This window comes from Canis lupus, chromosome 7 (assembly GCF_048164855.1).
Source record: "Canis lupus baileyi chromosome 7, mCanLup2.hap1, whole genome shotgun sequence".
Lineage (NCBI taxonomy): Eukaryota > Metazoa > Chordata > Mammalia > Carnivora > Canidae > Canis > Canis lupus.
In genome coordinates this window covers 4,739,817-5,865,172 of record NC_132844.1, presented here as the reverse complement: position 1 = coordinate 5,865,172, position 1,125,356 = coordinate 4,739,817, and the positions used below count along the sequence as shown (strand labels likewise).

The following is a 1,125,356-nucleotide window of genomic DNA, read 5'->3' as shown; positions in this document are numbered from 1 at the left end:
ACAAATCCTGTTGCCCCAAGATTAGTTATAGAGACAAGGACAGTGCCACCATCTGCTTTTTCTTTGCTGTTAAAAGGTAGAACATTCCAGCACTCCCCAAATAACCATCACTTTTCCTTTTACAGTGGGAATTATAATTTAAGTACAAAGTTTTCTTCTCTTCCCCTGTCTCTTCCTCACCTCTCAAGCGTTGCACTTTAGAGGTGATTAGGCTGATGATAAAATTTACCGTCCTGTCCCACAGTGGCAGAGCATCTAAGACAGGTGCATCCCAAAGATCCAGCAGTCAGGGAAGAGTGGTGCCATGACATCATCTCTGATGACTAGACATGCATTGGATTCTGGATGATTTCCTCTGGGGAGGGAGTGCATGTTTAAGTCTGCGTGTAAGGATCTCCAGCTTCTGTTGGAAGACGTTTCTGGAAGGGGAAGGAAGAAGGTTTATGTGTGTGCTGAGCAGCTAGGGTGCACATGTGAGCCGCCCAGGCCTTCCTCCGAGGACTGCCTCACCACACCTCCCACTATGATCCCTCCCTCTGACCCAGAGTCATCAGGTCAGGGCAGGAGACTCGGATGAAATTCCTCTCCTCTGCTCCTTTCCTTCTCAAAGTTATTGAGCATCAGCAGTATGCTTGGAGCCATGCTAGCTGCTGGAGTTTAATGAGTTAAGGGGGAAGAAGATTGGTCCTTGCCCCAAGCAGCCTGCAGCATAGAGGGAAAGACAGATGTGTAAACAATCTGATACAAAATGATTTCTCAAGATCACTGCTCTGCCCAATGCCCCTGGGGCCCTGAGGAGGATGTAACTACGTAGGGTAATGAGGGAAATTTTTTACTGAGCTTGATTTTAAGAGAACAACTAGAAACCTGACAAGGATAGCAGAGAGGGTATTCAAAAGAACAATAGGAACAAGATGGGCAGCCTCTTGGGGGTGGGGAGGCCAGAAAGTCATTTGGCATTGCTGGACAGAGGGAGGGTGGTAGAAGGGGGGGGGGGGGTGATGAGAAGGGAAAGGTCAGGGAGAAAGTTGGAAAGACAGGTCAAAAAAAAAAAGAAGGGCAGCCCCAGTGGCCCAGCGGTTTAGCACCGCCTTCATCCAGGGGTATGATCCTGGAGACCTGGGATCGAGTCCTACATCGGGCTCCCTGCATGGAGCCTGCTTCTCCCTCTGTCTGTGTTTCTGCCTCTCTCTCTCTCTCTCTCTCTCTCTCTGTGTGTGTGTGTGTCTGTCATAATACATAATTATGTAATAAATACATAAAAATCTTTAAAAAAAAGAAAGGAAAAAAGAAAAAGAAAAGAAAGACAGGTCAGGTGAGATTGTGAAGGACCCAATAAGCTAATGCAGTGGTTCTCAAACTTTTTGAGAACCTCATTACAATTTTCAAAATTATGAAAGACCTCCATATGGGTCTTATCTATCTACATTTACCACATTAAGAAACTGGTAACTCTTTTTATTTTTTTAAGACTGATTTATTTATTTTAGAGAGAGAGAGAGAAGATGAGCAGGACAGGCAGAGGGAGAGAGAATCTCAGGCAGACTCCATACTGAGTGTGGATCCCAATGCAGGGCTCGATCTCAGGACCCTGAGACCATAACCTGAGCTGAAACCAAGAGTCAGATGCTTAGCCGACTGCACCAGGCAGGCACCCCAGAAACTGGTAACTTTTAAATATTTATCAATTCATTGAAAATAGCAATAATAAGGCCATCCCACCTTAACCGCATAGTTTTAATAAAAAATAACCTTTCCAAAACAAAAAATAATAAACTCATCAGAGGTCAACAGAAATAGCATATTTTATGAAAAATAACTTCAAAAAAATTTAATGAATATTGGCATTGTTTCACATTTTCAAATCTTCTTAACGTCTGGCTTGGCTTATTGAAGACAGCTGGGTTCTCATATCTTATGCATTCAGTCTGTTTTAATATGTTATTTTGGTTAAAACATGGGAAGAAAATCCATTTTCACACAGATACATAGTTGAAAAATGGAGAAGTATTTTGATAATAGTCCTTTTGGATTATTATGGATATTTTTTCTTACTATCCCAAAGCTCAGTAAGTGGTCGTTTCTTAAAGGTTAGTTGCATTGTGAAATTCAAAACTGTATCAGTGAACTTCCCATAGTCTGCGGCATTAAAATTGGTATATCTTACTTACACTTCGAATGGGTCTTTTACCCAAGCTTGATTTTGTTACATCACGCATTGGTCATTTGGAAAATATTGGTTCCCTGAGATAGACAGATCTTCCAAATGTTGACGTGTTCATTTGTAGCCAGTTTTAAGTGTTGAGTAGCTGCCAAGCCCATAGAATTTCCAAAATTCTAATGTTTGCTTGGAAGCTCAAATGTTATCATTGGCAACAAATATAGCCAGTTTTCTATATAACGGCAGACAGGCTGATTTTATTCACTTTCAAGAAAAGTGGCTGCCAGATAGCCAAGCCTGATGACTATGGTTGGTCTGACAGTCCTTTTTTTCGAGTAAAGATGGTCTTCCTTGGAAAGAGTGGCTAATCCAGCTCACAACTCAAACAATTGCAATTTTCCTCAAAGCGGCCACCGTACTTGGGTATGCAGCCGAAATGCTTAGGTGCCCTTCCCCTGTGATCGCACAAAATTTCAAAAGACTACATTCAGGGGTGGAGGTCTAATCAGGGACTTTATCAGGGACATTCTTAAGTGAAGCTAGCTGTTCATGGGAAGCAGTGGATGACGCAACAGGGTACTACCGTGTGTCCCTGCCTCGAGTCATGCTCGGCTCCCGCAGTTTTCTCCCTATTACTTTGGTACCATCAGTGCCAGTGTCAACACAGTGAGAAAAGCAAATAGTATCTTCGTATCATTATGAAAAGAGCTTGACCTGGCTGACTCCCTGACCTAGTCTGGGGAACTCCATGCCTCCGTGAACCACACTTTGAGAACTAATATGCTAAGGGATGACAGGCTTTACGGGTCACCTTTTAGACAGGTGGGACCCATTGAGGGTCTTGAGGAGGGTGCCTCAGTTGGACACTTTCTGCTCTGGTTGTTCACAGCATCCTGGCTTCTGACAGCACTTACCATACAGTTCTGCAGCGTGCATCTGTCTTCCCAGGGAAACTGAGCACTGGGAGAGCAGAGCCAAGCCCCCCTCCTCTGCATCTCCCAGCCCAGAGCCCCTCTAACTGGCACTCAGTACACGCTGTCGAGTGAATGCTTGAGAGTAACTCTGGCAACCGTATGACACTATGGAGGCTCAGAACCAGCGGGAGACTTGAATCATCCTCTTGCCTTTGAGTGTCTAACTCATTAATTAAAACAATGTTCATTCATTCCTGCTTTGAAAGACATCCAAGGGAGATGTGAGTGCACCTTCCTTTGACCCCTACTCACCAACCTGTTGCATGCCTCTGTCTGTGGCCACCAGGGATGTGCTATATGGACAGACCATAAGCCTTGCCTTTCTGGAGAAAAGAGATTTATTTGAACATGGATTTCTCTTTTATTTATCACATCCAAAAGAATCAGCCAGTGCCAACTCCAAATTCTGTTGGATTGAGCCATTATAACATTAAATATTCCACTGACAAAGCTGAAAATTCTTAACTGTGTGTATTTTCACCCCATGTATTTATTTTTGATGGCTTTTTAGCAGGGGAAGGTATACTAGAGGTTATATTAATGTGCTTTTTTTTTTAAACTATTCACTGAACTATGGAGAATTATAGCGTAATTTTCCACTTCCAGATGGACTATAAAGGTCCGGGTTTTTCCAAAAGATATGGATAGCAATTTTGTTAAGTTTGGCATTGCCTCAATCAAGTCTAATACCTCTGAAAAATCAATTTGAGAAAAGATACCACATGTTGGCAAATCATGTGTGATAAAAGCTTTCATGAATCTCACTTCCCTGATTATGAAGTCATCTTTAATTCAGTTCAATAAAACATTTAATTTTGTCTGTATCTTCAGAGGCAGAAATTCGCAGGTCAGCTTGCTCACAGAAAACATTTAGTACATGGAAGTATACGATCTTTCTAATCATCATTTTAGGTTAATTAAAGTTGTGTAAAAAAATCTATTTTATCTTTTTCTTATGAATCTTTGGGATAATATAATTAAATGTCTCTATACATCTTCTGAGAGTCTTCTGCATTAAAAAAAAAAAAAGAAAGAAAGAAAAAAAAAGTTCTGTTCAGGAAACTCAAATTACTACCTTCATTAAGAATCTCCATTTTACAGGCTTATTAGGGGGAGTTTATTATTTTTTTAGACAAAACTTGCAGGGTGTTGACAGCTGTAGCAAAGGGGCTCATCTGGATCTGGGTCGTGGATCCAGATCCACTGACACTCACCCAGGAGACTTAATGTCCTCCCAGGGGCTAGGACCAATCCAGAACAATAGGAAACTATTCTTGAATAGTGGCACTAATCTCCACTTTAGGCCCTGGAGTGTGGTATTTTTGATTCACCACAACCTTGGTATATGGGGAGGGAGCCATTTCAAGGGCTCGGCCCTGCTTACTCTGAGAATTGTTAACCGTGTTCAGTCCAAGGATCCAGTGTGGAGATTACTCCAGCTGCCACGTACATCAGATCCAACGACACACTCGCTATCTGGGCAAGTGGCCACCGCAGCCCCCATGTGGGTCCATGGCGAGCTGGACTCTAACCTGGTTTCCATTTATTACCTGGCCTCTGTGAGTGGCCACTCGCTCTAACCAGGATCACAATGACACTTTGCATCTCCAGGTATCAGTGTCAACCTATCAGCTCCTTGTTTAAGACACACTGAGAGGTGCGGATTCCCTTGTTAGCAACAGAAATCTGATGGAATGGGAGGATCTACCTCCAGCTCAACAAACATTTTATGAGTACTTATGGGGTGGCAAGCATGTGCCAACAGGCTGATCTCAAAACATAGTTTGAGGCCCAGCGCTGACTGGAAACTGCTGGTTGTTAGAGGACCCAGAGCATCCTGGAAGGTCCGATCTGCAGCATGGGGCCCCTGCAGAGCGTGGACCTAGGGCTCTTATTGCCAGAGGTTTTTGTTTTTTTTTTTAATTTATTTTTTATTGGTGTTCAATTTACCAACATACAGAATAACCCCCAGTGCCCGTCTGCAGCGTGGGGCCCCTGCGGAGCATGGACCTAGGGCTCTTGTTGCCAGGGTTTTGTGACTCTCCCACTGAGTCCATGTCAGCGCCATGGGTTTTGAATGAACCCGGTTTATGAGGCAGAAATAATGCACTGAGATCAGTCTCAAAGTTAAAAATGCTATGTATTTGGGGGAAAAAATAGATGTGCGTTCCTCAAAGTGAGAAGGCTTTCGGATTGGGATTTCTGGAGCCAACGACGTTAGCCATTCCTTCCATAGGGAAACATGTTATGAAATAGGGTGGGAACTTGAATGGGGCAGACATTTCCTATGGGGAGATTTACAGGGGGGCTTCCTTCCTCTGTTGGGACACAGTGTTCTCTGGGGCCCACGAGGAAGGGAAAGTCCCGCTCAGCCTCATGGGGTGGGGGCTGCCTGCCAGACAGTGTGCAGGGTGGGATGCTGCAGGAGGGCAGGGCCATGGTGCCCATGTCTGGCTGATGGGAGCCCCAGCGCCCGGGAGGTGGCCCAACCAGGCAAACCTGGAGCCCCAGATATGCCTCCACCTTTGTAGTCAGCCAGAGATCTCCAGATCTGGACACAGTTCCAGAAATGAGCACTCCTGGGGGGTTCCGGGCATTGACCCCTCCCCTCCCCACTACATAGCCACCAGCCTCCCATGCGACTCTTCCTGTCACGAGAGGTCCCCACCTGAGGTCCCCCCAGAGCATGGGGAGATGCCTGCTTGGCTAAGGTAAGGGACTAGGCCAGGTAAAGGAATGCATCAGTCTCTCCTTGGCTTAAATATACCTCCAGCTAATCCACTCACCAAACTTTTTTTTCCCTTTTCTCCAGTGCATCCGCTATGTACGAGGCAGGGAGCAAGCTTAGGGGATTACGGGCCAGGTCTCCCCAGGTGTGTCCACCAGTTACCCAAGGGAGGATGCGGCTCTTGCCTGTGGCTCAGTAAGACCAGTGGACACAGTGTTAGGACCGGAGCCCCGGGTAGTGGGAAACCCTTTGCTAGAGATTGGGGGATCGATGGCAAGCAACACACAGCTTGCCTCGAGGGGCCGTGGTTTGACAGGGCAGACAGGCCAGGAAGGGCTCCTTGGGCGGCATGACGGCCCGTGGGAAGTAGGGGCACCAGAGGGGAGCGCGCAGGGGGCCCCAGGCCATCAGGATGTTCCTGCTTAGCTTGAGATTAATGCATAAAACCAAGCCTCATGGGGACGACGTCCTCGGGTGCCCGACTCCCTTCGCCACCGAAGCTCTTGGGTACCACCGAGCAAGGGAACTCAGGAACAAGCACCGAGGGGTGCTGGGCTGTGTTGTGAGACGGGGGGCCGGGGCCCCAGAGCCCCCGGAGGCAGCCCCCACAGCCGCCCGTCCTGTCCCCACAGCCACATGGCCTGGAAAGGGCCTCCGATGACCTCGGCCCAACGCTGGGTCAACCTGGCGTAGCCTGTCGCCTTTCTAACAGCTTCCCGTAGATCACCGAACGTGCTGGGGTCACAAAGAAGGCTGTGACCCCAAAAACATCGGCTGAGAACGCCGCACTGGAGTGGAAAGCGCAGAGAAGCACAGGTGTCACCTGTCCAGGCCAGCGCAGCCTGGGCCCTTACACACTCTCCCTGCCCCGAGAGGGTCACTGTTCCCCCATAAAAGGATGTAGGCCCGTCATACCGTGCGGGGAGCGTAAGGGACAGTGAAGGGGATCGTAAGGGAAGGGGGGTACTGAGTGGGGAAAGTTAGAGCGGGGGACAAACCCTGAGAGACCCCAACTCTGGGAAACAGACAGAGGGTAGTGGAGGGGAGGCGGGCGGGGGGACGGGGGACCGGGGGACAAGCCCTGGGGGGCAGGTGATGGGGTGAGCCCTGGGCATGATACTATATGGTGGCAAGTCGAACTCCAATAAAAACAAAAAAGGGGGGGATTTAGGCCAGCTTCCCCTTTGCTGCAAATGACAAAGCAATTTCCCACATGTTTTCTTGAAAAATTGTTTTCATTATGAGCGTTTGACTTTCCTCCCGTTTTCTGAAGAAAGGGCAGAGAAGGTAGTAGGGGAGCCCTTGTCACCGCGGGCAATGGACGGTCCCCGGTTTCTCAGGCCGGAGCCCCAGTGGGAGGCGCAGGTGACTCCTTGTTGTGGAGGGGGGGGCGGGAACGGCCTCCCTCCGTGTCCTCGGGTGCAAGAGTGAGCAGTGACTCCGCAGGCTGCGGGGCTTTGAAGACCCCGCTCTTTGGGGACCCAGACGTCGCATATGAGAAGGCCCCACTCGCCAGGCCAATGCACCCCCGAGCCCCCCAGGGGGGCGGCCCGGGCAGCTCACACAGATGATCTACCCTGAAATGAGGAGCTGCCACAGGGGCTCCTGGGGACCCGCGAGGCCCGCGAGCGGATGGCCTCTGAGAGCCGGAGAGGCGGTTTAGAGCCCTACAGGGCCTGAGGAAATAGCATTGCCCTCTCCGGATGCTCTTAAAGGACTACTTATGAATCTCTACCATCGAGTCAAGTATATATTAATTCACCGTCCTCAAGTCACCCCTGCGTAGCAACAGCCACTCCACTGAAGGGCCAGGCCTGCATGCGGTGGTCTCTGCAGACGAAGGGCAGACAGGCTCAAGTTCAAATTTGTTGCTAGGTTTTGCAGAGGTTCTCACTTTAATGCTCACAAGTCTCTGGGATCCTTGTTATTTTCCTTGAGGTGGGAGAGTATCTGGGGAGATGCCCTTGATGATTCCCTCTTTTGCTTCCTCTCTCCCCTCACGGCCCCGGTAGGGATCACAGCCGTTGATTGCAAAGGAAACAGAGAGAAAAAAAAAAAAAAAAAAAAGGAAACAGAGAGAAGCATTTCTGTCTTGGTTTCCACAAGCCAGTGACAGGGAGAAAAGAGAGGACTACTAGAAGCACCAAAATGTTAGAAGATTAAAAAAAAAAAAAAAAAAAAAAAGGAATCTTCTTTTGCACCCCTCCCCACCCAACCACATTAGGAAAAGATGATGGAGAAGAAAGAATAGACTTTAGAGGGTGTTGGAGGGGCTGTGGCAGGTTACAGTTTCCAAAGATGTTCACGGCGATGTCCCCGTGCCTCATGCTGTCCCTACAGTGACTGTGGCAATGTTCTCAAAGGCAGCTGGGAGGTAGGCCCCCTCTCCTAGAGTCTGGGCAGGCTGGAGACTCGTGGCCAAGGCATGACGTGGGGCCCGAGAGTCGTCTTAGAAGGCCACGCAGTCTGTTTGGGAGCCGACGACACTGGCCTGTGGAGCCCTGAGCAGGCAGGCTGTGAGGAAGCCCAGGTCACAGGGAGGGGCCCCAGGGACGTGTCCTGGCCAGCAGGCCCCGCTGAGGTCCCCACCGCCATCCACAACCGCTCAAGAGAGGGAAGAAGCCTCCAGATGACTCCAGCTCCCAGCTGTCAAGTTGTACCTTTCTGAGAGTCCGACATCCGAGCGGAGAGAGGTAAGGTGTCCCCATACAGTTTCCATGAGCATAATACAATGATTGCTGCGAGGCTCTACGTTTTGGGGTGACGCCTTGTGTAGACGTAACCAGAACAGGGCCCAGCATTTTTTTTCTCCAGGGCTGAGGAAAGTCTGAGATCCTATTGGTGGGTTTAAGGATTCCAGAACTGAGGATCTGTGCTTCTTGGGGGCTCTGGGGTACGATCTCAGAGACACACGGCTACGTGATGGTAGACAGGGCTTTGGGCGGCCTCTCGTATTCTAAAACTTACCACGCTCTGCAGTTAGCAGGACAATCCCTCTATCCCCAAGCAAGGCATCGATGGGAAGAGATGGTAAGAAGTGGTGACCTGTGAGGGCAGATGACCAGGGTCAGACACGGTGGTTTAAAAAAGTCCAGGTGGTCAGATGGCACCGAAGACCAAAGGCCACTCTCTGCTGCAGCCCCACCAAATACTTGGCAACATGCAAGACCCCCCAAAACTGAGACACAACTAAAAATTCTTGGCTGTCCCGTGTTAGCCCTTTTGGATTCCCAGGATTAGAGGCTAGGGACAAAATCTTGGTCCCAGGGGAGAACCAGTGTGCTGAGAAAAGGTAGAAACATTTTACATTCCAGTGTCCAGCAGGCATGTGTCCCACATGACAGCTCCTAGCTGGAGGCAGTGCAAGCATGCTTCTCTGGCTTTGCTGTTGGAAAACCAAGAGCCTCATGATGGGCCATATCCACAAAGAGCCCACAGTTAGGACCAAGGAGGCCAGGGTGGGCTCTGGTGGAGTTATCTTGGACATCCGAAGGAACAGAGGTGGGAATCGGAGTCTCCAGGAGTGTGGGCTCAGCCAGTACTCGTTTCCTTCCCTGCCATAGGCTGCCAGGACCTGGAAGGAAAAGGCTGATGGAATCCACACAGAGTTTTCCTGACAGAAGCTCTGGAAGGGGAAATGGCCTCATGGCCTTGAACTTCCCCAATGAGATCCCTAATCTCTGTCCTAGCAAGTTCTGAGTCAAGAGAGACCTAGAAGTTGCAAAATGCCAATGTGTGTGGGTAGCTTGCAGAAAGGAACAGGAGAGTCTCAGCGGTGGCTTGTGCCAACCAATGGCTGATCACAGAAGCGGTGACAGATACTCTAGTAGATGGACCTTCCCCAGCATATCGCCCCACATATTCCTCAGTAATATGTGGGCAAGGATGCAATTCTGGGAAATCTGAATGGGACAGGATCCTGGAAGGGATCGGAACATACCACCCCAAAATACGCCACTTTGGCATACTGGTAATTTTGACCGGAAGACAACCAAGGAACATGAGATGCAGGAATGGCTCTCCAACCTCCTCATTTCTACCTAAAGGCAGGGCATAAATTTCCTGAGAAAGGTGACCTCCTGGTGTCAGGAAGAGGAGAGCATTCTTATCACTGGAAATGGAGAGTCAAAGCAGAGATGAGTCTGCCTAAATGTCTGCGGGTGTCTCTTCCCAAGGCCACCATGGCCAACCCAGGCCCCACCCCACTCTCCCCTCCCCCAGGAAAAGGACATGATTCTTCCCTTTGAGGACAGGGCTCCAAGAAGAAGGGGAGCCGGCCACGGTGGAGCTGAATTGGAGTCTGATGCAAGTTGGCTTTCTGTTGAGTGTATGACTGGGGGATGTCCTGATGCAGCGGGGGACCCTCCTCTCCTCGCCCAGGACCCACCCTGTGCCTCTGGGTCTTTTTTGTTTTTTTAAGATTATATTTATTTATTCAAGAGAGACACAGAGAGGCAGAGACACAGGCAGAGGGAGAAGCAGGCTCCCTGCGGGGATCCCGATGCGGGACTCGATCAGGGACCCCGGGGTCACACCCTGAGCCAAAGGCAGACGCTCAACCGCTGAGCCCCCCAGGTGCCCCTGTGCCTCTGAGTCTTCCTGGTGGTGGCACTGTGGTTGTTTTCCCAGTTGGCACCCTTCCTTCATCCAGCTTCGGGGCTCACGTTTGTTCCCCCAAACAAGTGCTCATCCTGTAACAGGTGGGTGCTCGGAGCTAAAGATACAAACACAAATAAGCGTTTTGCAGAGATACAAACGCTCTCTGCCTCTTTTAGGGGAGCCCTGCGGTCTCTGACAATCAGCCGTCTCTAAATGCGCACATAGAGACCTCTATTGAGCACTTTGTATGTGCCAAATGCTGTTTCGAACTTTTTATTTTTTTTTTTTAGATTTTATTTATTTATTCATGAGGGACACACAGAGAGAGGCAGAGACAGAGGCAGGGGCTCCCTGCGGGGAGCCCCATGCGGGACTCGATCCCAGGACCCCGGGATCACACCCTGTGCCGAAGGCAGACGCCTCAACCACTGAGCCACCCAGGCGTCCCTGTTCCAAACTTTTGATGTGTGATAACTCAATTAATTGTCACGGCAATCCTTTGAAATTAATAATGTTCTCATCCCATCTGACGCAAGAGGAACTGAAGCCCAGAGAGAAGTAATTTGCTTCTAAGTAGAGGAACCGGGAGTTAAACCAGACATTTCGGTCCTTGATGCTGGGCTCTTAACCACGAGGCCCAAACCGTAGTGTCTCTCGACAAACCTTCAGGCAAGACAGGGTTCGTGAGCACCTGTGAGACCCACCTCGAAATCCAAGAGATACCTGAGGGGCTCCCCTGAACAGAGCCAGGGGAGACCCAAGGGAGGAGCTGGAGAAGAGCAAGAGCTTCACTTTCTGATTGTTCGTGTTGCCCACGAGCCTGGTGAGAACTGTGGAAACGGAGTTTGTGTCTAGGATTTCAGGTCCCCGGGCACGGGTGCTTACGTGCAACTGGGTGTCCCTGCCAGGGACAGGAGGAGGAGCTTGACATGAATTAGAAAAAGTGGAGTGGAAGCAACCTTGCTTCTCCTCCACCCAAGCCCTCAATGTAAAAATGGGGAAACTGAGACCTAAGACACGGTATGACCTTGAGATCAATGGTTCGGTGTGTGAAAGCCAGGCCAGCCCTCCCACCGCTGCCCTGTGGCCTTCGGTCTGCCGGGAAAGATCTCCGGGCTGCAGGCATGAGGCTGGGGTTACGCCTTCTTTCTTTGTATCCACCTCAGCCCCCAACACATACGCGGTGTCTAATAGGCCCTCATGGAATTGTGCCGAATGAGTGCATGACTGCTGGTTGTTCTAGAAGAAATGCAGCTGGAGAAACAGGTGCCTATGGCTACTTGCCCTGGCCCCTGCTCCCGCCTGATCTCAGCATGTGCGTGTGGCAGTGGCGGATCCACGGGCTTTCTCTGGATGGTCTTTTAGCCCCCCGAAAAGGTCTTACCTCCCAGAAAGTTCTGGTTTGGCAATTGACTCTTCACTCCCAGGAAAACTTTTCATGAAAGTTAGCCAGTCTCTGAAATTGGCTGGATTTGCATTTCTTTACGGCATAGAGTTTATTCTTCAATCTCAGGGCTTCCTTCAAATTCTTCTTTTCCAAAAATGGCCCATCAGCTTAGCAGGGTGATTCCCCGGCCCCCATCCTGCTACTCCAGGGCATGTCTCTGCACCTTAAGAAATACCCTCTGTCTCAGATAGTGAGCTGGGCTGCAACCCCTCTGTGGGAGCCCCATTTATCTATGTCACAGACGTGTTTTTCCTTCTTTCCCTGTTGGGCCGTTTTATGTTGCCATTAAGTGCAGTTCTGTGATGTTTGAATGTGGTGGAACGGCAGGGGCTGGCCCGCAGCATCTACCCCCTCCCGTCATCCTCGTCATCCTGTGCTTGGCTCCAACTCCCCCACAAGTAGACACCCCAGCCTACGTGCCCGCACACCTGTAAACAGCCACCGTTGCTAGCCCTCAGGCCCAGAGATACAAGTGCCAGTGTGGCAGTCAGCCGTGGGGGTGGGGGGGCCTGAGGAAGAGGCCCACTTAGGGCCCAGCAGTGGGCTCAGGGACACCGGGGCAGTCCCCAGTTAGTCTGTTTGGACTGTTAGAACAGAACGCCATAGACTGGAGGGCTTAAACAACAGGCATTTATTTCTCACACTTCTGGAGGCTAGGAATGCCAAGACAAGGGGCTAGCAACTCCTCCTGGCTCACAGATGGCAACTTCTTGCTGTGTCTTCACATGGTAGAGACAGAGATCACCTCCCTCATATCTCTTTTAAGAGCACTGATCATATAAGGGCTCATCATAAGGTCTTCCCTCTTATGACCAATTAATTACCTCCCAGAGGCCTTATCTCCGAATACTATCACACTCGGCACTAGGGTTTCAACACACAGATTTGGGTGGGAGGACTCAAACATTCAGTCCATAGCACATAAGGAACACTGGGTCCTGGATACCTGGTGCCTGGCCCAGAAGCAGAGGGCTCACAGGCTCTCAACGGGACACATCCCCTTGACTCAGTGGATTCCTGACCCACGGAGAGAAGATCAGAGCTGGGCCCTCTAAGCTCAGAGCTCAGGGTGGGCCCCTCTTTCCTGGTCTAAGGAGGTATAACGCAGCCCACCGTGTCTCCAGTCTCTCCTTGGTTGAACTTCAGAGCAAACGGAGTGGCCGGATGTGAGGCTGTCTGACAAAGATATGGAGCAATGACTTGGAAGGCCACATCTCAAGTAGGAAAAGAAAACCGAGGGTAGGGCCACGAATTTCTAGTAAAAAAGAGATCCTACACTTGAACCCGGCCCATCCAAGTCATTACGAAGATATATTTGTCAAAATAGGAGACTAGAACATACACTGAGTGGTTTGTTAACTTGATTTCTATCTTCAAAAGTTAGCCCTGTGGGTACAGGCCTTCCTTGGTACTCCCGTGTGGAGGTTCAGGGTGCCATGCTCAGGCACACGCAGCGCCACCTCTATAAAACCCATGACCTAATTATCTTCCCATCAAGAGCCTTTCTGCATTTTTACTGGATGTTACGAAGGACACTGTATACAGAGGTTATCTCTAGTTGTTGAGTGTTCTCTTCCTCCCTTTCTGATTGTCAAACGGTGATTTGACCTGGAAACCCTTGTACTCTTACAGTCTCGTATGAAAAGCAGTCACTTTATAAGCAATGTGTCGATGATAAAATCCTATGGCAGTGTTCGGAACAGTCAGGGGAATATGAACAAGTAAAGATTTGTCTCTTCCTTGGTGGAGAACAGTTCTAAAAGCACCTGCTGCCCAGCACACAGCTGGTCACTCTTCCTTCGAGTCCAGGAGGTGCATAAATCACAGCATTTGCTGAAATTTGTTTTGTTCCTATCCTCTCCATCAGATTCAGAGATCCTCAAAAGCAAGCACCATCCCTTCCTCCTTTTTAGATTTCCAACACCCAGCCCTGTGCTGGGCACATAGATAATGTGTATTATGTTGTGCTATAGTACAAAATGTATGTATGTGCTCTTTGTCTCTGGTTCCTAGCACACAGTTCCTAAAATCCTTGGAATTTCCTGAGTGATAGGATTGTCTTTGCCTGCTAATGACCTGACCCCATTGGGGGGGTGGGAGGGCTAGATAGCTTCAGGATGGGGTCTGGTGGCCAGAAAACCAACCATGTGATTAGAGTTCGAACTCTCAGCCCCACCTCCCGACACCCAAGGAGGGGAAGAGAATCTGGAGACTGAGTTCAATCACCAGTGGTCAAGGATTTAGTCAGCCAAGTCTAGGTAATGACGTCCTGATTAAAACTGAAACAATGAGGGGGAACTTCTGTGTTGATGAACACGTTGCTGTGCTGGCGGAGGGTGGGGGCCGGGTGCACCCAGAGAGGGCATGGAAGCTCTGCATCTCCCACCACAGATACCTTGCCCTGTGCGTCTCTCCCACTTGGCTTTTCTTGAATTGTATTCTTTATAATGAACTAGAAATCATTAGCAAAGTGCTTTTCCAAGGCCTCCGAGTCATTCCAGTGGACTCTTAAATCTGAAAGGGGGTTAACAGGAACCCCCAAATGTGGTAGGTTCTTTGGGGAGGCCTGTGCGATGCCTCCCGTCCCGTGGAACATGGGCCTGTACTGGACCTTGACCTCCCCCGTCAATCCCAGCCCCCACTGGAAAACCCACAGGCTTTCGCTGCTGATCCATTTCCCTGCAGCCAGCTGTCGCCTCTGAGCAGGGTCCCAGCAACACAGCACACGCCTGGCTCCCTGCCGCAGCACCCACTTGGCCACAGGCAGCCCGTGCCTTCTTATCACTGCAGATGGTGGGTGGGGCCGTGCGGGCTGCTCTCTCTCTCTCTCTCTCTCTCTCTCTCTCTCTGCATGCCGTCTCTAACCAGTTCCTTCTCTCCTGCTCACTCAGCACCGGATGCAGGTCAGCAATTGTGCTCTAAGCAGATGTTCAGAGGTGAGCTGCCTGTCTCTCCTCGCAGATGCTCTCGAATCCTACCATCCATCTGGATGTGGGGCCAGGGAAGCACCCTCTCCTAGGTCAGGAGCTCCCTATTCGATGCCTTCTCCAATTTCCACACCTTGGGTTTATAGAAACAGAGTTGAGGGTGGCACGGAGGTCAGTGGAGCACGGTGGGGATGGCTGTGGGGGTCCTCCCTAGGATGGAGAGGTAGGGCATCTCCCTCTCAGCTCTGGGTCTTGTCCCATTAAGCAGACAATGGGAAAAATTCCATTTGACATTCTCTTATAGGAATTAGTTAAATAATTATGATATATTCTCTACAAAGGAATAAAATCTAGCCGTTCAAGATCTAAAAGCTTTTTTTTTTTAAGATCTAAAGGCTTCTTAATGGGAAATATTTATCAGTATGCATTTATTGATATATATTTAAGGCTGTGCTGCTAAATGAAGAACTTGAACTCCAAAGCCACAAAATTCCATATTGGTAAAATCCATATTGTGTATTTATCTATGCACAGAAAAAAAAATCCTTAGAACATTCACCACACCGTTGTTTTCCCAGAGGGACAGAATTATGGGTGATCTTCTTTTCTTCTCTATGCTTTTTTTTGGGGGGGGGGTTCCCATTTCTATGAGCACATGCTATTTGGATAAGAACAAAAATTATCTCTGAAAAATAAAATCACATGTTAACCTTCCTCTTATCCACACCCCGCCCCTCCCCAAATGCTCTTTCTCCTTATTCATTTTTGAGTTTCTGGTACGGATGAAGCTGTTCTCCTTCAAAGCAGAGGAAGGCACGGAAAGAAAATCCACCCGTGCTGGTGCTGACTTCTCAGCAGCCAGTGACCGCACACCCGCCCGGGACCTGCCTCCACGGGGGCCTGCGGGGCCCTCTCCCTGCAGCTGTTCCAGGGAGAGGGCCTGGAGCTGGGGCTGCACCTCCTGGTTGGAACCACCTGGGAGGCTTTGAAAACAACTGATGGCATGGCAGCAGGAGTAGAAAGCCGCAGTGGGGGATCCCTGGGTGGCACAGTGGTTTGGCGCCTGCCTTTGGCCCAGGGCGCGATCCTGGAGACCCGGGATCGAGTCCCACGTCGGGCTCCCAGTGCATGGAGCCTGTTTCTCCCTCTGCCTGTGTCTCTGCCTCTCTCTCTCTCTCTGTGTGTGTGACTATCACACACACAAAAAAAAAAAAAAAAAAAGAAAGCCGCAGTGGGTCCAGGGTGCAGCCCAGGTGAAGAACCCCCTGCCCAAGCAGAAGCCTCACCGGCAAGCTCACCTTCCTCATCTTGCAGGCACCTTCTTCTCTGGAGAGTCTCTCGGGGATGGGGCGGGGGGTGTCTCCCATGTCTTCTCCTACATCAGCAACTAAAAAGTATTTGATTACAAATATAGTCTCCAAAATTACACCTAGAAGCAGGAGGCAGGAAGATAAGGGTTTTAGGCCATTTTCTGGATGGAGTTGTGTCCTCAAAAGATGCACACCAGCCTGGAACCTTAGAATAGGCTCTATTCTAAGGGTCTTTGCAGATGTAACCAGGTAAGATGAGGCCAGACTGGATTAGGATGGGCCCTACAGCCCATGTTCTTACAAGGAAGGGAGATTTGGAGACGCACACAGAGGAAGGAGGCTATGTGCTGGCAGAGGCCGAGGTGGGAGTGATGCCGGGATGCAGGCTGCCTCCAGAAGCAGGGAGAGAGGCGGGCATGGGTTGTCCCTCAGAGCCTCTAGAAAGGGCCAACCCTGCTGATTCCAGACTCCTGGCCTCCTGGACTGTGTGAGAGAATAAGCCTGTTGTTCTAAGCCCCCCAGCCTGTGGTAGTTTGTACAGCAGCCCTAGAAAATGAATACCAGCCCTTTCAGAGGTCGCCCCCAGAAGCAGAGAAGCGATGCTCCATCACGTCTCCCTAAGAGGCAGATGCTCTCCTCTGCACAGCCCTTTCCTGGACCTCAAAGGTCTCTCCCCTCCCTGCCCAGTTCTCTCGGTGCACATGGGGAAAATGCCTCTTAGATGATTCACGTCAATTTTCTTTCAATTATGTGGAGCTCAGGAGCATTTTGGTTTGCAAGGTGGGAAAAATCCCCACTATACATTTTGTTCCATTGCTTTTCCGGGCTCAGTCAGAAGACTTTGCTCATTAGATCCACTCACCTGGTAACTAATGAGAATTGCCAGCCTTTGAAAAGCAATTGCTTCTAAGTAAAATAAGCACTTCCCCGAAAGAGTCAGAAAAAGCTGTATATACTGTAAACAAGGCACTATAGGAGTCGGACTCTGCTATTTCTGTTCCAGTCTTGAAAAACTTCCTTCATCAGGACCATCTTCAACAGGGGATTGGAAGAACAGGGCAGCACCAGCTATGTAAATTAAGTTCCATTCAGTTGAGTAAATCATGGCTTCAGGCCCTCTCTGCTAGAGGCTGGGGAGGCAAGGAGACCGCTGCCCTCGGAAAAACCAGAGTCCACAGGGGAGGCAGCCAAGCAACAACAGATGCGAGCCTGAGTGTAATGCAGAAGCACCTGCGTGCTCAAGAGGTGGCGTGGAACGACCTTCCAATGAAACACGGTGGACTGAACCTGAGTGTGCATCTCTGCTCCCTGCTGAAAATGTAGGAAAATGAGACTAACAGGGGAAAAAAAAAATGTACACGCAAACCAAAAAGGGCAAAGAGAATTGGAAAAGAGACCACAGCAAATGGTGAGAAACGTCACCAGGTTTGGTAGGACGGAAAATAGAGGAAAGAAAGTAAAGAAGCAGAGAAATCTGACCACCAGGTGCCCACGGAGGGTGCAGAACTACACCCACATGAGCCACGGGAGGGAGGCCTTGGTGGGTAGGAGGTGGGAAACTAGAGGCTTGGCTGAAATTCCGTTTAAGGAGGAATGAGGTCCCCGGGTCGCTGTCCATCTGGAGCAGCAGCAAGCGGTGGTCACACTGTCCACCCAGGAGAGCAGAGCCACGAGGGGCTGAGCCACAGCAGAAAGGTGGGGGTGAAAGGCTGTTCTAAGAGTAAACATTGTTGTCTGAACCAGGAGGCTCTGGGCCTTGCCCCGCCCCCCCCCAAGAGACTGACCCCAGGCACAGAGCCCACAGGCAGGAAACTAGTACATTCTCTATGAAGAAAATGAATGGTCCCAAAGAAAGGGTAGAAGGATAATGACAGTTGGGGTTTCTGGAGGGGAAAAAAAAGAGAAAGAAGGAAAAAGAAACCCAAGTCTTCCCTGAATCACCTTATAGATCCTCACCCTAAACCCTACGCGTCCATGGACAGGCCCTTCCGCACACAGCTCGCAGAGTTCAACTTTTCAGTGTTCAGTGAATGACCTGAGTAGTCTCAGACATTTGAGGGGAAAAAATTTTTTTTTAAGATTTTATTTATTTATTCATGAGAGACACACAGAGAGAGGCAGAGATACAGACAGAGGGAGAAGCAGGCTCTCCATGGGGAGCCCAATGGGGGACTTGATCCCAGGACCTTGGGGTCATGAACTGAGCCAAAGGCAGACGCTCAACCACTGAGCCACCCAGGCGTCCCTGAGGAAAATTCTTAGCATAAAAAATAGAAATAAAAACATGTAAGCAGCAAAAGAGAAAAGAAAAAGAAAGAGAAAACGATCCTGGCCCCCAGTCCTGTAGTTAATAGAATGCACCCCCAAACCAAGAAAAGCTCTGCTGTTCGACAGGAATGTTACTCACTAGAGCCAAGCAGTGGAAACCACTAAAGGCGCATAGACAGCCGGATATAGAAAATGTGGTGTTACCACACACGATGGGATATTATTCAGCACCCCCCCCCCACCAAAAGAAGGAAATCCTGTCACCTGCCAAACACAGGTGAACCTTGAGGACAAGGTATGCTAGCGATGCTAAGTCAATAAGCCAGGCACCAAGAACAAACCCTGCATGATAACAAGGACCGGAGGTATCTGAAGAAACCAAATTCATAGAAGCTGAAAGCGGAGTGGTGGCTTCAGGGGCTGGAGGGAGAAAGGGCAGGAGTTGCTAGTCAATGGTAGAGCATTCCAGTCATGCAAGACAGAAAAGCAGATTTGCCCTGCAGTGTGCGTGTAGTTGACAAGGGTGTACTACATACTAGAAAATGTGTTAAGAGGGCAATTTCCTGCTATGGGTTTTCTTACCATAATAAAATACCATAATTTGTTTTTTTATTATTATAATAAAAAGCAAATGGGCAGGGGCACTTGGGTGCTCAGGACGGGAAGCATCTGCCTTCAGCTCAGGTCATGATCCCGGGGTCCTGGGATCCAGCCCCGCATCAGGCTCCCTGCTTGTCCCTCTCCCTCTGCTGCTCCCCCTGCTTGTGCCCTCTCTCCTCTCTCAAATAAATTAATAATAATAATAATAATAAATAAATAAATAAATAAATAAAATCTTCAAACAAACAGACCCGCCTTGGCCCGGGCCCATACTGGCTGTGGTTCTTCGCCTACCTTGCTGAAGGTTCTGCTTGATGTTACTTTGTTCAATCCTCCCACATACTCTTTTTACCCCATCATTTGCTTTTGCAAGGAAAGATGTTTAAAGGGATGTGTTTAGGTCTATGCCTTCAATTTAACAAATTGAACTCAAACTTGATTTGAACATTGAAAAAAAAAGTTGTGGTTCTTCCAGTTTCTCCACAGGTGTTTTTTGTTTGTTTGTTTTTTTGTTTTTGTTTTTGTTTTTTGTTTTTTTGTTTTTTTGTTTTTTTTACAATATAGATCCTCAGGTATTTATTAAGGGTCTCCCAAACTTGGTAAGTTCCTAATGAGACACTGCTTTTAATCATGTGGAAACTTCAATTCATTTTCTAACAGCAAGTTTTTTTTAATACAAAAAAAAAATGATCCATTAACAAAGACGAAATGATTATCTTAAGAAGGAACTACCTAACTATCTATAATTCTGTGAATTCCTAAGAGCTTTTTGTCTGAGCTTAGAAATAGAAACAAAAGAAAACAAACAAAATAGTTAATAGACAAAAACCTTGAGGTAAATATTTTAATATCAATGTGTTTGCTCAACCAGAAAAGGAAGTAGTTCAAGTTATTAACGTGGCAGATTGCCATAGATCGGTTTTGTGAAGAACCCACAAATCAAGCTTTTTATGCTAAAGAAACTACATTTTTTAAAAGTTTGTTCTTTTTGTGAAAATCATGGTAAAATTTACATAATACTTATCATTTTAACCAATTTTAAGTGTATAATTCAATGGCGTTTGATTACATTTACAATGTTGTGCAACCATCACAGTTATCCATTTCCAGAACTTTGTCACCACCTCAAACTGAAACTTCATGTGCTTTAATTAAACCATAACTCCTGATTCCCCCTACCCCAGTCCCTGGTCATCTCTGTTCCACTTTCTGTGAATGTGTCTACTCTAGATCCCTCAGATAAGTGGAATAAGACAATATTTGTCCTTTCGTGTCTGGTATTCCACTTAGCAAAATGTCCTCAAGGTTCATCCATGTTGTGGCATGAGGAGCTACATTGTATGAAAACAAGTCAGTGTTCCAAAGATGACGAGGCAAGAAAAAGAAATCCTTCCCACCTAATTTAGCTGGTCCAACCCTTCACCTGAACCTTCAATGACCAATACTTTTTTTTTAAAAGATTTTATTTATGTATTTGGAGGGGGGGAGAAACAGGAGCAGGGGAAGGGGCAGAGAGACAAGCAGACTCCCCAGTGTTGGGCTCAATCCCAGGACCCTGAGATCATGACCTGAGCTGAAGTCAGATGCTTAACCGAATAAGCCACCCAGGTATCCCTTCAATACCCAGTCTTACTGAGGTTTGAAACTCACCTTTGGAGTGTGGGGGTGCATTTAGATTTCCTCTGTTCCCTTTGCATTCCTCACTTCATCAATGTCAGGGGAAGCCTTTCCTCTTCCTGTTTATTAAGCCCTGGTATATCCCCATAAATATACTTTGGGGTCAGAGAAAGAGCCCCAGACTTGATGTGACCTTGGGTGACTCAGTTAACTGCTATGATCTTCAGTTGTCAATGAGGTGAAGATAGAAGTCATGACCTAACAGAGTTCTTATAGGAATTGAAGGACATGCCAAAGTGCTTTGCAAACTGTAAAATGTTATACAAATACCATGGCAGGCTGATCAGAGTGGGCTGTTGTGGGGCATGTGAATAAACATGAAGCACCCAAATGTTCTTGAACCCAATCCTTACCCTTTAGGCTAGAGCAATGAGATACCAGGATGGTTGTCGTGTCTGTTTTACACGAGAGAGTCCTCCTCCTGCCATCTCGCCATTACTGTGAGGATCACAACACTGGCAACTCACTGAGTGATTATATAAAGTAACTAATACCTTAAAAAATACCGTCTTGCTCATTGCTCTGTGTGACCAGCAGACAGTCAACGCTGGGAGACAGTCAACGCTGGGTGACATGCAGATGACAAAAGGACTAGATGGATAACTGTGCCCCCAGAGAAGCAGGCTCTCATTTTGCCAATAGGGTCAATCTTCCCACCACTATCTGCCCAGAGTTGCTAATGAGTGGCAAAATTGACTGCTCTCACCTCTTCTCGCAGCAAGGGCTCGCCTCTACTGAAAGTGCTAATGAGCCCTGACACTGTCCTCAGCAGGAGGCCGAGGAGGAGAAGTAAGAGTCCTGAATAATCCACTCACTGTTGCAGAATATTCCAGAACCAGCTATGAAAGGAGAACAACCATCTTCTCCCCAGCTTCTCCTGCTTGGTCAAATATCTCTAGAGTCTGCCTTTTTTTTTTTTTCCACCAGGGTCAACACAGTATCTCACTGTGTCAATCCTCATGCCCTCAACAAGCTTAGACCAGAGAGAGACTCGACTCAATTTATTTGACCACTGGCCCCTCAAGAAGCAGAGAGCACTGACCTAGGGAGCCTATCCCCCAGACTGTGTCTCCTCCACCATCTTTCATCCCGTTTCCCCAGTGGATTGAGTAAGAGCTACTCTAGAATCGCTGAGCACAATAGAGATGCATAGGAAGAAGGAAGTGTTGAAAGCCTGATTTCCAACTGAGAAGGTGAGAGAAGCCCACAGAAGGGGTCAGAACTCGAGCTTTGTGGCCCCGGTGTAGGTACACCGAAGTTCGTGCAGACACATTTCAAGAAAGTCATGAAAGGATGCGTGCCAGGCTAGGACACACTTGACTGAAGGGCGAGGGGATGGGTGGGGGATGCAGAGGAGACACCACTATCAAATGTCAGCTTCCTCCCTGTCTGCGTTATAATAACAAGCATGGATAACTTTTGTATTAAAAAAATTCAATAAAGTGAAGGAGAAAAAACAATCTAGGGGTTTTCTTGTTGAACAACAGTATTTCATATCCTCTAAAACCCTTCATTTTACAGTGGAGATGAATCACTCCCAGTCTCCTGAGAGCCGACACCACGAGCATGGGTGGATTTGTTCCATTCTCGGTAAAAAGAAAGAAAGAATTTCCAAAGAACATTGGTTATTTCATGACACCCCAAGGTCCCAGTTATCTAACAAGTAGGTGTCGGAGATGGAAAACCTGAACAGCTGAGAGTGTAAAGAGTTTATGACCTGCAGGTCCAGTTTATGACCAGCCGGCCTGGCCCATCAGTCCAGAGGCATTGCATGGACGCTGAGTTCATGGGCGCAATAACCTGGGCAGTTGTTGATAAAAGTTAAGTTGCTGTGGCCTTTTGCAGATTTACAGCTGGAGGACACTCTGGGAGCCAGCAATGACTTAAGCTTGGCTCACTCAGAGGAAGCAAAGGGCCCATTCTCAAGTTCCTCCTGCACAGGGCTCCCTGTCCCCGGAAGTCACAGCCTCAGAACTTGCTCTAAATTTTGCTATAAACCAGGCAGTGTGCACATCTCCTTCGCTCTAGAGCTCATCTTCGCTGGCCTGCAGGAATCTCACTGCCCATCTTAATAATCTTTTCTATGCTCTGGGGAATTCTGCAGGGAGACATAAAAGTCAGCAGAGTCATATTCATAGTGGAGATTTTTGTAATTTAGGGAAGGAATTCGTAAATATTGTTGGATGAAGCATCCTTCTCACCGAAAATGATAACAAATACAAATAGAAGAAAACAAAACCTACACGGATCTTTTGTTGCGTGGCTCCAGAGAGTTCTGGGTCAGATACTGCCTCTCCAAGTAGAACAGCAACATCAGTTATGTGATGTGCCAATCCTGTCTCCCAACAGCAATACCCAGGGAGGCCTGCCATAGATGCTAGCTCAAGAAGATAAAGGATGAGAAGAAAAAAAAAAAAAAAAGTAGGGACTCTAAGGACAGAGCAGGCGCTTAAATCGCATATTAATTGTAAACAAGAGGTAAAGTTAACATAACAGAAGACCCCTTCTGAGGGCAAGTATTCTTAAACTGTGGATCGGACCACCAAAAACCATTAGCGATCCTCCTTTTCTTGGCAGTTAAATACTTACTTCTTTCTCTATGTTGCTATAGATCACTCTTTGCCTGCAGAGTTTAAAGGCCGTGGAGCTTTAAGGACTTTTCTTGTTTTGTTCCCTTAAACTTTCTCCTTTTCTAGCTTCCCAGCATTCATGCACCTTCCACTTGTTCGCAGTGATTCGCATGTGGCCTTAGCTTCCTATAGGGTCATGCATGCTCTGTCCTGCTCTGAAGACAAGAAAAAGTATAGAATTCCTCAGGGTTCTGAGTAGGTCCTTCATGGTTTCTTTTATCTCCATCACAGAGATAAGTTACCAAGATGTGGTATATTCAAATTTATCATTCCTTTTTTCAACTTTTCCCCAAAATATATTTTTGCCCCTTGTAACCTGCTTGGCCTGACATCACATGTTGAATGAGTCAGAGCTGTCTCACTTAAATGCAGCTAACACTAAAATTGCGTTATCGATTTCTGATGCTCTCTTGACTTTTTCCTTTTTGTTGGTTTGTAAAAGTTGGCTCGACTAATATTACTCTAAATATGTAATGCTGGCACTGGCCCTGTCTCTTTCCCAACTTGTCTTGCTTACTGTCATTTATTGGAGTCATTTACGTCAAAAAATATTTTTTTAAGATTTCAAATAATGGATTTTTCCATTCTAAAATAGTTCCAAATGTTATCCCATCTCCTTCTGGTCACAATAAAATACATCCGTGCTGATGCGGGGCATTCCTTCTGATGTGCATAGGGTAATGGTAAACCAGTAGACAAGTTTGAGCATTGGAAGACCTGGGAGAAATCTTGGCTCTGCTACTTACTACCTGCATGATTTTGGGCAAGTTGCTCAACATCTTTGAGCCTCAATGTCCTATAAATTGAACTCTTTGCATTTATCCACAGGACTTTGGTGAAGCTCAAATGAGATTATGTAACGAGGGGTGGTTTGTTAATATTATTACTAATCTCAAATAGCCCCATTCAACTCCCTCTTAAACTGAAAACACAACCAGGTAAGGTCAGAATGGTCTTGTGCAGACCAAGAGAAGGACCGGGTGCGAAAAGGACCTGGATCTCCTCTTTAGTCTCCTGGTTAATGTTATTTCAATCTTTTAAGACCCAGCCTAAAAAAATCACTCCCTGAGAAGACACCCTAGAATGCCCCCAGGTCAACAGGGGATTGCCTTTCTTTGTTCTCCAATAGTATCTATGGTAAGATTTCTCTCCAACCATATAACACAGTATCAGAAAATCCCTAGGAAATCCAACATTAAGGAGTTTAATACCTTATATGAAAATATAAGTTGAGAAGTAGAGGCTTAAGTGACTCTATGAAACTACTTATTATATCCACTAAAATAAAATAATTAGGATGGCATCTTAGATAAAGAAAATATTAATAACATTTGCACATCCTGCATTAGTAGTAATGTATACTGTATAATTAACTTCCCTTTGTTAAGAGAAGAATCTTTAGGCTTTCCCTTCCTCAACGTTTCAGGGGAATGGTTAAAAGTTTTACTTTCTTATAAATAATTATGCCCAATAAAAGAGATTTACCTTTCTGCCTGCTTTGCCAACCAAAGTTTCAAAGCTTTTCTGATTTTATATCTTAGAGTTGTCAGCTCCTGACATCCAGCTCTTGCTTTTTCAAAATAACTTGGACAATTGAGAGGCCTAGCTGCATAGAAGTGTATCAAGTCCCTCCCCTATTACACAAGGTCATTCAGCTTTGGCTCCGACTGTGATAACTTCGTGCACATCCCTTCTGTTAGCCTTTCTGATAAACATCCCCACTTCTCTCCCTCCCAAGGGAGATGCTCAGTTTCTTTGCTCTCTCTTCCAACACTGCAATGAAAGTGTCTCTGTTTCAGCCCTGCCATCCACAATATCCCCTTTCTCCATTCTTACCCCAAGCTCTATTCTCTTCCCCAGCTCTTGAATTCCATTCAAATGGGAATGATTCAATGCATAAATACCAGAAGTGGAATTCCTAAGATATATGCTAGAATTTCATGTTAAGAGGAACTGAGGTTCCAGAGAATTATCGTTGTCATCACCTCTTCAGTGTCTGCCTCTCCCATGAGAGCTTCTAGAGCCAGAGGATGGGGGCAGCAGTTCCCTGTGCCTCATTGTGTCTTTAGCACCAAGAACAGACTCTGATGTGTGGAAGGGCCTTGATCCATGTTGGTTGAGGGGACACAGGCTTGCCAAGAGATCACTTTCGTGACCTAGTCTACTTGTCAGTTTCAGACAGCTACACTTTTTTAGATGTCCTCTTCCCGATGATCATTCCAGCTACTACATTAGAGAGCTAAGAAAAGAAGTGTAGAAGGGCAGGAGGAAAAGAAGACAAAAGAGCTACGGGAGGGTTCAACTTCTTTCTACCTCGTTCTACTTAACTCAAGGGAGGAGGTGTAGGAGAACCAGGCAGGCCAGGGAGTCCTGGAGAGCAGCCCAGGAGGTTGGGAAAGGGGTGGTGCCCTTCAAGGGAAGCCTTCAGAATGTCCCACATGTCTCCTGCTGTCTCCTCTCACAGTAAAGACTGCCTGGGATCTGGATCTTCTGCGGCTGACCTACCCCTATTTAATGCCAGGGGGTGGGTGTCCGTGTATATGCAGTCAAAAGCCCAGGATCAATATGTCTGCACAGATTCTACAGCCACATCTGTCGCCAACCCTTCTCCAAGGTCCAGTCTCACAGCTTTCTGTGAAGCCATTAACACAAATGTTCGCTCTGAGTTCTGATTTGCCCTCACCTGGGGTCCCCCCACCCTGGGCTGCCCAATGCCAAGACATGCACCGTTTCAAACTGAATACACTCTGGGGGTGGGAGCAGACTGTTTTATGGGAACTGAGGGATCCGGTACTACTTTTTTCCCTTGCATATGAAAGAAGGGAAAGCTCAGAAAAGCCAAGTTTTCAGGACAAACCAGGAAAGCCAATGCCTTTCCATCAGGAGGAGCTGACTGTATCGGTGAGGGAGGTGGGGGGTGGGGGTAGAGCTGGTGTGCCGGGAAAGAGAGAGAAATGGTGAGACTCTTGGCACTGGGGACAGAGGGGACCAAACGTTCATAGAGAAACCACTTCTTCACCATTTCGGGTCCTGAAAATTTCCCAATTAACCATAGCAAATTTAGGGATATTTTCACAATGGCGTTAACACATGGAGTCACGTCAGTCAAAGGTCTTGGAGAAAAAATAATGTCCCACAGAGTACAGTTACTCTAAACCATGTCAAACTGGACCCACCTTTTGAGGTGCCAACTCAGAGAAACAATTGGCTTGACTCATTTTTTTAAATTTAGATTTTAGTCTTTATAGCAGTTTTAGTTTACAGAAAAATTTAGCTGAGAAAAGAGTTCTTATATACCCCATCCCTCACTTCCTCACACACATTTTTGCCTATTATTGACGTGTTGCTTTAGTGTGGTACGTCTGTCACAGTTGATGGGCCAATATTGATATATTGTTTATATTGTCTATTTAGTTTATTTCACATTTATTTAAAGATTATGTGTTTATGTTATTGTTTTAAATTTTTCTTACCTAATTAAGGTCCACATTAAGCTTACATAATTTTCTATACACAGAAGTTTACAATAAGATTTATTCTTGGCATTTTACATTCTATGGATTTGACAAATGTATCAATCATTACAGCATCGTACAGAGTAGTTCATTTCCATAAACGTTCCTTGTGCTCTACTTGTTCATCCCTCCCTCCCTCCCCACAATCCCTGGGGACTATTGATACTTTACTGTCTCCCTACTTTTGGCTTGTCCAGAATGTCATATTGTGGGAATCACACACTGTGTAGCCTTTCCAGACTGTCTCTTGCTCACTTAACAATATACAGTTAAGTTTCCTCCATGTCCTTTTGTGGCCTGAAGCTCATTCCTTTTTATTGTTGAATCATACTGTGTTTTCTGGGTATACCACAATTTATTTATCCATTCATCTATCGAAGGACATTTTGGTGGCTTCCAAATTTGGGTAAAAACCAAGGAACGCTATTGCAGAATTGCATGGTAGGGGTGTGGTCAGCTTTGTGAGAAATTGCCAAACTCCCTTTCAACGTGACTGTGCCCTTTTGCATTTCCACAGCAATAAAGGAGAATCCCCGTTGCTCCACCTCTTTGCCAATGTCGTCGTCGTCGTCATCGTCAGTGTTTGGGATATGAACCATCCTGATAGGTACGTAATGGATCGCACGATGGTTTTAATTTGCGATTCTCTAATGACATATGATGAGGAGCATGTCATCATATGCTCCTGTGCCATCTGTGTATCTTCTCAGTGAGGTGTCTATTGGTGAGATTTTTGTTTTGCCCATTGCCTATTTTCTTTTAATTGGCGTTTTAACCGAATGAGCTAACTGCCAGAATGGCCTCGTTGTCGCCTCCTCTACTGACAGAGGTTTTAAGCAACTATAGCAAAAAAATTGCTTTACAACAGGGCACTAACAACACACCTGATCCACAGAGATGGGTGATTTCTGTTACGTTTTGTGGTTTTGGTAATTGTAGAACACCTAAAACTGTTTTTTCTAGAAACAATCGAGGAACATCCCTCCCTCATCTTCCTTTCATCATTTTAAATTACCACTTTCATTTTTTCCCTTAATTAATACAATGATACGTTTTACAAACCATTTCTTGAGTACTGAGTAGAATTTTTACTTGCAACAGCAAAGCATGTGCCAGAGAGTCCAGCCTTCAGAACAACTGGCTCCCAGAACAAAGAAGGCAAACTTTGTAGTTCAAGTTGTATGGCATCAGCAATTCTGATGGGGTACAGCTGGGTCATTTTGATAAACACTCGAGGCTCCTGACTTTGAGGCTCATTCAGGATGCAGAGATTTGTCCCCCTTTAGTCCATCAGAAAAACTGTTATTCAGGATTTGTGCCTGAATGCAAGGCTTTCCCGAATGTAAGCTTTCCTCAGCCACCTGGTGTGCATTTGTTAACACTTTGATAAATATTTCTAAGTATCTTCCAGAAACATTTTTATAATTCACATGCCTACCAGGAGAATAAAGGGTACCTGCACCCTTACAAAACCTGAATAGTTTAACAGTTTAAAATCTCTGTCAATTTGACACATGAAAAAAAAAAAAGATATCTTGTTTAATTTTCTTTTCTTTTCTTTTCTTTTTTCTTTTCTTTTCTTTCCTTTCCTTTCCTTTCTTTTCTTTTCTTGTCTTGTCTTGTCTTGTCTTGTCTTGTCTTTTCTTTCTTCAGACTTCTTTAATCCAGGGACCCTGGGCCCTCAGGGCCATACCACAGCACCAGCGTCATCCACCACTTGGTGTTTTCTCAGAAGAGAAACTATTTTTTTAAATTTATTTATTAATTTATTTGAGAGAGAGCAAGAGGGAGAGTGAGAGCGCTCAGGGTGGGAGGAGGGGCAGAGGGAGAGAGAGAGAATCTCCAGCAGACTCCCTACTGAGTGTGGAGCCCAACATCGGGCTTGATCTTACAACCCTGAGATCATGACCTGAGCTGAAACCAAAAGTCAGGTGCTTAACCGACTGAGCTACCCAGGTGCCTCTCAGAGAAGAAACTTAATTTTCGATTTTAATGACTATGTTCAAGGTTTTTTCCTTCCTTCCTTCCCTCCCTTCCTCCCTCCCTCCCTCCCTCCCTCCTTCCTTCTTTCCTTCCTTCCTTCCTTCCTTCCTTCCTTCCTTCTTTTTCTATTTTTTAAAGATTTATTTATTTATTTATTTATTTATTTATTTATTTATTTATTTCAGTGAGAGACAGAAAGAGAGCGTGTGTGTGAACACAAAGTGAGGAGGGGCAGAGGAAGAGGGAGAGAGAAACTCAAGCAGACTCTGTGATAAGCGGGGGCCCAACCAGGGGCTTGATCTCATGACCCGGAGATCAGATCTGAGCCAAAACCAAGAGTGGACACTTATCTGACTGAGCCACTTGGGCGCCCTATCCTTTTCTATCTTTTTAAGCGAGGGGCCTATTTCTTTAGAGAACGGCCCAGGTAAGACCACGGAAGCAGGGTTATGTCTTTTGTGGCTTCCTGTAAGGAGAGAGGCAACTATAACAGAGAGGGGCTGGTGGTGCATCAGTGGGGGGGTTCTAAGTGACCTGCCAGAGACAGCATGTTTCATTCTGGGGTACCCTGGAGTAGGTCTGTCCCAGGTAACAAGGGCCTGCAAGGTGGACCCACTCTTTGAGATGACTCTAATCTGTGTCCCACAAGAGAAAGAGCCAGACTATGGACATTCGTCTTATCTAGAGAATTCACCATCAGATAATAAGTGCAAATATATCAAGTAAGGGCCCGTGGGCTGCCCATTCCTCCTCTGCCCCCCTTGCCTCAAGCATGCGCAGTGCAGGGAGTGAGGGTGAAAAGAGGTAGCCTGCAGTCAGCGGGGGAAGAGCGGAGAAACCACCCACACTGCCTTTTACCGCTGCAGGTTTCCAAGCCTGAGTTCAACCTACAATTGGAAAGGGAAGAATTTTTCAATGGGATGAGGACTGCAATTTTGCTTTTAGACAGAACTGGACTTTTCATGTCTCAGACTGACCAGAAAAGGCTGTGGGACCTGAGATTTCATGCAGGGGTGGGCGTGGATCGTCTAACGGCTGTGTAGGGAGAGGCAGCCGAGGGAAGAAGGTAACGTTGGGGGTTGTTTTGTTTCGTTTTGTTTTGCTCCTGGAAAGAGATGAGGAGTTTTTTAAACTGCAATCAAATTCAGAAATTGCTGCAAAAGGTTTGTGGGAAGTCTACAAGATACTGCACTTAGCTGAAGATAAATATTTTCTCTATGTTCAGCAAGGCAATTCCTTCTTCACCTCTTTCCAGGTCCCATCCATCCATCCGTCCCTCTCTATCAGTCCATTCATCCAGAGTGCTTGGAGTTGACCCTGGCTCCACCTCTGCGTGACCTAAGACGTGTACGATCATCTCCCGTGCCTCAGTGTCCTCATCTATAACATGGATCCATAATTTTATGGATCTTATAGGAATTTTGTGAATGCTAAATTAACACCTCTTTGTCCTTTAGCAAGCTCTCAGTAATCTTTATAGTTGCTGTGGTTTTTATCACAAATCGTAAGAGTGGGTAGGTACGGATTAAAAATAAGAGACTTAATTCTCCCTGTTGAAAAGAAGGAAAACGATTTCTCTTTCCCTCACTGTTTTGTGTCTTTCTCTGTCCTTTTCAAATGTATATAAATACTTATAATAACTAAATGAGTTATTTAGTAAGATGTGTTGTGTGGATTCTCTGGTGCCATCTCTGGGCTGGTGAGAGTCTAAAATTGTCTCCGGTGATTAAGAACTGTCCGGCCCTTCCTGGTAGAAAGGGGGGGGGCGGGCAGAGAGTTTTTCTTGTGTCTGCTTTTTCTCAGTTGCCTTCAGCTTAAAATAATCATCACACCAGAGCAGCATATTCTGGGGTGTCATCCTCTGAACCCCTTCAATGCACATCACATTCTGGTTTAATGCTTCTTCAACTGCCATCATGTAGGTTTCTACTACCCTTGTGGAGGGGTTTTCTAGGTTGGGAGAGATTTCGTTTTATATTTTCCCAATACTGTCCAATAAAACTTGATTAAGTGCCTGCCCTGCACCACACCCAGTCTCCCTCTTCAGCGAAGCCAAGAGCTGGGGGGACCACAGGAGGTCCCCTCAGCTCCTCCTCGGCCAGGCTCTGAGGCGACCACGCCCTTCTGGCTTCCAGAGAGCAACCCTGTGTCCTGTGGTGTCTTCCTCTTCTCTCTGTCCACTTATCTCTTAGTGCTCTCTTAATTAAATCATCCCACCAGTTTAAAGATTTCTCTTTAGTGATTCTAGTTAGTGTTTACCAAATGCTGGCTGTGTGCTTGCCGCGTGTTATGCAGTTACTTACGTCATCTGATTTCATCGTGACCCTGACCCTGTAAAGTAGGTACTGCAATACTCACCATTGTATAGATGCGGAGACTAATGAAAACAGGTTAGATAATTTGTTCATGGTCACAACAGTGATGGAGCTGAGATTCAAACCCAGGACCCTCGGGCCCTCAACCTATGCCAGGATGGAGCAGCTCTCAGCCATGAAGGAGGAACAGAAGGCAGGGAGGCTCCTAGCAGAGAGTGACACCCAGGAATTGGGCCAAAAAGGAAGGGGAGGCTTTAATAGTGAGTCTCTGTCCCACCTCAGCAGCCCCAGAGCCCTCCTCCAGAGAACCATGGCTGAGAGGTCCTCATGTCTTTCCACAGCTGGGGGAGGAGGGCCCAGGTGTCCCTCCCCAGGTATCCAGGTCCTTCCCACTAGTCTTGGTTGTACTTGGATAATGCAGGAGTGTAGGGACATATCTATAGCTATCTCTATCTATCTCTATCTCTATCCCTATCTCTATCTCTATCTATCTCTATCTCTATCTCCATATATATAGACACACACACACACACACACACACACACACACACACACACATATATATGAGATATATATACGACATTAAATTGGTCAGAGATGGAACCAAGTCATGGGGGTACAGCCAGGGTTCATCCTGGGGCCGTGGGCAGGCACCGGTGGGGATGGAGGGGTCTTGTTTGCAGGCTGCTGGCCTAAGGAGCGGCTGTCTTGGTCTGCGACAAGGACTGCTGGGGCTGCGGGCTCCAGAGTCATCACTGGCTCTCCTGGAGCTCCAGGGCCTTGAAGATAGCTCCTGGTGGGGAGACTTTGCCAAGTCCACCCTCTTGGCTCATTCCATCTGGGAGACCCGTGGCAGAGGAGGGAAAAACAAGGGAAGAGATGACTTAAAACCTCAAACGACTGTCCAGCCACCCAGCGTGCACATACCCCATCCCTCCTTCCGTTTTACATAAATAGGAACCTACTGCATTAGTTTTCTGTGGCCACTTGCGCCCTTCTCTTTTTTTAACTGGATGTCCTAGAGCTCTTTCCTTATTGGTACACACAGTGCTGACTTGTTATTTTTGATCATGGCTAATTTATTGGACGCTTATCCTCCTGACAAACTTGTGAGGAACATGCATTCTTCTCTGGGTTTGGTAGATGAGGAACCCATGGCTGCGAAAGCTTGAGTAATGTGTCCAGGCCCCAAAGCCTACAAGTTCAGGGTAACAGCCCCAGCATGGGTGTCACAGCACAGGGTGGGTGGGAACTCCGGGCTCTGGGGTGACACCCGGTGATGCTCCGTAGGGGCTACTGTGCACTCTCCCTAAGAAGCATTCCCTGCTGGGCTCTGGACACCAGTTGAACACACAATGTTGGGCGCCAATCCTCCACCTTCAGCCGTGAGAATGTTAGACGTGGTTGACTTTCTTTGGCTTGGGGGAAGTCACTGAGGCAGAAGGCACCTTGGGGCCACTCCCCAATCACTCCTTTCACCCCCATTGTGGCACTAGACTTGCCAGGGCAGCAGAGCAGGTCAGTGCCTCCCAACACCCCTACCAGCTAGAAACTGAGAACCCCTCCTCACAAGTGGCCTAGGAACTGCCAGTTTCCAGAAATTCCATAGATCTACATGGTGAAAAGAATTCCCCTCCATCTCCCATTGCGGACAAGCTAGGGGAGCAGCTCAGGCAGGGGCCAAGTGGGGGTGTGAGGGAGCGTCTGCTGCCCCGGGGAGGGGTTAATGCCATAGACTGAGGCCAGGCCCTTGAGGGAAACTGCACTGGTGCTTTCTTCCTCCTCGGATTGGCTTTCATCTCTTTGGCTTTTCTCTTGGGATCAAGGAGAACATCGGGGAGAGGAGGCTTCTGTAGTCTTCCATTGTCTGCCCCTCCCTGCCCCCCTTGGTCTGAAGTCCTGTCTCTGGAAAGGGTCCGAGCACGTGGCAACTTTGTGGGCAAAGGGTATTCAGAGACTGACCTCTTTTCATTCGGAATTACCTTAACAGGTTAGGAATCAGAAAACCCACTATCGGTGCAGGCACAGGCACTTAACCAACCCCAGGGACGTACACCAGGCTGTGCAGCCTCTCTGGGGTGTTCCTGGAAGGGCCCTGAAGAACTCCTACCGGAAAAGCTAACATTGTAGATGTGACCAAGAAGACTCAAGTATTCATTAGGTAAAAATAGACCATCCTTTCTCTTGAGTGGAATCCTTTCCAGAAGCCCTATTCAATTCCCAGGAAAATCCCTCAGGTTTGGATGGATGCTCATTCTTCCCATGGCAGCATTTGGGGAAGGGCCACGGCAGGCTGGCCCCGGGGCCAGTCCCTCCCGCAACCGGCCCTGCGCGCAGGTGGCAGAGAAGCCGGGGACGTGATGGGATGGTGGCAAGCAGGGATTTGAAATCTTACCATGCGCGGAACTCAGTCTGCAGGTATGGCTTTGTCTCGCCATCCTCTGTGAAACTCGGTGATAAGAAGTATCGGGTTGTGTTAAAATCAGGAAATAAGTTAAATTGAAACCTGCTGAAGTTCCTTCACTTGGAGAATAACCACTGAGGTGTATCCTTCAAAACTTTTCTCTGTTGTATGAGCTTGTTAGGACTTCCAGAACAAAGAACTGGGGGACTCAAAAATTGACTCCTCCAGTCCTGGGGGCTAGAAGTCTAAGATCAAGGTGTCAGCAGGTTTGGTTTCTTCCGAAGCCTCCCTCCTTGCCTGGCAGATGGCCACCTTCTTGCTGTGGCCTCACATGGTCTTACCTCTGTGTGGGCTCATGTCTGTGTCTGAATTTTCTCTTCTTATAAGGATATTAGTCATATTGGACTAGGATGCACCCGAATGACCTCATTTTAATTTAATTGTTTCATTAAATACCTTATTTCCATATACGGTTACATTCTGAGGTACTGGGGGTTAGGACTTCAACATGTAAATGTGGGGGGTACACAATCCAGCCTCCTAATCTTTATGTAAAAATATGCATTTCTCCCCAAACGGAAATCGTAACGTAATAACTATTTTGTAACCTGCTTTTAAAATTTGTTTAATATGTACTATTTTTAGGCCAATAGACACAGAATAGGTTCTGGTTCAGATTGATGGACTAAGTAGATGCATTTGCCTCCCACTCCTTCCGAAGACTGAGTTAATAACAATAGCTCACATTTACTGGGTGCTTATTACGTGCCAGGCACCATTCTGACTAGTTTACCTGTATTCAGTTATTCAGTCCACACAGCTCTGTGAGATGGGCATTATTATCTCCCTTTTCAGATGCTGAGGGGTGAAGAAAGAGCTGGTGGTGTCTCCTGTGAGGGACCAGGAATTTCTCTCCTGCAGGGAGAGCCTGGAGTGTGTTTATAGATGCAGAGAAGGCCTGGGAGACGGGGAGGCTCAGAGGTGGCTCCCTCCTGGTCAGGGCCTCCTGTGTCTGGCGTCTACACCCTATACCTGGTCCTGTCCCACTGCAGGTGTCTGCATCTCTTGACTCCCACTCACACCCCTGGGTGCACCGAATCTCCAGCACCCAGCAGTACGCCTCCTGCATAATAAGCTCGTATAGATATTTTTGAAATAAATACACATTAATATGAGCATCCTGCAAGTGTCTGTGATAGAATGATTCTTATATATTTAAAGATCTTAAAAATATTTCTAAACTTCCTGGGGGTAGGGAGCAAGCATTCTCTATTCAGCAAGTTCCATTTCCGGCCACGACTGAATGTATCACACTTTTTATTATTATTATTATTATTATTATTATTATTATTAAGAGGGAGAAAGAAACGAATGAAGGGCAAAAAATCCCCCCTGTGCTTCTGAAAACAACAAAAAACCCAAAACCAAAAACCAAAAACAAACTCCTAGCTAATGGCAACAGCATTAGTATTATTTCACTTTACCATTTGGAAATTGTTTTCAGTTGGTAGGGGTTCTGGGCCTCGGATGGAAAGAATTGTTGAGCTCGTGTGATGACAGCGCTCTCACTGTCCCCATTACCATCCAACTCCACTTAAGACAACTTGTTTCCCCGAGACTATCCTCAGCTTGGATGACACTCTAGCCCCGCCAGCTTTGCCTGCTCCTCCCCTCCTCCAGTGACACCCAAGCCAGGAGGCCCTCCCTCCTGCACACCACCTGTCTCCACTAACACCTAACAAGAAAAGTCACCTCCACCAGGAAGCCCTCCCAGACTTCTCTCCCAGCTCCTCTGCTCAGCCCTGTATCTTGGCTCCCTGAGTCCACAGGCGTCTGCATCCCTGGGTACAAGGGTCAGCCACTAATTCACCTGCTCCCCTTGGCACAGATGTGCAGAAGTCCCACACCTGCATCACCAGTCCTCATGACGTCATATTACCAGAAACACAATGCTCAGGGCTCCAGAGGTGCAGGTCCAGTGCCTCGTGTATGTGCTGAAAGGATGCTTTGTCGTGGTGACCGGTGAGCGTCGTCAGGGGTGGTCGGTCACTGTCCCTGCCCTTGCCTTCTGTTTTACCCACCTGCTTTCTAAGGCTTCCAAATACCACAAAGGCTCCTCAAAGGGCACATTACAAACATTCACCCCTCTAGTCTTAGTGATCAATATATTCTGATGCGTAATTAATGTTTTTTCTTAATATATATATTTTACACGCGTGCACACACACACACTCACACAACACTTACAGTTTTATTATAAAGGATACAACTCAGAAGCAGCCCAGTGGAAGAGACAAGAGCCAAATGGAACAGGGCCAGGTCTGGGCTGGGGGGGGTGAGAAGGGGCCCAGCATAGGAGCTTCTCCCCCATGGATTCGGATGTGCTTGATGCTTAGTCCATGTTTAAAAGCCATTATGTCACCTTCTTTTGTGTCTGTCTCCTTGCTGCTTGGAATAAAAAGAAATCAAGCGGTGGAATAGGAATGAGTGGCTGTATTTTCCTGCAGCTCCTCCCTCCCATTTTCCTATAGCTCCTCAGGCTGGATAAATTGATTTCACTCACAATTGTGAAAAGACAATCCTGATCACACCACAAGCAATTTCCCATCCATCTTAACAAAAAGAAAATTTCCAGATTCTGAGTGTTTTGTATACACACACACACACACACACACACACACACACGACACAAATTGTTAAGAGAACAAAATGTGCATGGTCTTTATTAGCATGGCTTCTCTATGTCCCCTGAAGAGGACATACCGTACAGGAAACACAATGTAGTACATTTAGGGAAGTATAAACAGGCAATTCTGAAGAAACGATTTTAAACAAATAATTGCCAAAAGAACAGAGCTTGAAAGTCTTTAAGGAAAAAAAAAAAAAAAAGGAAGAAACCCACAAGACGAATAATTGCCTGTTGTCAGGTTGCTTGTCCTCCAAGGAGAAAACAAGGTTCAAACTTCCCTCTATTGCCAATCAGTATGTGCAAAACCATAAGCCACTATTCTCTCTCCGCTCTTTGGCCTTCCTCCCCCTGCTCCCCACATTACACAGGCTCTCACCTGGTGGGAATACCCTGGCATCCACAGAATGGCACAGCCTATGGGACACCGTGCTGCTGAACAAGAGTTTTTCCATCCCCATGATAACTGTGGTCTGAGCCAGTGTTGCCCCCATGTGTGGGGAGCCAGGCAGCTCCCCAACCTTTCAGGAGAAAGACGGTCTCTTGTTCTTACAGAATCAAGGGTGAAGAGGTGTGAGGTGTGCGTTGGGGAGGAAGCAGTGAGCAATGGGCAAGAGTTGCTACAAGCAAGCCCGGAGCTGACGTGGGCACTAGAGTCCACCAGATCCCCATTTCTAGGTAACCCTGCCAAATGCAACATGAGAGAAGTGCTTTGGAAACAGAGCTAGCTGATGGGGCTGCCTGATGGGCCAGAACGTGGCAGGGGTCATGACTCAGCAGTGGGGAAAAGCTTTTTTCCTCCTCCCAGTCAGGAAGGACACAGTTCAGTCTGGTGACCATGGGGAAGTCATTTCACCCCTTGGAGTCTCAGTTTGCTAACCTGTGAAATGTGAGATTCATCCAAGAAACCCTAGAAGTTTACCCTAAAGATAAAACCAGATAATGTGTATTAAAAACACTTACTAAATCAAACATAGTCTTCCCACATGATTCAGCAATTCCACTCCTTGGTATTTACCCAAAGCAGTTGAAACCTTATGTCTACACAAAAGCCTGCACACAAATAGTTACAGCAGTTTTATTTGCAATTGCCCAAACCTGGAAGCAACCAAGACATCCTCTAGTAGGTGAGTGGATAAACAAACTGTGGTACATCCATACAGCGGCCTGCTGTTTGGCGATAAAAAGGAATGAGCCATCCAGCCAGGAAAAGACATGGAGAAATCTTCAATAATGCTAAGTGAAAAAAGCTAACTTGAAAAAAGCTACATTCTGTCTGATTCCAAGTATATGACATTCTGGGAAAGACAAAACCATGGAGATAGTAAAAAGACCAGTGGTTCCCAGAGGTTTGGAGTGAGAGAGGGGACTAGATGGAGCGTAGGTGATCAGGGCAGTGTGACTATTCTGTAGAAGGATACATTTCACTCTACATTTGTCCAAACACATAAGATAAATGTACATCAAGAGTGAGCCAGAGACACCTGGTTGGCTCAGCAATTGGGCGTCTGCCTTCAGCTCAGGGCATGATCCTGGGTCCTGGGATCGAGTCCCACATCGGGCTTCCTGCAAGGAGCCTGCTTCTCCCTCTGCCTGGGTCTCTGCCTCTCTCTGTGTCTTTCATGAATAAATAAATAAAACCTTAAAAAAAAAAGAGTGAACCATAATGTAACCAATGGACTTTGGGTGCTTACATTGTGCACATGTGAGTTCATTAGGTGTAACAAAGCTCCCACTCTACTCAGGGGTGTTGAGAACTTTCTGTATTTTATGTTCAATTTTGCTGTGGACTAAAAACTGTTCTAAAAAAAAATAAGTCCTAAACTATAATGTTTAAAAATATACCTGGTAGGATTCAAAAGAATTTTATTACTTGGACTGATGATTTCAGTTGTAGAGCGGGGCTGGTATTTTTTTGACTGAATCTTTACTTATTTATTTATTTTGACTGAATCTTTAAACACAGGCATACTGTCAACTACTTTTCCCTCTACTGGAAACTTTATAATTAACAGTAACACCTACAGGAATAAAGACTATCACTCACAACAGGTCCCAGACTGAACTAGAGATAGCAACATCTGGAAGGTACTTTAAAAGCGAACTTCCCATCCCAGTTTGGATCTCACGTTCAAATAGGACAATCATGGCTGTAGGAGTGAGTGTGCATGTTCCCTAAGGAGACCCCCAGGGTTTGAGGGAGGACAAGCTCAGGAGGACACCAGCCAGTGGAGGACACAACATCTGTTGTGGTTCCCTTGGAGCTCAGATGAGGCCCTTACATGCCCGTGCAAATGCCAAGGGGAACCCAGTGGCTGGGAAAGGTAGGGTGGAAAGCCTGGAGTCAGGTTTTGACCTGAGAGGGAAAGGGAGGCGAGGAGTTTTGGCAATGGTCTGAGGCAGGAGAAGTTCCTGCTGGAGCCAGGTGCTGGGCACAGGTAGGCAGGTGAGCACAGAAGGATCATGCAGAGACAGGGGCAGGTCTGAGGCAGGTGGAGGAGAGACAGCCAAGCCCCAGCCCTAAAGGCAACCTGACCTCCCAGGCCTGCCCCTCCCCACTCCTGTACAAACTCTCTATTGGTTTCTGCCCTGCCTGCAGATGAACTTGGGGTTTTTCCAGCACCACAGATAAAGCTGCTGGTCACCACTTTTCATGCCCAAGAGAGCTGGAGGCCTTATTTTTATTTTTATTTTTTATTTTTTGCCTCATGCCACACTCTTGTCTCTCACTCCAGCTCTAACTCACCTTTAGTGAGGCCTGCAGGCTGCAGCCTCTCTCAATCATGGGTGTGGATTAGATTTTTTTGTTATAAGGGACAGAATCATAGCTTGAAACCACTTATGCCTTGAGGAAATTATGGAAAGAAGGGGCAGCAATATCACCGAAGGCCTCAGGAACCCCTGGATGGAGGGACCCAGAAGGCAGAAGAGCTCTTTCCACCTGCTGTCTCTCTCCTGTCTCCTGCTTATTAGGTCTTGCTATAGACTGGCTTATCTTCATGACAAAACAGACAATGTGATTTCAATAAATTTGAAAAAACACGATTTCAATTTTTTAAAAATCCAAATTTTATAATCTATAATCTAAGTTTTTGTGTGTGTGTGTGTTTTTTTTTTTTTAAGATTTTACTTATTTATTCATGAGAGACACAAAGAGAGGCAGAGACACAGGCAGAAGGAGAAGCATTGTCCCTGCAGGGAGCCCCATGTGGGACTCAATCCTGGGACTCCGGGATCACGACCTGAGTCAAAGGCAAATGCTCAACCACTGAGCCACCCAAGTGCCCCACAATCTACAGTTTTGACTTTCAAAGACTTCCTTGGTCTTCAAACCAAGTCTCCCCATGAAAGCCCTTGAATGGACAGACAGCTGAGGCCCAATACCCAGCTTAGACCAATCAGTGATGGCCCCAAGTCACTGTCATGTCATATATTGCCTGGGGCCAAGACTTGTTAACCTGTTGGTATTTCTGACTTTTCCTGTCTTCTTCATCTGCCTATTAAAGATAATGTTGCCTTTATCCACTCAGAATTGAATTAGAAGGCATATGAAAAGCCACCACATACATATCCAGTGACATTTTTATTCATTGAGGAAATCTCCAGTCTGCTGCCAACCAGCTCTGGTCTACATCTTTTAGGAGGGAAAACAGTGTTCAAAGAGACTCTATGGGAGAGGTTGCAAAGGTTGTAAAAGAGGCAGGGGTAGGAGGGAAGGAGAAGGGAAGACTACGAGGCCAGGTGTGGGAGAGATTTAGGGCCGTGGGTCACTTGGAAGAGGTTCTGGAGAAGCTGGTGTAATAAGAGAAGAACTGGAGAGGACAGGAAGTGGGGTTTGCCGAGGACTGGGGTTGACCATGGACTGGAATCTCATGAGTATTCTTCAGGAAATATGACTAAATATTGGGATGCCTTTATTTTTAATGTTGGCTCCTGGACAATATGTAACTCCATGCAGAAAATAAGCCCAGAGGGGCTTTACTGATGTCAAATACAAAAATGAACAGATTCTTTTGATTCAGATCATCAAAATGCCGATGGTGGTGTTGGTGGTTGTGGTGATGATACAGACATTCACTGAACATTTCCCATGTGCCAGGCTCTCTGCCAACTGCTTTGCGTAGATCTGATGTTCCAAACAACACTACAGAGCAGATATAATTATTATCCTTCAAAAAAAAAAAAGATAGATGAGGAAATTGAGGCTTAGAGAGGTTAAATGATAAGCCCAAAGGCATGTGTTTAAGTGGTAGAGCTGGGATTTGAATTTGGGTGTCATTTTGGTATGAAATGGATAGAAGTGCAAGGTACTGAGAGGATGGGTGTGTAAAGTTGCTGTGTGGGAAGAGCTTATGAAAATGAATGCTGGGCAAACAATCCCACTCAGGTCCTTTTAAACCCCGCTGGCTTCTCTCAGAAGAGGGCTGTTCCTTATCATTTGGGTCAGATTAAGATGTCCTCGTGCTCTTTCGAAGTTCGACAGGCCCCATGGACTTCTCTCCTTGAAACCCAAGACCTGACCCGGCCTCACCAATTAACACTGGCAAATATGGTCCACTGGCTTCTTGAACCAGCCATCCAGCCCCCCAACCATCTTACCTACATGCCTTTCTCCAAAACTGCTAGCAACACCACCTGTCACCCAACCTGTCCATTTAAAGGAATATGACATCAGAAGATTGGGCTACAACATGGCCAGGGAAAGGAGGCTCCAGGGGGCTTTGTAGTAGCATTGGAACCACTCTCTCTGGGTGAGCATCAGAAGCCCAGCAGTGGACTTCGTGGTGAGAACCCAGAGAGAGAAGAGGCTAATGATGACCACCCCTCTGCAAGGGAAGCTGGGAATATGAGCCTCGGGGAACCCAGGAATAACTGAGGCAGTGGTGGGTTCTAGGAAGCTGAACTTCCTGCAATTTCTGACTGAGGTGAAGACAATGACATGTTTTACTCCAAGACTGATGTGGCCTCAGAATCATAGGTCTTGCTGCCAACTCGTTTGTTTTGGGATGCTGTATTTTACCAATGTTGCAAATTCCTCATGAAGGTCACATTTTCGAGTCCACATTCATTGTTTGCGGCATCTCCAAGCCCAGAGTGACCACTCGCAGGGCAACTCACAGGTTACATGCTACATTGAGATGTGGATGTGTACCCTGCATCCCATGGTCAGGGGAAGAATTTGAGACATAGAAATTTTGTCTCTAGCAAAAAGGCTACAAACTGGCAGACTTCCTGGGGTACTAGTTAGCCCAAGCTCTTCTCTGAGAACTTCTTGATGTATTAGCAAAGTCCTCGTGTCTCTATCCCTGATTACCACTGACTGCAACGAGGACCAGACTTCCCTTGGAGCAGCAGGATGAGGCTGAAGGGAGGACCCCATGGGACCATTGATTCCCTCATCATTATGGGTCAAGGCAGTTGTTAACTATGACAACCAAAGACCCATTAGCGATAATGCAGTCAAAATGGAAACTCAAAATGGCTCAAGTCTAAGACAAGAGCAGAATCTGTGAATTAAGAGATTGAGTCATCCTTTCTAAGCCTAAGAAAAATATATCAATTTATAGATTGTCATCTCAGTACTTGAGAGGGAGCTCAGAGAAACAGAAAAAGGAGAAATATGCAGAAGTCCAAGTTAACTTACATTCTGCGAGATCATCAATAATAATAATGATGATAATAACAATACTTATATAATATTACCACGAGCCAGGCCCTGTTCTAACTATTCTACATATAGAAATTCATTTCGTCAGACCACTACGGAGCCATCTCACTGATATGACCAACACGGAGCTGCCCATTCCTTAAGGTCTCTCCTTGATTTCTGCCCTTTATTGTGACCTGGCTCATGTGATATAAAGATTAACTTAGTCATGAGGTGCCTGAGTGGCACAATTGGTTAAGTGTCTGATTCTTGGGTTTGGCTCAGGTGGTGATCTCAGGGTCCTGGTATGGAGCCCCACATCAGGCTCTGTGCTCACCATGGAGGCAGCTTGAGATTCTCTCTCCCTTCCTTCTGCCCCTCCTGCTTGTGTGCTCTCTAAAAAAATAAATAAATCTTAAAAAAAAAACAGCTTAGTCATTAGCCTATAGTGAATGCTTGAAAATCTATCATGAGCCACTAGATAAAAATATTGTCATTGGTTAAATGCAAATCCATCTGTAATGGGCTAGCCCTTTACATTCAAAAAAGAAAAACTGTGCCAAATCTGATCTATGGGTTAGGCACTATCATAAACATTATTTCATTTAATGCTCACAGCTCCTGCAAGGCAGGTGGTATTTGGTAGAAACTGAATTTAAGAGAGCCCAGAAAGCTCACTCAAGTTCTCCCAGTTGAAAAGTGGAGGGACCAAGATTTGAGCCCAACATCTAGCTCTAGCAACACCCAACATGTTCTTGCTACTATACCTTATGGCTTTAGCCCTATGTCAATATATTTTCATTTGTTATTCCTTCACTATCAGTTTTTAATAAATAGTGACTTTTTCAACATAACCACTACATAATTGTCATACCCAACAATATTAACAATTATTGACAATAGAGCCCTAGTTGTCTCAAATATGTCTTTTTAAATTGGCTTGTTCAAATCAGCACGAGCCACACACCTTATTTGGCTGATTAGTCTTTGCCTCCCTATAATTTTTTTAAAATTTGAAACCTGGGCAGCCCCGGTGGCTCAGCGGTTTAGCGCCACCTTCAGCCCAGGATGTGATCCTAGAGTCCAGGGATTGAGTCCCACATCGGGCTCCCTTGCATGGAGCCAGCTTCTCCCTCTGCCTGTGTCTCTGCCTCTCTCTCTCTGTCTCTCATGAATAAATAAATAAAATCTTTAAAAAAAATAAAATTTGAAACCTACAGAAAAGTTAAAAAAAAACAGTATAAATTAACCCCTATATATATATATATCTTAATAAATGTCACCAAAGTTGGTATATGTCTTAAATCTCTTCTTATCTATAATTGTTCCACTTGACTTAAGAAATGTCATCTATTTCTGGATTAAACTAAGTCATATGACCCGTAGAATTTCCCACGTACTTAACATTTCTGGTTAAATTACTCATGGTGTCATTTAACATATTCGTCTATACCCATATTTTCCTGAGAACTGGGAATTAGATCTAGGATTTGATTGCATTCAGATTCTTCTTTTGGGGGGGAGGAGGGAGAAGAATATTTCACAGGTGATGTTGTATACTTCCTGTTGTATCACATGAGGAGGTGCATTATATCGGCTTCATTTGACCTTAATCTTTGGGTTCAGATGGTGTCAGCCTGACCCAAACTTTATAGAACTTCTCAACAACCATTAACCTAATGGCTTTAGCAGCCATTGGTGACTGTTGCCTCCCACCATTATTTTGTTAGATTTTGCAAACTAGTGCTATATTATCATCATGTTGTATGATAACTATCAGGGGAAGTAACTATCATAACTATCATATGTTATCATGATAACTATGTTATCATTCCTACTGCATTTACTAGTCGCATGTCTTCTATCAAGAACTTTCCCACAGTAACTATTTGGTTGCCATGAAGTACAGTTTAGGAAAGGCAGGATAACTAGTAGATTATTTTCCTTTATTTGTTGATTTTCAGGATAATGAGTTGGTGTTCTGGCAACTTCCAAAGCTGACTGAGGAGATTTCACTTATTGTGGCTGTGGGAAAGAGGTGTGGGGGATATGGAGTATATGATGAACCTAGGACTTTTACATATTTCACTCCAGTGAAGTATTTTTTTTATGTTCAAACTGTCTCATCCTTGGTAAGTGGGGGCCCCTTCATTTTGGCTACCATGTCATTTTGATGTGATCATAGTAATCTTTGACAGCTTCTTTGATTTCAGGCATGACAAGATGTTCCAGCTCAAGGAGCCCTTGTTCCCTTTAGTGGGGAAAGGCATCTAGAAACTACCATCTGGGAACAAGGGGCGTTTATTGTTGTTGAGTTACTATCGCTTCCAAATCTTTTCAGTGGACATCACTAGGAAAATCTGAATTTTTAGAAAATGAAAAAATAAGTCATGAGTTAATACTGATATTTTCAATTTGAAGCAAGAAAAACAGGATTTTATCTAAATTTCCTGGTTTTATTCATTTATAAGTCTGTATTGTATCTCCTTGCACTGAAAATCTTGGTTTCTTTTTAATAAGATTAGGGCAAACACATTTGTTTTATCTGATTTTCTGGTTTCAAAATAATATCAATGTTGCCACCACCAATAAGACCACTGAATGCAGAGGAAGGTCTCTGGATATCTTGGTGTTTTTTTTTGTCCTCGGGATAGATACCGCTAGGGGTATGCAGTGGAAAATACTGTGGCATTATATTTTTAAATAACCCTCCTAGAAGTAGTTATACCACCAACTAGATATATAAGGTTTTTCTGCTTTTAGTTTGCTGTCAATTTGTAGGGGACTCTTCGAATATAATCAAAAATTAGAAAAAAAGAATATTTGCTGGTTCCAAAGTCAAACTATAAAACAAGGTACATTCAGAGAAGTCTAGCTTCTATTCAACGCCCTTTCCTCCTGTCCTCTCTCTTCCCCAATGGTAACTTTTTAAAAATGAGTGTTTGTGTGCTTGTGCACACCCATATGTGCATGTGTGTATCTTGGAGATACTCCATAGTAGTTTGTGGAGATCTTTTTCATTCTCTTTGAAGGTAGCATGGCATTCGATTTAAAGTATGTCCTATGGTTTATTCCACAGATTCTTTGTTTATGGACGTATGGGTTGTTTCCAGTCTTTGGCTCTACACATTGTGCTTAATGACTAGTTTGATGTGTATATCATCAAGTATTGTTTCCAGAGTATCTGCGAGGTAGTATCCTAGAGGTGGAGAGACTAGGTAAAAGGGCAAATTCATTTGTAATTGTGCTAAATATTGCCAAATTCCTGTTGTCAGGGGCACCATTTTGAACTACTCAAAACTAGTGTGTACTGAGTTCTTTCTGTATGTTCAACATCGTTTTTGTGAGTATTAACATCTGAGAAAAGCTGCTGCACTTGATCTTTGGAAAACTTGATTGCTTTGTTTATCAGCTAGGTTTTCAGCCACCTTGAGCCTCCTGCTTTCATTCTTCTCTTCTTTGAAATAGCACTTCAGTTTGGTGTTATAAGCATAGGTCAAGGATTCCAGGTATGAGCAGAAACATGCTCCCTGGAGTGAGCTCAGAGACCTTGTAAAACTGTGAACTGCAGCCAGATAATATTTATATGTATTGAGCCTGCTGGCAGATGGTTGTAAGCACAAAATTCACCACACATGTGGGACTTATTCATAGCAACCAAGAATAAAAGAAAATCCCAAGTGAGTCATAATTTCTGAGTGCAGATTCTGACAAACTTTATACTGGAGATTTGTAGTTGGGAGATCAGAGGAGTAAAGGTCCTATGACCTAAGTCCATGGCCACCAGGTCCTTCTTGCATTTGATTTCCAAGTTCTTCTTCTATGATGAAAAATTGCCCAACATGGGGTTCCCATCCTCCATTTTTCAGACCACCTTTCCATACATGAAGTTGTTGGTGGGAGTGTGGGTCTTCGTCTATACATAACTTACCTTATTTAACCCTCACAACAATAATTCTCTGAGGCAGGTCTTGTTATCTGCACTTTCTAGGAAAGAAACAAGATTCAGAGAGAATGACAGGCCCATTTTCAAATATTATATAGTGAAGTCAGCCTGTGTTCTTAGCTGCTGCACTGAGGTCCAAAACCTGTGAGGTGGATGAAACACACAGATGCTAGCTCCAAGACCCTAGTAATTGTCACCCCCCCTAATTCCCATGTATTTCTTATTCTGAGGAAGGGGACCCTAGAATGGATATTGGGGCTGAATAAGTAGCTTGCACTGTGGGTTTGTTTTTCTTATTGAGGTCCCAGAGGTCATCACTGGGCTCTATTTATCCGAATGTCCAGCACCCATAGACTCAGGCCTCTCCTGCTGCCAAATTTGGGAGAAGACAGGCCAAGCAGGCCAATTCTCTCAGTGGGAAAAGGCTAGAATGCACCCTCATGACCCATGGCAGCCATATGGCAATTGTTTGAGCACCAAACTGTACCTTTTCTCCCTTACTTCTTGTCCCTCTCCTTGTGCCCGTTTCTGACCAGAATCATGATCCTCATGTCATTGCCAACCAGAAATGGCCAGTTTGTTCCATTCTCCATGCAGCCCCCTAGATTGAACCCTGTGCTAATCTGGATAGCCAGCCCTAGGATTAGGGTGTACCCACTCACCTATAAATAAAGAAGCTGACCACAGAGTCCAGGTCCTGGGAACCTCTATATATTGGGCCACTTCTCAATGAATGTTCATTATTTCTATTATTGGCAGCAGTACATAAATTCTTAGGTTTGGTATGTGATCATTTCAAGTGATAACCAGGACCTACGAACTTAGCCATAGAATTCCAAAGACCTACATGACTGGTGGGAAGAGTGGGTGATCAAGTCACATCTGGGAAAAACACTGCCCCATGGCTTTTGATGGTCATTAGGTCCTAAGTTACCAGTCAAGAAGTTCCTTTCATCACTGTTATGGGGTGGTTTTTCTGGGTCAGGGATCATACCTGACTCATCTTCTCTTGGTTCATGGTGACTTATGAGCATTTTGAGTCTAACAGGATCTGGATTGTTACTACTTGTTGTTCCAAGTGGTATGACTTCACCAAAAGCCACAAGTGTGTGGTGCAAAGCCTAGGTAGATGCTGATTTCATAGCCCAAACTTCTAGAGGGATACCTTGACCGTTTTCTCTATCAGTAGGGCAGCAGGACCATGAAACACTCATTGGGAATGATTTTAGTTGTGGGACTAGACTCAGGCTGTAGCTGAGAAACAGTGTAGAGGAAGAAGCTACAACCCATGAACTGACCTTTTACTGGGTGTAGCACCAAGCTCATTTGGGAAATTGATGGGGGGGAGGGGGGAAGCAATAAATGATATATCATCCAAAACAGTCCACTATTCAGAGCCCTGGTTAATGATAAAATGACCTATATAGTCACCCAAGCCAAAGACCAAAGAGTATTCTAAATGTAATCTTGCTTTTCTTTTTTTCCAATTATATAAGTAGCCGCTAAGTCCTCCTAGTTTTATATCAACCTTTTCCTATCTCACTGCCATGGCCTCACTTCAAGCCTTCAGTATTATTCTGCTGCTTCAACTATCTCCTGACTGATCTCTGTCCTCAGCCACATCCTTCCAGCCAGCCACCAAACACAATCATGTCACTCTCAAGTTTCAAGCACCTCTCACATCTCTCCATGGCCCAGGTGTCCAAATTCCTCGACACAGAGAGAAACAGCCCCCCAAATATCCCATCCAAGGTCTTTGGCCTGCCAATCTCTCTACCCTCACTTCTCATCATTCCCCACATGTCTTCTACAAGTCAGGGTAGGTTGGGGTATACTACCGTAACAAACAACTCCCCGATCTCTGTGTTTCAACACACCACGTCCTCACAAAGAAGGCAGGAAGTGTAATCTCAACTGTGCTGGGCGAGAAAGGAGAACCATATATGGTTCAACACTAGTGATGTTAATGTATAACCCGTATGCCTCAGGTATTCCCCAAACCCGTGGCCACTGTAGCACACCCTGCTGTGGGATGCCTCTATGGCTTTGCACATGCTTCCCCACTCTCTAGAATGCCTCTCTCCTCCCTAGTTTCCCATCTCTCCCAGCTTTTCTGTCTCTGCCAGCACATCATCTGGGAAACTCTCCTACTTGGTTTTCAGAAACCAGACTCAGTATCTACTCTATGAAGTCTTCCCTAATAGCCTTAGGCTCCAACAATGAAGGGTTTGCACCCTCCTTAGTGCCACAACACTCCTGGGACATGGATGAGTCATTGAGCTTACCTTTGCACATTGACATCATTTATTGATGTATCTGTTCTTCTAGTTTCCTTATGTCCCAAGATCCTGACACAGACTCTGACAGCAACAGTTGCCCAGTAAATGTGGATAGAATTACACTGAGTGAATGAATGTAGCACTTTACTGGGGAGGGCACAGGTCTTTCCTCATGGGCCCCGCCCTCAAACAGACTTTCCAGGTCCAAGGAGGTTCAACACAGCAGTCCACATCAGCGCTGATATCCTCTTGTCTCCCTAAACCCTCTACCTTTATGTAGAGGAAGGAGGTCCTACATCAGTTCTCCTTTTCCTCAATTGCCTCCTAACTTCTCCCACTATGGCAGGTCCTACATCAGTTCTCCTTTTCCTCAATTGCCTCCTAACTTCTCCCACTATGGCAGGCTGCTTCAACTGGCCCCTACTTCTAGGGCCCTGCTGACTGCATCTCAACAGGCCCTAGTCTGTAAACATGGTCTCAAACCACCTGGCTTCCTCCTTCCTGTCATTGAAAACTAATTTTCCAACTAATATTCCAGTCCTCTCTGGAGATCTGATTTGTGGGCAGGACCATGCTAATTCAGTATTCTAGCTGCAAGAGTAATAATTGGTATTTCCTTCTTCCTATCATCTTACCAATAATCTGTGCATCTAGGATATTTTCCCTTCATTTTCATCGTCTGTCGTCAAAGCTCATTTTGTTGTTCTCATTCCACATACTTAAAAGCTCAGAGTGAGTTAGTGTGGCGTCTGCGCTTCCCCCTGGCTAGCTGTGCCTCCCAGATTAGTATCCACAGTAGATTTAATTAGCACAATATTTACCTCTGCTTCTTGCTCATTAATAAAGATATCACAGCAGAGCAACTCCCATGACAGCCCTCCTGTGCCATATCCAGGTGTATGAATGTGAGAAGAAGGCCATTTGATTATTTGTGTGATAATTGACATAATAATGTGTTCATAAGCATTTTCCCAGAGGCTCAGCAGCCTCCTCAGAAGCAATTGTCATACAATTATTCATTACTTTCAAATTTTTTTAAATCAATAAAGCATTTATGAGAACTTTAAAAAAATATTCTCTTCACTATTCCACATATTCTCATTTATTCAGAGGCCCGAAAATGGAAGAATATGCAAAGTCAAAGGCACAGAGTTGAAGGAAGAGAAGAGAAATAATGAGTAAGCCTTCTGCAGGGTCACTAGTGGCTACCTGCCATAGGTTGGAACACATATGGTTTGCTGCACCTTGAGAGGTGATTGTTGGGCATATTTGGTTACCTATTCATTTTCTCATCTAAACCAACTGGAATTCATGTTTGATTAGGGAGATTTCACAAACTAATGCAAAAACCTCTATCTGCAACACTGACTGTGAATACTTCAGTTAATAATCCCAGAGCTCCAAGAGTATTTGAACAAGGCAAAACAAAACAAAACAAAAACAAAACAAACAAAAAAACAAAAAAGCAAAACCCACCTCCCTTATGTGAAATATTACAGTAGGGGCATTGAACACGATTGTTATACGTTATCAGTATATATGGTGATAAAGAACATAAACTGCCCTCCCACAAAGATATTCATAAGACATCTGTGTAAAGGGTGACAGTGACATAGGATATAACTGGGAGTAGGACATGGAGATAATAGTAACACTAACTTACAACTGGATAATGGTAGCTCTTAGAGTTGCATCAGAGGCTTTTCAAAAACCCCCAAGATTTGGATTCAGTTGATCAGGGACTGAGATCCAGACATATTTTGAAAAAGCTCTCCTTGGGTACATCTTTTGCACAAATGCTCCTTTGAAGAAGCACTAGTAGCATTTCATGGTTTTCAAAGTACTTTTCCATTCCACACAACTGCTTGATGAGGCTATGTCCATTTTCTTATTTCATCACTTTTCTTATTTTATCAAATTCAGGGTCACTTTTCTTAGTTTATCACTTGGCCTCTCAGTTGGACTACTCATTCCTTCTGATCACTCTTCTTTTCTTGCCTTCTGGGACACCACTCTCCTGCTTTCTTTTCCTCTGTGACTGTTTTACTGTGGTGACTGTTGTTTCTCAATCCCTTTCGTTAGGGACTCAACATCATCTGAATGTTGGAGAGGCCAATGGTTCAGTTCTTGCATAGCTTCCATTCTTTGGTGAACTCAACCAATCCCACGGTTTTAAATACCTCCTCCATGCTGATGAATTCCTCATTTCCATCTCCAGGACCTGCTTCCTGCAATTTGGGCTCTATACCTTACTGCCTAAATAACATCTCCTCTTGGATATTTAAAAGACCCTATTGCAAATCTAACATGTTTAAAATAAAATAGAATTCTTTTTTTAAAAATTTTTTATCCATTTATTCATGAGAGACATACAGAGAGAGAGAGTGAGAAAGAGAGGCAGAGACACAGGCAGAAGGAGAAGCAGGCTCCACGCAGGGAGCCTGTTGTGGGACTCAATTCTGGGTCTCCAGGATCACGCCCTGGGCTGAAGGTGGCACTAAACAACTGAGCCACCCAGGCTGCCCAATAAAATAGAATTCTTGATTTCTCCAAGTCTGCTCCTTTCCTAGTCTTCCCCATTTCACTCTACCGGCTGTGTAAGCCAAAAATCTAACCTGCCCTCTGTTTATCTTTCCCCCACATTTCCAGTCCACCAGCACAACTCTGTACTATCTATCTGCAACCATGGCTCAGCAGTGTCAATCTCTCTCTCTCTCTCTCTCTCTCTCTCTCATTCTCTCTCATCAGCCTAGACCAGCCCATCCTCATCTTCAGTTTGGACCCATGCAATAACCTCCTCCCTAGTTTGCTTGTTTCCACTTTCCTTATGGTGACCAGAGAAATTTTTTAAAAACAAAAATCAAATTGTGATATTCCCCACCTCACCACTTCTGACAGCATTTTCATGTCTTTCTGTCTCTCTTAGAATAAAATCTCAATTCACTTCCTGAGTTTACCAAGGGCTGCAGGACCTGGCCCCTGCCTTCCTCTCCTCTTTACCCATCATGCTCCAAGCTTATTACCCTTTCTTGGTTCCTCAAATATTCCAAGTTAGTTCCTTAACAGGGCTTTTGCCCTACATGTGTCTTCTACTAAAGGACTTTCTCCCTCATCTTTGCATGGCTGGTTTCCTCCTATCATTCAGATTTCAGTTTTAATGTCACTTCTTCAGAGATATCTGCTTTGACAACTCCCCCTTCTTTTTGTTTTGTTTTTTGTTTTTTTATTTTCTTTACAACTCCCCCTTCTAAGGCAATCATCCCATCTCTTCCTTCACATTTTCTGCTTATTCATCTACACAGTATTTACTCCCTACTTATTATCTTTTTCATTCATTTATGTACATTCCAATGAGAGCAGATACCTTGTCTCATGCTCATTTGAAATGTTCCCAGCCCTAAATAACTATGGAATGAATAGATCAATTTACTTAGCTATATCAAGCTGGCTGTGAGAGAGATTTGATCATCCTTCTTCACAGATGAGAAAAATGTCATCCAGCTGGGTCACATGACTTCCTCAAGGTCTTACTGCTAGATCAGTGATAGAGCAAGCCTTCCAAGTCTTACTCTACCTCTCTTCTCACTTATGTTGAGGCTGCTTCCACATGGAGAATTCCACCTTGAAAATATGTCCTCATCTTCCTTTAAAAATTAGATGTCCTGAACACAATGCAAAATAAGAATGGTGTGCAGACTGTGGGTGTCAATGCTGGGCGAAGTGAGCTCTGCCTGAATCCTAAGGTATGGTGGATTTCTGTCTACCAAATGCGGTGTGACCTCCAGAAAGGGAACATGGTGGAGCACAGCAACAATCAAATTGGGGGTTGTGTGTGTGTGCATGTGTACCAAAATGAATACATACACACCCCACTTCTCATCTGCAGCTACTTTGTGCTTTCCCTGAGCCAAGGCTCCTAAGATGAATCATAGTCACCAGGATGCATTCCTTGAACTGAAGCAACAGCATCTCCCTCACCAATCATTGCTCACCTAGGAAACAAGCCCAAAGGGAAAGCTTGAGTGTACCACTAGGCAGAGTCTGTAGGCACCTCTATTATTAGAAATGGGATTGCCAATTTTCAAGTTGGGAAGGAGGTCTTCAGGTTCTATCTTTGGGAGGTGATCACCTGGCCATTCTTTCCCAGGTGAACCAGTGGCAGGCAGCACAGGCATTGACAATGACAGCATTTACCCAGGTCTATTTCAGAAAATGTGTAGGAAATTGTTCCTATAGCAACACGAAGATGGCAGTTCAAGTCTGCTGCTCCTGCTAGATCACAGAATGCAGCAGCCAAGTTCTTCCTCTTCAGACTAAAGCTCTCCTTGAAAAAGAAACAATCACATTCTCAAGCATACCTTAACTTCCACTTAGCTTCCCAATCTACTAGTTCTGAAAACACAGTCAGGGTCCTCAAGGCTGCATTTCCAAAATCTCCTAAGGTCATCCAAGGAATGGAAAGGCAAAGGCTGGAAACCTGCTCACCTCCTGCTGGCTTTTCTTAAGCCTCCAGTTTATTCTGGGCTCTCTGGTCAGCCCTGTTTTGTTGGGCAGCTAATTACAAGTGTTAACACCTGGGCTTGAAACTCCACCTGCCACCCTTCATTTTCCTTGGTCTCTGTGCCTGAGCCACAGAGATTGTCATGGATATCTGTGAGGATTAGCAAACCCCTGTTGCTTTGGGGACTCTACCCTGAATGGAAAGAACTGACTGAGGAGCACGGGAAATCAGCTGGGGGCTTTACCAGCTGTTCTGATAGTGAATAAATCCCTTAATCTCTCTGAGTTTTAGCTTCCTCCCTGTTAAAACAGGGTTTATATGTTGTAGGATTATTATAAGCATTTAGTACAAAAGATAGAGCATCTAGTGCAGTACCTAGCCAGTGGTGGCCCTCTATAACTGCTGGTTATCTCCCCCTTGATTCTCCACTCCTGAGACCACAGCTCTTTCAAGAAGACAGACTTTCTAGACAGAAGCAAAGACTATTGGGAGGAGAAAGCTTCCTCGATGGGCAGGGAGGGAACAAAGAGGGGTGATGGGTGCCAAAGAATGCTATTTTTGGGGGTGAACATGGGGTGTGTGTTGGGTGGAATCCAAACAGAAAAGACACAGGATGTTGGGAATATTTGGTAGAAATCTTCCAGGTGGTTTTTTTTAAAGGCTGCTAAATAACACTTTCTTGGTTAATTGACATTTTCCTTGGTCCTGCATTGCTTATGAGTTTTACCAGAGCTATGCAAATGAGGTTTGAAATCTAGAGGGACAGGAGGATGCAGAGTAAAGCAGGTGAAGCAGCACAGGGCAACCTTTGCAGGCCTCCTGATGGAAGCCACACACCTCCTTTACATGAAGAGTAAAAAGAGGAAGGGGGGATGGTTATTTGATACTTCTTAATTCTGCAACCTGCTCATCTTTGACCATGGAACTGAGAAAGTTATCTCTCTCTCTCTCTCTCTCTAACAACACATTGCCTCCTCTGGGGGAAGAAAAAACTTTTTTCTCACCCTCCTGGGTTCTAGGGCTGGAACCCTAGAAATTAAACTGACAAAAGACATATTAACAAAAGAAAAAACATTTTTCATTATAGGTGGAGGTGGTTAGAATTTGGGAACTCATGTACCATCCCAGAGGGGCACAGAGGGTGGAGAAGAGGTTAGACAAAGGAAAAGGGATTTGGGGCTTTTTTTTTTTTTAACCAAAAGTATACCTACTTCAATTGTGACTCAAAACAAAAACCAATAAGCCTTTTTCTAGTTTAAAGATGGATGCAAGAGGTCTTCCAAAAATGGCAGCCCTCATGATTCAAAGTCACTCCCAAAGATATTCAAAAAGGAGAATGACTTAGATGAACCCTCTGAGACCTGGCAACAGTCACTAGGAAGTCAGCCACAATGGGATACAACCCATCTTTCTGTCTGGTCATCTATGAATCATGGGGCCCCCAACTTATAGACACTGACCTACCAACCCATGCCTCTGGCAGGCAGTGAGTGAAGACACGCTCTCAGGACATGAAGGAAGACAAACAGGAAAACAGTGACCATCCCTGGGAAGGAAAGGACCAATAGCCAATTAGTACTCAAAACCAAATTCACAAGAGTCACAATGCAGATAATGAATTCTTATCAATATTTTTCTCTTGTTAATCTATATTTGGCAAGGAAAAGACAAAGAGACTTTGAATTGCCCTCTGTCCATTGGACTCTGTAGGCCGAGACCTGCAGGCTGACTAAGTAAGAGTTTCTACCCTTTATCAGACATTCCAAGACTTGAGTGAGTAAAGTGTCCCAGCTTCATGGCTGCCAAAACTGTAGGGAGGAAGAAAACTCTTCCTCTACCTTTGTAGATTCAATGGCTGGAATCTGTAAAGCAAACTGATAAAAGATTAACTAGAGAAAAGATTTTGTATGTAGGCACAGAAGTTCACAAAGAAAAATGTGGCTCAAGGAGGCATATAGAATTTGGGGGCATATACCCCACCCCAAAAGGTGACAAGGTATGGACAGAGGCTAGATAAAGGATGAGGAGCTGGAGGCTTTGGGGTAGGGGAGGAAGTTATGAAAAGGTAGCTAGGAAAAGTATCCTTAGCAAGGGTGACTTAGTAGGGTTTGCTATGCAGATTTAAGCCAGCGCCTTCTCCATTATAAGAGTTAGTCAAGCGTCCTTCCCTTCCTACCACAAGAGAGGGGGACACCTTTGCAAACGGAAGTTTCCTTTATGAAAGGGGAGCTTAGGCTTTGTTTTTAGTTTTTCCTGTATCTGCTCTTCCTCTATTGCCTTCAGCTCAAAATAATGCTTATGATAAAGAGGCGTATTTGGGGGTGGCATGTTCTGGTCCCCTTCATTCTCCAACCACCACCAGCAAAATCATGGCTGTAAAACATAGGTTAATCTTCCATGCCCAGAAACCTCTGACCCCTGAGCAAAAAATGGCCAGAAAGTAAAGCATGAGGGAGAATAGGAAAACCTTCAGATAACTCATGCCTAAACTAATAAACATTTCTATAATGAGTTGCCTCTGGAATATACATATTTTTGATATTCAAAATGGAAACAGCAGAGGCACCTGGTCTGACTCTTGGTTTTGGCTCAGGTCATGATCTCAGGGTGATGAGATCAAGCCCAGTGGTGTGCTCTCCCACTCAGTGGGGAGTCTGCTTCAGGTTCTCCCTCTCCCTCTGTCCCCTTTTCCACTTCTTTCTCAATAAATAAGTAAATAAGCAAATAAGTAGATAGATAGATAGATAGATAGATAGATAGATAGATAGAGAAAGAAAGAAAGAAAGAGAAAGAAAGAAGAAAGAAGAAAAAAGAAAGAAGAAAGAAAGAAAGAAAAGAAAGAAAGAAAGAAAGAAAGAAAGAAAGAAAGAAAGAAAGAAAGAAAGAAAGAAAGAAAGAAAGAAAGAAAGAAACACCAGCAACATTGGAAGGTGAAGTCCCCCAAGGGGCTATAACTGTCTCTTCTCAGAAGGAGGACCCAGGTGTCCTTGCAGGGATTCTACAGAATCTCTGACCCAGGTCTGTCCATTTGACTGCAGAGAAGCTCCACCCAGAGACAGGGGATCCAAGTAGAGAAATCTAGAAACTAGAGGGAAGATGTCAAGATGTCTTGTTTTTCAACCACCATGGGCTTCCATGAGGACTGTTGGTGAGGAGAGCAAAAAAATGGGAAGGCAAGGAGGCCCTGGGCCTGTTTCTCAGGGGGCTCTGGGGCTGAGCTAAGCCCATCCTACACAGACCCACTGTCAGTACACAATAATGGAGCACTAAAGAGTCTCCTTTGGTGTGCAGTGGTGGAGCACTAGGGATTCACCAGGCACCATGACTGAAAGGGGGCTATCTTGTACCTTTGCTACCTCACAGGCCAGGGCTGCTGAGTTGGTGAGAAGCTGCCTGCCACCTAAAGGAACCAGACTGAGCCTCAGCCCACCCCAAGCTGCAGGTTCCTGGGACCCTGGTCCTCCAACACTAGCTCTCACTCCCAGGCTGAGGGACGATTGGATATAGAGTTTGTAGCAAACACAGCTGTGAGGCTGAGGACCCAGGGATCTGCAGCATCCTCAAGGGCTATTAGTCACCCACTACTGGCCTCAGTTCACACATGCTTCAATCCCAGAACCACCGGGAACTCTGTGCCCCTTGGAAAGTGCAGAGGTGATTTAAGGAGACACACTGTCCTTACCCTGATCGGTTTGCCCCAGAGAAAGCAAATATTTTACAATATTTATTATTGCTGGTTATTACTACTATTAGTGCTCAGACAAAATTTTGCCAATTAGTCCTGGTTCTAAAAGACTCTCAATCTAGAAACTAGAAAACCAGCAACATTCAACCCCTACTCCTCCCTTCCCCTATGCCATTTCCCAGCCCCCAGACCTCTGCACATGTGTAAAAATCTAATGAATTGGTTAAGTACATGGATTCTAAAGCCAGCCTAGATTCATTTCCTTTTTTTTTTTTTAAGATTTTATTTATTTATTCATGAGAGACACACACACAGAGAGAGAGAGAGAGAGAGAGGCAGAGACACAGGCACAGGGAGAAGCAGGCTCCATCCAGGGAGCCCAACATGGGACTCAATCCCGGGACCCCGGATCACGCCCTGGGCCGAAGGCAGGCACCCAACCGCTGAGCCACCCAGGGATCCCCCTAGATTCATTTCCTAACTCCATCCCTCACTAGTTGTGTGTGATTCTGAATGAGTTTTATTAAGCCTTTCAGTACCTCTTCTTGCAGTTTATAAGAGAAAGCTAATCAGAGTACCTCCCTCATTTCTTTTTTGAAGGTGATTAAATGAGATGATGTGTATCACTTATGTGCATGCCAGGCTCATTGTTCTCGTGGGCATGGCATTATTATCATCATCATCCTCTAGTACCTCTGTGTCTAGTGTAATGGAAAGAAAAGCAGCTTCGGTCTAAAACAGTCTTGGGTTCAAATTCTGCTTCTGCTACTTATCCATAGGGTAATCTTAGACAAACCACTTAACCTCAGTTAGTCTCCAGTTCCTCAACTGGAACTTCTTTCCCCCCAACAACGTGGTCAGCACCAAGGAGAGTCACACAAATAAAACCTCCAGTCTGGAACCAGCTTGGCACCTGGAGGGTGCTCCATAGCCATCTGCTAAAGTCCTTTCATTTCTTCAAGACCAACTTACATACCACCTCTCCTCAAAGTCTTCCAGACCCCATGGAACCAATGATTCTGTCCCTTACCATTCCATACCCCTCATTTATTTTTACAGCAAAGTCCTATATTAATTTTTTAGGGTTGTCATAATAAAGCAACACACAATTAGTGGCTTTGATAGCAGAAATGTATTCCCTTATGGTTCTGAAGGCGGGAAGTCCAAGATCAAACAGGATTCACTTCTCCTGAGGTCAATCTCCTTGCCTTGTAGGTGAGCACTGTGTCCTCACATGGCCTTTCCAGTCCTATCACATTAGGACCTCATAGCACTGGTTTAGGTCATGTGACCTCATTTAAGGTTAATTACCTCTTTAAAGGCCCCGTCCCTAAATACAATCACATCGAGGGTTAGGGCTTCAACCTATGAATGATGAGGGGACACAATTCAACCCTGACCAGGTTCCCTACCATAGTGCCTGGCACAGTCCAAAGCAAAGACGTGGACTCAGGCGTAGACCGAGCATGTGTCAATGGCAACCTCCTCCACGGCTGGACAAGCAGGTAAGAAGTGGCCTTGTCTCAGTCAGTGTCACGCTGGTGAGAGGGGGACAATATATTATGATAAAAGAATTTTATAAAACTCTTTCTCTCCCAAGCTCCAAAACATTCATTCACTCATTCAACAAGTATGTGCGAGGCATCGGCAGATTCCTTTTTTGTGGATCTCATGGTCCAGTGGAGGAGGAAATCATTAATAAGAGAATCCTTCAGATACGTGTAGACTCTGGTAGTGCTGTGAAGGAAAAACACAGCATGGGGGAGGCAGTGCCCTGGGGTACCTGAGCCAGCCTGGGGGAGTCTGGAGCTTGCTGGTCGGGTCAGATGACAGGCTGGCCTCCCTCTGAAGGAAGCACCTTGAGTCCATGACTACCCGCTCCAGGACAGCAAAGCTTTAAGGAAATTGTTCTGGGCAAGCCCGGGCTAAGGCTCCCTCCCCCATCACCTGGATCATCAGGGTCTGCACCCTCCCATCTCCCCAGAGCTGCATGTTAGTCAGTTACCTGCTTAGAATCTTAGTAAAATTTCTTCAAAGAGGAAAAAAAAATTTAAATAGCAAAACCAAAAGAGATCCTATGACACAGTTTTCTGGCAAGTTCAAGCAGGAAGGTGGGCGAGCTGCTTAGCTGCACCTCGGTTAACAGAGCCCCCTTCCCATTCACGTGCAAATGGGGGGCGAGAGGAAGACCAGGGTGCTGGGGCCCCTGCTCCTCTGCTCGGGCCTAGGACCCCCACCCCAAGGAAGTATCCCTCAGCTCCCTGTGATCTCTTGGGTCTTGTGAGGGCTCCCTCTGAGACAAAGACAATTCTAAGAAAAAACAATCAGGCAAAGGAGGCAGGCAGAGAACAATGAAACACTTAAGTGGGATCTCAGCTTGGCCTAAAAAACAAGGAAGAAAAAAATCTCTTGTTCTCATGAGAATGCTGGCCTGCTGCTCATAACCAAGGCCAGCCACAGGAAAGCTGTGAAACCAGAAAACCCACTGCCTCACACATCCCCCTTCCTGGTGCATGAGGTTTCAGAAGACGCCCTTCACCTTCACCCCCACTCACGGGAGGGAAGGGCAGTATGACATCATCACTCAGCTGGCGCTAGGAGTTTGCCGTGTACCACATCTCAAGGAGCATTTGTCGTGTCCCTACTGTGTGCTCGGCATATGCCAGGAATGAGTGAGATGTGGCCCGGATGCAGGAGGGAGCTGACCAGGGACCAGAAATCTGTCGGGCCCCGCAGTGGGGGTCGTGAGGGGCCTAAGTGAGCCTGGGAGGATCCTGCACAGGCTTGAGAGAGGAAGTGAGGATGTCAGGCTGACAAGTAGGCAGAAAGTATTTGAGGCACAGGGAGCAACATGGGCAGAAACGCAGAGGCATGAAATAAAATAATGTTTTAAAATGACAAATAGTTGCATATTGCTGGAGTGGCAAAGAATAAAGGAGAGAAAAGTGGAACTCATAGAAACAGAGTAGAATGGGGGGGTAAGGGAGATGGGGAGGGTTGGTAAAAGGGTACAAACTTTCAGTGATAAGACAAAGTCTGAGGATCTAATGTCTAAAGTGATTATAGTTGATAATATTGTGTTACATAATTGAAATTTGCCAAGAGAGTAGGACTTAAATGTTCTCACCACATACAAAAGGTAGCTACAAGAGGTGATGGGTTAATTAACTGTGGGGTTGTGGGCCTCCTTTCACAAAGTATATGTCGATCAAATCATTACCTTATGCACTTAAAACATAGTATAATTTTATTTTTCAATTACACCTCAATAAAGCTGGGGAGAAAAGAATGAGAGAGAAAAAGAAAGAGGAAGGGAGAAAATGTTGGGTAGGAAGGTGAATACCAGATCATAACAGACCTTAGGTGCCATCATTATGGACTCTGAACAGAAAAAAAATTTTTGTATGATCAGATTTACAGTTTAGAAATATCTTTCTGATACAATATAGAGGCAGGGAAATGATCGGAAGATCATGAAACAAATCTAGACATGGGATGAAGAGAATCTGAACCCAGGTGGTGGTGACAGGAAATGAAGAGAAGGGGAATGGACCCTGTGGATATTTCAAGGTCTATTCCCCTGGGGAAAAGAAAGTAGAAACAATTGTGGTATCATCTTGGGGAAAACTGAAGTAGAAAAATTGTAGTTAAGAATGTGGGTGTTGGAGTCAGCTCAGGAGTTCAAGGCCCAGCTCTGCTACTTACTAACTGTGTAGTACTGGGCAAGTCACTTAATCTCCTAGTACTTTCATTTCTGCATTTATAACGAGAGATAAAAAATATTCCTTGCCTTACGGGGTTGCTAGGATGATAAATCAACAAAAGTAAAACACTCAAAGCAGCCCACCTGACACATAGTAAGCACCTTAGAGAGGTTGGATATTATTAGTATTAATGGACGCAGAGAAAGAAGAGCATCTAACTTAGAACAACTAAGTTAAGAAAATGGACACATCTGTTCCAGTTTGTACTTTGTTTCAGGCAGAGCTTGTGGTTCTCTGCAAACTGACTCTGTTCAGACTGGGCTCAAACTCCTAGGTGTCCTAGCCTGTGCAGTCTTTGAAATTTCTGTTCAGCCCTCAGCCCCTGGGCATCATGCACTCATACCCTGCACCCTCCAGCACTCAGTGGCCAGGACTCCGTGTGCACATTGTCACATACTTTCCAGGCCCCATGCCAGCCCCCATTCCTCATCTCTGGTAAAATTGTAGCTTTCCACCAGAAAATAGAAAGAAGAAACACTTTCCAGTTCATTTGATGAAACCTCCATAATCTTAATACAAAAATCTAATAAGCATATTATAAGAAAATAACAGATCAATAATCTTCATAAACATAGATGCAAACATGAACAGTAAAAGACTAGAAAATAGAATCAAGCAATATATGAAAGGGAGGTTTCTCCCTTTTATCTCTTTATTGGCTTATAATCAATGTAAAGTCTGTTCAACATTAGAAAATACGTCAGTGTAATCCACCATATTAATAAAATAAAGGAGAAAAAATATATGATTATTGCATCAAATAAAGAAAAAAGCACTTTTAAAGTTTTAGCACCTTTTCATTACAAAAACTCTGAAAACTGAGAAAATAAGGGAACTTCTATTTTGATAAAGCTAACACTTTACTTAATAGAAAAATATAGAACATGTTCTTATTATGACTGAGAATATAAATAATGTCCACTTTTATCACAACATTTCAACATGTTACTAGAGGTCCTGGCCCGTGAAGCAGGGCAATAATAAGAATTGTATTACACAGAAATTGAAAAGGAATAAGCAAAAATTTATTCAAAGACAACACAGCTGTGTTTGTAGATAATCTTAAGGAATCTACAAAAAACTCCTAGAACTAATAAGTGAATTTAGCAAGTCACAGAATAATGACATCAACCATTCACAAATTATTTTTAAAAATATTTTGGTGAACAAAAATTGAAAAATTTAGATATTTAAAACAGCAGCAAAAACCTTAAAAAACTTACAGTCTGGAAACTGCCAAACACTGTTGAGGGAAATTAAAGACCTAAACAAATAGAAATATATCACGTTAATGAATTAGAACATTTAATATTGTGAAAATGTCAATTCTTTCCAAATTGATCAATAAAGTTAATACACTCCCAATCAAAATTCCCACAGAGTTTTCTTGTAGAGATTGACAAGTTGATTTTAAAATGAGTGTAGAAAGAGAAAGGGCCTAAAATAGTCAAAACCATTTTGAAAAGAAGAATAATATCAGAAGACTTATACTACTTGAAATCAAAACTTACTTTAAGGCTACAGCAATCAAGGGGGTGTGGTATTGACAGAAAGACAGACATTACCTATAAGGTAAATGGAACAGAATAGGATCCAGAAACACACTCCTACACACACACACACACACACACACACACACACGTTTTTGTTTTTGTTTTTAAAGCTTTTAACAAACATATCAACCCAATTCAGTGGGATATGAAATCGTTTTTACAATAAATGGTACTGGAACAATTGGATATTTATAGGGAGAGGAAGAAACTAACAACCTCAATACGTACCTCACACCACAGCAGGGATCAAATCAGAATAAGACCTAAATGTAAAGTCTATAGAACATCTAGAAGAAAACTTAACAGAAAATCTTTGAGACTTTGAGGTAGGCAAAGATTCTTTAGGATTCAAAAGGCATCTACTATAAATGAAAAAAAAATGGATAAAATGAACTTTGAAATCAATTTATCTTGTGCTCTTTAAGAAGTTCATTTGAGAAAGTAAAAAGTCAAGTCACAGATAGGGAGAAAATATTCATATAATATATCTGAAACAAATTGCTTTACTTACAATATACAAAAAAAACTCAAAATGAACAAGACAACCCAGTTTTAAAATAGGCAAAATACCTGAACAAATAAAAGAACATTTATGAAAAAATGCTCAGCATCAATAGTCATCAAAGAAATGCGACTTAACATGACAATGAGATATCACTTCACAGTCATCAGAATGACTGAAAGGAATAAGACTGAAAATTAATAAGACTAAATGTTAATGAGGATGGGAAAAAATTGAAGCTCTCGTAAGTTGGCTTAACAACTTTTTATAAACTTAAACAAAAAAAATAAACTTAAACACATGCTTACCACATGAGCCAATCATTCCACTCCTAAGTATTTACAATAAAATTATAACATGTGCAAAAGACTTGTACACAAATATTTCTAGTAGCTTTATCCATAATTGCCCCAAACTGCAAGCAACCCAAAAATATCTACCAGGAGGTGAATAGAAAAATTGTAATATAGCTAGTCGGTTACCCAGAAATAAAAAGGTACAAAGCACTGATTCAAGCAACAACGTGGATGAATCTCAAAAACATGACATTGAGTGAAAGAAGCCAGATACAACCAACTATGTCCTGTAGGATTCTATTTACATGAAGCTTATGAAGTGGCAAAACTAATATCTGATTATAAAAATCAGGGAGTGGTTGTATTTGAGAGCAGGGATAGCCTATAAAGGAATACAGAGAACTTCCTTGACAGTGATGGAAGTCTTCAATATCTTGATTGGAATGTTGATTACACGAATATTTCGATTTGCCAAAAGACAGAATCATACACTTGATATTTGTGCACGTCCATCTACGCAAATTTTACTTTAGTTTTTAAAACAGCAAGAAGAATAAATTACAAAAAAAACCCCACAAAGCTAGCAAGCAATTCTCTTCAACTTAAAAATAATCTTTCAATTTACCCAAAGTAGTTAAAACTTTATGTCCATGCAAACCTGCACACAGATGTTTGTAGTGGCTTTATTCACAATTGCCAAAACTTGAAAGGAACCAAGGTGTCCTTCAGCAGGTGAATGGATAAACTGTGGCACATCCAGACAATGGGATATTATTCAGTGATAAAAGGAAATGGGCTATCAAGCCATGAAAAGACATGGAGAAAACTTAAATGTGTATTGACAAGTGAGAGAAGCCAATCTGAAAAGGCTACATTTTGTATGATTCCAAATATATAACATTCTGGAAAAGGCAAAACTATGGAAACAGTAGAAAGAAAAAGATTCGGAGAGATGATTTGGGGAGAGGAAGGGGTGACTAGATGGAGCAATTGTCGCAAATGTGCCACTCTGGTGGGGGATGTTGACAGTGGAGGAGGCTGTGCTTGTGGGGGGCAGGGGAATATATGGGAAATCTGTGTCTCTTCCCCTCAATTTTGCTGTGAAACTAAAACTTACACTCTAGGGGCTCAGTGGTTGGGCATCTGCCTTTGGTTCAGGTCGTGATCCTGGGAGCTTGCTTCTCTCTCTTTCTATGTCTCTGCCTCTCTCTGTGTGTTACTCATGAATAAATAAAATATTTTTTAAAAATATGCTCTAAATAATTAAAGTCTTTTTAAGTATTTTTTAACTCTGCAACACCACATCAGAAGGTTTGATATAACAATTTAAAAGAAAAAGAGCACAAATAATTTCTACATAACAATATAATGTAACAGTGTAACGTAAAACGTAAAACTCCTCTGTCTGTTGTGTTGGGTGCAGAGGATACTAATGAACAGACAGCACAGACTCTGCCCTGGGGAGCACACAGCTTTGTAGAGAAAAAACAAAATTGATAATGCAAGCGGTGATGGTCAGGCAAGTGCTATTAAGGAAAAGCTCAGGAGGCCCTGAGGTTAGCGGCGGAACGCCTCTCCTAGTTTCAGGACCATGGAGAGATTCCCTGAGGAGGTGACACACGTTGAGTCTAGGAAGTTGTGTGAGCAACGCCAAGAAGCTGGAGAAGTGGCCCCAAGCCAGAGCTGCATCTTAGCAGAGCCCAGGTGAAAAGGAAGGTGGCCAGTGTGCCCTGAGCACGCACAAGAAAGGAGACAGGGCCTGGAGGTTAGGCTCACAGCAGGCCCAGCCCTCAGAGCCTCAGGTTAAAGATGAGGGAGTTGTAGCTGTAAAGCAGCATGAAGTCATTGAAGGGAATAAGCATGGCATTGACACGGTCAATTTTGTCCTTTTAAAAGATTACTTTGGGTGCCGAGTGAAAAAGGGTGTACCCCAGCACTACCTATTAGAAATATAGTGCAAGTCGGGGTGCCTGGATGGCTCAGTCGGGGCACCTGTGTGGCTCAGTTGGCTGAGCATCTGGCTCTTGGTTTCACCTCTCTCTCTCAAATAAATTTTTTAAAAATCTTTAAAAAAAAAAAAAGGAAATATAATGTAAGCCACAAATGCAGATCACGTGGGTAACTTAAATTTTCTAGTAGCTACGTTTGTGAAATGTAAAAAAAAAAAAAAAAAAAAAAATCAAACCAGATAGAATTGATCTGAATAATATGTTTTATTGAACTCAAAAGTCCCCAAACATGTCCATTTGTTGTTTTAGGCCTTTAAACTCTAGTGTGCTCGCTGTACATCTCACTTCAGGCAGGCCACACCTCAGGTGCTCAGGAGCAACAGAAGGAACTAACACCTACTGTGCTGTGGCCAAGTGCGTCTACACTGAGGCAGAGCTGGCTGAGGGATCAAGGAGGATGAGGATGGTGGCCTGAGACAACCATCGGAGAAAGAACTGCCAGCTGTCAGGACTGATTGTCAACACCTCCAATAAACTCCTCCTTGCAGCCTGGCCCCTGAGCTGTGTCACATCTAACACACAGCAGCATTTGGTAGCTGAGCATCTCCCCCTTGAAACAGTCCCCCTCCTTGACTTCAATCAAGCACATCGTACCCTCCCACTTTTCTTTTTTGACCTCACTGGCTCTTCCTCCTAAGGCTTTTTGGCTCTTTCTTCCACATCTGTCTGTCCTTCAACATAGGAGGGCTCCAGAGCTCAGGCCTGCGTCCATTCTCTCCCCTGTCTATGTCCACCCGCTTCCCTGCTGAGCCCACATGGCCCTGTAGTCTTCAATATCGTCTGCAAGCTGGTGACTCCCAGATGAATAGCCCCAGCCCAGATCCTTTTCCTAAACTCCAGATTTATAAATCTAGCTCCTGCTTCACAACCATACATGGGCATCTGATAGGCATCTTAAACTTCCCATGTCCCAAACTGAACTCCTCATCTTCCTCTGCAACCCATCCTTCTAGCTGCCTTGAGTCATCCTTGACACTTGTTTCTCTGTCATAACACATACACCCAGTTTTGTCGTCACCTCCTCACACAACGTAGGTGCCCATCTTTTGCCTGGAATATTGCAAGAGTCTGCTAACTCATCTTTCTGCTTCTACTCCTTCTTCCTCTATACAGAAGCCAGAGTAACCCTGTTAATGTACAAGTTCATCCCTCTCCTTTCAAAACTTTCCAAAGGCTCTCTACTCCACTAATGGTGAATGCCAGTCTTCCTAATGGCCACGAGTCCCAGTGCAGCATGTCCCTTAAATCTCTGACCATTTCCTCTTCTCTCCCTCTGTTGTCTAGCCCTGCTGGCTTCATTGCTTTTCCTCAACATACTAGCAATTTCCTGCCTCAGGGCCTTTTCAATTACTGTTCTCTGGAATGTTCTTCGATAAAACAGCTCTTAAACAGCTCTTGCCTCTTAAATTTTTGCTCAAAGATTACTTTCTCAAGGAAGTTACCTGACTGCCCTATCTAAAACGGGAAGCTGAGCACCCTCATCTTCTTCTCTGTTATGTTTTTCTTCATAGAACTTATCACTTGCTAGGCTATGTAATTACCTATGAATTTGGTGTATTATCTATCTTCCCTCACTGGAATATAAGAAATGGGGGGATTTTGTTACTTTTTAACATATCCTGAGCACTAGAATAGTACCTGGCACACAGTAGGCATTCAACATTGGATGAACTAGTTAATTAAGTAATGAGATGGAATGAGATAGGGTGCAATGAGATGAGGCAAGATTAAATGGAATGAGAGGAGGAGTCAGTCAAGGTCACTCTCAGATTTTTAGCCTCTAGTACATGGCAAAACATCTGTAGCCTGAGAATGTCTTCAAATTGACTTCAGAGAGCCACCCAGGAGTCATCAGATGCTGCTGGCTTCAACAGCCACACTTGTGTGATCCCGAGGGGTAGCTCACTGCTACTTCCCATGAAACAGAACAATCTTGACCCTCAGGTGCTCCCAGGAAATATGTCATCCCTAAGTAGCCGAGTTTCTCAGTAGTTTCAGCCCTGAGGTATTTCTATATTAACCGTATTTAATGGGAAGTTCTAAAACACACAACACACTCTCCAGCCTCCTAAAAAAGTGTTCAAGTTAACTTCTTGATGAATTCCGGATCATCATCATGAGTGAGAGTGCTATCAGAGGAAGTGTTCCAGAGAGTCTGCAGGTAGAGAGATATTTGCTCTTCCACTGAATATTCACAGAGTTTGTGTCTGGTCATGATAGTTCAATCATCTTTACGGTCAAGATCCAAGCTGTCCTTTCTGAACATGGCCACAGATCCTTTCTTTCTTCGATAAAATGCAGCCTTAAAATACAGACAAAGCTTATCCTTATTGTGATGAAATTAAAAGTAGGTTCTGGTAAGAGATTTGCCTATGGTTAATGTGCAAGAACTGTTGCACATAAAATGTGGAGCATCAGTTGTCAGGGTACTTGATAGAAGAGTTTGCCAGACGACTGGTGTGTTATTTTACAACTCATAATTGAAATAAACTTTTGAGAAGGTCAATGTTTCTTTCAGAAGTGGGAGTGGGGGGGAGGGGGTAAGGAGAATGAGCCTCAGAATTCTAGTCAGCTATTGGTCCAAAGTCCAAAAGGAGAGGAATGAGGTATCTGAGACTTATCAGGGACCTGTCAGTTTCTCAGCAGACTCTGCTCTTCTCTAAGTCTTAACTGATATTTCTCACTGTTTCCCACTTCTATCCAGGGATTGCCAGCCACAACCCTGTCCTTCCTCTTTTCTTTTTTAAAAAAATGTTTTAATTTTAAAAATTTTAAAAATTTTAAAAGATTTTTAACATTTATTTATTTATTTATTTATTTATTTAGAAAAAGAGAGCATGAGACAGAGTGGCAGCAATGGGGCTGGGATGGGGAGAGTGAGACTAAAATCAAGACTGAGCCACCCAGGTGCCTCTGCCCTTCCTTCTGGCTCCTTCCATGCCCATGCTCCCAAATGCCTTAATTTAGCATCTGCTCTGACCCAAGGCAGCAAATCAACCATTTTATGTTTCTGAGCCACTTGGGCACCTGGAGGACAAATTCTGTCTTTCAGATATTACACAAGACCTGCCTCAAGAGCAATCCATTAAAAAGGACCCACTTCCCTAGCAAGACACTTACCAGTCCCTTTTTCCCATGTCTATTCACCATAGAAGTGGACAAGCCCAGGCAGATTTTGCTTTTCCCCCATTTAGCCTTGCCCTTTACTAGGAGCCCACCTGCAGGGCACTCATTCCTGACAAGTCCTGGTGATGACTGGTTCCCATGCCTCAGGACCCCTTGGTATTTCTGAATGATGTAGTATCCTCCCCTGTCAGTCAGACCTGGCTTGAACCTCTCATCTTTGGATTTCAGGACCCCTGGTGAACCTCAGCAACCCTACATTAAGGATAGATAGCATGTTCCTCTTACTAAAGATGTGGCGCTGTCCAAATAGGAAGATTCTGTACGAAAGCAATGAACAATGTCTTCTAAAACCCTATCAGTGGGTAACCAAAAAGGCCATATTTGGAGAAAATGAGAGTTAAAATTGCAGTATATAGCCTTCCATACACATAAGGATAATTTTATAGCTGAAAGATAATCATCATCTTGCTGGCTGTGGTAGGCAGTATAATGGCCCCCACAGATATCCACATCTCAATGTCTGCAACCTGGAAATACATCACCCCATATGGCAAAAGGGACTTTGAAAATGTAATTAAGACTAAGCTCCTAGAGACCTAGAGAGTATCTTGGATCATCCAGGTGGGTCCAACATAATCAGATGAATCCTTAAAAGCAGACAATCTTTCCTGACCATAGTTAGTCTGAGATGGGGCTATAGAAGAAAGATCAGAAGGATGACAGACATTGCTGCTCTTGAAGATGGAGGGATGCTCCAGGAGTCAAGAAATATAGGGGAGACCCTAGAAGCTGGAAAAGGCAATGGCAACAACAGATTATCCACTAGAGCCTCTAGAAAGGAATGCAGCCCTGCTAACACCTTGGCTTTAGCCCAGTGAGATCCATGTGGGACTTGTAACCTACAGAACATTGAGATAATAACTTTGTGGTTTTTTATGTCCCCTCCCTGCAAAAAACCAACAGGAAACATCACGGAGATGGAGCCTTCTGCTACTCCTGTTACCCAGAGTGGAACATGTGCCAACTAAGACATTTGGCTCGGTATCTAGAGATGGTCTGGAGTGACAGATGTTTTTAAGTGATGGAATCTTTGAATGCTAAAGAAACTGGCTCAGTTATCCTTCAATCCCTCAGGCTATTAAAAAGCCACTGAACCAGAGAGTGATCTGTCAATGACCCCCCTGGACTTGGAAAGAGACGATATGCTTCCCCAGTCTTGCCTCCTGGCCACGCCTATCCCCTTGGCAGAGCAAATGTCCTCAGTAGACTGGGGGATTTACATATAGTGCATGTCAGATTTGGGTGCTTCCTGAACAGAACTTGGTTGCTGAGCCCAAACATAGCTCCAACTCTAGGAGGCAGAAAGGGAGCTGCTTTGGAAAAACAGGGAGCAAAGCTCATGGCAGTAACCAGGCTTCCCTCATACACAGGCAGACAGATAACCCTGATAACAACCAGCCTTTATGGGACATGTAAAATGTGCCAAGCACAGTGCTAAGCATTTGCCATACAGTCCTTCCCTTAAGGCAGTCTGCATGAATAAGACAAAATGGCATTTTCCAACTGTTCTTAGTATATTTATTTCAAAAAGATGCTGTGTGAAGCTATGATAAAGTCCATCCCTTTTGGACAGAAGCAGTGATGGCTCACCCTACCCCTGCCCTCCTTGTGCAGAATACACAGGGCTTCCCACTAGAGTCCAGGAAGCTCTATCAGCCCTCCACTATCACCAGTCCCAGGCCATTGCTCATCGGACTTTGACAGGCCTCCTAAAATCTCCACAGAGGAGAATGTTGGCAGGCTGCAGGTTTCCTCCTCATTCACTCAGTACACATTTACTGAGCCTACAGCATGTGTCAGGCCCTCTACTCAGTGCTTGGAATACATTAGTAAATGATGTGTTGATCCCTGCCCTCAAAGAACATATGTTCTAGTGAGGGGAGGGTGACAATAAACAAGAACATAATAAATGATTAAATTATATAGTGTGCTAAAAGCCAAAAAAGGACCCTGGGGAAAAGGTAGAGCAGGAAACGGTAGGAAAGGGGAAAGCAAGGGGTGGGAGTGCAAGTTGCACATAGGGGAGTCACAGTGGGCCTCATTGAGCAAGTGACTTTGAGCAGACTTAAAGCAAGTAAGGGAGTTAGCCATGATATCTATGGGAACAGCAAAGGGAATGGCCAGTGCAAAGGCCCTGTGTTGGGAGCAGGCCTGGTGTGTTGGAGAAAGAACACGACTAGTGAGACTGAAGTGGAGTCAGGGCAAAGGAAGGCAGTAGCTGTGTTCAGAGAGGAAGAGGGTCAGGCGAGCCTTTTGGGGTCCACGTGGCCAATGCCAGGCCTCACAGGATGAGAGCCACTGAGACTTTGGATCGGAGAAAGGGGAGAGTCTAATTTTCATCTTAAAAGCTTTATTGTGTCAGGAATAGAACAAACTTGGTCAGATTTGAGAATAGAATGAAGATGGTTAGAGTCAGCCTTGAAGGAGGGGAGACATGGTCAGTTCCTGGTTCTTTTTTGAAAGTGGAGCCCACAGGATGTCCTGATGGATTCATCATCTGGGGGAGCTGATAGAAATATTTTCTAGAGGTCCATGTTTCTCCCTATGCTACCAATCAACATTTTAAACCCATTCCAGGAGGAAAGAGAGCTTTCTCCACTTCATGAGATGTTTCCCAATAAGATGAACATCACGCCAAGATGCTGGGCTGTTGGCCAAGTGCATGCATGAGCTGAGCCTCTCAGAACAGGCATCAAGTCTGTGCCTCAATAAAACCCCCAATCTCTGCCTGCCTCCTGTGTAGTCCATGTTGCAAGTGTTCAGGTAGGAGGTGTAGTTAAGAGTAGAGTTCTGAAACCAAATTATCTGCATTCAAACCCCAAAGTGGATACTTACTACTTATATAACCTTGAACAAGGGACTTTCAGCCCCAGTTTAAAGTGTGGGTAACACTATTCCTCATAGGGTTATGTGCATGATGGCCCATGCTAACGATCCTGTGTCTGCAGTCTGGACATATTCTCAAACACAGCCAGAATCAACCAGGAGGGACATAAGGCTCTAGAAACTCTCCCCAAACCTACCCAAACCTACTTCCTCACCTCATATGTAGCAAGTGCACCTCCCAGCAAATGCTTAACAGCCCTTCCTTAGCTTGGCTTAGAAATGCAAAGTTGGGGGTGTTTTCTCCTTGGAGACCTCCAAGGCCATGGGCACCTTAATGTTGTGTATAAACAAAAAACTTCAGATGAGCAATATGATCCTGAGAAGTCAGGCACCTCTACATGCACTGAGATGTAATTTGCAAATATTCCCACAAGAATGGAGACCCCCCCCATTTTTTCTCTTTTATGAACACAGGCCTGCTGAGTAACAGCCACATAAGTGAACTGAAGAGCAAAAGATGATGATGAATTCTTTAAAAAAAATTTTTTTTTTACTCACTTTTTAGAGAGAAAGAGAGCACGCAGAGGGAGGGGCAGAGGGCGAGGGAGTGAATCCTCAAGCAGACTCCCTGCTGAACGTGGAATCCAGTGCAGGGCTTGATCCCAAGACCCTGGGATCATGACCTGAGTGGAAATCAAGAGTCAGCCACTTAACGAACTGAGCCACCCAGGAGCTCCATGAGATGATGGACTCTTTGCAGGGATATAGTGGTGATGTGTGGGACGCCAGAGACTATTTTTCACACCGAATGTGTGAGAATAACTGAAATGTCAACACTATGTTTCAGTGACATCTGCTTTTCTTCATCTGATAGCTCCCTTTTATTTTGTTATATTAAGTATTCCTTATGTTTCAGGATAATTTTCCTTTCACAGTGTAAACAAATGCCTAGAAAAAAATTAATTTAAAAAAAATGACTTTAGTCATTTGGAGCAGCAACAGCAAAAAGTACCAGCTGAATTGAAGCCAACTTAAAATGAAATCGTTGGTACTTGCCTGTAGTTTAGATAAGTAGACATAATGTAAATATCGCATTATTATTCGGAATGAATGGGGACACCTCTGATCTAGAAATGTATGAGGCGTTGGGGGCGGGGGCAGGGGTTTTCCGTATCGTTGATTCTGGAATGGCTTCCAAATCAGTTGCAACTATTCTTAGGACCCAGTAACACCAGGTACCTCCTCGGTCACAGTTATGTAACACATCACTACACACGCGTGTGTGCAAACACACGATCACACACAGAAACCACAAACGCACACCTACATAATATGCATGTCCTTGCACACACCCCCAATGTGACACAGGTGTACAGTTCACATCCCCATATGCACACACCCTTTTAAGACACAAAGGCTCAAAAAACACATGCCCGCAAGACACACATGAATACACAGACACCTCTTGAAAGTGTGGGCATCACCCATGTGCCAACAAAACATAAGCCCTACATGGCCACATAAAACATGAGTAACACACAGCTGTGCCAAACACACACGAACACAAACACACACACTGACTTTTCTCTTGGCCCTCACAAGCCCCAGTTTCAAGATCTTGATCGAAGGACCGCACTTGGGCAGGGAAAGGGCCACCTAGACCATCTCAGCTTTAGTTTTGCCATAACTCAGTGTCTCCAGCAATCTAAAAGGCTACTATAAATATGCCCAAATCATCACAGTGGAGTCACATCAATATCTTATTCCGGGACAGTTGTGAAGCCTTTTGAATGAAAAGTAAGACAGTCCATGGACTAGGGATGGGACAATGTGTCTTTTCTATAAAACAAAACAAAACAAAACTGGTGAACACAGTATTAAGTGCTGACTTGACACAATTGTTTGAGCGGAGTGTGAGGGCAGGTATGAGTGAAACTTGGGACAGGTGGTTTTGATGAAAGATTTTCGCTGAAAGAGAAATCATTTCATATACAGAACGTGGATTCTAATTGTCGATATAACCAGACATGGCTTTAAAATGTACAAAAATGTTATACGTGATTTTATTAAGCTGTCAAGTGACAGAAACTCAAATTTTTGTGACTTAAACAAGACTTAAGAGGAAAAATCACTCTGTCTCATGTAGGGCATCCAGAGCTGGTATATTGACCCCATGTTAATCCAAGACCCAGGCTTCTTCTCTCTTGTTGCTCCAAAACCTTCAGCTTCAGAATCCCAGATAGTTTCTCCACCCCCAGTCATCATGCCCAAATTCCAGCAAGCAAGAAGGAGGAAGGAGAAGGGCATGCCCCTTCCTTTCAGGAACACCTTCTGGAAGGTGCCATACAACACATCCATTTGTATCTCACTGGTCAGGACAGTTAAATGACTACACCTCGTCGCAAGGGATGCCTAGAAATATGCTTTTAATTCTAGGTGGCCATGTGCCCAGCTAAAATTGGAGGTTCCATTATTATAGAACAGAAGGAGAATGGATACTGGAAGATAGTTTCTGGGTTCTGCCAATGCACTAAATACGACACATTTTTTAAAAGGATAAGTACAGCCTCCACTCAGAGGTAATCACCGCTAACATTTTGATAGGTAGCATATAGACATATACATAAACATAATTTCTTTTACAAAACTGAGTCCATGCTGTATACACTGGTTTTTGTTGTTGTTGTCTTCATTTTAGGAATGTCTCTTTATGACTATACGTAGATATCTATTCTTTTTTTTTAAAGTTCAAAAGAAAAATCTAATTAATCCGCATCCACCTAATAAAATAAGCATGTTATACAAGTCATTCGAATCAATCATTCTTGCTTGAAGCATCATCCAGCTTGAGGTACAGGGTAGGGATGTCAATCTACATCAAGTAAGAAGTTGGGAGGATGTGAGAACCCATGAGAGGGCAGGGTCTCTAGCTGAAGGAACACCTGGGGCCACCGACACCCTGAAAACAAAGGTGTAAAGAAAATCCTTGGCTAGGATTGTCCTCTGTGTACATAGGAAGGAGGTCTGGAGGGAGGGGGAGAGGGAAGAGCCCAAGTTCTGCTGGCTAGATTATTGAGCTCATGATATTTTTGGAAAATTATTTTATGGATTCAGCTGTTTGTGATACTTAGGGCTTTATTCCCTTAGCAACCTCTCCTAGGTTTTAGAATCCTTCTCAGAAGATCAGGGGATTACATTTCAGATAAGCATCCAGAATGGTGAGTTATCTTAGCAGCAACTCAGAAGTCTCAGTTCCCGCTTGCTCTCCTTGATGGGCCTGCTTTTGTTTGCTTCTTCCCCGCAAGTATGTCACAGAAAAGCAGTCACTTTCTCCTCTCCACTCCCTGCTGTCTTCCTGAAGCATCCATTCGAATCATCTCTCCACTCAGAATCTGCCCCGCATCCCTGTTTCCTCTTGCACCAAGTCCAAATTCTTCCACTTGACCTGTGGGACCCTCCAAAATTTGCTCACTGTCCCCCCAGCTGATTCCCTTTGCCTCAAGCCACCATGCTTTGCATGGAATTCAAGACACCTCAGCTCCCCTTTCCAGAGCAGAGACCTTTTCTAAGAAAGTGAGATGGTCCCACAGGGGCACGGGTGGGTAAAATGATGTGCCTGGTCCATGGCAAGGATCTGAATGAATGTGACTTTATCTCCCCTCTCCTCTTCTCCTGTAATTATTTCTCTCTGTTTAGGGATTATTTTCCGTTCAGAGTTTGCAGTGGGTTGTATTCCAACCAGATGTCCCTTGTCCAAGGCTGGTCTATTCTGTGCTCCCACTGGGCTGGGCTCTTCCATTACCGAGAGCCTACTGGCCTCCCTTGTAGCTGACATCCTAATCTCTGACTGCTCTAAGGAGCTCTGTCCCATAACTTGAGAGTCATGGTCTCCTAGCCCTGCCCAAAGGCTCTGCTGTCCTCATGTGCCATTACCCTCCTTGGGTAAATCATACAGCCCTGGCCAGAGAGTTGGGCTTTTGGCACTCAGAGGAGACTGCAGCCTCTCTAGGATCCAGGCTCTTCCAGGACTTTTCATGTCCCCAAAAGATCTCTGTCCTCTCTCTTCTCTAATAAATGTCAGAAAAGTTCTACTCTAAAGCCATGTAAATGCCTTTCTTAGGCTAGACAGGATGTATATGTTATCTTAAAAAAAAAAAAAACTTCATAAAAATACAATACTCTCGAAGAATCAAAACTAAAGTGAAAAAGAGGAAATTTCCTTCAAGTTTGACATGCAAAGGATTAATATCTACCATAGACTTGATCAGCTATATAAAACCAGCTTTAAATCCTAACGGACAGAGGTTAAAAACAGATCATTCAAATAAGAGAAAATTCAAATGGTTTGAAGAAAGAGAGACAAGTGGTCTACCTTAGTGGAAATCATATAAATATAATTGAAATCGTTAATGAGGTGCCGCATATGCCCTTCTAGTTGAAAGAACATTTTAAAATAATAAAACCCAGTGCTATAAAAGCTGCGGAGAAACTTGTATACTTAAACAGAGTGTTATTGGCAGTGGTAAATGATTATAGTCATTTTGAAAAGCAATTTGGCAGTGCATTTCAAGAGCCATGAAAATGTTTCTGCCCTTTGGCTGACAATTTTCATGTCGAGATACTCATACAAGATAAAAATAATTATGCTCACGAAAGTAGTCTTTGCAGAGTTATCTACAAGAGCAGACATATAAACAATTTAAATGTCTAACTGTAGGAGAATGGTAAATTAAATACCACTCTATGTCTTCAATGTAATATTGTGCAGCCGTCAAAATGATAACTGTAAAGTCCCCTTCCATTTACCCTCTATTACCTGAGGTCTTCCTATTCAAATTTCACAAAGAATGACAAGGAGATCACTGAAGTGTTTGGCTCCCCACTGTTTAAAATTTACATGTATGGATCCATCTGGACCCCTTGTCATTCTTGTCCCTCCACCTGTTTTCCTGTTTCCTACCATCTCACCTCCTCAAATAGCTCCTTTCTCCCAAGTCAACCTTGGCCTCTCAGCCATCTCTTTCCCCCTTCAAATCTCTTCCATTTTTAAGGAAAAGTTCTCCCTTGAACTTACACCTCTATCTAGCTACTGCCCTATTATTCCCTTCCTCTTCAAGCCAAACAGCACTCCCCTTTCTCATCTTTCATTCATAGCCCATTCATGCCAGCCGGGCTGCCTACCATTGCTGTACTTTCAGTGAAGTCACCAATAATCTCTTGAAAACTGTTCCGCTAATACTTCTTCCTTGGCCTCTCAGGACATCCCTTGAACTCTCTTCCTCCTGAAACTCACCTTTCCTTTGACTTCTACACTTGCTCTCTACTCTCTGTCTATGGCTGGGTTCCCATGATATGTCCTGCTTCTCTGACTACTCTTCTCAACTTCCCCATCTCTCCATCAGTAAAGACTGTATTCCCCCAAAGAACTGTCTCTAGTCCTCTTTGCTTAGGTTTATCAACTCCCTTCAACTGGATTCAGACGAGTGGTGTTCAAATTCTGACTCTCTCACTTTCCAACCATGTGGTGTTACTTCACCCCTAAATCCTCAGTATCTCTTCTGTAAAATGAGGATTATACTAGGATCTACCCGAAGGATGCCTTGGTACAAATTCAATGAATAGTAGCCTTAGTATTATTAATTATTATTATTATTATTAATTTATTTAGTACTTTAACTTACTTTTCCAATCTACACTCTCTACTGAGGTTTTTTTTTTTTTTAAGATCTTATTTATTTATTCATGAAAGACATAGAGATTGGCAGGGACACAGGCAGAGGGAGAAGCAGGCTCCCTGCAGGGATCCTGATGCTGGATCCCCAGGATCCCAGGATCATGACCTGAACCAAAGGCATATGCTTAACCACTGAGCCACCCAGGTGCCCTTCTCTGCTGAGTTTTAGAACAACCCCTCTGTTCATCTTTACTGGGGATCTGCACCTGAATGTCCCATATTAAACTTGGTATGTTCACAATTGCATTAACCACGTTGCCTTTCTCCAATCCCACTCCTGTCCACACCTGAAATCTGGAAGTCATCCTTGATACCTTCTCTCCCTTTATCTGTCTGTCTACCTCCCCACCCACTTCCAGGCATGTCCCACAAAATACTCCAGGTAGAATTCTCCAAGCTCATTTCCTAATCACCAGAATAGTGAAATGCTAAAATGATGAAAGCTGAAAACCTGGAGTCCTAGAGGAGGGTAGGACTAAAGATGAAAAGAGCTGGATTTCCAGACTGACTTTGTGAAAGGCTGTCTGCCGGTCAGAAAACCTGTTTTGAATTTCATGTGAGTAAGAAACAATCTTCTAGTATGTTATGTCACTAAAACCTGAAGAAATATCTTTCATAGCATCTAGATTTACTTTAAATAATATAATATCCAAAACAAGCAAAGGATCCATCAACTTTTCCAATCTCCTCCATCACTACCCCATTAGACCCCTCGAATCTCCTGTATAGATCCCTGCAACAGACTTCTCACAGGTTTGCCTCACTGTACTCTTACCCTTCTCTACTCCATTCATCATATAGTTGTTGGTAGGTAAGAGGGATCCAATCTGATTAAATCAACCACCCTTGCTTAAGAAAATATTTCACTGGTTCTCCATTACTTTCAGGATAAAGTCTAACTCCGGCCGTGGCATAGGAGACCAGTCCTGCATGAGTTGGTTCCATCTATCCAGTGTATCTCTGCTCTTACTTTTTGGTCTGACATGTCAACCACAATTAACTACCCATAGTCCCAGTGGCCTGTGCTAGGCTTCTTTGACTTCATGCCTCTGAACTTGTAGCTCCCTCTGCCTGAAACACTTCCATGTCTTCCTAATTTAAATGACTGGTACTCGTCCTTCAAAATTCAGCTTGGGTGCCATCTCTTCTGAGAGGCCTTTTCTGACTCCTCCAGCTAGGATGAGTCTTCTCCCGAGTGTCCCCATTACCGCTGTATAATCATAGAATCTTTACTTGTTTCTGAAGATGGGCACTTATTTTGGCTTCTTCATTTTCTGGCACAAGGTCTAGCATGTAGTAAGAGCTCAATAAATGTTTGTTGTGTGAATGATTAAGTAAAAGTAACTATAAAATAACTAATGCAAGACATAAAAATATTGACAACATACTCTTTATTATGAAGTGAAAATTTAAATTGTCTACTATGTATACAGTAGGCATACTAGGTACATAGAGATAAAATATGTATGTCCTAGATAATATGTATGCATGTGGTAAATTCTGAAAATAGTCATTCATTAAACATTTCTTGAGTACCTACTATGTGCCATATAGATCATACTGATGGAAAAATTAAGAACTGGTCCAATCCTCAAGAAGTTTATAATCTGGGGGGAAAAAAGAAAGCAATCCTAGTTAACTGATGGGACTATGGGTGAAAGTTTATCTTTCAAAATACCCACTAATGGGGATCCCTGGGTGGCGCAGCGGTTTGGCGCCTGCCTTTGGCCCAGGGCGCGATCCTGGAGACCCGGGATCGAATCCCACGTCGGGCTCCCGGTGCATGGAGCCTGCTTCTCCCTCTGCCTATGTCTCTGCCTCTCTCTCTCTCTCTGTGACCATCATAAATAAATAAAAATTAAAAAAAATACCCACTAATGTTTTACAATACATTTAAAAAGCAGTTTATAAGGCAGAAAAGGGTCATCTATAAACAGCTACTCAAAGTAATATTGAAGTTATGAAATTCAATCTCCATCATTTTGAATACATCTGTTCCAAGTAAAGCATCTTAGAGTTTTGGAGTCTACATACTTTTGCACACATTGAATGATATTTGTTTTGCTTTCCCATAATATTGCTGACATCTTGTACATAATGTACCCCTGATGTCCTGTGTGCCCTTGAATAATTCACTTTACCTCTCTGAACTTCAATTGCTCCACCTGCAAAGAAAATAACCCCAAAATCTATGTGATTGCTTCAAAGAATGAAATGAGATAAAGAGTATGAACTTGCCATGTGAGGTCCAAAGCACTTTGAAAATGTAGAGCGTGGTAGAAGATTTTTTTCTGTGTTACTTTTCTTTTTTTTTATTTTTTAATAATAAATTTATTTTTTATTGGTGTTCAATTTGCCAACGTACAGAATAACATTCATTTGGGGAATATAAATAATAGTGAAAGGGAATAGAAGGGAAGGGAGAAGAAATGGGTAGGAAATATCAGAAAGGGAGACAGAACATAAAGACTCCTAACTCTGGGAAACAAACTAAGGGTGGTAGAAGGGGAGGAGGGCAGGGGGTGGGGGTGAATGGGTGACGGTCGCTGAGGGGGGCACTTGACGGGATGAGCACTGGGTGTAGAAATGACAAATACCCACCATTTGCTTCAATGTGGATGGAACTGGAGGGTATTATACTGAGTGAAATAAGTCAATCAGAGAAGGACAAACATTATATGTTCTCATTCATTTGGGGAATATAAATAATTGTGTTACTTTTCAAAAATACCAGTAGGCCCAACTTTGTCATTCTCATGTCCAATAATCTAATCTAACTGAATCTGTATTGTAACATTAAACATATCTCTATAAAACCCCATGAAAGTTATTTTTGTTCTTTATGAAAAAGGATATATGTCTTTATTTTTTTAAGATTTTATTTATTTATTCACGAGAGACAAAGAGAGAGGGGCAGAAACATAGGCAGAGGGAGGAGAAGCAGACTCCTTGCAGGGAGCCTAACGTGGGACTCGATCCCAGGACCCCGGGATCACGCCCTGAGCTGAAGGCAGATGCTCAACCACTGAGTCACCCAAGCATTCCAGGACATATGTCTTTAAATGCTACTATTTTTCCTAATTTGTTTCTTATGCAAAAAAGAAAAAAATGTTGCTCACCACTGAATTGAATAAAAAATTTGTTCTGCAACTTGTGGACATGTAATGATAATAACAGTGGTCTGCTCTTTTTCTAAATTTGGTGGGAACATCAGGCTATGCTGACCTTCCAGAATAACAGCCCTTTGGAGTAAAGACTACTCACCTGGCATGAAGCAAGACTATCCCTAATATGTTTGAACATGCTGAAGCAGTAGGTAGGTACCTGGGACATCATGACATACCTCCAGTGCCTGAAGGGGAGAGGAAAGCCTGGAGACAAGTGAGAGCAGAGAAATGAAGATATTTTGAATATCACTTGTCTGCCTCAGCATGTGTCCCCAAAAGATTACACTCCATCCAATATCCTGGATCTGGACAAACAATGTGGGCTTTTCAAAGGCCCTTTGTGATTGCTGCCTCTTTCAGCAACAATCTTTCTTAATAACAGCTTCATACATCTCGCTAAACACCTGCTCTCTTCCTGAGCCGTCAACATAAGTATCTGTGCACCATCGAATAGACTTATACTTTCCAGTAGAAAACTATACTGCTTGTCTCTAAGAACCACGTAGAGTGAGGGTGTGTCGTGGGTGGGGGGGTTCTGCAGATGTCCAGACACATGGGACAGAATTGTTAGCATGGGTCTTTCCAACCTAGTTTTATAGACAGCTTGACTGACTACAGCTCTAATTTTGTGAAACAGAATGGATTTGCAAAAATCTGGGCCAGGAGAGGGCACACCTGGGAAATGGCTGTGAACTCGGAACAAGGAAGGAGGCAGATGAACAGGTATCCCAAGAGTTACCAAAAAATAGAGGGTCCAGGACAACAAGAGTTTAGATTTCCCTGATGGGAACTATGGAGTTCATCAGAGCCAAAAGGGAAGCAAGTGTCAGTAATCATCTTGGACCATAAAGGAGGTTCTTGTGGGTGTAGAAAATAGAAGGTTTTCAGAGGAGATCTGGTTAATGCCTTACATTAGAAATTAAACTAAGTGACTGGATTGTTACTAAAATTCCTTTGTTGCAATTATTTCACACTCCAATCTGCCACTTCAGGAGTTTTGCTGCATGCTAAACTGATAAGGAAGGAGACGGTACGATCGCTTAGACAAGTGCTCTCAACCCTGGCTTTCTATCAGAGTCTTTAGAAAAGTTTATGCCCAGTTCTCACTCCATACCAAATGAATCAGAATCCTAGGGTGAGGGATTCAGGAATAAATAGTTTTTAGAAGCTTTCTATGTACTTCTAATGTGCAGCCAGTGTTGGGAATCACTGGCTTAGGCTGAAATGGGCAAGAGATACCCAGGGGAGCCAGAGAAGGAGTTGTGATTGAGAGGTTATAATTTCTGGGCATAACCTTAGACAAGGAAAGCATTCTCATGTTAGTGGTTGGATAGTGGTAGAATAAAAAGGCACCAGAGGATATGATGGGCATGTCACAGGGTTGGCAATGATGAATTTAACCTGTGACTACAATCCAGAAACCAAATTTCACATGCCCCACACATAGCCAGAACCAGACAAGCTGGTAGATGAATAATACATTTCATCAAGTATCAATGATCACAGAACAGAAATTCACTCAAGGTAGCTCAAGATTAGGAAGGTTCGTAGTAGAGACACAAGTAACAATCTCAAGGGATCCAGGGATCCGGACTCCCAGAGTCAGGAACCAGACCCTCAGCAACTAAAGTCATCCCCTTCATCTCTCAATCATTTTATCTTAATCTTTGTTCCTCTCTGCACATCTGCTTTATTCTTTCATTGCACCTGGATCTCTCTAATTACTCATTTCACGCAAGGATCAACATGAGTGCTCCAGCCCTAACTTGTAATGATCTTTTATGTCCAGAGCTCGACACCGACTGGCCCTTTGTCACCAAGTGGCTTTAGTTCACATTTTCAAGAAGAGGAATCTGGTCACTGGTTCAGTAAAGGATGGCTGGTCTTACCTAGCCTTGGGTCAGGTGTCAATCTCCTTCCATAAGCTGGGCTGGGAGTGGAAAATGTCATATGGTTCATAGGCTGAACATTTTAGAAGACCACTGGAAGGGAGGATGTTTGGGAGGAACTGTTGGCAGAGCAGGTAATGAAGGGCATGTAATATTCATTCATAATTGGTGGCCATACCCCTTTCTTCTTTCCTCCCAAGAGATGGGTGGGCAGGGGGGCGATATAGAGAAGCTTGAAAGAATATGTTCTGGCTACTTTCAAGGTTCAGTCTAGCACCTGAGAGAGGTAACCACAGACTGGCACGACCAAAAGACAACCTTCAAACCTTCAACCAGCATTTATGGACATAATTCTACATGTGCCATCTTCCTCCTAAAATCACCGAAAAGTCCACTCTTAGCAATGATGAAAGCTGCAGGATATCCAAGACACAGGATCTCTGTTCAAGTTGAATCTCACACTTTCTGCTGCTTGCAGCCTGTAAAAATGTAACACATTTAGACATTAAGAAGGATTCTCCTTCTCCTGGGCCTTTATCTGATTGTCTGGGAAATTTGTGATTAATGTGTTATTACGGTGGTTTGGCAATTCACTTGACAGTTGTAAAGCATTCTTGGCTTTTACATGAGAATCCCTTACTGAAGCTCAAAATGGCTCTTTTTAGAAACTTAGAACTTCAGTCAGTTTGAGGATTGATAAAAATGGTGATTGGAGAATTTTTAAAACTTCCCAGATGGAGAAACTGTGTATTAACTCTTTCCATGGTCCAACAGTATCTATTGCAGCAAAGAAGTGAATCGTCTTTCTTTCCTCTAGAACTCTAGTTAAGTTCAGCTGCATTGAGGCAGGGTGTCCAGAAGGACGCTGGACTTGGGGACTATGTTTAGAGGGGAAAAGCCAGGGTAAAAACTCTACCTCCCACCCCAGCCTCTACACAGTCTGAGTTTTGTTTCAGTTTGGTTTTTCCTTGTAGAGCCCATGCAGCTAGAGGCAAAGTGAAGCCAGGAAAGGGAAGAAGATAAGGAGATACACAGGGAAAAGTAGGGGAAGCACCAATAACAAATGTTGTCTATTTTCACTTTTCCGAGAGCGTGTGGTCCCTGAAAACCATGGCTGTGACCTCAGTATTATGCCATCATGCCAACGCGCAGTCACTTATTTTAAAGCCTTAGAAGGAGTCGATTATTTCAGCTTTTGCCCAAGTACAACTACTGGAAATTCTGGCTGATTGAATAAAAAAAGAAGAAGAAGGCTACTACTTGTATTTTACTGACAAAACAAAACACCTTTAAACCAAAAGGATGATTTATCTGGGCTGAAAATAAAACTCCTGCCTACTGAAGTCTGGTGCAGCTGAGTTATCACTATTTTCATCCTGTAATTTGTTTTATAGGGTACTAATTAACAGGGCAAAGTCTGTTGCCAGGAAAGTAAATCACATTTTGCTGTTTTCTTCTTTTCTAACAAGACACAGACCTGGTATTTAATTGAAGAGCAAGTTCCAAGGGCACTATCCACACTGAAATGGGGAAACATTGGGCTAGGAAATTATGGTGAAACCTGCTGTGTAGAGTTCTAGAAAGTCAGTGGGCAGGGGAAGGGACGGAGGGAGAGAGAGAGGAAATGCACAGGTTATTTCCCAAAACAGGAAAGAAAAAAAAAAAAAAAAGACTGTTTTCCTCAAATGTCTCATCTTTTCTCTGTTTCCCACAAGTCTACATTTCTTCTCTGGCTGTACCCAACTGACACCCTGTGCCACAAACAACCTCTCAAAAATCTCATTTTCCCCTAGTCCGTTCATTCCTGTCCCCAACACAGTACTGTATGGTTTAATTTTTTTTAATTTTTTTTTATAAATTTATTTTTTATTGGTGTTCAATTTTTTAAAGGTAGCGGGTCTGTGGTCAGGCCTCCCCGCCGAACCGTCCGCTGCTCCAGGGGCGGACTTGGCCTTGATGCTCTCGGGGCCCCGCGGGGCAGCTCACACCTGCACCGCCCCCCTCCCCAGGAGCTCCCCCTCCTCCAGGACTTCATTCCCCTCTCCCTCTCCTCCTTCCCTCGTCCCATTCCTGGACGCTCTGCATTGGAGGCGGCCGCTCCGGCTTCTCCTCCCTCCTCGGCCCCCCTGAGCCGTGCTTCGGGGGAGGAGAGACGGGGCCGCGGGGTTAGTGATGCGCGCGGGGCCCAGCGAGTGCAGCCTCGCACCCGGGAGCGGGGAGCCTGACGTCACCGCGCCCTGCCCATCCCTCTCCAGCGGGCGCGCTGCTCGCAGCCGCCTTTTCTGCCTCCGGCTGCGCCTCTCGCTCTCGGCGGCGCCCGCACAGCCACAGGCGCCCCGCGCTCTGCTCCGCGCGGGCCCGGCCGCCCCGCAGGCGGAGGCTCAGTCCGCGCGGGGAGCGCAGCCCGGCGCCCCGGCCCAGCGCCCATGGTCAGCGACTTCCAGGAGCCCTGACTCCCCAGGTGAGCAGCCCGGCTCCCGAGACCAACTTTGAGGGTGTGGACGGGGGAAGGGGTGAAGCGTGGCCATGCATGAGTCCCTCCAGCCGGAGAAACGGGGCCACGCCCGGCTGCACCCCCTCCCCAAGCCCCCCTTTCCCGGGGACCTCCGGGGCCTCAGAAACTTCGCTTTCAGCACCGCGGACAGCGACAGCGCCCGGGTCGGGAGGCCCCAGGCGGGACCCGAGCTCGGGGCGCACGGGTGCGTGCGCAACTCCAGGCACCCTCGCGGGACTGACCTGAGTGCAGGCGAGCATCTGTGCAAACACTCAGATCTGTCTGTGCGGACATTCGTGTGCATTGCACGCATACGCTCGCTCAGTCACTCAACAGGTATTTACTGACTTGAGGCCCTTCCTCGCTCTGCCTTGGGGTCCCGGGGGTGGGGGGGGCGGTGGGCAATAGGAGCCGGGCACCTACGCCCCGGGAAGTGCCCGGCGGCTGGAACCCCACACCTGACGCTCGGCTCTCCTCTTCTCCACGCAGGGTGGCAGCGGCAGGCCGCGATGAACGCGAGCGCCTCCTCGCTCAACGAGTCCCAGGTGGTGGCGGTGACGGCCGAGGGGGCGGCGGCGGCGGCCACGGCGGCAGGGGCGCGGGACGGCGGCGACTGGGGGCCCCCGGCTGCGGCGGCGCTGGGGGGCGGCGGCGCGGCTAACGCGTCCCTGGAGCTGTCTTCTCAGCTGCCGGCCGGGCCGCCGGGGCTGCTGCTGTCGGCGGTGAACCCTTGGGACGTGCTCCTGTGCGTGTCGGGGACCGTGATCGCAGGCGAAAACGCGCTGGTGGTGGCGCTAATCGCGTCCACGCCGGCGCTGCGCACGCCCATGTTCGTGCTGGTGGGCAGCCTGGCCACCGCGGACCTGCTGGCGGGCTGCGGCCTCATCCTGCACTTCGTGTTCCAGTACGTGGTGCCCTCCGAGACCGTGAGCCTGCTCACCGTGGGCTTCCTCGTGGCCTCCTTCGCCGCCTCGGTCAGCAGCCTGCTGGCCATCACGGTGGACCGCTACCTGTCTCTCTACAACGCGCTCACCTACTACTCGCGCCGGACCCTGCTGGGCGTGCACCTGCTGCTCGCCGCCACCTGGACCGTGTCCCTGGGCCTCGGGCTGCTGCCCGTGCTGGGCTGGAACTGCCTGGCGGAGCGCGCCACCTGCAGCGTGGTGCGCCCGCTGACGCGCAGCCACGTGGCGCTGCTGTCCGCCGCGTTCTTCGCGGTCTTCGGCGTCATGCTGCACCTGTACGTGCGCATCTGCCAGGTGGTCTGGCGCCACGCGCACCAGATCGCGCTGCAGCAGCACTGCCTGGCGCCGCCGCACCTGGCGGCCACCAGAAAGGGGGTGGGGACCCTGGCCGTGGTGCTGGGCACGTTCGGCGCCAGCTGGCTGCCCTTCGCCATCTACTGCGTGGTGGGCAGCCGCGAGGACCCGGCAGTCTACACCTACGCCACCCTGCTGCCCGCCACCTACAACTCCATGATCAACCCTATCATCTATGCCTTCCGCAACCAGGAGATCCAGCGTGCCCTGTGGCTCCTGTTCTGTGGCTGTTTCCAGTCCAAAGTGCCCTTCCGTTCTAGGTCCCCCAGCGAGGTCTGAAGGCCCCCTCCGTCCCCTCGCCGACACCACACCCACAACCAGCCAGCCGCTCGTGAGCTGCTCGGTGCCTGCTGATGAACCCTGAGATCCCAGGGCTGCGATCCCGACTTCGGAAAGAGAGAGAGAGAGACTAAACATAAATACACCAAACTCACAAAAAAAGAGGCTCATTGGCACTTTACATATACAGTGTATACATGTGTACATATATATACAAATATTTGTATCTTCTGGAGCTGTTCAGGATGTGGGATTTCCTGTTCTGTGAGAAAACTAGCAAAGGTGTGGTTGTGCACTCAACTCGTACATCACATTTGTCAAGTGAAGACATCCCAATACTGCTTAATTATAGCACTTTATTTTTAGCTGCTGAACTGCCAAAACAGTGTTGCCATTTTCAGGGGCAGGAGAAGAAGAAGAGTAAAAAAGGTGTATTTTTGTTGTATGTGATAGAATATTTTGCTGCACATGCATCGGTAAATTACTACATATTTTGTACACAAATAAACATAATAAAAATGTAATTTTGGCCATGTGACTACTGGATTACTATTTAAGAGCTGGAAGATTAGTACGTTTACTTAAAAATTTATGATGTATCGTCTCCCTCCTATGAAATCTAAAAAAAAAATTAAAATGCATACGCATTTGCACATTGTTCATAAACTGTCACTGAAATACCTACTACAGATTTGGAATGGGGGCTGAGAGGAAGTCAGACAGTCACGTAACGATATTCATAGGACGCTAAAAGGTTATTGATGTGATCTGTGCAAATTCATCTACTCCCTGGTTTCCAGGTTTGGAAGATAAACTCCAGGGGATGCCTGAAACTATTCCTTCCTCTTCCTACATGCGCACTTATGAATTCTGAAACCACAACTTTTAGTTGTAGCTTTTCCGGTCTGGAAAGAATTTGAAATGTTTAAAATTCATATTGACTGAGCATATCTTTGCTGCCCAGTTCTTGCAGCAAAATTCACAGCCTTATAAAATAAAGACAGGATTCCAAGATACATTGGGCTCATGAGGTAAGCAAAGGTATACCCAGCAGCCCCTTCTGAGGTGCTTGTATCTTCAAAACAGAGTGTTAAGACTCCCAGGGACTAAACATTCCGATTCCACCAATAGATATGAGTCACAGTTAAATGGTTCCCCTCCTCCCCTTCTTACAGGATGATGTGAGGATAAATAAGCTAACATATATGGACATACTCTGGGCATCTACGAAGAAATCTGCCCACAAGCACATGTCTTAGGCCTTAGGGAAATACCACAAGCAAACCTTTTTCCTAGAGTCCACAAAAATTTATCGAGTGCCTACTGTTTGCTAGACACAATTCCAGGGCTGGGAATACAGAAGTGAACAAAATAGACAATAAGTTTCTGTGCTTGTAGAGCTACATTCTGGTGGTGGAGATGGCCTACAAGCAAATAAACACAAACACAGAGAGAGATTTATTATAAAGATTTGGCTCATGGGATGCCTAGGTGGCTCAGCGGTTAAGCATCTGCCTTCGGCTTAGGGTGTGATACTGGAGTCCTGGGGTCAAGTCCTATATTGGGCTCCCTACATGGAGCCTGCCTCTCCCTCTGCCTGTGTCTCTGCCTCTGTGTGTGTGTGTGTGTGTGTGTGTGTGTGTATGTGTGTGTGATGAAAAAATAAAATCTTAAAAAAAAAAAAAGAGTTGGCTCATGCAGTTTTGGAGATTGAGAAGTCCCAATATCTGTAGTCAGAAAGCTGATGATGGTATTGTTCCAGTCTGTCTCCAAAGGCCTGAGAACCAGGAGAGCCCATAGGCTCAAGACCCAAGAAGAATTGATGTTTTAGTTTGAGACCAAATGCAGGAAAAGACCAGTGTCCCAGCTCAAGATACTCAGGCAAGAGTAATTCCCTTTTATGTAGCCCTTTTATTCTTTTCTGACCTTCAATCGATTGGATGAGGACCACCTACATTAAGGAAGGCAATCTGCTTATTCATTCTACCATTAAATGTTAATTTCATCCAGAAACAACTCAGAAATAAGACTTGACCAAATGGCTATGCATTGTGTGGTTTAGTCAAGTTGACATAAAATTAACCATTATGCCAAGAGAGCACAAAGATCCAAAATAAAGGAAAAGTGTTTAAGGATGAAGTACTCAACTGTTCAAATGCTGCTGAAAAGATAAGTAAAATGAGAATTAAAATCAATGGCGATAGATATTTTTTAATGTCCATATCATTGGCGAACTTGACAAAAGAAACTTCAGAAGAGTGCAGGGGAAAAAACAGCTTGACTATAGAAGATATAAGAGAATGTACATGAGCAACCTAGTCCCCAACATCTTGCAACAGAGGTATGACCTTTTTAACACTATGAAATATATCATGTTTTATAGACAAATGGTTTTATAGTGTCTGTAAATTTAGAGCCAGGAAGCTCAGCATTATTGCTCATTCATCAAATTAACATTTTCTAAAGAACTAACCTTCATAGACTATTCAGCATCATGAGACACTTTCAGGCTCTATTAGTATCCAGAATGCGTTCAAGCAGACTGAAATAACAAAAGCTCTGGTTGTAAACATTTCCAAATATATGGTAGAGAAAACAATATAATTTCAGAGATGGAACAAAGAAGTCAATATTATTATACATTTTATAATTATAGACAAAAATTCCTTGCAATCAGTGAATTAAGAAAGTTCCACACTAGGATAATAAGACAGGGACCGTGGAACTGACTTCAATCCATTTGGTATTAATATTCAACTTCAGCCCTAGCCCTAATCAAAATGTTTGAGAGAGCCAAGAACAAGAAGATACTAAACAATCAGGTTGTTAATATCCTGGCTTACGCAGTTGGCCAAGCTGTGTACTGTCAATAGGCTTCATATTAACCAACTTGATTATGTGGGGATATAAAATTGTGAATAGGTCTTGAAACACTTCTATGGAGGAATGTCACATATTCATCTGACTTATCAAATATTAAGAATCTACTATTTCAAGGCCCTATGCCAGTTCCCAGAAGCATAGTCTTTAAGAAAGGCAAGATTCTAAAAAAAGAAAAAAAAAAAAAGAAAAGAAAAGAAAAGAAAAAAGAAAGGCAAGATTCACTTAAACATCCAATTGCTTACCCACTTTGCTAAGTAATGAGTGTCAAAAACTTCATACATTTGGGACACCTGGGTGGCTCAGCAGTTGAGCGTTTGCCTTTGGCTCAGGTTGTGATCCTGGGGTCCTGGGATCGAGTTCCACTGCCTATGTCTCTGCCTCTCTCCTGTGTCTCACTGAATAAATAAATAAAATCTCTGCCTCTCTCTCTGTGTCTCACTGAATAAATAAAATCTTAAAAATAAAAATAAAATAAAACAAATAAAATAGGGCCAATAATTAAATAATAATAATATTAATAATAATAATTAATCTTTAGCCAAGAACCTGTTCTTATTCCCTTCTTTACTATCTAGGTTAATGGCAATGTTGTCTCTCCAGCTGTTGAGGCCAGAAGTCTTAGAATCATACTCACCCTTCTCTTTCTCTCATACCGCCTATTCAATGTATCAGCAAAGCCTGCTGTCTTTACTTTTAAAATATACTTTACTTTCAAAATGGCTAGGATCCACCCATTTCTCACCACTTCCACCACTATCATCTCTTGCCTGAATTATTGTAGAAGCCTTCCTCTGGTCTCCTGGTTTCCATTCTAGTGCCCTTTATTCTACTGTCTACACTGTGGCTCATCCCCACAAACAGGTGCTCCCTTGACTACCCTTCAGATTTAGGCATGAGACTACCAGCAGTCTGTCTCAAAGGGACAAACTTGGAGAAAGAAGTATTGAGGCCTGGAAATAGGCCTTGAGTAAGAATTTCTTGAGGAAAGAATTTGGGGGTCCTGGATACCTGGTGCCTGGTCTAGAAGTGAGGACATAGACTTTTCACCCCAAGAGAAGGAGCACAGCTGGAAGAGTCCTAGAACACGCATGAAGGGCCCTGCATGGCCCAGGATATCAGTTTTCTATTGCTGCTATTAACAAATGAACACAAACTTGGTAGCTTAAAACAATACACAGTTATAGGAACCTGGGTGGCTTAGTTGGTTAAGCATCTGCCTTGAGCTCCGGTCATGATCTCAGGGTTCTGGAACCACCCTCATCACACTCTGTGCACAGTGGGGAATCTGCTTCTCCCTCTACCTCTCCCCCTGCCCCACCCCCCGCTCTTGCTCTATCTCTTTCTCTCTCAAATGAACAAATAAAGTATTTAAAAATACACATTTTTATTCTTTTATTGTTATGGAGATCAGAAGTCTGAAATAAATTTCATTGGGCTGAAATCAAGGTATCAGCAGAGCTGAACTTCCTCTGGAGGTTCTAGGGGGAAAATCTGTTTCCTTACCTTTTCCATCTTTTACAACGGCATTCCTTAGCTGGTGGCCCCTTTCTCCTTTCTCCATATTCAGTGTATATTTTTCCTAAATAGTCATGTTGCCATCTTCTGTAGTCAAACTTCTCCCTTATAAGGAAACTTATGATTACATTTAGGGCCTGCCCAGGTAATCCAAGATAACCTCCCCATCTCAAAATCCTTAACTTAATTACATCTGCAAAGTCTCCCTTGTCATCTAAGGCAACAGTTACAGCTCTGAGAGCAGCACTGATTTAAAAAGGTACAATAATAAAAGTAAATACAGAGTGATAAGGATCCCATACGAAGGTTAGAGAAATTGTATGGAAGACTCCACTAGGATGGCAATACTGAACCAAGTCCAGAAGAGCAAAAGAAATTTGCAAGGCAAAGGACATTAAAGAAGGGCTTTTCAGACCAAGGGGACAATGTGAAGCACAAAAGTGAGGCCCATTTAGAGAAATGTAGGCCATTCAGTATGGCTGGAGTATATAAGATTAAGAGCTTAGAGAGAAAGTAGCAGGAGGTAAGTCTGGAGAGGAAGGCAGGAGCAAGATCACAAAGAGAAGCATTGGAAATGGATTGCAGGTGGGAAAGACTAGAAGCCAAAAGACCACTTTGGAGTCTGGTTGCAGCAACCCCGGTGAACAGTGAGCCTCAGCTAAGAAGGGCAAAAAGGGTAGGGGGAAAGGAGATGAGCTTGAGAGATCTCAAAGAAGTTAAGTGTGTCCAACTAAGTGAATGATTGTGGGATCAAGGAAAAGTTTAGGAGTCAAGGATATTCAACTGAGTGGATTCACTGAGATGGGGAGAGGCAGATTTGAGGAAGACGATGGTGAATCAAGTTTCTACATATTACATTTCAGGATCTGTGGGATAGTCACAGGAAGCTAGTGACTTTGAACCTCACAAAGATGGTGGGGCTGGAGACATCATTTTGGTAATTACCAATCTTAAATTGAGGTAGAAGTAAAGCCATGGGAAGCAATGAGGAGAGGCTAAGGTCATGCTCTGGGCACAATAATATATGGAAGTACAATGCACGAAAGCAAAAGAAAACAGGAGACGAAGGAGGAGCATCCAGGGGAGACCCTTGGAAAGCCAAGAGGAAAAATGTTTTAAGAAGGTAGTAACCAAGGATGCCTGAGTGGCTCAGTGGTTGAGCATCTGCCTTTGGCTCAAGGTGTGATCCCCCAGGTCCTAGGATCAAGTCCTGCATCGGGCTCCCCACAGGGAGCCTGCTTCTCCCTCTGCCTGTGTCTCTGCCTCTCACTCTGTGTCTCTTATGAATAAATAAATAAAATCTTAAAAGTAAAAAAAGAAGGTAGTGACCAAGTAACATAAAGTCTGCCCAGAAGTTAAGTAAGAGAGGATTTAGAACATGTTAGATTTAGGGACATGTTGGTCATGGGAGCCTATGGGAGAGCAGCTTCGTGGAGAGCAGGATGAAAGCTAGATTGCAGTGACCTGAGGAGGAAATGGAAATTTCTCTATTTTTACCCGATAAATTTAACTTGGAATGAAAGAAGAGAGACACGGTAGTATCTAGAGGACAAAAAGGTGTCACAAGATCGCCTTTGTTTTGTTTCTTAAAGATAGGCAAAAATTGAATATATTATTAGAGTGAGAGGCGAGTACCATAGAATTTAAAAAAGCAGATTACAGCAGAGAGAAGAAAGATCGCTGACAGGGTGAGTCTTCAGAGAAGAATGGGGTCCATGGCAGGGTGTCACAGGGAGAGAGGGGCTTAGTCAGGAGGAGGTGGAGACACAGCTCTGCTACTCTGACAGGAGGCAAGGTGGGAATGATTGGTACTAATAGAGCTAAGTTTGTAAGTGGTGGGAGGAAGTGCACAGAGTTCCTACCTGACAACCTCAATTTATCTGAAGGAGGAGTGCCAGTTAAGACACTATTGCAAGAAGTATCAAGAACCTGAGTTAACAACATTGGGAACAAAGCTGTGAACTTGAGATAGCATGATCATTTAATCAAAATTAAAGGTCAGACCATACCATATGGATGGTGAGAATGTAAAGGGGTACAGTACTTTGGGAAATACTACAGTAGTTTCTTAAAAAGCTAAACCTATACCGACCATACAACACAGCCACTCCACCCTTAAGTGTTTTCCAAGAGAAATAAAGCATATGTCCATATAAAGACTTGCACATTTGTGTTAACAGCAGTTTTACCTGTAATAGCCAAAACTGGGAAGAGCTCAAATATCTTTCAAAAGATAAATGAGTAAACAAGTTGTGGTATAATCATACAATGGTATAACCAGGAATTAAAAGAAAAGTACTATTATTACATGCAACAACATGTCAGAATCCAAACAATATGAGCTGAGCAAAAGAAGATAGACCAAAAAAAGTATATATTGATTGCAAATTCCATTTATATAAAATTCTTGAAAATGTATAGTGACAGAAAGCAGGTCTGGTTTGGGATTGGGGGAGTAGAGATAAGAGAGACAGACAAGGATCACAGTGGGGCACAAGGAAACTTCTTGAAGTGATGGATAAGTTCATTATCCAAATTGTGATGATGTTTTCATGGGTGTACACATATGTCAGAGCTCATCAAATTGTGTACTTTAAATATGTACAGCTCACCAAATGTCAGTTACAACCTCAATAAAGTTGTAATAAAAAAAAGTTCAGAGAAAGAATTACAGTAAAATAACAGCTAATTAAAAATAGTACTATATGAAAATAAAGTGCAAAGTTTCAATATGACATGGTGTATTAGTCAGAATAGGCTATGTTATGCAATAGTAATAAAACAGCCCCAAATCATAGTGACTTAACACACAGAAAAATTCTCACTTGTACAATGTTAACTGCACTACCTGGATGACTTCCCAAGGCAGCTGTTCCCTGTACAGCAAGAGAACCATTCCTCTTCTGGCTGTATTCCTGCAACATGAGGCCTTCTCCACATTCACTGGGACAAGTGAAGGGAACACCGGAAAGTATCACGCCAGCAATGAAATGCTTTGGTGCATAAATTACACTTCTACTCACAACCCACTGGGCAGAGCAAGTCAGGTAGGGCCACCTAATTACAAGGGTGTAGGGAAATGTAACACTGTTGAGTGCTCAGAAAGAAAGGCCAATCAGAAATGGACAAATGCAAGAATATTTTACCATTCATGGCTTCGAGAACAAATACATTATGTTTGCCATTCCAAACTGACCACCAAGTTGCAGACAGAGAAGAGATTCTCAAGATTCAAACCCAAATTTTCAAATATTATTTAAGACAGAAATTTGTGGTCCTTTAATAAAATTTATATATGAGGGCTGTTTAGTGCAGTTAGCAGAACACAGTGTGAAAACAGTTAAGACTTGAGGTGAGCATCAAGGAAGTGCTGTGCCAGAGAGGAGACTGATGTTCTAACTCAATTGGACTTTGCCCCTGGTTACACAGGAGGAGAGAATTATGAAGGTTTAGCACAAATCCTTCTCTGAAAACAGAAACAATCCTAAACTCATGCTGTTGGAATTTTGTGGATATGCAAATTGAGGGTAAGAGTGCATTTAATGATAGTGGTCAGAGGATCCAGAAATATCTGAATTTCACCCACAACTTTATTAAGCACCTCAGGGAAATAGTGCGGGACAATATGAAGTCAAAATCAATAGCTTTTGGAGGAAAGGAGGGAGAAAGTTGGCTGTGACTGTGAGCTCTGGCTTTGGCATACCCCCTAAATGTAGAGCATCCTGGGAGGCTGGGTTGTGTCATACAAACTGTCCTTTGTCCTGAAGCCAGGCAGGCCTAAAGAGGCTCCTCCTAAAGATTGACTTGCTTTGCCCAATTTAAGCCCTCAATACTCAAATTCCAGGTCTCAAATTTTGACATTAATAGTTACAAAGCAAAACAAACCAACATCAAACTTGCAGCCCCAAGGAGAGGAGAATCAGAATGAGAGAGAGGGAGAGAGAGAGAAAGGCCAATCTCTAGGTAGCCTGGACCTGGTTGCCTGGGAGGAGAGGCAAAAGGAACTGGCCAAGCCTCCAGACAAGGAGCACCACTGTCTCTACTACTCCAGCCAGAAGGAAGAAAATATGCAGTCGGCCATTTACTAGATGGACCAGTTGGAGTAGCACACCTGCCATTTAAGGGTGGGAATGGGAAAGAAAATGGGAAGCGGAGAACTGTCTCTTACAATGCAGTCTCCTGACTTCTAACTAGCTGTGAGACCTTAGGCAAATGCTCTCCTGTACAGTGGGTAGTGATAATAATAACTGCCTTCCAGGGTCGTTGTAAGGATTAAATGAGTTAATATATAAAGGTTGAATAGTGCCTGGCACATGGGAGCATTATAAATGCCTTGGCTGCTGTTGTTATGACCGTTCGTGAGGTTGTTATTAAGCAGACTTTATGAATGCTGAATTTCACATAGTTTAGATTTTATAGCCTTAAGTGCATTTTTTCTCGTTTCCCTCTTTCATATTTTTCTATGCTGTTTTCAGTAATCTATATATCTCAAAACTTGTCATTTCAATATCTTTAGCTGCTGCTCTGAAAATAATATGAATACCACATACAATATTTATATAACATTTTTGACACATAGTTAAGATTTATCTCCAAAACAGCAATCCAAATCAATATTACGCCCATCTTTTTCCAGTGAACTGAAATTAAGATCTGAATATTTGTTTTAAAATACTGATCTTTAGGGGCGCCTGGGTGGCACAGCCGATTGAGCGTCCGACTCTTGGTTTCAGCTCAGCTTGTGATCCCAGGGTCGTGGGATTGAGCTCCACCCTCAGTGCCAAGTCAGCTTGGGATTTTCTCTCTTCCCTCTTCCCTCACACTTGCGCTGTCTCTCTATTTCTCTCTCTCTCTAAAATACATAAATAAATGTCTAAAAATACATGTATAGTACATACTTACATAAAATATTGATCTCTCATTGTCAAATAGAACCTTGATACTTAGGGATATTTGAACAGAATAACAATGACACTGATAATGTCATCTCACCTTCCCTCAAACCAGATTCTTTGTACAGAAAAACAAGGAACTAACCAGCAAATATACACAGTCTCTCTGTCTCTCTGTCTTTGTCTCTCTCTCTAACACACACCCACACATACCACATACACTATGTAATATACCTGCGAGTCCCTGGGATTCCCAGGGGTCACTCTCTAGGAGGATATACTACACAACCAGTAGTAGTTTGTGTTCAAGGACGTTCTACAGAACTGGATTATTTTCTAGAGAATTGCCATGAGAAAGAAATTTGTTGAGATCAACTCCAGAAGTGTAGACAACCAGCAGATCAACCAGGCAGAGTGACGGCGAAATGAACACATTTCAATGTAGCCATGCAAGTGGCAACAGTGGGGAGAAGGACCTATCGTCACTAGGGGGAAAGGGTCTACGTATTATAAGCCATTGGGGTGTGCAATTGATAGCTGTGTGCTGGACGCCTCCCTGTGTGTTGGGTTAAGTCCGAGTGTAACCAAATCCAAGAATGAGTATAATGCCTGATAGTAGGGTGTTACTGTAATATTCAATAAATAAATAAATAATAGAATAAATAAATATTAAGATATATATATCTTAATATAATATAATAAAAATAATAATTCTCCCCAGATGTTATTATTATTATTAATGGGAACACACAGTAAATAAGCATGAGACATTTTTCCTTTTGCTGGAAGCGTGTTAAATTTGTTTTGCACATACTTTACACAGAGGTGCCTATGAAAACCATGGCAGGAGGTAAAGACAGCTAAACAGTCATTTGTTTCATAACATTTTGATAAATTGCATTTCCACTACCATGAATGCACATCCACTTTATTACTGAAATGGTGACAGCAGATAACATTACCGTCTGTTGCTGAGTCATTTAATCAGTGATTGGTGCCACAGGACAGGCTGGTACCAAACCAGCAGAACTTTCTATACCATGCGATGTGCATGTGAAAACCAACCCACCTGGACTTTGCAAATGGCATGTAGCTCCAGGTGCCCGTGGTTCTCTCCCTTCTTCTCCATATAAGGGCTGCCTTCTCTGTCTCGAGAGGCATTGGGTCTGCTGATGGTTTGGATTGCAGAATCAGAAAGGACCAGGGCTGGAAGGGACCTCAGAGGACATCTCGTATAGTTCCCTTGGGTTTCAGATAGTGATATTGGGCCTCAGAGAAAGTGGGTCACTTACCCAAGACTGCACAGCTAGTAAATGAGGAAGACACATCTGGAACTCAGGTTATCCAAGCCTCCTGGTGTTTCTTCCCTGTTACATGAGGTGTGTGATAATCTGTCAACCATATAGACTCAGTTGTGCTCTCATCTGTCTGTACAGAATGTCTTGGCCCCTCTATGTGTGCTCAGAGATGTCCCTCCCAGAAAAGCAGCTGGGCCAGGACTCCCCACCACCCCTAGCACCTACATTGAGCTCTGAGCATTGTAGGGATGATTACCCAGGCCTGATCTTTGGCAAGGGGGTGCTAATGGAACTGTTCACAAAGCCTGACACTCTTCCAGACCACAAATCCAAGGTCCCATGGCTTCAGAGTCCTGGTTCTTTGGTGTAATGGGGGAAGAGAGTTTTGGCCTCAGACTCTGCTTATCATTCTCTCAAAACTCAAAGTTTGGCTACTTTTCTTTTCATCAGAGCCCACAAGACAGAATAAAACCACCCAGGAAACAGAGTTTGGTGGCAGCTTCCAGCTCTATTGTTGGGGATGACAGTCTTTGGCTAAGCATTCGATGAGTTGGTTGACAAGCTGAGTCATCAGCCCTAACACCAGAGCCAAATTCTCTTGTGCCCTGTAATTCAATCCAAGACCTGTTCTGTTTGGTGCTTCAACAACTAAATCATGCAGTTGACCATCTTAAGAACTTTAAGTAAAGCTTTTAGTCTAATGAGTTGAGTTTTCTATGTCCCCCAATTAACTTTAATATATATTAATGAGTTAAAAGTTAAATTTTCAGGGGCACCTGGGTGGCTCAGTCAGTTAAATTCTGCCTTCAGCTCGGGTCATGATCTCAGGGTCCTGGGATTGAGCCCTGCATCAGGTTCTCTGCTCAATGGGGAGTCTGCTTTTCCCTCTCCTTCTGTGTGTTCCCTCTCTGAAATAAATAAATTAAATCTTTTTTTAAAAAGTTAAATTTAAAAAAAAAGTTAAATTTTTATTTGATTAAAAAATTAAAAGAAAATCCAAATGAGTACCTATCCATGACGTGTCTAGAGAAGGGAAGACTTTCTGAACTTAAAAGCAATGAGCAAAATTACAAGGTACATAAGAAATTAAAGTATGTGTACTAAAACAAACCCTGCTATAAGCAAAATTAAAAGAAGAACATAGTACAGAAAATATTTTAAAAATATATATGACAACAGCATTACTCTCTTATATCTGAAGAATTTTTACAAACCAAGAGAATATTAATAAACCCAACAGGAATACTGACAAAACCATGAAAGACATTTCACAAAGAAAAATAAACAATTGCTCAATTACCCAAAGAATGTAATTAAAATGAGATGCCAGTTTTCATCTAGCAAGTCAGATAATTTTGAATGAAATTATCAAATATATATTAAAAAAAAAAAAACAGGGTCGCCTGGGTGGTGCAGTTGGTTAAGTATCTGACTCTTGGTTTGGGCTCAGATCACGATCTCAAGGCCATGAGATCAGGCCCCATGTAGGGCTCTGCCCTTAGTGCAGAGTCTGCTTGAGACTCTCTCTCCCTCTGCCTCCCCCCACTCCTGCATACTCTCTTTCCTCTCTCTCTAAGATAAATAAGTCTTTATATATATATGTATATATATAAAGATATAATAATATATTAAATATATTAAAATATATGTAGAACTAAAATACGTATATATTAAAATATACGTAGAACTAAAATGTAAGACGGCAATAACATTTTGCTGTCTAAGAATAGAAATTTATGAATTAGAAAAATGCATGGTGGAGAAAACGAACAGTCTCTGCCTTGTTTGGGAAACAGTAACAGTGCTGTATTAGTTTCATTTAGCTGCCATAACAAAGTACTACAAATTGGAGAGCTTAAAGCAATAGAAATTTATTCTCTCATAGTCTGGAGGCTGAAAATCAAATCAAGGTGTAGGCAGGGCTATGCTCCCTTTGAAGGCTCTGGAAGAGAACACTCTCTTGCCTATTCCAGCTTCTGGGGTCCCAGGCATTCCTTAGCTTGTGGCTCCATCCATCCATCTCTGCTTCTATCTTCACATGGCCTTCTAGAACCTATGCATGTCTGGTCCTCTTCTGTCTCTGATAAGGATCCCTGTCATTGGATTAGGCCCCATCCAGCTAATTTCAGATGATCTCATCCACTGAGATCCTTAATTACATCTACAAAGACCGCTTCCCTAAGTAAAGCCACATTCAAACATATTTTATTCAGCATGTATAGCTGTTCTTGGTGGAAGAATTAGTTTCTCGCAAGCTGGGTCTATGTCACAGACAGAGGTACTTACTATGTTTTTCATGAGTGAATTCAATGAGTTATCGTGTTGTTTCTCCAACTCCTGCAGAATGTGTGTTTTCAAAGTGTGCATTTTCAATGTACATATCAATGGTGGTGTGCTGTGTGAGTCACTTGTATTTCTTAGCTATTTCTCTCATACCAGGCCTTGCGGCTGTCCTTGTGGCTGCTCACTGTTGCATCTCGGTGTGGGCCACATTCTAGTCCCCCGGTAATGACACTCAGATTGCTCCCAACTCCCTACAACCACAATAGTATCAAAAAGAATATTCCTAGGTATGTCCCCTTATTAACCAGCCTGAAATTTTCTTTGAATTATATTTACCCAGGAGCAGAATTCCTATATCACTTGACTCAGAATTTCTGAGTCAAATAATTGCTAAGTGTGACTAAGTAATACTATGTTGTTCTCCAAAACGCTTTCTCTCTATATTAATTGCCCAGTATCACAGAAGTATCAGTAGTTGGAGTTTTCCTTGTAGCAGGATAGATACAGTAGTGATGCTTATCATTGTGGTCTCACTCCTGCCGCACACACACCTCATTCTTGCCATGGCATCCTTAGTTTTGCCACATGAACTGGCTCCACAGGCCACAGCTGCTTGGACAAGAGTAAACACCAGGGCCATGCTGAGCCAATTCTCGGATACTCTCTACCAAGAATTTGGGATAAGGACATTGAAAGACCCAGTTAGAGGATCCAGACACTTGAACTGAAAGTTTATATTAAGTCAGAAGTGGACCAGTTCCACCATCTTCAGTACCTTTTTGCACTTAATGCTAAGCAGGAAAATTGGCACCTTTTTGCACTTAATGCTAAGCAGGAAAATTGGCACAGAGACTTTTATAAGTCTGAAAATGGACTTGACCTGTGGCTCTGCCAGAAATGAAAGAACCACTTGATCGCCTTGACTCTCTGGACCTGGTCCTTGTGTGTCTGGCTGCATGTTTGTTTCCCATTTTGGATACCTACAAGATTAGCTCCTTGTTAAATCCTCAAAAAAAAAAAAAAAAAAAAAAAAAAGATTTTACCTGTGCTAGCTTAAACAGGCTAAGTTTCAAGTAACCAATAGCTCCTAAGGAAATACATAGCTTATTTTCCTATTTTTGTAGACAGAGTGCCTAGTTTTTGTAAATAGTTTTCTTGGTACACAGCTAACTCATTCATTTATATGTTGTCTACAGTTACTTTTGTTTTTGTTTTGTTTTTCTCTTAAGATTTTATTTATTTATTCATGAGAGACACAGAGAGAGAGGCAGAGGCACAGGCAGAGGGAGAAGCAGGCTCCCAGCAGGGAGCCCAATGAGGGACTCGATCCTAGGACTGGGGTCACGCGGCCCTGAGCCAAAGGCAGATGCTCAACCACTGAGCCACTCAGGCATCCTGTCTACAGTTGCTTTTGTACTGCCAAGGCAGAGTTGTAACTGTATGGCCCGCAGAGTCTAAAATAGTATCTAGACCTTCACAGAAAAAGTTCGCCGACCCCAGCTAAATCTTTGGATAACTCAGTGGCATCATCATGAGTATTATCCATTGCAGTCTGCTTTGGAACAGTATTGCACTCAGGGTTCTTGAGATGTACAGATGGCTGTTTGTGCCACATTAAATGTCCCCAGAAAGCTGTTAAACTCTAATGGTTTTCTCTCTCCCCCCACCCACGGTTATTGAGCTCTTTGGGTGGGATGGTGGCACCATGGTAGCTGTTGATGTGTCTCTGCCCTGACTCTTCCCTTACGTGGCTATGTGACCTCAGAGGAGGCCCTTCACCTCTCTAGACCTTATCTTGTTCACCTGTAATATGAGGGATTCTGATGCAGGTGAATTCTAAGTTCTCTTTTAGCCCTGCCACTCTGATACGAGCAGCTCACCAGCCAAGATCCTATGACAGAGCATAGAGAGATGCTATGTTAGCTGAGAATCAGCTTATTCATCAGGATCTCAGGGAACCCCTCACTTAAATATATTAGATGGGGGGTTCATTATATTCAGTGGCACCTCTGTGCTTCGTGGTTCTGACTTAGGCAGAAATGCTTTGAAAATTGGTGGAATTTCATGTTCTAGAAATACACCATAGAGCTCCAACCACATTAGAAAAGTATATGAAGAGCAGGAAAAGTGAGCTAATCTTGTCAGCTTCTCTGCTGTATTCCAAATTATTTATGATGTGGCATATTACTAATGGAAATATAAATTTATAATAAAGTATAAAATAGGAGATGCAGTGTCTAGTATTAAAGGCAATATAGTATTGTGACCTTACAAAAGTTACAAATGTAGTACTTGGCCTCTTATTCCAAATTTCTAGTTCAATTTCCTGCCAGTATTCTCCACACACAGTAGCAAGGTCAACTCTTAATCAACTCTTAATCATCGTAGCGAGAGCTGGGATGGCGTGGGCTTGCAGCAATCATCTCTCTGTAAGAACAACCACCCAGCAACACATTTTAGGACTAAGGATGAGTCACTCAAAAATACGCTTGCTGGTGGAGTTTTACAGAAAGTCATACCAACAAACTGTGGAAGCCATGGTACATGGGAGCCCGCTGAGGAGAAAGGCCAGCTTTTAGCCATGGAGGTTTTAAAAGGCTTAAGAAGAACATTTTCTTCTTTTAGGTTAATTAATTCTAAATTAAGAATTCTTTTGGAAATTGAAAAAGACAAGAAAGCTGATGTTTACCATTCTATTTAAGAATAAACAAGATGAGGAAGGTAAAATCTGGGCTGATTACATGAATTTCATGTTTATTTAATGTCTGCTTATTTTTAAGCAGGTCTTTAGTACCTTCAAGCTTATTTCCTATGTGTATTATTAGTTTAGTTAACAAATCACCACAAATTTAGTGGCTTAAAACAACACACACTTTTTCTTTTGCGGTTCTGGACGTCAGAAGTCTACAATCTCACTGGGCTCAAGTCAGCAGGGCTGGTTGCTTCTAGAGGCTCCAGGGGAGAGCACAGTGCTTGCTTTCTCCATCTTCTTAAATCTCTCATTCTTTGGCTCACCACTCCCCTGCACATCTCGTCTCCTGCTATCTCCATCATTATGTGGCCTTCTCTGTCTGACTGATCCCCCTGATTCTCTCTTATAAAGACTCTTGTAATTGCATTGGACCCATCCATTTAACTCAGGATAATCTCCCCATATCAAGATCCTTAACTTAAAAAAAAAAAAAAAAAAAAAGATCCTTAACATCTGCAAAGTCCCTTTTGCCAAGTAAGGTAACATTCACGGGCTTCAGGTAATACGACATGAACAACCTTGGGGGTTAGAGGGTGGACAGTCACTGTTCCACCTACCACACTATGTATACCAAAGTTCTCTATTTGGTTAAAATTAACAAAACTTTTGAAAATAAAAAGAGCAAACATTTTTGCAGTTAACAAAATTGTTTTAATATCTATTATATGTGATAAATATATTACAATGTGGCAACAAAAAAGTGCTCAAATTAGAGAGGACTCACATTTTAATAGCCTCATCAATTTTTCTGACAAAGGTGGAAGTTTTCAATAAAAGCAGCGTTTGTCTCAGCTATGAAGGCCAAGAAGTTTTTAAATGATAAAAAATGCCTGTTTTAAAATTAAAATACTGATTGAGTCTTCTTGACTAGAAATGAATCAATTTTATTCTGAAGCTTCAGAATATCTAACCATCAAGATATCCTCCATACATGCCCTCTAACTTGTGTGATAAGTGCAATATTATGACCTGCACCCTTTCTGTTAGTCTAAAGAAGAACTACCAGGTAGTATGTACAAGATTATTGCTCCAGCTTGGAACAGCCCTTACCTATCTGGAACCCAGTTAGGAACTAGGAAGTGAGCAGGAATGAACTCTGAGCCTCCAAAACAGGAGGTACTAAAGATCCCCACTTGGCATTCTGGACTCAGGAGAAGCCATCAGGTCCACACACAGAGCCACACTACTTTACTTTAGACACCTTGCTAATAATTGCGAACATCTGATTTCCTGAGGAGATAGGAGAAGGTGATAGGAGAAGGGATTGATTGACCAGAGGCCACACAATGGCCACATTGTAAGGTCTGGGGATGAAGATCTGTGTGGGAATGTCAATGACCATGCATGCTCACCCATGGCCACATTTCCTGTGTCCCTATTCCAGCAAATAATGAATAGCCTAGGCTCCTATAGAGTACCCTGAACCATTGCAAAATAACTGTTGCTCAAAAAACTAGCTTCGTATCACCTAGAAAATGAAAATGAAAATGATAATGGCTAGTTCTCCTTAAGGAAACAAAGAATCGGGTACCTGGGTGGCTCAGTCCATTAAGTCTCAACTCTTGATCTCAGCTCGGGTCTTGATCTCAGAGTTGTGAGTTCAAACTCCCTAATTGTACTCCACATTGGGCATGGAGCCTATTTTTAAAAAAGAAAAGAAAGAGAAAAAAGAAAAGAAAACAGAGAACGATGAACGATTTTAGAAGAAGTTTCACAAAAATTAAAAAACGCTCCCTGACCCTAATTTGTGTGAAAAGATAAAGTCTCAACTGCCCAGAAAAGTTGGCCCCCTAAATGGCTTACTCTCTGGTATCTAGGTAGCTATGTTTCCTTTATAAATTACATTTTCATTAATTTGCATTCTACTCATTCAGAATTTTTGATAATTCTATCCTAGTTGAAATGATTTAAATTTTGCCTTTGTAAAACATACAAAGAAAGAGCTTGGCAAGCAAACTAAAAACATAAGACTTTAGAGAGATATATTTAGTCTGCTTATCAAAAAATGTAAATAAAATCCCTTGAAATCCCTCTATACAAATAGAAGCTACTCAGATATGTATTTTCTGTTCATTATTCTTAATGTGGTAACATTTCAATATCAGTGTCAGTTTACGAACATAAAAATAGTTTTGGAGATGTATATTTCTTTAAATATTTAATTCAGACTCACCACCTCAGTTGGTCCGTGTTAATGAAAAGTTTTTCTCTTTCCCCTATGTATTATATTACAATTAAATCTGTGAAAACTAAATAGTTTGAAACCTATTTATGTAAAATGAAGATTTTTTTTAAAAGACATAATCACCATTCATGACAATTCAGGATATGAATTATATTCAGAAGACTTTCTTTGTTAAATTGAAAATATCAAACAGATTTGAATTGAAAAATGCACCCAAATATACCCAATATGTACACCCCAATATATACAAAAGTTTCATAAATGTTTGCTCATTGTCCTAATTTTTCTCCTGTAGTCTTATTTTAAAACAATGAAAAAACAATTTTCACATTCTGTAAATCACAAACCAGCAGATTGAAAAGCTGAAATTGCAGATTGGAAAAAGTTGCATGTGTCTTGTGGGATAACCAAGGAAGGATCTGGAGTTGCTCACACAGATGCAGATAGAAACACATCTGGAAGATTCATCTGGAGGGTGAGGATTAGTACTTAACATTTCTAATTTAAAATTGGTTAACACCTTGCTACTTTATGTTCAGAAAAGTTTACAAAGCGTTGTATCTGACTACACAAACTATTTTGGAAAAAAAAGTTAAATTCAGCCCCAACAATTATTTTATTTCCTCTAGCAACTGAATTTGGTCACATCCAGTGATTTATAACTGAACAGTAATCAGTTAATACTTTCGACTTCTAAATGGTTGATTATTTACATGATGACTTAGAAAACAAAAGGTTTGACTAAGTAATATTATACCTGAGATTTGCCTTGCATTAATCCAGGTGTGGAGGTAGATCGTTATGGATGAAAAAGATGGGCCATGAGTTGAGGGCTGCCAAGGGTGGGAGATGAGTACATAGGGACTGGTTATATTCCTCTCTCTATTTTTGGTATGTTTGACATTTTCCATAATAACAAGGAAAAACTATTTATGTTGAAGACAGTTGAAAGAAACTAAGACTAATTACTAGTTTAGCATCAGAAAAGGAAAAGTGAACCTCACCTGTGAATAATTAACCTTATTTTTGGCAATGACCTCTCCAATGTCTACACTGTGGACACCTTCAGATGGTTCATACAGTTCAGTCCAGAACAGAGTCTTCAGGCCTGCTGGACACACCACACAAGCAGGGGTGAGTCAGTCCCAGAAAGCTGGCAGCTTGAGGTTCCTTTTCTATAGCATCTGGGTGGTCCCTGGGCAACCTCAGCCCACCTGCCAGCCAGATAGGATTAGACCCAAGGAATCCATGGGTGAACTCTATGAGACTTTCACACAATAGTGATTCTGTGATATTCCAAGCCCTCAGGCCCTTCATTGGCTTTGAAAATGGGCAAACATGTACAAGCACACCTACACTTGCACATTTAAAAAATGTATAATTACACCCCTACCTTGTTCCTGAAAGAATTTAAGGTATTTGTGCACATGTGAAATAAAACTTAAATTAGTTTTGCCATTTAAAATTTCTCTCCCTAAAATAAAGCCCCATGAATATTTATTTCGTATTTGCATAAAACAGGCAAACACCTTGTCATGAGACCCCTTTGTTCAGTTGGCTCACATCACTCAAGCTCAGGATGAGGAACTTTCCTATTTATATACAGAATGTTCGATTTGCTCTTGATTGAAATGTAGTTAAGATCAGAAAAGTTGCCCCCTTAAGAATGTTATGTTTCCTCAGTGGCATCGACTTCAAATTCTGATTTCACGACTCCTCAGATTGGTGGTAGTCATGGACTTAGGGGTCCATGCTTTGTAAACAGACATGCCTAAGTCCAAATGTTGCAATGCCTCTTGCGTAGGACACTTTCTACTGGAGGTGAGTCTGCATTCCTCTTTGTCATCTCATCATCCATCACTGGTAAGTCTCAGAGTCAAAAAGTAAGGAACGACTTTCTTGTTAAGCTAAAGCAAAAGAAGCCAAATCTCCAAGGATGACTTTGACCATTCAAAGGCTTAAAAAGTTGAAAAACTGTTCTACTTGAGCACCATGAGCAGGGACATTACACCATTACACCCACTTATGATCAGTGCATAAATGGAGCTTCACTTGGCTAAGATTCTCCTGTTAATTTGCAAGCAATCAAAGCTCGACCTGCCTGGGTGGCAGCAGGGCAGGACATGCTCCAGGCACAGCCACTCCAGCCTGAGGAACAAAGGGCCGTAGAAATAGTGGGAATTCATCTCAAACCACCCTAAAGCTCCTAATGCCCAGGTCAAACTCCAGACCAATTATATTGGAATCTCTAGGGATAGAATCCAGGCATCAGTATTTTTTTTAAAGATTTTATTTATTTATTTATTTGTGGAGACAGAAAGTGAGAGAAAGAGCAAGCATGTGCAGTCAGAGGAGGGGCAGAGGGAGAAGGAGAGAGAGGATCTCCAGAAGACTCCATGCTGAGCATGAGCCCTTGATCTCAACACCCTGAGATCATGACCTGAGCTGAAATCAGGTTTGGACATGTAGCCAACTAAGTCACCTAGGCACCTCCAGGCATAGGTATTTTTTAAAAAACTGCCCAGATTGGGGCACCAGAGTGGCTCAGTCAATTGGGCATCTGCCTTCACCTCAGGTCATGATTCTGGGGCCTGAAATTGAGCCCTGCATTGGGCTCCCTGCTCAGCGGGAAGTCTGCTTCTCCTTGTCCCTCTGCCACTCCCTCTGCTTCTGCTCTTTCTCTCTCTCTCAAAGAACTAAAATATTATTTTTTAAAAACTGCCCAGATGATTCCAATATGAACCCAATTTGAAGAGCTGGTGTTTTACATTTGTTCTGTTTTAAGATTTTATTTATTTATTCATGAGCGACACACAGAGAGAGAGAGAGAGAGAGAGAGGCAGAGACACAAGCAGAGGGAGAAGCAGGTTCCATGCAGGAAGCCTGACACGGGACTCCATCCTGGGTCTCCAGGATCAGGCCCTGGGCTGAAGGTGGCGCTGAACCGCTGAGCCACCCGGGCTGCCCTGCTTTACATTTGTGATCTGATCTCATCTTCAAAATAACCTCGTGAAGTGAGTGTTTCCCATTCGTATCCTATACAGGAAGAAATAGGCCCAGAGACGTCTTGAAATTTACAGGTAGTTTCTGTTCTATGTTTGCCTGATTCCAAAACTAAGGTGAGAACAAGGGCTTTCATCACATTATTATCTAAGGAAAGCAGCTACTCAGATGTTGATCCTAATGTATCAGAATTCAATGACACATCAACAGATGAGTTTATCAGCCTCAGAAACAAAAAGCAAGACTCCTAGTGAATGGAGCCCAGGAAGGCAATTGTTCATAAGAGGAAGAGGTTGGGGTGTTTCGGACTCCAGGTTACGATGACGCTACAGCTCTTGAGTCCCATGGCCTGAAGTATGCCTCTTGTTTGAACATGAGATTGATTGTGTTGTACTGTAATCTGGTTAGGGCCTGATGGATGGATGCTCTTCCCTTGAAGAAGAAATCACCCTAAGCCACTAACAGGATGTCCGTGGGAAAAAGAACTCTTTTGTTCTCTCTTGAGTTAGGTGTTCTAGGAGTCCAAGGCTCTCCCAGGATGCTCTGGGTGGTAGAGGGAAACTGGAATATGGCTTAGCGAGGCAGTCTGGAGGCCAAGCAGTGGGGTACTTTAAATCTGGCTGCATATCCAGGTCCTTGGACAGACCTTTTTAAGTATGTAAATTCCCAGGCTCAACCCCAGGCCTATGGGCCAGTTTCTGAGGGAGGGGTAGAAATATCTCTCCTAAAGTTCTTCCAGGTGGAAAGCACTTAGATGGAGCCACTATGGACTGAAGATGAATGCGCCATATTTTAGAACCATAAAAAGCTCTATCTTCCTTTTTGTGTTTCTGCCGCCTTTTGTCATCCCCCCAGCCCATAGCATAGCTTGTTTCACATTCTAGTCTAGTCTATTGTGTACTGTGAGCTGTGTATCCAGGCTTGTGCCAAAATATGAGAAGTAAAGTAACACCTCCCCCAGGCTAGTGTGCTGATAGAAGTGGTATCTTTGGGAGCTGCCTGTCAGTAGTTAAAATTCAAAACAGAAAAAAACAGGTTCAAATCCTGACAGTTAATGAAGGCTCAGAGATCAGCCTTCATCTCTCTGAGCACTGGTTTCCTCACCTGTTAAATGCAAATGAAATAAAGACTGCATATAATGCATTAAGTACAATGGCTATAGGTTCCCAAAGCACAAATTTTTTTTTCTAAAAAAAAACTAGCTGCCTTCTCTATGTGGCAATAAATAAAAATGCTCTCTTTTCTGCCAGCTTTTTGCTGTGAAAGGCAGCAATAGTCTCCCATCCCTGGTCAAGGAGAGCTATACTCAGGTGGAGGATATTGGGCAGGAGGTCAGCCCAAGGACACTGGACTCAGGTCATGCATGTACAAAAATGTAAACTTGTATCTGAATGATGGAGCATTCATTATTCACATTCCAGAATAGGTATTATAGAAAAGGACCAAAAGTGGGATTTCTTCAATCTGCCAGCCCTCTGGTATATAAAATAGAATTTAGTCTACACAAAGCTTTCTCAGGAAATCACCTCCTGCATTAAAGAAGATCCAGTATTTATCTTTATGAAAGAGAAATTTCCAAATGTAAAACCAAGTACAAGATGAGTGATCAGCTGGGGATCAACTGAAAAGCTCTCATTTTCCAAGTTTTTGGACTAATTCATCCTTTCATATAGACCCAAACCACCAGAGGTTACCATCGTATTTGGCAACTATTACGTCCACAGCATTGGGCTAGGTTGTAGGGCCAGTTTGAGTGGGAGCTGAGGACTGGGATACATGAAGAGAAATAGTGCATCGCCCTTGCTGGGAGAGTCAGGCAGCGACTGCAGTAAGAATAGGTGCATCCCCTTGCCTTGCTACTCCCAGGCCCCATGCTATCTGCTCTGTCCCCCTGTCCCCACACTCCTCGGGGCCCACTCTGCTCTGCCTCACTGCCTCTTGATCAGAGGGAAACTGGCACCATTGCCTCTTCTTTTTTTTTTTTTTTTTTTAAACGTTTTTAAAATTTATTTATTCATGAGTCCCACAGAGAGAGAGGCAGAGACACAGGCAGAGGGAGAAGCAGGCCCCATGCAGGGAGCCCCATGTGGGACTCGATCCCAGGACTCCAGGATCACGCCCTGGGCCAAAAGCAGACGCTCAACTGCTGAGCCACCCAGGCATCCCCCATTGCCTCTTCTGAAAGGCCCTTTCTTGACCATCCAGTTCAAATGAATATCCCTTCCTTCTCTAGGGGAAGCCCACTAGGATATTTCCAGTGCCTATCACTATGCTTGGAACACAGTGAGGGTCCAATAAATACCTTTAAGTACATGAATGAGTAACAAGTCATAGCAAAGCAGGAAGGAAGATTTGAAATTAGAGAAATTAAAGACATCTGAGTTCAGAGAAGAAGGGGAGAGCCCCCTGGGGCTGAGGAAAGATATTGTGTTCCTTATTCTGAGTGGTTCCAGGTCACTCGTCTCACTAGACTTGTGGGGAGCATGGATGTTAACCACATTCCTTGTTGTCTCGTAGTAGATAGCAACAGGGTTAGTCATCCAAGAAGCCCCTGGGGGTTTGGGGGTATCTCAGTAAGAGGCCAGAAAACACGACAAGTTACCCAGACCCTGCTTCATCAGTATGAATTTACCTCTGAGGAACCCAGGCTGAGCAATCCTGGAAGACCATTCTTTAGACCATGACCAAGATCTCCTCAGTGTCTACAGCATTCTTGCTCTCACCCTGAATGTTAGTAGTTCACATTTATCAAGTTAGGCACTAGCTTTCTTATTTGGTTCCATGGCAACCCTATAAAGCAGGTATTACTGAGGAAACTAAGGCAGAAATAAGTTAATTAACTTACCAAGGTCACCCACACCAGGAAGTGATAATGCTAGGGTTCAGTCCCAAGCATATGGCTCCAAAACCTGTTCTCTAAAACCCCGCACCACGCTGCCTCCCAAAGCTGTTCACACACACTGTTGATTGATTTTTACTCCTAATCACTCTAGCCCAAATAGAGTTTGCTAAATATTGAAAAGCAGTTCTTGAGTAGAACAACCTATTTTGGGAAATTCTATTAACCTTCCCTTTTGAGAATGTGGGAGCTCAATTAATTGATCTGTGACAGTGGAGTGGGTCTTCACATACACTAGGATGTTTTTAACAACCTGGTTATTCAGGGAGAGATCCTGTCATGGTCTTACCCAGCTTTGGGGCTACAGGGTCAATCTGCTGATTTGTTGAAAGCCCTCAGAGGTGTCCTTCCACCACTTGACGAATCCTCCTCCTCCTCCTCCCCCTCCTGCTCCTCCTCCTTCTGCTTCTTCTCCACAAACTGCATTTTGGATTTCTTCCCCATCTTGGCTGGTATACAGCCTCAAATTAAAATGCCAGCTGGAAGACTGGCACACACAGTCACACGCCAAAAGCTCACGTGGAATGGTAAGTGCTGCTATTACTGAGAAACTGCTGGTAGCATGCAAGGGGCCAAAGAACAGATCCTCAATCTTTTTCATCCAGAATGATGCAGAGTCAAAAAAAAGCACAAGTTCACTGAAAACTCAAGGTGGTGTTGGCTTTTCATGCTCAATGTTGGCACACAGTTGTTGGAGCTGTCCGTAGTGTTGGGACTGTGTGGGGAGGGGAATAAATTGCTTTGGTTTCCTGCGCACAACTGCTGTGTAAACTCATCCATGCCAATATCAACATCTGGATCTATTAGGAAAGAGTATGGGGGAGACAAGAATCTCCTGTTGTCTTTTCCCCACATGAGTACAGCTCTCACAAGAACCAGGTATGCCCAGAGCTCTACTGCTTTTTGTCTCAAGACCCTTTGTTGTGACAGAATGTACATACAGGTTTACAAGGGGGGCACCTGGGGGGCTCAGTCGGTTAAGCACCTGCCTTCAGCTCAGGTCATAATCTCAAGGTCCTGGGATGGAGCCCTACGTGGGGCTCCCTGTTGAGCGAGGAGTCTGCTTCTCCCTCTCCCTCGAACTCTCCCTGCTTGTGCTCACTCCCTCTCTGTCTCTCTGTCAAAATAAATAAAAATTAAAGACCTTTAGAAAAGAGAACATACATAAAATTTTAAAAGATTTAAAAAGGAGCCAGTATAGTGTCACACCCAGTGATACAGAATGCCACATTGCCAGAAATGTGTCCTTTTTCCACCCTATGTCTGTTGCAATTCAAAACAAGATTTTTTTTTTCTCAACAGCCTCTAGAAAAATATAAATTCGCTTATGGCCAAATTTTAGAAAACCACCGAAAGACATTTTTAATCTTAGGTGAAGCATCAAATTATACTTTTTTCCCCTGCTTGCTTATTGTTACAAAGCCATTCCAACAAGTTCTTCTGGAGACACTTCTAAAAGCCCATAATTAGGGACACCTGGGTGGCTCAGTGATTGAGCATCTGCCTTTGGCTCAGGGCGTGATCCCAGGTCCAGAGATCCAGTTCCACATCAGGCTCCCTGCAAGGAGCCTGCTTCTCTCTCTGCCTGGGTGTCTGTCTGTCTGTCTCTCTCTCTCTCTCATGAATAAATAAATCTTTAAAAATGAATGAATGAATGAATAAATAAATAAATGCCCATAATTAGAAGCAGACAGAGCTGAGTCTTCTACCAACCACGAATTTTCATATACACCCGGAGATATGTTATCAGTGGTCACCTGGTGGTGGTGTTCCCAAAATGGCATGACTAGTAATAAACAATGTCGGATCCTGAGTACAGCTACCTCATTGGGTGATCGATTGTTACAGTATCTTTGAGAAATGGTTTTGCTGTGGAAATAAAATATTTTTTAAATACTAAAATAACTATGAAAGCTGAACAGATGCACGCCCCACACCTCAGCCATTTTCATTGTCACAAAATTGAAATTTCCTAAGGTGGAGCCCCAGGCATTGTAGTTCTATCAAGTGCCTCAAATAGGCAGGCATGTACGAGAATATTCATAGCAGCACAATTCGTAATAGTCAAAAAACAGAAGCAACCGTAATGTCTCTCAAAGGTTGAGTGGACAAATGAGGTCTAGTCACAGAATAGAATTCTACACAACAGTGAAAATGAAAAACTATTGCTACACGCAACAACATGAATAATCTCATAAACAGTGTTGCATTCAAGAAACCAGGCACAAAAGAATGTATGTTGTTTGAGTCCACTTAAACAATGGAGCTCAAAAGTCTCCACCTGGGTGGCTCAGGGGTTGAGCATCTGCCTTTGGCTCAGGGTCCTGGGATGGAGTCCCACATGGGGCTCCTTGCAGGGAGCCTGCTTCTCCCTCTCTTTGTGCCTCTCATGAATAAATAAATAAAATATTTTTTTAAAAAAAAGTTTCTAGCAATAGTGGATACAGTGATGTTTGCTTTGTAATCATGACCTGGGCTAAGTAGTGTGTGTTTGCTATTCTTTTCCATATGTGAGCTATACTTCACAACAGTGACGATATGCTTCTTTTGAAAACAAATAGGAAGTAACTAGAGTCAATGCGTATGGTTCATATCCTCCAACAATTTGAGAAAGAGAAAAAAAACAAAACAAAACAAAAAGCAACCCTGGCTTTGTCTTCATCCTTATATCCATTCAAAGCTGGATAAATGAGGCCAGAAACCAAAGGCAAGCATGAGTCTTACCAAGGGCCTTTATTATTGCTCTAAATCAAATCAGCTCTCACGTTCCAAGTCCCACTTGGGAAAGATACCTAGTCTTGAACTCCAGAGTTCTAAATTCCATGTGACCAGCTTCCTAAAGGCATTTTACTTGATGAACAAATTGCACTGCCAAGAAAGCGTCAAAATTCTATCAAGCTTAATTATGCAATTTCTGTCTGTCAATGACATACCTCCTGTACCCGGTGAGACCCACCCATGCACTAATAGGATGTGACAGCTGCATCACCAACAAAGCTTCCCCCGCCTTCACTTCTCCTCAGAGGTGAATGTCTCCTGCTTGAGAGGCACTGACAGGCCCTTTGAGAAACATGAATTCAGAGAAGTCTCAAATCAGGACAGGGTGACCACCCAGGCTCACCTAAGGACCATCCTGTACCACCAATGGGTGTACATGGAGATGAGGCGGAGGGATTCATCACATTTTTACCTTTTCAGACCAAAATATCTTCTTGATGGAAGTTGTGGCATTCTTTTCATGATGTTTTTTGTTTGATTGAGTTTTGCTTTGGTAAAGGTCACGTGCAGCATATTCCTGTCCAGAGATCCGGGAACCCACAGGCACCTTTCTGTGAGCATGCTGGACTGAGGATATACCTGTAACTTCATACTGTTACCACCTGTGAGGCAAAAGGGAAAATATTTGTTCCCAGGGTTTTCCTTGTTGAGGAAGAAAACAAATGACTGAAAGCTTAGGTCTCTGATCTGAACAGAAAAAAAAAAAAATAATAATAATTGTTTCAGTACTGGCTACAAACATATTCCTTCCCAATATGTTTGGGTTGGGAAAGGGAAACATCCAGTGAACTAGAAAGAAAAAAGGAACAGTCCCCTCACCAACTCCCCAGAACCACATACCCAATCCCTCCCTCAATTCCCCACTTGCTTTGAGTTCAATAGAAGATGCCAGAAGAAATTAGAGATCAATCAACATATGCACACCCCACCCTTAGCCCCCTACCACTAGCCTTCTAGGAACTTCCTAAGAAACATAAAAGAAGGAACTATAAGGTAACAGGACCGGGTACTTAGGTATGTTTCACGAGGAGAATCCAAGCAACCTCTAGATCCAAAGATGTGGAGGCTAGTGGAGGCTGTGACATTATCTTATTGGTGCTGATCCTATCAAAAACATTTTGGTAATAGTTCTTTCAAAATTGTTTTTGCATGCAGTGAGGCGCTTTTGTAGTGTAAGTATTGGGGCAAGCATGTGTGGATGATTTTTTGGAGCTAGTTCAAAGAGCTGTTCTTGGTGTTCCCTAGTAAACTTTTTTAGGGGAGAAAGAGGGAGGAAATGTCAGGAATGAGAAAGGAAGAACTCACGGCTGGAAAATTCTCTAAATCAGTGGTTCTCAAAGTATGGCCCTTGACTGGCAGCCTCATGATGACCTGGGAATTTTTAGAAATTCATGTTCCTGGCTTCCTTTTGGAACTACTTAATCCAAATTTCTAAATGTCCCAGGTTTCTTTTTTAAGTCTGATTTCATTTTCACTTTCTTTTCTTTATGTAAAAATAACTACTAACACCTTTGGATTTTTCTCTAGCTGTCATTTTGGGATCTTTGGGGGAATGGATCCTGTCCCCCAGGATCCTAAACTATATGATTTCACATTAATACAGAATAACCCGGTCCTGCTTTCCTGTGTGTCATTAGGCTGCTCAGTGTGAACTAGGTCATTTCTGCAGCTCACTGATCTGGTTTTCCCATAGCTAGTAAGAAAAAAAGGAAAATCATCCAATGCAATTTCCCCTCAAGAGGCAGCTGTTTCTCATGTTTAATTAATTGTCCCTTACTTGCAGAAACTCTATTCGAGTTAAGCCAGGATTTCCTGACCCTCTATGAGAGAAAAAAGAGCTATTCCATATCCCAGAGTACTTGAGAATTCCTAGGGGTGGGGGATGGGCCTGGCGGAGGAAGGGGTGGGGTGCAGAGTGGGCATTAGGTGTAAGGGAAGGTGGTAGTGAAGTCCAGAGAAGGTCAGGAGAAGGGGACCATGAGGTGTTCCATTGAAGGAAACAGATCTGGAAGCCACAGTAAGAGGAGGCCTGTCTGACTCTATTCAAGATGTACTTTGTCTTTATAAAACCATGTCAGTGCCTTTTTTTAAAGTAAATTCAAATAAATGAAGAAGTGTTCCATGACAATAGATGCTCTCTCTCCAGCAGTACTTCTATGCTTATTCTGTTTTGCCACAGAACTATTGGCTACTAAATAGATGTTTGTGATTTCAATATGGAGGATGACAGTGTCATGAAAGAATACATATAAAACATTTTAACTTCTCTCAACAATTTCTTTTTTTTTTTTTAAGATTTATTTATTTATTCATGAGAGACAGAGAGAGAGAGAGAGAGGTAGAGACATAGGATCATGACCTGAGCCGAAGGCAGCTGCCCAACCGCTGAGCCACCCAGGTGTCCCTCTCAACAATTTCTAATGACTTTCGGAAAGGGATGGAAGACTCAAAACATTTATGAAACCAAGAACTGCCTCAGGAAAGCCTGGATCATTTTTCAAATTTCTCCAGCAGATTTGTTTCTACAGAAGAGAGAAACACATAGATAAACAAAATGTGGTGTAGCAGTACACTGGAATATTATTCAGCCATCAAAGGAATGAGGTTCTGATAGATGCTACAACATGGATGAGCTTTGAAACCATTCTACTAAGTGAGAGTAGCCAGACACAAAAGGCTACATGTCATAGGATTCCATTCCCCAAACAGGGAAATCTTTAGAGAGAGTAGATTTGTGGTGCTCAGGGCTGGGGCCCAGGGAGGTGTAGAATCACTAAGGGTGTGGAGGTTTTTTTGGAGGTGATGAAAATGTTTTAAAATTGTGGCGATAGTTATACAGATCTGTGAATACACTGAAAGCCAATGAATTGTGTCCTTTAATTGGGCGAATTGTATGGTATATGAATTGTAGCTCAATAAAAGCTATTTTTTTTATACTCCATTTTCAGAAGTTGCTAAGTTTTTGACAGGAAACCCATGGTGCTAGAAGGAGAACGCCTTTATGAGATGCATATTTATTATTTCATATACAGCAAGTGTCACAGGGCTTGACTCCACTCCCATAAAATAAAATCTGGAGAAAAACTGAACCCCAGGCCTTTGGGCACCAAAAGGAAATGATATAAACCAAACTAGTTGAAAAGTAGGGAAAGGAGGTAAGGAAAAGTTACACGAAACTCAGCGTAAGGAGCCAGCCCTGTGTTTGGGGACGTGAAAACAGTGTCTGAAGGAAGACTCCAGGGCCTAGCCACGGCGAGGACTGGATGGAGTAAGCAAGCACCGGCAGGTGACCTGGCAACACGGATGAGGAGGGGCCCTGGGCAGCCTGGAGGTGAGGACCAGAAGCAATAAGTGGATGACCCAGCTGTAACCACTACCTTCACCAGTGGGCCCATCTGCTGGCTGAAGGTCACAGGACCACAGCTGGCACTCAGCTAAGTGCCCTCAACCCATGGAGGCAAAACCCCAAAACTGACCAAGTCAAAACACAGCACCCTGAGACAGACCTTGGCTAATGTTCCAACCCGGAAGACAGGTGCATGCATCCTTTGAGAAAAGGTACACAACGTGGTGCCAGGGCGCTGCACTATCACATTTCCTAGTGTGCAAGGGGGCTGAGTGTCTATGCCGCGGAACAAACAGGACCCTCCCCAGTCCTCACCCAAGGCGGGGTGGACATCCAGACCCCACTGACCCCTTAGCACTGGCAGACACACAGGGTCCATGGGATTTTAGGGAAAGCCATTCCGATGGGGGTGGAGGCGCAGAGGCCAGCAGAGAGCCTGAGTCTTGAACACCCCAAGCGAGGACTCCCTAGACTCTTCAAGTGGGTCAGCCCGAGGCAGTGATTTTCAAAGCCTAGTCGGGGAACTTGTTAGGAATGTGCTTACATTCCTGCTGAATCAGAAACTCTGCTGTAACAGGATGCACTCAAGTTGTAAAACCCTTAACTAAGTCACTTCCTACTCCGGGGATGCTAATAGTGAGCACCTGGGAGCTGAGTCCTGCACACTTTCTGAGGAATGTTCAGTTGGCTAGTCAGCAGGGACAGTGCCTGAGGAAGAGCAATGGCCCAGTGACAGGCACCAAGGACAGAAAACCACCAGAGCTTCACCTGAGCAACCCATGGCGGGCCCTCCGATGACTCCCTCTTGTAAGCAGCGCCCAAAGGGTGAGCCAAGGTCTCGTGCAAACACATCTCCCCACCCTACCTGCCCTCCACCCACTTCCCACAGGGTGATGACTCCTGACTTTCCAATAGGGCTTTTCTGTTGTGAAGTCCACTCACACATAAGGGCGGCTCGAGTTACTCCTCATGGGAACCTTGTGAGGTAGGGCCTTCCCTGCAGAGATGAGGGGAAGGGGGCTCACTCAAGATCACCTGGCTGGGAGAGGGGTACCAGGACTACACCCCATCCTCTCCCTCAGGTACGGTCCCCCGAGCTGCTGCCTTCCTGGGGAAAAGGCTCCCAGAAGCTTACACAGCTGACTCGAAGCCTATAGAGAACTGGTGACCTGCAAAATGAAAGCAGATGTTCCAGGTTTCTTCACTCTTTCTCTGAGTGGTCCTTAATCCCTTCCAGAATCTACTACCAACCAGTCTGGGCCATGAGGCACTCTGCTCATCAGTCATCCTAGCTGGGTGTGAGTGGTTGCCTCTGGCTTCACGTGCCTGGGAGCACCCACCATGCATGCACCCTCGTTTCAGGCATACTGGCCCCAGGAGAGCCCTTGGTCCTCACCTTGGACCATTCCAATGGCTGTATGGAGACTTTATCTTATCGTTTTTGCGCCTCCCCAATCATTCCACAGTCCTGGATCCCAGTAAGTCCTCTACCATGTTTTTGTTTGGTAATAGTAGAGGCAGGTAATGTTTCACTTACTAACTAGCTATTGTAGAAATTGTCCACACGATTCTAGCATTTCACAACCTCGTGTGTGTGTGTGTGTGTGTGTGTGTGTTAGAGAGAGAGAGAGATTGTTACATGGGAAACACTGTACCACACTCCCCCTTATCAAAGCACATTAGCCTGTTAAGAGTCCCCAGAATTTCTATAATCAAGAAACCTATTGAACTTTATTTACCCATTCCCTCCCGCCCCCAAATATATTTGATTACAGAACTATTTCTCACTGGAGACTTATTTCTCAGGACATGAGTATCCCATGGAATGCATTTAGGGTGATGGGATCCTCCATTCTCCCCCAACCCATTCTTACCTCCGTTGGGTTTGTCTGAAGCATGGTCACTGTCGGCAGCCTTCAGACGACTGCAGCTCTTGTTCTTGGATTGTTCCCTGGCCCAGCTTTCTAGGTGTGGAACCATCCTGTCCCTCGGAGCCTGGCTGCTTCTCCAGCTGCGAGGAAGGACAGGATAGCCTCTGTCCTCTTTTGAAGTCCACAGGCCACTGAGGCTGCCCACCGCATTTCTGGTTTCCTATCTAAAGGGTGTTTCTGGTGTTTCCTTAATTCTAGGACAGAGAAGACTGCGGTGCTCTAAGCTTGGTGAATGGCCAGACCTTTCATGGGGCAGGATCCCAGCCCCCTTACCCTGGCTTTCTTTGATGAAGGATAGGTCAGGCATAGTCTCCCACTTGTTGGAGATTTAGAACCACAGAAACACAGCGGACTCCAGGCACATTGACACAGAGACTTGTAGGAAAGGACTAAAATGCAGACCTGGTCTTGGGAGGGAGGTGAGGGCCAGAGTTAGAGCACAGAGCTCAAGGGGCCGGGGTGGGGTGGGGTGGGGTGCTGAGGACACCAGAGCTTCTTCAAGGACAGAGCAGAATGTGAGACTTGAAGTATGAGGACCAGACTCTGAAGAGAATCAGAGACTTCACTTGGCAGCCTCCACCTGAAAAATCTCTCATTTGTTCTCATTAGACCCATTAAATCGAGTACAACTTGGAAAGGGCCAGAGCTGACACTACAAACACTGAGAAATTTCACTGCAAAAAAAGGTAGGAGGCAAACACCAAATTACTATTTTCAAATTTTTAGCAGAGGCACAGAGAATTGATGAAACAGAAAACTTCTCCAAGAGTAATGTTTTATGGAATGTTTTTCCGCATACTTTTGCAAAACCAAGAAGGGAAAACACCTGTGAGGTACCTTGTATAGAATAGTTGCAATAAAAACTTCGAGTACCTTTTACAACTCCTTATAAATGACAACTCATCTTTAAGCTCAGGATGACTTTCATGTACTATGTGCAGCTTCTAACCAAACTCCGCAAATCATCCCCAATCCACGAATTCCTCACTTTCAAGCACTGTGGGTTTTAGAGCTCTTTATTTCCAAGGAAATATTTCACATTCTGGTAGAGATGTCCCAAAGGAGCAAGCCAACAATATTAGAAAGAACAAATGCAATTAGTCATTAAAAATAACTCAACTACAAAACAAAAATGTATTTCAAAACCGCATTCACACAATATCAGCTCAAAATGATTTGCACAGTGGAGTAGAGGGAAGGAAACAGGGAAAAAAATCATAACCTTGGTTATCTTTAAAAGTTTTGCTATTTTAAAAAAATTGCTATTTAGGATAGAATAGACATTTTTCTCCCTCATTGAACAAGGAGCCCCTAACTGCCTCCTTTGAGGCTTTGGCAAAAGATTACTCCTGAGGCAGAAGCACCAAACCTAAAGCACTCATCATGAAAGCCTGAGATTACGTTGTTTCTTCTAAATTGGTCACCTAGTGAGATTGACTCCAGGTAAAAATCAAAAGTGTGTCCTCCGGATACCTTTAAGTCTTGTTAAGGGAGGGTCTCTGTTGCCTTTCAAAAAACCAGAAGCCCCTTAGCAGCTTACAGAATTATAGGCAGCTTCTCTCTGGCACTTGTTCAAATTTAGCACTTGCATTGTAACATCAATAAAGAAAAGAGGTCTGAATGGGTATGTGTGCTGCATGCTCGAACAGGAGCCCACATTTTTGTCCTTGGCCCATGGAGATAATGGTTCCTTTTTTTTTTTTTTTTTAATTTTATTTATTTATTTGACAGAGAAAGCACAGCAGGGAGAGCAGCAGTTAGAAGGAGAGGGAGAGGGAAAGGTAGGCTCTCTGCTGAACAGGGAGCCTGATTGAGGGGGGTAGGGTGCTTGATCCCCAGACCCTGTGATCATGATCTGAGCTGAAGATAGACAGTTAACCGACCAAGCCACCCAGAGGTAATGGTTCTTGGGGCCAGCTGTCAGTCATTGGTGGTAAGATTCTTTTATCCAAAGAGCTTGTTAAGACAAAAATCAAAAAGTGTTAGCAATGAACATTGTCTCTTCCCTGATCTTCTATAGGCACATTGTTTTAAAACGTATCTGGGATTTGTCTCCACCACATATGGTAAGACACACAGACATGGACAGAAAAAAGTTAGAAAAAAAAATTAGAAAAAAAAATTTTACTGGCAGATTTCTAGAAATAGGAGGCGCTGCATACCACATAGGAAGCACCAGAGTTGGTCAGGAGGCAAAGGGAGTGAAAGGAAAGCCTAGGCCAAAGCCTTTATCAGGGTTTGCAGTTGGTTTATGAGAGAGATAAAGGAGGTGATTGGGAGTATGGACTTTGGATTGGTTGTATTGCATATGAAAGGTGTGCTCACGGGCAAGTTGTTTACTGTCTCTAGGAATTAGCTAACCCTGGGGAGGGACAATCTTTCCAGGATTCTAAGGCCCCAAGATGTCAAAGCAATATAAAATGTAGAAAAAAAAAAAACATCACCTGATGTCCTTCCCTGCAATTCTCATTTCCTCCTCTCTCATTTCCAACAAGGGACCAGGCTAGTCTGTATACTAGCCCTGGCCTAGTCACTAGGCCCTGGGTGTGCAGTACTATCCTCTCACCCATGCAGGAACCCTCCTCAGCATTCTGGTTAAGAAACAGCTAAATGTGGAGGCCGAGAAAATTAAGGCCATTCCACCTCAAGTTTAGCATTAGCACAAGTACAGCCATCTTAGGCCCCTGTGAATAAGAGCTGCACTTTACAGGAAAACTTCAGAATGTCCTTGACAGGGAATCCCATGTCAGAAAGACAACAGAGCTCAGAATGCCCTCGGCAGAGAATCCCATATCAGATCTTAAGAAACTCCCCCACCCTTTCCCCCATATTGGAATGGAAAAAATTCCTCCATCCCTATCCCCTAGACCAGCCCATAAAAAACCCAGCTGTAACCCACTTCAGGGTCCAAACCCCTGCTCTGCCGTGTGGAGTATACTTGGACCCAAGCTCGAGCTTGTAAATAAACCCTCGTGTATTTGCATCGGTGTCGGCTCCTTGGTGGTTTCTCGGATTCACAATCTTGGGCACAACACTAAAGACACCTGTATGTCAAAATCACTCAGGGGTAATTTATTAAAAATACAATTCCTTGATCCAATTTCAGACCCACAGAATCAAAATTTTCCAAGGCAGAGCCAAGGCCTGCCTGTATCAAATTTAAGATGATTAATCCTGTATCAAATTTACTAGGCCTCCTCATACCTAGATATCTAATTAAACAACCGCTTTTTTAAAAAAAATAGGTGTGTTTTAAAAAATCATATATTTATTTATTTATGTATTTACTTACTTACTTATTTATTTATTTTAAATTTGAGAGAGAGAATGAGCAGGGAAGAAGCAAAGGATCAGGGAGAGAAAAAAAATCTCAAGCAGACTCTATATGAGCCTGGAGCCCAATCTCACAACCCTGAGATCATGACCTGAGCCAAAATGAAGAGTCGGACACTTAACCGACTAAGCCACCCCGTGCTCCTAATTAAATAATATTCTGAGGGTGTTTCTGGATGAGATTTGAATGAGAGTAAAGCAGACAGCCCTTCCCAATTTGGAGGTCTCTGCTCTCCTGGGTCTCTAGCTTGCCAAATGCAGGTCTGAGGATTTCTCAGCCTCCGTAACTACATATATCTCCCACTGATTCTGTTTCTCTGGAGAACCCAGTCAGTTACACCTTGAAATTCCATCAAGTGCTTCAGATCTGCAGATATAAATCTGGGGTGTGTAACCTCTGGTCCCCCGTCCATTCTGACCCATGAAGACTTCTCTGCCCCAGCCCACACAGAGTTCACCTTTCTCTTAAATGCTTGGTACCCTAATGTCCAGAACTACCCATTTTTCTATATATCTATGTTTGCACTGTCCTGACTACTGTAGCTTTATGTTAAGTCACAAAATCATGCAGTATAAATAAAGAACTCCAAATTTATTTATTTATTTTTTTAGATTTTTATTTATTTATTCATGAGAGACACAGAGAGAGGCAGAGACACAGGCAGAGGGAAAAGCAGGCTCCTTCCAGGGAGCCCAATGTGGGACTCAATCCCAGGACCCTGGCATCATGACCTGAGCCAAAGACAGATGCACAACCACTGAGCCACCCAGGTGCTCCCACATTTATTTTTTTTATTCAAAATTAACTTTTTATTCAAAATTATTTTGGCTATTCTGGGTCCTTAGCATTTCCCTATAAACTTCAGAATCAATTGCAATTTCTGCAAAATTCCTGGGATTTTGGCTGGAAATGCATTGAATCTATAGATCAATTGGAGGAGAACTGACATCTTAATAACATGATCTTTCCATCCATAAGCATGGTATATATCTCCTTTTATTTATATTTCCTTTAATTTCTCTAAGCAGTGTTTTACATTTTTCATTGTATAGGTCTTAGACATATTTTGCTAAATTTATTACTAATTATTTCATAATTTTGATGCCATTATAAATAGTATTACTAAATTATTCATTGATTATTTATAAAATTTCAGTCATTTTTGTATACTTGCCTTGTATCCTGCAACCTTACTAAATTCATTTATTTATTCTAATAGATTTTTTGGAGATTTCTTAGGATTTCTTTACACAGACAATCATGTCATCTATAAATAGTTTTATTTCTTCATTTCTGATCTATATATCTTTTGTTTCTTCTCTAATCTTATGAGACTAGTTAGAATCAATACAATGTTGAGTAGAAATGATAAGAATAGATATTCTTACTCTGTTCCCAGTCTTAGGGGGAACGCATTCAGTCTTTCTTCATTTAGTATGATGATAGCTATAGGGGTTTTTTTTGTTGTTGTTGATGATCTTTATCTAGATGAGAATATTTCCTTCTAATCTCAGTTTACTGAGAGGTTTTTTTTTTAAATCAATATTGAATGTTACCTAATGCTTTTTATACATTAGATCTCTTGAGATGATCATAGTATTTTTCATTTTTAGTTTGTTTTATGTGATGGATTACACAGACTAATTTTTGTATGCTAAACCAAACTTGCATTTCCTGGGATAAATCCCACTTTGGTCATAATGGTTTTTTTTGCTGGATTTAATTTGATAGTTTTTTTTAAAGATTTTATTTATTTATTCATGACAGACACCGAGAGAGAGAGGCAGAGACACAGGCAGAGGGAGAAGCAGGCTCCATGCAGGGAGCCCAATGTGGGGCTCAATCCAGGGTCTCCAGGATCACGCCCTGGGCTGAAGGCGGCACCAAACCGCTGGGCCACTGGGGCTGCCCAATTTGCTAATATTTTTAAAGAATTTCTGTGTCTTTGTTCAAGGGGGATTTTGCTCTTGAGCACTTTCTATGTGCCCAATATCTGCATTATCTTATTTTGATTCTCACAAAAATCTTACAAAAATAATATGTTAGTGCATCTCAAAGTGGATATAGGTCTTGAAAATACCTGTCAGTCAGGCACTTATGCTGACTTTATTTTTCTTTCTATTACTTGTGTTGATCATTTTGAGATAAGAAATGAGGCTCTTTCTTTCTATAACTTATATTAATGAGGCTCAAGAATTGAGTAACTTGTCCAGGTCTTAGAGCTGGGATTCAAACCCAGGTCTGTCTGGCTATCACCATAATTCATGCTGCCTTTAGAGGGAGGCAATTCTCTTTCATCTTATGTACAGGTGGTTAAATGGCAGGTGCTGGTAGTCACTTCTGGATTGGTTATAGAATACAATTCCTCTCTTTCCATTCCCCCTCCCCTACCCAACTCCCTATTTACACTGGCCTGGGAACCTGCTTTCCATTAAAATGAGATAATGGGGAAGAAACATAATTTATGTTCATATCCATGTCAGCATGAAAGGAAAGGGTGCCCCGGCTGTGACAGAGCCTAAGTCAGGAAATGCTAGATTTTGTCCACTGCATGGACCTGCAATTTGTGGAAATTAAAACAGATTTTAATATGCTCGAGGTGCCTCCCAAAGGAACCTTTTGATGTAGCCTCAGCAGGAAAAGCCACACTCATAAGAGCAACACACTGAATGTACTTAGAAAGAAGCTTCGCCTTCCATGTATGAGACCTGCCTAAAGACAATGAGAAAGCTTTGTGACAGACATGGGTGAAGAGGGATGCTGTACAAGCCCTGAATACGGAAATGAAACCTGAAAGGCTTGCAAAGTAAGGGATAAAATGCTAATTGTTCTCTTATTACAGGTAACAATAATTTTACCTATGGATTGTGGCAAAAGTTATATGGAATGGTGTCAATGAAAAGCAAGGCCAGGGATCCCTGGTGGGCGCAGCGGTTTAGCGCCTGCCTTTGGCCCAGGGCGCGATCCTGGAGATCTGGGATCGAATCCCACGTCAGGCTCCCGGTGCATGGAGCCTGCTTCTCCCTCTGCCTGTGTCTCTGCCTTTCTCTCTCTCACTGTGTGCCTATCATAAATAAATAAAAATTAAAAAAAAAAAAGAAAAGCAAGGCCAGTACTCACTATATGTTAACTATTAGGACTATTAGTTAATTTTAACCAAACAAAACATAATTTTTTTATTTTTTTAAAGATTTTATGTATTTATTCATTATATATATATATATATATAGAGAGAGAGAGAGAGAGAGAGAGAGAGGCAGAGACACAGGCAGAGGGAGAAGCAGGCTCCATGCAAGGAGTCAGATGCAGGACTCGATCCCGGGACTCCAGGATCACGCCCTGGGCCAAAGGCTAAACCGCTGAGCCACCTAGGGATCCCCCAAAACATAATTTTAAAGGGAAGCGGAGAGAATTAGTTCTACCAGATATTTAAATACAATATAAAGTGATGAGGGACGTCTGGGTGGCTCAGCGGTTGGGTGCCTGCCTTGGGCCCAGGGCGTGATCCTGGAGACCCTGGATCGAGTTCCGCGTCGGGCTCCCTGCATGGAGCCTGCTTCTCCCTCTGCCTGTATCTCTGCCTCACTCTCTGTGTCTCTCATGAATAAATAAATAAAAATCTTAAAAAGAAAAAAAAAAAAACAACCAATATAAAGTGATGAGTAAAAACAGCAAGACATTGGCCAAAAAAAAAAAAAAAAAAAAAGGTGGACATGTAGATAGAGAATAGAAAGTATGGGGGTACTTATTCTGATTGTGAAAATTTAATAGATAATAAAGGAGCTATGACAAAATGATGATGAAAAGAAGGATTCCTTAAATATTCTTGGGAAAAGACCAAGCTATTTGGAAAAAACAATTTAGATTAACCCTTCATACCGTGCATTGAGAATAAATTCCATACGTGTATTAGTTTACCATGGTTTTATAAAACAGAAAAATTAGCAGAAGACAAAACAGTGATTATAAGGTCTCTGGTGGATTAATTAACTTAAACCTATAACATGTGATGAGGTTTTGGAATATAGGTGAGGTTTGGTGGGGTGAGGTCAGGGGCCCAAGACCAAGAAAAAAATTCTTGAGACTTCTTTGGTGCAAAATGGTGGTTTTATTAAAGCCTGGGGACAGGACCTGTGGGCAGGAAGAGCTACTGCCCTGGGCCTGTGAGGGGTGGCTGATTACATACCTGGGGGTTGGGAAGGGTTTGAGGACAGCGTACTCTCTAAGGAATTTTGGAAGCAAAGTTTCCAGGATATGGATGGGGCTAGCTATTACTGGGAAAAGGTCATTTATTATCGTCTAATAAAACCGGAGTCATGAGACCCTTCAGACATACATCAGTGGGCTATGTGCTTGGGGGATGATCGCCAACACATATCTTGGGTGCTCAGAGATAAAGGAAATTTCTAAAGGAATTTTTATATGTTAAAGGAGATTTACAGGATCCTGGGGGGTCGGGCTAAGATTGCGTTTTGCCCTTAGGGGAGTATTAACATCAGGCAATTGAATCCCTAAAGGAATGTCCCTCTCACTGTTTCAAGGACTCATCAATGTGCTTGGCCCTGAGCTAGTCCTCTGTACCCCCACTGAAGTGATCAAAGTGTTAAAAACAAGACAATACGTCCAAAATGCAGTCGATTAGAGTAAGTCCCACATCACCAAACCAAGAAAACCTAATTCCACTTTCGGCTTTCCTAGAAATGGAAATGTAAGCCAATCAATCAGGAATTACCTGATCAGCACTAGTTAGGTGATTTGCCTGATAGACCCCTGCCATGCTTTTTTTTTTTTTTTTAATAAATTTATTTTTTATTGGTGTTCAATTTACCAACATACAGAATAACACCCAGTGCTCATCCCGTCAAGTGCCCCCCTCAGTGCCCGTCACCCATTCACCCCCACCCCCTGCCCTCCTCCCCTTCCACCACCCCTAGTTCGTTTCCCAGAGTTAGGAGTCTTTATGTTCTGTCTCCCTTTCTGATATTTCCCACACATTTCTTCTCCCTGCCATGCTTTATAGGAAAGTAACCTTGCAGCAACTAATGGCTTTTTTTGCCTTCTTGTAACGTCTTTGTTCCTGCTCCCTTCTGGCTCTACAAGTCTTCCTTTTTGTGCAGCTCCTCAGAGCTCCTTTCTATCTGATAGATGGGATGCTGCCCAATTCATGAATCACTGAATAAAGCCAACATGATCTTTACAATTTTCTCAGTTGAAATTTGTTTCTTAAGAAAATACAAAGGTAAAGATCACTAGAACTGACTACATGAGAGTGTAATAGTTTGAAAGGACAAAAACTGAAAGAATAGTACACTAGGAAAAAACATTTTTATTAAAAATCCAAAAGATTAGATGAATAACTCAGTCATTAAGAAAACATTAAATCCCTGACTTATTTGTGAGAAATGATACATACAATCCACACAAAAGCAGATATAATTAGCCAAATATATAGGGAAATGTGAACATTCACATCCCCCTCCATCTCTTAAAATAACCACCAAAACAAATTATTAACCTAAATAGAAGAACTAGAGTGCACGTATTAAATTGGCAAAATGTCGAAAATCTGATAAAACCCAGTGTTGATGAGACTAACAAAACTTGTACATTTGTACACTGTTAAGCGTTACTGCAATTTGATACAGAATTTTGGAAATTACTTTGTCAATACATATTGAAAGCCATAAAAATCTTCAAATCTTTTGACTTGCAAATTGTGTGTGTGTGTGCTTGTGTGTGTGTGTATTCTGCGTATCATGATGTTTTGATGTCTTAAGAAAGCCTTCTGGCTAAGGAGAGATTGGCCCTCTCAGGCTAGCCAGTTCTTAGAGACAACAAAGGCCTCAGCTAGGAGCATGGCTTTGATATGCAAACTAACCGATCCTGTTTGCTCTCCGGCCTGGGCATCCCACAAAGCGACAGTCCTCTGCCTTTCAGGGCCACCATCCAGCATAAAGCAGGAGAACAAAATAATGAAAAAAGTCTGATACACTGTGGTGAAAACATTATGAGTGAATTTTTTTTCAATTTCTTGAAAATTTTTTTCATTTGAGTGTTTTTCAAATTTCATTTTTTTCAAATGAGTGAATTTTTTCAAATTATGAAATTCAAAATCTCATAATTTTTTTCACTCATAATTCATAAATATAAAATTTACTAATTTTATACTTGTAACCTATTAATAATGTCCACACAACTGAAAAATTAAAAATTTCATAGCTAATAAATGTAAATAGCTTCTAACATTAGGGGATATAGGTATCTCAAGAATATAATATGAAAACATCTGTACCCATTTGAATTACTACTTTTTATCTTTTAACTTAGTTAAAAGATAAAATGGAAGAGTTCTTTCCCTAGAATTAGTATCTAATTTAATATGGTTTTTAAATTGTGAATCTTATCAAGAATGATAACTGGAGTAGCGAATGTCAAGCTTTCCCCATGGCCTACTAGAATATCTCCTATGGCCCATGATGCCCTAGAAGAATCCACTGCCCCAGCTCTGGATTCCCACAATCCTTCATTTCTCCCCCAGGTGCCAAAGAGGCAATCTTATCTCAGTCACATTTGAGCTCAAAAAGTCTGTTCCTCTCTGGGATTCACTCCAACAAAGGCCACTTCTTAGAAATGATTTTTTAAATATGACACCCAAAGCACAGGCAACAAAAACAAAAATATATAAGTGGGACTACATCAAACTGAAAGGCTTCTGCACAACCAAAAAACCAAAAGCAAAAGCAAAATGAAGAGCCACCTTGAAATAGAAGAAAATATTTGCAAGCCGTGTATCTGATAAGGGGTTAATACCCAAGCCACATACCTAATAAGGAACACACACAACTCAGTAGCAAAAAACTCCCCCAACAATTCAAATTCAAAAATGGGCAAAGGACATGAGTAGACATTTTTCCAAAGGAGATATGCAAATGGCCAACAGGTACATGAAGAGGTGTTTAATATCACTAATCGTCAGGGAAATGCAAATTGAAACCACAACCAGGTATCACTTCATATGTATCAGAATGCCTATTATCAAAAAACCAAGAAACAACAGGTGTTGGTGAGGATGTGGAGAAAAAGGAACCCTCATGTACTGTTGGTGGGAATGTAAATTGGTGTGACTAGTCACTGTGGAAAGCAGGATGGAGGTTTCTCAAAAAATTAAAAAGAGAGCTACTATATGATAAAGCAATCTCACCTCTAGGTACATATTAAATCACTGTCTTTTATATATATATATATATATATATATATATATATTTTTTTTTTTTTTTTATTCATTAGAGACACAGAGAGAGAGGCAGAGACACAGGATCACACCCTGGGCTGAAGGTGGCGCTAAACCGCTGAGCCACCCGGGCTGCTCTAAAGCACTGTCTTAGGGATATCTGCACCCCTCTGCTCATTGGAGGATTATTTACAAAAGCCAAGATATGGGGGCAACCTAAGCATCCATCAACAGAAGAATGGATAAGGAAGATGCGACATGCATATACAATGGAGTCATGTTCAACCATGAGAAAGAAGGAAATCCTACCATTTGCAGTAACATGGATGAAGCCTGAGGGCATTGTGCTACATGAAATAAGTCAGACAGAGAAAGACAAATACTGAAAGATCTCTCTTACATAAGGGATCTAAAAAGAACCAAATCATAGAAACAGAGAACAAATCGGTGGTGGCCAGGCTCAAGGGACGGGGGTGGGGAAATGGGTGAAGATGGCCAAGGGTTAAACCTCCAGTGATAAAATAAATAAATCCATGTACAGCATGGTGACCACAGTTAACAAACTATTGTATGTTTGAAAGTTGCTAAGAGAGCAGATTTTGAAAGTGCTCACCAAAAAAAAAAAAGAAAAAAGAAAGTGCTCACCACACACAACACACGAAACCGTTACTGTTTGTGAAGCGATGAACGTGCTAACTAACCTTATTGTGGGAATCTTTTCTCAATATGTACATAGACAAAATCACCACACTGCACCCCTTAACCTTACACAGTGCTGTATGCCAATCATATTTCAATAACACTGGGGGGAAACGGGATATATCTGAGGCTAAAGTACAGTGAGAATCTGGGCTGAGTCCAAAACCCACCAGCAGGTTTATGATTTTCAGTTTGATCCGGAGCTAACAAGAACTAAATATTCAGTAGTGCGGGTATTTCCAACTCACACATAGACTAGGACAGAATTGTCACAAAATCTAAAACAGTAATGATAATAAAAAGCATTCAGATTCCCTGATAGGCCCCACATAAATTTACATCAGAAAGTCTCCTTTTAGGGACGCCTGGGTGGCTCAGTGGTTGAGCATCTGCCTTTGGCTCAAGACATGATCCTAGTTTGGGGATGAGTCCCACATCAGGCTCCCTGTAAGGAGCCTGCTTCTCCTCTGCCTGTGTCTCTGTCTCTCTCTCTTTGTGTCTCTCATGAATAATAAAATCTTTAAAAAAAGAAAAAAAAAAGAAAAAAAGAAAGTCTCCTTTTAGCCTAACCACTTTTCTCAGAAAGCGGATACGATAAATATCCCATTTTTAGCAATAGGCTTGTTTTCTCTTTTGGCCACTGTGATTACACTGTGATTATGTTCCCTTTTTTGCTTCGGTTGCTAGGAAGCTCAAAGTCAATTTTGCAGTCCGCATCTGCTGTCCAGGACTTAATGATCGGTAACGATCTCAGTGTTTTTACCTCACCTCTAATTTTTATCTGCTTTTCCTTCCATTATTTTCCCTTTATTTTCAGTTTTCTCAACTACTTATCTTTTATCCGGTGCCGGATAATTTTTTAAAGTGACTCCAGTCCATTTTTGAAAGAAGGAAGCACGCAGATTAGTCAAATATTGAATTATGCCTATTGTCAGAGTTCCTGAGCCTACTCCTCTAGCATCTGCCCATCTGAAGAAGTACAGCTTGGGGCACACTATGACTTTTGACAAATGCAGACACCTAGAGATCAATCATCCCAATTGAGATGTAGCAATTGTCATCACTTCAAAATTTTCCTCGTCCCACTTTCCACTCAAACCCTCCCCCAACATCCTACCCCTGCCACCACTTAACTGCTCTGTGTCATAAATCAGACTTCCCTGTAAAGTTTCATACAAATAGAATCTTACAGTTTGTGCTATTGTCTGCCCGGCATATTTTGTTCAAATTAATGTTTTTGAGATGCATTCATGTTACATGTATAAGGAGTTTGATTATTTTCATTGATGGGCAGTATTCCATCCTATGAATGTGGCACATTTTGTTTATTCATTCTTTTGCTCGTAGGTATTTGGGCTGTTTCCCGTGTAATGCTCATAGAGATGTTATGGACATTTACATAAAAAAAATTTTTTGGACATATGTTTTCACTTCTCTTGGGTAGATACCCAGGGTCATACGGTAAGGAAATGTATGTTTAACTTCATAGGAAAGTGCCAAACTGCTCTTCAAAGTGATTCTGCTGTTTTATACTTCCCCCCAGCAATGTGTGAGTTCCAGGAGTTTCAATCCTTGTGAACACTTGATATTGTCAGTCTTTTGAAATTTTAGCCATTTTAGAGACTATGTCATGATGTTTCACTGTGGATTTAATTTGCATTTCTCTGGTGACTAAAAATTCTGAGCATTTCTCATGTGCTCATGGGCCTTTGTATATATTCTTTTGTGGAATGCTGGTTCAAATCTTTTGCCCATTTTTTTCACCAGATTTTTGCCTTCTCATTGTTGAGTTCCTTATATCTTCTGAATACAAATTTTTTATGATGATAGCTGGATATGAATATCCACAAAATATTCACAAATATATTTCTTTATATTTAGTAATGATATTTTATCTATTTATGAATATAAATACAAATATTGAATTTTTATTTAATTTCTATATTTTATGTGGGCTATATAGTGTAGAAAATAAATATATTATTTACATATGTAATTTATGCATAATATAAACACATACATTTGTGAATGTTTTATCCCAGTTTGTGGCTTGCCTCTTCATTTTCTTAACATCTTTTGAAAAGCAGAGATTTTAGTTTTGAACAGATCCAATATCTCAATTTACTTTTCATGGTGTGTGATTTATGTGTCTTAAGAACTCCTTGCTTACGACAGAATCACAAGGATTTTCTCCTATGTTTTCTTCTAGAAGTTTCCCGATTTTAGCTTTTATATTTAGGTCTGTGATCCATTTTGAATTAATTTTTACATGTGATTTGATGTAAGATTCTAGGTTTAGTTTTTTCCAAATGGATACCAGCATCATCTGTTGAAAAGGCTATCCTTTCAGAGCACTTGACTGGCTCATTTGGTAAAGTAACTCTTGATTTCAGGGTTGTAAGGTCAAGCCCCACATTGGGTGTAGTGATCATTTAAACATAAAATCTGGGATCCCTGGGTGGCGCAGCGGTTTGGCGCCTGCCTTTGGCCCAGGGCGTGATCCTGGAGACCCGGGATCGAATCCCATGTCAGGCTCCCCATACATGGAGCCTGTTTCTCCCTCTGCCTATGTCTCTGCCTCTCTCTCTCTCTCTGTGTGTGTGACTATCATAAAAAAAAAAAAATCTAAGAAAAGAAAGAAAGAAAGGAAGAAAGGAAGGAAGAGAAAGAAAGAAAGAAAGAAAGAAAGAAAGAAAGAAAGAAAAGGAAGGAAGGAAGGAAGGAAGGAAGGAAGGAAGGAAGGAAGGAAGGAAAGAAAGAAAGAAAAGAAAAAGAAAGAAAGAAAGAAAAGGAAGGAAGGAAGGAAGAAAGAAAGAAAAGGAAGGAAGGAAGGAAGGAAGGAAGGAAGGAAGGAAGGAAGGAAGGAAGGAAGAAAGAAGAAAGAAAGAAAGAAAGAAAGAAAGAAAGAAAGAAAGAAAGAAAGAAAGAAAGAAAAGGAAGGAAGGAAGGAAGAAAGAAAGAAAGAAAGAAAGAAAGAAAGAAAGAAAGAAAGAAAGAAAGAAAGAAAGAAAGAAAAGGAAGGAAGGAAGAAAGAAAGAAAGAAAGACAAGACTATCCTTTCCTTGTTGAATTACATTAACACCTAAAAATATGCTATTGAAAATCAAATGACCATATATATGTGGATCTATTTCTGGTATTTATTCTGTTTCACTAATGGATATAGCTATCATTATGTCAATACCACACTGCCTTGATGACTGTAGCCTTACAGTAAGCCTTGTAGTCAGCTAGCATAAAATCTCCAGATTTGTTCTTTCTCCAAATAGTGTTGGCTACTTAAGGTCATTTTGCATTTTTTTTTTTTTTAAATTTATGATAGTCACAGAGAGAGAGAGAGAGAGAGGCAGAGACACAGGCAGAGGGAGAAGCAGGCTCCATGCACCGGGAGCCCGACGTGGGATTCGATCCTGGGTCTCCAGGATCACACCCTGGGCCAAAGGCAGGCGCCAAACCGCTGCGTCACCCAGGGATCCCTCATTTTGCATTTTCATACAAATTTTGAATCAACTCATGAATTTCCATTTTTAAAGATGCCTCTAAAATTTTTATTTGAATTGGGTTCACTCTATTAATCAATTGGGGAGAACTGACATCTTAACAATATTGAAGCTTCAGGGCGTCTGGGTGGTTTAGTTGGTTGAGCATCCAACCTTTGGTTTCCACTCAGGTTATGATCTCGCAATTGTAGGATCGAGCCCAGCATTGGGCTCCATGCTCAGTGTGGAATCTGCTTCAGATTCTCCCTCCCTCTCCCTCTGTTTCTCTCTCAAATAAATAAATAGAATCTTTTAAAATTTTTGTTCTTTTCTTTCAACTTTAAAAATATTTTCTAATTTCTCTTATGATTTGTTCTTTGACCCATGGGTTGTTTAGAAAGGTGTCACTTAATTCTGAATACTTGGAGATTTTCTAGATTTCTTTTTGTTAGTGGTTTCTTTCTTTTTTTTTTTTTTTTTTTTGTAAGACTTTATTTATTTGAGAGAGAGAGTACAAATAGGGGAGGGGCAGAGGGAGGAGAAGCAGACTTCCTGATGAGCAGGGAGCCCTGATGAGGGACTTGATCCCAGGGCCCTGGGATCACAACCTGAGCCAAAGGTGAATGCTTCACCAACTGAGCCACTCAGGTGCCCTTTTTATTAGTAATTTCTAATTTAATTTTACTGTGGTCAAAAAATATACTCTGTAGGAAGTCAGCCCTTCAAACTTACTGAGACATGATTTATGGCTACCACTTGGCCCACTTTGATGAATGATCCATACATACTTGAAATACTTGAAATAAATGAGTAGTTGGGTGGAATGCTATACACATGATGGCAGCTTTAGAGCAGTCTGGGAGGGCCTTTCAGGGAAGACCATGGTTAAAATTATAAATGACACAGAGGAAGCAACCAGGTAGAGACCAGGGTAAGGGCAGGCAGGACAGAGGGAGTGGCTAGTGTAAAGACCCTGAGGTGCGAGGTAGACCCCATAACAGCTGCCATCACTGGACGGATAGACTCTCATAATTCATGCTCACTCCAGGGTTGGAGAGCTGCTGTTATACCTGGACTGGTTCTTTCTATCCTCCTTGCTCCCCTGACCAGAGGCTGGTGAAATTGAAAGGCTAGGCATCCAGTTACCCAAGTAGAGAACCTACCTCTAGTCTTTGCCCCAGGTGTGATTCCCAGGCAGCTGCCTTATTCCCAAGACTCACTGAAACAATAATAATTCTAAAATAATGAGAGGAGTTATCACATTTTATACCATACCCAACATTTTATATCATGCCCAGCAGATTTCACTGAAGTAGGTCTCATTGCCCCTTATCCATGTAAGGAAAGCGAAGTTCAGGGGATGCTGAGGAACCTGTACAAGTTCATGCAGCTGGGAAGCAGCAGGGTTGGATTTGAAGCCCAGACTGGTCTTCTCTAAAGCCTTACTTTTAACCCTTAGACCACACCACCGCTACTCACAGATCTTGTCTATACGGGTTATGATCCCTGAATCCCCCAAGTGTTTCAGCATACTGGCCTGGAGCCCTGCTTGCTCCTGCTAACTCTCCTGGCCTGGACACAAACTCATGGCCAGAACCTGCTGTATCCTGCCATCCCTGATCCCACTGCCCACCTCATGGTGTAACCTTGGACTCCACTGGGACGGATCTTCTGGGATCACATCAAGGGCTATGAACACTCTGTTGTGGTATTCAGCTGTTGGCCCCGGGCCTTGACCTCCCCCAGGCCTTTCTGACTAGGAGATGAGGCCAGTTCCAGATCTCAGCCTGTCCCTGTCAGCCACATGCCTCTGTGGCTCCCTGGACCCTGGATTTGACAGACTTCCCACTGCCTTCCAGCTTCCACCTTCTTCTGGGCCTCTGTGTAGTTTAGAATCCTGAAGCTGATAGGGACTCTATTTGCCCTTCACTTGCCCTTCCCTGCACCTCATCTTCATCAGCAGACATCCAAATGTTATCAATCCCATCAGTAACACATTTTTGCATCTGTACATTTAATTATATATAAATTATAGACATACCATGCTGTACCAATATTTCATATACTTCAGAAAGCACAAAAAATATGGAAAGTGTTAAGGATTGAGATACAGTACTCTTCTTTTTTAAAATATTTTATATGCTACATATTATAATCGCAGCACTTCAGCATGCACACTAATATTTTATATATATTATGTAGTATCCACACTAATATTTTCCACCTTAAGAAGTCCACCTTGGGGGCAGCCCAGGTGGCTCAGTCGGTGAGGTGTCTGACTCTTGATTTGGGCTCAGGTCATGATCTCAGGGTCGTGAGATCGAGCCCTGATGCATCAGGCTCTGTGCTGGACGTGGAGCCTGCTCAAGATTCTCTCTCTCTCTCCCTCTGCCTCTTCACCTCTCTCCCAAAAAGGAAAACAAATAACATTTTAAAAAATAAGGAATTCAACACCTTAAAAATTAGTGTCTGCCTAATATATGAGAGAGGGTATGCTTCATTTTATCTTATTCTTCAACACTTTTCATGCTTTTGTGCGTTATGAAAGTATGTAACCACTGGCATAGTGGTGCATGTCTAATGTATAGATACGCGTTAATGTTTTCTATACCAAGGATTTTCATGTGGTTGAAGTGCACTACCCTCCTCTGGAGACCCCTGAACCACAGGATCCAGGCCAAACCCTTCAGGGGCCTTCCTGTCTCTCTGTGGACTGACGTGTCACCTTCTCTACCCCAGTCTAGACCTCTTCCTCTGTCAGGCAGCTCACCCCACTACCCCCTCCATGCTTTTGAGTCAGAACAACCTGGCATTAACTCCAGACCGCAGCTTACCAGCTGTGTGAGCATGGACACCTACGTTACTTCACTGGGCCTCGGTTCTCATCAGTAAAACTGGACGATGGCACCAACTATTTGTGGTGAGGAAAAGAGAAGAGACACCTAGAATGGGGGTCTGGTGATCAGTGAGCGATGCCCGTCACCACCGTTTTGCCAGGAGGACCACTCCTGCCTCCCGCCCAGTTCATGCTGGCCCATCCTGCTGTGCTGAGGGCCCCTTACCCTCCACCTTTCTCGATCACTCCAGCCCATGGCAACTCCTCCGCCACTACCCTCCTTCACCTGGATCCCCGACCTTCTGTCCTTAGGCCCAGGCATCCCCCGATTGCCAATTAACCATTTCTGGCTCTTCTCACTTCCCCAACCACTTCTGAGGGCAGGGGCCATGGGGGGCCCGCTTCTTGGGGGCCCACTGCAGGTGGCGCTCAGGCACAGCCATCGATGCCCTTAAGTGCATGGATCTGAAGTCTTCCTGAACCCCCAACTCCCAGCATTTCCCCACCTTCTGTCCATCTGCTGAAATCACAAGATTGTCTCTGTTGGCCTGTGAGATCCCACAGGCTCCCGTGCAAGAGGCCACTCCAACCAGACACTCCAGCAGGTTCCGCCGAGCTGGGATCAGCATCTAATCATGTTTCCATCACAACACAGTGAGAAACGTGTGACTGGCCCTTAGCAACGGTCTCTCAAGACAGCTACCCCTATAGAGAGCTCATTAAGTTAGCTGAGCACACGTGAGGCAAAATCTAAAAACAGACTTAGGCTGTCTGGAGTCTCATGCAGCACGTGGCAGGAGCTGGAAAGGGCAAGGATGGGGCCTCGCTCCCCCCAAGGGCGGGGGAAAGAGAGGGAGTCCAGATCCCTCAGCAAGATAGCCCTGGGCACCTGCAGGGCTGAGGACCCTGAGGGCGGGCCGCACTAGCCCAGGGGTCCCCCCACCCCACTCACTGCTCCAGGTATGGGGAGCTCTCCTCCCCGTCCTACACCCGTAGGTCACTTGGAACCCAGGACCCGGCAACTCCCAGAAACTGGCTGTGAAGCGTTTTTTGGAAAAAGTGGGAACTTAACATTTTAAGTTTATTTCAATTCAGCAAACCCCAGGCACCTACCGTGCTGCAGATGTGTGTGGCCTCGGTGACACTCCTCAGCCTCAAGAGGTTTACACAGACGGCTGGGACATATCACAGATAACCCACAACTCAGGATAGCACACAGTAAGCACTCTGATGCAGGGGCAGGCCGGCATTCTGGGATCAGGGAAGAGAAAGGAGGAGGAATGGCACCAGATGGGACCTGGGCCATCAGGATGGGCTGCGTGGAAGAGGCAGTGCTTGCCCTGAGCCTTGGCTCCTGATTCCTGGCACCTGCAATTTGTCTTCCTCAGCGCTCGGTTGAATTCAGCAAGTAGGACTTCAAAGGTTAAATAAGAAGGTGTCTGGGAACTTGGTTGTGGCTTGTGGCTGGTTGTGGAGGGCGGCCTTGAGGTGCTACAGCTCCTTCTGCCTTTATGGATCCCACCGGAAGGGTCCAAAGGGACTCAGACCTCCAAGAGCCACCGCCAAGCACCCTACAGCTTTGCCCTCTTTGCTGGGTGTCCCCCTCTCTTGCGGAGACCAAGGAGTAAAATGGGCTTCAGGGCTCACTTTGATGCAAAAATATGATAGTAAACTAGGGCAGCGCATGCTGGTGATTTATTGCTTTTAAAACGGCTTTGAAATGCAAAACAGTCTCAGCCACCTGCCCTGAAGGCTTGCCTTCAAGCCAAATCAGCACAAGGGGTTAACACTAAGCCCTTGGCCTCACCGGTACAAAAAACAATCTTTCTGCAGCCAAGGGGCAGCAAACCTGGAAAGAGGCAGGGAGGGGAATGCTCCACCTCTGACAGGTTGGCTGTTTCAAAAGAACTCAGAAGAGCAGGTGCAGGATCAGGCCGTCTTGAGCCTGGAGGTCTCAGCAGACCCCAGGGACTGCTGGAAACGGGGTCAGAAAGGTAACAAAGCCCTTGCAGGCACACACCCGGGCAGAGAGGGAACTTTCGGGAATGTACAGAGTTTAAAGCCGGCCTCGCAGACATCCGGGCCACCAGAGCTTGGGTGAGAAATCCCGATCCACTGTCGCCGGCGAGGGTGTCAAGAGAAGAGTAGAAGAGAATTCAGGGGTCACCTTCAAAGGCCCCGGGAGGCTCCATCCTCAAGAGGCCGACACCTGAGGCAAGGGGCCAGCCCCCACGTGCGCCCGGAGAGCCACACTCCAAGCTGGAACACGTGGAGATGAGCCACACTTCCCTCTCACGATGGAGCACTGTACCAATGTCAGGGATTTTTTTTTTTTTTTTAAGATTTGACTTATTTATTTGACAGAGAGAGAGAGCACAAGCAGAGGGAGCAGCAGAGGGAGCAGGAGAGGGAGGGGGAGAAGCAGGCTCCCCACGGAGCAAGGAGCCCGATGTGGGACTCGATCCCAGGACCCCAGGAGCACGACCCTGATGGCAGACGCTTCACCCATGGAGCCACCCAGGTGCCCCTGCCGGGTTTTTGTTTTTAAGGAAATTAATAACTTCCATTGGAATCGCTGGTTGCCAGACTCTGAGCAGCGGGTATGGTTCGCTTCAGCCCCACCGTCCTCGCCGAGCATTAACCAGGTCAGTTCTTTATTCCTTTACTCAGTTCATTCGATACACACGTACAGAGCTCCGAAGGCGCAGGACGTCCACCAGGGTGAGTAAGGCGTGGCCGGAGCCCTAAGAAATCCACAGCCTGCCAGAAAGGCTCTCAAGGTGCTCATTTTGCCAAGTGCACGGGAGTCGGAGAGGGGGCGCAGGTGGCTTCACCTGGAGGGGGAAGGATGGGGCACTGCTGAATTCTTTACCAGCCAGAGACTCAGCCGGAGCTCGCACCCAAGTGTACCCTCTGATTTTTAAAAAAATTTTATTTATTTATTCATGAGAGGCACAGAGAGAGAGAGAGGCAGAGACACAGGCAGAGGGAGAAGCAGGCTCCACGCAGGGAGCCCGATGTGGGTCTCAATCCCAGGTCTCCAGGATCACGCCCTGGGCTGAAGGCGGCGCTAAACCGCTGAGCCACCCGGGCTGCCCCCTCTCTGATTTTTAAAGAACGGCTCCTCTCGTAGTGGCCTACATGCAACAAAATGAAACCGGTTGTTCTGACTTTGGAATAAGCCGCTATTTCCATTAGAAATTTTCTGAAAACGGACATGACCGCTTCTGGCAGCTGTTCCCCGCCGGCTCTGAGTGTACCCTGCAGGTTGCGTGAGCACCGCGCAACGTGTAATTATTTCCTATTTCACACTGTCCACTCCGGGGCCAGGCTAGTCCTGCTTCACGTGAATGGAGCTCCTTTGATTCATTTTAGTTCTATTTTCAACTTCCTGTTGACCCAAATCCCTCTCTGGCCTCAGGAGTTAAGACTCCATGTTCCAGTTACATAAGTTCTAGGCCCCAGAATAGCCATGCACGCTGACAGCCCTTGGCCCTGTCCCCTGGGCCCTGGGGCCCACTGTCCCCCTCTAATGACCACAGCACCTGCCAGCCGTCTCAGGTGCGCAGGTCAGGAGAGCTGAGAAAGGCCCCTGGAGGGGAGGCCCACACCACCCGGCCGGGCATCCCAACTCACAGCACCCACTCCTCATTAGAGGACACGGGGAAGAAGGTTCTTAACTGTCTTCTGAGAAGTTTTGAACAAGCAGAAGCATCTCCAACCTCAGGACTTTGAGGATATGAGAATAAGAATTGTATTAGTCTGCTAGGGCAGCCATCGCAAAATACCACAGATTGGGTGGTTTAAAAAACAAGTTCAAAAAAATAATAATAAATTAATTAAATAAAAAAACAAGTTCAAGAGGCTGGAAGTCCAAGATCAAGGTGGCTGCAGAATGACTTTCCGCTGAGGCCTCTGTGCTGGGTTTGCTGTTTCTTCAGAATGCTCGTACCTCCGTGCACACATGCCCCCTGCGTCTCTGTGTATCCCAACTCTCTCTTCTTGTAAGGACACCAGGCAGATGGGATTGGGGCCATGCCAACGGCCTCGTTTGCACGTAGTCTTCTCTTTAAAGAGGATCTCTGAATACAGTCGCATTCTGAGGTTGTAGAGGTTAGGACTTCAATGTATGGATTTGGGGGACACATTTCAACCCGTAAGAGTCTTCTCGAAATGGATTGTTTCATCAGTATTCGCCAGTCCCATCTGGAAGCCTTTCCTGGGGTGTGTGGCACCAAGGTGAGCACTACGGGATTCCCGTTAGCTTCCTCATCACTGCACACCACTGTCCAGGAGGCAGCTGATTTTCCTGGCCCAAAGGCCCCCAGGAAGGACAGCCACGTCTTGGTTGTCCTGTCTGCTGAGATCTGCTGAGAAGCAGCAGGACGAGGAGGAAAGGGTGGGGTGGGGGTGGATGGGAAAAAAGAAGCGAGAGGGGAAGATAAAAAGAGAGAGAGAAAGAAGGGAGGGACAAAAGGTGAAAGCAGTGATGATGAGCTTGGAAGGGAGAGGCCTACTTGCCTTTGTTTCCAGAATCAGAGGAGATTCTAACCCCACCCAGTCGTCTAGAAAACCAGACCCAGGCTCTCTGGCTCGTGAGCTGTGTGGCTGTGGGTCAGCCACTTACCTTCGTGGTGCCTCTGTTCACTTACTTGTTCTCTAGTTCATTCTACCAGAGTCTCCTCTTTCAGACACTGTCCTAGGAATTACTGTCTTACTGGCAACACGGGAAATAATAATCGCATTTGCAGGGTGGTTGGGAGGAGTGGCTTGTCTCTGCGGAACCAAAAACATAGGTCAGCACCAATAGCCCGGCTTACAGGGAAATTGGGGTGCAGGTAGTTGCAAGTCACATAAGACATTCTATTTAGGGGCTTGGTATCAGTTTTCATGTTTGTGCAAGGCGGCAAATTTATCATCAGAGATGAAGGATTGGGGCTGGCGGGCCGGTATGGTCCCTCCCTGTACTAGTTTCCTGTAACGATCGTCTTTGGCAAAGCGCAGGCCCTGCCATAGGGCAAGCACCCTTGGGAGGGTGACTCGTGTCCCCGTGTTTATTCACACCATGGTGAGCACGTTCAGCAGCTACGTTCCACAGACTTCACGTGTGGGATTATCAGGAAGGGCACCAGCCCTGTAAGGTGTTGGGAGGACAGGTTGGGGGAGTCCAGAGCTCTGGCCTCCTCTCCCAGCCCTTTCCTTTCAGAGGGAGGGGCCCTAGCAGCCTGTGAGGGACCAGAAGGGGAGAGACAACTGCTCCCAAGGCTGTTTTTTAAGAAGTAGAACACTGAGGGTTTGCATTTCCTGTATTTTAGCAAAGGAGCTGGGGGTTCAAAGCAGTTGGGGCCTGCTGTGTCCTGGGCCCACGGCTAATCTCCCAGCCGCCTCAGCACAGAGGGACGCACACGGAGGCCTGTCCCTGTCACTGGTGAGTCCAACAGAGCAGCTAACCACAGAGCCAAGACAGGGAGAGGCTCTGCTTCCCGAGGGGGCAGCGGCAGAGGGGGTTACGCCCAGGCTGAGGAGCCTCCAGCCCCAGGACGCCTCGCTTCAAGGTGGCTGGAAAGGGTCCTAGTGATGCCTTCACACGTCCTATGTGGTTGTGAAGACTGTAGGTGTGAAATATTTTAACCCTAGTCAAGGAACACGCTTTCCCTCTGACCTCCCCTCCATCACACTCTTGTAGAGTGGTGGGAGGCACTCGGGCGTCAGCGGAGGAGGAGCCGGGGGAAGGGTCTGTTGAATTTGGGTTTCATGGGACTTCCACGTGCTGTGAAAGGGGGCCACCCTGAGGGATGGCCTCCCGGAGATATCCTGTGCTCTCTGGGCATTCTCACTTGTCCTTCTGACGTGCAGGTGCAAGGCCAGGGGCAGTGTAGCAGTGTGTGAACATTCTGGAACATTCTGTGGGCTAGCAAAGGAGAGCCAAGATCTGGAACATACGAAGGCAGAAACAAGGAAAATCCACCCAGTTCTTACAGCTCATACAGAAAAGAAACTTGGTAGCCGTTTTCCAACACTGACAACAAGCCTAAACATGACCTTGCCAATGAAGATTTGTGAAGTCGGAAGAAACTTGACTCAAGTATGATAATGAAAAACAAATGTTGATCTACCAGATTTGATGAAAAGTGAAGTATCTTTCTCTTTCTCCCTATAAAAAAAAATTACAAAATCATTGTCACATGACGAGGGGATTAAAGAGTGTGCAAGCAAAAAAACAAAAAAAAGAAATAGGGTTATAGAGGCATTTCAAAGAATTAATGAAAATACTACATTGTTTGAATTTCATAATATTTGTGTTCTTTTTTATTTGTGATTTCTTTTCTCATTCTAAATAGACACTATTTTTTTTTAAAGATTTTATTTATTTTTTCATGAAAGACACACAGAGAGAGGCAGAGACACAGGCAGAGGGAGCAGCAGGCTCCATGCCGGGAGCCCGACCACTCAGCTCAACCACTGAGCCGCCCAGGCGCCCCAATGAATACTCACTTTTCTACTTACTTTTGTAAGGTGTGTTTTTGTTTCCAAGAGGGCCTCCAAAATTAAGTGAGCTTCAGGGCCCCACAAACCCTGGATGGAACCCTGGCAGGGAGTCACTAAGAAAATAACTAAACCCATCAGAGAGAAGTCGGCCTCGTAACAGCAGCAGTGACGTCCTCCAAACCGCCCCAAACAGCTGGCCCATATACGAAAGGCATTGGTAAGTAATAGTTACACGTGTAGAGGAAACGTCCGCACCTGCAGGTGGATCACGCACGTTATTTGGTGCCTGGGTACAAGGTGAGTTGCTATAATGTGAGTGGTGGGTTAGTAGCTGGGACCTCAATGGGAAGGCAAGAGCCACCATCAGGTCAACTTTGTCCCTGGCCCTGGCAGGGTGCGGCTGGGGCATTCCCCAGGGGGACGGGGAACGGGACAGACGGACATCCTGCCAGGATGCACAGGAGCACAGGAGCTTCCCCGACCTCCGTCAGAGGAGAGGGATCCTCAAACATCTCCCGCACGAATCTGAGCCTTTTGAGGAGGAATGAATGCTTTTAATCTCCTGAGTCTTCTTGGACAGCCCATTTCTCCCCCTTGGCTTTCATTCTCTTCCTTTCTTTTCAAGGCATTTTATGTTTGGGGAAGTGAAACATTAACCAAAAAATCAGATTGACAGCAACGTGCTGCTTGAGAGGGTGGCCGGAGCCCATGCTGCTGCTGGGGGGGCCTGGGATTTTAGCAGGGATTTTAGCAGTTTGAGGCACCAGTGACGCCACAAGGTCACCTTCCCCCAAATCACCCAGAACGTCCCAGTCGGGCTTCCTGGGAGGACCTGGGGCCCTGAAACTGGCATTTTCAACCAGGTGTCCAGGTGCCTCTCTTACTCAGGAGCTGTGAGCTGAGGGCCAGGGCCCTGGACCAGGCCATCCTCTTGTGAGGTACAGTCCAGGTTTTTAGGAATCCTTGGGACCCCAATCGCACCCCCATCTCAAGAGGCTCTTCTGGCTTATTTGGAGTATATCAGCTACAGGGGCCTCATTGGAAAGCCCACGGAGAAGGAGGGAGGCAGGCGCCCACCAGTGGCCACACAGCCCGCCCACAAGGGCCTGGAAGGAGGGGCACAGGGGGCTGTGGAGCTCCAGTACTCAACCCACCTGTCCCGGGCTTTGGCCACTTCCTACTCAAGCTCACTTTGGGCTGGAAGACTTACAGCCTAGAGAATCTGAGGCAACTCAGAATGTACCTACTACATTATTATTATTCTGTGTTGGGAAGAACGGCTGTCTGGGTTCTAGAGCTGTGACGGTGGCCTGGGTTATTTGTGTGTTTCTATTGAAGTACAGTTGACAGACAACGTTATATCAGTTTCAAGTGTACGACATGCTGATCCGGCAACTCTGTAGGTTACTCGGTGCTCAGCATCTGTCACCATACAACGTTATTACGATATGAGTGACTTTTTTAAAACTTAAATTCAATTAGTTAACAGAGAGTGTATTATTAGTTCCAGAGGTAGAGTTCAGTGAGTCATCAGTTTTATATAATACCCGGTGCTCATCACATCACCTGCCCTCCTTAATGCCCATCCCCCAGTTACCCGATCCTCCTACCCCCTCTCCTTCCCCTCCAGCGACCTTCAGTTCATTTCCTCTCTGATTTCATCTTATTTTATTTTTCCCTCCCTTCCCCTATGATCCTCTGTTTTGTTTCTTAAATTTCTTAAATTCCGCAAAGGAGTGAGATATATGATAATTGACTTTCTCTGATTTATTTCGCTTAGCGTAATACCCTCTAGTTCCATCCACGTCGTTGCAAATGGCAAGATTTCCTTTTTTTTTTTTTTTTTTTTTTTTGATGCCTGAGTACCTTCATATATATGTATCATATCTTCTTTATCCATTCATCTGTCGATGGACATCTGGGCCCTTTCCATAGTTTGGCTCTGATGGACTTCGCTGCTATAAACGTCGGGGTGCAGGCGCCCCTTCGGATCACCACATTTGTATCTTTGGAATAAATACCTAGTGGTGCAATTGCTGAGTCATAGGGTAGCTCCATTTTCAACTTTTTGAGGAACCTCCATAGTGTCTCCCAGAGTGGCTGCACCAGCCTGCATTCCCACCCACAGTGTACAAGGGTTCTCCTTTCCCTGCGTCCTCACCAACAACTGTTGTCTCCTGACTTGTTAATTTTACTCATTCTGACTGGTGTGAGGTGGTATCCCATTGTGGTTTTGATTTCCTGATGCCGAGTGACGTGGAGCATTTTCTCACGTGTCATTTGGCCACGTGGCCAAGACCTATTGGTAGGTCTTCTTTGGAGAAATGTCTGTTCATGTCTTCTGCCCGTCTTTTGATTGGATTATTTGTTCTTTGGGTTTTAAGTTTGATAAGTTCTTTATAGATTTCGGATACTAGCTCTTTATCTGATAATGTCTTTTGCAAATATCTTCTCCCATTCTGTCGGTTGTCTTTTGGTTTTGTCAACTATTTCCTTTGCTTTGCAAAAGCTTTTTAGCTTGAAGTCCCAATAGTTTACTTTTGCTTTTGTTTCCCTTGCCTTTGGAGACATGCCTAGCAAGAAGTTACTGGGGCCAAGGTCATAGGGGTTGCTGCCTATGTTCTCCTCTAGGATTTTGATGGATTCCTGTCTCACATTTAGGTCTTTCATCCATTTGAGTCTATTATCGTGTATGGTGTAAAAAATGGTCCAGTTTCATTCTTCTGCATGTGGCTGTCCAATTTTCCCAACACCATTTGTTGAAGAGACTGTCTTTTTTCCACTGGATATTCTTTCCTGCTTTGTTGAAGATTAGCTGACCATAGAGTTGAGGATCCATTTCTGGGTTTTCTATTCTGTTCCTTTGATCTATGTGCCTGTTCTTGTGCCAGTGTCATCCTGTCTCGATGATTACAGCTTTGTAATATAGCTTCAAGTCCGGAATTGTGATGCCTCCAGCTTTGGTTTTCTTTTTTAATATTCCTTTGGCTAGTTGGGGTCTTTTCTGGTTCCATACAAATTTTAGGATTATTTGTTAGCTCTGTAAAAAATGTTGATGGTATTTTGATAGGGACTACATTGAATATATAGATTGCTCTAGGTAGCATGGACATTTTAACAATATTTATTATTTAAATCCATGAGCATGGAATGTTCTTCCATTTCTTTGTGTCTTCCTCAATTTCTTTCATGAGTGTTCTATAGTTTTCTGAGTACAGATCCTTTGCCTCTTTGGTTAGGTTTATTCCTAGGTGTCTTATGTTTTTTTGAGGTATGTTCCCTCTATCCCTACACTGTGAAGAGTTTTTTATCAAGAAAGAATGCTGTGCTTTGGTGACTGACTATTTTTATTAACCCCATACTTTGGGGCAAAGCACTCAAGTTCCCTATATGTGGCAGAGTTACATGGTTAAAGAGACTTTCTTCCTTGGGGATGAATAATGCACATTAATTTATAGGATTTGGCCAGTTAGAATCCCAAAAGGAAGTTGAGGCAAGGCTGGACCTCTGAGTTTTGGGATAAGAGAGGCACTTGAACACCTTGTCAAAAATGCAGCCTCAGGGCTCTGCTCTAGAGATCCTGGTGCAGGACTGAGGAAGACCCTGGAAGTCTGCACTTTAAGCTTCCAGGTGATTCTGGCAAAGATGGCTGGTGACCTTACTTAGAGCCTTGCATGAGACTTAAAGTAGATTAAATTCACAAAAGTGGTCTGAGTGGTACTTCGTGCATCACAAAATGCTAAAAAAAAAAAAAAAAAAAAAACAAACAACAAAAAAAAAAACACCCAACAACAACTTACCGCCACTCTCCTCCATTCTGGGCTAGGTTTAGGGGAAATAGCAGTGGACCAGATAAGCGTGTTGCCTGATGTCTAGATGTCAAAGGTAGAATGATGTGAAGAGCTGTGGGGATGGGGGTTTGCCAAAGCCTACTTTATAATTGGAGAAGCTTTTCTGGGCCATGGCCAGGAGCTCCCTACCCTTACCCGAGGTGCCCATCTTGGCTCTAGAATTTGAACATAGCAAGACTGAACGTCAGTCTTGTTGGAAGGTGAGTAGGAGAGGTGTCTTGGTTCTTGTTTCCATGGTTCTGTACAGAGGATTGAAAAATCGATGTCAATTTCTCATCAAACACTAGCAGTGGAAAGAGAGTCTGGTTCCCACAGCTCCAGAGGAGGAGACCAGGCAGGAAGCTTCTCTCACCAGGCATGGCACTAGGTCCTTTCACAGGAACCACATCACCTGATCTTCACAATGACCTTGTGAAACGGGCCACATCGCTGCATCTTTACATGTGAGAAGGCCAAGGCTCAGAGAGGGTGCACTACGCCCAAGTTCCCACAGCTAAAGAAACGGCAGCTGGGTCTAACTCCAAAGCTGCTGTTCTTCCCAACACAGAATGGTGATCTGTTAGATACACCCCATGAGCTGCCTTGGATTCTCTAAGCTCTAAGTCTTCTGGCCCTCAGCTACTCTTGTTATCACTGTGCCAAATGGCCCATCGCTTAAGACTGACACCCAGAATGTATGACTCCCTACACCACCCCTAGACCTGAAGGGTCCAGCCACACCATAAGGCATGGTGTAGGATTCCTCAGTGGTTGCCCCAAGGGCCAAAGGATGTGAGGGGATGCAACCCAAAAGTGTGGGACATTTAGCTACACAGGAGTTGAACTTGGACCAGTGACTGGTAGGAGTCAGGAGGGACCCAGGAGATAAAGGTCCTCTCCATTGTTCCCTCCTCTTCTCCAACAGACATCTCATGGGGCCAACTAACAGGTGGGTCTCGTCTGAAGCCTTGGCCAGCCCGGGAGCACACTGCCCCACACCTGCTTCCTGGCTGTCCCCATCTCACCCTGGCTGCCCCAAAGTTGCACTTCATGCTAAAGCATCAACACTTAGGCTTTGCTTCACATTCTGCTTTCCAGGCAACCCAGGCTAAGATTAAAAAAATAGCAACCTTCAGATCGAATTATCTCATTTAATACTTACAACACCCACAGAAGGTAGTATTATCACACTTTTACAGATAAAGTAAACTTATGGTTAAAGTCCCACAGCTTTGTGAGCAGAGCATCCAACACACTTGACCCTAGATCCCATACTTCTGACTGCACCAGGGCATGGCCACCCTCGCCTGTCTGTCCTTTATGTGTCTCACCTCTGGTACATATTCCCCATGGAAGAGAATGCTAGATGCATGTCATTATTCATTCTCTCCATCTTACGAAACAATGCAATTGTAGGCAGTTCCCACTGTAGCCCAGCCTCCCTAGGCACAGCCATGTGCCTAAGTGCTGAGCGTTGTCACATAAGAAGAAATAATGTGAATGATTTCTAGAAGGTGCCCTCAAAGGGAGGGAGACCTCCTCTTCTCCAAAAACTGGAATGCAGACATGGTCACTGAGTTAGAGCAGCTCACACCATGAGGGGGAAGCTGAGTGATGCTGTGCACTGTGATGACAGGAGCATGGGTGTCCACCCCACAGCCACCAGGCCTGCCCTGGACTACAGCGCTCTGACTGGGAAATAAGAGAAATTAACTTCTAGTTTTTTTCCACTCTTCTTTCAATCTTTGCCACCATATCCAAACTTGAATCCTAATCTACTTCCCAGTAGGTAGTACGGCACAACTGGATGGAAGCAGGCCTCTGGAGTTAGACAGATCTGGGTTCAAATCCTGCCTCCGTCCAGGAGGATGGCTCCCTGATTCTTGTATTCATCTTCTTTGACGGCTGCTTTGTAGACCTACTTGAGCGACAACTATTCATGTATCATATGTCATCAGCATGACCAGGGCTCGGTGGCTGAGCCCAAGGACTCAGACTGTTGGGCTCAAACTCTAGATCCATATGTTCCAAATGTATTGCCTTGGACAGGTTATGTAACTTCTCTGTGCCTCAATTTCTCCATATGTAAATGAGGATGGTAATAGTGTGGTTTAAGGCAAGGGAGACCACAGCCACCCACTATGAATGCAGAGCAGATCCAGTTTCCTAAGACTTAAAGATTCCTGGCACAGGACTTGGTATATGATAAGCATTCAATAAATGTTAGCTGCTGCTGCTGTTGCTTATTATTATTATTATTATTAATTATTATTATTGTATTGTTATTATTGTCATTCCTACGCTGAGCACAAAGTCTGTGCTGTGTCATTCCTACGCTGAGCACAAAGTCTTATGCACAAAGTGCATAAGAGGCATCAGTATATGCTTTCAAAAGGATTGAATGAATGAAGATTGAAACCACATTCTGTAAGTTGAAGAAGTCACAAAAACGAACCAAATGTCAAGACGAGGGATTTCACCCCAGTGCAAGATCAGTACCCATCCATGCCCCTCGAACAATGCTGCTCCTCAGTCCACAGACCTTCACAAGTATCTCTCAAGTTTGCAATAAGGGGGTTGGGGGGGGGGGTGTTCAGTGTTGTTTATGTCCAACCATAGCCTAGAGTAAGATTCCATAGAACGGGCTCCCACACAGCCCCGAGGAACTCTTCGGAGAAGGCCGTCGCCCCCTCCACTTTCGCTCCCAGCCTCGACTCCTGCTATTTGGTGAAGCCACAGGAACCTGAGACCGTCATCATTCCAGAATGGCGAGTGTGACTCTGACCGGTGAGGCCTGGTTAGGGCGGCCTGGCTGGGCACCAGACTGCTCCCCGCCGACGACACCACTCTCTCCAAAGGCACGGGCTGCCCGGGATGGACGCCTGGACTCCACGGCCCAGAGGTGCCCCCTGCTCGGGGCAGCGGGGCCCGAGCAGGGCAGAGGTGCAGCCTGACTCCCTGGCCTCGCAGCTCACGTCTGGCTCCCTTGCAAGTTCTGGGGTCAGGCTTCCCTTTCTGACCCTCGACGGCTACCCCATGGGTGGGTGATAAGAGAGCAGCGCGGCAGCAGGCGCAGAGGCCTGCACCAGGGCCTCCGTCCCGGTGTGCGGTCCCCCGGCCCACGGCCCTGCAGGCTCTGCCCCGGCGGGGCGTCCCGTGCTCCTGGGAGCACCTTGCCACACCCCACTCCTACCTGGGCAAGCCCCGCCAAGGCTTTCAGTTCAAAGTGAAGGGAAAAGAAAATCCTTTTCAAGCATTTCATAAATTAAATGTGAAGCAGCAACCTGGTGGAGCCCCCCGGGCGGGCCGCGCTTTCCCCTCCTCTGGGCCTCCCCCTCAGAGCTGAGGGCAGATGGTTCTAGAGGTGGGTCCTGTGGCCCGTGACCCCTGTGACCCCTCCATCAGGGTCCCGGCTGGGAGCTGCGCAGGCCCCGGGGGCCATGCCTGGCACCAGCTCCTCCTCTCGGAGCGGCAAGGTTTCTGGAGAAGTGTTGGGTTTTGTTTTGTTTTTTTTTTTTTCATTATAAGCTTATATTTTAATCCGTCTAGGGTTTTAATGAGAAGTGCATCACCAGCCCCAGGCTCGGGAAGGCTGCCCTCCCTCAGGGCTCAGAGGGCTGCCTAAGGCGGGGACACACTGCCACCTGTTGATCACTCCGAATCCTCGTTGGAGCCCGAACCAACATTCACACACACACACACACACACACACACACACACACACACACACACACTTTGCAAAACTCAATCCAGCTTTTTTCTACTGCCGAATACTTCCTTCTACATTCTTTATCTTGTATTCTCGCTCCACGCGTCAATTTTTAAACAAATAACTGGCAAACTGACTTAAACGTCACCTTCCGGGCCCAGTTTCCTATTGGAAAAGCCACCTCTGACCAACCAGGCGCCCACTTCCTACACATTCGCGAACATTCTATGAGGTCAGAGGAGTGAAGGAGCCTCGAGCTTCAAGAGTTCCTGGTGGTGCTTTTGCTTGGCCGCTGCCAGCTGTGGGGCCCTCTGGGAGGTGGGGAAAAGGGGCACCTCCAGCCCCGGCCCTGCAGGTTCTGGGCGCCCAGGAACACCTCAGGACAAGGCGTCGCAAGTACATTGTAAGGACTACGGGTAACTGCAGAAAACTATACTGCAGATGCTCTAAGAAAATTAATGGACTCTCTATGAGGCTTCCACAGGGTGCCGTCCGGCCCTGCAACGGTCGGTCGGGCTCATGGAGAAGAGGTGCGCGCCCCAGGTGAGGGGGGGCTGGGGGGCTGCACATTCATCCTCCCCACGTTTGGGATCTCGTCCTTTCAAACAGAAGGTGGGGTGCGCTGGCGCCCTTGGCACCCTTGGCGGCTGCAGGCAGGGGGAGCCCAGATCTGCCCCCCTCCCCACACACACTCATGCACACGCACACGCACACGCACATCATGTGAAGAACCCCTGGGGCCAGAGACCGTCAGGGCTTGGGACCACTGCCTGGGAGTGTCCCCACGCCCTCCCCCCCGCCCCGACTCCTGGGCACGGTTCGCAGCCCCCGTGAGGACTTTGTCTCCCACCGGGAAGAACAGGGCCCAGCAGGCCGCCTGGTGAACCCCAGAAATGGACGAGCAGAGGCGCGCAGAGGCACCCCAACAGCCCCGGCCTGTTCCACCTCAAAATGAAAATAAAGCGACACATTTGCTCAACCTCGGAAAAACCAGTCACGAATGACAGCAATGGGAAAAGGACCCTAGAGGGTGGAATTTTCCGAGCACTGCCCACGCTCGGGGGCACGCCGGCCACGTCTGAAGCGTGTGCCCCAGTGTGGCTCGCGTGTTCCCAGACGTCGGGCCTCAGAAGGTCGGAGGACCTCGCCACCGCCTTGCGGGCCACAAACCTCCTCCGGGGGGCCCTCGGCGACGCAACTGCCCCTAAAGGAGAGGCCCTGGGTTTCAGTGTGGGCCTTGTTCTCGAGTCTCCACTGAGCTCCTCCCGCAGCCTCCCCGCCGCCACGGCCACCACGGAGGGGCCAGGGCCCTGGGGCGCAGGCCGCCAGGTGGCAGCCCCAGCCCAGGTCTGCAAAGTGACTTCATCCTCTAAACTGATGGATCCCCCCCCCCCCCCCCGACACACACACACACACACACACACACGTTCCCTCCATGTTTCTTCGTGGGGCATTCCAGGCTATTCCTGATATAAAACTGATTATTGGGCAGCAGCCCCGGGTGGCTCTGGTTCAGCACCTGCCTTCAGCCCAGGATCTCCTGATCCTGGAGACCCGGGATCGAGTCCCACTTCGGGCTCCCTGCGTGTGTCTCTGCCTCTCTCTCTCTCTCTCTCTCTCTCATGAATAAATAAATAAAATATTAAAAAAATAAAACTGGTTATTTTCATATTGTGCAGAGGTCAACAGCCAGCTGCCTTTTCCATACAGTGTGGCCTTGCGAAGGCCTTGGGAGCGTCTGGACTGCCCTGCCCACAGCAGGAGGCCACAGAGGGGCAGCTGGGTTCACTCTCGCAAGGTCAGGAAGGTACGAGAACAGTCTGGGAAGGAGGACTCTGCAGAAGCAAGGAACTAGGGGCTGGCAGATGAGGGCGCTAGGGGAGTGGAGCCACTGTCCCTCTCCCCCTGGAGTCTCCCGCCGGGGCGAGGGGCAGGCCCCGGAGCCCCCCAGGGCCCACCGCACCTCCTGGGGCTGCAGACGGCTACCAGCCCAGGGAGAGAAGGTGCGGGGAGCCCACAGACACTCAGCCCCGGGGCCCTGCGGAGCCGTCCCGGTCAGCTTCACCCACAGCTGGCCCGGTGGGCTGCCATCGAGGCCCGCCGGTGGCCGCACCGCAGAAGAGGTGTCAGGAAGCCACAGCGTGTTTCCCTGTTCGTTTCCTCCTTCCACCCTAATCCTCACTTCCCGGCCCCAGCCGTCCAGCTGCAGGCCGCCTTCCAACCAACCCGCACGTCCAAGACGACTGGCCGAGCTGCTTCAGCCAAGAATTCCCTTCAAAAAGCAATCTGGGGGGCACCTGGGTGGCTCTGTGGTTGAGCAGCTCCCTTCGGCTCAGGTTGTGACCCTGGGGTCCTGGGATCAAGTCCTGCATCAGTCCTGCTTCTCCCTCTGCTTAGGCCTCTGCCTCTCTCTCTGTGTGTGTGTGTCTCTCATGGATAAATAAAATCTTTAAAAAATAAACAACCCAAAGCAATTTGCGTTTTATTAATGGATCCAGAGAGATAGAGAAGCTTCCAGAAATCAGCAGTCAGTGCAGGCCTGGGGAGGTAGAGGTCGTGCGGCCTCCGGGGGAGGGAGGGAGGCCAAAACTTTGGAGAAGGCCAAGGTGAGGAGATGGAGAACAGAAGCCCATCGCACTGGTGTCTGCCGCAGGGAGGCTGAGCACCTTCTTCGGAGGACAAAACAAGAGAAGATGAGTTTACATTTCAGTATGGAATATATGGATACAAAAAAAAAAATTATTGTCATCTGGATACAGATGACAATAATTATTTGAAACGATTCACCACCCTGTCCTATCGTTGTCTGACTTCGTGATTTTCTTTCCTTTCCCTCTTAGATGCTATATATATTTTTAGGTTCATTTTTTTAATTAAACAGATTAACAGAACTTTGCTTTTAGAATTATCCTTTGAACTTCATTATATGAGATATCCTGAGGCATTGTGGGAACACTTTGGAAATGACAGTGTTTTGGTTTTTTTTTTTAATGTTTGCGCAAAGTAAATTAATCAAAATTAACTTCGTTAAGCAGAAACTTCTGCAGCAAAGTGCTTATTGAAATGACCTCCACCCAGCTGTTTATATGAGTTCCACATCCTTTCTATTTGCTTATTCATTCATTTTGACGAGTTTATTCTCTTATCTTCATCCCCCACACCCATTCTTCTTTAATCACTTTCCCATGGGCAAACAAGGCAGAATTTTTCATGTATGTATTTTTGCATATCTGTGTTCCTATAAAATTCATGTTGTTTGATTGATATGGGTGATACTGCCTTCTGAAGCTCGTCTTTGTGACTTCTTCACTGAGCAGTATGTCTTCAGTGTCCCTCTAAGCTACTATCTCAGTAACCAGACGGGTACCTGTGCCGCAAAGTAGCCGGACAGCACCCATCACATTTAGCACCGCCCTCATCGGGACCCTGGGTTCCTTTCCAACTCTCTGTCCCCACAAAGGATACTGTCAAGAGCAATCTCCTTACAGAGCCGGGAGAGTTCTCTGGCCGAACACCCAGGAGAGAATTGACAGGGGTCATTGGGGGGTGCAGATACCACATTTTTCTAAGTAGGGCCAGAAACCTTTCTGCTCTTTCCAGAAGGATCGAATGAATCATTCCTTTCCTTGAGTGGCGCTAAAGGGTTTCTACAGCCTTACAAATACCTGGGGTTATGTAACTTCCTATTTTTACCAGGCTAATTAGTACAAATTAACATTTCATTGTTGTTTTGGTTTCCATTGTCTGGTGGCTCATTATTTGAAGCATCTCTTCATCTGCACTACATAGTGTCATACAATTAGCGGCTGGGGTGGCTGCAACTGGCCAACCCTGTCCCTTGCTCATTTCTTCTACTGGGGCCTCTGCCGTTTTATTTTTTATTTGCAGGAGGCTCTTGTGTGCTTAAATATTAATCCGAGGTCTAGTTAAGACTTCGAAATGTTTTGTCATCCTATCATCTCTTCATTAACTTTGTTTTTCACTGGACAGTAATGTTTAATTTTGAGTTAATCCAATTCTTTTGTTTGTTGTTTGTTTTGCCATGTGATTTGTGCTCTCAAAGTTTTGTTTAAAAATTCTTTCTCTGGGATCCCTGGGTGGCGCAGCGGTTTGGCACCTGCCTTTGGCCCAGGGCGTGATCCTGGAGACCCGGGATCGAATCCCACGTGGGGCTCCCGGTGCATGGAGCCTGCTTCTCCTTCTGCCTGTGTCTCTGCCTCTCTCTCTCTCTCTCTGTGACTATCATAAATAAATAAAGAAAAAAATATTTAAAAAAACAAATTCTTTCTCTGGAAAAAAAAATTCTTTCTCTGGGACGCCTGGGTGGCTCGGTGGTTGAGCATCTGCCTTCGGCTCAGGGTGTGATCCTGGGGTCCCGGGATCGAGTCCCCCATCGGGGGTCCCCCCAGGGACCCTGCTTCTCCCTCTGCCAGTATCTCTGCTTCTGTGTCCCTCATGAATAAATAAATAAAATCTTAAAAAAGAAAAAAAAAGAAAAAAAGCCAGTCTTTCCCTGTTCCTGGGTCACCAAAGTAACTCCTGTATTTTCTTGGATTAATTTTGTAATTTTATCTTTTATATTTTGGGTTTTCATTCCTCTTCAGTTCACTGATGATGTGATGTAGGATCCAGTTATATTTTTCTATATACTGAATCAGATTTCCCATTTGTACTAAATAATCTCTCCCTTCCCTACTGATGTGTGGTGTCATCTCTATACTATTAGTTTCCGCACACATTTGGATTTGTGGATCCATTTGTCTGTTCTTACTCCAAAACCACACTTCAAATGAGTAATAATGCCTTGGTAGTGTGTCAGGATCTACTAGGATTAGACCCTTTCCTGTCTTGACTCTTCTTTTTTTTTTTTAAAAAAAAGATTTTTATTTATTTATTCATGAGAGACACAGAAAGAAAGGCAGAGACAAAGGCAGAGGGAGAAGCAGGCTCCATGCAGGGAGCCCAATGCAGGACTCCGTCCTGGGACTCAAGGATCCCGCCCAAGCTGAAGACAGACACTCAACTACTGAGCCACCCAGGTGTCCCTACTCTTCTTTTTTAAGGTGGATTAGTCATGAATCTTTATTCTTTCATATAAATATTAGAGTACATTAATCAAGTTCCCCCCCCAAAAAAAAAATCCAACCGGGATATCGATTGAAATCACACTTGATTTATAACTTACTTTGACTTCTTTATAATATCATATCACACCATTGAAGGTTATGGACTCTCTCTTCTTCCATTGACATATTCTATGGTGTTTATAACAATTTAAAAGTTTTCTCCACAGAGTTATCATATAGTATTGGTCAAGTGAATTTCTGGATAACTTATCATTTTCTCTTCTTATTATAAATAGTATCTTAATTATGATTATGTATTATAAAAGATTCTATTAATATTTACAGGTCAAGCTTATGCAGCAAACTGATGTTAGTATTACTGCTAATAATTTATAATTCCTGTTGATTTTTCTAGAAAGACCATGAAAATGAAAGACTACTGAAAAGAGTGAAAGTTTCAACTCTTCCCTTTCGATCTTAACACTTATTTTTTTTCTTCCTTTTGACTATTATCCAGGACCTGTAGTCATCTGTAAGTTAGTATTAAAGGGTATCTGTAGCAGCACGAGTAGTGTTCATTAGTATGTAAGGGGCATTTTGTTCTGATCCCTATCTTGAAGGAGCTGCATCTAAACTTCTCCTGTTATGGGTAAGTATGTATCTGCTGTAAGATGCTGGCACATAAGCTTGATCAACTTAAGAAATTTCTTTCTATTCCTAACTTGATAAGAGTTTTTTTTAAATCATAAATAGGTATTAATCCTTTCCAAAAGCCTTCTCTGTAAAGATTGAGATAATCATATAATTCTCCTTTATATGTGTGGAATGTGGTGGATTACACCGATTAAGTTTCTGATGTTGAACCGTCCTTTCATTTCTGGGATAATCCTCGCTTGATTTTGACGTGTTATTTTTCTAAATAAACCCATGTATTCAGTCAGTATTTTACTCCCTGCTGATATATCTACATTTATAAATGAAACGAGACTATGATTTTCTTTATCTTCCGTCTTTGGAATCAAGGTGATACTAAATTCATGAAATGAACTGGGCAACTTTCATTCTCCCTGTTTGCTGATACAACCGGTTCAACTGCACAAGATAGAAATGTCTATTCCTTGAAAATTTGGTGAAATTCACCTGTGTGTTTGTCTGAGCCTGGGATTTGGGAAGAAGTGGGTCTTTGACCTCTTTTTTAGTTTCTTTCATGCTCATTGCTCTAGGCCAAACTCTTTCTTTCCTGTACCAATTTGAACATTTCATAATTTTTCTATACATTCATTTCTTTTGTCCTGGCTTTGAGATCTAGTGGCAGCTAGGTGTGTGCTCATCCTTCTCTACTCCTCTCATCTTTCTGTTGTAGTTCTTTCCCTCTCCTTATTTTGTATACTTAAATATACACCAACTCATTTTTTCTTAATCAATCTTGCCAGAAATCTGTCTTGTTAATTCTTGAAAATACTTTTTGCTATCCTGTCCACCGTGCTGCGTCTTTCAGTACTCTATTGATTTCTGCCCTTACAAATATTTCCTTTGTTCTTGTTTGCTCTGTTGTCCTTTCCCAAATTCTCTTATTGATTGCTCACTTCACTTGTTATTCACATTCCTGTCTCCTGATAAACGTATGGAAAGCTGGACATTTTCCTGAAACCTTTGGTGGGGGCCCGCAGTTCTGATGGGCGGTGTTCAGGGTAGTTCTGTTCTTCCTGCAATTCCTTCATGATTTTCTCTGGAACTCAAAGGTTGTTCAGTAGCATGTTATCTTATCTCCTAACAAAAGGAATTGTTCAGTTCTGGTTTTCTTATTAGTTTCTGAATGTATTCATAATTAATTTGTTGCTCAGAACATAATCTGGTTTTGTAAATGTTCCATTATGATTGAAAAGAAATCTTTGTTTTATTTTATTGTTAGGTCACTGAGAGCTCTGCTTTTTTTTTTTTTTTTCTTTTTAAGTAGGATTATCTATTCCTCTCTGCCATTCTTTCAGATGGTTGGAATATTTCTGAAGCTTTCTTAATAGTATACACATGTTTATAATGGGTATATCTTTTCTTCCTTTATTCCTTTTATGCACATATAATGTCAATCCTCCATCTCTTGTGATATTTTTTGCCTTAAATTCTTATTTTGTAAGATATTAATATTGTTGTCTCAGTTTTTCTTTTTGTTCATAATTGCCTGGAATATATTTTATCTGCCTTTATTGCCAATTTTCTGTATTTCTGTCATAAGTGTGTCTTTTGGGGATCCCTCGGTGGCTCAGTGGTTTAGCGCCTGCCTTTGGCCCAGGGTGCAATCCTGGAGTCCCAGGATCAAGTCCCGCATTGGGGTCCCTGCATGGAGCCTGCTTCTCCCTCCTCCTGTGTCTCTGCCTTTCTCTCTATATATCTATCATGAATAAATAAATAAATAAATCTTAAAAAAAATAAGTGTGTCTTTTTTTTCTATTTTCTTTTTTTTTAAATTTTTATTTATTTATGTTAGTCACACACACAGAGAGAGAGAGAGAGAGAGGCAGAGACATAGGCAGAGGGAGAAGCAGGCTCCATGCACCGGGAGCCCAACGTGGGATTCGATTCCGGGTCTCCAGGATCGCGCCCTGGGCCAAAGGCAGGCGCTAAACTGCTGCACCACCCAGGGATCCCTAAGTGTGTCTTTATAGACAACTCATTGTATCATATTTTGCTTGTTTTTGAATAAGCTCTGAGAGCCTCTACCTTTGGTGAATTTACCCTTTTTGCTGCTACACTAGAATCTAGTTCCACTATCTTACTTATTTTTTAGTAATTTTTTATAGTCATCATGGTGTACATTACATGCCCAGGACTTATTTATCTTACAACCAAAGTTGGTACTTTTTGACCACTTTCACCCATTTCACCACCTCCCCTCCACTGGCAACCACCAGTCTGTTCTCTGTATCTGTATCTGTGAGTTCGGTTTTTGCTTTGTTTTAAGATCCCACATATAAGTGAGATCATCTGTGTTTATTTTTTTCCATCTGACTCACTTCACTTAGCATCGTACCCTGAAGATCCATCCATGTTGCCTCCACTAGGTGTCCTCCATTTGTTCCACCTGCTTTCTCTTTCTTTTCTCTGTTCTAAATTCCACTGGCTTTAGCAAGTTTTCTTCTGTAAGATTGAGATGATACATTCTGGTTTTGTCCTTCTGGCGGTCGACCTTAAGCCCCAGACTCCTATTTACCTCTATTCTCCTAAATGCATTACTCTATCTCCCACTTCCTTTGCTACGTAATGTGGACAGAATTTTATTTCTGAGTTATTATGTGAGGCGGTTTTCTCCCTTCTGACACCAAATCCATAGTGCTTTCTCCCAACAATAATTCATCAACTAACCCCAACTTCATGTCTTACAGTTCAATTCTGAAACTAACCACCCAGAGTGAGTAAGATTGCACAGGTTCAAGAGCCTTGCCTTCCAAGACTGCTCTCACCTCCGATGCCAGTCACAAGTATCGGGTTCCTGGGTCACCCAAGCTTCTGTCCAATTTGGCTATAGACTCGGGGGTTTTATAACCCCCACTCAGGTTCAATACTTTACTAGAATAACTCAGAACTGAGGAAAACACTCTCCCTATTATTATGGCTTCTTATAAAAGTTACAAATAAAGGTGCCCCGAGCACAGGAGTCTCTGTCCATATGGAGTTGGGGTGCACCACCCTCCCAGCATGTGGATGTATTCACCAACTTGGAAGTTCCCCAAACCCTATCGTTTAGGGGTTTTTACAGAGGTTTCACTACATAAGCATGATTGATGAAATCATTGGTCATTGGTGAGCAACTCTATATCCAGCCCCTCTTCTCTCTCAGGAGTTGGAAAGTAAGGTTGAAAGTGCCACACTTCTAAGCAAGGCTTGGTTTTTCTGGCCACGAGCCCCTATCCTGAAACTATCTAGGGGCCTGCCAGGACTTGTCTCATTAACACAAAAGATGCTCTGACCACCTTATTGCAAGAGTTGTAGGAGCTCTGTGCCAGCAATCAGGGAACAAAGACCAAATATCTTTCTTATTATACCACATTATGTAAATATATTTCCTTCCATCCTAGCTTTTAAGATAATAGAAAACTTTACCAAGATGCATGAAAACTCTTACTTCTCACAACTCTCGCTTCATGGTCAGGACTTATTTCTTCTATTATTATTTTTTTTATTGGAGTTCAATTTGCCAACATATAGCATAACACCCAGTGCTCATCCCATCAAGTGCCCCCCTCAGTGCCCGTCACCCATTCACCCCCCCCCCGCCCACCTCCCTTTCCACCACCCCTTGTTTGTTTCCCAGAGTTAGGAGTCTCTCATATTCTGTTTCCCTTTCTGATATTTCCCACTCATTTTTTCTCCTTTCCCCTTTATTCCCTTTCACTATTTTTTATATTCCCCAAATGAATGAGACCATATAATGTTTGTCCTTCTCTGATTGACTTATTTCACTCAGCATAATACTCTCCAGTTCCATCCACGTCGAAGCAAATGGTGGGTATTTGTCGTTTCTAATGGCTGAGGAATATTCCATTGTATACATAGACCACAGCTTCTTTATCCATTTAACTTTTGATGGACACCGAGGCTCCTTCCACAGTTTGGCTATTGTGGACATTGCTGCTAGAAACATCGGGGTGCAGGTGTCCTGGTGTTTCACTGCATCTGCATCTTTGGGATAAATCTCCAGCAGTGCAATTGCTGGGTCGTAGGGCAGGTCTATTTTTAACTCTTTGGGAACCTCCACACAGTTTCCAGAGTGGCTGCCCCAGGTCACATTCCCACCCACAGTGCAGGAGGGTTCCCCTTGCTCCACATCCTCTCCAACATTTGTTGTTTCCTGCCTTGTTAATTTTCAAACTCTCCCTCTTCGCAGATGACATGATATTGTACATAGAAAACCCAAAAGACTCCCAAGATTGCTAGAACTCATACAGCAATTCGACAGTGTGGCAGGATACAAAATCAATGCCCAGAAGTCAGTGGCATTTCTATACACTAACAATGAGACTGAAGAAAGAAATTAAGGAGTCAATCCCATTTACAACTGCACCCAAAAGCATAAGATACCTAGGAATAAACCTAACCAAAGAGGTAAAGGATCTATACCCTAAAAACTACAGAACACTTCGGTAAGAAATTGAGGAAGACACAAAGAGATGGAAAAATATTCCATGTTCATGGATTGGCAGAATTAATATTGTGAACATGTCAGTGCTACCCAGGGCAATTTACACATTTAATGCAATCCCTATCAAAATACCATGGACTTTCTTCAGAGAGTTGGAGGAATATTCCATCTTAAGATTTGTGTGGAATCAGAAAAGACCCCAAATAGCCAGGGGAATATTAAAAAAGAAAACCATAGCTGGGGGCATCACAATGCCAGATTTCAGGTTGTACTACAAAGCTGTGGTCATCAAGACAGTGTGGTACTGGCAAAAAAACAGACACATAGATCCATGGAACAGGATAGAGAATCCAGAAGTGGACCCTCAACTCTATGGTCAACTAATATTCAACATAGCAGGAAAGACTGTCCACTGGAAAAAAGACAGTCTCTTCAATAAATGGTGCTGGGAAAATTGGACATCCACATGCAGAAGAATGAAACTAGACCACTCCCTTGCACCATACACAAAGATAAACTCAAAATGGATGAAAGATCTAAATGTGAGACAAGATTCCATCAAAATCCTAGAGGAGAACACAGGCAACCCTTTTTAACTTGACCACAGTAACTTCTTGCAAGATACATCCACGAAGGCAAGAGAAACAAAAGCAAAAATAAACTATTGGGACTTCATCAAGATAAGAAGCTTCTGCACAGCAAAGGATACAGTCAACAAAACTACAAGACAACCTACAGAATGGGAGAAGAGATTTGCAAATGACGTATCAGATAAAGGATCCAAGATCTATAAAGAACTTCTTAAACTCAACAGCAAAGAAACAAACAATCTAATCATGAATTGGGCAAAAGACATGAACAGAAATGTCACAGAGGAAGACATAGACATGGCCAACAAGCACATGAGAAAATGCTCTGCATCACTGGCCATCAGGGAAATACAGATCAAAACCACCATGAGATACCACCTCATACCAGTGAGAATGGGGGAAATCTTCTATTATTTAAATACTTCCTCCAAAAGTATTATCAATACGGGTCTTTTTGTGGTGAAACCTCTGAAGTTTTATAGCCCAAGAACATTTTTTGTGTGTCTTTTTGTTTGAATAATAGCTTGGCTAGATAAAATAATTTAGTATTAGAAAATTTATTGTTACTATTTCTTCAAATATTGCCTTTTCTGGTTTTTATTTTCTCCATTTCTAGGACTCTAATTATGTGGCTGTAGACATTTCTCTATCTTCCATTTCCTTTATCTTAATTTAAAAAAAAAAATACCTATTTCCTTTCTCATCTTACCCTTTTCTGTTGCATTCTGGGAGAATTTCTCAAGCTGACCTTCTAGCTCACTGATTGCTTTTTATCTCTATCAATCTTACCAGTTATCCCACATCTCCTGTTCTTTATTTTATTGCTTATCATTTTCATACCTAATATTTCTCTTGGTTCTTTTTGGTGATTTTTTTATTCTTGCCAATATCTTCCTTTATTTCTTTAGGTGTATTTATAGTGCTTGTTTTAAATTCTGGGTCCATCCATTCAAATACTTCTGCCCAATGGCATACGTTGTGCAGTTTATTTATCTACTTCTTTAGCTATGTATTTCTCCAGCTACTTTGGCTTATGAACTTCTCTTCCTCTCCTCTCCTCTATTTTGTAATATGTATTCCCAATACATAGGGCCAAAGACACCAGACTGCGTCTGTACCAGTGAGTTTAAGAAGGAAGGAAGGGGTGGAGCCCTAGAGTGGAGAGTCCCCAGCAGCCTGGGATCACTACTGATCCTTCTGGGCTGTTGGCCTTCCATCACGCAACTCCTTTGGCAAGCTTTTGTCTTTAAATCTTTAGGATAAGGCAGGATTGGGAGGATGTAGTCCCCTAGCATTCAATGCCCCCTCCCTGGGGTGTGGAGAGGGAGGAGGAAAGGGCTGACTCTTAGAGGTTAGCTATTTGACCCATATCCATTTTTTATTTATTTGACAGTGTGTGTGTGTGTGTGTGTGTGTGTGTGTGTGTGTGTGTAAGAGAGAGCACAAGCAGGGGAAGCTGCAGAGGGAAAGGGAGAAGCAGACTCTCCAATGAGCAGAGAGCCTGACCTGGAGCTCAATCCCAGGACCCTGGGATCATGACCTGAGCCGAAGGCACATGCTCAACTGACTGAGCCACCCAGGGGTCCCTGGTCCACATCCATTTTCATCTCTTATTCCTCCTGGCTGGGCTTTTGTGCTGCCATGAATTTGCCCTGGAGACACCTCTACCAATAGTCTAGGCTACAGCCACAGGAATCTGCATTTAAGAGGCAATGAGTGCCAGGAGACCACCCTGGGGAGATGAAAGGACGGTCTTTAAAAGGCTTTTCTTCAGGATTCCCTGGGTGGCTCAGTGGTTTAGCACCTGCCTTCTGCCCAGGGCGTGATCCTGGAGTCCTGGGATCAAGTCCTGGGATTGAGTCCTACATCGAGCTCCCCATGTGGAGCCTGCTTCTCCCTCTGCCTGTGTCTCTGCCTCTCTCTGTGTGTCTCTCATGAATGAATAAATAATTTTTTTTTAAAAAAAAGGCTTTTCTCCAATTGGTCTCCTCACTGTACTGCCTCTGGTTTCTTCCACGTAAGAGTGGAAATCAGATAACCACTCTGGGCCTCCACCCACCTGACTATTGAGAAAAAAAAAAACCTATTTCATTGATGGAGGGAGCTTTCCCTCCTAGAGTCATGCAGAAGTCCCAGGAGAGTGAGTCTTATGGAGCTTAGAATGTTCTGGAAAGGGCATTTACTTTTCAATTTCTACTGGCTTCTTTTGGAGGACTTTGTGCAGTCTTTGGACAGAGGCCATTCTCCTGCTTCTCTGCCAGGCATCAGCCCAGGAGGTTTTCTCTGAGATTTCCAAAGCAACAACTGAAAATGTACAACCTTCCTCCTCTCAAATGTTCACCCCACCTGCTGGGGGCTGAATAGACATAGGAGGAGACCAACCCTCACAAATCAGAATCCATGTCCAGTGATCTTTCCTCAGTTGTAGGGAATTTCTCTTCCTTTCTCTTTAAAATCAAGGCCTTCCCATCTCTTTACCTCGAAACATGCCTCCAACTTGCCTGGGCGGGACCCTTCAGCTTGTTCCCGCTTCATGAATTTGAAACACGAAAACTCTTTTTCTCCCCTGTGGGGTGTTGAGTTTAAGGATGACAATTGAGAACATCAATAACACAATGCCACTTTTTCCAAGGGCAAAGCTGGGAAAAGATGAACTAGCTAAATTTTGTTTATTTATTTTTCATTCTTGCCTTATCATGTAGATGTTACATCATTTCATTTCCTCCCACACCCCACACCCCATAGTAGTTGCTGCAGCTCGCTGCCCAGATCCACCCAAGCTGGTGGGGGTGGAAGGGTGTTTGAGTCACTTTCCTTACCCAAGGTCACAGCCTCTCCCCAGGGATGGCCAGTGTCCTGTGGCTAGTTGATGAGGGATAATGGGTGAGGTACAAAGTCCTGGCTCCTCTTGGCTCGAGGTGGCACAGCTCTGGAAGGCTGATGTTGGAGCTCCCTGTGAAAGTGGCAGAGGCCTTGTGACTGGCTGTCCCTTCTCCTGCTGCCCAGTCCTGCTTCCTTAATCTTCTCCTACATGGGTTGGCTCCCCAAGGCCATTCTTCCCTGCACACAGATCTCTGCCTCAAAGTCTATTTCCCAAGACAAGCACCAAGAGGTGGATGTCATATATTTGCACTTCATAGATATAGAAACCAAGGCTCTGGCAGCTCAAGTAACTTGGTCAAATTGGAAATTTGATATTTGATTATAAAATCTAATTCTCAGGCCTTTGGGTAGAGTTTTGGTCTGAGGGATTCCTGCCCTCACTAGAGCAGGAATGTGGAGTAAAGAACATTCGTTCAACTCTTGGCTCCCAGATCCTTCCTAAGTGGCACCATGCCCCGAACCTATAATGGCATCACACGCACACACTTCTTTGCACCAGGGCTACCATCTCTTTCATGACAACAATTCTCAAAGAGGAGTAGGAACCGCAGGCTGTGAAGGTTTGCACTGATGCCATCGCAACTTCAGCAACACAGTGCCAGGCGCTGGGGCTGGGCAAGGGGGGCTCTGGCTGACTGGCATTCCCCTCAGGGCTCACGCTGTGTCCCCCCCAGAGCCCTGAGCCGGGAGAGCCACCAACCAGGCTCCAACAATAGCTGCTGCCCCCATGAGGGCCTCTCGACTTCCCCACCTCTTCTACTCCTACCCCCCAACTCCTGAAGAGATCAGAGCTAGGGAAGTGCTGGTTTTCGGTTTTTAAGACAGAATCAGGAGTTGATGTATTCTTTAAGAACAAATGCCATCTGCTGTCAGAGCTCAGCTAATGACTCTCCCGAGGCCTGGGGCCTCCGCTGTAGCTCGCTCACAGCTCACTCACTCCCCTCCCCCGAAGGCCCGCGCTCCTGTGCTGCATGCTGAAATCTTTTCTAAGGGCAAACATACTTAGTCTTTGCCTGGGGTCTTTTAAAGAGGTGGTCTTGTTGTGTTGGAGCAGAAGCACCCTGAGCCCGCCTGGTGTCGGAAAGGCACCCTGGGGGAGCCGTGGGTGCAACCTCAGCCCACACAGAGGGCCAGCTGGGCCCCACGGCAAAACCCTGCCTGCACAGAACCTCCTGCTGGATTTCTAACCACTAGGCCATCCTGTGCACGATCCATGCTGCTCGTTTCACACAGGGGATCCAAAGTGCCTGAGGGACCCCTGTGGCTTCGAGGTCCCCTGAGACCCGGCTCTGGCCAGCCCTCCGCATTCCTGGTGCTGGAAGAGCAGAGGAAGAGAGGATAGGAGCGAGTGTGGAGGGGGGGTATTCAGAGCCACCGGACAGAGGTGCAGGGTGAGGCCCCACAGGCCAGCCAAGCGCCCGCAGCTTAGGGGAGCAGCCTTTGCTGCTGGGCATGGAGGCGAGCGCTCCAGTTGTCCTGCTCGGCTTTTCTTCCCTAAAAGTTGTATTAAAATACTGGAAAGAAACTTGAGTAAATCACCTGAAATGCTTGGCAGAGTGAAGCCATTTTGGTAGCAGGAAGGGCACTGCCACCCTGGAAGCGCAGCAGCTTGCGGGGGGCCCAGCCCCAGCAGGTGCTCGTCCGCTCCTCCTCTTGGTGGAGCAGCTGCGGTCCTCGCACCCCCGTCTGTGCACATCCCCCTGCTGGGCTGCGCCGCCCGCTTCGTGGACACCCATGTGGCACTCCCGTGCTCCCCAGGATATTGCTGGCGTCCCCACCCAGGGCCAAGCCCTGCACTGGAGCTGGGAACAGGATGGCGAGGGGAAACATAAACTTAAAAACCATCACGGAACTTACCAAGTCTAGGGAGGAAGAGCGACACCAAATGCAGAGACTTAGACAAATAGAGGCAAAGCTATGGTTGTGCCGGTGCCGAGGAAAGGACTTGAGCTGGTCAGGCCTCCCTCGGAAGCGGCCACTGAGCTGACTCCGAAGCAGGAGCAGGCAAAGCGGGTGACGGCCCTCCTGGGCAGCGGGGACAGCGGTGGCAGGAGAGGGCACCAGACTGTCAGGACGGAAAGGTGCCCGCGTGGTAGGGCGAGTGTGCCGTGAGCCTGGGGACAGCCAGATGGGCCACCAAATGCCACGTCCTTAACCTCCGTGAACCGGCCACAGGAAACAATCAGGTTTGCATTTAAAAGATCGGTATTCGGGACACTGACTCAGGTCATGATCCGGGGTCCCAGGATCGAGCCCCACATCGGACTCCCCGCAGGGAGCCTGCTTCTCCCTCTGCCTGTGTCTCTAACTCTTCCTCTGTGTCTCATGAATATAAATAAAATATTTTTAAAAATAAAAATAAAAGATCGGTATTGGCTACAGCAGAGAACCAAGTAGGAAAAGATGGTGTAGACCAGTTAGGAGTTACCACTGGGACCAGAGTGAGAGTACAGATGGACAGGAGGGAACGGGTTTTAGAGATCCTGGGGAGCAGGGTCAGCAAGACTGGGTGATAAGTTTCAGGTGGGGGGCGAGGGAGAGGGAATGTCAAGGAAGGAATGTCAAGGAATGTTTGGCTTCATAACTGGTTGTAGAGTAAGAAGAGGATCATACCTGAGAGTGAAAGAGAAGGAACACATTTCAGACTCTAGCTTGAGGTGCTGAGAGACACCCCAGTTGTACAAAGAGGCAGCGGGATCCCTGCGACAGGAACTCGGGGCGAGGCACCCAATTCGTGAAGTGGGCGGTCACCGCAGCCCTGGGCGTGGACCTGGGGGGGGGACCTAGTTGGAGCCTGATGGCTGTCCTGCTCCAGGGGACAGGTGCAGGCCGGATGGCCATCCTACTCCAGGGACAGGTGTGAGAGTTTGGGGAGACAGTCCCCGTCATCCCTTTCTCTGCTTCCAGAGACCCTGAGTGTTTTGAAATCTGGGTCTCATGGGGTGTGTGTGGGGGGCAGAGCGCAGCGTGGTGGTGGGGTGGCTGCTAAGAACCAGCTGCAAGTATCCTGGGGAGCAGATAAATGTAGAGCCTGCAAGGGGCCCCTGGGGGGCTCAGTGGCTCAGCATCTGTCTTCAGCTCAGGGGGTGATCCTCGGGTCCTGGGATCGAGTCCCACATCGGGTTCCCCACAGGGAGCCTGCTTCTCCCTCTGCCTGTGTCTCTGCCTCTCTCATGAATAAGTAAATAAAATCTTAAAAAAAAAGAGCGAGAGCACGCAGCCTGGATAGGAGGGTGACAGAGAGGCCCCATTCTTCCTGGAAGGTTCAAGGCCAGAGGGAGAGAGGTTTCCCCTCTGCTGGCAGCGAGGGACTGGCTGAGAGGGGCCCCCACAGCCCACGGGGGTAATCCAGCCCCCCCTTTCGGGGCCAGCTGGCCTAGCACCTCTCCTCCCCCCTGGGGCTGCTCGGACTCACCGGCTTTGGAGAGCTGTGTGCAAGCCCACCGGTGCCTGCCAGGTCGCCGTCACAGCTGGGGGGAGCCCCCCGCCCACCCAGAGCCCAGGCCGTGGAGGAGACACAGCGCCCGTGTCCTGGTTCACGCAGCCGGTCACCTGCTGACCTTCCCGGCTGGACCCGAGGCAGCCGCGGGGAGAGGCTTCCTGCCTGTCCTTAGGGCACAGGGCCGGGGGTCCCTGAATCCGCCGGCCAGCGGGCAGGCTCCCCGGGTCCCCCGGAGCCAGGGCTGCCCCGATGGCCACGTGCCAGGCATGCAGCCCGGGGCCGGGGGCGCCCAGGCCAAGAAGCTCCAGCCAGGAAGTCCGCCCAGGCAGGGGCCAGGCCGGTGGCTCCCAGAGGCACTTGCAGCCGGGCCAGCCCGGGCCAGCTTGGCCAGGGGAGGAGAGGAGCCGCATGGTGACACGGACCTAGTGGCTCCCCGGTTGGCCTTCCTTGAGAGTGCCTGGGGCCAGCCCAGGATGCTGCTCATTGCCCACCGCACGAGCCCCCCGAATTTCTGCTGAGCTCCTTGGTGCCTGCTAGAGAGGAGAGGAGGCGCTCAGGGAGGCTCCAGGCGTCACAATGTCTAGTGATGACCGTCATGCACCAGTGGGGGCGGGGGGGCAGGAGTCAACAGTGGGTCTGATTCGAAACATTAACGTCCAAAAATGCTCACAAATGAACCATTTCATCTGCAATCAACTGGCGTTTTATTTATTTATTTTTTGTTTCCTCCTAGAGATAGAAAATAGATAATAACTGAGAAAAGAATGGGGAAAACTTTCCACGTGCCTAATGTGGGCCCAGACACACGGAAACAACCATTTCTCAGGAATGTGCCAAGCGGTTCCGTCCACAATCTGCCGTGAGTGTAGACAGGCTTCTGAAACGGACTCGGGGCAAGAAGCCGTGGCTGAACTGTGTGGTGCAGAGCACGTGCCCCTCCTGATAGAGACCCTCCTCGGCGGGGCCCACGCGGAGCGGGAAGTGCTGGTAACACAACCCGAGCTGCGGCTCCGCGACACACACGCACAAAAGGATGAGAGTCAGGACTCGGTGCGCAGGGGAAAGCCGCGGTAACTGCAGCCCCTGGCTGTGCAAGTTGGCCTTTCCCAGCCACGACTCAGCTGGGCCCTGTCCCACGGCGGGAGGGGGCCATGGGGCCAAGGCGGCAGGCCGGCTGCACGGGGGGCGCTCGAAGGAAAGGAAACCTCTTTTGGGGTGCGGGGTCCAATCGGCCCAGGGGCCACCGGGCTGCTGCAAACTAGGTGGGGACACGGGAAAAACATCAGGCCCGAGTGGAGAAGAGAGAGCAGATGGGACCCAGAGCGGGGGCGTCAGGGGGTCAGGGCTCTTTCCTCCTGGATAAGGCTGCACCCAGGCAAGAGGGAGGAGGGACTAGGGGGAACCTCAGAACCCACCCCCCCATTCATTAGTAGGTCCTGGCGTTGTGGCAAAGTTGCACATTTCAGCTGTTCGTGAACCGCCGAGAGTGGATCCAGAGGGTGAGCTCATTTCTTCTCACCGACTCCGGGATAGTTGCACAGAGCGTGCAGTGAGGGCGGCCCCTGACCTAGCGTTAGCGTCAGCCCGGGATCTGCTCCGAAGAGTGGGAAGCGGCCTGGCGGGTGGCGTCTCAGCGAGGACCCGGGCTCAGGGGTCCCACCTCGTGGCAGCCTCGGGCTGGCAGCATCTCCCCCACTTGGCTCACTCTCTGCTTTCCCTCCGAAGCCCAAGACCTGGGGCTTGGAAGTCGTCCCCGCCCCGGCCCACACCCCGCGTGCTCCACCTGCCAGCACCCTCGCTACACCTGCGTGCTGTTGGGGCCACCGTCACGCCTGCCGCTCCCGGATTCCAGGCATGTCCTGTGTCTCTCACTCCCTCTGGCCCTGTGCCTCTCACCCCCTCTGGCCCTGTGCCTCTCACTCCCTCTGGCCCTGTGCCCCTCACTCCCTCGGGCCCTGTGCCTGTGCCACGTCGTGCACCTGGCACACCCCAACCGTCCCCCTGAGGCCAACACCCCGAGATGAGCACCTGAACCCCTGCCCAGCTCCCATCCTGGCTGGGCCCCTCCTCTCTTGCCTCGATTGCTCCAAGGCTGTCCTGAGCTCCGTGCCTTTGCCTCCTCTCTGTCCTCCAGTCTGTTCCCCACGCAGCAGCTCAAGTGTCTTCTGGTTGCAGTGAGAGCAGAACCCGGAGTTCCTCCCGGGTCTTTGGGGCCCAGCACGTTGGGGGGTGCCCGCCTCTCCCGCCTCCGCTCAGACCACCCTCCCCTCTGCACACGCTGCTCCCGACACCCTGCTTTTCTTCGCTGCTTCCCACCTGGCCCCAGAGCCTCCCACTTGCTTGTCCTTCTCCCTGGAACACCTGCAGAAGCTCATTCCCTCCCTCCAGGTTTCTGCTCTCCTTAGCCCCTCGCCCTGCCTATTTTACTTAACACCCCCCCACCCCCCACCCCCCCACCAATTCCCTTCTATCCCTTTACCCAGCTTTACTTCTTTTTGCCACACTCATCACCACCTGTGTTAGTGTCATAAGGGTTTGTCTCCCTCAGGAGAGTGTGAGGTTCCTAAAAACAGGGACTTGCTGCTGTATAGAGTTCACTGCCTTTCCCCCGGGACTCTGCACAGAGCCTGGCGCACGGTGGAAGAAACAGACGAGTGAAGAAAACCACCGTACATTTGTGTACATGCGTTGGCTGTGACATGTAATAGTCTAGTGGTTTTTTTATTTATCCTTTTTAAAGATTTTATTTATTTATGAGAGAGAGAGAGAGAGAGAGAGAGGCAGAGACACAGGCAGAGGGAGAAGCAGGCTCCATGCAGGGAGCCCGATGTGGGACTCGATCCCGGGTCTCCAGGATCACGCCCTGGGCCGAAGGCAGGCGCAAAATCACTGAGCCACCCAGGGATCCCTTAGTGTGTGTGTTTTTTTTTTAAAGGTACTTTCTTTTGATGCTGTTGCTAAATGATCTGGCTCCTGTAACAAATGAGGTGGTCAAAGAAATCATTCTGCCAGAGAATTAAAAATACCTGGGGTCAAAACCTGGTGCTAGCTCGTGTCTCTGGTGGAAAAGAAAATTGGCTAACAGAGGAGTCTGTGCAGAAGTCGAATAGGACTTGGAGCTAGAAGAGACCTGTCCCCTCAAGGGAGACGTATACCCTCCTCCTCCAAAGCACGTAGACTGTTCCTCCCACCCCGTGTCCCATGGGCTCACCTACCCCACGCTGGCTCACCAAGCCATCCTCCCAACACAGGTACCTCCCCCCGAGGAACCCTCCTTCTAGTTGCTACCAAAAAAAAAAAACAAAATCTCTCTGTATCATTACGGAATTACAGCCTATTTAATGTCAGCACCATGTGTTGAGCATGAACTAATTAATTGCCACATACTTGCCATTCACTGGTGTGATCCTGGAAGCGACCCTAGGAGGTGGCACTATTATTAGGCCCGTTTCACAGAGGAGGCCGAGCAAAGCACAGACTCGGTCAAGGTCATGAAGCTCATGCCATGCGGAGCCAGGTTGCAGCCCGCGGCTTGTTGTCAGCATCCGTGCTCTTCATCGCCTGCAGAATCTCTCCGCTCGTAGCTGGAAGGGTTTCCCATTTTAAAGAGGAAAGAGCTAAGGCAGTGACAAGCTGGGTGACTTGGCCAAGGTCACACAGCAGGCAATGGGTGAAGGGGGGCACATCTAAGGCTATGTTCCCTGTTCTCTCCAGTCAGCTTGAAAGACCTCAGCGAGGTATTTCTTCCCCTGGCGAGTGGGCAGCGGGGAGGCTTTAGGATGGAACCAGTCCCAACTACGATGTAAAACCAATAGAAGAAATTGCCTCGAGCATTAAAAAAAAAAAAAAAGAGGGGGGAGTTAATTAAAGCAAATATCCAGAACTTAATCTCATTTTATTTATTTTTATTTATTTATGATAGTCACAGAGAGAGAGAGAGGCAGAGGCACAGGCAGAGGGAGAAGCAGGCTCCATGCACCGGGAGCCCGATGTGGGATTCGATCCCGGGTCTCCAGGATCGTGCCCTGGGCCAAAGGCAGGCGCCAAACCGCTGTGCCACCCAGGGATCCCTTAATCTCATTTTAAATTAAAAAGTGCCTTTTGAATTCGGAGTTTTTTTCCTTTTTACTTCTTTCACTACAAGGTATTATGTGATGTCTGCTTAAGAAGTACCCTAATCATGGTTCGCCCGGGTGGCTCAGCGGTTTAGGACCGCCTTCGGTCCAGGGCCTGATCCTGGAGACCTGGGATCGAGTCCCACGTTAGGCTCCCCGCAGGGAGCCTGCTTCTTCCTCTCTGTGCCTCTCATAAATAAATAAAATCTTAAAAAAAAAAAAAAAAGTACCTTAACCGAGTTTTTCTCTGCTGGCCCCATGAGTAAGCATACTTATTTTAAACCTGGTGCAGACGGTACCCTCTGTGTTCCTTAATTTTATCACTTCCAAAGACTAACCACTGTGTGTGGCCCCCACGGAGTCTGGGTGGCTAACCAGCATTGCCAGGACTCGCCCTGGTCCTCGTGCCTAAACACACAAGGTGAAATAGGTGACCTGGAGCAAGTCGGACCTGCGGGCCACAGGTTCCTCATCTAACACAAGGGGGTAGATAGGCCCACATGGATTGCTTGTACTCTGTGACGCCCTCTGGTTCTAGACAAAGACTCCGTAGTCATCTACTATTTCCAGGCATGTGCGAGTGTTCTGTGTGCATTTCTCATTAAATCCTCTCAGCATCTCTATGAGATAGACACCATCGTTATCCCTGCTGTACAGATGAAGAAAAGGAAGCTTAGCCAAGTTGGGATGTGTGCCCACGGTCACACCCTAGCAGCCGGGTGGCATGGCTCAGATCCTACCCTCCTGCCCACCCTGAGGTGGGAGAGGGCTCTCTTACAGAACCTTGGGGAGCAGAGGTGCCCGCAGAGCATCCTCCCTCAGAGTCCAGATGAGTACACTCAGGCCAAGGGAATTTGAGTGACTTGTGCACAGTCACATTACCAGGCAGTGTTAGAGCTGACAGGAATTCTCTTCTTGGATGTTTACAGTGACTGTCCCATCAGGTTGACTCTGGAGAATGAACATCTCCCCATCAACAGGCTTCCAGTCAGACTCTGAGCCTGGTTTACTCACCTTCTATCCAGGAACGTATTAAAAATAGTTTGGGGCAGCGTAGGCATCCCCCATGCATTCGATTTCTACAGGTTTATGCTAGGCTTAAGCCTGACCTGATGTGCCTATCCTTTATTATTATTATTTTTTAAACTAACATTTTATTTGGAGTTTGTGTCCGGAATCCAATCTAGGTTTCACACGGGATGCTACTAGTTGTCAATAGGATGCTCTAGTGCTTCTTTACAGGAACTTTCCCCTCAAACCCACCGCGGGATAGGTCTGCAGAAGGCTGAGGCTGAACTGATCGCGGGGTGCCTGCATTTTATCCCACGTGCTAAGCCCTAAAGCAACGAGTCTTTTACACCATTGCTCCTTCACACCATCTACAGACTCTCGAATTTTAGGTTGCTTTTAGACTGGGGCGATGAGTCCCAACTCTGGTTGTACGTTAGAATCATCTGAGGAACTTAAAAAAAAATACTAGAAATTTGGGACCCACTGATCACTGAAAACATTGAAGTCCAGAAACCATTGAAGGTTGTTTGAGCAGGAACATGATTTGGGGAATAGTACGTATGTTTTTTAGGGAAGTTGTTCAGATTTTCATATGCATTAATTGGAGAGAAATTTGTATAGTATTTTTGTGAAAAAGCTAGGTTTCTGCAACCCACGCTCCCAGTTTGGGGGTTACTCTTGAATCATGGGTTGCCCACCCACATACCCCATTCTTTCTTTTCATAGTTTCCCAGGGAGTTAACCTGGCTTTTCTTTCTTTTTTGCAGTTCTCACTCCACCTAGAACAGTTTTCTGGAGGAGTATGTACCTCTATATTGTTCTTTTCCTACTTTATTATTAATTTGGGAAAGATATTGTGCTCACATGTTAAAAATATTCAAAAGGCACACAGCAATATGCAGCAAAAATGGGTCTCCTACCTTTCCCCCTCTCAACCTGGGCCCACCAGTTTCCAGTTCTCGGGGTGCCCTTGCAGAGACGGTCTATGCACATACAAGCAAATATTATGTGTATGGATTTACCCAAATGATAACCTTCTCTTTTTTAAAAAACATTATTTTAGGGATTTTAGCCACTGGGTGGTTGAGCGTCTGCCTTTGGCTCAGGGCGTGATCCCAAGGTCCTAGATCGAGTACCACATCAGGCTTCCTGCAAGGAGCCTCCTTCTCCCTCTGTGTCTCTGCCTCTCTCTCTGTGTCTCTCATGAGTAAATAAATAAAATCTTAAAAAAAAAAAAAAAAACACTGATCAGTAACTTGCTTTTTTCTCCTTTCTTTTCTTTCTCTGAAATTAAGCTGGAGGCCATTCTTCTTTTAGGTTTTTAAAAAAGGGAATGAGAAGGATAATGAGGAGAGCTCATACAGAGGATCCAGAGCCTTAAAAGTTGTCATGGTCAGATTTCTGTGTTCCTGGCCCCGAAGAACCTTCTGGCTCTCTTCTTCTCCCTTCTATACCCGAGGGTGCAACTCCCCAAATCTCATCGTCCCTCCCCTCGCCTCCTGAGTCCCTGACCCCATTCGGTGCTTCTTGGCTGTCCTTCTTTGTGGAAGCACCTCTCACTAGGAAGCGGTCCTGAACTGACATTAGGGTGAAACGGTGCTCGTGAAGAGCGGGCCTCGGGGCGGCCTACTCTCATTTAGGCATGGGCCATCTCAGAGCAATTTGTGATCCACGGTCACACGGTCACACGGTCACCCCAGGCAAGCTGTCACTTGGTAATTTGACGAGTACCAAGAGTCCAAGCTGTGATGTTAAAAGTCGGAATTCAAGGGAAGGGGTAAGTAGAAAAAAGAATGCAAAGAGAAATGCGGTGCAACTTGATAACTGACTGGTTCACGTGGGAGAGACAGGAGTGGACAACTGTCTCTGCCTTAGATCTAAGACTCGAAGCTCAAGCAACCAGAAGAACGGTGGGGTCAGAGTTAAACAAGACTCCCTTTGTAAAGGGCTTTCAAAAGCCTTATTTTTTTCTAGGTTGAACACTGTACTTATCAAATTTCCGAGGCGGCCCAGGCATGGGAAAATCTATGAGCTAATGGAGTTTTCTCTGGCCCTTCTGGGCACCTTTTCTGCCGGATTCCACGGGCTGTTCTCCTACTTGGCTGCCTGGCCTCTAACCCCTGCTAATGTGATGAGCAGTATCAGGTGTGGGCTGATAAAGGCAAAAGCTGTGCCCTCTCCCAGGGGAAGCTGCATTTTAGAAGGAGTCTCAGGAAGAAAGAAAGCCTGAAGACAAAAAAAAAAAAAAAAAAAAAAAAAAAAAAAAAGAAGAAGAAGAAGAAGAATGCACCTGCAAGAGTGGAATTAGCAGGTTATAGGGTTATATTTTTTAGATGAGCTGGTAGTCCTAAAATCCCATGACTGGTTAATCACGAGGTTAATTCTGTTCTGTGGGGACCACCTAATCTCAAAGCTCTTCTTGCCTGATGGACTCTTGCTTATCACTGGAGCTTTAGTCCTATTATTGTGGCAGGTACAAAATTACCTTCTCGCCACCCATTTATTTGTTTTAAAAGGTAACAGTAGAGTTTGAATAAGTTTCTTCCGTATTTCGTGGTGGTCTGTTCTGGTGAGGTGTTGTGGGTTTTGTTCCTTGGTGTGTGTGTGTGTGGTCCATAATAGGTCTTCTCTTACTGGGAAAACGTCATGTGTAATGTCTCAGAAGAACGAAAACTCCATCACCACATCCAGAGGTTTAGTAGACACACATGGCTCTTTTAAAAGAGACAATTGCCCCCACATCCGCAGGTAAGTGGAAAGCAAGAGAAAGAGCTCACCTGTCGTCATCAGCGATCACACGGAGACCAGAGCCGGGAACTCGGTAAGCGTGCACACGACAGTCCCCAACTCCGACTCGCTGGGTTTACCAGAGCTCCGGCAGAGGCAGACGCGGACCGCCTCACCTCCCGGAGGCACCCAACTCTGCAAGTGTTCCCGCTGTATGCAAGGGGGGGGGGTAGTGGTGCAAAGCACTGGCTCGGAAGCCAGGCTATCGGGGTTCAAAGACCAACTCTGCTAGTCACTACTTGGGGGTGGGTGGCTCAGGACACCCATCTAACCTGCTGTGCCTTCGACTCTGTAAAATGGGGACCACCCTGATGCCTACCCTCCAGGGGGCTGCGAAGATGAAATAATAGAATGTATATAAAGCACTGCTGCTGTATTAGCTTTTGATGATTTTACTGACTAATGGAAACCTTTGTTATTTCGGGTTTTGCAGGCATTCAATTTTGCAATTGACTTTAGTTAAAATGAAACAAAAGAAAATAAAGCAGTGCTCAGCTGCTTTCTTTAACCATTTCCAGTCTCCCTCTGATGTCTCAAGGTCTAGTAACGATGTCCACATGTGACAGGCCACAAAATGAAAGGCAGAGATGTCAGGGGACCATTGAGAGTCATCCTTGAATTCCCACTGCCCATCAGGGCAACATAAACCCTTTGTGTGTCCCTTCACTGTCACACTGTCCTCTGGCAGACTATCGGGTTTTGAATGAACTCAGCCAACTTCTCCCTTCTGCTTCAAGCAAGCACTCCCGACAATGGAGACACCACACAGAAATATATTCCACATCCATGTCTTTAAAAAAAGAAAAATCTATGCCAAATGAGATTTTTAAAAAGTGATGTGCTAATAATACTAGCTTCTTCAGCTAAAGGAGAGACAGGGTCCGTACATGTACACGTATACAAACACACACGTGTGTGCGTGTCTTTCCTTTCCTCCTACCTCAGGCTGGCCCTGGCTGGTGATTCTTTTTTTTTTTTTAAGATTTTGTTTATCCCTGAGAGACACACACAGAGAGAGGCAGAGACACAGGCAGAGGGAGAAGCAGGCTCCACGCAGGGAGCCCGAGGTAGGACTCGATCCCAGGACCCTGGGATCACAACCCTGAGCCAAAGGCAGATGCTCAACCCCTGAGAAACCCAGGTATACCCTGGCTGGTGATTCTGAATCAGTACGGTGTCCTGCAGGTTTTTTTTTTTTTCTGTGATACCTCAGGATTTGGAGAAAATTGATTATCATTGAGGACTTAGGAACATCTGAAGACGTACTGAATGAATGGGTCTTTTTCATCCTAATGTTTTATTATTATTGTGCTGTGGAGCTATACAAATACTTACTGAATATTTATGCTTGGTGTTTTCCCTGTATATGAGATGCCTCTCACATAAGTGTTAATTAATGTTTGTTGATCTGTTGAAAAGTAATGGTAATCTTAAGCATTTAAATTGTGCGGCTGAAAATTATTTAGAAGTATTATCATTTAGATACTATATCCTCTGTGTTCCAGCGTCTAACTAGGGTAGCTTTTTCTAAAATACCATAGCAGGAAAAAAATTCTACTCCATATTATTTTTAACAGTTTCTATTTTTGTGGTGTTCAGCAGGAGTCCAGGAAAGAAATATAGTGAGTTTAGTATTTTACCATTTAGCTTCACTAATGAACATCAAATTAAAGCCACATATAACTCATGACAGTTTGCACTGCTATTGATAAAAAATTTACTTGGATAGCATTATTTTTAGGTATGAAAATGGAACATATTTGAAAGAACTCCAGGGATTACACATTTTCTTTGAGAAGACAAATCATTTCCTGCTGAAAATATAAGCCTGAATCAAATACTGATGATAGAGGTCTAATAAATCTCGTTGATGAATTACAGAAGTACATAAATATATCTAAAAGGTAGCTCATTCTAGAATATATTAAATAAATTTGCATGCATAATATGTACTTTCTTCCTTCAATCAATTTTCCCAGAAACTGAATAAAGTATTTTAAGTTTAAACCAGCCCAGAGATGGCTTTGTTTCATATCCTATATTACCTAATCTCTTATTCTTTTATCCTATTTCTAGAAAGACTAGCTCTCATACTGGATAATGGGATACCTGGCACAATTTAATTTATCCAAAGATCTCAAAATGCTATATCTAGAATAACATGAGTTTTACCAAAGAAAAACAGGGTTCTTTAGGTTTATATAATATGCAAGGGTAGGGTTGGATGAGCTCAGCTGACACAGCTGGATTTGGCATGATGTTCCTTCCTCTACAGCTGTGTTTACTGGACATCACTTAGGGGCTCTCTTGCAGTACTAACATCACAAGATAACCAAGACAACTCAAGTCTTGGGTGTGAGTTGAGAGGCATCCAGGAAACCTTGGCCCAAAGCTTTCCTAAAGTGCCCAAAATCACCTGTTAACTTAGCATTCTTTTGGGGTAAGTTTTCCAGTCTTCAAGCTCTCCTGTCAAAGATGCTATAGGTAATAAACCATTAGTCAAAAATCTTACGGGTGGTTAGAGCTTATTGACTTACTGAGAGTGTACAATAAGCCCACTCGAAATACGGAAGAGGACTAGTGCATTTTGCTGGTGAGATGGGGGTGAAGCATTATGGAGGTGTTGTATGCCCAGTTGTATTAGGGAGCTGCAGAGTTGCCAGCACAGTGGACAGAGGCAGCACTGAGGTAGGTAGGAAGGGGTAGGTGGGGTAGGATGAGATGAAGGGGGCCTTATGCCTGAGGTGGGAAATTTATCCCAGGAGAGAATGGAAGGTATAAAGAGTAAACATTTTGTGTGTATAAAGTGTATATATATAATATATATATATTATATATATATACTTTAAAGCTCTAAAGCATGGTTTTTAAAAATGTCTTATTTTTGAAATAAATTTTATGCGGAAAATGCATATAAGCTGTAGAAAAAATGGCAATTTTAGGATTAGAGATATGAGCTATAGAAAAAATGGCAATCTTAGGATTAGAGATATATCTGATATAGTTCATTCAAGAGTTCTATGTTTTATTTTTGCATAATTGGGGATTATGTCTGTAAGACTTTTAAGAATCTGGATATGTTTTTTTTTTTTTAAAGGATTTATTTATTTGACAGAGAGAGTATGGGGGCAGGGGCGGGTAGGGACAGACTCTGCCTTGAGCATAGAACCTGTCATGGGGCTCAGTCTTGCGACCCTGAGAGCATGACTTGAGCCAAAACCAAGAGTCGGGTCCTTAACTGACTGCACCACCCAGGTACCCCTGTTTCTTCAACTTAGAAAAAATCAATTGTTCCCTTCCTAAGGAAAAAAATTTTCAACATAAAAAATTAACTTCTTATGATAGTAATTATTATCTTGGTGGTGGTGTTTTTTAAACAATGTTGTTTTCCCTTAGGGATAACACCTAAGTCCCATGGCATACCCTCTCCTTCCTCTAAACTCTTACCCTTTTGTCACAGTTTAATCATTTGCTTTGGTTTACTTTGAGCTGCCTTTTGGAAGCCCCTTCTCCCCTGCTCCCTGCCCCCCAAAATGAGACAAGGTAAATCTCACCTAAAGAGTCAGTTCCTTTGCGTTCAGGTTTTACTTTATTCTCTTCCGTCACAGTCAAATCCCTATCCCTCCCCCCTTCCCTGTAACATAGCGTGATTGTTGTGGGTTGTAATCTTGACTGTAGTACAAGGCACATCTTAAGTCACCCAAATGGCTGGCAGATTAAACTGCCTTGTGCAGACCACCCTGGGAAGGCTTTCCCTAGCCCTGGGGATGGAGAGGGGGCAAGACAGGACACTGTTTGCCTGCCTGAGGGCTTATTAAGCCCATGTTGAGTTCCTTCAGACAGGCCGTCCTTGTTTCTGGAGCAGCATGGTATTTCCCTGTCTGGGCCATGTCCACCATACTGACATCGAAACTGCTTTCCATGCTTTCTAGACAACCTGACTGCCGTCTTCTGGGCTCTGCTAAGAAATCACTAATATGCCTTCTCTCCTGGCCCTGGCTCTCCAGCTCTTTACCCCATGTACTAATCAGAACCAACCATTTGCATTAGCAGATTCCAACCTTTAAGTTTCTTCTTCCCTGTCCTTGCCATTAGGATTCTTACTGTGGTGAGCTGAGCATCTCCAGGCTCTCTCTATTCAGAATTACTTCATTCCGATTCCCAGGAGGGTATGCCTACACCCACGTCTGCTCTGAAAAGCTTCCTATTGCCGTAGACCCTGTCTCTGTCCCTGGAATATATGTCATTATCAGGGAAGGTCATCCTTCATGAATCACATTGTTCATGTACACATTAGCATGTTAGAAAGTTTCCTGGGCAAACAAATTTCATATGCTTCGACTTATATACCTTACAGATTTTATGTATTGCAAAACTTATGAAAATGCCTTCCAGCTTTTGCTGCAACAAGCTAGTTCGGAAATTTTATTAAACTTAGCTGAAATGTTCATAGAATCATTTATTATTTGCCTTCCCAAAATGTACAATTCTGGTAAGAACGTGCTGGCTTTATTTTTTTAGGAAGATAGCTTTCCATGCCATTTTAAGTTAATGTGACGCTCTTCAAGTACAAGTCACAGTGGGAAACTTCAATCCTAGTTAAAACCAGGTCCTTTCTTTCTTAACTGTGGAATTAATGTGAATCTGGCACTAAGTTTTTAAACTGATGTAAGCAAACTTGCTATGATTTTTGCTCATTTCTATTCGGGTTTCAATGTTACAAATTGCCACTGGCCAATAATAAAATCAGATTTTAATGAAATATAACCACCATTAGCATTTCTGAATTTATGAATTTTTCATTAAAATATTCTATCTCCCGCTGTATTTACCTGGCCGCAGATTGGCACCAAGACCATGCATGCAGAATCCCAGATAATTAAAAAATTAATCTGTTATCGACTGGTTTGCTTGTCCATTTCCTTCAAGCTACTTTTCTTTTTTCTACATGTAAGACTGATACCCTGTGCAGTCACTGCAAGTCATAACTGGTATCTGTGTGGTGCTGGCGTTTGCAAAGGGTTTTAATCTGAGATATTCAGAATTCCTTTGTCGTAGTTTTCTAATACAAACCATTTGTCACTAACATCTATAAAATCTGAGAAAATTAAATAAATATTTCAAAGTCAAACATTCCAAACAATAGACACCATGAACTTGAAACTGTATCTCATCCTAAGGAAGGAATGAAATAAAAAAAAAAAAACTTTAATGGCACCTTTAGAAATCATGCTTTGAAGACAATAACAAATTATACATGTGGAACTATGATATAAAATATCTTAATATTCATGTGAGGTGAAGATAATTTTATTGGAGAAATACTAGGTGCCCAAACTCGCAATCACCAAGTTCCTTATTAAATTCTCGAGATAATAAAGATGTTCTGAGTACATAGCAACTTCAGGCTAACATTATTCACAACAGAATGGAATTAACTGTAAGCTTATATACAAGAGGTTTCTGGATGTTCTTTGTACTATTTCTTAATTCTTGTAAGTTTTCTCTAAGTTTGAAATTATTTCCAAATAAGACATATTTTGAAAGTTAATTGGCCAGTTTGTGGGTTTAAGGGAGAGAGAGGGCAGGAAGAGGGAAGGTGAAGAAAAAGCACAGATGTTAAATTTCCAGCCAAGCACACAGGAGTCGGCTGAGGCCTAGACCCTATAAATTCCAGTTCTGATACTGGCTGTCATCTTTCATTAATTACAGGAAGAAAGATTTTGTATAGCCAATTTTTTGGGGGGGAAAGAAAGTGTTCCCTTTTGGCCTTGGGTCAGAGTCCCAAACACAAGTTCTAAAAGGTCCTCCTCTAAGATATGCCCAATTTTCAGAAAATTCCCACAATGATGGTAGCAAAAAAAGAAAAATACAGTCATTTCTGATGGTTCCAGATGCAGGCAGACCACCTCATTGACTGCATGGTTACAATTTATTTAGTCTGTCAAGCACTGTAAAGAGTTTGAGATTTCATCCTATTTGCAAGCTATTTTCCTAGATCCTGAGAGAAGACATGAGACAGCTGAGTAAGAAATGAAATACTGTATTACTCACAGCAAAATCAGTAGCCAGTGTCAGTTGTTCTCAGTGGTTCCCCAAGCTCCAGGTCCCACTGAGGGGATGGCGAATGGGCTTACAAGTAGATGGACCTGGATACCCAGTGGGTTACATTGCAGGAGAACAACACTGAGCTTGGGATACCTGTGTTTTAGAGCAGGAAGCTAGCAAGTTTGCTCTTTATTGGGGAGAGAGATATTATCTCATCCTTCAAGGCTGCTCACTGCAAAAAACAACCCTGAGATATGGTCCGTATAAAGGGTGCAAGAGTATGGACGACTGTCTCACGGCAGAGCCCCTTCTCAGTGATAGCTGGTGAGTAGCACAGTGCAGGTTATGTCATAATCAAAACATTTTCAGGGGCACGTGGATGGCTCAGTGGTTGAGCTCAGGGCGTGATCCTGGGATTGAGTCTCGCATTGGGCCCCACAGGGAGCCTGCTTCTCCCTCTGCCTATGTCTCTGCCTCTTCTTCTGTGACTCTCATGAATAAATAAATAAAATCTTAAAAAAAAAAAAAAAACAAAAAACATTTTCAGAATGGAGCTAATGGAGTGGATTGTGTAGGAAAATAATAGGTAAAGGTGGATGGGCAGGCAAATACAACCCATTCAAGGTTGTATCTTTGATGAAGAAATAGAAAGGGTAAAAGAAGAGAGCAGGTGCTAACCAATTAAGGAGGCTGAAACTTCCCAAGGAGAATAGGAAAGGTCTCTTGTACTGTTTCTTTCCCTTAGCTTCTTTCTCTGTCCTCTATGGGATGGCACTTTGGTGGCTGGCCCTACTGTGGACTGCTTTTCTGAGATGTTAGCTACAGTCATTTGCCTCATGTTCCTGTCCCTCTTTTGTATCTTAGACTTTACTGAAGGTTCTGGTTTCACATTGAAACTAATAAAAGTTTAACTTCTCAAATATCCAGAAACTTCTCTCTTGGTCCCAAGATCTCAAAGGTACAGAGATACTCAATGTTTTTCAAGAATGAAAAAAAAAAGTCACATGAGTTCCATACATTCCAAAAAACATTTATTTATCACTTTCTTTGTCCTGGTACTGTGTTAATACTAGAGATACCACATTTATCAAGACAGGTGCCTATTCCCAAAGATTTTACAATCTCTGCCTTACAAACAAAGATTGTAAGGTATATATGTAAACAAGATATTGAATGGGACTTTTCTCATGTGTCATCCCAGAACTGTTAAGACCAGAAGTGAGGTCAAGAGGTATCAGGACACCACCTCAGGAACACTGCTATCAACCAACCACATTTGGGACCAGACTCTTCCCTCTAGGGAGTACAGAATTACTACCACCCACTTCTACTCCTGCCCAGTGTATTAGGTAGAGCATTTACAAGGATAAAGAAGGAGTGGTCAGCAGTAACCTTAAGATGAATGTGGTAACTCATAGTTAGCTGAGAGATGGCGTTGGTTCAAAAGAGACTAATAGAGATTGGCGATGTTCTCTATTTGGGTACTGAATGAGCTGCAAAATTTGTAGGCCAACCCAGATTGTCAACCAAGTGTGGAAGGGGAGTTCTTGGGAGTGGCTTGACATGCATTCCCTGGACAGTAGGGTCATAGTCTATCTGTATAATCTATGCATTGATATCAATTTCAATCAAAATCTCAAAAAAAGGTTATTTATCGTATTTGTTAAGTTGGTCCTAAAACTCATGTAAAAGATTAGAGGGCCAGAGATAGATATTCTTCTTAGGAAAATCAAAAGAAATTTGGCCTACCAGAAATCAAGATGTAGAAATCTATAGTAATTAGGAAAATGTGTTGCAAAGAAAGACTAATATACCACCATCTCATTGACAGACTAGAATGTGATATGTGACAGTGGTGGCATTACAATTCAGTGGAGATAGGAAAGACTGTGTAATTGCTTTTTATTCATAAAGAAAAATGATTCTTTATCTTATACCCTATACAAAAATAAATTCAAAATTTAACAGATGGTTAAAGACCTACTGTGAAAAAGCTAACTTCTAAAGGTTTCAGAAGAAATTTTATGACAATATCTTTCCAACCTTAGGGTACAAAAAACTGTCTTTAATCAGCCAAAAAAAATACAAACATAAAGAAAAATAGTAACAAGTTTGTACATCAAAACTGAAAACTTGTGTATGATAGAACTCTTCATACTCAAAGGCAAGAAACAGATTGGGAGAAGATATTTACAGCTTATATTATTATATAATATAAATCAACAAGAGAAAGACAAATATTCTGTTAGAAAAATGGGCAACGGATATGAACAGATATAGATGAAGAAACTTAAATGGCCAACAAAGGTATGAAAGAGAATAACTAAAGTGATACTGTTTCACATTCACCAGAATTGCAGACTGTCAGTACCTATTCTTGCTGAAATGAGACAGGGAATATTATAAGGAGCCCAACGCAGGATTCCAGAATCATGACCTGAGCCAAAGGCAGACGCATAACTGATTGAGCCACCTAGGTGCCTTGGAGACAGGGAATTTTAAAACGATTGCTATGCTAAAGACTTTAATGGAAAATGCAAACAACACACATAAGCAGAAGGGGATTTCAGCAGAGAGATGGAAATGGTAAGAAAGATGAAATGGAAGTGTTAGAAATAAAAAGCCCAGTAAGGAGCTGTAGAATGCTTTTGACATTAGTAAACTTGACAGAGCCAAAAACGAAATCAGCGAACTTCACAGATAAATTAGCAACAGAAATTACCCAATCTGGGACACCTGGGTGGCTCAGCAACTGAGCATCTGCCTTTGGCTCAGGGTGTGATCCCGAGGTTCAGGGATGAAGTCCACATCCGGCTCCCCACAGCCTGCTTCTTCTTCTACCTGTCTCTGCCTCGCTCTCTCTCTCTGTGTCTCTCATGAATAAATAAATAAAATCTTTCAAAAAAGAAATTACCCAATCTGAAACACAAACGAAAAAAAAAAAAAAGTGTTTTGGTGGGTGGGTAAGAAAACAGAACAGAGCATCCAGGGGCTGTGGGACAATATCAAATAATCGACCATCTGTAATTAAAATTCCAGAGGAAGACTAGAAACAAAACAGGGCGGGGAAAAAAAATTTGCCAAGATAATGGCTGAGAAGTTTCTAAAAGTCCCATAGATGAACCTGATGACCAGCCAAGTTTAAAAACCACTGGGTAAATGGTAGGCAATTCCTCCTCACTCCATGAACTAATAGTGCAAGTGAACTGGAAGCACAAATAGATGCTTTATGAGAGGTATCTGTGTGTTCACTGTGTTAATGAAGCATCAATCATGCTGACAAGTCAACATAATAGAACAGTAAAAGATTTTGTTTAGAACCAGAAGATTCTCTATGATAGGGGCGTTTCAGTCTCTAATTTCTAATAATTTTTTTTCTGGGAAAAAAAAAAAAACCCTCCTACCCTTCCTAAGAGAAGTGCAGCTGTACTAGCTTCACTCTTTTATGAGAGATTGACTGCAAGTTACTTTAGATGTCTTTCTTTTCCTTACAAGCACATAATAAGCACGTGCACCTGACACATAGCAACAATTAGTAAATACCTGTTGAATGATTTAAAGAAATGAGCAAAAAAGAAAAATGACACCTGGGACTTTCAAGTACAAGGATCGACACACTACCCTTTTAGCTTCATGCACCACAAACTAACTTAGATCTGCTATTTAGCACCTCACAATAACTAAAACCGGTAACAGTGACAGTAACTCATTCATTCATTATTTTAACATTGACCAAAGGCCTCCAGCCTCCTATGAGGCTAGGGCTTATACTGAGGGCTAACGATACAAAAATGAACAAGTTGGACTTCTTAAGATGCTCACAGTCTAATATAAGAAGATAGTCACATAAGTAATTTTAATATGTCATTTATTATCACTTTTTAAAATGTAAATTATGTCCACAATATCTTTTTCATAAAAGGTAGAAAATTCATGGTAGCTTTCAGCAATAATAGTAAGGACATGGTTTTTGGACTCAGACAGAACTGGATTCAAATTCAGGTTTTACTCCTTATAAACTGTGAGACATGGGTCACAACTTCCCTGAAACTCAGCTGCTTCCTCTGCAAAATGAAGATAATACTGGTTCCTACCTCATTCTGTTGTTAGGAGGATTAAATGAGATAATGTAAACTGTATCAGCACAATGAAAAGGCAGTCCACTGAATGGGAAAAGGTATGTACAAATGATATATCCAATCAGGGTTTATACCCAAAATATATAAAGAACGTACAGAATTTAATACCAACCCCTCCCCCCAGATAATCCAGTTAAATTGGCAGAGGGCTAGAATAGACATTTTTCCAAAGTCACAGAAACGACCAACAGACACATGAAAAGATGTTCAACATCATAATCATCAGGGAAGTGCAAATCACAACCACAGTGAGATATCACATCACAAAACCCAAGGGTGGCTGGATGGATAATGAAGTGGTACACAAACCACATACATACACACACACACACACACACACACACACACACACAGGACTATTACTCAGCCATAAAAAAGAATGAGATTTTACCACTTTCAACAAAATGGATAAACCTAGAGGGTAATATGCTAAATTAAATAAGTCAGAGAAAGATAAATGCCATACAATTTCATTTATACATAGAATCTAAAAAGCAAAACAAATGAATAAACAAAAATAGATACAGTCTCATAAATACAAGGTGGCTGCCAAATGGGAGGATGTGGGGGAATGGGTGAAATAAGTGAAGGGGATTAAGAGGTACAAACTTCTAGTTATAAAATAAGTAAGTCACAGAGATGTAAAGTACAGTATAGTACTTGAATAATACAGTAATAATGTTATATGGTGACAGATGGTGACTACACTTATCACAGTGAGCACTGGGTAATATATAGAACTGTCAAACCCTTAGGTTGTACACCTGTAACTAATATAACCTTGTATGTCAACTATACTTCAATAATAAAAATAAATAAATAAATAAATAAATAAATAAATAAATAAATAAGGTGCCCCTCAACCAAAAAAGTTACAGGTTGTACACCTGTAACTAATATAACCTTGTATGTCAACTATACTTCAATAATAAAAATAAATAAATAAATAAATAAATAAATAAATAAATAAATAAATAAGGTGCCCCTCAACCAAAAAAAAGGTAAACTACTTAGGACATGCCTAAACAGATGGTTAGAGGGGGGAGGGTATGGTAATGGTAGTAATAATAATGTACTTCCTCTACAATATGTACAGTTTTAATCTTTAATTATCTGGAAATGAGATTTACCCAGAAGGATTTATTTTTCATGAATTCTAGATAACTCATATTTTAACAAACATATATTATACCAAGAACTGTAAGTAGAAAGATACATCCTCTAAGAGAGGTATTATTGGTGATACCTCTTAGGGCACCGTTTGTAATTCTATAAAGACTCTACAGTCATCAAAAAATTAAAATAGAATTGGAAGTACAAATAAATGCTTCAAATACACACCTTCTTCCCTCAAGCAAGACTGCTTCAAAGTAAAGTGCCACTGGGAATTTTAATTTATGATGAAGTTTTTACAATATGTGTAACTTCAAATAGTATCCTGTAAGTCCCCAAACAGTAAATTGGGAGCTGTTTGACAGATCTGTCACTTGCTTTTTCTCATTCTTCAGAAAACTCTAGGGAGGCACTGTCTCCACTTATATAAGCTTCTGTATCTATGCTTTTGAACACTTCCCTTTGTTAGTTAAAAATAACCTGGATTGTTCACAGTTCTCTTTTTTTTGTTCTGATGTGTCTTTAAATACAGCTGCATGCAGTTTCACAGCAAACAGTTTAATTGTGAGTTTAAAACACGGAGTTAAAATTTGGAAATTGTGCATTTTGTGTAACTCATGCTCAAGATGGAAAAATGGTTATTAATTTTAACTTTTCTTTAGTACTAAAAATGGGCTTCACACTTTCTGTTCATTGATATGGGTACAAAAAAAGAGATTGGGCTGACCAATCTCTTCTGGTAATGGGGCTCTACCTTCTTGCTGAGGACAATTAGAAACCTAGACAAAATATTAAAGATATGTGAAATTACCTGAAAGATAACAAAATTGTAAAGAATTGGCAAGCCAAGATCTGGGGGAATTTGATGGGTCCATCACTTCTTCTTGGATGAATTTAATGATTCCTTAAGGGGCTACTGAGAAAATAAGCAGTACTTCTAGCACCTTTACGGTGGAATGTATGGCAACTTGAGTGTGAGACTGGCCACTGGTCACAGGCAGAGGTCACGTGAACCTCCTCACTTTAACTGGGACCCTAAAGGACTGCGCCCCAGGAATAAGGCTGAATCAGAAGTAGATAGGCTCTGCAAAGACTGCAACTCAACTTTGAAATACCTCCATTCCTAAAACTGGACTGAAGTGATCCTATACTGATTGCTGGGCCTAAAAGTAGCAAAAGTAATTCCTCTCTGGAAAATGATTTTTAAAAAAAGGTTTCAAATTATTTCTATAATCATAAATAAGTAGGTACATAGGGAGGGAAGACAATATAAAGAAAACCAACAGAAATAACAGACATTAGAAATAGGGGATATTTGATTTATCACGATTCATTCCAGATCCTGGAATTATCAGATATATAACCATCCTTACTATTTTCAAGGAGATGAAAGATGAGATTAAAAATTATGACAGAGAACTGGAAATTTTTAAAAAATTGGAAATTCTAGCAATGGTAAATACATAGAAATTAGGACTTCATTCAATAGGTATAAAAGCAGATTAGATGCAGATTAAATAAATAACAAAAGATGTCACACAGAAATATCCAAATTTAACAGAGAGACAAAAAACGGTAAATAGGGAACAAAGATTGAGAGAAAAAGAAGAGACATGGAGGTCGGTCTAACATGTATGTAATTGGAGTGCCAGGAAGAAAAGAAAGAAAATAGGCCAGAAGAACTTTTTAAAGAAATAATGACTGAGAATGTTCTAAAACTGATGATAGATATCAAACCACAGATTCAAGAAACCCTTTAGATTCCAAGGAAGATTAAAAAACAAAGCAAAACTACTTCATATTACCACAGACCTTAAAGACATTAAAAGGATAATAAAGACATACAATAAACAATTCTATGCCAATAAATTCAATAATTTACATGAAATGGACACAACTAAAAATCTGAATAACCCAACATCAATTAAAGAAGTTAAATCTCTTATAATAAACCACCCTACAAAGAAAACTCTAAGGCCAGATGGTTTCACTGGTAAATTTTATCAAATCTCTGAAAGAATACTAATCTTACACAAACTCTTTCAGAAAACAGAGAAGGGAATACTTTTATAAAGGTAGCATAACACATATGTAAAAATCTGACACAGACATTCCAAAAAGAGAAAACTATTAGCCTTCCTGAACGGTGATAAGAGAAAAAATCTCTAATAAAACATTAGCAAATCAAATCTAACATATACAAAGGATCATGATCAGGCGAAGGCTTATTCTAGCAAGGTTGATTTAATGTTTGAAAATCAATGTAATCCATCCTAGTAATAGAAGAAAGGACAAAAATCATATCAGCAGTTCAACAGATATAGAAAAAGCATCTGACAAAATGCAACCTAAATTTGGAATGGAAGAGTGCTTCCTAAATCTGATAAAAGGCATTTACAAAAACCCCAAAGCCAACATCATTCTTAATGGTAACATCATACTGAATGAATGCTTTCTCACTAAAGATGGGATCAAAGCAAGGATGTCTGCTCTTACCACTCCTATTCAACATCGCACTGGAAGTCCTAACCAGAGTAATAAAACAAAAAAATAAGTAATTAAAAGGCATACAGATCAGAAAAGAAGGACATGGTTTCTATTTACAGATGATATGATTATTCACATAAAAATTTCTATGGATTCTATAAAACAATTAGTAGAATAGGTGAATTTAGCAAGTTGTAAGGACACAAAGTCAGTACACAAAATTCATTGTACTTCTGTATACTAAGAGCAAACAACTGGAAAGTGAAATTTAAAAAATTTAATATTGTCAAAAACATGAAATTCTTTAGGAATAAACTTAACAGAAAACATGCAAACCCTTTTCACTGAAAACTACAAAATAGTGCTGAGAATTCAAGAGGATTTAAATAGGCAGACCATGCTCCCTGATGGGAAAACTCCATATTGCTGTCAATTCTCCTCCAAACTGAGCTATAGATTCAAATGTAATCCTAGTCAAAATTCCCAGAAGAATTTTTTTGTACAAATTGACAAGCTGCTTCTAAAATTCACATGAGAATATAAAGGACTTAGAATACTTAGACTACCTAAAGCAATCTTGAAAAGAAATAATTGGACGGTTTTTAGTACCTGACTCCAAAACTTATAAAAGATACCAGTAATCAAAACTGTGGGGGTAGTGGCAGAGGACAAATAAACCAATGGGATATTAGAGAGCCTTGAAGTAAACCTGAACTCAGATATTCATTTGAATTTGGCAAAGGCACCAAAGCAATCTTGGTGGCCATAAAAATGTATTGAGATCTCCTGCTGAGGGGAAGCATAGTTAACTGAGGCCTCAGCTGCTACCCTTCTGGATCTACTATTATGTTCATGCCAAGGCCAAGCTTATCTTATGCTGCTCCTAGCCAATGATTAAGTACAGCAGTAGTGGCCCATCCCTTTAACAGGCAACTCTGGCATGAAGACTGCCATAGGCCTAGCCAAAACTTTTAGAATAGCTCTGTAGTCTAAGACACTTTTCAACCAATCTTCCTTTTTCCCATCCAAAGGCTCTCCACATGTCTTCTCTGGCTCCCTCCCCTTTCTTCCCCTAGTAAATATCTTGCACATGTCTAAGCCTGATGATAGATATCAAACCACAGATTCAAGAAGTCCTTGAATCTAAGGGCTGTCTAAGCCTGTCTTTTATATGTATTTCAGAGGACCTAAACTAACATAGGTAGAGGCAGGAGTGGTAAGAACACAAGTGGTAGGATGGAGTTTTGGTCTGGCTTATTCATTACCTGGCAGGCAAAGAGGAATGTTACCCTGAACGGTATAAGGGGCATGGATAGTCCCTGGCACAGGGGAAGGGCCAAACTGCTACAGATTTCACCAAAGGTGTCATGGGAAAACATCCTGGAGAGGTGATTGCTTTTGCATGCCTAATAACTCAGACATTTGAATGAAATGAGGAGAACAATGCCTAAAAGGACAGCAGGGTTGGCTGGTTATTGCCAAGTTGCTATGATGTTCTGCAGAGCGGTAATGGGAATGTGAGGGCTGTTAACAAGCAGGTCAACACTAGGTAAGAACATATCTGGGTTGCTTACAAAAAGGCCCCTATTTCTGGCTATGTAAGAACAGATGTAACTGAATGGCTGACTCAAGATTTATTTATTTGAGTTGCAGAATTTCAGAGACATTTAATTGCTCAGTTGATGGAGGTCTACTATGTGAAGGCTAGGAAAATTTACATGAAGGCATATGAACAGAGTGGTCACTGTGGCAGAAATGAAGATAACATAGTACGCTTCCACTTACCAAGGCCAACCTAGCTATAGTGCCTCTAAATGTCCAATCTGCTAGCAGCCAAGCTGATTCTAAAATGTATGTAGAAATGCAAAGGGCCAAGAATGGTCAAGATAATCTTACAGAAAAACAAGGTGAACAGATTTGCTTTCTTGGATATCAACACTTTCTATAAGGCTATAAACCATTTAAAACACTGTGATACTGATGGAAGGGTAGACCAGTAGAACAGAACAAGGTCTATAAATAGACTCATTTGTGTGTATCTGTATTGTCATCATTATACAGCCATATTATGCAATCACACCAATGTAAATACATATGACTTTTTTTTTTATAAATTGGCCCTGCAGAACAGAGAGGAAAGAACAGTCTTTTCAATAAATAGTATTAACTTGATTGGCTATCCACAGGAAAAGAGAATGAAACTTAACCCTGACCTCACATGGCACACAAAAATCAATTCCAGATGGATTATAGATCCAGCTGTGAAACGTAACACAACAAAGTCTCTAGAAGACAATATAGAATAATCATTTATAAAGTTGGCATAGGCAAATATTTCTCAGGGCACAAAACACACTAACCATGAAGAAAATCGATAAAATGGACCACGTGAAAGTTAATAACTTATTTTCAAAGAGCACCAATAAAGAGAGAAGAGAAGCCACAGATGGGCAAAAGATAAGGCTAATAAACATATGGAAAGATAGTCAACCTCATTAGTAATCCGGGTAAAGAAAATAAACCACCATCATACACTGTCACAAACCCACTAGAAAAGCTAAAACTGAACAGAATACCAGAAGCTGTGACAAGGATGTGCAGCAACAGGAATTCTCAGACTGCTGGTGGGAGTATAAATTGGTAGAACTTGTTTGGAAAACTGTTTGGCACTATCTACCGAAGTTGAAGATACTCCTATCTTATGATTTTTCAATTCCACCTCTAAGTACATACTTAACATAAATGCCAACACATGAACAAGAAACGTATGCAAAAATGTTCACACCAGTATTATTTGTAAAAGACCCAAACTACAAACTAAAATATCCATCAACAGTAGAATGGATAGAGTGATATATTTATAGCACGGATTACTATAAAACAATGAAAATGAATAATGTAATTTACATATAATATGGCTGAAACTCACAAACAAGTCAGACACACAAAAAAAGTACATACTAAAAGATATCACTGATGAAAAGTTCAAAATATAGGCAAAATTGAACTATGATATTTGAAACATATGCTTAGCTGGTAGAAGTCTAAGAAACAAGGAAGTGACTACCATAAATTAGGATAGTGGTTATTCTTGGGGTTGGAAATGAAGAAAGGGCCAGTAGTTAGGAGGGGGCATGAGCTTTCTAGAATGATAATAATATTCTATTTCTTGCCCTGGATGGTGGTTATATTGGTACTCACACTGTGGTAAATGAGCTTAAAATTTTACCCACTTTTCTGTTAATGCATGTTTCACAACAAAAAAAGATTAAACCACCAAACGAAAGGAATAAGCTGGTCTTTGATATCAAAATGAAAGGCTCAGTGCTTGGTTAACAGGCCCTACTCTTTATTTTTTTGATAATGGTAAGCAGTTCACATTGAATTACCCAGACTGTTTGACCGAGACCCTATGCCAGACATTTCTGAGATGGTTGGCTATTTACCAACCCAAGAATCAAATCTAAAAATCTAGCCTCATTTCATATGCTCTAAAAAACAAAATCAATAGAAGAATCAAGCATAGTATTTATTTTTCGAGCTGAGGGAAGTATCTTCAAAAGAAAATGGATTCCTGCCGACAAAGTAAAAGAGGCAGATGAGGCAGCTTAGACTTGAAAGGGATATATAAAAAGTCAAATCCCTGGCTACTTCTTTGTTTTGAATTACATTACCTTTGTGGCAGACTTATCTTTGACAGAATCTTTAGAAGAAGATTTCTAGATCTGAAGGATAACAGAATAAAGGGTAGCTGAGCATGATAAAACAGGAAGAGAGCAGGAATTCTGTAGGTGTGAGGGGATAGAAAGGAGGAGCTGTGTAATAAACAGAAAAGAAAACCAAGTGATATTGAGCATAAGGTGGAATATAGTCTCAACACAAGACTTCTCTGCATGATTTGATAATCTAGAAGAGCCTATAAGTATACTTAATGAGAAAAGGAGATCAAATTAGCATTATGGCAAAATAGAGGAGAACTCCAACATGGGAGCTTTATCATGAGGTTAAGACAGTAAGGAGATCAGTTAATCTATCCTAGAGATCATCCTTTCATCCCGTACTACTGTCAAAACCCGACTCTGAAAGAATCCAGTGGTTTCCTTCTGGCAACTGTCTTCACACTCTGGGGAAAAAAATCAGAGTGTAGCCTGGAGACCCTATAAATTCATGGTCACCAATCTCAGCGATATTTTCAATACTGTCTGAAAATTTCCTATTTTCCTGGTAAGATTTCCCATTTATCACAATGACTATTTCATTAAAATAGTCATTTTAAATAACTTTTCTTAAAACTGTTGACATTCTTCCTGTCTCCTCAATCACCCTTAGGAGTATGGTCATCTACTTCAAAGAGAAAACAGATCCCATTAGAAGGAAACTTTCTCAACTTTTTAGGACCAGACCTTTAAATCTAACCGCTTACGTATCTATCCTTCTCTCCTCCCTGCGAAGAGGTTTCCTTTTACAAATCCAAGATTAATCCTTCCCTTCAGTCATGTACGTGATCCTTCCCCTACCGTAGGTCCCAAACTGCATCATCCATCCTGCACAAGCTGCTCCTCTTCTAACAGTCTATCAGTAAGCCAGGACTCTGAAGTTATCCAACTCCTTCCTCTCTAATTACCAAGTCCAGTGTATTCCACATCCTGAATTTCTCTGGACTCTACCTCCTCTGTCACCACCATCCCTAGTTATTATCTGTCATCTATTACAAAGCTTGACTGGCCTCTTGACCTCCAAGCTTACTACTCTGATTCATTTACCACATTGCAGCTGCCAATTATCTTTCCAATATGCTATTCTGATATGTCACTTCTTCAATTTTACTCTCCATAAAATAAATGCAAACTCCTTACTATGGTTCCTGGTTCTCTCATGGTTTGCTCCTGCTTCCCTTTCTCATTTATTTCTAATTATACCACTCCGTCCGTGCATGCTTTGCATTGCATTTCCGGACAGTCACGTGCCTATTTCCTTTACCTGCTAAGAATGTCCACTCTCACTTCAATATTTATCTGCCTAGGTCGACCTCAAACTTTAAATGTCATTTCCTTCTGGAGGCCTTTCCTGACTTCCTGGACTAGGTTTGGTCTCTGTGCTACGTGCTTCCCTAACATAACACTCATTGTTCTTTGTTAATTTATCTGTACGCTCAGAAAGTACTGCTCTGTCTATTCACTGCTGTGGCCCCAATTCCCAGCAAAGTAACTCTGCAGGCATCAGAAAAATCTACTGAATAAGTGAAAAGAAATATCATAAATACAAAATACGAAATAAAAATAAAGCATTAATGATAGAGGAGCTCCTTCAACTGGAATGGTCTAGGTAGATCATTCCTACAGATTTCTTTAAAGTTAGAAGCACAACATTTTGTGGATTTCAAAGATAAGAATAAAATAGATACTTTTAAGTTATATTGGAAGCTATTATAATAGAAGACATATTGCAATTTGATGGTTTTTATGTCTTTTATGTTGTGTCTGAGCCAAAAAAGATGGATGGGAAATATTATTACCCCTAAAGACATCAGGGTCCTATATCAGAAGAGTACTATTGAAAAAGCTAGCCTAAAAGGCAGGATGAATAAGTAAGAAATTTATCAAGAAGCCTCAAGTATAACACACACATATACATAGGAACGTATTTATATAGATACTATAAAATATTCAAAACCATTACCACTAAGCAAATTTATCTATAGTAAGCAAGGGGAGAAACCATAAATATACTGGGAAGATGACTTCAATACATGGTCAGTGGTTTAAATTTTTTTTTCTAAAGGAAAAGAAGTCAGAGCAGCTGGCCTTACAATAATGAGAAAAAGGTATTGATAACTAGTCTGTAAAAAAAAAAAAGTGCCTGAAATGTTCATTCAAGGCTGGTATTCATTCTTTATTCAGAGCCTGGCTGTCAGGCTTGAAAAGCAAGAAATTACTGATGCGTTCTACAGCCAAGTCATGGAGAACATAAATAAATTTGTTCTTCGTACAGCAATGAATAAAGAGAGGAAAAGACTTATTCTTTGTATTATAAGAGTCTCCTATGCATTGTTTGGCTTCAGTAAGATGATTAGTTTATTAATTACAGTTAAATGATACAACTTAGAAATATCATACTTTTGATATTTCATTTGCATTAGGTCAATGGAGCAATGGAGCAAAACCATCTTCAAATTCTGATACTGAATGATTAATATCCTGCAATGGTTTGTTTGTTTGTTTATTTATTTACTAAGTAGATTATTTATTTATTTATTTATTTATTTATTTACTAAGTAGACAATACAGAGTTCATAAATTCCAAAAGGAATTTCTTAAACCATTTAGGAGCTTTAAGTAATTTATTTTATACCTACTCCCATTTATTCCAGTTTTTAAAAAGCTGGGATCAAGGTAAATGCAGTGGAGTGAAAATGAAAAAAATAAACAGCAGTAGCATGTTTACTAAGGGCAAAGTTAAAGCTATGTTTTAAAAGTAATTCATGATATTCTCATTAAATAGAAACACATTATCAATTTTGCTCTCTGCCTTAAGAAAAGACTTCAGAAATATTAGTGACTTTTAACTTTTGGCCAGAAGAGTCAATCTTATGCTACATGCACGCGCGCGCGCGCACACACACACACACACACACACACACACAGTTTTGATGAAATTAGATTCAGTTTTAGCTCAACTGTATTACTGAGATGAGTGGAGAAAATTTTCTAAGCAGGAGCAGTGCCTAGGAAGATATGATTAAGAGCTCTCATGGACAGAAGAAAAAAGTGTATTTCTGAACCTGTTTACAACAAGAGATAATTATGAGTTGCCTGTTCAAGGTCCCTGCTTTCTTGTGAGTAATCTATTTGGCAAGCTCAAATAGGTAATAACTGTAATGTAAAATGGTATTTAGGTATACCTGAAGAAAGTTTACAATAAAAAAATTAGAGAAATTGAAAAGGAATATATATGAACTCCAGTTGTGATCTGAGAAGACTTCATGAAAATAAGGATATGAAATAGATGCTGAAAAAAGGGTAGGGCTTTCTGAAAGTGGAAATAAAAGGAGGTGCTTCATAATTTACAGAACACAATCCAAAGGAACACTTTCCTTGTCTTTTATAAATATTTATTACACACAAAATGCTCAGAAGTCATCTCATCTGCCTAACTAAATAAGTTTTAAAAAGAAAGCAGTGGTTATAGCTTAAAACTACTTATAAATATGGAGCTTACAAATATTCCTTAGAAAAAGTTATAGACACACTCTCTTTCCCTCTATAATGACTGAATGTCATCCTAAACTCCACTGCTGCTATCATTATTGTGAGGGGCAAGGATAGCATCACACACAAAAAAGCTAGAGGCAGCTTCAAGGAACAGTGGAGTGAAAAGAAAAATATACACAGAATATATTCTGTATGTATTTAATATATACAGCCTAAAGGTCAAATAACTTAGGGACAAAAAAGTATTTGTTGAATTTGGTAATATGGAGGTAAATGGGTGACAATTTTGACCAAAACAAGTGAAGTCAATTTATTTCTCCATGATATACAATTCATTTTTCTTCCTGCCTCTATGTTCCAGGACCTAGTGGAATATAGAATAAAGAATTATACCTAGTGGTATAATTCAATAAGAAGAAGTAATTATCCAATAACTTTCATTCTTCTTAGGGTATTAAAATTGACCACTGAATAGTTGCTCCAAAATTCTCTCACCAAGTTAAGCTGAATAAATATCTAGAGTGAAAGGTTATATTGCTTTCAAAATAGATATGACATATATGGCCTCTTCCGTCTACAGGCACTTTCTTATCTTTCAGGAATGTTCTGAAAAACAAAATAATCTCATAAACTATTTAGGTTACACACTGCCAAGCTTTAAAACAGATCGACTTCTATTATTAAGAAATCTTCAGCCATTTCCTTTTTTTATCACCCTGAACTACTTCAGTGCCAGTACCATTACATTTTGATTGCTGGCCACAACTGAGCTTTACAAAAACTATATACCGCCACTGCCTTTTTGACCATAAGCACACTTAATAAGATAAACTTTATTTATTTTAATAAGATACTTTAAATTGTATCATATTTTCTTGAGTTGACTTCATCACTATATATTTTTGTAAAGTTGAAAGAAACTTCTAATCACTATCCAATCTTTTCTTTAGAGAGAGAGGGAGCAAATGTGCATGTGCGGGAGGGGCAAAAAGGTGGGGGGAAGGGCAAAGGGAGAGGAAAAGAATCTTAAGCAAGCTCCACCCTCAGCACAGAGCCCAACTCAGGGCTCAATCTCATGACCCTGAGATCAGGACCTGAGCCGAAACTAACAGTCAGATGTTTAATCAACTGAGCCATGGAAGCACCCTCACTATCTAATCTCTTATTCCAGGCAAAGCTACCCAAAAGAACAAAGCAAATCTTTTGTTAATTAGAGCTATTAGTTGTTTTTTTTTAATGTCCTAACTATTGCCACAACAGAACTTAGTTCCTCATTCTTATTCCACAAAGAGTATAGGTCATTAGTTATCTACCTAAATAACCCCCAAATTATCAAGTTGCCAATGACCTCATCTATCAGCTATCTATTATTGTCTCAGCATCACTCAGATCTAAGGGAGGTGAGAAAAAAACCCCATCTCTTGATGGGAGGAACCAGAGACAGCATTGTAAAAGGATGAAGATTGCAGTCACTTTTATAGTCCAACTACAAAAACTTCACATTAAACAATCTAATATTAATGCTGCTTTCCCTCCATCCATAATCTGGATTATGTAAACATTAACTCACTTTATCATTATAAAATATGATTTCAAGAATGCTGTTAAAGACAAGATGTGTTGAAATTAGACAGCAAACTGAGATTTTTAAGAGCATGAGGAGTTGAAAAATAATGATTTTGTGACCTTAGGAAAAAATGATATAAAAGCTATCCTACCAATGTGAATCTATATAATTAAGCGGAAACTATATAGCTTACGTGGTTTTTAAATCTTTTGCTTACTATCTATGTATTAAAAGCCTACTTTATATATATTTGATGAATTACCAGAAATAATTTATTCAAAGAGCAACACCTATGAACCTTTAAAATGAACCATTTATTAAATCAGACTGTTATTCTTAACAGTTAATGTAAGTTACATGTATGTTTATGTCAGAGTATTTCACATGGAAATTTTTTAAACTCTTATAGGCAAGCAAAATCGTACCACACAATATATAAGTGGGAAGGGGGGTACCGCTAAACATTCAAATAAGGCAAGTATTTAAAAACGGTAAAACAATAATTAAAAAAAATTCAAGCATTCCTTTAAGAGAATTCAATACTACTAGCTAAATGTACTTTCTGAGTGTATTCATATAATCAAGGCAGTGTTTCTTCTTTTAAAACATCAGGAAATGGAATAAGGCTCATTAATAGATACAGCTGCCCTCAAGATTCAATCTCAGTTGCTTTCTTTAAATTAAAATTCACAAAGTGCACAATTAAGATATATCAAAAAACTGAATCTGCTACTCTAACAACGGCTGTCCATGCTTAATACTTAGTGGTTTATTTGACCAAATTATCTTTTCAGGGAAAAAATAAAAAAGATAAGCCACTGTAAAACATTTAGTTTGAAATGTATGCTAATATTTTCTTAGAAATCAAAAATTATGGAGGAAAAGGGTTATTTACCATAAGGAAAAGAAAGCAAAACACTGGAATGACCAAACATTTTCAAAGAACAAGCACCACAAAGGACGTCTGCATTCAGTTTTGTAATATTTATCAATGCATTTTTCTTACTCCAACCAATCTACTTCATCAAATTCTGAATCATCTTCTGAATCACTATATTCCACAGCAATACGGCGAGACAGGATGGTGGCAACATCATTTTCAATGCGTTCGTGTTTAGCTTCCTGTTCACGCTGCTCTTCTACTTTGCGTAGCTGAATACCTGGTACAGAAAAGCCAAAGCATTCGTTGTAAATTGAAATACTCAATACTACATACTATTAATCTTTCTGGAATAAAATCAAATACATGTGAATAAAATCAAATACTAATAGGAAAGAGAAAAGCAAGATCTATTAAAAAGAATTTGAAGGGATCATATTTAGAATCATATTAATTTGGTCAATAAATTCTTTCATTATCTGTAATACTAGCTGGTCAAACTTGCCAGCTATCCCAGTGGATATCTATAGACTATGCAGCCATGATGGTCTACTGTGCCTCCCTACTCAGCACCTCCCCTAAAAAGTTAACCAGTGGTCAAATAAACGTTGTTGAGTATATTTTCTATGGCTTTATTCTCCCCAGTATTTGAGGGAAAGGTACTATTATTTATTCTATACTGTTAGTTCCTGACTTATAGTAGTTGCTTTGGAAATGCTGGCTGAATACATGAATGGATATGAGAGGTCTTTCCTTTGTTACTAAAGGAGGAACTTTAATTCTACAAAGGTTATCTGGTAGGGCAAGTGTCACTGATATACCAAATGGACAGCCTTAACATTGAAGAAAATACCATTTTTAAAGGAGTTAATATGTATATTAAACATAATATAAAAGGGATTTAACTAAATTTTCTGTAACTTGTAAGTCTTTGCTTTTAATTTCTCATTTATTCAATAAACATTTTAAGAATCTCTACTGAAGTATGAAAAAATAATTGAATGTGATATATTTTCTGGAAAATGATTTAAAGTGAGTTGAACATAGATTTCTTTTCTAAAAACCATTTATGCAAAAACAGGATCAAATAAAATTTTCTAAGTGAGGAAACTGTTGTGTCAAATACTTAGAAAGTTTCTAATCTACCATAACAATGCTTTTAAGGGCCAGGAGGAAATTACCTTTTCGTATTGCTTCCAGAAGTACACTCCTGGCATCACTGATTACAGGTAGAGTTGATGGATGACGCTTTGGCTCAGAAGCAGGTATAACTTGTGATGGAGGAGATGGAGGCATTAATGGAACATGGGGACCTGGGGCAGTAGATGGAGCTGGATGTAGCCCAGAGGGAGGATGAGTAAGAGCTGCAACTGTGACAGGTGAGGATGGTCGAATGCCAGGTGGAGGCAGAGGAGGCGGTGGTGGGGGTGGAGGCAGCCCCTGGACTTCACCTTGTGGGAGTGGATGAACTGGTACAGTCTCGCATACTGGGGCAGCTCTAGCTACTGGTGGAGAGGGCTGTACTAGAGGAGGTGCAATTGGAGGAGGAGCTGGGTGAAGAACTCCAGGGGCAATCTGAAGAGGAGCTGGAGGTGGTGGTACTGCTGGAGCTTGCAAAGCAGTGGCCGGAGGTGGAGGTGGGGGAGGGACGGGTGGGGGAGGAGTTGAAGTCATTGAAGCTCTTAATGAAGAAGTTGACAAGGCAGATGGAAGAGGTGGTGGAGGAGGTGGGGGGGTGGGGCTCACAAATACAGGTGTCCTGCCTGTAGCTGGTGACTGAGGGCGATTTTCTATCAAACCTGTAGCAGAACTGAAATGATAAAGAAGTCCTAGCGAGTTATTAAAAGAGAAAAAAACCACATGAAATATATGACTACCAGTAATTATAAAAGGGTAGATGCATTAACATGTTCTTATAAAAATTAAAAATTCTTCAGTGTTTAGGATGAAAGGAATACACCAAAAAGAAAATTAATAGGTGGTGCTTTCGTTTGTCACATTCTAAATGGTCTCATCCTTCCATGCACCTGTCATATAAACTCAAGCATTTTATGCTTACTTTGATATATAAAATGCTAATTTTATGCTGTGATAGGAGTCTTTATAATGACTCAACATTTATCATATTACGATATTTGTAGCAATACCTGTGGCCATTACAATGCTGCATTGATATTGAAGCTATTAAGACTCCTCATATGTCGTTTTCAGTTAGATCAATAACCACTAATTATAAACCACAAAAGGAAATTTATGGCTCTCTTTCTTCCTGAGGATGGAACATCAAATTGACTCAATGATAGAAGGTTGATTTTTTAACTGAAAATTATAAAGCTGATCGCTATCTACCTATTAGAAATTTTATAATCTGGGTAACGATGGACAAAATTAAACTTCAAAATTGCTTTACTGAAAGATTATTATGAGCAATCGCTTATTCTCTCTCAAATTTTCAGAGTATTCCCCATTACACCAAATTAACACATAGAATCACATTTTTGGTTCCCATTTCTTAGTCCCTTGCCACATTCCAAAAATTCTTAATTTTTATTAATATACTGTACATCATGTGCTTGATAATAAAGCTATAATAAAATGAAGCATACTTTAACTTTTAAAGTAAATTCTCATTCACTAAATTTTCCAAGAGAATGGGTCAGCTCTTAAGAAGAGGCTGGCGAATTATGTCCCACAGGCCAAATTTGAACTGCTCTCCACTTTTATATATAAGGCTTTGTTGAAACATAAAGTCATTTATTTATATATAGTCTACGGCTGTTTTCATGCAACAAAGGCAGAGTTGAGTAGCTGTTACAGAAACCATATGCCCACGATGCCTAAAATATTTACTAACCGGTCCTTTAAAAAAAAAAAAAAGGTTACCTACCTCTGAGAACAAATATCATGTGTCAGTCCCGACATACCTGATACAAGTGGGTATGGGTTTGGCATCTCCTGCTCCATGCATTGGTGGAGGTGGAGGAGGTTCATGTGGTCTCACTAAGACCCTTTCCTCAGCTCTAGTCAGAAGCTCACTCATCTGACTAAATGGCAAGGCAGATAGTGAGTAAGATCCATCCATATGGTCCACATATGTTTGAGGTCTAGAAAAAAACAAAACAAAACAAAAACAAAAAAACAGTATCAGTGTACTTTTCTTGAATTACTGGTAAAGTGTTCTACAGGAGATATTTAACATGTATCTTTTGAATGCCAATATTTTAACCACTACTAAGAAACTTCAGAAATTACATTCCTCTTGCTTTCAAAATAAAGAACACTGCTCACAATGCAAACTTTCCTTGCAGTTATTTATTTTATAATACTAATTCAATTCACAAGGATAAAAAGTATTATATATAGAATAGTATAAACAAGAAAAGTAATTTTTGGCAGATTGTGTTCAAAGTTATCAGCCCTTATTTAATTTTTTTCTTTAAAACAAGATACCAATGATAAAAAGCTGGAATATGGAAACTACAATTTTCTACCATTGGGATATCTATCTCTTTATGCCTAAATGACTTCTGAATGTTTTGTATCAGTAAGAAGGGCCTCCATGATAACTAGCACCACAGAGATGGCTAACTACATTGTTTTGTCTTTTCAGTGTTTTCAAAGATGGTAGGCAGGGTACTCAGAAAATAATGGAGTTACAAAGCAACATGTGACTTAAGATCAAATTTAAGCAAAACTTTAGATGCCTTGAGCATGTGAAGATTTACAAATATTTACTGACTGCAATGCATGCTGGGGACAAATGTACAAAAAGAAATAATGGCTGTCTTTGAACACAGGTTTGAATTGAGCACGTCCACTTATATGAGGGTTTTTTTACGGCACATCACTGTAAATGTATTTTTTAAATGATTTTCTTAACATTTTTTCTGTGGGTTACTTTATTATAAGAATACACTATATAATATACATGACATACAAAATATGTTACATGACTATTTATGTTCTCAGTAAGGCTTCTGGTCAACAGTAGGCTATTGGTAGTTAAGTTTTTGGGGAGTCAAAAGTTACATGTGGATTTGCAACTACACAGGGTGGCCCTAACCCCTGCATTGTTCAAGGATCAACTGTATTGTATTTACACTGGGTCAGGTAATATCGTAATACTTAATACTAGTAGAAAAAAATATTTATCTATAGATTTTTTAAAAATAAATCCTTTCAGTCTTTATTTTTCAGTAATGCATATAAATAATATCTTATATATAATTACTCCTAAAATTGGCCAAGATATTAGCCTATTTACATGTATTATTCCAAAGAAAACTTTAAGTTTCCTCCATTTAAAAATCAATATTATAATATATATAATAACTATGCTCATTCAACTATATACAAATTCCTTCACAGAGAGATGCTCATATAATGTTTGGTTAGGGTAGCATGTTATTTAGATGGGGTTTATGGCTACTAAGAAAGGAAAAAGACCTATTCTATAGTTCTGCAAAAGGAGATGAGTAATTTTGTTTAAAAGTCCTGATGTAACTGAGGTGGGACATGTGACACAGAAAGGGAGTCAGGAGAAAGAAAAAGGAACAAAATATTACCCTTTCTCAGCTCTGATTTTATATGTAGTATATCAGTAATATCTCAAAAAAATTCTAGACCCCATTCCTCTATTACGAAATTCTAGCAGACTCTGCCTGAAGAGAGAACAAGGGGACTTCATAGGAAAGCTAAAACAATGCTGAAGATCATCAATTCCAACCACCTCTTTCTGTAGATGACAAAACTAAAATCCAGGTATGAAAATGGCCTGCCCAAAATCAGAGTTTAAAAGGCTCACACTGGTCAGGGTTTCAAAAGTATTTCTATAGCTTAAAGCAGGGTCTGCTCGTTCAGGACCTAAGACTTAGAGGCTTGGATATTAGAAATAAATCCAGTATTTTATCATTAATTTTGTTAAAACACAAACAAAAGAAACGAAACCTTGTTTCAAAATGGGAGGCTGGGCCATTAGCAACTTCAATATGCTTATGTAAGAGATTAGCATCATCTTCAGCCAGCTCTGGACCTTGGGCCAGCTTCTGCCATTCTCTCCGCCTGTCATGAGGTGCTCTTGGCACTTTTTCTGGCTCATGAGGACGATCTAGATTTTTCTGCTGTAACAGATGTATTGAAAAAAAGCCAAATGCTGAAGTGCTAAGTTTTTAAAAGAAGTTATAACAATCAAAATAAAATTAGAATATTAATACTGAAAAAGACAATGCCCTCATAATATAAAGTAACACAAGGACAGTTCATTTGCACATTTAGAGTTAAATCTTAGCTAGTTGGCTTGCAATCCCAATTTCTTGTCATGTTTCTTTAACTTCTAATTTGAATTGTATGCCTAAATAATAAAATTTGAGGTCAGAAAATCCTTTCAGATGAAAAAAGATTCACCAACTCTGCTCCCATATCTATTAGTTTTTGCAATGAGTGATATTTCTATCACTAATGGCACTATCTCTCACCAAAACCCGAAAATTTATTAAGGATATATAATCTGGAAAGTGACCCATTAGCTAGCCAATACAATTATGCAATTAACCCATAATAACTGTGTCACTCAACAAAAAACAGGATATTCAAAAAATAAAACACAAAATAATTCTAATTGTGGGAGAAAGCATAGAGAGGTCTAGAGTTGGTATAACAAAGTCAAACGCCTATGGGGGCCAGGCAGATGGCATACATGAATGAAGAAAGTCAGGTCTAAGATGGGGAGTGCAATGAATAAACAGGTATGTCCATCTAAGGCTTTCCAGTTCAGCATTTTAAAACCACTGTGTTTGTCGAACAAAGCACTGACTGCAGGCATAATCTGAGCTGCCAGTCACTAGTTTGTGAACACTGGCTAGAACGCCAGGATACGGTCTAGTACAGAAAATAATAACATGAAGGCATTATAGGGAAAGGGAAGGAGGAGCGAGAGAACTACAGGAGAAACAGAGGGATGATGAAAACAGAATTTACTTCCTTCATAATTCTGCCTAAATCCCAATTTTGCTTCCTCCTTCTTTACTTCTATTATCAGTGTACTTTTCTTGAATTACTGGTAAAGTGTTCTACGGGAGATATTTAACATGTATCTTTTGAATACCAATATGGAATCAACATGGAATAAAGAAGATCCAAGTGAATTTTATTACAAAGTAGAAAATGGCAACACAGCAGATAGATAACAGGAGTTTAGTGAGAATATAAAATAATCTTTCCATAACACTTAGGATATGATCTGTGTAAGAAAATGTTAGCTTAATCTACTTTGCTAATATCCGCACAATATTCCTTCATCCCTTCTTACCAGAGTGCCCTTTTCTTCCTTGGTCCATTTCACTACTATTTGTTCTGAAATATTTATTGTAAGCTTTGTTTCAAGTGTTTACCAACCCTGTCCTCTGGCTAAAGCAGATGCTGTTTTGTTCTACCTAAAGCCTCCACGCATACCTCTGTAATGGCACTTATCATACCATATTATAATAATCTGACTGCTCATCTGTTTCTCCGTTAGACTGTGATCTTCCTGTATAGTTATAAAGATTTCAGTATAAAACTGTCAAAGCAGAAGCTTAATAAAGTTCCATGTATGCAACAAAACACAAATACACGAAAACTAACTTCAATTTTTTTAATCTCTTGTAATACCTTCTGTTTCCTCTTTTCCTTCCTTTTATCCTCTGTATCTTGCAACATTTTTTCTTTCCATAGATCAAAGAAATATGAAGGATTGGTATAAAACTTCAAACCTTCTTTGCCATCATCTCTGAAATATAAATTATCAAAACATATATCAGTAAGACTTAGGCAATCAAAATAATTTTACTAAAATGTTTTTTCTCTTATATCAGTGAAATACAGCATATGTAAAAATATTGGCAAAGTAAATTAGAATGCTTCATCAATAAAATATTTGTCACGAATCGGACAAAAAAACTAAGGAAAATGGAAAACCAGGTTTTTTCAGAGTTACTAATCTGAAGAACAGCTGGGACAATTTTCATCCCTAACTTGTGCTGAACACCAACTTTTCTAGAAGTCATCTGGGAAATACCAATAGTTAAAAAAGGTTCTGCCAAAGATAAAAGCCTGAAAAGACAACATCATTTAGAATAAAGAAATTATACAGAGTTTCTGCCCATACTCTAATTTACTTATTATTTCACCAAACCCCAAAAATATCCTTTAAAACTCATTCTAGTAGTAACAGTTATTTTTATTCAATGACTTGCATACTGACAAAAGTTTCAAATAAATATTTGAATACCATTTCATTCCAGATATGTGTTATGTATCTTAAATTATCCACCTAACAAATCATGTGAAAGTATCCTGAAAGAAAGCCTGAGGAATTCCAGATTTTATTTTAAATGATAAAAAAATATTTTTAAAATAGATACTGCACATTCATCTTGTAGAATCTTAATGCATATAGATCAAGAGTAGGCATGAGCAAGCAAAAATGGTATTTATTTTGTTAGTGGGATGGAATTTTGAGCTCATTTTATTTTCATCTGACCAGCTATTACATTAAAAAGACAGTAACTCCTTGTCCCTTCATATTAATAAGTTTGCCACTGGCTTTGATTAATAATACTTCTCAAAACAACTCCCTTGAATAAGTCTTGTCTTTTGTATGCCAGAACCTTGGGAATGCACCTAGTGAAAAAAGCAAGTTTTCTACAGGTGATGGATAAGGAGGGTTCTCTGTGTTGGTAAAAAGACCACTGACATAAAGAATGTTTGTGGATTTGGCATTTAAAGGTAGACTGCTACTTATTTGGACTGAAAGTCAACAGTAAACAGCCAGCCTTCATGTTTATTAGCCCACTGACCTATAAGGAGTGAGTATATTGAGAGGTGGAGGCTGTTCACAAACATCATATGTCTCCTGTAATGGAATAGGCAAAGTCTTGCGGTCGAAAAGCTGCTGATCTTGAATTGTAGAGCTTCGGAAAGCTTTCCTCATTGTTATATCTTGCAAAGACACTAAAACAAAAATAAAAAATGTACTTTATTTATTTTACTAAGTGGATTTAATATAAAGGCAAATTCACATACTGTATTTAAGCATCAGCACAGCTCAGGAAGTTGTGACTATAGTGGCTTATGAATCAGGCACCACATTTTAAATGCTCTATTATTATATTCCAATATCATTCTAACCAGAAACGTTTGAAGGCATCTTTGATTTTTAAAGCTCAAAGGCTCTAATTGCATACCTAAAGCATATCTACATTTCTCATCAAATATCTTTTTCCTATTTGCCATCCCCAGCCCCCACCAACCCACATTTTCTTCTTCCTTTTTTTAATAATCTTTTTTTCCCATTTCCCTTTATTACTTTTATTTAGCTTATACCAATAACACTGAAGGAATGACTTAGTCCTCAGTGGCATTCTGGACTAAACATACTGTTGGCCTCTATGATATATCTACACTATAAATATTATACATATGCTTCAAACTTAAAACAAACTTTACCATAAAGAAAATATTATCAAGTACTAGGAAATCTATATCATCTTCTATTTCACTTACCTTTTATCTTAGACTGTAAGGATCTCTAGTTAGCTATAAGCTCTTGAAGATTGACACTGTCTTGTACATTAGTATCTCTAGCAACTAGCAGAGTTCCATCGCATACATGATAATCTAAAATAACTTCATTTACTCATTTTCTCTTGGACTATGCAGCATGTTTAAGTAAGAAATGTACTAAATTAGTACATTCTTAACTCTTAGAATGACTTTCTGATATTAAAAAGGTAGGTGATTTCTTACATATTTAATATGGCTTTCTGTATGCAGATAAATGCTTTATACTATAGCAAGGCCAGTACTAATCACTTCTTAAATTATTCTTCTCCCTAAAATAGTATCTTCAGCATCTTCATAAGTAAAATTCACTCAGCATGAATATTTGGATCTATGGAATAGGTGGAGCAATGTGGCTCTGTAATGGCCACACCATGACTGTCTTCTCAGCAATTCTACTGCTGCATGATTTTCAACACGCTCAAAAACACCAAATAAAATTCAGAGAAGGAAAAAAAAATTTTTTTCATTATCACTAAAGAATAATATAAGAAATATTTAATGAGTACAGACTATATGTGCTAGATGTTTTCACTAATTTTTATTTTACTTAATCTTTGCTACAACTCAATGAGAATAAAAATTTTTATTCCATTTTAAACATAAGAAAACCAAGGCTAGGAAACACTATATAATTGGCCCAAGCCAAAATAGTTAATAAGCTAAAGAGCCAGAACAGAAAACCCAGATCTGCTGCCTCTGCCTCTGAGACTGATCCTTTAGCCGTAACACCACACACTGTTTTCTGGCTCCTGTCAAATGGGTCTTCTGTTTTCTATAATCAAAATGGATCAATTTTTGCCATTCTCCCACCTCATTTATTTACCATAAGTATATAACCAGGATAGAACCTAGTGTTTAACCTCCCAAACTTTCTTAGTTAAGGATGTAAAGAATATATAGAAGTAATAAGCGCTTTAAAAAAAAGATTTATTTGAGAGAGAGAGGGAGAGAGAGAGTTAGGGGGTGGGGGGACAGAGTGAGAAGGAGAGAGAAACTCTAAGCAGTCTGTGCACTGAGGGTGGAGCCGAAAGCTGGGCTCAATCTTACAACCCTGAGACCATGACCTGAGTGGAAACCAAGAGTCAGATGCTTAATGGACTGTGACAACCAGGTGCTCCATTAATAAGCACTTTTCCATCTTCAACTGCTCTCATTCATCATTTGTCTTATTAACATTTTCTAAATTATATTGGTGGTTCTCACCATTACTTAAATTATTTAATTAGTAATTTAGAAAACACAGGGTACGTGGGTGGCTTTGGCTCAGGGCATGACCCCAGAGTATTGAGTCCTGCATAGGGCTCCCTGGGGGGAGCCTGCTTTTCCCTCTGCTGTGTCTTTGCCTCTCTCTCTCTCTGTCTCTCAGGAATAAATAAATAAAAATCTTTAATTAAAAAAATAGTAATTTAGAAAACAAAAATACTGATATTATACTTTGTAATTTAGTATTCTATTCATAATGTTATTTTACATGAACTCTGAGTTTAAAAATCTAGTTTAAATAATTTTGAAATTTATTCAACATCCCCAAAATGATATCAAATTAAGCACTTCAGCTTTTATTTTATTTTATTTTTTTCACTTCAGCTTTTAGATTCTGAATCCTTCTCCAATGCTCCCCATAATTTTAAAGGAAACTATAAACAATTGTGATAGTTACTGGCACATTTTTTTTAAAACACTTAAACATATTGTTTAAGTTATTTAACTGGTATGTGTATTTTTGTTCCCAATTTTAACTGGAGTGCTAAGATATTTGTTAAAATTTAACAGCATTTTGGGGCAGCCCCGGTGGCACAGCGGTTTAGTGCCGCCTGCAGCCCAGGGCGTGATCCTGGAGACCCAGGATCGAGTCCCATGTCAGGCTCCCTGCATGGAGCCTGCTTCTCCCTCTGCCTGTATGTCTGCCTCTTTCTGTGTCTCTCATGAATAAATAAATAAAATCTTAAAAAAAAATTTAACAGCATTTTGAAACTGTTGATTTGTATTTGTTACATATAGGAACTACCTCTATTTTTGTTATTAGATGGCATATATTTATAACTTAAGTGTTTAACTTAAAAAGTTTGGAGGTAAATTACATATTTAAAAGTGTGGTCATAAAATATTTTTCCACTAGTAGCAATTATTTCAAGAATTTCATGAAGTATGATTAATATACATGTACATGCTTCAAAAGATATCACTAAGAAAAACCACCCAGAGAATGGGAGAAAATATTTGTAAATCATGTATTTGATAAGAGGCTTGGACCAAGCATATACACAGAATTCTTAAAACTCAAGGAAAAAAAATATTTCGATTTAAAAATGGTAAAACAACCTCCAGAGAAGATACACATCTGATAAGTCACTTAAACAGCGATTTTAAATCCTAGCTCTACCACTTCCTGTTGGATCACTTGTCTCTAAATGGTTACAAGCCGTGAGAAAATGCTCAACATCATTAGTCATGAGGGAAATGCAAATACATTCCACAACATGAACCAATAATGAAAACATTAGGCTAAATGAAATCAGTCAATCACTAATGGCCACATACTGCATGATTCCATTCATAAGAAATGTCTAGAATAGGTAAATCCATAGGGGCTGAAAGTAGATTAGTGATTGCTTGAGGCTGGGGAAAGGGAAAATAGACTGCTAATGGATATATGGATGGTTTTTTTTGGGTGATGAAATGTTCTAAAATTGATTATGCTGATAGTTGTGTAACTCTGTGAATATACTAAAAACCACTGAGTTGTACACTAACTTTAGACAGGTTAAATGTAGGGCAATGGAATATATCTCATTAATGCTGTTCAAGAAGAAAAAGTATTGTTTTGAATTTTTCACATCCAGATCTGAGTTTATATCTTTGGAAGCATAGAAATTTAACACGGTACTTGTCTACTTATTTAGGTTTTAAATTGGGTTACATCAAAAGAAGTTGGTTCAATCATGAAGCTATCTATTATTACACTCTATTTTTTGCTTTTTCCAGTGATAGCTTCTATTATTTTCATTCAAGTTTAGGTCTATTATATAACTTGTACTTATACTAAAAATGTTATTCAGCAAGAAAATATTCTGAATAAAAAGTTATAAGAGACATACATTTAATAATTCTCTAGGGAAAATGTAGAAATTATGTTCTGAATAGTTCCATTTCTTTTTTTGTAAGGGAAACAACCACCAAAAAAAAAAAAAAAAAAAAAAAAACCAAGAGGATTTTGAGACACAAGAGTTCTCAGTGAATTCTATCAAAGTATAAAATGTTGTTTTACAACTAAAGTTTTTACCATTATTTCAGACTGTAATATATTGTTTTACACCTGATATCCCTGGTTTAATACTCAGTATAGAATACTTTTGTCCTACATACAGGCAATTTGGTTTTTTTGAGAAATGGTTATTTAAAGTGAGGAATAACATTCAAATAATTAGTTTAGTAATTTAACAATATGTACATGCAAAAGAATATTAAAAGGAATTATAACAGAATAAAACCTAAAAATTTCAAGTGATTTTCAAACAATTTTTATTTCTGGGATAAAACTATACAAATAAATTATAAAGAAGAAAAGAAAAAAGAATAGAGAAAAAGTCTAGCTAAAAATGTTTTTATGTCATAGGTACCTGAATGGCTAGGTTGGTTAAATGTCCAACTCTTGATTTCAGCTCAGGTCATGATTTCAGAGGCATGAGATTGAGCTCTGTATGAGCTCTGTACCCTCCACACTTTGTTGGTGGAGGGTGGAGTCTGCTTCAGATTCTCTCTCTCTCTCTGTCCCTCTCTCCCTCTCCCTCCCTCCTTGTGCTCTCATAAATAAATAAATAAATAAATAAAATCTTAAAATCTTTTTTATGTCAAAAAATTAAAAGTTATTTAATACACAAAAAGAAGCAAAAAGAAAGAGAATAGAAAAGCCAGGAGAGTCATACTACTATTTATAGATAATTCACTGATTTATTACAACACGAAGATCAAAGGCACCCCTAATAAAATCTGAGCTTAATACTGTTTTTCAATATATTGCTCATCTCACCAAACCTAAAATACATGTGAAAGAAAATATGAATAAAACTTACATTCTTCTTCTTTAGGGTCAAGTTGTGTAACACTAACAGATAAACGGTCCACACGTTCTTGTAATGAGTTAACTCTGAAGGAAAAACTATGTGCTTCATTAAACAATTCTCCAAATATATCTTCAGCATATTTACCTATGCAAAAATGAAACATATACCATAAATTTAATGTAATCAGAGATAAATATCAAACAATTTAACATTTTAAAAGTGCCGCCCTGATGAGTCTGGCATTTGTTTGGAACAAGTTTATGCTTTTTAAACACTAAAGTAACCAAATTGAGACAGGGAGGGAAAACAACACAAACCCTGGGAAATCTGGTTTTAAATACTACCACTTCCTGCTAGGTGACTTGTGCCTAAAATGCAAATACTACATCTGCCCAGCTGTTGAGGTTAGAGACCATTATGATGTAAAAATACATACAAATAATACCTCTTTTAAATTATCATTCATAAATGAGCCCTACCCTAGAACTGATTTTCAGGCAGAACTTAAGAGTCTTCACAAGCCCAAAAGAAGACCAGTCTCAGATATGCCCAAAACGTGGACTCTGAAAATTTAGGAGATATTTTATATTTTCTTATTCTATTTTCTTAAAAAAATCATAAATCTAAAATCACTGTATTTTCTCTAGTCATATAAATTTCTACTACTGAAAAGAGTAAGTGAAAATAACCCTATACTAAAAGGAGAAAAAAAACAGAAATGTCTACCTAGTAAGTAAGCCAGGGAGAAATTTAGGCAATGTACAACAAAAACGTCATTCAAGTGTATTTAGAACATATAAAATAAGATATACTTGCAATATAAAGGTGAGTCAATTACTATGTGTACCTTTGAGTAAAAAAGAAAAAATTAATGGCCTTCCTAAATTGAGACATTTCAGACCCAAGAATACTGTGTATGTTAAATCTAGCTCAATAAGTTTAACCCTAAATGAACTCTATTGAGACAGTGCCTAAGTCAGAAATATGTTAAATGAATACATTAATCTCACTAGTTTATATTTGAATAATATTGCATTTTTTCAAAATGTTTCAATATATTAACAGTTAAATCAAAAAGCATTGAATGAGGGCTCGCCCTGTGCCAAGCCAGTGTATGACCTTCTGACGGCACCAAAAAGCAAAACATAAAATTCCTTTCCTAGAAGATCCTATAATATTTAAGAAAAAAATCAGAACTTTTAAGTCTCTGTAATAAAGAACTTTAAGGCCCACAAAAATATAATAAAAATATTTTGTATATATTCACTTACTTATATGTATCTTTAAACCAAATTGACTGAAAATGTCTTATGTGTCAGACATTGTACCAGACCCTGGATATATAAAATGATGGAAGAAGGTCTCTGCCATTGATGAGTTTTGAACAGAGAGGGAAACAGACATCTAAACAAATATGAAAAGCAATTTAATAAGTAAGTCCAAATCTTTATTCTATTCACTTTGAGGCCTTGATATAAATTTCCTCACCTGTAAAACAGGGACAAAAATATCTGCTTCAAAAAGAATTTATAAGAAAAGGTGACACACAGCAAAGAACCTGGCCACATACAGGGCAGGAGGTCAGCAACAGGCATCTCTTACTGTAATACAAGGTAAGAGCCACAAAACACAGAGAAAAAACTTTTGGGTTTGGGATGGTGTCTGAGACACTTCCAGAGACACAGTTTCTCTGGCAGATAAAGAGAGCACCCCAAGTCCCAAGTGTAAGAAAAGGCAGGTAAAAGTTATTCATTTATCCAACAAATGTTAGGGATACAAATGCTAGGAATACAGAGATAGAAGAGACAATTTCATCCTTAAAAGAGCTTAGTTTAGTACAGGGATCCTTAATTTATAATCTGTAAACCAACAGAAATTATACACAGGGTTTTAAAAATGTGCTTTTACATTTTTCTGAAGAAATGGCCCACAGTTTTTCAAAAGATTTTTTAAAAAAAGAGTCTATGCTCCCCCCATTACAGGTTTAAGTACTAAAGTACTTCATGGATAAAATAAACATCCCATCTGTTCTCTTTGCATAGCCCTTCTTACTTTCCAAATCTACCTCCTCTTCCTCTTCGAGGTAAAAGACATAAAGTTTGCAATGTAGAATTGATTTGGCATGTATCTGAATTTGAACTAACCTTAGAAGTTATTACACTTCTTACCCTTCAAGAACCTACTTGGTCTCTTTACTATCTTATCATCTATGATGTTAAAAATCTAAATCAAAATCCTCTCAACATCCTATGTCTTCCAAAATCATTGTCTGCCATATTTATCCAATATCATCTGTCCCTTTAATCCCCCTTATACATTTATTTTTGCCTCTATTCATTTGCCTATTCTTCATACCAGCTAAAAATGCCTTCCTTCCCCTTTCCTCTCCATTTTCCAAATTTTTTTGTTTCTTAAAGGACTGATTCAATTCGCATTTCATGCTGCAAGCCTCCTGTAATGACTTCACCTTATTTTTATCTCTTTTTTTCTCAGTTCCTGTAATCTAAAACTCAGGATTTTAATTATATACATGCTCACAATGGTCAGAATGATTTCAGTATTAATCATATTTGACTCTTTCAATTCAAATGGGGTATATGCTCTTTTCAAAAAAGAACCATGTAGCTTTATCACACAGCAAAATATTCAGTGTTATCTGTCCACTGTCTATGTTTCTAATTAGTCTTATCAGGCCAATCTATTTATCCTCCTTCCTACCTTGCTATATATCTGTCAAATTTAGGTTCTATCAGCTTATCTTGGTAGCATAAACTGACTGTGTTTAACAGAAGGATGGCCCTGGGAAGAGACAAAGGTAAAAGATCCCTCAGGTAATTAGAGTCTCAATGGTCGTTAAATAAGACAACAATAAAATGGATAAGAATTTTGGTAAAACAGAAGAAATTTATAGAAAGTGAATTCTATGTTTTCAGTTACTATTATAAAACAGAATTGTGCTCTACTAGGAAAAACATTCTTGTGAGGAAGAAGACAGGAGGATGTCCCCCAAGCCATGCCAAGCCTTGCAATTTACCTTTATTTCTGTGTTCTCTTAACACTTTTGGTACTAGCAACAGTACCAAAGTCAACATCTCAATTACCTGAAACCATTTTGGATAGCCAAGTTTACAAAGTAATTCAGAGATTATTTAAGGCATTAATTATTTTAACTACTTTGGGTGAAAACTTAAGTAGAAATACAATATTAAACAGAATTTAACCTTTTCTTGAGGACTCAGTGATGAGTTGATTATGAAATCAAAATGTTCTAAGCTAGAAAGCAGACCTGAAATGTATAAGAATATCTGCTTTTACATGAAATGACCTCTTTCTGGTTTTTATCTTGCTTCTTCCCTTATGTCACTTCTTCCTTTGCTGTAAACTACTTCTTTTGACTGGCTTAGGCAATACCTGCTTCTATTTTTATCTCCCCTATACCTCTCCTCTTTTAATGTTCTGAAGCATAAATGTTTGGAAATCAGATCATCAATCCTGTATGAAATATCAAAGTAAAAGTAAACAGACTCTGAGAGAGGATCAATTGGCTATTTTATGTACATAGTTTTTAAAAGTGCATGGGTTTGTTTATTTTGGCTAGCTACGGGCCTTTTAAATTTAATTCCAGATTCCCACTAGGTCAGTGGGAAAGCTGCCAGAGAGTTTAATTCCAGGGCAGTAAACTATTGTTACACCTTGCTACAATATTTTATGGATTTTCTTTTGTTTTTGAATCTCTACAAACTGCTTAGAAAATGCCTATAATAGTCTCAGATTCTAAATCTGAAGCATCTAAGATCGAATTTAGTTATATTTTTACAAGTTATTTCTATTTTCAGAGTTTGGCTATAACAATGACCATGTGCTTGCTGACGGATGTTGCTTATATGGATTATATCAGACTTGAACATTACTTAAGTTTCCATCTTTAGGTTATATAAAAAATGGGTTAGTACAGCAAATTAACACTCTTAATGATTATTAGTTCTAAATTCTACATTGAGAATATACCTAAAACAATATGCCTGTATCAGATCCAAAATTCACTTTAAGAAATCTTTTAACTAAGTTCATTGTCATATCTATGCTCTTAATATGTATTTTAATGTTAACCGATGTACTCATGCACATGTGGTAATACAAATCTGATATGAAGTCACGTTAGATTTAATTAGGGCTAGGTCACAAAAAAGGTCAGCAATGTCTTTAAAAATATGGTTAAACATACATCAATATGATATCTAGGACTCTTCTTTTGACTTCTCTCAAAAGTATATTCTATATTGACTTTTCCAAGAGAGAAACAGGTAAATAATAAAATATATGTTAGTGATTCACTGCCAATAATTAACCTGAAAAAAATCTTTTATTTTTAAAACTATTTCAGAGGCAATGTAGAAATTTAGTGCTCTAACCAAGTGCATTCAAAAGTAATTTTTATATTGCTCTAGCTGCATACGTGTATATGTCCAAATGCTCTCACTTGAAACAAATTTGATTAACAACCTCTCTTTTTATCTTGTGCTAAGTACTCAATCACAAAAAGAAAGAACAAAAGTTAAAAGGAAAAGCAAAGCATTGGTCTTGCTTATCAGGACAATCTATGTGGGTAGGTATGGCTAAGAAATATCTAGGATCACTCAGAGAATATGTCTAAGGCCAAGAACATCTTGTTTTTTCCTTTAAAATGAAATATAAATATCTTATTAAAAAGCTAAGGCAAAAAAAAATAAAAAAATAAAAAATAAAAAGCTAAGGCATCAATTCAAAAGACAGATTGGATATAATTTACTTAATGCCTTAACTTAGCAGTTCCGTTCTGCAATCTTATAATGGGAACACATTGCTTGTCTCCTTCCCTACCTGCTCATTACACTGGCTTTTATTATCTGGCCTGCTTGCCTCTTGTCTGTGAGGCCAGGTTCACTTGCTACTTTCACAGCAGGCTGCATGTCAGACTCCTAATGTCCTTTATCCTTTAGACAACTACTTGACTAACCTAATCCTGAGTCGTGACTACTCCACACCTTTTAATTTTAGATATTTGATAATATATAAGTATTTCTTTAGGCTAATAAATATATGTAAAGAGAGAGATACTAGTGAATAATTGAAGCCTCTAAAAAAGTAATAGTGATAATAAGCAAGCAAAAGTTCAACCCTAGCACTATCCTTCATAGATCAAATCATATTTTAAAAACAATTTCAGTAATTCTTATCTATCATGTGATCCTGTTCCTAAAATTGTCCTTATTTCTCTTTCCCAGAAGAAACATGCAGAGAAGAAAGGATTCAAAAACTCATTAATTTTATTTAAAATAGCCACCCTTTTCAAGATAACTTTGTATTCTTCTCACCAAACGTCTCCCCAAATTAATCATAAGAACATCTTCTTAATACTCTAAAGCATAACATTCTGGTTTGCAAGAAATATTTTCATTGATATAAATAAAAATACTTACTTAGGCTACTTAGTTGTCTAATTATATTTGCCAAGGAAATATTGGTTACACATTCTAGTTCATTCTTAATGCCTCTAGGCAGTGCTGTGTGGCACAAGTGCCTAGGATCAATGTTTCTTTTCACTAATGGCATCTTGAGATCAACCTCTGTGCCAGTTCACCTGTAGGAAATCAAACAATAAATTAACATCATTCAACTGTACCCAGAATAGAGTAAGACCTCATCTTTCACATTTAACAATATTTGCTAGTATAAAGACAATGAAAATGGAGTTACTGACTAAATGAATCAAAACTTACTTATTAGCCACCTTTCATCTTCAATTATTAGAATGTTAACTTATATAAAAATTGGAAAAAAAATTTTTTGAAAAAAAAACTTTCAAAGTCAGTTGCTTCATAATGAATTCATAAATCACAATTATTCTCCTAAAACCACAGTTTTTACTTACTACAACTAGGTTTTTGTTTTTGTTTTAGAGAAACGGTGTGAAAGGTCTTCTCTAAGGAAGCACATAAGAGAATTAAAGAAGCTGGAAGAGCAGTATCAAATTTCCACTTCCACGTAAAATATATCAGGTGTTCAATGGCTCAGAGCCAATGGCTCACATCTTTAATCTCATCAACATGGGCCCTATCTTTAATTGATCAAACAGTTCAACCTTCTTCCAATTACAGGCAGTCCTTACTTCCCAGGGCACAGATTTCAGCTATCATAGATTTAGTTCAATAACACCAGTCTCCAAAAACATGGTTGCAATTTCACTTACCATACTATATTAACTTCAACTGCATAAATACAAACTTCCTTGCTAGCATGTCAGTCTACAAAGTACTATGCTAATAAGAGATGTATATCATAATCAGTGACTGATCACTTCCTTCCAAAGTTAGTTGGTGACTGGTCATTCAATTCACCTGTCTACCTTCTTGCCTCCTAAACCTACCTGAAATTTCACAAAACAAATAACTAAAAGGCGGCATTGGCTGACAAAGGTGAAAGTACAGCAAAGAAATGAAAAATGATAAAGCTGGAAGTGAAAGTGAATTCAAATGTAAATGGAGTAATAGAAGAAATAGCCAATTGTGGAAATGTTGCATTATCACTGCTTGAGAGATCTTAGATCCATAGTCGAAAGAATTAAGTGAAGGTAAACTTAATGACATAAATGAGCAAAGTGGTTGTGACAAAAAGGAAGATGTCCCTGAGAAAGTGATGCCAGCAAAAACTTCACATTAAAGAAACTCTTGCAGATATTTCCTGACATTGAAAATGCAAAAATAAAATGTTGGCAGCTGATCCAAATGGACAATTTGCCAAGGCACAGAAAAGATGCTCACTCTGGCTAGATCTACTATTCTAATTTATACAAGGAGATGGCAAAGCACTGTTCAAGCTACTCTTGATAAGTTTTTTACAAAGAAATAAAACATTTTAATTCTAATTGTTTTTAATGTTTTATAATACATGGTATTAAATGTATTTTTATATAGTTTTACTATTTTTTTCATTTCCTTATATACATTCATAACCAACATAAAAGTTTTAATATCTTGACAAAATTTTTTAAAGATCATAGAACAATTGTAATTTTTCCCAATGATTAAAATCATTATGTAGGTTTTAGTTTGTATGACCATTTTTTTGGTCCCACACTACCATGAAAAGTGAGGACTACCTCTACTCAACCAATGCCAAATAATGGTTATGAAGGAAGTTGTTTCAAAACATTACCCTAATCTCAAAAAGGATGGACAAATTTTGTTGTGATTAAAATAGTGCCAAAGTGTTTGGTAGAGAAAAGTTCCCTTCCTCATCCTTTTACTTCAATATTAGATTCTTTTTTGTACCTTTCTGTCTTACTCCTTGGCGATTTTAATGGTCACTTATCTAACTCAACTATCGAAATCTTGGTGGCAAAAGTAAAATAAAGCCTAACAACTTTGTTTCCTACATCCTGAGAAAACAGCCTAATTCCTGTTTTAGAGAGTTTACAACACTATTTTTAATGTAGGAACCTTTGTCATATTGGGAAAGAGTAAAAAAAAAAAAAAAAAAAAAAAATCCTAAATGCTAAAAGGTATAATTTAGCTAGCAAGCAAAACTAAAATCAAATTCACTTGAGGTTTTTTTAAATACTGCATATGATACATTTTTCTCTTTGAAAACAATAAAAAAATACTACATAGAATTGAACCAATAACATAAATTTTAACATCTTTTAATCCATCATTGACTAACTTGCCTATTTAAGGGTGAAAATCTTTTTTTTTTTTTTTTTTTAAGATTTTATTTATTTATTCATGATAGTCACACACAGAGAGAGAGAGGCAGAGACACAGGCAGAAGGAGAAGCAGGCTCCATGCACCGGGAGCCCGATGTGGGATTCGATCCCGGGTCTCCAGGATCACGCCCTGGGCCAAAGGCAGGCACCAAACCGCTGCGCCACCCAGGGATCCCGAAAATCTTTTATTTAATAAAAAAGCTAAAGTATATTGTGCTAAAACAAAATAATTCTAAAAATTGTTAATCTGTTTTCTTAGGTCATAACTAAACATCATAGCAAACAAAAATTTCCCAACTATTACATAATCCATGGGATTATAAAAGTAATTGTTTGGGATACCTGGGTGGCTCAGCGGTTGAGTGTCTGCCTTTGGCTCAGGGCGTGATCCCAGAGTTCTGGGATCGAGTCCCACATCACGTTTCCTGCATGGAGCCTGCTTCTGCCTATGTCTCCACCTCTCTCCCTCTCTCTCTCTCCCTCTGTGTCTCTCATGAATAAACAAATAAAATCTTTTTAAAAAAGGGGGAAAAAAGTAATTGTTTGCTAAAACCATTCCTACACTTCTTCATTTATTTTCCTGGGTTCCTAGCAATTAAACTGCCAATTATTGATGGAAACATCAAGAGATTGAGAGAATGAAAACGAAAGTCTACATCCTCTAAAGATTTTTAAATTATTTAAGATAAAATAATTCAGCCAAAATTTCAATAAATCTGTTCTTAATTCAAAGAACATTTTATGGGTTTAATTTTAAATCCTGATATGAATATTAAAATTAAAATATAAAATTAGCTCCAATACTGCTAAAGGGATCATATTTTTGTTGTTGTTGTCTTTTTTTTTTTTTTTTTTTTAAAGATTCCATTCAGCTATTTATTTGAGAAAGAGAGAATGTGTGAGCAGGGGAGGGGAGCAGAGAATGCGCGCAGGGGGAAGAGCAGAGGGAAAGGGGAGGAGCAGGGGGAGGAGCACTGAGGGCAGAGCCCAGTGTGGGGCTCAATCTCAGAACCCTGAGATCATGACCTGAGCCAAAATCAAGTCAGATCTTAACCACCTGAGACAGCCAAGCATGCCAGGAATCATGTTTATTAAACTAGCCTATTAAAAACCCTCTTACAGAAGAATAAGGAAAATGAAACTAAAATCTGAGCATAGCAAGATGTTTGACAATTCTTTGTTAAAATTCTATTTTGGTGACTATTATTAATATCAATATGTTCTCTAAGTTATTTTAAGAATGCTTCTGTTGACCCAAATTGAGACTATATATCTGTCTAAAAGTATAAAGCAATGATGTAAGGTATTAAAAATAACCCAAGATCAGGTATCACAGTGATCTCAGAGCACTGGAAATCAGAAAATTACATTATCTGAATTCTCATTTTCAGAACTCAAAAATGGTTTGCAAACTTTAAGATGTTTAAAGGATTCCTCCAATTATCAACTGCAAGAAAAATAAGAAGAGTTGCTTTAAAAAAAAAAAAAACCTCCATAAGATAATTATAGTTAATAATTGCCTTTGGATTATATAAAGAACGTAAGAATTAAGAGTATTCTATTATGTCACTGATGACAAGTGATTAATTCCTTATCCTCATACATCAATGAAACAACTAATCTATGATCATTTAAGGGTGTTTCTGTATTTATAAAATAACAATATTAAATAAGGAAAATTTTATGTTAAATTATAGAAATACAATTTTCAATTTTCCTAACACTATTTAAACTAAAGGATTATACTGGAATACCTAAGAGAATGGGTTAGAATAAAATAACTATTCTAATTAAAAAAAAAATCAGTATTTTGAATACTTTAAGAATTTTTAAGAAAGCCAGTGATTTTTAAGAAACATCCTACTTCTTAAGATTAGAAGCTACTTAATTATGTATAACCTAAGTAATTTGAGCACAGGAATGTTTAAATGGAGATATGTTCTTCATGGAAATAGTTTTCCCAATAAGCTTCTATGCAAGTGACAAAATGCTTTATAATTCTGACACAAGGGATTAAAATAATAAAAAGCATTTTTGAAATAAGAATGAACAAAATAAGAGCTCACATTAACAAATATATCAAATCTAATTAAAATATTTCAATTATGTAAAACCATAGGTCTTTAAATAAAGTGCTATAATTTAAAATATATAAAAAAGGATGTTTAAATATATCAAGAACAGAATTTTTATAACTTACCTTCTCCCCAAATCTATAATGTATATATCCCAAACTGTTCTCATATTATAAGTAAACTGAAATAGAAAGTAATTGAACTTACTGGTGAAACAATATAAATTTATATAAAACAACAGTGGAAATATATAAAAATAGCAATTCTCCTTTTTGTTATAAGGTAAAACTTCAAAATTACTCATCAATCATAAATCTCTAAAATTCTACAAACAAAGATATGGCAATTCCAAATTAGACACTCCTAGGATTAAAGAACTACCAGTCATGCTAAACATCTCTCTTTATTTGATTGCTTTGAGATGTTCCGGCCTTATTAAAGAATTTGCCCTAAAAACAGTGCTACCTTATACCAAAAATAAATAGGTAGATAATTATATCTTTTATCTCGAGTCACAATAACAAAGTATTAAATTTTGATAGGCTAAGCTGAAAAGAAATGAAGAAATAAGCATGGCAAAAATACATATCTACATTATGAAAAATTCAATTTCTCCAATGTTTAACTGTAAAACATTTTCATGTGTATTAAAACTCAAAATGGATGGTGACCGCTGACAAGGGCAACAGTCACACTATTCTATGGAACTGTACATTCATTATGGGGCCAATTTCTTTCTTTCTCTTTTTTTTGAAATTTGCCACTCAAAAGAGCACTTAAAAGACCTCCTTAAGTATCTTAACAGTGAAGTGACATATAGTACAGGAAAAACTGTGTTTGTACATTAAAAATTTAATAACATTGCTTTTTGAAAGAAAAAATATTTCAGGTCCCTGATACTTATTTTGAATATAATGTTACTTAGTAGTATACATATATAAAATCAGATGTAAAATCCTTATGCTTATAACTCCTTATACAACTATAAAACCAGAATTAAATTTTTTTTATTTATTTATGTATTTTTTAAGGATGAGAGAGAGAGAACATGAGTCGGGGGACAGAAGAGGGAGAGAGAATCCTCAAGCTGACTCCCTGATGAGCTTGGAGACAACTGTAGGGCTCAATCCCAGGACCCTGAGACCCTGACCTGAGATGAAATCCTGACCTGGCCATTCAACTGCCTGAAGCACCCAGGCACCCCGAAAGCCAAAATAGAAAAGTCCATAAAATTCCAAATAGCAGTAATAGATATGACAAAAATCACTTTGCTTTAACTCAATCATTGCTGGCTATATAAATCCTGTACTGACTGCTCCAAAATCCGCTTTATTTTATTCATGACTATCCTGCTACATAAAGTCTTTCCTTTATTTGAACTACTGTGAAATTTTATTTGTTACCAGACACCCTTAGGCTTTACTATGTTCAAATACAACATTTAGGTACAAATATGTCCCTGTAATACCATTAGACTGAAACAATTAAAGTTGTACCAGTTGGCACCAAAGTTATGCTAAACACAATCATAAACAGAGATACTAAAATTATTTCCCAGGACTCATTATAAGGTAGACATTTAAATGATTCAAAATATGCTTTCACTAAGTCCTTTTAAAGTAAAGAATTTTTTAAATAAAACAAATGAATAAACAAACAAAAAGCAGATTCAGACCAAGATTGCCTAAGGGAAGAGGAATGGAGAGTAAAATGGGTAAAAGGGAGTGGGAGATACAAACTTTTAATTATGGAATGAATAAGTCATGGAAATAAAAGGTACAGCATTGGGAATATAGTCAATAATACTGTAATAGCGTTGCATAGTGACAGATGGTAACTACACTTTGTGGTAAGGTTAGCACAATGTATTGAGATACTGAATCACTATGTTGTACACCTGAAACTAACATAACTCTCTGTCAACTATACTCAAAACAGTTTTAAAAATTCACATAAGAAAACTCACAAACATTCAAAAATACGTCCAGGCTGAGACCCATTCTAGGCCAAGCTGAAGACCTCATTCAAAGAGGTGCAATGAGTTGTTCAAGAGGCAGGGTTAGGAACAGAACCTATTTGTATACATGGATGTTGTATCAAACTCTATTGCTTCTTTCACTTTAAGCTGAATTTATACAATGTGCACTTTCAAAAACCATTCAGGGACTGAGCAAAATTTCATGTAAGAGGAGAAACAAAATGATTCTTTCACAAACTGAAACAGATGAACACATATTTTTAAGAAGTAGAAAGTACATCACTTATATATATCTTAGATGATAACAAGCCCACCAATGGACTCCTTCTGTACCTGACCTGCCAAAATATGGGAAATTTTAACCCCTTCCCACTATCTTTCTTTCATGTTCTTTCTTCGTTTATCTCCACATACATATTTCCAAATATTGACTATCTCTTTCTGGATAGCCCCATGAATAAAACCTCAAAATAACAAGCCCCAAACTAAAGTCATTATTTTTCCCCAGCAAAAACCTAGCTCTTTATTTCTTTTATTAGTTAACAGCTCCATCAAAGTATAGCCTAGTTATTTTGACTCCTTTCAATCTTATCAAATCCAATCTGTATAAGAATATCTCTTCAATTCCTAGCAGATGATCTGCTGATATCAAACTGCTGACATTTTCCTTAAAATTTCTGAAAATCTTCCAGAATTTTTGTGTATATATTTATATTTCTACATACAAACACATAGGCTTTCAAATACCCTTATTATACTCTGTAAGGTATATCATAATTTATCTGACATTCTCCTAATTGTGGACATTTTGGTTACTTCCAAATTTTCATTATAATAAATCATACTTGATAAACTTACATTATATAAATATTTATATAAGTTCCTGGTTATTTTCTTAGAGTATGAAAAATTGAAGATCCTTTTTTTTAGATTATTTCTTTGACAGAGAGAGTGAGCGCAAGTAGGGAGAGCAGCAGGCAGAGGGAGGGAGAGGGAGAGAAGTAAGCTCCCCTCAGAGCAAGGAGTCAGATGCGGGACTCCATCCAAGGACCTTGGGAATAATGACCTGAGCTGAAGACAGACGCTTAACTGACTGAGACAGTCAGGTGCCCCAAAATTCAGGACTCTTAAATATTTATTTCCAAATTGCTTCCAATAAAATCATTCCATTTTCACTTTTACCACACATGAGAATACTTTAATACTTTCTCAGTTGTTATTTACGGTGTATGAGACAAAAATGAAAACACAACATGCCAAAACTTAAGGGATGCAGCAAAAGCAGTTCTAAGAGAGAGCCTGATAGTGATAAATGACTACATTAAGAAAAAAAGGAAGATTTCAAATAACCTTAATTTATATTCCAAGGAATTAAAGAAAGAACAAGTTATGCCCAAAGTTAGGAGAAGGAAGAAAATAATAAAGTTTAGAGCAGAAATAAATGAAATAGACAATAGAAAAAAAAAAACAATGAAATTAGGAGCTGATTTTTGAAAAGATAAAGAAAACTGACAAACCTTTAGCTAGACTAACCATGAAAGAAAAGATGCAAATACACAAGAACATAACTGAAAGAGGAGATATCACAATTGATACCAGAAGTACAAAGGTTCACAGGCAGCTACTATGAACAATTATACAGCAACAAATTAGATAACCTAGGAAAAAATGGACAAATTCCTAGAAATATTACCTACAAATATTCCTATAAATTATCATGACATTATTATGAAGACACAGAAAATACAAACAAAACAATAACAAGTTAAGGATATCAAATCTGTAACCAAAAAGCCCAGAACCAGATGGTTTCACTGGTGATTTCTACCAAATATTTAAAGAAGATTTAAAGCCAGTCTTTCTCAAACTCTTCCCAAAATACTGAAGAGTAAAGAATATTCCCAAACTTATTTTATGAGGCCAGCATTCACCCTGACCAAATCCAGACAGAGACTACAAGAAAACTACAGGCTAAATCCTAATGAATACAGATGCAAAAATTCTCAGAAGACTCCAAACCACATTCAACAGCACTTTAAAAGGATCATACACTATTGATTAAATAGGATTTATCCTTGAGATGAATGGATGATTAAACATACGTAAATCAGTACATGTGATACACTACATCATAAAATGAAGGATAAACATCTCAATAACATCTCAATAGATGCAGAAAAACCATGTGACAAAATTCAACATGCTTCCACATCAAAAAATTAGATATAACAGAAACATACCTCAACATAATAAAGGCTGTATGTGACAAGATCACAGTAATTGTAACACTCAACAGTGAAAAGCTAAAAGCTTTCCTCTAAGATCAGGAACAACACAAGGGTGCCCACTCTTACCACTTTTCTTCAACGTAGTACTAGAAGTCCTAGCCAAAGCAATTAGGCAAAAAACAAAGAAAAGAAAAAGTATCTAAATTGGAAAGGAAGAAGTAAAACTATATCTATATAAAGATGATTACTGTAACTAGAAAACCCTAAAGACTACTCAATGTTAGAACTAATAAATTCAGTAAAGTTGGAGAATACAAAATATACAAAAAAATCAGCTGTGTTTCTTTCTTTTTTTTTTTTTTTTTTCAGCTGTGTTTCCTTACAGAAACAACAAGCCATCTGAGAAAGAAATTAAGGGAACAACCCTATTTACAGCATCAAAAACAATAAAATTGTTAGGAATAAATTTAAGGAGGTGAAAGATCTGTACTATGAAAACCGTAAGACACTGGAAAAATTAAAGAAGACACAAATAAATGGAAACTACAGATTCAATGCAACCCGTATCAAAATTCTAATGGCATTTTCACAAAAATACAAAAAGCAACCCCAAATTTGTATGAAGCCACAACGACCCCAGCACAGCCAAAGCAATCTTGAGGAAGAACAAAGATGGAAACATCACACTTACTGATTTTAAATACGAGAAAGCTGTAATAATTAAAACAGTACTGTACTGGCATAGAAATAAACACACAGGTCAATGGAACAGAAGCGAGAGACAAGAAATAAACTAATGGATACATGGTCAGTTAATATTTGACAAGGGAGCCAAGAATCCTCAATAGGGAAAAAATAGTTCTTTCAATAAACTGTGCTGAGAAAATTGGATATTCACATGCAAAAGAATGAAAATGGACCCCTATTTTATACCACTCACAAAAATTAACTCAAAACCTATTAAAGATTTAAATGTAATAACCAAAGCCATAAAACTCTTACAAGAAAACAAAGTAAAAGAATTCCTTAACACTGGTCTTGGCAATGCTTTTATGAATATAACATCATATCCACAAACAAAAAAAAGCAAAAACAAACAAGTGTGACTACATCAAACTAAGATGCTTCTGCACAGAAAAAGAAAAAAATCAACAAAATGAAGAGACAACCTATGGAATGGAAAAAAATATTTGCAAATCACTTATCTGATAAGGGGTTACTATCCAAAATATAGAAGGAATTTATACAACTCAATAGCAAAAGCCCCTAACAATCCAATTAAAAAACAGGCAGAGGAAAGAATAGACATTTTTCTATGGACAATGTACACATCGCCAACAGGTACATTAAAAGATGCTCAACATCACTAATCTTCAGCAAAATGCAGATCAAAACCATGCACACAACCTCATGCTTGTTTGAATGGCTATTATCAAAATACAAGAGATAAATACTAGTGAGGATGAGGAGAAAAGGGAAATCGTGTGCATTGTTGGTGAGATCATCAACTGGCAAAGTCACTATGAGAGCCAGTACGGAAGTTCCTCAAAAAAAAAAAAAAAAAAAAAAAAAAATTAAAAGTAGAATTACCATATGATCCAGCAATCTTACTTCTGGATATATACCCCCAAAAATGCAATCCCTATTTTGAAGAAATACCTACATCTCTATGTTAACTGCAGCATTATTCACAATAGTCAAGACATGGAAACAACCTAAGTGGTCATTGGGGGATGAATGGATAAAAAAGTAGTGGTAAATATATATACAACGTAATTTTATTCAGCCATAAAAAAAATGATATCTTGCCACTCACAACAACATAGATGAACTGAACTCTGAGGGCGTTAAGTAAAATAGTCAGAGAAAGACAAATACAGTATGGTCTCACTTATATGTGAAATCTAAAAAAGCTGAACTAAAAAAATTAAGGTGAGAAAACAAACAAACAAAAACAAACAAAAAACACTAAACCCACAGAAACCAGAGCACAATGGTTGCTAGGGGCTTGGGGGGGTGGGGGTGGGAGAAATGGGAAATATTTGTCAAAGGGTACAAACTTCCAGCTATAAGACAAATAAGTTTGGGAATGTAAAGGACAGCATGGTGACTATAGTTGATAATATTGTTATACACTTAAAAATTGCTAAGAGAGTAGATCTTAAAATGTGCCCACAACAAAAAAGGTAATTATGTGTGTGACTGTGGTAATCACTTCACAATATACGTGTATCAAGTTATCAAGTTGTTATATGTTAATCACATCTCAAGAAAGTGTGTGTGTGGGGGGGTTCCTGTTACACAGTTTAGTGCACAATAAATATTACTACTATCATAATTTCTCAGCAACATTGTTAAGAGAATTGACAGTACTCTGACTCATTTTTAAAAATATTTATTTATTAGAGAGAGAGTGAGTGAGTGTGGGGAGGGAGGGGCAAGGGAGAGGGAGAGAGAGAATCTCAAGCAGACTACATTGAGCACAGAGCCCACACAGGGCTCGATCTCACAACCCTGAGATCATGACTTGAATGGAAGCCAAGAATCAGAAGCTCAACTGACTAAGCCACCCAGGTGCCCCTGTTCGGCTCCTTTTAAAGTGGGGAAATATGATACAAAAGCAAAATCAGAGAGTAAGAAGATACTGATCCACACCTTTCCCAAGTTTAATATATGTGGAATATATGAATATAGGTAGCACTTCCACACAAGAGGATACAGATGACACTAATTTTAGGGACTAGCTAGTTACCAGTTACGGCAGGGAGACTGAAGGTTTAAGTTTGGAAAAGAGAACAAAAATAATTATACACAGGGAAGTTTGCAAGTCACAGAAGCAGAAACTCTCTAGAAAACAGTGGAAGGATTTGAGGAAGATGAAGAAACGGGTCAAATGAGGAACTGTTCAAAGCAGTATCAAGATGCTAGTTCAGAAGATAACAGAAAACAAAGGCAGCCTGTACTTCTGCCAGCTGACTCAGAAACAGTGAGATGAAACATAATGGAATTATTTCTAAGTCTTTCGAAAAGAATATGAGCATTCTCTTTGGTTTATGCTATGGTCCTAAAGGTGTCAAGAGATGATGCAGAAGTAACTACCCTTTCCAACTTTATCACATACTGTCCTACAGCTAATTACTGGAATCAGAGGAATAAATATCTCACTCTAACTTCCAGTTCAGTGGTTTCCTTCATTATAACATACTGATATTTTCTCCTACATTTCATTCCTGGATTTGCAACTAATTACCTGGAATAAATAATCACTTGAATATAGTTTTATTTTTCTTTGCTTGCATTTACTGTTTGATACAAAAAAAGCTGATTTGCTATTTTCCTGCCCACTCACAGCCTCATGAGATCTTCACATAATTTTTTATCTTGGTATTTTCCTACACAGAAGAGTGTTTCAGCATTTTAAACCTGGGTATTTCAATGTGTACTTTGTCTTCCTGAACATTTTAAAAAATACAGGATAAAACTAGTACCAACATTAATTCTCAGTGTTAATAGTTTTTAATTCAGAAAACCCAGCTATTTTTAAGAATCTTATTATTAGAAGCCAAATAATTCATCTTCCATTTTGGTAGATGAGTAAATTTACCTGAAAAGTTAAGAAATTTATCTAAGTTATTAACAAAATTAACAGCAGAGCTATGATCAGATTTTAGGTTTCCAGATTTTAAATCTACTGTCATGCTCTTAATCTGTTACTATTTTTTTTTAAGATTTTATTTATTTATTCATGAGAGACACAGGGAGAAGGGCAGAGACTTAGGCAGAGGGAGAAGCAGGCTCCTTGTGAGGAGCTCTCTGCAGAACTTGATCCCAGGACCCTGGGGTCACGACCTGAGCAAAAGGCAGATGCTCAATCGCTGAGCCACCCAAGCATTTTTAAAATCCATTTTATATTCTTGAGAAATCAGTCTCCCAAATTTCACAATACCCTAAAAAATGTTCAGTGGTATTTTGAAGTTCCCTACTTCCCAGATGACTACCTCCCCTTCAACAAATACTTTTTATGTATGATGATCAAAATATAGGTGGTAAAAGAGATATAAAAGTAGCAAAATACCTTACCACCCAAAAGCTTACAAGATAATGAAGAAGCAAAGACATGTGCCAAAAACTTAAAAATAATGAAAGTGAACATATGGATAGCTAACGTTTAAAACTAGGATAAAACAAAACAAAACAAAACAAAACAAAAAACTAGGATAAAACAAATTACTAGGTATGCAGAGAGAACGAAATCAAAACAAGCTAGAGGTTAAGGAAGACAATACTGGTAACAGACCTGTGCTATCTAATACACTGCTAGCCTCATGCAGCTAAATTAAAATTAAATAATTTAAAAATCAGTTCTTTAGTCACACTAGCCACATTTCAAGTACTCAAAAGCCACATGTGGCTTGTGGTTGCCACATCTGACAACACAACTACAGAACATTACACCATTACTACAGAAAGTTCTAAGGGACAGCACTGATGCCCAAGATGAATAAAATGGCAAGAAGACATGTTAAATAGGCATACAGGAAGAAATATAAGAAAACTTGCTTAAAAGATACACAGAGGTAGAAAGGTAGAAATTAAAGATAAATGCAATCAAATTGAAGATTTTGAACTTTTTGATATTCAGCGAAGAACACACGATTCTTCTTAGGAAGTAAAAGATCACAAACATTTGATTTTAGACAATTTTAAGGAGATTTTACTGTTTCCTCCGGACTAAAAGTGAAAGGATGAGGCAGTAAACTGCTGGATCATTCATATATGTGGTATATATTCACATACGTACGTACAATTTTAGTAAGTATCACTGAACGGTTTTCCAAAGTACTTGAACCAATTTATACCCCCACCAGCAATTTATAATTCCAGCTGTTTGAATTCTTGCTAACACTTGGTATTATACACTAATGATTTAAGATTTTTTATTTTAGAAAAGGAGACAACACGTGCACACATGGGCAAGTTGGGGGAGAAAATCTTCAAGCAGACTCCCTGTTGAGTATGGAGCCTGACACCTGGCTCAACCCCACAACCCAAGAGATCATAACTTGAGCCAAAACCAAGAATCAGATGCTCAACCAAATGAGACACCCAGGCACCCCTATACATTAATAATTTGATGACCCATGCAAGACTAATCACATTTTAAAGTTTCATTTAGTCTATCAAAAATTTTAATTTCTAATGTCTTTAGCCATTAAATAATTATAATAAAATATTAAATGTATTAATCTTGATTTCATCTTTTCTGGAAAGTAAATCGGTAGATAAAACCTCTTCCATGCTATAGAAACACTATAGATTCTGTAATGTAAAATTTCTGTAAACTTGAGAATTCTATAATTGGTCTAACAATAGGATTAACAAAATGCACAGCTACACTGAGTCATCTATTATATAAATTTAAGTAAAAAATAGAGACTTTATTATATTTCTAAACATAAAGTTACAATATTAATCACCACTTTGAGTCAAGAACTTGTGAAACTTACATAATTATCTCTTTTCTATCATGTTCAATTCTTAGTTACATCCTCACTTTCTTGTTGTTTTCTTTCAGGACAGGTGAAAGAAAATACAAATATTATTAACATTTTAATTCATATATATATTTACTTCAAAGGAAAACGAAAAAAGGAAAGCTTCAAAACCAGAGTGTGTTGCCCTGTTAAGAATGTCGAATGTGCATTCAAAGAATTGAAAAGCAGGCATTTTTACCAAAGGACAATGTCACTAGGACATCTGGGATTGTAATTATAAAACAAAGTTGGGAAACGCAAAGGGGCTGGTGGAAGCCAGCAGGGAGAGGGGCCACTGGCAGGGACACAGAACAATGAGCAGGTGCTTTAGGAATAAGGCTCTGGGAAGTGAAGGACTCTGGCCCCAGGTCTGGGGTGGATGTCTGGCCAACCATTTGGGCTCCAAAGGGGAAGCACACACTCGGCAGGATTCAAGAAGAGGGCATCGCTCGGCCTCCAAACAAGTCTCTAGCTCACACTCCCAATGGATATGCTTCCAACTTCCACAGCCTCCTCAGGATGATTTGCTTTCCGACGTGTAGTAACGGTACAGGAAACCTAAGACAATGGCGCCTATGATGGGCAAAATCAATACGACCAGCAACTTTTGCACGTGGCATCTCTCAGAGGGTCCTTGCTACCACTTTCAGGTTTAAGGTCATCCGGATGCACATCACCAATATAGTACAGCTTTAGCATTTCTCTGGCATCAGAGGAGTGGCCTACATCTTCAAAGCTTTCACTCGCATCTGCACCAGCTTGTTCCAACAGGACCTGTTTCTCCTCCAGGATGCTCTTTAAGGAAATCGGTGACATCATGGACTCGCCCATGGATCACCAGCTAGATCTCCTTCAGGGAGTCGCACTTCTCCACCTCCTCCAATGGCGGTCTCAACTCCTTACCCGTTCCCATCGACCCCTTGCCTGTTCCCATCGCTGCCGCTGGCTGCCTCCGTTGCCATGGGGCCAGGGATTCCGCTCTTTGCTGCCGTTCTCCGCATTTCTGAGGGTAACTTCCTCCGGGGGGGCCAACATTTTAATTCTATTCCCTGACATGGACATGGAAATGCTATGCTGAATCAAATCAGTGAGAATAATCAATCTACATTTTATTTTCAGGAGGAAATATATAGTTTACTGAGGCATGATATACTACATGTAATATAAGATGGCCCCCAAATTTCCTGCCCCTTGTGCTACTTCTATGATTATGCTACATTGCATGTTAAGAAAGATTTTAAAGATGTAATTAACTTAATATAGGGAGATTATATGTGTAGGTTTAATCTAATCACATGAGCCCTTTAAAAGCAGAGTATTTTCCAGCTGATAGCAGAAGAGGAAATCAGAGATACAAAGCATAAGAAATTCACCATGCCATGGCTGGCTTGAAGATGGAGGGGGCCACTTGAAAAGGACCTGAGTGTGGCCTCTAGGAGCTAAGAGTAACCTCTGGCTGACAACCAAGAATAGAACAGGAACCCAAATTCTGTAACTGCAGAAAATGGATTTTGACAACTTGAATGAGCTTATAAGCTGATTTTTCCCCAGAGCCTCCAGAAAGGAATGTAGCTCAGTTGACACCTTGATTTTGGCCTTGTGAGACCTTAAAGAAAAAAACAGACACGCCCATCCAGATTTCTGACCTACAAAACTGTTAGATAATTAATAGTCTTAATCTGCTAAATTTGTGGCAATTCATTAACCAGCAACAGAAAACACACTGCAAATACTTAAAGTGTACAGTCTGGTCAGTTTTAAAACCGTTTTAACACAGTTTAACACTGTGAATCACAAGTCACCCCTTAAATTTTCTGTGTTCTTTTGTGATCCCTCCCTCCACCCATACCCACAAACAACCACTGCCTTGCCTTCTGTCACTACAGATTTGTTTGCTTGTTGTAGAACTCTACAAAAATGGAATCATAAAGTATTTTTTTACCTGTCTTTTTTTCTTTTGCCTGCCTTCTTTCTATTCAGCCTAACAATTTTGAGATTCATCAGTGTTGTTCCATGTATCAATAATTCATTTATTTTTTTGAATAGTATTTCATTGTATGGATACATCCTATTCATCTGTTGATGGACATTAGGATTATTTTCAGTTTAGAGTTATTACAAATAAAGTTACTATTTTGTACAAGTGGGAGTCTACAAACTGTTTGAATGATGATGAGTTGAGAGGCAGAGATTTAAGTCCCTTCTTTCTAAATTCTACTCCCCACCCCCAACATATTTTCAATGTTTTGATTCTGTTGCCTATATGCCTAAAATACAGTATCATACAGATTACACTTAATTACACAGATTACACTTACATTTTAATGCATTATTAGAAAGATGTCTGTGTTCCAGATTTCTCATTTACTATGATGAATGTTACTTTATGTTCAATGAACAGGCTATATTATAGAAGAGCAAGAACCATGGCACAGCCTTAACCTAACCACAATGGAAGGATGCATTTTAGCAAGAACCTAGCCCATATGTGAAGTCCTCAATTAATATTTTTGCACTCATAAGCAAATAAATAAAAGGGGTTCAAAACAAAACATGCAATGAGGGGGACTTGGTTACCTCCAACTGAACTTAATAAATCCAAAGTTTATTGTTAGGCAATTTTGAAAGAGTACAATTAAGTGATGAAATTCAGAATTCTGTCTGTCTCATGGACATCTCTGGTGATTATTGGGAACTTATGTCAGCATATTTAAGAAAACTAATTCAAAGTGTTTGAGCGAGTAAAAGTAATGTCAACATATCAAGAATGATTAGATATGAAGAAAAATATCTATTTTGGGGGACAGGTCCTAGACTATAGGGAGATAAATTCTACTTCACTTCCCCTATTCTTTCCATGATTATTCTTCTGTGTGAGTCCACTCTGACCTAATCATATTTTTGCTTTCCCACTGTACTGTATTCTTAAGACACGCAAGAACTAATAAACTAAGATATGCCAGGTAGACAGCATATTTCTTCTTCAAAAGTCATAAAAGACAGAAGTACAGAAAATACTCCCTAACTCTATGAAGCCAGCATTAATTACACTAAAACAAAAAGCAGAAAACAGCACTTCAAGAAAACTACAGACCAGTATCTCTCATGAACATAGTTGCAAAAATACTCAAGAAAATTAGCAAAGTGAATTCAACAATGTATAAAAAATTATACACCACAACCAAGAGGGATTCATTCCAGTTACAGAAGGCTGATTCAATATTAAAAATCAATTAATGTAACCCATCACCTCTATAGGCTAAAGAAGAAAAATCACAGGATTACATCAGTGGCTGCAGAGAAAATACTTGACAAAATCCAACATCCATTCATGATAAACTCAGCAAACTAAGAACAGAGGGTATCTTGCTCAACTTGACAAAGAACATCTACATAAAACCTAGAGCTCACATCACACCTAATGGTGAGAAACTAGAAGCTTTCCTGCCAAGATCAGGACAAAGGAAAAGATCTCCCCTCTGATCACACTATACTGAAAGTCTTAGCTAATGCAATTAAGAAAAGAAAAATTATACAACTTGAGAAGAAAGAAATAAAACTGTCTTTATTCAAGATGACATGACTGTCTATATAGAAAATACAGAAGAATCAACAAAAAACCTCCTGGAACTAGTAAGCAATTATAGCAAGGTTGCAGGATACAGGTTAATACATGAAACTCAAATTGTTTTTCTATGTACCAACAATAAGCAATTAAAATTTGAAATTAAAAGCATGCTGATATTAGCACCCCAAACCCCAAAATACTTAGGTACAAATCTAACAAAATACACACAAGATCTGTAGGAAGAAAACTACAAAATTCTGATTAAAAAAAAAAAAAAAAAACTAAATAAATGGAGAGAATTTCATATTCATGGATAGGAAGACTCAATACTGTTATTTGCCAGTTCTTCCCAATTTCATCTATAGATTCAATGCAATCCTAATCAAAATCTTAGCACATTGGACAGCCCGGGTGGCTTAGTGGTTCAGCGCCACCTTCAGCCCAGGGCCTGATCCTGGAGACCTGGGATCAAGTCCCACATCGGGCTCCTGCATGGAGCCTGCTTCTCCCTCTGCCTGTGTCTCTACCTCTCTCTCCTGTGTATCTCATGAATAAATAAATAAATAATCTTAAAAAAAAAAACTTAGCACATTATTTAATGGCTACTGACAAACTGATTATAAAGTTTACACAGAAAGGCAACAGAACCAGAATAGCCAATGCAATACTGAAGGAGAACAAAGGTGGAGGACCGATATATCTGACTTCAAAATTTACCATAAAGCTACAGTAATCATGACAGTGTGGTATTGATGAAAGAACAAATAGATCAGTGGAACAAACAGAGAACCCAGAAATAGACTCACATAAATATATGATCTTTGACAAAGAAGCAGAACCAATACAATAGAGCAAAGATAGTCTTTTCACTAAATGGTGCTGGAACAACTGAACATTCACATGCAAAAAAAATAAATAAATAAAATAAAAGACTCTAGATATAGACCTTACACTCTTCACAAAAATTAACTCAAAATAGATCACAGACCTAAACGTAAAATGCAAAACCATAAAACTCCTAGAAGTTAACAGACAAAAATTTAGATGTCCATAAGTTTGGCAATAACTTTTTATATAGAACACCAGATTCATTAAGAAATAAGCTAGACTTTACAAAAATTAAAAACTGCTCTGTGAAAGATACTGTCAAGAGAATGAGAAGACAAGCCACAGACTGGGAGAAAATATTCACAAAAGACTGAAAAAGGACTGTTACCCGAAATATACAGAGAAGTCTTAAAATTCAACAGTAAGAAAAGTAACAATCTAGCTAAAAACTGGGCAAAAGACCTAAACAGTTTGCCAAAAAAAGATACGCAGATGGCAAATAAACATGTATAAAGATGAAAAACCTCCTAAGTCATTAGAGAACTACAAGTTAAAATGAGATACTACTCCATACCTATTAGAATGGCCAAAATCTGAAACAATGTCAAAATCCAAATGCTGACGAGAATGTGGAACAACAGGAAATCTCATTGTTGGGGAGGATGCACACTGGTACAGCCACTTTGGGTGACAGTCTGGCAGTTTCTCACAACACTAAACAAGCCCTTACCATATAATCTAGCATCACAGCCAATGAGTTGAAACCTTATGTCCACCCAAAAACCTGCACGTAAATGTTTATAGCAGCTTTATTCATAATTGCAAAACTTCGGAGCAACTAAGATGTCCTTCAGCAGGTGAGTGGGTTAACAGGGTATGGTATATCTAAACAATGAAATATTAGTGCTAAAAAGAAATGAGCTAACAAGCCAGGAAGATATGGAAGAATACTAAATGAATATTACTAAGAGAAAGAAGCCAATCTGAAAAGGCTACATACTGTACAATTCTAACTATATGATGTTCTGAAAAAGGAAAAACTATGGAGATGGTAAAAAAAAAAAAATCAGTGGTTGTCAGGGCTTAGGGAAGAGGGAAAAGATGAATAGAGCACAGAGGATTGTTAGGGCATTCCGTAGGATACTGAAGTGGTGGATACATGCTATCATGCATTTGTCAAAATCTACAGAAATATAACACCAAGAGTGAACCTTAAAGTAAATTATGGACTTTGAGTGATAGTGTAGGTTCACTGATTGTAACAAATGTACCACTATGGTGCAGATGTTGAGATGTTGAGATGTTGGTAGTGGGAGAGGTTGTACATGTGTGTCCTGAAGGTGAGTGTGGGAACTCTCTATACCTTGTCCTCAATTTTTGCTATAAACCTAAAACAGCTCTAAAAAATAAAGTCTATTTAAGTCATAAAAAATTTGAATGTGCGTAATGCCAAGAACTGTTAAAAAAAGAACTTTCAAAATGGCCAAAATGGTAAATTTTGTTATGTATACTTTACCATCATTTTCAAAAAGTCTTAAGAGGGTTAGCAATATTAGGAACCAAGAAGATATTTTATTTAGATGTCTGTCTCATTTCCACCTCTTCTTATTCAGTTTTACCCAGTCTTAGCCCATCTGAGCTGCTGTAATACAAGACACTGGGTGGCTTATAAACAACAGAAATTTATTTCTCACAGTTCTGAAAGCTGGGAAGTCCAAGATTAAGGCAGATCAAAGTTGTCCAAGATCAAGATGTCTGATGAGAGCCCCCTTCCTTCTCTATAGATGACTGTCTTCTTACCATGTCTTCACATGATGGAAGGAACTAGGGAGCTTTTATTAATTATTTTTTTAATTAGCATTTAAGTCTCTCCTTTAAGGCAATTTTTTTTTTAACTACTTCCTTCTGGCTTAGATCATCTATAGCATCGCTCATTCAAAGTGTGGTTCTAAAACCAGCATCAGTAGCATTAGCATGACCTAGGAACTTGTAAGAACTACAGAATTTTAGTCCCACTCTGGAATTTCTGATAGAATCTGCTTTTTAACAAGATCCTCAGGTAATTAGGATGCATGATAAAGTTTGCACAGAGTATTTTAGAAGACTTAGTACCCCTCTACTTCTTCTCATAGGTTCCTCACAGGGGGCATGTATTCTAGAAATAAAGAAATAAAGGGAGCAAGGTACAAAAGTCAAATGGATAGGCCAAGATCTTATCAAAGGAAAAGGAATAGAGATGCAGTAATGCAAAATTAGATTTAAGGGGCATATAGGTATGGCTGGAAAAAGAGAAACATTCCTGAGAGAAAATAGGTGGTCTACCAAGCCAAGCTGCTTATTCCTGAGAGAAAATAGGTGGTCTACCAAGCCAAGCTCATTTTTGCGATCTACCACAGACCTACATACTGGGTATGGTGTTAAGATCTTTTAAGGAAATAAAACTCTTAGTTTGTCTCAGGAACTTGTGCTAAATGCTATACATGTAGATATATATGTTTTTATGTATTTAGTCATTACATTAAGTCATTACAAAAAGTCCTTATGGGAGAGATAGACTATTCCTACTTTATATGAGTAAAGGGAATTTGAAGTTTAAGAAGCTAGTTACCAGCCCAAAATACTATTACTTATACGCAGCTGAATCAAAATTGGAAATCAAGTTTTCTCGGTATTACCTAGTTCAATGTTTTTTTCCCACTATATCATCCTATGTTGTGTAGGAATTGATTACAAGATCCTAGGGGTCCTGTAACACACTCTTTGCTGGCACACCACTCTTTTCCACTGTAGGGCCTTTGTATGCACTGTTTCCCCTTAGCATTTCTGGCTCCTTTTCATTTTTCAAGGCTCAGAAAGGCCTTTCCTAATTCCTCTTAAATAGATCCCCTTGTTATCCCATTATAGTGTCCTATTTGTTTCCTTCATAGCATTTTTTTCAACTTATAAATATATATTTACTTGTTTTGTTATATCTTTCCTACTAGGCTATAAATTCCCTGAGAGTAGAAACTATGTTTCATTCATTAGTGTCCCAATACTTAGGATACTGCTCGCTCCATAGTACGAGTTCAATAGGTATTTTAAAAATAAGCCAAGTTTACTTTCTGTATGGCATCATACTGGTTTATTGTCCAACAGCAGATAATGAAAGCAGAAGGGACAAAACTAAATTCACCACAGGGGATTAAAATGAAAAGGTCTCCAAGGTCAACACACAACATGAAAATAAAATTTATTACCTAAAATAAGTAACTGTTACCACCACCTAAATTATTAATTGTCTGACAAATAAAAGCTAGTTCCTATGTGACTGGAGTATCTAGGATTAGCATTTTGCTACTTAGAAACACCGGGATAATCATATCACTGCTAATGTGACTTCACATTAGGTTTTCCATTTTTTCCTATTTCACTATAAGAGCATCTACCAGGTTAAATACCAGGTAGCTGAAACACACAGAAATGAAATTTATATACTAATTCCCAAGCACAGCATAGTGTAGTTCCAAAAACAGGATTACACTGGTTTTTTTTCAGAAAATATAATAAACTTTTTATTCAGAATGGCAATTAAATCTGAAAATATTTAGAAATAACTTTCTCAAGTGGGATTACACTGTTTTTGGTATAAAAGCATAACTGTGTTCAAACAGATTTTTAAATAATGGTTGTTTTCAGGTAGTTGAAAGGAGAGAATTTCTAAGATCAGTTAAAGAGGAATAACATGTCTGTATGGCATGTAAATTAGTTTAAGAACTAAATTTAAGTAGATCACTAATTTTCAAAAACTATATCAAATAGTAGTTATCAAAGTATTCCAATTATATGCAGAAACAATAAACCTGTCTTTTTATTTTGTGAAATAACATTTACTGCTGGTTACATTATCAATATGTTTCTTGAAGAAAATGTGGGAAATATTCACTTACATAAAATCATCTCAAATCCCAGCAGCTAGAGAACAGTTAACATTTTATCCAACAAAATAACTATACTTCAGATTGACTACAGTATTATGTAGGTATACTTTTTTTTTTTTATGTAGGTATACTCTTAAAGAGAATCCAATTCTCTATATATTCTGTCCCTATTCAATTATAGATTTTTGTTCATGCCATTGTCTCCTCAAAGAATGAACCCAATCTTAATCTACTCACTTTTAAGATTAAGAGCTATTTAGCATCTCTGAGCATCTGTTTTACCACAAAATTTCTGTGGATTTTATAAGCTTCCAGTTATGGATGAATAAATCATGGGATTAGGAAATATAGTCAATGACATTGTAATAACATTGTACGATGACAGAGATGACAGATGGTGGCTATATTTGCAGTAAGCATAACATACAGAGTTGCTGAATCTCTATGTTGTTCATCTGAAACTAATGTAACATGGTGTGTCAATTCTACTTCAACTAAAATAATAATAATATTACACATTAACAGCCTAGTACCTTAGGTGCTATCTAAATGATAGTCACTGTTACAGATAAATGTCACCTCTTTGGTGAAACTTCCACAGATTATTTCATTCCTTATACTATTTGTATGTCACTTATATTATGGTACCGCATCATGAGCCAATATATGTCTTACCTCCCTTACTAGGATCTGAGATGATCTGGGCAGTTCACAGGTACTTTTAGGGGAAGAGATATATAGTGTATATTTTTTTAGTGTACACAAAAACTTGAGTCAATTCATAATATTCTTTCAAGCTGTTACCTGTAAATCATTAAGCTGAGGACAAAGAGATGAGCAATAAGTCTCAATTTCTACCCTCACATAGCTCATAATCTTGCAGTGGGGAAAGAGACATTAGTTAGTGTAAATGACTCTAGATCCACAGACCCTTTTTTTGAAACCCTTAGGGATGAATGTGTTTCAGAATTTAAAATTTCTCAAATTTTAGAAAGGTAATACAATATATATGCTCATATTAAATAACCACTTAGCAAGGTCTAAGTCCCTACCGTATGATCAAACTTTATTATTTATATAGTAAAATGTACGCATATTTATATCAACTGGTATAAATGATGACTACATATAGCTTCACATTAGTTCAAATAAGATTTTATCACAGTATGTTTCCAACTGCTGCTATAACAAATTACCACAAACTTAGTGCCTTACACAATACAAATTTATTATCTTACAATTTTGGAAGTCAAACATCTCCCTAAGCCAAAGCCAAGATGTCTGCAGGGCTGGGTTCTTTCTAGAAAATCTGAGAGACTCTGTTCTTTGCCTTTTCCAATTTCTAAAGGCTGTCAGGGTTCCTTCGCTCCTGGCCTTCTTTCCTCTTCAGAATCAGTTATCTTATCACATTGACCTGTGCTTCTGCCATCCTATCTCCTTCCCTGACTCTCTTTCCTTCATATAGACCCTTGTGATTATATTGAGCCTGTCTCAACAATCCAGGCTCATCTCCCCATTTTAAGATCCTTAATTTAATCACCTCTGCAAAGTCTCTTTTGCCATGTAAGGCAACAAAGTCACAGGTTCCAGGGATTAGGACATGGACATCTTTGAGGGTCCAATATTCTGCACACCATAGCCACCAGAAGAGTTAAAAAAAAGTACTCTCAGCCTTCAGAGTCTTTTGGACTTCAGAATTACAGATAAGGAATTACCGATAATCCAAGGTAGCATAAGAGGAGTGATATAAGAAAAGCACAGGATAACTACAGAAACATAATGAATGGAGAGACCACAACCATTAAAAACTTCATGAAACAGATAGCATTTGATGAGAGCCTCCAAAGGTGCAATGGACTGTGACAGGTGAACACAGGTAAACCTTACAAAAGGTAATTTTCAGACATAGTTGTTCCCAAAAGTTTTCAGATATGCAAAGCAGCAACAACAAATTCAGCAACAGGAAACTTCCCTTGAAAAGTGCATGGTTTAGGGGTGCTGACTCCTGCACTGTTGAGAATCCACGTGTAACTTTTGACTACCCCAAACTTACCACTAATAGTCTATTACTGACCAGATAATATAGTCGATTAACATATATTATATATGTATTATATACTATATTTTTATAATAAAGCTAGAGAAAAATGTTTAAAAATTAGAAAATACATTTACAGTATTCTACTGTAAAAAAAAATACATATGTAAGTGGACTTGTGCAGTTCAAACCTGTGTTGTCCAAGGGTCACTCATACAGTACATACTAGAAAGAGAATCGAAGTTTGACTGAATTATATTGACTAAAATTAAGAGTACTTAAAGAAAGTTGAAGGACAGATACAATGGGCTTTGTTGCTTGTCAGGATGAAGAGTTTGTCCTTCATCCTGGAGAAAGTGAGTAGTTGGGTAGAAATAGTTTGAACAGAGAAATGACATGATATGACTGGTGTTACACTAGAGAAAGATTTAACTTGGCAGGAGGATTGATTCAAATTGAAAAAGGAAGAGGAGCAGGCCAGTGACTAATGTAAAGAAGTCATAAGTATTTTAACTAAGGTGGCTGAGAAGTAGAATGATGTCAAGATGACAAAAATTAAGACATTTTCATCAACATGACTTTTAATAAAAGTAGCTATCAGTTATAGTTCTGCATGTGAGATACTATTTTAAATGTTTTCTATTGCACAGAAGAGTATGAGAAAGTTTAACTCCACTTTATAGACGAAAAGATTAAGGCATAAAAAGTGTAAGCAATCCTACAGTGACTTAAGTAGCATGGCTAGGGTTTGAATCAGGTAGATTTGACCTCAAACTCTAAAGGAATATGAGCTCAAAATGACATACTGTTAATCTGAAAGCTTAAATTAATTTGTAAAAAGCTCACCATTCCACCTGAAAATAAACTATGACAAGTTAAAGACGAATACTATAAACTATAAAATAAACACTAAAATATCACAAGGAGTTATAACTATTATGCCAACAAAGGAGACAAAATGAGATTAGTACCAAAAAAAAAAGCCCAAAACTACTCAATCTAAAAGATAACAGGGAGATAAATAGGATTGATGAATAGTCAAGACAGCAAGAAAACAAATAGCAAAATGGTAGATTTAAACTTTACCATATCAATAATCACATTAGCCATAAATGATCTGAACATGCCAATAAAGAGGCAGGGACTGTGAGACTGGATTAAAAAAAGCAAGGCCCATCCATATGCTGCCTAAAAGAAATCTGTTTTTTTTTTTTTTTTTTTTTAAGAAATCTGCTTTAAATATGTAGACACATACAGGTTAAAAGTAAAACAATGGAAGAAGACATATGCTAACTCTAATGAATACAAAAAAGGGCAACTGTATTATTTTTTTAGGGTAACTGTATTAATATCAGACAAAAGGCAAAGAATATTACTAGAGATAAAGAGGATCATTCATAATAATAAAAATTAATTCACCAAAAACACAAGAATCTAAAATGTTTATGCAACTTCTAATAAATAGCTTTGGGGGTGCTTTGGTGGCTCAGTCCATTCAGTAAGCATCTGACTTGGTTTGGTGCTGGTGATGGCCTCAGTCGTGGTCTTAGGAAGGTGGGATCAAGCCCCACATCCCGCTCTGCACTCAGCATGGAGTCTGCTGGTCTCTCTCTGCTTGCTCTCTCTCAAGTAAATAAAATCTTTAAAAAATAATAAAAATAAAAAGCTTTAAAGTAAAGCAAAAACAGAACTTTAAGAAAAAAATAGAAAGTGCACAGCTATAGTCAGAATTTTCAACATCTCTTTCAATAATTGATAGGGCAAGTAGACAGAAAATAAGAACACAAAGGCTGAAGAATACCATCAATCAACTTGATCTAACTGAATTTTTTTTTGTATTTTTAATTTATTTATCTGAGAGAGTGCACACAAGAAAAAGAGCACAAGCAGGTGGGAGGGGGTGGAGGGGTAGAGGGAGAGGCAGAAGCAGACTCCCCACTGAGCAGGGAGCTCAAGGCAGCTCTATTCTAGGACTCCAGGATCATGACCTGAGCAGAAGGAAGATGTTTAACCAACTAAGCCACCCAGGTACCCTCAACCTCATTAAGTTTTATAGAATGTTCTATTTAAAAACAGCAGAGACATATTTTTTTAAGTGTACAAGTAACATTTACTAAGAAAGACCATATTCTGTGCTATAAATGCATAAGCATAATTTTTAAGGATTCAAGTCCTACAAAGTGTGTTTTCTAACCAGTCTAATTAGAAATCAGGATACCTAGAAAATAGAAAAATATCTGGAAACTAGAAAACATATTTCTAAATAATCCCGAGTCAAAGAAGAATTAAAAGAAAAATTACAAGTTATTTTGAACTAACTGAAAATGGAAACAATATATCAAAATGTGAAGTTAGGAGCTAAAGCAGTGTATAGAGGGGAATTTATAGCATTAAAATGTCTATAAAGTCTCAAATGAATGGCCTCAAGTACATTCATCTCAAGAAACTAGAAAAAAAACAGAGCAAATTAACCTAAAAGTAAGCAAAGAGAGGAAATAATAAAGACAAGAATAGAAATCAATGGAACAGAAACAAAAATAATGGAGGGGAAAAAAAAGGAAACCACAAGCTGGTTCCTTAAGAACATCAATAAAACTGATAAACCACTAGCCAGACTGATCAGGGAAGGAAAAACAAAGATACAAATTGCCAATATCCAGAATGAGTAACGGATAATAAAGAATAGTCAGGGAGGGGCACCTGACTGGCTCAGTTGGAAGAACATGCAACTCTTGATCTCAGGGTCATGAGTTCAAGCCCCACACTGGGTATAGAGTTACTTAAATAAATAAAGAGACAATTAATAAAAAGAATAGGGAATATTATAAGCAACTTATCCTAATAAATTCAACTTCTTCAGTGAAATGAACAAATTCCTCGAAAGACATAACTACTAAAGCTCATTCAAGAAGAAAAAAATAATTTATATAGTCCACTGAAAATGGAAAATACTGGTTAAGGATTTATACTACTGGACTTCTATACTTATTATAAAAATAATCCCACATATATATGGTCGATTAATTTTTCACATTAAAAAAAAAAAAAAACCTTGTTCTTTACATCACACCAAATAAAAATGGGTCATAGACCTAAATGTAGAATATAAAGTGATAATTCTTAGAAAAAAACAAATTCATAAAATGAAAAACTAGTAAACTGGAATCCATTAAAATCAAGAACTTCTGCTCTTTGAAAGATATCGTTAAGAGAACAAAAAAAAACAATCCATGGGTTAAGAGAAAATATTTGCAAATCACCCATCTGATGAAGCACATTTATCTAGAATAAAAAATGTGGCAAATCCAATTAGAAAACAAAAAAACCAATACATAAATAGCCAAAGACTTGAACAGATACTTTACCAAAGAAAATAGACAAATGGCATATGAAAAGATGATCAAGATCATTAGTCATCAGGGAAATACAAATTTAAGCCATAATGAGATACAACCTATTCAAATGGCTAAAATCACAATGGTAATGATATAGAGCAACTGAACTCATACATGGCTTGTAGAAATATAAAATGGCATTAACTGGGGAGCTTGGGTGGCTCAGTTGGTTAAGCCTCTGACTGGCTGGCTCAGGTCATGATCCCAGGGTCCTGAGATCAGCTGGCATCAGGCTCTGTGCTCAGCAGGAAGTCTGCTGCTCCCTCTCTCTGCCCCTCTCCCCAACTGATGCTCGTTCTCTCTCTCAAATAAATAAGTAAAATCTAAAAAAAAATAAAATAAATATTAAATGGCACAATCACTTTGAAAAACACTTTGGCACTTTCTTATAAAGATAAACAAATGCCTACTATATGGCTCAGCCATTCCACTTCTATGTATTTATTCAGGAAAAATGAAAGCATATGTCCAAACAATGACTTTTACATGGTCACAGCAGCTGTATTTCTAATAGCCAAAACCTGAAAACCCAAATGTCCATCAACAGATGAATGAATAACAAATTGTTATCTACTGGGAGAGTGTTCATATACAATAAAATAACATTCAGTAATAAAATGAACTAATTATGGATGAAACAACATGAGTCAATTTTAAAATCATTATGCTGAATGAAAGGAGCCAAACAAAGAGTATATACTATATAATACCATTCATATAAAGTTCTAGAAAGTACAAACTAATCTATAGTGACAAAAAGTAGATTAGTGGTTGCCTAGGGTGGAAGTTGGGGTTGGTGGGGTTGGTAAGGTTGGTGGAAGAGGTAGGGAGAGGGAGGACAGAAATATAAAGGAAGACTAGGAAATCTGGGGGGATTCATTAGACAAGATAATTCTTGTCATGATGGTTTCAAGAAAGCATCCATAAGTCAAAACTTATCCAGCTGTGTAATTTATTGCAGGTCAATTATATTTCAATAAAGCTATCAAAAATCCATTTAATGAAACAGCATTCATTATTCCAATATAGTCAATACTCATAAAGTGCTTTTCTACTACCTATAAACAAAAAATGGACTATTTAAACTTAATTGTAATATTAGACATCGTCTTCAATATGAGAGGATATGGTTTTTCAAAAAATTTTCTTGAAATATGCTAGCAGATACTCAAAGACTAATGATTTAAAACAGTGCAAATTCAGACAGGTTCAGGTAGATCAGTGAGCTTTACCATCCTCTGTTCACATGCAACAGTCCTATTGGCTTGAAAATAAATACTGTAATCACCATGGAAAACTGGTTAAGTGTGCAACTTTAACAATTCCCATCCCATCACTAAAAATAATCCACAACTATAAAACAGAAAATGAGTTGGTTTATTAGAAATCTGTAATTTGCCAATATCAAAGTCATATAGTTTTTCATAGAAACCACTTTGCATGCTGGCAAAGTTCCAGACCATTCCCAAATCCTATTTAAATGGTAGAGATTAATTATCCTCTCCTTCTTCTGCATCACTGTTTTTCCCTCTACTGGATCACTGCCATCAGCATAAGAGACATGCTATAATTTCACCCTTCTTAAAAAAAAAAAAAATCAAAAACAAAAACAAACCTCTCTTGGTCCCACTTCTCCTTCCAGCAACTCTAACTCTCCTCCCCATTTCTCTGCGCTCCTTTATGGCAATATTTCTTGAATGAGTTCTCAGATTCTCTCCTCCAATTCTTACTTAAATTTGTCCCATGCAGGTTTTCATTCCCAGCACGGTACCAAGCCCTCTCACCATGGTCAGTTATCTACTCTACCCAGAAAAGCTAATTCTCAGTCCTCTTCTCACTCAACCTCTTAACTACATCCGACACTCCTTGAAAACATGTTTTTAATCTGGCTTTCAGGAGATCTCAAGTTCCTAGCTTTTCTCCTACTAACTTCTCATCTTCTGTATATCTAAATCTTAGAGTACTTCAGGCAGTACTTAGTCCTGGACCTTTTTTCTTGTTTTTATTTACACTTATCCCATTAGTTATTTCAGATTAAATTTTTGTAAAGTGAGATACATCTATATTTAATTTGTATTTATATGCTTTACTGTCATCATCAAATAGAACCAATTATAGGTAATTCTACCATTATTTGGGGATGCAGTTGCAGATGAAAAACAGATTCAAATAGAAACAAAAAAACTAAGTAAAATAAGTGACTTAATTTTCAATAAATCTTCACCATCTTTCTTTAGTTTCACTTCAATACGACTGATAGAGGGAGTTACTTTAAAATTTAAAATAAAGTCAAATTAATCAGTACCAAAACAAATACTTAGTATTTAGTCTAGTCATTTATTATTAGAAACATTTAAATACCGCATTAAATATTTCCATTAAAAAGTCAATCATGGCCTTATCTATAGTCATAGTCCTGTGGGCCTATAACATAACAGTAACATCCTATATTAATATAGACTTGTTTCAAAGGCCCTTTTACAACAATCATCTCATTTTACCCTACAAAAGACTCCACAAGGATATTACAATAAATACTATTCTAACCAGCAGTTCTTGCTCCTAACATGACCTCTCACATAACAGTAAGACTTTAAATGAGTGAATTTAATGAATTTAAAATTACTTGGAGAATCATAAATCCATCCCCACTACAAGGAATATATATTAAAATTCATGTTCAACTGACGACAGGTCATTAATGTCATCTTTCTGTATTTAGTATAACATTACAAAAAAGAAATTTACATTTTCTTTTTAATGCTAATTAATGAAACTAAATCCTTTATAGACCAATCGGTAGAGACACATGCTTAATTTCATTTATTTCCATGACTAGACTGACAATGAAAATGATGATTTTTATGTTACTAACACTGATCTATTAGATATTAGGTACATGGATGTTGGCTGCCTCTATCACAATGAAATAGATTTATTTTTGCAAGCAAGAATACATTTATAATTGAGCACTCACTAGTAGTCCATGACTCCTTTCCTCCCTCCAAGATTTCCACCTCAGATGATGTGGCATGTATTGCTGGCCAGCCCCAAATCATGTATTAGGAGCATGTAGATTAGAGCAAGGCTTTTCAAAGTGTACCCCACTTCTCTTGAGGGCTCCACTGTTAGTACTTCCAAACCTGAGGATTGAGTTAGCACGTTCCCTTCTACTAAATACATGAAGTGTCTACATACAGATTCTTATACAGTTCTACCTCAAAGACCTTCATTTCTGAAATGTTTCTTTCTGATTTAAATATTCTATCTTACCCCTTCAATTCATCATAAAATTTGTGTCCTTCTAGAGTCCTTGCAATCCTTTCATTCTCCTCTATTTTCAAAACCATCAACATCCTTTTGGCTTTGCTTCCCCTCCTACTTCACTACCATTTCAGACTCCTTTTCAAAGGAAAAGGACTCCAGACCACAAGATCTTACCTCCTGTGGTCCCAAAAGAACAGTCCTATCAGAATACAACATATTATATCCTTTTTGACCATACCTTCAGCATTCCTCTTCTGGTTCTCCTTTTAATTCTTAACCTTGCAAATATTAAGTCTTAGTCAACAGTTTTGTTATACCTCACTCTTTCTCTTCTCCATAAATCCATCTATTTTTAAATCTTGAACTATCACCTCAAAATTACTTCTACAAACAACCCCAACATCCCTGTAAATATTTAACCCTGAGCTATCAGTCTGCCAGACAACACAAGCATTTAACCCAAATTCAATACATCCAAGATTAAATTCATTTTCCATGACTCTCCAAAAAGAAAGTTTACTCATTCTTTGGACTTTTCTATTTCCAGTAACAGCAGCACATTATACTTAGAACTTGAGAACACCTTTAAATTAAAGCAAAGTACTGAACTCCTTACTAATCAGTTTGCTGATCTTTTGATTGTGTGTGAAATTACCAGCAAAATAACTGCAAGCTCATCAAAGGAATATGATATAGTCATTTTCATTTAATTCCTTTGATGACACACTAATTTGGTACACTATTTTTACTCTTTGCATGGCTTGAACTCTGGAACCAATCTCCAACACATACCTCCAGTTTTGCTGCCTAACAAATAAGTAAAAATAATTCCATTTTTCCCTTACATCCAGAGAAAGCTTGAGTCATGAATAAGCATTAGGAGAACAGACAATTCAATTTTGGCTAGTATTGAAAGATTCTGCAGCAATCTATGCTTAAAGCTTAGTTTGTATCTCCTAAAAATTAGCTTAGATTGTACCTTTTTGTAGGATGGTTGTGAAGATTGTATCACATATGCTTAGTACAGGGCCAACCATATAACAATGGCTCAAAAAATGGTACTGTTATTACTGGTGTCACTATTAAGTCAGAAGCAGCAGGGCCAAAGGGCGAAGCCATTCTGTTTCTTCAGATGACTGTTTACAGCACACATCTGTTACAGGGTTATTTTAAATCAATCTATGTCCTAAATTTTCTAGAGCAATTCTTTTTTTTTTTTTTTTTTTTTTTATTCATGAGAGACACAGAGAGAGAGAGGGGCAGAGACAGAGGCAGAGGGAGAAGCAGGCTCCATGCAGGGAGCCCGATGTGGGACTTGATCCCTGGACTCCAAGATTATGCCCTGGGCCAAAGGCAGGCAGGTGCCAAACCACTGAGCCACCTAGGGATCCCCTCTAGAGCAATTCTAATGTAGATTACTGTATTATAATGGTCTTTTAAACCTTTCAACATTCCAAAAGTTCCAACATTTTATCATCTAAACTCCATCTTTCAGCCTGCCTTTCAACCCAGAAGTTAGCATAAAAATTCTTAGATGGTGTGATGGTAATCATACTTTTGGTTCCCATGTTATACAACAAAATCAAAACCGCAGGTTTTGAGGTATACTTAAAATGTATACCTTAAGTAAATACCTAGAGATTCTACATAAAGAGGAAGGCCCAGTGCTTAAATTTTTGTATTCTTCTTTTAAAAACTATTATATCTCACTTTACTTCATTCAGGTCTCTGCTCCCCTCATTTTAACAACCCTATTTATTTAACATAGTTGCTCCTCCTATACTTTCTATATCTATGCCCTGCTTTATTTTTTTCATTGCACTTATTGCCATCTATCATTTTGTTGCATTGCTATTTGCTTACTCCCTATCTCCCCCACAAGAATTTAAGCCACATATGAGCAAGGATTTTGTTCTCTACTGGAATACTCAACACTTAGCAGAACATGGCACTTAACAACTGCTGAATAAATATTAATTAATTAATTAATTAATTAATGGAGAGGCCAAGACCTTCCTATGATATATAATCTCATTTGGTTTCCTAGAATGTAGTAGATCAGAAGCCAACAATTTAGAAGGGGAAGCAGCTAGAAGTAGGCATGTAATATTGATAGAAATACTAAGAAAGTTCAGGGGTGCCTGGGTGGCTCAGGTCATGATCTCAGAGTCCTGGATTGAGCCCCACTTGGAGCCCTGTATGGAGCCCTGTGCTCAGCAGGGAGTCTGCTTCTCCCTCTTCCTCTGGCCTCCTCCCATTCATGCTCTTCCTCTGTATCTCAAATAAATAAAATCTTAAAAAAAAAATTAAAGTATCAAACACAATAATATAGGCCAGCAAGGTAGGATAAATTATTATATGGATAAATAATCCTATGTTCCCTAATAACCAACATCTTTGAATTACAACAAACTACAATAACAGTAAGTTTTCATAATGAGTTAATTAATCAGTTTAACCCAAAAGCACCTATACATATAAGGCTTCAGTAGATGACAGGGGTATCTTTGTCATTAAGAAAAAGCTATATCACAATCCATATACTTTTTTTAAGGAAACAGAGAACTGTATAATACTTTCAGGACTATTCCTGTATAAAGTAATTAAAATACAAATTTTACTTTTAAAGGGAGAAGCTATATTTTTTGGAAAAAACATGTAAATTGAATATCTCAATTCTCAGTGTAGATGTAGACATTACCACATTTTACAAGTTTAAAAATTAACCAACAAAAAATTAACCAAATTTTTTAAATTTCAATTTTGACCTATAAATCATCAGATTTGCATATAAGATTTTATTTCATTTTTATTTTTTAAAGATTTGAGAGGGACAGAGAGCGTGCCAGTGTGTATAGTGGTAGGAGGAAAGGGCAGAGGGAGTAGAAGTAGACTCTCTGCTGAGCAGGGAGACCAAATTGGGGCTTCATCCCATGACCCTGAGATCATGACCTGAGACAAAGGCAGACATCTAACCAAATGAGCCACCCAGGTGCCCCGAGTATATAAGATTTTTAAAATAGATTAGCGTATCCCATTAGTTAGCACAATTTTGTCAATACTGCTAAAGTTACACTTAAGCCAGTATGCACTTCTCTCTTTAAACCATAAGCCATAAAAATAACTGAAAACCTTGACAATGGTCTTTCTCTATTGCAAAATTTAAAGCACAGTAAGTCAGAGATTCTCAAACATTAATGCATATGCCAGTCACCCAGGGATCTTGTTAAACTGACTCAGTATTTCTGATTCAGCAGGTAAGGGGTATACCTAATATTCTTCACTTCTAACAAGTTCTCATATGATGCTGATGCTACTGGTCCATGGATCACTTTTGAGTGTCAAGTCACTAAAAAACTGTTACCTCAAAAATTGCTAAGTTGTTTGGAGAATAATATTGAAGTAAGTGAAATATCTAAATTCTATCTGATTATCAAGAGTTTTAGGAATATACTGAATGCCTGCCCAGTTGCAGAACTGATTAAAAACAGCTTTGCTTATTTTTCTCAGTCTTTATCTTCATAAAACCTAATGTATTCTAACCTAAGTTGAACGATATTCCCTATCAACATATTATTTCATCAATTTAGTCTTTAAGTTTCAAGGTGTACTTGTTGCTAAGCTATCTTCCTCTGAATCAACTCTGCCCCCTTTCTCAGAATTATCAATAAATCATAATATCTTCTTTCAAAACATTGTCCTAGGCAGCCTAGTCTCACGCTAGTCTTGATCTTGGGGTTGTAAATCTGAGCCCCAAGTTGGGTATAGAGATTACTTAAAAATAAAGTCTTAAAAAAAAAAAAACTGACATAGGATTATAGACTATTTCCCCACTTCCCACACCTTACCACCATATCAACAGGGCCTCTATACAACAATAAGATTATAGCTAAGAATAAAAAAAACTACAAGGTTCAGACTATTTAAAAAGGTATTTCTAGGGAAACCATAAGACAGGAAGGGAAACAAAAACAAGAACACTATAGGAAATTGAAATCTCTGATACCTACAGCAAGATCAAACAATAAACACAGCCTGTGTCCCAGTTAGGGAAATATAAAACCTCATACAAAAGACTTACCTTCTTCAGTTTCTATTATTATCCTGCATATCATGTGTGGCTCTCAACAAAAAACTATAAGGCATGCTAAAAGAAATAAAAGCATTTTCAGCAATGACAAAGCTGCAGAACCAAATCTGGATACAGCAGATTTGAAACGATCAAACTGGAAATTTACAATAACTATGATTACCATGGCAAGGGCTCTAATGGAAAAAAGTAAACAACATAAACAAATGGAATATAAACAGAGAGAGGGAAATTCTATGAACCCATCAAAAAGAAACATTAGAAATCAGAAAAAAAAAAAAAACTGTAACAGAAATGAAGAATGCCTTTGACAGGATAATTGTAAGCTGGACACAGCTAAGGAAAGAATTAATGAGCTCAAAGAAGTATCAATAGAAACTTCCCCAACTAAAATGCAAAGAGAAAAGAGAATAAAAAAAAGACTATTCAAAAACTATGGACAATTAAAGAAAGTGCAACAGATATGTAAGAAATACTAGAAAAGAAAAAAAAAGAGTAGAGGAAATGTTTGAAGTAATAATACCTGAGAATTTTCCAAAATTAATGACAGAAGCCAAACCATAAATCCATGAAGCTCAGAAAATATCAAGCAAAGACAAATACCAAAATATCTATACCTAAGTACATACAAACTGCAAAAAAAAAAAAATAAAAACAAAGAGAAAAACATTGAAAGGAATCAGGAAAGAACGAAACAAAACACTTTACCTATAGAGGAACAACGATAAAAATTATGTTGGACTTCTCACCCATAACCATTCAAACAAGACAGTGGAATGAAATATTTCAAGTGTTGAAAAAAACAAACACCAACCTAAAATTTTGTCATTAGAGAAATTACCTTCCAAAAATGGAAAGAAATAAAGACTTTCTCAGCCAAATAAAAACTGAGAGAATTTGTCACCAGTAGACCTGCCTTGCAAGAAAAAAGTTCTCTAGAGAAAAGGAAAATGACATAGCTTAGAAACTACAATCTACATAAATAAAGAACTACAGAGAATGAATAAATGAAGGGGAGACAAAATCTTCATTTTTTAAATTCCTGAATCTAACATAATTGTTTGTTTAAAGTGCTAATAGCCACAAAGTTCCAGGTGATTCTAGCATATGGATATGTAAAATGTATGGCAGCAATGTTATAAGGGATGGAAGAGAGAAACTGGGAATTCTCCATATAAAAAAATCTCAACACCTGTGAGCTGGCAATGTGTTATTTATATTAAGCAGCATACTCTAGGACCACCACTAAAAAACATTTAAAAAGTGTAATTGAAAAAAAAAAAAAAGTAAGTATAATTGGTACTCTAAGAGCGGAGAGAAAATGGAACCATATAAAATGCACAATTAAAGCCAGAGAAGGCTGAGAAAGAGGGAAAAAAAGAAACAAAGAATAACTGTAGAGAATAAAAAAGTTACAAATATGATAGCTATTAATCCAATTATATCAATAACCATAAGTGTGAATGATTCAAATATACCAATTAGAAGAGAATTTCAGAGTGGATTTAAAAAACCCAACTATGTGTTATCTACAAGATACTACTGTAAATATACAGATACAGAGAGATGAAAAGTAAAGGGATAGAGACATGCTAACACTAATCAAAAGAAAGAGGGAGTAGCTATATTAATTTTAGAGAAAGCAGACTTCTGAGCTGGGGAATTTTTCAGTGATAAAGAATGGCATTCATAATATAAAGGGGTAAATTCTTCAAGAAGACATAACAATCCTTAATGTATATACACCCAGCAACAGAGCACCAAAATATGTGAGACAAAATCTGATAGAACTCTAAGGAGAAATAGATGAATTCACTATTATAAAGACTTCAACACCCCTCTATAAGTAACTGACATATCCAACAGGCAGAAAATTAGTAAGGACAAGGCTGAACAGAACAACACCATCAATCAACTGGATCTAATTGACATTTATATAGTACTTCACCCAACAACAGCAGAAACCACATTCTTCTCAAGTTCATATAGACCATTCACCAAGACAGATCACACTTTGGATCATAAAACATACCCTCCAAAATTTAAAGAATAGACATCATACAATGTATGCTTTCAGACCACAATGGAATTAAAATAGAAAGCAACAGCTAGAAAATCCCAAAATATCTGGAGATTAAACACCACACTTCCAAATAACACATTAGTCAAAGAAGTCTCAAGAGAAATTTTAAAATATTTTGAAATAAGTGAAAATGAAAATACTACTTATCAAAATGTGTGGAATCCATCAAAAGTTGTACTTAGAGGGAAATTGATAGCACTGAATGCATACAGTAGGAAAGAAGAAAGATCTAAAATCAATAATCTCAGGTTCCATCGTTTTTTTTTAAAAAGATTTTATTTATTTATTCATGAGCAATACACAGAGAGAGGCAGAGGGAAAAGCAGGCTCCTCGCAGGGAGACCGACGTGGGACTCAGTAAGAGGACCGAGACCACGCCCTGAGCCAAAGGCAGACAGATGTTCAACCCCTAAGCCACCCTGGCATCCCTCTCAGGTTCCATCTTAGAAACTATAGAAAGAATAGCATATAAACCTAAAAGCAAGCAGAAAAATCAACAAAATTGAAAACAAAAAATCAACAAAGAAAACAAATGAAACCACAAGATTCTTTGAAAATATCAACAAAATTGGTAAGTTTCTAGCCATATATTATGATATGTCATCACACAAAGCATTTACTTTGGTTTTTAGAGTAAATAAGTGCTAGTCTTCATCCTCAACTAAAATATAAAATGCTTCTCCTGTTCCTTTTTTCCTTAACCTTTCCACAATGTTCCAACATCATTTCTAGCACATTACAAAATTTATCCTTCCTCAAAAAAATATATACACATTTAAGACAACAGAGTGTTATTAAAGAGTGGAAAACAAACAAAAAAAACTTACTTTTGTAGCATAATGTGAAAAAAATGACAGACTTCATACTTTTGGTAGAAAAATCAAGTAAGTTAATCTATGCCCTGACATGCAAGATTTTTCTTTTTCTCTTCAAATGAGTTAAGTCAGTATAGAAACATTAATTTATTAGAGTAGACCTGAGTAACTGTTACTTAAGAGAAAAAAATGGCAAAAAGCCATACCATTGCAAATCATACCCAAAATAAAGCATTGCTGTCATCATCACCTAACAGGTATCAATCAACTACACCCAACCTCTGCCTCCCTCAGAATTCCATTAGAACCAGTAGTTTAAGGAGTGGTATTTAACCCAATCTCAGGACCATGGACAAAGACAGGTGAACACAGCCAAGACTGTGTATCAGCTTCTCGTTCTTTCTTCCAAATGCCCCTGTTTATCTAGTTCACATGACAAGAAACAATACCAGTTTCTGGGTTTGAAGATCTTACAGTTTCAGCCACTAGAGCAAAAACAAAGCAGTCAAACCTCTGGGTACTTAGGATTCAGGAAAAGCTCTTAAGTGTCCTCCCGGCTTAGTGCAGAAGTATAGAACTGCACCAACAAACACCAGACATGGGCAGAATTGTGACTGAATCTCCCAGAGCGATCTTTTAAAAAGACAGATCTGGTCCACTTGTTAACCTGATTAAAACCCTACAAGGCTTTCCCCAATACACTGAAAATAAAATCCACAACCCTAGTTGAAACACGACGTATGTGGACCTTACATGTCTGGCCCATTTACCTTTACAATCTTATCACGTTAGGCCACAATCCCCCTTGCTCACTATATAGTTGAGTTTTATTTACTTTGCCCTTTTCTTAGTTCTTAGTTGAACCTACCAAGCTCTCTCCCACCTCAAGATTGCTTAACGCACGTACCCCTTGCATTCTCCTTTTTTACATAGCTAACTTCCACTAATATTTCCTCAAAGAACCTTCCCTGACTCCCAAGGTAAATTAGGTTCCCTATTTTTTCCTTTATAGCATTCATCGCAATTCCTGATTACAGATACGTGTATTTATTCAGTAACTGTCTCTCTTACTATACTGTGAATTCCAAGAGAATTGAGACCTCTGTTTTGCTCTCCATTGTAGACTTCTGGCACCCAGCTGGCCTTCGATAATTATGTGCTAATAATTGGTTTAGCATAGGATGAGTAGTAACTACCACTAGACTGACCAATTACAGATGAGGGGAAGGGTAGCAGGCTAGCAGAATTACTGTTATCAAGTTCCGCAGTAACTTACTGAGGAAAAGGAAGAGAAAGTGATTCTCAGAGAAGCTGTGCTTCTGCTGAGAAGAATAAACTTGTTTATTTCAGTTACTTCTCTTCTTCCATTAAATTCTAATGGGACTATGATACCAATTAAATAAAATGATATAATGGTAGCTATAGAGTGATTTGTATATATAGCAAGCATGTAATGTTATTTTTTATCATTAAGAAAAACACGTTACCTATTGTTTTTGAATATTATTAACCTCCAGATAAGTTAATTAAAATACTCCAATGTGTATGACCAACATAGCTGCATTTCATGACCCTTTTTCTCAGAGCATCCTGATCTTTCCACCTAAGAGAATTACTTACCTGCTCTTCTGTACTAACTGTATTCACTATCCATTTAACTTATAGAACAAGTTTTGGAAACACAAAAATGAAGCAAAACAAAACAATCAACCAAAACAACAATAAAACTGTCTCTGTTCTCAAGGAATCCATGAACTCACTCTCTCATTCTGCCTCCAACCCTCCTGCCATGCCCAAAGTTCCAGAGCACTCAATGTAAGACTGCCAGATTTAACAAATAAAAATGCAGGATATCCCATACGTATGTGACAACCCTATTCCCAAGCCATATTCCATCACTTTACTTTCATAAACCCACTCCAAAACTTTAGTTCCAATATTTTCCTTATAAAAAAAATTTCTCTGGAGATTCACTGGATATGATTTTTCTCCAAAGAATAAATAAAATCTAACTTGACTTTATTCAAAAGCTGTCAGTAAAAAACTTAAGAGAACAAAGCAAATCATCTTAATTTTGTTTCTTGGTGGTACTAGGAGTTAAAAAACAAAAAAAGAATAAAAATAAAAGCAGACGAAATGACAAACATTACAAAGAACTCCTTTAAAAACCCTAAAAACTCTTGCTTCCCAGAGTAAGCATGTGAGAAAAAGATTAAGACTATAATCTTTTCAGAGGTAGATTCAGAGGAGAGAAATTATCTGAGAGGAGGTACATAAGCAGTAACATTAGAAAGGAAAAATGAACTATCAGAAAAAAATGCCTTTGAGGGGCGCCTGGGTGGTTCAATGGGTTAATAAGCATTTGCCTTCAGCTCAGGTCATGATCCCAGTGTCCTGGAATCGAGCCTTGCATTGGGCTCCCTGCTCAACTGACAGCCTATCTCTATGTATATGTAAAATAATTAATTAAAAAAAAAAAAATAAATGTCTTTGAATTTTACTTATAACTGAAAGGAAACTCAGAGATGATCTACTTCAACCTTCTCATTTTACAGTTGAGAAAACCAAAGACCCTGAAAAGTGGAAAGTAAAATGACTTGTCAAACATCACACAGAAGACCCTCGCTCCAATTTCTCTCATTCTCTCACCTCTTGCCCCATATAATGTAAGGATCACTGAACTGAGGAAGATCCTCCCCTTCATAACCAGTGGGTGTTAGAGAACAATTCCTAAAAATGTCATATCTAACACAAGAGAAGTGTATTCCTGGCATTTCAAGGAAAATTCTGAATGGATTTTCCCAAAGAAAAATTGTTGTACATAGTGTAAGTATTTTCAATATATTTATCCTAATTACTATTAATACAGTTGGTATTATAAATCTTATAATTTAGGTACATTATGGGTTAAATTTGGTGGGCTGTCTGCAAATCTAACCACCAAGCATATTGTTTTCGAGAAAGTTCCAAGTTCTAAACCATTTTACAAGTTTTAAAATATAGATCTCATGCTAAATTAGAAACCAGCAATACACAAAGACTCAATATTATAAACTGAATGTGATAAATTAAAAATACAAGATTCTTCATTTTATAAAAAGCTTTACCTCAGGTGTCATTTATTTCTAAAATTTGGTAGTCAGGCACATTTAGCACAGGATATAACTTATATACATCTTTTTAATATTATTTCATTGGAAAGCCGATATAAGTAAAAAAGAATCAAAAACATTTTTAAACTTATCTAATTTAGAAAAAACAACAAAAAAACTTTAATGCATATTTTTAATGAAGTGACCTAAAAGAAGTAAAATTAATAATTTTATAAATGAAAGGTTGACAACCCACATTATAGTATATAGGTATTTTGTACTCTTTCAAAAAATGCACAGGTAAGGAATTCTATCTGAACAGGTAAATAAAGTTCAAAAAACCTCTAAAACATTTTCTCTTTTCTCCTGAGATAAAGCTATGTTTCATGAATTACAGTGTGTTTGACAAATCTGTTTTTAAAATTTTCTATTTAGTCTATTAAATCAATGGGTATTCTCCACCCATTCATTTTATTTGTCTAACAACAACAACAACAATGAAAATAAGCCCCTACTATTTGCTAAACACTATGCTAGCAACTTTGGATTTGTGACAATAAGACTCAGGTTAGTTCCTGTCCTCAAAGAGCTTAGAAAAACCTTTAACTGTATTTTTTTTAATAATAAATTTATTTTTTATTGGTGTTCAATTTACCAACATACAGAATAACACCCAGTGCTCATCCCGTCAAGTGCCCCCCTCAGTCACCCCCACCCCCTTTAACTGTATTTACCCAAGTGATAATGACAGTTGAATTTAAAGTTGGTCATTTGATAAAACATTAAAAATCCAATTAAATTCATTTTCAAAAACAGAAACTACACAATGGTAATTCTAAAGACATTTGTATAAACTTATCTATATGAGGCTTCCCCACAAAGTAACCAAAAATATGGCTTTGGTAAAAAGCCCTAATATCTTAACAGTAGCTTTTCCTATGAAAATTAACTGAGTTAATAATACTCCAGTAAGGAAATCAAAAGCTACTATTACCATCTCTGTGATACTGAAAAGCAAACACTTGGAAATAGATACCTTAAACTATTCTGAAAATGAAGCAAAATGTATAATTAAATATAGTATGATACAATATAAATACACTGCATCTGAATGTGTGATTATTTACAAACTTGAATAATAAAACTTCATATCATACCTTACAAATGACCACAACTATGTATTTTGGGCCATGTCATGTGCAAATATTTCAATTTCTGTTTTTTTTTAACTTAATTCAAGATTCTACTTGTTTATTACCAAGCCATATAACTTTTTTTTCATTGATATAAACTACATCTATAGTTATAACTATAAATAGATATCAACTATAATGCCCATTAAATTTGCAATTAATAGAAACTCTTGATGAGAAACCTTTTTCAATATAGAGCCATGATTTCCCAAGCAAAATTCAATGTAAATCAGCCATTCTAAAATGCCACGGAATATCCTAATGACATCCTTGTACTTAACTCTGAAATATTTTCATCATCCATCAGTTAAAATACCTAAATTTTCCTTAAAAGCATTATGAAAACATCTATATTGAATTTATGCGTACTCCTCAGTGACATAAATGAGTATTTTCTCCATTTACACATAAGGAAACTAAGGCACAGAGGTGTCCATTTTGTAAATTGCAAGGTCATTTCCTAACCAATCACCTGATACTACGCTATCAAGTTATATTATATGTGCGCCACTTCCAAATGCCATAAAACAATTACTGTATCTTAAAACAACTGCCTCTGCGATGCCTATGTGCAATTCTGTTTTATCCAGAGGGTTATGGCAACAAGCTTAAACAAGAGAAGCTGGAAGGGGAGGCTTACCAAAAGAACAAACAAAAAACAAAAACAACAACAACAACAACAAAAAAACCCACTTATTTTTGGTAGTGAATCATTTATTTTTAAGGAAGGAGAGGTAGACAGTTTTTAACATCATAATCACGTAACCAACAGTTGTTCCTTCCATTTTCAGAAACATATTCCATCTTTCAGGTAGATCGTGCAAAACTGGAGCCTGCCCATCCTTGGAGAGAGAAGTTAGAAAAAAAAAAAAAGAGAGAGAGAGAGAGAGAGACAGAGACAGAAAATATCCTAACAGCAAAGCATGTTAAATACATGATATTGCAAAGAACTGAATAAAAGAAAATAAAATAAAATTAGAGGACTTAGCAAATGCTCATTATTGGCAGTTGAAAAACCCCCACCTTAAATATGAAAGGCTTCCTTTCATTCAACTGAAGGCTAGGATCAGCAATAAAATATTCTATTACTGAAAAACAACCAAACACCAAAACTTTTCTCATTCAAGACTCCAGAAGACTGTAGATCATAGTCCTTTCTTCCAACACTCGCCGTAAAATAAAAAATACTTTGCTAACACAAAGTCAAGCACCTGGGTGGGGGGGGGGGGGGGGGGGAGAAACCGCTCCTGGGAGCAGAGGCAAGCCTGCGTTTCTAATTATGCGATAGTACTACCAGCCCTTAGATGGAAGCTGCCCCCCGCGCACACTGAAGGTGGGCACAGGAGACGGGGCGGATGACCCACACATCAGTTACCGCACGAGAAACAGGACTTAACGGGTCCGCGGATCCACCACCGAAGACGACGTTAAATTGTGAGCCGAGGCTCCCCTCCTGCGGAAACGGGGTGGGGGGGGGGGGCGGCGGGATGAGACCGGGTCCTATTCGAGCGTCTCGCTAGCCGGGGGTTAGTTAGATCAATTAATCGGCTGGATTAATCGGCGCCAGGCTGTGAAGGTTCGGGCCGGGATGGGATGCGCTTTCGGTCGCGTCCTCCTTCCGCGCGCATCCCCCGGCGAGCGCCTGCGGGCGGCGGCGTCGGAGCACACCGAAGCTAGGGGGCACGCTGTAGCCAGGGGAAAACAGAAATGGGAAGAAAAAGGTGCAATGGATGGATGCTGCAGAGTTGAATAATGATCCGGGCGGCACAATGGGCGAGTCGGGCCGACGTCGGGGCGGAGGGGCGGGCGGCCCCGGGGCGTCGCCTTACCTCTCGGTCCGTGACAGAAAGACGCGCGGCGCCCACACGCAAACGCACCGGCCGGCTGCGCGGAGCCTCCCGCACGTCGCGCGAGCCCGGGCTCCTCGCCCCCGCCCCCGCCCCCGCCCCACCCCCGGGGCCGCAGGGGGTGCCCGGCAGCCCAGGTGACACCTGCAGTGTCCCCACCTCGGGCGGCCTCGGGCGGCCGCCGTCTCCCTCGGCGTCTCCCTCGGCGTCTCCCTCAGCCCCCGGCGCGGCTGGCGGGTGGGCGGCCGGAGCTCCGGAAACCCGCGGCCGGGGGGGGGGGGGGGGGCGGGGGCGGCGCGCCCATCCCCGTCACCTTTACCGGGCGGGAGCGCCACACACACACCTCCGCGCGTTCCGGCCGGTGAGGAGGAGTTCCTCCCGCGGCAGCGCCCGCCCCCGAAACACAATTCCTGAGAGACTCGCGCTCACCGTGAAATCATGGGGGGCGGGGGGGCTTCTGCCTTACCCCGTCTTCATGCTTCGGTCCCCCCTCGGCCGCCGCGACTCCACCTCAGAGCCTCCAGGAGCGACGGGCTCCGGAGCGGAACGGGCTCCGGGCTCCCGGGAACGCCGCCGCGCCGCCGGACCCACCGTGTGCTCGACGCGCGAGCGAACAACGCCGCGAGCCGCCGCCGCCGCCGCCGCCGCCCCCCACCCGCCCCCTCCCCGCGCGCGACGCTCCACAACCGGGCGCGGCGATCCGCGCCTGCAGCGGGGGAGGGCGGGGGGGGCGACCGCGGGACCTCGACACCTAATCTCCCGTCCCTCCCATCAGGACCTATTCTCCACCACTCAAGGGCTTCCAACTCAAGCTCCTCACTGTCCTCTTCAGCTCCCAGCGCCCGGGTGCCGCCGCGGTGGAGAACTCGGCCTCCGCCCCCTCAGCCGGCGCACGGCAGGAAGACGGCTTCCCCCCCCATTTCCCGAGGCTCTATGGTACTGCCCGATCCTCAATTTGGGGGAAGGGGATGGAGAGAACAGCGCTCGGCCCGGGAGTGAGGGAAGAGGAGAGCCAATTGAATGAACCCTCCGTCCGGGGGCGGGGCCGCGGAGAGGCCCGCCCACTTGGCCCCGCCCAGTCCCTCCCTCCGAACTACACTTCCCACTGCGCCTCTGCCAACTTCCCGCCGCGCTGCCCGCCGGGAGTGTAGGACCTGGCTGCCTCGAGGCACTTCGGGACTCGTAGTCTTTCGTCTGGCCACGTAGGTCCTGGAAGTTTTTAGGGACTGTAGAATTTTTCCTTTAATTTCCCTAGATAAGCGCTTCCGTGTTCTCAGCCCTCTTGTGCGTCTTCGAATACCACGTTGTGTACATCTTAAAATGCCGTAAGTGAGTTGTTAGCGAAGGAAGTAAAATAACGTGTGTGTGTGTGTGTGTATAATCCGTCAGGTCATCTGTCAGGACCTGGAAGCCGCTTCTTCCGCCCGGGCCTGGTCTCCGCAGAGGGTCTGTCGCCGTCATGTCGGCTGCGATTGCAGCTCTGGCTGCGTCCTACGGCTCGGGCTCAGGGTCCGAATCGGACTCGGACAGTGAGGGCGGGCGGTGTTGCCTGCCAGCCGCCGACTCGCTCATGCACCTGACGAAGTCGGCTTCGACCAAGCCCTCTCTGGCAGTGGCGGTGGACTCGGCTCCGGAGGTGGCAGTTAAGGTAAGCTCTGGGGCCCCCGAGGCAGTGCGTGCGGGACTTGCCCGCTTCTGCCGCGGCCATCGTCAGGCCCCGCGTTGCCTCCTCCGCGGGGCTGAGGTAGAAGTCGCCCGCGCTCGGATCTCTCCTCTTCCTCCTGCCGGCGTGGTCCTCGGGGGGGAGCCGGGGCTCGGAAGTTGCCCTCCGCTCTCCGGCCGCTCCCGGCTTTCGCCTCCCGCCACCGAGCGAGGGGTGAGGGGTGAGGGGGGGGGGGCGTGAACGTTGAATTTATTGTGACCAGGACGTGGCCTGGGTGGCGCAGGTGTGAATCGGAACTTCCCAAACTAGCCTCCCGTCGAGGTGCGCGCTGGCGCGGCTTTGTTGCTGAAGTCAGAGCTGGATTCTGATCGCAGCTCCGCCGCGTCTGTGAACTTGGGCAAGTCCTGCAAACCTCCGCTGTTCCATCACCCGGCCGGCGGGGCTACGTTTAGAAGTGCGTTCTCTCTCCGAGAGCGTTGTGTAAAAATTGAGTGAAATGATAACGATTGTAGCGTCTACTGAAAGTGCCATAAATGTCAGTTTACCCCCTTGTGATTATAGGTATGTGTGTAGGTACGTCTATGTATATATTTTTTAAAGATTTTATTTATTTATTTATTCATAATATACATATATATATATATAGAGAGAGAGAGAGAGACAGAGAGAGAGAGACAGAGGGAGAAGCAGGCTCCATGCAGGGAGCCTGACGTGGGACTCGATCCCGGGTCTCCAGGGTCACGCCCTAGGCCGAAGGCAGGCACTGAACCGCTGAGCCACTCAGGGATCCCCTATGTGTATTTTTGTACTCAGACGTATAGTAACACAGCGAGAAAAGGCCGTGCTGGGTCCCAGGTGGGGAAAGTGATAGAGGGAGAAACCGGGCTGTACGAGTTCACTTAATTGTTTGCTGGAGACATGTTATTTGCCAGGGACTCTTCCAGGGGCTGAAGACACAGAGGCCAGTGAGCCAGGCACCTTTGCCATCTCGATGCATAGTGGAAGAGGCAGCCTTTAACACGTGAGCAAATAAAGTGATTACAGATTGGATTGAGCCCCCTGAAGGAAAAAAAATAATAATAAAAAAAATAAAAGAGTTCTGTGAGAGGGAATAAGGTTAGGAGCGTGGCTTCCATAGATGGGCCGGGGAAAAGTCTTTTCCGGAGAAGGCAGCTTTGAGAAGAAGGAGGAGAAGCCAGACATGTGCAAGGTAAGGCAAGAGTTTCCAAAGGAGACAGCAGAGCCTTGACATGGCCAAAGAGCCTAGTGTGTCTGAAGATCTGAGGAAGGGCTGGTGTGTCTAGAACCAGAGGAAAGCATCCACCAGCTGGTACAGGCCCAGGAGAGCTAAGTGGGGGTGACCGGAAGCTCAACATGTGGTGATGGGAGGCAGCGTACAAGAATGACTTTGGACTTCAGATGTTTCCTATAGAATCGTCTTATATGACATTAAACCATTTTGGATTTGTTTAAAAAAAAAAAAAAAGAATCGTCACCTCGACGTGTCACGTACCTGAAACTAATATGACATTGTATCTGATTAGACTTCAATTAAAAAAAAAAAACAAAAAAAGATGTTCCCAAGTCTACTGTTATAACTTTTGAGACTTTTGCAAGTTTTTATGAATATTGCTTTTTTCATTTATAGAATGGTAGGAAAGAATGCTTAGGATCCTCCTATCTTTATGACAAAGTCCCCAAACTTGTGTCACTCTAGCCACGTCTGAAAGGCGTCATTCTTTTCACAGCTTGGCTTTTTTGGAGCTGTCCCTTCATCTCATTGTCTCCTCAACCAAGCACAACCTAGCTCCAGCCTCTTAGGAAGCTACTTCCTCTCCCTAAGAAATGGTGAGAACTTGTCAGGTTTTGCCATCTGACTTGAGTATCTGCCTCAAGTGACACTATTCTTAGAACTTTCTCTCCCTGTGGCTTCTGTAGGGCCATCGTCAGTCGTCCCATACCCTGTTCTTCTGTGTTCCCATGTGTGTTTCCTGGGACCCTGCCCTTAGTCCACCCCCACCCCCTTCATCTCTCCCGCTCTCTCAGGCCTTCAGCTTCAGTCTGAAGGTGTCACCTCACAGGTGAACCCTCTGAAGTGGTGCATAGAGCCTCTGGAATCCAGACCGTCAGGATTCAAATACTGTTCTGGCTTTCACCCAAACGGTGACCTCGCATGAGCTACCTAAGTGTTCTGTCCCAAAGGCTTCTCCCCTCTGGAAAGTGGGGATGACGCTAGGACCCATCTCATGGACAGACCTATTGTAAAGCACATTAAGCACTCATAACACTGTCAGACACACCATCCTTATTATTCCCCACTCTAAATCCCTTGCTGGCTCCAGAACTATTAAACTTCTCTCTCCAGGTGGTTCTCAGGCACCTGCAATCCAATGTGCTGAAAAATCCATACTCCCCCCTCCCCCCCCCAAAAAAAAAAATCCACCTCGCTTATTTTTCCCATTTTGGTTAATGATCCACAACTCACTTATTAGTCCAAGCCAAAATAGAAGGGTCTTCCTTTTCCTCCTGCCTCAGCCTTGAAGCTAGTCTTTAGCTGGTTCTAACGTTTCTGCTTCGTTAATTTCTCTCAAATTAATTTCTTCCTCTGCATTTCCACTGATACAGGCTTACTTCATGTCTTCATTACTTCTCCCAGGAGTCATTCTTGTCTTTCTCTCTCAACCCCTGCTTTTGGGTAGTGGGTCCTCTCATTGTGACACAATGGTATTTGTCAATTATTTTATTTCAGATTCTCATTTCTCTGCAAGACCATTATAATAACCTTCTAACTGGTCTTTCTACTCCTTTCTTGTTTCCTAGTTCCATCCATATACCATTCCTCCCTTCACAGTGTAATCTTTGTAAATTCCAGCATCCTACCACTTCGCTGCCCAAAGGCACTGTGTTACTACTGGTTAATTTCTCAGATCCTGGGATCCCTGGGTGGCGCAGCGGTTTGGCGCTTGCCTTTGGCCCAGGGCGCGATCCTGGAGACCCGGGATCGAATCCCACGTCGGGCTCCCGGTGCATGGAGCCTGCTTCTCCCTCTGCCTGTGTCTCTGCCTCTCTCTCTCTCTGTGTGACTATGACTATCATAAATAAATTAAAAAAAAAAAAAATTTCTCAGATCCTTATGTAACATGAGGCCTGCTGAATGCTCTACAAAGCCCCAAAAGCCTTATTTTCCTTTTAAGCTCTCAAGATTTTTGGCCATACTTGTCTCTCTGCCTGGAAATCCCTTTCCTCATACTTCATGCTACTCCCTGCCCCAAATTCTACTGTCCTTCCATCTCACTGCACACACTTCCTTCTCTGTCCAGGCGCCCTCCTTTGTACCTCCGTTATAGCCCTCACTGCATTGACTTGCTGTGACTTATTAACTTTTTCTTTACCCTGAAATATTGTGAGACCCTGGAGACCAGAGATGGTTGTGTCTATTTATTTTCATGTCTCCTATGCCTAGTATACAAGATCGAGGGAAAGGTGTTTGGTGAGAGAATGAATGAAAGAGTAAATGCAAAAGAAAGTCTTGAAAAAGCACATACATTAAGAATCAGTGTACATTGGGTGGGGGCGAGGGAATGTCTCTAGAACTCATTTTGTTCAGTCACCTCAAGTTTTAAGTAAAGTAATCCAGGAAGAGAGGCTGCATAAGGTTCCAGAGGTCTGTTAGAAGCAGAGCACAGAGCTGAGGCTAAAGCATTCCCCCAACCCCCCTCGCCACCCAGATAATTCTGTGATAAGAGAGTTAGGGATGTTAATTATCGCTACTTTGTTTATATGCAAATAAAACAAACAAAACCTTATTTGACTAATTGTATTGTAACAGACAGCAAGCATTTTAACAAGAGTATAAACTTAGGCAGTGTTTTTAACCTATTTCCCTGAACACTAATGAGATCGAACATCTTTTCATATATGTTATTGGTGATTTGATTTTTTTTTTTTTTTCTATTTGAAGTGACTATTGGGTGGTTTTCTTTCGGATTCATAGGAGATCTTTGTATATTCTAGATGATATCCTTTGTCAGTTACATGTGCTATAACTGTTAACTATTTAACATAGTTAAATCAGCTGCAAGTATGATAGTATTTTTTTCTTTCTTTGAATCTGTATTTCTTTCATTTCTTTTCTTGCCATGCTTGCTAAATTTTCCAGAAAGATCAAAAGTAAGAATATGGAAAGAGAATACATTTGACAAATACTAAGCAAAAAAAAGTAGCACTGGTTGTATTAAGATCCATAGAGTAGACTTCGTTAATGATAGAAGGGCTCAATTCAGAAAGTGGTACGGCAGTTTTAAATTCATATGCACCTAATAATCTAAGCTGAAGATATTTAAGTAAAAGTTGATAGAACTACATACAATGAAAGATTGACAAATCTACCATCACAGCTGGAGATTTTAATATACCTCTCAAAAATTGGTAGAACAAGCAAAAAATACCAATAATGAAACGGTAAATTTGAACAACAAAATTAACAAACTGTGTAAAGAACTTGCACTCAATGCAGTATATTGTTTTCAAGCACTAATAAAACATTTTTAAAAGCTGACCATATTCTACGCCGGGAACTGGTAAACTTCAGTAAAAGGCCAAATAGTAAAGACTCTAGGCCGTGCTGGCCATATACAGTGTTTGTCATATTTTCTTTTTTAAACAAGCCTTTAAATACCATTTTTAGTTTATTGGTACAAAAACAGACCGTAGGCTAGATTTTGCCTACAAACTAGTTTGCCAACGCCTACACTGGGCCATAAAATAAGTTTCAATAAACTTTAAATCATATTACCACATTCTCTGACCACCATGCATTAAACAAATAACTAATGAAATTACTGTATTTGAAAATTATGAAATTGTCCCTCAATAACCATGGGCCAAAGTAAAAAATAATGATAATGGAAAAATATTTTGAACTGAACAATAAGGAAAATAATAACAGAACATGTGAGATGCAGCCATAGCAAAAAATTCTTTTTAAGTGTAGTCTTAAATACAAGTAATGGAAAAGAAGGCAGACAGAAAGTTAGTATGCTAGGCATCCATGCTTTTAGATTGATTTTTTTTTTTTATCATTCCATTCTTTTCCTGTACTCATTTGTAAATTAGGCACTCAGTTTCTGCTCTTTGAGTAGTTAACTGTAGAAATTAAAACATCTGAGTTAATTAGCACCTTTGCCTCTTACTGAACAGTGCAAAAATCTTAGAACACTTCAATTTTATTGACATTTCCCTACCCCTACTTTAGCTATTATTGTCTCTTATTTTTATATATATTTAAACCTAAGAAGATGTCGGTGCACTAAGCTGATTCTTGCATCTCATATGCAGGAGGTTGCTTTCTTTCTCCCTACTCTGTATACTTCATGTCCTCTTGTGAAAGTTAACTGGTGGCAACTGCTTGCAGTTTTAGTTTGTCTTTTTTTTTTTTTTTAAGATTTATTTATGTATTTGAGAGAAAGAGTGCATATGTGGACGGTGGGGGTGGGGGGGTGCAAAAGGAAAGAATCTCCAGCATACTCCCCAGTGAGCACAGAGCCCCACATAAGCCTGGATCCCATGACCCTGAGAACTTGACCTGAGCAGAAATCAAGAGTTGGCTGCTCAACTGACCAAGCCACACAGGTTCCCCCTTAGTTGGTTTCTTAAATGTTTTTATTTAACCGTCTTTTTTAAAGGATCTTTTCACCAGATTTAGTTTACTTAGCTGGCAATTCTTTCCTCTCAGCATATTTAAAATATTCTATTTTCTGATTTTCAGTGTCACTGATAGCAAGTCAGTTGTCCATGTAGCTTTTTGCTTTTTTTCTTCAAACTGCTTTTAAGACCCTTACCCTGTGCCCCCTTTTATTTGGAGTGTAGTTTCAGTCTGTGTATTCATTATGGGGTACCCAGATGTGGATTTCTCTTTGTTTCTCCTGCTCAGAATTTGCGGAGTGTCTTTAATTGGGAATTGATTGGTTTGGAGAGTGGATCTTTGGTGTTTCTGGGAATTTTTTTTCCTATCTCTTCCCGTATTATTTTAGTCCTGTTCTCACTTCTCTTCTGCTAGAACTCCAGATACTTGTGTTCACTGATGTATGACAACAATTGTTTTCCGGTTAAAAATGTATTTTAATGCAACACTGTCAAATTTGGCAAAAGCCCACTGGGTTGCAAGAGTTGCTTGTTAATTGATGTTAAAATTTAACATCAATTTTGAAAGCAGACCTGGCTTTCTCTCATTTTAGTCCGTGACTGTGTTACTTTTCCCCAGTGCGGTCCCTGCCTTAACATAGCCGACTTGAGTAAAATGAAAATTCTGCCTCTAATTTTGAGCATTTAAAAAAATTTCTTCTTTTTGGGCAATCTTTCTCCTACTTAATGAACTTCAAATAGATCACATTTGTTAAGGGCCAAACTCAAAGGATATCTTTATGTGAACTTCTCTTACCTCATCCATGTAACCTTCCATCTTAGAAAGTCTAGTCATTTCTACTTTCTGGGGAAAAAAAACTATAAATTGGTAAATAGTTCATAATAATGATTAATAGTTGTTTTCTGCTTTATAGTTTACAAAGTGCTTTCCCATCTATTTTCTTATTTGTACAAGGGTAGAAAATGTGAAAAGGACTCCAAAGTAAATATTATTTCATTTTATTCTCGAATTACTTTGAATCAACAGAAGATAACCTATTCAAACTTATGTGACCCATAGGATACCCTGCACTCACTACACTTTAATTTTTATGGATAATTAAAACTGAATAGAAGTCTTCTGTAATTCTGTGGTAATTTCAATTGCATGCTTAATTATTATTGAACTCCATGGGTATTAAAACAAGGTTGTGGTATTGTCCAAGATTTTCTAATTAAATTTATAATTAAAAACTCTTCATTTTCTGGAGGGTTGTTGGATCTGTTCTATAATTTTAGCAGGAGCCAGAGACTGGGACCTATTTATATTTTTTATTAGCTGTCACTATTGTGTATATAAGAGTAATTCTTTTTATATTGTACTTTGCTTTAAAACTTTGTATCTCATGATACTCTATTCAAAATAATTCAAATTTAAAATACCTGTAATTGGAAATATCTGGTAAAACATAAAGTGATTTTAGCAACTGTATTCTATGAAATCCACTGGGGAGGTAGGAATGTGGCTAAGCCTTGTTATTTTAAGCAGTGTATACTGGAATTAAATATTGAGAAACACATTTAATTTAGTTTTCATGCAGTGGAAGCCATTTGTATATGACCTTTTAATTTTATGGTACTGAATTTTGCTATTCAACATTAGATGCTATCTCTTATCAATGAAGATTTTAGTGTGCATTCTAGGGTAATAAACAGTTCACCCTTGAACAAGGATGAATCGATTAGGGATACCAACCCCTCCCCTCCACTGTGCAGTTGAAAATCCAAGTATCACTTTTGACTACCCGAAAACCTAACTGCTAATAGCCTACTGGTGATGACGGAAGCCTTACTGATAACATAGTCAATTAAAAAATATGTGTATTTTATAACGTATTATTACAATGAAGGAAGCTAGAGAAAAGAAAATATTAAGAAAATCATAAGAGAAAATACGTTTATACTACTGTACCATATTTATTGAAAAAAATCTGCATCTAAATTCAAACCTGTGGTTAGTCAAGGGTCACCTGTATATGTAACATATTTTAGATGATCCAGCATCTGAGTCCCCTCCCTAAGGGTATTTCTTAATGTGAGGAGCAGCCCTTGCTGCCCCCAACCTTAGAGGCCAAAAGCCCAGATTCTTGTTCTCTCACCTCCCTTTCAGCTAAGGCTCAGGACCATACCTGAGGCTGAGCTGACAAACTCATTCACCTAAATTCTAACCTAAAGTTAATCCACAGGGGCACCTGGGTGCCTCAGTTGGTTAAGCATCTGCCTTCGGCTCAGGCCTGGGATGAGCCCCACATCAGGCTCTCTGCTCACGGAGAGCCTGCATCTCCCCCTCCCTGTCCCTCTGCGGCTACCCCCGGCTCATGTCCTCACTCTCACTCTCTGTCAAATAAAAAAAAATCTTTAAAATAAATAAAGTTAATCCTCAAAGAAGCAAAGAAGGAGAATATGTGAAGTGGCAGTGGTGACCAGCATCTAGTTTCTCGGGCCAGTAGTCTCAACAGCAGCGTCCAGTGGCAGCAACAGTGGTTGAATAATGATTTTAGTAATGTCGAAGTCTTGTCCTCAGTGGACTGGTTCTATGATATGATTGATTTTCAAATGTGATTCCATCTGTATACTCACCCTTATTTATGCCTATTTCCCCCAACTGATTCTCTACCCTTCTTGACAACTCTTTAAGAGAAAGGATTCCATACCTGAAAGGACTCAATAGTGTTTAATTGGTCTGTGAGGATCTCAGCTCCTTGCAGCTAAGAGACCCTGACTGATAATCTGCTGGTGATTTTTTTGTTTGCTGCTAATTGGCTGTCTTTAACATTTTTCCTTGTGGTTACTTGAAATTTGTTCTCTTCTCATTTATTCTATTAGCATCTTGCGGTGACTTAATTTTGCTAGTACTTATTTCATAGAAATGCTATAGGAATTATATGAGAGAAGGTGAGACAATGCTAAAGTCGTTAAACACTTTTTTTTTTCATAGCACTTACCCTATTTTAGCAAACTATATAATTCACTTACTATATTGCTTTATTGTCTGTCCCACTAGAATATAAGCTCTATAAGGACAGGGAGCTTTGTCTGTTTCTATGGACCTAGAACAATGCCTGGCACGTTGTAGACACCCAATCAATATTTGTTGAATGTATACATGAATTTTAAGTTACCATACTTGCTTTGTGAAGAGGCCTGTGCCCCCAACTGCACAAGAAAATAAGATCAGTTATGAGTTCTAACATCTCCCACCGGCTCCAAACATCTGTCACCATCGCCTATCCTTGTCGGTCCTCTCCGTTTCATGTCAAAGAGGGCTCTCCTCTTCTCAGAAGATAATTTTCCAACTGTGTCCTGGCCTCTTTCCTTCCCCACCTCTTCCAGGGTAATCATGCCATTGATTTTCCCCTCATTCTTTTTCCTATGTTTCTTCCTACTCACGCCTATCCTGTAGCTTAATAAATGATTAAAACTTGGGTTAGTCTTTTCTTAAGGAGGGAAAAATTTATTTAATTTTACCTCGAAAATCCTTCAGTATAGCACCCCATCTCTTCTTTTCTTTATTGCCGAATGTCTTGAGAGAGTAAAAATTATTGCTATCTTCTTTTTCTGAATCCTTAGTTATACCCTTGCCTCCTGGGACTGCTTTTCTATCATCTACGCCACTAACAAAATTGCTCTGGCAAAGATTTTTTGTGACGGTATTGCCAGATTTAATGATCTTTAGTCAACCTTCATCCTCTTTAATTTCTCAGTTGATTTGACTTTTTCTTCTTCAATTTAACAAATACTTATTGAACATGCACTGAATACCCTGCATTCTTTAGGCAGTAAGGTTGTAATGTTAGTAAAAGTCATGTGCAACAAATAATATAAAATCACAGTTGCTATAAAGAATTACGTAAAACGTTCCTTAGGACTATAGAAAAGCAGTTCTCCTGAGCCAAGAGAAGGGAAGGTACAAGAGAAAATTATAAGATGACATATTATCAGATAATAAAGGGAAATGCATAAAGAACAAAGACAGTAACATGGCTAACACACAGCAAGGATGAAAGTGCTTGATATTTTTAAAAATGAGTAATTTGTCTAATGAGGCAAAATGGGAGTGTATTGCCAGATAAGGAGGTATTCTAATAGATGAGGCAAAATATAATGAAATCTGTACTAGGAGAGTAGGGACAAAGATGTGGAGAAAGACAGAAGTAGGGATGCCGGAGAAATGTTTCAGAGATAGAATCAAGAAGACTTGGTGCTGTGTTTGTTAGTGAGTAAAAGTGGAATCATGGGATAAGATATAGCAAAGTGTTTAATGCTGTTGGAACATCCATATAATGTAGTTCAGTAGGCACTTAGATATGTGAGTCCAGAGGCCAGGAGTATGGTCATGGTTACAGGTAAAAATTTGTGGTGGAGATTGAAGTCATGAGAAAGAGAAGATAAGGTAAAGATAGGACCATTTTGAAATCAGAAAGGATGGAAGTTTAAGGGAATCATACTTGAGGAACCCTGTCTTTGAGAAGCAGAGAAATTAAGTTACCTGCTTTGGGTGAGGGTCACTTTAAAAGTGGTAAAAATTTTGGAACAGTAATTGTGTGCCTGTAGTATTATTTTTTTGTTGTTATTTTCTAGTCTTTGGTCATTAGTTGTGCTAAGTTTACCAAATCTTCATTTGCCAGTAGCATTGCTGCTTCTGCGACATCACAGTCAACTTCGTGATATCTCACCTTTTAAAGAAATTTTTCGATGTTACTTTGAATATTGTTTTGTATTGTGTTGACAAATGTATCTTATGTCAGCAAAAGGCCAACAGAATAAAGATAGTGATATGATAGGGATAATTCTACGGGTCGAGGATACATTTGTGCATGTGAAATCTGACCTGTGTAGCTTATACTTTAGTAAGGGGTGATAGACAATAAATACCTGTGTCAGATGATGATAAATATAATGGAGAAAAATAAAGTAATAAGAGGAAAGTAGAAAAATTGAGCAGAAACCTGACAAAAGAGAACAATCACATGGATATCTAGGGAAAGAACATTCCCGGAAAAGAGAATAGTATGTGCAGAGACCCCGAGGCAGAATTGGCCTTTGATGAATTCTAGGAATAGCAAGTGAGCCCGTGAGGCTGGAGTTGATGAGCACCAGCGCAGGACAGATGAAGACAGAAGTTCGTGGGGACAGGTTTGGGGAGGGGAGGGCAGATCATTCGGAGATCTCAGAAGGGGAGGATTATTCTCAACCACTTAGATTCAGACATCCACATTTTGTAATAGCAATTCGGTCATTTTGTGTTACTGAAATATAATTCATAGATGATCTGTAACTTCCTTAAAACTTTCAAAATATAGCTTGAGTGCCCTAATTAAAGGTAAAGTACCTAGAGCCTGTTTCACATGTAAATTAAACATGTACGAATAACATGTTTTTAATATGTAAGTTTTCAGGCAGGACAATACAGGAAGATAAAAATGCCCTGTATTACCTGAGGGTTTAGAGTAGGAATAAAAATAATCTAATATTTTTTTTAAATCACACAGCTTTCTGCGTGGAATGAGGCTGCAGGTGGAGAAGGGTAGAAGCAGGGAGCCCATTTAAGAGGCTATTACAGTAATCCAGGTGTGAGTTGGTAAACTGGACTGTGAGATAACTGTGAAAGAGAACTTGAGAAGTGGTTGAACTCTGGATGTATATAGAAGGTAGAGAATTTGCTGATTGGAATGAGATACAATGTGAAAGAAAGGAATCAGGGACCCCTGGGTGACCCAGTGGTTGAGCATCTGCCTTCAGCTCAGGGTGTGATCTGAGGGTCTGGGGATCAAGTCCTGCATCAGGCTACCCACAGGGAGCCTGCTTCTCCCTCTGTGTCTCTGCCTCTCTCTCTCTCTCTCTCTCTCTCTCTCTGTTTCTCATGAATAAATAGATAAAATCTTAAAAAAAAAAAAAAAAAAAAGAGGAATCAAGAATAACTCAGGGAGTTTCTACCTGAGCAAATGTAAATCTGGAAGAAGTCATTGGGGAAGAGGAGACCAGAAGTTCTCTTTGGGATATATCAAGTTTAAGAGATCTGTTAGGCATCCTGGGAGAAAAGATACTGAGTTAAGGGTTAGATACACAAGTCTTTAGAGTTCAGAGGAGAGGTCAGGCTAGAGTGTGGTGTGATTACACAAAGTAGAGATCACCAGGAATTCTCCAGTGGACCAGGAATCTCATGTCCATGAGATTTTTATGTTCATTAAACTGGGGATGAATTTTGAAAGATTGAAATATTGGCATAGAGTGTAAGATTTTAGGGCCCTGCCATTTCTGTAGCCCTAAACCATGTGCTGTCTTGGTATATGTCTAATAAGTCTTGCTGAATAAAGGCGTTGTTCTGAATTTGGAACCAGAGGTTAAGTCTTTTGAATTCATAAGAAAGAAGACTTGGGCTCCTAATTTAAAGCTTTGAGTAGCTTATTAGCTTATTTAGAAATTTTTAATTTGTTCAGATGAGATAAAGTCAGTATTTTGAAAGGAAAAAAAATTGTTATGCTTTCTAACCTTTATACTTACACACATTACTTTATTAGTCTTTGAGTATTAGAATTGTTAATTATATGACACTAGCATAATAATCATAAAATTGGTATTACTTGTCGGATCTTTAATGTTCATTTGGTTTTCTTTTAGGAAGATTTGGAGACTGGAGTGCACCTTGACCCTGCTGTCAAAGAGGTTCAGTATAATCCTACCTATGAGACCATGTTTGCTCCTGAGGTGAGAAAACATCATGTTTAAGATTCTGTCTTTTGCTAAAACGTTTGAATTATACATAGGTAGATAAACAGTTGGTGAGTTTTTCAGTTTTTTCTCACAAGAGTGTACTATTGAAACTTCCAAAAAATAGGTCCTATTATATGTCAATTATATCTCAATTTTTAAATAAATGGAAAAGAAAATGTACTTCTACATCTACCAATGTACAACATCTGATAGAATGGAACTATGTCTTTTGAAAAAGGAAATTTTTAAATATCTGATTCTTAGATGTGAATGCAGTTAACATCTTCCTCAGTATTGTTAAGGGAGTATTATAAATTAACCATAAAGGAGAAAGAATTTGTTTTATTAGCATCATCAGTGCATAGTACATTATGAAACATCTGGTTACAAATGCTCCTGTGTGAAATGCTAGGAAGAACTGCCATGCTCACATGTTCATTGCTCAGTAGTAGTCACAGTATATATTGCCTGCCCTTGGTGAGACATCTTATGATAGTGATGGGGATGGTAATGGTGGTGATGATGATGATGATGATGATAAACGGTGATGGAAGCGTAAAGAAGATGAGGAAGAAAAAAAGGCAAAGAAAACCAGTCAAAATTGTCCATTTAGGAAGCTTTTGTAGAAAAAATTAAATTCCTAGATATTTTGTTTTTAAAAAGGGAAAGAATGCTTGATTGAGAAAAATGGAAATGCCAAAAAATGGTCATTATAAAATAAAATAAGCCTTCAGTAGGAGGATCTTTAAGAACTTTAAAAATGGGGGTGAGGAGGCATATTTTATTGCAACTGTGTGGGAAAATAAGTACTTGTTAATTTTTTGGTTTTTAGCATATAGTCATTGTCCTTTTTTTTTTTTTTTTTTTTTTTTTTTGATAAAGCAGAGTCATAAAGCTGTTTTATATAATTTGCCTGCTCAGGTTTCTGTAATCACTTAAAATGTGGCAGTTGAAATATGTAGCACAGCTGATGATGTCAGGGGTATTATCGAGACAGTGCTATAGCAGTTCTCTGGGTGTACAGTAAGCAAAAATTTCATTCTCATATTCTTGAGACTGTAGCACATTTTAAATTTTATTTTATTTTTCTTAAATCCTTCTAGCCTATTGAACCTGTAGACTGTTTCATATCCCTTGGCACCATTTTAGCTGGCACAGAATGGTTATATGTTACATATGTGCTTCATGATTTTTTAAATGAAAACTACTTCAATAAAACAGGGCCACTAAATTCAGAAAATGAGAAAATTTGGAAGTAGTGTAGTATGTGACATTCTTATGTCAGTGTATATTATATGAAGTCTGTTTCTCCAATTTTTAGATCTTGTACATAACTAATATATTGCTATGGTTACAGTTTTCGAAATTTAAAAGATGACGATTGTTTTGGTGATATGGATGGGGCATTAGGCCTATCATTCTTTTGTGAGATTACCAGTCTTTTTAGTGTTCTGGGTTTTTTGTTTTCTTTTTTTCATGTTAGGAAACCTCACATTTAAAATACAAATTTATGTTAGGAACACTGATGCTTGTCACCAAATTAAGAAAAGAGACATGAGAAAAACTGAAGAAAATATTTTTCCTGGTTGCCAAATGAATGATCTGTTGCATAATAGAGTATTACCTTTGAATTTTATGACTAGGATCTATACAATTTGACAAAGTATGGAAAGGTGTCACCAGGAACTTTGATGAAATTCAAGTTCCCATATTTTGAGAATTCATTATTAGAAACACGATACAGTCCTTCTCCTCAACCTACTGTTCACCAGAGATGATCGGCTCAGTGTTATTTTTAAAAAGACAGAGACCAGACTGTTTCCTATGCCTACAGTGCTATTCAAGTTAAAGGAGAGATTGTATCTGGTTGTAAAGATAAGAAAAAGTTGTGTGGAGGAAGAAGTATTTAAAATAAGCAATAAAGTCCAGGTTAAGAACCTGAGATTTGGGATTAAATACAATACTTATTAGCTCCAGTGTAACCTTGGATTACCTTAGTTTTCCAACATAAATAAAATGAAGATAATTTCTCCTTTACTGAGTTATATGGATACATGCCCTAATGTATGATGTGCTTAGGAAACTCTCTGGCACAGAGTAAGCATTTAATAACTAGCAGCCCCTTATTGTTATTTATGTTACTATTATTGGCATTAATGTTAGGAAGGTTTTTATGAGGAAAGATTCCAGGCAGAAGAGAAAAGCATTAGCTAAATCATTAAAGATCCAAAGAACAGGAATACTCTGGTTGTTGTCTGCAGGGGAAAATAGGGAGGTAGGACTAGAATGGTAGTTTGTATAGTGTTGCACAGGGATCTAGGGGCCAAAGTAAGCAGTTTGGTCTTGATTTAATAAATGATAAATAGATTTTTAAGGTCCTTATTATAAAGAGTGGCATGATTAAAGCTGAATTTGTAGGAAGGTTAACTTGATAAGGGCTTGCATGATGGAAAAGAACAGGGATAAAAACTAATGAAATAAAACTATCATTTATTACTGCATACCAGGCACCATACTGAGGGATTTATATATTTGTGTACTTTATCTCCATTAGTCTTCACAGTAACCCTGTGAATTAAATACTCTAATCCCTATTTTATAGCGAGAAAACCAAGTCTCGGGTTATACTCCAGCAAGTAACATATTTGGAAATGTCAGTTCACATCACTCCTAAGGATTCTTCTGTGGCTAGAAGACCGGTTTGCAGACCATTATGGAGTTCCCATGTTACACCCCTCTATGCCTTTGACTTTGCTAGTTCGGTAAATGAATTGACTATTTTTTAAAATATGTTTTTCCCTCTCAGCCAAGGAGTTTTCCTAAATGGTCTAACCTAGTATCCAGATAAGTTTCCTCAAATTATAGCTAGAACTTGAAGAGATAATAGCCATGGTTTTAGTCCACTGATTTTCTTCATTTCACTCAATCTTTTTTGGATCTACTTAGAGAAAAATGTATTTGTTAGCCTTTCTAGACTTAATGTAAAACCCATAAGCCTTAGGGAGATTTTCAGATTTAAAATAATAGCACTTTTAGGAATAGAAAAAAAATGTCAAAGTTAAAAGGAAAAAAAAACCCCTATTTTCTGTTAAAAATCTGGCCATAAAGCTGCTGTAAAAATTAATGTTGGAATGAACTTTAGAAATCACGTAGTTGAGCTCTTTTATTTTATAGAAGAGGAAACTGAGGCCTAAGGTCATAGAACCCACCCTAATAAAACATCCTTATATTAGTCGTATTTAAACTGTGCTTGTTACGAGATTAAGACATTCTGCCAATAGCATTGAATGGTGGTGATCTTTTCCAAATTTGTGAAAAATAAATTATTCAGTAGTTTCTTCTCACCTCAAAGTCTGTTTATAAGTGTTTAAACATTGATGACCACAGAAAACATCAATGAAAAACTCACCAGCAATCAAAGTATAATATGATTATTAGCTCAGTAACCTGAAGGGATGCATTTGGTATGTAAACTTACAATTATGATTTCCTTTTGTCAGCTTTTACTTTAATGTAAGTTTTCTTAATTACTGTGATGTTATGTTTTTATGTTTTACTACTACAACATTGACCCTCAGGTACTCTATCTTCTGAAGACCTTTGGGAATCCCTGCCTTACAACACACAGATTTCTTAGATTTATCTACCAGCGTCTTAACAAATTAAAAATGCTTTTCTGGGGGCCCCTGAATGGCTCAGTTGGTTGAGCCTTGGACTCTTGGTTTAGACTCAGTTCCTGATCTCAGGGGTGGTGGGAACTGCCTGCCTGAGGCTCCCTGCTCCTCGTGGGGGGAGGTCTGTTTGGGATTCTCTCCCTCTGCCACTCCCCCAACACATGCACACAGACTCTGTCTCTCAAACATAAGTAAATCTTTAAAAAAATGCTTTTCTCCTACTGTATAAATAAATCACTACTTCACTCAGGTGAAAGATGTAAGCACACTTGGGAACATCCTGAGACACAGTGATCTGAATTATTCATTAACACTTAAATGTGTGTTAAAAAAAAAAACCCACTTAAATGTGTGTATTTCATATGGGAGATTAAGATTACAATTGACTGTGGTGTTCTTCAGTAAGGTTTTAGCCAAAAACTGTTAAATACTCATGCCTAATTAATTTGATTATATATTTAAAAAATTCCTTGAATGCAAATTTATTCTTCAACTTAATTACCAGAGGTTAAAAAGAATATTTGGAAGTCAGCTTTGTGTGTTTTTTATATGCTTTGTTTTTTATTTTTTTAACATTTTATTTTTATGTAATCTCTGCACCCAACATGGGACCCAAACTTAAAACCCTGAGATCAAGAGTCACATGCTTTAGAAATTTAGCCAGCCGGGCACACCTATGCTTTGTTTTGTTTTTTAATGGTTAACCCAGAATTAAAAGAAGTGCATATTCACAGAGACCAGGAATCTGGGACACATAATTTTTAAGTAATTGGGAAGAGGAGAGTTCTGCTGAATAACATCTGGTCCCTTTCTTTGTTGGCATTTATTTAATGTCTCTGAGGTCAGTTCCAATAGCTGCTGGTAACCAGGCAGTTTAAGGTGAGCCAGAAGTAGATAGATCCTCCCGCAACCCAGCTTCCTATATCATTAGAAGGATTTTTTGTTGTCTCAGCTTAAATATCTATAAAATATAGCACATTTAAGTTTTTAGACTCCTTTGAATAGTACCTATATAAGATATACTTAGCTATAATATGTGGACCTGTATTGATATAGAGATCAGAGTTCCTTAACACTGAGATTTTTTCTTTAAAAGGTGGAGCTGATTTGATATGTGTGGCTGATAGAAGAATTGTTCTTTTTTTTGTAAAATCTTAATAAAATAAGACTATGGAAATTGTATTTTCCTTTTTCAAATTGGAAAGTATAAACGTTATGATTAACTTAGAGATTTTTATCATTTTAGATTTTTTCGCCCCACAAATATCAGATACTGCTTTGCAGACGATAGCTGACTATATTAGGTAGAACATCAAAGAAACTTTTTAATCACTTTATTATCTTTAATTTTATGGCTATTCCTTGTCTTTGTAATAAATTTCATGACTGAACGAAGTTACTGTAACTTCAAGCATTCAGCAGTCTAAATTTTTTTTCTCCCCTACATTTCCACCCATTAGAAAGGAGGAGCTATTTGGGACTGTGAAATCTTGGCACTACCCTTTATTATAATACAGAATAAATAGTAATAAAAGTTTTGTATGTAAATCAGATATTTTTAAATTGGATAATTTTAAATGTAGAAATGGAAGCTGTCAATATAAAAGAATATTGTAATAGTTTATTTTCTTCTGCGCAGAAAAAAACCCTAAGGCAAGTGTAACATGTACTTTCATATTGTTATGCATTGTATAATGTTGATATCTAGAAAAGGCAGCATTCTGCTTAAGAGAAGATCAATAACTTATATTTATGGCTCTGGAAATGTATCATAGGAAAGGTGGTTTCAAATGGTAGTGACTTAAAATGTTCTCACATCCAAATACTTCATTATGACAATTAACCTTCCAGAGTTCAAATAAAAATATCTTGTCTAATTCCAATATTTCCAAGGTGGGGAGTTCATTTTATTCTTTATTTAAAAAGAAAATACAGAGTTGGATTTTCCATTACCATTAAATAAATATCATTAAATTAATAGTGTTTGACATTATCTGGTACTTTTTTTACCCAATTTTTTTAAAAGTTAGTATGATTATACATTTAAGGAATATTATGATGCAGTAGAATCCTAGACTAGGGTTTGTTCTAACCTCGTTCTACCAATTAAGAATAAAACTTGACTTTAGGGCAAATAAAATACATCATCTTTGGCTTTTTTCCTTCATTTCTAACATGAGAAGACTATTTCTCTAACTTTCTAGGACTTTTGTATAGATCAAATTAAATAATTTGAAAACCATTATGAAAACTCAAAGCATTATAAACAGGAAGATAATAACGTACTATTTTGTGTAAGACTTTCATAGTGTGACTTTTTAGAGCAGAGAAATTTTATTTTCATTTATAATGACTTTTCTAGAGACTTCTTCAAGCATTTTACATTTATTGTCTGTTTCCTATTCTCTGCTCCCAGTGGGGTTCTCATTAATCTTTCCTTCATTAGTGCTTTCTATATGCCAGGCATTATGGTAAGTATTGAGGATTTTAAATCTCTACCTTTGAGGAACTCATAACCTAGTGGAGAAGAAACATGTATTTTTAAAATTACATCATGGTGCCACCATTGACTGATAGAAAAGTCACCAAAAATCCCTCAAATCAAATCATGGTTTAGACAAAAATATAGTAACTTTCAGTTACCAAGAGCGCACTGTCAAATAGAAATCCTGCTATGATTTGAAATGTAGTAGCCAATAACCACAGTGACTTTTGAAGTCTTGAAGTGTGGCTAGTGTGAACAAGGAACTGAATATTTTATTTTAATTAATTTCAATTTAAATAGCCACACATAGACTTAAGTGAGCTGGATTGGATTCCTCTTCTTCTGTCCTAGGGCTGACAAACAATGTTAATCAGCCATTGCCCAGCTGCAGTGAACCATGTGTGGTGAGCATATTCCCATTTAGGTTACTCAGCCTCTAATGATTTAGAGTTGAAAACATATTGTACAATAATTCTAGTAATTCTAGCTTTGTATACTCAGAATTTAAGTTTGTTTTTTTCTTATAACATTGCAGTTTGGACCAGAAAATCCCTTTAGGACACAGCAAATGGCTGCCCCTAGAAATATGCTTTCTGGGTATGCTGAACCAGCTCATATCAATGATTTTATGTTTGAACAGCAAAGGAGAACTTTTGCCACATACGGTAAGGTGATAAGATTTACAGTTTCCAGTTTGACACATTTTTATGTGGATAATCTGTTTTATCTTCTTGCTTTTTAAATCTATTAATCTAGATTTCTTTTTAAAAAGGTAGTGCATTTTCTTAAACACATTTATAAATAGTTATACGAATGGGAAGATGAACTAATATTTTTAGCTATCCTTCTAAAGTTGCTGTGATTTCTGAGTATTAGAAATATTCTGTGATCTTAAAAACAGAATATTCTCTGTTGTGCTTGATAATGAACACTTGTTATCGAATGTCCATTCTATGCAGATTGCTGTTGAAGTTGGTAAATGACTGGATAGTGTTAAGAGATTACTTTTAATTCCAATATTACGTAACAGTAATAGTAGTATAATATAGTAGTATACAACATGGTAGTAGTATAACATACAGCATTATATTAGTTTCAGGTGTACCATATAGCGATTAAACAATTCTATACAGTACTCAGTGCTCATCACAATGAGTGTGCTCTTAGTCCCCATCACCTGTTTCCCCCATCCACTGTTTCCCCCACCGCCCCCACCACCTCCCTTCTGGTAACCATCAGTTTGTTCTCTATAGTTAAGAGGCTGTTTTTTACTTTGTCTCTTTTTTTCTTTGTTCATTTCTTTTATTTCTTAAATTCCACATATGAGTGAAATCATACAGTATTTGTCTTTCTCTGACCAATCTATTTCACTAACATTATACCCCCTAGATCTATCCATGCTGTTGCACATGGCAAAATTTCATTCTCTTTTATGGTGGAGCAATATTCCATTGTATAAGTATTACATCTTTATCTATTCACCTATCAAATGACACTTGGGCTGCTTCCATAATTTGGCTGTTATAAATAATGCTGCAATAAACATAGGATTACATGTATCTTTTTGAATTATAATTTTCACATTCTTTGGGTAAATAATAGTAGAATTACTGGATCATATAGTAATTCTATTTTTAATTTTTTGAGAAACCTCTGTGCTGTTTTCCATGGTGGCTACACCAGTTTTGTATTCCCAGTGCACAAGGGTTCCTTCCCCCCCCCCGCCACCCCTTCATCCTTGCCAACACCTGTTATTTCTTGTGTTTTTGATTTTAGCCATTCTGACAAGTGTGACATGATACTCATTGTGGTTTTGATTTGCATTTCCCTGATGATGAGTGATGGTAAGCATGTTTTTGTGTGTCGGCCATCTGGATATCTTCTTTGGAAAAATGTCTATTCATGTCTTTTGCCCATTTTTCGTTGGATTATTTGGTTTTTTGGCACATTCTTTTTATCTTGTTATTTACTGATTCACTTTATTCTGTTTCTCAGATCTTATCTCTGAAGTGTTTTCTGTTGTTCACTACAGGACATCAGGAAATAGAACGGCCACAGACTCATTGTATAAAATAAGTATATTCCTATCAGTGGTAGAATTTAAGAAAGTTAACATGCATACAAAATTGGGAATCTCCTTTAAAAAAAGATGATCTTTGTAATGTCCTTCTTGATATAGTTCCTGGTCACTGATAATCAGATTTGCTAATATTTGGTGGTGCCTTTTTTCTCTCTTTCTATAATCTCATCTGTGTCTTTTTGCCTTTTGTAGTTGTGATTTTCAGTATACATTAGTTACTTGTGCTAATGTTTCTTTCCCAAAATGGTAATTGAAAAAGAAAACTTAGAGTTTTACAACAGATTTAATAATCACATCTTTAGAAATCAATAAGTTGTCTTTTTTTTCTTTAGTTTCCTTTGCAGTCAGAATCTGCCTCTTTCCTGTATTTCTTATAGAATTTTTCTGAACAAATTTTTCTGTCCTATCTGCCATTAACTTCCATCATTAGAAGATAGGATCTAAAAAGGTTAAGAAAATAATGTCATATGAAATATATGTATTCATGATGTGTTTTAGTAGCAGTTATAAAAATAGCAGTTATAAACAAATTTTAAACCTTTAGTATAATCCCACTAGACTAAAATATCTACTCTTAGCATTGATCTTTATTCCTTCATGTTACTCTATACTGTAATTGTTCTATACCGAAAAATTTGCATCTCACCTTTTTATTCAGTGTTCTATCATAAGCATTTTCCAGTGTTCATTTATAATCTGTCCTTTTTAAGAACTATCTAGTATCCATCAATTGGCTATACCATAATTTACATAATTATTCTAATGTTGGAAAGTTATTTTTCTCTAATTTTTAGGGAATGATGTAAACTGACTCACTGTAAATTAGTTAAGCGTTTAATACACATAGTCTTAGTTATTTATCACAATATATTCTTGGAAACTGGTTGTAAAGACTGTCATATATTAGATCATATATCACCATGACAAGGTTATAATTAACAGTGTGCCAGAAGCTAAGACTGTATACCTCTGAAATCACCTAGAAGGGTTGGATACTTCCAGTTCAAAAAAATGGTTATCAGTGCATTGTACCCATTACTTGTATAAGGGATCCCATGTAAATATAAAGTATATATTCACATAAAAATCAACTTTATTGCATCATGAGTTTATTATATTCTAACCTTTAATGAGACAGGCTTTTAAAGACTTTGCTTATTTATTTAGACTTTAGAAAGGACTTAAGCAATAATACAGATAGCTAAGACTACTTTAAAACAAAACAGAAAAGAAAAAGTCCAATTAAGTTTATCTGATACCTATTTTCCTTCTTAAATTATCCTATGGTAAGAGTAAGCATTTAAACCTACTCAGTTGGCTTTAGACTTGGTTTCAAAATTGGGCCTGTTTTTTTTAAATAGCCGGTGTTTTTTGCCTTTCTCTTTAGGAGATAGTGGACTAAGACACAGATTGAACTATTTAATGAGTTAAAGACAAAAGATTAGCTAAAACTATCCAAGAGGTTGTGCTCTAACTTGTTAGCACAGGTTAGACTAGTCACTCCCTTGGTGGGTGGTTTCAGTGTGTTTGGGTTCAGATTCTACACAGTAATACAGTTTCTTCCAGTTAAAAGTTCTTGGCTTGCACAAATCACACAGTGACCAGAGGGCAACTGACCAGTCTATTCATTTTTCAAAATGCCATTGTAGACCTGATAGATGTACTGAGAGACTTCAGGAGCTCTACACTTCAGTGACAGCATATAATTTGGGTTTCCTGGCTGCCTATGTAGCTCAGCCAAAATCCAAATGCCATTAATGAGCTTCAGGGATTGGTACATCATGTCCTGCCCTTCCACATTCCTCTTGGCAATAGTATAAACGTTGTTTTGTAATTTGTTGGAAACAGTGTCAGCATTTAAATGGCATTTCTTAATCTGAAACTGAAGTTCATTTTCATAGGGAATATCCTTCCATGTTGCAAGGAAGACCTGGTGTTCCATTTTGCCATCTTCTACAAAAAAAGCACATTGAGTTGGATGAGGCAGCTGAAGTAGAAGACATCAATATTATTTTTACAGCCACCTGCAGTTTATTCAGAGGTTCCATCATCATGACTGGGGCCCAAGGTGTTGAGAGGCAGGGAGACATCAATGCTCTAGTTTGGCATCAGTGGTTTATGGATAGCTAGAGGAGTGCTGGGGATAACACCAAAGCTGTTCTTGTGAAACAGGATTGCACAGTTTGTCATGTGCTGCAGAGCTTTATTAGATAAGTTCATTTCCATATAGATGTGCCCTTGGCGGTGAGTAAATGTTCCAGAAGTCTCCAAGCCTTTAGCTTTTACTGTAGGCAACCAGACAGCCTTAGGAGCTACACATCCACCTGGTGCCATGCCTGTCCCCATGGAGAGTTCAGACAGCTCATTCAGACCACCCTTGATCACAGCAGGAATAGGTGAAGGAGCAAAGGTTGCAGGCACTGATGAGGGGATGAAGAATCGTCCCACCAGACTATCCAGTCCTTCTCCTAAGAGATCCACAGCTCCCATCTGCATGGAGGACACCTGTGGCAAATTAACTAAGGGACCAAAGTCAAGATTTAAGATTAAGACCTCTTAGTAGGTCACCTTGGGAGACGATAACCTGAGACTGTTCCTGGTTGGTGGCAGCGGTGGTGCCAACAGGCCTGTCAACGTGCATCAGTGCTCCCTTGGTGTACTGGCACGTGTTGGTGATGGATTCCATGACTGCCTTCCACTAAAGCCTTGTGAGGTCAGAGAACCAGTGTGGCAGATTAGCTCACCCAGCAGAGTAGGCTCAAAAAGATCTGTCTCCTCAGACATCAGTGGCTTCTCAGACTACTTCTTTGGGTATGACAGGATCCATTGAGAGAAGGCACCAATAAATATAGCCCCGGTCTCAAAGGTCAGGAGTATCCAAATCTTTTATTGCCAAACTCAAGACTTGCTCTACCAGCTCCTATATTTCTCTGGTTTCTCGAGAAACAGCTTCACTATGGAAGTAAGCAGAGTGAGCTGCTTTCATCACGAAACCCTCCATGAAGTTCTCCCATAACTCCTCTGCATTGTCAGTTCTCTCAAAATATTCTCCCACAATCCAAATCATAACTGCTCAAGTGTCTGGTTCATCCAGTGAGTCTAAGTTCTCACACAGAGTGGCAATGATACTTTCATACTTGTTGGAGTATTTGTGAAAGATGTCCCTGATGGCAGTAACCTCTTGGACCACACAATTTACTTTGGTCTAGATGAGATCAAGCAACGTACTTACACAACACTCTGCAAATTGCTCCACGTTGATAGCACACCATCCAACGGCCCACACAGCTTTGCGAACAAAGTCAACATCCAACCCTGTGGCATATTCCTTTAAATCTGCCAGAACCTGAGCAGTGTTGCTTGGAATGCCAAATGAATCATGATGTCCAACTTCTCTAGTTCATGATGGATGGATCATTGTACTTCACAAAGAAGACTTAGATGTCCTGCTTCAAGATTTCAGGCCTTTTCTAGAAAGTTACATTGATACTCCTCAGGGCAATGTACTGTACTTTTGGCTCCCCGGACAGCAAAGTGACAAGTGGAGGGGCCAGCTTCTTCAGCAGCATATTGTAGTAGTCCAAGTCCTTAAGTAATAACTCTAGAAACTTCATTAGGACTTTTACTGCTGAAATCACCGCTGCTGAGTTGGCATGAGATAGCCAGTGAGTTACACACTCACAGATGCAGTGAGCCTTCCAGTCATCTTTAGAGTTGTAATTAGGCAGTCTGAAATGAAAGTCTGGCCCCATTCAGTGTACTTATTCAGGGCTGTCAGCAGCTTATTAATGTTCTGTGGGTTCAGATCAAATAGGTTGCTGCTTGGATGAGATTCACTGATTTCAGATAATATTGCTAGAGCATTAGCCACCACCATTGGGTTTGAATCTGCTATGAGATCCCAAAGAGAATACAGAAATCCCTGATCTTCCACCTCTTGGGCATTGATACCATGGAGTTTTGTCACACAGACTGCTGCTGTTTTCTGAACATAAGGATCTTCATCCTTCAAGCACTTGCAGAGGGGTTCACAGAGATATTCTGTAATCCTGTCTACCTAGATCCACCCCCATTGTCCTGACTGCCAAGACCCAAATTAGAGGACTGGGATCTTCACAGTCCTTCACAAAGCTGTTGACAGCCATGATGGCCATGTCTGGCTGACTCATGGCATAGTTCCTCAAATAGAGAAACACAAGCTTCTTTAATTCCAGATTGTCAGTTTACATCTTGAAAGAGAGAGCTAACATCCTTTCCCCACAGTCATGGCAGCACTCACTTTTCTTCACAGCCTCCTGCTTCTTTTCTTTCCTTTCATTGTTGAGTTCAGCCTTCAATTCAAAGATTTCTCCTTTTTTTTTTTTTTTTTTTTGATTGTGAAATGCTTGGAGTCAGTCATGGTTTTGGATCTTTAATATGCACCAGAGGCAAGGGAGGGGGTGGCGGCAGCAGCCAGAGAACACAGCCCAAGTGGTGTTGTAATAGTTTCCTACACATTACTGAATATAAATCTTTTTAAAGGTCTTGTTATATATTATCAAATTGCTTCCCAAAAGAATTCTCCCAACTTCCATTGCCACCACATGTGCAAGTCCTGTTTCTCTTTACCTGAGATCTATTTGATTGTTTTTCCTTTATGTGGTAATAAAAATATTATATCTTTTTAATTTGTTTCCTTTGGACTACTAGTGAGGTTGAAGATTTTCCACATATTTGTGACCATTCTTTTGCAGATTGTTCTTCTTAGTTATACGTTGGGATATTAGTATCAATAATCTTAAGGATCTAATAATAAAGTTGGTATTATTAGAGACTTTAGGAAACAAACTGAGGTTTGCTGGGGTGGAGAGGTGGATGGGGGATGGGGTAACTGGGTGATGGGCATTAGGAAAGGCATTTGATGGAATAAGCACTGGATGTTCTATGCAACTGATGAATCATTCAATTCTACCTCTGAAACTAATAATACACTATGTGTTAATTAAACTGAATTTAAATAAAAAATTTTAAAAAGAGCCATTTCAAATAAGACTACAAAGGAAGAAAGTAGACATTAACTGTATTAAAAATATAAAAAGGAGGGATCCCTGGGTGGCGCAGCGGTTTGGCACCTGCCTTTGGCCCAGGGCACGATCCTGGAGACCTGGGATCGAATCCCACGTCGGGCTCCCGGTGCTTGGAGCCTGCTTCTCCCTCTGCCTGTGTCTCTGCCTCTCTCTCTCTCTCTGTGACTATCATAAAATAAATTTTAAAAAAATTAAAAAAATATATAAAAAGGAAAATAAACTTTAGAAAGATGGATGAGAATATCTCAGAACTAAAATGCAAACAAAAATGCAGACATAGTCACTTACTTGAGACATAGGATAATAGGAAAGTAATTGGACTAAAATTCTATAGTCTTAGAATTCTATCTTGCACTGTCACTGGCTGACTGTAGTAGGGCATATAGCTAAATATTTAACTTCTTTTTTTATAAAGGGAAAATATTGTTGTCCCTTAATTACCTGTGGGAGGCAGTAGTAGTAATGGTGATAATGGCAGTAAGGATTTATTTTACCATAGATGATATAGAAAAGCAAGAAAGCGTAAATTCTTGTCCTCAGAAACAAGACTATGGCCAAATGAGTTGAGGATTGGTACTTACATAGGTTATCACAGGAAGTACCAGGGATCTCCCTCCAAATATATACAGTGTCATTTGAATAGACATAAGTCTCTGTCAAGACAGAATTACATTCTAGATAAGTTTATATGATTGAGATGGGGATTTTTAACATCAGATATGTTTGTCTAAATTTTATATAAGCCTTATAAAATCCCATTTAAAAATCTTTTAGAGAACACTGTTCTGTAGATCAAAGAGACAAAAGATAAAATAACTCCTGGGATTTGAACCTGTGATTTCAGAGATTTTACTCCAAAGCTGCTTTTCTGCCATCAAGCTCTCTCTGGCTAAGAACATATTTTAATACTGAAAAAACAACATGCAATTGAGCTAACAGCCAGGTGGTTGGTCCTCTTCTACCATCTCATGAGGATAAATTGAACACCTATATCCTTAGCCTGTTTGAAAAGTATGAGGACAAATCTTTTTCTGTTCCCCAAAAAAGTTCTCTTTAATCTTTAGTTGAAAAAATTAAAGTGTCAACTTTACATAGACTGTAAACTGATTAATGACCTAGCTCTCTTTTGTAAATATGCTGATTACTAAAACTAATTTTACTAAACAAATATCATGTTATAGCACCCCCCACTTAAGGAAAAATTGATTTGAGTTAATATAGATAGATTTTCTTAAGTCCTCCAAGACCATTGAAGGGGATGCCTGTGTGGCTCAGCAGTTTAGCGTCTGGGGCCCCGGGCGTGATCCTGGAGTCCCAGGATTGAGTCCCACATCGGGCTCCCTGCATGGAGCCTGCTTCTCCCTCTGCATGTGTCTCTGCCTCTCTCTCTGTGTCTTTCATGAATAAATAAATAAAATCTTAAAAAAAGAAAATAATAAAGACCCCACTGAAGACTGCATTTAAATGGATAGTAGCTACATACTTTCATCACTTTTTAAAGGAGTGTATTCACATGCCAGTAAATATTCTTGCTTTCTTACTTTTCTTACGAAGGAAACAGATACAATGATTTATGAATGTATTATTTTAAAATTGAGAGGGAAGGGACACCTGGGTGGCTCAGGGGTTGAACATCTGCCTTGGGCTCAGGTGGTGACGCCAGGGTCCTGGGATCAAGTACCACATCAGGCTCCCTGCATGGAGCCTGCTTCTCCCTCTTCCTGTGTCTCTGCCCCTCTCTATCTCTCTCTCTCTCTCTCATGAATAAATATATAAAATCTTTTTTAAAAAATAAAATAAAATTGAGAGGGAAGACTGTCTTTACAGAGAATAACATTTTCAAAGTAACAGCTAAGTTTTATATAATTCTTCTTACCCTATTTTTAAATTATTTAATAGTTTCTTCTATAATTTGATAGGCTAAAGCCATGTGTTATCTATTACCAAAAACAAAAAGGAAATTGTTTCTAAACTTTCAAATGTGTGATATACATGTATTTGTAAGATCTTAGAAATTTTGGACTAAAGTTTGATACCTTGACCAGAGAGACTGTTAATGTAATGTCAGTGTGCTAGATTCATCCTATAAGATACTTCTTACTCACCTGAAGTCCTTCATGATCAGCCCTGAGATTTGGGTTAATTGTTGTAAATATGAATATAGCTCAGGAAAGAAAGAGTGGTCCTAAGTTAAAGAGACCATTTCAACATCTGGAAGGAAAATGTGAAGTGAGTGTATTTATATAGTAATAAAAATGAATTATAAATGGCAAAAATGGAGTCAGTAATATGTGCTTTTTCCTTTCAGGTTATGCATTAGACCCTTCATTAGATAATCATCAAGTGTCTACTAAATATATTGGTTCTGTAGAAGAAGCTGAAAAAAATCAAGGTAATTTATTCAAATTTATTTGAAATATTTCATAAAGCATATGTAAATATACACATACACTTGTAATTATTGTCTTTCAAACTGACTTGAGATAGTAGAAGAAACTAGTATTTTATTAAGTCGATTTTATTTTTAAGTTGAGACAAATCAGTAAGAAATTTTAGAGCAATATAGTTTAGAACTATTATAGTTTAGAGCTTGGTTTTACCACTTCTGAGACATTCAACCTTGTAGAGAAGATGTTGATACTTATTATTCTGGGTTGTTATGAGTACTTGACACAGTGCTACCATGGAGAAGTCACTCCATAAATTATAATTAACGTATAGCAAACGTTTGCAGTTTATTTCTCAACACTAATGTCAAGCTACATTTTTACTGAACAGAACAAGTTTTATTATACATTATCTATGGAGATTGTCTTAGGGTTGCTTTGAAGACTAAGTTTGAGTATGTTTTGGGATATATGTTTGTGCTCACATTCGTTTTGTACTTATAAGACAAAGCATCATACTATAAATGCTGACTTGTCACAAAGCTCATCATCTGTATCTTTTCCATAAAATATGCTCATTAGAAAAAGAATATGCTGCTATATATTAGTAGCTACAGACCCTATATCATCCAGCTACCTTCGGTGTATGAGCTGCATTATTGTTAAAATAGAATCTTGACAAGCTTTTGTTGTGGCACACAACCTAAACAGCACTGATTTGAATTAATATAGGTGAGCTTTTTTCTTTAAGTCAAACCTCTACAAGCCATATCTTATGTGATCAGATTCTCCGCTAACAGTTAAATTGTGACTATGACTCCCCTAAACCTTTCTTTTTCCAATTTAATGACTACACACAGCTTGCTACCTTCTACAGGTCAAATAAGAATCTCAACCAGAAACATCCTCTTTCCTCTTTTCTTTTTAATCTAAGATTTATGGTATTGAGGTCAAGTTTAGATTTAGATCACATAGAAGAATACCAGATTCTTGTTAAACCTTGTTTAATTTATATAGTTAAATAACAAGTGAATCAGAGTTGTTAATTACTTAATCTAATTTAATCTGATTCCATTTTTAAATGATAAATTTTAATTTATTCTTGCTTTCAAAAGTAGCTTTATCAGGCAGGGTGCGTAGGTGGCTCAGTTGGTTGAGAATCCAACTCTTGATTTCGGCTCAGGTTATGATCTCAAGGTCATGAGATCAAGCCCTGTGTCCAGTTCTATGCTGAGCATGGACCTGTTCGAGATTCTCTCTCTCCCCCTCCTTCTGCCCTTCTCCACCACATGTACATTCTCTTTCTTAAAAAACAAAGAGTAGGGATCCCTGGGTGGCACAGCCGTTTGGCGCCTGCCTTTGGCCCGGGGCGCGATCCTGGAGATCCAGGATCAAATCCCACGTCGGGCTCCCTGCGTGGAGCCTGCTTCTCCCTCTGCCTGTGTCTCTGCCTCTGTGTGTGTGTGTGTGTGTGTGTGACTATCATGAATAAATAAATAAAATCTTAAAAAAAAAAAAAGTAGCTTTATCATTATTTAGCAATATTAAGTTGCTGGATTCCTTTCAAAAAGTGGTAAAATCCACTGATATAGATCCATGATTCATTAAAAGGATTGTGTACCTTTTAGGATTACATAGCCAGGTCTTTTCTTTATATATTAGGACTTAACAAAATATTGCAGTAGTAGAAAGCTGCTCTTCCCAGAAGGTTGAGTCTCTTTTTGTATAGCATGAGTTGGTCTACCTGGCAGATTCATGTAGATTTTATATTTTGTTCTTTAATAAATCTTTGGTTACTTGAATAATCAATTTTCTCTAACCATATAAAATAAAAATGATATATATGCTACTGTTTCTTTAGAAAATACATATATTTGTGATATCTACTTTTTTTTAATGTAGGTTTAACTGTGTTTGAAACTGGTCAGAAAAAGATAGAAAAGAGGAAAAAGTTCAAAGAAAATGATGCATCTAATATTGATGGTTTCCTGGGACCATGGGCAAAATATGTGGATGAAAAAGATGTAGCCAAGCCCTCAGAAGTAAGCTTTGATGTTTTTCATTGCCAGTTCAGGTAGCTGCTGTGTTTGTGAAGGTTATTTATATTAATAAACAAGATTTTCCTTTGTTATTATAGATAAGATTTATTTACCCCACCTTCCTTCCACTACTCCTCCCATAAAAGTGGTGTCACAAATCTGTAGTCATTGCTTATATCCTTATGATTTAGTAAAAGCTCTTTATTAGAGAACAACATTGTATAGAAAAATTGGGTTTCCTTTCCGATACTAGATTTTCTAACCACTTTGTCTTTTTGTGTGCATAATTAGCATAATACATTAAATTTATTTCTAGGTGTTCCAGAAGGATGGGTTTTGTATAAAATGAGCTTAAAAGTATTAACTACTACCCATTTTGTGTTAAATGTCTTTTTTGTAATCTGTCAGAGTTGAGACTGTTATCCCGGGAGACATACTTACAGCTATCGCTTCACCAAAAATTGGACCTCATTATAAAGTATTTATAACCAGCTCTGGGCACAGTGGAGTTCTAAAACATCCATTTTAAAGTTCACTCCTTAATTTCCTTAGGAAGAACAAAAAGAATTAGATGAAATCACAGCAAAGAGGCAGAAAAAAGGCAAACAGGAAGAAGAGAAACCTGGGGAGGAGAAGACAATCTTACATGGTAATATATTTCTTAGACCTTTTCATTTTTATGGTAAACTTTCAGATATTTATTCTGTTCCCTGTTCATACAGTATCAATTGCCCTTACTAATCAGCTGCTATCCTTCACTCTAGTAAGAATAATTGTATTTGACTATTTGTACCTCAAAGAAATTACAGCAGACTCTTCCATATTCTAATAAAGGAGAGAAAATAACATGATTAATGATTGCTTAATTTATTCTTGCTTTCAGAATTTATTTGAAAATCTGAAGTGCTAGTGAATTTTTTAAAATAGTAGATAAAGAAATCGGAATTGTCCTCAATCTATTCTTTCCTATGAAGATACTCTTGCCCCAGTCATTTTAACCTTTTGTTTTTAACTCTAGTCAAATAATCTCCAGATATCCTCATAATTCATAACTATTACCAAATTATACTTTAAAAGAAAGCTTTGTTTTTCATGTGAATAGGTTGGAGATTTAAGATTCTTATGCTAATTTTGATATGTGGAAGGAAATGCATATTCAGGAAATCTATTCCAAAATAAATTACAACTATTCTAGAATGTACCTGGTTCATTAATAATTTGTTATATTTGGAAAATTATGTAGTGATTATCAAACTGTAAAGAATAATTTAGTACCAATGTATTGATTATTCTAATGTTAGATCACACATCAAATATTCAGGTGTGATGAGGCCATATTTGGTTTCTTAAACTCCAGTTTTCTCTCCAGTGATGCTATTTAACACTGTGGTGCTTGCAACCATAATAAAAATAACAGCCAACATCTGTTGAGGCCTTACTCTGTGCCAGGCATGCTACTGAATGCTTTATATATACTATGTCATATAAGTTCCACAAGTGACTTCACTGAACAATTTGTGTTGAAAGTGGAAAAGAGAATGGAAAAGGAACCTGGAAGAACATAAAAGAGGAAGACAGAGTAAAAGGATGGTTGATATTTTTGTTTTAGCTTCTTTCTTTCCTGGGTCTTTGCCAGTAACTCAGAAGGCCCAAGTATTTTCTTTTCTTCCCTCGCTGTAATTACACTGCAGTGAAGTCTTTTTTATATACCATTAAAATGTGTAACTAAGTAAAAGACGTATAGATCTTATTTAAAGGTCTGATATTCTCTGCGTATTTAGAAATTCCAAAATACTACCTCTAATTGTAAATAATAGCAGTGATTTCAAGCAGTGATTTCAAGATTTCATTAGCTGACTCTTGGTCTTAACTTTATCAGAGTATTACCACCTAAACCTTAATAAGGAACAATATCCCTATGAATAAAGTGTTACCATTTAGGATATAAATTTTATGACTGCAACTTGAATTTGTTCACTGTTTTCCTTTGTCTTCTTGTTCTAGTTAAAGAAATGTACGACTACCAAGGTAGATCCTATCTTCACATACCTCAGGATGTTGGTGTTAATCTGCGGTCCACTGTGCCACCTGAGAAATGTTACCTTCCCAAAAAACAAATTCATGTGTGGTCTGGACATACAAAGGTAAGCAGATTGCTCATACGGATCGACCATGACATAACATTTATAATTCGGTGTCCTAGTCCCTTATGGGTAGCCCAGGCCTTCCAACAGAAATCGCTGCCACAGGGGGGAATAAAAAAAAAAAAAGGGGGGGGGGGGATAAAAAAAAAAAAAAAAAGAAAAGAAATCGCTGCCACAATCTGCTTTTTCTGGGGTACCACATCAGTGAACGGTGGGTTGGTAGTAGCACTAAAACCTCATTAATTTTGCCTTAGCTCTTGGAATTATCATGCTGAAGAGAAGATTAGATGGTTTCTGATTTGTAAACTGTGGTAATATTTAAACTATGGAGAAACAAGATACTTGATACTTTTGATGTGGATATTTCTTGTCATCTGCACTGTTCCAACTGAAAATTCCCAGCTCTTAAGCAAAGAACAAAAAAACTAAGTAAAAGAAGAGGAGAGAGAGCATTAGCAGCTTGATTGACTAAGAATTCCCTTGGGTGAGAAAGTCAATATTAAAGGTTGAAAAACAAATCTTCAAAAGCTTAGTGTCAATAAGAGCTGCTCTTAGAATACTAACAAAGGTTATTCTGGGGCGTGATTTTTGGAATGAAGAAAAATAGTAAATTAGATTGCTTAAATTTTTAACTGATAGAATGTTTCTGATTAATAACTGTAATACCTTTTTATAGGGTGTCAGTGCTGTCAGATTGTTTCCCCTCTCTGGCCATTTATTGCTGTCTTGTTCCATGGACTGTAAAATTAAGGTGAGTTTTCAATGGCAGAGTAGGAGTGCTGCAGACTTTGGTAAAGTCTGTTTGGTTTATTATAAATAAATTTGGGTTTGTTAGGCAGTTAGAGGCTAATTATTTTCTCTTAGGCCCCATGAATGCAGCCATTTATGAACTGCTTCCAAACATGTTGATTCAAATATGGCTCTGTGGTCCAATTGGCTAGGCTCTTTTGTAAGCTTAGATAACTATTAGAAGGTAATCAATCACTTTGGCTTCAGATACATAAATATTTAACCACTAATAATGCACTTTTATTGAGGTTTTTGGATATGTAACTGAGTTCATTTGTTCCTCAAAGTCATACGAATAGAACAAACAATAGAAATCCCATTTTAGAAAGTAGACAATGTAACTCTTCCTTTTTCTTTTAAATGCAAGTAGATACCAAGTAGCAGAAATCTGCCCCGCCTCTTCTCTCAGTTTTTATAGTCCTGGGAAGCTCACCTTAAGCTAAGTTTCAGCAATAGAATATGTAGGAAAAAAAACTCAGTTGCCAATGCATGTCAGCTTGAACATGGGGAAACCCTTTTTTCAAAATCTTAAATCTGAAAGCATAGTTATCTTTTTGTGTGTCTTTTGTGTCTAGATTGTTAATGATGGTCAAGAAATATCAACTCTGTAGTACTCTTGAGGCTTAGAAAGTCAAATCATTAAAATTTTACTCTCTGTAAACAATTCATGGATATTAAAAATATATGAAGGTAGCTTTTCTTGATGAGAGCCATCATTTAGGCATTTGTCTCTACTCAGTAGCTTAAAATCACAGGCCAACAGTTTGGAGCAAAAACCTTGTTTCGTTTAACTTTGACTTCATACAAAGTATTGTTCATTGAGATTAATGTCTGTTTGACCAATTAAAAAAGCATAGAGTTCTGTTTCGTTCACATCTGTAAACATTTATCAGGTACCTATTATGTGCAAGGGGCTGAGACTAAAAACTTATCAAGGCCCTGTCCCTGCCCTCAAGGTAATCATTTCATTGTGATGTAAATGATGGTTATAGAGTCAGGTAAAGGAAGCATAGTTCAGCAGGTAACTGAGTAAAGCTGTGGTGGGGGAGGGGAGTGTAGTTAGTGAGAGTCTTTCTGAGATGATTGAATACAATGAATAGGCATGGCATGTGCTGAACACTGCAGTTTATGGTTGCTGGAGTCTCAGATCTGAGAGATACAGATTAGTAACAGTCATAGGCAAAGGATCAGGTGTTGGAGATCCTTGCCTGGTATGCTGTGGGAACTGAGTCTTTATCCTATTGGCACCAGGTGGCCAGGAAGTGCTATTTTAGAACACTAGCAACATTATCAAGGATTGGATTCGAGCCAGGCAAGAATAAAGGTAGTTTTGAAGCTATTGTATTAATTCACTCTAGGTGTAATAAGAATTATTAACCTATTACATTTTAGTCTAGATCATCATTTTCATTTAGCTTCTATAATATTTTGTTACTTTAGAAAATTTTTAAAAATCTGTACCAAAATGTCATAAACATGGCAGTTTTAATAACATTTAGTTCTTCCGAAAGAAGCTTGTGATATGACATAATTAGAAACTTTTATCGTGGAAAATACATCAAATGTAGAAATAAATAAGAAGAAAGTGAAAATCACTTGTATTAGCTCCGTCTAAGTTCTCTTGATATTTTGGTGTATCTTTCAGTATCAGATTTCAAATTTGTGTGTGTGTGTATAGTCCAAATGGTGCAACACAGCCTAGCAGCACCAAGCAACATGTCCATCAATGTATAATGCCTTTGGTTAAATCCCCAGTACATTCAGATACGCAGACACATAGCTGGCATATGGTTACTGTTATTGATTGTCATTTTATCAAAGTCTTGTATTAAATTTAATATTTCTATGTGTTTTTTTTTTCCCCCAGCTGTGGGAGGTTTATGGAGACAGACGCTGTCTGCGAACATTTATTGGTAATACTTTTTTCTCTATATATAAATCTATAAATCTGTTTGGAAAGACTTTTTAACAAGATAACATCATTGACAGTAATAATACTATGCTGATGATGAAGGAAAGTCTTCCAAGACTCAAGCTGAGTCTTAAGAGGGAGTAAGTCCTCTCACATAGACAAAAAAGGGAACCGGGAAGAGAGAATAGCAAAAGCAAAAGTGTTTTGAGGCAGCCAGGTATATTTCAGAATTGCCAGGGTATGGGATGTGGTGAGAGATGACAAGAGGAAACAGCAGGATACCCAGAGGCAGAGCATGGAGGACTTTATGCACCATTAATAAGGAGTGTCGAATCTATCCAGAGGGCCTTGGAAAGCCAGCCCTTTAATTAAACAGCTCTTGCAGGAAATTAACTTGATCATATTTGAAGTTTACAGAGATCACAATGGCAGTATGGAAGATACTCTGGTGGAGCAGGCCTGCAGGCAGGGAAATGAATGACAAGGTTATTTCATCAGTCTGGATTAGAGATGATGAGAGCCTGGATGAAAAAGCAGCAGATAGAGAGGAAAGGAACCGTCAAGAGTTAAAATTGGCAGGACTTAGTCACTGGACATGAGTGATAAGACTGAAGCAGAAATCTAGGGTGACCCCCACCTGGCTGGCTGAACGGTGGTGCCACTTGCCAAGAGAGGGAACATAAGAGGATGATGAGGTGTCACTTATTAAATTGGAGCTGCCTTTGGGATATTGAGATGAAAATGTCCAGTAAGCAACTAGCCAGATGTTGAGCTTTGAAAAGAAGTTAAGAATTGGCAGCTAAAGCATATAAAAGGATAAGATTGAACTAACTCCTTGAAGGAGAAAACAAGGCCAAAAAGAGAACAGCTTTGTGGCAAACTAGCCCTTTCAGTAGAGAATAGTTTACTGGCTCTGTGAGATTTCATGGGAAGGCTGGTTACGTTTCCAATTTTAACTGTACATCGTTGAAACACTGTGTGAATCGTAGTGGCTCTGTTTTTAGATTCAAGTGGGAGTCCGTTCTGCACTCCTTTGTTATGATTTTAGGGCCTTGCTGAACAAATAAATACTGCGCAAGGTGCCCTAGCAGCCTACAGGAAGACTCTCAGCAGCAGACAGGGGAACAAAATGCCTCCTGTATATGTAGTGGACTTGGTCCCCATCTGTCTCCCCAGCACTGGCAGGCTGTTTTTTCAGTGGAAAACTGAAAATGACCAGCTTTGGAAGATGGGACTCTTGCTATAGAATAAATGTCTAATTACTGTGGCACATAGCCTAATTAGAGTGCATTGGTGATGGTGTTCCAGGGCTGCTGTGTGTGGTTGCCGATTTGTACACTGCATATTTTGCACAATTGTATTTGTCAGTCTTGGTCATGATGGGGTGGTGAAAAATAGGAAAGTTTCTGCTTTCATTTAGCCATGTTTTATTTGTCCCTGTAACTTTCCAAAGAGTTGATTGGTCTGGCAGACTGATTTCTAAGCAAAGTACCTTAAAATTAGTTGCCAAAAAGCTATCTTAAGACAAAATTGAAGGTAATACTTGTTTCAAAAAGGTTTACTCTGAGATTCTGAATTCACTTCTCTGAAACTTGGTAATATGATTGCAGAAATCCGCAGTTATTGAAGAAAGGTTATGATTCCATGAACTTTAGAGTTAGGTCGGTTTGTTTCACTTAGTTAGTAATCTGGAGAATGAACCTCCCAAATGTCACTAGACCCTTCTCTTTCATTGGCAATAATTGGTCTGTTATGTTTCCTAAAATTCTTGGCTGCTTAGTCATCAATTATGTATATTACATATTAAAAGATTTCTATGACAAACTTTAAAAAAAAAAGTTAGATCTTTTCTCTTGGTTCTTACCTAATGTTCTGCATCAGAAACACCCAGCTTTCTTGAAGAGGGAATAAAAAAACACCTACTTTCCCAAGCCCACACCTAACATAACTGTGAGTCATTAAGTCAGGGAACAGGATTCCAAAAATTTTGACTCACAGTGTGTCTTGAATATGCTATTTCTCTTATAGTGTTTGTGTTTTAAGAGAAGATACTTTACCTTACCTCCATTTCTATTGTCCCTGCCTTAGGTCACAGCAAAGCTGTTAGGGACATCTGCTTTAATACTGCAGGAACACAGTTCCTCAGCGCAGCTTATGACAGATACCTTAAACTCTGGGACACTGAAACAGGTAAGAGCTCACTTACACTAATGCCAATATGTATCTATCTTATAACTTAGCATTTATAAATTAAACAACATGAGTGGTCTTCTGTGGCAAAACGGTGCCTTTCTGTAACTGCTGATTCTCATATTATCGACTATCAGCTAATACCATAAATGTTTGTAGAGTTCAAACTCAGCTTTATAAGTAGCTCCTTTACTATGAAATTTTGTTTCCATCAAATACAACTTATAAAGCAAACATCCTGATAGACAAGCAAATTTGAAATCTTCCATAGACCATTTAATTGATCTTTCTGTTCCCCTCCACCACCAAGCACACTGCATGGCACATAATAGAAGCACAATAAATGCAGGTGAACAAAATTAAATTTAATTGCCCACATTGATTAAAATGTAAGTCTCTTTTCAGACCCATAGGTCAGTTGGTTTTATATATTCACCAACCATAATTGTATCAGTACATTGTGGCTAGTATGATTTCATATAACTAGAGAACCATCTTTCATCTTACTAAGTTTTAAGGGTAAAGATAATAGCTAATATTTTTTGAACACTTAACTGTTTGCCAGGCATTGTGCTATGTACTTATATCCAGCATCGCATTTAAAATATGCGTTCTTAAAATATCCTTATTATTATTATTATTATTATTATTAATGAAGAAACTGAAGCTTAAAGGGGAGCTTTTCCAGAGCCACATAGCTAGTAAGTGGCTGAATAAACCAAGATCTCCCTAATATTAGAGCCCATGCTCTTAGCGCACAGTGGTTCTCAGCTCTGGCTACACATCAGAATTACTTTATCTATTCTGCTAACTGATGATACAGTTTTACTTTTGAAAAAAATATTTTTAAACATAAAGAATCTATGACAAGGAACAACATCGTTTATAATCGAGAACAAGCAGGCTGCCCTTCCCCAAAATATATTAGGTAGATGATCTCTAGATTCTAATCCCAGGGTTGTCTTGTAAGTGGTCAAATTTATTTTACCTACTTTAATTTGAATCTTTGGTTTTAGGACAGTGTATATCAAGATTTACAAACCGCAAAGTGCCCTATTGTGTCAAATTTAATCCTGATGAAGATAAGCAAAATCTCTTTGTAGCTGGTATGTCTGATAAAAAGATTGTGCAGGTAAGTCTTTTTACAGTAGTTTTAGTAAGATTCCTATAGTTAATGTTGTATTAGGGGATGGAGTAAGTAAAACTAACTTGTTCAATGTTTGCTATTTTTAGGGACTGCTAATGGTCTATTTGTAGTAGAAAACAGTCATTGCAAACATTATGTTAGATATCTTTTTTTTCACTTTCCATAGTTTTTATCTATATTTTCATATCTACTCCACTCTGTCTTTATCATATCTACTCCACTTCTGTCTTTACCTTTTCTCTCGTGTGATATACAGTGGGACATCCGAAGTGGAGAAATTGTGCAGGAGTATGACCGGCATTTGGGAGCTGTCAACACCATTGTTTTTGTTGATGAAAATAGGAGATTTGTGAGCACATCTGATGATAAGAGCCTAAGAGTTTGGGAATGGTAAGTTTCTGTCAGTAGAAGATCTGATTTATATAATTATAGCAAGCAATTTAAAAATCTGTAGCCAAAGAAAAGCCTGATAATATGCAACCATTTGAATATTTTCACAGCTATGATCTCTGGCTTGCCAACCAAACTATTTTAAATATTTAAGTACCAAGAATATGGAAATAAAAATTTAAGATATGTTATGTCTCATAGTCTTTGGGCAGTCTATCTAAAAGTTTTATGTTTTATTATATGTTCTCATTCATTTGGGGAATATAAATAATAGTGAAAGGGAATATAAGGGAAGGGGGAAGAAATGTGTGGGAAATATCAGAAAGGGAGACAGAACGTAAAGACTGCTAACTCTGGGAAACGAACTAGGGGTGGTGGAAGGGGAGGAGGGCGGGGGGTGGGAGTGAATGGGTGACGGGCACTGGGTGTTATTCTGTATGTTAGTAAATTGAACACCAATTAAAAAAAAATTAAAAATAAATAAAAAAAAAACAAAAAATAAAATAAAATAGGACAAAAAAAAAAAAAAAGAATGAAAATTACAAGGTTTTGGGGGCTGTGTGCTAAGTATTGTAGACCAAATATATATTTCTTATTCTAAACCACAATATCGCAAGAGCCCACCCCAATCCAATATGACCTCCTCTTAACTAATTACAGCTACAAAGACCTTCTTTTCCAAATTAGATCACATTCCAAAGTTCTGGGTTGACATGAATTTGGGGGAGACACTCTTTGACCTAAGATGTATTGTAAAATTCTACCCCCCCCACCCTCCCGCCTTTTCACTCTCTTATTGGTGCCTTTTAATGAATAAAAGTTCCAAATTCTAAAAAAAAAATAAAAATAAAAAAAAATAAAAGTTTTATGTTTTGAGTCATTTTTCTTGCAGTGGTGAAAAGTTTATATTGTGTTGCCTTAGGTACTTTGTCTTTGCAAAATGACTGATGAGATGTAGGGCCTACAAATGTGTAGACTACATTATATGTGGTTAAGACTGAGCATTAGATCCTGGCCTCAGAGTTAACCCCCAAAAAATATTTAAAAATCTCATAAGTTTTTAAATGTTTACCTTATGATTATTCAATACTGAAAATTGCCCCATGCCACTCAAAACACATAATGGTAGAAAACAAATGTTTTATTTGTAGAATATATTGGTGAATTTTGCTTTCCTCAAGAGAGAAAAAAACTTTTCTGAAGTCAAGAAGTACTAAAGCTAGTTTCACTAAGTATCATAGATCATGTTTTATAATTTATTTACAAAGAAATGTATGATAATCTTTTTGTTCAAATGAATGTTTGGATGGAGCCCAGCTTGTTTTTATAGTCCATTAGGAAGCACAGCTCTGCCCTGGATATAGCCTTGCAGTGACTAGAAAGTGGGACTACCCAGTCCAGAAATTGTTCTGCTTTAAGAATTGGAAAGCCAGTAGTTTGCTCCTGAAATTAAGTCCCTCTAATGAGCTGAGCATGTCCCTAACCATTGTCAGAGAAATTTGGGTAATTGAAGGTTGCGTGTAATTTAACAGTAGTTTCTCCCACGCTCACCACCAGTACACCCCTTCAGATTGCCCACATTCATGGAGAGCCAACCATATATTATACATAAAAGTATGATTTGAGACTCTCTTATAACTAAGATCTTTCTTACTTCAGAAATGATGTACATCTCTGCATGATGTTACATGCAGAGAATCTGATATGGACGTCAAGTTTTGTATGAGCAGCCTTAGATTACTTGCACCATACTCTGAAGAATAAACATACACATGTACTTGTTTTGTTTACATACATTAGCAGTTTGATTATACTTAAATTTTCAGATGTTTCCATCTTCAGAGGATATTTCAGCTCCATTTTCAAATGTGGAGTGGTATAAAAGAAATTGGTAAATATATAAATGATGCACCAATTACAGGGGCTCTCAGAACACTTGCGTGTGCTTTCTAAATTAGAGCATTGGTCAGCAAAAGATTTTGATTAAATTAAGGGGCAATGTCAGCATGTTTCGTGTTTTCCCTTCTCAGAGCTTAAGAAATGCTCCTAGGAGTCATAATAGTGTTTCATTCTAAATGATAACATCCCTTAGACCTCTTACTTGCTATTAGAGCTTTCCTCACTAGTCCTTACATGAGGATAGGTCCCTTGTCCATGATCCCATACAACACTTTGCTTCTCACAGTGTTTAAGTGCTTGCCTATTTGTTCTGTGTCAGCTATGGTCATAGCCATATACCCAGCACCAGCACAGTGTCCGGCACATTGGATGCGCTGCGTACCTAAGGAAGATGTTATTGTCATAATTATTAATGATGCTACATCTGTTGAGCCCTTTGTGTGCATCGAGCATGCTCAGCCTTTTATGTGAACTCTCTGATTTAATGTGCAAAGTGGTCTTACGAGATAGTTGTAATTTGTTATCCCTGTTTTATAGAAGAGGAAACTAATATAGGTTAAGTAATTTACCCAAGATTCCATGAAATATGAAAAGCCAGAATTCAAGCTTATATTAAGCTGATTCCAAAAAAAAAAAAAAAAAAAAGCTTAGGATTTTTTCCCCAGCTTTATTGAGGTATAATTGGCAAATAAAATTGTAATATTTTTAAAGTGAATAACATAATTTGTTAGATATATTCATTCTGAAAGGATTCTTAGCCCGTCTACTGCTTTGGATGTTTACCTCTTTTGTTTGTTTGGTAAGAACAATTAGCTTCTACTCTCTCAGGAAATTGCAGTTATATAGTACAGTATTGTAACTGTAGTCACCATGTCATACATTAGATCCTGAGACTTTATTCATCATACAAATAAAAGTTTGTACTCTTTTACCAGCCTCACGTAGTTCCCTACCCCAACCCGAGTCCTTGGCAGCACCAATCTACACTATTTCTAGAAGTTTGACCTTTTTTTTTGAAGAGTGTACATATAAGTGATAATATCACTATTATCACACATATATAGCATGCACTATATATACACACTGCAGTATGGGTCTTTCTCTGTCTAGCTTATTTCACTTAGCATGATGTCATCCAGGTTCATCCATGTTGAAATGGCAGCTTTCCCTTTGCCCATTTTTTAACTGGGTTACTAGGATTTTTGATAATAGTTGTATGAGTTCCTTATCTATTTTGGATATTGACCCCTTATCATAGATGCAGTTTGCAAATACTTTCTGCCATTCCTTAGGTTGCCTTCGCATTTTGACTGACTTTCCTTTTTACTTTGAGGTAGTCCTACTGTTTATTTTTGTTTTTGTTCCCTTGCTTAAGGTGTCTAATCCAGAAAATACTTGCAAACACCCAAGTCCAGGAGCTTATCTCCTGTGTTTTCTTTCAGGAGTTTCAGGTTTTATGTTAAGTCTTCGATCCATTTTGAATTGATTTCTGTGTATGGTATAAGTTAGGGGTCCAATTTTGTTCTTTTGCATGTGAATATCAAGTTTTTCCAACACCGTTTATTGAAGAGACTAGCATCCTTTCTCCAGTATATATTCCTGGCTCCTTGTTGAAAACTTATTGATTATATATACATGGGTTTATTTCTGGGCCCTCTGTTCTGCTCCATTTGATCTGTGTATCTGTTTTTGTGCCAGTACCATACTCTTGATTACTAAAACTTTTATTTAACTATAGTTAAAATCAGGAAACTTGATGTCTCCACCTTTTTTCTTTCTCAGGATTGCTTTAGAGTCTTTTGGGGTTCCATACAAATTTAAGAATTGTTCTAATTCTGTCAAAAATGCCATTGGGATGTTGGTAGATACCAACTGGATCTGTAGATTGCTTTGGTTATTTTGGACATTTTAACAATACTAATTCAGTATACAGATCTTTCACCTTGGTTAAACTTACTCCTAAGTATTTTCTTGTGTTCTTGATGCTATTATAAATAGGACTGTTTTCTTAAATTTCTCTTTCCAATAGTTCATTTTAAGCATCTAGAAATGCAGCTGATTTTTGAATATTGAATTTGTATCCTGCAACTCTATTAAATGATTTATTAGTTCTAACAGGTTTTTTTGTGAAGTCACGAGGGTTTTCTGTATATAATTTTATGTCATTTGCAAACAGAGATAGTTTTACTTCTTTTTTTATTTGGACACCTTTCTCTTCTGGCCTGATTGCTCTGGCTAGGACTCTCAATACTGTGTTGAATGAAAGTGATTAGAGCAGACACCCTTCCTGATCTTAGAGAAAGAGTTTTAAGTTGTTTACAGTTAGTAGGATGTTAGTTGTGGGCTTGTCACACATGGCTGTGTTCCCTATATATCCAGTTTATTGAAACTTTTTACCATGAAAAGATGTTGAATATTGTCATTTTTTTGCATTTATTGAGATTATACTATGATTTTTATCCTTCCTTTTGGTATTGCATTGATTTGCATGTGTTGAACTATCCTTGCACCCCAGAATAAATCCTACTTGATCATGGTATATGATTCCGCTAATGTACTGTTGAATTCAGTTCACTAAATTTTATTGAGTATTTTTGCATCTATATTCATCAGGGATGTTGGCCTGTAATTTTCTTTTCTTGTAGCGTCCTTGTCTGGCTTTGGTATCAGGATAATTAATATTGGTCTTATAAAAAGAGTTTGGAAGTGTTCCCTTTTCTATATTTTGGAAGAATTTGAAAAGGATTAATATTAATTCTTCTTTAAATGTTTGGTGTGTAACCAGTGAAGCCATCTGACTCTGGACTTTTTTTGTTGTTGGGAGGTTTTTGAGGACTGTTTCAATCTCTTTAGTCATTACTGATATGTTCAGATTTTCTATTTCTTCATGATTCTGTCTTGGTAAGTTGCATGTTTCTAGGAATTTATTCATTCTAGATCTTCTAATTTGTTGATATATAATTGTTCGTAGTAGTTTCTTGTGATCCTTAGTGTTTCTGGATTATCAGTTGTAATGTCTCTTTCATTTCTGTTTTTGAGTTTTTCTCTTTTTTTTCTTAGTTCAGCTAAATGTCAATTTTATTTTCTTTTTCAGGAAACCAGCTCTTAGTTTCATTGATCTTTTTCTATTATCTCTTTAGTCTCTCGTGTGTTTCCTCTCTGGTCTTTGTATTTTCTTTCTTCTGCCAACTCGGATCTTAGATTGTTCTTCTTTTCCTAATTCCTCAAAGTGTAAAGTTAAGTTGTTTATTTGAGATTCTTCTTTAATATAGGTATTTATCCATATAAACTTAGCTCTGGCTTTTGCTGCATCCCATAAGTTTTGGTATGTTCTGTTTCTATTTTCATTTGTCTCCAGATATTTTTTTATTTCCCTTTTGTTTCCATCTTTAACCCTTGTTTTGTTTAATAGCACATTGTTAATCTCCACATACTTGTATGTTTTCCACTTTTCTTGTAATTGATTTCCAATTTCATACCTTTGTGGTAAGAAAAGATGCTTAATATGATTTCAGTCTTCTTAAATATACTAAGATTGTTTTGTGGCATAATATATGACCTATCCTGGAGAATATTTCATGTGCACTTGAGAGGAATGTGTATTCTGCTGCCAGTTTTGGTAGAATGTTCTGTATGTCAATTAGGATCATCTGGTCTAATGCGTCATTTAAGTGCAATATTTCCTTATTGATTTTCTGTCTGTATGATATCTGTTATTGACAATGGGGTACTGAAGTCCCCTGCTATTATTGTATTGCTTGTTATCTATTTCTCCTTTCAGATCTGTGAACATTTGCTTTATATATTTAGGTGCTCTGATGTTGGATATATGAATACTTATATTTGTTATATCTTCTTGATGAGTTGACTCCTTTATCATTATATAATGACCTTCTTTGTCTCTTATTGCAGTTTTTGGCTAAAAGTCTATTTTGTTTGATACAAATATAGCACCTACCCCTGCTTTCTTTTAGTTTCCATTTTCATGGGATATATTTTCCATCCTTTCACTCTCAGTCTGTATGTGTCCTTACAACTGAAGTGAGTCTCTTATACACAGTATATAGTTGGGTCTTGTTTTTGTTTTTGTTTTTGTTCATTCAGCTAACTTGTGTCTTTTGTAAATTTAGTCCATTTATGTTTAGAGTAATTATTGAGAGGTCTAGACTTCCTGGTGTCCTTTTGTTAGTCATTTTCTGGTTGTTTATAGTCCCTTTGCTCCTTTCTCTCTTCCTTAGTGATTTGATGATTTTCTTTGGTGTAGTATGCTTTGATTTCTCTTTATCTTTTGTGTACAGGTTTTTTGCTTTGTGGATACTATGAGGCTTCTATAAAGCATCCAGAGCTTGAATTCTTAATCATATGGCTGGATAGTCAGATGAACGAAGCATCTGGTGGGAAGAGAAAATAACTTGCTTCCAGTTTGATTAATCAGAAGGAAACGTGAGGATCAGTCTTGCTACAAAGACAGGAAGCAAAACCACCTCAGGATCCCTGGAGCTATCCTTTACCACATACAACCATCCCTGACAGCAATTACTAGTGTTTACTGGCAACTTGCTTGGGAAAGAAAGGGAGGCCCTGACCACCTCAAAGTGAGAACTGACTCCAGCAGTAGGAAAAGTCTTATTTACTAGAGCCTTCAGACAGGTGGTGTTTGCCAAACTTTTAGATCCTATGCCTGCTAAGAGTAGCACATGATACAAGAAAAACTAAAGGAAACTTGGTTTTCTTAAACAATACTAGATTATTAAGACTAGCAGACAGTTTTAAAGGAGAGTAAGAGATTATAATTAGATATTGAACAGCCTATGGTATGCTAATTGGCTAAATTCATGAGATGTCATAGACATGTTTTCTCCCATAGGTATTTATTGTGTTAAAATGTTTTTAGAAGAAAATTTGACAGAGGTTGATCCTACTGTGTATCTTTTATCTTTAAAATGTCATAGATAAAAAATAAAATAAAATGTCATAGATTTTTATTAAGGTTTATTCAATGATTTCATTCCCAAACTGAAGATTATTTGTAAGATAGAAGTTACTAGCTTATAATGAATTACAGTTTCAATTAGAAAAGAGTGTTGTTAATTAAATATAACTATGCCTAGCAGACATTTTTACTAGCAACAATTTTCAGTGTTCAGACCCATTTCTTGTTCTAGAGATCATTGTACAGAGTCCTTGAAATAAGGAATCTGTGTACATTCTTTTTGTTTAATTTTCGGAAATCATTGATCTGAACCTAGACTGTGGTTAGTTTAGAAATGCTCTTATGTTTTAATCTATGTTATTGATTATTATTGGCTAATAATTTTCTATGAGGAGGGGAAAACAGTTGAACCTTTTTCAGACTGAGCTTCTTTTCAGTATGTTTGGGTCATTTTGAATGTCACTTCTCATTGGTACCTTAGAGGTGTAAACAATTGGAGATGTGATAAATGATATTGTTCCTCAGGTTACACCTAAAAATATTTTCTTCTAACCAAGACCCTACTAGAAGTTTTTTCTAATCATTTGCTGCTTCTGGATGGGTGGTAGATGGGTAGAGAAGATCCTTACTTAAAGGCAGATTATTATTATTATAGTTATTATTTTCTAATTAATCAAAGTTTTAGAACTTGAACCATAGTTAGAAATTGATACTGCTGCTTTGTATTCTGTTATTCATCAGATTACATTTTCCACATATTTGCTCCTATTAAAAAAACATTTCTGGTCACTTATGAAAAGCCACAAGACCAAAATCCTTCAGAATTACTAAAGAAATTTTTATCACGGAGAATATTAAAAGCAAAAAGGCATTTGGTACTTTTCATGGTTCTAGATTTAGGTGACTAGTTTTGGACTTTCATTGTCTTTGTTTTATCCTTTGTATCACTCACCTAAGAATTTCTTTAAAGCACTTTTCTCCTGCACCATACACATTTAGAATAATAGAAGATGTCCAGATACCAAGCACTTACTCCCCCTTACCCATCCAGAAATCTCATTATCTCTGGATGGGCTCCGCCTGCTTGCAGATCCCTGTGCAGCTTCGCCTACTATCCCTTTGTATTACTGAAGGCTCTTTAACACTCTCACCTGCTTGCAGAGTACCAAGTTAAGGCTGACTGGCAGGTAAAATAAGAATACCTCCTTGTAGGCTTGCCTCAAACATTTTGCTGCTGCCTACCATGGTACATTTTTAGATGAGTTCATTGTCAGAGAACTTCAGTCACAGACTTCTTTTTTTAACATAAAGGCCAAAGTTTAAGTCAAATAGAGCTGAAAAACTAAATCAGTAACACTGTTATAATTATCATGGAAAGGCACTTGTGAAGTACAGATTTGTAATAAGCAACAGGATGCCATTTTGTGATTTTCCTTCCCCCCAGGAAGTTTCATGAACGATTTCTTAAATATATCAAGAATATCTCTTTAGTTTCCAAGTTAATTCTTCTAAAGATACTTTTTTAAAATTACTTATTCTGATAAACTGTTTTTAAATTTTAGGGATATCCCTGTGGATTTTAAGTATATAGCAGAGCCCAGTATGCACTCGATGCCTGCAGTGACTTTGTCTCCAAATGGTGAGTAGGCAAATGTGGTTTTAAATGAGCCTCTAAAAAAATTTAAAAATAAAAATAAATGAGCCTTTAAGGCAAAGTGTGATTTCTGTACTCAAAAGAACTTTGGCCATTTCTTCCTAGGGGAAGTCTGTCACAGTGCCATACTTGTATAAAGAAACGTTTTTAATATTAGAAATAGTCACTGGTTTTCATCTGTGAGTCACCTCACCCATTCTCTTGTCTTTATAAATAATACTAATAATAATAGGGGCGCCTGGGTGGCTTAGATGGTTGAGCCTCTGCCTTTGGCTCAGGTCATGATCCCAGGGTCCTGGGATCAAGTCCTACATCAAGCTCCCTCCTCCATCTCCCTCTGCCCCTCCCTCTGCTTATGTTCTCTCTTGGTATCTTTGTATCTCAAATGAATAAATAAAATCTTTAAAAATGATAATAATAAACAACAGTGAATTACACTAACATTGACTGAGCATATAAGGATTTTCATATGAGGGAGGATCAGGTTTTTTAAATAATTTTCCTTCCAGCAGAATCATGTTCAATCATTTAATGATTTATCCTGAGCTCTTTTTCTTTCAGAAAATAGAAGATTTTGACCTGGTTCCCCATAATAAGAATACTTTAGCAATTTACTATCAAAGATTTTCTCCGACAAAATAAAAAAGATAAATCCAATACTGTTTTCTATTCAGTAGTGCATTGCCTTTTAAGTACAAAGTAATCTCTACTGCAGATGTAAATATACTGACAGTATGCTGATATAATTATAGCTCTATCTGAGGGTGCTAAAGTAGAGGATCTGATGTTTGGGCAACACTGTCATCAAAGCCACTGTTAACTCACATAGCACATAGCTCCTGTGAGTGTAGATCAAGGAAGAGGAGACAAGAAATAGTTTGCTCTTCCATCGAGGCATCTGCCACAGGTAAACAGTGATCTTATGAGAAGAGCAACCTAACTGGGCCCTCTTTTGATAATCACCATATTGTACACTGTCACATTGTCTCTCCTGTATCTACATTTTATGTAGTTTATTTTTATACTGCCCATTACAAATATTGTGCCCATCCTGAACAAGGCTATTTACCCACTCAGACTGAATTTTATTAAGAGTATTCCCTTAAAAAAAAAAAAAGTATTCCCTTAGTTATTGATGGCTGCAAATGCATCAGATGCAAGAAGATAACAGTAGTTTAGGCACTAGAGACTTTGGTGTATCTTGGGTAGATAAAAGCAGTTTGGCCTTTCAGTAACAGTTCTTATAATTTTTTGATCATACCTCTTTTTTATATAGTTTTATTTAATAATCTTAGGTTCTCTCACTTAGAGTTAATCTTTCCTTTTCCATAATTAGCATAGAGAAGTCTCTTTTGTCTGTACTTACTCCAAATTAGTTTCATTTCATAAAATTTTACTTTAGTTCTGTTAATGCTAAACTCAGAATTTCTGTATATCCTTATTTAAACAGAAAAAAGCTTTTATATGAAGAATGCTCAGTGATACGGGATTATATGAGCAAAATCCATTACTTTATATATAAATCCCTCTTATCAGTGACAAATTTGTAACACTTTACAGATGGTATGGTAAATTCATTTTCATATTATTATAAAGTAGTTGAAAACAAAAGAATATTAATGTCTGAACATTTTTAAAATAAAAAATCTCTTTAGAATTTCCAGTCTTGCTCTAAAATGTCTCATTTATTGAATTTACAGGGAAATGGCTAGCATGCCAATCAATGGACAACCAAATCTTAATTTTTGGAGCACAGAACAGATTTAGATTGAATAAGAAAAAAATTTTTAAGGGCCATATGGTAGCAGGTTATGCTTGTCAGGTGGACTTTTCACCAGACATGAGGTAAGTTTCGATCCTCTCATGTATTCTAATATTCAAATATGATGACATAAACTACTGTTATACAAATAACAACACTTTAAAAATCACTGTCACTTGATAACTGCATGATAATCGTGCAGATTGTAACAATGTGTGATGGAAAGGCAAAAACAAGTTATGAGAACTGTATTTGGCCTTAAGTCCTTTAGTGGGTCTCTTTATCTTGCTTAGTCCTGTTCCTATCTATAGGGGCTATGCCTTATTTCCTCTCTGCTTTTCTCACAAGGCTAAGAGGACTGTAATCACTGTATGGTTGTGATTAAACACTGACAGAATTAATTCCGTGTTGCCACGTTGACATTAACAACTTCACTGCACTTTTCTGTGGTGAAACCTCAAATTCAGCTCTTGCCTATTTCTAGGCCACACTGGATTTGTGGAGGCCAGGTCCAGTCTTTTTATGAGTGAAACTCTCCATTCATTTCCCCATTCTTAACTAAAATATATAGGTAGAAGTAATCCAGAAATCTCTATAACCTTGTATGTTTAGGTTGGGAATTGTATCTTAGACTCCTACCTCTGAGTCAGTCATAGACATTTTCAAAAGACGTTAAAGCCAAAAAATAATTATGAAGGTGGTCAAGTCTAAGGTAAGAACGAGTGTCCCTGGCTCTGTGTGAAACCGACTCCCCCGCACTATTTCTATCTCAAGAGTAATTTGATGTTGCTTTTATTATGGCCCCTGGGTTTCCCAGTCTTCCAAGTTAATACATTTTTACTCACAGATAGGTAGCTCAATGGGGAGAGGTTTCTTGGTAGAAGTTTAAAATAAAGACTGCTTTATGCTCTACCTTGTTATTCTCGCTGAGTACTGTATATTCACACTGACTTTTTTTTCATGTTACTGTGAAAAGATAAACTCTGTTCCTTATCCACTTTGTCAGTTTAAGGTGTTTGAACAATTTGAATTTATTTTTCTTCCCATTCTAGCTACGTGATTTCGGGAGATGGAAATGGAAAATTGAACATCTGGGACTGGAAGACCACAAAACTCTACAGTCGATTTAAAGCTCATGATAAAGTGTGTATAGGTGCAGTGTGGCATCCTCATGAGACATCTAAAGTCATAACATGTGGTTGGGATGGTCTCATTAAATTGTGGGATTAATGAGATTAGTCTTATCTAGGGTCTTTTTTGATCCATTATCCTATTTAACTATATTTAATTAATTATTAAATGTGTTGGATGACAACCTGATTTACAAATTATGATTTCCTTACATGGCCTTATGAAGTTGACCCATTGTTGAAAAATATATATATTTTTTTTTTTTGTAAATTTGACTTCTATAAATTCATTGGCAACTTCATTTCATTCTTTATAGATGTTATTTATACAGAGAATGACCATCGATTTTTCTCTTTGGGGAGTAGTCATTGTTGGCAGGCAGTTTGGGTTTACCCCCTTGACATACTGAAAGGATCTCTTTGGAGTTGAGGAAGAATCCCTGGTGGATTTGGGGTGTTAAAGGAGATAATATAATTAATGACAGATAATTCTGAAAGGCACCATATGTTTACCTCTTCCACACAAAGGGGAGCAAGGAGCAGGGATGATGTAATTTAATGTGAATCTGAAAGAAGGATAAAACCACCCACAATTATGGTTTCCATTATTTTTGGTGGGTCAAGTTCAAATCTTTTGGATTCAGGACTTCTACTATTTTTTATGACATACATTGTATGTTTACTTGTAAGCCAGCAATCTTCTCGGACTGCAGCATTCCTCTAATTAGTAAACAATGGAAAATAAGCAGTCCAGAGTTTTTTCCTTGGCTTTCTTCCTGATCAGTATAGACAGGAGTATATATAATCAGAGAATTATGTTATTTTTGAAGGTGAAACTCCAGAGAATTGAGTCAAGAGTTTGAATTTTATTTGTGTTTACTATCTGTACAGACCTGGCTACACCTCCAGAAATCAGGGTCTCCTAGGTCATTGATTCATGGATGTTACTACTGAAATACTCCTCATAGGAGATAGGGTATGAGGGCATCGTCCAAAATGTCAGCTTGTAATTTCTTTGAAGTTGTATGTTTGATCTGTAAAATTATTCTGATTTTGCTTGTGAATATATTCGACAGAACTTTAAGATTAGAAAAATTTTTAACTTCTTTCCAAATCTTTGAATAAAATTGACACTCCAGGAAGATGGCTATGGTTCCCCATTTTGAGAAGCAATAACTAGTTGGTTTAAAAAAAAAAAAGTTTAAGAACTTCAGATGGTGAAATCAAGATGGCCTCTTGAATATAATAGCTAACAGCACTTTGGTTGACAAGCCATTTTTCCTGTTTTATTATAAATCTCTGTAAGGTATTTGTGCTTTGAAATACTTCAGTACCATGCTTAAAAACATTGGTTCATAGCTGCTCAGAGGGCTGACTTGGAGACCAAAATCATGTTGAATGTCGATATCCTAAGGGCATTAGTTCTGAGTCCTGGGCTGTCAATAGCAATTCATGCTCCCTATACTTAGAACTTCGATTTTTAAAAATTAATTTTTAAAAAGCCCTGGTATAGATGACCTACCTGGCACTATAGCCACATTAATAAATAAATCTCAAAGAAGAAAATAGAAAGAATAAAAATGGCCAGACATGTTATTTTGGGGCACACAGACACTCAAAGAAATAAGAATACACTGTCTGGCTGCTGCCTTTCTGTATCTGCCAGGGAGCATGGCTGTCACTTCCTGAAGAGGAAGGAAGTCACATAAGACCTTGTCATTAGTCCCTAACCACTGGTTTTAACAAATGTGAATGACTGAAATGTGATGGGACAGAAAGATTTAATCATTTAAACTATCTTGTTCAGCATCAGTATTGTGTATGTTACAGATCATAATTTCTAAATCTGGTTATTTTATTGTGTTTTTGACTTTCTAAACTAAGTGTATATAAAAGTTCTCTTTTTAAAAAAAAAAAAAGATCATATTTTTCAATAAAGCATTTTTTTATAGAAAGTGTTACCGAATTTTTCATTCTTAGTCTTAAGTCTTAACCGTTGAGACAACAAACCATTTGCAGATTTTAAATGGGTTGTTTTTATTCTGTGGGGAGATATGATGCTTTAGAGGTGGGGATGGTATATTAATACGACTTATTAATGGGTTCTAGTTAAGTAACAAAAATACAGGACAGCACACTGAGAGCATACAGATTAACACATTCCATATTTGTTTACTCAGTGGTGGCACTGAGTCATGACTGCACCCATTTCAGAGTACACAAATGAGTAGGGTTCTTTTCCAGCTTAAAAAAGTCTCAACATTGTGTTGTTACTGGAATTAAGTGGTTACCTTTTCCCAACTGCTACCTTTTTATTCCACCCAAGATAGATTTCCTTCCTAAAGCTTAGATTAAACGTGAGGCTTTACTGAAAGTTTTAATCAAATGAGTATTTAAATATTGAAGCACAAGCTGGGAATATTTTGTCCTAAGGAGACAGTTTTAAGAAACAGGGAATAGCATCAAGCAGGCATTTCTCTAAGGAAAAAAGTATAGAGTGATTCTTGACAATGCATTGTGAGGCTGGTTGATGTCCTTAGCACGTTTATAAATTACTGGGAGGAAAACAATGATGATGAACTATCAAACCCTTGGATGACAGCCATCAGGACTGCAACACTAGCCATGATTGTAGAAGGCTTTCCTTGAACCACAGTGTTGGACTGAGAACCATCTACACCAGAATCACCTGGAGATGGTGTTACCCACTGAGATACAGAAGAAAAGAAAATGGGAGTTAGCTGGAGGAGCCATAATGAGTTCAGGTACAGGGAAGGCAAGTGCGAGGTGCCATCCAGGTCCACATACCTGTCAGCGGTATTCAATTTGGGTCTGAAAGTGAGACCTAGGGAATGCTGATGCTATACTTCATCAAAGATGCAAGTTTTCCACGTTTTGACATCTCAGAAATAGGGTTCTGTCTTAAAATCAATCATATGTCACAGTTTAATTGGCGGCATTCAATCTTAGTGGATCACACAGTAATTGATGAAATACAGTAGAAACAAGGCAAATGCTAAGGGGACCTACAAAGGAGAAGAGATGACCCAAAGGTTCTATCATCACAGCACAAGGCTCAAAATTCACGTTCTCAAATGTTCATTTGATCAGTAGGTAAATAAAATGAATGAATGAACAAAAGATTGCAATTGAGAAATATGTTGCTATTTATATAAATATATGTTTATATATATGAATTGTGAATATATAAAAATATGTGTATATTCAGTCACTGGGTCAAACTCAGCACTTTGAGCAAGGGCCCCAGTTGATAGTCACACTAAGGAGGAGAGCCAATGCAGTAAAATCCGAGTTTATCTTGAGTATTTCAGAAATGGCACTGTTTAGTACACAAAAAATCAAGAGAAATTTTGCTAACCAAAAATAAATACGTGTGTGTGCATGCATGCATATTTAGGTTTGTGTATGTATATACATTTTTTATATTTCTGTGTTCATGATCATTTTAATAACTAGAAACCACTTTCTTAACCTAAATGCAGCCATTTTATTGGGAACTTAAGGGAAAAGAAGTCATAACTTGCAGCCAGAGTCCTTAGAGTGGCTTCATTTTTAGTGACAGAGACAACTCCTTTGCCTGCACAGCTTCCGGTATTTGCAATCACCATCTTTAGGAGTTTTTTAGCTCCCTACATCCTATTCACACCCTTCAGCATTTGAGATCTGAGGGACTATCTCAAATCTCAAACATTCTTTAAGTACATGTTCCAGAATAGTACTAACAGAAAATGTGAGTTGAGTCATGTGGGTAATTTTTTTTCATGTGTATGATTTTTTACTAATGGCCACATTGAAAAAACAGGATATTAATTTTCATATTTCATTTAGTATATGCAAAGTATTATTTCAACATTCAATTAATTTTTTAAAAGATTTACTTATTTTAGACAGTGCCTAAGCTGGGGGGGAGGGGCAGAGGAAGATGGAGAATCTCAAGATGACTCCCAGCTGAGGGCAGAGCCTGCCATGGTGCTCAATCCCAAGACCCTGAGATCTGAGCTGAGCTGAGACTCAGACACTTAACCAACTGAGCCACCACCCAGGAGCCCCTCAATTATTTTTTAAATAAATACTTTACTTTCCTCATACCAAGTCTTTGAACTCTGGTTTGTATTTCACATATAACAGCACGTCTCAATTCAGACACTAAATATTCATAATTTTACCTGTTTCACACCAAGTCGCCCAAGTTGTTGCAAATATATCTGAATTTTCTAATAATTGAATGAGGTAGAAGTTTTTAAATTAATTAAAAGTAAATATAAAATTCCATCCCTCAGTTACATTTGCCACATTCTAAAGCTCAATAGCAACCTGTGGCTAATGGCTGCCATGTTACACACAACAGGTCTAGCACCACTCTTTACACCCATGGCTTAAATATTTACTGCTTCGTCTTCGGAAAGGAATTCTAAGGTTCAAATTACTGAAAATATGTTTAGAATATAAATTTTTCTGTGCTACATTTTGGGTAGTTTCCTCCAAGTTTATCTTCCAGTTTGCTTTGCGGTCTCTTCAGCTGTGTCTAATCTGTCTTAATCTATTAAATTTATTCCAATGACTTTCCCTTTATGGAAGCCCTATTTATACCTTTTTATATTTACCTGCTTTTCATATATCACTTTCTTAAGGTTGCTATATAGTCTTTTATGCCTTTAATCATTTTAAATAATTTATATTATTCTTTAAGGCTTGTTACATCAACTTCTTGGGCTGAAAATCCCAGTATTTATTGTGTCTGTCAATTCTATCTCACTTCCTTGGCAGTTGTAATTTTTTATTAGGAATTCATCTTAAGCAGGTCTTGTTTCTTTTTTTCTTTCTTTCTTTTTTTTTTTTTTTTTGGAAAGAAATCCTTTGTAGCCTGAGCTGAAGGGCCCCTTCACAGTGGTTTTACATTTGTTTCTGCCATATACCCTTACGTTTCACTCTCTCTGTTTATCTTAATTTCTCAGCTTATGGTTTTCCTACCCCATGAGATTAATATAAATTCAACTCCTTAAACAGGCCAGAGGTTTCAAATTCTCATGGGAAACTTCTTTCCTCCCAGAGCTACAGCAAGGATAGGCTTTCTTGGGCTGGGGGGTGGGGATGAGGAAGGGAGGTGTTTTGGGACTCTCACATTGAGGTTGTGGCACTCCAAAGGTCCCCCTGGGCAGCTGTCTCCATGCTGATCCTTTCCCTTAACACAACCTTCTCTCTGGGCTTTAGGCCTCTACCACCCTGAGCACTGAACTCATAGGACTACTGCAGAGAAGGTTCCTGCTATACCTTCTAGGCTCTCGCTGAGCTTTGTGTGCCTGAAGATTTTTCTTTCTTGGGCATTCAGCCATACATATGAATGTATATGTACATATGTGTGTGTTATGTACACACATATATTTGCACATGTACGTACAGAAGGATCATCATAAAGCTACGTATTTAATCTAGTATCTTCAGATATTGTAACTTTGTTAGGACTTTCTGAAAACAGATGTATAACTCAGTACAGCCTGAAACATTCTGTTTTTTAGAACCATATAAGTGTGTTATCCAAAAAAGGTACTTTGCCTAAGGGCACTTCACGTGATTGGAGAGCCATCATAACAGATTCCTCTTTTATCAGGGTCTTTTCTTTTGAATAAGCACATCATTTGGATTCTTCTGAATTTATCCTAAGGCTTCCCTGTATAGCACCCAAATCAAGAAATTATCCTACCACTGCCTGAGCCTTCTCTAATCACACAAATCTTAGAATAATGAGATCTCCAAGCTAGAAGAAACCTTAGAAATCAAATATTCCAACCCAAGATCAGCCAGTAGGCCAATAAAAGTGATGATTTCCTCAATACCACGCAGCTAGTTAACAGCAGTATCAAATCTTTCTCCCTGCCTCCTCCCCATAATGCAACTTGCTTATGTATTTTTTAAAGGGTAAGATTTATGGCATAATCCTTGTGGCTTCCAGCTTGTTCTGAGTTAGGTAATTCCAAAGAAACACTCAGCTACTAAGACTGTTTCATCCTCTAGTAAAACGGAACCCAGCTAAAAACATTCTCTTGGCCTCTTCCATTAGAGTTGGGCCCCATCACTTTCTCATAACTGTGCCCACAGGAATGTTGCTCTTTTTAAGAAGCATTAGTCATTTTTTTTTCAAAGATTCTTTTAGAGAGAGAGAGAGAGAGCATGTCCACACACACACAGCAGGGAGGGGCAGAAGGAGAGGGGGTGAATCCCAAGCAGACTCCGGACTGAGTGGGGAGCCTGTCGTGGGGCTGGAACCCACAACCCTGAGATCACAACCCTAGCTGAAACCAAGAATCAGGTGCTAAACTGACTGCGCCACCTGGATGCCCCACTAGCATGTTTCCATATAGTGCTAAACATAAAGTGTGACATTAAGCTTGATTTATTTTCCTCAAGGACAGAAATACAATTACTTAAAGAATTTCAATAATTTCTAAATTTAGGCAGTTGAAGAATACATTGAATCTTGGGGTTATGATTTCATGTGACAAGTAAAGTTCAAATACCTCTTTCAATAAGAAAAAGACATTTTTTACATAAGGTTAAGTGTGTTTCTGAATTCACAAAGAACCAGCAATTGACTAATACAAAAGAATTATGTTATTGCTTAAAAGGCAAACATAAACTTATCTCCAGCAGAAGAGAACAATCACATTAATTGAGCCTGGAGGTATTGTGGCATTGTCAAGAATCATCATCTGTTAAAATGAGGGCTTCATTTTTAATATGACAAAATATGATGATGGGGCTGACTCCCTGATATTAATCCAAGCTTTGCAAAACCCAAACATGTGATCCTTAGGAAATTCAACTCTTGTGCTGTATTTATTATACCTAAAATTGTATAGTCAAGGTAGAAATGGCTTATATGAATAATTAATTTGGACTAAACACTGTAAACTCATGAGTTTGCCTTTGTTCTACCCTATAAAGATTAGTGGACCTGCAGTGAATTCTAATAGATGTGTTTACTTCTTCCTGGCTTTCTTCATTTTAACATACCAAATAGTTACAGACATTTATGATAACCTGTTATAGCTGCATCAAATATAATCACTCTAAGAAAAGGGGAAAGGGAAAATTTTTTTCTTTGACTTTAGTTTCAAATTGTGACACAGTTTGTGCTATAAAGGTGATTTTTGAAAGATTTTATTTATTCATGAGAGACACAGAGAGAGGCAGAGACAAGGCAGAGGGAGAAGCAGGTTCCCTGAGGGGAGCCTGATGTAGGGCTCGATCCCAGGACCCCGGGATCACAACCTGAGCCAAAGGTAGACGCTCAACTATCTAAATGGCTAAAAGGTGATTTCTAAATCTCTTACTCACATGTCTTTCACCTACGCAAGGTTTTTTAAAATCCATTTGAAGAACATTATTAAATTTGTATTTTCAGATTCATTTACGAGCATTGCTCTAGTAAGATGAAGCTCATGCATCTGTAAGCCAAAGACCACTTTGGAAACAAAGGAAACACACTGCATTTCCAAGTGACTGCCCTTTCTAAAACCCAAGCGGAAAGTGTCACACAGTGGGATGAGCCAGGGCCAAGAGCTGCTTCCAGGTCTTGCAAGAGCGTTTCTGGCAACCTGAAATATTGACAGAGAAGTTGCTGGGTCCCCGTATTCTTTCAGTAAGCCTCCACTTGGCAGGCATATTTTAATTAAGTAGATGGTTTAAAAATTAAACATGCCGGCCACAAAAATGTCCCAACTCTAACAGATTTGCAGGTCTGATGTTAGTACATCAAGTCCCTCCCTCCCCACCCAGCATTTACTAATAAAGAAGCAAAAATACGTCTTTTGGGAGTGCCACCTTACATCTGTTAGAGGCTCTTGGGGCGTCACTGCAGAGGGTAGGGGCCTAGCTTTGGATCTGAACCACTGAGATGCGGGTTCCTACTCTACCGTCTACTTGTGGCATAATCTTAATAAATTCTTTAACCTCTCAGAGTTTCCTCACGTGTATAATCGGGAAAATTGCACTTCCACACTGAGCTGCCGGGAGAACTAGGAACAAACCTTGCACAGGGCTGGGCACACGCAGGACGCTCTCAACAGCAGCTCCCGAGTATGCACGTGGTAGTTCTTTTTTTACCTTCACAGGCAGGATCTTCCCAAACAGCAGGGCCGTAGCACCCCAGACCCTTCCTTGTGGCCTCCTCCAGCTAGTTCTCCAGGGTGGATGGCTTTGCCCCCAAGGGCACAAGCGACACTGTCTGTGGATGTCTCTGGGTGCTAACAACTGAGGGGGGACAGGGAGAGATGCTCCCGGCATCTCAGTGGGGAGGGCCAGGGATGCTGCTGAATACTCTAGCATGCCCAGAACAGCTCTCCCTACCCCCACAAGGAATCATCCAGCCCAAAACGGCAATCTGCGCTGAGGTTAAGAAACCCCAGCCTACACAATAAGCATAATAAATTTTAGAGGCAGGGGAACCATAGCAACAGTCAGAATATTCATCATAAATTTCAAACTATCCATGAAGGGAATAAAGGACAGTCTTAGAAATAAGCATAAAATAAGCACAAAAAAAAAACTATTGAACAAGCTGCCTTGTAGGTGGGTGTGGGTGGGTGTGTTTGTGATTTATTTTGAGTTTGTCTTTTTTTTTTTCTTAACAGTACAGCCATTCTTGCTTCAGATATATACATATATATAGTGTCTGATGAAGTCAATGTTGTGCACCACCAATCTGGAATAAATGGTGACTTGCCCTGCACAAAGGGCTTTCAGTGATTCCATAAATCTTCAATCCCATGAATTAAAGACCTTAATATGGGCGTGTACATATCTAAAACCTGATCAGACTGGACACATAAAATTAGTACACTTCATACTTAACCATATAAGAAGGTTTAATGTATAAAAAGGCTTATTGTACATACTTCGGTGTATAAAATTTTAATTAAAAAAATAAAGAAGAGAAACCGATATAATCCAAGCAGGAACTGGGCTAAAGTTAACTTTGTTTTGGAGGCGACACCATGCAAACTAAGCATTAAACCCCGTCAGAGTTTTTCGTGGACCCTTTGTGCTTTTGAGATACCTATGCACATGGAGAGCCACTTAACTGCTACTTTAAATCACACTTGTTCAAGCTGGTCCTCCCACCTCAATGACTTTTATTAGCGTCCTGTGAGTTTTAAAATAAAAAGCTCATTCATATTTTTAAGAATTCAGAAAGTCTTGTTCCCTTTTGAACTGAAGTTAGTTAAGATCATCTAACTCGAATATTATTTTGGTTTCTCACTTGAGGAATTTTGGTATTTTCAAACCACTGCAAGAAACAAAAAGCCAACTCGGAATGTCTGGGATGGAAGGAAATAAAAAAAGGGAAGAAGGAATAAAGTCCAGTTGCAATCAGTGGTGTACTCTCTCCCCAGATCTCTTGAGCAAACAATGTATATATAGTTTTCCTGTTCTCCCATGATGTAAAAAAAATGCCAGAAAATATACCTGATGTATAATAAGGTAACAATTTGGTTTGCTTTTATGCTATTTAATTAACTTACTTGAAATAGAATTTTTGAAAATCATTTGTGGGGGTAAATGTCTAATCCCGTAAATAAAAATGATGGAGATCATTTGAACTACCGAGAACCTACATTTACGGTTTAATTTTTAAAAACGCAGACAGGATTGGCATTACTGAAACACAGTGTAAGCATCCCAGGAACGAGACAGACTTTGGCTCTCAGGCCGCGGTCTTAGAACAAATGCCAACTGGCCGCAGAGGAAAATTCACTTAATCTTTGACATAATGTATTAGAGAGAGAGAGATTTGACAGCATAGGCAAGGCGGTGGTTGAGAAACCAGGTCTGAAGTCAGAAGAGGCACCAGTGAAGACACCCACATTTGCCTGTGCTTAGTTTCCTAGGAACAGAAGGGGATGTAGGTCTGAAAAGAATCTGAGTTGACGTCCTTGATAGTCTAGTCTTTTAAACTCAGTGACAGAATTTGGTGTGTCTAAGTCCCCAGAAACCAGAATCAGGGGCGCTTGCGAAGCCACAGCGTGGCCTCAGCAAAGGCTAAGGAGGAATGTCTGAAATCCACAGGGTCGTAAAGAATGGAACTGAGCAGGTGAACAAGGAAACCCTTGACAAGGAGAGTGACAGTCTAAGGGAAGGTCCTATTTTAAACAGTAAGCTACAAACTTAAGACTCTCATCAGCCCAGCAAAAACGGAAAATGGATGTAATTTCTTTTTCATGTTGGTGAAATTTTTCACGGATTTTAGATACATACTGAATTTTAGGGAAAACAGGTAAGTGGGAGGGTTATCTTCCAAGTTAAACAAAGGAGGACGAGCATCCCCGCTGTGTCGGAGGCAAAGAGAAGGCCTGGGATTCGGGCAGATGGAGGTTGGCTCCTGGGGCCCTCCTGCGTCCATCCCTTCCACAAGTGCTCACTAGGCCCCTCCCACGGGGCAGGTGCCAGGCTATTCGCACTACAAAGGCAATAACACGGTCCCCACCTGGAGCTGGTAACAGGCTAGCGGGAGACTGAACAAGTGCAGGGATAATTAGAAAGCCGGACGTGCCTTATTCTCCAATTGTTTCCTTGAGGTCTGGATGACATCCTGCATCCTAGTTCCATCTTGTATTTACCCAACTCAGAGTATAACAGCTACTTGCGTTGAAAATGTCTTTCTTCAGGAAGAGCTGGGGTTTAGATAAATCTTTGTAACTATGAAAAAGTCTGAAACCCTTTAGTTCTAATTCTTTGAGGAGGCTGTACCAGAACCGCACGACACTGCTGTCACCGCCACTGACCTCAAACCCGGGCCAGTGGAGATGAATCTCAAAGGTGAGCTGTCCAATTTGTTCAAGGACATCTTCCAGAATGAGATTTTCTAAAACTTTCCATTCTGCGCTTTCCAGATCTGCTTTGAGAACATCAATCTGTAACAAAATGATGAAATGAGATTAGCAGATTCAATAAATGTTGTTAAAAATACCGTCTTGACATCAGGAACATCACTGTGTAACTACCTCCTACGAAAGCAGCATGTTTCAAATTTTAGGGTTAGAGGTCTTTTTCAATGGCCACTAATGCCATGAGTTTCTAACCTCACTCCACACCATATGTTAACACACAAATAAGGAAATGCCAGTCGGAAATCATAATGGAACCTCCTCCTTTCTGGCCAGGGGGTACAGATGCCTGAGACAGAGATGCTGGAACATGTGTTTCACAGAGCTGCGTGCCCACAGCCTCTCCCCAGAAACCTAGACACTGGTCACAGGAACCCAGCCATGTCAGGACAGAATGGTGGCCCCAGGGAGGGACAGAGGGCCACACTGCCTGCTGGGACCACCTCAAAACCTCACCCCCTTCCAACTTCTCAGGACTGGATGCCAGGGAGAGGTCTCAGGTGTCTGAATATGAGACTTGTAAAAAGAAGAAAAACTATTATTATCCTGTGAATTATTTTAAAACTATGCACCAGCACAGCATTTTAAAGTTGGGGAGGGGGAGGCAACACCATTCTCTGTTCATTTAATGAACGGAAGTTCACATTCCAGGTGAGATGAAATATAGGGAGAAGGGTAGGATAGGAGAGGTTTTGCAATTAATTAAGTTATGAGAATCAGCTCATTTTTGCTGGCTTTGCTATAGAATCACAGAACCCCAAAGCCTTCAGGAAGCGATGAAAGCTAATTACTTACTGGGCCCTTGCTTAGATGTGCCTGGCACGATGCGAAGTGCTTCGCTTGCAATATCCGTTTATTCCTCTCAATGATTCTGCAAGGGTGATTCTGTCACTATCCCTGTTTGAAGTTTGGGAAGTCAGATTCAGAGAGTAAGCCATCCCCAGTCACTGAGCTGGAGAGGCAGGGGTGACACGCAAACTGAGTCTGTCTACGTGGGCCCTGGTTTTAACCACTGTACCATGATGACTCTGCATAAACCACAAGAGGAAAAATGGCCCCTCTGATTCCCTAAAAGGCTTTTGGTTTGGAAAATAAGGTGCTATCGGAGCGTGAATAAGGGTCAGGGAGCAGAAGTATGGTTATCAATATCCCAGTGTACATCTACAGAGCACTTTATAGTTTAAAGCATTACTTCCTACATACATCAGCGCAGGGAAACAGCCTGATCTGCAGACAAGGACTTGGTAAAAATGGCTTTGGGCTGCCAACATTGCTTGTGTGATTTCAGAGTTGGGTAGAGGAGAAGATGCATAGGATTTAGACATAACTGCTCCAGGAAAATGATCCTTCCCAGTATCCTGACATCCCGAGGGAGATGCTTTCTTTTTTTCTGCCTTGCTTTGGACAGTACCTCACGGTCCACCAGGGAAAGAGTGATGGTTATATCCTAAGAATACCAGAAGGCCTCAGAATAGTCCAGATGTCTGTAAACCAGCCTGTCCAAAAAACAAAAAAAACAAAGCCTTCCAAACTCAAAGAGAAAAAAGTAATATGAAAAACAAAACAAAAAGACTCCTTTCTGAAAGGAACCAAGCAAAGGCAGATCCCACGGGAACATGTACAAGGCTAAGATAATTCTTGTGAATTGGACACAACAGAATTAACTCACTTTTTTCATCTCTGCTGCCCCGTCACTTTCTTGACTTTGTTTAATCATTGGAATTTTAAGAATAGTCTTGAATTAGGGTAATTAAACTGCTCAACAGAAATATGTAATTAAAACATCACAAAATTTTCTCATTAGTACAGAAAATATCCAAAATTCAAAAATCACATAGTTACAAATGTTTTAAAAGCCTTACAGATTTATTTCTCACTGTGGTTTTCTGTAAGTTCCCATATGTTGAATGGGATTAATACATCAAACTATCAAACTATTAAAGGGCCAGGGCAAAGTTAATGAGCCTGAAACTGGCCTTTAAACTACATTGGTAAAGATAAAGGAATATGTGTTTCATATTTTTTCCAAACATACTTTTAACATAAGCTATCAATCAGAAGTTATGAGCCACAGGGGGAAAAAAAAAAAACAAATCAGGATAAATCATAGCAAATATATGCTTACTGTGAAAATCCAATTTTCACTTACAAAATGCTCTCGTATCTAAAGAGCAGAAAGTATTTTCAAATACGACAATGCTGCTAACCCCTTTTGATCCCAGTGACTGCAAATTCTCCACTTCAATCAGAATTGAGTAGGTCGATCTAAATCATGCAGCCCAGGATAGCACAGTACCGAGGAGCTCATGAACTCTTCCCTGACTTCCAGAAAGCACAACCAGCCAAATGCTGTGAATAAAACACGGTTTTCTTCCCTGTATGCTTTTTCCTTTTTATTTATTTATTTTTTAGTTTTTATTTTTTTTTATTTTTTGGTATTTCAGAATGTTCCATCACCACCACTATTTTGCAGATGCAATTTCCATTATTACTGCATAATGTACCCAATATTATTGTTATTATGAGGCACGAAACATTTCTGCATCTCGTAGGCCACTTCCAAGTTTCTACCATCGGCTTTCAACAATCACGGCACAAAAAATCATGCAAATGATTACGTCGGAAGAATCAAGGGTCAATCCGAATAGTTAGGTTAAGTCAGGTTTCTGGAGAAAAACAACTAGGTCTGAACTCTCTGTAAACTCTGGAATAACTGAGGACATAGTCTCGGGTGGAAGGGTCTCAAAGAAGGTAGATCAAACGATCTATGTGTTACGATTTCAGAGGCATTAAAGAGGTCCTCCTCTCAAAAATTATCTCCTTTCCCTTGTGCTTGAAATATCCAGTAAATCTCCTGTGACAGAACTTTTTGAGGAAATGAGAATTTTAATTTTAACCGGATTAAGGTGTGAGGCCATTTGGCAGCTCCATCACGGGCATGCGTGTAGGCCTGCGTGGGCCCAGAACTGCAGAGAGGAGAAAAAGTGGGTAATGGGGCACCGGCCTTTGCACTGGTTTGCTGGGGCTGCTATAAAAAAGCACCACAGACTGTGTGGCTTCAGCAACAGGAATGTACTGTCTCCCAGTTCTGGACAACACGGTGTCAGACAGCACTGGTTCTCCCTGAGGGCCACAGGGGACAATCGGTCCCATGCCTGTCCCGAGCTCCTGGGGGTTGGCGGCCATCTCCATCATTCCTTGGCTTCTGCCTCACTCTGATCTATTTCTTCATCTTCACATGGTGTTAGCTCTTCGCCTACACATTGCCCGCGCCCAAATTTCCCCTCTTTGTAAGGACACCAGTCACGTTGGATTAGAGGCCCAGCCTACGCCAGCATGACCTCATTGAAGCTAATTACATCTGCAACGACCCTATTTCCAATGAAGGTCATATTCTGAGGTACGAGGGGGTTAGGACTTCACCATAGGAACTCTGGAGGTGCACATTCCAACGACAACGGTGTTTGAGGTTAGCCATCACTTCGGAGCTTTGGCAAAGCAGCATGTGTTCCGGAGCCAATTCCCCAGTCAGTGCTTGGTGAAAGTGCCCCATACCACAGACCCAAGGGCCAGCCCCTCTCGGAGGCAATTGTGGATGTAGTCCACAGGCCCTACTTCAGCCAGCCCAGCCAGCTCCGACTTCGCAATATCCACAGCAGGTGGCCCCAAGGCCGCAAGGCCCCAAAGCCCCAAGGCCAATTAAAACCACCATCATAAAAAAAATAAAAAATTTAAAAATTTAAAAAATTTAAAAAAAAATTTAAAAAATTTAAAAACCCTGGGCTTCATTCCCCAGTTCCTTCACCACCAGGCCCAGCAGGTGCACTTTGTCTCTGGCACCCGCCCCCCCCCCAGTTCCCTAGCCGCTTCCCTTTCCCTCCTGGAACTCAGCAGGCACGCAGCATCTCCAGGCCTGCAGCTCCCCACCTGCGCCTCTTCCCTATCAAGGCGGCTCTCCAGAGGGATAGGCGGGCGCACTGCACACTGCAGCACCTTTCCAGGGCTGGGGCTGGGATGGCTCTGGGATTCACCAGCATCACCTCCTCTGCATTCTATGGGGCCAAAGCAAAGCCCGAGGCCAGGCCAGACTCAAGGGAGGGGAAGCAGATCCCAGCCCTTGAGAGTAAGAGTGGCCCACACAGAAAGGATGTGACAGGCCGTTCAGGGTCATGTCTGCAAATAACTGACCCCAGTGATTAAAAGCAATATTCAGATTTATATACAAATCCATGAATGAACTATAGCATTAGGTCAGATGTGAACCTTTGCTGGACACAAGCAACACCCCAGGAAAAATAAATAATAAAGCCCGTATTCATCAGAATATTACTGAAGAAGGGACATTAATTAAAACATAGCATTTGCTATTAGATCTGGCTTTCCTTGGAAGTTGACAAAGAACCTAGGCTAGCCAATGGATTAAGGAGGACTAATAAAAAAAAAATACTGAAAAGGACAAGGAAAATAAGTACGTGCGAGTCTTAGATATCGTATTAGTGTACCGGGGCTGCTATAACAAAATGTCACAGACTGAGGGGGGCTGAGGGCACGCTTAAAAAACAGACATTTGGGATCCCTGGGTGGCGCAACGGTTTGGCGCCTGCCTTTGGCCCAGGGCGCGATCCTGGAGACCCGGGATCGAATCCCACGTCAGGCTCCCAGTGCATGGAGCCTGCTTCTCCCTCTGCCTGTGTCTCTGCCTCTTTCTCTCTGTGACTATCATAAATAAATAAAAATTAAAAAACAAAAACAAAAAAAAACAAACAAAAAAAAACAGACATTTATGTTTTCTCCCAGGTCCGGACGCTGGAAGGTCCAAGATCAAAGTGTCGGCACCTGTGGTTTCTCCCGAGGCTTCTCCTTGGCTCGCCGACAGCTGCTTCTGCACTGCTTCCTCGGGCGGACTTCCCTCTGTGCCTCATCTCTCCTGGTATCTCTCCCTCGTCTTCTAAGGACATCAGTTTTATTGGATGAGGACCCCACTCTCATGACTCCATCAAACTTAAATTACCTCCTTAAGGACCCTATCACCAATACAGTCACACTGAGGCTAAGTGCTTCAGCCTATGAAGTTGGGGAGTGGTGGACACAATTCGGTCCATAACAGATAGAAAACAGATATTTTTGCTAGAGTCCATTCAGAGGCAACCAGTACTTCTCCACAAGGGGTTTTAAAATACATCCCTGTTACTGTTACGGCAGTCTGGCTGTTGGTGAGCTAGGAGTTCTTCCTTTGTGGTTATCGGCTAACTCCAGATCTGGGGAGTCCAAATGTGAGCCACCTCATTAATCGAAGAGGAGTCATAGAGGCCGTGGCAGATTTTTACTTTTCAAAGACTGGGATCCCTGGGTGGCTCAGGGGTTGAGCGCCTGCCTTCAGCCCAGGGCATGATCCTGGAGACCCGGGATCAAGTCCCACGTCAGGCTCCTTGCATGAAGCCTGCTTCTCCCTCTGCCTGTGTCTCTGCCTCTCTCTCTCTCTCTGTGTGTGTCTTTCATGAATAAATAAATAAAATCTTAAAAAAAAAAAAAAAAAAAAACAAAGACAGTCTCACCATTAACTCCCATCTCTGGATTTTCTACAATATGGCCTTGAGATGGACTCGGTGTTCCCCCCAGGGATGGCTTTATGGGATGCAACATACACAGCCACACCATACTTGGCTTAATGCTCTGTTGTCGCTGACTTAAAATTCTTAATATGTTTTCAACAGGGGACCCCCTGATTTCCATTTTTCTGCTGGATCCCACAAATTATGTCTCCTGACTTGTGATGCCCTTCTTGAATCTTGATAGGCTTGTTGCCATTGACTAAGAGTCCACTAGAAGTGGTTCTCGATGACATCCAAACCCGGTCCATAAAAGCTTCTTACTTGGTTCAGTGGTACAATCACTCTTGCAAACTTTAGCTCCCCTGCAAGGTGTCTGACTGTCCTGAGGCTACTGTGCTATGAAAAAATCCAAACTAGCCCTTGCAGAGAGAACACATGAAGAGGCCCTAAATCAACGTGAAGAAAGAGATGCCTGTCTGGCCAATCCTGCTGTGCCTGCCATCATCTGACTGTAACCCCAGGAGAAACCCTGAACCAACACTACCCAGCAGAGCCCTTCCCAAACACTGCCCCCCAGAAACTGTGATCCACAATGTAATTATCAATTATTGTTTTAAGGAACTTGAGTTTTGGGGATGACTCATTATGTAGCAGTAGGTAACTAGAACAGAGACCAAGCACCGTTTATGCAAAAGTTAGAGATTACTTGTAGAGCATCAAATACTATATATTCCAAAGCTGTGATTTCTAGAAGATTATATATATTTAACCAAAAATATTCCCTTATTAAAAAATCAATACAACGGTCATTATTTAAAAATTATAAAGCCACAGATAAGGAAAAAGAAAAGGAGTTAAAATACCCATAATCCAGGTTTTAGAAGAGTTAACTCTTGAATACATGGTGTATTTCTTGCTAAACATTTTTCTTTGCCATAAACACACACACAACACATATATCACAGCATACATAGGCATAACTCAAACACACATGTTGTTTATAAAATTAGAATCATAATGTGTTTTCAAATATGCTTTTTAATGAACAATGTAACAAGCCATGAATATCTTTCCAGGCCAATCCATTTTCATCAAAATGTTCTCAGTGTCCCTTGGGGATTTCATCAGCATATGACTGAGGTGGCTGGGGCCCCTGCAGGAGCGAGGGAGATGTGGGCAGGCTCTGGATCCTCTACCTCCACTCAATAGGAGCAAGTCCCCTTTTCTCTCTTTTATATATTTGGAATCCCTCACATATTTTTACTTGAAAAAGAGCTTTCCTGCCAAGAGAAATGGTTAGCCTCCATCTATAACGTGTCTTTTAATGACTTTTACATTGGTTTAATTTACTTAACCAATCCCCCTTCTGATGGACATCTCAGTTCTTTCCAATTGGACATGGCACACTGATGTGATCAACAACCCTGGAGCTAAATATTTAAGTATGTGCTCCTATTTTCTTAGAATAACAATACTCACAGAAGAGGAGTAGCATGTGCAAAGGATAGGCCCAGGTTACAGCTCCCAATAATTTTTCTAGACCCTTCCTGTACTTGCTCTTGGGAAACTGAGGACATACCAAGTTGTGCTAAGGCTAGCAGCCCTGCACAGGCACACCACTGTCATCAGCCTGTTCAAGGACCACTTGTTTCCTTTCCCCAGAGCCATGTGACACTCTGAAGCATCCCTAAACATCCCTATGTCTCTATGCATCAGTGATTCACTAGATTAGACAAAAACCTGCATGCCATTTAAAGAAAGAAAAAAATGGGGATCCCTGGGTGGCTCAGCGGTTTAGCGCCTGCCTTCGGCCCAGGTCGTAATCCTGGAGTCCCGGGATCAAGTCCCACGTCAGGCTCCCGGCACGGAGCCTGCTTCTCCCTCCTCCTGTATCTCTGCCTCTCTCTCTCTTTCTATGTCTATCATAAATAAATGAATAAATCTTAAAAAAAAATTTTTTTAAATAAAGAAAGAAAAAATAAGACAAACCAATTTTAACTAAGTACATGTTAAATTATTTCCAGATAATTTTAAAAAACATTTTTAATAAAAAATGCTGTACCTATTATTCTATATTTAATCTTTAAAAGGATATAGATTTTTTTTACACCCAGAAAAATGTGTATTAAAGCTTAAAGCTGGCCATTACCATCAGCTATAAAGCTAATTAATTATTATGTTAATCAAAATCCCTGGCTAAGAGCCAAAGTTGTAAGTAATGCCAATAAAGTATCAATATTGACCATCCAGCAATCAACTAACACAAAACAAGGAACTTCCTATTCTGTCAGTCAGTGACCCGCAAACACAGCTGCCTGCCTCAGTATCAGCTGTCTGGTTTGGGGGCCAGAAACACACACTTAATGGCATTTACAGATACAGCTCATATTCTGTAAAAAATAGATTCCCGAAAAGGAGTGTACAAACTGAGCTTTGCAACTGGGCTCATGTTATAAAAAATGATTATTTAACCACTCATCTAGTTATTTATGAATGTTTTAAAAAATTAAATGATCACTACCTACCACCCCAACAGCTCAAGCCACACTCGCTCCCCCATAGTCACTGTAGTTTGGGTCAATATTCAATCATAACTTTTAAATCATTTTATCTATATAACTTCTTCCTACTTTTTGGCTTAATTATGAAAAGTTATTATTTAATGATTAAAGCAAAGTATACCCGGGCTTTTATATATCAATTCTACTTAAAGCAAGATATATCTGCACCTACAAAATTAAAAGCTGAACACAATAAAAAGAGAATCTTAGTTTTGTAGAAAAAGAGAGAAAAATGTAAGAAATTAATCTATCTTAAATGAACAAGAGGATTAAAAGTCTCTTTAAGATCCTCAGAGTTTAAACACACTAAATCAGGCTTAATTATCACCGCTGGCTGGCAAAAATGTAACGTTACAAGATTTCCGCTACCACCAGGGAAAGAGAGATAAGGCTTGCCCTGAATATTACAAGAAATATGAAGGGTCACTCGAAGCTAATGTAAGACCAATTCTGAACTAATAATAAAAGAAAATAATTTTATGTAGTAATCAGATCACAGAAATGACCTCTGCGGGGAGCAACACTCTGCAAAGGAATTTTTAAGGAAATAAGGGAAACATTTACAAACAGAGACTTTTTTGCCAAATCTCCAGCCTGTGCAGAAGAATCCAACCTGAGGCCGCTGGGCCAGAACCTTTGGGGCAGGATGCGTGGCTATAACCTGGTCTTAGCTCCCGAATCTAGGAAATGGTGAGCTGCTGGGAAGTCAAGAAGTCAGCAGGGCTCCTGGTTGACGTGGGAAACAAAGGCAGAAGAGAAATCATTAAGTGTCCTTACTCCTACAGCCCATTCACTAGCCCTTAAAAGAGCCAGAGGGGGGCATCTGGGGGGCTCAGTGGTTGGGCATCGCCTTTGGCTCAGGGCATGATCCGGGGGTCCTTGGGATCGAGTCTGCCATCTGGGCCCCACAGGGAGCCTGCCTCTCTCTCTCTCTCTCTCTCTCTCTCTCTCTCTCTCTGTCTCTCATGAATAAATAAAATCTTAAAAAAAAAAAAAAGAAAACAGGCAGAGTGACATTCCTCTAGGGACTCAACTGCCTGGATGTTAATGCTTTCCTAAGGGCAAAAGGCAATCTCAGCCCCACCCCAAGGACCCTGTAAATCTCCTATAACAATAAAAATTCCTCTGGAAACTTCCTTCATCTCTAAACCCCTGGATACATGTTAGCAATCATCCCCCAAGCACATGGCTCACCGATGTACATCCGAAGGGCCTCATGACTATGGTTTTATTAGACGGTAATAAATGGCCTTTTCCCAAGAGCTAGCCCCCTCCAGGTCCTGGAAACCCCACTTCCTAAATTCCTTAGAGACTGACTCTCTCCCTAACCCCCTCCCAACTTGCAACTATACCATGGGCCACTTCTCACCACCACCCCACCACCCCCTCCACCTCCCACCCCCCTCCCACCCTGGGTGCAGCTCTCTCTGCCCACCAGCCCTGTCCCCATGCTCTAATTTAATCACCTTCTGCACCGAAGACGTCCCAAGAATTCTTTCTTGGGCGTCGGCTTTGAACCCTAACATCTTTCCGACATTACGGGGGACTTGTGACAGCGAAGAGCCAAGCTGTGCAGATCTAGCAGGCCCCGAAGCCGCAGCAAGGGCCCGGGCCCAGGGAGCCAGGCAGGAGGGCAGGGGTGGGGCTGGGACGGTGCCAGGCAGAGGCTTCATTTACTTATCCCCTCCCCCCGGGGGGGCAGCTGAAAGGGACACATCTGTCTCAGGCCTTGGGTCAGAACCCTGTGCCTTGAAGCCACATCACCCGGGGCTAAGGTTGGTTTATTTTTCTGGCCTAATCGTATTTATACAAGTATTCACAAGTATTTCCAGAAAGAGATGGGACGTTTTTATTTAAAAAATATACATATCAACTATTCCTAAAGGAATAGAGGCATAAACCAATAAATCACCAAGCAAATACTCAAATAGAATGGTTTCCGGCCCGACAGTTCCCCCTCAGACGTGGGCCCGAGTCCACCCCGGAGCACGGCAGGGCGGGCGAGGGGACTTGGGCCACAAGAGACAAGCCCCAATACAAAAAGCACTTAGAGAAACGGAACATAAAGTCCTTGGGTTCTTAATTTTGTTTTTAATAGACTGAAACTTGGGGGGATCCCTGGGTGGCGCAGAGGTTTAGCACCTGCCTTTGGCCCAGGGCGCGATCCTGGAGACCCAGGATTGAATCCCACGTCGGGCTCCCGGTGCATGGAGCCTGCTTCTCCCTCTGCCTATGTCTCTGCCTCTCTCTCTCTGTGTGTGACTATCATAAATAAATAAAAATTTAAAAAAAAATTAAAGTAGACTGAAACTTGGGGTGCCTGGGTGGCTCAGCGGTGGAGCGTCTGCCTTCGGCCCAGGACATGACCCCAGGGTCCCGGGATCGAGTCCCACATCAGGGTCCCCGCAGGGAGCCTGCTTCTCCCTCTGCCTGGGTCTCTTCCTCTCTCTCTGGGTCTCTCATGAATAAATAAAATCTTTTAAAAAATTTTTAAAAACCACTGAAATATGAGTGAAGAAAAACACCGCTGGGGGTGAAAATTATGAAGGGATCAGCGGGTTCGGTGGCAGAAATGAGCAAGGAGGGAAGAGCGAGAGGCCGGGGCTGTGCCCTGTGCCGGCGTCCCCGGGGCCCGTCTCTGGGCCCTGCACCGGCTCGGGCAGGTGCTTACGCAGGGGCACTACCCGCACTCACAGCTGCACGTTAGAGTCCCTTCCCCACCTGCCCCATCCATTCCTCAGGGCAGGGCCCCACTCCTGTTTGGCGGCCCCTCTGGCCAGGCTTCCTGACAGGCTGTGGGTACAGGAGCCCGTGGGCTACCAGGTCCTGTCCGCTCGGCCCGGGGACACCTTGCACCTTGACTCACTTTTTCTGTCCCTCTGCCCCCAGCACAGTGACCATCCTGCTTATGACCTACCACTTGAAAAAGAGAGTCACAGGGTGGATGTCAGGAATGGGGGCAGCTGGGCATCCCACCATCCCACTCTGCACAAGCGGTGGCAGCATCTTAATCATTTTTTAAAGATTTTATTTATTTATTCATGGGAGACACATTGAGAGGCAGAGACACAGGCCCAGGGAGAAGCAGGCCCCACGCAGGGAGCCCAATGTGAGACTCGATCCCAGGACTCTGGGATCACGCCCTGGGCCGAAGGCAGACGCTCAACCGCTGAGCCCCCCAGGGATCCCTAGCATCTTAATTTTCAACACTTGAAAACCCTACACTTACACTTTAGCCAAATGTTATTCTCATTATGCCATGAAACATCCTGCCCTTGCCCTTTTATTCATGTTGACTCCCTTTTCGTGGAGAACACCAAAGCTTTCTGCCAGTGACCACATCTCGCCTCCACCAACATCCAGGACGCCACGATGGCCCCTCCAGTACAATCTCATTTTCCCTAAGGAACTTAAGCTGCTGAGAGTTGAGAATGCTGACTTGAGAATATTCCAAAATTCTTGCCCTCAAAATCTAAAAGCAGAAGAAATTATCTAAGAAGGCACTTACCGACCGTAAGTTCTGACCGGACTTGGGAAATACATGCAAGTTGTTTTTCTCTTACGGAATATTTCACTGGCATTAAACTGCAAGGGCCCCATCCCAAACATTTTCTAGTTAAATGACATCCACACTGGAATAAGGAAACAGATAATATTAATACGTAATTCTACATGGGGCATTCAGTTTGTTTGTTTTGTTGTGTCTAATGCAGTGAATAGTACAGATGTAAAGGCCTAGGAATGTTCAGGAACGCTGTGGGGCTAAGTGGTGCCGTCCTACACAATAGCCACTCACCAAGTGTGGCCATTTAAATTTTATTTTTTTTAATTTAATTAATTAATTTATTTATTCATGAGAGACACACAGAGAGAGGCAGAGACACAGGGAAGCAGGCTCCCCTCAGGAAGCCCAATGTGGGACACCATCGCTGGACCGGGGATCACATCCTGAGTTGAAGGCAGATGCCTAACCCGCTGAGCCAGACAGGTGCCACTTGAATTTTAATTAATTAATTAAAATCTAGCAAAATTAAAATTTCAGTTCTCCTGTTCCCAAGCCAGCTGTGCTAGCAGCTACCATGCTGGACGGTGCAGCCATAGGACATTTCCGTCATTGCACCAAGTTCTGCAGGACAGTGCTGCTCAGCGTACCACACGCATCAGAATCAGCCGGAGGGCGTGCGAACACAACAGTTTCTGATTCAGTAGATTCAGATCAGAGCTGAGTATTTGCGTTTCTACCAGGGACCCAGCTGCTGGGGATGTGGCTGATCCAAGGACCATACTTTGAGAACCACTAGACTTGGCTGATGACGCTACGTGACTTATTGGGTTTTGTTTGGTTGGGTTTTTTTTAAAGATTTTATTTATTTATTTGAGAGAGAGAATGCAAGCATAAGAGGGGGAGGGGCAGAGGGAAGGGAGAAACAGACTTCCCTTTGAACAGGGAGCCCAATGGGGGGCTCCAGCCCCAGACCCCAAGATCATGATTTGGGCTGAGGCCAGACACTTAACCCACTGCGCCCCACCAGGGCACCTCTATTATGTGAGTTTTTAATGACATGTGTGCACAAGACTCTCAGCCTCTGCCCAGGCAGGGTTCTCTCCCTTCTTGTGAGCAGGTGCAGAAAGTATCCACACACTGGTAATCCTTGATCTGGGAAGGTAGATTGTGGTTTTTCCTAAATAGGATACCATTAGGTCAGAGTTCCCTAAACACATCACCAAGGTGGTGGTGAGGCTCACGTTCCCTGGAACCACATGCAAAAATGTGTGTTAGTGCTCATGAGCACTCTTCCAACACTGTGGTCGCTGGGACTTTGGCTCTAGGACGATTGCTTCATCATATGGGTCTGGGGCAGGTTGTTTAGCCTCTCAGTGATTCAGAGAAAAACAGCAGGACTCCTGCTTGTCCTGAGGTTAAAGGAGAAATGAGCATAAGGCACCATGTGCAGCACCCAACAGAGCATGGGCTCTATCGGGACTAGCACTGCTAGCTGCTACTATTTTTACCAATTCTCAGGGAGGTCCCTAACCACCCCGTCCCCCATATTAAGGTCATCTTGTGCAAGCTAATATAGAAATGTGCTTTCTCTGCACCACAGCAGCTATGTTTTAGGAAAAGACTCAGAGGAAGAATTAACATTTGGTACAGGAAACATACAGAGGTGCTCCACTCCTGATAGCCATGAGCCACCTCTACTTAACACACGGGCAGGTGAAGCTGAAAACAGTTTCTTCAGCTGCATTTACATCTGACAAGAGGCAAAAGCATTATCTTCCCTGTGCCCTACAAGGGGCTGTAAGCTCCATGAAGGCTAATAAATTCTTTTTTTTTTTTTTAATCTTCAGTTTCCAGCCACACTGCCAGGTACTATCAAAAGTATTTGGCAGGTGGATGGGTGGACGGATGGGGAGATGGGGAGATGATTAAATCTACCTCCCAGATTCCAGGTGAGGGAAGATTGGAGCCAGCAGCATTGTGAACATCTGGTCCAATTTCCTCACTTTCAACAGCGAAACCTAAGCCTGAAAGAGGCTAAATGATCTGACCAAGATCACAAATTAATTAATTAGTGGCAGATATTCCACATCTCAAACACCACTCCTCTGCTCTGAATCTCTCTCTCTCTCTCTCTCTCTCTCACTGTCCCACACACACTAACATTCATCAAGCACTAACTTTCATCACACACTAGTGCAGCTGCGGGGTAACTACAAGTCTAAACTTCATCCTCCCAGAGACTTAAGGACCGAGAAGGGTTCCATCCGAGGACTGCTACAACATTTGAGAAAGAAGTGTGATCCCTTCCCTCTCCCGATATCCCTCTCTGCCAAGAATCTCTTTGCACCAGGAGTGCCCAGAAAAAAGCACAATCTGGCGTGTTCTAAATTTACTTATGATCGATACCAGCTCCCCACTAAACACACGGTTACAAATTCAGATCCTATTAAATGCTTGGTTCTTAATAGAGAAAAATAGCAACAAATATACTGTCATTTAGTTTAAAGGCAAATGTAGCACCGCAAAGCTATCACTTGCTCACGTATCTGTTCTCCCATAAGAAAACCCTGATTTTTAGCTGATCCCATTGCTGCCCAGATAAAAGACCATCCTTCCCAGTCTCTCTGTTATGACTGTGTGACCATGAGATGAAAATCTAATGAATAAGATAGAAGTAAAAGTGTCATGTAGGATTTCCAGGAAGTTTCTTTTTTAAAAAAAAAAGGGGGGGGGGTGGAGAAGGGTGGTACTTAGCACTTCCTCCATCACTTTACCGGGGACAAGGTTGTGATGGCTGAAGCAGCAGCAGCACTATTGGACCCTGAGGGGTGGAAGAGACCAGAGCTGGATGGATCCTAGGTCTCTGATGACTATGCAGTTTCTCTGCAAGATCTGAACTATCTGCCCCAAGACATCTCTTATGTGAGAGAAACATTTTTATAGTTTAAGCCACTATACATTTTTTTCCCAAGTAACTAACCTGATTTAAAAAATATTCAACATATCCCAATATTCTTACTTATAAAGAGTGGTGTCGATTTTAAAAGTTATGCAGAGTTGAAGCCTTCTGTAAAGAAGTAATTAGTGACCGGGAATGCATGACGCAATCCACGCTTAGGGGAAGGTCACTGTTTGTCCTGAATTGGTAAGCAACTTCCTAATTCTGGGATCACTACCCTTCCCCTGGATTCCCTGCATATTTCTCTCTTGCCTCCTCCTTTTGCTCCAGAAACATGGCACGCGTTCTCTTGCCAGAATTCTCACGACCACAGCATTGCACTCTCCCCTCCTCTCGGAGCCCCCAAATTTATAATGCATTAACAAGATGGAGCTGTGAATCACACTTGGCCAGGCCCTTAGCCTGAAAAACCTAGGTTTGAGGCATTATGTTAATGCAGTTAGATCTCTTCTTTATCTGTTCTATACATTTGAAATTCTAATATATACTTAAGAAGCCAGATACTGACTTATTTTGACCATCCAATGAATTCTACATGTCTGTACATTTTCATTGAAAGCACAGGATACTTTTTCTTGAAGAAGCAAAGCAAAATTCAATCAGGACTCAAGTTGAACAAGAAAATAAAGATCTCTTCAGTCTCATAATGCTCCCATAATAACACTCACTTTAGACGATTTTGAGTTGAATATATCAAGTCTTTCACCTGCAAAACAAATGTAACTTATAATTGGAGCAGATCAAGGTTTTGTGGAGCTCGAAGCTTATTTAATTTAAGGGCCCTCGTTATGAAAAATAATACAAAATCAGAAATACAGAATTAGGTAAAATCACTTCTGCTTATAATCAAGACATATACACAAGTCCCAACCCAAGAGAAAAGACATGATTAAATGAAAGAAAACTATAAACAGATGTATCACCAACAGCCAGGAAACAAGAAAAAAAATTAAAAGGTTTATTTTTTTTTTAAAAAAGCCTTCAATAAAAAATACCAGTGTACCAGTTTTGAACCTCCTGTTAAATTTATGTAGCAATTACAATGAGAGGAGAAAAAAACTTAACATACAAAAAGATTAGTACCAGCTATCACATACAGATATTATCCATCAAATACTCAAAGAAATGTGTTAAATATTGAGGCATGGATTATATTTTAAAACCTCATCTTAGGGGAGCCTGAGTGGCTCAAGTCAGTTAAGCATCTGCCTTCAGCTCAGGTCATAATCTCAGAATCCTGTAATCAAACCCCTTGTTGGGCTCCCTGCTCAGCCAGGAGTCTGCTTGCCCCCCTCCCTCTCCCCTCCCTTCCCCCTGCTTGTGCTCTATCTCCTCTCAAATAAATGAATAAAATCTTAAAAAATAAATAAATACAAATAAAAACCTCATCTTAGGGAAAATGTTACGACTTCTAGAAATAACCGTTCATTGGTTCTTACTGGATGCAAAGCCCTAACATTTGTTTTGGATGGGCCATCCCTCAGAACACAGTGTCTTTTTTCTCGTATCCGCTGTAATGGATACAGCCAACTTTAATTAAGCGCTCGCTATGTGCCCAGCCAGGCAGCATGCTAAGCCTTTTCCATGCAACACCCCAATTAATCTCGCAACCAACAGATGAAGTGTTTTATTATCCTCATGTTACAGACAGGGAAACTGAGGCCTAGGTAAGTCATACGGTTTGTAAGAGGTGAAGCCAAAACCAAATCCAAGAAGTTTCCATAGAAACCTGAGATTCAGAGAAGTTAACTAACCAGCCCAGGGCACACAGCTACTCAGTGGTAGATTCTAACTGGGTCTGACTCCAAAACAGGCTGTTCTTAATACCATGTCCTTATAAACCCACAAGTGTTAAGGGGTCCAAGTGCAAAATACGACATTGTCAACGGTTTCTGGATTTATAGCTCCTTTTGGAAAAATGACAGGAGAAAAGCAAATGTGGAGTGTTCATTAGTTGGAGAAGGCTTTCTTGAGTTCCTAACTTGTGTATGGTCCACCAGCTGCCATTCTGGGGGAGAAAGGCAGCAGGTAGGCTTGCCTTCAGACAAGGCACACACATTTCAGCAGGTACAGCTTATTTTACCACAGGAACTAGTACCCTCAGTACTTTGTTCCATCGACTTATTTTTCTAGAATAATAACGTTGTCATGTATATTCATTTCATAGCTTCTGTACGACCAAAAGGCATAACTTGGGGCTGGGACATTTTCTTTGCCACTTCGTATTTTGTAAAGTTCCATACAAATTAATATGCATACACAATTAGAAGAAAACCACCATTTGCATCTGTGGAGGCTGTAATAACTGCCACTAGCCTCCGCTCCTGCTAAAGATGGGTTTCCTCCCACTAATTCATCCCCTCTACACCAAAAATGGACTATGTATCCCCTTCAATTCCTAATTTCAGGTGCATGTCCAATTGGAAGAGTCCAGGCCTAGAGCCAACATCATATAACATGTTAAATTGTCAAAAAGAAAAAAACTGTTTGAGACCTAACTTAGCAAACAAGCATATGATATCCCCGCCTACCCAGGCTTCTCCATTCCCTAGAAGACGACAACAATTTGGGATGCTATTTGTTTGTTTCTATTTATAAAATAAGACATGGTATTGTTAAAAATTGGGGAAGTGCAAAAAGATAGGGAGAAGAAAAAAACATTATCGAAAAATCCCTGTCCCAAGAGGAAATGACTATTAACATTCTGGTTATAGTTCTTGTATTATTTTATCTACCATAGCAAATAATTGAGATCAAACAGTATATATAATTCTGAAATCTGTTACTAGTGGGGGGTTTTGTTGTTGTTTTCTTTACTTTAAAAGGCCATCTACTCTTTTTTTTAAGTAGGCTCCACACCCAACGAGGAGCCCAACTTGGGGGCTCAAAAACACAACCCTGAGATCAAGACCTGAGCTGAGATCGAGAGTTGAACAATTAACTGACTGAGCCACCCAGGCGTTCAAAGGCCATCTGATCTTAATGCTCGTGTTCAGCTCTCTTATTTTTCAGGCAAAGATCAATTCAAAATTTTTAGTATTCTAGAGACGTCTGCAAACAGCCCAAGCTCCCAGGACTTTTTGATTGCACAGTAGTAGAGATGTGCCCGCTCAGTTGACCCTACACAGAGCTACAAGACAAAACAAGAGGTGATCTTCCCCAGGAAATATGAATTGTCATTGTATTTTCATGCTATTATGAATTTAGTGAGAAGTCTGTTATTTTTTTCAGGTCTCACAACATCTATGATTCACACCTGGCAATCTCTGAATTGCACAAGGAGGGAAGATTGCAAATTCAAAAGAAAGGACAGGACATGGCCCAAACGGAAGAGTGGAGGAGTCACTGAGACACAGGATCAAAGTATCCAAGAGCCTCACTGGTTCGACAAGGAAGTGGTGGTAGAAGAGGATGTTATAGAGGAGGAGGTGGACAAGGCTCGCAGAAGACCTCGGGTTGAGATTTCTCCTCTCCCACTGCCCTAAAATCTTTTGTGTTCCTCAGTCACACAAGGAGCACAGTAGAAGGGCTGCCCAACATTAAAGTGAAAAGACACACTTGCTGCTTTGTTTGATACTAATTGACATGTGAGAGATTTGGCAGATGATTATCTTTAAAATCATCCAACTCTATACACTTCTAATTGAATCAAAGAGATCAATACATATAATGGACTTTTTAAAGTCTGTGCGTTGGCCCAGAACAAGGAGAATGAAGGTAACCGTGAAAGCTTTGCGGGTTGTCAACTCATCATCTTGCTGATTTCAATGGTGACTCTTTGGATCATTTTTAAATTGAGGTTCCCAGGATTCTCTACCCTCTTATTCATCTTCCTTCTTTAAAAGAATCACTGATGGGACCTGCCTGCTTCTCCCTCTGCCTGTGTCTCTGTCTCTCTCTGTGTGTCTCTTGTGAATAAATAAATAAAATCTTTTTTAAAAAATTAAAAATCACTGATGCCTGGGAACATTAGACATGAGACGATACAGTTTGACTGGAGCTGGAAGAGTTTTCCAGACGGCATTTTTTTTCAATAGAAACCAAGGAAGGGTAGGATGCAGTTTTCCTAACGTGGATACACTGCTCATGGAGCTTGACAGCCAGGCCATTGTTAACCTGTCGCCATGAACACCTTCCCTATAATGGATGCTCTATATTTCACGGAATGGGTGGGTTCACGCAGATATTTTTCAGGCACCACAAATAGCTCGGAAGCATGTTAAATAGAATGAGCATCATTCCCTCACAGCCCTACCAGCTTCTTCCCTGAATAGTGTAATAACATTGGAACTTCCTGGAAAGCCAAATCTCTTATAAGACACTATCCTAGCAAGTTTAGGATCTTTCCGTTACTAATGACCCTCCTACCGGTGTTTTCCACAAATGTCTAAGTAGAGACAAACGTGTTCTAATTATCTTGTCTCAGAAAGGAAGCAAAAGCAGCACCATCTTGGTTCTTCTGATGTGAGTTGCCAAATTAGGTTGAGTTCCTCTGCACCTGGATGTCTAACTAATGAATTCACACTCAAAACAGTTTCCTAATATCTGTAGTTAACAGCACCGATTTTCAACTTGCTGTTTCCAAAAGAGCTGAACACAGTGAACTAGACTTTCAGTGGTTGAATTTCTTGATCCATGTACTGGAAATTGTCAACCAGACCCACACTGGAACTTTTAAAAACAGGTTACGGGGAAGTTATTTTTTTTAAAGTCATTTCCCAGTTATCTATGGGATAATTTCCACACCCACATTCAAAAGCAGTTATAAGTACACAGTTCATAGCTAAATATCAAATATTTATTTTGAGATCTAAACAATTTAGATTAGCTAGATCCCGGGAGGAAAATAATAAATCGCTGATTGTGCAAAAGCCGCTTTCATTGTTTGTGGGGAATGTGATATATTTCTGCTTTCTTCATAGGCAAAAACCCAGTTCAAATTTGTTTATAGCAAGCCCTGGAGGAATTTTTTAATGTTTTAGAAATGAATATTTCTATAAAATGAATTATTAAATAGAGTTTTTAAACGTTTTATTCTGTAGCTTTAATTTTTTTTTTCTAGTGGGATTTGACTTTTTTTTCCAAAACAAATTTGTTTTAATAAAAAGTTGGTTGTAAAAATGTAACTGGGAAAGAAATTTACTTTCCATTTTGTGGAAAGTAAAAGTCTCTTATTCCTGCCCACACTTAAAATTTTGGCAGGGATTGACAGACGTGATAGCTATTGCTAAAATGCCAAGGCTGACTAATGTCGCCTTCCCCACACTGGCTTTTATCAATCCTTTAATGCTTGCTCACTCAATATTTCCAATGAACTCTACTCTCAAGAGATGTTAGCCTTGAACTGTCCACCCTTCACAATGTTTCCAGAATTATCTACCTAATTTAAACCCTGATTATTTAAGTCCCTTGTTCCAGGGCTTTCTGCAGGCTCCCTGCAGCTTCAAAATGAAATCCAAACTCCTCTAGTGTGCTCACCCGGTCCCTCACAGCCTGGACTCCACCTCCCCTTTCTTGCTTCATGTCCTTGCTCCCGCCACAAATCACCTTTTGTGCCAGCCACACTGAATTCTTTACTTTTGGGGGATGATCGCTACCCCATCCACGCGCTTGCATTAACTACTCCCTCCTACTTTCAACGTACTCCTTTTCAACTTGCAAAAGCCAGTTGAAATATCACCTCCACTGAGCCACCTCCCTGAACACACTCCCCAGCCCAAGAAGAGCTACTCCTCTTCTGCTTCTCTTGCAGCTGTACTTAGTACATTACTGTATACTTTTTGTACAAGTATTGGTTTCTCTCTATAGATCATGATGTCATTTGAGGGCAAGGACCTGATCATTGCTGCCCTGCCCCTGGCTGAGTTCCTGAGAAAGGGTTCACTGAGTACCTAAAGAGTGTTCACGAGCACCCGGCAGAAGTAAACAGCAACACTCTTTTTCTTCTTCCATAGCATGGAATAGGAAATATCCGAGAGCATTAACAACCTACGGCTGGTCTTCACAAGCCATAAGACTCTGCAGGTGAGCATCTCCACAGCCTCAGTCAGATGGCAAAGAAGGCAAAGTATACTCGGGTGTTTCTCCTTCCCATCTTCCTCCTGCCTTCCTCTCTCACCCCCCGTGACTTCACACCCACTGCATTTGCTCCTGTGTGCCCGCTGGCTTGACAAAGCTCATTATGGAACGTATACCAAGCCACACACACATAGCTCCCCCCCGGTCCACCTCAGCCAACTTCTAGTCTCCCAGCCAAGTGCCATGAGACACCTATTGGAGAACCAAATAAGGTTATATGACATAGTCACTGATGTTCAGTTAAGAATAGGCTCAATCTTCCAGAGAGACATACCTTTTTTAAAGATTAGCTAATTAATTTAAATCTAACCAGCAGAATATACTAAAGAGGTATTTTTATTAGAAGGCCTTCCCCAGAAGTCCTTTGGACTTTCTGGGCCACTAGATACCACCAGCTCCCAGAAGGAAGAGCTGCTGTCTGGGAGATGCTGGGCCCCCCATCTCTGAAAGGCTGCCCACACCTGGCACGTCCACAGGGATTTCCCAGGGCACCTCGCTTAGATGGTCAGTGCTCAAAAGACCGCAATGGCTCGGTGTACACTTTTGGCCCCAGTGGAAAGAATCATTAAAAGGCACAGAGAAGTAAGGCAAAGGGAACGAGGAAAGAAAAAGTTGAAAGGACAGTAACAGGTGAGAAGGTTCTTCAGTATTGGAGGAACCACACAGAAGACACAACACCCAAATAGATGGCACTGGGCACTCACACAAAAAGCTTACTGTAAAAAATCAGAAATGTATCCATCTCATCACTTTTTTCCATTTAAAACCTGTTTAAAACCTATTTGCCCCTGAGGAAGCTGAGTGTCCTATAACATAATAGCTATAAAAAAATTTTACAAAAGATCGAGTGGGTCAGAAGACTCCAAAGAACTTTTCTTCCTGAAATTATGAAAGCCTACTAGAGTGACTAGAAACGTCTCCGCTCTACGCTCATTTCTCACGATATTAGTTTCTATCCCAAATTTGATCTTATTTTCAGCGCGGCCATTCCCTTTATAGCTACGCATGCTGAGATCAAAGGATGGTGAGTCTGTCGCAAAGAAGACTAAATGTTACTGAGAGAAGAGCTGGAAAGGGCTCAAACTTCATTACATAAAAAATAATTTCAAGGGATAAAAACCAGTTCCAGAAGAAGCCAAAACCAAAAATAGTAGCAACTTTAAACTTCATTTTAGGAGACTGAGGATGTGATACCCCTCCATGTGGTTGCCTAGGGAACAGGATTCATTTAAGCTTTGCTATCCAATAATGTTGCGGAAATTGCTACCCTATATTATATCTATGATGGTTAAATTCACTCAAAATGGAAAAGCCTCTCAAAAGTACAGCTGAAGTTATAGTATAGGAATCTTTGTCAGGAAAGTGTTATAGAAAGCTAAAGCTCCTTTAATATCTCTTGCTGTCGCCACACATGAACATTCTTCTACTTGGATAGGAGATTTTCTTATCCATAATATCCTATTCTTCATGGTGATTGCATGTGATGTGAAATCTTCGCATAAGTAAGTGAATCTGTCTTGATGAAACCCACTTAACTTAGCATGTCCAAAAAAAAAAAAACGTAAATAGAAATATTCCAGTCTGAACTAAGCCATGCAAAATTATTGTGACTTTCCCCTAAGCATTAGTGAAAGAATGTCCTTAATAACAGAATGTGTAGGAAGCATAAAAACAATATTGGGTTTTCCGTACATGATACATTTTCTTCGACTGTTGCCTGTTAATAGCCCAACCATGAAGGAGAAAAGCTTGGGTACTGTCCTGGGAGGCTTATTGAAAGTGCCATCATTATTAGCACATGCTTTTTAATATAAAAACACTGTTGGCCAGATCCCTATCCTTCTTCCTTTCAGCAACTCTGTCAGGCCAAAGCCGCTATTTTCACTGAATGTGCTGAGTTTTTCATTTCTGTGTCCCTTGTGTTGTTAAATGAATAAAGAGCATTTTGAGAGCGGACGTTCCAGTGGGGAGAATATTCCTTCTTGTTTATGTTCTTTGCTAATGCTTTTGGCTTCTCTACGTAGGACCACTTTTTACAAGGAAGCTAGCTAGACAAGGCTAAACTGTAACTCTTCGCTTTCCTCTCTGGACCAGCTTGTGTTAAAATCTAGATTAAAATCTAGATCGGGGGAAGAAACCGAGACCAATGGCTAAGGAGGGGGTAACACATGATTTGATGAGTTCAATATTCTATGAGATTTTAATTAAGATACTGCGTGTCCTGTGCCTGAGACCAGAGATGTTGTCCTTCAGACCTGTAATCCTGTAGCAAGACCACCTCTGCAATGATGGCCATTAGTTGATGGCAAAATCTCAATGAACCAGAATTTAACCACAGGAAAAGGAATCCTACGTGTCACAGAGCACTGTCATGGGCACTAGGGGCCTTATAAATATGCCCAAATAGCTTTTTCTGCAGATCCATTTTAAGGGATTTGAAGAGAGCAGATTCATATAAGAAATTTTGTGGCTTTTTAAAAATATATTTATATGTTTATTTTAGAGAGAGAGAATGAGGGAAAGAGGGTAGAGGCAGAAGAAAAGAGAGAATCCCAAGTAGACTCCATACTGAACATAGAGCCTGACATGGGGCTGGATCTCGACCTGAGGCGAAATCAAGAGCCCAACATTCAACCAACTGAGCCACCCAGGTGCCCCATAAATAACTAAAACTATAAAAAAAATTAAAGAATGGAAACTATTTCCACAGGAGGTCCTAAGGTAAGTGTACACCCAGTTCTACCTTCTACAACCAATTCTGTAAGAGTGAAGTTCAGAATGACTTTACAGTATTGTCAAATATCTCAGTTTGCTCACTCTACGTTATGAGTGAGGCCCTAGTCATAGCTGGATAGAGGTGGTTGAGCATTCAAGTGCTGAAATGGATTAATGATGAAAACAAAGTTAGTCAACACAATCTTATCAATTTCAAGTTTCTTTTTTTTTTTTAATTTCAAGTTTCAAACTAGTCACGTGCATCTGTTGTTTTGAGACTATTCAGTTGTGCTATAGAAGACAAGTAATCAAATAGGATGGGTGAAATTGTAAGATGCGTAAAGTAGAGGTAAGTAACTCAGGAGACTTAAAGCATAAGTACAATAAGTAGTAGAGACATGTGCTGAACATACATAGGGGTAGAAATACTGAGTAAACACTAAAATTGTTGCTGAACATTAAATATAGATGAGGTATGAGTCACCCAATATTTATGAGGTTTTTAATTGGCCACCCATTGATTACACCCACTCTGGCCCCACAGATATTGAGCCAAATAAAACTCAAAGCTGTTCACAGACCAATTAGTGAGTTTCCAATTGTAGCCAGACACATTTGTCCCTGTGTCTCTCCAGTTGAGTCTCCTTGCTCCAAAGCTCAACTCTGTTCCTCATAACCCCACTATCGGCAGGGAAGGCTGATGAGAAAAGAAGAAGGGGTGGGGGAGAGGAAGGAAGAGAGTGGAAGGAGGACAGGGAGAGGAACAAGGATGGGGGCTGAGACTGACCAGCTGGCCAGGACTCTGTGGGCTTTCTACCTCACTTGTACCCAATTCCAAATACAAGGATACATGGACCTACTCCATCTCTTCCCCTTATTTCTCACTGTATGTTTTTAATTTATTCAATAAACCATGTGATTCAAGCATCTTACTTTGTGATCTGTAACCCATGGGATAGCTCACCCAGTAGTATATTGGGAGACTACACAGCATCAAGGTAATTTCTCACATGACAAAACTAATTAGTGTCTCTTAAGCCTTCATACAGTCTGCTAATTGTCTGCCACCAAAGGCCAAGAGAAGAAAAAGAAATAAAAGGTGGCAACCAATTATTAATGGGGAAGCCTGAAATTGTCAATCCTCCTTAGTCCTACAGCTTGGTTACACGTGGTCCTTGTTGTGACTTTATAGTACATACATATATAGTCACATTTTCTGCTGGTAAAATGATCGTTAAGTCCAATGGTTAAATTACAGGTATTGGTACTTGATGGTGTTCCACAAAGAGGACAGTGGTCTGTAAAGAAGGCTACGATCTCAGGATGCTCAGCCAGCTGAAAAGTTTCACTACCAACATTTTAGAAAGCTGCTCATCAACGGTATGAAACTAACTCATTTCACTGCACCTGTATTTATTTACTACACACTTCGTGTGGGCCAGATGCTATGCGGCGGAGAAAAGGTGAACATGATAGATCACCATCTCAGGACTTGCATAGTGTATACCATAGAGACACACAACGTATCACAAAGATACACTAAATACCCAGGTAATTATGATACAAAAAACTAGCTACATTTCATAAAAGGCAGGCAAACAGAAACTTATGGAAATTCAAACAAGTAAGCAATCACATTCACTGGAAGAATCTCAGTAAAATAAAGTGATAAAACTCTCCAGAGAACCATTTAGTCATGTATATAAAAAGCCTTAAGACTGCACAGTTTATGGCAATTAAATACTGAAAATAATCTATATACATGTCTAAAATTTTTAGAGTGGTTAAATAAACTCTGATACATCCATTCACTAGAATATATGCAGCTCTTAAAAATTACATTGTTGGTAGGCATTTCATAAGGTGATATGGGAAAAGTAAAAAATCCACATGGTAAAAAAAAAAAAAAAAAAAAAAATGTTCCAACTCTTCAAAAGGACAGAGAGTGAAATGTCTTTCTCCCACCCCAGAATCTCCAATTGATCTTGGAGATCTTTACATTATCAGTGAACTATAGATCAATAGCCTATTCTTTATCAGAGTGCAACTGTAGGAGTTTTAAATATATTTCACTTAGTCAGTCCCCTATTAAGGGACAATCACGTTGTTTCCAGAATTTTGCTATTACAAACAATGCTGCAATACATCTAGATGAAATGTCTAATAATATGCGAAAATGTTCAAGATAATTCCGTTAAGTTAAAAAACAAAGGCAGATGAACGTCTGGCTTCCAGTTCCTCATGTAGGAAGCTGGAAGTTGCTACTCCATCCTAGCAACAAGTAAAACGCTGAACAGACTGAAAAACTGACACCTCTTGGATCTGTAAGAGAGGAGGATGCAGGGCAAACCCCAACCCCTAAGATTAGAGAACAAGAAGTCCAGAGAGAATACAGGGAGGCTTGGCTTTCCAGGGCACAGTCTCAGGAGTGGAACAGCGGGAGCTGGTGCTGGGGCTGGAACTGTAACCCACAAATTGCTGGAGGCTCAGTGTGGACAAGTCTGAAGACTTAAAAACTCCAAGGAGACCCAGTCACAGAGTATATATACCCACAGTACTGTGAGATTTACTCCTAGGTATTTGGCCATATTCCCACAGTAAACATCAGAGAAAAATCCCCTTCTGGCAGGGGCCATCATTTTTAAATATGCCAGAGCATTCTGATTTCCCTAACAAGGCTGCCCTCAGGAGAACCTGGCTAACCTGAACTTCACCTGCTGGGGTATTCTTAGAGCCTAACTAACCTGAGGAGGGGAAATACCCAACTCCAGCCCACTCTAGCCATCCTGTACCACTTAACGGAAAGGGAAAAGCCTAAGAAGCTCTTGAGAAGTTCACAGTCCAGAGGCATATGCTCACTTAAAGACTGAGGCCTAGGGGACACCTGGGTGGCTCAGAGGTTGAGCATCTATCTGCCTTTGGCTCAGGGTGTGATGCCGGGGTCCTGGGATTGAGTCCCGCATCAGGCTCTCCACGGGGAGCCTGCTTCTCCCTCTGCCTGTGTCTCTGCCTCTCTCTCTGTGTCTCTCATGAATAAATAAATAAAATCTTAAAAAAAAAAAAAAAAAAGACTGAGACCTAATCATAAGACCATAGAACACCTTCCCTCTCCTCACACCTCATCATCACATTACTAAAGGCCTATTTATAGAGTTCCTTTTACGCAATACATCATGTCTGGCTATCAAGAAAAATTGCAAGGCATTCTGAAAGGCAAAAAACACAATTTGAAAAGACAGACCAGAATCAGACATGGCAAGGATGTTGGAATTATCAGACTGGGAATTTAAAATAGCTACGATTAATATGCTAAGGGCTCTAATGAATAAAGTAGATAGTATGCAATGCAAGAACAGATGGGCAATGTAAGCAGAGATGGAAATCCTAAGCAAGAATTGAAAAGAAATGTTAGGAATCAGGGATGTCTGGGTGGCTCAGTTGGTTAAGCATAAGACTTCAGCTCAGGTCATGATTCTGGGGTCCTGGGATCGAGCCCTGCACTGGGCTCCCTGCTCAATGGGGAGTCTGCTTCTCCCTCTGCCTCTACCCCTCCCTCACTCATGTTCTCTCTCTCTCTCTCTCTCTCAAATAAATCTTAAAAAGAAAGAAAGAAATGCTAGGGATCAAAAACACTGAAAAACTAACCCTAACTCTGATGGGCTAACAAGTAGACTGGACACAATATAGAAAAGAATCTCTAAGCTTAAGGATGTATCAATAGAAACTTCCAAAACTAAAAAGCAAAGAGAACAAAGACTGAAAAAAAAAATCAGAATAGAGTATCCAAGAGCTGTGGGACAATCACAGAAAGTATGTAGTACTCACATAATGAGAAACCAGAAGAAGAGTGAGAAAAAGGAACAGAAGAAATATTTGAAATAACAATGACTGAGAATTTCCCTCAAATTAAAGTGAGACATCAAACTATAGATCTGGGAAGCTCGGAAAATATCAAACAAAATAAATATCAAAAACCTACACCCAGGCATATCATTTTCAAAATACAGAGAATTAAAGATACAGAAAACATCCTGAAAAAAGTCAAAGGAAAAAGAAACCTTACCTATAGAGGAAGAAAGATAAAAAGTACCTCCTAGTTCTCTTCAGGAAACATGCAAGCAAGAAGCGAGTGGATTATACTGAGTATCCAAAGAAAATAAAAATATTAACTTGAAAAGATGTATGTACCCCTACATTTATTGTAGCATTATTTACAATAGCCAAAATATGTAAGCAACCTAAGTGTCTGTCCTGCAGATGAATGGATAAAAGAGCAGTCATACACACACACACACACACACACACACACACACACACACACACACACAGGAATATTACCCAGCCATAAAAAAGGATGAGATCTTGCCATTTGCAACAACATGGATGGACCTAGAGGTATTATGCTAAGTGAAATAAGTCCGACAGAGAAAGAGAAATACCATACAATCTATAACACAAAATCTAAATTAAAAAAATCTAAAATAAAAAATCTAATTCTAAGAAAAAAACAAAGAATAAACAAACAAAAAAGCAAAAACAGACCTATAAATACAGAAAACAAATGGATGGCTGCCAGAGGGGAGGCGGTGGGAGAGCTGGGTAAAATGGGTGAAGGGGGGTGAGAGAGACAGGCTTCCAGGTATGGAATGAATAACTCACAGGAATGAAAAGTACAGCACAGAGAACACAGTCAATGATATTGTAATAGTATTGTATGGTGACAGATGGTAGCTACACTTGTGGTGAGCACAGCATAACAAATAGAGATGTTGAATCACTATATTGTACATCTGAAACTAATGTAACATTATGTGCCAACTATACTCAAATTAAAAATTTTTTTAAATTATAAAAAAAGAGAGTGGAGTAAAATATTTAAAGCATTGAGAGAACCACTGACCTGAATTCTGTACTCTGCAAAATTATCCTTCAATGATGAAGGAGAAATAAAACTTTCTCAGACCAACAAAAATTGAAGGGTTTTTGTTGCCAGTACATTTGCCTTGTAAGAAATGTTAAAAAGAAGTTCTTTATAGACAGAAGAAAAATAATATAAGTCAGAAACTTGGATCTACATAACATAAGAAAGAGCTTTGAAGAAGGAATGAGGTAAAATAAAACCATTTTTCTTATTCTTAATTGATCTAAGAGATAACAGTTTGTTCAAAATAGTAATACCAAGAAGGTATTTTATGGTGTATGAGTATGTATTTATCATATGCTTACACATAAGCAATCAATGAATTGGAGGGAGAAATTAAAATTATCTATTATTATAATGTACTCACACTACCCAGGAAGTGGTTAAGTATTATTTGAGTTAACGTGGATTAGCTGTAAATGTGTAATGCAAAGTCTAGGGGAACCACTAAAAAAAGTTTAAAATGAGGTATAAAGGATATGCTAGGAAAGAGGAAAAAATAGAATCATGTTCAACTAAAAAGTTCAATTAAAGCCACAAAAAGCAAAAAAAAAAAAAAAAAAAAAAGTGGAAGACAAAAACAGAAACAAAGTACAAAGACAAAAAATAATAAACAGTAGTGAATATGGTAAATATTAATCCAATCATAATCACTTTGAATGTCAATGCTCTAAATGTATCAATTAGAAGACAGAGACTGTCAGAGTGGATCAAAAACAACCCCAAGTATGTACTTTCTACAAGAAACCCACTTTAAATATAAAGACATATATAGATTAAAAGTAAATGGACAGAGAAAAAATATACCATGCCAACACTAACCAAAAGAAAGTGAGAATAGCTATATTAATTTCAGACAGAGCAGATTTCAAAGCAAGGGGAGTTATCAGGAATAAAGAAGGGCATTACATAATGATAAAGGGGTCAATTCTCCAAGACATAACAATCCTTAATGAGCATGTGCTTAACAACAGAGTGTCAAACTATATGTGGCAAAAAATAATAGAATTGCAAAGAGAAATAGGCAAATCCACTATCATAGTTGGAGACTTGAATACCTCTGTATCAGAAATGGTAGATCCAGCAGGCAGAAAATCAGTAAGGGTATAGTTGAACTCAACACCACCATCAATCAACTGTATATGATTGATATGTATAAATCATTTCATCTAACAATAGCAGGTGACATGTTCTTCTCAAGCCCATATTGAGCATTTACCAAGAGAGATCACATTCTGAACCAAAAGACACACCTTAACAAAATAAAAAGAATAGAAATCACACAATGCCTGCTCTCAGACCACAATGGAATTAAACTAGAAATCAGTAACAGAATGATAGCTGGAAAATCCCCCAATACTTGAAGATTAATAAGCAAACTTCCAATAACACAGGGATCAAAAAAGAAAACACACACACAGGGATTGAAAAAGAAATCTCAAGTGAAATTTTTTAACATTTCAAACTAAATGAAAATGAAAACAATTTATCAAAATTTGTGGAATGAGAGAGAGAAAAAAAAGAAAAAAATTATTGAGTGCATTTAAAGTAGGGGGCAGCCCGGGTGGCTCAGCGGTTTAGCGCCCCCTTCAGCTCAGGGCGTGATCCTGGAGACCCAGGATCGAGTCCCATGTCCAGTTCCCTGCATGGAGCCTGCATCTCCACCTCTCTTTCTGTGTCTCTCATGAATGAATAAATAAAATCTAGAAGAAAAAAAAAAAAGCAGTGCTTAAAGTGAAATTTATATCATTGAATGCCTATATTAAAGAAGAAAGACCTAATATCAATTATCTATGTTTCCATTATAAAGAGACTAGAAAGAGAGCTAATTAAATCTGAAGTAAGCAAAGGAAAAAATAAGAATTAGAACAGAAATCAATGAAATTGAAAACAGGAAATCAATAGAGAAAATCAGTGAAACCAAAAGTTGGTTCTTTGAAAAAATTTATAAAATCAATAAGCCTTTAGTTATGCTAACTAAGCAAAAAAGAAAGAGGACACAAATTTCTAATATCAGAAATAGAAAAAGGACATCACTACAAATCTTATGGCATCAAAAGGATAGTAAAGGAATTCTACGAACAACTCTATTGCCAAAAATTTGAAAACCTGGATAAAATGGACCAATTTTTTGAAAGACAGAACCTGCCAAAATTCACACAAGAGGAATAGACTATCTGACAGGCCTGTACCTATTAAAGAAATTGAATCAATAATTAGTAACCTTCCAAAACAGAAAGCACCAGGCCTAGATGAGTTCACCAATTAATTCCACCAATCATTTAAGGAAGAAATTATACCAATTCTTAATAACCTATTTTAGGGGCTAGAAGTAGAAGAAATATTTAAGTATAAGTCCAAAAAAATATGTACAAGATCTGCATGGGAAAATCATAAAGCTCTGATGAACAAAATAAAAGAAAAACTAAATAAATGGAAAAATATTCAATGCCCGCAATTAGTAAGACACAAAACTGTCAAGATGTCAGTTCTTCCTAATTTGATATAGATGCGACACAATCCCAATCTAAATTCCATCAAGCCATTTTATGGGTATCAACAAACTTATTCTGGAGTTTATATGGAAAGGCAAACCCCGACTACCTGATGCAATACTGAAGAAGACTACAGCTGGAGGATTGACAGTATCCATCTTCAAGACTTACTGTAAAGCTATGGCCACTGAGATAGCATGTTATTGGCAAAAGTATAGACAAATACAACAGTAAAACAAAACCTCTTAGAGGACTAGAAAGAGACTCACATATATAGAGTCAACTCGTTTTTGGCAAAGGAAAAAGGACAACACTGGAGGAAAATACAACCTTTCAACAAATGTGCTGAAACAATTGGGTAGCCACATGCCCTCCCCCAAGCCCCCAAGAATCTAAACATAGATTTTACACCTTTCACAAGAATTAATTCAAAATGGATGACAGACCTAAATGTGAAACACGAAACTATAAAACTCCTAGAAGATAACATAGGAGAAGCTCTAGATGACCTTGGGTTTAACAATGACTTTTTAGATACAACAGCAGAGGCACAATCCATGAAAGAAAGAATTGATAAGTTAGACTTCATTGAAATTTAAAAATTCTCCTCTATGAAAGAAAATGTCAAGAGAATGAAAAGATAAGCCACAGACTAGGGGAAAAAAAACAAAACAAAAACACTGGCAAAGGACCTATCTGGTAAAGGACCGTTATCCAAAAAATACAAGGAACTCTTGAAATTCAACAATAAAAAAACCAACAACCAGCTTTAAAAATGAGCCAAAGACCTTAACAACTTGCCAAAGAAGATCTACAGATGACAAGTAAGTAAGTAAAAAGATGCTCCACATCATATGTCATCAGAGAAATGTAAATTATAACGATGAGAGACCATCATGCACCTATTAGAGTGACCAAAATCCGGAACACAGCCAACACCTGGTAAGGAAGAGGAGCGACAAGAATTCTCATTCATTGCTGGCAGGAATGCAGAATGGTATGGAGCAGCCACTTTGGAAGACAGTTTGGTAGTTTCTTACAAAACTAAACAGACTCTTGCCATATGATCCAAAGGAATTGAAAACATGATCACATTTTTTTAAAAAACCTGCCTGTGGATGTTCATAGCAGTTGTATTCATAATTGTCAAAACTTGGAAGCAACCAAGAGGTCCTTCATTAGGTGAATACATAAATAAACTCATTCAGACTATTGAACTATTAGTCAAGGCTAAAAAGAAGTGAGCTATCTAGCCATGAAAAGACACAGAGGAAACAAATGCATATTACTAAGTGAAAGAAGTGAATCTGCGAAGACCACATACTTTATCACTCAAACTATATGACAATCTGGAAAGGGCAAAATTATGGAGACAGTAAAAAGATCAGTGGTTGCCAGCAGGTGGTGGGAGGAGGAGGTGAATAGGCAGAGACAGGATTTTTAAGGCAGTGAAAATACTCTTCATGATATGATGATGTATACATGTCATCATACATTTGTTCAAAACCACAGAATGTATAATACCAAGGGGGAAGTGTAATATAAACCATGGAGTTGGGTGGTTACAATGTGTCAACATAGGTTCATCAATTATAACAACTGCACCACCCTGGTGGGGGACGCTGATAACGGGAGAGGCCATATAGTTGGCGGGGGGTGGGGGGGGGTGGGGGCAGGAGTATATGCGAAATCTCTGTACCTTCCCCTCAATTCTGCTGTGAACCTAAAATGCTCTAAAAAATAAACTCAAAAGCTAAGGGGAAATAATAAAACAGCATACGCATTATGATCACATTTTAACTTTGTGAAAATATTATTTACCATTGCAAGAAAAAGTCCAAAAGAAGAGACTACATATATTGAGTAGTTGTCTTAGTGGTAGAATTATGTGTGATTTTGATTTTCATCCTTATACTGTCTGTATTCTCTATTATCCAAATTTTCTACAGTGAACAAATATTAAATATATAATTTTAGAACATTAAATTTGAGACATTAAAGAACAACTTTGTGGATGAGACAGCATTTGGGCTAGGACTTGGAAGACAGGTGAGATTTTGATTTGCTCAGAAACAGAATGTTAATGATAACAAGAATTGTGATCGAAACTCCATGAGGTGAGAAATTTCAGGCAACTTGGAAGTAAAACTGTCTAGTTAGGTTAGAGCACAGAATATCCATAGGAAAGTGGTAGAAAAGAAAGAGGTTGGAAAACTGCACTGAGACCTTGCACATCAGCTGAGGGATTTACACTTAACATAGTAGGAAGCACAGCAGAGGAGCAAGAAAGACCAGAGTTGGGCAACAGCACCTCTTTCATGTAGTCAGAAAATGTGGTTATCCAGAATATTCCTGAGCATTTAGTTCAGGCAACTGCTGGTATTATACTTGATATGTCTCCAAAAAGGAGTCAAAAATTATCTAACAGGGGTTTCAGAGACAGAGAGAGATCGACCTAGAGAAAAGACAATGTCATAAAGCAAGTGTAATGAAAGTATTAAAGAATCATTGCTTCATAAAATACTTTCAAAGACATCAACACTCACCACCCAAGTGATTTCCCAACAATATACTTAATAGTCCTGTGGGACTTTAAGCACTTATGCCCAAGAGATGGACATGAGTCAGACAACTGAACTACAAGATGTTTACCAATGTTCTGAAGCTGGTGGACTATTTGAAATTCACGCCAATTGTATTTATGACCATCACTGCGGGAAGATCAATCCTAAGGACACTGCAGTGGTGTCTCGACATGAGATTCATACTGCTGTGTTCTAAACACTTCCATAATCCATTCCAGGATACTGATGCTCCTTAACATTTCCTGGAGTGAACGGTTGACCTATTGGAGATTCCACACTCTTATTAAGAAAACAGAACCATAAAATATACCTAATGCTCCACACCAGAATACTCCATTCCAGGTATTTGAATACTGCCTAAAACAATTCATATCAATCCAACTTAATACATATTTTAAAAATAGCTCCCACCTGGGGAGCAACTGGCCAGGCACTGTGCTAGGTTCTTTATAGACTTTTTGTCTTTGATCCCAACGGTCTTGCACAGAAGGTGTTATCATCTCCATTTTACAGAAAAATAAAATATGGCTCAGAAGGCTTTCAACTAACAGGAAAGAGAACAGATGCTAAGGTCTTTTTGGCTGAGAGTCAGTGATCCTTCCATTGGACAACCTGCCCCCAAAACATATTCTGAAAATATCACCAATACTGTTTTCCTGTGCCAAAACCATGATGGGAGCAACTGTGAGAAACCCTCAGGATTCATTTCAGACAGATAACTGGATCTCTGTAGTTTCTCATCATAATAATGCTATGGCAAACAGCAAAACCAATATAAATTTCCAAGGAAAGAGCTATGCTGAATAATTCCGTGGCCAGCCTCTTTCTTTCCTCAATTGCCAGCAAAATAAAAAAGGGATAGAATAATAACTATGTCTTTCATTGGTTTGGGGATCAGATAAACAGATTCCTTTTATAAAACTAGAAGCAAGAAGTAAAAAGTCTCCAAATACAATGCATATACATTTTGAATATCTGAAATTCCCTTTAAAAATCTCAAGAATTAAATTGCAATTTAAGATATCTATAAATAGCATGGAATTGAGCAAAATGCTACTGATTTAAGCCAAATGAGAAAATGAGCAAGAGCCCCTTTTGCTATCTTTGTAGAATGAAATTCTTTAGGGACTAGAGGCAATGTTCTAAGAATAGAAAGAACATTTTCTCCCTGAATGCCCCACCACTCACTAACTTCACTACACTTTCATCTTACATCTGCAGGCAGCTTTCTTTTCTCTCCCCCAAAGAAAAGGCAGGAACATATCTGGTGGAAATATCTCGACATCTTTGAATATTAGATGAGATACAGAATAAGAAAAAGAACACTACTGGAAAATACTTCCCGTACTTTCACCAGAGATCAATAGAGGTAACCAAGGAAAAGCTAGTAATCTATTAAATTCTCTTACTGCCCTGCAGTGCCATTCCTGCAGAACAGAGGGCAGCTGGGTATCAGGAAAGAAACAAAGGAAAGGGATCCAATCACCTAGGGTCTGAATGGTTCATTTACTCACCCATCAGTTATCAAGTCCCCACTATGGACTAGGCATCAGGAATACAAAAATAAATGGCATATTAAATTGGATTTCTCTATTAAACGCTCCCATAGCACATCACACTTCTTTGTAGCACTCATTACAGGATCACATGTCTGGTTTTTTAGCTGCATGTTAAATCTTAAGAGGCTTGTTTATGGTAATGTAAAATGGTACAGCCACTATGAAAAACTGTAAGGCAGTTTCTCAAAAAAAATTAAAAATAGATTCCCATAGGATGTAGCAATTTCATTTCTGGATATGTATCCAAAAGAACAGAAAGCAGGGTCTTAAAAAGATACTTATACACCCATACCCATAGCAGCATTACTCATAATAGGCAAGAGGCAGAAACAACCCAGTGGTCCAGTGACAGATAAACAAAATGTGGTATATACATGCAAAGAAATACTATTCAGCCTTAAAAAGCAAGGAAACCTGTCACATGGTAAAACATGAATGAACCTTGAGGACATTATGCTGAGTGGAACAAGCAAGGCACAAAAGACAAATGCTGTATCCTTTCATTTACATGGGGTACCTAGAATAATCAAAATCATTGAAACAGAAAATAGAATGATGGTTGCCAAGAGCTGCAGGAGGGGGGAATTAGTGTTTAATGGGAAGAGACTTTCAGTTTTGCAAAATGAAAATGTTCTAGAGATTAGATGCACAACAATGTGGATATAAGATGGTTCCCAACTTATAATGGTTCAACTTATGATTTTTCAGCTTTACCATGGTACAAAAGCAATATGTATTCAGTAGAAACCATACTTCATATTATAATTTTGATCTTTTCCCCGGGCTAGTGATCCTCTGTCCAGCTCCCAGTCAGCCACATGATCACAATGGACAACCGTCCATTCGCTTACAACCATTCTGCACCCATATAACTACTCTGTCTTTCATTTTCAGTACGGTAGTCAATAAATTACATGCCATACTCAACACTTTATAATAAAATAGGCTTTGTGCTACATGATTTTGCCCAACTGTAGGTTAATTAAGTGCTCCGAGCACATTGAAGGTAGGCTGGGCTAAGCTATGATGTCCAGCGGGTTAGGTGTGTTAAAGACCTGACCAGACTCTTCCCGAAGTGCCCATTGTTAGGCAGTGGGTTCACCACCTTAAGGAAGTATGATAGTCAAACTCAACCCATTCCAACAAAAGGTTCTGTAGAGGGCTTTGAGCCCTCAGACAACAAGTGTCTGTTAAGAGCTATTGACGGTGAGCTCCAAAGAAGTGAAGAAGTTTCATATGGCTTACTCAGACCTATTGAGAGCTAACACGGATGGGCTGAAGAAGAGGGACTAACCAAGCAAGAGTAAGAAGAGCAAAGCAGCACAGTGAAGGGCACCAGATAGCCTGCTTTCACCAACTAACCACCAAATTACTATTTTTCTTTTGGTTTTTACTTTTGGCCACAAAGCTTTTGTTTCTGGTTCCCCTATAACAAATTTTCATGGGAGATGAGGGTCACGTTGGATGGAGGAAGAGCTGCAGTGTTTACAGGATAGTTGTAAGAAGCCAAGTTTATTTTAGAACTGGCTGATTGGTCAGTGTTGCATGGTTGTATATCCTGGGATTATAAAATCTCTGTAGCCATCTGTGTGAAGAACAATGGATCATTAAACTTGCATTTATCCACCAAAAAAAAAAAAAGTTAAGATGGTAAGTTTTATGTATATTTTACCACATTTTTAAAAAAAGTCCTAATTTAAAAAAAGACTTGGGGCACCTGGGTGGCTCAGTGAGTTAAACAGATGACTCTAGGTTTCAGCTCAGATCATGATCTCATGGTCATGGGATCCAGCCCCGCATAGTGTTCCACTCTGAGCACAGAGTCTGCTTGAGATTCTCTCCTCTCCCTTTCCTTTTCCCTTGCCCTCTGCCCTGCCCCCGACTGTTTGCATGCACATGCACTCCCTCTCTCAAATTAATAAATAAAATCTTAATAAGAAAGAGACTTTTCCCCCTGTAGCTTCATGATTTAAGCACAGGTCTTTGCATATGGAAGATACTTAACAAATATTTATCGAATGGATAGATGAATGGAAGAATGGATGGATGGATGGACTGGACAGACAGATGGGAATCCAAACAGAAGAGTAACACATAAACCAATAGTTACTATACCATTTGAACATAGAGAAATGGACCCTGTGAATATGAAGAAGGGAGAAGTTCTTGTTATGGTTGATTCTGATATATTTACCATATAGAACTACTTTGTCTTATCCACCAATATCACACAAAAAAATTTTAATAGAGATGTGGTTCTTTCTGGTTAAATAATTCTTATTTTTCCTGTTATTTCTCTTTACCACAGTATAATCTGTCTTCTGACCTAGATGAAATTAAAAGAGAAAAATCCATTTTTTTGTCACCTTTGCTCTTCCCAGCACCTCTTCTAATCCAAAAGAGTAATGTGAAATAAAGCTTGCAATCAACTCTGCAGAACACGAAAGCAGGTGATAAGTTGCTTGCCCATAAGTTATTAATCAGCGATCCTCCAGGGCGTAGTGTTATGAAGCTGTGTCGTGTAATAAACAGCAGGCAAAATGAATAATCTCCATTTTCTGACTCTGAAGTGCAGGCATGTGCTATAAAACTAAATTGACATCTGTTAGCAGGCTTGTCACATGGATGGTTTTTTCCTGCAGAATCTGGAATAAATTAAATCTTAAAATAAAACTTGGAACAGAGAGGCTGCTTTACATAATTCCTTCTAATGGCGTGCTGATTTTAAAGAGAAGTTCTTATAAGAAATGTTTCATTATCATTTTAATTGCAAAACTGTTGAATGCCACTCCATGCTAGGAACGTCAGGTTTTTATAAGGTCCTTGTGTTTTTTAACTAAAAAAGTGGCAAAGGAGACCTTCCTCACTAGCTGGAAAAGAAATCAGGTCTTACCTCCCAATGAAACTATGCCCACTTTTCCCCAAGCCCCAGGAGCCTGTTTCATGGGTGGTTGGGCAGGCCTGGCACCTCAGAGAATCGGCCTGGCTGAGCTCCTAAGGCAGAATGGCTGGCCGGGGTGTGACCTCACAGGACTGGCTCAGGAGTACACCCCTTCAGAGGATTCACTAATATGATAGCAAGTTCTGGAGCCTCTTACTGTCAAAAGGCATTAAGCATTTGTTAACACATATAGAGGAATTGCCAGAGTTGCATGACCCGGTGAAACCGGGCTGTGCAGCTCTGAACATGACATTCTTCTGCTGAACCACAGTCTCCATTAGGAGAGGAAGTCACACAGAGGGAGGCCTTCACAGGCTCCTGAAGCTCATGGCCCCGCTGCCCCAGAGGATTCATTTGGCTCTCCTCCCCAAAACTCTGTCATAATGGCAAAATCCTCAGACAAATATACCCACCCCGGTACACAGCAAGGAAAAAACAAAAAACAAAACAACAAATGCCAGCTCCCTGGAGGCTAATTTCCTAAGTGAAAACTCCCCCTTTTGTAATAATTCTTTGTGCCTTTGAAAACCCCAAAGAAGCAACAATCAATCAAAACGCTTTGCTTTATGTAACATCATAATTCTGGCCTCCTTAAGAATTCTTCATTCATTTCTTTCACCAACATGAGTGCACTTGCCTGCACGAACTTCCAAATAGTAGGGGTTCATATCCCACGCCTTACCACAGGAAAAACTGAGGCACAGAGGACACAGGACCTCGGTGAAGTGACAGAGACAGAGGCTGCAGTAGCATACGGGCTCTCAATCCCCTTCTTGTTTAAAGGGTTTTATGCACAGCAGGGGATGGGGGATTTGCAAACGGAAGGCTGAGTCACCAGGGTCCTCTGAACACTCAGGTTCCTCGCAGGGTGATCTTCCTATTACCTGGGTTAGAGTTTCAGTGGGTCAGTTAAAAATGCAGTTTCCTGGGCTTCAGGCCAGACCAGCTAAGTGAGAATCTCTATGGTTGCTTCTGGATTCGACGTTTTAATCAAGGTTTCTAGGTGATGGGATTCTTTGCTTCCGCTGTTATTTTTGGTTTGTTTGCTGGTGTTCCCAATTCTAACACTGAAATCTGAGAGCCATTCTGTAGTACAGGTGGGAGTGGGTCTCTGGATTCCAGAACACTGCCTGCACACAACCTCACCAGTCATGGCTTCTGCCCAAGGGAAACCGAGAGGAAACGGCATCAAAGAAAATACAAACCACCGCTAAATCCAGATGCACCTAGCTCATTCTTCAAACAGGCTCCATAATCTACATGCTGGCCAAATACTGAATGGTTTGAAAATCACTAGGACCCCAGAAATTTGCTTCACAGCAAATCTCACCATTACAGATAAATGAAAAGGATAAAAAGCCCAAACTCATTTCCTACATGTTGAGTACCGAAGTTCTAGATCCACATTCTCAAGATGGTTTGTCCTTTGGGTCCACTACGGATTGATGGAGACATAAAATTGTCTTTGTATTTCAAATTGCAATTCAGGAGCATAGCTGACTCATTACTCCTAAATTGCTACTGGCTTATTTCACAGAAACATAGGCTTGTCGTGATTAAATAGCATTTCTGCAAGACGAAGTTGCCTTCAAATACACAGAAAGATACATACTTCTCTTGGAAAAAGTAATATAAACAAGTTTAAATAGAAGATTGCACTGGGCCCTAAAAGAATCACCTGGATTTCCACTTTTGCCATAGCATATCTTGTTTCCATGGTGTTTTTCACCCAAATACTCTGAACATCAGTGGTTAAGGCCTTTGGATGCTCTAGTTGCTGCTTATTAATTCTGCAGTAGGCTGTGTGAAAAGATAAAGCATTCAAACTTCAATACCCTGCACATTTTACTTAGGAAGGTACTTGACCTAGAAAGTCAGGTCAAGTATCTTATATATTTCCTGAGCTCTTCCCTAGGTAGTTGGGCGGGGATTCCATACCACGGAGTCCCTGCTCTCAAGCCATATACTCCTTAGGAACATACATCTGAGATGCAGGGATCTGGCTGGAGGGTAAACCATTAGCCATCTAGGACTCAGGCATGTCTGGCCCTTGAACTGGTATGGGAGACCACTGGGAGACATTTTTACAAAGGAGCTTCCTTCCTGAGGGAAAAAAAAATTTGTTCCAAGAAACCAGCAAGTTCGAAACAGAAATCTGGTACGAGCTGGCACAGGAGTAGAAAAATGATCTGGAGCATAGCACATCATCTGTGCCTCATTCCACCCTTGGCAGGGACTCAGGCTGAGGGTGGAGGACATCAGAACACAAATGGTCCAGCGGCACCTGGGTGGCACAGTCAGTTGAGGTTCCGAGCGTCCAACTGTTGGCTTTGGGCTGGGGTCTGATCAGAGCATCCTGGGCTGGAGCCCTGTGCTGGGCTTGGGGCTCAACAGGGAGTCTCTCTCCCTCTTCCTCTGCCCCTCCCCCTCTGCACTTTCTCTTTCCCTCTCACCGAAATAAATTTAAAAAAATAAGATATAAAGCAAAATCAAATAAAATACAGAACACAAAGGGATCCAGTGCTGGGCCTCTGGGGGAACACAAATTACTAGTAAATACCCTCTGCTTCTGTGTTTCTCAGACTATGGTTCAGGCCTTGCTACTCAATGTATGGTTCCCCAACCAGCAGCCTCAGCAGAGCCAGGGAGCTTGCTGGGAATGCAGACTCTCGGGTGCCACCCCAGAACTTCAGAATCAACATCTGCGTTTCAGTTAGACTCCCCAGGTGATTCACATACACATTAAATATGAGCAAGAATGGCATGAAATATGATTTGTGTCACACAAGCATTTCAAAATCTTTTGTTAGGTATTTTTAATATGGGTTAGAAAACATAACTAAGCCGGTTTACTCATGAGTGCATGGGTATTATTTCTCCAGATAAGTCTAAGAAATGTGAATCGGTTTAAAGTTGACTTAAAGGGAAGATGTGCCCTCCCCATGCCAAACACAAACTGAGAAAACTGGAAAAGAGGGAGAACACAAAGGACATAAACTAAAACTATGTGAAGAAGGAGGAGGAGGAGGAGAAGAAAGGGAAGAAGGAGGAAGGAGGAAGAGGAGGAGAAAGGGAAGAAGGAGAAGGAGGAGGAGAAGAAAGGGAAGAAGGAGGAGGAGGAGGAAAAGGGGAAGAGGAAGAGGAGAAGAGAAGAAAGGAAGAAAAAATACAAAGGATTCTAGAATGACATTTCACATATTTATCAAAAAACAAAACCAAACAAAAACCTAGTAGGGCAGAACTAATAGCAAACAAAACAGAATTTAAGGCAAAGAAAATTCCGGGGAATGAAAAGCGACATAATGTACAGGCGCAGCCAAATTTTCTCCCTGAATCTACCATTTTCCGTTTCCAGCGGCAAAGCGAGCGGATCCTTCCCGGGAGCGCTTCGCTCCAGGCCCGGGGATGGGGCGCAGCGCGAGCAGCCACAGGAAAGGGAAACGCCCGCGGTTCGCTTCAAAGCCCCATCGGTCTCCATGGGGGAGCCCCCCCACGGTGTCCCCCTAGAGGACGTGCCCCCGGAGCTCAGCAGGTGCCACCCCGCCACCCCGTCGGCGACCTGCAGCCTGTTGCCCCCAGAGCTCAGCAGGTGCCACCCCGGCCACCCTGTCTGGGACTGCAGCCCGTGCCCCCAGAGCTCAGCAGGTGCCACCCCACCACCCCGTCGGCGACCTGCAGCCCACGCCCCCGGAGCTCAGCTGGTGCCACCCCGGCCACCCTGTCTGGGACCTGGAGCCCGTGTTCCCAGAGCTCAGCAGGTGCCACCCCAGCCACCCTGTCTGGGACCTGCAGCCCGTGCCCCCAGAGCTCAGCAGGTGCCACCCCACCACCCCGTCGGCGACCTGCAGCCCGCTCTCCGCCCCCCCCCGGAGCTCAGCAGGTGCCACCCCGGCCACCCTGTCTGGGACCTGGAGCCCGTGTTCCCAGAGCTCAGCAGGTGCCACCCCACCACCCCGTCGGCGACCTGCAGCCTGCGCCCCCGGAGCTCAGCTGGTGCCACCCCGGCCACCCTGTCTGGGACCTGGAGCCCGTGTTCCCAGAGTTCAGCAGGTGCCACCCCAGCCACCCTGTCTGGGACCTGTAGCCTGTGCCCCCAGATCTCAGCAGGTGCCACCCCGCCACCCCGGCAACCTGCAGCCCACGCCCCTGGAGCTCAGCAGATGCCACCCTGGCCACCCTGTCAACGACCTGCAGCCCACGCCCCCCGGAGCTCAGCAGGTGCCACCCCGCCAGTGACCTGCAGCCCGCGGCCCCCGGAGCCCCCACGCCCCACTTCTGCTCTGTATTCATCCTCCGCGGCTGATTTAATTTCTCTCCAGCACCGTGTTTGCTTCCCCCACCGTGGCCAGCAAAGCTGCTCGGCGCCCCAAGGCAGCAAACAAGAACAGTCCTCCACGACCCTGTCCGAAGAACCAACTGCCCTTCAGTTTCTCACAAGGCTGTCATTAAAGACTCTTGGGTGGAATCAGGTGCGGTTATCAATTTCCAGGGAAATCAGACATAGTTTCCCTGAAAACAAAGAAAGAAGGAAAGGAAAAAGAAAATGCTTTCTATAAAAATTTTTGTAAAGACTTCTTGAAATTGTTAATGAAAGCTCTTGGAATTCAAGGTCATCATTTTTAAATCACACTGTGTCCTCTGATGGAATTCTCAGAAACAAGCCATGTAGGTAGTAGCATGGTCCCTGTCACGCTGCTGATCACCCCCAGCCCCAGAGCAGCTAAGTGACTTGCCCGGTGCCAAAAACAAACAAGAGAATGGGTGATTCGAACCTAAATCACTGACCTCCCCGCGGTAAGCTCTAAGGCAGCCCTGTTACTCCTATCATCAACAGCACGGTTAAGGCTCAAAGTAGTTATAACGTCTCATGAATCAGCTCGGATCATTTAGTATACTCTAGGTAATAAAGATTTTAGGGGGGAAAAAAGCACATGTATGATTAATATGAGCAGAAATTTCAGACTTGATATTTCTAGTCCCATCCTGGAAATTTTCTTTTTTTTTTTAAAGATTTATTTATTCTTGAGAGTCACAGACAGAGAGAGAGGCAGAGACACAGACAGAGGGAGAAGCAGGCTCCCTGCAGGGAGCCCCATGTGGGACTCGATCCTAGGACCCCAGCATCACGCCCTGAGTCAAAGGCAGACACTCAACCGCTGAGCCACCCAGGCGTCCCATCCCCATTCTGGAAAAATCCTTATGCATGGTTCCAGCAATAAGCACATCAGCAATGAGAAGACAGCTTATCATTACTACCGATCCAGGTGATATTACTCCCTGACAGGCCGGCTTCTGGTTCTTGGGCTTTGGCTTTTGCAGCTGCTCTCACCTGATGCTCTAGAAACATTTTCGACTTACAGCTTGAAATTAAAATTATCAAAGAGTTTTAAAAGCAGTTCAAAAGCCACATGCAGGGCAGCCCTGGTGGCTCAGCGGTTTAGCGCTGCCTGCAGCCCAGGGTGTGATCCTGGAGACCCTGGATCGAGTCCCACGTCAGGCTCCCTGCATGGAGCCTGCTTCTCCCTCTGCCTGTGTCTCTGCCTCTCTCTCTCTCTCTCCTCTCTGTGCATTCTCATGAATAAATAAATAAAATATTAAAAAAAAAAAAAAAGCCACATGCATCCTTCTCTCACCATCTCAGAGTACTGCTTTTCGTTGTGGCCTGAGGGGCCGGAATCTAGGTATGGATAAAGAGAAGCAGAAAAAAACCCACAGCTTAATGGGGAAAACATCACCCAACTATTGGAAACAGTTTAATGTCATGAGGTGAAAACAAAACAGTGAAAAGCTCTCTGGTTTCTAAAGTCGCCAGCAGAAGAAATGAGTGAAGAAGGCAAGGCTCAAGCACAGACATATTTTACTGTGTGTGTGTGTGTGTGTGTGTGTGTGTGTGTGTGTTTTCTATTTGCTTTCCCTGCCAGAGCCACATCCTATTTACCAGTATCTGTACACATGCAGAAAAATGAAAACAGACCTTGCTTGCTGCAGGCCAGAAATGAAGTTTCCTTTTATCTGGCACCACATAGCTTTTAGAGGCATGTTCCTAATGGAAGCAATCATTCACCGATGGGTTTCATTTTTTTTGTTTTGTCTGAAAGCATTCACCAAAAAAAAAAAAACTCCAAAACAAAACAAAAACTATGAAAGATTATTAGTATCTTTTAAACAATAAGGAATTTTTCAAGCAGCAAATATATACCCAAATCATTTTCATGTGTTTTTTTTTTGTAGTAAAATACCCATAACATAATATTTACCATCTTAACCATTTTTAGGTGTCATTATTAATGTTTTTAATAAAAATAAATAGATTTAGGAATATAAAAAATCCTTTATAACATTTATCCTTTTTAGATACTACTGTAAGTATTTCTGCTGTCTCAGAAGCCGTGTAAAAGATTTCAGGCTTCATCTTCAGCATAAAGGTTGGCCCACTGCAGCTCCTATGGAGTTAAACACAATTCAGATGCATACCTGGTCATTAAAAATACATTTTCCATAGGAAATGTGGCTTGGATAAATTATATCCACAGGCCATTTTTTTCAAAGCCTTATTTCGTCCTCATGTTTACCAAATATTTTGCTAAAATATTAGCGAAAAAAAAACCAGTATCTACTCATATCTATTCTTTGGAGTGTGAGGGTAGAGAGGGCCAGGGTGTACAGAGTAGTAGGGTGGAGCAAGAGAGTCCCAAATGGATGCAAAGAATCCATAGTTATCTCTCTGAATAACCAAGACTTGACATATTATGGAATGAAGCTGTAAAACAAAACAAAACAAAGCAAACAAAAACAGCTCTCTGAAGGTCACAAGTGGCAAAAATAAAGTACTGAAGAATGCTCCCACTTCAGTTTCTGTTGGGTGATTTTACCCCAAAAATCCTATACATATGTTTCACTTAGGCTCCTGATTATTAAATGCTCGTGACTGTCAATGGCAGCACAAAATACAAATCAGCGGTTAATCACATGTTAAAAGAGCAGAAAATTCTTCGAAATGGTTCTTGAAGAAGCTCCTGTTGCCCGATTAAAGGGAGGGTTTTTAAAAAAATAAAGAAAGAAGAAGAAGGAGTCAGATGAAAAGGAGAAGAAAGAACAAAGCAGAGGAAAAGCCCTTTTATTAAAGGCCAGTCAGCCAACTCCAGTTTAAAATCGAATTCCATGTACACTGTTTTTCAGAAACACCCGTTCTGGCATGTTCTAAACCACATGCCATCTCTGGCTGAGAACGCTAAGGCAAAACAGGCCAAGCCCAAGACGGGTTGGCAAACAAACACAAGCCAAGTACACTCGGGAGAATTATCCAGTATTTGCCTACAGCATGTAATTGGCTCGGGTCTACACTAAAAATTGCTTTCAAGGAACACGGTTCAAAGATTGAGTTTCTTTTTGCTCTGCATTCACAATAAAATACTTGTAGGGATCTGACATCTTTTGACATGATTATATCAGTTGCAACACACATACTGTCCAGTCAGTGGTACAGATTCAAGTAATCAAAGGTACAGACTTTCTGGTCTTTGAGGAGCCTGGAGACTCAAAACAGTCGTTACAACAGTGAGAAACACGATACACGAGCAATCTCTTATCAAACAGAAACCTGGCTCTGATGGCTTTGTATTGGAGACTGACATAAGTAGTTTGCTCCGTCGGAACATTTTCAATCAATTGCCAAATGAAAATGGGAGTCTTGAGTCTAGGCCAGAAGTGGGTTTCTTAGCTCCTTGCCCAGTCTTGGCCAAAACCCTACTCAACAGCAACTACAATCTACAAATCAACTTAAAGATCTCGATCCCTGCCAAAACTTTATGTCTACAGAGCTGACTCTATAAATAAGGATGGGTGATCATCAGCCAGGTTGAAACCGGATCCTCCACTATCCAATTCTTGGTTTGCATTTTATAAGGTTTATGAGTTTGTTCACTTTATTTCATTATGAAATCAAATGAAAAATCTCACCTTGTGATGCCCAAATTCATTCAGGATGGTTCCCAGCTTTCTGGTGTTGCTATGCGGTTTTTGGGCAGCAACAGCTGGATGAGGGTCCCGCCAGTCGATGGACAAGCGGTGATACCACAGGCGCTGACTCTCCAGAATATGAGCCGACTTAACACTAGGATCAAAACGATGTACTTCACATCCACTGTTGGCCATGCTAACCTCAAATTGGGTATCCTCACTCCCTAGCCTATAAAGAAAGAGGATGGAAATCAGTAACAACAAAAATATAATGAGGCAAAAGTGTTGGATTGACAAAATGACGATTCTAAGGCCAATTTTCTTATTCTTATCGAGCTTTCTCCGGTTTTAACACATGACTAACTGTGCACATTCAATAAACCTTCTTCTTTCACAAAAACCATTATAGCTAAAAGCTTCTGGATGAAAAGCAAGCAGAGAAATTATCTGCTAAATGCAGACCAGAGAATCACATGTTCCAACATGTAGAGGCATACCAAATTAATTTTTTAAAAAGATGTAAATCAGAGCAGCAACGAAACAAGACTATCCAGTAATCTTAAGAGGTTTTCTCAGAATACGTCAAAAAATAGAAGTGCCAGGATCAGTTCCCTTAGGGAGAGGTACAGTCTACTAATGTGGTAATTTGTCTCCATTCTAATGGCCACGATGCATGCAGCCGGACCTAAAGACAATAGGTATTTTCTTAGAAATGGAAGTTATTTTAAAATCGTACAGTTAAAGATAAAGCAACTGTGTGTGGTTCTACTCAAGAAGTAGAAGAAATACGTCACCTAAATTCATGTCAACAGGAGGAAGAAATTATGAATTATTTGTACTTAAGCATCCAGTATGTAGCATATGATGTGGAATGTTCATATACTTACACATTTTTAATTTACTCAGTCATATTACTCAGACGTATTTGATGGAGTTATAGTCATCACTTTAAGAATCGATTTGAATGAAAAACATGAAATTAAATGAAAGAGGATTATTTTTTAAATGGTGATTATGGCTTCTTTGCCCAAAATACAATAATTAGATGTGATTTAAGATACCAAGACCTCACAGAGTATCTATAATCCATTGACCAAACCTGAACCTAGTGCAGAAATGTTTCATTCTCTTAGACTTTACTATCTCAGATATTTCATAATTTGGAAATATGCAAGCTCATTGGCTAACAATTATTTACCCGCCTTTAGTTGACTAAAATAAGTCTTCAGTACAGAGATCCTCCACCTTGACATTTTTTTAAAATATTTTATTTGTTATTTATTCATGAGAGACACAAAAAGAGAGAGAGGCAGAGACACAGGCAGAGGGAGAAGCAGGCTCCCTGCAGGGAGCCTGACGTGGGACTCGATCCCAGGTCTCCAGGATCACGCTCTGGGCCGAAGGCTGCACTAAACCGCTAAGCCACCGGGACTGCCCCACCTTGACATTCCTATTATACTCTTAATTTGCCTTATTTTTCTCCTTTGCTTCTACTCCATTGCCTGTTCCCTTTCTGGATCTGTGGCATGTCAACCCTCTGCTGTCCCTCAGCTATAATCCTCTCCACACTTTTGGCTAGAAGATTTAGCACTCCTCTCACAAACACTACCATTCCTTTGACCCAAGCGATCCTATTCCTATTTTTCATCTCTTACTGAGTCCACACAGCCCAGACCATTGTAATGTCTCCTAGTTTTCCACCCAATTTTTCCATTATCTAATCCAGTGTGGCAGGTTGACTTGCTGGCTCCAATTCTTCACCCCTTCACCCCTACTACTGCCATGCTATGCTCATCATGGGCAGAGTGTCTTTTCCTGCCCCTTGATTTTTTTTTTTTTTTTTTTTTTTTTGGGCTTGACTATGTGATTTGCTTTTTGGAAGGAAGTGACAGTATGCCAGTCCTGAGCCTACGCTTTAAGTACTTCTGTTCACGCTCTTGTATCATCTTCATGAGGAAAACATACCCTGGATAGTTAGCTGGTCTCAGGACAATAGGAGTCATGAGAGGCCGAGGTACACTAGCCAAACCACCAGCTTTCTATGAAAAACAATTGTCCTTGGCCACGTCACCTTGAAGTTAAGTCTCCCAGGTGAGGCCAGCCCCAATCAACTGAAGTCCAGCTGATTGGGAGACATATAAGCAGGAATAAATAATGGTTTTAAGCCACTGAATTTTAGAGTGACTGGTTACACAGCAACAGCTAACCTATAAGCCTACCATGAATTATAAATCCAAGAGTTGACAGGACGCCTGGGTGGCTCAGTGTTTGAGCCTCTGCCTTTGGCTCAAGTCTTGATCCCAGGATCCTGGGGTCAAATCCCATATCAGGCTCCCTGCAGGGAGCCTATTTCTCCCTCTGCCTATGTCTCTGCCTTTCTCTCTGTGTGTCTCTCAGAAATAAATATATAAAATCTTTTAAAAAATAAATAATATTAGTCCAAGAGTTGAGTAAAAATGACAATGCATTTTTTAGCAGATAGATTTCCTTCTGCATAGATCAGAATGTTGCCAAATTCAGTTGCCCCAAGGGATTTTTCACTTAATTGAATATGTTGAAACTTAGATGAGCAAACCAGTGTTCCACTATGGGTCATCTATTAGAAAATGGCAGTTTTGAAAAAAAATAAAAATTAAAAAAAAATTTAAATAAATAAATAAGAAAATGGCAATTTTGTAGCTTTAATAAGAGAACACTGTGTCAAAAAAAAAGTACTCATTAGGGGCACCTGGGTTGCTCAGTCAGTTGAGCATAGGCTTTCAGCTTGGGTCATGATCCCAGGGTCCTGGGATTGAGCCCCACATCCAGCTCCCTGCTTCATGGAGAGCCTGCTTCTCCCTCTCCTTCTGCCACTCCCCCTGCTTGCACTTGTTCACTCTCTCTCTTTCTCTCTCTCTCTGCCAAATAATAAAATCTTTTTTTTTAAAAAAAAGGTACTCATTAAATATAATTTGTATGTAAACTTTCTAGAGTAGAGGAATTTGAATAATTTCTTTCTCTGTGAATTTTCTAAATATTGTTTTCATGGAAACAATCTCTACTCTAAAACATGTATTTTAATCAAGACTTCAAAAAATTTTAAGGATTAAATTAAGCACATACACTTCTGTAACTAAATTTCTTAGCAAGGCCCTTTATTATATATTGATATGTTTTCAATTTAAACTAGTTTGTTATAATGAAAAAATAACAATACACATAGAATTCAAAGACATAGATAAAATGAAAAGTAAAAGCTTTCTAGCACTAAAAATTTTGGCCACTAATTCCCAGGGATAATCACAATTAGCATTTTTTCGTGTATCTTCCTAGAAACTCTCTACACATGTACAAGTGTTCTCTATTACAGCTATCATAAGCACGTATACAAATTTAAGTTCATCATCAAATAGCGAGGAGCGATTTTGTATGATACACTAAATAACATAAAGATACTGAAATTTGTAACTTTGGGGTTAATTTGTTACTTTTACTAAATAAAATACACTTAATATGTAAGCGTACTAAATTGGAAAGTAATAAACTGCATTCATTGAATCAATGTCTATAATTCTCACTTTCATTTATTCAGAATGGTACTTCTTCAAGCTTGGTTACATCAGCCAAGTTTATGGTAGGTGTAAAAGGCAAGAGGAGGGCAGATGTAATATTCATAATTGCGGCAGAACTTGTCCCAAAATAGTGAAACCAAGAGTCAAATCCAATCCAGGTGGTTCCAAAGCATGTGCTCTTTACACTGCACTTCACTGCCAATGAACACAGGACACAGGCTTCTAGAAGGAATCTTTGTGACCTTAAAGACCTAGGAAATAGTTGCTAGAGTAAAGCTCTGTAAGGAAGAGGACTGTGTCAATCTGGCTTAGTTTTTTTTCTTTTCTCTTTTTTTTTTTTTTTTTTTTTTTTTTTTTTTAGCCTCAAGTTGTTATTTAAACTTCAGTTAGTTAACTTGCAGTGTAATCTTCTTGCTTATTTCTGGACCCCAAGTGCTGAGCAGAATGAGTGCTGACAGACAAATCTACAAAATGCTGCCCCAAATGAGAGAAAACTAGAAAATTAGGTAGGATCTGGAATTCCCACAATACACAGCACAGTGTCTGGCATGGGGTGGGGCAGGCTATGTTTCATATCTTATTTGTGTCTATAAACAAATATTTATAAAGTGCTTTAAAGGACACATGAGGGGGCTCGGTCGGTTAAGCATCTGCCTTCAGCTCAGGTAGTGATCTCAGGGTCTTGCGATCAAGCCCCACCTTGGGTCCTCTGCTGAGCAGGGAGCCTGCCTCTCCCATGTCCCTCCTCCTCCACTCATGTGCTCTCTCTCTCTCAAATAAATAATTTTTTTAAAAAAAGTACTTTCATATGTTTAAGGCACTATAGTAGGCACCAGAGACAAAGAGATAAATTAAATTTAAACCCTTGATCTGGAGCTCACATGTAGTAGTGAAGAAAGATTTCTAAACAAATAACTACAGTAAAATAATGAAATAACCAAAACTATTGCTTACAACAACAAAAAATGTATCTAGTCTGGAAGAAAATCATTTTCTGTTCTTAGTTAACTGGAAAGAGAACTCACTGTAGGAATTTTCTACTTTATAGGAATGCTCTACTTAATGTTTATTCCATGAAGCAAGAAATATAGATCAAAAGGCTTCTATCTCAGGGTCTAAGATAGTTGCTCCATTTCCTGCCACCACATCTGCATCCTAGCCATCAGGGAAAGTAAAAGGGGAATGAAGGTCATGTCCTTTCCTCTTAGGGCATGGATTCCAAGTTGCACACATCACATCAACTCCTATCTCGTTGCTCAAAGCTAGTCGTATGGCCACTTGCAGCTTCAAGGAAGGCTAGGGTATGCAGTCTTCAGCGAGGTGCTAGGTGCCCTGCAAAACTCAGGAGTTCTCTTACCAAAGGAAAAAGGAAAAATATACCTGAGAGAAGTGAAAACTTATGTCCACACAAAAACCTGTACATGAATGTGCACTGCAACATTATTCACAATAGCCCCAAAGTGGAAACAACCCAAATGTCCATCAACTGATGAGTGACTACATAAACTATAGAATATCCATACAATGGAATGTCATTCAGCCATAAAAAGGAATGAAGTGCTGATACATGTCACAACATGGATGAACCTATATGCTAAGTGAAAAAAGCCAGTCACAAAAGGACACAGGTTGTATGCTTCCATTCATATGAAATGTCCAGAACAGGCAAATCTGGAGGCAGAAAGTAAATTAGTGGTTGCCTAGGACAAGGGGTGAAAAGTGGGAAAGGTGTTAGAGAGAAATTGGGAATGACAGCTACTGGGTATATGACTTCCTCTTTGGGGTGATGAGAATGTTCTAAATTTGACGGTAGTAACCAAAAACCAAGTGTCTGTCTCAGAGGAGTGAATTGTATGGTATGTGAACTATAACTCAACAAAGCTGTTTAAAAATAAAATAAAATAAAAGCAAATATAGGGAAGGTTTCTAACTGTGACCACTAAAGCATAAGGGTGGGAAGAAGGGAGACAATTGCAACCCCAGGAGTTTCAGTAACTCATTCTCCAGCCCTGCAGGACCCAGAGAATCTGGGCAAGTGGTGATCTATTATGAGATCTAATAGATAATTAGGTTATTTGTTATCTAATTATTGAGGTGATTATGATTAGATCTGTAAACTCGCAACTGCTAGAGGGGAAGAAATGGGTTTTTCAAATGAATAGTAGATAAAAAAAAAAAAAAAAACATGTTAAAATGACCAGTTTTTGTTAAAGAACATTGCATGAGCTGCTAAGATTCCATCTAAAACATATATCCTTAGGGCGCCTGGGTGGCTCAATGGTTAAGCATCTGCCTTCAGCTCAGGGTGTGATCCTGGGATTGAGGATCAAGTCCCACATCGGGCTCCCTGCATGGAGCCTGCTTCTCCCTCTGCCTGTGTCTCTGCCTCTCTCTCTCTCTCTCTCTCTCTCTCTCTCTCTCTCTCTCTCTGTGTGTGTGTGTGTGTGTGTGTGTGTGTGTGTGTCTTTCATGAATAAATAAAATCTTTTTAAAAAAATAAAACATATATTCTCAACAAGGGTGATATCACCCCTCAGGGGACAAAAATCCATTCTTGAGAGCCAAGGAAACTTCCTCTTTTTACATAGAAAGCATAGATAGATCCATGCATTACATAAACAGATATATACTTTATGTTGTTAACATTTCCTGAAAAGGATCCTTGGGTCCATAATTTTCTGATTCCTCATTCATATATCCCACGAGCTCCTGTTGTGTTAATTAAACAACTATCAGTTGAAAATGTTTCCCTCTGGAGCTTGTTCATTCCTCATGAAATGCTCATGGCACCCAGAAGTCCCAGCTTTTCTGTGTAACATACTGGTTGTTGCCTAACTACACGTCATCTATCGAATGTTCTTCAGTCTTATGCTGAGCACTTATGCCTGAAAACCAAATGGGGCCACCTGCCAGAGAACTAAAAAAGAGATGAAAAAGATTTACCTATGTGTTATCTTCCACTCCCATTCCTACCCCTGAAATAACAATATCTGACAGGACGGATAAAATAGGTGACTTTTCTCCCCATTGACTTTAGCTACCACCCTCACCCTCACCCCCACCTCACAGGCCAGGGGCCCAGCCCCAGCCTTCAGACAGACAACATGATCATCCAAACCCACAGCACCTCCTTTCTCTTCTCTTCCCTGTTCCTGTAACAGAACCTCCCTGCACAGCACCTCCCCCACCTTAATTGGTCTATCCCACCCCATTTCAAAGTTGAAAAGGATTTGATTTTAATTTTCAACTGAACTCCACACAGAGTGCCCTTGCCCAGAAAGATGCTTTTTTACATTAACTGTGGAATAAGAAGTTTTGACTCCTGGTAAAGATATTCCAGACTCTGAGATAAGGTGGGCGTGAGTCCTGCTTTAGCTCTTAGGATGGAGGAAAAGCAGGGACCAGATCAGAAGGCAGGGCATGCGGTCTTCTATCTTCTGGTCCTTCTGTCCTCAGATCCCCTTCCTCCTTTCCAGAAAGATTGTCCTGAGCCTCCACTTTATCCATCATCCTCAGTTTGCTTGGGAACTACCGGGCACAGTAGTGGCATGGTCTTGCTGCTGCCACAGCCCTGGGGCTTAGAGCACAAACTGCCTGGAGTAGGGACCCCAAGACCCACCTGCCACCTGCCCTCCCTGCCATCTCGCAATTACCCCAATGCTCTCGAATGCTGAGAATCCAGAGTTCACATTCCCTGTTCTCGTGCCTCATTTCAGGACCACCACTTCTGGGCTGGCTCTCTTTCTTCCTTCAGCATCAACTGAAATGTTATCAGCTGGCTGTTTACCTGCCCCTGGGCAAGCAATTCACCTGAGAGCGGAGTATGCTGGTCCTGCCCCCTAGCCCCGGATAATAATGCAACCTATGTGTACATCCATAATCCGAAGCATCCTTTTTTTTTTTTAACCCATCCAAAATATTTCCTTTAGTTTCCAGGTTTCAATTAAGCATTTTCAGGGTTTTTTTTCTTTTCTTTCTTTTTTTTTCATTTTTAGGTTTTGAATCAAACGTTGGCTCTTATAATTTATTCATGTCTCTTCCCAGCAGAATTCAACTGTTCTTAAGTACTCTTTATAAAGTTGAGTTTGAATAGTGAACATTTAAATGAAAGTAAGAAGCTACCTTTCTATGTGAAGTAATCTGAAATCTTAGAGCAACTATCTTATCTAATGGCTCTGAAGTATAAGGAAACCTAAAAGGAACTTTAAAGATTAACCCCCAAATAGCTTTCCCAGTTTCATTTAACTCAATGAAATTTCATTTAAATGAAATTATCCCAGGGTGTAAAATAATAAGTAAAATATAAAGGCAGTTCAGAGCAAGAAAATAGGAGCAAGCTGAGATCTCCAATTTGCATGTGGTACTATGCAAATTATTTTTATGACCTACTTTCATACATGTTTAATATGATAGAAAATAAGGTCTACTGTCAAAACTTCCCATTCATTCTATAAGCTTGAAGCATAGCTGATGGGCTCCCCTCTGTTCTAATCAAGCGGCTGAGCAACTAATTTCCCAAGGTTTGGCCTCCTGGTTTAAATCACAGCCCAACCAGCACCTCTCCCTTGTCTCTTACCTGAAGCAATCATTTATGTAGCAAACATATACTGAGCGTCTACTGAGTGTTCCAAACTCTACTGATGCACACTCTTCATCAAACCCATAGAAGAATGTTCCCATTATCCTGAAACTTTATTTGAACCTTTCATTTTTATAAAGAATCCATGATGATTGTAACTAAGAATTCTTGTTTGGTAAAGTTTGGCATCCATGGTGATCCTCTGGGCACATACTCAAATGTCTGTCCTTCCTTCCCCTCCCACCCATCACTTATCATCTAGGATTAAGGTTGGCAGTCATTACTCATGTGCCTGAATGTAAATCACAGAAGTGATGAAAACCTATCAGGGAAAAACAATCATAAGACGCTGGCCAGGGGCCTCAGTATTTTTGTAAGGGATCTTGCCTAAGAACCTAATCACATAGCTTCCTCGAAAAACCTGTGGAATAGGGTGTTCCCAATAAAAATGACTCTTCCCTGCCTTTTTTTTGAGACGTATATTGATAAGTTCACATCTCGATGTGAATACTACTACACTTGGTGAAGTAGTCTCATTACTTCATATTTGCCTTTCTATAGAAAGCTCTCGAAATTCACTTGTATATTCGGGTCATTTTCAGCCTGAATAACTGAATATTACTATTTCCCACAATTGTGATGAAATCGCACTGTTTTCACAAGAATTCCCTTTTCTTTCTATGTAGAAGTACACACCGATTTACCATTGGCACATAACATAAAGATCCAATAGTGGCCATTCATCTTGGGTCACTCATCATAAGCATCCATAAAATTTCTAATATGCTTGTTGTTCTTTTTTTCTTAATTCTTAATATTCTCTCTCTCTGTAATAAGGATGCTATATGTAATTCTAGCTGGAAATCATTTGCTTCACCAAGAGGATCATCGTCATGATGAAAATTGAAGTTGCCAACTTCCCACTAGCACAATGAGAGACAAAATGGCCCTGGCCACTCCTGGTGATCTGCAGGTACCCACTGTTACATAACAGAGCAGTCTGAAATGATGGCGAGAGACCAAATATAGCACCTGTTAAACTCAGCAGCCATTCATAGCTTTGTGTTGCTGAAAAAGCCTTGGCCACTTGCAAGAGTGTTTTGTGTTCTTCTGCGATAAAATGCACTTACCCTAAAGAGTAGAGGCGGCATTGCTTGTTGCGGATTTGATGAGCTAAGCCAAACCTGTCATCAAGACAGACTGACCAGGGCTTCTTTGCAGGGCTGGAGTCAGTAGCTAGGCTGTCTGTGCTCATGTGATTGCATGCAATCTGTAAGGATTGGAAATCAATATGAATAATTTAAAGCATCGGATGATAAATGGCAGGTAGGGAGTTATGCTTCCCCAGTCCCTGAAAGCCAGAACAGGAGAGTTATGTCCTTCTCCACTGCTAACCACACCTCTCCCCTGGCAAACATAAGACTGCTGTCAAATGTTCAGAGGAACTCCAAAGGCTGGGTCAGAAGGAACCCTGTGGAGACTAGAGATAGGTTTGAAGCAAAGTTAAGAGCTACTACAGCTCTATGCACAGATTTGCAAGGGAGAACAAGTCAGGAACAAAGGTGGCAGAGAGGAGGGGTCCAGAAAGGCTTTGCAGAGGTGTGTTAGCCTTGGAGAATGAACAGAAGCTGACTGAGAAGGGCATTCCAGATACAGAGAACAGTGCTGGCAAAACTCAGAGGTCTGTAACCCATCGTGTTCCCACCTGGAACTTGTGAGGTGCGATTGTGGGCAGATAAGCTGGGGCCACCATGGTCCAGAAAGGTAGCATATGTGATCTGGGGTAAACAGCTGATCGAGGGTCAATTGAAATGAATTTGTAGTCCCTGCTGCCTCGAACCCTATTCTTTGCAAAACGCTGTGCTAAGGAGCTTCCTCTGGAGGAGAAGAGCAAGAGCTCCACGCAGGAAGTTCTTTCTGAGCCAACCAAAGCGCTTCTTTTAACTCATCCATCAAAATTAGACAAGGAAACCAAAGGGAACACGTAACTAAATCAAGCAGAGGCAAGGCTCTGATTTCAAATGCACGTTAGGCAAAGACACCGACTGGGGAATCCTGACTTGGGTTTAAGGCTGCCGCAGTGTGCACTGATGGAGGCTGCTAGAACCAAAGCAAGCAGGTTCTGGGGCCCTGGTATTCCTCTGTGGCCAGCGTTGCTTTACTGAGCCTCAGTCTCCCCCAGCCCCTCCAAGCGCCCTCATCGTCATGATGCTCCACGGATCATGCAGCAGCCCCGGCTGTCACAACACAGACAACAGACCGCACGTGGCAAATGTTCTGAGGCTCTTTAATTCATCAGGAAGCCTACAGCAAATTATTTTCTTCCTAAGAAGGTACTCTAGGTTTGCCCAATTCTCTTATCTAACGGAATTTCCAACATTCTAATCTGAAAAGCATATCTGCACACAGCCTACTACTCAACTGATCCAGCATCTCCCTAACTGGCTGCAACGTGGGGCTGCTGGCCTCGCAAGATCACCCAGCGCTGTTTATCAGAGATAAATGAGAGAGTCCAGTGCTAGGATTTGGACATTTTAGAGGAAAGCCTAACACGTGAAAACCTAGATATGTATTCTTTTCCCTCAACCAATGTCTTATCACGGCTTAAAGGAAAATAATAATAATGGAATTGAATCTTCTTTCAAGCAACTATTACAGAATATATTTATTAACGGGGCCCATCAACAGGTTAATTTGTATAATTCATTTCCTACAATGCTCCCACGGATAAATGGAAATGATACCTCTGTGTGCCCACTTCCTAGTCCCCACTCACCCGAGGGAGGAAACACGGCCGATCTAATTAACCAAAGTTCAGTGTGTTCACTGGGCCTGTCTCACCAGTGGGTGGACTCCTGTGCCTTAAATGTCCTAACTTCATTGTCACTCTGTCCCGCGCTGCCCTGCGCTGCCCCGCTGCAGGTGTGTAGATAGGCCAGGACAGCTCTGCAGGTCCCGGAGGATACCGGGACAGCTTCTAGGGCAGCTTCCTGCAGTGTTTTTATTAAAGTGGTATGAGAATTCCCATTTCTTTGCGTGCACGTCTCCCTAAGGACCTTCATAATGACAGAAAGTGATAGGGACGTGCCCAGGTTCTTGTTCATAACTCCCTCCTAACACCACTGAAAGTTAGCTCTCGCCTGGTTTCTGAAGGTATGGTTCCCGCCGACATTCTGACCGACCTGGGAGGTACTTCAAAATACAGATTCTTGAGTCCCATGCCGTATCTGGAAAGTCAGAATCTTTGAGGCTGATGCCTGGGAAATGCATTGTAATATGCTCCCCCAGGTGATGCTTCTGCAGGAGGTCCTGTGAGCTTACAGGCCCTTTTGTAAAGCCCCACCGAGATATTCCAGGCCAGCCTCACCTGTGCCTTAGCAGACTAAAGGAAGAGGCTACACCTGGGCCAGAGCCGTAACATGAAAACAGCAGCCCTTCCAAACCCAGCCCTAGCAAAAAGCCAGAGAGGCAGGCATCGACCATTAGGGAGAGGCCTCCAGGAAGCAAGTAAGGAATAAGGGCCAAGGTTCAGGGCTTTGAGGCTCAGCTGTCCTTCCTTTTAACGCTGGGGAGTTGAGTTTTATTCTATTAAAGGTGACACTTCAAGCATTTCTTCTTCCATAGATTTCATCTTGCACAGATATATCCCCACTGGAAAGACATTCTTTTCCATTCAGTCTCTCTCTCACAGTTCGTTCCCCTTTCCTCTCCTAGCTCAAAAATGTAACACAGGAGTTGTTCCCTTTTAACCATTTATTAACCATCTCATGGGCAGACATCAGCTTTTGAAAACAACTAGGAGTACTCAGGTCCTAAAAATTAATTAAATATTGATTTTTTAAACTTTCTTGTTAAGATTTATGGCCAGGGATTCAATAAACTCTTGCAAGCAAAATAATTGAGGGCAGTAACTCCTAGCTAAGCTCCAACTCCAGTAATTATGTTCTCTCTCTCTCTAATTCCCCTTGTAATTTTAGCAAACTAGGCCTGGATAAAGGAGAAGAGACTCCAGGAAAAAGTGATTCTGAAATGCATTTCAGTTATTTAACTTAAAGGGATTTATTTATTTTTTAAGATATATAGATAGATTTATTTACTTATCTCTAATGCAACATGGGGCTCAAACTCACAACCCCAAAATCAAGTCATATGGTCCACCAGCTGAGCCAGCCAAGTGCTCCTTAAAGGGATTAGTTTATTTTCTTTTCATTTGGTATCCCAAAAGATGGAACAGAATTTCTGGCAACCCATAAGTAGAAACTGGCAAAGGGAACCCTTAAAATGTGGGGACTTACAATAGCCAAACTGTGGAAGGAGCCTCGGTGTCCATCCAAAGATGAATGGATAAAGAAGATGTGGTCTATGTATACAATGGAATGTTCCTCAGCCATTAGAAACGACAAATACCCACCATTTGCTTCAACGTGGATGGAACTGGAAGGTATTATGCTGAGTGAAGTAAGTCAATCGGAGAAGGACAAACATTGTATGTTCTCATTCATTTGGGGAATATAAATAATAGTGAAAGGGAATATAAGGGAAGGGAGAAGAAATGTGTGGGAAATATCAGAAAGGGAGACAGAACATGAGAGACTCCTAACTCTGGGAAACGAACTAGGGGTGGTGGAAGGGGAGGTGGGCGGGGGGTGGGGGTGAATGGGTGACGGGCACTGAGGGGGGCACTTGACGGGATGAGCACTGGGTGTTATTCTGTATGTTGGTAAATTGAACACCAATAAAAAATAAATTTATTATTAAAAAAATGTGGGGACTTCTGGCAAGAATCACTTCAATGACCACCTGCATGTGTATGTAATACCATTATTTTGAAAGGCAAAATCTAAGGAAAGAGTTGTATTTTTGTTGCTTTTATCCCAGTGTGTATGTGTGTGTGTGTGTGTAGCCATAAATATAATAGATACTATTGTTATAAAGTTGTAACATCTGCATCTCCAGGGCTTGGGTTTTTATGTTACTTTTCCAAATAGATAGACGGGTAGGTGATTAGATAGATGGATGAACAGATAGATGGATGGATAGGTAGACGTGCAAAAGAGAAAGAGAGAGAGAGATAAATCTTTTAAAATCTATTTTTTCTTTTTTAAAACAGCAACTGTTGCTTAGATTAATTTTGTGCTGGAAGGCATGCTTCCTAGAGGCATATGGTTTGGGGGTGGCCATAAAAGGCTGGATCTGGATCCTTCCCTTAGAACAGAGCCCCGTGTTTATGATTTAACCATTTCTTGTTAGCAGCACATAGTATATCACCAACTCCAGAACTCAGAGATGTAATTACGGTCTTTGACATTAGAAAACAATACCTAATTAAACTGAGCTTAATGCTGCGCACACTCTACCAACCACTATATCCTCTAGTGTTTCATTCAAAATTCCGGTCCCCAATCATGCCATCAGGGCCATTACAATGTGCAAGTCCAGGGGTGCCATCCCATTGCATGCCAATACAATGGGATGCCACAGTGTCCCCCGCCCTGTGCTTCTGTTTTCAAGCTCCCCTGGCCAGGGGAATCTCCCCCGCCCATCTGTTCACCCCCTATTAGAGAACACGCAACCCTCTTGCAACCTAGCTGTTTGGCAGTATGGATAGATATTTGATGCAGGTTGTATACCCTAGTCAGCGCCGGTCCCAGAACAGGTGCTCAACAAATGCCTGCCGAATGGAGGGATGAATACATCAGTGATGAACACATCAAATGCTGGGCCTTGCTGTACAAGCTTGAACACAGATTTGAGGGAAATCATTTTTTTTTTTAATTTTAAAAAGCAGCATAACAAGATGGGGGTGGAATTTGCTTTAGTACCTTCAGAGGGCCTCCCCCCCCTGCCCATTATGACTCACGATTGCTAACAGGAAATTTTAGGTAACAGTGACTCTAATATTCTTCCAGTTTTTCAGGCTTTCATTGTCAAGATGGGTTCTAAATGAAGCCTAAGACAGCCCCCAAACCCACTGCATTACATAGAGAAGGGAAGGGAACACTATTTAGCAAAAGATTCTGATTTAGAATCAGTTTTGGGGCCCCTGGGTGGCTCAGTTGGTTAAGCATCTGCTTTTGGCTCAGGTCATGGTCCGGGGTCCTGGGATCGAGCCCCATATTGGGTTCCCTGCTCAGCGAGGAGCCTCTTCTCCCTTTCCCTCTGTCCCTCTGTGCTTGCTCTCTCTCTCTCTCTCTCTCTCTCCCTCTCTCCAGTGCTCTCTCGCTCTCTCTCAAATAAATAAATAAAATCTTTAAAAAAAAGAAAGAATCAGTGTCATCACCGACGAGCGCTCACCTGCTGGCTTCCCAGTGACCTAGAAGTACAGGAAACCATAGGGCTTCACCTGAGTAATCGACCCCTGATTACGAAATCACAGTGAGGTCTAGAACTCTCAGTTTTTCTGGAGGATGAAAATCCTTCTAGTGAGCTCCAACAACCAAATCTTTATCATCACGCTCATCAAGCTGAATAATACAGCCCTTTATCTACCTTCCCAACTAGTTTGTCAGCTGCTTGAAGCCAGAGACTGTATTCCCAGGGCCTGGCACAGTTCCTGGCACAAAGTACGTGCTCAAAGACACTTAGTCAATAATGATCCTATGCTACTCTGGGTACAGTGCAGCTCAGAGAACTGGGAGAAACCTGAGAAATAATTCAATAACTCTCTTCCTTTTTAAGAGCAGAACAGTGAGAGCCAGAGAAGCAAAGCAAATTGCCCAGGGTCACATCAGACTACATTGCAGGATGCTTTTCTTTTCCCCTCAAAATTTTTCTCCTCTCAATTTATAACTCATGGGAAAAATCCAAGAGGGGCTTGAATAACACCCTTTCATGCCTCACGAATATGCCTTTTATAAGTTACAGAACATTAACCTGAAATACATATAAAATAGAATTTGGAGACTTGTACTTGGTCAATTTATTTTGGGGGGTGGAGTCCAGAGTTCTCAAATCCAACTCATAAATTTAACACCTCTCATTTTCCTCTGGTGCCTTAAGGGCTTCTTAAAGTCACAGTCGAGAGGTCCTTCATGTAAAACCCAACTATAAAATTAAAATTTCAGCATTTTAATTAAGTCTGTGAAAGTCCACCAAATTAATTTGCAGCAGCAAAATAAGATGAAATTATGTAAAGCACAGGGATCAATTTATCATCTCATAACTCATGATTAATTCAACGAGCTTTTACTTCCATGTCTAGGTGACAGATAACTAAAATCCAATTGTCTGACTGCATCATATGAAAAATGGGACTTTCTTTTACCCCTAAACTAGCTTTCTAAAGATCTAGAAACATATTCTCTCCAAGGATAAAAAATGGGCTCTGCTGCCAGGAAGGTTTTGGAGGAGAAGTGGGATGCCCAGAACCAGTGGGCTGAAGGGACAGCAAAAGAGCCCGGGACCTCCAGTGCCACAGCAGCTCCCGGGGCACCTTCCTCCCCGTCAGCCTAGGCATCTTCTAGTGTGAGTTCCTAATTTACCAACACCTCTCAGTTCAGGGCCAAGTGTCCCTCGGGCCTTGATCTTCTCTTATGTCTCTCTGTCCCCAAGATCAGGCTACATGAGAATAGAATCTCCCGACTCACGTGTCAAGAGCCATAGACTCTGCTTAGTGGACGTCCCTTTACTTGCCGGGGGCGCACAGACTCAGCCCAGGCAGGAGCTGCCACAACGTGTTAAGTCACTGATAAAGGCCGATGCTCCATCATGATTTTAAATGCCCTAAGATCTGAGTGCCTTTGGATTCGTTAGCTTCTCACACCACTGCCTGCAACATCTCCTCTGCTCTCTGGCCTAGTGGGTCCCGGTCTGCCAAGCATCTTGGGAGAAAAGCAAAAAAGGCAGATTCCTCCAAATGCAAAATGGAACTTGAACCTCCAGATGATGGTTTTGTTTTGTGACACACTTGACTGCCTACTCACGGGCATGAATCTGTCGCTTCAAATGGTTTTCCAAAGCAATTTACTAAAGTGGATCTTTAAAACACGTCGGGATGAATCATTAAAACATCTCAAGATGATGATAACCCTGGAAGGCGGAAGATGCTGAAGCAAATGGAAGGCATCTTATCTGCCTCTAAGTAAATGGATAAATTTAAGCAGCAAGGCCTCAGAAACTGTATCCCTACCAAGTCCCTATCAGGAGTCCCTGAGAACCTTACCACCCCTTCACTGATCAAATCCTTCTCTAAAAAGGGTGTATCAGTATCTTTCACAGTGTTTCCAAACCCACTTGCGCCTGGAATACAACCTGGGGGGTGCTGATGTATCTCAGGAACCTCAAGACTTCTTCATCCAGGGACTGAGCAGGGCCTGCCCACGGCTGGAGATCTATATGCCACCGGGGACCCTGCGAAAGATAGAAAACAGGTCCATGTATAAGGGCTTGAGGCGCTAGGGGTGGGGGTGACAAGGACACAGAATATCAGCTAGGCTCCCTGGCTCCTTTAGCTGCCTGCAAAATGAACATGTCTGCACACAGGCAGTGGGGAGTTGGTTCAGACCTGCTATCATTAAGGTCACATCAGTCACAGGAAAGCAAACAAGGCCTGAGAAAGCCCAGCTACTGGGCTAATCAAAAGACTACAGAGGCCTGGGGGACATCTGACTCTTCTGATCAAAAGCAAACTCCACTTGATCCCATGAGGCTCTCCCAACTGTGGCTTTGTATCACACAATCCGCTCCCCATACGAAGAAAAACTCCCCTATCTACTACAGTTTCCAAAGCTTAGAGCTTCTGAACTATGCATGCTCTTCACTCAGGTATTGCCATGGCCCGAATGCATGTGCCCCTCTCCCCCATATTCATAGGTTGAAATCCTAATGACCAAAGTGATGGTATGAGGAGCTGGGGCCTTGGGGAGGTGCTTACGTCACGAGGGGGAGCCCTCCTGAATGCTATTAGTAGTCTTATAAAAAAAAAGACCCCACAGAGCTCCCTAGCCCTTCCACCATGTGAGGACATGGCAAGAAGGCAGCAACCTGAAAGAGGGCCTTGACCGGAAGCTACCTCTGCTGGCCACCCTGACCTGGGACTTCCAAGCTCCAGCACTGGGAGCAGTGAATCTCTATTGTGCATAAACCACCCAGTCTGTGCTATTTTGTTATGGCAGACCAAGATAGGTATTGAGGCAAGAATTGCCTGTCACCCAAACAAGAAATACCTAAACAGGCTAACCCTGATAGGCTTCAGTATAAACCGGAGGGGGGGTGTGCCCCTAAATGGAGTGGCCTGGGTGACTGGGTTCTACTGAAAGCTAGGAGGAGTGGGAGAGCAAGCAGGTTGGTCAGCGTCCAGCCGGGTGTGTGGGCTTGGGAAAGAGGAGCGCGCCCTGGTGTGAGGGTCTGAGACAAATACCAACACTTCATAAGTGATAAGCCTCGTTCCAGGTAAGACATTATTATTAGGTTCCAGACAGGTCTGTCCCTTCTGGTAGTAGCTGAGCGCCCTGCCACTCTCTGATCCCCAACCCCCCCCCCCAGGCCACCTTCTTCTCAGCTGCCAGTTTCCTGGGTGTGCACCCTGTGCCATCTCAGAGGGGCCTGTGTCAGGCTCAATGCTCTGCTGATGCTGTCCTGAAATTCTTTCATTAAATTTTTGAATCAGGGGTCTCACATTTTCATTTTGCCCTGAACCCCACAAATCACGTAGCCAGTCTGCCCCGAGGGGCACCCTTCCCGGGAACCCAGACTTTCCTTGTAGCTGTTGCCATTCTGTGAAGGTTGAGCAGGCAAAGACTCTCATCAGAGAAAGCCGGAGAACATTAATATATCTTCCCAGTTAATGCCTTCCACCACTGTCCCCCGCCTTTTTTTCCTCTTCTCTGAAGTAGATGTGGATTACCATTTGGTCCAACAATATTGAGCACCAGTCACTGTGTGCCAGACAGTGGTCAACACAGATATGAACAAAACCTGGACTCTCTCGAGAAGTACAGGCTGGTGGGGGAGACAGATACACATAAACCGACTTTGACAGGGGAAGGCTGAAACATTAGGGAAAGCAGTTCTTTTCAGGAGATTATTTAATTATGAAATCATGAATTACGTGCACATTTAAATACAAATACTTCCCAGTTTTTCTTGGTCACATTCTTCTGACATCAAATGACGGAGTGCCTTACCAAGTTGCCACAACACTGTGCTTTGGGCAAACTTGTCTAGGCCTGGGGTTCAAACTCCTCATGTCCCCATCATATGGCCACTCACAAGTGCCCCCAGCCTCTGGCCCAGGAGCCTCTTGATAAAAATGATTAAGTCCACCCATAACGGTCTTCCTCTAAATCGGGGATCAGTAACCTCTTTCTGTAAGGGGTGAAACAGCAGATATTTTAGGTTTTGCAGGCCATACAGTTTGTTGCAATTCCTTGCCTTCTGCCACAGCTCAAAAGCAGCCACAGACAGTAAGTAAGCCAACGGTCATGGCTGTGTTCCAATAAAACTCCATTTACAAAAATAGGTTGCAGGCTGGATTTGGCCCACAAGGCTGTCGTTTGCTGACCTCTGGTAGAGTTGATTCTAATTTGGAGGCAGACTGGCCTAGGAGAGAGCATTTACTCAAAATAATGCAAGAGAGATAGATTACCATATCTAGATTATAACTAACTTTGTCATCTGGGTGACTGGGGCAAATGTAAGTCAAGAGTTCTAGCAGGATACAATGGGCTCCTTCCAACTGGTGAATTTGAGAAGAATTTAAGAAAGACTATTTATAAAGGTGTGGCCAGGGTTTAAGGAAACTGATAAGAAGAATGCGATGCCTATGGTTGACAGGACCTGAGAGCCGTCACAAATCCTAAGCCTGAACGAGGAGGAAGAGAAATTTGTGGAACCCAGAGAGGGCAATTGGATGGAGAAGGCATTCAATAAAGGAACAAAGCCAATCCCATCACATCCAGTCCTATTGTATACCCACACTGTCAAAGCCAAGAAGAGGCAGAGATGAGAGAGGCTACGGTTAGCCTCGCGGGGGGGGGGGGGGGGGGGGGGGGGGGGCTGTAAAACAAGACAAGAGTGGAAACAGGAGAAGCAAACAGAAGGTCTCCTGCATAGCTTCCTTTGGAAAGAGGTAAATGACACTTGACCGGGGACTTATTCATTCATTCATTCAGTGGGCATTCGTGCCTCATGCCAGGCTCTGGGCTACAGTGTAATACAGGATAACTTAATAATACAGCTTTAACCCAATAAATGTAACACAGTCTGTAGGGGGCTCTGACAGATGTCTCTATAGGGCAAATGGGGTCACAAAGAGATGGTGGGCCCAAGCATAACCCCAAGATAAATGCCAAAAAATATAAATGCAAATTGTGGAAAGCAGTCTCCACTGCAAGAAGCCCCAAGGCTTCATTAAAGAGCCACCCTAAACACAGCAGGAGCCACTTAACCTGAGCCAACACGCGAAAATAACTTCACAAATCAATAACAATGAGTCCACATGGTGAAGCTGTGTGGGGAAACTACAGGATTATCTTCAGGATCCTAATTGCAATCTGATATTTCTCATTTCTGACTGAGTGTTGACCATGATGAAGCTCAACGTGGCAGCTGGAACACTGAAGCTCAGTCGAGGAATCGCAGGTGAAGAAGGTATAATAGAAAAACACAGCCAAGAGGTGCCCTGGACGTGCTCTGGCTTAATGCTCTGGTTGAGCTGTTTAAAAAACATTTCACATAAAAGTAATGTTCTTATTGGAATCCGCCTGACAGCAGTTCGTGATTATTTCCCCAAGGAAACCACTTGCTTTTATCATCTCTTTCAATTATCATTTGTCTTAATTCTCCAGTGCACACATCAATATTTGTCCTTCCCAACAACCCGCCGACAGAATTTTCTGGGCACCTTAAAACATCCATGGCTGGTGTTTCATAGAACAAGGCAAAAACAAAACAAAAAACCTTTAAAAAAAATTATGATTTTATCCCCAAACAATTCCCTAATGCCAGCATACACTATTAGCCATATGCTCCAAATATCATGTGGCCAGAACGATGCTACTCCCAGCACTCCCAGGAAGTGGAGACCTGGATTCCCAGTCCTGTCTGCCACCCCCGCTTCCTCCCGGGATGGGTAAAGGAACAGCTTCTGCAGAAGGGGGTGGCTGCACTGTCATTCGGGGCCAGTCCATCTGTCCCTGGCTGACTTGGGCTAACATGTCAATAAGCTGCCACAGAGAAGTAGCCAAGCTCTTGAGCCACTGCAGGGACGAGGGGCCCTCTGCTCCTTTGCAGCCCAGGGACCTGGGCCCCGAACCACCAACCTCCATTCCTACAAAGGAGGCCCTCCCCCAGCATGGACAGCGGCTCAGGGAACACAGGTATCCAGACTTCCCAGGAAAAGCAGCAGCCTCCACTTTGTGAAGGTTTTATCTGGCACTTTCTCTAGGCAAATGTGCATTGAAAAGTGAACTGGCTTCCTCTAAACCCTAAGATGTTTTGGGTGCAGAGAAAAAATTTGCAAAAAGTAAGATTAAGGACAGCAAAAGATATATACTGCTAACTCATGTTGTTCTGAGGCTGTTTTGCAGACATCCGAGATTCTGCATCCCACAGGGTAGGAAAAAAAAAAAAAAAAAAAAAAAAGATCACTGAGTCAGTCCAAGCCAGTGCACACAGATAATGGACCTGGCTCAAAAGACCACAACAAGCATAGCCGTGGGGCTCTCAGATATTTTTACGATTTATGATTTCAGCGTTAAACTTGTTTCTTAAAAAAAAAAAAAAAAAAAAAGATTCTTTCAAGCCAAAGAGACTGAATTCCAAGATTTTACTATTAAAAGATAATGCAAAAAAAAAAATAAAATAAAAGATAATGCAAAAAATAAAGCAATGTTTTAAAAATACTCTTTTGCCTACCAGCCTACACTTATGCATGTAATAGGAATGTCTTACTTCAAGACCACAAGCCCCAAGCAAAACTGATTGCATGGAAAAAAAGAAATTAAGAAAAGCAGACCCACCCATGACCCAAAAAGAGAGCCATCAAGTCTGCCTCGTGCAAGAGCTTTCCTTGTCTTGAAATTTGGAGTAACAGCTTCTCTTCCACGGGCAGTTCCCCCACGTACATGAATGACTTCATGGAGCCCCATAGAAACTGTCAGAAAAGGGCACCTGGGTGGCTCAGCGGTTGTCTGTCTTTGGCTTACGGTGTGATCCCGGGGCCCCAGGATCAAGTCCCACATCGGGCTCCCCGTGGGGAGCCTGCTTCTCCCTCTGCCTGGGTCTCTGCCTCTGTCTCTCATGAATAAGTAAATAAAATCTTAAAAAAAAAAAAAAAAAAGAAAAAAAGAAAAAGAAATTGTCAAAGAAGGCCCATGCTACCATCAGTTACATGAGCATCTTTTAACATATTTGTGTAAAATACGAAGTAGGCCCAAAGGCAGGCTTCTAATGATCCATTACTCTGTGTTTCAATGCTACAGTTCTTTAGGGATGAAATTATAGGATGAGTGGTTTAAATGGTCAGTTTCCTTATTGTTGTGGATAATTGGTAGAGTTTGGGGGGTATTTTTATAGTTTCAATACTCCCAAAGGCACATTCCCATCACTAAGTAAGTTCCTGACAGGTTTTAGAACCAGCAACTTTCTGTTGGGAGAGGTGGCTAACAATTGATTCTCTGCATTAGGGTCATGCTATAGAAAAGAATCAGGTTGTGAGCCCTTGAATCAAACTAAACAACATGCAGAGCATGTGTTGATGGGCTGATGTTAGGGAAGTCTAAGCTTTCTCCAACAAACCCAAAACAAGCAAAATTTATTTGTTTTGCAATTGTGTGCTAATTAGGAGCATCTGTTAGTGGGCAGGAAGCAATGATTGAAGGAAATTGTTTATTCCTTTTTAGAAGGAGAAGGCGGTGGTGGGAGTTGTAGGGCCAGGGGAGAAGGAGGCACACAAAACAGTGCCCGGGGCAGAACCTGGGTCCAGGTGCAGCTGAGAGCATGTGAGCATCAGTCTCTGCCTTTCTGTAATGCCCTTAAATAATCATGGTTTTTAGGACTTGGCCTGAGTGTGCAGGGAGGGCTCTGTGCATCTCTGGCAGCTTACACACCTTCCCCTCTGCATGCTTGTGGGCCTTTTTCTCACTTGTTAGTCCTGCTTCGGAAAGGGCAGAGGGTCAGTTACACATTTTGTAGTGACATTTAAAATTCAGATACCCCATGCAAAAATGTCATTAAAAAAAGAATCTCAGTTTCAGTTCTGGATAAGATGAGTAAGCACACCCCCACCCTGTGTCTTATACTGAATGTAGCAATAAAACCTGGCCGGAACGCACGGAGCAGTGATAGGAGGAATCTGAAAAGTAAATACCAGCGGGCAGATTGGAGAAGACCAGAATTCAGAGTACCACTGAAGCTGCAGTGAGGTCACATTGTTTGTTCTTCTGGGGTCCTCTCTCCTGGTCTCCACCCAAAGTGGCCCCACCCTGGCAGTGGGCATTGGCACAGACCAAGAGCATCGAAGCCCCCTAGTTCAGGCTCCAGCAGGGATGTGGGGAAAATTCATCTTCCCCTGTTGTTTTTCTTCCTTTTCTCCATTCTAGCATCCTAACTCCTGGGTAATCCCACATTTTTCTTCCTTTTCTCCATTCTAGCATCCTAACTCCTGGGTAATCCCACATTTTTCTTCCTTTTCTCCATTCTAGCATCCCAACTGCTGGGCAATCCAGTGGTAGAAGCCAAGCAGAGGGCTGCAGGCACCTAAAACTCAGAGAGAAGGGAAGCTTACTCTTTGATCTGTGGCTGTGACCCCAAGAGAATGGGGTGAACTCCCAGTGAGTATTTTCTGTCTCTCCCATATCTTGGCCTAAAGATTCAGGCACAATTGCCAGGCATATGCAGCAAAGCACAGGCAGAGAAGAGGTAACTAAAGCCCAACCTTTCTGGCCAGAGGTTCTGAAACCATGGAACTGCATAATACTGAAGAAATAGTGAAAAAGGAAAGCAACCCCATAAAGTGGTTTATGGAGTCCTGGGCTCACCCCTGAACTGTAGGAGCATGGATCGGACCCTAGTTAGAATAGCAAAGGCTTTGGGAACCAAGATGACAGGCCTGTGCAAGGTCCCAGACTAGATGCCAGGTGGCATGTATGTGGGATAGATCTAAAAAAAAAAAAAAAAAAATTGCAAAGTGTTTGAAAACAGGACTGATATTGAAATCACAGTCCCCTGAGTCTGGCTGAAATTTGAGGCCTGAATCCAATCAGATTGTCTGTGAAAACAAATATATTGACCTTATCTATAGTATTTTTTTTTTTTTTTTTATTTTTTATTTATTCATTCATGATAGTCACAGAGAGAGAGAGAGAGAGGCAGAGACACAGGCAGAGGGAGAAGCGGGCTCCATGCACCGGGAGCCCGACGTGGGATTTGATCCCGGGTCTCCAGGATCGCGCCCTGGGCCAAAGGCAGGCGCCAAACCGCTGCGCCACCCAGGGATCCCCTTATCTATAGTATTTAAACATGACTCAGAGTCTCATAACATAAAAAATGTCTAGGATATAACCCAAAACTGCTCAGCACGTGAAGAATCAAGAACATCCCAACTGGTGTGCAGAAAAGACAATTAACAGGTGCCAATGCAGGCATAACACAGATGTCAGAATTATTTAACAAAAACTTAAAAGCGAGTATAGAAATAATCCAAGAAGTAAGAGCATATTTTCTTGAAACTGTGGCTAGATAGAAGATCTCAGCAAAGAAATAGGAGGAACAGAGAGCTACAAGGAAATTTTAAAACTGAAAAATGCAATAATCAAAACAAAACTCTCAGTGGATGGACTCAGCAGCAGAATGGATATGACACAAGAAAAAGTCAGTGAACTTGAAGACTGATCAACAGAGAGTATCCACTCTGAACAAGAGAGAGAAAAAAATGATTTGGAGGGACAAAAAAGAAAAGAAAAGAAAAGAAAAGAAAAGAAAAGAAAAGAAAAGAAAAGAAAAGAAAAGGAAAAAAAGAAAAGAAAAGAAAAGAAAAGAAAAGAAAAGAAAAGAAAAGAAAAGAAAAGAAAAGAAAAGAAAAGAATAGAATCTCAGGGACCCATGGGACAATATCAAGGGGTCTAAGGTTCAGTCACCAGAATGCCAGAGGAGGAAGAAAGAATGCAGTGCAGAAAAATATACACATAGATTTAAAGTTATAATGGCTGAAAGATGACGAAATTTAACAACAGTTATGAACCTAAAGATTTAAGAAGCTCAGCAAGCCCTAAACAGACTCAAAGAAATCCATGCCTACTCACATCAGACACAAACTATTCACAACTAAACACAACGAAAGCTAAATCTATTACTCTTGCGATGGACTCGGTAGTGGGCTGGGGGCGAGTGGGGAGAAGCAGAGCCCATCCCACGGGGGGATAGAGGGGCGGGGGGCTCTCAGCCTGAGGTCCCCTCCCCGCGAAGGCCCAGTCCCACCTCTCCAAGTCCATCTGCTGACTGCCTCTGGCAGCAGACAGTACACATGCTGAAACCCAAATCCAGAGCAGCATTTTGAACCCTTTGCCCATCAATCTGCGGCCTCTGCATCATCACACAGAGTGGAGGCTGCGAGGCAAGGCAAACAGAAATCAAATCAACTCTGGCAAGAAAAAAAAATGCACTATGATTCAGGCAGGCCCTGATAACTTTTAGGAAGGAATTAAGCACAAGGAAGAATAGATGCTCAGCTCCAGATTTAATCTCTAAGTTATCTCTAAGCTGGAAAGAAATGCCAAACAAGTCTGAGCTGGGTTTTGTTCTTCAGCCGGCATCTTTAAATCCCCCCACATTTTCTGCGTGTGACAAGACAGTTCAAGTCTGGGTGAGATAGGAACCCACAAAGGAATGGCTAAACGAATAAAACATTACATATTTTAGGTTTTTATTGCAGACAGTAGAAAGAGAAGCCAAATTCCTAGATAGATCCAGTGAAATGCAAAGGTTCTCATTTGTTTTCATGATGTAGAAACCATACAGCATCTGCATACTTAGTAGGAACTCAAATGTCAAATCTTGCTTCTCACTGGGGCAACACATCAACCAGGAAAGGAGGAAGGAGTTTCATTTGTCTTATGAAAGTCAGATGATATAAGAAAGTTTGCCTAAGAAAACAAATGGGGATTTAGAAACATTAACCACATTTTTAAGGAATCTCTCTCTCTCTCTCTCGCTCTGTTTCTCTCTCTCTCTCTCTCTCTCACACACACACACACACACACACACGTGCACACTTCCACAGATATGCACACCCTATTCAAAACATATAGGGGACCCAGACTTTCTGGAATTCAAAATCCAAGAAGCTTAACATCATTATCTGAATCAATATCAATCTGCTAAGAGTTCAGGGACTTATTTCAGTTAGAAAACTCCATCCAGTTAACATCTCCCCCAAACATTTACCAGTTCCTGAACCATCAGCCTCAGGTAGAAGTCTATAGCACCCCTATAAACCCATTTCAAGGAGCCTTGGATCCTGAGTAGCTCCAAACCCAAAGGAGAAGTGGAGTTAGCAGAGGGAGGTGTGGGGGGGAGGACAGGAAAACCACTGGGATGGGGAGAAAGGAATTGAGAAGGGAAGAGGGGAACAGGGGAGGGTATGAGAGGAAAGAGGGGATGCTCCCCCAATACGTGCACAGCCAGCTCCATCCTCCCCACAAGGTCACCTGGGACTCAGGTTGTCCGTAAGGGGTGCCCAAGGCCTCTTTGGTGGCTCTCAGCTCACGTCAGTCCTCAAACCTCAAGCCAAACCACAGGTCTCCCCACAGGCTCCTTCACTGTGATTCCAAAACTGTCACTGAACCCATGCAGATGCCCCATTAGCCTCTCAGCCTGAGAGCCACTAAGGAAGCTCTGTGGCACAAGGTTGAGCAGAAAGTCTATCAATGGTAAAGTTCGGTGCTGCTGAACAATTTTACAGGGTAAAGTTCGGTGCTGCTGTAAAATTTTACAATTTTACAGTGTTTTAGTTCTAGACTCTAAACAAGATGTGATTTTCACTACCAAAGAGAATTAAAATGTGTCACCCAGAGTCACCAAGGGCAGGGGAACAGGGATCATCCCATAGGCCACCACAAGCCTCTGAATCACAGAGCCACATACCCTGCAGCCACCCCAGAGGCTAGCAGGGGGAACAGCAGCAGCATAAGGCACACACATAGGTGGGGAGTGATAAAACCTTCCCTGGGAATCAATGGTAGGCACTGGATGGTACTGGAATAGTCTCCTTCGAGAAAGGACATAAGCAAGCAAGACATAAGGGGCTCTGTCATGAGTAGGACAGCCCAGAGTGGGAAGAAGGAAGAGAGCACAGCAGAATCCAGGACTCCAGCCAAACCACCCACTATTTACCACATGGTTCAAGGGCATCATCGGCTTCCTGATGAAGCTATCACATCCCATCGAATACGAGCCATCAGCAGCACACAATTATGTACGTAGGCACGCATGTAGGTACGTATTTCTCAGTTTTCACCAAGTTTTCTTTTATTAACTCTGTTGTCGCTTTCATATTGTCCGTATTGCCACTCTCTGGCCTTTCAATTGTGATATAGTATTAGGAAGCCTGAGTGAATCCTACTGACAATTAGAGATAAGACTCTGGTTCTGGGACATTCCTCTCATGATTCTATATTTATAGAACATTCTTCTTCTGTCTGAATGCACTGTAAGTTATAGTGCCTGACAAGAAGAAGCATCCCAATAAATGTCTCTTTGTCATCTGTGGGAAGCTGCCAGCAAGATAAAACAAGGCAGAGCAAGTTCACTGGACGACTCTGGAACCAAAAGCACTTACACTTCAAACCTAAATGGAAGGAAAGATCTACAATCTTTACCACTAAGTGGCCCTTTTCAGGAACATGAAAAAATTGCTGAAAGAAACAGACCTTTTCAGAGGTCAGTTATTATTATTGGGTTTGCCACCATGGAACTCTCTGGACTCAGAGCTCTCTGGTGAATGAGAGTGAGAATCCCTGAGTTTAGAAGCGAAACTGTTAATGTGGCAGACGACCTTGGCCCGGTCCCCTTTTCCCATTTCAGCGTGGAAATCACAAGAGTAAAGGGGACGAATTGTGCAAATAAACATAGCAGATCTAAGCTGATGAAAATGTTGACCATATTTCTTAATGGTATGAGAAAGAAGGACTAACAGTCCTCATGTTAAAAAAAAAAAAAAAAAAAGGCAGCCCGGGTAGCTCAGTGGTTTAGTGCCACCTTCAGCCCAGGGCGTGATCCTGGAGACCCGGGATCGAGTCCCATGTCAGGCTCCCTGCATGGAGCCTGCTTCTCCCTCTGCCTGTGTCTCTGCCTCTGTGTGTGTGTGTGTCTCTCATTAATAAATAAAATCTTTTTTTAAAAATCCTGAAAGAGTTTTAAAAACAAGCACGAATCCAGAAGACAGGAACTCTTCTAACTTTAAATTTTACTTGTTGGGGATCCCTGGGTGGCGCAGTGGTTTGGCGCCTGCCTTTGGCCCAGGGCGTGATCCTGGAGACCTGGGATCGAATCCCACATCGGGCTCCCGGTGCATGGAGCCTGCTTCTCCCTCTGCCTGTGTCTCTGCCTCTCTCTCTCTCTCTCTGTGACTATCATAAATTTAAAAAATTTTTTAAAAATAAAATAAAATAAATTTTACTTGTCTCATACTTGTAGAGAATCACTGTAATCAGAGAACTTAAGAATGAGCTAGACCAACTCTTTTATATAATGACTGAAGAAAGTCAAGGTGAGAGACGTGAAACGACATACCAGCGTCACAAAGGTAGGAGGAGGTGGGCTGTGACTCAGAGCCAGACCTCTAGGCTACTAGTCCCATACATGCTCTGCTACACCGTGCTGCCTCCACCCCAGGTCTAAGAGTTTTATCCTCCCCATACCTAGATTTCCTGTTGATATAGACATTACTTGTTATTTTTATCCACTAAAATTCTGGGGATGTTTGTTACTGCAGCATAACCTATCCTATCCTGACTGACACAGGTACTACTTAAAAGCACAAGGTAAAAGATGCTTATCATTGTTGTTAGGTACACATCCCCACTGAACCCTCCTAATGCCACATCAGAGACTGAATGGTAGGCTAGAACAGACCATGGGTTTTCTGGACATTCTCAGATAGGGAAAGAAGTATAATCAAAGACAATTCACCAAAACTCAAAGAAGTTAGAAAGTGCTCAGATAGAAACCATAAGGACTTCTTAGGAACTTACAGGACTTTCTAGGTTTACATAACAAATCCTCCTCTCTGTTCTCTAAGTGCATCCTGTCCTGAACATACCTTTATTCTCCTACTCACGATTCTCTCTTTTATTCACTACTTCAGTTCAAATTCCATTTGTTTATTCCCACACACTTCCCCCAAATTTCCTAATCACTCAAGCTTTTACTATGTGCAAAATAAACTATGCAAAGCAGGTCCTTCAGCAATTATTGCTTGTGCTTCTCATTTTACACTTAATCAAATGTTTGGTGTAATCTGTTTCAAGTGCGTTGGTCTGGTTTCTCTAACTGGACTACAAACCTGTGAGAACATCATGTGTTTTGCTTCTTTTACAGTCCCCCACAGAAATGATTCCCAGGGACATTTTTACATTGATTTAAATGCCAAGAAGAAAAGAACATGATATAATTCTGGGGATGGAGGACAATGTTTTATTACTTTGGATGAAAGGAGGGAAATTCCCTGGGCTTTATAGTAATACCTTAACCCAGCTAAATATAAATACTATTTATTTATTTTGATGGAAATAAGTTATTAACCCTAAATGTTCTTTTTGTTTTTTAAAAAAGATTTTATTTATTTATTTGAGACAGAGAGCACAAGGGGAGAAGGGTAGAGGGAGAGGGAAAAGCAGACTCCCCACTGAGCAGGGAACCTGACGTGGAGCTCTATCCCAGGACCCCTGAATCATGACCTGAGCCAAAGGCAGATGCTTAACTGATTGAGCCACTCAGGTGCCACAAACTTAAATGCCTGATAGATAAAAAGGGTAGTAACCACTTACATACCAGTTATAAAGTTTAAGTTAAACCTGTACATGTTCTATACCTTGAAATCATCCTATTTGTTAAGAAGAGCACAGAGCGGGGCGCCTGGGTGGCTGAATCAGTTAAGCATCTGCCTTTAGCTCAGGTCAGGATCCCAGGGTTGCATTAGGCTCCCTGCTCAGCTGGGGCGGGGGGGACTGGAGGGATGGGGGGTGAGAGGGAAGGATCCCCTTCTCCCTCTCTACCTCCACCAACTCGGGCACACTCTCTCTCAAATAAATACATAAAATCTTTAAAAAAATAAAGAGCACAGAGCTCTTCTACTACATTGAAAGTTTGTCTTCATAATTCCAAAGACCATTGGCATATAATCTATAAATACTTGCTACTGTAAATTTTATTTGTTAAATGCAGAAGTGTTCACTTAGAGGTGAAAACTATGTCATGAGAGGCCGATCCCACAAAGCCTTGCACGGATGCGCCTTCTGACCGTAACTGTCCTGTTCCCAACATTCCACCTGCACAACTATGCTGTGTAGATTCTCATAGAGGTAAATAAATGCATTCCTCCTTGAAAGAATCTGTTTTACAAATAAATAACAACTCTAAAATATGGTGCACAATTTTTATTTTCTTCAGCATATATTATCGTGGAAGCACTGTTAATCTCTCCGCCAAACCAACCCGTCAGATCAACGGACACTCCGCATCTTCTCTACCCGTGCTCTCCTGCTGCTACTGGTTTAGTTCTATTTTCACCAGGTGTCACTTGGTTTGTTCCCAAACCAGTTTATATCCCTTGTACAAGTTACTGGAACTCTATCATTTAATTAAAATATAGGTAAAATCTAGATAAATCTGTGCACAAAAAGAAAGCCAAGTCACTAAAGAATTAGGCACTATTTTTATTTTTATTTTTTTTTATTAGGCACTATTTTTAAATGCTGTCGCATGAGGTACGAGTGAAGTAACTGTGAGATGGAATCACAAAATCACTGAATTCTAAAGGTGTTCTACATGCAGGTTGCTCCACAAGCGTTAAGTTCTTGCCCCACTTTGAAGAAACCAAAATTGGAAAGGTGTGATGCAGTTGAGATGGGCTTCTGCAAGAAAGGCCAGCACCCCAGCCAGAGGCCACACTCACAACAAAACCGGCAAACAAATGCCCACGCGTGGTTGGAATTAAAACGGACGGCATGCATACTTTTTGCTAATCACTGTTCTAATCACCTTCTACATAACTGGCCAATTACTGTGAATCGGTGACTTTCCAGTTGAGGCTTCTACTCACCTTGCCAACTAAATGGTGGTAGAGATTCCACAAGCGCACAGGATAGTGCAATGTTGGTAATCAACTTAGATGCGAGGCTAATGTCAGGGCGTCGCTGGAAAAACACAAACATTAAGTAGGACCATGGATAAGGCAGGAGAGTGGAAGAGATGACCATCACTTCCATTATGCTTGTTTCTCAAGAAGCTATGATGTTTTCTGCCTTAAAAAAAAAATTTTTAACAATCAACATTTTGGGGTACCTGGGTGCCTCAGTGGTTGAGCATCTGCCTTTGGCTCAGGGTGTGATCCCAGGGTCCTGGGATCGAGTCCCTGTATCGGACTCCCCATGGGGAGCCTGCTTCACGCTCTGCCTATGTCTCTGCCTCTCTCTCTGTCTCTCATGAATAAATAAATAAAATCTTTTTAAGAAATCAACATTTTTATAACATAAAACAAGCACTTATTTACAAATGGAGTAACATAAAAATCCATAGCAGGGAGGAACCACTGGGTACTATTCTGAGAGTAAATCATGGCTCTTCTCCAAGGTACAGCTTAACCAGGGCAGAACTGGCCATCCGCAGGACTGCACTCCTCCGCACCCCATCTCCCACCAGGCCCGGGCCTGCTGTGGCCCCAAATCTACAGGCCACTGGGCTGACCTCCGGGCTCCACCTCCTGAGGGCTCAGCCCAGCCAGCAGTGAGGGGATTCCAGGAGACCAAAGCCATCACACTGGGGCAGCTCGCAGTTAAAGGTGGACACCAGTTACAGAAGCTTCTACACCAAGGTTAGGAATCAGCCATCACAATCATAATGGACGAGTTTTACCCCGGGACTCACGCCTCCCCAAGGGAGGAACGGGTCCTGCACAGGAGGCCTGGGGCAGGTGCGGCAGAGGTATCTGCAGTCTGCAAACTCCTAGGACTGATCGTGATCCACTCCCAGGTTAAGAATTTAGGCCTTCGTGAGGCCCACGCTCCCCCTGAAATCAACTGTAGACAAATATGTATGCAAACAGACGTTCACTCTTCTAGAATACTTGTCTATAGATTCCATCGGTTTCCATCAAATTTGGAAACTCCTGTCTACACAGTTCCACAGGAAATTTGGGAAGAAGCTGAACATAAGTATTCTCTGCACAGAGCCTCCCTGTTGTACTTCTCTCTTTCTCTAATTTTTTTTTCCACCAAACTCCAATCTGTTCCTATTTCTCCGCTTCTATTTTTAAATTGAAAAATTTTGGGAAAAAAAAAAAAGGAGAAAAATTTTGGTTTCAAAATAACTATAATCCAAAAACTCCTTGAATAAAAGATACAGAACATTAAATCCCCAACCTTCCTTACCACTTCCCCCATTCTTATATGGTTTTGTTCCTTTTAAAAAAAATTTTTTAAATAAAAACCTTAAGAGCACTTTTGTTTTTCCCATGCAGTTAATGATTTGACCAAACATATGTGCTTTATTTTAATTATTGGCAACCCTGCTCGCCTATACTTTTTAAATAACAAAATTATACATAGAGATACTACTCTTTTTTTTTCTTTGCCCTGTTCCTTGGCTGGACATATCACCACCATAACTAGGAAGGATACAATGTTGTGTATGTTAAATAGACTTCCATTTATGCTAGTGGTTCAGTTTTATAAATAAGAACATTCCCTGTGCAGGAGTGAAGCCCAGGCATTTAGATTTTCCAAAACAATTCTCTGTAACCAGGGTGTCCAAATGAAGTCAAACACTTAGGTTTCAAAAGTGAGGGAGCTATCTGTTCCTGATTGAGGTTAATGTCCTCTTAGAGCACATTAGGTAAATAAGCCATTTTTTCACTACTTCTGTACAAAATGAATATTCACTATTCAAAAGAACATTCCCTATCATAATTACATAATCAGTTCAAATTTGTTCTTAACCAACATAAGGCATGCTTGAAATTCCAACCTGACGAAATAGCTAAAATTAAGCTTTAAAATATATTAGCTGACTTGGAGAGGATCTAAGAAGCCTTAATATCAAACCTAAAATCAATATATTTTTCTGAGATCCAGATTTCAACATCGATGTAGGCATAGTATGGAGTAGAAACAATATTAAATCTGACCTTGGCCAACCGGGGTTATAATCTCTATTTACCTTGAACCAGTTATTTAAGAGTCCTTCTTGGTGGAATGGAAATAACAACCATCTCACTCAAGAGACTGTTATGAGAACCATTAAGGATAATGACACAGCAAGCTTTTATAAGCTTGGGAAGACTTGTTTAAAAGTAAGGTATCAGGGGTGCCTGGTTGGCTCATTTGGTAGAGCATGTGACTCTTGATCTCAGGGTCATGAGTTCAAGCCCCACATTGGACATGGAGCCAATTTAAAATAATTTTTTTAAAAAGATTTTATCCATTTATTCATGAGAGACACAGAGAGGCAGAGACACAGGCAGAGGGAGAGGCAGGCTCTATGCAGGGAGCCTGACGTGGGACTCGATCCTGCATCTCCAGGATCAGGCCCTGGGCCAAAGGCAGCGCTAAGCCACTGAGCCACCTGAGCTGCCTTAAAATAATTTTTTAAAAAGGAAAGTATTGGTATAATTGCTGTTCCTTTTAATGCAAATGCCCTAGAGGAACAAACACATGGATTCCACATTTCTGCTAAACACACTCATTCCCATCAATGAGCACCATCAGATGGAGGTTCCAGGAACTCTCCCACGGTTAATATATCTTTATCTGAACAGAGAAAAACATGTAGTTTCACACTGGTCATAAATTCCATGGGCTTCTGGGCATTATTTTTAACTGAGATATAATTCACATACCGTAAAGTTGCCATTTTAAACAATTGAGTGCTTTTTTATATATACACAGATTGTGCAACCGTCACCACTATTGAATTCCAGAATATTTTCATCCCATCAAACTTCATCCCATCCATTCCCAGGAGCAGTCACTCTCCATCCCTTCCTCCCTCCAGCTCTGGCAACCACTAATCTACTTCCTGTCACTATAAATTTGCCCACTCTGGTTATTCCATTAAAATGGAGTGATGTAATACGTCACATTTTGTGACTGTTTTCTTTCACTTAGCATAATGTTTTCAAAGCTCATCCACACTGTAGCATGTATCGGGGCTTCTTTCTTTTTTAAGATTTTATTTATTTATTCATGGGAGACACAAAGAGACAGAGAGAGAGAGAGAGAGAGAGAGAGGCAGAGACACAGGCAGAGGGAGAAGCAGGCTCCATGCAAGGAGCCCGATGTGGGACTCGATCCTGGATCTCCAGGATCACAACCCAGGCTGCAGGCGGCGCTAAACCGCTGCGCCACCGGGGCTGCCCTTCTTTCTTTTTTATATCATATGATAATAAAAATCATATTTTGTCATATAGATACACCACACTTTGTGTATCCATTCATCAGCTGATGGACGTGTGGGTTGCTTCCCACTTCTGGCCATTCTGAATGATGCCACTATAAACAACTGTGTACACGTTTTGCGTGAACCTGTGTTTTCAATTCTCTTGGGTCTAGACCAAAGAATGCAGTTGCTGGGTTATTTCCAGGAACTCTTGAACCCATGTCAGAAGCTTCTGTGTGAACTCATTTCCATGGCAGACAGAAGGCAATATAGTTCACCAGGGATCCCAAAAGTTACATGAGGAAAACAAGACATACATGAAGGAAAAAAAGAGGTTCTGCAGGAAGCAATGTATTGCTTACTCCCCAAATGCCCTAATCATGTATTTCCCCATGCCATAAACAACAGCGGTAGCCATAGTCAGAATGAGGGGATCAACGCTGGACCTAAACTGGCATGATTCTCCTAATAATAAGAACAACCAACATGTAATGAGTGCTCACTATATCCGAGGCACTGTGCTGAGCACATAATATGGACTGTGTAACAGTTGAGAGGATGGGGAAACATGATTTTTTTTAAAACAAACACCGATTGCAGCCAATTGTGCCTTCCTACCACTGTGCCATAATTCATCTCTAGGCCAGGCCTGGAAGGAGAGAGGAAAACAGAAGAAGATAAATTGCCTGAGTAAGGAAATGACATGTATCTGGAATTTGTTTGCTGGAAGCTCAAGAGACTAGAGAGGTCAGTGGGGGCTTGAGCCTTGAAAATGGAAGAAAGGAACTGAAGTATAGACAAGAGAAGACAAGACCAACGGTGCATGAGTCTATGAAGAAAACACAGCCAGTAAGAAATCCTTAATGGCCAAGAAAACTTTAGGTAATCGATTTTAAATTGATTTCTGTTTTGAACTACATTGGTATCTCGCTCTATGACCCTGAGACCTTCAGCAAGCCTGTGTTGGTGTCCTACTGGGAGATTAAAGAATTGGGCAGTGCAGAGCAGAGAGGAGGGGTGGAGCAGTGAGCAGGAATTCAGAGAGAGTGACCAGGAAATGTAAGCCTCAGACATTGTCAGATCATTGGAGGGCAAGAAAAGTACTGGACCTCTCACAGCACATGGCTCAAGCCACCTTAAATATTAAGGGCCAGGACCCCAGAAATTGGAAAAGATGGGGTCACCTGACTGTCATAACACAGACTGGCCCAAAAATATACTTGTGTTAGAAAAGGTGGGTAACCGCCCGGCAGTAGTAAACAAACGCAGAGATTTTTTTTACTTTTTATTTTTTTAAATTCTTCAAAATTTTATTTAAATTCAATTTGCCAACATGTGGTATAATACCCAGTGCTCATCTCATGTTGTGCCCTCATTAATGCCTCTCACCTAGTTACCCCATCTACCCCCCCCCACCTCCCTTTCTGCAGCCCTTTGTTTTTTTCCCCAAGTTAGGAGTCTCTCATGGTTCAAACACCAAGATTTAACTCACTTTAACATTCACTGCATGGCAAAAAAACAAAGACCTGAAAACTTCATGATGCTGCTCCTAAGAATGGTTAGAGAGGAACAAAACTTCCTCTAGGTGTCCTGGTGGGAAGTCAAGACCTTTCTTCTCATAAAGGTCAGTGGTCGCCCCCATGTGGAAGTCATAGTTAAGTGGTCCTGAGCCCACTTCTATTAAAGGGGTTGGCAAAGGTTTTCTGCAGCAAGTCAGATAGCAACTACTTTAGACTTCATGAGCCAAGCAGCAAAACAAGTTACCCACATAATAAAAGAAAAGACATATTTCCACATTTTTATTGATGAAATTCAAAATATAACAATTGTGCATAATATCTTATAATATAGAGCTACCAATGAGAAGAATGGAATCTTTTTGGATAGCTTTTTGCTTCACTGGGGTTTACAGTTAGTATTTCCTAACATCAAGTCAGTTGCAAATGTCCATTTATAAAAACCATTCTTAGCTCATGGGCCATACAGGCTTGTGACCTCTGTTCTGTACTCACCAATGTCTGGAAGCAAAGTCAATGCTGGGTGCTCTGTTCCAAGACTATTGTGTAATACCCTGATACAGAAATCAGAAACCTGGGACTCTGAAGTAGCTCTTGAGATGTTCCTCAAACATAAAGGTCTAGCACTGCGATGATTAAAATTAGCCATTCCTTCAACTGTTATTTACTGAGCACCTACTATGTGCTGGTACTTATCAAAGTCACGTGGGACACATTGGTGATCCAGACAAATGAGTGCCCCACCTTCACAGGGGAATGAGACTGTAAATAAGAATAAAAGAAAGAAGGGCACCTGGCTGGTTTAGACAGCGGAACACATGACTCTTGATCTCAGGATTGTGAGTTCAAGCCCCCTGTTAGGTGTAGAGATTACTTTAAAATTTTTCTTTAAACCTTTAAAAAAAAAAAGAATAAAGAAAGAAAAAGTTGTCAGCCAGAGGGAGTGTCATGGGGAAAGTACGAGAAGACATTACAAAATAAACTGTGGATGGGGAGCTATTAGGGATAAAGTAATTTAGCAAAAGGAACTCCTTTTGTTCAACATTCTCATCAATCCTTCTTTTATCAGCTGTTTTGCATTTTTCCCAATATGCTGGGGGTAAAATAGAATCCCACTGTGTTTTGATCTGCTTCCCCTGTTAATTGGTGGGATTGATCATCTTTCTGTACACTCATGCTGCTCTCTCTCTCCCATATGTACATATATGGTCTTCCAGGTTTCCTTTTTAGCTAATTCCCAGTTAATTCCCTGCCTGTTTTTCTGTTCTGCCTTTTTTTTTTTTTTTTTAAACTGGGCGGCAGGGGTGGGGGTTGTTTTTGGTTTTTGGTGGTGGTATCTTAAAATTTTGGATATTAATCCTTTATTGATGATACTCATTCAGTATCCTCTCCTAGCCTATGACTTGTCTCTTTGCCTGAGGGTATTTTTTGTTTGTTTGAAGAAGATTTTAATTTTTATCTGGTAAATAATCTACCTTATGTGAGAATTGGCTGTTAGCTACCTATCTCAGTGAGCAAATAGAAAAAGTTATGGGTTCATTTCATCCCTTATAGCTATGTCTATCCAAATTCATAAGTGTCTCTAAGACTTGGCTTCCTCATCTGCAAAGTAAGGACAATTCCTACCTCATGGGTTTGTGGTGAGAATTAAATGAAAGAATATATGCCACTCCTCTAGCACAGCCATCCCTGCCCACCCCAACTCTTATACTGTAAGCTTCTTGAAGGCCTTGTATTCTCCGTACTACCAAAGTCAATACTTAGTTTGTTTACTGTTGGTTAAATTGAGTTTATCTTTTAAATGCATATAAAGCAACAAGCATAATACTATGCACTTAACTGACTAAAATGCAGACGACAGGACCAGAAAAATAATTTAGTAATTAACTCTATTACCTATAATTACTCCACTGGCCTCCTTTGAACTAAAGAAATAACAGCTACAGTAAGAGGCACAGTTAATAGATTTGTAAACATTCTTTTGAATGAAAAATGTATTTCAAAAGTGTGGAAACATTTATACAGTCACATTAACCCAGACGAAAATTATTTAACAGCATGTTGCAAAAGATATTTGTGATCACTTTTGAGGGGGGAAAATCACAAATTAATGTGACCAGGCAAGCCTTAACAATTTCATAATAAATGAGCTATATAGGAAATAACTTTATAGTAAAAATTCTAACAAAAACTTATCAGTTACTGCAAGCTTTTAAGATCTTAAAAAAAAAAAAAAAATATTCTAGCCCCTGTGATGGCTGAGCATATTATATATGCTTTAAATTTCAAGAATATTAAAAAAAAAAAATAAATAAATAAATAAATAAATAAATTTCAAGAATATTGCTATAAACTTCCCTCTTAGAACTGCTTTTACTGCATCCCAAAGATTTTGGACCACCGTGTTTTCATTTTCATTTTTTTCATGTAATTTTTTATTTATTCTTTGATTTCTGGGTTGACCCATTTGTTGTTTAGTAGCCTGTTGTTTAACCTCCATGTATTTATGGTCTTGCCAGATTTTTTTCTTATGGTTGATTTCTAGTTTCATAGTATTGTGGTCAGAAAATATGCATGGTATGAATTCAACCTTTTTTAATTTGTTGAGACTTGTTTTGCAGCCTAATGTGTGTTCTATTCTGGAGAATGTTCCATGTGCACTTGAAAAGAATGTGTATTCTGCTGTTTTAGGATGGAATGTTCTGAATATATCCCTTAAACCCATCTGGTCCAGTGTGTCATTCAAAGCTAGTTTCTTTGTTGATTTTATGTTTAGATAATCTGTCCATTGATGTAAGAGGGGTGTGAAAGTCCCCTACCGTTATTATATTCCTGTCAATTAGTTCCTTTGCTTTTTATTACCTATTTTATGTATTTGGGTGCTCTCATGTTGGGCACATAAATATTTGCAATTGTTACATCTTCTTGATGGATTATCCTCTTTATTATTACATAGTACCCTTCTTTGTCTCTTTTTACAATCTTGTTTCAAAATCTATTTTGCCCAATATAAGTATTGCTACTTTGGCTTTCTTTTGACACCCATTTGCATGATAAATGTTTCTCTATCCCCTTACTTTCAACCTACAGAAAAATCTCAAATAATCAACTAACCTTACACCTAAAGAAGTTAGAAAAAGAACAAAAAAAAAAAAAAAAAAAAACCTCAAGCAGAATGAAGAAAACAATAAAGATTAGAGCAGAAATAAATGATACAGAATCTAAAGACAAACAAAAACCAGTAAAACAGATCAATAAAACCAGGAGCTGGTTCTTTGAAAAGATCAACGAAATTGAGAAACCCCTAGCCAGACTCACCAAGAAAAAGAGAGGACTCAAATAAATAAAATCACTAATGAAGAAGGAGAAATGGCAACCAGCAGTACAGAAATACAATTATAAGAGAATATTACAAAAAATTATATGCCAACAAATTGGAAAACCTAGAAAAAATAGATAGATTACTAAATACATAGAACCTACCAAAACTGAAGCAGGAATAAATAGAAAAATTTAACAGACCAATAACCAGCAATTAAATTGACTCAGTAATCAAAAACTCTCAACAAACAAAAGTCTAGGACCAGATGGCTTCACAGGCAAATTCTACCAAACATGTCAAGAAGAGTTAACACCTACTCTTTCCGAACAATTCCAAAAAATAGAAAAGGAAGGAAAGTTTCCAAATTCATTCTATGAGGCCAGCATTACTCTGATACCAAAACCAGATAAAGACACCCCCCCACCCAAAAAAAAAAAAGAGAACTACAGGCCAATATCTTGATGAACACACATGCAAAAATCCTCAACAAAATATTAGCAGACTGAATCCAACAATGCATTTTAAAAAATCACTCATCACTATCAAGTGGCATTTATTGCTGGGATGCAAGTGTGGTTCAATGTTTGCAAATCAACCAGTGGGATACATCACATCAATAAGAGAAAGGACAAAAAAAAAAAACAAATCATTTCTATGGATGCAGAAAAATAGTTTGACAAAGTACAACAACCATTCATGATAAACTCTTAACAGGGTAGCCTGGGTGCCTCAGTGGTTTAGTGCCACCTTCAGCGCAGGGCGTTTTCCTGGAGTCCTGGGATCCAGTCCCACATCGGGCTCCCTACATGAAGCCTGCTTCTCCCTCTGCCTGTGTGTCTGCCTCTCTCCCTGTCTCTCTCATGAATAAATAAAGAAAATCTTTAAAATTAAAAAAAAAAAAACTCTTAACAAAGTAGGATTACAGAGAACATACCTCAATATAATAAAGGCCTTATATGAAAAATCCACAGCAAATTTCACAATGGGGAAAAACTGAGAGCTTTTCCCCTAAGGTCAGGAACAAGACAAGGATGTCCAACTCTCTCACTTTTATTCAACATAGTACTAGAAGTCCCAGTCACAGCAATCAAACAACAAAAAGAAATAAAAGGCATCCAAATTGGTGAGGAAGAAGTAAAACTTTCACTGTTTGCAGATGACATGATACTATATATAAAAAAATCCAAAGACTCTACCAAAAAACTACTAGAACTGATCAATGAATTCAGTAAAGTCACAGGATACAATGTGCAGAAAGCTGTTGCATTTCTCTACACTAATAATGAAGCAGCAAAAAAAGAAAGAAAGAAAGAAAGAAAGAAAGAAAGAAAGAAAGAAAGAAAGAAAGAAATTAAGAAAACAATTGCATTTATATTTATACCAAAAATAATAAGATATCTAGGAATAAATTTAACCAAAGATGGGAAAGACCTATACTCTGAAAACTATAAAACACTGATGAGGGCAGCCCTGGTGGCGCAGCGGTTTAGTGCTGCCTGCAGTCCGGTGTGTGATCCAGCCCAGGCTGTGATCCTGGAGACCTGGGATGGAGTCCCATGTCGGGCTCCCTGCATGGAGCCTGCTTCTCCCTCTGCCTGTGTCTCTGCCTCTCTCTCTCTCTCTCTCTCTCTCTGTGTCTCTCATGAATAAATAAATAAAATCTTAAAAAAAAAAAAAGAAACACTGATGAAAGAAATTAAAGATGACACAAAGAAATGTTCATGGGTTGGAAGAACAAATATTGTTAAAATGTCTATACTACCCGAAGTAATCTACACAATTTTTTTAAAGATTTTATTTATTTATTCACGAGAGATACAAAGAGAGAGAGAAGCAGAGACACAGGCAGAGGGAGAAGCAGGCTCCATGCAGGGAGCCTGACGTGGGACTCGATCCCGGGACCCCAGGATCATGCTCTGGGCCAAAGGCAGGTGCTAAACCACTGAGCCACCCAGGGATTCCCCCGTAATCTACACATTTAATGTAATCTCTTTTTTTTTTAATTTAATGTAATCTCTAGCAAAATACCAAGAGCATTTCTCATACAACTAGAACAAGCAATCCTAAAATTCATATGGAACCACAAAAAATCCCAAATAGCCAAAGCAATCTTGAAAAGAAAAACAAAATTGGAAATATCACAATTCTAGACTTCAAGATATATTACAAAGCTGTAGTAATCAAATGCAGTATGGTACTGGCACACACACACAAATTATATATATATAAAAAACAGAATAGGAAACCCAGAAATAACCCCAAAAGTTTTTGGTCAATTAATCTTTGACAAAGCAGGAAAGATTATGCAATGGGGAAAAGACAATCTCTTCAACAAATGATGTTGGGAAAACTGGACAGCTACATGCAAAAGAATGAAACTGGACCACCTTCTTACACCAACACAAAAATAAATTCAAAATGGATCAAGGGCCTAAATGTGAGACCCAAACCCATAAAAAATCCTAGAAGAGACCACAGTCAGCAATTTCTCTGACATTGCCATAGCAACATTTTTCTAGATAGTCTCTAGAGGCAAGAGAAACAAAAGTAAAAGAAATAAACTATTGGGACTACATCAATATAAAAGCTGTATAGCAAAAGAAACAATCAACAAAACAAAAAGACAACCTACTGAATGGGAAAAGATATTTGAAAATGACATATCTAATAAAGGATTAGTATACAAAATATATAAAGAACTGGTATGGGGCACCTGGGTGACTCAGCTGGTTAGACATCTACCTTGGGCTCCAGTCATGGTCTTGGGGTCCTGGGGTGGACCCTCATGTCAGACTCTCTGCTCGGTGGGGAATGTGCTTCTCCCTCTGTCTCTCTGCTCATGCTCTATCTATCTAATGAATAAAATCTTAAAAAAAAAAAAAAGTACCGATACAATTCAATACCCCAAAACAGATAATCCAATTTAAAAATGGGCAGAAGACATGAACAGACACTTCTTCAAAGAAGACACACACAGATGGCCAACAGACACATGAAAAGATGCTCAACATCACTTATCATCAGGGAAATGCAAACTAAAACCACAATGAGCTATAACCTCACATCCATCAGAATGGCTAAAATCAAAAATACAAGAAATAACAAGCGTTGGTGAGGATGTGGAGAAAAAGGGATTCTCATACAGTGTATGGGTGGGAATGCAAACTGATGCAGCCACTGTGGAAAACAGTATGCAGGTTCCTCAAAAAGTTAAAAATACATGATCTAGGAATCGAACTACTGTATATTTGACCCCAAAATACGAAAATACTAATTCAAAGGCATACATGCACCCCTGTGTGTATTGAGCCAAATTTTACAATGGCCAAATTATGAAGCAGCCCACGTGTCCAGCAGATGACTAGATAAAGAAGATAAGATGTATACACACACACACACACACACACACACACACACACTAGAATACCACTCAGCCATAAAAAAGAACAAAATCTTGCTATTTGCCACAACACGGAAGAATCAAGAGTATATTACACTAAGTGAAATAAGTCAGTTAGAAAAGGTCAAATACCATATGGTTTCACTCATAGGTGGAATCTAAGAAACAAAAGAAAGGAGCAAAGAAAAAGAAAGCGAGAGACAAACCAAGAAACAGACTCTAAACTATAGAGAACCAACCGAGGATACCAGAGGGGAGGTGGGGGAGAGGGCAGGTGAATGAGTGATGGGGATTAAGGAGTGCACTTATCATGATGAGCACAAGGCGATGTATGGAATTGTTGAATCACTATGTTGTACAACACCTGAAACTAATGCTTAACAATGCTGGAATTAAAACTTGATGAAAATAAAATTAAATTTAAAATTTCAAGAGTAAAAGAAATATTAAATATCCCAATGAATACTAGGCTTTACGGCCCACAGACATACGTGCCTACACCCTTCTGATGCCCAGGGACCTGCTTCCCACAGACTAGGTGTTTTCACCCACATACCCCTGTTTACTCTTCATGACTACCCTGTGGGTTAAGCACCATTCCTTTTTACAGAGGAGAAAACTAAAGTTCAGACCACATATGCCACATCCAGGGAGTAGTGAAGCAGAATTTATTTATTTGTTTATTTTTTTATTTTATTTTATTTTTTTTTAGTGGAGCAGAATTTAAACTTCCAACCTGAAGTATCAAAATATGAGCCCATCTTACAGGTGAGGCTGCATCATAAGAAAGTATTTTTATGACACTTGCGAATCCACGAAAGTAGGTCTCCAAGGAGCTCAGGTGTTACCTTCACCAGCTTCCCCATATTCTCCCCCAAACCTGCAGAACTATGGGGCTTCCCTTCTCTCGTGATCTAGTCACTGTGCTCAATGGGCATTTTGTTAATTAGGATTTTTAAGTGATTTGTGGTGCTCCACTCAAAGTAGATGAAATCTAAACCAGAAACACTTGCTGGCATATTGTGCACAACAGCAAACACTACACAACAGGAGTCTTGCCTCTGACTGGGGGCCAGGTCCTGAAAACAAGTCTTTCAACTTGCTCCACCTAAAAGTTAGTGATCTCCATCAAGGTGGACTGAAACACAGAGTTTGAGTCATCTCCCCAGAGGCCCTTCAGCTCATTTAGATGCGTGGCTTTATTTATTCAAAACTTGCTTTTCTTTTCTCCAGAAAAAAAAAGACCTGCAGACCATCCTCCCATCGCTAGGCTGTGCAGGGAATCTAGCATAAACAACGTCAAGGAGAATCATTGTGTTTAACAAACTCCAGGACACGCCGCAGCACTGTTTATAAGCTATAAATCGAGTCTTGTTTTATTTCCCTGTTCTGCTAAATTCAGATGTCTGCTTCATTTTAGATCCAGGCCCCCTGAAAAGAGCTTCCCGTGTTTTATTCAATGCTGTCAAATGTGCATATTCAGCGAGGCGTTCAAAAGAGGGAGCGAGAAACATGACCTAGACGACGCCCGTTTAGACACGGATGACTGAAGGGCTACCCTACTGTGGTCCCCAAAGTGCTGCTCACCCAACATTTCCAGGCCTCTGACCTCTGAGCACATGGCAGGCCTCTGCCCTCCTGTCCTGGGTATCTGGCCACTGGGCTGTGAGCAGGAGTGCTGGGTGGGGTTTCCAGCCAGGACATTTCCCAATGCCATGCCAGACCCTCCAGAACACTCGCCCCCCTGCCAAGGTGACAGGCAAGTTCCCAGATGGTGACCGGGTTGCCAGCCTGGGCCCCAGGGAGAGAAGGATGATAGCACCGGGGGTCACCCCAACCCGGCCCACCAGCAATGGCTCTACAGCATGAGTGAGAAACACACATTTGTGAGTGTGAGCCCTGAGATGTGAAGGTTGTTTGTGATCACAGCACAAACCGGCCCCCTCGGGCCCCAACCCCCCAGACCAATGGTGCCATGAAAAAGGGGCTTCCATCTCTCTGATACGTTAACAGATCTGTGCCATCCGGAGCTAAATGCTATTATCTCGTCAGGGAAACGGCCCTCGGCCCATAGTTCACTTGAACCCCAATCATCATGTCCTAAAATCTGAATTAAATAGGCCAGGCAAAATTGAAGAGAGAAATTTACCGTTGTAACCTTCCAAACTGCCAGTTCTAATTTACTGATCTGTCAAGGTTCTTGGTTGTAAACAATAGAAACCACTCTGGCTAGTTAAGGAGGAAAGGAATTGATTGAAGATTTAAGAGCTTACACGGAATCTCAAGGGCAGGAATCCACCCTTCCCGCCAGTGTGGGCCACACCGCCCGTTGCTGGGCACAGACACCATGGCTCATTTCACGGCCCTGGGGAACCGGACGCCTGCCCTAGCGTCTCAGCCACCGTGCCACTCCGTGGTCCGCAGGCCACTTGCTTCCCCAAATCTCTAAGGTGCCAACAAAACTCTCAAGCAGGTATATCATGAAGGCACTCAAGGTGCAAGAAAGAGTGAGGAAATTACTTTTTGGCTTTTTTTCTCAGAAAGGTGGAGAATTCCTCAAACACAGGAGGGGGAATTCAAAGGTCTGGTCAAAAAGAATAATAGATACCCACTACCTCTGGGGTAATGAGTAACAGCAAAAAAAAAGGTCTCCAATGCTCAGTTCAGCCCATAGTCAAGTCTCCTGAGCCTTTCTGGGTTTTGCAGCTCTTCCTCAGCTCTACCCAAGTACTCTTCTAGTGAATCCCTGTTTTTACCAGTTTCAGAGACTCCTACTACAGAAATAACCACATGTTAACCAATCTCAAGCTAGCCAGTTGCAAACAGGGCTGTCAATATTTAGATGCTCTGAAAAATTTTTCAGATTTTTATTTTTTTGCAAAGTAACTCTGCATTGACAGAAAAATAATCAAACAGAACATAAGAGTCTAACTTTGGTTTGAGAGCCCTAATTGGGATAATGAGCTGCATACTGATTACACTTACTTTCTCTACTAAAAGTTGTCACAAATAACTTATTAAAAGAAAAAAAAGGAAAACATTGCATCTACAAAGATCTTGTGTGCATATACCCAAATGAATTTTTTAAAAATGAGAAATAAGCGGAAGGTACCAACTTATTGCCAAATGCTACATGGAAGTAAGGTCATCATCTACAAGAAGAGATCTAGACAGAGAAGTAGCTAACCAATAAATACACGCAGAAGCACAGATGCTAGGCTTATTAAAAAACAAACAGGGGCACCTGGGTGGCTCAGCGGTTGAGCATCTGCCTTGGGCTCAGGTCATGATCCTGGGATCCTGGGAAGGAACCCTGCAGGGAGCCTGCTTCCCCCTCTGCCTCTGTCTCTGCCTCTCTCTTTCATGAGACATGTTTGTTTAAAAAACAAACAAAACAAAACAAACAAAATCTACGCTCTGTTTCTAGATGCTCAGTTTCAAGATCCCTGAACTGGACTAGTTAAAAAAAATAAAATATGAGAAAAACAAAATCCTAAGGGCAAAGTGTACCATAAATTTACTAAATAGTTAAGGAATGCCAAAGACTTGACTTCTAGGGGTAACTTAGGGAAGGTTTCCTCTAAGAATGGCTTCTGGGGCAGGAAGGGGACTCCTGGGCTCTGTTGATGGCTTGTGGCGAGAGCTGGCTGGTCCAGGAGTGAGTGTCTAAGACATCAGGCTGGAGTGGAGGGAGGCCAGTCTTGTTATACTCTAGGGAGAAGGTCGAGGAGAGCTGGGATTTCCTGAGCAGCCCTGCTCCTTCTCCTCTGCACTTAACTCTTCCTCCAATTCAGTGAGAAGTTCTCAAGTTTTCCCAAAAAATAATTTTATTTATTATTTTTTTTCTTAAGCTAGGTCACAGTCCATTCTTTCTTGTTGACAACCAAAAAGAACATTGTCTTAACTCCCCTACAATCTTCCCCTCCCCATTATCCAACTCCAGCCTTAGGCAACTCATCTTTCTTTACTAGGAATGACTACAAAGGACCTCTGGCTTCAGTGTATCTAGTTTTTTGTGTGTGCCATGTGGTCATCGAGCTTAGCAGCATTAACCTCACTTGTCACTTTTTTAGGAAAAACAATTGTTCATTTTGACATCTGGCTGAGGGGTTGCAACTTCAAATGCCTTCAGAGATCAGACAGGTAAAGTAAGTGGAGTGAGCGCTGAGCTGGAGTCCCCTGGACACTACAGGCCCCGTCTAATGACGTTTACGTTCAAATACTTAAAACACTGAATGGTTCAAACAAAATTCTTCATGGGCCAAACTTACCTCCTGAGCCATCCACTAACAACCCAGCTTGCTATTATTTTAAATTACATATAGTAATACGTAGTCCTACATGTGAGCCTCCTACAACTCAATTTTGTTGCAATCATTTGAACAGGATAAAAATGCTTAAGAGACAGCACATTTTCCTACCCTCTCTTAGAAAACTCCACGGGCCATTAAGGGGGACCCATGTGAGGGACGCCCAGGTGACTCAGCGGTTGAGGATCTGTCTTTGGCTCAGGGTGTGATCCTGGGGTCCTGAGATTGAGTCCCACCTCGGGCTCCCCTGGGATCGAGTCCTGCTTCAGGGAGCCTGCTTCTCCCTCTGCCTGTGTCTCTGCCTTTCTGTGTCTCTCATGAATAAATAAATAAAATCTTTTAAAAAATAAAGCGAGGGAGGAACCCATGTGAGGTCTGTAGAGAATTCAAGGGCTGCTTCTAAAAGAAGTTTCTCAGTGCTGGGAGACTCCGGCTTCCATGTGTGTCTCATGGTAAATGTGAAGCAGGCTCCTGTCACTTTCTGTGACTCACAGAATAAAGAGCCCAAGTCCTCAGAAGCACGAGGACTCCGAAGGTGTCGTAGCACAGATGGAAAAACTCCAATGCAGACCCACCCTGGACAGGCTCCAGCTTGACTATACCACTGCTTCTCTTCACAGACCAAAAGGGAAACCCAATTCGAGAAAACTGATAGGGTTTTCTGTTCCCTGGAAAATGGACTGGACAAATTGCCCACAAAAACCTAAAATCTCCACTGCCAACTGTTGAAAAACAACAGAGCCTCCATTAGCAGTTCCTTTGCCCACAGATTGCTCTCCGAGGAACTGCGGGGTTTGGAAGGAGCGCCGAGGCCTATTCCCTGTCTAAGGCACATCAAAGTTTTAATCAAAACCTGCTTTTCTTTCTGAAACCAAGCAACTGCTGTTTCACACCCACATACTGCCCGAGCTCATTCAATTACCCTCAACGACTTTGTTTAAAATGAAAATGCTTTGCCTCCTGAGGACAGTGGGAGAGGACTGATGAATGCTGTTCCCTGAAGGACAGAAATGTAGGCGCAGGCAAAAACCTAAGTAGCTGGAAACTACCGCTGGGCCGGATTTTACAAGCCATTCAGACCTACCTGCAAGGATTCTGAAACGAATAAGGACTTTGAAGGCAGTTGGCTGTGTCAAGGGGTACCTACTAGGCATCCTCCTCTTCCCCCTTGATGGAAATCACAGAATTAGAAAACTAAGATGATGAGAAGTGAGAAAGAAAGACCAAATTATTCCATACGGTTTTTCAGATGAGGAAACAGCACTTTTTTTTGCTTTTTTTTTTTTTTTTTTTTGACACATTATTCCGAAGGATCTGTAACTAGCAAACCCAACCAGCACATCGCCGGGTTCTGTGGCTCTGTGACTCACAAGTCACTTTTCCATCCAACATATTAAATGTCAAGTAAAATACCTCCGATAAGAGAGAAGAAATTTCTTCAGGAAGCTTGGCTCCTGTGTGAGCGTTTCTCCTGTGCAAATGAGCCATAGACTGTGCGGCTGTCTTGCACATGGTTTGCTAACCCGTGAGAGAAACATCTTCCCAAGACTGCATAACGAAGCATGCATCGGGGCACCGGGGTGGCTCAGTTGGTTAAGCGTCAAGACTCTTGATTTTGGCTCAGATCATGATCTCAGGGGCCTGAGATCGAGCCCCACCTTGGGCTCCACACTTAGCAGGGAGTCTGCTTGAGATTCCCTTCCTCCGTCTCTCTCTCTGCTCCTCCCCTACTCTAAATAAATAAATAAATAAATACATACATACATACATACATACTTTTTAAAAGAAGCATAATTCCTGGGGACCATATCTTGGTCCTCAACAAATGCAACCCTCCCCCCCCACCCCATCCCCCCCACCCCCCCACCCCCGGCCCCAGCAAAGAACTTCACCCATGTAATCACAGTAAATATCCAAGACAGAAAAACCAGAAAGAAACACGGGCGAGGAAGAAAAAGAATCACAGGGAAATGTTTATGTGTGTGTAGTATGCAGATTTTGAAGGCTCCTGTATATACAAAAATGCACGGGTTCCAGGGTAGTCCTACTCAAAAAAGGCAGTATTTATCCATCATGGATGGCTTGCCACCATTTCACAGTGCTCTAAGGTTACAACCTCTGATGTGAAAGAAGATATAATATTTAAAGCTAGTTCTTGCACAGTTTGGTGAAAGAAAGGGAGGAGGAAAGAGAGAAAGAATTACATGAGGACTACACTTTTTTATAACAGATTATTTTCTTTAAGAGAAGCATAAGCTGTGATTAAAGTGGCAATGTAATTGCTGAATTTTTGTGCCTCTAACACCTGCAAAGGAAGCACGTTGACAAGAAACCCTCGGCAACCCAATTATTTCATGCAGGTTTTCATCCGTTCCCAAAAGCCATCCTCAAAATAGAATGGAACTTCTCCTTCACCAATCTGGTAGGTGCCTTCCACAAAGTAACCGGAAACCGAAATAACATTGTTTACCAATTATTCTCAACAAACAAAATTTAAATAAAATAGGATCCAAGGTTTTTAACACAGCACTTCCAAACTTTAATTATATCAATTATTTAATGGGTGCGTGGAGCTTACATTTCACATCTTGATAGGAGGCTAAAAATGGAACCAGATTTGTCCCCAGGGAGATAAGGGATCTCAAACTGTTCCCAGAAGTGGGAGAACAGATTAGATAACTGGTCTTTTCAGCTTTGAGGAACATTTTAACTCAACTGAAAAAATGGGGAAATGAAACAAATTCAAGATTCCCACTATCTAGGAATGTGAGGAAGTTAGAATGTAATAGCTTGGAAAAAAGTAAATAAATAAACAGATAGCTGGGGAAAAGGAAATCCAGGGACAGTTCTTCCTTAGGAGGCTAAAAAAAAAAATCAATATTTTCAAAACAATAAGCTCAGTTCCTTCTTATACATTTTTTTAATATACATTTTTAACCAAAGACATCTAGAGTCACGCAAAATAGGCTGAAATAGTAAGATAGTTTTTGTTTCGTTTTGTTTTGTTTTTTACCTATCAGTGTCTCGGGAGTAAGCAATTCCTGGGTATTGCCACTCTGGGAAATACAATCCTTTTCTGGGAAATACAACCGTGAGGGCAAACTATCACAACATGTACAAAACAACTCACAAATCAGAATGCACTTCTGTTGTCATTCCCAACTGGGGGAGAGACCAGCCTGGAAGTACAATCATTACGGGAAGGTTTCCAGGTGATGACTCCTGACCTGAACCTTCAAGGACAGAAAGGCCGTGAATCATATGAGAAAGGAGGATGAGGGCCTCCCAAGTGAGGATCAGCATAAGCTCAAGGAACCTATTTCCACAGGTTACAACAAATAACACCTGGGGAATGGCTGAGGCTGAAGACTCAGGTCAGGTTCGTGACCCCTGAAGCTACGATTAGTGAGTGCTTCTAACACACCAGACTCTATCCACATATTTCCTTTTGGTTTTTTCCTCATTTAATTTGAATAAAGCTGAGCCTCAGGGCTCAGACCCAGATGGCTCATTTCTGCTAGCCACCCTCACTCCCTAGTAGATCTACAGTCTCATGGCTCTAGTCCAACTTGTACACTGATGGCTCCCATATCTCTCTTTCTTCAGCCTGGATGTTTCCTCCAGCTCTAGACCCCTATGCCCCATGCCTGTTTGACATTTCCACTTGGAAGTCTAAAGGACATTTCAAACTCAACATGTTTAAAGCCAACTTCCTGATTTCTAGCCATTCCCCTCCAAAACCAAAAGCTGAACAAGGAAAACTTTTCCTCTCCTCCCTCCCTCATCTTCAAAACAGATCCAGAATCGGACCCCTCCTCATCCCTCCATCTCTACCACCCTCCCCAGCCTGAATCAATACAGCAGACTCCCAAAGGGGATGGATGTAAACTTCCTCCCGAGTGACCCTCTGAGTCTGTGCATTCCAACCCTTTCCATTTGCAGGACAGGCTCCAGTTACAGATACTGTTGTCTGAAGTGGTGACCAAGATTTAAGACTGATTCTTGGACAGGTGACAACAGAAACAACAGAGGCTGAGGGCGGATGTGAGAGGAAAACATCGGGGTGGGGTTGAAGGGACGTCTGAGGACATGGAGAGAAACAAAAGAAATTGCACTTTTAAGAAATAAGTCCTGGGTCAAACGTCCCCTCACAGCCTTTTTTGACTCCTCGGCCAGAGTTCAAGACCTTAATACACACCATTGGTCACATTACTGGAGGCCTAAGCTGAATGCCTCCCTCACCAGACTTTGACCTCCCTTTGTGCCCCCAGCACCTGATACAGCATCTAGGACCTGGGAAGCCCTTGGCAAATGTGTGTTGGAGGCATTACACGGTGCCATGGAAAGTGCGTTAGGAGCATGACGAAGGGAGTGGAAGAGCCACTTAAGACTTGGGAGGTGAGGTTTCAGGGACAGAAAAAAAAAAGGGTTTGAGGTTATCTAGGAAGGTAGATAACCCTGGCCTGGGAGCTACAGGGTTATCTACCCTGTAGATGCAGGTGGTATGGTGGTCAGAGGCAAGGGAGGGGGGCACGGAAAGCAGGGGACAAATGGTGGAGTGTGACCCGGAAAAGCAGGTTAGACCGAGAAGCGAAAGAAAGCAGCCGAGGCAAAGGAAGGGTTTTCCATCTCTCCAAAGGCAGGCGGTGAGGGCGACGGACACAAGGGGCTGTGGGTAGGAGGCCCGGGCAGGCTCACCGCGCAGTTCCTCATCTTTTCATCCCCAGTGCCTAGTAGGTCACTGAGCTCCAAAAGGGTAGGGAGGCCAGCGGCTTAGCACCCTGGGGTCAAACTTGAGCCAGTCCCGGGTGCGGAGGTGCGAGCCAGGAAGTTAATGCGGCAGGAAGCGCGGCCTTACCGGGGCCTGGAAGGCAAACCGAGGTTGGCACCTCCGGCCTCGAGCGTCCAGGCCCCTGCAACACGGGCGGTGGCACTGCAGGCGCGGAGGCTGGAGGGGGGCCGCGGGGGGCCGCGGGGGCCGAGGGCAAGCCACTCAGGGCGCAGGTCCACCAGGGGAAGCGGAGCCTGCAGGCCAACCCCCAACCGCTTTGGGGTCTGCCCGGCTCACACCCTCACCTCCTAGACTGCAAGCGCCCTGAGGGCAGGGCTGGGTGCTCCGCCCCGGGCGCCGCCAGGCCCAGCAGGTGCGGGAGGCGGCGGCAGGCGCGGCGCCGCGGGCACGGGCGGGGCCCGCGGGGGGGTGCGGGGGTCCCTGAAGGCCCCGGGGCGGCCCGCGGGCGTCGCTCCAGGGCCCGAGGTCGCGGCGGCCGCACTGACCTTCCGGCGGGGGCGCCCGCGGGGGGCGCAGCAGCCCGGCTCCGGCGTCCCGCTCCCGCCGGCCTCGGTGGGCGCTCGGCGGCCGCTGCGCACGTAGGTCACCTGCCTCCTGCTGGCGCCGCGGGCCGGGCCGGGCGCGGGCGGCGGGGGCGGCGGCGGGGGCGGCCGGGGAGCGGGCGCCGGGGCGCGGGGGGGCCGCAGCTCCGCGCACAGCCGCAGGCCAAGCAGCAGCGCGGCGCCGAGCACGCACCGCCGCAGGGCCCCGCAGCCCCGCCCGGGCGGCCGCTCCCGCGCCATGGGGCAGGCGGCCCCGCGGGCCCGAGCCGCGCGCCGAGGGAACTGCCCGGCGGCCCCGGCGCGCCCGGACCCGCCTCCCTCCCCGCCGGCCGGGCCGGCCTCGGGGCGTAACCGCTCCCGCCCCGCCGAGCGCCCGGGCCGCGGGAAGGGGCGAGGGGCGAGGGGCGCGGGCGCGGCCGGAACCCGAGCCCTGGGGGCGGGGGCAGGGGGTCCCGGGGGGGGGCGGCCTCCGAGCCTGGAGGGGTGGAGAGGCCACTTGCCGAGCCCTTGGGGCGGGGGCGGGGGTCCCCGGGGGGGGGCGGCCTCAGAGCCTGGGGGGGACGAGCTACTTTCCGAGCCCTGGGGGGCGGGGGTCCCCGGGGAGGGGGGAGACCCCAGAGCCTGGGGGGGACGAGCTACTTTCCGAGCCCTGGGGGGCGGGGGTCCCCGGGGGGGGAGGGGAGAGACCCCAGAGCCTGGGGGGGGACGAGCTACTTTCCGAGCCCTGGGGGCGGGGGTCCCCGGGGGGGGCGGCCTCCGAGCCTGGGGGGGGACTAGCTACTTTCCGAGCCCTGGGGGCGGGGGTCCCCGGGGGGGGCGGCCTCCGAGCCTGGGGGGGACGAGCTACTTTCCGAGCCCTGGGGGCGGGGGTCCCGGGGAGGGCGGCCTCCGAGCCTGGGGGGGACAAGCTACTTTCCGAGCCCCGGGGGGCGGGGGGCCACGGGGGGGTCGGCCTCCGAGCCCGGGGGGTGGACAAGCTACTTTCCGAGCCCTGGGGGGCGAGGGGCCACGGGGGGGGGCAGCCTCCGAGCCCTGGGGGGCGGGGGGTCACGGGGCGGGGGCGGCCTCCGAGCCCGGGGGGTGGAGAGGCTACTTTCCGAGCCCTGGGGGGCGGGGGGTCCCCGGGGAGGCGGGAGGCCTCAGAGCCTGGGGGGGACGAGCTACTTTCCGAGCCCTGGGGGGCGGGGGTCCCCGGGGAGGGGAGAGACCCCAGAGCCTGGGGGGGACGAGCTACTTTCCGAGCCCTGGGGGGCGGGGGTCCCCGGGGAGGGGAGAGACCCCAGAGCCTGGGGGGGGACGAGCTACTTTCCGAGCCCTGGGGGCGGGGGCGGGCGTCCCCGGGGGGCGGCCTCCGAGCCTGGGGGGCTGGCGGGGAAAGGCGCATTCCTAACGGGGTGCGGGGGTGACGTCACGCTCTAGCGGTCGCGTGGCCGCAGGTGCGCGGCGGGCTGGGCGCGGGGATGCGCAGGAGAAGACCTCGCGCTCGGGCCCCGCGGTACGGCTTCTGCCCCCCGAGAACGACGGGAGGGGGCGGCCGGAGCAGCGCCCGAATTAAGAGCCATCCCATCTCTGAATCCTGCCCGAAGCCATCGGGCCTCCCCCCGCGTTATGCAATGTGTGGGGGTGAAGGGGAGGGACCGCCAGCGACGACATCTGACGGCGGGGAGAGAACAGAAGTTACCGGGGCTTGATGTAAATCAGTTTAGCTCCAAACACACCCCTCCCTGCCCTGCTGCCTCGCAGAGATACAAAAGGACGAATTTATCTTTCGGCAAAATGCTCCCCAGCTGGTCTTTCCATCACCACCTTGACCTTAATTAATCAGCCTGAACGCTCACAGCCTGAAGCCCGGCGCTGACTGTTCATTTGCGATTGTTAAGGATCCTTTCCCACAACCCAGAGGAGGTCTGGGCTTAGGGTTTGGGTTGGGTGTGGCCACGTGTTTTTATGCGCTACACTTTGATTTCCTTTACCTCCACGTGAGGCTACCCCCCACTCGCCTGCCCCCTCCCCGGACACCCTGCGGCCTGGACAACTGGAGCCTCCCCCCCCCCCCCCGCCCCCAATCTCAGGAATCTGCCATCAGGAGCCCGCCTCTCTAAAAATCTAATTTAACTAAGACCCAATCTATTCTTTGTCACTCTACAAAGCACTTGAGCTATTTCTCTGCATCTAACAACCCCATCTAGTCCGTTCCCTGGGCCACATCAGTCCTTAGGCTCCTGATTGTTTCATTATGATGGACTTTGGGGTTTTTTTTTTTCTTAGATGCAGCCCTCCAGCTGTCGCAGATTAGCTTTGTTTTAAAGAATCCAAGCAAGTACATTTTCCTGATACAAATTTTTAGGGAAAACCTCCCATCCTGTGACTATTTAAATAACGAATTTGGGTGTCAGACTTGAACTATGTGCTGAATCAGGACTCTGCCTTTCAGAAGCTGTGAGACTTGGGACGAGGTACTTAACCTCTCTCAGCCTCCCTTCTCCCATGTGTAAATAGACCTAGATGTCTGGTAGGGTACAAAGACTGCATAAAATATTAAATGTTCAGTAACCTAAATAATACATGGCTCCCAGAAGGTACTCATTTGATGGTAATTCTTTTCTTTTTTTTCCCATTAAAGAAAACCCTGGATGTTATCATGAAAAATGAAATTGAAGCATTGATTCCAAAGTAGGTAAACATAAGAAGGGATAAGGCGATTTATAAATATCTTATACATTGTCTAGAATTAGAGGAGTATCCAACAGTGGGGGGAAAAAAACCCAACTACTAAGACTCACAAATGTACTCCATTAGGTTGTATAGTGGTGTAAAACTGTTTAAGACACTATGCATATTGTTTTCGATGAACCTGAATCACCAATGTCTGATGTAGACTTTGCTAGAGGTTTTATTTTCTATGCAACCGACGCACAGCCCCTAACTAAAGAAATAATCTTTTGAAGATTATGATATCACTAACTTATGCACTCTGCTCATGGTTGAGTTACTCTCCAGAGGGAAAACATGAGGAGTATCCTATATTATGAAAATGGGGACATTTAATAAAATCTGGACTGGAGGTGGGAGGGGGCACACAGAACAGTGTAGCTCTTGAAGAAAATGGGCAAGATGACCTCATATTTTCCCTTATCTCATTTCTGTGATTCTCTAATAATGTTTCCATTATGAGGGAAAAAACCAGATGAAGTGCAATATTTAAATGCTCTTTTCCCTCATCTTTCCGGACTGTCTCTATGTGTTTATTACTAATAAAAAGGAACTATTTATGTGTACCACAGCATCATTAATTTTCTAGGAAGAAATGTCCCATTTATAACTTCCACACTTTTCCCTGTGTTGTGGATGATAACCAATAGTGAAATGGGTTTGTTGGTAGGCCGGTGAGGACAATCTGATCACTGATCACTGCCTTAGCTGACAAGAAATCTTTCATTCATGTTGGCTTTTCTCGCAGAGTTGAACTTGTCATGTTTTGTTTCTGGATATGTTTCAAAAATGCAGATAATCACTAACCACTGAGTTGTAGGTTGGTTACTTAAATGTGCAGGTCAGCAAATCACAAAAGCAGTTTTCATCAGATCACAAATTATCCTTCTTGAGGTTTCAGCCACAAAATGAGTAAAAGAGATCATTTTTATTGCTAATCTCGTGGACACCATACATTTAAATTAGCACACATGCTGTAGTGTAGTGGTTCTTGATCAGGGGTAATTTTGCCACCCCGAGGATAGTTGGCAATTTCTGAGACATTTTTGGTTGCTACAATGGGTGAGGATGGAAGGAAGATGCAACTGGCATCTAATGGGGAGAGACCAGGTATGCTGCAAGATAGCCTCGAATACAAAGAATGGTATTCTCCAACAAAGAATTATCCAACCCCAAATGTCAATAGAGCTGAAGTTGAGAAACCTTACTGTAACAACAGATGTTAATATGGCAACTTTTAATTACAGACTGTCCAAAGAGAAAACAGAAGCCAAGAGACGAGGCTCTTCACCTCTCCAAAGTGATTATTTCCCTTTCACTGTGAAGTATCCTGCCCGAATTAAAGTAATCAAATTTAGAAAGGAATAGAACTAGAACATCTAGCATCAGCATCTTTCCCCCACTCCCACCCCCACCCCATCCATGTAATACACGCTCTTTGAGGAGAATATACACAAAGCAAAAGAAGATGTCAACAATCATTCGCGTACCACGATTCAGAGAAAGCTGTCCTGTAAGACTTCTATGTGCATAGTTTACAAAAATGAAAACAGTATACTATTTATTTTTTTTTTAATTTTTATTTATTTATGATAGTCACAGAGAGAGAAAGAGAGGCAGAGACACAGGCAGAGAGAAGCAGGCTCCATGCACCGGGAGCCCGACGTGGGAATCGATCCTGGGTCTCCAGGATCATGCCCTAGGCCAAAGGCAGGCGCCAAACCGCTGCGCCACCCAGGGATCCCTACATATTTCTTTATAATCTGCTTTTGTCTGTGATACAAATATTTAGCTATTGAATCATATGATGTCTGAGATTTGATTAGAAACAATCCAGTGGGAGATGACTTGGGGTATAAATGAAGCAGGAAGAACCTTGAGTTTATAATTGTTGTAGCTGGATGCTGGGGTTCACAGATCTCTATAATTGAGCACGTTTGAAATTTTCTGTAGTAAAAATGTCATTAAACAGTAACCTGTTAACCTGTAACACAATTCTTAATGGCCACATGTGTTATGATCTAACCAATCTTCTGCTGTTGAGCAATTAGATCATTTCTGAGTTTTCATTTTGTAAACAATACTGTGATGGACATCTTTGTAGCTAAATCTGATGGATCTGAGATGGACTGAAGGGAAAGAAAGAGGTCATGAATGATTCCAAGGATTTTTCTGAGTACTTGCAAGAACAAGTTTCCATTAATTAAGAAAGAAAAGATTTAAAATTAAGAGTAACTTGGGATGGAAAATCAAGAGTTTGATTTTGACAGTCACATTAAATTTTGGAAGCCTATCAGACATGTAAGTGGAGATGTCGAGTAGGTAGACAGTCCCATTTAAGGACTGGAATTCAGGGGAGGAGTGAGGGCTGGAAATATATATTTTAGATCATGGGCATATTGATGTTAAATAAAGGAGCGAAGAAATATTTGATTTCTCCAGGTCCGTTAATTTACGATAAAAAAGATGAGGAATCAACAAATAGGCACCGAAATAGGTAGAAAGTAAAGGAACAGAATGTGATGTCCCAGAAACCACGTGAAGAAAGTATTTCTAGAAGGAAGACACTGAGAGGTCTAATAAAATGTGAGCTGAAAAACTGCCTGTGAGATTCGGCAACCTGATGCCTTGTTTATTATCATCTTTCCCAACTACAAGGGAAGCTCCATGAGTTCCGGGACTTCGCTTCGGTTATTTCTACAATCCCAGTTCCTAGAACTGTTTTTGAAATATAGTATGCGTTCAATAAATAACTGTTGAAACAAAGAGGGACAAATAAATCAAATCTGTGTGCATTTGTAATTAGTTATAATTCCTAAGAGTAGAATTACTAAGTTCAAGCAAAATTGTAGGTCTTTTGATATGAAGGGCTATTACTAATTTTTCAATCCACCAAAAAAGCCTGAATCAATCCCACTGAAAGTCCATCCACTATTCCCTTGTTGTTATCAGTGGGAAACCTCAAAAAATAGCTTGAGCCAGCCTCTGGCAGACAGATGAACCAAGCAGTCTATTTTTAGTTCCCTCCCACTCTGCTCTCACTGCGCTAGAACCCACATTTGATTCCCCCTCAAGTGCCCATCTCTAGGATTGTGTCCATTCGTTTCATCCTCCCCACCCTAAGGACGTAGCTGAATATTAAGATAGCAGTTCAACATCATGGTAAAGCAAGAGCTCAACCAAGATGAAAGCGTCCAAGACCTAGAAGAGCAAAGCTGTAATAGACTCACAGACACTGGAACTGCTGCTTGGGTCCGGGAGCCCTGCCTAAAATCACATCACTGCTTGGTCCACAACCTAATAAAGCTGGCTCTGAGCTAGCCTTATGGAAAATGCCTGGGGAATGGCCTAATGCCCTGACCTGCCTGGGAGAGAGATCCTGAGCCTATCCTGCTTCCTCTGAATCTCCAAAAGCTGTGTCCTCCCATTCCCGGTGTTTAACTTACGCTAGCACATGTGGACTTGCTTTATCTTTCCTCTTCCTAGGCTGTTTCTCAAACATACAGCGTAGTCTTACCTCTGTATGGCTGCAATGCCCTGCATGGGATGGGCCTCAAGCACATCTCGGGAACTGTTGACAAACAACCGACATCACACCCAACCAGGCTGAAGTCAGACCCAAGATAGCACATTTCTCCCAGCACCTGTTGCTCATCCATCCTACCCCCAAAAAAGAATCATACTCAAACCTGTATTGGATGACTCAAAGGTACTACCTCCAACCTGGTACCTTTTTTACCCGAGGGACTTGGGAAAAAGCAGGGAATGCTTTGTGTAAGCTAGTGGAAAAGAGGAACTAAAACCAAAGATGTGCATATGGGGAGGACAGTACGTGGATGGGGTAGAAATTATGGGGGCTGATGGCTCTTAGGTAAACCCTCAACCCAGACAGGAAGTTCAAAAGAGACACACTCCACACATACACACACAGACTGGATTCTGAAAACACATGTGAGACATCATTAGATAAATTTATTTACAGACGTTAACTCTCACAATGAGCCAGTCCTGGGTTTTATGACAATAAAGCAGCTCAGGTTAAGAATTATCAAAACACGGCCTATTTCATAGGACCACCTATGGAGCATTTCCCCTCCCTCACCCTTGGCTCATCTTCTCATTATGACACATGCCAGAAATAATCTCCCAGCTACAGATCACTTTGAAGTCGGAAACATTCCTGGTTGAGATTTTCCCAAAGTCAAGGGCTTAAAAAAAACCTTTTAAGGTCAGAAAAGATCACCAGGGAACTGACAGGATAAAGTGAAGCTCAGCATGCCCAAAGGCAAAAATCTTCAGGCTCTGTCATTTCAACTTAGCTTGTGAATATATTAAAAATCCCGAGGTCAAAAGCCATTTTACTTTCTCATCACATTACGGCTCTAGCCCCGGAGAAAGCATACAAACTGCATTATTTTCAGATCATGACGCAGGGATTCTCAGACTCAAGCGTGTGTGAGAACCACCTGGGGAGCTGCTTAAATGTAGGTCAGAAGCCCCACCTCCAGAGATTAACAGAGGCGAGCCCCCCCACCCCCAATCTTTATTTTAACGTGTTTCAGGTGGTCCACGGCTAAACTGTTAGCAGTCTTGGCACAGAGGTCCCCCAGCCATGGAAATTGTTGAGGCTCAGGGGTGGGATGTAGGGAGTGGTTGTTTCAAGGTGACCATGTATCTGTGGGTGCAAATATTCCCCCTCAAGCCTCTAAGTACACTTACTAAGAAAGTTTTAAGTTTTAACAAAGGGGCTTCAGAATTCAAAAGTTCAGGAGCCCCAGGGCCAGCTGTTCTCTTCTTCCCATGACTCCTTCCTGCCTGCCTGCCCTCCCGCCCCGGGAGCACTAGCCGGGCTGCAATGCCATTCAGCTCAGGGGACCCCGGAGAGTTAAGGAGACGTGGTCTCGGGAAGGTAGATTAAGGAACAAAGCCAAAAAGTCAGTGAGAAGCAAAAGACCCTAATGTAAGGTAGGCTTCCCTTAAACTACTCACTGGCAGTGTAGCCTTATACCAGTTACCTTACCTTTCCGTGCCTCGGTTTCCCCACCTGTGAATTAGGGATAGGAGCGCCTGGGTGGCTCAGAGGTTGAGTGTCTGCCTTTGGCTCAGGTCATGGTCCCAAAGTCCTGGGATCTTGTCCCGCGTCGGGCTCCCTGCAGGGAGCCTGCTTCTCCCTCTGCCTGGGTCTCTGCCTCTCTCTCTCTCTCTCTCTCTCTCTTTCTGTGTGTGTCTCTCATGAATAAATAAAGTCTTTTTTAAAAAATGGGGATAATAATAGTAGCTTCCTATGTAATGACTAAATAAGTGGGTCTATGTAAAGAACCGAGACTCCCGTGCCTGCCCCATAGGAAGTGCCACCGTGAGTATGCCAAGTGTCACGACTGCTCACTGGAAGTCAGAAAGGACATGGCTTTTCATCCTGCACTGGGTCATATTCCTCTTGCCTTCGCGTTGACGGGTTTGCTTGGGGCCTGGGCTCACGGCCTGCACTGGCCCGACTAAGAGGGGCAATGAAAACCGCACCTGGGGCCTGTGCTGCCCACCCAGCCCCCTGCCTTTTTCCATGACGGTCATCCCAGGCCAGGGAGTGTCCTTCTAAGCTTTCCACAATTTCTGGGAAAGCAGCCCGATCCAATGGAACCGAGGGTCTCTTCCTTCCCGCCTTGCCGGGCAGGTCCTAAACGTGCCCTTCCTCCCTTGCGGCTCTGGGGCCCAGAGAAGCACACGCCGCTCTCCGCTCTCCCCTCGGAGTTCTCCTCTCCGCTTTTAGCGGGGCCCCGAGTTCCCTGCCAGGGCCATCGCCGCCCCTAGGACAGCGTGCAGGTCCCACTCACTTGATCTGACCTTGCACCTGACACAAAGGCCATCGCGGAGCACACGTGCCCCCTCCCCTGACACCTCCTAAAGGAATGTTCCCGAGCAGAGGCCCCCTGAGGATCTGCAGGGAGGGAGGAGGCCTGGATCTGTGTCCCTCCTCTGTCCCCCACCCCCACTCCCCCGGTGACTTAGACGGTTGCTCAGGGAGAGGACACAAAGCTGTCTGCGAGAATGCTGCTGTTGCCAGGAGGACAGGAAGCCGGAGAATGAGCTGCCCTCACAAAGGGCGGGCAGGAGAAAGGCGGCTCTAAGCTGGACCACAAAGAAGGGGGGACGGTTTCCACGCCTTGCTAACACTGTGGGTGTGTGGCTCCCATTAGTTGCTTCAACCGCAAAGTATGAGATCACTGGAATAGGTTTTTATTAGCTGCGGCTCTTATTTTAACATCTTTGTGGGTTCTTTAATTCAGCCTCTCACGTGGGGTGCGGTGGGGGGAATTGTTATATTAAAAACCAGGAAACAAATTCCAGTTATTGCTCTGACTTTGGCCCCCAGGTATCCCAGCACCTAACTCTCCCGGCAGCAATTGTTCACCAGCCTAAGTCCCACGGCGGATGCGGATGCGGGGATGGGCATGGTGAATTATTTATTTTTGCCTCCCTGCAGTAACCAGTGTCTTGCACAGAGAGGAGCTCAGTGAAATGTGTGCAACCGTAGGTTCGGAGCACCCTGCCATGCTGGATGCGGTGTATATGAACCCAAACATCAGGCACCCCCCATCCAGCCAGGCACCCCCACTGGCTATACTCCAACCCCCCACTGCCCTTTCCTGCCTCTAGACCTTTGCTTATGCTATTCTTAACTGCCTGAAAGGATCGCCCAGTCCTGGAGATGGGGAGGTCGTGGACAGGTTTGGAAAGGAGCAAGCCGAGCAATTTGGATTTTCTTTAATGAGCAATGGGGAGTTGCTGATGGTTTGTGAGCAGAAGATACTTGGATGGATTCAAGGTAGAACCTGATTAAGACCTTTATAGACCCTAAGAACGCATGCAGATCAGGGCACTCCCAAACCTCCACCTTATAGACCTCAAAATGAAAATAGTACCAAATAGTGAAACACAAAACATCAGATATACTGACAGTGAAAAAACTTGAGTCTACGTCTTCTGAATGTAAAATTCTGAATGCAGAAAGAGGACTCTTCCCCACACCTTTTTCTGCCTTTCCTTTCTACCCAAAACTGCAGTGGTTTCATCCTCTCAGAAGTTGATAGAATTCTATAAGGCTTGAACGCAGAGATCTAACAAAATTCAGTGGCCATTGCCCACCTGTGCATGTTCTTCACACAAAATTAGGTGATGGTGCAGCATAATTGCTTCAGGATAAATCCTCTTGCTTTGGCTGCAGCCTCACAGAAGGCACTGGGAATAGCCTCAGAGCACTGCTGTAGGATAGCCAAGTGTCTAAAGTGTCTTTTCCTTGAAACCCTTAAAAGCCGATGAACTCTCAAGATAATCTTGATTTTGTCCTCCTAAGTTTGGTGGGCAATGATGAAAATAGTTCGCGAACCACAAAATACAATCATATGCCAGCCTTCGATTTCAGAAGGGTGAGATTGCTATTGTAACTGGTGAGCACTGGCACTGCATGTAACCAAATCCTTCATTTTGCCTAATTCTGGTTCAAAAGCAAAAGGGTGCTGATTTCACGAGCGTCCTCCAGCCTTGAGCTGCTTTAACAAATTAAACACGAAAAGGAGATACCGTAAGGTGTCACTGATAAATAAAAATCAAAACTAAATCCACAATCTGTCACCATCAGGTCTCTCTAAAGCAGAGAAACCCTTTTTTACATAAAAGTCTTCATCTTGTCGACCTCCATGCTCTAATGAAATACAACTATTTCTGTGTAGCTTGTTTCAAATCCCATGTTAAACAAAGAGAAGTTCCATTATCTTTCGGGCTTTAACATCCCAGGATAAATTGGCTGTTCGTCTATTATTCACCCACCACTGTTGGAAATTAAGTCTTTGTTACCGACAGGGGTAAATCTGAGCTGGGCAGATCAATAGAATTATTTCTCTCCTCAGACAATAGAAGTTAGGAAGAGAATGATTAGCAATGTCTTCTTTTTTTTCTCTTTTCTTTTTTCTTTTTTTTTTTTTTAATTCTGCCTTTCATTAGCAGTTCATGCTCCAGAAAAGGCCTTTTGAGTTGCTGAACAAAAGGCGGTTCCTAAGGTTCAACAGCTTCATGTATCAGGGAAATTTTCTGCAACTCTGAAACCTAAGTACCTGGCAAAAAATAAATTAATTAATTTTAAAAAAACACATATTCTGTATGCAGTCTGGTGTCAGAACCGTAGGAAAGCCTTCATAATTAACACTCTTTGAATGTTATAGGTCAATGCTAAGTCCTGCGTTACTACGTGGAAGACCATCAATAGCCATAAGGGCCGAATAAAAAGAAGAAAGCACAGACTAAACAAAATGCTTCGGCAATAAGAATAGCAGCTCTGCTCTCTGCAGACAGACTGCTCTGACTGGCTTCACGCTTTGGCCCCACGTGGTTTCTTTGGAAACTACTTGTCATGAAATTTTATGATCTGTTAAAAAAAAAAAAAAAGGAAAAAGTGTAAGAATATATCTTCTTACCTACCTCACAAGGATGTTGGAAAGATTAAAATTAGATAGTTGTGAAAGTGTTTCCAATTCTCCTAGGAAAGATTGCAGAAATGCTTTGTGGATAAGCTTGTTCTTTGGAACTTTAAAATACTCGTAATGATCCCAGCCCACAGCCTTCTCCCATTAAAAGCCCGGGATTCTGCTGACCAAGCAGGCGGCTCCCTTGTCCCTGAATAGCTCTTTACAATCATTCCAACTTGAAGCCCAGAAGTATTTAATACATGAGTGACAAAGAGCAAAGCAGAATGGCACCAGCCCTCCAAAGCCTCCCCGGGTTAGTCAGAAGAGAGATTCCAGCGGCCTTGCGTGGTCTGACAGTGGAGGTAGTCCCGTTACCCTTCTCCCTTCCTATCCCCCTATTCTTTGGGTCCCTCCAAATGAAAGAACTAGCAAATGCCTTGCCCGCTGTTCACATACCTCCTTCGCATCTCTGCATACGAGCATCTCCTCTTCCTTTAGCCCTAACAGGAAAAGGCGCGACCCACCCTCAGCAAAATGTACCTTCGACGTGTCCACACTCCGCACACCACACCTCTGTCGACAGGCACTTCCAACTCCAGCAGAGCCCCGATACGTGTGGATGTCCCAGACGCTTCCACCTTCTACTCCACAGCGCTTCCCACCCAAATTCTACATTATCAGAACCAACTCTCAACTGGGATCTGCGTAACAGTCACACGAAGTTGTAAGTCCCGGGGATCTGCTTAGGGAGCTACAGCTTCCTAAATATTTTTGCCTCCTTTTCCTCTCCTTTCAGACTCTGACACACCTTCCCTCCCCATCCTGCAGGCAGATTCTCTCCCACAACCTATCATGCCCAGGGAGCCAGACGGAGAGGAAATCCCATCACGTTAAAAATCAGTATGTATTACAAGAGATGGTCCAACGGGGGTGTGAGGCACACAGCAACAGTTTGGAGAGGGGTGTGGAAATGAAATCCTCAGAGTTGCATTTCAAGTGAAATTGGAGGGCCAGAAACTCAGGGGATAGAGGGCATCCCCTGTAGTCACTCAGCTTGGGAGCCACCCATGCGACCTACCCGCTGACCTGATCCTGATTACAGGGCTGCATGCTACCAGGCCCTGGGGACTGAGTGGTGCAGAGCACGGTGGTGGCTTCTCAGCACCACCATGGTGGCTGTAGAACATTCAGTTGCAGACAACAGATGCTACCCTTAAGTTCATGAAAGCAGAAAGGTACCTATTTCCAAGTATTATGTGGCTTCCTAAATCATGGGAAAGTAGAGGAGCAGGTGCTGACCCAGCTACCTAGAACAGCTCACAACCGCCTCTGCCATTGTTGGGAAAGTAGCTGCTATTGCTATGGGGTGCAGCCGACTCAGGAAGTAGTTGATGTGGAGCTGTGACGCCTCTGCCACCATCTGCTCCAGCAGGAGTGGATGTTTCTGGCCCTGCCTCTTTCCACATTTTACTCAGTTCCAAATCCAAGTTTCATAGAAATGCACCAGTCCCAAAGAGCCTAAATCACATATGGAACACCGTTAAGAGAGTCTTGGAAATGTAGTTTTCAGCTTTCAAGTCTCCACAGGACAAAAAGTCACATTATAAAAAGGAAGAAGTGTTGAGCAATTCTACTACATTGTATTCCAAATGAATCAGGAAAACGGAAGACCAGTCTGGAAATATTACATACCTTTATTTAACTACTTTCTGTGAAACATTTTTTCAAGTGCCTTCCACTTTTCCCAGGCTCAGGTAAAGAAAAAAAGGACAAAATTCAATTTTTTTTTTCTCAATGCCCCAAAACCAAAACCATAAACATTGATTACTATGCTGCAAATAGATGTATGTACACACACACACACACACACACACACACACACGACACACACCTTTACTCATAACAACATAAGGTGGCATACTCCTGACTATTTCAGTCCTCATTTCTATAACTGGTCACAAGGTTGAAGCCAGTATTTATAAAACTACCTTCCTCCAGTATCCATTCCATACTCCCTTTGCCTTCAGCAAGCACCTCAGCTGGTCATGGTCCTTTACCTGGTGGGGTGACCCAAACCTTCATTCCTGAAGGGTCTGGGCCACTAGTCCTGCCAGGACTGGGTTGTTGTACTCCTGACCTTAGTCACAGAGAATGGTAATAGTAAGAGACACTCTAAAGGATCTCCTATATTCCAAACAAACTTTTCCTTCCATCCATGGTGGAGGACTAGTCCAATTCCCGCCTCCCCCGCCTTGGTAGCCAGGATCAATCACACAGGCAATACCATAACCCCCTTCTTTGCCTGCCGATTCAGAGGACCCCAAAGTGATGGGGTGGTCATCTTTACTTCCAGTTCAAAAAGATCATTATGTCTACTTCTGGAACTACTGAAACCTCTAGGCAAGCAGAGACTAAGTTATGGGAAGAGGAAGCAAAAATTTTGCTAGTGAGTCACTAACGGTAATAGTAAGCACTGCCATTCCCGTTTCCACCCCTTGATTTCTGGATCTGTGAATCCTGATTATGAGAGAAATAGCACTATATACTGGATGCTGATTCAGAAGATAGGACAGCCTTCTGGGAAGCTTGCCCCAGCTCTGCAAGGTATTGCCACCTACATAGCACTATAACTGAGTCTTCAAAAGGCCATTTCTCTGCTGCTTCGGGATGAGTGGGAAACATGATAAGAACAGTGAGTTCCATAAGCATGGGCCCATTGCCATACTTCTTTTGCTAGGAAGTGAGTTCCTTGATCAGAAGCAATGCTGTGTAGAATAATATGACGGTGGATAAAGCATTCTGTAAGTCCACAGATGGTAGTTTTGGCAGAAGCATTGTGTGTGGTGAAGGCAAATCCATATCCAGAGTAAGTGTCTATTTCAGTAAGAACAAAACATGCCCCTTTCATGCTGGAAGTGGTCCAGTGTACTCAACCTGTCACCAGGTGGCAGGTGTCCTATCAGGGACTTAGTATTGGTCTCCACTGCTGGCAGATTGACCTTGGCAGCAGTAGCCATAGTCAGGTTGCCTTTGGTGATCGGAAGACCATGTTGTTGAGCCCGTGCATAACCTCTATCTCTGCCACCATGGCCACTCTGTTCATGAGCCCATTTGGAAATGACAGTGGTGGCTGGAGAAAGAAGCGTGTTGGTATCCACAAAACAGGTCATCCTATCAACTCAACTATTAAAATCGTCCTCTGCTGAGGTCACTCTTTGGTAAGCGATGCACATGGGACACAAATATCTTCACATTCAGAGAGGTCTACCCACATACCTCTTCCCCAAATGTCTTTGCCACTAATTTTCCAATCACGTTCCAATGTCCCAGCTACTCAACCAGACCATTAGCTATAGCCCATGTATCAGAAGATAATCACACAACTGGCCATTTCTCCTCCCAAGCAAAGCGAACAACTCGGTAAAGTTCTACCCACTGGGAGGATTTCTCTTCACCGCTGTTCTTCAGGAATGTACCAGGAAGGGGCTGTAGCTGTTTACTTTCAAGTAGTGCCTGCATACCATGCAGAACCATCTGTAAACTGGGCCTGAAACGTCTCCTCTACTGATCATAAGCACCTCCCCATGAGTCCACAGGTGCAGGCTGGGAAAGAGAAGGCAGTGTAGCAGGAGTGGGGACTATAGGCATTTGGGCCACTTCTTCATGTAACCTAATTATGTCTTCAGGATCTGCTTACATCCAGTTGCATACATTGCACTTACGTTTGATGATGGAGTACTGCTGTGTAAGCTCAACTTTATAGTTGGGGGTCAGATAACACCCAGCTCATGTTGGGCAGCTCAGGTCTCATGGTAACTTGGTAGTCCATGATTAAGTCTTCAGTCCCTAGTAAGGCTTAGTAGCAAGCCAAGAGCTATTTCTCAAAAGCAGAGCAGTTATCTTCAGAGGATGGGAGGGATTTGCTCCAGAATCCTAAGAACCTCTGCTGGTGTTTACCTATAAGAGCCTGTCAAAGTTTCCAAAGAGCATCCCTATGCCACAGACACTTCAAGCACGGACGTATCTACTGGATCGTATGGCTTGAGTGGCAAGGGCAGTTTAACGCAGCAACCTGGACCTGTCGCAGTGCCTTCTCTTGTTTTTAGACCCACTCAAAACTAGTAGCTTTTCAGGTCGCTCAGTAAATGGGCCAGAGAAATACACCCAAATGAGAAATATGTTGCCTCCAAATTCCGAAGAGGCCCACTAGATGTTGGGCCTCCTTTTTGGTTTTAAGAGGGGCCAGATGCAATCATTTTCATTCACCTAAAAGGGATATCGTGACATGCAACTACTAGACACCAGAAATTTCACTAAGGTAGAGGTCCCCTGAATTCTTGTCAGGTGTATACCACCCACCCTCTGACACAAAAATGTCTTAACAATAAATCTAAGGAAGTTGCTACTTCTTGATCACCAGGTCCCATCGGCATGATGTCATCAATATGATGGACCAGCATGATGTCTGGTGGAAGGGAAAGGCAATCAAGGTCCCTGCAAACTGAATTATGTCATAGGGCTGGAGAGTTGATATACCTTTGAGGTAGCAGAGTGAAGGTGCATTGCTGGCCTTGCCAGCTGCAAGTAACTGTTTCTAATAAACCTTATTGACAGAGACAGAGAGAAAAGCATTTGCCAGCTCAACAGTCACATAACTATTGACTACTAACAGGGGACCTACTTCTTTGCTAAAACAATGAAACCATATGTGGTACAGCAGCTGCAATAGAGCCACCACCTGAATAAGCTTACAGTAGCCCACGTCATTCTCCAAGATCCATCTGTCTGCTGTACAGGACACACAGATGAGTTAAATTATGAGGAGATGGTAGGAATCACCATCTTTGCAACTTTCAAGTCCTTGATGGTGGCACTTATCTCTGAAATCCCTCCAAAAATGTAATACTGCCTTTGGTTTACTATTTTCCCAGGTAGAGGCAGTTCTAGTGGCTTCCACTTGACCCTTTCCACCATAATAGCCCTCCATAGGTCAGCAAACCAGCGTGGAACTCTGCCAGCTGCTGAGTCGATCTATTCCAATTAACACATTCCAGAACTGGAGAGATAATCATGCGGTGGGTTTGGGGATCTACTGGGCCCACTGTGAGACAGACCTGAGCTAATACTCCCTTGATCACCTGACCTCCAAAAGCCCCTACTCTGACTACCGGCTCATATGATTGTGGAGCTTGAAAAGTCCCACAGTCTGCACTGTGCCAGGTAAAGACCCGAAAGCCAGTGGAGTGGATTGAAGACCTAGGAGCCAGTGGTGTAGATTCCAGCCGCAGTCTGAAGGCCTGAGAACCAGGAGCACCAAGGGTAGGAGAAGACTGATGTCCCAGCTCCAGTAGTCAGGCAAAGAGAGAGAAAGAGACAGATGGAGGGCAAGTCTTCCCTTCATGTACCTTTTTGTTCCTCTCAGGCCCTCTGTGGATTGGATGATATCCACCCACTGGGGAGGGCAATCTACTTCATTGAGACTACTGATTCACACGATAATCTCTTCCAGGAACACTGTCACAGACATACACAGATATGATGGGCATCCCATGATGGTGACTATTAAATTAACTGTCACAAGTGGTTACCTTTGGAGAGATGTAAAGTGGGAGGAGCATGAGAGAACCTTCTGAGGTATTGTAAATATTCCATATCTTCATCTGAGTGATAATTAAGTATATGTGTATTTTGTAAACTATACAACTATCTTTTATATGCCTTCCTATATATAAATTATACCTCAGAAAGGAAGAAAGGAAGGGAGGTGGGAGGGATGAGGGAGGGAAGAAGGAAGGAAGGAAGGAAGGAAGGAAGGAAGGAAGGAAGGAAGGAAGGAAGGAAGGAAGGAAAGAGGAGAAGAAGGAAGAAAAGAGGAGAAGAAGGAAGGAAGGAAGGGAGGGACAGTGAAAGTGTATGGGCTTCAGAACCAGGTAAAACCAGATCAAATTCTGACCATTTGCTAACTGTGTGAACTTGGACATGTTATTTAAATTTTGAACTTTAATCCTTCCAGGTATAAAATGGGAAGTGTAATATCTCTAACTTGTAAAATGTTAGAGTTAGTACATGTAAAAAGCACCTAGTCTATAGTAGGTGCTTAATCAATGTTAGTTTCTTTCTCTCCCCTCAAGTATCTCCTTTTCTTTTTAAGTCATTTCTACCATAGTCATCAACTACCATAGTTTTAAATATGCTGGTAACTCCCAAGTTTGCACTTCCATTCTGGGCCTGTCCCTAAACTCCAGGCTCATACATCCAACTGCATCCTCGACATCTCCCCTTGGGTGTCTAATAATTGAACACGCCCAACACTTCTGATTTTTTATACTTCCCACCCTCCAACTAAACCTTCCCCATCAGTGTTCTCCCTCTCAGAGCATAGCAGCTCTGTTCATCCAGATGCTCAGACCACAAACCTTGGAGTTAGCTTTACCTCCTCTTTGATTTTCACATCCTCCAAGATCCATTAGCCAATCCCATTTATATATATATATGCAGAATCCAGCCACTTCTTACTCCTTCCACCACCCTCGTCCAAGCTACCCTCCTCTTTCCCCAGATCATTGCAATGCCTCTCTCAGTACTGTCTCCCTTTTTGCTTTCTTGGCTTTCCATTCAGTTTCTTCTCCACACAGCAACCAGAGTAAAATCAGATCATGGTATTCCCTTATTCTCAACCCTCTGATAGTTTCCCATGGCACTTAGTACAAAATCTGAAATCCTCATCCTGGCCCCCAGTCCTAAACAATCTGACCTGACCTCTGACCTAATGTATTCCCACTCTCCTTCTTGCTCATTGCACCCAGACACACTGGCCTCCTTGCAGTACCTTATACAGGCCAAGCACACTCCACTTCTCCCACGCTCCACTCAGGACCTTTTCACCTGTTCTTCCCTCTGTCTAGAATATTCTTCTCCCAGATATTCACGTGGATTGTAATTCCCTCACTTTCCTTAGGCTTCCAGTCAAGAGCCACCTGCTCAGAAAGGCCTAACCACACCACTCTGTATAAAACAGTAGCCTTTAATCCTCCCTGTTTAAAATTTTTTTAAAAAATAAAAATTGAAAAAATAAATATAATAAAAATTTTTCTGTGTAGCATTTAATACCTCTGTACATTAGGGTATGTATGTGTGTTCTCTGTCTCCCATGATTGAATGAATATAAGTTCCCAGGTGATTGTGATGCACAGCCAGTATTGGAAATCTAGATCAGTGTGTCTTAATCCTGGTTACACATTAAAATCACCGAGATGAGGGTGGGGGATACTTTTTAAAATTTTGATGCCTGCTATCCCCACCCAAGAGCTGATAATTCTGTTGGTCTGTGGGTAGGCATAGGTTATCAAATTCTTGTTTTGTTTTGTTTTTTCCCATGCACAGTCAGGGTTGAAGACCTCTGGTCCAGACGGTCAAATAGAATTTTGTTCAGGAAAGCTAACTCACATTTGAGTGGGTGCAAAAGTAAGGCAAACCATGGGAGAAGACCAGACACACTAAGGGTGCCATCAGCGGGCAAGGCAGACAACGGGATTTGGGGGTCAAGATGGGATGGTCCAAGCTGAGACAAGGTATTGAGCTTGCCCAGAAGGCTTTCTGCCAATACAGTTTCCTGACTCTAGGCCCATTTTTTAAAAATTTTTCTCTCATTCCTCTCTTAGTAGGAAAAAAATCCCGGGCACAACAGGCTAGAGGCTGCAGAGATCACAAAAGCAGGGAAAGGACATAGCTTTCACCCATTCCCTTACCAGAGGACAGTCTTACGTTCCTTCCTGGGCCCAGCCTAGTAGAATAATGCCAGTGGGATGTGCAGCCTGGATGAGAGCACTGACGTAAAGACTCTGCTTCTAAGAAAATTTCCTTTGTCCTATGCCTTCTGGCTGCTTAAATCATCCAGTTGCCTCAGAATCCAGGCCATGACTGTGTTCTCTGTGGTACATAAGCTGCGAGATATTAGCAGTAGATATACTTTCACAGTTTTTAAGGAAAATCAATTAGAAAGCCAACAAAAGAGCTTGTTGAATGAGGCTTAGTAGTATTTTTTTTTTCAAATTTAAGCTGAGATAATCTGTCTACTAATGCCACATTGATAGTTTGCTCACCCAGTGATTCAACAAATGTTTATCTAGTACCAGGCTTCGTGTTTGGAGTTGAATAGAAAATGTTAAATGAATCAGAAATATTTCTGCCCACATGAAGGTTATAGTTTAGGACAGGGCAAGCTCTAGCCCTGATGCCAAATCTGACCCTTTGCCTATTTTTGTAAATAAAGTTTTATTGGAACACAGCCATGACCATTGTTTACAAAATATCTCACTGCTCTCGAACTATAGTGGCACAGTTGAGTGGTTGCAACAGAGACTGAATGGTCTGCAAAACCTAAAATCTTTACTACTGGGCCCTTTACAGAAGCAGTTTGCCAACCCTTGGTCTAGTGAATAGTTGGAATCTGTTTTCCCATCTCAAGGATCCACTTGTTTTTTTATAAGCTGACTGACAAGTGTGTTTTTGATTGAAAGGAGAGAATCTAATCTAATGGGCTCAAGGAGAAAGGAGGATTATGATAAAGTATTTCCCCCATGGAATCCGTGGACAGGAAATTAAATACAGGCATTACTCCTACAGCATGAGCTTTTGCCATACAAATTGGCCATAACTCGAGTCTAGTAATTAAAGAATATAATCTGCATTACTGAGAACACTATTGGTTACAACGAGAGCTTGACCAGGAACTAATAACATACTCAGCAGCTAGCGTATAAGAAAAACTGTTGCCTGAGCGACACAAGAGCTTTGTTTCGGTAGTTTTGACTTTGTTTACCCTAATAATAGGTGATAACAAAGGTAAAGGAGATAAGGATATACCAAATGTCCCTGATAGGTAATAAGCATGGACAAGATTTTTAAACAAAAGCTAAAAGCCACCAAATGCTAGACTTGTCCCGTGATGTTTAGATTTTAGTCTTAGGGCTATAAAAAGCATCCTTCTAATTGAAATTACTGTAGGAAAGATAACTTCTTTGGGGGAAATCTGAAACTCTCCAGTCTTCATCCATTCTCCCTCCTTAATACATGATTTTTCAAAAAGCAGTTTTTTTAAATGTGACGTTTCTGAGGAATGCAGAATTGACTGTCCCATCAGACCTCATGAGAAACTGGACTGGGTCAGGACCCGAGATCATTCTCGATGTTTCCCTATAAGTTCATGGCCCCTTAGGCTTCCTTCCCTGCTCTTCTCTGCCTCCTCTCTTTGCCTGGCTCCCCCTGTGAAAACCTGAACAACATGAACTGTAGGCCCAAGCCTACATGTCTTCAGAGCCTGCCATCACCTGGAACCGGTTTTAGAATCCCTTGGTATAAAGTCTTGAGACTCTAACTGGCTTCGCCCAGTTTATAGTTGGATACTTCCAGCAACGTCTGCTAAAACCTTAACCTCCACAGGGTCACCAAGCCAAAAGACTACATTTCCAGCTTCCCTTGAAGCTCAGTGTAGGCCTGAGGCTAAATCCCAAGCTGTGAGACATAAGCCAAAGTGTTGCTTGAGTCTCCTGAGACGTTCCCTTGGGGTTGGACATGATGACCTGTGGGCCAAGAGCGCAAGAGCCACACTCTTGAGGTAGAAGAGTATGAACCAGAAGAGCTCAGGTGACTGATGGAATCCCCGCAGCAGCGCTGGACTGCCCACATCCAAAGCTTCTTTTACGGGACGGAGAGATGCGTGCCCATCTTGTTTAAGCAACTGTTTGGGGGAGTTTCTCTCACTTGCAACTGAACCTAAACCTAACGGATGGTTTCCTCTGATCCAATAAGCTGTGACCAGAGAGGCAGGGCATGGGGGATACTGCTCCCCGAGAGTGAGCCCCCGGATCTGAGCAGATTTCCCAAGAAAATGGGTTTGGGCACAGCGGGCAAACCATTTGGAGTATTTGCAACACTGGCTGAGGTCCATTGCCAGACCACTCGGGTCAAGGCAGGGAAATACTAGGATACATACAAAATTTGAGGGTAGGGTAAAAATTTTTACATCAGGGTAAAAATTGCAATTCAAGGCTCTGAGTGGTGGCATCATGGGTAGCGTGGCTACAGGCCAGGTGGGCAGGTGCCCTGAGCAGATGGAAGTCAATTGTTCTGCTAATAATTGAAGAAACATTGGTTACATTCTTTCAGAGATCCGGTTAACTCATTCCCTTTGGCTACTTAGGGCTGTAATTTATAGGCAGCAAAGTCACTTAGGATAATAAAGCCCCCGGGCCTGGTAGCAAACTGCTGAGATTCTTCAAGAAGAAAGGGACCACTTAAACATCTCAATCGGCTTTTCCGGAGTGAATGATCCCCAGAGGAAACAGGTTTCAAATGTGTCTCCATCATTCACACTCTCAAGAAGAAAGATGAGAGGAACCAAGAAAAAATACTGAGAGTGCTACATTCATTTCAAAATCTGACAAGTTCGGAGAATCCTGGCACAGGTTTTTCCCCTACAGAACTGCAACTCTCAGAGGAGATCCCACCGTTATTTTCTTCCCTTTCTCTAAAAGCTCTTAGTGGATTGGGAAAAATTGGTTCAAATATCAATTGGCTTGAACGCGTCTTTTCAATAAAAAGAAGAATATGTCATTTTTGAAAATAGCCTTTCTTCTATACAACGGTGTCCTACTGGGCTGTGGTCTTTCTGCTTAGCTTCTTCCTGAGTGAATATAAGCCTAAAAGTATGAACATAACCTCTGCCTTCTGAAGAAGCCCCCAGCTGGCAAGGCCCTTTCCCTCCAAGCTGCCGTGTCCCTCTGGGTCAGAGGCACAGCGGGCCTGAGCTCAGCCACAAATGTCAGATGCCTGAAAGCAGAGATTTTAAGAAGGAAATTGGTTGTTCTCCATGTTCAGAAAAACATTTTAAAAGGTCTGTAATAGAAAACGGAGCGAGGAGGGGTGGGGTGGGGAGGGAGTGCTCCATTCTCTGGCCTTGGCACAGGTCACCAAGGAGGACAACAACCTACAGAAACAGGAAATCTTTGTGGAAATGAAGACCCTCAAAATGCGAAAAACAATGACGACTTATCCAGAGTTTGCTAGAGCCAGGGAGTTGGCCACCTTGACTCCAAGGCAGGGAGAAGAGTGGGGCAGCTGTAGAAGTAGGAAAAAAAAAAAAAGACAAGGCTTTAGGTATGCCCTAAGTGGAGGCTGAGTGAGCTAAGTAGAAGGGAGGCATCCGGGTGATTGGTTAGGGGTGCGTACGTGCTGTCTCTAGTTGGCCCTAAGTTGAAAATGGGCCCCAAATTAGGGAAGCTGTCAGCTATCAACCAAGTCCTGGCCATTTGGGGCCAATTGCTTCAGAAATGATTGGTTAGGGACGTCGGGGTGGCTCAGCAGTTATGCTCCTCCCTTCGGCCCAGGGTGTGATCCTGGATTGCCGGGGTGGAGTCCCACCTGGGGCTCCCTGCATGGAGGCTGCTGCTCTCTGAGCCTGTGTCTCTGCCTCTCTCTGTGTGTGTCTCTCATGAATAAATAAATAAAATCTTAAAAAAAAAAAAAAAAAAAAAAGATGGGTCAGCTTTCTGGATTGTTACTAGAGATGGCAATCTGGCTTCCTGCAAGTCCGACCCATAGCAGGCAGGCTCCCTGGGCTGGTTATTGTGGATAAGGGAGTTGGTTTCCTGAGCCCGCTGCCACAGGTTGGGGGTCAGAGTTCTATTTTTATATATAGCCTGGCCATCACCCATGTGTATATTCAGTGTCTCATCTTTCAGACAAAGGCAGCTGACTCTGGGCAGCTGACCTGCAGCCAGCAAGGTTATTCCCAGCATTTCTAGGGAGCCACTCTGGGAGGTGGCTAATTCCACAGGCCACCTTGCCCAGAAGCGCCAAAGGATGCACCACTCACGTGAGCACATCCCTCCTAGCTCCACGCCCTGAGATGACGGAGAAGGCAGGCACTGGTAGGGGTTACGGTGGCCCTGGAGTCCCAGGAGGAAAGGAGGGAAGAGTGCTCCAGAGTTCTCAGCTGCCGTTGTCGGCTCACACTCTGTGGGCAGGTTTGAGCAAATGCCAACGCGGGGGTCCCACACCACCCTCCAGAGATTCTAATTTAACATAGCAGGCTGGAAATCAGTATTTTTTTCAAAACTTCCCAGGTGATTCTAGTGTGCCGCCCAGGCTGGCAGCTAGCTGCTGACCAAAATGAATAAACCTCCACGAGACACGGGGAGCAAACATTTAGCAATTAGTGAAAATGAAATCAGGGCATGGAGCCATGACCATTTTCTCAAGAAGCCCTCAATCTTTGGGTCTTCCAGTTGAACTAGAAAAATAAAATGCAGACTGACATAGAGTAGCAAATAGAGCAGCACAGAGCGTGAGCCTGTGTATCTGGAATGGAAACACCGCAGGATCTAAACCTGGGCATAAGGAGCAAACGAGTGCACTTAACAGCGCCGTAAACACAACCGAACCAAACCTACCTTGAGCAGCAGTCTTGATCTTCATGATAACCATTAAACATTTTACGTCCTCTCTTTCAAATGCCATTTTACCATAACATTAGTTCTCACAGACTGTGATGAGCACACGCGCGCGTGCGTGTTGTCAACCCGCTTGTGTGTTTCTCAAATACTTTGAAGAGAACAGTCACATTTGGGGCATATAAACTCCCAAACCTTAAAAGAATCGCACACTCACTCCACACAGCTGGGATCCATTTTTCATTTCTAGTCATTTCTCAATTTTCAAATTTACCAATTTATCTGAACCTGATACAATACCACCCCCTGGTGGAAACCTATGGGGAAGAAGCACACTTGATGGAGGATTTTAAATACTGCAAGGAAAGATGAAGATCATCTAGTACACTGGTTTTCTCTCTGTCTCTCTCATTCCCCTCTCTCTCCTTTCTCTCCCTCTCTCCTTCCTCTAGCAGAACGTTCTCTTTAAGAAAAATCATATGCAAAATTCAGTGAACAGCAAAATGGAGCTATGCTGGGGGCTTCCTCTTTCCCACCTTCTCATTGCCAACTTCACATCTCCCCTCCTCCCAACCCTGGGATGTCTGAAATAGAACTTATTATCACTAAACACAAGCCATCTCCTGCCAAAATTAAAATTAAAATTTACATATATTTCTCCAAAGCTTCCTTATCTTAGTGAGCAGCCCCTCCTTTACCATTCACTAAAGCCAAAACCCTCCTGAGTGTTCACAATACACACGAACAGATTAACTCTGAGCAGACCTGTGTTGAGAAGCCAGGTTAGATTTATTTATTTCAGCAATTGCCAGACTCATTTTATCATGACACATTTCCCCCTCTTCCCAGTAGTTCCCCCCCCCCCCCCCCCCGCAACAACTTGCAGAAAACCCTTTGGATATATTTCATTCGGAATGGTTGTTCCATCTTAATCAGCAAATTAGCTCTTTGGCTGCGCCTGGTACTTAATCTTCAAAAATGCTTAGGCAAAGTCAACCACACAACACAATCATTTGTGGTAATGGACAGTAGCACCCTTAGGGGCCTGACCCCAGGCAGCTATTGAGTCGATGCCATGTCCGTAGGTGACTTCATCCCCGTCCTCTAACCAGCTGAGGGGAGGAAGAGGTTGCCACTAGTACTAGCAGCAACCATGCTTTGTCTTGTCTTAACTGTGATAATCTCTTAAATTTGTCGTATGATCACCGTATGATCATTTTATTCAGGGGGCTTATAATGCCCCCTTGAGCACAACCCACAGGCATCACGGGCAGCTCTGCAGCTGGCAGTGACTCAAGCCTTTTCCATACCTTAGCTCTTCCCGTGGATTTATGAGCCCCAAGATGTCAACACCCCCACAGCCTCCAGCCCCTGTGTAAATTATTAGCGCAGATCTTTGAACACCAGACCTAAGAGAAATCTTATTCTGTAACAAGTATTTTATATATATATATTATTCACATTTACTTATTTTATTTTAAGATTTTATTTGTTTATTCATGAGAGACACAGAGAGAGAGAGAGAGACAGAGGCAGAGACACAGGCAGAGGGAGAAGCAGGCTCCACGCAGGGAGCCCGACGTGGGACTCTAACCTGGGTCTCCAGGATCACGCTCTGGGCTGAAGGCGGCCCTAACCTGCTGAGCCCACCCGCACCCCCAGTTGGGCGGCCCTGGAACAAGTATTCTTTTTTTTTTTTTTTTTTTAAGATTTATTTATTTATTTGTGATAGACATAGAGAGAGACAGAGGCAGAGACACAGGAGGAGGGAGAAGCAGGCTCCATGCAGGGAGCCCCACGCGGGACTCGATCCCGGGACTCCAGCATGTGCCCTGGGCCAAAGGCAGGCGCCAAACCGCTGCGCCACCCAGGGACCCCCTGGAACAAGTATTCTTAACAAAAGTAGAGTCATGCCCCGCTGGGTGGTTAGGCCTCCGCTTGGGCCCAGCGGTGCGTGGCTCGTGGGTTAGACTCCTAGTCCTGATTCGTCCGGAGCATTGGCAATTTGGAGACCAAAAGAGAGCAGCTGAGGAAGCCTGCGTGCGTGCGACGGGAAAGTTGGGGGGATCCACCTGCGGGCGCTCAGCGGGGCGGGGTGGGGGTGGCTACAACCTGGGCGCGGGGGCCGCGGGGTCCGCGGGGGCCGCGGGGTCCGCGGGGTCCGCGGGGGGCGCGGGGGGCGCGGGGGCGCAGCTGCGGGCCAGCAGCGCGGCCTCCAGGGCGGCGCCCCAGTGCACCGCGACGCCGCCGCCGCCGTGGCCGTAGTGGTGGACCACCCGCAGCGTCCCCGCCGCGCCGCGCACCCGCTCCGCCTGCAGCCGCACCCCGCGCCCCCCCGGCCGCAGGCCCACCTGCTCCCGCAGCCCGGCCGCTCCGCGCAGCGACGGCTCCAGGGCGCAGCAACGGGAAAAGATGTCCCTGCTGGCCTCGGCATCGGGGGACAGGTTCCAGTCCCCCTCCTGCCTCGTCCCGCCCAGCACCACGTCGGAGGCGCCCGGATAGACGTAGGTCAGCCCGGCCCCCTCCCGGATGAAATGCTTCACCCACGGGGCGCGCACGCGCAGCACCTGGCCGCGCACCGGGAGGACCTCGGCGTCGCCCGCAAGCTGCCGGCTGCCCAGGCCCGAGCAGTTGACCACGACGTCGAAGGCGGGGTGCAGCTCCCACAGGTCTCCCAGGCGCCGGCTGAGGATCGGGACCCCGCTTGCTCTTAACCTGGGAGGAAGGAGAGGGACCATCAGGTGCGCCCCCGCACCCCCCCCCCCCCAGGGCCCCGCCAGCGACTGCCTCCGAAACTGCAGGCGAAATGAAGCCCTGTTCCAAAAGTCCAAAACGGGGGACCCCTGGGGGGCTCAGCGGTGGAGCCTCTGCCTTCGGCCCGGGGCGTGACTCCGGGGTCCCCCTCTCAACCTGGGCCCACCAGTTTCCAGTTCCCGGGGTGCCCTTGCAGAGACGGTCTGTGCACTTACAAGCAAATATGATGTGTATGGATTTACCCAAATGGTAACCTTCTCTTTTAAAAAAAAAAATTATTTTAGGGACACCTGGGGGGCTCGGTGGTTGCGCATCTGCCTTTGGCTCAGGGCGTGATCCCAAGGTCCTGGGATCGAGTCCCACCTCCACTCCCTGCAGGGAGCCTGCTTCTCCCTCTGCCTGTGTCTCTGCCTCTCTCTGTGTGTCTCTCATGAATAAATAAATTAAAAATCTTTTTTTTAAATGTCAAAACTAAAGAAATGTGCTGTCCTTTTTACGTTTTGTAAGTTCCTAGATCATACTAGATGCTCAATCAACACTAAGTTAATCCGTGTTTTAAATCCCAGAGCATTTTTTTATGCTGTTCATTTGGCACCTCAATTTGTAGCTATAGACATTTTGTCTCCTATTGTTAACTCTTGCATGTTCCCTTGCATTATTCCAGTCTCCCCAATTAGATTTTTGGAACAGGGGTCCCATTCCCCACTTTATGTCTATTGCAGGAATGTTAGCATGAGAGGAATGCAAAGTATTTGCAGCAGATGCAGTAATAGTTGTGGTTGATAATGATATTTTGGACCAAGTATATCGATATCAAAAAGAAATGGCTTAGGGGATCCCTGGGTGGCTCAGCGGTTTAGCGCTTGCTGGCCTTTGGCCTGGGGTGCGATCCTGGAGTCCTGGGATCAAGTCCCATGTCAGGCTCCCGGCATGGAGCCTGCTTCTCTCTCTGCCTCTCTCTCCCTCTGTGTCTATCATGAATAAATTGATAAATCTGAAGAAAGAAGAAGAAGGAGAAGGAGAAGGAGAAGGAAAAATGGCTTGGAGCATCTGGGTGGCTCAGTAGGTTGGGCGTGGGACTCCTGGTTCCACTGGGGTTGTGATCTCGGAGTCATTGGATGGAGCCCCACAGGAGGAAGAAGAAGGAGAAGAAGAAGGAGAAGGAGAAGGAGAAGGAAAAATGGCTTGGAGCATCCAGGTGGCTCAGTAGGTTGGGCGTGGGACTCCTGGTTTCCACTGGGGTTGTGATCTCGGAGTCATTGGATGGAGCCCCACAGGATTGGGCTCCCAGCTCAGCAGAGGGTCTGCTTCTCTCCCTCCCCCTCTGCCCCCCCTCGCTCTTTCTCACACGTGTGGGCTCTCTCTCTCTCTCTAAAATGAATAAATCAATTTTTTAAGGGAAATGGCTTATCTAGATCCTGTAAATCTTTTTTTTTAATTGTGGTAAAATACACATAACATTAGGTGTACTCACTCATTTTTAGGTGTACAGTTCACTAGCATTAGTTCTAATATATTCATCTATGAATTTCGTGGTAATACTGGCCAACATATTGTGACGTGTTAGTATTCTTTAAAACAATGACTGTAACGAAAAAACTTTTACAAAGAGTTGAGGCGCACTCTCCCCTTTACCAATCATAAAACCTTGGTCAGTTTATTTAATTTCTGTGACCTTTCATTCTCCATCCGTAATTTGGAGATACCAGCATTGACTTCATAGACTCCTTGTGAAAATGAAGTGAGCCAGCATCTGGGAAAAGTCTGATAGATCCCCTAACACACTGTAGTTCCTCAGTAATTTTTTTTAGTGGGGGGGGCGGCAGGAAAGGGTGCCGTTGCTATGCTACCACAAAATACAAGACCCGCTATCTTGTCCAGGGGTTTCCCTGCTTTGCACACCCATCTATCACTTACATTCAATGGTTTATTAGCCTGTAAGAATGACATCTGGGCTTCAAAAAATTTTTTACACTGATTATTATTTGAACATTATCTTGATTTTGCTAGTAATAGATTGCGGATTCCACGTGTTGATAATCAAACATTGTGCCCTGCGTTCCAACTATTCTAATTAAAACTCAATTCTTTTCCTAATTCAGACAAATAAAGGAATTTTACCAGCCTGGTGACTGGACTGAACTGAACTTGTTTCCTCAACTATTATCGTGGGGTAAGAATGCTGAGTCCACAGGGTTTTTAATAAAGATTATGTAAGAATTCAACAAACGCAAATGCCCTTCTCTTCCATTTCACGGTCTCCTCCTGGTCACTACTGATGGAAGTCCACTCTCTACCTGGAGACTTCTGAAATTATCCGCGGTTGGGCTGTTGGAAAGGCCTGGCAAGCTTGCTGTGCTGAGTACCTCGCAGGCCTCTACCCCAGGGTGGAACTTACTGAATGTGCCAGGGACCCGTCATCCTCGCACTGTTGCCATGCAACCCTGTGGTGATGCCCCATCTCTACTGTTATCCCTCGGGTGATGCATCAGGCGGCACCAGGGTGTAGGAGGAAACCAGACCTGGAAGCTGTAGGTTGGGTGACCCAGCACTTTTACAACCACATGAGGTAGTTATTTTATCCTAGAGGTTTTGAATGACATGGTTGGGGGGTGGGTATAAGCAGGGTGACTTTCCCCGTAGGGCTTCCTGCAACTGAGCAAGACCTCATTCTAGATGGGAAGAATGCCTTGTCCCACCCTACCTTGAGGAAAGGTGGGACGGGGGACTCAAGAATTTGTGGTCACTAAACAGACCCCGACCAATGTCTTCTGGTCATCTCTCTAAAAGCCAAAAGTGCCCACCTTCACCAAGCCTAAAAGTCAGCCCTCTGCAGGACTGTGTCAGCCTGATGCATAAACATGGGGGGTGGTTGTCGTTAGAGCCCCTCCTTCAACTCACTGGGCATTTCAGCAAGAGGGAAATTGAGCAGATGTAGCCTCGAGAGGGATGGGGCTCCACTAAGTGCTTCTACACACACACACACACACACACACACACACACACACACACACGCACTACCTTCCAGAAGCAAAGGGGAGTCCCCTCATCCTCTTCCTTCTCATGGGACTGGAGGCATTCCTGCACCCCACCTCCCATCCCTGCCACAGCCTAAGCCAGGTAAGAGAGGAATCCTCCCTCCTGATATAGGGAGGTGGGGGTTCAGCAGGGAGACTCAATGAGGGAAACAGGACACAGGAGAAAGACAGGGGTCCTTGTGAGCTCTAATACGAGGGATGGGGCTGCTTTGACCACAGCACTGGGCATAGAGCTCAGGAGGGAACTGGGAGCGGGAGTTCAGGTCAGGATGTGGGGTGCAGCCCAGCAGAGACAAAAACGATGGGAGCAGCAGGGCCAAGATACTGCCCTGGAACCATATGCTCCTGGAATTCGCCTGCTGACACTTACACCCTAAATTGTTTGGGGAACCTAGTGAGTAGAAACTGGGGAGGAGGGGAACAGTGTTTTTGTTATTTAAGATTTTTGAGCACTTTTCATCTTGCCAAAGGTAGACATTTTAACACTCCCTTTGGCAACATCTTGATAGCTTGTACCATTAATCTGGGAATATTATCCAAATAGGTTTGTAGATTAGACGAATACAAAGTAAAAACTCTTAGGATTCCTGGGTGGCTCAGGAGTTGAGCGTCTACCTTGGGCTCAGGGCATGATCCCGGGGACCTGGGGTTGAGTCCCACATGGGGCTTACCGGAGGGAGCCTGCTTCTCCCTCTGTTTGTGTCTCTGCCTCTCTCTGTCTCTCATGGATACATAAATAAAATCTTTTAAAAAAAGAAAGCAAAAGGTCTCTTCTAAGGATCCAAGATGACTATGGGGTAAGAGGGTACATGATTGTCTGCATGAAGGCCAGGATGCTTCTCTGCAAACCAGACTGCTTTTGGAAAATCGATCCCCACCAAGGAGGGTAGAGAGAAGAGGGGATGACATGGTGTCTGCCCAGCTGCTCCTCACACTGGCTGGAACATTCTCATTAGAAGGCGAGGGCCAGAGCTTGAGGGGACGGACTTGAAGAGAATTGGTGAGAGTCAGGCCTGAGCAGGGCTGCCATGCAGTGGAACCCCAGTTGTCAGAGCGAGAAAAAGGACAATTCTCCCCACTGCTGGTAGAAAGTTCGTTGGAATGAGGAAAACAGCATTGAGTTTTTGAGCCACTGATATGAGGTTAGCTTTGAGTGGAGAGAAAGAGTGAAGAGCTAGGAAGCCATCACTAGAGATGCAGAGAGATGCAAGGAGGCTAGGAGAGGATGGTGGCCAAGAACCTGGGTGGGGGGAAGGGTTGGCTTTGCTAAGCATTGTGTTATGTATTTTGTATGCAATATTAGACATGGTCAATTAAAAAATTTAATCCTTGCTTCAAGCCAAAAGCACACCACCTTAATAAAAGTGATCAGAAAATCAACTATGTCCAGTATATTTCAAAATGAGGTAAAAAGGAAACCTAATTTAAAATCTCACTTGGCAAATAGTACTATGCACACAGATTCACAGAAAAAGTCCACTGTTCCCTCCAGAAGTTAAAAATAAAGCTCCCCTACAACCCACCAATTGCATTAATAGGTATTTACCCAAAAGGATACGGAAATACTCATTCAAGGAGGTACATGCACCCCGATGTTCACAGCAGCATTATCAATAATCACCAGACTATGGAGAGAACCCAGTTGTCCACCGACTGATGAATAGATAGAGAAGAAGTGGTATATGTATAAGTGGTATATGGTATACGCACATGTGCATGTACACAAACACACTGGAATATTACTCAGCCATCGAAAAGAATGGTATCTTGCCATTTGCAGTGACATGGATAGAGCTAGAGAGCATTATGCTAAGTGAAATAAGTCAGTCAGAGAAAGACAACATATGCTTTCACTCATATGTGGAATTTAAGAAATGAAACAGATGAACATAGGGGAAGGGGGGAAAAGAGAGGGAAGCGAATCATAAGAGAGACTCTCAATATAGAGAACAAACTGAGGGTTGACAGAAGGAGGTGGGTGCAGGGGATGGGCTAGCTGGGTGATGGGTCCTAAGGAGGGCCCTTGTTGGGATGGGCACTGGGTGTTGTTTGTAAGTGATGCATCACTGAACTCTACTGCTGAAACCTATATTATACTGTATGTTAACTAGACATTAAATAAAAGTTTGAAGCAAAGCCTAGGTCATACAACTAATAAAGCATAAAAATATAGGACTTATTCTAAATATAGAAGAAGTCCGCTGTTCCATCCTAGTGACACTTAATGCAGCTATACCTAAGATAGCTTATAATAGCTCTTCAATATACATATATATGCACATTCTGCATGTGGTAGGAATGTGAACAATTTGTGCTCAGAGGATCAATGGTGGTGTTTTCTAAATATCCTCAGAAATTCTTTGAACCCTTCAAGCCTAAAGCCTAATTCCCCTCCCTTTGAATGCGGGCTGAACCTAGTCACTTGCTTCTAATGAATATATATCTATATAGATATATTTATATCTATCTATATGCATGTATTATATATATATATACACACACACACATAGACCCACACACATATATAAATATATAAAGTAAATACATGTATATCTGCAATATATGCTATACGATCCTGGATTTTCTTTTGCTGCAATGTGTATTATTGGGACAATTGGAAAAATTCAGAGAAACCTACCTGAATAAGGTCTGTAGGTTTCAGAAATGTACCCATGTGAACTTAATGCCCACATTCTGATAAGTTGACGTTGGTTATGTAAGAGAATGGCCTTGGGTTTAAGAAATACCTATTCAGTATTTGGGGTAAAGGGGGCATCACATCTGCAGTTTACTCTCAAATGGTTCAGAAAAAAAAAGGTGTCTATTTAGAGGGAAAAGGATAAAGCACATCTGCAAGTTTGAGGTTTGGTGAATCTGAGTGAAGACTATGTGGGATTTCTTGTCTTTTATAATAGTCTAATTTGACCCGACGACATGATCTCATCTGAGGCCGCCCCCGCCCCCCCCCGCCCCCCCACATTTCCTTGCGATGCGTATTCCAACAAACCAACCGATTTCCATCTCCCACTCGTCAGAATATCCATCCCTGCTTAGACCACTCCCTGGACTTGGATTACCCGCTCCCCGCTTTCTTCTGGGGAAGGGCAGCCTCTGCACCCCTGGTGGATGGGGCCCAGGGTTTCTCTGAGCAGGGTGGCCCTGGAAGGGACAGCTGCACCCCACGAAGCGGGCCAGCAGCTAGGGCCTCAGGGACCTGGTGCGCCCGTGGAGCTGCCCTGAGGCCTGCCCGCAGCCTCCACCTCCTCCCTGCTCACCTCCTTGCCACCGTCATCCTGCACCCTCCCGGCCGGAACCTCCCAGCTGGAACCTCCCACTTGATCCTCGAGGCCAGGCAGCCAAGGTGGGGGGGGGGGTGGCTCGAGTTAGACATGCGTCTGGGACTGTCATTTGTCCACGGCTGCTCTGGCTCAAGGTGGCAGGTGCTGGGTTGGGACAGAAATATCTAGACGCCTGGGAAAGGGCAGCTGAGCCCCAGCAGCGAAGGGCATGTTCGTCTTGGGGAAGCCGGGCTCTGTCTGCTACACGCAGGAAGGCACCTTTGCAGGCTGGACGTGTCTAAGGCAGGGTCCATCCGGCCCGTTCCTGATGCACGGTCCCTATTTCTGTCCAGCTGCAGGGGGAGCCACACAAGGTGTTTTTCAGAGGCACCGCTGCGACTCAGGCCAAGGGGGGGGACAGAAGCTACAGGGGATGGGAGGCAGGGAGAGGAACCCTGAGGCCTTGTTACCCCAGCGGGAAGGAAGCTCCGTGTGGTCAGTGCTGCGGGTGCAGGCCTCATCGGGGCCACGGTATAAAGCGTGGCCTCCCAAGAGAAAGCAGTGTACCTAGGCTACAGGGTCCCCGGCACAGAAATGGGGCGCCCAGCTCTCCGGATGATGTCAAAGGCAGGACGATCTTGATCCAGCCGGAATGATTTATTTAGGTAGGACGTCTGGCAAAGAGACAGGCTCGGTTGACTTACTGCCTCTCTGATTCATTTCCTGGAAGGGGCAAGGAAAAAGCAGCAGAATCTGACTCCACTGGCTGAGGATATAAAACATGATCTGCATGGTTGATTAGTCCTCGGAGGGGTTTTTGTTCTTTTGTTTGTTCTGGATATCATCAGGCATGGCTTCTTTCTTTCTTTCTCTCTTTTCTTTTTGACAGGGAGACGATGCCTTCTGTTCTTTGAAGAAAAAGTTAACGACCCCAGTTGTGGTTAAAAACATTTTTTTTTTTTTTTGGTCCTTCCTGGAAGTTTATATTATTTCAGAAGCATAGAGCTTAGGACGGAGACATTGTTGTGTGTGTGGCTTGCTGAGTGAAAAGCCTGTTTTTGAGTCAGAACAGTGTAGGCTGAACACTCACATTGTGTAGAAGGGGTGTAGGAGGTAACACCGCAGACCCTGGGTGCGAGGAACAAGCAGGGATTGTGTGACTCCCCGCTGGGGTGGCCCTGGTGGAGGAGAGCCCACGGGGTGAGCCCAGGGGGGCCCACCCCCTCACCCCAACTCAACACGGCCCTGCCTCCCCCTTGGCTTGAAATCCTCCCCTGGGAGGGCTGCCTTGGGCATGGAGGAGTTGGTTCTTGCCCAACGAAGCCTCCCTCAGGAGGAAAGGGGACATGTGGCTGCCTTCCTCCCTCACGTTGGCCTTCTGGCCAGATGTCAGGCCCTGAGGGAAGAGGACGGCTGATCTCCACAGAGTGGGGGCCCTGTGTGCTACCTGTGCAGACCTCTTGCAGGGGCTGGGGTGAGAGGAAGAGGAAGGTGTGAGGGGCACAAACGTGCTGAGAGGGCGGGATGGGGTTGGGAGGACAAGGGTGTGTGCACTGTCTTTGTCTGTCTGAGGCACCCACGTCCCAGCCCCCCGTCGTGGTGGACGTGTGTGTGTGAAAAAAATGGGCTGACGGAGACCTCCCCAGGACGCTAGGGGGGACAGGAGCTGCCCCTCAGGCCTCGTCTCCCTGACGCTGTCACCTAAAAACAGACAGGAAGCGGCGTGCTCCAAGGCAGGAACCCCAGCCGACTGGTCCTCAGGCCAGTGGCATCGCTGTCAGGACGCGGCTCCCACGGGCACAAAGTACCACTTGACCCCAGGTTATTTTAAGTAGAGTGAAATGCTGACGGCAGGCCTCCAACTCATGAGAAGGCAGCGGGATTTCTCCCAGGTCTTCACCCCCTGTTAGAGATTAGGCCTGAGAATTAGGTTGTTATGGAAATAAGGGGCCTGTTTTCCTGATACTTTAGAAGCAGGGAGAACAAATCGTCAGATACTATTTGTCTCCATGTGAAAGCGGTTGAGGGGGGCCCCCAGAGCTAAGCCATTTCTTCTCAGCCAGAGGGGGAGGGTGGCTGGGATGGGGGCCGTGCTGGGGACTGGGCCTCACTGGGTCAGCCTGGGGATGCCCCTCGTCCACCTGGAGCTTCCCACTGCCTACCCAGGGCAGCCCCAGGGCAAACCGGGAGGCTTAGAAAGACTCCTCCAAGGAGGGACAGAGACAGTGGGGGTGAGGCTGGCCTCCCTGCCTCTGCTCCCTCCTGGAGCAATGCCACTTGTTCCGGGGGCTGGGGACAAGGCTCCCTCTGCCCCCACAAAACTCCCCATCTTCCAAGGACCTTATCTACCATTCAGCTCTTACTTAAGCAAAATGAAAGCAATGCGCCCTCTCTTCCAGGAAGAATTTCTATTTAAGTTTTCTGTCTAGACTTTATACCCAATGCTTCACTGAAAAATTAGGAGAAACTACATGCACATGCACACACACACCTAATTACCATAAGCTCAAGACTATTTCTAGGACTTAGAGGTTACCTTGGCTGACCTGAGCTGTACTTCCCTTCCACTGAGCCACTTAGAGGACCCCACTGTGGCCCTCCTCCAGCTGTGCATGAAAAAATGAGTATGTGGGGCCAAGGGATGCACCCAGCAAGAGCCCTCCGCTGTCACTTCCAGTCCATGAGCTGGGAACCCATGATTCCCACATTTTCTCCCTACTTCCAGGGCCTGCCTGCATTGTCTTCTTCCGAGGGGCAGACCATGCCACTGTGCACCCTTCCCCAAGGGGTGGCCGAAGGACACCTATTTTCAGGGGTGGGGGAGTATGAATAAAGCTTGGGTGCATGGACTAGGGTGCCTCGTGGCATGTACCTAGACCCCCCTGCCACCATGCTCACGTGCAGCACTCCTGAGAATCCAAGAATTCTAAATGAGAACTTGACCTTTTGGGTGGTTGCAAGTCCCATTTGTTAAAGTAAAAGGATAAATGATATTTTATTTAATGATTTGTTAGCTTGATGTGGAACTTTTAAATGTTCACATGTACCAGTGTGGGCTCCTGTGTGTGTTCTCCCAGGCTGGACACGGTAGGAGAGGGTCTGATGTTGGGTGTGTTCTCTACACCCCAAAATCACAACAGAAAGAAACTTCAGGGAACAAAGGGAAGTAGAAGGGAGGCAGAGTTAAAAGTAGCTTATGTCTCCACTGAATATATAAATTTAAAATGTAGCGTTGCGTCGGGTTTGTTTTAAGGAAAAGATGGAAGGAAATATTCATGAAAAGAAAATGTTTTCCTTCTCACAATTGGAGTGCGTGGAATGCTGTTGTGTGCCCAAAAGTAAGAAAGTGCAAGAGAGAGAGAAAGAGAGGGAGAGGCAGACAAGTCAAAAAGACACAAGAGCAGCTTGAAGGGACTCCCACTGGCCAAATCTTAGTCAATTTGAAGCTCAAAATAAATAATAAGAGTAATAGATTATAATGCACTGATTAATATAGGAATTCCTATGCCCATGGTGAAATAAATCAATGATTGAATAAATATAGGGGTGGGGAAAGGTTTTCCTTTTAGGGGGAAGCAAACTAAACATAGAAGGAGTTAGAAATTATCCCCTGGCGGGGCACCTGGTTGGCTCTCTGACTCTTGGTTTCAGCTCAGGTCATGACCTCAGGGTTGTGAGATGAGCCCGGAGTCCAGGGAGCCTGCTTGAGATCCTTTCCCCCTCCTCCTGCACCTACTCCCACTCCTCCTCTTGTTCCCCTCTCCCATGTGCTCACTCCCCCTCAGATAAATAAATAAATAAATAAAAAGAAATGATCATTTGGCCAACATTACAATCATGATGGAGTCAAGAATCATGAATGGATGCTAAAACTAACAGGTGAAAGTTTGGATGAGGAACAGAGTATTTACACGATTTCAAGGTGAATCTTGGCCAAGCATTTAGTAATTACAAAGGGAAAAAGTAGTAATTTCACACTAGAGATAACTGGCAGGCCGAGTGATCACCGGAAGGAGGCCAAACTGACACCATGTGCCCCCTGATATGATGCCTCTAAGGATTCAACATTCCTTCTGTGGGGTTCCACCAAAAACATATAACGTCAATTTGATCATGAGGAAGTCTCAGACAAACCCCAAGTGAGAGATGTCCTACAAAGCAACTGGTTTGCACTCTTCAAAGCAATAAAGGTCATACGAGAGAAAGACCACTAAAGAGGTGTGACAAGTAAATGTAATGTGTGACTGCGGATTTGATCGTGTTTAGATATCAGGTGTATCTATATAAGGACCTCACTGGGTCTTTTTGGGGGATAACATATGAATAAGGTCCAGAGATTACAGCTTCAATACAAATACCAAGATTTTTATCATAGCACTCTGCTTACGTAAAAGAATTTCCTTGCTCCTAGAAAATATACATGGCAATATTTAGAAATCATAGGGCAGCATGTCTGCAACTTACTCTTAAATGGTTCTAGGGGAAAATGTGTATATATATATGAGGGAGAGAGTGGGAACAGCATTTAAACTGTTAGGAATCGGGGTAAAGGGTTATACAAGTTCATCCACTTCCATCATTTCCGTGTCCATTAACATCCCTGACCCCCCACCATTTCCACACGGAGAAGCCAGCCCTCACCAGTGTCTGGGATGGAGAACAAACACTCTGCAGGCTCCCCCCTTCCCCGCATGTGCAGAAGACCACAAGGATCCAGCCAGGTTTTCTAGAGCTTCCCGAACATGGAGGAAAAAGTCTCAAGACGCAGAAGCCAAGCAATAGACTTGGGGGTAATAATGAAACTTCAGCCTCAAATGATAAAAGTCTCCAATGACACCTCACTCGTTAGACTCAACACCTTGCACACTTTCTTCCATTTTTTTTCTTATCATAATCCAAGAAAATGATGTACCAGAATGACGGTAAAGCCCTGCCACTTGAGGCATGCCTAATAATTCCCCTTTATCTGAATTTAATTAAGATAAAGCATATGATATCGCCATCTCAAGTCACTAGCATTAACATTTTCAATTTCCTATTCCTGGTCATTTTTATAATACAAGGACAAGAAGGAAAACTGTAGGGGCAGCCCCGGTGGCTCAGCGGTTTAGCGCCTGCCTTCAGCCCAGGGCGTGATCCTGGAGACCCAGAATCGAGTCCCACGTCGGGCTCCCTGCATGGAGCCTGCTTCTCCCTCTGCCTGTGTCTCTGCCTCTCTCTCTGTGTGTGTGTGTGTGTGTGTGTGTGTCTCTCATGAATAAATAAATAAAATCTTAAAAAGAAAACTGTACAACATTGCCCCGGAGGGAAAGATCGTGGTGCTGCTGCAACTTGACTATCGGCTGGTGGGCAACTTCATCGTGCGATGGCTCAAAATGTTCATTTAGTGGGCTGATGTCTACAGGTTCGAATTGAGCATGCAAACACAGTTTAAGGCCCAGTGAACAAGGCATAAAAGAATGAGTTTAGTGAAAACTGGGACTCACAAAAGGAAAATATCCCCTATGAACTGCTAATAGGTAAAAGTGAGAAGAGCACTTATCAAGCTACAAAGAGGTACCATACGGTTCCTGACATGAGCCTAACAGACTTAGGCTCCCTCCTCTGTGCTCCCAATCCACCTTCAAAATCTGTGCAACTCTTACCATGCAAGTTACTGTAATTGTTAATTCACATGTATAAACACACACGTAGATGCACATACACACACATGCACACCATCACCCCTACTAGACTCTCAATTCCTTAAGAAGAGTGATCACATTTTTTTTTTTTTTTTGACCAGCTTCTAGCACAGGGCTGGGTTCAAGACATAGATGCTGAGCACAGAATTGTGGGATTAATGAATTGTAGGAATCAATTACCCTATAGTCCACACCTGGGACCGGATCATTGGTGCCACCACTTACCACAAGTCACTTTTCTAATGTTTACACAATAAATCACCTTGTCCCTATTTATGTACAAAACATACAGATTTGGGGGTTGAAAGAGCCAGTGTTTCACAACCCTCAATACGCTTACAATTTCCAGACTAAATTAGAGGGATTTATTGTTGTGTCTCAAATAAAGGTGCTCTTGATGTGTTTCCTAACACTCTGGAATCAGGAAGTCCCGAAAACCAAATCAAAAATGCAAGTTCAAGGTATTTTGGACTGAACTTGATGAGGAAGCAATTGCCTAATATAGATAAGACCTCTCAGGTGTAGAGGTCTTAATTATAACAAAGAAAATATGGAAGCTATTTGCTTTATCACTAGTGAGAAAAAAATTTCAAAAACAGTTGATAGTAAGCTTAATAATTCTCCATCTGAAGAACTGGAGCAAATCATATAATTCTAGAACTGGGAGTGTGCTCTCCAAACGTCTCCATTTTACGAATGAGGAGGCTAAGATATGGTTTCAGTGAGTAGGTTTCACTTACTGGTAGGCGAGGGACCAAGTCATGCATCATGAAGAAGAACCACGCATCATGTACACTCGAAGATGGATGTGTTACCACCAGTGTGGTATCACTTACTCCTTGTGACACAAATACGTCTTCAGATTGTTTGACAAAGCTCTGGCCGTTGTGAGCCACAACACACGCTGCAGAAGAGCTCTGAGGGGCCACGGGGAGTTTTCTGTACATATTTTATGGGTGGCTATGAAATTACTTATGGCCATGACACTAATAAAGGAGGTGGCAAGGAGCCATTTCAACTGACCTCTTCTCCAACCATGAGAGGTAGGTAGAGCTTTCACACTTCAGAGTCGTGAAAGCGTAACCGAACACATGCTGGGGGAATTTCTTCAGTTCAGCCTCGGTCATTCTTCGAAACCCCAGAACCACATCGGCCCAGAATGGCACTTCTTCAGTAGGAACACTCCGAAATATCTGCCAACTCAAATACGTAAGTGGAAAATTTTCCTGAAATTTTGTGAAATACATTTCCCGAGAACCCCCAGCCCCATGACATTCTCTAAAGCATTTTACAAACCCACTTCCTATACCCATAAAAAGAAAAAGATCTATTCTTCTATTCTCTTGGGTTTAGATCATTTGGCAGTTAAATTTAAAATGTTCATGACATTGGGGGGAATGAGACATTTTAAAAGTTGTGTTCTAAAAATTAGATTTAATTCTTTTTTTTTTCTGCAAAGCTGTTGCTCAGATTTTCTTTATTTACTTATGACTATGGCATTTTTGAGGAAAGGTTTTGGTGTTTTGTGTAACATTTTACATAAGTTGTAAGCATCCATCAGAAGTTTTAAGGTTGCCCTCAATTTTGAACAAAATACCTAATTTGAAGCGAGCCATGGTGGGCGTACAGGAGGCAGAGTGTGAGTTATGAGTTAAGTTGTGGGTCATCCCCTCATGCCGTCAGTAAGAGAAATTGTGTCGTCAAGAGGAGCCCAGTTATTGTTAAGCCACCAGCATGGCCGAGGTGGATGAGGCTAGAATGCTACTGGTGGTTAACCAGCCGGTAGTAGTGCTACCAACAGCTGCTAGGACTGTGTTTGGATTTGCAAGCCTTGGTTTGTTTTCATCGATAGGAATAAGTGCTGTACATCACGGCTGCTCTAAAATAGGAAGGAAAATCACCTTACTGTACCTAGTTGCTAATGATGTGGTCATTCGCACACCAGAATTTATATATCCCTCAGTAATTTATTCAAAGGGGTCCCCGGGGAAGGTGTGAATGTCATTCACTACAGGGCTCCTTTCTGGGCCTTCTTGCTGCCTCATTCTGCACACCCTCTCTGGGCTAGATCGCCCCTCCCTTATCTTCACCATCGTCTACAGGCTAAACACGCTGAGGGCTACGCCTCCTGAGCTCCAAAGCCAGACTCAGACCAGCGTTGACTTTCTTTCTGCCCCCCATTCCACATGCCACCAACTGCCAAGTCTCAAGTCCCATCATCTCTCTTCTCAGGCATTCCTCAATCCCCTCAAATCCCCATTGTCAACACTTAATCAATTATACCACCATCTCTTTCTCTCCAAACATCTGTTCTCTACACTACAGGCAGGATATTTTTGACATGTAAACATGATCAGTTGGTTCAATGGATAACATCTCTCAATGGTCCCATTAGCCTGAATGTTTTCAGTCTCTCCAACACACCACAGTCGCCCTAGACTCCGGTCTGTGCCTATGCGGTTCCCTCTACCTAGAATGCCACCCCTTGTGTCCCCAACCCTGTCTCTTCCCCCTTCACTTCTACAGTGTCACCAGACTGACCTACCCACACTCATCTGGATGGGCTCTGCTGAAATATCACTTTGTTCCAGGTAGCTTCTCAAACTTTCCAGAGGAGGTTATTCTCCAGATATCCACTCCCATGGTACCCTGTACTCTTCCCTTGGTAACTCATGTCCTATTTGCAACTAGTTAGATTTAGGATCTTCTCTACAGATCATGAGCTATATGAGGGCAGGACTGTGTCTTTTTTTCCTCAAAAATTCACTCAACATATATTTACTGAGCATTTACTATGTGCTAAGCAGTGTGTACTAAATTGCTTGTTACTGTATCACTAATACCTAAGGGAGTACCTGATACTGGGGAAAGCTGAATAAATTGTTTTGGAGAAATGCATAGATGAACAGATGAATAAGGCTCTACGCTTATGCCAAAGGTGCTCAGGACATTTGTGCCCTTGACTTCATCTGACTGATTCAAATCCTATGTTTTGTGGAAGCAAATGGTATAAAAATCACTCATGTGAGAAAAATAAATAACTCTCTTTTAGACTAGCTCGAAGTACATTTTTAAAAATATCTTCCATGATGGTTAAACCCTAGTCTTGAAAGGACGTTTACATTTTAGACACGACTGTTTTCAAAAGTTACTTAGAGACAAAGTTTGTGAGTTAGATATGGTCACATTGGTTTTGTTTTTTGTTTTCTTTTTTAAGATTTTATTTATTTATTCACGAGAGACACAAAGAGAGAGAGGAAGAGACATAGGCAGAGGGAGAAGCAGGCTCCATGCAGGAAGCCCGATGTGGGATTCGATCCTGGATCCCAGGATCACAGCCTGAGCCAAAAGGCAGTTGCTTAACCACTGAGCCACTCAAGCATCCCGGTCACATTGGTTTTGGACAAAACCAAATTGTGGTCATAAATCAAGGAGAACAATTTTTCTATGTGATTCGTCAGCTGAAGTTCTAGTATCAATTCACCTTCAGAAGGTAGAGCAGAAGTCAAAGTTGCTACTCTGTCTGGGTGTAGACTGTGGGAACCTAGTGGCATCAACACCGTTAGTGATGGTGAGGGAAGGCAAGAGGAAAAGCATAGAATAGAAATCTGCCTGATGCAGGTGTGTTCGCTAGCAGAAAATGTCAGGATTGCAAAGGAGGAGGGAGGACAGGTTTTTCTCAACAGTATAAAAGATGCAGTGGTTTTGAGAACTTGGTAAAAAGCAAACAACCCTCTGCTCTTCAGAAAGCTATAGGGCATTACTGTGTTATCACATGGGATATGATGGACGGCATGTGTGTTATATCACAAATTAAAGACATAAATTAAAAGTGACAGGATGGTTAGTGATCTCTTTTTAAGAACACATAGAAAGATATAGTCATATTCTAAGTGTTAGTTTGTGTTAGAAATGCTGAATAGGATTCTTTTTAACTCTTTCATTTAGGGGATCCCTGGGTGGCGCAGCGGTTTAGCGCCTGCCTTGGGCCCAGGGCGTGATCCTGGAGACCCGGGATCGAATCCCACATCGGGCTCCCACTGCATGGAGCCTGCTTCTCCCTCTGCCTCTCCTTTCTCTCTCTTTCTCTCTCTCCTCTCTGTGACTATCATAAATAAATAAATTAAAAAATATATATAATAAAAAAACTCTTTCATTTAATTATGAACTCTCCAAATCAGATATTAAGAATCAAATAGACGGGCGCCTGGGTGGCTCAGTCAGTTAAGTGTCCAACTCTTGGTTTCGGCTCAGGTCATGACCTCAGAGTCATGAGATCAAGTCCTGAGTCTGAGTCCACACTGGTGTGGAGGTTGCTTAAGATTCTCTCTTTCTGGGGCCCCTGGGTGGTTCAGTGGTTGAGCATCTCTCTTTGGCTCGGGTTGTGACCCCGGGGTCCTGGTGTTGAGTCCCGCATCAGGCTCCCCATAGGGAGCCCGCTTCTCCCTCTGCTTGTGTCTCTGCCTCTCCCTGTGTGTCTCTCATGAATAAAGAAATAAAATATTTTTAAAAATTAAAAAAAAAAAACCTCTCTTTCTCCCTCTCCTTCTGTCCTTCCCAGAGTAGCCCCTGCTCATGCACACTGTCTCTCTAAAAAAAAAAAGAGTCAAATAGAAATGTCCAAATCATTTCAAAAACACCAAGCTCGGTGTTTACCTGCTATATGGTTTTTTGGCCATATTTGCGAGTCACTGCATAATCCCTGAGGAAACTCAAAATAGTATTTGTGATGAGAAACTGTAATGTTGTTTAAAAGTCTAATACTATAGGGGTGCCTGGGTGGCTCAGTCGGTCAGGTGACCAACTCTTCAGCTCAGGTCATGACCTCAGGGTCCTGGGATCAGGCCCCTCATTCAGCTCTGTGCTCCTTGTGGAGGCTGCTTAAGATTCTTCTTTCTCCCTCTCCTTCTGCCCCTCCCTTGAGTACCCATCCGCCCACCACTCACTCACTCTCTCTCTAAAAATAAATAAATAAAAACTTTCTTTAAAAGTCTAATACTATATATACTAATATATAATTGATATACTAATAACTTGTCTCCCTTGAGTTCTTTGCAGGAAAGCCTAAAACGTTCTTCAAAATCCTCCCGCGTCTAGTTCAGCACTCTGCTCACAGCAGATGCTCGACAGTATTTTATGTTGAATTCTAAAGTCCATTAAGATCATTCTAAATTCTAAAATAACTTCAGATTTCCTCTCTTACCCAGATACCAGATGAACACCAGCATCTTCAGCTTCTGCAGAATTGGCAATTGCAAATAGATGATCAAAGGTCTCTCTAAACCACTGCTTCTGCTTGGGAATGGGTATGTCTGTAATCATGGGGGAAAGCAAAGCATGAACAGAAGGGAAGTGGCGATGATAACTATGCTTCAAACAAGCCCCTTCCCAGAAACTGGGAGAAAACAAAAGAGGCAGGGGAGGAACATTTAGATAAGGTACCGCGTTGTGGTGGACAATCTATCAGCAACCAGAGTTTTGAATGCGACACACGCTGTTGACTTATATTTTATGTAAAGATTAATCATCAGAGGGTAAATTGGCCGAGCAGGACAAAATCTGACATATGAGCCATCTGGAAGGTGGTCTTTGGCACTAGATACATTCTAGATCTTGACAGATGCTTGACCAATCTGAGCAGAAGTTAGTTCAGGCCGAGTGAAGTTTCCAGCTGGCCACACAGTTGAAACAATAGAAGAAAGAACTTAGAACCTCTCTCCTGGCCTGTGGGGCCCAGGTCAACCAGAACAGAGGACGGACTACATCGATAGGAAGCCCAGGTTGCTTACCCTCTGATACAAGGAGACAAGGCCTGTCTCGTGGAGCTAAGCTCCTCGGGAAGGACTTGCTACAGCCCCGTCCAAAGCTGCCACTGCCTCCACCCCCTCCACTCCATGGAATCACACAATAGCTTAGAGTCCCCGGGTCACTCGGCACCACCTCCCTGGCACAGCACCGTGGGTCAGTGCTCCGTGTCAGCCAGGCATCCCTGCAGTGGCCACCTGCAAGAGGCTGGACCCAGATCCAGCTTCTGGAAGGGCGTGGGCCTATCGGAGATGAAATAAGGGTTTTTGGTTCAAGCCCCAAAATAATAGCGTCCAGTGTGGTCACAGAGAGCAAGCGTAATCTGGAGAGGTGCAGAGAAATCCAAACGGGGTAAGGAATTGGGCCATCTGATCCCTATGGAAGGGTCATGAGGGAGAATCCAGGGTGGGGCTAGAGACTGCTGGGTGGGGGGTGGGTGGCTAAAATGGGGGCAGCCACCGAGGAAGTGAGGCCCCTGAGGCAGAGAGCGTGCTAGGTAAGCTCTGCGTGGAGGACTGTCCCTAGAGTTCACAGTAGAGATGAAAAGGCCTCTGGAGACATCCTGCTCCCCAAAGTCCCCAGGTCAATGAGGGCATCTCAGCCTGTGGGGTTTTATGGCAATTCACTTGTTAAAGTGCCAACAATATTTAATAGTGGGTCTATGCTGTCGTCTTTAAATCGTGTGTCCATGTGAGCTCAGCCCTGTATTCCAAAGCTGCAGACTGGGCAGAAATAAAGAAGGAATAATAAGCTTGCAAAAAGAGCGAAATAAGACCTCACATGGATTACACCCCAACAACCTAAGCCGGTGCTGGGGGCTGTGTTGAAACGCAGACCCCTGTTCCCATTTTAAACTTCAACAGCAAAATAGTGGCTGCGACTCACATGCTGTAGGAGTCATCCCTAAAGAACGGACAATTCGAATTCAGCGGTGGAAAGAGCAAGCGAGCCGGGTGATCGGATTCCTGCGCGAAGGCTGGTAAGATAACTGCAGCTGGAGTAGTGGTAATAACAACCGCGGTTGATAGAGCACTTTCCGGGCCTGCTCTAACTGCTTTATGCATCCTAACTTACTGATCCTCACAGCAGCCCTTGGGACACGTGTGGTCCCCCTATACTGACAGAAGACATCACTGTTATCACTGGGGTGGCCTGAAAGAAGCCCCAAGAGAAAACCGAAGCCCTTATTCTGGAAGCATCAGGAAGAAACACTCTCTGATCTCGGGGCCGCCTAGCTGAAGGGTGGGCTCGGCCTCAACGGCCCGCATGAACTCTTAGATGGGCCTCCGTCTTTGCAGTTGGTTCCACGACTCTCCTGCGGCCTACTGACCACTCGCCTGGGCCTGGCGCAAGCAAAGGAGCTCCTGGACAACGGACAGAAGAACTCTGCTCACAAGAGAGGTGCCCAGAAGGTACGCACTAGCATCCTGCAAACAGCCCGGGTTCCTGGGCCTATTTCCTGTACATGAGTAACTTGGATTTAAAAAGGGGGGCGGGGGGGCAATGGGTGGCTCAGCGGTTTGGCACTTGCCTTCGGCCCAGGGCGTGATCCTGGGGTCCTGGGATCAAGTCCCGTATGGGTCTCCCTGCACACAGCCTGCTTCTCCCTCTGCCTGCATCTCTGTGTGTCTCGTGAATAAATATATAAAAGCTTTTAAAAAAATAATTTTAAAAAATAATTTAAAAAGGTAAAATTAAGAGGAAGAAAAGGAGTGGGAATGAGAAAGTAGAGCCAGGGAGTATAAACCTCATTGGCTGCAAAGTGATTTTGGTTTTTGTTGGATGCTGCTTCCCGCCTGCTGCTCTTTCAAGTGAAGAGTACAGAGTGGAAAGGATGTGGGAACATATTAAAAAACAAAAACAAAAAGAAAGATGCATCTTTCTGTCTGAGTACCTCTGCCTGATGGTCTGTCCAGGGCCTAGAAGGGATAGCTTTAGCCCCACTGCAAGTGATTTGTGACCCGGTGGCCCTTACGGTCCCGGTGGGGACCCTGAGCGCTGCCCATCTGGGGTCGTGAGTGCTCCTCACTGAGCCCCTTGAGGCGCGGCCTGTGTCCCAGGTCCCCGGGCCCTTGAGGATGCTCCACGGACGTGTGGTCCAAGCCAGACACGAAGCTTTGTCCGTCGGGGCCGCCAAGGAGTGTGAGCGCCCGCGGCCTAGTGCAGGCCCGACCGCGGCCCGAGAGGTAGGCCGCCGTGGCAGGCACACGCACCAGCAGCTGGCTGTGCCACCGCCCCCGCCACAGTCCCGCGACAGCCGTCGTCGCCCACCGACGGGCCGAGTCCCTCTCACCTGGATACGTGTGAGGAATGAGCATCCCGGCTGCCACGTCGCTGGTGGTGTGAGGAGTGACCTTGTCTGCGACGACCGTGACGGCGCACGGCGGGCCCAGCCGGGAAAGGCACAGGGCGGTGGAGAGCCCCACCACGCCGGCCCCCACCACGGCGACCCGGGGCTGGTGCATGGGCCTGCGGGGACACGCGGGCGCCGGGCCGGGCCTGAGTCTGGCGGCGAAGCCCTCCGCAGGTCCAGGCTGTCCCGGCGGCGCCCCTGGGGCTCAGTGTGGGGGGCAAGGCCTGGGCCCCGCGTTGCACACGAGCACAAAACCAGCCTGCGGGGCCTCCAGAGCACACTTCTGCTCATTCCGCCCCCTCCCTCACCCCCTTCTCCTGCGGCCCAGCCTTGTCCCCAGGCACAGATGCCCTCTCTGCTCCCAAAGCCCCCTGGGGGGCAGCCACTGGGAGGACGTGGCCAAGTGGGCAAGTCTGGAACTCGGCCCTTACTGTTTACAAACCGGTGTTTAGTTATAACCGTGAGACAGGGGGTGTGAACACCTGAACCCCACCTCCCCTCTCCCGCCCCTCGCTCTAACTGGAAACCAACCCTCGACTCCCCCTCCCTGCCTCCGTCACAGCCTTCCCCACCCACCCCTGCCTCTTCCCCTCACCCCTGTACCTGAGACCGCACCCTCTGAGAGCAGACTTTCCAGATAAGGAACCTGGATTCCTTTGCCCACTCAGGTGCTGACTCAGTAACTTGGAGGGGGGGTGGGGGGCAACCCATGGCCTCCTGGCCTCAATTCCCTCATCTGCAAACCAGGCCATGTGAATTCTTTATTGGTTCCTTTGGGTTGGAAATAAAGACCCCCAGAGGTTGTTCCTTCTGAGAGTCGGCATGGAAACGCGGGAGGTGGACATGCAGAAGCCCGAGACTGGCGCCCTGCGTGGGAACAACTAGGGGTGGATGAGGCCCAACTCCCTCTCCCCGCACAGCTGGGCCCCAGGAGCCCACTGAGCCCTGCTCTGCTGTCAGCTTCCCCGACCACTGTGGCTTCCCACTGTGCTTGTCTTTCCACCCGTGTTCCCACTCTCTAACTCTCTCTGGGTCTCAGGTTGAAACTCCAGAGAAAGGAAATGCAAGTATGCCAGCCGGTCACCGTCATCTTCATCAAGGTTCTAGCACCAGGCCGGCTCAGTGGGCTCAGCCAGCCTGTAATGGGCTCTTGGCGCAGTTGCCCTTTCCCGCCCGATCAGCAATAGGCAGGTGGACGCCTTCTATTCACAGGGGTCCTGTGGTCCAAATCGTGGCCACCAGGCCGTCACAGTGACCTTGGCCCTGGAGGGTGCCGGGCAGTTCTGCTGGGAGCGGGGCAACCTGGCGGGGCTCAGCTGTCTGCGGTGTCTTCCAGCTCTGAGGGGCTCTGGCTTGGGGATCAGTTAAAGTCCTCCCATGAGGGTCAACGCGTGTCACTTCTATCTCTCAGGCGGTAGATGCATTTCCTCCCCGCGAGCTCATGTGCTTGCCCCACCCCCCCCACCCCCCCCCCCCCATCCCCAGCCATGGGCCGACTAACTGAGAAGGAACAGGTTGGCCAGGACGCAGGGAAGGGCCTGGTGCAATGGAGAGACCCGTGGGGGCGGGCAAGCTGGAAGAGCAGAGCCCCACCCGTCTCCCCCCGGGGGGCAGAAGGCACCCACCCCTCCCCTCTCTGGCTTTCCCATTTCTTAGGTTCCCCTGCCCAGCGACTTTCTCAAAATAGCCAAGTCGAGGGGAAAGTAATCTGTGGCTGAGAATAGCTGGCTGCCAGGGAGGAGAAAAGTGAGCCGGCAAGGGGGTACGTCCTGGCCCTGCTCCCACCAAGACCGCCCCAAGCCCCCAGAGCACATACAGGGTGACCCCCGAGCTGCAAGCGGAAGGATTCCAGTACCTGTCTCAGCAAAAGCAGCCTTGGAACCCACAGAAGGCTCTGGCACCAACACTTGTTTTCCCAGGGAGTGGTTGGTCTAGTGCCCTGAGAGACACAGGGGAAGTAACACTGCTTCCCATTGGGGAATTTATTAAGGACATTCCCTCTAATCTCCCTCTCCATTGGCCCACCCCCCCTTCCCGGGTCTCTGGGTCTCTGTAACTTATTTCCCTGGAGAAAGGAAGGTTAACTTCATTTCGTAAGCTCCATTGAACTGTGGCTCTGCCAAACCCCGAGAGCTCGTCCAGCCTCAGCAGCTCTCCTCTTTCTAGTTTGCACACCTTCCATCTGGCCACCAGTCCGGGGGTTCACCAGCTGATTTACAGGCACGGGGCATAACACGTGAACCTGCCCCCTGCCAGCAAGCTCTGGCCAGAAGCCATGCAGGTCTCCTCACTTGTCTCTTCTGGGTCAGTGGGTGGGGGCAGGAGTGGGGGCAGGCTGAGGGCAGAATAACGTGGTTGATCACTAACAAGATGACCTGATTGCAGTTGGAAAAAGTACTCGGGAGATAATCGAGGATAAAAACCAAAGGATTCTTTAGCCCACATAGTCAAATATTTGCAGAGTCCACCATGTGGTAGATGCTTGACGACAACCAACTGGTTGTTGATGGGGAAACAGTCTGATGTATCAAAATAATAATAATATTGTAATTAATATATATTTATCATTAACCATGGGGTAGGTGCGTGTACAACACCATATAATGCAACCACCCTCTGAAATAGTGAGATACTATTATTATCCCCATTCCATAGATGGATAAATTGAGGCTCCAAGAGAGTAAAGAAGAGCCCAAGGTCTCCTAAGTAGCAAAGCCCAGTCTGAGTGTCCAAGTCCTGAGACTCCGAGGCTCAAGGTCTAAATCAAAGCACGCACCTTGACGTCCAGAGACCTGTTCTACCTTGAGCAAGTCACCCAACTTCTGAATTCCGATTTCCCCTTTTGAAAATTGGGAGTGAGCTAATTTCTCTTACAAGTTGTTGTAAGCATCTGCTGAGTTAAAATATGTTAAATTCATTGCGAAGTGGCGTATACAATTTTAGTGAGCACCTACTATAAAATCAACCAACACTTAGGGAGCACTTGCCCTGTCCAAAGCAGACTGCGAGGACTACAAGAGATTTAAGGGTTTCTAAAATGATGTTTTTCTCCCTCGGGCAAGGAAACAAGGCAAAATAAGCCAGTCCTTTAATATGAAGCACAAACCAGGGGTGCTGTGGGGGCTCAGAGAGAGGAGAGCGTGGTGGACCCAAGTGGCCAGTCCAGAGGAGAGGAGGGGAACTGAGGAAGGGTGTCAGAGTCGGTGCTATGTGGTTGGACAAACAAGAGGAGAGAGAGAATTATTGGGACGGAGGAGGGCGTGAGCGAAGTCACAGAGGCAGGAAATTTCAAGAAGAGCTGAGGAAACAGTGAGGTGTCTCCGTGGGGAAGTCTGGGTGGGAGCAGGGTGTGAAATCTGGCCCAGATGGAGGACACCATTTGAAAAGTAATGGGAGCCACGGAAGATGGGTGAGAAGGCTCCTTCTTCCTTCCCCGGGGCCAGGGCTCTACTGTCCTCTGAGAGCAAGAAGAGGAGGGAACATTTAGAAATGAAACCAAGAACACAAGCCATGTGTGTAAACAACTCATAGGTCTTTTATATTTTTGCTCCTCAGAACTGTAACCATATCGACTTGAAAGAGGGGTCATTTGGAAAACTGATAGGAGAACTGGTGGAGGTGTCCATGAGGGTGGGAGTTGAAAGGGCAATCCCTGGCCATCTAGTGGGGTTTCGTGTCATCATTTAATAGACAAGTGGCTGAGGTCCAAAAAAGTTGAAGGGACACCCCCGTCCAAGGCTGTAGGTGAGCTCTGCGTCATGCTCCTCCCCAGTGGTTTTTCAGAGACTCTTTACCATGGCCTTGGAGGTCCACAGAGGCTCTCTTGTGCTGTGTATTGGGGGCCTCCCTGGCCCCCCAGCCCCTCCTGCTTTGCTCTCCATGGACATGTGTGGCTTGTAGTGTGTCAGCCTTTACTGGTGCCAGTAAATAGAGGCTCAAACCAACAGAACTTGAATTTTTTAGAATGCCATTAAGGCGTTAATGGGAACCCCAACTACAGGTTGGGGTAGGGAAACGGAAGGAGTGGGCTCAGGGTGACCTGCCTCTGGTGTGGTGGCTAACCCTGAGTCGAGACACAGAAGAAGGGCACAACCCGTAACCCTTTCTTCTTTGTAAAATCATGTGACTTTCAAGACCCACTTACTGGAACGTCCATGAATATCTCCTGATGGGGTAGGTGAGTCCAGGGAGAGGCAGGGAAGGGATGAGGACAATGAATTTACTTAGGGAACTGGCAGTTGTCAGTAAATACTGGTGCAATGTGGACTTTAGAGATGAAACAAGCAGCTGCTACCGAATTCTGGCAAATCCAGATAGTTCATCTCTGTTGGGGGAAGTTACCGTGGACTCTGGCTTCTGCAGTCAGCGTAACAACCTTGAATAAGAGAATATTACTCTTCATCGTCTACAGGAATTTATTAAGTACCCCTTTGGATACTGTGTCATTTAGTAGAATGAACCCTTTGTTTTCCGCACGCTTTCAGTAATATTTGGTAGGCGTGAGAGAAAGGCAACAGAATATACATCAGAACATATTTCCAGTATGAACTTCCTGAACAGCACAGTAATGGGAGGAGGGACAGAGTCAGCCTTTTGGGGATCTGAAATCTATACAGTTGTTTGGTTTAGTGTTTTTTTTTTTTTTTTTTTTGGAAGTTTATACAGTTTTCAAAGCCCGGTGTCACTTTGCTATCATCTGACAGAAGGGGAATGTGACAGAAGGAAAGTAGAGTGGAAAGAGACAGTGGTCTTAACTGATTGTAGTGAACGTATCTTAATTTTGCAGAATTTATAAAATACATTTTACAAAAATGTATAACCAAATGAACTCATTGTTAAGATCTCTCACAAGAGCCTATGCAAGGGAGGGAAGTAAAGTTCTCTTGGCTTCACAGGAGATGTTCTCTGCAGCTAGTGGACCAAAACCTATCGTCAGAATGTTCTAAATGGCAGAGTCCTCAAGAGAGAAGCAACACATGTTGGAGGTCACAATCAACTCAATTCCAATACCAGTGCTGTGGTATTGACAGAATGGGCCTCAAATGGCCAATGGCCAAGACCAAGACTGCACAGGACACCTGCCACACTCTCCCCGACCAAGTGGTGGGACAGTACATGGAGCAGAGAGAAATAGCATTGTGCAGTAGCGGAGCTGCGCAGGGTAGATAAATGATGTACACATAGTATCTCGTCTTTGCAGTCCCGTAAGGGACATTTTATTATGATCCTGGATTTTTACATGAGAAGGCTGAGATAAAGAGAGGTGGACTTGCTTCACTGGGAGGGTGCTTTTTGCCCACTAACCTCCACCACCTCTCACACCGCTGCCTGTTGAAGTCAGGTTGATGCATAGACCTCAGTTAAACGGATCTGGTATCAAGGTCACCTGCCTAAAGTTCACCTACTTGGGTGTGGCTTGTTCTCTGAGCTTTCCAGTACTGCGGCAAAGTACTGCTTGAAATATTTACAACTAGAGACAGATATGATGTGCTAGGACCAGGTTCCAACTATAAAGATACCTAACATCACTATTTTTTAGGTAGAAAATCAGAAGGCTGTGCATACTGAGAAATGCTGGAGGAACAAAGTATGTTTAGCTTCCTGGATGACTAGTATTTGTAATCGTTACGATGAAAAGCCCAATTTTTCTCCCAGTGAAGTTTTTCTTCCCCCTACTGATTTAAAGACATTTTTTATCAAGGTGGCTGGATATAACAACAACATACAAAAGCCAATCACCTTCCTTAATGCCGGCAATAACTAGTAGAAAATATATTAGAAAATCAGCCCTTCTAGTCATAAAGATACATGCGCAAGAGAAAGTATAACAAGAAATGTGCATGCTTGGTGGAGAACATTATACTTCATTGAAAGGCATTAAAGGTAACCCAAGTAAATGAAGACGTAACTCATGAAAATGGATGGAAGAGTCAATGCCAGAAATAAAGTAAATATTCCCTAAATCGATGTAAAAATTCAACTTGATTCAAGTTGAAACCATGCCGGGCAGTTTCAGGCATCAGAGGGAGTGTAGGCTCCCGGGTTCCTGGTCGGCAGCAGAAACATGATTTCTGCATGAGCAGTGGAAGCGGAGTAGGGGGTTGGGGACTCCCGGCCCAGCACAGGAGTAGCTTCCTGGCCTCTAGTTACCTTCACCTTCTCCATTTTGTTCCTTTGGTCCTTCCCACTCTTTTGTAACTAATTCCCTGTATTAAATTCTTCCATGCCTGAAATAGCTCAGAGGGTTTCTGTTTTGCTGACTGGACTCTTACTAATACAGAAACATGTACGTGGGTGTTACGGACTGAACGTTTATAGTGTCCAATAAGGTGGAAAGAGCAGGGCTCTCCTGATGGGGATTAGCGCCCTTCAGAGACACCAGAGAGCTCACTCTCTCCCCACACAGGTGCGCAGAAAGGGTCACGTGAGCACACAGAGAGACTCTGTCCGGGAGAAGAGGCCTCAGGACTAAATCTACCTTGCAAGCCATCCTGATCCCAGACTTCCAGCCTCCAGAACCACAAGAAATCAATTTCTGTTGTGAAAGCCCCCCAGTCCGTGGCATCTTGCTATGGCAGCCCTAGCAAACTAATACAGATCATTAAAAAAAAAAAAAAAAAAAAAAAAGGGCAAGAAAATACCAAAGATTAACTAAGAGGAAAAAACCTAAATACCAGTGGAAAGACAGGCTGAGGACAAAGGAAAAAAGAGACACACACACACACACACACACACATACAGTAAGAGGTGAGAGGTGAGAGGAAGGATAAAGAAATATCTCCCTCTAGCATCCTCCTGTTGTTTTGTTTTCTTTCACAAAGGGAGAGAGGTTTGGGGGTTATTTTTTATTTGCCAAGTGGAAAGGCCCATGAAGAACTGGGGAATTATCCAGGGAGCTGAGTAATTAATTATTAATAAATACTACTAATAAATATTATTATTAAATAATTCAGGTCAAATCCCTTTTTCCCCCTTAGTAATGCTTTTTTGACAATAGCATCTATATAGTTGTCTTAATCCTACTTTTACTTGCCTCTGCTGCTAACATTAATACTTGCTTGTATCACCAGTTCTAATGTATTAGACATATGTGTAGCTAACAGCTAAATTTCAAGAGCAAGGGAAAAAAAAATAATGACCTTCTGATGAAACCATAGGAAAGAAAAATCCCAAACTTCTGGCAAACTTGTGTGAAATGTGTTCCTCTAATAGTTAAGAGGATACGATAGTTTTGCTGTTGAAATGTTTGGGATATTAAACTGAATGTATGTGCAAAATACGATGTTAGGTGAAGTTGGGGAAACAAAATTTAGTACTTAAAGAGCGAAATCTTCCTGTAAAAAAAGATTTTTAAGGCAAAAATACTTAATCCTTTTTTTTTTGTTTTTACCTTGGTAACAGATCCAAATGGTACTTACAGATGAGCTGCGAACAAAAACTTTGCAATGCACTAAAATGCCACAGCTTCCCTGTGCTGTGAAGGAGATTTAGGGAGAGAATTGGGCAATTTTGAAAAGATAAGAATGTCGGACTAGAAAACACACCTGGGCCCTGGCAGGCATGTGTCCTTTAACTAGACCTGACATGAGCACCTTTGCTCATTCAGAAGCCCTCTTGCCTCAGGGTGCTGGGAAGCAAGATACCTTTCTCTGTAGCTATTGCTTTTAAGGTTAAAGTATGAAAACAAATATTTTTTGACAGGGCATTTTTTTTTAAGATTTATTTATTTGAAAGGGAGAGAGAGAGAATCCCAAGCAGACTCCCTGCTGAGCGTGGAGCCCAAGGTGGGGCTCCATCCCACGACCCAGAGATCACGACCTGAGCTGAAGCCAAGAGTCGGATGCTTGACTGATACACCACCCGGGTGCCCTGCCAGGACATTTCTGGATAAAACTTAAGTTTAGAGCCATGATTCTCATAAGAGGAGAAGGAATAGCAGAAAGAGAATCTTCAAGGAGCTTTGTCAAAAGCTCCCGTGCCCACTCTTCCCCAGGGAGCAGAGGAACCTGGGTCCTGGCAGAAGGATGTGATGTTCCCTGCATGGCTGGAGGCAGGGGGGCAGGTTGAGTCCCTAAAACATCTAAGAACAAATAGGGAGAAATATTTTATGGCAGTAAGAAAGCAGTGTAAAAAATGAGAATTCTCATCTCGGTTTTATTTCTTTTTACTTTTACAAAAAACAATTGTGTTAAGACTTTCTTACAAAAATTTTTTTTAAAAGACACATACAAATGACATTCAGGAGATGAGAAGAATATCCCTCTAATACAAAGTCAGTATGGTAAACCATGTTTTACTCCGGTGCTCGCCAGCACGTACGGCACATTTATTCACCAAGACCCGAACCCCCCGAGTCAATCGCTTCTACGTTTTTCAACGCAGTATTATTGGTTGTGGGAAATAATTTGCCTGAGCTCTCGTTTTCTGTATCCTGTCTGGCAGCCTCCTCCCAAGTCGTCGCCAGAGGCTTCCCCATGGTTTCTGGAAGCATCAGCGATAGCACTCCGCTTATGAAGGCCAAAATCGCAACAAGCAACTAGAAGGAATTGAAAGAACAATAATAAGGGACACGTCGCAAAAGAAACAGATCCTTCAGAGAATGATCATTTCTGAACCTTTGTCAGAGGGCAGCAGCATTAACTTTGATGCAACCGTGGTCATTGTTACCTCCTGGGGGAACCATGGGTCACTTTGGCAGGCCAGCAGAATGGGCACTCATTACACCATTCATTGACCACCGTGGAGACCGACTCGGTCAACCCCAGAGAGTACCTAGATTAGTACTCTGGTGAGCACTGTCCTAGGAGAGGTGAGGAGAAAAAAGACCCTGCCCCAACCTCCCAGACCCCAGCGCTTTACAGACAAACCCAGCAATTGCCTTGGGTTGGGACTTCATGATCAGAGGCTGTCTTGGTCAACCGTACCCTGCCCCTGAAACTAGTACGTGATCAAAATACAATAAATGACACTCAGTGAATGAATGAATGAATGAATGAGTGAATGCACAAATGAATGTTGCAATGAGCCAAAACCTACAGAATTTAGGGGGAACCAAACAAAGGCAAATGGAAACTAATTGCTACTTGGGGGGTGGGGGTGGTGGTGGTGGTGGTAAGGATCCATGTGATTGCCTTAAAAATTCTTTACTTTCCAAATTTTCACACACAAAAAAGCAACCTTTTAGATTAGCACCATGGTGTCTGCCTTCAAAAATGCAAATTCCATGATACCAGTCTTACCTCAATTTTCAAAAATGCAAATTGTATTAAGAATTAAAGCCCACAGATCTCTTCTCTGTTGATCCTTATGAAGATGCTGGGTGGATTCTAGAACTAAATCTCTACACCGTCTGTAAAAATGTGTCCCATCCTCACATAATTTAAACCCCTCCAGCCAAAAAATCACCACCTGGGAAGAGCCCATAAAAATAAATCAAGGCATGGTTTTCCCAATAAATCTACATACTTGGTGCTTCTACAACGTCTGAGAAGGAGAAACGCCAAGCACATGTTGGCTGCCACGGTGGCATGACGCAAGGGTCCATCAGTAACACGCGGGACTCGGGGGGACAGGTCCTTATCTTGTTTTGCGCAACGCTGATAACCTCATTCTTGGGAATACTTGAGCAAGCCCAGAAGCAGTCACAGCACCTACGGTGACATTCCAAAGGACGCTTCAAGGCGTCTTCTGGAGCCTTCCAGACACAGCAGGTACACCCACCGAGTAAGTCCAAACAAGAATGAGAATGACTGGAAGGTCCAAACCAGGACTGGATGTTTCTTCTTGGCTTGGCGGTCAGGATGGTCAGGCAGCGCACAAGCCCATAACCCTCCACCTCCCTCCTGCCAGCGGAAGACCTGGTCTCCTGCCACCCTGGCCGGCTCCCCCCACCCCCTCAGGCATGCCGGGGAGCCCTCACCTCTCCATCCCCACCTCTCACTCCCCCCTTCCTCCTCTCCAGACTCCCCTGCCTCCTAAATGGGGAGGGCAGGGTTGGGGCGGGGGAGTCCCTCTATCCACAGACCGCCTTCCTTCTTACAGGTTTTTGACCTTTTCCTTTCTACCACTGATTTTCCTTCAGTAAAAATAACAGTTCTCGAGCCTCTTATAACCCACTCCGCCTGGGAGCTTGCTGGGCTCCCCGGGGTGAACTTGGGTTACTGCGACTTCCTGCTCCTCAGTTTCCTCATCTGTAAAATGGACACATGAGTGGCACCTGCCTCAAAGGACGGGGGAATGAATTAAACTCCATGACCCCTTCGAGGCCCTTTGCACAGTACCCGTCCGTGGGAAGGGCCCAAGAAGTGTGCTTCTCTCATTCCAGGAAGCCGGAGAGGCCCTGGGCCTCGGCCCACAGCCCTCGAGCCCGAGCCCGAGCTCTGCGCCCGCTGCCTCCCTGGGTCCGCTCGCCCTCTCCCCGCACCCACGGAAGCCGCTCTTCCCAGGCCGCAGACTCCCAGCTGCCGAGCCCAGCAGACCTCTTCTTGTCCTGCTCCTTCTTGGCTGCTGTCCTCTCCCGCCTTCCTGGCCTCCTCTCCTCCTTCAGGGTCCTGTCACCTCCCCAAGTCGCTGGCTGCTCCTCCTGGAGGAGCTGGGCCCTCCTTCCATCACACCTGACAGGCCTCTGCGACTAGGGCCCTGCTCTGGAGTCTGCTCACCGTGCCCCCAACATAGACTGACCCCCCCACCTGTTCCTCCAGCTGCCCCGGGCCCCAGGCATCTGCCTCCCAGACGCCTCCGCTGGCCATCCTGCAGGTGCCTCACGCTGATGAGCCATCGACGTGTTCCCTCCAGCCACCGACGACGGCTTAGGCCTCCCCCCACCGCCCCAGTCCCGCACACCCAGCAGCTCACCAGGGGCGTGGACGTGACTTCTGCCGTCTCTGAGTCTCCCTGAGTACGAATGCCCTTCCCTCTGACCTCCTTTGACATCCCTGCCTGTTTTTCTAGATTATCTCCTGACTCCCATAACCCACCCTGGTGTTGGCAATAGGCTTGACCCCAAACCCAAACTGGCCATTTTCCTTTTTCCCTTTAAGCCTTTAATTCCCTTGTCTAGAACTCCCTTCTCTCTTTTTCCTCTGGCTGACTCTTATTGGCCCTTCCAGACATAGACTGGAGGGCCCCTCCTCCAGGCAGCCTCCTTCTGGCCTTGGGCTGGGTTGGGAGTCCTCGCCTATAACCCAGAGCCCTGGCCCTCCCCGTACCCCGCCCTCAGCTCGGTGGCTCTTCTCCTTCCCCACCACCCTGGACAGACGGACTCTCTCAGGACAGAGGCTGCCTCTTTCATCTCTGCTCCATAGCACCTAACGAGGAGGTTAGTTCAACAATCAACGCTCAATAAATCTTCGCCAAACCAACCGAAGAATACAATGTGAGTTAGTGTCCACTTGTTTTTTAGATTACTAGGAAACAACGGCTGATAATAAAAGCATCAGAATGAGTGATTTTCATGCGCTTCTTTTTGAAAGAGAAAATACAAACTTATCTTCCAGATTAGCATTTCCATTCCTCCGAATGAAAATACCGGCTCCCTAGGCAGCTTGACACCCAGAAATAACTTTAATGAGAAATTCTATAATTTATTTTTTTACTCAAGGAAAACAACAAGCAACATCTGTTGCATCCGAAGGAAGCATATTCACAGAGTATTTCTGCAAATATACACGAGACCTGCTGACAGAGGTTGTCTTGGGGCAAGGGGGCTGGGGCTCTCGGGGGCAGGGTGGAGGAGGAGCGGATTCCCCTGCATTCCCTTCTGTCGCAGAGCGCTCCAGGCCACCCCAAGCCCCCAGCCTGCCTGCCTCCCATCTTCCTCCCACCAGAAGCATCACCCATGAAGAGTCTGTCGTGTTTCAGGTAAGCTGAAAACCAGGCACCTCTCGGCGAGGCACCACGGGGCCCTCCAAGCAGGTAGGCCATGTGAACCCAGAGTCGAGGCCAGGTGGGGGACCCAGGTGACTGGGGCAGAGGCCTGGGAGGCCCGAGAGAGAGCAGGGCTCTCCCTAGGCAGCTTCCAGAGACTGGGGGTGGGGGGCAGGAGAGGGTGCTTCCACAGCGGCCACGACCGCAATGAAGGGCTCACCGGGGGCAGAAGGTGACCGCCCAACATAAAACAGCAATCCCGCTCTCTTTCCCCACCGGGGAGCGGTTAATAAGGTTTCTGTAAACCACCACCACTGAACCCTAAATTGGCTTCTAACAGGTCCGGGTAGAGATGGCAGCTGGCTGCACTGCCTCCCTGATGCATCGGGGGACTGGGACCTCGCGGGCACCTGTGGCAGGAAGGTCCAAACGCTGGAGAGGTACACGCAGAACGGGGCCACGATGCTCCCCATGCGGCTCACCATGCTGCCGCTCCCCACGGCCAGCGACCTGCAAACAGGAGGCGCGTTAGGGTGCAGACCACGGGGTACCACTCGGCCGCCGCCAGCTCCACGCAGTGGATGGAGCTGGAGGGATGATGCCCAGCGACGTCGGTCAGTCGGGGGAGGCTGGGCATCCTAGGGCCCCACCGTGCGGGGAGTGTAAGGGACAGTGAAAGGGATCATAAGGGAAGAGGGGGGACTGAGTGGGGAAAGTAAGAGCGGGGGACAAACCATGAGGGACCCCAACTCTGGGAAACAGACAGAGGGTAGTGGATGGGAGGTGGGCAGGGGGATGGGGGACCGGGGGATGGGCCCTGGGGGGGCAGGTGATGGGGTGAGCCCTGGGTGTGATATTATATGGTGGCAAATCGAACTCCAATAAAAACAAATGTAAAAAATAAAAGAAAAAAAAGAAGAAAGAAAGAAAGAAAGAAAGAAAGAAAGAAAGAAAGAAAGAAAGAAAGAAAGAAGAAAGAAAGAAAGAAAAAAAGACAGTGGCCAGAGGTGAAGCCGAGCACAGCACCGATGTGCGGGCTGCAGGACCGCCCGGGCCCTTGTCCACACTCCCAGCAGAGAATCAATACAATAACCCTAAGCTCGGCCCCAGGGCCGAAAATAAATTTTACACTGATGTTCCAAGAACTGCGTGTGATTTAGATCCGTGTTGTGCGCAACAGGGGAGTATATGAGCATACAGGTCATTCAAGACAAATCAGGACCAGAAAAAAAAAAAAAGAAGAAGAAAAGAAAAGAAGATCAACCATTCTTCCTTTGCTATGCAGATGAGCACCTTATGCATATTCATTCAGTCTCACATTGAGGATAGCATCCGTCTTCTAGAGCAGGAATTTGTCTGGGGTAGGGGGATGGATGGGAATCGGGGAGAATGAAAGATTTATTATATCTGTGGAACATTCTGTTTCAATTTTTTAAAGTCAAGTGGTATCTTCTTGAGCTTTTCTTTAAAAGCCATTTAAGGAAACTTTATAGAATGTCTAGTAAGAAGGAAAGAACGTGCTTTTCATGTGAATAAGTATCTCTTAGTAAGCCAAGGAGAGAGGCCCCACCCCAGGAGAAACTAAATCTGCCTAACACCTTGGACCTCTGGCCTCCAGATATGTGAGAAAATAGACTTCTGTTGTTTCAGCCACCTGACCTTTTGATGTCCCGTTATGGCAGCCCTAAAAATTAAGACAACTGACATCAGAACACCAAGAGACACATCCTGGGAAAATTAGCCTTGAGTCCCATGGAGAGTCAGGGTAAGGCAATTGTATTTGAGACTTAAAATGGTTTTGTAACAGAGTGTGATTTCACCACAATTTCTTTAATATCCTTGCTAATGAGGTGTAGACAAAGCCCCAGATTCAGAATTAGCATCATCATGGAACTTTCCCATATCTCCGGAGCTCCAGTAACCACTGGAGAGAAAGCAAGCATTTATACTCAAAGGTCAAATATAATGAAACGACACTCAAGTTAACACGAAAACAAGAGAAAAATAAGTAACTCTTACCTTACCCTGGTTGGATACAGCTCTGCTGTATAAAGGTAAATGAGGCCAAACGACGCCCCTATGGCAAATTTTCCAGCCATGGTCACCACCACAGTCCAAATAAAGTAATCCTGAAAAAACATATATTAGCAAAATAGACCATCATAACTAATATCTTTAAAGGAAATACATAAAATCTCAAATATTATTTTAAATGTTCTAATTATCCAATAATTAGAATTATCACTCTTTTTCAGAAGAGTGAAAACTATTACTTCTCTGTTTGAACTTACTTTGTAATCTCTACTCCTGGTCTGTAAAAGCTTTCCATCTTCATAAAATTAAGAGATTAATTTAATTGTGCCTCCCCCCAGCCTTGGAGATTTCAAATTACCAAATTAGAAAAGCCATTTGCAGAGATTGCGATGGAATGAGACACGCCCAGAGGGTACCAGTTGCACTAGCAATTGACCCACTCCTTCTGGAATTGATCCAAGCAGAGTGATTCAAAGAGCCGTAGAAACAAATTGTGCTCCTTTGTGACAGTAATCCTCTAGTTTTATAAATCATCTTCAGAAAATAATCTGAAAGTGATAACTGAACCATTAAAAGAGATTCTTTTCTTTTTTTCTTTTGGTGGAAGCATTTCTCAACAGTGAAATTTCTCCCACTCCATTCCTGCTGCCCTTAGGTCCTCTACTTCCCGCTGGGACTCCCAAAGACTTCCCACATTCCATCTTCTCGCTCATCTCCTGTCTGCCAGCTGGACATGGAGATCCTGGTGACCCCAGGGTTCATGTGTTGAGGTTGGCGGAGCCTCTGTCAACCTGAATCCCTGAATGACTCCGTGGAGCCAAACACCCCCTCACCACTCCTGCCACCACCAACCAGGTAGACCCTCATCAAACCTTCTATGAGCAAGAAATAAATACCTGTTATGTGAAGTCACTGGCATTTGACGATGCCTCTAATAAAGCAACTAATGTCACCTTGTTACCCTACACCCTAATTACTGTGTGTTTGTGGGATGAATTTGTTGACAGTATCTCTTGTAGACGGGATTTGTTGAAGGAATGAATGTAACTTAAAAAAAAACATGGACACGTGTTGATACTGCCATTTGGGGAGAAACTTTTATTAGAAGGAAGAAATTTGGGGTTAAGTGTTGGCTCCCTATTTCTAGAAACTCCCTTCAGCTACTTTCCTGTCTTCCCTATTATCACAGGGGCTTAACCATTATAGAACTCGAGGGTTCTGGGGTTCCCCTAAATCTTCACAAGTTCAAAGGCAGCTGCCATCAGCTCAACTAGTATACCTGTAAACCACTTAAAACAAACAAACAAACAAAAAGGTGTGGATGAAGTTCCCTCAAATTGGCAGCAACCTCCCGGTCCCGAGTAGTTTTACTGCCTGCATATAGTTGTATATCAATCCTCTGGAAATTTCAGTGACATAAAACATTTGATTCACCAACCTTGAGAATTAAGTGAAATGGTACTATAAAAAGAAGTCACTGGTTAACTTAACGTAAATTTCAAACAACATGTAAAATCTTAAATGCCTTGGCTCTAAATGTTGAGATACTATTGCTGAACAATCATATAATCCTAGAGAAAATTATAGAAAGTATTTTAAAGTGTAGTTACCATGACCACATTTTCCAAATCAAGAATGAAAAACACAGGTTCTGATAACATTTGGGGGGGGGCGGGTGTGGAGAAGCACTTACTGGATGCAAGAGTTATTCTAGGGGATGGTGTTTGCCCAAATATGGGAATGGGAGGGTGCTTTCAGTAGTTTATGGCATCGTTTCTCAGTAGGAAACTGCATTCTTAAGAACAAGTTTCTTGAGGGATTTAGGCATACCAGAAATTGGAAACTACTCATCTACTGCAATGAAAGACAAGACTACTTAAATTGAAACAGTCCTGAAGATAGAACTCATTATGTCCTTCAGATGTCTCTATGGCTCCCCCCCCTCTTTCAGGTTTCTAATCCACTGTCACCTTCTCTGGGAGGCACACCATCCTCGATCACCCTGGATAAAGCAAACACATGTGTCACACACACACACACACACACACACACACACACTCACATTCTCCATCACTTATCCTGTTCTGGTTTTCTTCATACTTGTAGAAACTAGATTCACTGTGAGTCTTCAGCACCTAGAACGACACCTGCCACCTGACAGATGCTGGATACATATTTGTTGAATGAATGAACGTTTAAGATTACAATAATCACTGGAAGAGGTGATCAACTGTCCTCCTTTGGGACCTCTGTGTTTACAAAATACAACACTGGCCATCTCTGGGAAGTGAGATTACGGGTGCTTTTTTTTTTTTTTTAACATTTTTTTCCTTAATCTTTTTACCATGAACATATAATACTTACACAACAGAGAAAGGATGGTTTTTAAAAGAACACATTTAAAAATATTATGTGTATACTCTGTCCATATGTCTGAATTGATCTTCATATCTGCTGTCCTAGTGTAACTAACCACACCCTAAATTAGACATAAAAATAACTCACCTTGGGGATCACCATAACCACACCACAGAACAGTGCACCTGAGATAAGGGCGAAGGCCAGAACGCTTCTTCTCCCTATACGGTCCATCCCCAAGCACATGAAGATGTAGGCAGGAATTTCCACTGCACCTGTCATTGAGCGAAAGGGCCCTCGATAAGCCACGGCAACCAACTGCGCGACAGGACCTCGCCTTCTAACCCACCACCCAAAAGGGATGATCAGCCCTCTCCCCACTCCCAGGAGCCCCTCAGAGCTACCCAACGACTGCCCTGCAAGCTCTGCCCCCTTTTAAACTCCCTGTAGGGAGGAGGATGTGTCCTGTGAAGTACACAGTCCTGCAGTCTGCCTGGCACTCATCACCCGCCCTAGGAACCTTGTCCCCCACCAGGCTGGAAGCGCCCCAGGACATGCACAGGGGGCCCAGAGGACAGGCCTGTCAGATGAATACATCAGTAAATTCACAGACGACCAGTGGATAATTTCTGACCTTTGATTTCTCACGCTTGACAGAACTAGGGAAAATTCTAGATGAGTGATTTCAAAGTTTAGGAACTAAAGTAGAAAATCAGTGTGGGCTAGATAGACAAACTAATGATAAGGTGTGATGGATTTTTAATCTAAAAGTAAACATTTGGGACTCCTGGGGGGCTCAGCGGTTGAGAGCTTGCCTTCAGCTCAGGGCATGATCCTGGGGTCCCGGGATCGAGTCCCACATCGGGCTCCCTGCATGGAGCCTGCTTCTCCCTCTGCCCGTGTCTCTGCCTCTCTCTGTCTGTGTGTCTCTCATGAATAAATAGATAAAATCTTAAAAAACAAATAAATAAAAGTAAACATTTAAAAATCTAACATGAGGGGCACCAGGGTGGCTCAGTGGTTGAACATCTGCCTTTGGCTCAGGGTGTGATCCTGGGATCGAGGATCGAGTCCCTCATCAGACTCATTGCAGGGAGTCTGCTTCTCCCTCTGCCCGTGTCTCTGCCTCTCCCTCTGTGTCTCTCGTGAATAAATAAATAAATAAAATATATATATTTTAAAATCTAACACGAGTCCCCTACAGGACGGAAACTTCCTTGGGCCTCTTTTTACTGCCCCACCACAAAAGTAAAGAGCTGCATCTTAAAAGGTCTTCTCTTGAAAACCAAAGTTTTTGAATCTGAGATCCAGAGCCAGAAAGCTCTATGTCTATCTACCAGCCAGAATGAAATAGGAAGCAAGCACGAAGATCCTGTGCCCAAGCGAGCAAGCCCAACGGTCTCCTTCAGGAAGCTGCCATTCTTCGGCAGCCTAGATCTTGCACGTAATTCAGTCTTCAAGTTCTTCCCTCCCTCTGCCGCTTGCCTAACCTCAGGATGCAACCCACCACTGCCGCTCAGGAGTGACGTGCCCTTGTCCACGCAACTGCAGGACGTTGCAAGCCCCCGGAGAGGCAGGCCCGCGTCTATGTCTCCCCCAGCTTCGGAACACACCATCGGGGTAGATACATATACTCCGAGGGAAAGTTCTCAGTAGTACATCAGAAATCAAACTCAGCTGCTGCTGCTCAAAAAAAAAATAAAAGTGGCTCAGGCCAAGGCAAAGATTAACATCCTGAGCCACCTCCTAGAGCTGGTCTCTCTTCCTTTCATTGGCCTGGAGAAGACTCGGCTCTGAAGGAAACGCCCCTTCCACGGACCCTGCGGTAAGGCCCAGGCTTTCAGGCCAGATCGGTTTGTATACCTCTTACTCTACTTTTTTAAAGAGCTTATCAAGCACTTTTCAAGGTCAAGTAAGATCATGACCCTCAAAAGAGCCATATGGGAGCAGGCCTGGCTTAGTGTCCCCACTTCACCACAGGGATTAAATGCTTTGAGCCAAATTAGTAAGTCAGCTCAGGGACTGGTAGCAGGTCTTCAGGAGCCAAGACTCCTTTGCTGCAGTCTCCCTCCCTCCTTCCTCGCCTCAGAACTGGGTCCTGGGCCACCAGCCAACTTCCCAGAGTCTAGCAAAGTGGGGCAGCAACTGTGAAATGTCTGAAGAGTGATTTAAAGTATCCTACCCTGGTTTTTCTGGAGCTGTCACTTCAGGATACGGATACTACATCTAGTTTTTGGTTTGACTGTGTCTGAGATATAAATGGTGCGAGCAACGAGCAAGCCTCCTGGGGTTAGGACAATCTGCCATTTACTTTCTTCACTCTGTAATACACAACCTCTCCCATTGCTCAGACCCAGTTCAGCTCCTAACCCCACATAACCCAAGGGTCTGTCTTGAAGCTACTGAAGCATTTATCACCTGCGAGTAGCCCAACACCTGAGCTGAAATCCCCACCAGCCCCAACACATCTCAGGAGATAAAAACTCATTCAAAAATTTCACAGCATAGAAATGTTGACATGAAGCTCCTGTCAGTAAGAGGACTTCTGGGAAGGGCAACAGCATGAAAAATCCAAGACAATAGAGAATATTAAAAACCATGTATATTTATCTTAGAAACATTGTTATACTTATGAGATGTCCCAGTTTCTTGAGAATGTATATGTCCATTAAAACTAAGAAACTATATCATAAAGATCTAAAGCTCCAGCTTCCCTAAGCTTCCCCATGTCACACCGCACCCCATTGGGTCCTCCCGCCACTTGCTGCTCTGTTCTAGGAACGCTGCATCATTTCTCAAACTGACATACAGAATGTTTGAAGCCAAGATGGACTCAGTCTGCAAACTTGCTGGTTTGCCCAAGAGAATAAAGGTGGGTTTTTCCCCCCTTCAAATGACTTCTCTCATAATTCCTGCTGAGCTATCATGAACAAAAACAGATGTGTCATCAGAGCACTCCAATGAGAAGGGATGATATCTATGTGTAAAAATGTAAAAGCAAGATTTTCTGAGGATAATAGCAAGTGCAGGCAGCCTTTATGAAAATAGCCAGGAGTTGCAACTAGATGGACAATACAGATTTCTAATATTCCTCTCATGTTGGGTGTGAATTTGGACGGCCCTCGGAGTCATGCCTCAAGACGTCACAGCAATTTCTCGAGCCATTTTAACCTGCTACTAGAATGGAAGAAGCATGACAACGAAATTAGAGTTGCATGTATTTAAGTGATTTTCTTCACTGAAATTTCTAAATTCAGCACTTTTGAAGGTAGAAAGATACCAGAAGATCTCCAAGACACATTAAATCTTAAAAGGAAAACCACCTACGAAGAACAACAGGTAGGGAATGATCTCTTGATCTGCACAAATGTATGGAAATGTGTCGAAAGAGATATAAAAGAGCACAAGCCAGATGTTAAAGACGTCACCTCTCAAAGAGAGTTCTGAGACGGGGGTGGGCTTATAGGAAGGAAGCAAGCAAGGAGCAGAGGCAGAAAAGGAAGGAGGGACTAAATTCTTCTGACTGTTTGCATTGTTTAAAAAAAATATATATATATATACACATATATATATGTATAGATATGTGTATATATATATACCTGGCATTCCAGTCTAATAACACTAAAAGAGGCCATAATAATACAGTGGGCAGTATTGTTCCTGGTAGAGAAAAGACAATAAAAGCACACTAAAAACATGGTAGAAACATCAGTTCATTGCTACACTTAAATATAATTTAACTACTTACCCATGAGGAAGAGGTTTAAATATTCATTGCCTCCTAAATTAACAGAATTCAAGGAGAAGAAGTAGAATCCCAAACACCCCGTGAACCAAATCAGCCAAACAGTAAGTGTCCTCGTTCCAACATTCCAGTCACAAAACAGATCTAATAGGTTGTGCTTCTTAACTTCAAGGGGTTCATTACCAACAGGATCATTTAGATCCAGTGACAAAAGTTCTGACAGTTTACAGGAGCTGGCCCTATTCCACTTGGCAATCGTATCAACTACTTTTTGCGCTTCTTCATATCTTCCCTCTGAGAGAAGCCAAAAAGGTGTCTCTGGGAGTATCCAACAGCACAGGACAAAGGGGATAGTCACTGTGGAGAGGACTATCTGATAGATCCACCAGGTCCTGACAAAGTAGCCTGTCAAAGCCACCACCATTGTTCCAATTGCAAAAAAGGAATGCATCTGGATGCATGCCCACGTCCGAGCCTTCATGCCAATAAATTCCGTCACATAGACAAACACCACCACGAGATAGCCACTTCCAGACTGAAAAACAAAGCAGGGAGGGTGGTCCAGATTTAAGGTCACATTTATAACTGCTAAGGGGTCTGATCTCTCTGCATATCACACACAGGCAAGAAAGAAAATGACGACAATTGTTTTCTGAAACCCATACCACATTGATAAAATCATGTTGATTCCAATCCATCCTTCTTCTTTCAATGGTTCTTTTCATCCTCCCTCCACCCTCGCCACCCCAAATGGCTCACACTTGAGAGGTTATGTCTGATATAAAGGAGAGGATATGAATGATACATGTTAGACAATGCCTTTTCTTATAGAGGATCGTAAGTATTCCTCTATAGTGTGAATTTATTTCTCACTTAACATAAATATAAACATGCATGCAAATTTATCTATATATAAGAGGTCCTTATCATTAAGTCCTAAATTGTTAAATGGGAACCAAAAATTATGGTAACTAGTGGGAAGAAAAAGATTTGATTGAAACTTTATTTTAACAGGCAACAAAAGAGAAAATAAATTGGGCTTCATGAAAATTAGAAACTTCTGCTCATCAAAGGACACCACCAATAGAGTGAAAAGGCAACCTACGGAATGAGATATTTACAAATCATATATCTGTTAAGAAATTAATATGCAGGATAGACTGAAGACTCCTAAAATTCAACAATAAAACAAACAATCCAATTCAAAATAAGCGAAGGATTTGGATTTTTCCAAAAAGATATATGAATGGCCAATAACCAATGAAAGGATACTCAACATTCCTAACCATTAGGGAAACGCAAATCAAAGCCAGGATGAGATACTACCTCATGGCCATTAGGATAGTTACTATTAAAAACAACAACAACAGAAGATAACAAACGTTGACCGAGATATGGAGAAACTGGAACCTTTGAGCACTATTGGTGGGAATATAAAATGGTACAGGTGCTATGGGAAAATGCACGGGGATTTCCCCAGAAAACTAAAAATAGAATTCCCATATGATCCAGCAGTCCCACTTTGGATATAGACCCGAAATAACTGAAAGTGAGATCTCAAATAAATATTTGTACACCCATGTGTGTAACAGCATTATTCACAATGGCTAAAATACAGAAGCAACACAAGCATCCATGCACAGATGGATAGAGGAGTGGTCTACACATACAATGGAATATTATTCAGCCTTAAAAAGGAAGGAAAGTCTGACACATGCTACAACATGCATGCGCTTTAAGGCCATTATTCGAAGTGAAATAAGCCCATAACAAAAAGATAAAATACTGTATGATTCCACTTATATGAGGTACATAGTGTAGCTGAAATCATGAGATAGGATGTAGAATGTGGTGGCCAGGGGCTGGGGGAAGAGGAAAGGAGGGTTGCTGTTTAGTGGGTATAGAGTTTCAGTTTTGCAAAATGAAAAGAGTTCTGGAGATGGATGCTGGTTATAGTTGCACAACAATATGAATGTACTTAATATCACTGAAAGGTAGACTTAAAAATGGTTAAGACGGTAAATTTTATGTGTATTTTGCCACAATTTTTTGAATTGGGGAAAATCAACTTGATTTTGAAAATAAGCCTATCTTTAACAAAATGTAATAGCAATATGTGATCATTCTTGGAATAAACAAAGAATGAATCAAATAATGGGTTTTGGTGTGTGGGGGGGATGATGAAAGGATTAGTATTTTTCCTATAAGATTATTTCACATTTGACTTTTATAATACACATCATAAAGTTAATTTTTGCAAAATTATTCAAGAGCCAAAGGCCTCTCTTAATCCTTTGATATTCAAATCACACTCTCCTGGAGGCTCATCACATCATTATCCTTGTGGATGTTAATTTCTTCAAAAGTTTACTGGTCTACCTTTGCCACATCCCAGTTGGCCAAGGGATTTGGGTAGGATTTAGTTTTCCCCATTGCTTTCAAAGACCTTTTATAGTCAAACATCTTTTGTAAGGCCTGCAATTTCACCTCCCATCAGAAAGTCAGAAAGAAGCTGGCCTACCAGCAATTTCCTGTGACAGAGAGGATGACGCGCTAGTGGTAAGCAGGGATGTGCGGGGTGGGGCCTACTGCGCTAATGTTCAGCCCAATACTTTTGTGACAACGCCTTTCATTTCTCCATATGGCCTTGTAATTGCAAGACTCAGAAAATGAACCCTGATAAGGAGAACTCCCACACCCAAGAATCTGGTTGTTTGGTGAATGTTTGCTGCTCTTACAGTACACAAGGATGGTGACAGCCATCAAATACCACAAATTTCCCCCATTAAGTTAAGCAGTGACATCAGTCCCTAGCAGGTTTTTTCCAGGTGCGTTCTGAATCCACTCCTACTCCCTCTAGGTTACTTCTGTCACTGGGTTCAAACAATCCTTTTGAACAAAGGATTAACCCAACTATATAATTCCAAAACATTCCCTGGATCCATTCACACCCGTCACTTCTACTGATAACGCCCTGCTCTTCACATCTACCCTGAGCCCTCTGCCCCGGAACAGCCACTTGGGCCCGCCTGAACCCCTGCAGGAGATTCCCATTGCCTCGAGGAAATCAAGGAAACTCGTGATCATCCTCCAAGGCCCCGATTGGTCATCCCTCTCCCCATCAGTCTCAGCAAGGTTATTTCACCTCCTCTCTAGTCTCCAGACACCCAGACCTCCAATTCCCTCTCATCGTAGGGCCTTCTCATCTTACTTGCTGCCTCTGCCTGGAATGTTCTTGTCTTACCCACCCCTCAGGACTAAAAGGCCCCTGACTCTCCAGACTCCCCACCCTCCCAACTTAAGACCCGCTCGCTCCCCCCTCCCACTGTCACACCTCCACTGTCAACATTGTATTTTTGAAGATGGCCCATCAGTGTTTTGACTTTCCCACTACGCTGTAGGGTCACTGAAACAATACGGTCTGGTTTACTTAGCATTACGATCTGCAGGCAGATCAATAAATGTGTTGAGCAAATGAGCCGGCCTGCATCTTCCCTACTCAGAGTTCAACCACAGCCACATTTCTCAGGAAAATCAAAGACAAGAGCCATAGACAATTAAGCTGCATTGACAAATGTGTTCAATGAGCGGCCGTCTCATTTTCTCAGGTCTGAAAATAAACACGTGGTATTTGCAAGACCAAAACAGATATTTTCAGAATTTATCCTCTTAAGTCTTCGCACCCTCTCCGTACCTGTGCCTCTGGTGAACCATCATTTCCACCAAGGGTCTCATCAAATCTCACTCTGCAATCACAGAGCCATTTCCTCTTATTACATCCTCAGTGGAGACAGACCACTGCTTGTTATCTTTTGTATTTAAAAACTCTTTACATTTCTAAATATAGATAATTACTTTTTTTTTAAGGTCCTGCACCTCCTAATTCTCCTAATTATTTTTTCTTTTTATGCAACAATCCTATCCTTGGCCATTTGCGTGGCTGCCTAGGAACCCTGTCCAGCCTGTGAGTGCTGGGACACCTTCTGAGCTCGCAGTCCTTGGCTTCTCCCTGGAATCTTGGCTCATACAACCTGGTGAGAGGGGACACATGCCTGCCCGTTCAGCTAGGTCACAAGCTCCTCCCACAGACAGAAACCTCACTCCACTACCCTTGACCAGTGACCTCCAAACAGATTCACTGCGGCTGGCCTCTGGCAGTCTGGACCCTGTCTAAAAGCCTCACTGAGTGTGGGGACGCTTCCTCCCTGGCTGGTCCACTTCTGATGACAGTCCCAACCAGAATGACTGCCAATGTCACGTCAGGTGCCCTACCGTGGATACTAACTGTAATTTCCCTGGGTCCTGATAATAACCCAGTGAAGCATGTAGTATTTTCTGCAGTTTACAGCTTAGAAACTAAGGCTCAAAGAGGACTACCTGTTTGCCCAAGGCCACACAGCTAAAAAGCCAAAATATGGCAAAGCTGGTACTCAAACCCATGCCCTTTCCCTACATGTCCCTGTTCCTCATAACAGAAAAGCCTGATGCCTTCTTGTTCTCTTTCCTGCTGCACACTACACAGACGACTCTCTTAACACACCTTAAGCGTCTGTTGGGCTCGTGCATACAGGGTCTGACTAGGCCACTGTAATTGCTCAGAAATGAAATGACGCCTCAGTAATTGGGGAATGCGGATCATGTGCCAGGCATGGGGTCAAACAAAAGGTCTCTGCTTTGTAAGCAACCATTTTTCATTTTAATGAGCTTCACTGTAAACACAGGGTGCCACTATCCCACAAAAAAGACTTCTCAGTGGAATGAACAAAGATTAGTCCTTGATCGCTCTCACCACATGCCAAATGACCCAAACTAAGACAGTTGGGCTCGACGTGAAAACACTGCAGCCGAATTAATGAGGTCTTTGAAAAGCACACACAAAACTCACCATGGCAAGAAGAAAGCGTGCGATCATGAAGCTGTAATAATCAAACGAGAACGCCGCTGCTATGCCAAAGAAAAATATGCCAGCGCTTGTGGACCACAAGACAAGGCGTCTTCCTATCCTGAAAAATAAGAATCACACAGTGGAACAAGCAAGGTAATGGTTATAACAGTTCCAACACCCACTCAATTCACGGAAGTTGAGTGTTGCCTACGTATCTCATAGCTTATGTACTGGTTCCTGCTGTTCATTCATCTATTTGGGGAAATAGTGAGTGGACACATGACTTCTTCAAGAGGCCAGTCTTTCGGTGGAGAGGCCCCCACCCAAGCCACTAATATACATATATGATCACCCTGGGTGATCCCCAGAGGGCCTCCTAACCCAGGACTGCTGAGGGAAAGGAGGGTTTGTCCTTTTGCTCCCAGACTTCTGCTGTCTGACCTGTTGGACCATCTTCCCTGTCCACACGGGTAGAGAAGGTCTTGCCAAGCCTCTTTAAAAACAGGTGGGTGGGGGATTGGGGTAACTGGGTGATGGGCCCTGAGGAGGACACTTGATGGGATGAACACTGGGTGTTACACTGGTGTCACGTTGGCAAATTGAACTTCAATAAAAACAAATGAAAAATAAGCAGATAAAAGTAAAGAATGAAAAAATAAAAACAGAGGGCTTGCTACATTCTGCTCCTAGAATACGGGGCTTGCTTGCTCCGCATTTTTGTAATTGGGAGGGGCATTTATTTGCCTAAAAAGCAAACAAACAAATTATAATCCTGACAGATTTTTTAAAAATTGAGATATCATTCACAAACCACAAAGTCCGACCTTTGCAAGTATACGGAGCAGGGGCTTTCAGTGTATTCACCAAGTCGTGCAGCCCTCATGACGAATTCCAGGATATTTTTCATCACTCCAAAAAGAAACTCTGCACCCAGGAGCCGTCATCCTGCCTTTTGTGCGCACCCCCTCCCTCCAGCTCCTGACTTCCACTAACCTACTGTCTGTCTCCAGGGAGTTGCTTACTCTGGACATTTTATATTAACAGAGTGGCACAATATATGGCCCGTGGTGTCTGGCTTCCTTTACTTAGCATTGTGTCTGTAAGATTCGTCTGTGATGCAGTGTGTCTTCCCTTCATTCCTTTCTGGGTCTAAATAACACTCCACTGGGGGGCTATACCACATTTGTTTATCTATCCATCAGTTGAAAGACATTTGGATTGCCTCTGCTTCCCAGCTATGGGGAATAGTGCTGCCGTGAACATTTTGTGAGCAAAATTTTGTGTTCGGTTCTCTTGGGTATGTAGCCAGGAGCGGAATTGCCGGCACCTACAATAACCCTATGTTTAACATTTGGAGGAACTGCCGAACTGCTTTCCAAAGTGGCTCCCCATTTTTACAATCTGACCCACAATGGACGAATTTCTCCACATCCTTGATAACACGTGTCCGTTATTGTCTGTCTTTTTGATTACGGCCATCCTCGTGAGTGTGCAGGGGTATCTCATTGTGGTTTTGATGTGCACTTCCTTCATGACTGATGATGTTGAGCATTTTTATATGTGCTTGTTGGCCATTTGCACATATTCTTTAAAGAAATATCTATCTAAATCCTTTGCCCTTTTTTAAACTGGGTTGTTTGTCCTTATATTGTTGAGTTATAAGAGTTCTTTATATATTCAGGATCCTGGGCTCTTATCAGATATGTGGTTAACAAATATTTTCTGCCTGTGAGTTGTCCCTGACAGATAATTTTAAGGCAAAAGAATATAGCCTTGAGATTCCAACCAACACATTTCCCTGGTAAAGTGGAGGATATACAAGCAAATAAAAAACTGTCCTCTGCACACCCTCAGCCTTCTATGCTCCCACACACACACTAGTAGGGATGGTTGGGCCTACACATGCATGGTCTCCAAACTCATCTGAGCCCTGAATGCCATTTCATACTTTTTACCCACCGCTCCCCTCATCAACCTCCTCTGCCACCCACAATGTCTGCACCTCCCATCTCCTGCAGAGAACAGAGGCCATCAAAGAGAAAGCCCCACAACTTCCTGCTGGGCCCACCTGCCAACACAACCTGCATTCTGCATTCAGCTTTCTCTTCTTCCCTCCTCTCTGGAGACACCCAACCCACCCTTTTCTCTCCAGATACCAGTTTGCAATCTTTGTTTTGGATCGTGCCTCTTCCCTCCTCCTCTGAGAACTTATTCTAACAATTACTTCTTTTGCCTCTCTCTTTCTCTCTCCTCGGACTCTTTCCTTTCAGTTTAAGTCTTTTCCAGCCAAAGACAAGAGCCTTCCATGGAACCTAACACTCCATCAGCCACATTTCATCCTGCCTTTCCTCCACCAATGGCTTATCAGGAAGGAATATGGATGCCTCAACTCCTATGTCTCCTTAGCCGGTGACCAGGGTCGCCACTGACTTTTCTGAGATGGCCCTCCAGTCACCAGGGACCCGCAGGCTGCCTCTCTCAGTCCTTATCTGCCTGTCTCCTTAGTGCCATGGACCATTCCTGCTCTGAAGGCCCACTCCACCTCGGCTTGCCGAACACCACTCTCCACGTTTGGCCCAGGCCTCCCTGACGGCCCACCTGCCTCAGCGTCAGCATTTCCCAAAGTCCTCTACTGCATGCTCCGGGCCCTTGAGATGTCATCTGCCTCCCTGCCTCTGATTCCTAAGAACATGCTGTCAACTGCCCACATGCCTTCTGGTCCTAGTGGCTCTGCTCCACTTGTTTGTTTGTTTGTTTTTTTTTTTTAAGATTTTTAATTTATTTATTAGAGAAAGAGAGAGGCACAAGTGGAGGGGAAGGGGCAGAGGATGAGGGAGAAGGAGAAGCAGACTCCGCTGAGCAGGGAGCCCGATTTGGGGCTGGATCCCAGGATCCCGAGACCATGACTCCAGCCAAAGGCAGACTCTTCACTGCCTGAGCCACCCAGGCGCCCGGCTCTTCTCCATTTTGAGGTCCTGCATAGCTTCTATCTTTGTTATTGGTGGTGGTGGTATTTTGATTTTCCCTTTCTTTCTTAATCCAGGGGTAGGACATGCTCATGGGAAAATATACCCAGACACAGTTCCCTTTCTTCTGAAATGGCTCTCTCCTTCATATTTCCTGAATTGGTTGGTTATCTTTCTTCTTCCTCCAGCATAGTGGTCACTGAATCACATCAGTTTAAAAATGCCCCCTCAATATGTGTCCACCTTTGCCTCTCTGTCTCTCCTGCCTTCATTCAGGCCTTCGCCTCCCCCTACAGCACTCATCCCCACGGCCTCCCAACCAACCAAGCCTGAGCGCACCTCTCCCCCACTTCCCAGAAATAAAAACAATCCCAGGTGTAGTTTTGCTTCACTACCTTTATCTATTCTATCTGTCTGCCAAATGGGCCTCCCCACAATTCCCTGAATGCGCTAGGCTCTCTCATCCCATGAAGTTGTCCCCCCACCCCATAGAAAGCCTTCTCTATTGAGCATTTAAAACCCAGGTCAATGGGGCACCTGGGTGGCTCAGTGGTTGAGCGTCTGCCTTCAGCCGGGGCATGATCCCGGAGTCCTGGGATCGAGTCCCACATCGGGCTCCCTGCATAGAGCCTGCTTCTCCCTCTGTCTCTCTGTGTCTCTCACGAATAAATAAATAAAATCTCAAAAAAATAAAAAATAAAGTAAAACCCAGATCAAGTGTGCAGCCTTTTCTGACCAACCTCTGGGGTCTTGCAGCAGAAATGAAGAGAAAATGGAAGGTAGCAATTAGGTATTCAGGCCTGGGTTCAAATCCCAGCTCCATTGCTTACTTTCTAAATAAATTTTCTGTGCCTCCTTTTCCATACCGGTACTTAAAATAGGGCCAATAGTGCCTACCTCACAGATTTCTTTAAATAATTAAACGAAATAATGCACAAGACATTTAGAATAGTACCGAGTGCATAGGAAATGGTTCATAAATGTGAGCTATTGTTATTTTAAGAGCATTTATCACATTTCATTGAAATTATCTGTTTAAAAGTCTTTCTCCTCCACTGTTAGCTCTGTAAGGATGGGATCAGATCTTATTTCTTTGCTTTTTGTTATTTTTTATTATAATATATCATACATTCATCAGAATACATAAAAATATATATGTACAATTTGGAGAATAAAGACTAAAACATCTATGAAATCACAACCCAAAGCAAGAAAGATCATTGCCACTCTCCCAGTAGCACCTGAGAGAGGTGCTCTCTCTCACACCTCCCTTTGTGATTCCAAACCCCAAAATCCTTCCCCCCTTTTGGAAGGACCATTATCTTAATTTTAGAGACCATCAATTCCTTGCTCTTCATTCCATTTTAACATAGGCAGCCCTAAACAATACAGGTTACTTTTGCCAGTTTTTGAACTTTCTATAATCAAATGGTACTATGTGTATTATGGCTCTCTTCTTTCACTCAATACTATTTTTGGAAACTCATCTCTGTTGTTTGTGTAGCTATAGTTCATTCATTGAATGGCCACATATCCCACAGCAAGAAATACTACAAAACACGTGTCTACAATATGGCTGACGTACATTTGGGTTGTTTGCATGGCCAGGCTGGTAGCAATAATGCTGTAGGAGCCTTCTAATGCATGTACCCATGTGGACGTGTGCAAGAGCTTCTCCAGAGTACAAGCCCTAGAACATGTGAACTGTACCTATCATCAACTTTTCTATATAATGATAAACCATTCGTCAAAGTTTTTTTGATTTGCATTTTCAATTTGCACTCACACCAGCACTCACACTCCTACTACTCCGTATCCTCACCAACACTTAGCATTACAAGAATTTCTACTTTTGACAACTGGTCAACAATAAATGGTACGGTTATATACCACTAACACCTTTTTCATCTCTTCATCAGCCATTTGGATGTTCTCTTTTATGAAGTGATTTAAAATCTTTTTCTCAATCTTCTGTTAGGTTGTCTATCTTTTTTTCCCAATTGATATAAAAGTCCTTTAAGTACTCTGGATTTTAATCCTTTGGTTACATGTAAAGCAAATATTGTCTCTCTCGCTCTCGGGCTTGTCTTTCTTCTTAATGGTGTCTTTTCATGGACATAAATTCTTCTAGTGAAGTCAAATTTATCTATTTTTTTCCTTCGTGGTTAGTGCTTTTTGTATCTTCAAAAAGGTCATCTCTTCCTTCAAGTGGGTTCTGAAAATATTCTCTCATATTATCATCCTAACATTATATAGTTTTCCCTTTCCCATATGTATCTTTAATCATTCTAGATTTTAATCCTGATTTTCATAGTATAAGGTGTGAGGAAGGGACACTGGTTGTATTTTCTTCTATATGGCTAACAGTTGTCCCAGGACCACTCATTAATCCTTTTCCTGCTGATGTGTGATGCCTTATTTGTTCCATAGTTATATCTATAAATGCACTACCCATGGTCCTCTAAGGAGCTATTAACAGTTTGTCTAATGATACATCTATTTATCTTAATGACTTGATTCTTGAAGTTTGCTATTTTCTCTATGGAAGTTTGTCATTTGTACACACGTTTTTGATATATTTATCCATGCATATTTTACATTTTTTGGCTTTTGCAATAGCATTTTTTTAACTTTTTAAAAATTGAAGTATAGTTGACACATGGTTACATTAGTTTCAGATGCACAATATAGTGATTCAACAACTCTACACATTATGCTATACTCACCACAAGTGTAGCTACCATCTGTCCCCACACAATGTTGTTATAATACCATTGACTATATTCCCTATGCTAATAATGACTTATTTATTCCATAACTGGAAGCCTGTATTTCCCACAGCCCTTCACCCATTTCACCCACCCCCCACTGCCTCCTTTTTGGCAACCATCAGTTTGTTTTCTGTATTTATGAGTCTTGTTCTGCTTTTTATCTGTTTGTTCATTTGTTTTGCTTTTTAGATTTCACATATAAGTGAAATCATATGATATTTGACTTTCTTTGACTTATCTCACTTAGCACAGTATCCTTCAGATCCATCCATGTTGTTGCAAATGGCAAGTTTTTGTTCTTTTTTATAGCTGGAATATTATTCAGCCATATAATATTATATATAATCTATTAATATATTATTAATATATGTCACGTCTTCTTTATCCATTCATCTATCAATCAACACTTAGGTTGTTTACATATCTTGACTATTGTAAATAATGCTACAATAAACATAAAGGGGCATATACCTTTTCAAATTAGTGTTTTCATTCTCTTTGGATAAATACACAGTAATGGAATTACTAGATCATATGGTGTTCCTATTTTTAACTTTTTGAGGAACTTCCATATTATTTTTCCACAGCGATTGCACCAATTTACATTCCCACTAACAGTGTGAAAAGGTGCTTTTTTTCTCCACGTTTTCACCAATACATGCTATTTCATCTTTTTTTTATTTTAGCCATTCTGAGATGAAAGGTGGTATCTCATTGTGGTTTTGATTTGCATTTAGTGATGTTGAACATCTCATGTGTCTATTGGCTATCTGCATGTCTTCTTTGGGAAAATGTCTACTCACGTCTTCTGCCCATTTTTTTAATCAAATTATTTTTTTGGTATTCAGTTGAATAACTTCTTTATAGCTCTTAGATACTAACCCATTATGGACATTTCATTCACAAAGATCTTCTCCCATTCAGTAGGTTGCCTTTTTGTGCTGTTGATGGTTTCCTTCACTGTACAAAAGCTTTTTATTTTGGGGTAGTCCTAACAACTTATTTTTGCTTTTGTTTCCCTTGCCTGAGGGGACATTTCTAGAAAAATGTTGCTAAGGCCAACAAATAATCAAAGAGATTATTGCTTATGTTTTCTTCTATGAGTTTTGTGGTTTCAGGTCCCATATTTAGGTTTTTATTCATCCCGTTTATTTTTGTGTGATGTAAAAAAATGGCCTGGTTCCATTCTATTGCATGTAGCTGTCCAGTTTTCCCAGCACTATTTATTGGAGAGATTGTCTTTTCTTCATCATATATTCTTGCCTCCTTTGTTATAGATTAATTAACCATATAAATGTGACTTTATTTCTGGGCTCTGCAGTGGCATTTTAAAATTTTTTATATTAGTTACTAGTAGATAGAAACATAATTAATGTATATGTATTGATAACATGTCCAGTAACCTCATTAAATGTTCCTTAGGTCAAATAATTCATCTGCTGTATTTTCTTCATACAGAATTATAATGGCTAAAAATAATGACTTTTCTTCTTTCTTTCTGCTTCTTTCTTTCCTCTGCTTCTCCCTCTCTTTTCTTTCCCTGTTTTGCTTTACAGTACTAGAATCTCCAATACAAAACAAAGCAGAAGCAGTAGTTCATATGTCCTTATATGTTCCTGATTCCAGAGGAAAAGCTTTTAACATTTCACAGTGAAGATGTTCATGACAGATCTTTCTGTAGAAGATCTACCTATCATCAGGTTAAGGACATTCTACTTTTAGTTATGTCATGAATGGATTTTGAAATTTATCAAATGTTTTTTCTATATTTATTGAGTTGATAATATGAGTTTTGTCCTCTAATCTGTTAGTGTGGTAAATTCCATTGGTTAGTTCCTAATACCTAAGTATATTTCAGACCTTATTCCTCTGCTTTCATGAATTTTAAACTCTCATATTTTCTATCTGTCTCTCTGATGTTTATTATTGATAATTTTTTCTGAACTCTCATTCATTTTATTCATTCTTTCTTTTCTTGTATATAATATGTTGTTTAAAATATCCAGGATTTGTCAGTCACTTATTTTGGTTTTTATTTCTAGATGTTCTACACAGTTATTCTTCAATTTTATATCATTTAAAAATAGAATTAAATAAATAAATAAATAAATAAATAAATAAATAAATAAATAAATAAAATACAATTACCAGGATCACCTGCCTGGCTCAGTTGGTGGAGCATCTGACTCTTGATCTTGAAAGGTTATGAATTCTAGTGTCATGTTGGGAGAACAGCTTACTTTAAATAAGTAACTTAATTAATTAATTAATTAATTAATTAAGTTTATCTCTTTAATAAAATACAATTTCCAGATTTTTATAAATAATTTCAAGCTTGTCTTCTATTCCTTTAAGAGCAATAAACATAGTGAATTTATTACTTAGATGCCTGACAATTCCAGTATTTGAGGTCTTTGTTCAGAAGGCCTGCTTTTGTTGCCTATCGCTTCTGCTGACTCTCACTTTATGAAACACAAGTTATGCAATTTGCCCAGGGCTCATGGCTAATAAGTGGTAGCACCAGGATCTGAACCCAGGTAGATTATCTTCAGAATCTAAGCTTTAACCACTATGGTTTTTGTGTGTCCCTAAATAGTAGATCAGCAAAGAGGTAGGTATTTAGATAGGAGGTATGAAAATTACTAAAGTTTTGAACATAATTTCCTGACCTCTAAGAAAACCAAATAGGAAGAACCCTACACTGATGCAATATTTCATTTTACCTGTCAGAAAGGTAGCCAAAAATCATCGCTCCCAGCAGGACTCCCAACATAAATACGGGCTGGATCACCTTTGCGAACCATTCTCGGTTACAGACCAGATCCCACTGAGTCACCACGGTGCTGTCCCACTTGCTCTTGTCATAGACGTAGCCATCCACACAAGGAAAGCTACTCTTAGGGCCATTATAATCAGAGTTCAAACCAGACTTCTCATCCCTCCGGAATCTGTGACAACTTGTGAGCTCCCAGACCTCACCGTTCTGTAGCTGTACTACAATCCGATCTTCATGGCCTGTGAAAAACAGGATCCAGATGTCCTCCAACCTCCAACTAGAGATATTGTGGGAAAGAACTCGACTCACGTTGCCTGGAGGCCTGCAGGTATGGTAGGGGGACACTGTCATGAACACAGAAGCCAAGTAGTGGATACCACAAGAGATGTTCTGGAAGGCACATATTAAATAGAGGACTATCTGAAATCTGCAAAGAGAAGAAAAGCAAGTTATTAATTCTGGCATATGGGCTAAAAAAGACTATAAATAAATATGAAGGTTGTTCATCACATTTAGCATAATATATATACAGATGGATAAATACAGAAATAATTATAGATATGTTGCCATACATATCTATATGTATATATAGATATATATGTATATGTATATGCCATACATATCTATATGTATATATACTTGTGATATATCTGTGACAACTTGTGAGCTCCCAGACCTCACCGTTCTGTATATATACATATATATATATATATATGTGTATATATATATATATATATATATTAGTATACATACATAGCTCTGTCTGTTAGGAGGACCCACACGTAATGACATTGCAATAGGGGAACTAAAGGGACCACATGAAATACTGCTTTTTTTGCACCTTTTTCTGCTTCTATTCTTGCTAGGACATACATCCTTTCCTTACACGTGCCTTATAGATCAGATAATGTATGTCCTCCTTATAAAGGCCAAGGAATTAATGTTATTTCTTTGGAGTCTTCCGTCACAGTAGATAACATCCAAGGAGTGACCTGGTGGGGTCATCACGAACGTTTTCCAAGACCACTAACTCACCAAGACCTCTGGCTCCAGGGCATAAGTGACTTGTGGAGAGCACTTAAACACTCATCTTTGTTTCTGGGTGCCTGAGAAGACACGTGCACCAGACCACCATCCCAATAAAAACCCCAGACTCCAAGCAAAGATGAAACTTTCCTTTCCGAGACTCCCAGAAGCTCTGTCTGTATCTGCTCTGTCTTCAATAAACTCTGCTCTCACTTCTTGGCTCACATTTAATTTCTATCTTTTTTGGTTTTTGTTTGTTTGTTTGTTTTATTTCTATCTTGTGTGAAGCCAAGGACCCTCCTGGCTGGTCCTGTGGGACACCTTCAGGGTCCTTGAACCTGGCCAACCTGCATCAACATCCCAGTAGCAACACACACCCAGTGCCCAGATCTTGTTTTCTAAAAACCATTCTCCAGTAAAAGGAACCAGGAAAAGTGGTTGATTTAAGACCAGGACAGGGAAAATAAAACCTAGGCCTAAAGCATCTTATGGTACCAGGAAGTAAAGAAACACTCAAAATACAAAAGTTTGGGGCATGTCAAAGGGATACAGGAACCAATTTGAAAAAGCTCCCAACAGGCAAGGCTGAAACAATCTAAGCAACAAAATAAATAACATGGTATATCCCAAAGTATGAAATAAATATACAAGTCTATAAGCTGAGGTTTAATTTTATGTGTCAACATGACTGGGCTAAGGAACGCCCAGCTAGCTGGTGACCATTATTTTTGGATGTGTCTATAAGGTTGTCTCTGGATGTGATTAACATTTGAATGGGCAGATGAAAGAAAGAAGATTGCTCTCACCAGTGGGGGGCCTCATCCAATCCACCAAGGGCCTGACTAGAACAACAGGCGGTGGAAGGGCAAATGTGACCTTTCTACTGGAGCTGAGACCTCCATCTTCTCCTCCCCTTGGACACCAACAGACCTCATTCTCAGGCTTTTGGACTCAGACTGAGACAGGGAAATGGAAGGACTCCATAAAAACCTACTTCTTGCTCCTTTTCCTGCTTCTAATCCCGCTAGGGCCTGTAGGCCCACTTCACACATGCCTCAGAATGCAAACAGTGTATGTCCTCCTTGTGAGGGACACAGAATTAATGATTTCGTTAGAATAGATCATATCTAAGGAAGAATCAGGTGAGAATGGCCAGATGGAGTTACCATATGCATCTTCCAGGTCACCAGCACTAGCCATCTCGATGCCAAGCCCCACCTCCCAAGGAATAACACTTGGGCCTTCGTCTTTGTTCTAACGGTTCCTGGATGCCTGGGTAGAAACATACACTGGACCATGATCCTCAGTAAAAAACCCCAGGCCCTGAACAAAGACAAGATTTCCTCCTTTCCTTTCTGAGTCTCCCAAAAGTACTGTCTGTACCTATATTCTATCTACTTTCAATGAGCTCTGTTTTCAACTCCTGCTGGCTCAAGTTTGATTTCTAGCCTGTGCACCGCCAGAGACTCTCTTGGCTGGTCCTGTGGGTCTCCTTCTGGGTCCTTGGACCCGGCCTGCAGGCAGCTAGACCAAAACTTACATCATCAGCCCCCCAATTTTTAGGCCTTCAGACCTGGGCTTTCCTGGATCTCCAGCCTGCACACAGCCCATTGTGGGACTTGTCTGCCTCCACAACTGTGCGAGCCAATTCTTATAATAAATCCTGATCTATCTATATCCAATTTGTCCTGTTTCTCTGGGGGACCTTGAGAAATGCAGAATTTGATACTGAAGGTTGTTTTACAGGAACAGAACTTTAAGAATGAGCTTTCTGAATTGGTTCTGGGGTTTCTGGAATTGGTCGTCTAACCTGCTCAGATTTAAAAACATCGGGCAGTCTGGGTGGCTCAGCGGTCTAGCACTGCCTTTGGCCCAGGGTGTGATCCTGGAGACCCGGGATCGAGTCCCACGTCAGGCTCCCTGAATGGAGCCTGCTTCTCCCTCTGCCTGTGTCTCTGCCTCTTTCTCTGCGTCTCTCATGAATAAATAAATAAAATCTTAAAAAAAAATAAAAACATTGATGACTCTATTTCTAACGTAAAGGGAGCACTGACCATCCACAGTGCAAACTGTTTATAGAAATACACAAAATTGGGACACTTGGGCGGCTCAGTTGGTCAACAGTCTGACCCTTGATTTTGGCTCAGGTCATGATCTCAGGGTTGTGAGATCCACTGGGCATGGAGCCTGCTTCAGATTCTCTCTCTCCCTCTGCCCCTCCTCCCCTCTCTCTCTCTTAAAAAAAAAAAAAAAGGAAAAAAAAAAAAGAAATACACAAAATATCTGCACTGAGTACTCCTAATCAACCCCTTATAAGAAGCAAAAGGTTCAGTGACTCTGTATATGATACTTTCAAACATGCTTTGAGAACCAAAGATTGTCATGGCATTGGTTGGTGGCTCCTAACGTCCCTTCCCTGCAAGAACAAGTGAAAGAAAAAAGAATTCCCAGCCCAAGCACTGCCTAAACCACCTGATAACTAGGTCTGTTCTGAAGTGGAGCCTTATCTCTTTTAACCACAGGCTTGAAATTGCTGAAAATCAAACAGAACCTCATTCTGTGAGTGGCTGAATGACAATGCCTAATTGACCTCTTTGAGTTTGGAAGGCAGCGTATATTCTTCGTTTGAATGTGACTCTGGCCCAGCTACTGAGTGACCCACTAAGCTGCTAGTTTCGAGTGAAGCCCAGAACGAGAGAAGGCTCTGCAACAGGTGCAGGCCGCTGTAGAAGCTGCTCTGTCACTTGGGCAGATCCGACGGTGCTTGAACTGTCAGTGGCATAGGGATGGATGCTTTTTGGAGCTTCTGACAGGCTCTTATAGGTGGACCCTAGCACAGGCACCTAGGATTTTGGAGGAAGGCCCTGCCATCCTCTGCAGATATTTGCTTTCCATTTCAGAAACAGCTCTTGGTGCACTATTGGGTCTTAGCATAAATTGAAAACCTGACGGTGGGCCACTGAGTTACCACACGACCTGAGCTGCCCAACATCAACTGGGTGTTACCAGTGGGTGTTACCTGACCCACTAAGCCACAAAGTTGAGCATCCACAGCAACACTCCATCATCAAATGGAGGCAGACAATAGACGACTGGGTGAGCAGATCCTGAAGGCACAAGAAACGAGAGAAGTGGCCCAACTGTTTACAGTCCACATTCCCACTATACTGCCTTCTTTTTATTTTTTTTTCTGATTAAAGTGCGCTTTTTAAAAAAAAAAAAAAATTGTCGTAAGAACACTCAGCATTCTATCTATCCTGTTCACAAATCACAAGTGTACATTATTATTGACTCTACGTACAGTATTGTACAGCCGATTTCTAGAGCTTATTCATCTTACTTAACTGAAACTTTATGTCTGTTGATTAATAAATTCCCATTTCCCTCTTTCCCCTCCAGCCCCTGGTGACCACCATTCCAGGGTGTTTTTTTTTTTTTTTTTGAATTTTACTGTTTTAGATACCTCTGTAAATGGAATCACGTAATACTTATCTTTTTGTGTCTGGCCTATATTACTTAGCAAAAGGTGCTGCATATTGCAGAATTCCTTCTTCTTCTTTTTTTTTTTTTTTAAGGCTGAATCATATTCCATTGTAGGTACATACCACACTTCTTTCATCCATTCATTTGTGGATACACACTCACGTTGTTTCCACATCTTAGCTATTGCGAATAGGGCTCTACACGGAATACCCATAACCATGGAAATGCTAATATCTTTTCCAGATCCTATTTTCAGTTCCTTTAAATATATACCCAGAAGTAGGATTGCTGGATCATATGGTGGCTCTATTTTTAATTTTTTGTTTTCCATACTGTTTTCCATAGCGGCTGTGCCAGTTTGTGTTCCCATCAGCAGCATACAAGTGTTCCAATTTCTCCATATCCTCGCCAACATGTGTTGTCCTTTGTTGTTGTTTTTTAAATAACAGCCACCCTAACAGGTGTAAGGTGATATCTTATTGTGCTTTTAATTTGCATTTCCCTGATGATTAATGACAAAAGGCATTTTTTCATACACCAATTGACCATTTGTGTATTTTCCTTGGAGAAGTGTCTATTCAAGTCATAAGCCCCCCCCTTTTTTTAAGATTTCATTTATTTATTTTTATTTTTTTAAGATTTCATTTATTTATTCATGACAGACACAGAGAGAGAGGCAGAGACACAGGCAGAGGGAGAAGCAGGCTCCCTGTGGAGAGCCCGATGTGGGACTTGACCCCGGGACCCCAGGATCACGGCCTGAGCCAAAGGCAGACACTCAACCACTGACCCACCCACGTGCCCCCATAGGCTCATTTTTTAATCAGGTTATTAATTTATTGGTTTTGAGTTGTATCCATTCCTTATTTTCTTAGAGATTAGCTCCCTATCAGATATATGGTTTACAAATATTTTCTCCTACTTTGTAGGTTGACTTTTTACTCCGTTGATTGTTGCCTTTGCTGTGAAAAACCTTTTTGGTTTGATATAATCCCACTGGTTTATTTTTTATTTTTGCTGCCTGTACTTTTGATGTCATACCTACGAAATCAGTGCCAAGATCAGTGTTAGGAAGCTTTCCCCTGTTTTCTACCGTGAATTTTATAGTTTCAGGTCTTTAAACACTGCCTTCTCCCAGCTTGCATTGATGGCCTCATGGGAGTTCCCTATAGTCAGCTGAACAGAGCAAAACACTCGGGCCTGATTTTACAGATGCTTCCACGCAATATGCAGGCACCACCTGAAAGTGGATAGCTGAAGCACTACAGCCTCTGGGCTATGTCTGAAGGACAGTCCTGAAGGGAAATCCTCCCAGTGAACAGGACTTGGAGAAATGTACCTAGCTGTACTCTTCACTCGGAAGGAGAAATGGCCAAACGTGATCAGATATCAACACATAAGCTGTAACCAATGGTTTAGCTGGATGGTCAAGGACTTGGAAGGCGCATGATCAGAAAGTTGGTCTCAAAGAAATTTGAAGAAGAGGTATGTGGAAAGACCTCTAGGAATAGGCAAAAAATTTGAAGACACTTGTGTCCTATGTGAGTGCTCAGCAAAGAGTGACCCCAGGCGAGGAGGATTTTAATAATCAAGTGGATAGGATGATCTGTTTATGGATACTAGCTGGCTTCTTTCCCAAGTCATCTTGTCATTGCCCATTGGGCTAATGAACAAAGTGGTCATGGTGGCAGGGACAGAGGTTATGCATGGGCTCAGCATCTGGGTGGGCTGATCTGGCTACAGACACCACTGAGTACCCAATCTGCCAGCGGCAGAGACCAACACTGAGCCCCAGTATGGTACCACCCTTGGGGTAAATATCTGCGTATTGCACAGAACCATTTAGGCAGCACTTGGTCCTTACTAGAATAGACACTCTGGATATAGATTTGCCTTCCCTGCACAATGCTTCTGCCAAAACTACCGTATTTACAGAATGCTTTATCCACCATTGGGTATTCCACATAGCATTGCTTCTGTTGAAGAAACTCCCCTCACAGCAAAAGAAATACGGCAGTGGGCCCATGCTTATGTAACTTACTGATCTTACCATGTTCCCCACTATCCTGAAGCGGCTGGTTTGCTAAAATAGTGGAATAGCCGTTTGAAGACTCAATTAGAAAGCCAGGTAGGTGGCAGTATTATGCAGGGCTAGGACGAGATTCTCTAGAAAGCTGTGTATGCTCTGAATCAGGGTCCAATGTAGGGTGCTATTTCCCTCACAGTCCACACTCATGAGTCCAGGAATCAAGGGGTGGAAATGGGAGTCGTACGGCTCAGTGTTATACCTAGGGATCCATTAACAACATTTTTGCTTCCTGTTCCCACACCTTTATGCGCTGCTAGCCTACAGACCTTAGTTCCGGAGAGGAGAAGAATGTTTCCACCAGGAGACACAACAATGATCCCACTGAACTGGAAATAAAGACTGCTGCCTGGCCCTCAGCCCCAGAATCAAAAGGCAAAGAGGGGAGTTACAGCGTTGGCCGGTGTGGCCGATCCTGACTACGAGGGGGAAGTGGACTCCACGATGCTGGGAAGGAAGAACACATCTGCAATACAGGAGATCCCTTAGGGTGTCTCTGAGTAGCACCGTGCCCTGAGATGAAGGTCAGTGGAAAATTATAACACACCCTCCAAGCAGAAATACTAAGAAATACTAAATACCAGACTCTCGACAAATAACAAGCACATCGCTCTATCAGGTAAAGGTCTGCAGCCATAGATCGGATAGGGAGCTAACGTCTAAAAAAAAAAAAAAAGGAATGCATTATTTTTAAATGCATTTTTAAAAATCCTGATTTTAAAAAATGTACCTGTGACTTGAATAGATACTTCTCCAAGGAAAATATACAAATGGCCAATAGGCGTATGAAATTAGATTATTGGAGAGAGCGAATTACTCCTGTCAGTGTCTGCATTCAGTCTCATAAGTATTCTACGTCAGCTGGCCTCTGGAAAACTCTAGCATTTCTTCATGGACAGGAGAGTAAAGACGCCACCCAAGGCCTCTGTGTCACTAATGCCAGCGGCCTGGGCCTTGCACGCCCAGAGACGGCGCAGGTCACATTGTGAGAACTGGAGGCCTACTGTTCCCTACTGTTCCCCCTCTCAGTCCCCCCACACGAAATACCTCTCCATCCGGCTCCTCCTTCCCCTCCACTGCCTGCTTCTCCGGGCTCTCCCTATTTGCTTCCCTGCCCCCCCCACCCTTTTACTCATTTCCTCTCCCATTTCTCTCTTCCTCCTCTCTGACCCCATACACAGCTGAAGTCCTGTTCTGCTATTTATGTTGATTTTTTTTTTTTAAAGAACACCAGCTGAACATTTTCTATTTCTCTACCCAATCAATGACAACAACAAAGGCCCCTGAAAGGCTGAAACCAAGGTCCCACGGAGGCAGAAACTGTGATGCAATCAATTCCGTGTCTCCTGTGGCTCGTAGCATGGGGTGTCGTGCAGTGTATACAGAATGTCACAGAATCCCTCGGGGTTAGAATCCACAGGCCTGAGGTTAATGCATAAACTCGGTGCCTCTGGTAAAGACAGGTGCTCAAGAGACCAGTTAGAGGGTCCCCTGGGGGCTCAGCGGTTGAGCGGCTGCCTTCAGCTCAATCCCGGGGTCCTGGGATCGAGTCCCACATCGGGCTCCCTGCAGGGAGCCTGCTTCTCCCTCTGCCTGTGTCTCTGCCTCTCTCTCTGTGTCTCTCACGAATAAATAAATCGAATCTTAAAAAAAGAGAGAGAGAGAGAGAGAGAGAGAGAGAGATCTGTGTATAAAAATTTTTGAAAAAAAATTTTTAGACTGAGTACGCCATCAGCAAAAAAAGAAGAATGTGTGCGTGCACAGATGTATAAGATGGACATATCTTTATATAATGAATTAACATACTGTGCGTACTGAAATAAGAACTCGCATATACATGTACTTATGTGCATACATTGTGCATACATTCATACGTAAAACAGGTGTTTGCATGGTACTCCCAAAGATCGCCTTTGCCACCACAGGGGTGGACACACCCCCACCTTGGAGACTATCGCAGGTGTGCAATGCTAAGTGACGTCACACGAGTGGTGGTGTGAAGTGACCGAGTGGCAAGCTCCCCGAGTCCTCCGGGATGACTGCCAGGACGGTACGTGGCCACCAGTCCTCATGTCTCATAGAACCCCTCGAGAGGGCAGCCCCGGTGGTGCAGCAGTTAGTGCCGCCTGCAGCCCAGGGCGTGATCCCAGGGTCCTGGGATCGAGTCCTGCGTCGGGCTCCCTGCACGGGGTCTGCTCCTCCCTCTGCCTGTCTCTCCGTCTCTCTCTCTCTCTGCCTCTGTCTCTATAAATAAATAAATAAAATTTAAAAAGAACCCCTTGTAGATAAAGAAGTGAAATGGACTCAATTTGACGTGCTGCGGCTCTCAGGACACCCCACACCGAGCTGGCCACGGGTTCAAAACTGCGCCCTGTTCCTGGCACTGGCCCAGCAGCCGGTCCAGAAAAGAAAGACGCACAGCTAAAGGCACAGCGAGAACCGAGTGGCCTTCTTCTAGCAACAGAAGGGGAGAGAGAACACACAAACACCATCCTCAGGGGCTCTGGGGGATGGGCAACCCAGAGGAAAGCCTAGAGCCCCGAGGCGTGCGTCCTTGGGGTCACGGTGAGCCAAGTGTTCTTCCAGGAAGGGTGCCCCCCGGAACAGCTGTCCGAAATCTGCCTGCGTCCACCGCACACGGAGGGGCTGCGCAGGAGCGGCGGGCTGGGAAGACAAGCCTGCTCCGCTGTGACTCGAAAGCCCCCCCAGAGGCTGAGATCACAGCTGGACAGGGTGGTGCTCGAACCCTCGCCCCCGCAGGCCACTGGCCCCGCAGCACAGGCCGCCGGACGCCCCGGTGGAGCCACGGGCTGAGGCCCTGCCCTCGCCTGCACACACTAGGCCTCCTGGCAGCTCCTGGCAGGCCTGCGGGTCACCTGCCCCCGGCGGCAGGTGTGCGAATTCAGGTGTCTCCTCCCGCCTGGCAAGGTCTCAGGAAGCGTTTCCCAGCCCGGAAGGGTGACCACAAGCTAGAAGGGCCCGATTAGAGACTTCGAGCCTTTCTGCTGCTGTCAGGCCAGATTCTCGACCGGCCTGTTGTTGCACAGCAGAGGTTCCCCGTTTCCCTCACCGGTTTACACCTGCTGCTGTGCTGTACCTAAACACCTGCTCAGCACTGTCCCGGTCACCGAGGGTCGGATCATGCGCTTTAGTGTCTGGGCTGCCACCTAAATAGTTTCAGCCCCTGGAATGGCTGCACCATTAAAAAGTTCACACTCTGCTGACCATAACTCCCCACCCTCCCAGCCCCCCCAGTCCTTCCCACTGACCCCATCCCCAGCACCAACCAGGTGCCCAGTCTTTGGATCCCACCTGCTTCTCTAGTTCATTGCCACTTTCCTGGCTTTAGTTCCTTCCCCAGCCAGTCCGAACCCCACAGTCAACACTAGAACTACCTGCCTACCTACCTACACACACACACACACACACACACACACACACACACACCAGCACCCACTCTGCCAGGCCTCCGAAGCCAGGATTTGTCTTCTCTGTCCCACCCCTAGTGATCGTGGCTCAGGAGGTCTGAGGTAGGATCCAGAACTCAATACAAGCTTAAAAAGCTTCCTAAGAGATTCTGATATGGATGAGAAGCACTACCCCCAGGAAATCGAATCCTCTGGCTGAACAATCTGTTGATACCACGTTTGACATTCAAAATATTTAGTAATTGTTGTGCAGAAACTGGAACTCTCATAAACAGCTTGTGAGGGTATAATTTGTCACAACCATTTCTGCAGATCTGTTTGGCAAGTGACCACGGCCACGCTCGGCCACAGAGCGATTCCTCTCCTTGGGTACGTACCCAACAAAATGTGTACACAAGTACCTTAAAAGACGTAGACAAGAAAGACTACGCATGATAAGCCCAACCTGGAGGCCATCTAAACGTCCATTAACAGCAAATGAGTAAGTGCCGTGACATACTGTGCCAGTGAAGATCGACAAAAGTACCGTGACATGCCATATGTGTGAATCTCCCATATATGATGTTGAACAAAAGAAGCCAGACCAAAAGTACAGGATCTTTTTACTCCGTTTATATAAAGTTTAGAGTCAGGCAAAACTAATCTATGGCAGTAGATGGGAGGACAGTAGTAAGTGGGAGAGGGGACGGTGCTTGGGAGAGGGCGTGCGAGGGGTGGTCCGGCAGTGGTAACAGGGCAGTGTTCACTTTATGCTGACTCATCAGACTGTAGATTACGGTGCGCACTTTTCTGTATACGGGCAATATATCAATTTAAACATTTTATATCTGCAAGCCCCAGAGAGCGGGAAAAGCATTCCCCAAAGCCCTGCTGAGGCATGATTGGACGGGGTACCAGGTCACACCCAGTCCGCCACCCGGTGCCTACCAGCTGGATCTCAGCCCTGAATGGCCTCCCAATCCATATTGACAAGGAGACGTCTTGCTGAGCAATACATTATTTATCCAGCTGCCTATTAAATATCTCCACCTGGAATTCGCACAAGGAACTCAGTAGATGCTCAAATTGATCCAAGCCCTGGGCCTGCCCCACCTGGAGTGAAACTGTTTCTGAGTTTCTGACGCCACTGGCTACACAAGCCAGAAACACGGGGCATGGGGTGGAAGGCAGACAGATCCTGGCCACCTCGCCTTCATAACCAGGAGGTCCCATCAGTTCCACCTGCTAAAACTGTCCAGTCCCCCCAGCCCACATTCCCCCTGCCTCGGTCCAGACCCTCCTTATCTCCCACCTGGGCTCTTACCTAGGTCTCCTCTGGACTCTGCCCAAACTCCTGCCCTTCCGACGCACCTTCCATTCTGCAAAGTGACCTTCCTAATACCTGAACTCCTTAGCATACCATATAAAAATATATTTGGGGATGATTGTGACAGCTTACCTCTCACCCTCATACTTCATACTCCAGGAATAATAAATCACCCGTCAGCCTCCAAACAACCCATGCTAGTTCACATAAATATGCTTTCTATGTGCCAGAAAGGTCCGGAGTATCCTTTCAATTCAAACTTCCCTTTCCCTGTTGCAAGGATAACTTCTTGAAAAAAAAAAAAAGAAAAACAAGACCCTACTTCCCCAGGCATCTAGCATTGGGACATATCACTCTCTCCCTTACCAAGACTATTGTCCATCAGTTGTCACCTGTGTGCCCAATAGAAGGCCCCACGCGGGGTCATAATTATAGATACAACACATCTCAGGGATCCCTGGGTGGCTCAGTGGTTTAGCGCCTGCCTTCAGCCCAGGGCATGATCCTGGAGACCCGGGATTGAGTCCTGCATCGGGCTCCCTGCATGGAGCCTGCTTCTCCCTCTGCCTATGTCTCTGCCTCTCTCTCTGTGTGTGTCTCTCATGAATAAATAAATAAAATATTTTTTAAAAATTACAATACCTCTTAATGACTTAAAAAAAGATACATCTCTGTGTTCACAGCAAGAGAGACACTAATGGAAAAAGAATCATACAAATACAATAGGCAGAAACCCCAGAAGCGAAGAAAAGCAAAAACGACCAGAACACCCAGAAAATGGCCCCTTGTAATTTCGGTGACAGATGAAGAGATTACTTTTAGCCCTAGACTTACATCGTTCTGTATAAAGAAGCATGACCGGTGGCATCCCACAGTGGTTAAGAGTGTGGACTCCAGAGCCAGACTGCCAAGGTTTGAGTCTTGTGTCTATTACTTACCACCTGAGACCTTGGGCAAGATCCCTAAACCTTCTGTGCCTCAGTTTCCTTATCTGAGAAGTGGGTTGTTGTGGGAAGACTTAATACATGTAGCGCACTATGGCACAGTGTAAGTGCAGAGAAGTGCTATTATGATGTTCATAAGGTGAAGTCAAAAAAGAAAAACCAAAACAGCTTCATATAATGAGAAAAAAAAAAGAAGAAAAGCAAAACAAAACTACCTGTGTCCATAGGTGTAAATCAGCTATGACTCCACATTCCAACCTGGATATTTTAAATCATTTCTGCCTTTAAACCAAGACAACCCAGGGATCCAAGTTCTTAGGTTATCCCAGCATAGATGCCTGGGTGTGTTTCCTCGATTCCCTCACCGGGACCGTAAGCTATGAAATTGATGGACCTTCAGGATGGCTGCAGGACAAGACCTGGAATGGCTTTTTAATTCTTAATTAATTAATTAATTCTTAATTCTTAGGTGTTCTGCTTTCCTCTCTCAAAGGTAATTAGGATAGTGCTTCCTCACTCTAGAAATGACTAATGGGAAATGATAGATGATTAGAGTTCTCTGCTTAACACTTTCACTAGGTCTCCTTAAAAGAAGGTGAAATAACAAAACACGATAACCCCCCTTTCTATTTATAAATAATAAAGAGCACATTTAGAGCAAATGTCAGAGAAACTCAGGGGTGGGGGGGACCAGAGCTATGGTCACACTGTTTTCACCTTCTTCTACAAGCACCGGCTTGTTACCCTTGCCTTGCTACATGCTGCTTTTACAAGCCAACTGTTCCCACCAGGCCGGGGCTTGGGTAACAGTAATAGCCACAATTTACTGAGAACTTACTTGAAAGTTAAGACGTCTGCGTACATTCTTGTGGCCAGCTAAGAGTGATCTCCCCAAACCCGCCATGGAGAGCTACATTTGACAGTGTGGATGAGGACAGTGGGAGCAGATGCCCCAAGCACAGAGAGAGAGCCTCGTGCTGTGGATGGCAGAGCTGCCCACCCCCCTGGGTCCCTGGATGACCCAATGGGACACAACCTACCCTGAAGAGTTACTGGAGAGGGACACACTTCCAACTGAGGGATCTCTTTGTTAGCCAAACACCAACAGATACAATGAGCTTAATTAATCCCTAAAATACAGAGGGAAAGAATGGTGTTAGTGCCTCTTACCTCATAGGGTTACTCTAAGGGTGTAAGGAAGGGCGCCTCGGGTTACTCTAAGGGTGTAAGGAAGGGTGCCTGGGTGGCTCAGTGGGTTAAGCATTTGGCTTCACTCAGGCCATGAGCCCAGAGTCCTGGGATTGAGCCCTGAAGCATCATCATCATCATCACCTTCATCATCATCATCATCATCATCATCATCAGGCTCCCTGCTCAGCGGGGAGCCTGCTTCTCCTTCTCTCTCTGCCCCTCCCCCTGCTCATACTCTCTCTCTCAAATAAATAAAATCTTTAATAAAATAAATAAATAAGCAGGATGTAATGAGAGGCTGCATGTGGAGTCCTTATAATAAATATTTGGATTACTATGATTACAGATGAGGAAGTAGTAGGCGAAATGCTCAAAACCCCCAGTTAATACGTGGTAGAGCCAGGACGGACACTCCGACATCCGACCCCAGAGCTGATCTTGTCACCCGCATGCCCTTCGGCGTCAAGAAGCCTGAAACAAGTTACTCTACAAGGAGCCCGGGGGAGTCCTGGGGTTGGGCCCTAACTGTGCTCAGGGGAGCATCAGGATGGGGAGCGTGGGCTGTTAGACCCGTGGTGTAGACACGAGCCCCCGTGTTCTCGCGTGTGAAACGGGGGACACCGCCCGTCTCAAGGAGCTGGAGTGAAGATTCTGGGGCGGGGGGGGGGCAGGGGGGGACACGGAACCACAACCAACACGTGTGCAACTTTCCAGTTTGGAGAGCGGCACATCGCCTCTCCCCTACAGGCCTGGGGGGCGGGGTTGGGAAGACAGGAATGACGGCGATTCCCGCGCTGCGGGTGGGAAACTGAGGCACGACATCCCCAGAACCCTAGTAGAGGTGAGGGGCGGGCCACGACTGCGACTCAGCTGCAGCTCCCCGCCAAGGGTTTGGCCCTCGCCCAGCAAACCGTCCCGCGTCACCCCCAGGAGCGCTGCTCCACGGATGAATGAATGACATATTTTAATGCCTTAATGAATTTTAACAAATGAAAGCGGGTGCCAAGGGGCTAACTCGGCGTCCCTGGCCCCACCCGCCTCAGTTTCCCCGAGCGCTACACTGTGGGTGCAAACGCCTCGGCGCCAAGGGCAGCGCGTGAAGCGCCAGCGCCAGCGCACCCGGCCCCCAAGGGGCGCTAGAAATGGCCACAAAACCCCACTAACGGTGGTTCCTGGGCCACCCCTGCCGGGACCGCAGGCGTCGGGGACGTGGAACAGGAGCCGGCCTGGCGGGGGCAGAACCGGGCGCGGGGGCAGGCGCTCCTCGGCTCGGGTGACCCGGGCCCGGCTGGCAGCCCGCACGCCGGCGGGGGGGGGGGGGGGGGGGCGCCCCGAGCCAGCCCAGGGCCCTGCTCCCCGGGGGGGGGTCCCGGCGCCAGGGTCCGAGCCGGCGGTGTGGACGCGGGTCTCCCGACTTCCCCACGAAAGGAGGGGGCCGGGCTTCCGGACCGCGAGCCCCGCGCGAGGACCCCAGGAAACGGACAGAAACAGGCCGGGCCGGCGCCCTCCGCCCTCCGCCGTCCTCCTCCCCACCCCCACCTCCCTACCTGCCGAAGTGCCCCACGCGGTCAAAAATCAGCTCCAAACTCTGGGACCGCATGGTGCCGCCGTGCGCTGCGCCCCCAAGCTGGCCGCGCCGACCTGCCCAGCGCCCCGGCCGCGGGCACCGCGCCCCGCCCCGCCCCGGCCCCCCCGGCCCCCCCGCCTGGGTCCCTGCGCGCCCCAGGGTGCCGGGCCGGACGGCTCCCCCCCCACCGAGGTCCGAGCCCCGCCCCGCCCCGCCCCCCCCCCCGGCCCGCCCTCTGGGTCCCCCGTGCGCGCCCCAGGGCGCGGGGCCGGGCGGCTTCCAACCTCCGAGGCCAGATCCCCGTCCCGGTCCCCGTCCCCGTTCCCGTCCCCGCCCCGTCCCGGGGGCCCTCCCCGCCCTCTGGGTCCCCCGTGCGCGCCCCAGGGTGCCGGGCCGGGCGGCTCCCCCCCCCACCGAGGTCCGAGCCCCGCCCCGCCCCGCCCCCCCCCCCCCCGGCCCGCCCTCTGGGTCCCCCGTGCGCGCCCCAGGGCGCGGGGCCGGGCGGCTTCCAACCTCCGAGGCCAGATCCCCGTCCCGGTCCCCGTCCCCGTTCCCGTCCCCGCCCCGTCCCGGGGGCCCTCCCCGCCCTCTGGGTCCCCCGTGCGCGCCCCAGGGTGCCGGGCCGGGCGGCTCCCCCCCCACCCGAGGTCCGAGCCCCGCCCCGCCCCCCCCCCCCCCCGGCCCGTCCTCTGGGTCCCCCGTGCGCGCCCCAGGGCGCGGGGCCGGGCGGCTTCCAACTCCGAGGTCCGATCCGGGTCCCCGCGCTCCGCCCCGCCTGGCTCCGGGTCCCCCGCCCCCCCTCTCTGGGTCCCCCGCGCGCGCCCCAGGGCTCCAGGCCGGGCGGGCTCCCAACGTCCGATCCCGATCCCCGCCCGGGACACGCAGGTCCTGGGACTCGGGGGCTGAAGGGCCCTTGGTTTCTGGACTCCGCTCCCGCCCCGGGCAAGGGCCGCTTTCTCAGGGGCCAACAGTTTGAGGGCCAGGACAGGGTCCCCGCGGGCAGAGTCAAGAATGGATCCTGATGACCCTGAGAAGTGACAGGGACTGGCAGGGCTTGTTCACGGTTTTATGTTTCCCAAAAGGGCAAAGGAACTCTCCGGGTAGAGACTCCAGCAGAAGAGTCGGGGCGAGAAACTTGGACTTGAACAGGATTTGAGAAGGAGGGAGAGCCCACTCCAAGGTCCCTCCCTCACCTGCTGGTAGGTTCTGGGTACCTGCCCTCTGTCAGTTAACTGTCAGTGAGAAATTGTGTTTTCAACCCGTTTATGGTGTTTTTCAATGGTCAAAAGTGGTATTTTTTTAATGAGGTCAAAATCATAAATAGTTTCCTTTATAATTTGTGACTTTTGTATTTTGTTTAAAAGAATTCTGCTTTACTACCATGAGGTCACAAAAATGTTCTATTTCCTTCTAAAAGTTTTAGCTTTTGGCTTTTCTCATTTAGGTCTTAAATCCACTAGAAGAGATTGGTTTAAGACTGAGATTCAGTTTTGGGTTTTTTCCATACAGATTAAAAAAAAAAATTTGTCCCAGCCCCATTTATTGAATACTCTATCCTTTTCTCTGCATTGCCACCTCATCTCCTATAAAGTTTTTCTTTCTCTGTGGGTTTGTTCTGGGCTCTCTAAATCTTTTCCATTGATCTATTATATCCATGTGTCTTTATTATTGTCGTTTTATACAATCTGCTCCAATTAATCTTTTGCTACTATTCCAAAATAGGTCTTATCAAAGTCACCATGATCTCCATGTTGCCAATTTCAATGGCCAATTCTCAGTCCTTATTTTATTTAATGCCCTCTGTTAAGGAAAAAATATTTTAAAAGGTATAATCATGCCTCTCGTAGAAAAATAAAATGAACAAGTCACTAACTTTATTTTACTCACGAGTTCATAAGGGAACCAATAAGACGTTACAACCTGTTCAAAGAAGAATTCAATGACCCCCACATATAAAGGCAGCAAGGAACGCTAGTATGAATTTATAAATAGAGGCAAAAATAGTCTATCCACCGCACAATTGCATTTCGCCAATTCTATCAGTGCATCAGTTGCATTCCACGAAACACAATTCATTTCCACAGACAAGAGTCATTCACATTATTATGTTTTCTACAACTTACAACATTGTAAAAATAGTTCAAAAACAATGAAAGATGAAGAGAACCCTAAAGAGTATTCCAAAAAAAAAAAAAAAACTTTTTTCCCACCTCAAAGTGTTCCAAAATGTTTACTGGTACCACAATATCAGTTTGTCTTTTTTCTTCAAACATCTTCCTTGGCGTCTGTGCTTCCCCAGTCTGTGATTTTTCATCTCACCTTCCCGCTTGCTGTTCTCTCGGTCACTTAGATCCTCCTCCTTCTCCCGTCTCCTCTAAATGTCAGAGTACCCCCGGCCTCTGAGCTCTTCTCTTTTAACATTCCTCCTCGGTAGCATAATATAGTCCAAGAGTTGGCCAACTACAGCCCACGGACCAAATCTGGTCTGCTACCTGCTTTAGCAAATAAAGTTTTATTGGAACACAGTCACGATCATTCATTCATATACCGTCTATGGCTGCTTTCATCCCGCAATGCCAGACGTTGGTGCTTGTAACAGACTGTATGGTCCACAAAGCCTAAAATATTTACTATCTGGCCCTTTACAGAAAAAGCTTGCCAACCCATGATCTACTGCTGTGGCTTTCAAAACATATATTAATGACTCCCAGATCTATGTGTCCCAGCTGACCTCAGCCCAGGACTCCGGAATCGCTAATACCACCGTCTTCTCCACTTCTCGCCCACAGGTCTACAAACCACCTCAAACTTACCATGGCCACCTTCATTCCCACTCCTCTCCATTTCCCAGCTCAGCAAACGTACCTCTTGCAGCAGTTGCATAGGCCAAAACCCCTGGTGTCTCCCCCTGGAGAGACATGAGGAGGTGTCTGAGAAACAAATAACCCTATTTTTTGTCAGCCCCAAATACCTCTACCGTCCTTCTGACAGCCTTTATTTCCTGACCCCCAAATTCCCTCCACCTCCCTTCCAAACTGCTGCTCCCAATTCTCTTTAGCTTTCTCAGGCAACTGCAACTGGTTGCAACGGGCAGCCTGGCAGAACGTTTAAGGATATTTATAAGATTTGGTCCTTCACCTAGTATTTATTTGTGTCTGCTCTGTGTGACGGGGAAAACAGGAGTTCAAGTTGTGATTCCTTATCCTGAAACTTCGACACACACACACACACACACACACACACACACACGAGCCAGGCCCTTAACATTCATTAGCTCATTTACTTCTCACGATGGTCTGAGATCAATGCTGTTCTCATTTTTGTCTTCAGGTAAGAAAAATGAGAGTCCAAGATAATAAGCAATCTTTTAAGGTTGCCCACACCTGAGTTGCCGAGCCAGATTCCAACCCAGCTCTGTCTTAACTCTGAAACTATCGCTCATAACCATGACACTGGCACTGCTTGTTACCAAAAAAAAAGTGCAGAATTGTGCAGAGTGACCCTTCACATGACCGGATTGGAGACCTGGTGACTTCGAACCACCAGGTTCCCCCACCTGCCTGAGAAGGCCTACACGTGACTCTGCCTTTAGCCCTCAGACGCTCATCTGGCCCGGTGTTCCAGTCAAAGTCCTTAAAACTCAAAGAAGGAAGTAATTACTCCTGGGTGCGGTAACCTTGAAGGCTTCCAGAAGAATTTGATATTTGATTCAAGATGTGAAGGATAAGGAAATATTGCCAGGCAGGGGCAAGGTAGGAAGTATGTTCCGGTAGAGAAAATAGCCTGAGTAAAACCCCAGATGTAAAAATCCAGGCATGTGTGAGGCCCCAGTGAGAGGCACAGCAGCTGAAGGGTTGAGAGCAGGAGTGCTTTGTGCCCAGCCTCGGGCCTGCCTGGCCCGCACGAAATAATGGGTACGTTTACCTGACCGGCCTTGAAAGGCCCGCTCTCCAATCGACACCCTGATTGTAAATGCCACCTTCATCAATTAAAAACTTTGACCCCTCGCCCAAGTCACATCTCTCTGGTATCAAAACGGTTGAATTCAAGTTAACAGTCCTACCTCATAAGGCGGTGGTGAGGTCAAATGAGACATAGCTTCCTGGAAAGGGATTCCAGGTGAATAACTCTTACACACTTTTAACAGTGTGCCTAGGCCATGGTAAGTGCTCGATAAAAGCTAATGCTGGGAGGCCTGGGGGGCTCAGTGGTTGAGCATCTGCCTTTGGCTCAGGTCGTGATCCCAGGATCCTGGGATCGAGTCCCACGTCGGGCTCCCTGCATGGAGACTGCTTCTCCCTCTGCCTTTGTCTCTGCCTCTCTCTCTGTGTCTCTCATGGATTAAATAAATAAATAAATAAATAAATAAATAAATAAATAAATAAATAAATTTTGAAAAGCTAATGCTGTGAAGATAGGCCAAGAAGGATAAGTAGGTTAGAGGCACAGCGCTTGGAAGCTTCAATTTTAGGTTGTGATTACAGAGCATGAGTTAAGGCAGTGAGGAGCCACCGAAGGCTTTGTCCCGTGTAGTGAACAAAATATGTGTTGTGAAAATTGGTCTGATAATGGGGGTGTGACAGAGGGAGGGGGAAGATGGAGAAGGTGGTGGTAGGACAGTCAATTGGGAGGTTGATATATTTGGAGCCCAGTGTTCAGGATACAAATTAAAGAGGTGATAGCAGAAGCAGAACGAAGGGGCTTCCCATTCAAGTGGCAGAGAAGGACGAAAGGCCGCCTTTGGCAACTGGCTGCCTGAGGAGGGCACACACGTAGAGGAGCTGAGGAGTCCCCGGGCTCACAAGGCTGAGTGCGGACAGGACGGCGGCCTGGCCTTTGGGGCTCCTCCCTTTCCTCCCTCTCTTCCTCCTCCTCCTCCTCCTCCCTCCCTAGTCCTCTGGGAAAGATGCAAGTTGCTCTGATCCTCTGAGCGGCCTTCCCCTGGTGCATTTGGCTGGCACACCCGCTGAGGGCGCCGGTGGGAGCAGCTTTAAAAGGACTGGTTCATGAACAAGTGCAATATGTCAACAAAGACTCAAGTGACTGAAATGCTTTCCCTCTTATCATAGAAGATAAACAAACAGGATTTGCAGAATGTGCAAAAGAGTTGAAATAACTGTTGTAGGTCTCTCTTGGAAACCAAAAGTTTTGGCAAAGAACCTTGAGTGTTATATCTGTGTTAGAAATGTAGGGGCACCTGGGTGGCTCAGTCAGTGGAGCATGGGGCTCTCCACTTTGGCTCAGGTCATGATCAGGTCAGGGTGGTGAGATGGAGCCCCGCATGGGCTGTGCTCAGGGTGCAGGCTGTTTGAGATGCTCTCCCTCTCCCCCTTCTCCCTCTAAAATAAATAAATAGATAGATAGATAGATAGATAGATAGATAGATAGATAGATAGATGATAGATAGATCATTTTTTAAAAAGGATTTCAATAAAAAAATGTAGAACATAGCAGAAGATGGATCTCTCCCACTTCATGAGAAAGGTGCAAGGTGTGTGTGTGTGTGTGCATGCGTGTGTGTGTGTGTGTGTGTATTTACAAGTCTTGTGAGTGAGCTGGACACCAGTGACACCCGGGAAGCAGCTGTGGGTCACAGTGATACTGATCAAAGTAGTCAGAAAGCCAGGAGCCAGTCTGAGGAAGGAAAGAGAGATGTTCCTAGTCCTGCATCTAAAACGTGTCCCTTATGGGGCCGGAATGCTAAGTGGGGCTGCAGAGTAAGGTGCCCGGAACCATCTGCAAGAACCTGCTGTTTAAGCTGCCCAGTCTATGCTGTGTTGTGATGGCAGACCAAGCTGAGAGGTTTGGGCTTCTTTTCAGAAATAGTTTATGCAAAAACAAGCAAAAATAAATATATTAGTTTCCATCGTCCTTTTTTCACACAAACGGTTCTGCAACTCGCCATACTATATCTTGGAGAACAGGTCAAGTCACTAAATTTCTTTTTAAATGGCTGCATGATATTTTTTCATTGTATGAATATCCTGTAGTCCATTTATCCAAACTTCCGTTGCTGAACATAATGCCACAATGAATACGGGGGTCCATATAACTTTTCAGATTCATGTTTTCCAGTTAGTGGAATTGCTGGATCATATGGTAGTTCTACTTTTAATTTTGGGGAGAACCTCCATATTATTTTCTACAGTGGCAACCCTAATTTACATTCCCACCAACAGTGCACAAGGGTTCCCTCTTCTCCACATCCTCACCAATACTTGTTTTTTTTTTTTTTAAGATTTTAGTTATTTATTCATGAGAGACACAGAAAGAGAGAGAGAGAGAGAGAGAGGCAGAGACATAGGCAGAGGGAGAAGCAGGCTCCATGCAAGGAGCCCAACGCCAGACTTGATCCCAGGACTCCAGGATCACACCCTGGGCCAAAGGCAGGCACTAAACTGCTGAGCCACCCAGGGATCCCCTCACCAACACTTGTTATTTATTATCTTTTTGATACCAGCCACTCTAACAAGTATGAGATAATATCTCGCTACAGTTTAATTTGCATTTCCCTGATGATTAGTAGTGTCGAACATCTTTTCACCTAGCGGTTCACCTTGTTTTTCTTTAAATAGATCTTCCATATTTCATTTAATTTATTTTTCAGTTATAATGTAAATAGTCTTCATTACATCTTCTAATTATTTTTATAATCAATAATTTTATATTAAAAAGGCTGTTTATTATGTATGTGTGTGTATTTTTTTTAACCAAGCCAACTTACTTCCCATATTGTTTGACATCATTTTTCAGGTGACTCTCTTAAATCTTAGTGTGTTTTTTTTAAGATTTTATTTATTTATTTGATAGAGAGAGAACAAGCAGGGCAAGTGGCAGAGGGAGAGGCAGAGAATCTCAAGCACACTCCATGCCGAGGGGGACACCCAGGAGGGCTTAATCTCACAACCCTGAGATCATGACCTGAGCCAAAACCAAGAGCCAGTAGCTTAGTGGAATGAGCCACCCAGGTGCCCCCATTTTTTATTTACATGTAAGTTTCCATTTTCTTAGGGTGATGATAAATTAGATGGATGGATGGACTGATAGATAAATAGATGGATGAAATGCAGTATTTCAGGGTTAAACAAGAACTGTTATAGAATTAACTGGATGAAAGGTCAGGAATGCCAGCTGGCTCTAGTCTACCCAAATAAATCTTCCAGTATGAACTACCACTGAAAGGATAAAGTATTTTCTAGTTGCCCTCACCCCACATTTCAGGCCACAGATTGGAAACTGAGCACCCACCATCTGGCTGGCTGCCCATTGTAGTAGCTTTGCATTTCTAAGACTGGGAAGGATGTGAAGGGAGGGAAGGAAAAAGGAACCAGAATATATAGGCCTCATCCTACATACCGGCCACAGACCCTAAATGTACACCACACTTCAAGGGAAGGGTCAGCTAAATGAGTAAATGCTATAAACCAGTGGTTCCCTACATGTGGTCCCACAGCAGCGGGAGCATCACCTAGGAACTTGTTAGAAATGCAGGTTCTCAGGCCGTACCCTAGACTAGCCGAGCTAGAAGCGTTGAGAAGGACTCAGCAATCTGTGTTCCACACACCCATTCTGAGGCCTATACAAAAAACTATATAAATATTTCTAATGCAAGATGATTCTCTGAGGCAGGTCAGCTTAACTGCTGGAGGGGAAGAAAAGTCTCCTCCCATTTAGGAAATCTTGGAAAACACAGAAAAATTTAAAATCAGTACGTTCACAATGAGCTGAAGAAGACTGCTGAGTTTCAGGAACTCTTTCTCACATTAATCAAGCCTTTAATATTTGTCTGAGATTTTCTATACACTATATTCTAGAGTATATAGAGTACTATATAGTATATAGATAATATCAATCCTACAGCAGGATCCTGGAATAACAGACTATCACAGCTGCTTGGACCTTGGAGATCATTCTGGAACAACTCATGGTTTTTACAAATAAAGAGACGGTGCTGAGAGAGGCAACTTGGCAAACAGCAAAGTACAAACAAGGTAGATGCTTGTTTGCTTGGATTCGTTCCCATTAGACCACAAGAGGCCCCAAACTATGGTTACCTAATAATGTACCAAACAAAGAACTGGCACAAAAACAGACACATAGATGAATGGAACAGAATAGAGAATCCAGAAGTGGACCCTCAACTTTATGGTCAACTCATATTCGACAAAGGAGGAAAGACTGTCCACTGGAAAAAAGACAGTCTCTTCCATAAATGGTGCTGGGAAAATTGGACATCCACATGCAGAAGAATGAAACTAGACCACTCTCTTGCAACAGACACAAAGATAAACTCAAAATGGATGAAACATCTAAATGTGAGACAAGAATCCATCAGAATGCTAGAGGAGAACACAGGCAACACCCTTTTTGAACTTGGCCACAGCAACTTCTTGCAAGATACATCCACGAAGGCAAGAGAAACAAAAGCAAAAATGAACTATTGGGACTTCATCAAGATAAGAAACTTTTGCACAGCAAAGGATACAGTCAACAAAACTCAAAGACAACCTACAGAATGGGAGAAGAGATTTGCAAATGATGTATCAGATAAAGGTCTAGTATCCAAAATCTATAAAGAACTTATTAAACTCAACAGCAAAGAAACAAACAATCCAATCATGAAATGGGCAAAAGACATGAAGAGAAATCTCACAGAGGAAGACATAGACATGGCCAACAAGCACATGAGAAAATGCTCCACATCACTTGCCATCAGGGAAATACAGATCAAAACCACAATGAGATCCCACCTCACACCAGTGAGAATGGGGAAAATTCACAAGACAGGAAACCACAAATGTTGGAGAGGATGTGGAGAAAGGGGAACCCTCCTACACTGTTGGTGAATGTGACCTGGTGCAGCCACTCTGGAAAACTGTGTGGAGGTTCCTCAAAGAGGTAAAAATAGGCCTGCCCTATGACCCAGCAATTGCACTGCTGGGGATTTACCGCAAAGATACAGATGCAGTGAAATGCCGGGACCCCTGCACCCTGATGCTTATAGCAGCGATGTCCACAGTAGCCACACTGTGGAAGGAGCCTCGGTGTCCATCGACAGATGAATGGATAAAGAAGCTGTGGTCTATGTATACAATGGAATATTCCTCAGCCATTAAAAACGACAAATACCCACCATTTGCTTCGACGTGGATGGAACTGGAGGGTATGATGCTGAGTGAAGTAAATCAATCGGAGAAGGACAAACATTATATGGTCTCATTCATTTGGGGAATATAAAAAATAGTGAAAGGGAATAAAGGGGAAAGGAGAGAAAATGAGTGGGAAATATCAGGGAGGGAGACAGAACATGAGAGACTCCTAACTCTGGGAAATGAACTAGGGAGGGTGGAAGGGGAGGTGGGCGGGGGGTGGGGGTGACTGGGTGATGGGCACTGAGGGGGGCACTTGACAGGATGAGCGCTGGGTGTTATTCTATATGTTGGCAAATAGAACACCAATAAAAAATTTATTAAAAAAATAATAATAATGTACCAAAGTATCACCCATAACTGCCAAATGAAGACGTTCTGGAAGAAGCCAAAGATTCTACGAGAGTAAGATCTTCACCTTTCCAGACCAATGACAACAATCTCTAGATAAACTTGACCAAAGTCATTCTTACAAGCTTTCTCCCTGAGAATGAATTTCAGTTAATGACCAAAATGAGCATGAAGCCCAGCCTTTCTTGGCAAGGCCAGGGGGAGCAGTCTAACTCAAATATTTTCCTCCCAAGTAATTTCACATTAACTTTTTAGGAAAATGCATTTTCTATGTCAACCTTTAAAATAAACACATGTGGGACGGCTGGGTGGCTCAGCAGTTGAGCACCTGCCTTCGGCCCAGGGCGTGACCCCAGTGTCCCAGGATAGGGTCCCACATCAGGTTCCCTGCATGGAGCCTGCTTCTCCCTCTGCCTGTGTCTCTGCCTCTCTCTTTCTCTGTCTCTCATGAATAAATAAACAAAATCTTTAGAAAATAATAAAGTAAAATAAAATTAACATATGCTCTTTGAGGATGCTAGTAAGCATCGAGTTACATTTAGTAATTCCTAAAGTAGTAACAATCATATCAGGCAAGATTTTTTACTTGAAGTTCTGTTTCAACAAATAGCAGGGATACGGCCGATAGATAATTATTTGAAATTAGTCAGTGGCCAAGGCTTAGGTCATTGTTTTGTTCTATGAATGTGTTTTGCTGTTATTGTAACAGTATTTCTGTGTAGGGTCCTTTAGGTGTATGACTGAACTCCTCCATGGAACTTGGACTCCTCCATGAAACTCCAAGAAAGTATAATCATTTTGGAATCATATTCTTGGAAAGAAGCATTAATAAATTAATATGTTTTTACACACAAACTACTTTGCTGATCACTGAGGGCACAACCAGAAAAGCTTAACACAAAGTGCCTGCCTTACAGCTTCATCACCAACAAAACCATTCATCAGACCCATATAGGCAGAATTGAAAGCCAAGAAAGTTCAAAACGAGTTTAAAACCTAATGGTCAGGGCAGCCCGGCTGGCTCAGTGGTTAAGCCCCTGCCTTCAACCCAGGGCATGATCCTGGAGACCCGGGATCGAGTCCCATGTCGGGCTCCCTGCATGAGCCTGCTTCTCCCTCTCTCTCTCTCTCTCTCTCTCTGTCTCTCATAAAAAAATAAATAAAATCATTAAAAAAAAAAGGAATGTAACCATAAAAAAAAAAAACAAAAAAAAAAAAAACCCACCTAATGGTCATGTCTTGTTTGTGTCACTAGATGTCCTTTCACCCTCATTTCTATAAAATATTTTCTTCCAGGAGCAACCTTCTCACTCTCTCTTCATCAGGGACAGACCCAGGTTTTGTGGTCTGACGTTTGAAGTTTCTGTAATTTACAAAAATCACTTCAGAGGATAAAAAATTATTTAGAATGAGAAAAAAAAGGTCAATGCATTTTGCATCACAGATTTCAAAAACCGGACAAATACAAAAAAAAAATCACAAACTCTCAAAAATTAACCTAATATTTTTATTACTGAATGCTCTGATACTCTTTAAATCCTTTTATCCTCCATAACATTGTTTGCTGGATCAAACCTTACCTGAAAGTAACCACCTCTGGACTTTTCTTAAAAACAACAACAAAAAAGATGTTATTTATGTATTTGAGAGAAAGATAGAGCATGAGCAGGAGAAAGGGGAGAGGGAGAAGCAGACTCCCCACCCAGCACGGAGCCCAATGTGGAGCTCAATCAACAGGACACTGAGACCGTGACCTGAGCCAAAGGTAGATGCTCAACTGACTGAGCCACCCAGGTGCCCCCGGACTTTTCTGCTATATAAGCCAATATTTCTCTTTGTTGTCTAAGCTACTCTGAGCTATTTGCAACGCAGAATACTAACTGATACAAAGGTAATGAAAACCTCATAATAAACTTTAAGAATGAATGGATCTCCACTCACAAAAGCACTTGTAAAGCACAGCTAACGAAATATAGAATGATTTGTGCAATCACACAGCAATTGCCTCCGATAGTAGAAAGAGCTTAGAATCACTTGATTTTTAGCACTGTGCGATGAATATGATTATATCACGGAGGATACGTGAGACGATAAAAACACTCCTAAGGTCAGAACAATAAGACAAAAAGATGATTATTGCCTTTACTAAGTACTTATTAATTAGCCCTTAATGGGAAATGGTTACATGACTCCTCTGATGTGGTTGCCTAGAATTAATCATCGCCTAGTACCATTTTGTTTCCAGTGGAATAAAGAAATAATCTATGTAAAGATAGGGGGAAAAGTGGGGAAAAGTTTAATTGGCTAAAAACTGTATTTACTTAAAATCCACGACGTTAGGACATTTGAGAGCAGCAAGCAGGGATCCCTGGGTGGCTCAGTGGTTGAGCGTCTGCCTTCGGCCCAGGGCCTGATCCTGGAGACCCGGGATCGAGTCCCACGTCGGGCTCCCTGCATGGAGCCTGCTTCTCCATCTGCCTGTGTCTCTGCCTCTGTGTGTGTGTGTGTATGTGTGTGTGTCTCAGTAAATAAAAAATCTTTAAAAAAAAAAATAGTTCTTTGGGAGAGTCCCAGCACCTCGGGGTGGGGCCTCAGCCCCTCATCTAGCATGCACCTGCAGGCGTCCCAGGAGGGACCTCATCCGCGATCACACCCTGACCTCCTAGCCGGGTGGTGGCTCTCAGCCAATGTTTGTGGAATGAATGCAGGGCCGTCAAAGGAAACTGAAATGCTGAGTAAAGGCTCCCCGTTCGGCTGGGCTTCTTTGGTTTCCCAAGACAGCTCACCAGCCCGCCTTGCCAGTAGGCACGATGGTCTTTACTTGTCAATTCACTTACCTTCCATGCCGCAGCTTTGATCAGCTGTCCTCCATCGTAGGCAAAACTTCTCACTCACCCCTGGTGTGACTGCCTTCAGCCCCCAGCCCCTCAGTCTCAGATGACGCTTCTTTTTGCACCGAGGACATAGTGGAGAGAAATTAGTAAAAGTCTTATCCACACTCGCAGCACCACATCTACCCACTGTCCCGCCTTAGGCCTACACACTCTGCTTTCTCGCTGCTGTGAAGGACAGCCTCTGTTCTAGCTCAGGCCCCAGCCCTGCAACGCGTGAGCTGGGGCCCCATCTCTTCTTACCTCCCCAGGGTCATCAGCTATGCAGTTGTCTCCTCTCGCCCCCTGCATTTCCCTCTCCACTTGGGATCTCTCATCTGCATACAAGAACGTCCCAGTATCTTGATCTTAGCATCCTCACTCCCTGGTTTCCTCCTGTCTTGATGGCTCAGTGTTTTTTCCTGGATCTTTTTCTTCTTCCTGACCTCTAAATGTTGGCGTGCTCTGAGTCCATGGACCTCTTCTCATTCTGCACTCACACTCTCACGGGTCTCATAGTTTTATTTTTATTTATTTATTTAGATTTTATTTTATTTATTCGTGAGAAACACACAGAGGGAGAGGCAGAGACACAGGCAGAGGGAGAAGCAGGCTCCATGCAGGGAGCCCGATGCAGGACTCGATCCTGGGTCTCCAGGATCACGCCTTGAGCCAAAGGCAGATGCTCAACCGCTGAGCCACCCAGGCGTCCAGGGTCTCATAGTTTTAAATACGATCCTCAAACTTGTGACTCCTGGGATCTCCGGCCCTGAGCTTTTCCCTGGACTCCCAATTTCTCCACATCTCCACCGGGAAACCTGATGGGTGTTGAACCTTCATTTTCCAAACCAGAATTTGTGATGATTGATCTTCTCCCTAAAGCTGCTCATCCCCCAGTGTCCTGTATCTTAGTGAACAGTACCATCAACCTCTTAATTATGTAGACCCCAAACTTGAGAATCTCTCTGACTCTTCATTTCCTCTCACATACTACACCTTAGCATCAGCAAATCACATTACCTTTACCTCCAAGAGGTACCCCATTCCAACCACTTGTCACCACCACCCTTGCCACTCCCCTGGGCGACTGAAACGGTCTCTCAACCGATTTCCCTGCTTCCATTCTTGTTCACTGACCCCAGTGTATTCACAACACAACCGCCAGAGTGATGCTTTGGAGATATGGGAATGGGTCCCTTAAAGAAACTCATAAGGGGATATGTACTAGAAATGTTATTGTTGTGATAGAGGAAAATTGGGAACAAACTGTCAATGGAAAAATATACCTCGGCATATTCCTATAGCAGGGTACCGGGCAATGGGGGGAAATGAGGGAGATCCACATGGGAGCTACAGAAAGGTCTTGAAAACATATTGCTGTATGACAAAGGCAGTTTGGGAAAGTGTTTAAACAAATTATGGTCCATCCATACCATGATAATGAAAAGGTAAAACAATATGTGCTAAATGGGAGGATGTTGGGGCGCCTGGGCAGCTCAGCCTGTGGAGTGTCCCACTCTTGGTTTCAGCTCAGGTCATGATCTCGTGGGTTGTGAGATTGAGCCCACGTTCGAGCTCCACACTTAGCAGGGAGTCTGCTTGGGATTCTCTCTCCCTCTCTCTCTGCCTCCCCCCTCCCCCGACTCGCGCACACATGCATGCACGTGCTCTCTCTCTCTCTCTCTCTCTCATGCATGGGTGCTCCTCTCTCTCTAAAATAAATAAACAAATATTTTAAAAAATGAAAAAATGCTCATGATATATTGTGAAAAAGTAAACAGGAGGATTCTTTTTGCCTACCAGAAATGTCTTTTAATAAAAGGAATACATATATGTGCTTAAATATATAAGGAATATCTCTGGAAGGAATACCCAAAGAATGGATAAACTGGTCTCTTCTGGGGAATAGAACGTGAGGGTTAGATGAAGAGGGGGACATCTATTTTTTACTTTATACTTGGGTGCTGCAAAAATCTTATCAAGAGTATGTGTGTTCTTTGATAGCCATATTATTAATCCTGAGGAGCCACACCCACCTTGCTTCTTGTCTGCTTACATACTTCCAGTCCAGCTCTGTGGATGCATAACTGTGTGTCTAACAAGTATTCACCTGGATTTATGTAGCCATTTTGCAGGAAACTGCCTCAGGACCAGCATGTGGTTAGGACTGTTCATCTCCCATTTAAATGCTGCTGCATAACACTTCCAGCTGGCAGGTGGGCTCACAGGAGCTGATTTAAGCATTAAAAAAGACTTGGAAAGTTTTGGCTTTTACTGGGTTCTGAGCACTTCTTTTCTTCCCAGTATATTCAAAAGGCAAAATCCTGCCTCTTTTTCTTCTGCTCTTCCAAATAGGTAAGTGCTCTCTGTGTTCTATGGTGTGAGCACAGCACAGAGAAACAACCTGTACATTCCATACAATTAATCTGTACCCATAATGGTAGCAGGAAAAGAAGAGCAGCAATCACACAGTAGAAAATGATTGCAGACTGCTTTATTATAGATTCAATTCTCTGGACACCCCTCCCCCTACAAAACAACCAAAAATGCTAGATGGCATTATTTAAGTGTTTTAATTGATCCAAATCTAAACATATGACAAAATGTTAAATTGGGAGTTTTGAGTGAGGCACCAACATGCAATAAATATCAGACACAAAGCAAGTTGTGAGACAGACCAAGATGAAGATGTTCATCACAGATGGCCGAGAATATGATACACTGAAGACACAAAACAGAGCAGTGACTTTCCAACTGGAGCCCCACGGTGGGCTTGTAGGAAGATTTCCTTGGTGAGGTCTATGAGGAGTGACGGCCCCTCTCCCAAGTCTAGTAAGAGGAGCTTCCAGAAAACCTTTTAGTTTGATATGTGTTCCCAGAAATTGAGACACAGAGGACAGGTGTCTCATGGGTGAGGAAGCTAAAGGTAGAAGCCTGGGGCAACAGGGCACAAAAGTGGGGTGGTTTTGCCTCACAATGAAGCTGCATCCTGAAATTTGTATGGAAACATGAAGCACCAGAAAAGCCAAAAATCTTTGGGAAAAAAAAACAAAAACAAAAGCCAAAAATCTTTGGAAAAAACAAACAAACAAACAAACAAACAAACAAACAGACTTATATTCTCTGATTTCAAGATTTATTATAAAGCTACAGTAATTAAGACAGTGCATGTTGGCATAAAGGTAAACAAACAGAGCAGCTGGGCAGAAAGCCCAAAAACAGATTTTTTTTTTATACTTTATTTTGAGATTTATTTATTTTTAGAGAGAGCATGCATGCACATGGAGGGGAGGGGCAGAGAGAGAGGGAGAGAGAATCTCAAGCTGACTGTGCTGAGCATGGACCTCCACACGGGGCTTGATCTCACGACCCTAAGATCACAACCTGAGCCAAAACCAAGAGTTGGACCATTTAATCGACTGAGCCACCCAGGTGCCATACGTTGAAATATTTTTAATAGTTCCATCTGAATAAGAGAATTATGGATAATCTTTATCTTCTTTTGGTTTATATCTGTTTTTTAGACTGTACATGTAGGTAATAAGATTTTTTTATAGGCATTAATAATAGGGGAAGTGAGAAGGGGTGAGCAGAATGTAGAAAACTACATTTTCTGCTCATTTTTTTGTAAACCTAAAACTGCTCTTAAAAACAGAGTGTTATTTTTTTGAAGGCTGTTCAGATAACAGCCTCATGGCCTACAGCCTTTTTATTTATTTGTTTATTTATTTATTTATTTATTATAATAAATTTATTTTTTATTGGTGTTCAATTTGCCAACTTACAGAATAACACCCAGTGCTCATCCCGTCAAGTGCCCCCCTCAGTGCCCATCACCCATTCACCCCACTCCCCGCCCTCCTCCCCTTCCACCACCCCTAGTTCGTTTCCCAGAGTTAGGAGTCTTTATGTTCTGTTTTCCTTTCTGATATTTCCCACACATTTCTTCTCTCTTCCCTTATATTCCCTTTCACTATTATTTATATTCCCCAAATGAATGAGAACATACGTTTGTCCTTCTCCGATTGACTTGCTTCACTCAGCATAATATCCTCCAGTTCCATCCACGTTGAAGCAAATGGTGGGTATTTGTCATTTCTAATGGCTGAGGAATATTCCATTGTATACATAGACCACAGCTTCTTTATCCATTCATCTTTCGATGGACACCGAGGCTCCTTTATACTTTATACTGTCAGAAACAGATTTATATTCATAGAGTCAATCATCTTTTGACAAAAATCCCAAAGCATTTCAATGGGAAAAGGATAATATGTTCAACAATTGGTGCTTGCATAATTGGACGGTCATATGGAAAAAAAAAAACAGAGGGAGGGGGAGAGAGAAAGATGATCTATCTATAAAAAAATTAAGTTGAAATGGATCAAAGACATGCACATAAAACTATATAAATTCTAAAAGATAACTGTACTAGCGATCTTTTGCTAAGTAACAATATTTCCACCAACTTAGTGGCTTTGGACAACACACATTTGATATTTCACGATTTCTGTGGGTCAGGAGTCCAGGCATCAGGGTAGTGAGTCCTCTGCTCCAGGTCTTAGAAGGCTGCAGTCCCATTCAAGACCCCACTGGGGCAGTTACTGGCAGAGGTCAGTTTCCTGCAGTTGTAGAACTGAGGGCTTCAACATTTTACTGGCTATTGGTCAGAAGCTGCCCTTAGCTCCTAGACGCCACCCACAGTTCCTTACAAGGGAAGGGGGGGTCCACAACCGAATACTTGCATCCTCAAAGCCAGAGAGAAAGAGACCCCAGCAAATTTGATGTTGAAATCTTAAGTCGCATAACCACGTAATCACACATAATCACACACATCTCATCAGTTTTGCCATATTCTATTGATCGGAAACGTAGAATAATGTATGTAATCTCTACTGTTATTTATAGATGGGGATAACTATCAAATGTTTTAAGTGAGTGTGTTTTAACATTAAGCAGATAATTAAAATGTCAGAAATGCTTTCTGTGGTGGGTGTCTCATCTACAAAAACGTCATGATTCCTTTCAACTCCTGCTCCTCTTCTGTACGAGTGACCCCCTCAAATGTACATGCTGTGAGGTGCCCCAGCAATGACCATCTTTTCCCTTGAATGAACTTCCCCCAAAACAAATCTGATGAGTAACTGAGGCCAGAGCATCTTCTGAATTCCTATTATAATCCATCTGCCACCAGAGGGCACAGCGTGACTGTGGATCCCGGACGGAATAGCCGTGGGCATTACCCGCTGGACACGCTGTGCTTCAGTAGCTGTTTTCATTTGAATATTGTTCTTATATACTTGAATTAATCTTATTCTTTAAAGCAACTGAAAACAGGTTATGTCCACCATTTCCTTCTGGGGCATCTTTTCTCAGGCTATAACTGGTTGAGTACAAACTTAGCATCATTCTTCTCTGTTTAAAATAGTGATTCATCTCCTTTCCTGGAGTTATTTCCTGTAGGGCCTTAAGAGGCCTTCTAGCTCCAAATCACTGTACATTCCCAGTTCTTGTCATGTTTCCTGCAGGCCATCAAGTTCATGGGTTTTATTATAGCCTTGCAAATTAGTAGAAAAAATTTACTAGCCCATAAACATTTTATCAGCCTCATCTTGTTCCTGGGGGTAGATTGGTAACAAAATAGCTGAAAGCATCGCATCGCATTGCTATGCATAAGTTACTCAGCTATGAAACCGATGATTGTTACGCAACCCATTTCTGACTTTTTATTTCCTCTTCGCCAAGGGTTTCACTGTACAGTGGATACGGCCATGAATGTGACCAAATAAACCTGTGACCCAACACTGCGTGCAATCTGTGGCATGCGTAGCAAAAGCGACACATCTACAGATGGATTTCATTGGCAAATGGAAATCACCCTCCCCTGAAAAGTCTCACTGGCCTCTGCTCAAGAGAATGACTTGCCAGAGCATGCCAGTTCTCTCCTCCTCCTCCTCCTCCTCCTTGTCCCTCTGCTCCCCCTACACTGCACCCAGATGCCCAGAGGGAGCGTGGGCAGGACCTTGGCACGCTATTTTACAAAGGTTTCTGATCTCTGGAGCGAGATGGATGTTTCCACATTCAGGAAGCTGGCACCCAGGTGGTGTGGTGCAGTGGCCCAAGCCCCTGTCTACGTTTATCCATTTGCAAAGTCACACGCATTTCTTTGTGGCTGCTACTCCCTTTTTCAGCTGAGACTTGGGGTCAGCCGGACTGAACACCATTGAGGATAAATATCCTTACCCCTATATTCTGGGAAGGCCTGCCCCTTTCTATCAGAGTAACTGTGGTTCTACATCCTTCTCTTTCACACCAGTTATGGCTCTGCCCACTCACACTGGTCCACCATCTAGCGTGGGGTGGCGGATGAGCCACACCATAATTAATAATGCAGGCAGAGGCACCACAAGAGAGAAACAGTGCCCCCGTGGGCAGGAAGGCAGGCGAAGACAACCATGGAGAAGTGGCTGGTCCTTTTTCAACCATCAGGACTTCTTCCCTCCTAGGTCAAGGCTCTGAGTAAGTCAGGGGGAGTCTGACTGGCCTCATCATTGGGCATCGGCTCCTGATTTGAGCTCTGACCCATCAGCAGAGGGAGTTGGTAAGGAAAGTGGACAGCTGGCAGCAATAGGATAGGGTGATAGGATCCCCAGTGGTTCCTAGTCCTGGGCTGCCAAGCAGAATGTGAGGATGTTGACAGCATGAATTTCAAGACAGACTTCAGGACCATATTTTCCCAATGAATGTTCTGAGAGAGGTTAAGAGATGTCCTGTGAAAAATAGAGTTTCACAAAGTTTTTTCACTGTAGGATTTCTCAGAATCTTTCATAGACCAAAATTTATATCTCCCTAAGGGAGAGATTATTTTACCACAAAACCTGTTTTTGAAATTATGTCATACAAACCTAGTGTTTTAAGTTGCACACCAGGGAACTGTTTCTCTAGTCATCTAATTTGGACCAATTACTCTAAAAGAAAAAAATGTGGACAGCTACATGCAAAAGAATGAAACTGGACCACTTTTTAACACCATACACAAAAATTATATCGAAATGAACAAAAGACCTAAATGTGAGACCTGAAACAATAAAAATCGTAGGAGAGAGCACATGTAGTAATTTCTCCGACAGGAGCCATTTTTGTTGAAAACTCAACGTTTTTCTAGATATGTCTCCTCGTAGCAGGGGAAATAAAAGCAAAATTAAACTGTTGGGAACTGCATCAGAATAAAAAGCTTCTGTGCAGCAAAGGAAATAATCAACAAAATGAAAAGACAACGTACTGAATAGAAGATATTTGCAAACAATAGATCTGATAAAGGGCTAGTATCCAAAATACATAAAGAACTTATACAACTCAACACCATAAAAGCAAATCATCCAATTAAAAATGAGCAGAAGACAGGAACAGACATTTCTCCTAAGAAGACATCCAGATGGTCAACAGACACATGAAAAGATGCTCAACACCACTCATCATCCGGAAAATACAAGTCAAAACCACTATGAGATAGCAGCTGACACCTGTCAGAATGGCTAAAATCAAAAACACAAGAAACAGCGAGTGTTAGTGAGGATGTGGAGAAAAAGGAACCCTGGTACTCTGCTGGTGGGAATGCAGACTGGTGCAGCCACTGTGGAAAATGGTATGGAGGTTCCTCAAAAAAATTAAAAATAGAATTACTATATGATCCAGTAATTCCACCACCGGGTATTTACCCAAAGACTGTGAGAACAGTAATTCAAGAAGATACATGCACCCCTATGTTTATTGCAGCATTATTTACAATAGCCTAATTACAGAAGCAAGTGTCAGCTGGGCAAGTGTCCAGTGATAGATGAATAAAGATGTCAATACTATTCAGCCATAAAAAAAGAATGAAATCTTGCCATTTGCAACAACATGGACGGATCTAGAGGGTATAATGCTAAGTGAAATAAATCAGTCAGAGAAAGACAAATACCATATGATTTCACGCATGTGGAATTTAAGAAACAAAGCAAACAAACAAAAAGACAAACAAAAAACTGACTCTTTAATACAGAGAACAAAATGGTGGTTACCAGAATGGAAGTGGGTGGGATGATGGGGGAAATAGGTGAAAGGGATTAAGACACACTTACCATGATGAGCACTGAGTAATGTATAGAATTGTTGAATCACCATACTGTACACTTGAAACTAATATAACACTACATGTTAATTATACTGGAATTAAAATAAAAATAAATAAATTTATTTTAATTTAAGAATGACAATGTATTATTCCTTAATAAATAAGAGCAAAAATGTTTTTTTGTGTGTGACCAAAAACTAAGATTGAGGAATACCTCTAGGGTGTTTTAGGGGGTTGGAAGTGGCACTATCACTGTACATTTGCAAATACCTAGGGTTCTAGTGAAGGACACAAAAATTATTTTTCATGCAGCTGCATCTTTATTTCAACAAGCTCTTAATGCTTCTCAGATGTCACCTTGTGAGAATCCCCAAGCTCTAAGAACTGGTTAGAGGTAGACTGGCTCATGGTGTGATAAATTGATAAATGCAGAGGCTCAATGTTCTTTAGGCAGGCTCCGAAGTCTTGATATCTCAGGAAGACATACCCAGCAATTATCTATTCCTAGTGAGGTACAAGATGTCGCCCTTGCTAAAAGTCATAGTCTGGACTATTCCCCCATATCTCAATCAATACAAGTTGATGACTGAACAAAGCTAAATTGATTATAAGGAAGCAAGTTGTGAGCAAATAAAATCCCAGGAAAACCTGAAATAAACACGTAACTTGGTGTTGCTACCATCGTCTTACATAATTGCTATGGTAACAGATGAGATGCGGATGCAAGAAAATGTTTTGACTGGGTCCTTTTGCAGGTTAGGTAGTGTTCTCTACTCATCTACAAGGCTTCCATGAGTCCCGCTGATTTTGCTCTGCTCTGCGCCATAAGGGTGGTGATGAAGGACGGTGTCCTTAGAGCATGTCTGAGGAAGTAGGCACTGCCAAGAATTATTGTCTGAATTCCAAATAGAGGAAACCAACCATCAGTGTTCAGGGCTCAAGAATAAATGACAGGGACACTTGGGTGGCTCAGCGGTTGAGCGTCTGCCTTTGGCTCAGGGTGTGATCCTGGAGACCCAGGATCGAGTCCCACGTCAGGCTCCCTGGATGAAGCCTGCTTCTCCCTCTGCCTGTGTCTCTACCTCTCTCTCTCTCTCTCTCTCTCTCTCTCTCATGAAAGAATAAATAAAATCTTTAAAAAAAAAAAAAGGATAAATGACAGTAACTCAGTGCATATCTAATTGGGTTCACATGATCTAGCCACAAACCTATAGACACTTGTGCCTATAGAAACCCCTCCAGAGTGTCCTGTATGAGCACTTGTGTCAAACTGGCCCAAAAGGTAACCTGCAGAGCTCTGACCTGGTACAAAACTCAGCCATCTATTCTGAGAAATTAAAGTCTGATTTCAAGATGAAAAAAAAAAAGAAACTGAGAAAGAAAGAAAGAAAGAAAGAAAGAAAGAAAGAAAGAAAGAAGAAGAAAGAAAGAAAGAAAGAAAGAAAGAAAGAAAAAGAAGAAGAAAGAAAGAAAGAAGAAAGAAAGAAAGAAAGAAAGAAAGAAAGAAAGAAAGAAAGAAAGAAAGAAAGAAAGAAAGAAGAAAGAATCCTTAATCTCCTCCAGAAACCTAGGGAGAGGGAGGAGGTGCATACCAATACTCGCGGCCACACGGAGAGAGGACTTAAATGGCCCGAGAAAAAAATGTGTCATTCTAAGTGGAGAAGAAAACGGCTATTGTCTAACACTTAAATCAAAAATACTGTATAAACAGCTAACAGCTGTTTTTCAGCCTTTGCTTTTTAGAGCAAAAGCCAATAAAAGAAAAGACATACTCTTTCAAATGTGGTTTTTGTTCAGAGCCCAGATTTTCTACAACTAATTTCCAACCCAGAAGTAGGTCCTGTTTTGGATCTTCTTGTTTTGAAGACTAGAGAGAATGACAAAGCTTAGCGTGGCACCATAGATCCAGAGGGGGGCCGAGCCAAAGGGACTTGCCATTCCAAGGGGAAGGCATATACCTGTCAGAGGGAATTTTAGTATTAAAAACCAGAAACCAGTACCCTCAAAACCCCTCAGTAAGTGGATATTGTAAGGAAGAAACATTAACATTGCACACAGAAGTAGGAATAGGTGCGTGTCTCTGAGGTATTGTTTGATTTCAGGGCCCTTAACTACAAAAGCATCAAGGAGAGTAAATGACATGGTTCGTTCTTTCCTCGTCCACGTAAGAAAGCCACCTGATAAGACCTGGAGGACTCTAATGAGCACTCATCTTGTAAATAAGGAAATTACAGGGGACTTTTAAAAGGGATATTCATATGAAAAATTACTAGCTAAGTCTTATAATTATGAAACCAGAGGAATAAAATAACAGTGAGGCAAGGCCTGGTTTATAAACAGAGACTCAAAGATAAGGCCTTACTTATTCCCTCTTGGTGCCTCTGTTAATGCTGTTTACTCCACCCTGAATACCACCTTCAGTCCCCTAAAAGAAATCTTTCTCTTTTTTTAAAGATTTTATTTATTTATTCATGAGAGTCACAGAGAGAGAGGCGGAGACATATAAGCAGAGGGAGAAGCAGGCTCCCTGTGGGGAGCCCTATGCGGGACTCGATCCCAGGATCCTGGGATCACGACCTGAGCCAAAGGCAGACGCTCAACTGCTGAGCTACCCAGGTGCCCCAGGAAATCTTATACCTACTTTGGGTATCAGTTCTTCACTCATCTCTAACTTTTTTTATTATATATATGTGAGATATGTATACACACACATCCATGTATATGAAGAGTAACAGAGAGAGCTTTGAAACTTTCTCTCATAACTTTATTTTTTTTAAGATTTTGTTTATTTGAGAGAGAGAGAGGCATAGAGAGACACAGAGACAGCAAGAGAGAACACCAGTGGGAAGGAGAGAGAGAAGCAGACTCCCCGCTGAGCAGGGAGCCCGATGACGGGCTCCATCCCAAGACCAAGACCATGGGGTCATGACCTGAGCAGAAGGCAGATGCTTAACCAACTGAGCCACCCAGGTGCCCCTCTTTATTTTATCTTAAATGTTGATGTGCAGGCTGATGTGTATATCTTGTTGCTGTGTCCATATGACCTGAATATTAGGAACACACGATACCATTCCCAGGATCACAGCAGAGTCGATCTTCTGAAGGCCCTCCTGCTACGATTCTATTAGCTCCTAAACAAAACGTCGTTTTCAGTGTGTACTACTGGGTTTGCAGAGAGCAAAGGAACCCTCCAGGGTTCAAAGAAATGAGCAGCGAGCTGAAATCTGAGCAGAGGCGGTAAGTACAGGACCAAACCAAACAGAAGCCCTGGGCCCTTGCAAGGTGCAGAAGCCAAACTCAAGTCCTGCTTTCAACTCTAATCCTCCAAGGGGCTAAATCAGTCGTCTGGGTCCTGGAGGAAGTGAACGACAATCTCTTTTGGAGTAAATAACTAATTCAGGCACTCCTCAGCACTCCCACAGGTCAAGCCAAATGAGTTCAGAATCAAACATCACCAAACAGCAAGAAAATAAGCCACGATATGTAAGAGGCAGCAGAAAGAACAAATCTATACTTCCAGGACTGTGGTACTGGAATTATCAAATGCAAATTTTTAAATACAATATATAAAATATGACCAGGCAGATTTGAAAAAGAGCCAAGTAAAACATTTTTAGGGGTACCTGGGGGGCTCAGGGGTTGAGCATCTGCCTTCAGCTCAGGGTGTGATCCCGGGGTCCTGGGATTGAGTCCCACCTCGGGCTCCCTGCAGGGAGCCTGCTTCTCCTTCTGCCTGCGTCTCTGCTTCTCTCTGTGTGTCTCATGAATAAATAATTAAAATAATTTTTTAAAAATTTTTAATAAAAATATGATTGTTGAAATTAACAACTCAAGGGCCAGAGTAAAACCAGTATGCAAGACACAGTTGAAAAGAGAACCAGTGAACTAGCGTGTCTGAAGAAATTACCCAGAATACAGCACAGAGAGACGGGAAGATATGAGAGAGGGGTGAAGACACGAGGATGGAATCGGAAATTCTAATATGCTGATCATAAGAGTCCCAGAGAAGACCAAGGAGAATAGGTGAAAGACATAATTCAAAGAGATAATGAATGAGAATGTCCAGAGCTGATGAGTGATATGAATCCACAGATAGAGGAGCACAATACAGACCATGCCGGATTAAAAAGAAAAAAAAAACAAAAAAAACTAAACTTGTACTCAGCCACAGCATAGTAAAACTGCAGACCGCTAAACTCAAAAAGAATATCTTAAAGGCAACAAGCAGAAAAAAGGCAGGTCACCTACAAAGAAACAGTTAGGTTGTCGGGAGAGACCTATAAGGGTATTACCAGAAACGGAAACCAGAAAACGGTAGGAAAGTATCTTCAAAGTGATAAGAGAAAAGACCCGAGAATTGCATGTGCCACAAAACTGCTTTTAAGAATGAATGTGGAGGGATCCCTGGGTGGCTCAGTGGTTGAGCACCTACCTTCGGCCCAGGACATGATCCTGGGGTCCCAGGATCGAGTCCCACGTCAGGCTCCCTGCATGGAGCCTGCTTCTCTCTCTGCCTGTGTCTCTGCCTCTCTCTCTCTCTCTCTCTCTGTGTGTGTCTCTCATGAATGAATAAATAAAATCTTTTTTTTTAAAAAAAAGGAGGGATCCCTGGGTGGCGCAGCGGTTTGGCGCCTGCCTTTGGCCCAGGGCGCGATCCTAGAGACCCGGGATCGAATCCCACGTCGGGCTCCCGGTGCATGGAGCCTGCTTCTCCCTCTGCCTGTGTCTCTGCCTCTCTCTCTCTCTGTAACTATCATAAATAAATTAAAAAAAATTAAAAAAAATAAAAACATTAAAAAAAAATAAATAAAAATAAATAAATAAAAAAAAGGAATGAATGTGGAATAAATCAATTTTTAGATAAATATGATACATGAATGAAAAAAATGAACAATATGAAGGGTGCTATGCTCAAGCTTCTTTCTGGGCATCATACCAGGAACACTTTTTTGTGAAAAAAAAAAAAAAAAGATTTAAGCAAGAGTTTAACATTTACTTAGTTGAGTGACAAAGAGGGTTTTTGGTGTTCCTTGACTCCCTGGGAATTCAGGAAACAATTGAGTTATTGGTGGTTTAAAATGTCAGAGAGCAGTAATCACAATGTGCTTCCCACTCTCAATTACTTCAAGCATTGTCTGATTTTGAGGCTATTCTTGAGAACTAAAATGTTTTTCTAGTATATATTGTGCAGTTTCCACGTGCTCGGTATGACTAATGCATTAGTCACCAGTTACAATATGAGAGACTCAGGAAAAGATAGTCTTGGGCTCGGGAATGACTTTCTTCCCAGTCCCGTCCACCCCCATCCAACCAATTATTGTGTCCTGCCTGGGAGACCAGCTCTATTCCAGGCAAGAGGCACTTCCAGAGTACAACCTGTTGCTTCCAGAAGCCTCTACTTCAGTAAAAACCTCCATCATCCTTCTTGGGCAGACGTTCTCCCAATATTTCTCATTCCTTTCCCTGTAATCTCTGGTCTACCAGTGGGGAAGTGTGTGAGCCCAGCTATTGAGAGAAGATGAAGGAGGTGACAAGAAAAAAAGTTAGGTTGGTTGACACAGCTTCAACAAAGGTATTTGAAGATGTAGTTTGTAATATGGAAAAGCAGGAACCAACCCAAGTAGCCACCGGTTAGGAACTAGCCACGCAAACTTCAGCATCTGAAAAAAAAAAAAAATGGAATATGATCTTGCCATGACTGATGATAAATGCAAGCCTGCGTGGACGGTGGCTCCTTGTGGATATTGGGATCGCATCCAACTGCTTATGCAAACTTGTGTCAAACTGATAAACAGGTCACAGACCCAATTATGCACGAGGGGTATGATAAGCAGCTAGAGAGCTAAGAATTAAAAACAAAAGAAAGAATTTTCTGACTTACTAGCAAATTTGTTTTTTACTCATACATTTATGGCAAGAGTGTTTTTAATGTTGTTTTCATTGCTCCTGTGATTTTTTACATGTTTTTCCATAGAAAAGACACATCTTTATTTAAAACAGCAGACTGAAAAAAAATGGTAAGTATATTCGGGTCTACATAGAAGACAGAAACCACACAGTAATTCCTACAAGGAAAATTAACTATATAAAGCATTATTAATAGGGCACTGGAGTAACAAGAGGTTGGCTGGTAAGAAGTAAAGAGAGCTCTAAAGAAAACAGTAATAACAGACACAGAGAACAGCTATCACCCTTACGGCTGAGATACAGTTGAAAGGAGAATCAGTGACCTAGTGTGGAAGAGGCCACCTCCTCCCAGGACAAAGATCTAGACCTTATGGGAGAGGGGACGGCCATGGCTCTCTGGATGGTGGGGAAGCTCCTAAGGGGCTGCACTGTGGGACTTTCCAGAGACCTGCTGTCTGGAGGACTGAGACAGCCATCCATTGAGTGAAGACACCTTGCCCCAGACATCACTACAAACCCATCTAATGGGGTGCCAGGGAAACCATCCAAGGGGAGATACCCTACCTTTGGGGGGTTCCAGCAGAAATCATTCACAGGGAGGTGCCCAGGGAAGCTGCCCCTGGCCACCTGTCACTGCAGAAAGAGCTGTGCACACTACAGGAGCCTGCCAAGGCAGGCCCACTGGAACCAGAAGGAGACGCCCCAGCCCTTCACAACGTCCCTCTGGGACCCTCTACTGACAAAACCTAACAATGTAGTAGCTGGTGGAGGAGAACTGCTAATAGGGTCCAGGTCCATTACTGCAGAGCCAGCAATGAAGGGTGAATTGGGCTGTGAAAGGCAACAAATTGGCAACTTTCACAATGAATTAAGCTGATGGCCCTACCTGTGTTTATTCCAGACTGGAGGCCCCGGATTTTCCTATCAGAGAGCCAAGCCCGTGCCGGGAGCCTGGGCCGCTGATCAGACGACGGAGCGAGCCGGTTCCTAGTTTCCTTGTGTGCAATGGCTTTTCTGAAGGCCCACTGGCTTTCCTTATTAATCACTTCTGGTCTGCCCAAGGCAGCCTGGCCCAAACGAGTCTCCCAGCCTTGTTATCTAAAGTACATACCTAACGATAACAAATACGTCTTGCTAATGAGTTAGGAATACCGTGAGAAGGAGTTAAGAATAATGAACAATGAATGTGTCTAGTGGTTAAACCGATGCTACTGGGGATCCCTGGGTGGCGCAGCGGTTTGGCGCCTGCCTTTGGCCCAGGGCGCGATCCTGGAGACCCGGGATCGGATCCCACGTCGGGCTCCCGGTGCATGGAGCCTGCTTCTCCCTCTGCCTGTGTCTCTGCCTCTCTCTCTCTCTCTCTCTCTCTCTCTCTCTCTCTCTGTGTGTGACTATCATAAATAAATTTTAAAAATTAAAAAAAAAATAAATAAACCGATGCTACTCACGGTCATAACATTTCTGCAATATGCAGTACATATGCAGCAAACAAGAGCCTCGGCCCTGAGCTACTTACCAATTGTGCGAGCTGGGGCAAATAACATCATCTCTCTGTGCCTCAGTGTCTCCACCTGAAAATGGGGATGATGACAGTACCTGCTTCGGGGGATTGTTGGGAGGAGTAAGCGAGTTCCTGGCAAAGCTCTGCAGACACAAGGTAGCACAGAGCACCTAGTAAGCACTTTATCTGTCAGGTATAATTATTAATATTTGAGAACAGACGCACCCAGACTGATACGTGCTGGGTGATCTCTCCCGCTCTCCTCCTACAGGATGTTGATCTCCCTCACAAATGCTGTTCCCCAGAGGCACGCAGGCGCAGAGCGACCACTGAGTCATGCTGTGTCGCTCAGCAGTTCCACCGGTCACGCAGGACACTGGCTTGCTCTTCTGTCATCAACACTGGACAAAGGGGCCGAGAGCCAAGACAAGTAAACTGGCCCCCGCAGAACTGATCCAAACGGCTCGGGGCCTGGCAGTACCAGCGCAAGAGCTCGAAAAGAAAAACAACCGAAAACAACGCACAGGCTTGTCTTTGTCACGACTGACCCAGCTCGCAGCCAGGCATGGAAACAGAGCAGCTTTATGAGAAAATGCCTTTCTTTCCACGCGGTAATTGAATCCAGTTGCGGATTGAGGGTGTACATTAGTGGGGTTTAAGAAAGGTCTGCTTCTTAGATGCATCTACTCCGGCTGAACAGTCTTTTCTTTCTATTAAATTCTCCTTGGGCGGGAGGGGAAGGGACATCCGCCGACAACATAATGCTCTGGAACCTGGCTCCCGCGCTCGGCCTAGGGACACCCATGCGATCCTTTGGGTGCTTGGGAAACTAAGCCCGTGGGTCAGGCCCAGGACGGTCCCTCTGGATGCTGAGTTCCACTTGGCAGCAAACAGTGTTTGGGGCACTTTTAGGGCAGCTGGATGTCCAGGCCCCGCTAGATCCACTTCAACATAGCTGGTGTCCCAGGGGGCTCGCCTTGTCCCATTGCCACCCCTCGCCTGGAGAACCCCTGCGGGGGGAGCCTGCTTGAGGCTAGGACAGGATGTCTCCGGGTCAGGCTGGTTGCGCCTCGTCCCGTGGCTGTCGCTGCCCGCTGACACCACGCTGTGCTCCGTCATTGAAACCAAGCGGTCCCTGTCCCCTGATCTAGCAACTGCCACGCCCGTGAGGACAGCAAGTCGCAGGCCAGCCCGCTGGAGACCCGCCCTGGAGCCCTTGGGGCACACATTCAGAGGCCTCAGCCAGAGCTGAAGCGCGCTTTGGAACATTTTGCAATTACTCTGGTTGGTCTGGCAGTGATGGAAAGAAGCTCCATGTGGCAGCAGAGGGGCCGCGGGCTAAGTCGCAGAGTCCGGCTCCCTTACGAGCTCCAAGGCGGGCGAGGCTCTTGGGCGCCCGTGGGGCCCGCCCCCCCCCCACCAAAGGCTCCCCCCTCCCCCCGGGTGCAGGTCAGGGTGCAGGGCTGCGGGCGAGCGCAGGGGCGCGGGGGGAGGGGCGCCCACTGGAGGGGCCGCCCACGGGGTGGGGGCTCCCGGCGCACACCCGCCCCCCGGGACCCCGCGGCCCCCCGACTCTCCGCGGGGCTACTTCGAGGCCTGCTGCTCCTTTCCTGAACCAGTTGCACGAAGCAGGGAACGAGCGCCCCCCCCAGGGCCTCCAGCGGGCGCGGGGGGCGGGGGCGGCCCCGGGAGCCCCGCGGGGAGGAGAAGGCACCGAGGGGCGCGGGCGCGGGGCCTCCGGGGGACGCGGGGGGGGGAGGGGGAGGGCGGGCGAGCCACGACCCGGCCACGCGCGACGTGAGGGAGACGAAGGCCCCGCGTGGAGGGAGCGGGGGGGGGGGGGCGCAGGGACCCGAGGGCGGGGGCGGGGCGGTCACCCCGACCCGGAGGACGGAGCCCCGCGGGGGCGGCACCGTGAGGGGAAGGACAGGGGGGCCCCCGCGAGGGAGAAGCCACGGGCTCGGGGTCTGGGGGTCTGGGGGGCTGGGGGTCCGGGCTCCGCGATGCTCGCCCCCACCCCGGGGCCCCCTACTCCGCCGTCCCTCCCGGCTCCCCACTAAGTCCTCTCCCCACACTTCTGAAAGCTCCCGGGGAGGGCGGCCCGGGGGGCCCAGGGGCTGAGCCCTACTTCGGCCTGGGCGTGACCCCGGGGTCCCGGGATCGAGCCCCGCGTCGGGCTCCCCGCACCGAGCCTGCTTCTCCCTCGGCCTGTGTGTCTGCCTCGCTCTCTCTCTCTCTCTCTCAATCTCTGTGTCTCTCATGAATCAGTAAATGAATGAATGAATGAATGAAGAAAGAAAGAAAGAAAAAGAAGAAAGAAAGAAAGAAAGAAGAAAAAAAAGAAAAGAAAGAAAAGAAAAGAAAAGGAAAGGAAAGAAAAGAAAAGAAAAGAAAAGAAAAGAAAAAAAAGAAAAGAAAAGAAAAGAAAAGAAAAGAAAAGAAAAGAAAAGAAAAGAAAAGAAAAGAAAAGAAGAAAAGAGAAAAGAAAAGAACTCCCAAGGAAAACCTGGCCCGCACCTGGCCGGGCAGGTGCAGGGAGCAGGAAAGCTGCGGGGGGGGGGGGGGGGGGGGGGGGCGGGGGGGGAGCGGGGAGGCTGCATGTCAAGCCCACCCTACCTCCTGCGGGCCTCAAAATAGTAGGGCGGCCCTGGCCTGGGGGATCCCGGCCGTCACCCCGTCCCTAGGATGGCCCGGAGGCCCGCGCGGGAGGACGGAGATCTCCATCCCTGGGAGGAGACCCCCCGCACGCCCCTCCGCGGGGAGGCCCGTGGTCACCGGAATTCAGAAGGCTTGGGGTGGTCGTGTCAGCAACTACCCGGTATCACAGTTGGGAGGGGCAGGCCCATCTCCAGGCCGCTCCACCCCCAGCCCCCCAGCTTTTCCCTTTGCCACCTGCTGCCCCTCTCGGGTCACAGACATCCGTGACACCTGGCCTGCGTGGATGAGCACAAGGTGCCAGCTCCCAGGGAAGGTTTTCCCTGAGTCGATTGGGGCTCCCACTGGCTCCACCAGCATTATGTGAAAAGGGATAAAGTAAAAGAGAAACATTGAAAGACCTCAGTATTGACATCTTTGCAGATTTTCTCAAATTGAGTGGGAAAGAGTTGAAAAAATGAAGGCAAAGGGAAATTATTTCTGGGAGCGAAATCCTGAAATTTCTGTTTCTTTGAGGCCAAGATTCCTAAACTAAAAACCCAGCCCCTCGAGTCGGCCCTGGGCTGGGCCCACAGCACTAGATGCTCAAGATACAGCCCTGGGTCTGTTTTGGGACCTCAGACTGTGGCCAATTACCCCCCAACCTGCAGCCACATGAGTTTCCTAGGCCACTAGAACAAATGCCCACAAACACGGTGGCTTAAACCAATAGAAATGTTTTCTTTCATAGCTTTGGAGGGCAGACGTCTGAAATCAGGAATCAAGGTGTTGGCGGAGCCGTGCTCCCTCCAGCGTTTGGGGAAGATTCCTTCCTTGCCCCTTGCAGCTTCGGGTGACACCAGGCATCCCTGGCTTGTGGCTGCATCTTCCCATCTCTGCCTCCTCCTAGTTTTTCTGCCTCTTCTCTTCTGTCTCGGGTAAAGGCACTTGTCCTTGGATTTCCAGCCCATTGGGTAATGCAGATGATTTTATCTCAGGAGGCTTTAACTACATCTAGAAAGATCCTCTTTCCAAATAACGTTGCATCTGCAGTTCCCAGGTTTTGGATGTGGACGTATCTTTTTAGGTGCCACCATTCTGCCCACTAGACACCCCGCATCTTCATTCTCCCCCTGCCTCTGGAGTCTTACACTCAATCTAGAAACATGGTCCAGTTGCCTCATCAAAAGAAAAATAAATTCTCTCCCGTTGACCCTTTCAAGCTGTGCCGTCCTTCCTTTTGTTCCTGCGCTCAGCTTCCAGTCTCTCTAAGGAGAGTAATCTGTATTTGTTACCTCTGTTTCAGAACTACCACTGTTCCCCCCCACCCTGCTTACTTTTTAAAAGTTTATTTTAAGCATACAGAGAAGTGTAGCGCATAATATGCCTTTTTTAAAAAAAACTTTTATTTGCATTTATCTTATGCAGAATTCACTCCTGGGCATAAGTTTTTTGTTTATTTTCTTCTGGGATGTCGTCTTCTTCTTCTGCAACCTCGTCTTCTGCTTTAGGAACAGTCTGCTCTTTTCCAGTAGAGATCATCTCAGCGTGGCAGGGAGAGCTCATGGGCGGGTTCATCTGAACACGGGCCCTCTTAAGTTCTAGGCCGCATCTTGGGGGCTTTGCTCACCTGGATGTACTCGATGATCAGAGAATCTATATCTAGACCCTTAGGTTCAGCATTACTCCCTGCAGTTTTAGGCACGTGCAGTAAAGATACAGCACTCTTGTTAGGCCACCGACCCCTGTCCAGCCCGTGTTTGGCCTGCGCACCCCTACCAACTCTACCATAGTGGTGATGGGATGGCACGCAGTGCTTTTGCAAAGTAATGTCCTTCAGATACTTGGTGGCTTTTTGGACGTACATACTCTTCATGGCCTGGGCAGCTTCACGTGTGTTCTTAAAGTGAGCACGAAGATTTGAACCTCTTGATTTGCATGATTTTGTAGGATTTTCTGGGTCATGTGAATAGAGGACCGTTTCCAGAGATCACCACAGGTCACTTATGGGAAGGGAGGGTTTTTTCAGTGTTTACATTTTTCTCCCACTTTTTACGGTAAAAGATGACATAAAGTTTGCCATTTTAGTCATTTTTAAATGTACAATTCGGGGGTGCCCGGCTGGCTCAGTCAGTTCAGTGACTGCCTTTGCTCAGGTCATGCTCCGAAGGTCCTGGGATTGAGCCCCACATGGGAGTCCCTGCTCACGGGGGAGCCTGTTTCTTACTCTCCCTCTGTTTGCTGCCCTCCTTACTTGTGCTCTCTCTCTTTCTCTATCAAATAAATAAAATCTTTATTAAAAAAATAAATATACAATTCAGTGGCATTAATTATAGCCACTTACTTTTCAATGTTTTGTAATTTGGTTTTGACCCTCACCACTGACCTATATGCATTCACTCAGAGATCAGCAGCTTCCATCCTCAACCTTCTCTGTCCCTTTACCAAATTGAATATTGCTGACCAATTCCTTCTTAGAACTCTTCCCTTAGCTTCCCGGACCCTTGTTGTTTTCTGGTTGGACTATTTCTCTAATCCTTTCCTCCCATTCCCTAAATCAGTACTCTTCAAGGACCTGCCTGGCTCCCCCAGGTGAGATTGATTTCTCCCTTAGAAACCTCTCATATTCTCATCCAGTGTTATGGCTCCAACCAGCCCCTCAATGCAGGTGACATGGTCTAAAAGCTAATAGTGCTTCTCTCTCTGCCTGTGTCTCTGCCTCTCTCTCTTTCTCTCCATCTCATGAGTAAATAAATAAAGTCTTAAAAAAGAAAAAAAGAAAAAGAAAAGAAATGCCTGGGTGGCTCAGTGGTTGGGCACCTGCCTTTGGTCCAGGTTGTGATCCTGGAGTTCTGGGATCGAGTCCCACATAGGGCTCCCTGCCTGGAGTCTGCTTCTCTCTCTGCCTCTCTCTCTCTCTCTGTCTTTCATGAATAAATAAATAAAATCTTTTTAAAAAAAATAAAAATAAATGCTAATAGTTGAATGGGGTGCCTGGGTGGCTCAGTGGGTTAAGTTCCCAACTCTTGATTTCGGCTCAGATTTTGATCTCAGGGCATGAGATTGAGCCCCACATCAGTCTCCATGCTCAGCGAGGAGTCTACTTCAGATTCTCTCCTTCTCCCTCTGCCCCCCTCAAGTAAATAAATCTTAAAAAAAATAAAATAAAAAACTTGGCTAATAGTTTGAGGCTCTGAGTTGTAAGTGCACATATCTGGCTGCCTTCTAAACAATCCCACTTACATATCCCATGACACCCCAAACTCAACATGTCCAAAAGGGGTCTCATGGTCTCTTCTTTTAGACATGTTGCTTCCTCCGTGTTCTCCCCACATTTGCACATAGCACTGCCGTCCTCCACCTCACCCTGTGTGGAAATCTTGGCACCGCCTTTGCCTTCCATATGCCCTCTGATTCCGTGACTTCTGTCTCTGCAGCAGCTTTCCCCTGCCCCCATGCCATCTCTTCCACATCTCTTCCAACACTCTCCAGATGCTAATGCCCGCCTTCCTGCTTTAGCCCGGCAGACTCTAGTGGACCTCTCCCAGACCCTGCCTCCACTCTCTCTCTATCCCATTCTGTTGCACATATTGTTAATAAATTGTCCTCCCTAAAACACAGTTCTGGTCCACCTCACAAAAAGCCCTCAGTAGCTCCCACTGCTTTGAAAATAAAGCCTAACCTCCTCAGCTGAACCTTCAGTGGCCTCCCTGAACTGGCCCTGACCTCCTCCTGACCGCCACATCCTCTCCACTCCAGCCAAACCGATGAGGGGTCTGTCCTCTGGACACATCCCACACTTCCTTTCTTACCTTACCCCATTCAAAATACGGGTTTCATGGTCTTCTAAAAGACCTCTTTTCTTTCTTTTAAAATATGAGTAACAAAAGAAGAGATGCCGACTAAAGAGAAGACTGCCAAATTCCGCCAAGTGGAATCGCCCACCTCTTATTTCCTGTACCAAACAGAAAACATACCCCAGATTACTCTTATCTGACAGGGTTACAAACAGAGCTTTGTTTGCCCATGGAATTCGCCAGCTTGGAGTGGAACCATCCCCTTTTGAGGACTCCAACGTTTTCTCGGTGACTCACCTGTCAGGAAAGCATCACCTTTCCTGCTCTGAATTTCTGTAACAGAAAGGGGACTCTGGTAGCAGATACAATGGTAACAGACACTATCACTGCCAACCTGAAATCTTGTGACTGAGAGTTTCGGGAAGCTAAATAACATTAGAGATGTGATGCAAAAAATTAAAAGAAAACCAGCCCACAGAAATCAGTGAAGGTACAAAGAGAACAGACTATAAAGTGCTCCACTGGGTGCTTCCTTCTTGGGCATTTAAGTTCCCAAGCCCTTGGCCTGCCCAAGAGATGGCATCAAAATGCTCTTACGAAGCCCATACACACCTCACCAGTCCAGGCACACCAAAAGGAAAGAGTTCTTTTGGAATACCCAGGTGTGGCAGCCTTTAATCCATCTGAAAAGACCCAAGTCGTGCATCTTTTGGTCTATACAATATCTGAAATTTGAGATTCTTCTTTTAAATCCCTTGTCCATTTAGTGCTATTTCTGTCCCTGTGGCCTTTGAGATGTTCAAAAGCAACTGAAGCTGTGGCTTCTGAAGCTGCAGAAGCACTTTGAGCACTAAAATCCCTCTGAAATTCAACCAAACACAAATTTAGGGAATTGGATATTTTCTTAGTGGAGAAGGATACTCTGACGTATACAATCTAGTCTTTAATTATGTAATGGGAGCTACTAGGTGTGTTGCTCTGGGAAAATTATTGACCCTCTGTAGGCCCCTCAAATGGGATGATTACGTTACTTTGCAGAGTCCTAGTAAGATTAAAAATAACATGTAAAGAGCCTAGGTAGGGCAGGACCTGGCACTAAAAAAGTTCTCCTTAATAGTGAAATTATTTTTAACACTGTAAATCTGATTGAAAAAGAAGATGAGATTATCCTTCATTTAGAATCCTCTTTTGTTTAGAAGACACATAAGGGATTTTTCTTTGAAGAAAAAACTGTAGTATTAAATAAACTATGTATTAATGTATGCCCTTCAGATTTGTGTCCATTTAATAGTATTTATTTACTCACACCTCCAATATGACTCTGGCACTTCCTATACTCAAAAGCAAAATCTTCCCATAATCCATTTTGTCATACTTTCTTCTGCTCTATGCAAGGAGCATTCCACAATTTTCCTGAGATAGATATTTCCAAGATATTCCCACCATTCCCAGAACAGAGACCGATTTTCATGTAAGGTTCCACCTCTCCCCAGCTTTTAGCTCCTGTGGGCTGGGTAAGGCTTCATTCCCAGCTCCAGGGCTTGGGAAGTGCCCCAGATATAGCCAATCAAAACATCATATACTCCAGCCACAGTCATTGGTTCAGAGATGAGCATGTGATGTAAATCAATCCAGTGAGAGAGTCGCTAGGGAATTGTGGGACCACTAGGAAAGACAGTCTTCTCCATAGTAGGTGGAGAAATCTGAGAGGGTGTGAAGCTGAGGCCACTGCAGCCATGGTATCATCGCATGGCAGCTAGGAAGCTAGCATGAAGGCAGGCAGAGCAATGGAGAGAAGGTTCAAAGCCTTAAGACAGAACAGGATTTGAGCATGGGGAGAATAATCCAGAGTTGAAATGATGGAAGAGGCAAAGGATGAAGAAGTTAAAGGGTGAAAGAGAAGAGATAAGAGGACACTAGAAAAAGGAGTAGATGAAACAGGTAAATAGTAGGAAGAAAAGGACAAGAGCAGCTTCTCCAGCCTTCTGTGAGGTCCACCCCTTTCTGTTCCTCTACTTCTTGTCTTCACCTACTATTTATTCAACTAAGAATATGTATTACTTGTGGGGTAAAAAGGAGATAAAATAGCCAGTGTTAAGGCTTCAGCTGGGGTGGAGCTCAGCTGCTACTGATTTGGTGTGAAGGGCTCTTCCCAGGAAAGTCAGATACCCCACCCTATCCTCAGCAGAGGCATTACCAGTGGCTCTCCCATGGGACTGACCTGGACAGCAGCTGTCAGAGCCTAGGGATGGTCCCAAAGCAGAGCTTGGACTCAAAAACCACCCTTCTGCTGAAAAGGGACACATAGCATAGCATATGAGGCCTTTCCTTGCTGGACCAGGTCACTCCTGTTTTCCTTCCAGGCAGATAGGCCATGCACTACAGAACAGCCAGCTGCTGAGAAAAGGCACCAGTCCAAGGACCAGGATGCTGGGAGTTTCCCAGGAGCAGGATAGAGAGGACGGATGGTCTCATGAGCCTCTTTCTGGCCTCATTAGCACCTCACACACTGCTGGGAACCGAGCACTAAGATGAAAAGTCTTCACAAATATAATTGTGCCTTTAAGGGGAAGACAGTTTTTGTTTGGGTTTTGTTCTTAAGACATTAAAGCTTTTTATTTTTCTTAAACACTCTTCCCAAATGTACTATACTAAATCTACTTCCTCCAATGGTAGTAGATCTCTTAGGCAGATCCACAATTTTTCAGTTGTTTTCAGATATTAAACCTCAGTAGAATTTCCAAACTCGGTTCTGTTTCATATTCTCACCTCACCTCCCCTGTGTAAGCTGGACCTTGATGGACTGAAGGTCTAATTTTCAGCCACTTCCTGCTCCTACTTTCTCCTCCCAGGTTGGGTTCCTCTAGTGTGTTGGACTGAGAGTTAGGACAGGGAGAGGGCAAGGGTATTATACAAATAGATGCCTAGTAGTGGTGGCTGCTTCACTGGCAGACCTAGACTGACTGTTGATGCCATCTGGAAAGTGGACACCCCAACACTGGCTCCATATGGGAGGTACATGTGAGTTCTTCAGAGAGACGTGCAGGGCAGGGATATGGTAAATCCAGTCTGAAGCCTTCCATGCTCTTCAGCTCCCATCACTGAAGGTATACCTATACACTCTTTGAGCTCCAGATCCCTGGGGAATAGGACAGACCTGTCTTAGGATGTGAATGGAACAAATCCAGCTACTTCCTAAGTAACATGCACATAAACCACAGAGAACTCATTCCCTACCCTTGACAAACTGGACCTGGTCAAGTTTCTCCTTGCAACCCTTCTTTGTGCCTTCCCTTCTTTCTCCAAGACCCTCCTCTGCTCCGAATGATGTACTGGTAAATCAGCAAATCCTCTTCTTACTCAACTGTCCAACTGGAGAACTACTTTCACCCTGAATCTTTATTACTGATTTTCTCAGAAACCCTTTACTGGAGAGAAAATATTTATCTATTTCTCATCCTTACAGGAAGGGGAGGAATTGCCTCTCCTCATACCACTGTACTCCAATGACTCTTAGGTTGACTTCTTTCTCTTTCCCCATCTTTTTACATAGAAGATGGTGGTTGGTGGTAACAGGGCTCCATCTATCTCCTCTTAGGAATCCTTGGTTCTCTGGCTTCTGTGGATATTGTCTTGAATATTGAGTAATTCTCTTTTCTCACTCTTGGGTCCTCGTACCCGGGTCCAGGGCAACAGAAAGAGTCCCACCTAAAAGCTTGTTACATGTTTAAACTAAATGAAGTTCCATTTCCAGAGTTCTCCATCCTTTAGTATAGAGGTATTGTTTATCTGATATCATTTTCCTTCTGCATGAAGGATTTTCTTTAACACTTCTTTCAGTACAGGTTTGCTGGTGATCAATTCTTTCAGGTTTTTTGTGTCTAAAAACGTCTTCTTTTCACATTCATTTTTTTTAAAGAGATACTTTTGCTAGGTATAGAATTCTAGGTTGACAATTTTTTTCTTTCGGCACTTCAAAGATTATTGTCCCTTTGTCTTGCAACTTACTTTATCTCTGACAAGAACTCTGCTTTCATCCTTACCTGTGTTCCTCTGTCCATAACATAACTTTTTTTTCCCTCTGACTACTTTTAAGATTCTCTCTTTTCCATTGGTTGAGCAATTTGATTATCTTGTGCCCTGATACAATTTTATTCATGTTTCTCTTGCTTGAATTTCACTCTATTGAGTGCTGGATATTCTTTTATCTTTAAAATATTGGGGGGATCCCTGGGTGGCACAGCAGTTTAGCGCCTGCCTTTGGCCCAGGGCACGATCCTGGAGACCCAGGATCGAATCCCATGTCGGGCTCCCAGTGCATGGAGCCTGCTTCTCCCTCTGCCTATGTCTCCGCCTCTCTCTCTCTCTCTCTCTCTCTCACTGTGTGCCTATCATAAATAAATAAAATAACATTAAATTAAATTAAAAATAAAATAAAATATTGGGTGTTCTGGGCCACAGTTAAGTTACTTGGAAATAGTTTGGTCCTTTCAAGGCTTGCTCTTCTGAGTACTCTACTCAATGCCCCCATGAATTACAAAGTTGTCAACTTTGGCTGGTGGGGATAGGGACTTTTCCTGTCTTAGGTGAGCTCTAGGGAGTTGTTCCCTCTAATCCTTGTGAGTGGTTCTTTCCCTGGCCTCATAGAGTTCCCTCACATGCCATGTGCTGACCAGTACTCAGCTGAAGACTTGGAGAGGATGCTCTATAGAACTCCTTGGTGTTCTCTGTGTACAGTTCTCTCCTCTCCAGTATTCTGTTCTGTAAATTCTAGCTTCATTGGTCTCCCTGGGATCCCAGATCCAACTCTCTACTCAGGACTACTGCTAGGCTCAACACTGTGGCCTGGAAATTCTCTGAAGTTGGTCAGCTGGGGGCAGTCACAGGATTTGCTTCAGTTGTTTCCATTTTCCCAGGAATCAGTGTCAGGCACTGCCGGTGGTCCAATGTCTGAAAATCATTGGTTCAGTTATTTTTCTGGTTTTTCACTTGTTTTAGGATGCTGGCATGAGTGTACATTTCCTAGAATTCCTGGAATCTGAATGCTAGCTCTTAGATGGGCTTTAGAAATTAGCTCAACCTGCACCTCCCATTTACCAGCAAAGAAACTGAGATGGGGAAAGGGCCTGCCTTTGTTTGGCCGACTCTAAGCTGGGCCACTTTTCTTAACTTCAGATAAAAGTTGTTTTGAGGGCAGCCCCAGTGGTGCAGTGGTTTGGCACTGCTTGCAGCCTGGGGTGTGATCCTGGAGACCCGGGATCGAGTCCCACATCGGGCTCCCTGAATGGAGCCTGCTTCTCCCTCTGCCTGTGTCTCTGCCTCTCTCTCTGTGTCTATGAATAAATAAAAATAAAATCTTAAAAAAAAAGGAAAGTTGTTTTGAAATAAATGAGCTCCCAGGAGAAAAGAAGGAGCCTGAGGAACTTCAAATCAAGGCTCCTGTGTGTCAAAGGAGTAAGTAGAGTCAGTTGCTCTCACTGTCCTCATCATTTCAACATTTTCCATGTTTAGTGCCTGGAATGATGTTGGCCCCTTACCTCAATTTTGGCATTAATGAAGAGGCTTTCATTCCTTCCTGCCATCCTCTACTGCATCAGACTCCTAGAAGGATGCTGTGGAATCTCAGAACCAGGAAGAGGCAGATAGTAGAACTGGAATTGGAGCTCATATCTCGGAGCCTGAAGGGATCGTCTGAAGCAAATGCATCATTGTATAGACAAGGCAAGAGACCAGACAGGCTCGCCGGTGCACCCAACAAGGGCAAATATCTTGGTTTTGCGCGCGGATGCCCATGTCTGAGAGACGACGTGTTTCAGTTGTTAAACAGCTCTTCATGATGTTGTATTTTCAATAGATGTTCACTTCACTATGTTGTTTATGTGCAGGAACCACTTCACACCCAACTGAGTTTCTGTGTCAGACACTTCTCCAAGTAGTTTTGTCCATGTTTTCTGTGCACTTATAACAGTCTGTTTTGCTTGTTTATTCATGCAGCAGAGTGAAAATTCCCAACAGAAACCTGGGGTCACAGTGAAAGGAAGTTTTGGAGAGGAGGACCAACGCCAGAGAGGAGGAGGAGGAAGGAAGGAAGCAATGAGAGCCATAAGCCCATTTCTCAGGTCACTTCAAAAGCCTCCAATTCAAGACACTGAGCAGATAAGTATCTATTTTTCTTTGCTTAGGAACTGCCCCTCCCCATTTACTGCCTTACAATACTAAGCACATGCTTCTCAGCACGTAAAAAGCCAGGGACAGTCCAGGTTTTGATGCAGGGGGCAAACTTTGCTTTGCCTTGTTGACCAGCCATCACAATGGGGCCTTTCATTGCAGAAGCACATGGTTCCGGGCAACGTGACCTAAGAGCTGGCAAGGGCTCTGGGCGGCACAAAGGAACGGAACTTGTCTTTGTGCTGGGAGTGCAGTGTTAGTATTTGCAGTGGCCCCTCGGTTCAGGATGTGGGCACTGGTCTGTGCCACTCAGTGGCACCTTTACCCTGTTCCCACACCTCTGCAACCAATGGGTGGCCAGAGTGGGCCAGGTTCCTGGAAGAGGAGGTGGGGCAAAGTCCACCTGGGTAGACACACTTGTGTACATCTAAGGCAATTCTCCAGTGGTCAGAAAACTCCTCTGTGCAGATTGTGGTCATTATTTTCACTTCCTTGGTGAGCATGTAAATTTTTAGAGAGAGTTAAAATCTGAAAGTGGAGCATTTTCACATTGGCCAAAGTGGGGAGATAAAATTGGGTCATCGGGAAGAGCCTCGTGGCAAAATACATCTCGTATCCCACTGAATGAAGAACTATTTCAAACACTGTCCTTAAGGCAATTTAATGGGTGCTACTTAAGACCCCTCACACTGTCCCCTACTGCATGAAGTGGTGTCTCCAGGGACTTTTTAGCTCACTCCTCAGGAAAAGGCCTCCATTTGGACGAGGTGGAGGCAGGCAGCAGGGGACAGCTGGACTGGAGTAGGGTTCTATCCATGGACTAACCTTCACTTCTTCCTCAGGGCAGCAAAATACTAACCTGGCCTTCTTCAGACAGCAACCCCCAAACCTGAGGAGGTCCTGATGTGTTTTCCAAATGTCAGTTCATCATAGTCAGCACGGTTTGGGGGCCTGACTGGAAATGGTGCTCATCATCCGGAATTAACTAAACTTCTACTACACGTACTGCAGACGTGCTGCTATCCTCCAGTATCACCATTTCACTGAGAACCAGTCACCAAGAACTATTAATGACAAGGTAAATGAGGTTTATCCAACCCTGTAGTACTTTTTATTAGGCTCTTCCATGCACTGTCTCGTTTAATGTTCACAACACCATTGGGGTGGGTGGGTGGGGGACCAGCCTCTTACAGAGGAGGAGATGGCTTCAGGGAGTCAAGAGGCCCAGGATCACAGGACTAGAGCCAGGGGTCCTGCCCAGCAATCCACCCACCACGCACTTACCCACCAGCTGTGGTAGGAGCCAAGGAATAGGGGCAGGAGGCAGAAAACAGGAAGAGGCAGGAAGGCGAGGTTGTCATGAAGGTTGTGGCTCAGGCGACATCCCTGTGAATCTCTCAGAGCCCGATGGTGGGGGATCCCTCTCCACTACCCCAGGCAGAGAGACCAGGGAGAGAAAGACAAAACACAAAAAACCAAAAAAAACTGCTCGAAAAGAAGGAGCCAGCAGAGGAGTGTCGATGGCCCCGCATGGGTGAGGCGCTGGTTTATGCTCTTTGTCTCCCCCCTCCCTGGCTAAGTCCCACCCCCCCCCCCCCCCCCCGTCCCCCTGGCTAAGTCCCCCCCAACCCCCCTTGCTAAGGCTCCCCTGGGCTCCTGGCTAAGGCCTCCCCTGGCTAAGCGCCCCCGGCCCCTGTGGCTAAGACTCCCCACGAACCCCTGGCTAAGGCCCCCCCCACCCCCCTGGCTAAGGCCCCCCGGCCCCCCTCGTTAAGCGCCCCCTGGCCCGGGCGAGCCTGGCCGCAGGACGGCTGAGCGGAGACCCGCTGCTTGCCGCTCGCCAGGCTCTGCGGGTGGAGGAGGACGGAAGGCAGACGGACAGACGGACGGACGGATGCTGAGGCTTCCAGGTTAGGCGAGAACACAGAACAAAGAACAGGTTGCAAATGATTGTTCTGAAATAGCTACTCCCAGGCCCCTACAGCCCCGGGCACGGCGGGGTGGGGGGGTCCGGGGGGTCCGGCTCCCCTGCAACCGCCACCGCCGCGTTTTCCTGGAGGCTCTGAGAGCATCAGGCTTTAAAACACAGGTGCGGGACGCCGGGGTGGCTCAGCAGTTGGGCGTCTGCCTTGGGCCCAGGGCACAATCCTGGGGACCCACGTCGGGCTCCCTGCATGGGGCCTGCTTCTCCCTCTGCCTGTGGCTCTGCCCCACCCCCTTTGTGTCTCTCATGAATAAATAAATAAAATCTTAAAAAAAAAAAAAAAAAGCAAAGACCATTAAACTTACAGAAGAAAATTTTAAAAAAATAAATAAAAAATAAAAAAAAAAATAAAACACAGATGCGCTGTTTGCTGCGGTGTTGGGGCGGGAGGCCGCCAGCCCGGGGCCGGGTCGGGGGACCGAGGCCGAGGCCGAGCCGCCCCCGCGCCCCGGTCCACCTGCGCCCCGCCGACCCGCGTCCCGGGGGCGTCCCGGTCACCGAGGCCGCATCCCGGGGGCATCCCGGTCACCGAGGCCGCATCTTGGGGGCATCCCGGTCACCGAGGGCGCCAGACTGTGAAGGCGGTGGGAGCTGGCACCACGGAGCCTCCCCAGGGGCTCTGAGAAGCTCAGCGCGGCGATGGCAGGGGCCTGGGGCCAGGTGCGTCCGCGCCCGCCTAGGCCCGCACCTGCGGGGAGCCTGGCTCTGCGGGGCGGGGGGAGCCCCTTCGTCGCCTCCGGGAGGCAAACCCTAGACGCGGGCAGATCCTTCTGCCGCGAGCCCTGGGCGGCGCCTGGCACCTGCAGGACACGGGCTCCCGGAGGTCCAGCTGCAAACCTGGCCCGGGGCGCGGCCTGCGGCTCCGCACGCACAGGCATTGCCGCCTAAGGCCTGCTGGCCCTCAGGGGTCCTGACCACCACTGAGCTGTTCACCTGGCTTCAAAGGGAAAAAATAAAACATAAATAAATAAATAAATAAATAAATAAATAAATAAATAAATAAATACAGGATAGCGCCTAGTGTATTTTTAATGAAGCTGAATTTGTTCAATTTCGGAGAACTACCATTTGTTCTAGGATTATGTCCTTTCTACTCTTTTTGGTAGAAAGGACTTATTTTTAAGAAACAGATGGGACAATGTAATAGATGATAACATTTGTGGCTTTTTTTTTTTTTTTTGTCAAAGCAAAATATGGCAATACTATGTTGGTCTTCCCTTTTGTCTGTGAGTTTGGTTTTTGTTTTGTTTTTTGTTTTATGTGTGCAGTAGCTTAAGGATAGTCACAAATTCTTTGGCGCGTCTCCCATTGAGAGGTGCATCTAATTTGTCTCCCCTTGAATCTGGGGGCTGGCCTTATCGATTCACTTGGCTAATAAAATAGAGTGGGCATAACTAATAGTTGAGAACTTCTGCAACTAGGTCATAGGAAGCCTTGCAGCTTCCTCCTAGGCTTTCTGGAACACTTACTTATGGAACCCAACTGCCATGCTGTTGGAATGCCCAAGAAGCCATGAGGAGAGGCCCATAGAGAAAGGAAGCAAGGCCCCTGGCCAGTACTGGACGAGGTCCTAACTGAGCCAGCACCAACCTGCCAGACGTGGAGCGAGCCCTTTTGGAAGAGGATCCTTCAGCTCCAGTTGAGCTGCCACAACCGATACTTACATGGATCAGAGATGAATTCCACCAACCTTGCCCGAACTGCAGATTTGTGAGGAAAATAAATAATTTTTGTTGCTTCAAACCACTGAGTTTGGGAGTGATTTGGTACACAGAAATAGATAACCACAACAGCTTGTTTGTCTAAACAGTTTGTGAAATTCAAAAATCTGAGAACTGCTGGTTCATGTTGTTTGTTAAACATCTATATTGGGCCGAATAATGGGTCTCCCCCCCTCCCCGCCGAGAAGTCCATGATCTAATCTCCAGCATCTGTGAATATGTTCTGTTACACAGCCAAGGGGAATTAAGGTTACAGATAGAATTAAGATTGCCAATCAGACCTTAAAATGGGGAGACTTTTCTGGATTATTCGGGTGGACCCAATCACAGAGGTCCTTCAGGGCAGAAGAGGAGGTCAGATGAAGGATGAGAACTTGACCTGCTGCTGCTGGCTTTGAAGATGGAAGAAGGACTACAGATGGCCCCTCGAAGCTGGAAGAGGCAAGAGAACAGAGTCTTCCATAAAATATCCAGAAAGGAACGCAGCCCTGCCAACCCCTTGATTTTAGCCCAATGAGGACCTGTGTCAGATTTCTGAGTTCCAGACTGTGAGAACATACATCTGTGTTGCTTACAGGCACTAAATGTGTTGTAATTTGTTACAAAACCCTAGAGAATGAATACAGTGCCTAGCCTGTGCTACTATGTACCCTTGACCTCTTAGGGTCAGAATAGATGGTTAAATCTACTTGAAGATCTTGTATAGCCCCTATTTTAGAGATATAGAAGCCTAAAGATTCTAAGGTCAAACAGCTAATTTGTAACATAGCCAGGACTAGAACTTAGGTGCTCTCAAATTTAAACTCCTTGAGGAAAGGAAATTTGGGGGATGATGGGGACTTCTGTTTGGTTCACCACTCTGTCCTCAGCATCTAGAACAGTGCCTGGCACATGGTGGGGTTTTGTTTTGTTTTGTTTTGTTTTTTCTGGTGGGTATGTTTTGAATGAAAGAGTAAAAATCAATTCCTACACGCTCCGCTGTAGTAGCCATTTCCTCCAGCAAAGTCACCAAAGGACAAAATCCATAGCTTCGTTAAAAATAAACAGGGCAGCCCAGGTGGCTCAGCGGTTTAGCACCGCCTTCAGCCCAGGGTGTGATCCCGGGGTCCCGGGATCGAGTCCCACGTCCATCTCCCTGCATGGAGCCTGCTTCTCCCTCTGCCTGTGTCTCTGCCTCTCTCTGTGTATCTCTCATGAGTAAATAAATAAAATCTTAAAAAAAAAAAAAAAATCTCCATCACATCTTCTGTTTTACATCAGATTATGTGGCTTTTAACTATGTTCTGTGTTTGAAGCCCATCATTCGCTTAATTTTAATTATAAATTATATATTTTTATATAGATACATGGCCCAAATTTTTTTAAGTATGAAAGAATACAATGAAAAACAAATCTCATTTTCATCCCAGTCTTTACGGGTCACCACAGTTACCATGTTCTCATGCATTCTCCCAGACATCAGGCCATATCTTTGAGACTTGAAGCTGAGCAGTTTTATGTCCACGGTAGTCACTGGATTTTTACATTCTTGGCACCTCTCTTGTCATTTGTTACTTTGGCTCTGAAAGAATCTGAGCTACTCCCTATTTTTGGACAAGACCCACCCAACAAGCCTCACCTGGCCCGAGGTGGAGGTCAGGGGTCTTCTGTGGTGCCAGGGCTCACCCAGACCTCTGGGAATAAGGTCTATGGTGGTTATTTAGCTCCAGGGCTGGTTAGTTGGGGCCCAGGCGACTCTGATGGTGTGTCCCACATGCCAGAGCTGGTGGAAGAGACATGAAGATCTCAGAGGTGCCCTCCTGACACTCTCTATGGAGGTTGATGTATACACGATATCCTGCTTCAACCCCTGGGCACTGATTTAGTTCAAGAGGCAAACTGGCTTCTTTTCATGAACCACCCAGTCCAAGGGGTAGCGGGTGATTATCTCAAAATGCTAAGTGAAAGGGACGCCTGGGGGGCTCAGTGCTTGAGGATCTGCCTTTGGCTCAGGTCATGACCCCGGGGTCCTAGGATCGAGTACCACATCGGGCTCCTTACAGGGAGTCTGCTTCTCCCTCTGCCTGTGTCTCTGCCTCTCTCTCTGTGTCTCTCATGAATAAATGCATAAAATCTTACCCCAGAAAAAGATGCTAAGTGAAAAGGTGGAAGCAAGGAACTGTAATGCCCGTCAGCCTTCCTCAGACATTCCACCCCAGCCCAGGCGAGAAGCCCTATTACACTCTCTTAGCACTGCACGCACCACCCCTTGCAGCTCTGTCTCCCCTTACTTGCATTTACGATACTATCACACCAAAAAAAGTTTGCAGCAAGTACAACTAATTACAGTGTAAGTATTTGATTAAAGTCTAAGAACACGTCATTTAGACTAGAAGCCTCCTGAGGGCAAGGACGGTGCCTCTTTGTCTCATGACTGTATCTCCACCCCTAATGCGCTTTGTGGCAAGTGGGTGCACAACACAAATGTGCTGAGTGAGTAATGAATGAGCCAAGAGCCAACCTTCGTGCCGAACGCCAGGCACCCACGAGGGCTCGATAGGTACTTATTCTTTCAATTCTTACAACAGCCTTATGAAAACAGGCTGTAGTAGTATCCCCCTTTGCATAGAAGGAAACTGAGGCAGAGGAGCTTGAGTAACTTGGCCCTGACTGCACGGCGAATGGCAGCCTGGCCCAGAGCCGACCTGTTCAACCACCACATGGCACTGCCTTTCAGTGAAGTTCGGGGCAGGCGCCCGACAGCAGAGGCGCAGAAGCCACATGAAGGAACCAGAGCTCGTGGGGCCCAGAGAGGAGCAGCAGGTGCAAGTCCGGGGGCTCGGGAAGCAGGGGAGAGCCGCGCACCAGTCGCCGGGCGGCCCATCCCAGGGCGGCTGAAAGCCTGACCTTCAGGCCTAGGGGTTTCTGCTCCCATTCCTCCTGCGCGCCTGGCCTCGACGGGAGGCCGAGCCTTTGCAGGAGAGGACGGGCAGGGCCAGCTGCCTCAGGCCCAGGCCTCACCCCACGGTCAGCCTCAGGGGACTGCGGACACAGGCACCCTGCCACCGCCCAGGCCCTGGCCTCAGTGGGCCTCTGCAGCCTCCTCTGCCTGCCCCGGCGGCTCCGGGCCCGCCCGCCTCCCCGGGCCCCAGGCCTCTCATACCTGACTCGCCCCATAAATGGGCTCTTCTCACTCTCAGTTTCTGTCTCGTGGCCTCTTCCCCATCAGCCACCCTCCAGCCTCCCACTGGGCTTGTCAGAAGTTTCTTTTTTTGAAAGATTTTATGTATTCATGAGATGCCCAGAGAGAGGCAGAGGGAGAAGCAGGCTCCCCGCGGGGAGCCCGATGCGGGACTCGATCCCGGGACCCGGGGTCGCGGCCTGGGCCCAAGGCAGGCGCTCCACGGCTGAGCCCCCCAGGGGCCCCTTGTCAGAAGGTCCTGAGGCAGCAGCGGCAGCCCTCGCATTAGTGCTCCTCCCAGTAAATGGGATCCAGCACCTCCTCCCTTTCCGTTGGGGTGTCCTGTGCGCTGCTCCTTGCCATTTTGTGTGCTGTGCATGGGAGCCGCGGCCCGAGCCTTACCTGCGTGAAGTCAGCCAGGCTGCAGCATGGGGTTCTTGGGTATTTGTGATTCAGCCCGGAGCCCAAGCACCCAACCAGAGCTGTTCTTTGACAGGAATCCAGAGGCAGTTTCTAGGTCTGGTGGAGAGATGGCTTCACAGTGTGGGCCTCAGCCTGCAGGAGGACCTGGAACTCTCCGCAGTTGGTCCCCTGAACCGGCTCTGGGTCCCTTTGCCAGTGACCTTGAATACGAGCCCCTGGTTGTCCTCTTCTACAGTCATTAGCACTCTGGACATAGAAGCAAATGCATTCTTGTTAAAGGGATTTGGGGGCAGTGTCACACGGATGGGGAGGCATTTGGGCCCACGTAGAGAGAGGGAAGGACCCCGCCCATCGCAGGCCCGGCTCTGCCCCAGCCGGCGCCCTGCTCACCGTGGCATCAGCGCCAGCTCTGTGGTCGGCCCCACGCACCTGCTCTCCAAGTGAGCCCACTCTGGTCCCAAGTGAGGAGCGAGAGGCTGTGTCACCAGAGCTGCGAGCCGGGGTTCCGGGGAAGATAGGAGGTTACTAAGGTGAAAAAGCCTTCTCTTTACCAACCATCATCCCCTTCTCCAAATGCAACCCCAAACATAAAGTAAGATATGAAATTAAATAAAATGTAGGATCCCTACGGGGGCGTTCAGAGGCAGACCAGTTCTCCCCAGCAGACGCTACTCCAAAAGCACAAAAACCTCATTCTGTTTTGGTGCGAGAGCAACTGTCTGTTCATAATAATGTTCAAGGTCCCTGCTGAGAATGGGGAATGAATTAAAATACTTGGGAATTTCTCTTCTCTGCAGGGGCCATGCCATTTTTTAAAAGTGCCATTTTGAGGATTTCGCGATCACGTTTCCTTTAAAGAGGAGGTAGGTCCCTTGACTCATATCCATGTGCAAACGCTCCCAGCCCCCATCGTTTGGGAAAAGTGGCTCCTCCGGAGGGTTGGGGGGTTGGGAAGCCCGTGGCCGTCCTGTGGCTGAGAACTGTGCCTCCCCTGCCTGTTGAGGGAAAGAGGAGAGGGCATCCTGTCACACTTACTGTATCCAATTTCTTTGCTCCGTGCTTTCATTTTATCTTTTACTTTGTAGAAAATGAGAAGTGTCTTTTTTGTCTTTGTGAATCTTTCATCCAAACCAGCATTTCTTCTACTCTCTGGCTACTCCAGAAAAATACGGAAAGAAAATTCTTTGTATGCCTTTGAAATAATAATATTTAAATTCTTGTTGAAGCAGTAAGCCATGTGCATTATTGGAAATTTAGAGAAAAACAAACTGCCCATCATCTCAGGATCCAGAGACAATCATTACTCATAATTTGGATCACCAAAATCAACCTGTCTAGGTCCTGATGGTCCTTTTGGTTCATACTGCTGGATGTGATTTGCTAATTTTTGTTAAGGATTTTTACATGTATGTTCATGAGGAGTTTGGGTCTATAGTTTATGTATGTGTGTGTGATATTTTGTCAGGTTTTGGTATCAGGATAATGCTTCTCTAATAAATCAAGTTAGAATGTGTTTCCTCCTCTTCTGTATTCTGGAAGAGATTGTGTAGAGTTGGTATTATTCCTTAAATATTAGTAGAATTTGCCAGTGAAAACATTTATACCTACAGTTTATTTTATTGAAATTTTTAAACTACAAATTCAATTTCTTATTATAGATTTATACAGAATTTCTCTTTCTTCTTGAGTCAGTTTTGGTAATGTGTCTTTTCATGATATTCCTAGAAAATCCTTTCATTTTATCAGGGGTGCCTGGCTGGCTCAGTTGGTAGGGCATGCGACCCTTGATCTCAGGGTTGTGAGTTCGAGCCCCACATTGGGTGTAGAGATTACTTAAAATAAAATAATAAATAAAATTTTAAAATAAAATCTTTAAAATAAAAAATACCTTTACCAGATTGGTAGTAATATCCCCTCTTTCATTGCTGATTTTGATAATTTGTCTTCCCTCTTTCTTTTAAATTTCTTTTAAAGATTTAAAAAAATCTTTTCAAAGTACATAGTTTGGCTTAATTGAATTGATTTTCTGTATTTACTGTTTTCTATTTTATTGATTTTTACATTAATCTTTATTTTTTTTCCTTTCTTCTGCTTACTTAAGGTTTCATTTGCTCTTTTTTTGCTCTTTTTTTTAATAATTTTTTAAGGTGAACGTTGAGGTAATTGGCTCATAATACTTCTTTTTATTTTTTTTTAAAGATTTATTTTTATTTACTTATGATAGACATAGAGAGAGAGAGAGAGGCAGAGACACAGGCAGAGGGAGAAGCAGGCTCCACGCCGGGAGCCCGATGCGGGACTCGATCCCGGGACTCCAGGATTGCACCCTGGGCCAAAGGCAGGTGCCAAATCCCTGAGCCACCCAGGGATCCCCATACTTCTTCTTTTTAAATGATTTATTTATTTTAGAGAGAGAGCACACAAGCGAGCATGGTGGGGAGGAACAGAGGGATAAGGAGATAGAATCTCAAGCAGACTCAGTGCTGAGTGTGAGGGGGCTTGATCCCGTGACCCTGAAATCATGAACTGAGCTGAAACCAAGAGTGGATGCTTATCCTGACTGTGCTACTCAAGTGCCCCAATATTCTTTCTTCTTTAATAGAAGGATTTGGTGTTATAGATTCCTCCGAACCACTGCTTTAGCTGCAATTCATACATTTTAATATGTTGTGTTTTATTTTAAATCCATTATGTTTTGAAATTTCCTTTTTAAAAAAAAAAAAAGGTTTTATTTACTTATTTATCTGAGAGAATGGGAAGGGACAGAAAGAGAGGGAGAGAGAGAGTCTCAAGCAGACTCTGCCCTGAGTGCAGAGCTCAAATGAGGCTCCATCTCATGACTCTGAGATCATGACCTGAGCCCAAATCAAGAGTCAGACAATCAACTGAGCCACCCACATGCCTCTCTTGTTTTTTAAGCAGGCTCCACGCTCAGTCCTCACACTCATGACCCCGAGACTAAGACCTGAGCTGAAACAAAGAGTCAGATGTTTAACTGACCGAACTACCGAGGCAGCCACGAAATTCCCTTCTTGATTTCTTCTATTGTCCCTGGGTTATTTAGAAGTTCTTTGTTGAATATCCAAATATTTGGAGAACTCCTGTTTCTTACTGTTGATGATCTTTTTAACTCCACTGTGGTCAGAGAACATCTTTTGAATAATTTCAGTCATTTTCAATTTATTTAGCTTTGTTTTAGGACCTATTATATGATCTATCCTGGAGAATACTTTGTGTACAGTCTAAAAGGACATGTATTCTGGGTCACCTGGCTGGCTCAGTCAGTAGAGCATGTGACTCTTGATTTTAGAGTTGTAAGTTCAAGCCCCATGTTGGGCATAGAGATTACTCAAAAATAAATCATTAAAAAAATAAATAAAAGGATGCGTATTCCACTGCTGTTAGAATTTTTAAGTCTCCTCTATCTTTATTCATTTTTGTCCAGTTAGTCTGTCAATTACCAAAAGGTGGGTATTGGAATCTCTAACAGTAGTCATGGAATTGTCAATTTCTTCCTTCAATTCTGTCAATTTTTGCTTTATATATTTTGAGGCTCTATTTGTTAGGTGTGTATACACTTATATCTACATGATTTATTGAGATTTTTAGTATTGTGAAATACCTCCCTTTGTTGTTTAATTTCTATATGTTGGAGGGGCTTTTGTTCTTCTTCTTTTTTTTTTTTTTTTTGGCTTTTGTTCTTCTATTGCTCTTCTGCTGTTTTCTTTTGTGATAAAAATATTTTAAGTGCATTATCTTTATTTCTGACTTTAAAAGTATTCTTAGAATTTATCAGTGATTGCTCTAGGGATTAAAATTTTACCTTGTCATAATCTAGTTCAAGTGAATGCTGACTTAATTCCAGTAAAATATAGCAACTTTCCTCCAATATAACACATTCTCCCTTTCCTTTATGCTATTTCTGTTTGTAATTATGTATGTGATAATGATCAGCTTAATAGTAGTGTTACAGTTTTATAGAATATTGACTTTTAAAAAAATCAAGAGAAAAAATATATTTATAGTCTTTATATTTACTCACATGTTTACCATTCCCATGTTCTTCATTTTTTCCTTTTCTTTCTTTCTTTCTTTCTTTTTCTTTCTTCTTTCTTTTCACAATGAAAGTTTACATTTAGAATTAGCCAGCTGGACTCAGTTTAAACGATGTCAATTTTGTTGGCAACATCCAAAGCATCATGGTCAGGAGCCAAACATATGTCTTTTTCTGCCCATCAGGCCTGATCATGGTGTTGACCCTGACCACATCAGTGTCACAGAGCTTCCCCACAGCCTCTTTGATCTGGTGCTTGTTGGCCTTGGCATGACACCCACAATGAACAGTGTGTGGCTTTCTTTTTTTCTTTTTCTTTTTTTCTTTTCTTTTCTTTTTTAATTCAGACAGAGAGAGAGGCAGAGACACAGGCAGAGGGAGAAGCAGGCTCCATGCAGGAAGCCTGATGTGGGACTCAATCCCAGGTCTCCAGGATCACACCCGGGCTGCAGGCAGCGCTAAACCGCTGCACCACTGGGGCTGCCCAATGTGTGTGGCTTTCTTCTATCTTCTTCATGGCTGACTCGGTGGTTAGGGGGACCTTGATGATGGCATAGCGGTCAGGCTTGTTTCTCCCGGGGCACTCTTCCAAAGATAATCTGGATTCTCTTCACAGTGGTAATGTCTTGAGCTATTAGAAAGCAGGTGATGTGTGGATCTTTCCGCGTGTGGCTGTGGACACCTTTCAACACCACTTTTTTGGTCTTCAAAGCCTTTGCTTTGGCTTTAGGGAAGGAGCAGGGGTTTCCTTCTGGCTTTTGGCACCATCCTTGTGAAAGCCTTCATTTCTTCTTTGGATTCAGGTTAACACCTGGTGTCACTTCCTTTCAGCCTGAAGAACTTCCTTTAGCATTCCTTATGAAGCTGGTCAGCTAGCAACAAATTCTTTCAATCTTTATCTGGGAACGTCTTTGTTTCATTTTCATTGCTAAAGGATAGTTTTACTGGATGTAAAATTCTTGGTTAAGAGTTTTTCTTTTCTCTTTGAGCAATCTGAATAACTAATTCTATTCTGTTTTGGCCTCCAGGTTTCTGACAAGAAGTTGACCATTATTTTTCCCTTGTTTGTGATGAGATGTTTTCTTTCACTGGTTTCAAGTTTTTCCCTTGTATTTGCCTTCTAATAGTTTTGACTATGATGTGTCTAGGAGTGGATCTCTTTTTATATGTTCTGCTTGGAGTTTGTTGAACTTCTGGGTCTATAGATTACTGCTTTCATCAAATTTGAGAATTTTTCAGCCATTATGTCATGACGTATTATTCTGCCACTTTCTTTTAGCCTTCTGGGACACCCACTGCATGTATATTGGTATGCTTGATGCTATCCCACCAGTCTCTGAGGCTCTGTTTATTTTTCTTTAATATTTTTCCTCACTGTTCCTCAGATTGAATAATTCCTAATGATCCATATTCAAGTTCATTGATTTTTTTTTCTTCTGTGACCTCTTCCAGATTTTAAAAATTTTCTGTTTTTATATATTTCAACTCAAAATTCCCATTAGTTTCTTTTTTATAATGTCTACTTCTTTGTTGAGATTCTCTATTTGTCAAGTCATTGTCACTGAACTGTTCTAAAGGTGTAGTTTCCTTTAGTTCTTTGAATATATTTATAATAGCTATTTTGACTTTTTTCCCCTGCTAAATCTGGTTTCTGGGCCTACTCAGAGTTTCTGTTGTTTTATTTTGTTTTGAGTATGAGTCACATTTTTTAAGAGTATAAATCAGATTTCTGGTTTTTTCCCATGTCTCATCATTTTTCTTGAAAATTTGACATTTTAGAAAATATACTATAGCAACTCTGGATTCTAATTTCTTTTTCTGGGATGAGTATGTTGTTTTTATTAACTTGTCTGGACTTAATCTGTGGAATCTGTGTCTCCTGCAGTGTGTGGCCATGAATGTTTCATGGCCACACATGCTGTTTTATTATTTTTAATTCTTATGTTTAATTTTTAGCCAGGCCCCCAAAGCATTGTCCCTGTGTCTGCATAGTTTAGTGGTCAGCTGATGACTGGGAAGAGAGGTTCTGCTCAAACACCTTAAGCCTATAAGATCCATCCTCTGTTGATGGATTTGTGTGTGGGTTGAGGAATGCATTTAAAGGTCAGTCAGTTTTCAAGTCTGCCTGACTTGTATTTTGTTCCAGAATTTCTTGGCTCCCCTCTGTACATATGCATAGTGTCCTCGTCAACTAGGGATGCATGGAGAGCTTATACAGCTTTTTTATGGCTCTTATTTCTAGGATTTCCCCCATTAAATTTCTGACTCATCAGCCACTCTCTTCTAACCAGGACTGCAATCTCAGACCAGCAGCACTGCAAAGTATCTTTTTTCAATCCTACTGAGTTTGCTGCTTTAACTGACAACATTGCTGGGTATGAGTTTTTACCTTTCTTTCCAAATCTAATCTGCCCCTTTCTGACAGTAAGGCTGCTGGTTTTCACAGCCAGTATTGTGCTGGTAAAATTACCAGGCTAGATGTACTGGGGGCACAGGGAAGGGATCCCATGAAGGCCACAAATCCTCATCATTTTAACATAAAAGTTTAGCAGCTAAATGCTTCTCAATTTGTTCTTTCCTTTTGCTTAATTTCCCAAGCCCTGAAATTGGTTGTTTTTTGTTTGTTTGTTTGTTTGTTTTTACCATTTTGCTCAGTTTTATAGTTTTGGGGGGCAGGAGGGCTGAGAATTTGTCAACCTTTTCACTCTGCCATAGCCAGAAGTCCCACCCAATATATATTTTCAAAATATAATCACACTGCACATTCTGTTGTCTATACTGAAAAGTCAATCCTAGATTTTCAGTTTCATTTGTGCATTTGATAACTTGACTTATTTTAGTTACTTTTCTAAATTTCCAAATAGAACTTTGAGGACCACTACCTCCTTTGACCCAGGATCCCCTTAAAAACTCAAAGAAATTTTAAATGACCATTTGGTTAGGGGACCCCTAACCTGGACCCCTTAAGCCATAGGAGTAGGAGAAAGTTGTGACAGGGAAGGGAGGGGCAATTAATAAGATACTTTCAATATTTGAAAAACACACATGAGCATTGAACAATTACCAGACACAAGGCAAAGCTTACCACAATATCTCATTCCTAAGTTTTGGACTGGTATTACTTCAACTCACTATAAGGATTCTGTAATCTTATGCTGATCAGAGGTTTTTGTTGGTAGTTATAAATAGTGCCAGTTAACAAAAGTGGGAGAGTAAGCCAATTATTACCTAATAAAGCAGTTTATTTTAAACATGGGTGTGGGTCCAAGGGAACAAAGTAACAAAGGGACCTTGGAGATAAAATAGAAACTCTGATGTGGCCCCCACCTCGCTGATACAGATGAGGAAACATGAGGCCAGTCCAGTAGGCCACATGGCAAGTTATAGCACGACCCAAATCTACATCTATGGGCAACCCAACTTACCCTTTAAGTCTATAAACATATTACAGCACAGAGTACATAGCCACTATCAATTAAGTCCTATGATTTAAATAATATAAAACATAAATCAATGCTGTCTACTAGAACTTTCTGCAATGATGGAAATATTTATATTGGTACTGTCCAAAATTGTAGCCACTAGCCAATAGCCACTGGCTATTGAATACTTGAAATATGGCTAGTGAAATTGAGGAACTGAATTGAATAATTTATAGTGGCTAACGTTTTGGAGAATGAAGATGTAAACACTTGTGTCATTCATAAAATTAAATTCCTTCTCTAAGCTATTCAAAGCATAAGGCAGTTATTTTCAAACTTTATTTTTTATTTGTTTAAGATTTATTTTATTCTAGAAAGATAATGTGAGCAGGGGAAGGGGCAAAGAGAGAGGGAGACAAGCAGACTTCTGTGCTGAGTAGAGAGCCCAATGCAGAGCTCAGTTCCAGGACCCTGAGATCATGACCTGAGCCAAAGTTAAATGCTGAACTGACTGAGCCACCAGGTGCCCTTCAAACTTTAAATCACAGAATCTACTCTTTAAAAAAGGAAAATATTGCTCCCAAACTAATAAAACGTAGACCAGCAGAGCTACCATGAGAGTGGGCATGGAGCCAGCTGTTTCCCTCCTCTGCTTTCTACCTTTATTGAGTCTCACCTGGGGCCTGACCCACCTGGGGCCTTGGGAACCTCCTCAGAAGCCCTAAGACTGCACTGAGCATAGTGTGACAATCATCAACAAAAAGTGCAGAATAGAACAGCAGCAGGTAATTCCCCTAACAAATAGTTACTGAGCAGCAGCTGGGAACTAGACAGTAATCTAAATATTACAGGAATTACACAGGAAATATGGCCCCTGCAACAAAAAGACAAAAAAAGACAATAATGCTTAGCAATACTATCTTAGCCAGATGCTACCCATACCTTATCTCGTTTTATCATCATGTTAGCTCTGTGAAGTGTTATGATCTTCATTCATTTCACAGTTTAGTACATTAGGCTTTGGGAGAGCAATAGCTCCACCCAAGAACCACACACAACTGGTCAGGAGGAGCTGAGACCTAGGTCTGCCAGACACAAAGCTGTGTTGTGCCCCTCCAGGGCTCACCATGGGGGCTCAAGTAAGCTCCCGTGGGAACTGGAGTGAGAGAAATAATATAATTGAGGGTTAAATTGTCATTAGGTCAAAGAGGAGATAGTCACAAGTAGCTCCCAGAAGCTTCTGCTATCACCAGATGGAGCTAGGAGTAGGTCAGCCAAAAAAGAACAGGAAAAGAAAGGCTGAGGCCCATAAAGACGAAGGAGACAGAATCACGGTCAAGGAACTAGAATTTGGCCAAGGAGCTGAATATTTCTAGCCCCTTCATAGCCCTGCAGGGCATTCAACTGCTAGATGAATACACCAGTTTGATATTGTGATGTAATAAGAAATATATATTTGGTCTTTGTTCTCAGTTCCTAGCACAGAGCTCCTAAACCCCTGATAATTTTCTGAATGATAGGGTTAATAGGAGCATCCTCTGTTATCATATTTGGTTTTAGCCTCTGATTCCTGACACAAAAGCTTCTTAGGCCCTTGCAATGTCCAGAGTGATAAGGGTGTCTTTCCATATGCTAATGAGATGGTGGGTGGCTAGACCACTAGATGGCTTCAGGATGGAGGGCTCATCAGCAGAAAGACAAAGGCATACTATCAGCCCCACTCCCCAACCTCCAGGGAGAGTGGGGAGCCCAACTCAATCCAAATCAATTAGAGATTGAGTTAATCACTAATGGCCAGCGATTTAATCAATCATCCCCACATAATGGAACCTCCATAAAAAACTCTATACAGTGGGGTTGGGAGAACTTTTAGGATGGGGATCACATCTGGGAGGGGATGTGCTCTCTGGCAGGGAAGCTCCATGGCCCCCATTCCCCACCATAACTTTGCTCTACATATCTTTTCCATGTGGCTGTTCTTGAGCTATGCCCATTATAATAAACTGCTTAGTAAGTAAACTATCTGAGTTCAATGAGCTGTCCTAGCAAATTATCAAACCTGAGGAGGGGGTCGTAGGAATCCCTAATTAATAGCCAGCAGTCAGAAGTATAAGAGGCCCAGACACATGACTGGCTCTGAAGTAGGGGCCATCTTGTGGAACTGAGCCCTTAAACTGTGGGGTCTTCACTCAATCCAGGTAATTAGTGTCATAACTGAATTAAATTATTAGACACCCAATTGGTGTCTACAGAGAATTGAAGAATTCCATGGTGTGGAAAACCCACACGTTTGGTGTCACAAGTGTTTTGAGTACAAATGGGTCATATTAATCAGCATCTTGACCTTAGAACCAGAGAATCTTCTGATCTTCCAGCTTCCCAGTTTCTGTGTCCACGCTCCCTGTGCTCTCTCATGGGTCATCTACATGAGAAGGACATGCCAGCTGAAGGACATCCTCCTTGGTGATGCCTGTCATTGCAGTTCTTCCAGAAAGCCATGACCTCTGAGCCAGGCCACCCCGCCACAGTTCATACTTCTTTCTCGTCCTACAGCCCTCTATGCTTAGCTCTTCCAAGTCCAGAGGAGAGTGGGAGCTGATAAGCAAGTCCATCACCTGAGAAATTTCTGTCATTGGGCAGGGATTTCTCATGGTTTTCCATAAAGTTATGACCACAGGAAGTGAATGTGCTGATTGAATATTGAGATGTGCGATTCAGAATCGAGTGACCAGCCGAGCTCGCGGACTCTGCTTGGGTCCAAAAATTATATTACAGAAAGACTCTAAAGCAGCTATTATAAATATGTTCAAAGAATGAATGGAAGCAATGATGACAAACACTGAAGCATAGAGAGTCTTGATAAAGAAGTAGAAACTATTAAAAAGAACCAGAGACATTCATTTATGGCATGATGGAGTGAGGAGGTCAACAGTTCCTCTCACAGGAAACATAAATCTGGACAAAACTGTCAAAACATATATAACATTAACTTCTTGAAAATGAGGAACCCTTTGCTCAAATAGAATTATAGGGCAGCCCCAGTGGTGCAGCGGTTTGGCACTGCCTGCAGCCCGGGGCCTGATCCTGGAGACCCAGGATCGAGTCCCATGTCGGGCTCCCTGCATGGAGCCTGCTTCTCCCTCTGCCTGTGTCTCTGCCTCTCTCTCTCTCTCTGTGTGTCTCTATGAATAAATAAATAAAATATTAAAAAAAAAAGAATTATAGATGGGAGCTCACCTGGTAAATGGAACAAATGAAAACACCTGTGGGTGAAGCAGACCACCCTCTACCCCCAGCTGACCTTGCCGCCTCCTGTGGCTCATCTGCAGCACCTGCTTCAGAAGCCAGGCAGTGAACCAGTAAACTGACATTTGGGAACTCACGTCCTGTTCTCAGGGCCTTTAAAGCTAAGGGTCATGTTCTGGATTCTGGTAGTAATTCCACCCCCACTGGTCTTGGTTTAGCTCAGTGGATGTCATTAGAACCAGTTACCCCAGAGATCTTTCTAGAAATTTATGGAGACTTTCAGTATAATCTAATGATTGGAGGGTACTGCTGGCCTGCAGTGGGTGAGGGCCGGAGTTGCTAAGCATGCTAAAATGCTCAGGACTGTGCCCCACCATGAAGAATTGTCCTGCATCCATTGCATTTGAATGTCCTCTTAGCCATTCATTAAGTGAGTTTTGTTTTGTTTTGTTTTTTTTAAAGAGAGTGCACAAGCTGGGGTGGGGAAAAGAAAGGGGGAGGGGGGGGAGAGAGGGAGAGGGAGAGGGAGAGGGAGAGAATCTTAAGTAGGATGGAGCCTGATGCAGGGCTCTAGCTCACAACCCTGACACCATGACCTGAGCTAAAACCAAGAGTCGGATGCTTAACCAACTGAGCCACCCAGGTGAAAATTTTGTTTATAATTATTTGAACCTAGAACCAAACTTACCTTAAATACCAACAAAAAGTATGTTTTGCATTGTTTTAATATACACTGAATTGCTAGGAATGAGACTATCACATAAATCAAGGTAAGTTGTACTTTTTTGTTTATCATTTAGATTGTTCATCATTCATTTATCATTTTAGAAAGTCCCATCACTCATGGCACCATGGCTTGTGGCACTCAAGCTGCCAGTACCAAACATTACATCAGTGTGCATTTTCTCAGCAATTCATTGTGGCTTCTCCTGCAATTGTGACAAATATTTACCTGTTGAGATATATATGTGTGTGTGTGTGTTCCTTTTCCTTTTCTTCTCTTTTATACTACAGCTAGAGTATTGAATTGATAAATGGTTGACCCTTGAACAACACGGGTTTGAATTACATGTGTCCACTGATACACAGATTTTTTTTTTAATGGAGTGCAGAACTGCAAATGTATTTTCTCTTTCTTATGATTTTTTTTAAAGATTTTATTTATTTATTCATGAGAGAGAGGCAGAGACACAGGCGGAGGGAGAAGCAGGCTCCCTGCAGGGAGCCCGACGTGGGATTCGATCCCAGGTCTCCAGGATCACGCCCTGGGTGGAAGGCAGGCTCTAAACCGCTGAGCCACCCGGGCTGCCCTCTTATGATTTTTCTTAATAACATTTTCTTTTCTGTAGCTCAATTGTAAGAATACAGTATATAATACATATGACATACTAAATATTTTTTAATCAACTGTGTATATTATTGGTTAAGCTGACAGTCAACAGTCGGCTATTACTGATTTAATTTGGGGGGAGTCAGAGGTTTTACAGAATTTTCAACTGGGGATTTGGTGCCCCCAACCCCAACCTTGTTCAAGTGTCAACTGTATTTTGAAGTTTTATGTGTAGGCCAGTTGCCTTATCTGTGTATTTTCTGCTAGAATAAGCAGTGTTACAGCAAAAGTGTTTCTTATAGGAGTGCTTGGGTGGCTCAGTCAGTTAAGTGTCTGACTCTTGATTTCAGCTCAGGTCATGATCTCAGGGTGGTGAGATCGAGCCCCGTGCTCAGCAGAGTCTGCTTGAGGTTCTCTCTCCCTGTAGAATGTTTCAACCAAATGCCAGAGAAAACAGTTCAGACTAGGTATCTAGGAAGAATCCTTCAAAAAGGCTGTTTAGTGGAGGCTGGAGTAACTAGGAAGACTACTTGCAGATGGGACTTGTGCAGGACTGCGATGGGGTGTAGGACCTGGAGGAAGGGGAGGGGACCTGCCCAAGCATTGCACACAGGAAGAACTCGATGCAAACTTGGCAAAGGCAAAGGAGAGAACAGTCTTGGCCCTGACAACGGGCAGCACATGCTGGGCAACCACAGGTAGACACAGGGCTCTCGTGCGTGTTGCGTCCTGCTCCCTACAGCTTAGGCTCTCGGGCTTGTGGTTCCTTACGGATTTCACTGCTGCAGTGCTTTGATGATTGTTTATCATCTCAGCCTGCCCCTGCTGTGAAGGAATAAATGTTTCAATTTCTAATTTAGAGACACTAAAAATGGTAATATTAGAGTCATTCATTTAAATATAAAGGTTAAAAGTCCTGGTAATAACAATAGGGGACACTCAGTTTGTAATAGGCTACTGCTTTTTAACAATTACAATTTCCAAAACTAATTCTTTGAATGTCCTGTGCTTGTGCCAAGGGCATTAAGGCTCTGACTAGTTAGAATGTGGATGTGTGGATGTGGATGTGGATATGTGGATGATTTTGTGGATCCCATATGTGGATGATTTTGACTGTTAACAGGAAAAAAAGAAAGAAGAAACTGATTTTTAAAATAAAGACTATTTATGATGTCTCGGAAGAGAACTGCAGAGACAGGGCAGTTCCAGGGCTGGTAAAATGAGTGATTCAATGCAGTTCTCAAGGATGCTGACTCTTTCCATTTTCCTTTTCAGTAATCCTTGGTATTTCTGAGTGGCCTCCAAGGCTGGCTCCCTTCGTGGTCTTGAGATGGCCACCACAGCTCAAATTTAAAAGTCCGGAAATAGAAAATGGGATGTTGGTGCCTTGGTTATCTTTTTAAGCTTAAGACAAATCCTCCTAACAGCTCTCCCTGAAAGTTTTCACTCAGATTGTATTGGCCAGAATTGCATGACATAGCCCTGCTTGAACCAACGGCTTAGCAAAGGGAAGGAGACCAACGTATGGGGTTTGGTTCAATCACTATGCATTCTCTGGAGACAAGGAGAGGCTCAGCCTCCATGGAAGGCGAAAGCCACTCTAGACAAAGTAAACAAATAGGGCCTCTGACAGCAAGCAAGGAAGAAGCAGGGTAAGTCCATGGAGGAGGCAAAGCCATTGTCACAACCAGGGATTTCTACGTTGGTTTCTACAGAGTATTCTTCGAAGGTGCAGGAAATAGGAGTTCTTTGGTCAAGTAAGTGTAGAAAAGGGTGCACTAGATCATCTCCCTGGGAATTCACAATGTCATCGGGATAGTAAAGTTTCTGAGAAAACCTGTGCTTAACGTTAAAGCCAGAATTTTCCCTGTATTTCCATGAACGCATGTATACATATATTCAGATGTATTTGACCATGGAAACTTTTGTTTGTGAATATCTGTGAGCAATCCAACAGAAGTAGTGTTTCATGAAACATCTGTTTGTGAGATGCTGGGTTGATATCGGATATTTGTTCAGCTTTTGAAATAGTTTAAGTAGGATATAGGTGTTCATAAGTTATATGTGTCAATGCATTTATAAGAAAAATTAGCCAGTTTTATTTTAGAATGTTTTGCTACTTTTTAAAAAGAGCTTAAAAATGTTGCAGAATTCATTTGTTCCCTTCTCCAAATTAGAAAGGGCGTGGTGGCGGTGGTAGGCTGGAGACCAACTTGTTTGCTGAAACTAGATCTGGTATAAAGATCTAGATTCTAGATCTATTGTTTTCATTACTTAGTCTTTGGAGCAAACAAAAGTTAACATGGTTGGCCAGGGTGAGCTCCAGATAAGACGTCCAGCCTTTCCATTATTTTGTTTTCCCACAGAACACAGGGACAGGAACAATCCAAAGAGACTATCCAAATCACATGGTCCGTAAACCACTCCAAGGGCAATATAATGGTTAATAGTTTCCAAAATGAGGGTATGCGGCCTTACTTAGGTCACTAACCAATGAGAAAAGTTTCAAATTAGGAAATTGTGCTATATGCTCAATCTGAATCTTCTGTATAGCTCACTAACAAATGCAATTGAACGTTCATTATATGTGTAAGGCCCAGAGACTTTCAAAGGTAAACAAAACCAGAAGCATGGTCTTTGCTTTAGTATGTGCACTATCAGGGCACCTGGGTGGCACAGTTAGGCACCCAACTCTTGGTTTTGGCTTAGGCAGTGATCTCATGGTGGTGAACTCATAGTTGTGAGATCAAGCCCTGTCAGGCTCCATGCTCAGCACGGAGTCTGCTTAAAATTCTCTCTCCCTCTCTGCCTCTCCCACTCATGTTCTCTCTCTCTTTGAAATAAATGAATACGTATTTTTAAAAAACAAAACAACAACAACAAAAAACAAGTGTACTATCTATTTGGTGTCAAGATACAAGTCCCAATGTTAAAATGATACCAGCATAGCTAAGTGATGCAGGGCAACTTCACCAGAGAAGTCACCAGAGAATATTAAGACTACATGAGACACACCTTGAATTTCTGCTTAAAATCTTATTTTCTTTTGTCTAATCCTCACTGGAAATAAAGAACGTGTTACAACAAATTGTACAAGAATTTTTCACATAATTTAGTTGTCAAGAGCCCCCACTTAACCTGTAGTTCTTTTTTTAGGATCATTGTCCTATGAAAGTTCTCATGAATTACAAATAAGTAATTATATATGAAAACTATGTGCACAGATATATTATAATCAGTGCTAAACTCTTTGTTCATGCCAAAAAGAGCTTTTATATACATAGTACAGATGAGGAAGCAAACATAAATCTAGTCTTGTTTATATGGGAAAAAATGTGTGGTTTTTTTTTAAGCCACTGGAAAAATCAAGAAAGTGATTTTTGAAAAGCTTTTTAGACACATCTGTAGAATTGAAATGCTTGTGATTAAAAGAGCTTAATTCATTTCTACAAATATCTTAGAGGGAAAATGCCTTTGCATTTTCTGGACCCACCTCCTCTGCTCCATGCCCGATTTTCATTTGGACCTTCACTCTCCTTTGGCCCTATAGCCCATGCCCTGCTCAGTTTGGATGATGGTTCCAGCAGTTTCTCCTAAGTGCAGGGCTTTCTGGAGGGGAGCTGTATCATACTGGTTTGGAGTTTGGGCTCAGAGTGCTCCAACTCCAGCAGCCCTTTCCTCCATGGCACTCTCTAGCAGACTGGAGTCTGGGAACAGCCAGACTTACCCACTAAGGGCTACTCTTTTCAGGGGGATCCCTCATGTTGTCTATGTACAGAAAGAGGACCTCTTTCTCTTTTCTCTTCCTCCTGTCCCTTGAGTGGCACAGACCTTTCTAACCCAGCCTATAGGGCTAAAAGGCAAAACTCAGGAGCTATTTTTATTCCTGGTGATCTTTCTCTCAAGATGAATGATCAAAAGTATTGGGAGCTGAGGGGTTTTGCAAATCTCTGGACCATGTCCTTGGAAGACGTGATCACTCAGGAGGTGGAAGTACAGATAGTAGCTTATGAGAACAACAGTGAGGAAATGGAGGGACTATGTTCTCTCGGCTCTAGACTTCCTGGGTGGCTTCTGCTTCATCTTGCAATTGCATGTCCAGAGAAGACAGTTGCTCTCATTGGTATAACCGTAGCTACAGATAGTACAGAAACACAATTTAGGGCAGCCCCGGTGGCCTGGCGGTTTAGTGCCACCTTCAGCCTGGGGTGTGATCCTGGAGACCCGGGATTGAGTCCCACGGCAGGCTCCCTGCATGGAGCCTGCTTCTCCCATTGCCTGTGTCTCTGACTCTCTCTTTCTCTCTGTGTCTGTCGTGAATAAATAAAGTCTTAAAAAAAAAAAAAAAAAGAAACACAATTTAATGAATTCATTTTTTTGTTTTTCTTTTTTTCAAGATTTATTTATTTATTTTAGAGAGAGTGTGTGTGAGAAGGGGGAGGGGCAGGAGAGGCTGAGAGTCTGCCCAAGCAGACCCCCCACTGAGCGCAGAGCCTGTTGCGGGGCTTGATCCCAGGACCGCAAGATCAGGACTTGAGCCAAAACCAAGAGCCAGCCACTCAACTGACTGAACCACCCAGGTGCCCTTAAAGTTTTTATTTCAATTTCAGTTAGTTAACAGAGTATAATGCGAGCTTCAGGTGCATAGGGAAAATGTAGGAAAGCAAGAGAAAAGGTGATGGGTAATGCTGCCAAACACAGTAAAAGAGTTGCTCATTTTTAGATAGTGTTTCCTTAAAGGATGAACCCGGATGCCTGTTATATAGGCCCTTGCTTCTAAGAGTGCTCTTTGGCACAATGGGTGATTTCCTTTTTGGCATTCAAATGGCTGACCAGTAATCTATGCAGATATAAATGTAACAAGGGAGATCATCAAATAAAAGAGATAAAGGATATTAAACTTCCTATTTATACTAGAAACACATCCAAGCACATAGAAATTTTGGAGGGAAGAGAAAGCCAATGGAATCCACTTTTACGGAGAGCCTACTATAGTGCAGTCACTCTTCTGGGCACAACACATATTATGTCATTTAACCCTTAAAACTCTATGAGGTAGGTGCTATTTTTTGCATTTTATAGACAATACTGTGAGATTAGAGAGGCTCAGTAAGTTATCTAAGGCCACACAGATGAGAAGTAGACATGCTGGATTTTAAGCCTAAATTTGTCTCTAAAACCTATGTTCTTTCTGTCATGCCATGTTGAGATGGCTAATGTGGAGGTAAATATCACAACTCAGTAATTATTAGAGACTGTAAATGGCAATTAGTCCTGTGATTTTTTTTTTTTTTAAGTAATCTCTGCCATCAACATGAGGCTCAAACTCACAACTCTGAGATCAAGAGTCCCATGCTCTACCAACTGAGCCAATCAGTGATATTTAACCTGTGATATTTAACTAATTCAATTTTTATGGGGTCTTTTCTGCAATGTGTTGAAAATATAATGGGAATCACGATGAAATAAAATCACGGGGACCTTTAGTCAATCATGATTTTTCTGTTCTTCGACATGAGAAAGGTACTTGGTCCCCCAGAAATGTCAAGATCAGGGATTACGTTCCCCTAAACACTTTTGAGGCTATCACTTGAGGTGACTACAAATCTCTTCTCCTCCTACACCTATCATCCTCATTGATATTCAGTACACTGGCACCACGATGCCAAAAGGTACAGAGGATTTCAAGGAAAATATACAATTTAGAAAAGGATTGTCATTAACAAAAAAGTTGAAGAAGACTTTGTACTCCATGCTTAGGAAACAACAACAACAAAAAAAAGATTTTCATATTTACATTAGATAACCTATTTGCTTCTCCCTACTCCTAAAGAATGAGATTAATCTAGTACTCACATGCCATGGGGTTGCCTGGCAAGGTTCGAAGTGTTAGAATTAAGAACCCACCCCCCAAAAAGGAAGGTCAATGGAGCCTAAGGCCATGCAGAAGAGAAGAGGCCCAAGTAGGGCAGAAAAAGGGACAGAAACTGACTCTCACTAAAAGGAGAACTAAAATATGTTTTTTTTTTTTTTTTAAGGGACAAGAAGGGGGCGCCTGGGTGGCTTACTCAGTTTAGCATCTGACTCTTCAGCTCAGGTCAAGATCTCAGAGATCTCAGAGTCCTGGGATGGAGTCCCACCTCAGGCTCCATGCTCAGCTGAGAGTCTGCTAGAGGATTCTCTCCCTCTGTCCCTCCCTCCATGCTCTCTCTCTCTTTCAAATAAATAAATCTTTTTTTTTTTTTCTTTTTTTAACAGGGGCAGGGGCAAGGCCCTATTCTTTGCCTATAAGATTTAGTACATGATTTAAAGATTGCTCATAGTGAATTTTAAAAGGCTAAAGGACATGGGCACTCTCATAATACTACTGGTGAAAGTAAATTAATACAGCCTTTTTAGAAGGTAATTTGGGAGCATATGTAGAGGAGGAGTATGGTGCAAGTGGTGGTTCTCAAACTTTAGCATGCACAGAATCACCTGGAGGCTCATTAAAACACAAATTGCTGGGCCCCACTCCCAGAGTTACTGATTCAGCAGTATGGGGGAGAGTCTGGGAATTTGCATTTACAAGTTCCTACGTGATGCTAATGTGGCTGGTCTAGGGAATACGCTTTGAGAACGACTGGTATGAATGGTTAGGAATTTGGCTCTGATGTTACTTAACCTCTCTCAATGTTGTTTTTCATTTATTAAAAATGGAGACAATGGGGCACCTGGCTGGCTCAGTTGGTGGAGTGTGCAACTCTTGATCTTGGGGTTGTGAGTTCAAGCCCTGTGTTGGGTGTAGAGATTACTTAACAGTAAAATCTTTTTTTTTAAAAAAAATGGGGACAATAGTGTCTACCGCATATAGCTGTTGTGAGAATTAAGAGTTAATAAAAGTAAAGCGCATGTGGGAAGTGCTCAGTAAATGTTAGGTCAATAAATTTTTTTAAAAATATTTAAAAATATATTTATTTATTTGAGAGAGAATTCATGCTCCCGAGTAAGGGGGAGGGGCAGAGGGAAAGGGAGAAGCAGACTCGCCTCTGAGCAGGGAACCTGACTCAGGGCTCTACTGTAGGACCCTGAGATTGAGACCTGAGGTGAAAGCAGACACTTAGCTAACTGAGCCACCCAGGCACCCTTCAATAAATGTTTTCATAATTTAAAACGCTCATTCTTTTTGACTTGACAATTCCATGTCTAAGTATATATCTCCAGAGAAATATTTATATTATGACCTAGATGAAGTAAATTCATTTAAAAATATAACTTAACAAAATATTCTTGGCTTAAGAATAGAAAATCTGTAGAGCTTTATTACCTTTAAGGTAATCCAATTTATAATTAAAATGTTTCTCATAAAGAAAACTCCAGAAGTCCTCAATGGTGTCTTCTACCAAACTGCTTAAGGAAGAAATAATCCAAGTATTGCCCAGACTCTCTCAGACAACAGACGATAAAAGAGTTCTCAAATCATTTTATGGGCCCTGTATAACTTTGACACTAAACTTTCCAAGGACATCACAAGAAAATTATAGACCAATATCCTTCATGAATATAGATACAAAAATTCTTAACAAAATATTAGCAAATCTGTTGTCAAAAATGGACCTTTGTGCTCTGGAGCCAAAATACATAATGCAAAGAGTTTGGGTATAAAGAACAATAGCTTTATTGCTCTGCCAGGCAAAGGAGGCTGCCTTCAAAACTGCTAAGCCCGCCAGAGGAAGGGCCTGGGAGTTTTATAGGGATACAGGATCTAGCCAGTTTTGACAGGAATTGTGTACGTGCCACCAGCCTCCTTGGCCATGTCTTCAGGGTGGTATCAGATTCCTGAAACAAAAGGCTAAGATGGGAGGAGGGTAAGTTTGCAGAAGGGAGGGAAAAGGTTACTTAAAGATTTAAGCATTTATTTGAGAGAGAGAGAGAGAGAGAGAGAGAGAGAGAGCGTGAGTTGGGGGAGGAGCAGAATCTTTCAAGCAGATCCACTGCTCTGAGTGTAGAGCCCCACTGGGGGCTGGATCTCACGACCCTGAAATCATGACCTGAGCTGAAACCAAGAGTAGGATGCTTAGCTGACTGAACCACCCAGGTGCCCCGAGTTTACTTGTTTAAAATCAGGCTTCGCTGAAGCATTAGTGCAGCCATTTTGACTTTTGTTGCACTTTATGCTTTTAAGCAATTCTAAATCCAAGTGAGCAAATTGGAAAAATGGTAATACACCATTACCAAAATCTATTGGTTTCCTAGATTTGTTGTAACAAATTACTGCAAACCCCGGGGGCTTAAAACAACAGAAACTTATTCTCTCTCAGTTCTAGAGGCCAGAAATCTGAAATCAAAGCATCAGCAAGGCCAAATTCCTTTCAGAGAATTCATCCTTGCCTTTAGTTTCTGGTGACTGACAGCATTCCTTGGCTTGTGGCTTCATCACTCCAGTCTCTGTTTCCATCTTCACATAGCCTTCTCTTCATCCTTATCTGAGGAATGCAAGGTTGTTTGAACATTCAAAAATCAGTCAGCATAGCCCGATACACATCCTACATAATTCCCCTCGTTTGAACAGGACTTGTGAATATGATGGAATAGGCACATCAGTGATTACATTATGTGGTATAAAACACTGTAACAGACTAAAGAGGAATTCTCCTGGCAGCCTCCAAGAAGCCAACCACATGTTGTGGAAAAGGCCACATGGCAAAGTACAGTCTCTAGGAGCTGGGGATGGTCCTCCTACAGGCAAGTCCTACAACCACAGGAGCTGAAATCTGCCAAAAACGTGATCTTGGAAGAGAACCCCAAGTTTTTAATGAGCTTAAAGTCCCAGCTGTCACCCTGAGATCTGGTGAGACCCTCAGCAGAGGACCCAGTCAATGCATGACCACACTCCTGACCCACATAAACTGTGAGATAATAAATTTGTTTGTGCTAAGCCAAAAAAAATTTTTTTATGTTTATTTATTTAAGGAATCGCTATGCCCAACGTGAAGCTCAAACTCACAACCCTCAAGATCAAGAGTCGCATGCTCTTCCGACTGAGCCAGCCAGGCACCTCTCGTCAAAGATATTTTTTTAATGGAATTCATCATATTAACAACATAAAGGAGAAAAATCACATAATCATTTCATATGCAGGAAAGGCATTTAACACAATGCAGCATCTGTTTGTGATTAAAACTTTTGTCAAAGGTGAAGTAGAAAGAAATTTCCTCTATTTGAATAAGGGCATCTATGAGAAGCTTTTATCTAACACCATATCTAATGGTGAAATATAGGAATACTTTCTCTCTAAGACTAAGAACCTTACAAAGTGTTCACTCATATTTGTTCTTTTTCAACATTGTATTAGAACTGCTAGCCCATGCATTTAGGCAAGAAAAATAAATAAAAATTCTTTAAATCAGAAAGGAAGAAGTACAACTATCTTTATTCACAGATGACATGATTGTATATATAAAGAATCTAAGGGAATCCTCTCTCTCTCTCTCTCTCTCTCACACACACACACACACACACACACACACGACAAGCTATCAGAGCAGTGAAATTGGCAATGTTGCAGGATATAAAGGCAATATGCAAAAGGCAATAGTATTTCTATATATAGCAACAAAATGAAATTTCACCCCTCAAAAATCCTACCTTCCATAAAACACTAGAGAACAATTTGGCCAAGTTTTTTGCAGGTTTGTAACAAAGATTGCCTTTTCTCTAGTTTCCAATGACCTGTTCCTTATTTCCATCTGAGATCTCACCAGAATGGCTTTCACGTCCATTATTCTACCAACATTCTGTTCATGATTATTGATGTGTTCTCTAAGAAGATGGAAGCTTTCTCTCCAGCTCTCCTCTCTTCTTTCTAAGCCCCCACCAGAATTACCTCTAAAATTTCTTATTTCTAGCATTTACCTCCAGACTCCATGAGCTACTGCCACACGTTTAGGTACTTGTTTACAGCAGTACCCCATGTCTTGGTACCAAAATCTCTATTAGTCTGCATGAGTTGCTGTAACCAACCAAATACCATCAACCGGATAACTTCAACAACAGAATTTATTTTCTCACAGTTCTGAAGGCTGGGAAGTCCGAGATCAAGGTCTGGCAGGGTTTGGTTTCTGTTGAAGGCTGTCTTCCTGGCTTGAAGATGACAACCTTCTTGCTGTGTTCTCACATGGTAGGGAGAGAAGGCTGTAAGGAGAGAGAAGGTAGGGGAAGAGAGCTCCCTAGTGTTTTCTTCTTACAAGGAAACTAACCATTTTAGATCAGGGTTTTATCTTTTTTTTTTTTTTTTTTTTTTTAAATCAAGATCCTATCCTTTTGACTTCATTTAACTTTAATTACTTGGATAAAGGTCTCATCTCCAAATATAGCCACACTGGGGATAAGGGCTTCACTGTAAGGATTTTGAAGGGATACAAATCAGCACTTTTATATTCAGTAGTACTTTCTGGAAAAAAATCTAAGCAGCAGAAAAAGCCTGAAAAAGCAGAAGTAATGTACTTAATACATTTAAGTCAGTATTTTTGTCTCTGTCCCCTATATTCTCTCATTTAGAATAATTGAACAAATGTTCCTATTAGGCTTGTGTTTTTCTTGTCCAAGCTGGCTTTCTATCACCTGCAGGATAAAGTGATGGCTTTAAAATGCCCACCATTTAATATGATCCAGGAATTCTATGCCAAGGTAAAAAAAAAAAAAAAAATGATGCTAATGACTTGCCCTATTAATTGTCTGTTCTGTGTGGGGTGTCATGACAGATGCTGGGAGTGGAGGAGGAATCAAACCCAGGGGCTATCCACAAATAACTTATAGTTGGCTAAGGACATAGACCCCTACTTTCAAAATGGATTTTCCCAGGAGTGGTAAGGAGTTTGTACAGTCATCCACATCCTATTACTCAGGTGGCTGGTTAGAAAGGCAGCTATGGGGCGCCTGGGTAGCTCCATCAGTTAAGAATCTGCTTTCAGCTCAGGTCATGATTTCAGGGTCCTGAGATGGAGGCCCACGTTGGGCTCCCTGCTCCATGGGGAGTCTGTTTCTTCCTTTCCCTCTGCCTCTCTCCCTGCTTGTGCTATCAAATTAAAAAAAAAAAAATTTTTTTTTTTTTTTTATAAGAAAGAAATGCAGCTATGGTCAAAGAACAGTTTTCCAAGAGCAGCTCTACCCTACAAATAGCACTGTATTGAATATATATACAGTCTGTGTCAAGCAGTGAAGCAACTGGACACGTGCAATATCTATTTTAAATAGAAATGGAAGCTTTGTGTTTATGCCATTTAAACATTCTTCAGTTCACTCCATGATGCCCTTGACCGTTGGAGCAACCATATTAGATTCATCAAGTAGATTATAAGGGGCAGCCAGGTAAAACGGAGTGTTCTTATAAAAAGGAGAAAAACCCAATGCCACTCTACCCACAAAATGCTGCCTATTTGCTTTTTCAAAAACATCATTCTAACTTTTTTTCTTTTTTATAAAAGGGATGCTTTCCCAAGATATGTCTTAAAACCTGTAATTCTGCTTCTGAGGTATATGTAAGCATGGTGTCTGTGGTTTTGTGACATCATAAGCATCCTGAATAAAATAACATATTGCAACTCCCAGGGAGATTTTGCATCTCTACAGGGCGGAGTATAATCTCAAGAGCTTCTAGGCCTACAGATGAAATTGTGACACTAAAGCTTGTGAACGGGAGTTTTTCTATCCTTAAAAGATCCACATAGAAACAAAGTCAATTAAATTTTATTACAACCAAGAATATAAAATAAATGCAGTGTAATTTATTTTAGTTTTAACAGTCATTTCAAGAAGGATGTCAGGACAACTCAAAAGCGGGAAACACTCAGCTCCAAAGTGGCTGCTCCCCCGCACCCCACGGAGCGGCCTGGCTTGGGGGGCAGCTGGCTCTGAGCGGGCACCGCACCTCGCCGCAGGGTGTGGGAAGCGTACGCAGCAGTCATCGCTATATTCATAGAAAGAGGGGGTGCGTGCAGAAAATGGCTGAAAAAAGGGACAAAGACAGGTTCACTTCACAAATAGGAATTATGGGGATTACAAACTAGGCAGTTTAGAAAGGATATACTACATAACATATATAAAAAGTACTTTAAATCGTTGTTAAAAAGGACATCTTCAGTCCAGATTTTGTGTAATACTTTTAGTGTCTACACAGACAAATCTTTAAAAAAATTAAATAGTATTAATTTACTAAATATTTAGGAGATAACAGTGCATTAAGGATTTTTTTTCATATAATACATACATATCACTCCTTTGCAGTGATAGCATAGAAGAGTAAGTATGGCCTTAGGTACAACACATTTTTTAAAAATCCTAAACAATGAACTCTGCTTTATGATATCTGTGACTACTCTTGAAGATGACAGAGGCCCATACTGCTAAGTTTGATGTAAAACATTACATATACTTGAGTCCTTCAAGCCTCCGGTAGGCTAACTGCTATTTTACTGCCTTTCTCCATTCCCTAGAAAGGTATCACCGTAGAGTTTAGGATTCGCAATTTTCATAGAATTCTTCCTTCATCGTATAGTTTCTGCCACATAGTTTTATCCAAAGCAGATGAGGCTGCAAATCTTACTGTCCGGTGCTTTTGCCTTTTACCTTGAGCCGAGAAAACAGCATCCTTTCAGGGGCACACACTCAGCAGTTGCTTCGCCAGGAGTGAGGCAGTGAACATGTAGGTAAATATCGTCCCTTTGCATTCTTCAATGTAAATTGTGTTTCTAAGAGCAAAAGAGTAGTGCAGAAGGCCAAAGTTCTACGTACTAAAGTTTTAAAACCACACAGATATAAAAATATACATGTCCTTGGTTTTTGTATGTTACTGCACGATCTACTTTCATCACAAGGATTGCTTCAGCCTCGTAGTAATGGCCCTGCCACCAGGCTACCTCACCCTTGAGCTCGGCTCCTGGAACGCTTAGAATCCCTTTCGCCAAATGCGTACCTCACCAGAAGGCTAATTTGAAAACTGATTTGTAATATGGAGGGCAGAAAACCTTCACCTTTATTCCTTCCTTCCTTTCAATAACCTCCCTTTGGTTTGGGTTCTCACGGGCTGAGGGGTGCCTCCCCACCCCATATTCTCAGGGAACAAGATGGTAATGAGTATTTGGAGAGGAATGAGGTCATTTGGGGACCACAAAGATAAAATTTTAACCTCAAGAGGCTTCACAGATCTACCTCCAGGTCCCACAGTTTAGGGTCCATTAGAATGTTAAAGGCTTTGTTCCCCGTCCCAAAGGAAATCATGAACCATAATTATTTCAAGGGTAATTGGGCGCCAATGGGGATCACCTACTCCGAGGCAAGAACAAGAACAAATGGGCCAGTGCCAGCATAGTGACCAGAATAATGGGGATATCCGGCAGTATCCTGGAGAACACTGTGGACTAGGAAAAACTGATGAAATGCCCTCATGGTTTTCGTATCAGTTCTGCCGATAAAATTAACTATCTGCAAGGAAAGCAGGGTAGCCCATTGATTATATAAGCACATGTCACAAGATTTGTGTATCAAAGTTGCTTTTAAAGTATTAAGGGGCATGGTATTTTGGTCTCTGCATGTAAGTGGGCTTTTCTCTTATTAAATATAAGTGCCCCCGAAGGGTAGCAACATAGATTCTGTTTTCATTATAATTTCCCACAACCACTTAAGGAGTTTATTCTGCCTATAAGGGCCACCTGACTGTTGTTGAAAGGCTGCTGTGAACATTTCAAATCTGCATTAATGCCTGTTGTGATATTTAATCGCTGGCTTTCTCGAAGGTAGATAGAAACCTCTCCATAACACTGTTTATTACACAGCAGAATTTGGAATAATAACTCTATCCAAATGAGTTTAGAAGTAAACAAAAGGACCTTCATAGTCTTATAAGCCACTCCTATCACCCCACCATGGAATGGATCACAGGCTGCTTAAGGACAGGGAGCATGTCTTGCCCTTTGAGTCTTCCACCCAGCATGGCATTGAGCACGTGGTGAGGGTACAGTGAGCATCTGATGGCCAATAACTATGGACAGTGAGGCTTCAGGGCACAAGACAGAATTTTATACAGGTAGCTACGGTATGCAAAGGGCTATTACTTTCTCATTAAAACAAAACAAAACAAAAACGGAAGGGGTGAATTACCATAGAGACGATTAGAAATTCCTTCCAATGGAGAATGTTCAACTGTTTCATCTTCAATGTCAATGAGTGTCACTATATAGCTTTTATTATTAATAAGCATTATTATGCTGAGATCAGTAAGGTCCTTGCTGGCTACAGTATCACATTAATAGTGCAAAATGTATACTGGCTTCTGTCTAAAATCTTATTTTACTTGTGTATGGACCCAGAGTATCATAACCAGGTAGATAAGTTCACAAAGAATAGTTTTTAAAAAATGCATATAACTTGCATATACAACAATCAGCTATTTCTTCTAGCTCAAGAAAACATTTAAAACAAGGCTGGTGCTGCTAGTAGCATTCAGAAGAACACAAATTTCTTGCCCCTTACATTACAATGGGAGCTCTAAATCTTTACATTTCCTGTGACTCTGGGGAGTGAGGGGCTCCTTTCACAGGCTAAGAAAGAACTCAGCCTCTAATTCATAGATCGTGGAAATGCAAAATATGCACTTTATCTAGTATAGTCGTGTATACTATCTGCCCATAGTTTTTTAGGCACAATTATTAAGTTTTCTCCTAGGGGCAAAGAAAGCATTCAGTGCAATGAAAAGATTCTTGATAGAATTAAGTTTCAGTAACAACAGCAAAATTATGCATACATAATACATACTTGAAACATGAATAAAACCTAAATTTTTAACATGCTTTAAAAATAGTCACTCTATGTCTAATGCAAATATGAATGGTGAACACTGCTCTTTATTTTAAAAGCAGATTAATTTGCAAATTAATTTGCAGGCTTCTATTTGAGTACTCTTGATTATGTAAAAAAGTTACTCAAGCTAACCCAGACGTGAAAAAACCAACAGTTCTTTAGAGAAGCCAACTTTTATGTACAACACACACTAAAAGCTTTTCCTTCAAAGGTAAGTAACACGTCCTTTGATCAATCTTACTCCTTAAAGAAACCCTAGTGCAGTTAATATTCTCTTCTGCTTTCTGGTGCGGGGCACCAGAGGGCTGCAGTTCATCAAAGCTCTTGAAACCCTTTTTAAGGTAGACTTCGCTACATGAAGGTTAAATTAGAATTCTTCATTACTGAATACTATTCAGAACAAGCTGATTCTGGGAACTACGTTCCATATGAGTGATTGATTATATAAAAACTACCACATACTACAGTTCTTCATAGCATAAAGCATAGTAACTGTAAAGATCTAGGCTGTTTTTGGTTGTAGGTTCCCTCTGTCCCACCATTTGTCTTTTTTTAGACCTTCCCTGAAACTAGATAAATAAAAATGTAATAGTAAAGTACTTTGGGACAGTAACAGTTTCTGTTTAAGACTTCCATGAGCAAAAGAGTCATATTCTGTGAAAACAACGTAGTGCTTTAAAAGGTGCATTTTTTTTTTAACCTGTGTTGCTAGATCAGTTCATGAAGTATAAAACTATACACCACTGGAGTCGTTTCTAAAACATTAAAATCCTATTAAAAGAGCTTTGAAAAGATAAATCATAGTGATTGCTACAGCATGAGAAAGGTGCACCAGGAGATCCTTCCAAAAAATGCTGAAGGTTACAGAAGTTAAGTGCTGGGATTAGATCAGACGATGTATCAAAGTCACAATGGAACACATGCGGGGCAAGGGTGTTGGGGAAACTTCACAAAAAAAATCTTCTTTAAGTCAATAAAGAAGAGACATCAGTCAGTCCTACAAAATGCTCAGTACGTAGCCTTCCTACCGACGTGGATGCGTTTGAAACGGCATCATCACTTGCATTTTTGGTTCTTGTCAATGCGGACATCATATTGCTGGAGTCTGTGCCCTGGGCCGTGGCGGTCAGTAGCGGTGGCCCTGGTGCGACGGGTGGTACTGCGTGCTCTGCTGGGACGAGGAGGAGTAGCCCAGTGTGCTCTGGGACTGAGAGGATCCCTGGACGCTGCTTTGGTAATTCAGGCGAGAACTGGAGTGCTGGGGAAGCAAAGAGACAGGGGAATCACTGGTGGGAGAAGAGGAAGGCTCAGGATGGTCATCACAACGGGACACACGGGACACAGGGGCCACTTACGGAGGCTCCTGGTCCAGATCCAGCATCGTGGACAGCGGACAGCCAACTTAAGCTCGCGGCTACACTTTGCTTATTTGGAATCACGGCCTGGCACTGCCGTCACGGCATGTTTCGGCGAGCAAGAAGCCTGGCTGGATTTCTCTGGGACATAAGCTCACGTGGCAAAGAAAAGTGGAGGGGGGGAGCCTTATGCTGACCTGCTGCTCTTTACGGTGACCGACCCTGCCGAGTCATTCTTTGTGTAACTGAGATTTGCAAACAAGAATGATCGTTTGGGCGTTTGGGCACACTGAGTCAGTGGTATCCATAATGTATACTCATGTGCTCTTAATGCCCTCATTATAAATAACAAAGCTATGATTAAGAGATCATTTTCAGAGAAAAGAATTTTCAGGGGTAGAGGCTAGAGTGCCACCAGCGGCACCACCTGTCCGCCAAAGCAAGGCAGGCGGCTGGGCAGGATGTGGCGGCAATGAGTGGGTTTTATAAACTTCAGGCAATATTTAGAATGAAATAGAAGGGGGGTTCATACGTGAAAACACCCTCAAGAGAAAGCAGAGACAAATGTATTTCAATCCAATGGTGTTTTATCGCCTTAAATGAAACATTCATCTTCGTGGTACCAGAGACAAATATGAAAAAAATATATCATCTCTAGAATAAGAACACGGGCCTAGTTAACGATAAGCAGAGCTGGACCCAGGGCCTTCAGCTAAGCTCAGAAGGCTGGATTTTCCTGTGAGTAAAGCAGGAAAGATCTTAACCAATAAAACCATCACTTGGAGTAAAAACTGTAAGTGACCCTGAAGGTGGCATTGGGGGTTAAGGGAAGGACAGGTCAGCAGGGTCCCCTCCCCTCGGCGTGCAAACGCTGCCAAACTGAACTAGCAACATCGGGCCTGAGACAGCAGGGCCACAGGACGGCCTTGGTGAAAACCAGCTCGGGGTCGCCCCCTCCCTGTCACAGGACTCTGGCCAGGTCTAGAGAGCACGACGGAGTCACTCGTGTCAGTTACGGGGATCGCGGCTACCAGGCGTCACCAGGACCAGCGCCGGCTGAGAACACCTCGGCTCGGGGGGACGGTCCGCAGGCGCCCAGAGACTGCTGAAATCCCTTGAAAAGAGGGAATTTTTGCACCAAACTATGCGACTCCTCAGATGTTGGCCCCTCTATATGCGACCACTTCGAAAAGGCACCTGCCCCTGAAAGCCCTGCCCAGGTGGCCTCCGGGCTCGCTGCCCGACCGGGAGGGGCCGCCCGGCCCGAGCCAGGCCTCGCCCGACTTCACAGTCCCTCGGGGAACTTCCCACCCCCCGCCCTACCTTGTTCCTCGCGTGACTCGTCCCGTGTTCGGCTTTGTGTGCCGTGTAAGGAGCCGAGTTACGCACGGGGCCAAGTGTCGCTGAGCTGGGAATCCTGCTGCACCTGCTTTATGACCCAAGGTGGAGACACAACTCGCGTCCGCGCCTTCGCGGCGTGTTCATGACACCAGTCGTGTTAGTGTAAGAAGCCTCTCATGCTTCCGATTCACATGTTTTGTTTTTTAAGTTTATTATGAAAAACATGTTCTTTACACTCACAAGCCCTCCGATTGCTGGGCTGGCTGTGATCCCTGGACTCTAGCAGATGCGATTCAGCACAAAAGCTCCTCTACACTAGACAAAGGTGGGGAAATGGGAGTCGTGGGCAGGTGCAGCGGGCCTCTCCCACCTCCACGCCACACTGACCTCCCCAACGAAGAGCTCTCTCCCCAGCCCTTACGCACGCCTGTTTCATTTTGAAGCAGATGGCACGGTGTGGGCCAAAGAAAAGCATTTTGAGGAATTCTTGGATTTGAAAGGAATGCAGTAGCTGAGTTATCTGTCCACAAGGGGACTCCACTCAGGTTAACATAACACAATCAGAGACACAAAGATGCCCCAGGATGTGATAAAGGTCTGGTGCTCACACAATAGGAATAAACTATTGTTGGGGAGGGGGATGGACTTTGTATATATTAAAAAATTCAAATATGTTCATGGCTACTACCCAAACAGCAAGCTGTTTTTAGTAGAACAAAATGAAACCCTGATTAGTGTTCTTTGTGCTTAAAGAAGAAAACCGTGGGTCCCACATGGGGTGCCTTAGGCCAAGTCACCAAACCAGAACTGAAGACCTAACTGCAGTTTCAACTCTCCCCCTGCAATGTAGTTTACCAGGTCAGTCAGGAAATCTTCTGGTGGGTGCCAAAGAGTCGGCCACCTGGGGCCTCTCCTTTCCCTCCAAGGAAGACAGGTAATTTGCATGGTAAGAGCCCTACCCTTTCCCCGAGGGAAAAGCGACCCCCCCCCCCACACTGGAACAATCTTCTTTTCTCTTTCGTCAGTAAGGCTCTTGCCCCCCCGCCCCCGCCCCCCTTCCTACCAAAGGCTTCCATGTTGTACCCGCTCCTGGGAGCTCCCCTGCACTTGCTAGATGGGACGCTGCCCAGTTCACAAGCCATTTAATAAAGCCAACCCGACCTTCAAATTTACTCTGTCGTCTTTTGTTTTTCACCCTGTAGAACCAATGGAAGCTCTATGGCGTGTACTCCTCAGCGTGCAGGGACTCTTCCAAGAGAAGGTTTCAGAGAAGAGGTTGTGTGGAAACAAATTAGTTTGCAGATACATTCAAAATGGAAAGCCAGCTGAGGCAGCTATTTATTGTGTCTTTCTTGGTAAATGTTTCTCTTGATTTGGGTTCCTTATCAGCAAGTTTATGGTTTCCTTGCCTGTGGTTTTGTTTTCTATTATCTCTATTCTCCTGCTCCTATTCCACTAGCAGTACCCTGAGGTTCTAAATCTTTTTTTTTTTTAAGGTTTTAAGGGTTCTTCACCCCCCCTTCCTTAGATCTTAGCTGGTTACTTTCCTTGAAAATGAAGGTTTAAAAAAAAAAAAAAGAAAGAAAGAAAATGAGGGTTTTATGGGGTTTTGTAATGTTCCCTATGGTTTTCACAGGTATTTTTATCTCTCTCTCTCCCAATACTAATAATCCTTAGACTTTTTTCCCTTTAATTTCCCAAATTAGTAGTACAATCCATAGAGGCCACTTTTAGACTGTAGGCTTGGGCAGTGCAAACGTGATCCAAGCAAAAGGGCCCACAGAGACCCCCTGACAGAACACAGGCCCATCGGGGGACCCACCTCAAGACATCCCTAGGCCCTCGCTGACCAATGGGCTACTTACAACCAGGTAGTTACCAGAACAGGGACAGTTCCATGGCCATCATACCTCCTCACCCTTCCTATCTCCCCACCCTCCTGCTTGAACTATGGCCCTCACCCTCCTTGCTGTCCTGCTCGGGGGCTCCCTTGAGGGGGATTCAATAAACCTTGATCTCCTCTGTTATTCTTTCATGGCCTGGACCACCAGCTGCCACTGGCTTCCACCCATCCTCGTCCCACACTTGGGGGCCCCCATCCCATGGAGAGAGACACTACATTTAGGCAGATACCACACAACTGTAGGGTGTTGTTATTTTTTTTAATCTTATTAATAAAAAGTATTTTCTAGTCTCAAAAATACTTCTAGTGAGATTGAACAGTGATTTCTGCAACATCTCAATCTTAATCCCTTTCTATGTTTACAATGGCTACTTACTGATTATTTCCTCTCAGGGACAGCAAATCTTTCTCAATCTTATTTTGGGCAAAATAAGCTGCCACTCCTCTCTCTTTCAAAGGCTAATATGAGAAATTTCCTTTGAGCAGGGAGATGCCCACCTCACTTTCCCTCCTCTGGAAGTCAGGAAAAACAAGCCAAGGAACAAAATGTTTCACAATTACAAGGAAATATGACCCAAATCTTCATTTTCATGTCATGCCCTAGAAACAGGATTGTACCATTTGTACAGTCAAACTTTAGAGTTCAGTATCACTTGAGTCTAAAAAGCTCTAGGATCAAATTGACTTCTGGGTTGTCTGGGAGGCTCAAATGCTTGAGCGGCTTGCCTTTGGCTCAAGTCGTGACCCTGGGGTGCTGGGGATCCAGCCCCACCTGGGGCTCCCGGCTCAGTCTCCCCATTCAGCCCAGGGTCTGCTTCTCCCTCTGCCCCTCCCCCTGCTGTGTTCTTGCTCATGCTCTCTCTTTAAATAAATTTTTTTTAAAAATCGATGTTCCATTTCATAAAAAACCCTTGACCAGAACAGAATCTGAGGGGGTACCTGATAATCTGACGGCATGACGGGCCCGCCGGAGTTGGCACCCGAGGGCCCCAGGCGGGGCTTCTTGCTGGGGGGCACCTGCCCGAGGCCCGAGTCCTGGCTGTGCTGCAGGCCGCCACCTGCAGCCCCGGCCCCTGCGCCAGCCCCGCCCGCGGTCCCGTTGGTCTGGGTGCTGTTCTGCTGTGGTGCCGGCGCCTGCGGGGGGGCTGCCGTCTGCTGGGGGGGCGCTGGGGGCTGCTGATGCTGGTTCTGCTGCTGCTGCTGGTTCTTGCAAGAAAAGGAAGAAAGGCAAACTTGGTATGGAACTAAATGAACAGGGCGGTGCTTGCTTTCCTTTATCCTTTTCTCTTTTTTTAACAGGACATTGATTCCTTAGTAGGCACACTGGGCTGCCCAAGGACCAAGCTGGAGAGCCCCTCTGGGGTGGGGATGCCAAAGTGACTCCAGCCGGATGCTGCGCATCCCCTAAGGTCAGAGTACTGAGTCCTGAACACGATTCATTCTCCGAAGTTCATCTAGATTGCACACTCATCCTCCACATCAGTCCCAGACATCCGGCCAGAGGGCATGCAGCACCCAGGAAGCTATTCTGCTCTCAGGAAACCAGCTGTGATGGTCTTCTCCATCAGGAGTTTGGAAAAGTAGAGGGATATGGGGAGGGCCTGATATACCCAGTTACCAGCAAAGAATAAGATGCTTTGAAAGCAGCCTGCATAAAGTGACACTGAACAAATGAAACCCAACAATTAAGAACCAGGGAATGAAACAGGCTAGAAATCATTTATCTGTAAACTTACTAGATTTCAAGTTTGCAAAGTACATCTGCAATCATGTAAATACATAATTAAAGGCAGTTAAATACGTAGTAATCATTCAATTATAGTTCCTTAAATTCTCTTTTTGCCTCCCTTATTCTCTGGAAGTGATGTGTACCGTGTAGCTTTATACCTTGTCACCTTTCTCTTCAGGTTCATCTTCATTAAGGAATTCTCGTTTGGGGTATGGAATCTGGCAGCCAGCAAACACACTACAACATCATTTAAAAAAAAAAAAAAAAAAAAGAATATACATCACGACCTAAAATCTACAGTATCATTGACCTTGTTAGCTTAAAATTCCACTTTTTTTCTTAAGCTATGTCCCACTCTTCAGCTCTAGCTAATATTTGCGGGATGCCTCCCAAGACAACTGAATTCAAGCAAATAAGAAAAGAATTTGTGGGGTGCCTGGGTGGCTTAGTTAGTTAAGTGTCTGACTCTTGATTTCGGCTCAGGTCAGGATCTCAGGGCTGTTAGATCGAGCACCGAGTCAGGCTCTGACCCGCGCTGGGCACACGTGTGCAGAGCCTGCTTGAGATTCTCTCTCTCCCTCTGCCCTTCACCCCCACCTCCTTCTCTCTCTGGAAAAAAAAATTGTCTAAGTTTTATAATAATTACCATCTTCAGTAACAAATCTTAACTGCTGTTAGCTAGTTGACATATATGATGGGGAAGTTTCTCCACAGAAAATTTATTAGCACACAAAACAAAATTGAATTTGTAATTGCCTCAACAATGAAAATACTCCCCCCCGCCCCCGCCCGCCCAAGAAAAGTTGCATCTCTAATAAACACAAGCACGTGGGTGTAACAAGGAGGGGGAAACACAGGGGTTTTGGTAGTAGAGTGGACACACAGACTTTTAAATTCTTAGTTCCCTACTGGTTTGGCTTAAACTTATCTGGCTGACCGACCTCTCAAAGTCCCACCTGTTCTCAGCTTCAGTTTTTTTCTGTAACCCTGAATAATGGTCCTTTCTAAAATACTTGTTTCCATTCACACCTCTCTATGGCTTTGCCTGTTTCAGAATACGGGCCCTTTCTCTTGAGTACTTTTTCTCCGAGGTAGTATTAATGGAGAACTTGTAATACTGCAGTAACAAGGGCTTCTCTTACTTGCAGCCACCATCCGACACCCCCGACCTGGAGCAAAGAACACAGAACACGTACAATACGTACTCTAATGTTGGCAAGGGGTCCTCCTGAAAATAGGGATCCTGCAAAGCCTGCTCCGAGGTAATTCTTTTGGTTGGATCCATAGTAAGGAGTTTCTGAAGCTAGAGTAACACATAAGAAATTGATAGCACATGGAAAAGACTGCTTATCAATGTTTTGACTTTTGTATTAAGGTCTAGCAGGATTAATATCAGATGCCATTTTGCAGAGCTCACCGTGCTATTAGGACACCACAATCATTTATGTGAAATTGGCAGAAATCATTAGCATGAAGGCCCTTTGAGAATATAATTTTTTTTTTCCTGCTGATAAATCTTTGGAAAAAATTAAGTCTAGAAATCAAGGGTGACATCTTAAAAGAAAAGTATTTAATTTTGCATCAGCCCCCAACAATTTCTTTTCTTTCTAAAGGGAAGGAATAGCTGGTACAATTCCATGTTGAATGGGATGGGGTGGGCCTGTGCTACAGACCCAACTTTCATCTGGAAGAGAAGCACCTACCAGGAGGAACACTTTGCTGTCAGGCTTGACCTTGTGTTTCTCCATGTACTTTATGAGGCTACTGTTGGCGTACCTGCAAGGACATGACAATCACACATCACTGGGAACACTCACGTTTTGTTTTGCTTCGCTTCATTTTTTCAAAAAATGTTCATTTACTTAAGTACAGTTTACACAGTTTGTATTTTTTAATGGAAAGCTCCCAGATTGGTTTTCCCATAAGGTACATGTTTAGGCCATTGTTTTTTCTAATAAAAGAACACATAACTGAAAATTGGTAAATGTGGGAAGAAGCAGGGATTGTTAAACACCACACCTAAGGGTTTCTACTGTCACAGTTGCTTGGGTGCAACAACTAACCATTAGAATTGAAAATGTGAACAACCTAAAATCTAGCAATTCCTTTCCTAGGTACATACTCTAAGAGATTTCTTTGTGCATGTATATCACAGGATACGTGGGCAAGAATGTTCTTAGCTGCATTTCTGTAGTAGAAAAAAACTGTAAACAACACAAATGTCTATCCACTAAAGAATGGATACGTTGTTATATGTTATACAATAGTAAAAATGAGGGACGCCTGGGTGGCTCAGCAGTTGAGCGTCTGCCTTTGGCTCAGGGCATGATCCAGGGATCCAGAATCGAGTCCCATATCAGGCTCCCAACGGGGAGTCTGCTTCTCCCTCTGCCTATGTCTCTGCCTCTCTCTGTCTCTCATGAATAAATAAAAATAAAATCTTTTTTAAAAATAGTAAAAATGAATACAGAGGTTGTGTGGGGAATAAAAGCCAACTGCAGAAGAAAATACAGACTGTAATATAATTTATATAAAGTTCTGAGATATATTAAACTGAAACAGTAATCCATTTAGAGATATGTCCATCTATAGCAAAACCAGAATGAAAAATGCAGAATGATAAATACAAATTCAGAATAATGTTTACCCACTGGGAGGGACATGAACAGGAAGGCAGGGTGCACAGAGCACTTCAGTAATCTTAGTGATGTTTTATTTCTTATGCTGAAGGGTGGGTAGAGGGGTATTCATTTTATTATTCTAAATAGACTATGTATCGTGTTTTTGTTACGTATTTTCTTTCCTACATATGAAAAATTTCACAAAATCTTATGCTGAAGGGTGGGTAGAGGGGTATTCATTTTATTATTCTAAATAGACTGTGTATCATATTTTTGTTACGTATGTTCTTTCCTACATATTAAAAACTTCACATTAAATTTTCACATTTATGGTGGAAAATTTAGAGAATACAGAAAACTATAGAGAAGAAAACTGAAATCACACATAGTCAAGTAAGTCATTCAGTGATTAGAAGAAAAACAAAACAAAACAAAAACAAAACACTGTTGAGATTTTGCTGATTTTTCCTTTGGCATTTTTGCTATGCATCTATGTATGATTCAAACACAGAGGAGTTTTTGTTTTTGTTTTATAAAATCAGCATCATACTGTACAGACTGCCCTCTTTTCACTTAATAATAAACTTCTTTCCTTGTCTACCATTCCCTAAACTACTAATTTGCAGGGGTTGTATATTCCTACTGTTCTTGATGTTGTTTGTTTCACAATAGTTAAGAAATCTGTGTCCTTGTAGGTTAATCTGATCTGCAAGGTGGGGAGACAATGCTGCACAGCAGGTGAGGATCAGAAAGGATTTACCAGTTCGTCAACCCCAGTGAAAGCCTAGGTTCCTCCTCTGAAAGCTGAGGATTATAATCATACCTATCTAATAGCGTTGTTGTTGTTGTGGGGACCATCCGAGAAAGTGCAGCTAAGGGCTTAGCACCATGCCTGACACATAGTAAGTACTTGGCAAGCCATGTGTGACTGTTCTGATTGCTCCCACAGGATAAATTCTTGAATTTCTTAGGTCAGAGGAAAGGGACATTTCAAAGCCATTTTTATGTGCTACAGAACGAACTTTGCTACACAGAGCTGGCCCTAGGACAGGCAGCATGGGTCCCTGAGAGCCTGCATTTTTAGCAGGGTCTCCAGGTGATTTGTATGTAAATTAAAGTTTGAGAAACACTCTGGCTCAGCAGTCACATTCAAGGAAGAGTGCCCATTTTATCATACGCATGCCATCCCTCGGTATGTTCATTCTTAAAATCTTTGCCATGTGTATTAATTTAAAATTTTCTCGGGGCGCCTGGCTGGACCAATTGGTAGAGCATGCAACTGAATCTCAGGGTTGTAAAGTTCGAGCTCCATGATGGATGTAGAGATTGCTTAGAAATAAAATTTAAAAAAAAAATTGGGGCAACCTGAGTGGCTCAGTGGTTGAGCACCACCTTCATGCCAGGGCGTGATCCTGGAGATCCAGAATCGAGTCCCATGTCAGGCTCCTTGCATGGAGCCTGCTTCTCCCTCTGCCTGTGTCTCTGCCTCTCTCTCTCTCTCATAAATAAGTAAATAAAATCTTTTTTTTTAAAATTATTTTTTTTTACATTTTTTTCCCTCCAGTAATGAGGAACATTTTTATTAGCAAGGTAGCTACTAAGTTTGTTAATGGGAAGAAATTTTAAAATTTATGTAGAGGGATCCCTGGGTGGCGCAGCGGTTTAGCGCCTGCCTTTGGCCCAGGGCGCGATCCTGGAGACCTGGGATCGAATCCTGGAGACCTGGGATCGAATCCCACGTCGGGCTCCCGGTGCATGGAGCCTGCCTGCTTCTCCCTCTGCCTGTGTCTCTGCCTCTCTCTCTCTCTCTCTGTGACTATCATAAATAAATAAAAATTAAAAAAATAAATAAATAAAGTTTATGTAGAAATGGGAGTTTGTCTACATAAATCTCTTTGGTCTTTATGTTGCATCAACTGATTTCTTGGGTTAACTCTAGATTCTAAGTTATTTGTTTCCATCATAATATCGGATGGAATGTGATATTGAATGCTTATTGGAACAATCAATTTTAAAGTTGACTTAGAGATTTCCTTTTAGTTCCATTTTCACCTTGCCTTCTACTGAGCTAACAAGAGCTGACACTCTGGAAAGATTATAGAAGCTTATATCACTATCCTTCCCAATTCACTTAAGAGGAATTTCGGGGATTCTTTTCATCTGATATAATGAAAGAAAGTTATTTACTTTTTATGTCATTTCAAATGATGCTTTCTGGAATTCTTAAATTATATTTTACTTCAGTGACTGGTATGTATTCTATTAGATTTAGCTAATTTTTAATAAATTCCTTTCATCTTACCCATCACTAGCCTCTTTCATGGGGGTAGAACCGTTTGCATAAGACGTATAGGCTCTTACTGCTGAGCTTTTCCTATTACTTTTCCAACTGAATTTCATTTATCTTTTAAAACTTCTCTCCTTTTATTTCTGGTTACTGTAAACACTATCATTTGATGTGAAAATTTTCCTTTAGTCTTTAAACACTAAGATGAATGTTAAGTGCTTACATTAATTTTCTTCATCTTTTATACTACTAGTATGTCTTCAATTACTTGTACCACTTTCATTAATACACATTTGACAAGTCATTAGTGAGCATGTACTTATGTACCAGGCCCTGGAGACACAGATAATGGTGTATAAAGTCGACATAACCCATACTATCTAGAGGGAGAGGCAGGTAAGTGTTCTAAAGCTAACTGTAGTGCAAAGTCATCAGTGCTGAGAGGAGCAGCAAGGATGTCACAGTACAGAAGGGGACTACCTAACTCAGACCTAGAAGGGCAATCGAGGCCTCAGCAGGCAAGTGATGCCTAAGCCAAGATTGAAAGGATAAGCAGAAAGGAAGTTAATCTGAGAAGTTAGAATGAGTGGGAGGAAAGTATATCGTAGACTAAAGGAACAGCATGTGTAAAAAACCAAAGGTAAAGAAAAAAAATAAAAAAACTCTGAGGTTTTTAGATTCTTTTTTTTTTTTTTTTAAGATTTTATTTATTTATTCATGAGAGACACAGAGAGAGAGGCAGAGACACAGGCAGAGGGAGAAGCAGGCCCCATGCAGGGAACCCAATGTGGGACTTGATCCCAGGTCTCCAGAATCACAGCTGGGGCTGCAGGTGGCGCTAAACCACTGAGCCATCTGGGCTGCCCAGGTTTTCAGATTCTTAAAGAAATTCATGATGTCCAGGCTATAGAATAAAAAGTAGACAGTGGTTTAGTAGATGATGGTGGTGCAGAAGCCAAAGCTCTGTAAGTCACACTCAGAATTTAGAGTACAGCGAATTAAGAGCAACTAGGAGACCAAACATGATCAAATTTGCTTTTGGCCATGACTGCAGTATAGACAGTGAGTGTGAATGAAGATTGGAGGTCTTCCACTTGGAAGGCCACTGCAGGATCCTAAGTGAGAGAGAGTTGCTGTCTGGACTGTAATGGTGGCAAGGTAGATGGAGAGAAATACAAAGAACTGACTAGATTTACTAATTGTTTGAACCCTGCAGGGTAAAATGGAAGAGAATAGGATAAGAGAAGATCAGGGATATCTCAGGTCTTGGGCTGAAACAACTAGGTGAATCATGGAGTCATTTCCTAAGATAGGAAATACAGCGGGAGGAAGGTGTGGGAGGATAGATGATGAGTTCAGTTTTGGACACTGAACTTGGAAGTGTTTATGGAACATTCACGTTGGGATTCCAGAAGGCAATTAGATAAGTGGGTCTGAAACCTGGGAAAAGAGATCTGAGTCAGATGCAAAAACTGGGAGTTATCAGCGTAATCAGTGGTAAATTGTGGCCAATGAAATCAAAGAAACTGCTTGGGAAAATGTCCAGAGTGTGAGGAGAGTCCAAGACAGAACCTTGAGCAATAGGAGTGCCTTTAAGAGGCAGAGGAAAAACACCCCACCGGGGACCGTGGAAGAGAGAGGCCAAAAATGTGTGGTGCCATTTCCTACCTTTCTTTACCATGCCTGCTTTCATTCTTATATGTCATCCTGTCCTGAAATTTTCCTGTTAAGTTGCCCAAAAGAGAACCCCTTTCACCGTTTCCTCTGGGCTTGCGCATTTACAACAAACCCCTCTCACGCTGTCACCTTTATTCTCTCATTTCTACAATATATACCAGTGTGTTTTACTCGGCTTCTGGGCCATGCGTTCTTCCTGGTTGTCTAACCCAGCATTTCGCTCACCGGTCATTATTCAGATAAAGATAAAAATCACAGTTGTGGCCTTGAACTGAGCCCTCATCATACTAAAACAGGAGAGACCTTTAAACACTATACTGACCCTTAAAATTCTTAGAAGTCTGTAAAATACTACAGTCTAAGCCTGACATGTACATTAGCAACATCTGGAATATCTTCTTTAAATCATGAGCATAATTAATATATTAAAATCTAAAATCTAAATGTCTGGCTTAAACACTAATCTGTATCTGGTTTCTAAAGGATTGATTGAGATATTCCCATTGAAGTTACTACTTATATTTAATATGAAATTACTTACGTTGTTCTTCTAAAGTCTTTCTGAAGTGTGGGGTACTCTGGCATCTTTCTAATATCTTCCCAATCTTTATCTTACAAAAAAATATCGAATATTGTTATAGAAAATAATGTTACTTATATTTAAAAATCTACTTATGTTAGTTTAAAAATAGACATAAAAATAAAATATGCTTTTGAAAAGGAATTATTTTGAAATATGACTCCAATGTTATTTTGAAAAGAAAAATAAATTACCTGCAGGAAACCCCATGACACTAAATATCCGATCTAGTTGATCATGATGAAAGGGATTGCTTGTTTTTATATCTTCCTGACGACAGTGAAAAATAGGTTCTGAAGTCAACAATTCAGCAAATATGCAACCTATTGCCCATATATCTATGAAGGAAGAAAAACAAGTTTTTGTATAGATTTATTTTATTTCTTGGGTTATAATATAATCCCTGAGTATTTTTACAACCTACATATAAAAATAGTTTTCAGTGATGGAATATACAAAGTATGACAACCATATTAAGAAAACATATATATATATATGACATGAAATAGCTGTATCATCACATAACAGATTAAAAGCCAAATATAAAAACATTGATTTGTAAATTTTATAATCAAGATACACTTGGGAAACTCAATTTAGCAAGCAATGAATTTACACCTAGGCAAAAGCTTTTCCCAACCATTGTGAATAATGTAGTTACTGAAGCATTCAATTGATAATTTAATGCAGGTAATACTCATGACCCAATAGACTAAACAATGTCATCATCAGGTATAGTCAGACATTCCTTTAAGGCAGTCAAATGCACAACAATAGATAATAATTTCTGATGCATGAGTGTAGATAGACAGTACAGACCATATAACATGACCTGGAAAAGCTCTACTTTTGTTGGACTACCAATTTCAATTTTTCAACAAACTGTAAGGTCTAGAAGCTGACAAATACAAGTGTCTACAGGTATGGCATGACACCATAGAGACAGATATTATTTGAATATATTCACTTGGATTAAGCTGCTCCAATCCTCTAACACTCCAAGATAAAGTTAGGCATCTTTAAAAGTTTTACTAACTATTTTAAATCACCAGTGATAGATTATTCTATTTGGATTTTACATGTTGAAAAACTGTAATTTTGATTCTAAGACTATAATAATACATTCACAATGCTTTGCCAAATGTACAAGTGAATTGATTTGTGTCTCTCATGAATAAATGAAATCTTAAAAAAAAAAAAAAAAAAAAAAAGAAAAGGACAGAGGCCAGGATCCAGATTCCTCTGAGAACTGCTAGGAAAAAGAACCTTAGTGCAACAAGTAATGTTAAGTTCTGGGATTTCTTGCCTCCTATTAACCTCTAATTTTAAATGGTCATCTGGCTCTTGTATCATCTATACCATTTCTCAGCTCTCATTCCCCTATCAATGATGTGTTCCTCCCTCCCTCCCTCTACACACACACCCGCACACGCACACACACACACGTACGCACAAATGCTATCACTCCTCTTCCCCCCGAAATCACTCCATGAAACTTCGTGATATCAAATCATCAAACTCTTCTTTTATATGCTCTGAATAGAAATAATACTCATTTATGACATGAACCAGGTATGGAGAAGAGTAAGAACAAGGGAATGTGTATGCATTTGTTGTATTTATAATGTCTGCTATGATATGTGAAGCTGGGATGCCTGGGTGGATCAGTGGTTGAGTGTCTACCTTTAGCTCAGGTCATGATCCCAGGGTCCTGGGATTAAGTCCCACATCGGACTCCCCCCAGGAAGCCTACTTCTCTCTCTGCCTATGTCTCTGCCTCTCTCTCTCTCTCTGTCCCTTATGAATAAATAAATAAAATCTTAAAAAAAAAAAAAAAGAATATATGTGAAGCCTAAAAATAACTGATTTGGGGATTACTCTTTATCTGTGTCTTTTTTTCTTCCTAATTTCTATCCAGAGTGGCTAAATGCAACTTGACTAAAATTGGAAATTATCTTTATCTGGAAGTTGCAAACTAGTTTAAATTCAATTTTATTGTCCACACCCTGAGGAAATAGGAAATAGAGTTGATTTCCAATTTATACCCAATTATCTTTATTTCTCCCAAAACACCTAATTTTATTTCAATAGAAGAACAGTTAATCAGGAAATATTCAGGGCTCCTGGGTGGTTCAGTCTGTTGAGCATCTGCCTTTGGCTCAGGTTATGATAGCAGGGTCCTGGGATGGAGCCCCACAGTCTTGTCGGGCTCTCTCCTCAGCGGAGATCCTATTTCTCCCTCTCCTTGTACCTGCTGCTCCACCTGCTTGTGCTCTCTGTCAAATAAATAAAATCTTCAAAAAAAAATATTCATAGAATTGTGCTTCTCAAAGTGTGGACTGTCAAAATGTGTGGACCACATACAATAGACTCATGCAATGGCACATATCATAAATGAGACTGACTACACCATGGATTTGTCCTCTAAGAATCTCTGAGAGTGGGACAGGTTTTGGTGGTGAGTCCAAAAAAGTTTGGCTGAATGTGCCTTTTCTGCCTACAAATCTCCCTCCTACATATACTCTGTAGAGACCTTGCTAAGAGCCCAGAGCAGGTGGATTTCTACTGTTACCATGTCCTCGACTCGCTGCCCTGTGCCCTGGGTTATCTCATCATCAGTTCTGCTCTGAGGCACCGCCTGTTACTTCCCAGCTAACAACCCTTTTCTCTGGGTATTTTCAGTCTCTCCCTATCCCCTCGTGCTTTCTGAGATTGTCTAAGAGATTTTACTGTTTTCAGTGGAGAGATCGAACAGAAAAAGCACACATAATTCCAAAAGTTTCAAATGTACAGCTCCTTGGTAAAAATCACTCACTGGGATGTAAGTAGAGTCAGGCTCTGATTTTAACCCCTCATTCTGAGACCATTCTATCCCTTCCATCTGCTTGTATAGTTGTCTTTTCTGTATCCTTCAGATACAGCTGCCATGGTCCGGTCTCAGGTCCATAGCATGGCCCCAGCAGCCTTACTATTGGCTCGGCTGCTAGCAGTAGGGTTGAAGGCCGGTCTCACACTCCCCTACTGTAAACACTCATAGGCTTGTTCACCAACTTAACAGAACCTTTCAGCAATGTTTAAGAAGTATTACAAGATTTCAGCAACTGTGTTGGCATCTCAATCCTTGGACATAGTATAGATGTGTGCTGGGTGTCAGAATTTTGCAGAAACTAGACCTCCTGTTGAATGAGGACATTGCTCACTATATTTTAATCTTTGTTTCTCCTTTTATCCACAAACAGATTAATTATCAGTCTAATCTTTTCAAACATAGGAATTATCTCTGTAGTTCTTGCATGCCACCAGGTTTTTCACAAATTTAACAGAGAAAGGTTACACTCAACTATCTTTAATAATTTTATTATTTAGTGCCTTTATTAAATAGAACTTAACCAAAGCAGCTAAATGTAGTGAAAAATGATAGGAGCCTAATACCAGTAAATGGAAAATTCATCAGAAAGAAATTTTCAAGAAATACACCTAGCAGATTTCGGTACTTACAGAACTAGCCCATCACAGTGACAGTACTATTTACCCTTCTCTATCTTCTCTTTTTACCTCATTTAAAGAAATTTCTAGGGAGAACTTGGTTGGCTCCATAGTTGAGCATCTGCCTTTGGCTCAGGTCATGATCCCAGGATCCTGGAATCGAGTCCCGCATCGGGCTCCCTGCAGGGAGCTTGCTTCTCCCTCTCCCTGTCTCTGCCTCTCTCTGTACGTCTCTCATGCATAAATAAATAAAATATTTTTTAAAAAAAGGAAGAATTCTCTAGGTTTGAGGAGAGCTCTGTCTTCCTGACCCCCCAGTTCATAGCTGGGCCCTCCAAGGACACAGTAGTGATCAGTAGTAAAATCTCTGCTGCCTCTGTTCTGGAGCAGACTTTAAATTCTACAGAGAGTGTGTTTATAACAGATTCTCTTACTCAGTTTTTTTTCACTTACTGAAATGGCAAGATGCTGAGCACAGCTAATCCACCCAGACTCTATTTCCTACTGTAATGAAGAACCCGTCATCCTGATAACAGTAATGGCAGGAGAGAAAAATTAGTCACATTATTTCTTGTTGAGGAAAGAACTGACTGACTTTTCCCACCAGATAGAAGGGGCTCTCTTCAACATCACGCTATATCTGGTTTTCTGTTTTTCTTTTTGTGGAGAAAACAATTCTTACTAAACCTCTCTCCAATTCTTCTTGATCAATGGTAGGCAAGTGGGAAATAAAATCAGTGCGTTATCATTTCCATAGCAACACAACAGGATCAGGTAAGTCTCTTCTCTAACAGGAAATGCTTTCTTCTTTTTAAAGAACCATATTCTCCTACAAAGTTAAAAAGGCTAATCTACCAGAATATAAAATCTAGGGATGCAGAAGACAGGAGGACTTTGACAAAGGGATGGAAGAGTGGTTTTTACAAAACAGCTTCATTATTATTGTACCACTTGGTATTCATGATCATTCAGTGCTACGATCGGAAATCGTCTGAGACTAACTTACCAATTGCCTTTGTATAATGCCTGGCACCAAGCAGAAGTTCTGGAGCCCGGTACCAAAAAGTCACCACCACTGGATCCAGGTCTGCTAATGGCTTTAGAGGAGAATTGAATAATCTGGCAAAACCCATGTCAGCTAGAAAATGAAATAAATTAATATAAAACTCAGTTTGGTATGCTACTTGAACCATGCAAGGTTGATGACAATAGCCATTAGCCTTATAAAGCAACCTTTTACCTCACTTTGCAACCAGGCATCAGATCCTCCCCTTCTGAGGTGGATATTATTATTATTATTATTGTGCCTCTTTTATTGATCAAGAAACTGAAGCTTAAAGATATTCTGACTTGCTCAAGGTCATGGAGTGAGTGAAGACAGTCATAAGTAGAACCTAAGTCTGACTTCAGATCCCCAGCTTTCAGAAACATTAATCATCTTAAATGTTTTATAAAATTGAAATAGTCTGAACATGATTAGTTATGACCTCTGTATGCCTTTGCATCTAAAAACTGACTCTATCTTGGTTTGGTGTGAGCTGCAGTTGGCTTATGGACGCACGAGAGCCAATATGTACATATGTCTTCCCAACTCTGAGTTCAGTGATGTCATGTTGGTGACTTGAAATTGGCTATGATGGGAATATTTACATCATGAAAAACAGCAAATGCTACAAATTGGGGCTTTTTTCCCCCAGGGAGCCACTGTTGTATAATTACCAGCACACTCTATAAGATACCAAGAACCATGTTACCAAGAATATGTATAGGATATGTAAGAGATAATTTGTTATAATTCAGGATTTAACAAAGATCTATACCGAAGGTGATTTAAATATCAGAGGTGTACACAAGTAGCATAAAGAATAGTTATTACTCTAATGAGTTCCTGGAGACTAATTTTCTTAAGATTTCATAAATATAAAAATATATATAAAAAATTTTTAAAAATTAAAAAAAATTTCATAAATAACAAATACTTTTTATCTATCAAGCACTTGATAGAGTTTACAGATGGTTTTCACATATATCATACATCACTTCATCTAATCCTCATTCGAATGCTGGTTCAGTAAACATGTTGTTCCCCACCTCTGAGATGAAGAATCTAAAGCAAACCCAAAAGCAGTTAGATGACTTGCCCAAGGTCATAGGGATAGGAAGTAAAAATACCATGTTATAATTTAGCAGCTATATTCTTACGCATTGATGGGACATCCAGTAGAGATAATACCATGCGCAAAGGAAAAATGGGAAGAATTAAAAAAAAAAACCTCTATAATTTGAAATATATAATATACACAGTATGTTTTCATTGTATAAGGGATAGTAATAATTCCTGTCTATTGTGTGAACTTTAGAGGAATTTCAAACCTTTTCTCAGTAATCACTACTTTAGACATAGGGTAACTGACCTAAACATTACTAATGTTTGTTTTCCTAAAATTAGATGTAAGTGGAACTATTCAATTCAATACACTGCAGTAATAAAATTCAGGTGTGAGTGCTAATTAGACAGTATCAAATGATAGAGAAAAGCAGGAAAAGGCCGTGTCCACCACCAAGGAGCTTACAGGAAGGGAAGGTGACAAAAAACATGGAGTAGACAAAAACCAACAGGGTAATAAGCACTGTAAGGGCCAAAGGCCAGTTGCCAGTGGCTTCTACTAGATTCTATGTCCCTTGAGGGGCAGGCCATGTCTCCTCCCTGGCTTGAGCTGGAACAGTGTTTGGTACACCTCTGTAGCAGTGGACGAAACTGACCGTGGGGCTTAAGCTGGATTTCCCAGGGGGGAGTCACTGTGAACAGTAAGGGGGGATGGCTCAGTGGTTTAGCATCTGCCTTCAGCCCAGGGTGTGGTCTTGGAGTCCCGGGATCGAGTCCTACACTGGGCTCCCTGCGTGGAGCCTGCTTCTCACTCTGCCTGTCTCTCTCTCTCTCTCTGTGTCTCTCATGAACAATTAAATAAAATCTTAAAAAAACCAAAACAAAACAGTAAAGGGGGTTGCAGGCAAGCAAGAGGGTTCCAGGGAAGGCCCGAAGTCTTCAGGCTGCTGGGGCCGGGGAGGCTCAGGTGCAGCTAAGGGCATGATGCGTTTTCCACTGGACTGCGCTTTTGCACTCAAAAAATGACTATTAAAGTGTTAAGCATAGGCATCCGGGCATTACTAGTGTTTAAACAGTAACATACGAGTGAAACAAAATTTATTTATTTATTTATTTATTTATTTTTGAAACAAAATTTAAAAGCAATTTAATCAACTAGATTGACTACTAGACAATTATTTACTATTAAGCTTATTGCTTACTTTTAACCCTGATTTTTATTCCTAATCTTGGACAGCATTACAATTCTCAAACTCTTAACAGGAGGGCAACTAAGGGGCCTGGCTAGAACACAGAATTTATGCTGAGGAGAACTAGAGACATCTGGGAGTGGTAGGGAGAAGACAGGAAGGGCGGGTGACCGGGATAACATGATGACCGGTACAAACAGGGGAGAGTCCAGGATGGTGACCGTGAATCTGGTTTGAAACAATGGAGTAGAGGTTGCCAGCAGCGCATCCGAATAAAGGCAGAGCTTTTGGCGAGGGTGAGAGAAGAGAATCTGAGATTCAGATCTTGAAATGATTTTTATAGAACCCACAATTTTAAGGCCACAACTTATCAGGGCCTTAAAGAAGTAATTGTAGAGGGAGGCCACACCCCTTGCCAGCGCCCAGGGGATCTTGAAACACAAGGCTAATAATAGGAGGAAAAGCCAATGATGAGTAAAATGCAGAAGAGTGAGCAAAAGTGGTGAATGGGAAAAGAGAATTCTGTGATGTCACAGAGACCAAGGGAAAAGACAGTCGTGAAGCCAGACTGGTCACAGACATGAATGACTAAGGCAGTAAAGGTGACTATCTATAGGCGCCAGTTGCTCTGGTGAGACAGAGGTCAGAGGTGACCGTTTGGAGAGCAGTTTCAATGGAATTAGAGGGCAGGTTATAACAAACGAGGGTGAGTAGAACCAGTGGGTGAACACTGTGTGTTCTAGAAGTAAAGGAACAAGGGGGCAGAAAATGAACAAATGGTAAAGAAAACACAATGGATATGAGTAAGGCTTATTCCAGAACTGGGAAGAGGATTACGAATGTTTAAAGGTGAAGAGGAGAAACTAGGGAAGCAGAGAGTGGAGACACAGCAGTGTGAGAGCTTTAGTACAGCAAGATCTTCAGAAGCTGGGGCGGGATGGGGTGGGGTGGCCCAGACGGGACTCAGAAGGGGAGCGTCACTCTTTGTCTGAGATCCCTTCAAAGGCAGCACTGTGCTGGCAGAAAGTGCTCCGTGAGGGTACCGCAGACAGCTTTGATATTGCTAGGCAGCAACGTTTGCAGGGAAAGAGACTTTGGACTTGGAATGCGAGTCCTCCCTTGGAGAGGCCACGTAAGCTGCAACCTCTCCAAAGTCAGCTCCCCTCCTCTGTCATAGGGGTGGTTGTGTAAGTGCATGAGGTAACATGTAATGGCATTTACCACTCTGGGCAGGGAACTGTCTGTGTCACTGTCTCTCACAGGGAGGGCCACCCTCCACCACCCTTTCCCCTTCACCAATATCTAGCAAAAGGTAGGGACTCAAATGCCTACAAGAAAAAGCATAAGGGAGACACAGGAGCAAGTGGGGAGTCGTGGAGGGCCCAGGGGTGGGGTGGGAGGCAAGGGAAGGGAAGTAGCTACTTGGTTCTTAGTGACCACCGACAACATTTTTTTATGATTCTGAATCTCAGTAAACTCAACATAGAGGTTTAAAGAAGGGAAGTTGGCTGAAAACACCTTTTTCTGGAGCCAGACTAGCAAACGAATTGAAGAAGTAGAAGACGGGGCAGCAGGCAGGCTCAGTTGTAGTAGGATGGAATGGATGTGTAGCAGGTCAGCTTAGCACCCTTAGCATGATATGTTCAAACAGCAAAGAAAGCAGATTGATGAGACAAAATTTCTTTTAAAATCTTTCCAAAAATCATTGAGCATTTAGTACATGTAATTTTAGTTCATTTTCTTTAGTTCATTTTCTTCCTAAAAATGTCACAGGTATAAATGATGCCAATTTCTTTTAGAACAACCTTCAGGGTTGCAAAGGAAATTTTAATATTATAGATGAAGTTCCTGCTGGTGCCTTAACTTAAGACCACCAAGTAAGAGAGTCTTATAAACATATGGATTCATTTGGAAAAAACATGTTGGTACCTGGCACAGGCATGCAAGGGGCAGAATAATGGTATCTGGGAAGATGTGTGCTTTAGGTCAGGTGGGAGAAGAGGCATTCAGGAAAAGCTGAGACAAAAGCAAGACTTAGCAGATTATGTTCAGGGTCACTGCGAGACAGTAATCATGGTATAAACACATGCTTGGGTACGATATGGGAATGAAGTTTTTGTGGGCTTGCTTGCCTCAGCTTAGAAACACAGAACCTTATTTGGGGAATAAACCCTCTGAGGAGTTTTATAAACTATCTATCTACACTTCCCAATATATTTTCTAAAAATGCCATGAAGAAGTCATTTTAAAATTAACTACTTAAATACGAATCTTAAAAAAGGGATACCACCTTTGCAGTCATTTCAGTTTCTTAATAAATTATTTTAGAAATAATTACCTACCTATTTTGACTCTCCCCCTTTCAGGACCTTCTCCCATTACTAGGATATTTGCTGGTTTCTAGAAATAAAAATAGAGCATTCAAATTACTATGCTTATTTTGACATGCTCTAAAATGGAAAGAAGTTCTTAAAATATGAAAATATCACTTCTGTATTTTCATCAAAACTGTAATAGAATTTAAGTACCCTCTATATAGTTAAAGCATTTGACATACTTGAAGTCAGCGCTAAATTTCTATAAACATCTTTGCTTTGAAAACATCTTATTTTCAAAATTATATCATACAAATAATTATAAAGAAATTAAAACTATCATTTCTGTATACCCCACAAAAGTAACAATAATTTTTTAAAAACCTGCACATATTATAGACTGTCCAGTTGCTGCCTACGACAGGTTTTGTGGCTGCAAATTTTTATGTAAAATATCTAACCACAACATCACTGTATTCATTTACATGAATCAAATGGAATACTCCTTGCTAAATATTTCTAAACTACTATAGGAAATACAATCAACATACAACAGACTCTATTATTAAAATACATATGCGTTTTCATGCAAAAGTGAGAAATTCCAAATATGATTTCAAGACATAGGAAAGTAAAAACCAAGGCTAATATAGAGCTATATAAAGAAAAAACAGGTTGCAAATGTATCCACTCCAAGTAAGTCATCCTCACTTGTAGATATTTGGAAACAGAGGAGCAGTAGAACAGGCTTTTGGGCAAGTCAGTCTCCTCTGTAAACTATTTATGGAGAAAATGTATGATTCATTTATTCAATCAATGAATATATTTTTAGTGTCTTCCCGGGACAAAAAACATTAACGTTTAAGAGGAAATACAAGCGCATGATGAACCAAATTCCTAACCTCCAGATGCTTGTTACATAAAGTAGAAAGAAAAAACAGGAGCTTTGAATCATATTAGAAGCTAATGCTATGTGTGAGTTATGGAGAGGAGTGAGGTCTTGAGTTAAGAGGTTAAACCAGATTACTTTTAGATCCCTTCCAATTTGCTGGCTCTTTTTAAAGTTTCAATGAAAACAACAGTACTTAAAAAACAAAGCAGTTCAAAGGAGGAAGTGATTAACTAGAGTTTCCATTGTTGAAGGAAATACTCCTTGGAGGTGAGGGCAAGGGTGGTGTCCCTTATCCAGGTCTTGAATGAATAGGAACCAGCATGGCAGAGCAGAAAGGCAAGAGAAAGAGAACCATAGGAGGTGAAAAAGGCTACGAAAGAGAGGCTTAGGAGACAGTAACCTGGACAGAACTCTGGTCAGAAAACAGAAGACCCCTGTTGGGGGCAGTAAAATGAACCTAGACTCTGGACAGTCTTAAATGCCAGGTGAAGTAATGTGACCTTTATATGACAGGCCATGAGATGATAGGAGAGGGGCAAGTATCAGGACTAGGCTTTGTCCAAGGTCTTCTCGGCTGAAACAGAGAGGTAGGTATGGAGCTGAGTGACACTGTAAAGTAAAAATTAACAGACTTTGTGACTAGTTGAAGTCAGACAAAGAGTAATCAAAATTTCAGCAAGATTTTGAGTTTCTGCACCTGGAAGAATGATGGTGCCTTTATTATGGAAAAGTTATGAGAGGTACTGGCTAGGGAGGGGGAACAGTGTGAGATGCCCAAGTTACACTAGCCAAGGGAGTGGAAATAAGAAGATTTGATTTGAAAGTTACCGTCCCTGGAGTATGATGACTGAAGAAGACATGAGACAAAATTAGTTTATCACAGTGGAAAGAGAAAACAGCAGTAGACAAAACCCAAGCCGTCAAGATTCAAGTTTGAAAACAATTTATCAAAGATCTATTATAGATAAAATATCGTGCTGTAGACTTTCTGGAAAGAAAAAATAATAAGATACGAAGCACTGACTTCTAAGAGCTTTAAAATCTAGTAGGGGAAGACAGGCAAACTGCTTTTTAGAATATCAGGCAGGTTATGAAAGGTACCAAAATAATCCAAAAGAAAGTAGAAGTAAAAAAGTTAAGGATAAGGGCAGAAATCTAGGAATGAGATAGTGTTTATGAAGCCTCTGGGACAACTAATATAAGAGAAAATAAACATGGAAAATAACCAAATAAAAAAAAATAAATAAATTAAAAAAAAAGAAAATAACCAAATAAACATGGCAAATTACAAGAATGACCATAAATACAGGTCCAATGGAGGTTAGAAAGATAAAAGACCCCTACAAGAACTCCGTATCAACTAATTTTAGAATGTCTAGAAAATAGACAAAATTGGGAATATGTAACCTACTAATTGACTCAAAATGAATTAGAAAAACTTAAGAAACCAATAAGTGCTAAATAAATTGAAATTATAGTTAAAAATCTTGTACCAAGAAAACACTAAACCCCAAATGATCACAGTAGCAAGTTCTCCAAATTTTCAGTGAACAGCTTGTTCAATCTTATTCAAGCATTTGCAGAGAACAGAAAAAGAGGGAATGTTCCCAATACATTCTAGAAGGCCAGTATAATTTTGGTAGCAAACTCAAAGCATGAGAAAGAAAAATTTCAGGCCAACCTCATGAATATAGATACAAATACTTATGAGCATACATACAAAACTATATTTTTAAAAGATTTTATTTATTTATTCATGAGAGATACACACAGAGAGAGAGAGAGGCAGAGACACGGGCAAAGGGAGAAGCAGGCTCCATGCAGCAAGCCCAAAGTGGGACTCGATCCCAGGTTTCCAGGATCAGGCCCTGGGCTGAAGGTGGCGCTAAACCGCTGAGCCACCTGGGCTGCCCTACATACAAAAATATTAAACAAAGTATTATTAAGTCAAAGACCATTAACAGGAATCCCAGGATGGCTTAACATGAGAAACCCTATATATATCCATCACCATATTTATATATTAAAGAAGAAAAATGATATAATTATCTTGATAGAGGCTGAAAAAGCAGTTGATAAAATTTAAGATCCATTCATGATAAAACCTCTCAGCAAGTTGGACTAGAAAAGTACCTCCCTAACCTGATAATGGGTATGTATCAAAAACTGAGAAGTAACATTGGAAGCATGCCCTCTAAAATCGGGACTAATGCAGGGATACCTATCATTACAGCTTCTAAAATCAACATTGCACTGTAAGTCTAGTGCTATAAAACAATAATTACAGGGATATGGATTGGAAAGGCAGAAACAAAATTATTGTTATTTGCAGATGACATAATTATTTACACAAAAACTCTAAGTATTTAGAAATAAATTATTAATAGTAGGAGAGTTTAGTAGGATATTTGCCTGACTGAACAATATGAAAAAGTCAACTGCATTTCTATATTATCAACAAAAAAAAAAGGAGGAAATAAAATTTTCAAAGGCAGAATTTCTATAGCAATAAAAAAACACTATAAGGTACCTAAGAATAAATATAGTAAAGGATATACAAGATTTTTATACAGAAAATCTTGAAACTTGATCTTAAATGACATTAATAAGTTCTAAATTAAGAGGCCATATTTACAGGTAAGAAGACTCTATAAAGACATCAATTCTCCCCATACTTATCTGTAAATTCAATGCAATTTCAATAAAAATTCCATCAAAGTTTCATGTGTGTGTAACTTGAATAGCTGGTTTTAAAATGTATGTAGGGGATCCCTGGGTGGCGCAGCGGTTTGGCGCCTGCCTTTGGCCCAGGGCGCGATCCTGGTAGACCCGGGATCGAATTCCACATCGGGCTCCCTGCGTGGAGCCTGCTTCTCCCTCTGCCTGTGTCTCTGCGCCTCTCTCTCTCTCTGTGACTATCATAAATAAATAAAAATTTTTTAAAAAATTTAAAAAGATAAATAAAATGTATGTAGAAAATAATGAAATGAAATAATAAAATAATAAAATAAAATAAAATAAAATAAAATAAAATAAAATAAAATAAAATAAAATAAAATAAAATGTATGTGGAAGAGCAAAGACCTAAGGATGGCCAAGATACTCATGAAGAGCAAGGGATAGGGGATGATGAGAAGAATCTGGCTCAAAATAGGACATCAAGATTTATTTTAAAGCCATATTATAATGAAGACAGTTTGATACTGGTACACAGAGAGTCAAACAGATCAATGGGATAGAATACAGAGCCCAGATGGAACCATGACACTGGGAGAAGAACTTCAGATCAGTGGAAAAAAGAGGAACCATTCATTATATGGTGTTGGCACAACAGGTCAGTCAAATGGGAAAAAATAAATAAAATCAATGCTTGCCTCATACCATACACACAAAAATCTCAAGCAGATTAAGGATTTATTTTTGTTTTGTTTTGTTTTTGTTTTTGGTGCTGAAACCCGAGATCGAACCAAGATTAAGGATTTAAACATGAAAAGCAAAACTTTTAAATTATGGTGTTGGGGGGAACATAGAGAATATCTTTTTGACTTTAGGTAGGAAAGAATTTCTTGGGATCCCTGGGTGGCGCAGCGGTTTGGCGCCTGCCTTTGGCCCAGGGCGCGATCCTGGAGACCCGGGATCGAATCCCACGTCGGGCTCTCGGTGCATGGAGCCTGCTTCTCCCTCTGCCTATGTCCCTGCCTCTCTCTCTCTCTGTGACTGTCATAAATAAATTAAAATGTTCAAAAAAAAATTAAAAAAAAAAAGAATTTCTTAAGATACAAAAGATAATCATCAAAGGCTGATAAATCTATTAAAATAACTTTCAATCATCAAAAATGAAGAAAATAACAAGACAAAGCACAAACTGGCAGAAGTATTCCCAATACATATAAGTAATAAAGATTTTGTATCCAGAATAAAGAACTCCCACAAATCAATATAAAAACAACTTAATAGAAAAATGGGCAAAATGTCCGAACAGGCATTTAACAAAAGAAGAAACATTTAACCACTATGAAGATGCTAAACCTCATCAATAATGAGAGAAATGCAATTAAGATCACAATGAGATACCACTTTACCCCTAGGATATTGATTAAAAATTGAGAACTGTTGAGTAGGAAGTGGGTCAAAGGGAACTCCAATACATTGTTGGTAGGAGAGTAACTTGGTACAAATTCTTTGGAAAACAATTTGGCACCATCCTGCAAACCTGAACAATTGCATACCCTTCAACCCAGTAATTCCATTTTTAGACGCACTAGAGAATGTTCATAGCAGTACAGGTTGTAATACAAAAAAATCTGGATACAACCCAAATTTCCAGCTAATAGAAAAATGGAGAAATTAATCGTGGTAGAATCATACAATGAATTTTAAAACAGCAGTGAAAATTCTGAGGTTACTTAATAAAGGTAAAAAAAAGTTCAAATCTTAGAAGCATTATGTTGAGTAAGAAAAGCAAGTTTAGAAAACTATATACAGTAGAATGCCATTTTCATAAATCTTAAAACCAAGCAAATCTAAAGAATATACAGTTAGGCACACATACAAATGTGATAACCTGTTTTTTAAAAGGAGTGAATAATGGATTCAAAATTTAGGATATTTGTTACTTCTTGAGGAGGCAAGAGGATAGGATGGGATGGGGGGGAACGTATACAGAAGCAAGCTATTGATAATGTTCATTACTGAGGTAAGTGACAGGCTCTTGACTGTTATGCTTTGTAAGGTACATAATGTTCAAATACTCTTTTGTATATGTCATATATGAAGACAATAAAGACAAAAAAATAAAGCAAGGAATGGGGATATGCACTGCTGGAAGGGTGTTGCTTTCAACAATAATACACACTATATTTAAATTGCTCAGAGAATGGCTCCTGGAGAAGGTAACTTTTGGGAGAAGATCTGAAGAAATAGAGTAATTAACGGTTTAGCGCCGCCTTCAGCAGTGTGATCCTGGAGACCTGGGATCAAGTCCCACTTTGGGCTCCCTGCATGGGGCCTGCTTCTCCCTCTGCCCCCCTCTCTCCCTCTCTCTCTCTCTCTCTCTCTGTGTCTCTCATGAAAGAATAAATAAAATCTTAAAAAAAAAAAAAGACTTTTGGGATCCCTGGGTGGCTCAGCGATTTGGCGCCTGCCTTCAGCCCAAGGTGTAATTCTGGAGTCCTGGGATCGAGTCCCATGTCGGGCTCCCTGCATGGGGCCTGCTTCTCCCTCTGCCTGTATCTCTGCCTCTCATTTTCTCTGTGTCTCTCACGAGTAAGTAAAATCTTAAAAAAAGAAAAGAAAAGAAAAGAAAAGAAAAGAAAAGAAAAGAAAAGAAAAGGAAGAAAAGAAAGAAAAAGAAAAAGAAAAAGAAAAAAGGAAAGAAAGAAAGAAAGAGAAAGAAAGAAAGAGAAAGAAAGAAAGAAAGAAAGAAAGAAAGAAAGAAAGAAAGAAAGAAAGAAAGAAAGAAAGAAAAAAGTAATCAGCCACTGGAATCTAAGGAAAGAAAGTCTAGGCAAAGGGAAGGGGAACTTGAAAGGTTTGAGACGAGCTCGCCTGCTGAACTGGAGACTTGCTAGGGAGACCGTTGGGCATTGGGAAGCACAGAATAAGGCACTGATGATTCCAAAGAGAGGGAAACCCAACAGAGGGCTTGCCTGCTGTTCCTGATGGTTCTGCTTTTGGCACAAGTCATTTGAGAGCCGAAATTGGTAAATTCTTGAGCACCGCCTGGCCTGTGCTCTGAGAGTAGATGAGGGCTCCTACAAGATTTGCAGAAGGACACGGTCATGATGTAGAGCAGTGAGGAGAAACCCTGGTGAGCTAGCAGGCTAGCTAACCAGAGAAAGAGCAAGAGGTCAATGTGGCTGGAATCAATGTGACAGGAAGAGAATTAGCACCAGGGGAGCAGTAGAGAGGTAAGGTGCAGATGCTGGTGGCGTGGGGCGGGTGGGGTGGGGGAGATGTCAATCATACAGAATGATGCAGGAACTTGGAAAGACCAGTCCTTACATGACTAGAATTAGCATCATTTTATTATATATTATCAATCTTGCCATAATTTTTATAGGTCATACAATATAGATTTTGGCATTTTGCCAAATCTCTGATAGCAGGATATTGGAGAGACTATCATTTTCTCACAAAATCATATATTTCTGTAATGTTTGGTTTTGTATTTTGGGGTATTATTTCTCACCAGAGAAATTGTATTGTTTTTAAATAAAAATAAATAATGCTGAGAGGAATAAAGGAAGGTTAGAGAAAAAAGAGCCAAGGAGAAAAGCTGTGAAGGAGCAACCAAGTTAAGAAAACAGCACAGGGTTCTAGAAGCTAAGGGAACTTAAAGAGGAAGAGGTGGTATTTAGGTGCAATAGAATGAAAAGATAGGAAGAGGCAACTTCTGTCCATTTACAGAAGAAGCCAGACACAGTAAATGAGACCCAAATACGTCAAAAGAAGGTAAAGGCAGAATTAGAATTTTGTAAAATTATCAAATTATCAAATAAAGCACCTTACATACCCTTTGCTACATTACTTGTAATTCCTAAATTTTTATCTTAAATCCTTTCAAAATAAACCTGTAAGATAAAAATACAACGTATGGGATAGGGGAGCAAAGTCGCTTCCTATAAGAAATGAAAATAGATTATGAGCATTTGAATGGGAGAAAAGCCGTGGGCTGGTCTTAGATCACTGTGAGCTAACTCTCACAAGTTCCCGCAGTCATGCTATGTAGACACACAATATGAGTACCACAATGGAGTGAGATTACAGAGAGAGAGAAGAGTCTAGCTGTACTGAAGTTTTTGGGTTTTTTTAAAAGATTTTATTTATTTATTTGAGAGAGACAGAGATAGCAACAAAGAGCATGAGCCAAGGAGGAGAGGGAGAAGCCTGAGAAGCAGGCTCAATTCCAGGACCCTGGTATCATGCTCTGAACCACCCAGGAGCCCCTGTACTGAAGTTTGTAAAGAATACCTTTTATAGGGACACCTGGGTGGCTCAGTGGTTGAGGGTCTGCCTTCAGCTCAGGGCTTGATCCTGGGGTCCTGAGATCGAGTCCTATATTGGGCTCCTTGCAGGGAGCCTGCTTCTCCCTCTGCCTGTGTCTCTGCCTCTTTCTCTCTGTGTGTCTCATGAACAAATAAAATCTTAAAAAAAAAAAAAACAAAACACTTTATATAAGATACTTGAAGCCTATGGAAGCTCTAGGTGTGGGGTCCCCCTGTAGAGCCTGAGTTGATGGCAGAGGCAATGAGGGCAATTTAGGGGAGCAGGGGCTATAAGCTCCCTTGTACAACCTAAGAAAGGAACCCAGAGCTTGGGCAGTATCCACAGAAGGGCTCCTATAGTCAAGTTAAGATCTAGAATTGCATGGGAAGTCGTTTTTAAACATGCACCCCTTAACTGGGGTTACATGTTCCCGCCTACTACCCAGGCCAAGTAAATGAATGTTAAGGTCACAAGATAGTTGGTATTTCAAAATAACAATTATAACAACAAAATAAATGCTATAACCACCAGTACGATGCATTTACCCTTTCAAAGCATTCTCATATCAATCATATTTCCTTTTTCTTAACGGAAACACTCAAGGGCCTACAGGTCTGGGGCAAGGCTCAGAACTGCACCTGATCCTCAAGGTTCCAAACCGAGTCATATTTACAGATATTATGTTTAATTTTCAAAAGACTTTGGTAGGGACTCATTTAAGTGAAAGTACATGCTTTAAAAAAAAAATTAAGGCAACTGCAGCTCATGTGCACGCACGCACACCCACACATACCTGAAAGAAGGAAGAAAGGATACCAAAATTGTTCTGACCTACTTACATCCCAATTAACACAGACTATGCTTTACTAAAACTCCTCTTACTGGGAACACAAAATGCCAGCTGTGAAAGAAAGTGATACTGCTGGGTTTGCACACTTTTGTTACCATAGAAACAGCAGAAATGGCAGGAGTTGGATGCCTCGCATTTAAGTTATCAGCAATAAAATCGGATAGACAAATCAAGGCTGCAGGGTTCATTTTGGTTAAATTATATTTTAAAGGCAAAAGTCAGGGAAATCATGTGATAAGCAATATGATTACTTAGGGACTATTCTTGAAATATCTGCATTTTAGCAGAATTTAAGTAATTCTTGACATTCACGATGCTTTACATGTACTTCAGATTTGCTTTTTCCTTCTGCGGAATCCATTTTTTTCCACAGGGTTAAATTTATTTTAGTTAATTGGCACCTCATAAAAGAACAGCCTAAAGATACACAATTATCCTACTACATTTCCTTTGCACTCCCCACCCCAGGACATTTGGAACAAAAGTATGAAGCCACAAGATGACTCTTAGCAGCACCAATAAAGAAGACAGGAAAAAGACGAAATTGTCTCTGATCCTGAGTAATCGGGATAAAACCAATCAGAATATCAATCAGACTAGTTTCTGAACAATGAATAGTGCTGGCCTAATATTGATGGCTACAACGATTCTTTTATTTAAACACAGTAGTGGCACAACTCTCCTCACATTTGATACAGAAGTACATTCCCAGGAGAAAACCCTCAGTTCATGTTCCTTTTTATACTGTTCTCTATTGTTCACCTTGAACAAAAAGGATTCTGTGTTGTGACAAATTGAGCAAAGCACTCAGAGTGAGATATGTGTGCATTTTTTTTCCTTAGCAAACACAACAGTCATTTGCTAAGAGCATCAGTTTCTCATAACTGTTTATCCCTTAAAATAGCCTCATTGATAGTAGAGGATTTAAAAATATAGAGAATCTGTCATTGTGACTGGAACCTCCCAAAGGGCAAGGAAGATACTTCTGTTACCACTTTTTGTATCTGCTGAAATCTGGGGACATAGTATTTAATAAATATTTACTGGATGAATGAATAGAAATTGTCAATGGCTGGTACTTAGAGTCCTTTGGTAGGCAAGTTATCAATTTTATTTTAATTTTATTTTTAAAGATTTTATTTGACAGAGAAAAGAGGTAGGCGGAGCAGCAGGCAGAGGAAGAGGGAGAAGCAGACTCCCCGCTGAGCAGGGAGCCTGATGTGGGACTGATCCCAGGACCCTGAGCCACCCAGGCACCCAGTTTTCAATTTTAAAAGAAGTTGCAGAGTGTCTGGCTGGCCCAGTTGGTAGCGCATGTGACTCTTGATTGTCGGGTTGTGCGGTCAAGCCCCACGCTGGGTGTGGAGATCACTTAAAATAAAATCTTTAAGAAAAAATACAAACAAAAAATTTTCAAAGTTGCAAGAAACTAGAGTCAGCACTTACCCCAAAATATGCCAAACTCACTTCTGAATACGGGTATCCCCTGCTTGCCAAATGTTCCATCACACTCTACGTTTACAAAAGACCTGCATTAATACCTACTTTTTCCAACTGAATAAAGTAAGAAGAGGATTTTTGCTTTTATGGAATAAAGGGTGAAAGGTGAAAATCGGGTTCAGCATTTGTTTTGCAGCAGTGGTTATGGAGGCAGCGCATCCTGGGCAGCGAGAGTGGCCTCACCAAGCTCCCTCCCCGGGACCACACTCAGCATCAACCTGCCATAGTTTTCAACTATGAGCATCCGGGCTTTCTCTGGATTTATTTTGTGCATCTGTTAGCAAGATGTATTGTACACCATCAGAAAAGCCTGAGAGAGGTTATTTTTGGGGTCTGGGAAAGCTCAAAAACTTTTCCATGTAAATTAATGGTTACCATTTCTTCACTTTTACTCCATTTCAGCCTACAAAAGATTTCATGGGAACACTCTACTTTCAGACAGTGGGAAAGACCTTTAGAGGTTTTTTTAAAAAAATTTTAAGAATCCTGATTTTAGTTTATTCTAGAGTTTCAGCAACCACCCATATGCTAATGACGCTCAAATCTATAACCACAGGTCTCTAACCTTCTGGATAGCTTAGAGTTACGTCAATGGTCCGCTGGTTGTCTCCACAATCATCTCAACTTGTTCAAACTGAATTTTTACTGCCTCTTTTTCTGGTATTCCCTTTTCAGCCAATCAACAAAAGCAGAGGCCCGAACACCCTGTCCTTTATCCCTCAAATCTAATCCTCAGATCTGATTAGCGTACTTCCTAAATATTTAGCTACTGTTTCCCTTCCTGTCCATCTTGATTACCTCTGCCAGGCCTTCATCAATTCTCAACCAACTGATTACAACAGCCAGATGAAGCTGCTCTCCTGGCGCCCTCAAAACAATATCCCAGTCTGAGTGGTCTCTCTCAAGCAAAAACCTGACCAGCTCAGCTGCAGTTGGCCACAGGAAAATTCCATGCTTCTACACAAGAGAGTGAAGAATCACCACATCCGGTCCCTACTTTTCTACTTCTTCTCTCATTATTTCTGGCTTGGCTCCAGTGATAACCAACAGGCTTGCAGTTTCTCACTCCTCGCCCTTAATCATGCTGTCTCCTCTGCCTCGGATGCAGCCCTCACCTCCTCCTCCTTTCACCTTATAAATTCCTACTCCTCCTTTAGATTTAGAGAGCCCCCATCCCAACGGCTCAGGTGTCCTCCTGTGCTCAGTACCTTATGCATGGCTGATCCCTGACTATACCTCATCATGTGTTTTTAAAACCTTGTTATATTATAATGATCCGTTTGTGTAGCTTCCCCATCATGCATTCATTGAGGGGAGGGATTATATTTTATGTATCTTTGTGGTCCCGGTCCCTAGCATAGCGCCTGGTACATATTAGGAGGTCAAAATATGTTTGCGAAGCAAATATTCTGAGTCTGTGAACAGGCACTTCCTCCACAGAAATCCAGTTATAAATGAATAATCCAGTTAAAGTGACAATTAGGTTCCATAGCTCTGTAAGTGTCACCCTTAGCTGGATTGTGGGTAAAATAGGCCTTTGTATTCAGAGAACCTAACCACTGTTTAAAGTGCTGTTTCTAAGCAAAAATGTCTCCTTAGTTCAAAATTATTTATCTACAGCTAGATGCAGGCTATCTGTAACTCAGAAACAGTCTACAATATTAAATGTTGTGATTCATTTCATCTTACCTTAAAATGGTCTAGAGGTATCTGTAATAGGTTAATCTGAATAACCTATGTTAATCAAGCTTCGGTGTTCAGGAGTAAACAATGCCTGCCAACCCAGCACCGCACAACAGTTAACAATACATTTCTTTGTTTTTGTCTTTTAGGAGTGGTTACAGGCCTGGACAGCAGAGATAAGGTTTTCTTTTCTCTAACAAGAGCCAATAAAAAGCAACCATTATTAAAAAAAAAAAAAAAAAAAGCTTAATGCAAGACAAACACAGGTATCTAGAAGGCTATTTACCTAACTCAACTGCAAGGTCGCTAAGAGTATAATCAAGATAAATCCCACACTGATGGCAATGCCAGGACTAATGCTACAAAGACATTCAGATTTTATCTTACTCATTAACGAGTACAATCTGTCCTCAGAGTAGCAATGCTGGTAGAAAGCAGTTTTCTATTTCTATTTGGGACATTCATATTCAAATAAAATAATTCAGTCTTATCATCCTGAGAAATTAAGAATGCCAGAGGTAGAGTGCCTGTCTCCTTTTCTCTGCCATGGTGGTGTATACCGTTGACTGCTCTCGGTCATGTCTTCTCACAAGGCTTTTGGGATCAAGGGATTTCCCGCAGAGAAGCAAAAGCAGAATCGTCCCATTCCCTGGTGCATTCAGATGAAGACTGGCAATAAAATCAGGTGCAGCTCCAAGAAGAGACATGAGAGAGGAGCCAAGCAGGGTCTGTAAGGGATCGCACATGAGATGGCACATGTATTTGTGCTGCATGAAGGTCACGTGCTCATATCCTATCACTCTGTAAACATCATGCCTACCTGAACAATAGACATGTTTCATGGTAGGGGTGGGGGGGGCGGTGATCGTTCTCTATTAACTATGCTTCTGCACCAGTAGTTGGTTCAGCAATAAATAAGGGAGAACTTTGGTTTGGGGGGGCGGGTGGGAGAAAAAGAACGTCAGAGGTAGAAATTATGAAACTGAGCCCTCTCTTTTGACTCTGAAGACACAAAGGTGACAGACCTACAACCTTACTCCCAAGTTCACTGTTCCCCAGACAGTGGCAGGCCCAGGATTAGAACTCATGTCTCTCAGAAACGTACCACAGGCCAGGGTTATGAGAACAAAAGCGCACCTGGAAAAATGCACAGTGCTTAATTGATTTATGGCCCTCACCTCTAGAAAGCTTCTACTCAGATGAGTGCTTAGTTGGGAATACAATCACCCCAAATAATCATCATATGCAATCTCCCAATGAAATAAAATAATCAGTGCATGCATGTAAGATCCCCTCTTGAGGAAAACACCGCCATGCTCAACAAGGGATCACCCTATAGTGCTAGTCACCTAGGATGCCTGTGGCAGAGACTACCCTGGTATATAACATTTGTCCAAACTCATCAATATGTAACTAAAATGGATACATCTTATTGTATGTAAACTCTACCTCAAATAATACTAATTTATTTATTTGTAAAGATTTTATTTATTCATGAGAGACACACAGAGAGAGGCAGAGACACAGGCAGAGGGAGAAGCAGGCACTCTGTGGGGAGCCTGATGTGGGACTCGATCCTAGGACCCCGGGATCACGACCCGAGCCAGACACTCAACCACTGAGCCGTCCAGGTGCCCCTCAATAAGACTAATTTAATAAAATAGTATGCCTGAAATGATTCTTCAGTTTTAAACACAGGCCTCAAAGTGCTGGGGCTCCCATCTGTGGCCCTTGATTCTTAAGCAGTTCAGGCCATTCCTGTCACTGTGGCTACTAAAACTTTATGCTAAAGTCAGGCTTGTCCTGTCCAAAGAGCCTTGTCCCTGAGCTGAACCTTAAGAGGTCTCATACATTTTAAAGTTGGCCCTCTCAGAAGTGTGGTTCTTAGTGTGTATCACCTGTCTGTGGAACAGATGGTGCAGCTTTATACTTCGACTAAAATCGACAGATGTGTAGGACTCTGCAGAAAGCTCCTAGGATGGGCTTATGGGTATGGATGATGGAAAACCTGTCATGCCAAAAATAAAAAATAAAAATAACATCCCAGGGCACCTGGGTGGTTCGGTTCAGTGGGTTAAGCATTTGACTCTTGATTTCAGCTCGGGTCATGATCTCAGGGTTGTGAGATTGAGCCCTAAGTCTGGCTCTGTACTAAGCATGGAACTTGCTTAAGATTCTCTCTCTCTCTCTCTCCACCTCTGCCTCCCACTTGCACACACTCTCTCTCTTAAAAAAAAAAAATCAGAGCCCATATCTAGAAAACATGTCAATAATACCTCCTTACATTTTAAGGTATGTGTCGCGGTACTCAGAGCACCGTAAGAAATAGTATCTTGCATGATCATTGCAAGGCCTACGTCCAGGCAGAACAGGAGCCACTGCACAGGGGTGACATTATGACCATCAATGGCCTTCAGACTGCAGACATGAACTACTGAGCCACAGACTCTCAAGGACCTAGCTCTAGGAACTAGTAAGGCACCAAAGGTCACCAGCAGGAACCCCAAGGTGATGCTTCAGCATGACAAGATCTGTAATTGTCCAAAGTTACCTAAAATTGCAAGTTAGAAAATAACCAAGCCGTATTTTCCTTTTTCATTGTTAGCTCTGCATTCTAAAAAAAAATTATGATGAAGAAGTCATATTAAAATAAATACTACTTTCTGCCATAATTGTATAAGCAGAATGTTAACTTAATAAATCAAATAAAAAATAATAAAGAAAAAGTCATTCAACTAGCATGAAATTATTAGGATGAAAAGTAAATTATTAATTTTGATTTCACTTAAGCAACTTTTTTTAATTCGTATTTTTAAATATGAAGACTTGGCAAAAATGTTACCAAAGTTTAAATATAAACAGGATGAAACACAGTCTACTTTTTTTTTTTAAAACACCGAGAAGCATGTTCAGATGTTCCTAATAGGGCTCTACTGTGTAAAGCAGAGGGGCTAGAGTTTCAGACTAAAGGAATTCTGGGGAAGAAGGCAACTAAAGAAAGGGCATCTTTGGATTGCTGATGGGATCCAGAAAGAATGCACAAAAGCTTATACAGAAGGGAATTAGGAAGAACTTAGGAACTCAGGAATTAAGACTGGGAGACCAACAACTGTACAAAGTACCCATCATTATTCCCATTTTACAAGTGAGTAAACTGGGGCTTATGGATCAAGATTAGGTATCTTAGAAATGATTTTTTTTTAAGTGTAAGATCTCAAAGCTCTCATTTCATAAGAACTAAGCAAGGCTAACCTCTAAAACATTACTAAAATTCTTCAAAATGTCAGCATGATGGCTCCAGATAGATTTTACGGGGTTCGTTGTGGTATAACACGTTCACCTTTTCAGGGCCTGTGTAATATAGACAAAATTAAAGACTTGATATATCTCCTTGTCAGACAAGGTATGAAGAGAAGCTGTGCTACACACAGAGGTTTCTAGAAAATTCACCAACCACTGAGCACTTATTTAAACTTTCACAAAGATTAACAGAATTAAAATAAAATCTTCAAACAAACAAACAAACAAACAAAACCTGATTTCTTCAGGTTGATCTGTCGGGATCAATTATTATTTAGGTCAGCATTTCAGTGTTTTAAAATATAGTTGTAAAAATGCCACTGACTCAGCAGAATAATGCTAAACTGTATTAGTAAAAAAAACCCAGTTGTGTTGTTCTCTTTAGTTCAGAGTAAGGTGGGACAGTAATTCTCCTCCAGCTGAGTGGAATCAGACACCATCTTTGACTTTCGTATATTGGTCTTCCATAGACAATGTTCCTAAAGCATCTTCAAAAGCTCTCTCTTAGCTAAAGGACTATAATATTTCATACTTCCACATAGTGTCCTTTCACTGCTTGTCAGCTACCTAATACATTGCAGCAGCACTACTAACTGTGGGAAACTTAAATTTTTCTTTGCATTTTTGCCTTTGTTTGACACAAATGCGTGAAAAATAAGAAAGCAGTAGTGAGAAGGATAGGACTTAAACTGTATAACAAAGATGGGATCTCTAGGTATATGCAAAGTGAAAAATTCTGGATCTCAATTGAACACATCCTCTAGATTTAAATAGATTTAACCTGTGGTTCAGTAGCAGGTAGGGAAGGAATGAAGGGCACAGGACAGGAGGGGAAATGTAAGGAACGTATACCAAATTCTGGAAATAAATCACTGAAGAATGTTTGCAAAAAGGAAAGGATAATCGGTACATTATACTATGCATTATTATTACTGTTAATTTCTAATAAAATAAGTCTTTAGGTCTATGACAGAAGCAATTTTTGATTGCCAAAATTAACTTCCTCCTCAACTAGAATCTCATAAAATTTCATCATGTTTGAGGACAATATAGTTATTTGTGCCCATAGACTTCAAAAGAGTACAAATTCACACGCTATTGTGAACAATAATTACCCATTCAAACCTGAAGGTAGAGTTTTGGGATGGGACCCCCACAAATATTTTTTAAAAGACAGAGCGGGCCAGGGCCCTGGAGCATTTACTCAGATCTTTCATTCAATAAAGACCTAGCATTAACCATGTGTTAGGTACTGAGACATGAAAGCGACAAAGAGATAGTTTAACTTATAGTTCAGTTTATGCCACTGATTCAGTAGCAATACCAAGTAACTAAGGAGCCATAAATCTTAACAATACCATCAGTTAGCCAGTATTTCTCTACCTTTGCTAAAGAATACTATGCGATTGCCAGATGCTTTGCTGAAATTCAAGCAACTTAAAACACAAACAATATACCAACACTATGAATACAAAAATTAGTAAGATATGATCCTTGTTCCCCAGAAGCTCATAATTCTGAAAAAGGGATAAACTATATCTTGGCATCCTTCCAGCCTACCAGAATAGTAATCGCATAAAAGTGAGTCATCCTATATTTCATCTTCTTACTCTTAGCTATATCCTGCTGTAAAATTAAAATACATCTTTTTTCCCTTGGTGTTTACAAGTTCCAAATATTTATAGACTCATGTCTCTACTTTTCTGTCTCTTGGCCAAGATGAATATATTTAGTTCCTCTTCTCCTTTCCTTTTAAAGCAATTCCTCAATATAATCTTTTTAGTGACTTTATTTAAATTCTCTATTTTGGTTTTAAATTCTGGGATCCAAATGACATAACTAAATACTATTCTGGATATGTAATCAATCACAATGAAAAATCCCAGCCTTCTTTGATGATATAATGTCTCTGTTTGTAGAGTCCAAAACACTGATTATAATCTACTTTTTAAATTTTGGAGGTCATACTAATACATTGCAAACTTACATTTACTCTAACACCTGTAATTATATGGATCTTGCAGGTTTCACACATCGTCAAATGAAAATTTAAAGACAGTCCAGTCCATACTCTGAAACAATTGTGACTAACAAATAGTGTAAAGCCAAATTTCTTTTTTTTAAGTCAAATTTCTTATAGCAATAGGAAATGAAGCATTAAAATAATAAACCACTCATTGACTAAAATTGCAACTCTATTAAGCTCACAGACAAAAATAATTTTTCAAATGTCCACATCACATGTTTAACACATTTATATTTAATATGCTTTATATTTCTATACCTAATACAGAATATATCTAAAGTAAACATTAGTTTAAATCATCTACTCCTGAAAATAACTTTAGCAAAACCATGACAATATGGTTCAGCTCTCATGGATTCATGATCAGGGAAAAGAACTAAGCAGGCTGCCCACAGGTACATTCCTACTAGTTCAAAGTTCCAAATATTTTTAGTTACTTAACTGAAGAATAGAGACATTCAGTGAATGTTGAGTAAATTATGAATGCGCTCTGAGGTCAGAACCACATTCAGAATATATTTTCAACACTGTTTATGCTATGGATGAGGTAATGATAATCATCATCATCATCATCATCATCATCATCATCATCATGTGGTGGCTCCTTTAATTGGAAAAAAATTTTTACCCCAGGAAAAAATTTTCATTCTGTTGCTCTCAATTTTTTTAAAGTAGATTCTACACCACACACGAGTTTTGTTGTTTTTTTTTTCACACATGAGTTTTGAACTCACAGCCTTGAGATCAAGAGTTGCATGCACTACCGACTGAGCCAGCCAGGCACCTCTGTTGCTCATAGGCTTTTCATACTAAGAACAAACTCCCTAGCCTGATATCTAGGGCTGCCTTGATCAGGCTCTAACCAGTATCTTTCTAGTCTTAACCACATAACTACCACAACTTAGCTTATCCATGTTGGAATCAGACAACTCCATACCTTTTGTGAGGTATTTTGAGTGCTTTCTCACCTCAGAAGTTTTTACACCCAACACTGCTCCCTCAAATCCCTACTTAGGGGGTCAGTATGGCCGAGTAGTCTGAGGTGCAAGACGCAAGCTTCACTTCCTCAAATCTCTATTTAAGTTTTACTTATCCTTCAGTGTCTAGCTCAAGGGGCAGCTCTCTGAAGCTTTCCCTCATCCCCCCATCATAACCTCTTCTAACCTTGAGTAGCATTTAGTCTGTGCCTGTCACATAGCCATAATTACATTCTTTCTCATCTATCTTATGGCATAACTGTTTGTGTGTATGTCATATTTCTTCCTTCAGAGTAAACTCCTGAGGAGATCTTTGATGGAGTCATATTTGTGTCCCCATCCCTCATGCTTTAAACATACAAGCTAATAATAAATGTTTATTGTGGACAGTGTGTTGAAATATATATATGTTACTTGATCCAAAAGCATACCATAATAATCGGTATTCTTACTCATATTCACTCACTGACGAAATATTTCCTCAGGACCTGTTGTTTACTCGGGTAATACTAGTGTGCCAAAATGAATCACAGACCCTGCTCTCTCAAGAAGTGTATGGTCTAGAAGATGTTCTAAGACAGCTACATAAATTACTATAATACTAACAAATAAATGCCATAAGGGAGGTCAAGAAGTACAATAGCAATCAACAAGGAGACATGATTTGCAAGTAGGAATGGATATGAGGGTAAGTTTTAACATTTGTGCAAGTCCTCAAAGACAGACACTATTTGAATATGTAGAGCTGGGGTAATAAATAAAGGTCACTGGGGCAGGGAATCTCAGGATGACACAGGGAACAATCAATAGTATAAATGGAAGATTACGGGGATAAAGAAAAATTCTGAAGGCAGTAGGAGCTCTATCTGTAATGACCTTGAAAGCCCAATAAGGAACTAGAGCTTTAGTCTGTAAGCAATGAGGAACTATTTCAAAGTTCTCGAGCAGGGCAGGAGCTATATAATTACTCAGAAGGTGCAAAATGGATGGAAGGGAGACTGTTTGCAAGGAGGCAAGATAAGAGGTTAGCACCACACTGCAAAGAAGAGACAAGAGAGGCCTGAACTAGGAATGAGACACTCAGGATGGAAATGAACAAATGGAAGAGATGTTAGAGGTGAAACTGACAAGACTGGATGGTCTTTTGGTAATGGATACCGAAGTTTACCCTATAGTGCAAGAGGTAAAACTCTCTAGGCGGAGAGGAGGGTGAGTCCATAATTAAAATAGACGCTGAAGCAGCAATTAACCAACTAGGATGAAACTAAGTCCTAGTCATACCAAGTTTTAGTATTAGTGGATCCTCAGGTGACAACATCAGAAATAAAATCTGTCAGTCTATGCTGTTTAGAATAAAATATACAATCTTGTGGAAAAAAGAGAAGAGTTGAAGTTAATCTTCAAGAGATTCTGATTGATGATTCAAATATGATCATGACCTCAAAAATAACTCACGTCGGTTACATCAAGTACGTAGCAAAAATCTAAAACCATTTACGATGGAAGTTTTCATCTAGAACCCATGTACCCATGTAAAAATGTGCTGGTTCATGGTTAATAGCAAAGGGGATAGGTGGAAGTCTTTGAGAATCATAGTTCAAAATTTTAAGGTGAAAATACATTTGTTGAAATGGTAAATCCATCTTTTTTGGTCACTGTCATTTGGTTCCAATTTAACTTCAATGTCACAGCAAGAGATAGTCAAATCAGATAAGGCTCAAATCAGATAAGGCCCGACTGACAGGTAGATCGTTCCTTTCTATAACAAATACTTTTCTTCAATTAGTAAAACTGAGTCAACCTAGATTTATCCCCACCACCTCCCTAGAATCTCCACAGGCCTAAGAAATAATGATCATGAAACCACTTTTTCAAGGAGAGTTGGAGAATAAAACTTCCCTTAATTGGAAGTTAAAACTCATGATATTACAACTATTCAGTACTCATATTTTCTTATGAACAAACAAAAAAGATCTCATCAACATAAACTAAAAATGACAATCATGCAAAGATAACTAGAATTTGACATTAATAAATGTTTATCACATGTGTACTAAAAAAAAAAGTAAAACCAAACATTTGATTTGTTGATAATACTTATAACAACATTCATTGATAATACTGATAACAACATTCTATTTACTGTATACAATGTCATTATTTCAACTTAGCTCTTAAGGAGAAAAACGAGAACTCAATCTTTAATTTTTAATGTTTTTACTAATAAGGAGCAATAACATGAAAAACAAAATGTATTGAAAGTCACATATGAAAAAAAAAAGTCACATATTACTATTCCATTAGGATTATACCAATCATTTTTTTTTTCCCCAATCATTCGTTTAAAACCACACTGACACTTTATAGCCAGGCATAAATATAGTGGAAGCACATACACTAAATGTTAATAATAGTAATCTTTTAATTTGTAGACTTATAGATGATTTTATTTCCTTCCCTTTTGCTTATATGAGCTTTTGAAATTTTCTACAATTAATGTTTATAATAATTGTACCAGAAGAAAAGGTATTTTTTAAGAGAAGGGGATATTGATCAATTTAAAAGAAACATACTTACCAGATCTCTGTGAAGCACCCAATTTGCATGAAGGTAATGGATACCATCAAGAATCTGGTAAAGTAATGATTTAACCATAGATCTTGGCAACTGCATGGGCTTCTTATTTGCTTTTGATGCACGATGAAACTTAATAATATGCTAAAGATTAAGAAAAATAAAACATGCTATAATGATATATAGTATTTGCTAATATCTATAGCAATAAAACACAAGTCTGCAATAAACTCTTTACATTTTAAAAATTACTTACTAAAGGCCGATAATGATGCAAAGAAAAATTATTTGAATAACAAGGTCAACCAAATGGCACTGATATTGGGGGTGAATGTGACAATGTTATTGTGGGTATAATGACTCGATTTGCTGGAACTATTAAGATTTCCATAAAATAGGACTGAAAGGTAAAAAGCATTGATGTTTGAAAGCCTGCATAAAAACAGTACTAGTTTTATTCTCTACCAGAATGAGAGATTAAAAAAAAAAAAAAAAGATCCTTAAATCTTTACTGTTCTTGGTTTTTTATTTATTTATTTTTTTAAGTAAACTCCATGCCACACACATGGGGCTCAAACTCACAACCCTGAGATCAAGAGTCGCATGCTCTACCAACTGAGCCAGACAGGCACTCCTAAATCATTACTGTTCTATAAAAAGTTAGCACTTCAAGCATTTGTGTAATGTCACTGACTATGTGTACATTTGAATTATTGGTAAGCCTCTTTTGGCACAGAAAGAAATCAGGATACATTCCTGGTAGTTAATATTAAATAGGAAATCACTAAAACAGTGGAAGGAGAGAAAAATGATTAATTCAATCCCACTGAAATAAATATAACTGTATCAACATATTCAAATTTTTATGTCCATATGTTATTTTCTAAGTTATAAAAACATTATAATGATAGGGAAAAAAATGCTACCTGTCCCCCAAACCTCCACCTCCATCTCCACCTCACCCCTCTGCAAAACATGACATAATGGGTATTAAAGGTCATTTAAGCCCCTATTAAAATAATATCGGTAAAGCTGTCAACAATGCTCCACTAACTTTAAAATGGCCAAATCGGGGGGCACTAACTTTAAAATGGCTCAGTTAAACATCTGCCTTTGGCTCAGGTCAGGATTCCAGGGTCCTTGGGTCAAGCCCAGAAGTAAGGAGTCCCTGGTTCAACAGGGAGTCTGCTTCTCTCTCTCCCTCTGCCATCCACTCCCCAACCCCCTGCCCCACTTGTGCTCTCCGGCTTTATCTCTCTGTCAAATAAAATATTTTTAAAAAATAAAATAAAATGGCCAAATGGCATGGGAAAATTTTAATCTATTACATACCCTTCTTGCTTGTTTATAAACCGTTTAACAACGTGTACTTTACTTAACAAACTAATAGAAAATTAGGGTTTGTACTATAGCACCAGTGTCCAAAAAATATATATAATAGGGGTTACACATTTCAACTTTTTTTTTCAAGATTTTATCTCTTTATTCTTGAGAGACACACAGAGAGCAGAGACACAGGCAGAGGGAGAAGCAGGCTCTCCATGGGGAGCCCAATGGGGGAATTGATTCCAGGACCCCAGGATCACGACCTGAGCCAAAGGCAGATGACGCTCAACCGCTGAGCCACCCAGGTGCCCCACATTTTAACTTTTTATAGCCACATCAGAAGGGGAAAAAAAGAGAAACAGGTAAAATTAATGTAATATATTTTAATCAACCCAGTATATTCAAAATATTATCGTTTCAACATATAATTAATATAAAAATATTAATGAGGTATTTTATATCTCTTTCATGCCAAGTCTTCAAAAGTCAGTATGCATTTTATATTTATAATGCATCTCAATTTAGACCAGCTACACTTCAAGTGCTCCATAGGTACATGTTGCTAGGGGCCACCATGGGGCAACACAGTTCTAAGGACTTAACTAGTCCGATGCACTACATGTCCTTTCATCATATCATGTGTTCAAACATTATCACATTATCAAGTAAACCTGGGCAGAAATATAAACCATACAGAAAAATGGGGAAAACACAACATTTATGAATATCCATGAAAAAGAAAGGAAAAAAATTCACTGAACAGCTTTGACAATATGCTATAATAGCATAAATTCTCTAAGTTCCTTCAAGACCTATAAGTCTGTTAAAGTTATTCCTAAATAGATGTGTAATTTATATAGATGATAAACCACACCATGTTAAGTCAAGACTTAACTATCCAAAATTTGGACTTACTACCAAGCTTGAATTTTTTTTTTTTTTTTTTTTTTTTTTTTTACTTTTAGCAACTTCTTGGATAAAATGTTTAAATGCCCTGATTTCTAACTTTAAAAATTTGGAATTAGAATTTTTGGCTAATCTTTGCAAAACCACACATATGTACTTCTATTTCGTAGAGTCGGTTTTAAATGGCAAAATGCTGCAAGGGATTGACCTCAACTTAGAAAGAGAAATTATTCACAAATACATAACTGGTGAAATTTGAACTACTGTGTGTACCACAAAAGGAAGCCACTGGGTGGTTCAGTGGTTGAGCATTTGCCTTTGGCTCAGGGTGTGACCCCAGGTCCTGGGATCCAGTCCCCAATTGGGCTCCCTGCAGGGAGCCTGCTTCTCCCTCTGCCTGTGTCTCTGCCTCTGTCTCTGTGTCTCTCATGAATAAACAAATAAAATCTTTAAAAAAAAAAAAAGGAAGCAATTTTCACTACACTTATCAGTAAACTGTCATTGATTACTTGCATAAAATGACGATCTCACGCACATTAACACTTTCTGCAGTGAAATTTTTGAATATTACAAATGCTATCTTCTCAGTATAAGATGACAATGTTTATTGCTCAAATTCTTTTAAATCTGCATTTCATTTAGTATTTATTTTAAACTCCTCTAAACAAAGCAAGTTTTCCTTTACGTGCATTAGCAATACGTAGTGCATACATCTGTTGCTCCATACCTAGATAACACAGCCTTAAAAGATAAAGTGACTTCAGACTTACCCACAAATCATGTTCTGCATAATCAAAGAGCAGCCACACCTTCCTGTCACTGTGAGAAAGGAACACCTTCTGCAATGCGATCACATTCGGGTGCTTCAATTCTCGCAATAGCTGAATGCAAGAGGAAGAGAGGGGTCACTCTCCTGTTCTCAAGGAAGAGGGAGTGATGCATTTTTCTATAGCTTTCCAGCAAAATCTTTGAAAACTTAGACAATCTAGATGAGTAAAATAAAATTAAAAAGAAATACCCCTACTCAGAGAGAACCTCTGCTACATCTTGGCACACATCCTTCCAATCCTATTCCTAGGTGTATGTGTCTGTTTTTAAAATGCAATCATTTTAAACAGTAAAATGTAAAATGGTAAACAAAGGTAATATCATATCACTAAGTAACTAAATATGTCTTGGAATGCTGTTGGGGGGGCAGGAATCACGTATTAATTCTGGGTTTTTTTTCTACCTTAGCACAGTATGTGCTCAGTAAATATTTGACAAAAGAAGGAAAAAGATATTTAGCAATCCCTACACTTAACCATGCCTAGAGCATGTGGTTGACGTTTTTTAGAAAAGCAGTGAGCATAAGGTAATGCCTTTTATACCCACTGATTAAAAAAAAAAAAAGTGGTGTAGAGAAGAGGTCCCATAAATAGAGGAAAAGAATAGGCCCTCACAGAGTAGAAGCTGGACCCTGAGAAGAAGAAGGAAATCATAAGAAGATAGACCAGATCCGCAAGTGAAAACTTAGCACTTGGCACATCACAGGCAGTTGTCTGATAAATTATTTAGCAACAATGACTTTAGCTGTTCAAGAGGAAAGCCTTATAAACGCGCCTCCCTCAGGCTGTCCTTAACCGGTTCAGATTTAACACTAGCATACTCAATGTGATATTCTAAATGTCTTTTAAATGTAAAAATCTGTGGGACATGCAAAAAGGGAGAAGGAACAAAATCTCTACTGAATACTCTCAGTGTGTAGGATGACTTTACATACATGGTTTTTCTCTCGTTTAATCCTTTCAACAACCCTATGGTGCGCATGGTAGCTGAAGTCCAGTGTTATAAAAATAACTCGACCAAACACCTAGAAAGAGAATAGGTTTGCATTTAAAGGGATCTGACTAATTTCAAAGTCCATGTTTTTCCCAGTGTGGCTAAAATCCTTGTCTTTCATTCCTATAGTGTAATGGGCAAGACAGACGTACAAATCGATCAACGAGACAAGAGAAAAAGAATGAATTGCTTACTCATTCTAATAAGTGTGGTTATTTTTATTTTTCTTTTTTTCCTAATAACTCTAAATGAGTAAAGTATACCTTCGGTGCCTCTGCTGGAATCATGTAAAAATCACGTGAACTACCATCTCTGGAACTTTTATAAATTACTTCCCGGTTGCCTGATTCTTCACTACTTTCAAGGTTAGGTGTCCCAGTTCATCAATTCTCTCATTTTGGCTTCTGTACTTCAGCTCTTGCTGCTCTTGGACCTACACTTTGACCACCTTGCTGGAAGGTGGTGCTTTGCCAGCTATAATCTGGGCATGGTTCCTGGATGTGACTCTTTGGGTTCTCCTTCAACCCACATGCCCTGGATCACGGCTAAAAAGTAACCGTTAGGATGGGCTGGGCTGCCCCTAGACAGCCTTCTACTTTATAGTCTGCCTCAGGATTCTATCCATACTTCCTACTGGATCTAGGTGGGAAAGGAAGAGCTGGAAGAAAATGTCCGGGAAGATCTAATAGTCCTACTCCCTTGGTAGGAGGAAGAGAGGGGGGCAATTAGGTGGGCAGCTCTGTTCCCACTGCCCAAGAAATGTTCAACAATCCTGCTTCTTGCTTCAGATGCAAACATTAGACATAATATACTCCTAATTAATGACTGAGTCAGAGAAAGTGGAGGATGCAGAGCTGTATCCAGATAGTTTCCTGCTTTTGAATGGCTAAGGCTCCCAGACTCAGGGGCTCATATGTCTAATAACCCTTCTTGCCATGGTCAACTTCAAGCACTTGGACCCTCACTGCCTCACTGTAGGCCTCACTGCCGGTGCAATGTCTCGTCGCCCTTTCTTTCTGACTCTTGGTGTTAATGAACTAAGAAAGTTTGGCTTTATTAAAAGTCTCTACCCAAAATACGTTCTCTTTGTTGCCTGAAGTGGAAGGGGGGGTGAAACTCACTTCTGCATCTAAACCTGGCTCTGACTTTTCCAGGGGAAGGGATGTCACATGTAGCAATATTTAATCAATATCTCTAAAAAGTTATGTTTTATGTGACTACAAATTGGTGATCCCTCTACAATGAAAGCACTTTAACTCCCATGTTTAAAGAGTATTTTGAATAGGTGACACATTTACATGGTCCCAAAATCAAGGGTACATAAAACGCTATCCATTGAGATGTTTCATTACCACTCCTGCCCCTGCAGATCTTAGTCCTCCTTACCTGCTGGAACTAACAACTTTTATTAGTTAATCCTTCCAGTGTTTCTTTATGCAAATAAAAGCAAATATGAATATATATTTTATCTGGCCTTATAGTACTACTTACTATCTACCCTAAAAATTCTCTCCAATATCAGTATAATATTAACATGTAGAAATCTTTCTTTTTCTTTATTACAGGGGTGATATTCTTGGGTCTTTTTCTTTCCAGGTTCCTTTTTTTTTCTATTGTGGTAAAATATATATGACATAAATCTATCATTTTCACCATTTTTAAGTGTACAGTTCAATGGCTTTAAATATATACACACTGTTGTGCAACTATCACCACCATCCTTTCTCCAAGACTTCTTTTAACATCTCAAATGAAACACAATACCACTAGGGCGCTTAAGTGGCTCAGCGGTTGAGCATCTGCCTTTGGCTCAGATCATGATCCCAGGGTCCCGGATCAAGTCCTGCACTGGGCTCCCTGCATGGAGCCTGCTTCTCCCTCTGCCTGTGTCTCTGCCTCTCTGTCTCTCGTGAATAAATAAATAAAATCTTAAAAAAAAAAAAAAGACGCAATTCCATTAAACAATATTACCCTATTCCAAACCCCTCTACTACTCTACTTTGTCTCTATGGATTGGACTATTCCTGGTACCTCACAAAAATGGAATCATATAATATTGGTCCTTTTGTGTCTAGCTTCTTTCACTTAACACATCTCCCAGGTTCATCCATGTTAGATCATATGTCAGAATTTCTTTTCTTTTGAAAGCTAAATATTCCATTGTAGGGGCACCTGGGTGGTGTAGTCAGTTGAGCGGCTGACTCTTGGTCGTGATCTCAGGGTTGTGGGATGGAGCCCCACTCAGGCTACTCACTCAGTAGGGAGTCTGCTTGAGGATTCTCTCTCCCTCCCCTTCTGTTCCTCCCCACCATGCTATCTCTCTTTCTCTCTCTCATTCTTGCTCTCAGCAAACAAATTTTTAGAAAAATATTGCACTGTATGTACATAGCACCTTTATTTATCCATTCATCCTTTTCATTATCCCATGGACACCTGGCTTGATTCCGCCTTTTGGCTACTATGAATGAATAACACTGTCTTGAACACTGATGTACAAATACCTCTTTGAGTACTTGCTTTCAATTCTTGTATATACCCAGGATTATTCTTGTATATACCCAGGAGTAAAACTGATGTATTCCATGGTAATTCTATGTTTAATTTTTTGAGAAGCCACCATATATTTTTCCTTTTAATACAACATACAGGAGAGAAAAGTGTAAAGTTTGCAACTGCATGGACTTAGTAGAAATTTTTCCCTCAGCCCCAAATTTGTATTTTCTACTACAGCAATATACACTTTCTATTTCTGCATATGTGCTGAGTCCGACTCTACAGGTCTCTGTAAGTCACTCAACGTCTACATGAAGGCAAATGAGGCAAAGAAATAGCAAACTAATGCTACCCAAGCCTATTCTGCTTCTTCTTTGAATTTGTCTTTCACTCTACAAAGTGGTATTTCAAAAATACAAAACTGATCATCTCCAATACCAGGGATGGGTCTGAGGAAGTAAAACAAGAGATAAGACAAAGGCCAAATAATGGGGAGCCTTGTAAGCCGTGCAGAAGTGTCACCAGCAAGGCTCTCTGGAAACTTACTGGGCACAGGGGATTAGTGGAGAAGCCAGTTGATATTAAAGGTCCCACACTTTGACAATATTCTGTGTATGTTTCTTGGTCAGGTCACTGAACAAGCAAGTTTGAGGGTACTGGAGATTTGGCTTCACAGAACCATCTGTACTTCATGTTTATTTATATTAGTATATTTTCATGCTGTTTTCATGCTGTTTAACTGTTTACAACTGCCTCCCATTAAACTATGAGGACAATTTTTAATTTATTCCTGTTCATTTTATATGGCTTGGGTCACAATCCTAGGGTTCTGGGATGGAGTCCCACATCGGGCTCCCTGCTCAGCGGGGAGTCTGCTTCTCCCTCTGCCTTTGCCCCCTGCTCATGATCTCTTTCACTCTCTCTCTCAAATAAATAAATAAAATCTTTCAAAAATAAAATTTTTGAATCTAAAACATATCTGGTTCCTAAGGCTTCATTTAAGAACTAGGGACTTAGGTATTCTTTATTTATTTTATCTTGTCTATTGTCTGTCTCTTGCCATTAACATATAAGCTCCATGAAAAGCAAAGTTTTTGCTGGTTTTATATGCCACCCCCCTCCCCCTTAAAATGGTGCCTAGCACATAGTAAGCACTCAATAAATATTTGCCAAAAGAATTAAATCTACTGAACCTACCTAGTTCTTACGAGATAAACCAGGAAATAGCTTGGAATATTATAAAACTTTAGTATCCTTTCAAAAGGTGTTTTGAACGATTTTGTTTTTAATAAACTAAATAGACCATGTCTGAAACAGTTTTTTTAAGGACACTGACTTACTGCAAGCTACATTTATTTTAGGCTTAAAAAGGAACAGTTCTCTCAACTAGCGCCCACACTACCGGAAGTGGAAGAGAGCTGCCTTGATGTAAAGAGCAGAAACACAGTTCTTAAGAGTTCAGGGTGAGGTATTCCACCTGTGTGGAACCTCAAGAGCAAAAGGGTGCTGCGAGGGTGCTTCTTGAAAGGGCCGTGAATGAAATAAACACTACAAAATTCTGAAGAAAATGTACACAGGAAAAAGGGCAGCATGGGGGACACACCTAGAAAATTAAAGCAGAGATTAAGCCACTCAAGGTTAGTTTGCTAACAAAATGCTAGATCCGAAACAAATGCCACACAACAGTGTACTCTCTACCCTGATTTACAGAAGCAAACAAACAAAAACAAGGAAGTTTCTCTGCCGCTATTTGCTGAAGAAACAGCAAACATAAATGTCCAATAATAAGAACACTGGTATGTGAATTGTGGTATATCCACATATTGTAAACTTACATGCATAGGCCAAGAGCTTTTAAGTACCTGAGAAAAGACATATACTACAATATTGTGATATAATATAAAAAGGCTGCAAGATATTAAATGTTTATCAAATAGGAAATACATCAAAGCATGAATATAGTCATCTCTGGGTGGTGGGATTAGGTGTGGTTTTTAGTTCTATTTTTGTTTTCCAAGTTCTCTATAACGAGCATTATTTTATTATTTAAAAGTTCAGGGGGGTGGGAGTGAATGGGTGACGGGCACTGGGGGTTATTCTGTATGTTGGTAAATTGAACACCAATAAAAAATAAATTAAAAAAAAAGGAAAATAAATAAATAAATAAATAAATAAATAAATAAATAAATAAAATTCACACACATGCAGACACACACCCCGAAAGAAAGTTCTTTCTCTCCAGAAATCTACCTGCTAAGATAAGATACTATCAAATTATCACAGCTTCTTATGTGATTGATTTGAAAAGGGACTCAAAGAAAGAAGGAGATGGGTGTGCTTGGACCTTCCTTAATTCTTGGCAATATCAGATTCTACCAATGGACTTGAATCTCTTGTCATGCAAATATTCATCCAACACGACATCACGCAATTAGAGATATGCTTTAATCATATCTAAACAACAGTGAAGTATAATGTGACTTTCCTGTGAAAAGCCCACACTAAATGATAATATTTTCTGTGCAGATACTCAGAGCACTAACATAATCTCAACAGAGCTTAATGAAGAATGTGCAATGAACATGCCTACATTTTATCTGATCTTCCTTCAAGGGCATATAAGCAAATATAAAGAGTATCCATTTTTCACTATCCTAAACATATAATAATTTAAAGTTACAACCCTAAACTTTTCTTAAAGCACAATTTAGGGTCCTGACTCACGTTGGGGAGGCTTGGGAGACTAACAACAACAGAGCCCATTTTTAAAAAAAGATTTTATTTATTCATTCATGTAAGAGAGAGAGAGAGAGAGAGAGACAGAGAGGCAGAGATACAGGCAGAGGGAGAAGCAGGCTCCATGAAGGAAGCCCGACGCAGGACTCAATCCTGGGACTCTAGGACCAAGCCCCAGGCCGAAGGCAGCACTAAACTGCTGAGCTACCCAGGCTGCCCCCATTTTTTTTTTTTTAATACACACATCTTTCTTCTCCTCTCATTCTGTTCTCCAAGTCTCTGATGCCCCCATGGGTTCCAGATTCCTCTTTTAGGGTATCCTTTTAGACTTCAATCACTCACTCACTTATCTCAAAGTAAATTCAATTTTCTGTTCTTTTTTTTTTAAGGGGGGGGGAGAGAGATGAGGCAAGAGGAGAGGGAGAGAGAGAAAGAATCTCAAGCAGGCTCCATGCCCAGAGCAGAGCCCAATGAGGAGCTTGATCTCACAACCCTGAGGATCATGACCTGAGCTGAAATTAAGAATCAGATGCTTAACCAACTGAGCCACCCAGGCACCCTCAATTTTCTATTTTTATTTGACCTGTTGAAAGTAATTGCATGATTCATTTGATTATCAATCTTTCCCATTGTGAAAATGGCTTTACTTTAGGAAGCACTGAATGTATCATTTTTCAAAGTGTATGACCCCCTCCCCTGCAAAAAAGGAAGACAAATAAGGTAGTTATTTTATGGCAGAGAGGGGACTCACCTAATTTCAAAATGCCACAGTCTTCCCAAACTGAAACCTAAGAATTAGCATTTTGAAATCTGACACTTCCACATCTTTGACAGTAACCCTTTTGGAAGCTGATCTTTGCAAGCATATAGATACATTATAACCCTCCAGCAGGTGGCACTCATACTCTGAAAAGGGGTCTATAAAACAGTAACCCAGCTTTGGTTCACGGTGGCCTTAAATTATTTTGCTTTATTTTACTTTAGGGACACTGCTTGGGTACTAGACATAAACATCAGGGAGGTCAATGCTCCCACTACCACAAAGTAGAAGCGATGGTGAAGCAGCAGGCATAATGCAAAAAGTAGGGGTTTTCGAAATCTGAGATCTGAGTTTGAGTTCTGACTTATCAACTGTATGACATAAAGCAAATTGATTTCGAAACCCTTCTGAGCCTCATGGAATAATGAATACCTACTGCCAAACAAACACAGTCTCTGTAAGAATTAAGGAATATAAGTACATTGACCATGTAACAAAAATGCATAGGGTATGCTACATACTTGATAAATTATAATTATTGCTCCAATTAACTCTTATTAACAAGAATGGGATGTGGACTAAATGACATAATATTTGCAGAATGCCTGGCATACTATAAGTTCTTGATGAACAATAGCTGCTATTGTTGGTAAACATAAGTGGAAGAGACCAACCAGTCTGGACAGAGAACCTGTTAAAGGGGGATGTGCTGTGATGTGGAATGCCATAGCATCTCCTTACCAAATTCCTGAAACAGCCCCTGGTTGAATCCATGATAATACTAAGGATACAGAAGTTACTTTCTTTTCCATTTTGTAACAGTCTGGCTTCCTCAAGTACCTGTAGTACTTGAGGTCTGAGAGAGATACTTGAAACCAAGTGAGGTCTGTAATAAATAAATAAATATGCCCTCAACTGTGAGAGATATGTTTTTTTTTAAACGATGAGTGTTTAATCTTTCATGTAACATATTCTATAGGATAAAGTTGTACGTTTCTTATAAATCAACGGCACTCTGAATATATAGTTTAAATATGAAAAAAAGAATCAGATGCATATCAAAATAAAGAGTTTACAAAGTAAAACCTACATAACTGGAATTCTCCAGGGCTTTCTGATTCATTGAGGTAGTCAAAAAATCTTTTCTTGTTTCAATGTTCCCAATTAAAAATTTTCCCTACCCTCACAATGATCAAAACTAAATTTGTCTTTGACTCTAGAACATTGTTTTAGAGTCTTGGGGTTTCAATAAGTAAACCTCTAACAAATGTTGATTTCCTTCTCATCTCTCATTTCCCTTTCTCCTAGAAGAAAATGAGGAAGGAAAAAAAATCCAATTTAAACTCCTTGTTTAGATCCTTGCTTTAAGAAAAAAAAAAGTATTGTCTTATTCTCCATAATTCTGCTCTAGTTCTCTTTTCCTTTTCTATTTGGCAGTCCCTCTTGACATCTTACTCATGTGTCTGAGGTTTAGCTATTACTTTTATGGAAAATCCCAAATCTCAATCGCTAGCTCTAATCTTGCCCCTAAACTCTGACATCAATTCCCAACTATGCATATAAACATCCTCATGAAATCCCACTGTGCCTCAAAACCCACAGATGCAAGACTGAACATCACTTGCTCACCTCTACCTCCCTCTTAGTGTGTCCACTACTGCAATTACACTAATACTTCCTAATCACCAAGATAGGCTCAAAACTTATAATCAATCAGTTTCCAGTCACTGAACAAGTGCTACGTAGTCTGCCTTTTTTTTTTTTTTTGTACTCTACCTTTTAAGTGCCACTCATGAATTCTCATCTTGACAATTAAAAGAAAACCCTTAACTAGTATTTACACATGTGCTCCTCTCTCTACCTGGAAAGATCCTCCGTATCCTCTTTGTCTCATTAATGCCTACTTGCTTTTTCAGAAAGGAGGAGTTCGTCATGGCTTTTAGGAAGTCTTCCCTGAAACTCCTAGTCAGAAGTAGGTATCTCCTGTTTCTACCCATTATGTATTTCTTGTTAACACACCATTAATTAAATAAAATTATGATGTAGTTTAATTATCTATCTCCCTTAATAGATTATGAGGTCCTGGAGTACAGAGACTATATCTTGCATCTCTACATTTCCATTGTCTTGAACAAGCCAGACACATGGTAGGTGTTCCAACAAATGCTGGCTGAATTGATGAGTGATGATGTATCTCCTACCTCTTCTAATACATCCTATGCATCAACATCAGAATATCTTCCTAAAATAAAAAGTCTGATAATGTTAACTCTCCCATCTCAAAATCTTAAATGGCTTCAAAGTTAAAATTCCTAAATAGAATATTCAAAACCATCCATCCCAAAGGCTAAATCTATTTTTCCAGAAATAATCTCTTGGGGGAGGGTGTTGGGAGAATCTGAGACTCAAGATAAAACTGCGTTGTAGGGCAGCCTGGGTGGCTCAGTGGCTTAGTGCCAACTTCAGCCCAGGGCCTGATCCTGGGGTCCCAGGATCGAGTCCCACGTCGGGCTCCCTGCATGGAGCCTGCTTCTCCCTCTGCCTGTGTCTCTGCTTCTCTCTCTTTGTCTCTGATGAATAAATAAATAAAATCCTTTAAAAAAAACTGCATTGTAAATGAGGCAGATGGATAAGATCCAAATTAAGGACAAGTGAGCTTTTTCTTGATAAAGGGAGTAGTATCATAATTGCCATATGTCTGTCTGCCTATGTTGTGGCCTTCACCATAAGGATATTTCCTATGCCACCATCACAAATGGGCTCCCAAGGTCTCTGTACTGCACAGAATTCTGCCCATTACCCAATATCTCCCACACAGCCTTGCCCTGGCTCATGGAGATGAGGCAGAAACATGATAGAAAATACCCAGCAGGAAGAAAAGAAAGAAAAGAAAGAAAGAAAATACCCAGCAGGTAGCAGTGAGAGGAGGAAAAAAAAAGTCAAAATTCCTTAATAAACATGAATGCCTAGCATACTGCAGGCACAGGGAGTCCCCTCAGGTTAGTTTACGGCCTAATGGAGACCAAAGAGGAGAAAGATTGAACAAATGATTATAACTATTATGAGGCTATTAAGAAAAATACAGAATATGCAAAGACAGCAAACCTAATCTGCTCTGGGAAGTCCAAGAAGGTACTCTTACTGAAGATGCTTGTTGGAAAGAGCACTGAGAAGTACAGAGCCTCAACCTGCAAGGACGTGCACTCAGCAGTTATTCTCATTATGTCATGAAGACACCAGTTCAAAAAAAAAAAAAAAAAAAAGAAAAGAAAAGAAAAGAAAAGATACAAACTCTAAGAATCCTTCACTATTCATCTTTTAGGAGCAAATATCAAATGAAAGTCATACTTTATTCTAAATTTGCCATGGCACACTTCTAACACTGTGTAGTAGAGATGGCTTTTCTTTCCAGATGAATATTTATAAAACCACCTAGCACAGGATCTGGCACAAAGCAGACACGTAGCAAGTTTTATTGAATGAGAAGATGAAAGCAACACTATATGAACTGGTTTGCAAACACACCGGTTAGATGACATTTATTCCACATTGAAAAAAAATAATATTTTTAAAACCAAGAAACAAAATTTCTAATAAGGAATTTAGTGAGTCTGAAACTTGAAGTCGGCATTTGATTAATTAAGCAAATATAGTAGTCATTTTATCCGCAATGGTCATAATAAACCTCATTTAAAAAAAGATTTTATTTATTTATATTGAGAAAGAGAGAGAGAGAGCATAAGAGAACAGCAGAAGAAGAAGAAGAAGCAGACTCCCCGCCAAGCAAGGAGCCTGATGCGGAGTTTGATCCCAGGACCCTGGGATCATGACCTGAGCTGCAGGCAGACACTTAACCAACTAAGCTGCTAGGTGCCCCTTATTTTTATCTTAGTGCACTCTCAAGCTATCTGGGTTCACACCTAACCCATACCTTTATAACTTATACTTCTAAAATATACAGTTTACATTCTCTTTAACAAAAGCAGGTGACCAAATAGCCCTGAAAGCCATCTCCTACCTACTCCCTCCCTGCCCCGCCATCTAGATGGTTCTGGCTGAGGATCTTTACAGAGAGGGAAGGGGTTTTGCTTCTGAAGGAATTTGTTTAATACATGTTGGAGGTTCTGCTTTTCAGAATGACTGGCATTATCAGTGGTCAGATACCCCTCCCATACCACTGCAAGAAATTGCACTAACATTTACAACTTATAGCTAAAGATTTTGATTAAATATTAACAACTAAAATACCAATATCAGTAACTCAATGTATTTTACATCACTATACTTCTAGAGAATGTAAACACAGTGAAGACAAGGCTCAAGTAAATTAATCATTCATAGTTCCTGAAGACCTCAGAGGAATTCAAACAGTAGTAATAAGTAAAGCTACTAAATGATCTGACCAAAATGCAATCCAGGAAATGTCCACTGTATTGTTTCCATTAAACAGAAAATTCACTTCCTTCCTACTCTGCTAAAAAACCTTTGTATGCATTATAAGCAAACACAGAGGGGGGTGAGTTTCCACAATGAAACAAATGACTTCTTTTACATTAAACATCTATTAGAATTAATAAATCCTAAATATTCCCACTGAGTATTAACTTTACCTTTTTAAAAGAGCTTTACTGTGACATATGTGGCTTTTATGAAAATATGTTAAAGCAGTGATGGGGGGGAACCTAGTAATTACTGCATTATAATAATGAAAGGGAATTCAAAATACTGAAACTTTCAGTAATATTGCAGTTAGCACAGATGTAAAAGGGACAACATTAAATAAGCTTCCTTTGAATAATCTTGGAGCTTTGAAATGTCTTCATCCAAGGTCACTTGAAAAATACATATAAAATGTCAAATCTCACTTAACTCTCCTCTGAAACATAATTCTTCAATATAAGTTCTGGTCACACTTAAAACAAACATCTGCTATAGAGAAAGCTTCTTTTAAATAAAATTCACAGGGAAAAGGTTAATAAATGTGACTACAAAACTATCTTATTCAGAAACCATATCCTAAACAAAGTCAAAAGGATATTAGAAAACATCACCAAATTGTAAGACATTAATAATAAAGGGCTAATTTGCTTCATTTATAGGGCTTACAAACATTAAGAAAAAAAAAACTTTGATAAAACAATGGGCTGAGAGTATGAATAGATATTTCACAAAAAGAAATACAAACTAAAATACTCAAAAATTATATGAAAAAATGACTCAATTTAAGAATGCAAATTGAAGCAACGGAGATATTTTTCATCTATCAGATTGGGGGAAATGTTAAAGCTTAATAGTATCTAAATGGTATCAATAGGAAACTGGCTGAGTAAATTAAGGACCATCCCACCATGGAATATTATATAGCCATGAAAAATAGTACAGTAAGAATTAGATAGATCTGTATTGTTGGTATGGAAAGAGTACCAAGATAAAATGTTAAGTGATATAGATGGAACAGAATATATAACATCTTTTGGTACTTTTAAAAGTTATAGGGGTGCCTAGGTGGCTCAGTCAGCTGAGCATCAGAGTCTTGGTGTAACCTTAGATCATGATCATAGGGTTGTGGGATAGGTCCCTGTCAGGCTCCATACTCGGCACAAAGTCTGCTGGTCCCTCTCCTTCCCTCTCTGGCCCTCCTCCCACTCCCATGTGCATTTGCTCTCTTTTTCCAAAATAAACGAATAAAATCTTTGAAAAAAAAATTTTTTAATAGAAGATATATAAGTGCTGAGAGACACATTTAAAAAAATCAGTAAGGCCAAAAGGAGTCATTTATAGTGCCTACTTTTGTACAGAAGCACCAGGCTGAGGAAGACAGAAGTTTAAATTTTTTTCACTTTAAATCTTTTGATATTTTTTCAATTCTTACTATGCTATATTTCTTCAATATTTTTGAAATGTCAATAGGAGTTACCTGAAGGAACAAATTATGCATAATTTGAATTTGCTACCTTATACTGCTCTGCATTTTTAAATTAACTTTTATAAGAATCTACTCTAAGATATTGATTGCAGCTTATAACCCATTAATGGATTATGAAATCAGTTTAGTGAGCCGCAACCAGCATTTCCCATTCACCGAGCGAAATCACTTTGGGACTAGAGCAGAAAGTAATTGAAAACACCAAAGTGTACCTCATAGATTATGAGCAAGAGAGAGCTAGAGCAAGAATGGATCACAGTCAAAAAGGGTTTAAAAATCACTGCTCTAGGATATTATATGTTAATACAATTTGGGTCACGAAAAATCTTAATGGGGCAGCCCCGGTGGCTCGGCGGTTTAGCACTGCCTTGGGCCCAGGGTGTGATCCTGGAGACCCGGAATCAAGTCCCTCGTCGGGCTCTCTGCATGGAGCCTGCTTCTCCCTCTGCCTGCCTGTCTCTCCCTTTCTCTCTCTCTCTGTGTCTCTAATAAATAAATAAAATCTTAAAAAAGAAAAAATCTTAATGACCTTATCATTTCCATTCTACAACCAAGGATCTTCTTATCTTAAACTGAGTTTTTATACATCCATTCTTAGTATGACTAACTTGAAAAAATACTTTAGTTGAAATGGTAATAAAGAAAAATACAATTTCTGAAAAACCTAGAGATGTACTAATAAGACATCTATACAATGTACACAAAGACTTGAATTAACTTTTAAGAATGAAACTACATACATATGTTGGAAATAGCCCCACATTGTAGGTTATAAACATTAATAATCTCTGGAATTGATAAGACTAAAATTAAAGAAGTTTGGTTAAAATTGTTTATCTATAAAGAAATCACCAAAATAACAGAATTCTTTAAAATGCTAGGCTATCTGAGAATTTGACAGAAGCTAGGCTTCTGTCAGAATATTGACAGAAGAACACATAGCTCAAATACATATACAACAGATATTCATGAGGGCACGTATTTTAGGTTCTTTTTGTTGTCAAAGGATGTGTTTATTCTGGTTACACACACAATCTATTGCCCAATCACCTGTTTGATGAAGGTAGATAACTAAAAAATTATTAGCCAGGATTAGGAACATAGTTCAGTCACCATAAATTAAGCAAAACTGAAGAACTTATAGGAGAATGAAATCAAAAGACTTTGTCTTCACTAACATGGCAATTAAACCCCGTACATTATGCAGTCAGTGCATCCATAGAAAACTCGTTTTTTTTTTTATTTCACAAGCGTTAATTTCATATACCTTTATTCCTTCCATCCTTTTCTCCCTTTCACCCACACCCCATCTTCCACTAACCCTTGCTAGCTTTTTACTTTGTTTCTTTCCATTCATGAAGGGCTTTACTATTAATGATCTCTCATTCTTCCAAATCCCTATGGGAATTATATATACCACTCATATGGAACTTAACATATGATTTCTTTTATTATCTACCTTTAATACATATCCTAATATTGTTATATATAATTATATACTTATGTTAACTCTGGCAAACTCTATGGTCTTTCCATACTATGAATGTGATTAAGTATCAATAAATCATTTTAGTTATATTTTTAAGTTCTCATATCACCTAGAAGTCAAAAGCTGTTCAAGGCATGGGTTCCATGACTAAATAGATTCCAGTAATCCACATATTTCCTGGGAGTGTGGATCACAGGCCAAAAATAATTTTGGAAGCAGTGAATCCAATGAGTCTTAAAAAAAAGAGACTCACTGGGAGGGAGAGAGGATATTACTGGACATGGATAATGGCAATAAGGATAGAAAGGGGCACTGGGGTGGCTCAGTGGTTGAGCATCTGCCTTTGGCTCAGGTTGTGACCCCAGGGTCCTGGGATCGAGTCTCCTATTAGGCTCCCTGCAGGGAGCCTGCTTCTCCCTCTATGTGTGTGTGTGTGTGTGTGTGTGTGTGTGTGTGTGTGTGTGTATCTCTCTCTGTTTCTCATGAGTGAATAGATAAAATCTAAGGGGGAAAAAAGGATAGAAAGGAAGTCAATAAAAAGAGGGGAGGGAAGAACTAGTATGATAGGCTAAGGGCTAATGATCCAGTATAGCACAAACCACTGAACAGACAATGGTGTAATTTAGAGACAAGGAAAAGAATTACAGCTTTGAGGTGGGGAGAAATGTTGATTTTAATTACAATTGAGTTTGAGATGTTCGTGGGGCACACTGATAGCAGTCTTGATTACAAGGATCTGGAACTCAGGACAGAGTGTGCAAGTGGAGACAAAAAACTGAGGAGTCATCAGCACAAAGGTAAGATGGTCCCAGAAGTGTTTTGCATGCAAAGGTGAGAAGGACAATTAGTGGAAAGTACTTTTGGGAAATAAGAACATTTAAGAGTCTGAAAAAGAACCATATAAGAGAAAAAGGATCACACAAAGACTCAGAATGTAGACTCAGAGGAAAAGTCTTTTTCTCCCAGGACTCGAGAGAATATTGGCATAAAAACCAGAGTTTCCTTCTTCTCAGAAGGGAGAATAAAGATAATGATTTCAAGTGTTGAGAGAAGTGTCAATCTATTAGATCTGTCAACCTCTATTGGAGGTATTTAGGAAGCTTAGAAAGAACAGTTTTCTTCACTGACACTTTAAATTCCAAAGGAAAGGTATCACAGTTGTCTTGTTCATTGTTACTGCATGGAGAACCAGGCCCGTCATGTGGCGGGCACGCAGTAAGTTTTTTTTTTTTTTTTTTTTTTAACTAAACTGAAAGTGCAAACAAAGATTGCAACAAAAGGTAGGTTGCCCTTGAAAGTTAATGGTGAGGAGAAACCACCAGGCTATGAACAGGGTCAACAAGGCTCAGAGGGGTGGTTTTATATTGTTTTGCTTTGTATGGTAGGAGAGTCTTCAGTATTTTTAAAATATGGAGAGAGAAGAACCCACAGGGAAGGAAGAAAAAGTAAACATCTGTCTAGACTTCATACATGACCCTGCCCAGAATTATTTGCTAGCTTTAGCCCAAATGATTATGTAATTGGTTGAAGACCTGAAATTTTGTTTTAATGAGCAGGGGAAAAGGCCAAATGAAGAAACATAGGATTATGATACAGGACAGAATAGCCTCCTTATACGCGAGCGAGTATGGCGAAATCAGCTACTAAACCACGACATCTTTCCCCAGCTTCCTCCCTTCTTTTACTTCTAACACAAATTCTTTAAAGATGTCCCTACATAGGGGCAATAAGACCTCGTGGGAATCAGAGGCCCAAAGGCTGGTAAAGGTGGGGTGGTAAGAAGGGGGAACTAAGGGAATAGGGAAGGAAGAAGAAGGAGCTGTAAGAGCCTTCAGGAAGGCTCTTCTTAAATCAGGAAATATCAACACAGTTTGGGTTGTCAACTTAGTGATATGGTAAGAGTCATATCATTAAAAAGAAAGAAGGAGAAGGAGAAGGAAGAGAAGAGAAAAGAGAAGAAGAGAAGAGGGGAGGAGAGGGGAGGAGAGGAGAAGAGAGGAGAAGAGAGGAGAAGAGAGGAGAAGAGAGGAGAAGAGAGGAGAAGAGAAGAGAAGAGAAGAGAAGAGAAGAGAAGAGAAGAGAAGAGAAGAGAAGAGAAGAGACGAGAAACATGATCTCACATAAACTTTCACGGTTCAAAACACCACAAATCTAAATCTATGGCATCTATTAAATGTGAGCATTTTTTAAAAGATCTGATCAAACAAACAAAAATGGTCAGCTGTTTCTCTTAGTTCCTTGACCTGATTCTCCAGCTTTCTCACTGGCTGGCCTCTTGCTTGCACTCTACATCAAGCCACACCAAACCACTTTCAAGCTGCCCAATGCACCATGCTGCCTCAAACCACAGCTGCTTCGCTGCCAAAAAAGGCCTCAATCCCACCCTCAAGGACTCAGACACTCATCTTCAAGATTTAGCTCCACATCCTGTCCTTTACTTGATAGCCCCCTTCCACCTTCCTCTGCCCACCACTCACCCTCACTCAAAATATAACCAACCCCTTCTTCATTGGCATCCTATTGTACCCACTTACTTCTATCATACCTACTTTTAACATCTGATTGTTCTAGTTGTTTATTTTTTTAAAAGATTTTATTTATTTTTTCATGAGAGAGACAGAGAGAGAGGCAGAGACACAGACAGAGGAGAAGCAGGCTCCATGCAGGGAGCCTGATGGGAGATTGGATCCCGGGACTCCAGGATCATGACCTGGGCCAAAGGCAGGTGCCAAACAACTGGGCCACCTGTGTATCCCCTGTTCTAGTTGTTCAATTGCCTACCTGGCCACACTGCTACCTTTCTCACTCATCTCATTCCCAGGAGCCTAGAACAGAACCTGACACATGTAAATTCTAGGCAGAGTGAAGCATAAAAGATTGCTGCCAAAAACTTTGGAAATACAAAATTCAAGGCTATCCACTAAAGCAATACCCTAACTAGATGTCTATAGCTTTGCCAACAATCTACAACACCATTAGAGTGACTGAATTTGAACCTCAGAAACAAGCAATCACAAACAAATCCATTTCCAAATAGAGATAAATGTACTGGTTTTGCCCAGATTATGAAGGATACAAGTTAAAACATAACTTGTCTTAGTCTTCCCAGATGTAATGTGATTAGAACTCTAATTCTACATTTAGGAATGTGTTTCAATTACACTAGTACACTTCCATTGGCCTTAATTTTACAGATCTTCTCTAACCACAAAAATGGTTGTGCATCTCTAAAGAGAGTGATGAAATCCATAGTATAAATCTGTATCGTAAATCTTTCGTCCACTTACCATGAGTCATTTTTGCTTAACTGGGATTATATGTTAATTACTTAGGCAAACAGAAAGTTTTAAACATTTTAAAATTATAGAAGCAATAGATGCCCAAATATAATACCAGAATCCGAACACACAGAAAAGCAAAGAAAATACAGATCACCTGCAATCCTACCAGACAACTTGAGAGAACTTTTTATGTACTCCTAAACTTTCTCCTAAGCAGATATACATATGATAACAATAGTCATCACCATGACCACGAAAAAGCTGCTGCTTTATATGATCTTATCACAGGAAGATATAGGCATCCTGCTAAGCAATTCAGTCATGTTATTTCATTTAATCTTTAAAACAACTCAATAAGATAGATGCTATTTTTAATCCCTCTTTTACAATGGAAAATCTGAAGAGGCTGAGAGGTTAGGCAACTAGCACAAAGTCACAGAGCAAATAAAGGGCAGAATGAGGATTAAGATAAATCTTGTGATACCTAAATTCCAGATCCTACTTACCTATGTATGTATGTGTGAATACACATGCACAATATTTTCAAATATTTACACCAAAATATGGGAACACACTAAGCACATGGTTTTGTAACGAGTCTTTCACTTAACGTATTGGAAAAAACTTTTTCTGTCAATAAATGTCTATCTACATTAGCAGTCTTTTTTTTTTTTTTTTAAGATTTTTGTTTATTTATTCATGAGAGACACAGAGAGATAGGCAGAGGGAGGGAGCCTGATGTGGGACTTGATCCCAGGACCTGGGATCACGACCTGAGCCAAAGGCAGTGGCTCAATCACTGAGCCACCCTGAACACTGCTGAATTCTTGAATAGGGCACAGCCTCCCTGTTCAGCCTGAAGCTGGTAGGGGTAGGAAACTCCTCTATATTCACTTACTACTGAGGACCCTCCCTCCACGCTGACATCTGCTCTGACCCCACAGCTGTTGCACACAACGTATGTATACACTGGAGAGTCAGCTCCCTCCTGCAGCTCCACCCAGGGTAGGATACAGATTTTACCTACTGACATCACTGGTCCTGTGTTTGTCTCCAGCCCTGGCTCCCAGCCTGGACATGTTACTAGGTTTATATGGAGAGGCAGGCTTTCTGATCAACCTCCTTAGCCAATCTCTCCTGAATGTGCTGGCTGGTAACTGGCAGGCTGACGTGTACCCTCACCCTACTCCTACTTTATTGTTTCCTACCAAAGCTCTTCAAGAGGAGGACAGTGGGAATGAGATTCTCCATAGTTTCCCAAAGGTGATATAAATGTGTTTGCATTCTACCATTTGGGTTATTTCAAAAGGAAATTGGTGATAGAGTGAAAATAAAAAATAATTACCACCATGGACTCAGAAGTTAAAGCTTTTTTTTTTTTTTTTTTAAGATTTTATTTATTTATTCATGAGAGACACAGAGAGAGAGGCAGAGACACAGGCAGAGGGAGAAGCAGGCTCCATGCAGGGAGCCCAATGTGGGACTCAATCCCAGGTCTCCAGGATCACGCGCTGGGCTGAAGGCGGCGCTAAACTGCTGAGCCACCGGGGCTGCCCGAAGTTAAAGCTTTTACAGTTTACAGATATTGAAACAGTTTTAAATAACTTGATATCTCAACTATTTCTCTTTACCTTTCCATTTAGAATCTGCTTAAGAAATAAGTACCTAGTGATGTAATGAGCACTGGGTATTATATACAACTGATGAATCACTGAACTCTACCTCTGAAATTAATAATATACTCTATGTTAATTAATTGAATTTAAATTTTTAAAGGTTTAAAAACATTTTTTAATCAAGAACAACAACAACAACAAAGAGAAATAAAAATAAGTACCTAGAAAAGGTCTCCCTTAGTAAAGTGTCAGAATATATTAAGCAAGAAATAGATTGTCACAAATTTACTAAGTAAACAGCAACTAGATTTTACATGAGATCTTTATTCATGGCAATGCAATTTCTATGAAGTAGAAAGGAAGGAGGTATTTTCCAACTTTTTACATAAGAAAACAAATATCAGCCCACATGTAATTACAGAATGAAAGAGCAAAGACCAAAAAACAAGAATTGAAATTCCCAGTTCTTGCTCACAATCGTGCTAGAGGGTCTTTTTTAAGGATTTTTATTTTTATATATTTATTTGAGTGAGAGAGAGACTGTGAGCGGTGGGGGGTGGTGTGGGGGGGGGGGATAAACAAGAAGCAGACTCCCCACTGAGCAGGGAGTCTCACTCCCAGGACCCCAGGATCATGACCTGAACCGAAGGCAGCTGCTTAACCAACTGAGCCACTCAGGTGCCCCTTTCTGAAAATCTTTTTAAAGAAGCCATATTATTCTTTAAATTTTTACATGCCATTAAAATATATAGAGAAGAGTAGAATCTGACCAAAAAACAATATTAAAGATAAAACTTCCAGCGGGCAAATCATGTTTGCTAGTGATATATATCTGTGTATCATTATGTGTTATTGTTTTTCCAGACAGAACAAATAAAATTTTGACTTTAGGAATTCATCATCACAAAAAAAGGAAGAAAGAAAAAAAGATTACAGTATCGATTTTAATTTCATTCTCAAAGTCACTTAATTCAGACAACAAAATATGTATAAAATTGAAAATATTATGCCATAATAGCTTGTAGATCATGTCTAACAATGCAAAGTACAAGACACCATTTGAGAAGAAAGGCTGCTTGTGACTAGAAAAAGCAAATGCAAGAGAAAAACATTAATTTCTAAGCAAACAAAATTAAAATTAGCCTTCAAGCCAACACAAAAACTAAAAGCTTTCACTTCATGCTTTGTCGAAGTGCCAAAACTCTTGTGAGAGAAGATCTGTTCTGGTTCTTCAGGAACCCACCTGGGAGTCATTTTTACTTCATCTGGGAGAAGCTCTGAAAGAACCATGTTTTATCACAGCCAGACAGGCTGACTTGTATGGGATCAGGAGCCAAGCACACAGAAACAACTCTGAACAGAAACCTGGGTCATCAGTCAAAAGATAGAGTAGGAGATCTAAAATAGAATAAACCCCTAAAACACACAGGAGGAATACAATCCACAACACCGTTAGGCTTTATTTCCCCCATTAGATTCAAGCACTCTGCCTAAAAACACAACAAAAACAGGGCAAGCCACAACAATCTAGTCTTATCCCATCTCTAATAAGAGCTTACAGATTATTTATGATTAGCATTGTCCATTATAAAGTTCTCAAAAACAAGAAAGACAACGTAATGAGAGGCATTTTAGAGAGAAAAGAAATTCAAGTACATGAAAAGGCTAAAACTTGTTAAAGCTAAAATCCTACCTCATTAGATTTAAAAGAGAAGAAATGATACCTACTAGGTATTTCATAGGAATATAATGTGATACATAATTTTAGTGTTTACATATTTACATGTTACTAATGGATACACACTGAGTGCCAGCTGTTTTCTGTAGAGAAGAATTAACAAAGTAATGAACTGTGCTTATTTATTAATTTACCTACATCCAAGGCTAATTACTTTTTTAAGACAGGGCCTGTCTTGACAAAAATTCTTAGTAAATGAAAACATGACTTGGATTTCAAAGGGTGTTTGAATTATACAAGTCTGAAATTTTATAACAGGCTCAACAAATACAGGTACTAGAACTTTAACAGAGGCATTTACTTATTTAAAACTGGGAATGTAAGTGCTTTAGTCACCCTTCAAAAAAATATTTTGATATGATAAAGTAAGAAAGAGTAAGAAAATCACTCAAAGGCAACAATCTGACACTTGTAAGTAAAGTGGAAAAAATGAGGTCTATCTCAATAGAGAATTTATAGGATAACTATATACATAGGATGCCTATCAAATAGAACATATGAACATCAGGTAGTTTTTGGTACTAGTAGCTACTTTTTGGAATTAAAATAAAAACATAAAGAAATAATAGAACACTATATGTTAACTAACTGGAATTAGTCAAAGGAAACGTTGCACAAATTTACAATGCTCTAAGACACTGTCTTCCCAACTGATGTTATTATGTAAGATATTAATAGCTACGCTGCTGTCCCTTCCCTTATCACCAAAAGTTCTAGTCTCAAATAAGTTTGGAAATGCTAAGTCAAACAAGTTTCTTGACTACATTTCAGAGCCCTTAAAGGCTAAAGTATGCTATGGATCACGATAAGCAGCCTTTTCTAAATATATTTGACCATGGGATCCTCCCCCTTCCAAAGCAGAGCTTCCAGTAATATTTCTAGGGATGAGTCTTCTGTGGAACATATTTTAAGAAAGAAATAACTGCTCTCAAGACAGCCTACATGTTCTACATTGAGCAGAAGCATACATTTACTAGATAAGCTATACAATAAACATTAAATAACTGTCTGATTTCTGGAATAGCAGGCCTATATGGAACCAGAGTGCTCACATCTACTGACAGTTCTTCTAACAGATTTTACAAAGCCTCTGCTTCATTAGCTCTCATTCACCCTTCCCCCTATTCCTGTTTTTGGGGTCCTTGCTGTCCAGGTTTCCTTGGTAAGGTCGAAGAAGTGAGGATGCTGACACATAAAAGGATCTAGGTAAGTGAACAGGACCATGAAGAACCAAGATAAACAAGGTGTTTATCCAAAGTGGCTAGAAACCGTGTCAGTGAAGGAGCAGGTTAATTAAAGACAGAGACCCTATTAGTGCTAGCAGAGCAGTATATAGTTTCATATACTATATGAAAGAAAGGCAAGCATGAAGCTCATAAATATACTTCAGAAAGGCATGCATGAAGCTCACAACAGTAAGAAGTCAAGCAGATGTAGCAGAAGATGGCAAGGACAGTGTATAAGGTTGAGAGGCACTGCTCATGACTAAAAAGAGGGCAAGCCAGTTAAAAAGCAATGTACTAAAAAAAAATAAAATAAAAAAATAAATAATAAAAAGCAATGTACTAGTCACAGTACTCTGTATGAGACTGCCACACAGCAAAACCCCTCTGAATGGGGACCAAAACACACATACCTCATATTGAAACCTGCTCTAAAGAATATTTATTTGACCCCCAAATATATTTTCACCAAATTTAAATGTTTTGTAATTTTTCTAAGCATAAAATAACACTGAAATAAAGTTTCCTTTGACTTTAAAATGCGTATTTTATATTTCACTGAGAAGTATAATCACACTGAATATTTTTTACTGAACTAAAATCCCTATAATATAAACTTTACCATTTTATTTTGTTTGTTTTTTTAATATTTATTTTTTCATGAGACACACAAAAAGAGAGGCAGAGACATAGGCAGAGGGAGAAACAGGCTCCCTATGGGGAGCCTGATGTGGAACTCGATCCCAGGACCTGACCTGGGATCATGACCTGAGCCAAAGGCAAACGCTCAAACACTGAGCCACCCAGGCATCCCTAAACTTTACCTTTTTAAAAAGTTTATTTAAATGTACTGGAAGGTCAGTGACTTCCAGTACATTCATAAAGTTAGGCAACCAGCACTACTGTCTAATTCCAGAAATTTTTCATCATCCCAAAAAGAAACCTCACACCCACTGAGCAGCTATGCCTCAATCCTTGCTCATCCCAGCTTCTGACAGCCATTAATCTGCTTTCATCTCCACAGACTCACCTAATCTGATCATTTCTTATAGATGAAATCATACAACATGTGGCTTTTTGTATCTGGCTTCTTTTACTTAATTCAGAAGTTCATTATTAAGGTTCAGCCATATTGTTGTCAGTATCAGTACTTCACTCCTTTTTATGGCTGAATAATATTCTATTGTATGGAGGATATAGCACATTTCGTTTATCCATTCATTAGCTGATAGACATCTGGGGTGTTTCTCTTTTTTAGCTATTATGAGCAGTGCTGCTATAAATATTTGTGCAGAAGTTTTTTTTGGAACACCTGTGTTCAGTTTTCTTGGGTATATTTGCCTAGGAGCAGAGTTGCTGGGTCAAATGGCAATTCTATGTCTAACTTATTGAAGAACCACAGAAATATTTTTCACAGCATCTATACTATTTTATGTTTCTACCAGCAATGAGGAGGGTTCCAATTCTCCACAGTTGATATTTTCCTTTATTATTATTGCCATTCTAGTGGATGAGAAGTGGTATCTCATTGTGAGTTTTAATTTCCTTAATAACTCATGATGTTAAACATCTATTCACGTGCTTATTGGCTATCGGAATACCTTCCTGGGAGAAATGTCTATTCAAATCCTTTGTCCATTTTTAAATTAGATTGTCTTTTTTTTAATGAATATTCATTCTTAATTTTAAATCTATTTTTATCATTTTTAATCATTTTAAATCTATTTAAATCTATTAACTATCTTTTCTTTAATTCTTTAATTCGTCAGGTCTATAGACTGGTTTTATCAACATTTGGTAGGATATTTCTTGTTTTCCTCTAATATTTAGTATTCTCCTTACAATCCTCTAAGTTACATCTTACAATTACCTTCTGGGGTACTGAGGTACAGTATCTAAAAGTAGATTACTAAGTGAAAAAGAGAGCATTATGTTAATAGGTTAACAGGGTCAAAATTAACTTGATCATTTAAACTCAGCCAACATTTTCTGAACACTCCTATATATACAAGGCACTGTGTGGGCTTTGTTAAAGTACTTAAATAATTTTAAGCCTAATGAGTACTGAAAATCTTCATAATGGTGCTATCCTCTTCATTTCATATGTTCAGTTCCTTGGCAAAAACTTTATTTAAATGATGCAATCAGATCTCTGAACTCTGAAATGTCATGTGGTTTGCTTTTCATAGAATTTTTATATGATTAAGTAATAGACTAAAAACAATGGAACATCTTTCTAAGAATAATCTTAAAGTATTTTTGGACCGTAAATATTTTTATTTTGGTATCCTAAAATAGTTGGCACTACTCAATGACATTCTTCATGAACAAAAGCATATTACATTTATTTAAAAAGCATACATTTTCTCTATGGAAGGAAGTGTAACAATGCTAATTGTGTTTTAAATCCATTGGGATCGATCATTTAAAGGAGTTACATAAATAATATTGTAACTTTTCTGAGCTTTGGGGTAGACAGATTATGAAAAAAAATAAGGTAATTAATTTACAGATGTAAAATATTTCCTTCATTCTACATCTAACACCCAACTTTTAAGAACCTTTAAAAATAAAGAATGCTCAAGTATAAGGAAATCATAGATATACTAACATATGTATCATTTTTATCAGGGTAGTCAACATGATTTTATACCATAGAATTAATAAGTACTCTCTGTATAAAAAAGTAAATCGGGGATGCCTGGGTGGTCGTGATCCCAGGGTACTAGGATCGAGTCCTACATCAGGCTCCCCACAGGGAGCCTGCTTCTCCTTCTGCCTGTGTCTCTGCCTCTCTCTCTATGTCTGTCATGAATAAATAAAATCTTTAAAAGTAAGTAAATAAATAAATAAAATTTATACTTCATGTATTTATAAAAAGTATGCATCCCAGGACCACCTATGAGTTCAAACATTTTATCAAACTTTGGGGCACCTGGCTGACTCAGTTGGAAGAACATGGTGATTCTTGATCTTGGGGTCATAAATTTGAATCTCATGTTGGGTGTAGAGATTATAAAATTAAGTTAAAAATAAAGTACAAGTCCAAATATTCTATCAAGCTTTCATTTAAAAAGATGACAAAGAAGAATATCTAATGAATGACAAGGGAACAATGTATACTATATAATCTCACCTAATGCTGGTACTGAGAATTTAGGAATCACACTCTGAGAGCCACTACCTTAGATCATGGCAAAGAGTCTTGCTATAGAAATATTCATTTTAAGAAGTATTTAAAAATCTTTCTAGGGGGTACCTAGTTGGCTCAGTCGGTTGGGTGGCTGCCTTCGGCTCAGGTCATAATCCCAGGGTCCCAAGATAGAGCCCCATATTGAGGCTCCCTGCTCATTGGGGAGCCTGCTTCTCCCTCTGCCCTTCCCCCCTATTTGTGCTCTCTCTCTCTCTCTTTCACTCTATCTCTCTCTTACTCTCTCAAATAAATAAATAAATCATCTTTTTAAAAAAATCTTTCTAGGATAGTTAATCACACCTAGGTGGCCACAGGCTCCGACCAACTCAAGTTAAACAGAAAACAGCGGCTCAAGGCTATCAGTACACAAGGGCTGTGTATATATCAAAATGGCACTTTCAATCCTTTGATGGAATAAAGCAACCAGTCAATCAATCAATAAGAACTTAGAGCCCTGGTCATATTATACACTTCAACTAACATTTAGAATAGCACTCTGGAAATCTCCTGAGATAGAGAAAAAAAATCTCCTGTTTTCGAGTCATTTTTTTTCCTACTGTTAAACACGTTAAATGGTGAATCAGAAAAGACAAAAAAGAAGATTCCCAGGTGCCAGGAACAAAGAGAAAAATCAAATCAGAGCCAAAAGAATAAGTGGATGTATAAAGCCCATAGAGATTTGAGACCTGAATACAGGCCCTAGGAGCTGGGACTCTGAGTCCTCACTGGAAAATGGAAAATGACATCTTAGGTGTCTAAGACTAGGATACTGGGATAAGCCCCTCTGCAGAACCCAGAGCGCAGGAGGCACTACAGTGAGAAGTCAGTGAAAAGAGGACGGGAAAGTCTATTCCCTGGCTGGGGAAGCAGTAAAGAAGTCTGCTGTGTATTCTGAGGCTCGTGTTGGGCAGTATGCAAAACACGTCAAAGGCAAAGGGAAAACCTTAAAATCAGAGAAAAAAATGGATTACCCAGAAAGGCGAGACCACTACACTGACAGCAGACATGACATCAGCATGAATCAAGGCCAGAGGAACATAGAGAAATCTTCAAAGTGCTGAAAAAACCGATTTCTAATTCTGTATCTACCTAAATGATATTTCAAAAATGAGGGCAAGACAGAAATTTTCAGCCAAAGACTAAAAAAACTAGTTAAACAAGCCCTTGCTGAAAGAACCACTAAAAATATACCCAAGAAGGAATGTATGCAAAAAAGAAGAATCATAAAAATAAAAAAATCTGTAAGTAAATCTAAGTAAGTTCTGACTGTAAGGAAACCTAAAATATATAAAGTTGGGGGTAGGGAGAAGGGAGGTTAAGTAAAAACAAGGTAGAACTAAAATAATAGAAATAACAGGAGGGAGAGAGCTGAGTTAAAGAGGTTTGAAGTCCTACTACTTAGAGAAAACTTGGTAAATTTGAGATTTTAAGTCAAATATGCACAAAAAATATAAGAATAATCACTAAATTAGAAAAAATATGTGATTTTCAAACCAGAAATTTAGGAAAAAGGGAAATAAAGGCAACTCAACCAATACTTTAGAAGCCAGAGAAGAAGGGAGGGAAAAAATCAAAGCATGAGACATAGAAAACATGAAAATTAGAAATAAACCAAAATATATGAATAAACACATAATGTAAACAGAGTACACTCTCCCAACTTAAAAAGGATGCTAAGATTAGAAAGGATATTAAATTTAAAAGAAAATTCAAATTAATTCCACAAAAATAAATTTCAATGAGAAGAATGTTTTTCTCTTGAATAAAAAGCTAAAAGAATAAGCAGAATGATTTCCAACATGCCATTGGTCTTAACAATCCAATAGATTGCTACCAGTGTTCTGACAACTCTGATTCACAAAGTTATGTAACAACAAATGGAATCTGAATTCCCCAGTGGTTTGAGACTTATTCTTTGAGAATCAATGAACTTCTCTGCAACAGAAAACAACCTTATATTCCACTCCTATCTCTCAAGAGAAGCTCTAGACAAGGCAGTGATTCAAGACCCTGACTGGGATAAAGTGTGACTTTCAAGACATCGGACAAGACTTCTTTCATGATCGTTGGCAGAGTCTTTGATGCCAATGTAAAAGCAATGATTCATAGAGACCTATGGAGCTTCTTTCTTCATCAAAACAGCAAAACCAGATGTGTTACCAGGTATTCCATCAGTTTTGATGGCAAGCCACTTTTCACTGTTTTATCTCTCAATGATCTTTCCAGTGTCCAAAATGGGTTCACAAAACAAGAATCTGGATGGCCTCAGCATGCTCTTACAGGACAGAAAAGAGAAACTAGCTTTACTAAGAGTCATCAGAATTTCATTTGGTTACATACTGAAAGAAAATGGCTAACTGCCAATTCCTTTAAAACCATGGTTTGAGAGAAAACAAGGGGAAAATGTCAACCGTTCTAGAAGGATAATGTCATCTGGAAGAGGCCTTCATTGTCTGGCTCCTGGTCACAAACCATCAGGAGTTCAGAGAGCTTCACTAAGGCTTCTCCAATCATAGCAGTACTTTTGCTTCCAAAATTTTGTAAGATAAGGCTTTTTTGGTGCTGGGGCAAATCCAAATTTAGGTAAGGTTCAAGCCTTTTCAAAAAAAGCCACCTTCTTGTCAGAAGAATTCACACTAACCAGTGTGTTTTCTGGCTGGGCAGACACAGAGGCTTCTTCAGCTATGTTGGCCTCAGGCTTCCCATTAGCAAAAACCTTGCCAGAGAAAAAGCAAGACTTTGTATCTCTGCACATTCAATCTTTAGAGTAAGATCAAAGGACACGCAAGTGTTGTCCTACATTCTCTTTTTTTTTTCTTTCCTTGTCTTTTTAGTTTTTAATTTTTATGTAGCCTCTGCATCAATACAGATAACATGGTGAATTTTCATTGATTCTTATCAGTGGGAAACTGTCTGACATTGTCTCCACAGACAGCAACAACGAAAACTGAACGTAATCTAACTGGATATGCTAATGATCCACAACACTATACTTGTTTAAAGTTAAGAGAAGGAAAAAAAATACCTAAGCAATTTTGACTTAAAGGGGGGAAAATGTTTTCAAAAAGCCAATTGTCAAAGTACTAGAAAAATATACTGTTTAAAACCTTTTTTTTTCCCTAACGTTTTCAATCTTCAGTTCACAGACTCCTAAAGTCCTAAACTCCATTCATGTAAACAGGTAAAGAATTCTTGGTCTTTTATGTCTAAAGTCATTCTAAGTATGCATTTCAAATTAAAAATATTAATAAATATTGGACTTGACTATTGTGGCAGAATGTATTTTCCAAAGATGGCCAATAACAGTACCTCTGGTAGCAAATGCTTTTTTTAGAACTAGTCACTCTCCCAGCAAGAGGTGAAATCTATCTGGGTGTGCATATGCCTCACTGAAAACCAACAACAGATGTGATGTGAGACGTTTGTGAGGCTTTATCAAAAAATAAAACAATGCAACTTTCTCCTTATTCACATTAACACTTAGGTTTCATCTGACTATGCTGAGGCCACCATGTTCCACAGGAGCAAGGCCACATGTATAGGTACTCTGGTCAATGGGACTCTTCGAGTCTTCCCAGCTCTGATTCCAGACACGGTGGTGACAAACCTTCAAATTATTAAATAATCATCCAAATTATTCCAGCCCCTAACAGTTGATCCCAACGTTTGGGTTTTCCCAACTGCAACATCCATTATCCTAAGTGCTGAGAAAACTATCCCCAGTGTGCCCTTTGGGATTCCCAATCACAGTATCTATGTTCATAAAAAAAAAAAAAAAAAAAAAAGCATGTTTTACACCACTAAAGTTTTGTAATAAGTGTTAGGCAACAAACCTACTGGAATAACTATCTCAAGGGGAAAAAGTTAATCTCATTTCTAAACTCGCATATTTTTTAACCTAAACAAAGTCAATCTTCTTATCTACAAAAGATTGAGGAAATGTGATAAAATTATACATCTTTCTTTCTCTGATTTCCACAAATGACATTAAAGGTATTTTATACTTCAGCTCTTAATCAAGTCCCACAGAAATTTTATGAACAGGCTCATATGCAAGATAAATTGCTTATCTAAACTATGATTTATTTTCCTTTGTGAGAATTACAAAAATATTCTCTCCCCTCTATTCTGAAAGAATGATTAACACAGTCCAACAACACCTAATATGTCTTCCATATGTAGTCTACAGTTGATGGTGATCATTTATTGCACAAGCTAAGAGCCTGGGAAACATAAACATTTGAATCAAACTAGTTTCAAAAGAGAATAATCCAAACCGGCCATTACAAACGCAACAAAGTAAATGAAGTCTTACTAAAATGCAATCCACTGACTCAAGGCAGTTCTGAAATAACCTGTCTAGCACAATTATTCAGAAGATTCCTTTTATCGCTTCTATTGTCTGGAAATAAAAAGAGAGAAAGAAGAAACACATATCAACAAAAGTAGCTAACCTGCTGAGAGGTGAAAAAACACGACTAACCACTGCCCTGCTCATCCTCAGGGACACTAAGGTTGGGGTGCCCACCGCCCCTCCACTCCCCAAATCTTAGTATATGGTTCTTGTTCTAGCTAGAAACACTGAGGAGCAGGCAACTGATATGAGCACATCTATTGTTTAAGAAGACCAACCCAATGGCTATGTTTAGGCCAGGAGAGGCAAAGAGAGAAAGAATACTACTGCTAAAGTTTAGGCACAAAGAAGGCTTAGACGAAGGCAGTAAAAATAAAATCAGAAAAGCTAAAGATGAAAAACTTTTAAAAAGAAAAATTAACAAGATTTGGTAATCTAGTTGGGTAAATCTCGAACTATTACCAAAAAAAAATAAAAAATAAAAAAATACATTAGAAAAGATATATACCTAGGTAAGATTAACTTTTGTTTTCTGTGCCTGAGTTAAATATAACTGAAACTACAGTGCAACATCAGAAAGTATTAATATATAGACATCTAGCTGGAAAATTAAATATACAAAGTCACCCGGAATTCTGAATTATACGGCAATGAAGAAGCTATCAGTCAGTGGGGTCTTTCAAATTGGCACTGTGAATATAGAGAGCAAATGCAAAGGATGCTCACAAAAGCATGTAAGTCTTCAGCTGACATCCACTCTGTAAGCTCCATCAGGACAGAATTATTAACGTCAGTATTTTTTTCACTATTATATCTCCACATCTGGAATTTATTGAATGTAATTAACATGCATTAAATATAACCTCCATAAATATACCTATACCTCCAAAAATATAACCCATGGTAGCTTCAAAGGATTTCTTATGGATCCATAGCTTTCAAAAATTCCAACAAGAGAATGAAAAGGAAAGAGCATGGTAGCCAAACTAGAACATATGCTTTCAGAATTGTGAAAAAGCCAAAATCTGAGTTAATAGGAATTAAATCAAATTTAGAGCAAGAAAACTAGAGATTATTATGCTAAGTGAAGTAGTCAGAGAAAGACAAATACCATATGATTTCACTCATATGTTGAATTTAACAAACAAAACAAATGAACAAAGGGAAAAAAGAGAGAGGAATACAAACCAAGAAACAGTAGAGACTGTTCACTGTAGAGAACAAACGGTAGGATGGGTTAAATCAGTGATGGGGATTAAGGAGTGCACTTGCCTTGATGATTACCGGGTGATGTACACAAGTGTGGAATCCCTATATTGTACACCTGAAACTAATATCACACTGCACGCTAACTATAATTTAAATAAAAACTTTAAAAAAGAAGAAAACTGTGCAGCCCGGGTGGTTCAGTGGTTTAGCGCTGCCTTCAGCCCAGGGCATGATCCTGGAGACCCGGGGCCAAGTCCCGCATCAGGCTCCCTGCATGGAGCCTGCTTCTCTCTCTGCCTGTGTCTCTACCTCTCTCTCTCTGTGTGTCTCTTGTGAATAAATAAATAAATCTTTAAAAAAAAAAAAGAAGAAGAAGAAGAAGAAAATTAAACAGAAGAGGAAAACACGGGTTTAACAGTTTGTTAAGTCTTCCCTAAACCTTCTTCTTCTGAATTAAATAAAAAAAAAGAAGAATTAAATGCTGAGATGAAACTGAGTATTACTAAAAGCCAACAGTGACAGCTTAAAATGGATAACTTATAAAATTTAAATGTAAAAAGATTTAAAATGCTCGACACTGATTTTACAAATGACAAAAACAACAACAACAACAACAACTCACAAAAACAAAAAAGAAAAGAACTCGGAGGAACAGATTCTGAATAAAATCCACCATACAGCCTAAGAGGTTGGAAAAATCATTACAAGAGTATTAGGAGCATCGCTCTAACCGTCTTTTTTTTTTTTTTTTTAAGATTTTATTTTTAATTTGACAGACTGAGAGACAGAGAGAGAGAGGGAGGGAGAGCACAAGCCGGGGAAGTAGGAGAAGGAGAAGCAGGCTCCCTGCTAAGGGCTCCATCCCAGGACCCTGGGGATCATGACCTGAGCCGAAGGCAGATGATCTTAACTGACTGAGCCACCCAGGTGCCCTGCTCTAACAGTCTTATAAGTAGCCTATAAACTTCTGGGTACAGGTATTGCACTTAAGCAGAACTTACAGACTATTTAACAGAAATTTGGCAGGATTTCTATTTTTTATTTAAGCTGTTCAATTCTTATTATAAAGGAAAAATGTCAATTTAGTACAAATTCAAAAACTGAACTTTTCCACAAGCAAGAAACTCACTGGGAAGCTCATGTTACATTGATGTGTAAAATCCTCTGTTACAGTCTGCTTAAAAATGCTTTCTTAAAAATAAACAGTTATGTTCTGTTGGCTCGATTTTATAAATAAACTCTTCCTGAAAGCATTTCTCTTTTTCAACCCAACTTGTGAAAGATGCAGTGTTTGCCATAAGAAATTGGTAAGGTGTTGCTATGGGAACAACATTTTAATATCATTTTAAAACACCAGTAGCTTCAAAGAACAATGAAGTAAAGAAAAACTAAGGAAAAAAGAGGGTGGAAAAGAGCACCCTAATATTTTACGATACAACCATTATAATCATGCTGCAACAGAGCTTCACATGCCTTTTTCTTTCTGCACTTGTCGGCAAAGTATCAGGAGGTACTTCAGGAGATAAGAGGAGACAATTAGAGAAAGCCAATTAATATCAGCAGTTTTGAGTAAACAACTATAATCAGCTCCTCTTCCAAGAGTTAAAGAAGGAAAGGACTCAGATGTGAGCAAAACTATTAAAGAGCCACCCCTCATTCATAATTTTGGAAAGTCCTCAGAATCAAAGTGTTCTCACAACTCAAGCCTGGAGAAAATGGGGCAGGGGGAATCGATTAAGTAATGACTGGTTAACAGGTATGGCCAGAAATATTCCCTACCTAATCATACGTACTTAAGTGGGATTCTTCCTTAAATCTCATCTTTATTGGGTAATTGAGAAAAATGTTTTAAAACTAGTGGATTAAGTTTATTTTATCTTTGTTAATAGATATTTTTTAACGATTTTATTCATTTATTTGACAGAGCACAAGCACAAGCAGGGGGAGAAGCAGGCAGAGGGAAAGGGAGATGGATATTCCCAGCTGAGTAGGGAGCCCGACTTGGGGCTAGATCCCAGAACCCCAGGATCATGACCTGAGCCAAAGGCAGACACTGAGCCACCCAGGCACCCCAAGAACTACATTTTTCTTTATAGTAAACACACCATAATTAAGTAGGAAGGAAAAAGCACTATATACTTCCAAAATATACCTTGCCAAGAAAGATGAGGCTCTTCAGACCCCTAAGATAAAGACTTAGGACAAAAAAAATCCACTGACGGCATTTCTTTTGCTTTAGAACAAAGAATTATTTACTCCTAGATTCTAAATAGTAACATGGAACATGGAAGGATTAATAATAATACTTTGCATTAGCATAAAACCATAAAGTCTACTAGGTACTCTCATATAAACCAAACTGGATGCCATGTTTTCCCTAAAATATCAAGCTAGAAAGGATAGCCATTATTACATGGCACATCTGAACAGGTCAACAAAATATAATACTGAGTTTATTTTTTTTAAAGAGTTATTTATTCATTCATTCATTCATTCATTCATTCATGATAGACATAGAGAGAGAGAGAGGCAGAGACACAGGCAGAGGGAGAAGCAGGCTCCATGCAGGGAGCCCGACGTGGGACTCGATCTCGGGACTCCAGGATTGCACCCTGGGCCAAAGGCAGGCACCAAACCGCTGAGCCACCCAGGGATCCCCTAATACTGAGTTTAAAAGGAGCTTTTCAAAAAGTAGGAAAGGTAGAACCATATTTGATAGAAGTATGTTATATAAGACAATTTCTCATGAGGGATATCAAAACACATTATATAAGTCAACTTAGAAATTAAAGATTCTTGGTTGAGTTGTGATTAATATTCATCTAATTTTTACTCAAAAATGTATCTTCTCTCCCCAACCAGCATATGATCAGTATATAAACTCCATATGGGAGAGAACCATGTCCTATGCTGCTTTGAACAGGATCCCCAGGTGATATGTAGGTTCATAAAGTTTGAGAATTTCTGGACTACAGAATGACTAGCTATGATAATAATGGACATAGACCAATCTAGAAAGAATACAAGCAAATCCATTAAAGACAGAAAATAGATTAGTGGTTGCCAGGGGCTGAGGGTAACAGGGGGCAGGGAAATGCCTACCACTGGGGATAGAGGGTTTCTTTATGGAGTAATGAAAATGTTCTGGAATTAGAGAGTAGTGACAGTTGCACAACTGTGTGAATATACTAAAAATCAATGAATTGTACACTTTAAAGTGATGAGTTTTATGGTATGCAAATTATATCTCAATTTTAGGAAAGAATACAATAGCACTGGGCCCTCTGCAGTCCCTCCCCTGAAAGAGTCTGATTGCTTCAATACTATATGGTTGACTATTAAAATTAATATGGAGAGTTACATGGTAAACTATTCTCTTGAATAAAACTCTCCCAACTTTCTATTTGTATAAACTATTCTTTGTTCAGTAGTTGTATTGTATACGGACTATGCTGTTCATAGTTCAAAGAGAAGAAGGGATAATGAACAGCTTGAGCAGAAATAAATATATAATAATTTGGACCTACAATTCCTTAAAATTTTAGTCTTATTATATTTCTAATTATATTATTATTATATCATTTTCTGTATCTTTCCCAAAACTAAGCAATCAAATCTGAAATTCAGGTCACCATCTTCCCCTAACTTCCTCACCTCTTGCATACCTCTGTTCTTTTGCTCAGTTTATCATGCCATTGTCCACCTAGCTGATCAGAGAGAAACGCTGTGATCAGCCTTGTCTTCTCTCGCATTCCCCATCATTAAATGTCTGCTTCCTCCAACCCCTTTATTACCTTCCAATACAAACCACTAACATCTTTCATTTTGGCTTCAGCAAAAGCTTCTTAAATGGTCTTCCTAATTCCATTCTTAACCCTTTTCCAAACCACTGAGAAGGCAAGGATGGTTCTAAAACAACACCATCTCTCTTAAAAACCTTCACTAGCTTCCTGATGTTCTTAGAATAAACCTTAGTAATTTACAAAGTCATTCAAGATAGCCCCAGCCCAATATAACATTCCTACCCTCAGCTCTTTCTCTTAACCCAACCATATTAGACTTCTTTTTTTCCCTTAATGCACCAAACTCTCTAGTCTTTATTTTGTATTTTTTATACTACTAGTATTTTATTGAGGTACAATTTACATATAGTAAAATACACAAGTCTTAAGGGACTGGCTTGAATTCTGAGAAATATATACATATACACATACTTAACCATCAACCAGATCAAGACAGAGATTATTTCTATCACTCCATAAAGTTCCCTTGTGCCCCCTTCTACACAACTTTTCCCCCAATTCCAGATAACCACCAATTCAGATTTCTATCACAATAGATATTTCTCTCATTCTTGAATTTTATATAAATGAGGCCATACTCCTATGTATTCTTTTGAGTCTGGCTTCTTTTATTCAACTTAACATTTCTGACATTCATCTATGTTGCTGTATCAGTTTTCTTTTTTAGAGTTGAGTAGTAATCTTTTGTACACATATACCATAAATTGTTTATTCATTCTCCTACTGACAGACATTTTAATTGTTTCCTACTTAGGTCTATTATAAATAAAGCTTTTACGAACTTTCTTCTACAAATCTTCTGTGCTTGTATGCATTAATTGTTCTTGGATATATACACCTCCATATGGAATTGCTGGGCCATACAATAAATAGATCTATATATAAATTCATCAGAAACTGCCAAGCTTTTTACCAAAGTGGCTATACCATTTTATACTTCCATCAGTGCCAGTTATTCTATATCCTCATCAACAATGATTACTCTTCTTAATTTTAGCTACTCTAGTGTATGTATAGTAATTTAATCTATTTTTAATCAAAATAATATACTCATATTGTTCAAAAACAAACCAACATAGCAGATATTATAGCCAAACAAGCCTCTGATCCAGCCCTTCCCTTCCCTATAAATAACTACTATTAACTTTTTCTGGTTTGGGTTCTCCTGATTATTTCCTATCTTTAAGTGTTTATATCACTATTCTTGACTTACCAACTTTAAAAACACAATTGGTTTTCTGGTATACAGATGGAAGTGAAAAAAAGAATGGAAGTATAGTTCAGTTACCACCCTCCATCTCCATGTTCCCTTTCCATCTTCTTATACTCGGGTGATCCTTTTTAGTTCATCTATTGTTTACTTTAAAAATCATCCTTAACATTAATTTTTTGTTTCAATTTTGGATAGTAATTATTCATACATTACTGAAGGTAACCCTAGATACTATAGTAATTAAACCCAGTAATTTCAGTTACTTAACACAATAGAGATTTATATAATGCTGTTTGCAATAACTGATTAATTTGGTAGGCTTAAGAGAATTAAAAGTGTACTTCTCTACAGTTGTTCATAAAATTAAGAGCATCCAGGCTCACACTTTCTCACTTCTATTCCTTCCTACCTGTTATTTCCTTAGGCCAAAGGCTCTTCCTCACTTTTTCCCTTCTTTACCAAGCCATCTCCAAAATACATAAGAAATAAGCCAGAAATAAAAAAAGAGAAACAACAAATAGGATAAGCAATAGGAGAAAAAGAAGTGAAATGAAAAATCAAATGACAAGATAAAAACATGCTATTGAGCTTCATTCACTCTTACATTCCAGATTCAAGGTAAGACTCTGGGGAACAATTAGAATTTCTTTTCAGAATCTCTTATGGAATTGTGAAGCCCACAAGTTAATTCACATATACCACAGTATACATTTAGCACAACACAAAAAACAGTGCTAATTCAAAGGTACCCAAAACCATACACTGCATCACCTCAATTACATGTTCCACAATTAGGTATGCATCTTGGATCTGATTAGCATTTGGATATCATAATAAAAATGCCTGATTCTGGGGCACCTGGGTGGCTCAGTCAGTTAAGCATCTGACTTTTGATTTCAGCTCTGCTGATGATCTCAGGGTTATGAGATTGAGCCCTGTGTCAGGCTCTGTGCTGGATGTAGAGCCTTCTTAAGATTCTCTCTCTCTCTCTTCCTTTGCCCTTCCTCCTCTTCCCTCTCTTTATTTTTTTTTCTTCCCTCTCTTTAAAAAAAAGCCTGATTCTTATATATTTAAATACATTATCTCATTATGAATTACTTCTTTTACTTTTTTTATAATAAAGTATTATAATAAATTTTTAATTGTGCATGAAAATAGGTTATCACATCTATGAGTTTCAGTTCAGGGTAGTAAATAGAACTATATTACAATTCTTATAAAGAAAAAAAAATTCTTATAAAGAGAGTATTAGGTCAACTGAGGTTGAGAAGCACTGCTACAGCATCTACATCCAGGAATGAAGTTATTGGGTAACAGGCATGTGTATCTTAACTTTACTAGATAAACAAATTATTTTCCTCCGTGTTGTAGTATAATAATTTACAATTCTACTAGCATTATATGACAGTTCCAGTATTCCAATCATTGCAGATACAGAATACTGTTACCAATCTGGTGGGCAAAAAAGTCTATCTTATTGTGGTTTTAGTTTCCGTTTCTCTGATAATTAATATAATTGAGCATCTTTTTTTATTTATTGGCCAATAATATTTCACTTTCTTTTTAAAGTTCCTATTTAACTCTTTAGACACTTTTTCTATTGGATTAAAGATACCTAACTTTAGGGGCACCTGGGTAGCTCAGTTGGTTGAGTGTCTGACTGACTCTTGATCTCAGTTCAGGTCTTGATCTCAGGGTTGTGAGTTTAAGCCCTGTATTAGGCTTCACGCCCAGTATGGAGTTACTTAAAAATAAAAAAAAAAAAAAAAAAAAAAACGAAAAACAAACAAAAAACTAACTTTAAGAATTCTTTCTGAGGAGGAATAAAAGTGAATACCATACACCATGCCAGCAACATCCAAAGACCAAAACCACAAATAAAATTGGGCTTCTTAATTAGATTATTTTAATATAAGGTGGTACATCACACTTATTAGAAAGGCAGACAATCTAGAAGGAAAAAAAAACCTTTTTTAAATCAGAACATACTTATAGAGAAAAAAAGTGACAAAACAGTTTGTACCTCAGTTATTTACTACTCTGCAAATAAGATTTCCAAATATCTTTTCCTGATATAATTCTACGATGTAGAATACCTAGCATTATCTTGAGCAAATTTTAAACCTCTGGCAGTTATTTTGTTTCAAGTGCTAATTTACTTTCAGCTATCTGAATGCTATGTTATCTAATAATATCAGTAAAATCTACAAACTGTAGAATTTCCGGTCAATTAGAATGAATTTCTTCTAAGTAGCCTGTTCAAACTTTGAAATTACTGAGCTGCTGAGTACGTTCAAAAGCTTATAAACCAACATTTATGTTTTATCAGTTTATCCCATTTCCATTATATACTGCCTTTGATAATAATATAGAATTATCTGGAGGCACATAAGATGGCTCAGTCAGTTGAATGATTTCATTACTTTTAATTTCAGCTCAGGTCATGATCTCAGGATCCTGGGATGGAGCCCCTCCCTCCCCCCCCCATCCCCCTCCCACCTCCACCCCAGGCAGGCTCCACACTCAGCAGGCAGTCAGCTTGAGGATTCTCTCTCCTTGTCCCTCTGCTCCTTCCCCACACTCACCCATGTGCGTTCTCTTTCTCTCTCTAAAATAATTAAATAAATACTTAAAAAATAGAATTATCTGCTTTTGAGTAACAATCTTCATCCTTTCAAAATGCAGTCTATTAACTCCAGTTTGTATCTACAAACTACAACTGTTAAAGTTCTACTTTATCTTGACTTTGCACCATTCTGATTGGGTTTTTTTTGTTATTTAAGCCAAAGACCTATACTAAAAATGTAAACAGCTTATGTCACCAGGAAAAGAAATAGAAGGCCAAAGTAACAGAATAAATAATACGTCAGACTATGCAGTTATTATAATCCGCTGGTACCTGACTAAGCGCCTTTGCAAATTCTTTGCTATAATGTGTTATTGTATCAAAACTGTAATTATGGGCTTTCCCAGTTTCTGATCCCTATCACTTTAGATTACTTTGTTCACTAGCTCTCTCTACTGACTCAAGATAGCTACTGACTGGCCAAGTACCTCCATTCCTCATTTACCTGGATACTACCTGAAACCCTACAAGCTGCCTCCAAGGTCCCCAGCCTTCTTAGCTCCCTCATTATCCCCTCCCTCCCCTTTTCCTCCCAGGCAAAATTCTAGTTTCCAATCCTTACTGCTTAGATAATACAATTTCTATTCCTTCCTCTGGTTACTGTCAAGCCCCCTAACTTCTGACACAATGGCTAATCTTCCCCAATCCCTGCACATTAACAACACATTAACAAATTCAACTTAAGAGAAAGGAAGAAACCTAACCTTCACCGAGAACTGATTATGAACTAAGATGTTTATGTGCTTTAACTTATCCTTACTACAATTCTGTGATATCAGGTACCATTAATCCTATTTTACACATAAAGAAACTAAGGTTCACAGAAATCAGATACTTTGATAGTTGGTTTGTAGGATTAATAATTTTTATTAGGCAAAAAAAAAGGGAGATTAGATGTTTAATTCCAAATACAAATAAGTCAGAATAAATAGTCTGAAGGAGAACTAGAAATATAATTAGAACTTATCCATATTTTAACCTAAGAGCTTCAATGCACATTTAAATGGTGTGCACCACTAAAATATATGCAAGGGTCAGACTCTCTGCCCTCAGAGGCAATTCCTCCCTCCTAAGAACTTTTTTAAGATTCTTGAACATATTTGGAAATAAGCACTTTGTCAAAATATTTTGTGTGATTTAGCTGATATTCTGGTTACAAGATAGAATAGAGAATAACCTGGAACATGTGCAAGAGGCTCAGAGAATCTGAGAAATCTGGACAACTTGTGGATTGCTGCATGCTCGGCTTCCTTGGAAATGCCAGCCCTAGAAGCAAATCAAGATATAACCTGATTCCCTGTTAAAATAGCTTCACTTCTATACCTAGAACATGGGTCCTTACAGTAAGAGCAACCTGCCTAAGACATACAGGAGTAATGTGAAGTGTAGGCACAATTCCAAAGTCTATCTGAATCCAAAGTCCATATTCTCTCTCACTTTACAATCTGAAACCAAAGGCATATTTTTTAAAAGTTTTTTTTTAAGTTTTTGAAGTTTTCCCACTTCAATCTCTTATTCTGAGTCTATAATTACCAAATTTAAATTAAATTTTATAATTTAGTATTTTCTATAATACACTTTTAAAAAGTATAGAGATTCTTAAAAATAATTTACTTTGACCACAGTGAAAAAAAATATATTTTCTTTGATTAGAGTTTAAATAGGAAAAAGTTGTCATTATCAATAACAATAATAGCAATAAAAACCATTTACTGTGCATTTACTCTCAGGCTCCAAGATAAGCCCTTTGCATCCACCATCAGATTTATTTTCAGTCCTTTCCTTTGCATAGTATCACTAGTATAATTTTGCTTCAATATTATTTAAGATAAAAATAAACAACACTAAAAATAGGGAATAGCCAATTAAATCTAATTAGACAGGAATATGAAATTGATCCTTTTATATTTTTAGAATGGAAATAACTGATTTATTTAATAGGGAGGATACTGACACAGCAAAAAGCCAACTCTTCTGTAATTACCCACCTATTCTTTATGGAGAGAAAGGAGCTATAGTGCCACAGACCTCTAAAAGCACTGCTTTCAACCAACTAGTCTGTCCCCCAGACAGGGGGGAAAGAGAGAAAAGTGGGGCAGTTTTCAGTTACATATATGATTCATGTTACCACACTGATCCATCTTCCCTTGCCATAGCATACACACATATACACATAAAAAATTAAAAAAAAAAAAAAACCTGAGCAAAACCAGTATTATCTCTTCCAAAACCATTCATTCTCACCTTAGACACCTTTATAAAAAAAAAAAAAAATCAGAAAACTACATGACTCACCTCTTTTCTACCACTGGAAACAATAGGTATTTAAATTAGCTTCTGAGGATACAAAGATTTATTAGTCTTCTCAGAGAAAACATAAAGTGCCTCAAAACATACTCCAAAAGATGCATGCATGCACGCACTTACACAAACACATAACACAATAATAACTTGTAAGAGACCCATGACCTAACATATATAATAAGGTGGACAGATCCACCACAAGACTGAAGAATCTATCTGCTTGTGACTCCTCTTATCTGCCCCTTATATCTTTACAGCTTTTGAAAGGAAATGAAAAGTGCTATAGCATGGTTCCTCCCTATGAACTGATAGTATACCCATTTCCCAGATTTATCCTAAAATAATCCCAAACCCTATCCCCAACTCATATAAGATTCTATTTTTCATTATAAGAGTTACCAAGTTGCCAAGAAGGCTAAATATATTATATATATGAAAAAAGTAATAACTATCACTATCCAATCAATGCAAGAAAAACACATTTTTTATTTATTTCTTTAAATATTTTATTTATTTATTCATGAAAGACACACAGAGAGAGGCAGAGACACAGGCAGAGGTAGAAACAGGCCCCCACAGGGAGCCCGATGCAGGGCTCCAGCCCAGGACCCTGGGATCACATCCTGAGCTAAAGGCCACCCAGGCATTCCAGAAAAACATATTTTAAAGAGGGAAAAAAAAAAATCTATACTGAGTTTTCAGGCCACAAGTAAACTTGTTTGTTTCTAAGGAGAATAAAAGGACCACACCAAAGAACAGATTTTGCTCAAAGGCAATTTCATACATAATTTATTTAGTTCTAGTCTCCTAAAATCACGCCAAACTTTTTATATAATTATCATTATTTTAAAATAATTATTAAATCATTATTGCAAAAAAGATCATGTTCAAAGTCAATCGAAAAAAGAAACCAAACTTTTCTACCCTAGTGGTTTACACAAAAAAACTTAATACTATCCCTTAATTTTATCTCCTTCATAGAAAGGGTAAAATACCTTACAAATGTATTTCCACAAATCTATACCTCTGTAAAACTGGACATATATTTAAGGAAAAATTTGTATTCTGTGCAACATAAAAGCAATTGAGAGGATATAATTAATCTTAATGAGAATAAGCAGATACTTCTCAATTTTCAATACATGAAACTTAATGAAATAGTTTTAAGGTTGATAATAAATATATTAGTAAGAATTAGAGCCTTGCTCATAGACATTTTAAAGTTCTTGTCAAGGAATCTACAGCGAATATACATTTTATCAATTGCATTTCATAAATTTAAAAAAGCAAAAGCTTTTTTGTTGACCAGGGAAAATTCCAGGCATTCCACTGAAGTTTACATAGTGGCCTTATACTACCATAGTGGCAAAGAGGTGAAGGAAATGGTGGCAAGTCTTAACTGCCACTGCATCCTGCCCTTTCTGTGCTATGCAGAAAAACAGCTGATCCCAACTGTCAGCCATCACCATGGGAGCATCGATGCTGGGGTGCTGGCAGTTACATGAGGTCTGGACAAGACTATGCAGAGGTGAATGAGGAAGTGGCAAATGAAAGCCAACAGCAGTCAGGGAGATTACAGTAGGACAAGAAGTCGGGTTTTCTCTATTTCTCTTCCCTCCTCAGCCTATGCTTCTCCCCTACTTCCCTGACTAATATTCTTTCAGTCTGTCTTCACTTTCTTTGGGAACATCTCAATTTTTTAAAGAGTATTCAAGAGTGTGTATGTATACACACACACACACACACACACACATATACACACATTTTTTTAAGATTTTATTTTTAAATAATCTCTACGCCCAATAAGGGGCTCAAACTCACAACCCTGAGATCAAGAGCCACAGGCTCTACAACTAAGCCAGCCAGATGCCCCCTCAGAAGTTATATTTTCAAATCTTTCTTACAGTCCACAGAACCTAACATGATTAATAATTGTTCCACCAACTTATTTTGATAGTTGAATTTACCTTTTTATCACTCCAGCTAAAATTACATTTTCTAAAAAATTAATGGACTCTCCACTCTTATGGAAAAAAAATTTCTATATTTTTGCAAAGAAAAAAGCCTAAAAGACTATACACAATATTATTTTTTATACAAAATATTAATGATTGTTTCTAAATTAGCATAACAGATGCTTTTAACCTCCCTTTTCCATAGTGTCTGAGAATTTTTATTTTTATTTTTTTATTTACCTTTTTTTGTAATCTCTACACTCAAGGCAGGGTTCAAATTCATGACTGGAGATCGTCACATGCCCCTTTGAATGAGCCAGTCAGGTGCCCCCATCTGAGAATTTTGTAATGAACATATTTGAATTTAATAATCAAGAAGGAAATGAATGAGATGAATTAATGATATTTATCACATTTCTTTTAAGATTTTATTTACTTATTTGAGATAGAGTACACACTCATTAAGCAGGGGGTACGGGGGTAGGGATAGAGGGAGAGGGAAGGAGAAGGTATCTCCAGCAGACTCTGCACTGAACACAGAACCCAACTTAGGGCTCGATCTCACGACCCTGAGATCATGACCTGAGTCAAAACCAAAAGTCAGATGCTTAACTGACTGAGCCACCCAGGCACCCCCATTTACCACATTTCTAATCTAGCAACTTTATGATTACATAGCCCCCAAAGGGGCTTATATTAGACATATTATATTTATATTATATTTATATATTATATTTATATTAGAACTTCCCCATAACCTCAGGCTAAAATGCTAATGTTCACATGTTTCTGATATGGTCATCACCTAGAATTACTCCCTGTTGTGACATATCATAAACTGGAAAGTGCCATACAAAGATATAAATAAGGTTCAGGGGGATCCCTGGGTGGCTCAGCGGCTTAGTGCCTGCCTTTGCCCCAGGGCGTGATCCTGGAGTCCTGGGATCGAGTCCCACGTCAGGCTCCCTGAATGGAGCCTGCTTCTCCCTCTGCCTTTGTCTCTGCCTCTCTCTCTCTCTCTCTCTGTCTCTCATGAGCAAATAAATAAAAATCTTTTTAATAAATAAATAAATAAATAAATAAATAAAGCAAAGATATAAATAAGGTTCAAATAAAATTGAAATTTGATGTAATATTCTTTATTAATGGGACTTGAGATAGTAACAAATTTTAGTTTTTAAACTTCTTCCAATTCTGTATACATTCTTCCAAGTTCATTCCACAGCTACAGTTCTTTGACTTCTTTCCTCATTCTCCAACCCTGCTCTCAAAAGTTCTTTCACAGGCAAGAGTCCCACCATTTTGGAGTGATGAGTGAAATGTTCCTAATGTTCTCCACATGGAGAACACATCTCCACATATCCTCTTACCCATATATGAGACTATATGAACTAGAAAACACTAGGAATTAGATATATCATGGGATAGAGAAGAAAAGGGGCAGAGAACAAGCTCTATCTACTCTTTAATTTACGGTGTTGTCTACTACATTTTCCTAGATCTATCAGTCGCTCTTCACCCTCTGACTCTCATCCACCTTACACTTTCTGTCCTTCCACCATATCGAACAGAAAAATCCAATTCTGCCTTCTTATACTGGGCTGCTAGTGAAGAGAACTGTACAATTATGTAGACGGGTTCCATGACTCATCTCCTACTTTAGGTGGACTATAATACTTCTATAATCTTATCTTTGATCAGCAAATTTTCACATATCCTTCATCAATTACCTCAAATGTTTATTACTTAACACCACACTCACAAAAAAAGAGGCACACAAGAATGTAACTACCTCATCATCAACCTAGCAAAGTGTTGTATGTTGACACCATCATCTCTTCTATCACTGCAGTTTCAGATAAACTAGCTATTCCATTTACTATTCAAGGTCAATCCTTTCAGCTGTGCTTATGAGCCACTGATTTTACAAATTCCTCATTTACAGACCCTTTATCCACTAATAAACCCATTCAGCTTTGATTTTTCCCCAAAATTTACTGAGATATAATTGATGTGCAACAACCTGCACAAATTTTAAGCATACCATTTATGAGTTTTGATATAGCTACACACTCAAGAAACCATCATGACAACCAATATGATAAAGACCTACATGGTCTCCAAAGACTCTTCATAGTTCTCTATAATATTTGTCTCCATTCCCATCCTCAAGGAATCACTGATCTACTATCTATCACCATACATTATTTGCATTTTCTAGAATTTTCTATAAATGGAATCAGGTAGGAAAGAGTGTAATTAGGGGGGAATAAAGAAAGACTAACTGCTCATGAGCAGAACTGTGGGCATGTCCAGGAAATAGATGAAAAGGCTCTAATTTCTCACCCATTAAGGCTATACAAGTAGGATATGAAGGCTAAAACGGACTCTCAAATTAAATAGCAATAAGATACCTACTAGAACAGCTAATATCCAAAACACTGACAACAATAAATGCTAGCGAAGATGTAGAGCAACAAGAAATTTCATTCATTGCTGGTGGAAATACAAAATGGTACAGCCACCTTGGAAAACAGTTTGGTGGTTTCTTCCAAAGTACACATACTTTTATCATAGAACCCAGTAATTGTGCTCCCTGGTGTTTACCCAAAAGAGTTGAAAGTTATGTCACATAAAGCCTGCACACAATATTTATAGCAGCTTCATTCATAACTGCCAAAACTTGGAAGCAACCAAGATGTACTTCAGTAGATGAATGGATAAACACACTATAGTACACCCAGAAAATGGAGTATTACTTAGTGCTAAAAAGAAATGAGCTATCAAGCCATGAAAGACATGAAGGAACCTGAAATGTCCATTACTAAGTGAAAGAAGCCAATCTGAAAAGGCCACATACTTTATGATTCCAACTATAGGACATTCTGAAAAAGACAAAACTATGGAAACAATAAAAAGATCAATGATAGTCAGGGGCCAAGGCAGGGTAGGAGGGTGTATAGGATAAATAGGCAGAGCATAAAGGATTTTAAGGCAATGGAAATATTCTGTATGGTACAATAATGGCAGATACACGTCATTAAACATTTGTTCAAATCCACAGAATATATACCAAGAGTGAAACTTAATGTAAACTATGGATTCTGGGTATCAACATAAGTTCATCATTATAACAAATGTACCTCTCTGGTGGGGGTGGGGGACGTTGATAATAAGGTAGGTTATCCATGTGTGGAGTAGGAAATATATGGAAAATCTTTAGACTTTCAACTCAATTTTGCTGTAAACTTAAAATTGCTTTAAAAATAAAGTCTATTAAAAGAAACATATAGCAATTTTGGAGTTGAAAAGTCCAAACAAAATGAAAATTTCAGCAGCGTATCTGAGTTGGCAGAACAAGGAATCAGCAAACTTGAAGGTAGGCAATTTAAAGTATCCTGTCTGTGCAAAAATAGAAAAAAAAATTAGGAAAAATAAGCAGAGCCTTTGAGAACTATGGGATACCATCAAGCCTATCAACACACATGATGGGAGTCTTAAGAAGAAAAGAGAGAAAGAAAGAGGGAGAAACAGTATCTGAAGAAATGATAACTAAACACTTGACAAATTTCATCAAAAACATTAATCTGGGATCCCTGGGTGGCGCAGCGGTTTGGCGCCTGCCTTTGGCCCAGGGCGCAATCCTGGAGACCTGGGATCGAATCCCACATCAGGCTCCCGGTGCATGGAGCCTGCTTCTCCCTCTGCCTGTGTTTCTGCCTCTCTCTCTCTCTCTCTGTGACTATCATAAATAAATTTTAAAAATTAAAAAAAAAAAAATTAAAAAAAAAAAACATTAATCTACATATCCAAGAACTCAACAAACTCCAAACAGGATCCACACTTACACACATATAGTCAAACAGTCAAAAGAGCAAGACAAAAAGAGAATCTTGAAAGTAACAGGAAAAATAATTCTTCGTGTATAAGAGATTCTCATAAAATTACTTACTTACTTCGTGAGTAAGAGATTCTCATAAAATTAACAACTGACTTCTCATCAGAAACCATGGAGGCCAGAAGGCAGTGGATTAATATAGTCAAAGTAATGAAAGAAAAAGACTGTCAAATAATTCTATAACCAGCAAAACTATCCTGCAAAATCAAAGGGGAACCGGGTGAGGAAGGAAAAAAGAAATAAGGCATTCCCAAATACAAAAACTGAAAGAATTCATCACTAACAGATCTATTTTACAAAAATATGCTAAAGGGGGATCCCTGGGTGGCTCAGCGGTGTAGAGCCTGCCTTTGGCCCAAGGCGCGATCCTGGAGTCGCGGGATCGAGCCCCGCGTCAGGCTCTCGGCATGGAGCCTGCTTCTCCCTCCTCCTGTGTCTCTGCCTCTCTCTCTCTTCTATGTCTTTCATAAATAAATAAATAAATCTTTAAAAAAAATGCTAAAGGGAGACCCTCACTTAAAATGAAAGGAATATATACATATGTATATATGTGTGTGTATATATATGTATATAAAAATATATATATGTATATATACATAATTCATCTACATAAAAAATAAAGGGCACTGGTAAAGGTAAAAACATGGGTAAAAAAACATAAATGTATTTTTGTTTATAACTTTTTTCTTCTATATGATTTTAAAAAATTACATAAAGCAATAATTATAAAACTGTGTTAGCAGGCTTGTAATGTACAAAGAAATATGTATGCACTTAGCCACTACATAATAATATTCATGCTCAACTTGTGTCAAAATCACTATCACATTGGGGCTAGGTCATTCAGGTAGTGATAAAATACTATTCAATCTAGAAACTGCATACTTTCAAAGGTCTATTAAGCAAATTCTCAATAAAAATATGAAGACTGTGAATGTGTCATGCTTTTCCAACTTCTGCACAGCAAAATAAAAAACAAAATGAAAAAACAACTTACAGAATAGGAGAAAATATTTACAAACCATATATCTGATAAAAGATTAATATTCAAAATATATCAGAAACTCATACAATTCAATAGTTTAAAAAAATCCAATTAAAAAATAGGCAGAAGGGCTGAGTAGACATCTTTCCAAAGACAACAAACAAATGGCCAACAGATGCATGAAAGGAGCTCAATATTACTAATCCTCAAGGAAATGCAAATCAAAACCACAATGAGCGATCACTTCACACCTGTATAATGACTATCATCAAAAGGACAATAGACAACAAATGCTAGTGAGGTTGTAGAGAAATGGGAACCCATGGATTACTCATCATAGAGAAGTCTCTGTTTCAAAAAGGACAAAAGGACATCTACAACTGGGCTTTCATTTCCTAATAATTAATACTTTAAATATCAACTTTTCCCCCAATTAACTCACAGAAAGGGAGTTAATGCTATACTATACTACAGTACTTTAAAATAGCAAAATTGGGGAACCCTGGGTGGCGCAGCGGTTTAGCGCCTGCCTTTGGCCAGGGGCGCGATCCTGGAGACCCAGGATCGAATCCCATGTCGGGCTCCCGGTACATGGAGCCTGCTTCTCCCTCTGCCTGTGTCTCTGCCGCGCTCTCTCTCTCTCTCTCTCTCTCTGTGTGACTATCATAAATAAATTTAAAAAATAAATAAATAAATAAAATAAAATAAAATAGCAAAATTGCACACCATATTCACAATGGTTGAGACAACATGTTTAAGAATTTTAGGGAATTAAAAAATCACTTACCAAATGCTTATTCAGGTAAAACATTACAAATACCACCTTATAATTTATAGAAAACTGCCAAACTGGAATTTTTAAACCATAAATTTTATATTCTAGAGCAAACTTAGGATCATGGACTGATAGTAAAATTATTTTTGTTCTGTTTATTCATTTATTTATTCAATACACATTTATGGACTACCTGTTATATGGCAGGCACTATGCTAGGAATTGGAGATAAAAAGATAGTCTCTGCCCCTTAAAGTGTGCATAGTCTAGTGAGAGGCTCCCATTCTGAAAGCAAAGAGTTTATAACTAGAAGAGACCTTATAGTTCCCTTATCTCACAAATAAAGAAACTGGCACTCAGGACTAAATAGTCACTCAGGCCAGCAGACACTCAACTCTACAGATTGCCTGCCCCGTGTGTTCTTTGGTACAACACATTTTCTTTGAGTGATGCTGGAGTATTTCAATGTGGGTAAGGCAGAAACATGGAGCTGTGGGCAATATATGTACAGTTACCAAATTAGAAGCAGAAATACCTAATGGATACAGACAATATAAACATTTGACAATTTTGAGACAGAAATCCCTAGTAGATGTGATATCATGATAAAATCCCAAAAAGAAACTAAAGAACTAAAATAAGAAAATGAACTAAAATAAGATAATATAATGGTAACTCTTCTAAGCCACAAATATGGCTTTGCCTTTGTTTATTGATATGTTAAGTGGAGATATTAAAAGTACTCATTTCATAGGATTGTTTGTTGTGAGAAGTAAATTAACTAATTCTTGAAAGCACTTAGTAAGCCTGGTACCTAGCAAATAGGAAATGTTAGGTATTCTTATGGACAATCATTTCTTAAGTGCACAATATATCATATAAAGACAAAAAAAAGAAAGAAATTATCTTTCTTTAAGGAATTACCCTATTATTATAATGATAGTCCTATTTTTCTAGCAACTAGCAAAATCTAGTACTAAAACATGTGAGAAAAAAAAATTTAATATCCATAATATCTAATAATAAACCCCTTTCTCTGTAGACATATATCAGTCCTAAAATTACAAGAAAAATAGGCATTAAATTGTTACCTTATCAATAATGAATTGTATTAATAATGAACTACATTAATTAGTGATATTAATAATTATTTAGTAATGAATTATATTGATTCATAATTTAATTAAATCATCATGTAGCTCATTCAATATTCCTAAGATTATAAATCCTAAATAACATTAAGAGATTGTTTAAAGATGACTTTCAAGTAATTAAAGTTTATGCAGCTTTTTCATCTTATATAAAATATCATTAAACTAATTGACAACTTTGAAATAACTACGCATGGAATACATCACTGAAACTATTTCATATTAATATCACTCATCATCCAATATCAGTAACAAAATAAAAAACATATTGATATTCACTTACTGCAATCTCTCTACAAGCTGACATGGATATTCCCGTGCCTTCAATTTGCTTCAATGCATATTCCTTTTCATCTTTTCTGCATATGAACAAAAAAAAATTATTTTTTCTAAACATTATTTTCAGATTCAAAATCATAGCTACAAAAACAATAAAAATACACTAGTCTCTCAGTGATATATAAACACTCTCACTATGCATGCATTGCTTACTGGTTCTGATAATATTACAACTACAGAAATACAAAATACGAAAAAAAAAAAAAACAAAAAAAAACCTCATGTCACAATGAAAACACTAGACAGAGCCAAAACACAAAATTCAAAATTGAAACAGGATACTAAACACAGCACTAGTTTCAAAAAGTAAACAAGTATAAATATAAACTCAAGCATATTGCAAGATAATTCTACTCCTGTCTTAATTATCTGTAATCTATGAAAGCATTCTGTTAAAACATTAACTACAAAAATAAATGACAGATGCAAACTTCTATATTTGTTTAAAGTAATTTCGTAGTATAAGAACCACTTAATAGGAGGGATGAGCTATAGAAGAATCTCAACCCATTGGGACACCCTATTCTGACTAGGACAGGGGGCATTCAAAAGCCTAAAGACCTCAAAAAAAAAAAAAAAAAAAAAAAAAGCCTAAAGACCTCAACCAAAAGCCTTGGAAAGTCTTTAAAACTCTAGCCACCAACATCTCATTCTCAAGAACTCTAGGAAAACCCTAGTAGTTATAGTAAATTTTCCAAATAGTAAAGGTAGGATTAGGAATTCTGGGAAATCCCAGTAGTTATCAGGGTGCTCAACCAAGGGAAGACAGCAGTTCAATAATGGTGATACAGTCCATTAAAAAAAAAAAAAACAGTTTCACATGAGTGGCTAGAGCAACACAGTATCCTCGGGGTACTGACACCAGAACTGGACACAGCAAAATGTCAGAAATGTGGTTCATATTCTGAGTTGTTCTGATAAAAGGAGTATCATCCACACTCTCTGAGTTTTGTCTTTTGACAAATATTGGAGCCTCAGCAAGCTTTCATCATGTCATGATGGTTTTTTCAAATGATGGCACCTAAATGGTGCCACATCTGCCTGACTTACCTATTCCTTATCTTCCCCATACTGTGTTTACTGGCAGATAAGGCAATTTTTTAGGTAGGCCCCATGCCTAGCATGGAGTCTGACACAGGGCTTGAACTCTCGACCCTAAGATCCCAAAATCAAGACCTGAGTTAAAATCAAATCATCTAAATGAATGAGCCACCCAAGTGCCTCGCAGATACAGTAATTTAAGAGAGTATTCATTACATGCATTTTAAAACATTTTACGTGCCTTTTGAAGATTTTCACAATCATCTATGGTTTGGGCAAATAAGTAAATTACAGTTACTGTCTCCCACAATCAGTTTGAAAATTATATCCATTTTTCTTCCAATACATGGCATTCAGGAAATAATTAAGCAGCATTTTGACAAACAGAAAACACACCAGATATATCAACAGAAAACAGACTGTTATGCAATTACTAAAATGATAATCACGACCATCATCAGAAACATGGAAAATGTTTACTATATATTAGTTAGAAAATACACAAATTATACCATATAAAATTATACATATATCTAGACATATGCTAAGATGATAAAAAGATGAAAATCAGTTGTGTTAAGATGTAAGAACTTATAATTAACTTTAGTGCTAATATTATATTATAACATCTTTTAAATTAGAATTAGAGGAGAAAAAGAGAAAAGCCAAAATAATTTGACACTGAAAATAGTCACGTACTAAAACAATCCTTAGTATCTTCAAAGTAATATCCTAGACATGTTAATTTAAAAAGCAAAGTCAAAACTAGAGAAAGCTTTAAGTAATCACTTTTTCCTTTTTCTCTATCCTGTTTCCTCCAAACATAAAGCTAGGCTTTTTTTCAGACCACCCAGAAGCCACTAAGAAGTACAAACAGCAGGTGACTGAATGTAATTAAAGCCAAACATCCCCCCCCTTAAATGTATGTGTGAACATGTGTGTAAAAGCATTCATGCCTGAGAGATTTAACGCAATGCTCATGATGTAAATTTCTCACTTAATAATTACTTTAACTACCAAGTATCTATTGCTAAATATTTTAAAAATTTGTTAAATTCTTAAAACAAAATTATATAAGCTTTTTGGCAAAATTTTCAATGAAATCATAATCTTTTAAAACAGAAATATTTCAATCCCCAGTTCCCTTAAATGAAGTGCTCCAGAAGCTCATGTAATTGCATGGTTTTATTTTTAATACTGTAAAGAATATTACACAATCTGGATAGGTTATCGTTGCTATGGAAACTATAAGATTTTTTTTTTTTTGCAGTAAGTCAAAAAGTGCAAAATTAACACATCACATTAATGACTTTTGAATTTCACATCCAGGCTGTCAAAGGAATTTGAAAGCTTGAGCAGAATAAACTGAAGCATAGGCCTTTACTCTGAATTATATGGGTGGGATCTAGGAACAAACCCAGTAATTATTTCACTTAATAAGTTTAAATATAACTTCCATCTGCTAAATTAGCAAAATACTCAAAGATCTGAAAACTTAAGGTTTATCTGCAGCTTTGAAATTGAGAATGAAAGAAAGTGGATAGGTCATGGCCATTTCTCTTGTGTATTAACTGTCAGATGGTACGCGATAATGTGGCATCTCTAAGGTTCACCATATGAAGAAGGGGCAGATCCCAAGAGGGCACATGGGACTCACTTTGACCACCGTGCTCTCTCAGTGCTAGTCCTTGGTCAGATGCCAACACCTTAGTTATGAAAACTACACATGTGACCTTTCCTACAATGCCCACAAATATTTCAGTGATTAGCCAGGGGGCAAAGAGGCTTTATTGCTCTCAACCTATGGGAGTGCTGCCTGTCTTGGGGGTTTTCTCCAAGTGGCAGTGACAACTCATACCCCACGGCTTATGTGTCTCAGGCACACATAATATTAAGTATCGTAAACGAACAATTTGTTCTCTTACATGACAAGGTTGAAAAGCAGGTAAACTTGCCCTACATACACTGCTATGATGGCCTGGCTTTTAGAGGCAACTTGTTCTTTCTTAAAACAATCTTCTTTCTAAATTACTTTAACTTTTAAATAAAAGTACTTTATTATTTGCTGTAATAAAAGCAGACAAAGTAATTCCAAAGCCTTTAGAGAAACTGCTTCCTAAATTTTACTGTATATTAGATACTACGATTAGGACACCTGATATTGATAATAATCAAAGGAGGTTACTAAGTAAATCCACGAGACTCAAAAACACATAAATTTTTAGAATAAACATGGATATATTTAATATGCAATTTTTTAAATTTAAAGACATTTTCTGCTATATGGCTGTAATGTATATCAAAACCATGTGAGCTTCACTCAGCAGTGACAAAGAAAAACAATTATTCAACAGGAACATTATGTAATAACAAAATAGAAAAATAAATCTGGCAGAGACTGCAATTCTATTACATTTTCCATCTGAGACACTATGTTCTGGAAAACTCGTGATGCAAGCAATTCTATAGATGGTAGAAAATATAAGAAGCACATATTTGTACAAATTGTAGAAATTGCTGCCTTAAAATGAAAGCTTTATCCCAGGCAGAAAAACAGGCTCAGCGGTGAAATTGTAATATAATTGAGGAAAGAATTTCTCAAGTTTAAAGAAGCAAGTTCAGGAACATCTCTTGAATGAAATATTAGGAACCGGCTTAATGGTAAAGATAGTTTTAGACTTTTCAATAATGTCTAAACTTGATGACCAGGGATGCCCGGGTGGCTCTGTGGTTAAGCGTCTGCCTTTGGTTCAGGGCATGATCCTGGAGACGGGGCCTGCTTCTCTCTCTGCCTGTGTCTCTGCCTCTCTCTGTGTGCGTCTCTCATGAATAAATAAATAAAATCTTAAATACAAATAAACAAACAAACTTGATGACCAGCCTCCAGTCACTTTTAGCAAGGTGAAGCACCATTTAGGAGCCTGTATATACAAGTACAGGCCAAAACTCCACCCGTTATCATCATAATTAGGACCAAGGCTTTTTGACTCCTATCAATACTACTACCAAGTGTCCAGATCAGCCCTGGGCCATCTTCGGTCCTAAGGATCTATGACAGACAAAAAAATTAGAAGCATCTTTCAAGATAAGATGAGGAAATTCAAGTTCAAGCAATACTGAGATAAAAATTTTCATCTTCATGGGGCACCTGGGTGGCTAGGTCCAATGAGTGTCTGACTCCTGACTTCGGCTCAGGTCCTGATCAGAGGGTCCTGGGATCGAAGGGCTCTCTGCACTCAGAAACTCTGCTTGAGGATGCTTTCTCTCTCCCTCTCCCCTTTCTCATGTACACACTCTCCAACATAAATAAACAAATCCTTAAAAAAAATTGTCTTCAAACTAATAGGGTTAAATATTTTTCTTGTTTTTTATATGGAAAACAGAAGAGGCTTACTATTTTATTTTACATCAACCAACAAACAACTACTGAATAAATATTATATGTTCCAACACTGCGCCAAACTCTGAGAATGAACAAAATTAGAGACTGACTACACTAGACACCATGGAGTTCACAATCTACCTGGAAAGAGAATCTGGGTGAGTGGGAAACAAAAACAAATAACTCTTATATGACTTCCACTATACCCAGGATGGATGCATAAGACACAGGAGAATCAGACTGTTTCTTTCAGAGCCTTAAGGAAGGTAACTATGTGAGTGATGCTTAAGGAGGAGTTCCCCAAGCAGAGAAGAGATGAAGGGGTCCAAGAATTACAGGCAGATGTACAGCATGAGAAAAACAACAGAGGCATATTCCAGAAACTGCTAATACTCAGTATGGCTGGAAGCTGGGGCATGATCACAAGGAGCAGAAGACAAATTAGAAAAGTAAAGGGAAGGGACCATGTGAGTCCTGGAAAAAAAAAAAAAAGAAAAACTTGCATTTCATATGTCAACAGTGTGGAGCAAAAGGGTTTTTTTGGTTTGTTTTTGTTTTTTTGTTTTTTTGTTTTTTTTGCAAAAGGTTTTTAGAACAGAAAAGGTAGTTAACAGATCTTTGCTCAGAAAGATAACTGTGGTAACTAGAAACTGGTGACAGAGCAAACATTTGGTAGTTTGCGTCAAATGTCCAGATAAGAGAAGATGAAGAACTAGATTATAACAGCGGCAGAAGAGAACAAATATGGATTCAAAAGGCGTTTTTGAGTCAGAACTGACGGAATTTAGTAACCAATTTGATTCTGTACGGGAGAGACAGGAAGACTCTGAAGATGGATGGAGTTTCCACTCTAATTGTGTAAATGAGAACACCACTAACCAGAGAAACGATGACATGAATAAATGGAGACCACGAAATAGAAGATTTTACTCTGTAGGCAATGAATGTTATGTATGAAGATTAATCTCATCAGGAAAGCCTGAGACTAAAGGTGTGAAAAAACAATTAGGAGGTGACCACAATGCAAGTGTGAGCAGGTAAGGACCTGGATTCGTGTAACAGAGTGTTAGCTCCAAAACAGGTATAAGGCGATCCTGGTAAGCCCTCCTCATTTTAAAGATGAAGAAGCTAGGCAAGCATCCAGAAGCAGAACTGAAATGAAGCCTTCCAATTCCAAGCCCGGTGTTCTCCAAAACAGAGTGGTAACGGTAAGACCGAAGAAAAGACGGAACATTTGTGACAGTCATTCTAAAAGAAGAATCAGCAGGACCAGGTTAATAAATAATGAAGATCAAGAAGGCTGAATCAAGGAGAAGTCTGAGGGTCTGAGATTGCTGATGCGGAAGATGGTATCATGAAGGACAAGACTTGGGGGGGGATCTCAGAAGGTCCTTTGGCTCATAAATGATTCTTTTGGATAGAAAGAAAAACTCCAACCAAAAATGAAAATATCTGAGGAGTTCAAAAGGGAGATGCCCTAATGGTGTTTACTGAGGAACTACCGTAGTAGTTTCAGGCTGAAGGGACCTGAGCCTATATAGGTGATATTGGATTAGAGGATGTAGCACAAAGATGACCTTCTTGGTGTCTAAAAAAGAACTTGAGGCAAGAAGGGGAAAAGGAAGAGACACAGAGAAGGAAGGAAAGACAAATGGCAGAACAACTTCTGAACACTTCTCTCTTATGTCCCTTAAGAGGACAGACTCTGGGCAGCCCGGGTGGCTCGACAGTTTAGTGCTGCCTTCAGCCCAGGGCGTGATCCTGGAGACCCGGGATCGAGTCCCACGTCGGGCTCCCTGCATGGAGCCTGCTTCTCCCTCTGCTTGTGTCTCTGCCTCTCTCTCTCTCTCTGTGTTTCTCATGAATAAATAGATGAAATCTTAAAAAAAAAAAAAAAAAAAGGACAGACTCTTCTATGAATTCATCAAATTTCCTTTTCCAAACCTTAAGAGTAAAACTGAAGTAATGAAATCATCAGAAATACAGTATCTAAGACAGTACAGTATTACCAGTTTTTATAGTGGTAGGTGTTATCAATTAAGACATTCTTCAAACAGTATGACACCCAAGTCTTACCAACAAATTTTTCTTCAAGAATGCGGACATAAAGCAAAATCCTATCCCTTTCTTTTAATATGTGTTGATTTGGCTTAGCAGATTAAGAGGCCTCCACATCATACACGGAAAACATATACATATGGAAGAAAAGAATTCGGAAAAACAAAAACCAAAAAATATCACTTAGTTTTACGTTGGTATCATTCTGAGTGTTTCCATATCATGAACTCAGTATTCAGCCTGCGATTCTTTGTTTGGGAACTCTTTCCTGTATTATATGATAGCATAGTATTTTTAAATTTTTTCTCATGAAATTTTCCAAAAATGAATGAAATATTCTATGTATCTGTCACACAGCTTCAACAATTATCAACACATGGCCAGTCTTATTTCCACTGCCTACCCTCTTGATTATTTTGAAACAAAATCCACATACCACACCATTTCACTCATAAACAGTTCCACACCATAATATTTTTAATTATCAGGAATTTTTCTTTTTTAAATGCTAAGACTTTTAAAATAATTCTGAAATATTCAAAACCTGTAACACAAGTTACTCTTACTATTTTGTATCCCCCTTATTAATGAAAAATGTCAAATAGTACTACCACCTTCTTTGTTTTCATCTATCAAACATTTCATCTACTCATTCTCTTAACATCACCAAAATACAATAATGGTCTCCTTATTAAAGTTCACGATTCCCTTGCAACATGGAGATTTGACAAGAGTTTATCTTTTTGCCTTCATTCCTTAGAAAGACAGCCTTTATTTAGGTTTTCTTAAAAACTGATTAATGTTTCTTTCTCTAGAAAAATAATCTATCATGTTATACTATTTCCTTCATTCAGAATTCCATTTCTGATAAACATTTACTAATCTAAAGGCTCTGAAATGATAAAATTTCGGAAGCTCCTATTATGGCAAATTTCTACTGCTCAGAAGTTATTTTAATTTTTTAATAATTTATTTTTTAATTTTATCTAAATTGAATTAATTAACATACATTATATTATTGGTTTCAGAGGTAGTGCTCAGTGATTCATCAGTTTTATATAATGTCCAGTGCTCATTATTACATCATGTGCCCTCCTTAATGCTCATCATCCAATTATCCCATCCCTTACTGCCCCCTCTCCAGTCACCCTCAATTTGTTTCCTATGACTAAGAGTCTCTTATGGTTTGTCTCCCTCTCTGATTTCATCTTCTTTTATTTTTTACTCTCTTCGCTTATGATCCTCTGTTTTGTTTCAGAAGTTATTTTAATTAAAACAAATACATCTGCAGTAATACTTTAAGATATAGGCATCAAAGTGTGAAGCTGAAAACACAAATAATTCAGGATGGTATTACACAGAAAGTAATCATTAGCAAATATTTAGTATATAAACCAAAATTTTAATATAAAACATTATTTTCCTATGAGAATTGTTGAATCTTAAATCAGATTTACTTGCTACAGAGAGTAAATGTAGCAAATAATTCCAACCTCTCCTTTCAGAAATATTTTACTAGGCCTGTGGTGTGTACCAGGCATTGTGTTGGGCTCTAGGAAAAGTAGGAAGGACAAGATGATCCTTTCCCTTGTGAACCTTTACACCGAGAGACACACCAGAAAGGGACACAATCTGATAAGCACTACCACACATGTATATGCAAAGTACATCAGATAAAGAACAGAAAGTCTTTGGTTCTGGTGAAGGGGATAGACAGGCTATCGGTAAATAATTTTCAAAGGGAATATCTGAGCGGACCTTGAGAGATGAGTAGTATTTCATTAAGCAAAAAAAGAGGTCAGGGCCTTACAGACACCAGAAATGTATGGACAAAGTCTGAAAATTAAAATCTATGCTATATTCAAGAAGTTAGCAGAAGACTTATATAGCTAGAACACAGAGATGGAATAACACAAAAAGAGCAAAGTATAATTAGCATAGTCTTATACAGTATGCTAATAAGTTGGCATTTTTTTCTGTATAATGAATGGGAAACCATCAGAAGTTCTTAAGCAACAGAAACATATGATCAAACAGGTACTCTTAGCAAAGCAGGCAGAGAGTGTACAGGATGGATCAAAGGATTTAAAACCAGAGGTTGGGCAAATGTTGTAAAAGTCCTATAAAAGGGTTGATAAGGACCAAAATCAGAGTAAGTACAGTTAGGAATGGAAAGAATGTATACAAAAGGCATTCCAGAGATAGGCTCATCTACCATAGCCAAATATATATAGGCATATTGCAGGCATTGAAGAAATATTTGATGCATAAACGTGTGTGCACATCTGTGTATGTATATGAGAGAGCGCTGAACAGCCAGAGAAGCAGCTAAAGATGAGGTTCCTACCAAGAGTGTTGTCCCAGTGAGAATAAAGCCATTTACACTACACCTTCTACACCTGTCCCCTGCCCAATAATAAACAATACTGACAATAAGCCAGTTCACAAGTTGAGGATAAATTCATTTTGGACATAGTGATTTCGAAGTGGTTCCTAGATAGCCAGAAGAGGATGAACAAAAGGAAATAACAGAAACGGAATTCAGAAAAGTAAACATCACTACATCACTGGCAACTCTTAAAACCACAGAAGTAAATGTGATCACAAAAGAAAAGTGCTCAGAAGAAAAAAAGAGCTGAAGATGGCAGCCACTGACTGCTCTTTCATATCATGGCACCTACATACTGGTAGGAATGTAAGTTCAAGCTCTATGCTGGGCTCCAACGTAGGAATAGAGCCTACTTTAAAAACAAACAAAATAGCTAAAAAGGTTTATCTGTGGGACATTGGTGAAAATTTAATATACAGTCTAGATAATTTCATCGTTAACTTTATTTTTAATTTTTATGTTATTAATTTTCTTAAGTAGAGGATAATTTAGGATAGTTATGTAGAATATCCTCATTCTCAGGAGAAACAGATCAAGTATTTTGGAGTCTCATGTCATGACACTGGCAACTTAATTCAAATGGTTCAATAGCAACAAAAGACACACACACACACACATATAGAGAGAGAGCAAGCAATACAGAAAAATGGTAACAAAACTGAAATCTAGGTGGAGGGTATGTGGATGTTCATTGTTCTACAGTTTAAACTTTTCTGCTTTTACAAAACTTTTCTTAATAAAACAAAACTGAGGAGGAAAGAAAATAACAGACAGCAGTTAGAGTTAAAAGAAAAATAAGGAAGTTGTATACAGAAGCCAAAAGACAAGTATTAAAAACATAGCTGGGCAAAAGCATCAAACATAGAAGCAAAGTCAAACAGGAGGGAATAGAGGTAAACTGGTCATATTTGGCAGCTACTGATGTTTTGCAAGGGCATGGACCAGGAGAACACACACTGCTCAAAGTCTCTCAAAGTCTGTACCATACTCTTTGTTATTAAAATTATTTAGAATTAGCTCATGCGTTTTGCTCCAGTTCCCAAATGAGGAAGGAGACTATCTTACTCATTTCTCTCTTTTTTTTTTTTCAGATTTTATTTACTTATCCATGAGAGACAGAGAGAGAGGCAGAGACACAGGCAGAGAGAGAAGCAGGCTCCATGCAGGGAGCCCAATGTGGGACTCCATCCCAGGATCCCAGGACCACGACCTGAACCAAAGGCAGACGCTCAACCACTTAGCCCGGGGCCCCTGTCTTACTCACTTCTCTGTATCTCTTTAGGAGCTAACAAAGTGCTGTGCAAATAGTAGAAACTAAACATTTTTGCACTGAAATAAACATGTTTATTAGTCTTGATTAATTTTAAAAATATTTTCAGCATAACAGAAAATCTGGAAAATCTTCTTTAAAAAATATATTTTCTAGGGACACCTGGGTAGCTCAGCAATTAAGCACCTGCCTTTGGCCCATGGCATGATCCTGGAGTCTGGGGATTGAGTCCCATGTCGGGCTCCTGCATGGAGCCTGCTTCTCCCTCTGCCTGTGTCTCTGCCTCTCTCTCTCTCTGTGTCTCTCATGAATAAATAAATAAAATCTTCTTTAAAAAAAAATATATTTTCTAAAGACAAAAGTAAAATATGCTGGGAGATAAAATGACAGCAATAAGCAAACACCCATATTTTTAATGGAAAAGTCATCATATCTAAAAATTTACCAGACAGCAACTATCTCCTTCTAGAAGGAAAGGAGAAAAATACAAATATTTTGTCATTCTCACATCTAGCACTGTCAGATCAGATAGAACTAGATCAACAATTTGTTCCTTTCAGTACATTTCATATTTCAGTCTTCACAAATTCAACTCAAATCATAAGTCTCAATGAAAAATAAATACGCTGAAGACAAATTAACAGTCAAAACTACAGCCAGGGCACTGGGTTGCAAGAGCACCTGGCTCCAGGGGTCCCAAACAGACCAGTCATTGCTGACAAAATCCAAAGGCAGAGAGATGAGGGTGGTGGGGCAAGGAATTTATTTCCGCGAGGCCCACACCAGAAACACAGCAGAACAGCTTCTCAAAGACTGTCTCCAAAAGGACTGAAACTATTTCCAGGTTTATATAAAGAAAATGTGGGCCAAAGGTGAGCGGGTACATGCAGGTAGGCAATAAAGGTCAAATGGATCATTGTCATGGAGTCCATCCCAGGTGGAGTCTCTTAGGCTTAAGGTGGGCCCTATTGCCTCAGGGTAGTTTCAGTTCCCCTCAGGGGAATACTTTGCCCTCAGGGTCTTCCACCAGAGCCAAGAGACAAATGGGAAGAACCCAACTGGAAAGTTTGAGGTCAATATGGAAGCAACCTAAGTCCTCTTTCAAGATTCAAAATCAACACTTAAAATTTAAATACATGTAAGTTTTCACCATACTACTTAAGTTTCTGCCAAACCTGAGACCACTGAGGAAACTTCTGATAAAACTTAGGTTTTGCCATGTTTTCCTGGCTGACCTTAACTACTGTGATAATAAAAAATGTGATATTGTGATGAAGTAAGAAATATATATTTTGGTCTTCCTTCAGGGTTTCTGGCTCACAGATCCTGAAGCCCTTGTAATTTCCAAAGTGTTTGAAGCATAGAAGCATCTCTTATAATATTTAGTTTTTGTCCTTAGAATAGCTCCAAAAGGGTAAAAGTGAAAGAAACTCTTTTGTTATTCATAGCAAGCCCCTTTCAACCAGACCTGAATTTATTTAGAAAGTCCCTAGATAATCACAGGATGGGGGCTGGTTGATGAGGGAAAACTAGATGATGAGAACTTTCACCTCTCCCGTCAACTACACCCACATCCTCAAGAAGAGGGCTGGAGGCTGAAAACCAGTGGTCAACAATTTAATCAGTCACATCTACATAATGAAGCCTCAACTCTGAAATACAGAATACTAAGAGCTGTAGATTGGTGAACAAAAACATATCTGCTTGCCAGGAGGGCGGCATACCCCAAAACTCCATAGGGACAGAAGCTTCTGTGCTCCAGACCTTCCAGACACAGACCTCATCCCATAAATTCTTCATCTGACTCTTCATGTGTATTCTTTAACATATCCTTTATAATAAACCAGTTAGCTAGTAATCAAATTGTTTTCCTGAGTTCTGTGAGCCCTTCTAGCAAATGAGTGACCTTGAGGAGGGGGTCCTAGGAACCTTCAATTTGTAGTTGAGTTGGATGGAAGTAGTAGGTGACTTGGGAACCCACTGCTTTTTATGGAGGTCTGAAGCTGGACGTGGTCTTGTGGGACTGACCCTTCAGTCTGTGGTGTCAATTTTGATACCAACTGACACTCAAGCAGTCGGTGTCAAAATTGAGCTAAACTGTAGGAGGATACTCAGCTGGTATTGGAGAATTGGTCACTATGAGAAAAGAGTCACACATCTGATAGCAGAAGTGTTCTGGGAAGTGTTGGATGTAAGTAAGTAGAATTGTGAATAGAGAGAGAAACAAGAGCTTTTCCTTTCAGAGAGTCTATTTAATAATACAATAAGTATTCCTTGTTAGAACTCAAACCATTTGAACCATTATAATCTACAATCTCTGAAATACACTTGAAAGAAAAAAAGTGAAGTCCTTTAAAAGACTTTACTTGAACCTTGAATCAGCATGGCACATAAATCATAAAGTAAAAAGTCAGCTATTAGCTATTAAGAATTAATTTAATTTTCTTTTAAAAGTTGCCATGGAGGGGACACCTTAGTGGGTCAGTCAACTAAGCATCCAACTCTTTGTTTCATCTCAGGTCATGATCTCAGGGTGGTGAGATCGAGCCCCATGTCAGGCTCTATGCTCAGCACAGTCTGCTTGAGATGTTCTCTCTCCCCTTTTCCCTCTGCCTCTCCTCCTACTCATGTACTTTTTCTTTCTCTGTAATAAAATAAATAAATAAAATCTTTTTAAAAATAATATTAATTTAACAAGTAAAATTTTCCATAGAAGTTTACCTGAATTCATTCGTATAAAAATTCAGGTAAGACAACAGTCAAATGATCTATTTCATGAGAATGTCAACCTAAGACCAAATTTTAATCACTAAAAACCTAAAAAATAAGAAGTAAGGAATACAAAGCTGCCACTCAGCCAAGAAAAAAGATAAATATCAATTACAAGAACCAGCCAATCAAGTCATAGTTTATGGGTAAACATTAAATCATCTTTAAAACATAAAAAATTAATATCATCCAATAGCACAACACATTTACAATAAGAATTACACTAAGAGCTACATTTATATAGTCCTTAGTAAAAGCCTCAACTATACTAACTCTTTCAATCCTCACAATATGCTGTGAAGCAGATACTATTGCCATTCCATCGTACAGATGAGGACACTGAGAGCAGAGAGGTTAACTCACTCTAGATTACACAGCTAGGTAAGTGCCAAATTCGGGATTCACCTGGATCTAGGAAGTCTGTGCCTTTATAATCACTACAGCTTCATCTCTTCTTATTCCCCTTCTGGATAAAGGGAATAGCATGTACCACAGGCAAAAGAATACTATGCATTTGAGGTTCAGTAAGGCTGATTTAGAATCCAGGAAAGCAAGATAAAGCTGACAAAGAAGAAGGCAGAGCCAGATGGAGCACAACAGGTAAGCCATATTAAAGAAACTGGACCTTTTTTTTTTTTTTAAGATTTATTTATTTATTTATTTGAGAGAGAAAGAGAGAGAGAGAGAGAGGGGGAGAACGAACGCAGGGTGGGGGGTAGGAGCAGAGGAGAGGGAGAGAGAGAATCTCCAACAGACTCCCCACTGAGCGCAGGGGACTCAATCTCCCGATCCGATCTCGAAATAGTGACTTGAGCTGAAACCAACAGTTCAGCGCTTGACTAACTGAGCCACCCAGGTGTTCCCAAGGAAACTGGACTTTATGCCAAGAAAAAAAAAAGCATTTTAAGTAATCTGTGTGTTCGTGATTCAATGTTTTTGATAAGTTGAAGTTGAGAGGACTATGGTGTTGTCTAAATGGAGATGCCCAAAAGGCATTTGGATGAACCAAGAGCTGAGAGGGGAGATGTGGACTGGAGATGGTGATGTGAAAGCATTTAGAAAATGAAACCATGAGAATAGAAAAGAGGACAAAACGTTGAAGAACATCGTTTAAGAAAAAGGATTCAACAGTACTAACAATGTAAACAACAGGACTTGGTGCTTTACACTGCTAAGTGGTTTCTAATGATTTGCTTTACTCTGGTCTTCCTAACTAAACACTGCCTTCACTGAAAACAATACCTCCTATAGGCCTTTACAACTCCACAGCCTTAGCATATTCATGGCTATCTGTGGGGTACTTAACCAAATGAGATATGGAGAAGGAATAAATAAAACATACTCGATTTTAGGAAAATCTTTTTGTTTTTGTTTTTTTTTTTTAAGATTCCTTTGATCTCCCATTTCTCCCCAGGCTTTTGCTCCCTCTGCACTTGCTACACTGATTGCTCTAACCCAGCAAAGATAAGGTGAGAGACTGAGGACATGGGAGTTATGTGGTGGTTCTGTGATCTGCTGTCTCATATTCAAAACCTAATAAGCAAAAAAAAAAACAAAACAAAACAAAACACAAAACCAACAAAACCAACAAACAAAAACCTAATAAGCAAATCCAGCCGAAATGATGTTAAGAGAAAAATGGAGGAGACAAGTCCTCGTTTAAAATGAAAGACAGGGGCGCCTGGGTGGCTCAGATAGTTAAACATCTTGATTTCAAGTCAGGTCACAGTCTCAGGATCATTGGATCAAGCACCTGTCAGGCTCTACACTCAACATGCTCTTAATTAATTAATTAATTAATTCTTCTAAAAAATAAAAGACAAAATTTGTTCTATTGCATTTTACTATTACAGCAGGAATTTTTCTTATATTTTTATATTATACGTCAAATCACAAATACTCTCTGCTTTTGGCTGTCTTTTCCACGGTGATGAATCTTTCTTTCCCCTTATTATTCCTATTCATTAGACAAATTTTCCAGAAATTTTACAAATACTCTAAGGTTAAAGCTCTCTTCTCTGGGATGCCTAGGTGGCTCAGTGGTTAAGTGCCTGCTTTCGGCTCAGGGAATGATCCTGGAGTCCCACATTGGGCTCCCTGCATGGAACCTGCTTCTCCCTCTGCCTATGTCTCTGCCTCTCTCTCTCTCTCATGAATAAATAAAATCTCAAAAAAAAAAAGCTCTCTTCTCTGCATTCACCAAGCACATCTCTGTATTATACACATGACATTCATCACATACCACCTTGTATGGTACTCTTCCCTAATGTATGACTTCAAGAGTGTGGGATATGGAATTATACACCTGTTATATTAAGTCATAGTTAATAAGTTCCTTATACCCTCAGGTTACCAGTTTTTGCATTTGTAAACTGAGAAAAATAGTAACAACACTGTACAACTGTTCAAAGTATAATTGAGATCACATATGCAAAGTGCCTAGCACTGTGTCCAGCTATAGGCTCAATAATTATCAGTTCTTACATCAAAATAATGAACTTTTCTTAGAATATGAAAGAAATTCATGAATAGATATTTCCATCAGAATGCTTGGAAAGGAGGGCACTTAGGTGGTTCAGTAGGTTGAGTGTCTGATTCTTGATTTTGGCTTAGGTCATGATCTCAGAGTTGTGAGACTGAGCCCCAGTGTGGACATGGAGCCTGCTTAAGATTCTCTCTTGGGGCACCTAGCTGGTATAGTTTTACTTAAGCGATGGACTCTTGGTTTCTGCTCAGGTCCCAATCTCAGGGCTGTAAAATCGAGCCCCGGATCAGGCTTCCATGCTCAGAGTGTAATCTGCCTGATACTCTCTCTGGCCCTTTCTGCTCCTTCTTTCTCTCTAAAATAAACAAATCTTAAAAAAAAAAAAAAAAAAACTCTCGCCCTCTGCTCCTCACCCCCCAAAAAAGAATGCCTAGGAAATGACACAGGAATGAGTTTTGGGGGGAGCCTGGGTGGCTCAGTCAGTTAAGCATTTGCCTTCAGCTCATGTCATGATCTCAGGGTCCTGGGATCGAGCCTCACATCAGGCTCCTGCTCAATGGGGGGTCTGTTTCTCCCTCTCCCTCTGTCCCTCCACCTGCTTGTACTCTCTCCCATTCTCTCTCTCAAATAAATAAAATCTAAAAAGAAAGAAAGAAGAAAAAGAAAAAAGAAAGAAGAAAGAAGAAAGAAAGAAAGAAAAGAAAAGAAAAGAAAAGAAAAGAAAAGAAAAGAAAAGAAAAGAAAGAAAGAAAGAAAGAAAGAAAGAAAGAAAGAAAGAAAGAAAGAAAGAGAAAGAAAGATAGATAGATAAGTGTTTGGCAAATATATGCAAAAATAGAACATAACACTTGAAATTAACATTTCCTATATAGATAAGTTTTCTGAGAGGGAGTGTCATTATCATGTGTGCCTTTGTGGCAATCATAATACCTAGCAACTAACAATCAAAATTTTATGGATTAATTGATTAGAGGACTAATGTTATTGGTTATCTCCCTTTTCTATCTCCTTCCTAATGGAGGTTACCAGTAAGAGTCTAGAATTAAGTTTTTCATTTAATAGTTTTGCCTATTGTAGTATCTATTGGACCATACAACTGTTATAATAATATATCGAGGTAAAATCTTTGTTCTACAGAAGTTCACAAGAGAATGGAGGAACTAAATAATGTGTGCAGCTACAAAATATAAGGTATTATATGAAAAACTGCCTGAATCCCATGATTTAAAATATTTTTTTTTAAAGATTTTTATTTATTTATTCATGAGAGACACAGAGAGAGAGAGAGGCAGAGATACAGGCAGAGGGAAAAGCAGGCTCCATGCACAGAGCCCGACATGGGACTCAATCCCGGGACTCCAGGATCACGCCCTGGGCCGAAGGCAGGTGCTAAACTGCTGAGCCACCCAAGGATCCTTAAAATATTTTTATAACCATCAATTTAATCCTGTCTCTCTTTTTTTTTTTTAAGATTTTATTTATTCAAGGTGCCTGGGAGGCTCAGTAGACTGGGCGTCTGCTTCTGGTTCAGGTCATGATCCCGGGTCCTGGGACAGAGCCCTACATTGGGCTCCCCGTTCAGCTGAGAGCCTGCTTCTCCCTCTCCTTCTGCTGCTTCCTGCTGCTTGTGCTCTCTTGCTGTCTGTCAAATAAATAAATAAAATCTTTCTTAAAAAAAAAAAAGGCTTTAAAAAAAAAAAGATTTTACTTGTTCATTTGAGAGAGAGTGAGTGAGAGAGCAGGAGTGGTGGGGAAGATACAGAGGGAGAGGGAGAAGCAGACTCCCTGCTGAGCAGAGAACCCAATGCGGGGGCTCGATCCCAGGACCCCAGGATCATGACCTCAGCCGAAGACAGACATTTAACTATGTGAGACACACAGGCACCCCTAATCCTATCTTTCTTATAGAAATTTCAATGAGAAGAAGGAATCCTCCTATGACCTAATATGAGAAGTACATCATATCTCTTATACTACTGATTAGATAACCTATCAAGGTTGTCATACTTCATAAGGAGAAACTAGAGAGTTTTCCTGCTAAAATCAGAAACAAGGTACTGCTATTCAATATCATACTGAAAGTCCAAGCTAATACAGTAAGATAAAGAAATAAAAAGTATACGGACTGAGAAGGAGGAAGTAAAACTCTGTTCACAGATGATACAACTGTCTTCGGGGAAAATTCTAGACTCAAAAAACTCCTAGACTGGGCAGCCCGGGTGGCTCAGCGGTTTAGCGCCACCTTCAGCCCAGGGCGTGATCCTGGAGACCCAGGATCAAGTCCCACATCGGGCTCCCAGCATGGAGCCTGCTTCTCCCTCTGCCTGTGTCTCTGCCTCTCTCTCTCTGTGTCTCTCATGAATAAATAAATAAAATCTTAAAAAAAAAAACAAAACCTCCTAGACAAATAAATGATTATAGCAAGGTTACAGGATACAAAGTTAATATACAGAAGTCAATTACTTTCTTATATACCAGCAATGAAAAGTTGGAATTGAGATTAAAAACACAGTAACATTTACATTAGCATCCCAAAAAATGAAATACTTAGGTATAAATCTAACAAAACATGTACAAGATCTATACAAGGAAAACTGAGAAAAGAAATCAAAGAAAGATCTAAATAAAGGGAGAGATATTCTGTATATATGCCTAAGAAGACTCAGTATTGACAAGATATTTGTTTTTCCCGATGTGATCTATAGATTCAACAAAATCCCAATCAAATCCCAGCCAGTTATTTTGTGGTCATTGACAAAATGTCTTTCACGTTGACATGGAAAAGCAAAGGACTGAGAATATCCAACATAATATTGGAGAAGAAGAAAAACAGAAGACTGACATTACCCAACTTTAAGATTTTCTATAAATCTATAGTAATCAAGACAGGGTAGCCCTGGTAAAAGAATAGCCAAATAAATTAATAGAATGGAATAGAAAGCCTCAAACTAGACCCACATAAATACCATCAAATAATCTTGACAAAGCAACAAAGGATAACATTAGAAAAAAAAAGTCTTTCAACAAATGGTGCTTGAACTAATTGACATCCACATGGAAAAAATTAATCTGGACACAGACCCTGCACTCTTCACAAAAATTAATTCAAAACGGAACACAGATCTAAATGAAAATACAAAACAATAAAACTCCTATAAGATAATGTAAGAGAAAATCTAGACGACCTTGAATTTGGAGATGATTTCTGACTACAACTTAAAACTTCTGCTTTGCAAAGGACACTTAAGAGACTAAAAAGACAGGGGATCCCTGGGTGGCGCAGCGGTTTGGCGCCTGCCTTTGGCCCAGGGCGCGATCCTGGAGACCCGGGATCGAGTCCCACGTCGGGCTCCCGGTGCATGGAGCCTGCTTCTCCCTCTGCCTATGTCTCTGCCTCTCTCTTCTCTCTCTCTCTCTCTCTCTCTCTCTCTCTGTATTATAAATAAATAAAAAAAAATTAAAAAGAGACTAAAAAGACAAGCCACAGACTGGGAGGAAATATTTGCAAAATATGTATCTATTAAAGGACTGATATTCAAAATATACAATTTAATATTGTTAGAACTCAACAGTAAGGGGCACTTGGGTGATTCAAGTCAGTTAAGTGTCAGTCTCTTGATCTCAGCTCAGGTCCTGATCTTAGGGTCATGAGTTCAAGCCCTGCACTGGGCATGGAGCCTACTTTACAAAAACAAACAAACAAACAAACAAAACACCTCAACAAGAAGAGAACAAATGACTCCATTTTAAAATGGGCGAAAGATCTACACAGGCATCTCACCAAGAAGATATGCAGATGACAAATAAGTGTATGAAAATATGGTCAACATCACATGTCATTAGAGGGCTGCAAATTAAAACACAAAATAAGATACCACCATACACCTATTAGAATGGCTAAAATCCAGAAAATCAAATGCTGACAAGGATATGAAGCAACAGTAAAGCTCATTTATTGTCAGTGGAAATGCAAAATGATATAGTCACTTTGGAAGAATTTGGCAGTTTCTTACAAAACCGAACATTCTCTTATATGATCCAACAAATACACTCCTTGGTATTTACCTACATGAATTGAAAACTATATCCACACAAAAATCAGCACATAAAAAAAAAAAGCACATAAATGTTTATAGTGGCTTTACTCATAATTGCCAAAAAGGAAGCAATCAAGATAGCCTTCAGTAGGTGAATGGATAAATAGACTATGGTACGTCTAGACAATGAAATGTCATTCAGCACTAAAAAGAAATGAGCTATCAAGCCATGGAGAGGCATGGAGGAAGCCAAAATGCTTATTACTAAATGAAAGAAGCTAATCAATCCCAGGCTACCTGCTGTGTGATTGTAACTACGCCATTCTGGAAAAGGTAAAATTATAGAGACAAAAAAAGATCAGTGGTTGCCAGTGGCTCAAAGGAAAGGAGCCAGAGATACATAGGTAGAGCAAAGGATATGTTCAGGGTAACAAAAATATTCTATATGACATCATATTGGTGTATACATGTGATTATACATTTGTCAAACCCACAGAACATCTACAACAAAAAGAGTAAACCTTAAGGTAAACTGTGGATTTTAATTAATAATAATGGAACAATACAGTTCATTAATTACAGCAAATACACCAAAACAAGATACTGATTATGGGAAGAGGGGGCAGTAAGGGAGTATATGAGAACAAAATTTTTCTGTAAGCCTAAAAGTGACCTAAAAAAATAAAGGCAATTATTTTTGAAAAAATACCTTGAGTATTTTCATCACATCTTTCTCATTGAAACTGAGGGGTGAGGACCTGGGGAGGAGAGTCTTTCTCTGCCTTGGTAGAAGCAGAACTTCACATCTTTTATACTAGTGCTTGATAATCTATTGAATGGGATGAGCACTGAGTGTTATGCTATATGTTGGCAAATTGAACTCCAATTTTAAAAAAATATATATGTTAAAAAAAAAAGATAATCTATTGAGATTCTCAATTGGTAACCAAATATACCACACTCGTATTACTTAAGCAAATATAAGGCTGCATAATTCAACAGTAGTGAATACAACCAACTAGCCTGAAAATGAACCATGAAAAGGCCTTCAAGAAATTACTTCCAATATTATTGGCAAACAGAAAATATCTCCCCAAATGGCCACTGAAAAGAGTAAAAGAAAGGAAAAAGCAGTTAAGAGGTAAAATTGCAGCTAATCATAAAAAACAGTACAAAACTCATCTATCTTCTCATTAACTATCTCCTAGTAAATAGAAGAAGCTTCTCTGAATAGGAGAAAGGTAAAAGAAATAGTTAAAGTCAATTGATTTTAAGATGGAGTCTGTGTTGGGCACAAAACAGAAATTTAATAAGTATGTACTACCCTAAAATATATTTGTGTGTGTGTGTGTGTGTGTATACATATATATGGATCCCTGGGTGGCTCAGCAGTTTAGCGCCTACCTTTGGCCCAGGGTGTGATCCTGGAGACCCGGGACCAAGTCCCGCATCTGGCTCCCTGCATGGAGCCTGCTTCTCCCTCTGACTGTGTCTCTGCCTCTCTCTCTCTCTGGTCTCTCATGAATAAATAAAGAAAATATTTTATATACATATATATATGTATATATGTGTATGTGTGTATATATATATACACACACATACACATATACAACCTTGACTTTGCAGAAGGTGTACAATCCATGTATAAGGTATAATGTGCAGCCACTACAAATAAAATTTCCAGGAGACATAAGAAAACCATTCCTCAAATTCCCATTCAAAATCTCTCTAAAAACTAGCCACATTATGAACTTTACATCTAAGGGTACATTTTGTTAGCTGCTATAGATTTTTAAAAACAAAACAACAAAACCTCTACACAGGTAACATCTGAAGAAAGTTCATAAATGGTTTTATAAGTTCACAAAAAGTAGTATCTGGCACATAAAAGGCAAAATGTTTCTATCTAAAAAAAAAAAAATCAAAGAAGCATTACCTAGGAAAGGTGTGTCACATTATTTTCTTAAAAAGTAACTCATTAAGAAGGTCTCTATAAAAACATATTTTACAAATATGTGGGATGTGTTTATTTCTCTACTGAAACAAGAACTAACTTGAGAGAAGAGCATATTAACACGTTCTGAAAAGAGAGGTAATTAACATATTGGAAGCTAACATTCTTGGCACCTGAGACCTACAGCAAGAATGTCTGTCCTCTAGCCATGAGTCATGAACTAGGCTGCCTCTATTATGAAGCGATCTTTCAGTAAAAGGAGCAGCAGGGAAGAAGACAACAGATGAATAATGACTTGGACAACTTCCCGGGAAGAAATCATCATGAAGCTAGGTCTGAGGAAGCTAGACCGTCGATACTATATGTTATATGTTAATGCTTTCTTTCCTTAATCACCCCTACTGTTAACAGCAGCGTGAAATTTAGTCTTTAGTTCTACCTAAGGCTTTCCATTTTGTGTAGATTTTGATAACACTGCATAAAATTACACAGCGTGGCCTCAAATTTTGTGAAATACTTAATGCATCGTTTTAAATTATTTTGTGATGACATCTGTGAAGAGTTCTCACCTGCCACGTACCCACCCCGGCACACACACACAATGACACCAGAAGGCAACACTCTGCTTTACCTTCTGCTGAAAAGTCTGCTACCTCCAACGCTTGAGGTCCATACACGAAGCCCTCCTGGAATCTACGGACACAGCAGAGGCAAAAGGCAGAGAAGTTTATGTAGATTTAAAGTTAGGCTGCCCAAAACATTAAATGCCAAATGCCTATCACAAGTCTACATATCTGCCAAGGAAATCAGATTTTAGATTTGGCAAGTGAGCACATCCACAATATATGATTAATATTCAGAGTTCATTATATATTACTTAGTTACGTGAAAAGAACAAAATTGAGTCTTAATGAGTATATACTCTCACCAAAAGAAGTGATTGAAACTATCTGAAATATTAAAAGAGCAACAAATTATGAATTCATATATAGTCAAAATAGCAATTTAATGTTTAAAATTACGTTATGAGAGGTGGGGCGCCTGGCTGGCTCAGTTGCTGGAGCATAGGACTCTTGATCTCAGGGTTGTAAGTTGTGATCTCAGGTGTAGAAACTTACTTAAAAATTAATTAATTAAAAATTAAATTATGTGACGAGCTAATACACACACACACACATAAGGAATATAAAAGAAATTAAGCAGAAAAATATTCTTCACAAAATGGAGTGTGATAGACCCTACACCTCAAGGTAAATTATTTCCTATGACGTCAGATGGGGAATATACAACAATTAGAAACAGACCTGGAAGAGGACAAGGTAGAGGAAAAAGGGGAAAGTAGAAACAAAAAGATATTCTGATGCCAAGCCTGACAGTAATTTTGAAATGAGCCAGGTTGATACATAATGCAGGCAGTAAAGGGGAAATCTACCTTGTTCCAATATTATAAAATAAATATAAGCATGAAACATGAAAAGCTCTTCAGGAAACATCCATGTAAAAACTTAAGGATTTCATCAGGTAAAATATTTAGAACTCAGATTTTCATCTCATTCTTTTCCAACAATAGGGATAAAAGACAAAATGCAGACTATGAGAACAGGAATCAGATAAATTCTACTGGCTATTAAATTTAAAAGAGGGGCACATGCTATCTTTTCGTGATATTTAGAAATCCTTAAAAATGTCAATGAGTAAGTCGAAAAGAAGAAACATAGGAAGAAACATAGTATCACAAAACACTGTCCCTAAACTCAGGTGGCTTGAGTTCAAGTTCCAATCATTCAGTTGCTTTGCAACATCAGGTAGGCCACTTCATCTCTCGGTACAACCAGGGTTGTTCAATGAGTTGTTCACCATCTCACAGATTTATACTGAAGAGCAAGAGAAATAAGATATTAAAAACCACAGCTATAGGGACGCCTGGGTGGCTTAGTGGTTGAGCATCTGCCTTTGGCTCAGGGCGTGATCCCAGGGTCCTGGGATCGAGTCCCACATTGGGCTCCCTGCAGGGAGGCTGCTTCTTCCTCTGCCTGTGTATCTGCCTCTCTCTGTGTCTCTCATGAATAAATAAATAAATTTAAAAAAAAATCACAGCTATATTTTGTAAAAAATTCAAATCAGTGCACTTGACTTAAATTAACAATTTAATAAAAGTTGTCGTGTAGAGGCAATATAGAGTGCGAGGTCCAAGTAATTTGGGGAACTAGATGGGGAAGGAAGGCCAAAAGCAAAAAGGTTGAACTGGCCAAAAGAGCCTAGAGTAGCAGTCGGGGCGAAATGGCAGCCAGAAAGGTCACAGTCCCCAAGAGAGGGCTGTATCATAGTATTAATTTAGCACTTTGCCCAGCACTGCCTCAGATTCATCTTCTCTTAAACCCCCCAAAAAATCTTAGACTGCACCAGCCTCTAATGTGCTGTTTGTGACAGTCTAACTGACAAGATCTGAGACACACTAAGTACCTACATGCTGCATATATTTCTAAAAACCAAACAGGTAAAATCCCACCTGATAAAACAATAATGGCAGCAAAGTCTTCTCTGGAATGTATGATGTGCCGGGCACGATTCTAAGAGCTCCACAGGTATTAAGTCATTTTGGTCTTCACAACTTTGACGTATTATCCTCACTTTACAAATAAAGAAACTGAGACACAAGACCTTAAGAAATTTGCTTAAACATAGCCAGAAGCAGCCGATGTGCAATTCAAACAGACTACTTCAAGAACCACATTCTTAGCCACTGTATCATCCAGTCTGTGGAATTAAAACCATACAAACCAGGCACTTTTCTCTATGGAATAAACCACACAATTATAAATGTTCAATTTATTCATAAATGTTCAATTGAATCCAATGGAGCCAATCATGCCAAATAGATTTCTCAGCATTTGCAACATTTTTCTGGAAAATTAAAATTCATATGATTGTTGTACAAAATATGTTTTACAAAAATGGGAAATGCTTACAAGCCCAGTCATGAGTAATTATATATATGGTCATACATATCCAAATAACATTAAAATGATATTTGTGTTAGAGTAGCAAGATTGAGTGATTTTGCTCCAATTTTTATAATTGCTGCTATGTGGGGCACCTGGCTGGGTCAGTCAGTAGAGCATGCAACTCTTGATCTCAGAATTGTGAGTTCAAGCTCCAGATTGGGCGTGGAGCATACTTAAAAATAAATAAATAGGAATGATTGGGTGCCTCAGTCGGTTAAGCATCTGATTCTTAATTCCACTCAGGTTGTGATCTCAGGGTCCTGAGATTGAGCCCTGCATTGGATTCCCTGCTCAGTTGGGAGTCTGTTTGTCTCCCTCTGTTCCTCCTCCTGTTCTCCCTCTCTAAAATAAATAAATAAATCTTTTTAAATAAATAAATAAATAAAATTGCTGCCATGCTATTATTTAACTCGCTCTTAAACATTTTATAAGCTTAAAAAATCAACATAATGAGATAGTACCACATGCCCATTAAGATGGCTACTATCAATTTTTTTTAAAGGAGGAAAATAAGGTGAGGATGTGGAGAAATTGGGACTCCTGTGTACTGTTGGTGAAAATGTAAAATGGTGCAGTTGCAATAGAAAACAGCATGGCAGTTCCCCAAAAAAATTAAAAATAGAATTACCATATTATCCAGCAATTCCACTTCCAAGTATATAGCCAAAAGGATTCAAAGCAGGGATTCTCAAAGAGACATTTATATGCCATGTTCATAGCAGCATTATTCATAAGAGCCAAAAAGTGAAAGTCACCCAAGTCTCCATTGATGGATGAATGGATAAACAAACTGTGTATACTTGGGGCTGTAATCTCCAGTGATGGAGGTACCCACTTCACTGGACAAATCATACAAGCCTAATGAAAGACTTGCAAACTTCTTGGAATGATCATTACCCTTATCACCCTCAATCATCAGGCAAGGTTGAAAGAACTAATAGGATCCTCAAACTTCAAACTTCTAAACTTGCCAAAACTACTGGATGCCCCTGACTGAGCTATTGCTTTTGATCTTGCTGATAGTTCCCAGTATCCCCTTTGGAAAACAAATTCATTCCACAAGAAAATCACCAGCAGACCAATGTCTACTGGCATACCACCTTCTGCTGATCCCTTGTTGCTTCAGGCTAGTATGAACAGCCACTGTAAGTCTCTAATGTCTTATGCTCAAGCCTATTATCAATAGGTGAAGCCATCTGAGATCCCAATTCAAAGGATCCTGTTGGTCACAGTCTAGAGCCTGGTGACTGGGTACTCCAGAAACATCATCAGGGGATGGCAGACCTTGAACCTCGTTGCAAGGGATCTTACCAAGGGCTCCTAACCATTGCCACAGCCGCAAAATTAACAGGCATCGAACCTCGGATACACATCTCACAGAAAGCTCCACCTGACACCTGCTGCTGTGCAGACACTAAAGACCTCCAAATCAATTTGACTAGGAAGATAAGTAGTTGACATCAAGTTAGGCTGTTTCCATCCTAGACGATGGATCAACACTTCATACTTTAACTAAACATGAAACTTACTCCTTTTTCTTTCCTTTCCTCTGGCATTGGTCTGAAAAGATAACACCCTCATCTTTACCACCCACGCCATTGTTAAGGGGGTAACTTCTAGAAAGCAGAACCACCTTTTATTTCAGGCTAGGAGAAACTCTAACTGTGCCACTAACTTTTTTTTTTTTTTTTTTTTTTTTTGTGCCACTAACTTTTTATAAGAAAAATGAGACTTCTCACTGGTAGGCTCCCCTGAATTTACACTGCTGATTTAAAAAGGACCTAGCAGGAGTTGGTCATAATTCAAGATCCACTCCTTTGATAGGTCCCTAATTCCCTGGTTAGGAATAAATGTAATGAGGCCATGATCAAGAACTTCTCCTTAATTCTTAAAATTATTGCAAAATCTGCTGCTAAAGCAATAGCTGCCCAAAAAAGATCCTTAGACTTTCTAGCCAAAGTTGGTCTTGGTAATAGGATAGCTCTTGATTACCTTTTAGCTGACCAAGGAGGTGTTTGTCTTATAGCCAACACCACCAGCTTTACCAAGAGTAACATTTTTGGGGAAGTTGAAACTTAACTATTGAGATCACTGAGCAGGCCACTTGTCTAAAAAGAGGTGACTCCTTCAGTGGGTCTTTCTTTGACCTATATGATTTTGACTTGTTTGGGTCTTGGGGACCATGGCTCCAAAATGCACTCCAAACATTGGAAATTATCTTGTTTACAGAACCATAATAATCTCCCTGGCAAATTATAATCTCACAAAAGCTTTAAATTAAATGACTGTGGCCACTAACCACCAAGGAAATGATCTCCTCAGAAAACGAACAGAGAGAATGAGTGACTTAAAAACTGCAAACCTTAACATGTTACTTGTGAGTATCACAGAGATTAAGCAGAGAAACAGCAACAACTGTGGGAACTTTCCAGAGCAGTAACTGAAAGTGGTGCTAATGCCTTAAATTTTGAGCATATTTCACAGTCAAACCAAGAGTCTGCTCCCCAGGGGGTAACTGCCAAAAAAAGAAAATCACAGGGTGGGCACTGGGTGGCTCAGTAGGTTCAGCAGCCAAAGCTTGATTTCAGCTCAGGCCATGATCTCAGGGTCCTGATACTGAGCCCTACATCAGGCTGCATGCTCAGCGTGGAGTCTGCTTGAGGATTCATGCCCCCTGCCCACTACCCCTACCCCACATATGCGTGTGCTTTCTCTCTCTCGCTTGCTCTCCCTCTCAAATAAATAAATACATCTTATTTAAAAAAAAAAAAAAGAAAGAAAAGAAAAAGAAATTCACAGCCCCAAATGGCATCACTTAGTTTAAAGCTCCAAATCAGTAAATCAGGGCTTAATACCAGATCTAACCTCCAAAGCCTTTTTTTTTTTTTTTTTAAGATTTATTTATTTGGATGAGAGAGAGAGAGAGAGAGAGAACAAGGGCAGGAGCAGAGGGAGAGGAACAAGCAAACTTCACAATGAGCACAGAGCCCAACACAGGACTCAATCCCAGGACCCTGAGATCGTGACCTGAGCCAAAGTCAGACACTTAATAACTGAGCCACCCAAGCGCTCCTCGACCTCCAGTGTCTTAACTGATCAATTGGAAATTTTCTGAACAGCACCAATGAAGTAATGTGTGTCATGGGCCTTCTCTATCCCCCAAAGGAGGATGAGGTAGTCTGTATAATAGGACTCCCAGCCCACTCCCTTAAGGGCATGTGATTTTGCCTGAAACTGTCCTTTCTTCTCTTTTGCTTAGAACTTTCTTGCCGCACCCTCTTTCCTATAAAAACCTTCCATTTTGTTCTACTCCTTAGCACACCTCTCTACTTGCTAGATGGGATGCTCCCTGACTCATGAATCATTTAATAAAGCAAATTAGATCTTCAATTTTTTTCTGACACATACTACAACATAGATTAACCTTAAGGATATTATGCTAGATGAAATAAGTAAGTCACAAAAGGGCAAAATCCATGTTATCCTACTTCTATAGAGAAACCTGGAGTAATAGCAAATTCATAAAGATAAGAAAGTAGGATGGTGGGTGCCAGACACTGGGAGAAGGGGAGAAAAGAGCAGTTATTCTTTAAAGGTATAGGGCTTCAGTTTTGCAAGATGAAAAAAGTTCTGTGGATGGATGGTAGTGATGGCATACAAAAATATGAATGTACCTAATGCCACTTTACACTTAAAAATTATTACAGTGAGGGTACCTAGGTGGTACAGTCAGTTAAGCATCAGACTCTTGGTTTCAGCTCAGGCTGTGATCTCAGGGCCATGAGGCTGAACTCCACGTTGGGCTCCATGCTCAGTACAGAATCTTAAGAAGATTCTCTCTCCATCTGGGGCACCTGGGTGGCTCAGTGGTTTAGCAACCTGCCTTCAGCCCTGGGTGTGATCCTGGAGTCCCGGGATCGAGTCCCACATCGGGCTGCCTCCACAGAGCCCGCTTCTCCCCCTGCCTGTGTCTCTGCCCCTCTCTCTGTGTCTCCCGTGAATAAATAAATAAATAAAATCTTAAAAAAAAAAAAATTCTTTCTCCATCTCCCTCTGCCTCTCCACCTGAGGCAAAGAATCTCAAGCAGACTCCCCACTGAGTGCAGAGCCCCACAAGGGGCTCAATCTCATGACTCTGAGATCATGACCTGAGCTGAAACCAAGAGTCAGTCACTTAACCAACTGCACCACCCAGGCACCCCTACCCCATTTTTTAAAAAGTAATATGTGCTAAGTGTATACAATCTAAAGAGAAGTATAAAGAAGAAAAATAAAATTATTTCATCTCCCAGAAAAAAAATATACTGTAAATCCCCTTTTAATGTATATTTACCCAGTGAAAAAGACATGCTATATAGTCTTTTTAAATGTAATTCCTATTGATGCCATTCTTTTCTGTGTTAATTCTCTTTAGCACCAAGATATTTAGTTTTATGAAAAGCTTAGTTGGAATTTTTTAACTCAAGGATTTAAATATTAAAGCATAATTTTTGTTTCCAGAACTTGAACAGTGTGGTATCAAAATAATGGCTTCAATCCTCTAGGTTTCCCAGCAGAGTAGCGTCTCTACTTAGTTATCAAACATTTATATTCTTGCATTTCAAGGCTATCGACTTTACCAAATCTCTTCTGCAAGAGACTATGAGTATTACTACATAGCTGTTGTACTAAATTGGTCTCCCCACCTCCATTCTCACTCCTCTTTGTGCCTGACACTGCTGGCGGCCTATATACCCATTCTCTCTTTTCTCCTCAGTAACAGACCCTGGTTTTATTCTGGACAGCATGTCCCCAGGCAAAAGTGCACCCTTTCCAGTCTTCCAGGCTGCTACAACTGGTCAATGAGCTGGAAGTGGATGTCAAGGATGTGACTTCTGGAAAAGCTACTTAAAGGGAACTGACTTGGCTGGGAGTGCGTCTGTTACTGAGACATGATGGATGACATCAGGATTTCAAGCCAGTTGATAACACCGTACGTTAATTTTCTTAACTATAAAATATCATTTCTCTTCCAAAACCAAGTATCTTGAGTGGATAAGTAAACTTATATAAGTAAACAACTTTTGAGGAGTTCAAGAGAAAAAAAGCAACAGAGAAAATTTTCTCTTTGCAAGACATCCCTCTCACAAATACTGAGGACTACTTATGTGCCAAGCATTATAGTAGGCAGTTAAAACACAGAATAATGAGGTCTTTGAAAGAGTGCATTTATCCCCATCTCCTTGCAATGAGAAAGCTTAAAGGAGATGGCCTTCAGACTTTTTTTCTTAGTTTTTAAAGGAAAAATGAAACTTTCAAAAGATTTTAGTTTTCCATTTTTTTATGAACTCATTTTTTTAAGTAAAAGTGAAAGAGCCAGTGCCTTTTAGTGCCCACTATGCAGCAACGTACCAGGTTCCAAACATACGTAATTTCAACTAAGCCTCATAAAAGTTCTGTGAGATAGTTCTTCACCTCATTTTAAAGGCTAAGTAGCACATGATCTGTGAAAGTTAAATAGCTAGGATCTGAACTCAGAAAAGTCTGCCTCTGACAACTATTGTCTATCACATGCTAGCTCTTAAATTCTTACATATAAACATAAAATATAGGAGCCAAGAGAAAGTTATCAATAAATAACTCACCAGTTAACTAAGCTTTCATATGCTTCATCTCTATTTATAATATTTTGGTTGGGTACAAGGAAGCCACTTTTTAAATGATGAGAAAATTAACTTTAAGGAACACAATTGGGTGCGGTGGGTGAGAGGGTAGTTTGTTGGCTGGCTCAGTCAGTAGAGCATGCAACTCCTGATCTCAGGGTTGTGAGTTCAAGCCCCAAGTTGGGCATGGAACCTACTTTTTAAAAATAATAAAAAATAAAGAGTACAACTGATAGAACCAGAATTCAAACTTTCTGAAATAAGCTTTAAAGCATAAATAAAAGCAAGCAAAATATATATTTCTCCTTAATTCCTCCCAGTGCAACTATAAGAAAACATTGCATGAGGCCAAGTCTCTCCTAAATTCTATGTATCTGTTATAGAATTCCAATCCATGACTCTAAGGAAAGCCTGCCAATTCTCACACATATACTATTTAGAATAATAGCTCAGGTGAGTAACTACATTCACTTAAGGGTTGGTAAAAACAGTAGTAATAATAGAGACCAAGCAAGAAAGTAACTCTAGAAGAAAATTTGACGCTATGTTGTAATTCAATAACCGTTACCCAGATCTCCTCAAACCTCAAAAATAATGTATTACTATGACAGTACTTGTATATCCAGGCAACAGTCCATAAGAGGTTCATGAAAGGATATACAAGTAAATAAGAAGTGCACTAAAATGATGACATTGAAGTTAGAATAAAAAATGTCCCAACAGTGAGGACTGTGTTCAATGCAAAGATGAATAACCACCAAAAAAGGGGGTGCAATTTCCTTCTATGTGACTATTTTAAAATTCAGAAAATTTTATCTGCATGAAAGTTCCTGTTTAATCGAATCTGAAAAAGCAAGAGAGATTAGATAGATTAGCATTAGTGACCTAAGTCTTTCTCACCCAGGAATGAAATGCCTTCGTTCCATAACCGTCCCATGAACCAGCCAATCTTTTAGCTAACTGGATTCTGAGGATCCTTCACTGTGTCCCAGAATTCAGGGTCTATGTTAACACTGCATTATGTGAAGATAACAATGAGCCAAAGTTTCACACCATGACCTCTACAGCCTTGTTTCCAATGGTGATAAAATATAGCAGAATCTGGTAAAAGCAAGATCCTACGCAGAGACCTAAACAGCCCTTAATTCAGAGTCAAGAAACCTCTGCCAATAACTGGCCCAAGTGACCCCCTCACCCCACACCAAACCCAGTTCCTCAGAACAAAAATTTAAAGATTACTACAAGAACTCTGTGAAATGTAAAAGCTATTTTACAGTTACACACCAAAACAGAAGCAACTTCTCAAAGAACACTGATACCCTTAACTAATTCAAGAGAACAACAATTAGTTAAGAGAAAAGGGAATGTACAATAGCTCTTTTCTATCAAAATAGAACTGCGTTCTTACTTTTACCCCAACCCCACCCCACCTTCTAGCCATCCTGAATTACTTGCTGTTGTGTTTCTTTTTATCATAATTTTATACATTTTGCTTCTTCTCTGTAGAATTGCAGAGATGTAACAATAATTTTGAGCCTGTTTCTAATAGTCAAACTGCCTCCCTCTGGTAGTTACCTTTGAGTCAGTAATCTAAAAGAATAAATAAACTCTTATTTATCTCATTTTGCACATGCTATTCCTAACTGTAGCCTACAGTCCCACAGCTATACCAACACACTAAATTATTTCCTTCTAATCAAGGAAACTGAGGTTTTTAAAAGGATAAAATATGATGATGCTTTGCTTCCACAGCCTAAGAGATGGTATGAGCAGAAGACAATGCAGAGTGCTAAATCTGGGAAGGGATGGAGAAGTAGAGAAAAATAAAGCAAGGACCCTGGATAAACTTGTAGCATAATTTTTCACAGACTACAAGAGCTTTATCTGAAGCATTATCTTCTTATCAAGTAAAAGCATAATAAAGTTAAATTTGAAAACAATGGGAATATCCATATTACTTTCCCTCCTTCTTTTAGCATGATAATTCAAAAGTTGGCCACTTTTTTAAAAGCACATAATTAGGTGGCACCTGGGGGGCTCAGTGGTTGAGCATCTGCCTTCGGCTCAGGGCGTGATCCCGGGGTCCTGAGATCAAATCCCGTATCAGGACCCTGCAGGAAACCTGCTTCTCCTTCTGCCTGTGTCTCTGTCTCTCTCTGTGTGTCTCTCATGAATAAATAAATAAAATCTTAAAAAAAAAAAAGCACATAATTGGCTTTACCTTCCTTCAGTTTCTTCTACCACATAACAAGGACCATCAATCAAATGGAAATTAGCGACTGTAAACTCTTCATTTGTTTATAAATTACACATAATTCTCTTTCAAATCAAATAAAATACAGAAAACCCAGACTTTTAAAAATATAAACCGAACACATTAAAAAAAAACCAAAATATTCCCTTCATTGGATTATGTAATTAGGTCAAATAAAAACAGCAAACAGCACTACCCAATACAGATTTCTACCTGAAGAATAAGAGAGGGAAAGAGGAACAGGGATAAAAGCAGTTCAATTGGTTACAAAGGTTGAAGAGCAAATCTAAGCATTTTCACAATTTTTGTGCTAGATTATGTAGCCTTGGTTCTATTAAAAAAGAAGAAAATTATAATGTTCTTAACCGTAATAATGGTATTACGGTTATGCAGGAGAATGCACTTATTTTTAGGAGATGCATATTAAAATATGGGGTAAAGTGCCATGATGATTGCAATTTAACCCTGTAGTTAAACACACTTAGAGAAAGTAAATATAGCAATCTGTTAGCTGTTTGATCTGGGGATGGCAAACTACAGCCCCAGCCAAATCCAGCTGTGCCTATTCTTATAAAGTTCTGTTGAACCTGCCATATCCACTCATTGACCTGTTGTCGATGGCTGCTTACTCACTACCACTACAGAATTGAGAACTTGTGACAGAGATTGTATGGCCTCCAAAATCTAAAACATTTACTAGGCCTTTATAGAAATACAGGAAATATCTGACCCTTTACAGAAAAAAATTTTGCTAACTCCTGGTCTAGACAGTGGATATATAGGTGATCATAATTAATTGGACTATGTCTTTAAACTTTCCTGTACATTTGAAATTTTTTATAATCAAAAGTTAGAAATACATACAATTTTATACATGAATCTTTTGATTTCTCAACAATACAGATGAATGCAGAAACAGAACAGAGCTTGGACACAATCATAATACTGATATGATACTGCAGAGAGTTATTATGCAGGTTTTAGTGCAAAAGGAACAACTTATTAAAACAGCAATTTGGTGATATCGATTTTCAAACACAGCTACCCTAGTAGGGATTTATCCTATAGACATACAAAAGGGTGAAAAAATGAATAGTAATAGCAGTGCTTGTTATCTGCCGGACTCTGTGGCAAGCTCTTCACGTCATGCAGTTCTCAAGACAACCCTGCGAGGTAAGCACTACCATTATCCCCACTTTAGAGGTGAGGAAACTAAGACATAATTAATCTGCCCAAGTCAAACAGCTAAAAAGAGGTATAGATGGGATTATGAATCCTGATAATAAAATTCCAAGCCCAATCTCAATTTCCATACACATTGCCTATTGAAAAAAGTACAAGGGAAATGAATGTGAAATACTTCAAAGATGAAAACCAACAGCCAATTCACAAATGAAGACACTCAACATCCCTGGTTATAAAATAGTAATAATGATGATGATGATTATGATGATGATGATGATAGTGGGGTACCTGGGTAGCTCAGTTGATTAAGCATCTGCTTTCGGCTCAGGTCATGGTACCAGGGTCCTGGGATTTAGTCCCAAGTTAGGCTCCCTGCTCAGCAGGGAGTCTGCTTCTCTCTCTACACACCCCACTCACTCGCTTTCTCACCCTCTCTCTCAAATAAAATCTTTAAAGATAAAGAAATAAAATGAACTCTTTAAAAAAAAAGATTAAAATTATATATGTAAAATGATCTTACTTTTGTAAATTGTTTTTGTAAAAGCAAATATGTGTTTGGATACACAGCACAAATGGACGAAAAGACACCAGAAAGGAAATGCACCAAAATATTAAGTAATTATCACTTGATAGTGGGATTTTGAGTGTTTCTTACTTTCTCACTTAGAGCTTTCCTTACTATCTAATTACTTTTGCAGAAAAACCATAATCAATTTTAAATATTTGCTTTTTACAGCTCAATAATCATTTTCTTATTAATAACATCTATAACCACTTCCTTGTTTATAATATGCAGTGTACACTTAATTAAGAAATTCAGAAGTGGGACACCTGGGTGGCTCAACGGTTGAGCTTCCATCTTCAGCTCAAGGCATGATCCCACGGTCCTGGTATCAAGTCCTGCATCAGGTTCCCCATGGGGAGCCTGCTTCTCCCTCTGCCTATGTCTCTGCCTCTGTGTGTATCTCATGAATAAATAAATAAAATCTAAAAACAAATAAAAAAAAATTTCAGAAGAAAAAAAAAGAAATTCAGAACAATCTGTTCCTAAGGACTTCATGACACCCTAGAAATAAAAAGATACTAAAGAACCAATGATCATCAAAATTTCATGTTAAAAAATTCATGGTAACAGGATTAACACATAATACTTACAGTATAAAACCATCATCTTCTTTAATCCTCACAACTCATAAGGAAAAGACACCATTCCCACCTTACAGATTTTTATTTTCAGACCCTAATCCTTTCTAGTTCCTCCCAAGGTATAAAAAAAACTTTTTATATACTTTTAGAATTCATCCGGCCCAAACAAGAACTAAAATCTCCTCCCAATCTCTCAGTTTATTACTTTTTTTTACCTCTATTCTATGTATTTACCACTCATCTTACTAAACTACAAATCACTTTTCTGTCTGGCTCACTCTTTGGCCTTCCAAATTCAGTTATCACGGGATTTCCCCATACTGGGAAGGTTTCCCAAGCACCCACACACTCTTGGGTCAGTTCGTTGTTCCTCCTAGCTACCCCAACAGCATTCTATGCATACCTATATACAATAATTCATAGCCCTGTACTGTAATCTATTTTATTTTTTCTCTAGATTATAAGGAAAAGAACTATGTCTTGTATTCTTACATTACTAATTCCTACATAGGGTTATTCAGTCAGTGTCAAATAAATGAGTGAATGGTACTACTAGTTATGCCATATATGTCTAATTCAGGCAAATACCCTAAAAGTCTTAAAAGGCTGGAGCCTTGTCACATGTCCCCTTTACTGAAGAAAAGAAAACACTCCCACACCTAAATGTAAGAGCTGAAACTACAAAACTTGTAGAAGAGAACTATGGAGTAAATCTTTGCAACTTTAGATCAAGCAGCAATTTCCTACTGTAAGAAACAACAACAAAAGACATAAATTGGACTCATCAAAAATTAAAAACTTTTATGCTTCAAAGGATACCACCAAGAAAGTGAAAAGGCGATCCACAAAATGAGAGAAAATATTTACAAATCATAAGTCACCTAAGAGCGCAGTATCCAGAATATATAAAGAACTCTTACAACCCAACAACAATAACAAAAAAGAATAAAACGAAAACTCAATGAAAATATGGGCAAAGGACTTGAATACACATTTCTCCAAAGAACATACACAAATGGCCAAAATGCACAGAAGAAGATGTTCAACATTTTAGTTATTAGGAAAATACAAATCAAAATCACAATGAAGTGCTTGCTTCAGCAACACATATACTAAAATTGGAACAATACAGAGATTAGCATGGCCCCTGCACAAGAATGACATGCAAATTTGTAAAGCATTCCATACTTTAAAAAAAAAAAAAAAAAAAACACCATAAGGAAATGTGAGTTCACACCAAGATAGCTAAAATCAAAAAGACAGACAAGGGGCACCAGAGTGGCTCAGTTGGTTAAGCATCCAACCCTTGATTTCAGCTCAGATCATGATCTCAGGGTCCTAAGACTGAGCCCCACATGGAGCTTTGTGCTCAGTGGGGAGTCTGCTGGAGATTTTCTCTTCCTCTCCCTCTACCCCTTGCCCACTCACACTCTTTTATGCTCAATGTCTGCCATTCTCTCTCTCTCTCTAATAATAATAAATGTTTTTTTAAAAATGAAAAAACAAGGGTAGCTGGCTGGCTCAGGCAGAAGAGCAGGCAACTCTTGATCTCAGGGTATGAATTTGAGCCCCACATTGGGTATAGAGGTTACTTTAATTAATAAATTTTAAAAAGGGGGAAGAGGCAACTGGGTGGCTCAGTCAGTTAAGCATCCAACTCCTGGCTTCAGCTCAGGTCATGATCTTAAGGTCGTGAGATCTAGCCCCACATCATGCTCTGTGCTCAGTGCAGAGTGTGCTTGAGTCTCTCTCTCTCCTTCTGCCCCTCCTCACTCTCTAAATAAATAAATCTTTTTGAATTAAATGAAAAATAAAAATAGATAAAATAAATGATGTGCAGTTGACCTTGAACACAAGCTTGAACGACATAAGTCCATTTATATACAGATTTGTTTCAATGAATAGCTGTATAGTACTGAAAATGTATTTTCTTTATGGTATTCTTTAATAATATCTTTTCTCTACCTTACTTTATTATAAGAATATTGTATATAAGACATACAAAATATGTGCTAATCAACCGTTTATGTTATGAGTACACCTACCGGTCAATAGTAGGCTATTAGTGGTTAATCTTGGAGGAATCAAAAGTTTTATGCGGATTTTCAACTGCATGAGGGTTTCAACTGCATAAATAGCACTGTTCAAGGGTCAACTATATTCATACATCATACAGCATGAACTTTGAAAATACTATGGTAAGTGCAAGAAGCCAGATACAAACCACATTTAGTAGGGTTTCATTTATACAAAACGTCCAGAATAGACAAACCCATAGAGACAGAAAGTAGAATAGTGTTGCCAGGAGCTGGGAGAATGGAGAAATAGGGAGAGACTGCTAATGGGTACAGGGTTTCTTTTGGAATGATGAAATATTCTAAAATTAGATAGTGGTAATGGTTACACAACTTTGTGAATATACTAAAACCACTAAATTGTTCCAAAAAAAAGCTTCTGCCAAGGTAGGCCTAAAAAATATTCCATGGATGAAAATGACAGTACTTATAAATCAATCAGTATCGTAGAAAGTTTATAGAAATTACATCTCAACAAATGATAATTGTCTTCATCAGTCTCTTCATTAAAGATTACAGATGTTCCATAGGCAAACAGTTCTTATTATTTTTATAATAATAAACACTGAAACATACCATGTGATCTTAAGGGAGGCATTAATATTTCTGGACTTCTTTTAAGGCAAGTGGTTTGAACAAGATCTAAGACTCCATGAAGTTCTAAAAGCTTATGTTGTGTTTTTATTGCTACCTATAAGTACATCCAGGAAGAAATTTTTTTCTTAAGGTTTTATTTATTTCGAGAGAGAACACACACACACCCACACACACACACACATACACCCACACATGAGAGCAGTAGGGGAGGAGAGGTAGAGGGAAAGAATCCCAAGCAGAGTCCATGCAGAGTGTGGAGCCAAAGCAGGATCCCACAACCCAGGGATCATGACCTGAGCTGAAAGTTCAAGTGTCAGTCACTCAACCAACTGAACCACCCAAGTGACCCAGGAAGAAATATTTTAAGCTTTTGATTAAATTATGTAAGTTCTCAAAACCTCTACTTTATTCAGATCAATATGGTAACACTAAGGAAATATCAGTTCACTTTAAAGCTTCCTGATGGTGATCTCCAACATTTTAAAGTCAAATAGTTAAGCACATTTTGATTTATGTATTCTCTTTTTGCTTTTTCCACTTTAGAAATTCCCTCTCAGGGGATCCCTGGGTGGCGCAGCGGTTTGGCGCCTGCCTTTGGCCCAGGGCGCGATCCTGGAGACCCGGGATCGAATCCCACGTCGGGCTCCCGGTGCATGGAGCCTGCTTCTCCCTCTGCCTGTGTCTCTGCCTCTCTCTCTCTCCCTCTCTGTGACTAACATAAATTAAATTAAAATAAATAAATAAATAAATAAATAAATAAATAAATAAATAAATAAATAAGAAATTCCCTCTCAGAAAACCCAAATTTTAACTAAATATCCATTGATCACAGTGCTGTTTGTAACAATAAAATGTTATAAACAACATAACCACCAGTCAACAAAATAAGTCAGTAAACAAACAATGGTACACCCATACAATAGAGTATGGTCCCTAAAAATAAAGACAGTGATTTTTCTGGGGAAGGAAGATGAGAAAGCAGACTCTTATCCATACCCTCAAGGATAACTGCATTTAATTAACAATATTATTGGTGGAAGGTTGTATATGTGAATGGTACAGATATTCTTTACAAGAAAACCACTGCTGGGGTGCCCGGGTGGCTCAGTCTTAACTGCCTTCAGCTCAGGTCATGATCCCAGGGTCCTGGGATTGAGCTTCAAGTCAGGCTCCCTGCTGAGCAGCTTCTCCCTTTCCCTCTGCTGCTCCCCCTACTTGTTCTCTCTCTCTCTCTCTCTAATTAATTAATTATTTTAAAAAATTTTTTTAATTAAAAAAAACACTGCTGGAAAAGAACATTAAATGAAATGGGAAAATATCCATTATATATATATTTTTTTTTAAATGGAAAATTCAGGTTACCAAAACTTGTATAGAATACAAACACATTCTTAAGAAAATAAAAGCATATATTGCCTAGGAAAATGTATACCATACCATTCATAGTGTTCACCTATGAATTATTTTACTTATTTTTGCTTATCTAAATTTTTTTCAGCTTTTAGACATAATTGACATGTAACACTGTATAGGTTTAAAATATGCAATGTGATGATTTCTGTACATATTGGGAAATGATTGCCATGGTAAAGTTAGTTAACACATCTATCATCTCATAGTTACAACTCGTGTGTGTGTGTGTGTGTGTGTGTGTGTGTGTGTGCTTATCTTCCTAATTTTTCTTAAACATTCTATTTCTAATAAAAAAAAAATTTTAATGTGGGGCACCTGAATGGCTCAGTCAGTTGAGCATCTGACTCTTGATTTCAGCTCAGGCCATGACCTCAGGGTTGTGGGATCAAGCCCTACATCAAGCTCAACACTCAGCATGGAGTCGGCTTGCCCTCTCCCTCTACCCCTCCTACTAGTGCTCTCTCTTTCAAATAAATAAAATCTTTAAAAAATAATAAAAATAAAAAATGTTAATTTAATATAAAATAAGGTTCTCCTCTTTCATCTGTTTTATTCTGAAGGCTTAAGGTATAATAGCCCATCACAGAACCCATTTTTCTTTCCCAGGATAGTTTCTTATAACAATTCATTGTAAATGGAGAAAAAATTCTAGCTTCCTACTGAACCTAACAAGATTAATCCTTATTCTAAAAACTAAGGTGACTATAATTTTTACTTAGTGCCTACCCTTATTTGCTAATTTAATCTTCAGGGAAATTTATCATGGAAACCCCCTTAATATATTTGGAAAATACAAAACCAATACTTTGCTGGGGAATTTTTTGTACATTATGATTTAATTACTCTTCCAACAACAGCATGAGATAGTAATTTATCATCCTACAAATTATAATAGGTGGGGAATTTAAGGTTCAGAGCTATTACTAAAATCCCAAAGCTAAAGAGTACTAGCTCAGATTTGAAGGGTTCCAGGTCCAAGGCTTCCTAACACGACAGTTGTGCTTTTCATTTATACGTATATTTATTGAGAATCAGCAGTAAAAACCTCTCCGGAGAAAGAACATTCAAGTAGTTCTTTAAGAAGGAATAAGCTTTATTTAAATCATTTGTACCCAAAAGTACTTTGTTTATTCAAATGCTTTTGTAATGGAAAATGTTTTTCTGATAAAAGTATTGAATTTATAACCCCAATAAAGAAAACAAAGAAGCTTAGTTAGTTGGCCTAGAGCAACCATCACATGTAAAGTTTAATATGACTATATTCTGTTCTCTTTTATACCAAATTTCTCTACTGTGTGTACCTACCATATGTATAAAAAGATAAGCATTCCCATAATGTCCTATGGCTCTACTTAAAAGCCCATCTTTATCCACCTAAATTTTAAGCCTTTTATGGACTTGAGGGTCTACAAAATTTGTTTTGGTTAATTATGGAAAATCTTATATAATATGGGAGACAGTGATGGTTCACAAATTGTATTTATTATTAAGCACATGAGTAATAGCTAAGCTTTGTTAAAAACAAGATTAACAGGCCCAAAATGGAATCACTTAAGCTAAGTCACGTATCACCCAACCTAGCTCTATCTCATTAGTTTAGGCTCTCCCAGAAATGGAAACTTAAGCAAATCAAGAATCTCCTTATCAGCACTAGTTGGAGATAATGTGCCTGATAGACCCCTGCCATGCCCTAACGGAAAGTAGCCTGGCCAAAACCAATCCGCTCTTTCGTCTACTGTAACTTTCTTGTTCCCTCTCCATTCAACCTTTAAGTCTTTCATTTTGTACAGCTCCCTAGACCTCCTTTCTACCCACTGGACTAGATGCAGCCCCATTCGTGAGTGGTTGAATAGAGCCTATAGGATCTTCAAAATTTATTTAGTTGAATTTTGTTTTCTTAACAGCTTAAAATTCATTCAAATGTTTCTTTCTCTTTCACCACCTCAAAGGGAACTCTGTTCCACAATGTGTCACAGATTATTATTAACTAGGTTCCCAAAAGCCATTCACAGTCTGCTTTTCCTTTGCCTTCCTCTATGCCAGAGAAGGCACTTGCTTACCACTTAGTTGGCACAGCCCTTTTTGACTTTCAGCCTTTACCTCTTCCTCTGCTTCCTGCCTCAAACCTGGAATCAATACCTGAAGATGCAATAATCATCTGACCATGTATACAAAAACCACAAAACAGAGGGAAGGAGGTGGATCTCTGGTAATATTTCTTGTCTAGCTATACCAGCACAGCACTCTCCAACTCTGGACTTTTTGATACAAGAGGAAAATAAACCCCTTACTTGTTTAAGTCCATTATTGATTGGTTTTTCTGTTACATGAAATTACAATGACACAAAAACACACCGTAGCATGTGTTCTTTCCAGAATTTAAAGGACAGCTAGATCTGCTCCTCTTTCCAGTAGTTGTTTTTTTAATGCTTTTAACAATTTATTTATTTATTTTTTAAGATTTTATTCAATCATTCAGTAAAGAGAGAGAGGGAGGTCACAAGCCGGGGGAGCAACAGAGGGAGAGAGAGAAGCTGAGCAGGGAGCCCAAAGTGGGGCTCAACCACAGGACCTGGGGATCATGACCTGAGCCAAAGGCAGGGACTTAACGAACTGAGCCACCAGGCACCCCACTTTTGACAGGCGCTCCACTTTTGACAATTTCTATATGTAAAACACAACATGTAATTTTCTTCAACACACAAGTAGGAAAAATGTGGATGCTAAGATTACATAAATACACAGTTTTCCGATGAAAAAAATGCTTCTTTTTCATAAGCCAGAAACACTTATTAACTATAAACTGGGCGAACACTGTGACACAGATAGAATTATCTCAACTATGAGCTACAATACCTAAGAAGCTGATGAGAGCTGTAAACTATAAAGCTCACCAGACTTTTATCTGAGCTTCAGGAAAAGTACAGAGAAAATAGCTTTAATTCCTATCAGGCTAAGACAGAAATAATTACACCTGTCAAATTGTGATAAAGGACATTCAAAGCATGAAAGTATTTGAGCTGGGTGGGATGGTGAAGTAGAAGGACTCTAAGCTCCCCTAGTCTCACAGATACAACTAGATAACACTGACATCAGTTTAAACAGCCCAGAAAACAGAACAACTAAAGTTAGGGAGTTTGGCAGAACAAACTCCACAACTAAAGTTAAGGAAGAGGCCACATCAAAGAACATAAGAAGGACAAAGACAGTCTGGGAGCAAACAAACCTTGGTCATCTTTGGTGAGAAGGGAGCTGGTGGGCATGGAGAAGGGCAAAAAACAGACTTTCACACTAATGACGATGACAAATCCCCATATTTGCCTCTGAAAGCAAGAGGGGCCAAAATTTATTAGTTCTTACAACCAGAAGAACTTAAAGCCTGGAATTTTAAAATCTGTGGACTCCACTTGGCAGAGCCTGAAGGATATTAGGAAGCAGAGTCTCCACCCATAAAGAGCAAACAACTCATGCAGATAAAGTATAGAACCGGCAATTTGAAAACTTTCAGGGGCAGACAGGAGACACAGTGATTTTCTCATCTCATAACATGGCCTGGAGAGATAGGGATCACAGGGAGTCCCCTACAGGGACAAAGGAGCTGGCAGGTGTCATTACTCTCCCTCACCCCCTAGCATAAAAAGCCAGGCGTGGGAACCAGCATAATAAATTCACTGCTTTACTTGCTTACACCAAGTGCTGGTCCCCTACACTTTAGCAGATCCACCCTTTTCAGACAGGCTCCCCTTACTCCTAGTGCTGTGGGCCCCTTCCCCAGAAAACCAGCACAAATTCTGCCAACACCATCCTCCTGACCACCGCCCATTGTGGGACCTCAGTTCTGGTGGGGGCAGGTATCCTCTTACCAGTACACTACCACATACCTTGTTAAAACGTGCCCCACTCATGCTGGGGCAAACACTGCCCTCAATAAACAAAGAGAGTCTCTGCAGACAACTGAACTGAAGGAAAAAGAGTCCAAGACTCAAGAGCAAAGCACATGCAACACATATAGGACACACTCCCTGAAGCACCAGGCCCTGGGGAACAGGGGACAATGCACTACAGGGTACTATAGGACCTCTTCTTCATAAGGCTATTATTGTTAAAAGCAAGAAAAGTAGGTAACTTTCCTAACACGGAGAAACAGGCACAGAAAGTCAGACAAAATGAGGAGACAGAAAAATATGTCCCAAATGAAAGAACCAAACCAAACCACAAGAGACTAAAGTAACAGATGTAGTAATATGTCTGATAGAAAATTTAAAGTAACAATCATACACACTGGACCTGTGTGTGTAGAGTGGAGGACATCAGTAAGATCCTTTTACAGAGATAAAAAAGAACCAATCACAGAGAAGAACACAATAAATGAATTTAAAAATGCACTTGAGGGAATAGCAGGCTAGATGAACCAGAGGAACAAATTAACAACCTGGAAGACAGAGTAATGGAAAGTAAACACGCTGAACAAAGGACAAGAAAGAAAATTATGCAAATTAATAACAGTCTTAAGGAACTCAGTGACTCCATCAAACATAACATTTGCATTATTGGAATCTCAGAAGAAAAGGAAAAGGGGGCAGAAAATTTATTTGAAGAAATAATAGCTCAAAACTTCCCTAAGAAAGAAACGATATCCATCCAGATGTAGGGGGCACAGAGATCACCCAAAAATTCAACCCAAGGAAGTCCACACCAAGACATATGGTAATTAAAATGGCAAAAAAAATAAAAAAATAAAAAAATAAAAGCAATAGAGAAAAAATTTTTAAAGCAGAAAGAGAAAGGGGTGCCTGGGTGGCACAGTAGCTTGAGCATCTGACTCTTGCTTTTGGGTAGGGTAGTAATCTTAGATCATGAGATCAAGGCCCACATTGGGCTCTGTGTTCATCTCCTTGGGACTCCCTCTGCCTCTCCCCCCCATGCTCGTGCTCTCTCTCTCTCTCTTTCTCTGTCTCTCAAATACATAAATAAATCTTTAAAAAAAAAACAGCAAGAGGTAAGAAGACAGTTACATAAAAGGGAAACCACATAAAGCAATCAGCAGATTTTTCAGCAGGAACTTTGTAGGCCCAAAGAGAATGGCATGATACATTCAAAGTCCTAAAAGAGAAAAATCTGCAGCCAAGAATACTATCCACCAAGGATATCATTCAGAATAGAAAGAGAGATAAAGAGTTTCTCAAACAAACAAAAGCTAAAGAAAAATTCATGACCACTAAACCAGCCCTACAAGAAACATTAAAAAGGGACTCTGAGTGGAAAGGAACGACCATAAATGAGAGTATGAAGAGTAAAAAACAGAAAAGCAGTAAAAATAAATATTTCTATAAAAATTAGTGGAAGAATTCATAAAATAAAAGGACATATGGGACACTTGGCTGGCTTAGTCAGTAGAGCATACAACTCTTGATCTTGGGATCATGAACTCAAGCTCCATGCTAGGCACAGAGCTTATTTAAAAAAACAAAAGAAGTATATAAAATACAACACCATATACCTAAAACATGATGGGGAGAAGAGTAAAGAATGGGTTTAAATTTAAGCAAACATCAACTTAATATAGACTGCTATATGCAGAAGATGTTATATACAAATCTAATGGTAAACATAAATCAAAAACCAACAATAGATATGCAAAGAATAAAAAGAAAGGAATTCAAGTCTATCACTAAGGAAAGCCAACAAACATGAAAGGGAGCAAGAGAAGAAAGAACTGGAGAAATTCTATAGAAACAACCACAAAACGGTAATAAAATGGCAACACATATCTATCAATAACTACTTTGAATGTAAATGGACTAAACACTCCAATCAAAAGACACAGGGTGAGGGAATGGATAAAGCAGCAAGCCTCATTTATATGCTGCCTACAAGAGACTCATTTCAGACTGAAAGACACCAGCAGATTCAAAGTAAGGAGACAAGAAACATTTATCATGCAAGTGGATAACAAAAGAAAGCCAGGATTTCAAAATTAATATCCAACAAAATAGACTGTAACAAAAGACAAAGAAAGACACTATATAATACAAGAGGATATAACAACTATAAAAATCTATGCACCCAAAATGAGTGCAACCAAATATATATAAAACTGTTAATAACGAACATAAAGGAAATAATCCATAATAATACAATAATAGCAGGGGATGTTAACACTCCATTTACATTGATTAACAAGTCATCCAAACAGAAAATCAACAAGGAAACAATGGCTTTGCACATGTGCTGCCAAAGCAAGTACAAGGAAACAGTGGCTCTGAATGACACACTGCACCAGATGGATTTAACAGACATACTCAGAACATTCCATCCTAAAACAGCAAAATACACATTCTTTTCAAGTGCACATGGAACATTCTCCGGAATAGATCATATATTAGGCCACCAAACAAGTCTCAACGAATTTTTAAAAATCAAAGTCATATCATGCATCTTTTCTGACCATAATGCTATGACACTAGAAATCAACCACAAGAAAAAAATCTGGAAAGAGTACAGATACATGGAAGGTAAATAACATGCTACTAAACAATGAATGGGTCAACCAAGAAATCAAACAAGAAACCAAAAATTATATGGAAATAAAAATGAAAACACAACAGTCTAAAATCTTTGGAATACAGCAAGTGGTTCTAAGAGAATAGTTTACAGCAACACAGACCCACCCCAAAAATCAAGAAAAATCAAATAATCAATCTAACCTTCACTTAAAGGAGCTACAAAAATAAGAACAAATAATCTTTAACAAAAGAGGAATTGTATAATGGAAAAAGACATTCTCTTCAACAAATAGTGTTGGGAAAATCGAAGAGCAATGCAAAAGAATGAAACTGAACCATTCTTCTACCATACACAAAAATAAACTCCAAATGGATTAAAGATTTAAATGTGTAATATAAAACCATAAAAATCCCCAAAAAGAGCACAGGTAGTAATTTCTCTGACATTAGTCACAGCAACATTTTTCTGTCTCCTAAGGTAAGGAAAATAAAAGCAAAAATAAATACTGGGACAATATCAAAATAAAAATTTTCTACACAGCAAAGGAAACAACAAAACTAAAAGACAACCTACTGAATAGAAGAAGATATTTGCAAATGACATATCTAATAAAAAAGGCTTAGTATCCAAAATATATAAAGAACTGATATAACTCAATACCCAAAAAAACAAATACTCCAATTAAGAAATGGACAGAAGACATGAAGAGACATTTTTTTTTTAAGATTTTATTTATTCATGAGAGACACACAGAGAGAGAGGCAGAGACACAGGCAGAGGGAGAAGCAGGCTCCCTGCGGGGAGCCCGATGTGAGACTCTATCCCAGGATCACGCCCTGAGCCGAAAGCAGACGCTTAACCACTGAGCCACCCAGGCATCCCTGAGGAGACATTTCTACAAAGACACATAGATGGCCAAGAGACATCCAAAAAAATTTTCAAGGGATCCCTGGGTGGCGCAGCGGTTTAGCGCCTGCCTTTGGCCCAGGGCGCGATCCTGGAGACCCGGGATCGAATCCCACGTCGGGCTCCCGGTGCATGGAGCCTGCTTCTCCCTCTGCCTGTGTCTCTGCCTCTCCCTCTCTCTCTGTGTGACTATCATAAATAAATAAATATTAAAAAAAAAAAAAAAGAAAAGAAAAGAAAAAAAAATTTTTTTCAACATTTTCAATTTTCACTCATCAGCAGGGAAATGCAAATCAAAACTACAATGAGGTAACACCTCACACCTGGCAGTTGACTAAAAACAAAAACACAAGTAACAAGTGTTGGGGAGGATATGGGGAATAAGGAACCCTCTTCCACTGCTAATGGAAAGGAAAACTGGTGAAGCCACTATGTAAGACAGTATGGAGGTTCCTCAAAAAATTAAAAGTAGAGCCGCCCTACAATCCAGTATTCACAATACTGTGTACTTAACCAAAAAATACAAAAACACTAACTCAAAGGGATACATGCAACCCTATGTTTATTGCAGCATCATTTACAACAGCCAAACTACGGAAGCAACTCAAGCATCCATCAAAAAATAAATGGGTTAAGAAGATGTGGCATGCATTCATACACACACACAATAGAGTATCATTCAGCCATAAAAAGAATAAACTCTTGCCATATGCAAAAGCATGGATAAAGCTAGGGAGTATAATGCTAAGCAAAATAAGTCAATCAGAGAAAGACAAATACCATATGATCTTACTCATATGTGGAATTTAAGACAAAACAAATGAGCAAAGAAAAGAGAGAGACAAACTAAGAAACAGACTGTTTTTTAAAGTTTTAATTTTAATTCCAGTTAGTTAACATATAGTGTTATATTAGTTTCAGGTGTACAATGAGGTGATCCAACAATACCATAAATCAGCCAGTGCTCATCACAGGACAAGTGTACTTCTTAAGCCCCATTACCTATTGAAACAGATTTTTTTTTTTTTTTTTCAAACACACAAGGGTTTATTTACAAGCTCGAGCTTGGGTCCAAGTATACCCGACACAGCGGAGCAGGGACTTGGACCTGAAACAGATTCTTAACTACAGAGAACAACTGATGGTTACCAGAGGGGAGGTAGGTGTAAGGATGGAGGTAATCGAGGATGGAGATTTAAGAGTACACTTATCATGATGAAAAAATAAATAAAATGATTTAAAATGATTTAAAGAAAAAAGAACATTCAAAGTTACTGAGGATAAGAGGGGCACATATATACTATCTGTGGTGGTGAATGAAACTACATATGAAAAGCATTTAAGAAATATACATATTAAGAGCCTTAAAAACTAATATGCTTTGACATAGAAAATTTCTTTATAAGACAATTGTAAGAAAGAATCAGATATATGGACCAAAATTCATATACAAAACATCTATTCATGTTATTTGTATTATCAAAATACTGGAAAGAACTTAAATGTTCAATAATTAGAAAGGGTTAACTAAAGAATTGCAAATCCACATGACAGAAGAACATAGACATCCATTATAAAATGGGTTTTCAAAAGAAATGTAATAATATGGATAAACATTCTTCATATCTTATGTAAGAGGATCCCAAACTTATACAATCTTATTATCTTACTGACTTGTTCATGACATCTCTAGGTCAAAAGAGATATCTAGTAATTCCAGTATGGAGGTTCCTCAAAAAGGTAAAACTGGAACCACCAAATGATCCAGCAATTCCACTTCTTGGTATACAGCCAAAGGAAATGAATCACTATCTCAAAAAGATATCTATACGTCCCATGTTCATTGCAACATTATTTACAAAAGCCAAGACATGCAAACAACCTAAGTGTCCATTGGTAGATAAAAGGATAGAGAAAATGTGGCATCTGAGTAAAATGGAATATTATTCAACAATCAAAAAGAAAATCCTGCCATGCGTGACAATAAAAATAGAACCTGAGGGTATTATGCCAAGTAAAATAAGTCAGAGAAAGGCAAATACGTTATTATTTCTCTTATATGTGGAATCTTTAAAAACTAAAATAGAAACAGAGAACATATTGGTGATTACAGGAATGGAGAGGCAGAGTAGAAAGTACAAAGTACTCAAAATGTACAAATTTCCAGTTATAGGAAAAATAAGCTGTAGGGATATAATGGACAGCATGATGACTATAGTCAACAATACTGTATTGTATGTTTCAAAGCTGCTAAGAGAGTAAATCTTAAAAGTTTTCAACACAAGAAAAAAATTTGTAACTATGAAGTAGTGGATGTTAACTAAACTTATTATGATAATCATTTCACAATGTATACATATATCAAATTATTATGCAGCACACCTTATATTAATATAATGTTATATGTCAATCCAAGCTCAATAAAACCGGGAGTGGGGAGAGAGAAACCCAGAAGGAGATATCCATTCTATACCCACTAGAAAGGCTATAATAAAACAAACCAACAAAAACAGAACACCACAAGTGTTGGTGATGATGTAGAGAAATTAGAACTCTTATACACTGTACATGGGAATAGAAAATGGCACAGCTACTGTAGAAAACATTTGGCAGTTCCTTAAAAAGTTAAATATAGAATTACCATATGACCCAGAAATTACACTCCAAGAGAACTGAAAACATGTTAAGAAAAAAAAAAAAAAACCTGTCCACAAATGTTCATAACAGCATCACTCACAATAGCCAAAAAGTGGAAACAACCCAAATTTCTGAGTGGATGAATGGATAAAGAAAACGTGGTACATCCATATAGTAGTGTATCATTCTATTAAAAAGTACTAAAAGCCATAAAAAGTACTGAAGTACTGATAATTCCCCACAATATAGATGAACTTTGAACATATTATGCTAAGGGCCTGGGTGGCTCAGTCAGTTAAGCGTCCAACTCTTGATTTCAATTGAGGTCATGATCTCAGGGTTGTGGGATAGAGCCCTGTGTCTTGTGACTGGCCACAGGCTAAGCAGGGAGGCTGCTGGAGATTCTCTCCCCCTGCCCCTCCCCCTGCTCGTGCAACACGCGCTCTCTCTCAAATAATAGATAAATATTTTTTAAAAAAGAAAAAGAAAATACTAGGCTAAGTGAAAGAAGCCAGCCACAAGAAGCCACATAGTCTATGATTCTATTTACATGTAATATCCACAATAGGCAAATCCATATAGGAAAGCAGATAGTGTTTGCCGGAATCCAGGGGAGGGAAAATAGGCGCATGAACTGCTTAACAGGTATGGATTTTCTTTTGCTGTAACAAAAATGTTCTAGAACTATCTTAGTCCTTTAATAAGAAACTAAGTAGTGGTAATGGTTCCACCATGCTACAAATGTACCAAAACTCACTGAAATGTTTAACTTTGAAATGGGGAACTTTGTTTTGTCAATTTTACTTTTAATTAAAAATAATGACACATAATTAACCAATTGAAAACACCAGGAGGGAGGTAGGAGAAACTGGAGGAAGGTGGTTAAAAGGTACAAACTTCCAGTTATAATAACCTACAACACTATGCCCATAGCTAACACCACTATATGATATACAAGAAAGTTCTTAAGAGAATAGATACTAAGAGCTCTCATCACAAGGAGAAATTTTTATTTTATCTTTATGAGATGATAGAATTAACTAATTCTATTGTGGTAAATCATTTCACAATACATGTAAATCAAACAAGTATACAATCATACCTTATGCTATACACTTTTTTTTTTATTACTTAAGTAATCTCTATATCCAATGTGGGGCTCAAACTCATGACCCCAAGATCAAAAGTTGTTTTTTTTTTCATGATATACAGAGAGAGAGGCAGAGACACAGGCAAAGGGAGAAGCAGGCTCCTCACAGAGAGCCTGATGGGGGTTGGGGGGCTCAATCCCAGGACCCCAGGATCACAACCTGAGCCAAAGGCAGACGCTCAACCAATGAGACACCCAGGTGCCCCCTAAGATCAACAGTTGAATTCTCTCCCAACTGAGCCAGCCAGGTGCCCCTATGCTACACCCCTCAAACTTATACAGTAATGTATGTAAATTATGTCTCAATTGAAGGGGGTAGGAAAGACCAGAAGAATATGCCAAAATATTACCAATGTTTATCTCTGAGTGGTCGGGGTTTTGAGTGGTCTTATTATGTGATTTATATTTTCTTCTTTATGTTTCTATAATTCCTAGCTTTCCTTTAATGAGTACATATTGGGTTTTTGTTAACACGTTGATTTTTATAAGATAATAAAAGCTGTTTTATTTTTTTAAGATATTTGCCTCTTTTATGCCTGGCTGGCTCAGTCAGTAGAGCATGCAACTCTTGATCTTGGGGTCACGAGTTCAAGCCCTCATTGAGTGTAGGGTTTACTTTAAAAATAAATAATAAATAATAAAATTTTAATAAAAAATAAGGGGCAACTGGCTGGCTCAGTCAGTGGAATATGCAATTCTTGATCTCAGGGTTGTGAGTTTGAACCCCACATTGAGCATGGAGCCTACTTAAAAAGAATAAATAAATTTTTTAAAAATCAAAAATTAAAAATAAAGATATTTTGCCTTTTTCTCGTAAGTTATACGTACTTTGCAGTTTAAACGTTTTATCATTTTTAAATAGGTAATATAAATGTAGTAAAATAAATATGAACAGGTATTTTTCAAATAATACAAGAGCATATACTTTTTTTCAAAAAATCTTCTCAACCCAACTTTCCTTCCTGTAGACTATCACAATTACCAATTTGTTGTGATACTTCCAATCTCAGTTTTTGCAGTCTGAGATTACATCTCATTTATCCTGCATACTCATTACCTATGGCACAATACTTGGCTCATGGAAAGGAATCAAATGAAAAATAGTAAACAATGGATAAATGAATGGATAGCCAGTAAAATGAAGACAGATGAAAAGAGCGACGCCTGAGTGGCTCAGCAGTTGAGCATCTGCCTTAGGCTCAGGATGTGATCCTGGGGTCAGGTATCCTGGGGTCCAGGGATGGAGTCCCACATCCGGCTCCCTACAGGGAGCCTGCTTCCCCCTCTGCCTATGTCTCTGCCTCTCTCTGTGGGTCTCTCATGAATAAATAAATAAAATCTTTAAAAAAAAAAAAAAAGACAGATGAAAAGAGATAATAGAAGACAGGCAGAGAGAGGATGATGTATGAAAATTTGGATAGAGATAGGTTGATGAATGAATAGGTGAATAGACGAATGTTGTTGAGAACTTACTATTAAAGTAACAATAAAACCAACATAATTTATATATATGTGAAAACAAAAATATTTCCATTATCTTGGTCTAGCAGATTATAAGAAAAATATTAACGAGGAAAAGCTAAAAACAGCACATGGTACATACATAAATTACTTAAGAAACACCATAAATGAGCTAAGTATTAATAAGGAATTTATTTATTTATTAAACCAATGCCCTATTAAACTCGGGCAGTCAGGCTCACACTGAATAAAAGAATAGCGACCCCCCACCAAAGACCAAATTGGTAATCCAAAAGATTGGATAAAGGAAACCTTTCAGAATGTAGAGAGAAAAATGAGTTGCAATTTTTGAAAATGGATTTAAGAGACATAGAAGGTAGAGCCTAAAAGGTCAACATTTGTTAATACGCACATCTGAAGAAGAGAACAAGAAAGGCAACAGAGGGAGAAGAAAAAATAATCAAATAAATAACAGGAAATAAAAATTGCCCTAAATCAAAGATAAAAGAAAAAGTCCACTAAAAGATCAATATAAAACAGGCAAGATTGGAAAAGGGGAGTGAAGGAGTAGGGGATAGGCAGGAGGAGTGCAACTAGACTAAATATCACTTTTTACCTTTTAAGTTCAAATTACATGCATTGGTTATGTATTCAAAAAATAAATACTTTGTTAAAGACACAGAAACAAAGGCATATAATTTTTTTAAAAAACTATATTTTCTAGACAGACTTTGGTGAAATTTTAGAATGCCGAGATAAAGTGAAAAATCCTAAGAGATTCCAGAAAGGAAAATGCAAGCTTCCAATAAAGAAACTCCCGTGAGCAACAAGAAATACCAGAAGAAATGAAGCAATAGTTTTGGGTTCTGAGACAAAAATTGTTCTTAATATAGAATTCCATATTCAGCCAAACTATTAATCAAGTATGAGTACAAAACACATTATCAGACACACAAGAACTCAGAATATGTACACATCCTATATGAAAAAGCTTCTCAAAAGGATGTACTCAACTGAACCAAAACAAAAAGTCCAAGAAAAATCACATGAAATGTAAAGAAACATTATTAGCTAAGCAAGAGCCAGAATATTTGAAGAAAGGGCAAAACAACTTAAGAATAAGACCCATTAGGCCTGAATACCTGAAAGATTGTTTTAAGCACCACTTATTTTATGCCCAAGATTACTTTTCCTTCTCCACGGGTCTCAATATACTAATTCACCCCACAATAAATATTTCATAATCATAGTATTTTAAGGCTGTTAAAAGGTTTTCAGTGTTCCCTTCGTAGAATCAACTTATAGACAAAAAGCAGGCTGCATAAAAATTATACTTTAAATATTGGCAGATAGAGAAAAAAAGAAGAAATATATTACTTTCCTTAATATTCGTATCAGGAAGACCACAAATAATATCTAAACTAACAAATCAAGAAAAAGAAGTTTATGATCTAAATAAAGTCATAAAAGCATTCCCCCCCAAAAAAATTTAAAATACCAAAGGTAATAAATTTGAACACTGAGATGGGAAAGGGGAAAACAAGCGGTAGTGCAATTTCACAAAATTGCTCAGCTTTTCTGGTGGAAAATCAACAACAACAACAAAAAAAAAAACACCTAAATTTGATAAACCAAGAAACAGAATTATAGAGGCACCTGGGTGGCTCAGTAGGTTAAGCACCTGACGTTCAGATCAGGTCATGATCTCAGAGTCCTGGGATGGAGCTCAGCAGAGTATCTGTTTGTCCCTCTCCCGCTGCCCCTCCCTTCACTCATGCTTGCAAATACATAGTCTCTCAAATAAACAAATAAATATTTTTTAAAGAAACAGTTATATGCTTATTATTTAAAGTTATAATGGTGAGCACTAGCAAAACTTAGAAACAGCTAACACTGGCTACCTCTGAGAAATGAGGGAAGCTTGAGAGTGGACAATAAGAAGGAAGGCTTTTACTTTTCATTTTACATACAGTTGTACTGTTGGGGTTTTTTTAATCATGTACAATATTATTTGATAAATTTTAATTGCATAAAAATAAAAATAATTCCATTTTGACACAAATATACTATAAGGATCAAAAGATTACTGAGAAATTAGTTAAGCTACACAAGGTCAAATTACATATAATTTTCCAGAAAAAAAAAAAGGAAAATTTTTAATTTGCACCTAAACCCAAGACAATAGGATTCACTCAGTGTTTAAGTCACTCTTAAAATGCAATTATAATAATCACACTGCAAAAGGGAAAGAGAAAAAGGAAACTAACTTTTGTAAAAAGCAACATGCTTCGCTCAGACCACTTGGTACTTCCATAGATGAGCTTATTTAACAATCTTAAGAAAAACTATAACTGGGACTCCTGGATGGCTCAGCAGTTGAGCATCTGCCTTTGGCTCAGGTTGTGATCTCGGAGTCCCAGGATCGAGTCCCACATTGGGCTCCCCATGGGGAGCTTGCTTCTCCCTCTGCCTGTGTCTCTGCCTCTATTTCTCATGAATAAATAAATTAAATATTTTTTTAAAAAGATAAATTATAACTTTCCTACAGAAAGACACAACTAACCTGTAAGGCACACTAACCACCTATAAGGCAAAAGTTTTACCTTATTTTTCCAGCAGCCTTGGATTCACCTTTCTGTCCAAATGTAAGTATTTACGAAAGTTTGCCATGACACGATTTTGGTCTGTGGTCACAGTACAAAACAAAATTAAATCCATTTCCTAATCATGTTCTGCTTGGTAACTGAGATCATCAACCACAAAATCTCACTGAAGTAAAATTTTTAGATAGAACACACAACAAGTTTAAAGCCTCTATGAGGATGTGTTTTTCCTTTAGAAAGACTCATTATATTAGAAATTTAAGATATTTTATAAGGATACTAATTACTTGAGGACTTTATAGGTTTTTACTTCTCTTTGATCCATCATTTACTTTTGGATAAGAATTCAAACCCTCAATAAAAAAACTGCTGCACACTTGTATCCTGAATTACATCCTGTCTCCTCTCTTGAGGCTCTCTTTTATCCTGCACAATGCATGCTCAAAAGGGCTATTACAGGAAGTGTTGAACTATCAGCTATTTATAAATGGACAAAATCTTCAAATAGCTTTGCCGGCTACCTCTTCATGGTTCTAGACCTTAAACGCTACCTATTTTTAAAGAAACAGTCATGTTAATAATTCAAAATATTAAAATGCTCTCTAGGGAAAAAAATATCTTGTCCCTTTGTTTTGAGATCCAAAAGCAGCACTATTATACAATCCCGACATCACAAGATAACAAACAAGCTGATCTTTAAAAAACACATTAACCAAATAGTCTTACTCTTATAATTTGCCACCAAGAAATTTTCAAATTGTAATATATTGCCTTCAAGTCTTCTATACTAATGTCTACATTTCACTATGCTACGTGAGCATTTTGCAAAACAAGCACAGTTTAACATCACATGTTAATTTTTTTCCCAGCATATTCAGTCCAAATATATAGTACACAAAAGTAAAAATCCTTAATTCATCAATATTGACATCCATTACATTGAAAAAAAAAGCAAAACAAAACAAAACAAACTTTCCATAGATCTACTTTTTTCCGCACATAGAACTCGGAGACTTGCCTTTTCCATGCTACTAAAACAGTAACCTCTACTTCCTATGGCAAAATAATAATTTAGAACTCATTTATATTTATGAATAATTATTCTTAGAGCCTTAAACATTTCTTTTCCTTATTCTCAGCATCCTTGTCTATAGTCTTTAGAGATTTATATCTCATGTATCATCATGTTAGCAAATCATTTCAAGCCAGTACTTCCAAAGGGAAATAGCTTACAGAAAAGTAAATTAGCTACAGTAATACACACAAAAACTGTACTTACTAGGACATTCATTGCAGTATTAGTACTAGCAAAAGATTGGCAACAGCCTAAAAGTCCAAACTAAGAGGGACAGTTAAGTAATTTATGTCAATACAATGGAGTACAATGAAACTATTAACAATAACTAGGCATCTCTGCCTATCTTATATAAGGACTTTCAAATTATATTTGTTTAAAAATATAGAGAGAAATGTAAACTATTTATCATCAAACACAACACACCCCAAGAAAATCTCTCTAAAATGGAAAACCAAGTATGGCTGCCTGTAGAAAGGAGAAAGGGTGGGGAAAGGGAAGGCTTACGTATTTCATTATGTCTTTTTATGCACATGCACTTACAAATTACTGAACACATACTTTTTTTAACAAAGTATTTTTCAAAAACAAATATTCTCGATTGCATTCAAATTGACAGTTTTTCAGTGGAAGTATTGGCTTGCATTATCAAACTGTTTCAGCCTCAAAATCCCTTCTCTACCTTGAAAGACATGAGCTTTCCTATTTCATTTGTCCACACTGTCATATACCCCATTGTTACTAAATGGTCACATCAGGGGCACCTGGCTGGCTCAGTCAGTGAAGCACGCAACTCTTGATCTTGGGGTCATGAAGCCCAAGATCTTGAGCCCCGTATTGGGTGTAGAGATTACTTAAATTAAAAAAAAAAAAAAAGTCACTTCATAGATTTGAAAATTATGTGTTGCTGCGCCATGCATTCCAAATATTCTAAGCCTTCCCAGTCCAGTATCATAGCGACTAGCCAGCTTTTCAGTCATAGTAATCACATTCCTTAAGCCACATGTGGCTAGTGGCTACTATACTGTAGAGCATAGATGCAGTTCCATCAGTTCATGAAGTTCTATTAGACATCACTGCTCTAAACTAAGGGTTGGTAAACTAAGCAGGGAACGCTACAGCCTGCAGACCAAAGCCAGCTCACCATCTGTTTTTGTAAATAAAGTTCTATTGGGACATAATCATTCTAATTTATATTCATTTATACATTGTGGATACTGTGGCACTACAACAGCAGATTCAAGTAATTATAGCATATATGGTATGGCCCACAAAGCCCCAAATATTTAGTATCTGCCTCTTTGTGGAAAAAAGGTTGTCGGCCACTGCTCTACACAATCAAATTTCATTGAAAAGAGCATTTCTTTCCCTTGGGCTCCAAAAATAAAGTTCTGAAGGCTTGCACTGCATTAATGAAGAACCAACTAAACATAAACCAGTGATTTACTAGTGCCAATTAAACGTAAACCCAAAATATCAATAAATTTCCTAAAGTATGCTTGAATGCTGGCATTTTCTAAGCATCTCTATAAAATAGCTAGCAAAAGCACAGAAGAGACACCTGGGTGGCTCAGTCAGTTTTGCTTCCAAATCTTGATGTGGGCTCAGGTCATGATCTCAGGGTTGTAAGATTGAGCCCTGCAGCTTATTACTTAAAAGCAATATTACACACCTAACAACAAGAGGGCAAAATCACAGCTAATGAGTTTCCTTGGTGAATAAGAGAAGGCTTCTAGAAGAACAACTATTTGAATTGGGTATTAAGTATGAGCAGGAGTTTACCAAGTTTATGGGAGTGAGAAAAGGGAGGGAGGAATGGCAGAGCAACACCATTCTACTTTGAATGCAGGGAAGGAGAAAAAAAAAAAAAGACATGAAAAGGACTTACCAAGTCCAGTGCTACAGAAACATGGCTTGAACACTCTGGAAAATAGGACGGAGTTGATGGCAAGTATAAATAAAGTCTGTAAAGACTAAAAGACTTTAGGATCCGAATGCAAATAGCTTTACGTGCCAAAGTAAGGAATGAAGATCAGATGTGATCCATAGAGAAATCCACAGTTTTCCAAGATGGGACATGATTGATTTTGCTTTATAGAAAAGTGACCCTGGGCAACTTGGATCTTGGACTATGGTGAGGAAAGACTAACAGCAGAGACCAGCTTGGCTACTGTGCAGATCAGAGATGGCGGACCAAAGTAAGGACAGTGAGAATGAAGAGAGAAGCCAGATGAAAAGGACTATAGGCCTGCACTCCTGCTTTTTTTAAATGTCCATGTGATATTTTCCCTTTTCTGTATTTGTTGGTATAGATATATCCTTTGCATGGAAAAAGTTTATACAGTAAGATTGTCAAAAATGGAGGCAATGTTGCCTTTTTTGTTCTGCCTCCTATGGTATTAAGAAGGAAAACATCAGAAAATGTCACGACTCAGTCACGAGATCTGGATTGCTGTCTTGTAATTTGCTGTGAGGCTTGTCTTTGCTATGAGACTCTGGTCATGACAGCTCTGGTTTTCTCATTTGTAAAAAAGAAATGAGACTAAATGATCCAAAATTCTCGATAGCATTCTAAAATGCTACAATCATACTTCTTTAATCTTCGTAGATCTGCCAAGAAGAAGAATGCAAATACAATTGCCTAGCTACAAGCCAAATGTGAAAAATCCATCAAAACCAGGCTGATATGACCATGCTTATTATTTACCTATATGCATCCACATGTACCTAACTACATTTGTGAAGGATTTCATGACCTACATGAAGATATGCAGTCACCAATTACTCATCTGTAACTTAAGATACATTAAGATGTATAGTCACAACTACTCATCTGAAACCCTAAGGCAAAAGCGAAACTCTGTTGTCAGCCATTTCACTTTCAATTACCATGTATCTTTCAAAAACATTTCCAAAAAGGAGCATTATTTTAATGGAGTGGTTCAAAGACTCAATGAATGTTTGCAAAGTTGAATAGTAGTAATGTTGGATACAACAGTTTTCAGACCTAACATTATCCTATGGAATCATTTGTTTGGACCTCTTGTTGACAAAAGAACTTTTTAATAATGTTCCTTTATCAATCAAAACAAAGTTTTTCAAATTTAAGAAATATCGCCTTGAGATTTGTAACCATAAACCATTGTGTGATGTTAATGCTAAAAGAAAAACTATTACAAATTCTTGCTCTTTCTAAAAAGTCTAGAAGTATTCTGAACTTGTTTCTCAAGAATAACTTTTAAGCCTAATTTTAATTAAAAAGGATGGTTGGATCAAAAGATTCTCTTTCTCCAAAACAAAAAGAACAAGTAATATTATTATTAAAAGTGAAAAACCCAAATGTAATCTTTCATTTCCACTCTGTTATAAACTTATGTGGTACAACTGACATAGCCTAAGGTAAAATCATATTTTGATGGAAATATTCTAAGGTTTTTTAAGGTGTAGACTAGTATAAACTACAATCAGAGACTTTTCTAGTGATGTTTTGGGTTACATTACTTCTTCCAGTGTTTCTCTGAAAGATCTGAATGATTTTTTGGTTACATAATACTATGTTATATACAGAATAATTTCTCTTTAATGAACCATGTCATTTTTTTTCTTGTTCCATAAGATAGCCTTATACATTTTTTCTGAATTAACCAAAATAAATTCTGTCAAGAGCTAACCTGTAATGGACCATGATCAGAGTGTAAAATCCTTTACTATGCAAATCTGCATCACAGCTTAGAACCATCACTAAAAACTTTGTTCTTTCAAATCGCTTGTATCACGGAACATAAAACTAATCCTACCAACCCACAAGAGATGTGTTTACTGTAAAACCTCAAATCTCAACTAGACCTTTGACCCAAGAAAACCTACCTTTATAATGACTTTTCTTATAACCAATACAGTGATATCAACTAATGCTTTCAGATCCTAAAAGTTTCTTTAAAAAGCGTATTTTGAAGATACACAAACTGATCTTATTCTATTCGAGAAACTTTATTAATTCTGCTCAAACAAATTTCACTCAAGAAGAAAAGTGTAGTCGAATCAAGAACTTTATTAGAGGGGAAAAATATTAAAAAAAAAAAAAAGAACAATGAGAAGCAGGAATTAAATTTAGCTGTTTTTTGGTTGTGGCCCATGCTATCAAAAAATACAATTCAAAAGCAGAATCCTCAATTTTTCTCACAAGTTACCTACTGAAAGGAAGCTATTTTTAACAACAAAAATGAAAATACATCTTAGAAATTCCAGATCAAGTGTATCACAACGTAAGCACGAGGAGTATGAAAAACACACAAGGTGGGATTTGTTTTGTAATGCCAGTGTCCAACCAGGAAAACTAGATGTGCTCTTCCCCAAGTATATCTGCTAAGATTCCTTACAGGGACACCAGGAGAACAAGCAGAGCTAATATTCCAGAAGCAAAATACAAGTTAATTATAGTGCCTCACAGTCCAAGATATTAATTCAAGGACGACACCTGGCAAGTAACTGCAAGAACCATGAGTTAAGCTACAACTGAACGCCATGGGGCTCGTCCAGTTCAGAAGGCAAAAGCTAAACGCGGCTCACAATCCTCTCTCCGCACGTGTGCAGCACCTCGTGAGGCCACGACGCTCTAGGGCGAAACGGCGTGTAGGGTCGGGCTCCGCGGGCTCCCCGGGCACCGGCGCGCGGCCCCGCCTGCTCCGCCCTGGCCCCCCCACACCAGCTGCAGCGATGGCAACAGGCAGGTGCGCAGGACGCGACGCAGCGCCGCCAGTCCCACTAACGTCGCCGCGGCCGATCCTCCCTTCACTCAGGGATGTCCCGTTACGAGCCTACAAACTCTCTCCCCCGAGTGGTTTCTGACAGCCTTGGGAACCTAGGCGGGAGGGCTCGAGAGACGTCCCCGGGCTCCCGGCTCCGGGGGAGGAGGATCCCCGCCAGGGTGGGCGGAGGGGAGGCCAAGGGTTCACCCCGACCCTCCTCGCCGCGGGGAGCTGGTGCCTCCGGCCCTGCAGCCCGCGCACGGCTACCCTACAGGACCAAGGACAGGCGCTGTCAATACTTTCTCCAGCTCGCCTTCTCCTAAGACGGCGATCCATGGACGCTTCTAAGAGGTGTTACCACGGGTCGCCCTCAACTCCCCGGGAGAACAAGAGATCCAGGCCCGCCTTCCGTCCTGGCCCATCCAGGTGCTCGGGAGCCCCCAGCGCGCAGTCATTCGGCCAGGGGGGCGCAGGGGAGGACCTCAGGATGCCCCAGATTGGGGTGTGGAGGACCTCAGGATGCCCCAGGTGCGGGTCTGGAGGACCTCAGGATGCCCCCAGGTCGGGGTGCGGAGGACCTCAAGATGCCCCAGGTCGGGGTGCGGAGGACCTCAGGATGCCCCAGGTCCGGGTGGGGAGGACCTCAGGATGCCCCAGGTCGGGGTGCGGAGGACCTCAGGATGCCCCAGGTCGGGGTGCGGAGGACCTCAGGATGCCCCAGGTCCGGGTGGGGAGGACCTCAGGATGCCCCAGGTCGGGGTGCGGAGGACCTCAGGATGCCCAAGGTCGCGGGGGGTGGGGGGTGGGGGGACGAGTTAGGGAACTAGGCGAAGTTCCGCCGGTAAAGCGCGGCGGGTCTCCCGGGAGGTCCCACCTCGGAGGGGAGGCGCGGAATTCACAAGGTGCAAAGGCGGAATCGGCGGGGGGAGGATGGATCCCGAAGTCGGCGGGTGTAGACAGGGGCTGCGCCCAGAGCCGGGAGGCTGCCCGGGCCCCCAGCGCTCGGCCGCGCCGCCGGCTCCCCGTCTGGGTTTCAAACCGCCGCCCCCGGGAAGGCGCTCAGCCGATTGGAAGTTCCGCCACGACCGTCACCGGCCCAGGGCCGGAGCGGCAACTCCTCGACGAAGCTCTCCCGGCGCCCCGCGTGCCCCCCGCCCGCCCCCGAGAGCAGACCCCGCCAACTCCACCTCCGCGGAGGTGCCCCCTCGAGTCCCCGCCGCCAGCCCGGGGCGCGCGGGGGGCGCCCTCGGGGACGGGACCGCCGCCCCCCGACCGGGCTGCGCCGCGGGAGTCCGCGGGGCGCGACGGGGCCGCGCGGGGCGGAGGGTGCAGGGTGGAGGGTGGGGGGGCAGCGCCCGCGCCCCCCAGTCCGCGCCGGGACGCGCGGCCCCGCGCCCCCCGCCGCCTCGCCCCCCGGGAGCGGCCCGCCCCGGCTCCGACCCAGCCGCCCCGCGCGGTCGCGGGCAGGGCGAGGACCCGGGCGAGCCCGCTCCCCCCGCCCCTGCTCTTACCCATCTTTCCGCCTCGCCTTGTAGACGTGCCCGTAGGTGCCGCGTCCCACTTTGCACCCTTCGTACTCAAACAAATCCTCCACCCGCTCCCGCTCCGCCGCCAGCTTCGCCTTGAAATCATAATCCATTGTCTGCTTTCCCCATAGAGGCACCGGGACGCGGGGGCCGCCGCCGCTCAGTCCCTCCTCCTCCTCCTCCCCCCGCGCCCGCCGCTCCACTTCTCCAACAGCCGCCTCTCGGGCGCGCGCGCGCCGCCCGCCGCCCCGCGGTCCGCCTTCAGCAAGGGACTCCTCGGCGGCCGCGGCAGCCACCTCCTCCTCCACCACCACCTCCTCCTCCTCCTCCTCGGCGGCGGCGGCGGCGGCGGCTCCCGCAGGCAGCCCCAGTCCCGCCTCCCCCCTTCATTTCCTTGTTTTGGAACCTGGTGGGCCGCGCCGCGGCTTCCTCGAGCTCATTAACGAACCATCCCGCCCACCCCGAGGTCGCGGGGGCTCCTGGGAAATGTAGTTCCGGAGGGCCCCAACAGCAACCGAGTTTCGCCAGCAGAAGAAATACAACACCCAGGCTGCTTTGGGCCGCCACAGCCCCGCCCCGCGAGGCGGGCACGCCTGCGCACTGCGGCCGCCCCTCCCCCTCAGGTAGCGCCGGACTGCCAGTTCCTGTGAAGGTGGGAAGCTTCAAGTTGCCGAATTCTTTCTGCGAGTCTGTGGGGGAGCGGGTGGAAAAAAGGCCCTTGTTGTGGTGTAGAGGAAGGTACTCCACTATCACTGCCCCCGGGCGAGAGGGAGAGTGGAAAGTACGTAACAAGTGCTCGGCTCAGGAGTTTGCGCCGGCGGTTAGAGAGGCGAGGACTGTGGTTAGAGCAGTTGTGCTGCAAGACGGTTTGTTTTTCGTGGCGATTGGTCCGCTCGTTGCCCCGCCCCCCTCCGCCGCTCATTGGCTGAGACTAGAGAATGACGTCCTCGTCGGTGCGTGGGTATCCCCGGGCTTTGGCTCCTTTCCCGCTCTTGATTGGTAATTGGGTGTGCTCGGTTGTTCTGATAGGTCCATCTTTTTTCTTTACGATGCAAAAACCGTATTTCAAAAGCTGAACCCTCAGCGGTTTCCTAGGGCTGGCGTCGGTCTGCGGAGAACTTCTGAGGCCCGGCAGCCAATCATCCTTTTCCTGGCGCTCGAGTCATGGTCTCCTCCCACCATATGCGGTTCCCACAGCCAAGCTTTGGGCCATCTGTCTAAGGACAATTCAAGTGCCAGGAGGATGCATCGTCTTAAAAGCAGGCATCAGGTTTGCATTGTAAAAGATGTTTGTTTTTTTTTTTTTTTTAAGGTCTGTGCATAATGGTGACGTTCTCCAAGGATGTCTGAGAAAGTGTCCTTAATCAAGGTGAATATGGATTCATTTAATTCCTGCGTCCTTAGGATGCTTGGGATACGATTTTATGCGTGATTGGTGCTAGGATAAGAATAATATACCACATTTAGTGGGAGCACAAAGGAAGAATTGGTCCCCTTTATCTAAAGTGGTAAGGAAAGTTAGTAGTGACACCTCCCTCCCCCCCCCCCCCCACCTGCTAGGTTTGGGAAGAAACCTGGAAAACTTGGGAGTGGGGGATGGAGATCATTGATTTACTACAAGAGTAAATTTCTTAAGGAACTTTCTCAGATCTTGAAGTCAATCAAACGTATCTGAAAATCTTAGTTTCTCTTATGTCCAGGAACCAGGGTGAGTGCTGGAGATACCAGATGAAAACTGGTCTTTTTCCATCAGGGGAGCTAAAACCTATTGGAGAAATAAACACGCAAGCAAATTAAAAATAAATGGTGTGGGTACAAAGAGCAATGATAGACTAGGAAGACTTCTGGGGGGTCAGGCCAGGCTTCACAGGGAGGTCAGTTTGAGCCAAAATTTAAAGAACCTTATGTGAAGGGCAAGTAGGCAAGTAGCAGGAAATTACTTAAGGAAGGATGGCAAATACCGTGTATCGTGATAGAGCATGACATATTCTGAGAAATGCAACTAGCTTGAATGTTAGAGATTAAAGCAGGGAAAGGGGATATCTAAAAAGAGATTGGACAGATAAGCAGATCAAATTATGAAGAGCAGCATGTGTATATATATATATATATGTCAAATAGAGGTTTCAGATTTCATCATTTTATAGTAATAGGAAGCCATTTAAAACTTTTGAGCTAAGGCAAAAAAAAAAAAACACTTTTGAGCTAAGGAGCATTATAATCAGTATCGTATATTGAAAACCTCCTCCTGACAAGTGTTCAGGATAGATTGGAGGACGGTGAGAATAGTAAAGAAGCTCTTGCCTTGGGGTTCCTGGCTGTCTCCCCAAGTTGGTAAAGCACACAACTATTGATTTCAGGGTCTTGAGTTCAAGCCCCATGTTCAGTGTGGAGCCAATTTTTTAAAAAGGAAGAAGAAGCTATTGCCTTAATACTTATAAAATACAGGGATCTAAAGCATAGAGTGGCAGTGCCGATCATGAGAAAACGACAGATACCAGAATTATTTATGAATCAAATTCAACAGAACCTAGTGATTAATTGAATGTGGGTTTAAGGGAGAGAGAATAATCCAAAATGACTTCCAGGGTTTTGACTTTAATGATAAGGTAAATACAGGAATAAGAGCAATTTTTAAGAGAAAAATGATGAGTTTGGCTGGAGTACATTGAATTTGAAGTGCTTGGGGGGCATCAAGATAGAAATAACAAGTAAATTGAATTTAAATAAAACATTTTTTTAAAAGTACAAGTAAGCAGATGAATATTTTTAAAATCTTTTTTTTAAAAGATTTTATTTATTTATTAGAGACAGAGAGAGAGAGAGGCAGAGACACAGGCAGAGGGAGAAGCAGGCTCCACGCAGGGAGCCCGACGTGGGACTCAATCCTGGGTCCCCAGGATTACACCCTGGGCATGAAGGTGGCACCAAACCGCTAAGCCACCGGGGCTGCCCAGCAGATGAATATTTTTACCTGCCAACAAGAAGTCTGGCCTAAATGTTTAGATTTGAAAATATATTGAGTTTTGCATTCATTTTATCCTCAAAACATCCCTATCAGATTTGTTGATTTATTATTCTTATTTTACATATGAACAAACAGACAGCTAGCAAATTGTAGAGCTAGGGCTTAATGAGTATGTACTTGGGAATAAATGGAAAGTGGGAAAATGTGTAAGTAAAAAATCAAATATAGATTATAAAAAGGCTAACTGAAAAAAAATCAAAAAGGTTGACCACACCATGTGTTACTAAGAATATGAGGAAATAGTCTTCTACATTGCTAGTAGAAGTACACATTCACAAAATATATACATTAGATTTTTTTTACATTAGATTTTGATCAATCAAAATTACAAAGTAGTTTCAAAAAAAAAATTACACAGTAGTACCACTCTCTGTGGTAAATGCTATGATGTACCTGCCAAAATGACTAAAGTATGGCACATCCATCAGTGGATTATTATGCAGCCCCAAAAATAATATGAAGGCTATAAAATATTCCTCTCAGATCTTTTCCCTGCAGGGAAGCTCCATCTGCTAAGCCCTGAATCTACCACTGTATTTGCAGTGAGGCCACACTCCCCATGGACTGCTCCCTACCGATGACTGAGAATAGCAGGATATTCAGACAGGTCCATTCCTGCAGGATGCAGGATTCTTCTGATGTGTGACTTTGTATTAAGGAATCCCCAGGTTTAAGCCTGTCTGAAACTTTCTTAGAACTATGTTGCAGTCTGAGTCACTGCCTACCCCAACCCTCCTAATTCCCCTCCCTTCATGGGGCTCAGATCAGCATCACTATCTGATTTGTCTCCAGCTCCCTCCTTTTTCTCCCTCACAGGCATTTCCTCCAGTAAGTCTCTTGCATGTCTAATCCCATCTTGGCATCTGCTTTTGAGAACACTTTAACAATGAGGAAATTGTTTAGGCACTGATATAAAAAGACCTCCAAAGATACTTTTTTAACAAAAAATAAAAAAAAAAAAAAGCAAGAATCAGAGGAGTATCTATAGTACGCTAAACTTTTCCTACAAAGGGAAAAATGCGTATTTGTTTATACATGCACAGACTGATCTCTAAAGACAACAGGAAACCATTTGCTCAGGGAAGGTAAATGGCTTGAGAATCCAGGGTAGGAGGGAGAATCTGTACTGTATGCCTTTTTGAATTTTGATTCATGAAATGTTGCCCTTTCAAAAGGTGAATAAATAAAATTTAAATGAAAAGGAAGTAGAAGTGCCTGGATGGCCCAGTCGATTAAGTGGCCAACTCTTGATTTTGGCTGAGGTCATGCTCCCTGGGTTGTGAGATCAGCCCCACCTAGAGCCCCATCTTGGATTCCCTGCTTGGCAGGGAGTTGGCTTGAGATTCTCTCTCCCTCTGCCCCTCCCCCCGACTTGTGCATACTCTCTGGATCAAAAAAAAATCTTAAAAAAAAAAAAAGGTAGGAGTTTGGTTAAGAAAGGAAAAAGATACAATTGAACCTACCATAGTCAAGAGAAGTTCAGAGTTTGGTTTTGTTATTAGTTTGTATTTTAATAGGAGGGAGAGGCTTTTCATATTCTGAGGGGAAAGAACTGGTGAAGGAAGAAAAGGTGAAAACGTAGGCAATATTGGGGTTAAAATATGGACCTGCTAGGGGATAAAATCCAAACAGAGATAGTTTCCACGGAAAGGGAGAAATCTTCAGAATATGACTGGGGACAGTAAGCCTGAGCCCACATGAAGGAAAGAGAATCGAAGAACTGAGAGACCCCTAACATTATAATAAAAGCAATAACTTCTACATGACATGGGAAACATGATCAGATGCAGAGGGGGAAAAAAGCAGTGGGGCTTGAGCAGGGGTCTTGAAGAAGGAATGATGGTTTTGGCATGTTTTTTTGGCAAGTAAGCAGGGTGACAATGAAAGCCAACATTTACTGAATTCTAGGCATTTTGTATACATTAGCTAATATGATCCTTAAAACCATTCTAGAAGATACCTCGAAAATATGTATTATCTCCAGTTTACAGATAAAAAAAAACACCCGAGGCTCTAGGAAGATAAATTATGGTTAGTGATAGGATTTAACCCCAGGTTTCTATGACACTAGAGGACAATAATGTCAAGTATTAACTGGGCCATTTATCAAGATCAAATGATCCTACTGAGATACTCCATTCTCTTTCTCTTAAACTCTACTTTGTATATGATAAAATTGCTACCTCTAATTTCTCTTTATTTTTGGTCGATATCAGTCATCTGTTTCTGGTTTCTCAGTGCATGGAAGAGTCATGGGGCTCATTAAATAAGAGAATGCGGCATTGCCACAGCTATTGAGATGTTCATTGTCTCGGTTTGTTAAAGAGGCCTTCTTTCCCTTTGCTCTTCCTCTTAAACAGCAACAGTTCTCTGGCCAATCAGATTTCAGAGTATTAATGGCCATGTAAATACCTGTAACTCTTCTGGGAGGTATATACAGACTATTTAAACATTGAAAGTCTAAGAACAAAGCTCCATTTAATAAGGATGGTCTAAGCTAAAAAGTCAGTGAGGTGTCTGGTGTCTTTAGTACACAGTGTCAGGGAAGCTGAGGAAGAGGAATGGGAGACAATGGGTTAAGAATCAGACCTCTTGGAGTGCCTGGGTGACTCAGTCAGTTGAACATCCGACTCTTGATTTTTGGCTCAGGTCATGATCTCAGGGTCATGAGATCGAGCCCTGGGTCAGGTTCTGCATTCAGTGTAGAATCTGTTTGAGATTCTCTTATCTCCCTCCGTTTGCCCCTACTCCTGCTTGCATGCATGGGCCAAATAAATAAACAAACAAATGAAAAAAAGAAGAATCAGAACTTTTCCTGCTAGATGAGGGTGTAGACCAAACCAAGGGAGGCATGCCCACCTTCTGCTGACAGGGCGTGGGAAGAGCTGTATGCCACTATCAGTTTAAGGCTTCTGTTAAAAATTGCCACAGACTGGGTTGCTTAAAAAACAATTTATCCTCTCACAGTTCTAGAATACAGAAAGCAAGGGATAGTGGGGTTGGTTCCTTCTGGGAGAATCTGCTGCATACCTCCCTCTAGTTTCTGGTGGTTGTCAGTAGTCCTTAGCTTTCCTTGGCTTGACAACTCCAATCTCTGCCTCTGTCTTCACGTGGCTATCTTCCATCTGTGTCTGTGTCCAAATTCCTCTCTTCCTGAAAGGACATTAGTCATATTGGATTTAGGCCCCACCCTAATCCTCACTGTACAAATTACAATCTCATTGTAACTTTTATATGTGGAGGCCGAGAAAAATTAAGGCCATCCCACCTAAAGTTTAGCATTAGCACAAGTACAGCCATCTTAGGCCCCTGTGAATAAGAGCTGAATTTTATGGGGAAAACTACAGAATGTCCTCAATGTCCTCGGCAGGTAATCCCATATCAGAAAGACAACAGAGCCCACACCCGTGGTAGAAAAGTCCCATCTTAGAACAGAGCTCAATGCCCTTAAAAGCCCCATATCAAAATGTAAACAGAACTTGAGAAATTCTTCCATCCCTTCTGAAAATCCCCTAGACCAGCCTATAAAAAACCCAGCTATAACCCACTTTGGGGTCCAAGTCCCTGCTCTGCTGTGTCGGGTATACTTGGACCCAAGCTCCAGCTTGTAAATAAACCCTTGTGTGTTTGCATCAGTGTCAGCTCCTTGGTGGTTTCTCGGATTCGCAATCTTGGGCACAACATTATACATTTATAAAGATCTTATTTCTGGGGACACCTGGGTGGCTCAGCGGTTGAGCATCTGCCTTCTGCCCAAAAGGTAATCCCGGAGTCCTGGGATCAAGTCCCACATCGGGCTCCATGCATGGAGCCTGCTTCTCCTTCTGCCTGTGTTTCTGCCTCTCTCTCTCTATGTCTTTCATGAATAAATAAAAACATTTATTAAAAAAATAATTAAATACTAAAATTAAAAATTATTATTAAATATTTAATATATTTTTTAAAAATCTTATTTCCGAATAAGATCATATTCTTAAGTTCCAGGTAGGCGTGAATTTGGGGGGAACACTATTCAACCAGGAACCATGCTCAGTTTTAACTGTCACTAAATGAGGGGCCATCCTGAAAAAAGGAAGAAAATTTTTCTTCACCTACACAACATTCAGTGGGAATGAGAGGGAATTTTTGGCATCCCCAGACTGGGCTTGTTTAGGGTTTTTTGTTTTTTGGGGTTTTTTTTTTAGATTTTAGTAATTCATGAGAGAGGCAGAGACTTGGCAGAGGGTGAACGAGGCTCCCTGCGGGGAGCGTGATACAGAACTCAATCCCAGGACTCCAGGATCACAGCCTGAGCTGAAGGCAGTTGCTCAACTACTGAGATATCCAGGTGCCCCCCAGACTGGGCTTTCTTTTTTATATTTTTCTTTTCATAAAGGAGAGTCTACCTACAAGAATATATTTTTTTTTAAGATTTTATTTATTCACGAAAGACACATAGAAAGAGGCAGAGACATGAGCAGAGGGAGAAGCAGGCTCCATGCAGGGAGCCTGAGGTGGGACTTGATCCGGGACTCCAGGATCACACCCTGGGCCGAAGGCAGAGGCTAAACCGATGAGCCACCCAGGTGTCCCTAGAATATTATTAAAAACTCCCTTTCCATCTTTTAGCTGTGTTTCTCTGCCTTAATGAAAAAACATGTCATGGTAAATGAATCTGATCTGTAAAAGTAGCCTTGTATGGGTGCCCAGCTAGCTCAGTTGGTAAAGTGTGCGACTCCTGATCTCAGGAATTCAGAGTCATGAGTTCAAGCCCCATGTTGGGCATGAAGCCTACTTTAAAAAAAAAAAAATAGCCTTGTAAACAGATTAAAGTCTTCTTGTTCTTTTTATTGTCACTTTTTAGTAGATCAAGTATGGGAAAATATAGGATACTTCAAATATACAATTAACTACAGTGTGCCACAAAATAACAATGAAGTAGGTCTATTGAGCTGATGCTTATTTCAAAGAGAGCCGAGAACACTTTTTTTTTTTAATTCAAAAAAGAAAAAAATTCCAAGTAGGAGGAAGACTTCATAGTACCTTATTTGTCTTTTTGGTTTATTGTGTTTTCAGGAAAACAAAGAGGAAAAGAAATAGAAAGTCCACAAATAAGACTTTGCCAGCTGTCCTTTCATTCTTTAAACTTCTTAGCCCCAAGACAGCATAAATTGTTCTTTGACATCTGAATGTAGTCTGCCCTCGCATCTAAACAAATAATAATAATGATAATAATAATCACACAGAAATTAATAAGGCCTAAATCATATGCCAAAAAGGAATTTGAAACGTTTGGTCTAAAAAACTGAGTTCATTTGACAAGTAGAGAACCACAGTGAAAGAAAAAACTGATGGTCAGCTATTTGTTCAAGTCAGAAGGAAAGGTAGGTGTGCCCCACTTTCGATGGATTAGTCACCAGGAGAACTGAGCTGTAAATCTTGCAAATCAGGTTCAATGCATATGTGATAGAAGGAGTGAGCAAAATCATGACTATTTTTAAATGGTTATACCCTTAATCATGACCAGTTATAAGCTATGTGAAAGTCAAATTTGAATATGGAGATAAACTCTCTCTTACCATAGTCTACTCTAAGTCAGGGAAGTTTATTGAAGAGATTTATCAAGATGTTTCCTCATGGTTCAAAGCTCAACTCAGGGTCATCTTTAAGAATTCTTGCCTGGCTCCTCAGACTAGATTGGGTGCCCTTCTACATGTTGGTAACACCTGTGAGACCTTTACATGTAAGCATGTCACGTTTACCTATCTTTCTTCCCAGACAGGCTGTGAGTTCCTCGGTGAGCAAAGATTAGATTGGTTGCTTTCCAAACTATATGTTTATTTTTTGGCTGAATATAGAATTCCAAGTTGAAAATGAATTTTCCTCAAATCCCCGAAGCCTACCCCCACTAATTTCTAAAGTCAGTGGTTCACCTGTATTAGAAATCTGTTTTGCACCCTATTTTTAAGACTTATGTATTTGAGGGCAGCCCTGGGGGCTCAGCAGTTTAGTGCTGCCTTGAGCCCAGGGCCTGATCCTGGATCTCTCTCTCTCTCTCTCTCTCTCTCTCTCTCATGAATAAATAAATAAATAATCTAAAAAAAAAAAAAAAAGACTCAAGAGCTTTGTTACACATATCTTAAAAAAAAAAAAAAAAAAGACATGTATTTGAGAGAGTGAGAGCATGCACATTAGCATGGCGGGAGCCAGGGAGGGCAGTGCAGAGGGAGGGAGGAGGGGCAGAGGGAGAGGAAGACAGTCTTCAAGCAGACACACCACTGAGCATGGAGCCACACACTGCTGATCCCATTACCATAAGATCATGACCTAAGCTGAAATCAAGAGTTGGACACTCAACCTACTAAGCCACCCAGGTGTCCCCCCCAACCAAAAAATATTTTATTTTTAAGTAATCTCTACAACCAACTTAGGGCCTGAACTTAAAACCCTGAGCTCAAGAGTTGCATGCTCTACTGACTGAGCCAGCCAGGTGCTAGGATCTATTCTTTAATCTTGGAAATAGAATCTTTTAAGTTGTGTCTGGGTGTGAGTATTCTGAATTCATTTTGCTCTTTTATTTTCCTTTCTCCTCTTCACTGCTGTTACATCACCACTCCTTTATGCACCCTTTTGAGGACTCTCATTGATTCTCATGTTGGACTTAAGATTTTTTTTAACTAATCTGTACATCCAACATGGGGCTCAAACTCATATCCCTACGATCAAGAGTTGTGAGCTCTTCTGATTGAGCCAGCCAGATGCTCATCTTAGGTTGATTCTTAATGCCTCTTAATCAGTTCTTTATTTCTCTGTCCTCTGAGGAGCTAACACTTATACTAGGGGCCTTAGCACTTCCCCTCTCTAAGAGAACAGCACTCCTGTTTTTGGCTTAGTGATAAATGTCTAATGCCTTCGGTCAGACAGTATTTTGCCCATAAGGGCAAATAAGGGATTTGCCCTTCCCAGATAAGGGAAGGTCAGCTGTTCTATATGCAGTTCTTCAAATAACATCCCATCTCTAAAATCTATTGCTGCATTTCCTTGTATGCCAATTCTAGCAGCCCCAACACTTAGAGATTTGTGGCAAACAACCTGCATCTCTCCAACCTCATTGGGGCCTGCAGCTTCCTCATTCTTTGTGTCAGAATAGTCTCATAGAAATGTTTTTAGGGGCACCTGGGTGGCTTAGTCGGTTAAGAGTCTGCCTTTACCTCAGCTCATAATCCTGGGGTCCTGGGATGGAGTCCCATGTCAGGCTCCCTGCTCAGCAAGGAATCTGCTTCTCCCTCTCCCTCTGCCTGCTGCTCCCTCTGCTTGTGCTCCCGCTCTCTCAAATAAATAAAATCTTTCTTAAAAAAAAAAAAAAAAGGTTTTAGGGACACCTGGCTTGCTCAGGCAGTGGAGCATGCAACTCTTGATCTCAGGGCTGTAAGTTTGAGCCCTATGGTGGGTTTAGAGATTACTTAAAAATAAATTTTTTAAAAAAAAATAAATATGTTAAAAGCTCATTCTCAGCTCTCTCCACTACTACTTTATTCACTCTTTGTGCTTCTGAATCTCTATTTCAGTGATGTCTCAAGAGGGGTAGGAAGTGGGGGAAGAAAAGAGGGACAGGAAGGAAACACATTCACCACCCCCATCTTTAACTAGAAGCAAGCGTCATAGTACAAGGGCAAAGGCTATGTCTATTTTATTTACCAATAAGTAACCAATGCCTAGCAGTTTATAGTATTCTATATCCACTTAATAATTTCTTAAATAAAAATGTTCAGGTGTCCAAAGAGTTTATCCTCCTTTTATATGATTATCTACAGTAGCCAAGTGAACATGACAAGAGAATTGAATGTAGCACTCAGCTTTTTGTTTGTTTTTTGTGTTTCTAATAGACTTTTTCATGAGAGACAGAGACACAGAGGGAGAAGCAGGCTCCATGCAGGGAGCCCGACATGGGACTCATCCTGGGTCTCCAGGATCACACCCTGGGCTGAAGGCGGCGCTAAACCGCTGGGCCACCCAGGCTGCCCTAGACTTTGTTTTTTAAAGCAGTTCTAGGGATCCCTGGGTGGCGCAGCGGTTTGGCGCCTGCCTTTGGCCCAGGGCGCGATCCTGGAGACCCGGGATCGAATCCCACATCAGGCTCCCGGTGCATGGAGCCTGCTTCTCCCTCTGCCTGTGTCTCTGCCCCTCTCTCTCTCTCTCTATCATAAATAAAAATAAAAAAAAAAAAAAAAAAAAAAAAAAAAAAAAAAAAAATAAAGCAGTTCTAGATTCACAGCAAAATTGAAAAGAAGGAACAGAGATTTCCCATGTACTTTCTGTCCCTACAAATGTGTGGCCTTCTCCATTATCACGGGATATAAAACTAGTTTTAAGGATGCAAATATATCTAGAGAAATTAAAGATGATTTTATCAACAATGAAAAATAAAGAGTGCTTCAGGTAGCCCAATTTTATTTTATTTAATGATTTATTTATTTATTTTAGAGGGGGGAGGGACAGAGGGAGAGAATCTCTAAGCAGATTCCCCACTGAACATGGAGCTGGCTGTGGGGCTTGATCCCACCACCCATGAGATCATGACCTGAGCCAAACTAAAAGTCTGGCACTCAACTGCTGAGCTACCCAGGTGTCCCTTTTCTTAAGATTTTATTTATTTATTTGAAAGAGAGAGAGCACCAGCAGGGAGGAGGAGCAGAGGAAAAGGGAGAAGCAAGCTCACTGCTGAGCAGGGAACCCAACGTGGGGCTCAAACCCAGGAAGGACCCTGCAATCATGACCTAAGCCAAAAGCAGATGCTTAACTGACTAAGCAACCTAGGCACAAGTGGTAGTTTAGTTTATTAAAGATAATTACAATATAAAATCTGAAACCAGTAGCACTGAGGTTTTCATATTCTATTATCTAAAAAACCAACATTGGTCTACCTTGAACTTGAATGTATCTTTTTCTCACATTAATTTGTGACCTCACACATTAGTCATTTTGAAAATGTTTCCCAGAGTTTTCCAGATCTGACAAATGTTGATACCTTCTATGATCATAAATATCATAATTTATTAATATCTCCATGGATCTCATCAGGAAACTCTTTAAGAATTGGGAAGATACCAAGCTCATAGTGTCAGGTAAGTTTTTCAGAATACTAATTTTTGCTTGAAAACTGAACTATTATCATTGATAACAAGTATCAGCACTTTTCCTTGAAGTAACAATGTCACTTTGTTCATTTCCTTTTTTGTCTTTAAAGATTTTTTTTTTTAATTTTTAAGTAATCTCCACACCCATTGTGGAGCTTGAACCTACAACTCTGAGATCAAGAGTCACATGTTCTACAGACAACCAGCCAGGTGCCCTCACTTCATTCATTTCTAAGAAAATTCCAAATACCCAAGTCTGAATAATCATATTTTTTCAGGCAGCTGTTCTTTGAAGTAGAAATAATAGTCTGTGGTGGCTACTTTAGCTCACAGTTCCAGTCATTACACAAGTGTTTTTCTCAAGATAATCATTGTCTTCAATATTCAGCAGAAGTGCTTTCTCAAAGTACTTGTCACGCAAAATTATTAAAAAGATACGTACTCTAGAGTCAAGATTTAATAAACCTAATAATTGTTATGTTTCATCAAGGACGTTTCTATACAGACTGGCATTTTCTTTATTGAGTATGGCGGTGAAGAATACAATGACTATTAGTACAGTTCGGTGCCACTATCTCATACTTGTTGAAACACCAGCAATTTTAACCACCATTGATTGCTTTTGCACCATTATTAAAACATCCACACAGCAAAAAAAAATAAAAAGTAAATAAAGTTTTAATGTTACTATGAAAATACTTTTAACCTGGACACCTGGGTGGCTCAGTGGTTTAGTGCCGCCTTCAGCCCAGCACGTGATCCTGGAGTCCCGGGATCGAGTCCCACGTCGGGCTCTCTGTATGGAGCCTGCTTCTCTCTCTCCCTGTTTCTTTGCCTCTCTCTCTGTGTCTCATAAATAAATAAATAAAATCTTTTTAAAAAGAAAAAAAAAAATACTTTTAACCATGTAGACTCCCAGAAAGGGCATTAGGATTGCTTAGGAATCCATGGACCATAAGAACTTCTTGGTAAACAGCTAGTACTCTACTTCGTAAGTTCCCTAGGCTGCCGTAACAAAATATCACATAGTAATTGGCTTAACCAACAGAAATTTATTCTCCCACAGATCTGGAGGCTAAAAGTCTACAATCGAGATATCAGTAGAGCCATGTTCCCACAGATGTTTCTTCTATCTTCTGGTGGCCCCAGGCCTTCCTTGACTTATGGCAGCATAACTCCAATCTCTCTGTCCACCTGCACATGCGTGGCCTTCTCTGTGTATTTCTGTGTGCTCTCCTCATTTTATAAAGACATGAGTCATTGGATTTAGGGCCCACTCTAATCTAACATGAATTTGTAGGGGAGGAAAAAGTTTTCCTTGACCCTCTTAGGGTCCCTAGCTGGGTCTATAACTTTTACGTGACCCAGGAGAACTCCATAAGGAAATAAAGATATAGAAACATACCTGAGATTTTTATGCTAGATTTGTGAAGAGCAGACAGTTGTAAAGGTATCATAAGTTAAAAAGAATAAATGTAGGGACGCCTGAGTGGCTCAGTGGTTGAACATCTGCCTTTGGCTCAGGGCATGATCCTGGGATCCGGGATCAAGTCCCACATCTGGCTCCTTGCAGGAAGCCTGCTTCTCCCTCTGCTGGGGTCTACGCCTCTCTCTGGGTCTCTCATGAATAAATAAATAAAACCTTTAAAAGAGAGAGAGAGAGAGAGAGAATCAATGTTGTAAAGTGGGGGAAACTCAGCAAAGCCTGTCTGTTCACATTCTTCTTAGGGTCCCTTTGTTTTCCTTCAGAGATAAGGATACTCCTTTCCTCTGGGTGCAGGGAGGCCACCTCTCACATGAGTGTTTTATGATCTGTTTCAGGGGATGGGAGGAGGTGGTCAGGATGACTTGACTGATTCTAAGGTTTTCTCAAACTGTTTCAACTTAAAATAGTCAGTATGCTAGGGTGCCATATTTTGGGGTAATGTGTCCTGAATCCTATCAACCTCACCTTAACTAATTACATCTGCAAAGACCCTGTTTTCAAATAAGGTCACATTCTGAGGTTCTGGGTGGACATGACTTAAGGAGGACAGTACTCGACTACTTGACTACTATACCCATCAGTATTCCCTGCAGGAAGGTACCCCCATCCTGGAGCTGCTATGAGTGTTGGCAGCTAAAAGTTCACAGCTGTCCTTTCTCTAGAACCAGAGAATTGCCCTTGACAAAGAGAACTATTTGATCTAAGAAAGTGGTTACCCCCTCCCAGAGACCACTCACAGTTGGTCTTCTTGCCTCAAGGCAATAATACCTTTGTGGTGCAAGTCATACAACAGAGGTCCCCTTGGGATAAGGCTGAATAAAGCTAGTCTCCAGCTGAGATGACAATCTGGCTTAACTCTTCCGCCTACACCATACTACTTCCCTGACTGCCTTTCTTTTGAGAGCATCAAGTAATTCTTTTTTTAAGATTTTACTTCTTTATTCATGAGAGACACAGAGAGGCAGAGACACAGGCAGAGAGAGAAGCAGGCTCCTCTCAGGGAGCCTGATGCAGGACTTGATCCCTGGACCCTGGGGTCACGCCTTGAGTCTAAGGCAGACACTCAACCGCTGAGCCACCCAGGCGTCCCTAAAATAATTTCTGAATTACTTTTCACCTCTCTGATTGGCAAATATATAATGATTGCTGCTTTTCACTAAAGATAGAGAAATTCCATAATGTTATACATCCTTAGTGGGAAGAAAAACTATTAATCCTTCTTGAATGCAGTTTGGCAGTTTGAATTTAAAAATTTAAATATATATCCCCTTTAGCCTAACAATTAAGAACTCTTAAGAAAGTAAGCCCAGGATGGGCCCTGGTGGCTCAGTCAGTAAGCCTCTGCCTGAGTCTCAGGTCATGATCCTGGGAGTACTAGGATGGAGCCCTGTGTCAGTCTCCTTACTCAGTGGGATGTCTGCTTCTCCCTCCTTTCTCTCCCTCTCCTTCTGCTCCTACCCCCAACTCATGCTCACATGCTCTCTCTCCCTCTCTTAAATAAATAAAATCTTTAAAAAGAAAGCCAGCCAGCCCAGGAAAGGGGGCAGGGGGGAAGTAATCCGAAGCAAGTGTGCAAAGATAGATGTAAAAGATGAACATGACAATGGTTTTTATGATAAAAACAGTTTAAATATTGGCTAAATAAGTAGTAGTATTGTATTACACGGTCTCCAAATTTTATGACTGCTTGAGTCATCAGCAACAACTGTACCTTCTTCAAAACATTTTTATAGGATAGTGCTTCCCAAACATTAATGCACAGGGGCACCTAGGTTGCTCAGTTGGTTAAGCGTCTGACTCGATGTCCGCTTGGGTCATGATCTCAGGATTGTGGGACCTAGCCCTGCGTGGAGCTCTACACTCTGCACTTAGTGGTGAGTCTGCTTCTCTCCCTCTCCCCTCTGCCCCTCTGCACATGTTCTCTCTCTCAAATAAATAAACAAATCTCAAAAAAAAAAAAAAAAAAGTGCTGGGACACGTGGGTGGTTCAGCGATTGAGCATCTGCCTTCAGCTCAGGACATGATCCTGGAGTTCAGGGATCAAGTCCTGCATCAGGCTCCTACATGGAGCCTGCCTGCTTCTCCCTCTGCCTCTCTCTCTATGTCTATCATGAATAAATAAATACATCTTTAAAAAAAAAAGTGTTGATGTACAAAGGAATCACTGGGAAATCTTGTTAAAATACAGATTCTGGGGATCCCTGGGTGGCGCAGCGGTTTGGCACCTGCCTTTGGCCCAGGGCGCGATCCTGGAGAACCGGGATCGAATCCCACGTCGGGCTCCCGGTGCATGGAGCCTGCTTCTCCCTCTGCCTATGTCTCTGCCTCTCTCCCTCTCTGTGTGTGATTATCATAAATAAATAAAAATTTAAAAAAAATACAGATTCTGATTCAGTAGGGCTAGAAAGGGGCCTAAGAATTTGCATTTCTAACTGCACCCAGGTGGTGCTGATGCTGTTGATCATGGGCTACACTATGAGTAGCAGGTTTTCAGAGCCTGTTAACCCTGGAGTGATCCAAGTAATTACTGTATCAAAGCTATGAAATTGAGTATGTGCAATATTTTTAAAGTTGCCAACAAAATAACCAATTAATACAATTTTGCAGTGAGTATAATACAGCTTAGAGAATCCTGAGGCCTCGCTTCCTGTGTGTGGCAGGCTTACATGCTTCTCCACATACCCACCCAACCAGGTGGTACTTTAGCTAACTTGGGGGGAAATCCAGTTAACCAAAATACCTCATTTCCTAATCACGTCTGTTAAATTCTTTCAAACCTGCCATCCTTCTGGATGAATTCAGCATTCATACAGCTGGCTCATGGTACCCTAAGCTCCAATTATGATTACCTCCCTGCATTTCAGCTACCATGACAGTATAGAAGATTAGAGACACAATAACCCTCTAATATAAAATAATAATTCTCAATGAAATCAAAAAAATCTATTGAAGTACGAATCTAAAATATTAAAAAATTAAGGAATATTCAGAGACGAAAAACCAAGTGAAAGCAGGAATCTGGAGGAGTAAACAAGCACAAAAGGAAGATTTTATGGGGCTTGAGGGTATCTTCTGAACTCTAGTGAGCTCAGACCAGAGTTCTAATGGCTATGAAGGGTGTAGGGACAGGAGACAAACCCAAGACTCCAACTGAGGTAAGGAGTCTAATAGATCCTTAACCCAAATATACATACACAAGTTAAGAGCACAAAGGTTTACACTTTTATCAAAAAAAAAAAAAATCTTCCCTATACCAGAGGACAGGAAGAAAATTATATGTCTTGATCTTGAATCTAAACAGAAGGGGGGATAAAGCTACTCTAATAATTTGTGAAACACAAGCATAGATTCACGGCCCAATTCAAATGATCTATTGTTAGAAGACAATTCTTCATGAGTTGTTCAAGTTTCTGCACATCTTGTGAGCAGAGGCACTGACTGTCTTTGTTCCAGACTATCTTTTCAATGGTTTATGTAGTGAGAAGTCTTAGAAGATACTGATGGTGTCTCCCTCTAGACCAGAGGCAGATTTGCCTACAGTCTTGGAAGATAGCCATAAAGTCTACCTCTGGACAAAAAGGTAGGCATCCTTACTGCCCATTATAAAATATGCATGTTCTGTAAGTTCAGGGTTCTTATCCTGTAATGCAACCCACTGCATACATGTCACCTGGTCTGCTGTGTAGCCCTGTGGGAATTGGGCCTTAGGGAACCAACACAAATGCTGACACTCTGGCTACTGCTATTGCTTTGAGTAATAACCTGTACTTGATCTCTGACCCACGAGTAGTGTGTCTTCTGCCAAAATCCATGCATTTAAAATAAATCCATGCCATTATGGCAGGCTAACAGTAGCAGGGTAAAATCTCAAATCTTTCACACTTCTTAATATGTAGGTGGTACCACCAAACACCTTATGCCTAGGGGTGCCTAGCTGGCTGTCAGTAGAGCATATGACTTTTGATCTTAGGATCATGAGTTCAAGCGCCACATTGGCTGTAGAGCTCACTTTAAAAAAACAAAAACAAAAAAAAAACGCTTTTTTGTGAAAATAAAAAAAGAAGGGATCCCTGGGTGGCTCAGCGGTTTAGTGCCTGCCTTTGACCCAGGGTGCGATCCTGGAGTCCCGGGATCGAGTCCTGCGTTGGGCTCCCTGCATGGAGCCTGCTTCTCCCTCTGCCTGTGTCTCTGCTTCTCTCTCTCTATGTCTATCATAAATAAATAAATAAATATTTTTAAAAAAGAGAAAAAGAACCTTATGCTGAAAATATATATAATTTAAGTTGGTCACACCACTAGACAGCTAATACAGGTCTCAACTTATGATGGATAATGTCTCAATATACCCACTGCAAATTGAAAATATTGTAAGTTGAAACTGCATTTCATACACCTACCTGTGACGCCTGGGTGGCTCAGCAGTTGAGCCTCTGCCTTCGGCTCAAGGCATGATCCTGAGGTCCCAGGATCAAGTCCCATGGAGCCTGCTTCTCCCTCTGCCTGTGTCTCTGCCTCTGTGTGTGTGTGTGTGTGTGTGTGTGTCTCATGAATAAATAAATAAAATCTTTAAAAAAAAAAAATACACCTACCTACCAAACATCATACTTTAGCCTAACCTAATCTAAACATGCTCAGAACCCTTACATTAGCCAATACTTGGGCAAAATCATCTAACAAAAAGCCTATTTTATAATGAAGGTTGAATATCTCATGTAATTTTTTGAATACTAAAAGTAAAAAACAGTGGTTGTATGGGTAAGAATATTTTCTTTTTTAAAAATTTAAAAAATTTTTATTTTTATTTAAAGTACAATCTACCCACCCCCAACATGGGGCTCAAACTCATGACCCTGAGATCAAAAGTGTCATTCTCTACTACCTGGACCAGCCAAGTGCCCCCAGAATAGTTTTAAGTGTATTGGTTGCTTACCTGTGTGGTCAGGTAGCTGAATGGGAGCTGCAATTCACTGCCATTGCCAGCATCACAAGAAAGTGTATACCACATAGAGCTAGCCAGGGACGAGACTAAAATTCAAAGTACAGTTTCTGCTGAATGCATATCACTTTCAATAAGCTGACAGTGAAAATCAAAAGAATCCTAAGTCAAACCATCGCTAAGTTAGGGACCATCTGTATAAATATCTCTCTGGAAGAACTCAGACCTCAAACAGTTCCCATAGATAATGTACCAAGGAACCAGGAGCTTTTAGTGAAGTCATCAAACACACCAAATAAGGTACTATGAATTAGAATCTTTCACAAAAACTTTAAAGTCTTTTTTTTTTTTTATAAATTTTTATTTATTTATGATAGTCACACACAGAGAGAGAGAGAGAGGCAGAGACACAGGCAGAGGGAGAAGCAGGCTCCATGCACTGGGAGCCCGACGTGGGATTCGATCCCAGGTCTCCAGGATCACGCCCTGGGCCAAAGGCAGGCGCCAAACCGCTGCGCCACCCAGGGATCCCTCACAAAAACTTTAGATACTAGAATTATCATTAGATACAGAGTACAAAATAGGTATGTTTAATATCCTTAAAGAAATAAAAGATTGAAAATTGGAATAAGAAACAAGAGGCTGTTAAAAAAAAAAAAAAAAGTCCAGTTTACCAAGGAACCAGCTAAGACGTCTAGAAAAGAAATATGTAATTGTTGAAGTTGACATTTAATGTATGGGTTAAATAGCAGTAGAATGGCTGCTGCGGGGCACCTGGGCGGCTCAGTTGGTTAAGTGTCCAACACCTGATTTAGGTTCAGGTTATGATCTCACGGTCATGGGATTGAGCCCCATTTCGGGCTCCAGCTTAGTGCAGAGTCTGCTTGAGATTCTCTCCCTCCTCTCCACCCCCCCCCCCAGCTCGCTCGCTCTCTCTCTCAAATACATAAATCTTTTTTAAAAAAGAAAAATGCTGCTGCAAAAAGAATGAGTACACTGGAAACTAGATCTGAAGAAATTACCCAAAATGTAGTAAAGAGCAAATATGAAAGCAAGATTAAAAGTGATGTAAGATAGAGTAAAAAAGTCTATGTATGTTGAGTTCCAGAAGAAAAGAGAAAGAATGAAGAGGCTATATTAAAAATTATAATGGCTAAAAAAATTCCAGAATTGATCAAAGAGACTGTACTAGTTTCCTATCACTATTGTCACAAATTACCACAATTTATCATTACCAACAACACAAATTTATCATCTTTCAGTTCTCTAGATGAAAAGTCCAACTCCGGTCACTAGGGTAAAATCAAGATGTTGGCAGGGCTACATTCCTTCCTGGAGTCTCTAGAAGAGAATCTGTTTCCTTGACCTTTTCCAGCTCTTAAATGTAGCCTGCATCCTTGGCTCATGGCCCTCTTCCTCTGTCTTCAAAACCAGCAACAGCAAGTCAAATTTGTCTCACATCACATCGTTTCTGACCTTCCTTCTGCCTCTCCCTTCCATATTTAATAAGTTTTGGATTATATTGGGCCCACTTAGATAATCCAAAATAATTTCCCTGTTCTAAAGTCATCCGATTAGGGACACCTGGGTGGCTCAGCGGTTGAGCGTCTGTCTTTGGCTGGGGGCGTGATCCCCGAGTCCCTGGATCGAGTCCCACATGAGGCTTCCTGCATAGAGCCTGCTTCTCTCTCTGTGTCTCTCATTAATAAATAAATAAATAAATAAATAAATAAATAAATAAATAAATAAATAAATAATAAATAAATAAAATCTGTAAAAAAAATGGAGTCATCAGATTAACAATCTTAATTTCATCTGTAGCCTTAATTCCTCTTTGTCATGTAACAACATATTCAGGGGTTCTAAGGATTAGAACATGGACATCTTTGAGGGACCATTGTTCCACAAATCATAGACTCTACATGTCCTAGAATACCAATCAATTTTTTTAAGATTTTAAGTAATCTCTACACCCAATGTGGGACATGAATTCACAACCCCAAGATCAAGAGTCGCATGCTCTACCATCTGAGCTAGCCAGTGCCCCCCACCATCAATTGTAAGTAGAATAAAAAGAATGCCTATCTAGTCAAAATCTGTACCAAACATGTCATAATGAAACTTCAGAATGCCAACAACAAAGAGACAATAGGAAAACAGAGAGAGGAGAGATTTCCTGTAAGTGGTCAATAATTATAGTTGACCTAACAGCTAAAACTGAAGTCAGAAGATAGAAGCATCATATATATCTTCATTCTGTTGAGAAAAACTAATCGTCAACCTACACTTATTTAACCAAAAATTACACTTTTAAGAACAAGTGGCAAATTTACTAATTAAGTGTAAACTCAAAGAGACTTTTCCACTCAAAGACTGAGGATGTTCTGAAGGGCAAACTTCAGGCTGAAAGAAAGTACACATCAATCTGAAATTCAAGAAGGAATGATGAACAATGAACTGCAAAATATGCATTAGCCATACTTTTACTACAATATGTTGTGTAACAAACCACACCAAAAACTCAGTGGCTTACCAACAAGCATTTATCCTCATGCTCACTGGGTCTGCAGGCCCACTGTGGTTTAGCTTTTCTAAGTTGACTCAGCTCTGCAGCAAGTCTGAGGCTACAGATTGGGCTCAGTTTTGCTCCTGCCTCTTTCAGGGATCAAGTGCTGAAAGGGAAGTAACTATTACTTAACCAGCATGTATGTCTCCCACTAGATCATAAGTACCTTGGGAAATGGAAGGAGCATTCCTTTTTTCACTGTCAAATTATGTCATAAGGAAATACTGGTAGCTAGTACTTTACCTAATACCAAGTGGAAATTCAAAAAGGTTTTGCTAAAGAAATTCGTAAACCAACCATACTTGCCATTATGAATTATAATTACAAATTACATAAAAGAGCCCAGCAAGTGTTAGGTACTCAGTTTAGTATTATTAACCACATTAAAGGAGAGAGGGAGGGGTGCCTGGGTGGCTCAGTCAGTTAAGCGTCTGCCTTTAGCTCAGGTCATGATCCCAGGGTCCTGGGGTCCATCCCACAATGGGCTCCCTGCTTAGCAGGAAGCCTGCTTCTCCCTTTATCTCTACCTGCTCCTCCTCTTGCTTATGCACAGTTGCTCATGCTCTCTCTCTCTCTCTCTCTCTGTCAAATAAATAAAATCTTTAAAAATAAAGAAGAAAGAAAGAGGAATAAAGAGAGAGAATGAAGTTTGATCGATTTTTAAAGTGAATATATCTAGGCAGACCACCTCTCCTCTGCTATCCTGCCTAGTGCTCCTCTGTGGTGTATTTTACATCTATCTCCTTTTAAAAAAATAAAGTGAATATATCTACAATGAACTATACTTACCTATTAAGCCTATTAATTCATTCAGCCTCTGGATAACAAAATATAAGTCTTATATTTATAAAGTGTTATTGTTATGATGGCCTTTTGAAAATAGCTCTACAAAATACAAAGAGACTTTTTTTTAAATTCATAAGTTATTCATCTGCTTCTATATTTGAACCTCAGATGTTTTTTTAAAGTTTTATGAGGAGTTCTGAAATTGGATTTTATAAATTTACTTTGAAACATGACTGTTTATGCCTGAAGGGTTCTTTTTGAAATTAAAAACAGTTTGGAAATCTTATTTTGATTTTCTCTAAGCAAGAGGTTTTTTTTAATTTAATATTTGTATAATATCTAGATTAAAGCTACCTGATTTCTCACAGAATCACTGAATGTGAAGGTTTTCCCTCTCTACCCCATCCCCCCTCCATTCATCTTTCACAAACATTGCCCCCCAATAAATATCACACTCCTAATTCCTTTTTGACAGCTACTTCCTGGAAGACCCAGTCTTCACAGGCACTGACCATATTTTCCTTATACAGTAAACAGACTTTCAAGAAGGGAATTTGGGTATTGGGTTGCTCACCTAGTACAGTATAAATGAAGTGAAATTGGGATACTAATAATCCTTGCAGGACTGCTTCGTGGGTTTATGGGCCTCATGCTCAGAAGGGCATCATATTTTATCTTTTTATCTTTGAAATTGTGTTTTGTAAGTGAAGATCAATAGGGCAATGAAGCATTCTTGTGAGCAACAGAAATACACTAGTAGGGAAGGAGGCAGCACATGCAGACAAGAGTTCAGACCCATGGATACAGCAGACAGCCTGAGTATTGAGCAGTTGACCTGGCAGCCCAGTGCTGCACCCACCTTTGCCTGGGCTGGGGGGTCTGGGCCCCGACTGGTGTTGATGATGGGCGGCATTAGCACAGATACTAATTTTCTGGCCTGAGTCCCCAGACAAGAGCTGCCAGCACTCTGGCAATAAACACTATCCACAAATTATTACAGAATGAAAGTGTGCATGTGGAATATGTAATAAAGCATTTCAGAGAGTTACCAAAATTCTTAAGTGAGCTTAAATTTCCAGAGGTTTGAAAATGACTTTGCAAAGCAAGTACTCACAATTTTTACAAATAATTTAAAGACTGTCACATTTAATGGAAAAGAACACTTCTCATATGAAGCTGTAGGTAAGCAAATTATCAAGGAGGAAGAGATTTTGAAAATTAATTTTTTCCTTTTAATTGAACACACAATAATAGAATGCATAAACAGCCATCTTGAATTATATACAAATCACAAAGCCACTTTCAATTTCTCATATGACCATTACAAATTATTGGAAATGTCAGAAGAAACGTTTAAATGCCATTGCATACATTTACATTTACAATTAAATACAGGCTTACTAGAAGGTGATATATATGTAGAATTAAATCTTTTTTTTTTAAGTTTTATTTTTTTAGTAATCACTATACCAGGGGTACCTGGCTGCTTCAGTCAGAAGACCCTGCAAATCTAAATCTCAGGGTTGTAGGTTCAAGCCCCATGTTGGGTGAAGAGATTACTTAAAAATGTAAATTAAAAACTTAAAAAAAAATCACTGTAGTCAATGTGAGGTTCATACCCTCAAACCCATCAACCTTGAGATCAAGAGGCACATGCACTTCTGACAGAACCAGCCATGTACACCTTAAATCTTTTTAGAAAAAATTATTGCATGTGAATCATTAGCTCTAGGTAAATTAAAATATACATTTCACGGGTGCCTGGCTGACTCAGTCGCTGGAGCATGTGGATTTGATCTTGAGGTTGTGAGTTCAAGCCCCTCACTGGGCATAGAGCCTACTAAAAATATATATATATACATATATAAATATATTTATAAATAATATATAACCTATGTTATATATTATATTTCAACATAAGTAATCAGAAAATCACCCCAATGTTGTCAAAGTCTATGAAATACTATTAATAGCTCCAGTAATAGTTGCATCAGCAGAAAGATCCTTCTTGAAATTTAAAATTATCAAAAATTGGGGACGCCTGGGTGGCTTAGCGTTTAGCGCCTGCCTTCGGCCCAGGGCGTGATCCTGGAGTCCCGGGATCGAGTCCCACATCAGGCTCCCTGCATGGAGCCTGCTTCTCCCTCTGCCTCTCTCTCTGTCTCTCATGAATAAATAAAATCATTTTTAAAAAGTAAATAAATAAAAACTAAAATTATCAAAAATTATTTGCAATCTGGCATTTGCCAAGACCAATTGATGTTACTTTCAATTATAATGATTAAAAATAAAGTTGCTAAAAGTATAAATTCTGATGACCTAACAAATGAATTTGCAGGCAAGCAAGCCAGGAAAATCTTATGATTAATCAAGATATCACATTAATAAAGTATTATTTATTTAAAATTATGACACCAAAAATACTTTTTTTTTAAATTTTTATTTATTTATGATAGTTACAGAGAGAGAGAGAGGCAGAGACACAGGCAGAGGGAGAAGCAGGCTCCATGCACCGGGAGCCCGATGTGGGATTCGATCCCGGGTCTCCAGGATCGCGCCCTGGGCCAAAGGCAGGTGCCAAACCGCTGCGCCACCCAGGGACCCCCCAAAAATACATTTTTGTAATGGGCAAATTTATGTTGTTATTCATGTATCATTGCCTCCATTTTTTTTTCTTTTTAAGATTTTATTTATTTATTCATGAGAGACACAGAGAGAGCCAGCGACACAGGCAGAGGAAGAAGCAGGCTCCATGCAGGGAGCCCGACATGGGACTCGATCCCGGGTCTCCAGGATCGCACCCTGGACTGAAGGCAGGCGCTAAACCACTGAGCCACCCAAGCTGCCCGCCTCCATATGTTTTATAAATAATAAAATACTTTTAAAGGATAAAGTTTTATATTTTAGTATGACACTTGTTTCTGTCTTTTTTGTTTATTGGTTTCCTGCTTTATATGTATTTTTTGTGTTTTTTTAAGTTTTTTTTTTTTTTTTTAAAGATTTTATTTATTCATGAGTGAGGCAGAGACATGGGCAGGTGGAGAAGCAGGCTCTGATGTGAGGAGCCTGATACGGGACTCGATCCCAGGACCCAGGGATCGTGACCTGAGCCAAAAGTAGATGCTCAACCACTGAGCCACCCAGGTGCCCCTATTTTTTTTTTTAAAGATTTTATTTATTAGAGAGAGAGAGAGAGCATGAGCGGGGGAGGAGAGGGAAGGGAGAAGCAGACTCCCCACTGAACCTTCTAAGTAGGGCTGAACTAACAAACTATGAACTTTTGAGTAAATTTTTAATCTCTGTAAGGCTCAGAAAGGAATTCCTTAAGGAGAAATCCTTAATAAAAAAGCTAATACCACCTGCCTCACCAGGTTAATGGAAAGAATAAATGAAAGAATATTTATATGAAGCTAGATGTTAAAATGTAAGTAGTCATAGACATAAAGATCATTATCTCAATTTTATTCTATGTAAAACCTTATATTGAGTGTTTACTATGTGCTGTGTACCCTTCTAAGGGCTTTATGTCTATTAAAGCTTGAAATTAATTAACGCAAGGCATAATAAGATGCCCAACAACTAATTACTTACTGTGAAAACTCTACATTAATTATCTCATTAACTCTTCAAAGCAACTCTAGCAATTTACTACTAATACAATCTCCATTTTGCAGATCAGAAAGCTGAGGGATAGAGAGGTTAAATAACTTGTAGAAGATCACTTACCCAGGAAGTAGCAGAACTGGGATTTGAATACAACTACAATGCTAGTCATTTTGTGTGCAAAGTATGTGACCCGGGAATCCTGAAAGCTTTTTTCTGTATTTTGTGCTCAATTCTGTAATATTCCTGTTAACAAATAATTTATTTGGAAGTATTGGAAATATAAGCCAAACTTACTTATTGGATGATATCATAATACAAACGTAAATATATTCTACATTTTTATGCACAGCTAGCTATAAGTTAAAGTATGTTAGCTTGTTAGCTTCATTATTTCTGGTCAAAGACCACGTTTTTCCCAGTTTCTCTAATGGGAAAGCTTACCTAGGACAAAGTTAGTAACAGAAATTCCTGGGCCCCAATCAGGACTCAATGATACATGAATTCATGAGTTTTGCCCTTTAAAATAATGTAGTTTATTTTTATAATTTTAGGTGTTTTGTTTCTAAATGCTATAAGAAAAAAGGTTTTAAGTTGAGATTTTTTTTTTAATTTTTTTTTTTCATTTATTTATGATAGTCACAGAGAGAGAGAGAGAGAGAGGCAGAGACCCATGCACTGGGAGCCTGATGTGGGATTCGATCCCGGGTCTCCAGGATCGCGCCCTGGGCCAAAGGCAGGCGCTAAACTGCTGCGCCACCCAGGGATCCCCTTAAGTTGAGATTTTTAAGCACCTTTCTGTGATTAATGCATTGTGGATGTGGGTGGATTTTATGCTCAATAAATGAGAAGCCAAACTACACTTAATAAACTTGTAACTCTCTAGTTCAACATTTTTAAGTGTTAGAGGCATTTTCATGTACCATACAAAATTTTTATCAAAAGAATACAACTAAAGCTCATGGGAAGTTGTAGAGCGTAGCAATTAATGGGGAGGGTTCTGGAGAAAAGAGTGTCTGGATTTGGTTCTGTAGTTCAATAGCTGTATGAGTTTGGCTAACTAACTGAACCACCTTCTTCTTTTTTTTTTTTTTTTTTTTTTAAGTTAACTCTATGCCTAATGCAGGGCTTGAACTCACTACCCCAAGATTGATAGTGGCGTGCTCTATTGACTGAGCCAACCAGTGCCCCCTCCCCACCCACTTTTTTTAAAAATTAAACTCAGTTTTGTTTATTTATTATTTATTTAAGATTTTATTTATTCATGAGAGAGAGAGAGAGAGAGAGAGAGAGAGGTAGAGACACAGGCAGAGGGAGAAGCAGGCTCCATGCGGGGAGCCCGACATGGGACTCGATCCCGGGTCTCTAGGATCAGGCCCTGGGTTGAAGGCGGCGCTAAACCGCTAAGCCACCCCGGCTGCCCTATTTATTACTTATTTATAAAGAACAGAAATTTATCATCTCAGTTCTGGAGGCTAGAAGTCTGGAATCAAAACATCAGTAGGGTTGGTTTCTCCTTAGGCTGTGAAGAAGAATCTGTTCCATGCCTTTTTCCTAACTTTTGATAATTTGCTGGCAATCTTAGGCTTGTAGAAGCACCACTCCAATCTCTGGCTTGGTCTTTACATAGTGTTCTCCTTGTATGTCTCTATCCACATATCCCTCTCTTTTTTTCAGTTAGGTATAGTTAATATGCAATATTATATTAGTTTTAGGTATACAACATAGTGATTCAACATTTATATACATTACAAAATGATCACCACAATAAGTCTAGTTATGATCTATCACTATATATAGTTCTTAGAATATTATCCACTATTTTCCTTATACTGCACTTTACATCCCTGTGACTTATTTCATAACTGGAAGTTTGTATTTCTTAATCCCTTTCATCTATTTGACCCATTTTTCTTGCCCCTTTGACAGCCATGAGTTTGTTCTCTGTATGAATCTATTTCTGTTTTGTTTTTTTTAGATTCCACAATACAAGTGAAATCATACAGTATTTCTTCTCAAAACCTAAGTGAAATAAAGCATGTAGTGTTTAACATGACTCCAGGTTGTATAAATTAAGCAGCCAATAAATATTAGCATTATTCATATATATTAGGCATATTAAATTTGCCAGGAAAAAAGAAAAGTTACACTAGACAAAAAATAGGGGCTGAATATGCAAAAATAAATAACAGTTATAGCTCACTTTAAAGAATAATACAATTTTTTTTTAGTTAGCTCTACACCCCCTTTTTAAAAAGATTTATTTATTTATTTGAGAGAGAGCACACAAGTGTGAAGGACAGAGGGAGAAAGAAAATCCCATGCAGACTCCACACTCAACACAGAGCCTGATGGTTTGATCCCACAACCCTGAGATAGAGACTTCAGCTGAAACCAAGACTTGGATGCTCAACAGACTTTGCAACCCAGGTGCCCCTACACCCTTTTAAAAAAAATCCTCTCTCCAACCAATGTTGGCTCAAACTCAGGACCCTGAGACCAAGAGTCATGTGTTCTTCCAAATGAGTGAGCCAGGCACCCCAATGTCCTTTTTTTTTTTTTTTTTTTTTACCTATTTGAGAGAGAGCATGTGCATGAGTATATGAGCAGGAGGGAGGGGCAGAGGGAGAAAGAGAAGCAGACCTCCCACTGAGCAGGAAGCCCAACACAGGGCTTGATCCCAGGACCCCAAGATCCTGACTTGAGCCAAAGGCAGATGCTTAGCCAACTAAGCAACCCAGGTGCCCCCCCCTTTTTTTTTAAAGATTTATTTATTTGTGAAAGAGGGGTGTGGGTGGGCAGAGGGAAAGGGAGAGAGAGAATCTCCAGGAGATTCCCCACTGAGTGCAGAGCCTGATGCAGGGCAAGATCTCACAGTCTGAGCCAAAACCAAGAGTCGGATGCTGAACCAACAGAGCCACCCTGGCACCCCTTTAAAATGTGTATAAATTGGGGCACTTGGCTGACTCAGTCAGAAGAGCATGCAACTGTTGATCTTGGGGTCATGAGTTTGAGCCCCACATGGGGTATAGAGATTACTTAAGTAAATAAAATTTTAAATTGTGTATAAATTGATTAAAGTCAAACTGAGAGCTGCTGTTTAAAAGGGAATTCTGGTAAATTCTTCTTTAACATGATGGATTTTCTAATATGTATTATGTAGCTATTCGTATTTAGACTTTCTCCCCACCTCCCTTAACAGTTGGGAAATACTTGTTTTGTATCTCATAAGCATATCAAATAAAGGCTCAAATTCTAACCTTTTCTCAAAAATAAAATGTGACAATAATAAGTGATTCAAGGAATTGATGATTTGGATCTCTATACTCGTTCATTTTTATAACAAACTGCTTATGGAAACCTCACAATATCATTTAAGAGTCTCAATTTCAACAAGTAAGACCTGAGCCTGAGTGGCTCAGTCAGTTAAGCATCTGCCTTCAGCTCAGGTCATGATCGCAAGGTCCTGGGATCCAGCCCCACATTGGGGCTACCCAGGCTTAGTAGAGAGCCTGCTGCTCCCTCTCCCCACCCTCCACTTGTGCTCTATCTTCCTCCCTCTCTCTCTCTCTCTGTGTCTCAAATAAATAAAGTCCTTTAAAAAAAAAAAAAAAAGACCTAACAAAATGTCACAATAGGTACTCAGAGAATAGTTGTTGAATGAATGAATGATTGAATTTAGTTAATTCATTCATGAGTACATAAAAATAATAGCTAAACCTAAAAGTGTTCTGGGAAAAAACAAGACTACCAGAAAAGGTTGTAAGTATAAGTAACTATATCATTCTTCAACTACTTGACTTTTTGGACTAGCAGTTGAGGTTAGGAACTCTCTATTTTGCCTCTCTGTATCAACATAATATTGCAGCTCTTTTATCATATTGTGGAATGGTTATAAACCAGCACAAAGCTCAAGGTTGTGTCAGCTGATAGGCCCACTGCACAACTGTACCCAGTGTGTTACTTAGCAACATTTCCCTGCTCCCCTCTCTCATTTTCTTTTGGGAAGCCTGCTCAGGGGAGGTGGAACTTGGCAGGGGTGAAGGAAAAATCCAGTGACTGATACTTTATGTCCAGGAATTTTCAGACACTATGAATGACTTTGGGTTTTGAGTGGTAATTTTTGTTTTTTCTAGCTTTTTTTTTTTCTTTAAGTATTAGATGCTTTATAATAGACAGTTTACTCCAGGGACGCCTAAGTGGCTCAGTGGTTGAGCATCTGCCTTCGGCTCAGGTCGTGATCCGGGGTCCTGGGATCAAGTCCTGCATCAGGCTCCCCAAGGGAGCCTGCTTCTCCCTCTGCCTGTGTCTCTGCCTCTTTCTGTGTATCTGTAATGAATAAATATATAATTTTTTTTAAAGTTTACTCCACAATGGAACATGCAGAACAGAAACATGTTTGACTGGAATAGGGTTCTATAACTAGTGATGCCACACCTTAATTGCTAAAGACACTGCTGTGGAGAAACAGTTGACACTCCCCTTCTCACACGTTGGGTTACAGTTAAGCAATACACTACTTCACACCAGAGACTGAATTTAAACGGGCTATAACTAACTTTTATGTGGGTCAGCAAGGTGCATGAAAAGGAAAATAAACGAGTACAAAGGAGAAGGGAATCACTTCTCTCCATATAATTCCTTGGTGGAAGTATAATGTGAATGGATAAAATAAATGCTCCTTCAGTGTAATTATAATTCTAAGTGGCTGAAGTATAGACATTAAACCAGCCTATTTGAACAAAACTGAGCTATAATTATAACTGTAATACTTTGTTCACATAATTGCTTTCTTTCTTTCTTTTTTTTTTAAAGATTTTATTTATTTATTCATGAGAGACACAGAGAGAGGCAGAGACACAGGCAGAGGGAGAAGCAGGCTCTCCATGCAGGGAGCCCGACGTGGGACTCGATACCAGGACCCCAAGGTCACGCCCTGTGCCTAAGGCGACGCTAAACCACTGAGCCACCCAGGCTGCCCTCATAATTGCTGTCTTTAAAAAAATTAAGCTTTAAAATACTCATTGGTGGGGATCCCTGGATGGCTCAGCGGTTTAGTGCCTGCCTTCCGCCCAGGGCGTGATCCTAGAGACCTAGGATCCAGTCCTGCATCAGGTTCCCTACAGGGAGCATGCTTCTCCCTCTGCCTGTGTCTCTGCCTCTCTCTGTGTGTGTCTCTCATGAATAAATAAACAAAATCTTAAAAAAAATACTCTTTGCAAAATTAATAAAAGTAATAATCAGATCAAGTGAAGTGATTACTACCTTAAATATTGTTTTTCTTAGGAATATTCTTAGGGAGGGGCACCTGGGTGGCTCAGTCCATTGAGTGCCAGACTCTTGGTTTCAGCTCAGGTCATGATCTCAGGATCCTGGGATTGAGCCCCACAGCAGGCTCTATGCTCAGTGCAGAGTCTGCTTATCCTTCTCCCTCCTCCTCTGTTCCTGCCCTCATTCTCATCCATTCTCTCCCTCCTCTCTCAAATAAATAAATAAAACATTTTTCAAAAAAGGAATATTCTTAGGGAAAACTAAGCTTTTAAGCAACAAAAAGGTTATATTCAGTTTTTTTTAAAGATTTTATTTGTGAGAGTCAGAGACAGAGAGAGAGAGAGAGCGAGGCAGAGACACAAGGGTAGAGGGAGAAGCAGGCTCCATGCAGGGAGACCAATATGGGACTCAATCCCGGGACTCCAGGATCACACCCTGAGCCAAAGGCAGGCGCTAAACCGCTGAGCCACCCAGAGATCCCCAAGGTTATATCCTTTTAAGGCTAAGTGCAAGTAATACTAGATATAATATAGGTTATAGAATTATCAAAAGGAATGGAAAACTTTCACATTTCTTTTAGATATGAAACTAAATAAAAAGTACTATGACTTCGCTACTCAAAGTAAATAAAAATTAACTTGTCATATATAGTTAAATTTATAAGATATTCTAATTTTTAATTACCCAAGGGTAGAAGCAATTTATTTTCTTTCATCTGTGATGATAATGTTTTTCATTTTTGGTCCATCTTACTTTCATAAGGATTTAATGATTATAAACATTGACTTATGAATAACTGTATGGTTTTTATTATCTCAGAATTTGAAAGCCATTTAAAGAGGAATCTATTTTAAAAGTGCATACTTTAAAAATAATAAAAATTAAAATTAAAAAATTAAAAAATAAAAGTGCATACTTTAAAAAAAAAATGCATGGGATCCCTGGGTGGCTTAGCAGTTTAGCGCCTGCCTTAGACCCAGGGTGTGATCCTAGAGTCCTGGGATCGAGTCCCATGTCGGGCTCCCTGCATGGAGCCTGCTTCTCCTTCTGCCTGTGTCTCTGCCTCTCTCTCTCTCTCTCTCATGAATGAATAAATAAAATCTTTAAAAAAAAATGCATACTTTGTGACATGACAAGATACTAGAGTACTCATAATTATCTGACGTTCACCAATACAAAAAATTATTTACTCTTCTTAACAGTGTGAGCTCCCCTACTTCAATTTTTTGTAATTCTTATATTCTATGGAATGAATTTTGCTAGCTAAATTTATACTGAAGTATATAAATTTCTAGTGTCATGCATTTAATGTATGGTCCTTATCTTATTCTTTCACATAGTGCTAAGTACACAGGAGACACAACAAAATTTTCCTAAGTTGAAAACTACAATTGGGGGGATCCCTGGGTGGCTCAGTGGCTTAACGCTTGCCTTCGGCCCAGAGCGTGATCCTGGAGACCTGGGATCAAGTCCCACATCAGGCTCCCTGCGTGGAGCCTGCTTCTCCCTCTGCCTGTGTCTCTGCCTCTCTCTCTCTCTCTGTGTCTCTCATGAATAAATAAATAAAATCTTAAAAAAAAAAAACTACAATTGTGGATTTTGGTTTTCTTTTTTTAAAAGATTTATTTATTTATTTGAGACGGAGAGAATGAGAGCACAAGCAGGAGGGGCAGAGGGAAAGAGAATTTCAGGCAGACTCTGCTCTGAGCACATACTGACCTGAGGCTCCATCCCAAGACCCTGAGATCATGATGTGAGCCGAAACCAAAAGTCAGATGCTTAGCTGACTGAGCCACCCAGGTGCCCCTACAATTGTGGATTTTGAATAAGTATTACCAAACTGGTTCTGCAAAAAATGTGAAGATAAGGTATGTTTATGAATATCTGCCTGGGGAGGTTCTCTCCACATTCTCTGAGTATATGGCTAAAAATTCTCTATTTTGACAATTTCTCAGCAGAGACTTTCTCAAATAGAGATCTCAACATTGTATTTGTTAAAGTTTCAACAAGGGACCAAAAAAAAAAAAATCCACAAAAAAAATGTAACTTTACATATTTTAAAAACAAGAAAATAACTAAAGGGAACTATCTTGAAGTGCCTGGCTGGCTCAGTTGGTAGATAAATAAAGGAAAATATTTGACCGTCATGTGGAACAGTGTTTTCAACATCTGGTAGTGAGGACCCAGGAGTACTGTTGTCCAGCAAAGCATCATCAGTCCCATTAATTATGTCAGTGTACAAAGGAGAGCTTTGTTTTGTGTATAGACTTTTTTTTTTTAATTTTTTATTCATTTATGATAGTCACAGAGAGAGAGCGAGAGAGAGAGAGAGAGAGGCAGAGAGAGAAGCAGGCTCCATGCACCGGGAGCCTGATGTGGGATTCGATCCCGGATCTCCAGGATCGCGCCCTGGGCCAAAGGCAGGCGCCAAACCACTGCGCCACCCAGGGATCCCTAGACTTTAATTTACTGGATTAAAGTTACACTTTTATTTTTTAAAGATTTTATTTATTTATAGAAATATATAAGTTTATATATATTTCTATAAATATTTGTTTTAGAGTCTGCTTGAGATTCACTCCCTCTGCCTCTCCCCCCCCTTGCACATGTGTGAGTGTGCTCCCTCTCTCTCCTAAATAGATAAATCTTGGGCAGCCTGGGTGGCTCAGTGGTTTAGCACCGCCTTCAGCCCAGGACAAGATCCTGGAGACCCCAGATCGAGTCCCACGTCGGGCTCCCTGCATGGAGCCTGCTTCTCCCTCTGCCTGTGTCTCTGCCTCTCTCTCTCTCTCTCTCTGTCTCTCACGAATAAATAAATAAAATCTTTAAAAAAAATAAATCTTTTTAAAAATCCTAAAAAAAAAGTCCCAGAGGAGAAATCTCATGGTTCCCAACACAAATAGAGAAATGGTCAACTTGTCAGACTTTCTCCATCTTTCTCTAGAGCTGTATGATTTCTGCTTCTTTTGCCACATCCAGGTTATGGCATATCTCTGAAGACCAGATTTCTCCATTTATTTGCATGCATACAGGAAAAAAATGGCTTCCACTCCTGAGCCTACCTGACTTACAGTTCTACTTTCCTGCACAAAGTTACTGACTCAATGTCTTGGTCTCTCAGTTCAAATAATCAAGCAAAAGAACCTGACTGGTTTAGGTCTTCTCCCCTTGTCTTTTTTTTTTTTTTTTATCTATTTATCTATTCATGAGAGAGAGAGAGAGGCAGACACAGGCAGAGGGAGAAGCAGGCTCCATGCAGGGAGCCTGATGTGGGACTCGAATCCAGGACTCCAGGATCACACCCTGGGCTGAAGGCAGGCGTCAAACCGCTGAGCCACCCAGGGATCCCCTCCCCTTGTCTAATCAGCCACAGCTCAGGAGTCAAGGTCTAATGGAATTAGGGCTGCCCCTTCCGGGGACTGTGGGTTGGGCAGATTATCTGAGAAGGGGATGTGGGTGGGGATGAAACAATCAGTATCTCAAGTTACCAGATACTAGATAGGTTGAAGCTGGACTTCTCAGCTTTTTTAAGTCTCTTTCAACTTGGGAGTTCAGGCTATGGATGGCAGAACTGTAAAATCATATCAGTATATTCTTCTTATTACAAAACAAGGTAGGCTTTTGGTATGTGGTAGATATAGTTTAGTCTATTAAAAATGGGAAGGGAAAAAAATGGGAAGGGGGCACCTGGGTGGCTCAGTGGTTGGAGCATCAGCCTTTGGCTCAGGGTGTGATCCCCACAGGGAGCCTGCTTCTCCCTCTACCTATGTCTCTGCCTCTCTCGTGTGTCTCTTACAAATGAATAAATAAAATCTTTAAAAAATAAAATCAAGTAAATAAAATAATAAAAATGGGAAGGAGGACTGCCTGACTGACTCACAGCTCAGTTGGCAGAGCACGCAACTCTTGATTTCTGGGTTGTGAGTTCGAGCCCCGTGTTGGATGTGAAGATTACTTAAAAATAAGATCTTTTTTGTTTCTCTATGGATATTTTAAAAATCTTTATTTAGGGATCCCTGGGTGGCGCAGCGGTTTGGCGCGGGCCTTTGGCCCAGGGCGCGATCCTGGAGACCCGGGATCGAATCCCACGTCGGGCTCCCGGTGCATGGAGCCTGCTTCTCCCTCTGCCTATGTCTCTGCCTCTCTCTCTCTCTCTCTCTCTCTCTCTCTCTCTGTGTATCATAAATAAATAAAAATTTTTAAAAATTAAAAAAAAATCTTTATTTAAAGTGTTCTTAAATTTTACAAATATATGCCTTTGTGTGGGTCTTTTTTTTTTTTTTTTTCATTCATTGTGTGGAGCACCAGGTGAGCACTTTCTTTTTTTTTTTTTTTTAATTTAAATTCATTTTGGCCAGGTGAGAACTTTAAACCAAAGAATTCACTGTTTTGAATCTTTTTATTATATTGCATGATATTATTATTTTTTTTTGCATGATATTATTTATTTGAGAATTACCCCCCTCTCTACTTTCTTTCTTATTATTTGGATAGGGGGATTCTTGGGCAACTAATTGTTCTATGTTTCATCTCTAGCTTGTCCTACTTTCTTAGAGATTTCTTAACTTTTTTTTAAGTCGGCTCCACACTGGGCTTGAACTCACAACCCTGAGATCAAGACCTGAGCTGAGATCAAGAGTCAGATACTTAACCCACTGAGGCGCCCAAGAGACCTAGAGATTTCTTCAAATTTATCTCCCACCTTTTTTTTTTTTGTCAGCTATCCTATTTTTAATTTTCAAGTACTCTCTTTTGTTTTTTTTGAACATTCCTTATTTATGTAGGATTCTGTTTTTGTGCGTTTTGTTTTGTTTTGGTGGATAGAATAATTTCTCCTATCCTCATGATGTATAATTATGGCCTTTGTTCTTGGAAGTTTACTTCTACTGTCTACATTATTTCTGTTTTCTCTGGTTTCCTTTCTTTCCTATTTACTTTGATCTCTCTCTAAATATTGAAAGCTTTCTTCAAATATCTAATACTTGACTAAGTATTTAAGCACTACAAAACAGATTGTAAGCTCATGGCTTCTGAACTTGCGGGCATCACCATAGAAAGACGAAGTTGAGGGTGTGGTTTTGTTTTTTTTGTTTTTTTGTTTTTTGTTTTTTGAGAGAAAGTTACATGTGCAAGGTGCGGGGGAGAAGACAAAGAGAATCTTAAGCAGGCTCCATGCCCAGTGCTGGATTCCATGACCCTGAGATCATAACCTGAGTTAAAATCAAGAATCGGACACTCAACCAACTGAGCCACCCAGGCGGCCCAAGGTTTTTTCCTCTTGGAATGAGCCTCAAATGGGAGTTTGTAGAGTTCTTTGACTTAGAGGTATTTAGCTTCTGGGAATACAAGTCTCCAAACTCTGAGAAATTTTGATTTGCTTTCTGAAATTAGACATTTGACCTGAGAGAGGGAGAGAATAGGGCTAATGTTCCCTTAGAACTCAAAATTAAAAATTCAAAAGAACTTATTTCCCATAGTACTTGACTTAAAAATTTGCCATAAGCAATGGACACAAGAACTGAATTTCTGTAAATATTTTCCCTCAGTGAATCTGTGCTTTTTTTTTTTTAGATTTATTTATTCATGAAGGACACAGGCAGAGGGAGAAACAGGCTTCTTGTGGGGAGCCTGACGTGGGACTCGATTCAGGGTCTCCAGGATCATGACCTGAGTCGAAGGCAGATGCTCAACTGCTGAGCCACCCAGGGGTCCCGAATCTGAGCTCTTTTTTTCCAGTAATTTCTACACCCAATGTGGGGCTCAAATTTACAACTCACAATCAAGAGTTACATGTTCTACCATTGGAGCCAGCCAGGCACCCCAGGGCTTTTTTATTTCAATCTGACATATATATATATTTTTTAAGATAGAATGACTGCTGGGGGCGCCTGGGTGGCTCAGTTGGTTAAGTGTCTTGTCTTTGGCTCAGGTCATGATCTTAGAGTCCTGGGATGAGCCCCACATTGGACTCCCTGCTCAGCAAGGAGTCTGCTTCTCCCTTTTCCTCTCCCTCTGCCACTTTCTTATGTTTCCCCTCCTCTCAAATAAATTTTTAAAATCTAAAAGAAAACACAAAACTTCGTGCTTACCAATGGCATAGAAGGACTAGGGAAGAGGTTGGGGGGGCAGAGGTTGGGGCTTTAAGCCACAGGTACAGAAAGCTGTTAGAAGCCACAGTCCAGAGATAATACTTCTGTGAACTCTGGAACCAGTACCAGCTCTGCTCTGGACCCTGCATGTCACAAACATACCCTCAAAAAGCATTTGTTAAATAATATATGAGTTTACCTCTGTCACTTGAAATTCGGGGCACATTGTTGGCATACTGTGACTCATGAACTTAAATATCCACTCCTGGAAAGAACACCAATTAGACACCAGGGAAATACTTTTCTGTACATCTTGTCCTATGTTCACAGTGGCAACTAATACAAATGCCCTAAAGGTTTTCGGTTTAGGGACACCTGGGTGGCTCAGCGGCACAGGTTGTGATCCTGGAGACCCAGGATCAAGTCCCACCTCGGGCTCCCTGCATGGAGCCTGCTTCTCCCTCTGCCTGTGTCTCTACGTCTCTCTCTCTGTCTCTCATAATAAATAAGTAAAATCTTTAAAAAAAAAAAAAAAGGCTTTTGGTTTATGGTATTGTTGACATAGAAGAAAGACCTTTGTAATATGGGGAGGATTTGAATAGAAGAGACAAAATAGGGATGCCTGGGTGGTTCAGTGGTTGGGCACCTGTCTTTGGCATAAGTCGTGATCCTGGGATCCAGGATTGAGTCCCGCATCAGGCTCCCTGTGAGAAGCCTGCTTCTCCGTCTGCCTATGTCTCTGCCTCTCTCTCTCAGTCTGTCTCTCTCATGAATAAGTAAGTGAGTAAATTAATTAATTAATTAATTAAATGTAATTTAAGATTAAATAAATCTTTAAAAAATTTAATTATTTAAGATTAAACAAATATTTAAAAAAAGAAGAGACAAAATAATTGTCAAATTCTTCCTCTTATTGTGAATGCAATAGCTTTGGGCCTCGTGAAGTATCTTTTGCTGGTGCCAAGTATCCATTTTCTTGCGTCTCTTAGCATACCAAAGATACTTACAAATTAGGGTGAAAATTCAAACAAATGAACATGATGGTTGAGAAACATTTTGCAATACTGAATTTTTTTTAAGTATTTATTTATTTATTCATGAGAGACACACAGAGAGAGGCAGAGACACAGGCAGAGGGAGAAGCAGGCTCCATGTGGGGACCCTGATGCGAGACTCAAGCCCAGGACCCTGGGATCACACCCTGAGCCAAAGGCAGACTCTCAACTGCTGAGCCACCCAGGCATCCTGATACTGAACACTTTTATATTATTCTTAAATTTATGTAGGGACACCTGGGTGGCTCAGTCAGTAGAGCATCCAACTCTGGATCTTAGGTGTTGATCTCAGGGTTGTGAGTTCAAGCCCTGTGTTGGGTGTGGAGCCTACTTAAAAAAAGGGAAAAAATTATATATAGTTAGGTACAGGCATAATATACATGAGGTGTGATATAAACTCTTTACATTAGTAGCAAAGTGAACATGCCACACAATTGTGAAGTTTAATTTTCATAAAAATAATGTTTCATAAATTGGTAAAAATCAAATTAAACTTACCTTTATAATGATAATTTTAGGAATTATCATTCATATATGTATTATCTTTCATTTTACCGTAATTATACATTTTGAAAAAATAGCTCTTTGAAGTATCTGAAAATAATTTTATTTTGTAAAAAAAGATGTGATTTGTGATATTTTTACATTTATATTTTATACACATTCAAAACACTTTTTTAAAAGATTTTATTTATTTATTCATGAGATACACACAAAAAGAGAGGCAGAGACACAGGCAGAGGAAGAAGCAGGCTCCATGCAGGGAGCCCGATGTGGGACTCGATCCTGGGACCCAGGATCACGCCCTGGGCCAAAGGCAGATGCTCAACCACTGAGCCACCCAGGTGTCCAACACTTAATTTTTTAATCCTTTAGATGACAGAATAGGTACAAGTTGGGATCATGACAGAAAAAGAAAATACAAAAGTGTTGCTCAAAACAGTAACAATAAGTCTCCAGAAAAAATTTGAAAACCTTTGAAGAGTCTATCTGCTTAAATATTTAAAACTAAAAAGGTTTATGAACCACATGAAACTTGCAAACAGCACATTACGAATTCTTTACTTACTGAATTTTTAATTATTGATGGAAACAAGTAAGAAAATCATGTTAGCATATTTTGCCAGGACAGTGGCCAGTACATTGTTTATAAATGGCTTTGTCCATTTCCATTAAGGTCATTGTCAATCTTTTCTTATTTTTAACTTTATATCTGTAGTTAAATAGTTCATTCAGCCTAGGAAACACCATCACTAAATTTGTTCTATTCTGCAATTCTTATTCTCTCTTATTAGTTTCACTTTCTTATGTTACTGTCCTTCCCCTATGTCTGATAGATTGAAATACAGCACAAAACATTAAGGGGAATCATTCTAAAATAAAACTACATTTTCACTTTTGGTATGTCTTCTCTTATTCACATTAGTCACACCAAGAAGTCAAACAGCTTTTGGGACAGATTATATCTGGGCACTTTTGTTTCACAATTTAATGTAAAACACATAAGGTATTTCAGTGATGTTCCTTTCCTCAGTACCTTGGTTTTGTATTTTGTGGTGATAATGCCATGTCTTATCTTGTACCTGTTCTTCAGTTTCCAAACCACTGTTATCACTTATAATCCCAAGAAGCCCCGTAACAGCCTTGGGTGGTGGAAGTCACATTTACATTAGAGAAAACCATGTTTTCAACACCATGAGCGTGACAGATTTGTGACAGTGGTGTACTGGTAAATGTTTAACAACTGACTCTTAGAGGGTATGGAGAGCCCCAACTGTAGAGTTTACCAATTTCCTTGAAGTAAATGCTCCTACCGTGGCCAATTCAATCTACCTATGTCAATTGGCTCCTAAAAGTTCTGAGAACTTAACAAATGGCTTTTGCAAACAGGAAGAAACCAGCTCTAGCACATCACCTAGTTACTTGAAATTCAATTCAAGTTTATGAAAATGTACATGCACCTTGTTTTGAGATTGGGATATCAAAATAGAAGATATGGATGTGCCAATTTAGTTGGCATATTAAATCAACAATGAAGCTATTTAATGGTAAAATATGTGGTCTTAATTATAAATGTTTCTAGAGGGGCACCTGGGTGGCACAGTCAGCTGGGCCTGAGACTCTTGATTTCTGCTCATGTCATCATCTCAGGGTTGCGAGAACATGCCCTGCATTGGGCTCCACGCTCAGCGCAGATTTGGCTTGGGTTTCTCGCTCCCTCTCCCCGCTCAACCCCTTCTCCCTCAAATAAATAAATAGATCTTTAAAAAAAATGAATAAGGGCAGCCCAGGTGGCTCGGTAGTTTGGCCCCTGCCTTTGGCCCGGGGCAAAATCCTGGAAACCCAGGATCGAGTCCCGCATCCGGCTCCCTGCATGGAGCCTGCTTCTCCCTCTGCCTGTGTCTCTCATGAATAATTAAATAAAATCTTAAAAAAATATAAATAAAAATAAAAAAATTAATAAATGCTTCTGGAGTTCCCCAAAGGTGGTAAATGTGATGGTAGGTAGGTTCTAAACTGGCCCTCAGTGATCCCCAAGTCCCAGAATTTATACCCTGAATCTACTCCCCTTCAGGAGGGGTAGAACTGCTGACTTTATTCTAGTTTTCTTAACCAGTAGAATATGACAGTGGTGTAAACCCGAAGGGATGCCACTCCATAATTTAATTAGATTGTAATTTCTGGCTTACTAGCATACTCTGTTTCTGGGTTTTATGAAGCAAGACACTATGTTGTGAACTGACCTATGGCAAGGAACTGAGGCCATCAGTCCAATGGCTTATAGGAACTAAATTCCTCCAACAAACACAAGAACATGAAATAGCTCCTTTCCTAGACAAACCACCAGATGGGACCACAGCACAGGCCAGTATCTTGACTGTGGCCTTGTGAGAGACCCTGATACAGAGGACTCAACTAAGCCATGTGCAAACTCCTGACCCACACAAATAGTGAGGATGATAAATGTGTACTGTTCTAAGCAACTAAGTTTGGGTAATTTATCATGCACCAAGAGATAACTAATACAGTCAGTGTGTGCTGGAGTACTCTCCTAGAGAATGTTATATGTGGAATTATAGCTGAATTATAGCTAGTATTGGAAATTGAGTAAGATTTTTATAGTGTGAAGAATTGCCGGGGGCGGGGGGACTTTGAGGGAATGTTGGGAGATAAGGTTAGTTTGAAAGAGCAGGATCTATTAAGAGGGCACTTAAAAATTCATGTTTTCAACTAATCCTGATTGAATACATTATGCCAAATACTTTTTTGGGGCAATGCTATATAGTTTTAAGCAAAAACAAAATTTTACATAGCTTAAAATTTGAGGGAGACCGGACAATCAGCAAATGAGTAAATATAGGAACAATAAGGATTATGCAGAGAATTAAAAGCAGAATGGTGTGTTGGGGAGTGTCTACTTGGCTACTATAGATTAGAAAGTAAGGAAAAGTGTGCCAGGTCTAGAGAATGGTCCCCACATCCATTCTCTCCATGCTTCCTCTTAAGTAACAGGATTGGCCAAGTTTTGACCAGGCAACTGGCTACCCAAGTAGGAACCATACTTTCCAGCCTTCTTTGCAGCTAGGTGTGAACATGTGACTAAGTGAGCAGAACTGATACTGTAATTTCCAGGTCTTATTTTCATAAGAAAATTGGTTTTTGTTTTTTTGTTTTGTTTTGTTTTTGCACTTTCTTTCTTTCCTCTTTTTCCAGGCTGGTATGTAGAGAGATGTGGATGAGCTTTAATCATGTGAATGAAGATTGCAACCTGTGGTAAGAACTGACTAGAAGGAACCAGGGCTCCTGAATGATCTCCCAAAGCAGAGCTACCCACTCACTCACCCTTGACCACTTCCCTGCCTCTGGATGTTGTGTGAGAGAAATAAACTTTAAACCTTTTTTTTTTTTTTTTTTTGAGTATTACATTTGGTTCTCTTTGTTATCTTAGTTAGCCTACACCCTACTACTACAGGTGACTTCTCAGAGGCGGGGACATTTAAGCTAAGAGTTTAGTGAAAAGAATGAAAAAGCTATACAAGGTGGAGAGAGAGCACTTGAGACCAATGGAAAGGACCTAAAAGGGACGCCTGAGGGGCTCAGTGGTTGAGCTTCTGCCTTTGGTTCAGGGTGTGATCCTGGAGACCAGGGATCCTGGAGACCTGGGATCAAGTCCCAAGTCGGGCTCCCTGCATGGAGCCTGCTTCTCCCTCTGCCTGTGTCTCTGCCTCTCACTCTCTGTCTCTCATGAATAAATAAATAAAACCTTAAAAGAAAAAAAAAAAAAAAAGAAAGAAAAGAAAAGGACCTAAAACGAGAAAGGCCAGTATGGCTAGGGCGTAGGGAGTAAATGAACAGTAGAGATGGACTTGGAAAAGAATTACTTGAAGACCAGATCATGTAGGGGTTTAAGAAGACTAAGGTAAGGAATTTTGATTTTAAGTATAAGGGGAAACCACTGGAGGATTTATAAATATTAAGAGAAGTGTCATAATTGGATTTATATTTTTAAAAAATTACTCAGGCTTGCTCTGTGTTAAATCATCTGAGGGAGCCAAAGATATGTTTTGGACACATTAAGTTCAGCAAAATACTTGAATGAGATTAACTGAACAACTTAGTACAAGGGACTTGAGCCTCAAGATGGTAATGATGCTTAAGAAAAATGAAAAATTTCACAAAGGACCAATTCAATTGGTAGACACTCAATTATCCTCTATCAAATTAACAAAGACTTACCTTGCCAAGATTCTTGGCACTTTTATATTAACTTAAATTGCATTGGGAAAAAAGCATAATAGTAATAGAAAAGCAACTAATTATAAGCAATTATAAGCCAAATTATGTTTACACCACAATTAGTGTTTGAGGTGGTTTAGTAGAGAGATTCTTCATTTCAATAAGCAACCATCAAATAATTGAATAGCTTGTAAAACACATAAATACTTCTTTTATCTTTATTCCAAGTATAACCACCACATTCTCTTTGAATCATTATTATCATAAAATAAGCAACATTCATCTTTTGTCCCAATTCCCAGTTTGAGTTGGATGCTTTTAAAAACATGGTAAGAGTAGTCTATATACCTACCGCACCACACATAGCTTCTTTCAACAGGTTTCATGGAGAAATGTGAACAAATTCACGTTCTTGTAAGACAAATCCTACCCTGGAGGGAATCTAGAGTGCAAACTCAAACCACATCTTTTTCATTAGGTTTTTCACGCTTAAAACATTATCTCATTTCACTTTCCGTTAAAAGAAGTCTTTCTCTAAGGACAATAGGGGGAAAAGTCTTTTGTGTTATGACAATGGTAATTTTTAGGACAGGCTGGGTGTTTTTTGTTTTTTTTTCTCCCATATTCCCGAGTAAAAGTCATGACTTGGTCACAATTTTGCCACCTCGGGTTAAACCCTTACGACTTGCCAACCATTTTACAGTTTATGTTGATTACTGAAGTATTAAGTGTATGGTTGCTTCTTTCTTTCAATTCATACTTCTTTAAATCACTGCTAGTGATAGGTCAGATGCCTGTTCCATGAATTTCCATGTAAATTTTTCTGAAGCACGTGGGATGATATCACTGTACATTGGGGGGGAGGGGGTGGTGCTTTCAACTAGTTCATCAGTTTGAGAACATTGAAAGAAAAATATCAATTTCAGGCCATATTTAATAAGCCGGTTTCTAGAAAGAGTCTTGCAAAATAAATTCCCACCGACCGACCCAAGGGAGCCCGGGATCGCCAGGGCTGCACAGCAGCTGCTGCGCCGCTCGGCCAGCTCGGGGCTGGGCGAGCCACATGGTCGGAGGTGGGGAGAGCCCGAGCCCTCCCGGGCTGGCCGCCACGTTGCTTTTTCCCTTTTTTTTTTTTTTTTTTTTTTTAAAAAAAACAGGGAGACAACGCTTCTGGGCTATTGTGTAAACGGGTCGGGAGCTGCGTTCTGGAAGCACATCGGCTAAGGCACGAGCAGCAGAATTCAGCCGCCTCCAAACGCGACCCCCGGCAGCACGCGCGCCACGGGCGAACGTGGAGTTGCAAACGCGCGGCTCCCTTCGCCGCGGGGGGAACGCACTTCAGACAGCGGCCGGGGGCTCAGCGGCCGCGGGGAGCTGCACGGGAGCAGGAGCACCCCGCCACCCAGCAGCGGCCACCGCCCCCGCCGAGCCCCGCCGGCCCTCCCGGAGGACCCACCCATGTTCCCTGCAAACCGGTTGTTTAGGGCAGCGCGGCGCAGCCTCCCCTCACCCCCCTTCGCCCTCTCCCCACCCATTCCGCATCGACCCCAGGCTCCTAATCCCCAACCGGACCCCACAGCGCCGTCTCCCGCCCAGGGGCCGGCGCGAGCCCGAACCGCAGCGCGGCGGGCAGCTCCCCGCGCTCGGGGGCAGGCGGGCCGCCAGCCAGCCGCAACTCCGTAGCTGCTGATTGACAGGCGGCGGCAGCAATGAGCCTCGGGGGCGGGACGTTGCGTCACTTCCTGGCCTTTCGGGGGAGACGGGGTATATAAAGGCGGCGCTCACGCAGCGCCCTCGCTTCCACAGTATGGCCGGCGACATTAGCTAGCGCTCGCTCTACTCTCTCTAACGGGGAAACAGCGGACTACAAGAAAACTGAACTGTATCTGCCTCTATTTCCAACAGACTCACGTTCAACTTTCGCTCACACACACACACACAAAAAAAAGAAAAAGCCGGGAAAATTTTATTAATCCTTTTTTTTTAAAAAAAAAGTTAATATAAAATTATAGCAAAAAAAAAAGGAACCTGAACTTTAGTAACAGCTGGAACAATCCGCAGCGGCGGCGGCGGCGGCGGGAGAAGAAATTTAATTTTAGTTGATTTTCTGTGGTTGTTGGTTGTTCGCTAGTCTCACGGTGATGGAAGCTGCACATTTTTTCGAAGGGACCGAGAAGCTGCTGGAGGTGTGGTTCTCCAGGCAGCAGCCCGACGCCAACCAAGGATCTGGAGACCTTCGCACCATCCCCAGGTGGGTGCGCGGGGGCTGGCGCGGCCTCGGAGGCGGGCAGGTGGGGGCGCGCAGGTCGGCGGGCGGGGCCGGGCGGGGTGGCCGTGCGGGGCCCGGGGAGTGGGGGGGCCGCGTCCACCCGGGGCCGGGGCCGGGGCCGGCTCCTCCCGCCGCCGTTGCTGGGCCCGGCGCGGCCCGGGGGGGAGGGGAGGGAGGGGGGAGGCAGGCCGGCGCGCCGCGTGCTCAGGTAACGTCCCCCGCGGCGTGCAGGGCGGCCCGGGGCCCCGGCAGGTGTGGCGCCCCGGCCGGCTCGGTTGGGGCGTGCCCGCGGGGGGGCGGCGCGGAGGGGGGCGCGGAGGGCGGCGCGGGCGCGGGCCCGGGCCGGGTGTTCCCCGCGCGCTGCGGGTCTGGCGCGCAGGCCTCCCGCCCGCGGTCGGCGCCGGCAGCGTGTGGCGCCCGGGAGGCGCTGCGCAGGGCCGGGCCCCGCCGCCGCCCCGTAACGTGCTCTGCACCAAACCCTTTCCGGGGCGGCCTCGGCCGTGTAACCTGTTAGGGCATCGGCGCGCGGGCAGGGCCCTCCGCGGGGGCACCGCGGAGAGGTCGCCCGGAGGTGGTCCCCGGGCCGGGCCTGCCCGCGGCGCTCGGCCCGCTGCCGCCCCTCGCCTCTCGGCGCACGAGTGCGGAGGAGCCGGCGCGGCCGCCTCGTCGGGGCGGCGGCCAATGGGCGCCCGGGCCCGCCCGAGAGCCGGGCCCCGGGGCGGCGGCCAATGGGCGGCTCAGGAATGCGGGCTGCGCTCGCCGCCGTCCCCGACAAAAAGCAGCCGCGGCCGGAGCGGGGGAGCGCGGCGGACACGTGCCGCGGGACCCCTGCGGGCGGCGGGCGGCGGGCGGCGGCGGCGCGGGGAGCCCCCGGGGAGCCCTTCCTCGCGCTCCGCCAGCGCACAAAGGGGGGCTCCCCGGCGGCGGGGCTGCGGCGGGGCCGAGCCGGCGGGCGCTGCCGAGCGGGCCGCGGGCGGACGGCGGGGGCTCTGCCCTGCCCCGCTTCGGCGCGTTTTGTTGTATGCGTGGGCACACGTCGTCAATAAAGGAAGGACGGCTGTTCCTCCCAAGTTCTTAGGGCACAAATGCCACGATAGAAGCTTGAGCCGTTCTGGATGTAAGGAGAGGGGAGAAAGGCTGCTAAAAGGGTCGCCCGCCCGCCCGCCCGCCCGCCTGTCGGCGTCCGAGCACCACTTACCACTTTTCCTTTGTACTTTCGGCCCCTGAAATCACTGTGGCTCTTAAAACGATGACAAAAGTTGGACCTTCGAGGGCAGAATGTTCCGATTTGTTCGCGATTTAGTGCCAGAACGTTTTATAGACACTAAGCGCCCGTTAAATCACTATTTTGAGGGTTTATATCACATTTCAGTTTTTGTGCATGGAGCAGGTAAGAGCTGAAAACTCTTGTTCATTTAACTGAAGCCCGTTGGCCACCTCTGTAGGAACAACTTCTCTCTGATGTGTCAAGGATGCTCGGTTAGGTTATATACTAGAAGATAAAAATAAGTGAAAAATTGTCAACGCTTTAGGTAAATCCCCTAAAATCAATGGCCTGGCCACAGGGACCCTTTGCTTCGGGTTTCTTGAGGAGTTGGGCGTTGTGGGCCCCAGAGAAGGATTATAACCTAGAAGAGTGATCATAATGAAATGGTTTAAGTGCATTGCCTTGGAATATCCAAATTTGAATTCAGACAGCCTTTAATAACTGCTGCTTGATATCTCCTCGTTGCTAAAATGAAGACCATGGTGTGCCTATCTTCTTTGGGTTGTGAGGATGAAGTGTGTGTATTTTCTCCCTTCCCCTTTCTAAAGCTAACGGGGCTGGAGAAGAAATTGTCAGGTTGTAGTCTAAAAGGCTACACGGTAAAGGGTGTCGTACAGTTTGATGTATTTTTATTTAAATAGAGATTGTGTCACTGGGGAGTTTTAGTTTGTATTGTTACAGTATATTTTTCTGTTACCTATCTTTAGTGGCTTTATTTTTTAATGATAAAAATGTAAAAGCTTCCATATCCCCACTCAGTAATTCCATTAAAATGCAAATAAAGGCAGAATTGGAAGAAGGCATTAACCGACTGAATTAAAAAATACCTAAGGACATGGAAAGGATTAACAGTGAGAAGGCACAAATATCCTACAGGGTCTTCCTATAGATGCTAGATATTAAAGAGATCATAGATGTTCTAGGAAAATGCCCTCTTGCGCTGTTTTCCAGTTACTATTGTACCCTCTCCTCCCCACTTCTACACCTGGTTTTGAACTTTAAATAATGTGGAATCATTTAGTATGCATCGTCACTCGAGGCCTCTTGGTCAGCCTTACGTTTGACGTTTTGTGTAGGGTTTAATGTCCATGTACCAGTTTTCTCGCCGTATTGTTAGTGGGTATTTTGAGTAGATTCCACTTTGCTAATACAAATATATTGCTGTGAACAGATGTCATTTAGTGAACAATAAGTATGCTTTTCTGTTACACACCTCGGAGAAGAGTTAAGCCCTAAGGTGTGCGTGTATCCAGCATGAGGGTGCTAGCTGCTCCGTATCTTCATCCAACACTGGGTATTATCTTTTTAATTTTAGCTCTTGTGGGTGTAAAATAGTATGTACATCTCCTCAGACTAATGGGAGTTGAGCATTCTTTCCTATCTGTACTTGCCGTTTGTGAAATGCTGCCTATTCTTTTGGAATGCCTTCTGTTTGTAGGAGACCTGTATTGGGGATGTGTTACAGATCTCTTGTACCCTCCATAGCATCCCCTTTCACTCTGTGGTCTCTTAACAGAAGTGCGTAGGGTTTTTGTTCTTGTTTTTAAGATTTTTTTTTTTAATTTTTTTTTTTAAATTTATTTATGATAGTCACAGAGAGAGAGAGAGAGAGGCAGAGACACAGGCAGAGGGAGAAGCAGGCCCCATGCACCGGGAGCCCGACGTGGGATTCGATCCGGGGTCTCCAGGATCGCGCCCTGGGCCAAAGGCAGGCGCCAAACCGCTGCGCCACCCAGGGATCCCTGTTTTTAAGATTTTTAGAATATATTTGAGTACCCACGAGTGGTGGGGAGGGGCAGAGGGAGAGAGACAAGCAGACTCCCCACTGAGCCGGGAGCCCAACAAGGAGGTGGGGGCGCGGGTGCTCCATTTTTAGGGCTCTGGGATCATGACCTGAGCTGAAGGCAGACACTTAAGCAACCCAGGTGCCCCAGAAGCACACAGTTTTAGTGTATTCCAATTTATCTATATTTTCCATTTTAATGCTTAGCAGGTTTTTAATTTTTTTAATGACCTACATATGCAACATGGGGTTGAATTTAAGAGATGAGGAGTTTCATACTCTACCCATTGAGTCAGCCAGCTGCCTCTGATTAGCAGTTTTGCATCCTATTGACGATACCTCTGCTTATTTGAGATTAATGAAGATGTTCTTTTTTTCCTCCTAAATTTCTTTTTTTTTAAGATTTATTTATTTATTTATTTATTTATTTATTTATTTATTTATTTATGATAGACATAGGGAGAGAGAGAGAGGCAGAGACACAGGCAGAGGGAGAAGCAGGCTCCATGCACCGGGAGCCCGACGTGGGACTCGATCCCGGGTCTCCAGGATCGTGCCCTGGGCCAAAGGCAGGCGCTAAACCGCTGCGCCACCCAGGGATCCCCTCCTCCTAAATTTCTTTTGCTTTTCATGTTTAGATCAGCATTCCATCTGGAATTTTATTTTTAATACAGTATGAGGGAATTCAGTGCACTTGAAGCAAAATTGGCTCCTCTTTCCAAGCTTTAACTCCCAAGTCAATCTAGAACTTGTTTGTTAAACATTTCCCACTCTCCAGTAGGCTGTTTGGTAGTACCTTAAGTGTAATCTAATCATATTACAGAACACAGAATCTTTTTCTAACTTCTCAAGAGAGACAATGGGTACATTATATAGTTGTTTTTGTTGTTGTTTTGAGAGCGCTTGGGGGAGGGGCAGAGGGAGATTTTTTTTTTTTTTCCCTAAGATTTTATTTATTGGGAAGAAAGGGAGAGGGACCAGCGGACTCCTGCCAGGTGCACAGCCCAACACGGGGCTCAATTCCCCAGAACCCCAAGACCACGGCCTTGTCTTAAGTCAGATACTTAACCGATTGAGCCACCAGGTGCCCTAGGGAAAGAGGGAATCTTAAGCAGGCTCCATGCACAATGGGGGCTTGATCTCAACCCTGAGATTGGGACCTGAGCTGAAATTGAGAGTCAGTCACTTACCCGACCAAGCCACCCAGGCACCCGTTTTTGTTCTTGGGTTGTGAGATTGAGCCAGATTCTCTCTGTCCCTCTCTAAAAAAGTAAAAATAAATCAATGGAGAGTGGAAAATCTTCACTGACTCCGGTTGAAGAAAACTGGTTAACAGTATATTGAAGAAAAGCACCAGTCCAGTATATCCAGATGAATAAAGGAGTAGGTGACGTTCTAAAACTGACTTAATTCACACATTGCTTGAAGTTAATGTAAAAGGAAGGGGGGGTGGTAAACTACAGGTTCTCTAGCAGTTTTTTCAGATTTCAAAAGGATGTGAATAGAAATCAGTGATCATATATTAAAATGTCTTAGGGTTGCTGGACCAAACAAAAGCCTTTTATGTTATAGGAAATGGCAGTTATGGGGAGGAAGTCTGTTAGAAAATAAAAATTTTTGCTGGGAAGAAAGATTATTGCTTTTGAATTCATAACCTTGAGCTTTTATTCTTAGTAATGAGGTGGGTTCAGATGGGAAATTGTAGTGGAGGTGAAGAGAGTAAATATTAACTATAGGATGGTTAGAGGTGTATTATTTGCACAGTTAACATGAAACTAAAAACTAGAATCTATACTGTTGACATTGGAAAAAGCCCTAAGGAGTAGTGGGATCAGTAATTTTACATTGAAGAAATTGACAGCCCTTTGCCAAGAAACCTTTTAGTGTAAATGTTTTGAAGTAGCAAAGCTTCTTATTGAATTAAGCTTCTTGTTACATTCTTCACAAAAGTTTTGAAAGACTTTGAACTGTTGTCCCCAAACCACCCTTTCTTTGTACGTGTTGAAAGTAATAATCAACTGAATGTAGCAGTAATTATACTAATAGTGATTTAAATTTTAAAGCTTGAGAGAGAGAATTTAATACTGTAATTAAAATTAGCACTGTGTATTTTCAGTTGATTTTTTTGAACAAAAGGGGAAGGCTTTTATTTTTCTGGATATCTGAACTAATTGCCCCTAACTCAAGGGAAGGGTATACTCAGAATTTAACTTCTGGTCAATCTCAGCTTTGATAGAGAGTAATCTATCTATTTTAGGATGATGTTGGCCCAAAGACTAATAACCTTGGGTAAGGTATAGAGGCCTGAATGTAATGTGGTAAGGGGAGAGTCACTAAAATTAGGCTGTTACCTAAGGTCGCAGCTCAGGGAAACTTCACATAGTTGTGTGACTTTTTGGATGAATTACTTGGTAAACCTGAAACCAGTTTTTATTCACAAGGAGGCCTTTAAAATGCAAATTTTTAGGCACCATCTGCAGCATATCTGACCTACTGGATCTGAGGTTAGGCTCCAACTCTGGGTGATGAGAGTGATACTCTGCTTAATGGGTTTCTTCCACCTGCCAGCAACATTCTGTTCCCTCAGACGTTTACTTTATAAGATTGTGATTTAAAAACATCTTAGTTTGCCATTTTTAAGTGGGCAGTATTGTAAGTATATTCACATTGTTTGTGCAACAGTTCTCTAGAACTTTTTCATCTTGCAAAACTGAAACTAAAGCCATTAATTTCCCCTCTCCTCTTCCCCATCCTTGGTAACCATCTTCTTTTAGGATTTTGACTACTTTAGATACTTCATAGGAGTGTGAGTGCTTCCTAAATGGAGTCATACAGTATTTGTCCTTCCATGATTGGCTTATTTCACATAGCATAAGGTCCTCAAGATTTATCCGTTTTATGTACATACCACATTTTATTTATCTGTTAATCCTTTGATGGGCATTGAGGTTGCTTCCATCTCCTGTCGGTTGTGAACAACAGTGTGGGTGTGCACATACATCTGCCAGACCTTGTTTTGAATTTTTTAGAACTGTACCCAGAAGTGGGATAACTAGATCAGTCAGATGGTAGTTCTATCTTTAAGGTTTTGAGGAACATCCATACTGTTTTTCTGTAATGGCTGCATCACTTAGTTATTTTCAAGATTTTTAAATAATCTCTGTATCCAACGTGAGGCTCAAACTCACAATCCCATGTCGAGAGTTGCACACTCCACCAACTAAGCCAGCCAAGCACGCACCATTAGGTTTTTACTCTTAGGGAAGTTCCTTATATATTCTGGAAGTTTACCTTTTATCACCTATATGATTTGCAAGTATTTTCTCCTGTATTGTCTTTTCACTCTGTTGAGTACTTTCCTATGAAGTTAAGTTTGATATTGTCTCATTTGTCTACTTTGGCCTTTGCCGCCTGTGCTTTTGTGTCATATCCAAGAAAGCATTGCCATATCCGGTGTCCTGAGGCTTTCCCCTATGTTTTCTAGGACTTTTGTAGTTTTAGGTCTTGGTTTTGGTTTTTAACCTATCAATTTTTGTAGATGGTGTAAGGTAAGGATCCAACCTCATTCTTTTGTGTGGACATTCGGTTTTCCCAGCACGCGCTGGATGGCTTTTTCTCCCAATTTGTAGTCCTGGCACTTTTTGTTGTAGAAGGTCATTTGACCTGTGGCATTTACTTTTTACATACTACATTTTAAAATGTAGTCAGTTGTCCCTTTTGGGTTTTGTTTGATCAGATAACCTTCAGAAGTCTGTCGTTTTAGTGCAATCTTTGCCCTTGTAAATGCCCCCAACTTTTGTTTTTATTAAAACACAGATTCTTTAAGAGAATTTCAAATATAGTAAAATAACCATTAATGCTTTGCAATTCCCGCGTGGTGATCTAAGTTTATTCGATCCATGTACTGTTAATAGTAAAGAGTATCCTATTTTGGGGGGCACTTACTGTGACCTGGGTGTGGCTAGGATCCAGTAAACCTTTATTTACAAAACAAGGCTTATTTTCCTGGGAGAAACGTGATAAAATAATTGGCTAAAATTCTCAGCTGTTTTTGGTGTCGGGTTTTTCACCTTTCTCTTTATATACATGTATAGCATTGTATTGACTTTTTCCATTTTCTTTTACATCGTGCCCTTGGTTTCTTTTTTTGAGCCTGTTAGCTCTCAAGATTGTCTTTTTGGTTGTTTACTCAGCTATGTTTTAAGGTGTTTTAAAGCAACAGCATTCTCACATACCATGACTGAAAAAATGCTAGAGGGTTTTTATTAGGTGAGGAAGAGTTTGTTGCAAAATTTCTTAATTAATGGTGAATGAGTGTAAGAGCATTTTGATTTTCCTCAAGATGGAATAAGCACACTCTACAACTGTCTCTTGTATTTACTAAAAACCTTGGACAGAATGCATGGAACAGTGAGGACTTTGAAAATTAAATGTTAGCAGGTGAATTGAGGAAGGAAACCATAATTCAAAATACCACTGAAACAACTGTGATTTCTTCTGTTCTGTTCTTTTCTTTTCATTATCTCTTGGGGTGGTCTGAAAAGCTGCCAGAAACTGGTAACTGCACACTAGGTACAGACAAAAAGAGTTCCAAGAGAGGTCCTCTATTTCTGGTCTACAGAGAAGGAAGGGGGCTGGGCCTTTCTGGCGCCTTCCGGTCAGAGAGAGTAGGGAAAATCCTTTTTTAAATTTTTTTTTTTTTATTGCTTTGCTTTTTGTGTATATGTTCTACCGATAACACTGGCAGTCCTGTGTCCACACTTGTGGCCAGACAGATGCCTAAAACTCCAGGTGCAGGAGGGACCCCTTTTTGACCAGAGTGAAGAACATCAAGGATATCTCTATTCCTCTTTTCCCTTTTGTCGTTTACCTGTTTGGCCCCAGAGGGACAGATAGTCCTAGGCAGCCTGCTGCAGGTGAACAAACTAAAACCTTGGCTTCCTACCCAGAGGACCAAGAATTGGGCCCCCCACCCTGAATCTGGTCAACAAGATTATGGGGAGGAGAGAGCGGTGAAGAAAGTGATCCCGTAAAGATTTATATAAACCCCACTCAGCTGCTCCTGTATACATCTCTGATCTTAAACAGTATGTCAGAGGTCTGGAAAACTGATAGATCACCTCCCCAGTCCCAGTCTGGTCACTGGGTGACACGAAAGCAGGGCAGATCTGAGCACCATGACAAGGGCTTTTGTAACTAAAATGTGAAACCATAACATAACCCAGAGAAGCTGAATAAAAACTTGAAAACTGAGCTTAACAGTTTCAGTTGCCTGCTAAAACAATTTGTAAAATCAAAATGCTCCATAGGATTGAAACAAGATTTAAAATTATGTAACATTTAACAAAACTAAAAAACAAAAATAAAAAAAATAAAAATAAAATTATGTAACATGAACAAAATGCTCAGGATGCAGTTGTAAATTGCTCAACTTACGAATGACCAGGAAAATTCTCAGCATCCCTCAAAGGAAAAAGACTATATAGCCTCAAGGGGATGCAAATCAAGCTTTAGAAACAGCTGTCATAAACATTCTATAAGAAGAGTGAGTTCGCTTAAAAGGAAAAGACAAAGTCTTAGAGAAATAGAAAATGGAACTTTAAAATGCAACAGGAAAATAACTACTGGAATAAGAAGTTTCCTGGGTGAGTGCTCACTTCAGCAGCACATATACTAAAGTTGGAACGATACAGAGATTAGCATGGCCCCTGCGCAAGGATGACATGCAAATTCGTGAAGCGTTCCATATTTTTCCTGTTTAGGATCTCTCATGAATAAATAAAATCTTGAAAAAAAAAGTTTCCAGGGTGGGCTCTAGTAGAACGGAAATGGACAGAAGAGTGAATGAATATGAAGATAGATCAGTAGGAATTACCCATTCTGAACAACACAGAAAAAAGATTGGGGGCAGCAAGTGCCCCACAGGTCTCTCGGGTTCTGTTCAAACAAAAAAAATTAAACATGTCTGCATCAGCAGATCCAGACAGTGTGTTTCAGGGAAAATAAATCACATCTAGGTTCATTATAATAAATGGATTCTTATAACTAAGTTATTTGGCAGTGAAACAAGTAAGCTCCATTTATGTAGATTAAAATGAGATGGCATTTCAAGTGGAATATATAATCAAGTTTGTTAACAAGATAATTCTGTTAAAGGAGTTTATCTTTTCAAGAACTTGCCTTCGAAATACTTGAACTATTACAGTGACAAACAATAGCAATAATCGCGCCTCGGATAAACCTCATTGGCTACGATACTGCCACTGCGCAAAGCTACAGTGACAAACAATAAAGGAGCATGTAACAATTTTAGATTTAAAAAGTTTAAGGCTGGGACGCCTGGGTGGCTCAACAGTTAAACATCAGCCTTTGGCTCAGGTTGTGATCCTGGGGTCCCGGGATCGAGTTCCACATCGGGCTCTCCCCTCAGGGAGCCTGCTTCTCCCTCTGCTTGTGTCTCTGCCTCTCTCTGTGTTTCTCATGAATAAATAAATAAGATTTTTTAAAGAACTTTCATATTTGGGCAGCCCCCGTGGTGCAGCGGTTTAGCGCCACCTGCAGCCTGGGGTGTGATCCTGGAGACCCGGGATCGAGTCCCACATCGGGCTTCATGCATGGAGCCTGCTTCTCCCTCCGACTGTGTCTCTGCCTCTCTCTTCGCTCTCTCTGAATGAATAAATAAATCTTAAAAAAAAAAAAAAACTTTAATATTTGATCTGGTCTGGTGGGAATATAGTGAGGTGACTTGAGCTAGAAGAAGGGTGCTTAGGGCAGGGGTTGTGGGTAGGGTGAAGTCCATTACACCAGTATGCAGAACAAGGTTTACATGTGTGTCTCAGCATAATTACAACGCTCTCTTTTTTCACTCTCATGGGGCTTGATATGGTTAAGTTTATGGTGTCCTGTTTATAGAAAGTGGTTGGTGGAAAAGCCCCCATGTGACAATACAGAAAATGGGGGTAGAGCTGGTTACCTTTATTTATTTCAACTGTTCTTCTGATTCATTGTCTTTATATTATAAAATCTGAGTCAGGGGATCTCTGGGTGGCTCGGCCATTTGGTGCCTGCCTTCAGTCCAGGGCATGATACTGAAATCCCAGGATCGAGTCCCACATCAGGCTCCCTGCATGGGGCCTGCTTCTCCCTCTGCCTGTGTCTCTTCCTCTGTGTGTGTGTTGTGTGTCTCTTGTGAATAAATAAGAAATCTCAAAAAAATAAAATCAAATCAAATCTGAGTCAGATGAGAAAGGAGATGCCAGGAGATCTGAAGATTAGATAATAGTTTATTCTCTGGGAGTAAAAAAAGATCTCTCTGAAATGAGGACTAAGTACTGTTGAGAGGGTTAAAGTGACTATAAAGTGACTATTACTGAAAATAAGGAATAAAAACTTAGAATGAGAGATCATTAGCGCTTTACCCTCTTTTGCCTACCAGAATTCCTCATGCTCACCAGGCAAGAGAATGGAATATTTGGATGATCTGACCTGCCTAGGAAAGAACTTTAAAAGAAATACTAATAGGGGATCCCTGGGTGGCGCAGCAGTTTAGCGCCTGCCTTTGGCCCAGGGCGCGATCCTGGAGACCCGGGATCGAATCCCACGTCGGGCTCCCGGTGCATGGATCCTGCTTCTCCCTCTGCCTATGTCTCTGCCTCTCTCTCTCTCTCACTGTGTGCCTATCATAAATAAATTAAATTAAATTAAAAAAAGAAATACTAATAGGGAGTTTCCCAGTGAAACCCCCACATGGCCTTTATGGAGGCTAACAGTAAACAAGCCCCATCCATGTGTATATAGACTTTTTGACTAGCCAAGTCTTAGTACCCTAATCTTGGCCAAGAATCACTCAAAAGAAATGTTGAAACAGTTGGGGGAACATCTGAGGATAAGTTAATGCATAGAAAACCAAAGCAAATGAAAAAGCAGACAGCTTTTAAATCCAGAGAAAAACAAAGTTATACAAGAAAGAAAACATTACGGAACATGATTCAAGTCGTAATATACTGTTGTTAACACTGCTGTATGATACATGAAAGTTAAGAGAATAAACCCTAAGAGTTCTCGTAGTGGAAAGATTATTTTTTTCTGCCTTCTCTTTTTATTGTATATATGAGACGATGGATCCTAACTAAACCTTTTGTGGTAATCATTTCACAAATGAGTAAATCAAACCCTTAGGCTGTACACCTTAAACTTACATGCAGCAGTGTATGTCAGCTATCTCAGTGAAACGGACTGAGGGAGTCTGCATGAATAAGTGACTGTAACTGGAAAGGTAGCGTGTCCAGTGAGTGGAAGAGAATATTTATTTGCAAGAGTGCTGAATTCTAGTGGGAAGTCATTAGGTAAGATCTGATTTTTTTTTTTTAAGGTAAGATCTGAATTAAGTAAGCTCTAAAGAGAGACCTGTGTGCTGCAGAATTTTACTTAATGCTTATAGTGGGTATTATTATTATTTACCTGTATATTCGGTGCTTGAATTTTTACCATTGAGTAGGTACATTATGTATGCATTATATAACTTAATCAGTTATATGAAGTAGGTTTTATTGCCCACCAGATATAAAGAAACCAAGCACAGAGATATTTTAATTGTAAGAAATGTCAACAACAAATTGTACCATTTGAAAAATTTGAAACAAACTGCAAAGATGTGGCCCAGTCTAATGTGTATTTTTCTTTTTCTTTATGTAAACAGTCATCAGCACCCTTTTAAAAGAAAGCTAATTGTTAGCACTTAATAAACATTGCTTGGCCAAAGCACCTGGGTGGCTCAGTCATTTGAGTGTCTGACTCTTGATTTTGGCTCAGGTCATGATCTCAGAGTTGTGAGATGGAGCCCTATGTCAGGCTCCACTGTCAGCAGAGAGTCTGCTTGAGATCCCCCACCTCTGAAAAATAAAAATAAACTTAAAAAAATCCTTGGTTAAAGTTACAGGCAGATAGGCTCTATAATCATTAGCAAGCCTAACAATTGAGTTTTTTTTTTTTTTTTTTTCAGGTAAGTCTCAGTACTGTTCAATTTAACAAATTTATCCAACTTAGGAATTACTGCCTTCTGTGATAGGTCATATAATTGCCTGTTGGGCCAGTAAACATTTTTTTTAGAAAATGATGAAACAGGCACAAAATGCTAACAGGATTGACTGGCACTATGCTTGTGGGTGGTTTGGTTTTGTTTTTTAAGTAATCTCTATACCCAATATGTGGCTCAAATTCATAGCCCCCCGAGATCAAGAGTTGGATGCTCTCCCAACTGAGCCAGCCAGGCGCCCCTGTGCTTGATTTTTAATACAAAAGACTAAAACATACCTGGTTTTGTGCTGGCTGTGCTGTTGAGGATTTCTTCTACAGAGTCTTAACAGGATAAGAAAACTAACCATAATGTGCTATTTTCTTGGGTATACAGGAATGACCTGTCAAACATTAAGAGCCTTAAAAATATTTCAAGCCTTTAATTTGGTAATTATAAGCTTGTCATGTGGAATTGTTTCATAAATATTTCTGTTTATAGTGGACACACTAAAGAGGAAGCACTTCTTAGGTCTCAATCAGATAAAATTAAAACTAATTTCTTTTGTTATGCCCATTTGACTTCCTTTTTTTTTTAATTTTTTTTTTATTTACTTATGATAGGTGGGGGGGGGCGCAGAGACACAGGCAGAGGGAGAAGCAGGCTCCATGCACCGGGAGCCCGAAGTGGGATTCGATCCCGGGTCTCCAGGATCGCGCCCTGGGCCAAAGGCAGGCGCCAAACCGCTGCGCCACCCAGGGATCCCTTGACTTCCATTTTAGTCTATTGCCTTATACTACAGACTTTTCACTTGTTGGAATGGGCATATTTTTGAACCTGTTAAAGAGTTGTATAATGTTGCCCAAAATCTTGATGTTGAATTGCCAACAAAAACCATGTTTCAAGTTTCTGATAATTCTAGACCCCACTAGGTATGATTAGCTGCTAATTTGATGGAAAATAGTATCTAAACAGTATGAGAGCTCTAGCTTTATACTAACAGGCCTTTAGATCTTTTTGCCAATCAGTGAAGGAAATAATGCTTTTTAAATTGTAATTCCTCCAGTTAAGATTGAAAATCTAAGACTGATAGGCAAAAGAAAAAATCTCATTTTTACTTAATATCTTCACTTGCTTGTGGGTGAAAGGTAAAGATTTTCCTTGGTTTAAGGGCCTTTTAGGGATCCCTGGGTGGCGCAGCGGTTTGGCACCTGCCTTTGGCCCAGGGCGCGATCCTGGAGACCCAGGATCGAATCCCACATCGGGCTCCCGGTGCATGGAGCCTGCTTCTCCCTCTGCCTGTGTCTCTGCCTCTCTCTCTCTCTCTCTGTGACTATCATAAATAAATAAAAAAATTAAAAAAAAAAAGAAAGGGCCTTTTAAACTTCCTCTGCAAGTCTTAATTCATTTTGTCTTTTTTTTTTTTTTTTCCTGAGTAAATTGTAAATGGCTTTTAATTTCCTTTTCAAGTTTGCTCTTTGTTACTCTGGATATGTCAGTATAGATAGGTTTTTGAAATAAAAATGTTACTCAGAAGCTGGAACAAGAATGTGACAACAAATATACATGGTTTAAATTGTGTTAGAACACTCAAGTTTAAGAGCTTTGTAATTTTTACTCAAGTAGGCAAGTACTATTACGACTTAATCATCCCTTTTTGTTAAATAATAGATCTGAGTGGGACATACTTCTGAAGGATGTGCAATGTTCAATCATAAGTGTGACAAAAACTGACAAGCAGGAAGCTTATGTACTCAGGTGAGTTCTGCAAAAACAAATGTTAGCTACCTAGTTTCAGTCTGAATCCTACTTTACATGGAATAGCGAATTGTTCCTCTGGATCTTAGTAGTGTAATCATTTTTACTTTATTTTGAGAAATAATAGTATAAAATAAAATGTTTATTTTAGATATCCCTATGTGGTATGTTTTGAAGTCTCTCCTAATACTAATAATAGCTCTTCAAGATGATTGCTATCTTTACCTCCTTAGTTAGTTAGCAGGAAGTAGCTGTAAAAGAGAGTAGTAGAATAGTATTATACCTTTATTCTCAGCCCCAGATAGGTCTTTTTTAGTATATGCCTCTCAATATCAGAACTTCAAAGTGAAAATTGGCTTCTCTGTATAAATACAATTGTTATATATGAAAGAAAGCCATTCAGCATGCTTATTAGGTACAAAGCTAATTTATTCAACAAAAGCAATTATACATATTATAATGAACCTTGTGGCTACTGGATTGAACAAAGTGCCTGGTTACATATACAGATGTTTATCAAATGCTTAGTGTGTGCCAGGCCTTGGGAATATAATGAATAAAAACAAATTCCTTTCCTAAAAGAGCTTATTACCTAATTGGATGTTTGCAGAAATGTATGTCCGAGTGGGTGGTACAGCTGAAGTAAAGTATGATTTTTAGTGAATATCCTAAGATAGGTGAAGTGAGGAGGAAGGCTTAGAAATAGGAGGAGGTTTGTGTAATGAGCTAATATGCTTTATACTTAATTCAAGGCCTTTCTGTGGGTTCTGGAAGTTTTAAAATGATTTCTGTATAATAGAAAGGAATACAGTAGTTAGTGTGTCCTTTTGGCTTCGCATCCTTGATCTTGACAGTGAAAGTTAGTAGATTTTATATTGTAGATAATCTAGTAATAGATTTAATTGCATCTCAGTAATACATTAAACATCCTTATAACATTGTGACTTTTTCCAAATGCAGTGAGAGTAGCATGTTTGTCTCCAAGAGACGTTTCATTTTGAAGACATGTGGTACCACCCTCTTGCTGAAAGCACTGGTTCCCCTGTTGAAACTTGCTAGGGATTACAGTGGGTTTGACTCAATTCAAGTAAGTAATCAGACATTTTATCTTTTTCCCCCCAGGCAAATGTTAGGGCTCTGTAATATGCATTTGCCTAGTAAATAAATTTTCTATACTTAACTGCTTAGTTGTGGATAATCACTGACTCTTGAAACTAAATGCATACATGCTCTCAAATATTGTTGCTTCGGATCTGAAACTACTGTTCCAGAAATAAAGTACCTTGTCTCTACAGTTGCTATGACCTATCATGAGTAGGTTGAGTAATTTTTAAGTTTCCAGAAACTCAAGGGATGTATGTGGTCTACGTTCTTCATGGTTTCTTGAGATTCTTCTCCACAGCTTAAACAAAGTGTAACCCTTTCTCACGGATGTTGGTCTGAAACCTTGCTCTAACAAAGTGGCCATTTTTTATTTATTGGCCAGCAAAAGACCACTTACCTTTTAAACATATTAAATGGGAAATATGTTAAATTTCATTGGGGAAAAAAACAGATTTGATTTTGATACGTATATGCAGAAAATAGTTGACTAGGAAAGGTAATAGAATTCTATGTTCATGTGAAGTTATCTTTTTCAGAGCTTCTTTTATTCTCGTAAGAATTTCATGAAGCCTTCTCACCAAGGGTACCCACACCGGAATTTCCAGGAAGAAATAGAATTTCTTAATGCAATTTTCCCAAGTAAGTTTAAATAGAATTGAAACCCATTTCCTTATGTCCTTTCAGAGATCTTTTTATATATGTGAAAGCATATGTATCCAAATATGGTATGGTGCATTATATAGTTAAGAGTTATCAGTAAAAGTTGATTACAAATTTAGAGTGTGTGTGCACACCAGGTCAATGTTGTTGAAAAGATGGAAAAAGAAAATGAATTGATCACTTGCCAGAGGGAGACATCTTTGTCTTACCAGTTGCTCTAATTTATATCTTACTTAGTGATTATGAAGACTTTGTTCCCTTTGTCCAGAAAAATGCATAGTGCCTTCATACATCCATGCTAAGATGCTGGTCTGTGTTAAGAAACTCTGGCCTGGGCAGCCCCGGTGGCTCAGCGGTTTTAGCGCTACCTTCAGCCCAGGGTGTGATCCTGGAGACCCAGACCTGGATCGCACATCAGGCTCCCTGCATGGAGCCTGCTTCTCCCTCTGCCTGTGTCTCTGCCTCTCTCTCTGTGTGTGTCTCTCATAAGTAAATAAATAAAATATTTTAAAAAGAAAGAAAAAAAATTCTGGCCTGGCATTCTATTTAGGAATTGAGCTGGCTTAAAAATGATCAGCACAGTGAGATCATAGTGTCACTTCAAACAAACTGGCAAGATTTTCTTCCATTTACTAAGCTTTTATTTATAGACCTTCCTTTTTGAGCTTCAAGGTCAGAGAACTTAAAGGTTATCTAATCTAACACCGTTATACCCTAGATGTGGCTGAAAACCTAGGGTGATTTTACTAACTTGGCACAAAAGCACTCCCAGGCATGATTTAAGATTCCCACCCCTCCATCACAGGCATGATTGAAAAGAAAGTCCAATTTCTATCCTATTCTTATCTACTAATATGAAATTATGCAAGGCTGTATCGGTGCTGAGTATAATGTAGTGTAAATATCTCCTAGTTAATTTACTATGTTGAGTGGGTCTTTGGGACAACAATATGGAAAAGAACATTACATAAAATGGCATGTACTTAAATTGGGAATGTAGACAAATGGGTGGTCAAATTCTATTTCTTTAGTGGAGTTTTAGGGAAGAGTGAACCATAGTTTTCTCAACACTCAGACTCACTCACTGTAGCTGAAGTATATCTCTAGATGACAGTAAAATATTTTTAGTAAAATATTTTTTTAAGGGATGACAGGGGGCATCCTGCCTACTTGTGAACTCACTTCCCTTTACTGATGACATGTCTAATAGGAGGCAAGTGCTATCTATCACCCTAACCATTGGAACAGTGGGGGCAAAGCTATCTATTAAATGGAGCTGTTAAAGTTATTTTATGTTCTCCCTCAACAGATGGAGCAGCATATTGTATGGGACGTATGAATTCTGACTGTTGGTATGTTGGACATAGTTTTATCATTCTGTGTGTGTGTTTCCTTTTGGTTTGGTTTTGTTTTTGGTCGTTACAGGATTTATTTTAAATTGCCATTTGTCATTTTTAGAAACTACTTTTTATTTTTGTATAGGTACTTGTATACTTTGGATTTCCCAGAGACTCGGGTAATCAGTCAGCCAGATCAAACCCTGGAAATTCTGATGAGTGAGCTTGACCCAGCAGTTATGGACCAGTTCTACATGAAAGATGGTGTTACTGCAAAGGATGTCACTCGTGTAAGCATTTTCAAGAATAGTTCTAGATTTGGGTGGCTTGGCGGTTAAGCATATGCCTTTGCCAGAATTCCAGGATCTAGCCCTGCATCGGGCTCCCCGCAGGGAGCCTGCTTCTCCCTCTGCCTGTGTCTCTGCCTCTCTTCTCTGTGTCTCTTAGAAGTAAATAAATAAAATCTTAAAAAAAAAAAAAAAAAAAGAATAGTTCTAGATTCTTCCTGAGCACTAAGTATTTTAACTCCTTCTCAGTTTATTTTTCAAATTTGTATGTAATCTGTCTTTCCTTTCCCAGGAGAGTGGAATTCGTGACCTGATACCAGGTTCTGTCATTGATGCCACACTGTTCAATCCTTGTGGGTATTCGATGAATGGAATGAAATCGGATGTAAGTGATATTTTCCTTAATAATTATTAAATATTTAAGTGTACCTTTCCATTATTAACCTAAAACTATTTCTTTAAGGGAACTTATTGGACTATTCACATCACTCCAGAACCAGAATTTTCTTATGTTAGCTTTGAAACAAACTTAAGTCAGACCTCCTATGATGACCTGATCAGGAAAGTTGTTGAAGTCTTCAAGCCAGGGAAATTTGTGACCACCCTGTTTGTAAATCAGGTAAATTGTCTTATTCTCAATAAAGTCTTACATAGGAAATGAGAATAGTGAATCGTGTCATAATACGTATTCTAAGGTGGCATATGTCAGATATCTAGAAGTATTGCTGTTGAGGTTATGAGTAGAAGAGATGCTTTCTATCTTTGTTTAGACTTGGTCCTTGATTTATATCTAGCCCAATCAATGAGTTTTTTTTTCCTGTTTAGATGGGCAGATGGGAGGGGAACAACATAGGATGTCCTACTCATCTACCCATGAGACAGCTAAAACATTCAAATGCCATGTTTGTTCAGACAGTGGTCTTAAATATTTATTGACTGTTTGAAAATAACTTCTTCAGATTATAAGTACTAATGCTTAATTTAAATTTCTCCCCAGAGTTCTAAATGTCGCACAGTGCTTTCTTCACCCCAGAAGATTGAAGGCTTTAAACGTCTGGATTGCCAGAGCGCTATGTTCAATGATTACAATTTTGTTTTTACCAGTTTTGCTAAGAAGCAGCAACAACAGCAGAGTTGATTAATAAAAATGAAGAAAAAACGCAAAAAGAGAACACACATAGAAGGAGGTGGTGGCTGCTTTTTAGATATTGATATCGGGGGCCATGCTTTCCATAACCACCACCTTGTAGCTGCAGAAAGCCCTAGATGTAATGATAGTGTAATCATTTTGAATTGTATGCATTATTATATCAAGGAGTTAGATATCTTGCATGAATGCTCTCTTCTGTGTTTAGGTATCCTATGCCACTCTTGCTGTGAAATTGAAGTGCATGTAGAAAAAACCTTTTACTATATGAAACTTTACAACACTTGTGAAAACAATTCAATTTGGTTTATGCACAGTGTAATATTTCTCCAGGTATCATCCAAAATTCCCCACAGACAAGGCTTTCGTCCTCATTAGGTGTTGGCCTCAGCCTAATCATCTGGGACTGTTCTATTAAATTGCTGCCAGGATTTTACATCCAGTTACCTCCACTTTCTAGAACATATTCTCTACTAATATTACTGAAACCAGTTTCTACTTCATACAGATGTTTTTTGCAACAGCAATTAAAGTTTATCTTCCACAAGTCAAGTCCTCTTAAGAAAATGATTGCAGTTATCCATTTTGTGTATTACTATTTTAACATTATTGCTTCCTGTACTTGTACTTCCTTTATTTGATTTTGTTCCTCACCATGGTGTCTTGCCTCCCAACCCCCCCTCAATAAAGCAATACACTGTTAACACTGTGGGTTTATACTAATCTTACACCCGGGAGGGGGAAGGGAGAGTGGACCCTGGGCTTAATTTTCTCTTAAGGTCAAGGGAGTTTGGCCTCCTTTCATATTGACATGGGCTCTTTTGGGAGATAGTGACAAAAATAAACCTGTTGATTAGGAAGGAAGACCCTTAAAAATCTACATTAGGGTATACTGGGAGAACTGTTCCAGACGCTACGCCATTGTGTGTTCCCATTAAATGAGATTAGCTTCTCACGAGTACCATGCCTTTTGTAATTTGCTAAGTAGTTGTAGAAGAAAAAAAAATTTTTTTAGAAAAAAATTTTTATCACTAAGTTTGTTAGCAAGGAAATTAAGATAAAGGTTATATTTACAGGATTTAATAAGTCAGCTCAGATGATTCACATTTTACTTTAGCAGCTATCTCCAACCATTTTCATTCACAACTTAACATAAACTGGTTGAAAATGGAGTCTGTCTTTGCCATCTTGTGGCTTAAAGTTCTTTGACTTTGTGACGCATTATGATAGTGTTCTAACTTTAATCTTTTCTCTTCCTGGTGTTCCTTTCACCATGAATTCATAGCATCAAGTGAAACTTCCCAGAATGAGAACTGTTCAGGTTATTCTGACATACACAGTGAAGCAGAATGCTATCAAGAAGACACAAATTCCAAACTGGTCAGTGGGAAATGACTAGAAATACAGGCTTTTAGGAGTTTGCATCTTTTAGCTATATTTGCAAATACTGAGATTTAAGCAGCTGAGAAACAGCAAAGTTGACTAAATTTTTTATATTCTTGTCCTCACAGTTTTTTGATTCTTTCTGGATTGATGCAGTGATGTTTTTGTTCCTTCCGTATTTATTAATGAAACACTTTTTTAGTGTTTCTAAACATAAAATCTACTTGGTTTGAAATCAAGTGGTTGGAACACAAATTTTGACTTTTATTTTAAGCATGTTGATTTGAGGTTTCATTTAAGAAACTTTCAGTCAAATGGATCAGTTTGATTCTGTAATTAGCACACGGTACCTAATGTTTCGGTACTGTTTTGAGGACCAATGCTCAAAGTGGATTTTGTTCTTGAACAGTGTCCCAGTAGATTTGATGACATTTGTTGGCTTGAGGTCTGATTTTTTTTTTTTTCTAACAGATTTAAGATTTCTATCTAATGTTGAAAAACTGCACAAATTTGTATGGAATAAAGCCTAGAAAAATTAAAGCTAGATTAAATAGTAATTGAAATTAATCCTAGTGTGTATGATAGAGGAGGGAAAATTTTGGTGCCATAATTTCTCTCTTCATGGTGTTGGACTTAATTGAAATGTATTTCTGTATCACAATTTAAGCTTCAATAAAAGTTTGCTTAATCCATTGTCTAGTGACATTCAGGAAGTTTTCTGTTGATGTATTTTTTAAACAGTATACATGACCCAAATACTAGACATCTACAATTTTTGTGATTTTAGGAAATTGATACTTGATAGTTATTTTCTAACATTTGGAAGAGTAATGATGAAGACAAGAAGTAAGCTCTTTAAGCTCCTGGGTGAATGAGTAATTTATACTCAGATTTAAACATTGTTTTGTTTAGTGGCTTCATAAGTGAAGCTTAAAAGAAATAACTGGGATATATATCAAAGAGTAGGAAAGGTAAGTAGTAAGAATAAGAAAGTGCATTTGCGAGTTCGGAGTTAAAAGTTTGAAGGTAAAATGTTCTAGCCCTTATTATGGAATAGGCTCTTAATGATGGGATGGGGAGGAGCAAGTCGTAAACATCCTTTATTTCATTCACTTATTTGGCTAACTAGAACAAAGTTACAAGCCTGATCATTTTTGCCATGTTAGGTACATATCTTTTTTTTTTTTTTTTTTTTAAGATTTTACTTATTTATTCATGAGAGACACAGGCAGAGGGAGAAGCAGGCTCCCTGCAGGGACCCTGATGCGGGATCCCGGGACTCCAGGATCACACCCTGGCCTGAACGCAGGCGCTAAAGCGCTGAGCCACCCAGGGATCCCCAAGATATATATCTTATGATCACTTATTTGGCAAAAGTTCAGTTCTTCAGCCTCTTGTGTCTACAATAATCTGAAAATCAGAATCTTATAAAATGTATATTCAGATCTCAGGAAAGGCGTTTTAGAGAATATTTTCTGAGAAGTGACTGAAAAAAGGGTGGATCTTAGAAAACTATAATATGATATAGTATTATACCTCCAACACCAGATTCTTTTACAGCAACAGGTAAGTGATCGAGTGGATTCAGACATATATGTCGCAAATGTAGTATTACACTGTGAAGGGGTAAAGGACCTTACTTTGATTGTCCTGGCCAGATAACTGTCACCAATTCCTGACTCCCCACCTTCAAATTTGATGTTTTCATCCCCCCTTTTAGTCCTGTTAAAATGGAAACTGTTCTTTTGGAATCCATCCCTTATACCTTGAGAGACTGTAACAGCTGTCTGCGAGGATTAGCTAGGACTCCAGAAAATAGGTGAGATTTGTAATTAACCATTTTATTTGGAGAATCTTCAAATATACAAGCAATATAGTACATTGAGTCTTCATATCCTACCTTAAATAGTCCTGAATTCTGCTCTGGTTCATCCATCACATCTTTTTAAGTGAGATTTAAAGTTGAAATATGCAAATCTTAACCACAGTTCTAGAAAAGGGATACACTTTTTAGCTCTCAGCCTTATCAAGACAAAAGGTTCATTTAACCCTAATTAGGCAACTCCCGCAATTTACTCCCACTCTCAAGTTAACTATTTATCCGATTGTTTTTTCACTATAGCCTAAAGCCCCATAGGGGATGCTGGTCTCAGATGTTACATTAATTGAATCCAGGTATACATAAAGTGCTTTTCACTTGATAAAAAGTTTTCAGAGGTTGAACCATGTATTTTTGCCAAGTAGGATCCATTGTGTATGAATGTACTATAATTTTATACGTTCTGTTAAACATACTGGTTTCCAGTTTTTGGAAAACGTGAATAAAGCTGCTATGAACAGTGCATACAGGTGTTTTTGTGGCTTCTGGATGTGTAGTGCAATCTTAATCTATTTCTCTGAGTACTGAATATGCTCTTATATCTTTACCCACCATTATATTCTTTGAAAGTGTTCTGTACGTTTAAGTTAGGTTGGCTCTTTATTTTGGATACAAGTTCCTTGTCTAGTGTTTTGCAAATGTTCTAGTCTGATTTGCCTCTTCATTTTCCTGATAGCAACTTGATGAGTAGAAGTTCTTAATCTCAAGTCTTGATTTATCAACTTTCTAAATGGATCTTTTTCTGTCAATAAATCTACCTAGCCTCACATTGTGGTGAAGCTTCTTAATTTTGGGCTTTTCCATCCATCATCTGTCTCAGATTTCTGTGTGGTGTGAGGTATGAACTGGTTTTTTTTACCCATGTGAACGTGCAGTTACTCTGGCACCGTTTGTGCTTTTACCATTGAATTACTTTGGACACCTTTTATCTTATTTGACTAGTTCTTGACTGTGCTTGGGCTATTCCACGGTTACCTGTATTTCTGTGTAAATATCACCCAAGGTGTGGGGCTTAAACCCAACACCCCAAGATAAATAAGTCTCATCTTCTACCAGCCGAGCCAGCCAGGCGCCGTTCAATTTCTATTTTTAAGGAGCCTGGGGCGCCTACAGTGGCACAGTTGATTGAGCATCTGACTCTTGGTTTTGGCTCTGGTTGTGATCTTGGAGCAGCGGGATCAAGATCAAGCCTGTGTCAGGCTTGTTAAGTGTGGTATCTGGGTTTCTGTCTCTGCCCCTCCTCCCCTGAAATAAATCTCTTTTAAAGTATAGATAAAGTGGCATAATAAGCCTGATTGGATTATTAGGGTTGGATAGGGTCCACTTAAAATTTAACTTTTCTCGGGTTTTGTGTGATCTGTAGGACTTTGATGAATTCAAATATTTTAGGTTCCTTGATGCTAATGCCATTTGAATTTTCTTTCCAGTTGCTAATTTATAGGTAATTTAAATTCTTTTTATAGCACCTTGCTAAATTCTTAATGCAGTGGTCGGGACCTCTAATACCTATAGCATATAGGAAATAAGGCAGATGGCGGCTTAGGTGAAGAAAAGACCACTAGTGAGCAAAATTCAGAGAGGTACTGGGGTGCAAGTGGGCATCTGAGAATACATCTTTTCATTTTGCTCACTAGGGTTTTGCTTGCCTGAGTTTGTAATGTTCCTCTATTAAAGTCCTCTACATAGTCTCATATTTATAGTTTGCTCATTTTCTCAGGAATGGATGATGAATTTTATCGGACCTCCCCCTCCCCCTTTTGGCATCCCTGAAATGGTCCTACGGTTTGTCTTTATCTGTTAAGATAGTATTGCTGTCCTCGGGGGAGTTTAGTAATGGAACTTTGAAGCAGGCTCCCAAACACTTGGGGCAGAAATGTCTTGTTTAAAGTAACTGCCCAAGGTTTTACTTTTTTTTTTTTTTAAGTAGGCTCCACACCCACGTAGGGCTTTAGCTCAACCAGGAGATCAAGAGTCACATGCTCTATTGACTGAGCCAGCGAAGCACCCCCTCTGACTCATTTTCTTAATCACTGTGTGGTTGTGGCCTCAACCTTTTTCCTTATCACACTCCCCATACAACTTGGGAATTCAGTTATTTCACCTTTATTTACAACTCAATTCCCCAACCCTCATAGCACATTTGCCTTTTTAGCCTTCATCTTTACAATTTTTAGCAGTAAAGGGTTGAGGTGAACCCTGGAAGTTAGAGAAGTCTTCACTAACCCCTTGATGTCCTTGACCCTGGTTTTCTGGCATCTCCTACTCAACTATTTGCCTAGCCCTTATCATTTTGCAGGGATTCAAATCCCTGCAAAATGAGGTTGAAGTAATGAAATCTTAACACTCGTGAGGCTTTCTGGAAATAAAGACTAATTCAATTATGGTAACCCGAAAAGTAGTTCTAGAGAGAATTGTCTGGCAATCCTTATTTTTAAGATTTTGTTTGACAGCAAGAGTGCGAGTGTGCTGCACATACCAGTGAGCAGAGGGAGGAGCAGAGTCCGCTGAGCAGGGAGCCTGATTTCTCCGGCCTCAGTCCCAGGACTCTGGGATCGTGACCTGAGCCGAAGGCAGACACTTCATGCCTGAGATAACCAGGCACCCCTCACAATCCATTATCAGTCTTGAAAAAAATTTCCAAAATGTATGTAATCTTTTTAAAAATATGCATATAGTCCTATACAAAATTCAATGTAGAAACAACCTGGGTGTCAAAAGTTAGAGTGCTGGTTAGTTTATTTGGTCAATAAACAACAACAGTAAATTTTTCAGGGGTGCCTAGGTGGCTCAGAAAGCATCTGTCTCTTGGGTTCAGCCCAGGTGGTGAGATGGGGGGGGGGGCGGCATTGCTCAGCATGGAGTGGGCTTGGGAGCCTCTCCTGCCCTCCCACCCACTTGTTCTCTAAACCTTTCTGTTCACTGTACAGGTAAAACTGAGCGTTCAGCCAAAAATTCATCAGAGTATGAATTATAAGCTGGCCAAAGTGTTAGATGCTGAGAGTGCATAAATGAATCATAATCATTCCCCCTAACTCTTCAGGGGTCTCCTCACAGAGGAAGTAAGTGCATAAATTGCGTGATAGAGGCAGGTGCAAAAGCACAGAGGAGCACCTGCCTCCTTCCTGAGGCTGGGAAAAGTTTAGTACAAGTCCTCTTGTTCCCGGTTGTGGAAATCCCTAAAAAGCAAGGACATAGCATTTCTCAGATCTTTTCTCAGAGAGAGAATGGTGAATTGCTCTAGAGATTGCAAGAATATATGTGGAGGAGCCGAATGAACAGAGGAGGGCAAGTGCTTACGCTGGGTGGAGGATGCTGTGCTGTTAAATCTAGATTCCTGCTCCTCCATCCCTGTTTCCCGGGACCGACGCATGTATTCCCTCCCCCAGAGTATTGCTGACAGCCCACATCTGAGCCCCTCTCGAGACCTTATTTCCATCCAAAGACTTGACGCTAATGAGGAAAATACTTGAAGAAACAAGGTGGGTGGGGGAAGTTTAAGATTTCAAAATGGATTGCAGGACATTAGGCTGGATGTCTGGAGACCAGTTGTCCTCTGCAGGAAGAAGCAAATGTGGGGGCGCCTGGTGGGGCTCAGCGGTTGAGCATCTGCCTTAGGCTCAGGGCGTGACCTCGGGGTCCCGGGCTTGAGGGAGCCTGCCTCTCTCTGGGTCTCATTAATAAATCTGTAAGTAGCAAGAAGTGTGACCACTAATGTGAAGTCACAGCAACTGAAAATGATAAGAGACCTGGAGTTTTCTGGCATGGTCCTACTGACCAGGAGAAGGAAGAGTATTGAGCTAAAAGAATAGGTTTGCTTTTGGGTATGTTGAGTTTAATGAGCCAAGAGGTGGATAAGAGAACCCAAAATGTGCTATGCTGGGATTGTGAGACTACGGGCACTTCCATAAAGAATGTCTAACTTATTCTCCAAATTTATAAAATATAGATTTTGAAAGAATCGTGTAACAGGCAAAACAAACCTGTGCGCCTGGATGGGCCTGGTTAGAGAACACGCTGAAATCCATGGATTTCAAAACAGATGTATATTGGCGTGGTGTTTGAGTAGCTAATGTGAATATCTAACAGCAAAAAAAGCGATCCTGCTGATGCCCACCAATTTCCGTGAGCCTCCTACCAAAATCTGCCCTGTGCAGGTGCAGCGCTGGGAAGGCCTGGAGTATGTACACTGCGTCTCGGCCCCGACGCAGGGATGCGATGGAGGCCAAGGTTCAGAGACTGAGGCCAAATAACAATAAACATGGATTTTCAAATAAGATACTTTTTTTAAGTTCAATTTGCCAACATGTAACACCCAGTGCTCATCCCATCAAGTAAAACATGGTATCAAAATACACAAACATGGTATCAAAATACACATAATCCGACACTTCCTGGAAGAACAAAAAGTTCTTACAGCCAAAAAGTAGATCATCTCCTTTGAAATCCTCCTCCTCGCTGTTCCTGCCCGGGAGCCCGGGCTCCTCCATGCTCCTGCAGGCTCCTCGGGGCTCCTCCAGGCGGCTGAACGTCCAGCAGTTGCCTCACGACCTTTCCTTCCACCTGCCGCTTGGTCAAGGGTCCAGCTTCACCAGCGGAGCCAGTCGGGTGTCGGTTATGGTTGTTGGTTCTCCCTGGGAAGGCTGCATTGGGGCGCCCGGGGGGCTCAGCCAGTGAGGCGACCAACTTGATTTCTACCCGAGTCATCTGGGGGCCGTGAGATCGTGCCCCGACCCCGACCGGTGCTGCACAGTTGGCCTGAACCTCTGCTCCTCCCCCCTTCTGCACACACTCCGCTCTGGCTCAGGCCGTGATCCGGGGTCACGCCCTGGGTCAAAAGCGGACACCCAACCGCTGAGCCCCCCAGGACCCCCTCTTGGTGGTATTTCTAAATCTAAATTTATTTCTAAATAAATTTAGCAGTGTGGTAAAGCCTGAGGGTGCTGCTGTGCTGTCCGGCCTCATCCTTTCCCCTCGGCTGCCCTGGGGCGACTGGACAGTTGTCACTCAGTCCAGAGCTCAGGTCAGCGTCCCCACCCGTGGCTCCCCCTGAAATCCGCCCACAAATCCTTCCCGAGGTTGGGACTTAGGAAGAGGGAAAGGAAAAGAGAAGACCCCCTGCTCGGAATCTTCTAATACTTCCCCATTTCACTCCATTTAAAGTGGAAGTCATTACGATGGTTTACAGGACTTTAGAAGATCTAGGTGTCCCCTTCCCCTCTCTGTTTTGAGTTTCTTAAATGCTTCTTCTTTCTTGGGGGAGGGGCAGAGGGAGAAGGTCCAGCAGACTCCACTGCACGGGGAGCTGGACACGGGGCTGGATCTCATGGTCCTGAGATCAGACGGGAGCCGACCAGGAGTCAGGCGCTCAGTCCCCTGCACCACGCAGGTGCCCAACCCCCTACTTCCTCCTCCCTGGCCTCATTTGCCTTCCCCTTGCTCACCTCCGTCCAGGAACACCAACTCTGCTTTTTCTGGAACATACCAGGCACGATTCTGTCTGAGAACCTTGGCGCCCACTCTGCCTGCAATGCTCTTCCTATAGATGCCTACACAGGCCACTCCCTCACCAGCCAAAGCCATTGTTTAAATATCTCAATAACGGGCGCCTGCGGGGCTCAGTCAGTTGAGCGTCTGCCTTCAGCTCCGGTCATGGTCCCGGGGGCCTGGGATCGAGCCCGCGTCGGGCTGCCTGCTCGGCGGGCAGGCTGCTTCTCCCTCTCCCTCTGCCGCCCCTGCCCCCTTGGGCTTACTCTCTCTGCCAAATAAATAATTTAAAAAAATAAATATCTCCATAACACCAATCAGGAACCAATGTATTTTTTTATTTCATTTTTGTTTTAAGTAATCTCTTATCCCTTGTGCTCAAATATGATCCCAAGGTCAAGAGTTGAATGCTCTACTGACTGAGCCAGGTGTCCCTGAACATCCTATTTTATTTTTAATATGAGGCTTTTTTTTTTTTTTTTTTTTTTTTTAAGGATTTTATCTATTTTGAGAGAGCAGGCGAGCCAGGGGGAGGAGCAGAGGGGGAGCTAAGGGGCGCCTGGTTGGCTCGGTTGATCGGGTGTCTGCCATTGGCTCAGGTCGTTTTCCCGGGTCCTGAGATCAAGGCCCGAGTCAGGCTCCCTGCTCAGCAGGGGAACCTGCTTCTCCCTCTCCAACCCCCTCCTGCTCTCTCCCTATTTCTGTCACCATCTCTCTTGCTCTCAACATATTAAAAAAAAAAAAGATTTTATTTTTAAAATATACTCAACATGGGCCTCAAACTTAGAACCCAAAGAATCTGGAGTCTCAGGGCACCTTGGGTGGCTCAGTTGGTTAAGCATCTGACTCTTGGTTCTGGCCCAGGCCATGATCTTGGGGTCGCAGGATAGAGCCCCGTGTCAGGCCCGCTGCTCAGCAGGGACCCTGCTTCTCCCTCTGCCTGCGGCTCCCCCAGCTTGTGGGCTCACACTCTCTCTTTCTCTGTCAAATAAGTAAATAAAATCTTAAAAAAAAAAAAAAAAAGTCACATGCTCTACCCTCGGAGCCAGCCAGGCACCTCTGTTCTTAATCTTTATTCATTTCTTTATCATGTTTATTGTCCAGCTGCTTCCACTAGAATGTAAGCTTTGAGGGCAGAGATAAGACTGCTTTATTTGGGATCCCCGGGTGGCTCAGTGGTTTAGTGCCTGCCTTTGGCCCAGGGCGTGATCCTGGAGTCCCGGGATCGAGTCCCACATCGGCCTTCCTACAAGGAGCCTGCTTCTCTCTGCCTGTGTCTCTGCCTCTCTCTCTCTCTGTGTACACACTCTCATGAATAAATAAATAAGATCTTTAAAATTAAAAAAAAAATACTGCTTTATTTATTTCCCAAGTGTGGAGGCCAGCTTCCAAGGTGGCCTGACCATCCCCACGTTGCTGGAGCTGACTTAGGTGACTTAGGTAGCCAACGGGACCCTAGGCAAGTTCTCAAGTGGGACTTCCAAAGCAAGGTTTTGAGTGGCATCTTGGAAAGAAATCCTCTAGCCCCGTAAAGCCGTTGGATGATTGCAGTCGGGCCAACATCTTTTCTGCAACCTCATGACACCCTAACCCAGAACCAGTTAAGGTGCTGCCAAATTTCAAGTTTATTGAAACTGTGAGACAAAGTTTACTGTTTTAAGCTGCTAAATGTTGGGTTGATTAGTTACCTTGTAAAAGACAGCTAATGTACCAAGGATCCAGAACCATATGCCTGGCATATCGTAGCCATTTATTTATTTATTTATTTTAGGTTTTATTTATTTATTAATGAGAGAGAGAAGCAGAGACACAGGCAGAGGGAGAAGCAGGCTCCATGCAGGGAACCCCACAAGGGACTCGATCCTGGGACCCCAGGATCACTCCCTGGGCCGAAGGCAGATGCTCAATCCCTGAGCCACTGAGGGTCCCACATAGTAGCCATATAACAAGTATTAGAGGAAGGAACAAAACTGCCAAAAGTAACCTGACTTTCGTCAATAGTAGGATTATTGTCACTTAACAGAGAGCAATGCAATTTTACAGTTAATTTAAAAGTCTGAAGTGTTGGAGAGAATGTGTATGCACTGCTAGTGGGTACAAACACTTTTAAAAAGTCTGTCAGTTACTTAAAAAGTTAGGAATCCACCTACCCTATGAATCAGCTGTTCCATTCCTCTGTATTTCAACAAGAAAGCTCATAGGTTCATAGAAAGACTTTACACAGGGGGCCCGGCTGGCTCAGTCCATGCGACTCTTGACCTAGGGGGTCGTGAATTCAAGCCCCATGTAGAGTTTACTTTAAAAAAATAAAACGGGGGCTGCCTGGGTGGCTCAGCGGTTGGTGCTCAAGGCGTGACCCCAGGGTCCTGGGATCGAGTCCCGCATTGGGCTCCCCACATGGAGCCTAGTTCTCCCTCTGCCTGTGTCTCTGCCTCTGTTTCTGGGTCTCTTGTGAATAAATAAATAAAATACTAGAAAGAAAAAGAAGGAGAAAGAAAGAAAGAAAAGAAAGAAAGAAAAGGAAGGAAGGAAGGAAGGAAGGAAGGAAGGAAGGAAGGAAGGAAGGAGAAGAAAGAAAGAAAGAAAGAAAGAAGAAAGAAAGAAAGAAAGAAAGAAAGAAAGAAAGAAAGAAAGAAAGAAAGAAAGAAAGAAAAAGAAAGAAAGAAAGAAAGAAAGAAAGAAAGAGAAAGAAAGAAAGAAAGAAAGAAAGAAAGAAAGAAAGAAAGAAAGAAAGAAAGAAAGAAAGAAAGAAAAAGAAAATACTCATACGTGAATGTTGTAACAGCCTAATAGTCAAAAATCTGGAAACAACCCAATGTAAAGCAACAGGTAAATGAATAAATAAATTGTGGCCTATTCATACAACGGGATACTACTGAGCAATAACATGGAATTGCTGATTTGAGGAGTGGTTGGGAGGTTGGTGCGGTTACAGGAGGGTAACACGAGAACGTTGCTGTGATAAAACTGTATCTTGAAGGTGGTGATGGAAACATGAAGCCACATGTGATAAAATTGTATGGAAGTTAAAACATTCAAAAGACACTAAGACATTGTATCATGCCTATAACCTGGCTGTAATGTCATACCGCAGTTTTTTTGTGTGTTTTTTCTATTTGTTGTTGTTGGGTTTTTTTAATATTTTATTTATCCATGAGAGACACACAGAGAGAGGCAGAGACACAGGCAGAGGGAGAAGCAGGCTCCATGCAGGGAGCCTGATGTGGGACTCGATCCCGGGACTCCAGGATCACGCCCTGAGCCAAAGGCAGATGCTCAACCGCTGAGCCACCCAGGTGTCCCTTGTTGTTGTTTTTTAAGTAAGTTTTCGGCCCAACATGGGGCTTGAACTCACCGATCAAGACTCGCGTGCTTTAGCACCGGAGCCAGCCAAGCTCCTCAATTATACTACAGTCATGTAAGAGGTTTCGACTGGGGGAAACTGTAAAGGGTACACAGTTCCTCCGTATTCTTTTTTACAACCACATGTGGACCTATAATCTCAATTTTTAATATCAACAAATCAGTTCCTATAACATGGATGCATCTCCAAATAATTATGCTGAGTGTAAGAAGCAGGGGAAAAGTACATACTGTATTATTCCATTTATATAAAATTCTAGAAAATGCAAACTAGATGGAAAGCAGATCAATGGGGACGCCTGGGGGGCTCAGCAGTTGAGCAACCGCTTTCGGCCCAGGGCGTGACCCCGGGGTCCCGGGATCGAGTCCTGCGTCGGGCTCCCTGCGTGACACCTGCTTCTCCCTCTGCCTGGGTCTCTGCCTCTCTCTGTGTGTCTCTCATGGACAAATAAAACCTTTAAAAAAAAAAGAAAGGAATTCTTAGAAGTGATGCCTATGTTCCTTACCTTGACGTGGGGACAGCTGTCCCCATACCAGAATCTGTCGGGTTGAACACTCTCTGTGCGACTTACCGTGGCCCAGCTGTGCCACAACAGAGCCGTGAAAGCCGTGCAACGTGCAAGTCACGGTATCTGCGACAAAACTAAATTTTCTCATCACGATTTCACCAAGCTGATCTCCTGTGAAAGATGAAGGGCTTCATGGTCCAATTTGATGAAGGCTGAGAGGATCACTGCAGATTTAAAGTCCAGCTGAAGCTTCTCGGGGAAGCACAACCCCCCGCAGCCTCTGGGCGGAGGCTGCCACCAGCTGAACCTGTTTCCACAGAGTGTCTATTGTATGAAGTGAAACTGCCCTCGGCAATTTTTGGAAGCTTATCTGGAGAATTTTGATAGCTGAGGAGTTTTTCCCACATTAGCCAAAGGCCAAACCTTCCGATGTCCTTCCTTCCAAAGACCCCAACTTCGGGGCTGGGGCTGCGGGTGCCCCGAGCTGCATGGACACGCGCGCGCACACACACACACACACACACACACACACACGCATACTTTTTCTTAGAATGTGGAAGTTGCAACTTGGAGGGAGGCCTGGATGGCTCAGTGGGTTGAGTGTTGGACTCGATGTCAGCTCCGGTCGTGATCTGAGGTGAGAGAGCGAAGGCCCGAGTCCTCGCTGGGGCTGGGGCTGGGGCTGGGGCTGGGGCAGGCGGCCTGGGCAGCAGCTCACAGCCCCCCGTGCTGGGGGGTAAGGAGGGCAGAGGAAGGGCCACGCGGCGCCGGCCCTCAGGGGCGGGTGGGGAGGGTGACCCCGCTCCAAGAGCCTCCTGTGACCGCCGAGTAACCAGACCCCGAAGAAGAAGGAGCCACAGGATGGGATCCCGAGTCCTTGCTCACTGGCCATGTCCATAGATAACGCTGAAGGGACTGACTCCCCTGAGTAGGCTTCCGATAAAGGCCCGGCCCCCCAGGCCTCAGGGCCACCCCGACGGGACCCCTCGCGCTCCTCGAGCTTCCTCTGTGTCTTCACTTCATAAACTGCTCGCCTGTCCCCTGTGTCCCCGAGGCTCAGTGTTCACCCCCGGGAGACGAGGACCAAGCTGTCCCCCGGCAATGGGTATAGGCCAGTTCGAGGCCTACTTGAGGTCTAAGATCCCTTCTCCCCTTCCCTTGCCCCTTCCCCTGCTCTTTAACTACATACACAGGGGGGTCCCTGCGTGGCTCAGCGGTTAGCGCCTGCCTTCGGCCCGGGGTGTGACCCTGGAGGCCCGGGATCGAGACCCACGTCGGGCTCCCTGCATGGAGCCTGCTTCTCCCTCTGCCTGTGTCTCCGCCTCTCTCTGTGCCTCTCATGAATAAATAAAATCTTTAAAAATAAATAAATAAATAAATAATATACATAAATAAATAAATACAATCTTGAAAGAAGAAGTTACAGCTTGAAGAACGCACACTAGTGTATAAAACATATTAAATACGTGCAAAAAAATAATAAAAAACCAAAAAAATTTAAAAAATACATGTGATTTTTAGACATGGGGGAGGGGCGGAGTGGGTGAAGGGGAGTGGGAGACACAAGCTTCCAGGTCTGGAATGAGGGAGTCTGGGGATAAAAGGCACAGCCCAGGGAATAGTCGCGGATGCTGTCCTCGTGCTGCACGGTGACCGGGGAGCTACCCTGTGAGCGCAGCGTAACGTATACAGGTGCTGAATCACCATGTCCTACACCTGAAACTAACACCTTATGGGTCAACTATGCCCCCCCAAAAAAAATTGTAAAAAAGAGAAACTGTGCAATTTTCTTTCTCTATAAAACCTACGTCCTTAGGGCTGTGCTATTTCTAAAACTCAATTTCAAATTTTTATTTATTTTTAAAATTTATTTTTTTAAGGTTTATTTATTTATTTATTTATTCATGATAGACATAGAGAGAGAGAGAGGCAGAGACACAGGAGGAGGGAGAAGCAGGCTCCATGCACCGGGAGCCCGACGTGGGACTCGATCCCGGGACTCCAGGATCGCGCCCTGGGCCAAAGGCAGGTGCTAAACCGCTGCGCCACCCAGGGATCCCCTATTTATTTATTTTTTTAAGTAGGTGTCACACCCAATATGGGGCTTGAACTCACGACCCTGAGGTTGCGAGTTGTGTGCTCTACCGACTGATCCAGGCAGGTGGCCAGGCAGGTGGCCCAAAAACTGAGTTTTTAATTAATACTTGTGTATATAATCGGGGCTCCTGGGTCCAAAGTCAGTTAAGCATCTGACTCTTGGTGTCAGCTCAGGTCATGATCTCAGGGTCGTGAGATTGAGCCCCGTGTGGGGCTCTGTGCTTAGCGAGGAGTTGGCTTCCATTTCTCTCTCTCTCTCCCTCTGCTCCTCCTCCACCACCTTTGAGATTTCTCTTTCTCTCTCTCTCTCAATAAATAAATCTTAAAAAAAAACTTTAGTCATAATCAATAACTGAATTTACTAAAAATGCAAATGGTAGAGTGTAGAGTGACATCATTGTCCTACTTCTATTCCCTACCTACCAATTCCCTCCCCAGAAACATCCAGTTTTGTCAGTTTCTTGTACAAACTGCCAAAAAGTCTATGCACACACAGGCAAACACACACATACATACTTACACATATGTCCTAGTACATGGCACACAGTCTTATTATATCAGTTTTTTAAAAATCATTTTTAAATAGATAACACAAAACGTTAAAATTCAATAGGCCTAATACTGAAGTTCTTCTCTACAGGCCCCTGCTTCCATCTTGTTCCCCTCCTGAACAACTAGTGTTACCAGTTTGTTGTCTTTCCTTCTAGACATGATCTATGCATATATAACCGGGTTTTGTGTTTTTTTTTTAATATTTATAAAAATATTTATTTATTTGAGAGAGGAAGAGAGCACACATGAGCGGTGGGGATGGGCAGAGGCAGAGGAAGAAGCAGGCTTCCCCCTGAGCAGGGAGCCCATAGTGGGGCTCCATCCCAGGACCCTGAGATCGTGACCTGAGCTCAAGGCAGATGCTCAACCAACTGAGCCACCCGGGTGCCCCTGTAGAACTGGTTTATCACTAGTAACACAATCTCGCTCTGTAAGTGCCGGGACTTTGCCTATTTGGCTCACCGTGTCTTTCCCAGCACAGTCCCTGGCACATAGGAAGTGCTCAATAAATATTTTTGGAGTGAAATCTTATCAACACAAACGTCATCCTTCCCTCTCTAATCCCTCTCTTCTCCAGTGTTCAAGCCAACCTAGCGAGTCTAATGGATTCTCACATGGAGGGGCTCCTAGCTGGCTCAGTCGCTAGGGCACTCGACTCTCAATCTCAACCGATTCATGCCCCATGTTGGGTGTGGAACCTACTTAAAAAAGAAAAAAATGAGGGGTGTTTGGAAGACTGACTCATTCTGTAGAGCGCCTGACTTTGGCTCAGGTCCTGAGCTCTCAGAGCCCTGGGGTCCAGCCCCTGTGGGGCTCCGCCCTCCGCACAGAGTCTGCTTGTCCCTCTCCCGCTGCCCCTCCCCTGCTGTGCTTGCACGTGCATCCTCCCTCTTTCTCTCTCTCAAATGAATAAAATAAAATCTTAAAAAAAATTAATTCTTCACTGGGTATTTTTTTCAGTTTCATCCCTTCCTTGCCTTTCTGTGGTCACAGTGCAAGCTCACTATTATGATTCATATTCCTGCAGCCTCCTAAGGAATCTCCTCATTATCTGTTGTGGGGGTAAACATCTCTGTGGAAAGAGAAGGCCATGTCACATCAGGTGTAGGAACACCAGCTTCTGGGACGCCTGGGGGGCTCAGCGGTTGAGCGTCTGCCTTTGGCACAGGGCATGACCCCGGGGTCCTGGGATCGAGTCCCGTCTCGGGTTCCCTGCAGAGAGCCTGCTTCTCCCTCTCCCGGTGTCTCTACCTCTCTCTCTGTGTTACTCAAGAATAAATAAAATCTTAAAAAAAAAAACCAACAAAAAAACGAAAAAACAAGGAACACCAGTTTCTGAGTTGAACTGCCCATGTTCATATTCCAGGTCAGCTACTCACAAGCGGTGGGACCTTGGGGATATATGTGACTTCAACAGATCATTGCCTCCCTTTCCCTGTCTGTACAATAGAGGTAGCAGCGCCTCCTTCGTAGGGTGGCTGTGAGATGAAATGGGCTAATATGTGAAGCACTTACACATATGCCTCCGACCTACAGTACGTGTTCGCTAAATGTTAGTGAGCTAATAGTACTACGGCACAATTCGTCTTCCTCAAGCACTGTTTTGAATACAGGTAAGTTATACACGTATAATGCTTGTGATGTTCTCAGAAACTGAACTTTAAGGCCCTCTTTCAGGTGACCTTTTCCCCCTTACTCAACCAGCTCCGTGAGCTGCTGAGTGTGAGCTCTAATCCAGGGCAGCTCCATATACCACACGAGGGTCACACGCACTCACCCCAGAGCCTCACTTAGCACCATCCCTCCCTCTGGGTACCTATGTTCATCTTGCCTTTTCTTCCTGCTTTTCCTTCGTCTCCTCTGCCTGTCTCTCTCTCCTTCTTTGAGGACTTCTGCCTCTGAATATAGAGACTGAGATACAATGTATATGTATGATACAGTACATTTTTTAAAAAACATTATTTATTTATTTATTTATTTATTTATTTATTTATTTATTTATTTGAGAGAGAGCACAAGGAGGAGGAGAGGCAGAGGGAGAGGGAGAAGCAGACTCCCCACTGAGCGGGGAGCCTGACACAGGACTCGATCCCAGGACCCTGACATCATGACCTGAGCCAAAATCAGACACTTAACTGACCGAGCCACCCAGGGGCCCCAAGATATAGTGCATTTATATTCCTATATTATACATTCTTAGATATTTTCCATTGTATGCATCCAGATGATTCCATTAGATTACAGTCAACTCCAATGTCTACAATGTTTATTCTTTTGTTACCTTTGTGCAATATGTTCACAATTAGCTCATGGACAAACATTTTATTTTTTCTTTCTTTTTTTAAACATTTATGGGATGCCTGGGTGGCTCAGCAGTTGAGCATCTGCCTTTGGCCCAGGGCATGATCCTGGGATCCAAGATCGAGTCCCACATGGGGCTCCCAGCATGGGGCCTGCTTCTCCCTCTGCCTATGTCTCTGCTTCTCTCTGTGTGTCACTCATGAATAAATAAATAATTTTTTTTAAAAAGATTTTATTTCCCGGGAGATCCCTGGGTGGCTCAGCGGTTTAGCACCTGCCTTTCGACCCAGGGCATGATCCTGGAGTCCCGGGATCGAGTCCCGCATCAGGCTCCCTGTATGGAGCCTGCTTCTCCCTCTGCCTGTGTCTCTGCCCACCCCTGCCCCTCTGTCTCTCTGTCTCTCATAAATAAATAAATAAATAAATAAATAAATAAATAAATAAATAAATAATCTTAAAAAAGAAAAAAAGCCTAATGTGATGTAGACCCAATATGCTAAGCCACCTGAGTGGTACAAAAAATAAGTCATCATCAAGGGCTGTCACAACCAGTAAGTGCTTCACAGAAAAAGATGCACCTGATCTAACCCCTGAAGAAAGGATCAAATGTTTAACAAACACGCGTCAAAGCAAATATTTTAGGTGGTAGGTACTATGTGAATAGCATGTTTAATGTGAAGTTCATTTGAAATTCATTTAAATTTCATTTAAAACTCAGTTTCAATATTATTTGGTAGGCAGATCATTCAAATGGCATTTACTGGGGCACCTGGGTGGCTCAGAGGTTGAGCATCTGCCTTTGGCTCAGGGCGTGACCCTGGAGTCCTGGGATCGAGTCCCACGTGGGGCCCCTGCATGGAGCCTGCTACTCCCTCTGCCTGTGTCTCTGCCTCTCTATATATATCTCTCATGAATAAATAAATAAAATATTTTGAAAAAAAATAATAAGTTATCAGGGGCTTTTGAAAAGCCACTGATGATGTTCATTTGTGTTCCCAACCTACCAGAGTGACTTCCCCATAGAAAATGATGTGAGGAATCATTATAGGAGTTCTGTAGCATTGAAGCAAGCACCTTCCTCCTTAAAAATAACAAATGATTAAAAAAAAAAAAAAAAAACACCCTACGTGTATACCACACGAGAAAATAAATATAGACTGAAAAACAGCATGAGAGAATCTAGGTAAGAAGTTAAGTGGGGCGTCTGGGTGGCTCAGTCGGTTAAGCATCCAGCTCTTGATTTTCGCTCAGGTCATGATCTCAGGGTTGTGAGACTGAGCCCCATGTTGGGCTCCCTGGGGTGGCGTGGAGCCTGCTTATGATTCTCTCTCTCCCTCTCCTTCTGCTCCTCCCCCGGCCCCCCCCTCACCTCAAAAAGAAAGTTAAGACAATACTTAGTGGTATTCCTTGCTTATAGTGAAGATGTCATTTCATTTTATTATTTTAAAAATATAATGTTTATTTTCTTTTTAAGTAAGCTTTACACCCAGATGGGGCTTAAACTCACAACCCTGAGATCAAGAGTCACATGCTCTGCAGAGTGAGCCAGCCAGGTGCCCCCAAAGATATCATTTTAAACCAAAAATGATGTGAAACAAAGTTAAAAGGAAGATCCAATGACAATTACTTAATCACGTTTTTTTATTTTTTATTTTTAAATGTATTTTTAAACATTTTATTTATCCATGAGAGACACACAGAGAGAGGCAGAGACACAGGCAGAGGGAGAAGCAGGCTCCTGCGGGGAGCCTGACGTGGGACTCGATCCCAGGACCCCAGGGTCACGCTGTGAGCTGAAGGCAGATGCTCAACCGCTGAGCCACCCCAGCACCCCCTCATATTTTTTTTTTAAAAGTAAACTGGAAATGTTTTGTTTAATGTTGGATGCTCCTATCCTTGACTAATTGCTATCCTGCATCACTCAAAGTCTGAAAAGAAACATGATCTTTGTGGAAATATCACAGCCTCATAAACCATGGTGCAGTCTAATCAAATGGCATCATCAACTTTTTAATTTATTTCCACATTTGTGAATACATAAAAGAGTATCATATTCCAGGGGTGTTTGATAAATATTCACTGACACCACCTTTCTACATCAGACAATAAGGTTAGTTGGGATTATTTTTACTAGTAGTCTTGACTGTCAGCAAAACAAAAGCAAAGTGCATTTCATTTGTGCTCACATTATAAAACACTTTTATTCAGATCTTAATTAAGAAAATCCACACTGGCACCAGAAAGATGGCAGTGCCCTCACAACATGGTAAGAAGCTGGTTTCACACCAAGGAACACAAAATGAGGGGTGCCTGGGCGGCTCAGTCGGTCAGACATCTGCCTCAGGCTCAGGTGATGATCCCAGGGTCCTGGGATCGAGTCCCACATCAGGCTCCCTGCTCAGTGGGGAGTCTGCTTCTCTCTCTCCCTCTGCCTGCTGCTCCCCTTGCTTGTGCACACGCTCTCTCTCTTTCTCTCTCTCTCAAATGAATAAATAAAATCTTAAAAGAAAGAACACAGAATGATGAGGTTATAATAGGTTTAGTTATCTTTCACAAATCTGTCCTCCTTAAATATGAAAAATAAGTGTGTTTCAAAGGTCTGTGCTTAAAACCAGGAATAAGGTTCTATTTGCTGAAAAAAGGTTGCTATGAAACTCTCTTGCTCATAGAGATGAGCCTGCCTTCCAGGAGACCAGTTTGCTCTCTGGTTATTTATGCTGAGCTCTACGGTGAAGATAACTAACTTCCTGCACATGGGTGCTTTGTTCACAAAGGATAGCACTGGAAATGCCCTCCTGTCCCCTTTTGCTACTCAGAGTTTCTGTGGCAGTTTTTTAAATAAAAGGACACCCGTATTGACCACTGTATCCTTAATAGAATCTCACAAGACCTATGGTTATGGATGCCAGGGGCATGGGGATTCCCATGGCGATGTGGATAGAATGTGTATTCAAGGTGACAATGAAGGAACACCTGGGTGACTCAGGGATTGAGTGTCTGCCTTGGGCTCAGGTCATGATCCCAGGGTCCTGGGATCAAGTCCCGCATTGGGCTCCTGCATGGAGCTTGCTTCTCCCTCTGCCTGTGTCTCTGCCTCTCTCTCTCTCTGTGTCTCTCATGAATAAATAAATAAAATCTATATATAAAAAAACCAAGGTGACAAGTTGAAAAGATTTCCTTAGTACTGAAGCATCCACCCAGTGTTAACATCGTTTGGAAGACGATGCCACAGAAGCAAGAAAGAGAAACGTCTTGAAGATCTATTTGACATCCTTCAGTTTCACTCCAACTTCAACAAAAGCAGAAATGGCCAACCCAATAATGAAAGGGCAGAAAATAGCACCTAATTCTTAGAGAGTTCACAACTGTTCATTTTGGATTTCTGATTTGATCCTTCGATCCTTCATCTGTAAGCAAACACAATTTTATTTTAAATCCTCTTCTCACCCTGAAAAAAAATGCTTTGGTGCATAAGGGGAAAATAAGAGAGAGAGATGAGGGAGGGGCGGGGGAGAGAGAGAATTCTTTGTTGAGCCCAGCATCTCAAAAATGAGCAAAATGTGAATATGTTTTATGCTTCCATCCACTGAGGCACCCATGGACGCTGGTAAGTACCTCCTGAGTGAAGACTATATTAATTGTTCTTACGGCTAGATTTTTATCTACCATTGTTCAAGTCAGAATATGTACAATTTGAAAATGATGCTATCAACAATGATTATTATCTGTCTGAGTGGGTGTTGCTGAAAAGACCGATACTGGCTGACTCTACAGTTACTGGGTGTGGTTTTTTTTTTTTTTTTTTTTTTTTCTGCTTAAGAATTAAGGTTAGAAGGGCATCATGTCTGCAACGTATTCTTAAGTGGCTCAGAAAGAAAAAACTGTATATAGAAATACATAAAATGTTATAAAGAGAAGGCTATCTTCGCAACTTTTCTGTGTAATTGAAATTATACCAGAAAATCTTTAACTAGGGGTGCCTGGGAGGCTCAGTTTGTTCAGTGTCTGACTTGGTTTGGGCCCAGGTCATGATCTCAGAGTCAGGAGATCAAGCCTCACGTGGGGCTCCACGCTGAGCCTGGAGTCTGCTCGAGATTCTCCCTCTGCTTCCTCTCTCTCTCTCTCTCTCTCTCTCTCTGTCTCTAAAATAAATAAAGAAAATCTTTAAAAAAATTTTTAGGTATAGTTAAGGTTCATAACAGTTAAATATACTTTAAATATACTTTTACTTTTTTTGCTCTTTCTTTTCTTTCTTTCTTTCTTTCTTTCTTTCTTTCTTTCTTTCTTTCTGTTATCTTTCTTTTTTTTTTTTTTAAGTAAGCTCTATGCCCAACATAGGGTTTGGATTCACCATCCTGAGAGCAAGAGTCACATGCTCTACCAACTGAGCCAGCTGGGTGCCCTGTAATGAAATAACTTTTTATTTATTTTATTTTATTATTTTTGTAATGAAATAATTTTTTAAAAAGGGATTCATGGGACATGGAGGTGACTCGGTCAGTTGAGTGTCTGGCTCTTGCTTTCAGTTCAGGTCATGATCTCAAGGCTGTGGGATCAAGCCCCGTGTAGGGCTCTGCCCTGGATGTGGAGCCTACTTGGGATTCTCTCTCCCTCTCCCTCTGCCCCTCCCCAATGCACACTCTATCTCCCTCTCTAAAATAGATAAATAAACCTTTTAAAAAATCAATTGAGGACACCTGGGTGGCTCAGTCAGTTAAGCATCTACCTTCAGTTCAGGTCATGATCCCAGGTCCTGGGATCCGGCCCCACATCAGGCTCTCTGTTCAGTGAGGAATCTACTTCTCCCTCTCCCTCTGTGCTCTCTCTCTCTCTCTCTCTCAAATAAATAAATAAAATCTTTTAAAAAAGTTTTTAAATGAAAAAAATCAATTAAAAGTATGATTCCAAATTATGATGAAAAATATGTATCTAGGGCAGCCCAGGTAGCTCAGCGGTTTAGCGCTGCCTTCAGCCCAGGGCCTGACCTTGGGGACCTGGGATTGAGTCCCACGTCGGGCTCCCTGCGAGGAACCTGCTTCTCCCTCTGCCTATGTCTCTGCCTCTCTCTCTCTCTCTCTCTGTGTCTCTCATAAATAAATAAATAAATAAATAAATAAATAAATAAATAAATAAATAAAACATTAAAAAAAATATGTATCTAAAGAAACTTTGAAAAAAAATTTTAGGGGCGCCTGGGTGGCTCAGCGGTTTAGCGTCTGCCTTCAGCCCAGGGCCTGATCCTGGAGACCCAGGATCGAGTCCCACGTCAGGCTCCCTGCATGGAGTCTGCTTCTCCCTCTGCCTGTGTCTCTGTCTCTGTGTCTCTCATGAATTAAAAAAAAAAAAAAAAAAAAAAAATTTAAATAAACTGAAAATTCTATATCTTATGTTGAACATCAAATCTTCAGGTTATATTTTCATTAGATGAAACATTAGAAAAATACCTTTTTATGTTTTTATTCAGGAGCTACATTGTCAGAAATATTTAATACCAAAAAAGTAAAATACCAATTAATGGCATTTAAATTTTTGACTTTCCAGCAAAGATTTCAGTAGTTTCTCAATCTCGGTCCTTTGTTAACAACAAAATTAACTACATTCCAGGCTTTATTCCTGATCCAGCCGCTTTCAAGCTCTTTGACCTTAAGCAAGTTCCTCAACCCCTCTGGATCTAGCTTCTTCATAAACATTTAAAGTTATGTTAAGTTGTTTTACAGTTCCTTGCAGTACTAATATTCTAACGTTAAGTTCCTTTTTACAAATAGGGAAATAGAAATTCTAATCTTAACTAGCTTTCCAGAAGTCACATGAGAAAAAGAAAGCCTAATTTTAAAAGAGTCAATTAATTATATCCAGCCTGGATACAGATACACCAACAGGGAGCCCATTGTGGAAAACTGTCCTAAGCTTCCCAGGCACACCTGCTGTCAAGGATCCGTCCTCAAGGCATCAGTTGCCAAAGCTCATCTCACTCTATAAAGGGAGGGGACTGGCGAATTATAAACTCTCCGGTCTGGTCTTGGGAATATTTTCCATCTATCGGAGGTGAGCAATCTGAAGACAAGAGGAAGAAGGAAAAAGAGCCTCGGAGTCGACGTGATCTCCAAACAGACTTAGGACAGGAGATGATCTGGCCATGCGATTGTTGCTACAACAGTCTGTGTTTTGCAGCCCTTTGTAGCTACACAAACACTTTCTGGTAAGTGAGAAAACACGCTAGACTTATTTGAATCCTTGCCTTTTTATGTAACTTTAATTATGGGGAAGCTGCACAAAAGACGGAATACTGATCTCTTGCTCATCAGCATGTGGTTAAAGATCTAAGCGTTCTTTGTGCAGGTTTATGCTGTAATAAGGCAATACTCAGGCTTGAAATGTCTACTTTTCGGGTGCCTGGGGGGTTCAGTGGTTGAGTGTCTACCCTCGGCTCAGGTCATGATCCCAGGGACCAGATCGAGTCCCACATCGGGCTCCCTGCAGGGAGCCTGCTGCTCTCTCTGCCTGTGTCTCGGCCTCTCTCTCTCATGAATAGATAAATAAAATCTTTTTTTTAAAGATTTTATTTATTTATTCATGAGAGACACACAGAGAGAGAGAGAGAGGCAGAGACACAGGCAGAGGGGGAAGCAGGCTCCATACAAGAAGCCCGATGTGGGACTCGATCCCGGGTATCCAGGATCACACCCCTGGCTGCAGGCAGTGCTAAACTGCTGCACCACTGGGGCTGCCCAATAAATAAAATCTTAAAAAAAAAAAAGAAAGAAACACTGATTTAGGAAAAGAAAATTCTTCTAAGAGACAATATTTTGCTTTGCAATTTATTCATCCACTCAAGAAGCGTTTATTTATTTTATTTTATTTTTTCAAGAAGCATTTATAAAGTACCCACTGTAAACTCAGAATTAGATTACAGTTGACCTTTGAACAAAACAGAGGTTAGGGTGCCCGTCTCCACCCTTTACAGTAAAAAATCTGCATATAACTTTTGGCTGCTTGAAAACTTAACCACTAATAGTCTACTGTTGACAGGAAGCCTTATTAATAACATAAACAATGGATTAAGATGCATCCTGTATATGTATTATATCCTATATATAATACATGTGTTGTGTATATGCTATATATATAATACATATGTTATAGGTGTTATATACTATATTCTTACATTGAGTAAGCTACAGAAAAAGAAAATATTATTAAGAAAATCATAAAGCAGAGAAAATACAGTAATGTATTGAAAAACCCACAGGCGTATTAGTAGGGCCATGTAGTTCATTCAGTGTTGTTAAAGGGTCAACCATAATTCTAAAATCTGTGTATGGGGCAGATGCCTGGCTGGCCTAGATGGTTGAGCATGCAACTCTTGATCTGGGAGTGGTGAGCTGGAGTTGCAAACTGAATGGAGAGTTTACTAAATAAAATCTGTGTGTGTGTGTGTGTGTGTGTGTGTGTGTGTGTGAGAGAGAGAGAGAGAGAGAGAGAGACTACTCCCTGTCATGAAAAAACTTGTTCTCTTACTTGTAAAGGTTAAAAAATATACATTAATTCTCGTTAATAATTAACAAACATCGGGATCCCTGGGTGGCGCAGCGGTTTGGAGCCTGCCTTTGGCCCAGGGTGCGATCCTGGGGACCTGGGATCGAATCCCATGTTGGGCTCCTGGTGCATGGAGCCTGCTTCTCCCTCTGCCTGTGTCTCTGCCTCTCTCTCTCTCTCTCTCTCTCTCTGTGTGTGACTATCATAAATAAATTTAAGGGATCCCTGGGTGGCGCAGTGGTTTAGCGCCTGCCTTTGGCCCAGGGCGCGATCCTGGAGACCCGGGATCAAATCCCACGTCGGGGTCCCGGTGCATGGAGCCTGCTTCTCCCTCTGCCTGTGTCTCTGCCTCTCTCTCTTTCTCTCTCTGTGACTATCATAAATAAATAAAAAATTAAAAATAAATAAATAAATAAATTTTAAAAAATTAAAAAAAAATAATTAACAAACATCTTCTGAATGCTTAACATGTGTCAGTCACTGAGTCAACTCATTTCTATAGAGAAGAAATAATATAAGTGGTGAATGAGTAAGAGTAAAAAATGTGTGATTTTGGTCAAACATGCATAAGAAGGAGTACACAGTCTAGAGATAGGTCACTCAATTGAATCATTTACATTGTAACCCTCAAAGTGGTCAAATTAAATGACTTTAAATTTTTTTTTAAGATTTTATTTGTTTATTCATGAGAGACACAGGCAGAGAGAGGCAGAGACACAGGCAGAGGAAGAAGCAGGCTCCCTGCAGGGAGCCCAGTGTGGGATTTGATCCCAGGACCCTGGGATCACAACCTGAGCTGAAGGCAGATGCTCAACCACTAAGCCACCCAGGTGTCCCTTTAGAATGACTCTTAAATTCTAGTTAAGTATTTCCTTTGAATTCCTTTGAATCAAACCAGTTTCATATTATTTAACTCATTCATCTGTCCATTTATTCAGTATCTTTAAGGAACATACAAAGAAGCCAAAAAAAATAAAATAAAATCACGTTGGGTAAAAAATACACATAAATGAGCAAAGACAAAGCAGAATGTGAACAATATGATTCAAAGTTGCGTTGAGGGATGCCTGGGTGGCTCAGCGGTTGAACGTCTGCCTTAGGCCCAGGGCGTGATCCTGGAATCCCGGGATGGAGTCCCACTCGGGCTCCCTGCTTGAGGCCTGCTTCTCCCTCTGCCTAGGTCTCTGCCTGCCTCTCTCTGTGTCTCTCATGAATAAATACATAAAATCTTAAAAAAAAAAAAAAAAAAAAAAAAAAGTTGTGTTGAAAAAAAATAAAAAATAAAGTTGCGTTGAAAGATTAAACTGAAGCCTATTAAAATTTTTAAGAGCTTATTTGAGCAAATATTGATTAAAAAAATTTATTTATTTAAATAACCTCTAAACCCAATGTGAGACTTGAACTCATGACCCTAAAATCAAGAGTCATAAGGTCCTCTCACTGAGCCAGCCAGGCGTCCCTGAGCAAAAATCTATTTGAATCAGCACCAAACCATAAATGGTTACAAGTGCTCCACAAGAGCTGGGGAGAGACTTAGGAAAGGTAGAAGCAAAGCAAAAAAACTCATTGATTGGCTGTAGCTTAAAGCCCGTTGGCTCTTTGTGCTTCCTTGTCCTTAGGGTCCAACTTTGTAAACTTGAGGCATTTACAGGCTAAGATTTTGGTTTGCTTTTTGTGGGTTCGTTACAGTTCCCTGGATCTAACGGGCTCCTTATTTAATTGAATTTAACAGTTGCATCCAGAAACTCATAGGAAAAATGGAAGGAGGGCCTGGCAAACATTAAGTGCTCAGTAAATGTGGGCTTAATGAATGAATGTAATATTAGAGGAAGCAGTCAGGACAAGATCCTCTGAGGGAAGTAATGGGCCTGGACTGAGGAGCAAAGGTCAGCCTGATGGAGCAAATGACAGTAGCAAAGGCCCTGTGGCAAAAAGGAAAAAAAAAGGCAGGATGTAGAGTTTCAACAGATTGGTTTGGTTGGAACAAAAGGGTTGGTTGATAGGCGGGAAGGAAGAATGTAAGGTTTGATAAGGTAGGGTACGTTCTGATACAAACCAAGCTGTCATAACAAATTAAAACATTTGTAACACCCTAAGTATAACAGTTTTGTTCTTAGAACTCTGACTTCCTCTCTTGAAATGTATTGATGGTAAAACATTAATTCTACAAAACCAAGCTACTTAAATAAGTAATATTTTGTGAACTGACTGAAGGGAAATGCCATCAAGATAAGGCAAGGGGCACCTGGGTGACTCAGTCGGTTGAGCATCTATCCTCAGTACCTGTGTCCATTAAGTATCCGACTCCTGATTGCAGGTCAGGTCATGATCTCAGGGTCGTGAGGTTGAGCCCCGTGTCAGGCTCCATGTCGGGCTCCAGGCTCAGTGCACAACTTTTTTTTTTTTTTTTTTTTTTATTTATGATAGTCACAGAGAGAGAGAGAGAGAGAGAGAGAGAGGCAGAGACATAGGCAGAGGGAGAAGCAGGCTCCATGCACCGAGAGCCCGATGTGGGATTCGATCCCGGGTCTCCAGGATCGCGCCCTGGGCCAAAGGCAGGCGCCAAACTGCTGTGCCACCCAGGATCCCCCCCCCCCCTTTTTTTAAAGATTTTATTTACTTATTCATAAGAGACACACAGAGAGAGAGAGAGAGAGAGAGAGAGAGAGGCAGAGACACAGGCAGAGGGAGAAGCAGATTCCATGCAGGGAGCACCATGTGGGACTCGATCCCAGGTCTCCAGGATCACACCCTGGGCTGCAGGCAGCGCTAAACCCCTGCGCCGCCACCAGGGCTGCCCCCAGTGTACGACTTGCTTAAGATCCTCTCTCTTGAAAAAAAAAAAGAAAGAAAAAAAAAAGATCTTCTCTCTCCCTCTGTCCTTCTCTCCCCACAAACTATCCCCCATCCCACCTCAAGAAAAAAAAAAAAAAAAAAAAGATGATAAAGCAAAATATAATGGTATAGGCAATGTCATGGATGGAAAAAAATTTAGAGATTATCTATTTTAATCCAACCCCTGTTTTACCAGGTGAGAGAGGTCAAGGATCCAGGATCCAGGACCAAGAGTGGGGTCCTATCTAAAGCACTGAGTATGCCGGGCTAGGCCTCATTTGCCAACAGTTGCTGGAATCTTTACTAATTACAACTCTACCTGAATTGCATGATTATTGTTATTTGAAGATCAATATGAAAAAGGTGAAATATAAAATTATTATTATTTAAAGATTATTTATTTATTCATTCATTCATTCATGATAGACACAGACACAGAGAGAGAGAGGCAGACACACAGGCAGAGGGAGAAGCAGGCCCTGCAGGGAGCCTGACGTGGGACTCAATTCCAGGTTTCCAGGATTGCGCCCTGGGCCAAAGGCAGGTGCCAAACCACTGAGCCACCCACCCAGGGATCCCCTGAAATATAAAATTAAAGAAAAGATAAAGACACCAGACGTGGAAAATACTGAAATCGTAGGGTGGGAAGTTTAGATGTGGTTCAGGGCAATACCTGAGAGAAATGAAAGGACAGGTCAAAAGACATTCCAACTAACAGCAGTTTTTTAGAGTGACTGCTTGAATAAGGAGCTAAAAATAATAAGAAGAATAGTAGGGGCACCAGACTAGCTCAGTCACAAGAGCGTGCAACTCTTGATCTCAGAGTCCTGAATTCGAGCACCTGTCAGGTACAGAGATTACTTAAATAAATAAAAATTAAGGAAAAAAAAAAGAATAAGAATAGTAAAACAAAAACGCTTCGCTTCCAAGTATGAACCTGAGCAGCATCAGATTTGATGGTGAACTTTGGAAGTGATTCAGCTTTTCAGGTAGACAGGTGACAGTATTAAAATTGATTTCATCATTAAAGAGTACACTTATGATAAGCACCGGGTGATATATGGAATTGTTGAATTACTATGTCATATACCTGAAACTAACAGAACACTGTGTGTTTTTTTTTTTTAATTTATTTATTCATGATAGTCACACGGAGAGAGAGAGAGAGGCAGAGACACAGGCAGAGGGAGAAGCAGGCTCCATGCACCGGGAGCCCGATGTGGGATTCGATCCCGGGTCTCCATGATCGCGCCCTGGGCCAAAGGCAGGCGCCAAACCGCTGCGCCACCCAGGGATCCCCAGAACACTGTATGTTAACTGTACTGAAATTAAAATGAAAAACTTAAATAAAATGTTTAAGAACAATAAATTTCTTCAAAAATGTAATTCTTTGAAAAGTATTTCTCTGAAAGATGAAAAGTTCTGGACAGTGGTTGCCCAACAGTGTGAACATACTTAACTACTGAAGTGTACACTTAAAAAATAGTTAAGATGGGGGACGCCTGGGTGGCTCAGTCGATTGAGCATCTTCAGGTCAAGATCCCAGGGTCCAGGGGATGGAGGCCCCCCATCAAGGCTCACTGCTCACTGAGGAGCCTGCTTCTCCCCCTTCCTCTGCTGGTCCCCCTGCTTGTGTTCTCTCTCTCTCAAATGATTATTCATTTAATTATAAATAAAATAATATTATATATTATATAAATAAAATAATCATTATTATATGAATATTCATTCATTCAATTATTCATTATAAATAAAATCTTAAACAAAAATAGTTAAGATGGTAAATCTTGGGGATCCCTGGGTGGCGCAGCGGTTTGGCGCCTGCCTTTGGCCCAGGGCGCGATCCTGGAGACCCGGGATCGAATCCCACGTCGGGCTCCCGGTACATGGAGCCTGCTTCTCCCTCTGCCTATGTCTCTGCCTCTCTCTCTCTCTCTCTCTCTCTCTGTGACTATCATAAATAAATAAAAATTAAAAAAATAAAAAATAAAAAAATTTAAAAAAGATAGTAAATCTTATTTTTAAAAGATTAAAAAGAAGTGCACACACATATATATTTTTCAATGAATTCTTTTCATCAGTTTAAACTTTTGCTCCATCTGCTCTGGAGCTCTATCCACTTTTCATGTTTTAGGAATGCAGATCCACTCAGGTCACCTCAAGCAATGGGAAGTCTTGCTATTTTAAGGATTCACGTGACTATAAAGGAGATAAGAATATCGTAGGAACCTAAGAATAGCAGTATGATTGGGCTTCAATTGGGAAGGAAAATGAACAGGGGACTGGCCCAGCGCCATGGCCATCCAGAGCCTGGGGTGCCTGGTCACTCTTGGCTGCAGCAGGAATGTAGTCTCCCCAACCATAGGGTGTCACCATCTGTCCCTATGACGACCCGCTGACTACCTCACTTAGTTATAGTTTCTGTTACTCATAATTCCGGCTTACTCATCCTCTTTCTATAACCGACTTTCAGCTTCTCTCCCCACAATCAACAGGCTGATTCTCTCTGTATATCTCAGTTCGAATTCTTGAAAGGACAAAACAACAAAACAAAACAGGAAACCTGACTGGCCTGGCTCAGAGCTCAGCTTCGGGGGGCGTCGGAACCCCCCCGGAGAGCCTGTTAGGCCACAGGGCGTCGGGTGTCATTCCCAGCTTTTCTGATTTAGTGGCCTGGGGCAGGGCCTGAGAATGTGCATTTGGAACAGAACCCCGGGTAATACATGGCTCTGGGCACCACTCTTGAGAACCACGGGCCTAGGTAATCCCCCCTTTCTCTGTCTGGACAGAGCAGCTGGGGCTCTACCTCATGTCACCGACGCCATCCTCTCAGGCTCATAAATGAGGATTTTTAAAAAACTTCCTTCTCTTATTGGCCTCCTCATTGAGGCAGTCTCCTGGGTCCTCTGCTCTTCACCTGGAATGTCTCTGACCTCTTTTCCCTTCCTTGGTCACTGCCCCAACCCAGGGTCTCATTCCCTGGGACCTGAATACCCGCAGAAAAGCTCCCCGTTCCAGGCCCCCCAACCCCACAGGCCAGATGACCTCCCCCCAGAGCCATCATTGGCTCCCTCTGCCCGTCTCAATAACCTAAACAGTTTGACACCTTTAAACTTTGTACTCTTTTTTTTTTTTATTCATAGAGACACAGAGAGAGAGAGAGAGGCAGAGACACAGGCAGAGGGAGAAGCAGGCTCCATACAGGGAGCCCGATGTGGGACTCGATCCAGGGTCCCCAGGATCACACCCTGGGCTGCAGGCGGCTCTAAACCGCTGTGCCACCGGGGCTGCCCTAAACTTTGTACTCTTAAGTCAATAACAGTTAGATGCTTGTTTTCCCACACTGCCACTTCCTTTCCCCTCAGGACCTCTTACCCTTTCCCTATACCGGTATTTCTCAAACGTTTCCGAAGGGTGGAGGGTATCCTTAGGGATCGGACCCCTTAGCAGCTTTTGAATCTTCCTCTCCCCACTTGGGAGAGATTTCTTGGTAGACTCCTGTTATCTTTCAAAGGTCAGGTAGAGGGCAGCCTCGGTGGTGGTGGCGCAGCGGTTTGGTGCCACCTGCGGTCCAGGGCCTGATCCTGGAGACGTGGGATCGAGTCCTGCATCGGGCTCCCTGCGTGGAGCCTGTTTCTCCCTCTGCTGCTAGCTCGCTCGCTCTGTGTCTCTCATGAGTAAATAAAATAAAATCTTAAAAAAAAAAAAAGGTCAGGTAGATTTTCCAACCTCTTCCATCTATTTTTATTTTCTTTTTCCAACTATTTTTGTTTTCACATTAAAGGGAGCTTTTAGTTGTTTGTCAGTGAGCCAAACGGATGCTTTGGGCACATCTTCGGTTTGTGGGGAGCTTCACATAGGGTTCCTGTGTCCCGGTTTGAGAAGGACCCCTGTAGACGCCACCTGCACTGTCTGCTCTCGTCCCTGTTTCACTTGGGCACTGCCTACAACACAACCCAAGAGTTCCCAAAAGTGCCACGCTGCTACCAAATTAAGTATAAACTGCTTTCTTCTGAATTCAAAGCCCTCCAAAAATGATCCTTCAAACCTTATTTCTGATACTAAGTTACTTTTTTTTCCAAATTGAAATATTTTAGTTAGTATGTTCTCAATATTTCATTAAATCTGATTGTTGGCAAGTGGCTTACTTCCCTAGACATCCAGGCAGTGGTTCCCCAGACCAGAAGAACCCCATCATTTGAGAATTCGTTCGAAATACATATATTCTGTTCTGTTCTACATTGGACTGGCTGAATCAGGAATTCTGGGTGTGGGGCTGGCAATCTGGATTTTAACAGGCCCACCAGGTGATTCTGATGCAGCTGGGGGCCACTGGTCTAGCATTTAGCTTACAGATCTAAAACAGATTATGATACAGATTAAGAATAGAAGAAGAATTTAGTGGAATATGAACTATTATTTAACTGTGATTTTTTTTTCAGATTTTATTCTGAAGTAAACATGGGGTCTGAACTCACAAACTCTAGATCAAGAGATGCTCCACCAACACAGCTAGCCAGGTACTTCTACTAATTAATTAATTAATTTAAGGATTTTATTTATTTGAGAGGGAGAGAGTGAGCCCAAGCTGGGGGAGCGGGAGGAGAAGCAGACTCCCCGCTGAGTGGGGAGCCCAAAGCAGGGCTCTATCCCACAGCCCTGGGATCCTGACCTGAGCTGAAGGCAGGTGCTTACCCGACTGAGCCACCCAGGCGCTGCCACCTAGAATTCTGCTACTAAATGTATTTTTCTTTCAAGATTTTATTTATTCATGAGAGAGAGAGAGAGAGAGAGAGAGAGGCAGAGACACAGGCAGAGGGAGAAGCAGGCTGTATTCAGGGAGCCCGACGTGGGACTCGATCCCTGGTCTCCGGGGTCACGCCCTTGGCTGAAGGCAGGCGGTAAACCACTGAGCCACCCGGGCTGCCCTAAATGTATTTTTCATACAGGCTCTTCTCAATTTAGAAACCATGTTCTAGAGGAAGAACCGATTAAGCCGTTTTAAATTCATTTGTCTCCTCCTAGTGGCAGGCTTTTAAATATTGAGCAGGACACCCTATTTAAGTTTCTTAAAAATTCTATTTCTGATTTTCCCAAGATTCCTCTTATTAACTACAATTAAAGACAATTGACTCTCTCCACCAAATTCCATAGATTTTTCTCTATTCGCTCTAACTGTGGCTCAGAAAATCATGTAATTTGTCTCCAACATAGCTCTTTTTAAACAGACTTGTAAATTTTCCCTCATTTTGTTACTTCTTAGCAGTAGAACTTCACTACTTAGAACACTTTGAAATGCATTTTCTTCCTTTATGGGACTGAAGGACTCCAGGTCATTATCTTTTATTCCTCTCACTATCACCCTCTTTCTTGCAATGCCCCAGGAACCACACAAGATCTTGGGACAAGCCACTGCCACCAAGTATCTTTGCAGTTAGCTCTTTGAGCCATTAAACTCCCTAGGGTGTGAAGTTTTTTTTTTTTTTTTTTTTTTTTTGACTCTTAAAGCCAACAAGACAAGGTTTGATTTTTTTTTTTTTCCAAAGGATTTCATTGATATGGCAGGCTAATTTATGGAGATACTAATACCCCACATTTTCCCCCTTAGGCTTTCCAAGCAGGTAGCGGGGCCCTTAGTATAACACTGCCTTGGAGGTCTAAAGAATGGAAAGCTGAGCTACCTGGAGACTGTGCCTTTTCCTGTCCATTGTTAGAGTCTGAGCTCAGTGAAAGAAATTGTGTTCCATGTCTGAGAGGGAGAGGGGGGACGGTGCCTTTATCTCAAACTGGAGGCCTGGAAGGAGCTCGTGAACTGGTATGTCCTCCATCCCCTTGCAGTGCCCTGGACAGGCGCCTAGCTAGGATCTGCGTAGCAAGGTGAGACCTTTAAACACCCAAGTTCCCACACACAGCAGGGATTATTCCTATGCTTTGGGAAACAGAATCCCTGCACTTGAAGGATCTGTGTGGCTTCAACCATGGGAATCTCAGTGGAAACCAATATGGGCTGGAGACAGGAAAGTTCTCTCCAAATACTATGTATGACCTGGGAGTGTAAAGGGGAGAAAACTCACAGAGATTAAATTTTCCTGCCATTCTGTTAAATATTAACAGTTAAATATTTTGAACATCACTCTAGATAATAATTACCTCTTGAGACTGTCATAAGGCTTAAAGTGGGTTCAGTCAAAACAAGCTAATGACACTTGACCCTTACCAACTCCTCCCTGCCACCACCCCCCCCTCCCCGCCCCCAGCATGGATCCTTAAGCCATCTTTTTGGATCCAGGGCCAAATAATTATGTTTCTGCTATACAATTGCCATAGAATTTGGTTCTCATCCAGCCTTCAAAGATTTTAATATTTTATTTTTTAAGATTTTATTTATTTGAGAGAGAGAGAGAGGGAGAGAGAGAGCATGCGCAGGGGGAAAGGGAGAAGCAGGCTCCCTGCTAAGTCAGAAGCCTGACGTGGGGCTCTATCCCAGGACCCTGGAATCATGACCTGAGCCAAAGGAAGATGTTTAACCAAATGAAACACGCAGGGTCCCCTCAAAGATTTTTTTTTTTACTTCTTTTTTTTATTTTTATTTTTTTATTAATTTATGATAGTCACACACAGAGAGAGAGAGAGAGGCAGAGACACAGGCAGAGGGAGGAGCAGGCTCCATGCACCGGGAGCCTGATGTGGGATTCGATCCCGGGTCTCCAGGATCGCGCCCTGGGCCAAAGACAGGCGCTAAACCGCTGCGCCACCCAGGGATCCCAGATTTTTTTTTTTTTAATCACCAAGCAATTTCTCTTACCTGTTCAGTTTAAAACTAGCAGCTTCTATTGTTTTAAATAATAGCTACAGGGACACCTGGGTGGCTGGTGGTGGAGCGTCTCTGTCTGCAGCTCAAGGCGTGATCCTGGAGTCCCAGGATCGAGTCCCACGTCGGGCTCCCTGCATGGAGCCTGCTTCTCCCTTTGCCTGTGTCTCTGCATCTCTCTGTGTCTCTCATAAATAAGTAAATAAACCCTTAACAAAAATAAGTAACAGCTATATTAAGATATAATAAACATACCATAAAACTATTTTTAAAGTATACAACTCAGTGGTTTTTAGTATATTCACAGAGTTGTGCAGCCATCACCACTAATTCTGGAATATTTTCATCACTTCTGGAAGAAACCACACAACCAGTTGGTCATCCCCATCCCCCCAGCCCTGGTAACTACTAACTGACCTTTTCTTTCTATAGGCTCGCCTAACTGGAAATCTCATATAAATGGAATCATTCAATATGTGGCTTTTGTGTCTGCCTTCTTGGTGTAATATGTTCAAATTCATCCATGTTGAAGCACGTATCTGTACTTCATTCTTTTCATCGGCAAATAAGATTCCATACATAGATCTGCCACATTTGGTTTATGCTTCTTCTTTTTTTTTTTTTTTTTTAAAGCCATCTCTGCACCAAGGTGGGGCCCAGGCTCACTCCCCTGAGATCAAGAGTTGGATGGGATGCTCTAGCTTTACCAACTAAGCCATCCAGGCGCCCCATTGCTTCTATTTTTAAATAAGGATGATGTAGTCTTTTTAAGCTAGCATCTGGGACTTATTATCTTTTTTAAGATTGAGAAGAGAATGTTTAAAAACATTATTATTTTTTTTAGACTTAAAAAAATTATTTGTCAGAGACAGAGGGTAAAAGCAGGGGGAGCTGCAGGCAGAGGAGAGGGAGAAGCAGCCTCCTCGCTGAGCAGGGAGCCCTACATGGGGCTCAACCAGGACCCTAGGATCATGACCCAAGCCAAAGGCAGACACTTAACTGAGTCACCCAGGCACCCTGAGAATAGAATTTTTTTTTTTCTTTTTGAAGTAAGCTCTGTGCCCAACATAGGGCTTAAACTACATGACCCCAAGATCAAGAGTCAATATATTTTACCGACTGAGCCAGCTAGGTACCCCGAATAGAACGTATTAAGAATGGGCTCCAGGGGCACCTGGCTGGGTCAGTCGGTGTCTCTGGAGGATGTGACTCTTGATCTTGGGATTGTAAATTTGAGCCCTATGTTGGATGTAGAGATTACTGAAAAAAAATCTTAAAAATAGAAAAATGGACTCTAATTAGAAACCATTGAAATTCCTCCCAATCACCAAAAGGCTTCTTTTTCCCCTTTTTCAAAGCTGATGTTGATGAGTTATTCTGCCCAAATAAGTACCTGTTTTCTGTCTAAGATGTTTCCACTTTTAAGCTAATTTTCAGGGCAGCCTGGGTGGCTCAGTGGTTTAGTGTTGCCTTTAGCCCAGGGCGTGATCTGAGACCTGGGATCCAGTCCCAGTTTCCCTGCATGGAGCCTGCTTCTCCCTCTGCCTGTGTTTCTGCTCTCTGTCTCTCATGAATAAATAAATAAAATCTTAAAAAAAAAAAAAGCTAATTTTCAAAGGGCATAAGCTCTAAGCCATGAAGCCTATATTATGTCTCCTTTCCTCCTAAGGGAATGGTTTTCTAGTTTGTATGCTATGTTTTTTTTTTTTTTTTTAATTTTTTTTATTTATTTATGATAGGCACACAGTGAGAGAGAGAGAGGCAGAGACACAGGCAGAGGGAGAAGCAGGCTCCATGCACCGGGAGCCCGATGTGGGATTTGATCCCGGGTCTCCAGGATCGCGCCCTGGGCCAAAGGCAGGCGCCAAACTGCTGCGCCACCCAGGGATCCCGCTATGTTTTAATATTAAAATTACTTTGCAGATTGTGTATACACGTTTTTGTAAATACATGGAGTATCTCTGAAAGGATTTGTAAGAAACTGGTAAAATTCGTTGTCTATAGAAGGGGATAAAGGGGAACAGGGATGGAAACTTACTTCTTACTCTATATCCTTTTTTTTTACTCTAGATCCTTTTGTAAATTGTTCAAAATAAAAAAAAAATTATGTCATAAATAGTACGATAATAACCTTGACTAGAAGTATGAGGTTTATTTGAAGAGGACTTCTTGGATTATTACACTGACCATAAAACACACATATTCTTGGGGCACCTGTGTGGCTTAGTAGGTTAAGTGTCTGCCTTTCTTTGGGTCATGATCTAAGGGTCCTAGGATGGACCCCGAGTCAGACTCCCTGATTACCCAAGAGCCTGCTTCTTCTCCCTCTCCCTCTGCCTGCTGCTCCCCCTGCTTGTGCTGTCAAATAAATAAATAAAATCTTTAAAAAAGCACACACGCATGCATATTCTCATTCCTCAAGCCTTTATGACTGCTGTTCCCTCAACTTGGATTGTCCTCTTTTTTTTTTAATTCTTTTTTTTTTTAAATTTATGATAGTCATACAGAGAGAGAGAGAGAGAGAGAGAGAGGCAGAGGGAGAAGCAGGCTCCATGCACCGGGAGCCCAACGTGGGATTCGATCCCGGGTCTCCAGGATCGCGCCCTGGGCCAAAGGCAGGCGCCAAACCGCTGCGACACCCAGGGATCCCTGTCCTTCTCTTCTTTATCTTCCCCTTTATCCTAATAAAATCTGACAAGCTGTGTAATTTTTGTTTACGAAGAAAGCACTTATAGATACAACACAATCTGATCTTCAAATGGAAAATATACAGTAAATATAAATATCTTAATCTTCATTTAATAAATAAAAACACCGAAGCTTAGAAAGCATAGCAGCTTGTCCCAGATCATAATTATGACACTTCAGAGCTAGAATTCAAATCTACAATTTCCAGCAGGTTAAGTGCTCTACCTTTTCTTTCTTTCTTTCTTTTTTTTTTTAAGCAATGGAATCCTATTTCTCTAATGGGGCAACTGGGTAAAAATGCACAAAGATGCTTACTAAAATGTTGTGTAATATATACTTTTTAAATATTTTAAGTAATCTCTACAACCCAAGGTGGGGCTGGAACTTAAAACCCTGAATTCAAGAGTCGAATGCTCTACCAACTGAGCCAGCCAGGCCATGCAAGTGTTGGGAAATAATATTACACAATAAATACTACATGGTTGCTAAAAACTATGATGCAGATCTCCATTTACCATGGAGAACTTGGAAAAGCATCCATGATACTGTATATAGTGAGAAAAGCAAGCTAAAAACAGGGGTATAAATTTAACACTTAAAGTAAGTGTAGACGGACACCTCGACCGCTCAGCGGTTGGGCGGCTGCCTTCCTCCCAGGGCGTGACCCTGGAGTCCTGGGATAGAGTCCGCCTAGGGGTCCCCGCAGGGAGCCTGCTTCTCCCTCTGCCCCTGTCTCTCTTGAATAAACTAATAAATAACAATCTTAAAAAATAATAATAATAAAAGTATGTGTATGGCAGCCCGGGTGGCTCAGCGGTTGAGTGTCTCTGCCTTTGGCCCAGGGCATGACCCCGGGGTCCCGGGATCGAGTCCCACCCACATCAGGCTCCCTGCATGGAGCCTGCTTCTCCCTCTGCCTGTGTCTCTGCCTCTCTCTCTCTCTGTGTCTCTCACGAATAAATAAATAAAATACAGTATGTGTAGAAAGAAGCTGGAAGGATACATGCAAAGTGTTTTTTAAGAGTCAATAATACTGCAGTGTTCGCTTTGGCAGCACGCACACTAGAAGTCAACACTCTATAAAATGTTGTATATCACTAGTAAGAGAGAAAACCCACGTTAAACGCTTACTGTGGGGCAGCCCGGGTGGCTCAGCGGTTTAGCGCCGCCTTCAGCCCAGGGCCTGATCCTGGAGACCCGGGATCGAGTCCCACATGGAGCTCCCTGCAGGGAGCCTGCGTCTCCCTCTGCCTGTGTCTCTGCCCCTCTCTCTCTCTCATGAATAAATAAAATCTTAAAAAAACAAACAAACAACAACAACAAAAAACCCCACGCTTACTGTGTGCCAGACAGCGGGCGAAATTGATCTTCCACGTATCACGTCATTTCATCCCCGGCACTAACCAACCTGCCTGAGACCTCGCTGCTGACAATGCAGCTGAACTGGCCCCGGATCCGACCCCAAAGCTCGTGCGCTTTGGAGCTAGATCATCCCGTCTCCGAACAGAGGTCACGTATTTCAGGATCATTTCAGGATCGGGGCACCCCTGGAGTGTAAGCAGATTCGGTTCGAGGCTCCCCTCCCCCGGGATCACAGCCCCTAGGGCGGTGGGCTTCCGCGGCACTGGTGGGTCTCTTTCTCCCCCTCCTGGTCCCCAGCCGGCAGGCCTCCGCCCTCCGCCCTCTTTTTTTTTTTTTTTAATTTTTTATTTATTTATGATAGTCACAGAGAGAGAGAGAGGAGGAGACACAGGCAGAGGGAGAAGCAGGCTCCATGCACCAGGAGCCCGATGTGGGATTCGATCCCGGGCCTCCAGGATCGCGCCCTGGGCCAAAGGCAGGCGCCAAACAGCTGCGCCACCCAGGGATCCCCGCCCTCCGCCCTCCTTACTCCTCTACTGGAACCGGCCCTTGACTCGGGTCAAGGAGAACTTGGATTGAGGAGCGGCGCTCACCGGGTAGTGAGGATTTCTTGGGCAGCCCGCGGCGGGGGCTCGGCGGTTTAGCGCCGCCTGCGACCCAGGGCGTGACCCCGGGGTCCCGGGTTCGAGTCCCGCGTCGGGCTCCCCGCACGGGGCCTGCTTCTCCCTCTGCCTGGGTCTCTGCCTCTTTCTCGTGAGTAAATATATGCAAGTTTTTAATTAAAAAAAAAAAAATTTCTTCCCCAGCAATGTTGAGTCAGGGCCAAGGCGAGGCCTCTTCGCCTTCCTCTCACCCGGCGGCCTCCTTGTTTGCACCTTCTTCTAAATCTTCTTCTTCTTTTAAAGATTTTATTTGTTTAATCACGAGAGACACAGAGAGAGGCAGAGACCCAGGAGGAGAGAGACGCAGGCTCCGTTCGGGGGCCCGACGCGGGACTCGACCGCGGGACCCCGGGGTCACGCCCTGGGCCGAAGGCGCCGCTCAGCCGCTGAGCCCCGCGGCCGCCCGCTCGCACCTTCCTGGTCCTCCGTCCCTCCCCAGCCCTCTCCCCCACCCCGGGCCGGTGGCCCCGACGGTGTCCTCGCGCACAGGCCTGCCCGGCCCGGCCGCCACCACAGCCACAATCGTCCGGCTCCCGGGAAGGGCCGAGGAGGAGGGCCCGGCGCCGCCATCTCGCGTCCTGGCAGCAGCCGTCCGCGGGGCCGCAGCAGCAGCCGGCCCGGGGCGGCTGCTGCCCGCACCCAAGATGGCGGCCGCGGAGGGGCGTGGCCGGGGCCGCGGAGGTTCCGGGAAGGCGCGGGACAATGGCGGCGGCCGAGGAGCGGATCCCGGAGGACGCGGACGAGGACGAGGAGGAAGCCGTGAGTGGCGCGGCGGCGGCCCGCGCGGCGGGGGCGGCGTGTGGGGCAGGGAGTCGGGGTGCGGCTGGCGGGACGGGGGGCCCCGGGAGCGCCGCCGGCCTCGGCCCTGGCTGCCCGCGGTGCTGCGATGGGGGAAGGAGAGGCAGTTCCCTCAGGTGACAAAGGTCGCCGGCCGCCTGTCGGTGCGAGCGCGGCCCGGGGTGCCCGAGTCGGGGTCGCCGCCGAGGGGGTGCGGGGCGTCGGCGCTGACTGCGCGTGCGCGCCCCCGGGCGGCGCGGTCACCCCGCTTTGTCCCCCCAGGAGCAGTTGGTTCTGGTGGAGCTGTCCGGAATTATTGATTCAGACTTTCTATCAAAATGTGAAAATAAATGCAAGATTTTGGTGAGTCTTCTAGAATTGCGGGGCGGGGGGGGGGGGGCTTTCTGCACATTTTCTTTTTTCTTTTCTTTTCTTTTCTTTTTTCTTTTCTTTTTTTTAAGATTTTATTTAATTATGAGAGACACACAGAGAGAGAGGCTCCGTGCAGGGAGCCCGACGCGGGACCCTAGGATCATGACCCAAACAAAGGCAGACACTTAACCTACTAAGCCACACAGGTGCCCCAAGAATATGTGTGTTTTATGGTCAATGTAATAATCCAAGAAGTCCTCTTCAAATAAACCTCATACTTCTAGTCAAGGTTATTATCGTACTATTTATGACATAATTTTTTTTTATTTTGAGCAATTTACAAAAGGATGTAGAGTAAAAAAGGATACAGAGTAAGAAGTTTCCATCCCTGTTCCCCTTTATCCCCTTCCTATAGACAACGAACTTTACCAGTTTCTTACAAATCCTTTCAGAGATACTCCATGTATTTACAAAAACGTGTATACACAATTCGCAAAGTAATTTTAATATTAAAACATAGCATACAAACTAGAAAACCATTCCCTTAGGAGGAAAGGAGACATAATATTGGCTTCATGGCTTAGAGCTTATGCCCTTTGAAAATTAGCTTTTTTTTTTTTTTTTAAGATTTTATTTATTTATTCATGAGAGACACAGAGAGAGAGAGAGGCAGAGACACAGGCAGAGGGAGAAGCGGGCTCCATGCAGGGAGCCGGATGTGGGACTCGATCCTGGGACCCCAGGGTTACGCCCTGAGCCAAAGGCAGATGCTCAACCGCTGAGGCACCCAGGGGTCCCACTTGAAGAGAATGTTGATGGAAATACAGCTGGCTACTTGGATATGAATTAAGTATCCTTCAGGTTGTAGCCGCTGTGAATCAGAGCATTTTTAGCTTCTGTCGCCCTTGCAAGGACAAGCTCCAGAGGTTTCCCAGTTTTGGAGATCACTCTCCTTGGAAGCAGGGTTACATATTGAAGACTCAATTTTGTTTTAATTGAGATGTAATTAACATATAACATTGTTTTGGGACGCCTGGGTGGCTCAGTGGTTGAGCACCTGCCTTTGGCTCAGGGCGTGATCCTGGAGTCCCAGGATGGAGTCCCACATCCGGCTCCCTGCAAGGAGTCTGCTTCTCTCTTTGTATGTCTGTGACTCTTTCTGTGTCTCTCATGAATAAAAAAACAAAACAAAACAAGACAAAAACATTGTTTCAAGTGTACAACATCAGGATTTAATAGTTATATGTACTGAGGGAACAGTCATTGCATTAAGTCTAGTTAAACATCCATCACTACACATGTTAAAATTTTTTTTTCTGGGCAGCCTCGGTGGCGCAGTGGTTTGGCGCCACCTGCAGCCTGGGGTGTGATCCTGGAGACCCGGGATGGAGTCCCCACATCGGGCTCCCTGTGTGCAGCCTGCTTCTCCCTCTGCCTGTGTCTCTACCTCTCTGTGTGTCTTTCCTGAATAAATAAATAAAATCTTAAGAAAAAAATTAAAATTTTTTTCTTGTAATGGTTGTTTTTTGTTTTTTTTTTTTAAAGTAAGATCTGTGCCCAACGTGGGGCTGAACTCACAACTCTAAGATCAAGAGTCGCATGCTCTACAAACAGCTAGCTGGGTCCTCTGTTGTAATAACTTTTAAGATTTACCCTTAACGACTTTTTTTTTGCACAGATAATCCCCCCCCCCCCCCCGTTATAAGATTTTGTTTATTTGTGAGAAAAGAGAGGTAGAGTCACAGGCAGAGGGAGAAGCAGGCTCCCTGTAGGGAGCCAGATGTGGGACTAGGGACTCCATCCTGGAACTCCTGGAACTCCCACCGTGAGACGAGGCTCAACTGCTGAGCCACCCACGCATCCCTCTCTTAGCAACTTTTAAATGTACTCTGTGGTATTAAGTAGAGTGATGAGGTATGCCACATCCCCAGGACTTAGTCAAAAGACACAAACTTTCAGTTATAAAATAAGTACCTTCACCCATTTCACTCAACCCTCTAAGGTTTTTTGGTTTTTTAGAGAAGGAAAGGGGGAGAGGGGCAGAGGCAGTGAGAGAGGAAATATCCTAAGCAGGCTCCATGCCGGCACAGAGCCCAATGTGGGGCTGGATTTCACAACCCTGAGATCATTTAGCCAACTGAGCCACTGAGGTGCCCCTGCAAGGCTTTTTGTAATGATTAGTATTATTTTTTTAAGATTTTATTTATTTATTCATGAGAGAGAGAGGCAGAGACACAGGCAGAAGGAGAAGCAGGCTCCATGCAGGGAGCCTGATGTGGGACTCCATCCCGGGACCCCAGGATCATGCCCTGAGCTGAAGGCAGACATGCTTAACTACTAAGCCACCTAGGCGTCTCTAATGATTTTTTAAATTATCCTGTATTCTGTTGTAGGGAGTTGACACCGAGAGGCCCATTCTGCAAGTGGACAACTATGTCTTTGCTGGAGAGTATGAAGGTAGGAGGATGTCAGATAGATGAAACTCCTTTTTTTAATATGCTTTTCAGAGAAAGTTAACTTGTAATTCTCAACAAGTTGCCTTTAACCCTCTGCAGACACTCTTGGGACCTGTGTTATATTTGAAGAAAATGTTGAACATGGTAAGTGCTTAGACTGCTGACTCAAGTCTTTCTTTTTTTTCTCTCAAATCTTTTTTTCTATGAAATACTGCAAACTTACTTTTGTACAGTGAATATTAAAAGTAAACATCTCATGTGCCCATTGTCTAGCTTTATCAAATCCTGTCATTTTGCCAAATAGTTAAAAAACATTGCAGATCCATTTGAAGCCTCATGTATACCCCCTCTAAACATACTCCCTTTCTCTGTCTTGATAATCACTCCCCTGAATTTGATGTTTTTCTTTCCTATACCTGATTTTGTATTACACATGTATGAATCCACAATGAACAGCACCTCTTTGTATATTTTCAAAGTTGATATAAACTATAGCATATTATATGTATCATTGTGTTTTTTTTTTTAAAGATTTTATTTATTTATTCATAGACACACAGAGAGGGGCAGAGACACAGACAGGGAGAAGCAGGCTCCGCGCAGGGAGTCCTATGTGGGACTCGATCCCTGGTCTCCAAGATCACACCCCAGGCTGCAGGCGGCGCCAAACCACTGCGTCACCGGGGCTGCCCTCATTGTGTATTTTTTTTTTAGTTAGAGATAGATTTTGAGATTTTATGCATGTTAGTATGTAGAATTCTGTTTTCCCTGTTGCTTAGTATTCTTTTGTGACAATACCACTAAATTTAATCTCCAGTTATTGATATGTTGATTGCTTCATTTTTACCAGTAATTATTAATAACTACAAAAATTTATTGAATGCCTTCTATATGTAAGGCATTATTCCAAATGCTACATGTATTAACTCATTTAATCCTCATCACAAGTCTGTGGGATAGATACCACTGTTGTCTTCATTTTATGTTTGAAGAAACTGAAGCACAGAGAGGTAAATAACATTCCCAAGGTCATACATGAAATAAGAGACAGAGTCAGGATTTGAACCCAGGCAGTCTAGTCCAGAGCCTGTGACTATGCTTATGCTTTTAATTTTTTAATTTTTAATTTTTTTTTATTGGAGTTCAATTTGCTAAATTTGCCAACATATAGCATAACACCCAGTGCTCATCCCGTCAGGTGCCCCCGCTCAGTGTGTGACTATGCTTATTAACACACTGCAAAAATGTTGCCATGAGTATTTTTGTGTCTCTTTGTGCATGTGTGCAAAAATGTCTCTAAGATATACTTAAAAATGGAATTACTAGATTACTGAGTATTAGGTTTGACCATATGAAGTGACTGATTTGAACTGAATATGACCAGTTCCATGTGGCTCAAACTAATAGGTAGTGCACTGATCCTTTCTCAAGTGTCGTATCAATGACACATAGTAGCGTGTGGGAATTTTCAGTGTGCTTCACACCTGTAGCTCAGAGCCTTGTCCTCTTTCCTGCCTGTACCCACAGTTTCCTATAAAGCTGTAACCCCAGGCAGCAGGGTTGGCAGGTTTTTTTTCTCTGCCTTCTTTTGTGATTGAGAATGTCCTGACTCCAGTCTCTAGCTTCAGGTAGTAAGTCTGACTTTGGTGCTTCATTTTGAGTGGTAGAATTTGAGACCTCATTACCTTGTAAGGCCAAATTCCTGGTCCCACTTCTTTACTTCAGGCTGAAGCCTAGTGGATTGGTAGATTTAATTTCACTCACACCTTTGTGTTTTGGTCCTCTGGTGAGGTTTGTTGTTTTTGGGTCCAGCTGTGCATTCAGTTGTTAGGCATTTTTAAGATTTTATTTATTTATTCATGAGACACACACACACACACAGAGAGAGAGAGAGAGAGAGAGAGGTGGAGGGAGAAGCAGACTCCACACAGGGAGCCCCATGTGGGACTCTATCCCGGGTCTCCAGGATCACGCCCTGGGCTGAAGGCGGTGCTAAACCGCTGAGCCACTCGGGCTGCCTAGTTGTTATGTATTTTATCTGTCATTTCTCTGTGTTGGGAGCAGGGGGGTTGAGTAAAATCTTGAACTTACTACACTATCTTGATAGTAAGTAATTTAGTGTGACTCCATGAACTGGAACTATTGAGGCTTAACATGATGATTTGATGGCATCAACAGTAAAATAATTCCGTTCATTTTATATTCTAGGTGATGCAGAAGGCAGTAGTAAAACGGTACTAAAATATAAATGCCATACAATGAAGAAGCTCAGCATGACAAGAACTCTTCTGACAGAAAAGAAAGAAGGAGAAGAAAGTGTAGGTTAGTTCACTTAGTTCTCTGAAAATAGGTGATTTACTCTTGGCTTTGACAATGACACATTGCTGCCAGGACATTCCTTGTACTTTGTAGTGACAGCTATGTAATATGAAAATTGAGAGTGCTCCATGAAAAGTACCAGATATAGATGTAGGGGTGCCTGGGTAGCTCAGTTGGATTAGCACCTGACTCTTGATCTCAGCTCAGGTCTTTATCTCATGGTTGTGAGTTCAAGCCCCATATAGGGCTCCACTCTGGGCATGGAGCCTACTTAAAAAAAAAAAAAGATAAAAGTCATTTGAACTCTAGTGTAGCAGAGGGCACTGGAGACATGTAGGAAATCTCTTATTTGCTTTGCATTAGAAATGTTTGTGAGTTTGTCAAGAAACTTGATAGATTTCCAAGGCCTAGAGAATTCAGTAGCTACCACTCCTTTACCCCCTTAATTGAAACTTTTTTTTTTTTAAGATTTTATTTATTCACGAGAGACACAGAGAGAAGCAGAGACATAGGCAGAGGGAGAAGCAGGCTCCATGCAGGGAGCCCAATACAGGGACTTGATCCTGGGACTCTGGGATGACGCCCTGAGCCCAAGGCAGATGCTCAACCACTGAGCCCCCAGGCGTCCCAATTAAAACTTCTTTGTAAGTGGAGATGATAGGATTGGGTTTTCAAGTGTAACCCCAGAGAATCTCCTGAAAATTTGTGGCAGTAGTGGCAATCTTCTTGGGGAAGAAGTCTTCTTCTTGGGGAAGTCTTGGGGAAGACTAGAAGAAGCTGGCTTCATATGTGAGGGTGGGACTCTAGGACCACAGTTGTTGGACCTGATGAGTTCCACTCTTAATTTGCATCCACTGAGCCCTCTCCAGTTGCTGGTTATCCCAAAGTAGAGACTTTAGACTATGCTTCTTGCACCCATAGCAGGCACATTTTTGTGGAGATAATCACTTGCTAGTTTAAAAAGCTCATTGCTCATAGTGAAATAAGAGAAAGACAAATGTATGATTTCACTTTTATGTGGAATATATACAAAACAAAACAAATAAACAAAAAGCAGAAACAGACCTATAAATACAGACAGCAAACTGATGGTTGCCAGAGAGGAGGGAGTGGTGAGATGGGCAAAATGGTTGAAGGAAAGTGGGAGATAACTGGCTTCCAGTTATGCATGAGTAAGTTATGGGAATTGTACAGCTTAGGAAGTACAGTCCATGGTATTGTAATAGTGTTGTGTAGTGACAGATGGTAGTTAAGTTGTGATAAGCATAGCATAATGTATAGACTTTTCAAGTCACTACTTTGTATACCTGAAACTAATGTCATATTGTGTATCAACTATACTTCAATTTTTTTTTTTAAGATTTTATTTCTTCGAGAAAGAGAGACAGAGGATAAGCAGGGGAGGGGCAAAGAGATGGGGAGAGAGGAAGCAAAGTCCCCACTGAGTGGGGAGCCAGACATGGGGCTCCGTCCCAGGACCCAGAGATCACGACCTGAGCCAAAGTCAGACACCTAACCGAATGAGCCACCCAGGTGCCCCTCAGCTATACTTCAATTTTTAAAAATCACATAATTTGAAAAAAAAACCCCTCATTGCTCAAAGACATATTTCAAACTCTAGTCGACATGACTGATTCTAGTGATGAATATTTATGGTTTGATTTATTGTATTTTAAGGAATAAACATGTGAAGGTATATTAATCATGTAGAAGTTAATTATACCAATTATACATAAGTGCATAAAAAAATCTTTGTTCTTAACATGTATATCCCAAAACTTATCTCTTCTTTAGCACTCTGCAATAACAGGAGAAAAGAGGTACTTGAAGTTCTAGAATGAACTTGAAAGGTAGCTACATATCAGATAGCTTAGTTATTATTTAGATATTCTTTTTTGAAGAAGGAAGTTGTAGAATTTACTGTCCGGTAGTCTTTAATAATCTAATAGGTCTTTGGGAAGATTTGGGTATTGTGTTTAATCACATAAATTCATTAGCCATCTGTTCAAGGATATATTGCTGCATAAAAAATCACCTCTAAACTTTTTAATTAATTAATTAATTAATTAATTTTTATTTATTTTTCCATGAGAGACACAGAGAGGCAGAGACACAGGCAGAGGGAGAAGCAGGCTCCCTGCAGGGAGCCTGATGTGGGACTCGATCCTGGGACCCTGGGGTCATGCCCTGAGCTGAAGGCAGATGCTCAACTGCTGAGCCTCCCAGGTGCCCCTAAATCTAAATGGCTTAAAAAAATAACAAAAATATTTTACCAGGACTCAGGAATTTGGGATCAGCTTAGCCAGGCAGTTCTGGCTCGATTTCTGTCTTAAGGTTGCAGTCAATACGTTGGCTGGGCTGTGGTGATCTGGAAATACAGAGGACGGCTCCCTCACATGCTTGGTAGGCTATGTCAGCTTTCAACGGGAGGCCTCCGTTCGTTGCGTCCCCACAGTACTGTGCGAGCGCCCTCCGGACGTGGCAGCCAGCTTCTCCCAGGTCAAGTGATGGGGACAACAAGGTAGAAGCCATGGTATCTTCTATGAGCCAGCCTAGAAGTCACAGTCTGCCATTTCTGCCATGTGCTGTTCGTTGTGGGAGGAGATGACACGGGCACGAATACCAGGAAAGTGAAGTTCTGTGGGGGCCGTGTTGGCGGTTGTTAATGGAACATGGCAGAACAAACTAGCAAGAGATGTGGTCCTCACCTTCTGGGAATTTGTACTCTAAAGTAAATCACACTGAAACACATGTATGAATGTGACTCAACACCCATTTCATTCCATTTATTTTAAGTATCTGGTATGTGACACATATTATGCTAAATAGCAAAATAAGCTGTAGGATGGCTTCAAGGTTTTGAATCTGGCGACTAGGTAAATGATGCTGTTGCAGGGGGGAAAATGAAAGAATAGTTGATGCCGATTGGAGAGAAAAGGACCAGTCAACTTTTGATAGAAGGAGATTTTATGGTAATAACATATGAGAAGGCATGGCATCAGCTATCAGGAGGTTTCAGCAGTCACAGAAGAGTTTACGGTGGGGAACAGGGTGGCAAGATAAATTGCTGTATATTAGAGCTATCTAATGGAACTCTTTTAAGATTCTATTTTTTTTAAGTTTTTTTTTTTTTTTTTTAATTTATTCATTCATGAGAGACAGAGGGGGTGGGGCAGAGAGAGAAGCAGGCTCCATGCAGGGAGCCTAATGTGGGACTCGATCCAGGACTCCAGGATCACACCCTGAGCCCGAGGCAGGCGCTAAACCACCAAGCCACCCAGGGATCCCCTATCTAGTGGAATTTTGAACATGACAATAAATAGTTCAGGCTTGCTATACAAATTAATGAAGATCCATTGAAAATATTTGACTGAAAGGTTCATATGGATGAAAGAAATGATAAGCATTATTATTTTTAAGATTTTATTTACTTATTTTAGTGTGCTCATGGATAGAAGGGGAAGGATAAGGAGAGGGAGAGAATCTTTTTTTTTTTTTTAAGATTTTATTTGTTTATTTGATACAGAGAGAGCACAAGCAGGGCGAGTGGCAGGGAGGAGGAGAAGCAGGACCCTGGGATCATGACCTGAGCTGAAGGCACATGCTTAACCAACTGAGCCACCCAGGTGCCCCGAGGGAGAGAATCTCAAACAGACTTCACACTGAGTGCAGAGCCTGAATACAGGGCTCAATCCTACAACCCTGAGGTCATGACCTGAGCTGAAACCAAGAGTTGGAGGGAGGGAGAGTGTCGGGAGGCAGACTGCCCACTGAGTGCCATTCTTGTTTGTGAAAGTTCTTTGTTAGACTAGGGCTGTAAGTATGAAAAGGATAACAATGTTTTCAAGTTTCTTTCTTTTTGTTGAGAGGTGTTTTATTTCATAGTTGGATGTTCTAACTTAAAATGACATGTGGGTGTTGAGTTGAAAGGTGATGGGGGAAAAAGAAAGATGATAGGGTAGTATCATCTATTAATCTATTATGCAAACTGAGGAGAAAATTATAGGCAAGTGACAGACTTTTCTATAAGGCATAAGGTGCAGTAAGAGCTCAGATTATCTCTGAGTTGGGAATTGGACTCTGGAAAAGGAATTTGGAATAGTAATTGAAGTTGATTAGTGAATTTTTTTTTTTTTTATGGTCTGAATTCTTTGGAGGGGGACCTGGGTGGTTCAGTCAGTTAAGCATCTGCCTTTATTTTTTTCAAGATATTTATTCATGAGAGACACAGAGAGAGAGGCAGAGACACAGGCAGAGCGAGAAGCAGCCTCCATGCAGGGAGCCCAATGCAGGACTCGATCCTGGGACAGCGGGATCACGACCTGAGCCAAAGGCAGATGCTCAACCGCTGAGCCACCCAGGCGTCCCAGGCATTTGCCTTTAGCTCAGGTCATGATCCCTGGGGTCCTGGAATTGAGCCGAGTCCAGCTCCCTGTTCAGGAGGGAGTCTGCTTCTCCCTCTCCCTCAGCCCCTCCCCCACTCCTGTGCTTGCTGTCTCTCTTTAATGAATAAATAAAATCTTAAATTTAATTGAAGTATAATTGATAATACAGTATTATATTAGTTTCAGGTGTACAACATAGTGATTTAATAATTATATGCATTACAAAATGCTCATCATAAGTGTAGGTAACCATCAGTTACCATGTAGTTACTACAATATTATTGACTAGATTTCACTTGTAGTGATTTTGTGTTTCTCTGTTTCTTGTTTTTCACTTACAGTAATTTTGATGTTGCATACAGTATAGGCATTCCAGGGTCTCCATGTAAGATGGAAATAATGTGATCGTTTTTCAGTAGTTATGGCACCATGTTCATTGGTTTATGTTGGGGTTTTATTATGACATGTATTCATAGGATGAAAATTTAAATTAAAGAGAGGGGTGCCTGAGTGGCTCAGTTGATTGAGTGTCTGACTCTTGATCTCAACTCAGGTCTTGATCTCAATGTCATGAGTTCAAGCCCTGAATTGGGTTCCACACTAAGCATGGACCCTACTTAAAAAAAAAAATTAAAATAAAGGGAAATATAGGTAAAGTAACTGAAATTCCTTTTTCATACTTCTTTCTTGGTTTGTCCTCCTATCCCTCACCATCCCTCGTTAGGTGGTGTGGAATGGCTGCAAATCAAGGACAATGATTTCTCCTATAGACCCAACATGATATGTAGCTTTCTGCATGAAAATGAAGATGACGATATTGGAGCTCCAGCCTCAGATAAATCTTTGGAGTTGGAAGAGGAAGAGATTCAAATGAAAGATAATTCAAGCTTGGGTTATGAACAGGAGAAATCACTGAACTTGGAAGTAGACAATTCTGGTCCTCTTCTTGATGATATCCCTTCCTCTGAGACAGACGGTTATGTTTTTATGGAAACTCAAGATACTACCTTAGAAATCTCTCCTAGATGAAATGTTTCTCATTATAACTAGTCATGAACTTTTTGTTTGGAGTTTTGATATAAAAGAATTGTGTAGCTTTCAGTTCACTATTTTACTAGTTTTATTGGCTATACGTGCATTTCTGATTATAACACAGTTTAATATACCAGAGTCATTAAGGACAAGATCCAAATTGAATTTTTAAAAATCTGCTATAAATGACTATAGGGACCCTTCTCTGATAAGCCCTTTAAATTGAAAGTTTTATTAAGGTAAGTATATAAGTTTTTTTTATTGCAGCCGTCACAAATTACTACAAACTTAGCAGTTTAAAATGACACAAGTATATTTATTATCTTACAGTTTTGTAAGTCAGCTGTCTCACATGGCCTGGGCTAAAATCAAGGTATTGGCAGGACTTCATTATTTTCTGGAGGTTAGGGGTGGGGAGACTCTGTTTCCCTGTTTATTTAGTTGTTGGCAGATTTTAATTCTTTGCCATTGAAGGATCAGTGTCCCATTTTCTTACTGTCATCTGAAGGCCATTTCCAGCTTCTAGAGGCTGCCTACATTCCTTGGTCTATGGTCCTTTTCTCTTCTAAGCCAGTAAATCTCTTGGTTCTTCCATTATCGTATCTCTGACCCATCTTGCTCATTACCTGACCTAGTATTTGTTCTTTCTTTGTTTTGTTAATAATCCCAGAATTATTCAAGTTAGCAATGTGCCCATATATGTGTACGTATGTATATATGTGGCCATATGACTAAGTTCTGGCCAGTGACATGGGAATTATAAGTGTTGAGTGGTGGATGGCTCTAGAAAGCTTCCTTAAACCTTAAGGCATAAAGGGAGATGAGTCAGTTCATCTTCTCTTTTTTCCTGCTGGAACATGGATGTGGTAGCTAGAGTTTCAGCAGGCTTTCTGGACTGTAAAGAAACCTTGGAAATAGAAGCCATGAGTGACAGAGCAACAAGATAGAAGATTGGATCCTCATATGATGCTGTCCTGGACTGCCAAGAATAAAGAAGGTTAATAAAACCCTTTCTTTTTCTCCCTTGTAAAAGGACTTCAAGTTTACCTTTTAGCCATATTTCTCTGGAAATCTACTAGAGAAGATAATAAGAGATTATCAACTGTGATGTCAGGCAGTATTGTGATTAAAAATGACCCCTTATTGGGGTGCCTGGGTGGCTTAGTTGGTTAAGCATCCAATTCTTGATCTCAACTCAGGTATTGATCTCAGGGTTGTGAGTTCAAGCCCTGAGTTGGGCTCCACGCTGTGCATGGAGCCTACTTTATTTTTATTTTTATTTTTTGGAGCCTACTTTAAAAAAAAAAAAAAAAAGACCCCCTATTGGTAAACTGTATGGACCAGGAAGACTACGGCAGCTCTAAATGCCCTTTGGAAAATATGGACTTTGGACCTACTTAAGCACTGTGTATTTTGTTTGTATTTTTTTAAGTAGGCTCCATGCCCAACATGGTGCTTGAAATCACAACCCTGAGATCAAGAGTTGCATGCTCTACTGATTGAGCCAGCCAGATGCCTCAAGTACTGTGTTTCTTATTACTAAGATTCCTGAAAGCTACACTCATGGCTGTTTCAAGAGATGTTGCTTCTTGGAAAGCCTAAAGTTTCTAAGCCAGCGTGGCATCTGCACCCACCCTAATGATCTCCTTTCCTTATATCTGCACTGACACTTGGTGCCAGAGTAAAGCCTCCTGTTGAAACAAGCCTCGTGCTGCTGTGTTGTTTCCTATAAAGTTAAGTTAATCTGGTGCTGGATTCAGTCCCATTAGGCCAATTGGGTCTTGTGAGTGTGAATGTCCTTCCAAACCTGTGACTGCTGCTGCTGTTCAGGCAGAGAAGGCACTGCAACCACCTACCTCTCGCCTTTATGGGAGAGAAATAACTTGTCTCCTGTGTAAGTCATTAATCCTATTTAATACATTACACATTTTGAAAAATAGAGAAAAGTATAAGGAAATAGAATGGAAGATTCTTGAGATTTGTAATCTTGCTAAAGAAACTGATCTAGGGACGCCTGGGTGGCTCAGTGGTTGGGCGTCTGACCTTGGCTCAGGGCATGACCCCAGGGTCCTGGGATCGAGTCCCGCATCAGGCTCCCTGCATGGAGCTTGCTTCTCCCTCTGCTTGTGTCTCTGCCTCTGCCTCTCTCTCGGTCTCTCATGAATAAATAAATAAAATCTTTTTTTTTTTTTTAAAAGAAACTGATCTAAACTGATGTAGTTCTTTCTACCTGAAATTGAAGAGAATAATAAAGTCTTATATTCTGAAGAGAACGTAATGTGTTTTAGTTCCCTACCTGTAAATGAGAATAAATGTTTGGAATTTAGTAAAATAATCTTTTCCAACCATGAAGTATTTTGTAAGACTGGAACTTCACCAATGAATTTCTTCACCATTGATCTGTCTTACTGACTTACCAGAATTACTTAACAAACTAATCTTGGAACTACAGTCTCTGTGTAGCTGTTATAATACTACTTCTGGCACTGAATGCAGTGGTTGGCTTTTGCTCACAAATAATGATAGGATTATATTGCTAAGGTGCTCCATGCGGAATTATTCCTTAAGGCCAATATGGAAATGTTTGGATATCCAGGCATTTGTTTATTATGTACTATATAGTTGGTCATAACAAATGCATTGACAGATGTGGCCAGCTGAGTCAAATTATTGATGGTATCATGTGGTTAGCTATTCAGCAGCAGCTGATAATTTTTTAGAATCTACTGTTTTCATTTCCGTTTTGTTCCCGTATGAAACTGCCCAAACTTCCTAATGTGTCTGGCATGTACTATCTTCCATAAATGTCATTGATTCTAAAATGGATTTGCTGTCTCTCTTTTATGACTTCCACCATTATTTCCTTATAGAATAAGAGAATCCTGTTTATAAAATTATCTAGAAGTACACATTATTGACTCAGTACAGCGTGAACATACACCTTTGTTAGTGACAATAGATAGTTTCTAGAGACTGGTATATTTTTTTCTTTTAAAATGTTTCTCTTTTTGGGGGACAACTGGTACTTTGGGTTTAATGTAGCCATACTTGCATATCATGAATAAAGATGTCGAGATAGCAAAGATCCTAGTTTTCTCAAATCCAAATAAGAGTTCTTTCACTATCGTGATGTCTTCACAAACTGTCTTCTTTTTTAAAAGATTTATTTATTTATTATTTATGATAGACACAAGGATTGAGAGAGAGAGGCAGAGACACAGGAGGAGGGAAAAGCAGGCTCCATGCCGGGAGCCCCACGCGGGACTCGATCCCGGGACTCCAGGATCGCGCCCGGGGCCAAAGGCAGGCACCAAACTGCTGAGCCACCCAGGGATCCCCACAAACTGTTATTTTCTAATCATATTTCATGCTCCTATTTGGTGATTATATTAGTTTCCTACTGCCGCTGTAACAAATTATCACAAATTTAGTGGCTTAAAACACCATTAAATTTATTAGAGTTCTGAAGGTCAAATTCTAAATAGATTAAACCTTATGGGGATAAAATCAAGATGTTGATAGGGCTGCATTCCTTGTGGAGACTCCAGGGGAGAATCCCTTGTCTTTTCCAACTACTAGAGACTCCCTACTTTTCCTTGGCTTGAGGGCCCTTCCTCCATATTCAAAACTAAGAGTATAACATCTTCAAATCTCTCTCACCTGCTTCTGTCATCATCTCTCTGATTCTTATACTCCTATGTCCCTCTTAAAAGGTCCCCCGTAAATAGGTTGGGCTCATACAGAAAATCCAGAGTAACCATCCTATCTAAAGATCCTGAACTTAATCACATCTGCAAAATACCCTTTATATATAACATTCATAAGTTCTAGGCATTTTAGGGAGACCTTATTTTGTCTGCCACACTGTCATTCCCACTTTGGTGCATAAATTGTTCCACCCCAGGAAACAAGTGAGGTGGCCTCACGATTTCCTTAGATACTTAGATACTGCTTGGAGAGAATTTCCAGGTTACAGTAGAAGGAGGAGGAGTCCAGATGAAATTCAGAAGTCTTTCTGAGTTGAGATAGAACTGGAAACCCAAGACCAAGAGAGCTGGAGCTTGCATAGCAGAATATCAGGGGAATACAGAGAGAAAGCTTCAAGAGAGCTTCAAGAAAGCTACAGAGAACCCTTCTGGAGTCTTCAGTAGACTACTTGATAACATGTATGCCAGAAAGCCCCTGGAGGCAGGGAAAAGAGCCATCTGAACAATCCCTGGAGCTTGCAGTTCTCAGCCGGTGTAGAAAACCTCATATTTCATGGAGCATGGACACAGTACTCAGAAGGGTTTTTGCCTCAGAGCATAATTAGCCTAAATGAGGCTTTTGTCTCACCTAACAAAATTAAAAACAAGAACTGAAAGGATCAAACTGTTTTCCAAGTAACTGCATCTCAGACAACACTGAAGAATTATTTTAATGGTTTTTATTTATTTCTTTGAGAGAGGGTGAGCAAGCATGAGCAGGGGCTGAGGGAGAGGGAGAAGCAGACTCCCCAGTGAGCAGGGAGCCCAATATGGAGCTCGATCCCAGGACTCTGAGATCATGACCTGAGCTGAAGGCTTAACCTTCAGCTTAACACTTAACCAACTGAGCCACCCAGGTGCCCCTGAAGAATATATTTTAAAAAGATTTTATGTATTTATTTATTAGAGAGCTCATGAGTGAAGGAGTAGGGCAGAGGGGGAGGAAGAGGGACAAGCAGACTCCAAGCTAAGTGTGGAGCCCAATGTGGGGCTTGATCCCACAACCCTGAGATCATGACCTGAACCAAAACTGAGAGTTGAACACCCAACTGACTGAGCCACCCAGGCACCCCAACACTGAAAATGTTTTTAATATAGCCAACACTCAACAAAGTAAAATACACAGTATCTGGCATTCAATAAAATGTTATCAGACACATTTCTGGTTTCTGGTCTGGCACTGAGAAGCTGGAAGTCACCACTCCATCTTAACAGTAAATAAAAAGCTGAACTTTTAAGCGATAATGACTAAGAATTTCCCCAAATTAATATCAAGCATCAAACCACAGATTCAGGATGCTCAGAGAACACCAAGTAGGATAAATGCCAAAAAATCCCTAAGTCTAGGGATATTTTCATTTCTAGAAAATCAACAATAAATTTAAAATCTGAAAGAAACCAGAGAGGGAAAAATACCTTACCTATAGTGGAGCAAAGAAGAATTACATGTGACTTCTCAATAACTATGCAAGCAAGAAGACATTTGGAATGAAATATTTTAAATGTTGAAAGAAAAAACCCACCAAGCTAGAATTTAGTACTCTGCAAAATTATTCTTTAAATGTGAGAGAGACTTTCAAAAAGTACATAAAGACAAAAATTGAGGGAATTTATTGCCAGTAGACCTTCCTTGCAAGAAATGTTAGAAGTTATTTAGAGGGAAGTAGAATGATAGGAGTCAGAAGCTTGGATTTGCATACAGAAAGTATGATCATCAGAGAAGGAATAAGTGAAGGTAAAATCAAAACTTATTTTGGGGATGTCTGGGTGGCTCAGTGGTTGAGCGCCTCCCTTTGGCCAGGATCAAGTCCCACATCAGGCTCCCTGCAGGGAGACTGCTTCTGCCTCTCTCTTTCTGTGTGTCTCTCATGAATAAATAAAATCTTAGAAGAAAAAAAAAATGTTATTCTTACTTGATCACCAGATAAATTTGTTGAAATACTAATAACAATATATTTGATTAACTATGCTTTTGTATATATGGATTGCTATAGAAAGAATGTGTTCTCCCAAAATTCATGTGTTAAAATCCTAACTCTGAGGGTGATGGTATTACAAGGTGGGGCCTTTCGGAAGTGATTAAGTCATGATGAAGCCCTCTTGAATAGTATTAGTGCCCTTGTAAAAAGAGACTCTTGAGAGCTCCTTTGTTCCTTGTTCCATGTGACAACAGTGAAAAGATGGCTGTCTATGAATCAGGAAATAGGCCCTCATAAGACACCACACCTGCTGTTGCTTTGACCTTAGACTTGCTAGCTTCCAGAACTGTGGAAAATAAAATTTCTGTTGTCTATAAGCCACCCAGTATAGGAAATTCTCTTTTAACTCCTCAGATGGACTAAGACATGTGTGCTTATGTATAAGTAAAATGGATGACACAAATGATAAAAGGGACAGGAAGGAGGAATTAAGAGTATTTTTGTATTGTAAGGTATTTGTACACTCCATGAAGTAGTAAATTGTTATCTGAAAGTGGACGTGGAGGGGCACCTGGATGGGTCAGTGGTTAAGTGTCTGTCTTTGGCTCAGGTCATGGTTCTGGGGTCTTGGGATTGAGACCCGCGTCAGGCTCCCTACTGGGAGCCTGCTTCTCCCTTGCCTATGTCTCTGCTTCTCTGTGTCTCTCATGAATAAATAAAATCTTAAAAAAAAAAAAAAAGTGGACATAGATTAATTGTAAATATTTATTGCAAACTCTAGGACAACCACTAAAAAGTGTTTTTATTTATTTATGAGAAAGATTGAGTAAGATTGGGGGGAGCAGAGGGAGAGAGAATCTTAAGCAGGCTCCATGCCAAGCACAGCCCAACATGGGGCTTGATCTCACGACCCCGAGATCATGGCATGAGCCAAAATCAAGAATTGGATGCTTAACCAATGAGCCACCCAGGCACTTCTAAGAAGTTTATAAAGAAGTTTAGGGGCTCCAGGCTGGCTCAGTAGGTAGAGCATATGACTCTTGATCTTGGATTTTGAGTTTGAGCCCCATGTTAGGTGCAGAGATTACTTAAAATCTTAAAAAGGGCAGCCCCGGTGGCGCAGCGGTTTAGAGCCGCCTGCAGCCCGGGGCGTGATCCTGGAGACCCTGGATCGAGTCCCACGTCGGGCTCTCTGCATGGAGCCTGCTTCTCCCTCTGCCTGTGTCTCTGCGTCTCATTCTCTATCTGTGTCTCTATGAATAAATAAATAAAATCTTTAAAAAAAAAATCTTAAAAAAAGTTTAACCAAATATACTAAGAAAGGAGAGAAAATGGAATCATTTAAACCCACAAAATACAGATGCACCTGGCTGCCTAGTCAGTATAGCATGCAACTCTTGATCTTGGGATTGTGAGTGGGAACTCCAGGTTGGTTGCAGAGATTATTTAAAAATAAAACCTTGGGGTTCCTGAGTGGCTCAGTGGGTTGAGTGTCTGATTCTTGATTTCCACTCAGGTCATGATCTCAGGGTTGCAGGATTCAGCCCTAAATTGGGATCCATGCTCAGTGAGAAGTCTGCTGGTCTTTTCCTCTACTCCTCCCCCACCAGTTTCTCTACTTCTCCCTCTGTCAGTGTCTGTGCTTCTCTCTCTCTCTCTCTGTCTCTCATAAATAAATAAATAAAATCTCGATCCTGGGTCTCCAGGATCATGCCTTGGGCTGAAAGCGGTGCTAAACCGCTGAGCCACTTGGGCTGCCCAATAAATAAAATCTTAAAAAAAAAAAAAATCTTTTTAAAAACTCACAAAGACCGGGGCACCTGGGTGGGTCAGTGGTTGAGCATCTATCCTTACCTCAGGTTGTGATGAGGTCCTGGGATTGAGTCTTGCATCAGGCTTCCCACAAGGAGCGCGCTTCTCTCTCTGCCTATGTCTCTGCCTCTCTCTCTGTGTCTCTCGTAAATAAATAAATAAAATCTTTTTTTTTTAATAAAGATTTTATTTATTTATTCGTGAGAGACACACAGAGAGAGACAGAGGCAGAGACACAGGCAGAGGGAGAAGCAGGCTCCATGCAGGGAGCCCAACATGGGACTCGATCCCGGGTCTCCAGGATCACCCCCAGGGCCGAAGGCAGTGCCAAACCACTGAGCCACCTAGGCTGCCCTAAATAAATAAAATCTTTAAAAAAACCCCACAAAAGACAAAAGTAATGTAAGACAAAAATAACAACAAAGAGCAACAAACTGAAAACAGTAACATATATGATAGATATGAATCCAGCTATGTCAACAATAATTTTGACTGTCAGTGCTCTTAATGCACCAATTAAGACAGATTGTCAGAGTGCATCAAGAGACAAGACCCAACTAAATGTTGTCTATATGAGGGACACTTGGGTGATTCTGATTGAGCATCTGCCTTTGGCTCAGGTCCTAATCATTGTAACACTAATCCAAACAAGGTAGGAGTAGCTATATTAATTCAGACAGAGCTAACTTCAGACCAAGGAAAGTTATCAGGGATAAAGAGGGGCATTACGTATTGATAAGGTGGTCAATTCTCCAAGAAGACATAATGATCATTAACATGTATGTGTCCAACAATAGAGCATGAAAATACATGAGGCAAAACTGATAGAACTGCAAGGAGATATAGATGAATCCACTAATAGTTGAAGACTTTTGCAACTCTATCAGAAATGGACAGATCCAGTAGGCAGAAAATGATGGAAGGACATGGTTGAACTCGGGCAGCCTGGGTGGCTCAGTGGTTTAGCGCCTGCCTTCGGCCCAGGGCATGATCCTGGAGACCCGGGATTGAGTCCCACAATGGGCTCCCTGCATGAAGCCTGCTTCTCCCTCTGCCTGTGTCTCTGCCTCTCTCTCTCGCTGTGTCTCTCATGAATAAATAAATAAAATGTTGTGTTTTTTTTTTTTTTTAAAGTACATGGTTGAACTCAAAAACTCAGTCAACTGGACATAAGGGACATCTATAGACTACTTCATATAACAATAGAATATACATTCTTCTCAAGCTCACATGTAACATTCATCAATATAGACCACATTTGGGGGCAAAAAACATCAAGTTTAAGAGTAGAAATCCTACAATGTCTGCTCTTAAACCACAATGAAACAACTAGAAATCAATAACAGAGAGCTGGAAAATACCGCAATACTCAGAAATTAAGCAACATACTTCAAGTAACACAGGGCAAGAACTCTCAGAAATTTAGAAATGTTTTGAACTAAATGAAAACAAAACTTCTTAAAAGTTGTGAGACACAGTGAAAGCAGTGCTTAGAAGGAAATGTATAGCATGGAATGTGTATATTAGAAAAGAAGAAAGAGCTAAAATCAATCATCTAAACTTCCATGTTAGGGAATTAGGAAAAAAAGAGCTAATTAAATCCAAAGTAGGCAGAAGAAAGAAATAATAAAAATTAGAAGTAAATGAAATTGAAAACAGGAAATCAGTTGAGAAAGTCAACTAAAACAAAGGCTGATTCTTTGAAAAGATCAATAAAATTGATAAGACTCAAGTCTGGCTAAAAAAAAGAGACAGATTATTAATATCAGAAATGAAACGGGAACTTCCTCAACTTGATAAAGACTGTCTACAAGACTGCTATCATATTAATGGTGAGAAACTTGAAGCTTTCCTGTTAAGATCAGGAACAAGGTAAGAATGTCCCCTCTCACCACTGCTTTTTAACATTGCACTGGAAGTCCTAGATTACCTAGGGTAATGCAATCAAGGAGAGGGAACTTAAAGCATACAGATTGGGAAGGAAGAAATAAAATTGTTCCAGATGATATGATCATCTATGTAGAAAATGTGAGAGCAACTATCAAAAAAGCTTAAAAACAAAAACTCGTGGAACTAATTAGCAATGGTAGCAGAGATGCAGGATGGAAGTTAATACACAAAAGGCAATTGCATTCCTATATACCAGCAATGAACACATGAAATTTGAAATTTAAAACACAATATTATTTATATTAACACCCCCCAAATGAAAAAAACTAGGTATTAATCAAAATACATACAAGACCCATATGGGGAAAATAACATTCTGATAAATCAAAAAAGAACTAAATGGAAAGATATTCCATATTCATGGATAGGAAGACACAATATCGTCTGGATGTTAGTTCTTCCCAGCTTGCTCTTTAGATTCAGTGCAATCCCAATCAAAATCCTAACAAGTTATTTTGTGGGTATTGGCAAAGTGATCCTAAAGTTTATATGGAGAAGCTTCTGGTGGCAGGGTCTGTGAAAGGGGTGCAGGTGCCATGCCTGGATGTGAAGGTGGCAAGAAAATGCCCCTCAAGTGGCCCAAGAAGCAGGCCAAGCAGATGGATGAGAAAGATAAGGCATTCAAGAAACAGAGGAGCAGGAGAAACTCCAATGAGCTAAAAGTGAAGGCTGTGGGGATGGGCCCTGGGGTCACAGGGGAATTAAGATATCTGACAAAAAAAAAAAAAGAAAAAGTAATCTGACAAAAAGTAAGCTGTTCCTTATGCTTGAGACAATGGTGATTCGTAATTCCATTCTTGTTAAACATCTGGATTCCCTGTCATGTATCTGTTGCCACCTGTAGCTAGAATGAACTGTTAGATCCTGTTGCACATTTAAGAATAAACTTCGGTAAAAAAAATAGTAATAAATCACTCCTTAAACAAAATAAAGTTTATTTTTTTAAATTTTTATTTATTTATGATAGAGAGAGAGAGGCAGAGACACACAGGCAGAGGGAGAAGCAGGCTCCATGCACTGGGAGCCCGACGTGGGATTCGATCCCGGATCTCCAGGATCGCGCCCTGGGCCAAAGGCAGGCGCTAAACTGCTGTGCCACCCAGGGATCCCCAAAATAAAGTTTATATGGAGAGGCAAAAGACCCAGAATAGCCAACACAATATTGAAAAACAAAGGAGGATAGACAGTACCCAACTTCAAGACTTGGTATAAAGTTACAGTAATTGAGACAGTGAGAATTGGCAAAAGAATAGGCAATACTGAATAGACTGAATACAGGGCCCAGAAATAAACCTACATACATGTAGGCCACTCATTTTATTTTTATTTATTTATTTTTATTTTTAAAAGATTTTATTTATTTATTTGACAGAGAAAGATGTAGCTTACGGTATTAAGTAAATGATCCTATTTCTTCATACAAAAAGCATGTTACTGTGTCTTCTTTATTTTTTAAAGATTTTATTTATTCATGAGAGAGAGAGAGAGAGAGAGACAGGCAGAGACAGGCAGAGGGAGAAACAGGCTCCAGGCAGGGGGTCTAATGTGGGACTCAATCCCAGGACTCTGGGATCACACCCCAGGCCAAAGGCAGATGCTCAACCACTGAGCCACCCAGGCGTCCCAACATCTTTTTTTTTTTTTTTTTGTCCCGACATCTTAATTTTAAATCTGCATAACTAATTTCAGACTTCAGACTTCTAGAACTCTAACATTTACAGAGATTTAGAAAGATTTGCAGTAACTAATATATTCCTATATAAAATTATTTTTATATTTTTTCAGCAAAAGAAAATTGTAATATTCATACAATTCCTAGTGAATAAAGACCATGCCTAAAGCAAAAAAAGAAAAAAGAAAGAGAAAGAAAGAAAATAAAGGTGTAAATCTTTATCATCTTGGTTTAGGAAATGGCTTCTTAGATATGACAAAGAGTACAAAGCAACGAAAGAAAATAATGGATAGGGATCCCTGGGTGGTGCAGCGGTTTGGCGCCTGCCTTTGGCCCAGGGCGCGATCCTGGAGACCTGGGATCGAATCCCACATCGGGCTCCTGGTGCATGGAGCCTGCTTCTCTCTCTGCCTCTCTCTCTCTCTCTGTGACTATCATAAATAAATAAAAAATTAAAAAAAAAAAGAAAGAAAGAAAATAATGGATAAATTGGACTTCAGCAAAATTGAAAACTTTTGCTTCAAAGGACACTCTAGAAAATGAAGATACTCAATGGGAGAAAATATCTGCAAATTGTGTATCAGATAAAGGTCTCATGTCTAGAATATATAAAGAATTTATGTACACTCCACAACAAAGACAACACAGTTTTTAAAATGAGCAAATAATCTAAATAGACATTTTTCTAAAGGAGATAAACCTATAAATGTCCAATCAGCCCATGAAAAGATTTCAACATCATTTGCCCTCAGGGAAATGCAAATGAAAACCACATTGAGATACCACTTCACACCCAGGTATGGCTTAATAAAAAAAGATGGACCATAGCAGTATTTGCTAAAGAGTAGGAAAACTGGAACTTGTGGTTGATAGAATAGTGCTCCCCTCAAAAGATGTCCTTACTCAGGGATCTGTGAATGTGTTACCTTACTTGGCCAAAGGAATTTTGCTTTATGAGTAAGTAAAGGATCTTGAGATAAGCGATGATGTGGATTATCCAGGTGGGCCACATGTAATTACAAGGCTTTTATAAGAGGGATTCAGGAGTGTCAGAGTCAGGGACGCTGGGTGGCTCAGTGGCTGAGCGTCTCCCTTCAGGTCAGGGTGTGATCCTGGGGTCCCGGGATCAAGTCCCACATCGGGCTCCCACAGGGAGCCTGCTTCTCCCTCTGCCCCCCCCCCCCCCCCCGTGTGTGTGTCTCTCATGAATAAAAAAATCTTTAAAAAATAAAAACTACAATTGTGCAGTCACTCTGCACATAATTGGTAATGCTAAGAATGGGTAGGATTCCTAACCTAAGGGATTAGAACCTGTAAATCTCTGTTACACAGGTGAGAACACTATCAGTCAAAATCAAATTTTTCTTGCCCAATTTGATGCACGATGAACTCTAGTCATGAAAATATGATTATAGTATTCTGATCTAATGTCATTGAGATCACGTACAGAAAATTCAGGAAATATGGTACATATAGCATTTCAAGTGTTTTACTTCCATGTAAACTTAAAAGAACATACATTTCCCACAAGGAAGGATTAGTCTAGGTCATTGGTGTATATTTACAAAACATTTCATCACTACAAATGCTAAAAGTTTCAAGATGGGACATTGGGAATGTTTTGCTTCCATGAGAAAAAAGATAATATGATAGAAAGCTGTAGCTTATGATATTAAGTACACGTCCTTATTTCTTCATACAAAAAGCGCATGACTGTGACATATTAGTTTTCTTTTTTTTTTAATTTTAATTTTAATTTTTAGATAGTCACAGAGAGAGAGAAAGAGGCAGAGACACAGGCAGAGGGAGAAGCAGGCTCCATGCACCGGGAGCCCGATGTGGGATTCGATCCCGGGTCTCCAGGATCGCGCCCTGGGCCAAAGGCAGGCGCCAAACAGCTGCGCCACCCAGGGATTCCGACATATTAGTTTTAGATCTGCAAAACTAATTTCAGACTTCAAACTTGTAGCACTCTAATATAAATGTGTTATTTTTACACCAGAAGGTGGGGGTAATAGAAAATAGAATAGGGGTTCCCTGGATGGCCCAGCGGTTTAGCGCAGGCTTCGGCCCAGGGCGTTACCCTGGGGTCCTGGAATTGAGTCCCACATCCGGCTCCCTGCATGGAGCCTGCTTCTCCCTTGACCTGTGTCTCTCATGAATAAATAAAATAAAAAATAGAAATAGAAATACCAATACCAAACCCTGTTCCTTTGCTAGGCGGGAATGTAAGACATTGCAGGCAGAGAACAGTTTTGGCAGTTCCTCAAAGTGTCAGACCCAGGGTACCCTGTGATCCAGCAATTCTACTCCTAGAGAACTGAGATCTTTTTTTTTTTAATTTATGATAGTCACACACAGAGAGAGAGAGGCAGAGACATAGGCAGAAGGAGAAGCAGGCTCCATGCACCAGGAGCCCGACATGGGATTCGATCCCGGGTCTCCAGGATCGCGCCCTGGGTCAAAGGCAGGCGCCAAACCGCTGCGCCACCCAGGGATCCCGAGAACTGAAATCTCTACACAAAGACTTGTACGTGAATGTTCAAACCAGATTCATAATAGTCAAAAAAAGTGGAAACCAAATTCATAATGGTCAAAAAAAGTGGAAAATAGTCTATTCATAATAGTCAAAAAAAGTTCAAATTCATAATAATAAAAAAAAAAGTGGAAAAAACCCCAAACATCCATAAATCTCTTGAAGGAATAAACAAACGTTCGTGGAATGGAACATTATGCAGTCCTAAAATATGAAATGTACCGATGGAGGTACCGACACCCGGGCAGCCCCGGCGGCGCAGCGGTTTAGCGCCGCCTTCAGCCAGCGCGTGATCCTGGGGTCCCGGAATCGAGTCCCGCGTCCGGCTCCCTGCGTGGAGCCCGCTCCTCCCTCTGCCTGTGTCTCTGCCTCTCTCTCTCGGTGTCTCTCGTGACCAATGATAATAATAAAGTACCGACACGTGCTACTCGCCTGAGCCTTCAACACGATCATCTGTGAACCCCGCGGAGGCCGCACAGCAACCGGCAGGCGTGAGTGCGTCTGCTCGCTGCGCGCAGAAGCGGCGGGTCGGCGGCGACCCGGGTGGTGGCTGCTACCGGACTGGAAGGGTGTTTCCTTTGGGGTCCAGAAAGGGGTTCTGACAGTAGCGGTGATTAGCTGCACCTGTGCGAATATACTGAATCCCAGTGACCTGCGGCAATTCAAAAACGGGGCGGGGCGGGGGGGGGGGCTCGGCGGCGTTACTCTCTGCACATCCTCTACGAGCCCAGCTCGGCCTCGGCATTCCGAGGGACTCCCCGCAGGAGAACACCTCATTCCGCGTAGACGTCTACACGCCGGCGCGTGCTGGAAGCGGCTCCGCGCGGTGTCCCCGCGAGCGCCCACTTCCGGCGAGGAGCCCAGACCGAAATCTGTAACCAAGGGAACGGGGCGGCCCCCGGAAGTGGCGTGCCGCGCAAGTTCCGGTCCCGCCCGTTCCGGGGCGCTGGCCTATCGGGCGTGGCCGCGCGGCGCACGCGCGCCCCTCCCCTCCCGCCGGGTCCGCGTGGCCGTAGCCATGGACGCTCTGGACCGAGTCGTGTGAGTGCGCTGGGGGCCCTCTCGGGGGTCGTTGGGGAGCGGGACTCCCGCGGGGGGAAGGAGGGCGGAAGCCTCCGCTCCGCCGGGCTGCCCCTCGCTCCTCCCGCTCTTTGGCAGTTGGGCGGGCCTGCGGCGGGCCGATGGGTGCCCTCGCCGGGAGCCCGAGAGCGCGCCCGGATGGTGGCCGCTTCCCTCCCGGCCGGCTGGAGACGCCCTGGCTTCCCGAGCGCTGTGAGGACGCGAGCGGCCGAGGCCTCGGGAGCCGACGGCGGAGGGGACGCTGCGGGTCCGGGCGCGGGCGTCAGGTGACTTTGGGCCCGAGGTCCCCCGCCCCCAGCCCTCGCGGACGTGGAGCCCTGATCGCGCTTCGTGGAGCCGCGAGAATTCCTGGCGGGGGTAGAGCCTTCGCTGCGCCGCACGCAGGAAAGGGCGCGAGCTTTTTCGTTCTCGGGTCGATGTTTGTTTTCCGCGCGTTCAGAAAATATTTATCGATCTCCTACATCGTCCCGCTGCTGCGTCTTGGGAGACGCCTGGGTTGAGACCCCATCAAAACGACAGATTCTTCTTTTGGTCATTAACTCAGATTTTTGCGCATCTTCTCTATGTCTGATGGGGGACAAGCAGCTGATCAAATACATGTGATTTGCATTGGCTGCTGGCCAGGGACAAGTGACAGCTCACACGGAATATAGAGCATAGAGCCCTTTTTTCTTTTTGGTATAGACATACCAAACATTTCGTGATTTTTTTTTTAATTTTTTTTTTTATTTATTTATGATAGTCACAGATAGAGAGAGAGAGGCAGAGACACAGGCAGAGGGAGAAGCAGGCTCCATGCACCGGGAGCCCGATGTGGGATTCGATCCCGGGTCTCCAGGATCGCGCCCTGGGCCAAAGGCAGGCGCCAAACCGCTGCGCCACCCAGGGATCCCACATTTCGTGATTTAACACACCTGTGTCTTCATCAAACAGTACATGATTGGAAGCTTTATATTGTTTGACGCTTTATCTGGAGGAGAATTTTTTTTTTTTAAGGTTTTATTTATTTACTCATGAGCGACAGAGAGAGAGAGGCAGAGACACAGGCAGAGGGAGAAGCAGGCTCCATGCAGGGAGCCTGACGTGGGACTCGATCCCGGGACTCCTGGGTCACGTCCTGGGCCCAAGGCGGGCGCTAACCCACTGAGCCACCCAGGGATCCCCCTCTGGGTGGTAAATTAAGTATGTGTATATTCTGTTTTTCTTTTTCTGCCCAAAGTGTCTACAGGACTGAGAGGAGATTGGAGGGTCATAGTTCCCTAAGAGAGGAGGAATTCTTTCAGTAGATGGGAGAGAACTGTTGGAAAAGCAAGATACACGGTGGAAGCAGAAGTGAAGCCCTTTTTCTGAAAACAGAAATGTATAAAAACATTCTATTCCTGCTGTCCCATCATAAAAATCAGGATAATGAATTTGTGGTCCCTTCATATTTTGCAGAGTGATTTGTCTAGATGAGTTTTCATATCTAGCTCATTTTGAAGATTGGCCTACTTGTGAATAGTGTGACCTTGGCCAAATTACCTCCCTGGCCTCAGTTGCCTCATCTATGAAATGAAGATAAGTTTACCTGTGTCCTGGGATCTTGGTGAAGATAAGCATTAAGAGTGGCTCTATAAAATGATGAGTCATCATTATCCCCCCCTTTGGTGGCAATAATATTTGACTATTTTGCCTGTGATGTTGGAGTGGGGTATTGTATACTTCCTGGTAAGGATTGTGGTCTTAAAACGGGACGGAAGATAGGCAGTTAGTAGCCTCTCTGTGTTTAGTGACTGCTCACAGATCGCTCTTTGGTGTGCAAGACTGCAGAAAAAATAATGCAGTAAAAATAGCCACAGGATTCATTAAATCTTTAAAGACATTTTTTTCCCTTTTCCTTTTTTTTTTTTTAAGATTTATTTATTTTTTCATAGAGAGCGAGAGAGAGGCAGAGACACAGGCAGAGGGAGAAGCAGGCTCCATGCAGGGAGCTGGACGTGGATCACCCCCTGGGCCCAAGGCAGGCACTAAACAGCTGAGCCACCCGGGCTGCCCACATTTTTTTTTTTTTTAAGTTTAGAAAAAAGCAGTAATAAGAATTGCTGGGGATATAAAAAAAAGGAAAGCCTTTTTTAAAAAACCAAAAGCTAATAAAATTAACAGTTAATAGTAACAACTAAAAACCCTCTACTAATATCTCCCTGAAAAGTGAGATTTTGTTTAATGGTAGAATCCTAACTGATAAATGTTATGTAATATTTGTTGGTTTTTAAGAATTTGCACCTTAGCCAAGTTGTGGTTTTGTACCATGAGGATAATGTTTTAAGTTATTATAAATTGTGATTTTTCTGAACAGAAAGCCCAAAACGAAAAGAGCAAAGAGATTCCTTGAGAAGAGAGAACCGAAACTCAGTGAAAATATTAAAAATGCAATGTTGATTAAAGGGGGAAATGCGAATTCAATGGTGACACAAGTACTTAGAGATGTGGTATGTATATATATACACTTATTTTTTTAATTTTTAAAAAAGATTTTATTTATTCATGAGAGACACACAGAGAGAGAGGCAGAGACACAGGCGGAGGGAGAAGCAGGCTCCAGGCTCACGCCCTGGGCCGAAGGCAGGCGCTCAACCACTGAGCCCCCCAGGTGTCCCTTATTTTTTAATTTTTAAAGATTTTATTTTTAAGTAATCTCTGCACCCACCAAGGGGCTTGAACTTAACAACCCTGAGATCAAAAGTTGCACAGTCTACTGACTGAGCCAGCCAGGCACCCCTGCCCACTTATTTTTCAGATGGTTTTGAAATTATTTTAGGAAGTTTTCAGCATAGTAGTTTAGGCTGCTGGAGAAATACATAGATAAGTTTGCCCTGTCCTAAGAACTGCTAGTCTTAGAGAAAATCTCAAGTTGGAGGTTATTTGCCTTGGCAGGACACTAACCACTGATTTTCCTTAAAGCAAATACTGTAGTTCCCTTAGTAAATTTCACCTGATTTAGATTACTAGAATTTGGCAATTTAAAGGAACATTTAAGGGACTTACCTAGTTTGTGACCTGAAATAACTGCGTATCACTGTCTATTCCTTCAGCAATACCAAGTACTGTGCTAGGTGCTGAGGATTAATAGTTAATATAAGACACACCTATCCCTTCAATGAGCTTGATAATGGAGACAGGCAAGTAAGAATTATAAACTATAGCATTGTGAATTTAGTGCTGCGGTGAAAGCATGTACAGGGTGGGATGGGAGGCAGAGTTAAAATCCCATAGGGGCAGCCACACACAGGTTGCGCTTACCAGAGGAGATACTTAAACTTCCTTTTGGAGAAGGAGTTAGAGCAAGTAGGAGGAGAGGGAGAGGAGGAGGAAGTCTTCCAGGGCTGAGGAAAAAACATGTGCGAAAGGGAATGTGAACGATCATGATGCATTTGGGGAACTGCAAATAACTGGGGATGGCTAAAGGAAAGTTGGCTCAGTGGAGCTAGAGGAACAGACAGGAACCAGATAGTACATGGAGTTTGAGCTTTGGTCTGAAAGCTCTAAGGAACCATTGAAAGATTGGAGATGACAGATATGATCAGCCCTTCTTTTTTTTTAAGTCTATTTTTTATTTTTTAAAGATTTTATTTATTTATTCATGAGAGAGAGAGAGAGAGGCAGAGACACAGGCAGAGGGAGAAGCAGGCTCCATGCAGGGAGCCCAACGTGGGACTTGATCCCGGAACTCCAGGATCATGCCCTGGGCTGAAGGCAGGCACTAAACCGCTAAGCCACCCGGGCTTCCCATGATCAGCCCTTTTAATCAGTTTGACCAGAGAAAACTGAGAGCAAACGTAGGAAACTGATTCAGCCATTGCTGTTATTGAGATCATGAGTATCTGGAGTGTGGTAGTGCCAGTGAAAATGAGAGATGATCGGAGAGACTGGATGTTGAGGGTAGAAGAGTGTGGCCATGGTGTCTGGATTGAATTCTTGAGTGGCAGTGCCAATTCGAGAATATACCAGGTGGAGCAGGTTTAGAGAGAGAAGTGATAATGTTCAGTTCAGGTCCTATAATTATAAGTGATGAAGATAAAAGTTTTATGTTTTTTTTCTACCTCCATAACCTGATTTTTAGCCCAGTTTGTGGAACATGGTAGATGCTCAACAAATGTTTAATCAGTGATTGAAAGGCACAAGTCTATGGAGACACCTAGTTGGTGGTTGAATATTTAGGCCTTGAATACAACAGGTTCTTTGAGTGAAATTAAGTAATTGAATAGATTTTTATACTTGACTAAACTCAAAAAGCTTGTTAAACACTATAGTTTGGATATCTGAATGTCTAATACATGCTCATCCTTTGTGTCAGTGTCATTGTGTTGGTAGGATTCTGGCCCTGTATTTAAGTAAGCCTTGGGAACAGAACAATATTACAGGTTATTGCAGTAGTTAACATTCATATTGATGATTCTTGAGTTGTCACTGTGGTAACGTGCATGACACCAAAGCAGGGAACCACTTGGTCAAGAATTATCAAAACTTGTAGTACTGAAGGGACACCTGGCTGACTTGGAAGAGCATTGACTCTTGATCCTGGTGTTGTGAGTTTGAGTCCCACGTTGGCTGTAGAGATCACTAAAACAAATAAAACTTAAGAAGATTTAGTACTTAAAAAGAGCTTTTACTGCTGAATTTCCCTTGTTCATCAATTCTGATTGTTGATGAATGATCATTTTTCTTTTCATTATTTCCCTTATTTACCCCTTTCCCTAATGCAAGGGGATGCCTTAAATCTTTTTTTATTCCTTATGGTAGAGCAGAACTGACCCTAAAGGTAATAAGTGATTATTAATGAATGAGTGGAAAGAAGTAAGAAAAAAATGAGGGTTCAGTGACAGGAATTTTTTAAAGGGCTGTGTTTTAAACTCCAACTAGCGTTCTGATTGTCATTTCTGGGACTCTTTCTCTGGTCTTCAGACAACGTTACTTCAACTCTTTCAGCCTTTCCTGATAGGATTTATTTTTTATATTTTCTTTTGCTTTTCTTTCTACTGTCAAAAGAGTTTGCCTGGAAAGAACGGAATGGGAATTTAAAGAAATGAAAGGAATTATTTGAGTTGTATAGATTTTTGAAAGGACGTAGAAACTTTGAGAAAGTCCAGTCTAAGAGGATATTAAGCTTATGTTGCAGGGTTATATAAGTGATTAAAAGGGAGCCAAGCAGAAGACATTAGAATAGGACCCTGGGACCCTGTGATCCTGTATAATGCCTGATACAATGCAATTTTACTTTTACTTCTGCTTTTCTGAATGTAATTTGTTTTGAAAGCTATAAATTATGTTTTACAGTATGCACTGAAAAAACCTTATGGTGTTCTGTATAAAAAGTAAGTACTGACTTATTTTAACTTACATTGTTCTATTATAAAAGTAACAGTTACCTTATGGGAGATTCAGAAAACTATTTTGTTTAAAAAATATGATAGTTCTTTATATATCTATTAGTATTTTTAAATTTTATTTTGTTCCAGTTTGTGTTTTTACTTGTATTAAATATGATTACATAGTTAGAATCTTAGTACATATATATTATTTTGAAACGATTATGGCCTTCCAGAAAAGTTAACAGAAATTAGTAGAGTTCTCATGACCTTCAGGCACTTAATGTTGCATCTTGTGTAACCATAGTTATCAAAAGAAATTAACATTGGTATAATAATGTACTTGATTTGGTTTGCACCAGTTTTTCCAGTAATATCCTTTTTCTCTTCCAGGATCCTACATTGCATTTAATTGTCATGTCTCCTTGCTCTCCCATTTGTGATAGTTCCTTAGTCTTTCCTTTTTTGATGACTTTGACAATTTTGATGAATACTTGTTAATTATTTTGTAAAATATCCCTCAATTTGATTTGTCTTAAATTTCTCATGAATAGATGGAGCCTTATGCATTTTTGGCAAGAATACCAGAAAAGTGATGTGCTTTTCTCAGTAAATTATAACAGGGAGCACAGGATATCTTATGCTGGTAGCATTAACCTTGGTTAAAGTGGTGTCTGCTTGGTTTCTCCACTATACATTAACTATTTTTCCTCTTATAATTAATAAATGTTTAGAGGAAATATTTTGAGACCATGCAAAGACTATGCAAATAATCCTTTCTCTCCACACTTTTTCTTATAAATTTTAGCATCCATCGATGGATCTTGTCTACAGAGGTGATTGCTCCTGGTGTTCTGATAGTGGTTTTCTATCTTCCTTGTTATATATTTATTAGTTGGAATTTTATGAAGAAAATCTCTCCTTTCTCCTTGTTGAATTACTCATTTATATTAGTGTGGATTTACAGTTATTTATTCTTTGGAGTTACAGTCCAACGTTATTATTTTGTTGCTCAACTTCTACATTTGGCCGTTGGGATCTCTTTCAGTTCGGCTCCTGTCCTCTTTCAATATGCTCCTTGTATTTGAGTACTTCCTTTCTGGTGCCACAAGATGCTCCAAGCTCATCTTTACTTTTTCTTTGTGGCAACCCTGAAATCAACCCCTTCTCTATGGAGACCTGTTTCTGTATATTGGAAATTGATAATTTAGAAATAAAGATCTGGGCACTAAGTATACTCTGTTGCTGTGGGAGTGTCATTGTCCCTAGATGCCTATGCATGCACACATCTAAATTTATATTTACCTATATTTGAAAAACTCTGAGTTCATACTGATACTTCCTGAAGAATCATGAGTTCATACTAATACTTCAGTTCCATTCCAATGCCACAGACTTCATTCCAGCCTTTCTTCTTTTCTTGTAACTTTTCTTCTTCTGACAGTAGGAAACTTGGCTTTCTTTATTGATAGTCCATATATATTTATTTGTATCATTTTAGTACATACATAGTTTCAGAATTTCTAGCCCTATAAGAAACAAATTAACAAAATAACTAGAGGATAAAATGTGTAAATAGTTCTTTTTAAGTTTAGAGTATCCAGTACAAATACTGTTTTCCAATGTAACATAAGTTAGGTTTTTTCTGCCTCTTTAATGTGTCTGTGTTGTTCCTTTAAAATACAGTTAGGGTCATTTATTATAGTTTGAATTCTGTTTTGGGTTTTTCTCCACATCCTGGTTGTTGTTTTTTAAGATTTTATTTATTTATTCATGAGAGACACACAGAGAGAGGCAGAGACATAGGCAGAGGGAGAAGCAGGCTTCATGCAGGGAGCTTAATGTGGGACTCAATCCAGGGACTCTGAGGTGTCCCTCCTGGTTGTTGTTTTAATTTACGTATGTAAAATTTACTCTGTGGTATACACTTTTATCGGTTTTGAAAAATGCATTGAACTGTGTCGGCCACTACAGTTCATGATACAGAAACAGTTCCATCATCCTGAAAAATTTTTTTTTAATTTTTATTTATTTATGATAGTCACACACACACACACACACACACACAGAGAGAGAGAGAGAGGGAGAAGCAGGCTCCATGCACCGGGAGCCCGACGTGGGATTCGATCCCGGGTCTCCAGGATCATGCCCTGGGCCAAAGGCAGGCGCTAAACCGCTGTGCCACCCAGGGATCCCCATCCTGAAAATTTTTTAGTGCAGTGTGCTCTTGTTGTCCTCCTCCTCCCCGTTAACCAGTGAACTGTTTTTCATCCTTATAGTTTTTCCTTTTTCAGAATGTTACATAAATGGAATCATATAGCCTCTGGAGTCTATCTTCTTTCATTTAACAAAATGCCCCCAAATTACCTGTGTTGTTGCCATATGTTAAATTTTATATTAAGCCTTTTTTATTTATATTGTAACTATTTTCCTATTGATAATTGATCCTTTAGGTATTATTTTCATTGCTAGTATAATGTCTATTAAGTGGTTACACTAAAATTTACTTGTAACTTACCTTAATTTGGGGGAATTTGGGTTTTTCTTTTTTGCTGTTCTTATAATGCTTAAATGACCATTTTTACAGGAATGAGTTATCCTTTTGAATTAGTTCCTATATGAGATTCTTAGACATAAAATTACCGGGTACAACTTCATGCCCAGTAGAGCATATTAATTATATTACTTTTTGAAAAGATTGTCCTTTTGGCAGAGTGCTATATACAAGTTCCATGGGCCATTACCTACTTCTGGTTTATTTATTTATTTATTTTTTATTATTTTTTAAAATTTTTATTTATTTATGATAGTCACAGAGAGAGAGAGAGGCGCAGAGACACAGGCAGAGGGAGAAGCAGGCTCCATGCACCGGGAGCCCGATGTGGGATTCGATCCCGGGTCTCCAGGATCACGCCCTGGGCCAAAGGCAGGCGCCAAACCTCTGTGCCACCCAGGGATCCCCTGGTTTATATTTTTAAGCTAAGAAGTAAAAATCATACTTTGTTTAATCTGCATTTTCCATGTTTCCAACAGGTTATATTTGCTAATTTGTGAATTATAGTTTGCTATTAATCATAAATGCTGCAATAATTTTTCTTTGCCTTGCATCATTAAAAATAATACTTTTCTTCTATGAGAGTAATAAATATTTCTCTTAATTAGATTAATGTAATAATCACCCATAGCACTATGTACATTCTGACATATTTTTTCCTGTACATTTTTTCTTTTTTTCATTTGAGTATAGTTGACACACAATGTTACATTATTTTCAAGTGTAAAACCTAGTGATTTGACAAATGTGTACATTATGCTCTATACTCACTACAAGTGTAGCTATCTTCTGTCACTGTTATAATGTTTATGCTGTGTCTTTTATTTCTATGACTTTTTTTTAAATATTTTATTTATTCATGAGAGACAGAGAGAGGCAGAGACACAGGCAGAAGGGGAAGCAGGCTCCATGCAGGGAGCCCAATACGGGACTCGATCCCGGGACTCCATGATCACACCCTGGGCCAAAGGCAGGTGCTAAACCGCTGAGCCACCCAGGGATCCCCCCATGACTTTTTTTTTTTTTTTTAAGATTTTATTTATGAGAGACACATAGGGAGAGGCAGAGACATAGGGAGAGGGAAATGCGGGCTCCCTACCGGGAGCCCGATGCAGGACTCAATCCCAGGACTCTTGGGATCCTGCCCTGAGCCGAAGGCAGACGCTTAACCACTGAGCCACTCAGGCGTTTCTATTTCCATGACTTATGGATTCCATAACTGGAAGCTGGTATCTCCCACTCCCCTTCATCCCTTTTCACATCTGTACAGATATTTCACGTCTTTACGTTAATTCTTTTTTAAAGATTTATTTATGTTTACATGTGTGCGTGCATGTGAACAAGGAGAGAGATGGAGGGAGAGGGGGAAAGAGAATCCTTAAAGCAGATTTCCCTCTGAGCATAGAGCCCGGGGTGGGGCTTGACCCTGGACCCTGAGATAATGACCTGAGCTGAAATCAAGAGTCGGCTGCTCAACTAACTGAGTCACCCAGGAGTCCCATTTTATTCTTTAAACAAAATTGAGATCATGTTATATATAGATTTTGCTTCCTAAAAATTATGAACTTTTTTAAATAAAAGATTTTATTTATTTATTCATGAGAGACACACAGAGAGAGAGAGGCAGAGACACAGGCAGAGACACACATACAATCTCAAGCACACTTACTGCTTCCCTGCAGGAAGCCCCATGTGGGACTCGATCCCAGGACTCCAGGATCATGCCCTGAGCCGAAGGCAGACACTCAGCCGCTGAGCCACTCAGCATCCCTGAACTATTTTATAGAAGCTTTGTTTACATGATTGGAAATCAAAAATTATAAGTGAAAATATACTCTTCTCAGAACAACTACGTCTCAGTTTATCATGTATTTTACCAGAATTTCTTTATGCATATTTAAGCAAAGAAAAAAATATATTTGTATTTCTTTCCTGTTTACTTGAAAAATAGCGCGTTTTATTCACTGCTTCTTCAGTTCTACTAGGGTTCTTGGTCCAAAGCACCATTTATTTCTCTCTCTCCTGGATTTCTGTGATAGCTTCTTATTAACTCTTTCCAGTCTTGCCATACTACAGTGCATTCTCACACTGTGGACAGAACAGTCCTTTAAATAGAAAATTTGAGTCTGATCTTTTTTTTTTTATTTTTAAAGGTGAATTTATTTTATTTAAAGATTTTATTTATTTATTCATAGACACAGAGAGAGAGGCAGAGACACAGACAGAGGGAGAAGCAGGCTCCATGCAGGGAGGAGGATCTCCAGGATCACACCCCAGGCTGCAAGCGGCGCCAAACCGCTGCACCATCGGGGCTGCCCGAGTCTGATCTTTTTATCACTCCTTCCTGAAACTCTTTAGTGCTTCCTGTTACTCAATATCTACGTTCATTACCTTGACCAACAAGGCCCTATATCATCTGGGCCATGTCTACATCTTTGATCTCATGCCCCACCATTTTCCCTTTGGACACCAAGCTTCAGTGATACTCTCCTTCTTTCCATTTCTTGAATAGTCTAGGCTTGTTTCCATCTCAGGATATTTGCTTATTCTGTTCATTCTTCTTAGAATGTGCTTAGCCTCAAAACTTTTGAACAGCATATTCTTCATCTATCAAATCTCAGCTCAAATATTCATTTTCTACTCTTCATAACAGACTACCCTATTTAATTTTGTCCCTACAGTTACTACTTTTTGAAATTTAATTTTTCCACTAGAATGCTCCACGAAAGCAAGAATCTTGTTTGTTTTCTAGGATCCTTAGCTCTTATAACAGTGCCTGGTACGTGATAGGTACTAAATACATGTTTGAATGAATGAATATCCCTCCAGTTTCATTTTTGATCATCTGAACATTAAATTATCTTAATATATTACTTAATTGTTATGGGTGAATAGCTTAAGATTATTGAAATTAAGGTAACCTTTTAAAAATATTCTTAGGAAAAACATTACAAGACCATTTGAGGATCAGACATCATTGGTGAGTACAACAATCTTTTTGTTTGTTTTTTATTTTAGGGCACATGGAGGGAGGGTAGGACCAGAGGGAAAGGGAAATACAATCTCAAGCACACTCCAAGATGAAGGCAGACCCCAATGCAGGGCTTGATCCCATGACCCTGAGGTCACAACCTAAGCTGAAACCAGGAGTCAGTCACTTAACTGTGCCATCCAGGCACCTCAAGAATCTTTCTGATTTAAGAGAGCGTATAAATAAATGATTACTCAAACTAATTACTACTCCTTTGGTATTCCTAATTTGTGATGTTTTGAATTAGAAATCATCCTATATGAGGTAATTTTAATACAAAGTGGAGGAGAAATAAGATATTTATTATTTTGAAATAAGACTTATACTTTCAAAAATATGACTATAGATCTTACATTTCACTATGACTAGTATTACTATTCACTGCTTGCAAATACATTCACAATTTTTAAAAATTGAATTATATTTTATGTGTATAATTAGTAGATTATCTAAAGGAAGCTTGTTACAGGTCTTTTTATAAAGCAGGTTTTATTTTTCAAAACCTGACTTCTTTCTTTGGGTATTTTTAGAACAAGGAATGCTGCTTGAACTGTTGCTAACAGTTGTCAGTTGTTTACTAATTGAATTCCTTTTTGAGTGTATTGGCAACCAAACTAAATGAAAAAAGCTAGTGAATGAAATTAGAAGATAAAGAATAGTGTATAGTAAATAGTGAATAGTGAATGATGGACTTTGTGCATGTGATTTTATTGCTTCCTTTTAAAGAAAATCTTAAGGGAATAAGTGGGTTAAAATAAATTGAGCTTAAAAAAGTCAGAATGGGAGATGCCTGGCTGGCACAGTCAGTAGAGCATGTGACTCTCTTCTTTTTTTTTAAATTTAATTTATTTATTCATGAGAGATACAGAGAGAGAGGCAGAGACAGAGACAGAAGCAGGCCCTCTGCAGGGAGCCTGATGAGGGACTCCCATCCTGGACCAGGGATCATGCCCTGAGCCAAGGGCAGATGCTCAACCACTAAGCCACCCAGGCGTCCCGAGCATGTGACTCTTGATCTCTGGGTTATGAGTTCAAACCCCACATTGAGCCTAGAGCTTACTTTAAAAAAAAAGGAAAGTAAAAGATACTGAAAAAAAATCAGAATGGAATTATGTTCTCCTAAGGGGAACACCATTACTTATTTGTTTTTCCTTTTAGTTAGTGAATTTCTTTTATTTCTTTATTTAAATACTTACTTTAGAGAATGCGTGCGCAGGTACGCACATGTGGGGGAGGAGTGGAGGGAAAGAATCCTCAAGGAGACTCCCTGCTGAGCATACAGAGCCCACCACAGGGCTCCAGCCCAGGATCCTGAGATCATAACCTGAGCTGAAATCAAGATTCAGATGCTCAAACGACTGAGCCACCCAGGCACCCCTGGTTAGTGAATTTAGAAGAAAGAACTTTTGAATAGAATCTTAGTAATTAATTAGAAGGCAAAATTGGACATCTTAATTCCAATGTAGCAACTAACTACTAATTAAAAATTATAACATTTTTTTAAGAAAAATCAAAATTTAGTTTTTGAAAAAAATTTTTTTTCATTTTATTTATTTGAGAGAGCACAAGCAGGGAAAGGGGCAGAGGGATAAGCAGACTCCCCACCAAGCAGGGAGCCTAATTTAGGGCCTGACCCCAGGACCCCAGGCCCATGACTTGAGCCAAAGGCAGATGCTCAACTGACAGAGCAACCCAGGTACCCCAATATTGAGGGGTTGTTTAAAAGATTTTTATTTATTCATTCATGACAGAGAGGCAGAGACATAGGCGGAGGGAGAAGCAGGCTCCATGTAGGGAGCCTGATGTGGGACTCGATCCTGGGACTACAGGATTATGCCCTGAGCCGAAGGCAGATGCTCAACCACTGAGCCACCCAGTTGTTCCAATATTCAGTTTTTTACAAAATTACTTTCATTGTAGTTTTGAGTTTTCAGTCATTTGTTGAAGAGATTATGAAATTGAAAGTAAGGGCTCTAACCCAAAATTCTGTCTCTCATATACTGCTTATCAAGGGCTTGTTTTGTCTAGGCACCATGATGCTTTTAGTTGAGTGATCACTTTGTAGCAGTGATGTGATGTAGAATTTGTAGCATTCTGTACTTCCTTTTCTTTCTTGTTTTCTTTTTAAAAGATATTTATTTATTCATGAGAGACACACACACACAGAGGCAGAGACATAGGCAGAGAGAGAAGCAGGGAGCTTCGGGACTTGATCCCCAGACCTGGGATCTCACCCTGAGCCAAAGGCAGACGCTCAACCACTGAGCCACCCAGGCATCCCCGTACTTTTTTCTGTTTTTTTTTTTTTTTTTTTTAAGATTTTATTTATTTATTCATGAGAGGCAGAGAGAGAGAGGCAGAGACACAGGCAGAGGGAGAAGCAGGCTCCATGCAGGGAGCCCGATGCAGGACTTGATCCCTGGACCCTGGGATCATGCCCTGAGCTGAAGGCAGACACTCAACCATTGAGCCACCCAGGCGTCCACCTGTATTTCTTTTTCAATACAGTTTTGAGGGCAGCCTGGGTGGCTCAGTGGTTTAGTGCCGCCTTCAGCCCATGTCGTGATCCCGGGGTCCTGGGATCGAGTCCCACGTCAGGCTCTCTGCATGGAGCCTGCTTCTCCCTCTGCCTGTGTCTTTGCCTGCCCCCCCCCCCCCCCCTCTGTCTCTCATGAATAAATAAATAAAATCTTAAAAAAAAAATCTAGTTTTGATACGACAGCTTTTCTTACACTTGAAATTGTGAGTTTTCCTCTCTTTCATCTCCCACTTCCAGAGATAGCAGATATTTCACTGGACATAGAAAATCTCAGATTACTAGAACTCAGAATGGCTGTGGAAACAGTGGTCATGTTGGAAATGTGGTTGAATTCCTCCTCCTGACCATGTATCCCTCCAGTAGCACTTTTTTTTTCCAGTAGCACATTTCTTATACTACGATCTTGGAACTGCTTTAGAACAGAGTTGGCAAATTTGTGGGCCAAATCCCTGTTTCTGTGAGATATATAAACTACGAATAATTTTTATATATATATATTTTTAATTTTTATAATTTTTATATTTTTAAAGGGTTTCTTTCTCTTTTTTTAGGGTTTCTTTATTTAAAAAAAGCTTGTAAAAGGCTTAAAAGTATTTACTGGCCTTTTGCAGATAATTTGACAATGTTTTCTCTAGTTTGAACAAAAACTGGACTTCTTATGGAGAACAACAACAGATGAGTACTATAGTTATGTGAGAGGTAGCTCATGGATGGCTTTGGGGTGTTAGTGATAGTAAGAATGTAAAAAAAATTTTTTTAAGAAAGCATTTTCATTTATTTGGACACTTAAATTTTTTTTTTTTTTTAAGTGGGTTCCACACTGGGCAGACTAGAGCCCAGTGTAGGGCTTGAACTCCCGACCCTGAGATCAAGACCCAAGCTGAAGTCAGGAGTTGGACATCAACTGACTGAGCCACCCAGGCACCCCTAAGAATCCTTTTTTGGAATGCCTGCTTTGTACTAGACACAGGATAAGGTACTTGCCCATATGACTTTCATGTGGCCTTTGCAGATTTTTGTAGGAAGGTCTTATTGTCTGCGATTTACACATGATAAAACTAATTCTTAGAAAGGTTGACCAGATCTGACAGTAAATGGCAGAGCCAGAATTCTTGGACTTTCTGACTCTACATCCTCTATATCAGGTGGATAGGCAGGTTTGGTAGTTTTTTGCCCTGTTTGCTTCTGCTTAAACACTGGAATGAATGAAAACCAAACTAGGAGTCCACACCCCAGGGAGTCTTGTAACCTGTAAAGAAAACTTGAGGATTATGATCGTTTCATCTAGAGTTAGAGGTTTAGGGACCCCTGTGTGGTTCAGTCGGTTAAGGTCTGCCTTCAGTTCAGGTCATGATCTCGGGGTCCTGGGATTGAGCCCCACACCGGTCTGTGCTTAGTGGGGAGTCTGCTTCTTCCTCTCCCTCTGCTCTTCTTCCCTGCTCATGTTCCCCCCCACCTTGCTCTCACTTTCTCAAATAAATACATTTTTAAAATCTTTAAGAAAAAAAAAGTTTTAGGCTTTTTGAACCCTGAAGTGTCCCTATTCATGTGTATTTTAATGCATGGTAAGATGTACCATTGATGATAGCAGTAATGTCTAATGAATAAAGGCGTTTATTCAACAAATGAAATAGTGTGTTAATCCAAAGCTGCATAGTTGAAAATAGTCTCATTTAATTTATTAACCTAAACTTTCCAGTATATTTTTAGTCTTCAATTTATATATTTTTCTTAGGTACCTCAAATCAGAAAAATTGAAGTAAAAAGCTAGAAATAAAGTCCTTTTCTATTGTTTATTCCTATCTAGTTCATTAAGTATTCGTTACTGTTTTTATTTTTATTCTTTTTAAAGATTTTTTATTTATTTATTCATAGACACAGAGAGAGAGGCAGAGACACAGGCAGAGGGAGAGAAGCAGGCTCCATGCAGAGAGCTTGACGTGTGACTCGATCCTGGGTTTCCAGGATCACGCCCTGGGCTGCAGGCAGCACTAAACCGCTGAGCTACCGAGGCTGCCCTCATTACTGTTTTTAAAGTTCTTATATTAATGCATTAACTGGAGTTTTTTTGGTTTTACAGGAATTCTTTTCAAAGAAGTCAGATTGTTCTTTATTTATGTTTGGCTCCCATAATAAGAAGCGGCCAAATAATCTAGTAATAGGTAAATATCATTTACTTTATAAATACTGTTATTTACAGCTTGTGACTCAGAATAATTGATGGTATTGCGGGTTCAGGAGTAACAAGTGAGTGCTAAGCTAGTTTTTTAACATTTCTTTGTGAAAATGTTTCCTTTTTTCTCTCTCTTTTTTTTTTTCCTTCTTGTGACTTTGAATAAAATTTTTTATCTACCAGACTGCAGGTAAAGAATAGGCATGTAAATACTACTTCACCTAAATTTGCAGAAATTTTCCTAATATAAAACATATGTACCTCTTAAATCAGTGTTAGAGAAAAAAACAAAGTAGTACACCTAGCCATATAAATTAACCCTTCCCTGGTAAGTATTGACACTTGGTCTGGCATAGTCACTGGTGTAAGCAAGTCCCTTTCCCTCTGTGGGCCTTTATTTACTCATAAAATAAGGGAGTTTGGTTAAATGATTTTTAAGATTCTTTCAAGGCCAAGACTGCAACAATTTATTTATTCTAGATAGAATTGAAAGCTTAAGAAAGAGGGAACATATTTGGTGGGGCCTAAGAAGAAAAAAAGAGGCAGATTCTAACATTTTGAACATGCCAGTTTGAACATACCATTAAAGTTGGATGTTTGGGAAAAATAAATGCTAACAAGAAAATGTATTTTCCTTCGAGGTCGTATGTATGATTACCATGTGCTGGATATGATTGAATTAGGTATCGAGAAGTTTGTCTCTCTAAAAGATGTTAAGGTAAGATAGCATAAAAGTAAAAAGCATTTTGTAATATTGCTCTTGGGCAGTAGTGACATCTTGTGGTGAAGAGTACTGTTACAGTTGTGTAACTTAAATAAGAAAACTATTTTTATTCTGTGCTCGGAGATTTAAAAAAAAAAAAGCGAGTTTCATTTTATCTTTTAAAATAAGGTCTGTTGGGACTCCTGGGTGGCTTAGTGGTTGAGCATCTGCCTTCAGCTTGGGGCATGATCCCAGGGTTCTGGGATTGACTCCCACATCGGGCTCCCCACAGGGAACCTGTTTCTTCCTCTGCCTGTGTCTCTGCCTCTCTCTGTGTGTCTCTCATGAATAAATAAATTTTAAAAAATATATATTTTTAAAATATATCTATATCTATATATAGAATATAATACATATGGGGATCTCTATATTTAAAATATATCTATATTTATCTATCTATATATATAGAATATAATACATATGGGGATCTCCTGACAGACTTCAGAGTGATTATTAACTCTTGTCTGGGCCCACAGTTTACATGCTATCCTCTCCCTCTGAATTGTCACAGAACCTATTTTATGGAATTTCAGAAATACCAGAGTTTTAAAAGTGAGCCCCGTTTGAAACCTAGGATACTTTAGCTGATCCTACAGTAAGGCTGCTGGCCACCAGAATGCTAGTTCAGTACTTAAGTTTTGCATCTTTGTGACTCCTTTGTTTGAATGGTATTATAAAATAGAAGGTAGTAAATAGTCTTAGAAAGGCAAGAAAACTGTCCTGATTTTGCTTCTGGGTCCAGTCGGGGTTTCTGCTCTCTCAGAATTCTGCTTCTGGCTTCTGTTCCATCAAATAGTTACTTCATTTAGATTTAGGAGGTACCCTGTGTAAGCCTGAAATTACTTTCCCTATTAGGTAGATTTGGGGATTAAGCCCCAGAGGAATTCTCTTGGTGACCTGGAGTCATACATGTAGTAAATGGTATAACCAGAGTGTTGAAAGAATACATACTGAATTTTGTAATGGAAAATTACATAATTGTTCTTATTTGTGGGTCTTTGAGGGTCATGGTATAGTTGGGAATTATAAAATATATAAAATATATAATTAATATATAATTAATTGTAAAATAATAAAATATATAATTTTACTCCTTTGCCTAGGCTCCCTTAAAAAGAGGACTGCCTTCCAAGTTTTCAGTGGGTTTGAGAAAGGCTCTTACCAGTTCCTTACTTAGCGACAGCAGCTTCTTCAGGTACAAGGTAGAACAGTGGCCTGAGATTAGATTTAGAGACAGAATGTTTGGGTTGAAAGCTTGTGTTTGCCATTTAGATGATTTTTTGTGACATGACAAATCAGTTACTTCCTTGACCTTCAATCGCAATCAAGTATTAAATAGGTATATAACAATATCAGGCGCACCTGGGTGGCTTAATCAATTAAGTGTCCAACTCTTGATTTCTGCTCAGGTCATGATCTCAGGATCGTGAGATCAAGCCCCTTCAGGCTCCATGCTCAGTGGGGAATATGCTTGAGATCCTCTTCCTCTGCCCCTCCTCATACTCTCCCCCTCTCTCAAATACATAAATAAATCTTTAAAAAAATTAAATAGATATAACAATATCAAATGAGATGATATATGTGAAAATGCTAATCAGTGAAGATGATACTTTGGAAGGTGTTTGGTAAAGTGTGTAAACTGATGCTTTATTATGGTGGGAGCTATCATTTTATTACAGCTTATCTTTAGGGCAATTCATGACTCCTTGGAGATGAGCACTATATCCCCATTTCACCTTCACTGTTGCTAACTTGGTCACCAGTTAGTGGGGTGTGAGCACTGGCTGATTATGCATGCCAACTCCTCCACTCTTTGCATTTCACTTCCTAAGCAAAGAAATACTTCCAATACCGTGTAGCTTCTATATCAGACCACAGAACTATTATTGTCAGATCTTACTCTTAACAAGAGCCATTTAAATTGAATACTAAGTGTTCACTTGTGAAGCATATCCATAACTGTAAAAGTCACTATGCTTACATTGGCAGTTTCTACACAGACTATTATTTTAAGTTTATTTTTTTTAATTCTTACATTTATTTATTTATTTATTTATTTATTTATTTATTTATTTAAAGATTTTATTCATTTATTCATGAGAGACAGAGAGAGAGGCAGAGACACAGGCAGAGGGAGAAGCAGGCTCCATGCAGGAAGCCTGATGTGGGACTTGATCCCGGGTCTCCAGGATCAGGCCCTGGGCTGAAGGCAGGCACCAAACCTACTGAGCCACCCAGGGATCCCTGATTTTATTTATTTATTTGAGAGAGAGAGACAGAGATAGCAATACAGATGGTGAGAGACAGCATGAGCAGGTAGGAGAGGAGAAGCACTCCCCTATGAGCAGGGAGCCTGATATGGGGCTCCATCCCAGAACCCTGGGATCATGGCCTGAGCCGAAGGCAGATGCTTAACCGACTGCACCACCCAGGTGCCCCTTTACTTATTTATTTGAGAGAGAAAGAGAGAGCATGAGCAGGGGGAAGAGGGAGAGGGAGAAGCAAGCTCCCCACTGAGCAGGGAGTAGGACACAGGACTCTATCCTGGAATCCTGGAGTCATAACCTGAGCAAGCCAAAGGCAGATGCTCAACTGACTGAGCCGCCCAAGTACACCCCCCCGCCCCCCCACCGCCGGACTACTAGCTAGACCTTCACTTTCACCTCATTATTCCATTATAGCCTTCCATTTTTAGTTTGTTTTGGAATTGCATGTTACATTATCTCTTTTTCACATCTACCTCCTTATTTTCAAGACCTCTCCACCAGTATTTCTTTTTTCACTTGCCTGTTTTTATTGCCAGGCCAAACCTCATCCTCCTATTTACTCTCAAGCAACAGGTGATTCAATTCTACCAGGAAATTGAGTCATTCTAGGAATCTATGTTCTAAGATGTGGCCAAACTTCTAGGGATGGTTATTTTATGTAAAATTAGCCTTAATGAATGAGATGATTAAAATTTAAGGCTAGTTGGTTTTATTTTAGATATATATTGCAGGTGCCTGGGGACATTTTATTTCGTAAGTATGTATATGATTTATTAGAATTATTTCCTTTTTTCTGTTAAAAAAAAAGCTTAATTCAGGGGCAGTAGGTTGGCATAGTAGGTTAAGCATCTGACCCTTGATTTCAGCTTAGACATGATCTCAGGGTTTTCAGATTGAGCCCCACATTGGGCTCCATGCTCAGCGCAGAGTCTGCTTAAGTTTCTCTCTCTCCCTCTGCCCTTCACTGTGTATGTTTGCTTGTACTCTCCCTTTCTGTCTCTCAAATAATCTTTTTAAAAAACTTAATTCAGACTGTTAGTTCAAGAATGTCACATAATTACGATGTTTTTAGTTTATTATAGTCATAGTACTAATATAGTGTTTTGAATTTTTAGTGCCTTCCAGACTATTCAGATAAAGCTCATCTGTTGTAGTTTCTTCTAGTTCTGGGTTTTCACACTGTGAAAAATATTAGTGACCGAAATGTTAAATACTGTTTCATATAACTTGTTAGTTATATTTTTTTGATGTGTATTCTGGGTCATAGAATGATGCTTATCACTACACATTGTGGTCAGGATGTTGTGTCACTCTCTCCTACCGTCTGTACACTTAACAGGCCCCATAGACCTGGGAGCAGGAGCAGCTGGGAAAGGGTGGCACAGACAGTAAGTGGAAGAATCACTGGGTCTGGTGGGTCCACTCAGGCCCCAGATCACACAGACAGATCTTAGGCACACGTCCTAAGTGTAGAGAGTTAAGGTTCAGAGTTTAAAGCAGAGAATGTCAAGAAAAGTCATGGTGAACAGGGAAGCAACAGGTGACATCTGGTCCTAGGGCAGAGGATGTTTGTTTCTTGTCTGTTTGTTTCTAGATTTGTACAGTCCTTAATTGGAACCAGAGTAGAGGTGCTTAGAATCAATGGAAAGTTCAGACTAACACCCATTCGCCTTCATAAACTCGTCATTCAGTTAAATAATTTTTTCTATTAGATTTTTTTCTTTTATTTTGGTGGCTTTTAAAGGTTTTTATTATTCATATCACATTCTTTGTATACAAAATCCCAAACTGGTGAAAATCTTTTATAGTAAGAGCTTCAACCATGTTGAGTAAGGATTGCCCATACTATAGGTTGTATGAAATTCTGTTACTTCATGTGAATGTTTAGTTGGTTGTTTACATTAGCTTTCATTTAAAAATACTGTTTATTTTATTTTATTTTATTTTTTTAAATCATATCTTTTTTTTTTTTAATTTTTATTTATTTATGATAGTCACAGAGAGAGAGAGAGAGAGAGAGAGAGGCAGAGACATAGGCAGAGGGAGTAGCAGGCTCCATGCACCGGGAGCCTGATGTGGGATTCGATCCTGGGTCTCCAGGATCGCGCCCTGGGCCAAAGGCAGGCGCCAAACCGCTGCGCCACCCAGGGATCCCAAAAATACTGTTTATATGATGCAGTAGGAAAGGCAACAGTGGTAGTAAATAATTTAAATAAATAATTAACTCTGGGATGCTGGCTCTTAAAGGGCTATGTATGTTTTGCAGCAGTTTTAGCTTTTTATTTTATTCTTAGTATAGAATAATGTTAAAAAGTAGCCTGTGTCATTCTTGGACCACTAATTCATTTGCAATGTGAGGGAATGAAACAAAAAATTATATTTTAGCTTAAAAGTTGAAAATACAGTCTTAAGTCTTTAGCTTTTATTCTCTGTTCATAAATATAGTTTTAGGATAGTCAAAATATGAGAACGAGTCACTATAAGTATTGACTACTTACAAAATAATTTTAATTTTTTGGGAAGAGTATTAAGTCGCTTTTTTTTTTTTAAGTCACTTATTGATTACACATGATAATGGACGATACACAAGCTTTAATCCTATCTATAATTTTATCTGATACCATAATTCGATTTAGATATATTGCATAGGATGTGTCAAAATCATAATAACCAAATAAACTCCAGGACTTTGCTTGGGCCACCTTTTGAACGGTGAACTCCAGGTCACAACGCATTAACTGTCAGTTCACCTACACTGAGGTTTGTGGAGACGGTGGCTTCTGTGCCCAAACAGGTTGCAAATAAATTTAGGATGGAACCTGGCGTCACCCTGAAGGAATTCTAACTTTGCACTGGTTGGGTAGTTTACCAAGATAGTTTCAGAGCAGACTAACTTTACACGGCACATTTTTTAAAAAGACACATTTACTCAGCGTCATGATCAGACTTACCACATTTAGCAATCAACAGCATGAGTGCAAAAAAAAAAAAAAAAATCTACATTAAAACCCTTTGTTGCTGGGCAGCCCCGGTGGCACAGCGGTTTAGCGCCGCTTGCAGCCCGGGGTCTGATCCTGGGGACCCTGGATCGAGTCCCACATCAGGCTCCCTGCATGGAGCCTGCTTCTCCCTCTGCCTGTGCGCGTCTCTCTCTCTCTCTCTCTCTCTCTCTCTCTGAATAAATAAATAAAATCTTAAAAAAAAAAAATCTTTGTTGGAATGCTTTACATTTTCCACAGAACAGAAACTAACCTGTTACACAATTATTCACAAATACTGTCCTCGAGTTTTTTTTGCCCATACGCATGAGTAGTGTCTGAATATCTCTTTTTTTGTAGCAGCTACACCCTGCCACCACTATGCTTGGCCGAGTTCATAGATCTGTTGTAACCTGTAGCTTCCCTGTCGGTTCTTTGCCTCCTGTTAAGGTTTGTTTCCTGGCAGTAATTAAAACCTTCTGTCACTGCCATAGCTGCTGCTGCTGCTGGAACCACTGTAGCCACCCTGGTTTTGTGGTTTGGCAAAGTATTGGCCTCCACCACCATAGGGGCCTGAGCTTCTGCCTCTAGAATTTCCTCCTTTCATGGGTCTAACAATTGCCAGAATCATTATAGCTTCCACCATCTCCCATCATTGTTGTTCCCATCATTATCAAATCTGTTAGAGCCATCCTCCTGCCACCATATCCACCACTACCTCGACTGCCACTAAAGCCACCTCACCCAGTGAAGTTCCCTCCACGACCAAACTTGTCATTCCCACCAAAACCACCTCCACGACCACCACCAAAGTTTCCAGAACCACTTCGACCTCTTTGGAGGAAGCACTAGCCATCTCTTGCTCAGATAGGGCTTTTCTTACTTCACAGTTGTGGCCATTCACAGTCTGGTGTTTTTGAATGTAATTGTCTACAGAGTCATGGTCATCAAATGTTACAAAAGCAAGACCTCTTTTTTTGCTACGGCCTCAGTCATGTCATGATCTCAGTCACTTCAATTTTCCCATACTGTTCAAAATAATCTCTTAGATGATGTTCTTGAGTGTCTTCTTTAATGCTACCATCAAAAAGCTTTTTCGCAGTTAAGTGGGCTTTGAGAATCTTCTCTTGAGATGTCCCTCTTTGGTCCCGCAACTCCTCCATCCACTTGGTGTGGTCTTGCATTCATGGCTGCATCCACCTCCTCCACAAAGGCATAGGTGACCAAAGCCTCTGGAGCGCGTGATGTTTGGATCCCTCATTACACACAGTCTGTAAGCGTTCCCCATTGCTCAAAATGGCTCCTCAGACTTTCATCAGTTTGTTTATTTATTTTTAAAGATTTTTATTTATTCATTCATGAGAGAGACAGAGAGAGAGGCAGAGACACAGGCAGAGGGAGAAGCAGGCTCCATGCAGGGAGCCCGACATGGGATTTGATCCCGGGTCTCCAGGATCACGCCCTGGGCTGAAGGCGGCGCTAAACTGCTGAGCCATCAGGGCTGCCCTCATCAGTTCTTTTAAAGCTCAAACCTCTTACAGAGATTCTGAAGCTGCTCAGACTCTTTGGGAGATGCTGACTTAGACATGACAGCAATGGGAGAGGAGACTTTAACAAAGGTTACTCAGTGGCGTCCACTGCCATAAAGGAAGTATTGACTACTTTCAAATCAGCTTATAAACAATTTAGAGTTGATAATTATATATATTTTTTTTCATTTCCTAGAATAGTAAATGTCCCGAGGGAACAAAACCCATGTTAATATTTGCTGGTGATGATTTTGATGTAACAGAAGACTATAGAAGGCTGAAAAATCTTCTTATTGGTAAGCATTTTAGTACTTCTTAGCCCCAGGGTAGCTGAGGTAGGCAATCTAGGGCTGTCATTGGTAGCACTTTGCCACTTGACTGTAGATACACAGCTTTTTCTTTATTATGATCTCTTTCTTTTTTCCCCGTTTTCATTATTTGCTTTATTCCCCACTAGGAGCAGGGGAGAAGTTAAGGGATTCTTTACTGCATAGACCATTATTATTTTTTGATGTTATAGTAACTTCAGTATCAACCTATTTATAAAGTGTTTTATGCTTTATGAAATGCTTATACCCATTTCCCATCATTATTCATCCCATTTCCCATCATTATTCATCATTAAAGTAAATTTAGAAAATTGAAAAGTTAAATTTTAAGATAATTATATATCATCTGCTTTGAACTCAAAAGCCTCTATTAATTTTTTAATTTTTCTTAGTCTTATTTTTCTTAGTCTGGGCTTTTTACACTATAACTCTTTATAACTTAGTTTTGTTTTGCCTTTTCTAATCTCTCCTAATTTCCTCCCTCCTTTTTCCATTTAAAAAGTGGCTTATTAAAAAAAAAAAGTGGCTTATTCAAAATATATTAGGTACATTCCTATTTTTTTTTTTTCTGATTTCATTCTTATTTACCTAATTTCTTTGATTCTTGCAAGTTTCAGATCAAGTTTCTTCCCTGGAAACCTTCAGTGACTTCCCAGCTCTTTTTCTTTTTTTTTAAGATTTTATTTTTTATTTATTATGAGAGGAACAAAGGGAGAAGCAGAGACGTAGGGAGAGGGAGAAGTAAGCTCCCTGCAAGGAGCTCGAGGTGGGACTCAATCCCAGGACCCCAGGATTTCGCCCCGAGCCGAAGACAGATGCTCAACCACTGAGTCACCCAAAAGTCCTGACTTCCCAGCTTCTTTTATCTCATTATCATTGTCATCCCTAAGTGCTAGGTGTGTACTAGGTACTTTATATGTAGCTTGATTTTCATAAGCTTTATTCTCATAATCTTGTAAGGTTGTCTTACAGGTTACTTAGTTACCGTTGTTCCTAATGATTGATGTATTGACTGTATCTTTTCCTAAGTGTTCAGAAGTCACCTTAAAATCCAGCATATAGTTATTGTCATTGTCTGGGATTGACATTAAGTTTATCTTTTTTTTTAAATTTTATTTATTTATTCATGATAGTCACACAGAGAGAGAGAGAGAGAGAGAGAGAGAGAGGCAGAGACATAGGCAGAGGGAGAAGCAGGCTCCATATAGGGAGCCTGACGTGGGATTCGATCCCGGGTCTCTAGGATCGCGCCCCGGGCCAAAAGTAGGTGCCAAACCGCTGCGCCACCCAGGGATCCCAAGTTTATTTATTTATTTATTTTTTTTAATTTTATTTATTTATGATAGTCACACAGTGAGAGAGAGAGAGAGGCGGAGACATAGGCCGAGGGAGAAGCAGGCTCCATGCACCGGGAGCCCGATGTGGGATTCGATTCCGGGTCTCCAGGATCGCGCCCTGGGCCAAAGGCAGGCGCCAAACCGCTGCGCCACCCAGGGATCCCCAAGTTTATCTATTTTAGATCACTTTTTCTCCCCTTTATTGAAAAGCTGCCATTATTGTTCTCTAATTTCTTAAAGGTTGCTAATATTAATCCTACTTAAAATTTTGTGATCACATTTGCCAGCTCTTTTCTAACTCTGGAGGGTAATTTAGTTTGTCCCTAGGGATATAAACTCTTCTGATATGCTAACATTTTTTTCAGGTTTAAATAATTTATTCCATTTGAGTTTTTCTTGCACCATTCTTACAAGCTTTGCTGCAGTGTTTTAGTTGCACTTCTTTTGGCTTTTTTTTTTATAGGCATTTTTTTTTTTAAAGATTTTATTTATTTATTCATGATAGTCACAGAGAGAGAGAGAGAGAGAGAGAGAGAGAGAGAGAGAGGCAGAGACACAGGCAGAGGGAGAAGCAGGCTCCATGTAGGGAGCCTGACATGGGATTCGATCCCGGGTCTCCAGGATCGCACCCTGGGCCAAAGACAGTCACCAAACCACTGCGCCACCCAGGGATCCCTTCTTTTGGCTTTTTATATATACTTTGCCCTAGACTACTTTTGGAAAGTTGATGGAGTATATGTTACAAATAAATTATTATTTTTTGGTGCACATTGTTTTTATTAAAGAACAGGAACAGGACCTATGGGCAGGAAAAACTACCTATTATAAATAAATTAAATTAGAGACATGCTCTTTATGAATCTAAGCCAACTGGGGTCCTTGGGTGTCTCAGGCAGTTAAGCAGCTGATTGAGGTGGTGATCTCCGGTTGTGATCCCAGAGTCCTGTGTTGGGCTCTGTGCTCAGTGGGGAGTCAGCTTGAGGATTCTCTCTCTCCCTCTGCCCTTTTCCCCCACTTACATTCTCTTTCTCTCTAAAATAAATAAATCTTAAAAAGAAAAAAAAAAAAAAAACCTGAGCCAACTGAAAAACATTTGTGGACAGACACATTGCTTTCATTTTCCTTGTGATTATTTATGGTCTTATTGTTGGGATTGCAATTTTCAAAACTTCTGATTTCTCTCGCTAATAATGGCTATTTGGGGGGCACTTGGCTGGCTCAGTTGGTAGAGTATCAGACTCTTGATCTTGGGGTCATGAGTTCAAGCCCTGCATTGGGTGTACAGATTACTTTAAAAAGTAATTAAAAAATTATTTTTTAAGAAGAAAAAAAAAACCTGAGTAGTGTTGTAACCTGTTAAAACCTTACTAAAGCTCTTGAGTTTAGTGATACTCCATTTTACAGGTGGGAAATTGGAAGCTTAGAGAGGTTAAGAGCTGTTAAGTAGGTGAGCCAAAATGAAAACCGAAGCCTGAGTGAGCTTCTCTGCCTCCACTGTCTTGCCTATGCTGAACAATTGACTCATTGCAGCCTTTGCTATAGATTTACTTGAATTTTTCATGAATTAAAAAAAATGCATGAAAGGCAGTGACCAATATTTCCTTCTTTGAATATTACACATCCGAAAATATCAAGGGTGATTTTTAGTCAAGATTTCCTTTTTCTTGTACTCCATTGGTGCAGATTTTCTGCCTTTCTTCCCCCTACTTCTTCTGTAGAATTGTTAACTGTCAATACATACTTATTAAGAGAGAGAAGGCTTTCATTTGCTTTTAAGTGGTTTTTATAAAAACTTATTTCGTGTTTCCACTAGATGGCAGGAATAACTCATATAATGCAATGGTGAAGGGAAGGGAGTGAAAACTGAAAAGGAATCTGGGGAAAGAAGAAAGGTAGAGGAATGAAGTGAGATTGTCAAGTCCCAAGGGAAGTTAGTTTTTAACATAAATAGGAAGTAAGACCAGCTGCAGAGTCCTTGGTGTATGTTTTGTATTCATATGAAATAAAGTAGAACAGTAGGTAAAGAGAATTTTATTATCAAGGGCTTGCTTTGAGGAAGTTTTGGGGTTTTTTTGTTTTTGTTTTTTTTTTTTGCAATTGGTCAGAAAGAAAAGTTAACTTATTAATAACTTCAGTGTTTTTATGCCTGGTACCCATGTTCATTCTGAATTTTGTTTTTGTTATGCTTTCTTAAATATACTCTATAGATTTGTAGTGAATCTTAGTGGTCTTGCTTTTCTTTATAGGAAATCAGTAAAATATCTGTTTTTAGATTGCGTCCTAATTTTTATGGTTACTTTTTTTTTTAAGATTTTATTTATTTATTCATGAGAGTCAAAGAAAGAGAGAGGCAGAGACATAGGCAGAGGGAGAAGCAGGCTCCCTGCAAGGAGCCTGATGAGCGACTTGATCCCAGGACTCCAGGATCACGACCTGAGCCAAAGGCAGATGTTCAACCACTGAGCCACCCAGGCGTCCCTGGTTACTTTGATAATACTATTTCTTATATACAAAGATGACAGTATATCAAGTAATAGGTTAGTTTTATTAAATGTTCCTTTAAAGTCTACCTTAAAATTTAACTACCTAACTGGGTTGTTTTTTTCTAATTGCCTTTCTCTATATCAGTGGTGATATTAATTTTTTTAACCTTTCTCATTTCCTAATTCTTACTCGAAAAAAATATATTGATGAAAATGACTGCCATAGATTAGGTCAGGTAATCTGCGACTTTACAAAGGTAATCATATTAGTCTACTTGGGCTGCTATAAAAAATACCATATACTGGATGGCTTTTTTTTTTCTCAGAGTTCTGGTGGCAGAAGTCCAAGATCAGAATTTCTGATGAGGACTCTTACTGGCTTCTTGCTGTGTACTCACCTGGCTTTTCCTTCATGTCTACGTGGGAGGACGGAAGGGAGAGAAAGGAGGGAGAGTGTCAGCTTTATAGGTTCTCTTCTTAGGACACTATCCTATGGGACCAGAACCCAACCTTCTGACATGCCTCATTTAACCTTACTTTCTTCCTTAGAGGCAGTTTCATTAGGAGTTAGGACTTTAGCTATGAATTTGGCAGGGATTGGAGGGTAGAGGGAGCAAAAATCAGTTTATTATGGTAATATTCCCTTGTAGATGAAGAAATTGGGATCAGTTAACTTATTTGTCTAAAGTAGAGAATCAGGATCTGATGTATTTATTCTCTAACTTCAGATCTCTTGGTCTTTCCCATCAATGTCCTAATGAAACTTCTGTGCCCTTTCTCAGTTTATTTACTCATGGACACACAGCCACACCTGAGATCTTATTTTTACTTGCAATTGATCCATTGAGAAAAGGTCCAAGCTGGGGCTTTCCTTCCAACCATTACCAATTTATCTTCTATTTAACCAGGTTATCTTTATCTGTACTTATTAATATCTCTTTTTTTAATCTCAACCATCATTCCTGCCCATTTTAGGATCAGTCTTTTCAGCAATATTCTGAGTTTCGATACCTTTTAATTCATTGTCCCTTTGATTTTTTCAGATTCCTCCTATACTTTCATTGCTCCATTTCTGGAATCACCTGTTTCTCCAAGGAGCCCTGAACTTTTTTAAATTGAGAAATTATTTTAGAAATCACAGTCTGTGTGCTAGGGATTGTTTCATGACTGGTCTTGTTTGTACACTTTTTTAATGAACAGAACTATCAAATCTGTTCTGTTTGTTAAGATAAAACATATTCCTCAGTTCATATTGAAATTTCTAACTCAAATTTAGGACAATAAGATCTTAACTTCATTGACTTCACGTATGTACCTTCTTTCATCCATGACAAAAATCCAGGTTCTCAGTGATCCAATGTAGTAATGTATTTATTTTATATTGTACTAACCATACATAGTCTCAATAAAATTCATATTATTAAGAATAATATGAATATTGAGTGCAGTTGAAAGTTTTGTGGTTTTTCGATTTTTTGTAGAAAATATATTCTTTTTTAAGGATTTTATTCATTTTTAAAGATTTATTTATTTATTTATTCATTCATTCATTCATTCATTCATTCATGAAAGACACAGAGAGGTAGGCAGAGGGAGAAGCAGGCTCCCTGTGGGGAGCCCGATGAGGGACTCCATCCAGGACCCCAGGGTCACAACCTGAGTGGAAGGCAAACACTCAACCACTGAACCACCCAGGTGTCCCCAGAAAATATATCCTGTTAAGAATATATGGTCAGAGATACTTGGATGGCTCACTCAGTTAAACACTCAACTCTTGATTTCAGTATCTGCTTAGGTCATGGTCTTGGGGTCATGAGATTGAGCCCTGTGTCAGGTTCCTTTTTTTTTTTTTTTTTTTTTTAATTTATTTATTCATAGACTCAGAGAGAGAGGGGCAGAGACACAGGCAGAGGGAGAGGGAGAAGCAGGCTCCATGCAGGGAGCCTGATGCAGGACTCGATCCCGGGTCTCCAGGATCACACCCCAGGCTACAGGTGGCACCAAACTGCTGCGCCACCAGGGCTGCTCTGTGTCAGGCTCTATACTGAGTGTGGAACATGCTTTGGATTTTCTCTGTGTCCCTCCCCCTGCTCTGCTCTTGCTCTCTCTCCCTTAAAAAAAAAAAGAAGAAAAAGGAATATATGGTCAAATCACTGTGGTTTTTGTTTTTTTAAAGGTAGATTTATTTATTTATTTATTTAGAAAGCATAAGGATGGGAAGAGGGAGGGGGAGAATCTCAAGCTGACTCCACGCTGAGGGTGCATCTCTACGAGGAGTTCCAATCCCAGGACCCTGAGACCATGACTTGAGTAGAAATCAAGAGTCGGACGCTAAACCGACTGAGCCACGTAGGTGTCCCAAAATCAGTGTGTTTTGAAGTCACTTGAAATAGTTCTTTTCTGTATAATCATGATCAGTACACAGGTTCATTGTTTATTTTTAAGGATTACTTTACATTTTTTCATCTTAAATTATAAACAACTTTTGAGGCATAATTTACATACAAGGAAGTCTGCGTATTTGAAGTTTTAAAATTTGATGCATTTTGACATGTATACACCTGTGAAAACACCATGGAAGTCAAGATACAGAACCAATTACACCCAAAAATTAGCCTGTGCCTTTTGCAATCTATCCTGTTTCTGTATTCTAAGCAAACATTAATCTGCTTTCTGTCATTATGGATTATTTGCATTTTGTAGAGCTTTAGGTAAATAGGATCATACAGTATGTAGTTGTTTTGGTCTGGTTTCTTTCACTCAGTTTTGAGATTTGCTGTATCATTAGTTCATTTCTTTTTATTGCTGAGCAGTATTCTACTTAGAGCTGTTCCTCAATTTGTTTATTTCTTCATCTGTCAGTGGACATTTAGATTGATTGCAGCTTTTGATTAGATTAAAATTTTAGTCAGGGAACACCTGGGTGGCTCAGTGCTTGAGCATCTGCCTTCTGTTCTGCTCAGGTCATGGTCCCGGGGTCTTAGGATCAAGTCTCACATCAGGCTCCCACACAGAGCCTGCTTCTCCCTCCGCCTGTGTCTCTGCCTCTCTCTTTATGTGTCTCTCATGAATAAATAAATTAAATCTTAAATTTTTTTTTAATCAATTGAGCTGCTGTGACCATTTGTGTACAAACTTTTGTGAGGGCATAATGCTTTGATTTCTTTTGGGTAAATCCCTAGCTAGGAATGGAATACTTGGGTCATTTGAATAGTGTTTGTTTAACAGTTAAAGAAACTATTCTCTAATATGGTTGTACCATTTTACATTCTCAGGAATAGTATATGAGAGCTCCAGCTGTTCCATGTGCTTGCCAGTACTACATTATGCTGATAGTAGTGTGTTTCTAGAGTCAAATCTACAAAGTAAAGTAGTGCTATTATTGAAGTTGTAATTTGAATTTTCTGATGACTAATTATGTTAAATATCTTTTCATGTGCCTATTGGCCATTCGTATATCTTTGGTGAAGTGTCTATTCAAATCTTTGCCTTATTTATTTATTTTTGGAGGTTACTTATCTTCTTGGGCACTAAGAGGGGTGTGTGTGTAATAAAGTAGGGATATGAGTGTGTGAGAGAGAGATCCTTTGTCTCTTTGTCTGACATGTAATTTTTGAATGTTTCCGCTCAGTCTGTGGCTTGCCTTTTTTTTTAATGATGTCTTCAAAGAGCAGATGTTTTTAATTTTTGTGAAGTCTTTTTTCTATTTTTTTTTCTGTAATGGTATGTTCTTCCTATATTACGTTTAAGAATCCATTGCTTATCCCAAGATCACAAAGATTTTTTTTCCAAGATTTTCTTCTTGAAGTCTTAAGAGTTTTAGATTTTACATTTAATTATGACCCATTTTGAGTTAGTTTTTGTGTATGGTGTGAAAGAAGAGTCGATGTTCTTAAACCTTTTTGCCTTCTTTTCATTCTTTTTTTCCCTTTGTGTTCTTTTCATTTGTTTGTTTACTTCTTTCAGAGGTGGGGTGCAGGGAAAGAAGGAGAGTGTCTTAATCAGACTGCACAGAGCTGATACCAAGAGTTTGACATTCAACCAACTATGGCACCCAGGCACCCCTTCCTTTGCATTTTTAAACGCTTATGGAAAAAAACACATATGCCTGTAGCATTTGCATTACAAAAGCTGTTTCAAGGTAAACGGAAATGTACATATCTTGTTCCCCAGAAAGACTGACTTTATTAGTGCTACCAACACAGTGAGCAGGCTTTATTAACTTGGCCCATGAGGGAGAGTCAGATTTTGACAAAATCATTGGAAACTTTTTCATTAATTATGTTGCAAATTTAGGTCAAAATACCTTGAGGGGCGCCTGTGAGGCTCAGTGGGTTCAGTGTTAAGTAACTGCCTTCAGCTCAGGGTATGATCCCAGGGTCCTGGGATTGAGTCCCACCTTGGGCTCCCTGCTGGACAGAGAGTCTGCTTCTCCTCCCTCTTCCTGCCACTCCTCCTGCTTGTACTCTTGTGCGTGTTCTCTCTCTCTCTCTCTCTCTCTCTCTGTCAAATAAAGAAAATCTTTAAAATAGAGAGAGAGAGAGAGAGAGAATACCTTGAAAAAGTACATACTTTGTTTATAAAAATTTCCCTGAGATTTTTGTTTGGGAGAGTAGGGAAGGGTGGTGTATATATGTGCATATATACACTTGTGTCTATTTTATGCACGTTAGTGATTTTCTTTCAATTAACCACAAAAAAGAAAATGCAAACAACAAAGGATGTGCATGTCCATGCACAAGATGATTCCCTTCTGAGCTAATCAGAAGAGAGACAAAAAATGGTTGGGTGGCTACAAATTGGGACAATCTCTTTACCACATCACTTGCCTTGTAATTCTTCCTAAGTAATTAAGTTGAGTAAATATTTTTTTTTTTACATACAATCTTTTTTTTTTAAAGATTTTTTTTTTTTAATTTATTCATTCATGAGAGACAGAGAGAGGCAGAGACACAGGCAGAGGGAGAAGCAGGCTCCATGCAAGGATCCTGATGTGGGACTTGATCCCGGGTCTCCAGGATCACGCCCTGGGCCGAAGGCAGGCGCCAAACCGCTGAGCCACCCAGGGATCCCCAAGTTGAGTAAATTTTTATGTGTAACTGTTTCTTAGCTAAATGTTATTTGTGTACTTCCATTTAGCCTCCTTGGGGTTCAGTCTACATAGCTGTATACTGAGAGGACCAAACTTGATTGCTGTTTTTCAGACTTCTTTCATTCCTATGCTACCTTCATAACACTAGCCAAGCCCATGTAGTGTTCATAGTGTTGTTCACTGGAGAGGTTTCTTTACCCTGACTCCTTTTTTTACAGGGAAACTTCATGTCTCTACCATGAATGGAAAATGGTATCTGATAAAATGATTAATACATAGTAAATTATATCTGTTTGTGTATCACTTAAGATCATCTCATGTGCTATCAGTGGTAGGATGACCACACTGTGGGAATACAGCCTACTCATGGATCTCTGTGGTTCTTTTCTGGTTTTAACAATTTAGTTTATTATCTTTGATCATATAATTGAGATTTCTTGTTAGAATTTTCTCCCATGCTGGCCTCTACTAGAAAACAAAGGCAAATTTGATTTAATAGTCAAAGTTTGAATAGCTGGGTTTTGTGTGTGTGTTTTAAGATTTTATTTATTTGAGAGAGATTACACATGCAGGAGGAAGAGCAAAGGGAGAGAGAGACAAGCAGACTCTGTTGAGTGTGGAGACCTACTTGGGGCTCACTCTCACAATCCTGAGATCATGACCTGAGCTGAAACCCAAGGGTCAGATGCTTAAGTAACTAAGCCACCCAGATGCCCCTGAACAGCTGTTTTAATAGAAACTTGCAAAAAAAAAAAAAAAAAAAATAGAAACTTGCCATCTTTTTTTTTTTTTTTTTTACGAGAGAGAGAGAGAGAGAATATAGAGGTGGGGGGGGGCAAGAGGCAGAGGGAAAGGAAGAGAGAGAATCTTAATCTTAAGCAATGGAGGCCTGGGTGGATCTTATAACCCTGAGATCATGACCTGAGCTAAAATCAGGAGTCAGATGCTTAACTGACTAAGCCACCCAGGTGCCTCATAGAAATTTGCCATCTTGGGACGCCTGGGTGGCCCAGTGGTTGAGCATCTGCCTTTGGCTCAAAGGTGTGATCCTGGAGACCCCGGATCGAGCCCCACATCAGGCTCCCTGCATGTGGAGCCTGGTTCTTCTCCCTCTGCCTGTGTGTCTCTGCCTCTCTCTGTGTGTGTCTCATGAATAAATAAATAAAATCTTTTTTTTTTTTAATTTGCCATCTTAACCTACCTGACTCATAGATAAAAATTTTATGCTTTGACTTATATTTTTTAAAAAGTTAATATAAATACAGTGTACTCCTATGCTAAGCATTGGCTTAGGGTGAGAACTTCAGAAGTCAAAAATTCCATGGTTCAACGAACTAACCAGTAAAGTCATGAGCTTAAATGGTAGAGAGATGGGACTGATATTCTTCAGGGATCAGTTTTTATGCCACCTTTTTATCTTCTTAGGTGAATATTGATACAATGTGGAGCATTTTACAGTGTGGCTTTCTGTAACTGGATTTACAAGCATGTTAAAGTTTTGTTGTTGTTGTTGTTTTAACACTCTTAAATTTGTTTTCAGATTTCTTCAGAGGCCCCACAGTATCAAATATCCGTCTGGCTGGTTTAGAGTATGTTCTGCACTTCACTGCACTGAATGGGAAAATTTACTTCCGAAGCTATAAGTAAGTCATTTCTTAGCATATTTTTGAATACAGGGTTAGTACTTTAGTGTGACTTTTGTAGAGCTTAAACTTAAAATTGGTGTTGGGTCAAAAGTTTGTTTGGAGAGCTTGCAAACTAGCAGTGGCACAGCAGATCTATGCTGATCCTCAAATCTGTCATTCCCCTGCCCACTTCTGCCTCTGAAACCCTGCTTTTCCAGGACCCCAGAGCATCTGATGCTACACTCCTCTGATCTTAGAACCTGATTTTCTTTGACCCTACTTCATGCAATATCTCCTTTTCTTTTCTTTCTTTCAATCTTTTATTTATTTGAGGGGGGGCTGAGGGAGAAGGGCAGAGGGAGGAGGAGAGAAAGTCCCAAGCACACACCCCATGGAGCCCAACACAAGGCTCGATCCCATGACCCATGAGATCATGACCTGAGCTGAAACCAGGAGTCGGATACTTAACCAATTGAGCCACCCAGATGCCCCTCCTTTACCTGACTGAATTTAGAGCACCTAGCCACAAGTCTTAGGCTAGCCAAAGCGAATCTCAAAACTCTGAACCTAAAAACTGGAATCTGAAAGGAATGAGAAGATTCAGTGGCTAGATTCATTTTACCCTCTTTCTCCAGCCTAGACCTAGCCCTGCCTCTACCACAATACAAATATAAATCCTAACACTGATTTTATTTTCATTGAAAAGCTTAATGACATGCTACAATTGTGCCTTTTGAGGTAAGCATGGTGTGTGTGTGTGTGTGTGTGTGTGTGTATTTTTAATTTAAAATAAATTATTTTTAAATATTCACTGCTTATCAATAATTCCCATTTTTGTCTTAACTGTATTGAGTCAGAGATACTCTTTTCACCATGATTAGATTAGTATCATTTCTTTTTTTTCTATTTTGCTTTTGTTTAGATAAATAATAATAGTAGGCAAAATGCAATAAAATATCTACATGATTGCCATATGTAATTAGAGATTTTATAATCATTTTTATTTTTTTAAAGCAAGATAGATTTTGTAATCTTTTGAGCTTGTTGAGATTGAAAGCCTTAAGTCTGTTTAAGTTTCCAAAGTTAGCTTTGGTGCTATGAAGAATATATTATGTTATAAAGTTAGAGGATGGGACACCTGGGTGGCTCAGTGGTTGGGTGTCTGGCTTTGGCTCAGAGCATGATCCCAGATTCCCAGGATTGAGTCTCACGTCAGGCTCCCCACATGGAGCCTGCATCTCCTCCCTCTGCCTATGTCTCTGCCTCTCTTTCTGTGTCTCTCAAGAATAAATAGATAAAATCTTTAAAAAAAATAATAAAGTTAGATGACTCCAATTTATAGATTAAGAAAGATGAAAAATCAATAACATAAAATTTTTTTTGAAAACTTGTGTCAGGGGGATTCCTGGCTCAACGGTTTAGCGCCTGCCTTTGGCCCAGGGTGGGATCCTGGGATCGAGTCCCATGTCAGGCTCCCTGCATGGAACCTGCTTCTCCCTCTGCCTGTGTCTCTGCCTCTCTCTCTGTGTCTCTCATGAATAAATAAATAAAATCTTAAAAAAAAAAAAAGTGTCAGCAGACCTTGGGGCTACAAAGGAGCTTAAAAATATAAAAATCAAAATCTTTGAGAATGAGAGATGAATTATTATTCATCAGTAATCTAAAACCCTTTCATTGTAAACAGTTTCAAAGAAGAGTATTCACTTGTATCAAAACTTCTATTTAGTGAGAAATATTAATTTGTGAAGAAAGAAATGCAGAGAAAATAAAACAAAATGGACAGAAAATTAGCAAATCAGACTTCAGAACATGGATAAATTAGCAGTGTAATTCCATATATCCACCCATCCACTTACTTTAAGAAGTATTGTTGGAATTGCTATTAGGTTAGCATAGCATGCCCCATAGTGAAAAAAATAAGTTTGAACTTTCAAGATGAGAGACCCTACTGTAAATTTAATCCCAGGTGTTTTATGTAGGCCCTGTAAACCTACTAGCTATTGATTTATAATAGAAAATGGACTGTGTGATTGAGAGCAAGCTGTTAGTAAGGGGGGAAAAATCATTCGATGCAGATTAGGTTAGTCTGCAGAGGCTGTGCCACCCTTGGGAGAGGAAGGAAGCAGTGGTCTGAGGAATGAGCATCACCTCTGAGCAGTGAGCTGGCTCTGGGCCAGGCTTAGCCACATTATCTAAGCAGGTCACTTCATAACCTAGGCCTCCATTTTTCTTTTGCAAAAGGTGGTGATACCATTTAGGTAATTCTGCAGTCCCTCTAAGATCAATAGTAATTCCTTTATAAAAGGGAGAGGGTTGCGGATAGAGGTGGGAGTATGCCAGAGAAGTGGTGTGACCTAGTGTGGCTCCTTAAGCACTCTTGCAGGGTATGCTTTCTTTGGTGTCCTGCCCTCTTTCTTTTACTTGGAATCAGCCCTTAAGTAATTAGTAAAAGGTAACAGTTAACATTGATACACATTATGAAGATTAATACGCTTAATCTTAGAAAATGGCTTTGAATTTTTTGGATGAAAAAGTATAAACATGAAATTATGTTCGTATAACCTTTGATCTGACCTTTTGGGAGGGAATGAATCATTGTACTGACCTCTTCCCATGTATCTATCATATGCTAATTAATTCTTCATTTGCAAGTGACCATTTATATTCCTTGGAGAATTTTATTCACTGTAAAGTCAAAGCCATGAATATAATACAGGAAATTTTTAGTAACTGCCACATTTGCCTTTACCATGGCATTCATTAGGTTCTGTGGGGAGAAACATGCAAAACAAGGAAGTATTAGCATACCTTAAAAAGCAAATAGCATCATAGGCAAGGAGTTTAAGTAATGAAAACATCAGCAGAAGAGAGAGTTATGGAAGGGAGAAAAATAGGGAAATTACAACTTGAACAAGATTGGTACTGGCAGTCTTTCTCAAGAAATAGGCAGATAATGTTTTAAAAGATACAGAAATTACCCATCAACATCTCTAATAGCCTGAGCCCATGTGAGAAGGAAGGAGTTGGGTTGTCTTTGTGTCCCTGCGTCTTGTACCATACAGTCTTGCAGAATTGAATGTCAGTTTTGATTTAGAGCTTATAGGGAGACCAAAGGAAATGAAGCTTAAGGTTAGGATCTGAGATGGAGAGTAATAGGCATTTGATGTAACAGTTTTGGGTGTAGGTATTTGGCTAGAGACATGATGGCCTGGAAATGAAATGTCTGTCTTTAAAAATAAAGTGCAGTGTGTATGATGGGATGGAAGTGAAAGAAAGGGTTTTAATTTAGTTTTTTAATGAGTCAGTGTCAGTCTCTTCTTTTTGCTTAGATCACAAAAATCATTTGTAAGTCTCTATTAATACATTTGCTCTGGGGCTCCTGGGTGGCTCAGTCGGTTAAGTGTCTGCCTTCTGCTCAGGTCATGATCCCACAGTCCTGGGATCGAGCCCCTTGGTGGGGAGTCTGCTTCTCCCTCTCCCTCTGCTGCTCCTCCTGCTTTGTTTGCTCTTTCTGTCAAATAAATAAAAACTTTTAAAAAATATTTATTTATTCATGAGAGACACACAAAGAAAGAGGCAGAGACACAGGCAGAGGGAGAAGCAGGCTCCATGCAGGGAGCCCGACGTGGGACTTGATCCCTGGACTCCAGGATCAGGCCCCGGGCTGAAGGTGGCACTAAACCGCTGAGCCAGCAGGGCTGCCCCTAAATAAAAACTCTAAAAAATACATTCCCTCTGAGAAGGAGTAAACAGATTGTTTTCTTAAAAGACTAATAATAATTTTGGATTCTAAAATAATAATTTTAGATTCTAGATTTCACTGTTAAAAGTTTAATAAAGAAGAAAAATTAAAAATTATAGGTCTATTACCAGAAACCTTACATAGAAAACTAAAAACTGAAGAAAGTTTTCTTGTAAACGTGCCCATTGAAGAAATTATTGGTAGGAGGATACTTGTATGGATAAAAGGTGCCTGGGTAATGTGAATCCATCAGACATGCATGCCATGGGTTGTTCTAGATCTACAACTTTTCCGTTTAGCTGAAAATTAGCATCTTAAGTGGTAGAAACATTTTTAGTTTGCCATTTTTATATATACAGTTTCCCTGATTTCTTAAGTCTACTGAACACAAGATGCTAATCAAGATACTAATCAAGATACTAATCTTGTTAGGAGTTCAGTTTTATAAATACCATTTATTTGGAGGTATTGAAAATGTGGATGCAGAAGTACATGAATTACAACAGAGTCAAAGGGTTACTGCCACCATATGCTTTGAATCAGCTTTTAGGAAAGATGCCCTGATATCACCAACTTGAGCTTCTAAAAATATTTTCCCCCACAGTGGCCCTGAGATAGGCAAATTCCCCCATTATGCAGAGTGGCCTAAGGGCTCTTGTTTTGGCCTTTTCCCCTCAAGTCCCATATGAATATTCATGTTATCTTTTACTGTTTGTTGTTGTTAACACTTCTGCTTTTTATATATCCTAGGTTGATATTTGTTTTGTTTTTGCCTTGTTCGGTTTGGTATAACTAACTGTCTGATACGGCATATTTATCATTAAGACTTCTTAAAGCGAGTAGGTGCACCTCCCAATGGGTGGACTGTCTGCATGTCATGCTTTGGGGCCCAAAGGGCTGTTAATGAGCATCTGAACACTCACTTCTGCTTCCTGGAGTTTGTTGTTCCTTGGTATTTCTTACTGTGCTTTTACTCTCTCTCATGTCATTTGTTGCCTCTCTCACATTCCACCTTTAGTGTGAAAAGTTTGATCTTTTATAAGCATTGTTATTCATTAAATTCTTTTTTTTCCATCTTGAGATCTGGCCACTATAACAAATTGAGTCAGCTCAAATCTTCAGGTCTTTGAGCTGTTCTTGTGGTATCACTCACAAAAAGAATTTGTTAGTTTCCCCTCCTCCTGACTGTGTCCCTCATCTATTTCCACATTCAGAGCTATTTGGACGTATGGAATCTAGAAAGTTGTGGTTTTGTTATATTAAGATTTTAAAGTTCATTCCAATCTATAGAGATCAGTAGGTGTCTGTACTATGGACAAAAGTAGATTCTGAATGGGAGTCTTAGAGAAATGAGAATTTGTTAATTATGTAAATGTAATATTTCAAAGGCCCGGTTTGAAATTGTTTTTATAATTATGTAAATCTATAAATAAGATGAAGAAATCAAATCAAAGGATTCCATTTCTGGGGTGCCTGGTTGGCTCAGTTGATTAAGCATCTGCCTTTGGCTCAGGTCATGATCTACATCCAGGTCCTGGAATCAAGCCTTGTGTCCTCATCTTTGGGCTCCCTGCTGAGCAGGGAGCCTGCTTCTTCCTCACCCCCTATCATGCTCATCTCACTTTCTGTTTCTCAACAATATATATATATTTTGACCTTTTTTTTGTACTTCATACAGGTTGCTGCTGAAGAAATCCGGTTGTAGAACACCAAGGATTGAATTGGAAGAGATGGGGCCCTCGTTGGATCTGGTTCTGAGGAGGACACGTCTGGCTTCAGATGATCTTTATAAATTATCTATGAAAATGCCAAAAGCCCTCAAGGTTTATAACTTGCATATTGTTGCCATATTTATTTGTAAATTCCACTCTTCTTTCCAAAAAGGGTTTGCAGCATAGTACAGTAAAGGACAGACAGAAAGAGATCAATAATGGAGATAAAATTAGACTCTCAGAGCAAAGAAAAGGAGGAAGCAGCAAGTAAGCCAACCATAAAGGATAATAAGAGAGTTGTAGAAACCACGCGTTAGCTGTGGTTGAGAGCTTTCTGGTAGCAAGACTGTCAGTTTTCAGCAAGAAAGAGAATTGTTTGAGGCATTGTGGAGATTGGGAATTTAGAGCACAGGCTGTGTAAACCATACTGGGATAAAATGTATTTTGACTTCTGAATGGTTCTTAAAAACAAGTAGAAATGGCATCTCTGGAATGCCCGTAAAGATCGAAATGATAGTCACAATTCCTTAAGCTAAACACAGGAAATTCTCTCAGTGTATGACAATGGTTAACATAGTCTATAGTGTTGTTGTCCGAAGTGTGGTCTGACAGTTTACCTGAGAATTCTTAGAAATGCTGAATCTCAGGTCCTACTCTAGACTTGTTGAATTATAACATGCATTTTAACAAGATCCTCAAGTCATCTGTATGTATTTGAGAAGAAAGGTCTCTAGAATAGACTATATTCTTGAATAGGTGCTCACTAGTGGGAATTGCTAGTAACATAGTTATACACTAGATTTTTACAAGGCTATGATAGTAGATACTATTATATATATTTATATACATCTATATATACTTATTTCACAGCCAAAGAAGAAGAAAAATGTCTCCCATGATACTTTTGGTACAACTTATGGAAGGATTCATATGCAGAAGCAAGACCTAAGCAAACTACAAACCAGGAAAATGAAGGGGTTGAAGAAGCGACCTGCAGAAAGGATAACAGAAGACCAGGAGAAAAAATCAAAGAGAATTAAAAAAAATTGATAGAATTAGCCAATAATGTTAATTGTAGTCTGTTTTCTTTTTTTTTTATTTATTTTATTTTTTATTTTTTAATTTTTATTTATTTATGATAGTCACAGAGAGAGAGAGAGAGAGGCAGAGACATAGGCAGAGGGAGAAGCAGGCTCCATGCACCGGGAGCCCGACGTGGGATTCGATCCTGGGTCTCCAGGATCGCGCCCTGGGCCAAAGGCAGGCGCCAAACTGCTGCACCACCCAGGGATCCCTGTAGTCTGTTTTCTTAAGAGAGTTATTAATCATCGGTCATCTCTAAGTTTCTTACAAGATTTTATTGTATATTTTTATAACATGGTTATTTATCTCTACTATGTATTATATATATTGTGAACAGTGATATACTAGTATTAAGTTGAAGGTCAGCCTCTTACATGAGACATATCCTGGTGGGCCATTTTCTCTCTCTGTTGTGGTATTACCTCTGCGCACCCCCAACCCCCTGCAAAGTCTCATTGGGTTGGTAGGTGAGGAGGGATCTCTGGAACAACCATTGATATTTTAAAGAATTTCTGGGTTAACCTTTCTATAAAGGGAGGAAGCCGTGGAAAGTGGAAGTGGCCCAAAGGAACTGAATATGCACTTAATATGAGTTACCTGGAAAGGTAACCCCATCTTCCAGCACATACCTACAACCTGACTTTTGTGTTTTACTCTTCTGTTATTTTGCCAGTTTCTTTTGAGATTTTTAACTTTGTGTCTTGAAACATTTCTCGAGCATGTCCACTATGTGACCGTTGACATTACCGTACTAAGGGGTATCTGAGGAGATACTGCCACTGAGCCCCATCTCCCCTTCTGGGAGAGCAAAGCCGTTTTGGTAGGTAGGGCTGGAAGTGAGAAAGGGGAGCCTGGGGAAGGTGTGAGACCGAGCACTTCAGGGTGCTGAGTAGCTCTAGGCAGCTAACGGTAGGGTCCGTGAGGGCCCTGGTGTTTGTATACCAAAGAGGAGTTAGCCAAAACCTAACGGCTGGTTGTGAGGTTTTCTTGAAGATGTGCCTTATGCCTCCGGAAATGGGAAGCAGCTTTCTACTGCCTTTTCCTCTTTGCGTATTTGTTTTCCCTCACTGTTCAAATTTATCTTCCTGGTAAAGAAGCTCCTTTATACAAATACAAACCAACCATGTGGCAAAAACACAAACCTACAGAAACTAATTTGTTATAGGAGGTAGAAATGCTTTCTGTTTTTTAAGACTTTATTTATTTTTTAAAGATGTTATTTATTCATAGAGAGAGGGAGGCAGAGACACAGACGGAGAAGCAGGCTCCATGCAGGGAGCCCGATGCGGGACTGGATCCCGGGTCTCTAGGATCACACCCCAGGCTGCAGGCAGCGCCAAACCGCTGCGCCGCCGGGGCTGCCCAAGATTTTATTTATTTGAGACAGAGATAGCAAGAGTGCAAGTGGGGAGGAGAGAGAGAAACAGGATTCCCTCCTGAGCAGGGAGCCAGACTCGGGGCTTGATCCCAGGTCCCGAAGACAGATGCTTGACCAACTTCGCCACCCAGGCGCCCCAATGCTTTGGTTTTCAATTCCATGTCAAGGAGTTCCTTCATGCCTGTGTGTGTGCACATTTACAAGAGTTTGCTGACATTCAGCAAAAGCTAGAGCCTCGATTTTCGTTATCTTTCCCTTCTCTGATAAATCCATTCCTGATGCCCTACTTTGAGCTGACCCTTAAGGAAACAGTGATTCAGCAAAGCAGTGGGTCTGGCTAGCCACCTACATGAAGGACCCTGCCATCCCTTGACGTCTTTTAGGAACACTTCTCCCAGCAGTTCAGCTGGTAGAGATGGCCACATTTTTGGTATGTTGGACATTGAGTGTTTAATGTTTGTTTTTAGGTAATCTATACACCCAGTGTGGGGCTCAAACTCAGCCCCCAAGATCTAGAGTCACATGCTTAGCTGACTGAGGCAGCCAGGCACCACTGAGAGTGTTTGTTTCAATCGACCCTCTTTAAGATCTGGTCATGCAGCCTTTTGTTTCCTATGTAATTTTTATCTCAAGATGATAAAAGTAGTAAGTATTTGGATGCATCCAATTCAGTAAGAAAAGTATATAGTATTACTGAAATCTAGTTGGGAGACTTTTTTTCTTTGAAAAATTTTCGTCGTCGGGGGGACCGGGGGAAAAAAAAATTTCGTTGGATTTGAGCCATCTGGAACCCCTGATCCACCATTTATTTTGCTGCTTCTAGGAAAAGTGCATTTTAATTTAATTTCCACTTGTCCTTGAACTTTAGGACACTACATACAGAAGTTGGAGAATATATATTCATTTCAGTAGAGGTGGTAAACTGCCTGTCTTGGTTTTTACTTAACTAAGTTATACTTAACCCTTTGGATTTTGGCAGGTTTTTTGGTTTTAAATACTAAATTTGTCTTTTTTTTTTTTAGGATGTTAATACTGATACCAAGCTATATACAATTTAATGGAATTTGGTTCCTTTTTATGACCTAAATGCTATTTGTTTTCTTGGTATTGAACATAATCCAGAGTTGTTAGTACTTAGGAAAGGGGAAAGAAGATACTACCCAAGTCAGTTTTCAGCTATCTGATCATCTAGCTTCTGAGCTCTCCTTCCTTTTGTTTATATTTTTAGCCATTTCGTGCCCCCACACACACCCTTTCCCCCATGTGGGGCCAGGAAAGAGACTTTACAATGGAAGAAGTTAAAACCACTGCTAGCATTTGACCAACAAAGGAAAGCTTATTTTTTAATTTTAACTGCCTTGGTTAAAGTGAAGCCATTTGCACTTTTCCTTCTCAAAGCCCTTTGGGAAAAAGTTTTAAAATAAGGGAAATATATTTGAACTCTGTTCTTGTTCTGCTTCTTTTAAACAAGTTCCCCTCTTCCCTCTCCCAGCCCATTTCACCCCCACCTCCATCCTTCACTCTGAGCATCAGAAAATAGGTCCCAAACACAGGGAGAAAGGTCCAGCACTGCAGGGTCCTACTGAGAAGGCAGATGATGGGGAGATGCAAACCTTCTGGCAGGTAGGGCTTTTACCAAGCACAGATCAAAGCACCTGAACTTTAAGTACTTTACTGGGTTTGGATTGATCAAACTCAAAATCAGGTTTCTGAGAGCTCAGCAAGAAGCAGGATGGCAGGGACGCCCCCCGGGGGGGGCTCAGCGGTTGAGTGGCTGCCTTTGGCTCAGGGCGTGACTCCAGGGTCCCGGGATCGAGTCCCACATCAGGCTCCCTGCATGGAGCCTGCTTCTCCCTCTGCCTGTGTCTCTGCCTCTCTGCCTCTCTCTCTCTGTCTCTCATGAATGAATAAATCTTTTAAAACGAACAATGGCAGATGTTGGCTCTGAGGGCTCATCCTCCCACTCCGCTGGAGCCCAAGGCTTCAGAGGCCACCTCTGGATGCCAGATCAGGGTAAGGGATTTGCAGCCAGAGTCGGGGCTGTATTCGGGTAACCCCTCTGCCCCTCTCAAAACACCGCAAGTGAGCTCAGAGTTTCCAAAAACAAGCTATTTACTCGGTGCATTGGATATAGACTTGGAAGATTCACATCCGTCAACTTGAGAAGTTATTACCCCAATCCCTGCGCTCCAGAGTCAGCTGACCAAGGAGGTGGCAAGGTGACCCCACAGATGAGAGCCATCACTTTAGATGACAACCTGTCATCTGGTAGCTCTGGGGTTTGGGGCACTGAGGGAAAGCACGAGAATTCATTGCTGTCCCCGCTAGGCCCCATTTCTCTCCACTTGGCTCATCATTAAATCTCACCCAGGTCACAAACAGTTTGAGTTTTACCGCCCGCACGTTCCTCCATATAGGGGGACCTTCAGGAAGGGTTAGGTGGAATCTGGAAAAATCAAACGAAACTCAAATGGCCTGGGAGCTCCTCAAGAACAGAATCCTGGCTGTGGATAGGGGACGCCTGGGGGCTCCGTCGGTACAGTGTCTGCCTTCGGCTCAGGTCCTGGGATCGAGCCCCGGGTTGGGCTCCTGTTCAGCAAGGAACTCGCTTCTCCCTCTCCCTGTCTCCTCTCCCACTATCTCCCTGTCTCTCAAAGAAACAGATCTTAAAAAAGACTTCGGCTGCGGGATACGTGGGAAGGGTGGACAGCAGGCAGGGCCGTGTGGGCGGAGGGGCAGTGGCTGGGTTGCAAAGAAACTGGAGTCCTCTGCCCATGCTCCCCGAGCTCAGCTGAGATTTAAAAGGACAAGGATCCAGTTACAGACAACCCCGCACCCTACCAAGGCGGTGGTGGTCTCTAAGTCGTGTTAGGGCGGTTGGGAAGCCCGTGTAGTGGCGGAGGCGGGGCAGAGTGTGACTTCCACCTAAGAAGGCAGGTGGCACAGTGCTAGGTGGCAGCTCTGGGCCATTTCCCTGCGGAGGCTATGAGGGGAAGAGAGCCATCGTGCTTGGCTCCAGAGGAGTCCTCCTGCTGTCCGGGGGGCTGACGTGACTCGGAGTCTCCATCCCAGAACTATTTGTATTTTTACTTTTTATTTTTTTTCCAAGATTGATTGATTTATTCATGATAGAGGGCGAGAGGGGCAGAGACGCAGGCTCCATGCCAGGAGTCCGACGCAGGACTCGATCCCGGGACTCCAGGATCGTGCCCTGGGCCAAAGGCAGGTGCTAAACCACTGCGCCACCCAGGGATCCCCATGTATTTTTACTTTTTAAAAATATTTGCTTATGAGACAGAGGCAGAGGGAGAGGAGGCTCCCTGCAGAGTGCCCGGTGCGGCACTCGATCCCAGGACCCTGGGGTCACAACTTGAGCCAAAGGCAGACGCCCAACCACTGAGCCCCCCAGGGGCCCCCAGAAGTATTTTCAGAAAGCATTTTCACATATTCATCTTATTTGCTGTTGAAAATCTCCCCTAAGACGGGTAGTGCAGTCAGTCTTACGTATGATTGCAGGCGAGGAAACCGGCTCAGGGAAGTTAAGTAACTTGTCTGACGTCACACAGCTGGAAGATCCCCGTCTTCTCCTTTCTGGTCCAGGGGCTTCTCCAGCGGAAATCTGAGTCTCGGCGTATTCTTGTGAATCACTGGAGAGACGTGCTACAACTAGAACCCCGAGGCCAGCCAGCGCTGAGGGGCCGCTCCCCCAAAGGATGCTGGTGGATGAGCAACTCTGGCACCTGCAGAGGGAATCGCCGTCGGCGAGCCGCGCGGCTCCGTCCTTGGCCTTCGTCTCCTACACAGTCTAATCTTCCACTCGAGTGAAGACAAAGCAGACACACGTATTAAATCTGTGGATGACATAAAGCCGCGAGAATGTTTGATGACAAATGTGAAGTATCTTGGGATAGAAAATGTCTTGGCAGGCTGGGAAGGTGGACTGAAGCCAAGGGAGAAATTTAGTAAGATAAGTAAGAAGTTCAGTATCCAGAGGTGGGGACATAAACAGGGTAGGGGCGCCCAGCTGGCTCGGCAGGTAGAGCCTGCGACTCTCAATCTTGGGGTTCTGAGTTCAAGCCCCATGTTGGGCATAGGGATTACTTAAATGTGAAAAGCAAACATAGGAAAAGGGAGATCCGGTCCTACAGTTGGGAAGCGACCCAGGGGACAAACCCATTGTCCATCATCAGTGTGAGCCTTCCAGAAAGGTCCACAGAAACATAAGCTCAGATTCGCTGACACAGTATACGTGAGACCGGGAAGTCGGAAAACGGCACCGCCCGACAGGAATACGTAGCAGAAAGGCAGAGGGAACGGAGCCCCGGGTCTCAAAATACCCCAAACCACATGCACGGTGGTGATCCCAGTTCTGGGCCCTGCCTTAGAGGGGCCCGAGCTCCTGGAGCGTGCTCAGAAGATGGTGGTGAGGGTGACGAAAATCTCCAAACCTCGCCAGATGGGGTAGAAATAATTTCTCGAGGGGAGGGAAAAGGCATTCACTGAACAAAATTGGTTTTCTGTCAGCTGAACCGGAATATAATTTTTGTATAATAAAAGTACACCCATTTAGGGGCGCCAGGGTGGTGCCGGGGGTTGAGCGTCTGATTTGCTTTCTGCTCGGGTCATGATCTCAGGCTCGTGAGATTGAGGCCCGTGTCGGGCTCTGTGCAGACTCTGCTCGAGGCTCTCGCCCTCTCCCGCTGCCCGTCCCCAACCTTTCTCTCTCTTTCTCTCTTTAAAATAAATAAATCTTTTTTTTTTTTTTTTTTTTAACAAAGAAAGTACATCCACTTAAAGTATATCATTTGGCGAGTTTGGGCATTTGCACATTATATCCATGACAGCACTGGCACATTAAAGATGGGAACATTTTCATTACCCCAAAAAGGTTCTTTGTGCTGCTTTGGAGTCCACTATCTCTAAGCCCCACGCCCAGGCAACCGCTCATCTGCTTTGTCACTACGGACTAAGGAAGATTTTCTGGAATTTTTTTTAAGATTGTATTTATTTGAGAGAGAGAGAGAGAGAGAGCCAGAGCACACGGGCAGGGGCCGGGAGGAAGGAAGATGGGAGAGGCAGATCTCCCTGCTGACGGGGAGCCTGACACGGGCCTCCAGCCCGGGACCCCGGGGTCATGACCTGGGCCAAAGGCAGATGCTGACCTGACTGAGCCACCCTCAGTTTTCTGGAATGTTACATGGTCAGTGGAATAGAAAAGGGCAAGTCTTGTGACTGGCTTCCTTAGCTCAGCACGAAGACTTGGCGGTTCATGGGTCTTGCAGGATCCGTGAGCAGCTCAGTGCTGGGCGCGAGCCCCCCGCGTGGACGCCCCACCTTCTGGCCTCCTAGTCACGTCTCTGGACACGGGGGCTGCCCCCAGCTTTTGGCGACTATGAACAAAGCTGCCCCGGACCTTTGTGTCACACGTTCCTGCAGACGGATGTTCTCGCTTCTCCTGGGGGGAGACTCCCAGGCGTGGACTGGCTGGGCTGTCCCGGGCACGCGGCCCACCAGGCAGCCAGCGGGCGAGCGCCAGGCCCTGAAGCACGCCAGCCCGACAGGATGGGGTTTAGGCCGTGCGGGCCGTGAGAGGCCGACGACCCAGCACGTGTGGGGAGTGCCGAGGGTCTGCCCCGCTAGAAGGACCGGGAACGAGCCCTCTGGCAGTGACGACGCGGTGGCCCGGAGCCCTGAGTGCCGAGCAGAAAGCAGCCTACGAGGCTCTGGGGCGCACAGCCGGGGAGGGGAGGCCCGGGAGCCGGGACGTGGGTGAGCCGAGGCGGGAGGGGTCTCGGGTACCCGAAAAATAATCAGCAGGAAGGGGCATTTACACTCATTCCACGAGACGTCAGCGTCATAAATGTGACCGCTGAGCGCCAGTTAGATGGAGAAGGTTCTGGTTCACTTTAACCTGTTAATAGTGGGACGTGGAACATGACCAAGGTCCAAGTTCTTTTTTGTTGTTGCTGAGGGTTTTTTTTTTTCTTCTTTCTTTTTCCTTAAACACACACACACACACACGCACACACACACACGCGCGCACACACTTCCTACTAGATGGGACCGAAGCTTGGCTGTGCCTTTGGTCCCTCACAGGGAGTTCTGGAGCAGACACGAATCCAGCTTCCGAACCCACCGCAGCGCTTTGCACTAATTTGCAAGGCAACTGGTAGAAAACAAAACAACCAACATTTCTCTTTCCTCCTCAGTCTGGGTTTAACCACAGGGACCCAGAAAACAGGGCAGCCCTGGTGGCTCAGCGTTTAGCGCCGCCTTCGGCTGGGGTCGTGACCCCGGGGTCCCGGGATCGAGTCCCGCGTCGGGCTCCCCGCGTGGAGCCTGCTTCTCCCTCTGCCTGTGTCTCTGCCTCTCTCTCTCTCTGTGTCTCATGAATAAATGAATATAATCTTAAAAAAAAACAAACCACAGTCAAGTATTCCTTGGAAGGCTGGGAGAGGAAGGACGTGTTATCTTGCTTCAGTCAAATGACGTCTTCTGTGGTTCTGGGTAGGAAGCAGGGCACGTGTTAGTAACAAACGGGGGGGGGGACCCCGGCGTTTACCTGCACCTGCCCAGCCGAAAGCAGTAACAGGGATTTCACGTGACACCGACTGAGGCTGTAACCCAGGTAGATGGTGGAATCACAGCTGCACAATGTGCAGGACGGCTAAGCCACACAATGAATTATGACTGTCGCGCAAACTTAGGAACAAGGAAGGAACAGAAGGAGGAGGAAAAGGACGAAGAGGATGAGGAGGAGAGAGAGAAGGAGAAGTTAAACGTCCCGTGGTCATGAAACTGCTGCTCTCATTCCTCCACAATCTCCTTCAGCCCTTGCCTAAAGGCTTCTGGAACCATCAGGTAAGAGGCCAGGCCTAATTTCCATATTATGGAACTTTGTGGCATTTTGATTCAATCAAAAGAGTGTTCTGAGAATATCCTCATGGAAGTTTTTGCTGCATTTATTGAAGGATATCGTGGGGACTGTCATTTACTACATTTCGAAGGATCCTCTTTAGGGCCCCTGGGGGACTCAGCGGTTGAGCATCTGCGTTCAGTTCAGATCGTGACCCTGGGGTCCCGGGATCGAGTCCCGCATTGGGCTCCCTGCAGGGAGCCTGCTTCTCCCTCTGCCTGTGTCTCTCTGCTTCTCTCTCTCTGTGGCTCTCATGAATAAATAAATAAATAAAATATTAAAAAAATAACAGGTCCTCTTTAGGGATCCCTGGGTGGCGCAGCGGTTTGGCGCCTGCCTTTGGCCCAGGGCGCGATCCTGGAGACCCGGGATCGAATCCCACGTCGGGCTCCCGGTGCATGGAGCCTGCTTCTCCCTCTGCCTGTGTCTCTGCCTCTCTCTCTCTCTCTTTCTCTGTGTGACTATCATAAATAAATTTTAAAAATTCAAAACAAAACAAAACAAAACAGGTCCTCTTTAGAAACATCTGTAGGAGAAGCATCTTTGGTTTCAGTACCAGGAATAGTCGTAGCATTCCTCCATGGGAGTAGTTTGCTTTTTTTTTTTTTTTTTTTTTTTGTGTCACTCTTAATTTTTTTAATAGTTTTATTGAGATATAACTCATATACCATATGGTTCACACATTTTTTTCTTCCAGATTTTTGTTTAAATTCTAGTTGGTTAACATAGAGGGTAATATTGGTTTAGGGAGTAGAATACAGCGATGCATCACTTCCAGACAGCCCATGCCAACAAGTGCCCGCCTTGGTACCCATCACCCAGCTAGCCCATCCCCCCACCTTTCTCCATCCAGCCTCACTTTGTTCTCTCTCATTAAGAGTCTCTTACGGGGGTGCCTGGGTGGCTCAGTCAGTTGAACGTCCAGCTTTTGATTTCAGCTTGGCTCATGATCTCAGGATTGTGGGATAGAGCCCCACGCCAGTCTCCGTGCTCAGCGCAGAGTCTGCTTGTCCTTCTCCCTCTGCTCTCCCCACTGTCTCTCTCTCTCAAATAAATAAATAAATAAATAAATAAAATCTTAAAAAAAAAAACAAACCAACAAGTCTTATGGTTTGCCTCCCCCTCTCTCCTTCCATCTTTCCCCCCTCCCACGTGTTCATCTGTTTTGTTTCCTAAATTCCACATAGGAGTGAAATGATATGGTATTTGTCTTTCTCTGACTGACTTATTTTGCTTAGCATTATACACTCAAGCTCCGTCCCTGTTGCTGCAAATGGCTAGATTTCATTCTTTTTGGTGGCTGAGTTTCCATTGCATATACATGCAGTGGAATATTATATATAATACATCTTTTTTATCCATTCATCAGTTGATGGACACTTGGGCTCTTTCCATAGTTTGGTTATTGTTGATAATGCTGCTGCAGTCATGGGGGTGCATGTACCCCTTCGAATCCGTATTTTTGTGTCCTTTGGGGTAAATACCCCGTAGTGCGATTGCTAGGCTGTAGGGTAGCTTTATTTTTAACTTTTTGAGGAGCCTCCATACTGTTTTCCAGAGTGGCTGCCCCAGCCTGCATCCCCACCCACAGTGCATCCTCGCCAACATCTGTTGTTTCCCGTGTTGTTAATTTTAGCCATTCTCACAGGTGTGACGTGGTTGTCTCATTGTGGTTTTGATTTGTATTTCCCTGATGCCGAGTGATGTGGGGCATCTTTTTATGTGTCTAGGAACCATGTGGATGTATTCTTCAGAACAATGTTTATTCGTGTCTTCTGCACATTTCTTAACTGGATTACTCGTTTTTGGGGGGTGTTGAGTCTGAGAAGTACTCTATAGATTATAGATTTTGGATATAAGTTTTGTTGATTGTTTCCTTTGCTGTGCAGAACTTTTTATCTTGAGGAAGTCCCTATAGTTCATTTTTGCTTATGCTTCCCTAGCCTCCAGCGATATTTCTGGTAAGAAGTTACTATGGCTGAGGTCACAGAGGTCACTGCCTGTCCTCTAGGATTTTGATGGTTTTCTATCTCGTGTGTAGGTCCATCATCCATTTTGAGTTTAGTTTTGTGTGTACCGTAAGACAGTGGTCCCGTTTCATTCTTCTGCGTGCTGCTCTCCAGTTTCCCCAGCACCATTTATTGAAGAGGCTGTCTTTTTTTCCCAGTGGGTATTTTTCCTGCTTTGTTGAAGATGAGTTGACCATAAAGCTGTGAGTCCATTTCTGGGTTCTCTATTCTGTTCCTTTGATCTCTGTTTTTGTGCCAATGCCATACAGCTGGTAATATAACTTGACTTGATGACAACAGTTCTGTGATGTAACTTGAAGTCCAGAATTGCGATGCCTTTAGCTTTGCTTTTCTTTTTCAGGATTGGTTTGGCTATCTGGGCTCAGTTCACACATTTATTTTTTATTTTTTATTTTTTATTTTTTTTTATTTTTTTAGTTCACACATTTAAAGTGTTTCATTAAATGGCTTTTGGAATATTCAGAGTTGTGCAACTGTGACTACAATCAATTTTATGACATTTTCATTATCCCAAAAGAAACCACCTTCCCCTGAGCCATCATCCTCCAATTTCCCTTGCCTTTGCCAGCCCTAGACAACTACTTATCACTTTGCTCTCTCTGGAATTGCCTAATCTCGATATTTCATATAAACCGTGATACAATATGTGACCCTTTGTGACTGTCTCTTTCACTTAGCATAATCTTTTTGAGGTTCATCCACTCTGTTTCACTGATTTTAATCTGTTGAGAAACATTTGGATTGTTTTTGCCATTCAGTTATTGTGAACAATGCAGCTATGAATATTCATGTACATGTATTTATTTGAATACCTGTTTTTGATTATTTGGGGTATATACCTAGGAGTGGGACAAATGAATGCTGATTATGTGGTTAATTCTGTGTTTAACTTTTGAGATATCTCCAGACTATTTCCCCAGCAGCTGTACTATTCTATATTCCCACCAGCCTTGTACAAGTGTTCCAATTTCTCACATTCTAACCAACATTTATTATCCTTCCATTTTTAAAAAACATTTATTTATTTATTTGAGGGGGAGAGGGGCAGAGGGAGAGGGAAAAAGAGAAACTCCAGTAGACTCCCTGCTGAGTGCAGAGCCCGCTGTAGGGCTTGATCCCACAACCCCAAGATCATGACCTGAGCTGAAATCAAGAGCCAGATGCTTAACCGACTGAGTCACCCAGGTGCCCCGTTTTTATTATAGCCATTCTAACAGATAAGAAATGCTATTTCTTTGTGTATTTTTGGATGCTTTTTATTTCATCTGCCAAAAAAAGGGATACTTCTTTGTCAGTAAATAACAAGTTGTCATAATGCTATTTTCAGGCCGATTTGCTTTTCGTTGTGATTTTGATTTGCATTTCCCTGATGGCCAGTAATGTTAAGCATCTTTTCATGCACTTATTGGTATTTTTATATTTTCCTTGGAGAAATGTCTACTCAGAGCCTTTCCTCATTTTTAAACTGAGTTGTCTTTTTTACTGAATTGTAAAGTTTTTTAATATATTCTAGATACTTAGGTCCAGGTCCCTTATTAGATATATGACTTGCAAATGTTTTCTTGTATTCTGTGGGTTGTCTTTTCAGGTTCTTGATGATGTCCTTTGAAGTACTAAAACTTTAAATTTTGAGGAAGTCCAATTTATCCATTTTTTTCTTTTGTTATGCTTTGGTGTCATGTCTAAGAGACCATTGCCTATTCCAATGTCACAAAGACCTACTCCTGTGTTTTTCTTTGAAGATTTTTAGAATTTTAGCTCTTACATTTAGGTCTTTGATCCAGTTTAGTTGATTTTGTATGGTGTGATATAGGGGGTCCAGCTTCATTCTTTTGCGTATGGATATCCAGTGTCCCAGCACCATTTGTTGAAAAGACTGTTCCTTTCCATTGAGTGGTTTTTCACCCTAGTAAAAAATGAGTAATATTTGTAAATATGGGGGTTTATTTCTAGACTCTTGATTCTGCTCCATTGGCCTATCTGTCTTTCCTTATGCAAGTACCACAATGTCTTGATTATTGTAGTAATGAGTTTTGAAACGGAGAAATGTGAGTCTTTAAACTTTATTCTTTTGGCCATTCTGGGTCTTTTGAATTTCCATATGAATTTTTAGGAGCAGCTTGCCAGGGCAGCCCCGGTGGTGCAGCGGTTTGGTGCCGCCTGCAGCCTGGGGTGTGATCCTGGAGACCCGGGATCGAGTCCCATGTCGGGCTCCCTGCATGGAGCCTGCTTCTCCCTCTGCCTGTGTCTCTGCCTCTGTGTGTGTGTGTCTATGAATAAATAAAATCTTTAAAAAAATGCTTCTCTTAAAAACAAACTACAATTCAACAAAAAGTTTACTAAAAAAAAAAAGGAGCAGCTTGCCAATTTCTACAAAGAAGTCAGCTGTCATGTTGACAGGGATTGTGTTGAATCTGTAGATCACTTTGAAGATATTTCCATCTTAGCAATTGTAAAGTTTCTGTTGTTGTTTCTCCAAGATTTTACTTAAATTCCCAGTAGTTAACACACAGTGTAATATTAGTTATTAGTTTCAGGCATAGAATTTAGTAATTCAACATTTCCATATAATACCCAGTGCTCATCACAAGTGCCATCCGTAACCCCCATCACTCATTTAACACACCACACCCTAGCCCCCTGTAACTGTCAGTTTGTTCTCTGAAGTAGAGTCTGTTTCTTGGTTTTCCTCTCTTTCTTTCCCCTCTATGTTCATTTGTTTTGTTTCTTAAATTCCACATATGAGTGAAATCATATGGTATTTGTCTTTCTCTGACTGACTTATTTCGTTTAGTGTAATACTCTCTAGCTCCATCGATGTCTTTGTAAATGGCAAGATTTCAACAATTGTAATTTTTTTAAACGATTTTATTTATTTATTTATTTGAGAGAGAAGGGGAGAGAGAGAGAGAGAGAGCACAAGTGGTGGGGAGGAGTAGAGGGAGAGGGACAAGCAGACTCCCTACTGAGCAGGGAGCCCAACATGGTGCCTGATCCCAGGACCCCAGGATCATGACCTGAGCTGAAGGCAGATGCTTAACCAACTGAGTCACTCAGGTGCCCCTAATTTTAAGTTTTTTAATCCATGAGCCTATGATGTCTTTTCATTTATGTAGGTCTTTTTTTTTTAAAGATTTTATTTATTTATTTACTTTAGAGAGAGAAGAGTACATGAGTGGGGGGAAGGGCAGAGGAAAAGAGAGAATCTCAAGCAGACACCATGCTCAGGTGGATGGAGCCCAAAACAAGACTTGATCCCATGACCCTGAGATCATGACCTGAGCCAAAATCAAGAGTTGGACGCTCAGCCAACTGAACCACCAGGTACCCCTATGTAGGTCTTTAATTTCTTTCAAAGATATTGGTAATCTTCAGTGTAGAAGTCTTGTACTTCTTTTGTTAAAGTTACTTCTAATTATTTTATTCTTTTGATGCTATTGTAAGTAGAATTATTTTCTTTATTTCATTTTTGGTTGTTCATTGTAACTATTGTGTAGAAATACAATTTATATTTGTTTTTTTAAAGATTTATTTATTTATTTGAGAGAGTGTGAGTGGGGGGAGGGGTGGATGGAGAGGGAGTGGAGGAGAAGCAGACTCCTGGGTGGTTGCAGAGCCCAATGCAGGGCTCAATCTCATGACCTCATGACCTGAGCCAAATTCAAGAGTTGGATGCTTAACCAACTGGGCCATCCAACTGCCTCACAATTTGTATTAGTACATTGATATTGTATTCTGCAAACTAGCTGAACCTATTTATTAGTTCTAATAGTTTTTTTCATGGCTTCCTTAGGATTTCCATATGCAAGATTACATCGTCAGTTAATAGGATAGTTTTACTTCTTCCTTTCTAATCTGGATGCCTTCTATTTCTTATTCTTGCCTAATTGCCTTGGTTATGATGTCCTGCACAACATTGACTAGAGGTGGGGTCTGGTTCCTCATCTTGTTCCTCACTCAGTCTCACATTAAATGTGATGTTCGCTGGGGGTTTTCTGTAGATGCACTCTATATGGTTGAGTAAATTCCCTTCTGTTCCTAGTTTGTTGAGTGTTTTTATCATCACAGTCTCTTGAATTTTGTCAAGTGCTTTTCTGGGTCTATTGAGAGGACCCCATGGGGTGTGACCTTTATTCTATCAATATGATGTAGTTTGAATGTTTTGTATGTTAAGCCAATCTTGCATTTGTGGGATAAAACCTACATGGTCATCATGTATAATCATACAAGACAGGGGCACTTGGGTGGCTCAGTGGTTGAGCGTCAGCCTTTGGCTCAGGTCGTGATCCCAGGGTCCTGGGATCAAGTCCCACAATGAACTCCCCACAGGGAGCCTGCTTCTCCCTCTGCCTGGGTCTCTGCCTCTCTCTCTGTGTCTCTCATGAATACATAAATAAATAATTTTTAAAAAATCATACAAAATAAATCTGAGCCTCTAAATTCTGCTTTTTAAACACGGAAGAATTAAAAAGTGAATATTTTTATTACAAACATAATTATCAGTATTATAAGCAAAATTCAGTATTAGGATCCGTAAAATAGTTGGCATCTTTAGATATTAGATCATTCCATTTCCAAAAATATTATTTGCACAAAACCTTCCAGGAACACAATGATCCTTTCAAATAAGGCTCACCTATGGTTATGAAATGAGAAAAATGGGAGAGTTAATATTTGGATTTCTTTTAGAGGTAAAACCCTGATCTAATTATTGACAATTGGCCAACTCTGTCCATATTTTATTCATTTAGCAGAAACATGCAAATGTAATATTTTTGCTTCCCTTGAACCTGTTCAGAGGAACAGAATCCTTTGGGTTAGAAACTACAAACACTTTTCAAAATAAATTTTATTAATGGAACTCCAATGATTTTTATTATGTCCTTATTTTTGGTTAGTTCGTCCCTCTGCTTTTGCACAAACTTAGAGTTTTGAAATAATATTGCATTGTTCCAACAATCTGGCAGGCATGGAGTTTTCAGACAAGGAGACATTTATGGCAGCCGAGGCAGGGCAATCACTGTTCTGAATCTTGAGGTTTCAAGTTAGATGTTGAGACTATAACAGACTCTTTTTACTCCTGGCTCAGTGTTAAAGACTTGGAGCAGATTCCAATTTCCACTATTAGTCTTCCCCCCACCCCTTTCCTTGCCCCACTGGTACTCTTTTGTTGAACAGTTCAACCTTTGTGACACATAATGGTTAGAATAATCTTCTCCTTCTACAAACTTTTTATTATTATTATTATTATTATTATTATTATTATTATATTTTATTTATTTATTTGAGAGAGACCTAGAGAGAGAGAAAGCAGGAGCAGAGAGAGGGAGAAGCAGACCCCCTCCATCCCACAGGGAGCCCAATGCAGGCTTGTTGCAGGGCTCAATCCCAGGACCCTAAGATCATGACCCGAGCCAAAGGTAGACACCTAACAGACTGAGCCACCCAGGCGCCCCTCTACAAAACTTTTAAAATAGCTTGAGTTTTGTTTTTTGTTGTTAGATTGTTGCAAAGGGAACACATAAGGGTTTGAATATATTTGGATGTCTTCATTTAATGAACTACGTAGAGTTTAGAGCAGAGTTAGAGGAGGATTTGCTATGGTTCATGAAATTCTGACCAAGCTGTTACTAGAATCATTAACAAGCCAACTGGAAGCTCGACTTCATTCCATGCCGAGGAGGTCAGTAAAAAGCATTAAATGGCTCGAAGGAAGCAGGAGAGTGTTGTCCTCCAAGTCCCAAAGGCATATTTGTAGGTGTTGATTATATCCAACTGCTACCCATCTTCCATTCCTCTTCTTATTCACACATAGTTAAAAACAAATTTAACCAACAGGAAATACCAGATAACATCCTGTTATCTCTTTCAGAAATTATTTATTGAAGGTATAGGATGTGCTAGGCCATAGGGACACATCTATGAACTAGACATGTTCCTGCCCTGATGGGGTTAGAGATACTTTACTGGAAAAGGCAAAAAAATGACAAAAATAACCAAATAAAATTATTACAAATCATAGTAATCTTTCATAAGACCTATGAAAGAAACATACCATGGTCTGGGATAGAGAATATCAAGGAACCACCTTCATTGCATGAGGCAGTCAAGGAGGCATCTCTGAGGAAGTGGTATGTTAGCTGAGATCTGTGGGACGGGGAGTTAGTCATTTAAAATGCAGGGTGAAGAGAGCTCTAGAGAGAAGGAACAGTGCACGCGAAGGCCCAGAGCCTAGAACAAGCCTCACCTGTTCTAGTAATCAGAGAAGGCCAGCCTGGCTGGAAGGCAGTAAGCAAGAGAAAATGGCATCAGAGGGAGTCTAAGGTTAGTAGGAACGCAGGTGTGCTCAGCTGTTAAGCAACTGTATTAGTTTGCTAAAGCTACATGTAGGATACGTGTTTTGTTCCCCAGATCATGAAGCAATTAACTCAGTTCAGACCCTATTTACCTGGAGGCAGCATCAGATCTTATAGGTTAAGGGCTCAGTCCTATAAGATTGCCCCATCCCTTCACCCTCCAGATGCCAGTTGCCAAGTCCAAGTCATCACCTGTGCTTCTGACCAACTCGGCTGTAGATCAGAGGTTCGAATGATCCCCTCCTTAGGTTCAATTAGTTTAGACGGGCTAGAGTGGCTTATAGAACTCAGAAACATTTTACCGACTGGAACACTGATTTACTCTGAAAGAACATAACTCAGGAACAAAGCCAGATGGAAGGTATGAGGAAAGGCCACGGGGAGTCCCTGCTGTCTGGGTGTCCCTCTCTTCCTAAATCTCCACATGTTCGTCAATCTGGAAAGCTCTCCGAATGTGGTCCTTTTAAGGTTTTGTGTAGGGCTTCATTGCTTAGGCGATTGATCGAATCACTGGCCATTGGCATCATTCAACTTAACTACCTCTCTAAAGGCCTATCTCCGAATGCAGTCACATTCTGAAATTAAAACACAAGACAATAGGCCCAAAAATGGAATTGCTTGTGCTAAGCCTCCCGTCACCAAACCAAGACTTCACTTACAGTGAATGACAGTTTCATTTCTCTCAGAAATGGAAATTTACACCAACCGGAATTTTTTTTTTTTTTCACCAACCGGAATTAATTGCCTGATTAGCACAAGTTAGGTGATTTGCCTGATGGGCCCCTGCCATTCCCTAAAGGAAAGTAAACTTGTAACAACCAACGGCCTTTACGCCTAGAATAACTTCCTCGTTCCTGCTCCCTTATGGCGATGAAAGTCATTTTTGTACAGCAACTCAGAGTTCCTTTCTATCTGCTAGATTGGATGCTGCCCAATTTGAGATGATTTTTGCTTAAATAAACTCTTAAAAATTTCCATATACTTCATTTTATCTTTTAATAAGGGGGTGGGGGGAGTAGGGGGGCCCAATTCAGTCCATAACAGCACAACTTTAAGGATTTCAGATTCGCTTTTTAAGAGTAGTGAAAAACCATTGAAGAGTTTGAGGCAGGGGCTGTGCCGAAGGGAATGTAGCCAATGCTTTTAGGTATTAATTTTTTGCCAACAAAACCTTGGTTTTTGCTCAAGGCATTGATGTGTTCAGCCAAAAATGCAAACTGACTGGTTCTCCTGGCACGAGGGGTGGCCATGTGACGGTGTTGCAAGTGGCTGATGGATGTAATTTGGAGGTCTACAGAGGGGAATCCAATGGTCTCAGGGAAGTTTATTGTTTTACTGATGAAAAAGTATGTCCCTTTGCCCTACACTCTTTCTTCTTTTTCCTATCTGGGAAAAGGATACAATGCCTGGAGATGCAGCAGCCTTCTTGCAACCATGAGGACGAAGGTTTTATGCCAAGGATATTGAGCAGGCACATGGAAGGAGCTTGGTGTTCAGATGACACCTTTGAGCAGCTATGTAAGCTCTGGTCAGCTCCCTCGCCCCCACTACTTTTTGCTACATGAGAACAATCCCCTGCTTGTTTAAAACACTGCGATGGGGGGACACCTGGGTGGCTCAGCGGTTAAGCATCTGCCTTCAGCCCAGGGTGTGATCCTGGAGATCCAGGATCGAGTCCCCCATCGGGTTCCCTGCATGGAGCCTGCTTCTCCCTAAGAAGAAGAAGAAAAAAAAAAAAAAAACCCACTGCGATGGGGATTCTTGTTACAGCTGAATGCACTCCTAACTGATACAGAGGACTGGACCGGAAGAAGGAATGCCATTGAGGAGGTCTTGGCCAGAGTCCAGACCAGAGATAACAAGGACCTGGATTAGGAGGGCCGACTTAGAGCAAAGTGGATGAATTCCAGATTCAAGGTGCATTGCCTGAGCAGCACCCATGTGGACACTACAAATTTTCCCTTACTTATCCAGGGCTCTTGAGCCCAAACTTGCTTTATTTGGCCTTCTCTTAAAGTCTTGTAGCATGTGCAGCCTAAGTAAACGTTTTTGGTACACCTACTTTGTGCTCGCTCTTATAGTTTTGAGGGATTTTTCCCTGGCTACTGAAATGCATATTGATCAGTTCTTCCTGGGAAGTCAGTTGTTTTCAAAATTTATAACCCACAATAATAAATATATTTTCTAACACGGCCAGAACACAGGTAACTGGAAAAAAAATCATATATATGAGAGAGAGATATATATACACATAAACGTAAACATACAGATATATAACTGAAAAAGGAGCTTGACAAAGCAATAATCAAAATACGTGCCACACATTCTATTCTACTCTATTAAAAAAGATTCTGGGCAGCCTGGGTGGCTCAGCAGTTTAGCGCCGCCTTCAGCCCAGGATGTGATCCTGGAGACCCAGGATCGAGTCCCGCATTGGGCTCCCTGCATGGAGCCTGCTTCTCTCTCTGCCTGTGTCTCTGCCTCTCTCTCTCTCTCTCTCTCTCTCTCTCTGTGTCTCTCATGAATGAATGAATACATTTTTTTTTAAAAAAAGAAGATTCTGGTCACATATACCACCCACTAAATTTGCTTTCATGATCAAGTGAGGAATCAAGAACACTTGATCTAAATTATTGTTTTGAGATTCATTCTTTACCACCTCGTGATAGCTCTTGCATTGGTATTTGCTCTTCATGCCAATGTCTTGTCTTACCGCCTGAACCATGATGCTCTCCCCACCTAGATTTTGTATCTGTCCATAGCGCCTAGCACCGTGCTAGGATTGTGCACTCTTTGAGATCAAGAGCCATGTAACATGGAATTTTGGGGTCTCCTCGATACTATAGATGCAATGAACCACACTTTCCATTTGCCTGGGGTTGGATAGTTCAGGAAAACAGGACAGTCTCGTTCCCAAAAAAATGCTTCAAGCTGCTGTCTACACTTCCCTTCAGTAATCGCCCTCCTTTCAGGACTCTGTATGATTTTTTTTTTAATTTTTTATGATAGTCACAGAGAGAGAGAGAGGCAGAGAGAGAAGCAGGCTCCATGCACCGGGAGCCCGATGTGGGATTCGATCCCAAGTCTCCAGGATCGCGCCCTGGGCCAAAGGCAGGCGCCAAACCGCTGCGCCTGCCCAGGGATCCCCCTCTGTATGATTCTTATGTCAAACCTTAGATTTCGAGTGCCTTTCTGGGTATTTAGTGCATGGAATCGTTGATTAAAATGCTAGCAGGATAAAGCTAGGGCAGAAGGCTGTGCCTCTAACTGGAAGCTGTCAAGCAAATGAAGAGAAAAGGGCTGTGGCAAGGAGATGCGGGGACGTTGGTGGGCAACATTGTCGCACCATCGTGGGGTGGCCCATCTGTGTTCGAAGCGCTGGAGTGGCGGAAGGCTGGGGGGTCTGGGGAGGTTCCTGGAGCACGGGTGCTCCCACAAGCTAGTGAATGTGAGACAGAAAACAACCTCATTTAGGGGATCCCTGGGTGGCTCAGCGGTTTAATGACTGCCTTTGGCCCAGGAGTGAGCCTGGAGTCCCAGGATCGGGTCCCACGTCGGGTTCCCTGCATGGAGCCTGCTTCTCCCTCTGCCTGTGTCTCTGCCTCTCTCTCTCTGTGTCTCTCATGAATAGATAAATAAAGTCTTTAAAAAAAACCAACCTCATTTCTTGAGCAAAGTTCACTCTTCCTGTCTCATTTTCTGTCCTCATTCATTAACAGGACACATCTTGGTCTCCGTGGCTGCTGAGCACCACAGCCTGTGGGCGGGGGATGGAAACCTCCGACTTGCCCTTCCTGGCTCTCCTGCATGAGCCGACTGGCCGCACGTTACTGCTTCCAGGGAGGCCCGGCGCTCTTGAAGAGCCGCTATTTGTTGCCTGCTAAGACATGGCATTTCCAGTAAGAAGAACAAGGCAGCTTTGATTTGGCAATCTGGAAAAGCCTCCAGGATGCACTGATAAGTGAAAAAAGCCAAGTGTCCACCGTGTGTATAATATGCCAGCCAACCTCGAGGGAGAGGGTGCAAGGAGATTTATTTGTAGGTGCCTGTGTGCACATGTGTGGCTTATCTCTGGAAGACCACACAGCAGACTGGCATTATATTTGAGGAGAACTGAGTGGCTGGGACATAAGCATGGGGGAGACTTATTATTCATGTGTATCCTTCCTGCATTTTGAGAATCTTAAAAAGATTCTACAGATTTTATTTATTTATTTGAGAGCGAGCAAGCGAGAGAGCACATGGGTGGGGTGAGGGCAGAGGGAGAAGCGGACTCCCTGCTGAGCAGAGAGCCCGACGAAGGGCTCGATCCCAGGACCCTGGGATCATGACCTGAGCTGAAGGCAGACGCTCTAACCACTGAGCCACTCAGGCGCCCCTGCATTTTGAATTTTTTTTTACCACCTACATATTTGAACCTATTCGAATAAATTATTTCCAATCGAAGCAATCTATGCAGCCCCTGAAAATATTTATGAACCATGTATGATAACATGTTTAAAACACCATTTTCAAAGAAAAAAAAAACAACACCATTTTCAATGAACCCCTATGGGGATGTCTAGAATAAACAAAAGTAACAATAAGCAAAATCCAGGACACTTGGGTGGCTCAGTGGTTTAGCATCTGCCTTTGGCTCAGGTCATGATCCTGGAGTCCCAAGATTGAGTCCAATTCAGGCTCCGTCCATGGAGCCTGCTTCTCCCTCTGCCTCTGACTGTGTCTCTGCGTCTCTCATGAATAAATAAATAACATCTTTTTTAAAAAATAAGCAAAATCCTTTTGTATATAGAAAAAGATTGAAAGAAGGTCCACCATAAGTTTAATGGCAGTTTCTGAAACTATAGGCATTCTCTCTTTTTTCCCTTATTTCCAACTTTTCTTTTCTTGTATATTTTACTTCTTGATGGCCAAAACATAAACACATTTTCTAACTGTGAAAATAAGTTGCTTTTCCTCGCCAGGGTGCAGCAACTGAGCTGGCCGAGGAGAGATGTGGCCGCATCAGGTGTTCCTGGCTGGACACACGTACTCCTTTAACCTCTGTCCGTGCACTGGGTGCTCTCCAGAAGACACTCAGGGGACAGTGGACAACATGAGACGGTAGAGGTAAGGACTTCTGGCCCTAGCACACTCAATGGGTTTGAATTGTACACGTGTCTCCCCCTTGACAAACCTACCCCCCCACCCAGGGGTCTCCTAGATCGCCAGCCTTGAGGTTTCCCAGCCTTTAGTCCCATTCCTCTTTTATTCGTTTTTATTTATTTAGTTCAATTCGTCATTTTTATTTATTTTTTATTTACTTTTAATTTCTTTTTTTTTTATTTTTTTCTTTATTTATTTATGATAGTCACATACACACACACACACACAGAGAGAGGCAGAGACACAGGCAGAGGGAGAAGCAGGCTCCATGTACCGGGAGCCCCACGTGGGACTCGATCCCGGGTCTCCAGGATCGCGCCCTGGGCCAAAGGCAGGCGCCAAACCGCTGCGCCACCCAGGGATCCTTACTTTTAATTTCTTAAAAAAGATTTTATTTGAAAAAAAAAAAAAAAGACAGAGATAGCAAGAGTGAGCACAAGCAGGGAGGAGAGGGAGAAGCAGGCTCCCAGCCCAGCTGGGAACCCCACGTGGGGCTCGATCCCAGGAAGGTAGGCGCTTAACCGACTGAGCTGCCCAGGCGCCCTTTATTTTAACTTTTTAAGCCAGCTCCATGCCCAACGTGGGGCTTGAATGCATGACCCTGAGATCCAGAGTTGCTTGCTCTACTGACTGAGCCAGCCGGGCGCCCCATCCAATCTATCATTGCAAAACCAAAGTCTCACGGAGCAGCTCTCCTACTTACATTCTCCCAGCAGAGCTGCATTCACATAAAATCCAAATTTCTCGTGTGGTAGAACAGGTTCTTCAGAGTTATGTTCCCAGCTTGCCTCTCTGGCCCCATCCTCTACCGCTTCCTAAATTATCCCAGCCTTCAGCTTCTTCATGTTCTTTGAACAAAACATATTCTCTACAACTCTGTACGTTGGTACATGGTGTTTCTAGTACTTAGGGACCTCCTGCTCGACCTCACAGAATTACCTGAATGATCACCTCCTCCCCGAAGTCTTCCTAACTTCCCCAGGAGGAGGTTTCTGCAACTCCCTTCTCTGAGTGCTTTGTCTAGGCCTTAATCCTTAATCCGTGCCGCTACATAAGAACAAGGATTGTGTATTATTATCTTTCATATCCCCAGAGCCTTCCTCACACAACGCCCAGCACACAGCAGGTGTTCAACACCTTACACGAAGGACGCCTGGGTGGCTCAGTGGTTGGGCGTCTGCCTTTAGCTCAGGGCGTGACCCCGGGGTCCTGGGATCGAGTCCTGCATCGGATTCCCTGCAGGGAGCCTGCTTCTCCCTCTGCCTGGATCTCTGCCTCTCTCTGTGTGTCTCTCATGAATAAATAAATAAAATCTTAAAAACAAAACACAAGAAACCTTGAATGAATTAGCAAAAGCTTTGCGTTTCCTCTGTATTGCCAGTATGTTATCCCGGCCCTCACCAGTTGTCGAACCCCTGGGTGAGACGGAGGAGCCATGAGCGGCTCTAGACGGAGGCGCTCGTGTGGCCTAGACAAGACATGAGCAAAGAAAAGTTTCCTGCACCCGTTCCCCGGCCTCTCCCTTCAGCCCTCTCCCCCCTACCTTTTCATCAGCAGACTGGTCAGTGTGGGTGGCGGTGTGCAGGGTAAAACGCCCATGCCTTTGATTTGATTCTGTTCTTAATTTTCATGCTACGCAACTGTGTTCTTTGTCAAGTCTTAATAAATCATGTGAATTCCCCTTGGCATCAGACTCTCGCTGGTTGGGCGGGGAACCCTCTGCGCAAACAGAGGAAAGGGGGGTGTGAAAATTGTGCTGGGAGGGAGATGCCTATCGGGCGGGGAAGAGGGCTGCCCACCCCGGCCTCTGGCTTTGATCTGCAGGCCTCCAGCGCACCCAGGTCTGCGCTTTAACCAGCCGCCTCTTTGTTTCTGTGCCAGGGAGGCAGGCCAAGGGGGCCCGCGCAGGAGTAATAAAGGATAACAACAACAAATTGCTGTCAGCTCGGGCGTCGGCGTCGGGTCGGTGTATCACAAGGGGGCGGCTGGGTCCTCACGGAGCAGGGAGCTGGGTGAGAGGCAGGAGCCACCTCGCCCAGATCTGGAGACAGGAGCGGGGGGATCCCTGGGTCCCTGGAGCCACGGCCCCTGCTGAGCCGAGGAGGCCCAGGCCTCCGGAGGGGCCCCCTCCGAAGGGATCAGCACCCCAGGGCCCCAAAGGGCACTGCCTCTAATCAGTCCCTGGGCCCTCAGCGCCGCCACCGCCTCGTGGTCACAGGCACCCACTCTCTGAGTCTCCCGCCCATTCTGTCCCACCCTCCGTGGCCACCGCAGGGACCCGTTTGAAACAGGCCGAGGCGCGGCTGTGGAGCCCCACTAGAGCCCCCTCTCCGCTGGGCCCGTGCGTGCGCACCGGGTGGCAGAGGGGAAAACCAGGGGGATATCAGCTTTTCTTGACCCAAGATGACCCTGGAGCCAACGGACCCCCGGACGGTGTCCTAAGGACAGCATGGGCCGGGCCACCGCGGCCTTCTCTTTCACCACTAGACGTCCCGCGAGTCACCCCGTCTTTCCCCACCAGGGGCCTGCTCCTCACCCCGCAGTGTGGCCCCTTCACCTCTCTCCCGGGAAGACACCAAGGCTCCCGAATCTTCTCCGAGGGTGTCCTCTTGTCCTCTGGGAGAGCAGTAGCGCCTGTGACAGAACAAAGAGGGCAGGGGGCCTGGTCTCTCGGGCGCCGGCCGTGACACTTTGGTCACCTTCGCCCCTCGGAGCGCGGCCCCTGCCCGCTCCTGCGTGTCACCCGGTGGTGGCCAGGCCCGCTGAGCCCCACGTGGGGTGTCTCCAGCAGCCCCCGGCCGCCCAGCCTCGCCGCCCTGCGGGGCTCGCTCGTGGCAGTGGGGGTGCTCAGCTGCTCTCCCGCCTCCCAAACTGCCACCTTCTTCCTGCTGGTCGATGTCCTGGGGTTGCGAGGACGAATGTCACCAACTGAGGGCTTTAAAACAACACGGATGTATTGCCTCCTACTTCTGGAGGCTGGAAGTCCAGAGTCGAGGTGCTGGCCGCGGGGCTCCCTTCCAGAGGCTCTCCAGGAGGAGGTGCCCGTGGGGCTTCCGGGGTGCCAGCCCGCCCGGCCATTCCTCGCTTTGTAGGTGCAGCACGCCAGGCTCTGTCTCCGTGTGCACTGGTTTTTTTTAATTCTTTTTTTAAAAAAGATTTTATCTATTTGACAGAGAGAGAGCATGAGTGGGGAGGAGAGGGAGAAGCAGGCTCCCCCTCCAGTGCAGGGAGCCCGACGCAGGACTCGATCCCAGGACCCCGGGGTCACCACCTGAGCCCAAGGCAGACGCTCAGCCGCTGAGCCCCCAGGCGCCGGGGGGGGGGGGCTGTCTTCCCAGGGCCTTGTCCTCTGCTGCCGGTGGCCCTTTGTCATCTCCCGAGGCCCACAGTCCCGGGACTCGGGGCCCCTCCTGCACGGTGACCTCACCCTCCGGGATTCCGTCTGCCAAGAGCCCACTTGCAAGTAAGGTCACATTGCGGGGCCACCGCTCACCCCAGGGCACAATTTTTCCAGCGGTTTGACCTCATTCGGGCCACACGCGGTCCTCTCCCCCCCCCGGGGACCCCAGGGCACCCCGCTCGGTGCCAGCCCGTCTGTTCCAGGGCCTGCGATGCCCGGGGCCCAGCACGGTCCCGCCGCCCAGCCTCCCCCTGTCCCCCCCCCCCCCCCCGCGTCCCTCGGTCTCAGGGTCCCTCCCGCCTGCTCGTGGGGAAGCCTGAGCCCCGAAGCTTCAGGCACCTGAGCCACGGCCGGGCGCCTCCCGGGCGCCGCAGGGGGACCCGCGCCCTCTGCACCCTGCACCCGCCCCGGCGGCCGCTCCTCCGCCACGCCCTGCCCCCAGCCCCGCGCCCTCCCCGCCCCGCAGCCTCCGCCCTCCTCCCCGAGCCCCCAAAGCCGTTCCAGCCTCCTGCTGCTGGCGTCTGTGTCCCGGCTCCGGGGCGGGGGCGGGGGGGCTGCGGGGCGCGGGGGGCGCTGGCTCGGGCGCCCGTGCCCTGGGCCCAGGGAGCGCTCGCTCCCCCTGCGCGCGCGTGTGTGCGTGTGTCTGTGTGTGGGCGTGCGTGTGTGTGTTCCCGTATGTCTGTGTGCGTGTGTCTGTGTGTGCACGTGTCTGTGCGTGTGTCTGCCTGTGTCTGTGTGTGCGTGTGTCTGTGTGTGCACATGTGTGTGTCTGTGTGTGCACATGTGTGTGTCTGTGTCTGTGTGCACGTGTGTCTGTGCGTGTGTCTGCCTATGTCTGTGTGTGTGTGCACGTGTGTCTGTGCGTGTGTGTCTGTGTGTGCACGTGTCTGTGCGTGTGTCTGTGTGTGCACATGTGTGTCTGTGTCTGTGTGCACGTGTGTTTGTGCGTGTGTCTGCCTATGTCTGTGTGCGTGTCTGTGTGTGCACGTGTGTCTGTGCGTGTGTGTCTGTGTGTGCACGTGTGTGTCTGTGTGTGTGCGTGTGTCTGTGTGTGTGCGTGTCTGTGTGTGCGTGTGTGTCTGTGTGTGCGCATGTGTGTGTCTGTGTGTGCACGTGTGTCTGTGCGTGCGCACGCATGTCTGTGTGCGTGTGTGCATGCGTGTGTGTGCGTGTATGTGCGTGTCTCTGCCTGTGTCTGTGTGTGCGTGTGTCTGTGTGTGCACATGTGTGTGTCTGTGTGTGCACATGTGTGTGTCTGTGTCTGTGTGCACGTGTGTCTGTGCGTGTGTCTGCCTATGTCTGTGTGTGTGTGCACGTGTGTCTGTGCGTGTGTGTCTGTGTGTGCACGTGTCTGTGCGTGTGTCTGTGTGTGCACATGTGTGTCTGTGTCTGTGTGCACGTGTGTTTGTGCGTGTGTCTGCCTATGTCTGTGTGCGTGTCTGTGTGTGCACGTGTGTCTGTGCGTGTGTGTCTGTGTGTGCACGTGTGTGTCTGTGTGTGTGCGTGTGTCTGTGTGTGTGCGTGTCTGTGTGTGCGTGTGTGTCTGTGTGTGCGCATGTGTGTGTCTGTGTGTGCACGTGTGTCTGTGCGTGCGCACGCATGTCTGTGTGCGTGTGTGCATGCGTGTGTGTGCGTGTATGTGCGTGTCTCTGCCTGTGTCTGTGTGTGCGTGTGTCTGTGTGCGTGTGTGTCTGTGTGTGCACATGTGTGTGTCTGTGTCTGTGTGCACGTGTGTCTGTGCGTGTGTCTGCCTGTGTCTGTGTCTGTGCGTGTGTGCATGTGTGCGTGCGTGCGTGCGGCTGGCTGGGGCGGGCCTCCTGGGCCCGGGAGGCACAAACAAGAGGACCTCCCCGGGCGGCTGCCCCGCGCCGCCCCCTGCTCGCGCCTGCTGCCCGGGCCCCCGCGTGCAAGCGTCCCCTGGCGGAGGCCCCGCGGCCTCATCCTTGGCGCCCACCCGCAGAGCAGAGGCGGCCACGAGCCCTCCTCCGCACGCGGGTGCCCCCTGTCCTCCGGGCCCCGTTCGCCCCCCGGCGTCACCCGCGAACCACACCGAGCGGCGAGGCAGGTGCCCCGCGTGCTCCCGGGAACCCAGGGAGGCGGGTCTGTTGCTCCCGTTTTACACGTGAGACAGTCGCACCCACAGAGGTCCCGCGCCGTGCAGGGAGCCGTGGCCTTGTTAGTGGCCGAGCCCCCCAGTGCCCGGCCTGGCCGAGGCCGAACCCCAGCCTGTAGCGCTGCCCTGGCCTGCCCCGACCCCGAAGGTCCCCCCCGGGCTCCATGCTGGTCCCGCGCCCAGCGTTTCGGGGGTGCGCTGAGCAGGGCCCCTCTTCCCCCGTGGCCCGTCCCCAAGGCCTCTCCCACGAGCCCCTGGAGAAACACACGAGGGCTGCAGGGGCCCAGGGCGCTGGCCGAGCCCTTAGGAGCTTCTGTGCTACGGGACTGAGGACCTGCCGGCCGGGTTCTCCCCATTTTCCTACCCCTGGGCACCTACCGACGTGCGGAGGGAGGACATCAACCTTGACTCGAGCCAACTCTAGGCGCAGATGTTGCCCCTGATGAGAGACCTCGCAGAAGCAGACCCTCACCTTGACCTTCTCCCAACAGGTTTGGGGCTGTCATCTCCACCAGGCGCAGCCCAGCCGGGCGGGGGGACAGTGGAGTCCTTGAGGTCTCCTGTCAAAGACTAGCATCAGATGTTTGACACCAAGCACGTCTTCGTGAAGACTTGATGGGATAATTTGGATAAAACCTGGCACCGTGGGTCTTTTTTTTTTTTTTTTTAAAGATTTATTTATTTATGATACACATAGAATGAGAGAGAGAGAGAAGCAGAGACACAGGAGGAGGGAGAAGCAGGCTCCATGCCAGGAGCCTGACGTGGGACTCGATCCCGGGTCTCCAGGATCACACCCTGGGCCAAAGGCAGGTGCTAAACCGCTGAGCCACCCAGGGATCCCCCGTGGGTCTTTATTAAACGGGAAGCGTTTAGTAGTAAAGCAACGATAGGTCCCAGCATAGCTAGTCCCCTAACATGGCATCCAAAGAAATGACGCAAAGGGACAGTCATTCCTGTGCCACTTCGGATGGCCGATTTACCTTGAGGGTCTCGCCACCCAATGTGGTAGGGAGAGAAACATGCCAGCACCTGCCACTTCACTTCTCTGTCGTACTCAGATAAAGCTCCACTGCTCCCCCCCAGGCCCTCCTTCACCGACCTGTGTCTTAGATTTCTTTCTTTTTCTCTCTTTCTTTCTTTCTTTCGTTCTTTCTTTCCTTTTTTCTTTCTTTCTTTCTTTCTTTCTTTCTTTCTTTCTTTCTTTCTTTCTTTCTTTCTTTCTTCCTTCCTTCCTTCCTTCCTTTCTTTCTTTCTTTCTTTCTTTCTTTCTTTCTTTCTTTCGTGTGTGTGTCTTAGATTTCATGGCCTACCCTCTCCCTCTCTGGTCTCCAGCTGGGTTGGGGAGTGGGTGGGGGGCAGCCCCCAACCTTTTGCCTGGAAGCTCTGCGTGTGCTCCACGGCTGAGCTGAAGCGTCATCTCCTTCCCTGGCCGCCCTGCAGGGTTGTTGGTTTGCTTTGGGTTTTTTAAGGCACTATATCCTTAACACTGACAAGTAGAGGTTTAATAAGTAGTTGTTGAACAAGGGTGTGAAGGAACTGGACCGTTGCCACTTTGGGAGGTTATTTTTTATTTTTCTTTATTTTAAAAATTCCCAGTATCATTAGCATACGGCGTTGTATCAGTTTCAGGTGTATGATCTAGAGACTCAACACTACAGTACTCAGGCGCTCGCCTTGAGAGGTGTGCTCGTAATCCCCTCCATCTGTGTCCCCCCCCCCATCTCCCCACCTGCTTCCCCCTCCGGTCACCCTCAGTTTGTTCTCTATCGTTAAAAGAGTCTTTTTTGGTCTCTTTTTGTTGTTGTTGTTGTTCATTTGTTTTGTTCCTTGAATTCCACATTTGAGTAAAATCACATATTTGTCTTTGTCTGATTTATTTCACTTAGCACTATACCCCTTAGATCCATCCATCTGTGTTGTTGCAAATCACAAGATTTCACTCTTTTTGATGGCTGAGTAATAGTTCATTATCTGTCTATCATCTATCTATCTATCTATCTATCTATCTATCTATCTATCTATCTATACCACATTTTCTATCCCTATTCAATCTATCCATAGACACTTGGGTTGCCTTGTTAGTGGCCGAGAGCCCCCAGGCCCCACAATTTGCCTATTGTAAATAATGCAGCAATAAACATAGTTGTGCATATATCCTTCCAAATTAGTGTTTTCTATTCTTTGGGTGACTCAACCATTCAAATGATAATAGAGGGAAAGCAGAGAGGATGAGGTAAACTGGGAAAGACCAGGCTCATGAGACAGTGGAAGATCCTTCTCTTCAGTCCAGGGAGGGATTTGGGGGTGGGGCTGAGCTCCTGGTTTCATTGATCTGCTTTATTGCTTTTGTTTTTTAATTTCTATTTATTTCTGCTCTTATCTTTATTATTTTCTTCTTTCTGCTGGTTTTGGGTTTTGTTTGTCCTTTTCTAACTCCTTTAGGTGTAAGTTTAAGTTATTTATTTGAGAGATTTTTTACTTCTTGAGGTAGGCCTGTATTGTCATAAACTTCCCTCTTAGAACTGCATTTGCTGCATCCTACAGACTGGACCATTGTGTTTTCATTTTCATTTTTCTCCACATTTTTAAAAAAGATTTTATTTAATTATTTGTTTGTTTATGAGAGACACAGAGATGCAGAGACATAGGCAGAGGGAGAAACAGGCTCCCTGAGGGGACCCCGATGTGGGACTCAATCCCAGGACCCCAGGATTACGCCCTGACCTGAAGGCAGATGCTCAACCACTGAGTCACCCAGGTGCCCCTCCGTGTATTTTTTTATTTGTGCTTTGATTTCTTGGTGAACCCATCCATTGTTTAATAGTATTTTTTTAAACATTTATTTATTTATTTATTCAGAGAGAGAGCCAGAGACACAGGCAGACGGAGAAGCAGACTCCATGCAGGAAGCCCGACATGGGACTCGATCCCAGGTCTCCAGGATCACACTCTGGGCTGCAGGCGGCGCTAAACCACTGTGCCACCGGGGCTGCCCTGTTTATTTATTTATTTATTTTTATTTTATTATTTTTTTAAATTTATGATAGTCACATAGAGAGAGAGAGAGAGAGGCAGAGACACAGGCAGAGGGAGAAGCAGGCTCCATGCACCGGGAGCCCGACGTGGGATTCGATCCCGGGTCTCCAGGACTGTGCCCTGGGCCAAAGGCAGGCGCCAAACGGCTGCACCACCCAGGGATCTCGGCTGCCCTGTTTAATAGTATTTTATTTAACTTCTAAATATTTGTGTTCTCTTTTTTTTTTTTTTTTTTTGGTCTTTTTAAAGATTTTATTTATTCATGAGAGACACAGAGAAAGAGGCAGAGACATAGGCAGAGATAGAAGCAAGTTCCTTGCAGGGGGCCTGATGCAGGGCTCGATCCCCAAACTGGGATCACGACTGGAGCCAAAGGCAGATGCTCAACTGCTGAGCCACCCAGGTGTCCCAATATCTGTGTTCTTTCCACATTTTTTCTTGCAGTCAATTTCTAATGTCATTGTGTTGTGGTTGGACAGGATGGATGCTATGTCTTCAATCTTTTTAAATATGTTGAGACTTGTTTTGTGAACTAACATGTGACCTATTCTGGAAAGTGTTCCATGTTCACTTGAAAAGAATGTCTATTCCGCTGTCTTAGGATGGACTGTTCTGAATATATCTGTCAGATTCATCTGGTCCAATGTGTTATTCAAAGCCACAGTTTCCTTGATTTTCTGTTTGGATTATCTATCCATTGACTTAAGTAGGGTATTAAAGTCCCCTGCTATTATTGTATTATCAGTTACTTTCTTCATGTTTGTTATTAGCCACTTTATGGTTTGGGTGCTCCCATGTTGGATGCATATATATTTGTAATTGTTATATCTTCTTGTTAGGTTATTCTTTTTATGATTACAATAGCGTCCTTCTTTGTCTCTTTCTACAGTGTTTCTTTTTTCCTTCTTCTTTCTGTTTTTAACTTAAATTCAATTAGCCAACATATAGTATATCATTAGTTTCAGATGTAGAGTTCAAGAATTTGTTAGTTGCATAGAACACCCAGTGCTCATCACATCACGTGCCCTGCTTGACAGTATTTGGATTAAAGTCTATTTTGTCTGATATAAGTATTATTACTCTGGCTTTCCTTTCACTTCCACTTGCATGATGAATGATTTTCCATCCCTTCACCTTTGATCTGCATGTTGTCTTTAAGTCTGAAATGAGTCTCTCGTAGGCATCATGTAAGTGGGTTTTGCTTTTTTTTTTTTAAGGTTTTATTTATTTAATCATGAGAGACAGAGAGACAGAGAGGCAGACACAGGCAGAGGGAGAAGCAGGTTCCATGCAGGGAGCCTGATGTAGGACTCGATCCCAGGACTTCAGGATCACGCCCTAGGCCAAAGGTGACACTAAATCGCTGAGCCACCCGGGCCACCTGGGTTTTGCTTTTTAATCCATTTATCACCCTATGTCTTTTGATGGGAATGCTTTGTTCATTTACATTCAAAGTAATTGTTGGTAGGTCTGTACTTATTGCCATTGTGTTACTTGTTTTATGGTTAGTTTTACATTCTTCTCTTGCTCCTTTTTCTCACAGTTTGGTGGCTTTCTTTAGTGATATATTTGGATTCCTTTCTCTTTTTGTGTGTGTCTGTTACTGGTTTTTGATTTGTGGTTACCACTGGGTTTATTTCTATCATCCTAAGCATATACCAGTATATATTAAATGAGTGGTTGCTTAAGTTTGAACAGATTCTATAAGCACTAAATTTTTACCCCCCCCCTCATGTTTTAGGTATATGGTAGCATTTTTTACATCTTTTAAATTCATGAATCCCTCCCTTAACTGATTTTTATAGATATACTTAATTTTACCGCTTTTGTGCTTTCTATCTTTCTTACTTCTGCTCAGTCTTTCCGTTCCACTCAGGGAATCCCTGTAACATTTTTTGTAGAGCTGGTTTAGTGGTGATGAGTACCTTTAACTTTTGTTTGCCTGGGAAACTCTTTATCTCTTTTCTATTCTGAATGATAAACTTTCTGGATAAAGTATTCTTGCTTGGTTGCAGGTTTTTTTCTTTTAGTACTTTGATATACCATTCCACGTTCTTCTGGCCTGCAGTTTCTACTGAAAAATAAGCTGATGGCCTTATTGGGTTTCTCTTGTATGTAACTTTTGTTTTTTTTCCTTTGGTGCTTTAAAAATTCTCTCTTTATCACTCCTTTTTTGCCATTTTAGTTACTATGTGTCTTGATGTGGATCTCCTTGAGTTGATTTTGCTGGGGTCTCTCTGTGCATCCTGTACCTGGATATCAGTTTTCTTCCTCAGATTTAGGAAGTTTTTAGCTATTATTTCTTCAAATACATTCTCTGTCCCCTTTCCTTTCTCTTCTTTTTCTGGGATCTCTATAATGTGAATGTTATTACTCTTGATGGTGTCATTGAGTTTTCTTAATCTATTTTCATTTTTTTATTATTCTTTTTTTAATATTTTATTTTATTTTTAAATATTTTATTTATTTATTCATGAGAGAGACACAGAGAGAGAGGCAGAGACATAGGCAGAGGGAGAAGCAGGCTCCATGCAGGAAGCCCAATGTGGGACTCAATCCTGGGACCCCAGGATCAAGACCTGAGCCAAAGGCAGACACTCAACCACTGAGCCACCCAGGCATCCCCTCTCTCTTGTTCTTGATTGTTTTCCATTAATGTGTCTTCCAGGTTGCTCATCCTTTCTTCTGCTTCCTCTAATCTACAATTTATTCACTCTAGTGTATTTTAAATTTCAGTTATTAAGTGCTTTATCTCTGATCGGTTCTTTTTTTATAGTTTTCTATCTCTGTTCAAGGTCTTGTTGAGGTCCTCAATCCTTTTCTGGAGTCCTGTGAGCATTTTTATGACCACTACTTTAAATTCTCTATCAGGTATATTACTTATCTCCTTTTCACATAGCTCTCTTCCTGTGATTTTGTCCCATTCTTTCTTTTGGGACGTATTCCTCTATTTCCTCATTTTGTCTAATTTTGTGTCTGTTTCCATGTGTTAGGAAAGTCAGCTATGTCTCCTACTCTTGAAAGTAGTGGCCTTGTTATGGGTTGAATTATTTTCCACCGCAAAATGTTGAAATCCTAACTCCTGGTACCTGGGAATGTGATGATCAAGTCAAAATGAAGTCATTAGGATGGGCCTTAATCCAACATGACTGTGTCCTTGATAAAAGGGGAAATATGAAAACAGAGACAGATATGTACAAAGAGAAGATCATGTAAAGACATAGGAAGAACACCATCTATAAGGCAAGGGATACCTGAAGCCACCAGAAGCTAAGGAAGAAGGTTAGAGCAGATTCTCCTATATAGCCCTTAGAAGGAACCAATCTTGCCAATGCCTTGATTTCAGACTCTGAGCCTCCATAATTGTGCGACAATAAATTTCTCTTAACCCAATTAAAAGAAAGAAAGAAAGAAAGAAAGAAAGAAAGAAAGAAAGAAAGAAAGAAAGAGGCCTTATGAAAAAGGGGTCCTACAGCAGTGTCCTGCAGTACAATGTCTCTTGTTCACCGGAGCCCGGTGCTTTAGAAGGGTCTCCTATGTGTGTTGTGTTCACCCTACTATTATGGCTGAGCTGCATTTGCCTTCAGTTTAGTCATCTGCAATGTCTTTCTTTGCTTGTTGTGGCCAGGATTTGTTCTCTGTGTTGTCAGTGGGCCAGTCTGGAGCTGCCTTGTGCCTTGTGCCTGGAGTTGGGTCATATTAGGCTTTGGTCAGAGCTGTGGTAGCACTGAACTATAGAGCACTCTCCCTGAGTCGTTCCACAAGAAGGTTTAGTTGGTTGCCAAGGTCTGCAGTCACACCAGTTGTCTGTCCCCAGCCCCCAGTAGCACCACAGTCAAACTGGTTTGTGTGTTTTTTTCCCTCTTTTCCTAGGGCAGGAATCAATTTGGGGTGATGCTGACCTCTGTGGGGGCTGTTTGCACACTACCATGCGTGTGGGGCAGCTTGGATGGACCCCTACCAGGTGTGTTGTGGAGGGGGCAAGTCCATAGGAGAATGCAGGGTAAGAAGTGCAGCGTTAGCAAAATTTGTACTGGTCTGCTGTTGGGAGGAGGCTGGCTGGAGAGGGTTGGTCCTGGAAGAGTGTGGGGGGTGGGACGCACAGTTAGCAGGCTAGGTGGAGAGTTTTGGTGCTGTGCTGTGCTGATTCCCACAGGTGTTCTTGTGTCTAAACTGAGTGTGAGGGGATCCCTGGGTGGCACAGCAGTTTAGCGCCTGCCTTTGGCCCAGGGCGCAATCCTGGACACCCGGGATCGAATCCCACGCCGGGCTCCCGGTGCATGGAGCCTGCTTCTCCCTCTGCCTATGTCTCTGCCTCTCTCTGTGTGTGTGTGACTATCATAAATAAAAAATAAAAATAAAAAAATAAAAAATAAAAAAATAAACTGAGTGTGAGAGGGAAATGATGCCTGACAACTCCTTTGTTCTTGGAGAAGTCTCCCGAAGATCCCTCCCCCTTTAGCACAGGCCCCAAGATTAGAGAACAAATCTCCTCCCATACACCCCAGGTGTCTTTCAAACTGCTGCTTCTGTGTTGTATCTCAGCAGAGCTCTTTGTTGTGCTAGCTCTTTAAGGGTAAGGGCTCAGCTTCCTATTGCCCTCTGGCTCTTCCAGAGCCATGGCTGCTGCTTTTTAAATTTCCAAGTATTAAGCCCCACTGATTGTAAGAACCCACAAAGTTGGGCCCCTCAGGTTTTTAGAACCAAATGTTATGGCAATTTGTCTTCCCAATGTGGGTCCCTCATGCCTGGGATATGATCTGCTCCTCTCCCCTCTCTGTGGCCGGTAGGTCTTTCCCTCCTGTGGACAGTCCCATGGGTCCGTTTGGCTCCTGGCTGCATCTCCACCCTTCCTACCCTTTGCAATATGGCCCTCTCTCTCTGTTTGGCTGTGTAGAGCATATTCTGCTTCTCTATGAGTCATTTTATTGGTTATTTACATTGATGTGGGTGTTATTGGGATGTATCCATGAGATGAGGCGAGCCTAGGATCCTCCTACTCTGCCACCTTCCCTGGAAGTTGACCACTGCCACTTTAGGTGGGAAAGGTGCCCATTGTTTTCTTGGGGCCTTAACTGTCCTCAGGGCTGTTTTCATGGTGATGCCCTGAAAATTTTTAAAATCTTGTGGTAATCTGGAAGTATGTAAAAAAAAAAAAAAAAAAAAAGAAAGAAAAAAAGCTTTCTGTTTGTGTGACTAATAAATAATTGCTTAAACTCTTTTAGCAATCCTTGGACACAGGCCACTTTCTGATTCTGTCTGTTGACCTCACCTTGAGCACTAACTGTACACAGCTTAGGTATGGTTTCCACCGTTTTTTTCTAGGATCCTTGACTTGTTGCTTTCTGGGTTTCTAAATCTAACAAGGAAAACCTAATTTCACAGCTTTTATTCCAATGAAAATTATTCTTTTTTTAAAAGATTTTATTATTTATTCATGACACACACACACACACAGACTGAGAGAGAGAGACTGAGAGAGGCAGAGACATAGTCAGAGGGAGAAGCAAGGCTCCATGCAGGAAGCCTGATGTGGGACTTGATCCCAGATCCCAGGATCATGCCCAGAGCCAAAGGCAAATGCTCGACCACTGAGTCATCCAGGCATCCCCAATTAAAATTATTCTTAAGTAGTAAGACAAGTGACAAGAATTTGTGTTATAATTCAATTGCCAAATTAATGGCAAGGGTCCTAGCCAAGGAAAAAAGATAGGAGTTTTAGGGACTTCTGGGTACCTGAGGTTTGCCTCTGAGCATAATTAGGAGGTGTTACTCTATAGGAGAGAAAGAAATGGGTAGAAACCAGAAAGCTTTTCCAAAAGGAAAAAGAGTTAAGGAGGAAAGTGAATGCTTGCCAATCCCAAATAAAAAATGGCATAGACCAGAGATATGAGGACTTCTATATTCATTCACCCCTTCATTCTCTCCTGCATTTATTCATCCATTCAATGAATGTTTGGTACATTGTTCAAGCACTGAACTAAGTCTCGGATGATGCAAGAATGAATGAGTCCAAGTTCTTGACTTTGAATAGGTCACACTATTCACACTACATGACCAAATGATATGGTATGTGTGACAGTGGCTTGTAAATGGCACAACACTATAATGTGTTGGTTATCTTATCAATGCTTAATACAGTGACTGACAAGGAGCAGATGCTCAAAAATGGCTGTTGAGTGAATGAAGAGGGCAAGGGACTGAAACAGCGAGCTGCGATATGTGAGAACTGGAGACTGTCATGGTTGTAAACTAAAAGGGGGATTGCATGATTCAGTAAAACACCAAACAGGGCTCCTTGATTATCCCAGAGACTGGGAACTCTGTGTTCTAATCCTTCCTCTTCTCATAACTAAGTGACCTTGGGTGACTTAATCTTTCTGGGGTTGAGTCAAGGAGTACAGCAAAATATCAGACTACCACCTTTGATGGGCTTTATGTGTGAATTGGATCCATGCTGAAGTCTGTTAAAGAAAGTAGCTAGAACTAGAATAATACATTCCTGATTCTCAGTTATAAATAACTTAAAATCCCCTGGAAGAAAACAGATAAAACTGTTGAACAAACATTTCGTTTTCTGTGTAGGAATGTGGTCATCTCAAATGGGAACCACTGGTTAAATTATAACCTTACGCTGGTGCTTACGTTAGCTTCTGTCTTTCACCCGTTGACCTTCAGGAAGCTGCAATGAGGATTTAGTAGCTAATTTGGACACTAATTAGCTAGTCAAGTTTTGAGACTTATTAGTTTTGAGAGAATTATAACTGCCATATTAACTCCCTCAATTTTTTTTTATCAGTAGGTGACCATTGGCAGATATAAATATAATAAATAGAAAGCTTTCAAAGGCTGTTTGACCATCAAAGCCCATATCATTCTTAATTTGTGCCAGGTTGGGGTAGAACTCCCACAGTGAAATGTGGCCAGAAACCACAGTGCAGAGGAGTTTAACAGTTCTCCAGTTCCAGAATGAGTCAAAGAGGAGTCAAAATTTAATCTTACAATCTCATAAAGACTTTATGACTACAATTATTACTTGAAGCTATCAGATAGTACAGACATGCACTAACTACTATTGTGGAAATTAAATAGTACTTCTAAGTTTTCCAACATAGAGATCATTTGGGCAGTAAATTTATCATAAGGATTTGTTTTCCATTAAAATATTTTGATGTATTTCATTATATGATAAATAAATGTTTACTACTGAAAAGTTAGAAAATGTGGATAAACAAAACAGGGGAGAAAAACCTTCAAAATCCTATCCTGCAGGGAAAAACACACACATACTTTTAAAAATAAAAGAATGGGATTATACTATTTGTAACTGGAAAAATACTCAGAACTTGAGATCAGAAGTTTACATTCATATCCCTGTACCAGAAGAAGGAGCACCTGAAAAGGAGTGGAGGTGGAGGCTGACCTTTTTTTTAAAAATAAATTGTAAATACATGGGGCCCCTGGCTGGCTCAATGGGTTAAGCATCTGACTCTTATCTTTTGGCTCAGGTCATGATCTCAGGGTCATGAGACTGAGCCCTCTGTCAGGCTCTGTGCTGGGCGTGGAGCCTGCTTAAGATTCTCTCTCTCCCTCTTCCCCCTCCCCCTCTTTAAAAAATTATAATACAAAGGAAAATGAAAACTTTGAAAAGAAAAACAACCCTGATCTTAAGACATGTTTATTTAATTTTTTAAGACATGTTTAATATGGTACTTCATATTATATTTGAATGGTATTAATTGAGGTCAGAGAACTTGAGTTCCTGTTTCCTGTGCTTACTCCTCATAAGTGTTTTTTGAATTGTTTGCTGAGTGATAATGTCAAGTGATCCACTTAATCTATTAAGTATTCTTTATTAAAATCAAGAACCAGTTTGCTTGGGACGCCTGGGTGGCCCAGTGGTTTAGCGCTGCCTTCGGCCCAGGGTGTGATCCTGGAGTCTTGGGATCAAGTCCCACGTCAGGCTCCCTGCATGGAGCCTGCTTCTCCCTCTGCCTGTGTCTCTGCCTCTCTCTCTGTGTCTCTCATGAATAAATAAAATCTTAAAAAAAAAACTTATTAGTTCACTCATTGAGTCAGGGAGAATCAAAATTAACACTTCTATAGGTGCCTTTTATTCCAGATCTCTTACAAGTATCTTATTCTTTTTCTCCATCCCAGGTTTTTCTTCTGTCTTTCCTTTTTCTCAAGATCTCCTTTTTCTCCTACATCTTCTTTTCTGTCCCTCTGTTCCATTTAATTTCAGTTACATTGCTTACTCATTCACCTTCTTTCTCTCTCTTTCTCTGGGGCTCTGACACTGTCATATTCTTTTTTTTTTTTTTTTTTTTTAAGTAGGCTGCATGCCCAGTGTAGGACTTGGACTCACAGCCCTGAGCTTGAGAGTTACATGCTGTACCAAGTAGGCCAGCCAGGCTCCCCAAATTATTTTTGTTTTATAATTTTTTTTTAAAATTTATGATAGTCATACAGAGAGAGAGAGAGAGGCAGAGACATAGGCAGAGGGAGAAGCAGGCTCCATGCACCGGGAGCCCGACGTGGGATTCGATCCCGGGTCTCCAGGATCGTGCCCTGGGCCAAAGGCAGGCGCCAAACCGCTGCGCCACCCAGGGATCCCTATTTTTGTTTTATTTTATTTTTATTATTTTTTGGAGAGGGAGTGGGGAGGGGCAGAAGGAGAGGGAGAGAAAGAATCATAAGGTGTGGAGCTTGATGTGGGCCTGGATATCACAACCCTGAGATCACAACTGGAGCCAAAATCAAGAGTTGGACACTAAATGTACTGAGCCAGGCAGGTGCCCCTGTTTCATTTTTTTAAGGTAAGCTGTATGTCCAACGTGGGACTCACACTCACAACCCCGAGATCAAGAGTTGCATGCTCTACCAACTGAGCCAGCCAGGTACTCCTGCCCCCTACCCTGTTATATTCTTGAGTTTTGACCTGATCTTGCTCAAAATAGTCCAGAACACTCAGTACTTTACCCATGCTATCCAGAATCTCTCCATCAGAGGCTGAAAACCAATCAGAGGAGATAGGACAAGTTATTTGAGTTTAAAGAAGTTCCAAAGATCATCAAGTCCAACTACTCATTTATGTTTGGATTCCTACCTCCTCCCTGATATACTTGACAAATAACTTCCTTCTTTCCATAGTTTTTTAAATTTTTAAATTTTTTAGAAGATTTTGTTTATTTATTCATGAGACACACACACACACTGAGAGAGGCAGAGACACAGGCAAAGGGAGAAGCAGGCTCTCCACAAGGAGCCCGACGTGGGACTCCATCCCAGGACCCCAGGATCATGCCCTGAGCCAAAGGCAGATGCTCAACCGCTGAGCCACACCAGGTGTCCCAATTTTTTTTTTTAAGTATTTATATGGCAGGCAAATGTTCAGACTTTGCTTGAACATTCTCAGACTGTTGAGCTCACTCCTCTATGAGGCAGTCCATTCTGCCTTTGGATAGCTCTGTCATGCAAGAAGTTCCTCCTTCTGTTGAACCAGAATCTTTTACCCTCTAACTCTGACCCATGGGTTTAATTCTATTCCTTAAGTCACCAAATAATACTAATTCTTTCTTCATATGACAGTCCTTTGATACTTGAAGATAATCTTCACATTTACAGTGTGTTTTCATCTTCTCCAGACTAATTCTGATCTTTTGAATAATTTGTCAAATGATGTTTTTTAGCTTCGTGGTTATCTTTTTCTGATTTGTCTTTTTTCTCTTTGTGCTTCATTTGAACAGGAATGCCCAGGACTGATTGAATGCATTTGAGTGGAGGCGTTCTCTTTATTACCTTGCTCATTAGATCAGTGTTGTCCAACAGAAATTTCTGTTATGATGGAAATATTCCATTTCTGTGCTGTCCAGTATGAGGGTCTAAATAGTCCCATAGAGTTATTGGGCATTTGAAATGTGACTAAAGAGAATGAGAGACTGAATTTTGAATTTTATCTAGCTTTATTTTAAGCTTAGATAGCTCTTAAAATAGAAAGAATTTTGTCTCTATACATGAAGGCAAGAGAAGTCTTAGGAAGTTCTGAGGGAAGGCCAGGATGAGGATCAGAAGGCCTAGAGTCTTGTCACTCTCAGGCACTGACGTATGTGTATTCACGGAGCAGTCAATACAGCCATTTCCTCTTTACCAGCATCAGTTTTTTCACTTAGAAGATGAGAGCATTGGATTGAATTGGAGTGTTTCTCAAACTTCAAATCCAAATTCATTAGTAGGCTGCAAATATCAATTTAGGATTTTCGCCAGCAACTCATGAAAATCAATAAAGGACAACCTCATTTAAAATGGAGCAGGAGAAGCTCTTGTGCCTTACCATTCCTCCTCAGCCCCTTGCAGGTCCAAGAGGAAGGAGCCCATAGTCGACTGCCCCAGCAGGAAGAGGAAGCTTTTTCCCCTTGCCTGGAAACAGCCCAGCCAATGAGAGACTGTCACAACTCAGCCAATGAAAAGCCAGTTTACCCCGATGGCCTCTTTGTTCATAGCAACTCTCCCCTTTCCCCCTTTCCTCTTTAAAAGTGTTGCTCTTCTTTGTTTTCTAGACTTGCCTACTGTTTTGCCATTCCTCCTGACTCCCAAATTGCAATTCTCTGCTCTCCCTGAGTAAAGCCATTTGCTGGTAAAATAACTGGATGTTCAGTTTTAAGATTAGCCAGTTTTTTTTTTTTTTTTTAAATGAAATCAAATAGAGGGATCCCTGGGTGGCGCAGCAGTTTGGCGCCTGCCTTTGGCCTAGGGCGCGATCCTGGAGACCCGGGATCGAATCCCACATCGGGCTCCCGGTGCATGGAGCCTGCTTCTCCCTCTGCCTGTGTCTCTGCCTCTCTCTCTCTCTCTGTGACTATCATAAATAAATAAAAATTAAAAAAAAAAAAAAAGAAATCAGATTAGAGCGTGATTTGTAAGATAAATATTGTTTTGTTAAGCTTTTGTTCCAATGTCTGTGTGTATGTGCACATTGGGTTATGACATCAGATGTGTTTCTAACTGTGGATTAAAATATAGTAAACGGGATCCCTGGGTGGCGCAGCGGTTTGCTGCCTGCCTTTGGCCCAGGGCACTATCCTGGAGACCCGGAATCGAATCCCACATCCGGCTCCTGGTGCATGGAGCCTGCTTCTCCCTCTGCCTATGTCTCTGCCTCTCTCTCTTTCTCTCTCTGTGACTATCATAAATAAATTAAAAAAAAATTTAAAATGTAGTAAACATTATTTTAAAAACATGGGAATTCATGATTCCTGAGGTTCCTTCTGCTTGGTGTTTTAGGTTTCCCTGTGTCTGCAAAAGGTATTCCTTAGGGCTTTATCTCCATGGTGGTTTGGGAGAGTAAGTTTCCACGATGCTACCCCACACCCTAAACCCAAGCAAGCAGTCTCTGTTTAGAGACCATGACACAAACAGATCCTCAGAAGCTGAGGAGAGGCGTGTTGTTAAACATCATTGCTGATTCCATGACAACTTGAGGATTTTTATGTACGTGGACAATACTTCTTGCACATTGTAGCCTCTTTGGTTTCACTATGATGCTTAGAAGAGATTTTTACTTTAAGCAGGAAGTTGAGGAAAATCATAGAATCCCTTCTCTAGAGGTAATACTCTATGATTCCAGGAATTCAAAGTTTCAATAAATAATTGTAACTGAGGACATTCTTCCAGCAACAATAATGACATCAGCCTCTCCACAGTGCCACAGTGAGGCACAGGGCACAGAGGTTATCATCCCACTCCATCTCAGCTGTGCTGGGACCTTAGGTCGGCAGCTCTGGAGAAGCCGAGCCTGAACTTGAGTTCAAATCTCTTCCTCCAAAACTCTCTTGAATTCCACTGTACCACATGGACAGGGATTATTGTTATCAAATCTAAATTATCAAATACATTTTTTTCTTCTCATGACAATAAATTTAATTGTGCTAAGTACACTCCGACAAACATTAGCAGGGTCTGTGCTAAAGGTAGGATGCTGAACTCAAGAGATTTTTGTTGAGCAGCCATACTTTGGGGACACTAGGTATAGATGGACAAGGCAGGGAGAGCCACAGGCCATAGGGCACACTCCTAAAATTTAGGATAGGGTTGGACAATGTTATCCTCTGCAATGAAGCTGATTTAGCATCTAAAGTGCACACGTTCTCATTCCAGAATATTTACAAAGATAATGCTACTGAAGAATGGGTTTCCATTCCTCAAAATCTATCTAGATCCCACTTTCTAAGAGGAAGAAGAAAGAGAAAGAAGAAAGAAAGAAAGAAAGAAAGAAAGAAAGAAAGAAAGAAAGAAAGAAAGAAAAAGAAAGAAAGGAGGGCTCCCTTCAAATATCTTAAATGATACTAAAATATGCTTGAGGTAAAATATGCTTGATACTAAAATATGGCTTAGGTAATGCCATCATGCTGGAAGGATGGAGGGTGCAGGGTAGGTGGATTGGGGTTAGATGCTGAGGAATTGTGTTTGGGTCTCCTGCACTGACCTGCAGATAGGCTCTTGAAAGAAAGTGACTGGAACGAGGTCAGACACACAGTAAAGTGAAAGAAGTTCATTTTCTGATTCCAAATGTTCTTGCCATAATATCCTGTGTCCTCTATAATGAAATTAGGGGGGCATCAGGGTAGCATAGGTTTAAACACACTTTCTCTGAGAATTATTTAACCTTCTTAACCTGGCTTAGGAAACCCTAATAGCATCTTGATGGTAATAGGTTTTGTGATGCATATTCTTCCCTCTGGGAAAACAAGGCACTGTGCAACCCATAAGAATATTCAAGTTGGCCTGAAAGTATATGAAATTACATTTTAAAACTATATCCCAGGTTCTTAATTAGTTTTATTATGGATTTACTTTGATTGAGTCACTCTCCAGAAGATAAATGACCCTGGTGAGGGGAAATAATTGAATTCTGGAATGTAAAGAGCTGAAGACCAGACTCTGGACCCACACTGCACCCAGCAGGGTGCTGGTGATCAGACTTAGTCTGAGCAGTGTCCAGCAAGCCCCAGGCCAGTCTCTGCCCTGCCCTACAGAACACCACAGCACAGAGTTTGAGAAGGCCAAAGGAATGGTCAACAGTATAAACACCGATGGACAATATTTTGCTTTTAAAGGTACTTTGTTTAAGAACCAAGTATTTGAAGACAAGTCGTTTTGTTAAAAATTGTTGCATTAGAAAAAAAGAAAATGTTGAAGTTATTTTCAACTAGAAATGTAAACTGCGTAAATATATACACATCATTCAAACTTATCCATTTAGATTGTAGAATTAGGATCTAACACATGCTGTGAAGTGATCAAAGTTTTTAATTAGGCTTGTATTATCTTAATCTAGTGGAGCTTGCTTTATTGTCAAAGTTAGACCAAAGTTAGATTATCTTAATCTAGTGGAGCTTGCTTTACTGTCAAAGTAAAAACAGCCATTTCATTCTAATTGAAGCACTATATTTAAATTTCTCCAGGTTTCTCAAAAATGTAATAGAGCGGTGGGATCAGATAACTATATAAAAATGTAATTGCCTTTTAGCCTATTAGCAATAACCAGTTAGAAGTTCTCATGGAAAAAATTCATTCACAAGAACAGGAACACAACATACAAATGAAATGTCTGGGACTAACCCTAGCAAGAAATACATGGGACCTATATGGAGAAATATCAATAAGAAAGATATAAATTTCCCTGTTGGAAAATGTGGAGAATAACTAGAGATGATTTATTAAAAAGGATATAGAAGTGGTTAATAAATTTGATCTTTCTCACTTATAACTGCAGATCTGAAAAATAAACTGAGATTTCATTTTAATCCTAACTTGGCAGGATTTAAAAGTAATCATATTATTCAATACTTCCTGAGATACATTAATCTGGGTATTCCCTCTCTTTTTATAAAAAGATTTTAAGTAACCTCTACACCCAATGTGGGGATCGAGTTCACAACCCTGAGATCAAGAATTGCGTGCTCCACCAACTGAGCCAGCCAGGCACCCCTAACATGGTCATTCTAAATGGTGGGAGTATAAATTGATAAAGTTGCTTTAAAATTTAGCAATGTATTGAGAGCCTTAAAGTATTCATGGTTTTGTTTTGTTTTTTGTTTTTGTTTTTGTTTTTGTCAGTAATCCCACATCTAGAACTCTATCCTACAAAATTATCAGAGACGTAGACAAAGGTTTGTGTGCCAGGATGTTTATTGCAATATTATTTATCATAGTGAAAACCTGAAATAACTGATATATGCAGTGATAGGAAATGATTAAGTAAATTATGGTCCATCTCTATAGTAGAACACTTTATAGACACCAAACATCGTATTATTGAGGAATATTTTTTAAAGATTTATTTACTTATTTTGGAGAGAGAGAGAGAGCGAGCGAGCAAGCACAAGCAGGAGTGGGAGAAAGAATCTCAAGCAGACTCCATGCTAAGCTGGGAGCCCAACTTGGGACTCCATCTCACAACCCCAAGATCACAACCTGAGTTGAAACCAAGAGTCAGACACTCAACCAACTAGGCCACCCAGGTGATGAAGAATATTTAATAACATAGGAAATTATTTGTGATATGAGGGTTAAATGGAGAAAATGCAAGATATAAAATTGTGCTTTTATGATGTATTTTAGTTTACTAGGACTTCCATAATAAAATATCACAATCTCAGGTGCCCAAACAACACAAAACTTTCTCACAGCTCTGGAAGCTAGAAGTCCAGGATCGAGATGTCAGCAAGTTTGGTTTCTTCTGAGGCCATTCTCTTTGGCTCAAAATGGTTCCCTCCTCCTCTGTCTTCACATGGCCCTTTCCTGGTGTCTCTCATTGTATGTCTTAATATCTTCTTAGAAAAACCCCAGTTAGGGACACCTGGGTGTCCCAGTCGCTTAAACATCTAACACTTGGGTCTCAGGGTTGTGAGATGGAGCCCCACATCAGGCTCTGCCCTCAGTGGGTAGTCTGCTTGCGTTTGTCTCTCTCCCCGTCCCTCTGCCCCTCCCATTTGAGTGCTCTAAAGTAAATAAATAAATCCTTTAAAAAAACAACAACAGGGATCCCTGGGTGGCGCAGCGGTTTGGCGCCTGCCTTTGGCCCAGGGCGCGATCCTGGAGACCCGGGATCGAGTCCCACGTTGGGCTCCTGGTGCATGGAGCCTGCTTCTCCCTCTGTCTATGTCTCTGCCTCTCTCTTTCTCTCTCTCTCTGTGACTATCATAAATAAATAAAAATTAAAAACAACAACAACAACAAAAAAATAAAAATAAAAATAAAAACAACAACAAAGAGGAGCACCTGGGTGGCTCAGCTGATTAAGCAACTGCCTTTGGCTCAGGTCATGATCTCAGGGTCTAGGGGTTAAGCTCTGAGTTGGGCTCCCGGTTCAGGGGGGAAGCTGCTTCTTCCTCTCCATCTTCCTCTTCTCCTCCCCTCCCATCCTGCTCATGCTCTCTCTCTCTCTCTCTCTCTCTCTCTCAAATAAATAAATAAAATCTTAAAAATAAAAATTCTACCTTAAATAGAGAAGAGCCTTTTCTTCTTTTATATATAAAAAAAGAAGAAACACCAGTTAAGTTATATTAGGGCGTACTCTAATGAACTCATTCTAACTTAATTTCCTTTTTATAGATCCTATCTCCAAATACAGTCATATTCTAAGGTTTTGGGGTTTAGAGTTTCAACATATGAATTTTGAGGGGCACAATTTAGTCCACAATGCTGTGATTCTGATTTTACTTAAAAATGCACAGAAAATAACCTAGAAGGATATATAGTAGATCTGAGGCTTTGTGAGCAATGCTGAAAAATTTTAAGATGTGGTAATTGGCAAATAGCTTTGCTGACGTACAAATCTGAGTCACATGTAGTAAGATCCCCTATTTAGTAAGTGACTCTGGCAGCCCATTGGGCATCATCACCTCATAACAGGCTTATTTGTGTTTCACTCATCATTTTGGATACAGTAATTTTCTTTTTTTTTTTTTTAAGATTTTTTATTTATTCATGAGAGAGAGAGAGAGTGGCAGAGACACAGGCAGAGGGAGAAGCAGGCTCCACGCAGGGAATCTGACGTGGGACTTGATCCTGGGTCTCCAGGATCACACCCTGGGCTGAAGGCGGCGCTAAACAGCTGGGCCACTGGGGCTGCCCAGTAATTTTCATTAAGGGTTAAGAGTCATTTAAATTTTTTTGGTTATACCAAACCTATATTTTATGGAGGAAATAGGCTACAAAGGAATTTACAAAACTATCTTCTGTAAGTACATAAATTATAAAAAAATTAAAAGTTTAAGAGAAGTTATTTGAGTGGTACAATAATAAATTATCTTGATTTCCTGTTTTTTTTTTATGGCATTTGCTATAATGAGCATGTATTACTTTTTTTTTTAAATTTTTATTTATTTATTATAGTCACAGAGAGAGAGAGAGAGAGAGGGGCAGAGACACAGGCAGAGGGAGAAGCAGGCTCCATGCACCAGGAGCCCGATGTGGGATTCGATCCCAGGTCTCCAGGATCGCGCCCTGGGCCAAAGGCAGGCGCCAAACCGCTGCGCCACCCAGGGATCCCTGTATTACTTTTATAATTAGGAAACAAACCCGTGTTGTTTAAAAAATGTTGAAAAATTTCCACCTGAAAATATGGGACCAGACTTGATGTTCTCAATTTCATGCTTTGTGAATCTTCAAAAATTTTTTTTGGAATTCTATTCAATTTGGCTCGACAAATATTTGTTGTGCACCTATGTTGTGCTTGGTGCTGTAGGTCAAAGCTTCATGAGCTGATTTGACTTGTCTGAAAATTCTTAGTCTAGTGAAGGAGACTGAAAACCACTGAATTGCTAAAGGCTTCCCAGACGTGACTTCCATTTTGGAGTCAAGCCTTGAATGTTGAGTAAGATGTCACCATTCAGAAAAGGGGAAATGAAGTCATGTCAAAAGCAGGGGCTGCAGGGTGTCCGGCACAGAGGTGTTTATGCCTGTTCTTTCAACAAGGAGCTGGTCTTAAGCCTAAAGAACATAGTTTGGGCAGAGATAGGGAAGAGGATGAATTGGTGGAGGCAGAGATTTTGGTAGCAAGACTAGTCAGGAGGTCACTTTGGTGGCCACGTGAAATGATGAGGAATCGTTAGGGAACCAGCAGCTGGATGGAGTGGAGGAGGCCAGTCAGCAGACGTTCTGGGGCTGGAATTGGCAGGATTGTATTTGGGGGAACGAGGTGTAGGGGAGGGAGAATTCTTTCTCCACCCTTCCAGTTCTTCCAGCTGGAGTAAGAATTCAATTGACAGGAGACAGATATAACAGGAGCAAAAAGGCAAAGGTTTATTCTGTGCACATGGAGGCCCGGTAATGAAAGTGAGACCTAAAGAAATGACCAAGGCAGGCAATTTTTATATATTTTCGACAAAGAGACAATAAATTTGTGAGGAATCTATGGGATAAGGAAAACAGGTGTTTGGGATTTTTAATTAGAAAGGAAATCTGGGCAGCCCTGGTGGTGCAGCGGTTTAGTGCTGCCTTCGGCCCAGGGTGTGATCCTGGAGATCCGGGATTGAGTCCCACATCAGGGTCCCTGCAGGAGCCTGCTTCTCCCTCTGCCTGTGTCTCTGCCTCTCTCTCTCTGCATCTCATGAATAAATAAAATCTTTAAAAAAGAAAAAGAAAGGAATTCAAAGTGGAACTTGAGTTGAAGTAGTTAGTAAAAAGTAACAAGTTTTCTTTCTTTTTTTTTTTTAAAGATTTTATTTATTTATTTATGAGAGACACAGAGAAAGAGGCAGAGGGAGAAGCAGGCTCCATGCAGGGAACCCAACGTGGGATTTGATCCCAGGACCCCAGGATCACACCCTGGGCCGAAGGCAGCGCTAAACTGCTGAGCAACCCAGGCTATCTAACAAGTTTTCTTTTACGGCTTCTCAACTTTAAAGTCCCTAACTCTGGAGATAAGGATTTCTTTTTTTCTTTTCTTTTCTTTTCTTTTCTTTTCTTTTCTTTTCTTTTCTTTTCTTTTTTTTTCTTTTCTTTCTTTTCTTTCTTTTCTTTTTTCTTTCTTTTTTTCTTCTTCTTTTCTTTTCTTTTCTTTTTTTTTTTCTTTCTTTTTTTTACTTCTTAGTATAGGGAGGGTATTTTTCACATGTGAGATTTATTTCCTGCTTTCAGGGAGACAGGAGAGTCCGAGTGTGCTTGTGCCATTGTTTTCTGAGTAGCTTCAATTCAAAATAATCAATATGTCCCGGGGGTACATTTGCCCTGCGGCCTGCCCTGGGCCCCTACCTAGGGGAGAGGTATATAAAGGAGGAGTCTTGATTTAATTAGCCTGTATTTGGCAAGATAAGGGGGATTCTAGGGGAGGAGCAGATTGAGAGGATTTTTGAAAGATATGAGGAAGTGGAGGTCAGAGAGTTAATTCAGTATCACTTATAGAGTTCAGTTTTAAGCGCCAAAGTCCTCCTTTGTCATTTATTCAAGTCAGTGTTGAAGAATCTCTGTGCACGTGTTTTTAATCAAAGTATTCACAAAAAAGATTTCTAGGTCACATATGTGTATATGTGTGTTTAAATTTGATGATAGCAGTTACTAACTTCCTACCCAATACTCCCTACTTCCTACCAAATAATCACCACCGTAGTACTATTCCTATGTGTGATTTGGAGAATAGAGACATGGAAAGATTATGTGTTAGAATTTGTCCATAACCACTAGGGCAGGCCATAGCTACTGTTAGCCACTAGATTTAAAACAGTAATTAAAATGACATCAGAGCAGGTATTATGTACTGGATTACATACCGCATCCCTGGAAATCCACGACTACATGATTTAGTACTTTAGTATTTAGTATGTTCAATTCAACGCAGATGTTTAAGGAGCATTTATGCTGAACTGGACTAGATGGAGAACATTTCTTGGAGAGTGAAAGTGTTAATACTTAGCTAAAAAATGAGACCCCCCTAAACAGGAAAGAATAACATTTCTGACAAGAGTGAGGAGTCAAGTAAGGATATTTTAATAGTTAGTTTAAAAATAATAAGTTCAACATAAACTACAGATGAAAAGGCCTACCCGTGAAGTTACTGCTGGCATTTAGAGTTAAAGAACAATTATAGTGTTTCACATTTTATAAATCCTTTTATCTCAAGATCACAAAGTGCTTAATAAATAGAAACTCATTAAGGAACATACCATTATCGGGAGGTAGTTATATAGAAACAGTTCCATATTTTCAGATGGAGAAGGTGAAGCAAGAGGTCAATCCGATAACGAGATGGAAGTTAGTGGCAGGTGTCCACATGGAAATAGAACATAGTTTCTCTTCCCACCCAAGTGTTTGCTTCAGTCAGCAGCTTATTTGCATTTAGAAGTAAAAACTTTCTTGTAAAAAACATTCAGACAAGAAAATCTGATTCAAGTTTCCCCCTTTGGTATAGAAAAACAACACGCCAAGCACAAACTTGCCAGATTTAATAGTAAGATTTCAACCCAGAAAAGTCCTTCCAATTGAGGGTCCATTATCAAAGAGCATGGAGGGACGCCCTGGGGGGCTCAGCAGTTGAGCATCTGCCTTAGGCTCAGGGTGTGATCCCGGGGTCCTAGGATCGAGTCTCTATCGTGCTCCCTGAAGGGAGCCTGCTTCTCCCTCTGCCTGTATCAGGCATGATGCTCAACCGCTGAGCCACCCAGGCGTCCCTCAGATTAATTTTTTAATTGAAATATAATTGACATACAATATTCTATTGGTTTCAGGTGTGCTTTATAGTGATTGAATATTATTCAACATTAAGAATGACCTCCACCCTAAGTCTTGTTACCATCTGTCACCATACAGCTATTATAATATTATTGACTATATTCCCTATGCTGTACAGTATATCCTTATGGGTATAACTGGAAGTTTGCACCTCTTTATCCCCCTTTCACCTATTTCACCCATTCTCCAACTCCCAACCGCTCCCCACTCTCCTGTCTATGAGTGTTTCTGTTTTGTCTGTTCATTTGTTTTTTTAGGTTCCACAGATAAATGAAATAATACAGTATTTTCTTCCTCTGTATGACTTATTTCACTTAGCATAATACTCTCTAGGTCCATCTATGTGGACCTCATATACTTTATGTATTCCATACATAATACTTTATGTATATAATATTCCATCATATACTTTATGTATATAATATTCCATTATATCCTTCCTATATACAGACACACACACACGCACACATATGGCATCTTAGTAATCCTTTCATCTACTGATGGACGCTTAGGTTGCTTCCGTATCTTGGCTATTGTAAATAATGCTGCATTACATGGGGATGCATATATATACATCTATCTCTTTGAATATTTTTGTTTTCTTTGATAAATACTTAGAAGTGGAATCGCTAGATTATATAGTGGTTCTATTTTTAATTTTTTTGAGGAACCTCCATACCATTTTCCACAGTGGCTGCAATAATTTACATTTCCACCAACAGTGCACCAGGGTTCCCTTTTCTCAACATCCTTGCCAACACCTGTTGTTTCCTGTGTTGTTGATTTTAGCCATTTTGACGGGTGTGAGATGATATCTCATTGTGGTTTTGACTTGCATTTCCTTGATTAGTGATTTTGACCATGTTTTCATGTGTCTGTTGGCCATCTGCATATCTTCATTGGAAAAATGTATATTCAAGTCCTCTGCCCATTTTTAAGTTGGGTCGTTTGGTTTTTTTTTTTTTATATTAACTTGTATAAATTCTTTATATATTTTTTATATTAGCCCCTTCATGGGTATATGGCTTGCAAATATCTTGTCCCACTCAGCAGGTTTGACTTTTCATTCTGTTGATGATTTATTTTGCTGTGCAAAAGGTTTTTATTTGATGTAATTCAGTTTGTTTATTTCAGCTTTTGTTGCCTTGCCTAAAGACTAGTCCAAAAAAATAGCTAAAACTAATGTCAACGAGCTTACTGCCTATATTTTCTTCTAAGAGTTTAATGATTTTAGGTCTTATATTTGAATCTTAAATCCATTCTGAACTTATTTTTGTATATGGTGTAAGATAGTGGTCCAGTTTTATTCTTTTGTATGTAACCATTCAGTTTTCCTAACACCATTTATTAAAGATATTGTCTTTTCTCTACTGAATATTTTAGATTCATAGAAAAATTGCAAGGATAATACAGAATTCCCATACCTCTTCACCCAGTTTCTCCTATTATTAACATCTTAATTTTTATTCCACATTTGTTACAATTAATGAGCCTATATTAGTAATTTGTTTTATTTTATTCAGATATCCTTAGTTTTACCTACTAACCTTTTTCTGTTCTGGGATCCTGTCTAGGATGTCCCATTTCATTTAGTTGTCACATTGCCTTCATTTTCTCTTGGATTTGACAGTTTCTGAGACATTCCTTGTTTTTGATGACCTCAACAGTATTAAGAAGTACTGGTCTGGCATTTTGTAGAATGTCCCTCAGTTGGGATTTGTCTAATTTTTTAAAAAATATTTTATTTATTTATTTGAGAGAGAGGATGTGTGAGCAAGAGCAGTGGGAGGGGCATAGGGAGAGGGAGAAGCAGACTTCCTGCTGAGCTCGGGGTCTGACAGGGGCCCTGGTGGAGCTCCATCCCAGGACCCCAAGATCATGACCTGAGCCCAAGTCAGACTCTTAACCAACTAAGCCACCTAGGAGTCCCTAATTTTTTTTTTTTTTTTTTTTTTTAAGAGAGAATGAGCTTGCGCCTGTGTGAACAGGGGTAGGGGCAGAGAGAGAATCTTAAGCAGGCTGCACACCCAGCACAGAACCTGATCAGGGGCTCAGTATCACAACCTTGAGATCCTAATCTGAGCTGAAATCAAGAGTCTGAGGCTTAACGAACTGAGCCACCCAGGTGCCCCTAATTCTTTTTTTTTAATGATTAGACTGGGATTATAGGTTTTGAAAGGAAGACTTAATATACTTAATCATTTACTTATATCACTATTGACTCATGGATATTTATTTTATATTTTGTGTTATAAACCATACCTTTTTTATTTTTTTTTATTTTTTATTTTTTTTTTCATTAGCACTTAATTTTAATAACAATTAATAGTTTAGATGAAGAATAGACTAGAATAGTGTTTAAAATCAACTTTTGAAAAAATCACATTTGTATAAGGGAAATAAAACGGGCCAGCAGAAGTCCAAAAAAAGGTGCAGCTTGGGTTATTGCACTTGGATGAAATATGCTGCTCAGGGTAGCATAATACTCAGGCCACACAAGGCCAGGAAGAGGGGACAAACAGAGGCCAGACCCTCAGGTCATCTTTATTCTGGATTCCAAAGTCTCCAGTTGCCTCAGAAATATTTAGCATTTTCAAAACAATCAAGAAGACCTCTTTACAGAAGTGACTGCGGTGTCTCCAGCGGGTATTAGTAACACCTACGCTCTTCATTCCAGACGATGGGCAAGTTGGCAAGTTCACCGTACAGCTCTACTGCACGAAATGGGACATCTCTTACACCAAAACCACACAGCGCCCCAGGCCCCGGAGCGATGAAGGGAGTGAATGTGTACTTCACATCTATTTCAGGGAACAACACTGTGGCTACAGTTTACCCTTTCAAGCACTCTTCATTTTGGTCATTTGCATTGGAACATAAGAAAAAGGGACAATGAGTATACAACGAGCATGAAAGTAATTCCTAGGCTACTAGTAGAAAATAAAATAAAATTTAAAAAAGTTCCCTGCCACGTTCACGAGGGTGGCATAAATGTACGCTACGTAAGAAAAAGGCTGTAAACTTATAGAAAAGATAAACTCTGGCTTCTAAACAAATTACAAAATTGATTTTACCTTTTCCCCTTGAGTGTTATACAGGAAAATGTAAACCAGTGGACCTAGTTACCAAAAACACGTATCCTCCTAAGCTGAGGGATGGCCTTACAGTTTGGCCTGAGCTAGTTTTATATTCAAGTTTTCTCCAAGTTTGTCCATGAACTCAAATGTATTCAAGTAGTCAGAACGTTGCACATTGGGCAAACCTTTAATACAAGCAGCCAAGTCCTTGGTCATGAAGCCAGCCTCAATGGTCTCAACACAGACTTCTTCCAAAGCCTTTGCAAAGAAGCTGAGCTCTTTGTTGTTATCAAGCTTAGCTCTGTGGGCTAACCCTCTGGTCCAGGCAAAAATGGAAGCAATGGGATTGGTGGACGTCTCCTGGCCTTTCTGATACATGCGGTAGTGACGTGTTACAGTCCCATGGGCAGCCTCTGCTTCTACTGTCTTGCCGTCTGGACAAACCAGCACGCTGGTCATCATGCCAAGAGAGCCGTAACCTTGGGCCACGGAGTCCGACTGCACGTCGCCATCATAGTTTTTACAGGCCCAGATAAAGCCTCCCTCGGATTTCATAGCTTGGGCCACCATGTCATCAATGAGCCTATGCTCATACCAGATGTTCTGGGCTTCGAATTGGGATTTATACTGCTTGTCATATATTTCCTGAAAGATGTCCTTAAAACGTCCATCATATTTTTTCAGAATAGTGTTTTTGGTGCTCAGATACAAAGGCCAACTCTTAGACAGAGCCATCTGGAAAGAACTGTGTGCAAAATCTTCAATCGACTTATCTTGATTGTACATCCCCATGGCCACACCACCACCCTCTTCAAAGTTATGTACCAGGTAGGTCATTTTTTCAGATCCATCACTGGGCGTGTAGGTTATCTCTACTTTACCAGGCCCGGGAACAACAAAATCAGTTGCTCTGTATTGATCCCCATAAGCATGACGACCTATGATGATGGGTTTTACCCATCCGCTCACAAGCCGGGGGATGTTTTTGCAGATAATAGCTTCCCTGAAGACAGTGCCACCCAGAATATTTCGGATGGTGCCATTTGGTGATTTCCACATTTGTTTCAACTTGAACTCCTCAACCCTCTTTTCATCGGGGGTGATGGTAGCACACTTGACACCAACGTTGTACTTCTTTATAGCTTCTGCAGCATCCTTGGTGACCTGGTCATTGGTGGCATCGCGATTCTCTATGCCTAAATCATAGCTGTGCAGGTCCAGTTCCACGTAGGGAAAAATGAGTTTTTCTTTAATCAACTCCCAAATGATTCGTGTCATTTCATCTCCTTGCATCTCCACCACAGAACCACCACGGATTTTTTGTGACATCTTGACTTCAAGAAACCTTTACAACTTCTAATCGCCCCAACTCCTTTCAGCCTTTGCAGACTCAGTTGACTGCAGTTTACTTCCTGCAGGGGAAGGTGGGCGGCCGGGGGGCTGGGAGCGCCACGCCAGCCACACGCTGAAGCTCACAAGCGTCTACACCGGCGATCCCAGCTGGGCACCAGCTGTTTCGGCTGCTGACACCGCCTCCGCACCAGCCCGGGAGCCTCCATACCTTTTTTAAATGATATGTTTTCTTTGCTAAATAAAATGTTGTGGATAATAACTTTCTTTTTTTTTTTTTTTGGATAATAACTTTCAAAGTCACTGGAGGTAAACAACATAACTTCTAGAGATGATGTAGAATGTATTTAATCAACCAGCCACTGATGCATATCTTTGCGTCCCCTTTTCCCTTATTTCCAACAATGCTGGATTAACATCCTTGTGCACTTGTATGACTAGTCTTGGTCTATGACTCTTTTTTTTTTTTTTAAGATTTATTTATTTATTTATTCATGAGAGAGACAGAGAGAGGCAGAGACACAGGTAGAGGGAGAAGAAGCAGGCTCTCTGCAGGGAGCCCCGTGTGGGACATCATCAGGGGAACTCTGGGATCATGACCTGAGCTGAAGGCAGACACCCAACCGCCGAGCCACCCAGGCGTCCCTTGGTCTATGATTCCTACCCCTCCCTCAGACACATTATATCTGAGCTATGTCCCCTGTTCTCCAAGCACACCCTGCTTTCCACAGCTTAGGTGATTTTCTCTACCTAGAACACTCTTCCTCTATCTTTGCCCACTCAAGTTCCCTGTTTGATTCAGGGCTGAGCTCCGCGGTGACTTGCGACAGCTCTTCTGTGGTGTTTTGAAGAGAATTGCATGGCTCCATCCCACTTCTCTTTGTTGTGCATGTATAACATTCATCCTCTGAGCCTCCTATCCTATCCCAGGATTTTCTCCCACTAGTTTATTAAGGGGTAGAGGAAGAAATACGACCAATCACACCCATCTATGTGCCCCACCGTAGTGGTGAGCGCATAAAATAACTAGTATATTTTGACTTTGAGGTGAAGAATCTAACTGAACAATTAAGAAGTGTGCTCAAGATTGCATGGCTGTTCTTCCTCCCTTTCACATACATTGCTGCTCCATGCTTCAGGGAGGCAGACTTTACGTGCAGGGTTTTGTCTAAAGTGCAAACACCTGCGCTGTCGTGCAAAAGTACTTTTCCAGCTGTGTTGCCAAAAATGTCACTTGAAAGCTTAGGTATTACATAGGTCCGCCCCTTGCCACATGGGCGTCTTTAATGCGCCAAGTATTTATAGGAAATCGTGTATGCAAGCAGGAGACATGAAATAAGTCGTCTTCTTTCTTTTAAGTAAGCAGGTGGCATTGCGTAGCCTGCATATTGTAATTAGTGGTAGGAGGTGAATGCCGAAGAGCAAAACAAAAAAACAAAGAGGCAGCTGTCCGTGAGCTGAGGCTGCGGGGGGCCGCGTCCTGCGGCGTGGGGGCGCAGCCAGGCTGCACCGGGAGGGCCCGCGCCCCTTCCGTGAGTCCCGGGAGGCCCGGGGACCCGCACTCGGTGCCCGGCGGGGAGCAGGACGCGGCCCTGCGGCAGGCGCGCGCTCGGCCGCCCCCCGCGGCACCTGGGGCCCGGCTGCTCCCCGCGGCTGGCCCCGCCCCCGCCGCCCCGAAGCCCAATCAGGGGAGAGTCTGGGGCGCGTCCCGCTCCGGCCACGCCCCCGGGCCCGGGCTGGGGGCGTCCTTAAGAGGCGGCCGGCGGGCCGAGCCGCAGTGGCGGGTGCGGGGCTGCGGACCGAGGCCTGGGTCGCGAGCTCCGAGGTGCCCGCCGCCGCCGCCGCCGCCGCCGCCGCCGCCGCCGCCGCCGCCGCCGCCGCCCGCGCCCCGGCCGCCCCGGCCTCCCCGGGGACTCGCCGCCGCCGCGCTCCCTGGCGCCCGGGGGCCCGCCCGGGGCCATGGTGCCCTTCCCCGAGGAGCCCGCCGCCGCGCGGGGCACGAGCGAGGCGCAGCCGCCGGGCCCCGCCACCCCGGGGGGCGCCGCTCCGCTGCCCTGCCCGGGACCCGCGGACCGCCCCGAGGCGGCGGGGGAGAGGGTGGAGGTGGAGCTGGCGGGGCCGGCGGGCGCGGAGCCCCCGCAGCCTCCCGAGGGCGGCTGGGGCTGGCTGGTGATGCTGGCCGCCATGTGGTGCAACGGGTCGGTGTTCGGCATCCAGAACGCCTGCGGGGTGCTCTTCGTGGCCATGCTCAAGACCTTCGTGACCAAGGACGACGACAAGATGGTCTTCAAGACAGGTGAGCGGGAGCCCGCCGCGCCCGCCGGGAGTCGGGGAGGGCGGGCGCGGGGCCTCGGCGCGCATCCCGGGGGCGGGGCGGGGCGGGGCGGGGCTGTGCCCCTCGGAGGGTCCCGGGGGGCGGGGGCGGAGGGGGTGCTGTGCCCCTCGGAGGGTCCCCGGGTGCGGGGGGGAGGGGGTGCTGTGCCCCTCGGAGGGTCCCGGGTGCGGGGGGCGGAGGGGGTGCTGTGCCCCTCGGAGGGTCCCCGGGTGCGGGGGGGAAGGGGTGCAGTGCCCCTCGGAGGGTCCCGGGGGGCGGGGGGCGGAGGGGGTGCTGTGCCCCTCGGAGGGTCCCCGGGTGCGGGGGGGAGGGGGTGCAGTGCCCCTCGGAGGGTCCCGGGGGGCGGGGAGCGGAGGGGGTGCTGTGCCCCTCGGAGGGTCCCCGCGTGCAGGGGGCGGGGGGCGGGGGCTGTGCCCCTCGGACGGGGGCGGGGGCGGAGGGGGTGCTGTGCCCCTCGGAGGGTCCCGGGGGGCGGAGGGGGTGCTGTGCCCCTCGGAGGGTCCCCGCGTGCGGGGGGCGGGGGGCGGGGGCGGGGGACGGGGGCTGTGCCCCTCGGAGGGTCCCGGGGGCGGGGGCTGTGCCCCTCGGAGGGTCCCCGCGTGCAGGGGGCGGGGGCGGAGAGGGTGCTGTGCCCCTCGGAGGGTCCCGGGGGGCAGGGCGGGGCGGGGCTGTGCCCTCGGAGGGACCCCGGGTGCGGGGGGCGGGGGCTGTGCCCCTCGGAGGGTCCTGGGGTGCGGGCTGTGCCCCTCGGAGGGTCCCCGCGTGCAGGGGGCGGGGGGCGGGTTGTGCCCCTCGGAGGGTCCCGGGGGGTCGGGGGGCGCGGGCTGTGCCCTCGGAGGGTCCCCGCGTGCAGGGGGCGGGCTGTGCCCTCGGAGGATCGCGAGGGGCGGGGGCAGGTTGTGCCCCTCGGAGGGTCCCGCGGGGTCCTGGTGCAGAGGAGCCTGCCGCCCGGGGCCCCGCTGTGCCGGGTCCCCCCCCCCCCCCGCCCGCTGTGCCCGGTGCCCGCGGAGCCCGCCGTGGGCCGGGCGGGCGAGAGCTGGGCGAGTGCGGGCGCAAGCCGCGGCCCCGAGCCGCCCAGACTTCGAGGAGGGCTGAGGGTCCGCCGTCTACACTGTCCTCCTAACTTTTGCGGACGAACGCGACCTTGCGGACCCTGCGGCCTCGGGCTGTGCCTTTTGCGGGCTCCGAGGTGGCCGCGGCGGTTGGGGCAGGCGAGGGGCGCGGGCGCGGGCGCGGAGGGGAGTGGGGCTGGCCACAGGGCACATTCACTGCAAGGTCGCGGGAGCTCCCGAGGGAACCCTGAAGAGCCACGGTTTCGTGTTTGTTGGTTTGTTGTTGGGGGGCAGCACTGTGTGCTAAGGATAGAAACCCAGGAGGCAGCCAAGTGGGGGACGGGGAGGAGGAAGGTGAGGGGTTACCCTTTCCTGTTGTGTTCTTTGTCATATTTGACGATATACTAGCCTAGATGAAAAAGTGCAGATTCAACCTTCTTTTTTTTTTTTTTTTTTTCCTGTAGAGAGTTCTTATGTGATTGATCTCTTGACTGGTAGGCAAAAAACAAGCCCAAGACCTTTGGTGTAACTCTTCTACATACCTATTTCACTTCCACCTGCGAGGCAGGTGTTACCAACCCCATTTGGGTGAGCAAACTGAATCTTGGTAAAATAGTGTCTTGGTGAGTAGCAAAATGGACATAGAACGCACATATTCCGACTTAAGGGGCTAAGTGATTTCCATTACTAAATAAGGCTCCTCCCTGCCATTTGGGAAACTTTATATGATTAATAGTCTTTTTTTTTTTAACCTTAATTTTCTATTTTTAGAAGGACTATTCCTTAGGTCTTTAGTGTGCATACAAGGGATATGCAAGACTGTTCTAACAAATTCTAATTCTTCTGCCTCTAAGGCAGAGGTCGGGTTGGGAGTTTTAAAGCCTTATATAAATAGTATTACATGATCCTTCTGCAGCTTGCTTTTCTTCTACCCCATGTTGTTTGCAGTTTATCCACATAATACCTCATTTTGAGCTTGGTAGCCTAAATTCTTTACATTTTTACTCAGGTTTTCCACTGTATGAATGTATTACGCTTTACTAATGCATTCTCCCTTTAATAACCATTTAGATTACTTCCAGACTTAATATATAAACAATGCTGCAGTGAATGTTCTTGTACATTGTCTCTTTGCACATGTGATAATATACCATATTTAACCTGGAATTTCTGTTCCTTAAATAGCTCTTGAACCACTGTTACACAGGTCACAGTGTTGAACGTGTAGCGTCCTGTATTTATTTGTAATGGAAGACAACTGTTGTAAACTTTGGATCGTAAAGCAGGATTGATATGCGTATATGATATTGTTCAAAAATCGTTTTTTTAATCTTAGCATCAGGTATCTGGTAGTAAAAAGCTCAAAGAGGCAGAACTGACAGCATGTCAAGACTGGTTCCTTCAGCATTTAGCCTATTCTTGCCTGGGATTACAAATTTTTAATGCAGTTAAAACAACAAGACAACTGTCTTTTGTTTACCCCTGTTTTTGCAAACTCCGGTGAGTAGGTTGTTTGTTATCTGTGGGTTTTTTTTTCTTTCATTTTATGAGAGAGAGAGAGTGTGTGTGTGTGTGAATGAGCATCTGCTGGGGAAAGACAGTTTTGCCAGGGATGGGAGTTTTACAGTGTTGAAGCCTCTGCCTACCTCCCTTCCATCCCCAGAGTTCCTGTTGGCTGCAATGTCCCAGCCAGCTGAGGGTGAAGGAGGGGACAGAGACCTGCCCTCTTGAACTTTTTTGAAGCTCTGTATTTTCACTTTTGGTGAATATCCTTCTCCATTTTCTCCGTTAAATCCTTCCACAACTTTCAGTCGTGTTTGCATATGCGCGGGTGTATGTTGTATAAATAGTTATATGGGTCGGCCAGTTAAATACTGAAGATCTTTGTGCTTGTCTGCATGACTGCTGTGTTAAGGTTGTGGCCTTGCACAAAGGTGCCCACCTCAGGGTAAGTGGTGACTGGAAACCCGCCTGTGCTCTGGGTGCCTGCTTACGCGGGAATAACAGCAGCTAGATGGAACAGTGACCTTTACTTGGATGCTATGCTCTGCAGAGCTGATAGCTGATAAATTTTAAGATCTAAGAAAGAAAAAAAAAGATGTAACCTCATCTGTGGGGGAAAAAAAAAGTAACAGGATTGTCTTTAAGCCAGTTAATACTGAGACTCACCCCCCCACCCCCAGCACACACACGCGCGCACACACACACACACACACGCGGGTGTTTCATAAAGTCCTTCCTCCACAACAGGCACTGAAGTATTTGAGAATACCTGAAGGTTTCTTGTTCAGGCTTTTTCCTTTTGATATTCGGTTGCTGAGTCATCTGTGATTAAACATATGCAAGCTTCAAGTACAATGCCAAAAAATATCTGAATTGTTTATAGCTTTTATCTTTCAAAGTTTTGGTCCATTTTCTATTACCTTATGTATGACTGATAATCCCAGCACTAAGGAGCACTTAATTTTGTTTTCATGCTTTCATTGGCGGCTTTCTAGTGATGAGCCCAAGATACGTAGGCAAATAGTGGTGGAATGTGAATCTAGGTTTCTAACTGATGGCTCACTTTTCTCCAGAACTATGTACCAGGCCCAGTGCAAAGCACTGCACTATTTAATCCTTACTGCAGCCCCATGATATGGGCTTAATTTAATATCTTTCTTTTCATATGTGGAAACTCAGTCTTATAGAGTAAGCAGTGGAGCCAGGACTCAATCACCAGGTTTATCTGACTCCAGAAACTGGGTTTAATGATTGATCATTTGCATTGGCTGGATAACATTCCGCTAATCTGGCGTTCTTTATGTTGTTGCTTAATTCAAGCATAGCAATTGATTGAGTACTATACCAGGAATTCTAGGGTTAGAAAATTTTTTTCTAAGTCTGAAAGATTAGGGTCTCTGTTTCTTGATCTTACTTTGCTGTCAATAAACAATTGCCAATTGTTAATGTCTCATTGAAATAGATTTTTGTAGAGGGACTGCCATGGAGAAACAAACAAGATAATTTCATATGGCATTCAGCAGAAGTCTGGGGTTTCTTTTGAAGAACTATGTTCCTTCAGACTGATCCATGGTAGGATGATGTTTTCAGATAGAACTGAAAAGGAGCCTTTCTCAGGCTTTCTTCTCTTCAGGGCTATCTTAACTCTTCCTATGCAATTGATGATCTACCCAAAATTTCTCAGGAAAGGCTCTAAAGAAATTCATTCACACTAAGATATAGGTTAGTTGATACATTTTTTTTAAAAAAGATTTTATTTATTCATGAGAGAGGCACAGAGAGAGGGGCAGGGACATAGGCAGAGAGAGAGAAGCCAGGTTCCTGGCTCCTCCCCCACCGGGAACCTGATGACGGTTTTGATCCCAGGACCCTGGGATCTCTACTTGAGCCAAAGGCAGATGCTCAACCACTGAGTCACCAAGGTGCCCCTACTTTATACATCTTAATTTTACTTCTTATTCATTCTACAAATGTTTACCAAGGTTTTCTGACACTCTGTGCTGGACACTGGAGATGGTAATTGAGAGAAGAAACAAGGTCAGCAGTTCCCAAGGATTTTTTGAAATTCTGTGGGATACAAATGAGTAAACAGAATATTTTCCTGAGGCATTTGCAATATATCAGGACTCAAATCTTATTTTTAAAAGCTGAAATTCTAAGGGAATTCCTGTGAGTGGTAGGGGCTGGGAAAGGCAGTTTGATGGCCTCTTTCTTTATGATAATAAATTTTACTTTGTGCATTCAAGACTTTGGAAAGGGGAAGCAAGCTGAACTATGTTAGGCAATAGAATGAATGAAAAATGTTGAGTGCATCAGAGCCCTACTATGTTATCCTAGCTGCCAACTGACATAATACTCAGAGATGTACCTCACATATACTGCTGCATGAGCGTGAGCAAGCTGCACTTGAGGTTTTCTGTTAAACTTTTACCTGTTAACATGTATACAGGTAAACTAGATGCTTTTAGGAAACCTAAAACAGTTACTACAATGAACTGAAACCTTACTTTCCCTTAGAAATCACAACTGTGTTGGGTATTGGAAAAACCCATTTTTATTTATCTTTATTTTGAAAGATTTTATTTATCCATAAGAGACACAAAGTGAGAGGCAGAGACATAGGCAGTGGGAGAAGTGGGCTCCCTGCGAGGAGCCTGATATGGGACTTGATCCCTGGACCCCAAGATCATGCCCTAGCCAAAGGCAGATGCTCAACCACTGAGTCACCCAGGTGCCCCTGGAAAGCCCATTTTTAGTTCTTTCATGGAACTGATAAAGAATCAAGCGTTCTTGTATCCTCAGGTAGGGTGCTATGGATTGCGTGTCCATAGCACATTCCGGGATCTTACTAGGGTATTGGTCTAGTTACTTACTTGTTTTCTTCCTGGAGAAAGAAATATTTTAATGGTATTTGACTTCTAAACTATATTTAAAACAAGTATATTTTCAGAATCAATATTTAGGGTAATGATATCCTTTTGGAGATACTATGTCTTTGTGGTCTAGGGGCTTGGTCAAGTACACCCTTGCTTCTTTCAGTAGTTCCCAAAATGTGTTCTTTAATAGCCTTTCTTTAAAGTGGAGGTCTGTGGTTAAATAAGTTTGGGAAACACTGCACATTATCCTCCTTTCGTGGATATTTAAAGTACAAATCAAAGTATTAAAAATTTAGTAGTTTTCAAGAAAAGTAGATTATCAGAAAGGTCCCAAAAGAGTGGCTCTCTGGCTACAATCGTTAATGCAGCTCTGCTTCCCTGTATGAGGTAGATTGCTAGATTGCTCTTTAGTTATAATCACAAAGTAGAATTTTCAATAGCATTCAGGGAACCATGCATCTTGTAACATCTCTCAGTATAGTGCTACTGGCACCTCTGAAATTTCAAGTCAGTTCATGTTCTTGAAGGTTTTTTTTTTAAAAAAAGTTCTCACATTTACAGTTATGCTAGTATCTACACACTGCAGTTTTTTACTACACCTAAACTTACAGGAGGTTGATTATAGTTCAGAATGGAACTGCTGTGCCTGCCCTTAATGCTCAGAGGGTTGGTTTGTTTTTGGTGCAGAAAGCTGCCGGGACAACTAATAATGTCTATATCATCCTGGGAAGGTTTATAGTGATTGTGCTTTGTTGAGCTGATTACGGTGAAGGGATGATCTGGTTCATGGTCCAGTACATCTTTTACTGTAAGAAAAATACCTGTTATTTACACTGGAAGAGAGGTTGGAAAACTAAGAACTCACTGTATGGCTGTTATGCTCGAATCTCCTTCATGCCTCCTCCATCTTAAAACATTCCACCTTATATTCCATGTAAATTCATCAGGACTGCCTGTTACAATAATTAGATCGCAAAAATGGTTCCAGGATTTTGGAATAATACATGAGTATGGGGGCACCGGGGTGGCTCAGTTGGTTAAGTGTCTGTCTTCGGCTCAGATCAGGATCCCAGGCTCCTAGGATCCGAGCCCCGTGTCTGCTCAGCAGGGAGCCTGCTTCTCCCTCTCCCTCTGCCACTTCCCCTGCTTGTGCTCTCTCTCTCTATCAAAGAAATAAATAAAATCTTAAAAAAAAAAATGAGTGTGATGTGAGCATTTTTTACTCCATTTCCAGAACGTTTCTGAATTTAGAGCAATATGGAACAGTGTGAATAGTATATAATAAATTCTGGTCAAATACAATAATGAGTATTCCTGTGGTGTTTTGTCATTGAATTTTTACCAATAAAATTAGCTGCTCAAAGAATGAAATCAATAAAAAATAAAAGCATATCAGAATTACTTCAGGAGGGTTTTTTTTAAAGATTTATTTATTCATGAGAGACACACAGAGAGAGGCAGAGACACAGGCAGAGAAAGAAACAGGCTCCTTGCAGGGAGCCCGATGGGGGACTCGATCCCAGATCCCAGGATGATGGTATCATGACTTGAGCCGAAGGCAGGCACCCAGCCGCTGAACCACCCAGGTGTCCCTTCAAGGAGGGGTTTTGATGTATCTTTTAGAATAAATTGTACCCTGTACTCTTGTGATTTGTGTTTTTTTTTTTTTTTTTGGTATGGATTTTTGTTTATCCGTATTGCAAATCCTCGAGGCTTCATCCCAGGCCATGTACTTGGCTTCACTTTTCCTACCTTCCTTGAGTGTCTCACACGCCCCGTGGCTTTAGCCACTATATTAGCATTTGGGGTTGTTATTTCCAAGTTGCTTCTCTATGTTCATGAATCACATTTATTATATCTGGACAATTCCATTTGGATACACAGGTGTGTCATATCCAAAATGAATGCATTTTTTAGCCACTCCAATCTTCTACCACCAGAAACAACAGCTCACTTGCGAATAAACACATCCTTCCTTCTGAATTCTCTCAGTGCCTGACACCTCCGGTTGCTTGAGTCAGAAACCTGGAATTCATCTTAATTTCTTATTTCTCCCTTTTCCCATCTTGTTAAACTAGACCAAATCCTTTTACATTTACCTCCTTAATGCCTCATAAATCCTTTCCTTTAGTGCTGCCTTGATTCATGCCTTCATTAATTTTGGCCTCAATTATTGTCGTAATGCTTTAACCGATCTCCCTGTCTTCAGTTATACACTTGAGTGATTTCTCTAAAACAGAGGACCTTATCATTTTTCTGTTTAAAAGACATCAGTGATACTCATTAAAACGTCAGACTCCATATAGCAAAGGCCTTCAAGTTTTGGCCCTTGCCTGACCCATTGGCCTTGCCTCTCACCTCTCTCCCTTCTTGCTCTTTGTGTTCTGGCCACGCTGAAGCCTTGAACTTTTCCAAACTTCTGTTATCTTTTGCCTCTGTGCCTTTATGTGTGCCACTCCTCTCTAGTATGGTTGTTAATCCTTGTAAGATTCTGATGAAATGGCTGTTTTATTCCTTTTGTCCTAATCAGGAACAAAACAACGATTCTATACAACCGTTGTTACATTTTTGATGCACTTGGAATGTTTGGGGGGTAGCATGAATTCAAATAAGTTATTAAGTTTAAAGTGGAAGAAGGAGGGAGTGCCTGGCTGGCTCTGTCTGTAGAGCATGTGACTCGATCTCCCAGTGGTGAGTTTGAGCCCCATGTTGGGGTTAGAGATTACTTAAAAACCAAACCAAACCAAAAAAACCTTGAAAGTGGAAGACAGAGAATCTAATTACATCCTATTCTAATCTACCATTCTGTGAATGGCATCTTAAAGATAACCTATCTTTGTCTAAGTGATAATTTATATAGTCCTTTATCATAATTAAGAGCTTTCGCATACATTCGTACATATTCATACATTGTTTTTTTTAGAGTAGCCTTGCAATGTGCTATAACTATAGTTTAGGGTTGGGGAACATGATGCCAGTATTTACATCTATTATGTTGAATTTAAGAACATCTTTTCAGCTCAGTAAAAATTTGTTCTTATGTTAAAGTAGTCCTGAAATGTGGGGCCCTGTCTTTTTTTTCCCTTGGAACTGTTTTCTATTTACCTGTATATTTTCTAGAACCTTAATAGTATCTTCTTCCTAAGTTAGCAGAAATCCTGGGAAGTTGCTTTTGGAATAGAATTCTTTTTTATTTCTTTTTTATTTTTTTAAAAGATTTCATTTATTTATTTATGAGAGACACAGAGAGAGAGAGAGGCAGAGACACAGGCAGAGGGAGAAGCAGGCTCCATGCAGGGAGCCTGATGTGGGACTCGACCCCGGGACTCCAGGATCACGCCCTGGGCCGACCAAAGGCAGGTGCTAGACCACTGAGCCACCCAGGGATCCCCATGGAATAGAATTCAATTTAGAGTTATTACAATCCAGTTAGAGATCTGATCTCATATTCAAATTAAACAAACAAACCTTAACAAAAACAAACTCCCAAACAGTATGTGAACAGTTGGCTTACCACAGCTCTGAGCACCAGCATAGCCTGGTGCCACCAATGAACTGTGATGTTTTTATTGGCAGTGATTCAGAATGAGCGGCTCCAGCACTCTTGGGGAGTTATGCAAACCCCCACACAAGAGCCAGTCCCTCTGAGACTTGGATGATGGAGGAAAGCAGTGCTTTCAGATGTACATGTACCAAATGTGCATGATCATACTTTCTTTGCTAAGGTATCGTCAGTAACAACTCCCTAACTTGCTTACAGGAACTAGAGCTAGAAGAATTGAGGAAATGACATGCCTTATTTCCAAGTTGAAAGTCTTTTTTTCGTTTCACTAATTTTTAGTTATGGGGATACATATGAAATACAGATGTGAAATAATACACATGGACCAAAGCAGTGTTTCTGCTTAAATTAAGTCCAGAAAGGTGTATAGGTCTGAGAAGGCAGCCCAGTTTTCCTCCACTGGGAGGAGCAGATCAGAAGTTCCAGAGAGGCATATTTAGTTAGATTTTTTTTTTTAAGAGCTTATTTATTTATTTGAGAGAGAGAGCGAGAGAGTGAGGAAGCTTGAGCAGGGGAGAGGGGCAGAGGGAGAAGGAGACTCAGGCTCACGAGAGCACGGAGCCCCATGTGGATCTTAGGATCCTGGGATCATGACCTGACCTAGAGGCAGATGCTTAACCAACGCCAAGTGCCCCAAGGCATATTTGGTTTAAAAAAGCAGAGTCAAAGGTTGTTATTTTGTATTTAAAAAACAAGAGTCCTAATTATTTCCATAATGCAACTAAAAATAAAATGACAAAATCTTAGCTGGTGGATAAATACAGAAGCATGGCTTTAACTTCTGGATGTTAGAGTTTCTCACTTGAAAGGTAAACTACCCTTGGAGGTGTGCATCAGAGTTTGCAAGGATTATGAGACCTCTGTATTTATCAAGAGAGAACAAAGTCGGTCAGAAACATTGCTCCCCCATAAGGAAGAGAGTCGGTGACTAGAGCTTATGCATTTGTCTGTTGTTCAGCTGTTAATTTATTTTTTTTTGCTAAATAGATTTTTTTTTTTTTAGACTGAATCTGAAACCAATTCTGAGATGTGCTTTTTTAAAAGCAGAAAACCACTACTCATTAAATGGAGAGAGATTTCTTGACTCTTCTGAGTAGACTGGTATTCATGCCAACTCGAGTGGGTTAGTCTGGTGACTTTGTAATAGTAAAAACCTTTTCATCTTGCTTAATTATCCTTTTTATTAGTTTTGACTTCATGTTCCAGTTTTCAAATGGCAGCCTCTCAAAGGATTCACATTTGTCAATAGTTGTTTAAACAACAACATTCCACAAAGTTAATTGATGTTTTAGTGCAAATGGGAGCAGAGTGTTGCTATTGTTATTCTATACTAATGTAACATTCAAATTTTGGCAGCAAATTCTATACTAATGTAACACTCAACCCCAACTCCCTAGTTATCCTTGAGTGCCAGGTTTTTGGATTTCTTACTTTCTGTTGGTTTATCTGTGGCTTCTAAGTTTTTCCTGTTCAACAAATGTTACCTTTATAATAATAAACATATTAATATTAAACGTAATTCATCACTAGCATTAGAAATATTAACTTTCATGACTATAATAGTAAACTTGCCCTAAGAATAAGTTGTTTTATAGGAATCAATGATAGATAGGTGGGGTTTTAGTTGTACGTGTTAGGTTTTGTCTCCTGCAACTCAGAGAAAAACGTTAATTATGGAATAGACTAGAAATGGAGAGCCAGGGAATACCAAACTTTAACTCTTTTACTTTAAATTTATAACAGATACATAATAAAATGTTCTTGCCTATGTATAGATGTCATTTAGTACAGAGCCACAATCTCTTATCTGACACTCTTGGGGTCACATATGTTTGAGGTTCAGATTTTTTGGATTTTAAAAAGTAAATGACCTACATCTCTATTTTTTAATACCTCACAGGGGAGTCTGAAACAGCACCCTGTAAATACACTGATATTTCTGCAGCGAAGTCTATGGGTATTCAGAGCAAGTAGACAAATTAAGACCATAAATATTTTCATCTCAGTTCAGATTATATTTTGCTTTCAAGTAAGTGCTAATACCATCTTACAGAAAACTTAGGGTTGGGATTTCAGAATTGCTGATATGTAGTTGTAGATTTATATGTAAATATTTACTTTTGTTTTCAATTTCTCAATGAACATTCTTTTTAAGGTACATTTTTCTGTATCACCTATTACACCTACTTAAGGTTTTCAGTAAGTGTGGTTTTCTGCTGTAGTGGTCTATCCTAGGTTACTAACCAGGCCTCCTTTGCTGGATATGTTTCAATTGCAGTCAGTATTATGCAATACAAGAATCCTATCTATATACATCTATGAACAAATTGTTGTTTCCTTTTTTTTTTTTTTTTCCTCCCTTGGATTGCTTCCTTGGGGTATATGTCCAAAAGTGAGATTACTAGTTCAAAGAGTATGTATGAACAATTTTATAACACTTGTTACACTTTGCCAGATTGTCTTTGGAGCACATCAGCCAATTTACTGCCAGCAATATATATATTGGTTTCCTGAAAACCCTATAAATGTTAAGTTTTATTTTTATTAATATTTGCTAATTTGATAATTGCCAATGCTATTTTTAAAAATTAATTTTCAGTTATATTACATTGCTTTCAGGGCTGTGTGTTTTCCCAGTTTTAGAGCCCTTTAGAAATGCAAGATGGTCTGTCAATCATATATGATACCTGGAAATACAAGGGGACACATACCAGTAAATATGTTAAAGTAAATTTGTTACCATAGATGGGAATACAAGGTCTGAGATTATTCTTGTTTTTAGATTCTCACCTGACACAACTGGCAGGTGGGGCACACCCTTGTTCCCCTGCCTCTGCTCTCAGCACAGGTGTTGATCAAGACCTTCTTTTGGGGTTAAAAGTAGAGATGGAAATTAACCATCTGGAGACTTAGCTGGAAGGACTTCCTAACTCTTCAGGATGACACCTCGTCCTTCAGAGGATCAGTCTGCCAGAGCAGCCCTTCTCATTCTATGTGCTGTTGTCTTGCCCCTGCCTCCTCCCGACCTAGCCAATTTAACTGAAAATAGCTTTAATAATTTATTTGGGTATATGTGTACTTAAAAATTTTTTGCTTTTCCTTATTTCAAAAAAAGATATAGAAATCATTTATTGAGCACAAACTATGTGGTAGGGGTCATGCAAGAAATGAATACATTTGACTTATTTACATACACATGAGAGGTTATGAGAGGAGGCAAAAATGCTACGTAAATAATTCTAAGGCAATATGCTATACATGTTAAATGCAGTATAAATAAGATGAAGGATTTTAGAGGAAGACAAAATGACTTCTGAGCCAATCAGGCAAGGCTTCATGGAGATAGCTTTCGAGTTCAGCTTTAACATATTGGTAGACTCTTCAGCAGATTTAGCAGAGAAGGTATTTCCGGTATTTCAGTATGAGGCCTAGGTAAGGGCTACGAAGCAGCCTAATAATGGATGTTTTACTGTGCTTTTTCTCTATATTTTATCTTGTTTCATCTATCCAGTAATTATATAACTGCTATTATGATTGTCATTTTTTTTTTAAAGATTTTATTTATTTATTCACGAGAGAGAGAGAGAGGCAGAGACACAGGCAGAGGGAGAAGCAGACTCCATGCAGGGAGCCCGACATGGGACTCGATCCCAGGTCTCCAGGATCACACCCTGGGCTGAAGGCGGCGCTAAACTGCTGAGCCACCTGGGCTGCCCCATGATTGTCATGTTTTAAATAGGCAGCTGTGGCTAGTGAGCTAGTGGGGAGCTGGATTTGAACTCAGCTCTCTTGGATCAAGAACCAGGCTCTTGATATACCTGAGTACACACTGGACTTACTAGGTGAATGCAAGGTGTTTGGCTTGCCTAGAGCCAAGGATATGTGTGTAAGGAAAGTCATAGCAGATAAGACTGGAAAAGAATGGTGGAGCTGGGGAATGGAAGTTTTGAATGCTGAGTTAAGAAGTTTGGATGTGATTTAATAGGCACTGGGGAGATATCGAAGGTGCCGGAAATAGTGCCTTAAAAAATGTGACTGGGTTGCAGAGGGAAAGAAATAAGAGGAACTCCAATTACAGAGTAGAGAGCTGGGTGAGATTTGAGTCACAGTCAAATGGGAAGGGACAGATGTGAGACATTTTAAAGGACAGATCAAAGGAATTTTAGCAAACGGTGGGTGTAGATGGTGACATGATGGTGACATGGAAGCAGAGAAGATGCCTGCATCTGGAGTCTGCATCTTAAAACTTTTTTAACTGGGAGTCCCACATTTTCATTCTGTACTGGCGCTACAGATTGTGTAGACAGTTCTGGATGGTGCCACTGTCAGGACCAGGGGCACGAGGAAGAGGAATTGACAGGGAAAGACTGACTCATATGTCAGACATTTGAGTGCAAATGCCAGCAGGACATCAGGGGATGATGGGAAGCAGATAACTGGAAATGTAGACCTGGAGCCTCGGAGGGAAGCTGAAGCCAGAGGTAGAGCTTTGGAAACAGCGGATGTCTCTGAGAGGAACATGATGTAATAAGAGAAACCCAGAAAATCTGTCTCAAGCAGACCCTGGGGGCTGCTCCTAGGTAGTTTAGTTAGTGTCCATTGAACTCATTTATTTATTTATTTATTTATTATTATTTTTTTAATTTTTATTTATTTATGATAGTCACAGAGAGAGAGAGAGGCAGAGACACTGGCAGAGGGAGAAGCAGGCTCCATGCACCAGGAGCCCGACGTGGGATTCGATCCCAGGTCTCCAGGACCGCGCCCTGGGCCAAAGGCAGGAGCCAAACCGCTGCGCCACCCAGGGATCCCCCATTGAACTCATTTATAAGTAACAAAACTTAATTCCTTTAAAAGTCTTTCTAGCATTTAGAGTTCTCTCTTTTAGATCTGCAACTTCCCAAAGGTCAGAATTGTATTATCATTATCGAAGTATTTCCAAAGTGTAGTCCTAAGACTTCGTTATTTTTTTTTCCTGTAATTTAGCACAGTCTCTGAGGCTATTGGCATTTACTCTCTCTCATCCATGATGTAATTCAGTCTGTAAGTCTTATTTTCAAGATGCTCTAGACCGAGAGCCTATGAGAATAGCTTAGAATAATTTTAATCAATTTATGTATTTCAGATTTAAATGTAAAGTATTGACATGGTGGAAAACCCGTCCAACAGGCAGATGTTATCCTGTAGATCTGTCTTCGCAGAGTTCAGTAACTGAGTCAGCTTCCTCATTTACAGTTCATGATGAAAACAGCTAACTCTTTTCACTGTAGGCTCCCTTTTTAAGAAATTGTCTAGGAAAACTAGGAAACTGGTATAAATGAATTCAAGTTCTCTGACCAGGAGTCGGGTGGACTATCGCACAGTTAAGAAACAGGACTGACGGGATCCCTGGGTGGCGCAGTGGTTTGGCGCCTGCCTTTGGCCCAGGGCACGATCCTGGAGACTCAGGATCGAATCCCACGTCGGGCTCCCTGCGTGGAGCCTGCTTCTCCCTCTGCCTGTGTCTCTGCCTCTCTCTCCCTCTCTCTGTGTGACTATCATAAATAAATAAAAATTAAAAAAAAAAAAAAAAAGAAACAGGACTGACTTTGCCAAGTCCCTCGCACTAGATGGCCGAGGCTTGGCAGGGGGAGGAGGCGTCCTCGTGTCCTGCTGGCCCTGGTGGCGCTGGTCCTAACTCAGACCCTAACCGGCTGTCCGGCTACCCCCAGGTGCATTTTGCCTTAGTTGTGTGTCCCGAGCGTAGCCGCAAGGTAACAGGATGTCAACGTGCTTTTGGGTGCACGCGGTTATGCCCAACAGTGCTGTTATTGAGCAGCTGGGCCCAGTGTCTGTGTGTGGGCGTGTGTTGACTCACGTGCTGTGCTGTAATCAGTGGGAACTCAGGGCCTGATTGCGCCCTTGTGATTGGAGCCCCGCCGAAGGTTTCGAAGGTTTCGGAAGGACAGTGACCTTGGTGGAGGAACCTGTCAACGCAGGGGGCGGATGAAAGGGAGTTGAGTTGTGTAAGGAGAGGGAATCTGTCTTGTTTGGGAAGACACACTTTTCTTTCCAGTAACTGGTTTGTTTTTGATACCACTTGACTTCATCCGCAAGGTCTGTATTAAAACAGATGTCAGGGGTTCAGGCGGTATTTTGACCAGGCTTAGCTCCTGTTGCGCTCGCTGGGATGAACTGCACATACTGGTTTGCTGACCAGCACATTTGATATCTAATGGTTATGGAGAGAGGAGGAAAAGGGAAGTTCAACTAAAGCATTCTTTCCTCCGAGTGTGATAAACAGAAGCCATGTGGTCTTTTAAATTCCATGGCAACATACCAGGCAGAAAAAAGACTTGCCAGTAGCAAAGGTCAGGAATCACAAAAGAGCAATGTAGGTTTTCCGTATTGACTTCAGAACACACTTTTCTGTAACTAAGCATTCATTTGCTATATGCATGCTGTTTTAGGTTTGTATATGTGGTAGTTTTTTTTTTTTTTTTGTGACTTTGATTAGGAAACGTAATGAGTCACTTAAATCAAAAGGTAGACTATTATCGTTTTTTTGGGAAAAAATCTAGTAAAAGTGATGCTTAATCCAATTAATCTGTCTTCTTCCTCTAATTCATTATGATAACTTCAGGTGTCTGGTGGCAACTGAGAATGGGTTATGGAAAAATGTCAAGGCAATGTAATCCCCATTATTTATGGTCACTTAAGAGGATAAATTAATCATTGGTCACTAATCTTTGGATAATTACTCTATTTAGCTGGAAATATCCTTAGTTTTTTGGAAAGCAAGTCAGTGAGTTAGTAGAACTGTCAAAATTGATCAGCTTTTCTAAGTCTAATAATAAGTGAATGGAAACTAGTTGCCTGCAGCCCTTTCTGTCCTGTATTGTAGCATGATCATTCTAAAACTCTGGACACTGTAAATGGGACAACAGGAAAATATATTAATAAACTACCTTGTGGTTTTCAAGTGGACATTCAAAGCCTGTTAGTTGAGGATTAACATAGTTGCCATTAACAGATAAAGGCTTATGACCCATGTATGTGGTTTTGGTTACTAGAATTAGGCAAGTTAATTACATTACAACATTGGCTTGAATATAGGTTGTTTGGAAATGGGTCTTTTGGGGATGGCAATTCCATTTACTTGTGCACTGAATAAATATTTTGAAGAAGTTAAGTTGTGTAAGTACTGTATCAGATGCTGGTGACGGGGATGGGAATAAAGAAAGTTATTCATTTCACTCCCAAAGGAATTAAAAAAAAATAAAGAGAAAGTCCTAGCCTTGTGTTTTCAGCATGGGTACAGTGTCTCAAATGCACACTAATACTCACTTTTTGGAGTTTGAGGTCCTCATTCATGGGGTTCCCAAAGAATCTTTATATTTAAGAGTAGATGAAGTTGTTATGTGGGTGCAGTCAGAAACGTATTACTTATTTCTCACAATCAAAGTAATGTCATTTAATTTTTTAATTTTATTTTTTTAATGAAAGTAATGACATTTTAATAATAAAATTCACCTGCATATGCTACAAATTGTTGCTTTTATAAAGCTTCTGGAAACAAAACAGAATTCTGCTAAGTATTGTTTCCAATCACTAGGGAAGGATTTGTGTCATTATGGGAAACATAAGACTGTATATGGGACTGACTGACTTTAGAACCAAAATATAAATTAGGACTTTAGAAAACAATTGAAGGTGTAGAAATCTTAACTAGTATACATTTTAGAAGTCTCAATTTTAAATTTTTTTTAATTTTCTAAAGATTTTTAAAAGATGTTTATCCATTTATTTGAGAGAGAGAGAACAGAGGGAGAGGGAGAAGCAGGCTTACCATGCAGGGAGCCCTATGTGGTTTGATCCAAGGACTCTGGGATCATGACTGGAGCTGAAGGCAGATGCTTAGTCAACTGAGCCACCCAGGTGCCCCTCAATTTTTTTAAAGATTTATTTATTTTAGAGCATGAGAGCAGAGGGGAGGGGCAGAGGGAGAGAGAGACACACACACACATTCTCTCCCTGCTGAGCATGGAGCCAAGCTCTGAGCCCCAGATGAGGCTCAGTCTCACGACCCTGAGATCAGAACCAGAGCCGAAATCAAGAGTCGCTTAACTGACTGAGCAACCCCGGCTCCCTGGCTCAATTAATTTTGAAAATCCAACTTTATTGAGGGATAATTTCATATAAAATTCACTAATTTTAAGGCTACGATTTGATAAGTTCTGACAAATGCCTAACAGTCTTGCAAACACCATGACAATCATGATAGAGCCTTTCCATCACCCCCAATGTATCCTCTTGTGTCTCCTTGTAGTCAGTCTTCCCCTTTACCCTGGTCCCTGGCAACCACTGATCTGTTTTCTGTCGCTGTGGTTTTGCTTGCTCTAAAATTTTGTATAAATAGAATCATACAGTATTTTTCTTTGTCTCTGGTGCTCAGTCAGTATGATGGTTTTGAAGATTCACCCATGTTGTTGCATATATTAGTAGTTCATTTCTTTTTATTGCTGAGTAGTATTCTGTTGTATGCTTATCCTGCAGTTTATCCGTTCACATCTTGATGGACGTTTGGGTTGTTTCGAGTTTTTGCCTGTTAGGATTAGTGCTGCTTTGAACATTTGTGTGTAGTTACCTATGTTCTCATGTCTCATGTCTCCTGTGTACCTTATTTTCATTTAAATTTTATTCTGTATGCTTATCTGTATTTTTAAATTTCACAAGAGGATGATATTATGTTTTTTTTTTTTAATTAAAAGAAATTGTTGTCTAAGTGAAACAGTGGGTGGAGGGCTCTAGAAAGACAGATTTTTTTCACTTGGGTAATTGGGTGAATGGTGGTATTCCCAATCAAGTGGCTGAAATTTCCTTTTGAGGGGCAGAGGGAGCGAGAGATGCAGTCTCCTCACTGAGTGCGGAGCCCCACTAGGACTTCATCCTATGATCCTGAGATCATGACCTGAGCCAAAATCAAGAGTTGGATGTTTAACTGACTGAGCTACCCAGGTGCCCCTGAAATGTCCTACTTTAAAAGAAAAGACTGAAGATGATCCATTGAAAGGAGTCTGAGGGAAATCCCCTAGCTCACACTCATTGGTGTGGGTGGAGGTGAGTGGAGGTTGATTAGTATGAGGAGTAGAGATAGGAGTGCACCCCAAGAAGTGAGAAAGTTGACAAGAGGAGAAATAGGGTGGTAGCTAGGGGAGGATTCGCCTCAGGGGGGAATGATCATTTACTTTATAAAAGGTAGGAGTAGCTTGAGGAGAGAGAGTAGAGAAGAAGATGAAGTGACCAAGCAGCTAATTAAAAGAATAATGTTCATGAGCAAGTGAGCTATGGAATCCAAGCGCTGCTGGTGGTGATGGTGGTGGGGCGGGTTGCCAGAGGGGCCACCTCTTCTAGATCTGGAAAGAAGAAAGTAAAAGAAAGAAGAAAGTAAAAACTAGGAGCAAGTGGAGGCAGGATTGTTGAGGAAGGAAGCCAAGGGGGCTTTTGTTTTCTCTGAGAAGTTACTTGTTAAGTGTCATGTATTGGGGTAGAGGAGCAGATCTGAAGAGAGTGACAGAGGTTTGGGAGCTGAGTAGTGAGAAGGAAGAGGAGTGATAACAGCTTTGAGAACTCAACCAAGATTGGAAAACATGATTTTTGTGGTGAAACCAGTTTCTAAGATTGTGGCTTCCCCCCCGCCCCCCAACCGTGCTCTGAAGCCTGATAAGTGACCAGGGAAAGTGAACAGAACAATTGATGTAAAGTTGGAAAAGAATCAAAGCAAAGTAACTTTACATTTTTGTCTGTTTTCAGCCATATGCTGTGTGGCTTCCTCTTCTCTCTACCTTTTATACTCCTCAGGTTTTTGGTAAAGTTGATTAAACAGGTAACACCCAAATGTAGTTTTTTACATTTTTAAAATATATGTAACAAAATTTACCATTTTAACCACTATTTTTTTTTTAAGATTTTATTTATTTATTCATGAAAGAGACAGAGAGAGAGGCAGAGACACAGTCAGAGGAGAAGCAGGCTCCCTGTAGGGAGCCCGATGCGGGACTCCATCCTGGATCCTTGGATCACACCTTGAGCCAAAGGCAGACACTCAACCACTGAGCCACCCAAGGATCCCAGTTTTATTTTTTTATTTTTTATTTATTTTTTATTTTTTTTATTTATGATAGTCACAGAGAGAGAGAGAGAGAGAGGCAGAAACACAGGCAGAGGGAGAAGCAGGCTCCATGCACCGGGAGCCCGATGTGGGATTCGATCCCGGGTCTCCAGGATTACACCCTGGGCCCAAGACAGGCGCCAAACCGCTGCGCCACCCAGGGATCCCAGGATCCTAGTTTTAACCACTATTAAGTGTACAATTGAGTCGCATTAAGTATATTCACAATGTTGTGTACCCATCACTACAATTTTAAATTGAGGCATGAATTCTCTCGTTCCCTTCCATTGTACTACTCCTGATCTATAAATTCAACATAGTCCTTTACTGGATACAGTATTTGCATTTTTGAGACTGAGATTTTGATGACAGTAGGTACAGAGCTTAACTTTTGGCAGGCTCTGTGGGAGGCACAAATCATGGCATTAGTTTTCTCAATATTTAGTTGTAGTTATTTGTTACCATCTGTCTTCCTTACTAAGCCTGTAAGGTCCCTGAACGTAGATGCTCTCTGTGTCTCGTTTATATATCCTGCCTGGCATAGTGCTTGACACGTAGTAGGCGTTCAGTGGAGTTTTTGAACACATGAAAGTCCTTCACTGAAATAATTTATTTTAGTTTAATAAGTTCTTTCTGAATCCTTCATATAAAGTAGGCAAAACTTGTATTCACACATTAATACAGATTATAGGGCATGCCACATTCCAGTGTCTAGTTAATTAGTAGAAATCAAAAAGGGCTTATATTTGCAATTTCACCTTGGAAGGTATTAGAGAAGATTGTGCATTAAACAAATGGTTGTACAGAATTGGCAGCAATAATCCCAAAGCTTGAAGGCGGTAGGTTAATTAGGATAACTTGATGGAAAGCGAGTTAATCAAATTTGAGAGTTGAAGGAATGTTCCAATAATTTATGTTCACACACACTTCAAATATATCAGCAGGTAACAGGAACTGTAGTTGCAGGTTACTCCAAAACAGCAGAATGCCAGTGGATTTTATGGCTTATGGTAATGTTTTGGAGAAAGAAAACCTATTAAATTGTTTGGGGCTGTTTGGTACTATTACCCTGTAAGAAATAAAAAACACTAGAGCTTAAAATAGTACCTTTATTAAAGATACAGAGTTAATATATTAATAACTTAGGAATTGTATTTTTCTTTTAGAATTATATTTATTAATAGATTCACTAATATTTTTATTAAGAAATGTGCACAAATATGGGCATTTCTGTTAACTGGTATTAGTTAAGTATCATTTTTTCCACAACTAGCTTATGTTTAAATGGATACAGAGGGTAAAATACACATATAACAATTAGTTAGCAATATAATAACACCCCTCTAGGAATAATCACACTATGTCCTCTGATTCTGATTTCTGTGTGTGTAGAAAAACCCATCGAGGCCTTTAAAAAAAAGAATCTGCCTTCAGTAAGGTATTTTTTGGATCATGTGGAAGGAATAAAGAAAAGCTATTAGGACCTCTTGTTCTATCATTTTCTTACCCTTTTTCACTCTCAATAAGCTGAAGCTGGAGTTTGGTTTTAAGAGCAGTAATGGAAATTTTCTTATGTACCATCAGCAAAATTCAATCCTGAGTGATTACTAAGGCTTTTCAGTGAGAGAGAGAGAGAGAGAGAGAGAGAGAGAGAGAGCGCGAGCGCAGACAGACAGAAGACATAGGTTAGGGACGGACCTCCTCCACTAAGGTAACAGCAAGGGGGGTGCGTGGGCAGGGAGGAGCGGGATCCCAGGGGACAGAGCCCAGGCTCCGGCTTGGCCGTGTGAATGCAGCTCTGTCCCTGCTCTGTCCCTGCTCTGTCCCTGCTCTGTCCCTCCACCGCGAGGTCTGCGGCGGCTCTGGGGTAACAGTAACACAGATTGCCAGGAAACAAATTTCCTTGTCATCGTTTTTATTCCTGAGTCATCATGTTTAGTTACTCAGATCTAGATGTCTGGTGTTGCCAGTTACTTGCCAGTTACTCAGAAATCAAGCAAGCAGCTTCTTCTGTTGGTCTTTCCTTCCTTTTCTTTTCTTTTTTTTTCCCCCCTATTTCTATCTTGTCTTTTACTCCTTTGCTTTAGTCTAGCAGGCACGTTTAAATACAGAGGTTACCATTTCCACTAGCAAGCATAGGACTCCCTCCTTACCTCATTGACTTCTAATCCTGTGGTGTGTAATGGTGAATTGAGACACTGAAAGGTGTCCCGTTCATGGATAACCTTGGTAAATCTCAAGAACATAGTACTGAGTGAAAATACGGAGTTACAGGGGCACCTGGGTGGCTCAGCCGTTGAGCGTCTGCCTTCAGCCTGCTTCTCCCTCTGCCTATGTTCCTGCCTCTCTCTGTGTCTCCCATGAATAAATAAATAAAAATTTTAAAAAGATATGGAGTTGTAGAATGTTTAATATGATACCATTTACATTTAAAAACATGTAAAATAGTACCATATTTCATAGAATCTAAAACACTATTGATGCTAAGATGCACCACTATTTTACATACACTGAATTTATTGATTATAAGATGCACCCTAAAATTATAGATGTTTTAATATGAAAAAAATGGATCTTAGGGACGCCTGGGTGGCTCAGCAGTTAAGCGTCTGCCTTCCAGCTCAGGGCCTGATCCTGGAGTCCCGGGATCGAGTCCCACGTCAGGCTCCCTGCGTGGAGCCTGCTTCTCCCTCTGCCTGTGTTTCTGCCTCTCTCTCTGTGTCTCTCATGAATAAATAGATGGAATCTTTTTAAAAAGAAAGAAAAAAATGGATCTTAGAATTGAAGAAATAAGGTAGATATATTTTTTTGAGATGTACTTTATGTAATAAAAATATAAAAACATGCATACAAATGATATATAGCCAATTCAGGATGTAGTTTATCTCTGGAAGGGAGGGAGGAAAGGTAGAGAGCAGGGCCACACGGGCTTCAACCCTATAATTTATTTTTCAAAATCTAAAACAAATATTGCAAAAGTTAAGACTAGACAAAGCTGGTTGGTGAATTCCTATAATTCTCTGTATGCTGTTTCATAAAGAAAATTATATACTTAAAAGCTACATAAAAAGCAAGTTGCAAAAGTCTATATATAGTAGATCCTATTTTATCTTCTAGTAGTATTTGATTTTGTGTTCTTTCAGCTTTTTTCCTAGGTCTGTCCTGCCACAGCAGGTTTTGTTGTTGCTCCTGCTGTTGTGGGAAGGCTGGGGGGCTTTCTACATTTCCATTTTTGTGTGTGAATTAAGAGACGCATCATGTATTGTCCTAGTAATGATATAAAGGGCAAGGTTTTTAATGATAAACATGTCAACAGAATGAATAGGATTGGTTGGCATTTCTTGATGTTAATAAGTAGTAAGAAAATGTTTCCATTTTTTTGTTTCTTTGAAGCCATCTTTCTGGTTGTTCCCTTATCTTTCTTTCTTAGTCATAAGGTGTCTAGAGAAGTCAGAATAAGAATGGTACAAGATGAACAAAAGTCAGTACTGTCAGTTGGTGGAGCATAGACTCTTGATCTCGAAGTTGTGTGTTCCAGCCCCCATGTTGGGCGTAGAGCTTACTTAAAAAAAAAAAGAAAAAGAAAAAGTACTATCGTGCCTAGAAATCTGATAAAGAGACTTTTAAAATAGACTCATGAAGCTTACGAACTTTTTTTTTTTCTTATCCTTTTACTAAAACCTAAAAAGTGTTTCAGTTTTACCCTGCTACCACCAGATGAAAGGACTGCAGGAGGATGTTTGCTTATTATGCCCCAAGCAGTGAGGAATCTAGGGGCTGAAAGGGATGTTGTTTTTCCATGCTATTTTAGGGGTCCTTAACCTCCTATATGCATTAAAACAATATTTTTCATATCCCATAATATTATCCTAGTATCCTGCTTAGATGTTTAATAGTCCTTACCATTTGATTAAAATAAAATTTGGCAAGATCTATAAAAAAGTGCCAACTATAGTCATACTCTTTGACCCAAAATCTCCTTCCCTAAGATCTTCTAATGACTCGTGAGAAAGAAAAAGCTATATGCATGAAGATCTCCACTATACTATTACTATAAAAAAGTGAAGCTTTGGATTCAATTTAAATGTCCCTACATATAGAAATAGCTCATTAAATGATGACAATCTGTTTTATGGATCATATTGCAGCTATAAATGATCATGATTGCTATGTAGCAACATAGGAAATGTTTGGTGAAAAGAGCAGATGTACCATGCTATGACTCCAGAAATGCATGTGAGCATGAACAAAGATGAAGGGAATATGGAAAAACAAAACCAAAAAATAGTTGTATTAAAATGGTATAATTTTGAGTATATCTCTCCCCTCACCTTTTGTTAAAAAAAATGTGCTTATTTTTTTGGGGGGGGAGAGCCAGATCCTTTAAGGAAAAATTTGAATTTCTCTTTAAGAAAACGGCAGATGGTATGTTGGAGGATACCAGAAAACTAAAAGTGTAACGGCCCTTTTGAAGATGAAACTAAAACATTTGAAACCAGGTTTGCTTTTGCACTGGGCATGTTGATTATTTAATTTTGCCTTTTCAAAGTAAGTTGGCTTAGTGCAATTGTGTGGAAATCAAAATATTGAAGAGGATTGGTAAAAAGAAGTGGGAGGATCAAAGCCAGTGTGACTGGCTTATTCTTTTGCACGACCAAATAAACCAGATTTTGGGACTGTGTCTGCTTTAGTCAATATTTGGTTATTTGCTTTGAAGCTATTTGTTTGCAATAATGCCATTAACATCCTCAGGAGAGCCACAGTCAGACTCTGAGGGGTAGAATCATTTATATAGAAACCGAACCTTTTGCATGACAACCATTTTTTTCCCCTGTACTTGTTCTTGATTTTTATATAGCCATGGATTTATAGCTACCAAAAAAAGCCCCGTAGTTAACTCACAGTAAAATCATCTTGCCATCAAAGGTAGACTGGGGCTGGTGATGGCTGAAGAGGGAATAGAAAGAGAGTAATAGACTGAAAAACTTTTAGACCTCCAGGGCCTTGCTAACCAATTAATCCCGCTTCTTCAACTTCACAGGTAAGTAAATAAATACCAGAGAGGCAGCAATGAACCTGTCTTAGGATTTCAAATCTAATGCCCCTTCTGTTGTACTGCAAGGAGAGGAGGAGGGAAAGGGAGAGCAGAGCCAAATTATTGACATTTTAGAGGCCACTTTTTCAAAAGGACAGAACATTGGACTTGATGTCATTATTGTCTAAACGTTTTTACAAAAACTGGCACCCCCAAACAAAAATAGGTAAAAGACATGAACAGACAATTCACCAAAAAAGAAATGTAATAAACATGAAAAAATATGCAATACAATTGAAGTGTAGATAATAAATACATATTGCTATCTCAAGGTAAAAAATTTACATACTTCATTATTAAGACCATTGGCAAAAAAAAAAATTGGCTTTACAGGGCTTTTTGTTAGCAATCTACTCTAATTTTAGGAAATGTAATTATAATGGAAAACTGCAATGTAAATGGTAAAAGATGAAGGCAGCCTGGTCAAGAAATTTCATGAAACTCATGGTAGCTTGAAACCTCTTATTTACTCATTCATTCAATCCTATCTGGCATCCATAGATGCATTATCTCAGGTGTTTTTTTTTTTTCTTTTTAAAGATTTTATTTATTTATTCATGAGAGACACAGAGAGACAGAGACACAGGCAGAGGGAGAAGCAGGCTCCCTGCAGGGAGCCTAATGTGGGACCCGAACCTGGGACCCCGGGATCACAACCCTAGCCGAAGGCAGATGCTCAACCACAGAGCCAACCAGGTGCCCTGTCTCAGGTGTTTGTAGACAGTGCACCACTGGGAAGGAAGCTGTGAAGGGCTCAGAGCAGTTGACACTAGGTATTGGCACCTGATTGTCCTTTCCTCCTGCACTCTACACGAATAGAGAAACTGGTTCAGATCTGACTAAAGGAATGCCCTCCTCCCCATTCAGCAGATTACTGCAGGGCCCCAGGAAGACAGAGCCAAGGAAAGAGAATCATCAGAATAGGAAAGGGACCAAAGTATAGTTATTGGTGGGTGTTATGCTGATGACGGGTTGGACTGTGTTGTAACTCTGAAGCCAAGTATGGTTCTGTGAAGCCAAGTAAGGGGACCGAGTGGGTTATTCTGTCCTTGGTAACCGTGTGCCACATCTCTGAACAGACCTTATCATCTGGCCTAAACCAGCGCAGGAGTTCTGATAAGAGGATTGAACTTAATATTTTAATATTACTGACACAAAAATAGCTCCCCTCAAATCCACTTGGAAGTAAGCAGGGTAAAAATAATAAATGTTCAGTGTTATTTTTTAACAAAATTATATATTTTAGAGGTGCGCCCAGTCAGACCATATAGGAATGCCTCATTCTCTTCTGTATCAAGAATGGGCAAATGTTCTTTGTAAAGGGCCACATGGTAAATATGTCAATGTAGGTCAGTCTCTTTCACAACTACTCAGCTATGCTGTTGTAGCAGAAAAGCAGCCATACACGACATGTAAATGAATGGGTATGACTGTGTTTCAATAAAACTTTATTGGACACTGACACTTGAATTTTATGTAATAATTTGTTATGACATATTCTTCTTTTGATTTTTTTTGCCCCCAACCATTTGAATATGTTAAAACCATTTTTAGCTTTTGGACTGTATAAAAACAGACAGCAGGCCAGATTTGGTCTAGGCAATGGTTTGTTTATTGCTGCTCTATAGCAGCGCTGCCAATAGAAATATAACACAAGCCATATATGTAAATATCTTCTAGTATCCATACTTTAAAGAGTAGACAAACAGGTAAAATTAATACTGTATTTTAATATATCTCAGTGCTATTATTTTAAGATGTAATCAGTGTAAAAGATTATTGGTGAGATATTTTACATTCTTTTTTTCATATTAAATCTTTCAGATTCTTTGTGTGTTTTACATTTACAGCACATTCCAATTTGGATGCTTGATACTGATCTTGTATTTAGATTTCTTAAAATGTTCAGTTGGGAAGGATGAATTCACACACATAATTTGTTCCAAGCATACTTAAAAGTTTTCTGGGAACTGAATTGAGTATTAGGTGGAAAGTCCGCAATAGCTACTTCTATTGTGCAGCTCTGCAATGTTCCATTGTATAGATGTCCCGTAATAAACTGGTTCCCATTGATGGACTTTGGTGGTTTCCAATTCTTCTGCTTTTACAATGTTATAACAAACATTTTTATCCATGTAATTTATTAACATATTAGCATATATACATTTGTAGATACATTTTTGAAGTGAAAGTTCTGGGTCAGGAGATCCCTGGGTGGCGCAGCGGTTTGGCGCCTGCCTTTGGCCCGGGGTGCGATCCTGGAGACCCGGGATCGAATCCCACATCGGGCTCCCGGTGCATGGAACCTGCTTCTCCCTCTGCCTGTGTCTCTGCCTCTCTCTCTCTCTCTCTCTCTGTGACTATCATAAATAAATAAAAATTAAAAAAATATTTAAAAAAAAGTTCTGGGTCAAAGTGTTATGTGTATTTTTTCACTTAAAAAGTTTTTATTAAAGTTGCGAAAATAAGAATAGTATAAAAATATCTAAACCCTTTATCATCCCCTAACATCTTATTCCATTTGCATTACCATTTGTGCATACTTGTATATTCTCTTTCTGATGTGTGTATGTATATACAGACCCCTATATAAATGTGGGAAAATTTTTTTCCAAACCATTTAAGTTGAAAAAGATAGTTGAATATATTGTGGCCTTTTCCTTCTAAATGCTTAAGTGTGTATTTCCTCAAAATATTCTCTTACAGGGGCAGCCCTGGTGGCCCAGCGGTTTAGCACCGCCTTCAGCCCAGGGTGTGATCCTGGAGACCTAGGATCGAGTCCCACCTTGGGCTCCCTGCATGGAGCCTGCTTCTCCCTCTGCCTGTGTGTCTCTGCTCTCTCCCTCTCTCTCTCTCTCTCTCTCTCTCTCTCTCTTTCTCTCTCTCTGTGTAATAAAATCTTTAAAAAATATATTCTCTTAATGAAATTGATAACTTATAGTTATGTAAATTGAACACAGATACATTTCTTTAATATATAATCCATATTCCAATTTTGCCATTTGACCCAATTATGTCCTTTTTTGGTCTATACTTCTGACTTTAATAAAAAATTACCATGCTGTCTTTATATTGCCACTTTACGTTTCCTAAAGTAGTGCATGAGAATGTGATGTACTCTGAACTTCAACACAATTACGTTAGCCTTTAAAATAATCTTTTTTAATCTAAGTTCAATTTGCCAACATATAGTATAACAGCCAGTGCTCATCCCATTAGCACTTTTTGACAGCCTGTTTAGGGAAAGAATGATATTTTCTTATACCTTGCATTTTTCTTATGGTTGAAGATCTTCTCTTGTGTATAAAGTATTACTTATTTGTATTTCATTTTTGTGAACTGTTATATCCTCCATTTTTTTACTGGGATATTGGCTTTCTTTTATAGGTTAGTAGAAATTCCTAATTTATTGACAGTCTCAGCCATTTGTCAGTGATATGAGTTGCAAGTACTTTTGGCAGTTTGTCATTTGTTTTTTGCTTTTGCTTATGGCATTTGTTGCTGTTTGCTTCTATTTGGGGCATCTTGAAGACATGATGTACTGGTGGATGAACTGTGAATATTTTGTATTTAGAGTTTAAAATTAAATCCACAAGTGTGGCTTAGGATATCAGAAGAGCAGTTAAGAAGGGAAGAAGCAGGGTTTCACCTCTTAGTATAAGGGGTAAATAAACCAAATAAAATAGGACACATTGATTTTGGACTTAAATAATTGCTGCTACCTCTTGGTGCCATGGCTGTTAAAGTATGGCTCTCAAAACCCCACAAAAACTCCACAAAAACCAGTTATGATGACTGTATTTAATTTTGTCTAGAACTTGATGATATCCAGGCCCTACCTACCACTTGGAATTTTGGAAACTAAATAACATTGCAGAGGGGCATTATAACCTTACTGGTTTGGAGACTATGGTACTGGCAGGATTTTTGGTCCTTACTTTTATCAATTTGGATGTTTCTTTCAAATATTTTATGTCTCTAATGCATAATTTTTATGATAAAGGAATTTTTTAAAGCTGGTTAGGTATAATTTTTAAATGTGAAATGGACTTAAACCATTAAGTAGTATTAATGGGGACATCCATCATAGATATTAATTTAAAATATTTAGAAATATGAAAAATGTGGTCATAACTATAACGCCTGCATCTATTTCCAGAAAAGCTGATTTGCACATGTCTTCATATTGCAGAATCACATTGGTATTCAGACAAACATACTGACATTGTTCTTCCAACATCCCTAACTTGGGTCATGAAGCATTTTTTCCATTTCCCCTTTTTCTGTGTGTAACACTTTTCAGATTCTTAGATAAATAATCAAGGCATTTTCCTCTAAGTCTGCTTATAGATCACAGGCCTATACTCAGTATGAAAAGTGCTCATCAGTAGCGTTTAAAAATAAGCACAAACACCCAAATATGGGCCCCTAAATCAGAGGTTGAAGTTGACTAATGTTTTCCTGCATGTCACTGTTTAAGAGACTTTTTTTTTTTTTTTTCTGTTTAAGAGACTTAACTAAGTTTATGAACTAGCGTAGGGCCAGATAACTCTTGGTAGCCTTTGCTTTTTCAAAAAGCTCTTCTATAGTTTCTACACAATATAAATTTCACATTTTTAAATGGAAGTAAAGTAAAATGCCAATTGGAATCTGTTATTGTGTGCATGGTATTGTGAACTGGTTATTAGTTTATAGACTGGCACCCATCCATGGATCACTTTAAGCATTGGATTTAATGACTTATACTGTGCACCAACAGGTAGTACAGATTATTTGACAGCCTTTTGACAGAGAGGGTGACATCATGTTATAGTACTGATTTTTAGTATTTGAACAAGAGATTAGAGTTGTCCCAGTCACTACGGAGTAATGTGGGTTTGTTTTTTTTTAAGAATTATTTGACTGTATCTTTGTTTTTAAAAAGATTTAAAAAAATTTTTTTATTCATGAGAGACACACAGAGAGAGAGAGTCAGAAACACAGGCAGAGGGATAAGCAGGCTCCATGCAGGGAGCCCGATGTGGGACTCAATCCTGGGACCCCAGGATCATGCCCTGAGCCAAAGGCAGACAAGACACTCAACTGCTGAGCCACCCAGGCATCCCTTGTTTGACAGTATCTTAAGGTATCAGAGTTATTTTTACTCTTTTAGCACTTTGGTGTAAACCAAACTACTCTGAAATAAAGCTTATTTTGTGGGGAAATACTTTTTAAAATGTATGTGGATATAAGGCAAGTAGGAATTTTATTTCCCTTATGAAAGAATATAAAGTGTTCTGTCACATATTTTTGTTCATCTATTTTTTTCATTCATACATTCAAAGTATATTTGGAATGTTTATTGCCAAGTGATTTTGGAATATACAATACAACCAGCTCCTTAAAACCCTGGTTTAAATGAGCCATAGGTCAAAACATGACATGTAAAATATACCACACATGCTTCCCTCCCGTGTTGAAGGATTCGAGGCAGCATGGTTACCCCATGGGCCTAGATTAGCTTAGTTTTTTGGCACCAGCACACCACTATGTTTGGAAGACAGAGTTTTTAGAAAATTCTGTGTTACTCTTCTACTTCCATTTCAAGTGTAATTTCAAGAAGCTTTGTAGAAAGCTACAAACTCACCTCCTTTACCTTTGATTTTCATGTTACAGTAGAGAACCAGGCGAGCCAAGCTTCCTGGGCATACAGCCTATGCAGTCATGCAGGACTCTATGCCTGTTTGGTTTAATGCTTTACTATCAGCATCTTGAGATTCTTAATTTTATGTTTGATCTTTTTTTGTAAATGGAGTCTGATGGGACAGTGGAGCCTGTGCTGGGAGCCTCGGCTCATGTACAGGTCTGCCTTTCTACCTCTCCAGGCCCTGTTCTGCTTCGCCTTCTCAGCCACTGCCCCGTCTGCCTGCACCCTTCACCTGATGTGGTAACTGGGTCATGTTAGGGAGGAGGAGGCCCATGTTCTGTTACCCTGCAGCTTCTGCTGGGGCCTGGGCACAGGCTTAGAGAGGGGTGGGGTCAGTTACAGTGTTGTGGGGAGTGGTGATAGCCAACCTGCCCCAGGCTGGCAGCACAGTGGCACACTTGGTGGGCTAGTCTCTAGCTTACCCCCGATCTAGGGATCTAGTATGTCCAGGTGTGGAGGTTTAAAAATCTGTGACTTCCCTTGTCATAGATTCTGGTGGCTGGCCAATGGGCGGGGACAGTGGCTGGCTTTATTTGCCCTCAGTCTGGTAGGTAGTCTGAAGGGAAAGCCCAGCAGCCATCAGGCCTGAGCATCTACTTTCAGCCGCCATCCTCAGTCCCTTAAAGGTGTGAACTTTTCCCATGAATATTCTTGTGCCCAAAGCAGTACTCCATTGAGTCAGCTACGTGCTTGGGGCACCCTCTTCTCCTCCTTCGAACCTTCTTGAGTCTAGCTTGAATTTGTCTCTTCTGGCTGGCTTGAGGGTACCCTCTGGGAACGAGCTATGAAATATAAATTGTATAATGTCAGTGATTCTGCATATGAATTTAGTGCTCTTTTAAAAAAATATTTTATTTATTCATGAGAGACACAGAGAAAAAGAGAGAGGCAGAGACACTGGCAGAGGGAGAAGCAGGCTCCATGCAGGGAGCCCGATGCGGGACTCGATCCCAGGTCTCCAGGATCACGCCCTGGGCTGAAGGCGACGCTAAACCACCCAGCCACCCGGGCTGCCCTAGTTTAATGCTCTTATATTTGCATTTAAGGGTAGCATTGCATACCATAAAGATAATGGCAAAACTCATGCTAATAATTACACATTTTAATTTTTCTTCACTGTGACTCTGGACAGTATCAGTGGCCTCTTCTAATATGTTTCAGAGAGAAAAAGATAAGCTATCTTCAAGTTGAGTTATACAAACATACTTGAAATCTGATGTGTGATAAACTGGACCAGTGAGGCTTTTTGGTCAGAAGAGTCAGTCTTACTCAGTTTACTATATTTGTACTATATCCAGTATATTCTGATAGAACACATCTTTACTATAATCATGTGGTTTTTATGTGTACATGTAATGCCAGGATGATTTCCTCTTCAAACTGAGATTCTTTCCTTTCCCTGTGCTTGTTAGCTTCCTGGTTTCTGACTTTGGATGCTCATGGGTTCTTCTGATTATGGCTTGCATTTATTTTTGCCTGTGAGTCGCCTGGCCTTGAAGATGTGGCCCTCCATTCGTTCATTCCCCTCGTTGACAGCCTCCTGTGCCTTGCTCTTGTGTGTTCTGAACGTGGACCCGACCCTGTCCTTAGGCTTTAGTCTGCTTCTCAGTGTTCCCTAGAAACTCAGCCTGGCTCCGTGGACAAGGAGATGCTTTGGGATTTTAAACATGGAACCCAGTATGCTCTCAGAAAGGAGCTCAGATTCTGGCAGGACTGGGTCACTGATTTGCCAGGCAGGAGAACCTTTAATTCTTGGACTGCCCACCAGCGAGGACTCCCTTCTCCACCATGGGCTGCTGGGGAGGAGCACTGGCCTTCTCTCTCACTGCGCTCTTTAAAACGTCCAGGGCACCACTGGGATCCTGGAGGTGCAGGTTTTCTGTGCAGACTTACTACCTGGTTTAGGTAAGGGCTCTTGTTACCCAGTTTTTATCAAGTTCTTATCACACTCAGCACAGCTCCTGCTTCCTGCTTCCCCAGAGAGAGCTGGTGGGTTCTGTTTTAGGTCGTTCTGCATGGCTGGAGTTCACCCTCGGTTGCCGGCTGTCACCCATCTCCTGGGAGAGGGGTGCCGAGTGTAATCACTAGATCCTGCTGCTGGTATTTTATTTACTGCCAGTTCATCATTACTGATTTGGAAAATAAACATTGCCTCACCTGTTCATGGCATAATATTTTTGCACTTGCTTTTCACTCACATGTTGCATATTAACTTTCCTTCTGAGAAGATCAGCATGATCTTGGAGCCTGGTGTGATTTGGATCTTATTACTCTCCATGCATGTTTTTATCATCAGGTGCTTCTTTGGACTCTAGCCCATACCTCCCATTTGTCATCATCTTGTCAGGCTGCTCTCTGCTTGGTTCCATAGTAACTTTGCTTTTGGAGTTTTCTTTCTTTCTTCCTTTCTTTCAGATTTTATTTATTCATGAGAGACAGAGAGAGAGGGGCAGAGACACAGGCAGAGGGAGAAGCAGGCTCCATGTAGGGAGCCTGATGTGGGACTCGATCCCAGGACCCTGGGGTCATGCCCTGGGCTGAAGGCAGGTGCTCAACCGCTGAGCCACCCAGGCGTCCCTGGAGTTTTATTTCTTCATCCTACCTTCTCTTACCTTCCCTATCAAATAAAATTCTGTCACAAGCAACCTGGCAAGCCTGGTGTGAGGGCCACAGCCCAGGATGTTTTGATGCTTACAAGGAAGTCTCTTCAGATTACTAGAGCGTAAGAGAATCCTTTCCCTTTCAGCCTCTCATTGCTTACTGGATCAATTATTTATTTACTTGTGTAATTCATGTCCACACTCAGGTATGTGTTAGTGTAGCTCTGAGACGGTGGAGAAGGATCTGTGTCTGATATCAGCCTCCTTCCTCGGGGCCTAATTTAGTGACTGAAATCAGGGAGACCTGTTGGCTAAGATGCGCTGCTCCCACAGTTACCTGGTTTACTATTTGAGTCCTAGAACCAGGAGGTAATCTTTGTCTGATTCTATTGTGTTTTGATAGACTAATAACTAATACAAGTTCCTGAATATTCCAGGGTAGGTCTAAGGGGCAAATGGTAGTCTGAATTGGAGCCCCTCATCAGAGATAGTTTCTCAAGGGTACTAGATCTGAGTCTTTGTCCTCCCTCATACTAACTTCTGTGACCCTTAGCTCAAGGGGTCATTTCTCACCTAGAAGCCCTCCTGATGGAGGCACTGATGTTCGTCAGTAAAAAAAAAAACAAAACAGTTTGCATTACGTTATCATTAGGGAGACACTGGCTTAAATCCCACCCTTTCTCTTTTTTTTCCCCTTTCAAATCTCCAGGAAGGAAGTCCCAGAGTTGGGGGTCAGGACTGGATCAGAAGAAACAGGAAAGTAGGACAGCCAGAGGTGGGAAAGGGCCACGGGCTCCAGTACCTCTCTACTCCAGGGCATGTTGAGAGGCTGCATGAAGAACAAACAAAACACTCTGAGATCCTCAGAGAAAATTGCCCGAAATCCAAGATAATTTCATTCTAAGATATAAGATGGAGAGGTTCTTGATGAGCAGTGGGCTTTTTAGTTGCCACAAAGTAAGTAAACCTTGAGCGATGGGATTGACCTTAGAAATACAAAGGACAAAAAAAAAAAAAAAAAAAAAGAAATACAAAGGACCCTATGCTTTCTACTCTTCTTCAGTTAGGGCCTTTTATCTGTTTATTCTGAACCTAATTATTTGGGTTTGGCCATTGGCTAAGAGATGGACTTGTGTACTTAGTTTGAAAAAAATATTAAGTTTTTAATTTTCCCCAAAAAGGTGCTTTTCCTCCACTGACTCCCTAAAATTTTATTCTGGTTCAGGTTATTGAGTAGAAATGAGAGAGTATAATAATTTTTATTTATTTTTTATTTTTTAAATTTATTATTATTATTTTTAAAGATTTTATTTATTCATGAAAGACACACACAGAGAGAGGCAGAGATACAGGCAGAGGGAGAAGCAGGTTCCATGCAGGGAGCCCGATGTGGGACTTGATCCCAGGACTCCAGGATCATGTCCTGAGCTGAAGGCAGAGGCTCAACCGCTGATCCACACAGGTGTCCTGAGAGTATAATGATTTTTAGTGTGATCTTTAGTTTGATGTAAAAATAAATCTCTGAAAACTTGAAGTAGAAAATGTTCTTTATTAGACTTTCTATAGGAAAAATAAATGTTTATAAACTCTGCTTATCAACTATTTGTTTTTCCTATCTCTGCAATTTTATCCATTAATGACTGTCAGAGTTCAAGTTCAGTTCATTGCACAGTATCTCGAAATTTTCCTCACTGTTAATTAGTAAGACTTTGAATCATAAGTACTGATGGCTAAGTGGCACATTCATTAAAGATAGTCATACTTTAGCCTTAGTACTTTTATACTAGGAAGAGGAAGAAATACAGTCTGAAAAATATTTTGTTAAAGTATTTTTAATTTTATTAATAAAACTAATTTTAACCATGACTTTCATTTTTGTTTCTAAATTCCTCAGCTAGACCTAAATAGGTCATGAAATCTGCAGACTTATTTTAGCTGAAAGACCTTTTTGCTTCTATAATTAACCACTCTAAAGATCACACCAGCATTAAAAGCAGTGTTCTTAAGTGATAGATAATTTATTAGATTATTTCTGGGGGCTAGTGGGAGTAGTTTGGGGTGAATCTTTGTAGAAATGGTATTATGCATTGATACATATATCTGGGCATGGAGTCGTTATCACTTACCTCACATGAAACTTCTGGAAAACAGGGACACATTTACAGTAAGATGTTATGATTAAGACTTCTTGAAAAACCACCTGACTTGATGAGTTCTCCAAAAACTACTCTCTCTGTGTCTCATCAAACTGTCCTTGAAATCCCTTTGCCTCTGTTAAGTTTTCCTGGACAGTCTGAATAAGGAAATGTAATTTCTTAGATGTTTCCATGGTTACGTATTTCCTACAACTCTCTTTATTCTGAATATAAGTAAAACTTTATATGTATACTGTATATTTGCTGTTAGAATTGCAGTCAATTGCTATATAACAAATATAAAATCTGTTCACACTTTCTGATGTATTTTCACATAAATAACACCCTAAATCCTGACTTGACCAACATGTAGGATGGTGGTATTATTATCATCATTCTCACTGTATAGATGAGGAACTAAGGCTCAGATTGCCTAGATCAAACAGGTACCTGAAACCTAGATCTTTGGACTCCAAACGCCATGTTCCTTCTACTGCTCTGTACTGAATAGTGTTGTAGTGATTTACACTATGAAATCTTAGTGAAGACAGACACGGCAATTAGTAGCTTGAATCAGTAGTGGCTTTGTTCAGACTCAGGCATGTGTGTATTTTATGGTAGATGTTTCTATGTGTGCAGTATATGTCATAAATGTCAGAATTATAATCAGTAGTGCCTTAGTTTCATTATTTCTAAAATAATAGTGAAAGGGAATATAAGGGAAGGGAGAAGAGATGTGTGGGAAATATCAGAAAGGGAGACAGAACGTAAAGACTGCTAACTCTGGGAAACGAACTGGGGGTGTTGGGAAGGGGAGGAGGGCGGGGGGTGGGAGTGAATGGGTGATGGGCACTGGGGGTTGTTCTGTATGTTGGTAAATTGAACACCAATAAAAAATAAATTAAAAAAAGGATTTATTTTATTTTATTTTATTTTATTATTTTTAAAGATTTTATTTATTCATGAGAGACACAGAGAGAGGGGCAGAGACACAGGCAGAGGGAGAAGCAGGCTCCATACAGGGAGCCCGATGTAGGACTCGATCCCTGGACCCCAGGATCACGCCCTAAGCCGAAGGTAGACGCCCAACTGCTGAGCCACCCAGGCGTCCCAAAGAGATTTATATATTTTAGAGAGAGTGTGTGTGCCGAGGTGAGGAGAGGGAGAGGGAGATGGAGACGAAAGGAGAGAATCTCCAGCCGACTCCCCGCTGAACCCAGAGCCCCTCCAGGGCTTGATCTCACAACCCTGAGACCATGACCTGAGCTGAAATCAGGAGTCAGATGCCTGAGTAAGCCACCCAGGCACCCCAATAGTGCCTTATTTTTGGATTTATAGTTGAGAACCACTTACTATTTTAGTGAGAATTATGTTAAGGTCCTAGAATAAGAGATGTTAAGATTTCGAAGACTGTTCAAAGCAGTGTTCCAAATTGGGTTTTATCTCTTTTTTTTTTTTTTTTTTTTTTCCATGTGGAGCCAATGTGCTGGTGTTTGGTTATAAAGATAAGACTGACTTCGCCAAGAGTATTTTCTTGGTATTTATATGTTTTCTTTTTGATGCCAATATTTTGGTCAGCTTCTTCCCATACTTTATATTTATGCAGTTGCAGCTAAAGGATAGGTGGACATAACACGTATTGACTTATATTGAAATATATATCTAGGAGTGTCAGATTTACGCTACTACTGCTGGCTGTGCCAGAGATGAAGTGTGAGATTAAAGAATTTTATTGCTTACTTATTTTTTTTTTGACCTAGTTAGATTCATGTTAGGAAGTCTGTGACTATTTTAGGATACTGTACTACATTGCATAGCACTTTATACTTTTTAATGTATTTTTTTTTATACATTTACTCTTCACAATAAACCTGTTAAGTGAGACGACATGATTATTGTTGTATTACAAATAAAGAAATATGACTTAAAGAAAGTATAGCACCATGGTTAAGAATACAAGCTTTTGGGGCAGCCCAGGTGGCTCAGCGGTTTAGTGCCGCCTTCAGTCCAGGGCCTGATCCTGGAGACCTGGGATCGAGTCCCACGTCTCAGGCTCCCAGCATGGAGTCTGCTTCTCCCTCTGCTTGTGTCTCTGCCTCTTTCTCTCTCTCTCTCATGAATAAATAAATAAAAATCTTTAAAAAATACAAGCTTTTATTTTTTTATGTATTCTTTTATGAATCAGACCAGAAGCCTGGCTCTGCCAATTCCTACTTGAGTAACCTTGCAGCAAGTTCCTCTCTCTAAGCCTGGGTATTCTAATCTGTAAAATAGGGGATCTTATAAGCTTACTGAGGAGTTTAAATGAGATTATGGGTAGACACGGTTCATAATAAATATTAGGTACCATTATCCTCTTAAGAGGTGATTACTCATTTATTTATCTCAACAAAAACTGAGAGCCCCTTTTCTGTGCCAGTCACTGGGCTAGGCATCAGGTACATGATGGGGAACTAGACGCATAGGTCCTTACTCTAATAGCATTTATTACATTTTAGTGGTAGAAAGGATTAATGAGTCAATAAGAATTTCATGGAGTGACAAGAACTTTGAGGAAGGTAAAATGGGACAATGCTTAAAAGGGGCATTCTTAGTTGGGAAGTCCTGTTGGAGACAGTGGCACTTGATCTGAGACTCAAGTGGCCATGGTAATGTGAAGCTCTGGGGAGACAGCCTTCCAGGAGGAGGAAAACAGAAGTGCAAAGGTTGAGGGGCAGGGTAAGGGCGGCACAGAGCAGAAAGACATTGTCTGTCCAGTGTGGAGAGGTGCGGGGAGGACTGTATAGGGTTTGTAAGCCACGGAAAAGAGCATGGGTTTCTCGGTGTTGGGTTTTTGAGCAGGAGGAAGGGGGGAGGATATGTTCAGTTTTGGGCAAGCACTAGGGAGGTATTGGGAAAGAAAGGTATAGATGAACCCTTTCTGTCTTCCTGTAGTTTAGAGTCTTCTGTGTCCTAAAACTAGCACTGAGCAGATAGCAGTCAGAGCACCGCGCAGTGTTGCTGCTGCTGTACTCCTAATCTGATCATGGATGCTATTTATCATGTATTCTCACAGCAGTCATCTCTCAGTTGACATTATGATTTTTGTTATCTATCAATGAATCTGCTTCTCTAACAGTCTGAAGGGCATTGAGGGTGGAGATAGAGTGGGGGGGAAATGGTAAAAAGGCAATTTCTGAACACTGGATCTGAAGTAGAGATTAGGAGGTAGCGCGGTGAAGGATAAAGCAAGAGCCTGTTGTGCAGGGAGATGAAGGATGCTGTTTAAACTGTGGCTTCTTGAGGTGGCGTGGGTGCATCTGTGCAGGCTGGGCCATGTTTCTCCCGGGCTCATCATGAATCCAGGCAGTGCAGCCCAGATACAGCTGCCTTGGTTCTGCATCCTGAGATGTTGGCAGTTTTTCCATCTTCTTTGAGGCCAAAAGGGGCAGCAATACCATTGTGTTTTCTTTTTAGGACAAAGTTCTTGTCCCTTGGGCATTTATTTCTTTGACTCACTCCATAGTGTCACCATGATAATTGATTCATTAACATAATCCTATATAATTATAATGGTGGCTAACATTTATTGAGTCCTTACTAGGAGTTAGTTTCAAGCTCTTTTACCAACATTATTCTATTAATCCTTAAACCTTCTGAGGTAGGTGCTGCTAACCTTGCACTTTTACTGATAAGGAAAATGAGGCACAGAGACGTTGAGTAATCTGTGTGTGGTCCCAGAGCAGGTCACTGAAGCTCAGGGCTCAACCCTATGCTTAATTGTAGAGTAAACATGATATTCTTAGTTGCTTCTTCACATTCTTTCTTTTTTTTTTTTTTTTTCATTTTTTTTTCTCTTCTTTTTTTTTTCATTTTTTTTTCTTCTTTTTTTTCCTTCTTTTTTTCTTTTTTCTTTTTTTTTTTTCACATTCTTTCATATTTAAGTTATTTATTGACTATTTAGTAGTCTGATAAGAAGGGGTGACCCTCTTCTATTGGAGAATCTAGCCTGCTTGATGAAGATGATACCAGTTGGTTTTAAGAAATATGGAAGTTAATTCCATTGAACCATACTGTTACACCTTCCTATTTTGAAGAATTCACCTGCATACCACATGAAGTGACGTGCATTTAGGAAGGCTGTATATTGAGGAGAGAACTGATACCTCAAAAGAGGATGTGTTGTCCCCTTATAGAAGAGGTCTTACCAGTGATATATTGTGATTATTATCTCTTTAGTGGTTTATCCTTTTTGAGAGAGAGAGAGAGAGAGAGAGAGAGCACACACTCTCAAGTGGGGGGGGGGGGTTGGGTGGTTGGAGGGGCAGTGGGAGAGGGAGAGCATCTTAAGCAAGGGCTTGATCTCACAACTCTGAGATCACAACTCTGAAATCAAGAGTTGGATGCTTGACTGACTGAGCCACCCAGGTGCCCCAACTTTAGTGGTTTTTAATTGTACAAACAATATAATAAAAAATAATTGATAAAAAAAGAAAAATGTTTACCACAGCAAACTGCTTTTATCTCTTCACGGGCACTTGAAGTTCTTATTTATTTATATATAACTTGTACATAGTTGTAGAGCATTAATTTTTCACTTAACATTATGTTATAATGGGTTTTTAAGTTAGGCAATAAGTCTTTCCAGTGAAAACGAAAAGACTGGAATATGAAAGGCTCCAAGGCATTCATGATCAGTTGGGGGCAATGCCTACCAAACAGCCACGTCAGTTTTGGAGCTGGCCTTGGAAGGAGCAGCTGTGTGTTTGGACCTTGGAAAGTCTTCATCTTTCCATCCAGTCTGTCAGGCTTCCAAGAAAGCCAGGGGAGAAATGGAAAAACACAGTGATTTGGAGCCCGTGTGAAACTAACAAGCTGGTTCAGCGCCGCGTTGGGAGAGAGGGAAAACAGGCCTTCCCTGACATGGGACTTGAAATGATGGCAAAGCTTTAGTGGCTAGGGAATGCATTATAGTTTGTCAAAATCACCAGTATTTTGCTCTTTTCAGTGGCTTTAATAGTTACTTATTGGTTACAAATTTAGTTTTATGAGAGTGGAAGCACAGAGTACTTGACAAATACTATTTTAGCGATAAAGCTGTTATTCTATATTTAAATTCAGTTTAATTCAAAGTGGTTTTTAACTTTCAAATTCATATGACTGTAGACCAGCCACATGCATTCAGAGGCATCCATGGTCAAATTCTAAGCACCATAAAGGATGGAATCCCATATTTAGGATCTTTCCTGATAGCTCTCCTACCAAATTGGCCTTTGCTCTTATGCCTCTGGATGGGACAAGAGGTGACTTGAGTGAAAGGCAACAGGACAAAGTAGAAATCCTGTTAAACTTGTTTGGAGAAGGCCTAGGACAATTGATAGAGATACTTGTTTCCTTTTTCTCCTTTATAAAGTAAGTAAAATTCAAAGTAATTACTATTATGATTTTTTAGGCTTTTGCACACTTGGTTTGATCTTATTGAAGTCCTCTTACACAGCATATCCCTGGGACATTTCCAAAATGAGAAGATTCCAAAGTCAGGTTTTTTTGTTTTGTTTTGTTTTTTGTTTTTATTTTTATTTTATTTTATTTTTCAAAGTCAGGTTTTATTGTTAAATTCAGGCCATTACAATTTAAGGATACCAATAGTTGAGTTATAAACTGGAATATTTACTTACAGGACATGTTATATCAGAATATATAGTTTGCTTTGGAACATTTCTTTGTGTATTGTCTAAGCTGTCCCCCCTACTTTTGTCGTAACAAAAATTTGAGGCAGGTGTTGACCTTGGAGCATGTATATAGGTCAGGGAGGATGCCACAACAGTGGAGTCAGCACAGTTTGATTTCTGGGGGAGCAGGTCTTCCTGTTAAATTCACATAAAGGCTTCCTTCTCTACTACGGAAACTTACTTATGTGATAGTCTTCAGGGAACCTGTTCACTGGCATCTGGCCGTTTCCCTTGTGTTTACATTTAAACAGTGACTAGAAAAAAAAGCATCTTTTCATGAACTGTTCTTGTCTTGGTCGCCTCTACCTTTTTTTTTTTTTTTTGGATGCTCTAGTTGAATGATCACTGTTGTACTTTGAGCACCAGACATCCTGTTGTGTGCGAGAGAGATGCCTTGTGGCTTGGTAGACATTACATCTGCCCTCAGGAAGGCTGCAGCCTCAGCAGGCAGAAAGGCCACTCACGTTTTGCTGTTGCTGTTTATCAGACACCTCTGCTTCTGCACACACTCCCCACTCTCCTCCCTGGGCCCCAGTGTAGCCATCATCCACGCTCTCACCTGCCCATCTCTGCTCTAACGGAATCCACTAGGATACTAGAGTACCTTTTCCTAGAAGAATCTGGTTTTTAATAGGCTGTCATGTGCAGTATTTAAGAGCACGATCCAAACTGTGTTTAAATCCTGGCCGGGTTACTTACCGCCTGTGTAATCTCAGGTAAGTTACTTGATCTCTGTGTGCCTTGGTTTCCTTAGGTAAAAAGGGTGTACTTGGAATGCTCTCCTCATAGGGTTGTTACAAAGATTAAATTAGTTAATATTTATAAAACACTTAGGACTGTGTCTAGCATATGGTAAACATTATATAAATACATAGTAAAGACTTTTCCCCCTAATTATAAAAGAAATACACTAACATAGAAAACTTGGAGAATTTTGTATTCCTTAGTAAGAGTTGGAATGAATAAATAAATGGGCTCGTTGGGATGGCAGGGGTGTATTTCAGGCGGGGAGGTGTGTGATGTCAAGGAGCTGAGAGTAGAATCTGATCTTTGAACTCACTCTAGACTGTTTTGTCTTACTCATCATGATGGTTTGCTTGTTTCTCCAATTTCTAGATCTTTCTTCCGGCTTTGATAAATTAATATATTTGGTATATTTGATGAATGAATCTTCAGCAAGCTGGCTTTGAGCTATTGTTTTACTAACTAGCTCTGTGGCCTTTTGGAGAATTACTTAATCTTTGCAAGCCTCAGTTTTCCTACCAGTGAAATGGAGTCAGTACTCCCACTCCGACAGAATTACTACAAGGGTTAAATAACACATATGAATGGAAAGCCCTTGGCCCTATGTCTGGCCTACCAGAGTGCCACTTGGATGTTTCTTTTCTCTTCATTCGTTCCCAGTTCCTCTGACCGTATTGGAGGTAATGTATGCAGAAGATCCCTAGTGGCCTGAGGGAGTGAGGATCCTGGAGAGTTTCAGGGCTTGACTCAGATCCTCCAAAAGCTGAATTCATATATGAACAAAGTGAGCAAAATGACTCCACTTCACCCATACTTTATGCCAAGTTATCTATTTGAGAGAGCACAGTGCAGGGAGGGACACAGGCAGAGGGAGAGGGTCTCGCAGACTCCACTGAGCCGGGAGTCTGACACGGGGCCATCCCAGGACCTTGAGATCATGACCTGAGCCCAAGTCAGATGCTTAACCTGCTGAGCCATCCAGGCGCTCTGGACTTGATCTATTTTTTTATTTTTATTTTTATTTATGATAGTCACACAGTGAGAGAGAGAGAGAGAGGCAGAGACATAGGCAGAGGGAGAAGCAGGCTCCATGCACCGGGACCCCGATGTGGGACTCGATCCCGGGTCTCCAGGATCGTGCCCTGGGCCAAAGGCAGGCGCTAAACCGCTGCGCCACCCAGGGATCCCTTGATCTATTTTTGAAATTTAGTAAGTCTTATTAAAGAGTTTTATAAAATCAAAATTGTTCTAACATTTAGGGTGTATTAATTCCCAATATACACAATCTGTCAGATTCCACTCATTATAGATCCAATAACATACGTATGTATCTAAGAGTGATAATGAAGTGTTTAATGCTGCAAAGATGTTTTTCTCCATGTTTAATGATTGTGAATTTCATGCTAATTAGTACTGTCCGAACCATGAATTGGAGCAGGAAGAAAAGCAAGAAAATGAACACCTCACTCTACTGGGAAGTGAAACTTCATTGTGCAAGAAGTTATGGCAATCATGTTCTCTTGGAAGAAGGATTTTATAAGTTAATTTGCTTTTTTTCTTACCCAGTGTACTTTTGCAGTGGCACAGCTGCAACTGCATGGTGTTTAGATGAGATCCCCTTTTGTTTTGTGGACATAGGACAACAGATATGGAGATGTTCTTCTCTGAGGCCTGAACAAGAGCATGTGTTCAGAGTTACAAGTCTCACTGTGTCAGTACTGAGCGTCCGTGTGTTCTTTAATGAGATTTGTGTGAGCGTGTGCATCTGTGATCTGCAGGGGTCTAGGGCTGGGGTCCCTCTGTGGGGCCCTAAGGGACTGCTTCTGATCATAGCCTACCCTTTTTTAGGCCTTACTTGATCCTGAGTCTACTTTTTCACTGTTAATACTTTAAGTAGATGCTTATGTAAATTGATTTTAAGATTAAACAGAATGGCAGAGAGAGTTTTGACTTGGCTAAGACTAATCTTTCCTCTTCTGCTATGGCAAGATCAAGATTTCTAAATGTAGTAGAACAGAGCAAAGGATGAGTCGTTTTGGTATCCTTTGAAGTATCTTTTTTTTTCTCATTCATCAATTCAACCTGTCTTTATAAATTCTTCATATAAAAGATGATCTGGGTCCAAAATCCAGTCAGGGAGGAATGTGAGTGAGAGCCGTGGCTTGCAACCCGGGCATATATGCAGTTTGTGGTTAATCTTGGCAGTTTAACTTCTCTCATAATTTCCTGCCATTCAATAGTAAATAACTCCCTGAGAGAATTACTTGTGGCTAGGAATGTTCTTATCAGAGCATCTTTGTTTAGTTGGTACTTAGGGCAGGGCAAGGAGGCATTTGATTTACTGAGACAGAAATCCATCTGTTAGGTACAAACTTACTTGTGTGGGTTGATGCTTTCTTAGAATATCAAGACTTGTTTGTACATGACAGTTTTAGGAGGAAGTGCTTCCGTGTGTCTCCAAAAGGTTTGCTGTAGCCCTTTACAAAAGCTGGGTTCTTGGTGGGTAGTGTGTAGAGGCTAAGAACATGGCCTCCGGACTATCTGGGTTCCCTCCTTCCGCTCTGTAGCTTGTCTGGGGCAAGTAGTTTATTCTTTGTCTCAGTTTCCTCCTTTATACAAGGATAGCAAGAGTATTTTCATCAGGATTGTTGTAAGGATTAAACGGGTTTTGCATATAAACAGGTACACAGGTCCTGGCACATTGTAAGCATAAATAAATGCTACTTTAGCACAAAACTCTGTAGGAAATGTATACAAAGTTCTGTGCTACCGAAGGGGTGATGGTTTGAGATTAACTGGAAATTTTACCTTGGAGTTTGTCGTAGACCTACCTAAATTACTTGTACTCAGATAACCCCCCCCCACCCAAAAGGAGTAAACAGGTCTGTCTTCCCACTTGAAGGGAACCAAGGGTATTGTAGCGGTCTGGAATGACCTTTGTTACTCAGTTCTTTGAGGTCTAATATTCCTTTTTTACCTTTTAAAACAACACATGTTGCTTAATACTATTAAGTATTAAATAGCAAGGCGTAAAGCTTTATGATTTCAAATTCTCCCAAGTCAGGGGTGGGGAGCAGAGGGAGGGGCGGAGGGAGAAGCAGGCTCCCCATTGAGCAGGGAGCAGGATGGATGTGGGGCTCCATCCCAGCCAGGACATGCAGGGATCATGACCTGAGCCAAAGGGAGACACTTACCTGACTGAGCTAGCATAAGACTGTTTCTTGTTACCCCTGCAGCCCCCAATCAGGACAAGCTGTGTTTTGACTGGGGTTAGGGAACCTACCTTTTTCTTTGATATCTAAACCATAGGTTTCATCTCTTCCTAGGAATTTGGATCAGATTTGTCAGATCTTGAGCCAGGCTATATCACCACTATGAGCCCCTTTTTCCCAGTGGTATCTTCTCAGCTGGGGCTGTCTGCTGGGTAGTTTTATTAAGTTGTTCCATCATAATGGGGTTATATGATTTTTAAAAGCAGATTAGACATATACTCTGATTAATTCTAACAAAGTTTGGTATCAATTTTCTAAAATTAATTTTTAGGATTACCAGTTGTATATGTATTTAGTATAAAAGACTCCTATAAGTCTTCTAATAAAAAGTAGCATTGCCTTATCCCACTGCCCCTCATCCTGGTTACCCTGTTCCAAAGGCACTGCTTTCAACTTGTTTAACAGTTTCTTATGGTTATTTTCATATTTCTAGAAAAAAATTTCTACAAAATATGGCTAAATTTTGAATTTTCCACCTGATTTACAGACTTCTATGGAGGATGAAGATATGACTCTTTTATACTACCCCTTTTCTCATTCTTTTAATATTACGATTTTTGGTTAAATCATTTCAAAGTCAGTATAGACTAGTGCTAAGAATGAGGACTTTGGGCTTGAATTGCAACCTTTCCACCCACTAGATTTGTGTGATTTTTAGCAAGTTTTTATACCTCAATGTCTTAATTTTCTCAGGAGGAACCTTCCTCATGGAATTGCTGTGGATTTTAATGACTTAATATATGTGAAGCATGTAGAGTGTCCAGCACCTGGTGAGTTTTAAGTAAATTCCGGCTGCCGTCATCATCAGTATCATTATGATCTGTGGCCACCTAATATATCCCTCTGCATTTAAAGGACAGGGCTGGTGTGGCAGTTCCAGGTCAGCTGTAAATCTCTCTTGGGGGCTCTGCCTTGGGAGCCTATATCATGGATGATCAGAGAATTTGGTCCTCTTGAGGACAGACCGCCACTAAACATTGCGGCCCAGAAGGGGCTGACTGGGCACGTTCCATTCCTCCCACTGAAGGCACCAAGCAGATAGTCCTCTTCCCTAGGAATAGATGCCGAGAGGGTGGAGACAGGCCTTGCCTCTGCTGGGAAGTCCCTGAATGGAAACAAAAGGCAAGGGAACGAGGAAGGTTCCTTGTGGCAAGTCTCTACTGGTGTATTATTAGAACAGATGTTTTGTCCTGTGGGTGCGTATTTGTGATTTCCACAACATAAGTGCTTACTCACTGTATTGCTTTTTGAAATTCGCAACATCCAAACATGCAAGTTTGAAGTACGCTCTCAGGAAAATATATGAACATGTTAAACTTTTTTGTTCCTTTTTACCAATTTTGTCCATGAGATGACCTCTGGGTGACTATCTAAAAACCAACAACAATGGGTAGTAGTTTGAGGCTTACATGTAACCCCCCCCTAACGATAATTTGTTCAAAATCTCAAGTTGAGGGCACCTGGGTGGCTCACTTGGTTGAGCATCTGCCTTCAGCTCAGGTCATGATCCCAGCATCCTGGAATGGAGTCCGATGGTGGGGAGTCTGCTTTTCCTTCTCTCTCTCTTCCCCCCATCTCCCTTTCTCTCAAATAAATAAATAAAATCTTTAAAAAACCAATCTAGATATTGAGAAAAGTATCCCACGTGTGGAAAATTTTGAAAGAGAAATTTAGTATGAAGCAACTACTGCTTTAATATAAAGCAATTATTTCAGTTATTCCTGAGGAAAAATTGTGGAAGAAGAAACTTGCCTTACATTCAGGCACATTGAGTAGTTGGTGGCATTTCCCCTTTCCCTACTCCCCAAACCCATTCATTTCCCCCGTTCTTAGACTCTGCCTCTGCCTCCCCTTCACTTTGTCTCCTGGCCAGGTCTCTTAAGAATCAACCTGATTGCTACTCCCTTCATTTTTTTTTTTAAATTTAAAATTTTATTTTTTATAACTAATCAGTCTAAGTTCTGTTGATTCCACCAGTCACATCTCCAATCTCCAGCCTGTCCCTTTGAATTCTCTGCTACTTCTGAGTTAGCACCATTGTCATCTGCCACTTGTGGCAGCCTGCAGCTGCCTCTCCCAGTCTCCCCCATGAGTATCCGCTCTCTAAAGCATTCACAGAGTGAAGTTTCTACATCTGATTGTGTAATTCCCAGGTTAAAACTTTTTTAAAAAAGATTTTATGTATTTATTTGAGAGAAAGAGAGAGAAGCAGACTCCCTGCTGAGCAGAGAACCCGACGAGGGGCTTGATCCCAGGACCCTAAGATCTGGACCCGAACCGAAGGTAGATGCTTAACTGAGCCACCCACGCGCCCTCCAGGTTAAAGCTTAATGATGAGTTCTTAACGTCTAACATATGAAGTCTGTATTTCTTAGAACAACAGATACAGCCATACTGTGATTCTAGGTGTACGTTTAGGCAACCACGGTATTACATCTATTAATATAGATGTTAATTTTCTACGTGCTGTTCTCTCTACATGGAATATTCCTGCCTCTTTTCCTCCATCCTTGCCTGACTAAGGCCTGTTCATCCTTTAAGATAGTTTGGGTGTTACCCTGAGGAAAGTGTGTCTGACAGCTCCTTCCCTCCTGGGGTGGGTACCCCTTCTAAGTGGTCCCAATACGTGGTTCATACCTTGGTCAGCTATCATGCTCTGTCCTTTTCTGTCTGTCTCTCCTGATTATGAGCTTCTTGAGATTAGGGACTTGAGATCCCCAGTGCCCAGAGAAGTCTGTGACTCAATACATGAGTATTTATTGCATGAATAAAGCTGTATATCCCCTCTCCATTCATATCTGTCCATTTAATTTTATTATATATCAATTATACCTCAATAATGCTGATTAAGAAATGAACCTATATGGAAGATTTCAACAACAACCAAAAGATGTCATAAAAAACAAACACATAAAACATGAGAGAGAACACTGAAGGCCAGTTGGATAAGCTTGGTTCTAACCTATGCTTCATAAAAGCATTTTTATAGGTCTTAATCACCCTGTTGAAGGGTTACTAACTTGTTCTAGCTTTAAAATGTTCCCTAGCTTAGGTACAATGACAAGAGCTTACAAGAGCAGTATGTTTGTTTCCAAGGGGTGAAGGAATGGGTGGAGCAGAGCTTTAGACCAGACAGTATGGAGTGTGAATCTAGAGACTTCCACTCAAATAGCTGAGCACCCTTAGGCACATCACTTTATCTCTGAGGTTTGGCTATTTCAGGCACTGTAATATTGGGATATTGTCTATATTTGGGGGTTGCTTCAAAAATGGAATCAAGTAGTGTATATAAAGTGCCCCACGTATTGTCTGCTACGTGGTAGGTGCTCACTAAATGTTAGTTTTCCTTTCTCCCTACAAAGACAAGATGCTTGTCCTGAGTATATTTTTAGTGTTCCCACTGACAGTTATTAGATATGATTTTAATTCTTGGTATGGCCACCATCTGTGTAATTCTTGCAATTAAGAAAAGAGATAAAAGTTCACCATGGTGGAGAAGAGGTACACGGAAGTGAGTATAGAGAAAAATGGGTGTTTGAAGGGGATCTAAATAGAAAAGCATTTTTCTTGAAGGCCTAGAATTTAAATTACGTCATTGTGTCTTATAAGAAAATGATGTTCAGGGAAAGAACAGTTGTTTGTTTTCTTTTTGTTTTGGAGAATATTTTTCAATCTCTTCTACAAGAATGTAGTAAAAAATTTACCTCTTAGTCAAGCTGTCCACTGTAGGCCATTAATCCTGTCATTACTGCAAAGTTTACAATACTATAGTAATAATAGGATTATATGTGTATTAATTTTTGCTACCTCATTCCACAAAGGATTTGAGGTGGTTTTCAGAGGCATGGAATACTACACAAATAAAAATGGTAAGATAGGAGCAGAAAATAAGAACTCAGGAGCCATTAAAAATATATGGTATGTGGTTAAGACCAGGGAAACGAATTAGGGGTGGTGGAAGGGGAGGAGGGCGGGGGGTGGGGGTGAATGGGTGACGGGCACTGAGGGGGGCACTTGATGGGATGAGCACTGGTTGTTATTCTGTATGTTGGTAAATTGAACACCAATAAAAAATAAATTTATTTAAAAAAAAAAAAGACCAGGGAAAATAGTACCTAAATAATTCGTAAACCATTAAGGGCCTGTATTGTTATAATATAATAACAAAAATGACTTTAGGCTTCCCGGCAACCAGAATGAGAAGGGAGACATGATGGAGGTGGTTAAAGAGGAGAAAATTTACTTATTACTCAAGCAAGTGAAGTGTTTTCCTAACCCTTAGCCTCTTGTAGGAAGCACTGAGGAATGAATGAAAGAATGTTGGCATTACCCTTGTGGTAGATGTAATAATAGATTTCATCAGGTGGATTTTCTAGGTGTCTTGATGACACCTGAGGCTATGACATCAAGAGACAACTCTGAAAGCAGTGCTCTCAGTGGCCCGTGAGATCTGAGTTCACAGGTTCCAGGTCTGGCGTAATCTTAGGGTAATGTGGAGAGTCCACTGCACAGTTTCCCCATCTTTAAATGTCATTGCTTTCAACAGGGCTTGTGATAAGCGCTGCCCAGGAGTTCAGCACTTGTGCTGTGGGTATTTTAAATTACACTGGATTAATCTCCTTTAGAGACCAAACCAGCAGACTGCCAGGTTGGCATCCTCTCATGAGAAGCCTCAGCCGACTCACAGTTAGCTGTATGACCAGCACACTGCCTTTTGGATGTGGGCTGGAGGATATTGTCTTCTGCTCTGAACAATGGCAAGGTTAGAAAATGTTCGTTGCTCTTAGTGTGAGTTTCAGTAAATTGGAGTGAGGAGCTTTGGATTTGAGGCTGGAATTGTGAATCTAAGGAGTGAAAAAAAAAATTTCCACAAACTCAGAACCATCTGTATACTACTTTGAATTTCTGAGAGCTGTGAATTAAAGATAACCCTGGAGACCCAGCAGTTGATATGAATATGATGTGTTGTGAATATTTTAACCTTGGACTTTGTTACTTTTCATATTTTTGAAGTAGTATGTAATACACGATTCCAGAAATCTATCTCTGTAGTTGTTAGAGCCATGTTAGTTCACTCCCCCTCCTCCCAAGCGAGGTGAATGGTTGCAGGTTAGCGTCAGTGTTGATATCCTCCCCACTCTTGAGTCCCAAGCTTTGAGCCATTGTCTGCAGCCATGAGCAGCCTTGTCCATTATACCTCAATGGTCTGTACAGGTGTTATTATTTTCTATATATGCCAAAACCTGGAAATATTGGGATAAACATTCAGATGAACTTAGTGTTTCTTTAAAGTCCTTTATTTACAGAATCTTGATATTACCAAACAGAAGAAATATGGTTATTTGGAGAAGTAATTTCCTCTTAAAGCATAAGTTCATTTCTCCTTTGACTTGTATAACTTTCTGTGGTGAAAAATAGGAGATTCTGAGATTTTTCACTGTGAGAGTGGAAGGTTATGGACAAGCAATGGAGAAGGCTAGAATGATTTATATGATAATGGATTAGGGTTGTAGAAATCTATGTGAATTTGTTTAGTTTAATGTAGATCTGGATGGTTATGTATAGGAGGTGTTTCTAGAAATGTGTATGTACATGTATTGATGCATTACCTAGCTCTCTGAACTGAGAGGGCCTAGAAGCAATGATGCTTGTATAGCAACAAGCACACTAAGCAGCCAGGTCTTGGTTTCTAATATCATTCTCTGATAAAAGGAACCAGGGCTCTTTACAGAAGTGGTTGATTCTAGGACTGGTGCAGAAAATATACTCCACAGTATTTGGGGTATGTCAAAGGATCACAGGAGCCAACTGAAAGAGTTCCCAATGGCCAACAAAATAAATAAGGTATTATTGGATTATAAGAGTATAAAATAGATACCCATTAGTCTGTACCGATATAAATAAATCATTGAACATATAAGTAAATGTGAGAGAATAGACAAATCTCCTTGCAGAAGAATCTCAAATAATTTATGTAGGTGGATACTTTGCCTTCAGAGAGGTACAGTGTAATTCTCTACTCCTTAAGTGTAGGTTGTACTTCGTGACTTCCAAGAAAGCAGTATGAAAAAGGCGAAAGGTAAACTTCACAGTGGAGAGACCTGACAAACACTATCATCCAGGTGATCAAGGTTAATATCAAAAGTAATAAGTCATGTTGTGATACTATGTATTCCTGATATGATGTGATGAAATGAAAGACCACTTCTGTGATCTTCTTCCCAAACGCTCATTAACTGCAATCTAACCATGAGAAAAATATCAGACAAATCCCAATTGAGAGACAGTCTACAAAATACTTGATCAGTACTCCTTGATACTGTCAAGGACTTCAAAAACAAAAGTCAGGCAAACTCACAGCTAGGAGGAGTCTGAGGAGACATGATGCCTAAATATAATGTGGCAACCCAGAACAGAAAAAGGACATTAGGTGAAAACTAATGAAATATAAATAAAGTATGGGCTTTGTATAGACTGAATAACGTATCAGTATTGGCTCATTAATTGTGACAAATCTACCATACTAATAAAAGATGATAACAGTAGGGGAGACTGGATGTGGAGTATATATGGGCCTTCTCTGTATTGTTTTCACAATTTTTAAAATAAATCTAACACTATTCTAAAAAATAGTGAAAGGGAATAAAGGGGAAAGGAGAAAAATGAGTGGGAAATATCAGAAAGGGAGACAGAACATGAGAGACTCCTAACTCTGGGAAACGAACTAGGGGTGGTGGAAGGGGAGGTGGGTGGGGGATGGGGGTGACTGGGTGGCAGGCACTGAGGAGGGCACTGGATGGGATGAGCACTGGGTGTTATTCTATATGTTGGCAAATTGAACACCAATAAAAAATAAATTTATAAAAAATAAAAAATAAAAAAGTAAAGAAGTCAAGGGCGCCTGCTTAGCTCAGTCGCTTGAGCATCTGACTCTTGGTCATGATCTCAGGGTTCTGCTTCCTTCCTTCTTCCTCTCCCTCTGCCCTTCCCCCCCCCACTCATGCTTGCTCACTTGCTGTCTCTATATAAAATAATCTTTAAAAAATAAAAAGTAGAGAAATCTCAAGTTTTTATCTTACTGTTGAGATAAGACTTGGGTATTTTTAATTTGAGAATAGAGTGTCCAAGAGTTGTAGATACAAGTTAGCTAAGAAGTCAGTATCAGTGAAACCATAGAGTATAACCTCAAACTACAACCTGTAATTTTAGGGCAGATCTAAGCCACAGCAAGTGTTAGAACTATGCTCCTAACTGCCAGCACCTGTGAACTTACAGAGGGGGAAAAAAAGTCTCATTTGTAAGCACCATGAAATGGCTATACAGAAATGATGCCTCCATCACTTCTGGATAATAGCTCTTTTATTGTTATTTGGTGTTTTTCAATTCAGTGTTTTAAATATTTATTTTAAATATATATTTGATGTTTTAAAAGAACTATTAATACAATGTGAAAAGAAGCTTTAATTCCAGAGCAGTGGAATATATGGGATTGAAGATTTCAATTTTACCAGAGTAGTCGGTTATTTTTACAATGAGCTTTATAAACGAAAGAGTTTGAAGTTGTTTTCCTCATGTTAGCCCCTTTAAAAAAAAAAACACTTATTTGAGAAGGGGAGTTCGGGTGCGCACATGAGTGGGAGGGGCAGATGGAGAGGGAGAGAGAACCTTCAGCAGACTCCACATTGAGTCAGCCTGTCACCGGCCTCGATATCATGACCTGAGCCGAAACCAAGAGTTGGATGCTCAACCAGCTGCACCACCCAGGCAACCCCGTTTGTTAGCCCCTTTTTATAAAGTTATTCTATCTCCTCCAGTATTCTAGAGGAGTACTTGTGAGGAACCTTTTGAGGATCTGAAAACTAACTTTATGTATTTTTTTATTCAATATTTCAAAAAAAAAAAGTAGAGGGTAATACAAGAAATACATGTTCTATATAACTACTACTCGATTGTAGTCACCTCTTTATCCCTTCATTTATGATCCTCATCTGTGCTTTCCCAGAAGTAATCACTGTGCTGTGATGTTTTACACTGTTTATTCTCATCATGTTTTGTACTATTACTACATGCGTGTGAATCTGTATCCCAGTGGATATTAATACCAGCATTTCTTTATTCTAATGCTAATGGATATTTAGGTTGTTTTTACTATTACAAACAACTTTTCAGTGGACATTCTTATTCATGTCTTCTGGTGCACATGTATAAAATTTCTCTGGAGTACATGACTGGGAGTGGAATTGCTAGAATGTGGAATATGCATATCCTTGGCTTTCCTAGATGCTGCTAAATTGCTATTCACCGTGGCTATTTCAATTAATGTCGGAGTGCATAGGAATTCCCACTTTCCCATAGCCTCATTAAAACTTGGTATAGTCATTCTTATTATTTGTTGCCAAATTATATTCTGTTATTTTTCTTTTAATTTGCATTTTTCTGATTAATGAGCATTTTTGTAAATGTCAACTGGCTGTTGGGTTTTCTTTTCTGTATATTTCCTGTGAACTCTTTTGCCTATTTTTCTATTGAGTTGTCTTTTTCCCTACTGATTTGTAGCCCGTCTTTGTAAATGCAAGATGATAATAATTTACTACATATGTATATGGCCTGCAGTGACCCCCATTCTGCAGTCACCCCTATGACTTGTCTCCTTTTGCTTTAGTTCTAGTGCCTCTTTTTGCATAGGAATTGTAAATTTTATCTGTATTTTTCTTTGTGCTTATGTCTGGAAATACTTTTCTACCATGAGTTCAAGATAATCTTTGGGGTGAGGAGGACGCCTGGGCAGCTCAGTTCATTGGGAGCCTGCCTTAGGCTCAGGTCATGATCCTGGAGTCTTCGGGGTTGGACTTCCTGCTCTGCCCTTCCCCCCACTTATTCTCTCATGCTCTCTCTTGCTCACTCTCTCAAATAAGTAAATAAAATATTATAAAAAAGATACTCTTTTTTTCTTTTCTTTTTTTTTAAGGTTTGTAATTTTCATATTTAGATTGTAATCTGAAATAAAAAGTTTTCTCCATGTATTGAATTTTTTATTTCAGGGACTATTTTTTCATATCCAGGAGTTCTAATTAATACTCTTTTTTTTAAAATGCACTTGCCTGTGTTTTATTTTTGCTTGTTTCATGGTTTTTTAAAGTGAAAATATCTTTTATTTCTTTGAAAGTTCTAAACATTCATTTTGGAGTGGTAGTCACATGGTCTACAGAATTAATTTCATCTGGAGTGACTATATTGCTAATTGGTGGTTTGTGGGCTGTCTTTGTTAGCATGGGACTTGGCTTCAATTTTTTGGAATTTGAGTTTACAGAATCATTCTGAGTAGGAGGTATAATGTTTTGTTTGATTCCCTCTTTCCTCACCCTCCCTCCGTCATGGGTCTTCTATCTCGCTCCCTGAACTCCCAGTTTAGACAACGTCTTTTAAACTTCTTGTTCCACAGTAACACTAAAAATCTCACAGACCAGCCAGAGAGTCAGTGGTGACCTTGTTTCAGGCCTAGTCATGAGGCTGAGGCTGTATCCTCCTTCCCCTAGAGGTTTGTAGGATTCTAAATCTTTAATCTGAACAGAAATCACTAAATTCCCATCCAGCTCACACTTGCCTCCAGTCTCCTTTTCGCAAGGTGTGGGGCATTCCAGCTCTGGCCTTAGTGAGCTTGGCTTATTTCTGTGTTAAAGGGAGTACTTTTAGTCCTTTTAACAATGGCCAATGCCTGCTTCCAGACCTGGATTCCAGAAGGCAGACCCAACTTAGTCCATTCCTTTTTGCAGGTAGTCTGTAGCCCATAACTAGGTCTTTTTTGTATCATTAAATGTGTGTATGTGTGTGTGTTTTCTAATTGTATCATTACTTTGTGTTTGGAACAGAGGATGATGCATGGAACTATGAATTCACTGTGCCATCTTGACTGAGGTCTGGATTTTGTCTTACTTTAACTAGATTGTGAGCTTCTCCAGGAAAGGATAACTTTTTATCAACAACTTCAAACATGGTGCCTGGCTGTGGGTGCCTGGTGGGTGTTTTTTTATGAAGGGCTCTAGGGCATGTCTTCTTACTCGTGTTTCCAACCTGGATGTTTGAATCCCACCAAAGTTGTATACTTGGCAAGTTGCCTAGGATCCCTAATCTCATTTTACCCGTCTTTAAAATGAAGATAATACCTCACAGGATTGCCTGAGGAGCTAATGACAATTCTTGTAGGTCCTTTCCATGGATTAGCAGACATTCCAGAAATGTTCTCTTTTCCATCTGTCCTCACCCCTCCCATTGGTGATTAACACTTTTCCTGGCAGAGCAAACAATTCTCTGCATTTGTTGTTGGATATAGTATGCTATAAATGTCAGGCTAAAATGGTTTATAGCATCCTCAGACTTTTATAGTTCAATGATTTTTTTTGGCCTTATTTCTGTTACTGAGACAGATGTGCTAAATTACAACTGTGATTGTGGATTGTCTAGTTCTGTTAGTTTTGTTTTATGTGTTTGTTTTTTATGACATCTTTTTGTTGTTGTTGAAATCTTCCATATAGGTTCATTTCTTAATCAGCATTATTGAGGTATAATTGATATGTAATAAACTGCATGTTTAAAGGATGTAATTTGATGTATTTTGTCATGTGTATGCACCAGTGAAACCACTACTAAAGTCAAGCTAATGAACATAACCATCACCCTGAAAGGTTTTTTTTGTGGCTCTTGGTATAATCCCTCTTCCAGCTCCTTCCCTCCTCCAGGTAAACACTGATATGCTTCCTCTCACTATATATTAATTTGTATTTTTTAGAATTTTGTATAAATGGAAGCATACTTTATGTACTCTTTGGATCTTCTTTCTCTAAGTGTGATTATTTTGGTGTTCATCCATGTTGTCTTTATCAGGAGTTCACTCCTGTTTACATTGCTGGGTCGTATTCCATTATATGAATACACCTTAATTTGTTTATATAGACACTTCTTTGTGGACATTAGATTTCTTCTAGTTTTTGACTATTAGAAATGAGCTATAAATGCTGTATACAAGTTTTTGTATGGATATATACTTGGTTCTCTTAGGTATATACCTAGGAGCAGAATGGCTGGGTCATATGGTAGGGGATAGTTTAACTTCAAAATTACTGGGGCACCTGGGTGCCTTAGTCGGTTAAAGCATCTGCCTTTGGCTCAGGTCATGATCCCAGGGTCCTGAGATTGAGCCCAGTGTCGGGCTCCCTGCTCAGTGGAGAGCCTGTTGCTTCTCCCTCTGCCCCTCCCCCCATTAGTTCTCTCAAATAAATAAATAAATAAATAATCCTAAACTGATTTCCAAAGTGGTTGAACAATTTAATATTCCCAGTAGCAGCATGTGACGGTTTCAGTTGTTGGTTTCAGTTGCTTTATGTCCTCCTCAGCACTTGTATGATTAGTCCTTTTCATTTTAGCCATTCTAATAGGTATGTGTGGTTTTTCATTGTTTTTTAAATTTACATTTCCCTTTTCATCCTCTTAACAGTGTCTTTCAAAGAAAAGTTCTTAGTTTTAATGAGGTTTATTTTATGGATTGTTTTAAATATTGTATTTAAGAAATCTTTGCCTAACCCAAGGTCACAAAGATTTCTTCCAATGTTTTCTTCTATAACTTTGATAGTTTTCAGTTTCACATTTAAATTTTACCTATTTTGAGGTAATTTTTACATATGGTGTGAAATAAAGATCAAATTTTATTGCTTCCTGTATTTCTGAAGCTTTGTTATTGAGTGTAAATTTATCATTGTTATATCTTCCTGATGCATTGACACTTTTATCATTATAAAATATTCCTCTTTGTTTCTAATAATACTTTTTTAAAAAATATTTTATTTATTTATTCATGAGAGACAGAGAGAGAGAGAGGCAGAGACACAGGCAGAGGGAGAAGCAGGCTCCATACAGGAAGCCTGACATGGGACTCAATTCCAGGTCTCTAGGATCACGCCCTGGGCTGAAGGCGGCGCTAAACTGCTGGGCCACCTTGGCTGCCCTTATAATACTTCTTAGTCTGTTTTGTCTAGGGTTCATAGGGTTATTTACATGGCATATTTTTTCCTGTTTTTATTTTCTATTTATTTGTGTATTTGTATTTAAAAGCATCTCTTTAAAGAGGATATAATTCCTGTTTTTTTTTTTTTAAAGATTTTTATTTATCTATTCATGAGAGACACACACACACATGGAGAGGCAGAGACACAGGCAGAGAGAGAGAAGCAGGCTCCATGCAGGGAGCCCAACGTGGGACTCGATCCCAGGACTCCAGGACCACTCCCTGGGCTGAAGGCAGGCGCTAAACCGCTGGGCCGCCCAGGCGTCCCTATAATTCTTGTTTTTAAATCTAGTCAGATAATTTTTGCCATTTGACTAGAGTTTTTTAAATCTACTTTTATTTAATGTAATTACTGATATGGTCATATTTAGGTCTGACATTTTGCTGTTTGTTTTTTACTTGTTTCTGTTTTTTGTTATTCTATTCCTTCTCTTTTGCCTTCTTTGCATTAATCAAATAATTTTAGTAATCAATTTTAACTTCTCTGTTGGCTGTTTGGCTATATCTCTTTGCATTATTTTTTAATGCTTTCTCTGGGTAATATGCATCTTTAAGTTACCCAAATGCATTTTAAATTAATACAGAATTGCTTCCAGTGAAATATAGGAAGCTCACAACAATATATAACATTTATCTCCGTTTTTAGTGCTATAATCATATATACAGTGTTATAATTTGCCTTAATAATCACATAAGTTTCTATAATGAAATTATGTGGAAAAAGCATATGTATGGGTATGTCACTTTCCTTTGCACCCAAGTTTGCCAGCTGGTATCATTTCCCTTCAGCCTAAACACTTTCTTTAATATTTCTTGTAGTGTAAGGCCCCCCAATGACAAATTCTGTTTTTATTATCAAAAAATGTTATTTTGCCTTCATTTTTGAAGGATAGTTTAGCTGTATATAAAATCCATGGTTGACAGTTTTTTGTCTTCAGCACATTGAATATGACAGTTCCAGTGTCTTCTGTCCTCCGTTATTTTTTAGGAGTGGCCAACTGATAATGGTATCGTTTCCCCTTGGATATAATAGTTCATTTTTTTCTTTTGCTGCTTTCGAAATTTTCTTTTTATCTTTGGCATTGTGAAGTTTATGATTAGGATTGATTTGCTTAAGAGGTTCTTTGAGCTTCTTAGATCTGTAAGTTAATGTTTTTCACAAAATTTGTGATTTGGGAGGTCCCTTAATTATTCATATATATTGTCCCTCCTTTTTCTTTTTCCCTTCTAGGACTTCAGTTGTACATGTGTTGGGCCTTTTGATTTTTGTCTCACAGATCTCTAAGATTTTGTTCATTTTTATTATTATTTTTCTCTCTCTTCTTGATATTGGGTATTTCCTGTCTTCAGATTTATATGTTTTTTATTTTTTGTTGTTAGTATGCTAGTGAGCCTATAATGCATTCTTTAGTTATGGTGCCTTTCAACTCTTCAACTCTGGAGCTTCCTTTTTTTTTTTTTTTTTTTGTAGTTTCCATTTTACTGTTGAGATTTCCTATCTGCATGCTAAATAAGACAATAGGTATTCAATTATTTGAAAATGCTATCCTTTAATACTTCTAACATATTTATAATAAAAATTCTGGAATCTTTGCTAAATGCAACATCTAGCCCATTCAAGGTCAATTAATATTACTTATTTCTTTGTCTAATAACCTTAGGTTGAAACATGGATATTGTAGATAATATTTTGAAGCAATTCTGATTCTATTGTGTTCTTCCAAGAATTACTGAGTTTTTGTTCCTGGTAGGCAGTCAGCTTGCCTGGATTCAAACTGTAAACTCTGTCACTTTGTGCTATGCAGCAGCTGGTAATTTTTGCTCATTTCTTACAGCTTTCAGCTGCTACTTTCTTTAGTCTGGCCTCTAACTGGTCTATCCAGTACCTGTATAGTTTGATGATTCTCAAAAAAGCCCACAGACTTACAATTTTTCTTTCAGTTTCAGCTTTTCAAGGGTGAACTCTCCTTCACCTTCAGTGTTAGACATTTTCCAGTGTGATAAATACTTTTTTTCAACACATGTTATAATTATTCTCTTTAGGGTGTTTTGCTTGACCACTGTACTCTGATACTATTAACAGAAGTGGATAGTACATAAATTTTTAAGGGCCTATTTTTTAAAAAATTATTTATTTATTTATTCATGAGAGACACAGAGAGGCAGAGGGAGAAGCAGGCTCCATGCAAGAAGCCTGATGCAGGACTCGATCTTGGGACTCCAGGACCACTCCCTGAGCCAAAGGCAGATACACTTAACAACTGATCCACCCAGGGATCTCTAAGGATCTATTTATTTTAGAAACCACCCACCTGTGCGTGGGGTCAGAGGCAGAGAGAGAGTTTGGAGCCGACTCCTCACTGAGCACAGAGTATGACAGAGGGTTTGATCTTACAACCCTAAGATCATGACCTGAGCCAAAATCAATAGTCAGATGCTCAACCGACTGAGCCACCTAAGTGCCCCAAATGCAAATAATTTAAAAGCCACTCCTTAGTGGAACTATAACTACCAAATAAAATTTAGGGTGGCAATGAAATGGGCAAGTATAGTCTACTTATTATTAAATTTTTATGTAGTTGCCAGACAGCTCAAGGCTCCAAGAGTTGTTGGAACTTTGTTAAATAGTATTTTACATTTTATTTTATTTTTAAAAAAGATTTATTTATTTATTCATGAGAGAGGAAAGAGAGAGAGAGAGGCAGAGACATAGGCAGAGGGAGAAGCAGGCTCCCTGCAAGGAGCCTGACATGGTACTCGATCCCAGGATCCCAGGATCATGCCCTGAGCCGAAGGCCGACGCTCAACTGCTTAACTACCCAGGCATCCCAATATTTTACATTTTAATCTCAGTTTTGTATGGTTTCTTATTTTTTTTTTAAAGATTTATGTATTCATGAGAGAGACACAGAGAGGCAGAGACATAGGTAGAGGGAGAAGCAGTTTCCCTGTGGGGAGCCCGATGTGGGACTCAATCCCATGACCCTGGGATCCTGACCTCAGTCAAAGGCAGACTGAGCCACTGAGGCGTCCCCGTATAGTATGGTTTCATTTTATTTGAAAGTATTAGACCAATGTTGAGATATTACAGAGCAAAGCTATCTTGAAAGAAGCCAAGATAAGTGGAAATGGGGGTTGGAGCTACCGAAAAAGGGCGAAATGATATCAACCTTTAACCACAGTAGTTCTTCTCTTTAAATATTTTCAATTGTAAACACTTTGCCCTTGCAATCATTTACATCTACATAATTATAACACCTTTATTTAACTTAATGTGCAAGAAATTCTTCTTTTTTTATTTTTAAAGATTTTATTTATTTGAGAGGGCATGAGCATGAGAGAGAGGAGGGGCAGAGGGAGAGGTGAAGCAAGGGGGTTTGATCCCAGGACCATGAGATCATGATCTGAGCTAAGGACAGATGCTTAGCGAATCGAGCCACCCAGGTACCCCTGCAGGAAAATCTTATGTATTAAACCTAACCACTTCCTTTGAGTAATTTGCATTCTCCTTTAGCCATATACCAAGAGCTAAGATTCATTCTCGGTAAGGGGTAAGAAACAAAGGATCTGAATGGGAAAATTGGAAAGCTTCCTGGTATTTTTTTTTTTCAAGATTTTATTTATTCATGATAGACACAGAGAGAGAGACAGAGAGAGACAGAGACAGAGGCAAAGGGAGAAGCAGGCTCCATGCTGGGAGCCTGATGTGGGACTCGATCCCAGGTCTCCAGGATCACACCTCCAGCTGAAGGTGGCGCTAAATTGCTGGGCCACTGGGGCTACCTGCTTCCTGGTTTTTTTTTTTTTTATATATTTTTAAATTTTTGTTTATTTATGATAGTCACAGAGAGAGAAAGAGAGGCAGAGACACAGGCAGAGGGAGAAGCAGGCCCCATGCCAGGAGCCCGACGTGGGAATCGATCCTGGGTCTCCAGGATCGCGCCCTAGGCCAAAGGCAGGCGCCAAACCGCTGCGCCACCCAGGGATCCCTCTTCCTGGTATTTTTAAAAAAGATTCCCCACATGGCCTTTCTCTGATGTCCCTATAATATCACACACACATAAAATTAAGAGTATGCAAACACTTTCTAAAGACATTTTTATACATTTTTTGACATCTCTCTCTCTTTTTTTTAAGGATTTTATTTATTTATTCATGAGAGAGAGAGAGAGAGAGGCAGAGACACAGGCAGAGGGAGAAGCAGGCTCCATTCAGGGAGCCCCACACGGGACTCGATCCCGGGACTCCAGGACCGCGCCCTGGGCCAAAGGCAGGCGCTAAACTGCTGAGCCACCCAGGGATCTCCCAGACATCTATATCTCTTAAGGCATTTATCACATTCTATGTAGTGTTCTTATTGGATCTTTTTTTTTTTTTTTTGCATATGTGTTGCTAGGCTGAAGTTATTGGAAGGTAGAGAAGTCTCTTAGTTGTTTTATATTCTCAACAGCCTGGGATAGTGCCTAGAATTTGTAATAGGCACTTTTAATAGGAAGGGAGAGAATATTGCTATTCCATAATTTATTTATTATTTTTTTTAGATTTTTAAAATTTATTTATTCATGAGAGACACACACACACACACACACACACACACACAGAGGCAGAGACTCAGGCAGAGGGAGAAGCAGGCTCCATGCAGGGAGCCCAATGCGAGACTTGATCCCGGAACTTCAGGATCATGCCCTGGGCCAAAGGCAGGTGCTAAACTGCTGAGTCACCCAGGGATCCTGCTAATCCATGATTTAAATAGCACTTCTTCTATTGAAAAAGATTTGTTTTCTCAACAATATTAGGAAACCCTGTGTGGGTATTTGGTTTAATTACATCAAGGGACTAGGGCTAGTTTGCATGTTTTAAATAAAAATTTTACCATACTGGGTATAGTAACTATGTATTTCAGTTTCTCAATTGTTAAATGAACTTAATAAGAGTACCTATTGGGACATCTTGGTGGCTCAGCGATTGAGCGTCTGCCTTCTAGCTCGGTGTGATCCTGGAGTCCCGGGATAGAGTCCTGCATCGGGCTCCCTGCATGGAGCCTGCTTCTCCCTCTGCCTATGTCTCTGCCCCACCCCACCCCTCTCTTTCTGTCTGTCTCTGTCTCTCATGAATAAATAAATAAAATCTTAAAAAAAAAAAAAAGAGTACCTACCTACAGAGTTTTGGGGATTAAATAATATAATCATCTCTGAGTATATAAATGATCTCAAAATATTACTGAGTTTTTTTTCTTTTTTTTTTTTTACTGATTTTTAGTAATAATACAATCAGACTTGGCAGGGGTGAAGGGCAGTAGCAGTCTTTTATTTTTATGTTGTGTGTCATAACCCATAAGACTTTGCATTCTCTGGGTTGCCATGTTAAAACTTTATAAAAGCTAGAAATTTTATGAGTTAACAATGGCAACTAATTATTCATTCAAGAATTAATTTCTCCTTGAAATTTTTTTTTATGATTTTATTTATTTATTCATGAGAGACACAGAGAGAGAGAGAGTCAGAGACACAGGTGGAGGGAGAAGTAGGCTCCTTGCAGGGAGGCTGATGTGGGACTGGATCCTGGACCCCAGGATCATGCCCTGAACCACTGAGCCACCCAGGCGTCCCTCTCCTTGAATTTGATCAAAAGATCAACCTAACTTCATCTGTTGCTGATTATTATTGTAACAGAATGGGCTGTTGGGATTTTAGCCAAGGCACTAAGGTGTGAAATTCAAAAGTGATGTATTTCATGTTCAAGAACCAGTTAAAGGCTCTAAAACCCATAAGAAGGACACTTGTGGGTCAAGGAAGAACATTTTGTGAGGATTCTTTCAGAATTATGCTATGGCCTCTTCTTACGACATGGGAGAAGTAGGAGTGCATACTCTCACACTTGATATCTAGTGAGAGGAACTTTAGAGGGACCATTCAGAGATTTAAAGAGTTCTTTCGGTTAGGGGGCAGAGAGGAGTGGGGTCTGAATCCCCTGAGAAATCCAACAAGGAGAGAAGTATAGCTGGCTAACCACTCCCGTAGGCAAAGCTATCCAAGAGTTGGTTGTGTTGGAATTTGTCTACACTCCCACATTTGTCAGGACAAAGCAATCTGAATGTTTCCTATACGTCAGAGGCAGGCCTAGTGGAGGAGAGGGGGGCAGTCTGGAGCTGTTTTGATTAAGGACAATGAAGCTCCAACAGTTGGTCTTTTAAGTGACAGCAAGACCGTCAGGAGGAAAATGAATTATCGTTGACAGTGGAGCTACAGTCACAAGATCTCTGAGGTGAGACTGAAGAATCCACAAAAGTGCATCTGAGAAAAAAAGTCTGCTTCAGACACGATCAGACATCTTTTGGCGGGACCACTTAAGTTGGAATCTCTTAGCCTGCCTTGTCCCAGCTTCGCTCTTTCCCATGCCTATTTTAGAGAGTATGGCAGCTGGGGAGCGGGGGAAGAGGTCGTAAAAAAGAAACAAAGCCGGGGTTGGGAAAAAAAGATTTGATGACCATGTGAAGATTGGTCTGTTACTAAAAGTGACCATAGGCCTTCCTGCTTTTAGTGTTGGCTGGAAGAATTATATGGGCCTGCTGAAGTGGTCACCCAGCTGCAAGGGAACATTTTTCCCCTGCATGAATTTTACGAGGATAGTTGAGACAAAAATATAGTTGTATTTGATTATATCCTGCAGTTAGTGCTTGTTCAATGGGCATAAAAATTTAAACTTTTTCATATTTGGTAGAGCAGATCAAAATTTAAACAGTAATACATAAAGACTTGTTTTTTTAAGGCATAAAATCTTGTTTTATTCTTAAAAGTACTTTGACTTATGCGAACATTACATGCACTATATATAAATGTACGCTCTTGGATTTCTTAACGTGATATTCTATTTCATGTTGGTGTTTCACTTTGTTATAAAGTGCCTTTATCAAAAAATAGATATTATTCTTCTATTTTGGGGGATCCCTGGGTGGCTCAGCGGTTTGGCACCTGCCTTTGGCCCAGGGCGGGATCCTGGAGTCCCGGGATTGAGTCCCACGTCGGGCTCCTGGCATGGGGCCTGCTTCTCCCTCTGCCTGTGTCTCTGCCTCTCTCTCTCTCTCTGTCTATCATGAATAAATAAATAAAAAATAAATAAAAATCTATTTTGCCTAGATTATTTATTTCATAAAGAAATATGACAGGTGACTAAACTTTTTAAATGAAAATAAATTATTATAAATTCATGATGTTTTTTATATAAGATAATAGACTAAAATTTTACTTTTCCCTGCTTCTCCTTAAGTAGACCCATCCTGAACAGCTCTGCACATCTGGGACTGGAGTTGTATTACTAATCTGGCCAATCTCCTCTTTGTACTCTCCACTTCTTAATCCCCCACCACCAACACCTTAGTCAAGATTGCATTGTTTGAGATAATGGAAACAACCCAAATGTTTATCTGTAGGTGAATGGATAGAGAATGTGTGTGTGGGTAGGTGTGTTTGTACACACACACACACATATACACACACCTATACAAATACAACATAAACACATGCATTCCTAAATTATCTCATTTTTTAAATGACTTCCTTTCTGTAGACTAGAAGTTGCTTAAAACCATAGGTAACAGCTTAGCATTAATAGTGTTTGGGTCATAAGAGAATGATTTGATTAATAATACAAGCTTTTCAAGAATTCAGTTAAACACAAATAATTGGGGATGCCGGGGTGGCTCAGGGGTTGAGCATCTGCCTTTGGCTCCAGGCATGATCCCAGGGTGCTGGGATCAAGTCCCCCATTGGGCTCCCCGCAGGGAGCCTGCTTCTCCCTCTGCCTAAGTCTCTGCCTCTCTCTCTCTGTCTCTCTCATGAATAAATAAAATCTTTAAAACACAGACACACACACACACACACACACACACACACAAATAATTGCTGTGCTAATTATAATTAATATCGGCCAGTCCTTTGAGCTGTGATTCAGGTATGTTTCTATTTTATTCCAACTTCCTCCCATCCCAAAAAGTAATAGCTTTTTTTGCACTGCTATTGTTCTAAATATGTATTATGTCCTATGGGATAAGTACAAATGCAGTTTGCCATGTCATAATGTTCCTTTTGTGCCTCTTTTACAGCATGGGTAAGTTCTCTGTCCATGGGGATGATTTTCTTTTGCTGCCCAATAGCCAGTGTCTTCACAGACATGTTTGGATGTCGGAAGACAGCTGTTGTGGGTGCTGCTGTTGGATTCATTGGACTCATGTCCAGTTCTTTTGTAAGGTAAGGACTTGATTGTTCCTGCTGCTTTTCAAGAACTGTTAGTTACTATAAAGTTGTGCTTTCAGAAACTTTACTGTTTACAAGGAAAAATCTTCCTTTCCATTGCAAAAGCTTTTAAGCAGTGTGACTTACTTACCACAGTGTTAGCCGTAGTCCAAGCTTCATAATTTGAATGCTTTTACTTGTAGCTCTCTCATATTTTTTAATTAAATTTCATTTTTTGACCCACTGATCAAGAGCTACCAAGCTTTCAGAGGAGTGGGGAGAAATGTAGTGTAAGTTCAGGTGTTGAACCCACCTTCCTGTGATCCCAGTCCTGATTTCTTAGGAAAGCCTTCTCTGGCAACTCCAGGTCACATCAGTATTCCTTCTTGGAATTCTCTTTATACACATGATTGGTATTTACTGATTTGCACTGCACTTCTTCAGTTGTCAAACTTCAACGATTTGAACCAGCTGTTACTGCGGTGAGAATTTAGAAGTAAAAGAAGCTCAGTAGCAGTGAAATGCCATTGTTTGTGCTTATGTGCTTTACTCTGTAGGAGAAATATGAAGCTAACATCACCTGGCATTCATTCATTCATTCAGACAATGGTCTGGAATCTCTCACTCTTTTTTTAAGATTTTATTTATTTATTCATGAAATACACACACACACACACACACACATGCACACACAGAGAGAGGCAAAGACATAGGCAGAGGGAGAAAGCATATTTATTTATTTTAAAAATATTTTAAAAATATTTTTAAATTTTTAAAAAATATTTTATTTATTTATTCATAAGAGACAGAGAGAGAGAGGCAGAGACACAGGCACAGGGAGAAGCAGGCTCCATGCAGGGAGCCCAACATGGGACTCAGTCCTGGGACTCCAAGATCAGACCCTGGGCTGAAGGCTGCGCTAAACCGCTGAGCCACCCGGGCTGCCCAGTACTATTTTTAATGTATGCTTTGAAAATGGCAGAGAAATATATAATAGATCTAGATTTTTTCCCTTTAAAATTGTTAAATAAAAATAAATTAACACCTTAAGAAGTAAGTTGCAGTTATCTGGAAAACTACTTATGTACAACAACTGAGGCTGAATGAATAAAGTATGATTTATATTTTGTTCTATATTATTTGAGGTAGATGTCTTGTTTCACTAAGCAGATTATGAGCAGGGCATTTTCACAGTTTTAATATTTTTTCCCATCAAGTACCTGGAACATAGCTGCTCAATATATGTTATGGAATAGAGTGGAGATTCAGTTAAGGGTGATCAGAGTGAGGTAAAATTAATTTGGGAAAGCCTAGAAGTGACTCTTGAGCCTCATTTGGAGATTGTGCGAACTGTGGATTACTAGAGGGGGAAGGACATGTTAGAGAATTGCCAGCATGCCTTGATTTTATCAGATTCTAGAGTTCCTTATGATTACTTTAGCATATTGCTAAACTAGTATTATTGTTCAAAATTTAATTATTAACCAACTTTATCTGTGTTAGTTTCTAATAAATAATTTGCCTTTACCTACTGATCTATAGCCTTTTGAATGGATTTTTCAAAAGAAAAAAACCAGTTTTATTCCTTACCTTGTTTCAAAGAACGTAATAATATCCTTTATATTCATAAAAGATGTGTAATGATATTATTTTGGGTTAAACTATAAAATTATTAATCCTTTATTATTCTTTAGGGGTATACATGGCCTTAAAACTTACAAGGTGGGATCACAAATAACACACTTCACTTAGTCTTTCTGCAATCAGAATATGATTTCTTGTTATCTTGTGCAACACTGAGAGCCACGCAATACAGGGCGAAGGTTGGTCTACAGCCCTTAGGCCAGCAAAAATGAGATACAACTGCTCTTCTGTGCAAATGTTTCTTTTTTTTTTTTTTTTTTTTTGTGTGTGCAAATGTTTCTGATATAACCTTGGGGAGAAAACATCAAATGCAGCTTTTCCTTTGAATAGATTGCTTAGTAAGTGCCTGGGAAATCTCAATAAAATGAGTTTTCATAGTAAAATGATAATTTTTCAAAACTCTTATTGAGACCAGGCTTTTCGGTTGTTAGTGTAATCACTGTCAATTTTACTGAGGCCCTTCCTGGCACTGTGCTTTCTGAGTTGTGGAGAGCACAGCAGTTCTTCCCAAGTGCTGCTTGGTTCACCTGAAATGCGTAGAAAGAGGAAGAGGAACAAGATCATAGTTGGCCTTAGTGGTCATTTTTCACATACTCAAGGCGTCTTATTATCCATTCCGATTGAATTAAAATATTTTTAGTGTTGTATTCTTGATTTATTAAGTCTGTCACCTCTTTTTGGTGAGTATTTGCATAGACGGCATCAGTGAACTAAAATCCACTTTTACTATGAGGTTGCTATTCTGCTAAGCACTTGATAAAAATAATGAAAGCTACTTTCCATCTTTTTCATCTTTCCACAGCTCCATCGAGCCTCTGTACCTGACCTATGGCATCATATTTGCCTGTGGCTGCTCCTTTGCATACCAGCCTTCGCTGGTCATTTTGGGACATTATTTCAAGAAGCGCCTTGGACTGGTGAATGGCATTGTCACCGCCGGCAGCAGCATCTTCACAATTTTGCTGCCTTTCCTTTTAAGGTTCCTGACTGACAATGTGAGCTTCTTCTACACACTGAGGGTCCTCTGCATCTTCATGTTTGTTCTGTTTCTGGCTAGCTTTACTTACCGACCTCTTGCTCCAAATGCCAAAGATAAAGAGAGTGGAACAAAAGGAAGCAACAGATTCTCCCTCTTTTCCAGGAGGAAGTTTAGTCCTCCAAAAAAAGTTTTCAATTTTGCCATCTTCAAGGTGACAGCTTATGCAGTTTGGGCAGTTGGAATACCACTTGCACTTTTTGGATATTTTGTGCCTTATGTTCACTTGGTGAGTATGCTCCTTTGGCTTTGCTAGTAACAGATATTGTTATTTCATATAAGAAAAGTTCTTAGAAGAGCAAGATAGATCACGTTGAAGTTGGCCTTAGACATCATCCTGGTTGTAATTCAGGGACTCTTGAAATTCAAGTTCCCTTAAACAAGGGCAACACAACCATCAGATCATTAAATAAGAGGGTATGTTTCATGGTGTGCTTTGGTATTTTAAAAATTGCCAAACCTAAATAAACACTTAAAAAAAAAAAGGCTAGAATACTAGAACAAATATCATCAATACAAAAACTTAATAGCTCACGTATCTTTCAAATAGCTTACAAATCATAATCAGGGACAGAGACAGTGCAGTGATTTTTGTCAACATCAATAAACTCTTTTTTGACAAAAGGGTACAGAAATTCGGTAAATTGTAAAAAGCCAGTGACCTTGACACAAAGAAGCACTACATATATTTGTGGGATACTTCTGGGAAAATGGGAATCCTTTTCAGAGGATTATTTAAGAAATGTTAGCAAGTTCTAAATGAGGGGAGAATAGGAATTTCACAGGAAATTAAGAATTCAAGTGCTCAAGCAATTTATATTGTTTACTTCTATTTCAAAGGCAAATTTAAGCCTCTTGATACTGAAACAAAAATTAGCAGTATCTGAATATTTGCCCCTGGCAGGATTTCTTCAAAAGTTCTTCCTTTTTTCTTACTGTTGGGGCTAAAAATGTATTTACAGTTCAACATACTTGGTAGATCATAAACAAAAATGATGCTAGGACATACTTTTGTATGTATTCTATGTGTATGACCTTGGATCTTTTCTAGCTTTTAGTCTACTTTTGGACATTCATACAATTTTTCTTTAAAGTTTTGGTGGAAGTTGGTAAGAACTCAAGGAATTTGGGGCTCAAAGAATCAGCTAGTAAACTATGTGATCAACTTTTTGTGGGTTCCAATGCTTGATTTGGAAAGGAATTAAGTCAAGGAAACAGAAAGAAATGGTAAGCAGTCCTGGACCTAAGAATAATTTTGATTTCTCAATTCCTCTTATTCTCGTTTTGCTACAAGTGTTAATGAAGCAACTGAGATGACCAATGGGAGACAGGGAGAAGGACTAGTTTTTAGTACTCTTGAGTCAACTTGGTATTTTGCAGAGACCGAGCTACTAGGTAAAATAACCTAGTATGTGACCCCTGTCAGATATGTAGTATATGGCTACGTCTTGACCTGATAGTCCATTTTTACACTTTTAGGAAGGCGTGTCGAAACCATCTGAAGCTGTTTTTTGTTGGAATATAGATGCATTGTGGAAGGATCTACTTTACCAACTACCCCTTCCATTGCTTCTATGGTTAAAACATTTGTGATGTCCTTCTCAAAGATGAGTAGACTTTTAAAAAATGTTTTCATTGGTGCTACTAAGTGAGCACACGCAGAGAAATCAGTATCTGTTTTGTTAATACTAGACATTTCCCGAAGGATAAGTGGTGGGTGACTTTCTAGTTATTTCTGGTAATATAATTTGTAAAATAATTTGACATATATTATTTCATCACACACACACACACACACACACACACACACAAAACCTGTGAAGTAGGCATAATAAACAATATTAGCCCACATTGTAGAGGCTGGAAAACAGATCCATCATTAGCAGGGATGTTAAGTGAAATGAGTATGCCTTAAGGAAATTTAATAACTATGTTACTGATCTTCTTAAATCAAATTTCATGATGAATGATGAGTTAGACAGGATTATAAATATTAATGTCATCAGGAAGCTGTAAATCAGATAGCACACAGAACATTAAAGTCTGTTAATTCTGATAACAAACCACGTCTTTTTTTCTGCTTTCCCTCCTTCTAGGCATGTTTTCTTACAAAACGTATTGATATTTCTCGTTTGTGATTTTTTTTTTTTTCCTTTGTTAAACTGTTACAGCACTAAAAGCCATATTGGAGAGGAAACACCACACAGTTAAATGCCTTGTGGGCTATTTAGGTCTCATGTTAGATGTGTGCACTGAGTTTGTCACTGTGTTGTAAATTAAGGTTTGGATTGTAGATACTTGCTTAACCCAGTCTTCCCCTTAGAGGAGGAAAAGATGCCTCACATCTTTCCAAACGTAAATAGATGATATCCAACTCATGTTAAACCCTTTACTGGGTGTCGGAAGGATACACGTGTGACGTTTAAGAACCTGTCAAAGGAGCATAAAATCTAGTAAATGTAAGAATAAAAGCTGTTATAGTTTATAACTTTTACATACATTATCTTATTTAATCTTCACAGCAATGGAGTACCTGTGATATAGTATCTTCATTTCACTGATGAAAAGACTGAGCAACTGAGAAATTTAAAAACTTGCCCCGGGTCACAGAAATAGTGACTGGTAATTATTGGTGTGGCACTTTTCTTCCAGAGACAGTGTTATTTATATATTGGGTGAAGGTAAAAGATCTGTGGTAAGACAGATCTGGGTTTTGTCCCCGACTAGCTGCGTGACCTTGAGTAACGTCGTCCGTGAGAATCAGTTTCTTCATCTATCAAATAGGGATAAACCCAATTCTGTAGAGTTGTTTTAAGGGTTAGAGGAAATGTATGTAAAGCATCTATCCAGTTCTGGTGTAAACAATGAGAGTTATTTTAATTTAAAGACCATGTGATTGCCGATTGAGTAGTTTTTAAGTGAGGGCTATAGAAGAGTCAAAGGAGAAAGATGATATCCATTTGGAAAAGTGGTTAGTAAAAGCTTTGCAGGATTGGAGTTGGGCCTTGAGCATGAGACTTGGTGTTAAATTCAGATTCTTAATCAACTCACTTATCTAGGTCTTCCTTGAAGATTCAGAAGTACAATAAATTAGTTAAGTTAAAAATTCTGAGATTTTAGAATTTAGAATATACATGATTTGAGAGAGAATATATATGGTTTGTGTCAGTCTTGCTTTTGCAGTGGGTTGAAGGTTTTATCTTTCAGTAGTTGACTTTTAAGATGAATCCTATTGCTTCCCCAAAGCTGTCAGGTGATCTCACTTTTAGGCCTACCCACTTATAATCTCCATTGTGAGGCTACAAATCTTATAGATCAATTTAGATGAGGCCTAACTTTAAGATTTTAAAAATTTGAGGGAGTGAGTGTGTGTGCCCGTGCGAACATGAGCAGTGGAGGGGCGGGCAGAGGGAGAGGGACAAGCTCCCCACTGAGCAGGAAGCTCGACTCAAGACTCAAGCCCAGGCCCCTGGGATCATAACCTGAGCCAAAGGCAGACTCTTAACCGACTGAGCCACTCAAGGCCCCAAGGCCTAACTTTCTAAATAACCATTGTTAGTGGCAGCTGCTTTAGTTTTTAGTTATTTGCCCCTTTTGCCTGGGAGTTGTTTTGCTTTGTTTTCTGGGCTACATATTTTTGGTTTCTCCTTATTTAGTTTTTCTTCATTTGCTTCCAGAAGCATAACACTCTCTTAGTTTTCTTCTTAACCTCTCCCTCACCCCTTAATATCTTTGCCGGTTCTTTTTTCACCCTGACCCTTAATATCAATGTGTCCTAGGGCTTGTCCCTGATGTTTTTATCTACTCATTCCACTGGTAGTTTCATCCAGTCTCGTGAGTTCAAACATTATATATAGGCCAGTCACTCTAAATTTGTATTTCTTACTCAGATCACTTTCCTAAATTCTCTACCAGACTTTTATTTTATTTTTTTAAAAGATTTTATTTATTTATTCATGAGAGACACACAGAGGCAGAGACACAGGCAGAGGGAGAAGAAGGCTCCCTGGGAAGAGCCTGATGTGGAACTCAATCCCAGGACCCCAGGATCATGCCCTGAACCAAAGGCATACGCTCAACCACTGAGCCACTCAGGTGCTCCCCTCTACCAGACATTTAGAACTAACTGCCTACTTAATATCTCCACTTGCAGGACTGCTAGGTGTTTCTGATTTAATACATCCAATCCTGAAGTCCTGGTCTTACCCCTTCACAACCCTGCTTTGCCCCCAGCCCTTCCCATCTTAGAAGATGACAATTTCATCCCTGTAATTGATCAGGCCCAAAGCCTTGGAATCATCCTTGGCTCTTCTTTCTTCTATGCCACACTCCTGATCCAGTCTGGAAATTCTGGTGGTTCTTCTAGGATCTGACCACCTTTCATCATCCTCACTACCGTTCCATTGACCAGGCCACCATTGTCCCTAGCCTGAATCCCTGCCCTTGTCACGTAACTGGGCTCCCTGCTAAGTTCCCTGCCCACTGCAACCTGTTCTCTACACAGAAGCCACCAGTGTCCTTTCAACACATGAGTCAAACTCTGCTCAAAATCCTTTACTGGCTGGCTCTCCATTTCTTTGAGAGTAAGAACTCCTGTCCTTATAGTGGACTACAAGGTACTCCCTTGATCTGGCCCCTCTTTTCTCTCTGATCTCACCTTATGACTTTGCCTCCCTTGCTCACTCTGCTCCTGCCACACTGTTCTTTTTGTTTTTAAAAGATTTTATTTTGAAGTAATCTCTACACCCAATGTGGGGCTTGTACCCACAACCCCAAGATCAAGAGTTTCACACTCCTCTGATTGAGCCAGCCGGGTACCCCTCTATTCACCTTTTAATGAGGAATAGCTTGACCACCTGGTTCAAACTCCCTTTGCTCCCCTCCCCTCTCCACAGCATTCCCAAAACCCCTCATGCTGCTCTTTTTCTTTTTCCATTGCACCTAATACCTTCTAACATATTACATAATTTATTATTATTATTATTTGCTGTCTATATGTATATCTCTGCTAGAGTATAAACCTCATGAGGCTAAGGATCTTTATGTTTTGTTCAGTGAGCGATCCCACAATGCCTAGTGCACGGTGGGTCCTCAAGTATTTGTCTAATGACTAAACATATTATGGGTAAGTCTAAAGCTACACTATGTAAACAATATTCATTTTCTTTCCATTTCAGTCTTTAAAGTTGTCTCTGATGCCATAATGATTTTTTACATTTTCACATTTTATAGGATATAATGGTGTTCCTACTCATTAAAGTTAATAACTCAAACTTGGCAAACCTCCAGAGTAATTAACATTAATGCCATCTGTTAATGGAGAAAAGAATTGATGTGTTTTGCTTTGACCCACACCTTTATATGTTTATGTTGAAATTGTCAATTGATAAATAGAAGAGATTTCTACATCTCTGTCACTATTTTAAGTATACGGAAGGAGGAAATAGGAATACTTGGTGGCCATCCCTATTAATGAGGAAAGCTAGACAGTTGGTGTCTGCCCTACTGGGTAGCAACCGAAAAATCTCAAAAAGCCCTGGGTGATGTGTGTAAGAGTAGGGTTGGATTCACAGGCCATGGCCTGACCAAAATCTGGTTTGCTAGGCACAGGGACACATCAGTCAGATGACTGATAAATCCCTAGGAATGACAATGATAATGTAACTTTTCTCAGTGACGTGAAGTGCTCCGTCCTCAGTACAAAGGTGCTTTAGTTTTTATTACTTCCACATCTCTTCCGTTCCTACTCACCTTGAAAAGCAGCTATTGAGTACCTGTGTTCGTTGACTCTAGAACATAAGGTAGTTGGGTCAAATTTTAGTTTTTAAGCTTTAGACCCACATAGTTTTCTATCAAAGAGAAGATGACTGATGTATGTTGTAATCTGTAATATATATTGTTTATTAGCCTATTTCGAAAATTTGGTGATAAGCTAGGGATGTGTCAGTTTTGTGTCGGGAAGTGATTGTTCTCAAAAGAAACTTTGATCTGTTAGAAGGACCCATTTATCTAATGCTGTGATTAAAGACCCAACCATTTGCCTGCTGACAGGGCAATTAAGTAGACACCAAGTCCAGTTTCAATTGGAAACGAACAAGTTGTATTTTTAAACTAGATATGAAATTTTGAGACAAACATGCCAACACGTGAGGCATTTTATAGCTTTGATTAATGCCATATGCTGTTGTGAGTCAATACAGGAATGTCACCATTAGACCTCACTGGTCAGAGCCCCTGTGATCATATTGTGAAAGCAGGAATCTGCTCCAAGCCAGAGCTCAGGGTGCTGAGCCATGCAAACAGGAACAGTATACATGCTTTCATTCCATTTGTGGCTTCCTAGGAGGGAGATTCAGGTAACATTTGTCCGGAATCTACAGCCTGTTGAGCATCTTCACAAAATCTCATGTAGCCATCACAAGAATGAGTGTGTCAAGTATAATAAATAACTAGAAACTTCAGGCTAAGGAAATGACTCAGCTGCTAAATTATACTTGTTCAAGACCACTCACTGAGTTACGCTCAGAGCTGGGATTTGAACACAGATGTTGGACTCATGTTCTTTCTATGAAAGAGTCTGCTGTTCCTTCATCAAGTCACCTCACAGTTGAAGTGCTGCTTGTTATCAGGCAAAGTCTTCTTTGCTTTGCAAGTTTCCCTTCCATTCTCAGCATGAAGAAGAGAGGCAGTGCTGGATCCACCCCAGCACTCGGAGCCCGTGGAGAGGACGGTGGAGGAAATGGGCTTCTGCCCTAATGTAATGTGTGAATCAGAGGGTGTCACGTAACCGCATTTCCAGCCCCTTCATCTCCTCTTCTGATCTCTAGCACATTGCGAATGTGAGAAAACTGAGTTGCTTATCACAAACATACTCTGTGACAAGCAGAACATGGCATACACGGTCTTAGGTTTTGATTTCTACAATAAACATCAAGCATAGCAGAAGAAAAAAAATGGACATATATAAAAATTTATAGCAAGATCTGTCATATATTTGGTTAACATAAGCACTATTATAGGAAGACAGGAAAAAATAGCTTATATTTTAGAGTTACATATAAACTCTGAGGTCACCGATAGATCATTAGTGTCCTGAGAAGGCCCTAAAGAGTCCTTGTGCTGGAAAGCTGTACCTTCTGTCTTGTGAATGTGTCAATTTCACCAGGTTTTTTTCGTTTTGTTTTTAAGAATCTCAGGTTTTATTGGCTAAAACACACTTTTTGAATAATTTCAAAATTTAACTGTTATGTGGATGTTTGCTTATCCCTCAAATGCTTGGATTAGTATCAAAGTTTGTTGAAGTTTGAAGAACCTAATTTAGGTAAGGGTCCTATTGTGATTTTTAGGTCAATCAGAAAAAAAAGTCAGTATGATAGAAGATGAATACAAACAGAAATCTGAATTTGAAGAATCTTCCCTTTGTGAGGCTATATTTGTTTTTTGTTTTTTTTTCCCTAAAGAATGCCATTTAAAGCTTTTTTTTTGGAAACATTTTATTTATTTATTTATTTAGAGAGACACACACAGAAAGAGAGAGAGAGAGAGAGGCAGAGACACAGGCAGAGAGAGAAGCAGGCTCCATGCAGGGAGCCCGATGTGGGACTCCATCCCAGGTCTCCGGGATCACACCTTGGGCTGGAGGCGGCGCTAAACACGCTGAGCCACCAGGGCTGCCCCGTGAGGCTATATTTGGACATTGGCTTTACCCCATATTTATCAGGGGGTTGTGATGGGTGGAGAGTGATCTGATCCATTGAGAGTACGTTTCTGCTCGTTTAACCTTACCTTCTGAGTTCCAGAGCATCTCTTTGGAGAAACCCTGGCAGACACTAACTCCAAGGATCACAGAGCATAAGAGGAAACAGGCCTTAGGTTACATAATTGTCCTGCAGGGAAGAGTCTTTAGCGCCCGGAAAGTTGGAGGGCTGCACATGTCTTGTGTATCGGCCCCCAGACTGCCGTGCCGCTGTCCGTTTTCCCCTCTGCTTTTCCTTTCTGTCCCCATTGTCTCTACTGAGCTTTTGACCTTCCCCTACCCATCACCCGTTGTAATCAGGACGTGTATACTCCCTTGTAACAAATTGGAGAAAAGCTTGTTTAATGGGAGGTGGTACCGACCATTTGGCGGCGAAGCCGCGAACATGGACAGCCGGTGTGCAGATGTGCAATCCAGCTGTGTGTGCAGCCGTGTCCAATTGAGCAGATTCATTCTTGGAGGGGCACGGCAGGAGCAACTGCAGCAGCCAGAGCTCCGGAGCATGGTTTAAGACTCTGCATGTCCGGTCCTTATGGCCACTCAGGGCTTGGCTTTCAACTGCAAGTTTCTTTTAAACAGATGTAACCTTTATCGACTTCCCACATCTTTACTATCAGTTTACAGGAAGCTCCACAAACGTGATTTTTCCCTGGAGCCTCAGGGCCACACTGCGGGATAGGCATGAGGCTGGGCTTCTACCTGGTGTAGCCTGGGCTTGAGCCCAGCTCCTCTTAAGAGTGTGGCTTTTTTTTTCTTTAAGGGTTTAATTATTTGACAGCACAAGCAGAGAGTATGACAAGGAGAGGGAGAAGCAGACTCCCTGCTGAGCAGGGAGCCTTATGTGGGGCTTGATCCCAGGACCCTGGGATCGTGACCCTAGCTGAAGGCAGATGCTTAACCGACTGAGCCACCCAGGGTGCCCCAAGACTGTGGCTTTTAAATAAGTTATTTACATACCTGCAAAGATATGTAACAGTAATTTAGGAGTTGAAAGGGATTGTACGGGTGATTTTTTTTTTAAGATTTTATTTATTTAAAAAAAAGATTTTATTTATTCATGAGAGAGACAGAGAGAGAGAGAGAGAGAGGCAGAGACTCAGGGAGAGAGAGAAGCAGGCTCCATGCAGGGAGCCTGATGTGGGACTTGATCCCAGGACCTCAGGGTCACGCCCTGGGGCTGAAGGCGGCACTAAACCGCTGAACCACCCGGGCTGCCCTGTATGGGTGATTTAATTGCACTTTTTTTTTTTTTATTAGACTAGTAAAGGAAGTAAGGCACAGAAAGTGTAAGTTGCTTGCCAAACATCACATGGTAAAAAAAACAGCACAACATCCAAGAATTTCCATGGAAAATAAATGGAAGCTTATCATAGCCTAAAATGTAAGTATGTACATAATAGAAACAGAATTTTTAGAGAGACGAAATAGTTTTCCTATGTAACATAAGCCTAGCCAACTCAGGACTCACTTCCTAGTCAGAGGTTGCCTTTCCATTGTGACACACTGCAGTTCCTCAGAGTTGCCAGTAGCAGTTATACTGGCGTTGTCTATCTTTTGTGGACATATTTGGAACTCGGGGTCAAGGATGTCCCTGAGAACACAGGCCTTGCAGTTAGTCTCCTTGTAAACCAGAGGTTACTGCGTGCCTTGCCAGACCCGGGCTGCGGGCTGCTGAGCTGACCTCTCCTGCTGCACATATCACGGATCACGGTAAGGGCCTAACGGGATGAAAGCTGTGGGGCCCATTCACATCCCCAGCCGTGGGGAGCACGGTTGCTGTGCTTTGGAAATATTTTAAAATTCATTTATGATAGAATTGTCTAGTGTGAAGACTTTCCTCATCAGTCTTACTTGCTCTAAAATCAGATTAAGCCTAATATGGAGTTAACATTTAAATTTTGTTTTTAATCTAGAGGCTAACCCTGGAGACTAAATACCAGGGCCTAACAGTTATATTTTCTCCCTTCTTTTTCTTCTTGGTTTTGGTTTATTCTAATTATGTTGATTGTTCCTTTGGCATTTGTTAGCTAATGCCGACTGTGTTGGTACTTTGCAGAATAAGGAGTAATTACATGGTTTTTTCACCAAACTTTCTAATTTAAGTGCAGCTGACCCTTGAACAGTGCAGGGGTTACGGGACCCTGGACCCCCTCATACTCAGAAATCTGCAGATACTTTTTTACTAAGAGCGTACTGTTAACAGGAAGCCTTACTGATAATAGTTAAAAAATATTGTGTACGTTATCTGTTTCATCTACTGTAATCTTACAATAAAATAAGCTAGAGAAAGTAAAATGTTAAGATTATAAGAGTGGGGCCTGGCTGGCTTAGTTGATAGAGCATGTGACTATTGATCTTGGGGTTATAAGTTTGAGCCCCATGTTGGATGTAGAGATTGCTTAATAAATGGAAGTTTATTTAATTTTTTTAAAGATTTATTTATTTATTTATTTATGATAGACACAGAGAGAGAGGCAGAGACACAGGAGGAGGGAGAACCAGGCTCCATGCCAGGAGCCTGACGCAGGACTCGATCCCGGGACTCCAGGATCGCGCCCTGGGCCAAAGGCAGGTGCTAAACCGCTGAGCCACCCAGGGATCCCCAATAAATGGAAGTTTAAGAAAATACATTTACATTACTATACTGTATTTATTTTTAAAATTCTGGGTATTAAGTGGACCTACACAGTTTAAAACCCATGTTGTTCAAGGGTCAAGTGTAATTTTTAATTCTTCTATTTCTCATTTAAAAATAGGCTTATAAATTTCATTGATGCAAGGATATTTCTTTATATAGTGGATTAATTTAAACATCAGAATTTATCCATTGAGATTTACTGTGTACACACTGTGTATGTGTATAACACTTAACATTTCTTGCAGGGTTTTTTGTTGTGAGGTGGTCTGGAAATGTCTCATTCATTTCATTCATTTTATTTTCCCAGAGAACTTCCAAAAATGATATGAAAATAACTCGTTTCACAATAATTTTTTTTTAAATCTCTGTGTGGGGCTTGAACTCACAACCCCAAGATCAGGAGTCACATACTTTACCAACTGAGCCAGCCCAGACACTCTCCACACATATGTTTTTTAAAATTATCAGTGTCAGGGTTAGAATTCAGTGATTCATGAGTTACGTATAACAATGCTCATTACATCTCCTTAATGCTCATCACCCCATGACCCCATTCCCCCCTCCACTTCCCCTCCAGCAACCCTTAGTTTGTTTCATACATTTTTTAAATTCAATTCTCACAGCAACCTTTTATGAGGAAAGCAGCACTGATACTGAATGGATTAAGAACGTTGACAATTGGAGAGATTTTATTTTGCTCAAGGTTGCACAGTTAGTGCCAGGGGTCTTGCTAGAATTAGAATGGGCTATTCCATTTTTCTGACCTTTTTTTTCCCTGCATACGTGTGACGTCCTCTAATTAGAACTCAGTTGAACAGATTCAGGCATTCGTTCATTTGACACATATCCACTGAGCACTTGGGTGCCATTAACATGGGGATGGGGATGCAGTGGTGAGAACAGATATGATCTGTGTTCCCACAGAGCTTGATAAATAAGTAAACAAGGTCGTTTTCAAATAGTGATATTTTCTTTGAAGAAAATAAAATGAGGCTCAGTGGTTGAGCGTCTGCCCTCGGCTCAGGGTGTGATCCTGGAGTCCAGGGATCGAGTCCCACGTCGGGCTCCCTGCATGGAGCCTGCTTCTCCCTCTGCCTGTGTCTCTGCTTCTCTCTCTGTGTGTGTCTCATGAATAAATAAATAAAATCTTAAGAAAATGCAATGGAAGGTGATGGTGGGGGGTCACTTCAATTTGGGAAGTCTGGTACAGCCCCTTTGAGGCGGTGACAGTGCATTCTACTGGTGGATTAGATTTGTGGAAGGATTAGATATGTGGAAGATACAAAAATAAGAGCACTTCCTATTGCCTTTGGGAAGCCTATATAGAGAATTTCTCTAGTTCCTATCTTTAAGGCCAGCCAAGAGTTGATGAATTTTTTTTATCCAACTTATTTTTATCTGGTGTATTGGAATCTGCATGTTGAAAATTTAAAATTCTTGCATAGGGCCCAAGCATTGCTATTTTTTTTCCAGATAATTTACTCACTACTTATATCTTCTAAGAATACACTGCTTTTTCTCAGTTCTCATGTGGTTATTGTGTTAATGATTAGACCTCTTCTCTCCTTCATCTTATCCCCACTTTTTTCCGATTTTTTTCCAGTGGCATCTGTGCTTTTCTTGCTTTTCTGACCTTGCATTTATTTTCCTGCAGATCTCAACATCTGCTGCAATTTGACTACTCAGGTTAGTGAAAATTTGCCCATTTATCAGTTTTGTGCCTAAGGCAGTATTCACCAGTATTCTCCTACTTAAGATGAATAAGGAGCTTTACTTCTGGCCACTTATAATTCATTAATGGTGGAAGTTAAATATCTACAGAACAGTCATCAAAACAAACTAGTTGAGGTTTTTAGTTTTTCTAGGTTTTTTTTTTTCCTCTTTCAAAGTATAATATACTAATATAGGAACTTGATAGAACAGGGCAATAATTAATACGTAAGAAACCTAGAAAACTGATCATTTACAAATGAGTAAACTAAAACAGAGCTGCTGCTTTTAGTAAGGCAGAGTAAGTTGTCATGAATTCCAAATTATATTTAGTTAGACAAAAGTAAGTATTTGTAGATAATTCAGTAGTTTTTAGAAGCGGTACACAGTTTTTTCAGTCATGAAAATTATCCCTAGAATATAAGCCCCAAACTGCTGAGAGATTTTGAATTTATAGGGGAGAAAGAAATCCACAGACACCTTTTTAACTTCAGTTGAAACCAGCAATAGCATATTTTTGTCAGGCCCTAATAGTATATAATATATTCAATGTAAGTATGGGAAAGGCTGGTGAAAACTGGAATTTTCTACAAAATACATTGAGTTTTGGGTGGGAGTTGTCCTGACACCTCAGGAAATGGTAAATAATAGATGGGTAGACTGGAGACATCACAAGGGCGGAGACTGAACCCCCTCTTCTTTGCTTCTCCCCCAGCACCTAGCCTATGCATGCATAGCACTCAAAATACTTTTTGACCAGTTTTACCCTGAGCTTGTAGATTGGTTGACTTGCTGAAGTATGTGTTCTACTAATTTCTCTTGTGACTGTTCTCACTCTAACAGCGCTTTATGTTCTTTAAGTTCTTTCTTTCTTTTGATCTTCAGTATAATAAACCCTGAAGGTGAGGAGTTTCTTTTGTTTTTTTTTAAATTTTCCTCTATAGGGAAGGACATTAGTTGGTTTAGAGACTTTCTCTCGTCTCACACCTTCAGTGTGAGGGTGTAGTTTAAATAATAGAAATCAAAGTACCCTTGTCTGGTTTCAATGTGGAGTTATTTAAATACATGGAAATCCAGTGGTAAGAGGTACATAGTGTTGAAGCATGAGTGTTGAGCTGAGATGGCACCTGCTGTGCCTTGTACCTTCTCCTAGCTGCTTCCAGAAGATTGGGATGACAGCCCCACAAGTAGGCTAACAGATGTTCATGCCTCTCTTGACCCTTGCACACATTTGTGGAGTTTAAAATATCACCATATATTGATTATTGGATTTACGAAACATTTTAATAGCCTCAACATAAATCAGGTGTGCCTGTGCCTATTTAATTGTATCTCTATTTACCGAACACATGGTTTATATGTTTCTAACTCCTCAGGAACTGCCCCAGGGACTTTTTTACAGTTTCTTGCCACATGTCTCTTTGCTCTTGCTCTTTAGCTTGGGGTCAGGATTACTCAGTCCTAGTGTTTCTGTCCCACTTTTTCTTTTTAAGTCTTTTTTTTTTTTTAAGATTTTATTTTTTTAATTTTTATTTGTTTATGATAGTCACAGAGAGAGAGAGAGAGAGAGAGGCAGAGACACAGGCAGAGGGAGAAGCAGGCTCCATGCACCGGGAGCCCGATGTGGGATTCGATCCCGGGTCTCCAGGACCGCGCCCTGGGCCAAAGGCAGACGCCAAACCGCTGCGCCACCCAGGGATCCCTGTCCCACTTTTTCTTATGAGGTGCTCTCTAAGCTCTGTGTCACGTTGCCCTTTAGGGCAACCCTATCACGTGTCTAGAGTAATGTATCAGACCCAGGACTTCCTTTTAACTGCTGAAATAAAATGCCTAGATCATAAAAGCTACCCATAACTTAAAGAAAATAATGCCCATCTTTAACATAAGAAATGAAAAGTAATTTTTAATAAAAATTTTAATAACAATTTTTAATAAAATCATGTATATTTTGAAAGTTGATGTGGAGTGCTCCAATTGGATAGGGGGCCACCAAATGTGGGGGTCTCAACTGGGTGGGGGCCACTGGTGCAGGTGTGAAAGAGTTCACCCAAGGTAGAACAAAGGAGATAGAATTTTATTGGAAACACTGCAAGGAAGCAGCAGGCAGGACAGCAAAGGAGACACTGTGGTGAGATGGTGGTGAGGGACCAAACTGGCAGAGTGATAGAGTATGGGGACTTGGGAATTTCTCCTTTTTTCGTCATCTTAGGACCTGTGCCTGGTTGTCATTGGTCAGTTCGGGCCTCTGGCTGTTTCAATGTTGCTCACTTAACGAGGCTGTTTGCTTCAGCTCCTAACCCTGCGGACCCTTTTGTCTTGCTCAAGTTTCCAGTGCTCAAACCTGTTGCCTCAAAGTGACCTCTGCGTTCCCCTCTAACAGATCAACAGTGGCAAATCTTTGGCATTTGGGCAGGGGTCTCATCATCAGTAGCTTCTTTTTGCTGAATGAGGGACATGGAGATGTCCGTAGCTGTGGGTCAGTATTGGTTAGTTGAGAACTTATGTATAGGAATTATGAAGGGCGGAGGCAGCTGAGTCCAAGGTAAACTGCAGGTGTGACTCTCCCTGCAGATGAGTAGAGAGGATCATCTGCCAGCCTGAAGTTGGCAGTGACGGAAACTATTGTTGGAAAATCCATTCCATTTTTCAACTGTTCAAGTAATCATATGCCCATGGGGTCCCGCTAATATCCCTACAGAATGACAAGCAGGAAGACTGTCTATACGTGAGCTGTTGTGGCAGTTTCTCTGAATTTTACCTCAAGTTGTCCAGCTTAGGCAAACAACAAACAATTAAAGACTGTTAGTCAGGGGCGCCTGGGTGGCTCAGTCAGTTAAGTCTCTGACTCCGCGCAGGTCATGACCTCAGGGTTGTGATCCAGCCCCATGTCGGGCTCCATACTGGGTGTGGAGCCTGCTTAAAATTCTCTCTCCTCCTCCTCTTCCCCCCCCCCATTAAAAAAAGTTAATCAAAATTAGAATCTAACATCCATAAGAATGTGTTCTTGAAACATAATTTTTCTCTGAATTCACCATTATTTCCAGATAGCCAAGTCAAGACTAATTCATGTATTTGTTTGAAGTTTTATATAAATAATCTCTACACCAATCTGGGGTTTGAACTCAGGACTTCAAGATCAAGAGTCTTCTGCTCCACAACTGAGCCAGCCGGGCACCTCAACACTAATGTGTTTGTAAAACAAGTCCAGTTTTAACACATTTAGCCTAATTATTTACATAAACTCAGCAAGAATAGTGATTGATCATATAGATTCTTTAAAATCTGCTTTGCTGGAACTTTTTATAGGGAATCAATCTCTAGATTGAACTTTTAATGGCCAAACCAAATTCATTCATTCAGATATGTCTCAATACCTATAGATTTGGGTGAATTCCTCTTCTTGATATCCCTAAAACATCCTAAGTTTCCCACACCTGCCAGGAAGTGACATTCTTGACTCATCTGGTAAGGCTGCTGGGAACTTGTAAGCAAAATATCAGGACATTTCCAAGGGGCTTTATTGGCTCTGTAAAGTCAGCCTTATTTCTTAAAGCTGTTTGGGCATATTGGAGTCTATGCATGTCTCTCTCAAATGTGACATTCCCGTCAAAGCCTTGGTAAAATAACCGATGTTTCCATTGGTGTCCTGTTACAAGGGGAACAGATTCTTCTTGAACTTAGGCAAATAACTATAAATGCCATGAAAGAAAGAATACTCAGAGGTTTTGAATTTCATAGGATTCAGGTAGGGAGAAAAGTTAAATGTTTCAACTTATTCGCAAAGGATAGATATTTTAAGAGGAAATGTCCTTAATCTGGAAGAGCAAACATTAGAGAACCAGCAGTGTTTTAAACAGGAGTCACAAAAACTATAATCATCTTCCTCAGTTCACTTAGTCCCATGTTATTCTTGTTCAATTCAAATGCAGTGGTTTTTAGGTCTGGACATTCTTACCCATTTTAGTTTTGTAATTTTAAAGACCTCAAAAACCTGTATTTGTCAAAAAGTCCTTTTGAATCTCCTTGAAGACAAAACTCATTTTGCAAGAGCATCAGAACAACTATAAATGACAAAAAAACCCCTCAGAAATGGACATGATTAAAGATTTCATAGAAGAGTTCATTATAATGCAGCAGATAAGGAAATCTGGCTATTTCTGTGACACCTAGAATTTTAATAATTAGAATGTCAAGCAATGACCTTATGCCAAAACATATTAAAGCTTTAGGAATTTGATATAATTGCTAAAATAGTTATAGCATTTGTCCAAACAACGTAACCTAAGGCTAAGTCATTATTTAACAGTTCTTCTGGAGCAACTTAATGTACAAACTCAATTACTCAAAAAGATTTCATTTAGAATTTGAATCTTGGGAATTTTGTTTAAAAAAAAAACAAAACCTCAAGCAGTTATAAAGCACATGCCTAAGTAGGATTACAGATCATCACAAAACTTAAATTTTTATTTATTTATTTATTTATTTATTTATTTATTTATTTATTTATTTATGATTTTATTTATTCATGAGAGACACAGAAAGCCAGAGAGAAAAGCAGGGTCCATGCCGGGAGCCTGATGTGGGACTTGATCCTGGGACTCCAGTATCACGCCCTGGGCTGAAGGCCGACGCTCAACCGCTGAGCCACCCAGGGATCCCAAAACTTAATTATTTATTTAACCAAGGTGGCAATAAGATTCCAAAGGCAAATAAGGTTTTATAGTTATTAGCAAAACTTAGCTCCTTTAATAGTGAGAAGTTTTAGTTCTCTGAAGTAATGAAAGACCTGATAAAGACAAATAGAAACTTTGGTTTTCTGGGCAGATAAAGAGAAGAAAAAAAAAAGCCCTCTGTTCCATTTTCGTATCAAGAGCAGACTAACAATCCAAGAAAACTTTGTCATTTTAACAGAGTAAAGCAGAATTTTAATCTCACACCAGTGTACTTTTAAAAATCTATTCATTTCAATCTCAGTCTGTCCTGACCACACATAAAATTTTTTTAATTTTTACTATTCTTAAAGATTTTATTTGAGAGAGAGAAAGAGGAAGAGGGGAGAGGGAGAGGGAGAAGCACACTCCCTGCTGAGCAGGGAACCTGATGCTGTGCTTGCTCCCAAAACTCCAGGATCATGACCTGAGCTAAAGGCAGACACTTAACCAACTGAGCCATCCGGGTGCCCCTAAAATTATTTAAAAAAAAAGAAAAAGTGTGTGCACGCAGGGATGGTGGGGAGAGAAGGGCAGAGGGAGAAGGGGAGAGAGAGAATCTCAAGCAGACTCCCCACTAAGTGAGGAACCGGACATGGGGCTTAATCTTACAACCCTGAGACCATGACCTGAGTTGAATTCAAAAGTCGGATGCTTAACTGATTGAGGCACCTAGGTGCCCCCAAAATTCTTTACTGAAGCTTTGCCTTCTCAGACGTTCTACAACTTTTGCATTCAGATTTTTGTTCCAGACTTTTTCTCTCCAAACAGCCAGTCTCATTATAGGACAAATTTTTTTTTTCCTTCAACAAAAATGTGTTCTCATTCCTTATATCTTCCTCACATATCTCCTAATTTTCTACGTACAGAGTTGTTTTCCTTATTTCCATCAATCCTAATTACATTTAGCAGGATTTTAACTTAGAAACTTGTCTGCAGTGAAAACTAAGTAGTAACTAACTTGGTAACTTGTGAATTGCTACACCAGAATTCTTTAGATCTGATATTTATGAATACATTTCATAATTTTAAAAAACATAACTTTTCCATAGGACATTCTTTCAATAAGGCACAAAGCATGTTTTCCAACAGATTCAAGTTATCTTTAGTTTTTCTGCAATAAGAAGCCAAAAGCATAAGCCTATATTTAGTATTTAGTAATCAATTCTTTAGTATTTTATCTTTTTTGGAAACAACTTTGCTGTCCAGTGAATTCAATTCAATTCATCATCCAAGCCAAACTGTAAGATTTCAAGTTCCCAAAGACTTTGAAAGTTATACACAGGGTCAGATGGGCCATGAGACTGAGCAAGACACATTCTACAGTTTTTGTGGAAGTCAGGATTTTGGGGACAGTGCCATGAAGGCTTGTACATTTGAGACCTCTGGCCATTTGGAAGAATTCCAGCAAAAAAGGGCAAGCTGGAAAACAGTATTATAAGAAAGAGTTCTGTGGAGGGGTCTTACCTTTTGGTCTGGGAATTTGTACTGAGGCCAGGAAACCCTACATAAAAAGATGAGGCGTTTTTCCTCAGGCTTTGGGGGTCAAATTTGTTCCAGTTTTTAAGAATACAGCCCAAGAGGGAGTCCAAAGGAACTCAAAGAGGGGGTTTGTCCCTGAGTGGGAAGGACTGGCTGCTGATTTCCAAGAGGTATCCCACCAAAAGGAACGAAACTCTGACTCCTGGTTGTAATTTCAGTCAGGGCGTCCCTCTGACCTGAAAAAAGATGGGACCTTATGCAGAGAGACTGAGTCTACTGGGGCATCCCACCCAGAAGAAGGTCACAGCAAATGGGGGTGTCCCCTGCAGCAGCAAAAGCCTGACACCTGACTGCCAAACCGGGGTGGAAAAAGAGGGGAGAGGACTCACCACGCAGAGTGTGGGAATGTGTTTTGCCTATAGATCAAGATGGTGGCTGGACCTACCAAAACAAAGGAAAAGGGGGAGCAAGGTAGCTGAGTGTCAGGAAAGGGTCCTGAGTCCATAATGTACGCAGATTCGCTCTGGAGGAGCTGTAGATGAAGTGGGAGAGGAGAGGAAAGGGGTCCTTAGCCCTCATGGGCATGGCCAGTGCAGCCTCTTTGCCCTCAGACCTTTGGACCACACCAGGGAGCTGTCCTGTTCAGGGACCTTTGGTTGTCTGAGGAGTACTAGGGTTAGACTGCCAAGAGCTGGAAAGAAAAAGAGGGAGGGAAGGATCCCTCACCCTTTTGGGCGAGGGGTGGCCTGGTGGTTCCCTGTGGGCTTCAGATCCTCACCAAGAAGTAACTTTGGCCAGAGGTCATCGGATCTCCAACACCACTGGAGTTGGTTCCCTGAGGGAAAGTCCTAAGAAATTTCCAGAGCCAACAGAGGGTCCCCATATGGGCCACCAAATGTGGGGCGTCCCAGTGGTGCAGGTGTGAAAGAATTCACCCAAGGCAGAACAGGAAGGATAGGAGTTGACTGAATATGCTGCAAGGGAGCCGCGGGCAGGACAGCAAGGGAGGGACTGTCTTGGATGAGGTGGTGGTGGTGAGGGGCCACAGTTAGAAGGCAGAGTGATGGAGTTCGGGGACTTAGGAAATTGTCCCTTGTATGGTCATCTTAGGACCTGTGCCTGATTGTCATTGGCCAGTTCGGGCCTCTGGTTGTTTCAGGGTTGGTTGCTTAATGAGCCTGTTCACATCATTTAAAACAGATGCAAACCTGGAAACACACAGTACCTCAAAAGAGCATTCATCACAAACAGGAATCTGCACCTGCAGAGCTGCTGTGCCACGAAGTGCTCTTCGAAGTGTTAGTCGCTCGGGCAGGCACTGGACTGCGGCTGAGCCGTCTAAGGCATTTTACCAGAGGGGAGACCGTCTAGCTCCTTTGCAGACCAGACACTGGTTTTCTTTTCTTTTTTTTTTTTTAATTGGGGGAGGTGGGCAGGGAGAGAGAGAATCCCAAGCAGGCTGCACACCCAGCATAGAGCCTGACCCCGGTGCAGGGCTTGATCTCACAACTCAGAGATCATGACCTGAGCTAAACTGAGCAGATGCCTAACCGACTGAGCCACCCAGGTGGCCCCAGACAGACACGGTCTTAATTCACAGTGCATTGTGTTCATCCAAATTAGGGACCAAGGGTCTGAGAGGGCTGAATCTGGGCCAACAGACCCCCAGAAGAAAACTGCTTAGAATCAAATTTGGATTTAGGTGGAATAAATAAAATATAAATCAACAGATTAAACATCTTTCATTGTTCAGGAAGGACTAGAACAGTTCTTGTTAATTTGTGAAACATCTGGCATAGAAATTGTCAGCGTCGCTAAATTTCACGTTACCCCAAACCCTAGTGATTTATGTTCTATCTTGCATTGAAGTCCATCTTCTAAAATTCAGGATTAGGGCATCCCAGGTGGCTCAGCGGTTTAGCGCTGCCTTCAGCCCAGGGTGTGATCCTGGGGTCCCAGGATCGAGTCCCACATCAGGCTCCCTGAATGGAGCCTGCTTCACCCTCTGCCTGTGTCTCTGCCTCTCTCTGTATCTCTCATGAATAAATAAATAAAATCTTTAAAAAATAAATAAATAAAATGCAGGATTATTTGAACTGGCATCCAAATCCAAATTGCTTTTGATTGATAATTCCTTCAGAATATTTAGCCAAATCTAGATCTGATGTAGTTAATGCTATGTCAGGGGTGGATTTTTTTTTAATGTTTTTTGTTTTGTTTTTTTCTTTAAGGAAAAAAAATGTTTAAAGGAAAAGTAAATACTTTAAAGAAAATTTATTTTTTTTTAAGTTTTTTTATTTATTTATGATAGTCACACAGAGAGAGAGGCAGAGACATAGGCAGAGGGAGAAGCAGGCTCCATGCACCGGGAGCCCGATGTGGGATTCGATCCCGGGTCTCCAGGATCGTGCCCTGGGCCAAAGGCAGGCGCTAAACTGCTGCGCCACCCAGGGATCCCTAAAGAAATTTTAGAGTTAGAAAATGTTTTCAAAGTTAGATCAAGATTTTTTTTTTTTTTTTTTTAAGCCATCAGCTATCTTTCTTCCTTCTGGAAACTCTAGTGTTTCTGCTTCTTGGTGGCTGTGAAGTAATCTTCACTCTGGAAACTCTTGCGTCTGTTTTCTCAGTCCTGACCTTTACGTGGATTAACAGTGCAACGTGTGATTGCTAACACCGTGGAAGCCCATCTTCGTGAAATGGAAAGACTGGCCGTTTAAGAAAACCAGCAGAGCCAGCTCCCGGTGCCTCCTGAAGTCCTGTGAGGCCAAAGGTCTGCTCGCTCCCTGGTCAGCTGCTGAGGGGGCAGCGGTACCTGCCGCCCCCCCCCCCCCACCCCATCACGACTCAAACATCTTGTTAGTAAATAGACACGAGGCCACCTGTGGACGGTGGTTCTCAAAAACGGTGGGAGGCAAAGGATTTTATGTTTTCATTTCAAGCAAATCTTAGTGCTGTTGTAGGCTCAGGCACAGGTGACCAACCTGCCGAGCTGAAACGACATCTGAGGCTGACCTGATAATTAAGGAATGGCTTTGAACAGCCGTAAGGTCCTGTTTCAATATTGTACGACGTAAAGGGCTTAATCTTATGTTTGCAAATCTGCGAGTTTAGTTTTCCCCCTCTGATCACCTCAGTGGGGTTGCTGGTGAGGCTTTCTAAGTGAATGCCCCACTTGTTTTAATTTACCTCCTTAGCAAAAACAGAGAAAACATAGTTGTTTAAAAAAGACAAGGAAAAAAAAAAGAGCAAACGCTCATTCCATTCAGATGTCTATTCATCTTACTTTGAAGTCCAAGGGTAGTGCAAATTTTTGATTTGCAGCAAATTCTAAGATTATCCATTAACTACTCTAGCAGGCTTCCTACTCCCTTTGTAAGTTTTAAAGGGACCAGGCTCTTTTCTCGGAGTTTATCTTTAAAGAAGTATATTTTCAGCACAGCCGTCTTCCAGAGCGATGGGATAACTTTTCAAATGTTGAAGGGATGTGTTAGAGACTAGTCTTAGCTGCGTGCAGGTGAGGCAGCGGCTGGAGCTGCTGCTCCCTGGGGTGAAGAGCAAGTACCAGTGCTCTGGACTCTGCGTCCCTCTTGGCAAGTAGGGAGCTGCTTTTGTCATAAGGAATGTTTACATTGCATTCTGTAATAAAGCAGTCTTTATCATAAAGAGTTCTTTATTACAGAATCACTGAAAATGCTGTGCGGCCTTTATCACCCTGTTTTGGGATGTCGCGTGTAACGTAAAAGATCCAGGCCCCTGACCTGGCCACAAGAGTCTATACTCCGGAGGGGCAAAATGAGGGCCTGTTGTTCAGTTTGAGGATGTGGGTCTGAAGAGGGAAGGCAGCAGATCGGGGAATCGGAATCCTCCCAGGCCGGGACAGACCATGGCTGCGTTCCTGGAATTTCTCTGTCACAGGGCACAGTAACTGCGACAGCCGTGGGGGACAGGTACTGTCCACGTCCCCCGTCAGTGTGCCCGGGTAGCTGGACTTCTCTGTGCCGCGGCCGGCAGCGCGCCGTTGGAGCTCTTTCCGTCTTGCTTTCCCGGCCTCCCTACATTACTGCCTTTTGGGTTTTGCTTTTGTTTTTGTTTCTTTGTTTGTTTGTTTGTTTTTTAGCACTCAGAACTTGAGTCAGCAGCTGTTCCTGCAGATCCGCATCAGAAATCATTATCTTGAAGTGTCCCGTAGTCGTTCTTCTTTATCCCCCAAAGATACGTAGTTTAACCTCTATGTACAAAAGTTTGATCAAAAAAAAAAACAAAAACAAAAAACAAAAGTTTGATCATCATCTTTATGTAATAAGTTATGTGAATGGTACATAGAAGTCACTGAGCAAAAACCACCCACCCCTTAAAAAGTTGGAGGCAGGGGCAGCTGAGGTTGAGGACCTTCATGGCATTGGCCACGTCACACGCTTGTAGAAAATACTGCAGGTAGTTATCGACCTTTTTGTCCAATGACCTCCTTGCTTTGCTGTCTTGTGCCACCACCGGGTTTCCAGGGTTTCTGCAAATGAAGTGATTCAGGGTCCCTTCTCTTGGGTACTCCTCTACTGTGCAGCTATTTGTTAAGGAGAAGCTGGAAATTCTGCTGCACTTGCATAAGCTTTATGGGAGCTGGTTTTGTATCTGGGCCCTCACTTTAGCTGACTAAAGCCCAAGGACTCAGCCTGGGGCCTCCGTGGAGGAACAGCACGTCTGAGGTCTCCCTGTGGCTCTGTGGCTCCTCCGCAGGGCAGAGGTGCATAGGGGAGAGAAGCCAGCTCGGCAGCTGACGTTCTTAGGCTCCCATCCCAGCCTCTCCAAAAGGAACCTGCTTCTGGGCTCGAGTGAAGGAAGAGGAAGCTCTCCCTTGGAGTCGGCTGGTCGGAAACAGATCATCCGCAGATCCGCGTTGAATCACCATTTACTTGAAGTGGGAGATGGTTGGGAGGAAGGGCAAACTGTGAACTACTTTGCCCTTTCTTCTTCTTCTTTTTTCTTTCACCCGTGATGTAGAATGAGCAGATATTTAGGGGTATGAATTCTTGGTTACTTTGGATAACAAAACAATAAATAGGATTTCACACAATCCAAAAGTGGCTTCTATGGTTAACAAAGGTTGCTTGGATAATGAAAAATGTTTCCGGAGCAGACGGCAATCAAACTGTCAGCAAGGTTCTGGTAATCTCGGAGAGGTGTGCAGCCCTGGAATAAGCACGTGTTTCAGAACATAAATAATAGACTCCTGCCCGGAAGGTTCTTCTACATCCAAAGTCCACCTGAAACAACTGCTCTACAGAGTGATGTTGTTTCTTACGCAGATAGTGGCCTCTTGTTATAAGCTCTGTATTGGTTTAAAAAGGAAGATTAGGGGAGCCTGGGTGGCTCGGTCAGTTGAGGGTCCACCTCATGACCTCAGGGTCATGGGATCAAGCCCCATCTTGGGTTCTGCTCATCGAGGAGTCTGCTTGAGATTCTCCTTTTGCCCTTAACCCCCTGTGTGAGCTAGTATGTGGGCACACACTCTAAGATAAACAAATCTTAAAAAAAAAAAAAAAAAAACCACTCATAAAAGATTAAGAGGCAGCTTATCGGTTGAGCGTCCAGCTCTTGATTTTGGCTCAGGTCATGATCTGAGGGTGGTGGGATGGAGCCCCATATCGGGCTCTGTGCTGGGTGTGGAGCCTGCTTGGTCTTCTCTCTATCTCTCCCCCTGCCCCTGCCCCTGCTCACCCTCTCTCTCAAAAAAAATTAAAGAGTTTTAGATTAAATATGGAAACATCTGTCCATCATTCTCATGTCTTTATCCAATAACTCTATTAGAAATATCAACTTTGCCTAATAGTTATGCTTTCTGCTAAAGTGCATGCCAGTCTCCAGAGGATGAGACATGGGCAGATAATAATAAAATAGTCTGCAGCAATCCTGGGAGCCCTAGGCTGCAAGTGGAACGCCCCAGATCTTCTAGGTCTGGTACCTCAATGAGGAAGAAGGACCCAGAGATCCAGCCTCCCTAGATTCTGTTCTCCGACCCCCCAATCTCCTTACTTACTGACCAGAGAAACCTTTTTAGCTTGTAGATTTTGGTGAGGGTGAGGAGGAGGTATTAGAAGCTGAAGTTCTTGTTTTATTTTAACAGCAACAAATTTTAATGAAATAACCCCCTAATAGTTGGAGAACTATTTCCATTTAAGCATAATTTGAATTTACCAAACTTCACCAGTTTCAAAAGACCCAAAACATTTCACCTTATTCCTTTTAAGGATTATAAAGTAGAGCAAGGGGAAAAAATAAACCGCTAATAAAGGATAATAGCAGTTTGGCAGGCAGCTGTTCTTAGTTTCATCAAAAGAATGACTGGTAAATTTAGTTTTGTTTTTTTTAATACTAAAGAATGTCTTTTTAAAAGTTATATTAGATCCTTTGGGTACTTACTGAAGTAGATTAGTACATTAAAACTGGATTCAAATTCCAGAATAAAGCTGATGACTACACATAATTATGTCCCACCTGCCTTAAATCATGTTATTCATTTTCTTCAGAATTGAGCTGGAATCCATCTTTCCACTTTGTCTAAATTTCACTTACTGGGGAGTGATCAGGGTCTGGGAGGAATAAGCCAGGTTGAGGTTACCTTTATCAACAGCTGTCTTATCTTTGCAGCCACAAGTGGATTTCGTGGACGAGCACCGTTCAGTAGAAATATAAGGCAACCACATATGTAATTTATAGTTTTCTAGTTTCTATATTTAAAAAAAATATTTTTAAAAACACGAAATTAGTTTCACAGTACGTTTTATTTAACATAAGCAAAATATTTCAAAATGGAATCAGTTAAAATCATTGAGATATTTTGCATGCTTTCTTTTCACCAAGTCTTCTAAATTTGCTGTGTGTTTTCTACCTAGCCCATCTCAGTTTGAGTTAGCTACATTGTGAGTGGTCAGTAGTCCCCAGGTGGCTAGTAGCCACCATGTGGGACGGCACAGTGTTAACATGGTGTGTGTAAGGAGATAGCTGGAGGTGAGGCTTTTACCTGTCAAACCAGGAGTTAGAGCTTCACCCCCAAACACTATGGGAGCCATCAAAGGATGTTAGGCAGAGAAGTGTTTTTAATTTTAATTCTTGGCAGTCTCCGAGAATATAAATTAGAGATTCAGGAGTTGGGGCCTCAAGCAAGAAGCATGCTAGGAGGCTGCTGTTTGTCTAAGTGAGGAGTGATAGGAACCTGAACTAAAACATAAGAAACACAGACCAAAGGAAGTGTGTCTGAGGGGGGTAGGGGGTAAAATCATCAGAATTTGGGGGTGGCTCCTGGGTCTTAGGAGACGGAGTAATCTGGGACGGTTGTCAGGCTTCTCCTTTGCGTCGTTGGGCCAGCAGTCGAAGTGTTACCTGAATGGAGGGAGGGCAGGTTGGCGCAGGGGAGAGGGGTTCAGCATGGCCCATGCTGCCTTTGAGGCGTCTCTGGCAGGTGGATAGGTCTCGTTTGACGTGTAAGAGTTCACACAAGAGACTGTAGCCTTGGAAGCTAGAAAGACTGGGTAGGAACATTCGGTACTTAAAGTGCCAAGGAAAACGTTAGGCAGTAACAAGAAGGGGACGTAAGACTGAGGTAATCAAGGACAGCTTTATAGAAAAGGTGGGATCTGAGCAGAGTTCAATTAAAGAATGGGTAGGATTCAGAAAGTCAAAGATAACAGAAGAGGCAACAGAATTGTAGAGAGGGAAGAAAGTATGAGTCTATGAGACGTGTTTAAGCGACACCGAATAAACCTGTCCTGCTGGGCCAGATGGGATTAGGGCTGAGATCAAAGCGGGTCTAATGCAGTTTGCAGACATGTTTTGTTTGGCTTGCGTGGGGTTGGATCATGCAGCGTTCTAAATATTAGGTAGGTGCCAACATTTCCACACAAAAAATTTCTGACTTTCCTTTAAAATGAAAGGGGGCTGGGAGACAGACTTGGCAACGTGGTGGTCCTACATGGTGAAAATCAACTTAAATACGTGCTCCCTCTCTCCAACGAGACTGTTTCCCTCCTTAATGTTACTTGCCGGAGTCCTGTAGGTATTTGCATTTTCTGCTTTTGAGTCGAGGATCAGTAGGTAATAAAGGCACAAGGATAGACTGGTGACAGATTATGAAGGGCTTCTGATACCAAACTAGAGAATATAAATGTAGGCGGTAGGCAGCTGATGACTAAGGGATTGATGAGATTAAACTCCTATTTAGAAGGATTGTTCTGGACCAGCATGAAAATACAGAAGTTAGGGAGAAGGGTTAGCAGTTTTGAAAAGGAGAAGACAGATGTGGTGGTGTTGGCACATCCAAGTGGGCATAAAAATGCGAAATGGAAGTCTCTTAAGGGGATGTCATTCATCCCCAAGGCTACTAGGACCACCTGGGAACCATTGGGCCATTGAACTTGCAGGGTAATTTGCTTTGCAGGCTTCTGGAATTCCGGCCAAAGTTTGGCGTAGGGAACAGTAAGTGATTGTCTCAAACAGCTGTTTGGATTTGTTCAAACGTCTCTGTGATTTCAGAGCAAACAGTGGGAGTACAGACATGCTTTCTCTCCTCCTTGTGAGCACAGATGATCATTGAGAGAATGGAAGTGCTAGCACAGGGGTGACCCTTAGGGGCCGTGGAGCAAAGCTTATGGCAGTGGGTGCTGAGCTGCGTGTTTTGTCGCCCAGTATAACACCTGCCTGGTCATGCTGCCTTTCAAAACGTTGTCAGGTGGCCGTTTTACAGTCACTATTCTAGGGACACTGTAAATTAAGAGGAAAGGTCCTTTAAAAAAATAGGCTAACATTAATATCTGATCATTATTAACTGTGTCAGGCACTGTTCTAGGTTCTTCACGCAGATCCCTTAATCTTCACAGCCACCCCTTGAGGTACTGTTACTATCTCCAGTCTACAGACAAGGAAACTGAGGACCTAGAGGTTAAGAACTTACTCAAGGTCACCAGGCTGATAAGGGATAGAACCTAGACTTGAACCCAAGCAGTCTCTCGGAGAGGCTTCTCTCTTACCTGCCGTGTTAACCGCCTCAGCGTCTGTCTGTCTTGATGCCACACGACAGGCAAATTCGCAGGGAGGGAACCTGATGCTCTTACCCTGGAAGCCCCGGGGCGACTTATTTCAGGGGTGTCAGTTGGGTTCAGGTTCTAGAAGATGCAAAACTGCCTTTAGGGAGAGCAGAGAATGGGGCCCTTAGATAACCTTGAGAGAGCGGGGTTATAGGAGGGTTCTCCTCTTCTGGCGAATGGCTCCATGTTACCTTAGGAAATGTGTCATCGGTCACCCTTTTTTGAAATAAGACCTCCCATGAGGATCCTTGTTTTCTTTTATGCGAGCTAAATCAGGTTAGCCTTGGCTTCATACGTTCTGATGAAAAATTATCACAGAAGAAACTTTATAAATATTTGGATTTGGAAGGAGGTGAGAGTCCATCACATGGTGGAGACACAAAAGCATTTTGTGTCAAAACTTGTCAGTTTTCCCCGCCGTATTTAGTGTTGCTTCTTTCTCTTCGGTCCACAGATGAAACACGTGAATGAAAGATTTCAAGATGGAAAAAATAAAGAAGTGATTCTCATGTGCATTGGCATCACTTCAGGAGTCGGACGGCTGCTCTTTGGCCGGATTGCAGATTATGTGCCTGGTGTGAAGAAGGTCTACCTTCAGGTACTTTCTTAGGCCACTTATCCTCCCAGCAAAATTCTCTTTATCACCTCATGTCTTGTTATAGGTATTTACTTGCTTAAATTCTTCTGTAAAAATGACAAATATTTTCTAGACCCTAACTTCTACCAGCAGTCTTTCAAGGGCAACATTGGTTGAGTTTTGGGTTTTCAACTTGGGAGATTGGCGCTCAAACAGCAACCTTATTTGTTTTGTCATGGAACTCCACCAAATCAGAATGTTTTTCGCCCATTGCTTTTTCTAAGAAGAATGTTTTATTTTTGGCACAGCTCTCACGGTCATGTGCCTTTTGCAATATCTTGTGAAATTCAGGGGTGTGTGTTTCTCTTGAGCTTCTTTATTGCCGATTGCCTCCTGGGATTGAGGGGTGCGCGCTACACTAACGGTAATTCCAGATTGTACCGACACTCATTCGACAAGTACCTAAATGACTCCTTCGTGCCACACACCGTGCTAAATGCTGCGGATGAAGCGTGAGCCATGGTCTGTGCCCTCAGTTAGTTGCTAATGGTCTCATGGTGCTGCAGCGCGGCGGAATAATGACTATAATAATAGATGGGTGCCATAGAAACATCTGGATCACTAGTGAGGGTCGGAGCAGGCCTCCAGGGCTGCTGGGGGGCTAAGAGGTGAGTGGTAGACAGGTAGATAAGGAAGGCAGAGAAGTGTGTTCCAAGCCGAGGAAACCACATGGGCAGAGAGGTGGAGGTGTGACACAGTATGTTGTGTCTGGGAAACTGAGTAAAAGGAGATGAAGGGGCATAAAGGGAGAGCAGAAAATCGACCGTCTGGAGGGAGAAGCAGGGGCCAGGTCAGTAAGAGGATGAACACTATCCCGAAATCTACCAGGAGCCCTCGGAGGGTCCAAACCAAGCAACGGGGGACAGGAGTTGGATTTTATTAAGCTCAATCCAGTGACTGCGAAGGGTGGGATGAGGTGGGGGACGGGCACAGAGGCTACATCCCGTACAGCCCCATCTCCAGAACAGGCTGCGCCACAGAGGCAGATGTCAGGTCGGTGGTTGCCTGGGTCTTGGGGGGCAAGGGGGTGTCACTGGGGGCGGGGGGATAGTTTTTGGGGATGATGTAAATGTTGTACAATTAGGCAGGAATGACGGTTGTATGACTTTGTTAACCAAAGCCCACTAATTATGTACTTTAAAATGGGTGAATTTTATGGTAGGTGAATTTATATCTCCGTAAAGGTTTTTTTTTTTTTTTTTTAAGTGGAGGCCAAGGTACTTGCTGGAGCCTAGTGAAGTAGTCCAGACAGGAGGGGTTCAGGTGGGAACACTGGGATCAAACAGTAAAATAGGGACACTGGGAATGAGAGTCTGATGGAGCCACCTAGGCTGCGTCTCAGATTTGTGGCTCCGTCAACAGTGGACGGTTGTGCTGTTTCATAAAGATCGGTAGTTCGTAAATGGGAGTGAGACGCTGGGTTCATCTTTGCCATTTTAAATTTGTGGTGCTTGTGGGAGAGCCGAGTCTGGAGCCCCTGAGAGAGTCTGCGAGACCTGTGGGACTTCGGCCTTCATGTGGCAGGAGTAGCAGAGGATGAACGGGGCGGCCAGGCGGGTGGGAAGGAAGCAGGGCACAGGGTGCGTCCAGGGACAGGAGTGGTCAGCCGTGTGAGCAGCTGGCGAGAGGGCAAGCACGTTATAGACTTAAAGGTTTTCATTGGATTTAGCCACAGTTTCAGTGAAGTGGCAGGTGCTGAAGATTGATCTCAATCCCTGGGTAAGCGGCGGTGTAGACGAGTTAGGCCAAAAGCTTAGCTGTGGAAGGAAGGTGAAGGGGAGCTCGGGGAGGGGGCGTTTGGGATTGGGGAATCGTGTCTGCTCACTATACGGATGGGAGGCAGTATTTGAACTGGGCGTCGGAGGAGAGGTGGGATTTGGGCACAGGAAAATGATGAGGAGACATTTATTACAGATAAAGCAACTTCCATTAATTGATGTGAAATAACAACAGCCACCACTTACTGACAGGGCCCCATGTGCCAACAGTGAGCCTCGTGCCCACGTGCAGTGTTATTGCTCCGCCCAGCCCTCGGGGCCTCTCGGGGTTCCCTCCACACCGTAGGGAGGTGCCCCACGGCGGGCGTCTGCGTGAGGTCCCGGCAGACAGCTGGACGAAGGAGTGGAAGGCAGTGTAGATAGCTGGGAGAGTAGCTACATCTGAAAGCATTTGCTGTACGATCATCCCCTCTTGCTAAGACCGAACTGTGGACATTCTTGTGGAAGCTTTGGTCTTGTTCTCGAGGGCCGAGAGAACCCTCTAATGGACGCTTGTTGCATTACAGACCTTCAGCTTCCTTTCGTGCTTTCCAAAGATTGTGTCCTCTGTGCTCCACCTAGACCCTGGCGGGGTGAGGCCAACAAGACACTGAGTCTGAGTTCCTGGAGTTCCTGGAGCCATCTGGGGGCCATCTGGGGGCAGGGAGGATGAAGAGCTCAAGAGGGGAGGGAGAGGACGAGGGGAGAGGTTGGAAAGCTAGGCAGGGCCAGATTATACACGGCCTTCAGAGCCAAGAGGAAGAGATGTTACTTTAAGTGTAGTAGGTCTTTGTTGGAGAATGACGTGGTCTGATTTCATGTTGAAAAAAAAAAAAAAAGAGGGATGCCTGAGTGGCTCAGCAGTCGAGCGCCTGCCTTTTGCTCAGGGTGTGATCCCGGATTCTCAGGTTCGAGTCCCACATCGGGCTCCCTGCATGGAGCCTGCTTCTTCCTTTGCCTGTGTCTCTGCCTTTCTCTCTCTGTGTCTCTCATGAATAAATAAATAAAAATCATTTTTAAAAAAATATTTATTTATTTATTTATTTGAGGGAGGGCAGAGGGAGGGAATCTCAAGCAGACCCCTTAGTGAGTGCAGAGCCCGACACAGGGCTTGATCTCACAACCCTGAGATCGTGACCTGAGCCGAGATCCAGAGTCAGATGCTTAACCGACTGAGCCACCCCGGCGCCCTCGATTTCATATTTTAAGGTCACTGTGGTTGTATGTGGAGGAGAGATTGCTGGGACGGGAGCAGTCATCCGTTCTCCACAGTAGCATATGCTGAGTCCCAGGTGAGAGGACTGCATCTCAGAGAGGCCCGTGGAGGAGAAAGGCGGCCTTCGGTGTGTCCTGCGGCTGCGGGGCCACCAGTGGGCCCCTCCTGGGAACGCAGTGGCACAGGAGCCAACACAGGCCTAACCCATGTGGCTACTGGACTCGCCCCTTTCTGTCACTCCCCTCCTCTGTCTCTCCTTTTTCCTGGCTTCCCTGCCCAACTCCCAGCCATCCCGTGTGGTTTTTGATTCTTGGCTGTTCTCTGCTGCAGCCAACTCCAGCTCTGTCTGTTTGCTTGTTCCTCTTTCCCTCGCTGGCCGTCTGCCTTCTGGCCTCACCTCTAGAGGTGGAATGCCCCCACTGCCTACCTTCCTTACCTTCCTGTCACCGCTGGTGCAGATGTACCCGCTCCCCACTCTGGTCTGCGAGAGCCCGACCCCGGGGGGCTGTGACAGTTCTCTCCCCTTCCCGCCTCCCAGCAGCCGGGCACAGAATACACTTCACAACCTCCCACGTGGTCTGATTTCTGGCCACAGTGACCTTGGGTTTGGGAGGCTGCGGAGCAGAAGAGCACAGGCTCTGGAGTGAGAGAGGAGTTCACCCCAGATCTCATCACCAGCTGTCTCCAGAACCGGCAGAGGGCTGTGGGAAGGATTCATGACGACGACTTACATAAAGCGTCGGCCCACGGTGGACGATTAATAAACCCTTCCTTTTATTATGTTTTAATATTGTCAAATACTGAAGCAGATCCTGATTCGAAACAGGTCTCATGAAAGGAGACCTTAGTTATCCTGAACTAGAAATCTTTGCTTTTAATTTTTTTTTTTTTTTTAAGTAATCTGGACACCCAACGGGAGGCTCAGACTCACAGCCCTGAGGTCAAGAGTTGGTGTTCCACTGAGTGAGCCAGCCAGGTGCCCCAGAGACCTTTGCTTATGGATAGATTCTTCAGCCCTGTTGAGGAGTCTCACACTTCGGACGCCTGGGGGGCTCAGTGGTTTAGCACCTGCCTTTGGCTCAGGCCGTGATCCTGGAGTTCAGGGATCAAGTCCCACATCCCTGCATGGAGCCTGCTTCTCCCTCTGCCTGTGTCTCTGCCTCTCTCTGTGTGTCTCTCGTGAATAAATAAATAAAACCTTTAAAAGAAAGAGTCTCACACTTTTGCTTCTGAATTTAAACTCTATCAAGGTCCTGGTTTCCAGGTATTTTCAGTCTATTTTATTTTATTATTTATTTTATAAGATTTTATTTATTCATGATACAGAGAGAGAGAGAGAGAGGCAGAGACACACACAGGCAGAGGGAGAAGCAGACTCCCTGCAGGGAGCCCAATGTGGGACTTGATCCCGGGTCTTCAGGATGACACCCTGGGCCGAAGGCAGGCGCTGAACCGCCGAGCCACCCAGGGATCCCCAGCCTGACCATTTTAAATTCTGAGCAAAGAGATGACTAAACTGCATTTTATGGAATAATAATGGTTAAAGGTTTCTGCTCTGGGTTCCTGGCCGAAGTCTCTGAAAGCCTGGAAACTTTATATTGAATAAATTAGTAGGAGCAACACTGACTCTAACTGTGTGTCTGCCTCTGAAAATGCCTTCTGCTTATTCAGGTGCAGTTCATTTTTCTTCTTGAGCTATACTTAGATTCCTGAGCAACATTTAAACTGACGTTTCTCCAAGAATATTCTCCTTGTGATAGAAATGGGGAAGGATAATAGCAAAAAAAGCAAACAATTTTTTTTTTGTCCTTATATAAACTAACTCAAGCAAGGACCTTCTGTAATAAAACCTATAATATTGTGACAGAAGATTTTCCTTGGATGGTTTTAAGAAACCAAAAGCAAGAAATACTGTCAATGCCTTATTAAATCTCAGTGCCGGAGACTAGAAGAGAATTATGGACCTTTAAATACCTCATGTAAACCTAACCAGAGCTGCTGTGTTTGAGGAGGGGAAAAATGCTCGTAGTAATACTAAATTTATTTGTCAAACTGGAGCGCAGTATTTACAAATCAGTAATTGATGGATGGAGCAATACTTATTTGGGGACCTGATAAAGTACGGAAAATCCCATATGAACAATTCGCTAGCTGTTTTCTGAGAGATGCTAAAGGATAAGTGCGTAAACGCCTATGAACTTAATTCTTAAAGAAAAACCAAGAAATTTTACTTTTAAATAAATTTTTTATAAATTTATTTTTTATTGGTGTTCAACTTGCCAACATATAGAATAACACCCAGTGCTCATCCCATCAAGTGCCCCCCTCAGTGCCCGTCACCCAGTCACCCCCACCCCCCGCCCACCTCCCTTTCTACCACCCCTAGTTCGTTTCCCAGAGTTAGGAGTCTCTCATGTTCTGTCTCCCTTTCTGATATTTCCCACTCATTTTTTTCTCCTTTCCCCTTTATTCCTTTTTAAATAACAATTTCTATTTAAGCTATTAAAACTTACCAATTTTGAGTAACAACTAATGATTATTGTCAACGAATTGAAAAAAGAATATAGTTGCTATCATTTGAACTGAGGAGAACTTGTAGTCAGGTAAAGTATTAAGGAATTATATGCTCATGGGGGAGAATGACTGGCTTGTTACCAGAAATTGCTGACAGATTAAGTACTGTGACTGTAACAGCTATGAAGGCAGGTGCAGAGGGGTCGTTTGGGCGGACTTAGATAACATGAGCCCTGTTGCTGTCACTCAGGCGAGTTTTCCACAAGGGTGCACGGTTCTTTTTTTCTTTTGGATAAAGCAAAGTGTAATTTCCCCTTGATGTACACAGCAGTTGCATTCCTGGCATATTCTGATGTTTTAAAATTCTACAAAAATATTTTGTCTTTGTGTAAATCAGAGTTAGATTCTAGGTTCAAATAAGTAGAAATAGGTTATTCACCTATATAAATGTCATTCCAGATTCTTTTTTTTTTTTTGTCTTTCCAGATTCTAAAAAAAAAAAAAAAAAAAGTTTTGCAAGGGAAAAAAGAAAAACAAATGAGAAAGCAAGGCACAGGCAAAACAATAGTCTTTTCAGCCCTAGAGAGTAGAACTAGGACTGAGAAAGACAGTTTGCACATGTGAGGGGAAGGCACATCTTTTAGGATATTTAAAATGAATAGCAATGGAAAATAATAATAAAGTTATATGCTCAAATATATAATAATAAATTTGAGACTTTTTTTTTATTTTAGAGAGGTGGGGAGAGGCAGAGGGAAAGAGAATCTTAAGCAGGCTCCATGCCCAGTGCAGAGGCGACATGGGACTCGATCTCATGACCCTGAGGTCATGACTTGAGCTGAAATCAAGAATCCGATGCTTAACGACTGAGCCACCTAGACACCCCTAAATTTGAAACACTTAAGTGAAGTTTTGTTTTGTTTTGTTTTTACAAAATGAACCAAAGGACAAAAATTGGAAGGGGCCAAAAATGTATAGAAAAATCAGGATAACTACCAAGAGTAAAGCACCTGGGTCTCATGTTACATAAATTTGAGAAAAACATTCGTTTATTGAGCACAGTTGACTTTGTCCAAATAGCATGCTAGGCTTTCAATAAATCACTCTGGTTCTCATATCTTGGAAGAGACTCTTACTGAACAAAACAGTAAAATAGGAAACCTATTCAAAGAACAAAATATTCTTGAAAGTTAACCTTGTGCAGTCACAGTGGCATGGTTGGGAATGTTTGGTCTGTGGCTTTACCAATTAAATCCGTTGAATGTGGCCCCACACGGTGTCCTGAAGTTTTATTCTAGATTCTCTGGGGTTTGTGATAATAGGTAAGTTTCTAAGAGTCAAATGATTTTCCAGGTTTATCTCTCTTTATGTTTGTAGGTAGAGTTAAAAATGTCTGTATAATTAAGACTATTCAAGTGTGGTTAGTTTATCAGTGACAACACTCTTGAAATCTTTCCCTGCTTATGAATTTCAAACCACTTTCTACATTGCGATTTATTTTAGGTCTTTCTGTGTAGATGGGAAACACCAGGAAGCCTTTTCACTTGCTCAAGGTCACAGAGAACTGGAAGGAACCTGGTCTTGTTCCTCTGAACCTTAGTTCTCCAGCCTGCCAGGCTGCAGTCCACTAATTACCCACACGAAGAGATTATGCATGTGTTTTCAGTGAAGTTGAGTTGGAGAAAACGTTTAAGTAGAAAATAAAAAGGGGCACCTGGCTCAGTTGGTTAGGTTAAGCGTCTGGCTTCCACTCAAGTCGTGACCGGGCTTCTGGGTCCCTGCTCAGCGGGGAGCCTGCTTCTCCCTCTGCACCCCACCCCCAGCACAACCCCCTGCTCTCTCTCTCGTTCTGTCTCTCAAATGAATAAATAAAATGTTTAAAAAAGAAAAACATCAGGAGAATGGGAGATTGTGTTCTTTAGAAAATATGAGGTGCCAGACTTATCAAATAACTAACTCAAGTGTTTTAAACTAATAATCATACCATAAAGTCATATTTCAATAATGAAGGAGAAAAACTTACTCGACTGTATGGTATGATGGTGTCAAAAGAGATCTGACCTGGAGTTTGAAACTTTTTTTTAAGATTCTATTTATTTGAGAGAGAGAGAGAGCGAGCGAGAGAGCATGAGCAGGGGTGGGGGAGAGGGAGAAGCAGACTCCTCACTGAGCACGGAGCCCGATGTGGGACTCGATCCCAGGACCCTGGGATCATGACCTGAGCTGAAGGCAGACGCTAACTGACTGAGCCACCCAGGGTCCCCTGAAACTTTTTTGTGGGGTCACCGGGCCACTTGTGTTAAAGGCAGCTGGAGAACTTGGCAAAACTGTGTGTCCTGTGTCCCTACACAGTCTGTGGCGTCAGGTGCTCCTCAGGTGATCCTGCTGCAGACGAGGTTGTGAGGGGCTGTCCTGAGGCGAGCCACCAAGTTTGGTGTGCCAAAGGTGTGCCTTTTGGGTCCTAGGAAAGACAGAACCGAAGATGGTGATGCAGCTGGCTGCTGCTTACATGGTCTCTCCCTTCCCCAGGCCCCTCGTCCTTGGGGGATACCCTCTGGGACCGTGCCATCTGCTACTGCTTGTGCAGACCATGGTTCTCGGGGCGGGGGGCACATTTAGGCACATTACTAAACGTCTCCTGGCATCACTCTCTGCATCTGTAACATGGGCATAACCTTAGTGCCCACCTCACAGAGTTGTTGGGAGATCATTAGCTAAAGTGCTTAGAACAGTGCCTGGCATTTAGTAAACACTAAAGAAAGGATAGCTGCTATTATACACATATTTTTAGAAAGACTGATGCTTTTTTATTTTTTTATTTTTATTTATTTTTAAATTTTTAAAAAAGATTTTATTTATTTATTCATGAGAGACACAGAGAGAGAGAGAGAGAGAGAGGCAGAGACACAGGCAGAGGGAGAAGCAGGCTCCATGCGGGGAGCCCGACGCCGGACTCGATCCGGGGTCTCCAGGATCACACCCTGGGCTAGAGGCAGTGCTAAACCTCTGAGCCACCCGGGCTGCCCCTGATGCTTTTTAAAAACATTTCTTCTGCTGACTAGTGACCTGTCCAGTTTTATTTAGTTCTTTGCCTAAGAGAATTATTGAATTGTCTGCTCCTTTTTTTGTACCCACCATACTCTGAATATACAATTATGGCAACATCTAGAACACTTGATGGGTACTCGTTTTACATGTTCATCTCCCCACAACCCACGGGTAGGACCCAGGTCTTCTGCACATACCACAGCACAGAGCACAGGAGCTGCCAGACGGCAAAATCAAGTGTTGGGTCCTACTAACTGAGGCTACATGAAAGTGTCCTGTGGCTCAAAATATGCCTCAGCCTTAACTCTGGGGGCTTAAATAGGGTCTGATTGTGCTATGTCACCAGAAGACAGTGTCTGAAAGTATCACTTGATAATCATATTGATTTACACTATCAAGTAAAATTGGATTACATAATTAGTTCTTAGGATGTTCTTAGTAGGATATGTTTGTTTTCATTTGCATATTATACATATTTCCTATGATAGTCAAAACTTAATTGGAATTTGAATAATCAAAACTCAGTACATACTTATGTAATGCATATCAAATCATAGTTATTTTAATCTCTCACTTGGTCTGAATATCCAGAGTATGTCTGGAATATTGGCAGGCAATATATTCTTAATTATTTAAATATCTAAACCTTCTGTCATTATCAAACTGGAAGCTCTGTGATGTGAAGTACTGACCTTTTTTTTTTTTTTTTTTTAAGATTTTATTTATTTTGAGAGAGAAAGAGGGAGAGTGAACCTGAGTCGGGTAGGGGCAGAGGGAGGGGGAGAACCGGGCGGGCCCCCCTCTGAGCAGGGAGCCCAGTGCAGGACCCAGTCCTAGGCCTCTGGGATCAGGACCTGAGCCCAAGGCAGATGCTTAACGGACTGAGACGCCCAGGTGCCCTGAAGTATGAATCTTGCTGGCGTATTTTCCTTTTATGAAGGACTAACACCAGTAGGGTATATGCAATTTCAAAGTCGGATGTTTGATGAATGAATTTGAGCAGATTTTCAAAGAACAAATATTTATTGAGTACTGACCAGGTACAAGATTCTTAAACCTTAGAATATCTAGACCAAAGATGATTTTTTGTACAGATTCTGACCTCAAAGAACTTACAGGCTAGAAGGGAAAGTAATATATAAAAATATTTATTTTATTCTCTCCTGTTGTGGAAATTTTGAGAAAGTGCTAGAACTTAGGGGAGATGATTATGGGAGTTCATATATATAAAATCAAGGTGAATTGGGACAGGGAGGCAACTAACCGGTGGTCAGCTACAAGTCCCAAGCAGGTTGCTCAGTAATTATAACATTCACCTTTCCTGAGAGCAGAGTTGACATTGTGGTGTCTTGTCCTAGGTACTCTCCTTTCTCTTCATTGGTCTGATGTCCATGATGATTCCCCTGTGTAGGGTCTTTGGGGCCCTCATTGCTGTCTGTCTCATCATGGGTCTCTTCGATGGATGCTTCATTTCCATTATGGCCCCCATTGCCTTTGAATTAGTTGGTGCCCAGGATGTTTCTCAAGCAATTGGATTTCTACTTGGATTCATGTCTATACCCATGACGGTGGGACCACCTATTGCAGGTAAATGTAATGATTCTCCAGTAATTATGTGTAAAATATATTATGATTTATTGGTTACTGGTCTTTTGCTTTTGCGTGTGCCTTATTGGTAACATTTTTTTAAAATATTTTTTTAAAATTTTATTTATTTATTCATGATAGTCACACAGAGAGAGAGGCAGAGACACAGGCAGAGGGAGAAGCAGGCTCCATGCAGGGAGCCGGACGGGGGACTCGATCCCGGGTCTCCAGGATCGCGCCCTGGGCCAAAGGCAGGCGCCAAACCGCTGCACCACCCAGGGATCCCTGGTAACATTTTTGATGAGACCAGCCTTGGATGACACGTTGAAAAAGTTTGATGAGAAATCCCTCTTATCCTTACTGATACATGACACACTCTATAAAATGTATAATTGTAATCTTCTGGGCTTTAAGCTTTCACAATTCCTATATCTCATTTAGTACATGTTTTGAAGAAATAGAATCATGGTTGCTTTTAAAAAAGAGATGAAGGGATCTCTGGGTGGCGCAGCGGTTTGGCGCCTGCCTTTGGCCCAGGGCGCGATCCTGGAGACCTGGGATCGAATCCCACGTTGGGCTCCCAGTGCATGGAGCCTGCTTCTCCCTCTGCCTGTGTCTCTGCCTTTCTCTCTCTCTCTGTGACTATCATAAATAAATAAAAATTAAAAAAAAAAAAGATGAAGATTCTGAAAGATTTCTATTTTTTTTCTTAAAGACTTTATTTATTTATTCATGAGAGACACAGAGAGAGACAGAGACACAGGCAGAGGGAGAAGCAGGCTCCATGCAGGGAGACCAACATGGGACTCAATCCTGGGACTCCAGGATCATGCCCTGAGCCAAAGGCAGATGCTCGACCGCTAAGCCTCCCAGGGGTCCCTGAACGATTTCTAAATATGCTTTGTGTCAGAAATCATATCCTCCCTAGAAATAACTAATGGAAAATAACACTAAGTGGAAAAAAATCAAATGTCCATGAGTCGATGAATGGATAAACAGAATGTGGTGTAGCTATACAAGGGGATATTACGCAGCCATAAAAAGGAATGAAGTACTGTACCAATACATGCCACCCCATAGGTGAGTCTTGAGAACATTATGCTAAGTAAAAGAAGTTGGATACAAAAGGCCACATACTGTGTGGTTTTATTTATATGAAATATCCAGAATAGGTAAATCCACAGAGGCAGAGTGCAGATTGGGGGCTTCCAGGGGGAGGGAAGAGTAATGAATTAGGGAGTAACTGCTTCATGGGTAGGGTGCTTCCTTCTGGCGTGATAAAAACATTTTGGGACTAAATAGAGGTGGTGGTTGGACAACACTGTGAATGTGGTAAACACCACGGAAATGGTTAATTTTATGTTATAGGAATTTCACCTTTAGAATCTTCTGAGTAGTATAAAGATGCCTCGTGTTCAATAAGACTTGGGTGCCAATGTGAATTATTAGGTTACGATTCGATAAAATTAGGATAAAATTCAAATGTATGTATTGTCATCTGTGTCTGGCATGTGAGAGGCTCAGTGACAGTTCACTCTCACGTCTAGGACCACACATACCAATCAGCACCTTTGCCAACTGGGGACCTAGTCATGAATCAAGTGGGCAGTCACTAAAGGTCACAGTCTCCCTACAGGAGAACCTTCCCTCCAGCCCTCCCCCTGCTCCCCTCCTCCCTCCAGCCCTCCCCCTGCCCCCATCTCCCTCCAGCCCTCCTCCTGCTCCCCATCTCCCTCCAGCCCTCCCCTGCCCCCCATCTCCCTCCAGCCCTCCTCCTGCTCCCCATCTCCCTCCAGCCCTCCCAGGCCCCCATCTCCCTCCAGCCCTCCCCCTGCTCCCCAATCTCCCTCCAGACCTCCCCCTGCCCCCCCATCTCCCTATAGGAGAACCCTGTCCCCCAAGTAAAACACTATTTACACTATTTTTATACCTTGGAAGACTAGATTTTTAGGGTTTCCAAGTCTACAACAGATTATAAGCAGCACTTTGGTAGGAATGGTGTTTCCGATGAGAAATAACTGATAACAGATCAATAACAAAGGCGATAATCGGAAACTTCCAAAGTAGGCAGAACACTACACAGCAACTGGGAGCAGAGAGCTCTGGACTCACCGGGAGGCTGAGGGGTCATAGTATTACAGCCAAATATGATAACCAGTGTTCGTAAGGAGGAAAGGTTTACTCATATACGGAATATTCTGATTCAGAAGACAGGAAGATTGGATGTTTGGATATATTATATGTTTTAGGCTTCTCTCTAGAATAAACATACATGTCTTTAATGTGTCGGTACTTAACTGGACAAATTCTCAGCTGTTTATTTTGAAAAGTTAAATACTCAATATGTTCCTTGGACATTTCAGATAACTTGAACTTTTATAGCAAAAGTTAGAAAAGTTTAAAAACACTAAGATAACTCTTAAATCTAGGTTTTTATGGGGTGCCTGGTCGGCTCAGTTGGTAGAGCATGTGACTTTTGATCTCAGGGTTGGGAGTTTGAGGCCCACGGTGGGTGTAGAGATTACTTAAGAAATAAAACTTAAAAAAAAAAAAAAAAAAAAAAAAGAAGAGAAAATAAAAAAGAAATAAAACTTTTGAAAAATCTGAATTTTAGGGACACCTGGGTAGCTCAGTGATTTAGTGCTTACCTTTGGCCCAGGGTGTGATCCTGGAGTCCCGGGATCAAGTCCCACATCGGGCTCCCTGCATGGAGCCTGCTTCTGACTCTGCCTGTGTCTCTCTGCCTCTCTCTGTGTCTCTCATGAATAAATAAATAAATCTTTAATTAAAAAATCTGAATTTTGGGCAGCCCGGGTGGCTCAGCGGTTTAGCACTGCCTTCAGCCCTGGGCGTGACCCTGGAGACCCAGGATTGAGTCCCATGTCGGGCTCCCTGCATGGAGCCTGCTTCTCCCTCTGCCTGTGTCTCTGCCTCTTTCTCTCTCTCTCTCATGAATAAATAACTAAAATTAAAAAATAAAAATAAAAATAAAATAAAATAAATAAAAAATCTGAATTTTGTTAGAGAAATTAGAAATAAGGAATATTCTTAATAACAGTTTTTAGAGGCAGAGCTCAAGGATCTATCAGAATGCCAACATCTTACTCCCATGTACTGACAAATATATTTAACAATCTAACTTTTTCATCTTACCTCTCAGATCTATAGTTTTTTTTCGTGATTGTGAATTACAATTTGAAGTAGTTTCATGTTATTTCATAAACAAATAGGCCCAAGAAAGGTTTGAAATGTAGACATTGTGGGGTATGTGTGTATGAGAGAAGTTTCAGGTCGGTGGTTTAACCACCTTCCCCTGAAATAGGGGACATTATACCATGAGTCTGAACACCCCAGAGGCCTCTGAATGGTTTTGAAAGAGCCAAAGCTGGGCAGCCCTGATGGCCCAGCGGTTTGGCGCCGCCTTCAGCCCAGGGCCAGATCCTGGAGACCCGGGATCGTCAAACTCCTTGCAGGGAGCCTGCTTCTCCCTCTGCCTGTGTCTCTGCCTCTCTCTCTCTCTCTCTCTCTCTCTGTGTCTCTCATGAATCAATAAATAAAATCTTAAAAAAAAAAAAAAAAAAGGAAGGAAAGAAAGAGCCAAAGCTTGGTTGCAAATATTTTTTTCCATGTAATATCTCGGTACACAAACCCACAGGCCTATAGTCTGTGACAAGGCTAAAGAGCTACGTTTTCTTCCTTTCTCGTATCAGGAAAGGCTTATACTTCAGACCTGTTTTGTAAGGAATGTGTGACTGATCTGGGACCACAGAGCCACACTCCTTCTCTCGGTGACAGTTTTTTCCCTTCCCAGGGTTACTTCGTGACAAGCTGGGCTCCTATGATGTGGCATTTTACCTCGCTGGAGTCCCTCCCCTGATTGGGGGCGCTGTCCTTTGTCTTATCCCCTGGATCCACGGGAAGAAGCAGAGAGAGCTTGATAAAACCACTGGAGGAGAAAAGATGGAGAAAATGTTGGAGAACCAGAACTCTCTGCTGTCAAGCTCATCTGGAATCTTTAAGAAGGAATCTGACTCTGTTATTTAATGTCTTATATACCTCCACCAGACTGGACTTGCTTTCGGAAATTTAAGCAAGTTTTCCTTTTATATGAATTACAAATTTCTTATTTTTTTAATTACATCCTAAGAATAGCACAATAATTGGGAACTAGAACCCTTATTACTACAAGAACCATTTTCTGCCACTGAATAGCTGGCTGTCTGATATTTCCGTGAGTGTGGGGGCAGAGACGCTGGTGTATGAAAACTTACGTCAGAAAGTCAAATATTGTGAGAATTGAAGCGATCTCAGTAAAAAGCAACTTTGGAAACTGTGAATGCTAATAAGCTTGTACAAATATTTTCAAATACCTCAAGCTATAATGAAAGGGTTGCAATTTGGTTAGGACTGGAAATACTGTTTGTTGTCTCCTATGAGGTTTTAAATCCTGGTGTCTCTAATTTCTTCTGTTTGAAAACTTTTTACAAAATCTAAGCCTGGATTCTAGACCATGTGAGATCTGCCTAAGCCTCAAGTCTCTGTTAAAGTTGCTTGCCTGCTGTTAAATAAGACATGAGATTAACTTATTCTGACTTGCTCCAGTGTCAGGGGAACTGCTTGGAGCAGATGGTAACGCTGTGTTCAGATTCAGTGATGTGGAAAGGCTACTGTGCAGGAGGGCAGAGCAACTCAGAAGTCAGGCGTTTCTTCCACTTAACGTTTGTTCTCTTTCGGTTTGCAGTGTGTTTTACTCAAGTAGCCAGAAACCTCCCAAATTTCTGAACTTGTTTAAAGTGTAACAATAAATAGAATGAATGAAAGATTCTGGCAATTTTAACGTAGAATTTTTCTGACTTTGGGATTTGTTAGCAGTAGGACTTGACATTTCAACAGAGGCTTAGGGAGCATGGTATCAAGTTGCGGTTTCAGGTACAAGTGGCGGGGGGGGGGTATCTTTCTATTCGTGCAGAAAATATTTCTGACAGAAACAACTGCTCAAATTGGTTTAATAGGTCTTGAAAGGTTAAAAGCACTTATAAAAAGAAACAACTTCTGTATTTCCAAAGCTTTCTGGCAAAAATTTGCACTCATTGGTATTTATCCAAGCATGCTCTCCGTGAATATTCCCAGTATTTTTTCCATTTATATGAAGACACTTGTATGTAAGCTATTCAAGTTTCAAAGACCTAAAATTAAAACCAAAGTCATACCATGACCTAAACTCATCTATAAAAAATAGGAACACTTTCCTCATCCTGAAATTATACTTTAGTACATGTTTCTTATTTGTCTTTGAAAGTTAGTAATATGCGAAGTGTATTTAAATCTTAAGCATAAATGTGTATTGGAGCCTCCTCAAATGTAGCTTGTTCACCTGGGAAGAATGCGGTCTCTTTCTAAAACACCTCCAGGATCCATCTGTTTCGAACTTCTCTGGAAGGACAGAAACTTATCTCTTATCTCCCTTCTTTTCCTTTCAGCTTCTGTTCTTTCTTCATCTTTAGCTGAGGATATAGAAACCTGAAGAGCATATGGATTTGCAGTTGTTGATGGGGACACATGGAGGGAACTGAGGCAGTTAATTTAATTAAACAGAAAACCCAAAACTTCAAAGTAGGAATGCTTAAATATGGAATTTATTTTTAATTGGATTTAAAACGACTTTTGATTGTGAAGACATTCAGCAGTTTACTATGACATACACATGGTTGCACCTTTCAGTACTTCTATATTTTCATATTTAGGAAACTTGGGTAATTTGTTTTCTTGGAAGGTTCTATTGCCTAAAAAAACAGCTATATTTTGACAATACTGCCCTTTCATATTCATATTCTTACTTTAAACTTTGAGAAAGTGACTTAGAGGAGTACCCGGGTGGCCCAGTTAAGTGACCAACTGTCGATTTCAGCTCAGGTCATGATCTCAGGGTCATGAGTTCAAGCCTCACATCAGGCTCCGCGCTGGGCATGGAGCCTGCTTGAGTTTCTCTCCCTCTCCCTCTGTCCGACCTTCTCCATCCCAACCCCATAGGCACATGCTTTCTAAAAAAAAAAGAAAGAAAGAAAAGAAAAGAAAGCAAAAACCCCCACAACTTAGAAATGATATTGTGTTCTTCATTTATTCATACCCAGTTATGTAAGCAAAAACTTACAACTAAGACCAATCATCAACCCTGCCATTGTAAATTGTTTTTTTTTTATTATAGTTTCATCGCAGACTCCTAAGACTTGTCCTCACCCCTGCCAATTTTACAGAAAGAATTCTAAACAAGAATATTTGTAAAGACCTCCAAAATGTTTTCCCTTTCAAATTTTGGCTGATTTTAGAGAGGAAAAAAAAGTAATAATCTGAAACTCAAAGACTTGATCTTACTTGATTAGGTTCCATAATAAAAGAGCAAAGTGGGGCACCTGGGTGGCTCAGTTGGTTAAGCCCAGACTCTTAATCTCAGCTCAGGTGTTGATCTCAGGGTCCTGAGATTGAGCCCCATGTTGGGCTCTATGCTGGGCGTGGAGCCTACTTTTTTTTTTTTTTAAAGGCAAAGTAGCTGAAGTATCTATAGTAAAAGATTTCAGAATATTGTGTTTGTGTACAATATTACATGCAAGCAGTTTCCAGTCTGATGCAACGAATTAAGCAGGTTCTATGACACTGAAAAAGCTCCACTATCATAGCCTGTTATGGAGCGTGAGTTCTGATCTGTCAAAATAAAAATTTAAAAAGCATAAAAAAGATGCTAATTTCTATAAAATGTATATTTCATAACATGTTTGGTACAGAAAGTCCTAGAAGTCAAGTTTTTAAAGTTCTACAAACTTAGAAAATGAAAAATACAAATATTCATAAGGAGTTGTGTTTTCGACCAAGAAACATTACCTTAATCTTTCAAAGTAAATCCTTTCTAATTTCTGAACATAGTGTTATTGCAATAAAGTGACCTGGTGGGCCTAAATTTTTTTGTTCAATCTAGACATTTCATTGAGAGGAAAAGAGCAGAGTCAGAACCCTGCTTTCTATCTCATCATCCTAATTCTGGTAACACTCAGCAAATTCTCAAATTCAAAAGCTTCTAGCATTTGAGGCCAACAAGGTAAGAAAGGGAGCAATTATTCCTCTTTATGGAGACTGAATTAGATACCATTGTAACAGACACCCATGGATATTCCAGAAACATTTTAAATTTTATTGCAGTAGATACTGTTGGGAATCCATCCATTTCAGTAATAATAAACCACCCAGATTGATACTTTATTCAAAATTTATGTTTTTTTTGATCACAGGTGCAATCCTTAGTCTCCAGTCCTACTAAGAGATTGTAATGTCCACTTAAGATTGCATAGTGCTGCATGAAGCTTCAAAGGCTCTTCATAATCAGACACAGGACTTCATCTATACGTCCCGAGCCCCAGAATCTGTTTCCACCTGTGTGCAGAAGCTCCTGTGGGCTCTGCCCACGTATGGAGAAAACCTTAGCTCTGTCAGCTTCAGCTTTCTCCACGTTTAAAGTAAACGTACATTTAGCTGTAAACTCAGGTTTGTTTTTAACTTCTGGTAATTCTAATCCTTTTAGCTGCACTGAAGAATATTTTAATTTGTACCTTTGTTATTTATAAACCGCAGAGGTTTGTTTTTAACTTCTGGTAATTCTAATCCTTTTAACTGCACTGAAGAATATTTTAATTTGTACCTTTGTTATTTATAAACCGCAGAGGACTTGCATTGGCAGTGATCAGGGGCGTGGGTGCACCGAGGGGTCCTCCTTCCCACCCTTTCTTAGGCTTATCTGCTTGCTCTTCCTGGTCTCTTTCTCCTTATCATTCTTTTTCTCTCTCTTTTTTTTCTTTTTCTTTTTCTCTTTACTTCCTCCTATCCTTCAAAAACCTGAGGAGTCCATTAACCTTGCCTAGTTCCGCTGGCTGCCTGGCTGCCCTAATAACTGGTCCCTGTGGCTTCAGAGGATGGAATCCCATCCAGTTCACATAACCTGGTGAATGGCTTGCTCTCAGCCTTCAGCATAGAGTTCTATTGGTCCACGTTGAAAAAATTAGTTACGTGATAAAAATCTAGGGAGGAAGTAATATGCTTCTTATACAATTGGCATCTTTTGTGCTAACATATAAGAGTTTATTTAAACATTTAAGGTCGCACTTTCAGAGAAGAGAAGCTGTCAAGTTCTTAATATGCGTATTTTAAGAGGGCATAATTTTTTACTTTGATTTTCATATTCCATTCAAGTTTTGCTAAATGTTGGTCCTGAGAGCACATTGTGGAGGATGCTTTGGAAAATAGTGGGCCCCTCAGCTGCGGTTCCTAATGAATCTGCCTTAGGCCGTGTTACGCTTTATGGTAAATGGTGTTAAGAGTGAATTCCCAGAGTCTAGAGATACAAGTGGAAAGGACACGTTCATTAGCCCCAGTTTCAAATTATGTAAACAATTTAAGTTTCAAACTCCTTAGGAAACTTCTAACACTGAAAACTTCATTGTCGCCGGCATAAACACGGAGGAGCAATTTTTGCATTAGACTGAAAATTGTTGCTTTTTTTCAAATGTGTGAAAAGGAGAAGGAAGTGAAATGTTCTTGTTTTACATTTACATTCTTTAATTTGAAAGACAAGTGTTGTCTTGGCTGGTAGAAAAATGTATCATCGTCATAGTTTAACTCTTAAAAACACAAAGTTTTTGCCTTGTTACTAAAAGAGAACAGGTTTGCCGTTTTTTTTTTTTTTGTTGTTTGTTTTTTTCAGGTTTGCCATTTGTAATGGTGATGTGGAAATGTGGAGTAAGAACACAGGAGAGAGGGAAGGCTTGACAATCATTAATTCTGCTCATATTACACTCACTGATTTTTGGTGATACTTAGGTATAAAGGAGACAAAAAGACCATTTCGAGCTGAGTTTGAGAATGGTTTGTGGGGCAAAGAATAACCAGGTGGGGAGCAACAGGAGACAGCTCATGGGCTCATTATAATTTCACAGTCATAGCCCTTTGTATCAGTTTATTTGTGGGCAGACACTAATGCTTTGTTTTATAAACACCCTATGGAGTGATAGGTTACAACCCCAAAAATAAAGGGCCAAATGCCCATAGCAAACGGGAAACCTGCATACAACTTAACCACAATTACTGAACTTACATAAATGTGGATTTAATCAGATGACTCCTTCTGAGACAGTAAAGACCCACAAAAGGATTCATTACCACGTCTTTGAATCACTCAAAGAAACCTTGAAACTTAAGATCTAGTTTTCTTAGCTTGTCCTTTTTAAAATGGTCCTTTTAAATTATTTTAAATAATAAACATTAATCATCTTGACCTCTATACATTCAAGGAAATTTCCCATGGTACTGTTTTCTTGACATACATAGGAGGCTACCTCATTTATGAAACAGAAGATTTCAATTTCTTTTCAGTGTGTTAGAAAGACATTGGGAATGAAGTAAAACCTCTCTAAATAACTTGATCATGACAGTCCACCTACCTCAGCTTTCAGTGTCCGACTAAAAGCCCAGCTTAATCAATTCTTGCTTAATCAGAAAGGAGCTAGTGGTGACTGAGATTAAAAGGCAAGGGAGTGCAAGTGGTAAAGGGGCCACAGTATCAGTAAAATTTCTTAAGGGCTTTGTTCTAATAAGTGGACATAAGAGGAACAAAAAAGTATCTTCTAATGTGGCCTGTGGATAATCTGAAATAGGAAAACTCAAGAAATTTATAATATATAGTAATGAACACTTAGGAAAATGCTTCACTGGTGGCTTTTCATACTATACTGGCAGCTTGATGATGAAGTTTTGTTTTCATTTGTTTTCTTTGGCAGGAAAATGGATAATCACTGACAACAGACTATGCACTTGTGCCTTAACCTTACCGCTTACATGTTAAACTCCTGCAGGACGCACCCCTTTCCTAGTGGAACAGGGCCCGTGGCAATGATCTTTCCTCTCACTGGAGTTTTAAAAAATGTTGTCATTGAGTGTGGCAATGGTGTAGGAGTTAACCCACAAGTTCCCAATCTATTAAAGATGTTTCTAAAAAAAAAAAAAAAAAAAAAAAGATGTTTCTAGCCTTTCAGTGAGTGCTGTACAGTATTTTGGAGTTGAATGTCACTAACCATGTGTGTGTGGTGGGAACTATCAGTATAAAATAACTATTGGAAATATGATTAAATCTGTCATACTATTCTGGAGCCTCTGACGTATGACTTTTATTCTTTAACAAATAATACTTTTTAGTATCTGTCCATTATTAGAAGAGCCAATTTGTTAAATATTTTAAATATTTTTCTCTTATGATCTTCCCTAACCATAGTCTCATAATTTAGTCTATATTGGAATAGTATTTCAGGGACTGAGGGTTTCTTGAGTGCTATTTTTTGACCCCATTGCAATGAGCAGACTTTATAGTTGGTGCCTTTTTTTCGTACCAAAGAAAAATTAGATCAAAATTGGTGCTAAATTTCACGTTCCTTTTAAAATGATTTTTTTCTTTTTTAATATATGTATATCACAACAGGAAATGTATAGATCCAGCAGTATTATGCATGTTGTATTCTGTATATACATTTAAGGACAAAAACCTCACCTATAAAAAGCAATGGAATTCCCAAATCTGCTTAGAGGTATATAATTTTTGTTAACACATAAGGCTTTAAAGTATAAAACTGATAAGAAAATGATCACTAAATGAAAACTTAGTAATGAATATACCCCCTAAGGTAGTAACTTTAAGGAAAAAGTCCCATACAATGTTATATCTCAAAAAATAAAAATAAAAAGTCCCTTGTCAATGTTTCTAGCACAAAGTTAGCTATTTAAAGTATTCTGTAACTCTGAGGGTGTATAGAAAAAGTTTTATGTATATTTTATTGTATATATATTTACATATGTACAAAATAGCTTTCTAATGAACTTTAGGTATTTTAAGCTATTTTTTCAGGCTAAAAGTAGAGGGGAGTCATCAGTCTTTAAACTTGGATAATGAGCTACATTTAAACAAAACTTCTCACTGGAAGTATCATTGTTCATCTTTCAGATTTAGCATAAAGACTTAAGTCAGTAAGGGCTACATCTAGGTTAACGTCCGCGATCTCAGACCTAAGATTTATTAAAGGGTTCTCAGCATCATGGTTGTAGCCGACTATGACACCCAACTAAAATTCCACATGGACCTCTGAGTCTTCATGTCTTATAAGTAGGATTCTGGTGAAGTGAGGACAACAGGTTTTTATTTAATCCTGCTGACTTTTATAGACTGTCTTACTCTATGAGGATTTTACAAATATAAATCAGGAAAATGATACGCTGTAGGAAATGAGGAAAACCATACGTTTAGAATCTACTAGAGTATACTGGATTCTCTGAAATAATAACTCCTTCTGCTCACATGACTTCTATGTGGAAAGGAGAATGGGGGCTTGTTAATCAGAAGTTACTGTACAGTGAGATTAAATATCCCTTTACTAACTTCTGATGTGACTTAATTTAGGTGGTTTGAGAGCTGGAAGATTGCAAAGGCACTGTTCAGTGCTTGGTAACTTTTTATTTTCTCGATTTGTTCTCCTATCAGTTTATTTTAGCCTGAAAATTATAGCTACAGCACAGAACCCTGCAGTATTAAGAGAGAGCTTGGATTTTTTAAGTATCTCCTCATATAATATGACATTTTTCACGTCAACTTATTTTCATGTTTATCTGAAAAGTAAATTCTAAATTATTTGCATATTTTCCAAGTTAGAAAAACATGCTATATCGTAGACATCAAAACCAAGTTATTCCAAGTGCACGCTGTAGACTGCAGTGAGGCTCTGCTTCTCTGCCTACACAGGATGCCATTTTTGGCACAATAGTTGTTTAAATATAGATCACTGTGTGAAATGATTATGCTGGATTTGATCAGTATGCAGTATTTTAGTACTTGCCTTTAAAAAATGATTTTTTTCTTTTTAAAGAGTATAATTTATGATTGATTTTTTTATAATGTGCAATTTCATATAGGTAACCAAAACCTTTTTAATGGGAAGAGCTTTGTAATCATTTAGAGAATAAAATCATTTTACTGTAGAACAATGTGATATCCTCAGTAAATACAATAAAAAATTTTTAGCAAATTTCTGTGAGGCTTTGTGATTATTTTTATGGAATTCCCTGGGGAGATGAGGGAAGGAAAAGTTACTGAAGGAAACCATCTGCGTGGAATAAAAGAAAAATAAGCTGTGTGCTTTTTAAGCTGCATGCATGTATTTATTCCAAGTGTGTTTGGGTGTCATTACCATTCTCTCTCCTGGGCAAGTGATGGGGATAGAAATGATCCCAAAGCACTGGAGAGTCCAAAAAGGATTTCTGACACTCTTTTTTTGTAGGCTGACTTACATTCCTATGTTACTTAGGCTGATTCAACTTATTACATTCAGCCGTTACTTGGAACCTCTGACTCACTGACAGTTTCAGGGGATGATCAAGAACCAGGTTGGAATTTTGGTGGATACGCAGTGAGAAAAACTGACTCTGCAGTCAGAAGATGATGATTGGATGTGCCCTAACTACAAAGCAAATCATTATTTACATTTGATGGTGCTAAAGAGATTTTCTACATTAAACTCAAGAATGTGGGATTGTGATATATCATTTACTCCAATAATTATGATCTTATTTTTTCAAAATATTCTATTTGTTAGAGCAAGCATGAATGGGGAGGGGGGGATCAGGGGTGGGCACAGAGAGAAGCAGACTCCTGCTGAACAAGGTTGCCAGACACGGCTCCATCCCAGGACCCTGGGATCATGACCTGAGCTGGAGGCAGATGCTTAGCCAGCTGAGCCACCCAGGCGCCCCAACTCTGATAGTTATTTACATGCCTGCACATAGGTGCCAGAACGTGCAGGCCACTGGAGGGCTTTTAAGAGAACCAGGAGGGATCCCTGGGTGGCGCAGAGGTTTAGCGCCTGCCTTTGGCCCAGGGCGCTATCCTGGAGACCTGGGATCGAATCCCACGTCGGGCTCCCGGTGCATGGAGCCTGCTTCTCCCTCTGCCTGTGTCTCTGCCTCTCTCTCTCTGTGTGACTGTCATAAATAAAAAAAATAAATAAATAAAAAAAAATAAAAAAGAGAACCAGGAGAGAATGGATATGACAAACTACTGATCCAAAGCAGGACAAAATTCACTCTCCTGGAAAAATAATTTTTATAGAAAAAAAAATTCTAATATATACAGGAAACATTTTTCTAGAGCTATTGCTCAAATCAAATAATTACAGTTATCTGGCTTAAGACAGCAAGTTCTCAAATCTCCTACTAATGAATCTAAACAAATTCTTTTTTAAAATCCTTGAGTCACAAGTGTCTTCTTGAACTCTTCCAGGGACAGGAAGCTCCCTATCCCTACCCCAAATAGTGGTCTCCTCCATAGTTGGACCCTTTGCTTCCCACACTCGCCCCATTCAGCTTAACCACCTGTCCTTGTCGCAGGCATCTGTGGACCTCCCTGGTCACTCTTGTACTTGTCAGTTGCTCAGCAAATGGCTTGTGGTCCAACGTTCAATACTCATGGGGAGCAACTTTATTTCCACTCACACTCAATAACAACACTTGGAACTTTGTCGTTTCTGGAAATGGCTTCATCTTTGAAATTTTCAATATCATCCCTCTCTCTTGCCATGACTTAGGATCACCTCGTTCCCTGTTTCTCACTTCCGTTTGGCCTGCTCTTCAACTCTGAGCTCTCCTTCCTGTTACTCCCTCCTCCCGATCCCCCCTCACTCTCAACCTACCAGATCTGTTCCTCTTTGATCTGTCCCCCACCCTTGCTCCTGGGATCTAAAAAAAGAATCCAAACAGCTCTCTGAAAATTCAGCTCACTAGTTGCCCCTACATCTCCTACCCCTCAAATTAAACACTTCTCACTTCCTCAACTGTCTTTTCTCTCCTATCAGTTTTTCCCTCTCTACTGGATCATCTTCATTAGCATATGCAAATGCTATTAGTTCTCCCATTTTGGGAGGAGAAAAGACCTCTTAAACCCATGTGCCTCCTGCAGCTGTCTCATTACTTCCCATCCATTTAGAAAAGACCAAAAAAATCAAACTTTGAAAAAAAAATTCTACTCACTCTCTTCAATTTTTAGCTCATATTCTCCTTTGATTTCTCTCCTAGCTCTGGACACTGGGAATACAGCACAGCTTAGTTTTGGAACCCCTTCTCTACTCTACCCCGCCAGGCTCATGACTTGAGTTGCCACCTACATCAGCAATGGAGCACGTACCTCTCCAGACCCTTAGATCCAACTGCTCACCTAACACCTCTAAGCGCATGACTAAAAAGAATCTCCCAATTTAGCATATCCCAAACTGGGCTCCTGATATTCCCTCCAAAATTTGCTTCTTTGGCAGCTCTCCTCGTTCCAGTGAATGGCAACTTTATTTTTCTGGTGGTGTGGAGTGCAAAGCTTGGAGGTATCCTCACGCCCTCTCTCCTACTCTCCCAGCCACTTCTGGTCCGCCAGCAGGTCCTCCTGGCTCTACCTCCAACATCCGTCCAGGGGCTGTGCTCCTCACTGTTGCCACCTGCTACCACGCTGAGCTGCACCGCCCTGATCTCCTTTGTCCTTTGTTCCCTTCCCTTGCTTCCCCTCCGGCGATTCTCCACAGAACAGCCAGCACGACCCAGTCAGAACCTGTCAGGTGCAGTCAGTCCTCTGCTCAGGATCTTCCCGCCGCTACCGATTTCTCTCAGAAAAAGCCCAGAAGCCGGTTCCACGCTATATGTTAACTGACTTGAGTGATAGAGAAAAGAAAAGAAAGAAAAGATTAAGTCAAAAATACATATATAAAAATAAAAACAATGACTTTGCCAAAAAAAAAAAAAAAAAAAGAAAAGGCAAAAGCCGAAGTCCTTGCCGTGACCAGCCGGCTGGCACATTCTGGCCCCTGCTCTGGCACCTGTTATACCTGTTGGGTCTCTAAGCACCCCCCCCCCCCCACCGCACCCTCTATTCCTGAGCCACCTGCGGCCTTCCACTTCCTTCCTGGCATTGCCGCCCCTTGCGTGGGCTGCCCTGCCATGTCCTTTGGGGCTTTGCTGAAGAATCTTCTCTGGGAGTCCTTCCCTAACCAAGTAAGACTTAATCCCCCCTCCCTCACTCTTCTCTACCCCACCCCCAAGTTAATTTTTTTCTCTCTTAGCTAGCAGTTATCACTAGCAATTTATGTTTCATCTATCTTCTTTATTGTTTGGCTTTTCCACTAAACTGTTAAGTTCCACTAGGGTAGGTTTTTTGGGGGGGGGGTTGTGGGCATTAACCATAATTCTATTATCTAAATTTTTAAATATATGTATATATAGAGAGAGGGAGAAAGAGTGACGCGGGGGCGGGGGGAGGTAGAGGAAAGGGAGAGCGAATCTTAAGCAGGCTCCATCCAGCACAGGGCCTGATGTGGGGTCCGGGCCTGATGTGGGGTCTGTCTCATTGCCCTAAGATCATGAGCTGAGCTGAGGTCAAGAGTCAGTAGCTCAGCCGACTAAGCTGCCCAGGTGCCCCACGGGTAGAGTTTTTGTTTTATCTCCAACCCTTAGATAAATTCCTGGCACAGAGAAGGTGCGCAGTAATTATTTGTTGAATAAATGGTTTCCCAACATATCAACATGAACATATTGACTTTCTCTACCTTGGGAACATTTCCCCAGAGAACTCAGCCAGTGTAGTTGGAGTGAGTTGGCCACAGTAGGATCAAGACTGGGGAGAGCTTGGCTGGCATGGCTGCCCCAAGGCCAAGGAAAGGGCCCACATAGTCAGGAGACTAATTCCACAGATGGGGCTTGAACAGGTGAGTATGTTGAGGCTTCCCCTGCTGGAGAAGGGAAGCTAGACCAGATGCTCTGGTGATGCACGGGGACTGGAGAATGTGGTATATATAGGTGTATATGGAAGGCATCAGGAGTGGGCTTGCTGGCAGGGTGGGGTGGCCTGGTCGGGGGGTGAGGTCTGGGTTGGGAGGGCAGCGGAAAAAACCCTCTGGGGCACGAGTGAGCTGAGGCTGGTGAGCAGATGTGCAAACAGAGTTAGGGAGCTACTGCTAGCCTGGTGACTGGGGTCAGCTTCTGGAAAGACTGGGGAAAGGTGGTTACTGGGCCCACAAGGTCCGGGACCCTGCCACAGCTGTGGGGATACCCCCACCTCACCCTGATGGGTGTTAGATCATGCAGCAAGGGCAAGAGAAAGCAAAATGCGACCCGGGGCCACCAGAGGCCCCCTTCCTACCATGTCTCTCCAGTGCTCCCTACTGAGAGGTTTAACCGAGTGCTCCTGTGACCCTACTGACCTGTGGGAGAATTTACTTCTTTTTAGGATTAAGTATTGAGAAACTCAGATAGTCCGTACATGCTGTGGGGGTACCGATGGAACACATTCTAAGAATCTGTGGACAGGGATCCCTGGGTGGCGCAGCGGTTTGGCACCTGCCTTTGGCCCAGGGCGTGATCCTGGAGACCCAGGATCGAGTCCCGCGTCGGGCTCCCAGTGCATGGAGCCTGCTTATGTCTCTGCCTCTCTCTCTCTCTCTCTGTGACTATCATAAATAAATAAAAATTAAAAAAAAAAAAAAAGAATCTGTGGACAAAGTCAGAAAATCTTACCCCTAAAATGGGAGGGGTAAGATTCACATTTTGAAACTACTAAGAATCCAGCTGATATGGATAGGAGTGGCTATCTGTGGAAACCTGCGAAAATAACATACTATAGTAATGACTTCTAAAGATATTGCTGCTAAGACCAGGGCACAATCTAAATCTCAGACAGGTCTAAGTCATCTCCCTGAAAGGACAGACAGAAATTTTAAATCCTAACAACCAGGGCTAAATGGATGGGAAGACTCAGAATTCAGAAGTCAAGGATACTTTTAAAAAGAGCATTTTAGAGGACAGGAATTTGTCACTACATCCCTAACACTTCTGGGATTCTGATTTTGCTAATACAGCCAAAAAAATTCGCCTGACAATGGAAAAGGACAATTTATCTGGTTCTAAGGTTTTTTTTTTTTTTTTTTTAATTTATTTATGAGAGACACAGAGAGGCAGAGACACAGGCAGAGGGAGAAGCAGGCTCCGTGCAGGGAACCCGACGTGGGACTCCATCCTGGGACCCTGGGGTCATGCCCTGGGCCGAAGGCAGACGCTCAACCACTGAGCCACCCAGGCGCCCCTGGATTCTAAGGACATAGCAAAATCCCTTCCCAATTTTTTTGCTGTAATAGAGAAACTTGAAGTAGTGGTCAGCAAACTTTTTCTGTGAAGGGCCAGCTGGTGAATATTTTCAGCTTTTCAGGCTATTAGGTCTCTGTCACAACTACTCAATTCAATCACATATGGTGCAAAACCAGACCACAGATAATACTAAATAAACATGTGTGGCTGTGCTCCAGGAAAACTTGATTTACAAAAACAGGATGTGGCCAGATATGGCCTGTGGGCTTTAGCTTGCTGACCTCTAGCTAACCTATTATTTGATGTCCAGATTGGTGCAGCTAACCAACTAAGTGGGAAGGGGTGTCTTGGGAATCTTGAGAATCCTAGATACAGGGCATACCACAGATCAGCATCTTGGGGTCTGGTCATATCGGTCAGTTTTCTGGGAACTGATCAGTTCCGGATGAACAGTTGAGTCCCTAACTTTGGAAAGTTGATTCCCGAAGAGACTTGACCTTGGTCTAGCTTGAGTGGCTCATCTGTCTCATTCATTTATCACTCTCTCAATCTCTCTTCCTCCTTTCATAGTCTCTAAATGACAGCCCCTTATGCTAATTCATTCATTCATTCATTCATTCATTCATTCATGATAGACACAGAGAGAGAGAAAGAGGCAGAGGCACAGGCAGAGGGAGAAGTAGGCTCCATGCAGGGAGCCTGACGCAGAACAATATCCCGGGACTCCAGGATCACCCCCTGGGCCAAAGGCAGGAGCTAAACCACTGAGCCACCCAGAGATTCCCCCCCCATCTTTATTATTAATAGGGTTTAAGTACATTCTACTAACCAAACAGGGCTGCTTTTTTCTAGGTTTAATAATCGGTCGACATGTAAAATATTGGAGTATAAGAGAAAATACTCAGTTATAACAGTCCAGGTGAAGAGTTGTCACCTGCATTAAAAACACAAAACCTTATGAAAAATTTTACTCTAGCCAGCTTGGGCTGCCAAAACTAAGCACGCCAGACTGGGAGGCTTAAACAACAGGAATTTCTCTCTCACATCTCGGACTGGAAGGCCAAGATCAAGGTGCTGGCTAACTCGGTTCCTAGGGAAGGCCTTCCTCCTGGCTTTGGGAAGGTTGCCTCCCGCATCCTCACAAGAGAGCTCATTGGCTCTGGTCTTTCTTCCTCTTCTCATAAGGGCGCTAATCCCACTGTGGGGCCCCACCCTCATGACCTCATCTAAACCTAATTACCTCCCAGATGGCCCACCTTCAAATACTAGCACGTGGAGGGAGAGGCATCAACATAACCCTGCAGGGCAGGGATACAATTCAGTCCAGAGCAGATTATTTTTGTTTCTGTATGAAATTGTCATCAAAGAAACCAGGAAGGAGTTGAAAACCTAACCAGGGAGCTCCAGTGCACTGTTACCGAGCAATGCTTTCCAGGGTATAATTAATGTTCCCTAATTGTCAAGGGACGCCGTTATATGATAAATTATTCATGGTAACTGACATTATATAACCCAGATGGAAGTTGGGCATTATGCATGTGCTATTTGGGAGCTGGGTCCGCGTCCTGGTCTTCATGCCTCAGTCTTGTGGCTTCCCGAGCCCCTTGCTCTGGCTGATCAGCTCAGCTCCTGTTCTTCACTAGGCCCTTTTGCTTGATGACTCAGTTTGACTTATTTGCATGGATTCTGACTACTTCAGCTCCCTTTGCTGGGCTCCCAGCAGGTCCACCCACTGAAATAATAAGTAAGAGTTTCTGTCCTAAGGTGACGGGTGACTGAGCTGACCCTGCCCCAGCCTCCTCCTCAAGACCTGGGTTAGGGGAACATTTTCCACTGTACATAATTTTCTCTCAAGAGACCTCAGAGTTAGAGTCAAGTCCCTCGGGCCATATTTTTCACACCACTTTTCACCTTGACTGTATCAAGATTAGTACCAATGGGTGGCGTGGGGTGGGAGAGGGAACGGTTTAGCCCACTTAAAATCTCCTTTAGCCCCTTACCCTCAGCCACTCTAAATAAACCTAAGGTTGAAGTAAAAATGGTTTATCTTTTTTTTTTTTAATTTTTTAAATTTATTTATGATAGTCACACAGAGAGAGACAGAGGCAGAGACACAAGCAGAGGGAGAAGCAGGCTCCATGCACCGGGAGCCCGACGTGGGATTCGATCCCGGGTCTCCAGGATCGCGCCCTGGGCCAAAGGCAGGCGCCAAACCGCTGCGCCACCCAGGGATCCCAAAAATGGTTTATCTTGAATACAAATCCCCTAACTCTCCCCACCTTCCAACCGGATTGCTATCTTACGCCTTCTAGAGAACTTCAGGAGCCACCGTTGGGCGTGTACGCAGAGAACACACACACACACACACACACACACACACACACACACACACACACACAAGGTCATGGGATCTGGTGCCTCCGTTCCCACCCTTCCATTCTTACCAAGCCAGTGTGGGGCAAATATAGCGATCACTTCGCTAATCTGTGTCATAAAACCATTAAAGTTATTCTCCTTTCTCTAGTTTCTTCCTACGGCGGTCCAACTGGCAGTACTGACCCTGAGTTCTTAGTCCTCTGCTTTCATCATGGTATTCTCACTCCTCAGAAGCCTATTATGGCTTCCTAAAGTCAAAAGGTTATGTCTTCAGTTTGGTCTTCAAAGTCCTTCACAGTCTGGCCCCCCGATACCTTTCCAGACTTACCTATTACTCTGAAAGAACTTTCCACTGGGTAAAAGGGATCAACTCATTATTTTTCAACCCACTTTGGGTGGTTCCTCACCTTTGGGCCTCTCTTAAAGCCCTTTCCCACCCAACCCCGACTCAGGTCTCACGTGTCTTCTGACCCCCAACCTGGGGTCTGGTGTACACAATGCTTGCCTTTCTCTCTGCCCTCCAGCTACTCCACCAGGACGTCTCTGTGCAAATTCCCAAGCTGCTTCTGCCGTAACTCTTTACTTTGACATATTTTGAATAATTTGTTTACCTTGGATTTTATTACCTCCTTCCTTCCCTGATCTAGGGTTCACTCTCAATCCTTCCAAATGTCCACAATGGAACTTTCCAGTGACTCTTTTTAGATCCCAGTTTGGGTTATAGAAATTTTGTTAAAGAATTATTAAAACAGCTCTCTCGGCCCTCCCTCCTGCTCCTCTCTCTCGTGTATCTTCCAACACACCCGGAAAGTCCTTAACAGAAGGCCCACACACCCAGGAACCCCGCTGGCTCTCCCGGGGGGGGGGGGGGGGGGGGGGTTTCTACCAACTTGCCCTACTCCTACTCCTACTCCTACTCTTCGCTCCGGCCTGCTCTCCTCCCTGCGGGGCTGGGTCCCTCGCTGCAGTAGGGGTTCTGTGCAAATGTCACTCAGGGGCGCCTGCCCCAACACTACCTTAAATTAAAATAACCCCTTTCCATCACTAGCTATCCCCTTCATTCTCCTTTATTTTTCCTTAGGGTGCTTACCACTATCGACGTATTACACACGCGTTTGTCAATTTTCTACCTTGTCCACGAGGGCAAGAACTTTCGTCTGCTTTTTGTCACCGTTAGATCCGTGCCTGGCACAGACTAGGTATTTAGTAATTATTTAATGACTAAATCAATGAACAGGTGGGCTTTTCTGTAGTTTGCGTAGAAATTAAAAAAAAAAAATCCTGCTACTGGTGTTTGTTCCTAGTTTGGCAACACAACAGTCCTTGTCATTGTGGGGATGTCTGCAAAGGGGTTGGACTTCTCCCAAGTAGACGTAGCAAGCGTGGTATTAGATGGCAGGGATTAGACCAGAATGGCTTTGCTCCAGGGCAGAGCGGTACCCAGCCCTGGAGAAGTGGCCTCCTCCACTTACCCACAGGGAAGATCCTATCTCGAAGGGCACTTAAAGCTCTAAAGTAGTTTCCTTTTTCATGCAGATGACTCTAATTGCTCCTGAAGCACTTAATACCTGAAGAAATGTTAGTTCATTTCTATTGGAGCCTAAAGTAGCCAATCTCTCACCTTGGGTTGCTTTGTTTTTATTCTCTTGATTAACTTGATTTTGACCAATAACAGTACGGTAGGCCAAAGATTTTTATCTGATCAAAACAGCATAAGAGACTATTATGATGGCAGGTCAGAGTCCTGTAGTCTTGAATGTTACAATACAATCCAGGTAAAGGAAATCCTAAATTTATGTCTTTTTAAAAAAGGAAATTTAAAAATCAGTATTTTTAAACTTTATTTTTTTAAAAAGATTTTATTTGGGACGCCTGGGGGGCTCAGCGGGTGAGTGCCTGCCTTCGGCTCATGGCGTGATCCTGGAGTCCTGGGATCGAGTCCCACATCGGGCTCCCTGCATGGAGCCTGCTTCTTCCTCTATGTCTCTGCCTCTCTCTGTGTGTCTCTCGTGAATAAATAAATAAAGTCTTTAAAAAAATAAATAGATTTTATTTATTTATTTGAGAGAGCATGAGCAGGGGAGAGGGACAGAGGGAGAAGCTGACTCCCTGCTGAGCAGAGAGCCCAACATTGGGCTCAATCTCAGGACCCTAAGATCATGATCTAAGCCACCCAGGCATCCCTAAGTTTTTATTTTTAATGAGATTTTTAAAAAGTTCATCAGACACCCATGTGAGATTCTTTCAGTATTACTTTGAACTTTTCAAAGTACATAGTGTAAACAAAAGTTACCTTACTGAGGGGTGCTTGGGTGGCTCAGCAGTTGAGCTGGGATTCTTGGTTTCAGCTCAGGCCATGATCTCTGGGTGTGGGGTCAAGCTCCACGTTGGGATCCATACTTGGTGGGGAGTCTGCTTGAGATTCTCTCCCTCTTTGTCCCTCTCCCTGCTCACATGTACTCTTTCTTTCTCAAATAGATCTCTTTTTAAAACAAAAGCCTTATCTAGGGATCCCTGGGTGGCGCAGTGGTTTGGCGCCTGCCTTTGGCCCAGGGCGCGATCCTGGAGACCCGGGATCGAATCCCACGTCGGGCTCCCGGTGCATGGAGCCTGCTTCTCCCTCTGCCTGTGTCTCTGCCTCTCTCTCTCTCTCTCTCTCTCTCTGTGTGACTATCACAAATAAATAAAAATTAAATAAATAAAGAAAACATTAAAAAAAAAAAGCCTTATCTATTTTCAACTGAAAAAATGGCCCATCAACATCTTTATTTTTCCTAAATTGTCTCACAAAAAATTTATCCTCACTATTAGCCTAAAGAGAAACCTGCACAAAGCAGTATGCTATTTTAATCATCCTTTTTCTCTTAAAAGGTGGTGAGTGACCTCTGGAGGCAATTGGAAAAAGTACCTGCCACTTTCAGAACTGAAGAAGGGGGGAGAATTAGAAAGTAGTAGATCCTTCCATTTAGCGGTTTTTGTTTTTTTGTTTTGTTTTGTTTTTTAATTTTTTTATTGGTGTTCAATTTACTAACATACAGAATAACCCCCAGTGCCCGTCACCCATTCACTCCCACCCCCCGCCCTCCTCCCCTTCCACCACCCCTAGTTCGATTCCCAGAGTTAGCAGTCTTTACGTTCTGTCTCCCTTTCTGATATTTCCCACACATTTCTTCTCCCTTCCCTTATATTCCCTTTCACTATTATTTATATTCCCCAAATGAATGAGAACATATAATGTTTGTCCTTCTCCGACGACTTACTTCACTCAGCATAATACCCTCCAGGGTTTTTGTTTTTTTGCAAGTTTAATCAGGGTGAAATAAAACATTTAACTTTAAAATTAGTTTACTGATTTTAATTCACTTAAGTAATATTTATTAAGTATATACTTCAATGCCTGCAGGGGAGATAGAGACACACAACTTTGAGCTTACAATCTACTAGGAAACTAAAGCTAAGCGCTAAGATATTTATAATACAAGCTAGAATGTGTAAGAAAATTGAGGAGTGGCATAACTATCCAGGAATTCAGATTTTTGGCTAGGATGATTGGAGAAAGTCTATACATTCAACAAACATTTACTGAAGACCCATGTGTGCCAGGCACTATGCTAAGGGACAAATTAGATACAGTGCCTTCCCTTCAGACACCGAGTACGTAGGGAAGATGACACATAAATAGGAACATTCTGTATGAAGTAGGTGGACTCTTAGAATTACACACTAAGGAGCGGAACTAAAACAGCCTCGAGACAGAGAGGAGAGGAGGGTCAGGAAAGGCTTGTTAGAGGAAGTAACACCTAAGTGGATTCTTTTTTTTTTTTTTTTTAAGGTTTCATTTATTTATTTAGAGACAGAGCACAAGCCCGGGGAGGGACAGAAGGGGAGATGAGGGGGAACATCTCCACCTCTGGTCTCCACGTGGGGCTCAATCCCAAGATCCTGAGGTCACAACCTGAGCCAAAACCGACCGAGCCACCCAGGTGCCCCTTGCCTAAGTGGATTCTTAAAGATAGAAGAGTTCTGGTCCAGCTTTGGCATCATAAGCCTACTCTCGTCCATCTCTCCCACTAACAACTAAAGACTCATGACAAAATTCAGGTAACAACTGCCCGAGGACTCTGAAAAGTAAAACACTGTGAAGGGGAGGCCTTGGAAAAGAAACCTGGAAGAGGATGGGCTTCCTGGCCTATTTTCCTCTTTTTTTCTTGCAGTTTTGTCCTGAGAGGTCTAATATGAGGACGGCTGGGTAGCTGCACGGGTAGCTAACACTGTGATAGAAACCCTGTCCCTCCATCCAGGGAACTGAGGAAAGGGTCCTCTGTGAGTTGGGAAGTGAGTAGGGACGAGGGAGAGGACAGGGTACAGAAGGCCTAATTTTGTGTGGGAACCACCGTAAATCTTCGATTCTCTACTGAGTCGCCCTTGTCTGCAAGACACCCAACGCAGCACAGCAGAGGCCCTGACAGCTAGCTGTCGAACACCGTGGGCCAAAGCTCAGACTTGCCCGAGTGGCACCTGTTCCGGACAGACCCAGAGGCTGGGAAAGCTGAACTGAGATAGAAACCATCACCCACGGAAGGTGATACGTGTACTGTGAACTCAGCCAGGTTGATTGCCTGCTTAAACAAACATACATTCTCCAGAGGAGGATTTTAACAGGATCCAGAGTCAGCACAACATTAATGGTTACACGGTCTGGGATGCAAAAGAAAATGGCTTGTGATAGAAGAAACCCTGTTTATTTATTTATTTGATATATATATTTTTTTAAGATTATATTTATTTATTCATGATAGACGTAAACAGAGAGAGAGAGGCAGAGACACAGGCAGAGGGAGAGGGAGAAGCAGGGAGAAGCAGGCTCCATGCCGGGAGCCTGACGTGGGACTTGATCCCAGGACTCCAGGATCACGCCCTGGGCCAAAGGCAGGCGCTAAACCGCTGAGCCACCCAGGGATCCCCAGGAACCCTGTATAAAATGAAGTCTGGAGGCCAGCAGGGGGGCTCTCAGGCCCTGCCACTCGCGGTCAGTTGCAGACCAACATCAGAAAACATACCTTGTTGGGGGCAAGCTGGTTACTACTTCTGATTACAACCTTACTATATCCCAGCAGGAAGGCGGAGAGGTTTTCCTCCTCCTCTGGCAACAGCCCAGCCAGTGAGACTGTTACAACTCAGCCACTGAAAAGCTACTGTACTCTGAATTCCCAGTTTCCTCCAGCAAACACTGGTTTATAACAGTTCTCTCAACTTCCCCTTTTCCTCTATAAAAGACGAGTCTTCTCCTTTGTTCTCCAGACTTGCTAATGGTTTTCCCACAGCTTCTTGTCCCAGACTGCAATTCTCTGCTATTCCCAAATAAATTCATTTTTTGCTGGTAAAATCTCACTCACTTATTTTTTTAAAAAAATTTTTAAAAATTTTTATTTATTTATGATAGTCACAGAGAGAGAGAGAGAGAGAGAGAGAGAGGCAGAGACACAGGCAGAGGGAGAAGCAGACTCCATGCACTGGGAGCCCGACATGGGATTCGATCCTGGGTCTCCAGGATCGCGCCCTGGGCCAAAGGCAGGCGCTAAACCACTGCACCACCCAGGGATCCCTACTTATTTTTTAAAGATTTTATTTATTCATGAGAGACACAGAGACATGGGCAGAGGGAGGAGAAATAGGCCCCCTGCAGTGAGCCCTATGATCTTGGGACTCTGGGGTCACACCCTGAGCTGAAGGCAGACGCTCAACCACGGAGCCTCAAGGTTAACACCTGTCATACAAAGAACCAGGAAAATGTGGCCAAATCCTGAAGGAAAAGGCAATCACTGTAACAACCCTGAGATAACACAGGTGAGGTGTTGGAATGTTCAGACTAAGACGCTAAAGCAGCTATGATGTATGGGGGGGCGGGGGAGAGACAAACACACATGAAATAAATGTAAAGAAAGACACTTTCAGCAGAGGAACAAAGTATGAAAAAGAACCAAGTGGAAATTTTGAACTGAAAAGTACAGTGTCTGAAAGAAACAAGTTCACTGGATAGGTGTAATAGCACAACGGAGATGATGAAAGAAAGCGGCAGTGAACTTGAAGATAGATTAGTCAACAGAAATGATGTAAGCTAAAGAGCAGAATGGGATAAAAAGCCTGGAAAAAAAACAGGACCCAGGAGCATCAGGGACTTGTGCAACAATTATCAAAAGGTCTAACATACAAGTCACTGGAGTCCCAGAAAGGTGAAAGAGGTTGAGGAAAATTATGTGAAAAAGTAATGGCTAAAAACTTCCCAGATTTGGTGAAAGACATATATTTACGGATTCCAGGATCTTGGTGAACTCTGGCACTTAAATTCAAAGAAAACCATGCCTAGATGTCTCTAAACCAAACTATATAAAGAGCAAAGATTGAATGCAGAATCCAGGGTAGCCAGACGACACTGGAATAACACATCTGACTGTGGAAACTAAGGGACCATGAATCAGAAGCCTATAGCCAGTGAAAATATTCTCGGTAATGAAGGTGAAATAAAGACATTCTGAGATGAAGGAAAACTCAGAAAGCTATTGTCAACAGAACCAGTGTAAAAAAAAAAAAAAAAAAAAAAAAGTGCTGGGAATGAAGGGAAAGGACACCAGAGGAAGACCTGGATGTTTAGGAGTGAAGGAAGAGCAACAGAGAATTTAACTATCTGGGTTAATATAAAAATCCTTATTTTTTCTCTTAAATTCTTTAAAATATGTATGATTATTGAGAAGATAGGCAGGAATAAGGCAGGTGCTCTTAGGGGAGACTAAGCTACTGTCACAAAGATTCAGTGATTTAAGCAACAAGGTTTGGGGGCACCTGGGTGGCTCAGTAGGTTAAACACACGACTCTAGATTTTGGCTCAGGTCATGGTCTCAGTTGTGAGATCGAGCCCCACATTGGCTCCATACTCATCAGGTAGTCTGCTTGAGACTCTCACTCTCTCTCTCCCCCTCCCCAACTCTCTAAAAATAAATAAATAAAACTTTTAAAAAAAGAGGTCTTCTTATTTTCAATTTTTAAATTTAAATTTAATTAACATATAATGTATTATTGGTTTTATTTTTTCCTCTTCCCCTATGACCTTCTGTTTTGTTTCTTAAATTCCACATATGGGTGAGATCATATGATGATTGCCTTTCTCTGATTGCCTTATTTCCGCTTAGCATTAATACCCTCTAGCTCCATCCAGGTTGAAAAAAAACAACAGGTTTTTTAACAGTCAGAGGGAAGAATTCTCTCTGGGCTTTCTGCTCACATTCTATTGGCATCCGTAACTGCAAATTCGGCTGGGAAATGTAGCAGAGCTGGGGTAGTCATGCTCTGGGTTAGAACTTAAGCGCTTAGGGATCCCTGGGTGGCGCAGCGGTTTGGCGCCTGCCTTTGGCCCAGGGCGCGATCCTGGAGACCCGGGATCGAATCCCACGTCAGGCTCCCGGTGCATGGAGCCTGCTTCTCCCTCTGCCTATGTCTCTGCCTCTCTCTCTCTCTCTGTGTGACTATCATAAATAAATAAATAAAAAAAAAAAATTAAAAAAAAGAACTTAAGCGCTTAGGAAGAAAGGGCAAATGGATTTTGATGGATAGCTAGCAGCCTCTCCCACAGGAGGTGAAAGACAAAGGAGGCATTCTGGATCCAGGGGATGATGCGATCACAGGAAGCGAGAAACCACACGTAAGGGACTAATAGCAATACTGATATTGGAATGTGAACAAAGAGACAGAGCTAGAGTGGTGGGTGGGAGCAAATGAAGTCGGATTATATTCTCCAAAGGTTTTATGCAGCAGATTTTTATTTCAGGGAGCTACTCAGGGGTGAAAGGTGGGAGAACAGAAGACTAGAGGGGGGTAAAACCAATTAGGAGCTAGGGGAATAGTTTTGGTGAGAGGTGAAAAAGTTTTATTTTTTAAAGATTTATTTATTTATTCATGAGAGACATAGAGAGAGAGGCAGAGACATAAGGAAGAGGGAGAAGCAGGATCCTTGCAGGGAGCCCGACGTGGGACTCGATCCTGTCTCCTGCGACCAGGCCCCGAGCCGAAGGAAGACGCCCATCTGCTTGTCCCAAAAAAGTTTCAAATGTAGGCTGTGATAAGGGCACCTGGGTGGCTCAGTCAGTTAATCATCTGCCTTCAGCTCAGGTCATGATTCCAGGGTCCTAGGGTCGAGTCCCACGTCGGGCTCCCTGCTTGGCGGGGAGCCTGCTGCTCCCTCTGCCTGCAGCTCCCCCTGCTGGTGTGCGTTCTCTCTCTCTCAAATAAATAAAATCTTTAAAGTAGGCTGTGATAATAGCCTAGAGGCTGGGTTTTAGAAATACCTACAGAGGTAAAATGGTCAGGACTTGGTGAGGAGAGATAAAGAAAGAAGCATCAAGGCAGGATCTCCCATTCCTTACAAAGATGACAGGTGGGTGGTGATGTCAGCGTGGAGTATTTGCCCAGAACGCAGAGCAGGGGCAAATTTATTTGGGGGGGGGGGGGAGAGTTTGGTTTTAGGTGATAAACATGAAACACTGTGAAGCATGAGTTCCTGCAGAATATTTTTGCTTGTATGAAATCTCAGTGAGCCAGTCTGAAGACAGAACTCCTCCATGGAGGAGGCACCCGAAATCCTTTGTAATTCGGGCCTAACCCACCTTTCACATAACCTGCTCTGCTCTTTAATACAGACGCCTGCAGTTTCAGCCACATCAGTCTCCTCTCAAAGCGGCCTTCCGTGACCCTGACGTCTAAAGCAGGTTCTCCTACGGCACAGCATCTGTGCTTGGAGGTAAACTGGGAAGGGCTTCATGACCCAGTGCAGGGGGCTGGAGAGCTGGCTGGGCTGGAAGGGTCTGTAGTCCGGGAGCCTAAGTGGGGAGAGGCAGTCGGGTGCAGAAGAACATTTCCAACGGGTAATAAAACAAACATTTGGTCAAAGAGCAGAAAGGCAACGGAGAGCTGGAATCGGATCAGGAGGACCAGGCCTGCCGTCCCCGCTGGCGCACCTGCGGCCCGGGCCCCTGGAAATCCTCGTCCCGCTGCGCTGGGCAACGACGGCGGCGTGGTTTGCGGCCGGGGCCGGGGCCGGGGCCGGAGCCTGCAACCGCCCTGGGCTGAGCTCCGGCCGCCCCCCGCCCCGTCTGCCTGCCCCGGGCAAGCCGCTGCTCAGCCCGACTTAACCGTCCGGCCGCACGCGGAGCAGCGCACCTGCAGGGCTGCCTCGGGGTTCCCGGAGACGCTTCCGCACGCGGCCGACAGCGGGCGAGCATCTCCAAGGGGCGCGGAGGAGGACGGCACGCCTGGACGCTGTCCCGGGGCTCAGCCTTCCCCTCGGTACCGGGGCGCGGCCGCGTCTTACCTCACCGTCCCCGCGCCCCGGGCTGCAGCTGCCGCTCCCTCCGCCGCGGGGCGCCCGCTCGCCCGGCCTCCGTGGGCTCCGCCGCGCGTGTCACGGGGCCGCCCGGGGCGCCCCGTCCGGTCTCCCAGGCAACCACATAAACTTCCGGTTTGGGAGCGAGCGGCCGCGGCGGGCGGGAGGCCGCACTTCCGCCACGTGACCCCGCGCGGCCCCCGGGCGTGCTGAGGGGCGGGCGTCGCGAGTTCGGAAGTCCGGGGGGCGGGGCCTGGAGGGGCGGGGCTGGGGCTCGGCGGCCGGTCCCTGAGGCGCGGATGGGCCGCCGCGCGGGGAGGCGGGGCAGGGGGCGGGGCCGTCGTGTGTGGGGCGGGGCCTCCGGGCCTGTGGGGGGCGGGGCCAGGGCTCGGCGGCCGGTTCTCGAGGCGCCGCCAGGCCTGGAGGGGCGGGGCCTCCGGGCCTGGGGGCGGGGCCTCCGGGCCTGGGGGCGGGGCCTCCGGGCCTGGGGGCGGGGCTCGGCGGCGGGTCCCCGAGGCGCGGCGGGGCGGCCGCCTGAGCGCTTCTCCGCAGCCGCCGAGCTGGAGCTGGAGCTGGAGCTGGACGTGCGCGGGGCCGGGGCGCCGGCTGCCGGGCAGCGGCTCCTCCAGGCCGCGGCCGCAGCGGAGAATGAGGCGGCGGCGGCGGCGGCGGCGGGCTCCCGGCGGGGCCGCGGGGCCGGGCGCAGGCTGCGCTGGCTCATCACCGCGGTGCTGTGCGCCGCCTTCCTGGGGCTGGTGAGCGCGGGGGCCCGAGGCTGCGGGGCCGGGGCGGGAGGTTCGCGGCTCGCCTCCGCCGCCCGCCGGCTGGTGACCTTGGGCGCGGTCGTCGGCGCCGGCCTTCGGGGCCGAATCTGCAGAACGGGCACAGCCCCGCCGCCCGAGCGCTGTTCAGTGCGAAGTTGGTTTTCCCCCGAGATCTGGGCAGCTCCCCGGGGGGGGGGGGGGGTCGGGTGTGGAGCCCCTGCCCCTCCAGCCCACGCAGATGCCAAGTTATCCCCCAAAGCTGCTTCCCTGGGATTTTCTCTTCCTTGTCTGGCCAGATTCAGCCGACTCCTTATGTTTGCAGGTGGAGGAAACAGGCCCCGAGAGGGAAAAGGACTTTTCTGCACCACGCAGCCGGCTTTCCGTGCGGGAGCCAGGAATAAGCTCTCGTTCTGCCCGCAGCCGTGCACAGACAGACCTTTAGGTCCCCCGCGTCTTCCTTAGAGCAAACTGCAGGGCTAGAAGCGCCTTCTTCTTCTTCTTCTTCTTTTTTTTTTTTTTTTAGATTGTATTTATTTATTCATGAGACACACACACGGAGGCAGAGACAGAGGCCGAAGCAGGCCCCACGCAGGGAGCCCGACGTGGGACTCGATCCCGGGTCTCCAGGGTCACGCCCTGGGCCAAAGGCGGGCGCTCAACCGCTGAGCCCCGCAGGGATCCCTAGAACCGCCTTCTGACACCCCCGTGGCTGCCCCACGACTCCCTTATTTGTGGAGGTCTCCCTGTCATCCCCGGCCTGATGAATGGGGATCTTGGGGATTCACTAGGGTGAGTCCTCTGAGGACAGTCATCCCTGGTCACTCAGCGTCTTTCTCTTGAACCACAACGGATTCTTGGAGGATTTTGATGATATGAAAAAAGAAAAATCATTGCAGGGCACTGGTGCCAGGTCCTGTTTTGGGTGCTTTGCAGGCAGGAAGTGATTGGATTGCAGATGCAGCTCAGCCTCCCCTCCCCATACCAAGTGCTTGCTCAGCTCTCAGTTTGGGACTGCTCCGGCTTGGGCAGGACGCACACCCAAGTGTTTCAAGCAGAGCAGTCCAATTAGAAGGAATTCTTTTTTTTTTTTTTTTTTTTAAGATTTTATTTATTTGACAGTAAGTGAGTGAGTGTGCATGCACAGGCAGAGTGGCAGAGGAGTAGAGAGCCTGACACTGGGCTGGATCCCAGGACCGCGGGATCACCACCTGAGCCCAAGACTGACTCAACCAGCTGAGCCACCCAGATGCCAGTAGGATAAATTATTCTTGAAGCATAGACCCATTAGAAACATTAAAAAAATTATTTATTTATTCATGAGAGACACAGAGAGGCAGAGACACAGGCAAAGAGAGAAGCAGGCTCCATGCAAGGAGCTTGATGCAGGACTCGATCCTAGGACCCCGGGATCACGCCCTGTGCTGAAGGCAGCCGCTCAGCAACTGATCCCACCCAGGTGTCCTAAAAGTTTTTTTTTTTTTAAGTTTCCAACAAATATTCTCTCATAGCTTGGGATTTGCTTTGAAGAAAAATCTAGGTTTAGAAATGTTTAAATTGTCTGTCTCCTGTGTATTTTGTGTGTATCAGAGGAAGGATACTGTGCAACCCAGAAATACTGCCGTTTTGACAACATCAAAAACCAGGAATAATATTTTAAGCTGCCACATAGGCAGATGTTATTTTACTGATTGTAAATAAAAGATTTTGTCTTTTTAAATTCTAGGGAATGAGTGTTGCTATACTGGGACCGACTTTTCAAGATTTGGCAACAAACGTGAACCGCAACATTAGCAGTCTTTCTCTGATTTTTGTGGGCCGTGCTTTTGGATTTTTGAGTGGCTCTGTGATTGGTGGAATTCTTCTCGACAATATGAATCATTTTCTACTTTTGGGTGAGTAAAGACCAATTTTAGCTTTTTATGACTTTCAAGGAATTTACAATTTGTTTTTAAATATGAAATATGTTGTGTTTGACAACTCAAATGGGTAGTGTTTGCCAGGCATTCTCAGTGGAAATCAGGTCTCCTTGGTGCCTGTTTTCATCTCAGCAGTTATAGGGAATCTGTGCTGGGCCACTCTGGAAATTTAGATTAGCCCTAGAATGTGTCACTATCCTTAGCCTTCCTGGCTCTCAGTGTAGTTTAGGCGCCACCCCTAGGATCACATACTAGTCCAGAACTCTGCCTGTCAGGGTTTAGGGCTGATCTGCTGGAGCCACCATAGGTCAGAAGTGAATTCCTTGAACTTGCCCCGGCTAGACCCTGGACTGAGAATGAAGGTGGGAAGTACTGGGGGCAAAATGACATAGGCTAAATTTTTGTCTCGGATGCACATATTAATGATGCTTCCAGACCTCTCTACCTCACCCTTGAATTAGATGGCAAAGCTTTTAACTTGCTCTTTTTTTTTTTTTTTAATATTGTTTATTTATTCATGAGAGACACAGAGAAAGGCAGAGACACAGGCAGAGGGAGAAGCAGGCTCCATGCAGGGAGCCCGATGTGGGACCCGATCCCGGGACCCCTGGGTCGAAGGCAGGCACTAAACCGCTAAGCCACCCAGGCATCCCTAACTTGCTCTTTTTTGAATAAATAGACACGTTGAAAGAAAATCTGGATTAATGAGATAAAACTGCTTTGGAAGTAAGGAGAATAATTTACTCTTGTTGATGAATAAATGAATAATCACTCAGATTTCCCAGGTGGGTTGAGAACATACAGATCTCTTGTATTTCCTTCCCTACTCTCAAGCTAAATTGCTTAATACATTTCTCCTACAAACTATTGTGACAGCATTTTATTTTTCTCCTAATTTTTAATTTATTATTTATTTATTTATTTTTTTCTCCTAATTTTTTAATCTCATATCTAAACGTCTCTTTTTATTTATTTAAAAAATATTTTTAAAAAGATTTATTTACTTATTCATGAGAGACACAGACTGAGAGATAGAGGCAGAGACACAAGCAGAGGGAGAAGCAGGCTCCATGCAGGGGGCCTGATGCAGGACTCGATCCCGGATCCCGGGATCATGACCTGAGCCAAAGGCAGGCGCTCAACCGCTGAGCCACCCAGGCGTCCCTTAACATCTCTTTTAAAAATATGAAATATTTAAATAAATAATTTTTGCATTATCTGCTTTGCTATAAAACTTTGCCCTGTAGGATGTGGTTTGATTATCAGCAATGCTGGAAATGTACTCATTTTAGGATAACTTATATTTTATGGTCCATAAAGATTAGGAAAGCTTGCAAAGGAAATAACTGTTTGTAGATGCTGAACCTCTCATTCACTTACTGTTACTCAATTGTAATTTGACCTGCTTTGCATTTATGGGAGGGTTTATGATGTTGACTTGATTCACGACTCTTTGTGTGAATACTGTTTTTTATAGCTGACTTTTACCTTTCTTCTCAGGAATGTCAATGTTGGCTACCACAGTTGGTCTTTATCTTGTTCCATTTTGTAAGACAGCGGTGTTATTGATCATCATGATGTCCGTCTTTGGTGTTTCAATTGGCATTCTGGATACAGGTCAGTGAGCCCTTCAGTGTCATCTCTGGGAATAGAGACTTTCTACTAGAAAAAGAGCAGGTGACATCAACTTGTCATTTGCAGTGTGAAATGACACCGACCTACCGAATTGCTCATGGGGTCACCCAGTCAGAACCACCCTCTGGCAACTCTTCTTCTTGCCAAGTAGGGTGCCTGCTTTTGAGCAGCCAACCATGGAGTGAATTTAAAGAATTTTGTTCAGTGAGAGATTATTGATTTACAGTATCCAAACAGGAAAGGGTCCCCCATGTGGGTAATTACGGTATAGGTGAGTGGGCTTCCATTTTGGGATAGAACTTTATCAGTGTAGTATGGGAGGAATTGATGGCTTAATAGGTTAAACCAGCTTTGGAACCGGATTTGGCTGAGGAATCCTAGAAGCAGCTATCCAATTTGAAAAGCACTCTGCCTTTTGAACTAAGAGAAACCTGTGCAGTATATTATTTTCCTTCTCTTTTTTTTTCCCCTCTCAAAAACTCCTGCCTTCCTGCAGGAAATCCCCTCCATGAGTATTGGTATCTTATAAAACCTACTAAATAACATACTTGGCATTTGTCTACCCCCGAAACCCAGGTCTCTTCTTCCCCTGCTCTACTGTTACCTGATAGGTTGGGGATATTTTATACTTTAGGCTTAGTTTGGTTGTGAAATTATGGGGTACAATTGTATGTTTATCTGCAAATATGTTTTTTTTTTTTTTTTTTTTTTTTAAAAGAGAAAGAGAAAACACAACATTTGATGCTTCTTGCCTTTTACTTTTGTTTCCTGTAATGGGCCCAGCAGAATTCTACAGTGTTCAGGTTTTTGAACCTATGTTTTGCATCTACGAGATAGATAATTTTCCTCAACTGGTAATTTGGCCATTATCTGATGATAATATATATTGAAGATGTTTACAAACAAATAAATATCCACCTCTTTCCCACTCCCCGCCCCCCTCGCACCCCACCCCCACTCCCACCCCCGCCAGCCACATATTAAAACTGTCTTATAAAAAAAAAGCCTTGGGCTACTGTGCCTGGCTCTAGGAGGTAGTGGTTTACTAGCTTGCAGAATCCATTTGTGACGATGTGATGTTACGATGCTTAGAATTCTCCGGTGGAATTCCTTGATCATAAAATTGACTGAGTTGTAACATTTGATGACGGAGAATATCTTAGTCCTTGTGCCACAAAAAATATACTAATCCTCTTTCTGATAGTAATGAACTGTTTTTTGTTAAGTTACTATGATTAAATCATTTTCCTCATCTTTTGTTGGTAGGTGGTAACGTCCTAATCTTGGCTATTTGGGGGGACAAAGGAGCCCCACACATGCAGGCCTTACACTTCAGTTTTGCCTTGGGTGCCTTTTTGGCTCCACTGCTGGCTAAATTGGCCCTGGGCACGACGACGGTGTCTGCTGCAAACCACACAGAGGCCGACTCTAACCACTCTGCTCTCAACCAGTCATCTGAAGCGGACTCCGAATCTCTCTTCAGAGTACCTGACAATATGAATTTACTATGGGCCTACGCTATTATCGGTACTTACATTTTTGTAGTTTCTCTCTTTTTTTTCGCTCTGCTTTTTAAGAAAAGCTCAAGGCAGGAGAAAGCCAAAGCATCTGCTCAGAGGTCTCGAAGAGCTAAATACCACAATGCCCTTCTTTGCCTCCTTTTTCTGTTCTTCTTTTTCTACGTTGGAGCCGAGGTAACGTACGGTTCTTACGTTTTCTCGTTTGCGACCACCCATGCTGGCATGAAAGAAAGTGAAGCGGCGCTGTTGAACTCCGTCTTCTGGGGCACCTTTGCAGCCTGCAGGGGCCTAGCAATCTTTTTTGCTACATGTTTACAACCTGGAACCATGATTGTGTTAAGCAACGTCGGCAGCCTGGCATCATCCTTACTGCTGGTGCTTTTCGACAAGAGCCCAGTTTGCCTCTGGATAGCGACTTCGGTGTACGGGGCCTCGATGGCAACCACGTTTCCTAGTGGTGTTTCTTGGATTGAGCAGTACACGACCATCCATGGGAAATCTGCCGCATTTTTTGTCGTTGGTGCTGCCTTGGGAGAAATGGCTATTCCTGCGGTGATTGGAATTCTTCAAGGGCAGTACCCTGATTTGCCTGTAGTTCTGTACACCATTTTGGGGGCCTCGATAGCCACTGCTGTTTTATTTCCCGTGCTCTATAAGTTAGCCACCTCCCCTCTCAATCAACAGCGAAAAGAACACAGAAAAAGCGAGGACCAGAAAGCTTTGCTGTCTAGTTCTGAGCTAAATGACTACGAGGAAGAGAATGAAGAAGAAGATGCAGAGAAATGGAATGAAATGGATTTTGAAGTGATTGAAATGAATGATACAATGAGAAATTCTGTAATAGAGACATCTAGAAATGTCCTGACAAAGCCCGTAGCTGAAATCTCCAGTCAATCCCACTCCAGTGCAATGGTGTTCGAGTCCTCTCCAGCTAACAGTGGCAAGTCCCCTGTAAGTCACCTTGCAAGAAACCAGTGTAAAAGGGACTAACGCCGAGAGAAGATGGATTATTTACTGACCTCCTTGAATAACCTCTGGTTCTAAAGAAGCCAGTTAAAGCAGAGCATTAACAGATTTTCAACATGCTCTGGGGATCAAAATTCCTAGGTCAGAGTATAGCAGATGCTACAAAGTTTTGCAAGGTTCTGTAATTCCCAGAGTTTTCCATAAAGAATGAATGGCCTTGGTCTCGTACAGCAGGGTCTTGTGAGGCTAGTGTTTGGCATGTGGCTGATGAGGTAATGTGTTACGATCTCCACCCCTCCGAGCACGCAGAGAAGGTGTTGTTGAGAAGCTGGGTGCCGTTCTCATAGCTTGAAACCCTCTAGTAGTTGAGCCGAGTAGCTGAACAAATGATCAGTCATCAGCATTCTATCAGGGAAGTTGAGGAGTGTTGTTTCATAAAAAGAACAACTTTGAAAACGGACAGAGTTTTATTCATTGCTTTGCCCTCGTTGTAGTGTTGCACCAGAGAATGCTCATGCCTCATTTGATTTCTGATTTCTGTGAAGAGAACACAGAGCAGGACCCCAGAGACCTGGCTGCAAACCTTGACTGCTGCTTACTAGTTTTCCGGCCCTGCACTCGGTCACTTTACTTGAGTAGGGCCTTGCTTATCTGTCTCCTGATCTGTGATTTTATCAGTGAAAGTGAGATGATTTTCAAACTAGGAATCCTTAAGTTTTAAAGTTTGTGCAAGAAAAAAAAAAGTTTGTGCAAGATGTCAGAAATTCACATGTGCCATCCATTCTTCATTTCAAATGAGAAGTGAAACAAAATTGATAGTTTTAAGAATACTACTGATTATGAATCTATGCCCGTTTCAGAGACTCCGTGTTTAATGACTATCCGCAAAACACATTTTTCAGTATTGTGTTTCATCAGTTCTAAGATGCACCCTTTTCTACCTTTTTTCCACAATTTTAACATCTCTGAAATCAGAATATGTCTTAAAGTCAGTAGTCACTTAACATCGTGAAGAAATTTAATCGACAGTTTATCCGTATACATATCCAAAGCAATGTTGCATGTTACAATCAGTGTCTTACAGTAATTCATTCAATTAGGAGATTTTACTATTTTTACAGATATTTTAAAAAGAAAAGTTATTTTTATATGCTGATTTTCTTGATGTTCAAATGGGGTTTGGAGATGCAATGTTCCGACTTTACAGGCTGTTTCAGAGTTACTAGGTTAGTAATAGGGTGAGTAATTGGTAATGGAGTCTGAGTCTGAGCCTTGCTCTTCCAGGACTTGCTCCTCATTGCGTCCGGCTGGTAATCACATTGTAAGCGCTGTGAACTAGGCTGCAGTTTAATTTACAAAGAGGCACAGTCTTTTGCAGTGTTTGGATTATTTGTATCACCCACGTAGGGTTCTTCTGGAGTTTGAAATACCCGGGAGACCAAATAATGATTAGAAAGGGGCTTGGTGGCTAGGAGTCAGGGATCGCAAAGGGTACTTCGTATGAGTGTGGCAAAGCTGGTGTGAGCTCTCTTTTGTTTTTTGTTTTTTGTTTTTAAAGATTGTATTTATTTATTAGAGAAAGAGTGAGAACAAGAGCGATCACAAAGGGAGAGGAAGAGGCAGAAGCAGACTCGCCGCTGAGCAGGGAGCCTGATGTAGGGCTTGATCCCAGGACCCTGAGATCATGACCTGAATCAAAGGCAGAGGCTTAACTAACAGAGCCACCCGGGCACCCCGTGAGCTCTCTTTTGATAAAGCACTGATGGCAGCTTTTGTTTACTTCTCTTTACCACGTTTTATGGTGAAGAACATTTAATTTCTACCTGTTTGCATTCTTTGCCTTCTCTTATTTATCTAATTTCTACAAGTTTGCGTTTGTTTTTTCTGGAGTGAAATACAGTATCTGTTTTGACCACTGCCCATCCACCTTCTATACCACAATATGAGTTTGTATATAATCTAGCAATTTTAGAGAGGGCCGTTGGAGAAATTAACAGTAAAAATTCTATTCTTGCTCTTTTTTGTACTTTGCTTTTCTCTTAGCTAGACCTTGGAGACCACCTGTGTTCCATATATGCTTTTTCTCAGGTTGTTGGAAGTTAGGCAGTAGATGCTATTCGGCAGCTGGGAGGCTTGCTAGAACAGGGATTCAATCTGCAGCATCTACATTTAAGGGGTAGAAGATGTGGCTCAGGGAGAGAGGGACGATTATAAGAACATGGCCGGAAATTTGGAAATCCTCACTGGAAAATCCACTGGAGTTCCACAAACCAAAATGTGAATGGCCATATGAGATTACAGGCATTGTTAAAGTTTGATGATGTATTTCCATATTGGAAGGATAAGACTTAGTACAATTCCAAGAATTAGCATTCATTCTAATAATCAGTTCTTAGGTAGGTGTCTGCTGATGCACAAGTAGCCAATACTGAAGTATTCTATTGCTGAATAACAGATTTATCAGTTTACAACAACAGACATTTTTAAGTAGGCTCCATGCCCAGTGCGGAGCCCAGCATGGGGCTTGAACTCACAGCCATGAGATCGAGACCTGAGCTGAGATCGAGAGTTGGTTGCCTAACTGACCAAACCACCCGGGCACCCCAACAACAGACATTTTTTATCTCACAGTTTCTTGGGTCAGGAATTTGGGCATGACTTCCCTAGGTCTTCTGCTCAGTGTCTCATAGGACTGCAGTCAAGCTGTTGGATAGAGCTGTGCTCTTTTTTGGAGATTTGGGTTCTCTTCAAGTACCCTGTTATGTGGTTGTTGACAGTATTCAGTTCCTTGCTGTGGTTAGGCTGAGGCCCCTGTTTTTTGTCTGGCTGTGAACTGTCACCAGTTGGTTGACAGTTCACCATTCCTAGAACCAACCACCTAGGGCCATGCAGCCCTCTGCAGACCTCTCACAACATGGCATCCTATTTCTTCAAAGCCAGCAGGGGAATCTCTCACCTGGGTCTGCTAAGCTAAAGCCTTCTATAACATGATATAATCCCAGGAGTGGCGTCCCATCACCTTTGCCATATAATCTTGGCTAGAAGCAAGTCACGGTTCTACCCAAACTCAAGGGGAGAGGCTAGTACAGAGATGTGACTCATCTGGGCCCCCCTAGAGTGAGTTTGCTACAATCTGGTACCTGAAAAACTGAGGTTCAAGAGAACTAAAAAGTTTGAGCTGGGGACAAGAAGCCCTCAGCAGTCATCACGAGTGATTACAGATACCAAACTGAGTGAGCTAGTGTGGGCGCGGAAGGCTCCCCGTATGGCAGGCCCACGAACCTGGTAGAGGAGACTCTGTGGGGCAATAGATGGGTTCACTCAGAGTTAGGCACTCTTTCCCACTTGACATTTTATGGTCTTTCCCACTTTTAACTTGTTCAGATGCAGCTTTCTGTGAGGGAAATAGGTACATTTCACTTGAGTTGTATTTTCATAGTAAAGTCCAAGAACACTTTTGAGAGCATCTTTTGGTTACTCTTATTTTTTAAAGAGAAATGCTTTTTAAAAAATCAGTTTTTATCATAAAAATAGTGAAGATGTTAAAAAAAAGTCATGCTGGAAGATTAGGGAAGTACATAAAAATGAAAGGGACAGGTATAAAAATTTATATCGAGTTTTTATTTATTTTTTTAAAGTAAGCTCTATGCCCAGTGTAGGGCTTGGACTCACGACCCAAGATCAGTAGTTGTCTGCTCTAACAACTGAATCAGCCAGGTGCCCTTGTGTAAGTAATTTATAATTCTAAACACCTAGAAAATTTCTTAACATTTCTCATCAACATAATTTCCAGGGTAAAGGGATAAAAAAAAAAAACCTCCCCCCTACCAGATAAAGTTTCAGAAACAACTTGAATTTTTGTGTCCAGATTGCATTAACACTGTAGCCAATGGACTGGTTATTAGTTTGAAGAATTGTAATTTATTAAAAAAACACACACACAACAAGCCTAATTGATCACTGTAGCAACACACTCCTGAAGACTGTGTGAGCCCGGGATTACATGTAAAGTGAGTTCGTTTCAGGTAGAACCATTAAATAATGAGGATAGCTGTCTCATAACCAGAACTTTTGGTTTACCATAGCAGTGTATCACTCCTGCCACTTAAAAGTTCTTTGTTGTTTGTTTGTTTGTTTGTTTGTTTGTTTTTAAGATTTTATTTATTCATGAGAGATACAGAGAGAGGCAGAGACATTGGCAGAAAGAGAAACAGGCTCCATGCAAGGAGCCTGATGTGGGACTTGATCCCAGGACCCTGGGGTCACGACCCGAGCCAAAGGCAGATGCTCCACCACTGAGCCACCCAGGGGCCCCGAGCTTAAAGTGCTTGATGGCAGTAGCCATGTCCCTCTGGGATACCCTGTATCTGTGTTTGTTACGTGCCGCTTGTTTTGTTCATAGTGCTGTGAATGTGTTTGCATATGTGAACTCACAGATATTACATGTGTTTCATGTTCTCCTACATTGGGGGGGCGCAGTGGGGGTAAAGGTAGTCGAGAAGAGATACAAAAAAGTTTATGATTCCAAGTTTGTTAGAAATGGCTCTTTTTTCATTGAAATTGTTATAGCGATTATTATAGATTTACATGCAATTGTGCGTAGGGTTTCTTTTGTTTTCTTTTTCTTTTTTTTTTTTACAAATTTGCTGAGCAGGGCTACTTGCTCAATCTGGAGGGTAGAGAACTAGACTAATGCTTCTCATAGTTTAATGTGCATTTGAATTGCTTATTAAAATACAGATTCTTTTTTTTTTTAAAGATTTTATTTATTTATTCATGATAGTCACACAGAGAGAGAGAGAGAGAGAGAGAGAGAGGGGCAGAGACACAGGCAGAGGGAGAAGCAGGCTCCATGCAGGGAGCCCAATGTGGGATTCGATCCCGGGTCTCTAGGATCGCGCCCTGGGCCAAAGGCAGGTGCCAAACCGCTGCGCCACCCAGGGATCCCCTAAAATACAGATTCTAATTGAATAGCACCTGGGGTAGGCGCTGGGATTCCGTATGTCTAACGAGCTCTTATGGATGGGGAGCTGTTGCCCTGTGGACTGACCACATTTCGGGTAGCAGGATTCACTTTTTGAGAGGGTCAAATTCTTTGCTACTTTTGGGAATTCAGTTTGTTTTGTTTTTGCTTTTCTTAATCTGACCTTAAATCTGTAGGAGTCTGTAGTTCCCATGCACCCCCTTCTCTCTCTTGCACACAAACTCTAGGACTCTATTCTGAATTCTCTTCAATCCTCTCCATTTACTGCACTGACTGTTGAATATTTATTTCTTATGTCTGTTGAATGCCTCCTATTTGGCAGTCTCTGTGAGAGGTGCTATGTGTACATTGGTGGAAAGGTCAGAAGGTTCCTGCCTCCATGGAACATACCCTCTATAGAAATACCGTCCAGTAGAATTTCCCACAGTGATGGGAATATTTTATATCTGCACTGCCAAGTAGCCACTGGCCACACGTGGTGAATTGACTCCTTGAAATATGGCTAGTAAGACACAGAAAATGGAATTTTTTAAAAAGATTATTTACTTATTTATTCATAGAGACAGAGAGAGAGAGAGAGAGCAGTCACCATGCAGAGAACCTGACGTGGGACTCGATCCAGGGTCTCCAGGATCACGCCCTGGGCTGCAGGCGGCACTAAACCGCTGCGCCCACCGGGGCTGCCCAGAAAATGAATTTTTTAATTTAAATATCTACCTTAGCTGATGGCTGCTATATTGGATAACATGGTCTTTTTTTTTTTTTTAAGATTTTATTTATTTATTCATGAGAGAGTGGTAGGGACACTCAAGAGGGAGAAGCAGGCTCCACGCAAGGGGTCCGATGTGGGGCTCTATCCCGGGACTCCGGGGTCACGCCCTGAGCCAGAGGCAGATGTGCAACCACTGAGCCACCCAGGCGTCCCTGGATAACACAGGTCTAGTGGAGGAAACAAGATATCAAACAAGTAATCACACAAGGTGTTTCCAGGAAGTCTTTATTTTGTTATATTAGAAATTTACAAGTATCTGGGGTCAGAAAGGTTGTGTTAGATGCCTTCTCAAATGGCATGATATAAATTATCACGGGACCTAAGGAAAGGCTGGTTTTACTGGGTCCTAATGGTAGACAGTGGTGTTTAGTGATCCAAAGGAGAAGCTTTGCCTTTCCTTGTGTGTTGTGGAAGCAAACCAAGGCCGGGCACCTTGGTTGTCAGGAGGATTTAAACCCCTTCCCTTTATGCACTTTGGCTAGTTGGCATTTGAGCTAGGTTGAACTTGACTTGGATTTTTATTTAGCTATAAATAGTTTCATACTTAATGAGTTAAAATTTTATAACACTGAATTTTTGCAAAGAGAAGTTTTGTGCATTTTTTCCCCTGCATCTTCCAACATTTTTTGGTGATTGTCTTCATCATGTGTTGTCATGTCCTCTATTTTCTGCCTTGTTTCTTTCTTTCAGTTCTTGCAGAGAAGATCCCTTAGGTTCTTGCAGTGTAGTTGTTAATTCTTAATGTATTGTTTTTCTTTTGGCTTATATTTTTACTTGCAAAAATGCCTTTCGTGTCCGGTCTCTGACTTTATGGCAACTTGCCTTCGATGTGTTCGATTATGTTAGTTAATGGGTGGCCTGGAGAAGAGTTGAAGTTGTTCGATGACATGAGTGACTTAAGGTGGTGAGCTTTTTAGCCTCTGAACAACTTGTTGAGATTGCAAGGTGTTTTTTAAAATCATTTATTTTCAAGTGTGATAAAATAGACATAACATGTACCGTCTTAGCCATTTTTAAGTGTATAAATTCGGTGGCATTCCTACGCTCACATTATTGTGCAACCATAACTGCCTCATTCACAAAACTGAAACTCTGATGAGCACTGGGTATTATGCTATATGTTGGCAAATCAAACTCTAATAAAAAAATATACAAAAAAAAACCCAAAACACTGAAACTCTGTAACCCATTAAACACCGTATCTCTCCATTACACCCTCGTATGAGCCCTGACAAAAGAGCAGTCTACTTCCTATCTCTACAATTTTCATTACTCTAAGTACTTCATATAAATGGCATTAGACGGTATTTGTCCTATTGTGACCGGCTTATTTCACTCCGCGTATTATCTTCAAGTTTCATCCAGGTTGTAGCCTGTCAGGATTTCCTCTGTAAGGTGGAGTAATAGTCTCCTGAATGTATACTTTGCTTACGCATGTATCTGTTAGGGACGTTTGAGTTGCTTCCACCTTTTGGCGATTGGGAATAATGCTGCTGTGAAAATTGAATGTACACATACCTGTTTGAATTTCTGCTTTCAATGCTTTTGGGTGTCCCCACAAGTCTGACTGCTGGCTCATGTGTTAGTTCTGTTTTTAATGTTTTTGGGTGCTTTCATTATTTGACTTAGATATTGTCCTAAATCCGTTTTTCCAGAAGAAACTGGCTAGAGGAAGAAGATAGAGAAACCCATGCATTTAGTCATATTGCTTCAAACTCTAGGCAGACTTTTAGCCCATTATAATCAATCAGCTTAGTGTCACCCACACGCAGAGTAGTGAAAGGTTATGTCCGACATCTACCTCAAAGTTTTGTTATATTTGCTTTCAGTTTTTATTCAGTCATTGAGCAAGTGTTTGCGAGCTCACTTTGAAATCTTACCTGTAATGAAACCAAACCTGGACCTGTGGGAGGTTGTTTTTCTAGACCGGTTTTCACCAGTCAGTTTTGATTTGAGGGGCTTAACGGGGTAGGGATGGCCTTGTAGATTGATTACATCTGTATTTAAGACTGCTCACACTTACATGGCTTTGTACAATGAAAAAGCTTGTTTGAATAACATGTTGATATAAATAAATACCACTGTTGATTTAAGATAAAATTGTGTTTCATTTCATGGGTGCTTTGGCATCTCACCAGAAATTTGTCAAGAATATTTCCAGATTTTAGGTTGTGAGTGCTCCAAAAATGTATGTGGTAGTTGTCTTGGGTTCCTAAAGTGTGAATAGTGTGTTATTTTTAAGTTCACATGGATATTTTAGAAATGACATCTAACATCTTTGATGACCTCTAACATTTCTGGCTCCTCCGTTTCTCTTAAGTTTATGATCTAGTTTCTAAATTCACAAGTCCACCGAAGCAGCTGTTGCCAGCTGGGTATCTTAGTTCATGTTTTACCTGAATAATAATCTCCTAATTAAGAGGATTACAGTTATGTCCTTGTTTCGGGACGGAAAGGAAGTTTTCAGAATTGCACATCAAGCAGGAACTGGGGAGCTTCTCGTTGCTTCCCTTCTATAAAGAACCCGCAGCTGAAAGTGCTATTAGTGACCGCAGCCCTTTCTGTCTCGCTTAGAACAACTGTAGGGATAATCTGGTTAAATGCTTCTAGCCTGGAGCGTGATTCATGTGTACAGCAACGTCTCCACCCCCTTCACACTTTGCCGGAGCCTTGGGAGAAGTTATTTTTAAAGTGGGAACGTTTGAGCTGAGAGAAGTGAAATGGCACCCTCTCTCGTCCTAGCAGTAATGACGCCAGGGGTGTCCTTATTTGACTGCTGCCATCCCTGCCTTCCGTCATCTAAGGCCACAGCTGCGCACCTTGCCCGGGGCAGGGATCTTCTTGTACCTTTGCACCTTGCCAGGACTCTGGGCAGAGCTTGGCTTTTCTGGCTCCTTCTCACTACAGAACCCGAGCAGCTTTGGCATTGGGCCAGATACGATAGGATTTCAAGTATAAGCAACTGTGATATCCAGGGTCCCCAGTGCCTTCCCCGAGGAAGCGGGGCCTTGGTTTATGGTTACACTCCTGCTTCATCTCCCAGGGATTTGGTTGAGCTTGAGAGGGGGCTGAGTGACCACGGCCTCTGTTCCTAAGGGTTCCCTGGGCGGGAAGGCTGGGGTAGGACCCTGTGGTTTACAAGGACCCAGACCTGAGAATTGGCTGGGGCTCCTGCTACTGCCCACTGGAAGGGAGAATGGGATTTTTCTATTTGCTCACTCTAGCGACCATTTCATTCTCTCTCCTTTGGGAAACTTCAATGGACCCTATAGAGAGAAGAGCTCACGTGTGCTGTAATGGTTAAATGTGGGGTGTGGAGCCTGTCGGCCTGGATGTGAATTCTCTGCCACCTACCACCTTGGTCACATTGCTGTAATCTCTTGGCCTCTATTTTCTTTCATGGAGTAGAGGCAGTGAGACGTCGATGAAATATGTTTTATTTTGTTTTTTAAAGACTTTATTTATTTATTCCTGAGAGACACAGAGACATAGGCAGAGGGAGAAGCAGGCTCCACGCAGGGAGCCCGATGCGGAACTCGATCCCGGGACCCTGGGGTCACGCCCTGCGCCGAAGGCAGACACTCAGCCTCTGAGCCACCCAGGCGTCCTTGAAATAATGTTTGTAAAGCACCTGGCATATTGCATCATCCACACATTTACGGGCTGAATTGTGTTGCTACACCCCACCCCACCCCACCCCCTATGTTGAAGTCCTAACCTCTAGTGGCCCAGATTGAGTATTTGGAGATAGGGTCTTTAAAGAGGCAGTCAAGCTAACATGAGTCATTAGCGGGGGGCCCTAATCCCCCCACATGATCGGTATCCTTAAAGAGGAAGGAATTAGGACACAGACTGGCACGGAGGGAGGACCACGTGAAGGCACAGGGAGAAAGATGACCATCTACGAGCCCGGGAGAGAGGCTGCAGAGGCGGCCAGCTCTCCAGTGCCTTGATCTCAGCCGTCCAGCTTCCAGAATCCTGGGGAGGATTTCTCTTGTTTGAGCCGCTCCGTCTGTGGTACTTCGTTACAGCAGCCACAGCAAACGAAGACACAGAGGAATGAGGGCTTAGTTACTAGTTACTATTCTTATTATTGTTTCCAAACTACTCAGCCAAAGGACAAAATGAAGTGGCCACATATGAGAAACTTTATTCATAAAGTAATATTCACTAATTTAGTAAAAGAGACTAACCACAAAAGGGAAATAGTAAGAGTTTTTTAATAACACCTGTGGGTGTGAAGGCCTGGCTGGACACCCTAACTAAGCTAATAAGGTTATGGGTCCCAAGAATATTTAGCTGTCGTGACACGTCAGTAAGAAGACCTGTGGCCAAGGGGTGCCTGGGTGGCTCAGTTGGTTAAGTGGCCGCCTCTTGATTGCGGCTTTGGTTACGATCTTGAGGTTGTGGGATCAAGCCCTTCATCAGGCTCCTCTCTGCAGGGAGTCTCCTTGAGATTTTCTCTCCCCCGCCCTCTGCCCCACCTCCTGCTTGCATTCTCTCTCTTCTGTGTGTGTCTCTCTAAAATAAGTAAATCTTAAAAAATAAAAACAAAACAGGAAGAAGACATGTGGGCTGAGAGTTCACACACCTGGCCTGGGGAGTCTCTGCTCAGGTACCACACAAAGGATGGCCTTCCTTGGACCCAACCAAATAGTTAAGATAAATGGAGCCCACGAGCAATAAAAGGGTGAGAAATAGCAAAAGCACATAACTTTTTATTTTTTTATTTTTTTTCTTTATTTATGATAGTCACAGAGAGAGAGAGAGACAGAGACACAGGCAGAGGGAGAAGCAGGCTCCATGCACCGGGAGCCCGACGTGGGATTTGATCCCGGGTCTCCAGGATCGCGCCCTGGGCCAAAGGCAGGCGCCAAACCGCTGCGCCACCCAGGGATCCCAGCACATAACTTTTTAATGGATAGTGTACGTACGCAGTAATTAGATACTACAAAGGTAAATTAAAAAGTAGATCATATTTGCTCTTAAAGCAACCATTCTTTTTTTTTTTTTAATTTATTTTATTTGAGAGACAGAGTGAGAGCAGAGGAAGAGAGAGAGAGAGAAA

The 1,125,356-nt window shown here is 41.7% G+C and overlaps 14 protein-coding genes, 8 long non-coding RNA genes, 3 other non-coding genes and 2 pseudogenes across 80 annotated transcripts; 15 read left to right on the top strand and 12 right to left on the bottom strand.

The window, feature by feature from the left end:
• The first annotated feature begins 84,211 nt into the window (after positions 1-84,211).
• GPR6 (G protein-coupled receptor 6) lies at positions 84,212-85,838 on the top strand. Its single transcript, XM_072831570.1, has one exon. It carries the CDS (start codon positions 84,212-84,214, stop codon positions 85,298-85,300), a length of 1,089 nt encoding a protein of 362 aa, XP_072687671.1. The 3' UTR covers positions 85,301-85,838.
• Positions 85,839-162,284: 76,446 nt separating this feature from the next.
• LOC140636217 (uncharacterized) lies at positions 162,285-166,310 on the bottom strand. Its single transcript, XM_072831569.1, has 3 exons — positions 165,764-166,310; positions 163,888-164,150; positions 162,285-162,418 (listed from the first exon to the last, which is right to left on the bottom strand). Exons 1-3 carry the CDS (start codon positions 166,198-166,200, stop codon positions 162,291-162,293), a joined length of 828 nt encoding a protein of 275 aa, XP_072687670.1. The 5' UTR covers positions 166,201-166,310; the 3' UTR covers positions 162,285-162,290.
• A 30,253-nt stretch (positions 166,311-196,563) lies between these two features.
• WASF1 (WASP family member 1) lies at positions 196,564-260,144 on the bottom strand. 4 transcript variants are annotated; one of them, XM_072831769.1, is made up of 9 exons: positions 259,939-260,144; positions 215,273-215,433; positions 209,823-209,957; positions 204,984-205,137; positions 203,797-203,914; positions 202,096-202,265; positions 200,073-200,252; positions 198,330-198,958; positions 196,564-197,428 (listed from the first exon to the last, which is right to left on the bottom strand). In XM_072831769.1, exons 2-9 carry the CDS (start codon positions 215,403-215,405, stop codon positions 197,271-197,273), a joined length of 1,677 nt encoding a protein of 558 aa, XP_072687870.1. In that variant the 5' UTR covers positions 215,406-215,433; positions 259,939-260,144; the 3' UTR covers positions 196,564-197,270. The 4 variants fall into 4 exon arrangements, with proteins under 4 accessions (XP_072687870.1, XP_072687866.1, XP_072687867.1 ...); XM_072831765.1 differs by having other exon boundaries at positions 202,096-202,268; positions 259,939-260,143; XM_072831766.1 differs by having other exon boundaries at positions 202,096-202,268; positions 259,976-260,143.
• Positions 260,145-260,556: 412 nt separating this feature from the next.
• On the top strand, positions 260,557-313,196 carry CDC40 (cell division cycle 40). The gene is made up of 16 exons (XM_072831749.1): positions 260,557-260,711; positions 260,899-261,157; positions 273,476-273,562; positions 280,263-280,392; positions 289,182-289,265; positions 291,163-291,302; positions 291,852-291,948; positions 293,304-293,443; positions 294,120-294,194; positions 296,100-296,145; positions 298,233-298,334; positions 299,351-299,466; positions 299,738-299,871; positions 308,266-308,342; positions 310,058-310,202; positions 311,172-313,196. The coding sequence occupies exons 2-16, from the start codon at positions 260,969-260,971 to the stop codon at positions 311,347-311,349; spliced, it is 1,740 nt and encodes a 579-aa protein (XP_072687850.1). The 5' UTR covers positions 260,557-260,711; positions 260,899-260,968; the 3' UTR covers positions 311,350-313,196.
• Positions 280,962-286,206, bottom strand: LOC140636501 (AP-2 complex subunit beta pseudogene; annotated as a pseudogene).
• Positions 313,197-320,116: 6,920 nt separating the features above from the next.
• METTL24 (methyltransferase like 24) lies at positions 320,117-467,995 on the bottom strand. 5 transcript variants are annotated; one of them, XM_072831781.1, is made up of 5 exons: positions 467,977-467,995; positions 384,364-384,462; positions 377,244-377,383; positions 367,984-368,212; positions 320,117-322,180 (listed from the first exon to the last, which is right to left on the bottom strand). In XM_072831781.1, the coding sequence occupies exons 3-5, from the start codon at positions 377,366-377,368 to the stop codon at positions 321,866-321,868; spliced, it is 669 nt and encodes a 222-aa protein (XP_072687882.1). In that variant the 5' UTR covers positions 377,369-377,383; positions 384,364-384,462; positions 467,977-467,995; the 3' UTR covers positions 320,117-321,865. The 5 variants fall into 5 exon arrangements, with proteins under 5 accessions (XP_072687882.1, XP_072687883.1, XP_072687881.1 ...); XM_072831782.1 differs by lacking the exon at positions 467,977-467,995 and adding an exon at positions 443,210-443,228; XM_072831780.1 differs by lacking the exon at positions 467,977-467,995 and adding an exon at positions 419,530-419,826.
• Positions 420,971-425,064, top strand: LOC140636517 (uncharacterized). Its single transcript, XR_012033717.1, has 4 exons — positions 420,971-421,491; positions 421,855-422,259; positions 423,546-423,850; positions 424,037-425,064. It is a non-coding gene; the product is annotated as an uncharacterized lncRNA (long non-coding RNA).
• On the bottom strand, positions 444,219-468,084 carry DDO (D-aspartate oxidase). The gene is made up of 6 exons (XM_072833927.1): positions 467,977-468,084; positions 466,062-466,237; positions 463,167-463,275; positions 458,987-459,163; positions 445,322-445,924; positions 444,219-444,321 (listed from the first exon to the last, which is right to left on the bottom strand). Exons 2-6 carry the CDS (start codon positions 466,231-466,233, stop codon positions 444,219-444,221), a joined length of 1,164 nt encoding a protein of 387 aa, XP_072690028.1. The 5' UTR covers positions 466,234-466,237; positions 467,977-468,084.
• A 6,171-nt stretch (positions 468,085-474,255) lies between these two features.
• SLC22A16 (solute carrier family 22 member 16) lies at positions 474,256-543,177 on the bottom strand. Of its 15 annotated transcripts, XM_072831757.1 has the most exons (12): positions 542,462-543,174; positions 530,932-531,114; positions 526,890-526,998; positions 525,278-525,415; positions 517,418-517,460; positions 516,763-517,044; positions 499,469-499,948; positions 491,009-491,126; positions 486,127-486,658; positions 482,526-482,653; positions 480,006-480,115; positions 477,665-478,496 (listed from the first exon to the last, which is right to left on the bottom strand). In XM_072831757.1, exons 7-12 carry the CDS (start codon positions 499,870-499,872, stop codon positions 478,127-478,129), a joined length of 1,662 nt encoding a protein of 553 aa, XP_072687858.1. In that variant the 5' UTR covers positions 499,873-499,948; positions 516,763-517,044; positions 517,418-517,460; positions 525,278-525,415; positions 526,890-526,998; positions 530,932-531,114; positions 542,462-543,174; the 3' UTR covers positions 477,665-478,126. The 15 variants fall into 15 exon arrangements, with proteins under 15 accessions (XP_072687854.1, XP_072687855.1, XP_072687865.1 ...); XM_072831758.1 differs by lacking the exon at positions 525,278-525,415 and having other exon boundaries at positions 516,763-517,047; XM_072831755.1 differs by lacking the exon at positions 525,278-525,415.
• On the top strand, positions 515,337-518,559 carry LOC140636513 (uncharacterized). The gene is made up of 2 exons (XR_012033708.1): positions 515,337-515,751; positions 517,883-518,559. It is a non-coding gene; the product is annotated as an uncharacterized lncRNA (long non-coding RNA).
• Positions 543,178-546,087: 2,910 nt separating the features above from the next.
• LOC140636512 (large ribosomal subunit protein uL22 pseudogene) lies at positions 546,088-554,404 on the bottom strand (annotated as a pseudogene).
• LOC140636516 (uncharacterized) lies at positions 553,652-596,972 on the top strand. 5 transcript variants are annotated; one of them, XR_012033716.1, is made up of 7 exons: positions 553,652-554,598; positions 554,872-555,540; positions 555,888-556,123; positions 592,767-592,862; positions 593,119-593,271; positions 595,119-595,228; positions 596,697-596,972. It is a non-coding gene; the product is annotated as an uncharacterized lncRNA (long non-coding RNA). The 5 variants fall into 5 exon arrangements; XR_012033713.1 differs by lacking the exon at positions 596,697-596,972 and having other exon boundaries at positions 553,652-554,331; positions 554,475-554,598; positions 595,119-595,307; XR_012033714.1 differs by lacking the exon at positions 596,697-596,972 and having other exon boundaries at positions 553,653-554,331; positions 595,119-595,307.
• LOC140636519 (uncharacterized) lies at positions 558,038-563,694 on the bottom strand. 2 transcript variants are annotated; one of them, XR_012033718.1, is made up of 4 exons: positions 562,724-563,694; positions 562,313-562,579; positions 560,369-560,512; positions 558,038-559,182 (listed from the first exon to the last, which is right to left on the bottom strand). It is a non-coding gene; the product is annotated as an uncharacterized lncRNA (long non-coding RNA). The 2 variants fall into 2 exon arrangements; XR_012033719.1 differs by having other exon boundaries at positions 562,763-563,694.
• On the bottom strand, positions 586,097-747,430 carry CDK19 (cyclin dependent kinase 19). Of its 10 annotated transcripts, XM_072831772.1 has the most exons (15): positions 747,021-747,161; positions 707,737-707,798; positions 685,665-685,740; positions 636,595-636,684; positions 635,603-635,713; positions 632,604-632,744; positions 611,839-611,896; positions 607,206-607,337; positions 602,908-603,051; positions 602,675-602,744; positions 597,252-597,324; positions 596,754-596,851; positions 595,707-595,785; positions 594,759-595,025; positions 586,097-590,478 (listed from the first exon to the last, which is right to left on the bottom strand). In XM_072831772.1, the coding sequence occupies exons 3-15, from the start codon at positions 685,686-685,688 to the stop codon at positions 590,347-590,349; spliced, it is 1,419 nt and encodes a 472-aa protein (XP_072687873.1). In that variant the 5' UTR covers positions 685,689-685,740; positions 707,737-707,798; positions 747,021-747,161; the 3' UTR covers positions 586,097-590,346. The 10 variants fall into 10 exon arrangements, with proteins under 10 accessions (XP_072687873.1, XP_072687871.1, XP_072687876.1 ...); XM_072831770.1 differs by lacking the exon at positions 707,737-707,798 and having other exon boundaries at positions 747,021-747,430; XM_072831775.1 differs by lacking the exon at positions 636,595-636,684.
• Positions 609,552-624,216, top strand: LOC140636515 (uncharacterized). Its single transcript, XR_012033711.1, has 2 exons — positions 609,552-610,202; positions 623,873-624,216. It is a non-coding gene; the product is annotated as an uncharacterized lncRNA (long non-coding RNA).
• LOC140637491 (U6 spliceosomal RNA) lies at positions 721,426-721,529 on the top strand. The gene has a single exon (XR_012034591.1). It is a non-coding gene; the product is annotated as a U6 spliceosomal RNA (small nuclear RNA).
• Positions 747,028-788,871, top strand: LOC140636514 (uncharacterized). The gene is made up of 4 exons (XR_012033709.1): positions 747,028-747,687; positions 748,348-748,404; positions 759,042-759,167; positions 788,686-788,871. It is a non-coding gene; the product is annotated as an uncharacterized lncRNA (long non-coding RNA).
• Positions 788,872-791,497: 2,626 nt separating this feature from the next.
• On the top strand, positions 791,498-812,408 carry AMD1 (adenosylmethionine decarboxylase 1). 3 transcript variants are annotated; one of them, XM_072831785.1, is made up of 9 exons: positions 791,498-791,959; positions 805,712-805,798; positions 806,759-806,885; positions 807,439-807,541; positions 808,872-808,914; positions 809,045-809,189; positions 809,479-809,571; positions 809,650-809,805; positions 810,184-812,408. In XM_072831785.1, exons 1-9 carry the CDS (start codon positions 791,850-791,852, stop codon positions 810,322-810,324), a joined length of 1,005 nt encoding a protein of 334 aa, XP_072687886.1. In that variant the 5' UTR covers positions 791,498-791,849; the 3' UTR covers positions 810,325-812,408. The 3 variants fall into 3 exon arrangements, with proteins under 3 accessions (XP_072687886.1, XP_072687888.1, XP_072687887.1); XM_072831787.1 differs by lacking the exon at positions 791,498-791,959 and adding an exon at positions 792,959-793,094; XM_072831786.1 differs by lacking the exon at positions 791,498-791,959 and adding an exon at positions 793,145-793,367.
• On the top strand, positions 800,677-800,780 carry LOC140637480 (U6 spliceosomal RNA). The gene has a single exon (XR_012034581.1). It is a non-coding gene; the product is annotated as a U6 spliceosomal RNA (small nuclear RNA).
• Positions 801,168-801,302, bottom strand: LOC140637461 (U4 spliceosomal RNA). Its single transcript, XR_012034570.1, has one exon. It is a non-coding gene; the product is annotated as a U4 spliceosomal RNA (small nuclear RNA).
• Positions 812,409-833,302: 20,894 nt separating the features above from the next.
• LOC140636216 (uncharacterized) lies at positions 833,303-839,907 on the top strand. The gene is made up of 3 exons (XR_012033516.1): positions 833,303-834,100; positions 838,469-838,635; positions 839,419-839,907. It is a non-coding gene; the product is annotated as an uncharacterized lncRNA (long non-coding RNA).
• A 10,282-nt stretch (positions 839,908-850,189) lies between these two features.
• On the top strand, positions 850,190-863,962 carry GTF3C6 (general transcription factor IIIC subunit 6). Its single transcript, XM_072831748.1, has 6 exons — positions 850,190-850,554; positions 850,855-850,935; positions 853,338-853,401; positions 853,500-853,544; positions 855,609-855,722; positions 860,829-863,962. Exons 1-6 carry the CDS (start codon positions 850,498-850,500, stop codon positions 861,131-861,133), a joined length of 666 nt encoding a protein of 221 aa, XP_072687849.1. The 5' UTR covers positions 850,190-850,497; the 3' UTR covers positions 861,134-863,962.
• An 11,697-nt stretch (positions 863,963-875,659) lies between these two features.
• RPF2 (ribosome production factor 2 homolog) lies at positions 875,660-916,408 on the top strand. 3 transcript variants are annotated; one of them, XM_072831746.1, is made up of 11 exons: positions 875,791-875,812; positions 877,071-877,211; positions 878,187-878,319; positions 881,165-881,202; positions 886,691-886,730; positions 891,401-891,482; positions 892,135-892,211; positions 899,227-899,326; positions 909,812-909,914; positions 915,317-915,461; positions 916,221-916,404. In XM_072831746.1, the coding sequence occupies exons 2-11, from the start codon at positions 877,138-877,140 to the stop codon at positions 916,398-916,400; spliced, it is 972 nt and encodes a 323-aa protein (XP_072687847.1). In that variant the 5' UTR covers positions 875,791-875,812; positions 877,071-877,137; the 3' UTR covers positions 916,401-916,404. The 3 variants fall into 3 exon arrangements, with proteins under 3 accessions (XP_072687848.1, XP_072687847.1, XP_072687845.1); XM_072831747.1 differs by lacking the exon at positions 877,071-877,211 and having other exon boundaries at positions 875,660-875,812; XM_072831744.1 differs by lacking the exons at positions 875,791-875,812; positions 877,071-877,211 and adding an exon at positions 875,828-876,117 and having other exon boundaries at positions 916,221-916,408.
• A 52,396-nt stretch (positions 916,409-968,804) lies between these two features.
• On the bottom strand, positions 968,805-971,169 carry LOC140636498 (isocitrate dehydrogenase [NADP] cytoplasmic). The gene has a single exon (XM_072831743.1). It carries the CDS (start codon positions 970,945-970,947, stop codon positions 969,703-969,705), a length of 1,245 nt encoding a protein of 414 aa, XP_072687844.1. The 5' UTR covers positions 970,948-971,169; the 3' UTR covers positions 968,805-969,702.
• A 1,758-nt stretch (positions 971,170-972,927) lies between these two features.
• SLC16A10 (solute carrier family 16 member 10) lies at positions 972,928-1,083,609 on the top strand. 2 transcript variants are annotated; one of them, XM_072831740.1, is made up of 6 exons: positions 972,928-973,264; positions 1,037,849-1,037,993; positions 1,040,425-1,040,887; positions 1,068,485-1,068,628; positions 1,078,561-1,078,789; positions 1,082,601-1,083,609. In XM_072831740.1, exons 1-6 carry the CDS (start codon positions 972,928-972,930, stop codon positions 1,082,831-1,082,833), a joined length of 1,551 nt encoding a protein of 516 aa, XP_072687841.1. In that variant the 3' UTR covers positions 1,082,834-1,083,609. The 2 variants fall into 2 exon arrangements, with proteins under 2 accessions (XP_072687841.1, XP_072687842.1); XM_072831741.1 differs by lacking the exon at positions 972,928-973,264 and adding an exon at positions 975,624-975,855.
• Positions 1,082,394-1,107,860, bottom strand: LOC140636497 (uncharacterized). Of its 16 annotated transcripts, none has more exons than XR_012033690.1 (6): positions 1,107,720-1,107,853; positions 1,107,016-1,107,228; positions 1,093,306-1,093,556; positions 1,092,556-1,092,601; positions 1,084,164-1,084,309; positions 1,082,394-1,082,735 (listed from the first exon to the last, which is right to left on the bottom strand). It is a non-coding gene; the product is annotated as an uncharacterized lncRNA (long non-coding RNA). The 16 variants fall into 16 exon arrangements; XR_012033702.1 differs by having other exon boundaries at positions 1,093,458-1,093,552; XR_012033694.1 differs by having other exon boundaries at positions 1,093,458-1,093,556; positions 1,107,720-1,107,852.
• A 170-nt stretch (positions 1,107,861-1,108,030) lies between these two features.
• On the top strand, positions 1,108,031-1,122,388 carry MFSD4B (major facilitator superfamily domain containing 4B). Its single transcript, XM_072833926.1, has 5 exons — positions 1,108,031-1,108,148; positions 1,108,284-1,108,486; positions 1,110,219-1,110,387; positions 1,111,912-1,112,028; positions 1,113,313-1,122,388. Exons 1-5 carry the CDS (start codon positions 1,108,031-1,108,033, stop codon positions 1,114,554-1,114,556), a joined length of 1,851 nt encoding a protein of 616 aa, XP_072690027.1. The 3' UTR covers positions 1,114,557-1,122,388.
• The last annotated feature ends 2,968 nt before the right edge of the window (positions 1,122,389-1,125,356 follow it).

Excerpts from the sequence above, each read along its gene's own strand:
- DDO (XM_072833927.1), bottom strand. The coding sequence starts at position 466,233 with ATGCACCAGCCCCGGGTCGCCGTGGTGGGGGCCGGCGTGGTGGGGCTC. Across the intron at positions 445,925-458,986 it reads CTCTCATGGTTGGAGAAGAG|GTTAAGAGCAAGCGGGGTCC; the intron begins GTCAGTTGAAAT and ends CCTTCCTCCCAG. Across the intron at positions 444,322-445,321 it reads CCCGCGGCCCCCGCGCCCAG|CTGGTTAGAGGACGGGGATG; the intron begins GTTGTAGCCACC and ends TCCTCCCCTCAG.
- AMD1 (XM_072831785.1), top strand. The coding sequence starts at position 791,850 with ATGGAAGCTGCACATTTTTTCGAAGGGACCGAGAAGCTGCTGGAGGTG. Across the intron at positions 807,542-808,871 it reads TCTTAATGCAATTTTCCCAA|ATGGAGCAGCATATTGTATG; the intron begins GTAAGTTTAAAT and ends CTCCCTCAACAG. Across the intron at positions 809,806-810,183 it reads CCACCCTGTTTGTAAATCAG|AGTTCTAAATGTCGCACAGT; the intron begins GTAAATTGTCTT and ends ATTTCTCCCCAG.
- GPR6 (XM_072831570.1), top strand. The coding sequence starts at position 84,212 with ATGAACGCGAGCGCCTCCTCGCTCAACGAGTCCCAGGTGGTGGCGGTG.
- CDK19 (XM_072831770.1), bottom strand. The coding sequence starts at position 747,148 with ATGGATTATGATTTCAAGGCGAAGCTGGCGGCGGAGCGGGAGCGGGTG. Across the intron at positions 602,745-602,907 it reads TGTCATGGGGTTTCCTGCAG|ATAAAGATTGGGAAGATATT; the intron begins GTAATTTATTTT and ends TTTTTTTGTAAG. Across the intron at positions 596,852-597,251 it reads ACAGCAAAGTGTTCCTCCTG|CTTCAGAAACTCCTTACTAT; the intron begins GTAGGTGCTTCT and ends GTGTTACTCTAG.
- SLC16A10 (XM_072831740.1), top strand. The coding sequence starts at position 972,928 with ATGGTGCCCTTCCCCGAGGAGCCCGCCGCCGCGCGGGGCACGAGCGAG. Across the intron at positions 973,265-1,037,848 it reads CAAGATGGTCTTCAAGACAG|CATGGGTAAGTTCTCTGTCC; the intron begins GTGAGCGGGAGC and ends CCTCTTTTACAG. Across the intron at positions 1,040,888-1,068,484 it reads TTGTGCCTTATGTTCACTTG|ATGAAACACGTGAATGAAAG; the intron begins GTGAGTATGCTC and ends TTCGGTCCACAG.
- LOC140636498 (XM_072831743.1), bottom strand. The coding sequence starts at position 970,947 with ATGTCACAAAAAATCCGTGGTGGTTCTGTGGTGGAGATGCAAGGAGAT.
- LOC140636217 (XM_072831569.1), bottom strand. The coding sequence starts at position 166,200 with ATGCGGCTCCTCTCCTCCCCTGGCCAAGCTGGCCCGGGCTGGCCCGGC. Across the intron at positions 164,151-165,763 it reads CACACAGCTCTCCAAAGCCG|CTCCAGTGCAGGGCTTGGCC; the intron begins GTGAGTCCGAGC and ends TCCTGTTCCCAG. Across the intron at positions 162,419-163,887 it reads CACTCTGCCAAGCATTTCAG|GGAGCTCCAACATCAGCCTT; the intron begins GTGATTTACTCA and ends CCACTTTCACAG.
- METTL24 (XM_072831780.1), bottom strand. The coding sequence starts at position 419,826 with ATGGCGCGGGAGCGGCCGCCCGGGCGGGGCTGCGGGGCCCTGCGGCGG. Across the intron at positions 377,384-384,363 it reads GATACATCAGCACCCCCCAG|ATTGCATGCAATCACATGAG; the intron begins GTTGTATTCCAG and ends CAATCCTTACAG. Across the intron at positions 368,213-377,243 it reads TGCCGCCTCTACTCTTTAGG|GCTAGGGAGTGAGGATACCC; the intron begins GTAAGTGCATTT and ends CTTTCTTTATAG.
- WASF1 (XM_072831765.1), bottom strand. The coding sequence starts at position 215,405 with ATGCCATTAGTGAAAAGAAACATTGATCCTAGGCACTTGTGCCACACA. Across the intron at positions 205,138-209,822 it reads TGACCCTAAAGAAGAAGAAT|TGTCTTTGCAAGATATAACA; the intron begins GTAAGTTTTATT and ends TTTTTGTTTTAG. Across the intron at positions 197,429-198,329 it reads TCTGGAAGCAATACGAAAAG|GTATTCAGCTACGCAAAGTA; the intron begins GTAATTTCCTCC and ends TTTCTGTACCAG.
- RPF2 (XM_072831744.1), top strand. The coding sequence starts at position 875,990 with ATGGTGGCCGCTTCCCTCCCGGCCGGCTGGAGACGCCCTGGCTTCCCG. Across the intron at positions 878,320-881,164 it reads CACAAGTACTTAGAGATGTG|TATGCACTGAAAAAACCTTA; the intron begins GTATGTATATAT and ends TATGTTTTACAG. Across the intron at positions 886,731-891,400 it reads TTGAGGATCAGACATCATTG|GAATTCTTTTCAAAGAAGTC; the intron begins GTGAGTACAACA and ends TTGGTTTTACAG.
- GTF3C6 (XM_072831748.1), top strand. The coding sequence starts at position 850,498 with ATGGCGGCGGCCGAGGAGCGGATCCCGGAGGACGCGGACGAGGACGAG. Across the intron at positions 850,936-853,337 it reads AAAATAAATGCAAGATTTTG|GGAGTTGACACCGAGAGGCC; the intron begins GTGAGTCTTCTA and ends ATTCTGTTGTAG. Across the intron at positions 853,545-855,608 it reads TGAAGAAAATGTTGAACATG|GTGATGCAGAAGGCAGTAGT; the intron begins GTAAGTGCTTAG and ends TTTATATTCTAG.
- SLC22A16 (XM_072831750.1), bottom strand. The coding sequence starts at position 514,585 with ATGCGGTCCCAGAGTTTGGAGCTGATTTTTGACCGCGTGGGGCACTTC. Across the intron at positions 482,654-486,126 it reads TTTAAACCTCTTCCTCATGG|GTGCAGTGGAAATTCCTGCC; the intron begins GTAAGTAGTTAA and ends GCTCAATGACAG. Across the intron at positions 478,497-480,005 it reads CTGTATCCAACCAGGGTAAG|GTCGCTGGCCGTGGGGAGCG; the intron begins GTAAGAGTTACT and ends TCCTGTTTGCAG.
- CDC40 (XM_072831749.1), top strand. The coding sequence starts at position 260,969 with ATGTCGGCTGCGATTGCAGCTCTGGCTGCGTCCTACGGCTCGGGCTCA. Across the intron at positions 293,444-294,119 it reads TGTGGTCTGGACATACAAAG|GGTGTCAGTGCTGTCAGATT; the intron begins GTAAGCAGATTG and ends ACCTTTTTATAG. Across the intron at positions 310,203-311,171 it reads GACTTTTCACCAGACATGAG|CTACGTGATTTCGGGAGATG; the intron begins GTAAGTTTCGAT and ends TTCCCATTCTAG.
- MFSD4B (XM_072833926.1), top strand. The coding sequence starts at position 1,108,031 with ATGGGCCGCCGCGCGGGGAGGCGGGGCAGGGGGCGGGGCCGTCGTGTG. Across the intron at positions 1,110,388-1,111,911 it reads GAATCATTTTCTACTTTTGG|GAATGTCAATGTTGGCTACC; the intron begins GTGAGTAAAGAC and ends CTTTCTTCTCAG. Across the intron at positions 1,112,029-1,113,312 it reads AATTGGCATTCTGGATACAG|GTGGTAACGTCCTAATCTTG; the intron begins GTCAGTGAGCCC and ends TTTTGTTGGTAG.